General features: G+C 41.8%; 10 protein-coding genes and 3 long non-coding RNA genes across 32 annotated transcripts; 10 read left to right on the top strand and 3 right to left on the bottom strand.

Annotated features, from left to right (window-relative positions):
• The first annotated feature begins 198,373 nt into the window (after nucleotides 1-198,373).
• Nucleotides 198,374-210,112, top strand: LOC140253691 (uncharacterized). The gene is made up of 3 exons (XR_011903950.1): nucleotides 198,374-198,443; nucleotides 209,861-209,904; nucleotides 210,015-210,112. It is a non-coding gene; the product is annotated as an uncharacterized lncRNA (long non-coding RNA).
• Nucleotides 210,113-233,869: 23,757 nt separating this feature from the next.
• On the top strand, nucleotides 233,870-831,458 carry PCDH15 (protocadherin related 15). 11 transcript variants are annotated; one of them, XM_072339847.1, is made up of 41 exons: nucleotides 233,870-233,989; nucleotides 326,254-326,492; nucleotides 374,038-374,115; nucleotides 457,124-457,171; nucleotides 478,165-478,224; nucleotides 555,149-555,267; nucleotides 571,440-571,454; nucleotides 572,139-572,204; nucleotides 627,449-627,609; nucleotides 631,013-631,168; nucleotides 637,414-637,533; nucleotides 642,545-642,655; nucleotides 643,629-643,799; nucleotides 662,841-662,949; nucleotides 667,547-667,659; nucleotides 676,701-676,907; nucleotides 685,169-685,303; nucleotides 685,752-685,901; nucleotides 693,953-694,146; nucleotides 698,673-698,805; nucleotides 703,702-703,781; nucleotides 707,543-707,636; nucleotides 720,342-720,470; nucleotides 731,159-731,464; nucleotides 732,789-733,013; nucleotides 744,836-744,952; nucleotides 759,059-759,199; nucleotides 760,435-760,547; nucleotides 769,521-769,630; nucleotides 770,052-770,192; nucleotides 776,811-776,938; nucleotides 789,359-789,574; nucleotides 793,130-793,218; nucleotides 804,131-804,307; nucleotides 807,700-807,918; nucleotides 810,664-810,774; nucleotides 820,620-820,641; nucleotides 821,687-821,725; nucleotides 822,968-823,041; nucleotides 823,825-823,957; nucleotides 828,879-831,458. In XM_072339847.1, the coding sequence occupies exons 6-41, from the start codon at nucleotides 555,177-555,179 to the stop codon at nucleotides 829,428-829,430; spliced, it is 5,148 nt and encodes a 1,715-aa protein (XP_072195948.1). In that variant the 5' UTR covers nucleotides 233,870-233,989; nucleotides 326,254-326,492; nucleotides 374,038-374,115; nucleotides 457,124-457,171; nucleotides 478,165-478,224; nucleotides 555,149-555,176; the 3' UTR covers nucleotides 829,431-831,458. The 11 variants fall into 11 exon arrangements, 10 of the variants coding, with proteins under 10 accessions (XP_072195948.1, XP_072195950.1, XP_072195956.1 ...); XM_072339849.1 differs by having other exon boundaries at nucleotides 233,980-234,010; XR_011904016.1 differs by lacking the exon at nucleotides 233,870-233,989 and adding an exon at nucleotides 234,396-234,809 and having other exon boundaries at nucleotides 807,700-807,839; nucleotides 828,879-831,398.
• LOC140254433 (uncharacterized) lies at nucleotides 751,918-755,671 on the top strand. The gene is made up of 2 exons (XM_072340910.1): nucleotides 751,918-753,059; nucleotides 753,111-755,671. Exons 1-2 carry the CDS (start codon nucleotides 752,637-752,639, stop codon nucleotides 754,896-754,898), a joined length of 2,211 nt encoding a protein of 736 aa, XP_072197011.1. The 5' UTR covers nucleotides 751,918-752,636; the 3' UTR covers nucleotides 754,899-755,671.
• Nucleotides 831,459-854,499: 23,041 nt separating the features above from the next.
• FAM149B1 (family with sequence similarity 149 member B1) lies at nucleotides 854,500-867,550 on the bottom strand. 3 transcript variants are annotated; one of them, XM_072340375.1, is made up of 15 exons: nucleotides 867,380-867,550; nucleotides 866,813-866,899; nucleotides 866,456-866,588; nucleotides 865,976-866,118; nucleotides 865,002-865,121; nucleotides 864,370-864,540; nucleotides 863,046-863,233; nucleotides 862,671-862,804; nucleotides 862,071-862,124; nucleotides 861,491-861,597; nucleotides 859,980-860,189; nucleotides 858,907-859,033; nucleotides 858,456-858,581; nucleotides 857,918-857,999; nucleotides 854,500-857,125 (listed from the first exon to the last, which is right to left on the bottom strand). In XM_072340375.1, the coding sequence occupies exons 1-15, from the start codon at nucleotides 867,427-867,429 to the stop codon at nucleotides 857,052-857,054; spliced, it is 1,806 nt and encodes a 601-aa protein (XP_072196476.1). In that variant the 5' UTR covers nucleotides 867,430-867,550; the 3' UTR covers nucleotides 854,500-857,051. The 3 variants fall into 3 exon arrangements, with proteins under 3 accessions (XP_072196476.1, XP_072196477.1, XP_072196478.1); XM_072340376.1 differs by having other exon boundaries at nucleotides 862,671-862,801; nucleotides 867,380-867,549; XM_072340377.1 differs by lacking the exon at nucleotides 862,071-862,124.
• Nucleotides 867,430-875,412, top strand: ECD (ecdysoneless cell cycle regulator). The gene is made up of 13 exons (XM_072340374.1): nucleotides 867,430-867,709; nucleotides 867,790-867,907; nucleotides 868,011-868,098; nucleotides 868,582-868,763; nucleotides 869,117-869,309; nucleotides 869,716-869,844; nucleotides 870,658-870,783; nucleotides 871,428-871,513; nucleotides 872,581-872,687; nucleotides 873,140-873,317; nucleotides 873,857-873,924; nucleotides 874,047-874,267; nucleotides 874,791-875,412. The coding sequence occupies exons 1-13, from the start codon at nucleotides 867,520-867,522 to the stop codon at nucleotides 875,019-875,021; spliced, it is 1,917 nt and encodes a 638-aa protein (XP_072196475.1). The 5' UTR covers nucleotides 867,430-867,519; the 3' UTR covers nucleotides 875,022-875,412.
• Nucleotides 875,413-875,977: 565 nt separating this feature from the next.
• On the top strand, nucleotides 875,978-903,412 carry ANXA11 (annexin A11). Of its 6 annotated transcripts, none has more exons than XM_072340208.1 (15): nucleotides 875,978-876,026; nucleotides 891,832-891,892; nucleotides 892,118-892,242; nucleotides 893,220-893,576; nucleotides 893,995-894,082; nucleotides 894,394-894,488; nucleotides 895,370-895,483; nucleotides 896,118-896,208; nucleotides 896,307-896,386; nucleotides 896,505-896,561; nucleotides 897,345-897,438; nucleotides 897,958-898,053; nucleotides 900,381-900,439; nucleotides 900,965-901,087; nucleotides 902,692-903,412. In XM_072340208.1, exons 2-15 carry the CDS (start codon nucleotides 891,841-891,843, stop codon nucleotides 902,749-902,751), a joined length of 1,491 nt encoding a protein of 496 aa, XP_072196309.1. In that variant the 5' UTR covers nucleotides 875,978-876,026; nucleotides 891,832-891,840; the 3' UTR covers nucleotides 902,752-903,412. The 6 variants fall into 6 exon arrangements, with proteins under 6 accessions (XP_072196309.1, XP_072196311.1, XP_072196310.1 ...); XM_072340210.1 differs by lacking the exon at nucleotides 875,978-876,026 and adding an exon at nucleotides 877,528-878,112; XM_072340209.1 differs by lacking the exon at nucleotides 875,978-876,026 and adding an exon at nucleotides 879,307-879,896.
• A 120-nt stretch (nucleotides 903,413-903,532) lies between these two features.
• PLAC9 (placenta associated 9) lies at nucleotides 903,533-913,157 on the bottom strand. Its single transcript, XM_072340214.1, has 4 exons — nucleotides 912,793-913,157; nucleotides 905,650-905,744; nucleotides 905,230-905,350; nucleotides 903,533-904,349 (listed from the first exon to the last, which is right to left on the bottom strand). The coding sequence occupies exons 1-4, from the start codon at nucleotides 912,848-912,850 to the stop codon at nucleotides 904,339-904,341; spliced, it is 285 nt and encodes a 94-aa protein (XP_072196315.1). The 5' UTR covers nucleotides 912,851-913,157; the 3' UTR covers nucleotides 903,533-904,338.
• Nucleotides 913,158-922,484: 9,327 nt separating this feature from the next.
• On the top strand, nucleotides 922,485-949,448 carry LOC140254000 (L-threonine ammonia-lyase-like). The gene is made up of 14 exons (XM_072340169.1): nucleotides 922,485-922,516; nucleotides 923,052-923,122; nucleotides 924,529-924,667; nucleotides 927,828-927,854; nucleotides 930,207-930,558; nucleotides 932,575-932,691; nucleotides 933,782-934,023; nucleotides 937,928-938,093; nucleotides 938,853-938,949; nucleotides 939,786-939,861; nucleotides 940,696-940,821; nucleotides 941,957-942,124; nucleotides 942,430-942,487; nucleotides 948,910-949,448. Exons 1-14 carry the CDS (start codon nucleotides 922,485-922,487, stop codon nucleotides 949,006-949,008), a joined length of 1,770 nt encoding a protein of 589 aa, XP_072196270.1. The 3' UTR covers nucleotides 949,009-949,448.
• A 1,801-nt stretch (nucleotides 949,449-951,249) lies between these two features.
• On the top strand, nucleotides 951,250-958,042 carry LOC140253974 (uncharacterized). Its single transcript, XR_011904040.1, has 3 exons — nucleotides 951,250-951,336; nucleotides 957,078-957,223; nucleotides 957,844-958,042. It is a non-coding gene; the product is annotated as an uncharacterized lncRNA (long non-coding RNA).
• TMEM254 (transmembrane protein 254) lies at nucleotides 953,442-958,580 on the bottom strand. The gene is made up of 4 exons (XM_072340120.1): nucleotides 958,349-958,580; nucleotides 958,053-958,156; nucleotides 957,254-957,313; nucleotides 953,442-954,982 (listed from the first exon to the last, which is right to left on the bottom strand). The coding sequence occupies exons 1-4, from the start codon at nucleotides 958,445-958,447 to the stop codon at nucleotides 954,862-954,864; spliced, it is 384 nt and encodes a 127-aa protein (XP_072196221.1). The 5' UTR covers nucleotides 958,448-958,580; the 3' UTR covers nucleotides 953,442-954,861.
• Nucleotides 958,581-965,959: 7,379 nt separating this feature from the next.
• Nucleotides 965,960-967,292, top strand: LOC140253998 (uncharacterized). The gene is made up of 2 exons (XM_072340166.1): nucleotides 965,960-966,289; nucleotides 966,396-967,292. Exons 1-2 carry the CDS (start codon nucleotides 965,960-965,962, stop codon nucleotides 967,290-967,292), a joined length of 1,227 nt encoding a protein of 408 aa, XP_072196267.1.
• Nucleotides 967,293-968,425: 1,133 nt separating this feature from the next.
• BMS1 (BMS1 ribosome biogenesis factor) lies at nucleotides 968,426-994,390 on the top strand. Of its 3 annotated transcripts, XM_072340687.1 has the most exons (24): nucleotides 968,426-968,536; nucleotides 968,713-968,943; nucleotides 969,153-969,343; nucleotides 970,118-970,197; nucleotides 970,956-971,144; nucleotides 971,737-971,879; nucleotides 972,580-972,701; nucleotides 972,884-973,080; nucleotides 973,517-973,653; nucleotides 974,509-975,305; nucleotides 976,109-976,210; nucleotides 976,727-976,884; nucleotides 977,254-977,335; nucleotides 978,235-978,311; nucleotides 979,247-979,426; nucleotides 980,519-980,707; nucleotides 981,232-981,412; nucleotides 981,941-981,999; nucleotides 982,607-982,729; nucleotides 983,981-984,128; nucleotides 984,464-984,639; nucleotides 985,021-985,182; nucleotides 985,871-986,099; nucleotides 994,304-994,390. In XM_072340687.1, exons 2-24 carry the CDS (start codon nucleotides 968,768-968,770, stop codon nucleotides 994,348-994,350), a joined length of 3,945 nt encoding a protein of 1,314 aa, XP_072196788.1. In that variant the 5' UTR covers nucleotides 968,426-968,536; nucleotides 968,713-968,767; the 3' UTR covers nucleotides 994,351-994,390. The 3 variants fall into 3 exon arrangements, with proteins under 3 accessions (XP_072196788.1, XP_072196787.1, XP_072196789.1); XM_072340686.1 differs by having other exon boundaries at nucleotides 968,535-968,943; XM_072340688.1 differs by lacking the exon at nucleotides 994,304-994,390 and adding an exon at nucleotides 987,213-987,364 and having other exon boundaries at nucleotides 968,535-968,943.
• A 116,891-nt stretch (nucleotides 994,391-1,111,281) lies between these two features.
• LOC140254491 (uncharacterized) lies at nucleotides 1,111,282-1,123,855 on the top strand. Its single transcript, XR_011904234.1, has 4 exons — nucleotides 1,111,282-1,111,355; nucleotides 1,119,432-1,119,526; nucleotides 1,121,289-1,121,453; nucleotides 1,123,757-1,123,855. It is a non-coding gene; the product is annotated as an uncharacterized lncRNA (long non-coding RNA).
• Nucleotides 1,123,856-1,153,433: the final 29,578 nt, after the last annotated feature.

The raw sequence follows: 1,153,433 nt of genomic DNA, 5'->3' as shown, positions 1-1,153,433 counted from the left end.
GAGGAAGGAATGCTTGTGGTCAGGTCTGTGCCATGTCCCTGGGTTCTTCTGGACTGACAGCAATGACCTTCTGTACTCCTTGCAAGTCATTAATTGTTACAGGACAGCGCTTTGCTTCAGCATTTGTCTTTCTTCACTCTCCATATGTCTTGTATTACTATTCTTTTTATATATATATATATTTTTTTTTTTAATTTTATTTTTATTTTTTTCTTCTTGTTGTTTTGAAATGTGTCTGTTTTTCTTACTGGATAGAGTTTGTGATGCACTCAGCTAGGCTAGGTGCCACCTTCCTGTTGGCATGCTGAGTCTTCCACTGGGAGTTTTAACTTCAGCACGTTACTCAGCTGCTGGAAGGGGAGTCCTTCAGTATTAAGGTTATTGTTCTCCCCCGTTCCGTTGTTTCTTGAGGTGCTTTCATAAGTGCATTGCCATTCAGGTTTGGTTCATAACAATGTTTTTGTTACAATTCTCTACACTGTGCACACAGTGGTACTGAGAATAAAAGGAGTCATATGAAAGTTACTGTTTGCAATATAGCAAAAAAGGACTAGCAGCAGTGCTAAGAAGGGATGCAGTGAATGACACTGCCTGTATTTTCTTATGAAGATGCATGCATTGAGTGAGCAAGGCAGGAAAGTAAATGCAAACTACCAAGCTATGAGAGAGATTGGTTTATCAGCAGGAGTTCTGCACTTGTCTTGACCACACATACTTGCATTTCCTTGTGTTCAGTCATGATGTCGTAGTTAGAAGATCCATACAGAGTATCTATAGTCACTCTCAGAATCCAAAGTGAAGTATTACAAATTTTAGCTTGAGTCAAACATCTGTCAGACATGGGAAAAAAATAGTGATACATTGTGATAAAATAAGAGTGGGTAGAAATTTCTGTCCAAATCAGGTTGGTATGAAGCTCTCAAATCTGTAAATGGTTTTTACAAGAGCAATGTAGATAATATGTCTACCATGCTGAGTCCTTCAGAGTGGAAATAAAAACCAAAACTCAGCTCCCTCCGGAGCGATGGAAGATTGGTCTGATATTCTGATTTTGTACGCATCCAAACCATTTTATACCTTTATTTTTTCCCCTTTCAATAACGATTAGGCTGTACTCCACTAGATGCTTTCCTGTTAGTTGCATTTATTACGCAGGGGTGCCAAAGCTCCCCTTTCTTCTGAACGGGGAACATAACAGGAGCAGAACTGAGGTTGCAAAGGTGAAAGAGCAGAAAGTTGTCCTTGTTCTCCTTCTCCAGTACTGCTTACTGTCTTTTTCTTGTGGGTGCCTCTCGGCACAGCAGCTGACTGTAGGTGCCGTGTACTGCTTTTGAGTGTGCCACAACAGCGATTCAAGCCTCCACAGAGAAGGCGTTGAGGTTTTGTATCTCCATTCTCTTGTCAACTCACTTCTTGAGCAGACAGACCGCACTGACCCCTATTACAGTAGGGTTTACCAAAGTTGGAGAGCAACGTTGTTTTTCCTCAGCAGCGATTTGGGTTTTGATAGTGGGACAATTGTTCAGCTGTGTCCTGATAAACCATTAAAGATTTAAGCAGGTTACTTATTACCGTATATAATTGTTGTTGGTATTTTTAACTGATTCGTTGTCTCTTAAAGTACAGCTCAGTATACAAGTTTTTCTGTTATTTTGGAGGGGGGCTTATTAACACTAAAAATATATATTAAATATTGATATAATTCTCATTAAGATCCATGAGAACCAGGAATTTCCTCTTAATTTTGCAGAGAGAAAATAAAGCTTCTTCTTAAGAAAAAAATAGTTGTCCACAGTCTACAACCTAGTTGCTTACTCAGGGTGATGCAAAATCGCATTTGGTTTTAAGAGGTGACTTTGTTGATGAGTAATGTTGCATTTGTTCCTCAGAAACGTTTTAAAATGCCAAATACCTCAGCATTTGTGTCGCATGGCTTAAATTCAGTGACAAACTGATGTCAGATCAGCATTCCGTTGCTGTAATGCTGTATTTCTTAAATGAGTACATTGTTCTGCAGAGCTTAAAAATACAATTAGTCTTCTGAATGTATCCCTTTTCTAAGCGGCTGTAAAAGTTTCTTCTTTGTTCTTCATCACACCTATAAATATTTTCCCCTTTCTGCTCACCAGAAGGTTTGGGTTCTTGAAGACTTCTCTTTCTCTCTCTTTTACTTTTTACTTCCTCCCCTGCTCCCCACTGCAGATCTATTAAGCCTCCAGCTCTTGATGTTGGCTTCAATTTACCCTTCGGTTCCTTAAACTATTTGATAGATTGTTGTCCACAGATGTTGTCTGTTTTAATTGCTTGATTTTCCAAGTAATGGATCAAAACATGAACAGACGTTTTGTTAATCTAGCAAAAAAAAATAATGTACTAAAGTAAATAGAGGATGGCTGAAATTCACTTGCGGGAGGATTGGGAGGCCTCAATGTTTCTAATTAGTTTCTGAAGTTGACCTGGGGTTGAGGCCTTGAGAAGTGTAGTGAAATGTAAGCAGCAAAACCTTGAAGGGGAGGCTAGGGGGGAAGATTGTTCAGGAGATGCTTAGTTCTAAACTAGGGCAACAGTTGCATATGGAAAGTGCTGCACAGATCATGCCAGCACATCTGCTGGTGGGCAGGCAGCTGGGTAACAGTAGCCTACTGGACCACAGGGCAGGGCTTGTTCTGCGTTAGGGGCCATGTTTACCAACTGAAAATGAAGAGAGGTGATGAGGGAGTTTGATAAGACGTTTTCTCACTTCTTTTCTAAACACAGCTGGATACCCTTAGGCCCCAAGGCAAAATGTGAGGTAGAAAGGCAGGCACTGGTATTTGAAGGCTGCTCCGGCTGCAGTGAGACAGTGGGACTCGCTCCTTATGTTTTTCTTCCTCCTCTTGGTCTTTGTCCAGTGAAAGGGAACAAACATGATGTTGCTGCTCAGATCTGTTGGGAATCAGGCAGGAGTACAGAGAGGATTTCCCTATGCAGTGTAAACTTGGAAACAAGAATGTGTAGCAGAAATCAAGTATTTTCAGAGCCATCAGGCATGTGAAACGAAAGTGAGCTATGGACTTGAAATCCCATGTAACATTTTGCCAAATCCACTGGAAAACAAAACAAGTGAGGAGTAATGGCTGGTGGGGTGAGCTTGAAATGGATTGTTTTTCTCCTGCCGGCGGCCCTAGAACACACCTGCAGTAACCCTCAGGAGATTAAAAGCAGAGGTCTGGAGTCTCTGTGGGTTGTACTAAGAGGTTGTACTCTTACCTCTTGCTCCTAGGGCAGATGCTGAAAGTCAAAAAGCTTGAGTCCTTCACGAGCACAACTCAGGTGCTCTCACAAGTGCCCTGAATAAGATAGCTGCTCCTAGAGATTCCCTCCTGAATAGCAGTGCTCGCAGCTTGCTTTCTGGCTTTGTCACTCTTTATTAAAAAGATAAAAGCTAACTATCCCATGGTAATTTTCAAGCAAGGAAATTCAGACTTAATAACAGTAAAACCTGCTGTCACGTATTTTATTTGGATTTCTGAGTATTTTTCACATCACAGAATTGTGGGGGTTGGAAACACCCTCTGGAGATTGTCTTTTCCAACCCCCTTCTAAAGCAGGATCCCTACAGCATGTTGCACAGGTAGGCATCTGGATGGGGCTTTAATATCTCCAGAGGAGATTCCACAATCTCTCTGGGCAGCCTGTTCAAATGCTCTATCACTGTCATGGCTTCACCCAGCAGCAGCTCAGCACCACACAGCCATTGTGGGGTGAAGGAAGGAAGTGGAAATAAAATAGAACTTATAGATTCAGATTTAAAAAAAAAAAAATAAAAAAAATTACTGTGTCAGAGAAGGAAAATGGAAACAAAAGAAGTGTCAATAACAGTGTACATGTGTATATCCAGAATGAAAGTACTCACTACGTGCAGATCAGTGCTCAAGCAACAGCCAGCCCCCCAGCTAGCTCCCACCAGCTTTATGACTTCCACTATGATGTCACTGGGTATGGAATAATCTCTTGTGTAATTCAGGGCAGCTGTTCTGGCTCTGACACACCCATGCTGCTGCACCGTAGTGGCCTGCTGAGTGGTCCTACCTGTGCTGCCACAGTGTTGGCGTGCTATGAACACTGTCTCAGCTGAAACCAGGACAGCCACCCTTGAGGTAATGAAGTTTTTTCTCTGTTTCAGTTTGTTCCGGTTGCCCCCTTGCCCTGTTTCTGGGCACCCCTGAAACAAGCCTGGCTTTTTCTGATTTTTTCTTGCCCTTCAGATATTGATAAGATCCCTTCTCAGTCGTCTTCAGGCTAAACAGCCTCAGAACTCTCAGCCTGGGGATACCATGGGCCTCCTTGTTCACAAGGGCATACTGCTGGGTCATGGTCAACTCGTTGTCCATCAGGACACCCAGGTCCTTCTCTGCAGAGCTCTGTCTCTTATGGGAGACAATGTCAAAAGCCTTGCTTGAAGCCATATTGTTTAATACCCTCCCCTCATCTACCGAGTCAGTCACATCATAGAAGGCCACCATATTGGTCAAGATGTGCAAGGCCAGAGGAACAAATAATAGTGCCCAGGAGATATTGGACTTGCCTTCCTGAGAAGAAGCTTACAAGGACATAAAAGATAATAGCCCATATATCTGTATATTTCACTTAGTCCTTAATGATAGATGGCATTTTATTTACTTATTTATTTTTGTGAATACGAGAGCACACACTGAACTTTTACAAACAGTTTCACTCCCTGAAGATGTGAAGGAATTTCCTGAAAGAGGAAAAAATAAAGGGAAGGGAGGGAGGACAGCTGTGCTAGTAGTGTGACTACCTGTTGGCTAACAGCAGAATTTAAGAAATAGAGCAGCAGTATAGGAAAAGGGAATGCTTTATGATCTACGTGGCAAATTGATCTGGGACTACTGAAATCATCTAAGAGATACTTCTCACAGAAGTGAAAGTAGTCACTTTATCAAGTCAAAAGGACTGGCTATCTGCCAGTATGGAAAATACAATGCAAGTCTGTTGTTTTGGATCTGAAATCTAACTACTCCTGATGCTATCTGAAGCGATAATAGTTATGATATTGGGGTGTTTAAAAAACTGCACTGATGCGGATGCTCTTTTCTCATAACCTGATGCTGCTTAGTGATTATGGAGGTTATGGAGCATGTCTGAGTCCCAAACAAGGCTATTAGAAACTTCCAAAGATGGATAAACCAGTGTATCAAAAGCTGTGTAGCACTTTTGTCTGGCTGAAGTCTTTTGCTCAAGGTTGAAGCTTTGCTTTAAGTTTCGTATGTCCTACTTAGGTAGGCAGAAACAACCTTCCTGAGATAGGATGTTTCTCTTCAAAGATCTAAGATGGCCGTAAATAAGAAATAGCAAACACAGTCATACTGAATTCATCCAGCCTCTTGCTGCTGCCAGGAGGGTGTTGCAAGTCAGACACGTTGTGCACCAGCAAATTTTTCTGCAGAATCCCCTTGAAATCCCTTATCAGATGGGTAGTAGCTGTTATTTATTAGAGAGACATTGTAATTTTGTGTGTTTTAGTCAGTGATGGCCAGTGTACTCTCTTGAAGATCAAGGAAAATGTCTACTAGATGGTACTCTGAAATTGTAATATGATTTTGTAATTACTGTTATTTTGTAGGAGGGCAGGCAATGGACTTTTCAGCTCCTTCCATAGAGGCATCTTCATAGTCCTACCTTTAGCTAGGGCTAAATAGCTCAGGAACAGACTAACTGGAACCAAACATGGGCTGTGAAGTTATACTGATGTACTGATGATTTAATGCTAACTTTCACATCTCTGTCTGCAGTAGAGAACGAAGTAGGTTCTTTGGCTTCTTATTTACGGATGAAAGGATGGGCCAACAATTCAGAAAAGGTATTAGGATTATCAGTGACGTTTTATGGTGTTCTTTGCTAGGGTAAAACTGTGAAGGCCTACCTGAAGTAGTGTTTCTTAAAGGGCAGAACAGGCTTGTGATGCTAGCATGGTGAAGAATATCCAGTCAACTATGTTTTTTCTATTTATTACTATGATTCAGGTCAAATGTTGGTTATCCATCAAAACCTGTAAAATAAAAGCCACTTTTAAATGAAATGAATAATAACCTAGGATGCAAAGCATTGCTTAATTCTGACAGTTATTTTTGTTGGCGGGATTGCCAGTTGAAGATATTTTCCACAATTACCAAACCTGAAACATGAAGCTCTCTCAGCTTTTATAGTGCGTTGCTTGCAGGACAACTACAGTCTTTCACAATGCCATCTGCTTTCCACATGTCAAGTCTCATTGGAAACCAGCTATTCGCGTGCATTTGCTTGGAGCTATGCTGTAGAGATTTGCATTTATCAGTGTAATGTAATTACGTGCTTTTACTAGGGATGGACGTTTAATGTGTGCTGAAATGGGGATTAATAATTATCTTTTCTTTTTTGTTCTTACTCATTGTAGTGGATGCAGTGTATTAACTAAACTTCCCAAGGTCTCCTCTAGCAGTATCTGCTGCTCCTTTTCTCCTTCGGTGATTCATACTGGCATGTAGGTCTTTATGAGTAGTTTCTTTGAGCTGCTGCTTCTTTTTTTGGTCCAGAATTTTCATGAACAACTTCATTTTATCCATTACCTTAACTGTTCCCCCAGTTTATTTTGCAAAGAATTTTCAACTTAGTGTTATTTCGTGAACAACTCAGTGATGACAGTAACATTTTTTTTGTACATACTGCAAGATAGCGTGCCAGTTAAAAGGGGAGGACTCAAAGCATGTCCATTTGTTTCTCTTGATTTAAGGTAGCAAATGGCGAGTTGCTTTATGATATTTCAATCTTAGTAATAGTGGAGGAAGGAGGCTTTTATTTCCTAAACGGACCTAATTTTCTAAAAGCTGTGTATTGTGAAGCTGGATGGTGGTTTGTTTTCTCTTGTTTGTTAGTTGTTGTTTTGTTTGTTTTTTTTTTTAAATCATAGCAGTTGAAAACGTGCATTGTAATGTTTGCACTCATAGCCAAAACATAATCCATAGGAAATTAGATTTAAAAGGTAAGTTATTAATCTGAATTAAGAAAACAAGAGGGAAGGAACTGAGGAGGTACATAAAACAACCACCATAGCAGCTTAACTGTACTATTCTGTCACTCTTTAATTGCATTCTGTTGGGTTTTTTGTATAATTTCAGCTCAGTGTTGCTATTTAAAATTAAAAAAAAAAGGGGAGACACCTTTCAAATCCTTCTAATAGGCTAAGGAGAAAATTAAGAACCTTTCTGCAGTTAGTAAAACTTCTTTCTATCTGCAACCCCATCACAAAAGCAGTGGTATTTGTAAGCGATAGATCCCTATCTTAAAACATACTGAGTGATCCAGAAGTCAAGTAGATTTGGATTCACTGCATTGTGGACATTGAAAGTAATTCAATCTTTACCTGCATATGGGCATCACTTCTCTACATAGAAGGTGATTTCCGATAAGGGGCTTGTGAGGTAATGCCAAATAGTGATCAGAAGTCTGAAAGCTATATCTAGACAAACGGATTTAAGAGTAGGATGCCCCTTTTTATCAATGAGAATAGGTAATATGCTGGGTCACCTGGACTCTTTCAACCAGGCATGGATTTCTCCCTAGAGGGGCTTTATTTTAACAGCATGCTATGGTTCTGATGCACATGTGAGCAGTAGAAATTGACTGGTTTTAGGCAGGAGGTCAGGTTAAATGAATACAGCTATCTCTTTTGGAGATGATATAACACTCTGATCTATAAAAATTCAAACTTGTTTGGACAGAACTTTCTTGGCTTGTGCATCCTATTGCTGATGTTTTTCTACAGGCAGATCAAAGTCTTTAACAAATCTATAATGTATATTTGCTTCTTTAGGCACATAATTCTCTTCTACTGTATTTGCAAGTGTTTCATTTCCTCTCCTGCAGTTCTAGCTTCATTTTATATTTATTACTTAGCTTCATCCCAAACTTTCCTGCTACAAATAATTCTCTTAGCATTTCTTGGAAGGTACAGTTTGTTATGAAATGTTCCCCTCCTGTTTTATGCATAGAGGCAAGACCTTTTCAAGAACTTAGGCGTATTTCAGAGAATTAAATTAGATTCTTTTTTTTTTTTTTTTTTTTTTTTTTTTTTACATCATTATTTCAGTCTCTGGATGATTAGAAGCCCCTTCTACTAGACGATTTTAAGGAGCAGGTATCAGACTCAAACCATGAGGAAGCCCTCTTTAAAGTAATACACTTACTTTATTGTGGTTTATCCCAGCAGGCAGCCCAGCACCCACAGAACTTGTGGGGTTGAGTTAAAAAGCTGTTTACTAAGATAGAAAAGGGAAAGAGAAAATAAAAGCAAAAAAACCCAAATCCAAATATAACTGCAGTTTCGTACCAAGTAGCCTATACCTACCCCAGGAATGCACCCATCACTCAGCAGCAGTCAGAATATTGATATGCTATTAATGCTGTCTCTGCTGAAACCAGGATAGCCAAAGCATCATTTGGTTGAATAACCAAGTAGACATTTGGATATGGTAGAAGTTGTTCCTAACCAGCAAGCACCATCCCACTGTATGAAACAAATTCAACTTAAGAAAAAAAATAAACAACATATATACATTGGGGAAAACTTGGGTTATTTAGGCAGATTTTTCACTGTTTAAGTGAAAGTTTAAGTCAGGTCTGTGTCACTTACTATGCCTAGTGTGGTGTAATATCCAACTGAGGAAATGAGATCCTTGAACATTAGAAGCATCGAATAGAGACAGCAAGGTACCTCGCCTGCTGGCACAGTCAGCTAGTTGTCAAATGTCTCATTATTATTATTATTGGTCTTCATTAATAATGCCATTCCTGCTCTGGCTTCATTAAGAATCATAAGCTCTTGCTGACTTGCACTTTGGCATGCTTATTATACTAATGGAGTACTATCCTGGACATTATCATCGCTTCCATCGGTACAGTTTTATAAACTGAGGTAACATGATCACATATTGTTCCTCTCAGTGCTAAGGTACATCTTGACAGGAGGTGTAAAGGTTGTTTCCCTTCTACTATGCCAGCATAGTCCTACAGAAGAGAAATTGCATGTAGCTAAGGTACCTTCTTAAGTACCACAAGCAAAACTACGGAGAAGCTGGAATCTTAGAACAACTTTTTGTCTTGCATCTTCATCGACAGTTGCGGAAAAGAATTCTTCTTTTCCCTGGAAGATCTGTTATCTGTCTTAGCTAGTTTTCAAAGTGAAGCAGGTGTCTGACTCACTTTGGTAACAACTAGTGTTAGAAAGCTCCTACTGCGAAGCTACACAAGCCCTTGGCATGTTTCTTTCATTGAAGCAGATAGATGTCTGCCATATGGTGGCTGCCCACCTGCCACACGATGTGTTGCATCCATGTGCTACTGTCACTTGACACAGATACTAGGTGTTGATTGTGTAGCAGATTTATGTCCAAATACATTTGTTGAGTATATCTGTCTAACTCTCTAGTACCCTTAAGATGCCTTTACAGTGAAGTACAAATTACACGTAGCTTCAGGATACCAACCTCCTTTCCATACTAAGAGCAGCAGCCAATTATAATTGTATAAATAAATGAAGATGATAGCTTCCTGGGTTGCTTGCAGAAGTTGCTGTTATGCGTGCTGGAGTGGAAGACTGTGAATAGTAATGAAGAAAATGCATTCAAAAGATTTTCTGATGATGCCAAGTGCCTGACAGTAGGCACAGGCGTGTAGTTCTGCCTGACATTAATGAGAGTTGCAGGCATGCATCTAAGGCCAAAGTTGAGTCTGTGTTTCTCATCACAGTGGCTGTGTGAGCTTGTCACCATTTATTACATTAACCCTTTGGCCAGATTATTGCCGAAGTGCTGCATACTCTTCATAGTTGACAGCATGCAGTCTTTGAATCATGTATACAGAGTTAGCTTTTGAACTTGTATCCTCTTTGATTTATTTGCTGCTGCCTCAGGAGTTTCTGTCTGTTTTAAAATCATGTCTGAGTCACATTACTAGAAGGAGTTATTTCACTGCCTTACTGTGCTGTGATTCCACGTTTCTTTTCACTTCCTGCTTACCTTAATCACCTTTACCTTCACTGATTTGCAAGTCTCCATTTTGGCTTCATTGTCCTTAAACTTGCGCCTGCCTAGTGAAATGAAAAAGACATGGGAATTTCTTTTAAACTAGATGGTAGCCAGGGCCAGCCGTGCATGTGCTGAATGAAAGTGCAACCTCATTAAATCCAAACATTAATTTACTTTCTGCCAGCTTAGACGTTCTGTGAAGAATATATCTACTTTTTTTCAGCCACAGCATTTATATTTTCAAATGTGTGTGTTTCTGTTGGAGAGGGAGTGAACATGAGCGAGCTTTTAGCAGAAGTTTTAAATATGTCAGGTAACAAGTCATGCTCCATGATTTGATCACAAAGATCAAATCACTAGATCTGACCTGGGTTTTGGTTTGGTGTGGAACAGCCTGGGTGCTGCAACTGCTTAAAGCACAAGAAGATAAACAGTCAAATAAAGGTAAGAATAGATATGAGTGAACTAGTTCAGATGGAAAAAAAAGTGGATCATCTCCTTATTGGAGTTGACATTTTTAGTGTGGAGGTAAGAACTGTCCAAGAAATAGTTTGAGTGGTGATGAGGTGCAGAACTTGGTTAGATGGAACGCTCTCTTTCTCATCCCATTACTTGAACGCTGGAAACAAAGTTCAGTCCCTATTATAACACTTCTGTGCTCCCTAAAAAGGAGCAAATCTGTAGGGTGTTGTGGTTTCACCTGGCAGGTGAACACAGTCATTCACTTACTCCTTCCCTTCTTGTTGAGATGGGAGAGAGAACTGAGGAGTAAAAAAAAAAACAACCCACAAAGTAGGATTTGAGTGTTGAGATCAAACTGTATGCTAAGATAGAGAAAAGGAAAATAGTTTCAAGTATGTATGTATTTGAATATATATAGTGAGTGATGCACAAGCAATTGCTCACCACTCCCTGACTGATGCCCAGCTGGCCCCAAGCAGCAGAAGAGAGCAAGATGAACTCCCATCCCCTTCAAAACCACTCTGTGTGATGTCACGTGGTATGGAATATCCCCTTGGCCAGTTTATGTCAGCTGTCTTAATCCAAAAGACAGGGAGAATAAGGGAACGGGGGCTGGAAACAGCATTTTCCATATCCAAGTCATGAAACGTGAATGTTCAGCATGTTCTATTTTGTAGAGGTATTAAGTGTGTTTCTGGTAATAGATATTACAGCAGCAAGCAGGTGAGAAATTACTGAAAGGAGGGAGAAGGCGGGTATGGCATTGAATGTGACTAGTCATAATTCTGTTAGGAAACTGGGCCAGCCTGAGGCCAGAAAGTATATCACCAGGACATACAGTTTTCCTCTAATCCTCTGTCCACAGCGAATAAGCCATTTTCTTTTATCTTTGTTATCCCTGCTTTTTTCTTGTTTACTTGAAAGGTAGGACTTGGTCAAAGGAGGGGTCCTTTGGGAGGACCAGAGATGAGATAAATAGAATTCATAAGGAATAAATGGAGACATCATTTTGCTGTCACTGCTAGCTTCTGCTCAGTTACTGTGGGAAGTTTTAGTCACTGTTTGTGATTCATAGGGTCAAAATTGTTTTAGGGCAGAAATAGGAAAGGTGTAGAAAAGGCTGAGGATAGGTAATGGCTTATGTACAGGGTGGGTGAGAAGGTAATTGACTGGGTTGGCACTCTGGGGAAAAAAATAAGTAGAGGAGAGGTGACAGTGGTATATAAAGTCATTATGGAGGAGAAAAAGATAATTAGAAGGTGGCTTTTCACCAATGCTGGGAATTAAAGCATAAGGGTGACCCGGTAAAGCTATGGGGCAGATGGTTTAATACAAAACAGAATGTGTTTGGACATGTCATATTAGTGTTACGCAGTTCAAGTCCATGGGACTAAAATATGATATAGCAAGAGTGAAATGTTTGTGGAGAGTAAGTGCGGGTGGCAGGTCTTTGTGGAGAGTGTGTGCAGGTGAGTTATTAAGCACAGTGAGATTCACTTCCTATATGTACAGTTTAGGAAGTCCCCGAGCTGCAGATTACTGGGACCAGGTAAAAGTAACTCAGTATATGCAATTTTCTCACATTTTTCCTTGGGTTTTCGCTGCTGGCCGATGTCAGAGGTGAGACAGGGCTATTGTGTTCTGTGATTTCACACAGTGCAGCCGTTGTGATTGTACCAGGCAGTGGAAATGTGCTGCTGCTCAAATTGCTTTCCATCTAAACAGACAAAGCGAAAATTCAGTTGTAAAACAGGTACTGAGAGAGCTAAGTTAACGTCTCTACAGGAGAGGAGCTTTGTGTCCATTCGGAGGAATATGTACGAGACTGTAAGATTTGTTTTCACTTTGGAGCACAGAAATGTGCTCAGAAAAAGAAATGTATCACTGCAATTGCGTAGGTTTTTATTCCTGCAGATGAAACGATTCATTTGGGACAGTTTGTCTTGTGAGAAACAGCTCAGTAGTACAAATTTGCCTTTCTGTGAGGTGTCTGAAGCCCAGATGTCATTTGAATGTGATAATTTGAGTATTGTCGTGCTTCTCAAGCTAATTATTCTGCTTGACTTCTGGATCTGGCCTCCTTGAGCGATGCAGTTTTAATGATAAGGAACAGACTAGCTGTTTGCCACTGGGCTGCAGTAGTTACTTGTGCTTCTTTGGTGTTCTTGATAGCTCTACTGTGCTATTTGATTCTAAATTAAAAAGGGAATAATGTCATATTTTAGTAAGATAGCTTAGCCTCTTGATTTCAATGATTTGAGAGTGTGAATCGTCCTCAGTTGGTGGTGAGAGAGTTTTAATTCTTGTTTTGAAAGATGAAATAAACAGCTATTTGGAGCACTGCAGTCACCTCTCATTCCATTACAGTTGTTTCCTCAGTGTGACTTCTCATGAATTTTCTGTAGGAAAAACTGTAAATTAAGAGAAACAAAATGAGGAATCACCTGGTGTTTCATAGTACTCCTGCTATGGAGGCCTGCCAAAGCCTGTGGAGTATTTCATGGGCATTGCCAACATAGAGAAGAACTGACCCCTGCATAGGTCAGTTAAAGGCAAGTGAACTCTGTGTAGAAGCTGTCCATCAGTTTGTCGTTTCTACAAGCTTACTACAGGATAAACTGCAGAGGTATTTCTGTATGGCAAATGCTCTCCTTGAATTTACATTTTGTAATCTTCACGATCGTAGCAACTACCTGAGCATGTAAACAATGAAATGAAGTTGTGTTGTAGAAGCTATTGGTCAGCTGTGCAACCCTCTGAAGTATTTGAGATAATGTCAAATTTCTCAGGAGACTAGAATCTAATTTTTGATCTAAAAACGACTGCTCAGAGCACAATGGAAATAGCTTAAGGGCAAGCTTTCTCTTAGCCTCATACTGACTAGGTTTTGCTTTGCTTGCTTGTTGGGACCATCCCTTCGCATTTTCAGCAGTGGGCATCTGCATGGGAGTAAAAGCCAAACTTCCCATCCTTTCAGAGGAGGAAGGAATCTTATTATCTGTTATCTAGCTCATCGGAATCACCTATTCAGTGTCAGATCTCTCAAAAATGTTACCAAATCAAAATGGAGAGCATAAATGGGGCCAAGCCAAGAGATGTGTTAGCTACTGCGTTTATGATGTGTTAAGTTTCATCAGGCATCAGTTGTCTGAAGTGTGGACATGTACGTCTATTCTCTTTGTTGTAATATCACTGGAGTTTGTTTCTGTAGTGCAGCGTATCTTTTCCTAGGCAAGATATCTGTACTGCTTATGTTAATTGATAAGGGTGTCCAGATGACCTGGGGAACTATGGACTGCTGAGCCTCTCATCTGTGCCTGGGAAGATCATGGAACAGATCCTCCTGGAGGAGATGTTAAGGCACATACGAGATGTGGAGGTGACCTGAGACAGCCAGCGCAGCTTCACCAAGGAGAAATCGTGTCAGACTTATGTGTTGGCCTTCTATGAGGAAGTAGTGGCATCAGTGGACAAATAAAGGGCAACTGATGTCTTCTGCCTGGATTTGTGCAAAAACTTTGATATAGCCCCATGCCACATCCTTATCTCTAAATTGAAGAGATGTGGATTTGAAGGCTGGACCATTTGCTGCATAAAGAATTGGTTAGATGGTCATAGCTAGAGTTGTTGTGGTCAGCGGCTCTATGTTCAGGTGGAAACCAGTCATGAGTGCTGTTCCACAGGAGTCCCTTTTGGAACTGGTGCACTTCAGCATCTTTATCAATGACAAAAACAATGTGATCAGGTGTACCCTCAGCAAGTTTGCTGATGGCACCAAGATGGAGTGGTCCAGTTGACAAAATAGTAGGGAGGAATGCCATCCAGAGGGATGTGGACATGCTTAAAAGTGAGCTTGTGAGAATCTAATGAGGCTTAAGAAAGCCAAGTGAAAGGTGTTGCACTTGGGTCAAGGCAATCCCAGATAGGGGTCCTGATGGTTGAAAAGCTGGGCATGAACTAGCAGTGTGAAACTGTTTAATATGAGGGTGGTGAGGCACTAGAACAGGCTGCCTAGAGAGGTTGTGAACACCCCATCTCTAGGTGTGTACAAGGTCAGGCTGGATGGAATCCTGGGCTGCCTGATCTAGAGGCTGGCAACCATGCCCACGGGAGGGATTTTGGAATTAGATGATCTTTATGGTCCCTTCAAACCTGAGCCATTCTAAATATATGAAGGAGATTTCACTGTCTGCATAATGATATAAAGTATGTTTAGACAGTTGTGAAATACTGCATGGCAGACACAGCAGTTTTTTGATGCACATTTTCATTATGTTGTTGATTTCTCCCACGCTGAATTGTTTATTATCTTCAATTATTTAACGGATAATTCTTAGTGTAGTTTAAATAACCGCCCTGTGACTGATGATATCTCACAGTAAGCCAGCCAGCACAGTGATTTGTATTGATCAGCAAGTATTGTCTGTAAGGAGAGTACTTGAACTAAGAGGGATCTTTGTAGTATGAAGAATTTTCAAGTGTTCCTGTGATGAAAAGCGTACTTATTTTTTCGATGTGGTACATCACATTTGCCATGTTGGAACTGAAGGAACTGTCATGTGAATTAATAATTCTGAATCAATTATACTGATATAGAGGATCGTGGAGCAGATCTTCCTAGAAGCTATGTGAAGGCACATGGAAGGCAGAAAGGTGAGACTGACAGGTTGGTAGTTCTCTTAAAGAGCCTCCATGAAGATCTGCCAGCTCTGCTCCACACCCTTGCCCGTGAGGACAGTTTCCCAGGGTGTTTTGTTGACTCGTTCCCTGAAGAGCTGGAAGTTAGCTTTCCTAAAGTTTAGCTTCATAGTTTTACTCTTTGCCTGTCTCATATCCCTCCAGAGCATCAACTCAACCGTAGCACGGTCACTACAGCCCACGCAGCCTGCAGTCCTGATGTTGCCAATTGGTTCATTTGCATTGGTGAGCAGTGCGTCCAGTGTTGCCTCTCCCTGGTGGGGCCATCTATTACTTGACTCAGGAAGTCATCCTCAGTGCATTCCAGGAGCCTCCTGGTTGCCTAAAGCTCGCTGTGCTATTTGTGGAAGAGTAACAGTTCTCATCTGACTTCTTATGTCACATAATTGTTTTATACTCCTAGCCAGGCTCTGTTGGCTTACCCTTTAGATTAAGTTCACTCAAATCTGTAGCCATGTTTTCCTGCAGGATTTAGAAACGCTCCTTTGTCAGCATGCTTTGTGGTGAGCTGTGCTCCATTCCTTTTAATTTGAAGGTTCGAGCACCCTGGTCTTTCCCTTTCAAAGTAAGGGAAACAAGCACAGAGTTCTAGAGGAAGTAGACAAATAATGATGTTGGCTTCTTCTCCCTTCCTAGCCCCAGGTCACTGGGCAAAAAGAAAGAAAAGAAGGGCTGTTTCCCCTAGATTGTCTGTGTCCAAGAGGGCCAACATATCATTTTAAATTCAAACTGCTCCCTTGAAACAAAAAGCATTACAGTAGACTCTTCCAATGGTTCCTTTTTATATATGTTGTTATAAGATACTTTTCTTGGAGTCTCATTTGCCATGTCACATCCTTCTTTCTCTCTCTTTATGATGCTTTTACGCAGCAGGCTATCACGTGAATAGCTTTCGAGGTTGTTTCTTTGTGTTCTAAGTGTGCTTTTAGGTGTTTTGGGAAAACAAAATAAAAGTTGCCTTAAAATAAATAAATAAGAACATTATCCTTGGCTTCCAGCTTAAAGCTGGCAAAGGATGAGATTCAGTTTGTCCTCATGAGTCTGATACAACCAGCTTAACAGGTGACACAAATGCTTTGTATGCGTAAGCCTAGAGGCTCTTGTTCACTGCAGCCGAAATTTCTCTACAACACGAATTACAATGTCATAACAGCTTTACATTGAGTGGTTTAATTTCATGCCAGCTTTGGATAGATTTTATTTATTATTTTTTCTTTTATGTTTGTTCTTATAGTTATTCAATAGCTTTTTAAAAGCCGGTCATCAGGTTTGTGCCAGTTGCAATGTAGAAACAGGAAGCAATCCAGCAATGCTACAGCAATGAGAAAGTTATCTTAATCTAAATAGTATAGCAAATACTCACAGTTTTTGATAGAGAATCAGGATACCTTTTTAGAACTGCTATCTAGTGCTCTTTGCTTTTACAGCAGTTTATACATGAGAAAAAAGTTGGTATCAGACAAAAAATATCCAGCTATTCATGTGAATCCTTTTCATACTTACTGAGATGAGAGTTAAGATTGTTGCTGTTCCACCAGTATATCCAAGTATCGAGACAGCAATACTTATTTGAGTTCCCCATGACATATTTGCAAGATAAACGAACATGGAAGATTCCATCAAGTTAAAGCAGTTTTACTGCATCTGTGATAATGCCTTTTAAGGACACGCATCCTATTTTCGCTCTCTAGGTCTTTAATGTGTGGTTATAATTTTCAGGAGCTTTTTAATTAAAAGTAAAAAATATCTTGGAGAAAAATCTACACGTTAATGAAACTAATTTAGATTTTATAACAAGCATAGTGAATATTTCCCTACGTGATTGGTTCACAAAAGGATCTTCCACATCTCTTCTATGCATGGAAAGCATAACAGAATCCCAGAACTGCAAGGGTTGAAAAGGGACCGCCAGAGATTGAGTCCAACCCCTCTGCTAAAGTAGGTTCCCTACAACAGGTGAGTGGGTGCAGGTGGGTCTTGAGTATCTCCACAGAAGGAGACTCCACCACCTCTCTAAGCAGCCTGTTCCAGTGCTCTGTCTCCATTACTGGGAAGAAGTTGTGAATGTTTGTGTGGACCTTCCAGTGTTCAGGTTTTAGGCTCCTTGTCCTGTGCTAATCTTGTCTGTTTTCTGAAGATGGGCCCAATAAAACGTTACGTCCATTCCTACATCAGCAGATCTGCTGGAGAAATAGGAATCTTCATCTCTGGGCCCAGTAACGTCTTCCTTCTTGATACTGCAGAGTCCATAGAGTGCAAAGCAGTCACTGATGAGCAGCACAGCCGCATCTCCAAATCTAATTTTGGATTCAGAATCTCTTTATGGATTGTTAGAGAATGGCACAGTACAGGGGCATTACTTCAGTCTCTTCCCTGCATTCACACAGCACAACTCCTGTAGGGAATCAGATGGTCATTTCAGGGGTGGTCTGCAGTTCTCTTGTGGAGAGAATCATGTTTCCTTTTGCCTTGAGTTAGTGTGGGACAAAGTGTATGTGAACACTTCTCAAATCCTCTGTGACACAGCTGCCCTCCTGCAGCTGCTGTGTGGTTTTGTGCCTTGTGCAGTGTCCATCTGGCAGCCCCTGCCCTCTGCTCATGTTGATGGGAAGTCATTTTGTTCAGAAAACAGCATTTGCAGCTGCTCCAGTCTGTGCTCTGTGTTACTGATCCTCCCTTGTTATTCCTGGGGATTTGAATGCCTGTGCTTTGTGCACCTGCCTGGTGACTCAGTCTGGAATAATAATTCCAGACTTACGCAGTACCTAGAGCAAGGAGTAAGGAACTCTTCATACATCACACTGTTGTTTACATATGTATCAGCAAAGGGCGGAGAGTAAAAAAACAGAGCTTGCCCTGAGTCGACCATTTGATGCTTGAGGTGTGGCAAACTGGTGATTCCTTGCATAGCATGCAGTTCCATAGAAAGTAATACGATGCAAATTCAGTTGGGTATGAAGAACAGAAAGGATTAGACCATTCCTTCCACACCCTGATGGAGAGAGAGATAGGGGCAGTCCCAAGGCATTCGGAGAGTAGGTTTGATGTTTTTTACTTAGCCTGGGAATTAGGAGGATCAGAACACTCAAGAATTAGTTTCTCAAGTCTTGTTAAGCAGTGGATGCAAAATGCATTTGTAGAGCTTTACCGGTGGATGTTATTGTTAAAGGTTAGGACCACATCCCTTGTCTAGCATGTATTAACATTTGGGAAATCTAAGCCTTAGAATTCAGCTGGTGGTAATTCTTGACAACCTTCACTGTGTGAGAAATACCATGTTGGATCTGGACTTTGTTTGTCCCCCAACCCTTATGAATATATTTGTGTATTCACTCAGGTTAGCTACAGTTGGATGCTGTAGTAAGTGATGGAGTTGAGCTTCAGCTGCAAACTGTGGTAGTTTTAGTAGAATTGGTTATTATGCAGCTACGTCAAGTTATTCTCCATGACTGAATTTCTTCTCCTTAAATGTTTCAGTATATCTGTATAACCTCTGTTGAAATTTTTTGGAAGTAATCCCTTCAAATATCTGCTGCCCTTCCTCACATCACAGTTTTGAGGTTAGATGTCCATTAACAGCTGAAAATGCAACGTTCAGAAAATTAGGATCACAAGCAATTTCTTTGATGTTTTTTGTTTCCTAACATGTCCCTGCACAATCGTTTGATTTTTGAGTTTTCACCAAGTGTAAATCAAGTCAGCATATAGCCAAGCGCTGCTGCTTGTGTTTTGCATTTAATCTGATAATAGGACACTTTAGGCAGTGAGAAATTGGAATGATCTTCCTGCACCCGGCTCAAAGCAAAATGAAAACACACCAACCCTTAAACTAAGGTTATGTGGGAAGTCGACCTTTAAATCTCAAACTGCAGTGAAACTCCATTTCTAAATAGGTCTTAGAGTAGATAGCAAGAGATCACAGAACTCCAGTTGAGACCAATAATTTTCCTTCACCTTCCGCACAGCAGAGGACTTTTTCCTCATTCAGGAGCCCCAGCTTGCCTTTTGAAATGATGTCATCTGTAGCTGCAGTTTTCCTTCCCCTGCGTATTAGGGTCAAACGATGAAAAACAGTGAGTTTCATTTGTTAGGCACAAAAACCCAAAGCTGAGCTGAGTGGTTGAGTACTCCGATTAAGGTTTGGGAACTGGGAGGCTTCTATGGCAGGTACTGTGGCATTCTCAGAATATGTTTTCAAGCTTTTTTTCCTTTTTGGGTCAAGGCTCATATAAACAGCCCAATTCTTGCAGGTAGCTTTAGTTTCAGCAGGTGAGTCCTCCGAAGAAAATCACAGAATCACCAAGGTTGGAAAAGACCTAAAAGATCATCCAGTCCAACCGTTCACCTATTACCAACAGCTCCCACTAAGCCATGTCCCTCAACACAACATCCAATCGTTCCTTGATGCTTAATTGGTATTTTCTACTTAAACCTTTAGCTTCTCATCTAGTAAGATTAATATAGTCAACAAGAGTGTCCTGTTGGGGTTAACAATAGGAATAGCTTGGCATCTGTTAGCAAATTTGCTGTCCAAAGCTGGTTGTGCCAGAAGGTAAGAGGTTCAGCTTTGGACACCAGAGTATCTGCTAACAGAAATCCATTGCAGATGTCTTGTTTCCTCTTCACTGAGGTGGATGTCTCTGTGTTTCAGCAAACAGTGCATCAGGTGGAGTGGAGAGCTTCACTGACTGTGGTGGCATTGCTGTACTCCTATAGAATACACAGAAACAAGAAAAGGATTATTGAATGCAGTAGGAAATTCTCGTATTTAAGTATGTAAAGAGTTAGTCAGGAAACAAATTGTTGGGTACTTCTTTAAATAAAGGTGAGAGAACAAGTGTAACACTTGCTGAATTTGAGCAAAAGCATTTCCTTTAAACTAATGGTAATTTGGGACAGAGTGAGTCCAGCTTTTCCAGGGTTCCCCTAAGAGCCATGTTTGGTTTGTTATCACGTGCTTCATGTTACTTAATTCAGAAACCTTTGCAGGCTATGTAGATCCGAGAGAGCAGAATATTCTTAGATATACTATATTTGCAGAAACAGATGGGAGAGCACATCAAATCCCATGGTATCTTGTGTCTTTATCCAGAAGTTCAGTGAGCCTGCTTAGTCTATAGTATATATATAGACTATATATATATATATAGTTTATAGTGTATAGCCAGATTACATCTTGAAGATGATGGCAAAGAAAAAAGATCAGTGAGTGGATGACTTGTTTAAGTGGGATGTCCAGTGCAGTCCGAATGCAGGTATTCAGTGTGATGTTAGAGTTTGCTTCACATTAATACCTCTAGAATGATGAAGGACGAGGCAGTGGTCAACGACAGGTTACTTGCTGTGCCATAACTGATTTTGTAGCCCTCTATCATCAGACACACGAACATGGGATGCTGCTGTATCATTTTGTGCACGTAGATGCTGCCTGCAGGTATCTATAGGGACTTTGTAGAGCACATCAGGAGTGATCATTTGCAGGAAAGCCTCAAAGCAAAACATTCTTAATTTCTCTATTAATATTCAATCTAGCATAGATGTTATAGTAGTATATATAGCATATATATATATATATATAGTATATAGTATATAGTGTGCTGTAGTCAGCATCATGCACATATGCCGCCCTACAAAGTGCTAAAAGAAATCCCATCAGAGTTAATATTTTAAACTATAATGACATGCTAAAAGTGCTTGAGGATGTAAGAAAGGCTTGGGACTGCTAAATATTAATGTAGATGAAGGTTCAAGTAACAGTGCATTTATGGTAGCAAACCACATTAGCAACATTCGTGTTCAACACATTTATATAGATGTGAATGTTTGTCCAGCGCTAGCTTGTCCAAGGAGAGTAATTGTTTGCATAGTTGCCTCTGCTCTCTTATCTCATAGAAGCCAGGGTCTTGGAAGGAGGAGGAGCAAAACAACAAACAGGTGGACTTAAATGCTGGAGGAAATGAATGCTGGTTTTGGCAACAAAACATCAGTGAACAGATTTCTATAAATTATTTCCAAGAGGCGAGTGGAGCACAATAGAACTTGTTGGTAGCAGAGCATGACATGGAAAACCTAGAGGTAATTGGATACATTTCCCATTAGGAAATGTAAACTGGGGCTTGCTATATGAAATAATCTAGCCAGTGATCATTGTGGTTTGGCTTTGCTTTGCTAACAATAGAACCAGGCCAGTGGGAACTCATGGAAAGAATAGAACAGCAGAGAAGAGCATTGCCCACAGCTTAAAATCTGTTCAAGGGAAGTAATGTCCAAATAGAAACAGTAAAAAAAAACTTGATATTATATTGCTTAGTTCCACTAGGGATAATTAGCACCTCTGGGTAATAAAGTTTTGAAAAGCCAGTGTTAGCCAGTAGCCAACGGTTGACAGATGGCAGCATGTATGGGGAATATGACAATAGCTGTTATTTTTACTGCAGGGGCTGGAAGTCAATGAAGTTGAGGTGTGCAGTAAGCAAGCACATTGATTATTTGCTGCGTGCTCTTGAAAAGTCTCGGGACTCTCTGATCTCTGAGGAGAAATGCATTGAGAAATGGAGATTGGACAACTGCAGTTTTCTTGTTTAAAGCTCACGTAAATGAACAAACACTCGGACAGCTGAAAGCTTAATCTTGGGTTTCGTATAGAACAGATTTTCTAGCCTTAATGGAGGTCTGTAGGAAGTCTTTGCACTGTTGCTTTTGTGTGAAGGCTAGGAAGGACCAGTTTTACTATCTCACTGTTTAAATTCAGATTTCATTTTCAAGTGCAGTCATGTGGAAGGCTGCTAAATGTCTCTGTAACTTTTGTTAGCCTTCTGTGGACCTCTGCTATTCCTGCTCCTCTCCTTTCTTCTCAGACAGTACCGGAGAGCACTGGTGTAGACAGGTTGTCAGCTTCTCTAATAGCATCATATTTCCAGTGACACCTGCAGAGATCTCTTTTTTTTGTTAGCTATTTTTTTCCCATTTGAACAGTACTCAGAAGGTAGTAGTTTAAGATGATTTTTCCTTCTGTTTGCGTCCAGAGGATATGAAAAAACAGGTAAGTTTCCTTGTTGGATTTCCATTTTCCAAGTGATTGCGATCAGGAGGAGCCTCTATAGCAGTGCCTTGAGCTCAGGGGGCATTTGATGGTAGCAAAGGATGGGATGTTTAGTGTGCAGCCTATCCTTCTGTAACTGGGTGATGTGGTGGCAGGAGATCAGCAGGTCTCCCCAGTTAATGGAGACGAGAAGCTCATGGAGGTATCTGGTCTGACACTTAGGATTGCAATAAGGTAACACAAATATTACTCAGTAGTGCACAATTCCCTGCAAGGTGAAGGTAGTTGAGTTAATGAAGAAATAGACAAAACAAGGCATGGCAAATATATGCTGCACCCACTGCTTGAGATCTTTGAGCTACGTGGAATTCACAGCAATACCTTTTAAGGGTAAAATAGTGTTAATTCAGTGCATTAGTCTATCTTTAGTTTCTTTAGGTTGGATATCTGATCACAGACATCAGTGCAGGTAACAGTGAAAGCAGAAGAGTAACACTGCTCCTGGGAGTGGGGCTAGGCCACTGGAGAAGTCTTAGGAGACTTTTGTTTGCGGTGGAGGTTAAGACCTCCAGGTGAGCATCACTCTCAGAACAAAAGTAGCCTTGTGCGCTCCCAGTACCCACTCTGGTACTGACTGACTTCATGTCTTCATGGAAAAAGAATGTTTTGAGGCAGACGTGGATGGGCTGGAGCTAAAATTGGAGTACAAAAGTGCTATATCTACCCCCAGCTTCTCTTTGGCTTTCCTAGGTAGTATCCTTCTACACATCTTGCCAGTGGGCATACTGTGCACAGTAACTGTCAAAATGATTTGTGCTTACAGACTTGCCCGTATTTCCAAACTTGGGGATTTTAGGTGGCAGCGCAGAAGGCCAGTGACAAAGTTTTTCTTTTGTTGCTGAATCAGCCCAGAGGTCCCTCAGAGCAAAATTATATAGGTCTGCTAAATGAGATCTTACAGTGAGAACACAGTAACAACATTACAGCTTTCAAATCTTTTTGATTGAAAGCCCTAAGTCTTTATATCCAGAGGGCAAAGTATATTGCTCTCACACTGGTACACTTTCAGGACCCATTCAAAAATCTACTTGAAACAAGGCCAGAACGACATTGTCTCTGCTCAAAGGACTGGAGGGAAAGGCTGAAGTAGCACAAAGGCAGTGTGAGAAAAGAAGTCAGGACTGGCAGGCTGTGCAAGTAGGGGTTCATTTACGCATCCTCCCACAATCTTCACTGAAAGCTAAAGCTTGTCTTTTCGTGCAGCAGTCACTGCAGAGGTTATAAGCTTTTCAGCTGCGAGTGCTCACCTTGCTCAGAGATGCACCAGCACATTGTAAAATCTATGTCTGGAGCACCAGCTTCCTCACTGAGTAATTGCAAGTAAATGTCATAAAGCCTGCCATGGATTCAGAGCAGTGGCTCCTGGCTTCCTAAAGCCTCTGCATGGTACCGCTGGAGGGCAGGGGCTTTAACAGCATCATCAGGAGCAGGTCAGCCCTTTCAGTCTGCTTGGATATCAGCTGAAAGCTGAGAGGATCAGTACAGACTAACAACAGGTTATTTATTCTTGAAATTGGGATCTTAATGTGTCCTTTAACAGCAGGTGCAGGCTCACAGAATTTAAGAAGGGTACTTATTAACTGTGTATCCTCTGTCAGTCTGTTTCGTATTATGGAGAGGGAAATCAATTCTGCTCGCTACCATACTAATGTAACAAGTGTCATCTCAGGAAGTGGTTCTTTTACCACTGAACTCTTCGGATGAGTTACTACAACAGGCAAGACTTAGCAAATAAACAGAAGCACCAAGCTGTGACAAAGAGCTAGTAGATGAGTAGTCTCCTACTACTAAGAATGTCTCCTAGTAAAAGAGAGCAGTGCATCCTTAAAAGGAGGAAGAGGACTGGAACCATTCCTTGAAGAGTGAATGTCACTCCAACTTCATGCGTGGAGTTGATCCTCAAGATGGTTATCTTTTTCCTTGCCCAGTTCAGGCAGGGAAGACTTATCTTCCATACCATCTGTTCCTCTGGTATTTGCACCATTCAGGTTTGTCTGTCCAGTGTAATATCTCTGTCTCTAGAAGAATGAGGAGGTAAGCAGAAAGGAGGAAGAGGAAAGGAGCATGATTCCAGTCCTCCTGAAGTACAAGATTAAAAGAGAGAGTTATCTGCAGGACTTACATCATAGTCTACAAAGACTGATGTATCTAGGAGAGAAGGTGATGCTTAAGGATTAGTGCCTTATGGATTAGACAGCAAGTAGGAAAGAACTGCTCTGTCACCATAGATAAGGCATATATTTTGAAATAACAGTAATGCAGATATTTTAGAGAGGAATTGTTTAATCGGGTCCACTATAAACCACACAGAAGCATCTCTTTTATTAAACGACTGCTTATTCTCTAACAATCATACATAACTATTACTGTCGTTATAACTCTACTCTCTTTATGATCATTTTTCCCAGCAAGCTTTGGTAGCTCAGCCTCTTAGTTTAGTGGATTCATAAAGCTCTTTCCACGAAGCAAACCTTACTGCAGCATTTTTATGCTTCAGTTTGCATTAGCTCTTCCTGCTCCATCCCTTCTACTCCCCATCCTTTCATAGCTTCTTTTTACTCGACAGAAAATAACCTTTTTTTGCTGTGATTGAACCCATTCGGGAGTTCTTAAACCATCTTAAAATAAGTTGTAAGTTGTATCAAATAGAAAGTGTTCAGCTTGGGTGCTTTTTGCTGGCATTTTCCTGTCTTTCTAAAATGGTTTAAATCCATTAAATTTACTAGAAGTTTAAAGTTTAAAATATCTTAATATAGACTAGAAATGTAAGAGCTTAGAGAAAATCCTCGCCAAGTTTATGAAAATGGGAAGAAGTTAATTAAAGTCAAGCAAAAAAATATGAATGCTGGGAGGGGAGCATATTATGAGCGAAAACAAATTCAGAAACAGTCTGTATAACTGCATGTCCCCCAGAATGATGCTAGGACCAACCCAGGTAAAGGCTTTTACTTTATGCTTGAAAGTGAATCTTTTTTGATTTTATGATTAAAGAAATAATGTGCCACTCTGGTGTATCACAACCCTCCTTTCCCTTCATAACTCCTTTAATTTTAGCCTTGCTCCAAAGATCTTAATGCACATCCAGTTTGTGATGCTGCAAATGGCAGCAGAAAGGTGAATGGGCACACAGATTTTGATCAAGCAGATGTATTGGAGCATTTTGGTGTTGCTTTATTTTTGTATGCTTACAGCAATCTTCAGCCTGTGCAGGCAGTTATGTTTCATTCCTGCTGATCACAGAAAAGGAAGGAGGTACTGTAGATTTCCCAGAAAAGATGAGTGATAATATATAAAGCATATATGCATCCCCAATGAGATACATCCAATTCCACCTTTGTTTATGGAATATAATGTAAATGCAATTTCCATATGAACAAATCTGGAAGTTTTATCAATTACTGTTAATATTCATTTATTTATTTTTAATTACTTTGGTTAAGTTGTTACTGCTAATTAAATATTTGTAGTTAAATTGTCATATGAGGCCACTCAGTGTGCCAAATGAGAGCCTAAGGAATCTGCAGAGCCAAAGCCTGGTTGTTAAACTGAGTAGAATACAAAGCTTGTGGTGTTCCCATGGGCTATAGGCTGTGTGTGGGTCACAGCTGCTGGAACAGTGCTACATCCTCGTAATTAAAAAGTATATATATATATGGTATCTGTCACAGTGTAAAGTAAATATATGTTGATGACATAATTCAGTACCTTTGAAGCTTACTTTCATCTGGTAACTGCTAAGAGAATCTGTGTAAAAATAAGCTTTCTGGCTCTGTAGGATCTATTGGCATAATTAGGTTGGGGCAAAACCAGTGTAGGGAAGAGGATGTAATATTTGGTTCCTCCCAGTGTTTACATAACGTCTTGACTGTTGCTCCTTCTCTTTTTCTTTTTGACTGATGGTAGCACACAGAATTGAATCTGAAAAGGACAGTTTGCAAAAGGGAATACATAAGGCTACAAGTAGATTTACACTATTATTTAGTACCATGCCAGGCCCATTGTAGCATGCGCCATGAGAATTGGCTCAGCGCATTGAGTTCCCAAGTGTCACATGTGAGGTTACCAGTCTTTCACTCATTTCTTAGCAGCTGCAGCCTCTTCTACAACTTCAGTAAGAAGCCAAATGGGTGAATTTAATAGCTGATTTCAGGTTGCCTGTTTGAGTTTGCACTGGAGCTGGCTGGAAAAGTGATGAAGCAGTCAGGAAGCTTTTAGGAAATCAGGCTTTATCACCTCTTACCTCATGAATGAGTGACTCCAACGAAGGAGGGCCAAAAGTAAACAAGCAACTTTAACATTGTGCTTTTTCTTTTTAGTTCTCTTGCTCTTTGTCTTTGCACTGAGACAGAGCAGCAGTTTTTAAATATTCAGGAGCAGCTAAAGGCAATTTAGGAAGGTTCAGTCCCTTTGCTGGTAATTACATCTCCCAGCTGAGATACGGTGACACATTGTTGGAGCATCTTCCTGCAAAATCTGAGAGGAAAGGATGAGCCGCTCTTCAAAAGTTCTATCCATTGCTTGTCTAGGAGGAACATTTGCCTTTTTCACAGCAGTCTGATTTATATGCAGTTTCTGATGGTTCAGTACTTCTCCATAGAACATACGTACCCATTTGTTCTTATCCGTGTATTTCTTTGCAGTTATATGTTAGTTATCCTTGTCCCGAGTGAGTTCTCTTCCATAACCTCCCTCCACACCACCACCACCATGGTTTAGATTGTGGTTTGCTGAGCCATTGCTACCATTCTCTTATTATTTCTCAAATTCGAATGCATTTTGTAATACAAACAAATGCAGAGATACACAGGTGCTATCTTCGGAATTACAAACTTCTATCAAAACCTTTGAGGTTATACTAGAAAAGAAACAACTGCGGCATCATCCAAAAGGTGTTTCTGTACTGCCAGCGTTTATGTGATGCAGGAGTTTGGTATTAGCATGTAGTAGTAGGTGACAGTTCCTGTGGTCAAGACAACTTATAACATGAAGCAATAATACAGTAATGCAGTAGGTTGGTATTTTGAGTTTGCCTGGCTTGGAAATAGGTTAGGCTGTCCTCTCTTCCTCCATTTTAGTTCTTCTAAGTTAAGTTTCTGACAAAGTAGTGTTTTCTTGGTGTTGGTTGCCCATGTTTGTTTTTCTGTCGTTAGCGGAAGGATATTGCCGCTGATTACGTTCAGTTGCAATGAATACAAACTTGGGGCTAACTTCATACAGAGTGACCAGTTTTACTGTCTCAAATGCTGTTGTTTTGCAGAACCTTGTAATTCCAGGCTGTGCACACATTATTTCATGAGCCACAAAGGTACTGGGCAAGTTAGTTCAAAATTGATTAAAACCTTATTAGATAATAGGAGGGAAAATCATTTCCAGAGACTGTTTGGAAAGACAAAAGACATTTTCTTTAGGAAATACAGAATCAAGAATGATTTGACATAGAGAGAAAATGGCGTGGGTACTTGTGTGTGTATGAAACTTCAAATCCATACTGATAGACATGTTCAAGGAAGCAGAATTTAGGATATCTTTTTATCCTATCTTTATCCTATCTTTTTTCCTATCTTTTTAGATAGGAAAAACGTTGAATGATATTTGCAGTTATAAAAAAAGAAAGCAGCCTTTCTCATCATTATCCCTCTCCGTTAAGAAAGTGCTAAAGCCTTCCAATAAAATCCGCAGATTTTCTAATTAAAAAGAATGTGGTACGCGGCGTGGTTGATTTGGCTCTGCTTTCCAGCCTAGCTGCTGATTGTGGATATTTGAAACTCTTTTTTGAAACATGCATCATTGGGCACCAAAAGTTTCTACCAGTTGGTCAGCGAATACCCTGGATATCCAAAACATCAATTATTATGGAGAGATGGAATCGGTTCTGAAGCAAAACATGAATCACATGACAGAAGGTGCCTCAAGAGAACTGCAGGAAAAGCCTTGACAGGCAGCAGAGACTAATTCTTTAGTATTTCAGTAACAAATGTCTGTGGTTTGGAATTCAGTGTAAGGGAAGATTGATACTTGAGATGGTTACACTCCTGAGCCCATGTTCACATGAAAAAGGAAAAAAATACCTTTCAAAGAAGGTAGAAATACATCAGGATTTGTGGTGTAGCAGTACCTTCTGTGCTTGATGACAGATCTTGCAAGAGAGCCTCCACTAAAATTATTGGGAGGAGCAGGTATTTGACACTATTTGGCCTTTCCTTTTCCCTGTAAAACATGAAAGGCACATTTACAGTGTGTATTAACTCAGATTCCTGGATGCCAACAGCATCCTAAAGCCTCGTGGCCTTGCAATGCCAGCCTGACAAGGCAAGCCCTGTCTCAGATTTCTGTGCATTATAAATGTTATCTGGTGGGCTGATCTGACATTGTTTCACTTACCTTTGGCTTTCAATCATTATAGACTTCTTTTGTGCTTTCTTTGATTCCTTGCTGGATCTGCGGGATTTGTCAGTCTTGCCAGTGCTTTGCTCCTGCTTTTCAACTTGTCAGATGACCACGTAGGCAGTCAGAAAACCCATACAGTGTTGACAACGTTTTAAGCTATTTATTGTTAACCTGTCACTGCAAACTAGCCTCCTTATGACTGCGTGGAAGGGAATGAAAATGAACACATCACTGATTGCTTAAGGAGTCTTCAAATGCTAATTGCAAGTTGCCGTTAGTTATGTACAGAGAAACTCGATGCAATGTAGACTTATTTTCCTTCCTTACTTGAATGGCATTTCTCCAGCTACCAGTGCTTTCTCCCCATAGCTGCATAATCTCTGACCCTAATGCAGTCCTGCTTCACTTCTGCTACCAGTGCTTTTCTCTCTGGGTTCTCTACTTGAGAGAGAATTAGTTTAGAGTGATTTTCTTGATAGGTATTTAACTTGAAGGCATTGCTCTCTCTGTCCCATACCTGATGAGGTGCTGAGGTGACTGAACACTGGCAGTTCCTTTGTGGCAGTGGGTCTCTCTTTGCAAACTTTGCTTTTCAGGCTGGCACACTGCTGGTAATAACATTTAGAGAACTAAATCGGACAAAGATTCAGGCATCCAGAAGTTGGTCACTGTGCTCAGGGATTTGCTGTTTGTCATCCTTGCTTGGCAAGGAAGTCTCTGACATCTGATGCTCAGCTGATGCAGAATGCTACACTGAATCTGTAAGTTTAGATCCTGAACGTGGCCCGATGCACTCCAGGTGTTTGCTAGTGCTGGTGCAAAGAGGCAGGGAGAGCTTTTGGTGTGAGCGGTGACGTTGCCTTCTTGTGCACCTATTGGTTGGTGACATAGCTCCACAAGAATGCTTAGGTCACTTACAGGTGTGTAGCATAAACATAATGTATAATCCCAGTAATGGAAATTCTCTGCATGAAGAAGGGAGCTTGTATAGGGAAAGGATTTCCCTGCCATTTCAGCTCCATGGAATAAATTTGAAAGGAAATGTTTGCTTTATTACTTGAGAAGATGTTTGAGAGCAAGGAAAGCATTTATAATTCCATTTTAAATGAAAAGGCATTAGGCAATATTATATCTGTTGAAGTTGATATCATAAAGCATATACGGAATAATCAATGCCAGTTAAGTATCTGTTGAATTTCTTAGACTGAACTGACACATTGCAGGTCTAAGCTGATGTACGCTGGTGCCAGAGAATGCTAAGGAAATTGAGGAAGCTTTTTTTTGCCTCATTACTGCTAGGAACATATGTTTCATTCCCCTTCAATAGCCACGCAGGTGCACTTAAAATGAAAGGAGTACTTCACATGAGGGATTCATTATTGTGTATATAAATGCATGCACTTAGACGAGTATTTACTTTAGGTGCACAACTCATACAATTTGTAAATAATTACATAGACTCCAGGAAAACAGTAGGCAGAAAATAGTGTAAAGAATACATAGTTAATGCCTAAAATCAGTGGATGTTGTGACTGAACCTGCGCTTCTCAGGCGTAGTGCAGAAATGGAGTATTTGCATTTAACACTGCTTTGTGCCTAAGGACAGTCCCTGTGCGTATTTGCTCTCTTCCAAAAGGTCACCGAGTCCCAGGTGTAAGATAATCTGTTGGGAGAAATGACGTTGAAAGTTCCTGAGCTCACAATGCTTCTGCCTTGCGGGCTTCCATATAATATGTGTTCCTTCAGTTTTCTGTCACTGTCATTATCTTTACTACAAGAGAAACCAGAGACCTGAACTGCAAATTAACATTGTTCCCACGTACCTCCTGGGTGGAGAGATCCAGAGCAGCCATTTTTGCTTACATAGGATGAATTTCTCTTGAAGTTTCTCTGATCTCCGTTGTTTTCCATTCAGATCTATGCATTGACAAGGCCTCCAATGAAACGCATTGGATGAGAAGCAGGATTGTGCATGTGGTAGCAGTTCCCTTGGATTAGCCAGGATCTTCAGATGAAGTTTGTGCTGGTTTTATTTCTTTTAGCTGGCTGCAGGTGATGCCTAATCCTTTGTTGTGCCTGTGGTGCTAATGTGATCTTCAACACTTCCTGAACTAATCCGAACTGTCAGAGCAAGTCCACACCCAGGCAGCAGCATGAATTCATTCCACATTAGTGCTTGTACACAGCTATGACACTTGTATTGACGTACAGCGAGCCCTAAAGCTGGGTTTACAATTCTATGGACCATAGGCTGAGTTCAAAGGCTTCTTTGGAAAGCTGTTAGCTCAGCTTCCTTTGGCCATTTTTTTTCTGACTTCAGCCTTGAGCTCTTCAAAGGGTTGTTTCCAGTGGGCCTGGAGGAGAGCTCAGAATGGCAGTGTGGGTTTTGTCACAGAGTTGCTGCTGCTGGACCGAGTGTTGTGTAAGGGCTGGAAGAATTAATGACACCTGCCAGGAGCTCAGAATAGCAGATGGGAGCATGAGAGCAAGCTGAGAGACAGACTGCTGCTTTTCTTCCCAAGACTTTCATTCTAGTGTATGACTCGTTTTATATTTTCTATTTAGTACAAATGACTATTTCAGCCTCTGTCAAGCTTCCTATTAAAATAAATTATATAGGCCTCCTTATTCATTTCTTTGTGGAATTCAAGATATTCTGACATCGTCAAAAGATAATCTCTTATTCTAAAAAGTCTGCTTGTGTTTGATACAGAAAGAAAGTGATTTTCTCAGTCACAAGGTCAATGGTAGTCCTGAATAAGACACATGTGGGAGCATTAATATTTCTCAAAGGGATGGCTTAAAAAGAAATGTTTTCAATAAGTACAGTCAGAGGATTGAAAAAAGCACAGGGAAAGAAGAAAATGAATTGCCAAGTGCATTGTGTGTTAAATAATTTTAAATTCATATAATAAGCACAGAGGAAAAAAAAAAGCGCATTAATCTCATAATGTGAGAATGTTTCTTATTGTTGCTGGAATTCTAGAGGTGATTGCTAGCTACAGGTCTGGGGCTGGGGTGTCCTTTGAGGGACACTAGTTGGCATGAGGCAGATAAAATGATGGTGGGTGGTGTTTTGTTTTGTTTTTTAATGGTAAACTATCCAAAAGTTCATAGGTTATCCTTGCGCAACAGCCCTCTCATGGAGGAGCTCCAGGTAATGCCTTGGCAGCTCACAGACTTAGGAGTAGGGCAGTCCAAGGAAATTCCCAAGTGAAAGAATGGCAGAAGCAGATATCTGGGAATTCTTCTATGGATGTTAGAGAGTGCTGGAAAAGTGTAAAACAGCACTTTGTTACATAAGAAGGGTTAACAAAAAAATAATAATAATAAGATAAAAATGAGGAATTAGTTTCACTTGCTTCACTAGTTCGTTCTGATTGTCACTTCGCTAGTTTGCAGCTAACTCAGGAAGGGGAGGCCAACAACGAGACAGCGTGGTAAAGCTCTAAGAGCATAACATTCTAACTTAAAGCAAAACAGATATTGCTATTGGAAAGCACAATTAAAAAGATGAAGATATAGATACATTCTGATCTACAATTGAGCACACATTATAGAAATGCGTAGTTGCTTTGTAGAGGTGTGCTAAGTAGCTTACAGGTGATGCCAGTAGCAAAGCTCTGGAGAGTATGGGAAGAATCACAGTTAACCTTTTCCAAGTAAATTTAATTTGCTGCACGAAGGCAGTTATCTGGTCTAAGCTAAAGCTACAAGTGCTTCAGATACTGTTTTGCTTCTGCTTCCTTTTTCTACAGACGTACCCCTTTAGGAAGAGCTCCTGTAGTCCTGCAGTCTTGGGAGACTTTGTAATTCTGTGACCTGAAAGAAGCTCATCCACTCATATTCATTTCATTTCCTGCTGTCAGTGATGTCACTTAATATACTATATATGAATTTTAGAATCTTAAGTGAGTTTGTGGTCACTGCATTCCTCTGAAGTAAGGGATTGATGGTCTCCTGACAGAGGACCGATGGAGATGGTAGTTCCAGGGTCACGCAGAAGGTAAAGTTTCAACAAGCGTGGAAGCATTTCTACAGGTCAGGACATAGAAAGGGAATTATATTATATATTGAGTGCCCCTGGTGGCGCACGGTGTTAGAACTGCCTCTTGCAACACCAGAGGGCCCGGGTTCGAATCCCCCTTGTGGCGCAAGGGGTAAAACTGCCGCTCTGCTACACTAGAGGGCTCGAATCCCGGGAGTTGGACTCGGTGATCTCTAAGGTCCCTTCCAACTCGCACGATACTATGATACTATGATATGATATGTTACCTCTCTATCTGAAAACAGAAATGCTGAAGCCAGATTTTGGGAATGACGTGATTGTATTGCAAGCTCTATTAACGTAAAAGAAATGGGATCTGTCGTTTTTCTTGGCACATCTGCTTTGTGTATTCAAAAATTGCAAATTGCTGTTTGCAGCATAATTTTAAAACCTCAAGAAGAATTGCAGGAAGTTTATCTTTTTTCATGGAGTTGCTTTAAGTGTGTGGCAAAAAGCAAAGCTTTGAACCAGAAAGCACAGGAACTCTTCTTGAATAGCATTGAAAGCTTGCCAGAAACTGAATCTGTTTTCAGCCTACAGAGTACTGTGGACCATGATTCTCTCTCACCTTGCACCTTCTCGATACTCTGTCTGCAAGATATGGGGCAGTCATACTGAGAGTATGGCCTGGTACCTGCTGGCATGCTTTGAATGAGAAGTCAGAGGGCAGGAAGGCCAGATCTGGGATCCTTCTGAATTTTAGAATGGCTGCAGATGTGCTCAGAGGGAGGAAGTTGGAATTGCAAAACTGTGATTGGTAGGGGAAGCAAATGTGGGATAATATTGTCTGTCATAAAGTGTAATCAGGATGACTGTGTTGTGCAGCAGTCAATCCTTGAGTGCTCCTCTCTTGGAGAGTAATGAAATTGCTTAACCCTTTCGTTAGGGGTGGATCTGAATGGAAAAAAATAATAATATTCCTGTATTTCAGTTCTTCTCTCTATGACAGAGCCATGAATGACAATCAGAATTAACCAGTGTGCTTTGATTTCTTAAACTATTAAGTCATGTTATAGGTCTATGTTTCTGCTGCTGTATCTGCTGACTAGTCCTTTACATTGGTTGTTTTCTTGTAGAATCACTATATAACCATTTTGTACTGGATTTAGCCTTTTATAGTCATTTTACACAGCAAGGGATCAGATCTTGTGTTTATCCAGCTGATCCTTGTTACAGTAGTGTCACTTGCTATCATTGTCTTCTGAATTCCCCTGTATTCTTGAAAGCTATTCTCCAGATATTCGGCATTAATAGCCAATGAGAAAGAATTTGAAGTCATTTCAGATAAATGGGATCTTTTAGCAGAATCTGCGATTTGATATTTCAATTACTGGTCCCCACTCTCCATTTATCTAAGTCCATATGTTTCACATGCTTATTATTATCTCATTGAAAACAATGACATTTTCAAGAGGACAACAATGTTTTGCTTGTAATTCTGCTACAGTAGATCATCCATCATTTTTCTTCTGTGAATTTCTTTTCCTTCGCTGTCAGTCCTGTACAATTTACTCACCTTTATGACTCTCCTGAAGGTACATTTTCAGTTGAGCAAAGTAACCAACAAAGAAAGTCTCTTTCAGGGCTGATAATACTGAACAGAGGTCAGTACTTTGTGTACTACAGCATGAAATAAGTCAAGTGATCTCCTGCTTATACAAGATAATTAAGGCATTTTTCTCATTCTGTCTTCTCTGAATTTCTGTTTCCAAAAATCCCAGGGAACACTTAAAATGAGACATTTTGTCACTTCGGATGGATATTGGGGAGAAAGCATGAGATGGTGCTGTATAGAGAAGTGTTGGTGGAATAACAGACCCAACAGCTAAAGCTAATACAGAAATAGTTCTTCACTAAAAGAACAGTTTCCTTTCTGTGAAACACGAGAAGTGTTAGTGTTGAAAATAAGCCTTTTGTGGGCATAAATTAAAAAGAATACTGAGAGGTCTGTTGGGTGCCTTCGCTGCCATATTCCCCACTTGATATATCTTTCTCTTCAGCCATTTTTCAGTTAGATGAGATCTTCCTTCAGCGTGACCCTCATTCTTCCATTTTATGCTTGGATTATATGTTCGTAAATGCCACGCTCACATTAACCAAAGTTTAATGTTATAAATATTTCCTACTTTGCATTCATTTTTCAAAAGTCTTGTAGCTTAAATATTTTAACTTTCAGCTGTTGAAAATTCCTCAGGTAGAAGAGCTGAGCTTTTGTTTGCATTTCTGTCAAAATGGGCCATCTGTCTCTTTCTCAGCCATCTCCCTTTAGAGAATAGCATATTAAAGTTCCTATGTCTATACCAGCGCAGGAGAAAAATAACATTTTCCTTCCTGTGACTTGGTGTTTTCTAAAAATACTGAATATGGCGAGTAGAATTGGCTTCGGAAGGAACACGTTCTAAACATTTCAGGCTTGTGTTATTCAGATAAGTGGACTTCAGTGTTATCTCACACTATAAAAACATACAGAGGTCCATACTTGGCTAACAGCCCGTGTCTCTCTGTTGCTGACATGATTGTGTAGCATCAGTAAAAAGGAGTATTCCCCTGGGTTTCATCAGAATTAGGAGTGTTCCCTGCCCCAGAAGGCTTTCAATTTCTCTCTGAATCTACGTGGGCTCTCTTTTGTTAGTAAAAAGGAAAAGCGCAACACTAGGAAATGAGCAACCCCAAAGCTTTTCTGGTATTCTTCCATTTGAAACCACCAGCCATTTTCCTGTTGGAGAATCGGATTCTTGTCTAGTGAATTAATCGATCACAATCTTGCCTGCCTTGATTACTACCTAGAGATCCATTCAAAATATGCGCAGACCCCAGGAGTCTGTGAGCCCATGGTTGAGAAGCTCTGCCCTAGATTTACTTTTTTGTCATGGGTGTTTATGTAATTTCTTTTTAAAATCTCAAAGCAGAGACCTTCCACTTCTCTGGACAGACGTTCACCACCTGGATTTAACAAGGCTTTCCATTCATATTTAACGTTTCCTCTCTCCTTGGCATAGTCATCACAGAGGTCTACTGATTACCATCATTCCTGTAATCTTCAGTATACTTTAAGAGGCCTGTAGTCATCCTTAATTTTCTTCTAAACTTGTAGCCTTTTTGTCAATAGTCATGCTTCTAATCATCTTGTTATTCGAGACAGTCCCTTTGGACTTCAGTTGGTTTGCAACTTGATGACAGCTCTGCAGGGGCTTTTCAGGGTTCCAGTAGAGCAAGTAAAAAAGCACCCAGCCTTTCTGTTAGAGCATCACAGCCTGAGCTTTGTCTTCCTTAGCATCATGTTGTTCCCTTGCATTCATTCTGATCATGGTGCAATTGTGGTATCTTTTCTGAGATCCACAGTCTAGCCTTCAGTTGTATTTGAACGCTGGTTTCTCTCTCCTGAGTGTGATAATCGCTTGAGAGTTTTGCCTGTTTGTTTTTATTTAAGTTAAATTCATTGTCTTGCTTCTCCGATCTGTGATTTTGAATTCTGTTCCTCTCCCCCAAAGTGTTTACAGTCGATCCCAGCTCAGAGCAATCCGGATTTAATGTGTTCTGCGTTTCAGCATGAAAGCCATTGTTGACAGTTTGGAACTGAATTAGGACCAGGTCTGCTCTGTTCTCATTGAAATGCTCTGTAACTGTAGCATGAATGGTGGTGCTTGTCTTGGAACAGGCTGCCCTCTACAACATAACTTGAATGTAACTTGTGATTGAGGGTTGATTGAAAAGCATTAACTCTGTCCCCAACTAAAGTTGGACAAATGAACTGGCTTGGCCAGTTGGGGAATAAGTCTCCTTTTGCATGTGAGATTTTGTTATATAGGATTTGGTGATGATGGATGTAAGTAGCCAGCGTGTGCTGTACTGGTTTGACCGAATCTCACTAACAAATGTGTAAGTGAACAGCCAGCCTTGCTGCCAAAGCTGCATGAAATGCTGAACATCAAACTGCCTGTGCTGCTAGTGGGAACCAGCATATCAGTGAATCACATAGAAAAGAATGTGTACTTTCTTTTTAATATGTAACAGACTATACCTAAGCCGTTACGGATGCTGAAGACAATGGCACTAAATTAATTAACATCAGCTAAAGTTTGCAGCCAGATTTTTTGCCTCTATAGCGATTCATGGAATTGATGTCCCTCTACTGGATCAAACTTTGAACTGTTGATTTATACACAAAGTAAGTTATGCTTCCAGTATTTTTTGTTGTCTGGCTTTATCTCTGCCATCTGATTTTGGTTTTGCTCAGCCAAGTGTGGCATGGCCATTCACAGCCACTGAAATTACTTGGATGGCACAAATTCAGCACCGCTGTTTGCACCCAGCCCTTGCAATGAGGAGAGCAGTAGCAGAGCGCTGTGTCTGTGGATGCGCTGTGCACCTCTGCATGGGGATGAACGTGTTCATTGCATCTTCTCTGCCAAGCACATACAATCTTCATGGCATACTCAGTAAGTCTGAGGTGCGTAATGAGAATGTATTTTTACAAAAGCACAAGATCGATTTTGCGTGAAGTGATACGTAAGGAAATGACCAAACAGAAACTCGTTGTGGAAAAGAAAATTACTTGAGAATATTGAATTAGTTCTTGCAGCTGTACAACAATGAATTATTTTAGAACTTTATATAATGTCGTAACCAAAGATACGCTGCAAATATATATAATTCTACTAGACTGAATCTGCTACGCTATTGTTTCCTTCAAAACTCTTCTCACAGATGGTTTTTTGTCTTTAATTAAAATGCTGTCATATTTTCACAACATTTCCAAGTAAACACCCATCATTTTTGTTTTTACTTCTGTTTACGGTGAGCAGTTGTGAAATGCTTAATTATAGGTTTTGAACAGAAAGTTTTATTTTGCCCCATCCCTCGTTCAATACAAGGATGCAGCTTACACGTATTCAAATAGCCCTATTCAGGAGAATGAATATGATTAGTGAAGTGATGAGAATCTAATTGTAAGAAACGTACTAATGGTAAATCTGTTTTTACTGAGCCACTTTGTGAGTATAACAAAGCAGTTTATATGCATTAGTAATAGTAATGATGGATTTATGTTCTAGATGTGTCCAGAAGTCCTCTTTGGCAGTGGAGGTGAATTGTGCTTGGAGCTGTGTGAATGCTTGTGATGCGTTTTCAGAGGACTTGGTGCCAGTTACTGAGTAAACAGTCATGCTCAGATTCTCCAAAATAGCCCTGTTCCCATTACAGACTCTGCTTTGTTGGAGTGATGTTTCTGAACTGCTTTCAGCCAGCCTTCCTTTGTGAACACTAGCGCTAATGTGCTCAGACCTTGAAGCAGAGTGAGGGAGTGTGGAAAGTAAGCCAGGAGCAAGAGAGGGAAAGCTGTGGATCTAGAAGTAGAGGATAGGTTTAGACCAGATTTTAGGAAGAAATTCTTCATGTGAGGGTGGCGAGACACTAGATCAGGTTGCCCAGCAGGTTTGTGGATACCCCATCCCTGGAAGCATTCAAGGCCAGGCTGGATGGGGCTGTGAGCAACCTGGTCTGGTGAGAGGGTGTATCTGCCTGTAGCAGGAGGTCCCTTCCAACACAAGCCTATCTGTGATTCCATGAGTGAGATCTCAGGCTGGGTGGATGGGGAGGAAGATGGAATCGTGATGCTTGGGCCCCTCATTTTGAGACAGAATCACAGAATCACAGAATGACCCGGGTTGGAAGGGACCTCAAGGATCATGTAGTTCCAACCCCCCTGCCTAGCAGGGCCACCAAACATACGTCTTTACTAGATCAGGTTGCCCAGAGCCCCGTCCAACCTGGTCTTGAACACCTCCAAGGACGGGGCATCCACAACCTCCCTGGGCAGCCTGTTCCAGGACCTAACCACTCTCCTAGTAAAGAACTTCCCCCTAACATCCAACCTAAATCTTCCCTCTTTTAACTTAAAACCATTTCCCCTAGTCCTGCTATTATCAGCCCTTTCAAAGAGTTTGCTCTCCTCCTGGGAGTAAGTTCCCTTCAGGTATTGAAAGGCTGCAATGAGGTCACCCCGCAACCTTCTCTTCTCCAGGCTGAACAAACCCAACTCCCTCAGCCTGTCCTCATAGGGGAAGTGCTCCAGCCCCCTGATCATCTTCGTGGCCCTCCTCTGGACCCTTTCCAAAATCTCCATATCTTTTTTGTACTGAGGGCTCCACACCTGGACACAGTACTCCAGATTAGGCCTCACAAGAGCAGAGTAGAGAGGGACAATCACCTCCCTATCCCTGCTGACCACCCCTCTCCTGATGGAGCCCAGGATCCCATTTGCCTTCCGGGCTGCCAGAGCGCACTGCTGGCTCATGTTAAGTTTCTCATCTATTAGGACCCCTAGGTCTTTCTCTGCCGAGCTGCTCTCAAGGACAACTCCTCCCAGCCTGTACAAGTGCCAAGAGACGAAAGCACAAAGTGCTGTTTCTGTATCAGCAGCCTCCATCTTTGCTAACTTTTATCAAGAGCGTTGGCAAAGGCAGCAATACAAGCCTTGTGCTGTGTCATGCAATGTATTTAGTGTCAGACAGTACAGCACCATGTCTGCAGAAGTTTCTGTTTATTAGAAAACAGTAACTGTTGAAGTTCCTCTGATTAAGATGAAAGGAATTACTTGGCCCATAAATTCTCAGAACTATTTTCTCCATTCTCATTTTTTCTGTTTTCTGGTTTGATCTCTCTGTGTAATCCTATACTATTAATTCAGATGGCACCTTAAACACTTTATCTTGGTTGTAAACACAGAAATAAATTACTAGTGTAAGTTTTGTTTTATTGGTTAATTCATTCCCACTGCCTCCTACAATGACTGATAGAGCAAGTCCAAGTTTATCCAAGTAAACAGAAAAAAGCACCATTTTGGATGCTCTCAGAACAATACTTGTTTGAATGTCTGAAACTTCCTAGTTTATGTCAGAGGTATATTTTAATGTGTATGAACGATGCAGCTTCAGGTATTCCTTTGGATGACTTAGCGAAGAGAAGCTATTAATGTCTCTCTCCCCATCTCATTGAATTCACGTGCACACAGAAATACATGTGCAGTGTTGAAGTAGTTTGCATTGTGTTCCTAAAACCTGTATTGCAAATGGGGCTGTGTGTGAAGTGCACAAGAGTCTGAGGCTGATGGGTTTGCTTTGGTTCAGTGTTTCTTCATACACTGGGAATATCACTGCGCAGATTCACCCTAAGCTGAAAGGAACTGAGTAACATGATGGCCCCTCTTGCAGTGTTGAGACCAATTAGTTCTTAATGTCTTTAGAAAATTTTGGATGAGGATTGGTGTGCAGCCAGTGGATCTAAGCAATTGTTTTTGTCTTTCTACCTGTATTCTCCTTGCTGTGTAAAGATGGTGTGGTGTTCCTTGTCGTATATAGGATTATTGAAGCAGCCCTGTCGGAGGTGGTCTGAACTGTTAGGAATAAGCTTTTTCATGTGGAATGATGCAAGGGAAAAAAAGCTCTGGCAACAGTAACTCCAGAGCAGAAATAGTGCATCTCGCTGTTCAAGGAAGTCTATGTGTTGTTTCCTTTACAGCTGCCATTGGACAGGCACATCAGATTTCAACCCAAACAGGTATCCCCAGCATTTTTCATGGCCCTGGCACTTGATAGACTTCCTCAGAAAATGGCCAAGACAGCTTTCAGCACAGTTACATTTCTCTTGGGCTGGTTGACTGAAGCTGATCTCCCTGAAGACATGGAAGTGACTGATGATGTAATGTAAGAGCTTATGGTAGGGTCTGAAACCTGTTTGTAAAAGGTGAAAATGTGATAACTGCTCAGGTAGAAATGCCTAATTAGTTCTAGAAGCTTGGATTGCAAAGATGGTACGTCTTGCCCAGAAGACATGCAAGTGTTTCTGCCTGTTAATTCTCAGAATGGTTCATAAGAAGCACAAGTGTAAGCATTCATGCTGCGGCTGGTGCCTAAATGTAAGAAAGGAAGGAGGCAGAAGCAGACAGAGGTATTCATCACGACTGAAATCATATTTCACTTGCCAAATGACTGTGTTGCATGAAAACCTCCCGTATTTCCACCTTCTGGCTCTGTCACCCATCTTTGTTGGCAGATGATGGTTTAGCAGGTTGTTAGCATTTCTCAAATGTCTGTGTTAGAAGGCCTGAGACCTGTCTGGAAACTTTCTTCTTGTTTTTGTTTTTTCTTTTTTTTTTATTATTATCATTATTATTTTTTGTGATATTGATAGATAGTCAGAATCTCTTGAGAGTTTTCTGGGTTTTTTAATGCCTTCAAAACTGCTTTTTTTTCTCCTTGCTCTGGTTGTTGAGCCTGCCTTGCCTCTCAATTGCCTGACACAAGAGAGGCAGCTCAGGATTTTAATACTAGCTGTCAGTGAGAGGTCTGGAGAAAAGCGTGTCTGGAGCACCAAGAAATGTTGGTTCTTCAAATGTCTTTTCATTACAAATTCTTCAAATAGAGTCTCTGACCTTCAGGGAAAAAAATCAGTCCAGGGGAAAACAAGGTCAGCTGCCAGCACAGTAATCTCATGGGTACAGCAACCTGCTGGAGGACCAGCCAGAAATGACACCTGCGAGTCAGCTGCCATCCAGCAGTGATAATTAGGAGCAGAATATATGCACAGAAGGAGTGGGCTCAGAGTCAGCCTCTTTCTGCAGCGCTTTCACATCATCAAGGCAATACTGAGACAGAAGCACACACAACAGGAAAGTACACTTTGTGTGTGGTGTGCATGAATCTGAAACGTAAGCATAAGCCTATCTGAATTAATTAGTGTTCTTTTTGAGTTACCAAAGTGGTCAAAGTTCACATTTTGAAATAGCTCTCTACGCTAAGCTATCCCCAGGTGGCTGAGAGCTGCTAAAGATGTTCTTGTTGACTCTGCATGTAGATTCTGTTCTCCGGGCCTTGCCTGGTTTGAGCTGTGTCTCCGAGGCTGTCAGTCACTACCTTCATATTATTCTTGAAAAATATGAGAGTTTTAATTGATGAAGGATTGAAAAGTATATAGTGGTGCTCTCAAACAAGCTAATTCAAAACGTTGACAGCTATAGCTTCTTCCAAAAGAAGTGCTGGAATGGGACGATTTCAAATATAAGCAAAAACTTTAGTTACAAAAGGACACAAATGCTGCTCCAGAGCTTCCGAGAGAGACTGTGAGAGGCTAGTATCAATCACAGAATGAATTCAATGAATATTGGCTTTAGGAAATAATAATAACGAAGGGCCTCTGATTTGTGATTCTGGTTGTATGAATATTTACATGAGCCATGTTTCTGGAAGTCATTCTTCCAAGCAGGAAGTCCTTTCAGCTGGTGCTTTCATCAGTTCATCACCAGAGTGATGACATTTGGGTCGTATAATACACTGGTGAGTAGAGGTGCCACACATGTGATTTAGTAGCCCCATATGGATCATTGCAGTTTCCACAGCTGGAGCTTGCTAGCATGACCTCTCGCAGGGGAGAATGGAATTAATCTCTTAAGATGGCGGAGATGGTCTGTGGTTCTCCCACTTTACTAAGTTATTCCTTGGAAACATGCATAAATGTAGGAGAAACTGGGCTTAAACAGGTTCAGCTGTTCTTGTGTGTGGCTTAAACTTCTCAGTGTTGGGGTGTGAAATAAGGGAGTAAGAAATGAATCTTACTGCTCTTGTGGAAGAAGCTGTAAAACAGGTTCTTTTGTATGTTTTTATGCTGCCTTTTGAGGGTAGTGCATCAGTACCAATGAAGTTGTGAGGCTCCAATGTGACTTGTATCATGCCTTCTTTGTACTCTGTCTTCTGATTGTTTTCCACAGTGCTATACGTTTCCCTGGCTTTCATATGCCGTTCCTTATTTATCAAACATATATGTATGGCTTCCTCATCCCAGCCTGGGAGGCAAAGCAGGCAGCACCGCCTATTTTATTTGTTGCATTTTCCCAGCCAAAGCTTTTGTTCATCTGCCATCAAAATACTTCAGTAGCACATGGCCATTAGTCAGGAGGCAGCTGTAGTTCCTGGAAGAGCAATAGAAGGATTTGGTTTGAGAGCAGAGGAGGTCCCTTTGTTGGAGATGTGCAGATGGGGTAAGCAGCCCCCACTCTGTCACTGTGTGATGCAGCTGTGAGCAGAGAATGGCCTTCATCTGATCTGCAGGGCAGGAGGCTGAGAGCTCTTCTGAGCTCCGATGAACTGTTACAACCCTTTCCTAAAGCTATTTGGCAGTGTGGTATGTGGTGATTTCAACACCCTTTTGTGTGCCCTTGTGGGAGCATGTTGTGAGGAATACACATAGCACTTGCAGATATGGGAGCTCAATCTCATTTTTAACACTGACATGGTTACCGGAGGAGAACCGCATCTTGTTGCAGCAAAGCTGAGCTGTGACAGGTTCATTCCCTGCCACCTCACCCTTACCTCATCCCTGTAACGAAGCAGGATTTGGGTCAAGTGTTTTTGAAGTCAGTTCTCCATATGGATTGAATGTCGGGAGGAACATGAATGTTTAATCAGACATTTGTTAGCAAGCTAAAGAGACAGCATTATGTCAAGCGCTCCACTGTCAAAATCCCCTGCCTACCATTGCTATGGAAACAGCCAACAAATACCTGCTTGTTTTATGTCAGTATCTGAGCAGAAGGAAAATCTCCCAGCCATAAACCTTGTACATCTAGCAGATGGTCTGGTAGAGCAGGAGTTGAGACATAACTAGGAGTGCTACCATGTTCTAAACCAGTTTGTCTGACTGACTGATTGGTTTCTTCTGTCAGTCAGCAAGGAGCAGAAATGATAGCACATCATCTAACCAGCCACACAGAGTGAATTTTAATTGCCATTGCTGGGTAAAAATATTCAGCACTTCTTAAAAAGTTGGCTCAGATATCTTCATTAGAAGCTTAATGAAGCATATATATTATATATTTAAATAGCGAAATATTGTGAGCTAAGTAATCTAAGAAATATGCTGTTTCCAGTATTAATTTCACCAGTGTGGCTGCTGCTGAGGACAGTGGCCAGGCTACCCAGTTATCGGTTATCTAAGTCTGCTGAACTACTTGGAAGTTCCCTGAAGTTTCAGGGTGCTGCTCTTGTGTGCCATGCGTTAGCAGGGATGGGTACAGAATCACACAAGACACTGCTCAAGCAGCACCCTGCCTCAGAGCACTCTTCACATCAGCCTTTCTGCCACCTCCCAGCTTAAAATCACCCACCTAACCCTAACTGTATTCTCATTGTTGCACTTGCATTTCAAGTCAGTCCCGTATTCGTTACATCAAGGCCTTAGCACTTTCTCTCTCATCCTTTGTCATCTGTGAGATAGAGTAACTCTTCAGAAGAAGCTCGCTGTCTTTCAGAAGAGGAATTAACTGAGGAAGATGATTCCCAGTGGCTTGCCTCTCCTTTTTTTTCTTCACAAAGGTGTTATGCTAGGTAAGAAGCTACAACACAGTGAATGCTGCCTCAGTCTGTCCCCTGGCTTTGTCCGCAGGAATATTCTAAGAGAACATGCTGCCTTTGGGAGCCTTATCTAGCTTGAGGGCATCTGGGATTGAGGGGCAGCCAAAGGATTGCTGCCAAATGGGTAAGCCTGGCTGCATCTAATGTAAAACATGCAGGTGAGGCAGTTGTCTGGCCCAGAGAGCTGGGGTTGACGGAGGCCTGTGACTTTTATTCTGAATTGAAAGCTTGGTCTATGGGGAAAAGATGGCTGTGTCTGCAGCCAGGCTGCTGTCTCTCACCAAAACACCTTGGCTTGGTGGGGACGTTCTGATTCACATCAGTTGAAGCGCCACGAAATGTAGCAGCTGTTGGTGGAAGCTTCTTTTCAGATGTGCTTGCTCTCTGGATTAATGAGATGGAAATTTACTTGAGATTCCCAAAGACTGTTGAGTACCTTCTCTTAAACGTCTTGAAAGCTTTTTTTCTCTCTAGTCATAGTTTAGTGCAAGTGGTATAGTTTTGATGTTTTTATATGGTTAGGAGGCATTAGGGGTCTTTGCATGGCGTTAGGCTGCTGCATTTGGACTTGGGGTGGTAAATGCATGAGGGGATCTGTGCTGGGTTGTGATGGCTGCTCAGGGAAGTGGTGTATTGGGAGTATAAAAGTTATTTTGCTAAAAGCGAACTGAAAATGTGTGTGCTTAAATTGCTGTGCCAAGTAAGTTAAAATAAAATGGTCATGATTAAGTACTGCTAATTGGGTAGGTGACACAGCTGCAAAAGTGACCACTTGCACTTCAAATTGCTTTTCAAAAAGCGATGTTTTATGGGAAATATATTAGTGTTTCAAGAAGGCATTTTCTTAGGCATCTTTTCTTTTTTAACATAGCACTCAGATGCCTAAATGCAGGCAACTAACTGAAGGCCCATTGTGTTTCCCTGGAAGTGAACTGGCGTTCTTTCATTGATCTGACCTCAAATGACCATAGTTATCAAAAAGTAACTTCAGAATGAGCTTTTGAAAAATCAGGCTGATTATTTGATTGCCTAGTCTTTGAACAGCCATATTGAACACCTTCACTGTATTATTCTAACCATTAAAGACAATCATTCTCTAAGGGCAGTTCTGGAGGCTGTTCAAAAGATTGAAAGCTGGTCCACAGAGAAAACCAATTTCTTGTGCTTTTCATTAAAAGCTTGATGATGAGGGCAGCAAGTGGCTTATGAAAAGCGGTCATGAAAATGCTTCACTGTGTTCCTACCGAAACTAGGAAAATATTCACCTATGGAAAATGTATCAAGTTTGTACTTCTTTTTGATACAGCAAATGTGGATTCACAGGAGAATTTTCTAATTGTCTTTTTATGTGAGTGGAACTTATTATGTTTGTATCTGCGTGTTCTTGTGAAATTATGTTTACTCAAGAACGGTGAAAATGACTCCAGAGTGACGTTTGTGGAAGGTATAGCTAATAATTGTGTTGGGTTTTTCAAGTAGACAAGGCTTATGCCAGCACGTGGCACAAGGGTATTACTCTTTCCTTGCCTATAAACAGGAATGTGATATTTCTTGCTTGGTTTGTTTTCATTTAACACACCAGTTTATGAAGGGAAGGTTCTCCAAACCAACCAGAGGTTTTGGGTTGGTCGGTCGTGGTCTTAATAAAAAACACCTAAGAAAACAAAAAGATAATTGGGAAACCACTCCCTTTCTCAGTGTCTTGAATGTTTTGGAACTCTTAGGTAAGCTTCTGACCTGCTTGTTGAAAGGCTGCTCTACTCATTCTCGTGTTAATGGGGTGCACCAGCCAGTGCTTGGCCGCTGTATGTTTCATTCTGGATTCATTGCTAATGGAACAGGAAGGTTCCTCAGACGCTGTAAAGAACCTTGTTTTTTGAGGAAGTTCTTGTAGCTGTAGGTTGGCCATCTTGGCACTCAGAAAGCCTGTTTGAAGAGAGGGATGCAGAGTCAAATTAAGTCTGATGGAAGGTGTTATATATTCAAGGGCACTGAAGAGCTGACCCCTTGGCAGGGGAGTTTTCTGTGCACGTTTTGCACGTCGGTCACAGCACCTTTTTCAGCCCAAGTTAAACCTTTATTGTGTCATGGCTGAGCTGATTTCTCTCAGATGCAGTTCACAGAGGAATTGTACAAATTTCCATCAGGTAGGAGACAGGCATTAGCAGAGCTGCTCACAGTGAGTTCATTAGGAACCACTTGCCAAGTGTGTGTGGCTGTAACTGCTGTTGCTGGCATCGCTGTTCACTCATGTGGTGATGCTGTGAACTGGAGGAATCTGTTGGCCAGTCGTCCGACAGACGTAGCTCCTTCCTTGTCTTCCTATCTCTGTTTCAAGACTGCTTGACTGTCAGGTCTATTGTTCCCACTCCAGAAGCGAGGCTGGGTGGGTTTATTTCTTTTATTCCAGGGGTGCTTAGTGTTTTCCTGACAGCTGTACAGAAGGATGATGATGGCCACATGCAATAAAATTTTATGATCATAGAGTCTCTTGAGAGCTTCCAAATGCAAAGGAATCATAGGGAAAAGAGAATAGCTGCAGGCAATAAGGAGGATAAAGCAATCGTAAATGTATATTTCACATGTTTATGAAAAACACATGCCCATGGTTTATACATGGAAAATAAATTGGGTTGTTGGTCTGGAAACGTGCCACCTGCCCATTCTGCTGAATGTGACTGATGTTTAAGGGCAAGTCCGTCAGCTCTTACGCTGTGTCACTGTTGGCTGTGTCTGCGTTATTATTCAAAGCCAGGAGATGCATCTGGTTTTGAACTCTTAATTCAAGTAAGGATGAAAGAAGAGAAGCTGTCTTTTTCTCTGCTTCGGAGTAGTGCTGTATTTCTCTTTATTGCTCTGCTTCTGTGCTGTGATCTACCTTGGTATCCCTTTCTGGCTGTGATGCGTTCCTGGTTTTGTGTGTTTAATGGCTGACTCTTTTCCAAACCCTTATTTCTATAATCTTGTGGTTGCTTTGCTGTGTCTTGCTGCTCCAGCTTGAGGAGCTGGTTGAGAGGTGAAGAAATGCATCTCTTGTACAAAGAGCCATGTGAGAACATAGTATAAGCAGGGGCAAAAGGTGGAGATGCAAGAGTCTGTTCAGGGAGCAGGTTGTTCTATCGCTCCTACTGGGGAGCTGAAAAGCTTACAGAGTAATTTAACATGACCTTTGTAGAGAGGAAGTAAATCAACTACAATTTTGGTTTAGAACTAAAACTTCCAAGGTTGTATGTATTGCATCCCTAGGCTTCTGAGATGAAATTTAGTTGTAAATGGAAAATAAGTCAACTAAATAACTGTGACTAACATAGTTATAATGCTTGATGGCTCTTGCTCCACTTAAAATGGAAAATGTCAAAGATGTAGCTTCCGTAAAAACTATGAGTTCAGCTTTGTTACAAAGGTTAAACATGGTCAACATAGAGAGTTGGAGCAGGTGTCAAACACATTTTTTACATGCTGTATTTGTCATACTTTGTGATTCCAAATTGTTCTTGGCAATACGTAGCACAGAGTTTGCGTTTTCAATCATTAAGCTCTCATGATGACCTACATTGCTGTTGATAGTTCCGTTTTACATCTTGCTGCACAGATAATAGTGATGATTGGAGAACATTTACAGCTTTTTACATTTCATCATATTGTTAATCGATTATGTTCAGCTGGCTGACCACTCTGTCACAGAAAAGCAGTGATGTATTTGAAATCCTGTTCTAAATTAAGTAGAATTGATTAGTGAAAGACAAGATGCAAAAGGTTCTTAGTATTTCTTTTACTGTGCAGTGCAGTGTCTGTCTGACTTCAGTAGGAACAAAACTTCGGGGCGTAACTTGAGTTCCATATTAACTATTACATTAATTATCAACAATGCTTTCTTTTGTTATGCAGTAGATGCCTTGGGTTTGTTTGATCCTCTGTGTTCCATAGAACCATTCTCACACCTTGTCATCTACATGTCACTCATCACTGAATGGTTTTTGTCCTTGAGAAGCCTAGGAAGGAGGAATGGAGATTGCTGTTCAGTAACGAGTGAAAGTATTGTCTGTGTCCTGGTTACTTCCCCATGGAGTCGGCCCTGGATGATTTTGCTGAAGTGATAAGTGTTTGCATCTGTGCTTGCAGCAAGGCTGGGCTGAGGAGGTTAGAGGGAAAGCTGGGATAGCTGCGGTGCCTATCCATGGTGCCCATGCACTGTCATCACTGCAGCAAAGCTGTTTCTGCCCAGGGTTTAACAAAACAGCATCTTTGAAACAGAAATGAAGCCCTGAACTCCTGCAGCTTCAGGAATCCCACCTTTTATTTCCCTACTGTTAGTTATCCTGTTTGTCATGTTTAGTTCTACTTTGGATATTTAACTTTCTTTCGTTTAATACTCCTATATCTCATTTTTAATATATTTTGCATAAAAAGTAAAAACGTAGAAACCCAGTTTACTCCATTGCATCATTTAAGAGACAGTTCTCGGGGTAGCTGATGAGAATCATCCTATCCTGCAGGGAATGTAAGTGAGGAAATAGTGATGAGCGGCTGCAGTTGTTATTTCCTAGCAGCTGACCTTTCATTGAAGGTATGTGCCATATGAGATTTGGGCTGGGTTGTTGGTTGATTCTTGTTTCTCAGATGAAAAGTGCTTCTGCTGGGTGACCTGTAGCTTAGTTTTAGAAATGGCACGTTCTCCCTAGTTCAGACCTTCGTATGCATGTTATGTGATGTGTTATTTTCCTTTACACCACTGGAGGCAGTTGTGTTTTCTCAAGCATTTCTCTTCTTTTTTCCTTTTTTTTAAACTAGGTGCTTGTTTTCAGTGAGCATTCTGTACAGTACAACAAGGCTCACAGAGTGGCTTTATGGGTCTCAGTACTGCTTGTGCTCATTTTTTGGCAGCTGGAAATAGATGTTGCTTTGTTACTGGAATCAAAGTAATTCTGCTTAGAGCTTTATTAGATGTATAAAAGACTGTGGAAAACAAATAAACTCTTAAAGAAGGGATATTTCCTGCAGTGCCATACACAGTGACACTTGTGAATGACCTGGCTTGGTAAAGTTCCTTGTTTTGATAATTTTCCAGTAGCAAGAGTAGTTATTCAGTGTGCAGTTGGCTTTTTCAAGTAGAAGCCAAATTTCCCTGCTTTCATTCAACATCCAATATGACTAATGTTTCCTACTGTTTACGGTTTCGCAGTGTTCTTCTGATGTGACCATGTCTCCAGCCAAAAAGCCTAATAGGTGGTAGGAAGGAGATGGACAAGCTTGCAAACCTCCCTTCACATGCAGCCTGGAGATGACGCAGCTGCTGAGTGCATTGCCCATGGCCAGGCTTCGATCTAGATTGACATCACTTCTGCCTGCCTGAGCAGCTCTTGGGGCATGCTGTTCCACTGCTCCTTCAGGAATGTAGTAGGGGTTTCATCTACATGGTTTCTTGCATGGCCCCCTTGCGTGTGGGTTTTTCAACCATTTAAGTTGGGGTCAGGTTTTAGGCCTTCCTTTTGGATAATGCTTCTGGGAAAAGAAGCCCTTGGTCACAGGATCCCCTCCCTTGGATGTGGAGGGTTCCTCAGGAGGGTTGGTTGGGACTCAGGTACTGGATAGCGTAATAAAGCCATCACTGTTTCCATGCATCAGATATTGTGACATAGGCTGTGGTGTCAGAATACGAAGGCAGCACAATTAATATATCAATGAATATATGTTTGGCTCTCGGGATAGCAGACTTTCAGTCATTTTAAGCTGTAGGATTAATAAATACTGTAATAATGTTTTTTCTTGCAATGGTTCATAAATCTTTGCTGAGGAAAAGGGGAAAGTGTCTTTTATGTGAGGAAATTGAAGGGGTTTCATTTTAAGATGCCATAATGACCCATAACTGTTCCATATGGTTGATAAAAGGCAGGGTACATTGTAGAGATAACTTGTTAGTTCAGTGAGTGTTCTCACGTTATTTTGTGTGGTTTTCCAAAGCACTGTTTGGGTGGATTTGTTTTAGTGCAGCCAACCTAACAAGACAGTGAATTAAGTTTCGAGTTAAGGAGGAAGTGGGGTGGGTACAGTGACTGTTATTAATACCAGTCTTTTCTGCTTCTGTGTTAATGGCATTTAAAGAAACAGGTGGTAACTGACTCGAAATGACAGTGAACTGCTCCTACGTTCTGCTGTACTTGTTGACTGATGCAAAAATCTGAGGCCATAGAGATGATTAACCTTATGAGATTGACAGGCTTAAAAAAAAAACAAAACCATTTTCTGCTGATATTCACTGGCTCTGAATTCGATCCAGGAAACTGAGACTGATGCATTTCTCTATACTGGATTAGTCTAAAATTAGATGAGAAGACAACCAGCGTGAGTCTTCTGTTTTGCTGCTTCTATGAGCAGAATCTTCCATTTACTTCTTATAGCCTTTTCATCCCCTTGTGTATCCGGTAGGTTATGCTGTAGGTTTTCCCATGCGGCTTTGATGCTCCTTACTGTCAGATAAAATTGCTTTGTTCTTAAAAGAAGAACAAAAGGAATAGAGATACATAACATCATGAATTTTTAACCTGGATAAGTAGTGGGAAGTAAGATGAAAAGTATTTTGTGTTCCTGAAGGTTAGCCAACCTCTAATTATTGGAGCTTAAGAAGCAGCATCCTTGGGAAGGTCGTTTAAAAACTGCGGGGTTTCCTGACTCTTGATACTAGCTGCATTTGGAGACAAGGCTCATCTGAGCCACCTGAACAATTTCTATGCAACTTAAACTTTGTTGTAACTTTGGAGTGTTATCAAAGACCTAATTCGTGCAGTTATTTGCAGAAAGAAAGTGTAAAACCTGTGATGGTTTATGATTATTTTTTTGTTTTTGCTGTTCACAAGCTGTTCTCGTGTAGTGTTTAACTTGTCTGTCAATACTGTGATTTGCATTTCTGTGCAGTTGTGCTGCTAAGAGATTATCTAAGCCTGTGGAATCAATGCTGATGCTTGGTTTTACACCTATTTTTAGGGATTCCTCTTGAAATTGTTCAGACATTTCTCATTGCTACCAGTAGGCCTCTGTATTCAGTATATGTTCAGCTATAAGTAAAGTAAACAGTTATATGATTTGTCCTTTTGAAGTATGTATATTTTGCATGTACAGCTTCTTTCATGCCCTGAAAGCACCAGCCCCTCTGCAGTAAACCCATGGGCTCTCTGGAGCTTTAAATAATCCTCTGTGATTCATAGTTTACAGGTAATCTAGTTGTTGCCATCTAAGGATGAGAAGAGTTACTGTAGTGACTGCAGAAAGGCACCCTTGACCTTTGGAGAGTTATTAACTACTTAGTGGGGCCAGAGGGACATTAACAGGAAATGATCACCTTTTCTCTCCCATTCTCTGACTGCAGAGGCACCAGCTGTTGGTTGCACAGTTTTCACCTTTCTGTGCTGGCAGTCACTGTCCATCTGAATTGAGAATGAATGAATGGAGTATTTTGTATGTTGATGCTGAGGTGTGTGGATTGATTGACTCCTTATATTCTTTTGGTCCCTCAAATGACTCTGGAGATTACGATGATAGTGTTCATTCCTGATCTGTTTCTTCATGTCGGTTATCTCTTGCTGGTTGGGTGATCTTTGATTTAGGTTGGCTGTGACTTGGAAGCCGCCTCAAGGTGACTTAAATTTCTCAGTTAAATTCTTCCCTGGCTCACCCTGGGCTTCCCTAGAATGGACGCGAAGGGCTTCCTAGCAGCTGGTGACAGTGTAAAAACTGTGCCTACAGCAGCTACAGCCCTGAGAAGTCAATATTTACACCAAAAGCATGGGCAGCCCCATGGAAGTTTTCTATGTATGCTCTGTGAAGTTGAATGATTTATGAACCTTCCTTTGCGTGCACATTCAGTTCAACTCCATCTAGAGATTCTAGGTGAGTTATATATATATGTCTATGTGAAGCAACATGTTGTCATTCTGATTTAGAAACAGCATTAGACCTTCTCTCTGAAAAAAACAAAAACAAAAACAAAAACAAAAACATTTGTTTGTCAGGGCTTTTTTTTTCCTAGTTGTTATCTCAGTAAATCCAACCTTTATGCTGAAATCTTTCTACTGTCAAACAAATGTAGGAAGCCTTGTTAGGGGTCTTAGATGTTAACAGAATATGCTTTGCTTTCTTTCTCATAAAACAGTTTTAAGCTGAGTGCTGTTTGGGTGGAATTTGCTTTAAAAGACAGATGACTTATTTACCACTTCTCCTCCTGTTTTGAAAGTCATTTTATTGTTTCTCCAGTTCAGTGGTAAATTCCCATCCACTTGTGTCACAACATTGTTTTGATATACATATATATAGTTAACTCCTTTTCATCATCTTCTAGATGTATTTTATTTATCTTAAGGATTTCTAAGATTACTTTAGTTCATCTTGTACACAGTGCATCTTTTGTGTTCGTTATTCTCACCAAGGCAGCATGGTCTGTTACTTGGGTTTCTCTGTCAAGAAAGCTTCTGTCCAGTATCCACCATCTTGCCCAGTATCTCTGGTGCTCAGGATGAGGCTCCTTAACATCTTGGGACAACAACGGTGTTGTACCTGAAACATAGGGATTAACATTGCTTATAAATGTTTGATGTTTTCAGAAGTAACGGTGGATGTTCTTAGAGCTCAGATGAATGGCTTATCATCCTTTTAAGCCTTGCTAAGCTGTTGACCTTACTGATCCTTTCAGTTGCTGAGCTTTTTCAGGTTAATAATAAAGTAAAAAAGAAACCAACCGTGTTTATCTTCCATGCTCTTTCAATTTTTTTGCTTTAGTCTTCAATACGGTGCCTCTGGTGTAATATGCCTAGGAGGAGTGTCTCCTTCCTTTTCCATGTTCCTTGAGGACAAGCTGACAATAACCGCTTATGGTTTATACACTGGAGAATCCCTTGTGATATTCTTACAGCCTCATAGGGCTCGTAGCTTTTTCACAGATCTCTTAGCATGTGAGAAGGTGAGGGAGAAAGAGATGCTGCTGAGTTGTTCCATCCCTTAAAAATAGCATTCAGGGTTTTCCTGATAAATACGTTGTTACATAGCATTTATATCTGTTCCTGAAATTTCTGGGGTCTTGCTGCAGTACTTAGTACTTGCATAGAGCCTCTGAGTGCTGGGCTTGCTGGTAAAAATTGCTTCAGCAGAAGCTGTGAATGCTGTGAGAGTGGAAGTCAATATGCTGGGAGCCAACCTTAAGCAACACGTGTAGCTACTTTCAGGTAATAGTAGACGGTTAATTCTTTTCAATTCATTTGGTAGATGCCAAGTCCTTACCATAACTGAGACTTTTTTCAAGATCTCTTCTCATCTTGGTGTCTCATGCTTATAAAGACATTTTACTGCCAAGTGAGTAGCTGTAATTGATTGAGCACGGAAATAATTGATCATCTTTTCTGACTCAATTGCACTCACTGAAGTAGAAGTTGTAGAATATATAATTCCAATCCTTCTGTCATTGGTTCACTACCTTCATCAACCTTGTGTGTTTTAATAAACTTATCTGCTGGTATCAATTGCAGTAACTTTCACTTGTGCAGGAGAAGTGGGAGTTAGAGTCATCTTTTGAAATAGCACCTTTGTCCTAGAACAGAAAAGGCATGTAGACACTGAGAGGCAGGAGAGAGAAATGGAGGACAGAGAGACAGAAAGAAGGTGAGGCTGAAAAACCTTGTGCTGATTCAGGAAGGAACAGTTAATGAGTTCAGAAGATAGGAGTTGGCTCTCTGTAATGCAACCTGCAACCATTGGATAGAAAACACTGCGGCTAGCCCTCTATCACTAACAGAAAGAATTACTCTGTGACCTGAATGAGTTGCTGAGACACTGCCAAGGATCATGAGGTTCAGTCTCTTGTTCAGAGCAGGGCTAAATCCAAGGTTAGACCAAATTGCTCCAGGCCTTATCCAGCTGTGTTCTAAATATTTCCAAGGCTGGACACTCTACCATGCCCCTGGGTAAACCAGTCCCTGTGCATCAAGGATGTTTTGGGTTTTTTTTTCTGTGTTTAAGCTATAATTTCCCTTTCTGCAATTAGTAGAAATTCTCTGTTGTTAAGAGTGTGACTCTTTCATCTCCACTGGGTGGCTGCGGTGGGAGGTTTTCCTTGCTGTCCCTAAGTTACTGCAAATATTTAAGACTATCAGTTCACTTCTGTCACCTGCAATTTGTTGTAGTCATCTGAAAAGGCACTTACTTGTTTGATTGCATTCAGTAGGGCAGTGTGATTTGGTGCTTGCGAAAGTGGACAAGATGAAAACATATTTATGATGGAGCACGAGCTGAACAACAGGAAACGAGTAAAGAGCTCCTATCCAGCGATAGCGTAGCTTGGAATTTGAGAGTGTGTGTTTATGAGTTTTCAATTTTTAATCAATTCTTTCTTCTCTATTGCCTTTATTCTATATTTTTCCACCCCCCTCTGCTTTTCCTTTGAACGTTATCCCAGAAGGGAAGTGATTTACAAAACAAAAATGCATGGAAACTCACAGATCTTAACAAGGTATATCGCTCAGATTTTTACATTCTACTTTGCTTTTATCCGAATGGAGTGTGATTCAGTTCAGGTGATGCAGGAGTTTTCACACACTTGACTGGAGGGGGCAGTTGGGAGTTAAATTTGGTTGTTGCTTTTGGTTCGCAGTAAGGGAAGGGGATGAGCTTTTCATTTCGAGGATTTGTTCCTGTTGAGAATGTTTCCTTCACACCATCTTCCTTAAGTTCAAGCAAGTTGCAGAATGGAGGCTTGTTTGTTTTCTCTCTAGTATAAATGGGAATGTGATGGAGGCGTATCATCTTGCTAAGGGAGAATACAAACACATATTAAGATACAGACAGAAGGCCCAACTGCTTTTCCTGTAAAGGCTTTAATATCTTCAGGAGATGTTCCTCCAATCTTGCTGAGGCTCACAAGCCCACCTGTGGGTGGCAGGACTGCCTACATTGAAGGAAGCTGCTCTTCCGAAGGGTGTTCTCCATGTAAAGCATTGTCAGGAAAGAAAATCTGTGACTACTCTATTACTGAAACATCCTGTGCATCCAGATTCATTTAATAGCTTGATGCAGGTTAATTTGCCCTGAAACCTCTATCAGCTGAGAAATGATTCCCTGTGAACCTTTATGAACAGCAAAAGCAGTGAAATGTGTATAAATGTGAGCTCATAGTTGAAGTCACTGTTGATCTCTAATTCAGCTGATTTTTCCCATGAAGGAGAAGCTAACTCGGTGTTGTCTTATATGGAACACTGATATCTGAAGAAGGCAGTTTAAATGTTTTCTTGTGTTACCACGTTATTTAGACAAATGTTTCTGTCATAAAGTGGTTTGGAAATCTGTCCTCCTGGTATTTTGAGTAATTATAGCCAATCTGCTTGTAAGTTTATTTTGGTTTATGTTTTAGTAAATTCCTCAGCTTCTTCCCTTAAAATCCCATGTCAGCTTTCTATATCTAATGTTCTACGGCTTTGGAATTATCACCCGTGTGTATATTCCAAAATTGCAGTTCTGCTATGAAGTCATCCTGTAGGGAGCCCTTGAGGCTTTCATGACCTCATTTACGCAGCAGTGAATTCCCAAATCTCATTCAGCCGGTGCTTTCTCTGTGACTCAATATTTCAGTCACCCACCGTACAAGCTAATTTTACAAAGTTGGAGTGTTCTGGGAAAATCTGTTACAATTAAAGGTATAATTAACTATTAAACTTGAACAAATGAACTGACGGTCTTGGGGGAGGGGAGGGGGGTGGGGGAGAAGAGATTAAGCTTGTAAAACCTATTGTTCCCAATGACAATAATGAATGTTTCCCCAGTTTGATCCATGTAGCTGTTCTGCATGGCCCTCATTGCTGTGGCTGATCTTGGAATGGTGGCTTCCTCCTTTTGAATTTATGGATTTCATTAAAGAAAGCTGTGTTCTGTATGTAGTTTACGAAAGCTCAATTTCCTTGCAGAATGAAAACGTATTTTTTTCTCACCAAACGTCTTCCATGTAAAATGGGTATTTCAGTGAAAACTTCTCTTTCCAAAATAAGGGCCTTTGCATTCCTCTCTCCTTTCTTTTTTGTTTGAATTACACTGATGGTGCATCACCATATTAATTCAACGGTGCATGTAGTTACAGATAAATTAGCAGGTGGTACTGAAGTCACAGTTTATTTGTCACAATCCCAAGTCTGCTACAAAAGCTTCCTGTTTGCAAGGGAGAGGGAGATCACATGTGTCGGGCCTCACTGAAATTAGCTGCCAATGCAGCTATTTTCGTCTATGAGAATTGATAATGAGAAGCCACAAGTTTAAAAACAACAACAACAAAAAAGTGGTGGTAGTTTTCTTTCCAAAAGAGATGAAACCAAGTGCAGTGGCTGCAGCTTCTAAATCAGACCCATCAAAAATGATTGTACAACTGCTTTAGTTGCTCTCCTACCCCTCTTAGATGTTTAGTAATTGCTTTTCGTTGGAAGGAAGCTCTTTGTGTAAGTTCACGTTTGATACCTCCTTTCTTAGTATCAGTTCAGTATTAAAAGTCAAGTCAACATACACAGCTCCTCTGGGTTTCTACAAAGAATTTGCAAGAATAAAATACTTCTTTTGTTTTCCAGCCTGCTTTATTTCTGTTTAATGAATGTAACCAAAATCCTTAGGTCCAATGCTATGTTGAAGCATCTTGGACAAAAATTGGGATTTAATTTCAGCAGGAAGAAATTATAGAACTATTGTGTTTATTCTGTTTTGGTTTTTTTTTTTTGTCTGTTTCTTTACTGTGAAAGTTTGTTTATTTTAAGTTACTCATATCAATTATGTTCTTTGAAGTATTGTGATGACTGAGTATCCCTAGTGTGAGCAAAGAGAAAGAAGGAGGAAAGAAAAGCAATTGTTGCATGGTACTGTCTTCATCATTCATTAAATGTTTAGATAATTAAGTAGGGGTTAAAAATCAGCAATTGTTCCTATTTCCACAGTTGCTGCACTGTGCCAACACAAGCTATGACAGGGAATTAACTTTATTTTTAGAGCCAATTCAACATCAGTTGGGGATTCTATGCTCATCACAGCACTTAGACTGAGGAATATTTTCTTTCACTATGGGTCGATTTTACTTCTGCTCCTTTTTAACCAGTTGTGGGAAGCTGCATGGAAGGTGTAGGATGCAGCAGAATGCATAGTGCAGAGGAGAAGTGGTGGCTTGTTTTTTTCCTGGAGTTTAGGTTTTGTTTTAGCTGTGCAGATCATTAGTGGTCTGCCATGGTTTTAGTAGGGGTTGGGCGTCTGAGAAGGTTACAAAAAAAAGCACAGATCAAGTTACAAGTATTTAAAACTTGAAATAATTCAATGAATAAATCATGCCATCTTTATGTTAGGCTTCATGCCATGGTTGACTTCCTTACAGGTGGCCTGTTTTTTATTGGGAAATTGGAGCATACTGGAGGGAAACAGACAGAAGCAGCGTAGAAAGTTATCTTATTGTTGGAGCCCATCAGAGTTTGGGTACGTTTATGAGAAGGTTTTCCTTTTCCACTGATAGTTATAAATGTGGAGAATGGATGCCTCAAGATAAGAAGAGTTCAAGTGAGACATTGAAACACAGAAGCAGGGTGTTTGGGTTTTTTTGTTCCCCTTTAAAGAGAGCGGCAAATGTGAATAGGCAAAAAGTTATGAAGTTATTACTTAAGGCATTATCTTTAAATAGTGAAGATGTGAACGTGATTAGAATAATTAAGTACTGACCTGAAAACCAAATGCATTGTTTGGGGACAAAAAAAGCAAGTTAGAGAATTCTGTAGCTTCTTCTAAAAGCTTTTCTTAAAGAACTTTGGTTGGGAAGCTGGGGAAGAATCACTTCTATAAGAAGGTTAATTTCTCAGGCAGTTGGGTTTTTGACAGAGATGGACCCGTTTCTTAGAGGAAAGGAATTATTTCAGACCTTTTGATGTGTGCTGTTTCCTGAGTTGTGTTAATTTGAGTTGTACTAAGACAAATGTTAAGCATGAAAGATGAATCAGCAGGTTATTACTTCAGCTGGCACTGTTAAGGAAATCTTATGTTCACCAAGATTAGGAAACACCACCAAGATCACCTAGTCCAGCTGTCCACATACTACCCGTATTTCCACACTAAACTATGATCCTTTGGTGTGTTGGATGGAGGAGTCTCTGTTTTCCAAAAGTTAAGCTGAATAATAACTAACAGTTTTACCACAGCATTCTTGTGTTTTTTGGCAAGCTGTATTAACTGTGTGTGTGTGGTAGAGGGAAGGGGTTGAAGTGCAATACTGTACTTGATTTAGGTTACTCAATTAATTTTTAGAATTGAAATCTATTTAATTTGGAGTTTAGTGCTTAGCATTGTGTTTGTAATACTCATTTCTTTGATTACCAGTACAGAAGCTTGATGATCCAAGCGCTCTCATTCATCTTAAGCATTTATTAGCTCTTCAAATCTTCTTGTCGATACTCTGTCTTGAGCCTTTCAAGTTGTCTCCTCTATTTAAACTCACTGCATTGCTGGAAGCCTAACATCATATTTTACGGAGCAGTTGCACTGCTCTAAAATAGTGGTCTGAGTATGCTGTGCTGCCTTGGTACACATCTAAATTGCCTTTTTGTAGATGACACTGATGCTAGATGATACTATCCAGGGTGTGTTAGTTTGGGGGGGCATAAGGAGGATTGAGTTAGTGGTGTGTTTTTTTTGTCCTTCTCTTTTTCTTTTCACTATCGAAATGCGCATTACACATTGTATGTGGTTCTGTCATTAACCAGCTCAGGGTCGTGAGCTGAATCTCCTGACTGTCAATCAGAGGTTGTCTCTTCAGCTTTGACTGGCGTTTTACGAAGCCCCTAATAAGTTCCATGCCTGGTTCTGTCAAGGCAGCACTGTCTGTCTCTTGCACGGTGAGGCACAGATTAAGTTGTTAGTATAACTTTACAGAGGAAGTAATCTTGGGCTGTAACACTGCACCTTGTTCCCCAGGGCTTAATCAAGATCTTTACACAGTTGTAAAGCTCATTATTTTGGTTGACAGCAGCTGTGGCAGAAAATGGCTTGCTGTTCATCTCTGCTTACGTTATTTTTAGTCAGTGTTTAGATTTTGCTTTTCTTGAGACATGTCATTGTATTAAAAGAGTTTAAAGACTTTTGTGACTTGGAATTGTTTTTCCTTAAAGAAAAAATGATTGTTGAGGAATGGGTTACTTTGAATTCTTTTCTTACAAAGCCTTGGAGTAATTGTGAACTTCACCCTGGGCAACACTTGGCAGCAAGACAGTAATGGCTGCTTGAGAATAGGAAAATGGTATTAGTTCACTCTATCTTTGTGACTAACTCCATGCATGAGGTGTAGCGTTTTCCATCCTTCAGCTTAAACTTGACGGATTTAAGATAACCTTTCTGAGAACTCTAAGGGCTACTGGCTCTGTCTGTGCTGGGACACAGCCTTTTAAAAGCAACAACAACAGAAGAACCGACTATGAAATACTTTGTTTCTGTGTGTATTATTGAAGCTAATGGCACACTTATGTTTATGATAGATGTTGACATAAAGGAATAAATGCATCTTCCCTCCTACGATGATTGCATGTTGGAGGTGTTCTGTCTTGCAGCTTAACGTGGCTGAAATGTTAATCCAGATGGCTTGCACAGTAGACCCTTTTAAAAGATAGTATGATGCTTGTTGGCACATACTTAAGAGAAGAAATGTTTAAAGGAAATGGAGCTAGCAGAGAGTTGGTACTAATCTTTTTCAGGTTTTATTATTTGCTTTGTGTGACGTCCTGAATGTCGCATCTCAGAGTTAGGCCTTAGGAAAAGTAAGTCTCTGAAGTTTAAGAAGAATGAAGAACGTGGAGATCCTCCGAGAATAATGAGGAAAAATCAAGTGGAGAAAAAGGGAAAAAAAGGCAGGCAGTCTGTCTTATCTTCTTCAGGAAGGTGCTACAACACTGTAAAAGCCTTGCAACAAGTTGTTGACCACAACACAGTGGTCAACAGCAGCCAGCACGGATCTGTCTGAAAGAAGTCATATCCAACTGTTGTCATTTCCTTCTATGACAGATTAATAGACCTTGTGAAGGAGAGAAGCAGTAAATGCTGCAGGGTACTGGAGCTGCGCTTCACTGAAGGCTTGGAAGCTGTTTGCCATGGCATTCTTAAAGACAAGCTGAAGAGGTGTGTTTGTAAAGGCAGCGAGAGGCAGAGGCAGAACATGTTTACCGGTTAAACACAGAATTGGGTGAAGAGTAGTCAGGTGGATTTAGAAACAAGGCACTTTCTGGTAAGGCTGATGAACCATGGGAATTGGCTGCCTGGGGCATTTCTCATACATCCATCCCTTGAGGCCTTTAGAATAGGCTAGATAAACATAAATCAGCAGGTATTGGCAGAAAGGATTCTGCTTGTGTTATGAGCCTTGGAAGTTAATGTGATGTTTGGAACTTAAACCTCCAATGGCTGCTGGTATGTGTGCTTGTGTTTTTATAGTTCTAGCTAGAAACCAGAATAATGCTGTCTCCGTTGAGCATGGCTCCATTGAGCACAACTCCGGTGTTCTGGAGCAAACATAATGATCTTCAGGTTGTTTGTTTTGTTATGTAATGTGATGTTGAACTTGATTGCTTAAAAGTACCCTAAACAAAACAGTAAAACCAGAGATGTTGACGAAGAACCATGGTTGTTTCTATATGACTTGAAAAGAACCAACTGAATTTCTTGATTAGGTGAATGCATTTCCTTGATGTTACACTTGCTTAATTTATACCCATTTCATTCTTTGTGACTCGCTACTGGTGAGATAATGAACCATTTGAGTGAGTTCTTTTGAGTGTATGTGGCATGTTCGCTAGATATATATCAGCTAGTTAGTTATGATTGAATTCCTGCCATGTCAAATGCACTGCTAACATGTTATTACCATTTGTTGCTTTTCAGAAGCATCTATTGCAATACATACTGTATTTTAAACATTAGCTTTATGAGGGCAATTATCAGGGGACAAATAGCAACTTGGTCTGCTCTTCTTTCTCCTTCATATCATCTTCCTAGCATTATTTGCTGTCATGCCAATCGACACAAACCTATGTAGGAATATGGGAAGAGTAAGAATTAAGTCTGTTTCCTGTGCTGTCTTTACACCAAACAGTAAATGTTAGTTGTTATTGTGCAGTGAATACTATTCGGTACCATTATACAGCTACTTGTCTGTTTTTTCTCTCCACCTATTTTTACTATCACGTTTGAGTGCTTGGGAGTGAATGCACTTAGAGGTAGTCCCAGTTTGTTATATATGATTAAAACTAGTTATACAGCAAAATATTAATTACATTTCCTTTTGGAAAACTCTGCAATAATATGAGTTCTATGTACTTAAGCTCTCCTGATGTTTACACTTGATCAAAGATCTTTGTGTTTTCAATTTCTGAATGCAGACTGTTTTGTTATTTCAGCACCTCAGGCTGAAGTTCTCTAACAGTTGTCTTTGTTTCTTGCTTAGAATTTGAGTAATTCTTGCAAGAAGTTTCTTTTTCAATCCACTCAGCATTTGTTTTTCTGTGTTGAAATAATTACCAGCTATGGATCTGAAGTGAATCAGTGATCATTTCTATCAGTAATATGTAACAAATTAGATGGACAAACAGGTTTGGATAGCATTGCCGCTGGGCACAGGACTGCCATCAGAAATCAGCCGTTCCATTAATTGCTGAAATACGTGAGTACTGCCTTCTTACTCTGACCATGACTATTGCTGAAAATTCTCCAAATAGAGGTTCCTTTTCTTTTTATTAATATCCTGTAATGGCAGTTTGATTAAGTGCCATGAAAATGACAGAAAAGAGTTTCTGTTCTGTTACTTTTCCCTACTGGGTTCCCAATTACGTGCATATCCTTCTAGGGAGAGAGAGCAAAGATTTAGCATTTCTTTGTGAATCCTGATCCTGCTCATAGACAAATGAGGGAGGGAGTCCCAGCTCTGTGCTGGCAAACTGCAGCTCAGTTAGGATCAGGAGTTCAGAGCTATCTGTATCAGGAAGAAATTCCTGGGGGTTAAAGGGAACTGAGCAGACCTTTCCCTTTCACTCCTTTTATGTGAAGCAGCGACTGATGTTTAGGACAGAATCAGGAGGGGTGGAGAGTTGAGAGCTTTTGTTTCATTTTTGCCTTTCACAGTCACTTTGAGCTTCTCTGCTAAAAGTGAGCTATGTAAGCTATTGCTGTAGTGAAGATAGTTTTCCTGTGTATAACAGTTTTCAGTAACTAGGGGTGTACCTTGGCACCTCCATCTCAGAGGTATGATGAGCTTGGGATGCTGTCACACCCATCTGCTTTCTTGTGTTTGCAAGAAAACTGTCTCCAATAAACAAAGCTTCATCTCTTTCCATCTTATTCCTAGAGAATACAGTGCTATCAGTAGAAGGCAAAACCTTGCGCAGAACCCTGTTTTAGGATTATTGTACTTTAGTTTCTCAAACCAACCTCTGCGAACTCTTCAGTTGCTTGATTACTGGGAGGAAGAGTTTTGTTTGGAGCTATCCATGCAGTGCTCTTTGAGGTAGGTTGTGCTGGCTGCCCTTGTGGTTTGTGTTCCCCAGATCAGGGCTCGATTGCTTTTCTTGACTGTGGTGAGGAAATTAGACCTACCTCTGTCCTTTTGTTTTGTGATGTCACTTGGGTGTAGCTGGTGGATAACCTAACAGCAGAGCTGCTGTGCTTAAAGGACTGGCATCATTCAGTGCACAGAGGACATAGAACTGCAGCTGCTGCTTGGACTATCAGCAGCCAGAGGGAGGCAGAGCAGTAACGGCTGCACTGAGGAAGAAACCTCCCTGTGCTGCAGAGGGACCTATGAGTTACATTCAAGTACTTGCTCTAATTGGGGCTCGTCTGTCTGCTGTGCTTGGGTTACATTTCATTCTTCAGCCGAGCAAATTGTTAAATGTTTTATCACAAGATTCTTTACTTCTGGTTGCCTCCTGCTGAGAAGTTGCTGATGACATCTATTGATCAGAAATGTGTTCTCTCATCCTTCCTTTGTTCCAGCACCATTGAACTTAATAAGAATCCAGCAATCCCACTTGTGTGAAGTGGTATTCCTCCTCTAAATGACAACACCTTTTTGCTATAGTCAGAAGTAAGAGTTTTCCCCCAAGTCGTTCTTCAAATTACTTTGAGATCTTGCATCTGTTTAATAGATACTCGTGTGCTACTTTTACTACTGTTCTATCATTACTTTTTTTTTTCCCTAGTTTTTCAAAGAGCACTTGTCAATAGAATGCTGCACACAGTTTTCCTACCCGGTTATGCAGGCTACCTTGAAAGGATTTTGCAAGAATCGGGCTATAAATCCCTTGAATAGGTGCTATTGATTTCTGAAGAGGTCTTGCTGGAAAAGGAATGTGCTGCCCAGGCCTCCAGAGGTGTTGCAAAACTCACTAAAAGGACAATAACGCTGCAGAAGCAACAGCAGGAGAAAATCAATTCCATGGTTATTTTTTGTTTGCTTGCTCTCCGCTAGATTATATAGGGGAGTGTGTATGGATTAAGCAATATTATTTCAACCAGGGCTGAAAGTTGCTTGCTTTTTGTATTGAGCTATTTGACGTGCCTGTAATAAGGGTGAGCCGAGGCATATTATGGGGCAGATGTGGCAAACAGAAGGTGCTTTGTCAGGTCCTTCAGTGTGTGAACAGCTAGCGATTCCTTATGCAGCAAATAGATATTATCTTTAAGAACAGAGTAAGCCAGTCGTAGTGGCAGTTAGTTTAATGAGGAAAGTGTTTGTCTTGTTCTGCCCCAGTACAAGAGCAAGACTCTCTATGTTCTGTCAGTTCATTCAGAAATAACATTTTCTTTCCAAAATGAAGGCACAGGAAAGGCAGCATGTTCATACAAATTAATTGTGTTATTTTAAGCTGTGCTTTTATCACGCCTGAAAGTGATGTTGGATGCTTGCATTGGTTCTAGCATGCTGAAAAGTTAGAGTAGGAGAGGAAGAGGAAGAAAAAAGTCAAGGGGGTCCCAGGAAACATTAGTTATAACTCTTCCATACTTAAACCTTCCATTTATGTGGGTCTCAGATGTGCTGTGTACTTGAGATGTTCTGAGAAGCCATATTTGGAAGTTTTTATTCCTCTGTGCTAGAATTGGATAGAACTGGATTTTATATGAAACTTAAGCTTTGTTTTCCTTTCATTTAGCTTTTCTCTGTCATTTCCCAAGTCAGTGGGTACAGTACCTCCTTCCTTCATCTTTGGAGGACCTGTGCTAATGTCAGGGAGTGTGTTTAATCAAAGATGGCCTTCAGTCTTTTTCCTTCTGAGGAAAACAAGGAATCTGCAAAGATCTTTAGACCTATATCTGGGTGGTGGCTTCTGGACAAACAAAGTCTGTTAGCCTTCAGTATTAGATCATAGAGTCATGAAACAGCCAGCATTGAAAAGGACCACAGTACTCATCCTGTTCCAACCCCCTGCTATGTGCAGGATTGTCACCTACCAGACCGGGCTGCCCATTGTAACTACATTGTAAGTAATAATGAGCATGTATAACAGAACCCCCAACTTTCATACATGCGAACCTATGCAAGATCTGTAAAATCCTACAGTTCTCCAGCCTTTATCCTGGCATGTCATGGCAACTAGTCTTGTGCTCTGTTAGAGGTTGCCACGTGCAGTTCTGTGTACTGTATGGCTGAACGTGATCAGGGTTGCAGAAGATGTGAAGTCTGAATTGAATGACAACGTAATCATTTTGTCAGTGTAGGACTTTTTTTATTCATTGGTGTTTTCTGTGGCCTCACTCATACCTTTGCAGTAATTCTCAATGATGTTGCTATGCTGCTTTTTAAGCTAAAGCTTCTTGTGGTGACAGTCAACATCAAGCGTAAGTCAAGTATGCGTTTCAGACGTTCTTCACTTTTGAATGTGTCAGTTTTCATTTTGGAAAGCTGTATGTAAAATATGAACCTTATGTAAAAACGTGAACCTTAGGTAATCCTGCAGAAGACTGAGGGGTGTGAGAAGTGATAGAATTGGATATCCGCAGGTGTACTGCCTCAGCTGATGTTTTAGTTTACAGTCCTCTGCCATTTAGATCTATCTGAAGAATGGACGTTATACTGTTCCAACCACAGTTGGTAACATGGCTTTGACTGTTGTCTTGTATTGTTTTTGAGGACAAAGTTTCCTGTAGCATTTGTCCTCTGTCTGCCATTGCTTGCTGGAAGTTTGCCGGGAAGCTTGCTGAAATTTGCTCATATTACCTCTTCTGATTGCTGGCTGGTCTGTGGTAGCAATGTGTCTGTCTCAGCAAATCAAATCCTGCATCACCCTTCAGCAGGTATCATCACTGTAGCTGTGCTGTCATTACATTTGACAGCATGAAAAGCGTTGATTGCATCAAAAATGATCTAAATCGTCCCCAAGGTCAGTGACAGAGGAGACGTGATCAGTAATTGAAGGGGACTGGAGATTTTTCAGCTGTCGGTCTAGACTAACATTGAGATAAAGACCTCACTCAGGAAGATAGACTCCTAACCCGTTCAGTTTTCAGTGATCTTGCTTGTATCTGAAGAAATACAGGAGAAAATATGTAGAAAAACACCATAATGGAGGCTGGAACTAAAAGTTTTGTGGGCCACGTAGCTTCTGAGAAGAGGTAATGTTGCTGGCTGTCATTATATTGCAGCGTTTCTTCAAATGCCAGGCTCTAGTCCAGTCCGACACAACTGAGCAAGTATTGCCTCTGCAAAAACTAAATCAGTGGGGGGTTTAATTTCCACAGTGTATTCAGTAGATGGGAGAAAAAAAATCTTTGGGTGGGAATTGAAATAGGCGGCAATGGGATGTGGCAAGAGAGAGAGCAATCGGTGATTCCACTGTGTCTGTTTACATGAGATAGCCCGAGACTTGTAGAGAAATGAAGTATTTGGGGTTTGGACTTTCAAGATCAATATGGCTCACTTTTTATGCTGAATTGAGTTACATGCTAGCTGGAGGATGTTCCTGGGGGGATGGATAACAATTGTTGAAGGTGAATGAGGGGAAACAGCACTGGCTTGTAACAAGCTGCATTTCTCTCTGAAATTCCGTGTTGTACTACATACCTGTGGAAGTTCCCATTGATCAGAAGGCACTGCTGAAATCAGACCTACTCAATACCAGCTTCATTATAGGGAATAAGATAATGGTTATAGTTACAAGAAGCTGGTTTCCGTTTTTAGTTGTAAGCTCATCTTTGTCTAAATATTTCTCGTGAGAGATGTTTAGTGAAAACAAGCACAAAACATGCACAGAGAAGCAATATCCTTTTGGTGAGCTGCTTTTATTCCCAATGTTAAGATTTGAAATTATGTCTGTCTTAAAGCTATTTCTCTACACACAGCCTCCAGCATATGCTGCTGTCTTACAGAAGCTGCTGCTGATGACCTGCAATATGACAACACTGCAGGAGGAAATATCCTCATGCTGTATTTCTTTGACTGCAACAGAAGCGAGTGAGGAGATCTCTGCTTCTGTATTGGCCTCTGGCAGTTAACTTGTTGGCCATGTTATGCCAGAGCTATAAACTGAATCAGATGTGAAAACTAACTGTTGATGCCCGCATGGCAGAGCGAATCTGCAGGAAATTTGTGAGGAGTCACTGATGTTGGAGGCACGAGGATTTGGCAGTGACTGTGAGCTACAGCTCTTGATATCACTGAACATTTTTCCAGGCTAGGGATTAATTTAACTGCACGGCTTTTAATATCAAACGGCTGAATTGCTTCTAGCCATGCACTGTAATATTCCTGAATTGCTTTTGCTGTGAATGACTGTCACGCTGCTTTCCAATGGGTTGGGGATACGCCTCCCTTGTAATAAGGAAGTCAACAACAGAGTAATTAAGTAGAGCTCTAAATAAATAAGTATAGCATATAAGTACTGTGAAATATGGAGATATATTTTATATATATTATCGTTCATAGCTGCTACACCATTTACATAAATGGTGGAAAAATGAGGAAATTGAATCAATCGGTGATTGCTGAGATGTTTTGATTTGCAAATGCTCCCTTCCATCTTGTAGGGGGGCTGTTAGGTGATGGATTGAACACCTGGTGAAGGGGCGAGGCTGACCCAGGGAGAACAGGCTGATTGCTTGCATCTGTGCTCCCCAGGTGACCAGAAGGAGTGGGCCCAGGTTGGAGTTCCCCAGGCCTCATACAGGGGCAGGCCACTGAAGGGATACTTTCTTGGGTCTGGGCTGCTTGCTGAGGAGTGCTGCATGGCCAGAGAGACCGTTCACCAGTTGGGTGAGTTCAAATCTTCTTTTTGTGTATGATTACTGGCCTACTTGTGAATGCTTTGACCTGTATTGCCAAGTCCAAAGCCATTTGGCTTCTTTGTGAGCAGTGTGTGCCTTCTCCCCAAAATGGTGCCTGACTTTTCTGAAGCCATCTTTGGTGGTTTTTTAATCCCTTGAAAACAATCAGGTGATCTTCAAGGATTTGAGTAATTTGGACGCTACATCTATGAGTCTCAATTACAAAAGGGACCTCTTGCACTCTGCAAGCTTGGAGTATTTGCATCTCTTGGGGCTGCATTTAAACAGAACATTCCTTTACCTTTTGCAAGTCGTTTGTCTGGTACCTTGTCTTCTGGAGATACTGAACAAGTCAAGTTTGATTACTGTTTATATATTAATGTTTAAAATACTCTGTTGTTTATACTTGTACGTTGCCCATTGCTTCACTGACTGCAGTAAGGAAGATAGCTTTATATTTCTCTGATGTAAGAACTGGGCCTTATATTACTGGCTCATTTATGAAAATGAAAATACCATTAGGAGCTACCCCTCAAGAAGTGACACAGCCTGGACTTCAGAATGGAACAAACTTATTCAGTAGCTTCTTCAGCAGTAAAGGTGGGAATGAGTGGAAAGCACAGGAAGTGAAAGCAGCTACGAAAGCTGTAGCGTCCTTCTGTAGGCGGGCATCCAGACTTCACAGAATCACAGAATCACAGAATGACCCGGGTTGAAAGGGACCTCAAGGATCATGTAGTTCCAACCCCCCTGCCTAGCAGGGCCACCAAACATACATCTTTACTAGATCAGGTTGCCCAGAGCCCCGTCCAACCTGGTCTTGAACACCTCCAAGGACGGGGCATCCACAACCTCCCTGGGCAGCCTGTTCCAGGACCTAACCACTCTCCTAGTAAAGAACTTCCCCCTAACATCCAACCTAAATCTTCCCTCTTTTAACTTAAAACCATTTCCCCTAGTCCTGCTATTATCAGCCCTTTCGAAGAGTTTGCTCCCCTCCTGGGAGTAAGTTCCCTTCAGGTATTGAAAGGCTGCAATGAGGTCACCCCGCAACCTTCTCTTCTCCAGGCTGAACAAACCCAACTCCCTCAGCCTGTCCTCATAGGGGAGGTGCTCCAGCCCCCTGATCATCTTCGTGGCCCTCCTCTGGACCCTTTCCAAAATCTCCGTATCTTTTTTGTACTGAGGGCTCCACACCTGGACACAGTACTCCAGATGGGGCCTCACAAGAGCAGAGTAGAGAGGGACAATCACCTCCCTATCCCTGCTGACCACCCCTCTCCTGATGGAGCCCAGGATCCCATTTGCCTTCCGGGCTGCCAGAGCGCACTGCTGGCTCATGTTGAGTTTCTCATCTATTAGGACCCCTAGGTCTTTCTCTGCCGAGCTGCTCTCAAGGACAACTCCTCCCAGCCTGTACAAGTGCCTGGGGTTCTTCCGGCCCAAGTGCAAAACCTTGCACTTTGCCGTGTTGAACCTCATTAGGTTCACCCGAGCCCAGCTTTCCAGCCTGTCAAGGTCCCTCTGAATGGCATCCGTTCCCTCCACCGTATCGACTGCACCACTCAGCTTGGTGTCATCAGCAAACTTGCTGAGGGTGCACTCCATTCCCTCATCGATGTCATTAATAAAGATGTTAAAGAGCACCGGTCCCAAGACAGACCCTTGAGGGACACCGCTTGTTACCGGCCTCCACCTGGACATAGAGCCATTGACCACCACCCTCTGTCTGCGGCCTTTCAACCAATTGCTTATCCATCTAGTTGTCCACCCATCAAATCCACTTCCCTCCAATTTGGAGATGAGGATGTGATGGGGGACCATGTCAAAGGCCTTGCTCAGGTCCAGGTAAATGACATCGGTCGCCTTCCCTTCGTCCACCGACGCCGTCACTCCATCATAGAAGGCCACAAGATTAGTTAAGCATGACCTTCCCCTGGTGAAGCCATGCTGGCTGTCTAGGATCACATGCTCGTTCTTTATGTGATCAAGCATGTTGTCCAGGAGGATCTGTTCCATAATCTTCCCAGGCACGGAGGTGAGACTCACCGGCCTGTAGTTACCCGGGTCCTCCCTGCTCCCCTTCTTGTAAATGGGAGTGACGTGACCCTTCCTCCAATCATCCGGGACCTCACCTGACAGCCACGACTTCTCAAATATGATGGAGAGCGGCTCAGCAACCACCTCAGCCAGCTCCTTCAGGACTCTGGGATGCACGCCATCTGGCCCCATAGACTTATACTCATTCAGTCTAAGGAGGCAATCTCGGACTTGCTCTACCCTTACAGTGGGGAGGGATTTACCTCCTTGGTCCCCACATAGAGGTATGGGGGTGCAAGACTTAGGGACGTGAAAAAGACTAGAGTCCTGGCCACCAGTAAAGACCGAGGTGAAGAACTCATTCAGCACCTCAGCTTTCTCTTCATCTGTTGAAGCCATTTCTCCTTTTAAATTTACCAAAGTAGGTATGTCCGTTTTGGCCTGTGTCTTCTGGCCAATGTACCTGTAGAAGGTTTTCTTGTTGTTTTTCACGTCCCTCGCCAAGTTCAGTTCTACCTGCGCCTTGGCTTTCCTGATCCCACGTCTGCAAATCCGGACGGCATCCCTGTATTCTTCCCGGGTGACACAGCCTTGTTTCCAGAGCTTGTACACCCCTTTCTTCACCCTCAGTTCTCTCAGCAGGTCCTTGCTGAGCCATGCCGGTTTTCCACCTCTCCTGCCCACTTTCTTAATCAGGGGAATGGAGATCTCTTGTGCTGCCAGGAGGGCATCCTTGAAGAGCAGCCAGCTCTCCTCAACGTCCTTGTCTTTGAGGGCAGCGTGCCAGGGGATCTTGGCCAGCATTCCATTGAGTAGCTTGAAGTCTGCTCTTCTAAAGTTCAGCGTCCTGGTCCTGCTCTTTGCCAGGCCCACATCACTTGAGATCACAAACTCAACCAGGGCATGATCGCTGGAGCCCAGGCATCCTCCAACCTTGACGCCTCTGATGATCTCCTCAGCGTTGGTGAGCAGCAGGTCCAGCAACGCTTGACCTCTGGTCGGTCTGTCCAATACCTGAACCAGAAAGCTATCATCAATGGATTCCAAGAGCCTTCTAGAGCTCTTGCAGCTCGCCATGTGGTTTTTCCAACAAATGTCCGGATGGTTGAAGTCCCCCACCAGGACAAGATCCCGTGAGCCAGACGCCTCACGCATCTGGAGCAAGAAAGCCTCATCAGCAGCCTCCCCTTGATCAGGTGGCCTGTAGTATACCCCTAATACCAGCTGACCTTTATTAGTCCCATCTCTAATCCTAACCCACAGGCTCTCAACCTGTTCTTGACTGTTTTTCATGGGGAGCTCCTCACAGTTTATCCAATCTCTGACATAGAGAGCGACTCCCCCACCCTTCCTACCTCGCCTGTCTCTCCTAAAGAGTCTATAGCCATCGATGGCAGTATCCCAATTGTGGGAGTCATCCCACCATGTTTCTGTGATAGCAACAATGTCATAACTTTCAGAGTGCATCACAGTTTCCAGTTCCTCCTGCTTGTTACTCAGGCTCCGTGCATTAGTATAAAGGCACTTCAGCCGGGCTGTCCGTCTCACCACCTTCATAAGCGATCCAGGATCTGCTAGAACAGCAGCATCCCCAGCATCCCCCTGCCCTACTCCCTCCTTTTGCACTTTGCAATCATTGCCCGCGGAGTTCGGTACAATCCCTCGAATGAACCGTTCAACCCCAGTAGCCCTTGTTTTGCCCCCTTCCCCCTTCGTTCCTAGTTTAAAGACCTGTCAATGAGTCCCGCTAATTCTTCAGCTAATACCCTCTTACCCCTCAGGGACAGGCTGCGTGCATCAGCAGCCATCATGCCAGGTGCAGTGTAGATTGCCCCATGGTCAAAAAAACCGAAATTCTTGTGTCTGCACCAGCTCTTAAGCCATCTATTTAAGAGCTGGGTTTTATGGATCCTCCCTGTACATTTTCCTGACACCACGGGCGTAGAAGAAAAGATCACCTGCACCCCGGCTCCTTCAAGTATTCGCCCCATTCCCCTGAAGTCTTTCTTGATGGACCTCAGGCTTTCCTTGCCAACTTCCTCACTGCCAGCCTGAATTATTAAAAGTGGATAGTAATCTGAAGGCTGAATCAACCTAGAAATTTTCTTTGAAATGTCCCTGACCCGTGCCCCAGGAAGGCAGCACACTTCTCTGCGGGTAGGGTCGGGCCGGCATATAGGGCCTTCTGTTCCTTGCAGAAGGGAGTCACCTACAACAATCACCCTTCTGTCCTTACGAGTAGAAGCAGTCTTGAGGCTTCGGGGTGACCGCTTCACCTGAAGCAACTTCAGGGGTGCACCTGCCTCCCCACTCTCACTAGTCCCCCCCTCAAGTTCCAGGGCCTCAAACCGGTTTTGCAGAGGCACCTGGGGAGCCGAGGATGGTCGGGATGGGGGATGCCCCTTCCGCCGAGCAGGTACCCGTTTCCACTCCTCCTCCCTTCTCAAATTACTGCTGGGGGGAAGAGAGGACAGGGGGCTCGCTGCAGTGCTGCCAGCTGGCTGGTTCCCCTTTACCACCTGTGTATGAGGTGGCAGGGACTGACATGCTCCAATAGGAGCTTCGGCTGAGTGTTGAGAACTTGAGGCTGAGAGGGACTGACACCACCAGTCGATCTCCCTCTCACACTCTTTTATAGTTCTCAGCCTCTCCACTTCCTCCTTCAGGTCAACTACAAGGCTGAGCAAGTAGTTCACCTGGTCGCAGTGAACACAATCACTGTCTCCCTCACCCAGCATTGCAAGGGCCAGGCTCTGGCACTCGGTACAGCCAGAGACCTGCACTTCAGCATCTTGGGTTGGGGGCTCAGTCTGTGTTTCCACAGACATTTTGGCAGCAACCTTCCTATAAGGCATGTGCAGGACCTCAGTCTGGGTCTCTGCAGTCTTCTTGGTTGCTGCCTCCCGTTTCTGAGAGATTGGGACCCTTGTCTGGGCCTCCTCAGTATTTGTCTGGGCCTCCTCAGTATTCCTGGCAGCAGCCTTTCGCCGGGGAGCACCCATGTCGAAGCAGAATACTTACCACAGCTGAGACAGGAAGTCAAGAGGTGCACGAGCCCTGCCTCCTCCTAGCCGTCTCTGGTGGGCAGTGACTTCACAGAGACTAGGTAGTTCCTTTTCTTCCTCCTCAAGGCTTTTTAAAGAAGAGGCGAGGGTGGAGAGCCGTTGCCTTGGCAACGCCCCCTCCACGTGTAGCCTGGGAACGCCCCCTCCACGTGGGCCGCTCTCTCTCGAGCTGCCGGCTGCTCCTACCTCGGAAAGTCCCTGAATGAGGGAAGAGCCGAGCGAATCCCCTGGACACCCCACGATAAACAGCCTCAGCTCTGCCAGGGGCAGCTCCGAAGCAGCGAACCACGGCGATCACTTCAAAAATGGGTAGTGACATTTGTGACACCGGGTTGTTGTTTTCTGTGACGTGTTTGGATCTTTAAAGCCAGGCTTGAGGCTAGGGCTAGAAGAAATGTTTTGGAGAAATGCCTATCTTTCATCCTGTCCTTATATCTTCTTCTCTTGTAGTACTGGTGGGCTCTGGCTGTCAGCAACAGAATAAAATAGGGTGTGCAGACATCCCCATTAAACTTGTTCAGTTCAGCTCTCCAGCAAAACTAATGAGGTTGGTTGTTGGTCTAGAAGTACTCACAGGCGGTGGCCTTTCTGATTACATTTGGCATGCAGCAGCTAAAGCCTGTTTCAGACTTAGGGTAATCATATTGGCTTGAACTAATCCAGAAACCTTTCTGGTGCCACTGAGTTAATTTGCCATGGGCCTGCATGCTTCAGTCAGCTTGGCAAGCCAGGTTTATACTGTAGAGCAACACTACAAGTGCAGCATGGTGGGGCATAGTAGCACACACCACTGTTTCTTGATTTGTAATGCTTTTGTTGTGGTTTGTTTTTTGTTTTTGTTGTGCTCTTTCACCTGTTGAAACCATTAGATGGTTCCTCTGATTTCTCTCCCCACCGTGCTAGTGCTTAACTCAGACTTGGGATTGCTCCGAAATGCAGGGCCTGATTTAAGCTGTCATTCTTGTGCAGTAAGCTGCTTTGTTTTCTTTTTGGCAGTATCTTGTTGCTTCCCACCACCCACTGCTCTAGCTAACTATACCAACCTTGCTAACAGCTTTTCTTATTTCTGCTTCTAGCAAGAAGGCAGGTGGGACTGAGTGCTAACACTGTTTTCTAGCATGTCAGTGACCCTGTAACAGCTTTTCCCTGCTCATACCTTTGAGCAGTCAGTTACTTGCTCACTTGGCTATTTTGTGGTTCTTAGCTTTTGTAGCCCAATTGCCTTTGGTTAGAATGAGCCATCACCCACATTGCATACATGATAATGAATGGCAAGCTCTTTATTACTATGATTATCACACTACTCTCTGCAAGAAGTATCTCTAGCTAAGTAGAATGACTGAAAACAGACATAGTTAAGCCCTACCGGATAGTCCTTCTTATTTATCAACTCTCTTTCTCTGTAGATAATAGAAGAGTACTCCTCTATGTCTTGTTTCTTCTGTATTCTGCAAGTTGTGGTTGTAAGGTGCTGAGCAGTCTGTGCTTTATGCACCAGGCTTCTATACACTTCATAGAAATGTATTGATGTGAGCAAAACTTAACCAGCGTGGAGAGGGAGGGAGAAACATGGATTGTCAGATTTGGTTCCCTGAGCAGCATGAGTAAGGGGATTCTCCCCAGACCCTGGTCAGACTGACTAACACTTGTGGCCATCTCCTCTTTCTGCGAGGTGGGTGTGACTGCAGGAGCAACCGCAGCTCACTGGCTTTTTGTATTCTTGCTTGTTTGTTCTTCATAGTGTGGCAGTCAGCCTCCAAGTAGCTCAATCCATGGATAGATCCATCTCCTCCTTCAAGAAGGGGCTTGGAGTTTCCTGCTGGGTTTACGCCGTGGCAGTGTAAGGAATAGTGCATGTTTCTGAAGAACCTGTTCTCATTTTGTTTTGCCTCTGTTTTGTTTAGAGTTTTTATCTTAGCTGGATCCAGCAGTGGTTGCGATACTCGTGAATGATGAATCTTTCCAATTGGAGTACTAGGTTTTCAGCTGACTGCTAAAAGGGCTTTGTGTGCTTCATGTTTATGCAATGGTTGTGTTTGTGTTGTGTTTGTACTGCTGTGACATCACAAAGTATTGGTGAAGATTTAAGCCTCTTGAAGCCAGGCATGATTCCTAAAGAAATGGAGGAAGCATTGTATCCCAGAGCTTTAATTGTTATAGGTTGATTTGAATTTTAATTGGAACTTTTGAGGTGTGCTGTTGAAATGTGAGAGATTTTTGTCAAGTTGCCTTGAAAAGGGGGGGAACCCTACAATAATCTACTTGCCTGTAGGTTAGGTAATGACTAATGTGACTGGGCCTGGCTTCTTCCTCTCCCATTCAGCTTCAGATTTTAACAAAAATAACAAGAGAATGTCCTGTGATGTCACAGCTACCCTCATAAAGCCAGATACGGCTAACTGTGCAGTAATACAGACCAACTGCATATGACTTAAAGGACTAGTACACTGTGGAACTACTTGGTGCCATGAACATTTTTCACTGCTATTTCATTTTCTTCTGTGATGCCTCTAGCATCTTGCTGAGCACCCACCATGAGGAGTGACCTGCATTACTTTATCTTGAAAGCACTGTTATTAGCCTAGAATGGGCTCCCACCAATATATTCAATCACAGTTTGCTGTATTTTGGGGTTGATACTGTTCTTTATAGATGTTTGCAGTTCGTAATACGTATATATCACAAGCAGTTTAAAAGAAAAATGTGCTTACTGAATTTAGAGGTTGGATATGCAGAGCACAAGGAAAAATATGAATATGGTTGAATCTGCCTGGTGCTTTTATGGTCATTCTTCTCTGTAGGATACCTGCTTGAGCAGTTGGGTTGGACTCCGTGATCTGCAGAGGACCTTTCTAACCCGTGCTTCTGTGATTCAGTAGTACCCTTAAAACACAGAAGCAACAACTCAGTTGTGCAGCAGTCAATCTAAGGTTTCAGCACTGTATAACTATGAACTTGGTGACCCTCAGATTCATTTGTGAAGAGCTCTTCAAATCCTTTCCTGCTGCTTTTTTCATTCAGCAACTGCCTTCGCAGCAAGACATCATTTTCCTTCTAGCTTCATCTCCCTCCTTCAGTAAGCACAGGTAACAAGCCAGGAAGGTTTTGTACAAACAACACTGTAATTTGAAGTAGGTGTCTCTCAAAGCAGACTCTGCTCTGTGCTTTTGTAGGCAGCATCTTAGCCAAAGATGTGATTCAGAGGGGGGGAAAAGAAGTGTGTGTCTGCTTATAGCTGTGTTTTTCAGATGATTGTGTTGTTGATCCTTACACAATAAGAGCACTCAATATTTGTTTAGTTTATGTTACTGACGGTATTATAGGGGCCAATATCCATATGTGTTACATCCAAGAATGAGGTGAAATATGCCTACTTATGAGATAGCTGTACATCAATGCATGCGGTGTGTATACAGATAAACAGTTGTTATCACAACACAAAGCAGGAGTGCTTGCTGAATCCAGAGAAGACTGTAGGTAGATATTTGCCTTTTTGTGTAGTCTGCGAGTCTGCTGAAAGACTGACCTGTTTGCTATCTTGTTATCACAAGAAATGCCGTAGATATGCAAGGGTGAATGTAACCTTTTAGGCTCTTGAAGACCCTCCCCTTACTCTAGACGTCCTTAAATGCACCCACAACCTGTAGCGAAGAGTATGGCGTGGCTTGCATAACTCCTTCAGTTCTAGAAGGATGGAGATTGCATCACTGGAGATTCTGCCTGTGAGTAAATTAAATAAGATTCAAACCAAACTCAGGAAATTAAGTTCATCATAATAAATGGAAATTCTCATTTTCCTTGCTGCTGTAGTCCTGCACACTTTAATTGTTGCCTGGTACAGCTAATATCTCAGGAGAAAAGAAAAAGGCAAACCTTCTCCTTTCTTAAGAAATTCCTATTTTATTTTTTTCTAGGGATACCTAGAAAAGGTAGTTTGGGTTTTATCAGCAAATGCACGACCTTGTGTGATTCAGGAGATGCCTGTCCTGAAGAGGCTCTTTAGAGGTGTCTTGCAGTGAGCTGTTCCGTATCGGCAGCTCAGGTGTCATTCCTAACTCTTTTCAAGCACCTTGGGCAACACAAAATGTCCTGTGACTTATTGTAGCTCCACTGAAATGAATGAAGTGATGCTGGTATATTTAGCTGTATTTCGGAGTTTACTTCTTTGGCACCTTATGTTCATCTTAATTTAACGTGAGTAAAATGCTCGTAGCAGGAGGAGGCATCTGTGTGCTTCGGTACTGGAGATGTCGGACTCGTATACAGCACAATAACTAAACAGGAGCAGGTAATTTTGTCCTGCATCATTTATTAATCAGATCAATTATTTTTCTTCCTCCAGCTTTGCAAATTAGGCATATTCAGATTCACTTAATAGTGTAGTAGATGTATATGTTAAATTATACAGAGCAGTGTTATTCTTAGGTCCTTTTAATTTCCCCATGTAGACTAATCTTATTAATATTTATCTGATAATCTTCATACATATTCCGAGTGGGTATTTCTGTCTAAGTGAAGCTACCATTCACACAAGCTTTCTTTTTAAGAAAATGAAATCATAGCAACATTTAATGTTAGGGAAAGCCAACATTCAGAAAAATAGTAATTAAGTGTGAAATATCATTAACAATTCCATTGTCCAAAAATGTTTGTGTTGTTGAAACAGCTGGCAGGGGGAATGATAGAAGGTGGGAAGGCCTCACTTTCAGCAACACCTTTCCATTTTGGATCTCAGCCCTGCATTGAAGTTTAGATACAGATCCCATCTCAGATGACAGTACTTGCCTTGCCATGGTCCTGTGTGTTCTAATGCCTGCCTACGTTTGTATGCGCTATTTTCATTCAGTGGTATCAGAGATTGAGGGGATTTCTAAAAATACAGAGTATGACTTAAGGATTGCTGTACCTTCTTTCAGCCCCCTGGTTTGAGTTTTGATCTTGAAACATGAAGAAATGCTTCTGGAGAGCCAGTCCGGCCTTTGTTCTCTGATCCATATGCTGTACCGCCTGGTTGTTTCCATGTGCATGCTTAAAGGCATGTATTGATGTCTTATGCCATTTCCAGGCCTTGTCAATGGTAACAAGTGGTTTGTAGAGCACTTAGTTACATGCGCAGGTCTATACCAGGAGCACTCACTAAAGCACTTTGAAAGCTCTTAAGCCACTTGACTCCAGTTCCTGGCTTTCACAGGAGGAGGTTTTCTTGAAGGCAAGAGGCTCTTAGCTCACAAATGGTGTAAGCTGTCATATGGCGAAACAGTCCTCAAAAACTATTCATTATATAAAATGTTAACTTTCTTTTTTTCCCCCTTCCTTAGCTGCAGCGTTGAATGACCTTACAGTTATTTCTATTTTACCTTTGCTTTTGGGAAACACTGCCCTGGTTCTAATGATTTCACATCTGCTGTTCCTCCCCTCAAGATAGCAATGAAAATCCTCTCCATTTTCCCCAGGTTGAAACGTTTGCAGGTTAGTGCATCTGTGCCAGTCATTAACTTGAAGTTTTCACTCTTCTTCATCACCTTAGGAAACTGCTTCTGCGTGTGCACAAACGAGCAAAAAAAGGTCGAACAGTTTAAAGCCCAGAGTTTTTCCACAGTATCACTTCCTAACACTTGGTCCAGAAAGATATTGAGTCAGATTGCTGGTTTTTATAAATGGAGATTTATTTTTACTTTCTGCGCTTAAAAGCTGAGCAAATTTTAGAGTGGAGACAATATATACCATATGCTGGTTTCCCTGTTGACTGCTGGAGATTGATGCTGCGGAGTTTTGACATTCAGGCGTTATTAGTCATCTTTCCAAATGTCCTTTACTGCGCTGGCTGAAGTGCCTTATCTGCTGATGCTGTACTGAATTATCTCTAGATACACCCTTTCTTGATGTAGAAACTAGGAAACATAATGTATCCCTGTGTAAGATGTGCAGGCATCTTTTCCCATAGCATAAAAACGTGCGCTCCCAAGTCATTTCATCTGCTTTTCCATCTCTTAATGTATTTTCTGCCAGATGAAAGCACAGTGACCAGGGCAGGGTAACGAGTAAGTTCAGAGACATATAAACTTTGTGCTGAAAGAGTGGAAAGATTGATACTGTTTGCTTTGCAATTGCTCCTTCTCCCATGACATCAGGAGATGGGGATATTCATTTAAATGAGACTTAACGTAAGTTTGAAAAGAAGTGACTTATTTTTCCCAAGCTCATAGCCTTACCTGTTTCAATATGTTGTTAGACCAAGAGATTAATGGGACTAATTCATGAAGTTAGAATATCCCATTGTATATCCAGTGTGACAGTACTACAAAGGAAAAACAAAGCCTGATCCGCTCAAGGCGTTGGAAAGAATCATAGCATTTCGGTGCATTAGGTTGTTAGTAAAACTTCTGTATTCCCAGGCATTTGCCACACATAACATAGAATGATGAGAAGAGTCTGAGGGATAAGAAAAAGAGAAGCCTTTATGGGAATAATATCTCTGGGTAATGTTCCACTTGTACTGCCTTCATAAATATATAACCCACATTTAGTATATAAAACCGTATAGGAAGTTTTATATCATCTTTGGGCTAGTCTTTCTTCAACATCTTTCTTTTTTTTTAGTGTGAATAATTTAGCTCTTTGAGTTGTACTGAGAATAGGCAGGGCTTTTCTTTGTGAACCAAAAAACCCAAGTTATTTTAAACTAGGGATAAATGGTGAGTAGGTATTTAGTTAAGACACCAGTAGCTTTAATGTCAAACTTAGAAAACGCTTGAGATTCAGTGTATTTCTTGTAGAGAACTTGTCTGATGTTTTCATTTTCTGCCGTCTTCTGGCTTAACAGGAGAGATGATGTGATACTGAACCTCTTATCTACCGATACACAGGTAATCCAGAGACTTGTCAAAGGACAATAGAGAATGAACTGAGCATCTAAGTGAATGGTAAATTAGAAGTGTGTCTGCCAGGCTTAGAAATTTGACTCCCCTCGCAAAAAAAAACCACCCAAGAGCTTATAGAAAAGACTTGACAGGTCTGAAAAGAGTTACAGCATCTGTGTCAGCAGGTGTTTTATCCTCCACATTCGTGAGAAGGGTCACAAAGTACTGACCGGTTACTGAATTGCCCAGCTGGGCTGTAGTGTTCTTCTTTTTCAGATCCGTGGTTCAGTAGGGTAGTTGCACTCGTTTGTTTTCACTTAATTTAGCAGTAGTCTTCCTGGCTCACAAACCTAAGATATAAAGGGCTTAGCATGCAGTAATTGAATCCACTGTCTGTCAGTGCTTCGGGCAGCTCTGCGATTTGTTTGTTTTTCCCACCTCATATTGTGCTGTGTTCCTTAATGGATTCCTACCTGGGGATAGTGGTGGTAGGCAGAATAAGAGCGAAGCATTTCCAAAACAAGGAAAGCACAGAAGTGCTTTCCATTCACTCAAACACCCGCTTTGCTGTTCTTCAGGGTCCTCAGGGGAACCTTTTGCAGCAATGGAGCCACTGTGGTGCAGTCCTGAGGCTCTTGAGAGGCAGAGCGCCTGTAGCTGGATCATTTGTCAGCTAGGGAGAATGAGAGAAGGAACCAGGCTGGGCAGTGACAGCTTGGCTTGTTTGGGTGGACAGCAGTATCTGTGTTCACGAGCATTATCTGTGGTGCTGGCACTGATCTGTAGCTGGAGGAACATCTGACAGCATTTGCTCCTCACTGGTTTTATTTGAAGTCATGTTAATGAAAAGACCACAGGACTATTCCTAGTGTATATTTTCCACGTATCCAGGAACTTAATAATATTTTCAGAATATAGGCTTCAGTGGCACTGTAGGGGCTACAGCTGGAGAAATCTGAGTGTGTTTTGAGTAGGTTTTACTTCTTTTTTTGAAAGGCGACTAATAAAGCCAAAGCGTAGGGTGTTATGCATGTTCATTTATGTTTGAAAAGGGAGGCTGATATCTTTGTTAGCGTCATCTAACTTTGAGCTGAAGTTCAGCCCACAGCAGAAGTTCTGGTGCTTTGAAAGACGTGGCTGTTTTTGTTAGGAGCCTTTTCTTATTTATGGAGTACTGGGATACAAGTTGTTGCTGAAAGCTTTTAATTAGAAAGTGTAATTGGAGTTTTTGCACACAGGACACAAATCTCTGTAACTAACAGGCACATCTTTTGATACCTCTCATAAAATAAACTGTAAAAGTTAGATCAAAAAGGAAATTGCGAAGGCTGCGTTTCCTTGTACAAACAAGGGTAAGGCAATATCCATGAATGTTATGGCTTCTCCTCGGGTGACAGAAAATACATTTTCTTTAATACACCCTAAACGTTTCAATTACTAGAAGGGGCAGCCTAAAACTTGAGCGGGTATTTTTTAATCATCTTACATGTGTTGAAACTTCAGCAAGAAACAGAAAGATCACAGTAGAATAGAACTGTTACGTACTAATTACTTTTGCCTGAGGGTTGGCTTCTTCTGTTGCCTGGTATGCTGAGTATGTTAATTCACTCACTATCTGTAGTGTAGACTTGTTATGGCAGCAAGCAGGTAAACCAGGTGTCCTAACTCAATGTACATCTGCAGATAGGTGTAGGAAGTTTTAAGAGTTACATCACTGTTAAGAAAAATTTTCAACAACATTAAATAGTAATAATAATAATAAAAAAATCCCTACAGGAGTTAAATCTTGTGAGAAAGGTTTTGTTTTTCCCTGAAGAGATCACACAGAATCACAGAATGACCCAGGTTAGAAGGGACCTCAGGGATCATAAAGCTCCAACCCCCCTGCCTGACAGGGCCACCAAACTTCCATGTTTACTAGGTCAGGTTCCCCATCCAACCTGGCCTTGAACACCTCCATGGATGGGGCATCCACAACCTTCTTGGGCAGCCTGTTCCAGGATCTCACCACTCTCCTAGTAAAGAACTTCCCCCTAACATCCAACCAAGATGGCATGTGTTGTGTTACCATAGGAGAGAGGGAGCACTAAAGCAGAATGGTTTCTTCAGGAAAGCAGTAGAAATCAGATGAGGAAAAAAAAGAATTGCAGAAGAAAAGGCTGTGCTGGTCTCTTTGGAGATGGGATGTTCCCGTAGAAAATTGATCCTTTAAGGCTATTGTGTTTCTTGTGTCTTCTCTGTTTCTGGTCATAGCTGTTGGCAAGGTTCTTGTCTTCCATGTTACGTTTTTGCTGTGTTTCTAGTTCTGTATTTTGTATTATAGATTGTTTCTCCAGCAGCTCCTAACATGCAGTTAGATGAAGCATTCCAGTTCCCTTGGCAGTCTAATTCCTGACCTCGTGCTCATATTGCAACTCATTCATAAAATACTTGAGGTATATTCACAGACATTTTTGGTCCACATTCTTAGCTGGCATCTCAAATAAAGTACCAAGAAGATGAAAAATTTCACATGTCCTACTGTCTCAGACTTTTCTAGCAAGTAGATCTGAATTATCACTTATTTTATTGTTTGCTTTATATTAACAAACTGGACTTTTTTTGTTCTCCTGCCCTTAGTACTTGAGATGTTTTGAAGACTGTGTTCGCAGTCCTTCCAGTGGCATATTGGACAAGTGGCAGCAGCAGCACAGTTGGGCGTGAAGGTTTTTATGCCCGTGTCTGAAAATGCCCTTTGGGTTATGTATTCCCATAAACTGAATCAGCATATAAATCTGCATGCTATGCAATGCGTACATGTAATGGAGGAACCGGAATCAAATCTGGGATAATGGTGGTGTCTTAAAAATTTATAATTAGTTTTTTGCCTTGTCATTCCTTTAAGTAAACTTGCACTTTCATTATTTAGTTAATCAATTTCATCCTCTTAACACCTACTGTAACCTTTAGGAATATTCATTTGAACTCTCTTCCAGTTGAGACTGCTGTTAACAGTGCTCGTGAGAAAGTGAGAGGACTACTGTTCTTTATACTGAGAGGGTGGAGCTGCTGAGCATTTAAGCAAGCACTGCAACAGGGTTGCTTCTTGTTGTACGGTGCTGTTTTGTTCCTTGGTTATTTTGGTGTGATTTTGATTTGTAAAGGTAAGCTTTGTGGACAAACGTTCTTATGCGAAGAGTACAAACAAAATGCTGCAAGAAATAGCTTCAGTGGGGAGTTAGTGGAAGTAATGAGAGAAGTGTTTGAAATCTCATGCTGGTGCACCATTATTCTAAGAACAGACCTGTTACTTGGCACGTGTGAATTCCTGAAGATCTGGGCTCTTCTTTTGTGACCCTAATGAGAAATCAAATCAATCTTGGTAAAGGTACTCAGGTACGTATAGCTGAGAAATGCTTGCCACAGGATCACAAGTAATAGATCTTGTTAACTGAATGGTCATTAACCAAACACTGCCTTTTCCAAGGGGACTTTGCTTAAAAATCCAGATGAATTCTCATTTAAGCTTTTTATGTAGTTTGCTCAGTACTGATATTTATCTTACCAGAGACTTCATTTAACTTTAGTTTTGGCAATGCTGTATGAGGTTTGTTGTTTGTTTGTTTGTTTTTTTTTCCTCTGATGGTTTGAACCTGAAGCTTAAGCTTCATAAGAAAATGAAACTAATAGTGTCTGTTGAAGAACTTAAAAAATCAACACGTTTAATGAGAAAATCAGCAGCTCTGCATCTCCCTGTAGAAGGCCTGGTATAAATGACCTTCTCACCACCTTATTTAAGCACACAGATAGCCCCAGGCAGAGACTACAGCAGAGTTCATCTTGTGGTTTGGTCCAGAAGGCAAAAGACAATGTCAAATGGGATATTTCTCTCTGGAGTTGTTTTGTGTTTGCTCTGATTTAAATGGAACCCTTGTTGTCATATATCTGGGGGTAGCTTTACCAACATATACCTGAAAAAGGAGTGTTCAGTGTCTACAGTGTTGTAAGGAAATACAGGGTATAGGTGGTAAATTAATTCTTAGCTAAGCAATTCCTAATATATTTAGTAGGTTGCATAAAAATATCTGTGCAGTAAGAAATGTTTGGACAAAGAAAAATGAACCAGAATTTCAGGGGTTCTTTTATTCTCATGCATTATGGCTTTATGAGTTTAAGTAGAAACATCTTTTCCATTTATTGTGCTTACACTCAACAGCTATGCAATAAATCATAAAGCTGGAATACATAAAACACAGCCCGTTCATTTCAGTGCAAAGTAACTCTGCTCAATGTTTTACATATTTTTGTAGCACTGTTGAAGACCTACCAGTTTATCTCTCAGATTAGTTTGTAGTCATGTTTTAAAGATACTGCTATCTTTCCATTTCAAGGCTGATGATATTTAAGAAGGATGTTCCACTCAATTAGTCTAATAGTAATTTTCAATTTTAATAACCTGCTATTGTTGGAACTTAAGCAACGTGAAGCTTTACTTTTGCTTACTGCTGTTTTGGGAGGTTTCTTTGCCTGTTTGTCTACTGACTGCAAGTAAGTAAAATTTGCAGGTTGGACAGGTGCTGGTCATTGTCCAGGCAGTCTTTACCCTCAAAAGATGTAGTTGTAACTTGCATATCCTACAGCAGTGAATGTTTGGAAAAGGAGTAAACGTAAACAAAAGGGTGGTTGGTTGGAAATATATTGACTGGATATGTTAGCTGGTGATGTATTGTTGGGTTTCTATTTCTTCTTTCGTGTGCTGTCTTAGAAAGCTTTGCGCTCTGTATAATTCAGACTTCTACAGAAAGGAATCTTGGCAGTTATATTAAATGCTTTAAGCACAGTCCACTTTGACCTAACTTACAATACACCGCTGCTCCACCTTTTCCAGTTAGTGGATGCACACTAATGCTTAAGCGGTTCAGAGGGACAAGGTGACCTGAGAGCTACCTTTGAACCACGTTTCTAACCCTAGCAGAGTATCAGAGAGCCCAAGGAGTGAGGTCAGTGTGATTAGTGGTTGTTGTCTTAAGTGTACAGTGTTGCCCTCTACCGAAATCAATAAAAAAGCTTGGTGATTAATGTAGGCTTCCTAATGTAGGCATTAGGAATGGATTCCGCTCGACCTGTTTAGTCTTAATCACAGTTTTCTTCCATTTAAAGGACAGGAAGAGCAGGGAGAGGAAACCTAAACTTCACCAAGGTTGCGCTTTTGATTAAAGTACATCAGTCCTCATCTACTGGCTTGAGTGTCACACAGTTTATGCAGGTTACATGTGGATTTCTTTTGTCCCTGAAGACCTTGGGAGGCTGTAATGTAACGTAATGGTAGTCAAGTGTGCCCTTGAGTAGTAAGCAGCAGTTTTTTCAAAGCTTTTCTGAGGGTGGCTGAGAGTTGTCAGTTGAATAATCCTCTCCACCCTGCAGTTCTTCAGCATTGCCTGGTCTGCGGGGTAGAAATGAGGTGTGCTTTTCAGGGTGGTACCAATCCCAAAGAGTAGGCCTAACCTAATTAGCTGTTCATTTCAGCAAATCTGAAAGATCAAGTAACTGGAATATCAACTCACAGTTTTACTAAGCTCTACTATGAAGGCATTGAATGATGAAGCTCGATGCTTAAGCTCTGAGGGTCAAATGCTGAAGCCCTATTGCACTGTAGCTTGTCTTGAAGATCGTTTGGACTCCCACAAGATGTGTCTGTAACATTAACCAGCTGAACGCTTAAGAAACCTCAGTCCTGAATCCTTCCTCTTACTGCAAAGAAGCAGTAAGGGGGTTGGGAAGGGAGCTTCTCCTTGCTGGGCTCACATGTGCAGGGATAATGTCCTTGTAAATTAATCTAGTAAATAGTCTGCTAATCCAACTGTGTAACATGGTACTGGAGAACATAGACCAAGCCTTCTCTGAAGAGCTGAATGGAGGCAAGGCAGAATCCAGCAACAAAAAACAGCTTTCTGCAGAGGGTCTGTGTCTGAGCCAGCTGTGTGGCAGCCGATCAGCAGCAATTACCTGGCAGCTTTCCTGCCATGCAGTACGAACACTGGGGCTGAACACTGCCTGTGCAGACAGTCACAGAGGGAGCTGCAGCATCTGGCTCTGCCCTCTGGCTTCAGGTTTTACAAGGCTTTTTTTGGGGGCTGGGTGGGGGGAAGGCTTCTTTTCAAGCTTGCTGTTGCTGAACTTATACTGTATTAGAAGTGAGTATTTGGGATCATCCTTCGTTGCCAGCCAGTTAAATGTAATTGTCACATCCTTCTGGCATGCCCACCTGTTCATTCCCATTAAGGTAGAATACTACCTTTATAAGAGCGTTAGACATCTCGTTGTTGAGGGAGGGATTGCACCATGTGTTAGCATAATGGTGCTAAAAGTCAGGGCTGAACAAAAGGTAGATAACTAATAAAAGGGAAATTGAAGTCAAAAGGGTGTAATTAATACTAAGTCTGCCTTGAAAAGTTGGCTAACGGATGGAATGCTGCACATCATTGGCACTCAGGTGAGCCTGAGAATTGAGAGCAGTGAATTCTGCAGTGGCATGAAAAATGATTATTAGGAGCGAAATTAAAGAAAGTCTATTATTCACTAAGTGAAAGATCTGATGAAGATATTGTGTTTAAATCAGTCTTCTTCACCAATTCAGTTACAAGTCTTCAGATTTCAGTAGTGGCTGTCTCAGGAGGCCATTGAGGAAACTCAGTTATGGAACAGAGGGAAAGCATTACATGGTTTGGGGAGCACCGAGGAGACAAAAATGGTAGAAGCTGCCAATTTAGGAGAGGTTGGGAGTGTCCTAATATATCCGGCTTTGTGCTGATGATTTAATGAGGAGTAATGATCAGTTAGCTTTTATTAGCTGATGAAGGCAGAGGTGTGTGGGAGATGTTGGCTCAGCAGTGCAGGCAGATGAGCAGCCCAATGGGTAGTGAGCAGTGTACCAAGGCTGGCAGACAGTGAGTCCCAAAAGAAAGAGAGAAAACAGGTCTTTTGGGATCATGTAGAAGTGTGTGTGCTCAGGAGAAGTGTTTGGAAGTTGTTCAAGCTGTCTCTATAACTGAATGTGAGAGAATATGAGATGTTAGGTGTTCCAAAGAAAAAAGGAAGTGTAGTTCTGGAGTTTTTGATAAGGGAGACTGAAATGAAATGCCAAAACTTCATAAACTTGATTATAATTTTCTGTAACTGATTTAATATGGAATTGTGGAGCCACAGAATCATGGGTTTGGTCCTCCCACCAGATCAGCTGTCAAGGTCCCCATTTTTTATTTTTAGGACATTTTACCAACAAAGTTATTAATAAAATGCAGTTAATAATTACTAATACAATTAATAATTATTATTTCTGGCCTAAGAAAATTCTTCCGAATCACAGAATGGTAGGGGTTGGAAGGGACCCCCAGGGGCCACCTATCCATTCCCTTGTGAAGGCAGGTTCCCTAAAGCAGGTTACAGAATCAATGTCTGCTGCTGTGATTAACTGGAAGTTCCCCATGTACTTGGAGGAACACAGCATGCAGTGCTCTGCTGTTGCATGCCATGCATGCCCCTATCACACGCATATCCTAACCAAATGATTGCACGTCAGTCTAATGCAGTTCTTTGCAGAGGAAATAAAATGTCACCTAGAGCTCTTAAAATCACCAACTATGCAAAAAGCCATTTAAAAAAAACATCTTCAACAGTCGGTACTTTTTACAAAGAATGTGCACAAATTGATAACGAGAACGTGTCTATACGGTAATGTAATGATTGCTGGTGTGTTAATATAACTGAAAACAGAGGTGGTACATTGGGTACCGAGGCTTCATGCTGTTTCACGTAATGAGCAACTTGAAGGAGTTTGTTTTTCTTGACTGAAAGCTTGTGTGTTGTTGTTTTTTTGTCTTAATAGTTGCTATAAAATGGATGTTTTGTGATGAAAAGAGGGAACCTTACCAAGCAACCCCCCAATAATTCAAGCAACAGACAGAACGCAAAGCATTCTGCTCTGAAGAGAGAAGGAATGCCTATGTTACTTTTCTCTGTCATTTGCTTTGTTAGCTTTGGAGAGTGGTTTTATCTTTAAATATGAATCAGACGCTGTTGCCAAGACAACCTCTACTCAGGCATCTCACTTCACTCACAGCATGTGCTGAACCTCAACCAAGTCTTCTTCCGGAGTGATCGGTCACTTATTTTTCCAAGTGGGTTTTGATTTGATGAGGCAAAATACTGCATGTGCTTGATTTTCTTGGCTTCTCAGTGAATTATTCTAGCTAGCTTCACTTGGCTCTGTCTGTAGGGCCGGAGGAAGCTAATCACACTGACAATTGGACTCCAGCTTATGAAGCAAAATATCTGACTGAAACTAGAGCTCTGCAGCCGATGGCTGCTTGCCTGGCCAAGGCGTAGAGCTTGGAGTTGGGGGGGGTGAGGAGGTGAGAAGCGTGCAGCTGGTGATGGAACACCTCCTGTGCGGGGTGTTTTACACTATTTCCTCTAGAATTTTGATTCTCAGGGTGGCCATTCTGTGTTTTTTAGGCTATAATAGGGTCACATCTGCTTTGTATTCCCTGCAGTTGTTGTCTTACTGCAAGGTATATTTGTTAAACCGGAACAACTCTGTTGCTTGGCGGGCACTGGAGGAGTTGGCACAGATTGGCTGCCATGCTGCTGACTGAGCGGCAGTGGGATGTGGGTTTTAGCAGCTTGTCATCATTGGTTCATGCCTTCCAACCTTTTTAGAAAATGATTTCTGTATTGGGAAGGTGACAGACTTGAGTCATATTCAAATAAATGAGGACTGCCTTTGTTATACCTTTGTTGTGGTGTGATATTCAAGTTCTTTTTAATTCCTTAGAACATCAATGTATTTTTCACAACTTCTGCTCTTATTTCTCACTACCTTGTCAACAGACTCTGTTTTCCAAGGTTATAGTATGGTTTGGGTTGGAAGGGACCTTTGAAGATCACCTAGTTCCAACACCTCCCACTGGATGAGACTGCTCAGTGTCCCATCCGGCCTGGCCTTGAATGCTTCTAGGGGTGGCATATGCCACCTTTCTGGGCAACCTGTTCCAATGTCTCACCATCTTTGCTTCCTAATATCTAGTCTAAATCAATTCTCTTCCAGTTTAAAGCCACTTCCCATCATCCTGTTGCTACACGCCCTTGTAAAAAGTTTTCCAAGCTTTCCTGTAGTTCCCCTTTGGCTACTGGAAGGTTGCTTTAAGCCACCCAACACCCCGAAGCCTTCTCTTCTCCTGGCTGAATAACTTCTTCCATGTAGGGTTGGTGTTCTAGCCCTCTGATAAACTTTGCAGTTTCTCTCTGGACCCGCTTCAACAGCTTAATATAATTCATACATTGCAGGCTCTAGAACTGGATGTGGTACTCGAGGTGGGGGTCTCAGAATTCTTTATTAAATGATGATGATATTGTTTTGTCACAGATGTTCAATAAAGCAGACTCTTGCATTGTGATGTTTCAAGGAATCACAGCAGTAGGAATGGCTCTGCTTCTATTACTGTAAAAGAAAGGAATCTTGCTTAAAAGGCCATTTGGTTTTTCTTACCGCATCCAACATGGCTTCAACAAGAAACACTGTAAGACTGGGACTAGGTGAGTGAGAGATTGCAGCAGCAGCAGGCGGTGCCTGATCTGCAGCAGAGGTGAGGGCTCAGCAGGGATCTGAAGAGCTGCCCCCGTTGCCTTCTGCTTTGGCATTCGGCTGCTGGAATCTCAGGTTGTTTACCAAGAGCAGCCCAGAGATGAGAGAGACAGCAATTCATCAATCCGAGATGAGGGTTCATCCAGTGACAGGCTTTGTATGATCGCTGGTGCCTCGGAACAGTTTGTCTTTCACCGAGAGAAAAACAATTTCCCCCTGAAGGGTTTTTCTTTAACCAAATTCCCAGTGTTTCAATGATTTTGACATAGTCCATCCCTTCTATCCAGTTGAGATGTCTAAATCTGTGGCATGTCCAACTTGTACAATTCCTTTCTATTTTTTGAAAGGTTTGCTGTGGTTGTGGCACTATATTTCTGGTGCACATCTTTAATATGGTCTTCCTGTTATATTTACCCATGCGGAGTCGGTTTATGTTCAGTACGATCTGTACTGAAACCACAGCAGAAGTATAAATATTATTTTTTCTATGCAAACTATGTGGCTTTTTTGTCCGTGCTGGCTCGATATCTCATTGTTATTTGTGCACGAGAGAGGGCTGTGGAAAAACTATCAAAAGTGGCCTGCATACAGAAACAAGAAAATGCAGATTGTATTGTGGGCTGCAAGACACTACGATGAAGGGATTGTTCTAAATGCAATGCATGGGAAGTTATTTCAAGTCAGGATGTAAATGACATTTCAGATTTTGAAGAGAATAATTATGTGATCTGTCGCTTGAAAGGCAAAATCTTTTTTCATTTTATTTTATGCTTCAACCTGTAAAAGACATCTCCGGGTTTTATTCTTAGTGTTTGAATAAACTCGATGGAATCAAGTGGAAGCACTAATAGCTTTGGTCTGTCAGACAGTCATTCACTGTTTGTCCCAAGGTTGCTTAGCCTGTGTACTGCTTCCTGACACAGTGTTCTTAATATTTAAGTCTAGGTCTGAAATCTGTTTTATCTTTGTGCCATGCAAAATACAGCCTGAGCCAGCAAGTGACTTCTTCCACTCACTGAATCCCAGTTTCCCCATGAGGTAAGCTTGTGCTGTAATTCACTCCCACTGTCAGTGCATCAGAGTTCTGTACTTGTAGCTGTGCGTGCAGCTAACAGGAACTTAGGAACCTAGGAACTTGGGAGCTGGGCTGTATCTTACTGATGGAAACGAGTTTATTCATTGATTTGGTGTTCATAAAGCATATGCATAAACTGTTCTGCTTATTGCTTACTGAGGTACTAGCAGACGCATGCAGAACAGTCTCTGGGCTTTGTCTGCACAAGCTAGCTCTTCCAGCAGCAGAATAAGTGGATTTCCTCCAGGTTCTTTGATAGCTTTGGATTTCAGTGTCTAACAAATGTAGTTCAGTTCTTTGCAAAACATGGGCACCAGTAACATGACTACATGGAGCCACTCGGTTTCACAGCACGGTTGGGTTCCATGGCCTTTACCTGCACTTCCATCTTCTCTCTTGCACTTGTGTTTTTCCTTTTAGTGAGATGTAGAATTTGGAATCTATTGGAAGCACAGGGACACGATAACAAGTTATCATAATAAAAAACTGCCACAAAAAGGGTTAACGGTGTAGAGATTTAGCAATAGTATGCTAATAATAAATTAAGCTTTTTAGGAATTGGTTAAAGCGAGATAAGAAAGACATAACACTTCATTTTACAGACAATAATTAGTGTGACATGTTGAGAGTATAGAATATTTATAAAACATAATGGATACGTAAATTATACAGTCTGAATATTCTGTGCAAAGGAGTTTACAGAAAGCTGTAGTCATCTCTGACATAAATGGATGATACAAGAAAATTGTACTTACTGAAACAGGCTGTGACCGCAAGGGACTAACGTTTGGTGTTTGCTAGTAGTTATTCTCCTCTCAGATTTGTGCTGTAACCCAGCTACTAGCAAAAACTGAAGAACTTGATGCCTTTTCTATATGCTTTAAAAGCAATGCTGACTGTGTTATTGCTTTGTTTGTTTGTAACACAGTGCCGTTGTGACTTTGCCCCTTTGCCCCAATAGTTCACTGCAGCCCAGTTGGCAGCAGCTGCTCAGAAAATCAAATCGTAGCTGCAAATTATCTTAAGTGGGGGATAAGAGGGCATTTTTTTCAGCTGCCTTAGCAAGTGGCTTAGCCAAAAATCTATAAGGGAGCGCTGCATATCTGCTGCTGAAGAATTGGGGCTGCCTAATAACATATTGGTAAGGGACAGCAAGACATCCAGTGTAGAGCACTGCTGAGAGGTCAGGAAAATGCATACTAGGTAGTGTGGGAGCTCAAAACGCAGGGAGACGTTTGGCATTCAGTCTCACCCTGTGCCTTCTTGTCTCTCTCTCTCCTAAGCACTGAGGTTATAGAGAGATCTGTGAAAAGTAACACAAGGTCTCCGTTGTGTCAAAAATGTCATTGGAAGTGTAAACAAGAGGGAACGGATTGTTTCCTCTGTGTGAGGGCGGGTGAATGTGGAGAACGTAGCCCAGTTATGCGCCTTCTGGAGAGTCCCAGGAGCTGTGCTCCCTGCAGCTTAGTTATACAGAGAACAAAGAAGAGAAGAATTTACATCTGGTGAAATCAAATCCCTCCCTGATCTTTCCCTAATCAACCTGACAGCTTCTAATTGCTGTGTTTGGAGGTCCCGCTGGACCTGATTATGCGTTCCTTCTAACATCCGTTGTCATCTGAAATATTCCCCTGAATTTCCTAAGATAAATACTAACTAGGTTTATAAGAGTTTCTGGAAGGTGATGAGATTTAAGTATTTATGCAATTGGCTAATGTTATGAAGAATATTCTTCAGTGATAGTAACGCTGTGTTATTGTTGTTGAGTTTCATTGTCTGCTATCTGACAACATCCCAGTTCCATGGGTGCCGTCTCCTGCTAGAGGGTCCTTGTGAAATTTGTGGTATAGACTCCTGCTTCGTGATCTGAGAGGTGAATTCTGCCCACTTGTAACTCATTCCTGTCCATATTATTATACTTTGTGTATTCAAGTTAGCCTATGCCATAAAAGCATTTTGCACATAATTTATCCCGGTAGGGCTCTGTGATATATTGTAACCAGGACAAATTCACTTCCATTAGCTATGTATGAACTTTACAGGGAGTTGGAGGCTCCTCTGGCACCTGGCCACAGAGCTGATGTGTGGGAATCCTGCAGTAATCCTTATGTGCCTTTGAAAGGTTATTTCTTTTAGCAGCACTGACTGTTAATAGCCAGATGGTGTCACTGTGCCTTGTATGTCAGAAGGGTCAAATAGCTAATACCACATAGACATCAGAAATAGATGCTTTGTGGTTCTGTGAACTTTGAATCCCATTTTCATGAACACAGAAGTACAGTTATATTGAAAGATGAGAGAAGAGGTCAATAATTAGATGTTTGGTTCACAGGAGGTAGGGGCATGTATCACTGTTAAAGGCAACCATACGATGCAGTGTTCACTTTTAGAGGACAGCAAACATGCAACAAATGAACTGTAGTTCAGCAAACATCTTTCCCATCCTTTTCCTTTGCTTCATAACTGTCTAAAAAGAAAAGTCATCCTTTGCTTTCAAAGGGAGTGAAGGTAATAATGTACTACGTATCAGATGTCTGCTTCATTTATTACTATTGCATGTGGAAGCCACACTTCATTTAAATTAGACTATATTTCCTTACAGTCACCTTTATCTCGCTGACATGGTGTGTAGACCATCAAGTAAGGGCCGTGGTTTTTTTGTCAGCTGTCTGAAGGGTCTAATTCACCTGCAGACCTGGTAGCTACAAAGCTGTATAATATGATTTTCCAAGTCCATGAAACAAACTTAGTAGTACCTTGCTCAGTCCTGCTATTTATTGTTGTTATATATTGTTGTGTATATATTTATTTATTTATTTTTTTATTTTCTGGAAGCAATGCTATGGGCATAACAAGTTCGTCTGAACTGTCACAGTTCACATGTAAAATGGCCTTTTAAAGTTGTCTCTATGGCTGTAGTAAACCTCTTAATTCTTGCTCATACTATAGAACAGTGTTTCAGAATGCGGTTAGTTTAGGCTGCTCTTTGCAGGACTGCTGCAGTAGTGAGAAGGGTGCTGGGGACAGGTCTCTGAAAAGGCAAACTTGACAACTTGTATTTAATGAGAGTTCGTTTATGTGGTAGGTTTATTCTTCATGCTTGGAGGTCGTTGTGGTGCTTGGGCTGGATTGCATGAAAGGCAGTGAAGGGCGATGGGATGCAAGCAGTCAGTTGAAGGACACTGTAAATGTTTGAGAGAAGACAGAGTCAAAGAAGGCAAGGAGGCAGAGTCTGAGTTTCTTCAGAATGGTCTAAATCTAAATAAACATTAGTAGCTAAGAAATATGTTGATAATACTGAGATGCTGCTGTTTTGACCTAAGGCTGTCTATCTCTGTAGGTGACACTTAACAACCTTTTCGTATTGCTCTTGCTTCCAGTGCAGTTATTTTCCCCTTTTTTCCCTCTTAATTGTACGTGTAGGAGAATGTGGGAATATTACTGCACTGAAATTGAACAATCTTCATCAGAACTCGGCTGAGTTCTCAGCTTCTTGTACTTCAGCTTTTGTAGTGTTTTTAATACAATCCTTATTTCCTATACACACATGTATCTTCCTAAGTTTGACCCTTGTTCAGCTTTTGTCTTAATTCCTGAGACATCAATCTCCCTTTATTCAAGTGTTGTCTTTTTAAAGCTCACTTTTCAACTGTAGATTGCCCTCGAGTTCACAGGACCTGCTGCTATTCCTCTGCCACCTCTTCTGTAAATCTTTCAGACTTCCTTCCATGTCAGTCCTCAAGCACGTGGGGAAAACCATTCTCAAGCAACTGTGGAACCACTTCTGTCCTCGAGTGTGATTTCCCTTGACTTCCATGCAAGTTATCTGTGGGGATGAGATGCTTTGTCCTTCTTTGCTTTGCTTCTCAAATGTTTCTTTCCACTTTACCTTCCTCGTGGAAAGTCATGTAGGTAATAAACCCACCTTAACTATGCTTGTCTTTCATCTTCTAGGCTGCCAATAAATTTAAGCCTGGTTCCTGTGATTAATGTCCATAATTCTCTGACTGCGATTAGCGAAAGCTTATTTTCTATCCTTGTGCTGAGCTCCTTGCTTTTTATGAGATGGTGATCTTTAAACACCAGGTTGGCTGAGTGGAAATGCTTTTGTGTTATTTCTTTTGAAGAACGAACGCGCTGACAGTAGTAGCATAATAATATCTTAGTCTTTTAAATTTGAGTAGCTTAGAAACTAAATCCTAATGCAATATTTGCATAAGTCATTCAGTACATAGAATTATGTTTAAGCTTTTTAAGACACTAAGAATACTATAAGCTGCAAAGTGCAGTAAATCAATAATGTATATTAATCTTGAATTCTAAGAAGATATGCACGCTGAATTTAACCTTTTTTTCTTCAGGAAAATTAACAGTATAGAACATAAAAAGCATTAAAAAGAAATCCAGGGGGACACAATTTTGGTAATGTCAGACATTCAGAAGATAATTTTGTCTTGCAAGTTTTGTAATACCCAAACTGAATTGATAATTCTGCATCAGTATTACATATATCCACTTTTGGGGCCTGGCTCAAAGTAATTATCTTCTCTCTTCTTTTAGAGCCGTAGAAATTTTCAGTTGGCAAGTCACGGTGGGAATTGATGTTTGCTCTGTAAGGAATTCTGATCATTATAAAAGTTCAAAAACATTCTTTATATTAAAAAAAATGTATATATTTAATATTTTTTTTTTCTTAATTTTATTTTGTAAATTGACCAGGACTGGGTGGGAAGTTAATGATTATGAATTTTGTACTTTGCCTTAGAAACAGTTACCTTCCTCTTCTCGCTCTTTGTCTCTAGTTCTTGGAGTGTCCTTTAACATTCTTTTGGACCCTCTGATTTCCCACAGTTCCCTTGCGAGCAGGAAATAGTGTGAGAAAAGCATTAATAGTGGAAAAAATTGACTGTAGTGAAGTTGACATCAGTTGCTTTGGGATCACATCTTACATCACGTGCCAGAAAGCTTTCAGCTCAAGGTGTGTGAAATAGGTTGTGTTACTAGCTGGCTGTTCTTTTCTGTGCAAGTATGTATTTCTGTTGATGGTACTGCTAATGAAAATCTATACAAATGTAGTGTTGTCAGTCATAAATGCAGAGCTTACTAACATTCATTATACTAAAATCTCTGAAAGGTAGGGAATAAATGCAGGTTTTAGAAGTTAAGCATGAAAATGTAGGTCTCAGAGTTTGGTTCCATCTGCAAAGAGCGACTTGTATAGAATTCCCTCTTCAAGATATTCGTAGCATGTAGGACATTCAGTCTTTTTCCTTTGATGCATATTATGGAATCATTTTGTATGTCCATGCATTCCTTTGGATGTTTTGAAACATTCCAGATGCTCTTCTCCCATGTGACATGGAACCGTTATGCAAACTTCTGTTTGTCCTGAGGTCTGTGTGTAATATAATTACTGAATAAGTGGACATTATTAGCATAGTAGCAAAAGTACAGCCCCATTTTTGTTATTTCTCTGTAGGAAAATAAGCATTAATTTACAGGAGACATAAAGGAATGGGAACTTGTGGCATCCTAAGAAATCATGGTCTAAATTTGTCGTGTTTCTTTTTTCCTTTAAAATAGTGTTCTCCTAATAACAATAATAATAACTAATGCTATGAATCTATCCTTATAGGGCTTCATAATAAAAAGTTAAAAACCTCTGGGTGATTCTGAGAACTGTAGCTGGAGCCTGTAGTCTGATTTTTTTTGGGTATCACAGGTCGCTTGTTATGCCTGTGTGCTTTAGAGTTGGCGCTAAGACTTAAAGATGTAGTGCTTTTGCCCTTGGTGTTTTTTATAATACTAAGAGGAAGTAAAAGAAAGACTGGTTCTTTGGCTTAGTAATGACCATAAGCAAATAACACAGGGGTACTGCTGGTGCCTGAGGGTCCTTTGTTTGTCAAGAAATTGATGTGCAAAGGTACACTGGATGCATTCAGCAGGCAAATTATTTCTCTTGTACAGGGAGAAAGCAGAAAAAGTCACCATGGGCAAAATTCCATCCTACCCTCACATCTGCTGATTATAATGATCCTGAGCGTGAGTCAGCTGAGCCCATCTGGCAGCTGTAATACATGCTTGTAATGTCACAGGGCTGTGGTCCATGTCATGCGGTTCTTCCACTGTCGGACTTCAGTGCTGCAGAAAAGGGAAGAAAAAGTAAATTGTACATAGTGTGTAGAAGAGATTTCCTGGCTCATGTCAGCGGTGTGATCGATCCCTAAAGCTTTCTGCTGCTGGAAATGCTCAGAGTGCGTTGAGAATAACAGAGACTTCTGCCTTCTTGATGGCCTGTGAAAGCAGAAGCTTTATAGCTGTCACTTGGTAAGATCAGATATTGTGAACTGTAGGAAGTAGACTTGAGGAAGACTTCTAGGGCATGAGATGCACCAGGGTATGAGACACCAGCATGCAACTTGCAGGTATGAGCCAGGACTTAAGGGAGCCCATTTATCACCAGAGTCTATGAAATGGTGCTAGATGCCTGAGTTTAGGCAAAATCCCATTCCAGTCATTTTTACAGCTTTCTGATCATGGGGAATCTCATGTTTTTTCTTGGCAAACTCTTGAAGTGTTTCCTTACTCTCTTTGCTAACTGTGTAACACTTTGTAGTTTAGCTTGCCAAACTTGGCCTCTGATTTCATCAGCCAGGTTAGGAAGACTTACCTCACAGTGTACTTCTTGGCATGGTGTTCAGCTTTGTCTGTGGTTACAGAAGTAGAGCCATGATGTAGAGTGATGCCCCTTGCCTTTTGGCTGTTGGCTTGCTTTGCACTGGCTGCCCTATGGGTATGTTCTGCTTTCTCTGTTACTCATCAAAACCTGACTCTTCTGTTGTCCACTAGGTCACTCAAGGACCTTGTCTTTGTGGCACCAGTCTTTTACAGACAATCCTGTTCTTGAAATGTTCTTGCAAACCAGCCAAAATAGTTAATATCCTTTAAGGGAGCAGCAGACTACTACCTTGGAAACTATTGGTCTCTGCAGTAATGAGAGGACGGCCTAGAATAGGTACTTGTCACAGCTTGTGTTTATGCAGGAATTTGAGTTCTAGAGAACTTCAGTTCACGTTTCAGTTCCCCTTCTTCCTTTATCCCCACATTCTCTTGCATCAGTACCTGCCTTGGAGTAGGTAGATTTCCAAGCAGATGTTCCTATGTTGTCTGCTGTTCTTCAACATCTGCATGTTTCACCTTTTTTTTTCCCATTTCCTTGCAAAAAACCACAACCCCACACCACAAGCTTTTGCTGATCCCCATTAATACGCAGCTCTTACCATTCTCCAGCCTTGATGAGGGCTTTACAAGGCCCAACAGATGAATGTGACTGGAACCTGCTTGTGAGACTACCTTGAAAATCACTTCTATTCCAAACCTTCTGTTTGCCTTCATCTCTCACGGGCTCAAGCTGGTTCACTGTACAGGTGACCTGGCCTGCTGACTTCTCTTATCTGCACATTTTTAACACTGTTTTTCAGCTGGTTTTATTGCCTTTGACCCTGTGTCTGCAAGTTTAATATTAATTCTGCTTCAAGTCACCGCTTCTTTGCAGGTAGCTCTGAATTAGCCACTGGCTTTTGCAGCATTTGAGCTGAGACTGCCTCTCATATATTATAATTCAGTAGTGAAACAAGTGCTTCAGTATCAAGGCCGTGGGGATGGAGGTGTGAAATGGGGATGGGAGACAAGTCTCTTAGTCACTGTGTGGAAGTCCAGGACTGGGCACTGCTTCACAACATTCAGGACAAGTGAGATCAAGTACTATTAAATAGTACTTTTTCCGTAGTAACTCAGCTCTGAGACCTTTCAACTTCATGTATTTTCACGAGGTCTGCAATAGAGAACATCTATTAATGGTGTGTTACAATATTTCATGTTGGATTTTTATGTTGTTAGATTTGTCCCTATGGCAAAGCATAAGGCATCCTGCCGCTTGCCTTTTGTGGGAGATAGAGCTCTGAAGAAAGTTATGGAAGATCTTTCATTGCGCCAATTTATAAGATAAGGAGGGAACTGGTAAAGCTGCACACAGTTTCTCAGTGGTCTGAGTAAGATGCACATAAGCTTACATACAGAGAGTTGAAGCTCCCTTCTCTAAGAGTTATCACAGCATTTGCCTTAGGCTGTTCCACGCATGGTCATACAAGTAAGGAGGTACTCCTTTGTCTCTAGATATTTCAAATGGAGCACCATTACTTTCCTCCCTGATTATTTATGGATTTCTTTCTCATTATTTATCCCTTATTTCATATCTCTTTTCTTTTTGTCCTTGCAGAACACAATAAAATAGAAGTGGTTGTTTTCTCTGTCACAGTTTCATGTGCTGTGAATTGAACTTTAAAGATAGATTCTACCGGAGTTATTGGAAAGTCTTGTGTCTGTATGCCAGACATAACTGTCTGAGTTAGCAGAATCATAGAATGGTTTTGGTTATGGGAGATCTTTAAGATGGTGTAGTTCCAATCCCCTGCTACAAGCAGGAACACCTCCCACTGACTCCACTATAAGGGAGATGCCTACAGCAGCTTGTGCAGGGTACCTGGGGAAGTGTGGTACAGCACAGCCATTCCCGTAGCTAGTATACAAGCTACTTGTGTGGCTGGTGCAATGCTGCAGAACCCCTGGGAATCTCTCAGCCCTTTGCTTTTGCTGTGGCTCCCGGGGAGCTGTAGCGACAGAAGTAAATCTCTCTCCTATTCCTGTTTCTGATTTGGGTAGATTACACATACCTCTCTCACTTTTAGCAGGGACATTAGTACTTACCATAAATTCCTCTGCAGGAGCATTTCATGCCTTAGGTCAGTGTATCATAAAGTTCTGTGTCTTTCTTGCATGAGTTTCACCTTCCAAGATAATAATTATGTATTGCCCAAGGGCTGTAACTGTCTGGATAGTTGTCATAAGGAGGCAGGCAGCCTCTTGGGTATCTGCCAGCAGTTCCATTGGCTCTGTGTCCACGCTGAGGCTTCAATCATTGTAGCTTTTAAACAAAGCCTGTAAATGTTAATGTGTAGTAGACAACATGTAGACCTGGTCTTCTTGAGGGATTAAATGTATATTGTGTTTCACTTGTATATATCGTGTGTACTAGTTCTTAAGGATTGTGTAGACAGGACTGTCTTGGTGAAAATCCCTATTTCTTTCACTTTAGACTTAAAGATGCAATTTCAAACCAGTTACATCTCCATGTTCTTTTCTGGTCAATTCAAACACACCCGAGGTAGCTCATGTGTTTACGTACACCCATGCAGATGTGTGTGAATGGCAGCAATGTTAGTTTTAGCCTGTTTTTTTTGATGAAAGCAGTTCAAAAGGAGTTAAGTTGGTTTTTATGTTCTATTTTGTCATTCTATTAAATGAGATGTATGTATCTTTAGGTGGTCTGATTATTCTGTTCTTGAGGGAAAGCACTGCTGTCACGCTGTGGCTCACTCCTACTTTTGAAATCTCAGTTGCTGCACAGTACAGTTTGTTAAATCCATTGACAGCCTCACATTACAAGCAGGAAACATGAGCCAGCTTGATTACCAACTGGGTTAGTGCGTGCATGTTTAAAATATACAACAACACAGTACATAATATGTACAGTCTTTGTATTTGCTACCCATCAAAAATGTAAATGTACGTTCGTGCTCTCCATGCATTATTGCTGAAATGGACGGTTCTTATGCTGAGTAATATCTTCTGAATTAAATGACTGAGGGTTATTAGTGCTTTAGTTTTTATTCTGTTGTTGAGCTAAAAAAAGAAGTGTGGATGGACTTTTCTTTAACAGTGTGCTTCAAGCAATACTGTTCTTATTTCAGCTAAAAATACTTGTCTGTAAAATGTCATGTCTATAATATCACGTGTTACTAACCTCTATGGAAGCCTGAACTTGTTCTTGAAGAAATGAGCAGAATCACTGGGAATACCTTTTCTTTGTCTGCACCATTACATGTGAGCTGGAAATATTCCCACAGATCCCTTGGCCTCGTGTAGTTCACCAATTCATTCTCCAAATGAATAAGCCAGTGCAGGAGGGGCAAGTTGCTGTCCAGCCTCTGGATACTCTGGCCAAACATGTCAGAGATTGCAGTTTGTGTCATCAGTTTGTCATCAGTTTTCCCACTGCGGTTATCCCATCAGAGGGAATTCAACCTTTCTGGCGTGATGTAAATACAGTGGAGCCTGCTTTGGTTTTCCATGCTATTTGGTAGGTACTTACCAATTAGTCTTCATTTGTTTCTATCAAGTTGAGCGTAAGTTCTGTGCTTTTTATCCCCACTTGATGTCTGGAGAAGAACACGCAGAACTTCTAGATGCTTTCCTGTCACCTGTAGTAATGAATAAAACGTAGCAGTTAAGAAACTGCTCTGGCTGGGGTCTCAGGAAGAGGCTTTACTTTGAACGTCTAATGTGAATTTTGTGGCTATGTTTATAAATACAGATTTATTTTCTCTGTAATCCATCTGCTGGGAAATAAAGCTAAAAGAATCAATGTCATTTTGTTTTCTCTTGAACTGTGTTAGTGTGAGTAGGTTGGTTATGTTTCATGATTTTGATAGAAGGAGAGGGCAGAGGGGTTGGATAAAAGAAACAGGAATTGATTTGCTCAGAAGTGACTGCTGACACTTCTTTCAAACTGAACTCAATACCGAGAGAATACGTTCCCCTCATTAGCACGACTGGGAGCTCAAATGAAGATTTGATGCTGCAGAGCAGCAGGCTACTTTGTGTATTTTTTAACATCACAGTCATTAAAAATAGGAGCTTACTGCAGAACGTAGCCATAATATATATATTTTTTACACTATCATTGGTGCCTACTCTCTCATACCATATTTAAGATGACTTCAGTTGTTTTCATGGTGCCAAACTGACAGCCCACCCTTCTTTCATGAGTTGGTATTTCTCACTGAGAAACCCTTGTGTGTTGCTTATCAGTGGAAGACAGTTTGTATTGCCGTGTAATTTGTACGTCATTAGTTTAAGGAGCAGTTCTAGCGTGTCCTACTGTGTTTCAGTTTGGGATCAGTAATCTTCATGAGCTGACAGGCTCTACAGATCTTTCAAGACGTATATGTATATAAAAAAGCCTTCATGTTTTGAAATTAAGATGTGCTATTTTCTTTGTCATTGAATCACAAGGGTTTTATTGCTGTTGTGAAAGAACGATAATGAAATTATATTATTTTCCAGCTTTTGTCGTGTGTACCATGCAGGAAGCAATTGTCTTGTTCTCAGAGGGACTGCTTCAATAGATGTCCCCCATTCTTAAAAGACAGACTTCAATATTTTTCAGTGCAGGGAGTAACTTGCTCTGCACTAAGCTTAATACACTACAGAAGCAAGTATTAGAGAACAAGACTAAAAATACTTCTTGAGACTTTCAGATGTCACAGGGCTGTCCCCTATGTAATAAAAAAGCCTTTTCCCCAATTACCATAGTTGTACATTCAATTGAGACTTGCGTTTGCCAATGCTACAAGTCCAAGAGGGCCTTTAAATAATTAGTCACTGCCCCTGAATATATCCTTCTCCATGATTAGAAAGCATTTCTGCATCAACCTCATTTCAGTGTAGTGTGCAGGCAGCCTGTTGCAGTTGTAGTTGAGATAGTTACATGTTTCTAATGACATCCATGGGTTTATTTTAAGGGCAAAGTATGTCTGTTCTAAGGGCTGTCCGCTTATTTGTCACTGAAATTGAGCAGAGAATTGTTCTGTATTTAGATGCATTCCAAGGTTTCAACAGGAAGATTAAGGGCTGCCTTATCTTAGTCTGTTTTGCCACAAGGGAAGGAAACCCAGGTGGATGAATAAAACTCTTTAACAAGTTATAAGGAGACACCACAGGGCTGGATTTGGAAAAAAAAAAAGGATTGAGACAGGGATGGAATGTGGGAAACTTTCATATTTCTTTCATGTAGTTCTTTCATATTTCTTCATGTTGTTGTTGTTGTTGTTAAGCGCCTTCTGTTATCTGTTTTCTTGTACGTAGGGAAAGCCAGTTGGTCTCTCATGACAGATGAGAAGGGCAGAGAATGATAGCCTTGTGGTTAGACGTGGCCAGGAGAGGACAGGCCAGGCTGGAGTTGGTAAAGCACAGCAGCTTTGGAGGAGTTTTCTGGAGGAAGCTGGTGATTCAGGACGTTCAGTGCCTGCACTACTGATGTTGTGTTTCTGTGGTTTTAAGGATAGAATAAAACATCTTTTCACTTGGTCGTTTTTGGTTTAGTTTTCTTTTTCCTAAATGGGAGGAGGCTGAGTCTTTTCTGAGGTAGACTTCCTCCAGTAAAATGCAGTAATTAAGCTATTAAATTCAGTAAAAGGGGAAAGAAAAACTTAAATCAGAAGTTTAAAGCAATGAAATGTGAATCAAGAAACAAGAAGTTCCCCAGCTTATTATGCTTGTCTCAGATATAAGTTCTTAACTCCATTTACTATGGGAGACTTGACTATATGTATATGTGCATATATATATTTATGTCTATGTAAATATATATACACACAATCTCAGTAATTAAGAAAGCCACTAATAACTTGGATTTCAAGTTTTATGATGTTAATACATGAAATTAAAGGAGCTACTGGGGAAAATATATTTCTATTTATTTACAGTCTTAATTACCTGATCTTTGTTAGGTTTTTGTAAACTTATCAGTCTTTTTATCATCTTAACATCACAAGTGTAGCTCAACTACAAACAGCTGAATTTGACCAGTGCTCACAAGAAAAATAAACAGAATCACAAGCATCTTTCCTGATGTGTTACTCTGCCATATATACAGGGTATCAACGTAATGCCCACTTGGTAAGAAAGATACTAAAGAAGTTGTTTCTGCTAAGAAGAAAAATCACAACATTTTCTCACTGAAAGTCTCCAGTCGCTCACCTCTATTTGTTATTATTTCAGTCTGCAGAAGGGTGATGCTGGTATCGCTGGCGTGAGATGAATGTTTGTTTCCACCTGCAGTGCATACATATCGAAAGCTTTTGCTGCAGAGAAGATCCCAGAGGTCACATGCTGATCCAAACAAGGCTGGAAATTGTTCACATTTTCCTTGGAGACTGAAATTAGTTTCTCTGCCTAGACAGAGTTGACATAAGGAGCTTTTCTGGTGGGATGCTGGCATTACGACTCCTGCTAGAACCTGGTGCTCAACAACATCCTGCATTTCAGAAATTCTTGAGCTGATTGCTGAATGTTACCAATTCTCCGTGCTGCAGCTGACAAAAACTAACAGGAAGTATCTCAGCCCTGTGAGAGCAGCCCCAGAAAACAGATGTGGGTTTCTATTCTGAGGAGCACAACTTTCCTGTTTTGTAGGAGAGGTTTCTGTTGCTTTATTCCGTAAAAACCGTGCTATCCTCCATCAGCAGCGGATTGCTGTTTTGTTCTCATCGCACTGTCAGCAGATTAGCACGTGTATGGTCACAAGATAAATGCTGGAGTTCCCCCGCTGTCCTTAGGAAATAGGAGTTGCATCGTCAAACCTGATTATTTATTGAACTAGCTCTGCTGGAGCTGAAAATCTGGAAAAAATCTTGTCAGGCCTCTTTGGTTTTCACGTCTGTTATCGCACTGAACAGCAAACATAACGTTTTCCAAGGTAGCCAACATTTTTTCGCACAGCTGATTTGTTTCTCTGTGTAGCAGAATTCTGTTGGTACTTCTGGATATCACTCATCTCTTTGCAGTAGGTTATTCTTAGTCCCCCTGTGTCCTCCGCTCTTAGCTCAGTCATCCTGGGCAATGCATCCCACATTGCAGGATGTCTTCTCCATTTAGTCTCCAGGCAACTTTAACAGGCTTGCGTGCACAAGACTCCTTTCTCATGTATTTCTAATGATGCCAGTGGCTTTAGCAAGAGAATAGTTTTGATCAAAGAGATAAGTTATGGTAGAAGAAGCTGTATGTAGAAACTGTAGATAAGGCAAACGGTTTAGAATTGTAACCTTGTTTCATTAAAAAAAGGAAGAAAATCCTTTGAAGCAGTCATCTCCTGCTTCAAATTAACTTTGAGGACAAGAACTAAAGCATATCTATTTCTTCTAGCAGAAATAGAGCTGCAGTAATTGGTGATTAAGGAAATATCCATAAGTATGAAAACCAAAACTCGCTAATCAAACAAAAATCACTTGGTGGCTATCGTAGCAGAAGCACAACAGCACAAATTGTGTGCACCCACATAAACAGCCGTTGGAAGTGTCTTAGAACACTTGAAATGAGGTACGTAGGTGATTCATTGCATTGAGGTCTGAAAAGCCTGGTACTGAACTTTCAAGAATATTGGTTTCCTTCCCTGTGCCTTACCAATGTTTGTAGAGTCTGGTTTAACAAGCTCAAGTTCCAGCCTGTGTGCCAATAAAAATAGTGGGAAGCAGAGCTCCTGGACTCATTTGCTATCATAGCAGGCTGTCAGGATTTGATTCTAGGTATTATTAGGAAATACTAGTAAATGAACCCTACTCAAGTACTTGAAAATAGATTAGAAAACCTAAGTTGCCGTAGCATAGCACCAGCCTACAGGCTGCTCAGCTCCTTGCTGTTCAAGAAATGCAGTAGTGTGTGGGCACAACTTTCTGTCATTTGTACAGGCACTGGGCAGTCACATCTGATTTATTTATTGCACTTAAGCACATTCATCAATAACTGAATTATAGCTATCTCCACTGTTTGAAAACAGATGTTTAAATGTTATTATGGAGTGTTTGGGGGTTATTAATCCTTGTCCTAACGTATTCTTTGTATGACTCTTAAGAACATCCTTGAGATATCTAGCACAAATGTAAAAATAATGTGGAACAGGCGACATTCCCACATTTGGAGTGCAAACTGATGTAAGAGGTCAGGTTCCTTTAAAGTGTCTCTGGTTTACTCAAGTTCTTTGGTTCACCTTTTCAGGCTAATGTTGGTCAATAGGGAGAGCTCAAAACTGAAAGCAGTCGCATCACAATGAGAAGATGGGTTTATTTAGTGGGAGAATTGACAAGAAGCTAATAGTGAGTGTGCTTCTTGTCAAAACATAGTGGCAATTTGTAGCTTTTATGAAACAAATTATTCAAGGTACATCAGTGGAAAAATGTATGCTGAATACAAATTCGACAAGTGCTGGCATCTCTGTTGTTGTTAGATGAATTTAAACAAAATAATACGGGAGCTTGCCAAATAGCAACTTCAGAGGCAGCTTTACATTTTTGTGCATCTAATTGTACACAAAAAGTAGTGCTGGGGTTTCCCACATGCCTGACAAACAGAGAGGAAGATGTAGTTGTAGAAATTGGGAATAATGACAGATTCAGTGATGAAGGAAGCTGCTAAATGCTACAGTGAGGATGAACAAAACCCTATGTTTCCAGGGCTGGTGATCTTACTACCATTAGGATCTTTAAACACAATGAGTTATCATTCTGAAATAAGTTTTGTGTCCTAAATTTTAGAGGCTTTCTGCAGTCTTACTTTGTAGGTGTCCACAGTGGTTCTTGCTGAGTTTGGATCATATTAATTAAAGCAAATTGGCCATTATAATGCCTGTCTATTAGGAGCCTCGGGGAAAACAGGAGTGCTTCTCTGACCCTTGAGTAATCCCTACGTACTTTGAGGCAATTATGATCACAGAATCATAGGGGTTGGAAGGGACCTCCTGAGATCACAAGTCCAACCCCTGTGCCAAAGCAGGTTCCGTACACCAGGTAAGGTGTAGGGCTGGTGCCCCAGCCTTATGCCTAAAGGATTTCAGTGTCTTCTTATAGGATCTCTTGTGACTACTTTTCTTTGTGCCTCATTAGAACAGTGTATTGGGCATCGTGAGTTACTCTGTGGGGTATTCTTAACAATATATTAATGTATACGCAGATTTTTGCCTATTTTGATGTCGCTGAAGCAATGGTGATTTCTGTTGCGTGTTGAGAAAACATGCATTGCAGTAGGCTGGCAAGCTGAAGTGGTACAAAAAGACCTTAGAAGGGATGGAACTTGAACTGGAAAGGGCTACAATAATACTTAGGAAGTGTAGGAATAATCTGAAGAAAAAAAAAAAGCATAGATAGGGGCCACTTCAAAGCTCCTAGTAGCAGCTAATACGCTGAAGGGGTAAAAAGCAAAACAAAGCTCCTGGTCTCACCTCTCTAGAGCAGAGTTTAGATTTCATGTCATGCATTGGCTTTGAGTGCCACTGTAAGCACTAAAAAGAAGAGTAAAATATTATGGTTTTCTTAGTTTACTGTTAAAATGGGAGGAATCCTGTTTCCTGTGGGTTTATATCTTAGAAACTGGAGTATCTGAATGTAAATTGAATCTGATGTCATGTACTTTTGTGGAGTCTTGATTCCAAAATCGAATGAGTGGTTTTAACTGGATTTCAGAATGTAATTTCATGTATTTCCTTGACTTTCCAAAGAATATTTCGAGTACTTTGTGTCATTTGGTAGAAGCTAAAGGTGGCTTTATTTTTCATTTGTTCTTCTTTTCCCTCACAGTAAGTTGAAAAAGAAAATGCAGCCAAGCAGCTTCTCCCTTCCCTTCTTCTGCACTGATCACGGCATGGCTCAACATGACCTGTCCTAGGCTAAGAATGTAGACTGCAGATGTCCTAAAATCTTTTTTGGTTGTGTGCATCCAAAGGACTTGTTGGCAAGGGCCAGATTTGTCATCTCAGTGCATTCTAACTTCAAAATTAAGTTTTCTGTACTGACCAGTATTGGTTGCGAGGCTGTAGTGATATTAGTTCTGCACTTCTTTCACGCTTCTGTACTTCTCTCATAAGAATAAGTAATTTTTAGCAAGGAGTTCTTTCAATCTGGAGTAGTACTTTGTACTATAATAGTGCTTATGTCCCTGAAAATAGGTACAATTTTTATAATATTGGAAGTCTAAGAGAAAATCTGTCCTTGGCTAATTCGTATTAATTCAGAACCTGCCAGCTCTTGTTGTGAAGGCTTTGGGAATACATGTAGAGTTGTTATTTTATGCAGACATCCTATGGCCTGCCGTTCTGGGTAATGCAGTTGTGACTAATGACTCTTAACTTATGTAACATTTGGCCAATACAGTCAGATTAATCCCGTTAATTAATTCCTGGGTGGTTTGATCACTTTCAGTATACATACGATTCTGCAGTACTAGAGAAGAAATCTCAACTAATCACATCATTCATACTTATATCTCAACACAGGTGATATTTGCAAGAACACTCATTCACTGTCATGAAGGAGTCATACCTGTCTGTGGAATCTCAGAAAAGTTACTGCTAAATTACTGAAATAACTGCATATTTGAGAGGAGATAAATTGTCAGCTGCCATTGAATAGATCAGATATGTCAGCTCCATAGATCAGATAATATTTCTTTTCATCTTATAGAAGTATTTAATGAAAGTATGGTTCTACACGTCATAATACTTTAGCAATTACTTGCCACTTACCTCTGTACAATTTATGTATGTAAATGGAATTTCTGTGGTTTTGTGCAAGATAGAAGGGGATGTGCTCATATTGCAAATGTTACATTTGAGCAAGAGACTAAAGGTAAAATTTTCAATTCATGTAGCTTATAAAAAATGGAATTGTTTTGACACACGTCAAAACAACAGCAGCAACAAAAACAACCAAGAAAAGGATAGGAAGATTCAGTGCTGCTCCTTTAATTCTGTCTAAAGACAGAGAAATCACAGCAAATGAAGTAATTCCCTTTAAATGGGAAGAGGAAGAAAATTGTCTTGTTACTGATGGATTAAGATGTGTCAAATATAATTGGAGATGACAGGGTAACATCATAAATCAATGCTTTTAAAGAGGCCTAAACATTGCTTAGGTATTATTACTATTAGTATTGAAGAGTTCTGAAGCTGAGAATGGATGATCTGCCATGGAGGTTGCATGGTGTGCATGATACTCTTTTGGGGACTTAAAGAACAGAAGATCATATTGCTTGTGTGGTCAAAGCTAAAGCAGAAGAAGGAGGTGCAGTAAAACAGATTTCTTTAGAGTGAGGCGAGGTCAAAAAGGTATTGTTTATAAAGCTAGGTATCGAAACTAAAGCTTCAGCTGCAGGAATGATGGAATTCTAGGTCTGATTTAATGCTCATTCAAGTCGCCAGAAGGAGATATGTACTGAATTCAGTACGCTCTGGAGGGGTTCCCAAAGATCTGGATTTGCTTCAGTTGTCCTGCTTAGGTCAGGCTGCCCTCATTTTCTCTGGAACACAGGCAGACATTTGGAGGATGAATAGTGATGGATATTGAGAATAATCCAGCAAACACTAGGCTGGGGAATTAAGGCTTTTGAGGTGGCTGTGAAAGCCAGCTATCAGCAGAACTGAAGAATGTAATTTGTTTCTTCAGTGTGTGCTGACCAAGTGCCAAAATGAACGATTCTTTGTCGTAGGATTTAAGTCCACAGAATCTATCCATTTTGGAAAACAGCTTTATCAGACTTGCAGTTCTGAGGCACAACTCAGCGCTGTCCTCTGAGCCTCTGTGAACCTGGCAAGTACTGACGGTAAAGGCAGCAAATGAATTTATATACTAGAACTTCTCTAGGATTTATAGACTGCCTTTTCTAGAACTTCAGTGTGAATAAACAACATGCTCTTTGCCTTAGTGGTGATATTTTCCACGCTGGACACAATCCTTGCTCTGTCTTTAGAAATACATTTCCATTGCCATCAGTGTTCTGGTCCAGTGGCTGGCTTTGAAAGGTTAACATTTTGGCTGTATTTCAAAGGGTGTAACTCTGATGGTTTGCTTTTTCTGTGTAGGCTGGTAGGGGAGAAGCAACCAAAAGCTTGGCAGGTGGGGCTGGGAGGGTTGCTTTGTTTTTGTTTACTTCTCAGCAGCAGAAGCGTTTGTTGCATTCTTCTTTGTTACAGTGCTTATTTAACTTTCTGTCATTCAATCCACAACCAAGTTTATAGGCAAACAAAGCCAGAACTTGCCGTAGTGGATCGAGCTGTGAAGAGAGAAAGAATTTCTGCAAAACAAACAAAAATTTATACGTCTTCTTGACTCTGTTTTAAAAGCAAGATATAAAAGTGTTTGCTTTCAAAGAGGGTTACTTTTAACTTATATCCCATAGTAGATATTTCAGTATTGCTGGATCTTGTTTTCCTCAGTAAAGCCTTCTGAGTGTCTCAGGTGTGCACTGCACTTCAGACTTTAATTGGGGCGAATGTTCAATGTACAAAGTGATGTTTGCTTTTAAAGAGTCAACATGAAGTTTATGTATTTATAAGAAAAAGTAAGTAGTCAAGTTCCGTACAGAAACTAAACTCTTTTCCCTGCTTCTTCCTATTGTTCATCATTGGCTTTGTTAGCTGTTCTACAGTTAGTTTATACCTTCCACAGCTTCTCTAGTTTTCTGCATGTTGTTGGTGTAAAAAACAACAAAGAAAACTGGGTCCAACATCTTGTGATAAGTGAGATGATGCAGAAGGATACAGTCCCATTAGGTTTCATTTGGACTTGATTAAAACATTCAGTAAGAATTTCTGAAGGTGTTGATGCTGCTTTCCTGCTGAGATACCTGGCAATATTTTGCCTTCTGTTGCTGTCAGATGATTTGTATGTATATGAAATGCTGCTGTGGAAGTCTTGTGTTGCAAAACACCATTTCTATGTTTATTTTATCCTTAGGGAAAATAAGAAAAGTCAAGGCAAAATAGGGCAAGTCAAGGCTGTACTTGTCACTCGTAGCCATTGGAGAAGCTGGAGTACCTCCCCACTTCTTTTACTTCGTAAGTGCCATGGCAAACTAGCAGCATGGTACAGGCAACAGCATTGAAATATTCTGATGATAAATGTCTCTCAGAAATATCTTGTCCATAAGGGGACAGACTTGTGATGAAACTTGCCTTTTGACTGGGACATTTATGATTTCTGTCTCCTGTGAAGTTTCTCGTAACAGAGAATCCATGCTGCAGCATTTCCTTAGTTTGGATGCTTGAGGGTCTGTCTTCTAGCCATGTGTGTCTTGCATGAACACTCCATGGATGAAACTGTACATATAATGTCAGGCTCTCTGGGAAGTTTCTTAGCAAACATTTCTTCTGAGAGTCTCAGTAACAGTGATCGCGTCCTGCTGGCACTGGCTTCATACATGAGAAGGCATTCATCTATTTTCTGTGTGGCTTTAATGGAGATGTAACTCCATTTTGCATTTGAGCAGAGCATGAGAACTGATGAAGATTCTGTAGTTCTAACTAAGGCCCAAATATCATTAATTTTTTTATAGACCTGAGCTCTCATTATGTCTTATGAAGAAGTTGGCAAAGTGCTACTTCACTTCCGAGCTTCGCACAATGAGGGGAAGATCATTTCCATAGTGCCTTTGAGGTTCCTTCCAACCCAAGCCATTCTATGGTTTTTAGGAGCCTTAATGAAGTTGCAGTTGCATAATTAAGTCTACAGATGAATGCTTCTGTTTGCCTTGATAGCAAGTCTCCCCAGCATGTAGAAATGCTGATCACCACCTGTTTGGGGCAGATCTGTTTTCCAGGTCTTAATACTGACTCTTCTTTTGGCTATTACGTGCTGAAGCTCTCTCCCCGTCCTGTGAGGCTGTAAAGGCAGGGCTTTCTGAATATCAGTTCTACAGTTCTTATGCTGGCCTTTAAGGGCAGCAGGGAAATTGTACTTGAGGAAAGTGCCTTGACTGTTGTTAAAGGTCTGATGCTGCATTTCCCTTCTCCATTATCAGTGCAACCTGAATTCCCCTTGCCTCTGCAGAGAAACCTTCCTCCTCATTCAGGGTAAGAGGAAATGCACAGAACTGTCAGTATCTGCTCATAAAAAGTTGTAGTTGTGTCATCCTGGCTGACTCGCTTGCTGCTGACTTTCAGGCACTTTTCAGCTAGCAAGCTATATTTGGAGTAAGGTGCCAGCTTCAATATTTATCTTTGTACAAATCAGCCCTGGGGCAGGGAGTATCGTTACTGTAGATGGGGTAAAAGAATGAAGTGGAATGCTTTGGTGAGTTGGGTGCAGTATTGTATACTTGAGTTGGGAAAGCCGTGCTCAGAGAAGCTCTTGTAAGATGCTGTGTGCGTCATCCTTCCATTTGTAGCCAAAATATTTCTTCTAATGGTGGTAAATAGTGGCAGGGAAATAAATTTCAGCTGGAGAGGAGGATCAGAATAAAACTCTCTGGTATGTTTTGCTCTTGTAACTGAATCCTTTTCTTAATGGACATATTTTGACTGAGCACAGGTCAGTTCTTCCTTCATAATTTGCTCTGTGGAGGTGTTAGGAGATGTTCAAGGAAAAGTAGAGAGGTGTGTTTCATTTAGGTAATGTCTTTTCTGTGCCTTTTCCCTGAGGTAGGGCCTGTATTCGACCTTGGTTTTTGCTACGTTGTCTGAAGGGAGCTTAGGAAATGCAGGTTCTGTGCTTGTCAGTGTCATTCGCACGCAGTCCTAAGCTTTCTGAAGTGCTCAGAAATAGGTCGCTTCCCCAAAACTCGGCAGTCAGTTTTCATGTTTAGCAGAGCTGAAGGTTAAGAAGAAAATCAAAGCCTCTTTTGTTTTTCTTTTTCAAGCCATTATCCGACCTTGAAATGGAAACTCAGTGAGTAAATTATGCTGAAGAGCTCATTTCTCTAGTTTTCTGCTTGAGCTTAAATGGCCCTTGGAGTTATTGCTGAAGATGGCCGACTTTTCTCTCGTATGCAGTGGTCATGCTTCCTTATCCATGTAATAGAATCAAGAAATTCAGACCTGAGATTTTCACATTCAGGAATGGCTTTGCAAGGAAGAGAGCTGAGCTTTTCCCTCGCAAATTAATCAGCAAACACCTCTTAACTCAAAGAACTCAGTCGACAAAGCCCCTGTGCTCTCTTGTGTGCCCAGAAGTTGTTCCGCCCTGTGAGCTCTGCACTTCTAGACGGGAACCAAAGGCGGAGCGGCTCTTCCATCCCATGCATCCTGCAGCTGCCACCAGCAGGGGAGCCGGCCCACCTTAAGCCCCGCTGGAGAGCACGGCTCACCTTGGCTCCCCTGTCTGTAACATCGGAGCTCCGCGTGACTCGGGCGGTGGGCGGCGAGCAGCAGCAGGGGGCGCTCTCGCCCCGCTCAGTGCCCGTCCCCGGAGCCGGGCCCGTCCCCGCCCGCCGCTTCTCGGAGCCCCGCAAAGCCCGGGCGGCGCTGCCTTTATTGCGCTGCGTTCCGAGCTGTTGCGCGTACCGCCCCACAGCCCGGACACCTGTCTGGTTCACAGATAGAAGCTAAAACCACTATGGACAAGGAGAGGGGAAAGCGGCTGTGGCATGCTGCTCTCGTGTTTTGTAAGTCCTCTTACATACTCTGAGTTCATTTTAATTGCACGGAAAGCATCGGGAAGCCTTTCTTTAGGTCTGAACTCATGTGTTTGCCCATTTACCTCCATGATATACCAAAATGTGCGAATGCTTCCAATCAGGTGCAAAACTGAGTCAAATGTGATATTGAGCAGTATTACTCGATATGGCTTTTACTTCCAAAGTAACAAATGGGGAGGCATAAGGTATGTTTGAAAATAGGAGGCTTCCGAAGGCATTGCAAAATGCTTGTTCCTCTTTGCTGTACAAATACAAAGAAAGGGGCTTGTTTTCAGAAGTCCCTTGGAAAATGGTTTGCAGGCTGTCAGCTCCAAAAGCAGTTTTGCGTGTGTGTGTGCAGTGATTTGAAGGATAACATTCCTTCAGCTGAGAATGTGAAATTCTTTCACTGAAATCCAAGTGCATCTTTGCTGCTTTCTTGAGAAGAGATTTGGTAAATTCTTAGATTACAGATTATGGTCATCTTACGGGAGTGGAGTACTGTCATCAATCTCCTCAACCTGTTCTCCATAGATAACAGGAAACCAAGAGGAAGTAGATATCTGAAAACTAATACAAGGTAGCCTTAAGCAAAATCCAAAGGAGAGCATCTTCATGGGAGGCTTCGATTGAATTTGGCAAGAGTGTCTCGGTGTCACAGATGGAGAGCTATCCAGCAGAACTCTCTTAGCAGTCTTCAGGAAATCAAATTAGCCTGACAAATGTCTGGCTGCACACTTGAGAAGGAAGCTCGTGAATGTTCTAGCAACATCTGCTGTTACTTACGTGACAGCGACAGAAGAAAAGAGAACAAAATGTTTGCTACTGAGCCAGCAGATCTGGCTGATCTTTTCCACTTGTTCAGGGCACGGGGTGGGAAGGAAGCATGAAATGGAAAACAATTTGTAACATGCAGTTTTAAGATTCAAATGATAACTAAAAAGGTCTTAAGAGTCCCCTTTCAAATGGTGCTATCAGAAAGTTTTAGGCCAGGAACTACCCTACAGGGTAGAAGTCAGCCACTCAGTGAGCAATAGGAGCTGATTGTCAAAGCTGACGTAGTACAAATTCTAAAGAGGGAGTTCCAGGTGTTGGATCTGGGGAGGTGGTTGAGTCACCATCCTGGATGTGTTTAAAAACTGTTTGGATGTGGTGCTTGGGCATGTGATTGAGCAGAGGGCTGTTAGGGTAGCATGGTTAGGTCATGGTTGGACTCATTGATCTTTAAGGCCTTTTCCAACCTGAGCAGTTCTATGATTTGATGATCCTTCATAGAATCATCTAGGTTGGGGAAGACCAGTAAACCACTGAGAGACAAATTGCAGCATCAAATATAATCTTTGCAAGCATGATGAATAATTAACAGTATATTTTCACAATTTGATGAGGGGGGGAAAAAACCATAATGTAAATTCTTCCTAAGGAGTCATTTTGACCAAGGAAATACAGTGTTGTGTCTTCTGAAGTGAAAAGATACGCTTTGAATCCATAACATTGGCAGAATATATTTAAGCATCCTTTACTGAAGGCTGTTCAGGCTGCCATCACAGTTACACTTTGCGATATCTTTAGCTGAGAGAGGAGTCAGAAATTCTGGGAGCATCTTGTTTTTCACCCGTGCTCACGTGAGGGATGATGCAATAGGGGGGGTCAGACAACATCTGGATAACAATTTCCGGTGTTCTTTTCAGCCTGTTTTTTCCTGCGATGGTTCCAGAACCACTGTTGTATTTGGTGGTGCAATTTGTTACTTGCAAACATTGTTTCTGGAAAGGTTTAGGTGCTGTGGTCTGACAGTGAAGAACTGAGTTGCAAAGTAGCTCTCGGGTTGAAGTGATTTCAGCGTCGGACTGATCAATATGTTACTTCTGGTCTTATCTGGAGACGTTAAGAAATAATGTTACCTTTAAATGATTCTTCTTTTAAAAGATAATTTACCATTTTATACTTAAGGAAAGTTTGCCTTTTAAAGAAAGGATCTTTATGTAGTTTTCATTCCTCTCTTTTGTGTAGGCTTGGGCTAACAAGAATCAGAGTCTTCAAGGTAATAATGTGTTTGAGTGCTCAGTGATTTCTGACTCCATTGCTGAATTAGGCAGCCTGCCCATTATGCACAGAGAAGGGCTCATCTTTACCTTAAAAAAGGTTAAAATGTCTTTAGCAGAGGCTGTTTGTGCTGTAAACACAGGGCAACAGAAAGTCCAAGAGCAAATCAAATAGAAAGCGGTTATGAAGAAAGCTAGAGGGAACATAACGGCGTTAATAGAGCTATAGATTTTTGGAAGGCTGTGAGGCGCCCTGGAAATATTCTGCTTTGTCAGGAAGGGTTTTCACTTCAGTGGATGGGAGCTGACCACCTGATGAAAGATTTGAGTGGCTCATGTAGCAGGAAAAAGACTTGACCTGAAGTTCTGGCATGTGCTCAGCTTCTGTGTGACTCCAGGGCACGTCTGGGCTATTTTGTGTTGCTGACTGGTGGGAGTTTGTGCACATAGAGAAAAGAAATCAGCTGAGGTGATTTTTCGAGTACACTGACTGCGATCGTATGCTGTGCTCTGAATTTAAGCTCTTCTTAAGGTTCAGTCAAGCACAGAACCAGCTGGGGATCTGAAAGGTTCCTACTGCAGAGAAATGACATGACTGACAGTGAGAATGAATTTCCTAATTTTGCTTTGGTCCTGGTCAGAAAGGCTTTGAATTTCATGAGCTTCAAGTCTTCCACTGATAGCCGGATGGGTGAGAATTGGCTGTTTTCTTGAGTGTGTATCACAGAATTGTAGAATGGCCTGGGTTGGAAAGGACCTCAAAGATCATCTAGTTTCAACTCCCCTGCCATCTATAGTGATATATCAGCCAGTTAACATCATGTGTACGCACAGTGTGCATGCATACTCAGCACCTACAGGTCATCCTAATAGCTGCCCCTCCCCAGAGTATTATTTCAGAGAAAAGAATGTGTGGAACTGTGTGTAGTCAAAGCTTCTCTGGAAAGTATAATGCTGGGAACAAGTGTCTGACAGGCCTGGGATGTGCCTTTCTCAGACATTTACAGCCGGGTGAATGAGGGTTTGTAAGTTCTTTTATGGCTGCCATTGAGGTTGTCTGTGTTGTTCTTCTTTTCTCAGCCAGCAGTTCCTCAGAATTTGTTGCTCTTGTCTTCCTGGGCTCTTTAAGCCTTCTCAAATCATGACTGCGTTATTTTGGCTGGCAGTCTACAGAGTGCCAGCATTCTCAGGAAGAGAGCATTAAAGGAAAGCAGGTATTCATCTCAATATTGCCAGTTGAATAAAAATGATTAAGAGAACAAACAGTTGAATTCTGAAGATGCGTCCCTTGACTGCAGTTCGTTCTTTCTTACAGCTTGTCAGTATCTCAGTTGTGGCCTTTTCTTATCTGGGATTTACTGTTGTTCTGAATAATGTACACAGAACAAATTATACAATTGACTTGAAATGGCATGGAACTTACCGCTATAAACCTTTTCTTCTTTCTAGAAGATTGATGAAATCCAATGCCTTTCTGCCCTTCTAAGTGCCTACAAGTTGGGCTAGGCTAATTGTCAGCTCTCCTAATGAAGACAGTGAGCCACCTCCACGGGGTGATCCATCCCATCTATGCATCTAAATCAAGGCAGTATCTTTGACAGCATCCTCTCAATTAGAAGTCACTGAGGTATCTTTTCCCGTCATCTGCTGGGCTTACTTTCCCTGTTTTGCTATCTCATTTAATCTCCTTCACTTATTCAGAAATGGGATGTTCCGTATACACCCCTGTAACGTTAGGTATATTGTGGAATCAAATTAGTTTTGCCATTTTTTCTTAATTGGTTTCAGAGCATTTTAATAATCTTACAGCCGGTGGGAGAAGTAACGCTAGCCTTTAATTTTCTCCTGTAATGCAAGCTCCTCGTTCCAGACTGATTGTTAAGTAAAGGTGACAATGAAATGCAAGACACAGCAGGAAAAATAAAGACAGATCAGGATGCCTCTGTTAAATGGATGGATCACATGGACTTGATCTGTTGTAGTGAAATCAAATTCCTCCATACTGAATAGAAATAATGCCTCATGAAAGTGAATCTTTTAAAAACACAGGTATTTTCTTCACTCATGTTTCACGTTACCCTGTTTCCATTCATTTGCGCTCACTTATCACTTGTGCTTGATGTCACTCAACAAACAGAATGACTCAGGTAGGAAAGCAGAGTTTCTCTCTGACATCATTTCACCAGCACCTGTTGATTTCAATAAGAAAAACAGGAGATGTTCTACTATGTGGTAAGATTTTCTGTCTCAATTTCTGGAACACTTGAAATCACAAAATCCCAGCATCGCTAACCTGCAGTGGATGTTTTTGTTTGATGACTTCTTTTGTTTTTGATGATGCTGAAGCTGAATTTTTCCATAACAAAAGGAAAGCAAACATAGCAAAGGCAATCCATGGGCAGTGAGCACATTAAAGAAAATTCGTTAATTCTTAGGTATTTTTTCATGCTCCAAGGCTGGCAAGGAAGCCAGATGCCTTCAGTTCCAAGGGCATTTTGAATGCAGCCATAGCACAGTGGGACACTTTTTAAGGTGGTATTCTAGCTTGCAGAGCCTCATTTAACAGAGTACATATCAAGAGTAGAATGACATCCTTCATTGTTTACCACCTGCAATAGGTAGCTAGGACCAATGTGCTATAAGTATTGGTAAGCTCATAACTCTGAGTTTCCCTTGCCCAGGCTGCTGTTAGGCAGCTGAAGTATGGTGTCTGTTGTTGCTTGCAATGAGCTGATCCTTGATTTTTGGTTCTGTGTTGCTACATACCATCCTTTTCATTTTCTTCAAATTGTATACAACTTTGTTTTCCCTTTGCTTTCTCGTTCCGGCAACTGTTGCTTTTGCATTTATAGCTCTGCTGTCAGCGCAGTTCCCTTTCTTATCTTACATGACTTTAGCTCATATACCTTCTTATGTCTCAGCGAAAGTTTTCATAGCAGAACTGAGTCAAGGTCAGGCAGCTGCGATGCAGCGAAGCACACCATCAGTCAGGCATGGTTGAACACCTGGGCCAAAGGTTACGCTAATATGTTCAGGATAAACTGAAGTGGAGGGAAATAAAAAGCAGCTGCAGTGGCAGAAACACTGATGCAGGACATAGTAGAAAAAGATTTAGTTACAATCAGATTGTTCTACATATTATGGATGTGTAAGGTAGTACAGCAGGACATTCAGTGAGAACATGAGGGGCAGGAGACTGGGAAACGTGAAGATTACACATAGCCAGTTGTTTGCCAGCAGGTTCTATACTTGGAAAGTATATGCACTCTTAAAGATTTCTTTTGAGAGGGGGGGGGGGAAAAACCCTACAGATCTGTGGCTCGTCAGCCCTTTGCTGAATTGTTGATACTGGAAGGAAAACCCTGGGGGCTGTGTTACTATTATATCTAATACTTTGAAATGCCTTTTGAGACAGTATTTGATTTCAGATGGTTTTTGCTTTCATTTCATGGAAACCTAAAGGGAAAAAAAAGTTTTCACTACTGGCAGCACCTAGCTGAGCTCCTGCATGCGTGTCTAGATGCGTGTCTCTCAGAGAGAGAACTATTCCATATCTAGACACGTATGCAGGAGTGCAATAGGTCTAAAACAGTGCTACCTGTAGTCACTTCTTCCTTCTTTCTCCAGCAAGTCTTTCTCCTGGATAACCACAGAAGGCATTTTTCTTGCCTGTTGCAAAATCTGGTCAGATTTTTCGGTGTTCAGATCTTTTAAGCAGTTTTGGTTCGTACCCAATTTTGTGTCTCTACGCTCTCATGATGGACTTCTCTATAGAGTTCTGGTTATTTTAGATATGACTTCTGTTTGTCCTTTGGTCTGCTTCTTTGGAAATAAGCTCTCTTTAGGTACTTGATTTGCTGTTGTACGCGTCATTGTACAGTACGTCAAGCATATATCAAATATACCTAGCTTCCCTTTCTTGTAATTTAAGAACCGTGCTGTTTCATGGATTCATTACACTGAAAATATGGTTATGGCTTGTCTTTTTTTGGTGTCTCTTTCACACTCGTTTCAAATGATTTATATCCTGTGCCACAATAGAATGTAACAGCAGTTAAAAAAAAAATCACAGATCTTGGAGTGAGCCAGGATCTTTTTGGGGGGGGAAAAAAACCCCACAACTGAAGCATTATTTCAGTCAAGTCTTTTGTTAATCTGTTTTATCTGTACCCCCCATAGCTGTCTAAAACCAGCCATTCTGATTTAAGGAAGCGCTATTTCTTAGCCTAATGTGGTTCTGAAAATTCTATCCTGGCCATGGATTATTAACGATGGAGAGATGTGGGGCTAGAATCAGGGAACTTCTTAGGTTTAGTTGTGAGATTGTCATATTACTCTGCTGTAGCTATTTCTTTCCTTCAAACTACACACAGGTGCTAACGTGAAGTACAGAGGTAAACCTATGTCTTCACACACCCCCAACAGACACTGAGAGCCTAGCAGTGCACTAAACATGATGAAGAATTTGACTTGTTAACTGCCATCGAGCTGTCAAGTAACTGCGTAATTTTGGTTACACCAATCAAGACCACTGGAGAAGAAAGGTATCTGAGCTACTTCACATAGTGCCTAAAAAATACTCTGAAGTATTTGCTATTATTCACTGTTACCCATCTGAAATAATAGCATATAAGGCACGTAAATAATACAAACCAATTATAGCGGTTAATTCTCCAGGAGTTTTGCCTTCCATGACCAAAACTCCATTGTCCTAATATTTGGAATTGGTTGTGAATTCCCCAATGCTGATACTGCTCATAAAGTAAAAACTATTTGATTTTTCTTTACCTTGATTAGCCACAGTTAAAAAGGATTTTTTTTTTCTAAGCTCCTCTTAAGGGGGAAAATGAAAAGAGAAAATAATTACTCTCAAGAGTTGGAGAATTTTAATAAGAACTTGGATGTTTTATTGGCATGAAACAAATATTGTCCATCATCTGCACTTCTGTTAGCTCGACTTGGCAAAAATTGGGTTAGAGAATATGTTGAAAGAAATTGGTATTGAATAATAAAAGAGAATAGGTTGCTAGTGCCTCCAGCAATGCATGTGCTGTTTAGATTTATGGGGAACACTTGTGGTCCGCCCTACTGGTGTTGCGAGCACCGATGTTATTAATAAACAATTATTTTGGGAAAGATTAAGTGCTGTTTGCAAAGAGGCAATTACAGCACTGTTGAGCACGAAGGCTGGTTGTTCCTGTCAAACATCAAGGCTCTTATATGCCCAGAAGGGACACCTAGTCTGTGGAGATAGCATTCTTCCAGGGGATCACATCTCTATGTGCTTTTCACTTTAGAGCTCTCTCAGATAAAATGTGGTAAACCATGACAAAATCTGCTTCTGTTAAAGCGTCCTCTTCAGTACCTAAATATTACTTACAGTAAAAGTGGGCGTAGCTTCTGGGCATCAGGATGGAGAACTTCTGTTGTTGTGTTTGTTCTTGGTTGAGAGTTTGTTTTTAATCTGCACTTGAAAGAAGAGATTGATTCACAAAACAGAATTTCAGATGAGGTAATTAAACAAACAAACAAAAAGCTAAAATGGGAACAGGCAGAAGCAGTGACTCATTTAAAGCAACAGCATGATGAACAGGAAAATTTGGCCGTGCGTTTGCAATATGTAGCCACTAAAGCATTCATCAGAGAAATGTTGAATCCATTTTAGGATCAAAGAATATCTAAGGGGCTCCATTAAAGATAAAATATACTGGCTTGACTCTGAGATTGTGATACTAATGCAAAAGGAATGAACAATAATTCTAATACGTAATACTCATAAGTTAAACTTGATTTCGTCTCCTTGAAGTCTATCTTGCTGTAATGGTATGTTTGTATAATATACGCGACACAAACAAAAAATAATTACCTTCAAATTGAGTTGGGTCGACGTCCTGTGTTTTAAGGGAAATGAAGTAATTCTGTAAGAGAAAAGATTCTTTGAAGAGGGAATCTTCTGTGAAGTTTATTTTCTTTCATGAAATCCATCTACTGAAACTACAGCCAGCTGAGTGATTGAACTGTGCAAACCCTGAGTAGTTTTTGAAGGTTCATGTTTGTAAGGATTGTGTTCTACACCTTGTTAACTGTGATTAGAACTATTTCCAGAAGATCTCAAGTTGTGTGAAATCTCAATAAACGTGCAGTAGTTTGGCTTGCATTATATTTCTGCTCAGAGCTATGGGCCTGTTAGTTTGAGAGTGAACATTTATGTAAACACTCACGCGCTTCCAAACAAATTGCCTGCCATATTTAGCTTCTTAGTCTGTGTTGGACAAGTAGGGGGTTTCTTTTTCATGACATGTTTCCAGGCTAAGAAAAAAGCGGCTGTGCTGCCCTCTGCTTAAATCTGTAATGTTTTAAAAGGATTCTTACTCTGGGTCAGATTAGATTTGTTTTTCAGGAAATCCCCAAGGGAAAGGTAATGTCACCTCATTCATTCAGCCTCTCTGCTGGCTCTCAAGCACTGTATAACCTCCTCAGACTTTTCTCCACGGACTGTGCTTGTAGGTGTCCATCTTAAAGCCCCATTTCTGTCATGCTGTCTGCAGCGGATTGAATTCGTTTACATCCTGCCTCTGTTCTCCTTCCGTTAACCACTATCTCATTCCCCGTTGCTTTCAGATTTTTAAGCATCTTGAAACAGGGACTGTCCTTGAGAATTCTGGAAGGCACATGGGACAAAGCATGTGCAGAGTAATGAAATGAATGAGTTGCTATCTGTCCATTTCCTGAAGGATGTAATGAAGAGTTCTATTGGGCATGACAGACCATTATCTCTTTGTCTCTTGAGGCATGTAGTGTCTGTTTCTTCTATTGTGGCATGAGTTATCAAGAACACGGGTAAACATTTTTGTAAGTGGTCCATAACTGCTTGTTCACATATTCTGGGCTCTGTGGATGAATCACAGGGTTGAAAAGGACTTAGAGACTGTCTAGCCTACTGTTTCTGATAGGTAAGCATCTAACCTGTCTGTCTATATAATATGGATGTTCAGCAGACTATTTGACCAGCTTGTTGAGGTCCATTCCCACCCAAACCACCAGGATGACTGTCCTAATAAATCTACAACAGTTCAGAAAGGCCTTTTCTGTCCTTTTCTGAAGAATGGAGCAGGGAGTTGTGATCTTATTAGAAGCAAGTACAGCAACACAGTATTGCAATCTCTACTAACTCACACGGGGGCATGTAAAGGTTGGGATCAGTGGTCTTTCTTTTCCAGAAGCAAGATAATCTTGGCTTTGGTTGTTGGCTTGTGTGGCTCCAGCACCTACTTAATACTGGCTGGTAAAACTATTATCCATTTCCTCATCTGCACTTAGATTTGGAAGTGATGAGCTCTTTTTCACCTGGAGGGAAGGGAAACATTTATCCCAGTGAAATGTTTTATCAGCAGAATTTGTCAGAGATGGTTCAGTCTCCATTCTTGGAGGTTTTCTAAGACCACAGCGGTTGAAGCCACTACAGGCAAGGTTTAACCTCATGTATCCAATACTGCCATGAGAAACCTGAGGTCAGTGGTTCTTTTAAGTACTTCATGGACATTTGTGCAGGTCTTTTGTGTTTCCTTTGCTTTAGTAGTCAGCTGAAACAATAGAGATTTGCCTTACCAAAGCCAGCTAGCTTCCTGCCCAGTTGGGCATGGGTTATCATGCTATATCCCACTGCTCTGTTTACCTCCATGTTGTCTATGATGCTTTCCTACTGAACATGTTCAAGAGCCTCATGTATGGAGATAACTCTGATGGGTCTGTTGTTGCTTAGCTCACCTTTTGCCCTCCCACAGAAGTATAAGGACATTTTCAGCTCCTTTTAGGTCAGATAATGCCTCACAGCCATTTGATAGAGGCCTGTCCTATTTCACTCGCACTTTGGCTCTGTTTGCTTTCATATATTCTGGAATATTCTGGACACTATCTGGTCCTTATAGTGAAATCCTTTTATCCGTGTTTCTTTTTCAACAGTGGCAACCTCCATTTCAGTACTTTATTCCCATCAGAGCACAGCTTTTGCCTTAGATTCTTCATTTACTTCCTTATTGGAAGTCAAAGAAAAGCATTCTTTAAAAAAATATATCTAAAAAAAGTATCTCGTGTGTATAAGTTGTGTAATATATATTCCACTGTATCAAAGTCTGTATATTATTCAAGAAAATACTGAGTCTCCTCTATTAACCCAGGGAACAAACAGATCCTGCTGTTTTTAGTTATGTGAATCAGGGAAGCTGCTGCCTCCTGCAACAGTTCAAGAGTCCATTTCCGGCTGGCAGTGTGTCTGTAGCTTGTATTAACCACTTGGTAAAGCAGCAGGCACTCAGGTGCAGTGCAGCAGCAGGGCACTGATCTCTTGCTGCTCCACACTCTGTTTTGGAATGTGACTCTTCAGTAACTAAATGAGAGATCTCTGTCTGAACCATGAGATCTAGGAGAGTTTATCTTACCAGCTAGTGTTGCTTTATCTGTTTGCTTCTTTAATTCTTCACAGTTTAGCCAGAAATACACTTAAAAAGCTGTGCTCCACCGCCACTTTTATTGGTATTCTTTCCTGCAAGATACGTGTGTTTCCATTCTTACATCCCTATCACAACAGCCATTATCTTAGTTATCTATTTTCACACCCTGTATGTTCTTTTCGGTTCCGCTGTTCAGTTCTTGAAGCACGCATTATTGGCTTACAAAACTCAGTTTTCTCCAGCCTCACCCAATACACTAAATGAATTGGATGTAGATCCTGGAGTTATCTCACTGTCCATCTCATTGTTTACTTTGCTCTATGTTAATGCTTTCTCCATTTTTTTCCCCTCATCCTTTGAAGATCATGTTTTAGATATTCTTGCATTACCAGAGTTTCTTCTTCCTTTAAAAAGGCTTTAAAAGTCATCATTAGTAGTTTCAAAGCTCTTCCACTGTGCAAACTTGGATTTCAGAGGGATGAGAGCCCATTTCTGTAGTTGTACAGAACGTAGTAGCCAAAGGCCTCATTCCTGCATGGACCTCGTGGAGGGCTCTTTACAGAAACAACTGTGATCTACCTGCCCATCTGTGATAGCTTGAGGCCTGGTTTGTCCCTCTTCTTAGGATAATTTCACTGAAAATTATCCAAGTTCTTTTTTCTGTCCTTTAGTTCATATTCCTCCGTCAAGAAGTTGCTGTTTCTTCTTCTGTCTTCCATGTTTCTTTATGTCTCTTATGTCTTGAATTCATCTTTTGCCTCCAGCTACATCCAAGCTCCTCTGATCCTTTCTTCTGTGAGTGCTGTCAGAATGCATTTCAGACAGCAATATATACCGTGTCTCTTGAACTTTTATAAAAAGAACTGTATTGAAAGGACAGTATTCTAAAAATATATTTAATATTAGCATTCATGTGTTTATTTGAAGGAGTTGTGCCTACTTTCCTTTGTATTGGTTTATAAAATCCAGCATTTCTAATGGGAAAGGGGAGAATGCTTGACTAAAAACAAAGTAAACCTCCCTGGTAACTACTTGTCGCTGTTTTTCAGCTAGCTGTAGGAAAATTTGACCCAAAATATGTTTTCCTTTATGGTAAAGCATTAAAATTAAGGTAGATTGCAAGAACTAGTTCAAATACCAGAAAGCTTTAATTAGGTCATTTACTTTTCTCTGATTATCACCACTGTTGTATGTTTCTCATTAGAAAAGCACTGTATGCATAGATATATCATGTAAGGCAGGAATGAAAATGCAGATGAAACATTCAAGGTCCAGGAAATTATCCTACAGTGAGTGGTGCAGTTCTTTCACTACCTCCTTATTCTTTATTGTCTGCACTTTTTCATGCACCATTTCATGCTGACTATTTCCCTGTTACCACGTTGCCTCCAGTTCGACATGAGAGGAACCACGTGGTGAATCAGTTGCAGAGCTTGCTCAAGAATTTAGTGTGAGAGGATAAACTGTGCTACAGCTTGTTTTCCCCACTGAGCACTTACTGTGTTATTCCGTCTTCAGTCCCCGTTAAGATACCATGAATGTTCTGCAGCACAGTGTCTTATGCTGCTCCCATTACTGCAGACTCATGTCCCTTGCAGTGCCGTACTAAGCAGCGTGACGAACATCTGTCATACGTTGACTCTTTCATCTGCACCACAGGAGTGTTTGCAAAGGAACAGCTTGCTTTGGATTTATCTTGATCCATACGTACATGTAGCTGTGTGCAGGCAGACCGGAGCACAAAAAGCTCTGACAAAGAATGGCCAGAAAACAAAACAACAGTCTGAGAGTCCTGGTCTCCCTGTCTGAGAGTCAGAAGTCAGTCTCACCACTGTAACCTCTTAAGAATTCTGTATTCTACTTTGTTGTCAAGTTCATCACTTCTTGAACGATGCTGAGAATATAAAAGGAAGAGTAAGAGTGACCTCTCAGTGAAATTATAGAACATTGAAAGGGTCAAAGAATGCTGTTTACTGTTATCTCTCAGAGGGCCTAAGAGACAATAAAATAGCAGCATCTCGTTCTTGTGACAAACATTATAGCAATGACAGATTTATTCAGGTTCTTCTGGTCTTTGACAGATTTATTCAGGTTCTTCTGGTCTTTGACAGTGAGTGAGCATTTAATCCATTCTTGTTTCTGCCTTTAGGTTGCAGTCAGCTGGTTAAGGGTCATGAAGTTTTGGCTGACTGAAGTTTCCTTTAGATGAAGTGGTAGTTGTTTGGTGGCTATTTCCAGGCAACTTTCAAGTGAGAAAGTGTACGGTGTTATTTATTTTGCTTCAGCTGAGAGTCCAGTGGATGTATTAAGTTGAAACTGAGAAATGTCTGAACTTGTCCTGCTCAGTTATTTACTCTTAGCTCACAGAAGGAGTGTTTACCATTCTTCATTTCTTATACTAACTGAAGCAGTGATATACCATGATTTAAGTGCTGTCAAACTCAGGCTGTCTATTTTTTTGGCCCAGTGTACAGCCATCTCTGGGTTCTTCACGTGCTAAGCCAGCAGAACTTTTGGTTATTGTTATGGGTGAATGTTAGACAGCAGAATTGGAAATGAAAGCAGAGCTGGAAGGTTATTTGGGAAAGCGTTGCTTCCTGCTATCCTTCGTGCCCTTCCTAAGGAATGAGCATTGTGGGCATTTGCTTATAGAGAGGCTGAGCTTAAATTTGTATAGGATCTACATTAATGCATCAAAATTAACTGTTTCTTCAGTTGCCCTTAAGAATTTCTCTAAAGGGCTGAAGAAGGCCAAGAGGCGTGTCTGAATGAGCACTCCTGATGTTTGGTAGTTAACCCTGGGATCATATGGGAATCTTATGCGTAGATGCTTTTCTTTTAAGTGGTGAGATGAATGCCAATACAAAGAATAGAATTCATGCCCTATTCTTGACAGTGTAAGGACTTGTATTAGGTATTATGTACTGTAATTTCCAAATTCAGTTTGAGCTAAATTAATTCAATCTGGTACCTTTGAGAATGAATTAGAGGGTTCCCCTTTCTAGTAAATCTCGTTATCCAAAATAGAAATCATGGATCCTAAATGCTCTGAAGTTTTGATTTGATACATTGCAACAACCTCTTGTTCAGTGGAAGTAACACACAGAATCAGAAGTATGAATCTTGGACACATATTCTGTTTGGAGAATTGGCTACTTTTTATTCTAGAGTGTGTCAGATCAGTATGAAGTAGCAATCAGATATAGATCGGAAGACTGGACTTTGTAAGGATGTGTTAATAAGGTAGTCAGTGTAACTTGATAATCAAACTTCCTAACCATTGTCCCATGAGAATTTTGTTCTGTGAGTGCTGAATAGGGGGTTGTTTAAGGAGCAGTCATGGAGAAGGCCAGCTTGGCTTCACAGGTTGCTCATCTGGAAGCTCTTTAGCACAACAGAGCATGTAAGGAAGTCACAGCCTTTCCTTCAAGTTATGAAGAGTGATGGGGGAATTTGCAGGCCATCCGATGGCAATGACTGAGCTGCTAAGGACTAAGGGAGAGATAGGCAGTTGTAAAGGGGATGGCTGTCAGGTGGAGAATCAGCTATCAGAGGTTTTGACAGTGAAGACAGCAGGGTTGTGTGCAAGGTGTATTACAGGAAGAGCTCGGGGAGAATTTTATTGAGGTTTTATAGAATTCCGAAATGGCTTGTGTTGGGAGGAACCTTAAAGCCCATTCAATTCCAGTCCCTTGCCGTGCACTGTTTTCCCTCACCAGGTCAGGCTGTCAACCTGTCAGGGCCCCATCAACTTGTCTTTGGGCACCTTGTCATCCACAGCTCTCTGGGCAGCCTGTGCCATGGCCTCGTTGCCCTCTGAATGAAACATTTCCTCCTAACATCTAATCTGAACATCCCCTCTTTCAGTTTAAAAACGTCCCCCCTTGTCCTATCACTTTCAGACCACGTAACAAGTCAGTCTCCTTCCTGTGGATACATTCCCTTCAAGTACTGGGAGGCTGCAAGGAGGTCGCCCTGAAGCATTTGATTCTCCAGGCTGAACATCCCAGCTCCCTCAGCCATTCTTCATAGGAGAGGTGCTCCAGCCCTCTGCCGTGGTTCAAGTGGCAAATGGCGAGCAGGCCTTTATAAAGGCAGGATTGCATTTGCAAATATCAGGGAAAAGACTGCTGCAGCCATTGAGATGTGGTGCAATGAAAGGTTCAGCTATATGCACGTAGATAGGAAGGGTTTTTGGTTCTTTTCAGCTTGCTTCTCTTCATCTTTCTGAACTGACTTGCTTAGTGTGTCATCTAGATTAGTATATTTAAATTTCCTGCAGGCTTTTTGGATTTTTATTTTTTTTTTAATTAGGAATAATTTTGTGGGTTTTGCTGATGCTGTCTTTTCTTAACTTCTAATCCTCAGTTGTTTTGTAAGGGTATTCTTATATCTAATATACTCTCATTCATTAAGATAATCAAGCTTTTAATTACGAAGGATTAAAATAAAGTTGTTTTGGAAAGGGAAGCCCTTCAAATTTCATGTTTTAATCCAATTTTCCTGATTTTTATCAATGGCAGATAGTATGTGTTCAGACAGTATGTACAGATATTGGAGAACTGATTAATCTTCTAAAATAAGCTCGCTTTTCTTTAGTATAATTTGATATTTGCTTTAAAAATGAAAGTCTAATCTCTGGCAATATAATAAGGAGGACTATACCATCTGCTATCTGCATATAATTATATTAAAAACATCAGTCTGTACTTGATTCAACAATTTTCAAGAGCTTGTTAACCTTTCAAATTAGATTTGTACTATCAATTATACTTAACAAGGAACTTTTTTATCCATGGCTTTTATATTTCCTTAATTAGATCTATAACTCATTTTAGACGGTTTTCTAATACATTAATGTCACAGTTATTACAACCCCGGCAAGATTTTCAGGGATGTCTTGTTTCGTGTTCCCCCTTTTCACACTATTAGACTTTGGTAATAATGAATGCAATCATCTCTGTCTCAATTCCAGTCAACCCACCCTCACAACGTGGCTTGAAATACTCAGATTTGTGAAGGGCTTGACTTCTCATCTCCAAGAGCACTGGAGTGAATGGGTCTGCATTTCATCAGATAGAGGCTGTCATCTTGAAAGAAAGAATTACACATATTACATATTTATCTCTAGGAATATCCCTGCAGCTTTTTAAAAAGTCAGAACTTATTTTTTTGCCTCTGAAACTTTTGGAGAGTTCTCAGTGACTAATTCTCACCTTGACCCTTCGGACAGACAGTCCCATTTCTGTCCATCTATTCCTGTCTGTCCTGCTGTCTAGGCTAACAAAGGTTAGTGCCCCGGATTGCATGCAGTGCAACAGCTGAAGGCCCCTTGCTGTGTGGAACAGAATATTATTACATCTATGTAGTAGTCCTTGTTTCTGTTAAAGTATGGCAGAATGAGGCTTTTCTTTTTCAATACATCGCTGCTTGCTCATTTAGTGACCCACTAATTGATTCATGATAACTTGCACCTTAAGTAGTTGTGTTTCAGCATGTGTCGGTGAATCAGAAACAGCTGCTTATCCACAGTTATATAATTTGCTTTCTTGCAGTCTGTTTGCTAGAATTTGTCACCCAAGTTACTAACATCCTAGTTATGAGGAGAGGCTGAAGGAGCTGTGAATGTTCAGCCTGAAGAAGAGGAGGCTCAGGGGAGACCTCACTGCTCTCTATAACTTCCTGAAGGGAGGTTGTAGTGAGCTGGGGGTCGGCCTCTTTTCTCGTGTCATTAGTCATAGGACAGAGGGAATGGTTTCAAGCTACGGCAGGGGAGATTCAGGCTGGACATTAGGAAGTATTACTTCTCAGAAGGGTGGTCAGGCACTGGAATGGACTGCCCAGGGAGGTGGTGGAGTCACCAACCCTGGGGGTGTTCAAGGAACAACTGGGTGTTGTGTTGAGGGACATGGTTTAGGTGAACGGTTGGACTGATCTTTTAGGTCTTTTCCAACCTTGGTGATTCTATGTTTTTATGAAGTGCTGCGTAATGCTGGCCATAGGAGGGACTCTGCTGGAGCCATCTCCCCTCCTGCGGGGAACCACTGATAATGAACTTCCATGTGTGTGTTTTCATGCACCTTTCCATTTTTAAAGGACATTTTTGGTTTCTTGTCTGCCTGAGCATTATTTTTGTTGTTCTTGCCACTCTCCATTTTTTCTCCTGTGTACCAGTTCATGCAGGATATATTAAGAAAGTAGTCCCTTGTGTCCTTTGGCAGTTCTGCCTCAATAACTCCTAGTTGTAGCCCTGTGATTAAATAAAGCTTAGGAGACTGTGTGCAACAGCAATGCAGATGGAACATTTCCACAAGATATTAAATTGACAACAAAACCCCCCAAAAACTGGGAATGTCTGGTTATTTAACTGGCTATATGATTTGACAGGTTTTGTATTCAAAATATGATGTGCTTGAAGACAAAAGAAGCACATTTAGTTTCATACTGCATTGGTCCTTAACAAACTGCTTTGGTTCCGTGTGTATCAATTGGTTGCAGTGCATGTTAAGTGGTTTTAAGTTCTATATGTCATATATTGTATTGAATAACTGGGGCACTGCAGTTAGGTAGTAATTTATAAGAGACCTTACCCTCAGCTGTTTGTAGGCGTGATGTAGAAGGAAAGGCACTCAATTTACAACATTGGCTGCTGATGCTGGTGGTTACAAGACAAACTGGAAGGAAAAGGCCAAGAAGGAGCATGACACTGGTGTTAGTGCTGCGCTCGCTAAAGGACCCGCAACTTGCAAGCTTTGCTAGATATCAATAGGAACAAGATATTGTGAATGTGCACATTTGGAGATTTTATGCTGTCATCTGTAGTTCACATTGTTTCTGTGATGTTATTCTGAGTAGTGTAGCAGCACTGTAGTTTCATTCTTTCAAGAGCATTAGCTAGCAACAAGAAATGGTTTGAAGTAGAGGTATTTTTAGTCAAATGTATTGAGGGTTCCCATGCCAGTATTTCTAATAAGCTTAGATGGACAGCCATCTATGCGTTTGCTTCCATTGTATCTGTAAGATTATTCTAGAGGATGTTTAAATTAGTTGATGCATATGATTATCCTACTTTTCTCATCATCTCTCAATGTTTCATTAATACAATGAGTACTATTAAATTAAAACCACGTCATATTCAAAAATAAATGGCATACCCAAACATTTCAATGTTGTCTCAGTCCATAGTCATTTTATTTTGAGCAAGCTACGTGAAAATCGCCATGAGAAGGAATGTACTGCGTGATACTTAGCTTATGGCAAGGCTAAATAGCAGGTAAAACTCAGGGAATTACTAAGGGCAGAAATTAAAAGAAGGCCGCTTAGTACAGAAAGCAGTCTCAAATTAAAATTCCAAGTTTAGCAGTGCACTTCATAGTATCATATCATATCATATCATAGTATCGTGCGAGTTGGAAGGGACCTTAGAGATCATCGAGTCCAACTCCCGGGTTTCGAGCCCCCTGTGTAGCGAAGTGGCACTTCTACCCCTGCACCACAGGGGGGATTCGAACCCGGGCCCTCCAGTGCCGCAGGCAGCAGCTTAAACCACTGCGCCACTGGGGGCACACACTTGTCACATTGAAATATATTACATCATTATTTGGTATTGTGACTGTTAATTTCTGTTGTTCTTTATTGTTATGTGTTTGTTCCTTGCCTTACTCTGAAGTAGTTACAGTAATTTCACTTGTTTTTGGCAATACCATCAATTTCACAAGAATATTTTGGAACAGAACGTAGCTAAAGTGAAACTAAAAGAGAACAGAACACTGTAGACTTTCCTTAGAAGGGTAAAGACAAGGCAGCAGATCCCTTATGGATAGTTATTGTGCTCTCAGGGTGCAGATCTTAACATTGTGATGGGGAGATACGCTTCTGCTTTACCTGTTAATGCATTTCATAACAAACACATCCCCAGATTTGCTTTCTGTTCAACCTCTTGCCTGCTCTACTTGCATTCTGGTGAATTATGTTTGTAGATAAATTAAAGCATTGTTTTTTGCGTAGCACTTGAGATTGAATCAGAGAGTGGTAGGATGGCTTGGGTTGGAAGGGACCTCAAGGATCACCAAGTTCCAAGTGCCCTGCCACAGGCAGGGCTGCCAACAAAAAGTAATTCTATTTTAAATAACAAATAGTACTTTGACTAGACTTAATAACATAATTTACTCTTACAGAAATTCACCACTGCATTATTTAGTATATTAGCCCATTTGGTGAACAAAAGCAGTGCATGAAAACTTGTCTGGCTTTAACTTCTATCTTCATTTGTCTCCCAAATGAATTATATCCCTTAGTCGTATCTGTCGTCTTTCTACTAATGCTAATTGCACAAGAATTAGCTGTAAGTGTATGTAAAATAATTTTAGTTATGCCTTATACTAAACAGAGGGATACACGAACATAGAAAAATGTAAGAAGTGTTTCTACTTGTTAGTAGCTTAATATTAGTTTCGGTATCTGTAGTGAAGAGGTGTTTCTGATCTAGATATCTGTTTCTGAGACAGAGAACTAAAACTCAGGTTGTCTAAGGTAGAGTAGTTGCATACATGTCAGAAACAAAATGATGTAGGTATCTGTATTTTGTGTTAGAGCAACTGTCCAGATTTATTACTGATAATTATATTGTTAACAAAGCAGATGTAGGCTTTATCTGAATTATAACTGAGCTCTCTGTATGATAGGTGAATTATTGGTAGTAATTAAAATGGCATCAAAAATTAAGTGTGATTTTTTTTATTCATCATATAAATGATTTGATAAGTTTTTCTCCATTAAAAATAAAACAACAATAATATTTTCCAATATGAATATTTGATATAAATTCGATAGAAATCTTCAGATTGGATGTGTGAAGTAAAAACTGGGAGTTCTGAAAATCATCTGTGTATGTGTTACATGCTAACCAATGTTAGGCCTTAGTTTAAAAGGCAAAAATAGTAACACACGTCTGTGATGTATGATGGGCTACTTCATTGTTGAAGCTGCTCCTTACACCTCTAATTTCCTGGATGCTGCTTTCCTTACTGAAAAGGCTTAGTGCCAGATTTTAATTAATTTAATTTACAAGGAGTGGAAGTGGTTCTGAGCATTCAGGAGTTGTCACCTGGAGAGTTGGAATTAATTATCCAATTATGGTATTGAGTGCCTTCTCCCAGGGTATGACCTTTAAAGATGCTCACACTTCTTTCTGGAAGGTTATATAATGAACAGAGTAAGGTTAGAAGCTAAATCAAGAGCTAGTTTGGGAGAGACCATTTCTAGCTTTGTTTCTGATGAGGATGGTCTGAGCTCACATTTACTTATATCCCCTTTAGATATCAGTGCAAGATAGTACATTTTGTGTCCTTGAATTCTAAAGAGAATAAATAAAGGTTGTAATAAACTGAGCTAATAATCAAAATATAGATTTAGATGTAAAGGAAAAGGCAGAGTATTTCTTAAATTGGGTTTCTCAACCTATTTCAGTGAATAACTGCACAAATAAACTGTTACTCGTTTTGAAGGTTTAGCTCAAATAGTACCTTGAAAACTCTTGAGTAAAGTTGAAATGCAGTCTAATATTTACAAGAAAGCATCCCCTGTGTTAGACTCAACTCCTTAACGAATTGATTATATTCTCTTTTGACCAGATGTAAGTTTCAGGCACCTACTGGAGTAATCGTCATCCATCTTCCTTTCTGCTAGTCAGGCAGCTCGATATCCCAGTTTCTTTACAAAGTCTGACTTGCCAATGGAATGGATTTTTTTTTTTTCTTCAGCAGTACAGAATCTGTGAGCAGTTCTGAGTCTGCTTAGCATTTATGTTGTAAGTGATAAGAATTCATTTTGCAAACAAAAACATATACACATCAGAAACGGCAAAGGAGTATAATTTAAAAGAAAAATGCTGATTTACTTACAGGAATGTTTTAAAGATTTCTAAAGGTTAATAGATGCTTTATTTAAAGATTTACAGATATTTTATCAATAGTCTAAATAACAAGAAGCAATTACTGTTGCTCAGGAATGCATATTATGGTTTCATATTGTTTCAATCTGTTTTGTTTTTAATCAATAATAAGCAAGTAGAGTTTATGATCATGAATCTTACCCAACTAACTGTTTAGAAAATGCTGTTACGTTATGTTGTAAAAAAGACCATTCTTCTCACATGACCCAGGAGTAATGATAATTCAGACTGCAGAGCAAATCAAGCAGAGAAGTGGTTGGGATTTAACCAGATAATGTGGAATGACAAAGTAGTTTGACGTTAGGATGGAGTCCATCAATGCTGTCAATCAGAACTAGTACAGCTTGGCTTTTGCGTAGAGTTTGGCAAGGGTGCGTTGTTTTCTGTCCAAATCCAACAGCCAAGAAAGAAATGCTATTTTCAAATTCCTAAGTGATCTAACTCTGTATTTTTCACAGCTAAAATTGGACATTCCAGTTGGCATTTACATTCTTTACCGTCTCTGGTTATGAAAAATACATCCTGACAGTGGCTGGAAAAAGAGCAATCACCTTTATTATTAATTCATTTGTAGGCTTTAACGAAACGTAAATGTACTTGCCAACATTGTTACCCTTGTTTTTTTTCCAGGATGTCCCAACTCCTAATGTGATCAGTGCATTCCCAGAGAAGTTGGAAAGATGACCTTTGTGTTTTTTATCAAGCACAGAATGTTAAGCAGTAGTCGTATAACCTTAGTACATTTCAGGTGTAAAATTGCCTTATTTAACAGTCTGAATCTTGCGTTGCTTCTCCCAAGACCTGAAGCATAGCTTTGTGACTCTACCCAACCAAGAATAGTAATGTTGTAATTAAGAATTACATTAAGAGAAGAATAATGTTATAATTAAGACAGAGGTGCTGCCTAAACTTTGCATACATATTTTTGGTTGCTGGTTTCATTCTTAGAGTTTAAGGTCTTACGTGTCTTACATGTTGTTCTGCCATTTCTAATTGTCAATGAAAACAGCTTCTGAGCTGCCAGGAACTTTCAATTGTTTGTATTTGACTGAAACCAAAATGTTTCTTTTTGAGGAATGGTCCAGAGGCGTTATCAAAGATAACCACTGTTGTGTATAACTGTGTCAAACAGGAATTGTCAGTAGAGCTGCCACATCTAAACGATGCTTATTGTGGAGGGGAGGTCTTAGAAACTTGGAGTTGAGCACAAACTGAGACAGAATGCTACACAGATTTAACTTCTGGTGCACTAATCTTGTGTCATACTGTCATAAAAAACTGTGATGGGAAGTTAGACTGTGTTGCTAATCTTTTGTGAATAGAAAATCAGTTAAATGAAATGACTGGAGTACTTGAAATAGGGGAAAAAAAAAAAAATAGCAGGATACAATTCCAGATCACTAATTTAGGGAGTGAATTTAGAAGTGATGGAGAAGGAGGAGCAGAATTCAGATGAGCAACTAGTGTTGTGCAGTGATTGAGTCAGTAATGAGAATACAAAGCTAAGTAAGGTAAATGACCCTTAGAAGCTTTGTCAGATATGACCACAGGTGAAATAATGTGCAGCTAGACTTGATTATCTTGCGAAGTAGTATAGGTGGCAGGGCGATGGAAGATCCTTTTAAAGTGAAAACTTCTGGTGAAAGAACAGTAGGCTTAAAACTGATGGTAACTACACTGAAGCTAGATTTCAGGGTAAACTTTCTGTACCTGAGTTTGCTGGGATACCAGAAGAACCTTCTAACTAGAAAAAGGAGAGCAAAACAAATAATGCGCTGCTGGTTGAGTAGCCGAGTCTATAGAAGAAGCAGTTGCCTGATGTGATCTTGCAGTAAGTCTAAAGAGACAGGGAGGAGTCCTGCTCAGTTGCAATCCCTAATATCTGAATCTGGGTTTTGTACTGGATACTGAAATACCCCTTTGGGGGGCGATACATGTCCTCTGTTATTTCCATAAGCTGAAGACCTGTGGGTTGTTCTGCAGGGGCACTGCTGCTCATTCTCCTTTTGTTGTCTCGTGTCTCCAGAGCTGAATTGGCTCACAGCACACAAATGATTATGCCAGTAAAACTAGTCTTAGAATTGCATAGCCTGGATAACCAAGGAGTTGTGTGGGTAGCAGTTGCTGCGCCTTTTATGTTTTAGATAGATAATTAATCGTAGATTATTAGTTTTAGTGCTGTATTGATTACTATTCTTACATATTATTTAAATAAAAATTAAGGTTTTATGTCTTAAAAAAAAAAAAAAAAAAAGGTCCTGAATAACTTTTAAATACTTTTTATTATTAAAAAAAAAAATAAAATCTAAGATTATTTGCTGCCCTGTATGTATGAATAACATACATGCCTGTTCAATGGCATCCCCTCCATTTCCTTACAGTCTAAAAAGCTTAGAGAAGCATGTGATCCTTATATTTGACGATATAAGCCAGTGTTCAGCCAATGGTGCTGAACATAGACATGGCTGAATAACCTGCAAGCAGCAAAATTATCTTGCGTCTCACTCACGCAAAGAGAAAACATACCTGTAACCCAGCAGCGTATTTACAGCATCACACACCGTTGCATCACCCCCTGTAGAAAATGATGCAGGCCTTACATTCAGTGTTGGAATGATCTTAGTGAAAACAAAACCAACTATAAAGCTGTCACCTGTTACACATGGTGTAATCTCTCAGTGATCCTCCAGGGAAGATTTAGGTTTGCAGAAGGAAAAATTAAGAGTTAACTGTAACTGCTACAAGTAGATCGCAACAAGGGATGGTCATTTTTGGTCATTTAACGATACAATAATCTTAGAATGGTGCTCATTATTGCATAGGCTACATCATTGGTAACACAGTTTAGAAAAACAGAAGAAGAAGGAGCAGCTTTTATTACATACGCTGCTTGTTCTTAAAAGGCGCTTTAATTGAGCTTAGGAAAGGTGAAAATCATTTCAAATAAAGTTAACAGTGCTATTTTAGAACGTATATAGTTCATCTCAAAGTTTTTGCCAACTCAGAATTGTATCCCAACCAGTGTTTATTTCAGAGCACATACCTGAATGACCAACAGGGTATCTTAATGTTTGTTCTTGGAGGTGAAGGCTTTTAGTATTTGTTGGATAAAGGGTGGATGGTAAAGCTTGGCCTTCTGTTCATTTAGCAGTATATCACAGGGTCTTGTGTCATGTACACCTGGATTTAAAACAAGTGCCCGGTGGCACTATTTGAAAGCTGTTTCAGAACATAGGCAACAGCTGATCTCACCAAGCACCCTATGCATGTGCTTACCTCCAAAGCTGTCGTGTTGAGGGCTGAGCAAGCACTCTTCCATTGACTGAACGAGCTTGATGGTGGTGGTGGTGGTGTACATGGGGATTAAAATTGATCTTCTAAAGTAAGAAATAAATCAATAACTGTCATAATTAGTGACAGTTAATTGAAAGCTAAAATATATGCTGACTCTACAGCATATAAATAGTGAGATGAGTAGGAGGAGACAATTCCATCAAAACATCTTACTGCTGTTCCCCACCTCTGGCATTGCTGGTGGCTTGATGCTCTTGGTCCTACGCAGAGAAAGTGTCCCAAATGCAAAAGGGCAGAAAGGAACTGAAGTTGAGCAGGGAGAGAAACTCCTGCCACTGGTTAAGCCTGGAGCTCTTAATTCCCTGGCAGAATTTCTGTTCATTACCAAGGCAGCATGGCTCCATTGGCGACCTCTCAGAAAACACAGAGCATAAAGGGCCTGCATCTTTGAAAGGACCTCTGTGGGCAGATCTACCTCTTTCTTGGTAGTGAATCTGTGGCGTTGCTGTTGGTCTTGTGACCTCACAACGGTTACCTGGAAGCAGCACTTACTTAGAATCAGAGTCACCAAGGTTGGAAAAGACTTCCAAGACCATCCAGGCCAACCATCCACCTCTCACCGACATTTCCTGCTAAACCATGTCCCTCAGTACAACGTCTACACAATCAGTTGCAGCATCTTGGTCCTGTACAGGAGCTTGTAATGGAGCTATAGAATTAAATCTGAGCACTACGTATGGCAGTCAGTTAGTGGCTGTGATAACGATACTGTTTCCTCAGTAAAAGTGGGAGCATGTAATGCAAGCAAAGCAGAAGTGGAAAGCTGATGCCACAGGTGAGGAAGAGGGGAAAAGTTATTTGGCAAAGGTAAGGAAGATGTCACACAGGGTGTTTAGAAACAAGGGTGAATTTTGTGTTTTTGTTCAACAGTGTTAAGTGACACTTAGAAAGCTGGATTCATTTCAAAACATTCTGGTGAAATTTGAAACAGGTTTGATAATCTCAGCTGGCAGGGTGTGGGTTGCTACTTCACAAGAAGTGAAGGGCAATTAATAACTATACAGCTGCAGATCATACTGAGCAAAAACTTTTGGGCTTTTCTCATTTCAGATGCGTTTGAATCGGTATTCTCATGTGTAATAGCCTTGGTGGTACAAAATTCCCCATTGATCTTTTTTCCCCACAGTGTCTTTTTTACACTCTCTGTTGTATTTCTCTCACATCATCTTTGGCAAGGGCTGCTTGGGGTTTTCCCTTGCCCTGTAGACTGGGGAATGGTCTGTTTCCTAGAAGCATCTTGACATTTCATCTGAAAAACTCCTTCTGGACCTGCCAGTGCCTTTGATCTCTCCTGCTTTCATCCTGTAACATGACAGCTCATGTAGATGTTGGCCTTTTTGTGGGTCTCAGGTGTGTTTCCCAATGGGGATTTGCAGAGTATTTCTTGACCCGGTGTACTTAGGTTATAGGTAAATGGCTTTAACTGTATCCTGCAACCGATAACTCAGACAATCCCAACCTGCCCCGCATTCCTAAAATTTCAGAAACATTCAGAATGAGATTTAATGTTTTCTGTCAAAAATACATCGAAATTCATGGAGATAAAACACTCTTTCAACCATTTGTGGCAATAACAATTTAGTTTGTCGTAGCTATATTAATATATCTGCTGAAACAATGTATGTAAATCGCGTAAACGTTGATAGCTACAACTGATAATTTGGTTCATCTGTAGATTGCTTTGACTTGAACATATAGTGGAGACAAAAAGCAGTATAAGGCCCTGTAAGCCATCCATTGGTTTTTTTGACATGTTTCACCATTAAAGTTGACAGTTTGGGACCCGGAGGTGCACCTGACGTGATCCATGCAGTTTCTTTTCCCCTTGGTTTATTCACATCTTTACACAGTGTGAGATACAGTGGTTTGCGTTAACCACGTTGCATTTTCTTCCTTAATGTGCTCAGTTTAGGCTTGCACGCTAAATCCCAATCTGTTAATAATCCGATATCCACTCCCACGAATTCTCTTATTCTTTACCTGATCTGCAGTGTATTCCCATAACAAATTATCTCAGCACGGCTTGGGATCAGGGGACTGCTGATCAAGAGCTGGAATGAATGAGGAAGACAGAGGGACTAAATAAACTAGCTTTATGAAATTAACTTTTTTATTCCAAAGCAGTATAACTGAACAACAGCCTCACCTATGAGTGTAAAGCATACTTTTTTTTCACTCCACTGATTTCTGGTTCCATATTGTCGGTCCAAGTTCTATATTGTAAGTCAACACACTGTGACTGCAGTGGCTGTTGGTCTGTGAGCTGTTTAGAAGCAGTTAGGTCCAAGATGTCTCATTATGTCTAACTGAAGTGCTTGGATGCGTTCCTTACTTTTATTAACATTTTCTCCATTGAAGGGTTCATAAGACACTAATTTCATCAATGTAAGGCCTGAGCCTTTGCCTTCAGACACGTGAGGCAGGGCTTGGGCAGAGACAATGAGTGTACAACAGCTCTACCTTGCACTCACTCTGATGAGGCTTCAGAGGTTATAATTGCAGGAGGAACTCAAGATTTGCTCAGAATATTGCCATGCAAAGTATGACCAGAAATACCATTCAGGGAGTATGAGCTAAAAGAACATAGGTTGTGTAGTGTAGTGGTGGTCTTAATAAGAAACACAGTTGTTGACTTACTGAAGGCTTTTTTACAGAGGAATGCTCAGCAGAACTGTCAGATTCCCACAGGCAGCTAGATTGATGATGGAAGCACAGCCGACTACAGTCAGTATAGATCAAGCCAGTAGGGCTATGAAGAAGAGCGTAGATGAAGAGGAAAAGACCTTGAGAATAAAAAAAAAAGGGATAAGATTTTCAGTCCCATGAGGACTTGGGACAAGAGACTCCTTAAGCTCCATTTTATCTCATAGGTTTCAGTTCAGCTGTTAGGCAGTTAGGGTGATACCTCTCTTGCTCATTCTTACAGTCATTACTGGATTTGCTTTCAATTCTAGGTTTATAAGGAGAGGAAGGTGAGGTCAGGATGCTTGTCTTTTGCTGATTCTACAGTTCATTTTTCTTTATTTAATCCTGAGTTGAATTCAGTCAAGTCCGATGTGGGACTTGGGAAAGCGCCCATTACGTGCGAGTCCAAAGTTATTTTTGTTAAATAGACATGGTGAAAAGGAGATTTCGTATTAGGGAACTTAATAGTGTTTCTTCACAGAAAAGTGGGTTGACAGATATTATCTAAATTGTGGCAATTGTTTAAAAGGTCATAAGCTATAGGATCTGCACTCCCACTGTTCTGTTGATCTTGTTGGCTTTCATCAGCGTGGCCCAGGTATGTTCTGTGTGAATCATTAAATTAAAGCAGTACATTTAACCATTTCTATGTTATTCAGTAGCTTTGAGTGAATGTGACACAACGTTAGGCTACACGTTCTGTGATGTAAGGACAGAATTTGTTGTAAATGCTTTCAATGGTTCCTGGCTCAAAGAAGTTGCCGCAGTGGCCTTTTGTGGGATGTTTTCTTCTGTTTACATCAGTCCTGTCTAAGGGAACTAGTCATAGTCCAGATAGAGTCTGATGCAGTGAGGTTCAGCATCTCTACGAAGGCAGTGATTTTTATTAATCCAGATCATTGTATCCATGCTCATGGTCCTTAAAAAAAAACCTTTTAAAGATTTTCTTGTCTGAAATTTGCTTTTTCTAGTGACTTGCATTCGTAGCCTATAGATAAATATACCTCGGGCTTCCAAACCTTTTTGCTTACTCTTGCTTTTTGTATGGTATCTCACCCTTGGGTCAACAAACATTTATCAGACCTGCAAGGATAAGGCAACATGTCCTTAGGTAAAATATTCTATGTACAAACAGGAACCTTTTGCTATAGGAGCAGGCAACAACAATCAAATAAACTCAGTCTTATGTTTAACAACTGCCCAGGTTTTTTTGTTCTTCATTAAGAAGGCAGGAAACTTTAATTCCTTTTCTTGTGTCTCCATGGTAGCGGTGGTCAATTTGAAAGAGTTTGGTGGAGTTTTTGGAGACCTGCTCCTCCAGCAAGCGATTTCCTGTCTTCTTTCTTCGCTGTGCTACAGAAGTTCAAAACTAATACTATGTTTAACGGGCACATACTGTACTTCTAAATGCAGATATGGAAAGTTCTAACTACATGTTTATACTGGTATTTTTCGCAATACCTTTTATGTGAAATGCTAGAGGTTATAAATGAGTTATGATTATTTTTTAAGCAGACCGAGTGAAAAAGAAGCAACTTGAAAGAAATTTAATTCTTAAAATGAATCTGAGCTTTGTAATTAAAAATGTGTTATTTGCAGCATAAGGAGATCACGTTTAAGATTTCTTCATCTGTTTCCTTTGAAATGTCTACTGGAAAGGTTAATAATAGACTGTAGAGACTTTATTGACAAACACTGCATTGCAGCCCCTTTCATGTTCGGTATTCATGGAGGGATCAGTAGTATTCAGAAGAATTAATATCAGAATGCAAGGGAAGTTGTATTCAAAACAAGCAAAAAATACAGAGCAGGGTGATAAAACAAAAAGGAAAGCAGCACCCAGAGCTCATCAGATACTCTGTTTTGATACCCCGAGTTTCAGACAGAAAGGTGAACACAAGAAAGGGTCAGCCACTGGGAAACAATGCTTGTAGGAAAGATTGCAATGATTTAAGGCTTTTCTAAATTTATTTCCAGTTCTCCCTTGTTCTGGAGTTCTCAGGCTTGTTATTGTTATCTAGTGGTATAAGAAGTTATTTTAATTAGTAATTTGAAATCCAAAAAGCTAGTATATATTTTTTTTCTACCATTTTCAATATCTAGGCCAAATATTTTATGATCTTTATGTGCCTTTGTATCGTTCTATGCATTGCTGTATTTTATTAAAGCAGAACAGAAAAAGCCTACTTGACTCACGGGACTGATTTCTCACGTGATCTGTATTTTCCAATTAAGAAACTGTGGAAAAAAAAAAAAAATGGAAAAATGGGGGGTACCGGTGTTGTGACTGTAATATTAAAGGGCAAAACAGAACCCGTAAACACAAATCTGATTTGTTTAATACCCATTATGGCACATAGTGTAAGAAATCATCTGTATTGAGATCTCTGTAACTTCTTGACAGGCTCGGGGTAAGCAGAGCTAGGAGGCTGGAGTGCCTTTATGCCCAGAGAATCCTTAAATCCAGGGTTTTCATTGGCTGAGGCGTCTGCCTAATCTATGGGAAGAGATGCTGCCCTAGGGTGATTTCAGCAATGCAATTAGCAGCCTCTCAAATACTTGCGCTGGGTCTCTAAATAGAAGCCTGCAAGAGAGGACCTGAATTTCTTGTGCTCCCCTTGGTGCCCTTTGCATGTTGACACTGCTGCACTGATGTGGTGTGAGACTTGCCAGGAGGTGAAGCTTCAGTCTTGCAAGCACAGCTTCTCCCCTGGGGTCGATCAACAAAACTGGCTGTCACAGGGGAAAAAATCAGCATCTTTGTACCCGGGGATGTGTGGTCTGCAGCCCACAAGGGCATCTCTTGTCTAAATGCCACCATCACACTTGGATGTTCTAAAATGAAGCTGCCAGTTTTGTACCCTCAAGCAATAGTTATGGGGTTCCTGTGGAAAGATGGACTTTTTATTTTGTTGTTATGATTTATTTATTTTTCAGAGCTAGTTTTATTACATTTTATGATACTTTTGTAGTTCTAATTAACAAAGAGAGCGGGATTCCTAAAGTAAAGGATCTCATTTCTTCTTTGCCTCTTGGCCATTTTGCCATGCACAATGAAAGAAACGGAAGTTTGGCCAGTTTTCTCTAAGTAAAAAAGAACAGTGGAATGTAGCATAATGACAGCAGTGCCAATCACAGGTAGCTTAGAGAAAAGAAACTTGTCAAGTTAGTCTTAATTGCATGAATTTGAATTATTTGTGTATGTAACGTAGACTAATACTGGAAGAGCTGTCCTGCAGGAGTATTTCTTTTCGTCCCACTTGGAGCCCTGATGTACTTTGAGAGTGCTTGACTAGTATCTCAGAGATATTGCAGTACTGGCAGCTATTTCTAATATATTATTGACAGGGAGGAATGATAGGAAGAGCTATCTTTCATCTTGTTTCCCTTTGAATTCTCATGTTGCTACGTATGGTGGTATATTACACATATACAGGCCACAGATCGTGCCAGAGTCTCTGTGATGTAGAATTGGAGTATATCAACACTGAAGGGTTTGAATAGGTTAAATACATGCAATAAAAAAATAAGCCCGTGCTGTACATAAAAGTCTGACTTAATACCCATAGTTGTATAAGTTGAAAAATGTTGGTTATATGTTAACACTAGATTTAATTCTATAATTAAGATGGCAATAACATGGCACAAGCATAACATCCGTAATTAGCTTTTATGTTTGCTTTCAGATGTATGTTCTGTCTGTATATAATTTATGAGTGACACATTATTTGATGGCTCTGGGGATGATGATATGATCAATGCAGACAGAGCTGAATGGAGCCTTAGGAGGTCAGGTAGCTCAACCCCCTGCCCCAGCTGGAGCAATTATACCCCAGCCGTGCCTGGCAGTTAATTAGCTTGCCTGTGCTTAGAATCCTTCTGTGACTGAGATTTCACTCTCCCTTGGCAATTGATTTCGATGCTGAATTATCTTGACAGCTAGAAAGATTTCCTGAAGGTCTAAACTGAATTTCTCTTGCTGCGGTTTAACCCTCCTTGCCCTACCACATGAGGAATAGTTGTGTCCCTTCTCCTCAACAGAGCAACATTCTGCATGATTGAAAATGGTTATTGTGGAGGGTTTGCAACATTTTAAATGGAAATAATCTCAGATTGTTGATTCTTCTCTTGTAGCTCATGCATTCTGTTGCTTTCCTCTTGGCACTCTCTGGAAGGCCCAGCTCCTCTCCCTGGTGAGAGTGGCCTGCTCTGAAGCTTTAGGGAAGCCCTGGTGGCACTCACTTAGTGCTGTGCTTGGGGTGGCAACAGGGATCCCTGGGCTGGTGCAGGGTTGGTGTGGGACACCAGCACAGACCCTCCTGGCTCCATGCCTCCATGCTGTGTTTCCCTTTGCAGAGCTGATGCACCTGCTTGCCACCTTTTTTGGAGCACTTTGAGATCCAGAGATGAAAGTTGTTACGTTTTTTCTCTTACAAAACTCCTGGTCTGTCATTTACATCATTTAATGTGACAAGTACAAATCAATCCTCATGGCATGTATTTTTAAAATGTTCCTGCTTTATCATTTTACAGAGTTAGGGTATATTTTAAACCCATTTACTAGGACAAAATGTAGGCAGTTAGATGGTGCCAGCCCCCATCTCTGATTCTTTGGTTTGGTCAAGATTATTTAAGTAAGACCTTGAAGTGGTGAGGCTGATTAGTTTAATAGCAGCTTCAAAGTTGGTGGCTTTTCCTCCTGATCTCTTTGCTGAGACTTGAGGAACTCTCTCCAGCAGTTTTAGAGAGCTGAGGTTTCCTAACAGCCTGCTGCAGGCCTGCAGAGGTGAATGGCAATGAGCTTCAGCAATGTTTTTGGGCCTTGTCCATTACTATTTCAATAAATCTGCTTTGGCACATTTGTTTCATCTGGAACTGAGCTAATCCTTGCACAGAACAAGCTAAGAGGCAAATAAGTAGTCCTGGCATTCTTTTTCTGATATTCTCAGCAGTATCTTAGGATGGAAGAGTAGATTCAGACTATCTCCCAGACTGAAGCGAGAGCCATTTTTCTCACAGAATTGATTTATAATACACGTTTTCCCAACTTTGCTAACTACTGTGCAAGCCAGGAGGGAATGCAAGTGGTGAGCGTTGGAGCCTCAGCTCCTGCTGAGCTGTCCCCTGTGAGCAGGCCAGAAGAAGGCAGCATTCCGATGAGAGATGCATGTTTCAGAGGGCGAACACCATCAGCCCATTTTCAGCTCTGCTCTGCACAGGGGAGTAAGAAGTTGTACGTTCTGTGGAAGTGGGGTAGAAAGTTAAAGGAGGATGTTGTTAACATATGGCAGGAAGTTTGCTGGGGAAGCAATGATGCTTTGTGCTCTCAGGCAGGACTTCTGCCAGCTAAGCAGCAGTGTAGGCTGGGATTATTTTTTGTGATGTTTTTGCCAGTCAGGTGGCTCTCAGTAAAGAAATAGCTCTGAACAAGGGGGTTCCAGAAAAATAGTGAATTAGTTTATGAATAAGAGAAATCTCTGCATAGCTCATGGATCACTTGCGTGATCCCCCTCATTTCTATTTATAAGTTCTCACTAGGTTCTCATCGATGGGAAAATCAACGTGGACCTCTGAGGCCTTGAACAGCGTAGAATGTTCCACAGGAGGTCCTTAGGGAGCATATCTGTTTTAAAATGAAGTAGCACCTCTGTTTTATTTAATTCCCTGCCCTGCAAATCACTTAAGCTGCTGACTTCTGTTTGACAACTCACATATTTAAAGTTCTACTCAAGCTACAGTGTGGGGTTGTGCCACATTTGGTTGAATAGATTTTGGATATGTAGTCTGCTGCTTTGCTGTGCTGTTCTCCTGGCTTTTCTTTCTATTGCTATTTGCATTTTTTTGTTTGTTATTATTTTTTGCTTCTCAGGTGTCATGCTTCAGCCTCGTGTGTTGGTAACGGGGTCTAACAAAGGTTTTAAAGCATTATATACTGCTTATATGTTTGATATGGACATGTGGAAGATGAATTTACAGGAGCAGTTAAAGGTCAGAGATTCAGGGCACATCTGTCTCACAAAAAGTGGTAAGTGATTACGTTTGGTACGGAGTAAAAAGGAGCGAGAGCAAATGGATTGCTTTTAATGGCTGCATGTGATATTTCACTGATGACACTTCAGAATAAGTCACTGTGCAAGCTAGCTTTGGTGGCAGAAAATCATGGATCTGCTATGCAAGCACAGCACGTATCCATAATTCTGACACAAGCTTAGACTGGAGAATATAGGAAGACTTCAGTGCTGGTGAGTGATAAGTCTGACGCTTGTTTGGGCACTGCTTAGTAGCTTGAAATGGTTTTACTATGAATGCAAAAATGGCTATCACCAGTGGCATCAACCTTATTGCAAATACTTGCTATAGTGAAACAGAGCTAGAGAGAAGGTATGAGGTTAAAGCTTGGGATTAGAAGATGGGAAGATGTAAAAAAAACATTACACAAGCCTTCATTAACGGCCAGTATGTTGTCAATGTTTAGCAGTTACAAGGACAAAATGTCTTAAGTAATATTAGAATGATTTTATGTGCTCTGGATATCAGTTCTTCAAAAATTACTTAGAACGTTATCCACCCAAGATGTGTATGAAAGGATGTTGCTCTTACCCTAATGAACAGATGGAAATTCACTGGCTAGGCTCCCACCCCCTGAAAGAAAAGTGGAAAGAACATAAGTGAAGCGGTGCTGGAGAGGATAAATAATCTATTCTGCTTGTTCGCCACAGACAGTGTAGGAAGTGGTGGTTTGAAATTGCAACAGGAGAACTTGGCACTGGGGGAACTCTAATGATGAGGCTTAGTCCCTCAGGAGTGGGCTGGCTAGACAGAGCAGAAGGGATGGAGCGTGAGTTTGGGCTAACGGCAGTTCTGGGACTGAACTCTGCAGGCTGTAGCACCTGCCCAAAGAGCCATGCGAGCATGTGTTCGTTTCTGAATGCAAACATAGATGGAATAGAGCTGTGTTTCAGAAATTCAAGTCCGTGTATTTGTTTCAGGATGTTAAGTTTACGGATTTATTTCATGTTTCCACTATTTACTTCTGTTTCTAGTTAGTTTAAGCAGAGATGTTTACTCATTCCCTCAAAGACACTTCTCTCAGTGAAAGGGTTCTAACATAACTGATTTATATAAATGCTGTTGAATTAAGGTTTGGTGACTAGGTACGTATGTCCATGATCCAAATCTGTTCAGCACAGCAGTGTAGGGGGCCCTGTACGTGTTTTTCAAAGGCATCCTGGAGTCACGAATTTTACCTATGGGTTATTTGCTTGTGCAGCCTTTGGATTAAACTGACTCTTTCCCCTAGTACTGTAGGTGAGTTTATCACATTTAGCTGTGTTCATTCAAAAGTTAGTTGTTTGTTCTAAGCCAACATTCCATGATAATTAGCAGAAGATGCATTTCCAGAGGACACTCAACTTGTCTAAGTTGTAGTCTGAGCTGGGTATGTCAGCCTATCATCTACAGGGTAAACACGTAATGTGCCTCTTAAATGGCTATTTAGTTGATAGTGCTGTGCTGTGTTCATCCTTCAGATTGGAACAGATAGTTCATAGAATCTTTTGTGACAGCAGCTACATCGTGGTTTTCAAGTAGCACAGTGGCTTCCAGCTCCTCTAGTTAGTTTCCAAAGCTGTGTGCGTCAGTATAGAGGCACTTCAGCTGGCTTTGTTGCCTTCTTGAAGGGTAACTCCTTAATTCCTTTGAAGTATTTCCCTTGAGTTTCCCAGAACATGCCAAGAACGTTTCAGCTCGGATGAGGAACAAAATATTCTCTAACGAAGCTCCTTCATTCAGGGTTTTCTTGCAGATTTCACAAGTTGGACATGCAAACAGAAGTCAGCCAAAGGGTGTTATACATTACCTATAGTAGATTTTTATCATCAAATACTACTGTGTATCACACCTCTCTGTTCTTACTAGCATGTCTTGGTATTTTTGAATTTACCTGGACTAAAATGGTACAATCAAGATTTCTAAATGCACTCTGTTTCTATGTGCATTATGTTACAGATCAGGTTTGGTTTGGTTTTGATGTTATCTTGCTGCAAAACATAGAGAAATTCTTAATAAATAGCGTCTGCCTGATTCCAGAAATCTAATAGTAAAGGTTTTCAGCTGGAATAAATGTACTTCTGCTAGAATGGTTTTTCAAATCCTCTTTCTCCCAATAAACTCTGACTTTATTATTTTAGCAAAGATGATACTCTCAAAATATAATGGCAAGGAAATCCATAAGGCCAGTATTGCAAACTCTGTGTGCTTCATTAAATGATATATATATTTTTTTCCAGTTACAAAAAAGAACTACGTACTGTAGTGTATGTGTTCCAAATGGCACAAGGAAGGAATTGTTTCATCAAGTAACAATCCACCTATCAACAAGCTCATATATTTCTTAGTGGCATCGTTTGGCTTCGTAAATTTGGACTTGGGGGATCATAAAACCCCAATCTGAGTACAGTGAATTTTCTACAGAGCAGCGCAGCGTTTGAATTCTGAGTAGTCTCATCAGTATGTGCAATAATATATCAGTTTTTAATATTAAAGTGAGCTGGTAAAAAAATCAGAGGTAGAAATAGTTACTAAACTTGTCAGGAATGTATTTCAAGTGAATACCAAGAAATAAAGATTGAATTTGATATTTTTCCACAGTAACTGCATAGTGAGTTCCATCAGATTTACATCTTTTCTTTGTAATGTGGAAGCAGAACTATTAATCCTGTAAAGGTAGGATATCAGATAACTTGCACACAGAAGCATTTTTTGGAGTAGGCTGTACTTTGAGTGCACATTCAGTGGCATCCAACATGAATTTGGTTCTTTTGCATCAGATATTGCATTCAAGTCCATTCAAACTTATTCTGTGTAGCTCATCATGCATTTGTGTATGTTAAGTATAATAAGCTGTTTCATCCCATAGTAGAGGCTAAAATTGCCTTCTACATCATGATTGTTTGAAACTATTTGAGGCCAAAAGAAATATCGCTGCTAATTCTTAAGCTCGTGTTTTCAAAAAGTTGGGTAGTTTTAAATCTTAACTTTAATGTAAAAATTAGTTTTGTCTCAATATAGGAGAAAGGCAGAGAGCCATATAATCTCAAATTTCAGCAAGGTAAAACTCCGTAAGAACTGATGGCGGTGTTCTGGGAGGCTAAGTATGAAAGAAACGATGAGAACTGCATAGTACTTGTTTGCATATGCTCAAATTTAAACAGTAGTAGCTTTTCTGTTGAGGCTAAATTAAAGCTAGAATTTAAGGTTCTGTGTTGTTCTGTTTTTCACTTTGTAATCCCTGCTGCAAAATTAGACTGTGCCAAAGATGGGTCGTTTCACCATGTCACTGTCCTCATTTGGAGATTATAAAGGCAGAAGGAGTTCTTGTCACAGTTCAACAAATAGAACAAGAATCATTGGAGCCTGTAGAACAAGTCCCGTTGGAATTAGAGTGCCCTACTTGTTGATTTACCTTTTTTGCTTAGAGTTCACAGTAACTTTTCCACGGTGATGTTAGAGTGTACCTCCTGGTCCTTCAGTGGTTCTGTCCCAGTATTCTCTGTTTCTTAACTCTTAGTTTACACTGATGATAGAAATTTGGACTGGTGTTTCAACAGGAGTCTAACAGAGTAGTAGTACGCTCTGAATCTCTGCTTTCTTCTTCAAGGACCCCAGTCATCCTTTTTGCCATACTTATGGACTGGAGAGTTAAGATTAACCCAAGCTCAACCAAACGTATTTTAGTGCTTCCAAGGCTGAAGACTTGCATGTTGTAAAGCGGCCATCTTTCCTCCCTGCTCTTACTGTATGGAATCCTTGTACTGAGAGCTTCTTGTGAAGTTTGTTTTGTTTCTGTGGGTTTGGTATTAAAAACTCCAGCATTTGGAGTGTTTAGGGTCAAGGTATCATAGTATCATAGTATCATGCGAGCTGGAAGGGACCTTAGAGATCATCGTCCAACTCCCGGGATTCGAGCCCTCTAGTGTAGCAGAGCGGCAGTTCTACCACTCTGCGCCACAGGGGGGATTCGAACCCGGGCCCTCCGATGTTGCAAGCGGTGGTACAAAAAGACAGAGCCACATAAACGATAAGCAGTAGTAAATGAAAGTTATGAAGCTGCAAATAAAATGCAGACTACAAAAGTGTTGATGTTGGAGTAGATACAGAAAGAATCTATCCTGGCTCTAATTAATTTGAGCAGAACTACCCAATTGCCAAGCCCAGCCAATAGAGCAGTTATTCTCTCTTGAGTTAGCTTTGTTTTTTTCTTACTGGCCGTTCTGTTGGTTTGAGGAAATTGTAATTGGACAAGTTGGATTCAAGCTTGTTAACATTTTAATGTGTGTTTCTGAAGTAAAATCTTTGCTTTAAAGTATAAATAAATAAAAATATTAGACTGAAAACGAGACAAGGCTTTCTTTCCTGGTTTCTGGCTGTTGTGAGAGAAGCTAAGTAAGTGCTTTGGATGTACAGGGAGAGAAAATCAGGACTGCAAGCTGTTCTTTACAAACCTTGATTTATACATACTCCTCATTTCTGAAGAAGATGCTGAAATAGCTGTTCCGTGATGTATAGAAGTGCTGCACTGACAGAAAATCACAAATCTCACATGGACAATGGATAGAATTCTGAAAGAAAAATTTTGTTGAAATATTTTAAGTAAGCCATATCTGCACAAGGGAGGCAAGGTTAAATGAGGCGTTCAGCTCTTAGAAACATCCCCTGATTTTCCTTTGAGTTTGGTTCTTCAGTTTTATAGCTATGTGACATGTACTTGATGTACTTGACACACGTCTCTCCTAATATAGAGTGATTTCCCATCTTTTTATTTTATTCTTGGGCAATCACAGAGTGGCTGAGGTTGGAAGGGACTTCTGGAGGTCGTTGCATCCTATCTCTCCTCTCAAGCAGGTGCATCTAGAGCTGTGTGCATAGTGAAGTTACATTTAAGACATGCAAATTTATATGTATCTGTATAACTTAAAGAAAGTATGAAAAATGCCAAGTAAAATTTCTTCTACTAAGCATCTTCAGTTCTGCATTATGCTCCCCAGGCTGGTTTCTTTTCTAAGGATGGAGCTCATAGCATTTCTCATGGAGAGAACACTGTGTGTTTTATTGGAGGAAGCTCGGAAGCAGCCCAAGCACAGTTTCAATAAGAAATATTAATAGAGTTGCATCCTCACACAGTGTTCCTGAATTTGGCACTTTCTTTGCCCATGCTTCTGTATGTCAGTGTTGTGTTTGGCTAAGTGACCAAGTGACTAAGGGATTCTACTCACTGACTCGGTCGCTCTGTGATTCTTTCTTATCCCCCCAAGCGCTATTTGTTGCTCTGAAGCTTAGGAAGTAGATGTCCTATTATATGTCTTCTTTAGACTCTCTAGCCTCAATTTCAAGTGGTGCTTCACAGTATCTACTGGGTTAGCTCGGGGTTCTTTCAGCCATGGCATTAGATGTAAAATTTCTCATCACACAATACACTGAGTAGAATCAGTGATACTATCTGAGACAAAAACAATCTTTGATGGGACTTCAGTTAACACCATCTGCTATATAATCTCTTTTTGAAGCAATCCCTAGAAAAAGTGCATGGAAGTGTGTTTAGTGCATTTTTAAAGGATTCTGAGGGTCTTCTATTTGTAGCACATGGAAGAAAGAGCTTACAGGTTTTTTAATGGTCTTTTAAAAACTTGAGTAAACAACATATGTAATTGCTCTGTAGGGAAATACTACTTGATTAAAACACAAAGTCATTCTATTAGCATACACACCTGCTGCTCATATGGTTCACTTCTTCCAGAAATAATCAAATTACTGCATAGAGATTGTTCTGTAGCTCAGTTATCTAGAATGTGCGCTCCAGCGCTCTGTCTTGTCCTCCTCCTCATCATTGGCTTGAAAACAGTCACACTGAATGCAGATAGAGATCTGCTGGGACTCAGCTACCAGCTGTGTAAGAACGCAGTTTATCTTGACTGCTTAAGGAAAGAAAAAAAGAAACCAACTCACCCCAAATCTATATAGATTTTCTAGATGCTATCTCCAGGGGAAATGAACAAGAAAGTGCACTTCAAATTGATCACATCAGAGTCTCTACTTCCCTCATGCACTCTGCCACCATCCAAAGTGTGTAAGAAACAGGTTTTTGGAAAAGTTTGAAAATGTTTTGAAAAGTTGTGGATGCTACAGATAGGACTAAGTCCTCATGTTACTTAGGGACCTTACAGTGTATTTTGGTTGTCTTAATATCAGACAAAATAGTACTGGGAGATTTAAATGTGTCCTAGCATGTGCAGGCAGTGCCTTTTCTTTACACGTTCTCATTGCATTTGCTGAAAATGAATTGCACTTAGAAGGGATTGAATTCATATCTTCCAATCTTATGTGTTTTTCTTCTGATGGTTTTCAAGTGAATATAATATATGTTGAAGGGAGCAGACCAGTAGTGAATGAAACTTTCATTTCTTCCAAGTACTGCAGAACCACTTCTGTTAGGTTTTACTGAGTCTCTGTCTCTTCTGAAGAGACTTAAATGAAGACTGTAAGAGGTGGGGCAAGTAGAGAGTAATTTTTTCCTGATGTCTCTTCCAAGTTTCTGTCCATCAGACATGCAGGGGTCTCTGCAGGTGGCAGCTGAGTCTTGAGTGCCAGATTTGACTGCTGTCAGTATACCCATCCCTCTTCACTTCAGTGCACAGTCTTTCTACAGGATTTTTTGCTCCTTATTTATTGCTTCGTTGGCTTTCTTGACAGCTTTCTGTACTGAGGTGCATTAAGTTTTTTCAAAGAGTTTGACTTTGCTGCTTCCTGTATCTTTGTTTAAAATGCATCATCCGTGGGGTTCTGTTTTGTTCAGTACTGTTCATGCACCTGTAGGGCTGTGGAGCTACCCGTATGCCGTTGCCACTCTTAAAACTTGTATTATTTCAGTTAATATTCTTTCTATCGCAGTCCCTATTTTACTACATGGACCTCCACCTGGTTATGATTGTAATAGCAATATAACCAGCTGTGAGGAATAAATTGTTCATCTCCTTTCTAATACTGGGCACGGTGATGCAACCATTTCTTTGGATGGTGCATGTCTCTGGGACTAAGAATCCCCCACTAAAGCACAGGCATGAGCTGTTCAGGTCTTGTGGATTCTGATATTTTTTCCCTTCTCTGGGTGTTTAGGAGTATATAGAATAAAAGAGGAGCGCTGGCTTTGCAGTTGTATCTTATGGAGCATGATTTTGGGTCTAAGTAAATGCCAGAGTTTATGTGGATGTTTGTAGCTTGTGCAGGGTAGCTAGAGGCATGTGGGCTCAATCCAAGACTTTGTGAATGTGTATTGCAATCAATTATTGTCAGAAGATTGCTTCGGTTCTCTGAAAATCTGCTTCAGTTTAGATTTTCTTCATAAGAAGCATGCTGGTCATTCAGACTAAGGGGAGAGAGAAAGTTAAAACAAACAAAGAAGTTATTTATATAATCATCTCTCTCCACATGGTTAATGCATGCATTTAAAACCCTCACATGTCAAGCGTCACTAAACTCCACAGCCGTATGAAGTATGAACATGTCTCTGGTCCCTCATCCTCCTTTCCCCTGGAGCTCCCCAGTTATGTTGGAATGACGGAGACAGAACCTTTCAGGAATGAATGTCAGTAGATTGGGTTTCCTTTGGGACTTAGTTCCTTTGGAGCTAAGACAAGGTTTTTAGGATGTAAGGATGAAGATGCATCCTCACATGTCCTACTGCATCCTATTTCAGGAATTAAAAAAAAAAAAAGGCAATAGAAAAGTGTGGCAGATAAATATGAGGGGAAAAATGCATTTTCTTGTTCCGAGTACTTGCAGCTAGTAAATGATTCAAATCCCCCACATTCCTTTTGGATGTGCAGATGGACAAACAGTTTGCTTGTCAAAATCTTCCCCTTTTCCCTTATTCCAGTTTAATGTTATGATAGTAACTGCTCTGACAGATACTGCAATAAGGTATGTAACATGCTGGTCTGCCTTTCAAGTAGAGGAGCATAGAAGTTCAGGCTTTTAGGTGCAAAAGTCAGCTAAAATTGTATGAGTTGTATGAAGTGCTTTGAATTCACTTTGTAGAAATTAAAGCATGCTGTCGTTTTGTGATATTTATAAAAGCAGCAAGATTGCTAGAGAAGGAGTAGAGTGAAGTAAAATTCATAATGCAAAGTTGGAGTGCTCAGACACTGAAAAACATCAGGAACAAAAGCAGCTAAAGGAGGGGGGGCAGTGTGGAATCTCATTCAATGGGATGAAAATGACTGTTAAAATTTCTAATGGGATGCTTTTTCCACTGAAGGACTCCAGCCAGGGATGGTGCTTTGCTGCTCTGAAGGTCTGGTTTATGATTAGACGCCTGTGCTTGAGGTTTTTCTGTGCTTTCCATTATTTTCTTTTTGGATCTAGTGCCAAAATTCACAGGCTTGGTTAGTGTTTGGAGATCCAGAATGGGTTTGTGCTGTGCTCTCAGGTTATTCATGAGTTCTATCATGATCTGTCAGGATTCCCGTTGATGAGCAGATGTGATCTCCCTCCTCAGCTAACGTCTCTTTCTTGAAGCCATCCCATGTAGATCATGTCAGTATTAAGTATGTTGGCATCCTGCCTGCTGCTATCACACCACAGAATATCGGGTAGTAGTCAGGCTGACATCCACGTGGCTGCTAGCTAGCCAAGTCCTCCATGTATCCAAAAGAAAGAGTTCTTTACAAGTGCAGATCGTGCTACATCCTGGGATTTTCTTCCTTGTCTACAGTTTTTTTGTCATAAGTGCTTGAATGGAATGTTTTACAGCCTGGATTGTGATCAGCAGAAGCTCCCTTCCTTTGAGGTACCCCTCATGCAGCTGAAGGCTTCCCAGAAGGAATGCAGAATAATCTTGTGCTCCAGGTGTGGAACCAACTGCTCACATGTCCTCACACAGGGAAGAGGCTTGTGATCTGGCTTGAAGTATCCAGCAGTAGGGCACAAAGCCTTCACATTTAGGCTGCTTCAGTAATCGTCCAAGGGAGAGGGCAGTTGACTTCCAGAATAGTTCGTCCTGCATCTGTTAGGCATTTTCAGTGTAATTAGGTGGCCTTTGGAACTGCTTTTCCCTTCATTATCTTTTGAGGGAGCTTGGATGATTAGCCTGGAGTGGATGCCTAGCTTTTACATGGCAGCGTTCGGTGAGATTAAATACATCCTTAAGCTCTCTGTAACTGAGATCTCTGTCTGTAAGATCACAGAAGTGCTTCAGAGTCTATTCATTAATTTAGCTGATGGTCTGAGGTGTTGTGACTATGGCAGCATACAGAAACTTTGCCTTTCAGGTTTGAAAACTGTGTGGTAAAATTGTTGCTCATGATGGACACTCTTGCAAGGGATGGATATAGTTAATTGTGGTCTGGCAAAACAGAATGGGGTAAGAGATCTGAAGTTGTTTATCACATAAGATATATGTGATTATTGTATATTACCAGTCTGAGATTGCTGTGTGTGAAAGGAAGAGATGTGGGGGAAAAAAATAGCCTAAAATGCCAAAAAGCCAAGGCATGGATTGCAGCTACAAGATCCTACCAGAGGGAGGAAGGAGACATTTGCTAGGCCAACACTGCAGGCTACCACACATAGAAATCTCCAGGCAGTAACTCTCACCATGCCTTTGGCCTTGAGAGCTGAGATGAAGCAGTGCAGGATACCTACACCAATGTGCAGGACCTGCTGAGTAAGGAGGATTGCTCTGCTTTGCCTTTGCCCTCTAAGCAAATCTTTTCCTCTACAAGGGGCAGACTAAGCCGCCAACCCTGAATCTTACCTGAGAATTCACCCCAAACATACAGATGTTCTGTATTCATATTTACTAATGCTTCAAAGACCGTGTTTCTTATTTTATCTCCCCCACTTACTGTACAGCTAATTCTTAGCCATGTCATTACAGAGAACTCATGTGGGGCCACAGACCAGTCATTCACAGCACTTTTGATGTACTGTGTTCCTCAACAGTGCAATGTGAAATTCTGCTCTTTTTCTCTTGCTCCTGTTTATTCTTTCATTTCAGCAGCTGTAAAAGATAGTGGTAGATCAGCTTTTTCCTTGCCTAGCATAAAGAAGTTGCCCTAGGCAATGTTTTAGTGCTGAAACTGGCCAGACTCTGATATGCAGGTTTTAATGCTTTATAATTGTCACAAGAAGGAAGTCTATTATCATGTTCCAAGCTGCACTGAATTGGAGATGTATAAAGCTGAAGTGTTTCTTTGTTATTTCTTTCAGTGTCATGCTCTATAAATTGTTCCTGTTGGAAGGAATTGTCTTAGTTTGAGCTGGGACAGAGTTGTTTTTCTTCAGAGCGTCTGGTCCGATGCTGTGTTTTGGTTTTAGGAGAAAAAAAATGTTGGTTAAGGGGGGATGCTGAAGTGGGGGGATTGAGCCACCTGCTGGGTTAAATCACAGCAGAAGGTACTGAGCTTCTTCCTGGCAGTGGGTTTATTTTTTCAGCAAGGAATGGATGTTCTATCCTATTATTTCCATCCTGTTTGTATGAATATCTCTGGACTGGAGGTGTAAGTGCAGTATTGAACTTAAAGGTGGAAACTACATGTTTTCAGCAAGTGCCACAATAGGTTTCAGGTAACCTGCTCCAAATGAACTTGGCAATGAGATTTTTCTTTCCAGGCTACATTATATTATATTAGTTCGCCAAACAGGAGGTATCTTATGGTCATATACTGAATTCTCACATACTGTAGAATGCATGGACATGCTTTGTAGATAGCATGCACGTAAATTGTCTTGAATAGAAGGCTACTGCTATTGTTTGGGGAATCTTCCTCTGAAACACAGAGATACAAAAGTGCAAGTGTCCCAGCAGCTTTGATGGTCCATCATCCAAAGGCAGTAAGTCCGACAAGCTTCTCACTGACATCTGATTTGAAAGCCAAAGTAAAGCATAACATAAAGCATAACATATAAGCGATGGCAGAAACAGCACATCATACCCAGAGCAGAGAACCAAGCTCAGCTGTGGTAGTTGTTTCTGCCCCCCCCCCCCCCCCCAATTATTTTGGCTGATCAAGAGGCTGCATTGGAAGTTCCTCAACCTGCTGAGGATTTCAAAACGTGTAACTGCTTTAACAGGATTGAGTTTGAGGATCACAGATTCAAATAATCTTCTCACCTTTTGTTGGAACATAAATATTGGTTGAACCTTCTGTCAATATCAGGTGACTCTTTGTAGCACACGGTGTCAGAATTCGCCCTACTACTGTAGGTACTCAGGGATCCATGATGTACTTGAAATTGTTTAAAGTACAAGTCACCCAGTAAGTCTCTATTTCTCTTAGGGTAATTCATAGTAAGAAATGTTTGTTCTTTTTGAAAGGGAAAGATCTAGTGCTGATTTATGGCACACTGACTTCACAGTTATGTAGGCTGCAGTATTATCCTTTATTGAGGTAAATGTTGGATTAGAGATACATTAGAGTTGTGAATTACTGATTTGTTTTATGGTGTCTAATGCTGCTGCATACTAAGCAGTTTCTAAAGGTTGCATGGTCTTGTGTTGTGATAACGGTAGAAGTGCTTTCCCACACTGTAAGTTGATATTCCCTCCATCCTGCTGGAAATGTGAGGCAGGAGGTCTGTTTAAAGGCTCGTGTTCTAAAATAAACAAACAACGGGAGATAAACCACTGAGCAGCCTACATATCACTAGCAGCAAAAAGATTGTAAATTGGCCAAAACAGGGCTCATGTTTGATACATTACAAGAGAGCGTGTCTGCAGTGTAGGGCAGGAGAGGTGTGCAGATGTAGGGGTGGGCTTCATATCCTAATTGCCAGCTAATGAAATCCTTTCAGCAGCACGCTGATTTCACACCATGCATGCTAACTTATTTCACAGCAAGTCTGTCATCTCATCAGAGTTTTGGGAAGTTGGTTAGGATTTTGCTCTGGCTCATATTGTCAAGCATCACTTCGCTTGTTTAATTCAGAGTCGGGAATGTTTGTGTCTGCAGTCATCTGCACCCTGAGCAGGGTATCTGCTGCTGCTTCCTGCTGTTTTCCAACAACTTCACTTATGGTCTTGCCAGTGTGTTGGTGTAGGGAACTCCTTCCATCCTTCTTATTAATTCAGTTTTCACAAGTGTTTCTGTACATCCTCTTCTAAGTAGTTTCCCAGGCTATTTCAGAGAGAACAGTCTGGAAGGTTCACACATACTCTGTTGTTTTCTTGCCACTTGTACAAGTTACATTGAGAGACCCAGTTGGCCAGTTGACCCAGAATAATAGTCAATAGCTAATAGTCCATTATTTTATTATTTTTCTCAGAGCATCTCATGGATGGTTTTATTTTTTTTCATTCAGATTTCTGACAGCTGAATGTACGTATATAAGCTCTAATATTTTGAAGGCAAATTCATAAATGTATTTGGTTCCAAGTCTCAAAAATCTTTAGTAATCTCTTGGCTGGGGCATGGAACAGGCTGTGCTCATGTATTGTATGATAAGCCGGTAGGGTAGAAGAATGGCATGGCTGAACTTTTGCTAAGGCTCCAGGATTGCTTAGTCTGGAGAAGAGGAGGCTCGGGAGAGACCTTATTGCTATGTACGACTTTCTGGCAGGAGGCTGTGGCGAGGTGCCACTCTACTCCCAAGTAACAGTGGTAGGACAAGAGGTGATGGCCTCAAGTTGTGCCAGGGGAGGTTCAGGTTGGATATTAGGAGCATTTTGATCTGCAGAAGAGCAGCGATGTACAGGCTGCACAGGAAGGTGGGGGAGTCACCATCTATGGGGGTGTTCCAGAACCACGGAGATATGACTTTGAGGGACGTGGGCTGTGGGCAGGTGGGGGTTGGACTTGGTGATTTGAAAGGGCTTTTCCAACCTTATGATTCTATGCGTAGGCTTCTGTTTTATTAAATCAGAAGGTTTTCTAAAAAAAGTATGCTGGTTTTTCTCATCTTCTGCTGTGTTGATTTACTTGGTGACCACATAGATAGGAGGTTCCTATGTAGCCTGGGCAGAACAGGGGCTGGGAAGAAAGGCATGCAGATCTTTGCTGCAAGAGAAGAACACCTGGGACTCCACTGCAAAACATCCAAACATCCTAAACTACAGGAAAGAAAAACACGTCTCCTTTCATGGAGCAGTTATCTTTGGTTCTCTGCTAAAAAAAATAAGGCCTCTTGATTCCTCCCATGTCTAACCTTGGATCGTTTTCATGACTGACTGTATGCTGGAATAAACAGCACGTTTGTGCAGGTGCAGATAGCACAGGTTTGAGGAGCTACAAGGTTACAATGCAGAATAAACCTGACAAGTTTGAAAAACTGTCAGGCCTTAAATGAAAATGGAAGTGTAAGCCATTGCTCTTGGGCAGGGGTAATCATCTGCTCACATTCAGGCAAGGGGAAGAACAGCATGCTGTCGACAGGCAGGAAAAAATTAGGAGGGTGTAATGAATCATGAGCTCAGCAATGTCAGCCTTTTGCAAGAGAACCAAACATCATGATGCAGTGCTTAGACAGGACAGCATCATCCGTTAGTGGCATGAGCTTTTCATGGGATATTTGCCGGTGTACAGTGCTCAGTTTTGGGCACTGAATATAAGGGAATATAGGGAAAAACTGGGAGTGAATGAGTTGAATGGAAGGCTGGACTGTCAGTGGTAATGGGAGGATGGTTGGGCTAGATGATCTTTGTAGGTCCTTTCCAACCTTGTGATTCTATGGTTCTGTGATTCTGTGGCCAGGAGAGAGGGCAAACAAAAGCCATCAAATATGCATGAGCTTGCTGTATATGAAACAATCTCTGCTCTGTTCCCTCAGTGTGTTGGACTGGCGTTGTGAGATAAAATGCAGAAAACAAGAACCAAGTTTGATGTTAGGAAAAGCTTTGAGAACTCTGTGACAGTGGAGTGGGCTCACAGAAGCGCTGGTGAGACCTTTGTTACTACTTGGCCAAGAAAAGCATCTTACGTAGTTATGTAGATTTTTAAAGACCGGATTGGACTAACATTCCCCAGGAATTATTCCTGTTTTAAGTGAAGACCTGAGCGCTCTGTCTAAAGGCTGCCTTACTCTCTGAACTGCAGTGGTATAGCTGCCACAAGGAACAAACATCGTGTAAGTCGCCAGTGTGGGTTAGAGCTAGAGCAGTTACTGCATCAAACCCCTCCCATTAGCGCTGTGCTACAGCTGTGTTAGTCTGCAGCTCTATCAGCACGAAGGGAGCCAGTCCTGTGTGAGTATGAAGCAGGAAAGCAGATGTTCAGATACAGTCGGCAAGCGGGTACGAAATGCTGATCGCATACATATGCTCTGAAATACTGTAAATATTACTCTGTAATAAAATTATGACAAATTAAAATGCACACAGGCTCATGGTGCTACCGTACTGCTTTAATAAAACACCAGAGTGCCCACGTTTTTGGGCTTTTTTTTCCCCACTGGAATTGGAGTAGACTGAAGTGCGTGCTTTCACTGATAGAAATTAAATGTGGTACGGCATGAATTATTAACATTTAAATCACATTTTAAATATTAAATCTAAGAAAAGTCATATTATTTCCCAGGGAGAGCTAACTTCTTTCAGGGCTTAATGACAATAAAATCAGCCTTGAGTGCTGCCAGCCTTCAGGGCTTCTTGCCCTCCTAGGGTAAAGTAGTGCAGGTGCAGGCATCTGCAGGTAGCAGATATGAAGTGCTGTCCTCCTTATGTCAAGGTTTGAGACCTGCATGTGGGATATAGGAGTGTTTCTAAGTGTTGTTTGGTTGGAGAGGAAAGGAAAGGAAAGGAAAGGAAAGGAAAGGAAAGGAAAGGAAAGGAAAGGAAAGGAAAGGAAAGGAAAGGAAAGGAAAGGAAAGGAAAGGAAAGGAAAGGAAAGGAAAGGAAAGGAAAGGAAAGGAAAGGAAAGGAAAGGAAGTGTCATTTTGCAGTGCTATGAGGCAACATTTTTAGACTTCTGTCATACTTAGATGGTATTTGGAGGATCTGCAAAAAGTGGTTCCAGTTTCTGATGGTGTTTGCCTCTTTTTTTTGCTCTTTTTAACTTAAGTAAAACAAAGCATTTTTGTTGGAAATGCTTTCAAGGTAAACATTCAGTATTCAAAGATTTTGTATTTGCCAGGTCAAGTCATTCACTCGTTCATTCATTCATTTATGAGAACTTTGCTATTCTGTATTTATTATGAACTCCCTTGGCTCACTTTGCAGTTTTATAAAGGACTCTCCTGAGATGTTTCAGTGATGGCAGGTAGCACAAACTGCAAGCGAGAGCAGTTCCTTGTGTTGCCAACACTGCAGACGAAAGCCCTCTATAACAGATAAGGACAGAGGCAGGTAAAGCTTTATTCACACAGGACGAAGCACATCCTCAGCAACTGATAATGGAGTTGTCTTTAGATGCCATCGTGTTTTAAAAGTAAATAAGTAAGAGTATTTACTGATCTGTCTTGTATTTTCTCAGCACTCATCTAAAGCAGTGGTGAGCTGTTTTTACACTAAAAGAGCTCTGGATCTTGCAGCCCATCCCTTACATCACATGTTTCTGTATGTAGCTTTGGATGCCTGCCTACAATCCATACTCTTCAAAGGGAATTTCACTTCACCACAGACACTGGTATGCCCTGCAGCATTATGGAAATACTTCTCCTCTCTTGAATATTAAGGGAGCCTTTGCAGCCACTGTTACTCCCACGGGCTCCTTGCCTCTCCCTCTTTAAAGAGAATGTTCCTCGGACCACTGTGGAGGTCTCCTTCCACCTTAATTGTGTTGTGAAGCCAAGACAAATGTTACCTCTGATGGTTTCTGTCAGAGAAGCTAATGAGATTATTTGGATTGAAACTGCAAGGGGTGTTACCAACCTGTCAGATAGCATTGCTGGAAGTGAGGGGTGCTCACCCAGCCGTTCCTTTGGAGCAAAGCCTTTATCTGCGCTTCATCACCATATTCTCTATAGGTTACTCTCCAGGCTTTTCAGGTACCAAGTAATTAACTGTGTGTATATCAGATGTGTGTTATTCTCACACTACAAATAAGCTATACAGCAGCAGAGAGCTTGTAGAAAATCATCTTCAGTGAGTTCATGATGTCTGGCATTGGTTTTGTGTTTGCTATATGGAAGCCCTGAACGAATAGGTGATCAATACTGCTTTCTCTAATTCTGTCAGCTGTATCACACTGGGCTATTAATACTCAGCGTGATTTCCCCTAATATCATTACTGTGTTTCTTTGTTTAGAAATTACTCTAATTTTCCGTAAAGGATTAATCATTGTAACAGAGGCTGTCATCGAGATAGTATTCTCCTAATGCAGTTTGCTGACTGTCATACAGTGCAGTCCTTACAGCACATATTTATCCCAGCTTACTCTAGGGATGACTTAGACAAGACACACTCAGTGTCCTTTTGTGTGAGCTGTGACCAGAGAATTTGGGTACTCATGCAGGAAGAAGAAAGACATTGTTGAAAGGAAGAAGTTCTTCCTCCACACCCTCAGGTGCATTTTAGGCAGAGCTCATCCATGACCCAGAAGTTATTAGTCCTGTGCAGTGTTGGAGTTTCCCCTGTTAATCAGGCTCTCTCTTTCCAGATTTTTATTGCTGTTATCCATACATGTAGAATTGTAAATGCTAAATGGTTTGGGGGTTGTTTTGGTCTAATCTGCTCTTTCTTTTGTGTTCTTTTTTGCTAACCTGGAATATTGTCAACTGCAGATGAACTTGAAAAACCATTTTTTTTTCTCCATGTGCTTAAGATTTGAAGGGATTCAGAGTACCCATATTCACATTGCTTAAAGGGAAGTATCAGGCCTTGGTTTTCATCCATGTCACGCCATTTGGCATCAACAGAGTCTTGTATGTGTTTGGAGCGCGCTTCACCCCTAGGCCCTGCTGTATTAGCCGTATTAATTAGCTTACTCTGTAAACAAAGATGCTTGTAGCTGATCTCTAAATAGTCCAGCTGAGGATATTCATGAAGTGGCAAAAAAAAAAACAGTAACCCAAAACGTGTGTTTTGAAGGCTTAAATACTTTGAGATATTTGCATAAAAAAACTATGCAAATCCTACCCTGCAGAGAGTGTTATTCTTACATTATTCAAATTATGAATTCACCGCTAGATTTATCTAAGAAATTATCTCCATCATCAAATACAACAGAGATCAGAGCAAATGCATAGGTGAAGGAAAGTTGTGCAGAGAGGTCTCTCGAGGGGCTGAGGCTTGTAGCAGGGGGAGGTCTGGGGGAACTGCAGCTTATGAGCAATGAATGTCAAGCAGCACAGCCAGCCTGCCTTACACTGTGCCATTCTCCCTGAACTCAATTTCAGAATCCAAATTGGACAGAAAAATGGGCAAAATTAGAGTAAAATACCAGTTGAGTCAACACCGAACAGCAGCACAGTTTTCTGATGTGAACTGTAAACAGCATTGCAAGGAACCAGCAGAAGGAAAATAAACAGTAATCTGTAATGTGTGAAAGAAAACCTGAGCCATGACTGTCTTTTATTCAGGTTTTATGTCAGATTGTAAACAAGTGATCACAGTGTTACTTTGTACAGAAGATTACCACGTTTGCATGAACAAATTAGCTGGTGTTAACCCCTTAACGGCTGCCCTTCACCCTCCCTCATATTTTCAGTCCTCAGTTTGAGAAACTGCACCATAGGAAGGGTGTTTTCTCAGGAAGCCAATGCAACTGCTGGGCTTAATGATGGAGCATGATCCGTGTAAATTACATGATTTGGTGCATTTATGGGAGAACTTATTACTGACCCTGAGCCTTCATCCTAAGTTGTCGATGCTGCTTGACTTTCGTGATATTCTGTTCAACACTTGTATTCTTTTCATCTAGAAATTCCAGCATTCACATTTGGAAAGAACTTCAGCATTCCGTGTACAAGACATTTATGCATGTAAATTACAGACTTTTGCTTAGGATACAATGTTTGATTAAAAGGGTTTCTGGGATGGCAGAGTTGTTATTGGTTTTTTTTTAACTGAGAAAGAATCTGCTCCGCAGATGGTAATTAAGACAAATGAGTGAGCAGCTCTTTGACCAGGAGCTGCCTGGTGTGAACTGCTTTGTGTCCATGCGATGCTGGGGAAGCAGCCTGCAGAGCACTTAGGCTACGTTCATGCTGCACAGAATTTCACCCCACGCTCTCTTGTGTGCTTCCGAGGTATTGATAAGAGCTACATTAGGTAGTTCAGTTCAGTCAGTGGTGCTGCCGCCTTCTTAGGGTGACCCATGACAGCTGAATTTGGAGATGGCTGGGAGAGTGCAGAGCGATGGTGTGAGAGGGATGGGTTGCAGCTGCCTGTGTTGGAACTCCTTGGCTCTGTTAGAGCTCCACAGCTTCTCGTGTTTATCACACCCAAAGGAAGGTGGGCACGCTGACTTTGATACAGAATGGTTGGTATCTGCAGTTGCTTTTTGTGTGTGCCAAAGCAGGAAAACAAATGGTATTTTTTTAGTGGTATTTTTCAATAATTTGACCTATATACTTTTTAGTTGGTGAAAGCCGAGGGGGATTGTGAGAGACTTTAATTTAATTTTAAAAGCTTGGCATGTGAGATTTAACTTGCATAAATTTAAAGGTAATGTGCACTGGCACAAACACTCCAAACTTCTCATGCTGCTGAGTTTTAAGCTTTGCTGTTCCTTTGAGAAAAAGAAATTCTCAGTGTCACAGCTAAACCCGCAACGTGAATATCTCTCCAAACTACGTCAACAGTAGGAAAAAAAGAAAGAAGGGGGGTGGGGGTTCATTTGAGGAGTGAAAAGCAATGAAGAGAAAGTTAAGATTTTTTGCTTGCTGACAGTATTGGGCTTCTGTGCATAACGTGAGTTTTGCCTTTAAAAAAAAATAGAGAAGTAATTCCCTAATGTTGTTTTTTTAACTGCTTGCAAGAACTCCTTGCACATCTTGTCATAAACAGAAGAAAAACCCAACAGCTGTGTCTTAAAAGATCTGTCACAATTCACCATTGTCGGTGACGGGTAAAATATGAGAAATGGAAGAAATAGTGCGTGGAGTCAGCCTGTCACGCTCAGAGCCAAACGGGGTGGGAGCTGAATGCTTCTCAACTTCTTCCATTAAGAGTAGTCTTAATTTTTATGGCTAGTGATAATATTCATAGTCGTATTTACTAAGACATATGGAGAATACAATTGAATGGAGCAAGCTGCAGTTTGTGATGGCACAGATATTAGCAGATGCTTTTTTTTTCCCATCTCTCTCTATGTGTGTCGTGTCATATTGTACCACTGAACTCTCTCCTCCAAAAGCAAAATATTTAAACAAATTAACATTTTGATATTTATAACATTAATGTCCCAATGCAACTCACTAAACATAAATATACTGTAGCAGAATGATGTGAAAAAAAAGCTGGAGATTTCTGTGGACCCTTGCCACAGTTAGCAACGTGGCTTAGTGACTATTCTAAAACATCCCATAAATGCATAGCTACAAATTAAGTCCCCAGCAAATAAACACTTCAAGGGCAGCAGCGCAAAATTTAATGGAGCTGGTCTTGCAGTTGACCATAGAGACATGGAAAAAGATATGTTCTGTATCACCACCCACTAACGTTTGTATTTCACCAGTGCTTGAATTGTGCTGAGTCACAATTGCTGCGTGAACACGATTTTAAACAGAATTCACTTGAGATCAACCTTTTGGCTAAGGAATCTTTACGTTTCAGATTAATGGACAACATGAATGCATGCTGCAGTGCAAGTAAATTCATCGATTTGTTTGACTAAACATCAGGTTGTTTTGAAGGATTGGAATGGTTTTAAGGTGAAGTCATAACATTATGACAGAGCGCTTAAAAGATTTACTGTCATCAAGTCAAAATGGAGAGAAATAGTTCAAGCTGAGGAGCATAATCTAAGTTGAGTAAACAGGATGATGGTAAGAGACATCTCCAGTCATGTACAATTAGTGTTTATGGACTATTAATTCAAACAAACAATTTGTTGTGTGTTGATTTTAAGAATGATGTGCAGTCATTCTTAATCTGGTTTCTTACTGCATAAAATGTAGAGGTAATTGAGAAGTGAGTAGTTGCCCAGTTTGTTCGGCACAGTACAAAGCCTAGCAAACTATTATAACCCAACACCTAAAACAAAAGCCTGGGGGGCTGTAAGCAGCTCCTTGTAAGAAGATGTCCCCTAAGGATCACACTGTGCCTTTTAAAAGCTTAATTTCTTTTCTCCAGCAGAGTAATTCTAGCCTCAGGTTTTGTTGGTTGTGTGATTTCTCTCTATTCTTATAGCCCAGGTAATTGGGAAAACATGCCAGGCAGCAACCATAACAGAGCAGACAATGCTTTACCTCATCATTGCACCTTCATGTATACAGGAACCCCATTGCTTCACAATTCAGATTCTTCAAGTAGGCTTTTTCCTACAAAAATGACAAGTTTGCTGGTTTTGTGTTTTGATCTTTAATTTGTAATGGAGCCTCAATGTCCTATTCTCTTCATTAGGAAAGGAGTTTATGTTTTATTGTATTCTGTGGAAAAGGAAACTCCCCACTCAGACCTGTGGCCACTCCTAAAAGGCTGAGAGAAAGTGAGATCCAAGAGGTGCAGGAGTCTCTGATGCTGGAAGTGAGGGAGGGAGGTGCATGTGCTTGGTAAAGCACATCAGCATCTTCGCCAGGCTGAGATCAGGGCTTCCTCCTCCTGCACCAAGAGCTTCTGCCTGTTTCTATGGTGATGTCGAGACACTGATGGATCTACTGTGGTTACATAACATGTTCCAAAAAAACCAGCTTATCTACCAGGATCTCTGAACAGTGTCAGTATTCTTGGGTGTAGCCTGGAAATCATGACAGCTAATGGATTTCATCTCCTTAAATGTGTGTTAGAACATGGAGAGGAAGGCAGTCTGCTGAGGTGGACTTTCACTAGATGTAGGTATCATCACATGACTGCCTTCTCCCTATACCATTATTAGAGGGTTCCCTTTCCTTCCCTTCCCTCCTGTAGTTTGATTACAGTTTGCACTGTATTTGGGGCAGGTACTTATTTTAAACTACACTCTCCCTCTACCTCTCTCCCTGCACATACACACCATCTGCCATTCCTGGGCTTAGCTGGCTTCATGAAAATGTCAGCTTTCATTTTAAGCATAAGGACCAGTCTGCATCAGGTGGATGCTGCTCAGAATTAAATGCTGGGCAGGGGAGGTGAGAAGATACGTCTCCAATTAGTGCTGTTGAAGGGGACACTTCACAAAGTCTCCCTGTCTCCTGTTGGTATCTCGCAGATCTCCCTGTCCTAGCAGTGACAGAGGAAAAGCTCAGTAAATGCAGACTGTTGTTGTCATGATCTGAATTGTCAGTAGCACGTTCATCTGATTGTATCTTTGAGGCCTTTCGCTTCCAGAATGCTTGTTGTACATCCAGCACGTAGCCCTGGGAGGTCTGGCTGCACATGTGAAACACGGGGCTTGTCTGAATGGGCTACCAGCAAAATGCCATGCTGTTTTTAGCTTCCTCACACGGCTTTACCTCGGCAGACCTGTTAACAGGTGGTCAGTGAGGGAAGCAGCCCCCATCCAGCTGGCTGCTTCCTTAATTTGGTGAGCAGCTCTATGGAAGGAGAAGGAGGCAGAATCTGAGTAGAACTACAGATGGACAGGTAAAACTGGCATATGTTTTCTTAAGATTTGAAGTTCTCCCCAGTGTCTATGAATGTGCAGCTGAGCGTACGGGGTTAGATGGCCCATAGCCTCATGAAATACAGTTCTTCTCATGTTCTCGCTTTTTTAGCAGATGGTTTGTTCAGCATAACAACTGTATTTCTGCCCCCTTCTTATATACTTAAGCACAGCTTTGGTGTGCTTCTACACAAACTCAGGATGGTTGTTTCCAGTAGTGCAGTGATGCTGCTATGATGTGTCGTCTTAATTTAAATTTCTAAATTACCTTTTGTACCTTTAATTGAATCATCTGTTCCGTGGTTGCCTAAGAGTAAATAAGCTGCGACTCAGACAGAAAAGGGCGATAAACGCAATGTTTTGTATTCCACCTGCATTAGAGACTCTATATCAGCCTCTGGGCAGCCTCCATAGGGAGTGGAAGGGTAAGTTCCGAGAGAGAATTCATCCCACGTTACAGCTGGAACCTCTATGACGTGTAGACTGAGTTCCTGTTCCACTCAGCTTTGACTATCTGAGTATTTCTGATTGAGTTTTGACTTTAGTGATGGTTAAAGTAGTGCAGAATGGGTGGTCTTATGGATAAGAATGAAATCAGACCAGGCAGTTGGACCATTGTATGCTTCTTTCTGGAGAGGAGTTGACCCACTACAGAGGAGCTGTTAAACTGCTTGTTTCCTCCACACCATGTATGTGCTGTTTTTTTGTACGCAGGAAAATGACAGTTGCCTAAACCTCCTTATGCTCTACATTGAGCTCGCCTGTCTTACTAAAATGAGTACCATCAGCAGAGGGAGATGCTAATTTTCCATGGAAACCAGTGGCAACTATCAGCATTTTAGTGCCTAGCGTGTTTGTTTTAGAGATGGGAAATCAGGCACAGCATGCTCAGGTGACACACTCAGTGTTATGAGAGCAGAAAGTTGAGGGCTTGAACCTGTGCCTGTTGCCTTGAGACACGCAGCTGTTTCTTGCTATTTTTGTGGGCTGGGCTGGACGTTTTAAACATCTGTGGGTTGTTTTTTGTCTTGTTTGCGGCATACACTTCAGCGTGCCTTGTGGTTTTTCATGTGAATGATATTCATATACCCATGAATAATAAAATTGCTCCTTGTTTCACGAGTAACTAGATCCTGTATGGAAGCGGGGGATGGAATGGGATTTAGGGAAAAGAGGAAACTGTTGGTTAATGGCTTTTATTATGCAGCAGAAAATGAATCTTTGTCAAAACTGCGGTCCTGTTTAGACTGAGAAATATTTCATGTGCACTCACGAATGTGTTTTGCCCATAACTGCCAAACCTCCTGATCCATGGGGAGAAAAAGTACATTGCCAGAACAGGGTACATGCAGTAGTTGGGCAGATCCCTTCCTGTGAACGCTGGTATGTAAAGAAGTTTGTACTTGGCTTCAGGCAGCAAAAAGGTCAACCTTCCATCTCATGTTCGGAGATGGAAATTGTAGCCTGCGTAGACCAGTCTTTAGCTTTATGTGGAGGCCACGTTTTGGAGTAGCTATCCCCAGATCCTACTGATTTCAGTGCTGCAGCCACTCGTCTAAATGTTTTCTGCCTTTCTGCCGAGGGTCTCATGAAAGAAATAGGTAGTTCTTCCTACAAAAGGATCTTCAACTTTCAGTTGCCCTGCTTAATTATTTATGCAATAGAGATTTTACATCTGGCATGATTTAGAGGTTGTGGATACTCCCTCCCTGGAAGCATTCAAGGCCAGGCTGGATGGGGCTGCGAGCAGCCTGGTCTAGTGGGAGGTGTCCCTGCCTACAGCCAGGGGGTTGGAATGAGATGATCTTAAAGGTCCCTTCAAACCCAAACTATTCTGCGATTCTGTAATTTAACAAAGTGCAGAACATCAGTGAGGAGAAAGAGCGTGGTGGTTCATTTGTTATATTTTTATCACTAGATGGAGGATGAAAGTAATGGTGCTGTATCTTCAACTGGGAACAGCATTCACAGCTTGTTAAATTCTGTAAAGAAGCTTGAGAGTTTAATCACTTACAAAAGCTGTTTATTGTTGTTTTCTTTAAAGCAGCTGAAATATTTCCTGCCTCAGAAAGTACTGAAACTATTCATTTTCATAATGTAATGATAGTTCAGAAAGAGGGAATTGCAGATCCATGCTTTGATATTATCTCAGTGATGCTGAACTTTCACAGATAAGTTAAACGTTTGTCACTCGCCCAATGCCAGGCATCTGTCCTTACTTTTTGTTCAGGCATTGCCTATTCATGCTGTAGCAGAGCAAGATAACCAATAGAGAAAGATGCAGGATTTGACCATATAGGATTCTTTCATTTCCTGTGAACTGGGAAATGAATACCAATTAAATATAAATAAGCTTAATTTCAGCAGTGCAGATTGCATAATTGCAAAGACAAATTTAGTTGTAATTAGTTCCTTTAAGATAAGCACAGAGGGCATGCCAGGCTATTAATTCAGAGGTGCTCTGTCACAGTAGCAGTGACTGGAGAGAAAACCCCATGATTTAGTGAGCTGGGAAATCTCAGCTGATCGTAGAATCACTGAGGTTGGAAAGTACCTCCAAGATCATCCAGTCCAACCTTCCATCCACCATCAATGTTTCCTCACTAAAATACATCCCTTATTGTAATCTCTAAGCATTTCTTGAATGCCTTTCAAGGTGCCTCAGCCACCTCCCTGGGCAGCCCATTCCAGCACCTGACCGTTCATTCAGAGAAGTTTTTCTTAACATCCGACCTGAACCAGATTCTGAGGTGGCGCTTCACTTATCTTTAGGGTAAATAGCGCCTCTAATCATCTATCAAAAAGGATTTGTTTTTATTACACGATAGAATTTTGAGGCTGCTGCTGAAAAATCTGGTAGAGTCTGAATGTCTGAGCTGCTTCCACCCTTCTGTAGGTTCCTCAGATGTCTGAATTGCTACCGGGTTAGTATTCTAGCCACTGCTGTTCCTCCAATCACATTGATTTCTGTATTTGATCAGTTACTTAAACCAGATGGTTTTTTCTCTTTTACTCTTTTGGAGAAGAAATGTTTCCTAATGCCCAACCTGAACCTCCCCTGGCACAACCTGAGGCCATCGCCTCTCATCCTGTCACTGTTAGCTGGGAGCAAAGGCTGACCCCAGCCTCACCACCACCTCCTTTTAGGATTTGTAGGGAGCAATGAGGTCTCCCCTGAGCCTCTCCTCCAGACTGGCCCATCCCAGCTCTTTCAGCTGCTCCCCATAAGACTCGTTCCAGACTCTTTAGAGCTTTGTTGCCCTTAAATGTTTCTCTCCGTCTATGTCCTTATCCCTGTGTAAGCTCCGTGTCGTGCACATCCCACCCTGCAGCTCTCCCCTACCTCTCCAGCTGGCTGATAGCCCCATGCCCTGGAACAACTAAGTCCTCAGTTCTCAGAAAGGTCAGCAACCGTGGTGGGGCACACAGCCCATGAGATGTACTTCATCTCAAAGTGAGTAACGTCTCTGGAAGCGCCTGTTTCCTCTGGATTCATCCTTTCAGGCCAAGCTTCTGTATGGATGAGAGTCACAAATATCAGTTTTATCTCCTACCTGGCTACTTATCTGCTTAAAATGTGTACAAACCTTTATTTTTTTGAGTCTCAACCTCTCTTTCAAATGGTTTGAAGTCTGATAATAGATTTTTAAATCTATTTTAAAAGGCAGGAATTGCCAGCACAGGCACCGTATGCCGTATGCACCGTATGCAAGCTTTGCTTCCAAGCTGAGCTAAAAATGGCTATTGAAGGGTAATGAGGTATAATTACAAATCTGAGCTCTGTCTGCATTGTTTGACTGTCAGTGTGGTTACTGATAACGCGTGTCTGTTTGTCTTGAATGAGGTTACTACTACCAGGAGACCTTCTGTAGCTACCCACAGCTAAACTGTATATTCACTGAGAATTGCAAAGAACGTCTTTCTTTATTGTTTGTTATAATCTACCATCAAAGTAATTTGGCTTTTTTCTGCAAGTCATTAGCATAATAAATTGTCTAATATGCATCTTTTATTGTGAACTAATTTATCCTTTGAGGGCAAAAAAGGCAATCGCAGATGTCAAATCCTAAATTAAAACAATCTTGGGAACATATTTGCCAAGATAATGCTGATGAAATTGAGAATCTGAACTCCAAGTAAAACAAAAATCATTACCTTTGTTGCAACATCTACAATAAATAAGTGTGCTGCTTATAAACTGCCTTGTTATGCTTTTAGTCAGGTAATGAACCTTTTGTTTGCCAGTTTCAGTGCTGTGTTCTCTTTGCACTTGTTGATTTTTTTTTCACCTCGAGTCTTCGCCTCATCAGTCTTGAGTATTTCTGGTGGTGCATGAGGTGGGCAGCAATGCTGTGTCTTTGCATACAGCCTCTGCTCTGCTGGGCACTCCCATCATCCGTCATTAAATATACTCCTGCCTATTAAAAGCAAGCAGCAGTGGTGAGGCTGAATCAATATTTGATTGCCCTTACAATTGGCAGTGCATCGCTTTAATTAACAAGGAACCTTTCCCCCTCTCCTAATCTTACCTTCTACCTTCAAAAGCTCAGCTGAGCGGCACTATCTAATGGAATACATAAGAACTCAATCACAGGGAGAGGAGCTATCTCCTCGGCTGCTTTGCAGCACCTGTCTGCTACGTTTGCTCAGTATTTGAAAATGCAGGAATATGTTGCAAATGGTGGAGATGTCCCGTGGAAGAAATCATGGTGTACAAAGCTATTAGAACTTGTAAATAGACATGGCTTTGGAAAGTGTTCCCTGTTCTGCCCTGTGCCTGAAAGAAGGAAATATGTGTGAGTAAAGGCTGTTTTAGCTCTTCAGCTGAGTGCTGCTTCCTTGGGAATGGCTTGTAATTCCACACCTCCTCAACAAGAGAAAACAAAATGTTTTGTTTAACAGAGAAAGCTGGACACTGTTGCATGGGATGTTGCTGTCATATCATCACGACCATCTCACCACTACATTATGCTCCCAAGTGGCACGGAGCCTCCAGGTGCATCAGGTTCAAATTCATCCCACAATGTAAAGCATAGAAAGGTGCTTCCTGCTGTTTCCTTCTGAAAGCGTATCAAAGCACAAGTCAGATGCTCAGGACAAGTAGCTCTCTCTCATCCTGCTGAACCTAATATTGTAAAAAGAAACCGCACACAGTAAGCTGCACACAATCAGCTGCCTTGGGTGCTTTGAGCAACATATGCATTCCTCTCCATACGTTTCTCCAAGGTTTCTGTGATGCACAGTTCAGCTCTGCTTTTCACTTAGCCTTTTCTTGCATGTGATTTTCCAGCACATCTGTTCTTCCAGCTTGTCTGCCTTTGGTCTCCTCTGGGTCCTGCTGGCTGATTGTTCCAGCTGGGTGGGCTTTAGTTTTGCCTTAGTATTTCTGTCAATGAAGCTGAACACTTTCAGGACAGGTAGTTTGTTTAACAAGGCAGTTTAACAGTGATGTCTTGCTTAAGCTTACCTCAGCTGCACTTTCGCTGGTCCTCATTCATCCAGCATAAATCTTGCAGGCAGTCATTTCAGAGTGATATATCTATAGGGTGTGTATATGTGTGTGCTGTATGTGGCTACATAGACACCTCTCAAGCACAGCGAGCAGTTGGCAATTAACTTCTCTAAGGATGCAAGGCTTTCTGTTCTGCAGCGGTGGCTGAAGTCTTCCTTATAGATATCTTTAAAACACTACTCTGTAACAAGAGGGTTATTTTAGCTGGTGTGTGGAGAAAGGTGAGGTGCTGTTGTAGTTTGTCTCAGCGAAGAAATGTTCTCCTCCCAGGAGGAGTGGTGGGTGTCTCCAAGGGGCTGTCTCCTGTTTAAGGCCCAGGGATGCTGCCCCTGAAGCAAGTTTCAGCCTTCAGCAGAGGTGAGACATCTGAAGGAGCATCGCTGGTCAGCAGGTGCCAGCTCTGAACCCCTGAGTCTGGTTGGCACAGGCACCACCCCCTCACTGCTGAGAAGGAGATGCTTAGATATGATGCTCTGAATATGAGAACCATTCATGAAACAGACGGTGTTGCTCACAGTCTATCCCTAAGTGCCTGGAGGGGGACAGGAAACTAATGGCTACTGCCTATCCTCGTGGAGCAAAATACCAGTGCAGTGCACTGAGCAGCTGTAGCACAGGCACAGGAAGGCTGCTGCCAGCTCAGGGCAGCTGCAGAGCAAGGAGCTTTTCTTCTGGCTGCATGCCTCTGTGGCTTCTCTTGCTCCAAGCAGAAGTGCTAACAAGCTGATGAGCAAAACACACTGCACTTCCAGCGCTCCTAGCCCTCAGGGGTACGTCGATCTGTGTGTATCCTGCAGATGTAGCTTTGCAATGTGCCAAGCTCGTTCTGAAGATGGAGCTGTTCTGCAGATCTCCTTGTGTGGAAAGCAGAAGCACTTTGTGCTCCCCTCCGTTGTAGCAGTCTGCAGTGGTGGTTGGGCACAAGCACAGGCACTGTTTTTGTCTTTCTCAGGGCCTTTCTGTATCCTTGCTCTGCCTGTGAGTCTTACATTTTGAATCCCATTTGTAGTTGTGCTTTACTTACTGTTTTAACAAATCCATCCTCATCTTCTTTGTCAAATGCCATCTGTACCTTCCTCGGAACATCTCAGGCTGAAGACCTGCTTTCCCATGGGACTGCCCCAGGCTAATCATATTCCACATAGGGGACTTCAGATTTGCATTAGAAGGCAGCGCTGGTGTATCTGTTTCAGTTGCTGAGCCGTGAAGAAGAGGCTGAAATGTCTCTTCCAGAGAAGTAGTTTCTGAAAAACTGGATGCTGTAGAGAATGTGGGCTTGAATATTGTTCATGCTTCCAATTAGTTACGTTGAAAGTTTTTTGTACTCTGTTAGTAAGGCTTGGAAAGAGGTGAAGAGGTTGGGGAAGGCTCCTCAGAAGGTGTGTGCAGGAGCGTGTGTTTTCACTAGTGTGATTAAAGAACTCATTTAAAGTTCACGGGAGAAGAAGCGGCCTTCAGAGTTTTCAAACATCAAAGATAAAGAGAAGAAAAGAGGATTAGGAAATAAAGCTGAAGGAGTATAATAAACAGATTAAAGAAGCATAAACTCTTAGTGAGCAAGAACTTGGAAGGAAATGAACAGAAACAGTAAGATGATTTTAAGTGATCTATCTGAAAACAACAAGTGGCCAGCAGAGAAATGTGTGTATGTGTGGCAGGGACTGAGGGGGAGAATGGAGGGAGAGAAATGATAATCAACTTCTCTGTAACTCTTGTTGCCTTTAATCTTGAACACCCAGCTTTTCAATAATGTATGAGCAGCCACTGGATGCTTTTAAAATATACCACATTATCTCCCTATTAGAAGAAGGATAAAACTGTCATATAAATTCACAAAAATAAAGCAATAGGAAAAAAAGCCGATTCTACCTTAAACAACCTCCCAGCTCGTTCCCCCCCTTGGACAGCACTGCCAAGTGCAGTGCCATGCACAACAGTGAATTCTCAACATGTTTTCTAGTTTGACAGTTGGATGTTAATGAAGGACATGGTTCTATATTAGAAAGGTGTAGTTCTCCTGAATTAGGCATCTGTCTTCCAGTGACAGAATTAATAGGAATACATCTTTGTTTATCCTAAGACAATGCAGGGTTTCTGTATATGTCAGAGTGCTCAGAATTGACCGTCTTGAATGGTTAAATGCTATCTGATGATTTCTTTCTAGCCCCAGAGGAGAGTGTCACAAAGTCACAGTGACTGCTCACTTCCTCAGGAAACTCACTAAGCCCTGCACTAAACTTAACTGAACTTGAGGGCTGAAGAGAAGCTCTCAGAATGAAACAAATACTAGTGAGATGCACATTTGCAGCTCAGGATTTCTTTTATTCTACTTTCTGAGTACGGCAACTCAAACAGCACATGCACAGAGCTTGGTGGCCCTGTATCTACCATCGTAATTTCCTGCATATACACATGCTTCTACTTTTAATGCACACCATTTTTTATGACTCATAATATCTTTTTCAAGAGAGTGAGCAAAAATAAGGTAGTAATAGGAAAAAAAGCGGTGCTGATAGGTATCTGTGAGAAGGTCTATGAGACAGTCACACACTTGCTCTGCACAGTAGAGGTAGCCCAAATAGAGGTGTTTGTTTTTTTTTAGGGTGGCTTCAACAAGGAATCTCAGGCTTGCTGTGTGTGCTCTTGGATCTGATTGTTAATCATCAGCGACTATAATGAGTTAAAACACAAGACATGAAATTGTGTAAAGTTTATCCTATTGTGGTGTCCTTCATTGTGGAGAGGTCAGAGAGATCTGTGAAATAGTCAACAGCAGTTGTGATGGAGATGGTGGCAGGAAGTTAATGTAAAACCTTGTTTCTTCAGCTGTAAGCGAGCAGTAGCTGATCACACCAAAGCACCTCTCTTTCTTTCTCTTCAGTTGTATTTACTGCATCAGAGATTGACTTGAGCGTAACAAATTCCTAAACTTTCGTTGACAATAGAGTTGTGTTTCCTTGTAGGAACTATCATAATAGCAATGAAGATATCCCATCGTTTCTTCTTTTTCTCTCTGTGTGCCATTTTGTCTAGATGTTTCACATGGACAACCCACTTAGCCTTGCTCTCTTGATAGCTTGATATCAGTACTGCCTTGCCTGAAGCATCATTGAGCCCATGCTGAATGCTGTTGAAGCCACATCTGGAATTAGGTCTTTGAGAATTTTTTTAGTAGCTCTTACTGAATATTAGGGAAAGTGGCAGAGTGAAATTCTACAAGTTTAAGGAGTGCTCATTCAGTCCACGTTACATCTTCGTCTTTATGAAATAGCTGTTAAGAGTTGATACGTTGACATCTGCTGAACTGAGGGCTCTGGTGATTATACATCTCAGCTGTAGTGCATACAGAGGAGGTTCATTCCTTCCAGCAAATTACAGGAAAGCCAGATCTCAATGATCATCAATTACACTAGCCTCTTAGAAAGTGTAATTATATGACATTTCTGACTCATTATCAGATAGTGTAGAGCAGATCGCAGATAAAAAAGATGAAAGAGAGAAAGTGCTTAATACAAGTGGTGGTTGTACAAGACCTCAGGCTATTGTTTGAGGCTGTCATACAGCTATTTTTACCCCTTAAGATTAAGACTGTCTCTTATCTGCATCCCCATGTGTATTCATTGACTACTTGAATGGTGGCCTGATTAATGCACTCAACTAACTTGACTTCAGTCTTCCTTGTCAGAACGTTCTGCATCCTTCTTCTTGTAGGGTCAAAGTGCAGCTTTTGGTACATTTGATACTTCTTTTCTTTCACTTACTCCATCTAACACAATCATCTGGTTCCACCCCTGAACCAATTAAGCTGTAGCCTTTGTAGCCCTAAACTAATTAAACAAAGCACATTTGTGTTTCCTCTGAAAAGCCAGCAGTACATATCCAGCTATCTATCCTGTGAAGTGTCCTTTGTTGTGGCCTTTATCTCATGGCTTGCATTTGTGAGATATTTGGTATTATTTCTATCCAGATTTATGCTTCTGAATTTAGTGACTGCCAGTTGCCTGTGGAGACTTTACCTGTTCAGTCAAGTAGGTTACAGTCTGAAGAGAGACAAAACTAATTCAAGAAAATGGTGGATCTATTATAAGGGATTTGGTGGACTGTTTGAATTCAGTAGTTGTCCTGAGTCCTGGAAGACTGGTAGCAGAGCAGTAGGCAGTATATTTGGTGATTCAGGCTATGGGATTCTAAAACTGTCCATTGGAAAAAGCTATCTTGCTCATGTGAGGCCTGAAGCAGTCCAGCAGGGCTGCTTGAAATAGGATTCAGCTCTTGTGGAGGAATGCGATTTGCTCTGAAGGGGTACAGCACAGAGTTTGTGTGAATGACAGCAGTCAGACTCCTGGGTTGGGTGCTTATGATGAGAAGGTTGAACTGTGTGCAGAAGCATTACTAACATAGCTAGGCAGAGTTTCTCTCCTATAGTCCCTTGCTGCCTTATTTACTAATTGAGAAATGGGAGATGAGAGATTTTAGGACCGTGGCAGTGAATCTCCTTATTTTATTTTCTCACTGAGATTACAGTGTCATTACATAATTATTCTCTGTCATTTCAACACAGTGCAGTCCAAGAGAAGACTTTGGAATGCTCCGATGTGGGCAAACAGGCAGAAAATGCAGAGGAAGCAACCCATAGAAAAATTGTTTTCTGTTTAGGCGGTGTCTGTAAAGTCATTACATAATTACATGGATTACTTTGCGAGGTTAGTTTTGTTTTTCTTACAGGATGATAAATTGCCTGTTCATGCTACGAGGAGCCCCATCATAACTCACATTAGCTTAGAAAGGCTTTGATTTCCATTGTGGCTCACAAGATGTTCTTAGTCCTGTTCCTTTCCCTTCTCCCTACAGAAAGCAACCAGGGGATCTACCAAGTTCTGGGCATGACTTATTTTCAATGTTTGCAGGTCTCTGGACTGTTCTGCATCAAGAAATGTAATAAGATGCAGCATTATGTGCAAGCACCCAATCTGGGAACTGCTCTATCTGTGTGGTGCTATTTATTATAGTAAATAGATGCGGCTCAATGTATTTCACAGGCAATAAGAAAGGAGAGAGCCATAATATGCCTATGGAGTTTCTTGCCTGATCATGCCCTGTCGAAGCCAACATAGAAGGAACAGGGACAGATAGGGCTCAGTAGGATAGAGAAGAAAATCTGCTTTTATCAAGAGCATGTCTGTGTCAATAGAGAATTCTAAACTCTGGCAAAGAGCATCTCTTCTTCTCTCGTTCAGTTAAAAATTGTTCTCCTCATCTGTGGTGCTTCAGTTAAATTATGCATGTGTTAACAGTAATTTGTTTTCACATTTGTTTACTCCGAACAAGCTCACCATGTAGTATATTCAGTGGTGTTAGCTTTTGCATTACACCTTGGGTTCTTGCTGAGCTATCATGTGTGAGACATTTTATGGCTTGTAAAGAAAAGAGGATCCCTACCACAGCCAGAGGTTTTGTACCACCTTCAATGGCCATAACTTTGCATAAGTTAATAGCACCACTTTTTTTTTCGGCCTTTGCACAAGCGTGGTAGCTCTGCCTAGAGACTCCAGCTCAGAGCACTGTCCTACCAAGGAAGGTAGCTTCAGTACATGGGAATGACAGGCGCTCTGTAAGGCAGGCTGCTGCCCAGCAAGTAGCTCTGCTCTGCACTGCCATCTCTGCCATGCACAACACATAGGAGGGAGACTTATGGATGAACACTGGTAAACTTCTCTTTTCTACTTCTTGATCTCTGCTGATGAGCCAAATACCTGGTTTCCAGCATGACTTTTATCTACCTTTTTTTGCAGTAGACAGTGTTGCTTTAGCCTCTGTGTTCTCAGAACTGAAGTGGCAGACTTTAGCATTAGCAGGAGAGATTTCATGCATCCATGGCCTGTCCTCTGATTCTTCTTTTTCAAGTCATGCCATCAGCCAGCTCCAAAGAGGTTAGTGTTCCCATAGTCTTGTGCAGTAACTTCTTACCTTGTAACCCTCAAATCCAGGACTAGATCTCCTTAATTTTGTTTTCATGAAACTGTATTGGCTGCTCCAAAAGTAATGCCTCCTATTTATTTCCATGGAAACTACAACAGGCACAAAGAGCACGGTAATGCTACTTGGTAGAACAAATTCTCAGATACAAAGCACTATTTTTTAGGTGTAATCCCCACCATTAGCTACATATTTTCACCAGCAATGAACAAGAGCCTGCATGTCTAGGAGGCATTACTTTCAGAGCAGCCCTCAATAGATATTTGGACATTTCACTTTAATATAACGATGCCAGAAAAAGTTCTTTTCAGTTCCTTTACATGATGACTGCTGCTTTTATTCACTCATTTTATTCATGTACAATTGACTTCATCTGAGAGAAAGTACTGTGTGCATATCTAGTCTGTGACAGCTCAGATTGTGTTCTTCAGATTATTTTCAGGGAAGGCAAAATGTGGAACAGTGTTGCTGTTTGTGATAAGAGCACTTTTTGGAAACAAAAAAACAGTGAATTTTAAAGTCAATTTTACTTTATCATTTGGGATAGCTGAAAACAGCTTTGCTTCTTACCACGTTTGGAGTTTGCTTCATGAAATTTTTCCCGTGTCAATGGTTAAAAGAGTATCATTTTATTTTAGTGATTATACCGTTATTTTTTGTTATGTTACAAAGTCATTGCTGCTACTTACCATGTGTTTGTGGTGTACAGTAAGGATGAGGATCTCCATTAACCCAGCAGCCGGTTGAAATGAGGAGGCTCTGGTGGCAGAGTTTAGATTGCACAGGAGGGTGCAGCTGGGTGTCACGTTCTACCCAGCGGCAGCTCACAATAGGTTCTGGAATGCATCACCTCCTTCTTTCACAAAGGAGTTTGTTACTGCTCTGGTCTCTGAGAAGATCAGAGAGAGGAACAAGGTCTCCTCAAAAGGGGAGAGGAAATGGGAGCAAGTACTGAGCTACTTCAAATAAACTGTGTAGGGCTTAAGTTGAGTGGGATCAGATGATGAGCTGTGGCACAGCTGGGAGCAGGGAACAGCTTTCATATTAACTTTGTTCTGGCAAAGTCCTACTGCCCCAGTGTTTGTAACTTGCACACTGAGCAAATAGCTCTGCGTCAGCATTGCCAGGGGCTTTAGTGAAGCAGATCATCTGAAAGGTAATGCACCTAGGCAATACAGCCAGCTGCTCAGAGCAGCCTCCAAAGGGCCCTTTTTTGATCTTCTTTGTCAACTGCTGTTTTCCAGGAGGAAAAGTAATGCAAAGGACCACAGTGCAAAAAAAGCTATTTCTAACTAAATCTTGGGACATCTCTGTAAAAAAGAAATAATAATAATGAAAAAAAAGATGTCCTTGCAGTTGAGAAAAATGCAGAAAGCAACACAACAAGCAAGAGCAAAAAATAGCAGTAAAAATAGCAAGTCACAGCAGTTGGCAGATCCCTGCGCCGGTGTTTGGTGACGCCGCTGCTAGCTGCAGCAGATGGAGATTTGCAGTAAAAGCTTGGACAAAATGATTTGAGCTTGAGGAAGCAGCGCTGTGCAACGTTTCTCTCTCCTCAAGTGTTGTCTTTCTTCACGAATAACACTTCTGGAGGGCAGGAAGTTGGGATGTAGCAGTGCTTTAGGGGCCAAGCCAGCTTTCCATCCAACAAGCTGCTCTTTCTGTTGACGACGGCTATTGATGAAGCATGTGCCAGGAACATTGCAAGGACTGCAGCTAAAGTCAGTTTGCTTTTATGGAGAGGGAAGAAGTGCATTTGCTTGTTCTCTTGCTTTAGAAATCATAATCATTGCAAAATGTAAAGAACATGGATTCTGAAGCTGGATAAGCATCAGGAATTAAAAATCTGAGGCTGTGCTCTATGAGATATGCTTGCATTGTTAATAAATTGCTTCTGTCCGTCTTTTGCCTGCTTAACATCATCGACATTTCCTGACTTCAGAGATGTCACAGAGGTCTTGCTGTACCAGCAAATGCCAGGGATGTAACCATAGACCTCCAAGTGATACCACTTGAGGGTGAAATGAATGATTATGAGTTAATATATCAAAGTAAAATCTCTGCAAACAGTTGCTCTTCTCTGGTTCTCAGATTCTTCTCTGTTTCTGTCCTTACTGGGGTGCAAGGCAGCAATTAAAGTGACAGTGGCTTAGAGGGCAGGATGAGAAGGTAGTTGACATTTTGCCAGCAAACAAACAAACGCACACGTATGCAGGCTGTGTAAAACGTTCTGTCTGCAAACTACTATGTAAAGCTTTCAGCATGATTTTGTTCGCTCTATAGACCTCCATAGTGCTAACTCAAAAACCCGGGGGGATTTTTGGGTCACTGAGGTTGCCTTGTTGAATGAGGCATGAGAAGGCATCAAAGATCAGACTACTGGTTAGAGGACCTGCAGTGAGGTAGTTGGAGTGTCCTCTGTTACAGGAAGCAACCTAGACCTCTAATCTGAGAGCTTACCAGTAGAAGCAAGAAGCAGAAGGTTAAACTGAGCTGGAGATAAATTCAGGAGTAATTACAAGTGGCTTAATGGCACTAGTGAAAGAGTATCATTAGCCTCTGTAATATGCGTATGATACCAGGCTGACTGTCTCACTCTCTACCAGGTAGTCCCATATCATCTTTATTAGAAAAAAATGTAAGTAACTGGAAAAAGAGAGTAAAAAAAAAACAAAAAAAAAAACCTAACAAGGGAAATGAATTAGAGCTGAAAAATGCTTAGCTTTTCAGTGGTGCCTCAATAGAAGTGATAGAAGGCCTTAGATCGGTAGTAAGGTTTTTCTCCCATGTCCAATGCTGTTCATTTCCCTTTGTCTGGAAAGAGGTATTTTAAAATGCAGCAAAAGTTGGCTCTTTCTCTTTTCTTTTTTTCCTTCTAAATCTTATTTCATGACCCAGCAGGATTCTGACTACAAGAGGAGAATGAAATTCCTTGTTCTGGTTAACCAGGCAGCAACCACAGAGGAGATGTCAAGGATGTGCAGATCTGTCTCCTCATTGCTTTCTCTTTTAGAGACCAGTTATGCTGCATATATATGCAATCTTGATATTACTTGTGAAAACTAAGTTTGGAGCTGGAATTTAAGTTGAATAAAATAGATGCTTTCCCTATTACTGATAAAAGCAACCGTTGCTGCTTATGCAAAGTTGTTATTGCTTCATTTTATTTTTTATTTAGAATTTTTCCATCTAATTGTTCTTGTTATAAAGTAAGCCGTGATCCCACGTGTGCTTTCCCCCCCCACACACAGCAGTGCCAGCTGGTGAAGGTCTTGCATCTGGCCGTGTGCTCCCAACACCAAAGCCACTCCTAAGGCTGCACCAGGGCAGCAGTTTGCAGGATTCAGTGAACCAGAGCTGGAGAGAAATGGAAGTATTTTGTAAGGTCAGTATTAACACAGCCTGCTGATGGGTAGCATTGCTGCTGGAAGAATTTCTGGATGCACTGGTGTGGAATAGGGATCTTTCCATAACAACAGTATTTACTTATTCTGGTTTCCTCTACTCTTATTTGTGAGATTTTCATTAGTGAACTGTTACATGATTCTGTGTAGCAGAGAAGATGCATTGTAATGAAACCTACATATGTAAATAATACATATGCAGGTATGTAAGTGACCTGTACACGATCTCTTTTCAGTGACTTTGAAAAAGGTTAATCTTTTCTTTGTTGGAAGAAATAGAGGTTTGAGTGTGATCTGTCATGAGCTGCTCTATTTGGATGGGACTGCCATGGAGGAGCAGCAGCAGACTGACAGTTAATCATTATAGGCTTCTGCTGAACACTGGACAAGGTGTGGGAGGAAACTTGGAAGTATCTTGATTGGATCTTAAAACAAAGAAGGATGTAACTGAGCTGACTCGATATGTCAGGGCAGAATGGGTGAGGCCGCAGTCCTAGGGCACTATCAGGGAATTGTACTGCATGTGCTTCTATCTGCTTTGGGCTTTTTTCTCATGTTCTAACCTACTGTTCTTACTTTACGAGTGCCAGTGATTAATACTGTGCGAGGTCTGTACTGGGACACGCTGTTTAACTTCTCTATTCATGACCTGGAGGAGGTCAGGCAGTTTTCTCTCATTGCATTTATGAAAGAAAACAAATTGAGAGAGTTGGGATTTCGTTTATGTTCTTGGAGTTTCTCATGACCTGACTGGAGAAAGCAGCATGCCTGAAGCCAGCAGCAAGACTACGGACCTCCTTAGGTCCTTCCCTACCTGAAATATCCTGGGAGCCCCTGTTTCTAGGTGTAGTGCTCCTGCCTTTTCAAAAAGGCTCCTTGGTGCCACTACTGATTTCTGCTGTTTTGTCGTGTCTTGGTGCTCTCGTAAGATGCTCTGTGCTGCAGCAAGGTGATGTGTGATGCTGAAGTCAGGAGCAACTTGTAAAGGAGCAGTACTGAAACACTTTGCTTGTCTAACATGGAAAGCCAAAGCACAGCATTCAGAAATTCGCACTCCCCAGGAGGCTGGCTGGAGCTGAAATACCCTTTCTTGGTTCTTGAATAGTACGTTTTGCAGTCACTGCTGAAGCTGGCATGGCTAAAACTGTGAATTTTTATTTTGTCTAGGGTCATGTTTCTGCAGTCATGAGCCTTTCATAGAGAAGCTTCTGCTTCCAGCCCTCAGGGGTCGGCAGCTGTGTTTCTGATGCATACCGTGTTGTTCTCAAGTCCTGCAGCATGGTACAGGGGTGGGAAGAGGATTAGAGAATGTTCTTGCAGCCTTGCTCTTGAGGGTTTCACAATCAGGCTCTGAGAACAGGTGGGACTGGAGCAGCAGAAAGAAAGAATCTGGCTGAGCACACCAACCCCAAGTGCTGGGAAACTGTGGAGTGGGAAGCCTGCAGATTTCTGTGATTCTGTTCTTTGATTTGATACATCCTTTAGCTTTTTATTTTATTTTATTTTATTTTATTTTATTTTATTTTATTTTATTTTATTTTATTTTATTTTATTTTATTTTATTTTATTTTATTTTATTTTAATTAGTTTTTCAGTTTAAGACTTGCTCACAGGCTGTCTTAATTTACCTTGCAGCCTCCACCATTCACACTGCTGTTCATAACGTAATGGTGAAGGTGCTGGCTGGTGGTAACTGAAGATGCAACAGTACCAAGGTCTCAGTTATTGCTTCCTTTTCAAAATACATTCCAAACAAACAGAAGAACTGCACCGTGCCAATTTTGAACAGTGAATAAAACCCTCTTTGTCTTCAACTGAAGCAAATACCGGATGTTTGTCAGGCTTTTGTATTATTGCTCTCGGTAGGTTCTTGCCAAGACGTAGGAATTACAAACCAGATGAGGCAACAGCAATCTCAAATGATCACTGACTGCAGGCTCTGCAGAGGAATACAGGGAAGATCTCTGTGCATGAGAAACATCCATTTGGAGGCTGTTTACTTCTGCTCTGAAATAAAGGATGAGTTATCAGGAAAACAGTTTTTCTTTTAAGAAAAGAAATCTTATGGGTAGTTGATGTTGAGCACTGTGCGCATAGAAACGTGAGGAAGATTAGTGGAAAGATGGATATATAGTTTGTGTTACTTGTGGAAAGTAGCAACGTACCTCAGTGAAAATCAGCCATATTAAATAATAAGCTACTCACATAGTTCAGCATCTGTGGGGAAAACAGCACAGAAACACCTGAGGGCTTGGATGAGATGGTTTTCAGCACTGTCTCAACTCACCGTAAGTAGTTTGAGGCCCTATATGTCAACTTAAAAAAACTGTTTGATATATCCTGGAGAACTTGCCTTGAGTGCACTCCTTGACATCCATGCTGATTCTTACCTGTTGCCTGGCTTTTGGTGCGTACAGTCAATTTGCTCCCCATAACAGCACAGACTTTCTCATCCCCTGTAGGACATACCCCCTACAGCTCTTTGGCACTGCCCTATGCTGTACTGGGTCTTCAGGGCCCCCAGGATCTGGAGATAGAGCAACTTTCAGTTACATCTCAAAACCAATGCGTAGCCTGATCTGTTTCAGCTGTTGAGTGTGGCAAGACTGTCTACAAGTAGCAAAATCACAATCGAAACAAGCTTCTAACTATGCAGTTTTCAGACACAGTAATTAGGACACCAGTGAACTGTTGGGCAGACAGCAAATCCCAGCACATCCGTTTCACACCTATTTGGTGAGGTGCTAATGAGATTTAAGCACTGCATAGCTCTGGTTGACCTCTGCACCAAGTCAGATAAACATTTCAAAAACATTTATACAGTAGTTGTTATAATTCTCTGAGATATCTGCTGCTCCTTTAATAATTCACCCTTATGCTTATTGCACTGGATAGCTGGACCTGCTTCTGCATGCAGAATCTTTTCGCTTGCTGTTTTTTCTCTCTGCAGGCCAGCTTATCTGCCGCTAGTACATCACTAGCCACCTGCTGTGGGCTATGTATCTGTTTTCTTAATTGCAGTGAAATCATTTATGCCAACTAATGCCACATTACAACAGCATAATTTAATTTGGAGCTGTTCATTATAGTTCTATTACCCTTCAGCTTTGGCATCCTCCCAGAAAAGGACCCACGTGTAGTAGGTTAGACAGTTTCTTGAAGCGATAGAAATGCACCCCACTCATCTTTCTGCCAAGTCTTTTCTGCTGCACAGTTCTCATGGAGTTACATTTTTGGGGGGTTCTGCTTGTGTCATGCTGGAAGGTAATAATAATGGCGTTTTGTCATAGAACTCTGGGTTGCAGTCTTTGGGTATTCTAACTTAATGGTGTTAAACTACAAAAAAAATAAAGATTTTTAGAATGCATTACAAATATTGCTTGCTCTTAACCTGAAACTTGTATAGAACTATCCACTAAGGTAGTAGGCAGCAAAGCTAGATGAAATTCAGGGTGCCTCACAGTTATTCCCTAATGGTAATAGTAATGAAAGCTGAACTTGGTGAGCATTTGGCTTTTTGTAATAGTTGAAATTTAATGCACGTGGTTTAAAGCATTTACTCCGTTATAATTTAAGGTGTTAACATGCAGAGTGAGGTTTATAAACCGTTCCACTGTTTCTCTAAAAGTATTTATAGAACATTTTTACAATTAATCAAAAGCAGACGTTGCAAAAAAATGAAAATCATGTTTATTGCCAAGATAATAAATGTCAAGTATACTGTCAGACAGGCTTTGTGCTACTTCAGTTGCAGCTTTAAAGAACATTTTAAGTGGTGGGGAAAAAGGAAGTTTATTAAAAGCTCAGCAGGTCTTTTCTTCACTCTACTGTTATTAGTGTAAATCATTGCATCTTGTGATAGAAGATCAGGCAGCATGGCAGGAACAGCTTTTAACCTGGTCTTCTCTGTAAATACTATTACCTTCAGAAAGAACTAAAACCACAGCCCTTCTTGTTTCCTCTGACAACTAAATGCACTGAGAATTCAGAAGAGAGAAAGGGTATTGCAAACCACCCAGAGCAGGTAACTGCTGGGCTTTGCTCAGGATCTTGGCAAGTATCTTTGAGTAGCAAATGGACAGCTGATAAAATCAAACTGGCTTTCCATTCACAGGAAAAATACAGCCATGTATTTCTTCCCCCTAACAATGGGATGGGGGAAATATTTGCAAGAGACACCGTCAGAGTTCATGGGCATTTGTACAGAGGGTTTTGTTGTCGGAGAAGCCTTATCCCAGGGAGGCGATTGCTAACACTGCAAAGTGTTTTCTAAATGTCAGTGAGGGGAAATTAAAGCTGGAGTAAGCAGGACACATGAAAACAGTGCAGAATATTCAGACCACTCTTACTGCTGGATAAGCCTAGTAAGAAAAGCTGCATGCAAATTACGGAAGTGAAATAGTTTATGTCACCTAAGCCTGTTATAGAAAAATCTGTAGTGAGGGACGTGTGTTTATGACTGCCGTGAGAGGTCCTGGTGTACCAGTGATAGCTGACTTCTGTGTGCCTATGGACTTCTCTGCTCCCAGCAGCTCCAGGGCCTGACCAAAGCTGTGTCCTACTTGCTAGATCTAGCCTCAATGCAGCTCCCTCCCAGAAACACAGACAGAGCACTGCAAACATACCAGCATTGCCAGGGACTTAAATAAATTCAGACCCATGGAACAGATCCATGCCTAGGATACCAGCTGGTTAATTTTGCAACTGGTAAGTACGACGGCATTTGACTTCACTCCAAGTGATGCTCAGCCAACAAGGAAGGACTTGATTATGGTTTTCCACAGGGCCAGCCCACACCTAGCTCGTTCACAGGTTAAACTAGTTAGGTTTCGGTCTGAAAAGATTAATTTTGTCATTCCATCTCCATAAGATGGTATTTATTGTTAATTCCTGTTTTCAAATGGAAAGGATCAGTGTTTTCAGAGATGCTTTGGAGCAGAACTACAGACGTGCAGCAGGGCATACCTCCAGCCCTTCCCTACTCCAGTTTCAACAGGGAAATGCACTTCATTTGAATCCTCCTCCATACTTCTTCTGTGGCGAGAAGATTTGAAATTGCCTTTTGGATTCCCATTGTGACCAAAAGGGACAATTTGGACTTCCAGTCCCCCAAGAAGCTTGTAGCATTTCAGCATCTCCTTTCACATAAATTGGCCTCAACTTCTGTTCTGTGTGCGATGGAGCACATAGTGTCACACCTTTTCAAGCAGACTTCATTTTTCTTCTGGCTTTTCTAAGTAGGTCTGCTGACTACAGTTGAACTACCTACAATCTTGCAGTCAGTTGTCAGCAAGGATAGGTAGAATTGGAAGAAACCAAACATGCTTGTATGAAGTACCCAATAATATTTATTATCTGCCAATAGGTAGCAATCAGCAAAACTCATGATAAGTATTAAGTGTTCTAAGTGTCATAATGAGCTCATTGAAATCTGAATGCCATTTGTGTTGCCCTTTGATAATAATTTGTGATTGCTACTCAAAGGCCATCCTGTATTCAGTAAAGCTAAAAATTAGGTGCATAACCCAGGTTTTCCATTGCAGTCTGGAATGCTATACAGTACATTAAAAGTGTCTTTGTATTTGTGTTTCAATGGCTTTACATCCATGTCATGTATTTTTATTAAAGAGAGAATCTTATTGGATTTGATTTGAGGAAAATGTGTGTAGATCACAGGTATTCTTTGGAGAACTCCAGACGTAGCATTTTTAGCACATGAAATGCACGTTATGATGTTGGCAACATCTAGTCGCTTGGTTACTCTTATTCGTATGTTTTGAAGATTTTGCTCCTTCAGATTTGTCATAATACACGCTTCATTTTTTGGTCTTGGTTTTTGTTCTACCTCTGTTTCATCTCCCTTTTTATTTACTTGTGGCTGACTGTTGAGGTGTTTATCTTTTGTTTCCTCCTCTAGACAGAACGGTTTTTTAGTAATTTCTGAGACACAGCATTTCTCGAAAGGTATAATGCTGTGATAACTCTCCTTAGCTGCTTTTTATCCTTGTGTCTCAATGCTAATTTAAGCACAGAAGAATTATAAAGCTGTATTTGATACTGATAGGCAGGCAAAAACAAGGCATGGTTGACAGCAGAGTGCATTCTGTCTTTGAAACAAAGAAAAGAGGAAGAAGACATTGAATGCAGGTGATCCGAAACTTGCTGGAATTGTTTTTAAATACAAATTTCTGAAGTTTTCCTCAAAGTGCAGACAGTTTACTCAAGTGTGTCTTCTCTAACAAGTTCATTCTGGTTGTTCTGTGTCATGCTGTAACAGGGTCTTGGCAAAAGCTCTTTATCCACTCTTGGCTCTTTCTGTCCTGCAGAAGCTTCACTGCAGTGACAGAGGTCCTTCTATTGGAGAACTTGAATGTTTCAGTCTTGCAGTACTTCTGTATTCAGCTCTTAAAGCCACTGTCATAAATACAGGAACATAAAGACCAGCGTATAATTCAGACTAACAAGCTATTTAGCCCTGTAACTTGCCTCCAGCAGTAGGCAGCACTCAGTAAGTCCATGATACCTGAAATACCTTCCTAACAACTGCCAAGTGCTTTTCACTTCAGGTGTCTCCTCTGCAGTTTTCTAACCAATGGATCTTTGAAAGAGTAAGTGTCAAGAGCTGGAAGGCTTCATCTCTCCTAATAGTTCACTAGGGGCCTTGGAAGTCTCCCAGTACCCAGTATCTCGTGTTTGTTGCTTTCTATCTTTCCATTGGCTCTCCTTCATTGGGTAGTTGGGACTTGGCCTGTAGGAATGTTCTGCGGAGTTTTAGATTCTCTGTCTTTAGTCATTCAAGAGTAAGATTTACAGAGTAAGATTGATATGGCGATGTGGAATCACAGAATCACCGAGGTTGGAAAAAACCTCCAAGATCATCTAGTCCAACCATCCAGTTACCACTAAACCATGTCCCTAAGGACAACATCTATTTTGCCATAAACTTCTGAAAATCAGATCTCAAGTTTAGTGGGAAAAAAAACCCTTGATGTCAGCCTTGAATTGTTCATGAGTCTTCAGTACTGCTTTTAGTAGTACTTCATACTACTAGCATTTGGTACTATCTACGGCGATGCTAAAAGTCACAGAAGGAAGGTGTAATGAGCAAGCATAAGATGCTGAATTAGCAGAAGTAAAATATTGCTGAGGTTAAATTATCTCCATAAGAAACAACTTGGATTGAGTGTGTGTGGTGTGTAGTCTGTTGCTTCTCTGGGAGTTAAACAAACATCTGGAAGTCCAGGGGTCAGAAGGAAACTCTTCAGTACAAAATTCAGGAGTTCTTTCCATGCTATTACGATAAGCATTTCTGTGTTAGTCACTGACAGGCCGGGTGCTCTACACAGCCTTCTGTCCCATGGTTCAGCTTAAGAGCAGAAGGAAGTGTCAGCAGACAGATACGTTTCAGAGCACTCTGAAATGCTCACAAAGGAAAGGGCAGAGATAAAGGTGATAACAATTCCTGAGGTGAGAGTGATGGATTTTATCTACTGGAATGAGTGCAGACAGAGGAGAATTTCCTCTGTTCAGCAATTGTACACCCACATCAGTGCAGTGCTTTGTTCAGCTGATCCATCCAGCACACCCTGACGTGTGTTAGGAAAAGATGTGAGAAAAGATTTGGAGAGATCCAAAGCAACGTGAACTCCAGAAAAGCAACATGTGTGCTATTTGCTGTTAAGTGTGGAGACTGATGTCTCATCCAAGTGATTTCAAAGAGGCACTTCCTATATTTGAAGTAAAAATTGCTCACCATATTTGGTAGTTGTTCACCCCTGGCTTAACTGGGTTTAGCTTTTTTTATCCCATAAGAACAGTCACCACATCACACGTAAAGCAAAGAGAAAATATGTGTGCAAATAGGACTGTCTTAGGGGCAGAAATCTCTTTCCAGGCCATAGGATCGCAGCATGGAGCAAAGCTTATTTCACACTTAAAGGATTTTGCAAGGAAATTGAGGATGATTTGGTACTCTGTGAAGTGAGCACTGAATCAGAAGCCACCCCACATCTGAGAAGCTTTCCAATTTCTCTCTGCTCTGGTGACTCCTACATTTGTGCTGTGTGCATCATGTAGACATTGTAAACATCATGTAAACTGCAAGTCAACTCAAATTTCATTTAATGAGGATGTTTTCACTCAGATCCTAAACTGAACAAGTTAATAGATCCTGTAAAAGATTCATAAGAACACAGAGCATGTCCTTTATATTCTCAGTTTCTTATACCACCGCGTCACTTGTTTCATTGGGATGGGTGTCTTTGTAAGTGATAGTGACCACCTTTCCTCTTTTTCCTTTTGTTTGAGTAGAAAACATGGTGAGATTTTATTAAAATGAGGCTGATACATTTGCTTTCTCTCCCGAGTATCACATTGGCTACGCTATATGTGTTTATAGCAGTGGTGGTTTTGTGTTGGTTTTCTTTTTAAAGTGACTTTGAACTCCAGTTTCTGGAACGTAGGGCTTCTGTTTGTAATAGTACTGCCTTAGTAATCTTACTCTGCAAAAACATTAAGCAAAACATAAAACTTAGTACAGAATGAGAGTAACCATAAAAATGATGCACTCAATGTTTGAAAGCTGTTTCAATTGTGGAATCCTTAATCCAGTGCAAATTTGCATTCCTTGTTTTGCATTTGCGGTGGAATCTTGGCTTACAAAGTTTGGATAGTATCTATCTATGATCAGCATTTATCAGTTAAGCATAAGCACCACATTCGTCTGTATTACAATGAGATGAAACTTTCTGCCTAAATAGTAGACTAAAATTAGAGAGAAATTACAAAGAATTGCAAAAATACTCTAATTTGACATAGTAATGATTGTTAAGAAGTATAACATTCTTTGTGAGAATGTGAAAGTTATAGAAGAGTATAATAGAAGTGAATTAATGTTCACATACCTTTCAAATTGGATGTGTCATCAGAATTGAGAGAGTTATTACAGAGGAGCAAGACTGGAAGAACTCAGCACAGAAAAGAGCTTTGTGAGAGAACTCCCAAGTCTCAGATAATGTCTTGGATCAAGTGTTGGTAGGAGGTGGTATTGTGCATAGTCTGTTACAGCTTGAATACAAGTTTTTGTCTACCTGTGGAAGTATATCATGACCTTCAAAATTTGAAGATCTAACTTGGGGATAATCTTAGAAGCAAGAAACCTGGATTTAGGGCCAGTCCTTCAGGATTCTTTGAATTCTGAGACTGCTTCCAGGGGCAGAAATGTCTGTGCTTGCCCTCACGGTGTTTTCTATCCTTCATGGTGTTTCTATTGAGGCATTCTATTTTAAGTGGGAACTGAAAGATGGAGGCAGAAGATGAGGTGAGGAGCATCCCTGCTGGCTACTTGCACAGTACATGCTACAGGAGAGGAACAGCTTTTCCCTATCTGCGTTCAGCTCCTGTGCTGAGCACAGTACTAAGGAAGCTTATAAGTACAGACACGATTCTTTCATTTCTCAAGTATGTAGCCCTCCCGTGACAGTTGTTTTCTGTCAGATGAACTGCATGTGTTCTCTGAAAAGTCTGAATTTCCAGCTGTTACGATAGTTTTAATAGTGCTGTGTTGCTGTAAAATGTAGCCCTGTTGTTCATCACTCAGTCTAGAGACACAAACTTAACTTGAGAACTTGAGACTATTGGGTGTTGAAGAAGTTTTCTGCCACTGAAAGTAAAACAAAAAGATCAGAATTAGAGTGAAATAGATGTTTTCTTATTCCTTTCTTTTTTGTTTTACGTTCTCATCTTTAGTACTCAAAGGTCACAGAACCTGCATAGGGTTGAATAAGCATGGGTACAGGCTGCCAATAGAAGTTGTGGAGTCTCCAACCCTGGAGACTGAATGAAGCCCTTCCCCAGCTGGCCTTCCTTTGCTCCCCAGAAGTCCCTTTTACCATAATTATTGCAGCATTCTATCTACTAATGTTTATTAGAAAATCCCAATTGGTATTAGCCAGTCACTGCATCCATAGCAAAACTGCTGCTTCATGGGTACAGGCTGCCCAAAGAAGATCACAATTATAGTAAAATAGGTATTTTCTTATTCCTTTCTTTCTTGTTTGCACTGCTGTATGAGCTTTTCCTTAAGCTGGTACAGACCTTCTATGTTTTGAATGATTTATTGGGTGTGAAATTGAAATGTGCTACTTGTTGCTAGAGTTCTACTCAAATACCACTAAGATAATACTTAAAAATGGTTACCTTTTCACAGAGGTTAAGTGATTCCTCTGTAGAGTTAGATATACTGCTAGCTCCTTTTGCTGCAGAAAGGCTGAACGTTTCCATGAGCTGAATTTTATTGAGGCATGTTTCTCAGCAACGCTTTGGCATTCTGGTTCTCTAAGAGAAGTGAAATGTGTCTACTAATATGTGTGGTCTTAAAAAGAGCACCAAAACTAAATCTTTGTAAAAGAAAAAGCTGCTGTCACACGTGAGAAACCAGTTTGCTAGGTGAGGTTAGATGAACTGGGCACTTTTCCAGTGCACTGAAATCTAAGGGAGAGCTGTCTATGGAAGTGGTAGTGTTGTGGCTGGGGGAAGATGTCTCTTCAAGAGAAGTTTATAAGTGAGAGAGAAGGGGTATCTCCAACAATAGCTTACAGATGGCTGCACCCTGAAGAACAGATACAGCCAACAGGGGGAGGCTTAGATGAGAATGCCCAAGCTGGGGGTGGGTGATCTTGATGTAGCCTAATGAAAATCAGAAGGGGACGTTGCCTGAACGTGAGTCTGCCTTAAATGTATTCCTGTGTTTCCAATGCTGCTTCTAGTGGGGGAGCATAAATGATCAGTGGATGAAGCAGGTCCTTTACAAACACCTGGGTACTTGTGATTTCTTTGGGAACGTGCAGCAAGCAGCCTTGCCCGCATCCTGTATCTCCAGCAGGGAGAATGTGGAGCTGTCCTGGTGGTTGATTAAGTGTGATGAGCGGAAGACGGGCCTGTTAGTGCCTGGTTAACCTACCCTGGTTTGTCTTGCTTCTCCAGCCACTCCAGTTGCCCAGTGGAAACACAAGAAGGATTTCTAAATCACTGAGCAAGGTCGTATAACTGAGATCTTTCCAGTAAAAAGGCACTGATAAACACTCAAAAATCAGTACTGATAAAGTCGTAGTTTCTAAACAGATGTTTCAACACAGAGCTTTCTCCAGTTTTGAAACTCCTTCATATTTCACAGCTTACACATTCGGAAGAATATTCAGTCTGGAAGAACTTTGTTAACACAGGAAAAGACTGTTTGGGAAGGCAAAAAAAAGATAGGTATCGTTATGGATGAGGAAGGAGACAACAGGAGATGGTATTTCATTATAATAGGAATCACACAAAAGATGGGAACTAGAGTGGAACTACCCACATCAGTGAGAGGAGGATATTGTTGAAAACACTGTCTGGTGCAGGTCTGTTGGTTCCTGTCTTACAGATGCGTGGTTGGTTAGTTTTCATTTTGATTCCTTCATTTCTCAATGGCATAGTTTTCAACTCCAGATTTCTTTGAAGTTGGCTATTAGAAGATGTATTTTCAAGTGGTCATCTGTGTCAGAGTTCACTTATTTCCCCCCCCCCCCCCCCGAAATTGTCAGTGTTTTGTGTGCTTTGCTTTTCATGCTTGCCGTAGCATCTGTGCTCTGTCTGTTCATCCTGGTGACTAATGGCAGAGTTTATATGTAATTCTCTACAGATTATGATCATATATCATAATTCTATCTTGCAAAAGCTATTCTTTGGTAAAAGGGTATGTAGTATCATTTGTATTTATGGTCTTGTTCAAGGGAGTGATGTGAGGTTAATTGTAAGGTTAATTAGGAAAGGTTTAATCTAAAGGCAACAAGTCTAATCTCTACTTTCAGATTCATGAGAGTGCGCTTCTCACTCAGCTCTTCCAATAAAAGCAACGCTCCTTAGAGATAAAGATCTCTGACACAGCAGGCAATTCCATTTATTTCAAGGCAGTATAAGTTCACAGGAGTGCTCACCTGGAAATGCAGCAGGGGGATTCTAACCGCATGTGCTGCTCTGGTTGTGCTGCACCAGCCGCTCTAATTCTTCTTGCATGTTATCATGGAAAATCAGAATTTTGAAAGGAAATGTAGGAGTCAGTTGGAGCTTTCTGACAAAACAACAGGAGACAAATGTGAGGCACATTCTGCCTGTTTGATGACCGCAACAAAGTTTTCAAGGTCAATAACGATGTCACCATCTGGTGCTCTACGTGTTTTAATCAATAAGGATGAGAAAGATGAATTGCTTTTAAGATTAATAGCCAATCAGTACTGTAAATGTAACAGCCAAAGCCTGGAAAACATTGCATACTATTCTATTAAGTTGACCTTCATACCGCCCAGCCTTGCCTTGAGCACCTGCGGATGTTTCTGCAGTAAGGGATTAGATGGTGTAATGGTACTTTTCGGCCAGAGCAATAAATAATCTTCTAAATAGGCAGTGAAGATATAGGGCTTGATCTAGCTGAATAGCTGCTGCTGTGCTCCCTTCTGCAGGACTGACAGTCTTCAAGCAGTGTAATAGAGGTGAGCCCTGGGAGCCTCTTGCTAAGCTTGCTTCTGGTGCTCTTACTGCATCGAGGCAGGAGTAACCAAGTGCTTTTCTTTCACTCATCATTTTGATACTTCTGCTGCTGCTTCTTCCCATCTCAGTCCCAGTGCTTTATGAGCTCTTACAGCAACAGTGAGGGAAGGAAGGAAGGGGAAAGAAAGATAAATAAGTTCTAGAAGTGCCTGAAAGGAACGAGAAGAAGGCATCAGTGGCACAGATGTAAGAGCCAAAAACACCAAATGGGCATGGCAGTGAGAGAATGTGCCCATAGGATCAGAGAGTGGGGCCAGTGATCTTTGTGCTCAACCACTCTAAATGTTTCCATGAGATTATGGCCTACTGTCCTAAGCTCTGGGAGCACCCATTGAGTATTTCAGGCCAGATAGTTGCAGCTATTCCCATTTCTTGCTTTGTTTTTGATGTTAATTCTGTCCTTGTTTGCTGGCTTTGGTTTTGGGTTTGTTTTTTTTTTGTTGTTGTGGAATTGCTTAACTGTAGTATTAGAAAACACAAACCACAACAGAAAGCATTTAGTTTCTAAATCACAGAAACCCAGGGTGCTGTTGAGCATGAGAAATAAGCAGACACCTGAATGCTGAGAAGAGTGAAGCCTGCAACACAGAAAGAGCAGAAACGGTATTTGAGTTCAAGCGTGTGAGTTTACTGCTGAAGCCCAAACCCAGGCAGCAGGGTAAAAAGATGAAAAGATTATACTGAGGGCTCTTAATTCTTCAGATGAATTCTCACTTTAAGGCAAATGGAACACTCCAGGAAGTCAGCTGTTGCAGGCATTGAGAAGAGGGCTGTGTTTTGAAGTGCAACTTCTGTCTTTCACAACAGCGTATTAATTCTCTTTTGTCTCTTTGGTTTCATGGAGAAAATAAAAAGTGAAGGTATCTTGACTATGGGCACATTGTATGCAGGGATGTGCCATTCTGACAATTCCCCTTGCCAGTGCCATGTGTAGTTTTAAGTTAATTTGAAATACTCTCACCATATGCTCCAATATTCAAGACTTAAAGCCTCTGCCGTTATATTTAAGTATTCTTTTTCCAACTTCAGTGTTCATTTTTGTTTTTATTGAGATCAGCATTGACGTTTTTTGTTGTCAGTACTCAATAACCCTTTGTATTTTTCACGACTCTTTTAACAGATATGTACATGCTTGTAATTTGTTCTTAAAATTTAGTGAAGATGCAACTATTCAAAGCTTGTTTCTGACTGGGGTCAGAAATGAGTGCATTACGTTGAGGATTGTTACGTGACAGTTCTTGGTAGATGATTATCTTTATTGACGTTCGCTGCATGAAATCACAGTAAGTCCCTGGCCTGTAGGTATGTGAAGTGCTTTGGGAAGGTCTGTGGGTCAAAAACGTGTCTGCTCATTACAGCACTGAGGCTGATGTCTGTCTCAGCTAATTAATCAGCAATTCACTTGTGAAGATGGAGGTTCTGAGCCATGTTGACATGTGCTGTGTCTCCATGTTAAGACTTCCCTGGAGGCTTAGGAAGTGGAAAAAATCACCACCTTGGGCATTAAACAGGAAGTCAGAGGCAGAGCAGAATCAGGCAGGGTGCTGGCCACAACAAACAGTGGTTTGTGAGTGCCACGTTTGGTCACTGCCATTACTAAGAGAATGCAGCTCAGCATCAGTGCTCCAATAGGAAAGCAATGAGGTGCAGAGTGTCATCGGGGGTGGAAGGAGGCACTGTGGAGAGGTGAGGAGGAGTGAACCTGGGCAGCCAAAGCATGTTGAATCCCTCTCTCGGAGGTTGACTGTGGCCCTAGTAAATGAGATGTTGGTTACCCCCTGGCTGTGTGATGGGGCATTCAACACTTTTGCTTGAAACTTCCTCCCAGTACTCAGTACTTAACTCTAAGATTGCTTTCATTTTGAAGATGAGAGCTGCAAGAAGCACTTGGTTCTGAAAATCCATGCACCTCTGCCTCCACTTAGCTGTCAGCCAAGATGTCTTGGTGTATTGAAATTCCCAACTGGCGTTTGTTTTTTCTCCTGCAAATTTGACTTCAGACGTATGTTTTGTATATGAGCAGTAATGAAAAATGACCGCACACTCAGATCATTTTGGTAACTCAGATAACAGTAAAGCAAGAAATTTCAAGGATCGTCAGCCTTTCTGAACGTTCATTTTGTTAAAAGACATAGGAGTGAAGTAATCATCATTATAATAGTAATTTTGTTTCAGCAACCCTTAAACTCCCGCTGTGCCACAGTTTTGCCAGTCTCTGCGCTGAGCTGATGGAAGGAGAACAGTGATTCTATTTACTAAGTTTCAGAATAATTGAGGAAGGTCTATTAAGATAAAAACTTTGATGTAGGCATTTCAGAGGTGAATGAAAGCTTCAAAGGAGGTGCTGGGAATACGATGGCAGCGGGATTGAGTTCTTAGTGGTGGGCAGCTCTTGACTTCAAATTATTTCCTGTAAAGATCCTGGTTCCTTCTTTTCACACCAGTAATATGTCAAAACAAGAAACTTAATTAATTCAGTTCTCTTGGATGCCATATGTAGCTGTCTTTCTCATGATTTAGCATATAAACAAGAGAATGCTTCTTTGTCATTAAATTTTTTGAAGTATTTATCTGATACCACTTCTCTAGAATCCAGAACTATGGAGACCTCTGTTCTAAAAATACATACACTAATCTGGAGCGCATTTAATCCCGTGTAATTTATAGACTTAGCTTTGGGAGGCTGCTCTGTAAAGGCAGAAAATATTAAGAGGAAACTGTGAAAATGAAGTGCTCTTGCATTGCTGTGGAAGCAGAGATATTTGACTGATTTATTTTCGCCTCTCCTTTAAACTGCTTTTGATGTACAAGTTAATGCAGTCATAGAATAGCACTTCCAAAATAAGAGGTTGTGGGGTTGTTTATTTAAGTCACCTCCATGTGAGACCTCCTGACTCAAGACAATGGTGGAAATTCTAGTCTCTGCACCATTACTAGTCTGGTGCTTTACTGTCAATGCAGTTAAAGATACCACTCCACTATCTAACAAGAGCTTTTCTTCCTCTCTTTGATGTCAGCCAGTTCTTGTCCTTTGCTTCTGGTTGTGGGAAAGAGGTTATTCATGTTTGCTGTTTCCTCTTATTGTCTTGATCTGTATGCAGCTAGCATTCTTGAATGTGCCTTTTCTTCTTCAGCGTAAGCAACTCCATTACTTTCAAACCTTCCACATAAGTCCTGATGTCTAAGTTTTTGGCCTTTCTCTTTGGTTTGTTTTGACTCAGCTCAATTGTGCGTGTGCAGGATGTAAAGCCAGACACAGCATGCTTACACAGGATTCATCACTCCTAAATACAGTGGAAGGATTAGCTAACATGTAGCGTAAGTTGTAGTTATCGGAACATATTTTCCCTTAGGAGTGAGGCTTTTGACTCCTTTTCACTTCATTAAGGCTAGTGACAGGTTCATTTCTGAAAACCTGTTTCTTTACCAGTTGCTCCTTGGTGTCTGTTTTATCAGATGATTGGTCTTTCTCAGGTATAGTAGTTCTCAGTCCTTTTTCAATCTACCTTTCAGAGCGCTCCTCAAGACTTTGAATCCTAATCCCATTCCTTTAAATCTCTTGGTCTTTCTGGTTATTAAAGCTGTGCTAATATAGTTTTCATTATGACATGAATCGTTGGTAACTGACTGTAAGTTTGGCTTTTCTGCTGGTGTTGCCCTGCAACTGACTCATCCAGCTGATGTTTCTTGGAGTTGTTTGGAAGAATTTTATTATGCGTATTTTTATTAACTTTGGTCTCCTGAATCTGATGCGTCCCAAATACTCCAGTGCTGTAGGCAGGTTATTTTAAATAACTTGGATGTACTTAGCCATTTGTACACAGCATTTTATATATATATACATATATATATATGGGAAACAGACTAAAACAAAGGCTCTAATAGACATTCCAGTCTCTACTACAGAGAAGTGTTTAGCATCTGCATTTTAGTACAGTAACTTAAGAGACAGGCAAGTGAAATCTCTTACTCAATCATGAACTTCCAGTTCCACGCATGAATATTTGGTAAGGCCAGCTTTCTCTCTCTAGTTTGTATGGATAGGTTGAAAAATACTGGGATGCACCAAGTAATAGTGAGATTAATTAATAAGCTCTGCTCCTTTGTATTACAGTTCAGCCTTATTAGATGATGATTAACTAAAATCAAGTAGCCACCAACCATTGTCTTTTGATAAGGGTACTGTATGGGAAACTGGTAATCGCAGCCTGAACCTCTGATTAATCAGCTGAGGCAAGTGTTGGTCAGCTGTGGGTGCACAGGTGAGGGTAATTCAGCTGTACTCCCGGAAGGGGTGGAGCTTGAGTCCACCTCTCCTAGACTTCATTTAAGGGCTGACCACCACTAAGGCAGCATCACTTTGAGATCTCTCCTCCATGGGGATTGGATAGCCAGCCTCAGCGTTTTCCAGCCAGATTGAAGGCATCCGTATTGGTGAGTTTTTTCCTATATATAACCTTTTGGATATCTATCACCATCCTTCTGGTTTTATTGCCATCTTTTGTATTATTCCGCCTTACAGGTGCCCCCCAAAAAATGTCATGTTTAGGATGAGAAAGAAGAGTTTGTTGTGAAATTATTTATTTATTTATTTAGGCTGATGACTAGAGGAAAATGGTGATAACAGTGGAAAGAATAGCAGGAATGTGAGCAGAAAGGAATACGTCTGGAGGAGGAGGTTGCTGGATGTGTGCAACTTTCAAGTATCCAGCTTTAAGAAACAATGGGTGGGAGATAAGAAGTTTTCAGAAGTTAGGTAGACAACAGTATCAGAAATAAAGCAAAAGTGTCTTCCTTTAGAAAGGTGCACTTCCTTCCCCTTTGAAGAGATTTCCTATTTCTGAATGTAAGTCTATGTGCAGTACTCTGCACGCTAGTCCAATGTTTGTGTTTTTTAGCTCACGCCTCTCTTGTTTCAGTAGATGCCACGGTGGGTTAAAGTTAAACATGCATTCAAAAAGAATGTTCACTTTTTACCACTTTTTCTTTTTTTTTTTTTTTTTTTTTTTTTTTTTCCTCAATTTAATAGGGGTTTATTTATCAATTCCAGGACCTTGTTCTTTCTCCACTCTTTCTTCACCCTTCCTCCACTGCCTTGGGCTTGTTTCACAGAAGAAAACTTTCAAATCATTGGTTGTCAGGTGTTCCAGTTAAAACAATACATTATATCATTTTGAGAACTGGAGCCATTTTTAAAAGCTTCTTCTGATTGTCTGTAGTAGTAAAGGTAATTTGGCAAGTACTTCCCAATGGTCTGATGGTTTCCTTTTAGGGGAAAATATACCAGAACTCTACCCCAGGCCAATGTCAGATGAAAGCCCAGTGGTTTCCTTGCAGCATTTCCAAGTGTCTGCAGTAGCTGTATTGTAAAGTGAATGGACTTGTGATAGTGAGGAAACGCTGAGCTGTAGGGATGTTACTGCAGCAATATCTGTCACGAATCTCTAACCAGTACAGTTCATTTCTTTGAATAACAGTAATGGCAAATGCCTTATGTTTTGCCTGCAGAAGAGTTCTCAGGCAGGAAATTTAGCAGCATCTTTTGTTAGATAGGTGTATTTTAAAAGATTTTTGTGCATTGGTTAGGGAAACCTGCAGAAGTGAGTCTACAGAATGTGTGTAGATAATGTGTCATTGTAAGTACTTGGTCCCTACTGTTAAATCGAAGTGGATATTGCCATTTATACACAGTGAATGTTGTTTTTGCTTCCAGGGCTTTGCTGGCATAGTAGGGCTTCAGATCACTGCTGGTTGAAACATTCATCCAAAATGGAAAGTACCAACATTTTAATATTAAAATTCTCCTTGGAAACAGCAGGAGAGCATAATTAATGCCACTCAAAAGTTCTGTGGAAAAAAAAATATACTTTCTCATAAGCGTGGCATAATTTTTCATACGATTACAAGTTTAGATGATAAAAGTAATTGCGCTGACACAACAAATTTAGGCAGTTATGAAGTATGCAGCTGAATGATGCATGGCATCCCATTAAGAGATTTGTTCTTCATGCCGCATACTATTTGTATTCGTGTTTTGTGAATAAAGAATGAAGGTATTGCTGGTAAATATGCAGATGACCAAAATTCGTGGACTTCCAGATAATTTTGTGCAGCCTGTTCTGGTTCATGTAGTTACATCTAGGTGATACTGCGTCTGTGTACCTGAGAAGTTAGATTACTCTGGGGGTTTGGTTCTTCTACATCAGGATGCTGGCAAAACAGAAGGGGAACTGCGAGGCTGACCTATGCCATACAGTCAAAGTGAAGGAACTTTCTTTGTTAATCTGGAAACAGCGAGTCACAGGCTGTGTTAAGTAACTGAAAATGCAGGAAAAACTTAATGGTAGCTGATTCTGTAATTCAGCTGAAAAAAGTACCACAACAGCACGTCCTTCTCTCTAGAAATGGAAGTCTTGAAACAAGTGCAGTATTTCAGTGGTGAGGAAAATTCAATATTTCAATGATTTATCTAGAGGTAGATGGTCTGAGGATGCTACTGACCTTTCAGAACACTGGACAGGAAAATGATGCAAGGCAGCTGATTCTGAGCGGAAAAAGAGTCAGATGATGTGCCAACAGCAGCCCAATTTCTACAACTCTACAGTGCCACAGATTCTCCATCACCTGAAGAGTTTCTGATGGCTCTTTTTAATAGCAAACATGCCTAATTTGCTGTCATATGATGTTTCAGATTGGAGCGCTTTTAGTGAAATGATCAATAAGATGTACATCGAGGGAAACGTTTCAAAAGTATTTATGACGCACAGAAAAAGCCCAAAAACTTTCCTTGCAGATTTGGTATTGACTGTCTTTCACTGGGTAGCTTATGCTATCAGCAGAGTTTTAAAATGACAATAGCACGTTGCTGTCCTGGAGCTGTATGTCAGCAGTGGGAAGGTCACATATAGCTTGAAGAGATTTGGGACAAACTTCTAAATGAACTGAAAAATTGATATTTTCTAGCTGTGAATTTCTATTACCTGCAGATCTGACATCTCTGTATTTCTTGTAATTAAAAATTGAAGGAGTAATTCTAAATTCCTAAAGAAATCATTACTAAAGCCTATTAAGCTGAATGGCCTTTTCCCATGGGAAGTTCAGGTGGTTCTTAGTTGATTTTTCCAGTTTAATGGCTCGGTGTATTTTCTGGGAGGTCAGCTGCTTTTATGCCAGGGTTTTTTTGTTTGCTTGTCTCTGTGTAGGAGGGGGTTAATACTACAGCCAACTTGGGGGTGTTCATCTGCAAACATGGCCAAGTACTTGAAAACAGAACCCTTGTGAGCCAAGAGTTTGGAAGTCTTATTTGCAAAGTTCTACCACCATCACACAGAGCAGATTTGTTTTTCTTCAACTTTGTGCAAATATACTGTTGGGAAATGTGGAGTCATAATTAACAGGTTTTGTCTGTCCTGTGGTTTCTGCTCTGAAAACAACAAAACCACCATGTAGATCACATTGTCTCCGTGATTTTTTTTCAGCCTTCTAAGTGCTATAGGTTAGAAACTACCCATTAGTCCATGTCTAATACAGCTGGATGCCATCTCAGAGAGATCCTCTGGATACTAAAACACAGCAGGCAACAATCACCAAGCAGAAATAATTTTAAAATCTATTTCTTTTGATACAGAATGCGGTGTATGTGGTTTGTGATTGCAGTGTTTTGTTTGCCACAGGTGTGACAACTAAATACATCCAAACTTTCCTGCATCAGAGCTGGAATGGAGAGGAGGTAGAAAGGGTTTTCCTATCCCACTTGCTTCTTCTGAATTGCTATACCTATTCTAGATTTCAAGACTCAGTTTCTTTTTTCCCATTGCTCTGTAATTGCATTCTGTCAAAGCCATCTCTATGTTACTACCTCAGTAGTGGCTGGAATGTAGCCTCCTTAAATTGTTTTGGGTTGTAATATGATTTACCTCAGTCTGAATGGCATCTTCTATACTGAATCCTCCATGACAGATTTGCTGTTCAGAACTTCACCTTGCTTCTATTATATCCTTGGCAGCTTCTATTCTACTGACAGTGGGACTCAAGGGAAGTTAGGAAAGAAACTGAAGGAGTCTGTTGTGAGAATACATTTTGCCTGCTGACTGAGGTGAAATGGCAGCGAAGAAAGAACTGACCTCCTTGTCTGCATGAGGATTGTGTCCTCACTCCTGTTTTCCTGACAACCTGTAAGAAAGATGTTCAGACTGATGCTGAGAATGCCTCATCTTTTTGTCTAGATAATGTATTTCTCTAGCCAGGAACAAATGTCACTTCATAAAAGTATGGGGGGGAAAAAGGCATATTACTGCAGTTGTAATTCATATGCTGGAAATTCTGCTTCACTCATAAAAATAGAATTGTCTTCCCTTTACATTCATTCCATTCCATGAGCAAGAAATTGACTGCTTCCTTATTTAGAGGAACAGAAGGGTGCTCAGCATCTCAGAAACAAATGTTTCAGAACTGTTGCCTGAATACAAAGGCATTAAGAATTCAAAGAGTATCTTGGAGGTTTTACCCTTTCACTCCTGGGTAGCACGTGGGAAAGGTGACGATGGAGTACTGCTGGAAGCAACCAAAGGGCACACAAGCCAGAAGAACAGGCAAATAGAAAGAACCTTGTGGGGCCAGGGTGCTTGGTTCAATCCTTCCTACAAAGAGTTGGAGCCCTTGAAAAGGACCGGGTGATAAGCAGGGAAGATGAAATGTTGAGTGAAGAGGTTTCAGGAGTAGAGAGAGGAGGAGATGAACTTAGCAAGAAAGGAGGATCCTAAGGAAAGAGCCCAGTGCTAGGAATACAAGGGGAACAAAGTGTAATGATCAAATAATTCAATCAGTAGAGTATGGTAGCAACAGGGAATGAGAAGAAAAGAATTCTTCTGATTGTACAGGAACACACGCATTTAAAAATATACATATATAAATAGAAGAAGAAAGCAAAGAGTGGAACAAGCAGAGAGGAATCTCAGGTCACCCGCAGATTTTCTCTCGGTGAATTCAAATACAAGTGAAGTGGTTGCTTTGTGTTCTTAAACAGATGTGTGCTGTGGAGGAAAGAAAGCCATTTCCAGCAAGTCTATTACATTAATGTTGTTGTCTGCTCTTCCCTGACATTTTTATGGGGGAACATCAGCTGCTCTTCTAGAATCAAGAGCCCATTCTCAAAGCTCTCTTCCCATCTCAGACCCATGCTTTGGTCCCCATATGCTTACCTTCCTTTCAATAAAATAAAATGTGTGAATAGTACACAGCAGTATGCTCCATCTGAAGAGTTTATCAATTGAAATGAGTTTATAGTACTAAAACTGTTTGTGAGTCTAGGATAGATGTAGTGAATAGTTTAGATGAAAAGGAAGTGATAGGATGGGGCAGGTGGGTGAGGATTGTGTGTTGTATTTTGAGTCTGACTTTACATTAGAACAAGGTTAAACATGAAAAGATGAAGAACGTAAAGGCAAAATATTTGTTTTTAATCTAATATTGTAAATGCGTCTGAGCAGATTTCATTTCAGATTTTGGATTGGCATTCATCTGAATACAGATACAGAAATTCTGTCTTCTTTCAACATCTTTTCCCTTTCTGAAGGTGTTGCTTCCCCAGATTGAATCTTCCATTTTGGAAGCCAGGCATCCTTTTTCTTTAATCCTCCCTTAATTTAATATTTGGTGGTTGTCTGCTTATCCCCAGCTTACCAAACCAACCAGGACATCTCCGCCCAGTGGTTCAGTCACTGGTGATTCTTACTTCTTCCACCAGTGTTTGTACCAGGCTCAAACTCAGTCACTAAATTATCTTGTATTTCACTCTCATGTCACCAGTAATATCATAAAGGCAACATTCAGGTTATGTGAGGACTCATGGTGATTTCTGTTGATGATAATATCCCAGTGGTGGCTGGAAGCATCTATTTGGTGTGGGTGATGATAACTTATGTTCTAAAGTGTCTGATCACTCTCAGTGCTTGTTGTTGCCCATTTGGGGTGGAACTCTGCTCTGTATTGCCCTAGAAGTCTTTAAAATTCTGTCTGAATATTTCAGGCTATTTTCTATCTATTTTCTTCACTATTCACTTAAGGAAAAAAAAAAGTCATCATTAGAAAGAACCTTTTTTTTTGGCATTTCTTGTTCGCAGGCAATTAAATAAACTTCACGGATAACTGCTTGCTGAGTATTTCTAACAATTCACTGTCTCAACACATGAAAAGTAGTGAAAAATATTAACTGTGAAGCTTCTCACCTGTCCTTTTCTCTCTTATTCCTCATCCACTTTATTTGTACTGTCCTCTCAGAATATTAATGTTACTGCAATGAATATGGTGAAAGTATGTCATAGTTTAAGAAATCTATTCACAGGATTTGTTCCCATTTCCTCACAGGTTATTCTGAATTGTAATGATGGTGAATTACATTCCAGATTAATGGTGATGGGGGGGGTTGGACACTTTTGTAGACAACGGAAATTGTCCCTTTGAGCTTTCATCACTTGGATTTCACTCAAAGAATTAAAATGAAACACAGAATAGGTATTAAGGCTTGGATGATGACTTACAGGGTTCTTTCTATTGAAGTCTTATGTGCCTAGTGTCTTTCTTCAGCACTAATAGTTTGGGAAAACAGTGTGCTTTGCACCAATGATACTTTTCACTGCACTGTCTTGCTTTGTGCTCTAGAATCTATCTGCTTTACTATGTCCTTTGATTTACTAGGAGAATACATATCCCATAGAAGTGCTCTTCATAGGTATGCACGCCCATGTTAGCAAGATGCTTTAATTTTTCAGCTTTCAGTAAGCCACTGAAAGTGTTTGTCTGTCATGTGAGTTGAATTCTTGTAAGCAGGAGTAGCTGATGTGCTATTTTAGAAATATTTAGAGTTTCACAAAGACGATGTAAGAGATGCTGGAGATCAGAAGAAATTCTTTCTGAAGTTACCTTGAGCCAGTAATTGCTTCAACAGCTTCCTTTTTGTGTTAGAGTTTTAAAAGGTGTTGTGTCATTTCTTCAGTAGGTGTTGCAAGCAGCTAAGTAGTTTGTTTTATTATTATATGTAGTTAAGCAAATACATTTTGAATGACTAGCTTCCAGTTAGAATATCAGACATCCTATTTCCTGTATTCCCAACTGTTATCGCATAACCTGAATTCTTAAGATACTAATTTTATTACACGTGAAGTTTCCTGAGGTATGGTAAGCCTGGAAGATGGCGATGTGGAACTGGCAATTTGGGAAATGTTGAGAAGCTTGTGCTAATACTGAATACAAAATGGCATTTGGTAACTTGTTTATTACAGCTGTGCATGTCATTGTTGCTCTACTTCAACTCATCCCCAGTGGTAACTTAGCCTGCAGTGATTAAAATGAACCTTTGAGTGGCTTTGTGTTCAGGCCATTGACTAGTCACACAAGGTAATCGCTGAATTGTGCGACAAGCCACATCTTGCATGATGTCATCAGCCAAAATTGCGGCACCGTGTCATAATGTCACAGGCTGATGAACCACAATATAGTCGCTTTGCTTTGTTGGCCCTGCATTTCATGTTTGAAGTGTAGTCACTGTTAGTTTCAGTTTGTTTTTTAAATGACATGTCAAAAAGTGTTCATTTAGTGTACTACATTATAAAGCAACATCCAAGTCAATCTACTGAGTGAAAGCCACCTCTACACAACACCCTAAAAAGGATTTAAGGGAGAGTTACTTCCAAGATTAAAGTATGTTCAGCTTATCCTGAAATAAACAAGAAGTTGGGAAGAAAGGGACAAGAGATAATCATTTCCTTGATAATTACCTGAGACTTTGCAGATGAAACGTCTTAATCATAATTTGGGAGGTTGAGATAGTGCGCATTATGTTAATATAAAGTATAAGGAAAATGCATTAGCAATATTAGCAAGTAAATCAAGCAGATGTAGAATTCAAGTTTCTCAGTCTTCTCTTTAATTATTTACAGTTTACACTCTCAAAACTGGAAAACACATTGACGTCTCAAATTATCCTTTTGAACAAACTGTCATACCTGACATGGTGTAAAGTTTATAGAAAAGAATAGAGTGACCTGGGAAAGTCAGTTACGCTTGTAAGTAGGGTGACAACAACTGTGTATGCTAAGGTGTAAAAACCATTCTGAAACTGGCTTCTTGAAAAGTTGGAATCACCAGGCCATCGTTAGAATCTTCTGCTTTACATCCATTGGGACAGAGGTAACGTGACAAACGCTACTTGTGAAGCATCAAGTCTTCTCGTTTTTCTATCCGCCTACAGAAGTGAACTGCATGAGGCCGCGGTGAACTGTTAGTCCTCTTTTTGAGTTAGTTTTTTGGTTGTTTGTTTTGCAGCAGCAAAAGATGAACGTGCAGCAAGACTGGTTGCATGAATAAATTGATTTCAGTGTGAGGAGGCAAAAAAAAAGTTACTTGGCCTTCTTGGTTTTTTTTCTTCTCCTTTTTAAATCAATCCCCTTTGTAACTCTCATGTTTACACTAACTAGATCTCTTCTTCAGTCAGAATTACTACTTCTGCCGTGGGACTTGGTTTCCCAATGGTAGGAAGAAATGAAGAGAATCAATAGCAGCTGAAATTTTGATTGTAAGTGAAAGCTGAGGGAATGTTTTAGAACAGGTGGTTGTGTATTACAGATGTTTTGGTTGTGTTTATTGAGGAAGAGGGTAGAGAGGGTTCCAGGAATGGTGAAATTCACCAAATATTTTGTTTCATCACCTTGATTTGAGCCGTTCCTTCTCCACCCCACAAGTCAGTCCCTAAGAGGTCCTTCCCAGATCTTTTCATCTGGAGGTTCCTTGCAAATGAAAAGTCTCAGTGCAGGGAATTGCAGCTAATTAAGTTATTTGCCTATTAAGATAGCCTTATTCAGCCCCTTTAGACTGCCCATGTAACAGCATGGGATGGCTGCAATGCTCTCAGAGATGCCAGCAGCATCTCCTTCCATCTGCCTCCTTTGTTTGCCCTCTGTAGCTCCCGCCACCTTGTCTACCTCAGCAGTAGTGCCGTGGCCAGCTTCACTCACTCCAGCCCTGCTGCCCAGACCTGGCCTTCTGTGCTCAATGCAGGACAAGATTTCTTTGGCAGTCTGCTTTTCCCTGCTCTGTTTCCCCCAGTAGGCACCCCCCTTCCTTTCCATGGTGAAGCAGGTAAATGTCTGCACGCAGGAGCAGCTGCAGAACCAAAGGGGAGGCGTGTGGCCATCATCACCTCATGTCTGTCAGTACAGCACTTGTGCCTTGTCACTCCTCTCTCACCTGAGCCTGGAAGGGGGCTTTGTTTTTATTTCGTGGGTTTTGGCACGTGGAAAGTGTGAATCGGGTTAGTTCTGTGTTAACAGTCATTTTTATAAAGCAGCTTTCTTGTATTTAATGAGCTATAGCCACAAAGCATAGCTGGAATGGCAGGAAACATTAGGAGATATCAAAATATCTCCCTTTCACATCTTGATGCTGCATTCATTACAGATTGTATAAATTGCTGACCTCGGGAACAAAACAAATCTGACATTCAGTCCATTTTCATATAACATTTGGCTTTCTCTGCCATAGTGTCACATATGTATTGATTTTAGTATTGACTGACTGAAAAGCTGAACGATCTGAGTTGCATCATCATAATACGGGCAGTGTGTTGATAATAGATATGCTTTCAGAAATAAAATGTATGCTGTGAAAAAAAAGTGTATTTTTGGACACTTACGTGTGCTTATGTGCGTTAATGACTTTGCAATGGTCACAGACCGTGCAAGTAAGGGAGAAAAAGCAGATAATTAAATGACTGCCTCAGCAGGAAAAAGTCACAGGCCCAGCTGAATAGAACCTAATGCATTAGCTGGGGCTCAGCTGGGCATTTTGAAAGGAAAATACTACAGCGAGATGAGCAGTGGTGTGGGAAGGGAGAGGACAGCAAGTGAAGTCCTCTCAGAGAGAGGGGTGAGAAGTAGATGACCCTATGGTGCAGGCTGAATTTTGTTTTACCTTTTTATTCTGAATTGCTGTAGTTTGTACCTTTCATTAAGGCATACAGCTCTTAGTGTTGCAAGTATATGGGTAGGAGGAAACCAAAGTGATTTCTGAAAATGGGATGAGAGTCTTGTTTGTCAGGCTATGGAGGGTGAAAGTTTAAAGGAGGATATAATAACAGATGAAACCAGATGAACGCTTGCATTGGGCTACAGGAAGGACAGGAAAAAGTAAGAGTGCAGGGGAGGTTACTGAAACCTTTTGTAACAGAAAATTGACTACAGTTGAGATGTAAATAGTCACGATCAATGTTAACTGAAAGAGAAACAATTCCTGTAAGGAACTGTGAAGCGGTTGTTGAGAATAGTAGTATTTTCAGAAGGTGACTTTAGAAATGGGCCAATTAACATGGGAGAGCAGGAGATCTCAAGTAGGAGGGAGTGAACTTCTTGGACAGTTTGTCAGTTGATGATGAAAATGCTCTTAATTAGGCACGGCGCTCAGCTATACGCTGAAGCCTGCACGTTAAGCATTAAGAATACTAGATGTATAATGAAATACAGCTCCTTTCAGAATGTTAAGAGCATTCTTGGGATGTGATTCGTCAGGATGAGCTGAATAGTTCTGCTGACATTCCAGCTTTGATTAGTATCGGGGCAGCAGCAGGGACAAGGGAGTGCCCAGAAGGTGTATGAGTAATGATCCCAATCCCTAAATGCCCCATCTCAGGCCTAGAGGTGGAAACATTCCCATGATAAAAACCAATAGAGCCTTAACTTAGCTCCATTCATTAATACTGAAACATGGAGCAGGTGGGGAGGGCAGGCAGTGGGGTATGGGCAGTAAGAGTGCATGCTTTTTGTAGAGACTGGTGGACAAGGGAATGCTCACTGCCTTTCCTCAAAAGGTTATGAGGAAGAGAAGATCGTGACATAGGGGTTATCAGAGGTGGCAGTGGTCAAGTTATTTATACCTCAGTGCTATTAACACAACATGCAAAGGGTAAAGATGTTGTGTGTCTGCCTGACTCTGGCACAAACGTGGTTGCCTCGTTCAGCTCCAGTAATACAGACCTCACCTGTCCTCCAACACACACACAGGAGTTTCTGCCGCCCTGAGCTCAGCCACATGCTGACCTGCAGATCTGCTCTGGAGGTAGTGTCAGCTGTGAGAGGAGCACCCTCAGTCCATGACAGCTCTTGCTCATGTTGCTCTAATGTAGTAATAACCAGCTAACTTTGTTTAACTTGCATGCTGTGTAAAGATCTCAGCTGGGATCTCAAAAACGTTTATAGCTGCTTGGTGGCTGTGTAGAAATTACTACTGGGAAGAAAGATACTTGTCTGTCAGCACTGAAGAGCATGCAAAATAACAAAGTACATGTTGACTTCTGTACTGTAATGGCACTTGGATGACAGTGCTTTGATGCTGCCCAGGTCACACTGGGCAGGGTATCCGTGTGGCTGCAGACATGGGGATGCACAGTGAGCTACGCCTCCTGCATGGCACCCTGCTAAAAAACAGTCAGATGAAGACTTTGAGTGTTTTTTGTCCTACTTACCTCTTCGGCGAGCAATAACTTAACTTTCTTGGAAGCTATCATAAGTCTGGGCTGATTTACGAGGAGATTTTCAGAAGGCTGTGAGTTCTGGTGGTTTTATTGTGGGACGCAAACCAAGTCTTGGAGGTTACAAGTGGAGGAATCTAACAAGGCATGTTTTTCCCTTATTGACTTTGTCAAGAGAATACATTTGTGTTATGGTATTTTCTATTCCTTTTTCCATCTTCGTCACAGCAATGGATTGAATATTTCATCTTCAGTAGATTGTCTCGCAGTGTATTTTTACCATTTCCCTCAGTGCTTCCAGTTCTAACTGGACGTTACCTCTCTTCCTCCACAGCCGAGTGAGATTGTAAATGGGGAAGCTGGAGCATTCCTGAAAGGGTGAGTCCTTCAAGATGTAGAATACTGAAAAGGTCAAAGCAATTGTATACAGCCCTGTATAGACTCGGCGCATTGAACAGTTATTAACATTCTGCTGCTTTCCTCTACAGCAAAACCTGAAACGGGGAATGAAAACAATCTCTTCTAATGGCAAATGTAGCAAGTGGGATAGAGAAAGGAAATAAATACTCAACCTGTTCCTGTAATTTTGCTCAGATTTTCGTTGTTTTTCATTTAATCTTAACTGACAAAGCCGTATCTACTACTGGTGTCTTGAGTTCTGTTCTCAGCTTCTGATCTGAATTATGCTTTCAGAGCCTGTGATCAAAAATCAAGCTGCAGATTGAGTTACAAATACTTATATTCATTGACACCCAGTTGCTTAACTTCTGTCTCATCTCCAAAAACCATTGGGAATGGTGGGGTTTCATTTGATTCAATTAATCTTCAGAAATCTAACAAACTTTAATTTAAAAAAAAATAATAACTCAAAATGAAAATAGTTTTTCAGACCAGAAGTGTGAAACTGACGTATGAAAATGTTTTGCTTGCTTCTTACTTATCTCTTTTTCTTCCTTTATTTGGAAGATTTGTTCATCAGGATCTGGGATGGCAAGACAAGCGGTTTCAGGCTTACAGAGGGTGGATTTCGGTTGAATATAAGGAAGAAGTTATTGACAGTGAGGGTGGTGAGGCAATGGAACAGATTGCCCGGAGAGTGGTGGATGCCCCATCCCTGGAGGCACCCCAAGGTCAGGCTGGGTCAGGCTCTGTGCTCCTGATGGAGCTGTGGTGTTCCTGTTGATTGCAGGGGAGTCAGACCAGATGACCTTTAAAGCTCCTTCCCAACTCTTAAGGATTCTGTGATTCTATTTTCCAGATACTTTTGATGCACCTGAAACTTAATGTTTTGTTGTTTGAAACTCTTGGTTTAGGCATTAGGGGCATTGTATGGCTGAGGCAGGTGTGTTGCTGTGCTGATGTTGTGCGTGTACATTGGCATCCTCTCAGGGAACAGTGAAAGGCAGCACTTTGCACTCTGACGCACGGAGTTAGGTGACATGAGTGCTGCGTTCAGAGCTGTGCTTCTGGTGTAGACTGCATTCAGAGAGATTACAGAGATACATGAAAAAGCCAGGGCTGCTGGCAGTCTCCTGCTAGAATCTGATACATGCTGAGTTCCCGTACACACTGAGCAGTGCTCCTGGACTAGCTGCTGTCATAACAGGCTGACATCTGTCTCTGCATGAGAGTGAATGCACAATACTTGTTACTCTTGTTGTCACGCTTTATTAATGGGATGATTGAAGTCAGGGGGTCCTTGATGAGGCAGTACCTGCAGATAGGGAGCAAATGTCAATGTTTTTTTAGCAAACTTTTAGCTACGGAAGTGTTAATTTTTCACTTGAGTGTTCGCGGAGTTGTTCAGGTGCATTATGGCTAATTTGCAGCTATCTCTTCTCCTATGCTTAGTTTAAAGCTCCTAAGAGACTGGATTTTGTATTAGTATTTGCAGTTGACAGCTTGTAAAGTTGAAGAGGAGTATGAGTTGCTGTTTAGGTTAAATAGGAAGCATTATTTATAAATAGGAAGGAAGAAAACTGACAGCTAACACAGCACAAAGAAGCCTGAGAAAGGTAATTTTCATACGGTATCGTTAGACTAACCCATTTCAACAGAATATAATATTGCAGGGAAAACGTGTCAGGTGGTGCTGCTTTTCCTGTAGAAGCAGCAGGCATTGAAATCCCACGGCTGGAGATACTACACTTCCTTTTAGAATCTGAACTATTAAAATGCAACCCAGGGTAGGACTCACATCCCTAGGTTTAGCCTTACTGCTTTGTGCCAACGTGTAGTTAAGAAGCCAGAGGCTTGCTTTCAGCCTGTGTGAGTGGAGCCTCTTTGCTCACAACCAATCAGTGCTCGAAAGAGAAATAACTCTAATTGGGAAAATGGACAACTAGAATGGATTTTTCCTTCTGCCCGCATAACAAAATACTTACTGTCAGATCTCAAAGTGATAGCTGCATTAGGAATGTCTGTAAAGAGAGCTAAAATAAAGGTATTGATCTGCGGCTCATAACAAACTCCCTTAACCATGCAGCATCTATTCAATTAACAGAGTAGAGTATTTGAAGCTCACCAACATTTGCATTAGATCAGGCATTCAGTACACATCTTTTTAATTGGTTTTCTTGATTTATGATCTAGGTAGAGAATCTTGAGTTCCATTTCATCGCTTAATAATGAGAGCTGTCCTAAAACACTGCCATTAAATTAACTTCTGGGTCCTTACTAAAACTTGTCTGATTTAGGCATTGCTTTATAACAGTGTGAGACATTGATTAAATGTTATAAAGGCAAAAAAGTTTTGTTAGCTGTAATTGCAGGCTTTTCTTCTCGTATCAGATAGTTCTATGCTGTTGTTAACTTATTTCAGTGTTAAAGGCATATGCAGTTTCTTAGTGAAGAGTCTTCGGGAGTTTTGGGCAATATTGAGATATTATAAACAGTGTAATTTATTGATCCTCACTGTTTGATATCTGCAATTTCCTGCTATCCAGCCTTGATACCGGGCTGGCAGCAAACCAGGGGTAGATTGAGTGCAGTCACTTCTAAAAGTATTCATGCTTATTGCTTCTTTGCAACATTTGCACCCTTAATCTTTACGCATACATGCCATAGTTATGAAGTTTGATTCCAAAAGAGCCCAGTTTGTTTATTTGTTTATACAGCTCCTTCTGTTGCATCCTTTTGTGGTTATTAATAACAGTCTAAATCAAACTTCTTAACTGCTGGGGTGCCGAGCCTGGAACTGTAAAGCAGATTGAGTAATTTTTGTTGGAAGAAAGAGCTTGTAAGGGAAATGAAGATACTGGGGCTCTCATGTGGCACCAACATGCTGTGAACTGGAATGTTCTCTCCAACTAGCTGATCAGTCCCAGTGCACAAGGGAGTGTAATATTGCAGATGATTCAAGGCTCAGTTACCCTACATCAGTTACTTGATGTCCTCATGTGTGCTGTAGATTTAAGCCAAGTAGTCTTCAACAATGTACATAATATCGGTGGTATTAAACTAAAAGGTTTGTACCAAAGAAAAGCAGGGTACTTTCTGAATCATCTTCGGTCTGGCTGGCAAGCTGGTCACCCTGATCCAGGAAGGACCAAGGGTGAAGAACAACATCTTTACCTAAAAAGTAAGGGGGAAAATGGCATACTTATGAATGAGAAGGCGATGCCAGAGTGTTATTAAATAGGGAAGCAGAATGAAAATGTGATCTGAGACAAGAAGGCAGGAGGTAGCCAAGCTGAAATGGTTACAGGGAAGAAAAACTGGAGCACTGTACATTGAAGCTACAAACTGATGGAAAAAAATAAAAGATAGCAGTCTGGAAGGGAAAGGAACAGATGTCCCGTTTGCTGTTCATGAAGTTCACTTCCTTGGCTTTTAATTGCTACTTTCCATAGTCTCAAGCACTAACTCACTGCATGTACTATCAAAATAATCAAGACCCAGCATATATTAAGTGTGCTTTAGATAACCCACATTTAGATGCACACTATTGTGTAGAAAAAAAACATATATTTTTTAATAAGATGTATAAGTATCATTGTTTGCGTCCATTTAAAATATGGAATATATGTTTGCTGATGTGGAATTGAGCTCTAGCAAAAGCATGAGATGATAAGAATCCAGTGATGTTTTTGATTTATTTTTTATTATATGGCATCAAATACTTGGATTTCTCTTCTTTTTCAAGATTGGGAAAATAATAATAATGAAAGAGTTTCTGTTGCTTTAACTCGTTTCATTTTTTGCTTCTTGAATAGCTTTGAAGGAGTAACATTTGTGTAAGGCATTGTTAGAGATGAGCTAGGAATTAAGGAATTTGGAGTAAATGTGCGTGTTTTCTGGTTTGCAAATGTCCCTTTTTTTTCCCCCTGGTCCCAAAGAACACTTCCTTTATAAAATGAATGAAGCCCAGTGACTTAGCTTCACTTACATTATTAACGTATTTGCTCAAGCAGTACATCTTGTGACTTACTTTACTTTGGGACGTCTCACAGCCCACTGGCTGTTGTTGAAGAGGTCTTTCCAACTGATGTCAACTGAAGCTGTCAGAGCAATGTGTGAATCTCTTTTCCTTGTGGTTAATGTGGTGGGGAAGGAGTTTAGAACTCTTTAGCAAAGCTAATGTGCATTAAATTCACTGATGTCACAAATTCTACATTTACGAATATCACAGTAAGACTTAAACTCTTCAGCTTGGCTCCTGAAAGTTTAAGATGTCTGATTCTCTTTGCTGGTTGTCACTAGCTGGCTAGTCAGACAGTTGCCTTTGAACACACGTGGATGGCTCATCTATTTTCATGGGTTTTGTGCTATGGCTGGAACTCTGCTTCCAGTCTTTTCAAAACTAGTCCAAAGAGAAAGTTTTTGCTTGGTTTGCTCATTAGTCACAATATTTTGGTGAGATCAAAACTAAATCAACAGAAGCAAGGTTTTTGAGCATGTGTTTTATGTCATGGGAACAGTTGAGAAGCCATATTTAAATTGTGATGCAGAAGGCTGTTTTCAGTTTTGGAGACAACCAGTCAGTTTTATCTAGCTTGTTAATACAGAAAGCCATTATCCCCTCATCTTGTGAAGTGTGCCTTAGCCATGGCAAGTTGCTTGTTCTGCAGAGGGTTGGAGCTGGATGATCTTTAAGGTCCCCTTTAACCTGAGTCATTGTGTGTTTCCCCTACTGACTTGGTGCATTGAGGAGAAGTTATGCCTTTGATCAGAGCTCTTTTCCAGTATGACAATTGCAGGTTAGAATTCAGTTTGTCTGATACGGCAGTGCCTGTGCTGTTAGCCATATCTGCACACTGTCGTGGATTTTGCAGCAACAATGATGATTTTTAAAAACTGACCATTCTTAAAACATAGTTCTCTTTAAATTTTAAGCATCACCTTAAACTTTAGCATGAGATTCTTGGCCAGTTTTCAAGGTTGCCTCTGTGTTTCTGACCGTGTGCAGCTTGGTGATCCTTGAAAGCCCTCTAGCGCAGACTTGCTCTTCTTAAAATTCCCTGGGAACTTCTGTCTGAGATGTTGCATATCATCTCACATTTGATGTTTTCTTTAGAGCCCAGTGAATTAGAGGACGTTAGCCTAATTTTACCAACTGCTGTTGGGATTGTAGAACGGGACTGCTGAAGTTTTGACGTTTACAACCTCACAATGATTTACAGTTTTAACAGAAGATTTTAACAGTGTATAAAGTGTTTGGCAATGGTATACAAGCTGACCTCTGCCCTTTAACGATATTACCTTCCAGGAGCTGCCAGTCCTAATTGATTGTACAATAATTCATAACACACTGAGACAACGGTGATCATCGGGGCTATCTGAAAAGTCCAACTCCTTGCCTGTTCTTGCGTTTCCTGGAAGTAGTTTGCTCTTTCAGAATGGTTTACCATCAAGTCCAGTTGTATGAGAGATCTTGTGTTATTCTTAGCAAAGTCATTATTTTTTATTTTTTTTTACCCCTTGTTGGAAAAGATTTAGTTTTGCTTCTTTTGCTGCTTGTTGGTGTTTGGTTTTGGGTTGAATTGTGGGTGTTCATATTTCCATGTTATTAGGAGGAGTGTAGCCTTGAATTACCTTATCTGAAGTAGGCAGCACAGCAATGGACAGCTTGTACTAAAAGAGAGAAAATAAAAGTTCAGAAACATACCTTCCCCTTTATATGAATCAGTGCTAATAACGTTGTGCTTCTGATAACTGTCCTGTAACACGAGCACTTGCTTACAGCCTCCAGAAGAAATATGCTGGAGTTTCTGCTCATGTATGATTTTGTGCAAGTGCGGTCAGAAATACAGTACTCAGTGACAGTGAACATTCCTTTAGGCCTTAGGATGTTAGGCTGTTCATAGTTTTTCATAGGAAGGTATTTATCAGATGTAAAAACTATAGGTAATCTTTGCTGGTTTTGTTGGAGGTCTCCAGAATTTGACTTTATTTCTCCACGTGTTAAATCTTCCACATTCTTAAGGTCATTCTTAAGTGCCTGCATTGCAGGTGCTGTCTCTGAAGCTGTATGTGGGTATGTGGCATGTAAAAGAAACAGGCATTTAAATAATTTTTACAAGTCCTTTTTCTGCACCTTTTTCTGTTAAGTTTGTTTGCTGAAGTACTCTTCATTGAAGCACTGGATGTTTAATACCACAAACAAACCACCAAACTGCCACCTGTGTGAGATGATATAATCCCAGCTGCTGAAATAGTTTGCCATTTCTTAAAACACAGCTTTGGCTGCCAGAAACCTGTTCAAAATAAGTTTGTTTTCTTTTTAAATACTGACTTACATTACGCTAATTCACGGTGTCTCTGGTCTTTGGTATAGGAATGTTGTTTGTTTTTCCTACTTCTATTGTATATTTAGATCTTAAGGCGAAGGAAAGCCTTTGTGTTAAAGGTGAGATATAAATTCTACTGCTACAGTGTATCCTTATGAAGTGTAAAGCAAAGAGCAATGCATGTGGTACTAACACCATTGCACTGGCTCTGGGAGGCATCCTGCGCTGCAGTCCTGGATGGCAGCTACAAATGCACTGCTAAGCTGGGTGAGGGAAAAAAGCTCTTCTCTCTGTTCTCTTCAAAAGTGACTGTTCAGTGCACGAGGAAGATGTGATGATGGCAGTGACAATGTTAAGACAGCGGTGACAACTGACAAGATCTTCGATGAACAGAAAATTCTTAAAATATTGTTCTTTCAGCAGCAAAGTCAGTATTTCATGAAAGGTAATTCCTCAGTGGGTAAAATCATACTTAGTGCATTTGTTGGTATGCCCACAAATCAGGCTCAGTTGCTTTGCCTCCCTTCAAGGTGCAGTGGAATAACCTTACCCCTGCCAGTTGAGGGGGGAAAGTGGCAGTGTTCAAGAGGCATCTGAGTGAGGAGCTACAAGAGATGGTTTAGTGGTTTGCTGTAGCTATGGTAATAGGATGAAGGTTGGACTGGATGACCTTGTAGGTCCTTTCCAACCCTGTGATTCTATGGTTCTACCCCTTCCAACCTCCCAATACCACGCTCCACCAAAAAGAAAAAAGAATGAAGTTAGAACAACTATTTGACTTATTCTTTCTCTTTTGCACATTGATGCACCTCCAGTAGAGCAACAGAAAGAGCGCAGTTTGGTCTGTTGTCTATAGTGGTAATGTAAGGGATCCAAAGCTGAACACTGAGATAATGAGAATTTCCCTAGGCCAGTCATCTGGTCATCTTAAGTCTTCTTCATTTGACCAAAGCTAAAACTGAGTAATATATAAGTAGTCAATTTTATATACAGAAAATGTAATGGAGATGGAGATGTTTTAGAATACGTTGTTTTACTTGCAGTGCACAGCTTTTCTAATATAAACCACCCAAGGGTTTCTGAAAGACTTACTAGTACATATTTCTGTAAGATCACTATTTCACTGAGGAGAGCAAAGATCATTTTTCAAGCAAATATCAGCAAAATATCTAGCAAATATCAGCAGAGCTTTCATTTGATTGATGCAATATTTGAATTTGGTGTATTTTTTCACATCTGATATCAGATAGCAAAATGGGGTTTATGTATTAGAACAGAACCAGCTGTTCTGTGTTAGCAAAGCCGACTAGGGAAAAAACATTTATTTATATATATATATATATAATATATATATTATATATATATATATAAATTTTTTTATATATATATATATATATATTTGTTGGAAAAGCCAGGCTAAAATGAACTTTCTGAAAAGTATAAAAACATATGAATGATGTCTGGGTGGCAGAAAAAAACATGTAGAATACTCCACAAAACTTGGTAGGTTTTAAAAACATATTCAAACTGAAGCTTGCCAGAAAACTGTGCGTATAGAAAACATACATGCCACGCTTTGTTTGAAGAAAAAAATATCTCAGTAAGACCAAAAAATGCATCTCTGGAGTGTTACATGTTTGCAAAACTGTGGATTAAATGAAAGAAACGTAACATCGATGATATTTTTTTCCATTTGGCCCCACTTTTCCTGCTGCAATTGATTTTTGTTTGGGTACTTAGTACCCAGTTCGGCTATCCATGGAGCTGGAGTAGAAATGTCGGAGGAGTAGCCGGCTATCCAGCGGGCTTTCACGTGATGGATGTTGCCAAGGAAACCACTCCCTTGGTAGCCATGCAGTGAGCACGTCCGCCTCTTCAAGCTCATGCAGAAGTGTCAGTCTATCAGTTGGAGGAAGGAAAGCAAAACAGCTGTAGAGAAAACATCTTCCTTAATAGGAAAAACTCATTTAAATGGCTAGTTGCCACAGATGTAAAAGTTAGGATGTTCTTCTTGAGTGCCCCCCCCCCACTCCAGAGGGACATCGGTATGTGTTGGGAAGGACTCTCTCAGCAGCACGCTAATGGCTTTGGATGGAGTTACACTGATGTTCTCCTCCATGGACACAGATTTCCGTTACATTTATGTGATTCAGTCTCCAAAGCAAAGTGGAAATCACAAGGCTGTAGTTGTTTCGAGAGCTACCTAAACACTTACTCTTTTGAAGGGCAGTAACCGCACACTCAGTACAAGCAGACTTCCACAGTGCAGGTATCCCTTAAAACACATTTCAAAGTTTAGGAAAGGGATTTTTTTTCCATCATGATGCACAATTAGAACCAATATGTTGCCAGTGATCTCTTGAAGTCCCTTCCAACCCCTGCATTTCTGTATGTGTGAAAACTCCCAGAAAGAAACTGAATCGGCTAAGGCTGGGACTACTAGACATATCTGATCTGGTTTCAAATACCTACTGGGTGTCCATGAGGGGTGAATCATAGAATCACCAAGGTTGGAAAAGACCTAAAAGATCATCCAGTCCAACCGTTCACCTATTACTAATAGCTCCCACCAAACCATGTCCCTCAACACAACATCCAGTCTTTCCTTGAACACCCCCAGGGTCGGTGACTCCCTGGGGGTGTCACAAGAAATGTCACAAGAGATAGCATTATTTAAACTTAAGGAGTTTTGAAGCTGAGATGGGTTACTTGGTTAAGTACTTTAGAATATAAATACTTATATTATATACTTATACATATTATATACTTATACCTATTATATACTTATATACTATAAATAAATACTATACTATAAATATACTATACTATACTATAAATAAATACTTAAGAATATAAATAGAGATGAATTTATCACTCGTGAGCACATTTCTTCCTCTCTGAAAGCATCTGCCTAACAGCTGGTCTGAGGCCAAGTTCTTAGTTCTCTAAGAACTTAGTTCTCCAGTATCAAAGGAGCTGTTAATATTTCATATTCTGTAGAGTTGACTCGACTGATTCATATCTTACGGGTTTCGTGTTGTACGGATCACTAGATGCCTTGTTTGTAGCAGATTTTCTAGAAAGCAGGTCAGAGGCAGTAAGAGAGCTCTTACTTGATTTTTGACCTGATTATCTCGCCAAACTCCTCACCAGAAGACTTCCTGTGCTCATCTATCCAACATTCTTGCTCTAGAAATCCTCACAAAAGGAAAAGAAAGAAAAAAAAAAAGATCCATTAAGCACTTCATTGCTAAGGTCCTGTGAGAAGGTGGTGATTTAGGACTACAAGGATTCTTGGGATAGTAATTAGGAGACCAAAATGGTTTTCCGTAAGTGGTTTCTCTTCTTCACATACTTTCACTTACTCTATTGCACGTGATATATATAGGAGATAGGAAAATGATTCATGTCTCTGTGCTCTACTGGAGTTACTTAAGTAATTGATGAATATTAACTTCCTTATTTTGGTTGAATTCTAGTTTTGATAGCTATGCTGCACTCTTAAAAATCCCTTGGCAATTCCAAGTGATTCATCTGTCTCTCCCTTCTCAATACCTTTTACATGTCATTGTTGTGTATGGGAAACTGTAGCTATCATTCTCCCATGAGAGGCTGCAAATGATTCCTGTAAGCCACGTACTTAGCAAATCCATCTGTAAAATGCATTTGAAGAGCTTATGAATATGTTGAGGGTACCCTATAAATGGAAGATTGTTCATTTAGTGAGAATTTAGTTACACGTTTTCTTTAGATGTCCTTCCTTGGAAATTACCCATTACAATATGAAAGGAAAAAAAGGCTGAATTGGTGTCTGTTACTTTGATATATTCATAGGAAAACAGATAATTGTGTAGATTATCATGATTTTCTCACAGTATGCCATTTCTTGAATGATGCTAATATTCTCATGAATGATGTTCAGTGCGTATAGGAGGGCCCCAATAGTAAATATAGTTGCTTTATTTTTCTGTTTATATCAGAATATTACATTTTTTATTGCGTTGTAGCCTTACTGTTTTTAAATACTTGTACACTTGTGCATAAATTGATATTTTCTTTTAATATAATTTGAGGAAGACAAATTATAAATCCAAGCAATAGCAATGTTTATAGCCTATTAAAACTCACAAATATTGTTTCATGTTAGTTGAATACAAGTGAAATTGTGAAATGATGGCAATTTCCTGATATACCTATTTATACAGACAAATGTTGAAGTGGACGAAGTGATTGCCTTTTAGACCTCGAGTCTCTATTTTCTTTAAAAAGGAAAGGAAAAAGGCAAGGCCAACACAAACAAAATGTACTTCTTATTTTTCTTCTCCTCATTATTTTTTCATTTTCCTCTCTGTTCCTGTTATGAACTCTGCTTCTTGGTTCTATTTTCTGTTGCACGCAGGCATTCCCTATGAATGGGAAGTGTTAATCAGTGTCATGCTTTTCACTTGTAAATAAAATTGCGCCTTCCATCACATTGTCCCTTCAGCATACTGTTTGTTAGACAGTGTGCAATTAATTCAGGAGGAGCTGATCTAAAACTTGCCCACCTTGACATTCAGCTCGTTTTGTTCTCATCAATTAATGTGTCGGTTGATGTACTACTTCTGCAAGTCACTGCTGGTTTATAGCAAGCCTGAATGTGAAGAAACCTGCCCAGCAGATACGCAGGGAAAAGGGAGCTTCCTTTGCAGGACTGGCATTTCATCTCTTTCTTCATATTAGGCACTTCTGTGCCACCAATTAACCATTGCAGAGCTCAGAATGCTCAGTGGCCTTAACAGGTCCAGAACTTATCTTGCTTCATACCTACCTAAGAGTCCCTGTGTTGAAACAAAAGATACTCAGCGCCCCAGTTTCTGCATTATAAACAGCTCACCTTGAGTTAGTCATGCTGAAACCATCCACAAGGTTACTTGCTTATACAATGTGAAGAAATTAGCCTGATTTTTTAAGTAGGCATTTACTAATTCAGTTTCATATTAGTAATAGATGTAATTTACTCCTAAGGGTTGGTGGTGCTGCTTGTGTTATTTAAGAAAACTCCTTAGTTGTCTGTAGTTGTCTGTGTAGTTATTCAGCAGCAGCAGAGATGTGCCTGTACAGCTCAGCATGTATCCCATTTCTGTTCTAAATGAAAACTATTTGAGTGTAATATCTCTAGGCTGTATTATTTCCAACACTGCTCTTTAATACCTAAGTAAATGCAGATGATGACCTGTCTGAATGTCCAGGAGATGTGTTAGACTGCTCTTTTGTATGAACTAATAGACTCCTAGCATCATGGAGCCACTAAGGTTGGAAATGATCTCTAAGATGATCCAGTCCAACCATGCACCTATCACCACTACTTGCTTAGTTGATGGCTGATGATTGTGCTGCCTAGTTTGAAAACAGAGATGTTATTCGAAACACGTTAGCTTTCTTTCCTTAGGGGAAAAGGAATATTTTCTCTTATTTTCCCTTCAGTGAAGTTTCTACACTGAATGAGAACCACTCCTAATTTTCCTCCTGCCAAATGCAGAAATTGATGGAAGGATGTGAATCCAGAAGCAAAAGGAGATCACAAAATGCCATTGAGTTAATGAAAAGAGAAGGGCTACTGTAATTTTGTCTGTAATAAGCCTGAGTGCTGAAGTAGTAGTCTTCTGTGCTGACATTTCATTGATGACAGCATTTTCTGAAATAGGGATATTTCTACCTTCTTAGGACAGCTGTCAAACTGTCAGAGCTCAAGGATTCCTTTCCACGTTTTAAAGAGAACTTCTCTATCTGTTGGCATAGCTCTAAACTTATTGACTATTCCTTTATCCTTTCTTTCTACAGTGAGTGCACTGTTGCACACACTGCAACAGGACTTAGTGAACAGCTGTGATGAAGAGAATAAAATAGGTCTGCTAGAAAAGTTACATGTTAGGGTTGCAGAAAAAGTTGGGGAAATTACTACAAAGACATTGCTTTAGTTACTTACAAATTACAATTCAGTGAGTCAGCTGAGTTGTTTTGCTCACATTCAACCTCACTTCACCCACTGAGGTTTGATAAAGATAATAGATAAGAGCATCTGGCCCAGGATACTAATCAGTCCAATGGGTGTCACTTGGTGTTTTGGAATCTGATCCTTCAGCTGGTTACACGGTATGCAAAAATGTGTTTCACTCCATGTACAGAATCCTCAGTAAAAATGTATTGTTGATGTTAGTGTTCAGACCAAGAAGAATGTGAACAGCTTTCAAAAGCCTTTTTTGGCCAATTGGGGAGTGAGTTAATCAGAGCAATGGACAGTGGGCTGGGAGACTGGGAAGTGCTGTCTCCTGACCAAGTGTCTCTCAGTTGCTATATAAAAAAAGGATTTATTTTTTTAAAACTAAGATATTTCAAAAGGTTTCAAGCTGGAAATCAATCAGAGATTGTACCTCAGCAGACTGACTGCGTCAGGAAACGGCTCAGGCATGCTATAAACAAGAGTTGATCTACTGCTATTTGCCAGTCAGTTGCAGGATGAGCAGCACATCTAAGAGTCAGATGGTCCAAACCCGTGATGGACAGCTTTAAAATTGAGTGAAAAGGACCTTGCAGTTTGCAATGTATTTTCTGCCCTAGTTCTTCCTTTTTTTGTTGTTGTTCCTGGATGGTTGGGTTTGGCTTTTTGTTTGTTTCTTTGCATTCCCTGTGTCCGTGGAGTTTTGAGAACCGCTTATTATTGTATCTTGTTTTATATATTAATCTTCGCTCAAAAGTTTGTATGCATGGTTTTAATAAATATTAAGTGCCTCTATTTATTTACCACGCTTAATAACTTAGATTTTGATTGACATACCTGATTGAGCTTACAGATGCTGTCAGGGAACAAAATGTGAAATTCTTCCTGAGAAGAGCAAGGCAACTGAACTCATCCCTATTTATAAACTAATAGGCCCAACTCTGTGTGTGCTAAAAAAAGACAGATTACTGGTGGGAACGTTTGCAAACTAGTAATCGGTAATTAAATCAGGAAAGGCCACTTTGTTGAAGTACTGGGGGGAGGAAGGACTTTTTGTTATATAAGTCTTTGTGAAAATACCTTGACACTGGCTCCTCTTGTTAATTTTTTTACTGTTCATATGGCATAATGCTAAGTTCCCATATTCTGTGGCATTATTGGGAAACATTTATTTTCATATCATTTCATATTTATTTCAGTGGTCATGCACTGGAACAGGAAGGTGGTGGAGTCACCACCTCATCCCTGGAGGTGTTCAAGAAACATACTGACGTTGTACTTTGAGAGATGGCTTAGTGGGGAAATATCAGTGATGGGTGGATGCTTGCACTGGATGATCTTGGAGGTCTTTTCCAATCTTGGTGATTCTGTGATTATGTTGGCATCCACCATCTCTGTGGGCGACATGTTCCAATGCTTCACTCCCCTTAGTGTAAAACACTTTTTTCTTGTATTCAATGTAGTTCTCCCCTTTTTTAGTTTGAAACCACTTCCCCTTGTCCTGTCAGACAGAATGAGGAGCCTGCCAACCTCAGTCAGTCAGCACTTCTGTCCTTCTGCAGATGCTTCCTGGTTGTGCAGCAGTTGGGTACTCAACTCTCCATGCACAGACATTCACACGTAGAGCATTCCTTCACACGATTACTTCATTGACATGGGTGCACAGGCTGGAGCTCCCAGAGGTCATGAAACCTCTGTGCTGTGCCGTGCTTTTGCCTACATGATGCTCAGGAAGGTGTCTGAGTCATTGAGCTGCACTCCAAGCATCATCTCAATGGAGGTGTTGGTGGAAGGAGGGGTCGGTTTCACCAAAGAGTGGTGAAGCATTACTGAATCCGGTACTTACTATTGCAGAGAAGCTCATTAAAGAAGTTACAATTGGAGGCACTGTGGGCTGTAGTGACCTTGCCCTGGTCTGGTTTGAGATCCTGAGGAAGACAGGCCTGGCAAAAGATAAAGTCAGGTCTTGATATTCAGGAGAACAAAATTCAGGCTGGTTAAGGAATTAGTGGATGAGATTCCGTGGGAAACTGTCCTTAGGAACAGATGAATGGAGCAGAGCTAGAAGCTCTTTAATGCTTCATTAGGAGCAGATGGTGCTGGACCAATGTGTTTGCCATAAACCATGAAGTGATGTCATCACTGGGCAAAGAAAGGGCAATGAATGCTGTCTGTCTTGACATGTGCATTGCCTTCAACGTGGTTGCTTGATGCAGTTTTATCTCTAAGTTGGAGACATACAGGTTCAAAGGACGGATTATCCGGGGGATAAGGAATTGGTTGTAAGGTTGCAGCCAGAGATTTGGGATCGTTGCTTCTGTTTCCAGATGGAGGCTGGTGACGAGTGGTGTTCCCCATCTGTTATCCAGATGATAACTTTCTCCCAGCTTCTACTTGGTTGCACTTCACTAAGTTCCCAGAGCATGAGGATTTCTATCCTCACACTTTTAATTTAATTTTATTTTTTTTCATTTTCACATAGTGTCTGTAATTAAAAACAAACAAAAAGCTAATGTATTTTCACAAATGTTTCTACTGTGAAATCTTCATTCTGACTTTTTGTAATATAAAATCACATTGTCTTAAGACAGTTCTTAAATTATTTGCTTCCATTGATCTCTTTCACTCCTCTTATGAGAGTGGTATCTTGCTCTTAACCAACTTTTCATGTCATTTTTAGCTTACATTTGTTTATTTGCTCTTTATTTGTCTCTTCTTTTAGCTAAATGTTTTTCATCTGTCATTGTGGCTCGATTTTGTATGTAGAAAGCTTTAGAGTTTCATCACTTCCTGCTCTTCCTTTTTTAATGGAGAATGACCAAAAATTATGACAAAGGCTTGGGTTTCAAACTCTACTGCTGTAGCACCAACATCTGTCTCTGATGTTGTGAGCCATCATAATATAATAGGAGGCACTACTTTCAGAGCAGCCCTCATGTATTTAAAGTGGCTGTGTGTGCAAACTACATATTGTCAGCACTGAGCTCACTGAGATAATAGTGCTGACTGGGAAAATGAAGATTGAGGCACAAAAGACCAAGGACAATGAAGGAGAATGGATGTTCAGTAAAGAAATAGAGCCATCGTTATGCCTAGACCTGCATACTGCTCTCTACACTTGTGTGCTGTTATCAAGGTTCAGGAGGTGCAGGATACCCATTCCAAGAAAAATCAGCAATCTCTCTGAGAGAACAACTTGCACTGTGTTCTTAGAAGGCTCTCAAACACTATCAGGCAAAGTAAGCTTGCCACATGTATCTAAACAGCAGGTGATCATCTCTCTAATATGCCTGTAAAAGAGATGCAGCTCACAATACTGTTTTTATCTCTACCTTCAATTTCTGTTGAAGTTTGCTAATGCTTGCCTCTGGTCTAGTTTATTCCATGATTGAAACAACTATTTCAGACAGTAATGCTGCATGCAGACACTCCTCCTCTAAGAATTTGTGAGTCTAGACTTACTTGAGGCAGTGAGAGCTGACTGTTCAAACTGAGCTTGTCCAAATACTTTACTGCATTGATGAGACGTTGGATGTTTCAGTTAGCCATGATTTAGCCAATTCATGACATCCAGCTTTGCAATTCATCAGTATTAAATATAAATCTGCAAAGGTCAATCTGATGGCATTGAAAATCTTTTTTTCTCCAGTTGCAAATACACAAGTGACTCCAATGCATATGCAAGCCTAAGTAGGCCATAGGGACACTGACACAGTTTTAGAAGGATCCTTTCATAAGGATTCTTCAGGGATGCAATTGGTTGTCAGTGGTTGTGATAAAAGATTCTTAAAGGTTGCAGAAAGTATCTTCAAGAATGTATTCACTGTTTAAATTCTTTTAGCCGTCTCAAATCTTAGTTTTGATTTCTCTGATTAAGGAAAATAAATCATTTGTTAAGGGCTTTGGTTGGGATCTTATCTCTTCTGCGCCCATATAAATCAAGGGTAGCACCAGTAAGACTGTGATAGATTTATACTGATGTAAACAAAGATTTGGATTAATCTGGCCATCAGTCTGTAAGAGGAAAATGCCGTGGGTTATGTTTCAGAGGTTTATACCAAGGGTGTTCAGCATTTCATAGCAGAGAAATAATTTTTAAGATGACATTAAGCGATTTCTGTTGAAGAATGGTTGGAATATGGCAGAGGCCGCGTTGTCCAGAGTTACACAATAAATACCGAGAATTGCTCTTCTCCCTCAGGCTTATATGAAGAAGCCACTACAGGAACTCACCCACCTAATTGGCCATTAAACATTACATATCTCAGAGTAAAGGTTATTTGTCTCGTGGTTCTAGCTGAATTCCATTTTGCCTAATTGTCTTCTCTGCTTCCTTGATAGGTAGACAAAGGAGTCCTAAAGCAATAGGTAGAAGCTATTGTGCAACATTGCTTGAATGAGGTAGTGATTTCAAAGCGGCAGACAGGGAATCCTCCAGGTTTGTCCAGCACGAGGCATAGCACTTTGTGCAAATGTGTTCCTCAGAACCTGCCACTGCAGGTTTCCCTATGAAAGGAAAAGGTTGTAATGCATGATGTTTGTAGAGCTTTGCGTGGGAACTGACTGAAGTTTTCATTACAGACCTGGATGAATGGATAAAGAGTGTGCTTAATAATTGATTTGCTAAGAGAAGTAAGAGAAATTAGAATAAAACAATACTGTACGAATTGAGTGGCTTGATGAAAAAATAGGATGAAGTTATACTAGGAATAATTGGCTGCTCACAAAGAGGATGAGTGTGAATTAGCCAAACATATCCATAGAAAAGGAGCCAAAGGAAACTGTCAGAAGGTGAGAAGGAATCAAGAATTGATTATGCTACTCCACAGAAGGAAGTCAGAGTAGAGTTGTAGATAAAAAATACAGTTCATAGCACGTGCAGAAAAGATTCTTCAAAAGTACTCAGGATGGTTAGTACTGTATCCATTTGATTCGGAGTAAACAGAGAGAAATCAGGCCAAGAATTGAATCCAGGGTGCAAAGGCTTACAAGATCACAATGAAGAAGAAGATGAAAAGCAGAGGAAACAGTTGATGGCACTGTTGAGGAGCTAAGTGGTTTGGATCATCAGACTCTGTTACTGGTGAAGAGAGGGAGGTCCTGCTTGATCCTGGCTGTTTTCTAGAAGCAAGGGTGTGATATAAGGAGATGGCAGACAAAACTTGTTTGCAAATGCAATAGGTTGTTCCAGGGGCTGAATTCTGAAGTAACCAGCCTAATTTAAAACAAGCAGATAAACTGTTGATGGGGGAAAGTATCCATTAAAAATAGCAGCTGTTCTAGACAATTAAAAAAGAGCAAATGTATGCTTTTTTTCTCTGTTTCAAAAACAGTTGTAAAAGTGATCTGGGAATTAAAGACACATAAGATTTACATCTGGACTTGGAAAGCTGACAAAATGTTAGCTCAGAGCAGCTAATAGTCTTAAGTTCTAGCCAGGATGTATTCAATGATGGAATAACAGTACCACCCCTCTCTCCGGGCATGTAAGTGAAGTAGCTGATGTAGAAGCAACACATGACTTAATTAAAGTAAGTAGACAAAGGGCCCTTCATTTGGCCCCCAGAAGGCTATTAAGAGAAACTAGATAATTCTAGAGCAAGGTGCAAAGTGCTTTCTTGGTCCAGAAAGTGAGCAGGATAAGGAAGTCTTTTTTAATTAGTTTTTGTTACAGATAAATTGAAGAGCAGATGTTCTCCTGTCTGATGTGTTTATTAATTTCAAAATGCAGATCTTTAGTGAAGCGTAACATTTGCAGAGGTTATTTAGCTCTTGCCCTTGTTCGAGCCAAAATGGGGATTTAAAAAAGACCTAAACCTAAAAGTGAATAAATAGGGCAAATGCTTACAAGATCACAATGAAGAAGAAGATGAAATGCAGAGGAAACACTGTCGACAAGTGCTTCAGAAAAGGCTTGAGAGGTCAGCCATACCTGGCAGCGCCTTATCACGGAGATGCAGTCCTTACTGTTGATGCTGTAGGAGACAGGTTCTCATGCCCTAGCAGCTCTGAGACACCTTGCAGTCTACCGCCAAGACCAGAATACATTTCTCTGGGCCCCTAGTGAGATGACTTTGGTCTGCTGCCTTGCTTAACACCAGTGATGCTGCTAACGTTTTGCCAAGGATGTTGGCAGGTCAGAAACCTCCTCCTGGAATCCGTGGGAGTGCTCCCAAAAAGGGTATCTGAAGAGGAAAAATTCCTCCTAGATGTAACATTAAAGTGAAGTGGGTAATGAGCTACAGCGCATCCATCTCTTATAGGGATCTTTGCCATGCCTGAGGTCTGGGAGTGGGAAGACCAGTTGTGTTAGAAGAAATCCTGTATTTAATATAATCATAAAAGTAATCATACAGCACTGCACTTCAGTGGTTCCCATGATTCCAAATATATATATATATATATATATATATATATACATACATATATACATATGTATATATGTAAAACCTTTTAAATCTTCTGGGTTAAAGCACAGTTTGTACTCTGACTTCCTGAAACTGTGTTAGTGGCATTCTGATAGCTGATCACTTCGAAATGCCGTCTTGAAGCTCTTATCACGATTTATGAATACTTTGGAGGAGATGTTAATGAGTTAAACCCTTCCTTTTCAATTTGTATAGGTCAGGTTGTACTCTTCGGACCACTGGAAGGAATGATGCTCAGGTTACACTAGAGCAGATTGCTTTGCTGAGTGGAAAAATGCTTTTTAAATTTGCATTAATTATAGCTCATGCGTCACAACTCAAGTTTTGCTGCATTTAAAGGTGTGAGAGAACCTTAACCTACCTGTGAACACGGTCAAATCGACCTTTCCTATATTTTGAGCTTGCTAAATTGAGAGAAATTCAGTCGTGCACATGTTGAAATTTCACCCGTGGTTGCGTTTCTAGTACTGCGTATTTCCTATCTGCTTAACTCAGGAGCTAGTCCTTATGCCTCAGACAGTATAAGCTAAACACATCATTTCTGGCAGCTGAAAGAATGGATTCTCCAAGACATGTCCTAGCAGCCCATCTTATGGAAGACAGGAGAAAACAAAACATTCAGCCTATCTGTGAAAAGTAACGTATGGAACATTGAACTAAAGAGAGAGGCTAGGTATAATTTATGCAGGGAGCTGCAAAGGTCAAAGATGGCTTCCGAAAGAGAGAGAAAAATGTACACATCCTGGAAACAATCCTGAAATAAAGTAAATCTGAAATGTAAAAAAGAAACAAACAAACAACCTGAAATGCATTTAAGGCTGAACATATTTAAATATGTAATGAAAAACAGTTCTCCAAATGAATGGGCAGAGCCATTCTGGTGACCAGTGAGCAGAAGGCCCCCATTTGGTGTGTCATGAGTGGGAACATGTTTACCCCCGTGTCATTAGTTCTGGAAAGTGCAAGTCTGCTGTTTGCAAACACGTATTTCAAAAGAGCTCTGCAAAGATGGTTTTGAAACACGGACACAGGAAAGTGCCCAACTGATATTAAAATGATTCAGGCATTGGACTTTTCTATTGACTTTGAATAGCATACAGGCTTTTTTTTGTTGTTATTGTATACATCCTGACTTTGTGTTCCTACTGCTTGTGACTCTGTTACTGTTAGTGTTTAATCACTCGATACATGTGCATAAGAAAAACCAGGAACCAGTTGAGTGTTTTCTGGAATCTGCTAATTATATTTGGCTGGTCTTAGTTTCAGTAGCAGTCAAAGATACTCAACTCCTAACACTTGTTATTTCCTATAGGCAAGAACAGAAACCTCATTAGTGTTGGCTTTCAAAAAAGGTGCACTTGATCTTGACAGCTGTCCCATGGCATTACGGAGAGTAGGGAATTAATGATGATAAATAAGCTCATTTCCTGGGAGAGGGATCAGAAGCTTGGAGTGAAGTCCATCCCATGTGAAATAAGCTTTCCAAAGCCTCCCTCTGAGCAGCATCCCATTTTGCAACAGTGGGACTATGTGATGTATTTGTTCAGATTCATAAATATATTCCTCCTTGTTCAGAAGACCTTATGTTTGCTCTTTTACTACCGGTTCAAACTCAAATGTTTTCCAATCCCATTGCAGTCATTTCAGATGATCAGAATTTACCATGGTAGAGAACTTGGACAGCAATATCAAGCACCTGTGTTTTTCGCCATCATCCCTTGGAAGCCAGCGGAGAGAGAGGAAGAAAAGGAAGGAAGGAGCAGGTATTATTTTGTGAGATTCCGTTCTGTCTGAGATGCAAACTTTGTCATTTCCCTTTTAGCACTTGAATTCTTAGCAAAATGCTGGCAGTTTGTCAAAGCACATACAGTGTGACCAGGCACTCCTAACCAGGAGTTAGGGCATCTTGGAGTGGCAGGGACAATGCCTGCAGGGAATAAGGAGAAAGGGCCTTGGTTAGGCTGAATTTCTCAGTACTGCCTCACCTGCTTCAGTGATCAGACCAACAAATGGCACCAACACGCAGCTCCTCAGGTAGGGAATTGCTTCTCTGAGGCAGGTGATGTAGTTACTGGTGTGAGGTGTCTGTACGCAGCTGATGATAGCGAATGGGGAATTTTTCATGCCAGTTTTCTTGAGTTTGAGTTGAGAACAGTTGCTTCTGTTGCAGAGTTACTCACTCAAGAGTTAGGAAAAGCCAGAACTGTGTTCATAAGCGTAACCTTTCCATTCAACACCTTAATATATATTTGTTCTGACTGATTAGCTCTTTAATTAGAGCCCTTAACTTTCCTTCCAGATTATTTTGCACATTTGCGGAAAGATTTAAGTGGGATTCCAGTTCATCATGTAGAATCTGAAGGCGCGTCGATAAAAGAATAAAGGAAAGGGAAGAGAAAGGATTATCTTGTTATAAAGGCAGGTGAATGAGAAGAATTCTCTTTTGTCCCTGTTGCTGCTGTAGTCTTTGTGCGTGTTGCTGAGTAATAGTAATAAGTGTATAAAACTATGTCACGTGTATACCGACACATGTAAGACATCCCTCGAGGGCTTTATGTGCGTATGTTTTAAAAATACAGCTTTTAAAAGATACCTTACCATTCATGTTAGAGAAGCTTGGAATAGTAACGACCTGGATTGCCTTTACAACCCCCCAGAAGATAAAGCATTGCTAATTCATTTTACAAGACCGGAGTTGGTGGCTCCCAGTTATCAGCTGAACATAGCGTTTAATGGTTGTATTTTTATGTATATATGAATGTATCTTAATGTAGATATCAGTGTATTTTTATACCTGGTTCCCAGCTAGGAGCTATCTAATAGCTGTATTTTTTTTTCCCCCAGACAGGTGTTTTTCTTAATGCAAGGGTTAGGATAGAGAGCGTGGGTTTTCAGCCAGGTGGATTGATTGCCCTCTGTCCATCCCTGTGGGAAGCTAACATACCTACCAGCAGAGCCACTCCTTACATTATATCCGGGAATAGTTTCAAATGGTTTTAATTAACTTCAGGAAGGCTGGATGGGACTCAGATGGTATTAAAGAAAAATAAATAGTCTTAGAAATTCATAATGAAGGGTGAGGGCTGGAGTCTTGGAAGAAGATGTGTCTTTCTGGTAGAAAATTGGATTGTGTCAGTAGTTACTTTGGATTTATACCTGTAAATGTCAGAGAAGAAAATGGCCTGAAATGCTTGTACATAAATGAGCTGCATCTGCTTGCAGTGAAATCACTATCACAATTTCCATTCATTTCAGTAGCGGAAAGAGATGATGGATTAGGAAAATTTAATTCGGGGGCTTTGGGGAATTATATTCACAACTGTAATTGTATTTATCTAAAAAGCACATTGATCCTTGAACAAATTCTCAGTACAGCTGGCCGCTGAAAACAATCAGAAGTGTTGCAAATGTGTACTCACATTCTTCATGTGATTAACTGTTTGTTAAAAAGAAGGTGGGGATGTAGCAGTAGGTGCCGCCCTGCTTGCGCTCCCTTTGAGCTGTAGAACAGACTAAGCAGAGGGCTCAGTGATGCATCCATACTTAAGCAGCGGCAAATCTACTTCACTCTGAAAGTTACGACTGAAGAAAAGGCAGCCCTTAAATTACACGAGAGTTGCTCTGAAATTAATGCCTCCTGTTTTATTCCGCTAGCCCAACAGTGTCACAGGTTGACGTTGGTGGTATGGCAGTAGAGGTTGAATCCTAATCCTACCAGTGTTCTGTTTCATTTTGTTGCTGTGCAACAGATGGCAGCAGAAGGGGCAGTCTGACAGAACGGTGTTTGACATGGGAGTGTGTACAAAGGAAAGGGGTTGAACTGAATCCCTCCATGCAGAAAAAAATGCCCCCCCACAGACATTTATCAGTGTTTGCTGAACGTTTATGGAGAGCAAATAGTGGTTGTGAGCACAGTGAGGCTGCAGGTGGTGCATTTCAGTGTTGGTGACTGTGGGTCATCTCCACTGCTGCAGATGTTTACAAGTGTGGCATGCAGGCTCTTGTTCATCGCTGTCAAAAATGCACAGCTGACGGTGGTGGCTGTGTTGAAAAATAGTGTTTTGAAGCTGAGAATTTGCTCTATCAAATAATGTTATCGTGCCCTTTGTATCTGTGGTAGTTTCCATGGAAATAAATAGGAGGCATTACTTTTGGAGTGATCTCCATGTTATAAGCACGTGTAAATGTTTAATGAATGGCATCTTGACACATTAGCTTGTAATTCCTACTCTCTTATTAAAATCATCCACCACATTTTGAAGCAGAAATCAAATCTTTCTCTAATTAAAAGCATTCCTTTTCAAATAGGACTGTGTGCTGTGACAGGTCCTTCTGAATTCCGTGTTAGCTCTTGAATTTGTGGGTCTCTCTCCAGCATAAGCAGGCGAGATTCTCTGCTGAGATCTCTGTGACTCATCTGATAGTGCTGGTGAGAAACACTGGCGAGTCCAACAGCCAGCTCCAGTGTTGCTTTGGTTCTGCTCATGCTGAGGGACTTCTCTGCACTTCCCCATTCTCTGTATAGCAGCTGAGTGGAGTTTGCAATTTGGATGCCTGAGGAAATAATGGCACGAGGGGAAGGAGTGTAAAAGCCACGGCAGGTTTTCATGCAACTGTTTGCTTACAAACCACAGTAATAGAGGCATGAACCGGGAGCTCAGTGCACATTCCCATGGAAATACTTGGTGAATTGCCTGGTAGAGCCAGCAAGTAACAAGCTCATTTGTGCTCATAGCACCGTTGCAGGGGAGAGGGATACAAAAGGGGGCCCATCCCGATCAGGAACAGCTCTGCTTTAGACTTTAGCGAAGGCTTGTGGTGAAGTGTTGGGCTCGGCTGCAGGTGGAGGACTGACGGGTTTACACAGCTGCAGCTGAGAGGGATGGGTCAGGGGGAGAACTTCAGGTAGCAGAGCCGCTTGAAGCATCAGCCAGCCCGTTTTTCTCTCTCTTTACTACCGTGCTGCCGCAGGCTGCTCTCTTCACCTGCTGCAATTAGCCTTCGGTTCACCCCACGCAACCCACCCCCCTCATCAACCTCTCAGCCTGCGCCGCCGCCCCAAGCCGAGCCAGCTCTGCAGCTCGCACCTGCGGGGCTCAGCTCAGCCTACAGGTGCCGCTCCCGTGGCCGCAGCGCAGCGCAGCTCCGCGGGCAGCGCCGCGTGCGGGCGGCTGCAGTGCCGAGTCCCTCCGCCGCGAGGGGCGCGCGCTCCGCCCGCCGCCGAGCCTCAGATCCGCTCTGCTGGGAGGAGGAGGAGCGGCCCGGCCGTGGACTCGGTACCGGCGGCGGAGACGTGCCCGGTCCCGCCCCGGGGCGCTGAGACGGAGGTGAGCGCGCTGCGGGACGAGGTGGGCCGGGGCTGAGGGGAGCGGGGCTCCGATGGCGCCGTCCGAGGGGGACGCGGCGCTGGGTGGTCCCTGGATCTCAGTCCTTTCGCAGGCGGGGTTTGGGCTCCGCGCTCAGTGGGAAATCCTTGGCAAAGTCGGGCTGCGTTCAGCCCCTGCGCAGGAGCTCAGCGCTCCGTAACGCTCGGAGCGTCCGTAGTGAAGGCTGACACGGCCGTCCCCACCGGAGAGGTCGGGGTTGTTATTGCGCGGTGGTTGGGGGCAGTTGGATGAGGAGGAGCCGGGCTCCGAGCCGGGCTTCGTTCGGCGGAGCGCTGCGCGGGTCCGCCCCGTCGGGGCGCAGTGCTGCCACGCGTGCGACCCGTCTTCGGGGCTGCGCTTCCCGAGGTGTCAACCTACGGAGCGCCACGCGGCCTCCCGTGACACTCAGCGGCCGTGGGGACACCGGGACCGGTGCGGGCACCTCGGGGGGCGGCTGTGCTCCCCTCCTCGGCCGGGGCTGAGCGGGCGGTGGGTTTGCCGTTCTTTCTTTTTCTCTCTCCCTTTTTTTTGCCGACTCACAAAACGCGGAGCCGCCCCTCAACGCAGCAAAGTTTTCCTGGCGGCCCCGCGCAGCGGGAGGAGCGCCGCTCTCCGACCGCAGCCGGCGCAAAGTTAACGGCGGAGCGGAGCGGAGATCCCCGCCCTGCCCGTGCACGGGGAGCCTCCTCCGAGAGGGCGGCCGCCTGCCTTTCGCCCTCCTTCCCAGCGGAAGGCGGAGGAGGAACGGCGACCTCGGGTATCGCCGGCGCTGGTTTTGAAGGTAGGGTTAATAGGGAACGGGCTGCTGGAGGAGGTGCGATGCGATGCGCAGACTTCATTATCTGCGTACGGTAATCAGGGAAATAAATGAGCCGGTTAGTATTCCGCTCCTGTAATACTTGGCGCGGGAGTGAGGCTGCCGTTACATCTCATTTCCGAGCTCGCTCGGAGGAGCGGAGTGACGCCGGGTGTCTCATCCGCCGCCTTTCCCTCGGCTCCCGGCCGCAGCGCTGCGGGGGGAAACCTGCCGAGGCGCGGGGAGCACCGAGAGCGCTGCCGGAGCGGACTGCAGCAGCGGACGGAGCGGCGGCGGCGGGGCGAGCCGGTAGGTGACGCGGCCGCATCGGCTCCTCGCAGCCGGGGTCGGAGCTCGGCGTGAGAACTTGGGAGGTGCGCGGTGACGGTGGAGGAGCCTCGGATCCCCTCGGGTTCGGGTTGGCATCGTGTGGGGCATCGCCATGTGAGGCAGGCACCTGCTCTGCCAGCCCTGGCAGCGACAGCTGTGCAGGTGTCCGCCTGGGGGGTGGATGGCCAGTAGGCTGTTCACACTGACTCGTTACGATTCCGGGGGGGGGGGGGGGGGGGGAGGAAAAAAACCACCAAATAACTAGCACGTGTGTTTGCAAGGTAGCATTTACCTCCCATCATCAGAAGTTAAGGTGGGAGCTTCTCCTTGTTTGGTGCCCCCATGCCTCATAGAAGATGGGAGGGAGGTTCATGACATGTAGCATTCTTGGTTTGTTCCTGGGTTAAGTGAGATGTGTTGCTGCTGTCTTGTTGTTTGTTTGTTTTTCTCCCTTTTGTCCAGCCATTCATTTGCTTTCTGACAGTTGGAAAGTGGGGAAGGAAAAGAGATGTAAAAATAAAATCAGGCTGTGTATTTGAAGCGTTAAAGGAAATGTTCTCAGGATCCCACGTAGCAAGTTGGAGATGAATGCAAACTGTTCCTGTTGCGTGCCTCATCCAAACTCGACTCCCCCTAAAAGATGCTATCTCTTGCTGTTTGCCAGCCGTGCTGCTCTGCATGGCCAGGCAGCCACACAGCGTAAATGAGGCTTTTCCTTGTCCTCGTGGAGGCTGGGGGAACTCGTTAGTGCTGCAGCAGGGGTGCAGGCTGATCACATGCATCACTTGGCATATTTGGGACCGGGGTGTGCATGCATTGCACCTCTAACTTTGCTGTGTTGTACAGCCTTAAAAATATACTGGCAGTTTGCTCTGGAATCGGGGAGTGTTGCTTCTCCCCTTCTGCTTCAGCTGCTGTTGGTCTGGCAAAAGCCCCCTTATGCCACCCTCTGGAAGGTTCAGTGACTGTACTTGACATGGAATTTTCAAGGGAGAGACTGCAGACTGATAAGCAAATACTTAGACCACGCTTACTTTAATTATAATTCAAGATTTGATGGTGCAGCATTTCACATTTGGCTTCAGTAAGTACTTTGATTTTGAAATGGCAGTGAGTACGTGTCCCTGGGAAGGGGTGAGTTAATTCCTTAAAGTAGTTAGTAAAGCAGCCTCCTCAATGTCCTCCTAGGTGAGTAGTAATACAGCGCATGTGTTGCAGATGAAGTATTCCAGGTGTGGTTTTTGGGCTGCCATCCGCCAGCTATGCGTTGTACCAGTCATGTACAAATGCGTGCAGGGGTTTCTGTCTGCTCCACACTCTGGTTTCTATGCCCCAGTGGAAGCTTGCTGCAGCAAGTCTGTTTGGTTGCTACCTTATGTATCTGGGATGTCTGTGCTGTGCTGGTGTTTTGGGTACCTTGGTGCTTGCAGAGCCAGCCACACCAGGGAGGTATGTGCTGCTCATCGGAGCAGGTACAGGAGTTGGTGGGGAAACCTGGACCTGGCTGGGTTTCTCATTGCAATTCAGTATGCAGTAGGTTGGGGTGAATGCCTTGCTAGGCTTGATTCTTACTTCTCTCAATAAGTATTTATTAAACTCATTAGGTATTTTTACCAGGACACATGCACTTAGAAATTTAGGAGCTAAGTGTTGTGCTTCAGCCAGGGACTTTCTTAGGAAGTCTTCAGGTCTCCATCAGTTCTGCTTCCTTCCCTCCTCTCATGCCTTATCAGAATACATGTGGGGTGTTGCCTTCAAACCCTGCTATTTATGGACTGTGTGAAAACTCCAGGCATCAGGCATACTTTGTTATTAGAACTCTGTTAGTTAGCAAGCGAGTGAAGGAAACAAACATAGCAGTTTTGGCACTTCTCCTGTCATAGTGTGGTGGGTTTTTTTTGTAACAATCTGGATACCTTTGTGGCTTTAAATAATAATAATGTTGGGCTGAAAAATAACAGGAATTGATGGTTTTCCTTTTTGTTTCCTTCTTATGCTGGTGATTGCATAAAAGCTGGACAGCGGCTCTGTTGGATCAGAAGATGGAAATGGTCAAGGAAATTGTGGTCCTTGTACAGCTGTAGTGTTAAGGCCGGTGTTAAACCCACTCATTTGCAACACCAAACACTTTTATGCCATGAAAATACTTTCTTGGATCCTCCTTGAAACTTGCCATGAATCTGACAAAATGAGGCGTTGCTTTTGTGCTGTTTAGTTGCTTCAAGGCATTGCTGAAAGCTGAGCTGCTTGCTCGTTAATGCGTGCAGCTGGCTCACTCTTAGTAGGTGAAGCTTGAGCTGTGAACCTAGCCAGCGGGCTGCCTGGTACTTACATAGAGATTTGCTTGTATCTCCTACACGTAGTTTACAAATTCAGTATGGGGACCACAGAAAACAGTAGCTGAGATGGAAAGGATGGTTACTTAAAACCGGTAATCATAGCTTCGTCTTCTAATTAAACATAGCTAATCAAGTGATGGGTGAAGGCATGCCTGCTTTGTTCTTTTTGCTGCTACTGAACCATTCTGTTCTGTGCGTTGGTTTGGAGGCAAGATTTTTGCTGAAGGCAACATGGGGTGCCTGAAAAACCCTCTACGAGTGCAACACGGGATGCTTCTGGGACAGAATATGCTCCTGCAGCTCGAGATGTTTGGTTGATTTATTATGAGACTTTACAATAAATGCTAACTTGGTAGTAATTGGATTTGATTTGTGTTTCAGCAGTCAGTATAATCTATTGGTGGTGGGTTTATGTGTTCTCTAGCTGTTGGCATCGCATGCTTTTCTTTGGCTGCATACCTGACTGATAGCTGCTGACAGAACGCTGAGTAGGAGCCAAAGTGATTTAAAATAGTCTTTTAAAAATGCTGTATGTGTTATTTTTATATATATGCTTAAATATGAGGTCTTTATCAAAGGTGATACGACATCTCCATCTATGTGAAACACAGCTTTGGACGGCAGGGAGAGAGAAGACTGTTCTTCCTGGGTGTGCAAAAGGAAAAGATAAGCCATTAAAAATGTCTAAAAAGGATCACCTGCAGCTGTGGACTGTGTGCATTTGCCTTTGACCTGCATGAGTTCCCCTATCACTGCAGACTCAGCCTGCTGGATGCCATTGTCCCAGATCCTCGCGAGCAGAAGAGGCAGCATTAGAAAATGCAGATGGGGCTGTGCTGTGGGGCTGTGCTGTTGGAGGCTGTGTGTGCGTGTTCTTTGCTTTTTGTGCTTCCCTTGGAAATGTGTCACTGCTGAGTAATGCTTCAGAGCGAGGCCCAGGCAGGCTGGTAGTGTATCTCAGGATGCTGCAGTTGCAGAGAGCAGTGAGGAGCTCAGTGCTGGTCAGGCTCTTATCCTGTGTACAAAACTGTTACCTCAGCTGTGCTGGCTCATACTGGTAAGACCTGCCCTGAAGTGGTGCTGTTAGGAGTTTACATCAGTAGCCTCAAGACTAGAATCTTAGGTTAAAGATGAACAGAGAAGTGGATTTTTTTTCCTGTTTGCTTCCAACTTCAGACAAACAAATCTTTCTGTAGTGATGCTTGCCTGAGGAAGGGCTGCAGACTTCCTTTCGCAGCCTACTTTGTCTAGTTTCAAGAGAATGCCCGGCAACTCAAAAACATGTGGTCTTGGATCAAATGAGTTCCCTGAAATAGTGCAGTCTGAAGGGCAGAGAAACGGCAGATTTCAAAGTGAACTGCCACAAAGCCTGCAATTATTTTCTGTCACTAGTGAGCTACTGGCTTGTTTTTCTTTTAGCTCATACGAGTCCTTTTCTGTTTTTAAACCTGAACCAATCATGCTGGGAGAAGAAACCAAGTCGTAGGACAGGTGGCTCTAAGAGCTGGCAAACATAGAAACACGTTTGGGAAGGATGAAGGGAAAAGTCTTCTTCATAGAAACAGCTTCAGGAGTGGTCTTAGTGCAAAGGCAATGAATCCTTTCTAACACAAAGGTAACGTTTAAGCAATAATACACTGTTTTTTGCTGAAGTGATTTAATTAACGTGGGAAACCTACAGCCCACTGCTCCTATCGGTGCTTTTATTTAGTAGTCTGGTGGTTAGACAGTCAGATTCCTATTTGAATCTGATGGTAAAACTGCTTTGTTTCCCAGGAATAGGTATTTGGAGATTTTTCCTGCTTAAAATGTCATTTCCTGTAGAAGGTGTCTTAAGACCAAAGTTGGAAGACTGGACTCACACATGGCACTGTGTGGGGACTTGGGAGAGCCCCATCGGGAAGGCTGTGTGCACATCCATTCTACAGGCCCATTCCTGCAAAGCCAGGGTGTTGGTTGTCTTGCATCACACGGTGTTTTTTCTGTTTTAAATACAATGAAGATGTTCCTTTTGGGTTTCCATTCCAATTATGGTTCAGTGCACAACTGCAGGAGTGGTTTTAGCGATTTATTCTTCTGGATGAGGTATGGAACTACGGTCTTTATCACTCTGTCATTAGATTTCATGTGGTGCTTTTTATGGGAACAAAAACATTAATCCCAGCGTGCCAGGGCAATTTGAATAGTTAATTACAGCGTTTTCTGTTTACCTCGAGTTTTTCTCCTTCACTGTATTTTAAGAAACAGTGCTTCTGTCTCAGGATTCGCTATCTTCCATCTGGCACCTGGCTGCATTTGTGAGAAGGAAGATGTTCCTGTGTGAAGCTGGGTGTTGTGTGTGCTTTGACACGGGAAGCTCTTGGCTCCCTGCCGCAGCTCTGCACTCTGCTTTGCTTCACGGATAGTAAGAAAGCTGTGGGATGGGTGAGCAGGAGTCAAGTGCGGTGCATCCAAATCTGTGTTGTCTTAAGGTATCATTAAAGAAACATTTTTGATGGCTGGGTGTAAGAACGTGCAAGTGTAAGTCGCTGTGAAGACTTAATTTGTGTAGTACTTAATGTTGTACTTAAATATCTATATGTGTTATTCTTTTCTTGCACCTTCAGGCCTGCGTTGCTTGGTTTTTATTTTGTTGGTTGTTTTGATTTCTGAGGCAGGAGCTCTGCTAAGGGAATCTCAGTACTGTATAGGAGGCAGTGTGAGGCAGCCACAGTGGAATGTATACACATCATGGGATTTGGCATAGGTCAGCTGAAACCTGGTTGCATGACTAGTGGAAAGGTTGTCCTTAATTACATGCAATTATACATGCCTACAGGTGGGATCCAGCAAGTAGTCACAGGGCCTCTTTCTGGAATATGTGAAAGTAGCGTTCAAACTAGTGGAGTAATTCAGAAAGAAGCTAACCTGGTTTTAGGGCTTCGAGTTTCTGGTGCCAAGAGTATCTTGTGCTACTGGAGCTGTGCAGTCCCACGCTCTGCTCAGCTTGTAGGTGTCTGCCCGTGGAAGACTGTGCACAGCGCGTGTTGCCTTTGGGGAAGCACCAACTGGCTTCCCCCTTTACCTTATTTGACATTAACAAACAAGATATTTAAATCTCCCGAGAGCGGTCTGACGTACCAGTTACATAGATGTCTGCCAGCAATAATGTGTTCATAATATCAGTTCTGATTGTCAAGGAACTTTCTGATACTTGCTCATTTCACCTTATGCAGATTGTTTTTGTTGTGGGTTTTTGTTGTTGTTTTTTTTCCCCTTTAGTCTGCAAATCATAGGGCAGCAAATAATGTTTTTCAGCAGCTTTCTTTCACTGCCCTTTATAGCTTGAATTTATTTATTTTATTTTGCCTAACGTGGCTTGAGCATGATGCATTTTATAAGATAAAAAGCCGAGTTAGAAAAATGAAGTTTCTTGAGCATTTGATGTGAAACAAAAATATTTACATAAGTATTTGTCACTGGCTAAGATCTGGATGAACAGACTCTGTGAATTTCAGATGTTGTTTCAGGGTGGGTGGTTTTTTTGGGTTTTTTTTTTTTGGTTCTGTTTTAAACCACAGGATCTTTAATAAGATGGGATTTATGGTTGGTGAACCGTGGGACAGAACTTGATTTCATAAAAATCTTTCAGTTTTCTGAAGAACTCCAGAGAATAAGATGCTGTTAGCTGCTGTGGAAGATGTGGTTGCCTCTGCACTCGGGAGCAGAGGCAGAGTATGCATCCTCCAGAAATACTGCAGCAGCCTCCGTCACAATATGGTATGTTCTGTTTGGCAGCCACCTCAAAGCAAAGCAGAGAGGGGGAGGTGAAAGGCTGGTGGTGGGAGGTGTTTACCTTTTCATGTCAGTTCCTCTCAATTTGTGTGGGGCTGATCTCAATAAGGGAAGTGTAAAACTATAGCACCCACAGGAGAGTCAGAGAAGCTGACCTACTGTTGTGGTGACTCTTTTTTCATCTGGCAAGGAAGTTTGCTGTATGCTGGTGGAATGGAAACTATGGAATGGATGAGTTGGGCTTTGGGAAATCTGTAATGAACTGAAGCTTTCTCCACTGCCAGGCAACCTGCTTTCCTTTTTGTTTTGTTTCTTTTTGACCATAATTTAAAAAGGCACTGAAACAATGGAAGATGGTGTCTAAGTTTACCTCATGGAAGGTGATGGACAGAGGATTATTTATGTCTCTTAACAGGCTTTCCATCTGAGTGGACAATGGTCTCCCTTTGAGTTTTTGATAATGTTTCTATTGTATTATCTTTGAATGCATATTACAATAAATAAATAAGTAGAACTAATAAGGGAGCATCAAACTAAAGGGAGCCATCCATCAGTGATAAGGATGTGATGTCCCCTCTCCCTCCCACCGATTATCGAGGTAATACAAGTTTGACTTGAACTGTCACTGTCATTGACTTGAGAAGGGTGTCATGAGGGTCGTGAAATTTCAGGTGTTTTTTCTGAGTTGTTCTCGTACAACTTCTGCATAAGAAATTATCAAATCATGTTGTTAACATAACATAACTGAAGCATCAAGACGAGTGCTAAATTCACTCATTAATTAAGCGGGCATAGTAAGGCAGGCTGGGGCTAAAAGTAGGAAGAAATCAGTTTGTGGCAATCATTGGACTTCTTGAGATAAATTCTGAGTTGTTTTGAGGCTGATATGTGTTGAGCTGCATTTATTCCCATATGTGCTGTCTGGTGGTATTGTGGTGGGGGTGTGTCAAGCTGATGGAAGAGACATCGTGAGACTGGAAATGTTCTAACTTTGTGTTTGCCAGTATTAATAATACTAATTTCTCTATAGTCAGTATTATAGAGGGAACAGAGTACTTAGCTTGAAATAAAGCTACTGCTTTTAATTCCATCTCAACTTTCCTGTTTACTTAAAAATAAGTCTCTAACCTGTGCCAGTAACATCATCCAATTTTGGATCTGTTAAGGAAGTGCTGAGTCAGGAGGTGTCCGAGGTCCTGAAAACAGTAGAACTGAAGTTGCTGAGACAAAAGTTGGGCAGTCTTGGAAAAACCTGATCTTCCCAATGCAGAACTTGTGTTTCACCTTCTGTTTCACCTGATGAATTGGTATGTTCTGGCAGATGAGTTGGTACATATGCTTCTAGTCTTTCTATGGCATTTATTTGTCACGTAGAAGAGATGAAAATTTTATGGAGTTTACTAAGGATAGTTGTAAGCAGAGCATACAAAGAACTGAGTACTGAGACTGTCTACTTAGATCTATCTTGTTGACAAACATTTGTTTGCAATTGTTTTTAATGCTTTATGTTTTTTTGTAGCAAAATCAATTACAGCAATGCATAGAAAAGTATGGATAATGAAATTAATCACTAGGGGTTATGTTGCAAGCAAACAGGATAAGATGATTGTTAGTACAGTAGTTTACTTGAAGCAATACTGTTTCTATCTTTATTTTTTTACAGTCAGCCTCCTAATCAAATTTTAACGTGCAGTTTGACATTTACACGACATTCACATCTGTAGAAACACTTGTTTCCTTTTTCCCATTGCTCAGTTTTGTTTGAAACTGGGTTATGCTCAAAGCTTTAGACTCAGAGATTGCAGAAAGGCATTGGTAAAAAGTGTTGATGGTAACACCTCAGTTGTGATCTCAAGGCTGACTACAACTGTTTTATTCATTTAGAATACTGGCTCCAATTTGATATCATATAAATTTTTTTCTAATTGCAAAGACCTGACAGCCTGATTTTTGCCCCTTTGTTGATTTTACTTGAAGTAATAGCATGCTGCTTATTGCTGGCGTAGATTTTGGTAACACACTGTTAGCAGCAGCATGTGGTTTCCTAGCAGTAGGTTTATGAACTTGATATTACACTGGGTAGCTCTTGTATTTTCCACCCCACCCCCCCCCACCCCAGCTCTTTTTTTTTCACTGAGCAGAAAATGTGTCTTCGGGTATTCAAATGCAGCAAGGCCACCAGAACAAATCAGTCTGTGTTCTAAATCCAAGTTGTCTGCTGAAGCTGTTTTTCTGCACTTGGTTAGTCTCTATTTTGGATGGGGCTGTGGGGCTTAGTGATTTGGACAGGGGCATTTACTGTGCCCCTTTGGGGCATGCTGAGGGACTGGCTGAAGGGTGAATGCTTGATGGGGTACAGTGTGAGTAAAGCTGAGCAGGTAGGTGGTGGGAGCCAGAGGAGCACCAGGCTTGTTTGTGTTGGGAACCTTGAAACACAGGGGAAAAAATGAGATTTGCAGCATCTTGTTCATAGAGCTATGGAAGTACCAATAGGGACTTCACCAGTAAATCCTATTTTAAACATGTATCAACTTGTGCGTACTTAAGGTGTCTCTAGATTAAACTAAAAGCAAAGGGAAGCTTGCTCTTCTGTGTTCTAAACTTTCTGCTCAAATCAGAACTGATGGATGTGTATGTATTCAGTGTACATAGGTCTCTCGAAAACTAATACCTTGTCTTTATTTCCATGGAAACCACAACAGACATAAAGAAGACAGTAACACTGATAGAGCAAATCCTCGGCTTCAAAACAGTATTTTTCATCAATCACCACTGTTAGCTGTGCAGTTTTGCCAGTGATGAGTAGGAGCTTCTTGCCACACTTGTAAGCATCTATACCAATGTAAGCGACCCACTGTCACTGTTGCCACTGCTAGAATGCTTTGTCTGCTACCTCACTGTGCTGTTGTCCACTCTTTCCATATACGTTCAGCAAGCGTCGATTAATGTCATTGGGTGTCATCTTTTCTATATGGATGAATTCAATTCTATGCCTCTGTGTTTCTCTGTCAGGTGCTTTTTTGTCAGACTGCCCCTTTGCCGCCATCTGTTGCACAGCTACAGAATGGACTGGGATATTGATGGGAAGGTTTGACTTCAGCTGTCGTGCCATGAACACCAACCTCTGATGTTATGGACCATTATAATGTAATAGGAGGCATTAGTTGGAGAGGAACCCTCGTATATTGAAGGGTTTCTTATTTTCCTGCAAAACAGTGGCATCTGCTTAATTTAAAGAATTAATTTAAAAAAATCCCATACCTTTCATAATTCAACGAGTCTAGAGAGCTGTTGGCACTGAATTGTTCTGCTGTGGTGCTGTGGCTAGCATGGAACCATTTGATTCTTCGATTCGTTCAAGTGACCTGTGTTACTCTACTGCTCTTGCTGCTGTTCTGCATTCTGTGCATCAGGATTTTATAATATATTTGTATTTCATCATTTTAACATCTGTGCTTGTTCTTCTCCTCAGCTGTTATACAGAGTAAATAGTACAAAAGGTAATGCTGTGAACACAAAGGATTTTGTAGCCTCGTTTTACAATTTGGAGAGTGCTTATCAATAGGAGATACTTTGCTTTAAATGAAGGAAAAGGGGCCCTGCATATGGGACTGCTTACAGTGGTGTTAAATGGTGTGTTACTATAGTGATGTGGAATTGGGGTGGGGGGAGCGTACAAAAAAGACCATGATTTGCTGCTACATCAGATACCCACTGCAGTAACCTGCTGGAAGGAAGTTTTAAACAGCAGCGCATTGCTACTGCGTTTTATGTTGATGTGCACTGTTAGAAATGGTCCTGCTTGTAATGAACTGTGACAAAAACATGAACCGAAATGCAGGTATGTTGGAATTTCAGGAAGTATCCCAGTCTGTCTGTCCCTTATGCTATTTCAGCCAGACCATGTACTTGGTTTTTGTTTTGTGTTTTTGGTGACTGGAGGTTACCTTTTTAGATATGAAAGTTAGGTCATATGCTTTTAGATGTTATTCCCCCATTTCAACCCTATTGCAACCAGTAACATGTGGGCCGTGCCAGTGGTGTTGTATTACTTAGAAAGGGAAAAAGAAACCAAGGGACCAAACTTGTTTTATTTTCCATGCTTAGGTGCCAGAACTGTGAGGAGGGTTGGGGGTTGGGGTAGTTATAACGTGCAGCGGTGTCGACTGAGAGCTGGAAAAGCACACTAATGAGTTTTGGGCTCTGAAGTCATAAATAATAAGGCAACCAAAATCTGGAGAGTTGTTTTTTGGAAATTGTTAGAAATGCAAAAAAAACCCCAAAAACGTTTCTCAACTGTGAGTTGGAATGCTGTCTCTTAGGGGTTGTTCATTAGAGCAAGATCTGCTGTGAGCTACCTGTGCACCCTGACTCCTTTTGAGATGGGTAGAATTTCAGAGGAGGCTGGAAGAAAGTCTCCAGGGAACGACAGGTCTCCTTTTTCCACATCTGTCAGTTGTTATCTGGTGGGCCAAAGTCTTGTTCTCCCCGTTCTCTGCTGGTTCTGTTTGAAAACTTTATACTGTATTGAATTCTTAAGTGTGCTGCTGCGTCAGGCTTTCACCTCCATTGAATATAATGCAAGTTTTAGTTCCTCCTTTTATTGCTTTCAAAGTACCTGAAGCTGAATCTGTTCTTGGCTTTTTCTTTTTTTTTTTTCTTTTTTTTTTTTTTTTTTTCTAAGCAGAAATGCCTTCTATGTTTGCAGCAAGATTATGAGAAAGTAGATGGGAAATGCTGGACAGAGACTGCCCTTTAAAATATGAAACAAACCCTTGGCTGGATATTTGCAAGAGAACACTTTTTATTAGGCAGCCTCCTGTTCTAAACTCGTGTAAATGCATTGCTGATAGCTCTGCTGCCTTCACCTGTGCTGCGCTCCTTATTAAGCTCTGCCTTCCTCCCTCTTTTGAGTGAGAGGTCGTTTAGAAAGTTGTTTCATCCAAGTGCTCAAACAAACAAGTAAGTGTGTTTGCTGGTAAAATTCTTGTAGGTCATTGAATTTGTTTGCTTGCTACTGCAGCTGCCAGGCTGACAATTCCCTTTCACGAAACAGAGCAGGTCATGTTTAACGTGCCCTCTTCCCCTCTCAGCGTAAGGCTGAATGCTCCAATAATTGCACCTTTCCCACTTAAAATCTGTGCTTATTTCTCGATTAGAATCTGTGCTTACCTAAGGCCCGTGTACTCAGTTGTTCTTGGGCCAGCATTGTCGTATGAGTACTTTCCTGCCCTGCTCCACATCTTCTGCTTCCACAGTATGTTTGTGGGTAGTAGTTTTCTTGCTTTTTTTTTTTTACCTGAAAGACCAAAAGACAGGCGTTGCTTAAAAAGCTCTTGAGAAATGAACTTAGTTGTGGCTTAGTTTCTGTGTGAACAGCTGTCTACATGGCTGCTGCACCCCCTGAGACTTTGAGCTGGCTTTTTCTGGTGAGCAGCAGGGGAACTGTATCTCTCCAGCTTTGTTCCTTTCCAATCCTATTTTCGTCTTTCCTCAAACTAGTACTTCTAGTTCCTGTTTTCTCTGGAATAGCTTACCCTGCCTTTGTACCATCCATGTACCAAGTACATCCCCCTAGTTGTGATGTATAGGGGGAGTATCGCATCTGCCTCATTTGTCGCTACGTTAGGATATTTATTGGGTTAGCCACGTGCTTGTAGGTTCTGAGGAGTGAACTCATTTTGTTTACCCACCTTTCTTCGACCTGCATGTCTTCTAGCTTAGTGTTCCTTTCCAGAGCAGTGTAGGTACCTGATACGTGAAATTACAGATGCAGTCAGTCGCATTTGTGTTTTAACCTTCTTAAATAAACACTTTTTTTCCCTCTTGTATAACTAGTGGTATCATACTTCTCTTGAAACACTTCAATCTGCTGCAGCAGAACAACATGCTGTTCACGTGGTGGGGCTTTCTGAAGTGAGCAGGGCCAAACAGGTTATCTCAATTTCAAGTACCCTGAGCTTCATGAGTTTTCCCTTTCCACTGCATAGTACTAAATGCCATCTGTGTGCTTGGGTACTTGATCTGTTTGAACTGTGCATCCTTCTCCATAGATCTTCCCTATAGTTTTTGGTGGGCTATTTGCTGCGTTTTCTTCATCCTTTCTGTCATGTTGCCCAATTTCTTCCCTGTTGGAATAAGCAACAGAAGACATTGTGGCTATGCATTGTGGCTATGCATTGTATTGCTTTGCCTAATGTCTAGCTTGTTTTGACTGATGGCCGCTTCCACTTCATGTATGTGTTCTCTCAGTAAAGACTGCTTTCAGTTATTTTCACCCTCCTCTTTTCAAGTTTCTGGGAGGGTCTGAAGGCGGTGGAAGGTTCTGTGTCTGCTTCTGGTGAGAGCTGCTCATTCACTCAGCTTCTGATACTGCTCTTCATTTGTCCCAGGGGTACGAGAATGAACTGGGGTAGTGAGAAGTGCGAGGCTGCACTGAACCATAGGTCATAAATAAGTGACTCCAATGCCTTTTTTGGTTCTATTCATGGCAATGGAATAGGGATTTTGCATCTCAAATGTGCGTGCATAATACCGTTCTGTTGTTTCAGTTGTAACTTTGCAACAAGCAAAAGACACCTTGGCTCTCTTTGCCTTGGTTTGAGAGCTTTCTCCTCTGGCACAAGGTCTTGCTGTGTAAAACTGTGATATGTTTCACATTATACAAGGAGGGAGGGAAGAAGACTGGAGGCAAATGCCCTAAAATGGTGCATCACAGAAGCGTGGGTGTGTCTTGGTACGTGTTCATTCACCTAGGCTATTATAAAGCGGTTGTATCAGATTTTGATTTTGTTTTAGAAAATTTCATCAAGTAAAAGGAGGAGTAATTGAAATTTAAAAAGTGGTGTACACAGAAAATGGATTCGGATTCATCCATTGTACAAGGGGCCGTATATGGAGAACAGCACTATTTACCCAACAATTACGGCAATAATCTGAATTTCAAACCCTCTTCCTTGACAGCCATAGCCAGATGCATGTTTTCCTCAGGCTTATTACTGCTTCAGGATTGCAATTAGAGGCAAATAGGACAGACGGAGCAACACGAGAGGTGCTGTACCTTCCTGTTTAAATAATATTATGAGTTAACAGCAGGGTTACCTCAGCAGTTCTCTGCTCTTCCTCATTTATTGCTTCTGAGAGCTGAGCATTTTTACAGTCTTTAAGTTTTGTCCGTGTCTTTAAAAGCCTCAAGAATCAACAATGAGAAGGACCGTTAACAACTCAGCTCTGGACTAATGAGCACAACTTGTGTGCTGGAGCTACTGATTTGCTCAGCTGCAGCTGTATTTCTCCATTTCTTCCCTTAAGTTCTTTACATTCATCCCTTAGCTGTAGTAGCTGTCTTCTCGCCACACACTGAAGTGAAGATGAGAGAAATTAGTCAGCTCAACTTGAACAGTGGTGGTGAGGTGGTTGCTGCTCTCCTCACTGCTCTCCCTTATATGTGCAGTAGTCTTTCTCTTCTTTGAACATGAGCTGCTGCTCAGGCATTGTTACGCAGGTGTCCTCACCTTTGTGTTCTTCAGATGTTGGAAATCCTTTTCGCAGAGGCATTTTTTTCATCTTAATTCATCCACAAAGGTTATGAAGAAAGAGTTGGAGCAGTTAAATTGCATCTCTTCTTTTTTCCCTCAGCACCTTGAAGATGCTTCTTCCCATTAAACCCGCCTGTTTATTGTGGTAGCTTTCTCGAGTGTTATGCTTCTGAGACGAGAAAGCAGTTCAGAGTTTGTCCTATTTGTATAGCACAAAGCAATTCTTTCTATTTCTTGATAAAGCAGCTTTATGCAGAGACTCCATCAAGATTTCTTTGTATTAAAACAGTCGTGCATTTGTTTTGACCTTCGTTTTATCAGATGCTTTTGTGTGGTATTAGGAAAGCAAAAGGATATAAATTAACAATAGCTGTGAATAATACTGTCTAAATTGAAGATAAAGTGGGAGATGATAAACCATCAGTGAATGCCCTGAAATATGGTGCTTATCCCCTTTTTTTGATATATTGCATTTTTCTGAGCTCAGACAAATGTTTATTCCTTGAAAGCAATTTTGGATTCATTTATCTTTGCAGAATATAACTTCACCCTGCAAAGTCTCTTGTGACTAAAATATTGTTTTTAGAGAAATGAATATATATATATGAAATAACCTTAAGCTCATTCCCTGCTGCTTAAATCTTCTGCTGTGCTGTGAGTTTTATGAGTTGGAGCCAGGAAGGTTTTAGGGCGCTGATGCTGAAGTGAGACCTTAGCAAGGATTGCCTAGTTAAGCTAAGGATTGAGTTGATGAAACTCTCTGCAGGAAAAGAGTATGAAACTAGCAAGAAGGTTTCTTTGATGTCAGTCTTGATTTCCATGGAGATTCTCATTTGAAGACATTGCTTAAATACAGACTCGGTATTTGTTGGTGGTTTTGGTTTTTTTAATTAAACTAATTCTGATGTTTGCGTTTCTTGTTTTCCAAGTTGTGCTCCCTTCACTTACAGACATAACGTGTGGGTGCTGGCAGATTGCAGTGTTTTGTAAACTTGAGAGGAAGTAAGTAGGCTGCACTTCCTATCTCAGAACCTTAGTTTTGTGTTGGGCTTTTCCCCCCTTTTTCTTGAATATGACCTAACTCTGCGCTGTCCCAGATCGCATAAAACAGATGGCTCATTACTTGTTGAGCAATTGGTCTTGGTATTGATGAATGACAACCCTACATTTGTCTGTGTTTCAGTATTTTTCCTCTCAGAACAGCCAGAAAACAGTAGCCTTTCCCCAGAAGCTGCTCGGTAGATGCAGAACGCTTCCTATTGCCACCAACCATTAAGATGGAAAGAAGAATGATGCTTTTAACCAGAAACATTAGAAGGGGCTGAGTATCAGGGAAAGACAATATAGCAACAACAGAAAACAAGTACAGATTCAGAAAGTCAAATATCTTGTTAAATCTCCACAGAAATCAATAAGCACTTTTGAGAACGGTGGTATCAAATGTTCTATATTGAGAAATACTTCTGTCCCTGGAAGTTTGGTGTAAATAACTACAGTAGAGCCGCAGATTAATTTTGAAGTGACTTTTCAATTCCTGGACACACAGAAGTTAGGGATGTGTGTCTTGGCTGGAATTCCCTTGCTGTTCTCTTGCCTGGATTTCCCTGCAGCATGCTGATACCTTACAAAGGATGGGCAGCTCCCCAGATGGTCTCACCCCTAGATGTTTCCTGGAGAAGCCTGTATCATCCATCACGCTTCTCAGCCTGAGCACAGATAACAGCAGCTGCTGCTGGAGGCAATCAGTGCCTGCCCGGTGCTCCATGGGCATTTACCTTGCAAGTACTGTATCACGTAACCACAGGCTTTTAAGGGACTTGCTCAGAGCCTTTAAATCAGCTAATAGGATTTTCAGTGTTACCTTGCCCTAGAAGTGGTAGTGCTCTGTTGCAGAAGAGTAAATTACACTGTTTCTTCAATTTTTGTTAGTAGAACGGCCTTCTTGTGATAAATGTGTTTACTGTGTGAAAAATGTTCAGTTCGAAGCATTAATAGATGCGATTGTGAGATGATACACAGCCCTCTTCTCTTCCTTTCACCTGCCAGCTTCTTGTAATGAAACGGCTATCTGACCACTGCTGCTGTAAGGAAAAAAAGAAAGAAAACCTTAGAAAGTGGCTCTAGTTTCCCACTGTCACCATTAGTCCTAGCTGCATGTTTTTAGTCCTTGATAATCTTAAAGCTGCAGTTCATTTCTGAGGGAAGGGTAGGCTTCCAACAACGTTCTTTAGGCTGGAGGAGGGCAGCTGTATGATTTCAAGCATCTCTTGCCTCCACTTCTGCTGTGCATTAGGTGGAAGTGGAATATCTGCTTGGTGGGCAGGAATGAGACTTGTGGTGGGATTTGGACTGGAAAATAAGCCTGTGCGAAGGGAACAGATTGCACAAGTCTACCGCAGTACGAGTTGAAGCACGTGCCAAATTGCATGTGATGGACTAATATATCATTTTTCTGCAGTGAGCAGATTATTGTAGGACCCATGGAGAAGTGTATGTTTCTTCACACATAGTAGTTGGTGATACAGATCTGCTGATGACTGGAAATATTAATTTGCTGTAAAGAGAATCTGCTTGTGTTGCACTGAGCGTGTCACAGTTGAGTAGGAAGTTAGAGGATTGTATATCATAAATAACAATGATACTGGGACATGCATTGTTGTCATGCTAATTAAAAGAACAAGTTAGTATTTCTTGTCTGTTTTACCTTGAACTGAGTTGAAAGGATTTTTTTGTTCCAAGCTAACAGCTTTATGTTGTCAAACACAATGGAAAGTTGATGAGTATTAGAAGAGAGTGGGATGCTGTAGGTTTCAGTAGGCGAAGTTTGTGGACTGTGAGGGGGAACTGGCTCTACTGCAGGGCAAAAGTTTCAGACTCGGGGCTGTTTAAGATTGTTTCTCTTTCCTGTTTCTGACCGTGGTGGTCAGTCCTTGCATTGCATGTATTTTGGGGTGCGGAAGATGTAATTGTTGCATTAGCTTTGTCTTATTTGCTGTTTTGTTTCACCAGAGAGGAAAGGGAAAAGACTGCTGGTGATGAACAGGTACGTATCTCCATAGTCTTGCAGCATTCCTTTGCAGACTTAAATATTGTAAAACATCGGAAGGCTTTTTTTTTTGGTCTGAACTTTACTTTCTCCTTGGAAATTTTGGGAAGGCCGATAGCACTAATTAGCATGAAGGCCATATGCTTCTAGACTGAACGTGCTATCCAGAGAATTGAACTGGTTGATCCCGAGTTGGAGAGGGAAACAGTCCAGGAACTAACAGGGGTGTTGAATTTCAGTTTGCAAATCATCTTGGCCTGACCTCCTGTTTGTGGTGCAATTTTCTTTTCCACACAGATGCTCTTCATTGAGCGTGAGAGCTTGGATTCAAACTGCAGTGCGTTGATCGGCAGAACAGCCAGTCTGTGGCAGGCCGAGAGCAGCATCAGCCTTTTAATCTCCTCTCTTGGTGGTGACAGTATAGTACTTGTTTCTCAGTTTCTGTAGGCCTTCTGTGCGTATACGGCTTATAAGCAGCCAGAGCATTGCGTGCATTTCTCCACCTATGAAGACAGCCATTTCAATTTGTACTTTTTGTTCTTCCTTTCAAGGCAGAGTATTGCAGCTGCCCGTAGTTGTGATTTTCAGATAACAGTGCTGCACAGCAATACAGCCAGCAAGCAGAAAAAGCAAAGATATGTTTGAGCAATCCCTTGTGCTCCCCAAGGCAAAATCCATGGTTTTGAGCTCAGGATAAATCAGCAGCTGTTAATCAAGAGACCAGCGTGTGTTCCCTTCTCCCAGTATGTAGTGTTTCCAGTAGTGCTGTTGGTTTGATACTTGGGAAAACTGAGATTAACGTCATACTTCTTGTACTTTGGGGTGTACAGTATGTAGAGAAGTAATCAGAACTGTTGAGTGGTGGTGGCAATAAACGCGAGGCAGTGGGAAATGGGTATGGTTTCTAGTATTTATCATTTGTTCACCAGTATTTGGAGGGAGTAGCTGCCAAAAGTGCTTGTTATTCGTGTGCTCAGTCATTCATTATTCATATGCCCAGTGCATCATTATTGCCACGTGTGGTGGTTTCACCCTTTGTGCAGACCAGCAGAATTTGGATGGTGCTTCCGCTGATGATGACTTCATTTTTCATAGGGGGAAAAGAATTTATGAACTGTAATTCATAGCATGGTTTGAGTTGGAAGGGACCTTTATAGGTTCTCCAGTCCAACTCCCCTGCAACGAACAGGGACATCTGCAGCTAGATCAGGGTGCTGCTCAGAGCCCTGTCCAGACTGACCCTGAATGTCTCCAGGGATGGGGCATCCACCACTTCTCTGGGCAACCTGTGCCAGTGCTTCACTTCCTTTAACTGTTAAAAAAATAAACAACAACAGAAAAAAAGCATTCTTCCTTATATCCAGTCTAAATCTCCTCTTTTTTGGTTTAAAACCATTTCCCTTTGTTCTGTCACAGCAGACCCTGATGAAGAGTCTATTCCCTTCCTTCTTACAGCCCCCCTGTCAATACTGTAAGGCTGTTAGCAGGTCTCCTCAGAGCCTTCTCCGGGCTGTGCAGCCCCAGCTCTCTCAGCCTATCCTCGCATGGGACATGTCATATTCTAGTCATGTCTTGAAATGCCAGGCTGTTGTTCCACCTTGTGCCTTAAATTATTCTGTGTAAAACCTCTGAAAACAACAGTAAGACATGGCCGTAAATGAAGCCACTGTGTAGCATTAACTTTATTCCTACGTCATTTCTTGTTAGTACAGGGAAGCTCTGTTAAAATAGATGAACATTTTGGTAGATAGTCCGAAATACAGTGTTTAAGCACTAAGGAAGATCAAAACAGAGACAAGATATAGTAATAATTAACTTCAAAGGTCTTCCATTGTAAATTGAATGTGTATGGCAGCACATCTGCACAACCTTATCTGTGTTTTGCTGACTTGCACAGTCTTATATAAGTTGCCTCACTGTTTCAGTTCAACGAGTAGCGTTTTCTGTGGTGTTTCACATCCTTTCTGCTTGCAGCACCGCTTCTATACTGGCTGGTCTCTCACCAACATGGTCATGTTGAACGGTAAGAGATTGGACAAACTTTTTCATGGTTGTTCATCCTGTTTTGATGTGTTCCTGGTTAATTACACAAATTCCTACTGTGTAAGCTGTGAGCGCTATGCTGTTGTGCTCCTTTCTGAAAGGGTAAGCATTTTCTTCTCCATTTGGCTTATGATGTTATTGCCTAGTGACTGATTTGACTAAAGAAGCATGAGAAGGTTGCAAAATCTTCATAGAATCCTGGTTTTTAAGAAGCTGGCTAGCTCAGTCTGTGCTAATCTGCACAAGGTTGTAGTATTACATCTGTTGTGTGTACCAGCATCTTGAATGCAGCAGTGATTACCCATCACTGCCTTATGTTTACAGCAGTCAGTTGGTGAAGTATGTTCCAAGACAGTATTAGTTGAGAGTATTTCCAGGGGAAACACAGTATTCAGAAACAAAACTACGAACAAACTAACCTCTCTCCCTGCACCCCACTCTTAAAAATAAGTAAAATAAATCATCAACAACAAAATAGAACAAAGCACACAAAATGAATGCCTTTACAAAATACTGGAGGAAAATCATGTGTTTGCACTGTTGAGTTGTTTCTTGAGTTGAAGGTCATGAATGAGTCATCAGAGACAACAACATAAACTCTGCCAAGGTAAGGGGGTCTGGGGATGTGCCCTAAGTCTATACAGCATTTTGATTGCTCTCTCCTACCACTTCATGTACTCTTTCCCCTCAGGAGGAGTGTCTGTTCTCTTCTTACTATGTTGTGTTTGTCTTTATATTTACTCACTCAGATGCTCCTACCAACTCCTGCATGTATTTATAGGCATGCTTTTATACCATAGCTGTGGAATATACTACCTTACAGCCTGGAAATGTTAATTTCTCAGGGAGTTGTTTTAATACTCCAGTTAATCTGACTGATGTTGAAGCAAGATGCCTTTCAGTTAGGAAAACATGAAATTGAGCTTTCACAACCAGAAAATACAGGTACGGGTGAATGCTAGAGCAGGAAAGTCAAGGTGTGAGTTTGGGTCCACGTGGAGAAGAGCTTAGAGTTTGCTGATTTGAACGTATTCTGAGAGATGATCCTTCTCCATCTGTGTTCTCTCAATGAGGAATTGAAAGCTGCAGCTGTATCTTTGTGACATAGCTGCTAATTTTAAATTATAGTTTAATAGACATGGAAATTAACAGTATAAAGGTCTTAAGTCTGTTCATTTCATTGCTTTTTGATGCTTTATTTAGTAATTGCAAGCTTTACTTGAAATAACTGACCAACTTGACATGAAGGAAATTGATTCAGAGCTTCAATCTTGCTGCTGCCACGCACTGTTAACTTTGTCTAATGCAGGAGTCCCAGAACAATCTCATCTCTAGGAGAGCAGCCACAGATATGCTGAGATGGGGAAGGCTGTGTGAAAGAGATCTTCAATGCAGTGAATGCCAAAATGGTCATGTAAATAGCCCCTCCCTACCATGTGGTTGCTGTGGGCTCATTTTCAATGAGAATACCCGTCTTGCTGATAGGGATTCTTGCTCTGTATCTGCTTGAATATTTTGTGCTAGAGATAATAATTTGCTGGCAAGCACAAACAGTTTCTGTTACTCCATGTCTGGTCAGATTGTTGGGTGGATGTGAGCCAGTGATCACACTCCGTTTCTGTGCTACTGGTTAGGATCTCAGAGGTAGACTGATGAGGTAGGACCTCAACCTCATGAGGCTGGGATCCTGATTGTAATGTCCTCTGAAATGCTGCGTGTCATATTGTAGAACTGCTTGAGCTGGAAGGAACACTTAAAGACCATCTGGTCCAACTCCCCTGCAATGAACAGGGACATCTGCAGCTACATCTGGGTGCTCAGAGCCCAGTTCAGACTGACCTCAGGTGTAGGAGTTGATGGGGCATCCACAGCCTCTTTGGGCAACCTGTGCCAATGCTTCATTATCCTTATTGTAAAAAAACAAAACAGAACAAAAAAAAAAAAACAAAAAAAAAACAACCAAACTTCTTCCCTTCTATCCACTGTAAATCTCCCCTCTTTCAGTTTAAAACAATTTCTTTGCAGTGCAGGGCATGTGACTGGTGAGGCTGCTTGCAAGAACCCACCTGGTAGAGCCTGGAAGGTGCTGCAGGAGTTAAAGCAGAGATTTCTGCCTCAGGGCTTCGCATACAACAGCAGATTAAGAGCAAAGTGAGACAGCTGAGAAGAAGGAAGTCACAAATGTGATGTCTCTTCCTCAGTAGTTCAGGGATATTGGGTGAGCTTATGAATCTACAGGTCTGTCAATGCTAGGCAAGTTGGTTGAACCTTTAGTAAGGGCTTGAATTGGCTGATGCACAGAAGTAGAGGAAAAATAGAAAAGAATTCATGTGGATTTTGTAGGTGGAAGTTGATCTTACTGCAATTATTGAGGTTTTTGAGGGGATCAGGTATGGCTGTGAAAATACCAAGGGGAATAAGAACAAAGATTGTTGCACTGATACAAGGTGATTAAAAGGTAAGAAATGAAATTTAGAATTAATGAGTCGACTTCCAGAATGCAGAGTAGTCACTGGCAGAGCTGTTCCTCATTGCTTTGAAAGAAAGAAATACAGATACGCCGGTGATTGCTTTTCAGGTAGGGAAGATGAGTGCTAATGGTGAGGAGCTGCAGAGGACCCTGAGAGTATCAGGTGGCAGCATAATAAGAGAGCAGATGAAATTCAGTATAGATAAACGTTGAGTATTGTGCGCAGGAAACCTAATTATTACACGAAATCTGGGCTCTGTTATCGCTCGGGATCTTTGTGTTAAACCAGGGAACTCTATGAACGTATCATAGCAGTGCTTGACAGCTGTCAAAAAGTCAGCTCAAGTGCTGGGATTATTAGAAAAGGAATAGAAAGCAGAAGGGAACATTGTATGGCTGCATAAATCTATGTGTTGCTTGCATCTTTGCACAGCTGTCAGCATTCCGATCTTGAGAAGAGTTGTGGTGGCAGTGGAGGTAATTCAGGGATGGGTGAAAAGCATCATCTGTATACAGAATGGTGTCTGTGCTGCACAGTCATATAGGCTGTGCTTGTCAGGCTACAAAACAAGTGTGGGGAGCAGGAGGGAGAAAAGGAGCGCGCTAGAGGTCTGTGATGCTATGAGTGATGTGGAGAAGTTGAGCGGAGAATTGGTTTATTTTTAGAGAGGACCTGGAAGGTGCCGTAAGGAGCTAAGAGATTTAAAATGGCAAAATGAGTTGAATCTTCATCTGTGGCACATGCTGGTTTGTGTAGGACTCTGCTATGAGCCTTTGAGCTATGAGTCCTTTGCTCTCTGTCATTATTGGAGTCTAAAAGAAAGGCCAGGTTGACCTCTGGCTCGATGTCCCTGCGAGTTTGAAGGCTTGAATCAGTTTTAATCTAATGTTTAATCTCGGAAATTATTTGGGTGTTGGTGTTATGTATAGCTTTAGAAAGTGTTTTGTGAGAGTAGCTGTGATGCAAATAGTCCTATTGGCGCTTAGGAAACAGTAGAAATAATAACAAAGGGCGTCTGTGATTGCTGAGTACAAGGAATCCCAGATTTGGAGTTAATGTCTTGGTATTTTGAGTTGTAATTCCTTCTGAGATAATATAAAAAAGCTAACTCAGCTTTACGTTGTAGTAGGAGTCATTGGTGTAAGTAGTAATAGCAAACACAAACATTCTCACAACAAGCCACACAGCTCTTAAAGGGAATAACTTGCCCTACTTACTCCACTTACTTTTCACCATTTCTGTGACTTATTTTCACCATTGTGGTGCTGAATATTAAATCTTTCTGTAAATGGGAGGACTAAGCTGGCAAGACAAAACTATCGAAGGCTTAAAGCAGCCCTTGTTGCTAGGAAGACCTCAGCCCATGAGTCCTTACTTGGGCTGAAAGTTGAGAGCTTGTATTGCTGAACAAAAGGAACTTCTCTTGGCTTCTGGATAGAACACACTGGAATGTATTCCATGTATGTGAAATGAGGAGAAAAGGGTTTTTCACTTGGAAAAGCTGTCATATAGATTTTTAGCAAGGCAGGATAGAGCAGAGGTGAAGGAAAAACAGAAGTAACAGTCTTCTGACTTATGACAAGGGATCTGGCTGCTAAGAAAACTTTCCTCACATTTGCTTGGGTCATTTTGATTCAAGTGAATTTATATTGCATCCAAGATTTCACCTTCCCTCTCCCCCTGAGAAACACCAGCCTTAGTATTGAAGCTTTTTCTTCTTCTAAATGAGAAATTATGCAGTGGTTTGTTCAGTCACTGCACTAATTTCTCTTTTAGTGCTTCAGTATTTCCAGAAATCCTTCTGTTGAGTGAAATTGGTTCATAAATGCTTCCTGTATAGAGACGGAACACAAGTGGTCTTAAGGGACTTGCTTCTGGAAGCGTAGGCTTTGCTGGTTCTCTACTGGCTGGCCAGCATTGATTGGCATCAATACCATTTTTCTGGGGATAATTAGAGCTGTGCAGAAAGGCAGAGACATATGTAGCTACCATCTGATACTGGCAACCAGGCAGCCTCAACCTGCCTTCCCAGTCATCCTATCTGTGTGCTCATCCTAGTGAGTCAGAAATGCTTATTTCTTCTTAAACCTGTTGTACCAGAATTCAGTTGTGAACATAGTGCACTCTGAGTAGCTAAGGCTTGTGTTTCCATCTGCAGTTGGCCCGTGCTTCTTTAACTTGTCTAAACAGAGTTGCAGTGATTTTCAGCTGTCTGTCCAAAAGAAGTTTCTTGTCTTTAAAAACTGTATTTTTTTAAAAAGAATAAGGAAAAATAAGCTTGGTTTTCTTCAGGCAAAGCAGGCTGAAATAGCTCTCTGTGGCGTGTGCCCCAGTCAGTGAAGCAGAGAGCTTTCCACGTGAGGCCAGTGTGTTATGGTTGCACTGATATTTAGCAGGCTGCTGCATGGAGTTCTTCCTCTCATAGCATAAATTAAAAACAGAACCTTAAAACAGGCTGGAAATACCAATTAAGGTCTGTGAGGGCTGACAGTTAAACACAGGCTATTGAAATTGTCCTTTGGCATCGTGGCTGCTTTATGAAGAGGGAGAAATCAATCTTTGTGTGCATCTCTCAGCTTTACCATGTGGTGCTGAAGGGTCACTTTACATTGAAATAAAAGCTTGGTAATCCCTGAGATTTCTACTTGAGGTTCTGTCACCAGTGTGGAGTATTGTAGATATTTAGTGCGTCCATTTGACTGCTTTGCCTCTGGGAATCAGGAGAGCACCCTGTTAGGAAACCAGCTCTTGGCATCTTGAAAGTGTTGAGAATTAGAAAAAAAAGCTTTTCATTTTCCTTGCCTGCCTTCATGAGGAAATGCTTTGTATGTGCTTTTTGTTCTGGACTGCAGTGCCTTAAGCTGTGTCGGAATGACTGCTTTTGCTTATAGAAGGGACTTCTTTAATCTCATTGCAGCCTAAAGGGAGCCTGTAAACAGGAGGGGAGCCAAGTCTTCGGAAGGGTAGATAACAGCAGGACAAGGGGAAATGGTTCTGAGTTGAAGGAGGGAGAATTTAGGTTGGATGTCAGGGATGATGTTGGATGTCATGCTCTTTAAGAGTGGTGAGGTGCTGGAACAGCTGCCCAGAGAGGCTGTGGATGCCCTGTCATTCCCTGGAGGTGTTCAGGGTCAGGTTGGATGGGGCCCTGGGCAGCCTGGGCTGGTATTACATGTGGAGGTTGGTGGCCCTGTGTGTGGCAAGGGGGTGGGAGATTGGTGATCCTTGAGGTCCCTTCCAACCCAAGCTATTCTATGATTCTATGACTCCCTTGACTCAATACTTGTGTTTTTTTGCCCTGTTTATCATTAAGTACATAGTACTTAAGTGCAAATGAGAAATGATGAAAAATGAGGGAAACATCCTGAGTATGCAACTCAAATAATTAGTAGTGATATTGGATATATATACATATATATATATTTTCTTGAGGGAAACTATCTCTCTGGGTGTATTTCATAGGATTCTGGTTTGGCATAGGTGATGTCAAGAAGCATATGAAGGCAGGCTGGCTCAAGCAGGTAGCAAAGCATAGTCTGGTTTCTGAAAGACCCTTAAGTGCAGCAGCAGTATTACGTGGCTGTGGGAACTCCTCCAGGGACAGCTAACTGTAGCAGCGGTTGCAAGTTCAATAATATTTTCCCAAACTCTCCTAATTAAAACAGCAGGGGCTCTTATGAAAATTCTGTGGGAGAAAATAAATTGTTCTTGTAAATTACACTCTATATTTGGAATGGTTAAAAATAAATATAGTCAAGACAATAAAATAAATATCTTGTTCCTGTTGGGAAGGAGAAGTACAATTATATGAGGCTTTCTTTGCCTCAGTCATCCCTTCGTGCTCTGCTCCTCAGTTCATGTCACACTGATCCGGAATTAAGGCTTCATATCCTCTGCTGGAGCCAACTGCACCATTGCATTTGCTCTAGGTGCAGAGCAAGGCCTGTTCTTAAGGCACTGACAAAATGCATGGGCAAACGAGGACTTGGGTGTCTTCAGTGCAAAAGATCTAAGCTCTCTGTCCTTCCCCCAGTCCACACCGTTGTGTGCATCACTCCAGATGAAACAGGAGGGTAAAGTGAAAGCTGGTGACTGATGTCCCTGAAAACTGTATCTCTTTGTCTTCTGAAATGTGTAACAGAATCACCTGCATTCCTCTGTTGAAAGTCTTTGTCATGTATGACCTGGTTTGGGCAAAGAGTTTTAGCTGCCTGCATTTTGGCAGGAAAAAATCACTATATACATAAAAAATCCTTCCTGATAGAGTTTTGGCTGGAGGACTTTCCAATGTAGCAGTTACAGGCTGAATCAATGAGTCACAATAAAGTACCTATAGCAGATTTACTGGCATGTGATGGGGCCAGAATATGCATATGCTTACCTTAGAGAACCAGCCTGCAATCTTCTTTGGAAAGAAGTAAAAATAGCAATCAGGTCAGAAAATGTGTTAGGTGGAGGCTATCTAAAGGCATGTCTTCTTAAGACACTTGTATAATTGGGCACTTCTCACCTTTGTACTGGCATGTCTGCATGTGTATGTTTGGAGTCAGCCCGATCCTTACAAATCTGGGTAAAATGAAACAGATTGGAATTGTTCTCTCTGGATTCCTGCTTTGTTCTGACCAATTGCAACCCCCTGCCGTTTAGTTACCCGGCTTTGTAAGCCCTAAGTGAGGGATGGACCTAGCCTGTCTGTTGGAATGGAGCAGCACACCAGTCACAGGTGCTTGAGCAGAAGGATGACTTTGTGACGTCTGTCTGTGACTGAGTGATGTGTGGAATGGGAGCCCATCTGCAGGCTGCAGCTGTGGGGAAGAGGGTAAGGGAAACAAAGGAACAATTGAGCCAGGTTATGAGTTTGACTTGCTTCTTTTGTGCTTATGCATCGGGGATCAGGTGAAGGGACAGCTATTTATGGGTAGAAAGTTGTGAGTACTTCAGAGCAACATAGTAACCTCTGTCTTGGGCTGTGAACGGCTTCTGTGCTGAGTCGATTCAAATTAGAACTTGCAGATTATATAAAAGAACAGCACAGCATTGAGTTCATTTTACCTGAGATGAATGAAGGAGGAAATGACTGTTGTTGCCATAGAGGCAGTAACAATTTTTGTTGCTAATCTGAACAGTCTGAAATAGGAGGATGCTATAGTTTCACTCGTGGTTTCAGTTCCAGCTCTTAACTAGGTAGATTTGCATAGTCATTGACAAAATAGACATTCTTTGTATTTTATTTGTGCAGGCTTTAATAACTTGTCACTCAACATAGCATCGCCAAAAAGCAGTTCTTCTCTTTTAGATATGTACTTTGCAGCTCTGTTCCTGGTAAATGAGGCACAGAAAATGCAGTGAGAGATGTAAATGTGTCAGTCCAGCATTGTGATAAAACAAGTGCTTAGAAATGATTTGAGGATGCATGCTTTGACACAGAGTGTTTTGGGATGCATACTTGAAGTGTGATTGTGCACTTTCGGTAGCTAATGAACAGGTCAGCCAACTTTCTGACCGTGCCAGCACATACCATGGTCTCAATAGGTATGGTACATAGTGAAACCATAGATATGTTATCGATATAGCTGTGGAATCCAGCCTCCCCCCACCGCTCTGCTGTTCTGTTAGGGCTTGGCTGACACTCAGAGGAGCACTTTACACATCTTAGTTCCCTCAGGTTCAATAGAAGTGAATGTAATTCCAGGATGTCCCCAGACCAAGTTGGCTGAGACAGATGGAACAAAGGAGAATGGCAGGATGGATAAGGAGCCGTGAGCTTTCCTTCTGCCCAGCTCTGAAGAGCCAGAGAGAATTAACCTTTCTCTCTCATGTTCAAATGCAGCTATGCTTGCAATTCTAAGGTTGCTTTCTTCTCTCCTGTTCTGTATAATCTTAGAAGGGATTTTTTGTTGTTTTTTGGCAGAAGATAGTTCTAAATGCTCTCTGCCTCCCTTGTTAAGCTATCCTGCATTTCCTCTCCTGCTGGCATAGATGCAGTGACAGTTCTGGAGGCACTATACTGCTGTGGAGTCCTGAAAATGTAAAATTGAGCACAGTGTAATCTGCTCAAGGGAGGTATGCCTCCTAAATAAAAGCGATTTCTGAGTTCTGGCTGGATGAGGCTGTTCCAGGCTGAATATGTGAGATTAGCTGGGAGCTTGATCTCATCCTCTGGTACAGCTTAGTACTGCCATGTTTGCAGTGAGGGTGTATTTTAGCAAGATGTAGAAGTACCTCGTACGTTTGCTGTCTCTGTGTATAATGGATTTTTTTGTATGTTCTTTGTACGTAGCAGAAGTGTCATTATTGTTTATTTTTTTTCTAAAGATGAAATTGTAGTTGGCATGTGATTGGTCTGCTGCATTAGAATGCTGTGTGCTCGTCTGGAATAAAACAGCTGGCTGTCTTTGGGGAAAAGCTGATAGGAACTGAGAGTTTGTAGAAGTTGACTAACTCACTTGTGACTTTGAGCTCTGGGACCAGATTTTGTCCACTGCACACAAGTGGAACAGTCTGGGAAGGTTGGCATGAGGATGGGAGGCACACAGAGAGCAAGTGTGTCCATTGCATGTGAGACTTTGCACATCTGTCCATCTGAACCTTTAGAAGGCACTTCTGTGGTCATCCAGAGGCTTTTAGTCAACAACTGCCAAGCTGCTAGACAAAGTCTCACAAAGCCTCAGTCATTAGTCTTATGCTTTCACAATATGGAATGCAGAGAAAGCCTTTCTCCAGTAGTGTTTCTTGTCCCTGGTCCCATTTCTGCTACAAAGATACTGCAAACAGCGATGCTGCTTTCTGAACAGTTGCTCAGTTCTCAGCAGAGATCTCAAACGCTGCTGGTTGAAGTTGAGCTACGATAGCAGTGAGTAAGAAAACGCTGCTCTGGATGGCTTAGCATTGTCACTTGTTTGTAAAGGCGTGTAATCATCAAAACATGAAAATGTGTTTACTGTAATAGCTGTAATGAGTGTGGCTTGTCTTGTAAATTTACTTTAATGAATGCCTATATGCAAATTTTAATTGCATATACTGTCAGTGTTTCAGAGCATGGGATGTATCTGTTGTTATTTGTGGCATGATCACAACTGGAGAAACCTTGGTTTTGGTGCATGCTCTCAGGGCTGTGGTTATGAAGAACCTCCATTCTCCTTATAGGCCCATGGTAGTTTGTTACTTCTCCATTTTGTAATTGAATTAACTGAAAGCAAAAGAAATGGAGACAGATTTTTTAGCTGCCTGCTTAGAAGTTTCCATTCTGTTCTTACTGTTTCTTGGCTTTTGGACTGTTGCTTCACAGATGCAATAAAAATACCATCCAATTGATGTCCCAGTTTGTTAGGATGAAAGGTAACGGGGGATGAAAGACCTGTGTTTTTTCAAGTTGCCTTGAGAAACTCGTTCTGTTGGGGTGTATTCGTCAGTACTAAAGGACTTAGATTTCAAATGCTGATTTACTTCAAAAACAAGAAGGCCAAGGAATGAATATATCTTCAGTGTAAAGTCTGAGCAAGTCAGTAATTTTCATAGCAGAGAACCAGGATAAAGCTGGCTGTTGGAAAAGAAAAACATCGTTAGGAGATGTAAGCTCAGTAATAAGCTTGTCAAAAATGCGTTTGTAATCATTCTATGGATGGAGCGGGGATGAAGCTATAATACTTCAACCAATGAAACGGGTGTTGTTCTCTGCAGTTTTCCAGTCAGAACTGTGAGCCCCTAGTAGGGAGAAATAAATACATACTCGAAATGAAGCAGTATTCTAAAAAGGATGTAAGTAACATGTGTGAAATGTGATCAGTGTGACACAAGGAGGTGATACACAAAATTAACCACTGTGTTCTTGAAGCTGTTCAGCTACACAGAACGAGGAACACTCTGCTGTTCTATCAGCAGCTACATGGAAGTGGTGTTTGAATTGAAGCTTGGCTCTGCTATTATTGGAGTGTAGATGTGAAATGATGCGAAACCCAAGATGGAATTTAATTATTGGAAACACCCTCAGAAGATAGGAAACAGGAGCATGTAATTTTTCCTTCCTTTGAAGTACTGGAAAGGAAATACCTGTAAGAAAAGTGAGAAAAGTAAAGCTGATAAGTGAAAGACTCTTGGAACTCAAGTATGGAATGATGGGCAGTAGCGTTGCTAAAACACTGGAAATAAGAACAGTGTGTGTCTTTTACGTATTAAGTCTGATCTTGGAGTGTATTGCCTGTTCCAAGGTGAGAGCACAACTTGCCTGCATGAGAAACTGGCTGTAGGTGCATGAGCTGAATTGCTGCTGTACACAAGTGCCTGAATACACAGCAGGAAGAGGTTGAGATCCCCATGGTGCGTTGTCAGTGATGGTAGGCAGCTGTTTGGTAGAAGGGAAGGTATTTGTGTCCTTTGAGAAGATTCTAAGTTTGCTTTGGATATCTGCCCCTTCTGTGTAGCCTTGATTTAATTTGGCAGCATGGGGACCATCTGATGCCAGAAGGCCAGCATCTGTATTCCAATTCAGAGCTGTATTTTTTTTTCCTCCTATGTTCCTATTGTGAAGGCTTAAAAACTGGCTTGGTCTGATTGTTTGCCAGCTGAATATGAAGTATCACCCTCTGCCAGGGGCCAGTCATTGTCTTCCTCTGATAAGGCTCTTATTCTCTCATCTGGGGCAGCCATTACCACACTGAGGATTCTGATGGTGTTCAGGACTTCCTGAACATGATGTGCTGTGCAGCAGTGAGGGAATTTCTGAGCCTGCTAATTTGCGCTCTCAACGCTTGTTGGTTTCTTGTTTGCATTTGTTTGCTTTTGGCATCCACATCAGAATTAGCAGATGATCGTTACCAAGCGCGTTCTGTAGGCTTAAAGCACTTCTATCTGTGTTTTACCCTATGGTTTGCAGTTGTCAGAGAGGGGGAATGCAGTCCAAGAAAGTCAGCTGAAGGACATCAGATGACAAGAAAGAAGGCTAATTGGTAGAAGTTTTCAGTGTCAGTGTGGGAAAGAGAATTGGCAATTACTGAAACTTCTCAACAATGAACAATTATTTCCATTGATATTCTAAATCTGGATTCAAAGAGAGCTTCCCCCAAATAAGGACCGAATTAGTCTTCTTTGCCAAAGGAAAATTTAGTAACTTTTCAGTGTCTAAATTTAAGCTTCTCAGTGAGGGCTCATGAGGAAGATGTGACCTGGAGCTCATGAGCCACCAGGAGATCTGCTCGGCACCAGAGAGCAGATAATCCTGATGCGGTAGTTTAAATGAGTAAGTTTTTACCCAGAGGGTGGTGACGCACTGGAACAGGTTGCCCAAGGAGGCTGTGGATGCCCCATCCCTGCAGCCATTGAAGGCCAGGCTGGATGTGGCTCTGAGCAGCCTGGTCTGGTTGTTTGGTGACCCTGCACACAGCAGGGGGTTGAAAGCAGATGGTCTCTATGGTCCTTTATGGCCCAGGCCACTCTGTGATTCTGTGCCTGGGCTTCACATTGCATGTGCAGCTGTTTCTAGCTGGACAGAGTGTGGACCTTAAAGCAGAATCAGTTTCAGTGTCTGAGGGCAGTTAAGGTGATCACCTTATTTAACATAAGGACATTTTTGACTTAAATAAAATAGCCAAAAGCTTGAAAGGAGGGATGCCTGATCTAATGTGTTTCCTTATCAGTGATACAGCAGCTTGGTTAATAATGCTGAGAGGGCCTGGGCCTGAATATATCTGTATAGGTAACATGTATTATTTGCTTCTCTGCACTCTTCCAGGGCTTTCTCTCTGCTTCATTGAAAGACGGGGGCTGCTGCAACACTAAAGGAATCAGAATACTGCAGTAATGCCCTTTGCCAAAATAAAGCAATTGAAACAAATAAACCTTTTCATTTTTAGGGAAGAGGATGAGTTAGATTTGGCCTGGATAAACCAAACCACAGATTCATGCTGCTGTTACGTGGTTGCTATCTTGTGGACTCTTACTTCCTTAAGCACAAGCATCCTTGTGATGGGTTCTGTTGTGTGCTTCAGTTTTTATTTTGCTTAATTAAAAAGTATTTCTATGTTGTGCTGGAATATTGAAAGACACCAAATGCGTTGTGTCATTTAGAGGATATTCCACAATACAGTCATTGTCAACATACATGGTCTGTTTCATTGTGCGTGTGCATGTCTTATAGGTGGAAACAACTTTCAAGGCAGGGTTTGAGAAGTGCTTCCTGGCTGACCTCCGTTGAATCTCAAATGTTGTGAGCATTAAATGCAGCTGTTGGTGTCAGCTGTTCTTCTCACCTTTTGCACTAAGTTGGAACCAAATGAGGTCTGAAATGTATGGGAATCGAGAACCAAATATTTGTGTTGAACTTGGTGCCATTTCATCAACCTCTACGTACTTTGCGTCCTGCTGACAACCCCTTCAGTTAATCTCACAATCGTGTTAATTAATCTCAGTGCAGACAGTCTATTTTGTCAGGTGTTACCTGATGTAAGCTCACAAAGGAGGGAATGCAGACAGGTGAGAATTGAGACTGGATGTTGAGATTCAGGATTAAATATTGACAGAAACATGAAAATGAAACCCATTCTCTAGTGAGGATTTTGGACTTTCAGCAGTCAATGCCGAGTTGAAAGCATCAATTCAGAAGCTTTAACGTGTTATTATTCTTGAATAATTGTCTGAAAAAAAATGGGAATAATACCACCAGGGGTTTGTCAAGTGAATAATCAAATTAGTTCATTCCTCTGTTGATGGCAGATATTTTGCCTTTAGTCACAGATCCATGAGCTAACTCAAAGAGATGTTTATGCTCATCTATTAACTGATCCGTACTTAAAGAAAAAATATATTTTGATACAGTTTTAAACATCACGAAGGACTGACAAATGTCAGCAGCGTGCAAAAGAGCTTTTCCCTTACTGTGCTTTCTAAATGGGATTCTTTTGAGATTCTTTAAAATCTTAAATAGAAATAAGTATTATTCTAATTGTTGTACACAGTGCTCAACTCCCTTAACTCCCATTTGTTCTTACAAATCCATTCGATAGCAACTTTTTTTAAAGAAGAGAGGATATGAAAGATGCTTATTTTGGTGCGTTAGCATGGCCTCGGTCATACGCTGCGTAGATTGTAGTACTGTTGCCAAAATAAAGGCTCTCTGTGAGAGGACAAAGGCTGATAATGAAGCTTAATACTTTTTGTTTTTAAGTCCTATGATAAGGAGGAAATGAGGAGAGAAAAAAAGTGCTTTATATTCTGCTAGTTCATTTAAGTACCATTTTCTTCCGTTTAATTGCCGTGGACAGCCATATGAAAGTGACCATATCGTGTTTATAGTCTCTCCTTGAAAATGTCTTTTTATTTTTTTAAGAAGAGCATTTGGCTTCTTAAAGTTATTTGATACTCATTATTTCTTCCATTTACTCCTGGGATAAATTAAACAAATTGCGGCACTTCAGGAGAGATGGAAATGGCCTGCAATCAGGACAGATGAGCAGTGTGGACTAAAGGAGCGCTGCCAGCTCTGCTGTTTTATAAACCCTGATATCCTCTATTCCTCTTTGAATTAGTTCTCTTTTCATGGCAATGGCCTGGCTGTCTTCTGTTAACTTGGTCAGGTAACGCTGTCTTCATTCGTGGGGGCCCTCAGCTGTGCTGGCTCTCAGGCAGGATGAAGTATAAGCTAGGTCCCTTTGGGAGAAAAAGCAAAACCCAGGCAGTTGAATTTTTGTTATTTTTAATATTAAAGAAAAAAAGCTCAGATTTTCAGACAGCCTTTGATTGACAGATGTTGTATTAGTTGGTTTCAGTCTGCTGCTGCATAAGCAAAGAAGAAGTCACACATCTGTTTTCCCTGGCATTATTCTATGCAAATAATAATAATAAAGACTGTTAATAGTGTCCTTGTCTGAGCTGACAGGTAAGATCTGCAGTCCTTCCAGGAGGTGATGATGACCTTTTGGGGGTAGAGTTTCACCCTGATTTCTCTGTGCAGCTCACAGTTCTGATCCCACATCAGGTTTTCAGGCAGGTATTGCAATGTGGTTGTCAGCATTTCTCTTCTGCATTTGCATTTTGGAAGCAAAGGCAGCAGGAAGTGATGACAGGGCAAAAAGACAGTTAAACTTTCTGCTGTAGCGACATGAATCTCCTCTGTTGATGGATTGAGGATGCTCAGAGACTGACACACTCTCAGCTGAGTCCAGGGTGATAAACAAACAGTCCCTGACAGGATGCAGGTGCTTGTTGATGTTGGTAATCCTTTCTCTTTATGTCTTTTGAGTAGAAACTTGCACTATTTACTATCTATAGAAGATAGACTTCTGACTCTGGCCTGGGGAAGTCCTGACCTTCTGGAGAGAGCAGCTGGAGGAGAGGAGTGATGATGATGTTTGATTTTGCTGTCTGTGCCCTTAGTTTCTTCATTTCCTTATCTCTATCAGTAATGGTAGACTACAGTTTGCTCTGCCAGGCTGCAAGCTGAGAACAGTATTGATTATTGGAAGATCAAGAAAATGATACAGTTTTAGTGGCACTTTGAACATGTGAATTTGAGGTTTCATAAAGAAAAACTCATTTGGATTCATTGTAGGCAGACATATGTAACAGATCAGTTGATTCTGTCTGGACAACCCTCCTTAACAGAAAGGAGGACAGAGGGATGAGTGAAGAGCAAGAGTCTCAGCCACGACAAGTAATTGTGACCCCAGGATGCTCAATAAAGAGGAACAGCCCTGAGGGTGTTACTCTTCAAATACCTGTGTCTTCACAAAGAAGTACTTGTGGCTGTTGGGAGTTGATTACTCATGAGTTTTTGAGCACATGACGTTTTCTGTGTGTGGGATCTGGTCTTTGTATGTTTAATCTCCTGCTGCAAAGATTTCTTGATACTGAAATGCAAAAGGCAAAGAGGTTCTTTGAATGTTATCTCTGAGATGATACTCGAGTTGATCATTTGTAACGCTGTGGCTGGTGCTAGTGTTTGGATGTTTGAGCAGGGCATAGCTCAAATACTGTTTGTACTTAACGTAAGGATCCACATTACTCGTAGTAATCCAAAAGAAAACAAGCTTTAGCTCTGCTTAGAGGAAAATTAAATTAACTGGAATCTATGATGTCAGTTCAAATGCTGATACTTTGGTCTTTTCAACTTGAGGATGTAAGCACAATGCAAGTTGAGCTGTGCTCCTTTTGTCTAAATGTATCAGAGCTGCCTGGCAGTGTAGGGTGCAGGAGGTTTAGATCTATAGGAACACGTTCAGAATAAAACGATGGATTGATTTGTAACTGATTTTTATGGAGCAAATGTCCAAGCAGCGCAGGAGACAGGAAGATAGCAGCAAGTATACTGAAGGTAAGGCTTGCCACGGCCGGTTATGTTACCTGGCAGCTCTTTACTTCATCACCAGCATAACGAAGTGCACGTTAAATAAAACCCAGCATCCTTACATAATGAAAAGCACTACCACAGTATTTCTGTTTCTGTGGATGACAGCAAATTAGAAAGTAATACTTGAATAAAAAGATAAGTGTCAAGTATAAAAGCCACTCTTAAAACATCAACACAGCACTGAATAAGAGGTATAAAAGGTTTTGAATGTGCTATCAATGTGAAATCTACCCCTCGGTTGCAAAGCAGAATAAATGATGTGTATTGGCAACAGTAAGATGGCAGATGCTTGAGATATATGGAATCTAATTTATAGGAAAAGTGAATTCTTACAGTGCTAAATTGTGAAAGAAGTTGGATTTCAGTGGAATTGTCAGCACCGTGTGGTGGAGAGAGCAAGTTCATTGTCTGGGTTGTTAGGGAAAGCATTACTTTAGTCTTCAGGCTTTGAGATGAAATGATTAAACGTGGTTTTTCATAGGGAATGTTGTATTCTTTTTCCTTGAAGGGCTTAATTTTATTTTTTTTAAGTGGTGTTTCTTGTTGTTTTTCCTTCTCCTCCTTGTAACCCATGTTTTATATTGCAGCGTTTAGCTTTGTTTAGCAAAATAAAAGCCACAACACAAATAGAAGAAGCTCAGGGAAAACATTGCATGGATTCAGCTGGCACACTGCGTTGCCGTGCAGAGAGCTGAGCAAGGGGTGTTGGGTAAGGGGTGCTGAGAGGAGTGTAAAGACAGGAGTTAAAAACAGCTTTGTGGAAGTGCTGGCTTATCAGGGCCAGGATGACAGCATGCCAGTTGTACCTTTCCTTTTGATGCAGGGGATTATTCTTCCAGCTTTACCTAGAATGACATCTTCCTTTATTAGAAGAAAGCTTGATCCCATTGCCATGCAAATATGTAAGCCTGGAGGAGAGCTGGAAGGGAAGTAATTCGCACCTGGAGAGGCTGCCCACCCTATGAACAGATTTAGCTGGATGGCTCATAAGTGTAGCTGTCTGTCAGAAAGAGACCAGAGGCAAAAACAAATGTGAGCTTTGTCTCTTATATGCTAACAACAGAAAGGAGAGGGCGAAAGAAAACCAAAAAACTATGTTTTTTTTTTTGATGTATAGGCCAAGGGATGATAGGAGACTGAAGTTAGCTCTTCCCTGTGCCCACTGTCCACCTGACCTAACCTCTGTGCTGTGGAGGTACCTACGTATGTACGATAGTGTGTGTGTATGTACACATTCACATATATAACATGCAGGTAGTAGCAGCCTTGCTTCCCAGCTTACAGAGCAGCCTGCTTGCTGAACTGTGTCAGCTGCATTGCTATTGCTGCTATGTGTTGTGCTGTGTGGCAGCGCTGCTGGTGTGAAGGTTGCCTGGTAGCCCAAGTCTGGGTTAGGGTGCTGGGTGCCTCTGTGCTTCCATGGTTTGCTGTCCCTCATTTGTTACCTGCTCTTAGCAGCTGTGCAAAAAGACAGCTTTGGTTCTGCTCTTGTTGCTGTTTTTGTGCGTTACATCTTCAAAACCTTCTGTGTTAGAGGCACTTAGTGCAATACTTTACAATTAGCATTGGAGCCACTTGGTTGCTGTGTAGTTGCAGTCGGATGGCAGCGTGCTTCGGAACTCCCGCAGCAGGAGGTGAGTGACCCAGGAGTGCTTTTCATCGGCTTATGTCAATCGGTTTACAGCTCAGTGGTTTCCTTCTGCAGCTCTGTTGCTCTTTTGCAGATTTGTGATGTTAATTTTCAGTCGTTTAGCTTCTTGAGCTTTTGATTTACACAAGCCGGTCAATGGAGCCCCACCTATAGGTGTGTTAAATCCTTCTGTTATCTAAATCTCAAATATTACTTGTTGTTTTTTTTAAAGCTTAAAAAAATAGATTAGGAGCTACAGATAGTAAAATTGATAGCAGAGAAACACGGGTTATTGACTTCTGTTTCTAATTCATTTAAAGAATTGATATGACATTGAGGTTCTGGCTCTTGTTTGGCATGGTGAATATTAGCGGCGTATAAATAAGTGCTTCTTAGCAAAGCCCAGCAATGGTGTGTTGAGCCGGTCTGAGAGGAAAAAAGAACAACTGGAGTAATTTTGGCAGTGGATTTCAGGACTGAGTGCTCACGGTATCCATCTTCAGCAGTTATACTTGTGATGTCGCAGCATCCAAAGAGATGCAGAGGGAAGGCTCCTTGAACTGGGTGCCAATTTGTTGTTTGTGGTTTGAGTTCAGAGATCCTGTGCGCATTGGGCGTATTCGCTGCATCAAATCAAAAGAGTTTACTGAATGCATGAATGTGAAATGGGAGCTTTGGAATAAAGGAAAAAATCCTGCTTTCATGCTGGGAGAATTGGAGAGGGGGAGAGATCAGAAGCGTCTCTATTTAATCTGTAAGAGCTTAGTTTTCTGTGTGGCCCCCAACTTAAGGGTGTCAGAACCCAGTGCAGGGCTGCATCCTCTGAGCTCCAGTTCAAGGAGCTTGTGCTGGTGTTCAGATGGGATGCAGCTGCTGCTGCTGGGACCACTCATCTCAGCAGGTGGCATTTATGTAGTTGTTTTTCATCAGCAGATACCATCAGATTTCTAAATAACAGCAAGCTGTTAAATAGCAAGGTTTTGTAATACATGGTAAAGATGAAGATGAAGGTCCGTTTTAGTGTTCTTCATTGATAATTGTGTGTGTTCTGCACTGCCTTTGTGGAGTTTTGGATGGAGGAGGAATCAGGTAGGGGTAAGTGGGAAGTGAGTTGCTGGTTCCCTGCAACAGTTTGTGCTTCTTACGGTTCAGCTGCCTTTGGGGCCTCTTGCAGTTCTGAATCCATTTGCTGTGTGGCTGTGTTGCTTTTGTTTTTTAATCAAGATGGCCTGAATCGCTGAGTGTCCAACTAAATCTGAGGTTTGCCACTGAAAAACAGCATAATGATTTATTTTGACAAGATATATTTACCATGAAATCATGACCGGTGATGCTAATTCTGTTGTCAATTTCAATTTGGTATTAGCTGGGCGACCATTCATTTTTCTAGCACTTCTTATCAGGAGTGGTTTGACAGGCTTTATATTTTGAGGCTTTTGATTTTTTGGCACATATTTTGCCTTTCTGATTTTTTTTAATCCTCTGGGACCATTCGTGCTCAGCACTGTCACATCCACCAGCTATAGCCCAACTGTGCAAGGCGTGCAGTGGCTCAGAACTGAAGGTCATCGAGGATCGGATAGCTTTAGTCATTACACTTAATAGATCCATCTTGTGAAGTGGTTTAGGATGTTTTGAATTCCAATTTCTGAAGAGGACACCAGCAGTTTCCTCTTGTCTTGGAGCCTGTTCTGCAGCAATCTGACATTGATGCTGACTGACAAGTTTGAGTAGCGAGGCTTCATCATTTCTGTAAATTGTAAGTGCTGATATTTATTAAAAGGTTTGATTTCAAAGGGCTTGTTCAACACCTTCACCAAAGGAGAACTTCTCCTTACTTGACTTAAAAACTGAATTCCCAGTGGTCTTCTGCTGGAATAACACAGCCTGTCACCAGCCCTCCCTGCTCCTGCTTCAGCTCGGGACTTAGCATAAAGCTGATGTTACCACTAGATGGATCTGTTTCTTTAATAAGTCGTTGACTACCAGTTCTTCAAAGAGGAAACTATTTTAGGGATTTTCTGGCAGGTGTGAAGTGCGTGTTGTCCAACTGCACTTGGAATACACTTCATAGGAAGGGTGAAAACTGTTCTTAGCAAAAAAAAGAGGGGCGGCGGGGCATCTTTATCCAGCAGCCCTCATTCTTCTTAACATATGCAGAACTAGTAAGAAACACAGGACTTTGGGGGAAAAAATGAGTTTTTTGCTTTCTGCTTTATAGTTGATGAGTCAGTACTAATAATGCAGTCCTCGAATTATTACGTGTGCATCTGAAAAGCAAATCAGAGATGTTGCTGTGTAAATACAGGTATTTTGACCTGCAGCAAACTGATACGTTCGACTACAGTAAGTACATATGTGTTCATCAGTTGTAGAAGATGAAAGAAATCTATTGCTATATGTGAGTGTTGAAGGATCATCAGTATTTATGGTTACTGTTACTCAGAAGTGAGAAAAGATGAAACAGTCCCTTGCGTTTTGAATTTACAACGTAGGCAAGCCTTAAATAGGATGCGAAGGATGTTTTTAGAGGGAGGTGCTTCTCTCAACTATGCTGTGGTCACAAATTCTTCCAGGTTTTCATGCAGTAAGGTAGAAACACAAGCCTGTGTTGGATTCTTTGCTCTCTCTTTCCCAAGAGATGTAAGGATCATCCCAGTTGAAAACAGCTGCTAGGGGAGGGGATGTGTTATTTTATACACTGGTACACTGGGATAGAGACGCTAAGAAATCTGCTCAAGTTCGCAGTGTAAGACATTGGATTTCCTTTTCTTCTGCTTTGAGCTGACCTCTGCTTACTGCAGGTTCTTAGCCATGCTTGCATAGAGAGCTCAGAGCTGTGTGCCAGCACCTCAGGAGGGTGAACAGCAAGCAGTTTGCTTGGCCTTTGTTCCCCCCTGTGTAAAACAGCAGTCTGTTTTTTCTAGCAGCTTTAGCTGATGTGCGTACATCAATTAAGTGTCTTTTACATAGAAGCAGCAATTCATCACAACTTGTGTCCTCAGTGACTTTAAAAACATCTCTTTTGAATCACATTTGTAGAGTGTCTCAGAACTGAAGGGTTTTAATTTTTAGAGGACGCCGGTGGAAGAGAGCTGTTGGTGGCATCTAGAGCAGTGCAGTAACTCTGGGAATAGACTTCAGCGCATCACGCAATGCAAGCTTAGCTTTGATTATTGTCAGAATTGAATAGAATGGTTTGGGTTGCAAATGGCCTTAAAAGTCATCTACATCCAACCTCTGCCATGGGCTGATTGACCCCCATCAGCTCAGGCTGATGGCCCTCTCCAGCCCGGCCTTGGATGCCTCCAGTGATGGGGCACCACAGCTTCTCGGTGCAGCCTGTGCCAGGTTCAGGTTCTCTGCCTCAGTGGTTCTGGTTCTTGTGCGTATCTCTTGCTGAGCTTGATCCGTGCAAAATTCTGGGAGCTTCTGCAGAGGGTAGGCTCTTAAGTTGTCAATTCTAACCCTCCAACAGTATTTGCGTTTAAGATGATCTGAATTGTTCCATGTTTAAAAACTACGTGTCTGTAAGTTATGAAGGGAAGCTTCCTTGCTTTCTGGAAAATCAGTTTGAGGAGGACATGTGGCAGAGCTGTCATTAGAAATGTAAGTATAGTGGTTTTGTAAAATGCAGGTTAATGCTCAGACTGCAGACAGATTCAGCGGCTTCTGCCTCAGTTCTGATGTGGATTTTACATAAAGGAAAAGCCAGAGGTTCCATCTAAACAACCATGCAGTGGCTGGAATTGTATGTAACTGCTAATTTTCACCTCGCAAGCGGTAAGTAAAAATAACAATCTTCTGTCTGCAAAAGCTGCTTTTAGAATCAGAAATCTTCTAACAGTGGTCTTTCTCCAGCAATGCTGTTCATTTCCATGCGGCCGCTCAGCTATCAGCTAAAGCCCAGATTTGTGCTGGGCCATTTTTTATCATGTCTGCCTTCTCCTGAGTTCTTCTGTGATGGAGCGGGCTGCTGGCATGTCCACTCTGTCATTGCCTTTGTGCAATTAGCATTCCTGCTGCCTTTCTGCCTAGCAAGAATGATAATGTGTCAGGCACTGATTACCGATGTACTGTTCCTTGGAGGTGAGAATGAAGTGCTAATAAAACTAGGTTTGACAGCACTATATAAAGTGGTTTCAGAATCCCCCTGAATTCTGACTCTCGAAGTAGGTTTGCTCTGTGTGGTCAGTGCTGTTGTAGGAGGCTCATGTGGCAGGTATGTTCCCAGTTTGTCATCTGCTGATCATCTTTTGTGTAGTCGTTTGGTGGGCCAGAGAGGCAAAATGATACAAGACAAGTTCCAATGTCCCTCCCACAGCCTCATAGGTTTCTGTTATAGTTGGGTGGTAATTGACATAAAGAACCATGCACAATTTACGTAGGCAAGTATTCTATTTGTGTTACTCTTTTTGTGTATTGCCAAGAAGACAGTGCTGCAGCATACCCAATGGCAACTGTACAAAAGAGAGAATGTCATCTTGGACATCTGTAGCTGCTATGTTTCTCGCGGTATTTGGTTTAGCACAGCTTTGCCTGTAGTCGCAGTCTCGTGTGCGTTCAGAATGCTTGCATCTGCAGGGGTATATTTGTGGTGACCTGAATTTCTTTGAGAAACATTGTTTTGTTCAAGGGAGAAAATATGAATGTCCCTGACTCACCTCTTTCTCTCAGTGTGACGTGCAGATCTTGAGGTAGCGTCACGCTCAGCATACACACACATACAAGGACCTTTGCAGTCTCACTGTATTCCTCTTAGAGGCAGATTTTCTCCCAGGTTTTGCACCAAAACTGAGCTCTAATTCCTTTATTTTGGCTTAGCTTGACTTGTTTTAGATCTGACATTAACGAAGGTCTTCGTTTGTGCATTGTGACTTCTCTTTAATCTCTAGCTTCCGTCAGGAAAGCATTACAGGAGATCTCAAAGCTCTTAGGTTATCAACATTGTGTACTGAGGCCAGAAGAAGAAAAATTCTAAGTCTTATGGCATTCTTCAGAAAGTTTGACCAGCGTACTGTATCTTATTGATGCTGCAGTACCTCCGCTGACCTCAGCCACATCACTATACCCTGAGAAGGATACTGTCAGCTGTCTAGGTTGAGACCTGATGGGCATTGTGCAGCTTTGGCCAGCGGTGAAAGCCTTTACTGATGTTTCTTAGCAGCTAGGGAAAGCTGGCCGTGTTTAGTTTACTTTCGAGCATGGCTTTTAGAGGGGCCTTCCACTTAGCAATTAGGTCAGTATCTTTTCTGTCGACCCATTTTTGGCTGCCTGCAAGGCTTTATGAGTATCAGCAGCCCACTAATTTCCATCTCTGTATGCTAATTTGAAATAATAGATGCTTGCAAAAGGTAAAGCCTTATAGTGGATTGCTCATACCATGTTACCTAATTTTCTTTTTAAGTGAGGATATATGATGGTAGGCTTCTGTGCCATAGAAGAAAGATAAAATGTGTGTTGTCCCAATGAGTCAAAGAAATTACTCCTCTAATAATTGTAATTACACTGTGCATCTGTGACGTTCTGCATGCTTAAGACTGTGCAGATATTAGCTAATTAATCCTTGAAACACTGCCGTGCAGTTGGTATAGCTGTTATCCTCTTTTGATAAATGAACGAAAACGGGCACATTGACTGATGCTCGCAGGAGCACAGAGCAGGCTCCAACTTCCCATTCTGAAAGGTGGTCTGCAGGGCTGTTCTGCCTCAGGGGGACCAGCCCAGCAGAGATCCAGCCCGAGCAGTGCTTCAGAAGTGGGCAGTTTGAATGTGCTGGTTGCTGTTGTGCTTTTATTTTTCATACAACTGGGTTGCCTGCTATAATAATTGGTTTTAAAATGATGGTGGAGAGGACAGTTCTTGTGCCACAGGAGCTGTTAGAGCAGCTACTGATAAACCCAGATTGAGCTTTCATCACAGAGCAGCACTGGTGGCTTGTAAGGGGGATGTGAATTATGATAGGGTATGCTTTGCCAGCTGCTCAGGAAAGAAAAGCAGCTGTTGGTAAGTGCCAACTGCGGAGCTCATTTGATATATAATTCATTCACAGAGTGAATGAACAATCAGTGTGTTGATATAGCAACTTCAGTGAAGACGACTGAGCTACGATTCTCGTGTTAAATGTCTTGGCCACGAAAGTCAATGCTAACTGAACTCGAGGCGTTGCTGTATTGTGTCCTAGGCAAATCAATTTCTTACAGCACTTCAGGCAGTTCGTCTACTGTTTGGACACTATAAAGGGTGTGTAGATCAATGTGTTTGCTACCACTGTTTCTTGGTAATCTGGTGATAAACGTGCTGCATCCTGGTATGGAGTTTCAGCTCATCCAGCTAGGTTGGCTTTGGAACGTGTCAGCTGTCTGTAAAAACCCGAGTACGAGTGAGTACTCTTGTTGCCTTCACAGCATGAACAGTCCTTCTGTCAACAGCTTGCAGACACATGCCAGGTACAGCGTGCCAGAACAGTTCATGTGCGGAAGGCTGCTTTCGTCTATCGGCCCTTCTCTGCTCTTACAGTTGAAGTGTCTTCTGAAGCCACCTGGCTGACTGTCGTGTCACAGAATGAGGAAAGCACGTGTGCTTGAAGCTCATCCAGCAGCCTGTTTGTTGGAACAGCCTACTCGGTCTCTGAGAACCAAAGCCTTTGCCTTTTATGTTTGTATGCTGTGCTAATGGTTCAAAAGCTCTGAACTCTCTTAGTTTTTTGAGTTGTTTCTGTGGTAGCAAGTAAAGACACGGACATGTTCCAGTCTCTGGTCTCTGGAGGCTCTTTGGCTGCTCCAGAGACCTCTGGAGGCTCTTTGGCCTCCAGTGCCAAGTGTGTTCATGCACAGCATGATGCCTCACGATGCCTCCCTTCCTGCACTCACAGGGCACTCAGCTCCTTTATGATAATGCAGTAGGAAGGAGAGCAGAAAAACATCTGTGTCATATTGGTCTTCAAAACCTTGGCTGTGTATGACATGAGCAAAGCTGTTGACCATGGCCCGTGGAGCATCTTGAGCTGCGTTTCTTACTGCAATCTTAAGCCCCCGTTTTTACTTATAGCTGACAGTAGAAAACAATAACAAATGTGAACCTCTGGTGAGAGAGACTGCAGCGTGGACCCTGGAGTTAAGCATCCGTATTTGGTTGGTTCTATATGTGCAAGTGGCTCAGAGCCTCGCTTCGTGGAGCTGAGAAAACTGTCTGCACTGAGAGAGTGTAGGAAAAGTGTAGGGACAGAGTTGGATAAATCCATGGGGTCAGAGGGGTAGTTGGGGATGTTGCAGAAGGATGGAGCAGGTTTCTGAAGTCTCCTAAATTTTCATCACTGATAAAATATTAATTCCTTTTTCAGTTAATGAATGTGAAGGAAAATTGACTGCGTGATTGAACTGCCTGTCTGTTTTCATAGCTATTAACTCTGTGCCGTAGCACGTAAAGCTGCCTTCACAGGCAGCATTAACAAAATAACACAACCTTTAAACTGAAGCAATAAATAGCATTTATCTTTAAAATGGCACTTCCCTCTTGTCCTCATTTCCTGAATTATTTTTGATAAATGGTCACTTAAGCAGCCTCTTTGGCATCCTGAATGCCAATGGATATGGATTAATAATAGTGTATGGGTGAGTGCTTCTGATATTCTTTATCCTCTGTGTAAGGCAAACTACCTGGCTCTACTCTGCGTTTGGATGCTAATGTGAAGAGAGATGCATTTAGGGAAGTGTTGAATGGGTTTATATCGCTAATACATTTTTTTTTTCCTGTTGCTTGAAACATATTATGGAGTTTATTTTAATTTATTTTATCTGTTTATTTTGCCAGTTTGGTGATTGAGAGCTTATCTGTCCATAGACATGTGGTCTGTAAAGGCACGGATAATTGTAGGTCTTGGAAATTAATTCTTGTGCTATTCTGCTTGCAATGCCTATCTTGTAGTTTTCTAAGCAAGGATTTGATTATTTAATTGAAAAAGGTTTGTTGCTTGTTCTATCACTTATGCTGGAAATAAAAGAGCTGTTCTCATCCGGTGTCTTTCAAGTATGGACTTGAGACCTGGGAGATTGTAACAGCAAATATGAGCTGTGGCAGTGAATTCTGACAAGCACAGAATGGCTGAGGTTGGAAGTCACCCTCGAGGTCAGCTCATGCAGGGCCTCCTAAAGCAGGACCGTGTGCTCAGAGATCTTTAAGGAGGAGAACCTACAGCCTCTCTGTTCAGGGGGAACCTCTTACTTTGTGCCCATTGCCTCTGCCCTGGCAGTGGACACTATCAGGAGCCTGGATCTGTCCTCTTTGTGCTCTCCCCTCAGGTATTTAGAGACATCGATTAGATCTCCCTGAGCCTTCCATTCTTTGCCACATGAACACACTGCTGCCTTGTGTTTCACTTGGTGCCCGCTAGGACTCCAGGACCTTTGCTGCTGTTACCCAGCTGGGTAACAGGTAGGGCTGTGCACTTCTTGTTGTGTCTGGGGATTAATCATTACCCTGTGGTTCTGGGATCAGCTTCATTGTCCTGCCTTAGGCTTGCAGTCCTTGCTCAGTGCTGTTATTTCTGGTGGGACACCCACTTGCTTGTGCTTTATTACGATGCCTTGGATCGCTTTCATGTTAACAAGATTTTTTTTTTTTTTTCATGTAATTAGAAGAGCCACTTGTTGCATCTTGAGATCTCACCTAGCACTGAGGCCATCAGTCTTCCAGCTGCCCAGAGCACCATTTCTGAAGCAGTGTGCTGGACCCAAACAGGAAAGATGGATGCTCTTTTTCCTCCTGCCAGCCCAGCCTTCTGTTTACTGCTGCAGAGCAGCCAAGCCCAGGGAAGAGCCAGCACTCCCAAACTGCTGGGGTTTAGGAAGTTAATTGAATATATTAGTTAGCATTTGCTCTGCTAAATAGGAACATATTCCAGTTTGGTGATCTGTTCTAACACTTTTTCTCCATCTAATTGAAACACGTGGCTCAAAGAAATATCCTACTGAATTACCAGCCTCCATCTGTACGAGTAGCTTTTGCCCAGCTAACTAGTCCAGTTACCTGCTTGTGATGAGCAGTAAACAACAATACACCTTCCTTGCATGCCATGAAACTTGCCACTGCTCAGATGCCCAGAATTTGAGGTAGGTTTCTCTTTCTTTGTTTTTATCGTTTCAGTAATTTATGTTGCTCATGAGAGTTTATATTGTTTCCCATAAAAAGAGTCTCTCTGTTAAAAGAGCTGATTTTCTTTGATTGCTAATCAGCATGAAACAAATGAAAGGGAGTATGTTATGGCTGGATTGGAAGTGGAGCTGAACGGAGAGAACTGAACAACTGCGTCTCTGAACACCTGATGTTTTTATTTAGCACAGGGAAAAAAAATCCCTTTATACCAGTTATAAAATGCTATTATACGTTTGGAAAATGTATTCAAGTGGAGTGATTATTTTAGGATTGTAGCACTTATTATTCCATGAAAAGCTTTCCCCCCTTCTCATAGTAAGATTTTATGTTCTAATCTGTCAAGCGAAACGCCATTCTGATTGCATTACTGTAAGAACAATGATGCAACCAATGCATTTTTTTACTGCTCCCCAGAAGAGTTTTTCTCTCTAAGAGGAGGGATGCGTTGTTTGTGACGAACCCACAAGTACAGCCAGTAACGACTTATATCCCCTGAAGCTTGTGCTTAGGGAGGGAAAAAGCAACTTTATATAACCAGTGTTTAACTGAGTGTGGGACTGTCAATGAGCAACGTTCATTGATCCCGCATCGTAACAACAGAAATCCCATTCTGTGTGGAAGTGCAGTGATAGACCTATTCCAAAGCAGCAAAGCAAGAAGCAGTAACTGTAACATCATTTTAGAAAGCTTTTGGTTTCTTCCTTAAGGCAGTCTTTCTGGCTTGGGCCTGTTGTTAAAGCTGGAGCGCTGCTGTCATTGGCTCTGTAGCCTTGAATTTATGTGAGGGGTTATGAGCAGGGCTGCAACTTTTCTGTCAGATATCTCACATGGAGTGGGCGTTTGCAAATCCCATGGCATGCAGGTTTTTAGAGTCGAATTGTGAGCACTCAATGATCAAAGCTAAGCATGCTTAGCTGGGTTGCATTGCCAGCGCCTCTGCTCGTGGGCTGAGGCGGCCGTTCCCCTTACCATCAAGGGCAGCTCCCAGCAGACTCACACAGCCAGGTTTAAATGCTCCATTCCCATCTCTTGTGATGAGGTTGGTGTGCTGCTGGACCAAATGTGCAGAGTTCTGTTTGTCATTCCAGGTCATCCAAAATGAATGTCTCCTTTCATGTTAATTAGACAAGACAGATATCTTGTAAACAAAGCCAGTTTATGATTTATGCATTGTTCCACATGCTAATCAGACATGAATGAGAATTTTGGCCTTAAGTGTCTGACTGCAGAAAAAAAAAAAGGTAAACTTGAACTTCAGAGCAATTCTGCTGTGAGCAAGTTTTACATCTTCCTGTGTCAGAAATGCAGGTCAGAATTCACAACTTGCTGTGAGGCTGGTGCTGTGATTGCGGTCTGCTTCTGAGTCAGTTTCTTACTGATTTTGTCTGCTGGCTGTCAATAGCTCATGGCAAGGGGTTAGAACAGGGTGGGCTGAGGCCCCTTCCAATCCAAGCTGTTCTCTGGTTCTTATAATTTCTGTCTTAGGATGTAGGTCATGTGCAACATCTGTACTGATGCTGCTTTCAGACTCTACAAACGATGAGGTTTCCTCTATCAGAGCCACATCACGGTGTTCATACTGGAAGGCTCAGAGGAGTTTGTTACAGCACAGTGCCCACTGCATGCTTAGTCTACTCCCTCAGTCTCGGTGACTGCTGGAAGCCAATATCCCTCTTGGTACATAGCTGTTTATACCTGTCTCATATAAATGAAATTAATGGCTTAATAATAGCTTGTTTTCCCAAGTGTAAGAAAAGAAAGGGATGTACTTTTTATTTACCAGCATGGACAGCTGGGGAACAGTAACATGCAAAGGGGTGTGGGATGGAGACTCCTTCCTTGGTAGCGAAGAGAAGGAGAGTAGTTGGACACACCAGGAATCCCTGTTATGATTTAGGAAATAACTAATATAAAGGGAGAGAAATGGAAAGCAAGCAGATAGCACTGGCCTTGGTATGCAGAGCCTCTTTGGGAGTAGCTTTTCTCTCTTACTGGTGTTGCTAGACTTACACCCTTCTTAGGAGGGAAAAATAATAAAGAAAAAAAGAATGATAATTTATTTGTTCTTAGCGGAAGAATACTCAAGTGTTTTAGGTGGTTTAAGATAACTGTGTATTATTAAAATCACTTATTTCCCTCTGGTGGCGGTGGTGGCTCGGTGCCATACTTCTCTTGAAATTGAAGAAGTAAAGCAGAAGTGAGGCAACGCATGATGCTTTGAGGTTTTGCACAGATGATTATCTGGACTGATTATCACAACAATTTGAGCATGCCAAGTCTGAGCGATGTGCCTTTTTCCCATGCTCAGCCGTGGGGGAAGAAGTCTTTATGTAGCAGCTGATTGATGCGCACCACTACATGTAATCTGTGTGTCTCTGAGATCTGCCAGTGAATTGAAGTAAATTCTACATTTTTTCAGTACTCAAAGTACATCAGAAAATTGTTCTTTTATGATAAAGCCCCTTATTTTCCTCATTTCTTGTTAGAGTTGTCTGTTTTTCTTTCTGGAGAGATAACTGTCTTTACTTTCTCATGGCGTAACTGGGTTTTCGGGATTAAATCACGTTGCATTATCTATATGCCGCATACTTACCAGATAGCATTGGAGAAGCTGCTCATATTTCTTCAAAGTTTTCAGTACATAATACAATTTAAAATAATTAGGAAGAATGAGCTGTTGGCAGAGCTGCATTACAGTTGGATTTTTATACCTCTTCTGTGGAACCCTTTACAAGCCACACCTGGCCGGGTGAAGCCACAGCAGCACTATTTGCTTTCAGGATTGTTATGTCTGAATGCCAGATAGCTCTGTCAGAATGTTTGCTGTTACTTTAGGAATACCCGTACCTGCAGCACAGTTCCTCACAGTGCCTTGAGAAACATCAGCAACGTTGTGCCTGTGTTTCTAATGCTGCATTAGAATAGTAGCTCTTTTAAGACAGGTGGCAGGCATTCTTGTCACCGCTTAAACGCAAGGAATGGATTAATACTTACTGAAAACCTTTTAACCTTCCTAGTAGTGAAACATGTGTTTTATAATGTACCTTGTAGAAATAAGTCAGCGTGATAAAAGCATGCCTGAGATTGAAGTTGTTAGAGTTTAGATCTCAAGTAAAACACACTCCTCATTTTACATCCTGTCCTGAGTAAAGTGGCTCAAGATATAACTTCCATTTTTTCTTCATCTGCATATCCTGTCTTATTAGCATTGCATTTATATTGTTTACTTTGTGGATAAAAGTGTGAGGTTTCCGTTCTATTTGTGGCCCTGCCTGCGTTGCAAGCTGTGCTGCTCTCTCTCCAGAGGCCTTTTTCATATACAAGGTCTGTGCTCTTCTCTTGTGGTGGGAACCTTTACTCTGCCTTCTGTCTCCGGTAGGGAGTTTTTGCAGTGACTTAGTTCTAAGAGCTCTTAACATGCAACAAAAGCCGCTCTGAGGAGCGCACAGCCATTCTGCAAGGCAGTTCTATGGGAGGCTGGGAGGCGGGCAGCCCACACTTGAGCTGCTGCAGTCAGGATTGGGCACACAGCTGGGCCACATCTGTAAAAGCAGTGCAAGTTCTGAGTCTGTTAATATTTGGGTGGAAAAAGAAAACAAAACTGGTTAAGTGCTTTGATCTTTTGTGCCCTTAAACCGTGCTATTCTACATCTCCACACTGAATTTTATTTCATTTTTTTTTTTCCACACTCTTCTTGTTTTTGGCACTTTATCCTGCTTGCTTGTTCATGTGATGGCCTAACTGAATGAAGCTTTGTGCTTCACAGCTGCATCTGGATGTTCCCACTGTTTACAGTAGTGCTAAAGTGGCCTTCGGCCAGGCTTTCCTACCCTGTCTGCCAGTGTCTCATCCAGCTGGGGCATAGATCAGGCTGGTGACCCAGTGTCTTCTGCTGAATCTGTTGTTGGGGCAGTATCTGGGACATCCACACTGATGCAGAATGTTTCCTTCTCTTTGGGAGATGATTGCTTCTCCAGCTTACATCCATGCTGCTTTGCTTCTACTACCTGCATCTGCATGTTTATCCTTCCTTCTCTGTCAGTTGGCTTCAGGAATAAAAACCCATCATCAGTGGGGTTTTCCTTGTTCAAAGTGCTGTTGACTGAAAAGATGTCTTGTGTGGAGATCCGTGGCTGAGCTCTGTGACTCCTCCAGGAGGGCTGTGCTGGGCCTTTGGTGTGGATGTGGCTGAAGGTTCAAACGGGTGCTGCCAGTTGTGCCATGCAGGTGTTGTCCAGTAAGGTCTTCTGTTCAGCTTATTAGGTGAAGCCAGGAAACGTGATGCTTTTGTGGCATTTTCTTCAATTGCAGCATGATCTTCAATTAATTAAAGTATATATTTCTATTTGCTGAACTCCTGTCCCAAACGCAAGCATAAACTGAAATAAATGGAGCTTGTTGTTGTTGTTGTTCTGTAGATATTCCTTGTTTACCAATTATACCTTACCTCTGGGGTAATCAACTTTAAATATCCGCTGATAATCTGAACATCAAATGGTTCTTATCCCAGAAGTACGCCCAAGTAATCTATGCACATACATTACAAGTACGCCAAAGTGTTTACTTTGATTTTAATGTAATGTTCTGTATAATTTTCACATAGATTGGGCACTGCAGGAAGTTTGCATCTGTTTTTGCCCTAAAAGCTACAGCCCGTAAGAATGGGTTCGTCTTTAACAGTGGTTGTGATGAACTAGAAAACAGTGAGTCTTCTGAAGCTCTTTTCTTTTGGGGTCAGCTGCTTTGGCCTGTGACGGACTAATTTCACAAGGAAATAGGCATTTAAATGTTCATTCTGTCTTTGATTTCTGTTATCAGCAGGTCCCACCAGTGTTACGTGGTCCGTTTGAGAGAGTTTTGGGCTCGGTAAGGCTGGTAGCATTGAAAACATCACAGGGCATGTTTGTGTATTCCTATGGAGTGTGTACCAAGTCCATCGAGTCTCACACGGCTGTATGCATTTTCATTATGTCAAACTGATCATCATTGCATTTATGCCAAGATGCCTAGCACAGCATAATAGGATTATTCTCACACAGTGAAAATGTTGTGTTCCCATTTGTAATCTGCAGAGCGGAGAAGATTCCTTTATGAATATTAAGGCAATGTTGTTTCTCTCTGTTCTACTGATGTACCAAACAGTATTTCTAATTGGGTGTTTTTAAAGCTACGTTGAATGTGCTTGCAAAGCAAATGTGGTATCAGAAAGCACAACGACCAAGTGTATTAAGTCAGTGCATATGTCTTTTACCACGCTGTTCTGTCAGGTTTATGGTGGTTTTGTATTGTGGTTATAGCGTCAACTGAGCACGCAGATGAAATGGATGTATATTCCTTCTCTTAGCTGTTAAACCTGGGAAAAAGGGAGAAACATTGCCAGCAGTTTGTCTGACAGCATGGGCTGCAGTCGGTGACTTCTGTGGCTGTCACTGTGTCATCTGGTCCTTTAGGTGAGCCAGAGGCTGGGGGGAGGATAAGAAAAGGTTACTTGACATAAGTGAAAAGGTCTGCGGAAAAAGGAGCAGGATTCCTTCGGTTAATGCTGATCTTAAAAGTGAGTGTTGGCAGAATTTGTGTGTGGGAGGGGGGGATAATGCCTAATTGATAAAATGGCACTGCAGTGAAGAAACAATGATGAGTGCAAATGCAGTCATAAGGAATGCTGTTGAAACAAACCTTTTGATATTTCTTAAATGACTCGGGATCGATTTGGCTGTAAGAATGAAGCCACAGCGATAATTCACTCTTCAGTATTTACCAAACAGCATTGATATGAAATTAAGTAACAGATAAAGTCAATACAAAATGAAATTTATGCTGTTTTCTAGAGCGCTGCGGAGATGGCAACTGCAAGTGCCTGTCATTTGGTCTTAGATTAAATCCACCCGGCTGCAGCTTCCATAGGACACTGCAGCACAGCGGTCAATGGGTTTTGGAACGGTTGCTGTAACAGATTGTGTTCGTGCCTGTAAGTTCCCATATCCAACCCTTTGTAAGATCAGTGATAACACTGAAGAGAACAGGGGTGCATCATAGTTACTGCATACATATTGTTGTGTTCATAATACTCATGTGCTTTCGTATGTTTCTGAATCTTGAGAACTTAATTTTTCACAGTGGCTCATAAGCTTGAGGTGGGCTGGCTGCCTGATCCAGTGCTGTCTGTGCCAGTGTGACTCCATGCTTCTGTTAGCATCTGCTAAGGAGGAGGTAATAAGATTAACGTGTTCCTTCTCTCAGCAAGAATAGCCATTAATAATCTATTGCACTGTATTGGCAATGTAATAGCAAGATGGTTTTGTCAGAAGGCCTCTACAGGTGTTCATCTGCTGAAAGCCAAGCATTTTATATACATGGTTAGTGTGGCATATGTGTGTGTACATGTGTAAAATGGGCCCAGGTGGGAAGTTATGTACTTGGTTAATGCCCTCAGGAGGGTGACTAAAGTCAGAGCGGGTGGCTGAATATGCACTGGTGTGTAGTGATAGCTGTGAAAGCAGGCTCATTGTTTGCTTTATGTGGCAGTTGTGCAGTCCTTCCTGTGACCTGTCCTCTGCCTGCATAGGGTTTTGTTGGTTGAGCCAAGGGATGGTTTGGGAGAGGGTGTATTAACTCTTGGTATTGTGTGTGATACCTGGCTGATGGAAGACTGTTGGAACACACAGTTTTTGAGGGCAAATATATGAAATTTCTGAATTTGTTTTGTTTTTTGTTTTAGAGACTAGAACCCTTTGCTTCTAACTTAAATAATAAATTACTCTTCTAATCCAGATTTTACAAGATGAAGTTTGCGTATTGAAATGTCATTGCGTGGTGGGAGAGTTTTTACTTTGTGGATGTGTTTTTAGAAGGAGACTATATTGGACAGTAGCTGCATCTCTGTGTGAAATGCAGGTAACTTCTGAAAGCTGTTTATGTGGAAGAGTTAAATAAAAGCTTGCTCGGTTTATACCGTAGGATATTTTGGCTCTGATTCACTCAAGCATTTTAGCAGTGACAGCTTAATTTCGAGTGTGTAAGTTCCATTCAGATCCTATTAGCTCAAGAGCATTACACAAGCCAAGGCATTATGCTGTTTTAGGGCCAATGAGTTTGGAGTCCTGTTGGTTGGGATCAATAGTACAAATACTGAGTTAGGGGAAAAATAAACACATGGCTTCATTGTAGTCAGTGATTAGTAGTGGAGGTAAACAGTGCTTCATCTAATTCAGGATTCAGAACTGAAATATTGGTGAATTCTTTCTCCTGGATCTTCTTGTTCATCGGCATCTTAAGGCGATCTTCAGAGAGACGTTGAGTTTCTACTTTAGTTTTTCCCTTTGGGGTGCTACTAGGCTGTTCAAGAAATGCCTGGTGATCTTAACTCTGGAGGGAGTGTTGTTATAGAAGGTTTTGATCCTAAATCACAAAGTACTGCAAAAATCCTAGAACAGTTTGGGTTGGAAGAAAGGTACTTGAAGTTCCAACCCCTTGCCATGGGTAGAGTTGCCAACCACTCAGGCACCAGCTCAGGTTGCCCAGTGCCCCGTCCTGCCTGTCCTTGGATGGCTCTAGAGATGGGGCACCTGTAACTTCTGTGTGGCTCTTGTTGAGCTTGATCTGTGCAAAGTTCTGGGAGCTTCCATGGAGGTACGCTCTTGGATTATCAATTTTAACCCGAAAGCAGTATTTGCATTTGAGAGAATTTGTGCTGTTGTATTTTTAAAAGTTATGTGTGACCTTAAAAAGTGTTTACAAAGGAGAAGTGTGATCGTTCTGCAGCAGTTTGGAGCTGTGTGGTACATGTGAGTATTGAACTTTGAACTGATGCTGAATTTAACATGAACAGTATTCCTGCGTGGAGCTTTAATAGTATCAAAACCTGAGTAATCTCTAAAATGAGTGAACACACAGATGTGTGTTCTGGGGTGTGAGAAGATACAGGATTATAAGAAAATATTTGGGATAGTATGAGTGACTTTTATGCTCACCAGTTCTTAAACAGGGAGTAAATCCTGCTTAATTAAAAAAGAAAAAGGAAAAAAAAAAAAAAAAAAAGAGAAGAAATAACACACAAAGCCAGCGCTTGTGCGGGCATCAACAACGTTCTGGCTGCCAACACACATCAGAATCCTTTTGCTGGCATGCCAGATGCCTGTGATGGTGACAGAGTGTGAATGTCACTTTGAAGTACATAACCAATATAAATTTTATCATTCTTTAAGCTTTTGAACTGCCAGATATATTTAAAATAAATTTCTTATGAACTCTGCCAAAGCAAACACAAAGGCAGCTGTGTGTCCAGTAGAGCTCAACTGTCATCTACAGAAAGAAGAGATTTATTTATTTAAAACACTCTTCACAGTAAATTTTATACCAGCTTTTATAAAATCATATCACTTTTTTTTTATGTGGCTTGTCTCTTTGGAAAGTACTTTTTAGTGAGGGGTGGCTGCCTTTCTTTCACCGAATGCTGCCATAGGAGTACTGATTGTCAGGCAAGAGACTGCCTGAATTTTCATGTGGGTCTGAATAGTCTCTAGTTATACCTGGCCTCTACACATTGCTGGACACTCCTTCGCTTTAATTTAAGTCACTCATTGACCTCAATGTGCACTCCCAATGCTGGAATACCTGGCGCTCCTCTTTAGAAAGAAGAAAGCATGTTCTCAAGGGCAGAGCATCCCAATTGCTTTGGAGGGGAAAGAAATTGTGGTCTGTAGCGTCAGCCATTAGGTTGCATGTGAGAGCCATTCTCTGCTGATGGACTGTTCATGCTGAGCTCCGCATCCAGTTGTTCCTCCAGCTGGAGCTGAAACTACTGTGAAAGTGACTGTAGGCTCAAATTCTGCCCTTACGGAGATGAAAATGGGATTTGAATGTAGTGGAGAGTTTGCCTGAGGGAAGGGTAAGAAGGTGGCTGCCTCCTCTCCTACCAGTGTCTTGCCCTGCCTGCTTTTGCTTGGTGCTCGTGGGCATGTTTGCAAAACAGGACTTTCAGACATCTTTGTAGGAAGTAACCACTGGAACAAACAAAAGCAAGTAAACATAACTACTTTTGGGATTTTGTGGATCACAAGATCGTAAGGTACCTCCTGCAGGTTAGTAATACTGCAAGCTATGATTCCTTATGCTTAGTGGGGTGATTTGGGATGATTTTGTTATAACCCATGTGGTAAAATGGGAAGGAGCTGGGGCTGTGCAGCCTGGAGAAGGGAAGGCTCTGAGGTGACCTGAGTGGCCTTTCAGTATCTAAAGGGGAACAACAGGAAGGAAGGGGGCAGATCTTTATCAGGGTCTGTGGTGACAGAACAACAGGGAATGGCTTCAAGCTTGAAAAGAGGAGGTTTGGGTTGGATATAAGGAAAAGTCTTCTACCGTGAGGGGGGTGAGAAGCTGGCACAGGTTGCCCAGACATGCAGTTGATGCCCCGACCCTGGAGACTTTCAGGATGGGGCTGGGTCAGGTCCTGAGCAACCTGACGTAGCTCTGATGTCCCTATTGGTTGCAAGGCAGTTGGAACAGATGGCCCTCAGAGGTCCCTTCCAACTCTAAGGATTCTGTTCCTCCATGATTTACAACTTCCTGCATTGTTTGCTCATTTTGCTTGAGCTGGAATACCACATTCTGATCAGGTTTGCCCTCCAGATGGGCTTAGTGTTATGAAATGTAAAAATCTTCAGGGAGCCTGCACCAAAGAGTAACCCTTTCAGTAGGAAATTAAATCTCTGCTTTTTCACATAAGAATATCTGCACGTCTGCTGCAAGATCTCTGCTTTGATGTCAGACCCTTCTTCCATTAGCCTTTCTATAAAGAAGCCAAAGTAAAATCATCTTCATCTCCATAAAACAACCAGGTAGAATTCGAGTCTTAGTAATGCAAAAGTTGCATCTGCCACCTGACTTACAATGGTGCTGCTTCCCTAATCTTTTGCTGTGGTTGGGCACTGACTCATGTCTGGCGTCGGAGTGCTCCTTCTGACCCTTCCCCATCATCCCATAGTTACTCCACGAGTGCAGCAAAAAGCTGTGGTAAAGTTGTGCTGCCTGTGTGGGTTTCCAGTGGCCTGTGTGATTGATGTCACTGTCACACTCTGTCTCCAGTGGTCATGGTGTACTATTTCCATTATTGCATTACAACTAAAAGCATTTAAAATTAATTGATTGGATTCCAGCAACTGTAGATCGGTCTGAAAAAGCCATACTGTGCCCGGTTCTTACATCCTTTGGTACTTTGTAAGTCAATAGGACTGCTATGGAACGGAATGATTTTTAATGAGAAATAATGGCAGGATCGGGCAAAGAAACGAGTTAATTAGGAAAATTCTGTGTTATTCTAACAGTCTATTCTATGGTGTTTTCAATCAAGTAACTTGAAATAGATTGTTCAGAGAAGGACAATAACCGTTCTGTATGCGGATACAGCCTTAATTAAAACAACAGCAAAAAAATTCAGCATCTTTCTCTTGGCCATTCACAGTTTTTCATGTAGCAGGATGCCTTAGACAGAAATCAGCCCTTTGGCAATGAGGGGGCCGGTTGTTTCTGTGGTGCAGTGATGGTTTGTTAAGGAGCAGTGAGTCCATTGTCCTGTGCACTGCTGGGTGCTCATGGAACACTCCTGCTTTGTGAACAGGGAATGGAGGTGGTGGCTGAGAAGCACCAACCCTGTGCTGTCAGAAGGCAGCTGGCAGGAGGCAAGCCAGAAAAGATGAAACATCATGAAATATATATGCCACCTATTGGCTTCAGCAATCAAATCAACAGCTCTGTTTAAAATGAAGAGATGAGAGTCTCTTTTGCTTCCAGACCCATCAAATGCACGTGGCAATTCTGAGAGAATAGTGGTAGATGAGAGAGATTATCAAGCTTGTGTGTACTAATGCACTGTTGTAGCATTAAAAACTGCAACTGTATGCAAGATCTATCAGTAGTGTGCATGTATATATCAGGTTTGATCATATGTGTATGTTGCTGAAAAGAAAAAAAAACAAACCCATTGCTAAGCCTCAGATTTGATAGGAAAACGATATTTTTACTCAACTTTCTGTAGGTAAAATGCTATAGCAGCTGTGATGTTTTTCTATCTAATCCCAAGTGCTTGGGAGCTGATTAAAAGTGGTCCATGCTTTACCAGAGTTGAGAAAAACAGCATATATGAGCTAAACCATCACCAGCTAATTGATAAATGAATGAGCTTTGAGCTTAGTTAAACATACTAGCTGTGGGGAAGGTGGAACTCTTTTAGTCTTAGGCTTTAGGAAATTTCAGCAGAAGAAATCTCATTTGACTTTCACATCATGTTACTGAAGAAGTCCCTGGGACTGTAAGGTCAGATGCAACTTGTTCTGTCCCGAAAGTGAGCACCTTCCAAAGGGTTTTTAGGGTGGAGAATGAGGGGAGAAGTTCTGGGCTGGTCCTGTAATGAGAATCATCCGATGAGTGCTCAGTGTTGGCTGGAGAGCAAGGTTGTGTACTGGGGAAACGCTCTTGCTGTCAGAGGCTGGGCAGGAAAGCCCAAGTGCCACCTGTCTCTCAGATCCTTGTTTCAATTACACTTTGTTGATTCCCAAGCAAGGGTACTCACCTTGCTGTTCTTCTGCAGTCATTGATCTGTGCTGTTCCTTTAATACCACTCGTTTCTTTGTCAGTGCAGCAGCATGATGCCATGCATATTCATAACAACATCAATTTGCCAACTGACAGGCAGATATAACTCTTTGAGGAAGGTTGTGTAGCAGTCACACATCTGTTCAATGCCACTAATTCCATCCTGCTGGAAAATAAGATGCCCAGGTAGCCTGCTAAATGTCTGTGGATTGATAATTAATGCCTGTGCTTAGTGTTCTGTATCTGCTTTATATATTCTCTGTACATTAGCTATCCGTTGCCCCTTTGAATTTGTTGTGGAAAATAGAAGCTCTGAATGCTATAGTTAGGCTGTTCTCTAGTGCAATAGAAGTTTAACAAAACAAATACAGGTGCAGTTCTTTCCAACTGAAAACTTAGAATCTGATTTAGGGTTGGAAGTTGTGAGTGGGGAATGCGCTGTAAACAAGATTGCCTTGTTATGTATATGAAGAGTATGCTTAAAACAACAGTAATTTGTCCATAACAGATTTTATATTAAGATGATGTTAAAAGCAGGGATATGAATGAGGAGGAATGTGACTCAGTAGGATATGGTGGTTGTCCCTGAAGGAGAAAGTGAGATGTAAGATGCACTTTTACCTTGAGGAGGGGAAGGTCAGGTGCCTTGGCTGATGGTGAGAAGCATTTGTAATCCACACTGAGCTCAAATGTAGCACGCATGTATTGCATTGCCTCAGCAAGGTCAGGGATACCCATCTCCTCACTGTAGCTTTGTGACAGTAGACCTAAGCTGTGCTTCAGTGCTTGAAGTGTCATTGTTTCATCATTCAGTTAGCTTGCTATAAGAGAAAAGCTGAGACCTGTGCAGCTTTTTCGTCTTCCTTATCATGTTTGGGTAGAGCACACTGCTCTTATACTTCTGCAGCTGCTCCCTAATTGTTTTGTGAAGATTGCATTCAAGAAAGTCATTCTCATATCGGTGCTTATTTCTTTGTGCTCTGTTCTTGCTTACTACTCCATGTAGTCATTTCACAGTCATCAGCAATGAGAAGAACCTATTTATCTGTGCAGTTCCTTGTATATTCTCGGTGTTCAGGCAGATTCCTACCAGAAAAGTGTTAATCCTCTGTAAAATATGTTGGGATACCATCAGGATGTTGAGTCTATGTATTTTTCTGTTAGTTTCCTGCACGGTTCTCTGTCTCCTTCAGTACCCCAAGATGTGTCCTCATGAAAGGCTTTGTTCTGTTGCAGGTTATCCAGCCATGCCTGGCTGCTGGGTGTGTGGTTGCCAACAGTGTCTCCTAGTTTCACAGTGCAAACTGGGTGATGGGAGTTGGAGTTCATTACAGCGCTGTGGCTCAGTGCTTTCTCCTGGTTAGTGCAAAACCATGAGACAACTTTTATCTTCCTCCCCTCAGGGCATTCTCTGCTTTGCTCTCCTTATCGCCCTTTCTTTGTACAAACAAGAAAATGTTCTCTTCTGGCCACATGGTTGTCACCTGCAGTTAGACTCAGGGAGAGGATGAAGTCATTAATGTGTGAGCCAGGGAGTCCGTGTCCTCTTTGAAATGAAGCTGCAAGCAGAGTCTTGGTTTTTGGATCTAGCATTTCTTTAACCTCAACTTCCTATGGTTCTAGCTAAATGATGCTTTATTTATGTGATGTAACTCCCAGAGCAGACTGGGAGTCAAGGGAAGGGAGAAATGAGCGATCTTTTCTTTCCTTAAATAGAAAGCAAGAAAGGGCTCACTCCAGCAAGGCTCGTTTATTTACATCATTCTGTCTGGAGTGCGTTTCTCTAACAGCTTTACCTTTTGGGGTTTTTTGGGACTTAGTCTCTTTTTGTTTTGTTTTTTTTTCTTGCATGCTGGATTGACAATATATACGTGCTCCATTTAGGAAGCAGTGAATTACCCTAGTAAGACTATCAGTACAAGTTAGGATACAAATGAATAAAGCACAGCCCTACCTGAAAGGTCTTGGTGGTACTGGTGGATGACAGCTGAATGTGGGCCAGCAATGTACCCTCATAGCCCACCCTCAAGCCAACCATATCCTGGGCTACGTGCAAAGCAGTGCAGCCAGTGGGGCAAAGAAGGGGATCTGCCAGTCTGCTCTGTGCTGTGAGACCCCACCTGGAACACTGCATCCACACGTGGAGTCCTCAGCACAGGAGAGACGTAGACCTGTTGGAGTGCGTCCAGAAAACGGCTGCAAACATGATCCAAGGGATGGAAAAGCTCCCTATGAGGATAGGCTGAGAGAGCTGGGACTATCGAAGAGAAGGCACTGGGGAGACCTGGTAGCAGCCTTTCAGTATCTAAAGGGGGGCAGATTCTTCAGCAGGGTCAGTTATGAGTTTCCAACCCGGTATTTCCTTTTGAGAATGGCACAGGCTATGAGCCTTCATTGAAGGGCTGAGCTGTGTGTCTGAGCAGGGCATGGCTGCAGTATTTCCAGGCTGCTGTGTTCAAGTAGCTGTATGGTCTGTTGGGGTGGGTTCAAGGAAACAGAACGAGTCTTGACAGCTTTGTATTATGCAGAGCTGTTTGGATTTTTGCAAGAGAGGGTGAACAGCTGCAAAATGTGCCTGAAAAGGTAAACTCCAAAATCTTCAACTCCTTCCTGGAAATGCTATTTTAGGTGGTGGCTTTCAACTAATTACTGCGTTGGTTTTGTTTAAAAAAGGAAACATGATGTGCTCTGTGGCCTCCTTACTCTTAAAAACTACAGACTTCCACTGAATTAAACCAAAAATACTGTTTCAAACATCCCCTAGTGGGAATTAAAATGAAGACTCTGTTCTGTGTTGCATTAATCACTCTGGAGGTTAAAATTTCAACTGCTTCAAGCAGAGAAAGGAGTGAAACAACAACTAGCCAAGCTAAGAAATTAAACATAACAAAGCAAACAAATTAAAACCATGACAGCTAATGAATGGGTAGATGAAAACCGTTCTCTCATCACCACATCAGAACAAATAGTTTATCTTTAAATATAGACGCTACCTTTGTATCTGCTTGTAATTTGGTAATTAGCATGCCAAATTAAATGGAATACATCATCTTGTTCCCTGGCAGCTTTAAGCTGGTATTTTTTTTCTTGTTCTCATCACGATTCTGCTCAGCTGATGGAAGCAATAAGGAGACGATGGTTTGGGAGGTGAGGCACCATGGGCTGCTGATGCTGCTGGTGATCACAGAGTGCTGCAGTCTTGGGAGGTTTCATGGCCTTGGCTTGTCCAGAAACGAGACTGGGGCAGAAGGAAGTGAGCATGGCATGGCTAGAGATTTTGACACGTTTCTCCTCTGTGCAAAATGCAACTTCTCTTGGAAAAATCCCTTCACTGAATAACTTGTGATTGGTGCTGAAAAAAGTAGCTGTTTGGGATTTCATTTGTCACTGAGATCAATTGCTGACGATGAGAAAAAGATTCACTTCTGTGCGTTGAAAAAAATTTGATTTTTTCAAGACAACTACTTGGAAATAGATGCACTTCCTTGCCTTTGAGTGCTAATTTATCTGGCCGATAGCGTGATGGCTGACAAAGTGTTTTGTCTGAAGTTCCATAGAATTACATACATATTTAATCTTTTTGGTGCAGTCAGGCTGATGTTGAGAGCATTGTTGTTTTCTTGTCCTTTTTTTTTTTTTAACATAACAGGATGAGCAAAGTATTTTGTGATGTATGAAGCAATCTGAAGCTTCATCCATCCATCTCATGCAAAGCCCTTCCTTCCAGCTGTCAGATTTCCAAGTGTGCAGCCACCATGCACACTGCCTTTCTGCTTGGGGCCATCATCTCACTGGCTGTAGAGTTGTGACCTTCCACCTCCCCTGTTCTCACTTTCAAGTCACCTTCTGTGTGCTTCTATGGCTGGCAATACGTTCTTTGGTTGGGACTACAAAGCCCGCGTGCTTTTGGTTATGTCATGGTGTGTGTCCAGTTGGTGCCATGTTGGCTGGGACATTTCTCTTGGGTGTTATTGACATCTTTAGGAAGCAACTTTTGTATTGTAAGATTAAATGTAAGAGTGGAAAAAAATATGCAGAAAAGCAAAAATACTTCCAAACTGAAGCGGATCCTGTTCTGAATTCTGTTGACAGTGAGTTTAATATGAAAGCTGTGAAGATAGCCCAGAGAAAGTTACTCTGCCAGGCTGCATTTGCGTTGTAAGCAAATCAGTAGCATGTCCTGTGTTCAAAGAGGAAAGAGGATGCCTAATAAAAACTCATAAATAGTAAGTATGGGGTTGAAAGCTCCTGTTGTGGTCCAAATCAAATTGAGACATCTGTGTTGTCATGGGGAGAAAGAAAGTAGTGATCAGCCAGCCTGCTTATGGGCGCTAATAAGTGCCCTGGAAGTCCTGCTTTATTGAGCTCACTGGGGCTGAGCAGGGAGGTGGTTAGTAGAGGTTGTTTTGATTGGTGGCGTTAATGGGCTTTCTCTCCTTTGATATCATAGAATCGCAAGGTTGGAAAGGACCTATAAGATCATCTAGTCCAACCATCCTCCCATATGTTATGATGTATCAAAATACAGTCCACCAGGATGAATTCTTTGATTGCTGGCTTCCTTCTTTTTCTTTTTTAAGAGAAAAAGGGAGAAAAATTATCTTGGAACCAACAGTAAACAAAGTGAGTCTGTACAACTTGTTAATATAGCCCAAACCCTCAGCCATACTTGAACTGAAAATGGGAAGTTCAGACTCTTACTAACTTGTTTTTTTTAGCAAAGTTACAGAATTGGGTGGAAAAAATACATATTGTAGCTACATTTATTTCTTTGTTTTTTCTGTATATTTACACTGCAAGGTGAATTGATCTTTTTATGAGCATTAAGCTGAAATGAGAGCAGCAGTTTTAGTCAACATAGACGTTTCAAATGATGGAGAAGCTGCATCTGCATTTTCGTGTTTACTTGGCTATTCAGCTCATAAAAACTGGGGCTTATGTGTCGTAAAACCAAGTGAATGATCAGAAAATACCATTCTGGTGCTTTCTGTTTTGAAAATGTGTGCTCTTTCAGCCCGGGGGAGTTGGTTTAGCTTAAAACTGGGAGGCTCCTGCGGAGTTCATCTCAGTTGGTCTCCCTGTCCAAAAGTATGAACAAGGTTGAAGGCTTGTGTGCTAGTTCCTAGATTTATTTTATTATTTTAAGAGGAAACTTAGTTATTCCAGTAATTGTTGAGACGCTCTTTAATTGTACTTGGTTTTCTTTGCCTTTCCAGTTAATTTGCATCATCTTCATAATACATTGGCGTGATGTGGGCAGATATTGTAGGTAAGGAGGTGTGGCAAGGTTTCTACTCATGCCAGATGAGTTGGTATCTGCCCAGAGTGTTTTTTTTTTCTTCTTAAAGCAATGTTACATTACTGTATGCACACTCCTAGCAGCAGCAGAAGAAAGCCCTCTACCTTTTGCACGGCATTGCCCCCAGCCACATGGTCCCCAGTAAGTATTTCTGCTTCTGATGCTGTTTTTCCTGCGTGGATTCATTTGTTTGGTTTTTGATGGGTCTTCAAGTTTCACAAGGTAGCTTCAGGTTTTGATCTCGTTCTCCAGAGTTATTTTTGCCCTTTTCTTTTTTTTTAATCTTCTGTGTATTTTGCAAGTCTCTTCCATAATTCATCCTTTAAATCATTAGTGAAGATATTAAAGAACGTAGGACGTATCTTTTTAGAACTGCACTTGAGATGTCCTTCAGGTTGAAAGTGAACACGTTAAACACGGCTCTTGTGCCTTTTAATTAACTGATTTTTTCCTTACTTTTCTAAATACACACACATATCCCTGGTAGGAGTTTTAGTGAAGAGATTCTCTATTTAGGCACTAATCTAGTTGCTGTGTCAGGGATAGAAATTGGTTGGTTTGACGTGATTTGTACTTGGCAAATTCATGCTGGCTGTTTGCTTTCAGTTATTATCCCCTAGGTACATGTAAATTGATTAATAGAATGTTCTGGTATCTTTCTGGGTAGCAAACTTCTTCCTCCTGTTTTTACACAGGTCCTATATTTGTCCTCTAGTCCTTAGGAACATACCAAGTCCTCTGTTACTTTGCAGGCATCTTTGTGTTAGTTTTTGAAATAATTAAAAGTGACTTTTACCTGGCTCTGATGATTTGAAAATCACTGAATCGCTGAAAAATTTGATATTCTTTAACCATTTGTTTTTTTTCCACCAGTTTTCTGGAGCTAGAGCTTCTGAGCCCTGGTTGGCTGATGTAAACATCTGGTGTTGTGTAGTAGTTGTGAAGAACGGCACTAAAAAGGCATGAGGATTTCAGACTGGCATATAGAATTACTTACCTTCCCTGCTAAGGAGTCACTGGTTGCATTTCAGGGTGTGTTTCATGTCATCAGAAGCAGCGAGTAGTGTCTTACTGCACATTTCCAACCCCATGTCTAGGCTGACTTTCAGCATTCATACAGCTAACAAGTTCAGTTCTTTGGGTTCCTTTTGTTGCTCTTTTTTTCGGACAGATGATTATTCCATCCCATTGATCGGCTGAGTATTCATACAGCAGCTGCATGATTACCAGATCCAGTACAGAAAGGGAGTGGGAATTCATGGTGCGTAGTAGAAGCAAGAACAGATGGCTCTGTTTGGTGGCAACCTCACTTAGATCAAATGTGGTGTGAAACTGCATTGAGATATTTGCTTTTGTGTTCTAATTTCTGATTTACTTTAAAAGGAAATCAGCTTCTGGCCCATATGAAGCTGCTACAGTACTCATACTGGGATCCCTTTCTTGGATTGGAATTTCTTTGCTTCTCCTTCAGGAAAAGCTAACCTTTCTGTCTCTCTTTGTCCTTCTGCTTATTTCCAGTATTTCCAGAGCTTTCTGAAGTCTCTTGAACCAGGATTTTCTGACCACTGGGGCTTTGTGACTGAGATGTCAATTGTTCTTCTCCCATACGCTTCCATTTTAATAATGAGGACTGAGTGGGTCTTGCCCAGTGGCAATGAGGCACTGAGTGAACGGGTACTGACTGCTCTTTGTGAAGCTATTCTCAGCTCTTGTCAAATATTTTTTCTTCACTTTTTGGGAAAGATATTAGTAGTTTACAGCTGATGTACAGCAGCGATGTACTGAATGAGCCTCTTTTCGTCCAATCCTGTTCAGATTTTCCATTAATGCATTTTCTAGCGGGATGTCTTTTTTACATTATGAATATTGGGGGTTTGAGGAACAAAGAGATGGAAGCATTTTGACACATAGCTGATGCTTCAGGAGGGTTTTTGCTATTTAAGACTTGTTTGAAATAAATACCATACAATTACCAATGGATATATGCAGTATACTGAACTTGAGCAAACAAAATTCACATAAATATACTTGGTGAATGAATTGAGGGTTTCAGTTTTAAGGAAAAAAAACATTTGGAGATGCGGTGAATGAAAACTAAAGGTGAGTCAACAGTCAAGCTGTTGCCAGAACCAAAAGGAAATGTCTGCAAAAGCATTAGACCAGGAAATGTGCACGGTTTCGCTGAGTGTTCTCATGAGGAAAAATGCGTTAAACATTCATAAGTGCCCTTTGAGGTGGAACTCTGTGTTATTTGGCAAAGAAATAGTGTGTGTGATGGGATGAGCAGCTGTTCCTAGGATCACAGAGTAACTTGGATTGGAAGGGACCTCAAAGATCATCTAGTTCCAACCCCCAGTCAGGCACTGGATCAGGTTGCTCAAGGCCCCATCCAGCCTAGCCTTGACCTCTCCAGAGACTGGACGTTCACCATCTATCTGGGCAGTCTGTTCCAGCACTGCACCTGTCTCTCAGTGCAGAACTGCCCCCTGACATCTTATCTACATCTCTCTTTCTTTAGTTTAAAATGGTTTTCCAGCACCTTGCCCTTGGCCTTGTTCAATGTTGTTAGATTTATACGGGCACGCCTTCTGAGTTTTTCAAAGTTCCTTTGGATGGCATACCTTCCTTCTGCTGTATCATTTGCACCGTGCGGCTTGGTGTCATCTGCAAGCTTGCTGAGGGTACACTTGATCCTGTCATCTATATCATAGTTTAAGATGCTGAAGATAGAGATGTCCCAAGATGGACACTGCTTGTCCCCAGCCTCCACCTGGACTTAGAGCTGTCAACCCCAACCCTCTGTCTGAGACTTTCCAAACAATTCCTTATCCGCTGGATAGCCCACCCTTCCAACCCACATCTCTCCAACTTTGAGATAAAGGCTGTGGTGTGGGACCATGTCAAAGGCCTTGCACAAATCCAGGTAGATGACATCAGTTGCCTTCCTTCTGTCCATTGATGCCTTCACACTATTCATTTACTGTGTGTTAATTTCTGAAACAGGAGTTGAATAATTTAGGATGTTCTATTAGTGCATCTTGATTTTTGTGAACAAACAAGTTTTAGACTCTTGATGCCATGTGATTCACAGTTTAGTGAAGTAGGAAAGGATAGCAAGGGTTTTGCATGTTGAATACCATATATATATATATATATATATATATACATATATGTGTGTGTGTATATGTAAATACACATATACATATACACACACATCCTACATGTAGCTCTGAAAAATGCTGCTTATACTGTAATGCTTCACCTGCACATTAATCATTGTTTTCCAATTTTCTAATCAACCTGTGCTATCAAGTAGCAACAATAACTCTTCAATATGTGAAGAAGTCTCAATTATTGAAGTTATTAGTTAAGATACTAATGTATTCTTCAAGATAAAACATATCTGAAGACCATGATGGGTCAAAAGTGTTACTGCAAGGCCTAGCCCAGAAACATATGTTGAGTTGTGCCATGTGTAATGGCATGGTGAGAGGCACAATGACTTTGGTGAAGATGATGCTTCTTATCTCAGTTGTGCCGTAACTGAGTTCTCCAAAAGTAAAACAGCAGCAATGGAACACATCTGTGTTGGAGTCCTGTGGTCAGAGATGAGTAGGAGGATTTATCTATCAGATCTTAATGACTGATTGAGCCAGGTACCAGAAGGGTTGTTTGGGGTCATTGCTTCTGAGCTGTGTGTAATGGATTTAAGTGACAATGCAGTTCTATCAGAAACAGCAACTTGATGATTTCTGTTGATATGGAAAGTTTTTTCTTGATGTGCTGATTATTTGGGTTTTGCTTTAAATGCATTAAGAGTTGAAAGATTAAGATAAGCTGGTAGCTGTAACTTCTGTTTGAAGTAGTGGCTGACAGGAAAATACCATCACTGTGTTTCACAGCTTTGCAAGTATGTTTCTTATTTTTCTTGTCTTGTTAAACTTCCATAAGGGTAAAAAATCTGGTTTCAGATCGAAGTACAGGTTACAAATGGCAGCTAAATGGCAGGAACTGTGAGTTAAGAAGTACTTGATTTTGCAGCAGCAACTTATGATCATACAGTTGTTCTGGAATGTGTTTCTTAGGCTATTTATACATTTTCTAATGAGGGGCTACCCTGTTACCTGTGCTTGCTTGTAGCAGGTTCTGCCATGGGTTAGTATTGGCATTCACATTGATTCCTTCATGAGACAAAGGGAAAGTATTGCTGGCTTAGTGTTCTATTTGCTGGATCAGCCTTGTTTTATTTTGATTGAAATAAGAATTTTGCTTCCATTTCGTTTTGAGGAGATTAAAACGTTTATATATTTAATTCACACGTGTTAGAAGCCTTGTCAGCTTGCTGTAAGCTTAGAACCTAACTGGAAGATGCACAGCAAATGTTGTTACGTCTTATGGCTCGATTCCCTGGACGAGGTCTCAGCATGGTGTGATACCTTCCTTGTGGCGTTTTAGGAATAGTATGGAGCCCAAGAGCTTGTGTTAATCTTGAATTTTATTTTTTTCCTGTATAGCGTTAGGGAGTGAAACTTTTTTATTCTTAACAGGGAGAGAGAGGCCTGGAGTGTTTTAGATTCACCTTTGAATAGGCTGTTGAAACTTAAAATGGCTCTTAATGGAAGCTGTTATTGACATAAGCAATTGAAAAGCAATTTTTGAATCTCGTCAGGCTATAGGTTATTAACACTGTTCTCCTTTTCACCATCCCAAGTGTTTCTGTGAGAACCTACTTAGTGTGAGACCATCTTGTGCTTGTCATTCAGCTAACGGTATCTGCAGCCAGTTAAGAATGGATTTTAGGGCTTTATGAGCATAATAGCATGGATATCTAACAGTGGGTTAAGGTCTGCTGAGAAAAACAATGGAAACATTGCACCTTCTTCCCAATAAAAGGATGCTACTCTCCTCTCATTATGTGCCGCTGTCCTGCTGCCTTAGCCATCTGATGACTTCTTCCATTCCTCCTATCCTTTACTGCTTCCTTGACATCTTTTGGCACTTGGTTAGGATCTGAAAGGTATTTTCTGTGACTCCACTCCAAGCATGCATCGGTTAAAACTTGGATTTGGTGCAGTTTGTCATTTCATCTTCCTACCTCCTTTTCCTGGTTATTTTGGAAATGTGTTGCATGAAACAGATCCTGAGTGAACCTAGTGGCCTTGTATTCGCACTTTCTGTTTCTCTCCTTCATAGAGATCCTTGGTGAGACAGGCAGAGGCCTTAGCTCAGAGGTTGTGTTAGTACAGTTTTTGTAGCAGTCCTTGCTGGAATCCCACGCTGAAACCTTTAGGAAGTGGAAGCAGGCTATGCTGAACACCGCACCCTTGGTCATGCACAAGTTGAGTTCACTCTTCCCCATACTCTATGGTTATTCAACCTCATGCTATTTCTGCTCTTTGCAGCTGTTCTGCTAGTTTGCTTACCCAGGATCAGCCTGCAAAGTGAGACTTTTCAATGTTGTCTGCTGAAAGCTGCTTTCCCTTGGGCCTTGTGTTAGTCACCTGCGCTCTGATACTGGAAGGTTGCATTCCTGGTGCATCAATCAGCTTCCTTATCTCCAGCTTCTTATGCAGCTCTCAGGTTATTGACATTTGGCTCTGCTCACTGGTTACTTCTGCAAGTATTTCTTTGCAGTGAGCTTGGTTTTGGCAGCCTTTTCAAACCCCCAAGGAAGAGGTAGCTATTCGGGGGGGAGAAAGCTGTCAAATACATTTAAGAATTATAATTAAGAATATATAATGAATCTTTCCAGACTTACCGTGATGGTGTAACTCTTTTGGGATACTTGAAATGATCTGTTTTCTAAAAGAACAAGAATGATTTCTGACTATGACCAAAATTTAGAGATGGATTTGCATCACTTCTTCACAATGCAAGAAAAACAGTGGGGAAGCTGCTGGAATGTGATGAAATGAAATCAAGGAGTGAGGTGGGGGCAGCACGTATTGAGTGTTAGCAGGATGTCTTGAGCGTTAATTGGGTTTGTCGACAGATGCTGGCCCAGATACAAATATTTTGGACAAGTTCAGAAAAATGGTATTTGCTAACTCTAATAGTTGAGCCTATGACAAAGGATTCATGTAACAGTGACATTTTGCTGGAGTATAGCGTGCTGCTGTACTGGTTGCTTTTGTGTTTTTGTTTGACATTGACTTAAAGGAGTACATGGCAAGAAAATAAATTATTTAAACACAGAGATGTTATCTGCAACCTGATCCTTTCACTATTTGCACTCGTACAGCAGTGCTGAGATGCAGAAGTGTCTCTCACAATCAAACCCATTTTCTCTGCTGCATGCTTTATGTAGCGGCTTGAATGGTTTTTTATCTGCAAATTGGGCAAGGAGGAGAAGATGCTTTTGAAGAAGACAGCGATTTGATCATGTTGCTCATTGGTTTGGAAATTGCTATAAGGAAATTTTAGTCCCTCTTAAGGTCAGTGTGTGTGTTGTCATGTAAAACAGGGTTTACCAACACCTCCAAAAGCCCACTGTTGTCCCTCTTTCTCCTCTTTAAGGGGAAGGCACGGTGGTGTTAGTGATGCATAGAGTACTTAGTGTATGGACCCTTGCCTTTGACTTAAAAGCCCTCCTTGTAATTATGTAAAAATGATACATTCTTTTTTCCCCATTCTCATTCTTTAAGGACCTTAGAAATCTTAACCTGGTACTTTCAGCTGTATGTACACGTTGGTAATTTACCTTAAAAGAATGTATGACCTAAAGTAGGAACGTATTGTGGTAGCTGAGGCTTAGTCATAGGTTTAAAAAGGAAAGTAACAAAAAATAAATCCAAACCTTAACTAAAAAAAAAAGAGGAGTCGTGAAATGCCCACAGAAAGCTTCCTAATTAGGAAAATAAAAGAGCAGGAAAAGCAGTTTATAACCATGCCCTAAATGAACATGCTATCCTGCCAGACATGTACTATAACAGAAATTGGCAATAACTTCTATGCGTCCCTGAAGTCCCAAAACGTGTCAGCAGAAAGGAAACATCCCCTTAAATTAAAAGGAAAAAGCAGGTGTTCTTCTCCCCCTCCTCCACTGTAATAGTAAAGGATGTCCTTGTTCTGCACGCTTGGTAATTTATTTCAGGCTGAATGGAAGTGGAAGGAAGCTAGAATGTAATGCATGCTGGGATCAGGACACAGCCCGTGTCAAGGAAGTTTTATGGACTTGTACCAAAAAGCTTTTCCTGAAGCCTGTTAGAGCAGGTTAACCTCTCCAGCTCTAAATGAGAGCTCTGAGGAGTGGACGTGGGATGCTCCAGGTGGAACTGCCTTCAGCTTGGGCAGAAGCAGGATGGATAACCACATTTTATAAGCAAGGATTAAGATGTGGCCACTGGTTGTTGGCCTATCCGTGTTTAGGTCATGTTGTGTAGGGCAGCATCTCTCTCCACACCAAGGCCTAATCTTAGCTCCAGACATTGCCTCACGAGTTTGCTTTGCTTTTAATTGCCATTCTCCTTTTGCCCCAGTAAATTTCAGTGCTTCTTAGCAATGCGTTGCTCAGATGGATAAAGGCGGTCTCTGTGCGTGTTCCTCTTGTCAATTACTTTTAATGATGGCTGAAGTGTGTTCACGAGGTTCTTGTTGAGAATCATCGTTTATAACTGCTTTGTGAACCAGTGAAGGTCTCTTAGGGTAAAAGGCTTTGGAAATCCCGTGTTAGCTGAGGGGAAGAGAAGTGCTTTTGACACTGCCTTTCAAGGTTGGGTTCTGGCTGAATGCGAAGATGTCAGGCTCTTCATTATTAACTTCAAATTGCTTCTTGTGCGCTGTTCTCATATATATTACCTTCACTGAGGTTATATATTATATTGAAATAAATAGTTGACGCATTTAGTGAAAAATTTTATCAAGGAAAACTGTCCTGTGTAAAGTCTTTCCTGTAGTTATATCATGGATTTGTAGCTGTCTTGTTTCCATTAAAAAAACAGGCATGCAGAAAAAATCAACAGCAAGCAGTACAAAATGGAAGCGTAGGGAAGAAAAGCGTTGTGCTTAAGAAAATTAAGAAGTTCAGAGCCAAATAGCCATGCTCTTAAGTGGGAGGATGTCCAAAGATGCGTCGGCACAGTTGCCTGAAAAGAACCCTCCTGGCAGATATATTTGAGAAGTGAAAGAAACAAATATTGTAATTAGGAGCCAGAGGAAAGTCCATGTTTCCAGATAGCCACTGCTCTCTGAAGGGCTGCAGTTATTTTCAGTTCTGGTAAGACAAGCTGCTGTTGTATTCCTCTGACAAGCTTGGTTTCACTGTTCTGTGAATGTCTGAGGCTGTTTTCAAGATGGTAGAAAAGATACTTAGCGTTGTCTTTCTGAGTACGGCGTGGAGTTGAGGTTGCTTAGAGGACTAGCTGGTTTTTTGCTCCCGGGGGAGACTCAGTAAACTTGGCACGCTGGCGTCTCATTAATTGGGCTTAAAGGCTGCTTGGCGGTTCTCCAGTTTGGATGGATATATCCATTATGGAGTACTGTAACTGAAGCTGCTGAAGCACCTGGGTGTGTTTTTCTTCTCAGAATGCATTCCAGTTCGTCATATTTTTAAGTCTGCCCATGTTGTTGGAAGGTGATCCAGCTCTTAATGTGACGACAGAGGGAGAGGCCGGGGTGGTCCAAGTAGTTCAGTATGTTACTTAGGAGAAGGACAAGTTATGTGTACATACCATCTCTGCTATGGTAATAAAATACAAAGCCCCTCCTGGCCCAGTGAAGCCTTGATTACTTCAAAGGGCTGAGCATCCAAAGAAAGTTGGTTTTAAAGCTGCCTTTGCTGGGTTTGCCTCATTGCCAATGGCGTTTGGATAGCCTTACTGACCTTCTGAGAGTCTTCAGAACAGTTTGGGGCAAGGTGGCATTTCATCTGACAGCATGGCTGGGTCTTCTGTCTGCATTAGGATTAACACCTGCATAAGCTCACACATTGCTTTTTGTGGCTTCTGTCTTCCTAACTATTGCTCTGTTTTTCTTAGTTGGAAAAACAGGTGTTGTGTTTTATGTTAGCTCATCTTAGAATGTATTAGTAGGGCATCTATACGTAGACAGATGCGATCAGCTATTATTTTCTTGGTGTGCTATTTTGTAACAGAGGTTTCAGAACCTGTTTACTCAACTTCTATTTTACCTATATAGAGGGAGCTGTGGGAATTGCTTGGTCTCTTTCGTAAGTCATTTTTCTACCTTTGTAGCTTATTGCCCTTGAAGAGGGACAGGCAGGTTTTTTCCATTATTTTTAGACAGAGGTGGTTTAAAGCTTATTACGACTTTTAAGAAGACGATGATATTAGTCACAATGGTAACCTCTAGGGGCCTTTTTCATAAACCTTGGCTCTTTTCTGTATGAACCATTGCAGAAACCAGTACTGCTGTAGTATAAAGTGCTCTTGGAAGCTCAGCAGGTTTTATTGTTTTCTGTTTGTTTTATAATAAAATAACACTCTGTATGTGTACTTAATGAAGCATGAAGAGGAGGAAAAACGAAGTAACATTGAAAACCATTGTTAATTTTGGTGCTGTTTCTTCAGAGGGCAATTGAGAAAATCCATGATTAAGAAATTAAGAGGGTTTTTTTCTAATATATAATGCTTTGACCTTAACGTTCTGTGGGTTTGTTTCATGAAGAGAGGAAGAGAAGGGGGGACCATTTATCACCATGAAAAGAGAGAGGCTCGCTATTAGCTGTAGGATTTCATAGCAGTTTTGCATTTCTTGCAACGTGACTCTGACTTATCTGGGAGGTGAGAGGTGGGTGTTTCCCATGCTTTGAAGACATGGAGTTGTTCCAACCAGATTTGACCCGCTAGTACATATATGTATATATGTGTATTTTTAATTGCTGTCAGAGTATAACGAGAAAAGTCATTCTGGTAAAGGACAATGCGTCCCAGCTCTGTTTAACTTCCAACCCTTGGCTGTTGCACTTTGCACATACAACCAGGTTATTGTTGTGTAAATCACTGTCAGTTTTTATGTTAAATGCTTAGTGTTGTTTTTTTCCCTCAGTTTGACTACTTTAATTTGAACCTTGCATTGTGAGGATAACAATCAGTTAATGGTTTCTGACAGCAATGGCAAAATCGTTATTTATTAGGGCAGGCTTTCCTGGTTTGCCAGGTTGCAGATGCAAGTTTAATGTGCTTTTCTTACAGCATAATCTGTTTTTAAAAGGGAAAGCTGTTTTATTTTGCAGAAAGGAGAGCATCGGGCCAGAGAAGTATTTGGGTAAACACAGCAGTGCTTGGGTGTCTGGACAGAAAACTGCTCTTGATGAACTCTTTCAAGGGTGTTTGATGTTCTGTAACCATCCCCCTTTTAAGAAATCATCCCTTTATCTTTTTCTCCTCTGAGTTATTTCCAGTTGATGATGAGATGAACAAAGAAATGAGAAGGTGTCCTTGCAAAATAAGAAAAGCTGAAATTGGGATGAACAAAGGAAGGATAGGGTGTCCTTGCAGAACAAGATAAAGCTGATGAGCAGAGACTGAGAAGAAGAACTGGTTAAACAAACTTCTCTTTCATATATATATGGCAGGAGATGCTAGCTTAGCACCTATTTGTAAATCTCCTGTGCTTGACAGAAGAAAGAGGGATGGACTTTGTCAAATGGAAGACAACAATAGCACTACTTGGACAAAAAGGTGAAGTCTGGATCTGTGTTACAAAAGAGATATGAATGAAACAAGTGAAGAGGTGGGGGGGGACTGTTGGGAAGGGATTGAGCGTGTGGTAGGTGGACTGAGAGCAATGTGAACCCTGAGAACCTTAGTAGGCAACAGGGGAAAGACTCACTATAGTGTGGGGTAAAAGGATGCTGTGGCCTCTGACAGGTTGAGTGTTCCTACTGGGAAATGCCTCTGGTAGGCTGCCTTTATTCACGGAATGAAAGCTAAAAACTCTTCTCTTTTGGGGATTAAGATAAGCAAGCAATCCTATTTGAGCAGAAATATTCCCGACAGTGATGGCCTGGAGGCTTCAAAGAACAGGGGAAAAGACAAATCTGTTTCCTCTTTTCTATTCAACACTATTTACATGCATAATGGATGGTTTCTTTGTCGATGCTTTCCAGCTCCTTTTTCAATCTGCCCTGGGTTCAGTTCCATACTTTTTTGCAATAGCGGAGAGAAGCTCAAGACGCTTGGGTAAGGGCGAGTGGGCCAGAGGTCCCTACCACAAGCATTGCGGTGTCTGGTGGACTTACATAAAGGGAAAGGGAAAATTTCCCTTTGGGAATGGTTGAAAATCTGTATGTGCATGAGCCCCGTGCAGAAGGATACCAGCTGTGCTGTCTGTAACCAGCTGTAACTTCTGGGAGTTGTCCCAATGGCCTCATGGCTTACACTGCGTTAAGAAACCAGGAGTGGAAAAGGTCCTGCAGTCCCACTGCACTGCAGCGGAGGCACAGTGCAGGTTTACCTGTTGCTCCCCTCTTAGCCTTGCCCACAAACAAGGAAATGATCTATTCACACAGTCTTTTCTTTCCCTCTTCCTCTGTAGCTCTAGCTTCATTAATGTAGCACCGGATTTTACGTCCTTCCCACTTCCCTTTGATTTTTCTGCTGCAAGAACTCTTCTTCATTGGGCAAGAATCAAGCTCAAATTGTGTGCCAGATCTTACGGATCCCAGACAAGAAGTTAACAAGTGTAATTTATTGTTTTGCTCGGTGCATGTTTTGTAGTTTTAGCTTGTTGCGTTAAACGAGGGAGGTTCCTATAAAATGCCTCCATAGGACATGAAGTTAATTCCATCTTCACAGGTCATTAATGTGCAGCTGAGGAAGCCTTGGCTCTGCAGCCATAGTCGTGGTGCAGGCCTTCAGGCAGTCATGTTAGGGCTGCTTTGAGCCCTGTGCCCATATCCCAGGCACAGGAGCACTGATGGTGCTCAGGCAGATGTGCTTTAATGCCCATCATTTTCTAACCAGGCTTATCCCAGAATGTTTTTCTTTAGCAACTGAACTTATCTTTTTAGCTTTCCCAGTGTGCTACTGAAAGGACGACGCTTAGGTGATGGTTGTGTCAGCTTCCTCATCGTCTATTTTGTCTTTTCATTGATTTTAATGACATTTTATTTTAATTCCACCGCAAACAAACTCTGTGCTAAAATTCTCCTTGCTTTTTCTCTTCCACAACTTCCACATCTTCAAGCAATGAAAGCGAACAGCAGATCTCTTTCTCTTCTGTTTCTAGTATCTGGTTTCACTGTATGTGACAACCTGTTGTTTCTCATCGGTGGGGGTCCTTGATAATTCCATTCAGTCTGTTTACAAAAAGAGAAGCAAGTTCAATATTTTCATGCTGTGCACTTTTTCGGGTTTTTCAGCAACGTTTGGAGCTTTTGTCCAAATGAAATTTTCTCCAGAGGCTACAATGAGTCACTGTCAGCACTGCCTGCTATTAATAATTGCATGCAAAAATTGGTCTTGGAGCTGCTGTGAAGTGGCTGCGCTGTTGTATGCCAGAGCCAGCTCATTTAGAGCTGATGCACTGGAAGATGGTTCTTTGGCTGAATGCAGTAGGAAGAAAGCCACATAGCCTGTCTTTAACACCGCGTGTATTTCAGATATTAGAAAAGGCTCACCTTCTGGTGGGGGAAAATAACCCACACCACAAACATTACGGCGTGTCTAGGGAGGAATGCAGGTGTGTATTTGAGAACCCTTTGGGCAGTGGTGCAGCTCAGGGTTGCCCTGCGTGTATAGGTTACTTCTGCCTGGTCAGAGCACCAAGAGGTTGGGTCAAAACTGGCATCAGCCCCAGCACACAGCAGACTTGCTCTGCTGGTGCAGTGCCTCTGCTCCTTGTGGATAAGCTGTGGCACCAAGGGGGATGGTGTCAGCTCTTCAGTCTCACGTGGGACATCAGTTGAAGTGACTTAAAAAATCAGAGAGAAACTTAAGTGCAGTCTTATGTGATTGTTTCTTTTGTTGTCAGCCTGTGCAGTCATGAACACCTGGCTCGGCTTTCTATTTTCAGACTGATCCAGTACGTCTGGAGAAATCATACTATCTATCTCGTAATGAGAATACATCACAAAATGGTTTTTCAAGTTGATGGTTAGAAAGATAGGGAGGGTAAAGAGCCTTCTTAAGAAGCTTCTCACAAGTGGAAAGCCCTGAAATGTTTTGTGAGATGAGAATGAGCACATGAGGTGAGAAAGAACAGAAGGGTTTGTTTGTCTTTTATTTTACGCTGGTCTTTATGTAGGCTTTCATTTCTCCATGTTAGAAATGAAATACAACTTTAGAGAAGAATAAAAGCTGTACAGTTCTGGGACACAAAGTGGTATGAATTGTAGCTTTTTTCAGGTATGGTTTCTGGTTGCACTTGGGGTTTTATTCATGTTAGCATCCTTAGAATTACAGAATCTGTCAGATGGACTGTACTTTCTAGGCAGATGGAGATCTACATGCCCTTTTTAAACTTAAATGCAGATGAAATCGGTGCCTTGTGCCAAAAGTAAGCAGGAGCTGCGTATGTATACTCAGAACACTTCTTTTTGATGGATTTTTCTTGCAAACATTTAATAGCTGATATTGCAAAGCATTATGTGATGTTTAAGATTACTGTATTTCATTAATGAACTTTGGGAGAGATTTTAATAGCAAGCATTAAATCTTTGAAACTGCTTCCCATCAGCTCATAGTGCTTAGGATAAAATGCACGTTCTTTATTCGTTGCTCTTTATCCTTGCCTGAGCTCTGAAGGTTGGTTGGAAGGCTTTGTTCTGAAATGTGGGAATGAGTCTGGCTGTAAGTGGACCTGTGAATAACGCAAGCCTTCTTCATAGCAGAACAGAAACAACCAATGTTTGGAGAATATCAAACATTTCCCTTCATAATTTATCTCTCTTATGGCACTGACATTATTTACGTGTCACATTGGGATCCACATTTGGTCAGGCAAAGAATTCGCTGCAGCACTGATTACTGGAATATGATAAATATTTGCTCAGTGTAGTTCTGTTTTTCACTTTGCCTGTTGTTCTCATCTTCTAAGATGTGTCATATGTGGATTCCGCCTGAATATGGGGCTGCTTCTGTTCTGGATGTAAGAGAGTTAATATTATCACTGGTTAAGTGGGAAATGAAAAAGCTCTGGGCTCTTTCCTGCCCTGCAGTGTGAGGCTTGTCCTAGATCCCTGTACTTTGTTTGGGGATGCTCAGACTGGAGCTAAGAATAGCCCTGTCCTGGAGCTGGAATGTGTCAGTCTGTTATAGCTCATATTCTTGTCCGTGAGTCCTTATTCTGTCAGGCTGCTCAAACTATGATGAATTACTCACACTGGTAATATTCTAACATAAATAAATAGGGAAGAACATAAATAAGTCAAGAAGAATTCAATTACCACCTAATTCACAGGAAGGCTGCATTTCTGACTACGAATATTGCCTTTGGCAAAGAGTAACTGTGATTATTACACATGTTCCAACAATAGCAAGAAACTTGCTGTTCACTTCTGAAAACTAGGCTGCAGTGGTAAGGGAAGATTCATTGAAATGTTTAGGCCTCACAGCTGATCACCTGGAAGTGCTTAAACTGCTTAAGCGCTGTGTCTGCTGGGAAGGATGCTGTCTGTTAATGAGGCGATGCTTCTCTCAAGCCCTAGCTGTTAAATGGGCAGTCCATGCAGGACCTGCCCCATGTGTTTCTCTGTGTGTGAGATTAGAAGTTATTTCTTTCAAGTACGCGTGATGAGCTAAGTCAGTTTTCCTTTGCTGAAGCCATTCTAGTCCATAGAGCAGGAAAACATGCATCAAGTGGCACACACACAGGGCATTTTGGTCTGTGAAGTTAACAGCACTGAGCCAGTTTGACTGATTGTCCAGTTCTTTCTGTGGTTTCTGATCTTTTTGACTAAGTGAAATTTATTAGCAGGCAGGGGTATCAGCAGCTATATTTCTTATGCCTATCTAAGGGTTGAGATAAAACTATTGACTAAGACAGAAAAAAAGAAATAAATTACATATGTGTATGTGTGTGTATATAACGTGATGCCCAAGCAGTTGCTCACCACCTCCCAACCAGTGCCCAGCTGGCCTTCGAACACTAGAAGGGAAAGAGAGATGAACTCTCACCCCCTACAAAACTCCTTCTGCTTGACATCATATGGTATGGAACGTCCCTTTGGACACTTCAAGCTATCAGCCCTCCTCATTCTGTTCCCTCCCGGCTCCCTGGGCCCTTTGCTGTGCATGGCCTTGGTACAGCACTGCTTAGCAGCAGCTGCAAACATCAGTGTGTTATCAGCACTGTTCTTCTCCTAAAACCACACACAGCATCATACTGGGCACTCTGAAAACAACTCCATCTCAGCTGAAACTAAGATAACATCCACCCCTTAATCCATACCATTTATATCATGTTCAGATTCCACCATTTCTGCACATCCAAACAGATTCACAGAATTGCAGAGGTTGGAACTTTACTTATATTTTGTTATATATACATATATATACATACATATAGTTGCATTTATACACATACACGTACATTCTCATGATTTATGGACCATTCTTGCAAATTCTCCATGGTATTCCTTTAGTTCATAACTTCAGGCTTCATCTGTCATTGGAACCCTTCAGTGCAGGAGGGATGATTCACAGTGCTGGGTTACTGCAAAAGCTTAGTTCCATCTGGTGCATTTGCATAATAATAATAAATATAGAACAATATCAGCCTGGACTTCTGGAAAGGATGTTAGTTCTGTATGAAGTACTGGTGAGATCATTCCTGGGCTGGAGAATCTGCTTTGAGAATTAATATTTGGAAAAAAAAAGGGGGGGGAAAGGAGCTGCAGAAATGATATGCAGGGAAAAATGGTTTGTACTTTTGGTTCAAAGTCAGTGTTATAGCACTTTGTTCAATGCAACCTCTGTCTAGATTAGTGTGTGTAGTGTAATGGTATGCTGAAGTGCTCTCGAATCTAGTAGGTGAAGGCTTATGAAGGACTGGCAAGTGGAACGTGTAGAAATTCACATTACAAATATAGCCCATATTTTTTAACAGTTAGGTCAAAATAGTCACCTCGTCAGCTTAGTGACAACATGCTGCTTTCTCCATCAGTGGAAATCTTTAGAAAGGATGGCATTCATTGCCTGATAGATGCAGGACGTTGTTTATATGCCAGTGTAGTTTGAAATAATTTTTGTGGGGCGTTGGAGTGAGCTCTTGCAGCAGCCTTAAGTTGGATCTCTATCTACTTGCACATGGGATGACAGTTGTATGCCTAAGCAGTGATTTCAGTCAGTTATTTCTTAGTTTGCCTTTCTTCTTTCAGCTGGGTGTTGTGCTGTCTGACCCACTGCCACATTAATGGGCAAAGAAGTTAGGCAGAAAATAAACCTCCTTGTGTTATAGCTTGTCCTCAGGTATCAGAAGGGACCAGAGGCAGCTGGGCTTAGATCCGGTATGATGCCCAATGTGGTGCTATAAATCCGGTCATATTCAATATACCATGATTATGGATTAAAAAATAACACACTGCCCGATTCATCTAGAGGCATTCAAACAGGCTCCCATGACTGCTCTTAAGGAGTCTGGGCCGTGCCCAGTGAGGACTCCTGTAGATTAGTGAGCAGTACAGTCTATTAAAGCAACTGATTACAAGTTCTTTTGGACTGCTAGCTATAATTACAGTCTGCAAAGCACGTGAGATTAACCAAGAATATAAGTAACATGATCAACTACAACGCATTAAATTATGGTATAGCTCCAGAGATTTGAGTTTCCCAGGGAGTCATCTGGTGTAACCCGGTGTGCAGATCTTACCCAACAGGTATCCCCATGCAGGGGAAGAGATGCTCAGCCCACCGACTGGTCTCAGTAGCCAGTGGTGTTCTCCCAAGTCAACTGTGATAGTAAATTCCCTGACATCCCTCCTCTCTTATTTTTCAGGTGGAGCTTGAGTGACTCTATTTATGCAGACTTTTGTTTATGATAGGTGTAAAATGACCTCACCTCGTTTTTAAACTAGAAGATTCGGAGTGCACATTTGGTGACGGCTGGTTGCACCTTAGAAGCAGGTGGCTTTTTCTGTGTTCTTGTATTATAATGAGGTCATAATGAGATTATAATGGACAAAGTTCACCTAGGAGACAGTATTCTGTGTAAAAACAACGCTTCAAGAAGCGTCGTGCCTGCAGGCTGAACTTGATGGGGGATTTCAACCACCAGGATGTTTGTTGAGGAAGCAGCGTGTTGGGCTGCAAACAATCCTGGAGACTCCTGGAATGCACTGAGAAGAACTTTCTGGTCCAGGTATTAGACGAAGCAACCAGGGAAGTGTTACCAGACCTGATGCTTACCATCACAGAGGAACTCGTTAAAGAAGGTAAGATTGGAGGCACTCTGGGCTTTAATGACCATGCCCTGGTCAAGTCTGTGATCTTGAGGAAGATGGGCTTGGCAAAAAGCAAAATCAGGACTGTGATCTTTAAGAGAACAAACTCCAGGCTATTTAAGGAATTACTGGATGAGATTCCTTGGGAAGCTGTTTATAGAGAAAGAAGAGTGGGTGGGTCTGGCAGCTCTTCAATGCTTCATCAGGAGGAGATGGTACCTGAGTGTGGTGGCCTTCTGTGATGGTGTGACAGCATTGATGGGCAAAGGGCAGACAGCAGATATTGTCCGTCTTGACTTGTGCAAGGCCTTTGACATGGTTCTGCAACACCATTTTATCTCTTAATTGGTGACATACAGGTTTGAAGAGTGGATTATCTGGTGGATAAGGTATTGGTTGTAAGGTCACAGACAGAGGGATGGATCAGTGGTTCTGTGCCCAAGAGGCTGGTGATGAGTGGTCTTTCTCAGGGTTCCATCTTGGGACCAGTGTGCTTCAACGTCTTTATGTGTGATGTGGACACAGATTAAATGCACCCTCAGCAAGCTTGCAGACCAGTTGACAAGTTGAGTGGTGCAGTCGACACAGCAGAAGGAAGGGATGCTATCTAGAGGAACCTGGGCAGGCTTGGGAAGGAGGCCCATGTGAACCTGATGAAGTTGGACAAGACCAGCTGCAAGGTGATTGTGGCAGTTTCTGATACATGCACTGGCTGGAAGAAGAACTTGAGAGCATCCCCATGGAGTAACACTTGGGGTCCTGGTGGATGAAATGTTGTTGGGAACCAGCAGTGTATTCTCGCAGCCCCGATGGACAACTGCATCCTGGGCTTCATCACAAAAGGGGGGGCAGCAAACAGAAAGGAGGTGATGGTCCCCCTCTGCTCTGCCCTTGTTACGTTCCATCTACAGCTACAGTTACTACTACAACCGCGTCCAAGCCTGGGACTCCCATGCAAGTAAGAGGTGAAGCCATTGGTGTGAGTGCAGAGGAGGGCCATAAAGATGATCAGAGGGGTGGAGCACCTCTCCTATGATGAAATGGTGGGGGAGCTGTGTTCATTCAACCTAGAGAAGTGAAGGCTCTAAGAGGACCTCATTGCTGCTTTCCAGTGCTTAAAGGGAGGCTTTAAAAAGTAGGAAGAATGATTTTGTTTTCACATGGGCTAGTAGTGATATGATGAGGAGTAATGGCTTTAAGAGAGGAGAGGTTTAGGCTAGATATTAGGAGGAAATGTTTAATGGAGAGGGTGGTGAGGCAGGGTTGCTGGAGAGCTTGTGGGTGTCCCATCCTTTGAGATGCTCGAGGCAAGCCTGAATGGGGCCCTGGGCAGCCTGATCTAATGCTTGAGAAACCTGGCCATGCCAGGGGAGTTGGAACTGGATGGTCATTAAATGCAAAATAGCACTTTCCGGTGTATGATGTTGTATGTGCTGGTTAATTGGTCCCCGAACAGTAAAGCATAAAGCTACTTGAAATGGGAAGCAAATCTTGTGAGGCAAACATGGTGTTAGAAAATGTGTGTGAGAGGCACACACTGTCAATGCCACTTTAACAGTTAACAAAAAACACACTGTTTTGAAACCATTATTGTAGGTGACTTTAAGATCTTCATTAAAGTTTAATGAATGTTAATTGCCATCTGAATTTTGCTTTTGTGGTTCTGAAATTCACGGTTCTCCTTCGTCTCTGCTCTCCTGAGAGCAGAGATTGGAGTTGCTTGCTCAGGGGTGCACAGAGCAGCCTGGCATTGACCTCTGCAGAGGTGTGCCGCTGGGCACTGCATGAAGTGACACTTGCACCCCTGTTCCTGTTGCTCAGCAAAGGGTGAGAAACGGGCCTTAGAATCTGTGGTGTGAATTGAGTGAAAACTTCAGCGAATAGATTAGAGAAACTGAGAAGAAGTGCAAGATGTGCATAGTTGCTGTAGCAGTGTGTTGGGCAGGCAATTGAGAGAGGTGCTTTCTTTACAGAGAGATGTCATAAATTCCCTTCCATCAAGGCTTTTCAAGCAGGGTGTCAGAAGGAGAACAAGGGAAAGAAATTGCATGATTAGCTGTTAATTAAAAGTAACTAAAGTGTATTAGATCCAGTCAGATTAACTATTTTATTTTTGTTCCTTGTTGTTTGTAATCTCATAAGTATGAGTCATTTAAAAGCCAGTCTGGCTTGGTACACTCTGTGCTGTTTTATAGTGTTTTCTCCTAGCCAGCATGAGCGTTTCCTTGTTAATGTTTCACATCTGTTCTTTGTAATTTAGTGATTATGTGCAGGCCTCTGCGTCCTCCTTGTTTGTTTTGAAAGGGCAATGGGAAGCTTCATTTACCTGAAACTGAATCGATGTCTCTGTTTTATTAAAGTTTGGGTACCCTGAACTGCTTCTTTGCTGGTCTGTGAATACAGATATTTTTAGCAGAAGATGATGAAGACGTGAACGGTTGGAGGAGATCAGTAATCTGCGGTTAGAATCAGCTGGATCTTGTAGACCTGTGTTTGCAAATATATTCTGAGATTTATATTGCTTTCTTATCAGTCACGCTCAGGTTCCTCATGAGCATCTAAGAGGTGTTTCTGTTTCAGCGAGCGTTCAGAGGAAGCGTTTCATTCTGTGAGTGTCTGTATTCGCACAGGCACTTGGATGTTCGTGTCCAAACAAGAATGTTTGCTATCAAATAAAATCCTACTTACAGCTTGATCCTCTTGGCCATTTAGATGTTCATTCGGAAGGCAATAATGCTCTGTAATTTAGGTGAATGTTTGCATCTGATAATATGCGGTGTGAAACAGCAAATTGACAGAGTCACCTATGTTCAGATGTAAAAATAAAATCATTTACTTACTTTTTAAACGCTTGAAAATCTTCTCTGATGCTGAGGTGCTCAAATACACAATTGTGTAAACATCAGATAACTTAATAATGCTGAATGGTTTGACTGGAGCACATAATGAGGTTTTAGGCATTATAGAGGATGGTTTATTTTTAGAGGAGCAGAAGTGAGAAAAATCTGGTTGTGGAGGCGATACTTTGCAGTTAAAATACTACAGATGGCTGGAGCTGGATTCTGGTCTCTGCAAAAGCTGGCTGTGTGACCTTGACCAAATGGATTAGACTGTTGGTCTCAGTCTAGGCTAAAATTTAGATACTGGTCTTTGAGAGCCATCTATCCTGAAAAGGAGAAGCCTGCATCAATACCTGGTATCTCTTGTTCTTCATGCACTTGTCTGCGTATATGTATGTTTGTGTAAGTACTATCCAGTTGTCCCTGATCAAGAGTAAGGTATTCTGTCCCGGGGGTTGCTGGTATGAGCAGTGAGTTATTTTGACTGACAGAAAGGGTCAAGGGATGTTTCAGTTCTAAAGGAGCTTACACAGCATGTTGGTGAAGGCCAGGCAAGGCTGGGGAACTTTTTGGCAGCATGTGAAGGAGTTGGCTGAGATGAGGGAGCAGTGTGGTCCCAAAGGAATTCTCAGCTCTTGGGTTAATAGTGTTTTCCAGTGGCTGAGGGTTGGGGCTGACCAAGGATAATGGCAAGGCTGCAACTGTTCTTCCTTTTCTGTTCCCCATTTTACATTTGAAGTGCTTATATACTCATAGAATACAGAGTGCACGCAGTGCTTCACACTCAGCAGTTGTCTCACAGCTGTTTTAAGCCTGGGATGGTTTTATTTTTGTCTGTGGCTCTTAGATGCTGTTTGTTTTTTATGTGTTTCCATCATTTGTAGGGTTCTTCACTTGAGAACTGGATGCCATGTGCCGGTATGAGTTGAGAGCACGTATACAGTAGAACTTGGTGAGATAATTTTTTCAGCCTCTAGAAAATTCAGGTAGTGGGGCAGCCAGAGCGTCACATTGTTCTCTCATTTTTGGTGTCTCCTCGACCTACATGAACTTTGGATACCCAGGTATTAAGGAAAATGGCAAGGAGGGCTCATTTTGAAGCTCCATCCAATTCCTATGCAGCTCTGATCCTGAGAGCAGCAGGAAGCAGCAGGTTGGCCATTCCCTCTTCCCATCTCACTCTGTATTTTAAAGACTTCTGTCTTCCCTGTCATCTCTGTCTCCTGACTGAAAGGCCTTCGCCCTTCCTTGGACATTCTGTATCTCTGTCATATGCTGTTTGAGGTTAGAGGCATCAGAATTCCGTTTAAAAACTGCACACTGGGGGTTTTATATGGTGACAAATTTTCTGCGTGTTTTATATTTCTTCTCTAATTAGGTCAATTTATATATATGACTGTCAAGGAGTCTGAGCCGATTTTGCCATAGAACTGATAGTTGCAGCGCCACGTTATCATTCCTGTATATTAATATTCAGCTCAGAGCCTAGCATTTTCTATGTAAAGCCCAGATTGTTTTTCCAGGGGTGCATCACTCTACATTAATTTCGATGCATTTCATCTATCACTTTGATTGCTCAGTCACTGGAACATGGGAGGTCCATCTGCAGATCTTTACAGGTGGTCCTCATCTTTGCTGTCTCGTCTTAGCATCGACCATGAGAAGTCCCTTTCCTCTTTTCCTAGCTTAATTATGAGGCTGTTAACAGCAAGGCTCCCCCGGTGAGCTGATTCCACTGTGCTCACTTTGACCACTTCCTCCAGCTTCCTCTTCTCTGTGTTTTAGTCAATTATTTATGCACGCAGATTTATTTTTGCCAGTCTTTTCTCAGTTCCCATAAACGGAGGCATTGTTGATTTCTGTGGAGGGCCTCAGACGGAGGGTTGCTGAAAGCTGTCTCATGAGAATACAGCTTTTATACTGGTGATGTAAGATAAAATTTCACCATTTACTCCTTCTCTAAAATCACGCTTACATGAGGCTCATAGTAGCTCCCAGCGTATTGTGTTTTAAACTCCAACATCTTGATTTCATTATGTTTCCAGGTCTGTGATTACAATAAAGGGTCTTATGAAATTATTTTCATCTGTGCGGTACGTTTCCATTTGTAGAGGAGCCATTGACGTCCTTTGCTAACGTTGGGTGCTATAGTCTTGTATGAAAGAGATTAAATTTCATTTCTTATCCTAGTCGTCACGTTAGATGTACAACACACCTACTTCTGATTGTGATATTTAATATTTTTGATACCTGAAGTGACATTTAGATACAAAGAATAAATTTACCAGGCTATTTCTCAATATCCTATAAGAGCTACATCAAGAATCACATTTGAAGTGCTGATATTTCCAGCAACGATAGCTGTACTGCGAGCCCACTGGATATGTTGACAAAATCAAATTCTGTTAGGAAAATAGGCATAAAAATTATTTGTAATAAAAGCAGGGAGGAGGACGGGCATTAGCAAAGTACTGTCAGGCCCACCCTCTCAGAGGCGAAATGGAATCTGGCGTTTTCTCTGCTAAATCGAAGTTGTCATAGTTAATACTGGAGAACTGCCAGAAAAATTATTTGAAATCTCTTTTTTTGAATCTGAAACGTGGAGGCACCAGTCAGAGGATTCCCTGCAGACAGTGAGCAGGAAAGCTGTCTGCGCACCAAACCGGCCTTCTTAGCCCCGCTGTATTTTTAGATTGGAATCAACCTAGTGAATAGACTCAATATAAAATAGGTTAATTGATGGGGCGCACAAAGCTATAGAGAAACTGGATGCTTCTAGCCATTATTAACAGTGATTTTAATGTCTTTATGTTGATCACTGCTGTTAGATTATTTATTTATTTTGTACTAATATATTAAATATGTGACTGTAGGACTGTTTCTTTTGACCCAGTTGACTCCGAAGTCCTCATATGATACAATTAAACACAAGTGTTGTCAAAAATATATATGATAAATGCAGTACTTGGGGATATAGATTGGCTTGACGTTTAATAAAGTGCTCAGACCTGTGTTGCTGCTCTGAGTAAGAAAAATGAAAGTGCAAGAACTCTTGCTTAGACAGAACATTGTCATGAGGCATAGCATCCTCAGTTTTCCCTGCCTGGCTTCTGTGGTGCCTCTGCTTTCAGACTCAACTGAACAGTAGGGGATTACATGGTAGCACTTGATCCCATGGAATAGCCATAGAAAGACGTTTCCTAATCTTTCCTATTTTCTGTACTTGTTAGCCCTGGCAGCTAGATGTGAAACTTCCAAGTCTGTGCCAAAGTCCTCGATGAGTAATGCTACAGAAGCAAATAGAAAGCTGGTAGTGGTTTGCTTTCTTATGGGAAATGCTGCTGTTTATTGTTTTTCGTGTTGTGTCTTAGATGAAAATTTTCTATGTTGGAAGGTGTTGTAGGTATCTGTGTTATTTTGGCTTGTAGGAGGCGCAGTATTTTGGGAATTGCATTGCTGCTTATTTTTTTTTAATCCTTGCTCAAGATTAAACAATTTCCCTGAACTAATTTTGTATTATCAAGCATACTGACAATGTCGAAGCTCAAATTCAAATCGAATACGGTAAAAATTAGGGAATCCAACTTCTGTTTTTTATGTTACACCTGGAATACTAATCTGTCAGGTGCTACATTCTGCAAAGAAATGAGAGAAAATACTGGATATACTTCAGGTGTATTTTGTGCTCTTGTGGAAAAAAAAAAACATTTTTAATTGTCTTAAAGGTCAGAGAACATTCAAAACAATCATATATGAGCCTTCTCCTGTCTCCTGCTTTATTCTCTCGGCCCACAACACCAGAGGTAGATCTTGGTGATGTGGCAGTAGAAATTGCACCTTCCCACCAATTTTCTGTTGTATTTTGTTGCTGTCTGTCAGATGGCAGCAAAGGGGCATTCAGTCAGAGTGGTGTGCGACTTGCGAGTGCAGATGAAGCAAAGGTGTGTCATTGAATTCTGCCGTGCAGGATAAAACGTCATTGATGAACGGAGACCAACCAGTGGGTGTGAGCACAGTGAGGTGGTGTGAGGTGGGTTACAGCAGCGGTGATGACAGCGATGAGAAGGGTAAGCATGTTCTGCATGGCCATGCACATGGTCACACCACCAAATGAAAGGCGTTTCCATCAGATCATCCATGAGATCTGGAGATAGATAGATTAATAGGAGTTATTTATTTTTAGTCTAGAGCACAGCCTCTTTCATTAGACATTTAAGAACCATGAAGACGTTGATCAGCATGTAGCATAAATGCCATTGGCATTCTTGGATCCTGTCTGGAGGGCATTTCTGATGTAGACCACATGAGAAGACATGGAGGTGTTTAACTTTCTTCTATTTTCTACCATCATGTAGAAGGAAACAGGAAAAGAGCTGCAGACACTGAACTGTAGAAGCTCTCTTCATTGTGTAATGACTGTTAAATGCATCAGCTCATGGGATTGCTGTACTCTGATTTAATACCTGCATCAAGGCAACATAAAACCACAACATTTTTTGAGTATTGTTACAGATTTACAGATCTGTAAATTTCAATATAGCATACGTTGATGTATGCCTTAATGGCACAGGGAAAGACTGATGATGGGGAGTAGAGCTAAATGGCAGCCTACCACTTATTTGCATCCCATATTTCAAGCCAAGTGGTCAGGCTGATATAACAGCGCTTTATCAGCGTCGTGCTGATATCCACTGTGCTGTTTTCTTTTTCTTTCCAGTTTGCCTTTTTAGTGTTGGTGTTTTGTTTTAAAGTATCTCTTGAGTTTTGCAAATAAGAAAATGATTTTTTTTTCAAGAGTTGAATTGGAAGGCTTACAGCATAGGCCAGGAATGGAAAAGATAACATAATGGATCTGCCTAGTCTGTCTTCTGGTTTTGTCTGCTGCTTACCATGTTCTCCCTTTCTGGAATACACAGTCCTGTGTCTTTACTGTTTTGACAGTTATTAATTAGATTTTCCTAGAACATGATATCCTCTCTTCCTCCGTTAGCTTTATTGACTAAAAGTGTATCTGACTTGGTTGAATTGTAAACTCCACCCACTGCTGTAGTTGCACTGGATGCTGCTGTAACTCAAATATTAATCAAATAGACTCCTTTTTGTATTCTTTGGGGCCTTATATGATTTCTGTACTGTCTTAAAGAAGCTGCCTGTGTCATGGTGGGCAGAAATTCAGAGCCATGGTGAATATAAATGGCTCATGTTAGATAAGATATCAAGTATGCAGATTTGGCTCACCTCTGAGAAAAAATAGATCATTAGGCATTTTCCTGTTAATGAAGAATTTTTCATTAAGAAGAAAAAAGACTCGGTGTGAAGGAGATGCATTAGTAATGAGATGCAGGAGGGAAGGTTCCTGCCAGAATATACACTTGGGGAAGAGAACAAATATGAGACCGAAGAAGTGAGCCAGAAAATTCTACTTGAGAAATTGGCTTCATCACTGTTACTCTTTGTTTGGATTTGGGTACCATCACCTGGGTTCTCCTTTTGATCCTCTGCCTGTTTGCATACAACATTGCGCCATTGCCATAGGCTTCCCACCCCATACTGTGGTCTTCAAACATGCATTGCCAGTGCTGGTACCATCTCAAGAGAGGGCCATGTTGCATGTTCAAGCCCTGGATGAGGTTTGTTCAGCAGCTTGAGCTATAGATCTTTCTGTCTAAGCTCAAACTGAATGCCTTGTAAGAACTCCTGGTGTATATTGATGCAGACTCCACCTTCCATAACTTTCCCAAACCCTGCTACCCTATGCATTTCTTTCTGTGACCACAATGTACCTCAGCTGGTAATAGGACATGCTTTTTGGCATGGGAGAGAGGCCTTAGCTCCTCCTGTTCCTTTAGGCAGCCCAATTGCTGGCAAATGTGAACAGGAAACCTAACGGCTTTTGGAAGACTGGAATAGAGTGGGCAGAACCCAGTCACTAAATGACAAGAGGGTCCACCTTCGAAGATGGAGTGACTGGGCAGAGTTGCACATGTACTTTATTTCTTCCCCCTTTCCCGGTCATTTAATTTTCCTTTTGTAATTAGTCTCATTGTTCTTATCATGATTAGGTTTTCTGCATGTGCTCAAGGATCTTTCAAGAACCCTTGAGAGGTTTGTCTGCAAGGTAAAGGCAATTGGGGTCCCATCTTAGTAATGTGTTTAGTATTTTTTTAATACTAGCTCTGTACTTCTGACCAGAAAAAAAACAACTGTTTATTCTCAGTAAATTTCTCCATAAAGTTTTGTTTTCCTGATTTGATAACAATCCTGGATTCTTTCTGAATCAAATTCAAGCATTTTCATCAGGCTTTTGGTCCTTTTAATGGTTAATAAAGCCTGAGAAGGTAATTCAAGAAAAGGTTACTGAGGTACTGAAGTGTTCAGTTCTGTTATAACCGAATCCAGGAGCGTCACCAAGCTTTAATGAGATGATTTGTCTCTACCTGTATAAGATTACTCCTTGTAATTTAAATTCATGAATATTTTACATATTAATTGCTCAAGTTGTAATGCCTCTTCCAATAGGAAGCATCCTCGTTAAAGAAGTTCACTTGATATAAGAAGAATAACTTTTTATTTTTGAGGTATTTTATTTGCTTTTAGTCAGTTGTTGGGAAAGGCGCCGTTTGATGTCTTTGGCAAATCCCACCCTTCAATGTGAGAGTTTGGTTTCAACACGATTTTCAGTAGGTTTTATAATGTGAACACAATTAAAAGTTATTTCTAAATGGAGGAGAAGATGGATAGAAAGGGGAGATAAGATGGGTATATAAATATATATACATAGCAAGAATGCCCTGAATGCAGTACACTTGGAAAAAGCCACTTTATTTCTCTTATTTGTTTAATTAATGGAGACTTTCGGATGCTTTGTGACAGGAGAGATTTTGAAAGGTTTGTTTCTCCTATTTTTCATCCTTGTTTTTCTTCTCACAGTCCAATTTAATAAGTAGCCCTGCAATTTGAGAATCATAATGGACTTAATCTTAATCTCCATTTCTTTAATGACTTTCACTCTCTAATACTGCTTTTCTCCCCAAGTCCTTGACATATTTTTGAGAGTTCTTGCTTGCCTTAAACTCTTTTTATTAATGTTAGCACACTTGAGCAGTGGAAGACTGCCAGCAACATGTAGGAACGGTGGGCTAAATGTCACTTGTCTGGAGAAAAGGTTCTGTGCAATTTGTGGCAGCTTTTCTTTATCACACCGCTGAGGAGGATATCGGTGAATATTTTCTTGCTGCAAAGAGTCTTAGAGAGTCAGCTTTTTTGGGAGAGGATCTGTGCCTTTGAACTGTAAAACATTTGACACAGAGGTGATACATTCCTATACGTGTACTCAGATGTTTTGCTCAAAGGGTATAATCAAAGAATTTTGTAAAGCTAGGAATTCAACCCTCGGAAGTCAGCAAATGCTGAATGTACCACTAGTTTGTTTTTTTTCTTTCTTTCTTTTTTCTTTTTCCACCTTGGCGTTGAGCTTAAGATAGAAGCCTTCTGGAGCACAGGAATGTAATTTCAGATTCATTCTTGATGAATGCATACAGCAGAGGTGAACTGAGATTGCACTAGAAACAAAAAAAAGTCTGATGTTTCCAACACCTTAGCTACCTAAAAGTACTTGCTCTGTCCTTCTATAGGTTATACAATGGTGAAGTGAGGGTCACTGTTCTTCATCTTCAGGTCCTTAAAGAACTCAAGATGAATTGACTGAATGCTTATAGCAGTTCAGCTCATTTGTGCACGAGAAGTATCTTAGAAGCTGACTATTTGTTTCGGATGTGATTTCCTATGTGGTCAAATAAACCCTCTTGCTCTACGCTATTTCCATACCAGTACAACTCTTTGTAGCTTACGTTCCTTAGGTATGTGATGATTCAGTTGTAGTGTTGTACAGGTCTTTCTCACTGTTTTAACCAGCCCTTTTTCTCATTCATGAACAGAGCATTGCAAATCAATTTGTTTTTCATTAAGAAAATATGATTGAGATAAAGCAAGAACAAACATTGGCTCTATTCATCTCTGCTGTTCAGCTCGAGGCCTCTGTGCCCTCTGCATGCTGCAGCTCTGAAGTCTTCCCAGTGTATTCACTGCATTTTGATGTGTACTGTTACACATCTGGTTTATATTGATCGGAGTTTATTGAAGAAATGTGGGGTTTTAAGCTGTAGTTAAAGAAAATTGGCAGAGTTTCTGTTGTTTTCACATCTGGAAGGAACACACTGAGCAGAACTCTGCTTCTAGAAAGATTTTGAGAATTTTTCTATCAGATAGTCTGAAATCAATCTAGAAGAAGATATTTCTTTAGCATGTGAAAGGAGGGAGGGCAACTGAGCTCTTCATTTGGTCCTTTGAGTATTGATCATTTTACATGGCTCATCCCTCTGTATCGTTCAGACTAACAAGTTTTGTTCTCTGTATCCACCTTGCCATTGTAGTTGCGTATCTTATACCAGATCCTGCTTTCTCCTCTGTTTTTTCTTCTAGCTAATGAAGGTTTTCATGCTTTTGAAATACTTTTTCGGTAGTGAATTGAATTCACAGGTCACATTATTTTCATTAGAACCTCCAAACTGCTCAGCCTGATCACTGCAGCTTTCAATGCTTCATTCTCTTCTTGGCAGCATGATCAGGGTCTATGAAACTGACCGCCCTGTGGTGTGTCTGCATGCCCTGGTTTAATCCAACTTTTGCTTTCACAGGTCTGATACGCTGGCTTCTCAGCAGCCTTGGTACTGGAAATAGCCCATTGAGCACTTTGGAGAGGAGTGGATGTGAGCTGCCCTATGGATTCCATCTTGGGTTCCTTTGCACATACGAAGAATAAACAAACCAGAAGCCCTTAAGTCACGGAAGAAAGTGATTGCTAGGAAAAGCAGAGAGGATACAGCACTCACAGACAGAGTTGTTTTGGAAGCTGTATCCCATCCAGGGTTGAAAGGTGAGCTTTCCTCTGTTATTTATTTATTTTTAATTTACTTTTCTGTTCAGCTGTTATAGATGCTCAGGGGAGACGCTTTCTTAACAAATTAGTTATTTGTCCTTACTATCTATCTTTACAAAAGATACCTGGAAAAGCTGATTTGCTTTAGTCTGTCCAACTTGCCTAGAATTTGATTTTTTCACCTATTCCAGTAATTGGATGTTGTTAGAATAAAACTTTCCAAGACGATGACTCTTACCTGACAGTTTAGTGACAGGAACTTAAGAAGTGTGTGGAATGAACCAAATGCTTGAAAACTGAAGTCAGACTGGAGTGACAGGAAGGAGTAAAACAGGATTCTTGGTAGGTGGCTGAAATGAAACAAATACGGAGCAGGAGCCAAAAGTAAATGCTGAATTTTGGGAAATTAGCTTGAAGATCAGAGCAGTTATCCCATTCATTGGTTCCTTTAAACTGAGGTAGTATATAATTTCAAAATACCACCATTTTGCTACCTAAGGTGTGTTTTATTATGGTTTTAAGGGACATCCAATCTGATGAACATAGTTCATGTTACCTCAATTTTGGTGTATGTAATCACAGCTGGTGATCAGAGGTGAGTAAGGGTGTAGTAAGGAAATGTTCAGGTGGAGAAAGAAGAAATTGAGTTGTCTTCTCTGCATCAGTAAAGGTGTTCCCTTTGTGGTATCTTAATTGGGGAAATCCTTGGTGCTGAGAAGCTCAGCCTGCTGAAGAGAGGAGGAAGAAGGGGACAGAAACATGCCAAGTAGAAATGAAATGTTAGGAATAGCACTGTTCAGAAATAATTACCTAATTCTGCATTTCACTGTTAAAATAACCTTCTTGTGGGACTGCTGGTAAAAGGTAAGTTTTTGTGTTTGAGGACAAAGTAATTTTCTAAGTGCAACATTTGAGTTTTTGCTCATATGATCATTGCTTGGAAGGCTGCAAATGCTGCTTTGTGCACATTGTCTTATAAAAGGTTTACAGTTCATGTTCTTGATAATCTCACCAGCACAACCTGAGCTTTACTTGCAGTACGATCTAAAACTTGTGCACTAAAATTAATTACAGCAAGCTTAATATATTCACATCTGTTTTCTGTGCCAGTCAACCTACTTAATTACTTTATGCTTTTGATTCTCTGTGGTACATATAAATATATCTGAGGTTGAGAATTTCTTTTTACAAAAAATTGATTACAGAAAGGCAGATTATTATCTTCTTAATTGAAAGTTTTAGTGCACTATTAGGTGTTGTTCCTTCTTCTGTAGTTTGCCCGATGAACCTGTTTGATCTCTAGCTTACAGGCAAGGAAACTGTTGTGATGTTTTATGACTATACTTGGGTTTTCAGTTACAAAGGATTGAATAAGGATGGGTTATAAAATCATAGAATGGTTTGCGTTGGAGGGGACTTTTAAGATCATCTCATTCCATCACCTCCCATCAGACCAGGTTGCTCACAGCCCCATCCAGCCTAGCCTTGTATACTTCCAGGGAGGGGTCATCCACAGCCTCACTGGGCAGCCTGTTCCAGTGCATCACCACCCTCACATAAAGAACTTCCTCCTGTTAAATAGTCTGTATCTACCCTCTTACATTTTATAACCATTTCCCCTCATCCTCTTGCTACCTGCCCTTATTAAAGTCCCTCCCCAGCTTCCAGTAGGAAGCTTCCAGTAGGCTCCTTCAGGTACTGGAAGGCTGCTATAAAGTCCCCCCAGGGCCTTTTCTTCTCCAGGCTGAAGATCCTCAACTCTCTCAGCTGTCCTTGGAGGAGAGGTGCTCCAGCCCTCTGATCATCTCTGTGTTAGTGGAAAAGTATGACTGATTTGTGGCGTGAATAGAACACAACCCCACAACGTCATTAATTAATGAGGATCTGCGTCTAGAATATAACAAGTTGATCTGTTGCCTGATAGGTTAATGAGCCAGGTATTACTTGGGCATTAAATTCCTTTGCATTTTGGATGAAATATTCTCAGAATAGCTCTAGTTATCAAATTGTAGGTCACATTTTTATGGCATTGTTTTATCAGCATGATCTCAAAATAGCGAACATGCAACACCTGAGTCAAATAATGCCTCAAGAAACCAAAGATTGGTTATGTTTTGCATTTAGCACAGATCTGTAAAGACTGTCAAGGATAAAACAAAGTTGTTATTTCTTTGGGCAAAATTACAAACATCAGAGAACTTTCTGTCATTGCTGTGTGGTCATTTTGAAGCTGACATTCCTCTTTACATTCTGTATCCCATGTTTTTCAACTGGGAAAAAATGCTTTATTAGTCTCTTGCTCTTACTATTTATACTGAACTACTTGTTCTAGCTAGGTGTAAAAAGGAAGGAAGCCTGATTTGTCATTTTTCACCTTCCTACACAGCTATGCAGAAGAATCGTTGTGAATTCTAAGTCATTTCAGCCAATTGTATCTGAAGCCAGAGAATATCTTTATTATTATCCCGAGCTCAACCTTACAGTTCTCAAATTCTGGATGGGTTGTAGTGTTGCGTGACCCATGGTTAGCACTTGTGCCTCAAAGGAGGTTTTTGGGAGGAGTTACATGAATTTAAGCATTTTCGCTCCAAGTGATGTTCTTTCATACAAAATTCTTTCTTATTATGTTTGCATTTATACTGTAGTTCTATGAGTTGGAAGCTCTCGGGTTTAGTGGATGCATTAAGCTTGTGTCTTGCTGGTGGACAAAGGTTGGTGCTGACTCCAGGGCATTACTAGCCTGTCATCTGCAGTATGACTTAGAGAAGCTGGAATTGTAGTGATGGCAGAACTAGTGAAACTTAGAGGTAATGCAGTGTATTTGATGACTCATGGTTGCTCTTCCATTTTGTACTACTGTTGTGCTAATGGATACTAAGAGGGATCTCTGGCTCTGTTCCTATCTTCTTATACTCTTTCTAACTGTAAGCTGTGGTGGATAAGTATTTCTTGTTACGTTATTTAGAATGTTAAGAACATATGACAGCTTGGATGGTTTTGTCTTCATTTATCAATTCAATCAAACGAGTGTCCCAGGGAGCACCCCTCTCTTGTACAACACAACTTGGCTCAGCTATGGAGTGGATAGCGTGTGGTACTTCAGTGGTTACGCTGCTTAAAATTACTTTCATTATTTTTCATGGTTTTCCAGATACTTAATGTGCTCAAGTATATTCTACAAAATGCAGTACATGTGCTCCAAAACTCACTCAGTGTTCTACTCTATCCTCAAAACAGAAGCTTATACCTGAGAGCAGGCAATCGTGGCAGAATTAGGCTCTTGCTGCTTGTCCAGCAGAGTGACCTCATGGGTGGAGATGGCTCTTCAACTAGTTATGACTTATAGTGAAAAGCAGCTGAAAATCCAGTCTTAAGGAATGTTGTTTTATCTCCAGTTTTATTGTACCTGTATTGGAGAAAGCATTCCTGAAGTCATAATTACGTATTAATATTGCATCTGCTGGCATATTGATCATGTCCCTCTTTTTTTTTTTTTTTTTTTTTTTTTTGGCAACCAGTTGAAATTTATATACAGATTTCCTGGAAACTTTTTATTTCTTAGCAGTGGCACCTGTGCTGACATCCAGAGGCTTGATGTGAGTCTATAAATGCAATGAGTAGTGAGAGTAATTCTCCCAGCACTCCAAAAGCTTTTGGCAGTTGCATTAAACTTTCAAATCTTAAATGAATTCCTCAAGCAAATGTATTTAGTGGATCCTATTTATTGCTCCCTTAGGTATTATGAGGATATACATAATAATAACTTGCTTCAGAAAAAGGGAGAAGTGGTGAAAGAGCTGGTGACCAGTGCCAATCAACCCAAAGTCATAGGATCAGCAGAATGTTGCCAGCTGGGCATTGATTGTAATTTGCTTCATTTAGAAAGAGAACATTAATTGAGTGAAATCACACGAGAAGAAAGGTAGTTTCTGGTCATTTCTCTTTTGTACGGAAGATAAGCTGTGTTATCTTTTGTCTAAGGAAGCTTGCTGTATTGTGCATTCAAAAATATATACATAATAGGATATAACCAGATATGACAGCATTATAAAAACAAGCAGAGATTTCATCTTGAAAGTATTTCAAGGGTTTTTTTAACTTGAAAATAATCTGAGGTTTGGTGATTGTTGTCTCTCCTTACATAAATAAATATACGCATGCATCTGTATTTGTTTTCTCTTCTGATGCATTTTTTCCTAGAGCATAATTATCAAGATGTGGGGTTTTGTTGTTGTTGTTGTTGTATGTATGTTTCAGATAATTACAGAATTACGTGTCTCATGCATTTGATACTGTTAAAATGTTATGCCTTCATTTAAGCCTAGTATCCTGGGCTGCCATAGTTTTCGGGTCACTGTCAGGGAATTATAACGTAAGAGATCTCCAAAATGGAATTGTGCATTTCTTGCATGCAGGTATGATGGTTCAATACTGTCAGAAAGATAACACAGAGAAATACTAATAAAGTAACCGTGAGGGTTGTTGCTATTGGATTGTCTATTTGTTGTTTTTGTTATTTTGTGGAAGGAGAAAGGTAACCTGATGGCCTCTAATTTGTTTTGCTGGTCAGTACGTTATGAACTTTTACAGCTATCATTGAAGTTGCCCAAAGATCTTAGAGTTCAGGTTTCTTCCTGGTCCCTTGCAGATGGTGAAAGACCAGTAGCTGTGGTTACGTTCATCCTTCTTACGCAGTGGCTCATCCTTTTGTGGCATCTGTTTCTAATTCAAAGTCAGCGATGTCAACTCTTAGAAATGTAAAGATTGAAAATAGAAGTTCCTCGGCAACACGCTCCAAGCTTCTGGAGCGCCAGGCTTATAATCTGTGAAACACCCTACATGTAAGTTTTGAACTACATGTGATGCCTTACAGCTGTGATCAAAGCATTCCGTGAGGATATCCGTTAGCAAACTTTTAGAGAAAAGGCTAACCGCCTCTATTGCATTGATTTAAGGCAAAAAGAAGACTCTTGTACAAAAAACGTTGCTTCAGAAGACCTTCAAAGACTTAACAATGTGTGTTTTTTTCATGTTGTGAAGTACCGTAATACAGCTTTGCCAGATATAATCCAGAGTCTTTGTACCAGTTGTAGCCACTGTGTCCACTCTTGTTTGCAGTGGGCAGCAAACGCTGGTGGATGTTGAGACAGGCTGAGTATTGAGTCCTTTTGGCCAAACTCCTTGGCAGGGCATTTTGAAGTAACAAGACACCTGGGACTTGAAAGGGAAATGATTGTACAGACAGATAATTGATGAGCTACTGGAAAAAGAGTTGACCTTCTACAGTCAGTTCTTGGAAAACAAGGAATTTACCACTGATGTACCATCAGGATCTTTGGTGTTCATGAACATTAAATGACCTAAGAAATAGGTTTGCTTGCGAGATGAGAAAATTTACAGATGCCAGTAAATGGTTTAGGGCATACTAAAGTTGAAAGCTGGCAAGGAACTGCTGCAGGAGACCTTAGGAGACTGACTGCCATTGAAATAACAGACGGAATTGTGTAAGTAAGTGGAAAGATCTATGTGGGGAGATAATAATTCTGACTTCATCTCTGAATTGATTGTTACCATTTGTGAGGAAGAGTCTAAAGTTACAACAGATAGTTCGATGTCCAGTCAATATTTATCAGCAGTGAAAGCATCAACTTAAATGCAAGGAATTATTCAAAGGCAGTTGAGAACAGGACGAGGCATTGCTGCCAATTTGTGTATCCACGCTTCAGCCTTTTATCACGCTTGTCTGCTGTCTTGCAGTCTGTGTAGTTACTAACAGCCAAGAGAGTGGCAATAAGAAAACCAAAAGCTTGTGAGAACTTTTGTCTGATAAATGTCTAAGCAGGCCAAAACACCTTGGGCAGGATAATACAAGTGAGGAGGAGATTTTCCAACAATGTGTTAAAAATCCATCCATGAACTTTAAAAAGCTCTGTTAAAGGGTTGGTAGGAATAGTTGTTGACTACTGAGACGGGGAACCAGGAAGGCTCGAAAGAAGCGTGCAGGAGGCTGGGCTTGATACCAGCAGGAGAAGTGGGTCCTCACCCCACGGATAGTTGTTCCCTGGGGCGTGCTTCCTGATAGCACGGGGGTTGCTGCAGGTTCAGGTGTGCTAAAGGGAAGAGCCAGGGGTGTATTTTTAAGGAAAATCCATTTGAAGCTAGTGAGTAAATGAAGGGGGAGGTCATGTGATGCATGCCTGATGAGGAAATGGTTCTACGTGGAGACAGCTGCAAAGATGTGCTTTTTTGTTCTTACTGCTCTCCCCTGGCTCGTGCTTTCAATGTGATCTGGCACGGTCCTGGCCTAACCCTTCAGCTTGCTTTGATTTTAGATGTTGTGCTTCCCATTGTCGCAGGGTCTACCCGAGTGGCTGGAGAGCTAAAATTTCTGAGCAGCTCTCAGCCATCTCAGCAGGAAGTGCACGTATGCACGTGTATTTATTTGCTTATTTATTTTTAATTAAGTTCCTCAAATAATGGGTGAGCATATCATATTTCCCTGTGCAAGAGGGAGAGCTGAAATAGGATGAACTAACCACTGGATTTAAGATGTGTCGATGCAAACTTAAAGTACAGTTACCTTCTCTACCGATTTGGCAGTTCATTAAAAATGGTTTTGACTGACGTGAAGCCTTACCTCTGTGCATATCCACTGCAGCAACGTGTCAGAGCAGGAGTCCTTGCTACCTGCCTACTGTTTATCCTAAATGTCAGTCTGGTGTTTGCAGTTTGACGTATTCCTGAAGGTAATCTGAAGCTTACACGGGTAGATTGATTCCCCTGAACAACAGGGAAGTCACTCCCATTTAGAAAATGTCATTCATCTCTTTAGACTTGTGCAATCAAGATTGTGCTCCGTTGTTTGACGTGGCTAAAAACCAGGATTGCTTGCTCCTTGTGGGTAAACTTCTGCATTGCTGGGTGAATTAATCTATTTGATAGCTTTATACCGCCTTACAGATATAACATAAGAATCTTGTGGGTAATTGAAACAATAAATCCTTCCCTGGTATTAGCATTAGGTGTTTGCGAGTCCTGTTCTGGGTGTTGTTGTTTGGAAGCGCTGTGTGTGGGAGGCAGTGAACTCTTCATTCGCTGCCTGGCTCGTTGTCTGTGAGCTTCCTTCTAACCAAAGCTTTCTTGGTATTAAAAAAACAGAGTTGTAAAATAGAAAACGTTGAGATGACATGCTGTTATAAATGGATCTGATCTAAAGGAAGCTGGTTTTCATCTCATTCAAGAAAGTGAATTCTATACACTGCTGCTGGTGCTGAGAGGATCTGGTTTGTTCTCTGGGGGCTTTACATCAAGGGCTGTGTTTCCTTGGAGCTGCTGTGTGCATGGTGTTTGGGCAGCATGGCTGGGAAGGCTGCTGTCTGTGGGATGGCTCCTAATAGGGCAGCGCATCCCTGGGAGAGCTGTGTGGGGAGCGGGGCATCCTGCGCAGCATCGGGAGTCCTTTTGCTTTGTCTTAAATGTCAGCTTCTCTGATGCTCGTGGGGCTAAATATCAGCTCATCAGAAATGGTACAGAGCCTCTCAGTAAATATTTCAGGGCCATTCTGGATGAAATCTTTGTGCCAGTGCATGCTCTTCAGCCCAGCTGAACGTCGTCGAACCTGTATCAGCACTTCTGTTTCCTCGAGGAGGTAAATGGAAAATGTTTTAAAAATAAGCTTAATTTTACAAATAATACTGTTTTCATACACACGTATTTCAGAGCTACCTTGGTGCATCAGGAGGATGTTAAATGTCTGGCTGAGGCGCGACAGTGTTTTCTCCTGTATTTAAATGGAAGCAGGGTGTCAACGTAAGAAGTACCAATGATGTATGGTAAGGGCATAAATCCTGTTGCTGTCCTTGCAGCTCTCCTAGTGTATTGTCAAGAAGAGCAGATACATTTCTTGCGTGAGAGTACCCAATAAAGGGATGGCATCAAGTGCTTAAGAAATGTGCATCCATGCAGATTCTGATGTTGCTGTGTTGGACTATGAAAAATGCATTTTTATTCAGAAGGGCTTCTGTCAGGAAATACTGTGTTTCATGACTTTTGAAAGACGAAATAGACATTAATGCAATTCTGAAGAACAGTACAGGGCTCTGTTTGTGTTGCAGTGCTCTATTTCACAAGCAGTGTGAAATGGCTCTTGTTTTGTATAGGCTTTAAGGCTTTTCTAAAATTCCCTGTCTGAGTAAGGGCTATATATATCTGATGGCTCTTTGTTCAGATACAGCAAGTTTCTGTTCCCAGATCTCATACAGACCTCTGACTTTGAAAACAACATCTTAAATCTCTTTGTCACTTCACTTTGTGGGGAAAAGAAGGGAAGAAGGCAGTCTGCTGTGCACATCACCTTCATTTTCTGATAAGAAGCTTGTATCTACGCAGCCTAATTTACAGGCTGTCTACCTGTGTGTTTCATAAACCACCCCTAGCACCGAAGAGTGCACCTTTAGGATTGAGACAGCAGGTCACTCAGACTGCACGTATCTTCCTGCATATTTAGTTTTTCTTGTTTAAATTTATCTTGAATTTACTATTACTTACTAAATTCTAGGACTTTGAGTCCCTAACCAAGATGAGATATGTGCCGCTTTAGCTGCCAATGTTCTTGAGCCTTGGTGTTGGCTCAGTCATAAATAGACAGCTGCCCGTAGGATCAATTTTGGCAAAGAGAGGCAATGCATGAAGAGTTGAGTCTGAACTCATTCAGAGTCTATAGGAGCGAATGATTGTCTGGTTTCCTACAGGCCAGCTGTAATGCCCATTTATGTCTATTGAGAACTCCTGCCCAGTTGAGGGAGGAGGGCTGAACAAAAGTGCAGAAGTCTGACAAGGGGGCAGAACGTACCAATTCAGCTTGTTAGCATGTTATCACAGTGTTCTTACATTACTTGTCCATAATAGATCACAAGTGCAAATATGGGCCTTGTTATTTCTCAGTTTGTGCCTCCTAAACATGAGATGTGCTTGAATTAAGAGCAGGCTAATTTTTTCTGTTCCTAAGTCAACGGCTCAACGATTTTGCGATACATTCTGTTCTTTTAATAAAAGATGGAAAAGAAAAAGGTTATTTAATCAACGTGTTACGTTTTGTCAGTGCCAGAGAGGTCTAAGATTATGCATTCTTTTTACTCTTGCATTTTGAGCTTGAATCCCAGTTTGGGAAGAGCCATTAGTAGCCATGTGTATGTGTGTATATGTAGTTCGTATGAGATGCAAGTTCTGCCTTGTCTATCTTTTTTGTGTTTTCCTTTCTGCAGTTGTTTTCTCTAAGAAAAGAGATGAGCCAGGGGGCAGCATATTTCAATTCTGCTGCTGTTAGTAAGCAAATAGGTAAAAAAGAAGGCTTTGTGCACTATGTTTGTCAATGCCTGAAAAATATGCTCTAGTTCCCAGTCAGCAATTCCATAATATCATTTTAAAAGGGAACAAAAAGTTGAAGTAGAATACAGTCAGAAGAAATATATAAACAGGTAAAGCAGTCTCAGAAATCTTTTCAGGATTGCTACCTTTGTATTTCCTGCAGTACTGTCACTGCTGTGACATCTATGTGATTGTGTATACCTTCAAAGTATCAAGGCAGAGAGGTTTAGGTAAATCAGGTACTTTCCTGCATAGAGCTTGTAGGGTTTGCATTTGTAGATTTGAATTCAAACCAAGTTTGGCAGTAATGTGCTGCCTCTGTCTCTTTCCTTCTGTGTTGGTGTTCAAGAGGAGTCTGGGAGTCATGTTTATAAAGTTTTGTGCACAGTGTTGTTGTAGTGAGAGCCTTTTGTGTTTTGCTCATGCTAAGCTTCGCTCCATGGGGTTTCTATGTTGGTGTTTTACAGGAAAACATGACCTGTAATATACCAAATTAACCTGAGAGTGGGTGCCTGAAAGATTGTGCCTAGTTTAGAGAAGGATGTTTTTGGTAAGAATAAAGAAATTAGGCATTTGTTTGAAAAATATTTTATTGTTGAGACCAGTCGTTATCTACGACATGTAGGAGAATCTGCAAGTGTTTAGCATGCTTTAGTATCTCTGAGAGAGAGGTCATTTTTGAAGACATCCACGTTCCATCTTTAAATTAAAAGCAATAAGTATCAGAGAGAACACAAATGTGTGCATCAGTTGTACTCTGTAGCTCTGCTACTGCAGCAATGTCTACAGGCCAACATCATAGCTGAAGTCAGGTAGAAGGTTGGATCCGAGAAGGTTTGTATCCCCATAGGAAAAGACAACACTTGAGCTCATTAATGAATCAGTCAGAAATGTTTCCTTTCTTGGAATGGTGTGGAATGCATCTTGCTGCCTACAGCAGTGAATGAAGTAGTACCACTATTAGAAGGATGTATCTTAGATGGTCCCTGCAGATTTGTCAGTGGTTTCAGAAGTCTAGGCTGCATCACCTGCTACTTCCATGGGGTTCATCTCTAAGTATAATCCAGTCTGCAGTGCTTCTCCTGACAGTTCTCATTTCCTTTTACTAGTGAGCTGCTTCAAACTTGACTTACTTAAGGTTCAAATGGCTTGCCAAGGCCATTATTTTTATCTAAAATTCAGACGTAATGGGCATTTTGTAGCAGTTTTCATCACTTTGTTTTCGATGAAGTGCTTTTTCGAGTTGTTTTTTTTTTATTGCTGTCACCAAGGCAATGTATATTCAGGCAGCTACTTTACACCAACGAAATGACATCTTTCTAATCATCAAAGGTAGTAATGGGCTCATTAATTCTTCAGTGAACATTGCAAAAAGATGCAGTGACAGTATGCAACGATGCCACATTTCTTCTGCTGTCTGGCAGTTTCTTCAGATGACCTTGTAACAAATGAAATCCTTGCCTAATGAAGTTCATTCAAATGCCTGGTTGATAAAATTGTCTACAAAACAAGAGTTTGTGGGACGGCTCCTAATCCCCTGGTAAGAAATATGAATTTGATTCATCTGCTAGCTTGCATTGCATCACCGGAATGTATCTAAAATTTACTGGCCTGTAGTCTCAGGGCTCTTATCCATCATGACGACTAGGGCAAAATCTTGTCCAAGTCCAGACGACTCCAGAACAGGAGATCATGTGTTTAAAAAGGGAGGTGAGGTTGTTCAGTGCAAGTAAATTACTTGGCTGCTATAGGAAGAGATGCTTTTAAAGAAATGCAGTTAATGTGTCGGTGCTGAATTGTTGACATCGTATTCGTCATCCAAACCAGTTATGCAGTATTTCCCAACATGCCTGGATTTAGTCTGATATATATGGTAATGTTAGCTGAGCATTGGATTTTTCTTTTCTTCCATGAGAAGCTTCTGCCAAAACCATTTTTTGTAGTCATCCTATGAGTGCTTCCTTCTGTTTTTCTGTCTTTATACTCCTGTCAATTCATGTGTGTATAAATCATCAGCAGTTGGCAGCCTTACCTTTATTAAAATTCACAGTCAGTTTACATTTGTAGCATTTGAATTTCTGGATATTTTCATTTCTCACTGTTAGTGTTTTCTATTTCTTTTAATTTATTTCACTGGGTTGTTTAGAAAGTTTCAATACAAAGGTGATAAAGAATAAGGCATTTTTGTTCCATATAATAAATGTCATGTGCTTCAGCAAAATGTAGTGCATTAAAGTCAGGGTTGTCCATGGCTTTAAAGGTGACATTTAGCATATGTAAAAAAAAAATGTTTGTGTATAGCATGGATAGATGTGCTTAGACAAGTAGTTTATATTTAACTGCCATCACTGTCCTAAACAAAGAAACAGTCTACTCACAGTTCTGTAAAAATGCTCCTATAAAGTAAATACCATGTATGCATTTGTGTTTAATAGTTCAGTTCAAGTCAGTGCTTTGGTTAGTAAACTGGTGTGGCTGATGTGGAACAAGTTAGGAACAGACGTAGATTTTCAGGGAGAAGCTGGGTGAAACTGGGTTCTGTGAGGAGCAGTTGTAGTAGAAACACAAGGACTGTATGAAGTGTAGAAAATATGGTATGTCATCATATTTAATGGTGTATGCTATAAGATGTATATTTAAGGTCATGCATGTATGTTTTCAGTTTCTTAAACGAGGCTTAATACTGAAATTCTTCCCAAGATTTCTCTCAAGGGATACATATGCTGCTGTTATTTATTCCAGTAGCTTGTCTTTCTTAATGAAGCTGTTCTGCTAAGGACATAGCATTAATTGAGCAGCTTTGTGGTATCTGATGCCACGCTGTTTGTTTTCCTTGTCCTCTTTTCTTCAAACTGTGACCTCTGCGCTAGATGTACCTTTGTAGCCTAACTATATTGTTCATGAGTCTTTAACCTATCTCTACATTTTTCCCTGTTGTCAACCACCCTGAAAAGTAGTCCTTGGTCTTTCTAAGTCATGCTGAATTCCCATCACTTGCATTTCCGTCACTTTTGCTTGCAAATGCTGATGATGATTCCTTTAAGCTGGTGATTTTTGTCATATTATTGCTTTCATTAGTTTGCTCGTCAGCCTTGCTTACTTTATTAGCCACCGTCCAATGAGTGGAGTTTGTAATCTGAAGAAATGAGGCCAGTGTTGGAAGGTGTACAGAGCAAGCAGTACTTTTTACCTCTATATTTCAGAGATTTCAACTCATAAGGCTTTGTGTGAGTTTTCTTAGTTTGTTCGAGGGCAGAAATGAATTTGTTTCTGGATAGAAGAGGAAAACCTGCATTTCCTTGAGGTTGCCAGCCTATTCCTTTAGAAGCTTTTGAAACAGAAGTTAATTTGTATAGAATCAAAGAGTCATAGAATCACCAAGGTTACAGAAGACCCACAGGATCACCCAGTCCATCCATCCACCTATCACCAGTGTTACTCACTAATCCATGTCCCTCAACCCAACGTCCAAACGTTCCTTGAACACCTCTGGTGTCGGTGACTCCACCACCTCCCTGGGCATCCCATTCCAGTGCCTGACCACTCTTTGAGAGAAGTGGTACAGAAGAGAGAAGCCAGAAGATGGGCACACGTTTTCTTGTTTTTTTGGAGAAAGTTTTCTTTTGAAGATTTTGGATTAATCACTAAATAGGAAGAAATAAGTTGTGACCAAATTTGCTGCGCTGTAGCAGGTCAGGAGGTCCAATGTGTGCTGTGGCTAACGTGACAAGCTTCTGGAGCAAAAGCAACAGGAGCCAGCTGTGTTGGTGCTTCTTTGTATGTGACTGCTGACATAATCCCTTTTCACACTAGGTGAAGACCTCATTCAATTTGTTATTTTCACCACTTATGAAAACACAGATGAAACATAATGAAAAAATTTCACGGATGAAAAATGTCTTCAGGTGCAGTGCAGGATTTACATGGGTGTAAACAAATTGTTCTTTGTTTGAGTTGGGCAGAAGCCTGGAGATTCATGTCTCAATGCGTCTCTCCTGCTTGCTTCTTTCCTGCATTCTATGGCAAATTATCTTGATGGTATTCAAATGTGTTAAATACCGCCTGGTATCTGCAGAGCAAAATTGTAGCTGGGAGGTTTTCTGGATGCTTTCCCCTTCTGCAGCAGACGTTCTAATAATAAACAGCCCAATGAACAAACAGTTCTGTGCTTCTGTTAGGCAGAAGGAAGGGGGAGCAGATTTGAAGCCTGGGGAAATTGGATTTCCTGAACCTTCAAATGAGAGAGTAATATTACAAATATGCATTGCACTGTCCAGAAAAGAAATTCTGATATATTTTTTTTTCTTTCTTTTTTTCTTTCTCCCCTCTTTTAAAGACTCACCTCTGATAATGCAGAGGCAATATGAAATGGAGAGGATGGGCAGAAGGATAGTTCTTCAGTAACCACCTTATTTATAGCAATAGGAAATCTCCTTGGCTTCTTTGAGTAATGAATAACTCTAATTACCTCTTTTAAAATGCATTTGGTAACTTAAACAACCCTAGTTACACTTTCTGAAGCGTCTGCAGGTACGGGAAATTCCTGTCAAAAGCTTTGCCCTGGAAGTTGCTACTGCCTATGGAGACTGAATTGCTTAAAGCATAACGTTTATGCTTTTCTCTCAAGACTAGAGCAGTATAAATACTTTTACAGCATTTAATCTTATATATATATATATATATACTTTTTATCTTGCCATAGCTTTTAGTACATGGAATGAAAATAGCAAACGAGTGAAGTAATGTATCAAAGATGCTTCATCTTATTAGAATAATAAAATAATGCTAGAAAAATAGTGCTAGAACCAAACACCTCTGTCTCAGATGTGATGCTGCGGTCTGACTTTTCTGTATGTGCAAGATCAGTGAATGCTTACATCCCAAAGAATGAAACACGATTTGAATCCAAGTAGAAGACTCTAAAAGTGTGTTTTATTACACAGTTTGAGTTTACATGTTTTTGCATGTGTTGGTCTGTTGTGTTCCTTTATGGAGGGAGCACTTCTGCCTCTCCTAGCACAAAACTGATAGTCCTTATGTCACTATAGGACAAACTGTTCAAATCAGTATTTGGATTTTGCCTTCTTTGCTTTGTGCTTCTCAAATAGTACCTCTGAGGTTAGACTGTTCCCTAACAGAGTTTCTTTTGTTAATTATTTCAGAGTTATTCAATATTTCACAGGGAGTACTTTGTTTTGTTGACATCCTTATAAATAAACAGCATTCTCATCTGTTAGTTCCATTTGAGGCTCTGAAGATGTGGTAGCTAAGAGTGTACTCAGTGCCATTTCTCTTCTCAGGCCATTTTTGCTTTCTCATTCTGTCACCCTTTCCTTCCAGTGCTTTGCTCACCAACCTCCAGCCATTTACATTCATCTTCTGTCCCAGGTGGCTCTAAATCTCCTTTCCTTCTCCTCTGGTACAAAAGTTACAACTTCAATTTACTTCAAACTATTTCCATCTGAGTTGCAGCTTTTCAGACACCTTCCTTTACTTTCTGCAGTGGCATTCACCAAAGAAGTTCTTGCTGAGGACAGGGGACAAACAGTACCTTTATTTTCATTATCTTTTATTGTAGTAGGAGTCTGCTATGACATTTGTGAGGAAACTGCAATTCAGTGGGAGAAATCCATGTTTAAATATATCAGCACAGTCCTCACCTTTGTATATTATAGTTTTTTCTCAGCAACCAGTGGCTGTTTTTGTTGTTGATATCCATATGTTTTTTGAAAGGACGCGTATTATGACTTATCACAGTTAAATTTTACAAGGTGTGAAAGGTATCCTTAACATAAAGCATGTTTTTGGTCAATGCAAACAGTGGGAACAGGAGCAGCTCTTGAGGAGTCATTGTCTCTTGCAGTTCTATAAGGAAAATGTGATACCTTAATGCTACTGGGCATTTGGAACGACATAACAAAAGGAGTTTGATCTATTTTAGGTATTATGAGCCTCTTTTTTTAGGTCCAGGAATGAAGATGGCTATTTCTCCACCGAAAAATGGTCGGGGACAAAATTATGGTTCTACAAAACATTTTGTCTTAGAAAAGGGTCAGTCTCAATTCCCCAGATGGTTTTACCTGTGTGAGCATCTGATAAAGCGGGTGTTCAGGTCAGAATGGGAACTGCTGGGCTCTGCCTGGTTGTGGAGGTTTGATCCCTAGCTGCCTATTGATTACACCTGATATGTATTCATATAGGAAGAGCATTTCAAACTGTCTTTGAGAAAAGATGACATTTCTGCTTAAACACCCGGAGCACAGCAGGGTAAGGCCATGAATAGAGCTTTCCTTTTTCCTTCTGATGTTTTCTGTTGTCTTCATTATTTTGTGGTAGCAAAGACATATTTTCTATAGAAAGCATGGGAATCATTTTGCAATTGATGAAATCTTTCTTTACAAATGCTTCAGCCACACAGAGCACTCTCAGATGTCTCACTTGAATAATGATGACCCCCCATTAGTTACTGTGATATTCTTCTGAGGAGCATAACCTACATACCCGTGTTGAACAGCCCCGTAATTAATTTCATTCTTCTTGGTCAGGCACGGTGATTTCAAAGGGGTTTATTACTGAATGCAGTTACACAAAGCTCCATACTGCAGGTATATCTCTTCCATTCAAGCCCTGAAAATCCCACTGGAGTCAGATGTGCAGAGCGAAGGTTCAAAGGGAATTTTGATAGCAGTCAGACAAAACAAGAGTGTGAGACTGAGCAGGATTGGGGTGGGTGGGCAACAGGTTTCCTGAAGCAGTCGGAGGTTTGGGGGGATCAGAAGAATGAAGAGAAGTTTTCTTCCTCTTTCCTTCCTTTGTGGCCACCAGCAAATGTTTCTGAGAATGAAAGGTGACACTGATTAATTTGTTATCTTTAGGGGCTGTCCTTGCCAAGTTCACACAGCAGAGTTGTTTCTCAGTAAGGGAACAAGCAAACTTGGATTAACCTAGGTAAATGATAGTTGAATTAATGGATTTCTAGGGCTGTTCTTTCCAGAGAACACAGATATAAATACCAAGCTGCTGTTACCTAAGCCAGCAAAGTTCACAGAATGAATTTTGGAGAGTATTTAAAAGCATTTGCCCATTGGCACATCATCGTGAAGCCTTGCTCAGTGCTCAGGGAGTACTTCACAGCAGAGCTCTGACAGTCACTAGTGCAAAGCCACCTTAATGGTGTTTGTGTGTCAGACAAATTTATTCTCCTTGGAGTACCAGGTCTCCAGTCAGACTGAGTACTGATCTCTGCAAGTAAAAGACGGGTTTCATTTTTGTCTCACTACCCCAGCTTTTCTTCCAGTTGCTTTGTTTCCTGTTATTTTCATTAGAGGTTAACTGCATTTGTTACTGAAGGTTGGTCAAGAAGCTACTTACGTTTTTGTATGTTATTTCTTAGTATTGCACCAAGATCATTCAACTTGAGTGCCCATCAAGTACAAAGCATTCGCATCTTCTTCTGTAGATCATGATGTGAATAACCGTCCTGTTGTAATTTGCTGTTTGTGCTGTGCTCTGGAGCCCAGAAAGTAAGCTCACCAATTACCACTTCAACTCTAGCTGATGTTTTGCTATATTGTTTATGAAGCATGCACACAGATTAAAAGGATAGCTGAAGAAGTGTTCAAAAGAAGTACAGAAAGAAAGGAGGAACGAGCTCTTACATCTTCTGAGATCCTTTCCTCCTTCTGCAGACAGATGTGGCAGTTCCATTTTTGTTGCTTGAATTGATTCTGTTCCACTTTAATAACAGGTTCATGCAAAGTCAAAAAGAGCGTCAGCCTCTTGATGGAGCATTTAAATGCAAAACTTCTTGATACTCCATGAAAGCAATGGAGCTGGAGAAAGTTCAGTCCGTTGTCTCATTTTGTTTCTGTCAAGGTGAGGAAGGCACACAGCAAATCGGGACTGTTGGTTTTCCAAAGTCAGATCTGATTTAATGAGCTGGAAATAAAAATGCTACATATCGTGGTGTTGTACCTATCAATTGCACCTCATCAGACCCTTCCCAAATAGTCATACAGTCTTGATCAAATATTTTATTGAAGCATAACCTTTTCTATTATAGAGATCACAAATAAGGCAAAGGCCTGCTAGTATAGATAACACAGAGTGCTGTTCTATTGATTCTGTCTGCCTTCGCTACACCCACTGCTGTCCTCTGTCTTTTAGCAATTTTCAGAGACAGAGAACTAATTCTGCTGAGATCCTTTGACTGAAATGACAATTTCACAGCTCCCTCTTGGGACTGCCGTGAGTGTGATCAGATTTTCAATCAGCAAACACTTATTGATTTGCTTTCTAGAAACTTCCTAAGAAACCCCACCTGGGTAAACAAGTTCTCTAAACTTTATTAATGTATATTATGTGTTCTTCAATAGAATAATTATATTTTGAATAGAACTCCAGCAGTATGTGCTTTTCTTAGCTTCCATTGGAATGGAGTTGTTTTCTTCAGAGTGCCTGGTGAGACGCTGTGTGTGGTTCTAGGAGAAGAACAGTGCTGATAACACACTGATGTTTGTAGCTGCTGCTAAACAGTGCTGCAAAGAGCCAAGGCCATGCACAGCAAAGGGCCCAGGGAGCTGGGAGGGAACAGAATGAGGAGGGCTGACTTAAAGTGTCCAAAGGGACATTCCATACCGTATGACGTGAGGCAGAAGGATTTATGAAGGGGTTGGGAGTTCACCTTTCAAACACTTTTTAAGTGTTTGATTTTTTATTAAAATTCTATATACATTCTATATATTCTGTAGGAAATACAGTGGAATAGGTCATTAGAGTTTGGTATGGTGCTCTGCAAAAACAAAAACCGGTGCCTGTCTGTGCTGCAAAGAGCAGTATAGTATGTTTAACTCTGTTATTACACCCCAGATAATCTTAATCTTAAATCCTGATTTAGTGGTGGCATTAATCCTGGTGATTGATTGCACTACATAACTGTGGGAATTAGAATGTGAATTAAGAATGGGATTGGTGTTTGCTCATTTTAAATTAATACTAGGCATAGAGTGTGTGGTTATAGAAATGTATTCATTGCAAGATGCTCAGCAGTACCCTGCCCTCAGAGCATCAGCTCCTAAAGTGAGCTGACAGCCAGTCATGGAGATGTTTTGTTCAGTATGGATTGATAAAGTACGTAGGTGGCTCTGAAAGCGGCGCCTCCCATTTATTTACATGGGAACTACAGCATGTACAAAGAGCACAATAATGCTGTTTGATAGGGTTGGTCTCCATAAACATTGAGCAAGCATAGGTGAATGTCAGCAGAGGCCAATTTTTCCACATATTGGAATTTAGTTGCACATCTTTGCTTCATACTCACTGTGTCAGCTGCCATACTGTCAGGCTGCCTGTCTGTTGCCATCTATTACAGAATATTCGTGGGAAGGTTCAAGCTTTACTGCTGTACCTCCAAATGGTTTTGACGTGGTAGGCTAACATCGTAAAAATGGGAGGCATTACTTTCTGAACAGCCACGATGATTTGTTGTCAGTGCTCAGTGAGGAGTCCAGGGTTACCTACACTCCCTAAGAGATAGTTTCACAGTGGTGAAGTGTAGTAGGAGATGTAACTCCAGAGGAACTTTGAAGAAACTCAGTGTTCCTACATTTCCAAGGTATCGTGCAGCAGGGCTCTGAAAGTAGAGGTTGGAAGATGCCTCTGCTTGAGATGTGAATATCAGCTGGAGAGTGGAGGTGATGGGTTTTCTGTTTATTTCTTTTTCTGCACAGAGCAGTGTTTGACACATGGACATGTAACATGTTGTGCTTGAATTGCTGTGAAGAAAAGATCTCCGGAGGAAGTGAGAGAAATGGAAGTAGTTTTGATCATTGCTCCTCTATCTTTGTAACTAAGGTATCACGATCACCTGAGCTGAAAGATGAAATTCAGAGCTTCTGTGCTTTGTTATTAGCAGAAGGGGAACTTAAGTGCAGAACAGTAGCAAAGCTACCGAAATGAGCAGCTGTAGACACGGCATCAGGGGCAACATCAGGAGTTGGCTGTTTATTGACGGCAAGATGTAGTCATGGGAGCTGCCCTGGTTTCCCTTAAAACATTCAATAAAAATGTGTGAGATATTTACTTTATCAGTCTGTTAATGATGTAACCCCCTAAATCTCTACTCTGTGTGTCTTTGAAGCAGCTCTGTAATTAATACAGGATCTCAGTCTTAATCTAAGTCAGCTAGCTGTGGCACAGCAATGGCTTTGGGCCTGTGTTGTATTTACCTTGATTTTTCTGGGCGAAGTTATGTTTGCATGTAGAAGTATGAGCTCCTGCTGTGCGAAGAACGTCCCTGCCATTTCTGTTTCCTCTAAAACCATCGTGTAGGTAAGTAGGGAAATGTCTTCAAACGAAAATATTTTAGAAGCACAAATTTATAGATAAATATATAGATGTATAGGTAGATTTATTGGGGAAAGACACGGTTTATCTTTGGTCTCTAGAGAACTAAAAGCAGCGTAGCAGTACAGATTGTTGTAACTTTCCAGCGATGTTTGACAAAAGGTTCTAATCTTTACAGAAGTATTTGTCTTTCCTCCTTCTGCTGTGGTTGTGCTGCCAGCCAGCATTTCCAACTTAAAGAATGGAGCTTGATTTTGGAGTTAAATATATTGATCCTCCGTAGATTTAGTAATAAATACTTACAGAAAACAGGTAAGTTTAAAGGTTAAAGGGCACGAGTAATGTTATAAAATCTGTTCTTTGCAATGAGATAATGCATTATTTTCTTGAGGAAAGCTGTGACAGTTTTCAATTCCTCAGCTCGTTTCTGCCTATGTCAGTACTTAGAGCTTCTTTCCTATAGGACAGACTGCAAGTACAGTACATGTTCACAAAGGATGTTTAGGCTTCTGATTCTCCTGTTTTACTTGACAGTATAAACATTTCATTCCCTCATATTATTTTTTGTTTAATATTGTTAATTCAGTGTTGTTAGATTAAAGTTTAAATTGATAAGTGATAGATATTGCGTAGATAATAAATAGTGTGTATATCTACTATGGTACCTGGAATTTTCCTGAACAGAGCATGTTTCTGTACTGGTTTTTCCTCAGCTTGAACTACTGTGCTGAATGGTAGCCCTAGTGTTGCTAACTTGGTTAAGGCTGCTCATAAGTAGTAATTTAGTCATCACACTTGGATGTTTCTTATGAATTACCCAATAGGCAATTCATTCTTTTTAGTTACTGACCACACATTTGCTATGCAAGTCCATCTGGCTGAAAAGAATGTGCTTTTATGAAAGAAACATGGTTCTGTTTCACTTGGGACACTTAACCAATTACTGGTGGTGCATCACATGCCTGTCTGCATTTTAGCATATCTCAATTGACCCTTGTACTGTGCTGATGATATTAATGTACTAAATTGCATATGTTGATATTTTGGGTTTTTTTGTTTTTTTCCTGGGCTTAACAAGTGTACATAAAAACATTACCAACCAATCTACATGGGTTAGTAGTTCTCTTCAATGTGCTTTGCTGACTAAGCAATATACTTTAAGAGAGTCGTTGCATGTGTGATGGGGCTTAACTGCAAACTGTCCTAACTGGTGGTTGTGCTCTAAGGATTTATTGCTGTCTGCATTTGGCTTTTTAAAATGCGTGGTTCAGTCAGTATGCCATTTCAAGTTTGACTCAGCCTCAAAAATGAACACATACAGATCTTATTATCCTACAGCGCTAGCTAATACTGCAGTGCAATATTGTTATTTTTGAGTGACATAAATGCAATTTTGATATTGTAAATAGGATTAACTGTGTTATTTAAAGGTGCCAAGGGAAATGTTGTATTGCAGTACTGTTTTTGAAAAATATGAAGTCTTACATGAGATATATATTAAAGAAAACAAACCAAAACCTTAGAGATTTGCTAGAATGTTAGTATGTGAACAGAAGAGGTTTGATAAATAACACCCAACTGTGTTCTCATCTTCATCTTTTATCTCTTGCTGCGGAGGCTTAGAATGCAGCCAAAAAGTGGACTCTATACCTTTCTTTGCTTTTTTTTTTTTTTTTTTTTTTTTTTTTCCTCCATTGGAACTCAAGAAGAATAATTTCTCTGTCTGTGTAACCCTGTTGTGTCATTAATGTATTCATTTTTACAATTTCAGATGGATTTCTGTCATTTCAATTTTAACTCCTAAAAATTCAGTAGATGAACTTGGCAGCTTCATGCTGTGGTGATGTTACTGTTCCTGAGTAGCTAGCTTGGTGAGAAAAGGCTATTCAGATCTTAAGATCCATCTTAGAATCATAGAATCACCAAGGCTAGAAAAGACCTAAAAGGTCATCTTGTCCATTCACATATTATCAATAGCTCCCACTAAACCATGTCCCCCAACACAACATACAGTGTTTCCTTGAACATCCACATGGTCAGTGACTCCACCACTTCCCTGGGCAAAGGGAACTCGAACTCTTGAAATCTTATCTCCGGGTCCTTAGCACAATGTTATGTTAAGTAAGAATACCAGAGTTCATTTAGGAACAGGGTGCTCATGTGCGTATTTTTGTGCTTAGTGAGAGAACTTGAGGTGTTTCAAATTGAGGTTCAAGTTCTTGCCTACACATTTATCTGCATGCTTTTAATTGCATTGTAGTGGTCTCTGACAAGCATGTTGGTGTCACTTTGTTTCAGAGACTCATCTAGAGGTGCTAGATACTTCCTGCTTAGATGTACCTTCGTTTTAAATCATAGCTATGTCCTGTGATGTGCCACTTACCATGTCATGTCTTGACTGTGGAGCAGAATTGGCCACCTTCTTTGTGGAAACTGCTAATACGTCTTCTGAGATGTTTTGTTGCAAATATTTTAGACAGTTCTTTCATCGTCACTTGGGCACTTCCCCAGCTCCTCTTCCTGTACAGCCACATTCTTCAGTTTTCATCGTTTTGACTGAAAGTTGGAAGGACGCTGCAGAAAACAATTAGATGGAAGACCTTCTCAGAGCAGCATTCATCATCCCCCTGGCTTCTGGGACGAGTGCTGTAGTAGTGAGATGCTGGAGACAGTAAGAGTAATTCAGATAGAAAGGGATCTGAGAAGGGCTGTGTTCCCCCTCCTGCTCAGAGCAGCCTGCTCAGGGCTTCATTTCCCATCCCAAGATCTTCCAAGGACAAGGGCTGCATAGCCTTGTCTGCTATACTACTCTATTCGCCTGGGGAATGTTTCACAGGGCTCCTGCCAGCCATTTCCTCCTGCTGGTAGGAAACTTTCCTTCCCTGTAACGTTAACAACAGTGTCTGAGTCTTGCCAAAGGTTATTCCCACAGCTTAGATGGAGTGACGTTCAATTCCAAAAGAAAGTAAAAGTCTTTTCCAAACAAACACCAAACTATTGTGTGTGTGTGTGTGTGTATCTACATGAAATCTTTGTGTTGAGTGTGTGTGTGTGTATATACATATATGTATATATGTATGTATGTATATACATATATATATGGAGCTACACTCTGTGTTATGTTTGTTTCAGTGTCAGCCTTCAGAACTGCTCAGTTTCTGGTAGGTCAGAAGAATATTTCAGGACAGGGATTACTCAGAATAAGAGAGGAGGTAATAGCCCTCTGTGAGCATCTTTAATGATAGGCCTATCATTGAAGATAACTCCCTTTGGCGTACCTGGAGAATTAATGGCTGTATTAAATCTTGGTGTGCATGAAATGGTTCTAATGCTGCCTTTCAAATCTACCTGTTTGCCATTTGATATGCAAAACAATATGGGTTGTTTAGAAGCAACTCAGTGGTAGGATGCAAGTTAAACACAAACTTGTCCCTCTTCCCATCAGAAGAAATGTTGACTCTTATTTAGGTAGCAACCTCTGATGATTTCCAGTAGTACTTCAATTAGCAAAGTGCAGCTCGGGATTTTTCCTTTCTGCGTGGCTTTGTGCATTGCCCAGAGCAGCTGCAGAAAACATGGAGGAACTGCTGAACAAGAAATGAAAGAAAACGAGATTTCGAAGTGACATAGTAAAGAAGTCTATGAAAGTAATTCGTAGAAAGGTAGTGACTGTATGCTTAATAGTTCTTCAGCCTGAAAGGGTGTCACGAAGGATTTGTGTAACACAAGTATCCTGCATGACCTACTTTTCTTGAATCGTTTCAACTCAGTTTCCCTTCCAGTCCGTAGACGTATGGTGGATTTTCTTATGAAAGGATTGGCTGTGGTTTCATCCACTTTTGCAGTCTGCTTCCATTGCTGTCTGTAGTGATGGAACGTTGCTAGAATTTCCATAAAGTGTGAAGGGGATGTTTTAGCTTCAAGTCCTGGTGGTTCACGTAACAGGGAAGTTGTGAATCTTTTCACCTTACATCTCGTTTGCACTCAAACTGTTGACTGTGGAGCACTGTGTTCAGCAGTACTGTGAGCTATTGACTATAACCCTCTGGCTTTGGCTGTCCAACAGATCCTTCAGTCTGTCGAACAGCCCAGCATTTAAATCTCCCGTTCCCCAATGTAGAGATAAGAATGCCATGTGGAACCAAGTCAAGGGCCTTGCAGAAGTCCAGGTGGTTACCATCAGTTGCCCTTCCTGTGTTCACCAGTGCTGTCATACCATTATAAAAGCCACCAGTGGTAGTGGAGCTTAACATCTGCTCCCTGCAGTTAATTGAAAATCAGTAGAGCTGTGCATTCAGGGTCACCTCAGGCTTCCTTGGGATAGCAAACATTGAAGCCTGTAGTTTTTAAAGCTAGGAAATAAACTTCTTTATTGAATAAGAACAACTCAGAGAAACCAAAATGTAGAAGGAAAGATAAGTTTTTTATATTGAATCGAATGTGTCTGGTAGGCCTTATCGGATCAAACAGTTCTTTATTTAGCTGCCTCTTCAAGATGTCTAGATTAATTGATCTAAGTAGTCTCATTTTGCTCTCCCCATTACTGTAGAACATCCTGTCACAAACAAATGGGTTGCTGAATTCAATTCTCTCGCTTAACATCTTCAATAGTTTTATCTGTGCATCATTCCAGCCTTAGTACTGCCTTTTGCTTTTAATAACAGCTGCAAGTGAGCAGATTCATTTTGGTAAACAAAATGATAAGTGAGATAGGGCATTGAAACTTTAGCCTCTGTGTGTGTGTACTCACTCTGGGACCTGCTGTATGAAATGTCACTGATTTTCATTCAGAACTGTTTTAAATGCATTCTTGTTTAATGGTATTCAAAAAGGCTGCAAGTGCGGGATTGTTGACCTGTTTGTTTCACAAGTCCCTCTGGGTTTCCTAGAATCTCACACTGTGGCATGCTGAAAATACTGCTTCTGCCCTAAAGCATTGCCTGGAGAAGTTCTAGAGAGATGTGTTTGTCCAGCAGTGAATTTCATCAGAAAATTACTACCAGAATTGATATGTGATGTGAAATTTCTGTGCAGGTCGGTCATTGTCTTAACTGCAGTTGATTAAACAGTGGTTTGTGAAATATCATCTCGGTATTTCTAAGTAAGCTGTCCAAATATTGACTAATTTCCAATTAGTCTTTTAGTTGTTAGCAGTTATTTGCTATGCTGTGAAGTCTTTATTCTATAAAACAGATTAATGTGACTTGTCAGTCTTATGGATCTACGGTAATTGTAAAGTTGAGCTGTAAAAAAGCAGCAGTCAGAGGGTTATAATATATGATATGAAGTATCTGAACAACATCTGTTTTCATGTTCTTTTACTTCATAGGAAGACCATCTCCTTGCTAGATGATCCTGACTTGATTTATTGGTACCTTTCTTCAAATTAGAAATGTGTAATAGCATCAAACACGAGTGTCTCGGTGATTCCAAGGTACACCTAGCTCTCATAAGGACCTTGCTCTGTCTGCACAAGGACAAGGCTCTGGAATCTGAATGGATCAATCTAATTGTTAGGCTTATTCCTAATATTATGAGCTTAAGGTATTTTTTTTCTTTTTTTAAATAAAAACGTTCATTTCTGAACTTGCTAAAGTAAGAATACTGGTCTTAGTTCAAATCTTCATGTTGCAAGACTGTAAGGTGACGGCAGGATAGGAAAAGGACGATTTTGTTCTAAAACGAATGTAAGTTAAGTCGTGCTCTGCAGCTTGCATTTATCATGCCATATGTATGGGGAACCCCTAGGCTGTGTCGCTTTACCCTGCAGATGACTGACTTGAACACAAGAAGGATTTTTGGTTCCATAATTCTTTAGAATCTCTTTTCCCACCCCCAGGGCTTTTGGACAATGCCTGTCTGCATGTGTGTCCCCGCACCTGTCTATAGAGGTGCAGCTGGTAAAGACAAAGCACGAGGTGCTTGATGAAGCTTATGGCTGCTGCAGTGAGCTCACTGCTCCTTGTCAGCAGCCCAGGTGCTGATACTCCTTGCTTTGTGATCTAGAACGTGCTGCCTCATCTTGGCAAAAGGCAAATAGGGGCTTGAGTTGGAGAGCTGTTACAGAAGTTCATGTAAAATCAGGATAATGTGTAGCAGGTGTCCAACTTCCTATCATAAAAATATTGGTGTTGAAGAAATAACTGACGTGGGACGCATTGTCAGTGTAATTACTGATACAAATACCTTGTCAAGACTGGATCTCAGGGTAAGAGCTGTGTTTTAGCAAGGCTGGTTTAAATAGCAGACAGCAAATCTCCTGTACCCTGTGCACGTGGAGAGGTATGCTTACAGATGAGATATCTTTCCTAATGATATCAGATCCCCGTGGAATCACAACGTCAGTGCACGATTGAAAATAACTGCAGAGTAGTCACTTGGACCCAAATGACTGTGTTTATCTTTTAGCTCGCTAATTGCTTCACTTAGGAAATAAATTTCAGGAGTTACTGCAGCATGTTTGCCATTCAGAGCCTCGCAATCCCAATTTAGCTGTCTGTTTCCTGTCTCGGTGGATTTGAGACAAAATTTCTCTGTCTTTGCACTGTGCTAATGGAAGAAGTGGAATTAAATTTACCATAATCTGTCTGCCAGACGACACCGGTGTTCTTACAGTACCTCACAGCTTTGTTCTGCTTCACATGATGCTTTAGGAGGAACAGGCTGACACAACAACCTTTCTGAATAAGAATGGCTAAACCAAACATAGAATCATAGAATCACAAGGTTGGAAAGGACCTACAAGATCATCTAGTCCAACCGTCCTCCCGTTATCATTGCTACCACAAGCCACTAAACCAGATCTCATAGCTCCTCATCCAGATGCCTCTTGAACACTGCCAGGGATGGAGACTTCACCACCTCCCTGGGCAGCCATTCCAGAAATGCCAGTTATTATTGGCATTAGACAATGCAGGAGGTTAAATGCATGGCTTTGCTACCTTGACTTCATGTTACTTCACTGAGGTTTTATGAGTCATTCTCAACTCGGCGGAAGGTAAAGGTGCTGAAAACAGAATATCTTCTATGTTAACAGGAAAAATGGTAAGGCAGGTATTGCTGCTCTGTGCTTTTGGAAGTTGGTCTGTGAAGTCTGAAATGGTCAGGGGCCTGTCAGAGCCACAGTCTTCTCCCAACAGTGGCGATGGCAAAGAAAAGCCATACTGAAGCAGAATTGCCTTGTTAAAAATAAAAGGTAGCCCATTCTCCACAAGGAGTCTTTGCCTTCAAATTGTCTTTCGCTACTGGTCCCGAAAATTGCTTTTGTGTGTTTGATCTGAAAAGCATTTTTTCTAGGAGGTTGCTTATCACTTTAGACAGAATACATGAGGACAGTGAGTTTTAAACTTGTATTCACAATCAGTTTTATGCCCTCACTAATACATACTGCCGTTTAATCTAGAAGCTCATCCTTCTTTCTCTACCACGTGGCTTATTTACCACAAGCAGGCAGAAGGACTGGGACTTGAGCCACAAAAACTGGAAGTTATTTCCATGACCGTCTCAGTTCATCTCACAGTTAATCACTTCAGACCCATTAACCTTCTACATAACCTGTAAAACTTCTCTTGCCTTTTCCTGTTAGGTAAAGAGCAGGTGTTACTTAGTAGTTACGACCGGCGTCTATGTGGTGTAGGGGTAGATCAGTAAGACACAAATGTCAGCAGATACTATGGCGTTCGTTTGCAAGACTTTATTTTTTTTTTTTCATCTACTTTGTTTTTTTACTTATAAAACAATATATGAAAGGAAATGGAGCCTTGTTCTAAGATTCAGAGGCTTATGTGTCTTAGGCTTTAAAAGCTTTTTGATACCATACTTGGGTTTTGTAGCACTCAGGTGAATTAAGCTGTGCAATGCAAACTTTGTGACATTTCGGTGTATGAATTATTTAACTTGGATTGATTTTTGTAATCCCTATAGCATTTTGCATCTTTTCCCCTTTTGTTGATGTGTTAGTCATTTTAGCTAAGTGGTTCCTTGTTCTTCACTGTCATCCAGGAGCGCTGCTCCTCAAAGGAGACAAACAGAACACAAATCATGTTGAATTTGGAACGAATGAATGGTGCTCAGAAAATCTCAGTGTTGTGTTCCATCAGATTCTTTTTCTATGTTCATCAGTGAAATAAAAAATGGTTATTTGAGCAGGTTGGGAAAATGAGCCCCTTTTATATACATCATTGTACAAATAGTCTTCTAAGAATGAGTGGTGGGATGTAGGAAAAGGCCAGGCTCTTCTCACTTGACAAAAGACACAGGCTACTATTTAAGAAGCTCCTAGTAGATGCAAAGATAGATACTTTTTCCTACAGACAATGTGGAAACTCAGTTTTTGGAGATTTTCAGGCCAAGCTTTTGAGGAGACTGATCGCATTCAACTGTCTTGGGTTACATGATCTTAAGACATGAAGATAAAGATGTATTCAGAGCAGGGCTTCTTCTGGCCAATGAATTAGATGTGATATTGGCATTCTGCTCAGATAGCATGTGGTTGTTGTGTGTCTGCTAAGTGATACTTCTAAATACTTGTACTGATTTAAAATTGTTTTCTAAATGTGATTGTCAGCACCGACCTGGCCTAACTGGTGAATGAGGAATGCAGATAACTCCAATATGTTAGTGATGCCGAGTGTTCATTCCTTGACGACGTAACTACCTTGCATGCAAGCAGCCCTTACAGGTGGGTGATAGGATGTAGTGTCATGGATATACTGAAGCAGCCATGAGACAGCAACAGATAGGAGTTTTAAAAAAATCTGTTTGAAAACAAGCCCCAAATACCTTGAATGTCTAGGAGAGGGTATTGTTCTTAGGCATCATCAGCAATGAATTAAATGTGTTTCTTCTGTTTGCTGAGCTTTCTACTCTGATCCAGATCCTCTCCATAGGGTTCAGTGCTTCAAAGCTTTTGCAGTGGAAAGATGATTGTCAAGCAGGAACTACCTAAAGATTAAATTGATTCCTTGGTCCTGATGTGTGAGTACTGTTGGGTCAGCAGCTTGATACCTGATCTGAGGGTTAAATTTTGTTTAAGAGATGAAAAAGCATCTTCTCCATACATTCTAGTTCTGTTGAGTTTTTTGTCACTTGGCAAAGATTTATGAATATAAAATAGTGTGTGCTGATAGGCAGGCCTGTGCAAATGTTGACAAGGTTTAAGCGGAGATCTTTCAATTTATTTTTCTATTTTCTTTTATGTTTATGCTGGCATTTCACTCAACTGTAAACAGAAACTCTTTCCTTTTGAAAGATGTTTCTAACTCAGATTAACTGTCCATGAAATTTATAAATTAAGAGTTCTGAGAATAACAATTTTTTATCGTGTTCCAAATATTCTTTACATACTGCTCTTTTTGGTCGTGTAAATTGAAAGATGACTGTAGGGACCAGTACAAACAAGAAGAGAATAATTATTCATTAGCTTGCATTAGGTCTGTTGCGCGCTGCTTTTCTGCCCTGGTACTTTTCTTCTCTGTACTTTCCTTAGGTGGCACAGAGAGGGAGGAATGCTGCAGTAGGGCACTTTTAAAGTCATTCCTAAAGAAAAGCTCTTCTATACCAAGCTGATTCTTTTAGTCTCTGTATCTTTCTTGCCTGTATCTTCCTTAGCTTTGCACAAATTTACAGTTGTCTCTATATGTCCTTGGAAAGATAATTTACAGGGTAAGTAGCTGGTAAAGACTATTTCTGTATCACAAGGACCCTACTTTTTACTGATTTATTTTAATATGAGGAGATGAAGTGTGCTTGACAGGAGAGTTGTGTGTCAAACCTAAGGACCCTGCAGGAATCACTGCTTCCGAGATGGAGAAGTACATAACTAACTAAATTTCCTTGTAAGTTTAATTCCAGTGGAAGGTCCTTGGTGGAGAGGTTCGGTGTCTGGAGCAAGTATCCTGGAAGTACTGTAAAAGGGGCTTGTCCAGAAAGGCTGTGGAAGTAAAAGCTGGCATCCTGTGTCTTTTCTCTCAGAATTATTTTCTGACTAACTTTCTCCTTTCTATGTATTGCTGGGATCAACCCTTTGTAATGGCACGTACTTGGATTAGTAAATGTAAGAAGAAATATATCCAGTCATTCTCATTCATACAGTAATGTTCTGCTGTAAATGAATCTGGGCAATCACGGTAAAGAAAACAGTGTAATGAAATGAAACCTACAACTTCTCAAGCCTTTGAATGTGTGAACATTACACTCTGGGTTCTTTGTAATGCTAATTGGCTGCAGTGGGGTGTTGCAGAGCTAAGATGAATGTGGGTTTCTAAGAGAAATAGGTCTGGGTAATGAAAACAGTGGGAGAACAGGCAAACCTTGTAGACTTGGTCTTCAAGGCCAGGAGTTGGGAACTGATCATTTGTTACAATACAGGAATACGTCTTGGATAAGGTAAGCTGTAAAGTAGAAGAGGTGAATGTATTGAAAGCAAATGTTTGAAGTGTACAATGAGGCAAAATTATAAGGAATTTAATTGTGAATTAAAATTAAAACATCCTTTGTGAACGTGAGATTTCCAGTTGCGGCATCTCTTCTGGGAGTGGCTTAAGTTACTCAGCATTGATTTCTCTGATGTATGTCTTCTCCAAAATATGGAAATATAGCGGAGATTGCACAGATAACCTACCCCAATCAATTTCCACCTTTCAGGAAAAAACGTGTGTGGGAAAAAGAAGAGAGGTCAATATTGGCTTAGGAATGGCCATGGCCTCTTTACCTTGAAGTTGCGAATGTGCTGGCCTTAAAGTCATGAATCTGTGATGTGAAAATAAGTGTTGGGTTTTTTTAATGTTCAGTGTAGTGAGTGAGTAAAGTGAACTTGAAAACAGAGTTGCTGGAGCTGCCAGTGTAGTGTAGAGGTAACTTCAGTCTCTTTCCAACTTACTGATGTTTGTGGTTTAGTATTGTGGGTTGTTTTACTTCCAGTGTAATTTTGGTTTTTGCATCTGCTTATAAGCTAGACGGGATAAAAGTATGATTCATTACTGCTCTCGAGTGTGAGGATCAAGAGCTGTGCAGAATTTAAATTCAATATTCTAAATATTATACATAATTAATCCCATGTGAGTGTTAGAAACTAGGAAGTTGGAATGTGTTAATTACATAGAAGCTTCTTTTCCTTTCACCCGGTGAATGGCAGGTGATGTTGCTGGCATCCTGAACATCCTCAAGATGAAAGTTCCATAGGAAAAGGGTACTTCAGTGCTAAGGGAGGAGGAGCTTTCTTTGATGCTGATCTTCATAAATGCATAAGCTTTCATGCCTGTGTTTTTGTGGTCTCCCAGAAGGACGACGTATTGTACTCGGTTGAGTCTGATGCTGGTTGTTTCCACCACAGCTCAGAAATCAGTAGAATTTGATGACTTTCTGCTCCACTGCCTTATCCAAATACTTTAATATATCATTTTGGTAACTGCTGAGGTAGGCATTTCTTCTGTGTTTGTTCAGTGTTAGTGGGGCTGAGATGTGCTTTCGCATGCAGTTTATGTAACCCTTGATTTCCACGATGCAGAAGTGTAGTTTGTGCTGGAGGTGTCACATCCAATTTGCTTCTCTAGCCTTGGTGTAGTTTCCCAGCATCTCCTGAAGGCACCTTTTCTCAAGAAAACACAGCTATTCTTAACAAATAGTGGCTCGTTGCACAATGCCAGCTTAGCTGTCCTTTGGAGCAGCTGCCCCTCAAAGAGGGCAGTGCTGCAGGGCCCAGGAGGCAGGAGGGCCTGCAGAGAGAGGGGTGAGGAAGGTGGGAGGGTTTGCTGTGAGAACTGGAAATTGAATGAATGAGACACAAACAGGATGACTTTGCTTATGTTTGGTTTGCATGGATATAATTGCTGATCTTAAATAATTAAAAATAAGTATTAAAAAGTTAAAGAAAAAAAGGAGATGGTTGAAGAACCCTCTTCTTACCCCCCTTTGCCAAACTAAGCAGCATTTCACATCCAAGGCTATTTTAATATGAATGTTGCAGTCATCTTCTAAGGCAAAGATGTGTACCTTGTACATAAATAATTTAAAACTAGTAATATGTATTTTATATATGCATGTATTTAAAATTATTCTAAGTCTTATGTTGCTGTTGGAGAAAGTGTAGAAAAAACATCATGGAGCCTTGGAGCATTTTGTAGTGTGAAGCAAGAATTCCACAGGCTAAAAGCCATTCTAGATAGGCTGCATAAGCAAATTGGTCAGTGTGTTGTCCTGGAAGGTCACGGGATTGCTGTATGTTTGCTTTCAATAATCATATCATAGGTACTCTGCACCGGTGGTCCAAAAATCCCCATGCAATTTTCTGGCAGCTCTATAAGTGGTTGTTGCAATATCGTGCCACCTAGAATGTTTTAATGGTTCTGAAAGCAATAAGTGTTTATTAACAGGAAGCAAATAAAATGATACTCAAAATATTTCTGTCAAGGAGCTGCTCAGAAGAGAAGCCCTGTTAGGCAGTGATGGCTGTCAGCAGCTCCTGCCTGATCTTTCATTGCTTTTTAGCAAACACTTTCAGTGCAAAGTTACAGACTCTGAAAGAGAGCACCAGTTAATTGCTCCTTTTTAGTCTTTATAGGTGATGGTGCTTCTTCACCTCTAGTCCCGTACTGTGTTCTGATTGTAGACTATTTGGTCATTCAAGAGTATCCCCCACTAAATAAAAGTTCATTTTGCTGTTTTGAAGCAAAGATGGAATTGTGCTCTCAATGAACAATAAGCAAACTCATAAACAAGCCTGCTATCGACATAATACGTTTGGGATTTATGTGCTGCTGCTGCTGCTCCGACATGGTCTGGGGACATCATGTTCCTGCTCTTGGAAATTGCCACATGGATTTTAGAGCTGCAACTACCTTGAGTTGCCTCCCCTCTGCTCTCCTGAATATTCAGAGCAGGTACTAAAGATGTGAACACAGCAGTTTTTACTGTGTACTAATGGTATTTTCTGCCACTGAAGTTCTGTCAGTGCGAATGTGAATGGAAGCTATTGCTGCTTTGGCATGGAAATGAATGTTAGCGTTAATTAGTCGATTCTGTGCTTACATGACTTCCTGAGAGGGCTGGAAACAAATGCTACCTCCCTCTGTGCTGCCTCTTAAAACTGGTGGCAGTAACTGTAATTCAGGAGCTGAGTCAGTGCTTCCTTTCCTTTTTCCTTGAACTACATACTGAAGGAGCTCCATACCTAGAATAAATCTTATAATAAAGCTGGAAGACACCAACTGCTTCACCCTTTAGTCTGACACTTGATCACTCTGTTCTGAGAATACAGAGGTGGACTATTTGACCATTCATGTACAACTCTGCTAGGAATAAGGTTATATTATTGCTGAAAGAATGAAGATAGAAGCAGATCATCTTTTAAGAGTGCAGGTCTATATTGAATGGAAGGATACAGTGCATATCCAGATTTGTGTTTTTTAATTGATACAGGTGTGCTAATACTTAGAAGAGAACCAAAGCAGGCTGTTTTGCAGGACTTATTTAAGTAAATAGTGAGGATACAGAGGTGGTAAGGGTGAATGTGGTGCTTGTTGTGACTGCGTGAGAGCTCCCTCTGTCGGGGCATTTTCATTGCTCAGCTGTTGGATTGCCACGTTTATTCTGTCAGTGCAGGCAGAAAGCACTTGCCATAGCACACTGCACGTGCTGCTACTGCTGCGTGTTGCCTTGGTGTGCCATGTCAATGCATTAATGGCCTTTCACAGCCTTGGTAGGCTTGGCTCCAGCAGAAGGCACTGGGACCGTGGAGGCCATTGGGAAGCTGCTCTGGCAGCTAGCCATGCAGGACAATCCTTCAGCACATTAATCAATGTGCTCTTGTGCTGAGTAGGTCATTTTGTTTCTGTGCCTCCTACAGTGAGGCTGTTCTGAAGGTACTGCTTCCAACCGGCTCCGGCTCTCTTAGATGCATTTATTCTTGTGCCAACAAATTTCACTTGGCTTAGCTTAAGTTTGCCCTTCATACACCTGCTGTGTAGAGTATAGCAGGATCTTTGCTTGGCCTTCATTTTGCCAGATGTAAGATGACCACCCTGTCTGGTCTTGTTAAACAATGTTGTTCTCTACCTAACTCTGTGTGCCTTGCCTGCTGTGCGCTCAGACAAGATTAATTTCCAGCATGTCGGCAGAACAAGGCATTGCATGCTAGGTGAAACCTCATCTATGGCAGTCCTCTAGCTCAACCCAGTACTAGGAGAACTGACTTTGCAAAGGGAAGTAGAACAGCTTGTGATGGAAAAAGCTTTATAAAGAGACTCACATCTGTAAGCAGTTGGTAAAGTTGAGAAATTAGCTGATAAATTCAGTTATGTGTTGTTAGATTTGGATAGTATGGTTAGGTCGAGGTTGGACTTGATGATCTTGAAGGTCTTTTCCAACCTGAGTAGTTGTGTGAGTCTATGATTTGGATCAGACATAATTGGGTTTTGCCTGCTGGGTGTTTTTTTGGTTTTTATTTCTTTTGCTTTTCATCGATTGCAAATTTCTGTGAATTCTTGCTTAAACAGAAGTTGCTGCTAATCTGAGGCATTAGGCACACGTGGTCATTGCAAAGTGTTTTCCTCTTCTCCTCTGGACTCTTCCCTTGCTCCCAACTGGTAAATAATGGATTTAAGGAATCCATAGTGAGAGCACTCAGTTGTGATACAAGTAGCACATTCTGACTCAATGCTTGAAGCTACTGCCGGGCATGTTAGATTGATCCTCTGCTGGCTTGGCTCACAGTAAACCCTTTTTCATTCTTGTATTATTTGTGTGTTTCTGCACTGCCTCTCATTAGCTGAAAAAAATGTTCTCCGTAGCGCTAACGAGACATTTCTAGGCTAGCGAGTCATTTGTTTGTGGAACTAACCAAGTAACGGCCAAGGTAGTTTTCAGCACGCTATAATAATTTTTCTATTTTTTAACACATGCTTGAAATGTGTCAGAACAAAACACGCTTCTGTGAGCTCCCGGTGTCACAAAGTCTTCAACTTTCCTCTGCCATGAAAAGCATTCAGGTATACTTGATGAGAAGCACATCTGATGCTTCTGCAAGACTGCGTTCTTCACTCGGTGGCAACAAACGCACTGCTGTCAGCAGTGCAGGGTATGAGGGCTTGCTTGTGAGCAGCCTGCCCTATGCCTTGCTGCGGGGTTCTGCTGCTCGTAGCATTGGCTTCAGTGCTGGGATGGACATCAGCACTCCTGCTGTTATGAAACGCTGGGAATCTCCATGAAAGAAATGACTGATTAAATAAATAAATGAATACATAAACGACAATCACACACATAATTGAGTGCTGAAAACAAAATCTTATTGCACCTTACTGTTCCTCTGTGCTCTGCTTCTGGTCTGTCCAGGTTGGAAAGCTGCTCCTTGTGTCTTGGGAAGGTCTGCTCAGATTTCTCCAAGCTGTTGATGCTGTGCTGTCAATGAGTATCACAGCAACACTCAGTGTGTAATCCTCAAGGGCAGTTTCTCAGTGTTCTAAATCTATAATCGCACTCTAAAAGAGAGAATAGATGAGGTTTGCTAGTAACCTGGACTTGTACAGCCAGTAAAATTGTTGGGGAAGAGGTCCCATAGAAAAAGTGCTCTACAGCCTCATATTGTATCACAGAAAACCCAAATTAAGGTTGTAGGATTGGCCATTTTTTGACAGTACTTCTCAGGGTTTGGCATTTTGGCCTTATAATGTGCATATTGTTACAATATATGTACAAATAACATACATTATGTATGCACTAAGAATCACGTTCACAGCTCTGACGGTCATTTCCCATTGCACAGAGAAAACATATAAATTGATTTTTCTACTTAGTACATGCGCGAAGTGGAATAATAATTATACTTCTTCTGTTGTTTACTTTCATTTTCCTTACTGTTTTGGAATTACATAATAAGTGTATGCTAGCTTTAGCAGCTATGATGATAGCGATCCCAGTTAAGGTTTATCACCGGATGCTTTAAAACCATTTGGCTGTGGTGCTCAGGGACCTGATATAGTGGAGGGTTGTTAGAGTTGGGTAGTACGGTTAGGTTGAGGCTGGACTCGATGATCTTGAAGGTCTTTTTCAACCTGAGCAATTCTGTGATTCTGGTGTGTATTATGATGACGACAGTAAAAATTGGCAGTCAGGTTCAAGAATTATTTACTCTGGAATTTCCGATCCTTGGTGTCTGGCTTTGATGCTGAAACGTGGCTGTTGAGCAGTTGTTATATCGCAGGCTTTATAGTTAGCCTTGTGTTTTCTTTAATCTTTCCATTAGGAGTAATGAGTTGGCACTAAAAGTGTAATCACATGGCTGGAATAGAATACTCTTGAAATAAAACAATTTGTTGGACTATGGATCTTCTGTAGAACCTAGGTCTTACTTTACACAACTCCTTCCTGACCAGTTATTCCTTAATCTATACTGTTACAGAAGAATAATACGGTTAAACACATTTATTTTTCAGTTGTACATGTTGGATTTTAAGCTGGATTAAATTGCAGCCTACTCCAATGAAATTATCCACGAGAGCAGTGGTTACACATCAAACAGAGACTTCCCCCATATGTTGCTGATTATCAGTGGAATTACTACTGCAATCACTTCAACTAAATAAGTTTCACTAAATAATTTTTATATTGCGTTCATCCCCGTTCCAAGTTTGTTTGTTTGTTTCTTTAAATGAACACATGCATTACCCTCTAGATAATGTCTCAATGAAAGCTGTTCCCATTAATGGTTACTTAATTGTTCTGTCTGTTTTTGGTGCTTTTGCCTTCAGTAAAAGAAGAATACTGAATTCCTCTTTGAGGAAGGATGTGTTTTCTAGCTTTTAGATGGGGAGACATTTACCTAAGAGGCAGCACTAAATATAGCCTACTTCATGCAAGGTGGTGTTGTGACTATGGACGTTTAGGTGCCTATTTAACGGCATCTCAGAAGGGGATTGTGCACATGGGGGAATCTACTGATGTTGGGCATAACTAAGCTGATGTTCTGTTGGTGAAAGAAAGTTCTGATCCAGGTTTCAAGGTTTGAGCATGGGAGGGTGAGGCCCCTTGGATAAGCTTTGTGAAAACTCCAGTTTTCTTCTGCAGTCATCCCCAAAATTAGGTTAAGATCTGCAGCCAGGGTTGGCCATAGTCTGAGTGGTTGGCACTTCCCTTAGCACGGTCTCTGCTTCTCACCTCAAAGTTATAGGGAACACCTTCTAATGAAATAGAATTCCAGCATTAGTTGAATTCCTGATGCTTATTAAACAACCACTTCCCACCCCGGAGTGTTGTGCCTGCATTGTATCCCATTTTCCTCCTGTTCTCTGCCCCCTTAATCTTATTTTTGTTTTCATTACGTCCCTGTAAGGAAGCTCCCATCCGCCCACACGGATTGGATCCACATCGGTAGTCTGTTCTGACTATGCCTTTTTCTCACTTCGTATCAGCATCAGACAGAGCAGTGTGGAAGGTTTTGTGGTCTGTTATTCTGTCAACACAACAGTGCTATGAACACGTGGGAGCAGTTTCAGGTCTGAATTGTGCACAGCAGGAGATCATGTCTCACATCCTCCCCTCCAGAACTCACCTAGCAAATGGTTTTCCATCAGTGGCAAATGCTTTCCCAGCCAGCACTCTGTGGTTTGCTGAGACAGTGCAGCTGCACTAAAAGGCCTCTTGTATGCGCAGCGTTCTTATTTTGGTTAGGCATGATACCAAGTAAAAGGAGCATTGCAGTCATCATCAGGGCTTGAACTCCTCTGTGCTGTGTTTGCATCTCTTTGGCAGGCTATTCAGCTGGTGGCACGGCAGTGCTGCTGCTGCATAGAGCTGCTGTGCAGCAGGAGGTGCAGAAATGGTTGGGAACAGCCTGCTGGTCACCATCTCCTTTCTGAGAGGAAGAGATGGAAAAGAGCTTCAGCCCTAGAGACTGGCCTGGTTTCTTTCTCCTTGTCCTGGGGAAAATAAAACTATTCAATGATAATGGGCTCTGTAACCTAAGTGTTGACTCTGACCTAGCAGTTTTTATTTCCAGGAATAGCCAGCATCTCCAGAAAGACGTGTAAAGAGCTTTGAAACTGATAGAGGATACGCCGCTATCCTCACACTGACAGCAGCCAACATTGTTTTAAAGCATTTTATCTAATTCAGCTAAGCAAAATAAGACATATTCTGTTTATTATGAAGATTAAAAAGGAAATTAAAAGATCTCTGTGAAAGATTTGCTTACCCTTTACAGTTGCTTCTGCTAAGGCTAAAAAAGCTTGAGGATAAAGCTGCAGAAATGATATACAGATCTTATCGGGCATGGCTGATAGAGAGTCAGGGTCTGCAGTCTTTGGTTATTTTAGCAGTGTCAGATATGTTTAGACTTGGAGCTGGTTTATCATTTGGATTGCGGTAGAAACAAAATTTCTCAGTTGAAGTCCGTGTATGAATAACAAAAGAGTGAGAAATCTCAGTGCTTTTAAGAAGCCGGCAACACTTGTTGGAATAATGTCCTGCCATCAGAGTAATTACACAGACAGCAAGATGATGAAATGTAATGTACTACCACAGGGCATTCCTTGCTTTTGGGGGTCTTTAATTAGAGGATGGTGTGGCAGTATGAACAGTTTGATGACTTTGCAAAGGAAAGAAGTTCGTAAGGAGAAGAGTGTAATGGCATTAACTTGAGGATGTATCATTAAAGGTGAGACTGAATATGGCAGCTGAGGATGTGGGTTGGTGATTTACAAGAGCTGTATCACCTAAGTTGTTTGATTGGTGGGTATCATACATATAGTACAGTGAGTGCGAGAGGCGTGCAACACAAAGCAAGTGTTCTCACTTAGAGATTTAGGTCTTCCAGCACAAAGCATGGTTCTTTAATAGCTTAGGAAAGAAATGCAGCAAGCTGAACTCTTCCAAGTGTGTGTCTGCAAGAGCTCCTCCCTGATGCTACAGTCCTGTGTGTCTGTTTTACTGGATGATCAAATGTTAGCCTTAGTATCACAATGGAACAAGAAGCACCAGCTATTCCAGGAGAATGGAATCTGACCACATATCCCTGACCACATTCATTCCAGTGCTCTCCTCATTTTAAAACAGAGGCAGATTTGAAGCTGACCTGGGAAGCACAGAAGGTTTTTGAAATGTTGTTAGGCTGAGCCTGAGGCCGGAACTGAGATGAAGCCTTATTTCAGTAGCTCAGAACAAATAAGGAAAAAGCAGCAACTGAAAATCATACCAGAAGTCTCACGTAGCCTTAGAAACTCCTGTTGTCTTTGCTGCTGCTTTGCATTTCCTTTATTATTCATACACTTTATGTGTCTGTGAGGACAGAAAAGCGGAGCTCAGGTGAGAACTGAAATTCTCAGTCTTTTGGCTAGTGTAACCTCTTACATGATTCTCTCCCCTTTCTTCTATCTTTTCTCCGCCTATCAGTTACACCCTTTCTTGCTTTAACTGAAGCAGTGGGAATGGAACAGTCTGAAATGACTTCTGCTAGTGTTTATGTGAGCCAGGAACTTCTGGTGCTGGGTAGCAGCCATGTTTCTTTGGAGCACTGGGGTGAGCATTTACTTCCATAGCCATGGCTGGAGTTCCTTATCCACTTAGCCTGCTTCAGGAACTGACCTTCTGTGGGGGAATGCAAGTATTTGCTATTTAGATCTGTAACTCTGAAAATACATTAGAATCTTGGTTTATTAGATATGCCTCATACGTTATTTGGACCTTCAGAGATCCTTGAGTGTTTGTGGCTATAGGACCATGCCTATGACTTTGTTAATGTCATAGCTTTTTTTTTTTTTTTCATGTTTGTGTAAAATTTAGGAAGATTTGCATCTAACTTATATAATTAAAAAGTCAGGTACTAAATTCAGTCTGCATCGTGCTGAAAAATTAATTCCAGAGAGTCCTCTCTAATAATAGGGGAATACTTGCATGATTAGATAGCTTCAGGCACAGAGGAAAAACCCTTTAATTAGCTTGGAGAAGATAAGTTGCCGTGCCTGAGTCATTGCAAGGAACTTTGACTATTTGTCTTTGGCTGCAGGTGCCACTAATGCTGAAAAACAATTGTGGTGGAAAACCTTCAGAAAGCATTTTGCCTCAAAAAGAAAACATATTCCCTAACTGAAGTGTTTTTTGGTAGTTTTAGTATTCAATTATCTCAACACGCAATTGAATGACAAAATGGCCTTTCTTAGCAGTGATGGTTAATATGACTTCTGTGTAGCTGCGCTCAGAAGAGATGGCCTAGTTCTTTGTGTTTCTTGGTTGGTAACAATGCAAACTGGTGGTTTTGGGTACAGCATTGGCCATTGAGTGTGGCTTCTGCAGTTGTTTTGCTTCAATGTTTGCTTCCCACTAATGTTATTTCATACCGAATATCCTATCACCACCTCAGTGGCGTTCTTTGATCCTTGCAGTCTTTTAAAAGTTGGATTCTGCTTAAGGAATCCAAACAGATAGGCGTCTTTATAGTGTGGGCTTTTGTTTTTTCCTTTAAAAACAGTGCAAGCAAGGTAGGAATACTCATCAATTCAAAACTTCCTGTCAAGTTTTTACACACTGCTGAGAACATAAATCAGGTGGAAATGTATAATTCAGAAATCATTGCCACTTAAAGGAATATATATCGTTTATATGGGCCAGAAATGAAAAGCTCTGAAGGAAAGATGCTGCCTTTGGGAAGGCTTGATTAGATACATGGGGTTGCAGTACAATGTGTTTTGCAAGATCAGTGTGTATAACAATGAGTTTTACACGTACCTTCAGTCAACCTTAAAGCAGACTCAATCTTTAACTTTCTTTAAGTATTCTGGTAGTGCAGACGTGATGCTAATCCTGTTTTTCTCTCTGCCTTCTTATCCTACTTATTTATTTAATGGTACAGTAAAAGACAGTGATAGCTGTATTTATTGTGTGTTACCCTTATGCATATCACAGTTTATATTTTGACTGCATGCCCTTTGAATACAGAAAGATAAACAGCGGCCAGTGAGAAGAGCAAAGAAGAAAGACAATAGAGTGACTGATTTTAAGACACTCTTACATCCAGTCCTTAGAAGGGAGTCCATGGAAAATAGAAGAGCTTCGCAGACACTCCTTTCCTGGAATGCACTGCTGATAGACCAGCTTTTGTGCCACGGGCAGAGTACACAGGTCCAAACAGCATTTTGGCCACTGGTCCTGTGTGTGAGCATTGGCAGCAGTGAAAGCTGCCAGTATTTCTTTTGCCAACTCCTGACCTTTTGGTGGGCTGTGTAGATTCAGTGCATACTTGTCCTTTGTGGTACTGCCTAATCTCTCACCTGACCGATGTCTGAGCATCAACAGAGTTAATAGTGGTCTGAGCAAGGCAATGAGAAACAGGAATAGTTTTCTCAGGTGATTCTTAGCAATCTCTGGGAAGTGTCTTTGCTCCCAGCCAGGGCTCTGCAAATTTTACATAAAATTTTACATAAAAGCACCGTGCATCATGCAAACATGTGACAGAACATTGGTATTACAGGGCAGTTCTCCCTACACTTGGTAGAAGCATCCTGGGGTCATCTCTGTACCTTCAGGTCTTGGCAGGTCTGACTTTGAGCACAGCATAACTGGTTTTCAAAGGATGATTGTTTAGCCTCCTCTATTTCATACCCAGTGAAGGGATGAATCTTATTTACTGCCTCAAGAACTGGCTGTTTCGTGTGGGGATGGAAATATTCATGGAGTTCAGAAAAAGACTTATTCGCTGCTGCTCCTTTAACAGCACTGATTTCTTCTATCCAAGCAATAGGATATCTTCAGCAATGAAAGGGAAGCCATATGAAGTAGCTTAGATGATGTAAAAGATAATTTCTTTTCTGATTTTTCTCCTGTAATATGCAATGAAGAAAAAAACCCAAACAATTGTAAGATGTTGCACTTCTCCTCCTTTTTTAATCTCACCTTTTTAAGGCCCTCTTGAATAAAAACAGCGTTCACAAATCTGAAAACAACAGGGAATTTCTTGAGTTTTAGCCACAGTTATCTGAGTGCTTACACTTGCGTCATGCTTTAGAGTCACAATAATTTAGGTAGATAGTTCAGTAATAGTAAGTAGAAAACCACAACATTGCTCTGTACTCTGTTAAGCGATACTGACCTGGAGGGATTTGTTTTATTAATTCCTCTATTGTTTTGTTTCCTAAAAGCCTTTGAAATTGTTATTGTAGCTATAACTGAGGATAAGGAAAAGGCGGAGGTTCTGAATGCCTTCTTTACGTCTGTCTTTAAAGGTCAGACCAGTTATCCTCAGGGTACTCCTCTCTCTGACCTGGTAGTCTCGGCTGGGGAGCACGCTAGCGCCCCTGTGATTCTGGAAGAAACGGTCAGAGACTTACTATTCCAGCTGGACTGCCACAAGTCCATGGGGCCGGATGAGATCCACCCGAGAGTGCTGAGGGAACTGGCAGAGGTGGTAGCCGAGCCGCTTTCCATCATCTACCAGCTCTCCTTGTTGACTGGTGAGGTCCCAGAAGACTGGAGGCTTGCTGACGTGACTCCCATTTACAAGAAGGGTTGTAAGGAGGATCCAGGGAACTACAGGCCTGTTAGCCTGACCTCGGTTCCAGGGAAGGTTATGGAACAGATAGTCTTGAGGGAGATCACGCGGCATGTGCGGGATGACCGGGGGATCAGGCCTAGCCAGCATGGGTTCATGAAGGGCAGGTCCTGTTTGACCAACCTGATCTCCTTCTATGATCTAGTGACCCATCTGCTGGATGAGGGAAAGGCTGTTGATGTGGTCTACCTGGACTTCAGTAAAGCCTTCGACACTGTCTCCCATGCTATTCTCCTGCAGAAGCTGGCAGCCCGTGGCTTGGATGGGTACACTCTCGGCTGGGTAAGGAGCTGGCTGGAGGGCCGGGCTCAGAGAGTGGTGGTAAATGGAGTTAAATCCAGCTGGCGACCGGTCACAAGTGGTGTTCCCCAGGGGTCGGTGCTGGGGCCTGTCCTCTTCAACATCTTTATTGATGACCTCGATGGGGGCATTGAGTGCGCTCTCAGTAAGTTCGCAGATGACACTAAATTGGCTGGGAGTGTGGATCTGCCTGGGGGTAGCGAGGCCCTACAGAGGGATCTGGACAGGCTGGAGAGCTGGGCTGAAGCCAATGGAATGAGGTTTAACAAGGCCAAATGCCGAGTCCTGCACTTCGGCCACAACAACCCCAGGCAGCGCTATAGGCTTGGGGCGGAGTGGCTGGAGGACTGTGTGGAGGAAATGGACCTGGGGGTACTGATTGATGCACGGCTGAACATGAGCCGACAGTGTGCCCGGGTGGCCAAGAAGGCCAACGGCATCCTGGCTTGTATCAAGAATGGTGTGCTGAGCAGGACTAAGGAAGTCATCCTGCCCCTGTACTCGGCATTGGTGAGGCCTCACCTCGAGTACTGTGTCCAGTTTTGGGCACCTCAGCACAAGAAAGATATGGAGGTACTGGAGCAGGTCCAGAGAAGGGCAACGAGGCTCGTGAAGGGCTTGGAGAATCAGCCCTATGAGGAGAGGCTAAGGAAGCTGGGGCTGTTTAGCCTGAGGAAGAGGAGACTGAGGGGAGACCTTATTGCCGTCTTCCAGTACCTGAAAGGTTCTTACAGTGAGAGTGGGGCAGGTCTCTTCTCACTAGTGACAAGTGACAGGACGAGGGGAAATGGCCTCAAGTTGCGCCAGGGCAAGTTTAGGTTGGATATTAGGAAGAACTTCTTTACAGAAAGGGTGGTTAGGTACTGGAATGGGCTCCCCAGGGAGGTGGTTGAATCGCCATCCCTGGATGTGTTTAAGAGCCGTTTGGATGTGGTACTCAGGGATATGATTTAGCAGAGGTTGGTTTTTTTTTGTTTTTTTTTTTGGTTTTTTTTTGGTTTTTTTTTGGTTTTTTTTTTTTTTGTTTTTGTTTTTTTTTTTTTTTCTTTTTTTTTTTTTTTTTTTTTTTTTTTTCTTAGAGATGGGGTACTGGTTAGGCTGCGGTTGGACTTGATGATCTTCAAGGTCTTTTCCAACCTGGATAATTCTATGATTCTATGAATTCTATGATTCTAAAATAAATACCTTTTTCTCTAGATCCTACTTGTCAGAGCATGCAAAGTGTTAATTTCTTTTGCTGTTTTCCTCATCTGACTCCCCAGAGCCTTTGTGTTCCTTTTTTCCTATTATTTGTCTCTTGGGAAGGAGGGAGGATCTTCAAGGTTAGTAGGCAAGTCTGTGTTATCTGTTCCCACAACTTGTGCAGCATTAGCTTGGAAGAAAATGTTTATTTCACAGCAAAAAAAACCAGCCCAACAACTGAAATTCTAAGAATGATGCAACGCTTACTTGCATCTCATTGTCCCCAAATTGATAAGGAATCTTTTGTCTTGCTGTAAAGTGAAAAACTGCTTCAAGCTAAAAGCACATAGCGGAGTGGTGGCACTGTTCTGGAATCGGCAATGAACTGGTTTGTCATTGGTTTAGCTGAGGTTTTTCTTGTTCTTTTTTTGTTGTTGTTTGGTTGTTTTTTTTTCACCATGAAAGAAATCTCTTTCCTAAAGCATTTGAAGGAGAAGCCAGCCGAACGCAGTTGCTTTCAGTTGAATCTCATTCTGTACAGTCATTAAAATGGATGACTTTACCTTCTTACTTCTTCTGGAAAACAGCAGTGCAGATCTCCCCTGAATTTATCAAAACACGGCCATATCTGAAGCAAAGAAGTGAGAGTTGAAGGTCAGAGTGTCAGTTCTGCTGGAGTTAAGACATTTGTAAGAACTCCTTCTTATCAGCATTTAGACTCTCAATTAGGCAGGATGCTATGAAGAAAGCAAAAACTGCCCAAATTAGGCAGCATTTTCTTTGCTTAGATTCAGGGTTGTTTATTATAATAACAATAATAATAATTATTATTATTTTAACGTTTAAATCAGAGTACGTGAAAATAGATCAGACTTAGAAAGCAATGTTTTGAATGTTACATTAGGAAGGAGATTTAACTGTTACCTATATCTGATTCTGTTTCTTTTATCGTGAGGATTGAATCCGGCCAGCCCAAGGCTACACGTTTCTGTGGATGTTAGATGGGTAACCTGTACTCTGTTGTACATACAGGAGACTTTCAGTAGTCATTGAAAGACTGCTGGTAGCCTGAATGGGCTGAAACCTTTCTTCTGCTATAAACTCAAGTTACGGTCATCACCTCACTGATGTTTGAAGGGAATATTCAAAGAAAAATTCCTCAGCTGTAATGTGGGGTGTATGGGAAACTGTTAATCACAGCCTGAATTTCTGATTAACCATCTGAGGCAAGTGTAGTGTCAGCTGTGGGAGCACAGGTGGAGGTCATTCAGCTGTGCTCCCAGAAGGGGTGGAGCCTGACTCTACCTCTCCTAGATTTCATTGTGTCATGGTTTTGTGCTGTCAATATTCTACATCATGACATCATGTGAGGTATGAATCATTAACAGAGGGTATGTGGAAGTGTAACAGAGGGTATGTGGAAGTGTAACAGAGGGTATGTGGAAGTGTAACAGAGGGTATGTGGAAGTGTAGCAGAGGGTATGTGGAAGTGTAATAGAGGGTATGTGGAAGTGTAACAGAGGGTATGCGGAAATGTAACAGAGGGTATGCGGAAGTGTGGAAGGTTCATGCTCCAGATCTGTGGAATGGCAGCATCCCGAGTACTCAGCTCTTGGAGGAAACTACATATCCCAGGGGACGACGCGGCCGGAGACGAATCACCAGAGGAGGAGGACACATATATAATCTTGCTCCCAGGCTGCAACGTCCTTCTTTTCGCCCTGTCTATCGCTTTGGAGCGCTCCATCCCTGCCGTCTCCCTCTATCAGCAACGTTCCAGCCTGTCGCCTAGAGATCGCACTAGGCCCCCGGTTCTCGGGGACTCTTTTTCTCTCTTTCTTTTTCTCTGCCTTGTTTGATATAGTAGTTGTAGTTACATTGTATCATATTGTGTCTCGTATTTAGTAAAATAAGTTCTTTCCTTAGATTGCTGCCGTTGTTTTTGTTCATTTCCCCCCTTCTAGGGGCAGCAGCCTCTATCACGGGTAAATCTAGATAACCCGATTACAAATTGAAGGGCTGACCACCACTAAGGCAGCATCTCTTTCTGGAGGTTGCTCCTTTGTGAAGTTCTGGTGGCAAGCCTCAACATTCTTCATCTTGACTGAAGGCCTCAGAGTTGGTGAGTTTTTCCTCTAGATAATCTCTGGGTATCTATTTATAACTATTCTTGTACTATTCCAAGTTAGTGTTACTGTTCTTGTATTATTCCAACTGAACATGGGGGAAAGTTGGAGTTAGAGGGCTGAATTATCATCTGATGTTAGATTTATTCTATATGAAATGATAAATTCCTCAGCTTAATGGTTTAGGTTTCTGCTTCAGAGTTGGAGATCATGGCCCAGTTGTGAATGGGATTTGACTGATGGGTATAGGGTGCTTGTGCCTGAACTGAATTGCATCGAAAGGTCTTTCCTGTAGCTTAGTGTAGTTGATGTAGGAGTTGGATGAAGTATGGTGGATGTGTCCATTGGTTTTTGTTCGCAGGGCAAAGTATTAAAAAAATCCAAGATGTAAGTGACCAAATGATGCATTTCACCTGATCTTTATTAGTATGTTTTGAAGTATATATTTCTGTTACAGAGTACTCATAGTAACTTTACTAGTAGAGATGAAATTTGATCAGGGGAAAGTTTTGAAAGCTTGTTTTGGTAGCAGAATGAGGGGAAAACAAGGCACAGTGCAGGAAGAGTTGTTACCATTTTCACATGTGTTCTCTATGACATTATTTTTCAAGTTAGATTTGTATCAGAAAGCAATAGGATGATAGCAGAATTAGAGATGATTAGGTGAACTGCAGTGCCAGTTATGGAAAATGCAGAAATAGCTTCAGATGCAGTAAGCAGTTTGATTATATTAATGTGAAAGTTCCTGTTCATATGAATGGCTTCTTTATCTGCATAATCCATGACAACAGAGGAAGAAGTAATTATTTCCAAAAGTGTAATAGAAAGTTAAACGTTGAAACCTTATGATATCTAGGTATGTGCAGATATGTTTGATACATGTGTGTATTTGACTTACACATCTTACATGCTTGTTTATTTAATCTCAGCCTATTTATAAACAAAGTCGTGATGTTTCGGATTATAGGAGTGTAAGAGTAGCATAGTGTTCTTTCTCTCATCCCTCTGCTTTTTCACTGCAACTGCAGTTGGGAACAAGCAGATGTTCCTTAGATATTGAAATTCTCATATTTTGATCCTCATTTCCAAATCTGCTGAGCTGGATTCACGTATCTGCTTGTTTTGTGTGTGCAGGGCTGTTTAATTCGATCTGGGTTACTACAACATTAAATATTATCCATGTTGGAACGTATGAGAAATGGAACAAATAGAGTTATGACAGTGATACATAGGTGTATTTTTGAAATCATACACAAACGCAAGTAACCATCAATCTATTCGCGTAGCAGTTTGAAGATTTATTGAGCCCACTTACTGCAAGCCTTGAACGTGCTTGTGTTACCATGTGCATCTTTATCAGCGCTTTAGGAGCGTCTCAGGTGTGCTTGTTTCATTGGTGTTGTAGCCAAATAAGTTCAGTAAATACGTGCTTAGGTTTTTTCCCATCAGGTTGACGTCAAGGCTGTTACTTAAGAGGTAGAGGGTAGAAAATGTTCTGGTTATAAATCAAGCAGATTCTTCACCTGGAAAGCTTTGATTTATGAATATGAAATGAACTTCTGCAAAGTTGCTCTGATTTATCTTAAAAGTGGGAATTTTGGAGGGGAAAAAAAACAACACAAAAAACGGTATGCATGTTGTTGTCCAGTCAAGGTAAAACCCTGACATAGTATCAATCTACTGTGTTTTCTAGGAAGATGAGGACATGATTCAGCAAATACTTCTGGAGCAGCTGTTGTTCATCTGGCTGACAGAGGGACCAGGAAAAAAGGTAATTTCTTTTTTTCTTGTTAGAGGAAAGTGTGTTTTAAAGTCAGATGTGTTTTTTTTTTGTTTTTACCTTCTCTAGCTTAATAAAACACACACGCATCAAGACTTCATGGAGAACTGTTGGACAGGCAAAACAGATAAAGATTCAGTAGTGTAACTGGTACGCCGTAATACTAAAGAAAGATAGCGTGGTTTATTAAAGCGTGACGTTCCTGAGATGTATTTAAAAAAACAACCAAAAAAATATTTGTGCTATCTGGCCTAGATTTATTATTCTCCGTTGATTGTCTCGTTCTGTCGGAGCGCGTTTCTTGCAGTAAAGTAGTAGAGCTGTCACATCCCATCACGATGCGTCAGAGATCTGTCAGGCCAATGGCTTTTTAGGAAGTTTGCCTTTTCAGAGAAATAGCTGAGTGTTACAGGCAGAAGTTTGACATTTTCAAGATGGAAATCAGTCTTCTTTTATGCGGTGTTTCTCAAACAAAACTTGTGCTGTGATTGAGCAAGTAATGGTTTAATATGTTTGAGGGTGCTCTACCTGTGCTGAATACTTTGGGTAACAGACTTTACGTACTCTGTGATGAACATAAATTGCAGAAACAAGAGGCAGTTGAGGCAGATGGCAAATCACACCTTCATCTGCTGTTGTTCTGAACGTGAATGTAAAGATGGGAGCTTACCTTCTCTTCTGAAGTTACTTACAAACTAACATGTGAAAATGAAACATGTTGCAAACTACTAGTTTTCTCCTGTATCTACATAAAAAAGAAGCAAGAGCTGTTAAAAGCAGTTGCAAAGAGCAGAATAAATGATGGAACTGCCTGAATATATTGGAGGAAGGCTTTAATAAAGCATTCCTGAAACTGATGGGCGTTGTCCTTGAAAACTGATCTCAAAATGGTCAAATGCATTATACAATAATAAAACATCTTGTAAGAAGAGGAACTGTGTGCCAGCACAGGTAACTGGCAACTTGGTTAGTGTTTGGGTTTGGTAATAAATGCAAGCTGTAAATAAAGGTCGTTGTGGTTGAAAGGACTGTCTACAAACAGCAGAAGTCAGGGAAAAGCAGCAAGGAGCCATAAACAGGGAAGCACCAGTGGTGGGATGCTATGAGGGTTATGGTTATAAATGTTTGGTCTAGGTTGCTGCGTTGGGGAAGTGATTGGAAATATCTAGCAAAGCGATGGTCTTTCTCTGTTGTTAGTCACATTCATGGTAATAGTCCACATTAAAATTAATAGCTAAATGCTTTGATTCTTAGTTTTCCCCTCTCAGTAGACACAGCTGAGGAAGTTGCTTAGTAGCAGCTGTTAATTCTAGTGTTTTAAGAATGTTGGCTGAAGAACCAGCTCCCTATGTGTACCTATGTGTATATACCTAGTGGTGGCTTTCAACTCTCTTCTGTTCTTTTTTGGAGCAGTACCTTTGGCACAGAGGCACGGTATAACAACATAGTGTTAGAATGGTCAAGAACCATTCAGGGGAAAAAAATGGTGGAGAAAGCAATAGAATGTAACAGTGCAGAGGTCTGGTTTACTGTAATGAGTCATAGTTACAGGTGTGATTGAGTGAATGTTCTCCACTCATAAAACTAAAATATAGTTAATACAAATGTTGTGTTGAATTGAAAATGCCTCTGAAAATTAAAGTGTATTTAAATTTACATAAATAACCTTAACGTGATTATCCAAAAATGGACATTTTGGAAGAGACGGGCACAAGTGAGGTGCAATACACTGAGTTATTAAACTTCTGTTTTTAAATCCACTCCGAGTCAAGACAGTCATTTCACAAAATGCATTTCAATCACACCAGCTGTCAAGACCTGCTACCATACAGCTGTACTAATGTGATGTTGAGAAGCTTTGTTTTTTATCTGCATGCAGAACTCACAAAGCTGTAAGAGTTGTATTCAAATAGTTCAATATGGTTGTCCATTCCAATGGATTTGTATTTATTGGAGTGTATTATACTGTGGAAATATAGAGAATGTTGTTTTTCAAATGCCCTCAGAAGTCTTTTAGGTATGCCCTGTGCTGTCTTACCTGACGTCATTACTGTTGTAACAGTACCTCTTTAAATCACGCATTTTATCAGTGGAATGCATACTAATTTTCCATGCAAATGATCATTTGTCAGCCATGAAATAGTGGCACCATCTTGTTAATGAGTTTAGCAATGCATGAGATGGGTAATTAGAGGAGGAATGGTTTTGTACCTTTAAGTTCCTAACAATTAATAGGTCCACTTAGGACAACAGCGAAACTCCCTGCAGCGCTCATACCATCTTTAAGTAAGCTGATATCCAAGTTTGACTGATAATTTCTTGGCCCTGTAGTCAGTAATAAAAAGAAACTGGATAAAAACAGTTATTAGCTATTCCTGAGCTATAAAGCCACTCAGAGCAAAAAAAAAAATACATTCCTCAGTAGATGCCATTAACACAGATTGCCTTCAGCCCATTAAGCCTCATCACTGCGATGCTTTAAACAAGTGTTTGTTTCTAAGAGCTGGGGAGGCTGAAGAATTCAAAACCAGCTTAGTTTTAAGATTTCTGAGCCTTAATAAAATGATGCTTGGTCTTAATTTTATGTCTCCATTCATGCAGGAAATTAGCGCACTCACTCTTACTGCATAACTCTGTTTTTTTTTTTGAAGCTTTAGGCTCAATTTGGCAGACTCTATTGCTCAGATTAGTTCCTAAATGAATTACTTGTTTCTGAAGTATGACCGATAGCAACTTGGATAAAAGTACTTATCATGTGAACGAACATGTTTCTCATTTGCAGTAGTAATTATATGATGGTTGCTCTCGTCAAGATGCATATTTGCTCAGAAATTTAAAGCTAATAAGTTACTGAGTTTCTCTGTGTGATATATCATTACCTGTGGTCTTTTATTCTCTAATCATAAGCTGCAGATTTTATACTGTTTTGGTCTGGAACGGACCCGAACATCAATTTACCATTGTGCATCATCTCACTGAAAGTCTGGATGAAGACTGATGTTGTTATTGTCACGTCTGTTTTTTTAATGGTTCTTTAATTGTTATGGAATGATGTTTCCAAGTGAGGCCTTGGTAAAGCTAGGATGAGAGATGTTTTTGTGGCATTGCAGTCTCGGCGGGGATGTTGCAGAGTCACTGGTTGGTCCAGCCTGAATTCAGGTTGGGAGGAATCACTTTCAGCGTACAAATTGACTGGGAAGTAAGGCACAAAGTGGCTTGTCAAACTTGCAGTCGCTGTTCATTGTGCCTGTAAGCTCATGCTTTGAGACAGAATAAAACCTGTTGAAGTCTTACAGTTTGGTGCTGGTGGTTTGTCATTTTACAGTGTTGCTGAAGTGGTATCAGCAGTGTTAAGAATTGTGTATTCTGTGTGCCCACGTGATGCGTCAACTTCATCTGATGCTCAAGAAGGTGAACTCTGATGCTTTGTTGCTTGTGTGTGTAGTGCACTTGAGGTGCTCTCTAGTGCCATGCTTAGGTCCCAGTCATAGCATTTAAAGGGATATAGATAGGCCTCATTACTGTGATTTTCTCGAAGATGACTGAAGTGCTTCTAAACACAGAGTAAAATAGGGTCTAGATATACTAGGAGCTCAAATGTTTATCTTTCTGTGTACAACAGAACTATGGAAGGTGTCTAAGCACCTTTCCTCCTAATCCCCTTGACCTCCAAGCTGTGTCCTTGATTTCAGCCAACACAGCAACTTGATGAGAAAGTCCCTGTGTTTTCCTAGGGGCTTCATTTGTAGACTCGTAAGAAAGCTGAGGGTCCATGACAGAGTCTGTGCCATAAAACCTCTTCTCAAACTGCCGCCTCATAATTGTCAAGCTTAGAAGAAATTGCCATTAAGAGAATGTGTTTAATGTGTAGATAAATAAGTGCACAAAACTATTCCCCATCTGCTGTTCATTTTGATACTGAAACTAAAATAATGACGTTGTAAATTGATTTCAGCTTTTCCATTAGTAAACTAATTGGAATATTCTGCACATAGTTAATTTTAATTTCTTCTGAAACGTCTTTTGACGTTTATGGGTTGTTTGAGCGATTGTTTATGTGATGTGAAAATTAATATTTGCCACGTTTTGACATTGTGATCAGAAGTCTGTTTTCCAGTATGTCTGGGTGGCAGGAATGAAAAGGAAACAGAAGCGGCTGTGGCACAAAGACTGTATCAGCAGTGGGTGCTTTTGTCTGTGTGCTGATCCTGTGGTTGGCATGCCCTAATCTGCAATAACAAATAGAAGAAAAACACAGGATGGGCAGTTGTTTTGCCCATTTGGTTTGATGGGCATTGTTTAGCTAGGGGGTTTGGATTTTTCAGTGTCAGTGCTAGCCATCTGAATTTATTCACCTGAGCATGAGAGTTAAGTTTTCAGGGTGGCTCACCCCCTTCAGCATATTTCTTTAACTGTTAGAGTGTAATTAAGCTAAGTTGGAGGGTACTAATAGGTCCTAGTGAGAACACTTTGACGTCAGTGCCAGCTGGCATGAAGTGTACCATGGGTTCGTGTTGAATGGAGAGAAGAGTAGAACTGTTGGGCAGTGAACTGGCTGAGTAGCAGAAACCATTGCCTAGAAGCAGTGTATGAGGAGAGTGGCTGAAATAAATACCAACACTGCTTTCCTTTGAGGCTTGGTTGCCAGTGGGATGTAAGACGTGTGTTAGAGGTCTAAACAGGTAACCAGAAACACAATATGAGGAAAATGGATGGACCGCTTGCTGGATGAAGAGTTGTGATGGTTGTACTAAGAGAATGGTGGTCAACAGCTCAATATCCAAGTAGAGTGGTTATGAGTGGCATTCCTCGGGGACTGGTGCTGAGACCAGTCTTATTTAAAATCTCTGTGGGCAGCATGGACAGTGGAATCAAGTGCACCCACAGCAAGTTTGCAGACTATACCAAACTGAGTGGTGCAGTCAACACACTAGAGGGGAAAAGAGGCCATCTGGAGGGACCTGAACAGGCTTGAGAGGTGGGCTCATGCCAACCTCATGAAGTTCAGCAAAGCCCAGTGCTAGGTCCCGCACCTGGGTTGGTGCAACTCAAAGTGCAGATAAAGACTGGGCAGAGAATGGTTTAAGATGAGCCCTGAGGAGAAGGATTTGGGGATGTTAATTGATGAAAGATTCAACATAATGTGGCAATGTGCTCTTGCAGCCCAGAAAGCCAACTCTACCCTGGGTTGCATCAAGAGAAGCATGGCCAGCAGGTGGAGGATGGTAATTCTGCCCCTCTACTCTGCTCTCATGAGACCCCATCTGGAGTACTGTGTCCAGTTCTGGAGCCCCCAGTGCAAGGACATGGATTTGTTGGAGCAGGTCCAGAGGAGGGCCATGAAGATGATCAGAGGGCTGGATCACCTCCCCTATGGGGGTGGGCTGAGGGAGCTGGGGCTTTTCAGCCTGGAGAAAAAAGGCTCTGAGGACACCTTATAGTGGCCTTCCAAAGCCTGAAAGAGAAATACCGGAAAGCTGGGGAGTGACTTTTTGTAAGGGCAGGTAGCAACACATTGAGGGGAAATGGCTTTAAACTGGAGGTAGTAGATTTAGTCAAGATACTAGGAAGACGTTCTTTACTGTGAGGATGGTGAGACACTGGAATAGGTTGCAGAGCGTTGTGGTTGCTCCCTCCCTGGAGGTGTCCAAGACCAACTTGAATGAGACTGTGAGTAACCTGGTCTATAGGGAGGTGTCACTGCCTACGGTGGGAGAATGGAACAAGGTGATCTTAAAGGTTCCCTCCAACCCAAACCATGCTACGATTCTGTGATTAAGAATCTGGCAGGCAAACTGTGAGGTTGGCACAATTCCTTGTGAGTTCATTCCCAGGTACCTTCTTGAGGAACGAGCCTTGGAAGCTGTAATGAAGCTATTGATAGCTCTTTTATTTGTTTTTGTTCAGTGGAGCAGCACCTGTATGCCTTCATGGACTGTAAGCAGGCTGGCATCATATTTACCTTTAAGTTCCATCCTTGTGAAAGTAACTAGGCCTGGGCCTCAGTTAGTCTCAGTGATTGGAGGGTCACTTACTTTCAGAGTAAGCTTTCTAGTTGAGTTTTTCCTGTGTAATGAAACAGGCCTACCGATTGAATGCCATCAACTCTGTGCATTTCATATTCTCCAGTTTCTCAGTATCACTTGTTACGTTAAGGAAATAAACTAAAAGCAATACCTACATGACTTCTCTCTCTGAAATGATAACCAGATGTGCCTTTTATCACTGTTTATGACTAAAATGCTTTTTGTCTCAGATAAAATTAATTACTCACATTTCTGTGTTCATGTTGATAACAAAACCAGTTTTCTTCATGTTGTTGGAAAGCATACTGTGATAAACTAAAACATTTGGATCTTGTGGTGTATTTGTTCTATACCAGCTCATGGAAGACATGGATTTAAGCAGCAGATTTTGTTCTATCAGTTCAGGTACATTTCTACTCTTTGGACTGCAAATTGTGGATGTTTTCACATATTGTACTGACTTGCCGGCAAAAATCCGTAGGGTAGACCAATGGTTTGTTCTAGAAGAGCAGTGAAAGTTCAGCTAGGCAAGTATTACCATGGATGTATGGTCCAACATGTTTCTCTCCCTGCTCTGCCAGGGCATTTACTATCTGTTGCAAACAGGATGTTCTCCACAGCTATTACCAGCCTGTCAGAATTTTCCTTGATTTTTTTTCCCTCTGAAGTTTTTTTTTAAGGAAAAATGAGCATTGCCATTTTAATGGAGGTGAGGAATTTGCATCTAGGAGTTTTTTCCCAATGTTTTGTGACAACGTCTGTAGGTCATTATAGAGACAATTTCATTTAAAAACATTTTTTCTCAGCTGTATCTCGTTTTGTTTTTCTGAGCTGACAGATGATGAATGCTGTTTTTGTACTCCGTTTTGAACAATATGAATGGTAAAAACAAGTCAAGACTACTGGAATCTAGACTAGTCCAGCACTCTGGGCTGTTTCTCAGTAGCCATGGGATTTACAGGAAAACAAATTGTCTTTCCCATGAGGACCTAGGTGTGTGAAACTTGTATTTGAAAGTCAGAATTTTCTGAACAGAATGCATCAACTCTTGTAGGTGTGCATCATGGCATCATGTCCAAAGTGAATTGCTGATAAATACAGAGAAGAGGTGTATGAAATCTTAGGTAGTCGAGCAGTTGGGTGAAACATTTCTTCATTACACTGTCTTAGAATAGTCAAAACTTGTCTCAAGAGTATAAGCTCTCAGTCTGTGTCCTAGTACCACAGAGAAGTACTTAAATGCCGCAGTTTTAACCCAACTTTTATGAGTGAGAAGCAAAATAAGATCTTTGATACCTGTGAATTTCTTAGGCCTCAGGTAAGGGCTTGTGTATTTTCACGTGTGTGATATCCAAGCTGGAGAAAGGCACATCATCCCTGATGCTTCTGTTGTATCATATGCCCTGGCAAAAATACTGTCTTTGGTTGCGTTCCTTTTCCTTATCCAAAGCCTGATGTGTGACTAGATGTAAAGCTGTTTGTACACCATGCGTGCACTATGGTAGCCATCCATCCCTCCTATTTTCTGCTGTGTAGACCAGCTTCCATAGCCTAAGAAGGAAAAAGTAATATACAAGCCACAAGTTCACATGTACTGAATCTGTTTGACTCCCCAGTAATCCTGGTGATCAGGCTACTGGTTGAGGTCCTTTTGTTACATTACTTCAGTGTGATGCAATCAGCTGTGCCTAGCAAAGTAAGGGTTTAGAAGCATCATTTCACAAGGCCTCTACTTGCTGTATGTGGAACAAAAGGGATATTAGCTATCTTTAGTAAAACTACAGCTTATCTTTTGATGTAAGCAAATAAATTGTTAGGAAATAAGATATATATTGTAAATATGATGATTTTTGAAATACATATTCAGCAATAGCCCACATTCCTTTTTCAGAGCAGGCTGCGCTTCAGAACCCAGTACATTTTTACTCTTGTGTTAAAACTGACAACAGCTGCACTTAAAGATAAGGGCAAAAGACACTTCTTAAGACAAAGAAAATCATTCAGAAAGAAATTATTAGCACACAATACTAAAATGTGACAGCAAGGAGTAAAAGAGCAAATGTTGTGTTGGCTTTTGAACACAGAGGTTGATGTGAGTATGAAATAATGAATGTTTTTCAAAAGAAAAATGACAAAAGCCATCCCCAAAAAGTTCAGCAGTGCTGAAATTTTGGTAAGAGCTTTCTCTGGTCAATGGAGTTGTACATGGACCCAACATTGATAAAATAAAAATGAGGTTTAATATCTCTATTATTACTACTCTGATAGCTTTTTCACCCCTGTCCTTTAAAATGGCAGTAATGCAGCTAAATGTGGCTGTGGTTGGACTTGATGATCTTCAAGGTCTTTTCCAACCTGAGTAATTCTATGATTCTAAAAAGCTTTTAACCCCAAACTGTATAGGTAGAGCTGATCAAGTATGAGTAAAATCTATTGACTTATCCTAAACATGTAGTCTTTGGGTTATTCACTATTGAAGTATGAAGTGAAAGCCGGTGAGAACACATTAAAAGACACAGACTTTCCACATGGAAACAAAAATGTCTTTATGAGCTATTTTTTCAAAGTTTGCATGAAGTGAAATAGAGATAGGTATGAAACAGGCATACCTGTATGTGAAGGGTAGCATTAAGAGGCAGAACCAGGACCTTAAAGATGAGCCCTCCTTCCTTGTGAGTATCAGTGCAGTAAGCTGTGATCTTGTAGAGGATGAATGGTGTAAGTCATGTGGAGTGTTCATTTCTCCCAAGCTTACCAGAATTAGCAAGTCATAGCTACTTCTGTGCTGTCATGTCGTAACAAGTGCCAAATCTATGAAGTCACTATACACACATGCATTTCAAATGTAAAACTGTAAAGCGGCAGAATGCTTTTGAAGGTCTGGTGCCTTGACAACCATCTGCTGTATGTTTAATTACAACAAGCTACTTACAGTTTCATCAGTGTGAATTACCCGCACACATGCATATACCAAATATATATATATATATTACATATACAAAAATGCAGCCTGTACATGATTACTTCGTAGTCCAAGATGATGTAGATTAAAGGGTTGTACACAGCTTGATTGTTGAGAACAAAATTAAATACCTTTCTAGGGCAGAAAGTGTGTTTAGGTAGTGTCCCACTGCCTGCAGAGGTAAGCAGGGAGGTGTCAGCTTGTATCTTGCCTTCATGGGACACAGTGGTCCGATCTTCCTTTATGAAGATGAAAATATTTGCTCATTGATTCCTAGACCTTCCCGTTAGAAAGCAGTTTCTGGATCTGTCCAAAGGAATGCTTTTCAAAGTGAAACTGTCCACAAAGTGTTGCTGATTGTCTCCTGTTGATTTGAGATAATGGACTGATTCCTCGCCAGCCTTCAGTAGAAACTGTGTTGTCATCCAGTGTTTTGTGTTCAGCAGTCTACTGAAGTATGTTAATGACCATTCTATCAGTCTGTAATAGAAGGATAAGAAATTGTTAACCAGTGTAATTCAACAAAATTTTAGGAGTTAAAGAGCTTAACTCTAAAGGCTAGTTAAATAGGTTTAATGCTTGTTAACAAGGAAGTTAGTTGCTTATGCACATTAAACTGTAAATTTTCCACTATCAAATGTGACTGAACAAGCAGTTTTATATTTTTTCCTTACGCTGTGGTTCGCTTATGTCTTTATGTGACTTAAATCCATTGAAATGTAGTAAAACATCGGCATAAAAGCATCTGAGTCTTACAGTAGCTGTTACAGACATCGTTACAGACATTCCCTTTATTGTCTCATGGTACATAAGTCATTATCTGTGGGTGTAGACATTAGTGAGACTCAGCATTACAAAGTCAGAAAATGATCGAAATCTGAGGGTATTTTGCTTATTAAAGAGCTCTGTTGTAATGCAAGGAAAAGTGATAACTGTAGTCTGTGAGGACCCAAAGAGGTGGAAGCGGCAAGTATTATGCTTTTTGTATTAAACCCTGAAAGTGGCTCACAGTGGTTTGCAAGTCAGAAACTCATTAAAACGTTGGTATTCGCTGATGCTCGTCTTCTTGTTAACTGACTGTTGTTTTCTAAAAGTTAGTTAGTATTACAGCTTCAGGAAGGAGTTTTGGGGTGACAAGTACCTGCATCACGTGAAGAACTTTCATAATTTTTTTTATGGCTGGTTATGTAGTATGAGTTAATTTCTTCACTACTTACTATGACATATTTTAATGTCTTATTCTGAGTCTTCAGTACCCTTGCTGTAGCTGCTAGTGGACTGTGCTAGTGCTGCTTGGGAGTCCTAGTGCAAAGAGGACCATGAGCTAGCAGTGTGCCCTTGTGGCCAAGAAGACTAATGGTGTCCTACATTGAAAAGAGCATGGCCAGCAGGTCAAGGGATGTGATCCTCTGCTCTACCCTGTTGAGGCCATATCTGGAACACTGAATCCAGTCCAAGAAAGAAACGGAGCTCCTAGAGAGAGTCCAGTAAAAGGCTACAGAAAGGATTAAGGGGCCCAGAGCATCTCTCCTACAAAGGAAGCTGTGTACGCTCCTCTGGAGATATTCAGAATCCTCCTGGGCATGATCCTGCTTTGAAGCAGGGTGTTTGGACTAGATGGTCCTGAGTGGTTCCTTCCAGCCTCAACTATACTGTGATTCCTACCTTTCCTTCACTTGGATTTGATCTGATTGTCTTGTGATGACAGATTGACGCGTTTGTGTGTGGTTTTTCTTCCCTTGTTTTTTTAAAAGTTATCTTATCTTGAGCCATGAACTTCTGAGCACAAAATGTAAGTTACTAGTGGAAGAAAGTTTTGGAGAGAAACACAGCCTTAATTCTAGTATTTTCCCACTGTTCAATACTATTAAAAGGGTCTACATTTTATTTAAATCACATACCCATGTGTGTGATGATATAGAATAGAATGTGTTAAGGTTTGCACATATGAAGACTGCTCCAAAAGAAATGCCTCCTGTTTTATCTTGTTGGCCCAGGACATCAGAGGTGGATTTTGGTGGTATGGCAGTAGGGACCAAACTTTCCTTCCAGTATTTTGTTATGTTTTGTTGCTGTGCAATGGATGGCAGCAGGAGGGCAATCTGACAAAATGGCATCTAGCATTTTAAGCTGAGACAGGGGAGGTTTAGGTTGGATCTTAGGTGGAAGTTTTTCACCCAGAGGGTGGTGACGCACTGGAACAGGCTGCCCAAGGAGGTTGTGGATGCCTCATCCTTGGAGGCATTCAAGGCCAGGCTGGATGTGTCTCTGAGCAGCCTGGTCTGCTGGCTGGCACCCTTGCACAGAGCAGGGGGTTGGAACCAGATGGTCATTGTGGTCCCTTTCAATCCAGGCCATTCTATGAGTCTATGATGATTCTATGGAGTGGAAGTACATGTGAAGGAGTCTCTTTGTGTTCCTCCATGAGGAACAAATGGCACCTATTGAGAACGCACAGTTAATGGTGGGGATTAAGTTAAAAAACAGTGTTTTGTAGCTGAGAATTTGCTCTACCAACTAATGTTATTCTGTTCTTTATATATGTTGTAGTTTCTATGGAAAGAAATAGGAGATCTCATTTTCAGAGCAACCTGAAACCAGAATTGGGTCTACAAGACACCCACTATTAAAACAGGAGCATCACATAAATTAGGAATTAAGCTACAGAAAGAAAGTATGTTCTAAACTGTTCTAAACCCTTAGATGTACAGAAGTAGGCCCTTTCCTCTGATGAATGACACATGGTCTCAACACTGCTCTCCTTTATAGTGCAATCACAGTAACTGGCAGGGATGGCATGCAGATGAACGAAGTTTCTCATGAAATGTGTGATGTAAACTAGAAGGTTTTTGAGATTTGTAATACTTAAACAAAAATTGGAATAGTGAATGGGAAGTTTGTGACATGGAAGTAGATGTTGAGAAAGCAGTGACCAGGGGAGTATGTCTGGTTAATTATACATGTTGTATCTATACAGGTTGTGTCTGCAGCTTTGACCAAATTACTGATGTTTTGGTAATGCATCCTCAGTTGTGTGATGACCTTTAAAATCTACATGATATTGTTCATAAGGGATTGGTTTTTTGATTTCTGAAAGCTATTTTGGGCAACTTGAAGTGTGAGAAACAGCTAGTAGGCTGATGGGAGGAGGTGAGTAGAGAATCAAGGCTATCTCAGGCCCTCTAAAAATAATTATGAGACAAAAATCACTTTATGAATAGAACAGCGTCACTTATTAAAATAAAACAAGAAACCCTGCAGAAGTAGCCTCCATTTGTACTTAAATGAATGATGCTTAAAAAGCCCAATTTATTTCTACATAAGTACATTTCTACAGAACTGCTTCTGGGAGGAAAAAAATAACTTAAAATCTATTTTCTTATGCAAAACAGTAATGGAAGTAGAAGCATACACTTCAAACAGCAGTTCAGCAGGCTAGAGCTTTATGAGAGTAATGTTAGAATAACACAAAAGTGCTTGTGATTATTTTAGGCTGTTTGACAGAATTGTCCGTGGGTATTAATTGCCTATCAAAAAGGTAAACACTGTCAGGATTTTTAGGGAGGGCGTAGAATGTAGCAGAGTGCATCTCTGCTGTGTTGGTCTCAGGGGATGATCAGAGCCATAGATTTAGCTCTGTGCACAGAGTATGCGGGTCTCTGGCTTTTCAGTCTGGAGAAGTGGTGCAGAAATTCTCACTTTACTAGCTGTGCTTAGAATCCTAGTTGCAGAATCAGAGCTCTTTATTGTGGGAATTGCTTAAGCAAAGCTTTATATGTGGAGCAAATGCATTAATGCAACAGCAGTAGATGAGTAGAAAACAGGAAAACATTAGCTGGAGTAACAGAATCGTTTGCATTATGAATGTAAATCAAATCCTGATTTTTAAGATTATATTGAGAGACCTTGTTAGCGTTTGTTTTGCATTGCATGCCTCAGAATGTCGTCTTTCTCTAAATGAGATACATAGCTGTACAGTGCGGCTGGTATGGATACCTCCTTGTGCAAGTTGACTACATGGCCGTAATACCAAATTGCAGGGGCGTCTCCTCCTTGTTGCGTTGGGAAGTACAGGGAGGATTTCATTTCAGGACTTGACTGGGATGGCTGAAGGCCCAGAATGAGAAATACAGGTGTAGCAACTCCATGGAGACCTCTGTTGGCCTTGTCTGGCAATGTATTTCATAGTATCATTAAGGTTGGAAAGACAGCAGAGGTCATCTAGTCCAGCCATCAGTCCATGCCTGTGACTACTCCAGACTGAGTCAGTCAGTGTGAGATCTGCCCATTTCCATAATCCCAGTGAAAGTCCCAGACCAACTGAGGATGTTATTTTTTCTCTTTGAGTTCAACATTGCAGTCCCCGATCTGATTAAAAACAAGTAGTCTTAGATCTCCAGGAAGCTTGAAGGGGATTTTGCGGGAATGCTGCTAGACGTATGAGGGTGGTGGGGGTTTGTAATACTCTTAAACAGTGATACAGAGGGCATTTGTATCTGCTGGGAGTATTCTGCTGCTGCCTTCATACTTGACTCAACTGAAGCGCTGCGAACAGATAAACTGCTGCAAGTATTTCCATGTGCTGCCTACATATCCAATGAAGCATTGGAAGGTGCAGTTTTGGTATTGTGAATATGCAGTCTTTGGGCTGTCTTTGTGTGCTGGCTGAACTTCAGAAGGATTCTGAAATGATTTATGTGCAGAACCGTAGTTAGAATAACATGAAGATTCTGGCCCATGGATAGAATAGGTAATAAAACATTAAAATTGGTGCCTTATTCTGAAGTTATATACCTGTGTTCTCCTACTTTGTTTGCTAGAGTTGAGGCTTAAGGACCAGCATTTTCAGCTACTGTAACTTCAAATTGTTGCCTTAAAGCTTTGATGATTTATTGAAGATCAGCTATTGTATGATCCATTTCAGTGCATGCATAGCAGCATGCTGGTAGAAATGCCGATGAAAAGTGTGTTGGGCCACTGAGTGCGTATATACGGAATGAGCTGTACAAGGTGGAATGGTCTACCTCTGCTTGGCTTTGTGTTAGAAACATGCTGCTTCTGCCCGGAAACCTCCAGCGTGGTAATCTCAATTAAAAGATGTGAACAAGCAAACAAAATCCAGCTTTCTGGCTTTGATTTCCTTTTGATCTTGCCAGTATGTGTAGCAGTTACCAACATTGGAATAGAAGAAGAAAAATGTATTCATGTGGATAGTTCTGCTCGATTGGAATGTGAAAACTTTTCTGTCCCTGGCCCCAAACAGACTGAAGTGGTGGCAGTTTGTTTTTCAGAAGAAGTTTGCTTGTGTGGTCTGTGGTAATGACCTCTAACAAGATTCACACTTCATCTCTTTTCAGAACACACAACAGTGTGACGCTCGTAAAATGTTATAGAACTGTCAATAGCTCTGACAGGGCTCTTGGAAGGGCATTTTTTGCAACAGTGACCACACTTTTAATATGATCTCTGGGAGAAGGGTCATTTAAAGATTCATTAATTCTGTTTCCTGGTGTCTTTGTAATAAGATGGTGGTAGGGCAGAATTAACAGTGGCCTAATTTCCTCCAGTGAACTAATTGTCTTCATAGACATTAAGCTTTTATGCTGATATTTATTGGAATAATCAATTAGTGCTTTCGTCAAAACGAAGTGGAGTAATCTCAATGAGCTGTTATATGTCTATAGCTTATGAGATTTGTATCCTCCACTGTGCTGTTGGTCAGCCACGCTGTCTTTGACAGCTGCACGGCAGTAGAGTCCTTAGAAGATTTCAGCATGAGCAAATGAGAAGTATGCATAGTGGAATTACCTTGTGGACATGAACACCCGAGTGTGGTTCTGTCTTCTCAATAACAGGTACAAGGCTGCAGCAAACTTGGTGAAATCCATTTGCAAGCTAAAGAGTTGTGATAGCAGTGCTCAGAAGTTTTGAGTGACGTGATCCTTTGGGACATGGTGTCATATCACTCATGTAAAGGAAGGTCAGAAGCTAAGTATCACAGCATTGGATCTGTTGAAAGCTTCTGTGATTGTGGTAAGCCATACAAAACCAGTTAGCCTTCAGTTAGAAAGATATGAGTCTATGCGTTTGACTACATGAAAGACTGACTGATCACCTGGCTTCGTATTTGTAACAGCTTTTCTGATGGTATGTTTTCACTACTAACTCCTACACTGCTCACTTCTATCACAGCTCCTCAGAGATAGGAAATACAAGAGCTATAAATATTTTTAGAAATCTTTTCCATGTTATTATTTAAATGGCAGTAATTTAAGACTGTAGATCAGCGGCATCCTTTTGTAGTCCGTGTTTGCTGCTGGCTTTTAACTTCCGTTCATTGAATTCAGGGAAGTATATGGTGCCTAGGAATTCAATTAGAATGCATTGGTGAGTATTTTAACACATCCCAACCTCAACTTGAGTGACTCTCTCATCTGAATCAAGTCCTTGCTCCAGTGAAGTCATTAAAACATGGTAGTGCCAACCACATTACAAATGGCAAATGAATATTAACCTTGGATTTTAAACTTTCATAATACTCTTCTGTAATTTCATGGTGTGAGATAACTAACCTTTAGAATAATGCCTGCTGTTCACACGGCACAGGCATGACCCCATCAAGACTTCTGTTATTGCAGAGAGCTGTTCTGCTGTTGCTAAAATCCAAAGCAGCTTTCTGAGGAGGTCAAGCACATGGACTTGGTTTATTCATATGGCAGGCAATGATGTGCAGATAAGGGTAGTTACACAAGTCAGTCCTTAACCACTGAGAAAACAGAGTAGGCTTTCGATGAGAGTGTTCTTGTTTAAAAGTGCTGAGTTTACTGCTACATGTGTTTGCCTAGAGGAACTAAATTGCTGCTGTGTGTGTTTTCTTACTTAGCAAGCTAAAGGGAGTGCAAGCAACAAGGAGAATGAAAGCGGTGCAGAAATAAGACACATACTGTACACAATGTACACAAAAACATTTTACCACTTACTTATAGAAAACTGATCTGGAAATCAGTTCAGTGCTGTTTCCCCCCAAAAATGTCTAGAAAGCCTACTTTAGATATAGGAAACTGCTGCCTTACCTGCTTTTTATTTTGTCTACATCATATATTAGATCAGGGGCTAGACATGTGTCTGTGTCTTACTGCTTCTTAATTCTCCATTTTAAACACCTCAGGCTCAGACTGCATCATTTCCTAAATCTGATCTAGGAGCGCTCTGTTTCCTAGGACTGGAGTAAGCCAGCTCTCCATGCCAGAGATTGAATCTGCAGTGTGTGTGACTGATGCATCACATCATGCCATTTCTCTGCTGTCAGTAGCCATCTCCCAGCCACAATTTGGAACCATATAGTGAGAATGCCTCTCTTCTGTTACCAGGAGGGATGAGCAAAACGGATTGTGTGCAAATGGAGACTAATCCTCATCCGTTTGGCTCTTAAGGGAATAATCAAAGGCATATGATTGATTCAGAACAGGAGGCTTCAATAAGCAGCTGCTTTCTGAGGAATCAGTCTTGTTCTGGTATTATGTCTGAGGAGCAGAGTCCTGTTTTGGGGGGACTTGATGTTGCAAGAGTAATAAGGAGGCTGAATAATGACTGTGGTGGTCTCCATCTAAAGGCTGTGCAGCTTCCCAGCCCCAAAGTAAATCTGATGGGCAGATGAAGAGTGACAGCCTGTTGTGCAAATAACTGTGCAGTGCTGGTCTGTCTAGTATGGGCATATATATATATGTATATACCATGGTGCTATGAGTTGTCCATGCTGTACCTTTTTGTGAAGCTGTGATTGTTTCCTCAAGTGTTGGTACAGTGCTGCAGTGTGATTGCACCCTCTACAAGGAATTCCAGCTCTGTCCGCTTAAAATAGAAGGAATATTACTTACTTTAAAGTTATATTACTTTGATTTTCTATCCAAACTCTCCTAATGGTTCTGATCCTCTTTCCAGCTTTGTTAATGCTTTATGCGCCAAGTTTCCTTTATTTCCTTGTTTTCCTCTGTGCTAATTTGATGATTTTAAAACAGGCAACCCTTTTGCTTAACATTTCTGAGGAAGCCTCAGTAATTCCCTGTAATTCTGTGTACCAATTTCAGTCCCTTTGCTCTAAATTGAAAGGTCATGTATAAGAACTTGCTTTTAATCCCTGCAGGCCTTGAATCTCTAGCAGTGAAACCCTCAAGTACTTCAAGGTGTCTTCGAGGTGTTTTTAAAACAGTGGAAGGGTGACTAGGGATAACATGTGAACACTGGAGCACTTTTGACTGTGTAGTGTTAAACTAGGAATTAGGGTTATAACTGGATATTAATGACGCGTTTAGGTTGTAGCTTTTAATACAATTGATAAAACTTTTCATGTGGTATAGTTTCTCTTACTGCTCATTCAAAAGTCTCCAGGTCAAAGATCTCTCTATCTTGACCCTTTTTCAAACAGAAATATTCAGTCAGGTTTAAAACCCACAGAGTTTACTGGCTTTGATATTTTCTATCAGCTTGTTACGCATCTAAAATTCTAAATTGAATGGACTTAATGCCTTTATCATGCATAGAGAAAACTATTTATTTATTTTTAATCTAACCCATAATTTCTGCAGCATTGTGTTGGCTGTAATTTCTTTCTTGGAGTGACTTCCTTGCTTACAGGCCTCCCTTATATTTCCCCTTGGTTTTTCCTTTCCCAGCTGGATGAGTGCTGGTCCACAATGCAGCTTTCCTCTGAGAGCTGCTTCATTCACCTGATTGGAATCAGCCATCCTTGCCTAAATCTTTGACCGCTCCTTTCTGCTATTCCTGCTCATTTATCTGGTATGGACAGCAGGCATCAGAATCTGTAGTTCTCTTCGTCTCTGCAAAGCCCTAATATCTGAATTAATATCACGCTTGGTATGTTTTGATTCTTCTGACATGCAAGCATTTTAGATAAACCATATTATGCTCAGTAGTGAATTATTTTGCTGGTGGGATCTTCCAGAAATATTGGATGTTGCCCAGTCCTGGTCATTTACTATCAACTACTTACTTTTTGTTTATACCGTTGCCCCTTCGGTTAGTAACTATGAGAGATCCTTTAAGAAGTCACCTCTGAAGAAGGAATCTTTCTACATACTGAAAAATACTATGTGGCACTTATGTTAAAGTCAGACAGTGGAAACAGGATTTTTCTCCCAGTTCAGGTGTATTCAGTATAAAGTGATTCTGATGTGGCAGTCCTTACTTGTGAGCTGTCCATTATGTGCTGGCCAAGCACTTGGGTGCTCAGGTACAGCCAGCTCCCAACCTGGAAATTCCAAGGCCAAGTTAAGTACATAGGTTTGCCCTGGATGGCAACTTAATATCTGGGTTGTCTGCTTATTTTCTAAGTGCTTTTCTATGATAATGCTGTGGTCATTTCTGCCAAGTGTGCGATTTCACCTTGTAGCTAGCTGTGTGCTACTGACTGTAGTAGTAGAGCAATTTGATGTGGTACATTAAAACAATAGTATGGAAATGTGTTCCAGTGAACTGAAGAGATTGCTTTCTTGTCTTTCTCTTCTTGTAGCTGATGCCTCCTGCCTGCTCCACTGTGTTATTGGATCCAACTTGTATCCCCTTTCTGTGGTCCTTTCCACCTCCTTTTGCACCATCTGCTCACTGGCATAATGAGTGAGGTTTCATAGCCATTAACAATTTAAGTTGTATTGAAAAGTCATTATTCCTCTCTTCAGCGTTTCTGATCTGAAGCACTATAGGAACATTTGTGGGAAACATATTTCAAGATAATAAATGAGCCTGCAGACCTCCTATCCCACTCAGGGCACTAGTCATAGTGTTAGGCATTTCAGTGTCAGAATTGGTACGAGGTCCATAGGGCACTGGTCACAGGAAGGAGGAACTCCCAGGCAAGTTAAGCCTTCTCTAATTAAAACATAATGAAATAACAAAGCAGTGAATAGTTGTGTGTGGAAAAAGTGAATTCTTTTTTTCTTTTTTTCTTTTTTCTTTTTTTTCTGTGACAGCTTCTGAATAAACGCTTTGATTTTTATTATTATTGGAAGAACAAACAATAACTTGAGGTCTTATGGTCCTCCAGGAAATCTGCTATGAATTTTGATTTTTATAATGTTAGGTGAACATACGCAGGTTCCATTTTGATGCTTTAGCGCTTCAGGTAGTCTCAAACACCTGATGGTTTTTGAGGAAAGTGAAACTGAAGCTCAACAATCAACACTGTGTTTCTAATAACATAGAATCAAGGAATATCCCAAGTTGGCAGGGCTTGCAGTGATCACCGAATCCAACCCCTGGCCACACTCAGCACCACCTACATCCAAACTCTATGTCTGAGAGCAGTGTCCCAATGCTCCCTGAGCTCCAGCACTCAGGGCCGTGCCCGCTGCCCTGCACAACCCATTCCATGCCCACCACCCTCTGAGGCACAGCCTTTCCCTAAGTTAGTGTTTAATTAAACACTAATGGGCTTTGGAGGGGTTTGAGCCTGCTGGATGTAGCTTTCATTTTCAGTGAAGCCACTGTGGAAATTGTTCTGTCACTGGAATCCCTCCTGGCACCTCCCTTCCTCATTTAATGGCTCTCCAGAGATTGGTGGCTCTCAACCCTCGAGCTGCTCTTAGCCTGTAGAACAACAGATCAATTTTATTACTGCGTGCTGTAACAGAAAATGCTATAGTGAAATATTAGAAACAAAAGTGTGGAAGTTAGTGGAAGGAATGTGCTGCACACTAATGTATTCTTTTTTGTAATGACCATTTTTCTTGTTTTTGTTGTTTTTTTCCTGTTAATAGAGGCGCTTGATCATGTGTTTGATAACAGTGTAACAAGTGAAAATGTTGTTCCTCAGTTATTTGGTTTTGTTCTGCCATCTGTTACGTCATTTTTTTATTGCAACTAAAGAGCATTTAAGATGAATGCCATCACAGGATGGATGGTCACTGTCTGTTTCATGGCTGTCTTGGCCACCATGATCACGAATTGACTGAGTACAAAGTCTTTGTGTAAGCTGAGATGCCACCCTGGACCTTGAAGAGAGTAGGCTCAAAGTTTATGAGGGAGCTAGCTGATGTGCTCTGAGTATTGGCTCTAGGCAGATTAGGGGTCCATGAGCACTGGGCACATCCTTTTATGAGCCCAGAAGCAAATGGTTTCATGGGTCAGGCAGGGCAGAAGACAAGGCTGGTTGGACAGCAAATTTTGTGTTAAACTAGGGCAGGAAAGGAAGTATATGATCTCTGGAAAAGAAAAGGAGTTGCTTCACATGGAGAGTAGAGCTGCAGCTCACATCTGCAGGGAGAAAAGGCTTTTTCAAGCATGTCAATAGCAAGAGGAGGTCAAAAGGAAGACTCTGAATTGATATTTGGAGCACATATACACCTAATGAGGAGATAGAAAAGGTGAACGCATTTAATGCCTCTGTTACCTCCATATTTGACAATAACAACAGGTATTGGGCTGTCCAGACCTCATTTGGAGGCCCATGGCTAGGGCATTTGTGACTTCATATTTGTGGTTACTGACATTGTAAGGGAAGAATTGTGTCAGCTCAATGTTTGTACATTCATGAGTCTGGAGAAGGAGAGGCTGAGAGTTGACCACAGTGAGCTCCTTGAAGACTGAAAGCACAGGAAGGGGCTGAGGGTTGCTCCTGGGAACCACTGACTGGATAAGAGCTGCACAGAGCTGTGCCAGAGGTGGGTCGGTCTAGGGCATGAGGGAAAAATGTCTTTACCATGAGGAAAAATGTCTTTACCACAAGGCTGGTCAAACACTGAAACAGCTTTGCTGGAGAAGTGTCTGATGCCCCATACTTCTGCGTAGAGATTCCTGTCGTCTCAATTCCTCCTCACATAACAATTGTGCTTTCTATGACTACTAGTAAAATGCATTGCTGTTGCATTCTATTCTTAAGGGAAGGTTCTTCTAATGCTCTTTTGGCTGAACAGTCTTTTCCTCTTTTTGGTGTCAAATCTCTGGCCTGTCTACCCATGGCTTTTCCCACAGGAAAGAAAGCCTGGATGAAACACCCAGCAATGCAGACCTTCCGCTTGCCTTATCTTACCTTACCATGTCAGATGTACATATTGTCCTTACATATATGATGCCCGTTACACCTGAACAAGATCACATACATAGTTCACAGTAAGATGCTGGAAGGGATAATCTAGTTCTTAAAGGTCATTTCAAACCTAAGCCATTCCATGTATCCAAGTTTCAATTTGACTCAACCAATGTGTTACGCTTCAGTGAAAAGTTCTTTAAGATAATAGTCAGTGTTTATATCAGATAATGAAGTCAGTATTTGTTTGGACCAGTAGTTTTCACTTAATGTTAATTAAAATTTATCCCTTAGCAAATACAAAAAAAAAAAAAAAAAAAAAAAGATTACTTAATTCTGATATGAGTTCTATAAAACCATTTTTGTCTGTTCAGTTCCATTAGCAATTATTGTTATTATTATTTCTTTTACTTTGAATGGCACTTGATAACTTTGTGATCCAAAACCAGTCAACTGAGTCATGAAATGTCAAGAGGCAGGGACTAATACAGTTGTATTTTTGTTACTCACAAAGGGATGAACAGGAGAGGAAAATCCATTGCTGTAATCTTCTGCAATGTCACTAGATATTTCTTTGCCGTAGAACATTTGCGTGTGTATGTTTATACTGGAGAAAAACAGAATCATTAGTTAGAAAACAGTCTGTTGAGAGAAATAAATGTTTTCTTTTCTACAGTAACAGAATCAGTTGACATTTCAGGTGCCCTCTGAGGTCTGTTTTGTCTGCGGGCTTCTGCAGTTAGGCTATCACATGCACAGGAAAGGCAATTAATATATCTTCTAGATTTAAATGAATGAAGCGGGAACTCCTTGAAGTCAAAGTTTATTATTAAAAATCTTATCTTTCAGGGTAGTACCTAGAGGTCCTCATTGAAATCAAGTGCTGAGACAGCATATGGCTGTAGACACAGTGGCAAAATTGGTGTCTTCTCAGTGCAAACTAGTAGGAAAACTATTTTTCAAGGAGCGTGAAATTACAGTCAGGTTGTAATGGGTATAATATACTGGAGTCATATTGCTGGTTTATGAGCAAAGGCTTTAGAAGACTTGAACAGGTAGTCTGATAAGCAGGGACTGTAAATCACAGAACTGTAGGGATTTTAGACATCATCTAGTCCAGCCCCTTGCTAAAACAGGTTTCCTATAGTAGGTTGCACAGGAAAGCATCCAGACAAGCTCTAAATATCTCTAGAATATAGCATAGCAACATAAATATGTGCCACCTAAGAAATGTCTGTAGTTTGCATACGCAGTCTAAGTATTCTGTTGCTGAATGCTCAAGAGTTTTCAAGACTGTACAAAGCTCCTGCATATTGCTTTTTTAAATGAACTTAATAGCTCTGTATTTTTTCTGCTATTGTCCTATTTTTCATCTACAGAATTTATCATTCTCTGTGTATTGGCTAGAAAGGATTGGCTCAACTTCTGGAGCCACAGGGTAAAAAATTTTCCACCTGAAACATGCAACTGTATGTTAGTACCGATTACTGAGCCTTCAACAGTAATATTGCATGGCCTGTGTAATATTCATAACTCCAGTGTGGGGATAAAAAGGGGGTCCTACTGTTGTGAGAATCAAGTCACGTGTTTCTGGCTCAGTTTGTGACAACACCATATAAAGCTATAACGTGGTGTATTCTCATTCTCTTTCTGCTTGATACTTGCAGCTAAATGATGACTAGGGAAATAGAACTGTAACAATTTTGTGAAGGCCTCACAGCAAACATGTGCCTATGCACGATGGAGAAGCCAGGAGTTAGTTGTCTTGCTTGAAGAGGTCTCTTGTGCCCCAGCCATGACCCTCCATCACCATCTTCATTGGTGAAGATTCCCTTTCCTTTTCTTTTTTCTTTTCCATTCCCTCTTTCCCTTTTCCCTTTCCCCTTCCCCTCTCTCACTTGCCTTTTAGTAATAAAGGCACATTCTTGCTCAATCAACACCTTGACTCCATTCTGAGCCTTAATTAGGAGCGATTGGGATCAATATAACAAACCACAAGCCACTTCAGCTTGCAACAGCTCTCTTCTTTTATGTTGATTGTGGAGTAAATGTCCAGATAGACTTGATTCAAAAGATTTCCTGAAATCACTAGAAATTCTCTGGTCTTTTATGAAATAATCAAAGAGCAGAAACTGCTCTAACTTGATACCTGGGGATGGTTACAGACCCCTGCGCCGTCAGCCTCTGAGTGTCTGTAGGTAGTTTAATTGCTTAGTCTGTGCATACAATCTTTCAAGTGTCAAAGCAGAAGGCAGAGTTAATAGTAGTTTGGAATTGATGCTTGGGTAAGGCAACTTCATTTTACCAGACCTTTCTCAAAAGCTTCCAGATATGAACAAGGTCACAAGATGTTCAATTTGATGTACTGAAAGCAGTATATTTTTAAGGAGTCTATTGGGATCCAGTTGTGTGAATGTGAGTTAAGTAATTCTTGGGGGTGGTGAAAGTGGTTAGGAAATGTTACTACAGTACAGCAAACCTAATGCAGTTACCCAGTAAAAAGTGAAATGTTGGCATCTGCATTATGCTTCATTTTGGTAAAAACTGTAGAAGGGAAGAGGTCAGTTTCGGAAGCAAAGACTGGCACGTATCTGACTAAAACAACAGTGAGATGAGAATTTACTTTCTTTTCTAAAGAAGCAGACAGACTAGCATTAACATTTTTACATTCAGGAACAAGAAACTCTTACAAATACTAAGGAACGATTGGATGTTGTATTGAGGGACATGGTTTAGTGGGAGCTATTGGTAATAGGTGAACGGTTGGACTGGATGGTCTTTTAGGTCTTTTCCAACCTTGGTGATTCTATGATTTTGATAACTATGTATATTCAGAATTACCTGACAGCACTGGTTCTCAGTTGATGAGGTAAAATAAGACTGTGGGATATTAGTCAAAGAAGGTTAATTTCAGTTAGTCACATTTGAAAGAATAGTACTACATTTGAAGTCATATTTCACTTAACTATAACAGGATTGATGCTGGACAAATGATTACTGCTATGGCAAAATAGCAACAGCTTGTTCCACAAGCAGATGAATACCAGAATGCTTTTTGTTACCTTAGAACTGCTTCTTCGTTTCTAGTCAGATATAAAGAGGATGATATCTCATGTATCTTGACTTTCCTCATGTTGGATCAGATCTGTAATTCCGATGGTTACTGGTATGTTCTGTCTTTCTTGAATGTGTCTACACATCAATAGGTGTTTGTATGGGAGAGTGCAATTGGAATCTAGATGTTTTCTGTTGCACAGTATGTCCTTAGAAAAAGTTACACCTAGGTAGCAGCAGGTAAGCAGACAACGCTGGATGGACATTCATGGGGTTTGCGCTTTATGCCATATTCACATGAACTGAAGGGAAGAACGGGCTTTTGCTTTTCATCTTTCAGTCCTGTTTCGGTGCTTTATGAATTTGAAGCAGAAAATACCTTCTCCTCGTTTTGCTTTTTCGTGTGATTTTATTCTACAAACACATGGAAAACTCCCCTGAGCGTGAACGTCGTAACTTTTGGAGTGCCTTGTCAGGAGGTGCATTGGACGGTTCAGTAGGATCAATTTACGGAGCACAAGAACATTGCAGTTATCTGACTATGCTCAAATGTCAGATTGGCTGGGGGAATTTAAAGAGCTGCTTAGCTTTATGGATTAACAAACTGGTGGGTACCAGAGGTCTTTAGTAGCATCCGTTTATAATACATCTATTAGCCCATCATTGTTAGTCACCACTTCTGTTTTGTTTTGTTTGATCAGAGAAAAGTAGTGTGTGTGTTGTCGTGTGGGGAGGGACCGTAGAGCAGTCTGGACACACACCTCTGGGGCGCTCAGCAGCAGGCTTCAAAGATGTCAGGAAAGTTTGCGGTAATAGGAAGATTTCCGTGAGTTCTCTGTGTGCTGCCTCTGCATGGAGCCAATTGAAGCTGAGCAGGGAAAGGTCAGGTCACGAGGAGCTGAGGAAAGCCTTTTTGATTCATGGGCTGCATAGGCAATCAGAGATGCCTGCTGTGAGACACCACGGGTATCAGTTTCTGTGCCTCTGCATCCAGAGCACTAACTGCCTAATGGCTCTTCAGGGCAGGCTTCAGATGCGTTGACTGTGCTGACTGTGTATTCTTCAGGCACATCAAGTACGTAGAGCAGTTAGAGGATTTCGGGTAAGATGGAGACAGGACATACCGTTCTCCAAATATAGGGCATACTGCTAGCAGTAGGAGTTTTTTCCATGTATCGATTGTGGTTTAACCTGGCAGGCAGCTAAATGCCACCATAGCCCTTCATTCATTCCTCCTTTCCCAGGGAGATGGAGAAAAGAACTGGAAACAAAGGTAGAACATTTGAGATAGAAACTATTAACTGAGTCAGAAAAGAGAGAAATAACAGCTATGATCATTTGATATCTGTACACATGCTAAACAAGTGATGTACAGAGAAGAACTGTGGGAAAGAAAAAACAACTCTATCCCAGCTAAAACTGGGCCAGTATCTTTGGTTGACAGGACAAGGAACTGAATTGAAACAGTTTTATGTTGGTTGATGTGAAGAAATTTCTAACAGTGAAGACTGGGTAACACTGAAGTGGCTTTCCATGAGTTATGTTGGAGTCATCTTCTACAGCAGTATGTTCAACTACTCATCATATGATGAGCTTGTGATGGGGTAGTACATCAGTGAGTAGAGAGGGCTTGTGAGCTTTAGAGGTGTCTTTCTTTGAAATCTCCCAATGTCTTTCATTTTTTGTTGTTTTCTTTGAGAAATTCTTTAGCTTTTCCTGCTGTGAGTGGAGAAAACATTGTTCATATCTTACAAAGGATGCTGAATATGAATGCAGAAGACTGCAGGCATAAGAATTGGTGTCCTCTGCTCAAACAGTATGTTACTGTTGAGATTAAGGAGGACAAGGACAAGGTTAAGGAGGACAACTGCAAGGAAGTTTTCCAGTTGCTACATGCCCCCTGGTAGCTGTGTGTTGGTAGGGCAGCAATGACAAATGTTTGAGGGCTCCAAGGGGGAGGCATGCACTTCACACACACTGTCACTCTTGCAGTTATTGGTTGACAGTTGGACTTGATGATTTTGAAGGTCTTCTCCAGCCTAAATGGTTCTGTGATGTGATTTTTAGTGAGACCGATATATTCCATTTCTCTTCAGAAGTGAATTCTGGAATTTATGGTAGGGGAAAGGTTTCTCTGGAGAAATGAGTTACCCACCAGGTTCTACCAAAGGAATAGCCATCTTGACATCTTGAAAGAATAATTCCTGCCTTCCATATCCTTGTTTTCTTGCTCATCCAGGTTTGATTGATTCTGCAACTGGCATGTAAGAGGTGGTCACGGAACACCTACTTTAGCCTTGTCATGTAGCTGCATGTTGAACAGTCCTGGTACCTGTAGTATTGTAAGCAGTGAGGTTCACATCTCCTCAGATTGAGAGATGGCTTTCCAGTGAGCTTTCCAGAGTTACCACCACCTTTCCCAATGGGAAGTGTTTCTTAGCATCCTAGACAGTTGTTATATTCCTACAGCAGAAGGCAGCCACAGAGGTTTGTCTTTCTGTGGGTTAATAATATGGACTGGATTATTTGAGCTCATCTGTTTCAGATTAAATCCACAGTAAGCTTCTTGGGCTTGGGAAACAAGCAGAAAGGGAACAGGCAGAAGAAACAAGTAAGCTAACGACTAACTGTGGTCCCACACAAGCTGAGCAGTTTGAACCTGATCTTTATGGAACTGAGATATTAGTGGGAATAGCTGCATCTCTGAAGCTGAAAATTCTTACAGGTTTGACAGGGTGAAATGAAAGGTACTCACACACTTCTCATCAGGTGTTTGAAGATGAACTAAAAATATCCATCTGCATATATATATATGATATATATATGATATATACATATATATATATATATATGAATAATTACTTAATTTTTTTCCTGTTGAAGTTCTAGCTTTTTTTTCCCTCTGTCAGACTTCTGATAAATTATTAATAGTCCCAAACTCTTCTCTGAGTTTGCATTAGTAACATCCTAGGGTGTTAGAGGAGTATATACTTCAATTGAAATTATTGATTTATTCTGCCGTGCTCTTAAAAGGCGTTTTATTTTCTTAATGCTAAAACTAAGTGGAAGGAGAAGATTTTTAAAAGGCAAATTTTATTCTACAGTGCCCAGCATTTCTAGATATTTCAGAAGCATTCAAGCATTTATTCCCATGCGGACATGGCACTGCTGTCAAAATGGTAGCAAAGTGGCTAGAGTGATTGCCTCAGCTATCATGCAATTTAAAATTGATTTAATAAATTCACCCTTCTTCCTTTATGAAGTCTATATCCACGTCAGCTGACTTGACAAGTTCTTCACTTCTTTTTTTGCAGTTTGTGTCTCCCCTTTGAGACACACGTCTCCAACTCTGTGTGGAAATTGTCAGTTATCATCTGGTTAAATGAAGCTGACAAGTACGTTCTGTCAGTTTTCATTTTAATGACTTAATATGGGAAGAAGTCAGGATTTTGTATGGATGGTAGTACCTGTGAGTATTTTTCTGTCTTACATAGATTTGTATTAGGAGCCGGACCACCTCAGACGTGGCTTCTGACTTCAGATGAGGGATTCCAGTTTGGGCTATATGTTATATGTTGATTTTGATTTGGTGTATTCAGTGAATTTAAAGGGACTGTGTCAAGGCTGCATTAGCCATAGTAGGAAAACAATGAATATCGAGTGCCATGCTACAAACCTACAAACTGTTACATCAAAAAACAGTAGTTTAGATATCACTATATATGATATTAAATCCTAAAATATTAGATTAGATATCCTCTGGAAGATAGACTGCCTAAAGTCATCTTCAATCCTGAATCAACAAGAAGCGTGGAAGCGTTCAACCTTCAAGGACTTCAGTGGCCTTCTCAGGACTGTCTGCCCACTGAAACTGGCGTTTCAGTGCTTCATCTTTGCCTGCATTTAGATCATTGTGCAAGACAACTCTGTGAAGGAGTCCAATTTTCTGCACCCAGAAAGAGCCTCAGTAGGCTTTAGAAGGATCCCATGTAGATATACTGTAAACAAATAGAAAGAATGGCATGTGTGAGTATTTGTTTAATAAGATAAATGGCTCACAACACATCAAACATTGAAGTTCTGTTAAAAAGCATTTCCCTCAATTTCCATTTGTTCCCGTTGTTCTTGTGCTTGTATGCCAGGCATTTTATAGATATATGTGAAAACACCCACGTGCAGCGTGTCTGGAAGTACCAGGAGTTTGAAATGCATTCAACCCTTTAATTCATAGTGAGGAAAGAATATTTTATGTGTTTGTTTTGATTGGTGCACAATCCTTCAAACTGTTTCCAATTATAGGGAGTACAACATGGGTGCAGTATTGGGCTGCTTGTTACAGAGAGGCTATTAGCCTGTTTAGTGCCTTGAGCTTCTGGCTTCAGGTGGCAAGATCAAAGAGAACAGTTTTTGTTCTTTCTGGGGTCTTCTCCACTCCAGAATGCATTTAAGGTGCTCAGTGCTACGTGGAACTTGATGAAGGCCTTAACTTCTTAAATGACAAGGGAAATAACAATGTATAGGAGCAAGGAACTATGCATACGCATTATGGATTGTCTCCCCCTGCTTTCAATGCAGGCATTAGGCATTCCTGGCATTCCCATACATTTCTGTACTAGACTTTATAATCCTGGCCTACGTCTGTATCACAGGTATGAACCATGGTGACATGACTGAACCAACCCATGGAAAGAGCATTCAGGGAGCAGCTGTGAGCACACTGAAGGGTGTTGGGCACTTGTCCACCTAGGTGAGATGTGTAAAGCCATTAAACAAGGTCTGTCTGATGCGAGCCTGAATTTCAGCTGCTGTTCCTTCTGTTTAAAGGAAGTTATTAATTTTAATGAATTTAAAATTAAAATAAAAATCAGTTTCATAAATACCGCAGCTCTGAGATTAGCATGAGATACTGCCATCGTGTCTTGTCAAATGCAAATTCCTTATAATTGCAAAACAGGCTAATCAGTGTTTAACACCTAATCAGCCTCTTACAGTAAAATGCACTGTTAAAAGGTGCTCGAAAAGGATGCTTTTAGTGATTTATATGAAGGAAGTTTAGAACACTTGGGTGTTATCTCTGAGAGATATAAGCTTTTGTGGGTGTCTGGGGTGCTGAATAAGGCCCACTGATGGCCACAGAAATGTCAGAACATTTGTTTGTTAGCATCAGAGCTGAGCACCAGGAGATCCAATTTGCAGCACTTAGTGCCTGCAGAAAGAAACTGCCAGGGTCAGAAATCCATCGAAGTTTTTTCCTCCTCTAGTTTTAAGAATCTAAAAATATTCAATAGGCCTGCCCCATCCAATGTCTGCTTGCTCTTCCACAGACCCTCTAATACCTGAACACTGACAAAGCAAAATTGCTCTATTAGATCTTACGAAAATGACTTTCTCGTCTTCCAATTCCAGATAGACAAAGTCTTACCAAAAGTGAACAGCACTACGCATTAATGGTATGGATTATTAATTGAAACATTAACCTTATTCACCTGGGTGTTGAGAGTTCTCAAGATATGTGTATAACACATGTATAAACAGCAATGTTCATAGAATAATAGAGTACCCTGAGTTGGAAGGGGACCATCTTTGGTAATACATTAATCAATGTATATTCATGTTTTTTTCCCCTCCACGTTGACATTAGATGGGGAGTTTGAGTTGAAAGTAAATAATCTGATGACATTATAGAAATGTTTTATAGATGGGATTGACAGTACATGGGAGAAGAGTAGCCAAGGCTGTGCACAGCTTCTTTTCTAACTCTTATATAGGCATGTGTCTCCTTGGAGGTTGCCAGCTTTAAGAGGATGTTCCCTGGTTCCTTTTAGTCACGTGGGTTAGTTTAAGTAATTAGAGAAGGGTCACAGAACTGTAAAATACCTTGACTTGAATGAGACCTTTGCAGGGACCAAGCCTACGCCTTTGGCCAAAGCCAATCTGATCAGCTTCCCATGGACTTCAACAAAAATGTCTCCAGCATCTCTAAGGAGCTTAGGCTAATTCAGTCATTCTGGAAGCTGAATCTCTGCTTGATAGAACTGTCAGTTTCCACTCTAGTGTTGTGAAGCATCAAGGGACAGCAGTGTGTGACCATGCCACAGCTGCCCGCTGAAAGGATGTGCTCAGTTCCCTTTGGAAGGACTGCAGAGCCTGCACACCTGCTCCTTCAGCTCTGACCAGGCAAATGCCATTCAAGCCAGGCAGTTAATATGGCTCAAGCTCAGAAAATTGTGTGAGCACTGCTAACTTAACTGTTGATCGTCCTTTCTCAGCTGTACTGGAAGAGTGTCAGAAGTTTCTTAGGTTACTTTGTGTTTTCCCAAGACATCTATTGACCCATACCTTTCCATGGGGTTATCTCTTGACAGTTTGATGTAGAAATCTCTTTTTCAATCTTCCAAAGTCTCCAATCTTTATCTGAATTTTAGAATGAGGGCCGTACATTGCTTTGGGTAGGAGGGTGCCCAGTGAGGTTTAAGTGAGAAAGAAACTGGATAAAATAAATCCAATAGAGGAAAAAATGCCCGACCACTTTTCCTAGTGTAATTGATGCAGTGTCCCTTACTGTTCTGCATTTCGGGGCTGCTGAGCTCCCTCATCTGCCGGGACACACAGAAGGGTTTTAACTGGTGAGATTAGGTCTGAATTGCTGGCTCAGATATTAAGTTGGACAAAATACACAGAGCTAAGGCTTGTTTTTAATTAGATTTCTCAAATGTAGCATGCTCCGTTCTAGATAGCAGTATCTTAGGTTTGTAAGTGGTGTAAATCCTATTTCATATGTATATGAGAATTCAAGTATGTGCCTCATTTAACATAAGTGACATTTTACATCAGGGCCACCCAGGACAAGTAAATTACTGCTTAGTGTGTTCATTTAGCAATTGCATATTCTCTTCATCATTTAATGTATGTACTCAGTCTATCCAGACAGGTACTGCAAATGGAAGGAGGAAGCCTACAACTTTTAATAGTAATGATATTAACAAAAGATTGCATTAAATGGAATCATTGGTTTAAAACATAATTGTAAACCTACTGGAGATAACTTTCATCTTGTAGTAAATATAGATGTTAACATTTAGTCATGGCGCTCTAGTAGATAGCATTAAAGATTTCAGGTATTTTGGGACATCAGTTTGCAGCTTTTAGCACATACAGAAACAGCCCGAAGTGTTCGTTTATGAAGCCAAACTATTCAACTGGAACACAAAAACTCACTCATATCCGTCTCTTTGTTTTCCACTATTACCTTTTCATCCTTTTATCTCCTGTTTTCCTGCTTGTTGTTAATGTTGGAAACCCTGCTTCCTGCTTTACACGAGGTACTGTAAATATGCAGTTCTCATCTGTCAGTGCTTTGCTTGTTCTTGGCAGTTGTACATGATGCATAAATGAATCCACCTATTAGAAATCAATAAATCTCACTCTGTATGTATTTGTATGTATATATATATGTATATATATATGTATATATAACTTCTGTTGATGATGGATAAAAACGACATAAATGGATTTTTCTTTGACTGTCTTAACTTCAAGAGGTTTAACTACATCTTAATCTCTAGGTAGGTCTCTGTGACTGTGTCCTGAATCTGTTTTGGCATTGATTTTCTAGTAGTCTGCTCAACTCGTGTTCATTATCTTGACACCTTTGGCAATGGGTAGATGTGGAACAGGCTCTGGAAAGCACACAGCATATTAATTAATAAGAATTAATAAGATTTTGCAGCCTGTGCTTGAGTTCAGTGCTGTTGTCTTCTTAATAAGCTCCGATATGTTCAGAGAAGACCTGGGAGGTGCTGCCTAGTGTGGGAAGAGCTGAGGAAGAACGTGTTGAATGATATAGTTGAGGTTGCAGGCATTCCAGTGCTTTGTCAGCAGCAGAGCAGTAATGGCCTATGTAAGCAGCAGTGATGATTCTATGGCAATATTTTACCGAGGAAGACGAGCATCAGTAGTTCTATTGTTACTTAAGGTGTTATATATTATGCGTATGATGTATAGGCTCAAAGATGGTTATGAGATACTGTGTTACTTTGGGCATGTCTTTCTCATTCCTTCTGGGTCTACTGTAAGCAAGTGTGCAGCTAATGCATTGGGAGTTCATTTTTGTATCTAAATCTGACTTAATGGTGTTGAAGGAAAGATTTCTCTCTTCATACTCTTGAAATGACATGACAGTGTCCCCTAGTGGCCAGATTCTTCTCGCGGTAACATCTACAGCTTTTCAGTTCTTTTTTCGTGTGTGTGCGTTTCCCACCATTTCAAAGTACTTTGTCATATGTACAAAGGGCTGTCGTCTGATCACTGATAATTATTTATTGGTTGTTTTAGTGCATATATCTTGTAGATTAGCACAGATGGTGTGTATCCAGGAGTACAGTAATTACTGAAGCGCAGATATTCTACCTAAAACCATGTAACATTTCACATGCAGGGATGGATAGAAGGATGCTTCCCTTCCTAAGTAAACAGTGTGTTCTTGTACTCTACGCGAAGTGGGGGATAATAAATAATTTCACAGCACATTTCTAATTAGCTTGCAGTGACATTACAGTGTGGAAATTCAGTGTCACACAGTAATTAGATAAAACTGAGCCAGACCTGGGGGTAGGTCTTCCACCTCCTCGCATTTTGCCTTCCCCAATACATATTGGAGCCGCTGGGGCTGTGTAATCTCTCACCCTCATTTTGTTGCTCTCAGTGTTCTTAAGTCAGAAGTTTCTTTGTTACATGCTTGAATATCTTCAGTGTAATTAATATTAAGTAGCTTAAGGACTGACATGCAAGGCTGGAACAAGTTTCTCAAAGACATTTCAAGTAACATTATCTCTTCTTTGTATGTGTTGTGCACATATGAGCCAGCTGCTTGGCTGCACTATAGCTTAGTTTTCACTGTACCTAAAAGAAAACAAAAGAAACAAGAACAAAAAAACCCATACCTTTAAACTAGGTTGGGTTGAAAAACTAAGAGCTGGGTTCCATGAAACAGCATTCGGCAGCTGTTACATCTGGTCTCTATGTCAGATGTGAATATGAATCACAGAGTGACTTGGGTTGAAAGGGGCCTTGAAGCTCATTCAGTCTCAACCCCTGCTGTGGGCTGGTTGCTCCAAAGCACACCTGACTGCCCAGGGCCCATCCATGGCACTGAGCACCACAGCTCTGGGCAGCAGTACCAGTGCAATGGAAGTTGGAAACTTGTATTTTTTCATTAAGTTTTTTCCATTAAGTTGCACGATTCCCACTAAATGTGCTACTTTTGTCTTAAGCAAGCAACTATATTTACTTCTAAATTTGATTATAACCTTTGAGATGGAAGCCAGGAAATATTGGCATAATTATTGCGTAGTAAAGCATTAAATAACCAAAGTAGCTATTAATCTTTTAGATGGGAATGAAGAGTCATTACTTTCTTTTTCCCCATGCATGTGCTGGAGATAGCTGCAAGCTATCCAGGTGCCCTAACTGTATAGAATCATAGGATCACCATGGTTGGAAAAGACCTAAAAGATCATCCATTCCAATCGTTCACCTATTACCAATAGCTCCCAATGGCTCAGCATTTGAACTCAACTTCCACTGCACTCTCCATTTTAATACAAGCGCTGCTTCATCTCTTAAGATTAAGGAATATAAGCTGTTTTTGTAGCATTATCAATTGCTGTTTGAAGAAAAGAGCACTGTTTGGAGTATTGATAGCAGAGTTCAGCCAATCGCAATAAGGAGCTTTTTAATAAACATTAAGAAAAGAACATGCAGATTTCTCGAGGAAATGATGTTTGTTTTTGTTTGTTTGCTTAGGAGACTAAAGTAAAAGAATTTCATCGAAACTTTTAGAGATAAGTGGTTTTCTATTTGAAATGTTTTCAGTGACCTTGTATTTTTCTAAGCTAATATAATGAGACAAGGGTTCAACAAGCTCTCCAGATGTGAGTTTAATTCAAATGCTAATAGCTGCCGATCACGCGTGCAGCTGGTACTGAGTTCTGTCCCCACATAGATTCCTGTGGAATTGGTAAATCAGAATTGGCTGTATTTTTTGCTTAGTATTTGCTATTGTGTCTATCTCTGTTTCTTTGTTCACTACAGCACAGGGATTTGGTGCTGCTTTTACTGGATTATATACAAAAAGTATGTGATAAATGCAGTGTGTTGGGCTGCAGTATGTAGGGAGCTGACTGCTAAGGCCAGATTTCCAGACCCTTGCCAATGCAGAAATTAGCTACAATTGCACGTGCACATAGGGATACTCTTGATCAGCTGAAGTGTAAGTGTAGCCTGACACTTCCAGATGCGACCTTTGGATGCTCCATTTGGAATGCTTTCCCTGGAGAGTGGTTTGATGTTTCATGGTGGGAATGAAATCTCTGGGAGTTTAACAGGAAGGAGAAGCCTGGTCCTCTGACATGGGCTCCTTGGAGGTAGCAACTGGAGATGTCTTGTGTGCTGACTGGGGGCTGAGGCACTGTCTTTTCTGACGGTGAGCTGTTCTTCCCCATGGAGGTCCAGCACAGTGACTGCAGAAATCCTATAAGAACACTGGAGAACAAAAGGGGTCAAGAAACGAGTTCTGTGTTCAGGTGTTGCTTTGCTGCAGCCTTGAAATAGGAGAACATGTTTTTCATATGAGGAGTGTCACACAAGTAAGGCTGAGTGCCACTGTAGTTTGGGTATTTCTACAGCTTGGTTCTCTGGGCAAAAATAGAAAGCATCTGATATGGAAACACAGCTTGTAAACACAGCTAGTCTGATTTATGAGTTTTCTGAACGTCTATTTGCTTTGCTAGGAAAACATGCCAATTAGCTGTGGAGGCATAAAATATTTTAAGGCATAATGAAATAAACATAGCAAACCATGCGTGCTGTTGGTTTAATGTATATGTTTTCAGATTTCTTCTAAATAATGAACACGTTTTCCCCCTGGTTAGATTGCAACCAGAGGTTACAGCCCAGATCCGCATTCCAAGCTTACCCGTGTGGATTATATGGATGCAATTGAAAATGATAGGACAGGAATACACATACCAAGGAACTGAGAATCTACGTGGGATGTTTTTTTTTTCCTTCTCAAAATCATCTCTTAAGGTTTTGTGTTCAGGCACTGAATATTCTGCTGGAGAGAAGCTTTGGGGAGAAGAAGCTGGGAATCCTGGTGGACAACTGATTGGCCATGAGCCTGTGGCGTGCCCTTGTACCATTAAGGCCAGTGGGATCCTGGAGAGCGTTAAACAGAATGTGGTCAGCAGGTTGGGGGAGACGATACTCTCTGTCTGCTGTGCCCTGGTGAGGCCACATGTAGAATGCTGTGTCCAGTTCTGGGCTCCCCAGTTTAAAAAAGACTGGGATCTCCTGGAAGCAGCCCGGCAGAATACCATAAAAATGATGAATGGCCTGGAGCATCTTCTGTATGAAGGAATAGCTGAGTAACCTGGGTCTGTTCAGCCTGGGGAAAAGAAGATTGAGGGGCATTATTTGATTAATGCTTACAGATATCTAGAAGGAGGTGGGAGGCAAATGGGTGAGGCCAGGCTCTTCTCAGTGGTCGAGGAGAAATGGACTAAAACTTGAAATTACAAAGTTCCATACTAACATGCAGAAGAAATTCCTTAGAGTAAGGGTGACAGAGACAGGAACAGGCTGCCCAGAGAGCTGGTGAAGTCTGCTTCTATGGAGATATTCAAGACCCATCTGGATGCCTACTTGTGTGACCTATTGTACGGTACCTGCTGTAGCACGGGGTTGGACTCGGTGGTCTATTGAGGTCCCTTCCAACTCCTCCAAAACACTTTGTTTCTCTGAACTAATTCACTGCTTTCCTTCTTTTGCATCATGTCTTCTGCTTCTCAAGACTTCTGTGATCTTATTTACTTGACTTCTGAATGAATCTCTATGCAGAAAAAGACAGTTTGGACAAATGATGGCAGGTTGTCATTTGCATTGAATAAGGCATTGGTTTTGCTTATGTGTGAGTGTTCCAGCCTGAACACAAAAAGCCTCACAGTCTCGCCAGATCAGGAGAACTTGAGGAGGCATTCAGCAGAGCTGCTGCTATGAAACATGAGTGGCTTGATTTACCTGCAGCTGGTCAAGAGTCAGTGGCTTGGAATTGCCCTGTAAGCTCTACCTCACTTGCAGCATCACCAGCCAGCTGTCAGAGACGTGGCAGCTGCTGATGTAGGTACTGCAGGAGCAGGATCCTTTTCTCCTGTCATGCCTCGTGTGCCATCTGCTCGTACCCCTGCCAGCTGAATAAACTCACTTTCCACCTGCTTCATACTATCAGAGTCATGCAAAATAAGCCGATTGGATACAGAAGCTTGCTTTGTCTGATGGTAATTGTAATGTATTTCAGCTTGTTCTTGGGATCCACGGAGGCGTTTTAATATCAGAGTTGTGGAGAAAACAACACAGTATGGATTGTCTGAAATGGAAGGAGTTATTAAATAGCGTTAGGAGGTTCTGAAGTTGTAGAAGAGCGGTAGCATAGCTTAAATAACAGAAAGGGGGCACATAATAACCAGGTAATTGCCTCCCCGCAGCGTATTGCTTAACTTAAAGGAAATTTGTCAGAATAAGCTTTAAAAAGATGATTTGTATCAGGTTGAATCACGAAGGTGTGCGAAGTCCTGGAGAAATGAGTAGAAAAACCCAGATTGATACCTTAAATGCCTGCATGATTCCCTCACTCGTACTGCAAGGGTATGTGAGAGAGACAGAAGAGTAATATAAATAACAGAAGGGGAAAAGCTTTTAAAGTACACTGGGTGTCAGCACTAATAATGTGGAAAGTTGCTCATTTTATATATAACTTCATAAACAGCAGAGTAATGTTCATTTATTACTATTAAGTGGTCCAAAAACACCACCTTAAGCCATTAAGATGAAAATTACTTCCATGAATAAGCCTATATTGCTTTCAGATGTCTTTTAAAATCAGAACCCCAAAACTTAATCATGGTTAACAGAGAATCTGAACATTAGTGCTGTCACTTGAGTTATTGACTTTTGACATAGAGATATTTTAGAAGATGAATTGTGGTGTCCGGCCAGCAAAAGTATTCTCTGCCAAAAATAGCATGCAGTTAAAATGGAAAATAATAAAACAATCAATATCTGATCCAGAAATGTCTTGTGTTTTATTTTTAGTCTTGAAAAAGGATTGTATGAGTTGAGCTGAACAGCAGGATTGCTTTGGGAGACTTTCTGTGGTGTGCCTCTGTCTTGGGTGGCAGGGAAGGCTGGAAAAAAGGAACCTACAAATAAGTGAACCTACAAATAATGCTAATGGAGGTAAAACAACAGTTTTTGAGACAGAAATACATTGAGATCATTTTTCTGGAGATGGAGCTCAAAGAGGTAGGTTCAAAAAGCTCAGGTCACCTGAAGGTTTGTGAAATAACGAGCATGCAGGTAATTAATAAATGAGCACAACTTCTTAAATGTATTTTCTTCCTCAGTGACATAATGGTGAAGGAACAAATATGTTTTTTCTTACTAATTTGGACATCTTCAAATGAGTGGGTTGTAGTTAGGGTTGTATGCATTGTCAGTGGTGGTGGTGGCCCTTTGCTTGTGTTTGATCTGTTGTTATTCACCTTCGGACATACCTCGAGGGTTGCCCATGCATTATGCATGAATTAAAATGATCAGAGCAAGTTTTTGATGACACAAATGGTACTGTGAAAATAACTGTGAGGTGCTGTCCGGTGCCTCTGTATGAGCAGGAGAAGTCACTCCAGTTCTCCTTTTGTCTGTGTGTGTGTGCTCTGACAGTACTGCCCGTGGTGCAGCCGTGACAAGATGTATGTCCACGATGTTCCACAGTGTGATGCACAGCACCATCAAGGTGGCCACTGCCTGTATTCTTCCAGTCAGCTTTGCAGTCTGGTTGCTTGAAATCTGGGAGAGAAACGCGTGCGTGCCAACGAGTCAAAGCTTTGTAGAGTTCCTCTCCTTGAAAGAATATAAATAGTTGAGCATTAACCTGTTCTGTCCGATGTTACTACACAGCTGCTGCCTTTCAAAGAAACGTAGCATTGCTTTTTCATAGAAAGCGTACCATTAAATTGCAGGTTAAAAATGGTTTTGCTCCCCCACTAGGGCAGCAGCAGGGCTTGTGCTTCTGTGTTTGGCCACTTCGGGCCTTCAGTCGTTGTCTAGTGGAGTGGAATGTAAAGGTGCTTTGTAGGTTGACATAGTTATCATCAGAAAGTCTTCCTCATGTGTGAACACATGACTTCCTTTGTGTATTGCAGCTTGTTGGTACTTGAATTTGCAGTGCGGAACTCGTGCGTGTGGAAGCATGAAGCCATGCGGTTGCATTCTGGTGCATGTGGGAGCACGGTTGTTGTTTTGGAAAGGGATCTCAGCAAAGCATTACTTAGCAGCAGCAGTAATTGAGCTTTGAGCTGAAAGGTGTTATTTTTTGACCAGTTTCTGTGCAAGATGAGCACAGCATTTCTGTCGTATTCTACTTTGTGAGGGAGCCTAATACTTTTTCTTGCAGAGTACTGAAGCCACGTGTAGTCAGTCAGATTTAGGAGTAAATCCTTGTACATCAGGCCTGGCACATGCAAAGTAATGGCATTGCTCCTCTAAAGCAGCTGAGCTTTTACTGAAGCCTTTCATTGCTAAAGAAGCCACTCGGACAAACTTCCAAAAAGACTTCAAAGTCTGCACAGCATTCACTACCAGAGGTTGATAGGGTTCGCTTTGCCAAGAAAGGTAAGTTGTGCTTATAAAGCACTGATAAAATGTAGAGACCTCTTTATAAAGAGCTGAGATAAACACTCTGAAACCAAAGATGCATACTCCTCTCCTGTGTTCACATTCCTTTTGTCCTTAATGGTCTTTTCATTACGTTCCTCAACATCTTTTGCATCCATGTGGTCTTAGAAAAGAGGTGGTCAGAATAGTGTGTACGCTGCATTCAGAGCTGCATTCAGAGCTTTTACTGTAACATGCTGGGTGAGTTTTTGTTTATTTATTTGGACAAACAGTGCCTCTATGGATGTCTGCCACTGATGGGTAAAATCGCTTTGTAAGTGTACGTACAAGAATCATAGAATCATTTGGGTTCGAAGGGACTTTTAAAGGCCATCTGGTCCAGCTCCCCTGCTATGAACAGGGACACCCACAGCTCCATCAGGAGCTCAGAACCCCATCCAGCCTGACATTGAATGTCTCCAGGGATGGGGCATCCACCACCTCTCTGGGCAAGAACATTTGCTTCAGTAAACAAACGCTGTCAAATGAGTAGGTGGTGTAAATGTTAGCATTTCCACATTCGGGCACAACTATGAAATGTTTCAGTTTGCCTTGGCATATCATGGCATCCCCGTTTCCATGAAGATATGACCCTGTTCAGACTTTCTCAGAGGTGAGTCATGGCTGAGTAGTGAGAGCCCTGCTGATGACCTGTGGTTTATGGCATCGCTGTGTGGGTGTCACAGCACAGCCCACCCGTGGAGGAAGTGCTGAGCAGTGTTGCTTCCTCCCCCATCTCCAAGCAGCACATCCATTCTGAACTGTGGAAACGACTGGCTTGGTACAACAGGTCCAGTTTTCAGATAAATAAACCCCTCACTCAATGCTAAAATGCACTTTTGAAAGAACACAGCCCAAAGGAACTTCTGGTGGCCTCTCAGGCTGTTTTTGAATGTCACAGATGATCAAGAACATGATAACACTGAATTTTTCATTTTGAGAGTATGAGAATTTCACCACGGTTTCTTACACCTAAGTGAAAAATAGATTTGACTGAGCCTTGAAGTATGCCACATGCAATTCAGAAATGGGTTTATACTTGTCTCTTTAAATCCCTTCCCACCTTTGTTCTTTCAGTGAAAAAGGGATGCAGATTTGCAACAGGCTTTCACTGCTGCCAGTGGAACAACTCGCATTTGCTTCCTCTGGCCCCGTGAAGTTTCTGTGCTTTGAAAGCGTCTCTTTGACTGCACTTAAGTGAATCATTGTGATAGAATTTAATTATTCAGGCATACATCAGGCGTGCCTGAAAACCAAGTCTTGTCTTCCAGCATTTTTTTGTTGCAGCCAAAAGCGAGTGTTTTCTATGGAAAAGAATAAAAAACACACATCCAGAGCAAACTGGTTTTGGGTAATACAGCCCAGTGCTCAAGGTCAGTGCTTTCTGCCCTTGTCAGAAGCAGGGAGAGGTACCATTGCATGGCTAGAATTCCCACATCCTGTTTGTGTCTCTGTCTTGTGCAGAATCCTCCACAATCCACTGTTTTTTTTTACCAAGCCTCCTTACTAGACAAGTAGCCTCTGCTTCCCTGGTAGCCCCTGGGTGTATCACTGTCAGGGTCATCACCTTGTCATGTTCCATGTTGGCTAAAATGAGCTGTGGCCAAACACCTGGTACCAGTGTCATTTTGATCACCTTGATACTCAGAATGCTTCAGGCAGCTCCAAGATTCCACGTATTCTCTCCTTTCCTGTAGCTGAAAGGAATAACCAGGAATATTGATTTTTTTCTCTTGGTTCTTTAACTCTGATAAGGACATGTTATGCTCAGGCTGGCTTGCCTTTTTTACTGATTTTTTTTTTCTTTTTTTTTGCTTGTGGATTTCTTGTCCTCAGCAGAACCTTTTAGCAAATGTGGCTGCTTCGTCAGAGCTGTAACGCTGCCTGTAACAGACATCACAGACAGCTCCAGCACCTGAGTTGTGTCAGCACTGGGATACGCAAATACTTACAGTTAGAAACGTTGATAGAAATCTAAATAGCAAATGGACTGGAAAGCCCACAGCTTTATTTGAGGCACAGAAAATAACGTATACGAAGCAGGACAGCTCTGAATGACGTTGTAGACTCTTCACCATCACAGTGCAGTTGGTCTCAGGGGGGAGAGTGCGAGCTGGTCTTCATTCAGCACTGACCCCTGTAAGTAATGGCAGCACTGCGACCCATGGCATTGTATTTCCCCACTCTAGCCTTGCTGACTACCTGGGAGGTTTTCAGGTCTTTCTGTCCCATCTTTCTTTATGCACTGTTGTTATAAAATACAAGTTATGATAAAAACCATACTTGCAGTACCTTTTTTTTCTGCTTGTCAGTTATAAGCTTCCTGAGAGAGGGACACATAACTTACATGGTCTTTCTTTTAAAGAGGGTTTAAGTAGGAGTTTTGACAGTAATGTAGATTGCAACTAAATTACTGCACGTTCATTGAGACACTGTAAAACAAAGTCGAACTCGAGTGTCTTTAGTAGTGTTTAAGTAAAATTAGCTTCTCTTTATCCTTCGTGTATCTAACTGCTAGTTTCTTCTTACAGCTTGGATATGGTCCATATGATGGTGAAGTATTTGGCTTTGTTTTTAATTGGGCCTCTGTTTTTGTTTGCTTGTCTGTTTGTTTTGACACGCTGCCTCAGTGTTGTACAATTCATTTGGCTGAGTTCTGTATTCCAAATCTGTGACAAGCAGAAGTGATGGCAGTACAAATATAAAGTTTATGGTCACACACTCCTAGGGGACAGGAACAGCATACACATGCGAGGACAGCCTAATCTTGTTAATTAGGAATGGGTGGGAGGGAAACAGCCTGGTGCCTCAGCTTGCGTTACTAATTCCTGTCCCATCCTGGGCCCTTTTTCCCAGCTGATGAGTACTTATATGAGGAGAAATGAGAGAACAACTAGAAGAAACTTGTTTTTCTTTCCTATGTCACCTGCGTTTCCGCCAACCATTTCCCATCCTTCTTCGTGTCTCCTGCGTGCTGTATCTGATCGGATGAGCCTCCAGCGTTTTTGTTTCTTATGTACATGCAGCTGATAGAAACCCCACAGTGCTGGTTTGGAGCTGCAGTTTAGATTAGGGAGGGATAAATATAATTCTGCTAACTTCCTTCAGTCCTGGGTTGTGGGATTGTTGGAGGCACAGCATTGTCAAGCAGGGAGACTGATGATGAAAAAACCGGGGTACCTTTGAAAGCTAAACGTGCGTGCATCTTGTGTGCTTGACCCTTTGCCAGTGGCACCAGTGTAATGCTTTCTCGTAAAATTCATTTGTCTCAGCAGTCCTTGACCTCCATTCAGTAAATGAAAATGTAGAGCAGAGCTGTATCCCCAAAGGATCAGAAGAGGGACATCGTAAGCGAAGGGGAAAATGAAGAAAAATGTACTAGTACTTGTGCTAAAGAACAGTGTGGCCGGCTCAGAGCGCTACCTGAGGGCTCTAAAAGCTGTGCTGCATACCTGGGATGGCATGCCTAGTGAGCAGAGGGCTGTGCCTTCCTGTGGGTGGGCAGGCAGATGTGCTAAGGCCACATTGTTTGCTGGTGGGACTCTCTGTACCACACTGTCCTTCTTTTTAAGTTGGTACTGGTTGTAGTGTGGTCCCAGAAAGTGGGACTTGGATCAGGATGTGTGCTGGTACTCTTGAGTCGGCACAGAGGGACAAGGTGTTGTCTCTGTTCACATGATGCTGGGGCATAAGAGAAACAGACATGAATGCACTGAACTTAAATATTGTGTTGAAAGTGCTTGAATTTCCAAGAGTACTTCTGCACAAGAAGGAAGTCAGACCAGTTATGTGAAAGGTGTCTTGAAACGCTGTTATTAACAGGTCAAACGCCAAGTGTCTGCATCATTCCTGGAAACTTCCAGTTTCTGGCCAGCTCATGATGTTTCTGCCATTGTTTTTGCTTGATTCTCTTTGAAATGTATGCATTTATTCGGTTGCTTGTATTTGAAAAGCTGAAATACCCACAAAACAAGCAGTTTTCAACCTGGAGTTTGCAAGTATGTCATGGCTTCTGAGTGAAAACTGTGACAATCAAGTCTTCTCCATCCTGAAGTTTGCCCACATCCAAAGTGGAGGAAAAGAAGGTGGATTTGTACGTTCACTTTAAACCTGCATTCCTCCTTCTGTTCCTTTTTTCTTTCCTGAGCGGATGATTTCACTTTACGGTGCCAAGGACATCATCAAATGGAAACACTCAAGGTGTCTTCACCGATGAGGGAGTTGTGCCTTTGAATCTGTTATGGTTTTGTAATGGTTTTGTAACTGTCAGAGAACGGGGAACTGAACACAAGTCTGCCACTTTCTGGGTGGCAAGTAGCGACACTTTGGATCTGGGAACCTCAAAGGACCTTCCAGGCAGGCCTTCAGATGACTTTGCTGGGGTAGACAGCGCTATTACTTCGGAAGGTATAATAAAAGTTCCTCATTTTTACAGTGTTCAGGCAATCAAGGATGAAATAAGAGAGCTGCTTGAAGCCTCATCTCTAGCTAGGAACAAAATCCACATATCCTGCTTTTCCATCCATTGCAAAGGTCATCTTTATGTGGCTTTTTGGTGTACTCTGAATAAAATCTACTTCAATGAACTGTAGCTTTTTCTTCTAATAGAGAAGAAAGCATTTGTAAGAATGGGCCCTTCAGACATTTTATGTTACTCCTGAGTTAATTCATAGGTGTCTGTGAGGATTTACCAATCTCACTGAAAACAGAAATACTGTAATTTGGGGCTCCATGTCAGCGTTCACAGAGCAGGGAATCTGAAGCAACAGTACCAGCTACTACTGGTAGAGATGCTACAAGAGGTCGCTTCCATGCAGGAATGACCACAGGTGGGTGCTGCCACCTCACTCTCTTAAGTTGGCTTCCCTTTCCTTGTGAAGGAGGAGAACAAGTGCTGTTGTTTCTGCTCGCTTTACGTTAACCTTGTGTTGGTTCAGTGTTAACGCTGTTTTTTTAAACAACTTTGTCAGAAAACTAGGCCATGTTAGCTGCATATTGGTTATCTGCTCTGTGAAAAACTCCTCTAGCATGTGCTCCGTTGCCTTGTGTTCAACCTTCTATCTGAGGAGGTAATGCTAACTTTAATATGGGTGCCTTTTAAGCAGAGAGGACAAAACTCACAAGTGAGCTCCGAGCACTTGAGGGAGAGTTTGCAGGGTTTAACTGATCAGCTTTCCTTGTTGAGATCCTTGCCCATGTTCAGTGATAGGCATTCTTAATGAGTTTATTTTTCGTAAAGACAATGAAGCCACAAAACAAAGGCTTTTCCCAGACAGTGTGCAGGTATGGCTTTCTGCACTGGCAAGTTTCCACTTAAATGTTATTGATGATTTGAAACTGAGTGTTAAATTGATGCTGCCTGAAAGAGCTCCCACAACATTATCCCTTCAGAGCTGACGTTCTAGATCGCAGCATTGATCTCATGAGCAGCTGGCATGAAGAGCACTCTGCCTGGCTTCAGGATTTAACAGCTCAGCAGTCGTTGTTGATGTCAGTCCAAGCTCAATCACCAGAGGTATGAGAACTGGTGGGGGGGGGGGGAAAGATATAAGTAATTAGAACCAGGCTGCAAAATGAAATGACGGTGAAGTAGGGCTTTAGAGTTAAATACAGATGATTCCTGATTTTGTAGGCTTGCTGAACATTTGTGATTGATACACAGTTGGTTCCATTGCTGCCTCTCTGAGGTGTTTTCATGAATATACTTGGAAATGTAAAATCTCCTGACCAAGCTTCAAAATTAATAAATGTTTAATTCTTTTTTAATTTCTTATTTGTTTTCTTTGGAGGATCAGGAGATTGCAGGCTGGAAATTGGCTTTCAGAGTAGGGTCATACATGCCCATTTCCTGTGGGAGTCCTGTTATTTTACTTGGATGCGTTTCTGAGGTTCACTGGCACATCCAAAGTGTATCATATCAACAGCTGATGGTTTTGTTTGCTACACTAAACAAGTTGTCCAACTTTAAGTGGCTGTAACAATTGGAATATTTAGGTGTGCCTTCACTGAGGACTGGAGTACAGATGCAAAATAGCCAAGTAACAGTCTAAATCACAAGCTGGGTGGATGTGCACATGGGGATTTTATTTCATCTGATAATTTATAATCCTTTCAGACAATGCTAATAGTACTTCTAAATTGGATTGATATTGGATTCCAGAAGAAAAGAAAAACAAGGGAGGAAAACAAAGGTTTTCACTATATATTTTTTTCTGTTAGTTTATTTCTCGCTTTGAGGTTTGAGAAAGGGCTCAGCTAGAGCTGTCTTTGATACAAATTCTATCTCTTTGTGTTTTGAGTGGTCAGTTTTGTTTTCAGGCTACTTTCCCTGCGTCTGTTTTTGGTAGTAAGTCATTTAGATGTTACTCGGAGTCTCCAAAGAAATAAATGTTGGCAGCTGTAGCCTTGTTGGACGTCACTTGTGCTCGGTTTCAAAGCAAGATGGTCATCATAGAATGAGCAAAAATCAAAGCTAACAGCCCTGCAGTGGTACTGATGCCTTATTTTGTGACGAAGTAGGAATTGAGCCTCAGATTTAGCTTGTGAAACTGTATGTGTCATGCAGCGATGAGGGAACTGTAACATTGCAAATAAGAGGGGTACGTGACCGTCAGAAACAAAGATATGAAAAGAAGCATCAGTAGAGTTGAGTCATATTTGAATGCGTGATTCAGCATTGTGGTGTATAGACAGCTTCCCTCAGGGAGGACACCCGGAGTGGGCGTTTGAGTGCATGAAACAGGATGGAAGCTTTGTTACTTGGTGCAAAGGGAAAGCTATCTGATGTGTGTATTGTGTGTATCTTATTAAGCAATTTTTATCACAGTAGGAGGAAACCAGTCATATTGAAGTGATCAGAATTGCATTAGCAAACTTGCATGGTACAGAAAGTGATAAGTAAAGTCTCTGAATGCAAACTGTTTTGGAAATGTACGTAGCCAGCTGTTGTTCCAGATGCCCCAAATGGCTTGTAGATTCACTGTCCTCTTAAAACCTCAACATTGTTGTTTGCAGAGCTCTCGTTTTGGGCTCAAAAGCCCTAACCAAAAGCCAGGATGCACTAAAAAGAGGTGAGTGGCTTTTCAGATGAGCATGGTGCAGGGAGCAGTACGCTAATTAGAAAACAGAGTGCTTTGGACTGGTGAAGCTTTTGAAAGCCATCAGAGAACGGACATCTTTAAAATGACCTCATTGAACAGGATTTCTGAGAAACCTGGTTGCCATTTTAGATATTGTGGCTGTAAAAATTAGAGCAATCTTTTGAAAACACAGGCAGCAGTTGCTTTTTGCTTTCATTCCTTTCAGTAAGACCTTTGTACATGTGCAGGTGGGGGGGATATGTCAAGGATTTCACTTAGCATCTGGAAGGATGGTATTAGGAGCGAACCGAAAGAAATAAACTGGTCTAATGATAGAGATGCACCAGAATGAAGCGTGGGTAGGTTTGAATCTGCAGTTAACCAATAACACGGGAAGCTGGTTTTGATTGAGAAATCCAGAGAGCTCGGTAGGGTCACAGTTCGCCCGTACAGTGGGACGAGGTGTAGTTTGCAGCCAGCAGGCTGTTGATCTTTTAGCCTGCCCTGTAGGCTGCACTGTGGCAGGTGGAAATGTCAAGTAGCTGTGTTAGGTTTGTGATGTGCCTAAACTTGTCAGGAGAAAATAGTAACAGATTTAGCTTGCATTTCTGTTTGCTAGGTGTTCAGAGAGTGGCACTGACACAGGCTGCATGGAAATTTTAATAGGTGGAAAAGTCAAAACAGGAGGAAAAATAAGTGACTGGTTTGCTCTGATGGTAGAAAAAAAAGAAGAGGTAGTTTCTTCTGTAATCTTTTTTTAACCATAGTGGCTTGAATCTCCTCACAGGGCTCTGACTACTGGAATTCATCTCAACTGGGAAGGGTAAGACTGTACAGGCCAGAAGATGCAGCGCTAAATGCAGATGAATAGGGCTGGAGACCTTTTCCTTTGATCATCTATACGTTGCAATTCTATGAAAGCATCTCTTGTCTTTGAAGGATGTAGGACTCACCCCTTGCGTTGATATACTGTGTTGCTCCAGTGTTTCCATCCTGATATTGAAGTCTGCCTTTCAAATACACAAAGACGTAACTGTCTTTGGAATAATTGCTATTGCAGCAAAATGAATTTAGATCAAATATTACTGGATTTTTGTGTTTCGTCTCCCTTAGAACCAGAAGTCTTCTCCTTTCATGCGGGATGTGTGCTAAAGTTGCTGTGAAGTCATTCAGTTGTTACACTGCACTGTAAATGTGTTTCTAAAACGTGTCAATTCTTCTCACTTAACAGCAAAAATGAAAGTACCTTTAAAATACGTTCTCCCTGGATCCAAATAGGCTTTTATTCACTTTGGGTGCAGTTTGATTCAGGAAACACGTAACCTTCCAAATACATAAAGATAATGCAGACTTGAACTCAATTTCCATAGAAGATAATGGAAAAAATTCTGGAAACGTTTTGTCAGGTAGTAGAAAAGTGAAGCTGATAAGATGCAATGGGGCGATTCAGTAATCCCACTGGAGGAAGATCATCATCTCTGTAAAAATAAGGTGCTCATTTCAATCTGGGTTTGTTTTCTGAAACACACTGGATGTGTTCCTTGCTTGGTATTACATTCAGCAGTCAAATAGTGGGCTCCTGGGGAATGTACTCTGTTTTTCTTGTTGGGTTTTTTTCCTGAAGAACACATCTGATTATTCTTTCCCTTTCTATAAATAAAGAGAATAGAAAAAGTGACACGCTCAAATACTTTGGGCACAGTGGAGCATTTTTTTAGGCTTCAGTAGGAGAACTAGAAAAGAACTGAGGTGCATGGAATAGGATGCATGTCTTCTCTTGATGTGTTGCTTACCCCTCAGTATCAGCCACATACCAGTACCTTTTTATAACAAAAGGTCATTTGTCATGTACAGAGGTTGAGAGATGGAGCCAAGGGTAGAAAAGATGAAACACCGTTGTTTTTTAGTGTTCTCCACGCTGGAAACTTTGAGCTCGAGCCTGCCCCTTCTGATGATGCTCTGTGCAGAGGTGTGCACCCTGTCATAGAAGCACTGGACATGACTTCCTGCTGCTGCTGGAGTCCATCCACCATCCATCTATTCTGAGAAAAAATGGGCACTAGCTTGCAGGTCAGTTCATTACGAAACCTCAATGCATGACCTCTTGTTGTTCAGTCAGTTGCTTTTTCTAAAAGCATTGGCATTAATCTGATCCCTCTCTGGGATTTAGTCCTTATCAGTAAGACTTCCACTTCATCTCGTTTCCTTGCCTTGCCGGGAACCAGTTTTGTCTACAAACCTCTGTATAATTTCACTTGTCCTTTGCTGCAGTTATAAAGACTCCGTGATGACCTTTTGATCATTTTAGTTTTGAGGAGGACTAAAATATTATGTATTAACACATTTTCTCCTGCTGGGAAAAGTCCAGTATGCCAGTGATTTGGGGAAAGCACTGAATCCAATTAGGTGAATGTACAATAAGGCTGTGTTTACTGCTTGACACTGCATTTATAATGGAGATATTTTTCCTGCTCCTACTGCTAAACAGCTGAACAGTAAAGAAAAAAAGGGGGAAGAATTTTCTTTAATCTTTCATGTCTTGAAAGCTTTGAGAAGATACAAAGGGAAACCTTCCTGTGTGAGGTTTTCTCATTCACGCCTCTGTGTTGTTACTGCTGTGGTTCTCCATTCTGTATCTTTTATTTGCTTTCTTTTCATGGCCTTTATTCTGCTCCCTGGAAAGGTCATTGTTTTTTACCGTTGCAGTCATCTGTCTGGGCATAGGCACGTGCAACATCCTAACATTTGCTCACATCTGGGATTTGAGGGTTAAGCACTTTTGTTCCGTGCTAGATTTCTTATGAGAATTAATTTCTGCAAGCCAAGTGTGTGACCTGCTGGTGCCTTAAAGCTTTCAAGCTTTTTGTATCCTTTCCTTGTGACGCTAGGATTCGAGATGAGTTGTGTACAACATGTGACAAATGTGTATTCTGTAAGGTGTAGAATTCCTCAAGCAAGGTCAGCTGTGTGGAGTAGTAGCGAATGCTTTGTCTGGATCATTAGCTGATTTTCTCACCGTATAACTTCAAATAGGTTACACAAAGACTTCATTTAATGCACGCTTCTTTGATGCTTTAAAAAGTCACTTGCAGGGGGTCATTGGGCATTGGGTAGCCATCTAATGAGCAAGCAGTGATCACTTTAATAAATGTGATCTTTTTTTTTCCAAGGGAGAATATTCAGCCTACATTACAGTGTCCTTCTTCATTTTTTACATGAGCAATGGGCAAACGTCTGCCTTGAGGAAGAAGGCATTTGGTCTGAGTATTTCATGAGGCCTATGAGCTCTGATTATGTGGTACGGCCTTTATTTGTGATTAGTGTTGTTAACTCCCTGAAATCTCTCTTAATCTTCAGGTTGGGTTTCCACTGATCACAAACTTTTTGGGAGAAGTGAAAAATCCCTTCTTGGATTGAATGGGAATTACCTTTTTCTTTTTGACTTATAAAACCAAAATGGACATTGCAGGTTGGGGGAATGAAGCATCTTCCCCGGGTTCATTGTGTTTTCAGCTGGACAGTAGCTGCCATCAAGGTTATTAAACATTAGGGTATTTTTTTATAACTTAATTTTCCAGTTCATGGCGATGACTTGGGTTTGCTTAATCTCACTTGTCTCAGGATCATAAAGGTTATGAGTTGTACTTATTTATGCTGAGAAAATGACACAAGTAAAATAAGCATAGCTCTTCTTTTCCTCCTCTCAGGACTGCCCTCTTAGCTGTGAGCTTGGCATTTTTACATCTGGTTAAATAGAGAAGTTTGTCCTGACTGCATTTGCAGCCTTGCATCGTATGCCCTCTGTGATAGGTCCCTTGGAGGATGCTGCTGAAAAATGGCAAGTCCAAAATCGTGTTTTCTTCCTCTTCTGTAATTAATGCTTTCATGCAGCATATAAAAGGAAGCTGTGGTGTGTTTTGAGATTTTACTTTACAAGAAAAGGCAAGTAAATAGGCAATTTCCAGTGTCATGATTCAGTGTTGGAGAAGAGAGAGATGCATTTGCTAGGAAATGTATTACAGAAAGGATATTTGAGCTGGCTCACTCGCACAAGCCTAATCTGCATGGAAGTACATCTTTTGTAGCAGTTGGCTGGAAGCTTCTGAATCAGGGAGTCAGGGAGCACTGGTCTCCTCCTGGCTGAGAATGGGTAAGTGGCAAGTGAGTTTGTGGGTGGGCTTAAAGATCCTGAGCTTCAACAAAAGCACAGCCTTGCCACATTGATGTTATCAAGGACAGAGCATTACCGAAAATTTAACAGATGTGGTTTTAATTGCGTGCCATCAGCTTAAAGCTTTACTGGAGGACATTTGTAGGTAATACTGAAGCAAATGAGTGTTTGCGTTGTAGGCATGTGGGTGTAGAGATAAGGCTCCATTTGCATATTTCTTTCATTTCACTTCCCGTGTTTCCAGCGCTTGCTGTGGAGGATGAGTGCCGCACTGCTTTTGTATCAGCTCACTTGTCGTTGTGTTGTCCAGGTATTTTTGTAGAAGCAGAAGAGCTGTTTGAGGGATGGAGTGACTGAAAGCAGTTGCCCAACAGTCGTTGGTAGAGCTGTGATTGGGACAGTAAGCAGTCACAGCTGAGCCTGGCTGCTCCTTGCAGCAGGGTGCATTTCTCTGCAGCGTGAAGCTTTGGTTTACTGTTCTGAATCCTCTTCCACGCCTCATTAAGCTGTACACATGTGAGGATGGATGTGAGGTGTCCAAACTGGCTTCCAGCTGTCTGGTGTCCTCTGCTCCCGAGTATGTCTCACCAGAGGCAGTGCAGGAGTGTCCAAAGTAGCAAGGCTAAGTCCTCTGGGTTCCACAGCGTCTGGGTGCCCAACCCTTTTATGTGCCTTCAAACCAGTGCCCTTTCAAATCAGAGCATTTCTAGCATGTAGACAAACCTGGACAGTTGTTTGCCTTATGCTCCCTACTTACTATCTCTACCTTCTTTCTACCATTAGTTAGTTTCCTCTAAACCCACATACTTGGCACGTATCTTCATGTCTGTATTTCCCGGCCATCCAAGAAGAAAATGGGATTTTTCTTTGCAGTCAGTGCAGATCCTGTCTTAAGTGCAGGACGAAGCTGACAGGTGAGTCTTCACGTATCTTGCAGCGCAGAAAAGGTCAGGGGAGGAGCTGCTGACTCTGCAAAGAGAGCTGAGGAGTGAGATTAGTCGAAAGCTCAAGGGATTGACACAGGTGTGTTTCTAGGATCATTAAGGTTGGAAAAGAAATCTCCGATGATCTAGTCCAACTGTCAGCCTGTCACCACCATACTGCTAAACCGCGTCACTCATTGTGACATCTCCAGCGCCACTGGGTGACTTCTTCATCTCCCTGGGCAACCTGTGCCAGTGCCTCAACACTCCTTCTGAGAAGGAACCTGAACCCCCTCTGGTGCAACTTGAGGCCATCACCACTCATCCTGTCACTGTCACCGGGCAGCAGAGGTCAGTCCCTTCCTCACCACCACCTCATTTCAGTGGTTGTACAGAGTGATGAGCTCTTCTCCTGCACTGCCTTTTCTCCTATCTCTGACCCATCCCAGCTGCTCCCCCAGCTGTTCCCCATAAGACTTGTGCTCCAGACCCCTCACAGCTTTGCTGCCCTTCTCTGGACACATTCCAGGGCCTCCATGTCTTATGTATAGTGAGGGGCCCAACAGTGAGCACAGCACTCGAGATGTAGCCTCACCAGAGATGAGTACAGGCAGTCAGTCACCTCCTGCCTCCTTGCTCATAGCGTGATGTTAGATGGGGAGCAGAAGCCTCCTTGCAATGTTGATCCATTTAAGAAGGTCCCAAAAAAGAGATCGGGAATAACATTAGTGAAGTCTTGCCCCAGATCACATACTAAAATCATCTGGATACTTTCATTTACTTCATTTTAAACAGGACTTAAGATGAAAAGTGATTTTACAGCTGATGCAAATAAAAGGAGGAGAAAGAAACTACGTGTGAATGTGCTCTATGGCACAAAAGGCACAATTGTCCTTGACATCAGTGCATGTGGTAGAAGGCTGAAAGTAAGATGCTAACAAAGGTGGTCCCGGTTATACTGGCAGTAACGTGAAGGAAGAGTGTGAAATCAAGCTGCAGCTGTGAGCTGAGCTATTTGAAGTGGCAGCTCTCAGGGACTGACCTCACAGCTCAGGGAAGGAAGTGTTTATGAGTGTGTTGAAAGGAGAAAGAAGGGTGGGGGGGTTGGGGGAGAGAAGGAAAGCAATTTACACTGTATAGGTGAAGTATACGCTGCTGTACTGTTATGCTTGCTCTACTGAAGTTATTCTTATCAAGCAAAACTTACAGAGTGTGCCGGGATGGAAAGATTTACTACCAATTTCATGTGACGTATGGGCACCTGTCACTTCTCACAAAATATATGCTTTACTAACAGATACAACTGCCGTGCTTTGCCTTTAACATTAGAAGCAAGGTCTTTAGGAGAAGAGCGTGCGCTCAGAAACTGCACACAATCTAAGAATAAGATGTCAAGATTTTATGTGATTTGGCATATATAGTAAGTTGAGTTGTCTAATAAAGTGCGGTAATTCATCATCTACAGAGTTTAGTAGGTAGTCATATAGTATGTCCTGTGGCACCGAGACTGTCTCAGGAAAAAAAAAATCATGGATTTTGGAGGGGCAAGGGGATTATGGTTTGATTTATTTGGCAACAAAACTGACTATAACCCTACTTTCTGTGTACTCGGGAGACTGAGGCATGGAGATGTCACACTGAGTAATAACATCAGGATAATATCAAGGTCTTTGGTCATCTCTCTGATCTTACGCAGGCAAAGCCACGGATATAAAACACTTGATACCACAGGAATGGGGCTTTTCATGTGGGTAATAAACACCTAGGAAAATTAATGATCTATCTAGCTAAAAAGATGAGGCCTGAGCCACCATCAGCAAGAGAGCTGGAGAGAGCCAGCTGCATGCACTTAACTGTTTTAGTGCTGTACAAAGTGTCACTTAGATCAAATGAAACATGCTTTATGCATCCTACATTCTTACCTAGGTACCAGTGCTCTGTCAGAGGAGTGCTCTGCAGTCTGTTCAGTGCTGATTGTGGCCTAATTGCAATAGCTAATGAAGAGAGTGCATTTGTTGGAAGCATAGCCTTCCGTACTACACAATTTAATGCCAAAGTTAGCACCGAGGCTTTAGCCACGAGTGTCCCACCCAGTCTGTGGTCAGTGGTACTGTGAGGGCCTACTTTTCCAGAGTGATCAGTAATGGAGGTGCCCTAGTCTGTGTTCAGCTCCACCTGGGTGCACAGGGTTTGGTGGTGGTCACCTGCTGATCCTGAGTACTCATGTCTGTAGCTTTTCCTCCCGCGCAAAGAATTATATCCGTGCTGTAGGGCACAACAAACATGGGAAGGAAACGGAATCATAGAATGGCTTAGATTTGAGCTGACCTTAGCAATCATCTATTTCCAACCCCTCGCTGTGGGCAGGGTGGTCACCCACCAATTAGGCTGCCTGAGATCCCGTCCAGCTTGGCCATGAGCAGCTCCAGAGATGGAGAACTTCTCTGAACTTCTCTGGCCAGCAGTACCAGAGCCTCACCACCCTCTGTGTAAAGAATTGCCTCCTGGTGTCTAATCCAAAGCCTCCATTTTCCAGTCTAAAGCCATTCTGCTGTGTTTTACCCTCTCTTTTGGTGCATAGCACATTGCAGGTGAGCAGCTGTGGATGGTACACTTTTTTTCGAGTAGGTATGTCCACTTTGATTCTGAGATGCTGTGTGCAGAAAGCAAAGCGCTGAGGTTGGAGGGAGAGCAACAGATGGGTTTGTGTGTGTGTTTGACACAGTACAGGGTGCAGAGGTCGGTGCTCCTTTTGCATCCCAGATCCACAGCACTTCACGTGGTGTACAGGCAGAAAAAGCTGTTAAACCAGCTTCCCCTTATTACTTATGGCAACAAGAATGACTGGAAGTGGCCTTGTTGTAGCAGAGAGGTGTTTGCTTTGGTAGGTTTGTTTAGATCCTTTTTAAAAGATAAAGCACAGTCTTCACTTAGCAGCCATAATGCTCTGAAGGACAAAGGCATGAGTTAAAAGGATGCAGTTTGGAAGTACAGAAAGGTAATATGCATGTGCTGTCAATTCCACTACCACTTACAATATGCATTGTGTAAATTTGGATGTTGAGAAAAGCTGCTTTGAGGTTTGACCGGGGTGATTCACCTGAACTACACTGTGCAGAAGGCAAACTTCTGAGTTGCTGCAGCACTTGCATTTTTATCACTCACTCAGTTTTTATGAGCTACAGTTCTGCTTTCACGTTGTATCGTTTTATTTGGTCTGTACCTGTGTGGCTGTGATAGGAAAGCCTACAGATGTTCCCTCATTGAGAAACTTTTAGCCATAGCTGCTATCCTGCAGTAGAGATGCAGTGCTGTGACTACATATCTGTGCCTCCCTATCAGTACAGACCTGCCCGTGGTGCTTCTTATGTATGTATTCCTTAGTGCCATGTAGTTTTATTTTCTCTGCACAGCCCCTGTGCATCGCAGTGTTAATTTAAAGAAACAAACAGGAAAATGGTCTCAAATTGTGGCTTTGAAGAAGTTGAAGTATGTCAGGGCTTGAGCTGAACTCTGGAAGCCTGCTTAAGACATGAAATACTGAACTGAGTCAAGAAGATGTGTAGAAAGCGGGAGAAAGAAGCGACTTAGGATTCCATTGGTAGAAGGAAAAAGCAAAAAGCAGAGCTCTGGCAAATTTCCACTCTAGGAACAGTAAATAAGATGTATTCCAAATGAGAAAATAAGTTATTATCCACTATCAGGTAAAGCAATCTATTGTTAGCCATTTTCCACTGACTTTAACAGAGGAACAAACTCAAAAGCACTCTGTGTTAGCAAGAAGTTCAAGAGCATAAGAGGAGGAAGATGCAGGATGTTCTTATTCAGTCCGGACAAGTCAATAAGCCAGACAGTCGTGCTGGAAGTATCTGAACTCAATCAGAGTCGTTCATCAGAGTTCCTGATATGCTTCTCTTTGCAAATGGCCTCACTTAGCAATATACATTTGTCCCTTTGTTTTGTAAACGCTAGGTCACAGTAAATCATCTTTCACAGCAGAGACTTGCTGAAATGGTATAAATGCTAACTGACCTTCAAAGTTTTACTGAAATACTTGAAGATGAATTAGTGGGAGTGATCTACCAGATCTACTTGTGTAATACACGTTACAGCTGTCTTCTTCAGAAGTTTCACTATGCATATTCTAGTACTGTTTCTTTTCTTTTTATTCTTCTAGAAAACCAACAGTGATCTCCAGGTCACTTATTTCCTTCATTTCTTGGGGAGAAAATAACCTTTTGCCATTAGGATTTGATTAATTTATAGGGTAAAGAACACAGAGAAAGGGGAAAAAAAACAAGAAAAAACAAACAAGCAAAACCTCAAAACCAACATGATTTAGCATGGAGAACTTAGGAACAGGTTTGCCTGTTGTTTCCCTATAATTCCTGTGGGCCATAGCAAAGGGGTTGTATGGGAAACTGGTAATCACAGCATGAACCTCGATCAGCTGAGGTAAGTGTTGGTCAGCTGTGGGTGCACAGGTGAGGGTAATTCAGCTGTGCTCCCTGAAGGGGTGGAGCTTGAGTCCACCTCTTCTAGACTTCATTTAAGGGCTGACCACCACTAAGGCAGCATCTCTTGGAGATTGCTTCAGCATTTTTCAGTCAGACTGAAGGCTTCTATACTGGTGAGTTTTTCCTATAGATAACCTTCTGGATATCTATCACCATCCTTCTTGTATTATTACTATCTTTGTATTATTTTCACTTTTACTCCTCAAGCTCCTGTAGATACTTCTTCACCTCTTGGTTCGTATGAGTTTTGTAACGGCATGTTCACACATAGCCATATCTAAACAGCATGTGTGGTTTAGATTGTTAGCTCTAAGCTTACGTGATGGAATAGAGGCGTACTTAGGATGCAGATTTTTATTCTAGCTGTGGTGGTTTGAAATGGCAGAAGGGTGAAGGTGGTCAGTGTTGTCTGTGCTTTCAGGCTTGAACATCTTCTGAGAAAGATAACTTGGCTCCTTGCATTCTTTATCTAGGTGTATGCTTCTTCAGGCACAGCAGCAGCTGTGGGAAATGGTTGATCTTTAAGAAGTAGGATGTTGCACAGGTGTGGGATGCATTGTTTACCTTTAAGGTTTATGGTAAGAACTAAACCCATATTCTCCTCAAACCAGTCCTTTTTATTATGCCAGACATATGCTACCTCGTTTATTTATGAACTCGATTTTCATTCACTTTTCTGTTGAATGAAAAAGAAACACTCAGGAGTTCCTTAAAAGAACATGCAGCAAACTGAACTGTGAATCTTTGATAGTGCAATGAGTTGAGACTATTGAGTGCCCTGCTTAGACAGCGCTTACCCATCTGTGCATGGTGGTTGGAGAGACAGAAGGACTTTGAGTCCTCATTCAAATGTTCGGGCTAGAAGTGATGCTGGAGTGATGATGCAGAGGATGACTGAGTTCTGAGAGCAGCTCCTGTTGTTAGCAAGATCAACTAGGTGCTTCCAGCTGAGACAAGCAGGAATCTTGAGTGTGTCTGTACAGCTCATTTGGGAAAACGTAGATCTCTCTATTCAGATTTCTAAGTGCTTTGAGACTGAAATGGAGCTACATCTTCAGCTGCCTTAAATCACTTGACTCAGTCCAGCTCTGTTGGTTTTACACTAGACAGCCTTTCCAGTTCTTCATATTACAGTAGTTTAATTTCAGAGGAAAATCATGTTTTGGAGACAACTGGGCAGAGAGCAATGAATTGCCCTAAACCTATTGCGTTATCCAGCTGGCTTCAGCCTCACAGAGCTGGGATAACTTACTGAGGAACAGAGCAGGTGTGGGTATCCTGCTCATCATCCATTGGCAGTCATGGTGATAGGCAGGAGTGTACAGACACAGGCCTGGCAGATGCCTTTGAGCTTCCAGCATGTGCTTTCTGATTCAGTGCTATAACTCAGTATTCATGCACTACATGATAAAGATCTTTAGTTACCATAATTTGACTTATGGCCAACATGTGTTAGACAGAGAGGCAGCCAGGAGGATAACTCCCTGCTTCTCGAGACTATATTAATTTTCTGTAGGTAGTACTTTCAATACTTAAGCCTCTGCAGAAATAAATCATACCACTTAGTCCAGCTGAACCTCAGTGTGAACTCAATCTCACAAATAGCTGCAGCAAAACAAATGTCCCCTCCACAGAGACTTTGAGCCCCACAGAGCTGCACAGCCTTGGAAAGAACCCAGCCCTCAGACAGAACACGCTTGTGCAATGTGTACGTATTGCCCTAGTTGTTGTTAGTCAAGTCCTTGGGTTTTTCTTCCCCTCTGTGATTTCCTCAGAGGCTTGGGTTCTGATAAAGGGTATTTTGTTTCACTTCGCAGTCGCTCTGTCACCCTGTCATGCTTCGATTTATACAAAGCAAATGACAGTTCTGGGGGTGTGTCAGACTTGCATACATTATTAGCTTGAGCTTTTCTAGTAAATGCATAAATAAATGAATTATTGAAGTCTTAAGAAGTATTTTCCCTTATGACTTTCTCGTTGCCAAGGAAATACCATCATTGGAAAGAGCAGCAGAATCTGTATGTACCATCCAACGCAGTTCCCAGTTCTGAAGTTTATTAAAGTGGCTTTGCAATGCTATAATCTTGTGAAAATTGCATCTGACCCCCATGGAGCACACCTCTTATCCTCCTGCAGTGAGATGTGACTGCAGGAGGCACCAACATGAGCTTATAGCAGCCACAAAGTCACCTGTGGCAGGCAGGGTTTCAGACAGGCTGAGCAGGAAGAATGCTGTCAGGGCTGTGATGGCCTTAGGGTCAACTGAAGGGGATGGAGACCTGCATCCAGCACCTGCACACACAGCCTATAATTGCACAGGCACCTTCTGTAGGAGTAAGGCTGATATGAAGGGGACAGACTCTTTAGAAGGCTCTGTTGTGACAGGGCAAGAGGTTTCAAACTATGTAACCATAGTCCCACGCTGGCAGAAGGAGCTGCTTATTAACAATTAACTTGATGTACAGGAACGTCCAACTTGCACTTCTTTTAAATACGTATTTGGAATACCTCAAAAAATAGGCAGTGTGGGTCATGCAGGGAAATCGCTCCTGTAAAGCAAACTTGTTAGCTGTGAGCTGACATTTCCACAGTAAGCTATAATAATAACGTGGAGTTTTGCTTTAGTTTGCCACAGGATCACTGCAAGCGGTCTTGGAATCCTTTTTATCTTGTTTAAATACGTATTTTTTTATTAACAGACACACATTCAGAACATTGCCTTGCTGTTTTCTCCATCAGGCTTTTCTTCTCTGGTAGACATGTATTTAAAATACAAAAAGGTTTCATTCTTGTTTACAGGGTTTCAAAGATGTGCACGAACACTACAATTATACAAGAAGTAACACAGTATTTCCATTTCAAATTGTCACCACAACTGAAATTCTAGGCTTCCAAAAGAGAAAACCTCTGAAAACACAAACAAAAGGTTTAGAAAGAAGAAAATAAAGCAACAAAAATGTGTAAATAAATCAATGCCGTTGATAAAATAACATCGTATTTTGGCAGAGGATCAGAATGGCTGGAGAAGTTGGATCCTGGGAGATGTTTTACACACACCTGCTCAGTTGATCTTTGTGTTTTTAGGTTGTTAGGGCTGTACAGCAAACAAATGAATTGCAGTGTGGTTCATAGCGTTGATTTTTCTTTATTTCTATGTACAATGCACGCTTATATTATAGAACAGTGTATAGAACTGTGCTAATATCAGGTACAGGTACTGTTTTTTAAAACCCAGAGCTAACAACAGATTGGCTTTATCTGAATGAAGGACACAGAGAAGTTCACTAGTCCTTTAAGAGTCCAGGTCCTTTCTCTGGCTTTCTCTCTTACTCTCAAATTAGCTGTTTTCCATCCTTTCATCCCTAGATATTAGGCCGTACCCTCTAAATTTTGGACAGCATTTGTGGCTTAGTTAAATTTCCAGTTTCTTTAAGTGATCAACTCCCCAGCTATGATAAGAGTTGGGTCTTGTTGTGTTGCTGTCCCTCTTTTCTCTCCCTGGCAAGCTACGCTTTTTCTTCTTAATAGCTACTGTCTGCCCTGCTGAAATGAATACTGCACAAGAAATATTGGTAAGGGCAGAGATCTCCCTGTGTGAGCATTCCCCTGGCAAGCAAAGGAAGATTTATAGCATAAAGAGAGCTTCCAGGCTGCAAGGCCTCAAGCCTGCAGTAGGGACTTTGGTATCAGTGTGAGCCAAAGGCTAATGTGACGGCAGGGTTTCTGGGCTAAAGATACCTGTACTCTGCTCTCAGCTGTGGATAGTTTGTCCTACGGGCACATTACCTTGTATTGAGATGCTGGGGAAAAGGGAGAAATTCAAGAGGAAATCAGGTTGTTCCTATTTTAGGTGCTTGTCTTTTCTATAAATACAAAGACTGATATTTTGAGAGATGTTGCATACGTGATCTTTACTATGTAAGTGGTCACTGTGTAGTAATAACAGTAAGATAAGATAAGATAACCAAGATAAGTAATAACAGAACCAGTCTGTGGATGCGCACATTACTTCCTAACAGGTTTGTTGAATGGCATTCAGAGTTCCCAGCAGAAGGTGGGAGTAGTCCTTGGCTAGATTGTACCTTCCACATGTAGCATCAGATATTTAGGTTTATTTTTTTAGATAAGGACTTAATGGAGACATAATTCTCTGACTAAGCTGTCCCTGAATTCTAGATTACATGAATTAAGTTGAGGTTTTTCTCTATTATTAGGAGAATGTGATTGAGTTGTGGTTGCCCTTTGTTACTCCCTTACATCAGAAGTTATTTGTGCAGTAGGTTTTATCTTCAGCTAACGTATTTGTTGTGCTTGAGGAGGAATTTATAAAGAAGCTTTGAAAAGTCTGCATAAAAATGATGGATCTGAAACCATCTGAAGAATTTGCTGGTGCATTCTGGTGTAGGTATTTTAAGGCTGTGACAGCATTTGATGCAATCTGTTTTCTTTAACTGGTATAATGAAGAACCCCCATATTTAGCACCCTGTGACTGAGTACACTATGACACAGGCTCACTTGGATTGCTTTCACATTGTCTGTTTTTTCTGGGTTTCCATCTCACCTCCTTTCACATCTAAGAGTGTGCCACTTGTATAATGCTGGTAGTAATGCCATATCCTACTACATTGGTATTTAAAATTACCTGGCATTACAAGTATTTTGTACTGATAAAGAAAATGTTCACTACACAGAATGGACTGAGTTGTCTCTGTATTTCCAATGCGTGTATGTGATAATAGGTGGGCATATCACATAATTTCTTACAGTAGAAATGAGGTTGCTGGATCTTCAGCAGTTTCATCTCATCCTGTGGGATAGATTCCATTCCAGACTCGGACAGGAATCCAGAATCAAGAGGTGTCTGTTTCCTGTCCACTATGTCCTGTCCAACAGCCCCATAAAGTTGTTGCTTTTTTTTTTTCTCTATATTAATTTTGCAATATATTTGGGCACGGGTTTCATTCCAGCTGACAGCACATGTCAGATGATGACGTTCAATTTGTGTTTGATTCCCAGAAGCTTGATGTGGAAGTCATGCATTCCTTACATTACCAAGGTGACTTGCAGGGGGAAGAAGGCCAAAACCAACCAACCAAATGCAGCACTGGTGGTGTGCAGATGGTTGCCTCATCCAGTATTTGTCTGTTTGCTAACATAGTGCTTGTGAAAGAGGATCAGTCCAATGAGCAATGAGTAGTGGCAGTGGCAAGCGAGAGGCTCAGCCTTCCATGTGACTCTCTAAGAAGGAAAAACCTTCCTTCTTCAAAGGCTTTAATCCATGCTTTAATCCTGGAATCACTGTTAAAACAGCAATAACAACTACAAAACAAACTTAGCTGGTTCAGTGTTAGTATTTACAGATAAGTGTGGGAGCTGCTATAACGCTGACTTCCACATTGAGCACTGTGAACTTTTTGTGGCCTTCCTGCAAACTGGAAAGGGAGAAGACAGTTTGCCACTACTTTTCCTGTTGTTTAATTCTTAAGATGCTGAAGTTTGCATTATTCTGTAGTGTTTACATTAAGAACAGTTTGTAATGTGTTCAGTAGTATGGTGCTTGACTCAAAGCTTGCTTCACTGCCTCCAGTGGGCTCCTTCCAGAGATGCTCAGTCTGTGTATGAGGGAGATGAGTTCTGCAAGTCTTAGGTCACTTTCTAGCAAATATGATGATCAGATTCTGTTCAGGAATGCAAAATAAAGCTTCATCCCTTATGCTTTCCTTCCTAATTGCATCTGCCAGGCTGTATTCATTCGTCCTTCAGCTCTAATGCTGAGTGCTGCGAGTTGACAGACCATGAACCTACTGAGCTTGCATATTTATGAGAAAGCGCGCTGCCCGAAGCTGGCTGATGCTTAGCTGCCTTCAGCTCCAGTATGTGGATGTCCATTTGTCCTATTGCACTCCCCACATGTGGTGTGATGCTGCTGTTCATTATACCATGATGGCAACCGTAGAGCCTGGTTGAGGTAGTGCACACATGAACTGCAGAATCTAGCTCCTGTCTACAAGAAAGCTGCAGTGTAGACAGCTTTAAATTCTAAGTGCGTTCACGCCAAGGGATATGTCTTTTCTGCAGACATCTGCATCAGTTCTGAAGCATAAAGGCAACATAAAATTAAACTGTGCTGTTCTTTTTGTGAGCACACTCAATGTGCTGGGCCATTCCTGCTCGTATCTCCTCACTGTCATGCTGTGGGTGCTCTGCTGGCCTTTGCTTTGTTTGCTCCCCGGGGGCTGTACCAGGGGGTGGCCAGGAGGCTCTGTCAGGTTGTTCTGGAGATCACATCTTTGCAGTCCTGTTTGCATTCAAACTTTTAATTTTTTTTCATATCTTAATGGGACAACTTTAGTGTTTGGATCCGGTACTCTTTTATTTCTTGTTTTGGAGGAAGGATGTTTTTTATCTTGCTGGAACAACTTAAGTTTGTTTAGAAATGAGGCAATTTAATGAAAATAAATGTGGGATTGCAGTAGGTACCTGTGAGATAGCTTCTCTGCAGAAAATGCTTGCTATTTCTGGAACTAATAGCAATCAGTAAACTTAGCAGATATAAAAGATGCTCGTGTTTTTATAAACCAGCCTTTTCTGTGTTTGCATCTTTCTATCCAGTATGTCCAGACAAAGATAAGATGCGAGGATTAGTTGGGAGAGGAAAAACTGTCTGGTACGGCTGCCTCAAGATGAATATTCTTTAAATAAGTAAAAAGTTGAAATGGCTGTTGGTTGCTGGGAAGAATTTGTTTATTGATGGTTTCTGCCCCTTGAGCTTAACTGTTTGCTGCCCTCATGCTGAAATGGGCATTGCCAATGTTGGGAGCTTTGCTGTTGTTGTGGTTTGTTTGTTAGTTTTTCCCCTGATGAAATAAGTTACCACTTTAATTCACTGGATGAGCTGCTGACGATGACAACTCTTGTTAAGGTTTACATAACAAATGTTGAATTAAACCCAGGCACTTTTATGGACTCTGTGGGCTGCTGTACTTCTTTTTGTTTAAAAAAAGTGACGTGTGCTGACAGTGTCGTTACTGTTGTTTACAACATACTCAGAGACTAGAGGTTAAATTACATAAAGGGCAGTTTGTAAATTACAGTTTGGGAAGTTTATGATAATTTAACCCCTCACAAAAGCTTTGCTAACCAAGCTGGTTGTTTTTAACTGATGTTTGCATTTCTATAGAGCAGGACCAATGATGTAATGATTTGGTCTTCTGTGTGCAGGGTTTTTGGTTTTTTTTGTCTTCATTTCCTTGAGAAACTTCTCTTGATTTGTCTGCTTTCCACATTACAGTAATTGCTTTGAAAGTCATATGAACAACTCAATTAAAGCTTGAACTATTGTTGCTTAGCTCACAACGTTGCCCTCTGTTTCTGTTAAAGCAAAGCCATTTGAGTGAATGCAAGCTAATGTTACGCAAACTAGTGTTTATACTCACACTAGTTAATAGTGAAATACTTGTGCAGGGTTTCGGTTTTTGACTTCCTTTCCGTTATTGCTGTGCATCTCAAAGAGTGAGCCAGCATTTGATACAGCCCCAAGCTGCAGCATCCTCACACATGCTTTGCTTTGGTCTCATTTCCATGCTGTATGGAGAAGAGCAATTAAATTGTAAAGGGAGACTAAAGCAGGTCATGATCGGTGGCTGCTTAACACCCTAACAGGCAGGGCTGGATGCAAGCATTAGAAATGCTTTAGGTGTACTTGGGTTATGGGGATCTCCTCTATAATGCTCTAGTTGATGTCCAGTGCTAAGCACAGAAAGTTTTTATTGTCATGGTATCCTTTATCGCTCTAAGGATATAGTGGGACCTTTGGCTAATTGCATTCTGTAGTGAAAGAAGAGAGGCAAATACATTTTGGTAGAGAAACCCAGGAGAAACAAAGGGTACATGCATCCACACAGCGTGCCCCTGGTGACACAGCATGTCTGGACACACTGTGAGCTGTTGGTGTCTTCTGATGGCACTTAGTTCTCCTGTGCTCACTGTTCCGTAGTCTCACAGGATCCCACTCAACAAGTGGACACAGCTGCTTAGCTAGGAGATAACTCTTCTCATATTGGACAGTTTGTGGGCTTGCGTGCAATCCTATAACAAATTGTACCTTTTAGAGTAATGTGATTTCTTTGCATTAGTGAGTCAATTCCAGACCGATTCTATCTGGCTTAATGGAGCATGGGAATATTTCTTGAAGCACTTGGCTGACAGAGGGGGCAGATGGATGGGTTGTGGCAGAAACCACTATTGTTGCAAAAAAAACCTCCGCCTTTCCATAGTCTTTCTTTTCACACCCTGCTCAACTCCTGTCAACACAGCAGCAGGAAGCTGTTCTTCACTGTTGGGGCTCTGGGACTGGGGGGTTGAACACTGAAGTGGAAAAGAGGAGTGGGGGTAGACACCCGTATACCATATCTCCACTGGAGCACTCCATAAATGTGTGGAGACGGGCATGTAGAAGGTTGTAGATCAGATTATTTTCTCTTTGGATAGGCCATTGAAGCAGATAAGAAGGACCAAATGCAAAAATTGACTCTATACTGCAGCTGGTGAGAAAGATTAAGGCAGTAGCGCAACTTTGTTCAGACATGGAGTGCTTGCTGGTGGTAAGACATGCTCTCAGCACTTCATGGTGTGCTTTGTACTCCTGGTCCTTCAGTGCTGTTGCTTGAAGAGTCTCTTTGAGTGTCCTGTAGCTCCCTCCATGCTCTTGATTTTCCATCTAAAGGGAACAAGATAGGGAAGAGGATTGAATACAGTTGTGTAGCCTGAGTACTCGGGAACTGGGAGGTGCCATTGGCCTGCAGGTTTAGCACTTAGGAAGAATAATATTTTGCAAGCACAGGAGCTGACGTGGCTGAAACAAAGGTTGTGTGAATGCGTTGTACTTGCTGAAGAAAATGTAAAGCAGAAAATAACAAAACATCTAGGGAGAAAATTCAGCAGCGCTAGAGGGTCGTTTTGTACTGGGTGTAGATTTGAGTAGTCTACAAAATGTTAAACGTGGTTTGTTTCTTACTTCAGCTATCCAGAAGTAATTGTTCGGAGGAATGCAACCAATGTATTTGTGATCTCACGGGGGGCGTTTGTAGAGCTGGGAATGACATACTGGCTATGGTGATGACACATAATGAGATGGTTTGGTATGACTTCTGCTGAGGAGTATAATTTTAAGCACATTATATAGCAGCAAGAGTAGTTGCAATCTCACAGTTGTGTGGAAAATGTCAGAATTCAAAAGCCAGACTATCAAATTCAGAAAGCTCTTTGGCACCATGAAATTATGATCATTCGGAAGGGAGATTGTCACCTGCTCAAATGCTCATTTAGAAGACACTGTCTCACTTTACAAGCACCATTGTTGGTATACAGATAAATGTTTGGAAGTACAGTACGGTCACTGTAACTCCTGTGCTTGCCCAGCTATGAAGTACATACAGGTAACAAAATAGATGGGAAAGTTTGGAGTGTTTTTTAGTCAGACAATGAGAAACACACGTGCACTAACCCACAGGAAGGTTTGTTTAATATTTGTCAGTCACTTGTTGATTATCAGAAGGCCCAAATGAATGCTACAGTAGGCAGTCTCCGCATTAATGGTATTCACTGGTGCCTTGGGCTTCCACAGTAGTTTTGTATACTGTCATAACATTATCTTGAAATACGTCTTAATTTTGCAGAAAATATAATAACTCCACAGCAGTTACTTAGTGGACAATATGTTCTGTCATCAGAGATCGATAGTTCATAGGATTAAGCCTACTTTCATAATGACTGCTGATACATTTGAAAAGGTGATGTGGTTCAGTGTTGAATGATATTGAGAATATGACCCTAAAACACTACAGGTCAGCTGGTGCGTATTTGCCATTTCTTCCTTATGGCCTAGAAGTTTCAGTGTGTGCTACTAATGTTGTTAAAAAAGACCAAGATTAACAGTGGCGAGAGACTTATTTACTCTTTCTGGTGATGGTTTCTCTGAGCTCAAAAAGTCTTAAGTAGAACAACCACCACTACTGATTGAATAGAGTCTGTGAAATCAACGACATAAGCTGTGATAACCTGGAAAGTTCCATTTGGCTTCTTTCAGTGTTCAGTATTTGCTGCACTGAAGGTTGAATGGGAATTCAGTTCCAAGAGTAGAAAAAAGGAATATCAAGAATACTGTTGTACTTTATTTATTTATTTATTCACAGCTATAGTTCTAAGCTAGTATGTAATCACTTTCTAAAGTGGCATTTAGTAAGGTTTTATTGCTGCTGTGATGTCAGCAGGTCTGGGTGTGCATGCTGTGGAGATTCTGGCTTACTGTGCTGCAACGTGGAGAATGAGTCAGAGAGCAAGGGGAACTGGGGCGGTGGCTTTTCTTGTCCCAGAGGGTGTGTTAAAGATTTCAGCCTCTTTCTAGATGCAGATAGCAGATTACTAACAAATCCTACCTTGGGAAAAACAGTGCCAAATTTCTGCACTTCCCTAAGACATATAATCCAGGTCGATTTAAAGGTGGAAGCAATTTGCTGCTGGCTTTTGAACCGTGTGGTAAAGAATACTGGCTCCATCGTTCTCGGTGAGCAGAATCAGGTGCAGTGCTGTGTGCTTTGTGAGAAACATGCCTGCCTGAACCACCGAGCAGCAGGGAAGTAGCAGTGGGCTCTCAGCCCCTTCCTCAAGCTGTGTTGGTGTGCAGGACAGTGCCTATCAGAGGGGCGCTTTGCCATGGCAGTTCACTGTTTGTCATCTAATAACTGCCTTCTACCAGCAAAAATCAGAAAGTGCCCAGGCACAGAAGGAACACAAAGATAATGTCTTCATTTTATAGCTTCGTTCAGTCCTCTGCTGAGGTCACAGAAGTTGATGTAATGCCCCAGCAATCCCTGTTCCAATCTGCAGGTATGTCAGCGTGCTGCTGCAATGAAGGAGGTGCCAAGGCACTCTGGGATGTAATGCTGGTGTCCAGCAGCACTTCCTTACAGCCAGGTTAAAAGACAGTGTGACAGCATGGCATTAGCTGGCAGTTACCATGTCATTTTCCGAGTTCTTTAATGGAGAGCTGATAATAGCATCCTGCAGTCAGCAGTCTCTCCTTGCATATACTGCAGTTAGGCTTTTGGTGAGGTTTTGTGTATGTGGTCAAGGACACTGTCAGAAGGCTTGAGGCCACAGAGGTTGGTATAGAGTTGTGAATGTACATTTGAACAAATTCACTTGTGTAAGTCACTGTATATTTAAATGCTTGTTCCCAGAGTCTTTGAAAGCCTGGAATTATTGAACATCAGGTTTCCTTATTACTTAGGGTATCGGTAATGCTGTGGAAATGAAGTGCTGTGAGGTAAAAGGTCTGTTTTACATTCGTGCAATCTTGTTTTATATCACATCTGTGTGAATATACATCCATAGATTGCGGTGCAAGTATCGACTAACATGATAGGTACTTCTTAATACAGTGCAGACTTCTTGTGTGCAGTCACCAACAGCTGTGTTAATGAAAATGCCCCATAAGCACACACTTTTAGTTCTAATTATCTATATTTTCTTATTATTATCTATTTTCTTCATTATTCTTATTATCTGTATATCTTTTTTGAGACATGCAAGAGAAGAATTCAACTGTTTCTTAGCTGTGGAGAACAATACTCAGACCTTGCTGTGAAAACAGGAGAAATCTTCATCTTGTTTTGTGCTCCGTGGTAAAACCTTTTGTGAAGCTGATGGGGACTACCTGGGAGCATGGATGAAAGCAGAGAGGGGAAGAAGTGGAAAGTTAGGAGCGTAGGGCTGTAGGTACCGTTTTCATTGCATCATGGGACATAGCTGGCAGCTACTGCGCTCACTCTTAGAGCCAACGTAAGACTGGGGATCCCAAGAGCTGAAGGAGGCTCAGCCCTAGCACATTGGATCCTCCCAGGCACCGTGGGTCTGAGTTGAGAGCTCTCGTAATGGGAAAAGTTAGCGTGTTGCTATAAAGCAGTAATGCTGAAAGTGAGAGAACAAAATTAGCATCCAAGGCACCGTCTTCTGAAAGTAATTACCTCCCAACTCTACAGTATGAGATGCCAGCTGTGAAATACTGCTCTACTGTTGAGCTTTTTTGTGCATATGCATTCATCCTCCCTGAACTAACACCTCATACTAGCACCTGTCCAAACCTGAAATTGTCAAAGGCAGAGTTGTTGAATGTTATCAGCTGCTTGGAAGCCCATTGTGTGATTGCTATTACATTGTAATAAATACATTTAAGCCCTTTGCAGGCTCTAAAACATGTGCTGTCTAAAGAAGCTTGCCCTTCACATCTTTGCAGAGATCCTAACTGACCTCTGTCCAATTGAAGTTCAGTGGATCATTGCCCTTTTACAGTTGGGGCTGCTGTAGCTGCATGGCAGGTAATTAAACATTGTCACTGGGAAGGTTGCTAAAGGCTCACGTATACCGTAATTCTACGCTGACTTGCCATGCAGCCGTTTGCCCTGCAGGATATTGAAAATTTTACGGTGTCTCCCCTCTAGGAGTCAGCCACTTAGAGTGAGTTACGGGTTCCTTTCTGCAGAGGAAAATGAACAGCATCGGTGTGTTTTGGGATAGAGGTTTAATTTTCACAATTGTGATATATCCTTATCTCATGATGTTTCTTCTGTACAAATCTTTGAAGCAGATGAGACATCATTGAGCAGATGAGAAGCCATTGAGATGGAGTTTTATAATGTGCCTTAGAGAAAACAAATGTCTATAAATTTATCTGTCCAAGACCTTCAGGAGTAGCTGCTATACTCATTTCGGATCCTTGTTTCTTTGCCTTTTATCTTCTTCCTGTTTTTATCACAGCTTTGATATACCCTTTTGGCTTTGATTGGTAAAGACTCTTGTATGCACGGGGGATGCTGATCCTTGAATAAGAGCAAAAGGAATTCCAGGGAACCTAGGAGTAGATAGGTGCAGATAGTTTTTATTTTCACTCTCAGGCTGCTGCTGAGAATTAGATTGAGGTCAGCCCTGGGCACACGATATATTTGATATCATTGGTGTTAAGGATATATGTGGTTAATGTCTGACCTCTGTCTGCTTCCAGGCAGCAGAGCGGATATCATTATATGTGGAGCTTCAGCACCAAGTGCTGCTCTGGCACCCCGAGGGCGAGCAAAATGGTTTCAAAGGAAGCCTGCAAGTGGGGCTGAGGGAGCCCGTGTGGCTCTTCCATTCATAGCATTACCATGATAGATGTCAAGTTGTTTGTTTCCCCTTTAGCTCCCTGTGGGGTACTCTTCTGGAAGCTTCCCTCTGACAGCTGTGTATCTAGCCCTAACAGGTTGGCTTTCTTGTTTCCAGTCTTGGCAGAATCATTCCTGCTTTATAACTATTTGCTTTTTGTATGAAACAAATAGTAGAGGTGAGCCCAGAGTAGTACCTCTTTCCTCTTCTGTGGTATTTAATGCCAAAGCATTTACAGCCAGCTGCGGTGCTCAGTGTTGGGCCTGGGAGGGTCTTAGCATAGAGTGTTAATCCTGGAAGAGAGGTGAGGCTTTTTCCTCACGCAAACCCTGTTAATTCCATGCAGAAGTGCTTTGGAGTTCTGTAGGGATGCACTGCTGATGATCAGCTGGTGCCTGGAAAACACAGGGTCAGTAAGGATCAGGTCTGCATTGTAGGTTGGAGGAGGCTCTTGCTTGTCCAAACACATGGACATTTCTGTAGTGTCTTCAAATCAGAACGGTTAATGGGTTGTACCTTTCAAATGCAAGTCTTCTCGCAAATGCAGGTAGAAGTTGTACCAAAAACTGTTCCTCATCTTGCATGAAACGCAGGTCAGGGGACACACAGTGGCACAGCAATGCCCTCCTGGGTGTGTGACCATGGAGGCTCACTGCTGCCTGGCACTCTGGGCAGGAGGTGCTGCTTGTTCTGCACAACACCACATGGAATTTAACAGAGAGTGGCCACCAGACGTGTAAATCAGTGCTAGCTTTGCCTGAATGCGAGGTGTGTTTGTCCTTCATATATCTTCCAAATATTCTCCCACATAAGCTGCGTCAGTACCAGTCAGTGGCATTAAATCTAATGCTGCATTATTGTTCAGAGGAAGAGCGGTATGAAATTGCATTTGGAAGTTTACAACAGCTCTGTCGTTTGTGTTATACCAATGTCAAATGTTTTAAGACTGAAATATAATGTAAATTGCCAGGCTCACGCTGCTGCAGAATAATGATTTTATTTTCAAGAAGTCACAGTATTTATGCATCAGGATGTTACACCTTTGTCAAGAACATGTCCTGATAGCCAGTGTAATTTGCATGGCAATTTTTCCCATTTCAGAGCTGATGCTGTTTGTGCAGGAGGGTGCTTTCAAGCTGCAATTTGATGCAGGCTTGTTTCTACCCCTCTGTGAGGATGGAGCTCTCTGACTCCTCCTTGCAAACTAACAGAATTCGGATGCTGGGTGGAACCTGTGTTTCATTCTGGTTCATCATCCAGAACGATGTGAGAAGCACTACTGCTTCTGTAGCATAAATGCCACCTCGTTCTGTATGTACAAACACTTGGAATACTGCTAGGCCTTATGCTGAGGGTGGAAGGCGATTGTTAGGAGTGAGGAATTTAAAGCAATGGAACCAACTGTGATTTACGGGTTTTGGAAGGTTCTAAAGGATCTTTGTGAATATGCAGGGGAATTGACAGCAATGTGGTAGACTTGAATTGAGAGACTGAGTGCACCCTCATTAATTTTGCAGATGACACCAAGTCAGGAGGAACAGCTGGGGGTAGGAAGGCCCTTCAGAGGGATCTGAACAGGCTGCATGATGGGCTGAGGACAGTGGGATGAAGTTGGACAGGAACAAGTGCTGGGTCCTGTACTTGGGTCACGATGATACAGGCTTGGAGCAGAGCGGATGGAAAGCTGCATAGAGGAAAACGATCTGAGGCTGCCAATTGGCTGTAGGATAAACATGAGCCAGCAGTGTGCCCAAGTGGCAAAGAAGGCCAATGGCATCCCGGCTTGTATCAGACATAGTGCAGCCAGCAGGAGCAGGGAAGCGATTGTCCCTCTGTACTCTCAGCTTTGGTGGGAGCGCATCTTGGTGTCAGTGCTGCATTCAGCGTGGGGCCCCTCACTACAAGAAGGCCCTGGAGTGTGTCCAGGGAAGGGGAGCAGAGCTGTAGAAGTCTGGAGCACAAGTCTTATGGGCAGGGGCTGAGGGAGTTGGGGTGGGTCAGTCTGGAGAAGAGGAGGCTCAGGGGAAACCTCATTGCTCTGTACAGCTCTCTGAAGGGAGGTTATGGAGAGGTGTGGGTCGGGCCGTGCTCCCAGGTAACAGCAGTAGGACAAGAGATGATGGCCTTAAGTTAAGATGCATGCATGGAATTTGCATATTGGACATTTTAGCTTCATGTTTTAAAAGAAAAGAAGGAAAAATCCATTCTTTTTTTTTACTATGCTATTCTTATTTCAGCTTTTTAAAGGTAACTTAAGCACTGATTAACATAACAGCTTTCATGATACGAGAGTGAAATTACATGTTTGCTTGGGCTTGAAACTGTTCTCAGTGGTGATTTTATAGTTAGAATTTGATTTGTATGTTCCAATAATCATAGCATGCAATCGCACCTTGTAGCACTTTACATATGGCCCCGTCTCTCTTTCCAGCTCAGTATATTAATACAGTTATATTCTCAATAGTTAAATTAAAAGCATTAATTAACATGATTCCAAATTGCTCGTCCTGGCAGCTTGCAGGGTGATACAAGAAAGTTCACATTGCTGTCTTCTGGTGATGCTGGAAAGCCAGAACCTGTCATTCTTACATGTCAGTTTTGAGCACTTAAAAATGTATTCCTTTTGAATGGTGTGTGGGCAATGGGTATTCCATGCCACTGAAAACTAAAATGAGTGGTTTTTCCCTCTGAATTAGTAAGGAGAAGCAGCTTCTGTAGCTTCACATCTATAATGTATTCATTAGTTATAAAACTAATAGGCGGTGTGAGAATCCATGGGGGATATGCCAGGGGATGCTGTGTTCCCAATTTCAATGCAGGATGAATTAACGAGAAGAAAAATCCCACAGTGAGCTTGTGCTGGGGGGAGTTTGGGGCTGGGGAGTTGAGGTGGGAGAGCAGCACTGAGATACTGCCTGTCTAGGAGCTGCAGGAACCTGGAGGGCTGATGTCCTGGTGGGCCTGTCCCAGGGACCAAGCAGATGAGAAATAGGGAGCAAATAGAGCTGTGGTGTCTGGAATGAGAGCGCTGAATTCATCTGGAAATAAATATTATTTTTGGTTTTGTGAAATTAAAAATGGCACTCAGATGCCTGTGAAAAGTATCGTGTCGGCAGCCTTAAATCAATTATTCCTTGCCACTAGCAAAGGCTTAGAGTTTCGCTGTGGTTTGGTGAGAGGAAAGGGGAAGGGAAAGGAAAGGGGCAGGATGGGACTTCACTGCTGAGTCGTCCTTGGCTGCTCTGCTTTATCCTGCAAAGGAGAATGAGAAGATTGCCCACGCAGTGAGTGGTTTAACAAGGGGTAAGCTTAGCATTTCTATTGCCAGCATTGAGGGTTTCTTCCTGGAAGTGATCTCTGATGCAGTTAATGAGTATTTCCTCCACACTTAATTTCATGTTTAATTTTGCTAGGTAAAAGCTTTACAAAAGGGTTGTAGTGTTCATTTTTTTCATTTAAATAGGGATGGTATCAGAGGGTCTTTTTAAAAGATAAATATGGGAAGAGATTCTGTTTACATTTCAAGTACTAAGAGCGTTGTGTTTGCTAATACGATGGAATTCATTGTAAGAAAATAAGTTAGCACAGTTGGATCATCAACTAGTTTCCCCCACTGTGGCTTAAGAAGAAATTGCATTTCTCATAGATAACAGGCATTGCATTGCACACAAATGAGATCAATTAAAGGAGGATGCACGAAAGGGATAAAATGAGTGTAGAAATAAGCTGTAGTGAACATCCCATTGCTACATAGGGAAAAAAGAAAGCCAGAACAACAGAACCAGCATTGTGTTTGAACATGTTCTGAATCCAGATAGAGGAAGGGCAAAAGCGCAATCCTCCATGTTCATTCCCACTGACTTGTGGCTGTCACGTATTTTCATGCTTTCTCAAGCGTGCTTTTCCTGAGATAATTCTGAGATAGACACATAAGAAGGTCAATGGTTTAACTGGAGCAGCGGTGATATTTTGTAATGAGAGCAAATGATAATATGGAGACAAAAATCTGGCTTGCCCAGTGTCTCACATACTGCCTAACTGTTTGGAATAGCGGTATAATTACCACTGGATAGGATTGTTTTCTACATGATTGGTTTCTTTGATTGTTTTTCCTTCTTACTCAAATAAGCAATCAGTTTTTATTACGCCTCAAATTTATATTCATTCTCATTTTTAAGAAATCAAATGTTCTCATGTAACCTTCTCATTAAAATTCCTCTTATTCACCCTTTACCCACTGAGAGTTGCCATTTCCTTTCTCAACAAGAGGTTCAAAACTGGACATTCAGAAATACTCGTATGGGTGCCCAGCACAGTCAGTGGGAAAAATGGTTTATCTTCCTGATTATCATCTAGTAACAGGGCAAAAATCTTAGCTTTGAGAATCTTAGGACCATTTGAGTTGGCAGGGAAGGTCGTCTGGTCCAGCTCCCCTGCAGTGAACAGGGACACCTACAGCTGCATCAGGAGCTCAGAGCCTTGGCCGGCCCGACCTTGGATGTTTCCCTAAGGATGGGATATCTGCCACCTCTGCGTGCAGCCAGTGCCTAACCACCTTTATTGTGAAAAGCTTCTTCCTTATATCCAGTGTTTATCTCCCCTGCTTGGTGTTGAAACTGTTTTCCCTTGTCCTGGCAGACTCTGCAAAAGGGTGTCCCCTTCTTTCTTAGCACTCTGTTGAAAGAATAAAAGACCCAGTTGCCATACTCAGCAAAACTGTAACAAGAGGAAGAAATTAATTGTTTTTAGAGTACAGAGCTTCCACACAGGCACTGTGAATTCTCAAGGGAGTGCTGGATTGCTATAAGAAGGCCGAAGATCTGGCTGGATGCACCCCTGTTTTTCTTCGGCAAAGGGGTAAGCAGCCTCTGAACTTGTTTTGCCTACCAGTTTCCATTGTATCTCTGTGCAGAATTCAAATGTAGGGAACTAATGAAAAATACTAAAAGGCCTGGAAACAAACAAGCAGAACAACATGTATTTTGTGATTCTAGCTCTGTAGAATGTAAGAGCAGGAAAAAAAAACATAGTATTTATGTGGGGGGGGGGAAGAGGGGGAAGAATCCTTGTCTTGTACAGTCAATGGGTAACTTCCACAATTCCTCTCTTCACCACACTGGGGTAGTACCAACACAGGTGTAAGTCATTTATGTTTATCTGGAAGCCCTTTTGATTCAGTGTTGGAGGTTCGGTATTCTTGGCCTTTTGATTCAGTGTTTGAGGTTTGGTATTCTTCCCTTGGCCTGATCTGATGTTTAAGAGGGTGTCATCGTGCCAAAGGAGATATCTGTAGATCATGGCAGTTCATGCTGAAGTTGGATCTTTGGGTGCTTGGTAATGAGTGCGTGAGCTCCATGCTCACAGCGTGCCCTTGTTTACTCGTTTATAATAAGGGGATTCTTAACCAGTACTGTTACTCTTACCAATGTGCTTCTATTGTGGCTGATTCTCTCCATCTCACTACTTAAACATTCAAGCAGATTTCTATTGCTCCTTGTCAGCTTTGTATTTTCAGACTGCGTTCATGAAGGACCACACAATGCAGAATGTTGTACTTCCTTTGACAAAGAATGTTCTCCATATAATTCTTGTGAGTGCGTATGGCTGTTTGCTGGTGAACTATCACTGCTGAGAGGGTGGGAAGAAATCCCTTTCTGTCAAGGAGTAGGAGCCTTTCCCCCACAGAAGGGCTGCTGGTAGAAAGGAAGAAGTGGCAGAGATTGCTCAAATTCTCATGCATCGCAGTGTGTTCTGTAGGCAGGGGTTTAGCCTCCTGTTTCTGTATTTATATTTGAACCCAAGTAAGCTGAAGTAGGACGAGAAGAGTTTTCTTCTTTTTCACTCTTAGCCATTTATTCAATGTAGCCTTCAGTCTTATGACCTCTAGATCTTTGGTTGTCCTTGACTTGAAAACCAGAGGAGACAGTTGATGGCAGCTAGTGCTGGTCCTTAGCTACAGAAACAAGACCCTCTGGAGGGTCCAGGGTCTATGCTCACTTGCTTGCCTCCTCTCTGAAGCTTAGTGATCCAAATGACCAGTTGCACACTGAACAACTTAAGTGTTCCAAGGTTATTTCAGCTGAGCTTAGAGTGGAAATGCCCCAGTTTCTCATTTGTGCCTTCAGACTCCGGAGGTGTAAGAAGCCTGGGGACTGGCCGCAAGGCTTGTTACAAGCCCTGGGGATTTGCTCCCTGCTTCTTCTCCGTAGTGAGCTGTGTTTCATATGCTCTGCATCCAGACAGGCTGCTGGCATTTCACTAGCAGGATGCTACCCCTCAGAAGGAAGCTGCTGCTGGTGAAGCCTTTTCAGAGGCAGGAGAGAGTGCAGGAAACCACAGTGGGGGATTAAATGGTTCTGTTGACCCCAGGGGGTGATGTTTGTGGGCAAAGAGTATACCGATATCATTTGAACCCGAAGAGCAGAATGTTGTTTATTTTCAGGGCCACGAGCTAGTGCTTTCTGGCTCTGCTCTTTCCCCAAGCTACAACAGAGAGGCCTGTGACCCCCAGACAATTCTGATTACAAACCTTAAAATGTCACCAAATTCCAGTTTATCAGTAAATCAAGGTTCGTATACGGGGGTTTTAAATACCATCCAATGATTGTCTGGCCCTCAAGGGGCTGAAGGGACATCAGAAAAGAAGGAGAAAAAAAAAACAGGAAAAGCAAGGAGTGCTGTACTTTTGTTAGTTTTGTGAAATTTAAGAGATTCAGCAGAGCAAAGTCTTTGTCACAGTATGAGGTTCTCCCAAAGGGTAGGATAACAGATAATCCCTTCCAACTAAAGCTATATATTTTGCCTACAAGTGCAATCAAAGTAAAGCTGTGAGAGCCTGTAAAAACCTGCCTGAAGGGCAAGCTCTCTCTGGGTGCTACAGAAGGCAGTTTCAAAGTTGATATAACGAGATCAATTCGCTCTTTCTCTAAACACTGCCTGGTAGATGTTGGGTCTCTTCTGATGCCATCAGTAACTCTGTCCTGTGCAGAGCTCTCTGAGACGTCACCTTTATTAGCTGTGCTTCAAGAAAAAATGATGAATAAAAATCTCCTTGGGTGATGGTTATGGAATGCAAGATAGATATATCTCTGTTTATACACCTCCACACACATACATGCTTTTTGCTGCAGTTGTTGAGCTAGTAGGGTGGCAGCTCAGATTGATGCATTGCAGGCACAGGCAGCTGCTGACCTGCTAGAAATGGAGAGAGGAAAGTACAAGTGGATTAAACTTACAAGCTGTAAAATAGCTTGTTAGTGTGCAATGCCTCTTGGCCATTACCAGAGAACCAGAGCAAAAATGTCTTTAGTAGTGAATAATTTAGTGTTCAACCCGGGGTTAGCAGAGAGAGCCATCAGCTCTATCTGCAGCTGTGTGAAGTCTGTCTTGTCACTGATGTTTGCACTGTACGATGTCCTGACAGACATCACTTAACTGTCTCTGGAAGACAGTGTGGCAGGTCACAGACATGAGTGTGTTGGTATGAGAGGTCTAAATACATTAGCATACCATCACAGTTGTAGAAAGCAGCCACTAAACACTCTTGCTTCATTTTTTTTCTCCCTTATTCTGCTTTTCTGTCCCAGCACTTTGGTGCAGCCTCCAACAGAGCAGATCGGAGTCAGAAGAGACAAGCTGGCCTTTAGGATGGGGTAAACGATCTGTCCTATGGTATTTTTAAATTGAATTTTGCTGTGAAGGAAGAGTAAAATGGTTGGTGCTCAATTCTGGAAAGAAATGAAGCATTGAATAATATATCCTACAAATATTTAATTAAATGCTTTTTCTCTTCAAGAGAGGCATTGGACGCGTGGCCTGAGTTTCTTCAGTATTTTAAGGAGAATAATTCAAGAGCGCGAGGAGGAATAGGGGGAGCAGAGATAATGAGAGATGATTCTTATTCAAGTCACCGTGCTAATGAAACTCACCCTACAGCATCTGCAGAACCTGCCAGAGAGGGCTGAGCTCGTAGCAGGACCTGTGCTAGAGGCTGATGGGTGGCAGGAGGTGACAGAGCACTGACTTGTGGACACATGGCATCTGTGTTTGGGTGCCTTCCTTGTCTGTGTGTCTCCTAGTGGGTGGGGACAAAGTGAGCACTGCTGTTTGCTTCAGGCTAAGTTGCTCTTTTAAACTATTTCTGCCTGCTCTTCTCCTGCACACACGTGGGAAATGCAGTGTAGGGTAGCTCACCAATAACACGGTCATAGCTGAGTGCAGGACTGTCACCTTATGTGCATGCTGTCCCTCGGGGGTGTTTCTGAGCCTGTCACAAGCATGTGACAAGTGCTAGACAGGAGGCTGTCAAGTTGAATTTCTTCCTTCGTTCACTTGTGTGGTATAATAAGGAGTGGAGTTGCAAAGGCATGGATGGTACCGGCCTCAGCAAGATTCAAGAGCACCTCAGTAGGGACAAGATGGTGATTTTAAGTGATGCTGACACGTGCAGAAATGATCTGAAATAATGAAACCTGAATTTAGTCATGACAAGTGCTAAGCAATTCCAAGCAGAGAGTAAGTGGCTCTGCACAGCTAATAGGACTGAAGGAGGTGACGGGAAGGGCGACTGGTGGGGTGGCCGTGTATGAGGGGAGGTGGGCTGGGGATGGTCTCCTTGGCCTTGGGCCTGACAGGGGATGGACCTGGAAAAGGAACTGCCTGGTCTGGAGAGACTTACAGTCCTCCTGCTAACCTGTAGATGCCCATTGAAATCAGGGGCACTTCTTCTCTTTTCAGGGTACAAAAAAGAGTGCATGCAAAGTCGTTTTGGGCTTCTTGCCATGAAAACAGCTCCGTGACTGCTTTTATCCATGCACCAAATTACCCGTAAAAGAGGATAACAGATTAATTCAATTAGTTTGATTTAATCCCAATAGCGCATTGTTTTATTAAGGAGTGCCATGGCATAATTAAGAGTTATAACCGATTAAACACTTTATTACCATGGAGCTATTAATTAGTACTAAATTACAATAAAATTAACAAAGTAACGTAAACAGGACACGTAAATATTATAAAAGGACAGTGGCAATGTATCGACTGAAAAGCTTCTCATGTAAACTGTCTGTAAAACGAGTCTGACTGCAGAAATTAATGTTTACATGATATAATTGCACAAGTGGAAATGGGGCAGAGAAATCTCCTTTGAGGAGAAAAACAGATTGTTAGTTAGATATTCTAAACGTGGCGAAGCCAAGGCTCTGAACCCTGCCTTGTAGTCTACAGGGAGAAGATCTAGAAGTAAAACTGAATGTCATCTTGAGACCTCCTCTGGATTTGATAGAGGTTTTTTTTGACACATTTGAATACAAATCTGGAGAACTTGTGCGTTGCTAATCCTTAATGTGGCTGAGTATACAGAAGCACTTACACAGAGCTCAGAACAGTTGTGTCATACAGACCCCATCATCCCAGTTCAGGAACTCCTGCTTGTCTGGTGGAGAGAATCATAGAATCACAAGGTTGGGAAGGACCTACAAGATCATCTAGTCCAACCGTCCTCCCTTTACCTTACCAAGCACAAAGTCTGAGTGAGGGATTATGTCTGAGACTGTACATCAGCCGCTCCCAGAGTTCATCTCCTTTCCTTTTGAGCATTTGTTTGGAAGAGACTGGCTCCGTGTTGTAAGATTAAATAAAGATTGAGTTAAAGTCCCTCCAGCCTGAGAAAGCTAAAGAATAGTAAAAGGCACTGCATGTATGGCCCCTTAAATCTAGCCAGTGGGACCATCTTGTGTTTTGCATGACCCATCTGTTTCTGACATTAAGACATCCTCTGAATGGAGTGAGATCTTTTAGTCCTTAATGAAGAGAAAGGAGCAAGGCACTGTTCACATGTTGTGTTAGTTAAATGCTGTCTCCAGCCGTACTCAGCAAAGAACAGTTTCCAAAGGCAGGTAGCATCCCCAGTGAGTGAAATGAAGGCAAAGGTGAGTGCTGGGTGCTCCTTCAGTGAATCCTGGTGCAGTGTGGCCAGAGACCATAGGAAAGGAATTCTTGGGGGCACAGAAAGCAGGAGAAAGGACTTGTCAGCATAACAGGAGAAAAACCCAGTGAGATGTTCAACAGAGAGAAATCAAAGGGAGGACGAACTCTTGATAAACTGTACACATGTGTTTTTAAGTCATCTGTGTTTTATGTTTCTAAGAAGCATCTGAGTGTCATAAAGAACAGCTCTGTGGAAGGAATGGTCTTAGAAATCTTTAGCCAGATAGATGAGAGTTCAGTGCTGTCATTGCTGTCACCATAGGACTTCATGGATATATCCTTCGTGACACTTTCTTCAAGATCCTTTCTCAAAATCTCATATTCTGTGTTGGGTGAGGCTGGTCCCTCCAAAGGATGCACTGGGAAAGCCAGGAGAGAACTCGAATTCAGCATGAGTGTTAAGCAGGGGAGAGCCTTTCCTTGTGAAAGGGGAAAAAATGTGTGGTTAGTCTGTGCAGAAAGCAAATCATGAGTATTCAGAGAGATGTTAAACATTTGTGGTTTCTTTTTTATTTGCTGAGTGTATCCTAGCAGCATAAGAATTTAAGATCAGACACTGAAAAAGTGTAGAGATGGAGGTTGATAAGGTGTTAAGTATGGAAATACACATACTGTAAGCATTGCTGTAGGTAACATTCCCCTAATTAAAATAAAGATGGTAATTTTCAGATAGTTTCATATTCCTTAGATAGTTTTGATGATATAACTCTTCATGCTTGTTTTAACGTACTTTTACAACTGCTTCTGAGTCACTCATTTTAGTGAAGGAGAGAAGAAGCTGAGTGAGAGTGAAGGAAAAGACATTAAGTCAGAGACTGAAAAGTAAACTTAATTAATAGAACTTCTGAGAAGTTCCTAACGAACAATATCCTCCATGAGGGGTATCTGTGGCTGGGCCAGCAGAGGTGGTGGTTTCTGGGAGATGAGGAGCACAGGACCTTCAGGCTGGCCCTAGACTGAAGTGTAACCACCTACTGCAAACCCTACCCTCAGCTTAAGCCTTACGTCTCTCCCTTGTTCTTAATTCTGAATGTCAAAGCTTACTTCAAGTCAGAACCCAGATGCTATTACGCTGTTGGGTTGTTGTTGTTGTCGTTTTGTTTTCTGTTACGTGGTGCTGGATAGCTCAGCCAGCTGCCACACACAGCACCAGGTAAACTTTAAGTGGTGGGAGCAGTGCTCGTTGTGACTAGAAGTATGCTTAGGATAGCCAAGGAGGCTGGAAGTTCCCTGACATCGCCATCTCCAGGGCCTGTCTGATCACCGTGCTACAAGGCAGCCTTCCTGGGCTATGAGCTCTAGGGTCAGCAGCTTCATGACAGACACCCTCCTAGGATAGTAAGGACTGGGAAAGAGACTGATAGGCCTTTGATCATCTCTTTCCACCATGTGTAAGATGCCTTTTCTAGGGTGGTATGTGCTGTTGGTGCAGCTGCATTCGGAGATGCTGACTCCTCCCCCTGGTCTCCTGCTCTCTGGGCTTTGTCATACTCTTGTACCTTGCTGCCTAGTCCAAGTTCCTACTCTTGGTTTCCTCATCTTCTCACACAACTCCTTGCTGCAAACCCAACCCTTCTTACAGCAAAGCATTTTCTGTTTGTATACTGGAAGCATTTGTACTTAACCATCAATTCTGTCAATCTTCAGGAAATCAATAATGGTAGGTTTCTAGGCAGAACTACTTCATGGCTTTGGCATTGCTCATGAGTGTTCTTCCAAGAGCAGAATTTTCTGAATATGTCCTCTTCACGAACTTGTCCTTTTTCCTCTGCTACTGGCGAGATATTTTATCGTATTACTGAGAAGGGAGAAAATTGTCCTCAAAAAACTGAGGATCTTGGAAATTTACTGAAAACTTGTTTCGTATCAAACGACAAGATTTGTTTTTTAGGCAGTTATCAATGGTGGAAATTAAGTGAGTCTTGAATTACAGCTTTGAGAATGTATTTAGTCAGCAAAATAATTTGAAATGATTATACAAACATGCAATTTGTGCTTCCTCTGTAATTTAATGACAATGTACACATCTGGTTACAAGAGAAGATGGCAGCAGAATTTCAGTACGCCTTCTGTTGGTTTTTGCATCGCTGAAGGAACAGCACAGAAATAAGAGGCCAAACATCCAGTTTGGGACATTGAGGTTGATTTTAGGGGTGACTGATTGCCTACCGCATAACTGAAGGGCCCCCAGATCTCGCCTCCCAGGGTGACTTCACAGCTATGTAATACTTTCAGACAAGGGCTGGGAATTAGTTCTGAATTATATAAAAAGCACATCCTTATTTGATTCTGCCATACTGGTGTTATTTTTCTTAAGGGTTGTTGTTTTTTTTTTTTTTGTTTTTGTTTTTGTTTTTGTTTTTTTTAAATATCTCATTCCTTTCTTCTGCGATTAAGTAGAGTTAACATTTGGCTTTGGAACGTTGCCATGTCTTTGAAGTGAATCCTTTGTGTTTACTGCATTTCGAGTCAGTTTAAAGTAGTTTTGGTGAATGTGAATGAAATTGCTTTTAGAGGAAACCAATCCAGAAGCCCAGTTCCAGTGGCACCAAATGCTCTTCTCCCTCTTGCAGGGGCATAAGCAATGGATCCCTCCTCCATCTGCTTTGAACCATAGGTCTGGTGGGGGTGTCATTGCATCTTCCAAGCTATGCTGCGTGTTATGTGGATAAAGCAACCTTACATCTGCTGATCCCTACTCTTGCACCACATCCCTGGTCAGTGTCACAGGCACAGTGACCTTCTAGCACAGTAGAAAACTCAGGTCTGAAGCATCTTCCTTTTTTTAATGATAAAATCCGGTATTATTGCTATCTAAACAGCTTATGCTTTTGGAAAATAATGTGTGGAACTAAGAGCCCTTGATGAGTATGAGCAAGAGTGTTCTACAGCGTGAACAACAGAGAGCACGATGCATCTTCATTATAGAAATTCAAAATGGCAATCATTTATCATAAAACCTGCTGACAGTAGGCATTAATCTGTTAGTAAAGCAAGTAGTAAACCTTGTTCCCATGGCAGTGCAATTTGTTGTGTTCTTCCACAACATGCATGGAAGGCCGGGCGTTGTCTGGGCAAACTAATTGGAACCTTAATGCTGTAGGTCTGTGTGGATGAAATATGTAATTGTTTTGGTGGATTATTGAATTAGTGGTAACCACGGTGCCGATAGAAAGGTCCAGTATTTCCTGTGGGCCAGGGCATGTGCTCCAGCAGCAACTGTCCTCCAGTCCCCAGTTCTGTATTCTTTTTGTATTCTTTTAGGAGTTAAGTTTGATCAGTACATTGTTAGCCTACTAGAAGGCAAAGAAATACAACCAGACATTTGATGTAATGAACTGCATAGTGTTTATTTCTCATGGTTTTGTTTGTTTGTTTTTCTGGTTTTAGTTTTTGTGTATACATTTTACGTTTTAGAGTGAGAAATGATTTGATCAGTCTGACCTGTTCTTGGGAGAAGTTTGGTATTCCTACATACGTGCGACTGAAATTACCTCATTTTACTTCCTTGTTTTGAAGGTGAATAAAATTGCATCTATTTGCTTTTGTTACGTCTTGTTTGAGGTCAGCACAGCACCCACGTGTGTCTGCAAACCTCCATCAACCTTAAAAAGCCTCAAGTTATTTTATAAATCCTTCCTACCCAGCCTAACGTGCATTCGTTCTGCTAGAGAACAAAACAACAGCTTCAGTTATTGCAAAGCAGACCAGCTATATGTAACTATGCCTGCTCTCTGCTCTTGGCAAGCTGGCTAACTCAAATGTAGGAGGCTACTTTGTGCTATCAGGCCTCGAGAATAAGTTTTATTGTTTTGTTGATCTAAGTCGTAGCTTTTTGCATGTTCTGGACATTTGAGTCCCATGGTGTAGATAACTAATGAATACTGAAATGAAAGAGAAAGCAGAAACCTGCAAAACATCTTTGCTTCACATGAAATTGGCTGTAGATAATGCTGATGGGTGCTCTGGTAGTGAAAAGAGCTGGATTTTGCCAGGAAAGGTGAAGTGATCCCAGCAGGGATACGATTCGGTTTTCAGGCTAGCTACTAGAATGTAAAAGATCCAACCAAAGAAAAGGTCCCATTGAAATGGCCTGAGTCAATCTTACCCCTGGGATTTAGCCTTTGTGGAGCAAGTAAGTACTCCAAAGTAATACTAAAGGCTAAACCCCCCATTGTAGTAAGGGAAAAACATATAGTATGACATGTTCTTATTAGTAGGTAATTAAAATATGAACAGTATTACTGATGTTCTGTTTTCTGTTTTCCAGGTAATCAACGTATCATCTAAACGTTTGTGTCTGACAAGCGCAATCAAGGTACCATTGTTTCCCATTGAATATTTTCATGCTTTTGGCAAAAGTGGTTTCCAGAATTCACTGTCCAGCAATCCATTTAATAACATGCATTCCCGGAAGCTCAGTCTACCTCTTTATGGGTTGTTGTTTTCATGTCCTGCTTCATCTATTGCTTTTGCTGGAAACCGCTCCATTCTTTCACTTCTTTCTTATGCTAAAATGTCTGTATCGAGTTACATGATGAGAGCAAGGCTTATGTGGTGCACTTGTGACTGAAAGTCATGTCCTTTATAAAGATTAACTTAGAAAACGATGTGGGGAAACGATTGAAAATCTATCCATAGGAAGCTTTCGGAATGATGTCTGCTGCACGCTCCATGGCACTAAGAATTAAATTGTTGATTTGTATCACAAGATGGAAATCAGCTCAGCAACTCTGCTGTACCACAGGGAAAAGATGGTTCTTTTTGTTGGAAATTCATGTCATGACCTGGGTTCTTTCTCTTCGAGTTACATTTTCACTTGTAAATTCTTACCTGGGTTTTCAGGTAAAGAGTAGCAAAGTACAAGAAGGTGGAAATATTTCAGGTTCTTTCTCATTGGTGTCTTGCACTGAATTCTTAAGGTGGTGTGAACTACAGTGAAAAGATTTTCTTTGCTGTGGAAAACACAAAGGAAGTGTTAACTGCTATCACGTTAAGAGCCTAATGAACAATACTAGGCAGTTGTTCTAAAACAACTTGGTATAATTCTTGTCCATGCATTTCTCTTCTCCCTGTTTCCATTCCACTTCTGAGTGCTCCATTATTAGTTTAAAGTTGCAAACATTTCAATACAAAACCATCCTGTATTGGTAAGTGAGCAGTTGAGTTATTTCTTCTTCTACCAAAAGGAGAGATGTTGTGTTTGCCTGGTCTGTGTGATTTATTTGCAGATGGGTAAGGGACAGGAAAACTGCCGTTTCCATTATCTACCTCTGTTGTAGAAACTGCATTCATTACTTTTCTGATTGTAGCTCTGGCCATGGCAGTCTGGTAGCAAAAAATCATATGTTTCAATATGGGGATAGTGCTTCTCACCAGTGCATGCTAACATTACATGCAAAGATACTAAAAAAGAAATACGGAAAGTTACATACGAATTAGGTCATTGCAACCTTTGTATTTACTGGAAGAAAAAAAGTAATCAGGAATATAATAAAAGTGAAAAGTGGGATAAAATACCTATATGTGTATATATATGGTAGAAGGAGATTTTCTCAGACTAATGTAACATTTGTTTTTGCTGAGAAAAGTGCATGTCTCAGACTACAGTAACACAGTGAGCTTAAGCCATCTAGATTTCAAGGAAGCATTCATTCTGTACAGTTCCCAAAGGAAATTATTATTTAAAGTGGAGATGGTGCAGATTAATGCAGGAATTATAAGAAGCTGGCTCAGGCAGATAAGGAGTGGAGTAACAAGGGGACTATGGCAAGCTGTAAGGAGAGGTGGCTTACCAGGTTGCAAGAGGCTCATTAGAAGTATTCATAAAGGTCTTGTGGCCAATTCATGGGCCAATTCATGGGCCAATTCATGGGCCAATTCATGGGCCAATTCATGGGCCAATTCATGGGCCAATTCATGGGCCAATTCATGGGCCAATTCATGGGCCAATTCATGGGCCAATTCATGGGCCAATTCATGGGCCAATTCATGGGCCAATTCATGGGCCAATTCATGGGCCAATTCATGGGCCAATTCATGGGCCAATTCATGGGCCAATTCATGGGCCAATTCATGGGCCAATTCATGGGCCAATTCATGGGCCAATTCATGGGCCAATTCATGGGCCAATTCATGGGCCAATTCATGGGCCAATTCATGGGCCAATTCATGGGCCAATTCATGGGCCAATTCATGGGCCAATTCATGGGCCAATTCATGGGCCAATTCATGGGCCAATTCATGGGCCAATTCATGGGCCAATTCATGGGCCAATTCATGGGCCAATTCATGGGCCAATTCATGGGCCAATTCATGGGCCAATTCATGGGCCAATTCATGGGCCAATTCATGGGCCAATTCATGGGCCAATTCATGGGCCAATTCATGGGCCAATTCATGGGCCAATTCATGGGCCAATTCATGGGCCAATTCATGGGCCAATTCATGGGCCAATTCATGGGCCAATTCATGGGCCAATTCATGGGCCAATTCATGGGCCAATTCATGGGCCAATTCATGGGCCAATTCATGGGCCAATTCATGGGCCAATTCATGGGCCAATTCATGGGCCAATTCATGGGCCAATTCATGGGCCAATTCATGGGCCAATTCATGGGCCAATTCATGGGCCAATTCATGGGCCAATTCATGGGCCAATTCATGGGCCAATTCATGGGCCAATTCATGGGCCAATTCATGGGCCAATTCATGGGCCAATTCATGGGCCAATTCATGGGCCAATTCATGGGCCAATTCATGGGCCAATTCATGGGCCAATTCATGGGCCAATTCATGGGCCAATTCATGGGCCAATTCATGGGCCAATTCATGGGCCAATTCATGGGCCAATTCATGGGCCAATTCATGGGCCTTGTGGCCAGCTCTGTGGGGTGCTTCCTTTAGTAGTGCTGGTGCGAAATCTTGGATAGAATTTTTTAAGCTTGCATGAGGAGGACGTAAGTGTTTAATGGATGATTTCTGTTGGCTGTGTGGATCCGTGTAACAAAAACAGGATAAAATTTAACATGTGCTGCCATTCTCTCGTTGACTGTTAACAGGGTTGGTTTATGGTTGGCTGGTTGGTCGTTGTTGTGGTCAACAAGAGACACAGCATATGGAAGTTCAGCATTTTTTTAAGTGTCCCGCCACATAGCTGAAGCTTTTGTCATCTCTGAGCAGTTTCCTTCAAATCCTTCTTACCAAAAAGACACAATTTAGCCTAAATAATGTAGAAGCTAAGAAATTAATTTCTATGAATTCCAATCAAAGAAATTCTTGGATTTTAAACTTGAGGTTCCAAATGTTATCTGGTAAAATTTGAGGCAGCTGTGGATGGGACTCAGCCTTGCATTGGATGTCCAGGTAGGAGGTTGCAGGATGACAAGAAGTGACGGACAAGGAATTGACCTTCACATAAGCAGCCCATCTGCCTCCTACTGTCTAGAAGTCTCCAAACCTTGAAAGCAGCCAGTGCACTTCAGTGCCAGGTGAGACCCAGGAGCTGGTTGGTCAAGTAGTCCTTTTTTGGCTAGGAGAGGGTGGAATGTGGCAAAACATGTTCAGCAGTTGAGAAAGAGGAGAAGGAGGTGCCTACAGGAGTACTTTGGAGCAAACCACTCAGATTAGCAGCCAGATTCTTGTAGTGAGAATTATCGATTAAAGCCGAAAGGACAAGATACTCTGTTATCATAAGGTTGCACTTATGTCAGGTAAGCGAAAATCTGTTTATATGAATAAAGTGTGATCTGTAGGTAAGAAACAGAAGCTAGAGCAAAGTGATCAGTTTTCTGGGTGAGTGGATGACGGTAGGAGGGTCTCAAAAGAATCTCTGTTGAAAACCTGTGGTACTCCGCTGATAAATGAACTGGAAAAGATGACAGTGTGCTGATGATGCTTTTATTCAGAGCAGTGAAGATGAGTGCTGGCTGGAAAACTGCAGTAGGATTCTGCAAAGCTACGTGGCAGGGCAAGGCAACGGCAGGTGGCATTCAGCATAGGTGGGTGCAGAGTGAGAAGGATGACAATCCCACACACAAAGTGATGAGTGCTGAGCTGACCGTTGCCACCAGTTGACTTAAAGAAATGTTGGGCATGGATAGAGCTGTAAAATACAGATTCTTCTAGGAAGATGTTACCTTTAGTTTCAGCAGTGGTTGTAAAAGCAGACAGTATTTATTATCAGGGCCTAATAAAGGTAAGGGCTTTGTGTCCTGATGAGGAAGTAAGTGAACTGAAGGTATTTGGCATCAGGTTGGGGAACAGACAAACTCTCCTGTGGGCCGGCTCTTTCCTTCCCTTGGGGGTTACTGCTTACATGGAGGCATGGTTGGGTCCAGTGCACCCTCTTATTGACTGCTCATCTGTTATGGGGCTTAAAGTGACAGGATCGGGAGCCACCACTGGTGGAGCTGCTAAAACAAACAAACAACAACAAAAAAAAAAACACTGTAAGTGATTTCAGGCTGTGCCTAGTGGATAGCCTCTCTAAAAGGCTTTGCTGCTTCCCAGGGGGGTGTGCATTCATGTTGTCAGTGGTTCTGTGTTCAGGTGGAGGCTGGTGACAATTGATGTCTCCCAGAAGTGCATCTTGGGACCAGCTTTATATCTTTATATCAATATGCCATTGATATCTTTATCAATGACATAGATTGTGGGGTCGAGTGTATCCTCAGCAGGTTTGCTAATGACACCAAGCTGACACAGTAGAAGGGAGGGATGCTATCCAGAGGGACCTGGACAGGCTTGAGGATTGCATGCATGAGAACCTTATGAGATTTAGCAAGGCCAAATGCAACATGTTGTGCTTGAGTAGAGGCAATGACTACAGACTGGGAGAAGAGTTCATAGAGAATAGCCCCGTGGAGAAGGACTTGGGGATCCTGGTGGATGAAAAACTGTGCTTGCAGCCCAGAAGGCCAACTATACAGTGGGCTGCATTAAAAGAGTAGTGGCCATCAAAGCAAAGGAGGTAATTGACCCCTTTACTCTCCCATCTTGAATATTGTGTATTCAAGGCCCATGGCCCCCAGTACAAGAGGGAGGTGGAGCAAGTCCAGAGGATAGCTACGACAATGCTCAGAAGGCTGGAGCACCTCACCTACAAAGACAGGCTGAGGCAGTCGGGCTTGTTCAGCTTGGAGAGGGGAAGGCTCCAGGGAGACCTCATTGAGGCCTTCCAGTCCTTTTAGAGTGCTTATAGGCTGGAGAAGAACTGACTTTTTACATGATCTGATGGAGACAGGACAGGGGGAATGGCTTTAAACTAAAAGAGGGTAGATGTCGGTTAGAAGTTAGGAAGTTCTTCACTGAGAGGGTGGTGAGGCTCTGGAACAGGTTGCATAGGGATGTTCTGGATGCCCCATCTCTAAAGTTGTTAAGAGCCAGATTGGATGGGATCCTGGGCAGCCTGATCCAGCCCATGTTGATGAGGTTGAGACTGGATGATCTTTCTTTAAGGTGCCCTCCAACATAAGTCATTCTGTGATGAGTGCAAGGAATAAGGAACAGGCAAATGTTTTCCCTCTTCTGCTATGCTCATTTCTGCTGCATAGGCTTTTTTTACTTGTCATCAGAAGAAGACAGATTTAAGCTTGGAGAATTGTAGAGAAAGACAGGTATTGGCATGGTGTGCCTCTGTACCTCCGTATTACAGGATTGATGTGCTTTCATAACAAAATAAAGGTCTGTTTGCTTTTTCAAAATACGTTAAGGGCTGAAATACAAGTGAGGTAATAAAACATAATAATACTGATAAAAAATCAAGTGGATTGAAGTACATCTTCAGTATGCTTTGATTTGAAGTTACAAGACACACAACCAAGGGCATGAGTGAAATTCTCAAAGGACTCTCCAAACATAGATAGGACTCGAAAGCGGTATTTGCTTTCATGGATTGGTCTCAGAGGATGTTATGGATGTTTTCATGTGACGTATCCAGCCACATCAGAGGGCTAGAATATCAGTCATACCTCTTCTGTTCTCCTTTGCTTTTCATGTCATATAATTTTTGAGATAGAATCATAGAATCCTTAGAGAGGGTCGTTAAAGGTCATCTAGTCCGACTGCCCTGCAACGAACAGGGACACCACAGCGAGATCAGGTTGCTCAGGTCCTGATCCAGCATCGCCTTGAAAGTCTCTAGGGACAGGACATCTACCCCATCTGTGGGCAACCTGTGCCAGTGCTTCACCACCCTCACTCTAAAAGATTCAGAGCCTTCACTTCTCCAGGCTGCGCAGCCCCAGCTCTCTCAGCCTGTCCTACTAGGAGAGATGTTCCATCCCTTCGATCATTTTTGTGGCCCTTCTTCAGATGCACTGCAACAGGTCCGTGTGTCTCCTGTACTGAGAACTCCACATCTGGACACAATGCTCCAATTGAGGCCTCACCAGTGCAGAACTGAAGCACAGGATCACCTCAGCCTCCCATCCACCAGCACCTCCTGGTCTTTTTGGCAGTGCCGTGCTGAATTCTTTCATTCCCCAGCTTGTATTGATAGTGAGGGTTGCCTTGACCCAGGTGCAAGATCTTGCATTTGGATTTGTTGAACATCGTGAGATTCAACCTGAGCCCACTGCTCAGCCTGTCTAGGACCCTCTGCATGGTATCCCATCCCTCTGGTGCATTGACCACACCAGGCAGCTTGGTGTCATCAGCAAACTTGCTGAGGGTGCACTCAACCCAACTGTCAGTGTCACTGATAAAGATACTAAGAGCATTGGTCCCAGGACTGACCCTTGGGGTCACCACTTGTCACTAATCTTCATCCCGACACTGAATCCTTGACCATAGCCTTCTGGAGGATCTGCTCCATGATTTCCCCAGCACAGAGGTGAGACTGACAGGTTGTTAGGTACCAGGATCATCTTTTTTATTCTTCTTAAAAATGGGTGTGATGTTTCCTTTTTTTCCAGTCACCAGGAACTTCACCTGATTGCCATGATTTCTCAAATACCATTGAGAGTGGCTTGGCATTTATCTGAATGTAGCTGAAATGCTGTCTTCCCTCACAATTAATCTCTTGCATTTGCACCTTCACTGCTGCCAACTCAAGAAACACACAACTGGCTTTGGAGAACACAGGCACATGCAGCATGGGGTGGAGGTGCAGATGCTGAGTCATAATGCAGCAGTAAATCTGGGGCTACCTCATTAAGGACAGCAGGAACACATTTACTGTGTGTAATTCATAGGAATTAAAATATGTGGAGTATTTCAAGATTTGCTTGAAGAGTACCTCCATTTTCTTATGTTTTCAGTAACTAACAATAATTGTAAAGGTACGTTGTAGTAATAGGGTATGAAAAATATTCAGTGTTGGGCAAAAAAATCTTCACCTTCATATTGTTCTGTGGACATCCCTAGGTGGAAGAGTCCTTCTTGCAGAGAGGTGGGTCCTGGCTGTTGGATGTGGCAAGACTCAGGCTGTGTTCTTGCTCACAATCAGGTGATACTAGATACATAGGGTCTAAGTAGTTTGGAACTGTATGCAACACGCATGTTAAAAGTCTGAAAGATTAGTTATTTTAAAGCATCTTAATTCCATAAATAATCTCAGAGGAATCTTAAGTAAAAATGTCAGGTAAAAGAATGAAAAGGCAGATTAAAGGAAGATTAGGAATGTGAGAAGCCCTAGTCTTGTGAAATAGCAGGTTTTCATAGAGTTGCTTTTCATAAAATATCTAGAATGATAGAAGAGATTGCCCTATCGTGCGGCTTGTCATTTCAAATACAGCATTGACACTTCTGTCAGGACTGAAGAAGTCATGGGGATATGAATCTAATGAAATGAAGGGAAGTTCTGACATTGAGTCAATTGTTGGGATTTTGAATAACAAGTTTATGTGGAAAAACTGTGTGAAGTGGGAGTAGTAGAAATATCCTGTCACTGTTAGCTTGCACATTGTAATAGGACCCTGAAGGACAGATGTTTTGGGAGAACAGATTCCCATTAGAGCACAATTGCAGGGCAGTAGCACGAAAGGTAGCCAGAACCTGCAGATGGAAACTTCAAATGAATAAATAAATATTGTGGTAAAAGGTAACCAACGTAAATAATGCAGGGTATCATAATATGTTGTTCATTGTTCAAAGCTGCAAGGAAACGTGCTTCTGCATTCTGAACAATCTAACTGATGGAGCAGCTTTGCGATGAGGCTTGCTAAAAGGGAACTGGAGCCGGCCTCCTGGGAGTTTGCTGAAGTAGTGTCAGGGCTCCTGTAAACAGCAGAGACTACCATCTGCACAGTTATTATGCTGAATGGTGTTTTATGCCTCTCATTTACTGTAACAGGAACTGCTTTGGGGTTGCTTCATCCTAGACAAATCCTTTAACCCTTTGTGAAGATAAATGCAGGAGGAAGGTGAGAGAGAGGGGATGTGTGGAGTGCTAAAATATAGGCAAATGTGGAGAGTCACCCCAGGAACAGCTTCAGCCATCGGGATAGCATTTGCTTTAGGCTTTTGACAGAATCATCCTGCCAGTGTATGTTTTCTGTTCCGATAGCAGCACAATGATGATGCAGGACACATTGAGCAGCAGGCTGGTGGTTCCTTATTTTCAACCAAAGGGGATGGTTTTTTATCAAAGGAATTTTCACTGATTAATGCCATTCAAGACAGGTTTCCTTCAAGACAGGCCCCGCAATGGACTGTTGAGACTCAGCAGAGAACATAGTCAGTGCTTTGCCAAGACAAGTCACGCATCCAGTGGATGTGTGGATGCATCTATTCTCCATTGCAGGGGGATTGGTCTTTTAAAGAAACAAACAGCAAAACCCTGGAGAATATCGATGTCAAAGCAACAACTGATAGTTTTGTCTGGGAAAGAAAACAACGCTAGAGTTGATTCAGTTCTGCTAATTAAGAAATAGAAAACCATAAACTCATTAGTAGAAGCTTTGTGTCAAAACTGCCTGCTGTTCTGCTCTATGAAGAAAAATAATGTAGCACTTGGACACCAAGGAACAGAAGCCTCCTGTGAGGACAGGGAAGTAAGTGTTACCATCTTCAAAGATGACGTCCCAGTTTTTGAAAAGAAATGATATTTCCCATTTTTTATGTAGTACTTTTCCCTAAAAAAAGGTGATATACAACTAGTTTTCATTATCCCAGTAATGGTCTCCAATCACGTTACCTCCAATCTCTTTATCTTTAGAATGGCCAGTCCTCTTACCTCTATTAGCTATAAATCGAGTCCCATAGCATCTTCCACACAGACTCCTCAACTCATTCCTGAACTAGCAATGTTTCCCATTGGCAAAGCCTGGCATCCCTAGGCTTAATCGGCTTAATCCCTAACCCAGGAGCACCGTGTGGGTTCAGTACTGCGTGTAATCTTCTTTCCTTGTGGGGGCTCAGTTCCTGAGCCCCGGTGCTTGTCTCCAGCTGCCAGGCTGTGAAGCAGTAACCCTGTAGCAGCACTGGTGGCCTTTGCAGTCTTTTCATAGCCCTGTTCTTTCGCTGCTGCCTTGCTCTTTCATTCTTACGGTGTAGGCAGGCAGTGATAGCCTTAACTGTACTTCAACTCTAATCCCCATTTAACTTGGTGACTTTTTTCACCTCTCCCACTACGTGTAATCAAGCTGCCTTTGTAGGAGATTCCTTCCTTTATCAACGGCTCTCCCTATTCTATAAACAGTGTCACTGTAGGAAGGCATAAAAATGATTAGTATAAAATCATTATGGTATTTTTGTACTATTCTCCATTCCTTTGCTACTTGGTTTGCTTTTTGCATCACCAGTGGGCAGCTAGGCATTATCATGAAGATATATACGCACGCACAGATGTGTGTGTTAATTTTCAACTCTCGTATACTATGGGATATTATACTGAAATTAGAGAAATTTGGCTTGTCTGGGAATCAGTTCTGCCACCCTGTCTGATGCTACTAGGTGCTCTCAAGCCCATTCCTGTTCTCTTTTGAGGCAGCAAGGAGCACTGTATGAGTAGTGTGTAACTGTCAAGGTGTTTTGACAGCGCTGTCACAAGATTTCACCATTCCTTAGGGCAAATCTTGCCCTACATAAGTTTGCTTAAGGGCGAGAGTCTCCTTGTTTATGACAAAAATGGCTTTGTTCTTACGGAACTGAGAACATTCTGATTAGTTTTGCAGTAACGTCTGAATCGCTGCTTTTTCTTCACATAAAGTAGTTCTTGCACGTGAGAATGTGTTCTTGAAGGGCTGTTGGCTCATGTTGCGCACTTGAATCTGGCTCTCCACTTGACCATGGGGCTCAACTTCTTGAGCCGTGTATTTGCCCTCCTTCCACAGTCATCTCTTACATTTTCTCCTTTAAAACTGTAGAGACTAAAATATTGGCGCATTGCACTGCTAACATAGTGTCACAGTGTGAGCTAGCCAGCCAGCAGCACTAGTAGCTTAAGATCATTGGACATCTCTTTTCAAACAGTTTGTATTCTTACATGCTATTACAAGTTTGCTGATAGGCCTCGTATTTTACTTATGCATTTCACATTCATGCACACCGACAGTTATGCTTCAAGCACGTGCTTTTGCACATAAATAGGATCATTATTTGAAAGTAATCTGGTTTACAGATATTCTCAGTTAAGTAACTGCAGCTCTAGTTTGAATGGTCAGACTGGCACTCAGCTCTCATTAGCATTTCAACCGTACCGCTCCGATTCAGTGCTATTACAAGGCACCTCCAATAACCTAAATTGTTCCTCCTGATTCTGCTATGTATTTTTAGGACAGGGAGCCCCAGGTTCTGTGTGATGGTTTCCGTCGCTGTAATGTCACCTTTTAGATTGCATCCCTTGGGGAAGTGTAGTTGTTCCCCAAAAGAAATGCGATACAAAGGAAAGGGAAGAAAAGTATGTTTTAAAGGGAATCATGAACTAGTAGATGGCAGGTGCCAATAGGGGAATTCCTACGTGGAAACTAGAGTCAGCCCCAGCAGATTTTGCAGTTTTGACTTCCCAGGAAAGAGCTGGCAGCCAGATCTGCATGAGGCAGGGACTTCCCTCATCAGTGGGTGCTCCTTGCGCCCACCGGTGCTGTTGTGTTATTGAGTCTATTAGAAGCATTTTAAATCGATTGCTTTGACAGCTTTTCTTTAATTTAGTCTGAGGCTTTGATGTTTCTTTGTTGAGTCTTTTAGTGATTATTTTCATGGATGGGGAGAAAGTCCTCCCAAACCTGAGTATAATATTTCCACAATAAGAATCAGTTACACAGCGACCTTTCAGTCCCAAGGAGAGTGCCTGCTTAAGAACTGTTCAGCTGCCTGCCTTGGTGCAGATTGACATTTGCAAGGTTGATAAGTTGGGTTATTTGGATGTAAATCAACATGGAAGGAAAAACAACCTCGACGGTTATGAGAGCGGAGTCCACTTTTCCTCTAGCTGCTAGATAATGTATCACATAAATTCACCATCAGTGCATAATTTAAATGATGGCTACTACTGTGTACCAGCATAGAGGTGTGAAAAGGAGACAGTGAAAATGCTGAAAGATTTGATATATTTCACAAGGAAGAAAAAAAGCTGTCAATCATTGGGTTTGCTAGTTACGCTTTAAAGCATCTTTGCAACCAGCTGTCTGTCTTGATAAGTCGGTATCATATATAGGGATTAGAAACAAGCCTTTGAGTATGAGTCATCGTGAATTCTAATCATCTAGCATCTGATAGAGATTTCTTTTTCTTTTTTTCATTAGCACTGCCCTTTGAAGAACCTACATCTTTTCCTACGCTTTTCTGATAACCACAGGGGTCAGCAGTTCCCTCCCACCAGCCATAGCAGCAAGCACCCCGCCTGCAATCCCTGTTCATAGTGTGGCCTAAGCATCTTTCAAATCTGTAGAAATTTATTCTTGACATAACCAGGGTCACCGGCACGCACTGATCATGGCTTCAGCTTAGCGGTAGTTATAACCTGAGAACAAGTCTGCTGAGGATCTGAATAAGTTTCCAGGGAGGTCTGTATCCTTTATTGCATGGAGGCGTAGCAGTAACCTTAGAATAATAAGTTGCAGAGTCTTGTATAACACTGACTTGAGGAGAGGAACACAAGGTCATGATCTTCCTGACACACCAATGCTTCCCCAGGGTTTGAATGGATCTGTCATTTGTATTGAGGCACTCAACAGCGCTAGCATAGACTTTGCTTCTGTAAATATCAGTGCTTCAGAGCAGCAGTTAAACCTTTGCAGACACTGGAGAGCCTTCAGCAGCAAGGCATACAAATGCCCTTAAGAAAATGACAAAGCTGGCTTGGATTCAGCTCACAAGTATCGTGTGTTATGACAGTGTGGCTCTACTGAACTATCTCATACTCTCTTATTCTCCATCTTTCTGCTCGCAGAAGTCCTTTTTGGAGATGCACTGCTTTTAGAGATGGCTCCAAGGAGACCTCATTGTGGCCTTCCAGTGCTTGAAGGGAGCATATAACTAGGAGGGGGACGGCTGTTTGCGAGGGTGGATGGTGATAGGACAAGGGGGAATGGTTTTAAACTGGGACAGGGGAGGTTTAGGTTGGATATTAGAAGGAAGGGTGGTGACACACTGGAACAGGTTGCCCGAGGAGGCTGTGGATGCCCCATCCCTGCAGGCATCCAAGGCCAGGCTGGATGTGGCTCTGGGCAGCCTGGTCTGCTGGTTGGCAACCCAGCACATAGCAGGGGGGTTGAAACGAGGTGATCATTGTGGTCCTTTTCAACCCACGCCATTCTACAATTCTATGATAAGATTCTATGTGGACATATTGTTAAAGCCATCATTGCTTTTCTCAGTAAATTAAAAGCTTTATTTAGAGGCCTCCCAGCTTATCCTGTGCTTCTGACTCTCAAGGACCAGTGACTAATTCAGCATGGGTGTGTTATTAAATGTGACTGCTTATAATGTCATACCGACTTTGTAAGACCTACTTCTTCTGAATTATTTACAGTCACTGCAAACGTTGTCATCACAACCAAAGTTGGTTTCCATTGACCTAACAGTCTTTAATGTTTACATGGTTAGACCTCAGAAAATATATATATAATTCCTGGTGATTTGCTGTTGGATAGTTCTAAGCAAATATAGTCCTGCCTGTATTAAAAGTTGTTCCAAATCAAGCTAAAGCTCAGACAGAGCAAGCTGTTCCTCCTGCATCCCAGAAAGCCTTCAGTGTGGTATTTCTGGAATACTACTTATGGAAAGACAGGAGAGCTGGCCTTCATCTTTCTTGGCCATGCACATTGGTGCTTCAGCAAGGCAGATTTGATGTTAAGTTAGCTATCCCTTTCCCTGTGCTCAGCACATGGCTGTGTGTTCCAGAGGCAGCCCTGAACTTTTACCTGGTCTGAGCCTCACCTTACTTGCCCTTATCTTGAAACCGTTACTAAGAATGGAAAAGATGCAACTTAGTACATTTGCTAAATAGGTGATAGGTTCTCCTGGAACATTGCCACACTTGTATAAATCCAGGCTGTCCTCCTGTCCCATCACTGGAACACATTGTTAAGTGTCTAGAAAAAGAGCCCATACGTGTATATATTAATCATTGGCAAGTCTGTATCCTAAATATCAAGGCATAGCCAACACCATCTCCTTCAATCTCCATGACCTGAGAGTCACCGGAGTGAAACAGCCCACTGCCTTTTATTAGCTCCAGTGCACTGAGCATGACAGCTAAATCAAATGCCAAGTTTGGGAGAGCAATAATTCAGCTCTTGACCGAGCAATGTGCCAAATGTGTCATTCCAGTCCTCCAGAGAAACGTGACCTCATCAGAGAATCTGTCTTGCTGCACTTTAAAATGAAAGGTGTTTCCATGGAGGTCGCTGGTTATTCAGGGGTCCGAACCCTCACCACAACCTCTCTCTGTTTCCAGAGTCTTCAGCAATATGGCTTGGGAACCAGAGAGAAAATGGGAGGCCGTGTCAGTGCTTGCCCCACAGCCTCACATGTGTGTATGTTTACTTCGCTGATGAGCTGCCTTCACAGCAAAGGGAGAAAACTGGTTTTAAAAGGTCTTTTATCACTGATAGTTTGGGTAGGTTTGTGGGTTTTTTTGCCTTTTTAAGCAAAGTCCCAAAGAAATCTAATTCTTCTCTGTGGCTCTAAGAGTTGTCCTAAGCATTTCTGCTTCAGCATGACCAGCCCCTTGCTGGGGAAACCTTCCTCCTTTTCACAGGGAAATGCTGCAGTTACCATCTCCTCCTGTGCTGTGCTCTGAAAGCAAGCATTGCTCAGACAGTTGCATTGAGATTAGAGGAAGGTAACCACGAGGACTGGCTTCAGCTACCGGACTGATGTGGGCTGCAATGAAATCTATTTACTTGTAGGTTTGATGTATAAGCTCCATCACACCCCCTGAAGTATGCTCCCTTCTGCATACAAGTATTTCTGCTCTACTCATATACTACTTTGCAAGCCAAAACTATCAGAGCTGGAACTATGTTGCCTTTGAGTTTTAAACTCAGACCAGCCTATAATGCTCAGGTTATGGCATAAGGCTCACCAATGACAGTGATTTCAAAGGTATATCTTTAATATGGGGGGGAGGGGAGAGAAGAAAAAAAAAATATATAATATATTATATTATAAAAATATAATTTTTATATATTATATATATAAAAATATAAATATATAATATAAATATAAATATATAATATAAAATATATATTATAAAAATTATATTATATATAAAAAATTATACATATATATATATATATATATGTATATACCTGCAGCCAGGTGTGTGGTGGAGCTGGTTGCTCAAAGGCAAGGCTGCAAATGGCTGAAGCTGAGGGCAGCTTGCAAGGCAGATTACCCTGCCTTGAATATGAATTGTGCTTAATTCAACATCTCATCCAACACATTCCACCATCCTTTTTTTCATTTCATATTTCTCAGGAGCTTTTGAAATGCTGAAAGACAAAATATGCCAAACTAAAACAGAAGCAGAAACTATTTGAACATGGGTGAAGGCCTCATTGCCATTGAAGGTGACAAAGAACAATTTGGATGATATTTTCCATGATTCCAGTGGCCCTACAGAAGGCTCTACTGTGATCTATAGCACTGGTGTTAGGAAGAACTGTGATGCTGTCAGAAGAGAATTGTGGAGCTGTTCTACAGCATGCAGCGTTTAGCTTTCTTGCACATTAGGTATGAAAAGGAGTACATTTGTGACTTGACAGGTGTAGGGGAGCTGTTAGGTGATTGCTTGAACTGGTGATTAAGCACCTGGTGAAGGGGTGAGGCTGGCCCAGGGAGAACAGGCAGATTGCTTGCACCTGTGCTCCACCAGAAGGGGTGGGCCCACAGTGCAGCCCCCCAAGGCTCATATAAGCCTGGCCACTGGCCTGAGGGTATCTTTTGAGTTTGGGCTGCTTGTGGAGTGGGAGTGGTGTACGGCCAGAGAGCCTCATCAACAGCTGGGTGAGTTCAGCTCTTCTTTCTGTGTGTGACTGCTTGCCTATCTGTTAAGACTTTCTTCGGTATTGCTTACTGCCTGTCAGAAGCAGTTTTACTGCTTCATCAGGTGTAAATCAAGAAAGAAAAATACAGCTTCATGCTTAAAAGCTGTCTTATGCATCGTGTTCTCTTTGGAGTATGTTGCTGGTTTGTAACGTACTTTCTGGGGCCAGCAGCACCATTGCTATTGTTGTAGCCTTTTTGCTGCCGTCTTGCCTTTTTGCTGTGTTCATCTTTGTCCCTTCCTTGTTTGCTATTAGCTGCAGCAGGATGCAGATAGGGTTAGGTGCTGGCCTTTGAAAGCGAGAAGCATTAATATATAATCAACTTCCTACTCTAATGTTTTCTCATCTTCATTTGAGTCTAGGTGTATCATATGTATGGAGTGAAATCCATATAACAGATCTGCATTAATCGTAACTGCAATATAAGTGCAGTGTGTTTCCTGCCCTCTTTTGCACATGAAGGTGTGTACAAGAGGTTGAGGTGTTAGGAAATACAGCTCAGGAGCTTGTGGTAGTGATGGTGATAGGAGGCTGGTTGGACAAGATGATCTTGTAGGTTCTTTCCAGCATTGTGATTCTATGGAAGGACCAATGAAATCCACGTTCTGATGTTCTGTAGTACGCTTGGTTACATCTTCCCTCCTCATACAGGCAGGATGTGGTGAGGTGCCGATATCTTATTTTCTGCTGTCTTAGCAAGGCTTTACCTTTTTTCCCTTGGTCAGTTTGCTTTGAGCAGATGTAGTGCTTTTTCCAAGAGGCTTGAAAGCCAGAGTATGGTTAATCTGTGTGCACAGGTGGGTCTGTAGGAGCTGCAGCTGCTGGAGGGGCAGGGACAGCTCAGCTTTGCAAGATTACTCTAACGAGGCAAGGAAAGCTGAGTGTAAGTAGGGGCTAAAATCAAGTTGCAGAGAGATAAACCATTTTGGGAAGACCAGGTGGTTGTTGTGCTCAACCTGTATTACAGAGATGTTGCAGATTGCATCTGGAGTGGTACTGCAGCTTTATACTGGGCCGTGGGCCGGCTTTTTGGGTAGCTCTGGCAGGTAAAAGCTGTGTCTGCTTACTTTTCTTTCATGGGGTTGGCTGTCTTTAGTTCAACTCTTGTGTTTTTTATTATTTGCTATTATAATAGTTTGCTGTACCAAATTATTTGCCTCTATAACATATTTAAATGAACGTGGTGATTGTAGGAATAACAATCTTTACTCACAGGCTGCGTTTTTCAGATCTCTTAATGCTCCTGATGTAGTTGGGTACTGTTGGACAGTTTTCTCCCTGCCCAAGTAGGTTTTGTGTCCAGGACTGGCCACATTGTCTCACAGAAGCACTGATCCTGAGCAGGGCCTGAAGTTTTGCCTTTGTTTGGTGCTTGTTGCTCCTTCTTGACTCGGATGTTTCATTGCAGTGTACAGTCATGGTCCTCTATACCTTCCCAGTGTCTCTGCTCAGTACTGAGCAGCCCCATCCTTGTGCTGTGAGTGGGGCATTGCTCCTTATTACATTCAGGGCTTGATGCTCATCCATTTCATAGGCTGTCTGGTGAGCAGAGTTGTCCAAAATAAGAAATCTGAGTGGAAAGGAGTTAAGTATTTGTCCACTGGGAATGCAGAATGCCTTCATTTGGGTGCCAGATTAGTGTTTTGTTTTGTTTTTTGCTTATTTACAGTAATGTTTTCTATTAACTCTTCTGTTTCCTAGTTTAAGTAGAGTGAGAGCTCATTCTAAAAATATTAAAAAACAAAACTTCTTTGAGCATATAGCTTGAAATACCCTGCCACACTATTAGATCTCCTGAGAGCCAATGGCCAGTGCTATCAGCTTCCAGAAGGCAGTGGGTCATTCTGGGTACTGCTGTGGGGGGCAGTGTGTGTCTGGCACAAGGGAATAAAGCTCAGGATTGAGCCCAGAGTCAGGCAGTGACCCATTAACCTTGCTGTTCTGGGGTCACTGTGGTTGGATCTTGCAAAAACTCATCTGCATAGACAGCAAGAGAAGAGTTGTTTTTGTGTTTGTTTGTTGGGTGTTTTTTAAAGCTCTGTGCACTCGGGGTAGGAAAGTGGCCTTGAAGAGCTGGCCGTTTAGAGGTCACTCCTTTGGGGAAGTGAACTGGTGTTTACTGTGGGTACCCAACCAGCCCTGGGTGCAGAGAGGCAGTGTCCTATGGGATGGCTGAGAGACAGGCAGGTACCTGGAGAGCAGCTGGAAGGGATTTGGGCAGGCAGCAGGATGCTGGCAGTGTGCTGCTAAGATGGATCAAGTTGTGTTGGTGCTTTTGTCCTAGTACTAATGGGAGGGGTTCCTACCCAAGCCTGCAATAGTAGGTGCAGGTAGTTCTTGAATACATGTGGATAAATTGATAAATGATAAAGAGCTGCCTCTGAGAAACAACTGTTACCAGATGGAGGGCTTGTGGAATAAGATGAGCCGCCAGCCCAATTAAGGACCTCTGGTGAGATTTGTCTATCACAGGCTGCTCGGTCAAGGAGAGCATGTTGATGAGACCCTCTCGTGTGAACCACGGGAGGCATCAAGCTTTCAGGCTCTTATATTGATGGGTGATTTCAACCACCCAGACATTCACTGAGCAAACAAAATAGTGAGCTGAAAGCAATCTAGGAGACTACTGGATTGAACTGAGGATAACTTCCTTAAGGTCTCTTCCAGTGTAAGGCTTCTATGATGCAGAGATTGTAATTTCAGTTGTAAAACTTAATGTGTGAAGACAGAAATTCATTTTGCTGTGATGAAACATCTAGGATATAAATGCTGATGGTAGAGAGGGTGTGCCAAGCCTTACCTGTTCCCTTTCAGTTACTTCACTTCTCAGTTTTTATGTATTTATTTTCAATGAGCACAGTGACTGTGCTTTCCTTGGAGCTTCTCAGGGAATTTGCTGCTGAGAGACAGAAAAGACCCTTGGCGTTGTTTCAGACTTTTTTGGATTAAATGTTTCCATTTGCTAATGACTTACCTCCTCATTAAGCTAGCAGTGGATTCACAGCAGCTTTTCTGATTTAGTGGTGGCCCGTGTAGCCAAATTGTTTTCTGCTGCAGTGCATCTTTATTGCTATTGTGTTTGGTTTGTTTTGTTTTACCTAAATTTCTGCATAACCAACTGTGCAAGGAATTTGAGGTAAAAGACCATGAAATAGAGCAAATCTCTCTGAATCCTGAATGCTGCTGTTCTCTGCAAGAATTTGAAGGGCAGTAGCTGGAAGGAGGCCTGGCGAGCTGAGAGAGGGCAGAGCAGATCTAAGAAGGCAGGATCTTGAGCTTCAGGCATCAAAGGAAACAACTCCAGAAGTACAGAGTGTGTTACCAACAGCAATGAAAACAGCCACAATGACCAAGCTGTGCAAAAGATGATGATCAGGATGAGTTTTATTCCAGTGGATGCAGTCTGAGAAGTGCTGCCTTAGGATTCTGAAAGAGCAGGATTTTGCACAGGAAAGCCTCAGCTGGGGTGAGTTTCATCTTCCTGGCTGGCAGGACTGGTATCCTCACTTGTGTACTTCAGTCTTTCAGCAGCTTTTGTTGTTGTTGTTGCTTTTCTGCAAGAGCACTGGTAACAGAAATAGGAATACTTAAAAATAACTAGGTTTATGAGCAGATAGGAATTAGTAATTTCCACAAGTTTATTCTTGCTAGCAGGACCTCTTGCCCCTGGATTCTGCACCATGGGTGTAGTCTGAATGTCTGGGAAGGGTGATGCAGAGAAAGCCAAGGCAGTGACCTCCCGGTGCGGGTGGTTCTGTTTGTACCAAGCTGAATTTGTGTGTGAAACTTCATATTTTTCAACACAACCTTTGGTTGTTCAAGTGAAAAATCTGCTTTGTTACTGCTTGAATGCAGCACAGTGTTTGGATTAGTCCCAGAGGAGCAAGCTGTAAGCAGGTAGAGAAGCTGGATCCTTTGAAGAAACCTTGTTTGTGTATGATTACACTGTTGTTTTCCAGAGCAGGAGAGAGGAAGTTTTGTCTGCTGCCTGCGTGGCCTTCTGTGATCTGCTTTTGGAGGTGCTCTAATTCTATGTACCTAGATGGTTTGCTCAGCGTGAAGTAGCCTGGGTGCCTGGGGGAGGGAGTGAGCGGCTTGCACTCAAGCAAAAGATTTCTATAAGTAAGGGTGTTAATGAGGTCACGGAGCAGTGGAGGTATCATTAATTGAGCCTCATAGGCAGCCCATTTAGCACCTGTAGATGTGCTACTGCTGCTGTAGGGAAGGTGAAGCCCAGCATTTCTCCACAGTTCCCAGACGGATATGTGGACTTTCTTTTTAGAAGCGGTGCAGCTACTTGTATCAAGAACGCAACCTCTGTGTCATTCAGATTACATCTGAAGCGCACTGGGTAATGAGGCTCTGATTGGCATTCATTAGTTGGGACAGCACCAGCCTTCCTGCTTAAATCGGGGATTCAGCCTCTCATCCCTCTTGATTCTTTGTGGTTGGCAGGGGAGAATTTCGCAAGCCATTCAGACTTTGATTTAATCTTTTTGAAGAGTACTTATGGGCAACTGAGAAATCAGTGTAAAGCTGTTTAGTAAAATAGAAGCAGCTTTCTGAATGGAGGTTCTCATGGAAAAAATGCCATGTAACCTTTCCTTAGCTTTAAAGAATGCTAACAAAGATCTTCCAGAAGATCCTGAACCAGCAGCGCTCCCATCCCCAGGAATAACAGAGTATGCTCCCTGACTATATGTACCATTGGAACACACAGCTGGAGGCATCTATGACCATTGCTGGGGATCTAACAACACTTAAAGCCTGCCCAGGGCTGCTTGGGCCCAAAGATACTGCTACAAGGTCTTGACACGCATCTGTTTCTTCTTTACCCCTTTCTGAGAACGTGCTTTTTTCAGTCATGATAGGTTCTTTATTGCCTTTTGTATTTGCTTCTGTCTTTTCTCTTTTGACTACTACTTGGTGCTGTGCACTGCCTTACCTGTTTCCTTCTATGGAAGGAAGTCTGTAGGCAGAGTGCCATCACCGAGAGCCTTTCTCTAAGAGAAAAGGGGTTCTTCTCATCTCCATCAACAGTGCTGCTTCCCATCACAGTGCTGTTTGACTCATGGTTAGAGTTTGTTGGCAGGCGTTAGGAAAGCATTAATGAAAATCGTCATTGAGGATGTATCCCTAAGTACTTGATTTTAGAAGCAATATATACCTGTTTTAATTCTTCACTTAGAATTAAGGTGGCTTCTAGCTGTGGATTTGCTTAATATTTTTTTACCACTTATTCAGTTCCTTTAAACAGACAATTAGCTTCAGGCCTGATTACATTTCTTTTCCAGGTGTTTTTTTACCAGGGTTTACATATATCCATCTGTGTTTGTGAGCTCCATAAGAAAACAATGGGCTTTGTAACAAATTGAGTCAAATCTGTTTTCCTTTTTGGCTTTGTAGCAAGTGTCAGAAGGTTTGTAAGTTGACATGGCAGCCCAGAGTGCTCTTCTCACCACCATGGCAGTCTGTCCCTGTGTAGACCTTCCCTTTCACTGTCTGTTCCATTTCACGAAGCTCAGGATGCTTCTGTAAGAGTATCTGAATTATCTCAGTTGGATCTTAGTAAATGTAGAAGGATTTGTGCTAAGAGAAAGCAGCCAGCATTACCGTTCAGCTTTGTCTGATGCACAGAAAAAGGTTTGGAGGAAACAAATGGACCTTATCGAGTTCATACAATCTGGGGCACGGAGTTGCTCTGGTAGCAAGTCAGCATCAAATGGCTTCTTAGAAAGTCCCTCCCTGTTGCCCCCCTTGTGCCTTAGTCTTGCTTTCAGGATGGAGCAGTGAGGGATTAATGTTGGCGGAATTACTTAGTTGCATTCTGTGAAATGGGCAAGAATAACGTTTTCCCAATTTTTCATCCCTGTAGGACATCTCTGTGACGGTGCAGCGGACTTTGATGCAGCATGAAGAGGGCTCAGAAGTTCATGTAAGTTTGCATCTTACGAATGCAAATGTGTTTTTTCTCTTTTTGAGAGCACAGAGGGAGTCTGGATGGAGTGATTGCGTGTCGCTGACTGTGCTGTGCTGTCTTTGGGGATGTTTGTAGAGGCTATGGATATTGCAGGGTGGGGGCCTGCTTTCCCACCACCCCAGTGAAGGCAGACCAGAAGGCCTGCAAGGTCCATGAGTGTCATCAGGGCCCTAACATCAAGGGATCGAGACCTTAACACAGGTTTTGTTGAGCTCTTGGTCATTAATGTATTGGTTCTTACATGCTTTAACACACCTGTTCTGCATCTGAAAAATAGCTAAGCTGAATATTAATGCATGGTGAGGACAGCTTTGCCTGTGGTAATTGCACAGCTGATTTCAGATGTGTAAGGCCATAGGAAGTTACTAAAGCGTAGCTGACATGTTATAATGGTAGGTTGGTGCTGTATTGATTGCCATTCTTGCTGTTTAAGATAAGGCCAAATATACTGCACCTACCCTGTTGTTTCAGTCTGATGTAGCCCATTTAGGTTGATTTTACATATTTCTATTGGTAATAGCTTCATTTTATAAGCTATAGTGGAAAGAATAATGAAGCTATTAACAGTACACCTTAATCTATGTCCAATACGTGCACAAAAATCAAAGTGGAATTATCTGAGGCTACGTTCTGTTGTAGTTCCTGGATATTTTGACACGGACCTGAATGTTTTTATCTTATTGTTATAGACTGACTAAGCAAGTCAGCTTGATTTTATTTTGGCTTAGTGTGGCTTTTTGTAGGAGTGGAAATGCTTTGTTTGTGAGCACGATGGATGTGAGATGGCCTGCTGCATGTTTTAGTGAAGGTCCAAGAAAGATGTTCAGCTTGAAAAAGAACATCAGTGGCTGGAGCAGTGCTGTAAAATCTGTCAGTGCAAACTGCAGCAGAGCGTAGCATTGGGGGCTTGCAAAGTTTTGTTGGATTAATCTATAAATCCATATAATTACCTGGAAGGCTTTCAATAGAGGGAATAATTAGAGGAAATTCCAATTGCTAAAATTATATTTAATGTTCCTGGCTATTTCTGGTACTTTATTTTCTTTTATTCACTGCCCTCTAGAGGTCTTGCAAATGAAATTAGTATAAGAGGAAACGAGGTTGCGGCAGTGACTGTCTCGGGCTGATGCTGCTATGCAATGGCTTGTACAACCCTTTAAGGTAATTGCTTTGGTACTCCTAGAGCTAAATGAAGTTTCCCACCTTTGCTAGGAAGGAAAAATATATATATTTACAATGGGAGTAATTGTGATTTTTAACACAGTTGACTGCTAATGCCAGTTTTCAGGGGTGTAAAAACAGCTATGTGGCATTTCAGGTGCCTGCTTTATTACAGCAGTAAGATGGCTTAAAGTTACCAGTGCATCACATGTTTGTCCACTTAGGTTTTTTTTTAACTTCATTAAAAGCATGTTTTGGGGGAGAGATTATGCATGAGCTCTCCTGCCTGCTTTCAGGAATTAGTTGTGTCCTAGCTCTCATGCTGCCATCAAGGACCTTCTGGGAAAGGCAGGTGGGCAGCAGTGTGATATGACCAAGTAAGCCTCACTTGCTGAAGCAACTTATCTGAAAGTAGAAGTGCTATCTCTAAAATACATGAGGGTTTCAATGCAAGCTTTGCTGCATGCATCAGTGCTTGGTAGCAGCCTAACAAATGAATATAAATGTGTATTTAAGTCTTTCACCCTTAGTTCACTGGAAGGTGTCGTGCACATTGCTCAGCACGAGTGCCTGCAGTCCTATTTCTTAGCACGTTAAGGAAATGCAAGTGCTTCTTGGTTTGCTTTTATTGAGTAAAGCTGCTTTCTTCTCCCTGCATGTTATGGGGGTGGATAGTGACAGGACAAGGAGGAATGGTTTTAAACTGAGATGGGGGAGGTTTAGGTTGGATATTAGGAAGCTTTTCACCCAGAGGGTGGTGACGCACTGGAACAGGTTACCCAAGGAGGCTGTGGATGCCCCATCCCTGCAGGCATTCAAGGCCAGGCTGGATTTGGCTCTGGGCAGCCTGGTCTAGTGGTTGGTGACCCTGTACTCAGCAGGTGGGCTGAAATGAGATGATCATAATGTTCCTTTTCAATGCAGGCCATTCTTCAATTCTCTATGCTTTTTTGTAAGGTGGTTTTTTAGGGTGTTTCTTAGAGTGAAGCAAGTGGTAGCTGCTTGGAGCAACCCTTCCCCTGGCTGAAGGAGACAAGATGTGGGGAGAGTGCAGCCCTGCTGTGACACTGGGGCTTGCTGCAGCATGCACAACCAGCAAGTATACCAGAGGGGTTATTTGCATGGACTGAATGTGCTTCTGGTTGAAACAGTTGGTGCTGAGGACCTGCTGTCTCTGCCTAGAGGGCGCAGGTTTCATGTGGACTGGATCTAACCTTGTTCCATATGTGGCTGGGCACAGAAGGATGCATCTCCCAGCTTTTGAAGCTGACTGCTTAGGAGTCCAGTTGTTGTGCTCCCAGAGCTCAGTGCAGTGCACACTCTCATGCTCCACGTAGGGGTGGCAGTGATGGCCTCAGAAGCACTCAGCTGGCCAGAACTGCCACTCTCCTGTGAAGGCATCCTTGATTCATCAGTATCTCTGTCTTAAAGATTAATCGTGGATCCCTGATGCTGTTATTATATAGCCACTGTAGTTTTATATTTGATAGTTATCTCCATGATTTGTCTCTCCATAACATCCATAAATTTATTTTCCCAGTTCAAGATTCAGTTATGGGTAGCTTTATAGACTTGGAATTTAACTCTAGTTCAAATGTAAATCTCAGCACTGGGCAATTCTTACCCCATGTGGATTTACTCCTTAATTTTAATCTCAATTGGAGATAATCTAATCAGTTATTGCAAGTCAACAGTGGTACAAGTAAAGCCAAGGAGGTAACTGAGTTGGTTTTATTCATCAGCGCTTGCTGCTCATGTGGACACCCAGGGTCGGCTTTGTTGTGTTTTTGAAACATGGTTTTGGTAGTTGGATATGGGAAATTAATGTATGTAGATCTGCAGCTTTGTGGTGTTCTTGCTGATCTTCCAGTTGATAGGAGGTTTGGTGCACTGCAGGAGAACTGCTCCTTCTTGGTGTCCAAGTCCTGAAGCACAAATAAGCCATCAGAAATTGTCTCTTCCAGCAATGTGTTTTCTTAGTGATGAGATTGGTGAGGTTTTAAACAAGGAGGGACCTCTGAAGCACTTGACTTCTTACAGGAGCTTATGGTTGCGATGATGAGCATAAAGGAAATGTAAATAACACAGGGAGAGTTACAGGTAAGAACAGCACAAAAAGATTAAAAAAGATCAGGCAAATAAATTCAGAGTGTGCAAACGGGAGAGAAGTTAGTGCTTGTGAGTTGTAGAACCTTTGGAAGGTGGGAAAACTACTTAGTTCAGTGTCTTTCCATATAGCTGGGCTATACTTCAGCAGCTGCTGTTTGGTGATACCCACTGCTATCCTGACCTCTTAGTATCCTGGTTGCTCTGTCTGAGCCTATGCAGTGACAGCACCAGGTGAGGTCAGCTCCCAAATCCTAGTGCAGTTCTGTTACCTCCCCAGTGGCTGCATTTATGTGCCTACGCTTCTTGTCATTTTACTTAAGTAAATCCATTATGGAACCATTGCTGTAGTTGCAATAAATTGATGCCTTGGCAGTAGTGTACTTACTCTCTGTTTTGATGTGCTATGCTCGCGCAGATACTGAGTACGCAAGTGCCTGTAATAGAGGGAAGAATGTTCCCATGTTCCTTGTCAGAGTATACTGGTCATCCTGGAGGGAGACACAGTATTTATCTTTGCCTATGGGCTTATTGGCATGTGCTAATCTATAACTTAAAGCTTTGTTATCTCATATCCACGTATTCTTACACTGACATGAAATACATTAGGTAAGTATGGTTCTGGTAGATCTCTGATCTCTTGGACCTGATACTTCCTTAGGGAGGACAGTGCTTCAGTTGGCAGAGTGAGCCAGGCACTATTGGGAGCACTACTGAGAGCCTTCCAGGGCTGTGGATACAGAGCAGCTGCAGGTATCAGTATGGGGGCTGGGGCTCTCCTTTATTCTGATCAGTTGTAGAGGCAGAAGTAAAAAACAATAATATTAAAATAAAGGTTTCCAAACATGTCACGGGGTTCTCTCTAGAGCTCCCTCGTGACAAGGGAACAAACCCAGGGGAGCAGGAACAAAAGTACCTCTCTTCCCTAACAGCGCGGTGCGGCGCGGCCCGGCCACGTGCGCTCCGGGAGAGGGGACGGGAAGGGAGACCGCGAATGGGTCTGGGAGGAAAAAAAAAACGAAGAAAGGATGATCTGAGAACGAACGGGAGTTTAATAAACCCAGTAACACTAAACAACAACGAGAGAGTTTCAACAATGAGAAAACCAAATCCTAATCTCACCGACGGGCTGTGGGAGGCGGGAAACTCCGACCACGCTGTCTCCTCGCCGGGCGCCGGGGAGAGAGAGAGCCCGTCCCCTTCCCGACCTCCCCTCCGGTGCCGCTCCCCACATGCCCATTTAAGGCAGCCCACAGAAAAAAAAACTTGTCCCCTTAACTCCCATTATCCTACATGATGTTTTGATGTGGAATACCAACACCAACCAAATTATAAAACCATAACATTCCACCCCTTATTCCACATCACTACATCATGCTTAATCAACATATAAACAGAACAGTAGTTAACATGCATTACATATGTACATACATAGATATATATACACACATGGAATCACAGGCTGCACTCCCCCAGCATCAGATTTTCCTGTGGCACACACTGAACATCCCCATCCTTCTGCATCACCCACCAAGTGCACCCAGGTCCCTGTGCAAAAACAGTTCCGCGGAGGGGTCTCCCCTTTCCAGAGGCTGGGAGAACCCAAACCGCTTTTCCCAGTATACTCTTTACATGCACCACAGGGACCTTGTCTCCCTCCACGGTATGCAGGGAGTTGGACTGCGTAGGGCCGTCTCGGTTGGCTGATCCTCGGGTGTTTACCAGCCAGGTGGCTTCTGCTAGATGTTTCTCCCAGTTCTTAAATGTTCCACCACCCATCGCTTTCAGCGTGGTTTTCAGCAAACGGTTGTGGCGCTCGATCTTACCAGCAGCCGGTGCATGGTAGGGGATGTGATAGATCCACTCTATGCCATGTTCTTTGGCCCAAGTGCTCACCAGTGAATTTTTGAAGTGAGACCCGTTGTCTGATTCGATCCTCTCTGGGGTGCCATGTCGCCACAGGATTTGTGTTTCCAGACCTAGTATGGTGTTTCTGGCAGTGGCATGGGGTACCGCATATGTCTCGAGCCACCCAGTGGTTACCTCCACCATGGTGAGTACATAATGCTTACCATTACGAGTCTTTGGCAGGGTGATGTAATCAATCTGCCATGCCTCCCCATATTTATACTTTTCCCATCGCCCTTCCCCCCAGAGAGGTCTCACCCTCTTGGCCTGTTTGATCATGGCACAGGTGTCACAGTCATGGATAATGTGCGCAATAGCGTCCATAGTTATGTCCACCCCTCGGTCTCTAGCCCACTTATGTGTTGCATCTCTGCCTTGATGGCCTGAGGTTTCATGGGCCCACCGAGCTAGGAATAACTCTCCCTTATTCTGCCAGTCCAGGTCTATCTGGGCCACCTCAATTCTGGCAGCTCGATCTACTTGGTGGTTATTTTGTTGCTCCTCTGTCGCTCGACTCTTGGGCACATGGGCGTCTACATGACGCACCTTTAGGGCCATATTCTTTGTTCGGGCAGAGATGTCCTTCCATAGTTCAGCGGCCCAAACAGGTTTACCCTTCCGCTGCCAGTTGTTTTCTTCCCATTGCTGCAGCCACCCCCATAATGCATTGGCCACCATCCATGAGTCAGTATAGAGGTAAAGCACTGGCCATCTCTCCCGCTCAGCAATGTCTAGGGCCAGCTGGACAGCCTTTACCTCTGCAAATTGGCTTGATTCTCCTCTTCCTTCCGTGGCCTCTGCAACTTGTCGTGTGGGGCTCCACACAGCAGCCTTCCATCTGCGATGTTTCCCAACAAGGCGGCACGATCCATCAGTGAAAAGGGCAAACTTCTTTTCATCTTCCGGAAGTTCGTTGTATGGTGGGGCTTCTTTGGCGCGTGACACCTCTTCTGCCGGTGGTGTTCCAAACTTTTTACCTTCAGGCCAGTCCATGATCACCTCTAGGATTCCTGGACGGCTGAGGTTTCCCATCCGGGCCCGCTGTGTGATTAATGCAACCCACTTACTCCATGTGGCATCTGTGGCATGGTGGGTGGAGGGAACCTACCCTTTAAACATCCAGTTCAGCACCGGCAGTCGAGGTGCCAGGAGAAGCTGCGTTTCGGTGCCGATTACCTCAGAGGCAGCCCGGACCCCTTCATATGCGGCTAAGATCTCCTTCTCAGTTGGAGTGTAGCTCTCTTCCGACCCCCTATATGCTCTACTCCAAAATCCCAGGGGTCGGCCTCGGGTCTCATCTGAGGTTCTCTGCCACAAACTCCAAGTGGGACCTTTCTCCCCAGCAGCAGTGTAAAGGATGTTCTTCACATCCTGTCCCATTCGTACTGGCCCTAGGGCCACAGCACGGGCTATCTCTTGCTTAATTTGCTCAAAGGCCTGCTGCTGTTCAGGACCCCACGCGAAGTTATTCTTCTTTCGGGTCACCTGATAGAGGGGGCTCACAATGAGGCTATAATTTGGGATGTGCATCCTCCAAAAGCCCACCACACCCAGAAAGGACTGTGTCTCTTTTTTGTCAGTGGGTGCAGACATAGCAGTAATTTTGTCAATCACATCTGTTGGGATGTGACGACGCCCATCTTGCCATTTCACCCCTAGAAACTGAATTTCTTGGGCAGGTCCTTTCACTTTGTCTCTCTTAATAGCGAAACCAGCAGACAGGAGGATTTGGATTATCCGCTCTCCTTTTTTAAAAACCTCCATTGCTGTATCACCCCACACAACGATATCATCAATATACTGCAGGTGCTCTGGAGCACCGCCCTGTTCCAACGTGGCTTGGATCAGCCCATGGCAAATGGTTGGGCTGTGTTTCCACCCCTGGGGCAAACGGTTCCAGGTGTACTGAACACCCCTCCAAGTAAAGGCAAACTGTGGCCTGCACTCTGTGGCCAAAGGGACAGAAAAGAACGCATTGGCAATATCAATGGTGGCATACCATTTTGCCTCTTTCGATTCCAGTTCATACTGGAGTTCCAACATGTCTGGCACAGCAGCGCTCAATGGGGGTGTGACCTCATTAAGGCCACGATAGTCCACTGTCAGCCTCCATTCTCCACTGGCTTTACGCACTGGCCATATGGGGCTGTTGAAGGGTGAATGGGTTTTACAAATTACTCCCTGACTTTCTAGTTGTTGAATTAGTCTATGGATGGGGAGCAAGGAATCCCTATTAGTACGGTACTGTCGTCTGTGTACCGTTCTCATGGCAATTGGTACCCTTTGTTCTTCCACCTGTAATAAGCCCACAGCAGACGGGTCCCCTGATAGGCCAGGCAAATCAGACAGCTGCTTAATGTTGTCTGTTTCTATAGCAGCTATTCCAAAAGCCCATCGGTATCCCTTGGGGTCCTTGAAATGTCCCCTTTTTAGGTAATCTATCCCAAGTATGCAGGGAGCCCCCTGGCCAGTCACTATACGATGCTTCTGCCAGTCTTTACCGGTGAGGCTGATCTCGGCCTCCAACACAGATAGTTCCTGCGAACCCCCAGTCACTCCATGTATATGTATCAGTTCTGTCCCTTTGTAGCCTGAGGGTATGAGAGTGCACTGTGCACCGGTATCCACCAGTGCCTTATATCTCTGTGGTTCGGATGTGCCAGGCCACCGAATCCACACAGTCCAATACACTCTATTATCCCTCTCCCCCCCCTGGCTGAGGGCAGGGCCCCTCTATTGGTTACCTGCAGCAGCAGAGGCAATTTCAGTATTGGCTGACCTCTTTTGTAATTCTTTCACTCGTGCTCGTAGTGCATAAGTGGGTTCGTCGTGCCACTTCCTCATGTCCTCTCCATGCTCACGCAGGTAATTCCACAGGGCACCACGTGACATAGGCTCACTGCGGTCATTCACTCGAGCAGGTGGGCGTTTGCGTCTGATGGCTGAGACTGCCACAGGTTCACTATTATTCCTTGCCGCGGACCAGTTCTTCAGCAAGCCGTCTAGTATTCTCTCTACTTGGTCCAGTCTGTTCCCCACTTGGCAGATGGCTGCAATGGAGGCACGGGTTGGCGCTAGTGTGCTCTCCGTATTTTGGAGTGCAAGGATAAGCTCAAAGATTTGAGGTCTTCTATCCATTTCTTCATACCGGTTAGCGGCTGCTAAGAGTACACTGGCATATCTGTCCGGTGCTGACCGTATGAGCTTCTTCCATATTTCAGGAGTAGTGCTCACCTTCTCCGGGTCATGGCCATCATGTGGGTCCTCAGGGACAAACATGGGATCATACAGCATCTCTGCCACAGCCATTTCTCTCAAGCACTGAATGCCTTCCTCAGCCGTATTCCATTTTTTCAGTACAGGCTCCAAGTCACTTCTGAGAAGAAAAGTTGTCTTTACAGCTGATAGTATTCTGTCCCAGAGAGTGGCGACTCCATCCAGACATCTGCTGATCCCTCTATCAACAGATGGGTTTCGAGAGATGTTTCCTAATTGACGAGCCTCGTTGCAGCTTAGGGACACACTGCCGGCCCCACTGTCCCAACATCGAAGCAGCCAAGTGACGACGCTTTCACCTGGGACTCGGGTGAACTCCTTTCTCATGCCTTGGATTTCAGTAATTTTCATAGGTTTATGAGTAGAGGAAATGGTGACTTCCCCCTCATCATCACTATCCTCTCCATGTCTGTTAGTCTTCTGAGTTGCCTTCTTTGGTGGTTTTGGGGAGGGCCCCTCGCCGGGATCTTCCTCTACTTCCTCCTTCCGTTCCAGACGTGAAGATTCACGTTCCCATCTCTGGCCTTCCACTGGGGCGACTGACACTGATGCTGGTGCTTCCTGTGGTTTGCTGGGATTGACTTGGAGGTTTTCCTTTAGGGTTTGGATCTCATTTTTGAGACTCTCTATCTCCATCATAATCCGTTCGTTCTGATATCCCCCTGAGCTACACCCTTTCTCAAGGTCCCTCTGGTGTTCAGGGGTAAGATTACCTGACACCAGGGGTCCCAATGCTTCTAGCCTTTTTCCTAAGTCTCTCACTACTGTTTGCCAGTCTCTCTGTGTTTTATAGGAAGATACTATATTTGTTATAATCAGAGAGACTAACAACACCATATCCCATTTGACACCCCAGTCATACTTAAGGAACTCAGAGCATTCATAAGCCAGTCCGAGCACAGTGTCTGTGATGTTTGTTAGGCTGAAAGGGAGCCAGTCAGGTATCCCTATCACTGGCTTCCATAGGTAGAATGATTGTACAACTAACCCCCACATCACTATGCTCTGAAGCCGGGACCACAGGAACATAAGGACCTGCAGTCCTACATACAGGGCTGCTGAAATAAGCAACTTCACTACTGCCCAAAACATTACCCAGAACGCTGCCCGCATCCTCCACCATAAAATGTCACGGGGTTCTCTCTAGAGCTCCCTCGTGACAAGGGAACAAACCCAGGGGAGCAGGAACAAAAGTACCTCTCTTCCCTAACAGCGCGGTGCGGCGCGGCGCGGCACGGCGCGGCGCGGCCCGGCCATGTGCGCTCCGGGAGAGGGGACGGGAAGGGAGACCGCGAATGGGTCTGGGAGGAAAAAAAAAAACGAAGAAAGGATGATCTGAGAACGAACGGGAGTTTAATAAACCCAGTAACACTAAACAACAACGAGAGAGTTTCAACAATGAGAAAACCAAATCCTAATCTCACCGACGGGCTGTGGGAGGCGGGAAACTCCGACCACGCCGTCTCCTCGCCGGGCGCCGGGGAGAGAGAGAGCCCGTCCCCTTCCCGACCTCCCCTCCGGTGCCGCTCCCCACATGCCCATTTAAGGCAGCCCACAGAAAAAAAACTTGTCCCCTTACCTCCCATTATCCTACATGATGTTTTGATGTGGAATACCAACACCAACCAAATTATAAAACCATAACAAAACACCGGAGCTGAAATAGGATGGGATTATAACTGAATAACCCTTTTCTCTTTATAACCATTTTAAATGTCTGCTTTTCTATCAGTTCTCTTTTGTATTTGAAAATTACGTAGAATTGTTTACCCTGATGGGAACTGAGGTAATCCCTGGCCTGCTTGAATGACTTGAGCATTTGGAGCCATTTCTCAGAGCAGAGCATTGGCTGAATTGATTTGTCTGGAATCAGAAAGGGGTTTGGTTTGTTTGTGGTTTTTTTTTCTTTTAACTAAATGGGAGCAGAGTTCTGGTGAGGTTGGTGTTGGCTTTTCTGCTCATTGATTTCCCTCTCGGGTGTGTAGGTCCAATGTATTCTCAATGCTGCATTCACTGATTTCTCTCCCATTTGTTCCTCCTTCATTCAATATCTCGGCTAGAGTTGCTGTTAAAATTGCCACTTTGTGCTTGCAACAACCAATGACTTCTGTGGTCGGTAACAACTTGGAGGAGATTGCTAAACTGGAATTAAGTACTTTCTGTATTTAGGTGAACCTGAACCAGCCCCTGCTCTGGGGCTGGCAGCCCAGAGGTGCCCTCTACCTATTCCCAACAACCCCAGCAGCAACTCTGTTTGCTCTGGGTGCTTTTGGAAAAGGCTTTTCTTTTGTCTTTAGCAGATTGCTTTATTCAGAATCCAAGGCATACTTAGTTAATAGCTCTAGAATGGAAATAGAGATTTACACCCCTTAGCTGGGTAATTTTTTACTGCAGTTTTTCCAGCAAGTGCTGCAGGTGTTCAAGCATTGCAAACCTGACAGCGTGCAGAGATAGCAGGCTGCACAGAGCTGTGGATGTGCAGTATTTTAGAAAGCCTACTATCTGATCTCATCAGTGTACGTGTTCTCATCTTTAATGTACGAAGTAACGGTGGATGGATGGATTTATTTTTCTGCTCTGGTAGTTATGGGCTGGAAACATGTGCAACTCCTGCAAGATATTTCTCACTCTTAAGGGCTGCTGGGTGAAGAAGGTGGCTCAGAAAGACTGTGAAACATCAGCTGCTGCTTTTGTTCTGTGTCTTACAAGCGTTAGGTTCATGTGCACCAAGACAGTGACCTGCAGTAAACAGCAGCAACTCTAGATTGTCCACAGGTGGCAACATAGATTCAGGAGTACCAAGTCCATAATTACTACATTGTTCATTTTGCTGGCACTTAAGGAATTTGGTCAGGGTGTTCTTTAATAGCTCCATGTTAGCAAATGTGTTATAGAAACAGCATGGAGTATTCATAAATACTCAGGAATAATCAGGGTTTCATAAATGCACATTTTGCCATGCTAAGCATGCATGCCTTGTCTGCTTCAGCAACATGAAAAACATGTGCAGTGCTGAGAAACCATTACTTAAAAACATTCCGTATTAAATTGAGATGGAGAGATGTCAGTGTGCCTTTTGTCGTGCTTGGTGGTACACCAGTAGTTCAAGCCTTAATTCTCTAAGGGGCCGGTGATGACTTCATGAATTAACTTCTCTCCACCTTACAGTATGTTTGAGTTTCCCTCAGAGCCTGGAAAGATGAGTGCAGAAGGGTCTTGTGTTGCAGAGAAGCTGTGGGGTATGGAGTTCTAGACAGGCCAGAGGCTTTTGCCGCCTTGACCAGGCCTACCTCCAGGGATGAGTACTGCTTATATTTTAACATATGAACAGGAAAGACAGTACAGGTAGGTGACCCAAGTAAGAGTCATGTGAGGTGCTGAAAAGCATAGACTGTGGTAGTTTGTATTTCTTTATATCATTTGCCACCTTTTGTTTTACTGATCTGGTATTGTGCCTTGGCATACCCTGTTAAAACCATCCCACTGTGGATTTCTCCAGTGAAGTCAAAATGAAACGTGCTCGAGTGACTCTGAGAGGTCCTAAGCATTCTGATTTTGCAAGCACAAGTGTCTGAAAGAAGCTCGAGTTCTGTCGGTTCAGCTTCTGTACTGAACTTCACCAAATCAAAGCCTTGAAATGTTCTTGTTTAAAGGAAAAAGATGAAAAAGCTTTTGCTGGGAACCGGGATGCCTGCAAGAGAGATGAAAGTACGAGCAGGTTATTCTGTATATTGGTTCCATGCTTTCTTCGGGATTTTAGTGTCAAATATTTTTAGCCTGTTTAATTACTGGTGTAATCAAAGTCATGGGATAATGATAGCTTCCTTAGATGTTGAGTAAGGAGAAGTCTTTGTCAGATCTGTTAATGTAATGAGACACTGATGTTGCAAATCGCCTGCTAAGTGTTTAAGAAAGCTTGTATGGTGTGTCTGGTTATTATTGACTGTACAGCAAAACCTTGCCACCTCCTGGAGCTGGTTGCGGGCCCAGCTCACTGCATCCTTCCATTGCTGTCGTCTTGCTGGAGCACTGTGTTGCTCTGTGTCAATGAAGCAAGAAAATAAACTTAACTTTCAACCCAAAGGTGATCCTAGCTATATTAGCAGAGTCAGGGTTTTTAAGTTGGTTGGAACAGCTAAATAAGTTCAAGAGGCTTTGTGTGTGCGCATTAGTGCCTAGGCCAAAGAAAAGCAGAGAGTTGTTCCTGAAGTGGAATCTTTCTCTTTGGTGTGTTGGACAATAACTCCATCTCACAGAGTTGCCTCATGAATTGCTCGGCCCTTGATTGTCAGCTCAGTAAGTGCCAGCAGAGCGGGTTATTTTGGGAAGCTATCCCTGTTTAATACCAAAGAATTACTAACCATAATTCAGAGCAATACAAATAGCTATTTATTATGTCTTGACATCTTACCATGACCCAGATGTTTCAGGCTTTTAAAGGAATCTAGATGGAGACCGCTCTACTTCTGTTGCCATATTTTCTAAGCGTACTGTATATCAATCTACCCAGCAACTCCGAGATGAAATGGGACTGAGAAGCTTCCAACAGGTTTCTGAGTTTTGATTTAGAAACACTTTCAATGTAATTCATCAAGTCCTACTAATGACATTTACTTTGTGTAGGTTAAGGTGGGGGGGGAGGGGTGAAAGAGAGACACCTTCTTGACTACCTGCAACCAACTTTATAGTTTCAGTAAATCAAGAGAGCTGTTTCTTGATGTCAGCACTTAGTGTGCTTAGTAATTCTTCAGTGAGCATTACAAGGAACACTTTGCTGTAGCCTAGTGTTAACTTCTCTAATTTGTTACTGTTAGTGAGTGCTTTATTTCCATTTTTCGTGTTGAACAACTGAGAATGTGTTGGGATTGAGATGAAGTTATAAAGCTGTGCTGTTCTGCCTCTCATGTTCTCTTTTCCTTCTGGCTGAATCTGCCCTACCACTGGAGTAGGGTGATGCCTCGCTGGGGTTGTGCATGGCAGCTGCAGGGAGCCACAGGTGGCTGTGGTTGGGGTTGGAGGCCTCCTCTGTTCCTGGGTGTGCTGTCCTCCCAAAAGTAGGGGTATTATTTCAGTCCTCCTGCAGTGTGGATAACCATGATGTGTTTAATATGTTTGTCTTCTTGGACCAGTAGTGATTGTTAACAGTATTTACACAGAGCTTTCTGCTTCCATCTCACACTATTTTAAGGGGGTTAAAAGAGAAGTGAAAATGCTTTCTGATGGTAGGTTAGTTTTTATCCAAGTTCTGTTCTCTCTGTGGCTTAAGGTGCTAAAGAGCCTCTTCTGTCAACTCACACCCAAAGCTTTCCAGAACACCGGCCAGCATGAGAGCCTGACTGAGGTCAGTTGCTAGAAAGCAGGCAGAGAGGAGGATCTGTAGTGGATGGGGATAAGCTTATTTCTTTATGTCTTTCCAACTGTTGTTTAGTGTCCTTTTTGTAGATGCTAATATGGGAATTGCTTTCCAAATCGTTGCTTAACGTAGCCTTGGGGCCCAGAGACCATGGATATTACCCATCAGTATGAATTCAATCACGAACCTTTCAGATGCATGGGGTACCATGTAGCAAACAATCTGCTTGTGTCACAAGTCATCATCAGACAAAGACTAGGTTTAGTTCTCCTAGATGCAGGTCAGAAAAAGCCAAAATAGGTATTTTTTTGATTATGATCTCAATTTTACGAAATATGCCGACTCTTTTGTTCTTCCCTGGACTTTGGTCGCAATGTTTTGAGACACTTGACTAGATATAAGCTGCGATCACTTAATTTCACAACATGGGCAGCGCATCAGAAGGGCTCATTGCTTAATATTTATTGGAAACACAAAACCGCACACCGGGGCGCTGCTTGATTTTACTTGTGTTTAACACTTCCATCAGTGTTCTTCAGTAGCAAGAATAGCCATCTGTCATACTGAGATAACGTTTGGGTCCCCACTAAATAAGATTCATGTTGGAAAATTCAGTGCAGCTGAATAAAGCTTTAAGACTGGCATTTCCAGTTTCTCAATGTGTCTCAAAAAAGAAAGAAGCATCTGGACTGCATCCTTTGATGTACGTGTAACCCAGGATCTGCCCACTTCTGTATTCAGTGCAGAATGTTTCTGCCTAATGGTGACCTTCTTCCTTTTGGTTAAGGAGATTGCTGCTGATAACAGCTTTTAATTTTACCCCAGAAGCTTCTGGTTATTGACTTAAGTAACAAACATGAAAAATGCTTGCTATGAAGCTTTTCTTCCTACCAAATTTCTCTTTGAAGTTGTAATCAAAGCTAGCAGCTCTGCAGTTGATTTCAGCAATAGAACCAACGAGTATCCTGTGTGGAAGTAAAATCTAAGCTTTGCAATTAACAGATGCATACTCTTTAAATACTTGTTTCCATTGGTTGTGGTTTTCATCTGGTGCAGGTCGTTCCTTCTAGCCAGCCAACATTGTCAGCTAATAGAATTTTCTTTATGATGTAGAGGAAATTCAAGTAGATCATGTATGGGTGAGATCCATAATGAATTGTAATTAACACACAAAGAAGGGAGAAAAAGGGAATGATGGGGCTGAAGACTTCTGAAAATAGGTTGAAAATTGCTCCATCAGTCTAGAAGCTTTTCCCTGTGCGCCAAACAAAAGGACATCGGGAAAATCTTTCTTCTGCTTAATGTCTGGTAGTTTAGTTCTGGCCTTTTGGAATGGCTGAAGTGTAGTTATCCTGCAGGAATGGTGGTGGAAAGCAGCTTGCCTGCTTTCTGTGTTGTCTTGTAAAAGCATGGGTTGAAACACTGGTCTGTGTGTAGATGCTTATTTCGAAGTTATAATGAGGTTGTTGCATTGGTAAGTATGATGGAATGTGTGTTTTTACATGAGGATTGCGTTTGTTTAGTTTATTTTTAAGTGAGTATTGAAGGCAGCGGTTTTGCTGCCTTATAATGTATTTCTGAACAAGCATACCGAATCTGAAGAAGCCCAACTTTGCAGATTTTAGCATTAGTGAATGTACAAAACTGCCACTGCAGGTCCACTGCAATACCTACACACCCTCTTCTAAATGTAGGGGAAGAATTGTGTTCTGTATGTTCAGTAATTGCACTTTGTCAGATGGGATTTCCCTTGCAGCTCATTTTGGAGGCAGCAGAAGACGAAAGTGATTTAGAGAGAGCTCCTCCTTGGGAGAGGGGAGAAGGGAAAGATGCAGAACAGGCTGCAGACATAAAAATCCTTAATACGCATTTTAGAAGTGGTGTCTGACTCTTATGGCAGGCCTGTTGATTTCCTGGAGCGTGGACTAAGTTTGGAGATGATATTGGTGCAACAGTGAGATGGTTTGTGACTGAGATAACAGAAATAACTATTCTCTGGTCATAATTGGCTGATTTGCGCTGATGGGGTGCAGCAACAGAGGGCAAGTGAGAAGTGAGTGATAGATGTAATAGAGCAGCACAAAACCCTGCACATGAAGCGGGCAGCTCGCATGGAAGACAGCAGGGTCCAAGTAAACAAGGGAAGCCGTTCTTCCTCAGGGAGCTTCTGAAAGGTGCTGAGAAGGGAAAATTCATTAAAGGCTGTTCTCTGTGAGGGCACAACTGTGGCTTTAGTGAGTCTGAGCAGGAGGTGATGGGAGATTACTGTGAGTAGTAATCTCTATGTGCTTTCTGTTGTTGCTGTCTTCCCCGGGCTTGACTTGTAAGCACCAAGCAGAGGCAGTGCAACATGGCAGCATTCTCCTGTCTTACACCTTGCTTTTAATAAAGCAACTGATGTACATAAATTCGGGTCCAAACAAGTTGCAAATCTTTGCTGAGCATCCTCAGCCTATGACTTAAATTTATCATCTGTCACATAGGGCTATGAGCACGTTGTTAACAGTGGAATTTATAAGGTAGTTGTAATTGAAATGCGGGGATTTATTCAGCACAAGATTGGGATTAAAGCAAGAAAGACTCAATACAGTAACTCAAAGCTTGATGGCTGTGCTGTGTGATAGGTGGGAAAGTGGTTACAGTGATTAGAAGTCCATTTGGGAAAGTACCCAAGTCTGAACATTGTGCAATAGTACGGGATGAAAAATATAGCAAGGAGGTGATGAAGGGCTTCTTTTGATTGAACTGGGACACAGCTCGCTGTGGTAGAACGGCATCTCACTAGGGATGCTGCTGGCTGCCTTTGGTTCAGCGACTCCCTATTATGCCTGATATCCAGTGACTTTCCATTGATGTGTAATTGTCAGAAATATAAATAGAAAGGAACAGTGGGAACATGGTTAAATTAGAATCAGATTATCTGATTCTAGAGTGAACTTTTGCTGTTCGGTGTTGGGAGACTTAATTGTCAAAAATGTGGGAGAGGGTGGTGGAAAAACAAGGAATCCACTTAAAAGCACAGCTTGAGCTCTATGTGCAGCGCTCTTCATTCCAGCAGAGATACAATAAACAGCACCTTCGGTTTGGGTGCTGTGAGGTAAGGCAGCAAATGATGGAGCATCGTCCTGGCAGTGTGTAAAGTAAAAAATAAAAGCCTCTGTAACAGTACTGCAAATGAAGGAAGGAATAGACTTGTGAGGCAAAAGTTTAGTACTGAAGAATCTTCCAGCATGAAGCTGGAGATTGTGGTAGAAGATGGGGATTAATGTGCTGTGTGGTAGGTGATTTGTATTGCTTGACTGTTTAAGGACACGTCTTTACTGACTTATGAAACGTTCTGAGCTTCTTGTTTCTAATGTGGTTGTATCACACTTGTGATCTTTGTGCCTTTCAGCTGTTTCTGAGACTAAGAAATAACCTTAACTAGCTGTAAGGGAGCTTGATGAGTGCACAGTGAGTGCATTAACAGGGACAATCCAGTATTCATAGCTACCGCAGTGGGATTACTTGGCAGTAGACCTACCAAATTTGAGTAAAGAGCTGGACTGATGATGGGGGATGCGATGAATCCAGACACTGGAATAACCTTCCTTAACCTGATTTGTGTTTCATTAGAGCTCACCACTTGCAGATAGGTGGAGGGTTAGTCTGATTTTATAAGCTTTCATAGGAAAGTACGGGGGGGGGGGGGGGGGGGAGGGAGGAAGATTGCTTTTGCATTTTCTTTTAACAGTCTTTATGTTTACAGTATAACTCAATCCGATTTTCAGAGTAAACCTAAACTATGTAAGCCCAGAAGAACTGTCTAAATAGGAATGAATACCTTGGAATGCATAACAGAGATGGATGCAAATGCTAAATGCCATTACAGGAGAAGTTGTATTGTGAGCTTGAGTTCATAGAGTTGTGAGTGTTCAAACGAGAGACTTGCACTATGTTGCCCTTCTGGCTCACTTGGCCAGAGCTCTCCTCATCTCTCACAGTACTGTGATGCCCTGCCAGTGGTATCTCAGGAGATGGAAATAATAGCCATCCTCATGGCAGGGATGTTGAGTAGGATTAATAGAGTAAGGCATTGTTTCAGTCAATGGAAGTGGTGGGGAAATGAAGGATTTGGGGTGGGGAACTGTTCATATGCTGTTTCACTAGCATGCAGAACATCTACTCTGTGGAAGCGCAAGCAGAATAGCTTAGAGAAAAGTCTGTATTGGTAGCTACAAAACTACATCTCATCCCTTGCTCCTGGTCTTTCCCTGTGATACTGCAAAGGCAATTATTTGCCTTTGCACATTTTAATTATTGATTTCTAAGGAATTATTTTATCTTGATTAGACTTGGCCCTAATGGGCAACTCTGATCATTTTAAGTTGATGACTCCTAATATGGGCTTTGAATTCTCAGTCAATATCTGATGTTATTTTAGCTGTTGTCCTTCGTTTCCTTCGTGTTGGGTTTTGACTTGAATGGAAGTTATAAAATGAAAAAATTATTTGTGTTTCTTTCTTTATGTGTAAAATTTTGTAATGTTGGTTTTACTTCATGAAAGCAGTTTTATATGGAGATTTTAACTTACTGCTTTCACTTGTTTATACTGGTGAGAGCTTGCTATCCTTGTAAAGGATTTCAGATAATGATGAGAAATGAGATACGATGGTTGTTACCTTGCTCCTAACTGGGGTATTGCCAGTAGGGCAGATGGCAGTTATGATACTGATGGAAGGAGCTGAGAGGGTGTTTGGTAGGTATGGGAAACATACTTGATGAGTTTGTCTAGACTGGTACCTGTAAGGGAGGTGGCAGACAGGGATTGGAAATGACAGATCTGAGTAGAATTCAATTTTAAATCTCTTTTGTTTATCTTACACTTTGTTTTTACATATAAGATACTGATATGTGGCTTATCTGTATGAAGCCTTTTGGTTTTATTTGTGTGCTTTTGTTTGTTTTTTTTTTACTGAAATTGGAGACCATTTGACTCAGAGTAATCAACTTAATCTCTTTCTTAAATGCTTCTGTTAAGTGTTGGTTTTCATGCTGTAAGGCCTGAAGAGCCTTGAAATGCACCTTGCTGTTTTCACGTAGTGATGGACACAAAGAGGTTTCTTGATCTGACTTAGTTGTGGGGTTGCAGAAGTGCAGACTGCATCAGCTTGTCTGCTCTGTGACATCTCATTGATGCCACATGGACCCACCTGATGGGTTTGAAGATGACATTGGGTGATTGTGTCAGGACGAATCAGAACGTTAATGGTGCAAATGGTGACACGTTTGGAAATGAAAAACTTTACTTTCCTCCGTGAATTTGTACTCAACAGCATCTGCGATGTGTTATAGACTGACACGAGGTAATATGGTTAATATTGTTGGAAATATCCTCAATAATTTTTGGTCAGGACGGTATCTCTGATAAAAGCAGTTTTTATTCGCGATTGCAATGGCGGGCGCCCTGATAGCAGAAGCGCAACTAAGGACACGATGTTACAGCATTTATACCTTGTCTCCCATACCTTTTCCCCTCCCGTTTCCCCTTTGGTTGGGTATTCGAGGTTACAATTTTACCCGAGATTTGCATTTGTTAATTACATTCTGAAGTTTGTTAATTCAGGTGCAGTCTGTCGCCTTCCTGCTGTTGTTTCCAAGATGTCTCGGTGCTCTTATCGTATTGATATGTTGATTTCTTTCAAAGCTTCGTCCATTCTGTCTCAGAGACCTTTGTTAAACAAAGAGCCCGGGGGGGGGATTCCAGTCCTTCCCATATCTCTTCAGGCACATCCTTAGGTATGTCACGACTTGTATACTTTTGCAATGCGTACAACAAAACATTAAAACATACATTGTTGCTAGTTTATACAGGTATATTGTTAATTATTTTAACTTCTCCTCTTTGGATCCTTTATTACTCAGGTCTTATTTGTCCAGCACCAAAAATCAGTAGTTCTATTTCAGACAGCTGGACAGGAGCTGCAGTTTTGTACCTATGACTTCTACCTAATAACTACAAATTGCTTCACTTATATAATGAGATCTTGAAATAAAATATTCTTATCTTATTCTAAATGCAGAAACAACATTTGATTCCCACAATATGGACTGTCACTGTTTAATGTGGTACTTGTGGATAAATAGAAATAAACACCTTATGACTCGGGACTAAATTAGTAATGGGAATCTCAAGTATCAAAGCATCTCTTCTGCAAAACCTGTTGGTTGAGAGTTTAAATTTGATTATTCATGCTTCAGCTCTTGACTGCAAGCTGGGAAGATGCTTTTAGCCTCTACTCACATCTAATTTGTCCTCACTAGTAGCCTATGAAAAGAAGAAAGGTCAAAAGGCATGAGTTCATTTCTGAGAGAAAGCATACTGCAAAGGTTTCTTATGATCTGTAACTTATGGATCTATTGGCCTTAATGCATTGTCTGTACTTTGTCCATGTTAGTCCAATATGCTGTAATGTTCGATTGAGGACTCTGGAGTTTTCTTTCAGGAGACGTTCAGTAGTGTTAGTATGCTTCGCTGACAATATCCTGTGTAATCTGAATGCTGTTTTTCTTTCTATCAGTTGATCGTTTATGAGAAATAAAAGCAAGTTCTGGGATTTTTATTCCTGTTCAGAAATATACTTAAGTATGTGTAAGAATGGGATGATCACCAAGCTGGGCCACGGGACCTTCAGCCTGTTGTCGTGGACAGGTCAAAAGGGGGAAGTGTATTGTCACAGAAGCATAAGAGAAATGATCCAAGAAAGTAAGGATTGGGTAGGAAATGTCAATTAATAACTTGCATCTGTAGCACTTCGGAGGTGTCTGAGCAAGTAGTCACTGATTTTTTTTGTGGGTCATTATTTCCTTGCAATAGTACTGCAGTTCTTTACGGGTGCCGCTGAGTCTGCAGACAAAGGGATGTGGCTGGATTTCAGAAATTATTTGGCATGATCCCTAAGAAAGGCTCTCCACACAAGCTGAGCTGTTATGAAATAAAAAGGGAGGTCTTCAGATGGATAGACAATATTAAATTAAGCAGTTTGGCAGCTGTTGTCTTCTCTCCCATAAGCAAGTGATGCACTTGGTAGAAATGCTCTGTTCATCTCAGTTTATTACAAAAGCTGTCATCCTTTTTGGACCAGTATGTGCTGTGTGGATTTGCAAGTGTACTTGTTTTTCTAAATATCAATTAAAATATTCTATAAACGCACGTAACATGTACCTGCATTGGAGGGCAGCTGATGATAGTTGAGTAAATGGGTCTGAAAGCTGTCACTTTGAAGAGGTCAGCTGTCCTCACACTCATGTTTTAGCACTTGTTTGCCATGTTCCTATGAAAACCTTGCTTCTGTGGGAAGCAGTTTGCTTTTTGTTAGTTGGCTATTGCAGCAAGCCTCATTGCAATGGGCTGCCCTGGTTGCAGTCAGCATCCTCATACAGTGTCAGCATGTTTCTTGGGGGATAACAACAGAAATGTGTTCTTTTGGAGTTCTGCTTTTTGCTCTGGCACACGGTATCTGGATTTGGTAATTATTCTGGGTAGAGAAAGAGAAGGAAGCTGCTGGCGGTGAAGCATGTGGTGGGAATGAAGGCATCCCAGAAGGGCTGGGATTCTCCTTGCGGCTGCTGAAGAACCACTGTGTTGCTTTGGAGGAGGAAATAGGATTATATGTGAAACAGCTTTCTGGTGAGGGGGTTTGCACAGCTGCCTGCCAGAAGCTCAGCTCTGTTCTGCACTTCTTTTCTTCCCCTGTTTGTTTATTTATCTGCATCTCCAACTGGTTCTCTGGAGGTGCCCCCTTCACTGGCTCTGTGCACTGAGCTGCTGCAGCATGCCTGGTTACGGGGCTGCTCTGCTGGGCCCGTTCAGACACAGAGCTTGAGTTGTGCTGCAGGCACGATGGTTGTAGCTGCACAGCGGTGCTTCCTGCAGGAGTGCCGGGCCTTGGTTTGCCATGGGGTGAGACAAATGGGTTATAGCAGCAACGTGTGCAGCGCCGATCTTTCTAGCACTGAGATAAGCAAGGGGAAGTTGATAAAACATAGATGGGAAGGGGCTGCAGAAGCATTATTTATTAAGTCACAGAGGTGTTTATTTTCCAGTGAACTTTGTGTCACAGGGAGATGCGTGAACCGGGCCCGTTTTGGGAGCGTGCCTTGAATTGTTCCAAGTTTACTGTAGTTGGACTCATTTATAAAGCAACTCTGGCTACAAAAATAGTCTGACTGGCAGCAAGCACAAACAAACGGGGGTGCTACTTCCAGCATTCACAGGGGAATAATGTTATTATTCAAAACACTGTTATTTCTGAAAGCACTATGACAGAAGTGACTCCTTAGTGAAAAGTGTCAGGTTTATTGTGTTGTGGATACATCTATAGGTGGTAGTAAATAACGACTTATCCAACCTACTGATTCTGTTGTGTCGACACACATGACTCTAGAATCTTAGTGCTTTTGTCTGCGTGTGCCCTACTGCCTTTATGATTTTGGATGTGGAATCAAGGAGCATTGAGATGACTTGGATACAGTGTGATTACGTTTCTTGTTCTTATATAAATCCTCCTTTGGGTTGTGGACTGGAGGGTTCCTGTAGAGAGCGTTTAATGGGAAATGGTGGCAGTCCTCCACTCAAGTGAATCTGGTGACAGTGAATGCGAAAGGCACTGACAACTCGGGGCAGTGAGGTTCACCCAGCCCTATTTCAGACTCTGGTTTTAATTAGTGTTTTACCCAGAGACAGCCAGGTGAAAATTGTTGATGATTATAATTTACAGCGCAAATTATAAACAGCGGGGATTAATATATTTAGAAAACTTGTTTTTCTGCCAGGAATATTTCAGTGTAAAAATAACACCTCTCTGCTGAGACCCAAGGATTTCTTGTGGGGAAGGTTTCTTCTTTTTCTTGTTCACCTTTATGTAAGTAGGCAAGTGGAAAAGTAGGGTCCCTGCAGCTTATCACAAACAAAGTAGGGGGGAAAAGTAACCAAAAATGAGCATAGCACAAAAGCTGTTGCAATTTCTCTCAATCTTAAAATACACGCGCTCCTACATAGTTGAGAATTCTTTGTGAATTTTGCTGTGAATCACTCTTTCTCTAAATTATTCATGCTGCATAATGTGAGTAGAATGAAGCTGAAAGCACAATCTGTGCTGTACTTGAAGCGGGTGTAACTGCTTTATCTGGCCAACACAATGTGAACTTGTGATACGTAATGCCCTTACACATGTATTGCTTACCCTGTAGCTGGTAGTTGTCAGGTTATGGAGCTCAGCAAGCAGTCACGCATAACTGAGGGTTTGGTTTTTTGTTGTTCAGTCATCAGATGTTTTAGCCCATCCCTTATTAAATACTTCACGCAAAAGCTTTTTTTCCACCCAAACTGAATAAAAATTGGATTCTTTGCCTGTCGACTAAAACGAATCTGAGGAAGTGGGTGTTCATTTTCAGAAGTAGAAGCCAAGCCTTTTCATTTCTCAGCATTGGCAGCTTTGCCTTGCTGGCTCCTGCTGTAAGTAAATCCCTGCCTGAGTGCTCCTCAGGCTGCCCCTTGGTTTCTCCTTCATCAGCTGTGGGCAACCCTCCCTGTGCCCCTGGACCTGCCCTGCCTGGAGTGCAATGCTGGCAGGGAGGGTGGAGGCTTCAACTTCTGGAGGGAGGTGGCAGTGTCAATTGAGTCCACTGGAGCTTGGAAGGGGGGAGAAATCTAAGTGTCTTGTGTCATATATAGATCTGCAAGCCAGTGCCGAAACCTACAGTGGCAGAAAAGCAGGTGGCCACCTCAATCACAAAATCACCGTGGTTGGTAACAGAATCACCTCAAGAGCCCCAGCCAGAGGTAGAGGAGCTCAAATTGAGTTTCCTAAGTGCAAACATCAGTAATCAAACTTTTTTCTTCCTTCTAATGTTCACCTAAGGTTCATCCCAACTGCAGCTTGCAGAGCCGAGGAATGACTGTGCCTGTCCCATGTAGCTCTGCAGGCACTGCTAGGCAGCTGCAAGATTTTGATATATATATTTTTAAACATATGTTGGTTTCTTGAAAAATATCCTATAGGCCTGTGGGAAAGCCTGGGGAATAGAAGGCTCTTCTTTGGTTTGCTTTGTTTTCCACCAACAGGTACTAAGAGCTAATAATAGCTGATAAAGTATCTCGGCCTTCCTCTTTCATTAAAAGAAGATTGAGGCCAGGCTCAGATCAGGCATCAGGGAACATTAGCAAATGAGTTGGTGCAGAACCCCTGCAAAAGCTTCTTCTGGCTCTGGCATTCTGCAGCAACTTCAGGGCTGTGTTTTGCAAGGCAATGCCCTAACAGGCAGATAAAGCTGCTTTGTACAGAGAACCCTTCAGTAATCTGCACCGTGCACACGATTTCCTTGCAGTGTGGTTTTGAAGCAGCGCAGAAGCTGCTTAAGTCTTTTATTCTGAGCCTAACAGCAGCAGAAGAAAGCTGCACTGCTGGTGTCCGTAATCCCCAAGTCTGTGTGTGAGAAGTGAGAGAACGTGCATCCTGAGCTTCAGCGAGTACTATCTGTTCTGGGGATCCTTTTTGACTGACTTGTGAAAGTACAGAGTACTGAACACTGTTGAGGTTTTTAGAAAGACGTGGCAGTGTTGAGTACAAACTGTCCCCAGAAATGCCACCCGGTACAGCTTCAGCGCTGTCATTAATTTTAAGCAGCCCTAAGGCTGCATCAGGTGAGTGCTGTGCCAGCTCCACAGTCAGTGCCTGTGTGGGGAGGGATGCTCTGAACGCAGGGCTTGGAAGCAATGGGGGCTCCTGCTGCAGCGCTGGCGCTTGGCCACAGGGATGAAGAATGAGGTAGTGCTGAGGGCTTCTGCACCTACAAGTGTTTGTGCTTTTTGTGAGGTCTGCACAACTGCAGCTTTACAAGAGAGGGGCCGTAACTGTAAATCAGAAAACCACACTTTTCTCTTAATGCTTCATGGCAAAAACTCCCTTGGAGTCTGGTTTCTGTTTGGACATTTGCATCAGGTTTTCTTGCCCTGCATTTGCATGTATGTTTTTTTCTGTGATATATCCCTTCTTAAAGCTTTCCTGAATAACTCTGTTGAACCCATCCTTGGCCACGCTTAGTATCTCAGCATCTCAGGATATAACGCTAATGGAGCCCTGAAATGAAGACTCACTCTGGGAAATATTCATCCACTGGCATTAGTATCCACTGGGCCCATAAGTGTGAGTTTTCAGTGGCTGCAGAGAAATAACATCCCAAGTTAAAATGCTGTTTATGTGTGCCTTTGGCAGCACCTGTGATCCTTTTGCAGTCTCTCGAGAGGTTTATCAGGGTACCTTTGTCTTAGAGAGTTATTTCCTTAGCAAGAATGCCTCTTCCTTTCCTGTTATGTTTCTTCCTCATAGAATGGCTTGGGTTAGAAGGGACCCCAAGGATCATTAAGTTCCAACCCCCTTGCTGTGTGTTACGTTTGGTCCTGGAGTAGAGGCTTCCTTACATTTCATTGCTGCTATCATCATCTCCCACCAAATACCCACCCCTGAGCTGGTCCAGCCTGTGCCTATAACCATATCCAAAGGCTCATCCCAAGATGACGTGGTGACTTACTCTTTCCTCTTATTAACAACTTTCTGTAAGGTGAGTGAAATATTGCAAGTAATATGAACTACTTTTCGTTCTTCACTACTCAATTTTGGTTTAAAAAGAACGCCACCCTTGTTACTCGTACTGTTATTGTTGCTACTGTTATTATGACAGGGTGATTTACAAGTGCTGTCGTTGATTCAAACCCAAAGATGCAGGTTGAAATTAGTGAGAAGAGCCGTTTCAAAATCATTTTGCTGGAGTACCACGTATATTTGTAAACTTAAGGAAGGGTTTCTTAGGGTTAGTGTATGTTTTTCTTTGGAGGGCAGTGGGCAATTCAGATCTGTTATCTTAAATTCCATTGTGTGTTAAGACCTAAAAAATAGCAAATATGGCACTGGCAAATAAGGGACAGTCTATTTCTGCAGGCCTCAACCTGGTCCTGTGGGGGAAGTCAGTGTGAGAGTTTGGGTCAGGTCTGAGGGGATACAGCTGTGCGCACATGCTGTGAGTTACTCATTCTATCCATGACAATCCCTTTGTCTTCTGGTTTTTTATCTTTTTATTGTATGACGTTTCTGTCTGGTTTTATCACTGTTATTTTATGTTCTGAAGAAAACCTTTGAATCCTCCCAAGGAAAACTTCTTATTATCTAAGAGGGAAGAAGTCAGCTTTCATTCCTTGCTATGACTGGTTTTGATCTGTGAAACCAAGTGGTCCATAAAGCAGTGCAGTGGAAGACAATTTGACGAGCTCCAGGTAATGAGCAGCAAAGCTATGACCAAGTTACCTTGCAATAGATAATCTAAATCTTGTGGTCAGGACAGGCCAGCTTTTTGGTTGGGCCAATAGGGTGACATATCGTCAGTAAGTGAGACTGAGCGCTTACTGAATGAAAGTGCTGGGGTTTTTTTGCTTTTATGCTGAATAATGGTTAGTTACCTGTAGGGACAGCAGATATCATCCATGTGCTAGGGTGTGTAAGATGGAAGTGTCCTCATGGATGCCGCTGCTATATGATGGCTCCCATAGGGAGGAACAGGAGAGTACAGCTGCCCTTTGTCTTGTCCTATTTTACAGTGGAAACGTGGCACTTCAGTGATGGCTGTAATCAAGTGTATAAGCTTGAAGTAACATGATGTTATATAGTAATGCTGTTGTTAAAATTACCAACTGGTCTTCTGTGCAGCGTACTGATTGAGCTACAGATGGAAGATATTCAGTGAGACTTCCTATCCTTAAAATTCACTTACCTGTAGTCTTAGCCTAAAAACAAATATGAGTGTAGAGACTGTTACTTTTTTTTGCTGAATTACCAAAGTAGTTCATCTCTCCACTGTGACTCCAGGTCCTTAGGCAAAAACAGCTGTACTCTAACATGTTGCTCTTTTGCAAAGGAAGACTCATGTATCGCTGTTGTGAGAGGTCTTTGTCTTTATAGCAATGAGAAAAACTTCCCTGTAGTAAAAGTCTGTGGGTATTTAGGGCTGCTATTGTGAAAAGATCTATATTTGTACTTTAGTGGCGATGACTGCTTATTTGTATTGATTTATACTCAGCAGGGTCTTCACTTTGATAGTATTATGATTTGAAATTGCTAATGCTCTCTTATACAGAATATACATGCTGGACATCTGGCTTAAGTCTTAAGTGCTAGTCTCTCTTGAAAACAATAATCAAATACAGATCACAGAAGGGTTTAAAATGAGGAAAACTCAGTGGGGTGTGGATGCTTCTAGTGGTCAGTGATGTGTATGTCTGTGAGTCAAAAAGGTAGACGTGACATTTAAGCTGGAAGGGTGAGAAGTAAGAAATGGAGTTGAAGATGGAGACTCTGCGTTGAAATTAAGTTTGGGTTTGAGTGACCAACCAGGGAGCATTTATTCCTAGGTAACTGTTTCTCTGATGGAAACAAAATCTGTGGGTTCTTTTCATCCGTGAGCTGCTGTCTTGTTCTATGAGGACTGGTAACAGTGTGATACTGAAGATAGGTTAGAATAAGCAGCAAGAATGCAAACTAGTTCAGGTGTTTCACATTTGGATTTTATTAAGTATGATTTGTCATTATTCTTAATCTGCTCTCAGAGACAACAGAATAGATGAGCAGAGCAGCAGAGGATTTTGCAAGATCATCTGTATTCTGGTTGTAACTGGGCTGGCGTTGCTATTCAGTGGTTCATGTTGACCGGCTGATGTCATAGACATTACAGATACAGCTAAGCCTAGCAAGGATGTTATTTAGATCAATTCTTGTGTTGTAAACAGCATTTTGAGTGCTTTATAGCTATTGTAGATGAGTTACCATTGGGTAAACTGGTCCTGGGTTTGTTTGTTTTTTTTCTGCCCCTTTCTGGCATAGCTCAGTCTGGTCAAGTGAGCAGTACCAGGGACCGTAAAGCTTCCCAGCACCCATCTTCTTGGGCACGTTCATATCCCTAGCACATCTAAACTGCCTTTTCTGCAGCCTGCTTTCAGCCTGGAGTTGAGCTGCTCTCAGTTCGTGGCCTGCTATGGGTTGTTCCTTACTTTCTCCATTATTTGGAGAGTAAGGAGGTGGGGCAGGAGGTGTCCTCAGTCAGCCATGCGTTTAAACCTGGCATCCAGCATCAAGTGGCTCCTTTGTTGTGCTTTCAAGGTCAGATCTCAGGCAGAGAAGAGCTGGAACAGCACCAGGTGTATGAAAGGATGCCCCCAATCTTTTTCACTGCTGGGTTTCCCTGTCTTTGTCTTGCATTTATTTATTTATATTTTGTTCTTTGTGCGTTTCTTTTTAATGTGTTTTGGTTAGTTTCCAAGTAAATCTGTGAAGTAGCTTCTTACATACGTTGTCACGAGAGATGCAGCATGAGCATGGGATGTGGATGCTGGGGACTTGTACTAGTGTCTGAGTGCTGTCACAGGATCCTCCCTTGTGTTGCCTCATTGGAGAAGACCGTGCAAGGAGGCTTCTGTAAAATTATGGTCTGTTAGAACAACCTGTGTGGTGGTTGCAGTTATTGGGGGTATTGGTCAGAAACTCAAGTTTAACAATAGCCCACCTTCCTCTTTCTCCTTCACTAGGTTCATTGTGGGGGGGACTAAGTAAAATGGCTCATAAGTATATGGAAGTGGTTGTTCCTAACCTATTCATTTTGATTTAACACGATGGTGCTTACTGCTGTGCTTGTCTCTGGGGCTGGTCCATCCAGCTCAGCATAGCTTAAGCATGAAAATTAGGAGTGGGATGGAGAGCGGCACGTGGAGATGAAAAGGGGTTGAGGGGGTTATCTAGGGAAGATTTTAAACTAGAATGGCAATTACCTCTGTCTTTTCTGTATAATACATTGAACAAAAATCTCAATGCCATCTGAAATCTTTTATCTCATTTCCTATAAGACCTGAAAGAACATAAAAATGAATTTGGGGAATACTTGAAGGTGTTCTTAATCCACTCTTTGTTCTTTTCAATACAATTTGAAGATGTTTCCATTAACTTTCACAGTACTACTTCTTCTAAGAGCTACTTGACCCTTGCTCAAAGTCTATCACATAATAATGCATTAATATTGAAATGAGTCCAAGAGGTGAAGTTGAAGGCAATAGTTGGTTACAGTCTTCTGCCCTCAACTGGAAAGAGAAGTGAAAAGGGGTTTATAGACACTTGCTTGGTTTTTTTTTCTGCTGCATGAAATGTATCTGAACAATGAAGAGTTTTCAACAGCCATTAAATGCCAGCTCTGCAGAGAATTTTAAGAAGCATATACTGCCTACGCTAGGGAACAACAAAAAGAACCTGGAAATGGAGTGTTCAGTGACTTGCCGTGGGCAATGTGGATGAGCCAGAGAGCCAGCATCCTTTCCGCTCATCCTAGCTGGAGTCAGTCCACTCCAGCCATGTGCACAATAAGCTCACTGGTGCTGGAAAGGTGGTTGTTTGCTTTCTGCTCATTTATTGTGCATCCTTGTGTACAGCAAGTCAAAAAATGGCAGTTCTGCCATAATGCTGTTCTAGTGACAGGGTCTCCTTTTTAGTGTTTTTGTGTTAGTTTGTTTTAACCCATTAGCAATATTAATAAAATATACTCAGAGTACTAGAACTCTAGCTGGAAATGAGATATTTCCAGATGCCCATCTTTAACATTGATGTTTATTTGCTCAGAGAAGCTGTGGGTGCCCCATTCCTGAATGTGCTGAAGGCCAGGTTAGGTTGGATGGAGCTCTGGGCAGCCTGACCTGGTGGGAGCAACCAGCCCATGGCAGGGTGGGGTGGAACCAGATGGTGTTTAAGGTCCCCCCCAAGCCATTATACAATGCTATGAATTATTCAGGGAGAAGGAGTGGGGGTGGAAGTAACTCCAAGCAATGATCCAAAGGTGGAAGCAAAAGAGCAACCCTGCAGCCATAGCACAATTTCTGCTTTTGGAAAAGGGGCTAAAAGAATGATGGAAAGCAGCCTTGATTGAGTTGAGAAAAAAGGCTTGGAGTACAGTGAATCATTGTTTCCTTTCTGTTAGGTGTGTTTTATGACCTATTTGCAGGTCAGATGCAATTGAGGGCACCTGCTTGCGGCATCTTCCTCTTGGAAACTCATAGGTGAATGTTTCTGCCTCTTGAGATGCAAGAACAACCCGGGCCAAAGGAAAACATTGAAGATGATAGTCAGGTGGAGAAGCTTGGAACAGGTTGCAGAGACAAGCTCAAGCTCGTGTTGAAGCAAAGGGACAGATAACCCTGCCACGTGGTGCCCACAGGCTTTGGGGATAGTCCTTAATAGGAATACTTCACTGAATTTAGGGAAAAACCCTTAATTTTCTGGTGAAGAACAAGGAGTGGTTTAGATCTTCTGTCACAGAGTTTCAAGACTCCCACTTGGAGCTCCAGCACTGCTATTTATTGAGAGTGACACCAGGGGAACAGAGTGTGGGACTGTCCTGTGCAGACAGCAAGGAACTCTGTCATCTTGGATCTTATGGATGTAAAGTACAGGGTGTCATGGTTTGAGTCTGGGAGCTAATGGCACGTAGATTGGAGCTCTTAGGTCATCTCATGTTTTTGGTGTAGATTGTAATAATGAACAGGCAAATCTTTTTATGTTTTTTCTCTAAAGAGATAATAAAGGGAACCACAATTCTTTCTGCAATGGCAGGGCTTTAGGACCCAGGGGAACCAGAGGATTTACGTTCCTAATCTGCAGGATTAGCCTTGCCTGAGAAGGTGCTAGCATGTGGTTGTCTTGCAGCCCTCTGTTAGCTTCCATGTATAAGGTGTATGAGACTGCTGAAGTGAGGCAGTTCTGGCTGGAAGGGGAATTCGTATGAGGATCCAAGCAGAAGCGTCAATGTCTGAGCTGAGGCTGCCATTCTTTCCCGGGGGAAAATTAATTCAGGTCAGAAAGAGAAAGTGTAGTTTTAGTTTTAGTCTCCAGTATGGTACCAATCAGGGCTGTGTGTGTGGTCAGCTGTAAAAATTAGAAAATAATGGCAAAATATTGCGTAATAGAATAGAGAAAATACGTTTACTGGGTACTTTACTGTATAATACTGTACTGTGTAGTACAATGTAGTGTTTTCTGATGCTTCAGAAACATATGCTGGTGTTGTGAACTTGTGTTGGCTTGAAACGAGCAAAAGAAGCACAGAAGGACTTTTATCCTTTCTTCCCCTGGCTAAGGATAACTCCGGTTTTCTATGTGAACCATGTCGACAGAAGGAGTTTCAGTCCTGGGACTTTCTCGGTGTTTTACTTTAAAGAGCCCGATCATTAGGCTATTGAGCCTGATGTTATCTCTTAATCTGTCTTTGCAGCCCGGTAAAGCCTGCTTTGCTGTCGGGGATTCAGTAGCAGAGGCTAGGGATGTCTGCAGCAATTGCGAATATCCCGGTGGTGCTCAAAGCATTTTCATGCAAATCAAGGTGCGGTGTGTTCTTGTTGTCTTCTGACCCTGAAGGTTGTATTTGGTTTTGTTTCCTAAGAGGGGAGCGTGAGGCATCCCCATCCCCGATGCGGCTGCGTATTGTAGTTGTCTGTCTGTGGAGGTCATGGGAGGCGACTGGAAGAAAGCTGGTTCCTCTGGGCCTTAGTCCGTGGGATTCACTCGGCTTAAGGTAGAGTGCTGACTTTCTCAGCCTTGGACTGAGTTCTGAGCCTGCACGGAGACGCAGACTGGTTGCTACCAGGCTGTAAGAGTGCCCACGTTGCCCTCTGCCAAGCGCCACGTGTTGCAGCAGGCTCCCTGCTAGCTCTGCAAAAGGCTGCAGGGCTTCTGCACCTAAAGGCCTCCTTTGCCCATCAAACATAATTTCCTTGGTACGACACAGAAGGATTGTGCACGGGATGTTACCTTTGCAGGAAGAAGTACAGGTTATGCAGTCATTAGCCATGCTGTACTTTAGATGAGAAGTTAGTGCGCCAGTTCCATCTACTTAAACCTGCTGGATCTTTAAATAGGTGTCCTTGGCCAGCTTTTCTCACTCAGTTAATCCCAGCACAGATGAACCGGCATGAATATAAATGTTTATGGCAGCCCTCACAGCTGCATATGGAATACACTGGATTTGTTTGCGTGTAGCCAGCACTGCGGGTGTGTGATTCCATGCTCTACGCAGAGTTCTCAGTATGCTTTGTGAAAGGAGCTGTATAAATGTGGACACAATCAGCTTTGTGGGCTTTTTTGAGAAACACATCTAATAATAAAACGCTGGGAGTGCAGAGTAGCCATTTCCCATGATTTTCATTCACGTTGTATTTATAGTGCTACCCAACACACGGGCTGTTGAGACCAAAATTAGCGCGGTGAATGAACTCTTCTTGAGAGGCGTTTGTGATGGAATTATGTCGCTAACAAACTTGAGTAAACCAATTACTGCTCCTCCTGGATTTGTGGATATGACAGCTCTGTGGGGCTGCTGTAATCCCTCCCTGTGAGCAGATGGGCAGGCTGCAGGATTTTCTTTGTGCCGTGTGTTTTCAGCTCCTTCTGCCCTATGCCCTGTTTCTTGGTGCCAGAACCCCCGCAAAGGGCAGGAGCAGCGTCAGTTGGGATGGTTGTGTGTGTACATCTGTATTTTGTCTGATGTCATTATACAACGTAGAATCATCATAGAATGGCCTGGCTTGAAAAGTACCTCGAAGATCATCTGGTTTCAACTGTCCTGCCATGTGTAGGGTCACCAACAGCCAGACCAGGCTGCCCAGAGCCACATCCAGCCTGGCCTCGAATGCCTGCAGGGATGGGGCATCCACAGTTTGTCTCTTGAACTGATTGACACCCATACAGCTACTAGGAGTTGCCTTTGTCTCAACTAAACTAGTCAAACATTATAAGCATGAGTATTTTCAGCTGTTCTGTCTGACTGTGGTCTTGTTTTTAACTAGTAATACATACGCTGGTAACTTGAGGGCTTTATCGAACTGTGCTTCTTTCTTTCTCAAGTAATAGCTGTTGTCTCCCAGTCATGTTTAGTAGCTCCTCAGTGATGGTAGAAATCACTGCCTGCTTACTTGAGTGTGTCATTGGTAGATAATACCAAAGGTGACAGAGGTTCTAACATTGGGAGGGACCTCAAGGGCTCTCTGGCCTATCTTTCCACTCAGAGAGGGCTGTGCTCGGCCTTGTCTCATTAGGGGTGTGGACAAGGGCTGCGCAGGTTTGCCATCCTCATGGGAAGGAGGCATCCCTAGCCTCCCATCTGAGCCACCTTCCCTCAGTGTGTGCCTGTTGTCTCTTCTCCTGCTGGGTCAGAGTCCCACCATTCAGGCAGATGTTTAGTTTGTTCCCTTTTTGCATTCTGACTATGCTGTCCTGATGTAGTTACAGGAGCATGGAGGAGGGCAGTGCTGAAAACCTCTTTAAAGTCAGGGAAAATGACTAGTTGCTGTCCTCTTGTCCACCAGGCCAGGCATTTCATCACAGGAGGCAGTCAGCTTTGGCAGGCATGATCGAGCTTGGGTAAATAGGGGCTGACTGATCCCACTTGCCTGCTTCTCCTTCATATGTCCTGGTCTGTAGTTTGCAAGGACTCACTCCATTATTTCCAATGATCTTCATGTCACATAAGGTGTTTAAAATAGCTGGAAGATGGAAAGTAACTTTGTACAAATATGTATTTTAAGAGACTGTACTGAAGACCTTCCCTTTCCATACCCGTGTGAGACTTGAGTAGGATCAGAGCCATGCGGCAGCTTAGCCCTATGTCAAGTCTGTCAGTCTTGGGTCAGTGGTGAGCTGAACTGGCTTTCCTAAGCCAGACAGACCCTCTTGATGAGAGCGGGTGAGCTCTGTGGGGAACATTTGAATACCGACAGCCTTGGTGAGGTACATAGGATCCTTACAAAAGGTAAAGAAATTGAGTACTTTTCACGTTGGTCGTTATTATTTGTTAGCTTTTCACACTTGAAAACTAACTTGTATGTGTGAAGCTCTCAATTATCCCAGACTGGAAGGTGAATGAGTTCCTTCTGATGACCTTCTAAGACAATACAAAACTAACAACAATAATGTGGTTGTACCGTATTAAATGTTTAATGTACTCATCCGCACTAAGGTAAGTTTGCTTTTTTTCCCCTCTCTGCAGCAGTTTCTCCTGTATCGTCCTTTCTCCCTGTAGGAATTCTTTTGATGCTGGGCAGGCAGAAAGCAGGCGGTGGTTCAAGAGGAGCTGGGCTCATTGCTTGGAGAACACTGGCACACAGTGCTGCTATAGGGCAGGAGAGCCATTGCCTTGGGCTGTGGGCAGGCGTACTTTGGAACAGGGTTGTGTATGAGAACAGAACTCTGAGGCAGTTGTGAAAGAGGGTTCTGTATTTTTTTTAAGAGTGATTTTAGTCTCAGCACACGGTCTCACATAGCTGAGAGTTATTTGAAGAAGAGCAGGGCTTTGTGAATGGGATGGTGCTAGGCTGGCAGCCTGTCAATACCTGAAGTGAGGGGCTGTAAGAAGGAAGGGGACAGGTTCTTTAGCAGGGTCTGTCTGATAGGACAAGGGGAAATGGTTTTGAGCTCGAAGAAGGGAGGTATAGATTGGATATAAGGAAAATGTTTTTTTTTACATTAAGGATGGTGAGGCACTGCCCAGAGATCTGGTGGATGTCCTGTCCTTGGAGTCACAGAAGGTCAGGATGGGGCTCAGGGCTCCTGATAGAGTTGTAGGTGTCCTTGTTCATTGGAGGGGAATTGGACCAGATGGCCTTTAAGGGTTCCTTCCAACTCTAATGACACTGCAATTCAATGGAATAGGCCCCCAGTCTCAGCTGTGACTCCCCTTTGGCTACGGAGGCTGCCCTCCCCCCCCCCACTCCATGTCTTCATTTTGCAGCCGAGGCTCCAATTGCACTTCTGCTGAGCAGACCTTGTTAAAGCTGAGCCCAAACTCAGGCAATGCTCGCTGCAGAGGGGTTGTTCTTATGAACCGCCCAACTTTCAATAAACTTGCAGAGATTCCCGTGCCGTCTCGCACCATCCACCCCGCGAGTCTGTGCAGGCTTTGGCAAACAGGCGTTTCAGCGCACGCTTTTCAAATTTAATGAGGATAACTGAAGCGAGTTCCCATCTCGCACCGGGCACTCTCCTTCCAGGCAGCGCTCAGCACCGAGCGGTAAGGAGCTTACAGCTCTCGCACGGCGCTCCGAGAGCCGCCGGTACGGAGGGGGCAGCTCGCCGCGATCGGGTGCAGCTGCGTGCGGGCGCAGCCGAGCCGCGGGGATGCTGAGCAGCGCTGCGCCGCTCCGCCTGATGTGCCGAGGTATTTCTTCCCCTCTGCTCCTTGGGCTGGGATCGCTGCCGCGCTGCGTTGGCTCGGGTTTGGGCTGGAGGTAGAGCAAAGCGCCGGGGCTCGTTTGCGAGCTCTGCGCGTAGAACGGGCAGGGAAACTTGCTGCAGAGCCCTGCCGGGCAAACTTTGTGCCGCTGAGTCGGAAGACGGCGGGGTTTCTCGTGTGTTGCCTTTCCCTCAGGGTTGTATCGGCGGCGGGATTGCCTCGAGGCAGCATCTTATTTATTCTTTGTTTCGGTTGGGGAACTTGCTGCCACGAACCCGTGGCTGTGTTGGAGCGGGGGGAACCGGCGTGGATAGTAGCGTGGTGGCTTAGCAGGACTTCCTCCGTGCCACTTCACATCAGCCTGGTTCCCTGCAGCGATACGGAGAAGGTCTCGGCGTTTGGTTCTCAATTATTTATGCTGGTATTCAGCGCTTGTTGCAAAGCGAAGCTGTCGCGGCTCTTCTCCGTGTCTTGAGAGCCGTTCGTCTGGGGGAACCTCTCGTCTAACAGCCTGCCACGCCGGGTTGCTTTTCAGCTCATTTCTGCAGGGTTTTGAGTCGGGGCTTCGTAAGCTCACAGCCTTATTCACGGCTCATTTGTTGATATGCAGTAACTGCTCCACTAAATACTTGCTGTTACCCTCTATCCTCTTAATCCCTTCTTTCTCATAGCACAGGCAGTCTTATAAATGTCTGTTTCACAACGGTGTTATTTGATCTTAACTTGGAAACACTTTGCTTTAACTCTTTTCCTGCATAACAATTCTTTTCCTGATCCTTGGCGTGCTACTCGGACTGCTTGGTCTTATTTCACTAATGTTGTTCTCAGGCTCCTGCATTTTCCTTGCACAGCACTCGTTGCACCGCTGCTCTCAATCTAAGGCCAAGCTTTGATAATAGACGTCGATTTTATTGATTATTGCATCTCATTTAGCATGGAGAAGAGTTGTGTTGTACCTTAGGTGTCATTGGATGGCAAAGCAGACGTGTGTGTGTGTGTGCTGACTTTATGACAGAAGAAGAAAGCCCTGCTGTTATGCAAGGATAACATCCTCCGGTATGAGGTTAACTCTAGGTCCATATTTTGTTTCTCCCTATGAAGTCGTCTAATGGGTGGAGCTGGTAAGCTAATAGTGTGGAGGACAGAGTAAATAATTCATGGTGTTCATGTTAATGTGCTGTGGACTTTGGCAGGTCTGAGTTGCACGTTAGGGAGCTTGAGACTTTGTGTATGAATACCCAGTTCCACGCACCTGACTGCAACTATTGCTTTAGGTTTCCTTGCCTTGAAGGCTTTGGTTAGCTGGGGTTATTTGATGCAGTTTTATCTGTGGCTTTAGTGCTCAGGTTGAAGGAACATAATCCATGTGGCTTTGCAGTTACAACCCTGTGAAATAAGAGTGTAATTTAATGAGTGCTCCTCTGCCTAATGATGAACTGCTCCTCTCTCAGCTGTTGTAATGAGCTGCAGAGGCGAGAAAGTTAGTTCCAGTTGCTGTGTTTCATGCCTTACCTCGGACAGTGAATAGGCAGACTGTAAAGAAGTTTTGGGGCTCCATAGCTTCTTTATAGTTACCTACTCGTGCTAAATCACTGGTTGGAATAATTGTATTGTCACCTTGTGTCACATTTGCTCAGGTCTAATAGCTCTGCCAGCAAGGCAGTCGCCTGTAAAATTGTGATGCAAGGTTTTTAATATTCTTCCCAAAGATGAGGAGTGTTGTTCAAGGCTGGGTTTCTTTCTGTCTTTTTCAAGACTTGTATTATATGAGGTTATTGGGATTTTCAATGTCTTTGTTGGGAATAGCGGACAGATCTTGATGGTAAAATACCATTTATTTGCTGTTAAATACATTAAAAGAACAAGATAGAATCATAGAATTACCCAGGTTGGAAAAGACCTTGAAGATCATCAAGTCCAACCACAGATGAAAGCAGTTTAAAGTGTTAGGCCCAACAATAATATGAACTGGCCATTCTGGATTCTGGTCTTTGCTTATGTAATAGTAAGGGTTAAAGATGTTAAATGAGAGTTTATTCCTTGCGTGCTGCAGGCATTGGTTGGAGGTGTTCAGTGCTATTCACTTCTGCTTGCTGTGTTGTATGATTTTGTAGCTTCTTGGGAAGCCCATTATCCACAAGCAGTTTCTTTATTAAAAAAATAAGAGAACAACTTTTTTTGAAGTGAGCTTGTAAAGGTTATTTGTGGAGCTGAATATGGAGGTTGAAATTTGGAGGCTGAGATGCGATAACCAGCTTTGGATGCCCATTGGTTTCGCATTGATGATACAGGTAGGTATTCAGAGCTAATGATTGGAAAGGGGCAACTGTGTCTCCAGCTGTAGTTCTCCTTCCTGCAGCCCCAACATTGTAGGAGTGCATATTGAGCCCCTTCTTAAAACCAAGTGGCTTTCTTTTGTCCCTGGTGCTCTTGGAAACGTGGAGCTTGTGCCCCTCAAACTTTCTCCTTATTTCCTGGGTAGATGCAGGCATGAGCATTTGTTGCACTGGAAATCATTTTTTGTTGGTATCTCATCTGTCTTTTTGAGTACTTTGGTGTCAAATTGCTCTTTCTTCAGGGTGGTGAAGGTGATTATGCGTTGCATTCATTTGATCAGTATTCACTTAGGCAAAACTATTGCTTTCTAGTTTCTATTGGCGATATGTTTTGGATTGAGGGGTCAAATGTGCTTTGTTCTCACGCAGATGCCCTTCATTACGATTATGTTGCAGTTAACTGTAACTCCCCGGTTCTCCTCTGCAGTTTTCACGGGGAGGTGCACGGCGTGGTGGGAAGCCTCTTGTAGTCCCCAAGTATGTGACCTTGTGCTGTGCTTTACAGAACTGTGGTCCTCTGTCTGCTACTTCATTTCTTCAGAGCATCTAATTACTTAAGTGTCACGTCTTCTCTTCCGTTACCTGTATCCCCATTGAGTTGTGTCTCATCAGCCTATTCCTAATACTGGTGACAGAGTTATTAGGGGAAATGTTTAATAAGATCAGTTCCGAGAAGATTCCTAAGACCCTGTAATAATCACTTAAGTTTTCAGGACTTGTGCCGTTGTCCCCCCTGGAAACAGATGCTCACCCATCTCAAAATTGCTGTGCTGGTTGCAGCTTAGCTCACAGGTTCCCATGTGACGCTGCTGAATGCTCTGCTATAATCCTGATTAATGAGATCTACAGCGTTTTGAGAATGTTATCTGATGAAGTAATCTCCTAGGTTAGCTTGTCGCAAGCTACCTTTTGTGAAACCCGTATTAAATTTGGTCACATTCTCCACTGCTTTCATGTGTTTGCAAGGAAATTCAATGGGAAAATACTTCGTCTCTGTGCCCCCGAAGGAAGTTTTACAGGCTGGCAGAAAATTCTTTTATTGAAAACATGAATAATTTATTTTCTGTGCTTTAATTGTGCGCAGTATCCCGGTTAGGAGATGCGTCTTAGCAGTATTCCATTTAGCGTGCAGCTTATTTCAGAACGTGGGTTCCAACTCTTTAATGGCCCGTCAAGTTTTTAACTGCACATTATGTTTGCTTCTTTACGCCCTTGTGTTCTTCACGTTATCTGTTGCACCATCTATCCCCTTCCTCTCATGCTGGGCTAAGGTCCAAAATGGCCTTTGGTGTCTAGATCATCATTCCCAAAATCCTGTTTGCTCTGCTTGTGGTCACAGAGCATTCCTCTCCTGATCCTTCCTATTTGTGACATTAAAGGAACTTAATGCAGCTATCCATACAGGAATCACTGCATTGGGACTTAGGAATCTTCCTGAGTTGATTTTATATCAATTCTTACAGTATCCTAGTTTCTTGGCCTCTTCAATGTGGTTTTTTTTGGGGCTTTTTTTCTGTTTGTTTTCACTGGAAGCCTTGTCATGCAGGCATATTATTTGGTGTGCACGGAGGGGGGGGAAAGAATACCATCCTAGAGTAGAAGAGAGCGGGTGGTTCAGTTGGAAGGGACCAAAAAGATCAAGTCCGACTGTCTGACTGCTCCCATGCTAGCCAAAAGTCTGCTTCAGAGCCTTTCCCTCTTTCTTCCTTGCAACACCGAAGGCTTGAATACATTGGATTTAGAGATATCAGTGCCGCTTTCATATTCAGACAGCTGAGCTCCTCAATTCAGTTGGTTTTTCTAGCAAGTTCTCCTAATTTCTAAACAAATTCTGATCACCCTTAATTACCAATCTGTTTTCTTTTGTTCTTCTATTTTATTTAATCAGCTTATTACCATTCAAATCCAGCTTACTTTCCGTGAGTGAATTCTCTGAAAATCAAGTATGAATTAACCTTATTTCTTACAGATATGAAGGTTATCCACTGAATCAATCGTGTATCAGAGTACACAAATTACACTGTCGTTTGTGTTATTTGCTCTTTGTATCTGGAAAATTCAATTCTCCAATGGTAGCACAGTTTCTAATAGTTCTTATTTCAGTAGGAACACTACTGTGATCTACGTGGTCCTTCAGGGTTTATGGCATTACTGCAGTCAAATGCAATTTGGCCGGATCATCCCTTCCCAGAGTAATTGTGATCAAAACCAATATTGAAGTCTAACATATGGTGCTCTTCTGGCTTTATATCTCTTTACTGAAATTGAAAATCCTATAGCGAGTATCTTTTCTGCACATGCCTGGAGAAATAATAAGATTAGGTTAGGTGGAAGAGCTCTACTGAAAATGAGCCAAACAGGGTGGCACCCTGTCTTTAGCTGTGGCTGCTTTGCTCTCCTTTTGTGGTAGTAAACTTCTCACCAAAGAGTGGCTGTTAGTCCCAGGGAGCCTGACAGTTATCTGCCCTCATGGAGCTGAAGTGTTTCACAGAAGGCTTTCTTTCAGATCTGATCAATGCCGTTTGCTGTTCTACCTGTACAGAGGTTTTTATCAAAGGTTTTCTTTTCCTTATCCCCAGCACAGGATGACCACGTGCTGGCTGTTTGTCATAGAGTTTTCCAGTTGTGTTGAGGTGATGCCAGGAAGCTGGAAGATGCATTTGAACCTGCAGGTTGTTTGCAGTAATGCACAGCCTGATCTGAATTCCTCTGAAGACAGCATTTCTTAGGCTTATGTGTATTTTAGTGCTCTCATATGGCGTAGATGAGCAGCAACACCACTGTTGTGCTTGTACATGTGTGCACTTTGCTTTTACGTATATGCACATACATATATGTATATTTGACACGTGTGCAAATATACATGGTAACTACAATGCTGTCTTCAGCTGGTTCAGTGCGGGTGCTTCAGCAGCCTGTACCTCTGCGCTCCAGTCCTTGTTTTGGTGGTGCCCCTCTAGCTTTAATGTGGGTTCCACTTAGCTGAGTAGACCATCAGCTAAATTGCCAGCGAGTTCATGCACGGATAGATATCAACTGTTGGTCTGACAGAAAAATATCAGCAAGGTTTCAGGGCAAAAACCCAGAACAGAATCCAGGCTTTCAGGAATAAGGCTTTTGTGTCACAATGTACAGAAAGAATCGCAAGCTCTATTAAAGCACTAAATGTTTCCTAAAGTTTTATAGCAGTTTAATATCCTTTTATCTTTTTAATATACCTTTTTGGAAGTGAAATTCAGCTTGACTTTTGTATTTTCTTACTTGAAATAGCTCTCTCTGGCGTCTTTGCCTTTGGAACTGCGATGGATTGATTTGTAAGCAGATTCTACTTGTGACATTGGAAATGCTATAACACCTGTTTTGCTTCCACATTGGCAGGAGGTTATCATTGCTTCCTTCCTGGCATACCAACACACATGATGTTATAAATAAGGTAAATGTTTGTTTTTAACAATCAATTGATGTGTGAGGGAAGAGTAGAGTGGGATTGTGAGGATGATTGGTCAGACAATGATTATTAGCTCTGACAGTAAGGTTTGTTGCAGCTTGCTTCTGAAGGCCAGGGTGCTTTGAAGTATCAGAAGGACAATTTAGGTTCCTCAACTGCAGTTTCCTGGTCTACACGCAGTCTGTAAACTATGTGCACCTGCCCAATCCCAGCCATGGGCTTTCTTCTGGCTGCTGGTGCAGGAGAGCCTCAGAACGCGGCAGGGAGATCGTTGCTCTTGTTTTTATTGCTCTTGTGGTGTCGTTGCAAAGTGCTCCCATGGTTTCAAGCTGTGACAGTCTGTGGTGGCCCTGCTACACGGCTGGTCTTGGGAAAGCAGTCGTTGATTACAAGTTAGCAGATGGTAAAAATTGGAGGAGTCCTACCTTGAGCACGGTCGTAATCACAGCACTCACAGATTGGGAACAGCTGAGTAAAACAGCTGTTGTGTGACATGATAGGTCAGAAGGTGAGGGTAGGATGCAGAGCTGATGTTGATCCGTAAATTTACATAGATCTTTCATAAGTAAATGACTTTTAATTTTAATTTGGTGGTGTACTTTCACGCTGTACCCTTCCTTGAACAGTTTTGTAATGAGTTTCCAGCACACTTGATGCTTGGGTTTTAGAGGTTCCTTGCTCAGCCCATTGAGCAGCTGCTTTAGTAATGTTGTCTTTTGATAAGTGCTCTGTGTTCACCACCGCTTCTATGTCTCCAGTTTTGCTTCCTGCATGCTTCGGAGCTTCCCAGTTAGAGAATGTGGTGCTGCGCCTTTTGGAGTCTCCAAGAATGGTGTGAGGGGATGTGAGCAAAACAACAGGCCAAGAGATGTGACAGCTTGGGTTGGCAGCCCTCTGTCTAGTTCAGTGGAGCTTGGGCTGCTTTGATACAAAATGGCTTGGGGACTTTGTGGGATATAAACGCCTCGGTCTGCTTCTGTCCACTTGAGGACTTCTTCAGTGTGTACAGTTGAGACCACGGCAGAGCTGTGCAGTGCCCTGTTAGTTTTCTGAGGAGCTTCTGGTTTTGCCCCTGTAAGTGAATCTTGCCTCCTGCTCTTTGTTCCAGTGTGATTCTGACTTACTGAATGTTGAACGCACCCTGGGTGAGGCTTTCCTTAGAGGCAGGCACCAGGATAAGAACTTATGGTCCTGTAATTTAAAATGTAATAGCTTAGACTTGCCCGGATTTCCCAGCGTCAGCTGGAAGTGGAGTCCACACAGGAATTTATGAGCCGTGGTAGACCATGGTTATTACTGCGCTTGTTTCAGCTGATGAGTTCCACACAGATGTAGCTCAAGGCTGGTGCTGGTGTTTACAAAGCTGTCCTGAGTAAAGGTGATTGATGGATCCAAGGCCTAGTGTTATTGTGGCCTTGCATCAACACTGGGGATTAAGAATGCAGTGCGAACCATCCTGTGGGAGGATGGACCTGTTGCTTGTATTATGGTGGAACTTCTTTTTCCCTGCTCAGTGAAGGTGGCTTCCATGTGGTATACACCTCAGTGATGCCACTGTTCAGATCTCTCTGATTAGCATTTGAGCTGAGGCCCCATGGGTATGCTTGTTGTCAGGTGAACCCCTCCATTTCCAGTCCTGGTGGGTACTGTGTCTCGGATGTCTCCACCTGCATCCCTTGCAAACAGCAGCACTGCCTTTAGCCCTGTCTCTTGTCATCCTTGCTTAGGGGAATGGCTTTAACCCTCAAGGCTGAACACTGCAGCTCTTTGCTCCTCGAATGGAATCTCTGTGAGGGCTCAGCAGGAAATGGCTCAGGGAATGCAGTTGGTAAGAACAAACATTTATGTACAACCCCTGAGAAACGTGACCTAAGTGTAGCAGGCCTGCAGGAACGTGAAATCAGTAAGTAGTGGTAGTGTTGATGTAGCCTTTGGTTTCTAGCTCAATGGACATCTGGGATGTTGGCAGATATGTGCAGCAAATGAGACAAATCTAAGTGCCCGATGGGGAGGGGAAAGAAAAAGGTTTCTGTGCTTCCTATCTCACCACACAACCTACATGATTGTTATGAAATGAACTGATGAGAGAGATTACTTCTCCCACTATCATTAGCATGCAAGTGTTCTCTGAATGTGCCAGATGTTTGGCTTGCATTATCTGGAAGTTTCTTTCATTTCCAGCCCTAGTGAAAGGGAAGCTCGAGCACGTCCAGCAGAATTATAAACAGTTTCCTGTACCAATGAAGACAGTAGCATACTTAATGAACTGCATCATGCTAATAGTAAATCCAGCTTATGAATGCTTTCCTGTTACTGTAGAGAGGTGGCTGAGTGACATTTTCTGATTCGGGGTCACTGAATCCGTATGGAAGCACAAATTATTTTCTTGAGAAAAGCTTTTCTTGATGTTAGTATTTGGAAGGAAGGTTGCTGTAGTACCTTTGCAGTCAGATTTCTGTGTGACTTACTCAGTATACCCTTGTATTCAAAGCTATGTCCCCTGATCTGCAGCTGGGATATGGGGAGTTGCTGTCATAGTGTTGGCATATCAGCCCGTGGCTTCTCCCTGCACACTTGTAGAATAGTAAAGGGGGATTCATGTTAGAAGATCCATCTTTGGAAACCAGCTTTCAAGGATGAGTATCCCCATTCTTTGCATCTTTTAGGAAAGACCTACTGGATCTACTGATCAGATTTTTCCTGAATAGCAGGCAAGAGCTGAGAGTATCTTGAAGTAGAGTATGGAAAGAAAGAGGCCTAGAAGCATTCTGGATGCAGAACCCCCCTGTGGCCTGACTTCTCTTGGATCTGCCCTGCGCTCAGCTCCTCAGTGTCTTGAGTGGCATCACGGTGCAGTTATGCTGTTTTAAAGCAGTGATGTCCCATAGTTTGGATCAGTTTGGATTGAGAGGAGATAACTTGGGTCTGTAGGTGATGTTGTGGGTATCGGCCATATGTTCTGCTTTTTTTTTTTTCTGTGAACTTGGTGTACTTGCTTTTCACTTGCCCTTAGTTTCTATGAGCTGTATTCTTCTGCAGGAATGTTGTGAGGAGAGCTGCATGGTTCTCGTTAGGTGCTGGAAGCTGGATGGAAGGTACCCTTAGTTTGTGTCATTCTGTTGCGTGGTTGGTTTTGATGATACCAGTAAAGCCATGCAGTTCACACTGTTAATAGAGCGACACGTCCTCCTTGCAGTGCCATTCCTTTGAATGCTTCCACTGTGTTAATATCAGGCTGGGAAGGAAGTTCAGTGCTTAGTATGTAAAACAGATAATGCGTGCTCTGTATTTACTCCTGTCTGTGGGTAGCTGAAAGAGGGTTGTTTTCTCTATATCTATGACACAAATGAGCTCAATTAGAGTACTGACTTCTGGGTGTTAGACGGTTGCAGTTAAAATATCAGATATGTAACAGAAATGAGAAGTGTTCTGAAAATCCTGACTATGCATAAATACATTTTCCTTTAAGTATAACCTGGCTGGAAGAAGCAGCTGTACAAAATGCATGTGTTGTTCATGCCATAAACAAAGAATAGCTTATAACCCACTGTTGGTTCTTTATTTTGGCTGTGTAGTTCTGTGTGATCCCTGCTTTTTAGTTGCTCAGGGTGTTTTTTGTTGTTGTTTCCAGCAGTTCTTGTATGTGATGCTGGGTTCTTTTCTCACCCTGTCTTTCTTCTGAAGAATTTGGGAGCTGGAGTGATTTGGTTTTTGGGTGCGTGTAAAGCAGAGAGGAAACTTAACTGTCAATGTTGGGCTGCTGTCACGTTTTCTCATATTTACTCATATGGGGTGGGGAAAACAGTCTTAAGTTCCACCTCTTACAGTAACAAGGTAGTAATAAGCTCTACATTTACAGGAAGACAACTGCTTGCAAGATGTTACATTACAGTAAGTAGCACAGTGTCAGGTGCTCTCCATAAGACGATTTTGGAGCAATTCCTGCTAGTTCTTAAGTAAATAATCCCCATTTGTTCAGTTAGTAACTCTGAAATGTCATTGTCTGTGAACTCCTAGAAATAAAATAGAGTGGTGTTTAAAAATTATTTTGTGTATCTGAGGAAAAAATAATGACTTACACATATTCAGTGACCACTGTTGTATAAAATACACTTATAAAAGGCACCATTTCAGTGAGCTTTTCACTATTTCACTCCTTTGAGTTGTTCCACTTGCTGCACTCAGGAGATGAGACGTAACATCCGAAGTAACTTTGGATTATTGCAGCTATCAGTGTTCTGTCTGAGTCAGGGGGTCAACCTGAATCGTACTCATCCGGGGCAGTTGTGAGTGGAGTTGTCTTATTTTATGTAGAATCCTGTGTGATTGTTTTCAGTGTCAGTAAGTTAAAAAACTTGCAGAAAAGCTTGTTAGTACAGGTTGCTGATCATGAAGTAGCAGCCTTTCACTCAGAAAACCCAGGTTTTCTGTCATTAATGGTACTAGGTGTATGTTAGTGTCCCCATTGTCCTAGCGTGCTGTCTTGTCTCATTCCAACTGAGAAGTTATAATATGACACACAGTACAACTCCTTTTCTTGCATGTCAGTGTTTGTAAGATCATACAATCACCAAGGTTGGAAAAGACCTAAAAGATCATCCAGTCCAACTGTTCACCTATTACCAATAGCTCCCACTAAACCCTGACCCTCAACACAACATCCAGTCTTTCCTTGAACACCCCCAGGGTCGGTGACTAGGTGTGTTAAACCTTCTTCCTTTGGTACTCATGAAGGCTTTGGAGATGCAACTAAATAGTCCACTGTACAGAGTAATGGGAACACTTTGTCGCTTCTCACTTGGGAGATTTGAGCCATGTAGGTGAACTTTAAACACAGTTGTGTGTGAGCGCTTGGAATATGTCTGCACCAAGTTTATATGCGATGCAAACGAAAAGCCATTGCGGTATATTTTGAGTAGTTCCCATAATGTAACAAAAATAACAAATACTCATTATACTCACTACATCATACACTATGTTATTATACTCCTTCTGAAGCTACCAGGCTTTGGTGTCGCACATACAACACAACTTGTGGCTGACATGGTATGCATATAGTTTGTTGTCTCTCCCCACTTCTGACCTCCAGAGCTGCTGTGGGTAGGAACTCTCCTTTGTGTAGGCAGCTCAGGGGAGGATCTGGCGTTTGCATTTCTAGGGAAGTGCCTGGAGGAGATGAGTGCGTTTGAGGTGGTAACAGTTAAGTGGAAAATGAAATTGGTCAGTTGACAGCTAAATGGATGGTCTTCATTTGTTGTCGTTCCCACAGTTGCTTGCTTGCTCTTTACCAAAATTAGCAAGGCATGCTGTTGAATGAGATCCAGCATGGCAGTATCTTCTCCAAGCAACCTGTAGTGGCAAATGATGCTTGAACTCTGGCTGTACGCCTCTGTGTGGGATGAGAAAGGCTGACAGCCACCTAGAAATGGGGCAGAAAAAAGAAATGGCTTTTTGTGGAGCTTTTTTCTTTTTTGGGGGGAGAGGGGGGAAAGGCTGGTTGTTTTTTCTTTTTAGTGTAAAGAATATAAATCAATATAGAAGAAAAGTGACTTTTCAGATGAATCTGAAGTGCCGTAATGGTATCCATGTGTTAAAAATGTGCCTCCAATGCACTGTTTATATTTGACCTACCGTTATATCTCAGCTTAAGGATATTCCATTTGAGCATCGTTTTTTTGTATAGAAGAGGAATGTGTACTTCTGCTGTAAATGACAAGCTTAATCAATCTGTGTATGCCATTTATCTAATTACAAGCGGAGATTATTAGGTTTTTAGATAATCCTTTAAATTAGATCAGAAATCATTTTGTCTTACAGCTTTATGATTCCTTTCGAATAAGGTTTTCTTTTCCTGACTAGAAAAATGATGTGTTCTGTAGTCTTCCTTCCTGTTTCCAGGTATTTCCATTACATTTTCCTGCCCTGCAGCTTCTGAGAAACTTTCTCATGCCTTTTTAAGGCAGGTGTGCTGTTAGAACAGCTATTGTAGAACCATTAGGGTTGGAAAAGACCTTTAAGATCAACTCATCCAATCACCACCGTCGTTAAGTGCCGCACCTACATGTTTCATGGACCTTACCAGGTACGGTGACTCCACCAGCACAAGCCAACCCCTTGCACAAGCTGAGGCTGTTACCTACGTGGGATTGTTGTGTCCAAAGTGCATAAGCTGTCACTTGGTCTTGCTAAACCTCATTCAGTTGGCCTCAACCTGTCAATCCAGCCTAACCAGAACCATCTGTAGGGCCATCATACTCAGGCGGATCAACACTTGCTCCCACCTTTGTGCAAGATGTGCATCTGCTACTTGCTGATTACATATTGTGGATGAACATTGCCGAGTGACTTTGTGACATGGAAGGAGGTAGATGTGCTTATGCAGCAGTCTGAGAGGCTCACTTGGTAATTCTTTTTTCAGTGCGGTCTTTGTGTTTGTTCCATGTGGTTTCTGTTTTCACATCTTCTGAGTATTATTTTGGTGAGATTAATCTGCCTCTACCTGTGTACTCTTCCAGAGGGGAATGAGAAAATGGTACAGCAGGTACCATCAGCAGTGATCTACCTGCCTCTTAATCGTGCCCTCCTCTCTCTAGTGTTTGTTCTGCACAGCCTAAGGTCTATTATTGAAGGTGGTGTTAAGCTCAACCAGCAGCTATTGCTTCATTTTAGCGTTTCAGTGCTGTGTGCAGCTCATGCAATATACAGGAGTCTCCTATTTATAGCAAAGCCATTTTTCATGGCTCAATTTGAGTGCAAATTGCACTTCCAGTTAAGCAGTACAGGTCTTCTCTACCTTTGTTCCCTTCTTTGCCTCTCTCAAATCTGCTCTCAGTGGTCCCTTAGCTGCGGTCCTACCTCTCAGTTTCTGCTTGCAAGCTGGATAGAGCAAGCTGCATTCAAATTAATGCAGTGTTTAAATTCCAGCTAAGCAGCTCCTTCCCTTGGTTACTTAATTCAAATTTAAATTTAACATAGGTTTTGTTGTTTTTTTTCCTTTCCCCAAACGAGCTTTGTAATAAATGCACTATTTCACAGTTGCTAATCACATACCACGTGTGCAGTTGTTCTGACTCTTCCCACTGGGTGAAGATGCGCTCATTTTCCCTTAATTGTGATTAGTATTCAAGCAGTACTGCAAGAAACCTTCCTTCCCTGTGCTCTGCTCACACGAAAGCAAGCACGCTTCTTCTGTGTTCATCAGATAGCAAGGTTTGCATTTAAAAGGAGGGAAAAAACCCCAAACAAGTGAAATAAGCCCCTTAAATGATTGCTGTTGCTATTTTTCTGCTTCTTTTCACAAGTGAGAAGGCTCACATGTATTAAAGGCTTTCTACCAAACTCAGTGGTGAGAAATAAAACTTCAGTCGTAGCTATTACAGTGAAGCCTGATTTGTCAGTGATTTTTCTTGTGCTGAAGATCCAGGGCAGGGTAGCATGTGCTTACGTTTCTATTTCTGAGATCACTTCAGTTAAGAACTCACCAGTTTTGGACTGCAGTTTTTCAAAGGTGCTCGAGATCTTGATCCATCCACGAGGCATGAAGGTATTGCTGGGGATGGGTGCTTATCCCATGTAGTGCTTACAGCTGCTGCTAAGTAAGTTCTTAAATTCCTCAGGGTCCCCGCAGAGCTTTTTCATTAATACAAGACTTGATGAACAGAGCAATGGAAATGAGTTTCCTTCCTTTTTTCAGTCATTTGTAGCTGCCCAGATGTCTCTGTGCTCACTGTTGTCATTGCCCGGGGCTATTTTGCTTTGTAATTATATCTACGCTTTCCCTGTTCTTTGTAAAAACAAGTTTGCAGAGCCAGGGGGCATTTCCTGAGGACGGGCCCAGATGCGTCAAATTCAGGCTTGATGTTGCTGTGCTCAGCTTCAGGTGCCACTCAGTAGCTTCCAGTTGGATTACTGGAGTCAGTTGAGCAGAGTGCTTTGCAGCTGAGAGCGAGCCAAATCATTGTAGTGCCATCAGTTTTACTCCTGATATTGTCGTTTCAAAACACCAACTCTTTTGGACTGCATTCCAGTATCGTGACTGTTTGATGCTGATAGAAATTGCACATAGTAATCCATTGACTTAGAGACTGTCAGAGTCTTCACCACAAAGTGTCACCTTCAGTTCTTTGGACTGATCCAGCATTATGTCCACGTTGATTGTTGCCCAGCAGGTGGTGATGCAGTTGCATTGAGCTTTGTGTTCGTTCTTCATTTCTTGTAGGTTTAAAATCTCCACTTCTTTTTCTTCTTTGCCTTTGTTTTTTTTTTTTTTGAGGGGGTTTACTTGTATTGAGCTGTGGTCATTTAATAGGCTGCTGTTGTCTTGGTTTTATGCACAGATGTTGAAAACATGTCCTAAAGTAGCTCTGCTATCATGAATGACAGTGACCTCGAGGTAGGACTATTTCGAGGAAGACTGCACAGACAGTTTTGGTGCACAGAGGGACACGAGCAGCGCTGCTTAATCAGATGTTTCATAAATTAATGAAGGCTTAAACTCTGCTCGTTTCTGATATGCTGCGGTTAATAATCCCATTAATTCTGAATGGCTAGGAAGAAACAAATTATGCATTTCCAAGATTTATAGTTCTGGCATTTACGGTCTTTGCAAATCCTGCTGTGTATTCTTGTTGAGGGTTTTTTTTTCCTCCAAAAATGATTATCCTCTGGGAGCTCAACCATTTCAAGTCACACGTTGGCAAATGAAAAATACAACTCCAATTACCTGGGGTTCTGGGAAGGGCTTTTGCTGCCGATCTCTGGGTTCTGAGCTCATAAGCTCCACCAGCTGCTTCTGGGCATTTCTAAACTCTTGGCTGCTCAGGAATACCAGTAAAGTGTTTTCATGGATGTTGACCATTTCCGTAACTTGTTGCTTTTAGAGGAAGAGGCTAATTCACGTCAGAGCCTCTGCTGCAGGTAGCCAAGATGAGAAGCACTGCCTGGGTACAACATAGGCATGCTTGGGAAATCCAGGTAACATTGCTTTGCGTGTGAAAGAAGCATTTGTGCTGCCAGCAGAATTTATCCAAGGCAGAGTTTCTGCTCATGTTTCCAAACCTGTGTGTTCAACTGGGACCCTTTAAGAACAGATTCTGGCTTCAGTTTTTGTGTGTGTGTGGAAAAACAGGGAATGCAGATTCTGTTTTCCTTAGATGATGTTTTAAGCTCTTCTGTTAACCTGAGTTCGGATTGCTCGGTTGTTGTTTTTTTTGTAGAGAAGGGTGAGGTTTCTGGCTGCAGCCAGAATATGCAGTGTAGGTGTGAGTTTGTACTGTTCTTTTTGCCTTGAGATCTGCTGTATTCTTTGCTTTTCTAGCCTTGAGCTACAAATGATGGCTGACGGTGGTTTCATCGGTTCCTGAGGTGGCTGCTGGACTGTCCTCTGCCTCAGGGTGGCCGTGACACAGCGTTGCCTTGCTTCGCTGGGTGGTGTTTGGTTGAGTTGATGTTGTTCCTTCCTTTCCCTGCACTTCAACATGAGGAACCCAGCAATTCTCTCACTGGTGTTTTCATGTTATGTACTCTGTGAGAAGGGAATATGAACTGCAGAGGCCCCAACTGATAGCTATTTCTTTGTCTTAGTTAGACCTGATGCCTACATGAAGTGCGGCAAGTTCACTACAAACTGCTTTTAAGGCTTTCTTAGGGCTTGATTTTTATATACACATACATACAAGGCCAGGCTGGATGTGGCTCTGGGCAGCATGGTCTGCTGGTTGGCGACCCTGCACACAGCAGAGGGTTGAGATGATTGCTGCAGTCCTTTTCAACCCAGGCTGTTCTATGATTCTGTGAATTTAGAAGCATGGTTCTGAAGGTTCCTTAGGAAGGAGGCTGCTTTAGGCTCATTGGAGGGTAGAGATGCAAAACCCTAGTTAACTAGATGCATTTCAGTGATATACAGGCACGAACACGCATTGAATTGCTTCCTGTAAGCGGGTTCTAAACCTGCAGTTATCATTATGACCATTATTACCTCATTATGAGGTAATAGCAGAAAAATCTATGTATATATGTTAGCTTCCTAAATGTTTGCTCTTATTTTTCCAAACAGTAGCTGTATGTATACTTCAGCCTTCCCAGTATTCTCACACAAAAAAATCCCAGTTTGAGAAATAACGCCATTGGCCTCAACAGTCTTGAATTGGTGTCTTACTTAAATCAGTGTGTTGGTAGGTTTTTTGCTTTTATTTTTTTCCTCACTGAGAGCACATGATTAAAATAGGAAACACCCCTATGGTAGATGTCTTTGATGTTATGTTACACCAGCCCAGTTGGATCTGCTAACTCCTAGTATGATGCAGCTATGCCGAAGTAATAGGAGTCAGGCTGTAGTGTCAACTGCAGAGCTAGGGTTTGGTGTTTGCATCTCATCTTTTATCTTATGTAAACAAGGCAGAAGTAAGCCAACACTTTTGGTTTAGTTCCAGAAATTTGGCTTAGTTTAAAACACAATTTGAATGATAATGGTATTTGAAGTATCACCACAACAGTGCAATGTGGAGCATAAATACATAATGTATGAATTGTACACCTCAACCTCAGATGAGCCCCATCCACTTACTGTGTTACCTGTTTCTGATGAGGACCAGCTGTTTAGTTAAAACAGTCAATCAAATAGACTGTTGCCCCAATATGTAAGATCTGCAGATACTTGCTATGAAGAGTATGGAGAGATTTTGTTCCTTTGGAGTTGTTTTACTTTTTGCTGGTGTAAAGTGCTGTGTGAAGTCTGTCTCATCTCGGAGTGTCAAGGTAGCAAAATGGAGAGATATGGGAGACTCATGTTGGGGAGGGAGTAGTTTAATCTGTTGGTTAAGTGAGCTTTACAAATGAAAGGAATTCAGAGGGTACTGTGTGTGTCTGGTTCTAGGTGTTAATCGGGTGTATGCGTGCTTGCCTTACGGTTAAGGACTTTCTATGAGGCCTTTGAGTACTTGTCATAATGAATGTTACCCCAGGCGAGATGCCTGCATGCCCAAGATCTGAAAACCTGCGTCACTGTTGCATCTTTGAAGTGCAAAATGCAGTTTACACATTATATGTGCATTTAACTTTCTTGAGGAAGCAGATGGTTGGCAGCAAATAGATGCGTTCATTTCACTGCTTTCCTGCAGCCTTTGTGTCTCGTTTGGTAGTTCCATGACAGCTTTCGGTACATGGGTGGCCAACTTTTTGGCTTGCCTGATCTGTCTTTGAGTGAAGATGAATTGTCTTGGGCCTTGTGTTAAAATACACTATATAGCTTATATCATGCATTTTTTGAGTTTCTTATTTTAATTAAAACATGAAAAGAAAGAGTAACATAAACATAAAAACAGTGGGTAGGACTTGTGTGGTCATAGTTTGCTATTCTGAGGTATGATTAGGTGGCCCAAATTATCCTCAAGTCCCTCAGCAGTGTGATGGTGGTGGCGTCTGTTAAAATACAACCTCATCTAGCAGCGATCAGTGCCAACTGAGAGAGTTCTCTCCTCCTTTAGTGGGGAAATACTGGTGGCAGGTGGGCAGTTGGACTGTATGATCTTGGTTTAGGGTGTTTTGGCCCAGGCAGCATCCATGTCTCTGTACAGAGATGTGTTTTGACTGAGGTGGAGCAAAGCTGGTTCCTGCTGCAGATTGTGAACCATAGCGTCACAATAAGAAATGCAGGCATGTGCGCTAGACTGTGCTATCGCTCCTAATTGAAGCATTTCTATTAAAAGTTAATTATTTTTTTAATGTTGAAATGAATTTTCAGTGCTCGAGGGCCTTTATTCTTGCAGTCTGATGTGTGACAATGTCACGACTGGAACTCAAAATTATTGAAGTTCAAATTGTAAACAAGCTGTAAATATTTTACTGAAGGTAGTGGAAATAAATTAGCAAGGGGCAATGTCAATTTACTTATTCTTTTTCTTTCTGAGATTTCATTTGTTAATGTGGGTCTTAAAACAGCTCGTGCTTGAGCCGTGGCTCCTCAGTCTTTGGGCACTGCTTGATTAAAATACGTACCTTAACTTGTGCATGATGGGAGCAAGATGTTCTTGGTGGCATTAAAGCAAGTGTGCCAAAGGTCTGAACGCAGCGGAGAGGCTCTTGGCTTGTGGTGGGCCTGTAGGCTTAGTGTCTGAACTTGTAAGTGTTGATTGTTTAAGCACTTTCTTAAATTGCTGTGTGCGTGTTTGAGAGTAGATAGTGAACAGCTTGCTAGCATCAGCTTAATATGTTTCATAATTTCTCAGAAGGGTTATTAGTTGGAAGAATTTTGGGCAAACTGCTGAAGACCTTTTGTCATGCTCCTGAAATAACTTATTGCTTGTTTGAAGTTAGGGTCATCAGCGACAAGGAGATTGTTTAGCTTGAGTAGGCTCTAGGGAGGTCTCTTGTGGCCTTGGAGGGGGCATATATACAGGGGGACTGACTTTTCACATGGCCTAATAGTGATAGCACATGGGGGAATGGCTTGAAAGTTAAAGAGAGGAGATTCAGGTTAGCTATTAGGTGTTCTCCTGTGATGTTGGTTTGTTCTTTTTCTTACCCAGAGGATATTGAGGCACTGGTACAGGTTGCCCAGAGAAGCCCCATCCTTGGAGATGCTCGAGGGCCGGGTTGGATGGGACCAGGACTCCTGGGTGGGCTGATCTGATGGGAGCATTTAGCCCTTGGCAGGAGTTGGAACTGGATGGGCTTTAGGGTCCCTTCTAACCCAAGCCTTTCTGTGATGATTCTGCAATATGGAGCGAGGTAGAGGTTCTTTTGCCTGAATGGTAGACACCTGTAAGGAAAGGCTTTTAAGTTGGCACGTGGTTAGTAATTGTGGTGGAGGGTGGAGTGGACTTGTGTATTTTGTTCTTGCTGGCCCTAAGTTTCAAATTCTTTCCATTGAAAATTCAACATAAAAAACCTTGCAAGAAGCCCAAATTTCTTTCCTGTCTAGTGCCACCTTTTAGCTTCTGTACTTCTCTTGGTATTCTTACCAGCCAGCAATCTGAGGGGTTGGCTGTGCATAGCCTGTTCTGGTGGCTGAAGATGTGGTAATCATCATTAAATGAATATGAAATTAGATAACTGTTATCTTGTGCGGATGGCTGGGTAAGGGCTTCCAAGTACTAGTCTTGGTCACTAGCTCACCTCGGCTTTGTTGAGCTTTGTGATTCACATTGTAATTCATAGCTGTGGTTTGCTAAAGGAAGCAAATGTGAAGGGCCCCCTAGATCACTATGGCCTCACTGGGTAGGTCTGCAATAAGCGGCTGGAGGTTGTGGCTACTGCTGCCAGCAGGCAGAGAGGGCAGCTGATTAGAAATGAAAGGAGCAGAAAGGGCAGATGGTCTCTCGCATGAAGCTGCTTCTTTATTGCCTGTGTTTTGTTTTTGTTAGAGCTTTGCTTTTTGGTTTTCCCTCATGCATGAAGTACCGCTGGATTTGCAGGGAAAATGGATGGGTTTGGCTTTATTGTGTCCCCACAGTTCAGCACTGCATTTACTTTATGTATGGAAGGAGAGCGTGGCCAGGAACAAACTAAGTCATCTGTTGCTGGGAAAGGAGCTGGTCACACTCTGACAAATGTGATTACCACCAATCTTTGTGATGAAAACAAGCAAAGCCACATTTGCTGACTATCTACCCTCCTCTGCCAGTTCTTTCTGAGTCATCAGCTTCTAAAAAGAGTTATAAAAGAAAAACTGACTTGAACAGATGATCATCTGCAGGTTTGACAGTGGCCACTGCAGTTGGTTTATCCTTGAGACTGGGCAGAGATGTCTGAACTGCTGACTTCCGCACTGTTGGGATCTGCTGAATGGGGCCAGAAGTCAGAGTGGATGGTTGGAAGTGGAACATTGAGTTATACGAGCTGTTTTTGGAAGAGTGATTTGATTTTAGCCAACTTTCTGTCCTTTGGGCAGGAACTTTCTCCTTAAAAATAAATGTCATAAAAGGCAGCTTGTAATTGGATGCAGCTGTTGTTTCTTGGGCGTGGGACAGTTGAAGGATTGTCTTTGAGGGCTGCTTTGAAAGTAGTGCTTATTTTATTCTGTTGCCCACGATGTCAGAGGCAGAACCTGTTACATTTCCACTGCCTGCCTCTCGGTGAAACATGTTTTGTATGTAGACTCTTAATTGTGGTGGTCATGTTCTGCACTGGACAATGTGATATTCAGGAGCTGCTTGAAGGAAATCTGGATGCCCAGCGTGTCTGCACCTCCCCAAGGTGGTCACTAGTTAAAATTCTATAAATGCATTGATGGCTGTCCCTTAAGACTCTGTGTGTTGCTTACTGAATTAGCATTCAGCTTCTGTCTTGTGATGTGAACACCTGGTTTTATTTAGTTTATAAGAAGCTCCATGTTATTTAATGCACTAGTCATGAGCGCGACTGGAGGAACAGTTGAGGTTCCCTGACTCTTTCATTGTATTTGGTTCTGCATTTACTGGTGTGAGGTGGCTAAACAGGGGGAAGGAGGGTCAAAAAAGGTGAAGTGAAATATGATTAGGAAGGCGAAGCATTGATTGTAGTTAGGAAATAAGCACGGAATGGGGAAGGTGGCATAAATCTGATCCTGAGGGACTGGATTAGAGGTATTGCTTTGAGTAAGGGCAGGGCAGTTCTTTAAGCACTGCAGGCTGTTTACATAGTGACTAGGAGAGGTTGTTGACTTAGGTAGGGAATGGATCATTATTGATTATGACTTGTTTAGAGAAGTTATTTGTAAATGTTGGGGAATAATTGAGAATGCAAAAGGATAGTTGTTTATCCCCCCTCACTTCTATCGTTCATTCTCTATTTACTTCCCTGATATGCTAGTGAGTGAAGAAATGGAGCCATTTCATTACTTGCCTACTGCACAGGCTGCTTGGGAAGTGCCTGAATGGGAGTTGTGGCGTTGCTACTTGAGTGTAAAAGTCACCTCTAACATTTCTAGCCATTTCAGGCTGTGGAAGAATGTTTATGTATCACGTTGAGTATTACTCAATGTGGTTCAGGTCACTAGATTGTTTACTGATCGTTTACTCTGTTTTATTTTCCCTCATAAACTCAAATAGATTGCAGAACCCAGGAAAACTCTGTTTTTTTACATCTTCCCACTTAGCTGAATGAAGTGAATGTACAGCTGGAAATCCACAGTACCTTTGCTGCCTGTGGCATTAGAGCAGTCGTACCCTTCAACTCTGCATTGGTTGCCAGAGGAGAAAGGAGGCATGTAACTGTGAGCAACCTGACCAGACCTTTCTCCTTCCCTCTTTCATTGTGTTGGGAGATTCAAAGCAACGTCACTCTATCACATGAGCTAGAGGGATCGTTCTTAAGCACCAAGTTAGTGGGTTAAATTTTCTTAATTGGTCCAAATGATTCAGCCTGGAACACGAATCACACTGGACAGTGATTTGGATGTTTCCAGGATAGTTAAGAGCCAAGTAATTTCAGTTTGCCCCGGGGGCTAAATTGATGTACAGATCAAGTTCAATTAATTTTTTTTCCCCCACACTCAGGCTATTCATTTTTCTTGTTCTGACAGTTTTATTTACTCTGGTCCCAAAATGTCTGCCACCATGGACCGCTTGGACATCCTGCCCAAAGCCTGAGGGCAGCACTGAGTTGACACGTGCTTTGTACATACATATGAACTGCATGCTTTTGGGTATGATGACTGAAAAGGTGTCTCTGGTGAGTCCGTCCCCCTGAAAGCAGATGAGTGTAACAACCACTATGATCTTAATTTACCATGATGATTTTTTTTTCTGGTAGCATGACTTTTGTACATTGTGGGCTGTAATATGCGACAGGTTTGTGTAGGTTTGCATCCATCAATTGTGAACCTACATTTCCTGACCCTGAAGTAAAGTGTTTTTAATCACCCTGGTTTACGAACTTGAGACTTTTCTTTGGTATGAATCTCAACACTTATTGTGTGTATTGGACACAAGCTGAATTCCTAATGCTTAGTCTTTCATTTCTTGTTCTGTTTTTGCAGGCGTTGTTAAACTCAGTGTAAAACTACACGGGAAGTTTTTTTAGTTCTGATTCTGCATCTAAAATTTCTCCGAGGATGGAGATCTGTACTTGTTCCCATGAATCAAATATCTGTAAGGATGGAACTAGGCACTATAATGAGAGAAAAAAGACAATTCTTGTGGTACACAGGGGGCGAGCAGGGACGCAAGCTGATCAGCTTTTGTTACCTAACTGTTCTCAGTATAGACTCTGTTCACCAATGTTTTAACCTGTATTCCCACTCTCATTGTGTTGATGACGACTGTTCAATGATGAATGTGGACCAAATGTAATCATTTAGAAGTAGGAACCGGCAGCAAATGTCTTGTATGTTACTTGGATGAATCTTCCCCAAAAGAGTAGCCAGGCGCTGCAGTGGGCTGCCCTGGGAGGTGTTGGAGTCATCGCCTCTGCAGATGTTCCAGAGTTTGGACACTGTAAAGGAACATGATTAAGAGGTATGATATTTGTGGTGGGTGAGCAGTTGGACTAGATAATGTTGGACGTCTTTTCCAACCTTTGTGATTCTATGATTCAATGAAATGCAGCCTGGAAGCAAGGCCAGAGTATTACAGTTTCCAATTCTCACTGTTTTATACCCTCTATGTCTGTGTTTGGTCACTTATTGTGTTTAAATTCCACATCAGCCTGTGGCAGAAGAGTTTACTGTGGGTTGCTCCCCAGAAGGAACACTTAGCGTGAGGCTTAGCGCTGAAAATAGTTTTCCTGGCAGTTTAGATGTCTTAGTTTGTACTTTTTCTCCTTTTCTTGTTCCTTTTGGCTGTCTATGGCAGGTGTTTTAGTGTTTTCACGTGACTTGTGAGAAGATGGGATTTCTGTTTTGAGGTGAAGTTTGGGGACTTTCCATCAGTTTTCATGAGTGCATTGCTCAGCCTGGACAGCCGTGTTGTTTTGGGTTCATTAAAATTCAGGAGCTGTCGCAGAATAATGCGGAGACCTCAGATGAGCCCTTCGTTGCACCCCTCCGAATGTGCGTGAGTGCTTGTGGAGATTAAAATGCTGTGTCGAGTCTGATTAAAACATAAAACTAAATTGCGTATCATAATTTTAGTTCCCAGTTTAGATTAATTAAAAGCTAAATTGCCTATAACACCTTCTACTTTTGTTACTTCATTGCCTTCCTGTATGATCAGCTCAAATTGCAAGACGTGAGCTCTTTCAGCTGAGCAGAATTGTACATGAACAATGAGAATTAAATAGTGAAGTTGAGGTGCTGGTCGATTAGAATTACAAGACACACTGGTTATAATAAATATCCTGTCTTCCACGCTAGCGCAAACGTTATTTTAGAAATCCTCTTGAAGAAGAAAGAAGCACTGCAGATGAGGAATTTGAAGGGGCTCCGGCTAAACCAATAGAATCATATGGGGAAAAATGTTCTCGGAAATGCTCATACTTGATGCTGGAGAGCCAGAATTCCCAATTGGTTTAGTACTTCGTTGTCCTACTGTCTGGATCCGAGGTCTCGCTCCAAGTTTTCCTGGGCTGTAATGCTATGAGGTTTTAAGTCCTAATTTTGAAGTTTCAAATCATACAGAGCAGACCATCAGAGTGGATTTGGAAATGAGCACTGATGGTTTCTACTTAATGCACATTCTCCTGGGTTGTCGCATGTGTTGAAAACCAACTTCACCAGTGTCCAAAGCTGCAATAAACACGTTTTGTTGACAGCTGCATTTTCTTGTTACTTTCTTGGGGTCTTCTTCTGTCTTAAGAATTTCACTAGCAAAGCAAGTGGTTTGTGTCAAGTCACTTTGCAGGGGGGATTTGTGGGGCATTGGACTGGTTTACAGTGGTTCAGTCGGTAGGGCCCTGTCCCTTGAGACTCATTCCAGAATCCCTTCTTTGAAGGTAATTGATCTCTACATTGAAATTTGCTTCTCATGTTTCGTGCTTTACTTCATTCCTGTGCTATGTGGGTGCCACATGTGTCATGCATGCTTAAAACCCTCTGTGGAATAGAACCAAGGCATTTTTGCTTATAAGTTAACCTGTCCTTGAAGCATGGGCCTTAGCAGTAAGCATCTTGCTCTCTAAGTAGAAACGGATTAAGATTGTTTCAGCTTTCAGCACATTTCTGATTTCTTTTTTCTCTTCAGGAAGGAAATGGAGTGTATTCTGCTTTGGGATGGAAGAGTAGCAGAGCCCAACAAAATAGGTTTTGAAAAGCAATTTAATAAGTTCTTCAAGTTGTCCAAGTAGTGAGTGATTCCAAAAGTGAGTTTGTTCATGGAAACACTGGAATCCCTTAAGTTTTGCTAACTTTCCTTATACCTAGGGAGCAAAAGACTTTCATCCCGCGGAACGATTCTGAGACAGAAATGTGTCAGCAGCCTGATTTATGCAGGGGAATTCAGGCTGTCAGGGAGTGGGGTTCAGCCCTATGGAAACCACTGGATTGTGGAAGTGCACCTTCTGCGTGGGAGCTTGTCTGCATTTATGTGCTTCCCCAAATACTTGTGATGCCTGTGTTTTTCAAGCATGCAGATGCCTGTCTCTCTCAGTTGGCTTTTTATCTGGCCAGCAGCAAATAGGTAATGAAGCAGCTACTAATGCAGTAATACTTTGCCTTTCCACAGCTGTAATCAAGGAGGAGAATCTTTCTTCCAATGCTTTGCTCATCCGTAAGAATTAAATCATCTTCGTTATTAAATATTATTCGATTCTATCAGATGATTAATTTACTGACTAACAATATCATTTGCATTGTTTTCCTGGCTGTTATCTATCGAATTAAAGACATGCTTCTAAAAACAGTTATGGTGCTGCTTATTGACATAACAGACGTTTTATTTACCAGCGTTGTAGATTACTTACTGATGCTACTTGGGAAAGTGTGCTGGCCTGACAGTAACTGAGCAGTAATTGGTATACAGAGGCAGGAAATACTCTCAGTAGCTAACTGTTTTATTAGACTGTTTTATTTATGCTGTGGTATTTCAGCAGCTCTGACCACATTTACATCTGGGGCCATTTATCTGTGCGGCAGTATTTTAGATTTGCTTTATGAAATGCAGTTGTTCCGCTTCACTAAATGCTGATTTTTTTTAAAAGCATCTTTTTTTTTTTTCTTTCCCGCCAGTGTGTGTAAATGCACGTTTTTGCCTCCTTAGAGTATTACTCTCTCACCTAACCTTTACCGTGGCTTTTGTATTCATTGTCTCTTGTTAGAGCAAATAATTCTTGAAGGAGAAAGAGGCAAAAGAGCCCAGCTGCTTTGGTTCTGTTTGTTGTTCCTTAAGGGCGAGTGTTTTTGTTTCCAAGTCAAACCTGAAGAATAGTGGTGGTGCTAATGGTGTTGCATCAGAGTGGTTTTAAAGATGTTAATTGTCTGCCTTCAGGTTGCTGTACCTGGTAGGTTATAATCAGGAGCTGCTTTTGCAAACTGTGTAGGAGCCTGACTTTGCGTTTTGCATGTGCTTTCTGCCTATCATCTCAGTAGGTTTTAATCCATGAAACCCAGTTGTCTTCATATCATCATGCAAGCCCCTCTATGTGCATTCCCGCTCTCCTTTGGGAGCTCGGCTGTTGCGGCTGCTCCTCTGCTGAGTTACATGCTTGGTGTCTGTTTAGCAACAACCTAACCATCTTTTAATCCTGAGAGGCTTCGAAATCTTGCTTCTTTCTATGCAAACCGCTTGGTGTGTCTTTACCTTCCAGCAGTAGATCAGTAAGCCTGATAAAGAAACCTAGTTCAACACCTGTTTGAAACCAGGAGACAGACACTAGCATTTTTTCTTTCCTCTGCATTTTGTGGCTTTTAATGACCTCCCTCAGTGGGCAGGGAGATGATGAGCATCCATGTCTGCCTCTGTTAGGTAGAGTAACATGTGTCGCTCAAAGCTGAGAGTAAATGGAGAAAGACTCAGAATCATAGAATGGCCTGGGTTGAAAGGGACCTGGTGATCATCCAGTTTCAACCTCCCTGCTATGTGCAGGGTTGCCAACCACCAGACCAGACTGCCCAGAGCCATTTCTGGGCTAAGTGTTAGGGAGATGAGCTAGCTGAAGTGAGGGAAGGGCACAGGAAGGCAAAATGAGCTGGTGCCTAATCAGGACAGGCAAGGATGTAATAACTGACTCCTGACCTCAGTTAAGGTCATCCATATGATCACAGAAGAGCTGTAACTAGACAAAAACTACTGATGCTTTTTATTCCATTAGCTAGGTGGAGGTTTTTAAGTTGTGGTGTTAGTGATGCTTTCCCTGGTTACCAGTTAAACTGTGAGCATTCAGTTCCTAATGACGGGAATTGAATCTAAACACTGAGCCATACTGGTTGCAGAGGAGGGATGTTATGACTAATTCTGGTTCTGACCTTCCACTGTGTCACTGTAGTTCCATATAATGGTCACAGTGTGCCTTTTCTCTTGTACTTGAGCAATGCCATGGCGTGTTGTCAGGTTCTTGTCTTCCTGAATGTTCACAGATGAAAACTTAACAGCTTCTTCACTGGAACACAGGAAGCAGAAAAACGTTCTGCTCATTCTCACTTAGAACTAGCATGTTATTGTTCCCTGTTGTTAAGATTTTGTGGAATTTTGTTCAAATTCAACAGGCATCTGATTTTAGAAATATAAATAATTACTCTGCGAAGAATAACAAAGCAGGCTGGGACTTCATCTGAAGGGGTATCACAGTGAGAATGTGCTGGAGGTGTGTAATCAGTAGGTAAAGGTGAAGAGGAGTGCGAGTAGATAGCTCTTATCTCTCTTTTCCTTTGGAGATTAAGCAACCACACTTGGTGTCACCCAAGACTTCTATAGACTGATGCACTTTCCACTTCAGAGAGAAAAAAATGGTTAGGTACTCTAATTCTTTGAGGATGTTTTCAGTTTTGATGAGGTTTACTTAGCCGAGTATGAAAATCCTCATGTGAATGTAAGTAAATGTGTATTGTTACGTATCCTGTTCTATGATTGATAGCGTTGTCAGCTACTTTCACTTGTGGTGGTTGTTGTCTTCCTCTTCATTTACTGTGTTCGGCTTGCCTTTCCTTGGGTTAGTGTTGTGCTCCCCAGGCTGATTGATGGCACGGACAAATGCTTAAAAATAGGCATACACAGAGTCGTAAGGTGTTTCTTAAGATACGTTCAGCGTTTGCTCTCCATCAGGCCTTATATAACTCTTCTATAAAGAAAAAACAATCCAAACAAAAACGGTTGTAAAAACAGCAGAAAGTTCTTAATTTTTTGAATAAAACCAGTGTTTCTGTCAAATCTGACACATGTCTTTCCTTTATTATGCTCTTCTGTAGCAAAATTTGGCTTGTGCGTTTTTACTTCATTTGAAGGCTTTTGTTCTTGAAATAATTTCCCGGACTGCTGAGTCGTGTCACGATCTTTTTGTGTTGTGACTGACACGTAATCGATTTCAACAGTGCATTTTGCTGCACTCGAAGGAAGAGGCGGAGAACTGAAATACTCATTGCTCAATTAGACACTTAGGTTTTCATTTTTAATGATACGTGTTGTCCTATTCTCAAGAAGTGATCAGCATGTCAGTTCTCTGTCTTGTCCACAAGTAGAATTATTCTGTTGCTCTGAGGCCAAGTGTGGAACTGAAGCTGGTGCATCTTTATCAGTAGGTCTGTTGCTTGTGTTGTTAAGGTCTTGAGAGACTCCTGAGGATTTGAGAAGCACGCTGTAGGCCCGTAGAATCACCACGGTTGGAGAAGATCATCCAGTCTGACAGCCCACCTACCACCAATATTTCCCCAGTAACGCGTCCATCAGTATAACATCTACATGGTTCTTGAACATCTCTGGGGACGGTGACTCCAGCAGCTCCCTGGGCAGCCCATTCTGGTGCCTGACTGCTCTTGAGGAGATTAATTTATTTATTTTTTAGTATCCGATTTGCTTCTTTTCAGGTACAGTTTGGCTTGATCCAAATCCTTGCTTTGTGACATTGCCTAAGGTGCTGATTGCAGAGTTGGCATTCAGATGTCTTAATGTGGAAATGCTATGGATGTACTGTGGACATGAAGGCTACAAGACGAATAGATATTGAAGCAGCGTACTAAACAATTCTCAGAACTAAAGCAAACAATTCTACTTAGAAACTTTTTTTCTCTTATGGAAACTCTTGGATTAGAATTTGTCATAACCAAGTGATGCAAAAATACAGTATTTACTTCTGACTTCAGTTTGTTTTTCATCAATCCTACCTTTTTACTGCCTGGCTTTTGTTTATCTTCTTGTTATGGTTCTCATTGTTAATGGCGTACTTAATTTGGTAGTTAACACAGATGTTAGGAACAGCTTGAGTTCTGCTTTTTGTCTCCTCACTCCAACTTGACATTTTACAAACTAAATGCATTGTGTGGCAGAACCTGTCGAAACGCCTTTCAAAGCAGAAAGTTCTGAACTACTGAGAGAAGACCTTTTCTGCTTATACCCTAATTGTGTTGTCAGTGGATCGTTTGGTTGCAGTGTAGTTGGTTCCTTTTTATCTCTCCTAAATACGATGACCAGCCCAACTTCCCGAGCTTGTCTTAATGGACAGCCATGCCCTTTGCCTTACAAATAATTTTTATTTTTCTTAACTATGAGGTGACCTTACTTGGACCCATATTATTAGCACCAAGGCAGCTCTCTGCTTCATTTGGTAATTGGATTGGTGTCAGAGGCCTTCTGTGTTAGTCATCCCCAGAGGGAAGAAGCAGTCTTTTAAAAAGACCCATTTCTATGGAATTCAGCTTGAGGGAAGAGAAAGCAATGGAAGAGATGAATATTAATTACTACAGTTGAAAAAGATTGAGACAGGAATTGTTTCTATAGTGGCAAATGAGAAGTTAAGATGAGATAAGCTCAGCAATTAGTTTTGGGAAGCTTTCACGCTTTTCAACTGCTTCTGGTCTTTCAGATGTGTTAATTCTTTGAGTTTTATGTCTGCACCCAGTAAATATTCTTCCTGTAGTTAGAAGTTACAGTTGTTGGGAATTTTGGGCTTTAGTTTCACTGCAGATTAGTCAACTTAGTAAAAAGCACCAGAACCGAGACATCAAGTCAACAGTTTCAATAGGTTCGTATTTTGTTCTCCAGTATCTAGCTGCATCGTGCTTTCCATTGTGTTATTTCTTTTCTCTGATGAAAGAACCGCACTGACCGTTGTTCTCTTCTACCACTGATGTCTTAGCAGTGCTTCAGCTGCTTTAGGGTGCTCTCTGTCTATATGTGGGTGCCTTACTACGAGGAAAGCAGACCCTGGGGTCTGTGCCAACCTACAGGTTGTATGAAACTGAATGGGCAGCTACTTGTTGCTGAAGACTTCTGAGTGAGAGCACATGGTTTTTCATTCTTTCAGGCAGCAGCGAGGGTATGAGTGTGATCCACACTTGCAAAATAGTCTGTGTGTGTTGTGAAGGGAAGAAATGGGGTTTGCTGTTATCACTTCTTGCTGGAGATGAGACGTATGGGAGAAGAGGACTGTTTGGTTGATTATTTTAATGTCTTTGGGAAGGTAAAGCACAAAGGATGCTGGAAATGACAGTTAGAATGAGAGAATCATAGAATGATTGTCTAGTTCCAACCCCTTGCTATAGGCAGGGACACTTCCCACTAGACCAGGTTGCTCACAGCCCCATTCTGAAAACTTGGGGCTCAGAGGAACCCAAGAAAAAGAGGCCATCAGATGGGAACAAAATGAAGCAGAGGCTCAAGTGTAATGGAAGTTTCTGTGGAATTATGCCATAATTTCTTAGCTGAGGATGTGTATGATTGTCAAGTGGTTGAAATTCTTGTTTCCTTTTAAAAATGAAGATATGTTTATTTCCCCCAAGGTACGAGGCATTCTCTGCAATCGCGGAGTCCTGCCTGCTGTTCATCCCCACCCTCCTAGTATAATTATTGGTTCGAGTTGAAAAGAAAAGTCTGGAGCAGCCATGAAGAAATACAGTAGTTCACTGTCGGGTCACTTCTTGTTTCTAATGAATACAAAATTATGTAACTCATTAAAATTCTAATTTAGATCAAAGCTGGTAAAATCTCATGAACAGAGTCATTCTGCAAACCTTTTATTCAAATTATGATTCTTTTTCCAGTTTTCCAGGCTTGCAAGTCTGTTATTCAGCAGACTTTGAGGAATATTTGTTGAACAAAGGAGACGTTTGAATTTGTTTCTGTTGTTTTTTTTGTTTGCTTTATTTAAATTGGTTCAGTCTAATCACAGATTTTATTTGAAAGCTATTATAATTATATAGAAAATACTGCATGATTCCAGAGAGCAGCTGTGATGGTTAGATGAATTTCCTTTATCTTTCCATTGTAAAAACTAAATGGCTTTTCAAATGAAGATGTTTGGGTTAGGAACATTTGGAGTGACTGTAATGTAACATCACCTGCGTTTAACAGAAGAAATTAGGATGTGCTGTGAATAATATTTCACTTCATATTAAAACGTAATAGGAGTTCTCTTTGCTGTCCAACTTGAGGAAGGCTTTTCCCTGTGGGTAGGCCGCACGCCACAAACACATTAAAATGTTTTAATATTGGTCTCTTGAGGACATCGTATAGAAATGAAATCTAATTGATTGTTCAGCACAAATAGGATTTCATTTCTACAAGGTCCCGTAAGAGGCCAATGTTACAGGAAACCAATAAACACTACGTAACTGTCCAGTCCCCCAGAGTTCTCCTGGTGAGACATCTGGTGAACCAGGTTTTGCCATCTATATGTCAGATGGGCTTTCAGATACACGTAGTATTTCTGATGGCCCATTAAATGATACTGAAAAATACAATTTTTCAAGGTTTTACTCTGTGTGTTTTTCTAAGAATGAACCAAAATTGAAGTGATCTTGGTACAACAGTGCATGCTCTAAAAAACAACAGCACAAAACCTGTGGAGAAATTCCACAAGAGTTAGAAAACACTTGAGATCTTCAGGATTATAGAAAGCTTTTTATGATGATGTCCCAGAAGACTCCCTGTAGGTTTGGATTGGAGATGGACAGCGTTGAAGTGATTGGTAGCCACCTAAGTGGGCTGTATGTGTAAGAGTGTGCAGGTTATTCTAGGATAAGCCCACTTAGCAGTGAGTATTGCTGCATAGTTACTGCCTGCTGATCCGGGTGGGTTCGTTCCCCTCACAGGAGGCCTGAAAGGAGGTGCATTGGATGTTCATAACCTTTTATTTGTGTTAAATCCAAAGCTCATCCTCTGTACGTTATTTTTTTTCCCCCCCTCTCTCTGCTTTTGAGGATGAGAAGCAGAAAGCAGTCTTGCTTATATAGCGGCATAGCTATTTAACATCAGTTCCATTAAAACATTGAAGTTTTAATCTCTCTTGCTGTAATCTCAGCAAGTTCAAAACCAACTAATGTCTTTGAGGTGCAATTTCTGTGAGTGCACTGATAATTTAATCTTCAGAAATGGGGCAAAGCTGTACAGCGGTGTTCATCATGGGGCATCTTTGATTTGGTGGTACTTTGTCCGTATGGGATTTGCCTTGCATTTCACAGCTTGTCTTTAAAACAAAACTCCTTACTGTTCTAATGATACTTTGTCATGAAACAGATGCTTCCTATTTTTTATCTTAGGGAGAAATACCTCCCACTGTAGCTGTTCTAGCTTCAGGGAAGAGCTGTTGTTGTTGCAGTAATATATCTGTGTTTTCAGGCCCAAACGCTGTGCTTCCTAATGAAATGAGCACTGGCATTAAAACAAAAATCTCAGTCGTAGAGGATGGCACCCTGGGTCCTGGGGAGCTGTTGCTGTGGTTAATGTGTGTAGCTGTCTGCTAGCTGAGAAAGGCCTTTGAGATTACTGTGATATCTGTCCTTAATTTGAGTGTTTAGAAGAGCTAGATTCTGTTGCACCCTCAGTAACTGCTAATATAGTTTGTTATCAAATGATGTATATCGTGCGGAGAGTGAAAGGTGAACAGTTGTGAGGTTAGAAGCGTTTGCTATTACAATAAATATGCTTTCAGCTGTGGTAGAGGTGGTCAGACAGCCCTGGGTGTGAGAGGATCATTTGCAACACGGATGGATGGTCCTGCCCTCTGGGTGCGCCTTGCTTGGAGGCAGATGGTGGTGCTCAGGCCCTCCAAAGTCAAGCAAGAATGTGGGAAGTCAACTGTAAAGAAGCAAAAATAAATTAAAACTACTCTAGAGAACAAGCAGACAAATATCTTTCTACTCTAATACCTCTTGTGGGAGAAAATGGCCTTGTGGTCATTGAGGAGTTGGAGCCTCCTCTTATGCCACTGCCTCAGACCTTCTGTCCCTGCAGTATCTCATGATCCCCGAGATAGTGGAGTTGTGATTCAAGTAGAGGCAAACACCTGCAGGAACATGACAAGCCCTGATTTCAGCATCATGAGGTACTGGGCTTTTTTGTAATATGAACTGCAAAGCAGACAGTTTCCAAATGGGAAACGACATAAAATCATGCATTTCAAGCTGAAATAGTCTTGTTGCTCATAGCGTGTCCTGTGCTTGTTGAAAACCAAGTAAGTGAAAGCATAGTTTTTAATTACTCTTTTTTTTTTTTTTTTTTTTTTTTTTTTAATCTTTGTTTTATTCTATTTATTTGACTTGACCTCTTCATTTGTAGGCTGGAAACCTACTTCTCCTTCAGCTTTGCTGTGTTGTGCTACAGTAACTGTTAAAATAAATAGATAAAATTGATGTTTTTGTTTTTTCCTTGAATGCAGAAGCAATTAGATAACACAACACACTTCTATTGAGTGCTTGTTTTGTAGACTAAAATTGAAGTTTATAGAACATATCTATGAGAAAGTGCAGAGACTTGTGCACGTTCAAGGAATGATTGGATGTTGTATTGAGGGACATGGTTTAATGGGAGCTGTTGGTAATAGGTGAATGGTTGAACTGGATGACCTTTTAGGTCTTTTCCAACCTTGGTGATTCTGTGACTACAGAGAGCCTCTCTGTGAGGAGTTGCTACTTGTGCTTGGCAACATGGCTGCAGGTGGTCTGAGCAAGACTGTTGCTGAAACAGCTGTTTTTAAACCCAAGTCTCCCAAAATGGCCTGCCCTTCTGCTCAGATACGGTTCTTTGCCTCCTCTCTGTTGTGTGCTGAGGGCCCAAATGATGTATGTAATACAAAAGAACTAAGGTGAAGGAAATTCCTTATTCTTTCTAACCAACTTTCTAGTTGTATTTTCTTTTAGTTTGGAGCAAGTGTTGAGAATTGGGAGGAAATGCACAGCAGGAAAAAAACAAACCGACCCAAAACTATTTGCAGTTGAATTAAGCCAATAATCTATAGCGTTTATTGAAAGTTGTTTTGCTATTGCATATTCAAAAGAAATCCAGTAGCACCCCCTGACCTGTGGCCTGAGGTGAGTGGTACAGCCTACATATTCTCTTGCAGCTCCTGCAGGCAGTTTGCAAAAGCCCTGCAGCACAGAATACCACTGCCTTAAGGTGATGTCTTCAAAACAGTATTGTTTGGGAAACCCTCCCTGTACTGGTGACTTTGTGAACCAACCCAAATGTTTTTGTGGCTTTCTTTGTGCTTGTTCCTGTTTGTTATTCCTGTCTGTTATTCCTGTCTGTGTTCCTGTTGTACAGAAATGCCGCATTAAACAAGCGAGAAATACATCAATGCAGCAATTTTGGTAACCAGGATCTCAGTCCATCTCTCTAACATCTCTTTTTGACTCTAAGTAATCCTTGGGCTTATGTTCTCAGAGGTGGGGGTTGTTCTGTTGGGGTTTTGGGGTTTTTTTTTTAATGTATGTGAGCAGATCTTGTTCTTTCTGAGGAGGGAAGGTTTAAGTCTCAGGGTGCCTCAAAGGCATTTCAGCTGTCCTTCCTGGGAGCGTTTCCTTCTCTGGAGTCTCCTTGTGAATTGATGGTTGGGAAATCGGTGCTTAATGTTCTGGGGGTTTTCTATTGTCCTTTATAATGCCATTATAATTTAGGTCATATTTCTATCCCTCCTAATGCTCCCAAGCATTTTGTTTACTCTAGCTCAGTACCCATTACACTACAGCAGCTATTTATATTGCTTCCTCTGAGGGGATAATGTCTATAAAGCTGATAAATTCAGAATCCCTATTTGCATACATGAATATATTATTTGTCCCAATGTGCATTTTTATCCCAATTGAAATTCATTTCCCAAGCTATTGCTCAGGTACCAAATGCGTTTAAATCCTCATAGAGCTGCTTGCAGTCCTCTGGGGTTGTTATATGCTCCAGCTGAACAGCATGGAGCCAAGTGAGCTCTCACAGCTGGCATTTCTTTGCTCCACGCTGTTCTTCTGACTGCAGCACTGGTACCTACATCTCTATCAGCCAACACTGGTACAGAAGTAAGCTTGTGGTCTGGCTCATCTGGTTAGTTATTTCTTAGTTTTCTACTGTATTTGTCATTAATGGTGTCCGAGTAAAGTTTTGTTTTCTACAGTTGTGCATTCCGGCTCTGTGCAATGAAAAACATGAAAACAGGAGTGGTTGCATCACATCATTTGGTGCTACTCAGCTGTAATTCCCATACAGGTTTTGGTGCACGCTGTGTGAACGCCTCTCCTCTTGCTTGACAGTAACTGTCTCGGGACCACATCTAGAACCCTGCCTCTCCAGAACACACCAAAACTGTGGGCCTTTCCCCATTCTTTAGGGATGTCATGCCTTATTGTTTGATTTCAGCAGCACCTAGCAGTGTGCGTTGTGTGGGACCATTTCCAAGCCGTGGGCTGTTTGGAGGTGCTAACTGTCACCCTGGAAGCTTTTCTGGCTCACCCACGCCGGGTTTGTAAGTGGCCAAACTTTCTTCAGGTGTTGTGGTCAGAGCTCCCTCTGAAACGGATAGGCATGACTTTATTCTCCTTGAATAGGACAAGCCATTGCCTACCTGCCCATCATGAGCTTGTGCATGTGTTCCACTCAATGAAGGCTGACACTATCTGTGAGGGTCAATGTCAGCAATATATGTATTTATATAGGGCCAGCGGTGCTGAACTTAGGATCAAATTATTTTACTTGAGGTGGAAGAGATAGCTTAATCCTTTCTTTCTGAAGCTTCTTCTTTTCCCTTATCTCACTACTTAAAGTGTGATCGTTTCCCAGTAGGTATATTTTGACTCAGGCGTATACTGTGTGGGTGTCAGTAAGCATCAGAGTTCTGCTGCCTTCCTGCAGGCTCCCTTCAGTTTCTCCAGCTCAACTTTAAGCCTTCTCACCTCCCAAGTTTTATGAGATTTGCAGAAATGTCAGCGTAGTAACAATGTAAATAGCAGGCGGGATGCTGGGAGTGAGTAGGACAGGGATAAGAGACAAAACCCTGCCCCGTTGGCATGTAAGGAATGTCCACCTCCAGAGTATTGTAGCATCTCAGTGCCTTCATCCATCCCTTTGGCCCGTTCACAAGTAGTGCTGCTTGGATGACCTGCGTGGGTGTAAAGATGTTGTTGTCTGGAAGTCTTTAAGCTCTCAGTGTTCTTGTTTGTTGTTTCTTGTTATAAAACTTCACAGGAAATTATTCCAACTGTTCTCTTTACTGTAACTGATGTATTTTATTTTTTACTTGAGAATGCTCTATTGCTGCTCTTAACTACGACTCTAAATGATGCATTAATTTTGTGATGTTGAAAGAGAAGCTGTAAAAACAGTGCTTTGTAGCTTTTGTTTGGGTTTGATTGTGTTTTAAAGTCTGTTATTTTTACTGCAAGACTTGGTTAGTTGCTGCAGTGAATACTTAGTACACCGTCTTGGATGAACTCTTTGATATCCTGGAAATAATTACCTATTAGGTGTTAGTTAGATGGGAGCAGAAGCAAATGGGAGGGCAGGCCAAGCCAACGCAGACAAATGTAATACTAGACAAGGCTGGAAATACAGGCTGTGTGTCTATGTGGCTAAAGTGGCAGAGGGCTTGCTTGTGACTTTGTTAGCTGGCTGTAGTTCAGCTGTCTGTGATGTCTCGTCATTGTGGTGATGCACAGGAGAGTTTTAAGCAGTAGCAGTGTTGACTTTTTGGAGCTGTTTAATGTCTTGAAACTTGTTGGAGGAGTGGGTTTATGGATTAAGTAACTTGATTGTCTAAATGCCTGCTAAGTGTGTAGCAGAGCATGGTACTGGTAAAACATGGAGTGACCCAGTAAACAAGGTACATGTGAAGATTAAGTTAGGTATTTACTGCACATACCTGGAGAAGAGACCTCAGTTCTTTGTTCAGTAGACACTTCTGGATGGGTTTGTTTGTCAGGATAATTGGTCATTAAAAAGTGAATTTATTTTGTGATGTTAAGTGGGAAATTCATGTTTCCAAAGGAGGCTATAGCAGAAAGGCAAAACCTCTTATCCTTCTGAACTTTATTTGCTTTTATGTGGCCTTTCAGTCAAGGAGAAACAGTCATTTTGGCTTTCTACAGGAAGATAGGCTTCGCGTTGAGAAGTTTGATGTATTTATTTTAAGCAACTTATATCCAAATTCAGTGGAGAGAAGTTGGAGCATATGAATTCTACTTGAGAAAATGTAATTTTTCCTCAACAAAAGACTCAGGTTGTGAAGTTGGGGGTGTTTCCATGGCCATCAGGGAAGCCTGTATTTTGAGCCTGTTGTTGTTGAGGAAGTTCCCAGTTTGCTGTAAGAAGTGGGTCTCTTCCGGCCTTGGTGATTCTTTGGTTCTTTGCACTATTATGCTACCCAAGACCTTCCTTAGTTTTTATGGTGGGGAAAATGTCAGATTTGCCCCTTTGCCTCACAGGAGCCCAATGAGCAGTCTTAGGAGAGAGACGGCTCCAGCAGTGGGGAAAGCTTGTTGCTGACAGGGAGGTAAGGATCTTTAGGGTATTTTCCCTCTCTTTCAGTGCCCGTAGTGTGTCTGCATTGAAAACCTGGGTTTTTAAGGCCTAACTCTGCTATCCTGTTTACTCACCCACGATTAAGATGTAATCCTGGATAATCAGAGATTTCATCTCTGAAATACGAAGAAATAAGTGATGGCCACTAACAGTGGAAACAAGAAACAGAACTCCCTCTCGGGTCCTTTCTCGGTTATTCTGTCAAAGCTTTTTATTCCTATTTTGAGTAGCATAGTTGACATTTCTCTGAGCAGGCACGCATATACTTAACAATCTTCTCTCTTTTCTGCGGCAGTTAACAGCATGCTGCATCAAGTGTTAATATGGTGCACTTATAGTATGTTCTGCTGGCAGGGGGATTGTGTAAGTGCTCTTGAGATGTCACTTCTGCGAATCAGACCATATGCACATTAGCTGCTGTTGCCATATATAGAGGAAAACTTAACAAAATCTTTATTATTGTGGGAGTGTAGTAAAACACCAGTTACTGTGGCTTGTGGGACGCAGTATTGAAATAAAATGAAGCATTTCCGCATTGGAGTACAAATAACTCTTTTATTTTCGAGTTGTATCGTTCCCATTTAGCTGTGGGATCAGCTGTACCTAGATGAGATGCTGTCACTCTTAGGTTGCAATTAATTTTGAGCTAATATGGAGGGAGAGTAGCTTTCTGTTCCCAATGCTTTGCTTCAGCTTAGAAATATTTTGCTGTGGTAGAGACTATGGCCGTCTTGGGAAAATGGTCACTTGTGTCAGAAAGACACAGGAAAGAACCAGTAAGTGGGAAACTGGAATTAAAACTGGGGCAAATGGGCGAGGGGAAACAGGAATGTACTTGAATGTAAGGAAAAATGGTTTCGCCCATGGAATAGGAATAAGTAGTGAACATGCTTGATGTTAAAAGCCTTCGTGCTGTTGAAAGGATCCAGTGAGAAAGGAGAGTAACAGAATCCATACAATTTGTCCCAGTTGTGTAACGTGAAGCTCTGACAGTTAATGTAAGAGGAGTTGGGTATTACTAAGGAGTCCATGGGTAGAAATACATAGGAAGTACTCGAGCAGTATTAGTAAAATAAGGATCATGATAATGTTCTGCCTTTTGATACGTGCAGAATTGGAGAAAAAGTTGTATTTGCACTGTGAATTATTCAGTACAGCCCGTGTGAAGCCAAATATTTGCACGTGCTTAACTTCTTCAGAAAGGCATACAAGTAGATATTTGGCTTTAGTAACAGTCGTACGCAGTTCTTCCCACTTGGAGTTACAGAGAATTGGAGCTGTAAATAGCTTACAAGGCTGAATTCCAAAGTAAGCTCTGTTGTGCTGATGGCGAGTAGATGCTGAGATGGGCTCAGCAGCTGCCTGGGAGGTGGTGTGAGTAGTGGGCATGGAGATTAGTGGGCTGGTATCCAAATTCCCACAATGACACTTGAGTCCTAAACTGGAATTATTTATTTTTTCTGGTAAACACTTAACTGAGGGTATTTTCCAGCCCTGTAGTTCCCCAGCTGATGGGCTGCAGATGTGCAGTTCAGTCTCGGGACACAGCTCACCAGAGCAAGAACCCTTCCTGGATGCTTTGTGCTAGTACCCAACACCCACATGCGGGAATGCTCAGGAGGGCACCCACAGGCCATCGGGACAAACTAGAGGTGCTTTTTTTGGCAGTTCTCATTTTAAAATTACTTTCCAACTATTTTGTTCTGTTGACAGTTCGGGGTAATTGTTTCAGCAGTGAAAATAAAACATTTGAGATGCGTATTTTAGTGAACCGTAGCTTTAGTCTAGCCAGAAACACTGTTATACTGAAAAGCGAATTTATCTCCTATTTTGGCTCATGTAAAAGGCTTACTTTTTGTTTCTAATGACGTTTCTGATATATGTCTGTACCTGTTCCGTCTCACAACAAGCATTTTTACTTCAGGGAACTCTACTCCTGTGTCTAGAACCTTTAAAAGCATTTAATCTGTTCAGTCATAATACAGATGAGGCAATAATAAAACTATCCCCTGGCACGTTTCTCTGTTAAAAGCACTCTGTACATAGATTTCTAGAAGTACTTTACAATCTAATTCAATGTTTTATCAGAAGGCAGCGCCACTAAACAATATGTGTAAGAGTTGAAAGACTTCAGGTTGTTTGTGTAACTTAATAGTAGGGTCAGAGGGCTGCAGTCTTATTGTGGGTCTGTTGCTGAATGTGGTGAGTGCCCTCGTAACGTAGCACTGAGAAGACAGAAGTACTGAGTGCCTTCTTTGCTTCAGTCTTCTCTGCTACAACTGCCCCTTGGGAATCCAGCACTCTACATGGAGAGAGTCTGGGGAATGGAAGACTTGATCAAGGAGACTGTGTTTAGAGGTTGTCTTGGCAGATTAATTGCACACAAATCCATGGGCCCTGATAGGATCCACCTGTGAGTGCTCAGGGAGCTGGCAGGAGTGATTGACAAGCCACTCTTATCATCATTGCAAGGTTGTGGAGAATGGGAAAGGTACCTGTGGACTGGAGGAAAACCGATGTCGTGCAGTGAGGAGAGAGCGGCAGATGCTGTGTATGAACCTTGATTTCTGCAAGGCTTTTCATAGTTTGTCCCATAACATCCTAGTGTAATTTCTAGTTTTATTTTCATACCAGGATCAAAATTGCATTGGTATTCTTTGTATTTCTTTAACTCTGACCCAAGTCTGTTTATTCTAATTAAATCCATGTTTCTCCTTTCAGCCTGAAATGAACACAGCGTTTCTAAGTACTGTAGTTACATTTGTTCTTAGCTTAAATCTTAGGCGTTTAAGGTTACTGTAAGACCACTGGCTCTTAGGTATATTCCAGATGCTTGGATGAGGTTGTTTAATATATTGAGGGTTCTTTTTTCAGTTCATCTTTATTAACCCCTTAAAGCTTGCAGAGATGTGGGATACAGCTGACTTGTTAGAGTTTGTGCTGTTTCAGTAGTTACGTTGGTGAGGAAATAATAATAATCTTTTAAAAAAGCAGGAGTGAGATGAGGTGTGATTGCTCCTTGGAGTGCAATTATCAGTCTGCTGCAGTCGAGCTGCAAAAACCTACAGTGATCAGCTCCTGCCAGCTCTCCTCTGGGAACGCGTGTGCATGCTGTTGTGTCTCGGTATGTTAGTGTAGGTGTGCTTCCCACCATCCAGCACCAAGGGCTCCAGAGAGAGCTTTATTGGAGCATTTTTTTGTCTTAGTTTTAGTGCACGCATGCCAGAAATTGGAATTCCCCCCCAGATGTTTTTTTTCTCGTTTTCTTTTCTCATTTGGGAATGTTTCTGGTTGAGCGTGGAAGTTTTTCTTGCCTCTGAGCGTTCTCATAGTTTCGATAAGGAAATGGGGGAAATAACATGTTTGGAGCAAACCTCCTGAGTGGGATCCTCAGGGAATTCATTTTCTTTTTTCCCTGTTTTTCTTTTCCCTTTGAGAATTTGTTGCTCTTCTCCTCTAGCAGTTCCGTATTTACTGAGTTACTGGTTATGTACTTAATGAGCCTAACGCTTCAATTTCCTTGCATAACAAGCTTTTGAATATGAGGAAGACCGAAGGGAGAGTGGGATCTCAGCTAACCAGGTAGATTTAGATGAGATATGAGGAAGAAATGCTTTACGTGAGGAGGGTGGTGAGACTATGGAACAGGTTGCTCAGCATAGTTGTGGGTGTCCCATCCCATCTCTGGAGGTGTTCAAGGCCAGGTTGGAATGAGATATGATCTTGAAGGTCCCTTCCAACACAAACCATTCTACCACTGTAATCTCTGAAGTCTTTTCTAAGAAAAATAGGAGGTCTGCTTGCTGTGTAAAGGAACCTAATGCGTCTCCTTGTGCAACTGTGGGGAGGTATCAGACACCTGGGAGGCTAAAATATTCTAGTAATACAGTCCTCTGTTTTGAGTTAAGCATCACTGCTTGTTTCCTTTCCCCTTTGATAAATCTAGCTTTTTCCTCCAGAACACTGGTGTGTTCTTGGGTCTTTTTTTGTTTTTTGGGGAGGAAATGTCTCTATCATAGTGGTGTCCTTCATATTAACAAAAATGTTGTCTATGTTGATAGAGTATTGACTGAATTCAAATCTTAGAGAAATTCTTACCTTTTCCAGTACTTAATGGAGCTTACCTGTTAGTGGAAGCTCTGCTTCCTTTTGGCACATGTGATGCTGAGCGCCATCCAGAGAGGATGTTTTGTGGTGCACGTTAGACCGCATCTGTACATTTGTGCTATTCTGTAAGCTCAGTTTGTGGGAAGGAATGATAGAACAACTTCAGTAACGTGTCGCTGAGGTGGATCAGGCTGTGTTAACTCTGAAGCTGTAAGTGGGGGAATAGTCTGACTTGGAATGAAATGCAGCAGTTCTGTAACCACGGTAGGAAGCTATAAGCAGAAACTGGCAATGAAATCTTAGTCAAGTGTTTTGCTTGGGAAAATTGATAACACTTAAACCCTTTTTATACAATAGCTTGTTCTTACGATGCCATAACTCCCTTCCCATTTCATGCTTCTGTTGCTAGGAAGTTCATTGTATTTGTCACAATGTTTTTTAATGTGAAGGAATATTTTTAAATAATCCACTTGTAGGCTACAGAAATAAGTTAATTCTCTTTAATGGAGCAATAAAACAAAGTTTTATATAACTTCTGAATGTTAATCACTCTAAATACATGCTGGGGTTCATCCAGACCTGTCTTGGCCAGTGTATTCCTCTGATATTTTTTTCTTATACGTGTGGAATTTGGTGTTGTCATCTTGTTTTTCCTCCTCTGCTGGACACAGACTTAAAGAACGATTAGAGAAGGTCGTGAACTGGATCCGGTGATGTTTTTGATGGGAGAGGTTCTGCTGGGCAGTGTTTGAATGCTGAGTGTTGGCTCACTCATGCAGTTGAACATCAGTTGTATTAAGCAGAACCTCTCCAGCAGCACCACTACCCTTAAGTGCTGCGAAGCGTAAGGCTGAGGCAGGAAGAATAAAATAAAGGTTTTGTTCTATGGAAATTTGGAATTTGTAAAGCAAATGCAAGATTATTGCTTTGGAGGCTGTGTATGCATGATTATCTAATGCACATTGGTATGTATTAATGAGATGAACTTCGTTTAACAGAAGCAGTGTTGCACTATTACAGACTGCATATACTATTAAGACACACTTAGCGATCGAATCGTTTATAGTCACCTTTATGTAAGCTGGTTGACTAATGTGTGTATCAAATCTTTCTTTTTCAGATCTGGCTTGAGTGAAGTTTGACAAAAAATGCTACAGCAGTTTTGTCTGTGGAAGTGGTTAGCTGTAGGGATTGCCGTGGCTACTATCTTAGCAAGTTCCTTGGCCCAAAATGATGAAGGTAAGGCTTCTGCTGTGAGAACATAGCTGTGGGAGGGATGGGATGGTGATTCTGCATTTTGTTTGGTCCTCCTGGTATCATTACATGACTAAGTGATGTGATACTTGCTGGTAAAGAGGCTTTGCAATAAAAGAAGGTCTGAGTATGTTGGCATTTGAATCATCTTGTTTTTTTTTTAACAGGTGTTGATCTATCAGGTAAGATGAAGGGAATAGTTGATTTTGGTCAGTACTAGACACACTTTTACAGCTGGGTTTTGTTTCAGAATACTCTTCTGGTGGACAGCAAAATGGTTACAAAGTAGAGTAATTTTGCTTTTATGAGAAGTATCTCATCCTACCTGTTTATTTTTTTGTATTAAGTAGTGTTTTTTCTAGCTAGTAGTACTAATCCACATGTGGTTTTTATTCCTTTCCAACCCCGTATTGTACTTGATTGTGATGATACAGGGGAAAACTAACTTTGTCTTGGCCATTTTTATGTACTGTCATTACAGCTCTTATTCTTGATGCTGAAGTGTATGAGCTGCTCGCATTTCAGATGCTTGATCTCTGCTTGGATGCAATTAGCTTGTTTGCTCATAATGTATGATAGTGAGCCATTAGGCCTTATCTTAGTCTCAGCAATGGTTTCCAAGTGCTCTTAGAGCAGCAAAACGGTAGAGCTGGGGGAGCAGAGGCTGCATGGCACTGGGATGTCACCCAGCACGTTCAGCAGTAGGAGAGGAGCGAGTGCAGGGAAGCAGTGGGGAGGGAAGCAGGATGATGGGGTTGCATGGTGCTGTATCCCTTCTGAGTTAAGGAAAAGACTGTCAGGGCAGGTTGAAAATACTAAGCAGTGCTGTCCACTGTGGTGTTCTTTGTAGTCGTGCAGGTAATGTGATAATAGACATCCAAAAAGATGTCTCTGATGAAAATAAGGTTGGCTGTGAATTTCACTTGATTACTAATTCCTGATGATTCGTGAATAATGCTAATGCATGCAGGCAGTGTGGTGAAGATGCCCCAGAAATCATGGTATTAGTCAGCAGGACATTACAGAATAGGAAAAGAGATTCCCCACATATCAGTCCTTGTGGTTTTCTCTTAGTTACCTGACAAACTTGCATCTTCTTGGTTCCTCACCACAGAGGAAGCGCAGGCAGAAAGGAAGACAGCAGCATCAGTGGGAAGCAGCACCCAGCCTGCAAGGGCAGCCTCAGAAATGTTGGCATCTTGGTGGTGTCTGTGCCCTTCACCTACTAAAGCGTGTTTTGTGCATCATGGTATTTGATGACAATGCTGTAATGTAATTCAGTGCTTTCTTCTCCAGTTGTGATTTGTAACAGACAAGCATAGGGCTACAGCTATCTGTGATAACAATGTAGTTGTCTGAAACGTGCAGGAGAACCTCAGATTTGTACCTCATTCTGCTTCCATTTGTCCTAATAGCAGCTCGTCCTGGCCTGCCTTGATCTGAGTTTTCATAGAGCTGAAACATCAGCCATGTGGTGTCATGCACTTGTAGGGACAGGATCACTTTCCAGGACAGAGTAACCATCGGATCAAAGGCTGCCTGCCTGCTCATCCTTCTCAGCTCTCCTTGGCTGCTACTCATACTCATCCATCTTGTAAAGCTTAATACTTGTCCTTAAGAAAGCTATCTGGTGTTTCTGCTGTCTCTAGTTTGTTCTTTTCCAAGCAGCAAAAAAAGGCTGCAAATAGTTATCTTTAGTCATACATGAGTTCAAGTAAAATGAGAAGGTCAGTCAAGGCCTTGTAATATGTGAAATGAGGCCAGTGGAAATGCTTTGGAAGTAATGCCTCCTGTTTTGTTGTGTTGGCTCATGTCATCAGAGGTGGATGTTGATGTAGAGGCTGAACCTTGCCACCAATATTCCCTTCCATTTTGTTGCTGTGTGACCAAAGGTAGCAGAGAGGAGGTTGGACAAAACGTCATCTGGCAGTGGGAGTGCCAATGAAGTAGTCATAGCTTATTTGAAAAGCACGTATTAGCAGCAGTTCTTTGGTCAGTAGAGAGCTTAATACAGTAGAGTTTAATACAGTGGCATCTGAATGATTTCTGATGATAGTTGTTGGTTGGGACCTTTTGTACCCTTGTGTCTGGTGCTGAACCAGTTCTTATATCTTAACATACATTAAGAAGTAAGCATCTACTCTGTTTTTTAAAACATTTTCTGATAGTATGTGTGGATTTTGACTTGGCACAAAAGCAGTTTACTCTTGTGTTCTAATAAGCCTCTGGTGACATTTTTTTCCCCTTACTTTTGACTGCTGCAGCCCTCAGAACAGGAGATGTGCCATACAGCTGCTCCATGGCAATTGTGTCACTGACGACTCAGTGGGTTGTGTTGAATTCTAATGTTTGCTGGAGCTTTTCTTGTGGTGTGAGAAAAGCTAGCAGGAACGTCTCTGCAGGATGGAGATGTCATTCTTGGGCATCCTGAAGGCATGCATTGTTAGCTTTTCTGTTGCAGTCTAACTTACTATGTAGACAGAGGGAAAATACTCTCCGTTCAGTTAAAATGTAAGGTAGTACATGCTGCTTTTTGTCTTACGGTAATGAAGACCCCTGAAGGGCTCTATCAGCGTTTCCCCATGTGTGGGAGTATGGGTTTGCCTGAGAGAAATTGAGGAAATAACTGACTTCTGTGGCAACTGCTCAGTCACTGTTTGCTTTTAGCAGGTGAAATGATTGCTGCGGGCAGAAGTGCTGGAGCACTTGCCAAAATGGATGGAGGCTTTCCTGCATTGTGCCTGTTTTCTGTCCTGGAAAGAGATGTGGGTGGAAGTAATGACTTAATTAGTCTTTTGATTAAACTCTTAAGGGTTGTCAGAAATAGAACCAGTTGTAGCAATCTACTCTACAAATATTTAAACAGTTCTGAGATGTGGGGTACAGATTAGAGATGCAGATTTTCTCAGTAATATTTCAAAACAGGTAAGGAATGGAAATTGATTCGTGCAGTTATTCATTTAATTGCATGGATTAGCTGGATGGTAGTTCAGCAACTGAAGTTCAGCTGACTCACCCTGTAGCTCCGTAACAGTGGATCTGCAGCAATGGAGCACTGTGGCAAAACAGGAGGGGCTTGATAGCATCTGCCAGGTTGGGCAGAGTGTAAGAATACATCTCTCAAGCTGGAAATTGAACTTTTCAAGGCACTTTGGGCAGGAAGGAATGCATCTCCTATAAAGCTTCAGCATTTACAAGATGTGGAGCCGATTGAGAAGTTGTTCATTAATAGGTATTGCTGGCATCTGAAGTGATTCTGAGTCTGCTTAAAATAAACCTAATCAAAAGGAACCCAAATGTTTTTCACTGAACGCTTGTTCTGTCGGGATATATAAAAAATGACCTAACTCATTTAAATAGTTTTTGTCATTATCCTGGATGGCAGATTGCATTTTAAGTAAGGGTTTTCCTGTGAAGACCACAGCTGCTATACGCTTTGTCACCAGGGTTGTGCAGGCATAACTTCTTAGAGCAGTTTTACTTCTGCATGGCACCCATCTATTAGTTTCTGTCTTTCATTCAATCTAGCATAGTTTTATGCTACTAAAATTGAGTAACTACAGGGCCTCACAAATCACGTTAAGAGGCTGCTTTAGAAATGAAATGGTTTCAGATCTCAATGTATGACTGTCAGGCAAGGGATTAATAAAGGAAAATGCATATTTGAATACCAGGAGCCCACTTATCATTTCCTGAGCCCTGTACTGTACACATACAGTAGAAGAGAGATGCAAACAGGTGCTTGCCTACAGGCTGCTTGAGAAAAACATCTGCTCTTGTTTGGTACAGAAGCCATTTGTTTGCTGTGTGAAAGTTCAGTGCTTTCGATTGGGAGCTGGGCGCTTGGTTCTGCAGTGGTCATAAAGGGAAAGGAGCTGCCGTTGATGTCTGGAGCTCAACTACTAGTTCCTCTGAAGAATTCAGGTTTTCTAAGTGTCACTGATAGGAAATCTGACATGCTGCTAGCTCCGCTTTGGGTCTGCAGGAGATCTGCTTGTCAGGAAAAGACAAAACCCAGATTACAGTGTGGATACTCATATGATGGGGTCTAGCTTAGGAGGAGTCTTGTCTAGGTGCTGACCTGCCATGTGCTCTTTGCTCAAGCCTTATTCTTCAGCCCACGAGGTGCTGCGTGTCAGATTCTGATTGTATTGCTCAGGATGCATAACTGGAAGCACTTCAGGTATCCTGTGACTTGACTCACCTGAACACGATTACTAAGCACTGCTCCCCTCCAAAGGAAGGTTGCCTTTCCTGAAGGGTTGAAGCTCTCACTGCAGAGGGGGAAGCCTGGTGCAGTGAAAGCAAGCCCATGTATGAGGGCACTGGCACAGCTTGTGTCCCCTCTGTGAGAGTGATTTGTCTTGGGGTTTTTGTAGAAGAGAGGATAACTGCAGTGATAGTGAGCTGAGCTGTTAATAACAGGGACAGCTGTGCCCACCGGTGTGTGTTGATTTATGGCCATTGAGTACGCACATTGGGCAAAGCTGACACCTCCACTGATCCTTCTTGTGCTTTAATGGTCATATTTGAAAGGGATGTGTGTCTGTGTAAATTTATTGGATGGATTAGCGTTTCAATACAGAAACAGAACCAGACTGAGGATAAGCATGTTTTTGAGAATATTGTGATATCTCTCATCTCCATCCTGTGTCCGGATTTCACGTAAGAGATTTAGCAATTCCACTGAAACTAATTCCTTACACCTGAACAAGGCAGTGTGAATGAGACAGCTTTGAAAGGTGTGTGAGGTTTTGCCCTGGTGTAGGAGGATGAGGTAGGACCCTTGTGTTGCTGGGTTAGGGATTATATTGTAAATGCTCTTAGTGTGTTTATTCAATAGTAAAGCTCTTCAGTCGTGAGTATTCCAAATCTCTTTGTAAACATATGCATTAAAATGAGAAGTATGTATTAACTGAATTTTTGGCATCTCTGTTCTGAAGACAGTTAAGGCAGCCACCTTCAGTGCACGAGACTTGCTGTAGTCCTGCTGCCATCTTTCTCTCTGGGCTTGATTTAGCTGCCATAGTCCCCCATCTTTATGTTAGATGCTCTCATGAGCGTTCTTTTGTGTGCTCAGTCCTCTCCAAAAACCCATTTATGTGCATGAAACTCTTTTATCTGTAGAGTTCCTGGCATAATCTTCAGCTTTATTGCTAGCTAAGCATGCTGTGCATTCTTCTTGCTCGTAGGTGTCACTGTCCCTCCCCCATGCAGCTACTTCCCAACCTCTCATCTCATTTTCCTTCTTAATGAGCCCAACAAGAATTACTTTCTGAATGCTAGTATCAGACTGTCACTAGCTGACAAATAAACTGTGTACGTGGCCACTCTCTGCCTAAATTTAATTCCTTTTTGATGAGGTGTATTTGCTTTAAGCAAGGTGCAGGGAATTCTGCTTGTTAATACCCTTATGAATATTAGAGAATTATAAAATCAAGCCAGAACCAGCTCATAGTAATACCTGTGTCCTTTAGAACACACACACCTGCATTGCAAATTACATGTCTGGCTTTGAAGAACTTGATCACGTGCGTTTGTCCTGCTTTCCTGAACTTAGCAACAGAGCAAACAGAAAGGACTTGGAAGGACTCCTACCTTGAGAACTTCAGCCTGTATTTGTGGGGATGGTCACTGTGTTTCCCCCGGGCAGATGGCCTCTCTCTGCTCTTCTGGGGAATCACTGTTGAAAGATTAGAAGTGTTTTCTGTATTGGCAAAAGGAACCTCTTATGGGGAAATGAAGTGTTGGTTATTTGAAAGAGGAAAAAAGCGAGTGTTTTGGTTTTTAAAAATAAATAATCACTCTCTGGTGTAGTAGATATTAAAGCACTGAGGCCCGGGAAGCCTTAAATGGTGCGGAAATGAGTCCTTAGTTATTTGTCAGAATCCCACTCAAAGATGCTAAGTGGATTTTTGAGGCGGAATATTTAAAGAGGTTTGTTCCATGTGCAGATTTTCAGATGTGTAGTTTCAGCTGTTTTCCTTTCTTCAACACCTTTTCTTTGTTGTTTCTTCCAAGTTTTTCTTCTTGTTTTATGCTGCCAAATTCACTGGAAGAAAATATTTGGATACTCTTCTTTACTACATCTATAAAAAATTCAAGTTCTTATAAAGTATTTAGTAGCCACATGATTTCAGGCCATGCTTCTCATGGAGGACTTGGCACCCTGATATATGCTGTGTACCCCATCTGATAAATAAGAAAGGAGAACTGGCTATAACAGGCATGGAGATGGCTGAGGTACTCGGTGAGTTCTTTGTCGTAGTCTTTACCAGCAGTTAGGTTTCTCGTGTCTTTTGTGTTCCTGAACATTGAGGTCAGGTTTCGGGGAGCAGAATCTCTCTTGAGATTGCTTGTATTCTGAAGGGCAGGAAAGAAGATGATAGAGTTGCAGAATGGCCTAGGTTGAAAGGGAACACAATAATCATCCAGCTTCAAACCCCCTGCTATGTTCAGGGTCGCCAACCAGCAGAGCAGGCTGCCCAGAGCCACATCCAGCCTGGCCTTGAATGCCTGCAGGGATGGGGCATCCACAGCCTCCTTGGGCAACCTGTTCCAGTGCATCACCACCCTCTGGGTGAAAAACTTCCTCCTAACATCCAACCTAAACCTCCCCTGTCTCAGTTTAAAACCATTCCTCCTTGTCCTACAGCAAACAGTTGTTCCTCTTCCTATTCATATGCTCCCTTAAAATAATGGAAGGCTACAATGAGGTCTCCCCAGAGACTTTTCTAAGCTAAACAACCCCAGGCTTTTTTTGATGGTGCCCAATGACACTCAGGGCAAGGGCAGTGGGCATAAACTGGATCACAGGAAGTTCAATCTGAACTGAAGGAGAAACTTCTATGGAAGCTCCAGAGCTCCCTTCCAATCACTACAGTTTTGTGGGTGTGCATTTTATGCTGAATACAAAACAGAACTAGTATTTATCAGTGCAGATGGAGAATTCTCAGAGAGGAAACCTTAAGGTTTATTTATGATGCTTTGCTTCTTCAAAGCATTTCAAGGCTTACTTGAGTCTTCTTTGTTTGGAAACAGCCCTGGAGTTTCTACGTGGGGATAAAACTTTTCTTGGAAGGATTGCAAAGGTGTGTTATGGCCTGGCCTCACCAAATCCATTGGATGAGGATTGTTTTGTGTGTGAGAGGAAAGGGTTTTCAAGTTAATTTTTTGTTTGCAGGTACGTCTTGTCAGCCATCTGTTCCTGTGACCTTTTGCTGTTTTCTTAAGTGTTTTTGAGAGAAAATGATGTGTTTGCATGTCATTTGTACCTGAGCACGCAGATATTGGTAACATATGCAATCGTAGCAAGTTTTTACTGCCTTATATTTTGTTCAGTAGCAGACATTAATCACAGCGTGAGCTGTTGTATGGCCTTCAGTTTCCTTGTAGAGAACATATTTTGTTTATATTTTATTCTCTAAAATGTCACACCGTTTCTTACCTGAGGTGCACAAATAATGCTTTTCCTTGGAAAAGCATTTTCAGTTAAATTATGCTCCTGCAGTTTCTGCTAAGGATTGTGATACGTTCTGGGAAGAAGTGGTTTTCATTTGGCCAAGACAGGGTTAGCACTGGTAGTTATTTTTATGTTTCCTATTGCAAAGTGGCTGTGTTTTGCGTGTCAGGATGACAATATGGTACCTCCTGTGAAAGTAGGACTGCTTCTATATGTACAGAGTGGCATATGAAAGGGTTTTTGCTCTGAAGAGCTGTGCAGTCATTTCTGGCTGAGCCAAGCCTCTTTCTGGGCTGCGTTAGTTATAGGTTGGCAGTGTCAAGGCCCGTCTCAGGATCTGCTTCACGGTGCTGTTAAATTGAACTGTTCTGTTTAAACTACCAAAGTTTTGTTTCTCTTGAGGGAGGAGGCTGAATGATTTTCGGGTGAAAGTTGACCAGGGATTTAGAAGAAAAGGGGCAATGCTGGCACTGGGATTGCAGTGAGACTGAGAATCCCACCACCGCAGGAGATAGCCTGCCTCTCTTCTGATGGGCTGTAGCTGTTCTTTCCTTCTGTTGGACAGTACCGCAAAGGTGTACCCATAGCTTCCATTTTTTGAATCTCGAGTGCACAACCTGCAGGAAAGCAATATTATTTTTTCTTTAATGAGCTTGAGCACATGAGCAATTAAGAAGACATAATTGAATGAACCTAATCAGGCAGACATGCAAGATTGCCTCTGGGATGCTGCTCAAGGCAATTGCTCCTGGTATCTACAGTTTTATCTCTTTAGTTAATGACACCAATGGGTATAGCAGCACAGGCTAGTGATTTCACAGCTCAGGGGCTTTGCAGTTTTGCTTCATTTTCATGTCCTGGGCCTTCTATTCTGTTAAAGAGGTAGTGATTAACAGGTGATGAGAGCCTCTGCTTGGTTCTTAATGTTCTGGTCGCTCAGAGAGGAAGGCTGCTCTATTTTTAGTGTCTTTGAATTGCTCAGCAGGCAAAGCACCAATGAAGCCCGGTGTGGATAGGCACTGCAAGGTCCCTACCCAGCTCCATAGAATCTCTGAATCTATTTCAAGTAGTGAAAATCACATTGCTAAGGAAGGATAAACAGAGTGAATGGCTTCAGATGAAGAGCTGTTTTCTTAATTGTAGACTTAGAGTAATCCATATTCTTACCTTCTATCAGGGAAGCAATTTTTTAGTTACCATAAAAAGTCATACTTGGTAATGAAATGCACAGCGGTGTCCAACTGTTTTCTTCTGAAAGTCCTTGTGGGTATACCATCAACCATTGAAAGAATATCAGATCAGTCTCAATTTCTGCCGTGGAAGGTCATCATCTTGTTGAATGTGTTTTTCCCTCCATTTTTAAGTCTTTGCAGTATCAAGTTGAGTTCCTCCATTGTATTTTAAGTAGTCATTAGCACTTGAAGCAATTGATCTGTTAACTGTTGTTATGCTATCTCTATGGTAATCTTTGGCATCCTAGGAAGAACAACATGGTTTCAGCAAAAGGTGTTTTTTCTATTCTCTTGACTTATCGGAGGAGGTAGGGGAAGGTGGAGGCTTTGAAGGTAATTGCTATGTCCTATAAGATGTTTCTTTCAAAAATATTCTCCGAGTAGGTACAAATTCGAAGGGAAATATTTTGAGGGATCAGAGTCTTATTGCAAGTGATATAAAAATGGCTTCTCCAATACAGCAGAAATATATTGACTCTGCCTTCTTGCGTGTTAGATGTTTTTTGATGATAAACACTTCTGACAGCTGATATACCATTCTTTGTCTTTATTTTCACTGGTATTATTAAAAAGCAAGAGATCTTACTACCTGAAGTGTATAAGTTTAGGGAGGAAGTCTTCTGGTGCTCTGAGCTTGGAGACCTTGTGCATTGGCTACTTTGCTGCAGTGCCATGTTTTGGGGGTCCTCTCCCAGTACCCACCGGAGATCACCATCTGCTGTAGAGTGGGGAGTCACACCAGTCCCGAGTCTCATCTCATACTTCTTTCAGTGCTATTGTGTTACGGGGGGGGAGGTCTAAAATATTAAGATAATAATTTCCAAGAGTAAGCTTTTTTTTTTTATTTAATATAAAAGCATGAGGAGATCCTAGCAGAAGGGACAGGTGTTGCTGTAGATGTATGCTCTTGAGAAGGTATGATTGCCATTGTAGATGGGAAGAATGCGAGTTATGAATTTAAGGTTTTGTCACTTCTTGCTCAACAAAATAGGTACTAGAACTGTGGATCAAGAAAGAGGAAAAACAAGTAATATTTCATAGCTATTTAATACATATTATTATTTATTCAAATCCTTGCTTTTGTAATTATCTAAGGTTCAGGCTGTTTGGACTCAGGCTGGCTCTGTGTTAAATGACTGAATTCATTGGACTATCATTTATTAAGCAGACACTTCAAAGGATATTTTCTGCTAGGTCTCATTGCTTGGCAGTTCTCACAGATGAGGAAGGTGCGGATGGCAGTGGCTGTCAGATCTCAGCATTGCCATCACAAAGTAAGGGAACTTCCTGAAGACACAGGAGGTCGATTGTAGGTAAACAGTTGAATATGTGTTATTTCCTTTTATTCTGCTACTACACATCCTGCTTGAGAATGTGCTTAAAAAGCCTCCAGGTCTCAGCACTTCATTTGGTTCGTCACTTTTCTTTGTTGCTCAAGTTTGGGACAGGGTCTTTTATTTGACTTACATTCAGCTTTCTGCTTATGAGACCAAAGCGGAGCATCTTTGAGATGCTGCTCACTGTTAACTGACTCATCCTGTTAAGACACATATGAATTTGTATTTTAAACATGAACACTTCCAGGTCAGTAGTGCAGAGAGTTGTTTGGGTCTGCAGGCAAGCTGTAGGGCTTGCTGTGGTATATGAGCAAGAAAATCTTGCAGAGCACCACAACCACAGGATGCAGCAACTTGTCCCCTCAGCACTGGGTTGCATTGGCCATGATTTAGTGCAGAAAGTTTGAACTGTACCATTTATCTGGTGCAGCTGTCGAGGTCTGCTTTGACTGGCTGCTGGTAGCAGCAATAGGTGAGTGCAGGAGGATCTGAAGGAACAAGGTACCTTGGGGCAAGAAGCCCCCCCGCATTCCCTTGTAAGAATACAGCTCAGTGGTATTGGCAGATGGCAATATGAAAATGTTCCAGGGTCTATCACAGGACTTCATGGTGTTTGTTTCTCAATGTTCCCTTTGAGGTTTTCTATTAATTCTTCCTTCTGTTCTCCTAGGTAATCCCAGTAAGCACTCTGGAAGGCACCAACTTAAGATGTCAATGTCTGATGTGTACAAAAAGAGTGCAGCTCTGGAAGATATAGACACCTTTCAGGGAGATGAGAGCACTGATAACTAAACAAGATTTCAGCACCAGTGGCCTTGGTATGGAGCCTGAAGTCTAAAAGTCATGCTTAGAGCATTTAGGAAGACAGGAATGCATTAGACAGTAAGGAAAAAAAGGAATTTCAGGAATATTGAGAACTGTGTGAATCTTTAGTGCCAGTTGCATAGCTGTGGTTAAAAGCAGCTGTAGTCGGCTTCTAAAATTGTATCTCATTTGAAGATATTACGGCTGTTGTGAGGAGTCATTCAGTGCATTTGCGTGGTCTTAAAAATCACTTCTGGTTAGCGGCACTTGGAGGCATTTCTTGGCACGATATCGTCTTTTCTTGTGTTTTACAGTATTTTGGGGCAGAAGTGTGACTTCTAAAAGGCTCTGTCAACTCCAAAACTGCTTGTAAAATGCATGTTGTTGCAGTCTAAAGGAATATTGCTCCAAAGATAGATGGGACTGCGTTTTTCTATAGCAGTAAAAATAAAATAGCAATACATAGCACTTGCAGGGCAATTTCCACGCAGCACACCCTTTATAGATATTATATCTCTATGAAGATGTTTGAAGAATGGAGAAATAAAACATCAGAGAAAGTCAGTTGTTTGGGCTGCGTGTTCTGGATGCTGTCTGAGGCTGTGCGAATGGGACTTAGAGCAGCACTCTTACTTGGTTTTTGTCCTTTTTGTGCTTTATTATCTGTCAGCATTGCCTTTTCTTCTGGTAGAAGCCAAACCCAAAGGAGATGCAGTCACGTGTAAACAGCTGGATGAAGTTGGAGTGGAGTTGTTGGACCCAAGCAATGAGTTGTATAGCAGTGCTTAACTGAGCTGTTAATTTTCTGTCTGAATCAAAGCACAGAAACTCAGTGTTAGCTCTAAGAAGAGTCCCAAACGTGCTGGAATTGAACTCAGGTTTGCTGTTGCTCCTTCCCAGTTTCAACAATTAGAGATGTCTTTCAGGAAGAACTCAAAATAGTCTGTGAAAGCCCTTCTTATGCTATTTTTAATGCAGAGCAATTGCCACACAAGCCTGCTAATGTAAAGGTTATGCCAAGTTTATCCTAAATGGCACAGCTGTAGTTATGAATTCAGCAACACAGGAAACAAGCCTGGACATTTTCCTCTGAATCTGAGTTGCTTAGTTACTTAAATAGCTTAAATGTATGGCTCTGTGTAGCTCTTTATTAGGATCAGTCTTCTATAAGTTGAGGTGCTTAAAGAGACTCTCTTGTGGCTTTATTCCCAGTGAGTGTCTGCTGCTGAGTGAGCATTTGAAGTGTGAGCACAGAGGTGTAAGGATGAGAGTTTGCAAAGGACTGCTTACCTAATGAACTGTTTGGATGCAGCTCTCTGGGTGGGGCCTCACATGGGCAGAGAAGAGGGGTGCAAATCCCTTCCTTCTCCCTGCTGTCACCCCTCTGTTGGTGCAACCCCAGAATAGCGTTGGCCTCCTGGGCTGCAAGAGCATGCTTCTGGATCACATCTGGCTTTTTACCCATCAGGACCCTGAAGTCCTTCACAGGGCTGCTCTCGCTCCACACGTTACCCAGCCTGTGTTTATGCCTGGGCCTCGTTTCTGTTCTTCAAGTGCGTAGCTTTGTAGGAAAGCTGCCATGTGATATGCATCACTTTGCAAAGTGCTTTCCAGGTGGAGTTGATGTCCATGGTAATACTGTTCAATTTACTTCTTGTACATGATGTGGGAGACCAGATTTGGGTTACAGTCGCTTAAAATTGTAAGGCCGTAAGGGGAGAGCCATTTTCTTTATTGAACTTCTAAGCTGCTAATGTGATTGCGTGCCTTGCAGTCATGATTTAATGATCACAACAGTCAACTGCAGACGCTCCTCCCAACTAATTCAAGTGTTGTTTTTAGCTTGATTTTAGAGATCTGTGAAGTGCCATAGATATGGCAGAGAGGTGTGTGTGGTAGCAGGGACGAGAAGGTATCTCATCCATGGCAAAGCCCCATGCCTTACTGGCTTTATTTGGCTGTAAAGTGGTTGGCAGGGAGAGGAATGCTCCAAGTACTGCAGATGGTGGATGGGAGGTGGCACAGAGAGAGAGGGTGAGGATGGGAATAACGAGGTGATGATGAGGCAGTGCCAAAATACAGGATTACTCAGGTTGTGGGCTCAAACCGTGTGACCTTGGCTGAGCATCTTCCCTGAAGCAGTGATTGAGGGTTTCTTCTGAGCGATCTCATTAAAAATAATTAGAAATTAAAATAATGAAAATTAGCTGTCAGAACGCAAGTGGATCTAAGCCATGTAACTGTTCCATGAAGAGTTTATTAAATAGGTTTTCACTTGACTCACAAGGAGACAGGCACTTTGTCTGCCTTGGCTTTGATCGAGTAATTGTAAAGAAAAGCGCTAGCTAGAGGAAACTGAAGTTAATGATGGGAACAAAAATGCATGCTCTTAGGAAATCCTTTGTGGCCTGTTGCTTTGTTTGCCTGATGACTGCTGCCTTTTCTGGGAGGTGCTTGTACTGGGGGGACCTTGCTGCATCACAAGTACGTTTACCAGTGCTGCTGCTCAAACATAAAATAGGATTCTATTATGGCAACTGTAGCTAGGGAAGCTCGTTAATACCATAGCCTTTCTTCCAGTGAGTTTAATTAAGCAAGATGTGATGCTGAGCCTCTCTGTTATGTAATAATGCTAAGAACCATTTCTGTGTAATCTCATAAGCAAATTAGGGTAGTTCTTGAAATTGAAGAACTTGGGTTTTCTGCTTTCCCGCGGAAAGGGTCTTCCAGGATCTGTTTTCCAGTTGAAAAGAAGTGGGTTCAGGCTGGAAATCCTGTTTTAATTTGTGGGCTGCCATTTCTTCTTTGCAGTAGGGTGCTTTGTTTGTGTGTGGATGCTCAGGTAGTGCTCTTTTGTTTAATTATTTGGTGTTCCCTCTCAGTATTTACCCATGTGTGTTTCTAGAAAGGTATCTTTTCCCTAGGCTAAGACATTCAAGCCTCTGTTGTTTTGATTGGATGGTCTCCATCCAGCTGATGGTGGGGGTAACCTTTCCATGCACCTCTTTCCCATAGAAGATGTTTTTCACATACCCAGGTCTTCCTGGTATTTACAACATCTGACTCAACTTGAAAGGTTTTACTTTTAATTATCTCCCTTGGACTTGGAAATCTGTATAACCCCACAGTTTTAAGCTTCCGTATTCAGTGGGCACTGGTGAGCAGGAAACTAGAGAAGGCTGTGGCATTGTCAAGCTCTGCCTTTCAGAAGGGGATGGAGGGATGGCAGACATACTAAAACATATTTCTGTCTGGTATTTGGCTAGTGCTGGAGTAGCTAAAATCATATGAAATGATAATTTGCACAACAAAACTGTGAGTGGTCATGGTTCTTTTTGGTTGGCACCATGAAGATGTTCTATGGTTATATATACATGTATGTCCTGTTAGGCTTCTTCTGCTGTAGCTGTAGAATTGGGTTTTGCTGTTTCTCTAATCTTTTGATTACAATCTATGTCTCAAAAGATAATATCTTTATCTGCCCACACTCACTTTAAATCCTTTGCAAATGACCAGACTTAGAGGTGTGCTGTGCCTTCTCTCTGAGATTTGATATGTATGGTGAGAAGCCAGTCCTATGTGAAGGCTTCTCTAGTGTGATGTATTAGTAATTCTGATGCTTTGCTTCATGAAGCACTCTGCATTAAGAATCCTAACCTATATTGGTGAGCATGTTGAAGGGTAGTTCAGTTAGCCAGCTTGTGAACTTCTTGAACGTTCTAAGAAATGTCTGTGGAAAAGGTTAGGGCCGTATTAGTTATGATCCTACTTTATTTTTATAGCATCCAGTGAATAGAATAAGAGCATGGAGAAAAAAAAAAACCTGTGTTTTGGGTAGATAAGCAAATACTACTTATCTTTCCAGAGATTGCTCCTAGCAAAAACAGCAATGGAATGGAAGGTGCAGTTTTTCAAGTGGTCTGTTTACTCTGTTAGTGCCTAAAAGTAATAACAAAATGTACTGTAAGCAAAAGGTAGGCAGTGTTTATGTCTCCAACTAGAGTGTGTGAGAATACGAAGAAGAGCTGTGCATTTGCTCACCAAACAAATTAGTATGGACTTTTTAGGATGGCAGATGAAGCAGGTACATGAAACTACTGCTAAATGAATGGGAGTACGTGTGTGTGCCCACACCAGCTTACTGCATTTTATCTTCAAGGTTTGCCCATGCAGCTTTTAAAAAGAAGTAGTTAAATGATGTGGTGACAGTGATATCATTAGTGACAGTTCAGATGGCGTTTGAGATGCTCATAAATAAAAGCAACCTCCAAGAGTCATGCTGTCAGATCAGGTACCTGTACTGTTCAGCTGCACTCACCAGCAAAGCTGTCCCTGGAGAGAATGATTGTGCCATGGAGATGCCCTTTGGAGGCCTCACCTGAGCATACATCCAGATAAATGCTTCACTGCTTTCATCTTCCTTTGTAGGTGTGGTCCGTGCTGGAGCAATTACAGCATGGAATTAATTAGCTGCTGCGCTTCTGTTGAAGTCAGTGTGCGTGTCATTTGTGCTGGAGGCTGGGAAATTGTTTTCTCTCTCTTTGCTGTTGCTTTTAGTTGACAGATGATTTTGTACTGGGATTTTGCCTCAAGTGTTTAGACCTCTCGAAAGATACAGTGATGCTCCAGCACTTTGGTAGAAGCCATACAGTAATTGTATCCCTTTGGGTCAAAGCCAGATGCTGGCATAGAATCCTAGTATCACCAAGGTGGGGTAAGACATCCAAGATCATCCAGTCCAACCATCTACCTTCCACAAATATTTCCCACTAACCTACATCCCTCAGTTCAACATCTACACGTTTCTTGAACACCTCCAGGGTTGGCGACTCCACCACCTCCCAGCACAGCCTGATCCAGCGCCTGACCACTCTTTCAGAGAAGAAACATCCTAACATCTAACCTGTATATGTAATATCCAGTGCCATCTGCCTGGCTGGGTCCACACAAGCTCTGTATGCTGTTCTGTGTTGAAAGGGGAAGGAGAAATCTTTTCACATAGCGTGCTGTTCTGTTGGCACTGAGAGGCTCTTGAAAAGTGAGAAGTACTTCTTAATTAACTTTTTATTTTCCTTCTGTGTGGTTTGGAGAGGTAATATTTTTCTTCTGTTTAATCTAGGAAACGAAATTGTTCACAGAATGTTCATTATGAGTAGTATACCTGCTTTTATATATTTCAGGACTACACCTATGCGTTTGCTAGCTCTGCATGTACTGCTTTTGTCTTTGAAGCTATCATTTCTGTAAAGCAACAAAATCTTACTTATTTTCTTTCGTTATTCTGCTCTGCTTCCATTGATGCCTCTAAACTTTTGACTCCAGACTGGCAATATGAGGGTAAGAGATGGCAAAATGAAACTTCCTGAACATTGCTTGTCTGTCTTTATTTAATCTTTACTTTCCTTTGAACATTATTGAAACTCTTTTCACTCCCTTTTACTAAATCCTTTTGTTGCAATTAAATTCAGATTATTTGTTTCTGTTGTGAAGCTTCAATTATGATTTGTACCTTTTAACCATTCCCTTGTGTTTTGTTGATTCTTTTTCTTTGGGATAAATTGCCATCGTATTATACTGTCCTGAAGGACTCTGCTTCACCGTGGTCCCTGCAACACACAGAGATGTTCGTAGTGTAGCCATCAGTGCTGTAGTGTGGTGGTACGTGGTGAGCATTTAGTGCGTGTAGTTGACATGGGAAAGGAAGCTCACCTAAGAGGACGTAGCAAGCCATGTTTAGTTCGTGCTCTTTAACTGTTAGTATAAAAAGTGGATCAATATCTGAGATCTTAAATTCTCAGTCATGGAATTCTCCTTCGCTTTACAGAGTTTAGTTGAGGAAAAGATAAATGAAGAGCTCGTATTTTGATCCTCTGAGTGCAAATGAGCTGCAAACTATTGTAGCTTGTATGTGTCATACTTCAGAGATGGTATGTTAAATATGCAACATCACAAAACAGACAAATAAAACAACCAAGGTCCTTTCTCTGGAATCAGAAATAACTTCTCTCTTTATCTTTATAGATTGCAAGTTGGCCAGAACAGGTCCTCCAGCCACAATAGTTCCCATTGACGAAGAGAGTCGGAACGGTGAGTGCGCTTCGTTCTCGTGACACAGCTGCGGCCTCTGGTTGGGGCTTGGAGGCTCCCGCAGGGAATGAGATGCCTGTTGTCTGGCTTGGCAGCTAGCAACCCTATCTCTGCTCTGAGAACTGGTCTGTGGAAACCTCTGACAGTGAGCCGTGGTGGTGAAAAGGGCAAAGGGATCCAGTGTTGTCAGTAAGAAGCAGCAGCTCTCACAGTTTCACCTCTTAATGACTTGGGTCTTTCACCCTGGGTTGCTCTTGTGAGAGTGTTTCTTCTTTTCATAAGTACTTTGACCACAGTTACTCATAATACATGAGTTAACTACCTGTTTGCTCCTTTATATGTTTGTTTTTTTACCCACTGAGTTCTTATTCTTAGAACAAAGTTCTGTTTGATCTTCCATTTGTTTAGATTGCTAAGGTAAGACTTGAAACCTTCTTTCTCTGAAGTTTGTTTAGAGTTTTAATGTTCTTTGGGTTTCCCATGCAGCTTTCAGAAGGTTCCTTGTTTGTTGCTGTTCTTTGGTATTAGCATTATTTATGGATACCTCTGATGTGGCACGACTGCTCAGTTCTGGGCTTACATGTGTGTCACCTTTCTGGGAAGATGTCACATTCTCTTGAGTGGCAAATGCCCTTCATTTCCACGTAGGTGGTACTGGTACTTGCATAGCTCTTTTTCTCATGTACTAACAGCAGTTGGGTTTTATATCTGAAGGATGTTGTGTGAAGAATAGTGCAAAAGAAATAAGGTAAAAAGAAGTTTATTATAGTCATCTGAAGCATAAACAAAAATAAGGAGCAGTAAGAGTTTTGCATGCCTCTGATTGGTAGCTGGACATCGTTTCTTAGTTTTTTTTGTATTCAAATCAATGCTCATTAAATACTGAATTTTTTTTCCCTACAAGAAAGACTGTTGAATGGTGGGAAGAGGTGTGTTTTTTTTCCTCAAAGCTTTACATGCATATGCAAAGATTTAGTGTATCTATCTCACTGTGAATTCTATGAACCATTAATTCCACATTAAATAAGTCAAATGGGAAGCAGAAACCTGAATCGGCGTTGTAGGTAATGGAAACGACACACCTCATCTGTAAGCCACAATATGTATTAAATTAATGGATCTCCTGGGAAACCAGCTCTAGGAATGAAATGTCCTCAGATGCTCAGCTGTCTTTTTTGAAGTGGTAGGTTGCATCCTCCCCACTGCTACACACATTACTGGAGGTAATGAAGGTTGAATCCAGAGCAGCAGCTCAGCAGTTGGATCAGGGCTACTACCCATTGACTTGAAGATCTATGGGAAAAATGACTCAATATGCTGGTAGGTATTTTAACTAAAATAGGCACTGGAAAGGATGCAGTGCAGCTAGAAGCATCTGCTTTCCTGGCACTGTGTTCACCCTTCCAGAGTTCTTCTGGTTCAGTGGAAATGCTTTAGCTTGCTAAGATCTGTGTGGAGCCATGCCAGGCAGTGGGTACTGCAACAGAATTGTTGAGATGCACACTTGTGTGTTAGGAGAGAGTTAGAGACTGTTGTGATAAACGTATGACTGATGAGTAACTGATGGAGCCATGTTGTCTTCCATGTTTTCTACATGGAATCATACCAGTCTGTTTGTTTTTTCTCCATTCTTGGTAGTGTTCACATGCTTTACTTACGTGCCGCATCTAGCTATTTGGCAGTCTTGCAAAATTATAACATACTGCTATTAGCGATGCTATTTTAACAGAGTCTATCTTTAGCTTCGCTGCACTGAGTGTTTCTTCTCAGCATACAGAGTTCAATCATTACTAAATCATGTAGTCTTTGAAGAGTCTCCACTAATCTCTTTGGGGCTCTTTTGCATTTGTATCTATACAGGTAAGCATGGTGAGCCTCACTGGCTTCTTAGAAAGTTGCTGTGGTTTAATACATGTGTATTGAGAATAGCCTTTCTTAACAAATGTACTCAAGTGTTGTGTGGTTTGACCCTGACCTTGACTTAGCACCTCTAGGCTGATTGTGGAGCACAGGCGTTGCTTGTTGGAGCCTTGCTAAGTCTGGATGAACAGCAGGTGTATGTGCTGGTTCAGGTCCAGTCTAGAGTGCACCTGGAAAGTTAGGATCTGATGGACAGTCTACCCAAAGAAGAACCCAAAGCCGTCTGCTTGGTGTGCACAGCATTGGCAGATACTGTCTCCGGGTCTGGATTGTTCTGGATGTTCCCTTGCCATTTAGGAGTTTGGGTCATAGAAATCCTTGGGGAGCAGTGCAAATCAGGAAAACTGCAACAAAAGCTACACTAAAGGGGGCTTGCTGACTGTTGCTGTGCACCTCGTATTTGCTGTGGGAAGCATGCAGCAGGCTGTAATGGCAAAAGATGGTAAAAGATATCCAGTTATGGCTAGATAATTGTTCTGGCAAAGCTTTACTCTAGAGTTAATGATTTTTTGAATGCTCTAACCTCCAAGTTCTTCGTAATGGAGGAAAATCAGCAGACATTGTGTGGTTTAATGATGTCCTTTAAAGAAACACCTCTTTCTCTCATAGCTTGTGTAATTGATTGCCATATACGGAAATCACCTTCTGTTTTCAGAGATGCATCTAATTAAGACTAAGGCTTATTTGTTCTTAATCAACTGTCCAAAGAATCAAATTACTAGCAGCATTAGTAGTATTACTGAGGCTTAACGAATTTCTGTTTTCAAGGAAGGTTAAATATCCTAAATGAGCATAGCAGTTACTAGGCAAAAAGACTTAGAATGAAACACACAAAAGCAAGTGCAAGAACTAGAAGTTTAAAGATTTTCTTATCTTATAAATGTTTATGACAAGGTTGAATATGGAGCATTATGTATAACTTCATTGATCATCATTGCGCAATCATCAAAAATGGCCAGTATTTAAGCTGTCTGGACTATATCCTAATGTGGTGTTGATGCTCTTCTGGGGAGATGAATTAGACTTAAATTGTCTTCAGGGATGAGGTGTTCCCACCCTCACCCCCCTCTTGCCTTCATCTTGTACTTTCTATTAACCTCTGTAGGTTCTTTGGACTCAACAGTCTTTATTCAGCATTTTATTGTCTGGGCATACACATGAAAGTCACTTTTCGGCTCAGGTTGTACCAGTGTAAATCTCTCTCGTGTTTGGGACTTGGTGCCATCTTAGTGCATTCATACAGCTGGGAGCTACTGAGCTTTGCTCACAGAGTACTGAGCAACTGTATAATTAATGAGCAGATCAGGCAAGATCCACAGGTTTCTCCCGGCCTTGACATTTAAAATGACCAAGATTTGGAATTTAAATCCATTCTGTAGCAGGTCTAAGTTATTTTGAATAATGGTTATGCTGTGTAACGATGAGGCTTTTATAAAACGCATTTGAGTTACTATTTTTTTTTTTTAGTGAAAATTCTCATCAAAATGATTTAAAGTTTCTGAACTGCTCCTCTTCGACAGCTTGAGTACTCAGAATAAATTATTCATACTAAATTGTGATACTTAATACGTTCATATTCTCAGATTGTCAGTTTACCTTTGTAAATGAAGAATATATATGTATATATATATGTATATTTCAACAATTGATTTCTTTCACGTGATTTTAAAACACTGAATGTAATTTTACTAGCAGTATCCCTTCCCTTTACAGTTCCAAAAACGCTGTGCAAGGATAGGAGTATTTAATGTATTTTAAGCCTGCTTAGAAAGGCGAGAGTAGCATGAGTAGATCAGCTTGACAAGTTGGATGATGTGTTTATTTATTTACTTTATTTTCACCCAGCACAACTGCTTCTACTGGTGCCCATGACTAATTTTTGCCAGGTTTTCTTGTTCTGAAAGCTTTCTTTGTGTGGAAACATGATTTACATTTGGCAGGCACATCCGTAAGAAAACCTCCTTGCAGCACACCTAGAATTGTTTGGGTTGGAAGGGACCTTTAAGGTCATCTACTTAATCTGATTTTCTACCTGAATTAATTTGGAGCCTGACACAAGGAAATCACATCTGCAGCATAGGGCCGCTCGTTCAGACCAGTAAGCTGCTGCTGGAAGCCTGCAGAGAAACATGCTGTGCTTGATTGTCCAGCAAGCAGGCAGGTGGATTTACAGCATGCTGGGACTCATCTTAGCTTGGGGATCTCTGTTTGAGGGTGTAATCGGGTTATCTAGATTTATCCGTGATAGAGGCTGCTGCCCCTAGAAGGGGAGAAATGAACAAAAACAACGGCAGCAATCTAAGGAAAGAACTTATTTTACTAAATACGAGACACAATATGATACAATATAACTACAACTACTATATCAAACAAGGCAGAGAAAAAGAAAGAGAGAAAAAGAGTCCCGGAGAACCGGGGGCCTACTGCAATCTCTAGGCGACAGGCTGGAACGTTGCTGATAGAGCGAGACGGCAGGGATGGAGCGCTCCAAAGCGATAGACAGGGCGAAAAAAGGGACGTTCCAGCCTGGGAGCGAGATTATATGTGTGTCCTCCTCCTCTGGTGATTCATCTCTGGCCGCGTTGTCCCCTGGGATATGTAGTTTCCTCCAAGGGCTGAGTACTCGGGATGCTGCCATTCCACAGATCTGGAGCATGAACCTTCCACACTTCCGCATACCCTCTGTTACACTTCCACATACCCTCTGTTACACTTCCACATACCCTCTGTTACACTTCCACATACCCTCTGTTACACTTCCACATACCCTCTGTTACACTTCCACATACCCTCTGTTACACTTCCACATACCCTCTGTTACACTTCCACATACCCTCTGTTACACTTCCACATACCCTCTGTTACACTTCCACATACCCTCTGTTACACTTCCACATACCCTCTGTTACACTTCCACATACCCTCTGTTACACTTTCTTATACCACCAAAACAGTTCATACCGCACATGATCACAGAATCACAGAATTATAGGGGTTGGAAGGGACCTCTAGAGATCATCGAGTCCAACCCCCCTGCCAAAGCAGGCTCCCTACACCACGTCGCACAGGTAGGCGTCCAGGCGTGTCTTGAATATCTCCAGAGAAGGAGACTCCACCACCTCCCTGGGCAGCCTGTTCCAGTGCTCCGTCACCCTCACCGTAAAGAAGTTCTTGCGCACATTCGTGCGGAACTTCCTATGCTGGAGTTTCAGCCCGTTGCCCCTAGTCCTGTCCCCACGCACTACTGAAAAGAGACCAGCCTCGCCACTGTAGCTCCCACACCCCAGGTATTTATAAACCTGGATCAAGTCCCCTCTCAGCCTTCTTTTCTCAAGGCTAAACAGACCCAGTTCCCTAAGTCTCTCCTCGTAGGGGAGATGGTCCAGGCCCTTCACCATCTTTGTGGCCCTCCGCTGGACTCTTTCCAAGAGATCCCTGTCTTTTTTGTACTGGGGAGCCCAGAACTGGACACAGTATTCCAGATGAGGCCTCACCAGGGCAGAGAAGAGGGGGAGGATCACCTCCATTGACCTGCTGGCTACGCTCTTTTTAATGCACCCCAGAATGCCATTGGCCTTTTTGGCTACAAGGGCACACTGCTGGCTCATGGCCGACCTGTCGTCCACCAGGACGCCCAGGTCCCTCTCAGCAGAGCTCCTCTCCAGCAGGTCTTCCCCCAACCTGTACTGGTGTATGCAATTATTTCTACCGAGATGCAAGACTCTACACTTGCTTATGTTAAACCTCATCCGGTTTCTTACTGCCCAGCTCTCCAGCCTGTCCAGGTCTCTCTGAATGGCCGCACAGCCTTCAGGCGTGTCAGCCAATCCTCCCAGCTTCGTGTCATCAGCAAACTTGCTGAGGGTGGCCACTATCCCCTCATCAAGGTCGTTGATGAAGATGTTGAACAAGACTGGACCCAGCACAGACCCCTGGGGTACACCACTAGTCACAGGCCTCCAGCCAGACACCGCACCGCCAACGACAACCCTCTGCACTCTGCCAGTCAGCCAATTCTCGATCCACTTCACCGTCCACTCATCTATCCCATACTTCCTCAGCTTTGTTATAAGGATGTCATGGGGGACCGTATCAAAAGCCTTACTGAAATCAAGGTAGACTACATCTACCGCTCTCCCCCCGTCCACCCAGCTAGTGACATCTTCATAAAAGGCCACCAGGATGGTCGAGCACGACCTCCCCTTGGTGAACCCATGCTGAGTACTCCTGATAACCTCCTTTTCTCCCAGTTGTCTGGAGATGGCATCCAGCACAAGCTGTTCCATCACCTTCCCTGGGACAGAGGTGAGGCTGACTGGCCTATAATTACCCGGGTCATCCTTCTTGCCCTTTTTGAAGACTGGAGTGACATTGGCCATCCTCCAGTCTTCAGGCACCTCCCCAGTTCTCCAAGACCTTTGAAAAATTACAGAGAGCGGCTTAGCAATAACCTCCGCCAGCTCTCTCAGCACCCGCGGGTGCACCCCATCAGGTCCCATGGATTTATGGACATTAATGTTTCCTAAGCACTCACGGACCACCTCTTCCCTGACTAAAGGGAAATCTCCCATTCCCCAGATTCTCTCATCAACCACCGGGGACTGGGATTCCTGGGGGAGAGCCCTTTCACTAAAGACAGAGGCAAAGAAGGCGTTCAGTATTTCCGCCTTCTCAGCATCCCCCGTTACCAGAACACCCCCCTCACTTAGTATGGGGCCCACATTCTCCCTAGCCTTCCTATGATGTCATGATGTAGAATATTGACAGCACAAAACCATGACATTCCACCCCTTATTCTACATTATTACATCATGGTTACACAGATACATGGAATTACTGACTGCACTCCCCCAGCATCAATTTGCCCTGTGGTACACACTGAACATCCCCATCCTTCTGCATCACCCACCAGGTGCACCCAGGTCCCTGGGCAAAAACAGTTCCACGGACAGGTTTGCCATTTCCAGAGGCTGGAAGGACCCAAACAGCTTTTCCCAACATGCTCTTCACATGCACAACAGGGACTTTATCTCCTTCTATGGTGTGTAGGGGACTAGATTGGCTAGGACCATCGCGATTGACAGATCCTCTAGTATTGACCAACCAAGTGGCTTCTGCCAGGTGCTTCTCCCAGTGCTTAAATGTTCCACCACCCATTGCTTTCAACGTCGTTTTTAATAACCCATTATATCGTTCAATTTTACCAGAGGCTGGTGCATGGTAGGGAATATGATAAATCCATTCAATGCCGTGCTCTTTAGCCCAAGTATTTATAAGTGAATTTTTGAAATGTGTCCCATTATCAGATTCAATTCTTTCTGGGGTGCCATGCCGCCACAGGACTTGTTTCTCAAGACCCAATATGGTGTTTCGAGCGGTGGCATGGGGTACTGGATATGTTTCAAGCCACCCAGTGGTTGCCTCTACCATGGTAAGCACATAGCATTTACCACTGCGAGATCGTGGCAAGGTGATATAATCAACCTGCCACGCCTCCCCATATTTATACTTCTGCCATCGCCCTTCCTCCCAGAGAGGTTTCATCCTCTTGGCTTGTTTAATTATAGCACACGTTTCACAATCATGAATAATTTGCGCAATAGTGTCCATAGTTAAGTCCACCCCTCGGTCTCTGGCCCACTTATATGTTGCGTCTCTTCCTTGATGGCCCGAGGTCTCATGGGCCCATCGAGCTAGAAATAGTTCGCCCTTATTCTGCCAGTCCAAGTCAATTTGAGCCACCTCAATTCTGGTTGCTTGATCTACTTGGTGGTTATTTTGTTGTTCCTCTGTTGCTCGACTCTTGGGCACGTGGGCATCTACATGACGCACCTTTAGGGCCATATTCTTTGTTCGGGCAGCGATGTCCTTCCATAGTTCAGCGGCCCAAACAGGTTTACCCTTCCGCTGCCAGTTGTTTTGTTCCCATTGCTGCAGCCATCCCCATAAGGCATTGGCCACCATCCATGAGTCAGTATAGAGGTAAAGCACTGGCCATCTCTCCCGCTCAGCAATGTCTAGGGCCAGCTGGACAGCCTTTACCTCTGCGAATTGGCTCGATTCTCCTCTTCCTTCTGTGGCCTCTGCAACTTGTCGTGTAGGGCTCCACACAGCAGCCTTCCATCTGCGATGTTTCCCAACAAGGCGGCACGATCCATCAGTGAACAGGGCAAAATTCTTTTCGTTTTCTGGAAGTTCATTGTATGGTGGGGCCTCTTTGGCGCGTGACACCTCTTCTGCTGGTGATGTTCCAAACCTTTTACCTTCAGGCCAGTCCATGATTACCTCTAAAATTCCTGGACGATTGAGGTTCCCCATTCTTGCTCGATGTGTAATCAAGGTAATCCACTTGCTCCAGGTGACATCGGTAGCATGATGGGTGGAGGGAGCCTCCCCTTTGAACATCCAGTTCAGCACTGGCAGTCGAGGTGCCAGGAGGAGTTGTGTTTCAGTTCCAACTACTTCGGAAGCAGCCCGAACCCCCTCATATGCGGCTAAGATCTCCTTCTCAGTTGGAGTGTAGCACTCTTCAGACCCCTTATACGCTCGACTCCAAAATCCCAGGGGTCGGCCTCGGGTCTCTCCTGAGGCTCTTTGCCACAAACTCCAAGTGGGACCTTTCTCTCCAGCAGCAGTGTAGAGGATGTTCTTTACATCCTGTCCCGTCCGTACTGGCCCCAAGGCCACGGCACGGGCTATCTCTTGTTTTATCTGCTCAAAAGCCTGCTGCTGTTCAGGGCCCCATGTGAAATTGTTCTTTTTCCGCGTTACGTGATAAAGGGGGCTTACAATGAGGCTGTAGTTTGGAACGTGCATCCTCCAAAAGCCCACCACACCCAGGAAAGACTGTGTCTCTTTCTTGTTAGTTGGTGGAGACATGGCAGTGATTTTGTCGATCACATCTGCTGGGATGTGACGACGTCCATCCTGCCACTTGATACCTAGGAACTGAATTTCCTGGGCAGGCCCTTTTACTTTGCTTCGCTTAATAGCAAAGCCGGCTTGTAGAAGAATGTGAATTATTTGCTTTCCTTTTGTAAAAACTTCCTCTGCTGTATTGCCCCACACAATAATGTCATCAATGTACTGCAGGTGTTCGGGAGCACCACCTTGTTCCAGCACAGTTTGGACCAGTCCATGGCAAATGGTTGGACTGTGTTTCCACCCCTGGGGCAAACGGTTCCAAGTATACTGAATACCCCTCCAGGTGAAGGCAAACTGTGGCCTACATTCTGCAGCCAAAGGAATGGAGAAGAAGGCATTAGCAATGTCAATGGTGGCATACCATTTGGCTGCTTTTGACTCCAGCTCGTATTGGAGTTCCAACATGTCTGGCACAGCAGCACTCAGTGGAGGTGTTACCTCATTCAGGCCACGGTAGTCTACAGTTAGCCTCCATTCTCCACTGGCTTTACGCACTGGCCATATGGGGCTGTTAAAAGGGGAATGAGTTCTACTGATCACTCCCTGATTCTCCAGCTGACGAATCAAATCGTGAATGGGGAGCAAGGAATCCCTGTTAGTGCGGTACTGCCGTCTATGTACTGTCTTTATAGCAATTGGTACTTGCTGTTCTTTCACTCGTAGCAGCCCCACAACAGACGGGTCCTCTGACAGGCCAGGCAAAACAGACAGCTGCTTAATATTGTCTGTATCTACAGCAGCTATTCCAAAGGCCCATCGATAGCCCTTAGGATCCTTGAAATGCCCCCTTTTGAGGTAATCAATACCCAGTATACATGGAGCCCCTGGACCAGTCACAATAGGATGTTTCTGCCAGTCTTTACCAGTGAGACTTATTTCGGCCTCTAACACAGTCAACTCTTGAGAGCCCCCAGTCACTCCAGAAATATGGATTGGTTCTGTCCCTTCATGACTGGAGGGCATTAGAGTGCACTGTGCGCCAGTATCCACCAGTGCCTTATATTCCTGTGGTTCCGATGTGTCAGGCCATCGAATCCACACAGTCCAATAAATTCTATTATCCCTGTCCCTCCCCTGACTGAGGGTAGGGCCCCTCTATTGGTTACCTGTGATAACCGGAGCAGCTCTACTGGTGGTTGGTCTATTCTGTAGTTCTCTCACCCGTGCTCGCAGTACAGAAGTAGGCTGGTTATGCCACTTCCTCATGTCCTCTCCACAGTCACGTAGGTAGCACCACATGGAAACACGCGGTGCGATTATACTGTTATTCCTTGCTCGAGCTGGGAAGCGTGTGCGTCTAATTGCCGAGACTTCTGATCTTACAGGTGAGGAGTAGTGTTCATCACCTTTAATTAGTTTGATCAGTTCCTTTAGTAGACTTCCTTGATCGTTCTGATCTTCATTGGACACTGCTGATACCTGTATGGGTTTGTCACGATTGGTCAATGGAAATAGTTTCTCGTGCATCTCATCCAGCCGGTCTTTTACTTGTGAGATGGCAGAAATAGTGGCGGTGTACAGTGGGGAGAACTGATGTTCGAAGTATTGAAGTGTCCTAATCAGTTCACTAACTTCGGGCCTTCTGTTGTGGTCCACATATTCTTTACACGTTGTTGCCAGTGATGACGCGTATTTCTCTGGTGCTGTACTTGTAAGTTTCTGCCATATGTCAGGATCGGTCTTCACATTCTCAGGATCACGTTCGTTTAAATTCGCAGGGTTGTACAACAGTTCCACCATGGCCATTTCCCTCAGGTACTGGATACCACTTTGGATTGTATCCCATTTAATAACGTTAAGCTTCAAAGCTGCCTTGTAGGGGTGCCTTACTTTCACAGCTGCTAAGAGTCGCTCCCAGAGGGTGGCATCTCCATCTGAACATCTGCTAATCTCTCTGTCGATAGCTGTGTCTCCGGAAATGTTTCCTAGCTGGCGTGCTTCATTACCATCTAGTGACAGGCTGTGGGCCCCGTTGTCCCAGCAGCGAAGCAACCAGGCAAGGACACCTTCGTTTTGACGCCGTATGAACTCCTTTCTTGAGCCTTGGATCTCAGTCAGCTTTAGAGGTCGACGATAAACAATTTCCTCCTCCTCATCAGCCTCTTCTTCACGCCTCTTAGTCTTTCTTTTTGCCTTTCTCGGTGCCGATCCAGACGAGGTACCTTCTTCTGCTTCCTCTTCTTCTGCTCCTCCTTCTCTTCGTTCTAGACGCGTGGACACCCATCTCCATTTCTTGCCTTCCACAGGGGCAACTGATATTGCTACTGATGCCTCCCGTGACTGATTAGAGTCGACCTGGATATTATCTTTGTTGGTCTGAATCTCAGATCGGAAACTCTCTCTCTCCAGAATAGTATTATACAGAGCACGGTATGCGTAAGCCAAACCCCAAATAATGTTTACCTCCTTAGATTTCTGACCCAAGTACTCACTTAATTTCTCAGGGTCCCTCAGGTGTTCAATAGTGAAATCCCACGACACTGCGGGTCCCCACGCTTCTAAGATCTTTCCTAAACCTTTCCATATTCCCTGCCAGTCAGCATTCTCTGGTTTTGGAGGAGACTTCTGCATAGAACGAATGTATAGGAATACATATACATTCACTGATATTGATAACATGAACATGAGTATGAGACCAAGAATTAATATTACCTCGGCTGTTGAAAAGCGTACGACAATCTGAGAGTACAGCCTGTACACTGGATTGAACATCGTGGTGTCTGTTAAATTAGCTATTCCATCTGGAATGTATGTGCCGACAATTAAATTATACCACACTGCATATAAGTACCAGGCAGGTGTCTCCATCACTGTTCTTATTAGGTTATATAGATAGAGAATTCCGCAAAAAGAAAGCACGTATGGACAATATGTTGAGAGGATCATGATTGCTTTCAATCCCCTAAACAGAGCGACTGGAATGAAGAGTGGGTTCATAGCTGATAGTAGCTAGCAGGCCCTGTGAAAGTCAGAGCTAACTAGCTGTGCTCTGAGAGAGCAAGAAATCTCTTTGTTTTCTTTACAAAAGCAAGATAGTAATGCTCAGAGTGAGCAGCTAGCTCAGACTGTTGACAGTTCGTCTGGAATTTCAAGGTCACGCTCTCAGTGAGCAGCTATGAAAAAAAAATAACACTCCTGTAACAAAGCTTTTAGAGAGCAAAAAGAGAGTTGTTCTGGAAGCTAAAAAAAGCAGCAGATCTAATCGAATCAGATTGCCCGCATTCTCCACCAAGATAATGTAATCGGGTTATCTAGATTTATCCGTGATAGAGGCTGCTGCCCCTAGAAGGGGAGAAATGAACAAAAACAACGGCAGCAATCTAAGGAAAGAACTTATTTTACTAAATACGAGACACAATATGATACAATATAACTACAACTACTATATCAAACAAGGCAGAGAAAAAGAAAGAGAGAAAAAGAGTCCCGGAGAACCGGGGGCCTACTGCAATCTCTAGGCGACAGGCTGGAACGTTGCTGATAGAGCGAGACAGCAGGGATGGAGCGCTCCAAAGCGATAGACAGGGCGAAAAAAGGGACGTTCCAGCCTGGGAGCGAGATTATATGTGTGTCCTCCTCCTCTGGTGATTCATCTCTGGCCGCGTTGTCCCCTGGGATATGTAGTTTCCTCCAAGGGCTGAGTACTCGGGATGCTGCCATTCCACAGATCTGGAGCATGAACCTTCCACACTTCCGCATACCCTCTGTTACACTTCCACATACCCTCTGTTACACTTCCACATACCCTCTGTTACACTTCCACATACCCTCTGTTACACTTCCACATACCCTCTGTTACACTTTCTTATACCACCAAAACAGTTCATACCGCACATGATGTCATGATGTAGAATATTGACAGCACAAAACCATGACAGAGGGTAATGTGGATGCATCCAGAATACATTGGTTAGGAGAGTAAATGTCATTTGGTGGAACCTGCTTTTGTGGATGGGTATCTAATAAGCTTTTTTGAGAGATTAAGGACATTAGTTTTTTAAGCCTACTTGGTTTAGATAATGGTCAAGGATCTGAGCCACTTTAGTACTTTTCAAAGCTTAGTTAGACACCTGTTGATATGCTGAGTAGTGTGATGGGATCCTAAATGGGCATCCTCTTCTCTCCTATCCCAAAAGTATTCTTCACTTTGTTTGAAATGAAAACATTTCTTATGAAAACATGCCCAAACTAGATGGCAGCTAAGTGAGAATACTATGGAGCTGCAGAAAGAGGGAAGAAAGGTTTGTGTGCAAATCCCACTGCAGTCCTTCCCATTTTATGTCCTTCTCTACAGGGTTAATTTTCAAATAGCATCCCAGATTGGAGGGGGGGAAGGAAGATGCACTCAGGCCTTTCTGAACCGTGCTGGGAGTCTTGTCATTTTTTGTAGGACTTCATGTTACAGTGCCTGCTAGCATGCTGCTCCACCTTCCTTGGTGTGCCTCAGTTTCCCTGCTGTTATCTTTGCATGCACACCCTGTGGAAAACTGTTAGAGCTAGAGGGTAGTGTCCAGTACTGGGTCATGAAACTCCTCTTGCTCTGCTGCTTGCTCTTCAGTAAAGCATAATGTATAGAATCATAGGAAATACGGTGAGAAATTGAGCTGTTGTGACAGCCTTGTGACATTCCTGAGAACCTTTGGAGGTCTGTTCCCTTATAGCAAAAATCCATTACTTTGCAGAGACAGTTCTGAAAATTTACTTGCTTCTGGAAGCATCAACTCAGTTTTTATCTAAAATTGCAATACAGTTGCAGTACTTTTTCATATCTGAATGAAAAGGTACAGCTTTGTATCTCTCATTCTCCAACAGGCACCTGAAGGTGCTACTCATAGCGTAGAAGCTGATCTGTAGAGCAGTGAGCTGTTGTCAGTAATTTCATAAACACTGCTAACTTTCGGAGAAGAAAGTAGTTAGTGGTCAGCTCCTTACTTCTTTTATTCTTTTTCTTTTGTTGCTTTAACTACGTTTGGTTTGCTTTGCTTTCATCTTGCAAAGGCAGGCAACCCAGGATATACTTTTCTCCATCAGATTCCTTGTGTGTTTAAGCAGCAGGTTGCTCTGAAAACAGCAGTTTAGCTTTCTCTGAACTTAGAAACACTAAGAAGAGTGACACTGAAGTTACTGCTTATGTTGAACTGAAGAGTGCTTGTATGAGTGTAATAATTCAGCAAATGATGGATTTCAAAGCTTCGACTGGCTCTAGCATAAATTGTATGTTGTTCTATTTTATGTAGTCTCATGTGAAAACTCCTGTATCCTTTTAGGTTTCCACAGTCGCATTAATCAAGCCAATTACTATCCTGCACAGCTCTGAGATTTTTTTATTCTTCTTTTATTCCTTTGCCGTTTTTCATCATTACTTAGGGGGTATTTTGCATTTTATCCATCTGACCTAATGGTTTTAGAAGGGTGCAACTTGATTAAAATAAATGACCAAGTCTCAACCTTTTGCATACCTGCCTGTATTTTATTAATGTGTTCCTACCAATAATTTCCCTTTGATATACCCATCCTGTCTTCTGGAGCTGTGGTCAGGGAAACACTGCTCAATAGTTTGTTCTCAAGGGACAGGAATGTCTTGGTGTCGGTACCTGCAGAGTGACTAAAGCCGTAATTAACTGGGAGTTCCAAATTACCTTGCTGCTGTTCATCAGGATCCCGCGTTGTTTTAAGACTCAGCTTGATTCGCTGCCCCTTAGGGCAGAGCTCTTGTGTACCAAGCAGGTGTTTTATTATTGCTTGGGGTGCACGTAGGAGGTGCCGTGGCTGCAGTACTGAATGCCTTCAGAATAAAAATTGAACTCAACTTGTACAGAGCGTGAGGCTTGTTGGGCATAAATTCTTGCTCTAGCTTAATTATTTTATGCCAAGTCCTAAATCAGCCCAAATGCGTATTAGTTCTTTTTCAGAAGAATAATTATACGTGACTGCCGCCAGGCATTAAGTTTTATTTTTCTGGATGGTTTATGAGACCAATGAAAAATCTGGCAAACGTTGCTTCTGAGAGGCACTGATGAGCATTTGTGTTGGGCCTATTATTTTGTCACTGTCATAACAAGGTGAAGTTTTAAAGAGCAATTCAGTGATAAATTATCTTCTTCACAAGGAATTAATAGTTTGGAAAAGGGCATCCCTGAGGAAAGCAGCATTTGAGAAGAAGGCTGAACTTCTCCAGCAGGTTTCTGGTTTTTGATAGTTTTTCTCTGGGCTTGTTGTTTTTCTTTCTTTTGTCATTACTCATCCTGTTAGCCCTCATAGTTCACCTACCCTCGTCTTTATGCATTCAGGTATGCCTGGGGGTTGACCCAGTCTGAGATGGGGATCACTTGCTGGTCCAACTCTGTCAGGACTCGAAGCTGAAGACGTGTCCAAAACACTTGGAACTTGCACATTGCTCCCTGAATCCATCTAAAGTCACTTTCTATCTTCAAAAGTCAGCTTACGTTTCCAGAATTAGCTCTGCTTAAGCACAGGGAGCAGATCACTTCTAGCTTGGCCTTGATCTCATCTCTGTCCAGTTGGTGAGAGATTAGGGTTCATTCACTGTTTCTTTTCTGTCTTACGTCATGCTGATACAACCTCCATAGTGGTGTTTTTCTCCCCTCCTTCCTCACCCCTTTTTCTTTTGGTTTACTTATATGGTTTTATTTCATTGCTTTGGAGTGATAGGAATGTCAAATATGAAATTTGCCTTTATGTTCTTAAGGAAATGTTTAGTGGGTCTCATCTGACTTTACTTGTTTTTTTGTTTTTGCTATTTCTTTAAAAAAAAAAAAAAAGTAAATAAAAACAAAAGAAGAAATCCAGGGTTTCTTCTTAATACTTCCTACTCCTACTGAGCTTTATTTTCCTTTTTTGCTGATCTGTTACTCATAATGCTTTCATTCAGATTTGTTTCCTTTCTTTTTCCCCTCCTAGATGGCTTTATCTACTCTAATGCTGCGCACTGTTCTATTCTTCTTTAGAGTTTTGGTCCTCTGGAGCAGAGATGCTGTTTGTGTACCTGTGAAAACAGGAGACATGTAGGGAAGCACACCTGTAGTCAGGTGTCTGTGAAGCGGTATGTTGAGTATAGTTGTCATGTAGCTCATGGTTCTTTGAAGCTCAATGTTTTTCTTCTTCAATAGCGTTTCTACCTAAATAAGTAAGTAAATGGGATATGAGATTTGGAAACTTTTCCAATAGTATTTCTTCCAGATAGGATGTGAGCCCTTTACAGGAGCTTTTGGGAGCCAGCTGTTGGGATCAGATTTGTTGTTGTTTATTTCTAATTGTGGTGAAGTTGTTATAGTAGACGTGCAGCTTCATCAGACACTTGGAGAATCTATGAGTTACTGAAGCTGATATTAAGCTTGCTCCTGCTTTCTGAAGTTGGCCCTGCTTGGAACTTGGGCTTGGATTAGGTGGTCGCCAGCAGTGTCTTTGCAGCTTTCTTGGTCTGTGCATACAGATCTGTTAGCAAATAGAGTCAAGCAGTTTGTTGGTAATCTACATGGATTGTTTGCATCCGTTAGGAACATTATGTTCCAGAATCTATTTTGATCGTTAAGAAAAGAACAGTATGAATATATATGGATGTATATATGTATTTATGGTGAATATACTCATTGTTTGATGGCAGTTTACTCTTCTAAGTAGAAATGTAAGGAAAATGCTGATATTTTTCTTTGTCTTCTGCATCATTGTTCCTGAGCTGTTGATTTTAAATGGATTTAATCTCAGCATACATGAAGTTGCAGTTTGAGTGAATGTCTCTGTACAGGTTAGCTCTTGTCTTTTGTAAACTTCTTTGAAAAGCTTAGTATCTTATCTAGACAGATTTCTGGTATGTCAGTGACCAGGGATGCCCCAGCAGAACTTTTCTTTGGGATATTGAACACTTGCTGCCAGTTACGTTTCTCCAGACAAAAAAAAGAATCTTAACACTCCAGCCATTACAAATAGGAATGCGATGTTCATACAGTTATGAGTTAGGCTAGAATCAAAAAATAAGAGCCAAGTCAGTATCATAGAAGTAATCCTAATTAAGGATGATAGTAGTTCTGTGATGCGTCTTCCATGCAGCCCCCTCTCTGGGCTTCGGGATGGTTAAGTGTGTTCTTTGTGGGATGAGTTGCTTGCCTGGGGTCTGAGGGAGTTTAACAGTGGCTGGTTGGCTTGCCAGCCTGACGCGTTAGGTGGAAATCAAGAGGTGCAATTGACTTTGTGTAGGGTTTTGGATTGGTTTAGCTTCTGATCTGATTTGTATGACTCTCTGAACTTCTGATTTAAAGTTACATGTTTTATCCTATTAGGAATTTTGCCCTTAGAAATTCTGGAGATGTGAATAAAAGTAGATGGAAGAAGATTGCTCAAAATCCAAAATATTAAGTTCAGATATTCTTAACTCATTTCAAATATAAATGCTGTGTTCTCCCTTAAAGCGTAGTTGAGGATGTTCCATTAAAGATGATTCTAATGGACTGGGAGCCTCGCAGATGCAAGTGAGTGACTAATGGGGAAAGAAGGCACTCTCTGTCTGTCTCTTAACTCTTAACACAAAGCGGTTTATGGTTGCGTTTTATTCATCATATTATCTAATCATGTAATGCTGCTCAGAAAAACTATAGGATATCAGTGAAGAATCTGCATCCCTGTATGCATCTTTTTCAATATATTTGGTCCGTTAGTGTATTGAGACGAGATTCAGAATGGTACGTTCTAAATTTAAATAGAGTCAGCAGCCTCTAGGCAAAGAATTATAACTTGAAAATATTAAGTTTTGTTTTGAAATTGGATAGCAAAGTACAGTGTCAAAAGAGATGGGACGAGCGTAGTTCAGACAGAGGAGGAGAACGGGCGTTTGAGGGTGTGCAGTGTGAGGAGTATCTCTATAGCTCTTCTACTAGTTTTAAGTTTATAAGTCAATATTTAATCAATGTGATGGTCTTCAGCTTTTCAGTTTATGTAAAGCTATATTGGAATATTAATAGGATATTTGTGTGTTTTTCTATCTTTAATTAGGGTGCTTACCATGAAGGGGCTAGGTTATATAGAGATGGGGATTGGACGAAGGAGTTAAGGAAGAAAGCTTTCCCCAAGGCATCAGGAAATGACAACTATCATGATCTAGTACAACAAACATCACCAAAACAACGCCAACAACTAAGAGAAATACAAGGGGGTATGGAGTGGAGTGGCTGCATTTGGGAAAGAGTTGAGAGTGGTCTCGAGGCATTGCTTCCTACCTAAATAGTGGTGTTGGAGGACCTAAACTAGTGTTTGAAAGGGAAGGATCAAGCAAAGCTGTTCTTCTGATACCTGCCTGAGGGCCATCCAGGACTTTGATAGGCAAAGCCCATACTTCTTGCTGCTTCTTGTTGTGAGACAGAACTGCATCTGCTGTTTTCTAATATGGGTTGAAATAGAACTTTTAGTTTACACCTGCTGTGCAACGATGATCTGCACGCTGCTTTGCAATTTAGAATAGCAGAGAGCTGTATTAAAATGGTGCAACTGTAGATGACAGAACCTTGCCTTCTGTGGTCTTTTAATACAAAGTTTTAAGAGAATCTGGTGCCCCGATGGCAGAGAATGATCTGGCTTCAGCAGCTGTCAGGATCCTTCCAGTAGGACCGCTGCAACCCTGCCTGCTTGCTTCTGGTTCCGAGGCTGTTTTGCAGAAGGTGTTAGCTGCTTCCTTGAGTGGACAAGAAATTAAAGATTATTCCTGTTTGGTAATGACAAGAGACGTATTCTCAGATTCCCGTGCTGCTGGGTTTGCTGTGATATGCCCAGGCTGGGGCTGCTCGCCTGCGCGATGTCGCATCATGTTCTTTGGAGGAGGAGGTTGTGCATCTGGGATTTATCCTCTTTCCAGGTGTGTTACGTTGTGTAGAGATGGGACTGCACAAAGTTCTGTCTGTGGCTATGATCTGAGAAGTGCTACTGGAGAACCTGCCTCAGGTCTTTATAATGCTGCTTTACTTAATTCCAAATGCTTTGCACTGAGTTTTGAATGCCGGGACTTGCTTATCTCCAGAAGCAGGTAGTTGCCGTGTCGTTATATTTTTACTAAAGACAGGCAGTTATGCTTGGTCTGCATTTCTTCTCTATTGCCTGGCAGCTTCTGTGGGTGTTGACAGGCATGGTTTACAGCAGTGAGCAATCAGAGGTGAAGCTTTATCTACGCAGACGAACGATTCAGGAGAATGGGGTTGTTTTCTGGTGTTGCACTCTGCTGTATTTTACTGCCATATTTACTTAATTGGATGTTTCATTCAATTTCATTTCTCAAGTATAATATATATATATGTATATATCATGTTTCTCAGTAAAATATGTTAATCTTTTTCTGAGTCCTGAAGTACGTTGCTGATATGTTATTGAGCAGCCTGCAAGGGTAAAATCTGACATCAGAGCTTGTCTTTTCCCAGCACCGGTGCTGAATAGCTTGTGACGTGTTGTGTGACGTGTGTTGTGTGCCCTGTCCCTGGAGGTGTTCAAGGCCAGGTTGGATGGGCAGCCTTGTCTAGTATTAGATATGGAGGTTGTCGGCCCTGCCTGCAGCAGGGGATTGGAGATTGATGATCCTTGAGGTCCCTTCCAACCCAAGCCATTCTATGATTCTATACGATCACAGTTATGAAGGTTGGAAGAGATGTCTGCAATCATGTAGTCCAACCAGTGTCTGCATTTTATGGGGCTCCAATTCTTTTGCCAACTTGCTTGAGGCAAAATTTAAAACATTTGTCTTTCAAGGTTAGAACTGAATGAGGTTTTATTAATTCAGTCTTATCTAACTGTAAGAAATGGCCTATTAAAGAAGGGGAAAGAAGAAAGGCCAAATAATTGTTGTTTATTATGTGATTTTTCTGCGCTGTCCAGGGAGACGGTGGAGTCTTGTATTCTTTCTCTGGGAACTCGAGTTGCAATGTTTTGTTTTTAATTAGTAAGGTAAATAAAAGTCCATTTGCTGGCACGCATCTCTGCATGTTTCAGTGAAGGAGCAGCCAGTTAGTTCTTCTTGCCCTGCTTAGAAGGTAGAGTCTATTTCTCAACAGAGACTCAATGCCCTCAACAGGATGTTAGTATTCGTGTCTCCAAAGGGAGCTCCTAAAGCCAACTGTTGCTATCCTTGCTTTCATTTATCCAATAAGAATGCATGATTTCTCCTACTGCTCTTGTAAAAGCAAGGCCCTGACAGACTGATCCATACACGCATTTAAGAAGGAAATCTTTACGCTATGCTTGGTTTGGTGATTTGTTTTTTGTTTCATCTTAGGTCTGAGAAACTCCTGATCTCCAAGTGATGCTGTTGGGTAGAGTAACCATCCTTGCTTAGCTTTAGGTTTGATTTCACTGTTGTTCTTCCATTGGAATACCATGTCATACCAGTTATAACTATTCTAATCATTCATTCCCTTTTAATCAGTAACATTCAGTGGTAAACCATAGGTTTTTCAGCCATGTTTGGAATAATGACCAGCTCTGTAAAAGGCACAAAAAGAGCACCTTGCACCGTGCTGCAACCTGGGGAGCAAGCTTTGTTTGGGTCCCTGCTGCTTCTTATATTTAAGCATTAAAGATCTTGAAAGGATATTTCTTGCCTGTTGTTGAAAACTCTGATGCATTATTTATAAAGCAGTAGGTGGCAATTTTAACTGTTTTATGGTAATTAATAGCAGTTAGAGCACAGGATTACAAACAGTTCCTCAGCACCAGTAAATGTCAGTATGGGAGGTGTATTACCGGGACGTGTTTTTTTTTTTTACAGTAAGTTGAAAACATGTATGCTTTATTCAGCTTCAGTGAGTCAACGTGGAAGGGCAGAGAGGAAAGAGATGATACAAACATACAGTTTTCGGAGGTTCTGCTTGCTGTTCTCACAGTACTTATCCAGACTGCATCAAAAGCCTTTGTTTCATTGGGAGGGTATGAGATCAATGACGGTATTCTCAGAAGAATTCTCAAGGTTGGGAAAGACCTGCAAGATCACCCAGTCCAACCATCCACCCATCACCGATGTTTCTCAATAAACCGCATCCCTCAACCCAACATCCAGATGTTCCTTGAACACAGTCAAATAGACTGTGCTTTTAGGGTTCGAGAAATGAATGCAGATACAGTAGGTTTGCAGTCCAAGTACCACATGTATTAGATTGCAGTCCAAGTACCACATGTATTAGATTGTACAAAGTTTGCGTTGTGCAATGCATAAATTTCACAGGGTGGCCTTTTTGTGTGTGTAAAACAGAGGATGGCTGCATCTGATTCTAGTGTAGTATTCTTGTGAGAAATGTGGTAATATTATGCTTTGTCATCTTAAATTAGCATTCAAATCAGCTTGCATTTTCTCCTGCATTGGAAAAAGAATGCTGAAGTTTGTTGTCAGTGTGCAAAGGTGAAGCTGCTTGTAGAAGGAATAAGGACATGCTATGAATTGAACAAAGATGCATATAGTTATTTCTGATGTATATTCTAAAATCCAGCTAGAAGCAGTTGCTAGTGGAAAAGCTTTTTAGCCAAGTCCCTTGGTTCTGTTGCACTGTGATGGACCATACGTGCCCTCCAGTAGGATGGAAGTTCCATTCAAGTGGATATGAATCACATGCAAGCATCAGGAGATGGTTCAAAATAGCAAAAGCAAATTTTTAAGTTGTTTTAAAAAATTATGCCTGTGTTGGCAAATTGAAACATGAAGCTAAGAGGACTTTGGGATCTGGACTAATGCAGTGAAAGGTGCACCAGGTACAGGGCTGAGTTTCATTGCAAGAATACTCCAGTTGTGCCGAGCATCGCAGGAGGACTATGACTCTGGCTATCTATACTGCCAGCACATCTGAAGAAACAAATTACTCTTCTCCTACCTTCAAAGAGGTGTTCCTGACAGTTTTTGTCGTGAGGAAATAGCGATTTAAGGTTGCAGCTTGTCAGCCTGAAAATTAAGTGTTAGTCAACTAAACAGCAGTAGTTGAGGGAGAAAAGCTCTGTATATGCTGTTACGTTTCTGGCCTGCTGGGACAGAAATCTTCATAAAGAGTGAAACTCTTCTCCTGTAGAATTAAGAGGAAGGAATAAGGAATCAGTATGACCCGAGCCTCCTAGGATAAGCCAATGTTGGGATAGTATTATTTGCATTCTTGTAAGACATAAATGTTTCAAAAATTAAGGTGTTAAAGAGAATATATTGTTGAGGAATTCTGCTAAGTTGTAAGAATTCTTACTAATCGGTGGCTAATCAGAAGAGAGTCATATAGCGCACTGTAGTCAGCAAAATCCCTGTTCTTCATAACCAGTTGATGCTCTTTATAGCTGGCAGTTGTATGAGTGAAACTAGCATTGGTGTAATTAAAGTACTTCACTCCTATATTTAACTTTCTTAACCTATTTCTTATTAAAATCCAGTTAGTCTGGATGAGTCTTTGGTGTGCTGGTGGAATAATGGTCTGTTTGTCAGCGGAAAGATAGAACAGTGTGTGAATTGTGGCCTGCCAGTGGTTTCCAAAAGCCCCGTTCTGCCCCCGGTAGCCAGCAATACATACAGCCATGATGTCAGAGGTCAGTTATCCCATGCCTGAATTTTAGCTGCTGTCACTGTTGTGTTCCTCCATTGTGATGTTTCACCTGCCTGACGTAGCTGGGGTTGGTCGGCTCTAGAATGCAATGAAAGCAACTGGTTGCTTTCAGCTGGATGCTGACTTGCGCGGTGCTCTTTGTGTAGCAGCTGGGCCAAGCCCTGAAGTGCTTGTACTGTTTGGTTAGCCTTGAGGAGTGCCTGAGCAGGCAGAGTAATGTGACAGCGCTGGAAATGCTTTGTGAATTGGATTCATTTTGTGTCAGCTCAATTTTTTTTGTAAGTGATTGCTGTCCTCTAGGTTAAACCCACAGAAATGGATAAGAGAAGAGGAAAAAATCACAAGTCAAGGTAAGCCTCTCTCCATTTCCTTCTTCATCCCATCAAAGATATCGGGATATTAGCTAAAGAGAGCGAATGCTCTTCCAGCTCAAGTGAAAATACCGACCTTACTGTTAGTCTTGCTGAGCTGCTGCTGTCTGCAGGGAAAGCAATCTCTGCCCTGGTGCTTGAAGGCAGTGCAGATCTGATCATTCTTCAGTTGCTGCTCAATGAGATGGAAGGAGTCTTAAAGCATGTGCCGCAATATTAAGTTTTCTACGCTTTGGATGATTGTCTGTTCCTTTTTCTCATTCCTCTTAAATAATATTTATTAATTTCATCATGGTAGTTTTGAACTGCAGGACTAGGAATCCAGTGTTCTTGTTGGGCTGTGCTGATACCAGCTGCAGCAGCAGCCAGAACCCTGCTGTCATACTCAGCAGCCTTCTGGTTCCACAGCTCTGGGCTGCAGCAGCCTTTGCAGACCGTATCTTGTCTCCAGGAACAGTTGCTGGTAAATGCCAGAGGAGGAAAAATGGCCTTAGGATGAATCCATGAGGTATTGGTCCTGAGCATACTTAAAGCCTGCAACTGCTTGTACCTCGAATAGAAAGGGTGCTCAAAGGGACCTTCCAGCTGACCAGTTGGTGATGGCCTGACAATTCCTGCTGTGGGCCAGAACATTCCCATACCTGGGCAGGGTGTTTACATGTGGCTAACTCAACAACTGGGACTTCTCAGCTGACTATGTCTTCATCCATTTAGCTTCCATCTGATTTATTTTCATAGTCTGGTAGTCAACATATGTGATACCTGGCCATGGATAGTGTAATGTTGGCAAGTTGCACCCCTTTCATCATCCAGGCTTCTAATTTTCTTAAAAATATCATGAAGTTGGTTACTCAGTATTCCATAACCCTGTTAAGCTGCATGCTTAACACCTAAACGTTTCCAACTTCTCTGTCTCGTGGGCTGAAATATTAAGCAGCAGAACGGTTCAGATTCTGTAAAACATAACAAAGCAACCAGATAGAGAACTTGGACTGAAATGCGAGATAATGGCATAAACAAAGATTAGGACATACTTGAAATTGATCAAGAGCTGTGTTTTGGAACTCCAAGTGGACGGGTCATGAATACAGCATTATAACAAATATTTATACCAGCATTTAATGTGCTGCTGTGCTGGCTGGATCTTTTTATCCCATTTGGGAACTGCTCCTTGTCAGCAATTTCTTTCTTCTTGAAGACTAAGAGGCCTTAAAGTACCTGATGCTTGCAAGGGTGTAGTTGATTTTGCAGCTGCTAGCAATATAATTCACCTTCTTTGTATTAATCTATGTCAGTCAAATTTACTAACTTATTTTATGAGGAATATTTATGGCCGCTCATATAACATTCAGTTAAAATTGACTGCATCTCAGCCGGATCCAGTGTGAAATATCTGTTTCCTGTTAGGAGCGTGGGAACGTTGAAATAGAAGATAGAAACTGTTTCCTGTAGCGATATTTAAAGGTTCTCCAGGGTTTGTCTGGCAGATGTGCTTCCATCAAATGAAGATTCTGCTGTTGTCATTGGACATACAGCATGCTGGAATGAGCTGTTGTGTGTCATCTGCCATATACTGGAAATTGGTGGTGATAGATTTGAGCATACTGCTCACTGCACATCATAGATACTTCGGGCTGATGCAGAGGATGTAGGTGGATAAGCTTGTGTTCTTGTTATTTTCATAATAAGCCAAGGTAGGTAACCAGGAGGCAGATAACGTGCTCAGCAATGCCTCCAGAATTTCATGGCTGTTCATGGCTCCTTTGAACAGCTGTCTTTTAAGTCAGAGTTAATTTAAGCTAAAATGCTGTCTGAAGGCGGAAGCCCGTGAGAAATTTGAGGAATAAATGGTTTTGACAAATAGACAGTTGGAGGGAATTCATCTTCTGTGGTGGAAATCACTGGAAGCCTACTTGCTTAGACAGGGATAGGGCAGAATGTGATTAACTTCAGGTAGGAAATAATGAATAAGTGACTTAGGAAGAATGATTTCATTCTGGTTAAACCAACCAGACCAAGACTAAATATGCAAATTTTTTGTATTAATGTTTGAAATCTTAAAAACTACCATGGCTTACTGAAGGCTGTATGCTTTGGACATTTGAAATTACTGCTGTAACATATGCATCAGAAACCTCCCGAAGGTAGATGGGCTTCTAGCAGCTAAGAGCATATGGCAGAAGTAACAAGGTATGTTGGAGCCCTGAAGAACACACACATTTATAAAAGGTAAATTACATAAGAGATGAAGTAGTGTCTCTGTAGATGGTAGTGCCATTCCTGAATGGGAAAACAGACTGGCCTGTAGCATGAGCCAGGGATGTCACGCCATTGGACTCCTGAGCAAGGCATGGCAACTGTCAGTGTGCTGCATTTGTAACAGTGGCTTTAATGAACTCACCTATGATGTTCTTATGCAAGTCAGCATGTCTATTAGATCTACAGGGCAAGAAATGGCAGGAAAAGCAGTTTTCTTGACAGGTTGTGTGATTAAGCAAGCAGAATGTTACTATTGTGGCTCATCAAACTTGAATGCCCAGTGCCACAGACTGCTGAAAAAAGGAGTGCAAAAAGAAGAGGAATTGGTTACTGAAGAACATCTACCCAGGCTCCTTTGGGGATCGGTTCAGTCTGTTGTCCCAGCTGTAGTTGCTGGCTCTGGGTTTTCCTGAGCAGCTGATTGCAGAAAGCTTGAAAGTAAAGCAGAGACTTGAACTTGCATCTAGTGAATGGATTAGGTATTTTCCTCAGTTTCCCTACTAAGCACTGTTGTGGGAAAGCCAGTGGGACATGTGTGTTTGACCTGGCCATAACCTGACTATGCCAAGAGGTCTTCCGAGCTGGTATCTCTGTGGGGCACTAAGCCAGCTTCAGGACCTCTCTGGATAGAGGGAAGATTTGGAATAAGTAGATACTGCCTGCCCAGTTAGTTCTATCTGTTCAAACAAAACCTCTGATCATCTCCAGAGGGAGGTGGAGAAAGAAGAATGCAGGAAGGAAAAAGGGGCAGATGCTACACCGCTGGAACAAAAAAATATGTCGTAGGTTTAGCATTTACGGAATGGCTTTTCTTGTATTGGCAAGAGGGAGCTTAAGTGCCAACCCTCAGAGGATAAGAATGAGCTGAAATCAAGAAGTAGGTAGGTGGGTTTTACTGTGTCAAAGCCTGCTTGATAATTTTATGCTGGAAATGAATGGGCATGTCCCAAAGCTTCAGCAGTAACAGTATGAACCCACATAATCATGGCTGCTGTAGCCAGGACTCAGGGTTATTCCAAGATAAATGTGTAAATCCAACATAATTGGCCAAAGTCTTCCCCTGCACTCTTTGTGCCCCAGAACCACCTGCAAGGCACTTCCTTACACTGAGGAGATTCGTGCCTCTGGCGCACTTCCTTTATCCCTTCTCCTTATGATGAAAATAAGCTGTTTGTTGAATACGAACAACCACCCTCTATGTTAATGGAAAATGTGGTTAATGGACACAGCTGGGCACTTAATTTTAAGCTGTGAATAGACAACAAGCAATTGGCTGTTAGTTGCTTGTTGAATGTATAAAGTAGGCAGCTACGTACAGTATAGTTTAACTTCACAGTGTGTGAATTTCAGTTTACGGTTAATATGAGGGTGGCTCCAAAAGTAGTGCCTCCTGTGTTATGTTGGCCTGTTAAGCAGAAACTTGCTCGTCAATTGGCACGCGTGAGTTTAAAAAGTGGTTTAGTACTTGTGAGGAGAGACGGTAACACTGGCTGGCCATGACTCTGTGCTCACCTCCACACCCCTGGGTTCCGAGTGACCCTCAGTGGCCTGTGCCAAGTGATGGGCTACACAAAAGTCCACCCTCTTGTAAGAGACTTTCTAAACTGGAAAGCTTTGTCGTTCCTCTTTGCTTTTATGTGAACGTTTAAGGATGTTATTGTTTTCATAAGTTCTCCTTGAGGAAGATAGGTGAGAATAATGCCTCTGAGCCTCTGGAACTTGTGAAGAATGGGCAGTGACAGGAAAATATAGATATGCACATAGATATGCACGATATCTCTTGTCCTGTCTCAGGAGAGATGGGAATTTTACTTGGAGCAGGGAGAGAAAGAAATTTATCTGCAAACCACTGTCAAATCAGAAGAATCGTATGCTTTGAGGAAATAGTTAAAACACAGACTAAGTTACTCTCTTTGAACTGTTCTTCTCTTACTATGAAATACAGTCAAAAGAACAGTCAGACCTATAATTGAGCAAGATTGTGTGTGGATGTTTGTGGAAGTTGTGGTGATGAGTGAGGGGGGGCCTGGTAGGGTGAAGAGGAAGGTGCAAGTGGGGAAGAATATACAGCCTTTCCTTAGTGTAAAAGGTCCCAAATGGCATAGGAAAGCTGCTGGCTGGTGCTTTTGTTCATCCACAGACTTCACAGTGTGGCTGCCGTGGGTTTTAATAAGGGCTTGGAAATCTGTGGTGTTTAAGTTCTGTTCCAGTCATTCTCATCATAAGACTGTTTCATCCAGTGTGATGCAAGCACGCATAACCATGTTGTTAAGCAAACTGTTGCTGACAAAGGAATTCGTAGGAGAAGAGCTACATGCACATCTTTGTAGGTTTTCTATAATGTTTTTTGGCTGAAATGAGTCAGAAGAAAGCCACCTGCAGAGAAAGCAGGCTTCACTCGCTGAATTGCTGGTGGAATTGCTTTTTGAGTTGGACCAAGAAATCACTGAAAAAGCTGCTCCCTGCGATCACTTTTTCTTTCCACATTCCCTGCAGCTGAGAATGGAGCCATATCCTCTCCAATTTATTGTGGAGCGTTCTGGTGACTACTACGGCAACTGCTGATATGGGAAACTCTTTAACCTTTGACAGTATCTGTATCATTTGGCAGCTTCAAGTAAACAGGCCACTTAGCACTGCAGCAAATGAGACAGAACGTTTCAAAATAGGCAGGACAAGTTATTCCTGCTGGAAATGACCGTATGTAAGCAAAAGACCTAAAGCAGGTGGAAGGAAGGAAAGTTTCCCTTGGGAGTCAGTGACAGACAGTTGTGAAGATCTGTTTGCAAGCCCTCTCATAGACAGAGTGAGATTAAGAGTGACAGGGAGAATTAGATTGTTTTCCTGTGAATAATGTTTTTTGATGTGCGTGGTTAGAATCTGACAGTGCTTTGTCCAAAGAAATAAATAATCTTTCACGTTATTGAAAAATTCTTCCCACTTATCTACTGGAAATAAGGCTAAATCTGGAACTGCTGGGTTTTTTGTTGTTTCTGCTTTTCCTGTGTTTTTACTTTTCCCCCTTTTACATGGGAAATTAAAAACAAACCACAAACTGAAGCGAGTTTTCAGCACCCAGAATGAGATGTTCTCATTCTGAGGTTTAAACGTGAGTTTCTGGCTCCCTTCTTGCCATGGTTGGGTAAGAGATGCTGCCGTTTCTTGGCAGAACTGGAGGAGGTGGTTGGTTTTGACTGTCTAATGGGTTTGGTTTGGCTGCCACCAAACTTGTAATGAAAAAAGTCGAGAAAGAATGCTATTAGAGTTGTAATTCCATATCGATAAGTTACCGAACGCTGAAACTGTTCATGCTCATGAGTGGCACCTCTGATACAGCAGCGACTGGAAAACCTTTATGGGCAATGAAAACACCAGGTAAGAGGTCTGAAATCTGTTCCTCCTTTGATCCAAGGAAAAGTAGTTCCCAGCTGCAGATAATGATTACAAAGCACTGGTGCAGCTCATCAGAACCTGCATGGAACAGTCAGTGCTTGAGGCTACCCAATACTTTCCTGTACTGAGTTATGAATAACTACTTGAAAGTTTTGAACAAACTTTATATGAAGATTGATTAGGGCCTGCTCAAACACGCTGTTTTGATGCTGTAGTGTTCAAAATTCTGTTTGTAGCTCCCAATCACTTTTCTTGTGAAACAGAAGGCAGGTTTATCCGAGTTACCAACCGACTTGAGTTACTGCAGCTTGCTCAAGCATCATCTTTCAGCAGGTGAAGAATTAAGGCTTTTCAGCAGGGAAGTTGTTTCTGTACAAATGACAGCTGCGACATGCTTATCTTGCAGTCGTTTGTGCTTCCAGTCCTGTCATTTCCCTAAACCACCACCTCCAATTAAATTATTTCCAATATCCTTAAGATTTGATTTGGTAAAAATAAATAATATTTATGTGATGCTACAAAATGACATCCAAGAGGGATTTATCAACTTGTAAATCTATGTGGTTGCATATACACATAGCTATGTATGTATTTAAAAGTTGACAAGTCTCACTTGGATCTCATTTTGTAGCATTGCTGCAGCAGACACAGCCCAAGTGATGGTCACATCGTCATCTGATGCCTGGCCACATTATGCAATTCTGAATCTTCAGGTGTCTAAAGATATTTTAATTTCTCTTCTGGGTATTCATCGTCGTTCTGCAAATGACCCTTAAGCAGTTGCCAGGCAACAGTAACTCAGAGTTTGAATTGAGCCATTTCTTGGCTTGAGGAATGACTCAGTGTAATGGCTTTTGGTTGATTTGTGTGTCATGGGTGTTGAAATCTGAATCAAGTTGTTGTGCGCCTCTGTTAAAAATTCTTGCTTTTTTCCATGCAAACTAGAAATAGCATTTTGCTCTGTTCTGGACAGTGGAAGCTGGTACCATTGTATCTGGGTAGATAGATGAAAAAAGTCTTAATGAGATTTACTATTCAAGTGTTCCTAATATAAGGAAAACTTAATTGCCACTATAGAGAGATCATCCAGCACCAAGTCTTGTGGGATTTCTCCAGGAGCTGTGTTGGCCACTCCATCTCCTTTGCTTTTCTGCTGTACATTTCTTTGCAGCCTTCCTAAGAAACAGTCTGCAGTCATTTGATTGGGTCTTCTTCAGACTTAGTTTTTATTTGTGCCTTTTTTTTGTTACCTATTATCCATCCATGAACAAAACACTATTCTCTGTGATTCTTTATGTAAGTTAGTGTATGTTGAGGTGTTCTCCTTCCTTCAGTTCACTCTAACAGACCTATTTAGCAAGGCTACGGTCATCGGTAAACTACACCGGTACTGCCTGTATTGCATTAAGTCAAACCAGGTCGTGTGGACTTACTTATACAAATGAAGATTACTGTCATCTTTTTCCTGATACACTTTACAGGTCAGTTCCAGTTTGATCAAGGCTCTCTGCTTTGCAGAGTTTTCCTGACAGACTTCTGACTGTTGGATCAGTTTTCTGCCCAATTCCTCCACTGTGCGTAGGTAATTAGCTGTGCATGGCATATACTGAGCTCTACTAAGTTGTCGAGATATTTTTGTTACTGTATGTAGTGTATTCTGTTGAGAACTGTTTTTCCTTTTTCTTTTTATGTCATGGCCTGTTGCTCTTTCCTGAGAATGAGGTTGATTGTATTGTTCTAGATGATGTCTTTGTACCTTTCCCTCCAAGCTGGATGCACAGGTGCTTTCTTTTACTACAAAAAATGAGCTGAGATGTTGATATATGTCATATGTAGGATAAGGTTTGTTTGCTAGCCCAATTTGGAGTAGGGCAAGCATCTGGCTGAAGCAACAGGGCTTGTGAATGCTTAACCTGAGACGCGTTTTTATTTGTAGCAAAGCTATTCAGTTCAGTTATGAGCTGAACTGGCAGTGCTGTCATTAAACAGTTGTTACAGGCACGTGACCAAATGGTTTGGGGCATTTAGATGCTCAGTTTTGATTATTATGGTTTGGTTTCATTTGAACTTCTGTTAGAACAGTTTGCAGCATTAAATTATCATGGAATAAAAATACAGAGGTGAACAGCCAAGGGTTGCAGATGCTGTCACGGATCAGAAGTAGCTGCTGATGTGAGAAGGGAGGTGCAGTAAGGCTGACAGCTGGGCTGTGAGCCCTTGAGGTAGCCAGGAAAGCAGGGAATGTGTGCTTGCCAGGAACAAGTCTCTTGCCTGGTCAGTTCTGCTCCCTGTGAGAACCCTTTTGCTTGACTTGGCTTGGTTCTTTCTTAGCCCCCCTCAAATCCCACTGATTTTGTCTATAACCAGGGGATGTGGAAGAAGACAAAATAGAGGCAAGAGCAGAACATTGTGTCTAAGTTAGGGAATGTAAGGAAGGAAATGGTAAGGACCGCCATTAGGATAAACAGCTGCAAAGACAGGAGTGATACAACCAGGTAAACCCTGTGCCTTCATCAGAGAGAAAGAAGAGGTGCAATTGCTCTCAGTCTCAGAAAATTTGTGCAGACTGTAGAGCAGCAGGTGGCAAAGCAGAGACCTGGTGCAAGCAGAAGCACTGTTGGGATGTTGCCTAGCTTTCTGATTTGAACTATAGAGTAGAAATAGCTTTGGGGTTAAATATAGATTTCAAAATATGTGTTTCAAAAGCTTTGCAGGAAAGGTTGGAGCAGATATGACCCTTTGTACTGATTGCAGTCTTGCTTGCTCCCTGAGGTGTTGGGTTCTAGGTCCATAACACAATTAGATCTCCTACATTTGTATTGACCTGAGCAAAATACTAGTTAGCTTCTTAACCTGTTTCACTGCGAGAATATACTGGAAATGGCCTTAATTTTTATCATAGAAGGGCAGGAGGGGAAGATAAAGCTGGAGTGTCCATGCAGAATTACTTCTAGCATTATTTGCCTTTGCATTCAGCTGTTCTGTGCTGCCCATATGACATTGGTGTTCCTTTGGGTGCTCTGACCTTTTCAAGGATGGTCTCGTGCATTTTATATATATATAAAACCATCTTTTGTACTAATATGTCAAAGTGAATGCCAGCTCTGATCAGTCAGTGCTCAAAGGCAGCCGGCAGTGTTTAGTTGGCACAATAACAATGCCTCAAGATACAGAAAATTAAGGAAGTTAGGGGACATTGTGTGAGAAAATAATTTATGCCCAAATATAGACTTGTCCTCTTTGTGAAAATACTGAGTGCTTCATTTTACAAGTTATTCTCATTTGTAGTTGTTTGTTGCTTTATGTACTGGGGAGGCAGGAGGGGAAGTAGTACAGTCTATTAGAGAGTTTAATATGCTGTACAGCAGTATAGTTTATGGAGAGAACAGCTCACAGATTTATGATACTGTTTCTGCAGTGAATGCCATGAGTGCCATGAGCACAGTGTCACTTTCAGCAAGAGCTGAGCCCAGATCCCTGCCAACCCCTTCCTCGGGTTTCTTTCAGCCCAAGGTTTACGCACCGTTTCTTGGTGTTTTGCTTGATTTGGTTTGAATTCAAATGCCATAATTTATAATAATCTGAGATAGAAGGCTCTAGTAAGGAAAGGCATCTGAGAGAAGACTGCTGTATGCATTTCTCCGCCCGAGGGTTTCAGTTGTCTCGAAGTCAGGCAGGGATCTGCAAGGTGTTGAGCTGCCCTGGGTTCGTGGCTGCTGTCTCAGTTTCTGCACACCATGTGGCTGCCTGTTGTCATCAGGGGAGCTGGAAGGGACCTCGAGATTGAGTCCAACCGCCTGCTAAAGCAGTACCCTGCAGTAGGTCACACAGGTGGAGAGGTCCACACAGGTCTTGAATATCTCCATAGAGGGAGACTCTGCTACCTCTCTGGGCAGCCCGTTCTAGTGCTCCATCACCAATACTGTAAAAAGTTCTTCTGCATGTTAATACAGAAGTCTCCTGGTACACCGTGACTTTTCTCAACTTCTGTGATGATCACAGCCGGTTTAAGTGACCCAATGAAAGGGATCTTTGTCAACATGACTGCAAGGTTAGGTAATAGGCTGTGTATGTTTCCCTCTTGAGATCATGGCTTTCGGGGTCACAATTATAGTCAGTCACCTTTGTATCGCAGAGGTAATATTATAGTACAGTAATGAGCATGTCATCTGAAAAAATGAAGTGTTTTAAGGGATGGTAACTGTTATTACATCACATTTGCATTTAAGTACACTACATTTACTGCATTAGGCTTGTTTAATTAACCTTATTGCTGAATTTCAGTGTTTAGTTTCACTGTCCTTTTCAGTTCCCTCATTATGTTGTTAGTATTTGGACATGGTTGTCATTATCCTTTCCCCCAGTAGAGTTCTACCTCGCCTGGTTGGTACTTATCCTTATTGGCAGTGCTTCTACAGAGGGATCAAATAAGTTCTTGTTCCTCTTTTGCACATTCCAGCTGCTTTAAGTCTTTCAGGGTTTTCCTGTTTGTTATTACTTATGCAGTACAAGATTGTGCTTTTCATCCTTTACTGAATTCTTTCCCAATTCTTAGCTTTTCTTGCAGGCATGAGAGTAGGTAGAGACTGGCCAGTGTCACATACAGAATTAAAATGGCATCTCTGATTCTCTTCTCTTAGTTATGTGTCTCAGGACAACAAGGTTTTGATTTAATACTTTGAGAGGGCAGGTAGAATAGTTTGTCCGCAACAATTTGTAGATCTTCTTTAGATGCACTGTGTTTCAACAGGCATCTCATTTTGAGGCTGTGCACCATATCTCCTGTTTTTAGATGGTTTTCATTTGTATTAAACAGCCTTTGAATGCTTCATGCTTACTTCTTGTGTAAAATCAACCAAAGTAGCAACTAAAGTATACCAGGTGAGTTTGTGGTTATTTAGCTAATTTCCTCTTTAAAACCATTTACTGAATTTCATAACTTCTATTATCTCATATGAGAATACAGTAGAAATGTGTTCTTGGATACGTGCTTGGCTTTGGCAAGTTGGGTACTTCATAGATTCTGATGTGTGAATGAACAGAGGTATACTTCAAGAGACCAAGTATTTTTCCTGTAAAAAATCCTGAGCCAGGAACTCCAAATGCCAGAAAAGGCATTCTTGGTGGTGTTGGGCATAAAATAGCACTGGTTAGTAAAGGATTTGACCAGTAAACTTCATGCTGGAATGCAGTTTTGTTTAAAGAACATAGGTATATGGCGGATGGGTTCTGTGGTGCTGTTTGCAGTTGCTCAGGCAGAGCTGCTTCCCTCTCACAAGATCTGATTTTGTAGTAATTTATACCTTAATTGGTAGATTGCTGCATTTATTTGGGCTGTACAAGGGCTGCTCACAGGAGTTGTGTGGGACAACAGTGTCCCCTTGCTTCTGTCTTCCTCTTGTGTTCTGTTTATACATACTAATGCAATTATAGCTGTTGTTTAGGCAAGAGCTGTCTGACCATGGTCAAAAGCATCCCAGAGACCCTAATGGCTATGGATCAGTACTCAGCATTGGTCTCGACTGTGGTACTGGTTCACACAGGAATAAGATGCAGAGCTTATGCAGAAGACTGGAGAGTGGGTGAGGGCTTATTGCCTTTCTTCCCTCTGCTTCGGGTCTGCCCTGCAGTGATTTGCTTGGCATATTAGCAGTGCTGTCACTCCATGAAAATGTGAGATACTTATTTTCAACCTTTATTGTATACCAGCCGTTTACAAAGCAAGCTGACATCTATTTTTGTTTCTCTTTTCCTATGCAAACAAAGAACTTGTACATCAACATAAAGGAGATGGAAATGATTGTTGTTAAACTTGACAGGGGTTTTGATTTAATATTGTTAAGCTCTATTCCTGTTTTCAATTAGCTTTGAACTCTGCTCACATGCTGCTGTTGTTCAGTATTCCTGTCAAAAACAAACAAAAAAAGGGATTGTAGCAAGTGTTCAGAAAAGGCACAAACCAAGAAATACCACTGAAAGAAACATTCAGCTGCTGAAATAATTTGCTCCTGCCGTGTGTTGTTGCTGGAATTGTTTGGTGTAGATAAAAGCATGCTGTGTTTGAGAAAGCAACAGAAATATCATTAGTCTTCTGAGACCTTTTTTCACAGGAAGCTCTGTTTTGTCTTGTTCCTTCTTTTTTTTTTTTTTAATTTTTTTTTTTTTTTAAATCCTAAAATGTAAAGGTTTTTGTTTCGTGGTTCACAAAGAATATCAAGAGGATGTGATAGAAATGAGAACATGGAGATTCCACTGAAAGTCAGGCTTTCCTCTGCATGAAGTGCTAATAGATTTTAAAGGCTGCCAAAACCAACTTTTGTCCCTGAGATGATGGGCAGGGCTCTTCAGCAAACATCTGACTGTGTGCGATCATAATTAAATTGGATGCAGAACAACAATTGCATCCTTTGCAGCTGCCAATTAGTGTCAGTGTTTTTCAAGTGTGGTGGCTTGTATGGATGCTTTCTTTTCCCTTTGATTTTTTTCCTTCAAAAAGTGTTACATCTATACCTGTTGTCTCTTTTTATGTAGACTTTCTGCAAAGTCAAATTAAATGTACTGTTTTCCCATGTTATTGTTACAGTAGAGCCTTCAGTGCATCCATGTGTTCTCTACCTGAAAGGAGAGATCTTGGCATTTAAGTGTGCATATTTCTCCAGCACATATCAGGGCATAATGAGAAGTCTTTACCTTAAAGAAGATTCGTTAATATTATTCTTCTAAATTTGGCAGATATAGAATCATGTAATCATTGAGGTCTTCTACAATCTTATTGATTTTAAGACCATATAGTCAAACCATTGACCTCATGACCACTATCCCCACTCACAGAATTGTAAAGGTTGGAAAAGACCTCTAAGATCAAGTCCAGCCGTTAACCCATGACCAACATGCTCACTCATAGAATCATAGAGGTTGGAGAAGACCTCTAAAATCACAGAGTCCAGCTGTATATCATAGAATCACAAGGTTGGAAATGACCTACGGGATCATCTAGTCTAACTGTACTCCCATCACCATTGCTACCACAAGCCACTGAACCATCTCTCGTAGCTCTTCATCCAGATGCCTCTTGAACACTGCCAGGTACAGCGACTCCACCACCTCCCTGGGCAGCCATTCCAGTGCCTGACCATGTAGTGAGAGAAAAAGTTTTTCCTTATGTGTAATCTAAACCTCTTTTGGTATGACTTGCTGCCATTTCCTTGGGTCCTGTTTGTTGCCTGGTAGAATAGGCCAAACCCCTCCTCCTCCCTTCAGGAAGTTGTAGAAGGAGATGAGGTTGGTCAAGCATGATCCACCCTTCATGAACCTGTGCTGGCTGGGCCTGATCCCCTGGATACCTTGTGATCTCACCCAAGATGATTTGCTCCATAACTTTCCCTGGTACCGAGGTCAGGCTGACAGGCATGTAGTTCCCCGGGTCCTCCTTACAGCCCTTCTTGTAGATGGGAATCACATCGGCAAGCCTTCAATCCTCCAGGACCTCTCCAGTTAGCCAGAAGTCCTGGTAGATGGTGGAGAGCGGCTCAGCAATCACCCCTGTCAGCTCCCTCAGCACCCAAGGGTGGAGCCCATCCGGTCCCATGGACTTGTGGCAATTCAGGTGGAAGAGGAGCACTCTGCCTCCACCTGAATCACTGGGGGTGTATTTTGCGTTCCATCACAGACATTCAGATCAGGGCATACGCTGCCCTGAGGATAACTGGTCTGCCCATTAAAGGCAGTTCTAAAGAAGGCGTTGAAGACCTCAGCCTTTTCCTTATACTCAATGGTCGCATTCCCTGCTGCATCAAGTAAAGGATGGATGTTTTCCTTGGTTCTTTTTTTACCATTGATATATTTGTAAAAGGATTTCTTATTCTCTTCCACTGCAGTGGCCAATCTGAGTTCAGGTCGGGCTTTTGCCTTCTTAACTTCCTTCCTCCATACCTTAGCAACTTCCTTGTGATCTCCCCAAGCAGCCTGTCCCTTCTTCCAGAGGACATAGACTCTCTTTTTTTTCCAGGGTCCCAACGATAGTTCCCAGTTCATCCACTCCGGTCTTCTTCCCCTGTGGCTCACCTTGCGGCATTCAGGAACAGCCTGTTCTTGTGCCTTTAAAATTTCCATCTTGAGGAGCATCCAGGCTTCCTGGACCCCTTTACCCTTAAGGAGCGACTCCCAAGGGACCCATGCTACAAGTGTCCTGAACAGGTCAAAGCCTGCCCTCTGGAAGTTCAAGAGAGCAGTTTTGCTGGTCACCCTTCTGACATCTCCAAGAACAGAGAATTCTACAATTTCATGGCCGCTCTGCCCAAGACATTCTCCAGTCTTCACATCTCCTACCAGTCTTTCACCATTAGTGAAGAGCAGGTCCAACAGGGCATCACCCCTGGTAGCTCTCGTACCAGCTGGGTAAGGAAGCTATCTTCCACACACTCTAGAGACCTCTTGGATTGCTTCCTCTGCGCTGTGTTGTTTTCCGAACACATATCAGGAAAGTTGAAGTCTCCCAAGAGAAAGAGTGCTGGCAATCGTGTGACTTTGGCAGGCTGCTCATAGAATGCCTCATCCATCAATTTATCCTGATTAGGTGGTCTATAACAGACCCCCACCAAGGTGTCACTCCTACAGGCCTTTCCCCTGATCGTTGCCCACAGGCATTTGACTTTAGCATTGCCAACCCCAAGCCCTTCAACATCAAAACCATCTTTAATAAAAAGGGCCACAGCACCACTCTTCCTTCCTCATCTGTTCCTTCTGAAGATATGACATAAATGTTATAGAATTACCTGGGGATGAGACCAGAAGGTGTATAAATCACTTGTATAGAAGTAGATAATCCGTAACTGCTTATCTTCTATTTCCTACCAATTTGACTGCCTTTCTGAGCTTTATATTTGCTTAATATTTTAAAAAACCTAACATTTCACAATCTGTGTAAGTAGAAATTCTTTAAAAATATCCACAAGATGGCGGCTAATCAGTCAGTGATATTTTTAATTAAGGATTTCATGACCATGAGCCCCTGGGGAGACATAGCATATAGTTGGCAAAGGGCTGACGGACTCTGGAAGATGTGACCCATTAGCTTTGCAGAGCCTTGTGTTACCTGAGCTAAGCAAGGAGATGAAAGAGCTGCAGTTATTTCTTTGGGTAAGGGAAGTTAGATGTTATAGTAAGATTATTTCAAAGGTGCATCAAAAGAGCAAGATCAGACAAGTTAGTTGCTCATACTTAAGGGTTTTGCCATGAAAGCTTGCTGATATCTGTGTGGCTAAGTGTGGCAGGTACTATGCATATATAGTGCACATGTAATCCTGGATTGGGCAGTGCAGATGAATCTGAGGAGATGGGTGTTTGGGATTTTAGCATGCAAATAGCTGTCCTCCTCCCCTGAGGTGCCAGTTAAAACAATCAAATAAAATCAGGGCAGTGTCTTGCCAAGTCAAGCTTGCCCTGCACAGGATTAGGGTATGTATGCAAGAAGGCAAGCTGTCAGATAAATTTGTTTTAAGAAGCTGGCCTTGCAGTGAGTAAGTTAGTGTGCCTCACTTAGGGCAGATTTTGTTACCTGTTGCTTTATTTATTTATTTAAGAAGTGTAAAATGCATTTTTATACTTTTGGGAGTTGCGTGTATTCAGGTGATGATTTTTCCTTGTAAGTTTGCCCTTGAGTAGGTGAAAATAATGCAGAAATAATTTGAACACCGCCAAAGCTGCTTCAAGGTATCCTCTACTGCAAGAAGTTTTTTATTTTATTGGAAGAAATGTATTTTATTGGAAGAAATACGGAGTAAAACAGTTTTACAATTCAAACTTCAATAACTTCCCTTCTGTTGTGAAATACTGCCGAGCAGCAGCTCAGATCCCCTTGCTTCCATGCCCTGAGTGCTTACTGCCTATGGTGACCTACTGCCTTGCAGAAATGAAAACAAAAATGAGGTATTGGAAGTTTTGATGGGGAAGTCTGAATTGTATTATGCATTTATACATTATAAAGGAAGTCAACGTTACTAAATCTATTTTTATCCACCATCATACGCATAAGCTGCTACCAAAAATTGAATAACGCTGTGACCTTGAGCACTGCTTGTCAAAATAATGGTCAAAAGTGAGCTACGTCAAGTTGATTGCTGTGGCTATTTTGTCAGCTGAACCTTTAGAGCACACAAAAAAGAAAAGAAGATGTTATTAGTTGCGTCTTTTTCATAACGTGTATTACCAGAAGTTGCATCTTGAATCACAGAATCACCAAGGTTGGAAAAGACCTCCAAGGTCATCCATTCCAACCGTCCACCTACCTCCAGTGGTTTCCACTAACCCACGTCCCTCAGTATAACATCTAAATGTTTCTTGAACATCTCCAGGGATGCTGACTCCCCCACCTCCCTGGGCAGCCCCTTGCGGTGCCTGATCACTCTCTTGGAGAAGATGTTATTTCTTAGTATGAATCCTGAACCTCTTTTGGTACAACCTGTGGCTATTTCTTCTAGTCCTATCCTTATGCAGAAGAAGAGGGCGACCCCCATATCACCGCAGCCTCCTTTCAGGGAGTTGTAGAGAGCTGTATGAAGTCTCCCCCGAGACTCCTTTTCTGTGGACCATTGAAGCAAAGTTTGCACTTCATAATTGCCTATCATCCAAGTGGAACATATAGATCTCCCGTATAAGACAGCAATCACAGGACTGATGCATCCTGAATGTGGGCCAGCAGTAGCAAAGGATGAGTATTTTGCTGCTGAGTTTCACAGACACATCCCAGCACCAGAGAAACAGTGAGTTGTAGGAATCCTCCTCTTTTCCCTTAGGAGGGTTTTGTGCAGTAACCAGCTCAAACATCCTCTTTGTTTCCCTGCATGTCCTCCTTCTGTCTGTTTGTAGTCCCTTGAGAGGCTTTATACTCAGGATCATTTTGTTAATGCCAGATTTCACCATGGAGGTGTAACCTCCAGCTGCAACCTTGAGCAGCTGATCTGGGGAAGTGGGTGACATGCCACCGCGTTGGGGCTGGCTGTGAGCAGGGTACTGGTGGGCTCAGAGATGAAGTATTCTGATAATGGAATTGCTGATTTTCCTGGTTGTGTTTGGAATGTGTGAGATGTGCTGTACCCAGTAGCTTGCATTGAAGCAGATTTTCACAAGGTGAAAGGAGGTACGTCCCTGAGGTGAGTCTACGCTCGGTTCCATTTCAAAACTCTGCTTTAAAGAGATAAGATGGAACTAAAACAAAGCGTGTGATTCTTTAAAGATGCAGAGATTCATCTTCAGCTCTTTTTTTGTCATTAATAATAGTCGTCTCAAGACAAAATCCTTGTATTATTAAGAAGTAAGCTCCGCTGGTTAAAGTTATGAAGTGTCATGTTATAGTAAGATGTTTGGCTGCCGCTTGAGTTAGATGGTACCAATTTTACATCATTACACACTGAGGCCTCTTCAGTTGCTTTTAGATTTTGCTGCAGCAGCTCGGTAAAGCAAATGCCTGAAGTTTCCATTTCCATAGGGCATACAGCTGAACAGCAGAAACTTAGCTAATCTCAAGTCTACTACTTTATTCTGACTTATCTCTTCTACTTTGAGATCTTCAGTTTATGTACCAAATCAAGTGCTTTAAATTCTTTTAACAGCCTCCTCCAATTGTTTGTTTTCAGTCTGCTCAATGATACTGTATTCATACAAAGACCTGTTCCAGACAGCTGTTTATTGTGTGATTTCCCTTTGGTAGAAAAGAGTAAGTCTGTCTGAAAATTCAATCATTATTTGCAAGGTAAGCGATGAAAAGGTTAAAAACCTCATATTAGACTTGCTGGCTGGTTACCTTCTGCTTGGGTTTTGGGGAAATCTGAAGTAGTTACCTGCCTCTGGGAAGAGTGGAGCTTTAACTAACGCATTGGCTTTTTTCCTGATGACTGCATTACTGCTGCCCAAAATTGTTTGTAGGATGGAACGCTTGAGTGGCATTAAGGAGTTGCAGTTTGATGTATTAAGGGAGTCTGTACTGAAGACTGTAGGGACAACAAGCAAAACAGTGTATAGTTTAGTTCAGTGTCCTCAGAGGAGAAAATATGCTTCTAGCAAGGATAAACAATCACAGAATGAGAAGAATTGGAAAAGATCTTAAAGATCTTCCAGTTTCAACCCCCCTGCCAAGAGATGGTTGCCCTCCCACCAGTTCAGGCTGCCCAGGGCCCCATCCAGCCTGGCCTTGACAACCTGTAGGGTTGGAGCATCCACAGCTTATTCACTGGGCATTCTGTGCCAGGGACTCACTGCCCTCTCAGTTAAGAAGTTCCACCTCACATTGAACCTGAATCTTCCCTCTTTTAGTTTAAAGCCATTCTCCGTCTTGTCACTATCTGCCAGCATAAAAAAAATGAGTCAGCCTTCAGATTATAAACTGCCTTCTCCAGGCTGAACTAGCCTAGCCTTCTCAGCCTTTCTTTGGAGTACTCCAGCCTTCCCATCATTTTCATTGCCTTCCTCTTGTACTGCTCCAACAGCTCTGCATCTTACTTGTGCTGGGGGGCCACTTGCCTGTGCACTGCATTCCAGGTGGGGCATCATGAGGGCAAAGCAGAGATTGATAGTCATCTCCTTCACTGTGTTATCACACTTCTACTGATGCTGCTGAGAAAGCAGTGACCTTCTGGGCAGCAGTTGCGCACTGCTGGCTCATGTCTATCTTTCTGTCCTCCAGGGCCCCCAAGTCCTTCTCCACAGGGCAGCTCTCAAGGAGTTCTCCCAGTCTGTAAACATACTTGGGACTGCACAGATCAAAGCACGGTAGCTTGCACTTGGCCTTGTTGAACCTCATTAGGTTCAACCTTGGCTTTCCCAAACCCATATCTACGTGCCTGGCTGTGTATAATGCTAAGTATTTCTGGTTTTCATAGTTGGTAGATTGATATGTCTGCAAAGAACTGTAAGTTGGTACCAGTGGCATAGATCATGCAGGTTCTGTGTTCTAGATTATGAGATGAGAGGGGAATAGAAAGACATGAGATAAATACTTGCGTTTGTCGACCACTTGTAATCCATCACTTATCCTGCCTAAATTCTGTATTCTGTTGCAAAGCCACTGGTGTGGGCTTTTTTTAGACCATTTTTGGAATTTTCATTACTTGACATGAACTCAACTCATCAAAGTTTATGCCCAGTTATAGGTTATAAATGTTCTTGTAGACTTCTGTGAAATGGTTTTCTTATCTATCTATAAATTCTCAGGGAAATAATGGTTTCCGATCCCTGCAAAGGCAATGCTAGGCAGTACTACATTGAAAGTTTAAACGCTACAAAAAGTGGCCTTTCTTCTGAAAACGTACTTGTACAGATCAGCAGAAAACAGATTTCAAAGACAGGCTCCTTTTGTTGTTGTTTTGCTTTTGGACTTTTGTCACCTGCCAGTTGGGCTGATTCCTCCTTCATTGCCGGTTCCAAAACATCACACGAAACTGGGGATGTATCATAACAATAGAATATAGTTGGGCTGAATAATGAACACGAGTAGTGTCCAAATCCTGGCATAGGTATAAGCGTAGTTATGATTGTTCCTTTTTTTTCCTGTCTGGGTAGCGACTTGTTGTGCCTCCTCACACACACTCAATTTGCAGCTGGGAGACTGAAGCTGAGTCCAGGCTAAGCAGTCAGGTTTGGAGAATATGACATTAATTGCCGTGCCTTCCTTATTGCATGGGCTGCATGAAGAAAATCCACATTCCTTGGCAGTGTTGTTTGTGTTTTTGTCCAGATGCTTCTCTGCAGTAAGAGAGGATGAGCAAGCATCATAAGTTGTGGTTTTTTTTCCCCTTCTTAGTAAGGAGAAAACAGATGCATGTGGTTATTACAGCTCACAGTAGATGCCTAGGAAATACTGAATAATGAATTATGCAGATAGCTATAAGCAGTGTTTAGGTGGGCTTTTTATAATGTTAATAATCCAACTTCAGAGTATGATGATTCAGGCTCCTGCTGCTCCTCTCTGAACGGTCGGCAAACAGGCCCTAGGATGGCTCCAAATTAAGCTGAAAACATTCAAGTCATATAATTCACACCTTCAGTGGCCGTGGCCTGATCGTGGTGTTCCTGGCAGAACGCTTGATCTGTTTCATTATTTATGAGTTCTTGAGTGTTTAAAGTGTAAATTAGACTTTTCTAAACAGAAAACCAATAAACCTTAGTGTTAATTTGCTTGAGTAATGGCTGAAGGAATTGGAGAGTAAACAAAATTGGCCAAAGCAGTGTTTAATATGTATTTGTGATCTGACAAACTGTGAAATGTGCCTGAGACCTCTAAAACAGATTGCCTGAATGTTCAGTTCTCCCAAGGAGATGCAATGAATGGACAACTGCCCGGCTCTCCATCCTTGCAGTTGTGTGCTGAAAACCTCATTTCATCAAACAATGTGCATTTGTATTGTGCTGATCAAAGACTGACTTCACGTACATGGTTGCCTGTCTTGAGATCTCAAGTCCCACCCTATTTGCACCATACCAGAGATATGTTTTGGTTAGTTTTGGGAGATGGATGTCTTATTCTGGGAGGCAAACTTAGCCAAAGCCTGGCTTCTCCTTAGTGACAAAAGTCTGTGTTTATCAAGTATGTCTGCCAAAATCCAAGTGGAAATGGGATGTTTCTGCATTTTCTGCTATATGGTAATAGAAATATGGTGTTATTTCAGAAAAAAACCTATAAACGGAGGTGAAATGAACAGGCCCTTTGACTCAAATGTACCTCATGGGATACATTTGGGATACATGGGATGCAAGTGTGAAGGAGCTGATCCTCAGGAGAGAAACACAAGGCAAGGAGGGGGGACTGAAGGATTTTTGCTTTCTGGCTATGTTCTAATGTTCTGAAGCTTTTCTTTCTTCCCCCAGGCTGGCTGATTCTTCTTAAGTTGAGCTTTGGGGGCACGTAGGTTGTGGCATTTGGGTAGGAGGAACAAAAAAGCCTCAAGGGACCCTAGCTGCAGTCCTCCCTGCCCCAAAGCTCAAGGAGCTCAGGAGCCATGGGCTCGCTCTTCGGAGATCCTCATTCTCCAGGGGTGATTTTGTGGTTTTTTTGTGTGTGTGCATTTGAGTTTGCCCAGGAAGCCACAGCTGCTGGCTCCTGCTTTTCTGCATGCCTGATATGTGTCTGCATTGAGAGCCTTGTCACATGTTTCCAGCCACCAGGAAAGTCCAAGAGAGGTAAGGCAGGTCTCTGTTGAAAACAGTGTATGTCAAAATAGACTGAGAATGTGTCCGGGACCTTAAAAGTTGTGTTATCAGAAAATGATAATCGCGTCCTTATCAAGGAAACAACAGGACTGCCAGTGTAAATGTTATCACTTGTGTTCTAAACCCAAACATGTTCAGGTAGGGACTGTGGCTGGATTTCTGTGTGCTGGGACTTCCCAGATGGATGGCTCAGAATCAGGACTAAGTTGTATGATCAAGGGCTTTGCTTTGTCTGGGATGTGTGGGACATTCTTACTTCTGAGGAGCTTGACCTTGTTGCACAGATGCAGTACATTTAAATCTGAAGCGTGCAATGCTAGTAAATAGAGTTAGTACATGTGGCCCTGTGATCACACAGCTGAGCCTTGATTCTGCTTTGTCCTGTCTTGGCACCTGCTTGGCAGGTGGAGAGAAATGCGCAATATACAAATGTTTATTAAAATGGTGTCTATAAAATAAGAGGGATTTGAAACTGAAATGAGATTGGTATTGTGATAATATATTTAAATGGGAAGGCTTGGATACCCTCGGGAACATCGCTTCTCTTTTAAATGCAAATCATTTTGTTTGCAGGTTCCTAACATAATAAACTATGTACATAATCAGAGATTTTGTGTTCCCAGGAGCTCAGTTCTAGTTCGGATATACATGAACTTTACTAATATACACATTTTTTCCCCCAAAAAAAGTACCAAACAAAATAAAGCCAGGAGTTTGCAACATGTAAAGGTGCCATAAGCATAACCCTTTTCTGGAGTGTTAACTTTTTCTTTCAGTGCAAAAACTAGTTTGCAAGTGGTAAAAAGCTTCCAATATTCATTCCCTTTGGGTAGTTTCTGTGTCACAACACGTGGCAGAGCACAGTTGGAATTCTGTGAAGGTTTCCTTACCTTTGGGCACCTTGTGCTCCAGGGTTTCCCTGTAGCTGTTCTCCATTATGTCTGACTGTTCAGTAAGACAAAGAGTAACGTTCCAGTTGTGACATATGTAAACCTGACCAAACACAGGAACAGTCCCTGTGTGCAAATGGAAGCAACACAGGCCAGTGTTTCTACTGAGTCTCTCAAATTACCAAGATTACCCAGAGTTGTCAATGCTTTTCTCCAGCCTTAGGGATATTTTCCTGATGGGATTTGTCTGATGTCTTCCTAAAAGACACTCAGTGCTGTAGGTCTCTTCTAAGAAGCTTTATGATCTTTCCAGAGCTTAAGAATGAGGAGCTCCTACATCTGGCTCTTCCCTCAGCCCCTGGCTCCAGGATTGCCATCTCCAAAGTAGGGGTAACCACAGCCAAGGTATGCCAACTTGTATGCCTTTGCCACTTTCAGTCAGGATAATTGAATGAGCCCCTCGAAGGGCTCATCCACAATGGGGACGGTGGTGCTGATGCATTTCCTTTATCAAAGGATGCACTATTCACTCAGGTTCCAAGTAGTAAAATCCTCCAAGTATTTGTGTTCGTATGTATTCTTACTGTTCTGCACTGAATCTTAAAATTGCCTTCAATAATTGCCATTGCCAAGGTCTTCTGGGATTGAGATGAGTAGCAAAGCGTGTGCTAAAATAACCCCAAGACTTTATCTCACTGCTGACTGTCATATGTGCATTGCTATTATTTCTGTGTTGTCTTGTAAGAAGAATATTTTTGTATTCTCTGTAAGTTGTAGCCTGTGTATTTTTTCTATCAATTGCCTTTCCATTGTATGTGTGGATACTTTACAGGGTAGCGTTTCTGGTTAACAGGTCAATGTCTCTCTGTCTGTACATGGTGTCTCACATGAGAGCAGTGGTCTGCAAGTATTTGTTGAGGGTTGAAAGCTTTTGTGTAGGCAATGGAGAATCTTGTAATCTGATTTTAGCCTCATTCCTCATGGGAGGAATCCAAAGTTTTAAGTCTTGGAAACTGTGCTGCCATAGACCTTTTAGCCACGTGGCTGTAAGAGCCTCAGCAGCCTTCTTGGGAGACTAGAGGTCACTGGGGCCCCTAGAGCTGCCAGCAGCCCCTGGCTGTGGAGACCAGGCTGTCCCACAGCCCCGAGCTCCCTGCTGGTCTGGAGAGCAATCAGAGTGTATGTTAGTTGGTCTCCAGTTAGCTCGTCAGTGCTCTTTGAGCATGTGCAATTAGCTTCCTGGAAATAGCCCCTTGAGCAAAATATAATCACTAATCACTTTAATCACTCTCTGCAGTCATAGGCTTTTAAAAAGCTTTTGAAGTAGAGTTTGTGTGATTTGTAAATGTCTCAAATGCGTCTTTAATACTGGTCAAGCCATTAGGCCTTTGGACAAGGGAGATCTGGAGGCAAGGAGCATGGGGGTGAGGGAGTTACATTTCACCTCGATTCATCAAATTGCAGTTGCACTTAGCAAAATCTATGTTGTGTAATGAGAGGAAGAATTCTTGCATGAATAGATAAGAAACAACAACCACAACGGAAAAGAGCAATGTGTCTGATTTTCATGGTACAGGAAAGTCACTAGTGAATTCCTGCAAAGCTGCATGCCAAGACCTGATTATCCAGCATATTTATACATTTTCTAGAAGCAGGGGGACTGGGTTGTGTATGGCTGGGGTGTCCAGAGAGATTTTGAAAAATAAACCAGGAATATAAGGGAGTGTGCAGAGAACTTACTGAGTGAACAGGAGATGCGATGGCAGATAGAAAGTGGTGATGCACGGAAATGAGAAGTGGTGCCTATCGGGCAAAATGTTTGTTCACAGCTTCTTATGTGAAGGTCGCTGTTGAGGTGGCTGTTATCACTAAGAAGAAAACGTTAAAAATTATTAGGAAAAGGTCCCTTTGTCTTTCAGAGTCATTGCGCCACTAGATAAATGTATCCCTTGATCACCGTGTGTGGGTACAGTCAGATCTTTTTAACGAGGACAAAAGCAAGCTGGAGGAGACCCAGAGGAAGGGCAGCAAGAATGATGAGAGATGAAGGACGGCCATCTTCAAGGAACAGCTGTGTGGGCTGGGATCCTTTGTCCTCTCTACAAAGAGGTTAGAGATGTGTGCGTTTATTGACTAGCATACGCTGGAGATACTGGAGGCTATCAGAGATATCAGGTTACAAGTTCAGAACAAATAAAAGAAAGAGAACACTGAGTTTATCTGTAGAAAGCCTCTCAAAAATCAGGGTTTGATGGACTTCTTTATTTTACCTCTTGAAATCCGAGTCCATCCGGGGTTGTTGGAACAATCTCCTGAGATTACAAATATTACGAAGAATAGAAATGGCTCCAGAGGGAGAAGTTTTTGAAGATGGACTTCAAGAAAAGAAAGATTGATTTGTAGTGGAAAAAATCTTCCTTTCTCTTGCAGTCACCTTGTTTTGCTATGCCAGGTGCAGTGCAGAGTGTCGTCATGCATCTAGTAGAGGGCTTATCAGACCATGGTCTCATCCAACGAAGACATTTCTATAGTTCCATGTTGTAATGCTAAATGTAGGGGAAAAAAAGCCTTCAGTGTAACATAGGGGCTCTGTTCAGTGGCAGCACTGACTGAAGGGGAGTACAGAACGTGTAGCAGAAAGCTTTGAAGTGTCGGTGGAGGTGCTCAGCTGTCAGTGATGTGGGTGGGCATGCACAGCAGTGTGCTGAGATGGTTATGGGAGAGAAATGAAATGCTGGAAACGTGTGTGGCCACTGTAGCAGGAGGTAGGATATGTGCATGTTTCTTCTTCCCATTTACCTTAGGTTGGTACTGTAATACCTGGGAGTAGTACTCTGGATTTTGCTCTGGGTAGAGTTCAGGTCTAGATACGTTGGGGCCCAAGGTAACCTGATGTAATGGGAGGTATTGCTGCTCACGGCAGGGCTTGGAACCGGATAGGCCTTAAGGTTCCTTCCAGCCTGAAAGGTTCTGTGACTCCATGGCAGTACTGTGCAGGAATGCTTTGTTGAGAAGCAACGCGTACAGCCAATCAATAGACAGAAGTAATGAATTCTGTTGGAGAAATAATATATTGCTGTGTTAAAAATCTACAAACTTGAGTCAGTCCTTGGATACCAGCATGCTTTACCTACATAATTTAAGTTTCTCAGTACTAAGAGGCCTTCTGTCAGATGCACTCGAAGAAAGGGAATAGAAGATCAACATCAGCAGCCTCAGCATGGGGCCCTGTGGCGACCTTCCCCCTGAAAAACATTAAAAGAGGAGCAAGAGGACCCCCCTCTGAACCAAGCAGCAATCCTGCTGCTGCAACCCCAAGCATTTAAAAAAAGAAGAAGAAGAAAAAAGTTATTGAAAAAAAAAAAATTCTGAACAACTTCTTTCATGTCTCCTTTTTTTTAAGCTTTCAGAATTCATTGTTTTCAAGTCTTTCCCATGACTGTGTGAGGAACGGTGGGACACTTGTTTTTGTCTGAAATGCTTCCTCATTATCATAATTTGTCAATATGCAGCCTTGAGCAAATGGTGTAGGATTTTACATGAAATAAGTTTGCAAGTTGTTAGCACAGGGCCCAGCCCAGCCTGGCTCCCCCAGTCCTCAGCACCATTTGTGACAGGGCAAGATCATCTCTATGGCCTGTATTCTGTTTATCTCTGTCCCCGCTTCATCCTTTGGTTTGCTTTTCTCACCACAGCCTTCAGTGCTGCTGCGTGACCCAAACTCTCCACTCTTTCCTCTTTTCTATGCTTTCTTCTGGACTTACCTTTCTCTTTCCATGCTCACTGCTTATATGTTTATCTCTTGTGCATCCTCTAAATAGGGGGGACAAAAATAGGAAACAAGTTGATATCGCTTAGCATAACTAGAAAGGCAAGTAATTATGTATTTGAATATTTAGTGAGTTCTCCTTTGACCTTTTGCTTTACCTTTTACTTTTCATTCTTGTTATGATATTGTGTGGAGTGTAAACACCGTGGGTCAGATGTTTCCAGGTCATATATGAGTCGTGAAGTACTGAGCATCTTTATGGGGCTCTGGTCACGTTGGTAGAGCAGACAGAAGGCATAGATTCTTAATGTACCACAGGACAGGTGTATGTATGATTTGAAGTAGCGATGATCCCAGCCCTGCTGCCTTATCCTCATGAGGAAGCATCTTCCATCATCTTGCTGCATCCTTTCAGCCTGAGGCAGGAGTTAGTGCTAGACCTGTGTCATCATGCCGTCTAGGAAGAATTAAACCAAAAACCATGGATCACCTTAGCCTGCTGTGTATCCAGATGGGTGCTCGGCAGTCATAAGGATGGACCTTTGCCTTGTGGTACTCAGATTATTGCAGTTACTTGAGGTGGAAAATTATAAGGTTTTAATGGGGTGACCAGGAGTAAAAGCCTAAAATCTGAATGGCCAAAATAATGGGCTACTTTTAGCAATGCTCTGTAATTATTCAGAGGCCTTGGTTGCATTTAGAGCCTAGAGGAGAGGAAATAGGCCGGAAGGGCAGAGAAATAATCTTGAAACAATCTTGGAAACTTCAGAGATGTCTGCTGGCGATGTGAGGTGAAATTCTCTGATCCCAGATTTGGCTTTGAAGAATCATCTTGGATTTGTGTCCATTGATCTACAGCATGGATCTAAGTAAGTTGTGCAGAATTTAGTTCTGTGATATGGTTTTCATTTTCCTTTGACTTCTAATTTATAAAAATTTAATTCATCCTTCTCTATGGACATGCACCTGGAAGTATAGAAAACTAAGTTCATAGTTCAGATTTCGCTATGGAAGCTATGTGGAATATCAAAGCAAGCAACTGCCTTTTCAACTGATCCATCTAATGCCTTTCTATAAGAAATTAATCTCCTTTTATGAATTACGTCATGATCACTGGCAGGCAGAGGAAATAAGTACGGAGACAGAGAAATTTTATAATGCACATTTGTTCTGAAAGAAACCTGTTGTATTATCTACTGAGTAATGATTGCTGAAGAGTCACCAAGTGGAGGAGCAACTACTGGGTATGTTGCATGTGAAACTCATGCTCTGGAGGACATTGTCAGCAGCCCTGAGAAGATGGAGATGGAACTTGCATACAGTAACTTTGCAGAATCTCTCACCTTGAGTAACGGAAGATGTAAGCAGGATTGTATCAAGAAGAGTCATTCAGCCTTTGGTAGAATGGTTGAAGGTTTTTGACCACTTGGTGTATCTCACAGTGGCTTTCCTAGCTCCACTGCAGATCTCCATGTGGACACCAGCCCAAGCTGTGGTTCATTTTCACTGCTACCAAGTCTAAACTTGCTCTACACAGCAGCTGTCTCAGGAATTCCTCATTTCCACAGGGCTTCTTAGTATTCTTCCTTGGTTGGTTTTATTTCTTTGTCGAATGCACTAAGTGTAGGGAAAAAAACCAAGACTGTTTTAGCAAGTAGAAGCGAGTTATCTTCCATCTGTTGACTGTTCTTGGTACTTGACCTTACTGTAGCTCGAAGAGTTGAGTATGTGTGTGTATATGCATTTGAACTGATATCTTTCCTCATTTGTCTTTTCTCAACTGATCTCCTTTCCCATAAGTCATTAAGTAGTATGTTGTGTTTCTCGTTTAATATACTTGTGCCTTTGTACAGTGCGTAGGATAGCTGACTCTTCCTTCAAGTCACTTCTTCCATATGGATAACATGCATAATTCTCCCAAGCTAAATATTGCAGGCTGAAAAACTCACAACTTTTGTTCCAGGCTATAGAAAAACATCCTGTTGTGGTTTTTTTGGTGTTATTTTTTTTTTTTTTTAATGTAAATTCCGTAACATGTTATTGGACTTGTTATATAGACTTGATTAATATGCTGAAATGAAAAATATGTTCTATGTGAACAGCAAAATGCTATTTTAGATTCTGTAACCTTTTCAAGCATCAATCAGTTGAAGTAGCTGCTAATGTAATTTGGTGATATCAGAGGTTAATCATTCTGTTGCAAGAGGTTTTATCTTTCTGACAGCTTAAAAAATAACAAGTTTCAGACTGTTCTTGAAGGGAGGATAAATACATTTGGATGGTAGAAACGTCAGGCTGTTCTTCTGTCTAAGTGTCAGATGCTTCTTTTCAAGCTTCAGCCATGTAGCTTGCAAGCACTCAGTGTTTTTGCCTTTGTCTGTTTACCACACTTGAACGTAGCTGAAGGCCCTTGCAGTATGGACCTTGTGGAAGGTTCTGTGCTTTTATCCACAACAGCGATAAGATTTGTTTCATTTATATTGACTGTATTTTGCAAAAACACAGCTTGCCTAATCTGTCTCTGTGCGATGCAGCTCTTGGTCAGTAAGTCTAATCACCTGGGATATGAAAATTCTCAGTCCCACTTGCAGGCACAAAGTCAGGCCTTTGCATGCTGCACTGCTTCACCCCTTTGGTAGTGTCGGTGTGGCAGTGGGATGTGCTTCACATGCCTTGAGCTTGGAGGCTATGGAAATTGAAACCCTGCTCCTGTGGCTCTAGTACATCTTTTTCATCACTGCTTCAGGTAGGAGGGAGATGAAACAATTATTGGAACAAAACTCGAAAGACTTTGGCCACAGGTTCATGAAGGTGAAGTCCTGTTGAACTCAGGGAAGTCTTTATGATTCTGTATTGTTTTTGGATTTTGGCAAAGGTTTTTTTATACTGGCTGTCACAGTATCCATCTAGAGAAGTGCACACTATGATGAGTGAGCAACTGGCTGCTGGGTCAAACTCAAGGGTGAAAATATATAGTAAATGGAGGTCCATCAAGCTGATGGCCAGTCACTAGCGGGGTTTGCGAAGCTCCATTCTGGGGTTACTCAAGTGTTTAATTTGTAAATTTGAATTAATTACCCTACAAGTAAATAACCTCCTTTTTTGTTTGGTAGTGTTTTGTGTCTGTTTCCAGAATTCAGTGTAACTACTGAAAGCTAAGCTCTGCAGGTTTTATTCAGCTAGGTCCTATTTTCTGATTCATCTGCTGGCATGAGGCTTATTCCCAGGACAGTCATAATTCACTGGCTCTTTATAAAAAGAGCTTTGCTGGAACGTTCAACTACAGATATCCCAGATGTGTGTAAATCATTTAATAAGTAAGTTCTCTGCGAGCTCTAAGGGTCTGCTCTCTTAGAGTGTAAATGGCAAACTGTGTTTCATGACTTCTGCATCTGAGTCCCTTGTAACGCCCTTCCCACGGAAAGGTCACCTGCCGAGATTGATGCGTGAAGACAGAACGCTTCACTGTTATTTCAGTCTAATGAAGATTTTTAGCTCTTTTGGATTCCTGTGAGAGGAGTGGTGTGGTGTAAAACTATGGCCCTAATATTTGCAAGTGAAACAGCAGTGCTTCATAAATGTTATTTTTGTTGATTTCTTTTGTTACTGCCTGTCAAGTTTGGATAGCATTCATGAGTAATGTCGTTATTTCAGAAGAGTCGTATGACACCTGGAAGGAACATAGTTCTTTTTTTGGTAGACTGTTTGCCTCTGTGTTTGTTGTTGTGTTTCTGTTGTTGCTTTTAGCTAGCAACTCACATGACTTTTATCCCTTGACACTAATTCCATTCTAAACCCTTGCCAATGTGGTTAATCTTCCCACGTGGCACATCAGTGATCATCTGGTGTCAGTGGAGGTGAAGAAGCAGTCCAGCTCTGGTCTCCACACAAGATGAAAAGCTGTTCTAAATATTGCTCTACTTGTGCTCATGTGAAATCTTAACTTTCGCATCAGTCTTTTCCTAATTAGCCAGCAAAAAAAAAAAACAAAAAGCCAGGAGAAAATACTAACTCTAGCTTCAGCTGTCCTTATCAATGACCTCTACACAGAAGACTGAAGGGCAGGGAATTGTACTGAAAGATAATGAAGAGTTGCTTATCTGGAGTGTTAATGAGATAGATATGTGGAATGGGCATTTATCTGGATCCCCTGCATCTTCAATGTGATATTCAGGATCCTTACTCCAGTGCTCGCCGTAGGCTTTGAACAACCATGCCCCAGGTAGAGTAAAGTGGAAATCCCAGTTTAGTTCCAGGAGAAGATGTGCTGTTTTTCTAACGAGGTAAAGACTTCATTTCATCTAGAGCATCATTCAGGCTTTTCACAAAAAGATTATGAAAGCTATTGTGTTACTGCATTGCAGATATTAAGAGATGTATTTGCTCTTGCATGTACAGTGAATGTATGGACAGGCTGTCTGTACAGTCGTCGCAGACTATGCATGTAATCAGATTCTTTGCTAGTAGTTTAGCTCCCTGGCATTTTTAGATGTGGACAGAGGCAGGATGTAAGAACTACAACACAAGGTAATTGAAGGAAAACCGACACAAATACATTAAGAATGGGTTTAAAAAGACTTACTGGTATGCTGCTGTCTCTTGATGAGAGAGTATGAGTGCCCTATGAATACTTGAAGAAAGCCCAGTTTGTTCTTAAGAACAAAAGAATTGCTGTATGAAAACCAAACAGAAGTGTTTTGTTAAATTGAGCAGATAGCTTTTATGGAGGGCAGCTGGGGGAGAGATAAAATTGAGTGCAGAATTCAAAGCAGTGAGGTCAGTTAAGTAGCAGTAGCTTACTAGAGACTATACAAAATTCATCATCACATCAAGATTCTAAGTTGGTTAAATATTAAAAAGAAATTATGTAATTGGAATAGCTTTTTTCAGCCATGTTAAACATTAGAGTCGTTGTTTGATCTCTGTAGCCCTTCCTCAAGACTGAGTTTGACAGAAGCCAGTTTTCGCTAACGCCTACAACAAGAAACTATACAAAGGAGGATGAAACCTTCTTAGACTGGCAAGTAAATAGCGTAGGAAAGCTTCCTACAAGGAGTGCTCCGAAAATAATGTTCTCTATTGTATTAAGTTGACCCATGACATCATAGGTGAATGGTAGAGGTATGGAAGTAGAGGTTGAACCTTCCCGCCACTATTCCATTTTGTTACCACGTGACAGATGTCAGTAGAGGAGTGATCTGACAAAATGGTGTCTGATATGGAAGTGCATAAGAAGCAAAGGTTTCATTGAATTCTGCCATGCAGAAAAAATGGCTCCTACTGATGTTCAGCGGTGCTTGCTGAACATTCATAGAGACTGAATAGTGCATGTGAGCACAGTATGGCGTTGGGTGGCATGTTTAGCAGTGGCCACAGCAGTGTGAAAGGCAAACCATGTTCCAGAAGGCCAGGCACAACTGTCACACCATGAAATGAAGCGTATCTATCTTGATGAGTTCATCTGTATGAACAGACTGATGGTGGTGACTATGTTGAAATATAGTGCTTTGTAGTTGAGAATTTCCTCTATCAAGTAGTGTTGCTATGCTTTTTGTGTCTGTTGTGGTTTACATGGAAATAAAGAGAAGGCATTATTTTTTGGAGTGACCTACATACAAATGGTATATAGTAGAATATTTGCTATATACTACGTTTTACAACCCTTTCCTCTGTTTTGAGTCGTTGCAGTCCAAAGATGTATCCAGTACTTAGACTTAACATTTAGGTTGGAACATAAAGGCTGTAAGAAATGGAAGCACTCTAGCCATTGTGGTGGTAGTGGTATTTGTTATCTTGACTTTTTTTGGGGGGGAGAGGCTGTTTTTGGGGCACCTTTTATTAAGGTGGTCTCTGGTTTTCACTGCTGACCTTTCTTTGCATCATCACTGTGGTATAATAATGAGTACAACATACAGACTGGTGGTTTTTATTGGTATTGAACACAAACACTTAGAACCATTGCAGTGCTGGCAGTCAGCTTGTTTTCCGTGGTGAAATTTGCTTTCTTTAAAAATAATCTATGGATATGATCGATGGAAATCTGTATTCAACTTCATTTCCACTAGCTTGGGGTAAAACTGTTCAGAACCTGTTGCACGAGAGGTCGCATCCTAAATCTGTTTTTCTCACGTGGCTAACAGTATTTTTCTACTGACTTGAAGACAATTCATGTTCTGAAGTTGCTGGTTTGGCGGTGTTCTTACTGTCATCTCCAAAACTGAAATTTCAAAATAATTGAGAAAACCTTACTGTTGTGTTCTCCTTAATAAAGCTGTAAAACAATGAGAAAACCAATAATAATGTTGCTGTTTATATAAATAGTGTGTTTGGCAATCTAAGACTTGGCAGCGGAACATTTGTGCTAGTCAGTAGGGAGGAAAGGAAGCTGGAATGTTTCACAGAGGAAGGTAGGGGTGTGTGTGTGTGTGATGGATGCTGTGATCTGGCTAGGCAAGCTGTTGGGCAAGACTTCTAACTGACATGATGGGACAAGAGAAAAGAAAAAGCAAGTTACGTATGTTGAAAAGGTGTTTGGCATTAATTAGAGTCCCATTGGTCTTGTAAAGCTCTAAGAGAGCTTTCCGTAATTGTACCTTTTCTCCTCCTTGGTGTGTCACTGTTGCTATGGAAAAGCTCATTCCTTTAAGGTAAGATTGAGTAATGATTAATGAACAAAGAAAAAACTCACAATTTTAAATAGGTGTTCCTGGTGGATCACTTCTTCAACATAAGTTATTGCAATTTGTGTTTTCTTGTAGTACTGTATGCAAGAAATGTGTCAGAGGCAGTTTTTTGTTACAGATAATAAGGCACAGGCTTAAACATCGCTCGAGTCATAAAACAGAGCTTCCTAACTGAGGTTTCTGCTATTTTTTTAGTGTTGCTGCTGTTATCAAATTACATGAAAAATGTTAATGCATACATAAAATTCCCCATTGTGTGCCTTTTGTTTTTGCAGGCACTATCCTGGTTGACAACATGCTGATCAAAGGGACAGCAGCGGGGCCGGACCCCACCATTGAGCTCTCCTTAAAGGACAACGTTGATTACTGGGTGATCCTTGATCCCATCAGCCAGAGGTTGTACTTAAACAGCACTGGCCGAGTTCTGGACAGAGATGTAAGTTTGGGGCTTGAGGTTTGTTTTCTTTTCTCTCCATGGAGTTTATTTTCTGAATCTGTGTGTACGTACAGAATAATTGTGAATGTAAGAATTGCTGTAATGTAATATGTTTTGTCCCCAGATGACTGCAAACAGAATTGATTCTTTGTTAGAACTCACTTAGGTGCATGGTGAAACTGGGTCATGAGCATGAGAATTACATGTGGGAAAGACAAGAACAAATGACCATGTATTGGCAGAAACAGATACAGAACCAAACTCCATTGCTTATTGAGTTAAGAGTATTTTTGCTATGCTGCTTTTTTCTGGGAGGTGGAGTGCTGCTCGATCCACGTCCCTTTTGCACTTAGTAAAAGCCTGCTCTGACTGTGTACACTAGCTTATGAGGTGGGAGAAAAAGCAGTGGAGCTATGTATACTACAATTCACTTCTAGTTTAAGGGGGGGTTGTTTGTGTATTTGTTTGTTTTGAAGGCGGCATTAAATTGGTGTTATGCTGCAGCATATACTGCAGTTCAGCAGAATCTGCAGGAAAAACTAACTCAAAAATGACTGTAATCAACATGGAAGGAGTAATTCAAAGATCATGCGAAGTTCTCCTTGGAGTGCTGCATCAGTTTGTTTTATATTAGCTTGATAATTAGTTTGTCTTCTCCATTTATTCTGAGGTGTTCTCAAAAATGACATGCAAATGTATTGTCCTTTCCATTTTATTCTGTTTTTTGAAGCTGATTGTATGTAGTTGGGCTTAAATCAGCTTTCATTCACAAACTAATTTAATATGTGAAGTGAAGGTATGCAGCGCAGAATGGACATGATTGGGCAAGGAAATCCCAGTGCATCAAGTGCCAAACACGCAGCTGCCTTTGCAGCAACACCAGCTTAGTAACAGTCTAGCTAAGCTCATAAATGTTGTGCATTACCATGTATAAAGACACCTTACGGTGTTGTTCTTTGCAAGATGTCAACTCAGATCACAAGGAGATGAATGGACAATATATGTTTGCTTTACTTACTTAACGGCAATATTGTTTTTCCATTAGTTTTTAAGGGATTGTTTCCTCATTTTAACAATGAACCAAAACTGAGAAAAGGCCAGTATCTGCAGAAAGAGGATTATGTACGTTTTGATCCCTAGTACTGCAGTGCTGGGTAAAACTGCTCATGCTTGTTTAAATATGTTAGAATATGAAAAGAAAAAGTGTAATTTGGGATAACTGATATTTCAGGTGCAGTCCCCACCGTATCTAACTTTTGGGGTCTCAATCTCAGTTTAAGTTCTGTGCTAAAGAAAATGAAAGGAACGCATGAAAACTCAGCCCAATGGTCAACTGAATACATGAACCTTACACAGTGGACTTGATTAATATGGCTCTTATATAAAGATTGTTTCCAACCATCAGAAGTAGAGCTATACAAAACCCTCAATAGCGTGTGCAGTTTTTGTCCTTCCTTTGCTTGTTTAACAAAAAATAAATGCTGGATTTCTCATCTCTCTGGTGAAAGTTACACGAATCCTTGTAGTTCCAATAGAATTTGGGTTTTATGTTCTTAAAAATCAAGCTTTGATTACGGAGCAGAAATTGGAGTCTCAGTTGCAATTGGAGCATATGTGATTGTACCAGAATGTCTGGATTCTCTTCCCATTTTTCCCCCATATCCCAGCTTGTCATCTCTATGCTGATCAGATAACCTGGTCTCGTTTTTTCTTTTATTACTTTTCTTGAAAGAAGTTTATTAGATCCCGCTGATTGATTTTCACCAAAAATGAATGTATATTTTCCAAACAAAATCAGATAGAATGACAACTTCAGACTTTTTTCCCAAAGCTTGAAGTACTTAAGAAGAATGAATAGAGATGAATCAGAGCTGGAGAGGAAGTGAAGCTGCTGCAGTGTGTTAGGATAATTTGTCCCCAGTGTGATTAAATATGTATTGTGCTATTAGGTATTTACATTCATTGCTTCTAAATCATGATATCAACCTGTGTTCATCTAAACATCTGACCTTATAGCTAAGCACTGATTAAGCAGATATTACACGTGAAAATAGCCCTACACTGGTCATACCTCAGCAGAGGCAAAAAAAAAAAAGTGTTTTTTTTTTTCAGCATCTTTATCAGAAAGACCGAGTGATGGCTGCAAATCCAGAATGTTGTGGATTTTCTTATATACTGCTGGGAACAGCTGTGGTTTCCATAGGTGTTAGTAAAAACAGCACGTAACCTCAGTTGCATTTTAAATTTATTAAAATGGGCTAAAAATTCCATTCTGGAAGCTTGCAAAGAATGCCAGCTTGAAAACTATAAATGATAACACTCAAATCTTAATTGTCAAGTTACTGACTATATTCAACATGGTCCTACTTTTTGTTAGAACTACCTTGTAATTGGCTGAAGGTTTTTAAAGAGAACCAGCTCCCAGATAAATGCTCATGCTGTACCTAATTGCTGAGGAAAAATTGAGAGAGATGAGGGAAGAATAGATTTTCACATAAGATCTCAGCAGCAGCGTAAACCCCCCTTCTTTTCCCACGTCTACTGACTTTAAAAACTGATTAGTACCGCAGTCTAAAGGGTGAAGAAACCATATGGCTCTAAAATCCATTGTAGTAAAACTGGAAAAAATCAGTCACTCAGAGAAATTGTAGCGTTTAGAATGAGGGAAAGCATAGTTAGGCAGATATATAATTACGGATATAATTGTTAGTCTTGGGATCTCAATACAAAAACCTGTTTGTGTTCATTGTGCTGTGGAGTACATAGGCATTTTTAAATTATGCTTTTGAGTTGTTTATTCTTTTGAAGGCTTTGAGGTTAATAAATAGTGGGGGTTTTCATTTAGTCCTTTCCAGTGCATTCTTGCTTTCTGCTGAGCATCAGATACTAAATCAAAACGGAAGTTTTTTTATTTGAATATTCTGGCATTCACTGTAATAAATACAAGAGGGCTTTGGATGGCCTTTGCTTAGAGGTGACTAAGTTGCTTTTAAAGTACTTGATAAATGCAAATGGTTGAACGTTCAGTCTATTTCTGACTTGACCATTCAGTTCAAATATTAACCAATCAGAAGTTAAAATGTGTGATATTTTCTAGGTATCTATCAATAATCAAGTGATTACTGAAATTGAGTTGATTATCGAATAACCTATTCTGCACAATACAGCTGTGAGATCTACATGGAACAGCTGTGAGGTCTACATGGAACATTGCTAGCATGAGCTCTAGTCAGGAGGCTTTTGGAGAAGCTTTCTGAGTCTAGAAAGACACGGTGCAGCATCAAGCATAACACAGACTGATGGGCGACAGGAAAACCTGAGCAGTACAAACATTGGTGTAACATTTAACTCTGAATTTGGTTCGTAGTTTGACTCTATTATCAACATGTATTTTTGATTACAGCCTCCAATGTCCATCCAGTCCATTGTGGTGCAGGTCCAGTGTGTTAACAAAAAGGTTGGCACCGTTATCAACCATGAGGTACGGATCGTGGTGAGAGATAGGAATGATAACTCACCTCAGTTCCAGCAGCAGCGATACTATGTGGCAGTAAATGAGGTCAGTATTTATTCCTTTTCCTCTTTCTTTCTTACCTTTTTTCTGTGTATTGGTTTTTTGTTGCAAGAAGCCAACGTAGTTCTTTCACATCTCATTTGAAAACCCAATAAATGCAGTAGCATTTAAATCCCTTCATTTATGTCACTTTGGAGAAACACAGCACAGCCGATATCCTTAAGGTTTTACCATGAAAACTACCTTACCTGTTTCCTAAGAGTTACAAAGATCAACATGCCTTTCATCAGAATGCTTGCAGTATATGGAACTAGAATCTGAAGCTGTGTCTCAATGAGTCAAACATGGGTTTATGTTAAATTTACAGAATGTTCTGTGGCATTTTGCAGCTTTATCAAAATGACTGAAAGTAAAGCAAATTTATTTATGAAAAATAAGTGAAGAGTGAGTAGGTCGGCTGTTTTTATTAAGAACGTGGTAGACTGGTAAAGTTCAATTTACTGCTGTTTATTAAATGGTACCTGTGAATTGAAGTATTTTGCTCTTTTATGTCAATAGAGTAGAAATTTATGGATTGGACTCGTCCATATTATTTGAAGGTTTTTCTTTCTTGAGCAAATACTATTTCATTTTACTTTGAAATGGCATTTTTTATTCTCTTAGGTATTAAATAATCTGGTACTAGACAGCACAAAGGATGTGTTTGCTGTAAAGTAGTATTTGTGGGCTTCAGTAATGAGAAGCAGGAACATGTGTGACCTTACAATTCCTGAAGGGAATTGCAGTAAAGCTGGGGAGGGACTTTTTGAAAGGGCAGGTAACAACAGGATGATGGGAAGTGGTTTACAACTGAAAGAGGGTAGATTTAGACTAAATATTAGGAAGACTTTCTTTACTGCGAGGATGGTGAGACACTGGAACAGTTGCCCAGAGAAGTTTTGGATGCCCCGTTCCTGCAAATATTCAAGGCCAGGCTGGATGGGGTTGTGAGCAACCTGGGCTAGAGAGAGGTGTCTCTTCCTACAGCAGGGGATTGGAACTACATGACCTCAAAGTCATGTAGTCCATTCTATGAAGTGGAAATGTCCATACTGAACCTAAGAGAAGGGAAAGACAGGTTTGTGTTATCATCTTCACTTGAAGTAGTTATGAAATTGAACCAGTTATGCATCATAGTGGTTATTCAGTGTGTTAGGGAGTTTTGTTTTTTCAGTGTTGACCGTGTGTTCTGTTACGGTCACTACATTGCTTTAAGTGACCTGGAGATACTGAAGAGTGGTCTGAAGGCCTGACTGTATGACCTGCTGTAGGGAGCCTGCTTTAGCAGGGGGTTTGGACAAGATGATCTCTGGAGGTCTGTGATGAAAGAATCAAGGGTTTTCCATAATTAGAAGTCCAAAAGGCAGAGAGAAAAATGTACCATTTAGAAAAAAAAATATATAGTGGTTTTATATGTTTCAGATATCTACTGTCATTTATTTGCATTACTGTTGAGTGGAATGCAATCTTATTCTTCCCACCAGCTGCAGTCTCAATATAATTAGCTCCTTTGTTTCATTTTATCACTGTTAGGCTTCTGTCTTCCATTGTGGCACCACTGTGCCGTTCAGGATTACCCACTGGGTTAATGTTATCATTAATTAACAAAATAAATTAAAAAAACAAAACAAGTTCACAAAAGCATCTCGGTTTTCCTTGAAGGTTTTAGTGAATGATTATCTGTTTAATGATAGGTTATCTTGCTGAAAACTGGCACTGCCACTAGTGAATTTCACTAGACTGGGGAGGGGTCTAGTGGTGGTTTTCAGTTTCCTTTGGTTTTAGATTTCCAAAAACAGTCAAAGCTATTTCTAATGATTACTGGTAGCTGTAGTGCCAGTTAAATGACTGTAAGTAGGTTTCACTTCATTGATTTTTGAAGTTGTCTTTCAGTTCAGGAATAGAGGATTGGCTTTTCTGATAGCTTAGTATTTCCAGGTGATACTGGTATCTCAAAATCAATCAAAAGGAAGCAGTTTACTTGTATTTGTGTGTATGTAGACACTTAGATGCGGCTATTCTGATGTGTGCGCCTACATGTGTGCATAGGTCCACGTGTGTTTGTTTTATTTGATTTTATACATTTTATACATAAATTTATACATACAGATTTAAAATCTTCGCTCTCTCAGGTCTGATAGTTGTAGTAGGGATCTAATGCAGACACAAGATCAAACTGTTTGAAATTAATTGATATTTTGTTAACAAGAAAATGAAGTGGTAATTAAGCTATTGACTATTTGTAATCTTCTGGGTTGTGAAACAGAATTGAAAATACTTCACGCAGCTTAGCAGAGCACAAATGGAGCTGCTGTCATCTAGGAGCTAAGCTGAGCCTTTTCATTAAGTATGTCAAGACACAAAACAATGTGAGCGTCTCAGCCAATACCAAATCCAGCTGCTATCCACAGCCTTATGAGTCTTCTCTTAAGAGCAAAAGCTAGTTACTTAAGGCTCATGCTAAATATTTTCTGACCATTAGAAATACTCTAAAAGGTTATTTCCTTTGTATCTTGTGGTATATTTTTTATTCATATGAAAATGTCACATCATTATCAAGAAAAAATCCATGACAAGATGACATGAGCCCAGGGCTACATTTGACTGTGTGTATTAATGACCTAAAGATACTTGTTACTGCAGCATGCCCAAATAGCATTCTGACAGGCTGGAAAGCATGCAGTTTTTTTGAACTGGGGAAGAGTTGCGCAGCTCAGCTAACTCTGCATAGACAAAGGTATTGCCCCAAGGGTTGTAAAAACATGTAGCCTGATACAGAGACTAGAAACTCCAATCTTGTAATGCTAAGACGCAGTTGACGTTGGCTGTTCTTTTGTTGAACTGAATCTGAACAAATTTATTTCATCTAAATACAACCGCATTGCCCATGTTCTTTTTATCGCTATACGTTTTTCACACGGGCCTTGGAGTGTTTCTGATGTTTTGCTAATCTCAGTAGTGGTATCAGGTTTTATTTGGAAATGTTAGAGAAGTTTTGCAGGAAGTCAGTGTTGCTTTAATACACATACATACCCTTACAGTTTATGGTAATGTTTCACTTGTAAACCAATACTTTAGGCTTATTTCTTTTCATGTAAGTTAGCAGAGATGGTAAGTCCTTGCAAAGTAGCCTAACCTCAGCTGTCTTAAAAGTCTGGCTTTGTGCTGTTGAGAATTTGGACTGGTCCTGAATTTTCTTTGCTTCTGGTGTGATTATTCATCCCTTTTTCCATACGGTGTTGAAATAATTAATCTCGGCAGGTAGACATCATCAAAAGAGTATTAGCTCAGAATGATTAACTGTAATTCTGTGCTCTGCTCTTTAGGGCCATGGTGAAAAATTACTCATTTTTTAGCTTTGTAAATAGGCAATAATGAGAAAACTTATTTTCAGGATGTTTTATGGAAGTATTTAACGTTCCTGCCTGCATCTAGATTTCTAAGAGACATAAATCACATAGAAGGAAATTTCTAAGCGTTAACGTTGCTGGCTGTGTAAGAGTAAAATTTATCATATCCATTTCCTCTCTATGTGTTTTAATTACTTTCTTTTGAAATCTTACTTGCTTCTTGTCATCATGTTTCCTTTTCAACACATCGAATTCTCACAGAGATGATCCTTACATTGACGCTAATGCTAATATCTGTTTTTCTTTGTTTCCTTCTTGAACAAGCTCAGAAATTTGCAGTGCTCAAACATGAGCTTACTGCTTTCCTTTCCAAAGGAGATCCTTAAGTTTAATACAGAGAATAAAATCACGACCACAAAGTATTTCATGAGGTAGTCAGGTCTAATGGGAAGTGGGACAAGCGGGGCTCTGTAGGCCCAAGTGGCACTTTTTGGAGCCATTTTTGGAACCTGCTGGAAAGGAGAAGCAAACCCAAGGAGCCAGGGATCCTCCTCCCCACTGTCCCAGAATATTTGATGTCAGAATATTTTTCCACCCAATCTGTCATTTTCAACCTGTGAAGAAATTCTGTTGCCAAAGGAAGCCTGGTGTTCAAGTGCAAGCCTTGACTGATAACTGAAACTGGCTTCTGTCTGTTGTGGGTTTTTTTTTTGTATAAATATAATCTCAAATTAGCAAATTCAGAATGGGAACAAACCTCATGCAGAAGATGTAGGCTTGGTTGCTTCCTCTTGCGTGCCTGCTGTGGCAGGGTCAGTGGCGTAGGATTCACTGCTTGTCTACATCAGCAATTGAATAATTCAGTTTTGATGTGGGTCTGATTCAGATGTGCAGAATTACGGATGTGGTGGCTCTGTAGAAGTTGAGAAAACTGAGGTCTATCGCTTAATTTCCTGTGATGTACTTGTTATGTGTTACTGTAGTTGTTTTTGGAAGATGCAGGCTTTACTGAAGGTTGGACCATTGAATGTTGGATCGTTGAAGTTTGGGCAGGCTTTGTTTATGCTAGTAGAGGTGTCTGTGGGACTGTCTTCTATTATTTGTAGTGCACAAAAGAAAACGTAGGGTAACTGGACCTCTGCGTATCAGGTTCTGTAGGCAACTACTTTGGATGCAGCATCTTTTGACTGTGCTGTATGAGCACACAATTGTAATTCTGATGGATACCGCTCCTTGATTCTTATACCTGTCCCCTTTTTTTTTTTGTCATTTAATCGTAGAATAGCCTGGGTTGGAAAGAACCACAGTGATCATTCTTGTTTCAGTCAGTGCTCGTGTCTGTGATAGTGCCTCCCCACATTAACTACAGGCTGCTGCACCCAGACAAAGTGCACGGCAAAGACTTGCACAGCGCTGAGGGTCAGCTCGCTGCCTTAGGAGGAATTAGTAGCCCAATGGAGTCAGCTTACAGCCTGTGTGTGTGGGATGCTGCCATTGCCTGTGCCAGCAGTCGGCTGGCTAGCAGCCAGAGAGCTGCAGATGGTTACCATGCCCTAAGTGTGGATGGTGTAGAAGTTAAGCCCTGTGCCAGTTTTAACTTAAAGCTTTGGAATTGATGTTTTTTTTACTTCAAAGCTTCAGTATTGGGAGCTGTGAAAATACTTCTCAGAGGACACCGTCAGCTATTAAGTGGCTTTAAGTAATTAGCAGGTTTATAAATTGACAACAGACTGGGAGCTATGAATATCTGACGACTACCTATTTCCTCCTATACTCACTTCATGTTATGAACCATTAAGTGTGAAAATCAAATAGCAATCCACATTTGCAACAAATGCCTGAATGAGCCGTTGTCCTTTGCCACCTTCTCTTCATACAGCACTTGAAATATTTCATACCCCATAGTTTTTAAGATGTGCAGCAACTCATGGCAAGGAAGTAAATTGGACTGGACCATGCAGGCATGGGCCAGGCCTTCTGGCGTGCTGAGAGTACAGCAGGAGGTACAGCTATGAGTGATGCCTGTGTCAGATCCAGGTCTGTCTGTTCATTTGGTTCTCAGGTGGACCACTCACAGAGGTTTCTGAATAAGTCAGAAATGACAGGTTCTGAAAGGATTGGGGTTTTGTCTTTATAATGCTGAGCCATAGAATCGTGGAGGTTGTAAAAGGTGGCAGAGATCAACCAGTCCAGCCATCTACCTACCACCAATATTTCCCACTAACCCTTGTCCTGTAGTACATCTACACGTTCCTTGAACGCCTCCAAGGATGATGGCTCCATCATCTCCCTAGAGAAAAACATTTTCCTCACATCCTTGATCTCAGTGGGTCTCAATTTCCTGCAGCTTGTCTACTGTAGGATAGTTAGAAATTGGTGAAGTTCTAAATGTAGTTTCTGTGAGCATTCAGTTTCTGCCAACAAAGTATTGGAGAAACATCATTCTTGCCTATGTTTAAAGCCACAAAGCTATGTGCTCTTGTGTGTGCAGGTGTTACTTGGTGTTGTCAGCGCTCTCATGAGCGTTGAATAAGTTCTGTTTGCCTTGCAGGTCATTTTAATTTTCCTTCCTGGGCCTGAAGAGGTAGCTCTCAGTTACTTTTATCTATTTATGTTTATTTAATGAGTGCTTTTTTATTTTCATCTTCACCTTTTCTAAAACGCACGGAGCTGCCCTGATGCATAGGACCTGTGTGTAATAAAAATGGAAATTTCTTTCACTCTGTATGACCCTTGGCATCAGTGAAAGCAGGGTGTGAGTATATTGTGTCTAAATGTTTGCTCATTCATGGCTTTCCAGGCTGAATAAAGGGGAGAACGGTGGCCGTGATATACATACTTGAACAGTGGGAAAAAATGAGAGCCTTTCATACATGCATTTTTCTTTCCCTGCTTTTGCAGTTGACTCCAGTTGGAACAACCATCTTTACAGGATTTTCTGGAAACAATGGTGCTACTGACATCGATGATGGTCCCAATGGCCAGATAGAATATGTCATCCAGTACAATCCTAATGACAAAGTATGTGCCTTTACGTTTTTTCCTTTCTACGTATATATTTTAATATGAAAAATATAGAGTTATATATCTAAGTGTTTGTAAGAATATGTATATATTTCCTTATGATATATATGTAATGATTTTGAAATAAGAAACGAGTAAGTGGCTGCTGTTGGACATCATAAATTCTAAACTTGAAAACTTAATTCCTGGTCTTGATTCAGCTCTGTCTGTGAGCCTTGCTTGTCCCATAAACTCACCCAAATATATCCTTCTTTATATATATTTAAAGCCACCTGTAAATAGATATAAGTATTACTAAAATAAAACAGTAATGGCCTATGTCTATGATCAGTACAAGTGTATCATTTTAGAGAATAAAAGTTTGAGGTATTGAAATAAATGTTCTTTAGGCTCAGATGTGTGAATCTCTCTATCGCAATGCTTTTTTGCATGAGTGATCTATTTGAAGTGTCCATGTGCATATTCTTGAAAAATTAAAGTTATTTTGGCAATGCTTTTTTGTAAACCAAGGTATGTTTTGCCTTGGGCTGAGGGCGTTGTTACTGGGATCAGGTGGTGTGATAATTTAAGTATTCTAACCTGATAATCTGTTCATCTGATTCTCAGTTTAAGCATCAGCATAGGAATTCTGTGGAATAGTGAGGACTCCCCTGTTTGGAGCCATCTTGGTGTAGTTAGTTGCCTTGTTTAATAATTATCTAATTTCTGTTGCATGCCTGGTTAATGAAACCTGCTTCTTTTATCTGTAGAGAGCCTTTGTGTGCGTAACAGTGCTTTACCTATTAATGCACTTCGAGTGTAGGCTTGACAAAAATAGCTTGTAAAGCTGCTTCACTGCTACTCTGATCTTGCTAGGAAGATACCACAAAACATCTGCTACAATCTTCCTTAACGTGGTAAAGTGTTGCCACGCTCAAAAATGAGGTGTGCAGCTTAGTGAGAAATATTTGTGCTTCTTTACGTCTGGGATCCTTCCATGTTGAGTGTTGACGATGCCCGGTGTTGTTTGGCACCGTTAACAGGTTGCTGCTTTTGAAAAAGCTAAAATGCTGATAATTTCCATTAGAGACCAATTAAGAATTAAAAAAGAAAAATGGTAAAAAATAAAAATAGAGGTGTTATATTCAGTTTAGCTTGAATACTTTGTTGTTTCATTGGGAATGTATATAAAAGTCAAGAAGAAGAAATGAATGCAAAAGATGTTGGATGTTTTCCTGGTCCCTTTGGTGTTGTACAGATGGATGCCATAACATTTCCTTTGGCTCTCAGAATCAAAGGATGAAGTTGATTAGTTTGCCAAAAAAAATCTTCAAATGCAGTTGATTTTAGATCTGAGGACTCTGGTTTTCAACCTGAAGGTTGAGAGAAGTGCATACGCCAAAAAGTTCTGCACTCAATCCATGCGAGCTAATTTTGCTGTTATTCTCTGTATTGTTTGGTGAGGGTAACAGTTACCCTTTTTCTATGGTAATTCTATGAAATCAGGGATATGCATCATGCTTTTGCTGTGCTGAGTTGGAACGTAGCATGTCCACATCTGCCGAGATTGGCTCTGTTGATCAATCTGTTGGCTCCCAATGACTTTCCCCTTATCAGATAGTTTGCCTCGTGGTATTTTGCCACACTTACACCAAATCTTACAATGTGTTACCTGTGCCACGTTTCAGACTCATGGTTTATGTCACACAGCTTCCATGGGATCCCAGATGACATCCCAAAACTGCAGATGAATGACATGGCAGTTAGTTACTGTACAGTCACTTGTTTTGGGGACCTCACAGCTCTGTTTGGATCTCTCTCATGAGTGTGAATGAAACATAACTGGACGTAAAGCTCCCAGAGACATATTCTTTCATCATGAAGTTGCAAGTTAAAACTAATTCCCGTGCCAGCAGGATTCTGTTGGAAATTCAGATTCTATTGTAATAAAGAGATGAGTGATATTCCTGTTTTGTTATGCTTCATTGGTGCTGCTTGCAGGTGTGTGCATTAAATATGCGTCTGCGTACCTGAAAGTATGGGCATACCAGGTACTTGCAAGCTGAAACTCCAGAGGGGGAAAAACACAAAGCTTTGCTCTTCTTGGGAGTGTACATCATTACCACAGATGAATCAGTGTTCTTATTTTTTTCAGTAGATTCTATCTGTGGGAGGAGATAAAAGATTTCTCCTCTGTGTAGTAATTGTATAGCGCTTTATATCTTGTCGGTTTTAGTTCAGTAGTCTACCAGGCTCTCCAGAGCATGCAGCCTTGCTACAAAAGGTAGATTGCCACTCCTCCTGTGCACCTGCATGAGTGTATAGCAAAACTGTAGGAGTTATTTTTATTCTCTCGTCTGCCTTCCAGGCTACAACCTGGGAGCACAGCCCAGAAGCACCACCGGCACTTGTTTTTAAACCAGTTTTATTATACATGGGGAAGACTGTGGCTCGGGCTGGGTATGGGGATTATCTTACTGCATTACAGAGCACTGTGCTGGCCTATGGCTTAGGGAGGCTTATATTACAAGAAGCTAGCTCAAACAAAGGAGTGGTCATAAAACTTGCACACATAACATCAAAGCTAATTGGGAACGTGGGTCAGTAAAAGCGTAATGTGTAATTATGCCTTGCGAATATTCACCAAGTCTGAAGGAGCAATGTCTGAGCATCAGAGGTTGTTACATCAGCTGTGTTCAACAGAGATTCAAGTTGGACGTGTCTCTGATAATCAGGCTGATGCAGCAACGTGTGGGAGATCTTACGTCTGTCTCTTGTCTATTGCATGTTATGGGGACGACAAAAGCAGACTTCTTTCGGTGTTGTGCTGAGAAAGAGCAAATGCTAAAAGGTGCAAGATGCCACGTGGCAAACACCAATTAAAAGCTCTAGGTCATACTGCTTTCCCCAGTGGTTGTGATCAAAGAGTGAAGCAGGAGCAGCCCACAGGAGTTGTACAATCTCTGCCCTTGAAAATATTCAGCCTCCAACTGGCTGAGGCACAGAGGAGCCCGTGTGAGATCCCGCGCTCTTTGACAGCCTTCCTTATTTTGTGATTCAATTGAACTCTAAAACCTGCCTTTGATATAGAAGGGATTTGGCTATTTTTGTCAGATGTGTTATCATCTCTGTTTAGATCGTCTTTTAGAAAGCCCTGTAATTCACTTCAGATTCTCTGAATTTCAGCAGTGTCGTTCTTCAGATGGCTTTGTGCTGCTTACAGTCCAGCAGGTAGGGGCAATAATGTGAAACACCATCTTTCTACTACTGAGAGGAATGGAGATGAACAACCTGTTAGAGACTTTCTAATTTTCCCAGAACGACCAATTTTAGGTCTGGCATCAGGAAGTGATCCTTGCCATCCTGCGGCCTCCAGCCTGCTTCGCTGCTTTCAATTTGGTGAACGTGCTGTGTTGTAAGGACTGCTGTATGAAAGCATTTTAGTATTTCATTTTTGAAGCTTTTCAAGGGAGAATCAGTTCTGTTCTCTTGGAGTGTGCAGGTGACAAAGCAGCATCTCTCTGCCAGAAAGCATAAAAGAGCTTTCAACATCCCTGACACCCTGCATATGCTGGCTCATTTCAGTGTTGGATGGAGGTGCAGCTGAGCAGTGCTCTTGTTTTGTGTATCTCTGAGTTGCCTTGGAACTTGGTCACGATGGTTTGCATTGCAGCAAGAAGTAGATATTGCAGAGCAGTCACAGGGATACGTGTGGGGTGAATCTGATGCGACACCTTTCAGAGTTGTGGCACACACTCACACCTGGAGGTTAAACTTGACATCGCCAAGGAACTGCTATTGCAATTTGCTACTCTACTGGAGCGAGAGGGGACTCCAAATACAGGCACTTTGGGATGAAGTTAAGGGTTTTTTTGCTGAAATTCCACTAATGCTTCCCAACGGTTTGGATTGTAGAGTTCCATGTCAGTTCATTTTTCCCTTTTTGTCAAGGAATGCCAGAAAGAAGGCACTATTTTCAGAGTGCATCGGCTGATCCTCTGCTGCAGAGACTTTCACAGTTGGTTCTTGCCTTTTTAACCAGAGATAAACGGGCTGAAGCAGGCAGAAGGGTCTTGCTTGTGAGTTGGAATTCCCATGCGAGTGCCTGGGTGTGCGTACACACACAGACAGCATTATTTCCATACAATAGTCTAACACGTTACCTGTTACTTGTGTGGTTCACATCCCAAAAGGGAGACAAAAGCAGTGAACCCTACATGGTTCTTCCTTCTGTTCTAGCTTCCTGTATTTACCTCTGTATTTTGTGTTGATCTTCCCTCTTCCCTGTGTGTGTATGTATGCATATATAAATGTCTGTGCACAGTACCGCTGGGTACTTTATATATATCTGGAGTTGATTACCCAAAAAGAAACATGCCAAACTCAGTCATGAGCAAATTGTGTCTCACAGTATTGGCAGAGTCTGTTACAGACCTTCCAGTGATTTTTTTTTTCCTGTGTCAACATGGCAATTTTAACAGTCATTATCATTAATTACTGAAAATTGTACTTGTTATGCAACTGTCTGAACATTTGTAGGGGAGGGGAAGGGCCTTTTTGTGTTATCTAAGGTAAGAATAGTACTTTGTGCCTCTGTAGTGTTTCCTTTTGAGAGCTGCTCCACAGCTGTTACCCATGCACCATACTTCAGTGTTAAGTATATTCTACGCTGGTAGACTTAAGCATGGAAAGATTTTGGCGTGAGCAAAGGTGTGAGAGGCTTTTTGAACACTTTTTGCACACTTTCAGCACAGCGAATCAATAAGAAACAGGAGAGTTAGGCTTCAGTTTGTGATTAGAAGTAGTGAGTTACTTGCAAACAGCCAAAGAGAATTCTGTTATGTACAGAATACTTACTGTGACATTCTCATCAAGTACATCGGGCAGGGAGAAAACAGGATACTGTTCAAAAGCTCTGTCTGGAAGCTTTTGGTATGTCATCCAACAGGCCGTCTCATTGTGGCCAGTCTTTAACGTCCTCTAATTCTGAAGCACGTTCGATTTCATCTCGCTGTTTTAATTTTTGCAGACTTCCAACAGGACCTTTGACATCCCTCTCACTCTGTCTGGAGCAGTAGTTCTACGGGAGAGACTGAATTATGAGGAAAAGACTCGTTACTTTGTGATTGTTCAAGCGAATGTAAGTATAGATCTCAAAATGGCCATTTATAGTTCTAATTTAGGTGGCCTTTAAGTTTCTGGGTATGGTTTTTTCCTAGAAGAGGAAAAGCATCTCTAAAATTCCAGGTCTAATGCGCTATTATTCTGAAGACCCTATTTAAGATGTAACTAGGTGCTTTCTGTCATTGAAAGATTAGACATATTATTGCTGGTTAAAAAAGCTTGCTCAAGATGCATAGAAAAAAGCAACCTTCTGGCGCAGGGAACAAGTTGCATACTTGAAGTACAGCCCATGCAGAAAAGTGTGTTCTAGTGTCAGTAAGTGTTCATCTTCTAACACATCTGGCGATGCTAATTTGACGTCAGATGAGCTTAATGGATACAATTTAGTTGTATCCTTCATGTTTGAAAAGCAGTTTTCTTTAAAGAGGTGATTTTTCTTTCAAGTCATATTACATGGTTATGTGGAGGTTTTTACACAGTGGCTAGCAGTAGATAATGCATACCCGGGAGAAGAGTGATGTTTAAACTGTATCTAATGCATCTGTCATTGGAGAATTTTTTTTTCATGCCCTTGAGGACTGTGAAGGCTTTTTTCCGCTTTTTGTTCTGATAATGGCTGAAATGGAAACTTTTTCTCTGTTGTTTGCCACTGTTGTGGTACTGTTTCATTTATTGTGAAAAGGAGGGTCCCCTGAAGCAGCTTGAAAATAGTTTTAAAGGAATGTAAGTTTGCTTTCCGCTGTATTTTGTGGTGTGTTGAGCATTTCCCTAGTAGAAGATGGGTTCTAAGGGTGTGTCTCTGTGCTCTTGAATCTATGGAAAATTGAAGTCTGTAGCTCTGAGGTTGAACTTGCAGGAATTATTTATCGTGTAGAATCTGCACAATCAGAAAAAGGGTTTTACACCTTGTCCTTACCTTTAACTTGAAATCCTTCTGTAGATTCCGACTTCTGAAAGTCTTACAAAATGTTACTCGTTTGCTCCCCCAGGACCGAGCCCAGAATCTTCATGAGCGAAGGACAAGTACAACCACCCTCACAGTGGATGTTCTGGACGGGGATGATCTGGGACCAATGTTTCTTCCTTGTGTCTTAGTGAACAATACTCGTGACTGTAGACCTCTCACCTACCAAGCAAGCTTGCCAGAACTGACTGATCCTGTAAGTCCTCTTGCTTTTTCTTAAGTTTTCTGTGTTTGTTTTGTAGCTAGCTGTCATCTTTCTCTCTGAACACAATGGAGAACTGTAGCTAGAAGGACTGCGCACGCTTTGTGTCAGGTTTTATCTGCTAAACGGGTTAAAACTGGGGTAAAATACTTGTACAAATAGATGAATTTCTAGCTTTGATACAGTGGTATATTGCTCTGTACAGGGGCTGAGTCTTGCTGAAGTTTGTTGGAATTGTGTAATTGCTTTCTTAGCTCTGTCTTCATTGTACCCCTGAAATGAAAAGCCAGTTGTAGGAGGGGACTTGACATGTTCCTCTTTTCAATATTGTTAGAGACATCAAGGGAAAGATTTTTAGGGAAGGAGGCATTAGTCATTTATCCCTGAAGTTTCTTTGTCATTCATTGTGCTTTCAGTCAAGAGGCAATAAATATCAACTTGCGATTGTCACGTGTAGCTGCTTATACTGAGTACGCTGGTTAATACATCAGTTAGGATTAGTATAAAGTTCAGTCATTTCACCCTTGGATATGCACAGTGGATGACGAAAAGAAGAGGTGAGAGCTCTATAAAATCCTGATGTGAGATGATGCTAATTCTTCTTCCCTATTAGGGAAAGAAGCCTGCTTAGTAGGCTGAAAGTGTGCATCTTCGGAGTAGGAGAAATACTCGTCAGTTGGCTAATTTGATTTATGTGAGTTTCTTAATCAGTGCTGATAAACGTCCTTTGATTCACATACTTAAAACAACAAAAAAGCAGAACCAGTTAAATCTTTGGGCTTATCCCCCACCCAGTCAACTCTGACTTCAGGTTAACTTTAACTAGTGACATTGAGATAATGACTTCCCTTTTTCATCTAAGGACAGTCTCTCTGTCCTGCATCCTCTGACCAAGAGACAGGGGAGTTTGAGGCTGTAAGTGTGGAGGTTCTTGCTGGTCTCTGTCTTATTTGCCTCACGGTCCTGTTCCTTGTAGACTTTTGCCATCCCACGAGTAAGGCTTCCAGCTTGGTCTGGGCTTGGACCCTGTTGCGGGGCAGCTGCTATGCTTCTTTGACTCGGGATGACATCCTTAGCAAGTTCCAAAATCTCTCACGGTTGTTTCATCCATTTTAGAACCAGCTCTAATGTATGCAGGAGTTCATCAGGTCCTTCTGTACAGGCCAACAGTACAGGCTCTGGTTAAATAACCAGCACAATCTCTAGGAGATGAAAGGAAGCTTATCGTATGTAGTCATGATGTTCAGTTAGTGTGCTTTTTGTATAAGGAAAATCTGTGAGGAGTTTTAAGGAGGTTGTGTAAGTCAGACTGGACCTGATGGCAAACGGGAAGGAGACTGGATCTCGTAGCCTTTATGAACCTCAAAAAGAGATCATTTCTTTGCGCTGAGAAGTGCTTCCGTATGACTGCATCCTTTCTTTTAAGTTATAGCAAGATGGGAGCCTTGATACTCAGCTTGTAACAGCAGGAAATCAGCGGGGAAGGCATGGGATATTCCATATTTAACCTTAATATTCTGATTTATGCTCTCTTTTTTTACTTCTGCACCTTGGCATTTCTAATTGCAATGGCTGAATTTGCTTTTGTGAATGCATGCAGCAGATTAACGTGGCTCGGCTCTGTCTCTGTTCTTGCCCCTGCTGTGGACAAGAATTTGCTGGGCACTGCAAGGCAAGGTGTTGCCTGCCAGGAAGGCCAGCAAAAATCTGACTGTGGATTGCTTCTGAGTTGCAAAATATATTCATTTAACTTCAAAAGCTGCAACCTGTTCAGGTGTCAGCTTTTTTTGTTTTCTTTTTGGCTGTTTTGTGTCAAATTGCACCTGGAGAAGTCTGATCTGTGAAATGAGAAGCTGGTTCTCTTGATTAAAATAGCTGCTATTTGCTGCTTATCTTTTTGCAGTGCTGCAGCTATTTTGATCAATCTAAGTGGAAGAAGGATGTTTCTACCACAGCTTTTGCCTTGCTACTTGAAATATTTACCTGACTTGTAAATTACAAAGCAGTTAGACAATAGGAGATATACAATAATTAAGAAATATCCCTCAATTAATAAGACACGTTTGTCCTGCAAACAGCAGTATAATAAAGGTGCAGAGAGGCCTCTGGCAGCGAAGTAATGGGATCCTCCAATCTGATGAACAGCCTGGGCAGAGAAACTCAGTCAGATGTATTTTGGAGATGGCTGCACAATATAGAAGGGTTTGAATTACGCCATGTAGGCAAGAATCCATAGTGATGCAAGACCCTGTCCCCCAGTGTCAGGCTGTATAGGAGCTGGTGGTGGCTAGTGTACTCCCCAGGATGGTTAATGTCAAGTTACTTGCACTAATTAGTTTTTATTGCTTTTTGAAAATCGAAATCTACTACTCTGTATGAGTTGAGTCTTCCAGCAAGAGTAGCAAGTAGAACAGAATATACTGTTTGGGTTTTTTCAGGCTTCTCTTTTCTTTCCCTAATGGTAGCATGTATGTAGGCTAAAGGAATATGTGTAGTCCAACATCATCATTTGCTTTTTAAGTACTTTTTGTATTTTTTTTACAACAAATACGAACAGGAACGTTGATGAATCTTAATAATGAGGTGTGGGGTATTAAAAAACAGTAGCTTCAAAAGTCCTGCTTTACACTATGTCTACTCAGCTGACCCCTAAAATGAAGCATTTATAAGTAAAACAGTAAATGTAGCTGGAAAGAAAAGGTCTTGGTTTTTTGTTTGTTTGTTTTTTTGTTTTTATCTTAGAAGATTGGTCGTCTTTAATTGGCTTCTACCCATGAGTTTACTGAGGTAAATAGAGCATTTTCTTTCCACGTTCCTTTCCTTTACGAGCTCTAAAGCAGTTTGATGCATTAGCAGTGAAGCATCCGTACAGCTTGCACTTTGTTTATGGTTTTTGCTGGTGAAATGAAAGAGACCAGCAGAGCTAATGGATCTCTTCATTACCAGGGAAACATTTTTTTCCTCAAAAAGAGTACCAGTATTTAGATTGTGCCTTCCGAGAGTAGGTCTGATGTCTGCCTTGTGGCAGTACTAATACTAATAATTCCTTAAAGTCAGCTCCAAGCTGTGTGGAATGTTAAAAAAAAGAAACAGAAAACAAACTGTTTTGCATTTCTGCTATTTGCACAGATAGTGCAAATTATCCCAAAGCTTCACATCTTCCAGGCAGAGCCAGAGGTTATCTGATGGTCCCATGTGGTGCACGCACAGAATAACATGGGATAATAGTATTTCTAAGTCAGCACGTTAACTGAGCATGGCCACGAGGTGAGACTTCATCGATGGTTGCCTCGCTTTGTGACTGCTCCTTCTGCAGCTCATCACCAGTGATCCACTATGATTAACTGCCAGCAGAGACTCATTAGGGCTATTACAGATTTGTAGTGATGGGAAGGGACCTCTGGTGATCACCTAGTCCAGCCTCTGCTGAAGCAGGCTAACTGCAGCAGGTTGTACAAGAAACTGTCCAGGTGGATCTTGAATATCTCCATAGAGGGAAGCTCCGTGACCTCTCTGGGCAGCTGTTCCAGTGTGTTGTCACCTTTAGAGTAAAGATGAATTTCCTCATGTTCAGATGGAAGTTCCAGTGCCTGTTGCCTCTTGTTCTGTTGCTGGACACCACTGAAAAGAGCCTGGCCTTATCTGCTTTACTCTCACTCATGAGATATTTATAAGCATTTATAAAATTCCCTGTATCTTCTCCTCTCCAGACTGAGCAGCCTCAGGTCTAACAGCTATTTCTCATACGGGAGATGCTCCAGGCCCAAATTGTTTTTCTGGCCCTCGCTGGACTATCTCTAGAAAATTTCTGTCTTTTTTGAACTAACGAGCCCAGAACTGGACACAGCGCTCCAGATGTGGCCTCACTGGGGCAGAGCAGAGGGGAGGTTCACCTCCCTTGATCTTCTAGCTGTGTTCTTCTTAATGCACCCCAGGATGCCATGGGCCTTCTTGGCCACAAAGGCACATTTGCTGGTTCATGGCCAACCTGTTGTTCACCAGGATACCCAGGTGCTTCTTTGCAGAGCTCTTTTCCAACAGGTTATCCTCTAATCTGTACAGATGCACATGGTTATTCCTACCCTGGTGCAGGAGTCACCCTTCTTAAATCTCCTAAGGTTTCTCTCTGTTCAATTCTCTCTATGATTACAGCTGAGATAACACAAGCACCGGTTACTGTTGTGAAATGGTTCTGCTGTGAAAACAGTAGGCAGAATCTCATCCTCCAGAGTAAGCAAACTTTTCAGCTATAAAAAGCACATTAGCTATTCTGAATGCTTTATCCTGCGTAAGGTGAGCACTGGGAGCAGAACTTCTTTATTGCTGCTGAAGCTCAAACACAGAGTTAAATTAACAGCCTGTAATTCACGCTTAGATTATTTATGGCTTCCCTGGGCTTTAATTTGCTTGTGAAGTCCCACCTGTTGTGTCTGCTTTAGAAGTTCTCGGGAAGGGGAAAATGAAGTTTAAATTCTTCTGAAATTCATTGCAAAAATTATCTTGCAGAAAAGACACCAAAGTCCATGACAAAACAACATTCAAAGTCATTATTTACGGTTCTGTCTCATAATACAGATGCAAATCTTAATTTCCTTCAGGAGTGCGTAAGCTACAGCTTCAGTGATGTTTTAAAATGAGCTAGCACAAACCTGTCAAGAAATTCAGTTTCCACAAGCCAGGTGTATTGCCTTATAACAAAAGGAGAAGCGATGTCTGCCTGTGACAGGTGAAAGGTTTTATGTGTTGGCCTCTTACTTAATTAGTCCAGTTACTAGTCTGTTTTTTCCTAGTTACTGTCCTACTTCATCTCTAGGAATTAATTCACTGTATTTCAGTTTCTGAGAAAGCCTTGCTTTTTTGCATTGTTTTATATTTGCATCTATGTTTTCTGTATCTGATCAAATCCAGTAATAGCTTTTTCTTTGTCTCAGGAGGTCTTCAGTAAATAAGTATTTTATTAACAGCATGTTCAAGTCAGTACATTTAATTAAAAAGAAAAAGAGAAAAGCCACCCTTGCATGTCTCAGCATTGGAAGGATCCTTTCTCCTCCCTCTTCCCTCTTCAGTCAGTTCTTGATGTTATTATTCTGCGAAGGCTTTGTCTTTTTCTGTGCTCAATTATTTTTCATCATTCTGAAAAGACTGAACGGCAATTAGCAGTTAAACATAGATTAGGCTGATTTAATCAGCTGCTGGGCTGGTTTTGCAACAAACTGATTCATTATCAGGTTCCATTGGATAATTATCAGTCCACATGAAAACTCATGTACTCTGTGACACCTACGTGGCTTTCTTTGTGCTGATTCAAGATTCAGCACTTTAAACAACCAGCTGCATTATGGAACATTGCTTATTAATGCACGTCTGATGAATCTTTCAATACAGAAAGTATTTATTTTTGTGCTAATTGTCCTGAGTTGTCAGCAGGGACCTTGGCAGTCTGTGGGCCTAGCAGCCCTGTGGAGCACTGGGGCTCGAGGAGGGGGGCCTTAGCGTAGAGTGCTAGCTGAAAGCCGGAGACCAAAAGGTCCTCCAAACAAACAGCTTGAAAATGACGAAAACTGACTTTTGATGGTGAAATCTACTGGCACAAAAATAGAGTTTTTCACTGGAAAATAGGATCTTGGCTTTTGAATACTCCTTGTAAGGGGAAAAAGATTCATTGACTTTCATATATGCGAGGCATAATAACCCACTAACATTTGCATGGCTTGTTGATTCATAATGTTCCAAATTTTAACTATATGGTATCATCATCATCATAGTATCATAGTATTGTGTGAGTTGGAAGGGACCTTAGAGATCATTGAGTCCAACTCCCGGGATTCGAGCCCTCTGTGTAGCAGAGCGGCACTTCTACCCCTTGCATCACAGGGGGGTTTCGAACCCGGGCCCTCTGGTGTTGCATGCGGCAATTCTGCCACTGTGCCACCAGAGGCACACATTTATAAGTTTATAAGTAATGGACGTTGCAAAGGCTGTGCTGCTTTTCAGTACCTTAGAGTTTATGGCAGCCACATAACAGTTGTTTCTAAAGGTATTTCAGGACATTTCCTTGCTATCTGATGGTACAATCAATGGGTTTTTCTTGCCCGTTCAGTTGTTGGTTAGGCATGCCACTTTCAAATCATAGAATGTCCTGGCTTGAAAAGGACCATAATGATCATCTGGTTTCAACCCCCCTGCTGTGTACAGGGTCACCAACCTGGGTCTTCTTGTCTTTTATCGCTAGGAGAATTATGTGTTTCTCTTTCATTGCCAAAAATGTTAGGAGAAAATCACAGAACTGCAGGGGTTAGAAGGGAACTCAAGAGATTGACAAGTCCAATCTCCTGCTAAAGCACTACTCTACGGCAGGTCAAAAGGGTAGGAGTCCAGGTGGGTATACTTGAATACTGCCATAGGAGACTCCACCACCTCTCTGGGCAGCTGTTCCAGCGATCCATCACTATTACCATAAAGAAGTTCTTCCTCATGTTAGTAGAGGATGTCCAGTGTTCATGTTTTAGGACAGTACTCCTTGTTCTATCACTACACACTACTGAGGAGAGCCTGGCCTCATCTGTTTGCTTCCCACCTCCCTTGAGGTATTTATAAACATTCATCAGATCTTTCCCCATCAGTCTTCTTTTCCCCAGGCTGAACAGACCCAGAACTGACCTAACATTTTGAATAAGTAGCTGTGCAATAACATCTGGCATTTAGACTTAGCTGAAATTGGCAGTATGTCAGGGGACACTCGGAGAGTCTGGCTGTTTGTAGAGACATTTCTTGCTGCCTAGCCTGGTAGTTACACATTTCTCTTTCTGAGAAGTTTGGTTTTTTTCTCTTCCATCTAATTTTTTATCTTTTCCAACATTAGAAACTCATCTTAGCTTTGCATACTGATGTGTATTTCTCATTAATCAGTACACAGGAAACAGCGAATTTCTTATTAAATGTGTTGTGTTCGTCTGTGACTTAACTAGCTTCCCATTGCCCGAGGATCTCCCTTGCCTTTGGAATAACAAATGCCTGCGTTCTTCGTATCTCATGGCTTCGGGGCTTGATAGGAATGAGAAGTAAGCATGCTTAGTTTTTAAATAAATGTTTAGTTTGGAAGGCCAACTTCAATCAGCCATTATTTCAGAGCTCCTATATAATCTGTGTGACAAATGACCGAAGGTGGAAGTTAAAGGTTTCTGCAGCTGTTCCCTAATAAATCTAGTTGCTCCAGATCATAGAAAATCAGGTCTCATGTTGTGGTATAGGCTGTTAAATGTTTGGTTTCAACATATATATGTTGCTGACATTTCCATTTAAGTTCATCATATGTAATACCATAATCATTGCGCATTTTGTTCATTAATACTCAGAAATGGGAACATTGGACCCAGTAATACTGTGAAATCTTTTCTGCATGGAGGATTGATGTACTTTCCTGTCCATGTATTATGTATTAGAATATTTATCTATAGAAAAGCAGGGCAACTCTTTGCTTGTGTTAGGCTGAAATTTCTGAAGACAGGTAGCATGTGCTTTCAGCTGTTTAGCAATGAGATGAATGAGGTCCTGTGTATTTAAAAGCTAGTTGGTCATCGGCAATGGCATCTGGCACAAGATGGCCATGCTACAAGAGCTAACCATTAAAATGGTGAGCTATATCTATACGTTCTTGGGTTGTTTCTTATTCAGTAACTGAGAAAAGAATCTCCCTAGTGCCTGCAGCCCTTTGCCACTGGCTAAAGAATGAGCAAATTGACCCATTTTCCAGGTATTAATCTTTCATTAGCAGCCTAGGTAAAACCCGAAGCTCAGATTATGAAGGAGAAAATGAAGATTGATTTCTGTGACAGGTATGTATTTGTCAGTGTATTTTTATTGAGAAAGGCAAATCGTTATGGCCAAGTTGTTTTCAGTATATCTGAGCAGCAGGTAACAATTTTTCCAATTAAGTGTAAGCAGAGATGCGTGATGAACTGGTTGGCAATCTTGAATTACTTTAAAGCAATTCAAATCTGATGATGAAATCCTCTCTTGGGTACAGTTTCCCTTCTGACATTTATGGATAAACTTTCCATTTGCATTTTTTTCACTCTTTTCACTATAATTACAGCAATATCAGAGGTTACCTGATAATAAGTTCAAGGTAATGGATGATGCTAAATGCACAGTAGAGTTCACAGTAGATTTACTAGCTTAATATATATATATATATATATATATATATATATATATATTCAAATAACTTGATGCCAATGATTTGAATTAACTATGGATATGGCTCTTTCAGCAAATCAAAATGGATGGCTTTGGTAAGCTATTGATTATCTGCTAGTGCGTGATAAGTAGTCATAAAAGGAGTTTTAAGTCTCCTGTTACGATTGATTGCCCATCTTCCATGTGCAATCTCTTGATAAGTAGAGACTTTTTTTTTTTAACTGAAAACTAGTGAAGCATGAAAAGATTAAAATAATAAGGATGTGAAGTCACTGGTAATTAATTTTTATGTACTTGGGAATATACCAAAACAATATGACTAATTAGAAAGAGTTATCAGTAAAACTGACAGTAACTTCAATATAGGATCACGTAAGCTGAGAACTGTTTTCAGCAATCTCTCCTAGGTAGGCAAGCGCTTTTATCTGCTTGAGCCATTGTCCCATACTGAAGATTAACTAGTGATTTTGAGTATGGATTCACTTTAGTTAGAGAACAGGTAAACTTGCCTCTTTTTAATAACACGGGTAATTTATTTAAATGTGGAATTATTAGGGTGAAGATTCCCTCATTTGTTTTGTATGTGGTAGAGGAGCGAGGCATCTGGGAAGAGAGTGGGAGCAGTGATTTTCATTGGAAAACAGAACAGGAGCACACATGGACATGGTTTTTCATAGTGTGCACTAAGAATTGGTTAAATCACAGAATCACCAAGGTTGAAAAAGACCTACAAGATCATCCAGTCCAACCATCCACCGGTCACCAGTAGTTCGCTCACTTTGCCTCTTCTCCCAGGCAACAAACAGGACCCGAGGAAGCGGCCACAAGTTGTACCAGAAAAGGTTTAGATCAGACAACAGAAAAAACTTTTTCTCTCAGAGCGTGGTCAGGCACTGGAATGGCTGCCCAGGGAGGTGGTGGAGTCGCCATCCCTGGCAGTGTTCAAGAGGCGTCTGGATGAGAAGCTACGAGATCTGTTTTAGTGGCTTGTGGTAGCAACAGTGGTGGGAGGATGTCTGGACTGAATGACCTTGTAGGTCCTTTCCAACCCTGTGATTCTATGATTCTATGCTTTACAAGCTTTGACTTTTCAGTAATGCTAACCTTTCTCTAACATACGAAGGAAAATAAGTATATAATTGTTGCTGGTCTTTGAACATGTGCTTTGGAGGAGGTAAACGTGTTTGTTTTCAGGACTGGGTTATCAAGCAGCCTGCGATACGCAGTGGTTATGTATCTCCCTGGCAGGCTTAGAAAGAGCGAGAACTCTAGCGCATCCCTAGAAATCTAGTCTAGACTGTGTATTTGGCTGATGGTGAGGACAGGCGAATGTTCTCGGTATTTATCAAGGGTTAAAGTGAAGAGTTTGCTTCAGTATTTGGATAATATTTTAATATTTGAAAGCAAAGGAGAATAGAATGGTAAAAATGACCCACGATAATATGCATAACTTTAATGGAACCATTTCCATATTCAGAAAAATTCTGTTGTTTGTGATTTTCTTTAGAAACTTAATGGGAATGCTAATTGAGCATATTGAGTTCTTAGAGCTTTGTCAGAAGCTATGAAGAAAAAGGGCTTTGATTTTTTGCTTGGAAAAGTAACTGTGGAGCTGTAATTAGAAGTCATTTCCTTTTAGAAATGAAAATAATCTTCTTTGATTCAAGCTCTGGACTGGCAGATCAGCCAAGTAAGCCCAATATGTAAGTGCTGAAGAATATCTCTAGAGTTCCCGAATGAGCAATAGCTGGTGTAAACCTGCTTCTCTTTACATGACAGAACTCATGCCATATATCTGCGGAATTAATGAATTACAAACACGGCCAAACACTCTGGTCTTTAAAATGCCTTGCTATTTTATCCTATCGTATTCTTTATTCACTCTTGAATTTTTCATTATAAAGTCAGGGGGGAAAAAAAACAAAGGACAATAAATTGCCTTGAAATAAATAAGGGTTCGGTGTAATGTGCTAGGCTATGCAGATTACAAAAATAATTACAGTAGGAAGGTGTGGTTCCTTGCTTCTTCAAGATATCCCACAACATGGCATTTGGGACTGTCTTGCTCTTTGTGAAGCCATGAAGGGATTTCAGAGATGAAGTAATTGCACCTTTCTCTCCTCTAAATCTTCACTTCAAGAGAGGAAAGAGTGCCTCAGAATGCATCGTCTCTGCCTCATTCTGAGCCCCGACCTCTATCCTGAATGTACAATCAGCTACTAGTGTGAATTAACTACTGCCTTGGATGTTTGCCATGGGAGGGAAAAAAAGCCACTTGGACAATATGCTCTTCTGTTTTCTGTTTCATAAAACAGCATTTGTTATGGCATAAAGAGAGGCTACTGTCAAAGAGGAACTGTTTGTATTAATTTACTTGATCCGCAAATGTCAATTAGAAATATTGAAACGTTTCAAATGTTGACATTTAGACAAAGTGCTTTTACAGTGGTGCCTTATCAGTGAGCTTCAGAAGAAATCTCATCCATGTCATAACAGCGTTTCTCATAGAGATAATTATAATTTCCGTAGTTAGCTTACCCTACTAAACTGTAAACTGCTATTCATTAAGGGTTGGGATGGGGAAGATACTGTTCCTGTCATTGTGTCGTCACAATATACAGGGTGCAGGTTATAGTAGGTGTTCAGCTGATCAAATACTAGTGCAGCAGTTAAGGCTCAAACCTTGCACTTTGTTGTGTTGAGCCTCATTGGATTCACCCAGGCCCATCTTCGGAGTTTGTCAGGATCCCTCTGGATGGCATCCCTTCCTCCTAATGTGTCAACCAGAGAAGTTTGCTTTGCAAGCAGTTTTTGCTTTTCCTTCAGAAATACTGCTGGGATTTGAGAAGAACATTCAAATGTTAGAGTAGAATTTCCCTGTATTGAAAAAGATGTGATAATGAACTTTATCTCATTCGGAAGAATAAAAGCGTAATACAGACACATCTGTTCATGGAGAGGCAGAATTGCTTCTCTTAGATGTTTTTTTCCAAAAATCAAGCATGTGGGCATAGGAAGTTGTATGCATGTGCACCCACAGCGTATCTCTGGAACTATAAAATCTATTCAATGTTGTGTATTAAGTTTCATTGAAATTTACTGAAAAAATATTTGAAATGCATTTGGGAAACTGGTTTTTCTGTAACCTTCCCTTTAAAAGAGGCAGTGATGCCCCTGTTAATGTTACCGTTAAAGAAACGTGTTGAAGTGGGCATGATTATGGTGGCAATTGAATTTGTATCTGAATCTCTGCATTAAATCTCAGCCCAAAACTGTCTTTTGACGGAGCAACAGATGTGAATGAGAAAAGAACAGTGGTGGGCAGAGCTTGAATAAGTAAGACGATGAGCAATTGCAGCTGGTATTCCTGTGCCTGAATGAGAGAAGTACCCATTTATTTGGAAATACAGGGTAAATAATGAGTAAAGTTATGTCTCTTCTCAAAGCTACGAGCAATGTTCTGTAGTGTTGGCACTGTTTTTGCATCTTGAGTGAATTGCTGTATTGCTGTGCTTTTGCATGCAGTCCTACAGATGAATGAGTCCAGTCGGTGGCACCGGTTCTGGTTCCCTAGTGGGTTCTCCTACGGCACAATTAGAAGTGCTGTCTTTAAAACTCATGCTGGAGATCTGTTGTTATTTTCTTTTGTCCTATGGACATGCCTGATACTTGGCCCATGCAGAACTTCTAGCCCATAATGTGCCTGTAGCAAGGAGCACCGCAGCTCGACTCTGCTTGGATGAAGTACTTGGTTGTTCTGCCCTTTTTCAGCCTGCCACCAGCTAATTTGGTGAGAAGCTTTGAGTTTCTGGCTTGGAAGAGACTGTGAGCAGTTGATCCTATTCACTCTAACAGTTTTACAGACCCTTTGCATACTTTGTCCTTTTTTCTGGGCTGAATGATACTTGCCAAGCCAGGGTCTGCAAGCGCTCAGGCAATTCCAAGCTTAAAGTCATACCTCTGATCATATCTCTTTATGCATCCTCTGCTCTATTATATTATAGATGATTTTTCTAATGGCATAGAAGCCATCAGCTTCTTCCTCCTTAACAGCAGGAAGTAAGGTTAAGAGTGTGCGAACTCAGCTGAAAGTAGCAACTGTTGGCACAGATTAGATCTGAGATGGATGTACTGAACAGAAAACAAAATGGGGATTATGTTTTGTGGACTTCCTGATTGTAATAAATTTAAGAAACTCTAAGTCGTTACGTTAGCGTAGTGCTGATCTTTATCTTCTATTCTTGGTGAGTCTTTGTAGGTTTGGCTTGGGTTTTATAGCTTGCTTTCCTGCGTCTCTCCTTCTGAATCCTGAGCAGAAATAATGGCCAACAAAACAGTCTTTGTGGTTTGTATGGGGGAAAAAAAAAAGGGATGTCAGAAGGAAACGTTTATTGTTCTGTAACCGCAGTCATCACATTGTAACGAGCACAGCCTCCAAATTCAATTCCCTCTTCTGCCTCAATTGCACGGGAGATTATCTGTGCACACTGAGGCATGAGGCCCGCTGCATAATGCATTTCGTTTAGTCTCCAGCACAGGTTCTCTGTTGGAGACATTTCTTATAAAGAGTGTCAGACACAGAAAAAGCAATTTAGTGAGAGCTGTGATCAGATCCTGATGCAATTCTTTTTTGGGCCTGCTGTTCTGGAAGACCTCATTGATAAAAATAGGCTCTATTTTCCTCTTTGTTCTGATTCATTATGTTATCTTACCATTGCTTCAAAATATTTTTCCCCCTTTAAGGTGGCTTGTTTTTGCTGTTATTTTTAACAATAAATGAAAAGAACTGTGGTTTTTTGATAGCGTACTTTAACAACTTGATCTGTTTGGATATTGGCATTTTACACTTTACATTTTAGTCATCTGCATGAACGCTGGACACAACAGCAAACCAAGAATTGCTGTCTGTCATGCGAACAGTCAAGAAAGCTGCTAAAAGCTACCTGGCAGTTGCAGTGCTTAATTGAGAAAGCAGTTTACTGTTAATGGCCTATCTCATGTCTTGCTTCTTCCTATCAGTCAATAAGGCACCTTTTGTACCTCCAAGAGAAGACTTGAGAGATGAGTTGAGCCACATGAGCTGCATAACTTATTTTAGCCCATGGCTTCTAGGAATGAAGATAAAATTCTCAAAAGTAAACAGAACATTATTATTATTATTTCAAACTATTAAAACTGCAGGCTGACCTTCACTGTTGTTGCTTGCTGTTTATACAGATGTTTGAAGCGGACAGTTTTAAAGATGATTTTATAATACTCATATACTACAAAGATTCCCCAGGGGAGACTGGATTAACACAGTACCCATTCGGCTTGTGTTGCACAGTGCCCTTTCACCGGGACTCTGTGTGATAACAAGTGCTATTTGAGAAGAGCAGGAGCCTTGCGGTTGAAGGAGTTTCAGGCAAGAAGCGTGCTTGGGGAGTGGGATTGCACGTCTCTAGGGGAAGGAGCTTGGGTTTTAAAGGAGTGATTTTCCTCACGTGGCTGCCTCCTTTCTTGGGGAACGGTTTTCCATAGCAAACCGTTTTGCATCTGGTGCAGTAACTGAATTATCACTGTATTTTTACATGTTGATTCTTAGTATGCAATATAATGCCGTTATTGCAGTGTAACTCTTAAAATGGAAAGTCTTTACTAGTAAAGTGGCATTTCCTACAGATAGTCCAAAAGTTTGGTGTTCTGAACTGTGTCAGAGGGGGATCTGGAAAGCCCATTCACCCTCGTTGTTATGTTTGTCCTGTGTCTGTCCTTAGGGAGGCAAGAAGATGGGGAAAGCTGAGACCCTGTAAGTACAGGCTTTGATGTGACATAATCTGACTAATGAAGCATTTTTGGTAGTATTTCAGCTGAACGTGCTTTTCCAGTCTTATATATTTTTTTTCCATTTACATCACTTGTGGTTGGATAGCCCCACAAAGTACTTTCTTTTAATGATGCAAGAGTACTTGCCATCAGATTTGTGTGGGTTAGCTGTCACAGCCCTCCTTGTATTGGCAGAGCATCCAAAGCAATGGTAAGAAATGAAGCTGGAATGGTTTTGTGGTTCTTGCTGCTGTTTTAGCGCTGCATATCGGCAGTACTGTATGCACTTCTGCACAGCATTGGTTTCACTTTGCTAATTTCTGGTTCACAGCTTCTTCTCCACTTCTTCAGCAAAGCATATGGAGAACTGGTGTACCTGATAATTCATCAGCTTGTCTGCGGTTTTGCTGGTTTAATGCTGTAGGGGTCGCTTTGAAGGAGTCATGGGTTTCAGCACAGGGTTATGAGTGATGCTTTACTAATATTTTCTGTCTGGGAAAAAGCTTCTCGCTCTTGTCTGCATGGGGTTCGTGCTGGTTCAGTTAGTTTGGCAGCCTGGATGTGTATGTGACGTGTGTTGAAGGCCTCAGGCCTAAATGTGATACATTGTTTTATTTTGGAATATTTCAGGTTGTCAGTGAAACTCGCCACTATGAAGTCTTGTGCTTCCTAGAATTACAGGATACACACGTGAGAGGAAAAAAAGTGCTACTTTTCTTCATGCATACAGTTCAGGCATTTCTGAGCATTTTGTCTGTCTTCCCTAGCTTTGTCCAAGCACTAGAGCCTATAAATTGTCAAACAAAGGTTATACCTGAATGTACCAGTTCACCCAATTTCTTTTGAGCATTTTGTCCAACAGCAGAAGGGCAGGGTGCCCTGTTATCACTTCTCTTGAAGGTCTGTGAGCCACATGGTCGGTGCAGAATTCAGTTCCTGGTTTCCTTGGCTAAAAATACAGAGGATTGTCTCAATTCATCCCGCAGCTTTGGGAAGGAGAAAGCATTCTCAAGTACGCACATCCCCAGTCTCAAGGTTTGCAGTTGCAAACCTCTGCACTTGGTGCTATCAGCCATTGAAAACACTGGTGCTTGTTGCAGGTGTCAGTGCGTACCACTTGACACTAAGCTAACACAGTGCTTGTTTGGAAATGCATGGAAAAAGGTGACTTTCAGTCATCTTTTCACAACTGAGTGTCATAATCTGTGCCATCAGTCTTCCAGAGCCAGAAGCGATCCCCGTAGCAGTGCTGTCATTTGAACCAATACTCATCCGAATACTTACTCATTGTTATACTTTATTCTAAAGTCTTTTTCGCTTCCCCCCTGATATTCATGAATATTATTTAATGGTGAATATTATGAATATTATTTAATGGTGTGCTGAGCAGGACTAAGGAAGTCATCCTGCCCCTGTACTCGGCATTGGTGAGGCCTCACCTCGAGTACTGTGTCCAGTTTTGGGCACCTCAGCACAAGAAAGATATGGAGGTACTGGAGCAGGTCCAGAGAAGGGCAACGAGGCTCGTGAAGGGCTTGGAGAATCAGCCCTATGAGGAGAGGCTAAGGAAGCTGGGGCTGTTTAGCCTGAGGAAGAGGAGACTGAGGGGAGACCTTATTGCCGTCTTCCAGTACCTGAAAGGTTCTTACAGTGAGAGTGGGGCAGGTCTCTTCTCACTAGTGACAAGTGACAGGACGAGGGGAAATGGCCTCAAGTTGCGCCAGGGCAAGTTTAGGTTGGATATTAGGAAGAACTTCTTTACAGAAAGGGTGGTTAGGTACTGGAATGGGCTCCCCAGGGAGGTGGTTGAATCGCCATCCCTGGATGTGTTTAAGAGCCGTTTGGATGTGGTACTCAGGGATATGATTTAGCAGAGGTTGGTTTTTTTTTTTTTTTTTTTTTTTTTTTTTTTTTTTTTTTTTTTCTTAGAGATGGGGTACTGGTTAGGCTGCGGTTGGACTTGATGATCTTCAAGGTCTTTTCCAACCTGGATAATTCTATGATTCTATGATTCTATGATTATGATGTGCAGGATTTGAATATAGTAGGTATGTTCTTTTCGCAGTTGAATATGTGTTCTGTTGTCGGGTAAAATGCACAGGGAGTAGTTTCTGATGGGAACTGGTGTGTCTGTGATGCCCAGATTGAGACTGGGTTGTGGTCTGGTCCTCACCCTTGCAGAGTGTTGGTAAAGTCAATCATGTAAAGAGTTAATTAATAAACTGCTTGCTTAAAGCTTGTTTAAAGCCTGCTTAAAGACATCCAAATTTGTTACAGTTAGCTGTTTTTTGGTCTCATAGATTTCTTAGCATGTGATAGAAGCATTGCCTTGAACAGAGCAGGCAGTCTTAATTCAGCATGGCATCACATGCAACATAGCGTGGGTCACTAGCTGGGTATCCTTAACTGTGGTGCGGTCTTACAGTTAGAGTCTGGTACTTCATGACTCCAACATGTAATTATTTAGGAACAGAAGGTAGTGGGAGAACAGTGTTAGGTACAACTAGAAATGAGCTATTGATCTGAGGGGGTTTAGGTCACTTCAAAGCTGCTGTTTAGTAGTGCATGAAGTCACTGTGTTCTGGGAGGTGACTGAGGGAGGCTATAGGTACACAGTTGAAGTGATTTTGCCCCTTATATATAGAATTGCTCAGGTCGGAAAAGACCTTCATGTTTTACTTCCTCAAGCAGCCTGTTTTCTTTTTAATTAGTTTCTGCCGTGGAGCTCTCTTTTGAGGCAGAATATGACAGTGATGTTTTCATTGTGTGTCTTTTTGAAGGGTGATGGGATCCGGCTTGCACTGATGGCTGTAAAGCCCTCGCTCTGGCGTATTTGCACTGGGTTACACTCACACTGCAGAGCTGTAGTCAGGAGCCACCTCCTGTGTGTCTGTAAATGGCCTTTTCTCTCTGAGGGTGGAGCAATGCCAGAGCTTTTCCTTGGCTTGTGACATCCTGGGGAGCAAGGCTGGGCCAACCAGTAGGTTGGCTGCCCAGTGGCACCGCACCAGTGGGACCTGGGAGATGCTGCTAGCACCCATTGAAGCCTTTTCAGTTTTGAAGTGCTCACACAAGTAAGAAATACCATAGGTAATAACTGTAGTCTACTGAGGAGAGCATGTTTTGGCTACAGATTTTTCAAGTAATTATCAACAAGTTTATGTGTAACTTCTGGAAGGATCTTTTAAGTGCTTTTACGAATTCATTAACATACTTAATGATGGCGTCATCAGTGCAGTTTTGTTTTCATGGTTCTAATTTAAGTTTAAGTGAAAAAGATGCTTGCGTTATCCACTGATTATTAAAATAATATGAAAACACCCTTAGCTCCGCTTCAAGAGAGACATCAGTCTACTTAATGCAAAACCCCTTCAAATTATCCCCAAACGTTTGAACTGATTGTGATTGATCTCGTTGCATCATATCTTCTACTTCATGAGCATCTCATTCAGAGAGTGTGCAGTACTTAGAAAACCAAATTACATGTTGCATGGAAGAAACAGGTGGTGGATTTCATCTTTCACTCTTTGTTTTCTTATCTGACTCATTTCTATTCTGTCAATTGCTTTGGCTTGGAATAGTTAGTGTCATGGCGGCAGCATGGGATAAATTGCCGGTGTTCAAGTAAAATCTGCTATATTTGAAACGTGTTTTTTTTCTCAGTGCTAATCTTGGGTTTCTCCTTGAATTGGAAAGTAAAGCAAAGCCCGTGTCCTTGCTGTCTGAGTTGCAATTCCACTCAGCATTGCTGCAGCCTAGTTTCAGTGGTCAGGTGCAGCTGACAGCTCATTGTTGGCAGGGTTAGATAGCTCACTGCTTCTCCAGCCAAACACTTCTGCATGACCTGCAGTATTGTAACTGTGGCTTTAACACACAGCCTGTCTTAGAGAATGAAATAGGATTTGTTGCAGGTGTGTCTATACTCTCGATTTGTCTGTGGGTGTTTCAGCTGTTTGTATATTCAAAATAACTTTTTTTTGCCTTGAACAGTTCTGCATAATCTTGTCTCAGCATGTAACTTCTGTGCAGTCCTAAACCATGTTAAAAATTCAAACACGTGGCAAATAGATCATCTTCTCTCTGTCTTTATGCCTATTTTGAGCCAGTCTTTCTCATTACACTTTTAAGAGTTCAATTTTTTAAAGAGTCGAAAGTGGAAACAAAAGGCCTCTTTTGAGGTTGAGAACTGTGGGAAAAGCCTTAAGTCCTGGGTGTCCAATCTTCTAGCTTACCTAGGCCTCAGTGAGTGAGGGTGCTGGGCCACATGCAGCATGCAGGTTGGATGTACCTGACATATGCAGAGAGGCAGAAACGAGTAGGTCTCAGTGCTGATGCCTTGTGCCCAGAGCTGAGAACTATGCAGTGATACTGAATTTGGTAGTTTCACAAGATGAAAACCTATGAATAAGGTAGTAGTCTGGTTTTCTTGCTTTCTGTTTCCATTCCAGCATGTGAAACCATTCCACTCAGTCATAACGTTGGCAGTTATTGCAATGTGAGTTACTGCAGTGTCCATCCAAACTTTTCAAATGTGCCTGTCCTCATGACGTCCATACTTTGACTTGAATTTATATTCTACTATATATTCTTACAACAAATTTCATTTTCATTTCCTCTTGTAAAGCATTTTCTGTATTTCACTGCTGTCATGGTTTTGTAATGTTGCTGCCAATATTCCACATTACAGCATTACAAAACCATGACAACTGCTGCGATGATGTCTGAAATATCTGATTTGAAAGACTGTCTATGGAATCATACTTAAGCATTTGCTTACACTTTTATGACTTAAAGCCTTTCTCCAAAAGTCTTTGTAATACAAAATGTATCAACATATAGAAGATCGCTGTCTACTTAATTTTTGTTTTACTAGGACCTGTGCTGTAAGTAAGTATTCTCTTAAATACGAGTACTTTTTCCTCCTACAATTTCAGCAAATACCTGTTTCAGTGGGATGTTTTTGTACTAAAGCTAAAGACCTGCCTACTGGCTTCCTAATTTGTTTGAAATCTGTCTGATTTTTCATTTCAGGCACAAGTGAACCCCATCAGTGTCACTCCACCCATACAAGCCATAGATCAAGACCGAAACATCCAGCCTCCTTCTGATCGACCGGGCATCCTCTATTCCATCCTAGTTGGTTGGTGTCTGCTACTCTTGCTATCACTCAGTCGCTTTATTGTGACCAGAGAAAGATTGACTGGGAGTGTGGAAGCCTAATAAAAGTTCATTTTGTGGTTAGTGGGATGTTTGAAATCATTGCTCTACCTATTTACGTTTAATTGCTATTATTTAGCAGCTTATTTGCAATGGCTACATTGTTTATTATTATTCAAGTTAGATTTGTAATTGTTTTAGCTGACGGAGCAACACAGCAAGCAAAAGGAGAAAGATTTGTTTGTGCTCACAGCTATTCTTCAGTGCATTTTTTTCATGCAGAGGTGCAGTAAGAGATGCAAGAGAAAGGCAGTTAGAGCAGGTTGCTCCCATGAGTCTTTTAACACAGAGCAGCTTAAAGGATCTTACAGCATCCAACATTAGTTTTGCTGCCTGCATGGCAGCAGCAAACTAGAAAGAGTTCAGAGTCAGATACTTCACTGAAGGATGTTTGGCATTCTGCTGTTTACTTCTGTTATTTTCTTCTGTTCGGAATTTGTTTCCAGTTGTTTAGCTTGTATGATTTGATAATAGAAAGGCCTAAGGCAGTGGTTTGCAGTTCCAGTCCTCCACCTGCCCCATTCTTTGCACAGCAGAGAACATTGTAGTTTTGGTAGTAGCAACTAGCATGGGAATTGGTTTGTATAAAAGCATTTTTTTCCCATTTGCTGCAATAAACTGCAGCTATGTGGATTTCTTGCTATCGAAGTATGTGTTTTAATAAGGACTTTGTATAGTTTGTCAATCAGAAGAAATAAGTTTTTACTTACTCGAATTCTGTGTGAAAGGGGGAAAACTAAGTTTGATGATTTGGTGTGTCTGGCATTTCCAGATCTTAAGAGAGAGCAAAAGCATGGCTGCCATATCAAGATAGATCTGGCTTAGGGTTATAGGAAACTGTTAACGTTGCAGTCCACCATGACTATGAATAGCAACATATTTCCAGGTAGTTTTGATATGCTGGGTTTTTTTTCCTCTAAAATGAGCTGCCAGAGAGCTGCCTGTGGATCCCTTGTGTTTTCCTTCTCAACACTAATTCCAGGGCTTCACACTGGCAACGTTCTTTGGCTCCTAGACTCTGGGGATGATCCATGGTGGGAATATTCCCACTCAGACCACGTCCTTTTCCTGCTGGCTCTTTAAGTCCTAAATCCTGTAGCCCTGCAAAGGATTTTCAGGTGCCAGGAGATCCCTGGCAAAGTCAGTTGTACATCTCAGAGCTGGATCATGCAGCCACTTGGGACCATTTCTTCCAAGCTTTTACCTGCACTGCAGTGAGCATTTAGGTCCCAAGGCCTGTGAGCTAGTGCAGGAGCGTGACCATCCTGCTGCCAACAGGCTGATCTTGAGGCTTTTCCAGTGCTTTACTCCCAGCACAAAGAGGCAAGACAAATATCAGGTCTGGCTCAACACAGCAGACTTTAGGTTCTGTTTGGATACCCATTAAAGCAACTCATTTCCCTCAGGCTGTAACTGGATTCAAGTCTAGAAGTCCAAGGGCTACTTCAGCCATTCCTTTTCCAGCAATCTTATTTTGTAAGGAAATCTGTACATATTAGCAGAGTAAATACATAAAGTACTTTAACATTTGAATTTTTCTCAGTTCATTTCTAAGTTGAACTATTAGTAGTTATGCTCGAGGGCGGCATTTAATCCACTTGGTTGAAGTTCTAAAGGTAACTTGCTAAGTTCTTCAGGATTTAACTTTAAAAATAGTGTTCCACTAACCTTTGATGTATTCAATGTTTGAATATGGCGCTCTTACTTTTTTCCCCCCTTTTTGAGCCATCATCTTCCAAAGTATTTCTTTTTAGATTTTAAGTCCATCTTCATCTTTGTAAGTATGTAGTGCTATTTATGTTGGAGAGTTTCCTGCAGAAAATTTTAAGTAGCTTCACAAGAAATGGGCCTTGCAGATATTTCTTATTATATGGATTTTCCCTTGCTTTAGATCTAAATGTAGTTCTTCCTATATATATATATATATATATATATATTTAAATACTTAGAGGTCTGAGCTGTGCACACACAGAATGAGAAAATAAGCTACTTACTGAATATGAGATTGGTATGGAATTCTGTTTGATGCTTCTATGTTCTAATTTAGTGGTTCTTTTCCACTGCTTTCTTTCTCCTCTTGTGCTCCTGTACAAGTCAAGTCTCAGTGTGTTCTTTAGGCACTATGTGTTAGTTATGAAGTTTGTGCATCTTTCTCAGCATCTTAAGGATATGCTGCCAAGAAGCTTTTCTATTAACAAAACACTGCAGCGAGAGCTTGCTTCCGCATGATGTGGCCTACCAACTTTGTCATTACATGCTGATAAAGATCTCTGTCTGTCATGCTTTCAAGATAACTGGCCTTTTAAGTGTTCAGATAAATGCTTCAGAGCTGCTTGCAACAAATGCAGAGGTTGCAAGTGAACCTTTCGTGTTTGGAGAACAGCAGGCTCCCCAGCAATCCACTGAAAAGGAGTTTAAAGACATTCTTGATGAGATAAATGCTGAGGAAGTCTTGTTACATGGAGGTAAGCATAACACCAATGAAGACAGCAGTAACTTGAGGGTAAAGCACTTAGGAAATGAAGAAACAGCCCAGTCCCATTATTTTCTGCATGCTTTTTCATCCTAACCTGAGTGCAGCCCTCTCAAAGGGTGTGTCACTATGTCTGAATGTACTTGTTCAAGTAGTTAGAAGCTGATACTAATAAAACAATTGAAAAGCAGGTCTTAAATATTCTTGAAGGATCACCCTAAGAGAGCTAGTTACAACCAAGTGCTGCTGGGATCGTTGTCTTCCGTTTAAAGTATTGCGTAATGGACATGATGAAAAGAAGTGCTTCAGATAGAGAACTGAACTGGAGCTGCAATGTAGCAGTTCACCTCTTAACGCTTGATTTCTTGGAAACCTCATGTTTGCATTTTTATTTGTCATGCATAATTTTTTTCCCTCTTTTTAGGGTTAAATGTGGAGGATAGTGGCCCTGCCTACTGCAGGGGGTTGGAGCTTGGTGATCTTGAAGGGTCCCTTCCAACCCAAGCCATTCTGTGATTCTAGATTTGATGTTGTTCCTGCTACTGCTCTCCAGACTGGTATTGATACATACACAGAATTCACAGAATATTTGTGGGATGTGTGTGCCTGTGTATATATAAGATTCTATGAGATACGTGTGTAAGATTCTGTGATGTCTCCCTATCTATGATTCTATGATATATATGCCCACACTTCATATAACAAATGGATATCATATGTTGATGTGCGAATTAAATTACTGTACATGAATTTGAGGAGTAATCTGTCTCCAGGGAAAGCTGCAGTCTTCCTAAAAGCAGTTTCTAATCATCCTACTTCAAAAGGGAACAATAATAGCATCATTTATCAGTGAAATGGTCTTTTTTTATGTTGAATGTTATAGGCTGTTACACTGTGCTGGGGGTAGAGTGCGACAGTATTTGTCTTGCTTTCGGGATTGCTTTAAAACACAGTTACCCATGAGCTTAGGGGTCTTTATGAGGCATCTGTACTACAGTGTGGCTTTTGGAACCCTGCTCTCTTGAGATCTAGGCTTTCACGTCCTCTCAGTTGGGAGTCAGGCCAGCTGAGGGGAAAGCTCAGCCATTAAAGCCAAATGAAATGGGACATTGCACATGACTACAGTAGGTGGATGAAGTTTGATGACAGACAAGCAAGGATAGAATAGACCTTAGTCTTTTAGGAAAGATATGCTTTACTATCAGGTAGCGAAGAGGCTGTTGCTGAGCTGTATCTGACGTTTTTATGGCTTCATCCACCTCTGGCAAAAATACCCCAACACTGCTAACTTTTGCTGTGCTTCCTCTGAGACACTTGTGGCTAAAATTGTTACAGTTGATTCTTACATCCTTCCATATGTTCAGCAGCCATTTAGTTTCAGCATGATATGGTGAGAAGGTATCTATGCAGTTTGGGGCTGGGTCACAAGCAGCCCCAGCCTTGGCACAGCTCTCGCTGGATCTCGAAAGGCTCTGACTGCTTCTGTTTTAACTGGTATGTAGAGTATCCTGGAAACTGAACCACCAGGGCGCCATTTGCTGACAATGAATGGAACCTCTTAGGCATGGATGAGCTCTCATTTGTTCTCAAACAGTAGCACGGCTGTCTTGGGTTTATTGGTAACATCCTTCTGTTGTGTTTAGTGAAGGTGCGTTTCAGGAGTGTGGCAGGTGGAAAATGATTTGCAGCGCAGGCTCATTTCTCTGTATGTCCTTTTAGCTGATTGCATGTGTACGTTTCTCCTGGGACCTGAAAAGCAGATTAGTCTCTGACTGAGGGTGTTGTATCTGGGATCCTGCTGTTGCTAACTGCTGGGGCATCACTATTGGCAAGAACCTTTGCGACCAGAGTAAAGAAATGGTGATATGATTAAAGGCTGTTTGTAAAAACTGTTTGTAGGGCTGTGAAGCCACATGTACAAATTAGACAATGTTGTACCCTTACAATAACAAGGTTGGATTTTGTTCCTTTGGTGACTAAGAAGCGAAATATATTGTTTAGCTGTGTATTTCATCTTGGCTCAGGTCTTGCTGTTGTTTTTTGGCAGGTACTCCGGAGGATTATCCACAGTATTTCCATATGAACCTCACGACAGCCGAACTGACTCTCCTGAAGCCCATAAACAGGGATTTGCACCAGAAGTTTGACTTGGTTATTAAGGTAATTTTGACTGCATTTTAGTTCCATATACTGTTGAGAACTTTATAGTGACAAAAAGAGAAAATGGAAGAGTCCTGCTTTTCTTTCTTGGATTTTTCTTTTTTGAAGATGTTGTCAATGGGCATCATCACAGGAGAGAAGGCTGTGAAGTGGTTTTGAAAAGGGATTGAGTCACACTAGAATTGTTGTATTTAATTTCACATTGATGCCGTATGAGCCGACTATCGCTTGTATGTTGGCTCTTTATTAAATCAGAAGTCTCGAGAATGTGTTATTTTTATATTTCATGTATTCTTCAGCTGAAGAATCTCATAGATGCAGATAATTGTCTGAGTACTGAGCATGGGAGCACCTCCACACTCTGGTGAGATGTGAGAAGTTGGGCTCCTCTCTCTTTTGTACGTACCACTCTCCTAGTTTTCATAGTCTGACTCGATGACAGTGCAGCTCTTGACTGACCCAAATGAAAGCACGTAGCAGTTCTGAAGAGTGTGTCCCTATAGAACATCTCAGAACAGATGTTCATCTGGTTACTGCAAGTTTTGCAAGTGCAGAATAATTCCAGTATTAGGTGCTTTCTTTGCTAATAGGACAATTAAAAGAATCAGGTTCAGCGTGTTGAACCTGAAAGGGCTTTCCAGTGCCACTAATACCGCAACAAAAAACATACAGTATGTGAGACCTCCTTACCTCAGAATGTACAAGCCTGTGAATGTAGTCCTGCTTTAAGCATCTGCTGAGATCCTCAATAAAATAATAAACCAATTAAAAGTACATTTCCTTAGCACCGTCCCTATTGCTGTTCTTTCTCCCAGAGGACAAAGAGTTGTAACAGGATGATAGGCAATTAGCTTATTCCAAAGTAGAGTTAACCTCGCTTCTGTTTTTTACCTTTGCTTTCAGAAGGGGATATAGCTGCTCAGAAAGAATGATCTTTCCAGCTTTCTGGAAAGAACATGATCATTGTGCTGTAGAAATGAAACTACGTGCATGTTGTCACCAGCCTGGAAAAGTAGGAGTGAGGGCTGACTTAGGAGGTTGTAGATTTTGACGTCTGTACATCAGGAAACAAACAGGAAGACTGGCTGAGTGGACGCACTTTGTTCCTTTCCTATTAGAACATCAGTTAGTTATCAGTCAGATGGCAGAGCATTAAAATCAACTTGCAAAATGAGCAGGTGGCTGAAGATCAGGTCTGCTTACACAGTCCGTGAGACACTAATAAATAGCAATGCTGCACTACAGAGGAATTTGCCACACCTGTAAGAGGTCATATTTTGATGCGTGTCTTCATGGTGAGAGGTCATTTATTTCCTAGGGACTTGTATGGCTTTCAGAGTGGGCTGAAGGTGAATGGTGAGATTACAAGGACTGTAGGGTCAGCATAACGTGTTTTTGGTGATTGATTAAAAACATCACGACTATTTGCAGAGCAAAAAGTCAACCGTGTACCATGGCGTAACTGCATCAGTGGACGAGGGAGGAGCCACTGCTGGTGTCTCTCTTGAACTTCAGCAAGACCTTTGATGCAGTACCCCACAACATCCTTCTGTTTGCATTGAAAACATTTAGATTTGATGGGTGTCTTGTTCGCTGGACAAGGAGCTGGTTGCAACATAGTATGGTCCATATTTTTTAAAGGGAAGTGGGGAATAAGTTCCCAACTTCAAGTAGCATTTGTAGCCTGACTTTTTAACAAGGCTTTTCCTTGGACGTGAAGATTTTGTAGCTCTTAGGGAACAGGCCATTATGAAAAGGAATTGCTTTATGACAGCCACATGGGGTTTTTTTGGTGCCTTTTAACATAGCCAGTAGCTGAAGTACTTTTCAACACTGTGGCAGCTGTGCAGAGTATCTTGAGGAATATCTCTACTGAATGTTTTCCAGATCTTACATACCTGCCTCAAAAATCAGTTTTCCCCAGATGGCATTTCAGTCAGACTGTCATTAACCCCATTGCAGATAATGCCATAGAAACAATTCTGTTGTGAGATTGTGTTTCCTTGCTGTTTCATCAGCAGCAGGAGGTCAATGCAAGATGTCAGAGCTGAACAGACTTAGAATTTCCACCGCTACAAGGAAATTGGTTTGGGGTCCTATTCTGCAAGCAGTGATGTTGCAACAGCTATATTTCCTCTGTGTGCTTGCCAGGCTTGAATCTCTGAGTGGAGTGTGATTTCCAGGTTTTAGAAGGCTTTCTTTGTTTCCTGCCCAGTTGGCAGTGGGGACAGGGGGTTTGTGTAAAGAAGTCGTTCTTGCTTGGGGTATGCATGTAGAGACTGAGCCCCACTATCATCCAGACCACATTCCATCTTAGATGTGTGGGGAGGCTGCTGCAGGTCAATGCATTGTATGAGAAGGGCTGGGCGTTAAGCAGTAATCTCAAGACTAAGCGGAGGATGTGGGTGCTCTGAAGGCAGGGTGTGCATGTATGCCATGTTTTGTTTGATGTACTCATTAAACAAAGACTTATTTTCAGAGTAGAGCTGAAAGCAGAGAGGGATGCTTCTCTCACTAGGAGATGCAAAGGGCAAGGGAGTGGTCAGTTTGAAAGGATAAGTCACCAAGGACGGCACTGGGCTTAGAACCCTTCTTAAGAACCTGGGGAATAATCTCTAAGGGTGAAATAACAATGTTTGTTATGAAACAATAACAAGCAGTACACAGCAGTAGAAATGGGGAGATTGGCAGGCATCTCTGGAGGCTGACCATTGCAATGTGAATGGGGCTCTGTACCTGCCAGGCTGGAGATGCTACAGCCTCAGGGTAACCTGGCCCAATATATGGGGTCTCTTGTGCTTAAGTGCAAGAATCCATATGTCAGTTTTAGCACAGAAGTGACCTCCAGGTGCCTCACCAGTGCTGAGCAGCATGCAGCCTGCTGGCAGCACTTCTCTTAACGCAGCACAGCTTTTCTGAGGGCATGTTGTTCGGTTCATCCTCGGTACTGCTCTGTGAAGCTGCTTTCCGGCTGGCTGTCTCCTAACAAGCACTGGAGGTGTTTCTTCCCAAGTGCAGAACTTGGCATTTCCATTTTTTTTTTTTTTTTATATGATAACATTTCCATCTGCTCTTTTTTTCAGCCTGCCAAGATACTCCTGTGGACTTTGTGTGAGGAGAAATAAATGGGTGATAAAATGACTGATAAAATTCTGCATAGCTAAAAATAGGGTGAAACAAGTCAGAGAAGATCCTTTTGCACAAAGTGATGGAATCTGGCCTGGCTTAGGAATGAGATATTGGTGCTGTAACTGATAACTGAGAGAGAAGGTTGGCTCAGTGATCTGTAGCTGTCAAGAAAAAGCAAATTGGGTACTAGAAATTATTAGGAAAAATAGAGAACAGAACAAGGGAGACTCAATAGGTCCAGGCTGCGTGCCTATCTTGGCCACAGTGCACAGCTGTGGTCTCTGTCACTGAAAGGACAAGACAGAACTAAAGGAGTTTCAGATTAGAAGGAAGGAACACGGCAGAAACACATGGAATATGATGTAATTCTGAGAGTGAAGAGGAATAAGTAGCTAATTTCTGCAATGCAAGAGCAAGGAGTTGTCAAATGATACGAGCAGGTTGCAAGTTGAAAGCAAAAGGAGGTCGTTCGTCTGATGTAGTTTGCAAGCAGAGTGCTTTTGGGAATTAAGTTTTGAAAGGCCTTTTTTTTTTTCAGTCACTTCAAGAATTTCTGATATTGCAGCATTTCATAGTTCTTGTAATAATATCAGCCTCCAATTCTTTTCATCCTATATCGATCTCTTGGCACCATTTATTTGCTGACTTTCAGTCATTACATTGTTTAAGGGAGCTGTCGCTGTCCCTCTCTTCCATTGTGTCTCTGAACGTGTTTAAAAACCACTTGGATGTGGTGCTCAAGGACATTACTTGGCAGTGGGTTGTTAGGGTAATATGGTTAGGTTACGGTTGGACTTGATTATCTTCGAAGTCTTTTCCAACCTGAGTAACTCTATGGTTCTATCATGAAAAATCTATTTTCCTGCACTTTAGAGGTCGTGTGCTTATTCTTCTTTGTTGTTTTTCTACATCATACAATGGTGGCAAATAGGAATTTCGGCAGGAAGAATAAAGCCCTCTTTGCTTTGTGTAATCAATATGACTGTAGCTGAATTATACATGTGATTATGAAGGTGTAGCAATCTGAACTACGTGTAAGGGCTGCAACACATGACAGCTTTAAAAACCAGAAACAAAAACCCTTCGTAGTATATGCTGTGGAAGAGGTGTCTAGAAAGTAACATGTATGTTTCAAAAAGAGTTTTCCTAAATATCAGTGACATCGGCTGTTTTCTCTCAAGCTTCTCTTGAGTGCAAAGTGGAATATAAAGTACAGCCCACGTGACAAGTAGGATCTTCCAAAAATGTGTTGCCCTTGTTCTGGAACTGCTTTGTTTTTGCCTCTCTTTTGAAATGCAGCTGAAGATATTTTCTTCTGCCATTCTCACACTACGTTAGAGATGTATCAGCTATAATGGGAAACGGTGATTGCTCTGCCTCAAAATAGATCATGAGCTGAACAAATGAGAGTGTTTTTGTACTCTCAGCGACAGATAAGAAAAAGAATGGAAGAAATGGTTTTTCATTAAAGAGTCGGTCAGTCCGCTCCCTGACAGCAATGAAATCTACAGAGTCATTAGTTTGGCTGAACTGCTGTGCATCTCCTCTAGGTATTAAGTACAATAACCGTGTTTTAAATTGGCTTTTCAAAAGTTCATCCCTTACGTGAACTCGGTATTCAGTTACTTCTGGTGACTTACCGCTGTAGCAGAAGTGTACCAAGTTCAAGCAATCTGGAAATTTCTGTTCTCTTCAAGGTGCTCTTTTTATGTCTTGTATGTAATACAGTGACAAGAGTTGTGGGAATAAGAAGCTGATTGCAGTGTTGGTTTTTTTGAATAGCATAGGGGCAGGAAAATGCTTCTTAAAACCTTTCTGAGACACTAATAACTGAGAAGCCAGGCCTGCCCCAAAGTTAACACCCACATAGGGAAATTAGCCTTATAGCAGCATCTCAGCACGGTGAATGTGCTTGCCTGCATTTAGAGCGTTAACTCGCAGATACACGTTAGACAAGACCAGTGACTGTGAGTTAAGACTGACCACAAACTATGCATCATCATGCACAGAGCAAAAGAAACATGAAAATCCATAAATGATAAACTCTGTAATGTGTTTCATTAGCAGAAATAGCTGTTCTTTCTGCTGTAAACAGGATTTCTTCGATGGTTGCTGTTTCAAATTCCATCCATCCATCACTTATAATTTTGTAGTTGGCGTTTTCTGGCATTTTCTTTAAATTAAGGGAAGAATAGAGTTTTATTTAGTGGAAAGGTGGTCAGCTGGAAGTGTTACTGTTCACTTAAAGCATCATATTTTGGCGCTGGAGTCTCTTACCCTTGACACATGAAAAAAAAAAGGCGTATTTTGGGATTTTTAAAGCGCGCTGTCTAGACACATTATGTGCCAATATCATTTCACTGCCGCATGACAGGCTTCACTGACAGTAAAGTCAAATTTCTTCTGTGTTCTAAAGACACTTGGTGCTGCTTGTCCTTAAGCCAATTTTTAATCCATTTCAGCAGCTCGTTCCTCATGCCATACTTTCTGACCTTGTATGTTAATCCAGTGTGTGATATGCGGTCCTTACCCTAAATCTAGATAAATTACGTCCCCAAGTTCACCTTTATTTCCCGATTCAGTCATGCACTTTAAAAATACAAATTAAAATGAAGCTTTTCAGACCCGACCTTCCTACTTTGAACCTGTGCTGACTGCTCTTTTTCAGTTATATTGGTTTAAATACTTTATAATGTTTCTGTCTTCTTCACGGCTGTGAGTCAAGTTTAAGTTTGAACATCTGAAGTTCCTGGGCTCTTCCCTTGTTCTTGTTTTAAACAGGAGATGGGCTGCCCGCTTTTCTCCAGGTGTCAATACTGCTGAATGAGAAAAAATAACAGACATAGTGTTACTAGATGCAGTTGTTTGCACATAAGCCATGAATTTTGCATGCTTTCTTTCTTTTAAATGATCTGGTAGAGGGTAAAAAAGTTTGAAGTTGTGTTTATCCTCCGAAGAAGTTTTAAATCTGCTCCTGGATGTGGTGGCAAAATTGAGTCCAAATACATCATTTTAAATTATTCATGCATCTCCCATGCCGTGTCCTGCAGAAAAAAGAAAAGCAATGATTTGATCAAAGTTTTGAAGGCACAGTATCCAGAAGCTAACCTGGTCGGTGCAGATATAACAGGCTTAGGCCAGAAAAGCATAAGGAAAACACCCTGTCTTGAGTGTTCTGTTGCATAAAAATATTGAATTATTCAGGGAATTTAAGAAGATTGTGATAGTAAAAAGCAAATGACTTGGGGACTCAAGTGTAGGTAGAAAAGCGTTGTGAAGAGAAGGAAAAGACTGGTGGCTCTAATTGTACCAAAGCTTTTCTTCACCCAGAACGTGATAAAATTGTTTTTAGAGAACTGATTGATCCTAAGAGCGGTAGGGCTGGTAACTCAGTTGGGTATTTGCTGACCCCAGCACTATGGCAGTCAGTGCTCACAAAGTGCAATGGATTCTCGTTTAAAGAATTCTGAACTGGATTGGCATATGCTCCCATGAACCTCCTTGGGTGCTGAGCAAGTGGGCGCAGCCTGGGACTGAACAGGTATGGCAGCACTTCATTGCCTCCGTGCTACCGCTGTCCTTGCAAGTAGGGTTTGAATGTCTGATGGAAGGAGTGATTTTGGTGTTCCATAGATTCAGGGAGTCTATTGCATTGCTTTCATTGCCTCTTTCTTTCAGAGAACTGCTTCATCCAGCGCTTTGAATAAGTGAAGTTGATGGTGCTTCTGTATAAAGCATAATGCATAATAAGTATATAATATGTAACAAATGTAGCTACACATTTTTTATTGGAGAGTTATTTAACACTCTTTGCATTACTTTGCCCTTCTTTTTTTTTCATTTTTTGTTCCCTTATCCAAAGCAGAAGTTGCCAGAGTCTTAACTCTCTGTATCTTGATGGTAGCATTAAGGTACCTGCTGTTCTCTTAAAGATAGGTTTCCTGACTGTGAAAGACTTAAGTCTTCGTCTCAGTGTGGATTGGTATGAACAAGGCTTCATAGTACGTTTGTTCTTTTTCTTCTCTATTAATGCCTCCTTATGATGGTATATCAGCAATCTAAAGCATCTTCACTGCAGAAATGCGAGCCCATTTGTTCATATAATATCGACCTTTGGTTGGTTTGAACGGTGAGTAGTTTTGTCAGTGAAGTGTTTTCTTTTGGGGAAGAACATAGCTTTTCTGATGCTGTGTTAGTGGCCACCTCTATTTGGACCATCTGAAGTGCATATGAAGAGCAGTATGCCGCCTCACGCATCCTGATTACTGGAACTTTGATGTACCAGTGAAGTAACAAGCAGAACTTGCAATTTCTTCAATAGGGTTTTGTTTCATTAGCTAAATATAACCCTGTCAGAAAAGATTCATTAATTTCAGGTCGTAGTGCCTAGTTATACGTGACCCACCACCTTGAGAGTAAGAAAATAGCCATGTACTAGCAGAGAGGCTGGGGGTTGCTTTAAATCTCTTAACAGTCTCGTCGTTACTCATCTCTATCAGGAAGAAAATACGTTCTTCCTAAGAACCAAGTCTTCTGAATGGGTTTCTTATGAATTACTGAGCAAAATAACAATTTTGATATTTACACTTTGTTTTTTTGGGGGGGTTTCATTTAAATTTGCAGTGTTCATCATCAACAGTGTATTTTTTCTCTGTTGTTCGTACTATTTCAGCTATAATTTCTCTGTAAGCAAAGCAGAGCTCTGTATCAGATGAACATTAAAGAGTGAAAGAAACACAACTGTCTAAAGAAGAAAGGAAAAGTAAATTACTGGTGGAATAAAAATGGTGGGTTTCCAGAATGGGGCTCCTAAGGTATTGGACTTAAGAAACGAGGATTGAAAAAGCAAGGAATTACCTGTAACAGGCAAAATACTGGAATGATAATAAAATCTCTGCAGGCTGGAAATATAGTTAATAATGGATTAAGCGCTGTTCTCTCTCTTCAGACGTATTTAACTCCTCGGGTTTTTGTTACACTACAGACTTCCCATGTCTGCAGAAAGGTGTAGCACTTTGTTGGGTTCTGCATACCTACGGATGCTGGAAATAAAGCCATAGGACTGTGAGACTGACAGTACTCTGCTGTTGTCTTTTTGCAGAGTTGTGAGCAGTGCCGTAATTAAAATTGGCTTGCCTTTTATATTGAAGAACATATCACCTGTCTCCTGCCTTCCATACTTGTGTTTGCTTTAATTGATCGTAGGTCGTTACTAAAAAAAGAAAAGCAAATCCATCCATCCATAGTGGATTAGCATGCTGGAAGGAGAAAATAGTGCTTTTGTCTGTAGGAAGTTTGAAAATAAGAATTGATCAAGTGCAACTATCAGTGACTAACACTTGGGAGGGGAGGCATGGCTGTTGGAAGGTGGTGAGTAATAATAGAAAGGTGTGATCTTGCTTGACATTTAAAATACCATTTTAATTACCGTTACAATTTAATACCATTGCAAAGGTGGGTGCATGAGGAGGATAAAGTGTCATAACCAGTAATCCATGATACTCTATGACCACAGCTACTGTCATCATCTTCTGGTTTAACTCTCTTGCTGATGTAGGTGCAAGTTCCATCATGCAGAGTCAGCAATTTCCAGTTTTCTTTCTTCCTTTCTGGATTTTCCCAAACTCTTGATATTGAAAAGGCTCCATGTGTGTTTTGTATAGCTTCTGGGTTTTATTTTAACGATAGAGGTTACTGTAATTGAAACTATTCTTGCTCTTACAGCCTAGGTAATTTGTCATTGGCATTTCTTTTCTATTTCCCAATGCAAAATCCCATAGTACGGTGATCTATGTGAGGTGCAACTGGATGGTAATTCATAAAAGCAAGCCAGCACTGGTTGGTAGCTGTTCATAATTCTACTTCACTGTCAGTGAGACCCTTTGACAGATGAGCTTCCTGTTATTTTTCAGGCTGAACAAGACAATGGCCATCCTCTTCCTGCCTTTGCCAATTTGCATATTGAAGTCCTTGATGAGAACAATCAGAAGCCTTACTTTACAAAATCTACATACGAGGGCTTTATCCTTGAATCCTCCCCAGTGGGAACAACCATCTCAGACAGCCGGAATCTGACCTCTCCATTACAAATCACGGTGTTGGACAACGATGTTGAGGAGGTACGTCTCTCTATATAGAAACTTCTAGTCTGAAATAAAGACTTAAATATTCTCATACTAATGTTTCCTGGATTTTTTTTTCCCATGTTTTTAAAGCTTAAAAATTTTAAAAAAAGATGGGTTTATTTTCATTGAGTTCAGGTGGGTTTTAAAGCGATTATGAACTGGGAAACTAACTTGTTTTTTTTTATTGCCTAGCTGTGCTTAATTGCCTTCTGTTAAAAATGGGCACATAGTGTGAATGGGAAAAAAATATACCTTTTATGGGAAGGGTAGATCTACTGCAGTGTATGAGGAAATGAGAAACTCAAAATGTGGTGAACCTCGTGGTTCAACAAATCCAAGTGCAAGGTCTTGCACCTGGGTCATGGCAACCCCCACTATTAGTACAAGCTAGGGGATGTGAGGATGGAGCACAGCCTTGCCAAAAAGGACCTGTGGGGTACTAGTGGATGGGAAGCTTCACACGAGCCAGCAATGTGCACTTGCAGCCCAGAAAGCCAACCATATCCTGGGCTGCATCCAAAGCAGCGTGACCAGCAGGTCAAGGGAGGTGCTCCTGAACCTCTGCTCTGTGCTGTGAGACCTCAGCTGGAGCATTGCATCCATATGTGGCATCCTCAGTACAGGAGAGACATGGACCTTTTGGAGTACAACCAGAGGGCCACAAAAATGATCCAAGGGATAGAACAGCTCCCCTGTGAGGACAGGCTGAGAGAGCTGGGGCTGTGCAGCCTGGAAAAGGTTGAGAGATGGCTTGAGAGCGAACAGCCTTTCAATACCTGAAGGGGAGCTACAGGAAAGAAAGGGACAGACTTTTTAGCAGGGTCTGTGGTGGTAGGAGAAGGGGAAGTGTTCTTGGGGAGGGAGATTTAGGTTGGATATAAGGAAAAAGTCTATTCGTGATGAGGCACTGGCATAGATTCCCCAGAGATATGATGGATGCCCTGTCCTGGAGGCATTCAAGGTCAGGCCGGACCAGGCTCTCAGCAACCTGATCTAGCTGCAGATGTCCCTGTTTATTGCCAGGAGGTTGGACTACGTGACCTTTTAAAGTTCCTTCCAACTCAAAGGATTCTGTGATTCTTAGGAGCTGTCTGAAGGTTATGGAGCAAGCTCATTGGCAGCCAACAAACAGGCATTGCTGATGACTGCTGTGAAATACTCTTCTTCAGCATTGCTTTTGTTACAATCAGGGGGTTCTGTTGTTTGACCAAAGTAACAAGAGCTTGGAGGTTGCTTCAGGGAGGAATAAGTAAGGTGCGAGTAAGAGGCACATGTTTCTATTCACAGGACACAGTGTGGTTTGTACTTGTATAATATGTGAAGCTCAGTTTCCCTAAATGCAACAACAAAAAAACCATAAGAATTAGTGCCCATGGCTAAGTCCTTTGGGAGCTACTAATAAGGGAGCTTCTCTTAGGGCTGTTATTCATATGTGCATTAAAAATGATGGAGATGTTTTTAGCATTATTTTGCCTAAAAAGTTGTTGTTTTGTCTTATCCATCCCATATTGAAAATACTAGTAAAACCCTTGGGTTCAGATTTGCCTTACTGTGGAAACAGTTCTGGTTATTTCCACAAAGGCATTTTTGTGATCTGGTGTTGAGAACCACTTCTACCAGGGTTGCCTTGCTGCTGGGCTGAGAGGTAGGAACCTGAGAATAGTACATACATCTGGCTATTGCTACATGGTGTGCCGCTAGTGTTTCTGCATCTGCAAGTCCACTGCTGGTCATGCACCTGAGAGCTATCTGTCCTTATGGCTTTACACCTGCGGTGGCCTAGGAAAATCCTACTGTGTGTACAGGGTCCACAGGGGTAAATGAAGTCCTGTGGCATGACTGGTGAGGGGGGGTTGCATCAATTGTGCTTGAAATAATGCATACTCTCTCCTGTTAGCTAGCAGATATTCTTACACTCTCCAAGGGAATGGAGGAAGGACCATTAATCTTCATTAATCTCCAGAGCTTCTTCAGATTAGTAGTTCTCAGTGCTCTTTTTAATTTAAACTTTCTATGGTGGTTGCAAATTTCCAACAACAAAAGCAGGTTTGGTTGTGTACGGTTCTTTGTTATTGTTGCTATGTGCTACATTACAGATGAGACTGAAAACTCAGCATTTGGTAGCTCAAAATCACCTTCATTGCGAGTAGGTTTGACCACAGGGCTCTCTGTCTCCTTCTTGTCCCATGTTCACCACGCTCTGGTGAAGAGCCTTTTGCTCATATCCATAAGTTGAGGACAAACTGGCTCGTTTATATGACTCAGAATGCAGTACAGCCAAAAGTATCCCAGCTTGACGTATTTGTTTATTATTGAGAGAAGTTCAGATTTCAGTTTTGCATGATGAATAACTGCCAGGGCTTTCTGGACTACGAAATGATGTGACACAAAGTGCTAATGCAGCCTCCCGCTGCGTGATGGACAACTGGGACAATTTGCAAAAGGTATTGCTTAATAGATGCTCGCTTCTACTCTTGTGTGTTGATTCATTGCAAGTACATTAATCTATTAAAATATTTCACATGAAACTTGAATTTCAACTGAAATTTAAGAGGGAGCAAGGTCTTTTGCTGAAGTGTTCAAGCGTCTGTGCTTCTCCGTAGCAGTGAAATTGCCTGGTTTCAGCATTTGCAGCCTGAATCATAGTTACTTAACCAGTACTGCTTTGTGATGGATTTCCCTCAAATTCCCTGTATTTGTGGTAGAGGGAGAGAATCATAGAATTATCCAGGTTGGAAAAGACCTCGAAGATCATAAAGTCCAACCACAAGAAGAGTTGCTCTGTCTCATCAGCCCATACTGTAAATTGATGCACTTAGTAAATATGGATTTCTGATGAGAAGTTGACATAAGTCATATACATGCTTGTACAAGTTATTTTTCAGTAGTGGTACTGACCAAATATAACGTATTCAGTCTTCTAATTGACAAATCAGTTGAGATTATATTTCTTATTAGAGTAACTCCCTGCCCTCAGATCAGTGTACAAAGAAAGTGGTCATCTTAACTATATATCTTAGGCAAATACAACTCAGCTTCTAAATGTAAGCCTGCTGGGAATTATAATGCGGTCTTGCTATAAATCTTCCAAAAATTAATTCATAGATGCGATGTTTCAAACAGACCTTTAACTAGAACGGCACTGCCAAGTGCTGATATAATTAAGTAGTCTGTTTAAATGGCATAAATTAAATTAAGCTACATGAGTACCTTAAAACCAAAGTAAACTGAAGGTGAGATGAGGAATTATAAAGTGAATGGGCTGACTGATGTTTACAGAGGGCTTCTCAAGACACTTGCTTCCTCACTGTTGCATCAGTAGGGGAAAACTAATTTCTGGTACTTCCTTTTAAAAGTCTGGGGAGGAGATGCCATACAGAAGCTGCCTTGTGTGCTGAATCTTGTAGAATCTCATAGAGGCACACACACACACAAAAATAACACTAGAAGACAGGATTTAATTTCAAATTCAAAAGAAACTAATCAGCATTCACATTTATTACTGCTACTTGACTGCCAGGGTGTTTACTGTTACCACACACACAGTGTCTTGATGAATAAACTTGAGGAATAAGGTAATTTGTGCATTGCTCATTAGAACACAAAGCAGTGGCATGTTTATAAAGTGTACCAGCATGTGTTCATAGGCATTAACGTGTGCCGGCATGCATTCATAAAGCATCTGATGCTTCTGCAGGTTCTGCAGTAGGGGACCATGCCACACTTAGGGTAGCTCTTCACTTCCCCTCCAGATCCTCTTCTACCAGATCATTTCCTTGCCTTATCCTTCGTTGTCTGTGAAATTGAAGTCAGACTAGGTAGGAGGTTTGCTCAGCATCCGTGCTTCTAGAGAACACGTGGAAAATGTAAAGGAAAGATTATTTTACATGAAGGTGTCTCCGTACCAAACAGAAAGAGCCAAATAAAGAATGGATGAATGGACAGATTTGAAACATAACTTAAAAGGCAGGTTATAGATTTTCATGACCATATGCAGAACAGTGGATTCCAACCACGAGCCAGAAATACTGAGACATCTTAAACACCAAAGAGTTGTGCTCTGATTTTTACCTGGTTGCTTGTGTCTTATGCTGTTGTTGTTTGAGCTTGTTTTGCAGCTAGTATATTCCCTAGAGGAGCATTTTCAAACTGCTGCCATCCTGGTGTGTCCATGCTGTGATATTCTGACAGTCCCATTAAAGAATATTAATTCAGGAAATAGTCTTCCTGAATATAACCGCCCCTCAATGCAACCGAAAGAGAAAGGAATATGCTTCTCCTTTTCTGTCCTCTTTTCATTCAGGAAGGAACGTGGCCTTTAGTGCCTCAACGTGAAAAATGAATGTCTAAAATACATCACAGCACTCCTGATAGTCACGTTTGTGCCTCAGCCCTTCTTTTGCAGAGGTGTTGGCAGTGACTGAAAGAAGTAGGAAATACAGCATTTCTCAGCATCTACTCTGGTTCTCTCGTTGCTATTCTGGCATAATTTCCTTCCAAGTGGAGGTGACATAAATGGTGAACCTTTCTTTTCTGTTGTTGGTTCTAAGTTGTACAATTAAGTATCACCTAATGACCTCACTTTGATAGTTAAATAGGAAAAACAAAACCTTTCCCAATGTACGCTGGACAGAATTTTCTCAGATTAGCTTTTATCTCTGCCACTTACTCTCAATTTTTTACTTGTTGCTCTACTCCATGGGTTCTGTTTGCCTGAACATTTGTACAGGTGAAATCATCAGCTTCAAGTTGCACCAGGGGAGATTCGGGCTGAGTGTTAGGAAAGACTTCTTCTCCAAAAGGTGCCAGAATGGGCTGCCCAAGGAGGTGGTGAAGGCCCCATCTCTGGAGGTGTTCAAGAAACATTTAGATGTTGTGCTGAGGGACATGGTTTAGTGGGTGATTGGGTTGGGCTGGGTGATCTTGGAGGCCTTTTCCAACTTTAATAACCCTGTGATCATGAAATCTTGTTAGGAGAATATACTTTTGTTTAGTCTTAGAATATCTAATAGTAAAGTTAAAGATGTGGGAGAAGCACTCCAGATACTTTGTCTACCTTGTCTGCTCAGTCCGAGCCACTGTGAACCTGGGTGATCAGTTCATCACGCCCTGCAGAACTCCTTCCCTAATTTCCTCCAAGGTTGGCATTTCTGTACTTGTTCACAGCTTTAAAGGGATTAGGCAGTGGGTAGCCTTGGCACAGCCAATATTTAGTAACCAAAGCAAACTCCTTCTTTGCCTTCTGTTACAAAAATCCCTCCTGGATTTTTGGACTGTCCTTTCATAAATCTGAAAAGGGAATGTAATGACATGAAGTAGGAAAGATGCCCAAATGGTTAATCTGGCTCCACGGGGGGCACTTTTTACATCTTGTACTGCTTTTATGCAGCATTCATCATTGACAGGTTTATGTTTCTTTATTTGTATTCATGTTGCGTAGGTGTTTTTGCTCCGTAGCTTGTATCAGGTACCATTCCCATAGGTAATGGGTATTACGTTTGCAAAATCATTTTTGGTTTGAATTGTGTGACTTATGTGTATGTTTTCTCCTGTCCTTCATTTTTCTCTGCCCTATCAGTGTTTCTGTGAGACTGAAAATATCATTCCTGTAAAGAGTCCTTTAAATACACTGGATCAAGTTCATCTGGGCTGTAGACATGTGTAATTCAGAAGCATTGTGCCATGCTTATATTATAATTGCTTTATATTCGATATATAATCATATATCCTTATGTGAATCTTCACTGTTATTGGAAGTAATTTGGTTTTCTTGTTCCTATAAGAAGTGTCTACCAAGAGTTCTGAAATATGTAAACTATCTTAGGTTTGCACCGTGTGCTTGAAATAGTCCTCGCAGGTCACATCTTTACTCTGTCATGTGGATTCTGATTGTTTTCTGCTTAGTCATGGGCTAAACAATTCATTAGAGACAAGCCAGTTCACAGCAGCCAGTAGTTTGGTTAGGAATCAGTGGTCGATCCAAGGCCATCTGAAATAACAGTTTAAGAAACGAAAGTGTGAGAAATTTTGTAGGCAGCATGAATGATTTGTTTCCTATGATTGCGTTCCTTCAGTATCTGCCAGGTGATGTGTGCACAGTCACGCAGACTTCCTTTCAGCATGCGATGTAATAAAAATGTAGTAGCCAAACCACTGCAAGGATTAAGAAAATAAATTGCTTTGAATGTCCAGCGTGCATAGAAATAGTAAAAACAGGTATCAGTTGCATTCAAGTGGATTGAACATAGGCACTGGGATAGAATTTTTAAGACAAAAATAGCAAAGGAAGAGGATAGATGACTTTTGGAGTCTAGAGGTTCTCCATTATTGTTTTGTTTTTTCCCAGTGACAAATTAGGGGAAAAAATACTGTTTATTAGTCTTCAAAATGACAAGTCAAGCAAGAGCTGGAACAACCAGCCAAAGCATTTGGTAATTAAACTTTTGACCGACTTTATCCTGCCTACAAAGTGAGCAAGTATTGGCAGTTACCTTCCATAATTTTACATGAAAATGAAATTAACAAAAAGAGATGACTATTTGCATTGCTAGTTGTAAACTGCGTTTTAATTTTGCTGGAAGTTGGCTTAGTTACAGCAAAGCTTTGGGCAGTAGGAAACCATTGATTTGGAACGCTTTGATATTTCTTTCAAGTAGCGTTCAGCAACTGAGGTGGCTTTACATTTAAGTACTAGAATCTCAGCCTTCCAAAAATAGGTGCTCTTGACTATTTTGGATTGCTAAAAATACATTTCTTTCTTCTTCCATTGTCCCAGTCTGCCCTCATAGTTGTTTGTTACATTTAGCGCATGCTGGAGTTACCTTGTGTGTCTTTGCCTGCTGGGTTGTAGGGACTGCTGAACTTTCTTGTAGTCTGTTTTGTTTTTCCATTGTGTTGAATGACAAGACTTTCTAGAAGCACTTGGGATTCAGGTTGAGAAAACATTCAGTGACAAATACAATGCTACTTTTTGGGATAATTTGCTGAATTTAGGTAACGGTTGCATCTTACTCTCTATGGGGCACATTGTGTAGGACTGCTGTTAAAAGCAGCTGGTAAAACTACTTATCAAGTTATGCTTTGTGCAGCCACTGGATTTTCTGTTAAGTTTTATTCTTGGTAGTAGCCCTCTGATTCCTCATCTCCCCATTATATGGGGCAGCTTGATACAGTTTTTAAAGGATTTATCCCGTAGCCTTTTGCGTTTTCCAAATTGCATTCCCTTTCTTTCTATATAATCTCGTCTCATATAACAGAAATAAGCTGTAGAGTAACTGAGAGTGAAGTATTGAGTTAGAATTAAATTAACATACAAGGGCATCATCACGTTTATTGGAATACAGAAGGCAATAAGAGATAATGTTTGTTTTTTTTCTTTTCCAAATTTAATTGTAATGTGGAATAACCTGCTCAGTCTAATCATGTTAATTACTCAAAATTATCTTTAAATAGATGGAGGATGATAACATAAATACTTACTCCTGGTCACAATTGCACTTCTGTCATTTCAATAATAGAGAATCTCAGAATGGCTTGGGTTGGACTGAGGTCTCTCAGGGCCTTTTCTCCAAGCTGAAGCCCAGCTCCAACAACATTTCTTCAAAGGAGAAGAAATAGTTTGTAGGACTTCAAAACACCAGGGAGAACAGTGCTAAAAACCCGTTTTGTTTGCTCTGTGCTGGCATCCAGTGACTGAGGGGAAAGGAAGCAGGATAGCAAGTCCATTCTGCTGCTTCGTAGCCGTTAGCAATCTCGGGACAGAACCAGCTTGAGGTCCTGGAGTTTAATTAGCTGCTGTATTCCCTTTGAATAATAATTCCTGGTTCTGTCTATGGCAGGAATTTTCTTCCTCTTTTGTCTTAGCTGAGATCCCATTTGTTCCACAGTGTATTTCTGTCTGCTTAGGGCATGTGACAGTAGGTTTGTTGCCCCGTGGTCTCGCGTGCTGCAGCAGCACTGCATTTACCTGTCTTGGTGCTTGCCCAGTTGTGGGGGCAATGTATAATTCCCCCAGCAGGCTGCCGAGGGAAGCCTTGACAAACAAAATACAATACCTTTGGTTTTACTTTGTTGTTGTTGCCAGAAATGTTACTTCCAGTGTTACTTTTTTACAGCTTCATAGATTCATTGATCATCATATTCTACTTTCTGGCTATTTTGGTTTTGATGAGACCTAGCGATGCATTAAGTAACTGCAAAATCAATGGCATAAGAGAATTAATAATATAATGTGGTGATTTTGTTTCTTTTTAAAGACCAAGGACCCCCAGCTCCATCTCTTCTTGAATGATTACAATACATTTTTCACTGTGACCCAGAGTGGCATCACCCGCTACCTCACCCTGCTGCAGCCAGTTGACAGAGAAGCCCAGCAGCTCTACACCTTCTCGGTAAGCTCAGTCCTTCTGAAGGCATACCTGACCAACCTTTCTCTTTTCTTCGTGGCTTTGAGGCTATCAGCCTTTCCTTAGCCCTTAGGCTAAGGGACATGATGGCTGTACTTTCTTCTTCTGTTTTTTGTAGAGGAGTTGGCAGTCAGTCAGGAAACACTGGAATAGTTCTAAACCAGTTTGCAAATGGGCATATAGGCAAAACACATTTGAAAAGAGAGCTCAGGTTTCTGTCTGTGGCATAGGATGACCTCCCAGCTCTTCACTCCCCACATTAAAATGCTGTCGTGGAAATGCAACATAGATGGACAGCAGATCCTGTGTGTTAGAGTGCCTGAGACATGCCGATTTTTACTTGTTATACTGTGCTTTCTCATAGTTGTAATTGTCTTCAGAATACACTGTTAAATTATGTTTCTTGCCTGCCTTCTTTTTTTTCCCCCTGAAGATGATAGCTTCTGATGGCGTACAGGAGAGTACCCCAGTGACGGTCAATATCGTGGTGATAGATGCAAATGATAATTCCCCAACCTTCTCCAATATATCTTACAGTGTCAAGATTTACACAGACATGGGGCCTGGGGAAGGCGTTATAAAGGTAATGTTTTCATTTTTCATTTGCTTTATTAACTCCTCGCTTGATCTGTTACTAAAAACCTTATTAAGGGAAAAAAAACATTCTCCTGTACTTCCTTAGTTCTCATCAGCCCTGATCTCTCACAGCAATAGGCGTTGTCTCAGAACTCCTAACTTAGAAGAGATATTCAATTGCTGGAAGGCTACTGAAATGAAACGTGTTAGGAAAGCAAGGGAGCCAAACCATTCAGTAGAAGAAGTCTCTTATCATGCCACAAAACACAGTTTCTAGACAATCTTAAGTTGTCTGTAGAGCAACTGAGTGGTGCTAAGTGTACTGAATGTTGGCTTTTACAAGGAGAAGATCCAGGGTAGCCATTGTAATGAATGCTATGTTGGAATCTATAAAGGAGGTGAAACACAGTTGCTCTGAAGTTTATGGAAATCATATTTTTGGGGTGGTGGTGAAGATTGTAAGATCTCAGCCATCTTCCTGAGTGATTTCCAGCCCTAATGGATGAGAAAGCAAGATTCGGTGATTTCATGATGTTAGTGGAGGTTGGCATCCAAGGGAAGGAAAAGGTAGTAGCAGTAATCAAAAGGAGTTAATCGTTGGATTTAAGTAATACCATTTTCATTAATATATTTGAGGTCAGCATTGGTTGAACTGGATTAGGAGAGAGTTCACTGTTGTGGCGTATGCTGTACTTGAGATGCACGGGCTTGCTGTATTTGTTGCCTTTTACGTCTTTGGTAGTGGGGGATTTTTTCATATTTACACCAGTCTGGGCTACAAGTTGTAAAAGATCAGTGAGACCCTGAGGACATTTTCAGCAACAGTTGGAGGGAAATAAATTTAGAAAAGAAGTTGCTTTGAGTTCTGCAAGAGCTGGTGGCTGTGTGGAATCAAAGAGACCAAAATAGTGCTCTCCTGAATGAGCAAAAGGCAGGCAGAGCTCAGGAGCTGTGTGTGGGGTCTACGTCAGGAGCTGCCTTTGCAACGTCTCATAACCTCTTAATATTTAAGGTTAAAAAAGGAAGGTCTGACATGTTTTAGATTGATGGTTCTTCCTAAAGAGTAAACACACTAGCCCAGAAAGAAATCAGAGTTGTCAGGGCCGTTGTTGTGCAGGGCTCCAGGCAAAGTAGTTTGCTATGGATTTAAGGTATCTAAGTTTCCAAACCATGTTTCCTCTTGGTTGGAAGTGCGTGTACCAGGAAACATGAGGCAAAAGTTGGTGCTAAACAAGATATCAGCCCATGTGAAAAGAGAATGGTTACGGTGCCTGTGGTTGGCTATATGGTTGCTCTGAGCTGCCCAACCTGCTTTACTGAACGTGTTGTAACACTGAAGTACTTACACATTTAAAAGGAATGTGCACTTCAGAGGGCTTAGATAAACTCTCTGCTTCGATGATGGGCAGAAAGAGCAGAAAAACTGCAAGCACAGATTTCTCAGTAAATGGGAATTTAGGGAAGGGACAGAGAAGAGTGCTCTGCAAGGCCATTTGCATTAGCCAAGGATGCCTGTTTGTTTCCTTAAGCCAGGAAGATGGATATGTGCTGCCTCATCAGTTAGCTTCTGTTTTGCAAATACGTTCTCAAGTGGAAACCAGGCTTCTTATTCTGAAGTGCTGTACGCTGATTTTAATGATATAGTTGGCTTGTTGTCTGTATGTGGAGCAAACATCTCGTAACCCTAACTCATTTTCAGTTTAAGAAGCATTTGAGTTTTGCATCTATTAGGTGATGATCTGCTGTGATAGTTCCCAAAGGAAAATTACTCAGGTCAGGTGCGATTAGTCTTTAAAAACCACTTTCTCTAATCTCAGAAAGTAGGTTAGAAAAAGAACACTGACCTCAGTGACTCTCTATAATCTCATAATCATTTACACATAAGCACTGCCTTGCACTTAACTCCCCACTCAGACTGCATTTTCAGGATGATTCCTATACGAAGCGTATAGTCTTTCAAACAAAAAAGTTAATTTATACTATAGCATTGCAGTTGCTCTCATGTTGGTTGCCTCTTCAATTTTATCATTGTGAGCTTATGAAAGAATTAAGATTTATTTGCTGAGTGGAGTACCGTGAATAAGTTCAAAGAACCCCAGTCTGGTACTTGCTTGTTATTCTATTTTGTAGGAAACCATTTGGATTTTACTCCTGGGGCTGGGGAAGAATATTAAGTTCTGTATTTGCTATGTAGTACACTCTTAAAAACAACTCCATTCCTTTGGCGCTGCTTGAAAATAACCAGAAATAGCAAGGGAAAAATTGCATTATGAGTGAAATTGTTGATTGTTTTTTAAATACTTCTTTTTTCAGTGAGTTTCCCTTCTTTCCCAGTTTCCTTTAGTAGCAGAGAGAGAGAGAGGAAATGATATTACATCTTACTGAGTTGCATTGGTTTTCCCTTTGAGCGTGGTGGCAGGGTGGGTAATTTGCCTCCAGCACTCTAGCTGCAAGGCTGAGGTGCAGCCTGTGGAGAGCTGGAGTGTATCACAGTGGAGGGCTTCATAGGAGAGGCCTCTTTCCACTTCTGATGTTATCGAGCAGAGTGTGAAATACGTGACTACAGCCGGAACATCAGGGTGTTTGCATCAGAATTGGTTTGGGAAGTTTGTATTTCATTTCTCTACTCTTGCAGCAGCTGTTCAAGACCTTGGTTGAGGTGAATAGTTTCTCAGTTGAGTTTAAACATCTGTGCGTTCTGTCTGTTTCAGGTGCTTCATTGTGCTTCCTATTACACTGTAGCTGCTTGAGAAATCTGTCATTTAATACAGTTAAATGTGTGGTAAATAACTATTATCACTTGCAAGACTGATTAATATTAAACCTATTTAAGTACTTAATTCTAGCATTTTTATGTTGTTACACTTTTTCTATCCTATTTGCCTTGATTCTGTTAGTGCTTTGTGTTCCTAGTGATTCAGATGCTTAAGCCAGCTACACGCTGATGAGTATGCAGTCATAAAGCAATAATATTTCGTGTAAGTCATTTCAATTCACTCTGTTAGACAGATCTCCTTTCTGTATACAGTATGCTGGGTATACAGCAATTACTAAGCAAGAGGAAAAGGATAGTGCTGGGAAGAGACAGAAGACAGCAGAGACCATAATTCACCAAGATCTTTGTGCAGGTTTGCTTGAGGGTTAAAAGACTTCCTTAGCCTTTGAGAATTACAATGGATTATTATTTTTTTCCTTCTGTTTACAGGAGAAACTCCTGAACTGCCATTGAAAAGAATATGCTGGTTTTCCCAGGCTTATATGAGGCAAAAAAACCCAAACAAACAAAAAACCACCAACAACAGAAGTTAATCTCTTACATATCTGTATCTTAATTTCTACCTGATTCCTTGATGTGGAGGTACATTCTGTGTTTACAGATCTTGCAGGGGTGCTCCCATAAGAACAGTTAAATAACTGTGGCTGAAAACAGCCAATAAAGTATGCAGTTAATTAGTGCAGTGCCTGACCACCTTGTGAGAGTTGAAATAATTCTTGTACCATCCATGCAAGTTAATTTAGAGGAGGTGGCCCAGATGTTGGTTAAACGGGGTAATTGAACTTCACAAAGCTCAGCATAAAGGGCGATTGTGGTGAAGGTCAGAAGCGAAAGATAAAAGATGGGAAAGCTTCAGGCAGTAAATCTATCATCTGTCTCTTGCTCACGGTAGAATTAGTCTTGAATAGTAGCAGTAGATCCAGTTGTATGTGGGGACAGATTTTATTTAGAGCCATTAAACAAATGCCTTCTCTGGGACTGCTCTGCTCTTATGCTTCAAGTGTGGATTCTCAGTGCTGGATCACTTTGTCTTTTAAACAGTGTCCTTTCATTCCCAGCATGTACTTGAATGTGACCTGAGCCATCCTCATATACAGACGTATTTGTTAGAAATGTGTTTGAATTTTTGCAGCTTGGCTCGTGCTTGGAGTTCCCAGCCTTTAAAAATGCACCTTGCTGTTAACCCCCAGAACGATTTAGAGAAAACCTTCATACCAGTTGACTCTGAGTCACACTTGACGTGTTTATTTATGTGGTTATTTGCAACCCTTTGCCTTCGGTCCATTAGCATATTAATTTTTATCTACGCAGTAAATGTTATTAACAGAGGATATATCTGGATTATGTTTGCATTTCTCAGTAAGTTCACTCAAAGTGTAAACATGGAACCATAGGATATTCTAAGCTGGAAGAGACCAAGCCCAGGACTTTTCCCTGGTGCATCCCTACATGTGTACTTTTCCTTGATGACTTTTCACAAGGTAGTTGGGTATGGAATGTGACTTGGCAGCCTTGCGTATGCTTCACTTAAGTGCTGACTTCGAGGACTGTGTTGGGGAGGGGTGGTGGTGTGATGCAGCTTTTGTGTGCAGTATGAGTTAGTCCAGTTTTGCCCAACATTACATTTTATAGTTACATTCTTTGTTTCATTTCAGTTACGTTTTGATGTAATGGAACTGATGCTGCTGGATGTAAAAAGTTTCTTAGGAAAGTAAAATAAATCCTGTTTTGAACTTCCTTTCGCATGTATTTTAGACGTGTTTCTAAAATCATTTTAACTATGAAACCGTATCAGTCTGGGACAGCTGGAGATGAATTTATAGAATCATGTATTGTGGCAGCTGTAAAACTTCATTTTTATTCATGCTTTTGCCCCAAAATATTATTCAAATCACTTATCTTTTCAAGCATTCGGTATTTGTGAGTTTAATTAACCTTATTAATTTATTTACTTGTGTAGACAAATAATTTCCTTTTCCATGTCACCACTGTAAGAACTGGCCTTGTTCCAAATCCTGTGATTAAATGCTTAGGAGCTTGTATTTTGCATAAAGCCTTTATTTGTCTTTTTGTGTCTGCTACTTTGCAAGTAAAGAATGTTGTTACAGCACTTCTCTTAACTGTGTCACTAAGTTTGATGTTTCCTTTTGCAAGGTTAATGAATGCATTCAGATGTGCACATCAAAGAAGTGGTTTGAAGAGGGGTTTAAGCTCTAAAGTGTAAGAGGGTGCAGCTCTGCTCTCTTGATTCTGTCTGGCCATCGACTTTCGATGTACTGATATGTCAAGATACATGGGTGAAATGTAAAGCACGTAACGAAAGTGCAGTCTTCATAGGATGTCTTTTTCAGAACTTAAAAAGAAGATAGAGAATGAGAGGTGTTCTTGAGAAACAACACACAAATGTTTATTCATTAAGTTCCTGTGAATAATCGGTCTCCTTCATAATTGTTGAGATATGTCAACTATTTTTCTTATCTCCAGTGAATTCCAGTATATTTCAGCATGCAAGGATGAATGAAGATGTGCTAGTTCAGGTTCAGCAGTGACAGTGGAGTTGTTGGGAGCGTCTTATGACAAATTCAAATGAAATCAGCTTAGGTAAACTTTAAAGTACTTCTGTCTATGAGAAATTTCACTTTGGATCTCTGTGCTCTGTGTGATAGAAGTACTTCAGGAAGAAAGGAACTTAACATGCTTTTCAGTTGATCGGTACTGCATACAACCCATGTGAGGTTAGAAATGGCTGCTCCTCCATTATGTAACTCCATTCCCAACAGCACTAATAGTTTGCATTCCTATTAAAAAAAGTAAAACCTGCTTTCTTTAATACACCTAAGTCATTTATCTTTCAGCATATCCATTAATCTCTTTAAGCTATTATGGGCTTAGTTCTCGTTTCTGAGCAAGTTTTTGAATTCATAAACAAAAATTCATATTTCACTGAGCCCATCTAAATAGAGAAGCAAGATAATTCTACCAGGCAGCTAGATCCCCAAGTATTTCTGTGTTCTCCCTTTGGTGGTTAGTTTCATACACAGATATTATTAACTTGACTATTAAAGCTTTGGGTTTAATTCCTCTTTTCCCTGCTTTCTCATTGAGTTCTTGACTGTGATGAACAAAGGTGGTTTGTAAGTTGTAAAAAGTACTCCACAAGACTATGCCCTGCTGAAGGTGAGCATGATGCTATACTGATTAATAGATGACAGTATGTTCCAATATGGCAGAAACTTGAGTCAGTTTCTGCATTTTCTGCTGTCAGCTTTGAGAGTGTCACAGGGATGAGAAAAGGGTGTATGAGAGACATTTAGCCTGCTCTGTTGGCTTCCCCAGGCTCAGGTGCTGCCTGTTGATGCTACTATTGGCTTGATGGTCATCACAAAGGCTTTGTCATTATGCATTGTCCTTAAATCCTGGGTTTGCTATCCCCACTGAGGTCTGCCTGCTGGTGTGACAGTTTCCAGTGAGAAAACCAATGTGGACAGGCCAGTGGAGACCTTGCTGGGTGCAATTATTTGGTTTGGGTGTTTTTTTTTCCACGTTCTTAGTGTAGAGAATCATTCCTGAGGCTGAGATCTCTCACTGCTTTGTACATCCCCAGGAGGGCTCTGCTACCATACCTGCTGGTGCCTCTTGTTATTTCCCACATTGAAATACCCAGCTGCAGCTGGGAGCAGCAGGAGCCTGTTGAGCTGTCAGTCCCTGTCATTTAAACTCCACTGATGTTGGTACAGGCCGGCTGGGTACACGAGCATCACTTGCATTGCCTGCTGTGGGCTGTGGCCGCCTTTGAGGTTCAAGTACTACTCATACAGCCCTATGTCAATCCCCGTCACTTTCTGAAGTAATTAAAGGCCACATGGGAATCAGTCGGTCTGTCAGCAAAGTGATGCTTATTGGAAGGAGGTAGTCACCTTAGAAAGCCTATAAGTACTGGCGTGGCTGGATGTTAAAACATTTTTGTCAGTTCAACCCTAAATTTAACTGAGAACCGTGCTGCCTTTTGTTTTCTGAAGTTTGTAAAAAGTTGTAATTTTAAGTTACAAAATAAAGTTCAAGAAGTAGGCATTGTAACCAGCTTGCTATGTTGTACACAGAATAAATTGTATTAGTTTAGTGTGTACTTTAGCATGAGTAAAGAAAGAGGAAAGATGAAAAAGTTAAGTTAGGAGCCTCAGTGCCAACTGGCATGACTGATGAATGGATGCAGAAGTGTGATAAGAAACTTCAGATTGCCAGTTGCTTGTGTTATGGGTGGGGAGGTGTTAGTACTTCACTGAAGAGCAAACAAATATGAATACTGAGATTTTTTTTTCTAGCAACATGTATGTAGTTGTTTAGTTTTGCATGACATGCTACAAAAGAGGGAGGAAACTGTTGCATTTTCCATGGGCAAAAGAAAAACTTCCTCATTTCACTGGTAACAAACTCATGTTCATCATTAAAGTTTGTGTCTAAACCACTAGGCCTTAAAATTTTCTCATGCTGAGGATCAAATTTACCCAAGTCTGTCACAGAAATATTATGTGTGAAAGATATAACTCTAGTAGAGAGACGGTGTAGAGGCAACAACGTAGAAGTGCGTGATAACCTGAGTTTATAACCAGGCCCCCCATAAGCAGAGCTCTTCAGATAGGTGGTGTCATGTTATGAAATGAGCCTTGCGTGTCTGTGAGGTGCATGGTTGTGTCTGTTACATCTGCATCCGTATGGGAACAACTATCACATCTCTTCCATTTGGTTTTCTCTGTGCTGTGAGTATAGGAGTAAAATGAACACTGTTCCCCAGTTCCGTACGATGAGGGCTTGTAAAGCAAGACCTGGATATAAGACTTGGAAGAGTGTAGAGTGGGATGGAAAATTTCAGTAATCGAAAACGTCCCTCTTGGTAGATTTGTAACACAATAAGTATCCCCTATTTTTATTTATTTATTTATTTTTCAGGGTAAGTGTTACAAATTCCACTTAACAGAGAGTAAAGTTGGCCTCTAATAGTTTTCTGGAGGTTCCTTTCTTAGAGTAATTTTCTTGCTATGTTAGGTAAGCAGTTTTTCTCTGTTCCATTATGTGCTTCATCTTTTATTATTCTTCATTTGAACTAAGTCCTTCTTGTGCTGTAGAAATCAGAGATGATGTTACAGGTGTTCGAGTTTTCTCCCTTGTCTGTTTCCTTTACCCCTAATAAGTTACCTTATAATAAAAACAAACGGACAAACAACAAAAACTACTAGAATACAACACTGAATCACGCATGCTGACATTCTGGTTTTGAATTGCAGCTCACTGCTGTAGATGCGGACGAGGGACCCAATGGACAGATAGTGTATGAAATTTTGGCTGGGGATCAGGGAGACTTCATCATCAATGACCGAACAGGCCTTATCACCATTGCTCCAGGAGTTGTATTGTCAGTGGGGCGATCCTATGCTCTCACTGTCAAAGCATCTGATAGCGCTCCTCCTGCACAGAGAAGGTAATTCATCTTATCCTGAAACTAATTTTTAATCAGTGCTTAGCAGTGCATAAGAAGTGTGGTGTGCCTGTACACCTATAACTCTGAATTGGAATAAGATTCAATGTGTTCTTTTTGGTGTCTGAGGCTTTTTTCCTGGACGAGCCTCGTGTTAGAAATCAGCTTAATGTGTTCACTACTAGTTACTTGTATTTTACATGTAGTGCATAGAATTTCATTACTTCATTTGCTTGTAATGGTGTTTTTTGTTTGATTTTGTTTGTTTGTTTGAAGTAGTTGTGCGCACACATTTGTTAAGAGAAACTGAAATGAAGGCACATAAGGAAGAAAAGTGAGAAAGGAGGTGCTTTATGTTAAGAATTCAGCTTGCTGTGATGCAGAAAGGATCAGAAACAGAGTTGTTGCTGAGCTGGAAACGTTCTGCCCACAGTGGGGTGTGCAGTGGTGAACGGTATCCCCACCAAGGCCTTAAATCTTAGCAGAATTATTTTGGCTCTCCATCAACTGATAAAAGCAGTCTGCTGATTTGCCGTGGGTAGAACAGGGTAACTCTCATGTTCAAAACAGGAAAGTTGTCTAGTCTCGCCGATGGGCTCATTTTGATTCTGCATTCTGCGTCCATCAGCCGTGCACAAATGTTGGCATGTCACGAGGGAATTGCATAGAAGTGGCTCACCTTGTATAGTGTCGTGTATTGATAATGCATCAACCTTGCTGTCCAAAGTGTGATAGAGAACTGTAGTCTCCAGTGTTCAAATTTCCCTCAGACTTTTCACTCTTATTCAGGGAGGTAGTAAAAAGGGAAGTAAAGGTAAAAGTTGAGTTTTGAGAGTTGTTTTTTCCTCCAGGACCTGCTGCTTCTTTTGTATCTTTAAACAAGCAGCTCGTTCTGTTCTGCAGATATTTTGCAACAGCATTTCCAGCCACTGACGTGTTCTGATTGTTGGATTGTTCATAGTGCTGATACCCGATAGCACTGTTTTGAGATTGAACTTTCTCCTCCTTTCTCTCTGTTGCTTGCTCTCTTGATAAACCATCTCTTAGGGGAGCTGACAGTGGACTGCTAGCAGCACTGAGAAGAAGATTGTGGACTATTATGCACATAGTGCTGTGCTGTGCTAACACAGTATTTAAGTGGTGTACAAAAGTCAATCATGCAACTTCTGAAGAGGTTCAGAAGCCAGCAGCATGACCGGCCAGCAGTGGTGGCTGCTGTGGTACAACACCAATTGCTCTCAGGTTAATCTTGAGAAATCCTTCTCCTTTTTCTTCTGTCCTTAAATAGCTATTTCTGGTGATGTGTGTTGGGAGGAAGTACTTCCTTCTCTGACAACATCTTAACATAATCTTTGAGAGTGGAAAAGCTCTTAATTATCACTTCTTGTCTCTTTACGGAATTACAGCGTACAGCTTTCTTCATAGCTTTCAATTTGTGTACCACAAACCTCAACATCTAGGCAGCGTTCCTGTAGTTGGGGCATGCAGCCTTAGGGCAAATCTGGCCTTGTTGAGCTGAGGTGTATTCAGAGCCCAAGGCTGTTTATAGCCTGTCTGTGAAGATTAAAAAAATCATGGAGCTCTGGTGAGGTACTGCAGGAGGAGAAACTATGCGGAGAATTCATCCTGTTTGGCAAAGTAGATTTGGACAAAAAGATAATGCTGCCTTCCTACTCTTTTTTCTCTGAGATTGGAAAACCAGAATTGGGTTGACAGGGCTTTCAGCAGCCTCCTATGATTTTATGGAACGAGTCAGGATGAGCTTATGTGAGCTGCAGTTTGGAGCTCTTTAAAACTGTCCTTTTCCATCACTTAAATTTCAGTCCCTTCTTTTTTCTGTGAAACTCTTATTGTGTTGTGGTTGGGGTTGCAAGAAATTCTTGCTACTTCATCTACAGAACCGTCACATTGCGTTAGGTGTCTTGCCATTGCCTTGGTAAGGCAGTACCCAATAGCTGAAACTCCTAGGAGTGGGCCAGGTCTGGGCAGGTACTGTGTGTGTGCAGGGAGGAAGGCTTGTTCTCTGGGAAATAAATAAGCATGGTGAGGATTTTAATGTAACTTAAAATAATCAAGCATTTCTTTCCAGTTCTGCATTGTAATACAGAACGTTCCAGGTTGACTGTAGTCACATGTGAACTGACTTGAGTTGAAGCTATCCCTTTGCTTCTGCACAAAGCCAGGGCTCACTTTGAAAGCTGGCTTAAGAGCAGTAGTTCTGTAGCCTCTCTGAGTGCTTTTGTGAATGAAAATATTTTATGTCCTTCTCAAGGCACGTTCAATTCTTGACACGTATCTGTGCATAAAACAAGGTTTTCTGTGGAGCACTGTTAACATTTTTCTATCTATAACAAGAAAAGGATGCTTTCTATTTGACTTGATCATGCAGTGATAGGCCAGAGAGAAGTTGGCCCACATATATGTGAATATATTCATTAGATATTATGTAATATAATTATATGTGGAAAGCATGCAGAGCTGAAGCAGAGTTGGTGATGCAGTCTCTGTGGTTTGTTGGCTGTGTTCTCTTTGCATTACCATTTATCTGGAGTGGAGTAAAACCTCTATTTCCACGTTTATCTGTGGGTTTGTGAACATTTTTCCATTCCTCTGCTCTGTTCTTGTTTCAGGGTATTCAGCTGTCCTTGCAGTATTGTCAGCTCTGCCCCTTTTTCCATAACAGTGTAGATTGTACCAACCACCTGACATAAAATAAACTAAAAAGTAGCTGTTTAATCCTATGCTGCTTCTAGTTTGCAGACTGCAAGTATTTTACTTTCTTCAGCTTATCTTAAAGATTTGATGAGAATTTGCTTACCACTGTGGTGAGCAGAAGCCATTTTTTAAGGAGCTTGATGGCCAGTGAATCAGCTTGGGCGTTATTGAAATGTAGCAGAGTTGGGAGAAAGTGATAAAGAACAGCCATTTTTTATTAGATGTTCAGCTGTGGAAGAAAAACGCAACGGTTTGGTTGTGTATATCAAACAAAGTCACCAGCTATCTCGAGAAAACACAGTCTGGGTTCTCCAGTGGTATTTAGTCTGTTCATGTGTTGTATCTGGTTTTGATCATTTGGTGACAGTATTATTTTACTCCAGCAGGGTAAGTGAGGAATGTTGACTCAGAAGGATTAGTGGGATATGATGAAGTGTCATAGACGAGAAGGCAGGGAGTTCTAGAAAGTGACTGTCATTTGTAACAAGGTAGCCTACGCTGAGTAATCAACTGTAGTTGTAAGTGTCCATCTTCCCCTGAATGCGCTGGATTTGTTTATATCCATTGAGCCTCTAGTCAGCAAATTCAGCTTTTTAAATCCTGCCTGATGTGATGGATGGTGAGGCTTTGTCATTCGATGATGAATTTCAGTGCAGGTTATATATACTTGTTTCGAGTGTGATTACATTGAATAAGGAGCTGGCTGATAGGACCAAAGCAGCAAGATTTCTTATCCCCTGTGTTAGTAGAAGCAAGTGAACCCAGCATGTGCTCCAGAGACGCTTGGGTTTGGTTAGGCACCACGGCACCTCTGTGCATGAGAAGCTTGAGATTGCCCATGGCTAACAGGGCTGCTGGGCACTGACGGAAGTTTGGGAAGGCATTGTGGTTTAGCGCTGTTAAACCTTGGAGACTCACTGCAGTGCAGTGTGTTGCTCAGATGCAGGTGGTTGACATGCCCAGTTGCTGGATGGCCAATTCGGGACCTTCCAGAACCACTCATGGTCTTCTGGAGGCAGCAGGGGCAGCCCCATGGTCTCCTTAGAGCACCTCAGTCCCTGCTGCCAGCTGAACACCCCACCCATCAACCTGTCATCCTGCTGCTGGAAGATGGGGGGAGAAGAAAGGTACCTTTAAGCCAAATCTTTCAATTTCAGAGCAGTTGAGTGTCTACAGCATAGTTGTGTGAGGTCTGTAGCAAGTCTCAAGGTACCCAGGAGAGCTTTCAGCTTGCAAACTGGGATGCATTTTGTTTTACACTGGTGTTAGCAGCTCAGCACAGTCTGGGTTTGCCATGTCTCCTCAGTGGCATTGAAGCCTCTTCTTTGCCATGGCTAACTCACCTGATTTATCCACATAAACCACAGCACTGATGCAGCCTGCTTGTATACATCAGCCTTCTCCCAGTATTACCTCTACAACAGTGCTTTCAGTTCCCTCTCTTAGAAAGGAAGGAAGCTAGCTGTAGCATGACAGGGATGCAACAAGGAGACCTTGTGCTTAGCTGAAGGAGTTATCATCAGGATTTGTTCTCTTCTAGAGGGCGAAAGGGTTACAAGGGTTTCTTTTTACATGATGAATGGAGCAACATTTTATAGTTTTGTTTTTAAAAGTCATTATTTAGCTTTTCCTCTGTTAATGTTACAACCCTGTTTTCCTGTTGATGAGGAATGAAAAAATAAGTCCTGAAGCTTTTAAAGGAGCAAGGGGAGATTGTTAGACTTGCATAACACACAAAGAATAAGGCAGACGTTGGTTGCCTTGTGTTTGCTGATATATTGACTTCGACTCGTACTTCTTTTGTCTCACTGCAGGAGCTCTATTACTACTGTTTATATTGAGGTCCTTCCACCCAACAACCAGAGCCCTCCCCGCTTCCCGCAGCTGATGTACAGCCTGGAAGTCAGCGAGGCCATGAGGACTGGAGCCATTTTGTTAAACCTGCAGGTACAGAAGCTTCCCTGTAAGCCTTCACCATGTTCCTTCTGATTGTGACCGTGCCATGCAGAAATCAGTCCTTGGGTGTCATGGGGAAGGTTGACTAGTTGATTAGTCAATAAATAACCACTTTACACATACCATATAGGAAACTGATTCGGATGTTTCTGGAAGAGCTTTTTTTTTCTGGCACTGAATGTACTAAAAGGTACCACAGGCTACGCATGGGATGAGGTAAAGAATGTCATGAATGGCTTAAAACTTGAGAAAAACTGTGTTTCTTGTGTGTTAGAATCTCTATATACGTTTGCCAGCAAAGCAGAAGAACTTGTGAACTTCTGCACCTTATTCCCATTGAAGATCAGGAAGATTTTTGGCACTTAGCCTTCTTTAGCCTGACACTCTTTGAAAAGTATCCAGAGGAGGTGCTTACTGTGCTTACCTCCCCTCAGAGCATGTAACAGCTGTTGCGGCAGGCTGACAAAAAGCAGCTTTCAATGCCTCCTTCTACAAACATCTCTATTCTGAGCAGCTACCCCTCCCAAAATAGCTCTGCAGGCGGAAGCAGTGAAAACACATAAATCCAGTATTGTTGATAAATAATGCTGCATTAACCTGTTTTGCAGACCCACATTGTTTCTCCATGTGGTGCTGCACAGTTAATGTATCAGATTTCTGCTGGCTTATTTACTGTTCCCCAAGCTTTTGTGCTTTGTGCTGCTGCGTCTTGAAAGCCAGCTGTGCAAAGTGGACAGAGAAATTACCATTCTTTCAATGTGTTTTTAGGAAACAGGGCATTAATGTTATTATGAAACAATTATGGTCTTGAGTCTAAAGCAATAAACTCAGCGCAGCGTGCTCTCCTGAGCTTGACTTTCTCTCTCTTCATCTCTCCATATTTGGATCTTATACAAAGCCAGTCAAAGGACTTGGAGATACCTGAGCTAAACAGAACCATATGGAGCAGTAGCCTGTATCTGCTTTAAGTCAGTGTAGCTCTACTGAAATGAACTTGGTGGCATTAGCATCAGTCCGTATCAGCTGAGGTGTTTGGCTCTGTGTACTTGATGCATTCAGTAAATACACAGAAAATAAATGATCTGGCCCAAAGGGTGTGAAATAAAGGAACTTTGAGTCACTGGTGCGGGTGATTGCCTGAGTTTCACTGGCCTGCTGAAAACTGATGGAAGTTCAAGATGACTATGGATGGCATATCTGATGTCACCTGTGCTGAGGGACGATGACTCATTTAGCTCAATACTGGAAATTAGCTGCTGGCGCACCTTTAATGTGAGTTCAGAATTGGATGTCCATGCTGCTCAGGAGCCTTCTCCACACTGGTGGGGAGCTGCTTGCTTTTGGAAGCAAGAAAGAAAAAGGAGAATCAGGAGCATGCTGATAAGCAGAAACGCATATGTTTACTTGGCAGGTGGTAGAATGTGTGGCCAAAGATGTGAGTAGTCTTCAGAGGCAGCAGAAAAGCCTCTGCGGTTTTTAGTATTTCAGGATTTTTTGTGATTCGGATGTGGTTAGAAAGTGAAGCGCACTGTTGGAATAATCTGTCTTCATTCATGTTTAACATACCACCAAGTGTTCTGCCTAGGCCCTGTTTTCAAATGAACCGTGGTGTAAGGTATGCTGAGTAAGCCTGGGAGATGGCCAGGGCCCAGCCAGGATGTTGGTGATAGAGCAGTGGCTGTTCTCTTGCCACATGGCCACAATGACCAGAAGGGACCAATTACCCTGTTTGGGAAAGAGAGAAATACATCAGTTTTAAGAGCTTTGAAATTGCACAGAAAATGCTGTCTTTTGGTTATTGTTACTGCAGCGTAGATTTATCTTATTACCAGTGCAGAATGCCTGAATTGAGTTCAGTCATGAGCTTTTTGCTTATGGAAAATACTTAATTTTTAAATGATAGCTGTGTGTAGCATTATCTCTTCAGGATTTGTCAAGTGCAGTTTCTCTTGCAGGAGTGATGATGGTCCTGGACGTGGAAAGCAGATGCTCTGTCTTTAGAGAGCTAGCTCAGCTTCCTCATTCTGCATTAATATACTCATCTGTATTAAAGGACTTTTATTGTGTGGAGTATATTTCTGTCTTTCTCCTTTTTATTTCCTGCATAAAATTGGCCAGGACATTTTAAACATTCATAAACTTAGTATTTAAGCTTTCGAAATCTTCTGCTGTCTTTTCCAGGTGAGGCTATCTGTTAGTCATCCACTGTTTTTTGTGGAATTTTAACAGTAGCTGGGGATATTGCCTCTAAATGGTTAATAGAACCAGCTTCCAAACCTTTTACAGATGTCACGTGTTAATTTTCATGATGACTTTTAATTTCATGAGTGGTCTTACTGCTATAGTAATGTTGATGAAGGAAGGTTAACGTTATTTCCTACGTATGCGTTATTTACTTTATAACATACCCCATTGGTTGTGATCGGTGCTTTAATTAACAGCAGTTGAGATTAAGTAATGTGGTATTAAATGATCTTCTCTGTATTAATTTGTAAATAAACCCGAGTTTATTGCATGCCTGGGAGACTTTATTGCTTTGCATTTTACCAGACGTTAATTAAAATATGCAAATCTTATCTTTCTGGGAGTCTGCAGTACAGAGGTAGGACTGTTATTGTGGTCCAGGTGTGGTGCCAAACCAAGAGGCAACACGTACTGTGTATGAAGTCACTGTATTCAATTGACCTAGATACAGTAGATGTAGGATGTTGTTTTCTGAACTGCAGATTCTAAATCTTTTTCTTATATACTAATAACTTGCTATTATTTTCAGTCTTTCATTTCTGAGTGTCTTTCTGAGTGACCCCATCTTGTTACAAATGAGTGTAGATCACAAATAAACCTCTGAGAGATTCTTATATGTGAGCGGAGAGAGGATCTTCTGGAAGTAAGGACAAGAGAATACCCTGATAGGAAAGAATGGAAAGGATCACTAAAGGCAGAAGCAGCAGTGTGGTTCCTCATAGGTGCTCTCTGATCACATTTTCTACTTCTAATCTTTGTGAGCTTTCATACTCTTGATTAACAGCTTTTTTTCCTTGTTTTTACCAAGCAGAATCCTGTCCCTTCCTGTCTTCCCTGTAAGGTTGTCAGAATTCTGCTGACGCCATCTAATGCACTGGTACCTCATGTCTCATGGTGCTGTCTATGGATTTCATAAACCGATGCCTCCGATAGCATTAATAAAAACATGGATCAGTACTGGAAGTATACACGCCTTTGCAGTATTAAATGCTATCCGATGCTGTCTGAACCTTAATTCATAATCAGCTTAATTACAGCTTAAACCCACCTTCTACATGGTCATAATGTTTTCATAACTTGTTTGTGACAGTGTCACATAAGGCAGTGTAAAAAAGCCCTACACTGGCAAGGATGCATTTTTACATTCCTTGTTTTCCCCCTGCTTACGCGACTTGTTGTCCTGTTATGAAAGAAAATTAGATTGCTCTGACGTCTTCTGCTCTTGAGAAATTTAGCCTTGCTGTTATCCATCTCCATATTGTCATCTTGGGTGCTTACAGGTAATTTGATTATTTGCTGTTTTCTGGGAATTGAGCTCTACCTGTCTGCTGTGTGATTTCCTGCCTCTTTCCTTTGTGAAAGATGTAGCTCGCGTTTGCCCTTCAGCACTTGTGTCCTCTGTGAGTTTTCAAAGAAAACTACTAATGGCTTTGAGATTGCTCCAGCCCATGTTTTTATACACTAGGATGAATTTCATCAGGGTGTAATTTCAGCAGATGATTTGAGAAAGCTCTGTTTATGTACATATGCGCTGTGTTGTTCTTCCCGTATTCTAATTTGAAATTTCACCCCTTTGCTGCCATAGTTCGTTTTGTTACCTGCTTGATTGCAGCTGGGATGCAAAGTGTTAGCCCTTGGACCTGCTCAGCATCATCCTTCTTGCTTTTACTCTCTGACGTGGTTCCACACTTCTCGGATTTCCTGTAACTTGAACGTTGCTTATCATCTTTGTGGATGGGGAGTTGGGTTGGGAGGTTTTGATGATTCTGTTTTGTATGTTTTTTACCTTAAGAACTGTATTTTGGTGGGTTGCCCAAAGGTACACGGTCCTTGACTGTGGTCTATAGCAAATTCCTAAAGAAAACTAGATAAGGAAGAAAACGGCTGTTGAAAGATGAGAAACACGAGAAAACTTTCTCTCCTTACCTTTCTTATTTCTGACGTGTCTCCTATAAATCCTATGTGCCTTGAACTTGTTGATCAGCCTTCTTGCAATACTCGTAGCTTATTGTTTTTTCCTGTCACTTTTGTATTTTGAATGCTGGATGTGATGCAGTTCAGTAAATGGTATTTTCTCTGGAAAGCACCTAATAGTCTTTTGGGGAAAAAGGTATGTGCAAACACGACAAAAAAAATACCAGCAATTACATGGAATATTCATGATGATTTTGGGAAACAGATTAGCCGAAGCTTATCTTCACAAGTAGTTTATTCAACTTTGAAGTTCTTTTGCCATCTAGTAAATGGACCAGGATTGCTTTGATGATGCTAATAGCTCTTTTCTAAGTCCTTATCCCGATTTTCATCCCCCAAGAAAGAAGTCAAGGTGCAAGGTGGATACTGATACACCCACACGGATTAAAGCTTGAGATTCATACTGCATAGCTGCGTGCTCACATGCAGTAATGATTTGGAAGTTTGTCTTTAGGACATTGTTGTTCCTCCGCAGGATAAGAATTCTGATGTGCTACAGCTTGATCGTAAGCAGCTTATGTGTAATGATCAGTACTGCCTTAGAAATCAGCATTGTTCCTGTGGAGAACTTCAGTGGAACTTCAGGGGTTAATTTTCCAGTTAATAAATCGAAAGGATGAATGAAAAGCTTTGTAACTGACTTCATTTTATCTCCTTTTTTTCCTACAGGCTTTTGATAGAGAGGGTGACCCTATAAGATACCTCATTGAGAATGGAGATCCGCAACAGGTTTTTAATCTTTCTCAAAGGTAAGTGGAGAAGCCTTATGATATAGACCCGTAACTTTCCAGTCAAATGAGTATGTGGGCTGAGAGCAAAACGAAAGGCTTGTAATCAGATGTATTCAGCTTTTTCCTTAGTGTCCTTGGACACTAATGAGAGCTCTGTGAATGCTACTGTACTCAGGAATTTTTCACAGGGGACTGCTTATTTATTTTAAACACTTTAGTAGGTAAAGCCTACTGAGGTGGAAATTTTCTATTTAAAAGAGTGACCGGGGATTAATTAAAACCCTTTACACTTGTCAGCTCTTGACTAATGACAGGTACGTTTTTTGCTCTAGATTCCCACCTTCCTTCAAGAATTTTGGTCTGTGGTGGAAAAATCTTTTGAGCGTTGTTTTATAACCTTGTTTTTTCCTTAAACTGAATACCATTTTAGTGTGGGGAAGAGAGAGTACTTCAGGACATGACAAAGCTCCGTGTAGGTCTGTGTCTGCCTCATCTCTTTGGTTTTACACAAGCAACTATTATTTATATTCCAGAGTATCTGTCTTATTTGCAGGCGGAATGGAGGGTGGTGAGCTGACATCCTGTGGTAGGTGGTGGGACAGACGTAAGCTGAGACTTGCTTGCAGCGTGGGCATAATAGTAAAAACTCTCCTTGTTTGGTATAAGGGAGAGATTGTAAGGCTCCTTATATTCTGAGTAATTCTGAGACCTCCTTGCAGCCTTCTGGTATTTAAAAGGCGATTGTAAAAAGGTAAGGAATTGACTTTTTACAACGTTAGACAGTGATAGGTCAAGGGGAAATAGTTTTTAAGCTCAAGGAAGGAAGATTTAGATTGGGTGTCAGAGCAGAGAAACCTGGTTAGTCATACTCTTTGACCTCTGCAACTCGAGTAATGGAGAGTGCACCTGATTTCAGTGGAGGTGCTCCAAGGGGCAGTTACTCAGCAGGCAGCTGTTCTGAGTAGCCTGTGTTCAGCACAGCACTTTTTGTTTTGTGTCATCAAAATCCCAATAGTTCTCCATACCAAAGAGACTGGCACAAGTTCCGGGCATCTTTGGGTGGCCCTGCCAAACCCACTGTATTGAGAGTAGTCTAGAGAGTTCTAGATTGTCCAGCTTTGGATTTAAACAGTGTGGAGTCAAGCTGTTAAAGATAGTACATGAATTCACAGCCGCGAATTGAGTCAGAAAACAGTTAAGAAAACACTGGTGTGGTCTCTGGCCTCACATCCCTTTATGCACATGTCTGAAGGTCGTGGTGCTTTGAGGCTTTTAGCACAAACGCAGCAGTTTTCCACATCTTTTGATCTCTTGTTGCCTTTTAGTGCTCTTCGAAGTGTTTTCTCCTTTCTGTTATCCTTACGTGTCTTGTCCTGCAATATTTGTACAAGGTTTTCTTCAGCTTTTCACACATTTCCTTGTAAATGCTGAAATGCCTAGAGGGAAGCTTGAAGTACGGGATTAATATTAAAGCTTGCAGTTTGTGATTGGCTTGTGAAGGCTACATTAGATGTTTTTACATAAAGATTGATGCATTTTTAGTTACTTCAGGGCCAAAGCAGTGATCATGAACATGACTCTGTCACCTCTCCTTTTCTCTCACCTGTATTATTTTCTTGCATCATGCAACATTTCAGTTATTCTCTGTATAGCTGCCCACCTAGCAGCATGTGTAGCAAATGTTGTCAGTGGTACATCAATCTACTATATCTCCTTTATCTAGAAATCAGTCAGAGGAACATGTAATGGTTGAGTTTTTTCCTTTGGTAAAACAGCTTTATCACAACCTGTACTGATTCAGTGCCCTGTAATGTTCCATAGCAGAGAAAGTGGTGACTGAAAACTGGAGTGTTAAATGAATGCAAGTGCATCTGAATCCGTTATTTAAACTCAGGGGTCTGTATAAATCAGCTCCTGCTCAAGTAGTAGAAAGGAGAAGACTGATAAAGCAGTATAGGATAGCGCAAAAGTATTGCAAAAACTGACACAGATGCATACAGCTGTAGGTCAGTGTTAGTAAAGAGCTATTTGTTGTCAGTATTTCACTCCCCATTCACCTTTGGTTCTTTCATGAATTAATACTTTTAAGTGTGTCGTGGTGTTTTTTTCTTTCACTGTTACTTTCCTAAGAAACAATATTCTGTTCGTGTTTTATTATGGTCTTTCTTGACAAAATACTGAAGTATGATGGTTTTATTATTGTGGCTAACAGATTTGCAAAAACACCTGAAAATAAGAGAATTGCTAGAGATAGGTTTATTGCTTCATGCACATATATTCATGGGATATTTTATTCCTATACATATATATAAAGATATGTAAATGTATACCCATGCTTTCAGTATCTGTCCATTTCTCTGGACTTTTGCTTACCCTTCTGGAACAAGGTAATATGCTGGGTCTTCAGAATCTGAAGTCCTGCAGTGGGAGGAGGAGGAAGAGGTTCATGGTTTCTTCCTATTCACTCTTGGATAATAATTGTTTTGTTTGGTAACTTGCTCTGTACTATACATCTTTTCCCCCATCTCTGTGGAAATCTGGCTTATACCTGACCTTAATATATATGCTGTGTTTTTACATATTCAGATGCTTGCTTGTTGTTTATGTGACTCCATACTGACTTTGTGCAGCCCCTTGGTCTGTGTATCGCTGTGACCACTGGTGTATTGCTTGTAGCCCAGGGCATCTCGTGTCATTCTGTACTTCAACTCCTGCTGCATCTGTGCTGCCCCGTACCTAGCTGAGTACTCACAGAGGAGCAACATTAGAGCTATCATAGAGTTTCAAAATGCATCGTCCAAAAACCAGTTAATAAAAAACATGGCTTTAGCACTGGTGATGGGAGGATCAGTTGTTCCAGGAAGGCTGAGCTGAGGTTAGCTTGCTTAGACAGGACTGCTAGCTCAGCAGAACATTTCTGTTCTTTCCTGAGTCAGAACAGATGAGTCTGCGATAGAATGCTGTCCCTGTCTTGCTCTAAAGAACCTCCACGTAGCTCTCAGAATTCTGCAGGAGGAAATCAGTTCATCCGACAGGTGAAGTCCGTGTTGCTTAATGCAGATTTACAGGATTTTGCTCCACTTTTGAAGCAGCGCTTCAATTCGTTGTTGATTTTATTCCTTGTGTTTATGGCCTCCAAATTGCCTTTCATCACTTTCTCTTCATAAATGAGCATCAATAGCAACAATATCGTGATTTACTCTCCACAACATCCATGCCTGTGTTAATACTTCATTATTAGGCAACATACTAAGTCCTGTGCTTGCACTGAAAGAGCTCTAGCTCGTAGCAGCACTTTATTGCAGTTATGCAACATGCAGGTAAGTAGCCTCTTCCTATAAAACTCTGAGGAGATTCATATTTATAACCGTCCGTCTCGTATTCCCAAAGTTTAGTGCTGTAATCCTGTCAGCACTGCTGGGACTCCTCTGTGATTGATAGACTGCTTTTGGTTCTCTCTCATTTATTACAGCACTGAAGATTCCTAACAAATTTGAGCCTTTTGTGGGACTATATATCTGTAATCCTGTATATGACTGTGTTGCTATTTTAGTCCTGAATTACACACGTGTTGAAGCAGAAAGCAAGGAAATTTGCTCATCATTTTTATTAGCTTTTACCTATACAAAGCATGCTTTCAGTTGCAATAAAGCTTTAAAAGCTTATTAACTTGCTCAAGGAGAAAAAGTCGTGTAATGCAAAGTAGTGGAACAAAAGTGCTCATAGAAATGTAAAAACTGTCATTTTGATAATGTTTTGTGTTTCTGTTTTGTTACTAGTTCTGGACTGCTAGCCTTAGGAAAGCCCTTGGACAGAGAAAGCACTGATCGCTATATTCTGATCGTTACAGCCTCGGATGGCAGACCAGATGGGGTGAGTTTCCTCTGAAAGATGAAGAAATGGGCTGTTACAGTATGTAGCCAGATACTTGAAATAGTCCACCTGTAGTATCTAAAAGTCTACAGCAGTGTCAGCGTGGGGAATGTACCGTAGCGAGGTCATGCGAGATAAACGCAGCGCAGCCATTCTCCTCTGGACTCAGGCCATGGAATAATAGCATAGGTGGAGAAGTTTCTAAGTATGTGACCTTAAAATTACTCTTAATAGGAAAGATGCCAAATAACACCTCTGTGTTACCTGGGCTGTTCCAGAAGCCCGTGTTCAGCTTTAATGTTGAAACAGAAAAATCTTTGCCATTTTGTTCAGAAGCCATCAGTAAATCTCCTGTGTTTGGACCCTTGCTCACCCTGTCTCGACTGCTGCAGAAGAAAAATCTGGTGTGTTATTTCTCTGACAGGCCTACTTCAGCTACTTCCATTTGCAAAGATTTGCCTTCCTGCTCAGTAGTTGTTCAGGTTCTTTTTCCTCCAAGTTATTTATAAAGTTTTTTAGAGCCATTCTATTTTTCCATGGAGATACAGAGCAGCTATAACAGAGCCTGCTCTGTTTCCAATAAAAAGCTGGCTGCAGCTCTCGAGTGCTTCATCTTAATGTTTTTGGTTTTGTTACTTGTGAACTATTACCAAGAATGGTCTCGATAGCTTGATAGCTGTGAGTTCATTTGCTTTCCAGCTGTGAAATACGACAATGTAAATAAAAAAATTGCTTTTGGTTTTGGACTATGTTACGCTGCTAAAATACCATTCCATGCATAGAAAGGCTACTGAGGGCCAGAGAAGGCAGGGTTTTGGGTTCCCTAACAATTACCACCTAAAGAGGCATTATGCCATGAGTGGAAGGTAGTAGTGATTCTTCAGTGCTAGCATAAAGCTCATCATTTGGAACTTCCTGTGTTCAGATCGTGTCCTTTGCCTCTCATACTGTTTCTGGACACCACTGAACAGTCTAGTCTCACCCACTTGGCTCCCACCAATTAGGTATTGATAAGCATTGGTAAGATCCCCTCTCAGTCTTCTGCTCTCTGGGCTGAACAGCCTCAGGGCTCTCAGCCTTCCCTCCTAAGGGAGTTGCTCCAGTCCCACATTGTATTTATAGATCTCTGCTGGATTCTCTCCAGCTCTGAGCTCAGTCTGTTTTCTATCCACCTTAGGCAGGTCGTCCCATGTTGGAGCATTCGTGTTAATTTTGAATTGCTAACATGGCAGACTGTTCTCACTAATGATGTTGATGCCTGTTTACGTGTCAGTGAAATTTCTTGGAAGACCTTTTCTTTTTAATTAGTTTAAATCAGAAAAAAAACATGGTGTCTCCTTAGGAAGAGGTTCCTATGATTACAGAGCTCATGCTCTCCCATCTAATTCACCTGCAGCTTATCGTCGGGATCCTCTGTATTAAAAAGTTCAATTAATGCCTACAAGAGGACAGTTGTTGATTGAAGAACTGCTTTAAGTTTCCTGTTCGACCCCCATATTCTCCAAACTAACTCCTCCGGTTGCCATCCCTGAAGTCTGTCTGAATGCAGTTTTGCACATGAAAAGCCTTTGCTATGTGCACCTTACACCTTTGGTGTTCTAATCATTTTGTTGTTGTTTGTTGTTTTTTTTTTCATGGATTCTTTTTCTATCTCATTATTAAAGGTTCTAAGAGACTTTTAACCACGTTGTTATGACACTAAGTTGCTGAGGTTTCTGTATTCTAAGCCCCAAGGTTTATTTAGCTGTTTAATGTTGTTTGGTGACAGTCTTGTCCTCACACGCCACCTTTTGACTTTTAGGGACTGCTCATTCCATCAAAATTATTTACGCCTCCACAAAGCGAGATGACTTTCCATTTAGCCATGTGGCCTGGCTGACACCATTTCATCGCTTTACATGCCTTATAATGCTCTGGATTGCTTAAAATGCTGGACTGTGCTTCCAAAGTTATTGTTGCTCTGATTGATAACCTAGAGCATTAACAGGCTGGTGGTTTTACTCTGACCTTGGAATACCACAGCCTGCCACCTCTTGACGTTAATGCTGCAGTCTGACAAACAATTAAGGATGCATTAGCTGAGTAGTCAGGAAAATACTTTTTTGCTTCTTTTTTCCTTAGCAATAGGGCAGAGTTGTAGATGGGCAGAAGAATGACAGGTGAATGAAAAGAATGAAGCGGCCTGTCTCCAAGGGGTAGGAGGGTTCTAGCCGAGGAACTGTCAGGACTAATTGACAGGTGTTTAAACTAGGTGCGAAGGGGGAAGGGGACAAAATGAGGGCCGCTGGGTCTGAGGTGGCAGTTCAAGGCTTAAAGCAGAGCGTGTTGGGTGCTGACAAAGGGGTTCAAAGGCATGGAGAGAGGTGGGGAGATGCTCCTTCTCTCAAGTGCCTGTATACTAATGCGCGAAGCATGGGGAATAAACAGGAAGAATTGGAGTTTTGTGTGCGATCGCATGGCTATGATCTCATTGCGATCACAGAGACGTGGTGGGACAGTTCGCATGACTGGAATGTTGTCATGGAGGGCTATGTCCTTTTTAGGAAAGATCGGCTAGCAAGGCGGGGTGGTGGAGTTGCTCTTTATGTGAGAGAGCAGTTAGAATGTATTGAACTCCACCTGGGGGAGAGTGATGTAGCAGTCGAGAGCTTGTGGGTGAGAATCAAGGGCCAGGCTGGTAAGGGGGACACTGTAGTGGGTGTGTACTACAGGCCTCCTGATCAGGAAGAGGAGGTTGATGAGGCCTTCCGTAGCCAACTGGAAGTAGCATCACGCTCCCGGGCGTTGGTACTTTTGGGGGATTTCAATTATCCAGATATTTGCTGGACGACCAATATGGCCAAGCATGCGCGGTCCAGACAATTCTTGCAGTGTATTGAAGATAACTTTCTAATGCAGATGGTCGAGGTACCGACGCGGGGCGGGGTGCTGCTGGACCTTATTCTCACCAACAAGGAAGGACTCGTTAAGGAAGTAAAAGTCGGGGGTAACTTGGGTTGTAGCGACCATGAGATGGTGGAGTTCGAGATCCTGAGCGGAGGAAGCAAAACAAAAAGTAGGATTGCTACCCTGGACTTCAGGAGAGCCAACTTTGATCTCCTCCGGGACTTACTTGGGGCCATCCCGTGGGCCAGGGTGCTAGAAGGCAAGGGGGCCTGTGAGAGCTGGCTAGCATTCAAACGGCTCCTCTTCCAGGCTCAGGATCGGTGCGTCCCTGTAACTAAAAAGTCAGGAAAAGGTGCCAGGAGACCTGCGTGGATGAGTAAGGAACTCATGTGCAAGCTCCGCAGAAAGAAGAAAGTACACAATATGTGGAAAAAGGGTCTGGCCACTTGGGAACAATATAAGAATGTAGTCAGGGACTGCCGAGATGCGACCAGGAAGGCTAAAGCCCACCTGGAGCTGAATCTAGCTAAGGAGATAAAGGATAATAAAAAAGGGTTTTTTAAGTACATTAACAGCAAAAGGAAGGCTAGGGAGAATGTGGGCCCCATACTAAGTGAGGGGGCTGTTCTGGTAACGGGGGATGCTGAGAAGGCGGAAATACTGAACGCCTTCTTTGCCTCTGTCTTTAGTGAAAGGGCTCTCCCCCAGGAATCCCAGTCCCCTGTGGTTGATGAGAGAATCTGGGGAATGGGAGATTTCCCTTTAGTCAGGGAAGAGGTGGTCCGTGAGTGCTTAGGAAACATTAATGTCCATAAATCCATGGGACCTGATGGGGTGCACCCGCGGGTGCTGAGAGAGCTGGCGGAGGTTATTGCTAAGCCGCTCTCTGTAATTTTTCAAAGGTCTTGGAGAACTGGGGAGGTGCCTGAAGACTGGAGGATGGCCAATGTCACCCCAGTCTTCAAAAAGGGCAAGAAGGATGACCCGGGTAATTATAGGCCAGTCAGCCTCACCTCTGTCCCAGGGAAGGTGATGGAACAGCTTGTGCTGGATGCCATCTCCAGACAACTGGGAGAAAAGGAGGTCATCAGGAGTACTCAGCATGGGTTCACCAAGGGGAGGTCGTGCTCGACCAACCTGGTGGCCTTTTATGAAGATGTCACTAGCTGGGTGGACGGGGGGAGAGCGGTAGATGTAGTCTACCTTGATTTCAGTAAGGCTTTTGATACGGTCCCCCATGACATCCTTATAACAAAGCTGAGGAAGTATGGGATAGATGAGTGGACGGTGAAGTGGATCGAGAATTGGCTGACTGGCAGAGTGCAGAGGGTTGTCGTTGGCGGTGCGGTGTCTGGCTGGAGGCCTGTGACTAGTGGTGTCCCCCAGGGGTCTGTGCTGGGTCCAGTCTTGTTCAACATCTTCATCAACGACCTTGATGAGGGGATAGTGGCCACCCTCAGCAAGTTTGCTGATGACACGAAGCTGGGAGGATTGGCTGACACGCCTGAAGGCTGTGCGGCCATTCAGAGAGACCTGGACAGGCTGGAGAGCTGGGCAGTAAGAAACCGGATGAGGTTTAACATAAGCAAGTGTAGAGTCTTGCATCTCGGTAGAAATAATTGCATACACCAGTACAGGTTGGGGGAAGACCTGCTGGAGAGGAGCTCTGCTGAGAGGGACCTGGGCGTCCTGGTGGACGACAGGTTGGCCATGAGCCAGCAGTGTGCCCTTGTAGCCAAAAAGGCCAATGGCATTCTGGGGTGCATTAAAAAGAGCGTAGCCAGCAGGTCAAGGGAGGTGATCCTCCCCCTCTACTCTGCCCTGGTGAGGCCTCATCTGGAATACTGTGTCCAGTTCTGGGCTCCCCAGTACAAAAAAGACAGGGATCTCTTGGAAAGAGTCCAACGGAGGGCCACAAAGATGGTGAAGGGCCTGGACCATCTCCCCTACGAGGAGCGACTTAGGGAACTGGGTCTGTTTAGCCTTGAGAAAAGAAGGCTGAGAGGGGACTTGATCCAGGTTTATAAATACCTGAGGTGTGGGAGCTATAGTGGCGAGGCTGGTCTCTTTTCAGTAGTGTGTGGGGACAGGACTAGGGGCAATGGGCTGAAACTCCAGCATAGGAAGTTCCGCACGAATGTGCGCAAGAACTTCTTTACGGTGAGGGTGACGGAGCACTGGAACAGGTTGCCCAGGGAGGTGGTGGAGTCTCCTTCTCTGGAGATATTCAAGACCCGCCTGGACGCCTACCTGTGCGACGTGGTGTAGGGAGCCTGCTTTGGCAGGGGGGTTGGACTCGATGATCTCTAGAGGTCCCTTCCAACCCCTATAATTCTGTGATTCTGTGATTCTGTGATTCTGTGAATGTTAAACAGTTGTACCGATCTGTGGTGTGTTTGGATGGGAAGTCAAGGCAAGAATTTATGTCTCCACGTTTCATGGAGTAGCTAAAAATAAAATGTATGCATGACTTTTGGGTGAAGAAGGAAGTTTTCCATGTTCTTTGCTTTTGGCTCAGACGAGCGTGTGTGTTGATTCATTTATATAATACAGGAAGCTCTGCTATTATGTTAATGTGTGCTATATGATTTAAGCAGAATTTAAAGCTTTGAATACAAATGACCAGTCGTGGAAATATCCAGCACTATACCCCTGTGCTTGATTTTGACTACTCAGGTCCTGCAGAACACAGCAGCTGGGTGCCCTGTTCACAAAGCCAGTAGGGAGCTGGCAATAATGGTGTGTCTACATAGCATCTCATTCATTCATTGCTCAGATCCTCCTGTGTGTCACAGAAGACTCAGCTTTACTTGTCCTGTTTTCCCACAATGTTTCTTAGCCAACACACCACTAATCTATATTGGAAGACCAGAAAAACCTGTTGTCCATCTTTTCTTTCCAAGTTGTTGAATTGACATTTTAGAAGACTTATCCTAACAGTCTGCTGCCAGGGCCTTGGGATGCTCCGGTATAGGCAAAGACACCAAGCACTATTCTACCTTTCTGCTTCTTTTCCTTGGTCAGAGCAGTCCAACATTTCAGGTGGGCATTCAGTCACTGAGGGATACGTAAGTAGTCTTATTTCAGTGCAGCGAGTGTTTTGTGAAAGCTGTACTTTGATATTTTAGTCATGGAAGAGGATCGCTAATTATTTAGAGCATCCATCTCCCATGACATTTGGATTAATTACGTTGCCTGGAACACCAACAGGTAGCATTAGATCAAGGTAATTTAGGCAAGGATTTACCACTTGAATTGCATACAGGGAGTTAATTAATTACAGTAAATTTTCTGTTATATTATCTGTCTCTGCTTCACACCAGTTCCCTTGTCCATTATGAATAAAGGATGCGCAGGTCTTACCGTAAATACTCATTGAAGAGATTTTATATATGCAAAGGTTTGTATTTTAAAAGGTTTCTGCTTAGCTGACTTTTCTGTAATCAGTGAAGTGGAACTGGAAAAAAAAGAGTCTGTAGTGCAGAACTTTAGAATTAGCTTAATGTGACACACTAAGGTTAATTTTTGGTGCAGTGGAGGAAATTAGTATCTCTTAAATTCACGAAAGTGAACGATACCATGCTTCCCTCTGCAAAGAACTCCCCTTGCAATGATGTTAATGTTAACTGCATAAATGGTAGCTGAAGAAAAATCACTGTTTTCTTGACTATTTAGGTGCTTCATATCAGAAAACCTTAGCTAAGTGAAAGAGGTGCCTTCTAAGACTTCCTAGTAACATCACAGGGTTGTGTTAGACATCTGTACATCACCCTCCAGCTATGTTGGATGACGTGTATCCAGAATGCTCCAAATTTGAGTCACTTAGGCTGTGCACATACAGCTTGGGATATAAGCTGCTGCTGGCTCATCCCATAGGAACAGTAATACCTGAGTCCTGTGATACCAAGGTGCTTCTCAGGTGCTTTGGAGCAGATCAGTACTCTTCTTTGTTTGCAGCCTCAGTCCGTTCTCTCTCCTAAATTTCTTGCAGTCCAGCTAGGCATTTCTTCTGTATAACTTGGAGAGGCATATAGAGAGTCAGTAGATGCCACCTGTCAAGTTCTCATACCATTCACTGGAAGGAAACAAGGTCTGAAAATAACTGGGGCGTCTGAAAATAACCGGGGCTCACAGCTTGCTGATAGGAGCAGACTGCAAAAGAACAACATGGCCCCCCTTCCTCGTGGCCTGGTGGATGATGTTGTTTGTTGTCTTCATACAACTTCTCTGCACACAAACAGGTCAGTGAATGAGGCTATAACCACTTCTGCGTATTTTCCCATCCATTTTTCTAGCTTTGCCATCCTCCTTTACCACTAACCTTTAGTTAGTAGCATTGTGGTTCTTCAGGCTGCCACTCTCCCCAGAGCGCTACACAAAGACACCACAGCAGTTTGCCTGGTACACCATTCACATGTATTTTATGCTGGTCCTTATCGCTCCCAGTAACTTCAGATCTGAGCAGCCATTTCTCCTGCTTTGTGAAGAGTAGCTGTTAAATCAGACATAATAAGTGAAGTTCTCCTGAATAATATAGACAGATTCTGTTACATAGAACAGAAGCATTATTTCCAGCTTCTTTTTTAATCAGATAAAGCCCTGGGCTGTAACTCAGATCTTACTGTTTGCAAACTAGTTAAATCTAGAGGTGGTAGCGTTTGTCTTAGAGTTTGTCTAAGTTAATAAACTTGTTTGACATCAGAGCTGAGAATGCTTCCTCTCCAAGGCCAAGAATGCTCTCAGCAATTCCCGATCTTGATCTAAATGGCAGCGTGCAAAGAATGCTCTCAGCAATTCCCAATCTTGATCTAAATAGCAGCATGCAAATAAGTCATAAGTGAAATCTTCAAATGTATCATCTGCAACGTTTCTCAGGGTCTGCTGTACTTAGGACAAAAGATATTTGCAGAGGCTATGTAAATGATGCATTTATTGCTTAGGCAAGAATTATGTATGTAGGGACTATTTTATTGGCCCTAAGAAAGCTATAAATTGCAGCCACTGGTCTCTTGTTTGACTTACAGTTATTATGAAAGAGAAGTAAGCACAGTTTGCTACAGTAATAAATGGGAAGAGCCCGGTACGAAGCTGCAGCACTTTTTCCCCCGCGTGAATTTCTGGTAATAACTTCAGCTCTGCTTTCCAAACCACATCCATCAAATATTTCGTAGAAGAGTCAAGGTGCTTTTATGTATCTCTGTAACTGCGTTATCTTGGTACTTGCGTGAGGAGCATCCATTGGCAGAACCAGTTGTGAATTAGATCTCTGTATGGTTACTGTGAGGAACAACCCACGTTTGTGCTAAGACTTCCAGTGGCAATTAAACATACATTGTGATGTTTAGAGGAGCAACTCTTCTTTCTTTAGAGGCTTCTGTTCTGCTGTCCCTTTTAGGATCCCCTGGAAAACACAGCAGCTTTACCCAATACTGTAAGAAATTTGAGGCACTGTTTGCTTTCATTATGAAGACTGTAATCAACAGGATAGCATGAGGGAGAAAGAAGAGGGACAGTTAAAAGAGCCTAGCTGCAGCTGACTTTATTCAAACATATTTTCTTCACGTTTTCTTGTTAATTTTTCACAAATCTCACAAGAGAAATCCTGCTTCATGCTGCTGGTAATCTAAAGTGTTGCCTTTAGATTAGTCTGTCATATGCAGGCCACGGAAGCTGAAATGTGGGTTGTGGATACATTACAGCGCTTGTGAAGTACTGCATTTGGTGCTGAAGTATTAGAAATGGTAAATGAACAGACATTCCTTCTCTCACATCCCGAGGCTCTGAGATGTGTGATATAGCCATCTTTTTCCCCCCCACTAGTGAGTCAAGAAAGCTGGCTTTGCAGAATTAAAGGTTCTTAATTACCAACTTAGAAATAGTAGTGCGGTGACTCGAGAGAAGCATCCTCATTTCTGTCTGCTTTGGGCTGCCCTTAGCAGAAGTTACAGCAGGCACGTGGAGAATAAAGCACAGTTCACATGGCGCTGGGGGTGACCTCAGGCAGCCACAGGCACTTGCAGTTGAGAACGGTGGCAAGAAATGACAGGCTTCCTTATTGGTACGGAAACTGAGCTCCATACAAAATCGAGTGACCTATTCTCAGTGTGCTTACTTTTATCCTCTCTGCGGCATACTTCTCATCCCTAAAGCATGCATTCAGTGCCCTGGCACCATTCTACACTGGCTGGTGTGCAAGGTAGTTACCTTGACTGCTGTTGCAAAGGGTACGACCCACAGTGTACGTGCTTTGTTATTTTCTCTTCCAGCAACAAAGAGCTTGTGGCTAGCCCTAGACATAACTTTAAAACCAATAATTACTTAGTCAGTGTGATTTTGGTGTTACTGGTGACTTTTTACATTGGACAGATGATTGTGATGTTACCAATATTGCTCCATGCTGAAGTTTTGAGTAAGACACTGTAATTTATTTGAGTTGTTTAATAATGGCTATTTCACACCAGCATGTCAGCTTGCAGAGAACTTAAGCAAAACTTTGGAGCCATCTAATGGGTATATAAAAATGTTAATTTAAATATATACATATATATTTTCTCTGGTTATTGTAGTTTCCGATGTTAATGGCAGAACAGCTTTTCTGCACACCTCAAAGAAATACAGGTAATCAACTGAGAGCTGCTTCACCTAAAAGGTTGGCACTATTTTATCCGTTTTCTGCACTGATCCCCTTTTAGAAGTTAACTAAATTGTGACCAGTGCAAAAAAAATAGGATATATGTGAAATGGTGTTATTGCAAGGTCTCATTTTGGTTCCTTTGTTAGCTTAGGGTAAAGATAATATTTAATATTATAAAATAATATTTCCAGTTTGCATCTCAAATAATACTCCTTTGCAGTGATACTGCTTTTTTCTTTAGTTTACATGTAACTTTGAGGCTCAATAAGTGGAGCTATCCTCTATGGCCATGCTGGCAAGCAGGTAAGGAAGGGTGATTAAGAAACGCAATCAGTTTGAAAAATACCAAGCCTATGGATAATAGAAGAGTTGGGAACCATTTGAAATCTCTCTCTTCCTGTCTCCTCCTCTGCTTTCTTGTGAAATGCTTCAGACTTTCTTTTGTTTTTCTTCTAGAGCCAGGCAAAGCTCTTTCATCTTTTCATTTTGTTCTGTTCTGGGGTGTTAAGACGGACCTGGAATCCCTCTTCTTTAGTACATCATACTCTGTGTCACAGAATTACCTGCTGAATAACTCAAGGAACCAACCGTTCACCCTCCACATGCTGAAGTCAGGCTAGGAGCTTCATTTTCTGTTTGTCAAGTAAACTCTATCTAAGGATAGAGAGGTATCAGAAGTGTGATTCTTCCTGTTCTTACCCAGGGAGCGCTCTTCCCAGCGTATCTGCATTGCAAAGACAAGCAAGAGCTTTATCTTTGATGTCACCTGCAAACTTGAGACTTGTTGTACTTACATCACTTGAGGCTGTGTGTGCTCATTGACAAAGATATTAAAGAGGATCTTAAAATTGAGCTTAAAATCCACGTTGTGCTAAGCAGAGTTTAACCTTCCCTGCTGTCTCCATCCTCTTGTCCTGTGTGAAATCTGAGCCTGTTTTAGTGCTTATTCAGATGACCCCTTCTAGACTTAGGCCACATTTCAGTAAGCTGTCATTTTCCAATATTACCATGACTGGGTGTCAAGATTACTTGAATAGAAGTGCCCTTTTTTTTGACTCAAGACGAAGTAATCCTGCAGGGGTATGCTATTAATAACTTGCTTCCAGAGTGGAGAGTCACTTGGGTTTAGAAGAGCACTGTCCTTTAGGAAAAAGGCTTATAAGGGTTCCTAATAACAAGTTGCTGGGTTGATCTGAAATAAGTGTGTGAGCACCCCCACAGCACGCGCTCAAGTACAAAAGTGAGACCTGTAGGTAAATCACAACAGTAATTTTGCTTTCAGCACTTGCTTCAGAAGCTATTAAATGCAAATGTGTGTTCTGGCAGCTGTTCTCAGAGCTGCTGTGGGTTGATTCAGTGTTGTCAGAAGTGAACATACCACAGATGATCAGACGCAGGCTGTTAAAATTCTCAGCAATGGAAAAAGAAATTTCTTGTAAAAAATGAGAAGTACTTTCTTAAGCCAATACTTCCCATGCCATGTTTGTCTCTGTTTATTAAATATAAGAGTTTTTATTACTCTCTATTCTGTGGAATCGAGTAAGCTTAGGAAGATTAATTTACCTTCACTGCACGTTGTGCATCATCAGAGCAAACATTCCGGAGTGTGTTTTGTGTTGACAGTGATGCATGAATTGCAAAGTACATTCTCCTTACATACCTTGAACGTGGGAATGGCAGTTTCAGAAACAATTAGCAAACAACTGAACGTAAGCCAATATAAGAAGCTAGCCTGAAAGCATCTGTTTTGGTTTGTTCGTTTCACAGTATCCTCACTTAGTTACTTTTAATGCACCAAGTAGTTACTGGAGTTGCCTACTGTGGAACAGTCCTGTTTTCTGCACTAGCCATTGCTCAGGGAATTAGAGAACAACCCTTTTTCTGGAAGAGCTGCATTGTGCACAGTTACTATTCGTGCTGCTTATGTTTGTGCGGGGTTTGTGCTTTGCTGTGCTGGTATTGAGGACTGCTAGCACTGCCTGCTGGCACAGGTAACGCTGCAGCGTAGCGCACAGGGCACCATGCAAACACAACAGCCAGATTCGTAGCTGTGTGAACAAGACAGCTGACTCCAATTCCTGCAACTGGGCTGCTGGCCAACGCTGAGGATTTGGAAGGTGAAGGAGATTGACCCGTTCCTGGATCACTCCTGCAGAGAGTAAGTTACCAGATTGAACTGGCGACACAGCAATGAAAGCATGACCACATACTATTAAGACAGTGAGTAGGTTTTGAGTGCATTAGTTGTCCTTTGCAAGTGCCAACGTACATGCTGCTCTGTGGCAAACCAAGGAGCATGCCCTGTAATAAAAATGAGGTGAAATTCTGTTTTTGTTATGGACCTGTGAAGCCATAGCTCAGCATGAGGGAGGTAGGGCAGCAGATGTTTCAGATAGAATCCAGAGATGTCAGTGAGCTCTGAAGAACTATCAGGGTTCCTTTAAAGAGTGTTAAAATGGTAGCATCAGACTTAGTAATTTGGGTTTAGGAATAGGCTGTGCCTCCTCCGGGGACAGCAGCTACCTGAAACAATAACATATATAAAAAATGGCTTCTGCTGGGCAGGACAGGTGCTGATAAGTCTTGATCTTGGGGATAGAGCATCATTGCGCTGTCTATGCCGGTGTTTCTCTGTTCTTGCAATAGTAATGATTTCCTGGTGTAATATTTCCATCTTACTGTTTTTTCTTTCCAGAAGTGCTTCTCTTTTCCTTGGTGGATGGCAGTGATTGCTCATTCCTTCTGTTTGCAACCAGTGTCACAGGCCACAGCAACATGTATTATTAGCTGCAGCTTTTCTGTAGCTACGTACACAGGGTATAAAACAAAGGCATGTATGTTTGGTACCACGGTGTTTAAATGAATGAAGCTCAAACTGAAGTGAAAGTTATTTCACTCTCCAACTGCTCGTATTTGGTTTTCTGAATGAAAGATCCCGAAACTCTTAAAATGTCACATTAGGCAAAATGTATCAGATAGGCTTTTTCCTTTCTTTTCTTTTAAGCCAAGTATAACGAATAACATCTCCTGTATCAAAAAATATGCAGAAATAAATGGGTCGTCTGTTTACCTGTGATTCTATACTGGGTGGATTGAATACACAGCAATAAAATTGCTGATCGGTCGTCATACGTGAAATGGTAAATTAGATGGTAGTTCATTCATAATTTTATCTTTCTCTGCAGACTTCAACTGCTACAGTTAATATCGTGGTGACGGATGTAAATGACAATGGGCCAGTTTTTGATATGTTTCTACCTAAAAACCTGTCTGTACAGGAAGAGGAAGCCAATGCTTTTGTTGGTCAAGTAAGGGTAAGTTGTTAAGTGCAGTATAGATTGTTTATTACACAAACATTCCAGCCAACCAGGAAAGAAAGTGAAATGATGGCAGCTTTGGAAAAACTCACGTTGAAGTGTTTGAAGTAATTCAGGTTCCACGTAGGCTCTTTCAGTATGGTTTGCACTAGTACTGAAGAGGTTCTGCTTGCTCTTTGATCCGGTATCGTTCAAGGTAGGTGCTGCTCTGAAGCTGCCCAAGCTCAGCTGTAGTTTTAAAGGGACATAACTTTTCTTAGCATGAATGACGACCAGAGATTTCTTACCTTATCTTTTGTTACGCGAAGCTGAAATACCAGTCCCGTCAAAGGCTGTTTTGAACCCTTGCTTGTGTGGAAATCATGATCCTTGTGCTTGAGGCTGTTTCCACAAAGTTATTTTCGTTTTCATTGCTCATTTTACATAGTCATTTTTCATTTTGCATCCTCAAATGTATGGACGTGATGTTTTAAAACACTTCCAAGTATCCACTTTGTGTTTTTTCCTGGGTGCCCTCAAGGTACAGTAATCTTCTAAAACATCGTATTGAGTTTATTTTTAGTCTAGATGGAATTATAAAGTAAAATATGTCATTGCGACAGAACCTCTGTCTGATAAATTAGTTTAAATTCTAAGTTGTGTTGAAATCAAAATATTTAATGGAACCTTTTGGTAGCTTGTTCCTTCATGTGGAATGATAGAAACTGGCTATAATCTTGTTGTTTTTTTCTCATGTTTATCACCAGTCCTAATTCTCAGCCTCCGGATGGAAAGCGCTTTCTCTTTGTTCAGAAATACTGGATGTAGTTTGTAATGTTTCCTACTCATGCAGACAATGTAGAAAAGAGTGATCTGGGCATTTAGAATTATTTTCTGGCTTCAACAAGATTATCGAAGTAAGGATGATTATCCTTTTGATGTAGCCGTGTTGTTTAGGAAGATTCTTCTTTAAACAAGAGGCACTTCTGTTACGATGTCCTTCACAGTACATTAGAAGCCTCTCCCATACCTACTGTGGTTCAGTGGAAGTATGCTTTTGACAATATTTGTGCCTTAAGATTTAAGATCCCCCTACAGATCATTAGGCAGAGGACCTAGGGATCTCATAGGAGAAGTCCAGCAGAGGGCCACGAAGATGATGAGGTGCCTGGAGCATCTCCTGTTTGAGGGAAGGCTGAGTAACCTGGGTCTGTTCTGCATGGGGAAAAGAAGGCTGAGAGGGGATTTGATAAATGTTTATAAATATGTAAAGGGAGGTGGGAGGCAAATGGGTGAGGCCAGGATCTTGCTGGCGGTGTGTAGCAATAGGACAAGGATTAATGGCCTAAGACATGAACATAGCAAGTTTGTGCTAACATGCGGAAGAACTTCTTTACAGTAATGGTGACAGAGCACTGGAAAAGCTGCCAGGAGAGGCGGTGGAATCTCTTATGGAGACATTCAAGACCCATCTGGATGCCTACCTGTGCGACCTGTTGTAGGGTATCTGCTTTGGGGAGGGGGGGATAGATTGGACTTGATGTTCTCTTGAGGTCCCTTCCAACCCTTGTGTAATTCTGATATGAAACAGTTAAATCAAATGCTCGCACGTATGTCTCTCTGTTTTTAGCGGGTAAATTAAGTTGGACTTAAAAAGGGACTCCCAGAAGAGCTTAGGTAACAGTCAGGATTTAGTTTCCCAAGGAGACGTAGAATGAGGGTAATGAAGGACTTGATGTGGGAGAGAGGTGGGCCTGTTTGGGGCAGGGAGGCAGTGCTGGCCCTCTGAAGTGCCCTTGCTCTTTGCCGTTCAAATGGCTCTTTGTCTGCCACCTGAAGTTCATGAAGGCACTGGGACAGGAGCGCTGCCTGTGGGGATTTCAAGAGCACACTGAAGATCAAAAGAACAAAAGCTAGAAGGGATAAGGCTGACAGTGTAGTGGATGTATTTCAGATCCCTTTTATTTTACAGTGCTGTCTGAATGGGGTTAGTCAGAGGTGTATTGCTGCTCCGTCATGTCTGATCATCAGGATCTCCGAACAAGACAAGAGCAGAATTACTGAGTGAAGTTCTCAACAGGGGACCAACAGAGAACTAAAAGCTTTGCATCAGGAACTTGAAAATGGAATTAAAGCATCTTATTGTCTGTTGCAGTCTAAAGTAGCCTGATGTTGAAGAGACGGCGTGTGAATGATGAGCGTTCTGCAGCCTACCACTTACCAGTATTATGTTATGTGCATGGGATGTGGGGAAGCGGAATGAAATGCATTTGGGTAGCAGCAGCTTCAAAGTTTGCAAATATCAATTAGAGACTCTCATGGCTGTGAACAGCTCACCTGTAATCAGGTGCTCAACTATCACTGGGCCTTAGATTTTCCCTGAAATGAAGGCACTATGAATAGGCTCCAATGCTGAAAACAGGCCGTGTCTTATTGCAGTGTGCCTAATACCTCTGTTATCTGTGACTCAGTTTAAAATGAGAAACGCATTAAGAAAAAAAGAAGAAAAAGGTTACTCTTGGTCATAGAACTATACTACTCGAGTAGAAAACCAAGCCTTGGATAAATTCCCTTAATTCTACATAAAAGTGATTTTTTTTTTTTTTTTTTTTCCTATTTGTTAGATAAATGTAAACTAGTACTTTGGTGTATATCAAGAGGCATCTGTCCACCACAGAACAGCAAGTGTAAGGCAGGTATGGGAGAACAGAGATCGCCTATATATCGCCTTTCATGACATTTTACTGCCTGCAGTGGTATGGAAGCGCTTTAAATGTGTTGTTTACAGAAGCAGCTATCCCATTTGAATGCTAGCAGAACATTATTATGGTGTCAGTTTCCTAACTGAGCTTTCTGTAAATATTAGTGAATTCTTACGTGTTTCCTAATTTAAATGCATGAGATGGGAAGCCCTGCAAGTTTCACAGTTCAAAGCTCAGTTGAAATTTCACAGGTGTCAGCAGAGCTTATTGTGTTGGACTAAGTGACCTCTGGAGAGCCATTACATCGAAATTGTTCTGTGTTTCTGTATATAGGAAACTGCTTTGAATGCTCCTGAGGCTACCAGGAGCTACCAGATTTTGTTATAGAAAGCCCAGAAAGGAATCTCATTTTACCTAAATCACCGTTGTTCTTGTTTTCTACATGAAAGCTCATACAAGGGAGTATGACTTACTGCAATATAACACATATAACCTGCCCTGTGGATAACACCTCACCTGTATTTGAAGTAGCAGCTTTCAAAATTAAATTCTTAGGGTTCCTGTACCTTTAGACTACGGTAGGAAAAATAGAGGTAGAGGAAAGGAGAAAAGTACAGCTCCACTAAAAAGAGGAGAATTACTGGCAGAGAGGACAGTCTGTTGAGGTATGGAATTAAGCCTTTCAGAAAGAGAGAAGTAGAATCAGCGTCTCTAAAGTAAAAAATACCCAGAGTGAATCCGTGACCACAGCAATGTGTATAATGCATCACATTTTAACCCGGTCTTTTACGCCTCCAGGGATGGAGCCTCTCTGGACAGCCTGTTCCAGCATCTCACTACTCTATCTGTAAAGAACTTCCCCCTGACATCCAATCTAACTCTTCCTTCCTTAAGCTTAAAACCATTCCCCCTTGTCCTATCACTATCTGCCCAAGTAAAAAGTTGATTACCCTCCTTTTTATAATCTCCTTTTAAATACTGGAAGGATGCAGTGAGGTTACTCTGCAGCTCCCTCAGCCTGTCTTTGGAGGGGAAGTGCTCCGTGATGATCAGATTTGACGTATAAGAAGCAATATAAGCAGATTGATGGGATTTTAAAGTGAGAATCTATCAAGAATTAATCAGAGTTTTAGATGGGAGTGCTGTGCAGTAGCAAATGAACCACAACCAGAGGAAGTTCAGACTTCTGTGTTCGGTTGCACTGTGTGCGTCTGACTAATATATCTGTATAGCCATTTAGAGGTATGACTGTGCAGTGTCCACATGTGTAAGGTATGACCTAGCACTGCAAAATTATTTGTAAGCTTTTCCTATTATCTTTTTGTTGCTTATTTCTTTAACTTCCATGTAGGTTCTTAGAAATATCAGGATCACCACAGTGTCATTTTGGTAGGCCCTTTATTGGTATCATTTTCTTGCACACTTATTAAGGAAGATGCCTATGTGGCTAGCTATAGAAGCACTTAAAAAGGTTTTCAGCATTGTTTGACTTGAGTCCTCGCAGAGATGCTGGTCATGTACAGGCCTCTATAATTTTAAGTGAGACGTCCCAGGTAAAGCATTTAGAGGGTAGAGTATTTTCAGAAAGTCACATATATGCACAGGTCCTCTTGGAAGTGCATTTATTCTTCCCCTTGTCTACCCCACATCAGGTTTGTCAGCAGCTGATAACTGATCAGAGTGGAAGGGATTGCAGCTTCTCAGAGTTCCAGCATCTAGAGTGTCTACCCTCAGTATTTTTAACATGCACCGTCATGCCAGCTTGGCTAAATGCTGCTTACAGTTGTGTGCAGGCATTGGGATTTGCTTCTGGTTTACTATGTATAGTTTCCTGCTTGCTCTGCTCAGAATGATAGCCCATGGGAAGTGACTTCTTAGTAACACAGAGGGGTGATATGTAAAAGGGAATGAGAAGTGCAGAAAATTGTAACTTGCATGATCAGTGCTCACTTTGTAGTTTTAACTTAGTTGTATCATTCTTTACCCTTAGGATCTCACCAATTTTGCACTTGAATATTATCAGTATTTACTAAGGCTGCATCTGCTTCGATGGAGAGAAGAAACGAGGAAGTGAGCGTTCACAGAAGTACATGCCTTTGTTGCTTCTGTCTGGATTTTTGCTTGTTAACAAATTCCTTCACCCTCTTAGATCAAGATGTAGTTCATAGTCCTAAATCCAAGCCTACAGCAGGAGAAGAGATAGATGTGGTCATCAGTTTGTGGGATTTTTTTCCATCTCAGACTAGCAGTGCAAGGCTAGGATTAGCTTCTTTCTGCTGGCACCCCAAAGGGTTGTGTAGTACTTGCTTCCCAGCAGATGACTGTGGCTGTGTTCCCTTTGCCTTTCAGCTGTTCTTTAAACTTAGAGGATCATGAGACAGAGGTTGAATAGGTTTAAAAGGCTCTTTGCTGCCCATTACATGAGGCAAATAGGGAGACGTTTTTAGCTAAGTGTATTTCAAAGACTGTTTCTTTTTTCCTGTTTCTGCTGTTATGTTTGTGTCTTTGTTGTCAAAGTGATAACAGTTGTGCTTAAATGCAGTGGAAGGTTTTGTATTTGTTATCAGGGAAGTATTTCAACCATTTTCATACTCATGGCAGCTCATTGTTGAGAACTGAGGATTTTTGATAGTAGGAATTCCTATTTTTGTCTGCTTAACGTCTTGAATTCCAGTCTGTTTTAAGCTCTTTCACATATTTCAGTTCAGCTCACGCTATATTAGATTGTCTCAGCCAATAGTTTTCAGTCTCTAGTACATGACCATTTGGTATTTTGATGGCCAATTCTGCCTGTTTGGATTTGGCAGTTTAGAACTGTGAAGAAATTGTTTTTCCTGAGCTTGCAAATTATATTAGTTTATTCTGGGCTGACTAACTTGGCCGCAGTTCCTCTTTATTGATGCTTTTTGGCAACTAGAACAATTGTCTTAGATTAGCATTTCCTCTTCTGAAGGCTGCCTGGTAGAAGTACAAGCTGGAGAGTTTTCTCAACATACTTGTCAAGTATGTAACTTCTTTTTATGTCATTTTAAAACTTTGTGGCCTTGAAATCTCTAGTATAAGAAAATGAATTTCCTGTAAAGTGTCCCTTTGAGAACAAGAGAATACAACAGAACAAAACCAGAAGTCTGAATAGTAAGATGAATGGTTTCATATCCAAACACTGGCTGCTAAGATCCAGCTCAGATCTGATGTTCTCTAATTAGGTGGCCTTATGAAGAGAGCCAGCACTCGGGAGAAATGGCAAAAATAACTTTACACCAGAATAATCCATTACAGAAATCTACGGGAGCCCATTTCAATATGGAGATTTTAAGCAGAATGTTCCATCTGTGGATTATAAGCTTCTGGTTTTCAGTTTTGTTACTGTGTACGTTCATTGATGAATCTCTGAACTGCTTGACTGTATCATTGTCAAATTACATACTCCTCATAAAAGCAGAATTTCTACTCATCTTTCAAGTAAGAACAGGCAGAGCAAGCCTCTAAATTCACAAGTTGGTTTTGTGCCAGCCTAAAGGAAGCTTCTCTATTTTTGAGTGTTACAACGTGATTAAGTTTTGTAGGAGGCTCACCAGTCCATTAAATCGTGCTTTTGCAGTCATGGGCTTTCTGAATTTCATTTAATTTATATTGTAGTTGTAGCTTGAGTTCAGCTTGTAATGTTTTACTGTTCTTGTTATGCAGTTGTATTTAGAGTCTCATTTAATTGGTTTCCACAATCACCATCCAGATGGACTGAAATTAACGTTGGCTATGAAAATAATTATCAAAGGCTCTCCCATTTTGTATAATGGTTAAAATACGCCAGTATTAGAAAATGTATTGTATGATGTCTTTACAAGTTGCTCTAAGTATAGAATGAAATCATAGAATGGCTTGTGTTGGAAGGGACCTTTAAGACCATCTCATTCCAACCCCCTGCTGTAGGAAGGGTCACCTCCCTCTAGCCCAGGTTGCTCACAGCCCCATCCAGCCTGGCCTTAATTTGAAAATTTGAAAACAGAAGACAGTAAAAGCGGGCAAAAATAAACAAAAGAGACAAAGCCTTTCTGAAATACAAGAAGGAAAATGCTGAACTTTCTAGAATGACTTGATTTTCCCTGCTGAAGATATGCTTAAGTAAATACGGAGCCAGAATTTTTTCCAATGGCTGTGGCTTCTTGCTGCATGCGGGAGATGTTAGCTTAGTCCTATGTGCACAACTGCTCATCTCCTTTAAAAAGAAAGTGCAACATCCAATTTAGCACTCCCACTCACATTTGATTTGCTATGAGGGGCTTGGAAATCTTTTAAACCCGCAATAATGAAAAAATCCTGTTTTCTTCCCTGCAGACAGTTAGCCAGCTCCCACTGACAGCGTCCTTTGCATCCTCCTGCACCATTTCCATCCCCGCTGGAAGGGCTTTCTTGGAAAGGGAGATCTTGCTGGTGTGGGGATGGATGATGGGGCTGTCTCTGCAAAGCTGTAGGAAATATTAAACTGGAAGAGTGGTTCCAAAGGAAATATCTGTCATCTTAGCTTGAACTATACAGGCATCTATGCGTGACAGATCTGCCTTGTTTTGGTGTTTTCCAGCTCCAGCAATTTGAGTGTAAATCCTCAATTAACCTGCTTAAATTCCACTGTTACCTGTCCTGAGCAAGAATTGTGGATATTAGTAGGAAGCTCCTTTTGAAAATAATAATGATTCGATTAATATTGTTGGCGTTTAAACATTTATCATTATATTTGAGTTAATGATCCTTTAAACGATACTCAGGTCTCCCAGAATTGTATTTGTAAGCTTTTGGAAAATAGTTTGTATTCTGGGTTTTATTTTCAAGCTGCGTTGCAGGAAGATGATTTGTTACTGTTGGTTCGTATTTGTGAGATTGTCTTAGTAATATTGAAGTGCTGTTGGTAACGCAAATTCACACTTGCCACATATAGATAAAGGCTATGTGAAAGATGGAAATGAGAGAAGTTATGTAGATCTGGAGAGTTATGAGAACAGAAGCAGAAGTCATTAGAGAGTCTGTATAGGAGTGTGCTTTTCTTGTCTCTCAATGAACTTAATGAGGTAGGAGAGAGAATGTGTCTTGTCTTGCATCTCTTGTAAATAGCATTGAGAAGGGGAGACAGATATCACTGTTTTCTTTTTCTAAGTTACTCATAGGTGCACACACAGAAGTAAATTAACTTAGACCTTCCTAAAGAAGCTGCTCCATCACAGTAAAATCCCTTCTGGTTGGGCCACAGTGACTTAAGGCAATTCCGAACCTCCAATTGTGTGACACCAGTGTGGCGTGTCTGCCTTGAACCACTTGGAAGAAGAGCAGGGGAAAACTAGCGAAATAAGCTGTTTGCTGCCTAGATTTACCAGGTCTGTGTTGCATGTGCTTGAAAGTGATCGAAGAGCAGAATGCGTAGATAGATTTTCAGGGTGGGAATCTGAGTGCTCTTGTGTGGCAGCTGAGAGTGCTTCAGGCTCCTTTGCTCTCTTGTTTGCTACCCTGGTGTTGTCCTTCCAAGGGAAGAACTGGGTCCAATGCTTCCTTTCCTTTGACAGCTGCAAGAGTGAGGGGCTGGAGGGACTTGGATTAGGACTAGGTGAAAGCAAATCTTTGTGGGTTTTTTTCTTAGCAGAAAAACAAAGAAGAAAGGAATCGATTTTTTTAGTTGTCTTGGCCTTGACATTCTGCTGCTGTGCGGGAGGAGGAGAGCTGTTGTCCTGGGAAGTTTTAGAGGGGAGTTGTATTATACACACATTTCATTTCTTATTTGAGAAAAAGAAATAGTTTTAGGCAGCAACATTGGGTATGTTAAGGGTTTTGGAAGCTAGGGTGAGAAAGAGATTGTACTGTGAGGAGTAGAAAGAAATCCAACCAGTTTGATGCTTAGTGTTTACCTTGATCTTTATTACTTCTGGTGGGCCTTACCTAATGAAAGAAATGCTTAAAGACGTTGGCATAGCCCAGAGAAAAAAATGATATCTGTGGTTTATATTACACTGTTGTAGCTATAGGAAGACAAGGAAATTGGGTGCCCCATCCCTGGAGGCATTCAAGGCCAGGCTGGGTGTAGCTCTGGGCAGCCTGGTCTGATGGTTGGTGAGTTGGAGTTGGAACTGGATGAGCACTGTAGTGCTTTTCAGCTTAGGCCATTCTGTGATTCTGTGGTTGCCGAAGACACTGGAAGTGCCACGTCTGGGATCCTTTCATGCTTTCTAGCATATCAACTTTGTGAGCAATTGCAGAAAGCAGTGTCTTGAAAAGTCAGGAGCAGATGGCAGAGTCGGAACACTGGGGAGAGATTCTTGATCTGAGTCTGCAATAGCTCAGCTTGTGGAGCTCCATTCCTTAAACAAGAACACTGTGGAAAGTTCTACTCTTCCTAAAAAGGCTGCTGTGACTAATTTTGTTCAGACTTTTACTGTACTTCTTGTGTGCAAATCAGTGAGGATGAGGAGTGGCTGAAAGCTACTGTAGTATCATGGTGAGATACATTGGGCACAAAAGTGGCCTCAGTGCTTTCCTAATCTTGCTTGGTTTACTCGGTTCTGTCATTAACACTTAACACATTAACAGAGAGGATCCAGGAAAAGGTTTTAATGTGTAAATTCATTTCATGTATCCTTGAGATGTCATTCTTTTAGAAAATAGTCTAAGCTTTTATGTCTGTAGTGGGTACATTGTCACTTCTTAGGTTCATAGGGCTATCATGGTGATTAATGAAGATCTTACATTCAACAAACAATCTAATCGGGGTAAACAATAGCATTTCCTTACAGCTTTTTCTTAGCAAAACAAGTTTTAATTCTGCAAAGACGTGAACCTGACTTTGAAATGTATGTATGCACTAAGTTCTTGTGTGCTGGCAGTGGGGCTGGAGGCACAATGAGGAGAGGTTGGAGGTGCCCCAGCTGCATCCAGGAGCACCTGGGAGGTTCTTAAGCAGGAGCTCTGTGATTTATTCTTCATTTCCTGTGCTTCAGTTTTCTTTAAGTGGGCCTGTCTGTTATAGTACTTTCGACTTTTTTTTCCCTAACAGGTTTTGGATAGTTTTCCAATATGTCATCAGTGAGATTTTTCTGCCCCAAATCTGTTATTGCCATGGAGGAAATAGATTTGATTGTAAACTGAGTAGGTCAACCATACGTTGAAAGACTGTAAGGATTCTCCATAGACTGGTCATTATGAAGCTGTGACCGTTAGGATGCATTGATGTCGTGCAGGGGAAAAGCATAGAGGTGTTGTTCTCATTAACACTTGTAATTAACTTTTAATCGATTCTTAGGAAGATAAATGGCTTCATTATAATGTCTTAAAATTAACACCTTCACCCAAATTACACATTCATGGGTATTTCCCTAGCGTTCTTATAGCAAAACATAAAATTCTCGTGTCTTCTCAGTTGTGTGTAGCCGCACTTCCAGAGTCAGATGAATGAGAATACCTTTCTCACAGAATGGCCTTGTTAAATTTACATGATCCTATTCATCATGCCTTAATTTAATTAAGAGGAAGGAAAACAACTGGTCAGCATTGGAATTGTGCTCTAGTGCCTCTAGGAGAAATGAGTATGAATTGCGTCCGTCCTTATCAGGGCAGTTACATAATAACCAGAATTGCGTAGCTGATGCTGAACTCTGAGGCTTAGTTATGCTCAGAAGAGCAAATACCAACTGGACAAAATCTAAAGGTTTATCTATTGCATTCACCAGCATCTTCTGCATGTAGAAGAGCGAGCGTGAGATTTGATTATGTTGATTTTGAAGAACATGGTACATAAACTGTTGAAATTGAAGTAGTTCTTCGGAGATCAATGATTAAAACATCATTAGATTTAACAAACTTTAATTAAAATGGAAACTTTTAATGTATCTGTCCATTCTAGCTGACTACGTTTGTCTAAGCATGGATTCTGTAATGACTGGCAGAAGTGAAACGCCTAAATCACAGCATATAATAAAAAACATGCAATGTGCATTAAAACTTGATACTCTTTTTCTGTTTCTTTAGGCTACAGACCCAGATGCGGGTGTTAATGGTCAAGTTCATTACAGTCTGGCAAACTTCAAGAATCTTTTTCGAATCACTTCAAATGGCAGCATATACACAGCCGTTAAGCTGAACAGAGAAGTACGAGACTATTATGAACTTATTGTTGAAGCAACAGATGGAGCTGTGGACCCTCGCCGTTCAACACTAACTTTAGCAATCAAGGTGCTGGATATCGATGACAACAGCCCTGTTTTTACAAATGCTTCCTACTCTGTCTTGGTGCCTGAAAATCTACCACCTGGCACTGTCTTCCTGCAGATAGAGGTAAGAAAGCGTTATGAAGGGAAGAAAACGTTTTGTAGATGTACTGTGCATGTTTTTAGTTAATTTGTCAGAGAGACAAATAAAGAATGCAAGCCGAAATAAGGGCAGGTGTGATACTTAGACTGAAAAATTCACGACCTTTAGATGTCAGTTTGTTGAGGCTTGCTTGGAAAGAAGAGCAATTATATATAAAATTGAAGAATGCTGCTACTGTCACATTTTGGAGTAAATGTTCTGTAAAACTACAGAATTTACTTTATGTGCTTTTGGTTTCTGCTTGAAAACTCATCATGCTGCTCCTAGGTTCATTCATGTAGGTTGCGAAAGATAGAGCTTTGTCTCAATGGATTCAAACGTTTAAGTTAAACCTACACGTCTACTCTCTCATTGTATGTAGTTCGCTCTGAAAGTAATGCCTCCTCTTTCTTTCCATGGAAACTACAGCAGCTACAAAGTGAACAATGACAGTAATTGATAGAGCAAGATCATAGCTACAACACACTATTTTTCAACATAATCACCACCGTTAGCTATTCATTTTCATCAGCAATGAACAAGAGCCTGCCATACTGCCAACATCCTCCTCTGATTTTTTGGGCCAACACAGCAAAATAGGAGGCATTACTTTCAGAGCCGCCCTTGTAATTAATGGAGGCTTGTAGTTGTTTCCAGGGTGATCAACCGAATATCAAGATTGTCATCTGAGATAGCAGTGGGCACCTGAGGTGTGTCTTCTCTTCGTTGACTACAGGAAATAAATAAATAAATAAATAAAAACAGAAAAACATAACCAAATGAGAGTTACTTGTTAGTTGTTCTAACTCATGCTTAAGATGGATCTCTATAGCTGAAATTCATTTCCCATAAGCTGGCAAGAGCCTCCTGATGTTTTGGTCAGCATACCTTAATGAGAAGCTGTCTGCAGGCAAATTGTAAGTCAGAGGAACAGCTTAAACAATTGCATCATATTCCTCCTAATGAAAATTAATATTCTTTGTCTAAATCTAAATACTGGTATGAAATAAAACCATCAGTGTTGCTCTGCGGAGTTAGGTCAAAGATCTGCTTAGCCCAGCGTCCTCTCCCTGGCAGTGGCCAATAGTGGCTGCCCAGGGAAGAGACCAAGAACAGAAGCTTATGTTGAGTCTTGCCCAGAATACTGTGCTCATTTCATGTGGCATGTTTTAATTGAATAACCTCCAGTGGATTACTGTACGGTAGTATTAGGTATTAGAATAATGTAACAAAATGTATTTACAGTTCCTGTAAGATGAGTTTTGTTTGCTTTGAATTATTTTTTCTTTTTCTGTATGACATGCTCTAGGCAAAAGATGTTGATCTTGGTTCTAACGTTACCTATCGAATCCGGACGCAGGAAGCACTAGAGTATTTTGCACTGAACAAGTATACAGGCGAGTTATCTCTTCTGAAGTCCTTGGATTATGAGTCATTCTCTGACACAGATGCAACTTTCACCTTCCTTGTGGAAGCCTTCGACAGCAAGGGCACTATGCCTCCAGGTCTTGCTACTGTCACAGTGAGGGTGAAGGTAAGAGCAGCTGGTTGGTTGATAGCATCCTCTGCTTTTTATTACAGAACATCTTCACAGCCCTTACAGGCATCCCAGTGACAACGCAGGGGCACAGTATGTCTGCTTTCCTGCTTTTTCACTTGTGGGAAGCTACTGCCTTTTTCTGACAGCAACTTGTTCTGTCAAACATGCACTTTATAACTGCTATAATTGCTTTGCTATGTGCAATTACATAGTTAAATCTTGGTTCATAGCTCTGTGAAGTACGGGAATAGCTGACAAACATGAAAACATTTAATCCCTTAGAACTGCTGCAAGATTGAAGTAAGTACCTAATGGAATTGTTTGCAAAAATGACACCATCACGTTTCATTTAAAGCTGTCATAAATTGTAGTATTATGAACCATTCAGGTGTATTGAGTGCTGATGTAGCACACTAAGTCTTATATTTTAGTTTCAGCGTCTTGAAGATACAGAGCTGCAAAGAAACAGGCTTATTCAGTGGTCTCATGCTATGAATTACTTTTATGCCATGAGTTACATCACCTCTGTTTCTGCTGTCTCACCAGTAATGGGGGGATAATGGTTTTCTGCTTAGTAAGGATCCATGTATTTGTAGCAGAGGTAGTAGCTCTCCACCAGTCTTCTGTTGGTTCATGCACTCGTGTCCAAGGATAGTTTAGAAAATTCTGTTTAGTCTCAGTGCTGTGGCCAGAAAGGGACCTGAAAGGGAATACAAACAGGTTATATTTTACATGAGAAAGGAAGAGAAGGAGGGGGAAGAAGTAAGAAAAGAGGTAGAAGAAAACAGCAAAGGATTGACTATTGTCATATTCCTCTCAGGGCTGACTTTTTCAACCCATCAATTATGTCAGCTGAATAACTGCAGAGTTAAGTTAATGTGTAGGTCTCAGCCATGGGCGGCAGGTAGGAGAGTGGTGCTGTCAGTGGCTCTTAAGAGTGGGGAAGGGCTTGTGGAAAAAACTGTTTAATATCTCACTTGGTTGGACAGATGCTGTTAATGGATACATATCAGAGAGGTGCTGTAGATTTAGAATCTTGATCAGAAGAAAGATCTAGAACGATAATAAGGGATTATTTGGAGGCTATGGAGGAACTTCACTTAAATTCAGAATTCTTGGGGGGGGGAAAACCAAAGGGGATTGAAACCAGAACCTTATGTGAAAGAAGGGTGTCTAGGACAACTAGAATTCAAGAGCAGCTGAAGAACAGGGAGAGCAGCTGGCCCTTAGGTGTGAGAAGCAATGGAAAAGCAACAGTACGCTGCAGTGTGGTTTGGGTTTGTTCTCATCTGCCCTTGTTAAGAAGGGAGAGAGCTAACGTGCCTTGACTGGGGATGGAAAGTCCAGATCAGTGCTGAGATGGCACAGTACTGAAGTTCTCTTGACAGAAGCATTCATGCTGCACAGGGCCAATGTCAGTACATCGTGGCAAGCTGATAGAGGATGCTGATCTCTGGTCAGCAGCTTGGTGGGGATGTTTTTAGGATACTGACTCAGGTCTTGAATGCATGGTGGCATAAATGACTCTGTATGAAGCAGCCTAGCCCTCACTTGTCTGTTGTCTGATCACAGACCAGTCTTTTATTCCTCTGCAGTCATAACTGCAGCTGTTGCTGTAGGGCACAACTGAATTGAAAACTCCTGCTGAGTACATTTGTTGTTTCATGGGTGTGGTTTATATTTTTTGAGTGAAGACTTCAGTGCAGGGAATCATAGGGGTTTTAAAACTGGTAATCTTTGCCAGACAGTCTCCCAGCACAGAACCTGCATGTGGGGATTGGGTGCTTCTGTGTGGGGATGCACATCCCCTGCCACAGCTCTGCAGCCATCGTTCCTGCTGAGCCTGCTTGCTCTGGAATAGGAGTGCAGTGTGTTCTTCTTACTTGTAAACGTACTTTCATTTTATTTAAATTAGGAAATAAACCAAGTGCATGTCTATTGTAGCCCCTATAACAATAGCTATGCAAACTTTGTTAACTCAGTTTTGTTAACTCAACTTTGCAGACTTTGTTGACTCGAAACTGACAAGAGAAAACCAGAAGCCAGCAGTAAGACAATATTTGGACCAGGCAGGGAATTTATGTAACCATGAGGGATACTGTCCTCTTGAGCCTGTTCTTCTCTATTAATATTCATTATTTTTAACAGCCCAGCTTTTAAATAGGGAACATTATATTTTTTCCTCTGTGATAGGATTCTGTTAACCAACTATGTACAACATCTGATGGTGTCATCTATTATTTATGTGATGTAAAAGTGAATGAGCAGCGGTGCAGCATACCCATAATCACAGAGATCTTTGTAGCTGGGAGGAGGGTGAATACATGCTGTGACTTTCTTTAGACGCTCAGCCTTTGGTGTGACAAGTTACAAATAGTTTATATTAACCTTCCTTGAACTTGATCAAAGCACAGACTGCAAAACAACTTAATCCGTTACCTGCACATCAGTGTTGAAATACATTCTTTGCTGCTGCTGCAGCCAAGTGGCCCTTTACGATGTATGACTTCGACTCTTTATTCAGAGGAAATTGAAGATAAATTAAAGAGCTGTGTGTTTAGTGAGGAAATGCATCCTGCCCCGACTATGCCTTTAAAAAGCTGCATGTAACCAGAAAGTAGTTTTATTAGCCTCCTTAAAACAAAATTTCATTTATTTCCTTCTCTGGTTTCCTGTATTTATAAATCAGGCGCTGTTGTATTGTTGGTAGTACTGAAGAGGAATAGTGTGAGTGGCATGGAGTTCCTTTAGGCAAATAAAATAACAACAAAAAGCAGACAAACAGAAAAGCCACACAACTTTGGAACCTCACACAGCCTGAGGGTTTTCATTTTTCTTCAGATTTCTTCTTACGTAGGCTTTCACTATAATTGGAAGGTCCTGATGAGTCGTCTTATCTTGGGATGGATGGAGAGATTATACAAGCATTCATTCTTTTTAACTGATAGTTGTAAGCTGGTCTGTAATGAAGAACGCAAAACTTACTTTGTTTTGTGTATGTAGATATATGTGAATATACATATAAAGTCCTGCAACTTAGAAGCAGTTCTTTAGATCTTGAAAGTGTAGTTTAAGAAACGAAAACACAAGCAACTCCAAGAGACAATTTATTTGCCACTGTTAAGGCCTCGTTTCTCTCATCATGTTAACAGCAGAGATTTGCATTTGTGCAAAGTATGAGAGAGCTGAATTATCTGCTAAGGGTGTCTGTCGTGCATACTGCACTAGGAAGCACCCTCTCTTGTTATAGATGTTTCCAAGTACTGGGAGAAACGGAATCATTACTGTTCAAATGTTGTGCTTATATTAGGATTTACTATGGTGGTAAAGCTTCTTCGGAGAAAAAAGACTGAGTTTTTTTCTTTTATACGCCACTGTTAAATGAATAATGTGTGTCTAAATGTACATGGTAAGAATCTTTGTATCGTGGGGCCTGTAAACAACTTGCATGTTACGACCTTCTCTTATCAGTAGTACCATCATTATTTTTTCTATCAGTTTCTCTCTTTCTTATTATAATTGCTTTTTCCTCCTCCTTCTGCAATCTGGGAAAAGATTACTTTTTACTTTTACAAGCAGAGTATATAGTATAATGCAGCCATTAGCTCTGGCTGGTGATTCAAAGTGATAGAGCAACATGAATAAATAAAAACTGATCTGTATGTTGCTAGTAATGCTCTATTACAGTTCTACCAGCAAAACAGTTCATGTAATTCCTGCCGTGCCTTAATCCCAGTGGGTTGTTATCGTAGAATGAATTTCCAGATGTGATAAAACTGACTATGCCCATTTGTCCAAAGGGATGGTGAATTCCCAAACTACAGCTGTCAAAGTAATTTTCCAAGGGAAGCACAACACTGAGAAAATTCACCATTTAAAATACTCCTCCTGCTTCTCTGCAATAGAGGCTGGAGGCTTCGGGAGCTCAGTTAGTTTGTTTTCACTGCTGTCAGATGATTCACTTTTTTATTGGAGATTGGAGCCATGTTTTTGTCTTTTTTTTTTTTTTATCTGCCAATGTTTTTAGTAACAGTATGTTTACAACAAATGTGTCATCTGGGATTTCATAGTCTTTTTTTCTTTGAGTGTCCAAAGATCCTTTTATTAGCCAGAGCACAGCTCACACCAATAGGAGAAGTGCCTGCCTAGAACTGTTGCTTGTGAGCTGCGAGAGTCTCCTGTGTCAAGTGGCCATTAGTTTTCTAGTCTGGTTAAAAATCCCTGGTGGCAGGAGGAGAACTGCCATCCAAACGTTAGCCCCGCATATGTGGAGAGCAGACTTGAGGCTGCTTGGGGAAATAACTAGCCAAGTAACCTGGGAAACCTGCCTGTGTGGAGGTAGTGGGGAACCCAGCTGGTGTCATCTTTTTGCGTTTCAGTAAAGTTTTCAGTTCTGTTTCTTTACAGCATTCTTCTGGACCAAATGCCCAGCATACAGCTAGACACAACCGTAATGAGATGGATGGGTGAGCAGTAGGCTTGACAGGTCAGGCTCATAGAGGCAATAGTGAATAGGGCTACACCAGCCTGGTGGCTGCTTACTGGTGGCATTCTGCAGGGCTCAATTTTAGGGCCAGTTCTCTGCAATGTATTCATCAGCAACTTGGGTGCTTTGCTTAAAGTAAGTTTGCAGGTGCACTTAACTGGGGGGAGCTTTCAACTCCCTTGAGAATGAAGAGGCCTTGCAGAGATCTTGACAAATTGGAGGTCTGGGTGGTCACCAGCTGCATGAAGGACTGGGCAGTCTGTTCCATGCCCTACCACCCTCTGGTGCAGAACTTTTCCTTGACCGCCTCCCCCTACAACCTAAGTTTTGAATCAACAATAGACAGGAACATAACTTTTGGCTCATCAGTGGAAGCTTCACTTGTGTCTTCTTCCTAATGAGCACACGATCAGCAGTAAGTCATTGTTGGGATTTTTTGTTTTGGTGGGATTGAATTGCAGTAACAATGAGTATCTGCTGTCAGAATGCAGGTAATGAGGGATGCATGAAAGTGAAATACACTAGTGAGTCAGTGAAGGTCAAACATGTCACCGGCTTCTAATATGTCTAAAATAAAATGTAGTAATTCTTTCTCAACACATTCACATCTGTAAATTAATGTTTCTTTTCCAACATGTAAAAAAACCAACCTGTTTTTCCTTGTAAATGGGGCAGTCCAGCACAGTGGCAGCCCACTTACTTATTTTTCACTTTTTTTTGTGACTTTAATGTCATAATGGGAAGTGTTGGACTGCATTTTATCAATCCCAACTTACCTGTTCAATCACCTGCTGAAGTCATTTGTTGCCTCGTATATTCCACTATGAACTTAATCCCTTAACTTATATTAGGAGCTACTTGAAGGCTTGCTAAACACTAAATATGAGTTCATGCAGTTTGTTGCATTATTCTGTCGGTGCCATCACAAAGACCATCAACTTGCTGTTGAAAGTTACTCAACACTGCTTGATTCTCTAACATCAGGCCTTGTGTGTTAGCGTGAGGCCGATACCGAAATCCAAAAGGTAATCCTATCGCTCGTTCCAGTAATTTTCAAATACTGGCTTAATGTCATTGTAATTAAAGGAAATAGAAAATTGAAATAATACAGTGGCAGATGAAAATGTAGGATCCTGAAGAAGGGTTTGCTAGCAAACGTTGGTTTGTACCTTGAGAGAATGATTATACCAGGTGAGATGCGTGAAACTCAAAGGTGATGCGTGTCATGTGTTGATTAAAAGAAGCTTGGGAAATGGCATAGAGTGGCAAGGGTCTTAGAGTTTCTGGTGCTTGAATATCTGTTGATTTTTGTGGGTTTTTTAGTCACAGCTTTGAAGGGATGCTCTTATGTATGAGTTAGAAGCAATAACAGAACATCTTTTAATGCTTAGGTGACTGTCGATAATAAACTTCCTAATGCATATGGAAAACCAGTTTTAGAGCTAAACATCCGTGAGTTGATCAGTGAGTTGTGCTCACCTTGGAATGATGTATTTGGGAATGATCTCCTCCAAGGGGAGACGGGGCTGTGGGTGCCCTTAGGACCATGAGTTCATGTGGCTTTAGGGGATTTTCATTCTCCTTAATAAGGTATTTTGAACTTTGCATTGAGAAACATCTTTCAGTGGCTAAAGAAAACTCAAGAGGAATAATGGCTGTCAAGTACATCGATATAAAAAGAAAAAATGCTCTGTAGAAGAGAGTTTGAAGGGGGAGAATAGAGGAGTGCTGTTTCTGTGGTAATCCCTGGTGTTTGGAAACCTCTGCTGGCTACTTGAACGCTTGGAGGCAGCTTGGATGGGAAGCCACCAGCTCTGAGCTCTTGTATTGTGCACATAGACTTAGCTGACAGATGTTCAAAACAAAAGGGCAGCAGAAAACCAAGTGTAAACTAACTGGAGAAAAATGGAGCAAGTACAAACATTTTAGTGTGCTGTCAGTTATGTTTTGAAGTAAACTTCCTTGCTCCCTCCCTTACTGGAATTATGTTAATATACATTTAAGTTTAGAGGAAGTAGGAACCACTTTTAATAAGATACATTGTTTTTTGGTGTTTTTGCTTTCTGTTTATTGCATATCATAAAAGCCAGTAGGCTGCAGATTATCTGTAAATGCCTGATATGTATTTATTAGCTCAGATACCATTCCGATTCTTATAGTGAGGGCATGTTTATTTACACTTAGATACAGGTGACTAGAAACCTCAGTACCAGTAGCTATAATCAAAGAATATAGTCCTAAAGTCGTAGGTAAACCCCACGGATATACTTAAAAATCCTTGGTGAAATTATTAACAGTCCACAAATACATGACATTTACAAAGCTAATTTCCCTAACCAACCTAGAGTGATTTTGTCAATAGATCAGAAATAGAACAAAGTGTTTGTTTGTAGAACTGTGGAAGTTTTGGTTTAGGAGCTGAGGAGAGAGACGAGAAGAAAGAGCAGCTTAGCGCAAGACTGGGTTTGTAGTGCAGGCCTCACAAGTTGGCACTCCCGCATTCATGTTCAGTTGATATGGTAAAAATCTTCTTACGGACTCTAAGTGGTCTAGAAACATCAGCAGTACCACTGAGCTTGCTGTCTTTTGTTTGGGCGTTTATCCCTCTGGAACTGTTCAGCTGCTTAATGACTGGATTTTGCCGCTACAGAATTGCAGCTATTTTAATAAATAATCAATACTTGATTATAATTAGGCCACGTGCAGAAAGAAACAGGAGCTAAAAGAAAAAAAAAAAACACAACCACCAAGCTGTTTCTATCAAATGTATAAAATGACTACTAGATGAAAAAGGCATAAGCCTGTTTCCACGGGATGACAACTGGGAGAGGGTAAAGCACTGATTTTCATTGTATGGGCTGGAGGAGGAGAAGCTTCATTCCGACTTGGTAGGGCTGCCCCCTAGTGCACTGCAGGCTGCAAAAAGAAGTGCAGCGGTGGAATTCCTTCTGCATGATTAAATGGCTTTTGCACAGATGATTATGACTGAGATAGATAGATGCAGATGTGTATCCGTATGTATATTAGTGTGAATATATAAAATAATATTGAAGTGTCACCTTGCATTACTTCTGTTTGTGTCAAGATAGCTGATGAAAAACAAGGTTTCTACCAAAACACGTTTTCTCTTTTTTATTATTTTTCAGAAAGTCTGCACTAATGATGCTCAAATCAGTCAAATCTCTCACTCTAATGTTACCTGCCGTTAGTTAAAATAGAGGGGCAGTGACAAGCTAAAGCTGTAGTTGAGTAAAGTGAGCAGGGGCCAGGTCCTGATCCCATCACAACTTCTTTGTGTTGTAATCCCAGTGCATTTTTCTTCTTCTGGCAAGAAGAATTGCCCAAATGTCTTGGGACTGCCACGGCAGCTCTTGGCATATTTGACTGTTTCAGGCTTTGCTGCTCAGGGTGTGTTTACGAAGCGTAGGGTTTTATTTTCGTACAGGCAACTGGGGATCCTTCAGCAGATGGGACTGTAGGATCCAGTGCAAAGTCACAGAGGAGCACTGGCACCTCTCTGGTTTGTGCCTGTCAGAAATAGCAGTGGCTCCATGGTGGAGGAGGTGTGGAATGGGCTGAGCTAGGCTAGCTTCTCCTCTGTGTGCACTGTAGGTAGTGTTGGGGGGCAGCAATGATACAAAGAAAGCAGTCATTTGAGTCCATAATGTGCATTTCAGAATCACAGATATCACAGACTGGCCCGGGTTGGAAGGAACCTCAAGGATCATGAAGTTCCAACCCCCCCACCACAGGCAGGGCCACCAACCTCCACATGTAATACCAGCCCAGGCTGCCTAGGGCCGCATCCAACCCAACCCTGAACACCTCCAGGGGTGGACGGGGCATCCACAGCCTCTCTGGGCAGCTGTTCCATCACCTCAGCACCCTAATAGTAAAGAAGTTCCCCCTGGTATCCAACCTCTCCCCACAAGTCAAAAGTCTGTTGTTATCTGTGAAGCCTGTTTACGTTTACAAGTTAATTTTGTGCTGGGAGTACTGTACTGCAGATATTTTCTTCTGCACTGGTTGTGTATTGCCATCCCACATTGGCGGTACCACCTAACTTGGTTTTAGCGCTTTACTGCTGGTGACTGCCTTAATGGTTTCTAAATTACTTATTGATTTGCTTCTCGATGCCTTTCCTCCCACACGTTCCCTTCTCCTCATTGACATTCCTTGATGGGTATCTTAGCTCACCAACATTTTTGTTCATCGTTCTCATAATATCTGTAGATCAGTCAGCATTTGTTCACTCAAATCTTTCTGATTTTATTTTGATGTGTCTTGTTCAGAGTGTAATTGTAAGTGGCTGGAGCTGAGGGTGATGTCTGAGATAACAAATGAGTTGGCATTAAGAAATCTCTTAAGTCTTCATTTAGTTTTGGGACTACACGTGTGAGTCCTCAAAAATGTCAGTATTTGAGTATGTATGCTTCCCATAATGCGCTTCCTTCGTGCTTTAGATTCTTAATCTTTCTGAGAGGGAAGAAGTTCTGCTGTCTTGCTCTTATGTGCTGCCTGGCAAGAGCAATGTGATGCCAAGCCAGAAGCGTTAGGTAAAGGGAAACTGTGATAGGGGGGAAAGCTTTAGGTTTTTTATGCTTTGACTTTGAGTCTTTGTGTAAACAAAAGCATTCAAAAGTATAATAAATCTTTGGCTGGATGAGCAGTGACACAAAAATTTTGTACTTATATACAAATACATGGCTGCTATTACCTTACTGTCAAAATACACGGCCCAAGTATTTCAAAGCAAGATATATAGAGCGCATTACCTGTATTTCCCATTTACATTTTTGTGTGTGCTTGGTAGTTAATATCAGCCTGGATTTATACGAATGAAGCAAAGGAATGTGAATAGTTGTAAGATGCTTGCACGGTTTGGCCACAGGAGCATGCACACCACAATAACACACTACTTGTTATTGTGGCTTTGTGGTAGATTACCACTCTATCCCTAACCTGTAGTAATTGATTGCACCAGTAAGCCACGTACATTCCAATGCAAAGTCAGGTTTTTGTGGTTAAGCTTTCGTGTATAAGGTCATCTTCAGTGAGACAGCTGTGCAAGAGCATGTCTGTCAGTGTCCATAGTCTCAAGTCATGTCACAGGCCCAGCACTTGCTCTGCAATGTTATGTTTTTATCCAGAGTTCTTCTGTCATGAGAACTTGAAAACTGTATCTCTCTATCAGTCAGAGCAGTCCTCCACGCTGTGCAGTAGTCACTGTGAAGTCCACTGTGATGCAAGGGGAAGTCTAACTGCAGAGGCCACAAGGTTTGGGAGGACTGTGATCTCTTAAGCTCTTCTTGAAGTACAGAGTTTGGTATCCTCCTGTACTCCTAACAAAATGAGATTTGTATGGTATCCATCTTCAGTGTTTGTGCTTTTTGCCCCTTGTGACCTTTTCAGTACCCTTAAGTGCCCAAAGTTTATGGGGAGAAACATTAATTGCTTAAGGGAGATGATCATGTGTGGAGGAAATGCCCCAGCACACCTGTAACAAAACTACTTCTTGCTGCATGGAAAGTAGCTGGAATTCTACCACGTAGAACAGGTGGCTGCTTTAAGATTGAGCAAGAGATGAGCTACAGGGAAAAGCACCTGGGGCTGTCCTGCCTAGGGATCGCTGAAATGTTTTCTGTCTATCTGATTGGCTTGCATTGGGTTTGTGATGCACAGTCATGCATAAAGCTCCGCTCAGAGGACAGATAAATTAGGACAGAAAGCCTTCTGCCTTTCTGCTTAATATTTCGCTTTGTATTCCTGGATATTTTCTATTGATCCATGTATCTTGAAAAATAGAGTTAGTAAGTAGAATGACTTAGTCATTTTCTATAGCAGAGCATGTAGTGTATCATCTTTCAACAGGATTAGCCTTTCCAGCACTTTAAGTCGCAGACTTTCAGGAGCTAAGGTACACAAAAGATAACAAAAACATCACATGGTGATTCCCCGGCAGTGAGCAAACAGCTGAGCGTGATCTGCTGCTTCTGCACTGAGGAACCAAGGCTGGGTATGGCTGGGGGTAGGAGGTCAGGAGAAAGAGGAGGTTGTGATTTTGTTGTTGTTTTAAAGACAAATAGAGGGATGGATTATTCCAGGAAAAAATCAAGTCATTGTAAGCATTGTACTGGGTTGTTAGCCCAGGTGGAGCCTTCTTACAGGACAGAAGGTGTCTTGTCTGTGCGCTTGCTGTTTATAAAAGGCTGTGTATATCCCACTGAAAAACTTCCAGGGTCTACAAAATATGGCATTCTCAAGCAAACAGATTTACACAGTTATAATAGCTGTGCACGTAGCATTGTAGGAAATTCCTCATCTCATACTGGAGATGGCTTTCAATACTCAGATTTTGTTTGCCAAGGTTTCCTGTACCCAGAGATACTTTTTTGTCTGCTGTAAAGAAACTCATTCTGCATCTTTTCATCGTGGTCAAATGGGCTGTGAATGGCCCCTTAGGAACTGGGATTGCTGGGTGTTGGCTTCTTAGCCACAGCACTACATTGCTCTGCGCCGGTGCTTTTGGGATAAGAAACAAACAAAGGACTGGCTAATTTTGAAGACAGGGCGTCACTTTGAAGAGTTGAGAGGAGCAAAATTGTTCGTGTAAAGTAGTCCTTGCTTTTAGATTCTCAGATTAAGCAAATTACCTTCTTGCAAACAGATCAAGACATTGAAAGTGAAAGATGCAATGCCTGTAATTCCACAAAGAAGTGCTAATTTGTTTGAATCCAGATGCTTTTCCAAAATCTTTTCATTAGAAGGCTCTCCTAGTTTGAATTGCCTACTTGTCACTTTTTGTTTTAATGTGATGGTCCAGTTGTCTGTTTGAAAATCAGCCCAAAAGCTTTTCCAGCCTCGAAGCCTTGAATTTCAGGCCCTGCAGCAGAACATAATGCGTTAATTATCCAGCCTCGTATTATTACGTGGATTTGTAGCGGTGCTTTCCTCATCCTCACAGACATTTATTACACTGTCGAAGGTCATTCATTTGAGAAACATAGCAAAGCCATGTTGTAGCCTTCTGCTTGAGAAGCAGCTGTCATGGAAATCTCTGCTTGGTTCACTTGTAAGACTGCGTTTTCCTGCAGAATTCCCTTCTGTTGCTCTGTCTCATATGAATATGTTGTTTTGAAACTCGGCTCCTTCACATTCTGAGCTAGTTTTACGTGGTGGTAAGGGAATTGAGAGCCACAAGGAGGCTGTGAATGGGAAATGGGTTTCCAAATGAGGAAGGAGCGGTCAGGCAGTGTTTGAAAGATCAGTTGTGAACGCGTCTGTAATTTTGTTTAAGTTTCAGAAGTAAACCCTTAATTGTGTTTTGCAGGATATGAATGATTACTCGCCAGTATTTAGCAAGACTCTCTACAGAGGAATGGTTGCTCCTGATGCTGTCAAGGGCACTGTTATCACTACCGTCTCAGCTGAGGATCAAGATCCCCCGGTAAGCAAAAAGGTTCTGGTAATACTCTGCACTCAAGTGGGGAGAAATCTGTAACCCCTGTAAGTGACGTACCCCTCTCAACAGCAAAGGCGATCATGATGAGTTTCACAGAGCAGTAACTTGTACATTCCTGTCAACCTGGCCTTTGTCATTCTGGACAGAGGCTGCATCTGTGAAAGGATTCCCAAAGGTGACAAGTCAGTGATACAGCTCCTTTCTGACAGGAGGATTTTTGGAAACCTCTTCATTCTACTCCCCAGTGATGATAGGCGAATAACAGGAATAGTGAAGCAGGGCACACACGCCTGGCTTTTTGTGCAGCTTAGCAAGGAAATAAAACACAACTCTGTAAGACTGCTGCTTTCTTGATTTGCATTCATTGCTGGGGCTCTCGTGGACCTGAATAGCCCACCAGCTGGCCCTATTGGGCTCTGTTTGAACAGGGTGGTGGTGTTTTGGGGATGAGGCTTGTTCTTGCCACTGGCTTTTATTGCTGCTCCCTAGTGAAGCAGTTGATTGACAGAACTGAGCACATATGTTTGACTTGTTAGCTATTCTGAAGGGCAATATCAATTTTTGTAATCAGAGTTTGATGAACATTGGTGGCCAGACGATACGCTGAGGACAATAAAAGCCAAAGATGTTCTGCCAGCCAGGTTTAATTTTTAATTGTTAGTGTTTTGCATATTAAGGAGAATAATCCTCAGGGAGAAGTGTTCAGAGTGAACATGCCATGCACATTAAAAGCTGATGGCAGTGCTTTGACACAAATCAACTGTAGCTTAGCTAAATATGCTTCATAGTAATTTATTTACCACTCAAGGACAGAATACTAAAGCAGTGTTTCAGTAAGGACAGTCCTGCTATCCCCTTGTGGTGTGCATCAGCTGCTGGTTACTGAACTTTGAGGCTTTTAGGTAGTTGGAGTCTGCTAAAGTTCTGGACTGTTGTTTGTCCAAAATATATAAAAGACAGTATTATCAACATACCATGGACCGTTCCTGAATAAGAAAGCACTCTGCTGCTGCGGTGCTTCTATCTAATTAGTAAGCTTTACCTTCAAATAAATGGCTCTGAACTGCATTCATTATTTCAGGGAGTTGGGCAGATGGTGCTTAGCTGGAGAAAATTCTCTGTTGCTCTCCCCAGGAATGACTTGGAAACCAGGGACTCCATTTCTGTTAAGAGCTTTCATCCTCAGTAGTTAGCAGCAAATAATTGAACAGAAAACATTCTGCCCCTCTCACAAGTGGAGTCACTTCAGAGCGATCTGCCAGTGGAGAGTGGAGAAAACTTGCTTTGCATGACGATCAAAACTGTGCAGTTTTTTCATTGCAACAGTACAAATCTAGAGTGCTAAATCCATCAGTAACGCTTTTACAGTCCTTGCTGTGTCCCAGCACCAGTAGGTGTTTGCTCCTGTCACATTATCTCACTGATCTTGGAAAAAAAACTATGCAGAAAAGGATAGCAGGGATCAGTGAAATAGGACAGATTTGTACACAAATGAGTTACTGGGTTTAAAAAATAAAGTATTCTTGACTACCAAGATATTATTATGATTTGCATGCTGATTTTATTTAACGTTCTCTCTTGCCTTACAAAAGGTACTTTGGTCTGGATGAAGTATTTGCCTGTTCTGATATGGCATCCACTTTTTAAGTCTAAGCTTTAAAGAATGAGATGCAGTTTCATTCAGTGTCTTGGTGACGGATGTTGAACTGATGGACGTATGTAATTTGTCATAGTTCCATGGAATCTGCGCTTTCTGATGCAGACTTATTTCTCACTTAGAAACCAAGCGAAGCAAGCCAAAGCAAAACTCCTGATAGCTTGTTAAACTGTCAGCCTCGAATTTCTAGAGGTATATTTTGCCCCTTGTCCTTCTAGATTCTCTCCATTTTAAACATCTCTATCACCATCAAATGGACAGGAAAATGTAGGAATTGATTGTATGTCTGCCTGCAGCTCAGTACAGTAGAGAATAATGGCCATCTCCAGTTAGTACAAGAGCAGGAGAATAGAAAACTAGACGAAAGCACTTCCATCTCCCAAATTCCCTTCTTGCGATTTCCTCTCGTATTTATGTATACTTTTTATATATGGGTTTGAATGTTTTCTATTTGAAAAATGTGGGGATTGCTTCTATTTCAGTCAAGGAACGGATGCACGCAGGAGGCAGAAATCAAAATCACTAAATGCTGGGTCCCACTTATTACCATTATAGCGGTCAATAACGATGTTACGGTAAAGGTCTTCAAAATCAACCCTTGCATTTCTTTGATTTGTGTCATGAGTTTAAAATAAAACTGCCCCTGGGCTTTAAATGAATACGCCATTAAGAAAAGCCAGCTGTGGAGGGAAAAAAAGGCTTCTAAAATTGTTTTAGGAAGCTGATATTTTCTTTCAAAGTAATGGTCAATAGCTTTTCTTCTTTTTTCATTTAAAAGAAGGAAGAAAGATGAAACCATGGATGCCTTTGTTTCTTTTTCTGGCTCAGCTAAACCCATCTCAATGATTTGTGTTACTGGTATAAAAGGGTATTTATTGGAGCTTGTTTCCACAGTAAGCGGTGTCACAAAGTATTTGGTATGAATTCACCAGAAATTGTTTTTGTTTGTTTTTTTTTTTCTGGGAAAAAAAAGGAAAGCAACAAAACCACAATCTTTTTCCCTGTTCAGCAAGTGTACCTTTCTCTACACTTGCGGTAATGGGAGGAATATTCTACTTATTGTACTCAGTACTAGAGAGAGTACTTGTTTTTTTTCCTACCTGCTGGAAACTTCTGTGCTCGGTACTAATACTTTTATTCTATCAGTTCAGGAAAACAAACAGACATTTATTAAGTAAATCATTTTGGTTTGAAAGTATTCCGGATAAGAGACCAATCAGTTTGAAAGGTATGAACTTGGATTTTTTCTGTTGTCATTTAACAAGTAGTGCGGATGGTTCCCCTGTCAGCATTATAGAATCATAGAACCACTGAATTATTAAAGCTGGAAACGGCTTCTAACATCATCCAGTCCAGCCATCCACCTCCCACTAATCCATGTCCCTCCATACAACATCTGTGTGTTTCTTAACACCTCTAGGGACAGAGACTCGCTGTCTTCAGCAGATCCTAACTTTGCACTGCAGTGTCATATTAATGTAGATGGTGTGAGAATTCAAACTGAAATGCTCAGCACCTGCATGAAATTCCTCTACAGTAAAGGCAGATGTGTGTTTGCAAACAGCCGAAGAGCAGGCGTGGAGGCTGGAGCTCAGTATTGAAAGATGTCAGGCTCTCCAAAGCTCTTGATAGCAAATGGGACAGCAGCAGTGACAGGCATGTGGGTGGGAGATAAATATTTCAGGCCACTGAAGTTGATCTGGATGAAACATCATCTGCAGCAGTGTGTGCAGGTGCTCCTTATTCACTATGGGAAGTATTCGTTCAGTGATATTGCTGAGAATAGATAGTGTTCTGTCTGCCCTTTGATTTCTAAAGGTAAGCCATAAATATAAATGCAAGCATTCACTAAGGGTGTGGTAGAGCTACAGCTTGTGAAGTACAGGTTACTCCTGCCTATTTAGTGAAAGGTCAGTTAAAACATAGAAACCAGTGTTTTTTGTTGATTAAAACAGGACTTGAAGTGAACGTCAGTTTTATTTCCAACCATTTTCTCCTTTCCTGTCCTTTTCCAGTTATTATTTATCTTTAATACTCAGTATATGCTATAATAGCTCACATTGTTTGTCCCAGGGCAGCTTGCACACGTAGAGGTAAAGGATAACAAAATGCTTAGCATAAAGGTCTAAAAAATGGCCAAGGGAACTACCATAATGGAGCAGGCCCACAGTTACATATGTGGCTGCCGAGGGTACAATTGAGTACATCTTCAGTTCTAAATAATGGGTAAACCTTATTAAAATACAAATCTGTTTTCCAACGTTGAACTGCTTCCTTTGTTTGTTTCCTGGAGGAACTCTGTTAGCTCTACTTGAATTTAATTTCCAAACCAGCTCTGCTTTTGAAAACACTGATCTGACCAAAGGGTGAAGGCAAAAGTGAGGAACAGTGCCAGCAGGTATCCTGTGGGGTACGTTACTTTGCATGGATTTGTTTCATTGGAAAACATTGAAATGTTACATCTTCATTGGAAATGCCAAAGAAATGCTCCAAGCAACTAAGGTAGATGTGCCCATGTCTATAGAATACTTATCTGGAAAAAACAGGGAGTTAAAAAAAGCCAAAAACATCTGAGAGAACCAGTGAGAATAAGCCAACAGTTACAAATATAGCCCAGGATAAAAGAGGAGTCAAAGACTGCAAGGTAACAAAGAGAAATTTGTCAAGAGAGACAGAAAGAAGTAAGTGAATACTTTTTCAGGTGGAAATAAGATATTTGCTTTAGGGCATGTTAGTGCAGATTGAGGGGTGTTAATAGGTGTGGATGCCTAAGCACTGGTCTTTCTGAGGCAGCTCCTAACACCTTAGCTACAATTATACTGAATCAAATTTAGAGTTTCGGTGCTAACATCTCTATGTGCTGCTTTGCTTTAGATAACACAAGAGCTTCAGTTTCTTCCAGAGATATTTTTCAGTCTTTATAGTGAGAGATACGTGCAGACAATGAAGCATGGATGAGGTCGGTGTCAGGCTCTCTCACCAACACTCCTGAGTTTTATCAGCATATTCCTTCGCATCCCTGGCTAGCAGACATCTATACCTTGTACAAGTGGATGTGGAATGGTAAAATCAAATGCACAGCAGAGCACTCGTTTGCACTGAAACATCATTGCTTAAACTTGATTGACTGGGAATGCTTTGGTGATGGGAAAGGTCTTCAAACTTGACTTATTTCCAGTTCTGTACTTGTTTTTAAGTGAGATAATTGCACTTGGAGGGCTTTGAATGGTTAAAGTTTCTTGCTGGCTTGGCAAAGGCACTACCTGTGATTATGTTCAGTAGGTCTATACGGTTAGCCTTATATATACCTAAGTTACTCAAGGACACCTGACAATATGCCTGGAGAGAAAAAGAAGTTTTCTCTGTTGTGATGAGTGTATGCTTTATTGAAGTGGTATCGTATAGTGATGAAGGGCAACAGATGATTCTAATAATTTTCTCAAAGTGTTTATCCTTCCAAATATTAGGAATTGAGTGCAGCTTGAGCTCATGGAGTAACGCTTGGTGTAATAATCAGATGGTGAATATCGCCAGGACTGATACATCACAAGGTGCCTCTTTTATATGGACTATCACTGTGAAAGCTGGAATACTTCTGTCTTGTGCATTTCCCCTGTATGTTCAGATTTTGTTGATCTGGATTATCAATAGAAGCAGATGCAGGAGGCTAATTTTAAAGACCAGCCAGCTTCCAGAGCTCTGGATTATCCCATTTAATGGTTTATCCAGTCTCTCAGCACCTTTACATTCAATTAATCCCCTTTGTCAGGTTGAGAGTAATTGTCCTTATTGTTTTACAGGCATTTGCTGAAAGTACAGTGCTAACAGATATTTAATAAGAGCTTTCACAGATAATTAATTAGAGATAAAAGCATTCTTGAACAGTCCAGGGCTTGATCTTTTAAAAATTATTGCTGTTGAATTTCATAGAGTCTACTGGAGTTCAGTGTATGGGAAGGATGCTGAAAATTCAGTGAGCTCTTAGAAGTAATTTTACCTCATGATTTTTAAAAGCTTATATTCTTTTTGTGTTCAGCTTGTCATGCAGAATTTCCAGATTTCATCCAGACCTGCAGACTGTTTCATCGGGTTGCATACTAAAGAATAAAATAACTTAAAATCGAGCATGTGTGTATAAATATAGTAATACCTGGTAAATGAGAGGGTAGAACAGACACAAGTGCGCAGCTCACAGTTTTTAGCAGGTTTTGAGACCCACCAACATTGGTCACTTTTCTCCCCAAGTTCCTGGTTTTGTGCTTCAGTTACCCAGCTTTGGATATTGGGAGTAATTATTCCTTGCTTCCTTTTGAATTGCTTCCAGAAACATGCATGAAAACACACAGAAGATGATACTGTTGTTATACTGCTCACAATTTGTCACGGCTTCTCTCTGCGTTCTGATATGTGTGCAACCTCTCTGTGCCCCTTGGGAGTTATCACAGTAGTGCACATGTGCACTCTGCGTGGCCTCTTCTTCCAGGGCCTCTGTGTGCATCCTCATGAACTAATATAAATGTTGAGGATGTTTTCGTGCCGTAGCCATCAACTGTGTCCCAGCCGAATGTAGTTTCCCTAGAGCAAATGGAACCTTAAGAAATCATGCAGCAGTAACAAGAAGTATCGAAGCTGAGTGATCTTCAGAGCTGAGTTTATTATTCTTGAATTCCTAGGAAAATTTTGCTTCAAGAGGATGATGGTTACTGCAAACTGAATTCCTGTCTTCATGGTTTATTGGTATTATTTGCGTGGGAACATAACCTTTTCTTTGAGTTTTGCTGTAGACGTGGGAATGCATCTGAATTAATTGAAAACAGAAGCAAAAGAAGATTAATACTTGAGATAATTGAAAGTTGCTTCTGAATAGATTTCCCTGGAAAATTTCTCCGGAGATTTTTCTAATTACGTTGGTGGCAAAATGCAGTAGATAAGAAATGAATTCCCATTTTGTTGTTTCCAGAAATGACAAGAGAGAGGTGTACTTGATAGTCATATCAGGAACAATAACTTGATGAGATTTTTCTTTATTTAAAAACAAATTGCCTAGCGTGTGTATGCTTAATGATGATGATAGCTTCTAGTCCTGCAAGCAAATGTGAGCACCATTACTCTGTAGCCTAAGCGGTGTGGATTGCAGCAGGTAATTTCCTCTTATGATGATGATGAAGAGAAATTACGGGGAGAATGTTGTATAATCACCTCAGTGATCTCTGAAATTTCTCATGTTTTCAAGGATTTTCACCTGTTTAGTGTGCATGGTCTTCTGAAGTACTTCTGCTTACCTAGTGTTGTAGATGCTAACGAGGCTGAACCTTGTAGTACAAGCATATAGGCGGTAGCGGGGCTTTTTCGGGATGTGACGGTGATAGTAAACCAGCCTCTTCCGTCCCCTATCTAGTGATGTACTTTGGGCGCGCGCATTTCAAACGTGCCCTAGGGGGCGTAGACGAAGTAGTAAGGTATATAAGGTATTGATTACTCCTAATAAACGCCATTTTGCCACCTTTCTTGATGAGTCACGGTGGTCCTTTTGGCCCTAGCGAGGGTCTCGCTAGCACCTGGGCAAGTATGGGGTTTGGATTATAATTGTGCACGGCAACATATGGTGCCCCTGTGTGAGGCCATAAACTCCGGTGTGCCTTTTCACTTTCTTTTGGGGGATTTTTCTTATTAGGCGTGTTTTCGGTTTATTTTTTTTTGTTTGTTTGTTTTTTATATAGGGGTGTACTGAGGGGACGGCAGTGCATTCCTCCTCCAGCTGCTCGGGGGGACGACGAGTGTGCCTGGGGGTTTTTTAATCTGGGGTGTAGTGAGGTGACGGCATTGCATCCCGCAAGGGAGCGCCTCGGGGGGACGACGAGCGTGCTTTCTTGTCTTTGTAGAGATTGCCTGGGGGGGCAGGGGTCTCTTTTTTCTCTTTTTGCAGCGCAGGTACTCGTGGATTGCGATCGGGGGCGCTATATTTGCGGCAAGAGTTCCGGGGGGACGACGGGACGGGGCGGGACGACGATTATGGAACTTATCAGTGAGGTATTGTTTTCTTTTTGTAAAGAATACTGTGGCGAGACTGCTCCTTCTTTGCAGGAGATTGCTGCAGTACTTACTTATCTTGAACGGGACGGGGAACTTTCATCCCCCCGCGAGATCCTTGACTGTCGTAAATGGGATCCACTCACTGTTCTGCTTGCAGAGCATGCAGCGACAGCCCAGGCGGCTGCCGAGCTTGTGACCTGGGGCGTAATCCTGGGTGCTCTTAAAGCAGCCAGGGAGGAGGGGAAACTTGTTGAATCGTGTTTGTTAGTTGGGCTTGTGTTTGACCCGGAGCAGCCGGGAGGGCGGCCGGGAAAAGCGGCTGAGGACGGTGGGACCCAGGAGAGCCGTCTGGGGAGGAGGCGGGGAGATGGGACGGGGTCCGGGAGAAGCGGAGAAGAAAAAGTTAAAGACGGCGAAGATGGGACGGGGTCCGGGAGAAGCGGAGAAGAAAAGGTTAAAGATGGCGAATTCCAATCGACCACACCCCCTCTCGACCGCCAAGTGGACACTTCAGCCCCATATCCTTTGTCATTGGGGGGTGGGGAGTGCGGGCGCGCGGCTAATTCGAGTGGTAGGGGAAGTAGGCGTGCTCCAGACCCGGGGGGAGTGCAAACGTGGTGCTATCCCGGGGGGGGGAATAACGGGCGTGCGGCTAATTCGAGTGGTTGGAGAAGTAGGCGTGTTCCAGACCCGGGGGGAGCGCAAACGTGGTGCTATCCCGGGGGGGGGAGTAGCCAGGTCCAAAGGGACTCCGCGGGGCTGCGGCTGCAGGCTTGGATTGGGCAAGTTTCGGCCGGTGGGCCGGCCCCCTCTGTGTTGGCTTGCAGAGCTGCCCGCTGGTGCCGGCGGGGGAGGAGGAGCTGCCGCCGGGGCGGGCGGGGCTGCGCAGGGTGCCGGCTGGGTCTGGCCCGTCTCTGCCCTCCACGCGGGAGGGGGCAGCGGTACGGCTGCTGGCGGCGGCGGGGGAGCTCGCTGCTGCGATCAGTCCGAGGGCCGCCTGATCGGACCCGGGCCCAACTCCTGCTGCGCTGCGCCAACGGGACAGGACCGACAGAGCTTGCAGCTGCAAGTTGTTCGCTCGCTGTGGCTCCTGTTGCCTGCCAGTCATGCAGGGGACCGGGGCTCGATTCGCCGGCGCGGAGCCGCTCCGCCTTCCGGCATCGGGCTGCTGGCTGCTGCCGCGAGTTCCGTTTGCCCCTGGCTTTAAACACACTAAAGACTTTAACGGCGCATGACCCTGTGCTCCCTCACAACACTGAAAGCCTCACATGCGTGATTCTCAAGCTGGTGCAATATACATTCTGGAAAGAGGGGTGGATGACTGAGCTTGGGAGGGATGTGGCAGCTGAACAAGATGATCCCTTTTACCCTGTGCATGGTATAGACATGCAAGAGGGAATTAGAGCAGAGTGCTTGGAATATAAGTTTAGCACTGAGATGATGCAGCTGGTGGGTCTTGATATTCAACCACGTGTTAAGAAACTATGGAATATGCAGAAACTGGCAGGAGCCCTCCAGTGGGTTCGGGGTGCTTTGGGGATACCTTCTCGAATGATGAAGCCCTTGTATGGTCAGCTAAAGGGATCCGACCCAAAAGAACCCCAAAATCCGTCTAGCGAAATGGCTGCAGCTTGGCAAAAGATCTTACAGAGCTGCATGGAAGGATCGCTTGCACAGTGGGACACTGCTCAAGGCCTTGAAATGGCCCAGCTAGCTCAGTTGGTAGAGCATGAGACTCTTGATCTCAGGATGGTGGTTTGGCAGGACTCCAACCGTAGTTCACAGGCTGCTGTCTTCACAAACCGAACGGTCAGTGTGCAGATGCTTGAGGTGATGGCTGTGACGGTCGCAGTGCACCTCTGGCGAATGATACCCTCTAACACTGTTGCTGACTCCATCTTTGCAGCCAAGCAGTTGTCCCGGATGGGCCGGGAGGACTTCCCAAGTTCAGAGGCTGCTGGAATTTTAGATGAGACCTTGGCCTCTCACACGGCTCCTGTTGCATCCTTATATGTGCATGGTCACTCTGAGGTGCCAAGCCTTTTTACCAGAGGTAATGCAATAGCAGATACAGTTGCCAGCACTCCTGTCTTTGGCCTAGGGTCACTGCAGATCTGGCAAACTGGTGTCATCTGGGAGTCTTGCTTGTCTCCCCGTCAAGGGCTGGCTGTTGCTATGAGTGCCTCCTCTACTGTCATCACGGCCACTCAGCATGTCAGGTCTGGCTTGACTGCAGTCTGATACCATTTGGCAACCGCTGTTGCTATGGTCGGTTTGCCCAGTCACGTTGAGACTGACAATGGGTCCTGCTTCACTTCTCGTTTTACTCAAGAATGGTTGGTGAAGACTGACTATGGGAAGTGGGATAAGAGTTCTTTCCTTACAGGAGCAGTTGGTGGGGAGTCCAAATCTGGTACCTGAGACTGTTCTGCTGCTGTTGGTCTCAGTGATTAGTACCGCTCGAACAACAAGCGCGGGGACGTTCTGGATTCAGTCTGGAATTGTCAGGTCTCAGCCAACAGTAGATTCACACTTATTTGTATTTGCAACTTCACTTATCTTTTAGGATGTGTTCTTCTTATCCTATAGAGTGTGATTCTAGTTACCTAGTCACTACATATCGATAACACGTTAATGTAATGATTGTGCATGTTGCCGTGTGCTGATGAGCTGATGGACGCTATCGAGGCTACGGACAGAAGACTTTGACTGCTGTTCACCATACAGAGAAGATGCATCATGCAAGAATGATGAAGAATAGAAAGAAGAATGACGAAGAATGAAGAAGAATAGAAAACATCACGGATGAGAACTGTTTCTCGGATGGTTCCAGACATCAAAGGGACTATCTTAATATACACTTCATTTAGTTGTGGTATTGTTTTCTTTTGCACAAATGTAACTTGCACTACTCATTATATCGGATGAAGCTTTTAAGGTTTATATAAAGTTTATAGAGAGTAAGTTATATTAAGAGTAATATATTAATAGATATTAAGGTTTATATAAATTTATAGAGTAAGTTATGATAAGAGTAATATATTAGTAATCGTAAGGATTGCATTAAGATCAATTTTAGTTTTGTTAAGGTTAAATTTGACTAAGTAGATGAGTAATTCAGTTAAGCTGAGTACAATAGTATAAGTATATTGCATAGAACATATAGAATAATATCAAATTTATAGTAGATTATACTTGGGATTTTAGTGTTCACATTGAAAAGGGATAAATTGTTGTCTTGGGGGGCGGGGAGATGTTGTAGATGCTAACGAGGCTGAACCTTGTAGTACAAGCATATAGGCGGTAGCGGGGCTTTTTCGGGATGTGACGGTGATAGTAAACCAGCCTCTTCCGTCCCCTATCTAGTGATGTACTTTGGGCGCGCGCATTTCAAACGTGCCCTAGGGGGCGTAGACGAAGTAGTAAGGTATATAAGGTATTGATTACTCCTAATAAACGCCATTTTGCCACCTTTCTTGATGAGTCACGGTGGTCCTTTTGGCCCTAGCGAGGGTTTCGCTAGCACCTGGGCAAGTATGGGGTTTGGATTATAATTGTGCACGGCAACACCTAGTAGCGTGGTCTGTCACTTATGACTTCACTGAGCACCCAAGCACATCTGTGAGACCCAGTTCTGGGTTACTGAAGGTGCTGTTTTGCCTGTGGCTGTGCGGTGCTGTCCTTGTTGCTGTGTCCTTCCTGGGCCAGGCTGGATGTCCATGGAGGGTGTGGGGTCGATGGCCTTTATCACTGCTTGCAGTTAAATCATCCAGAGGAGTGGCTAGACTCCACAGAAGCTTATCCTCTTGCTACCTGCCCTTGTCCCTCCCCAGCTTTCCTGTAGATCCCCTTCAGGTACTGGAAGGTCACTATAAATTCTCCTTGGAGACTTCTCTTCTCCGGGCTGAAGAGCCCCAGCTCTCACAGCCCGTCTTTGTAGGGGAGGTGCTCCACCCCTCTGTTCATCGTCGTGGTTCTTCTCTGGACCTTCTCCAACAGCTCCATGTCCTTCTTGTGCTGGGGGCTCCTGAACTAAACACAAACGCCTATCCCAAATTTATTCCTAGGTATTTCAGTTCAGAGTGTGTATTTTGAATCAGTGTTTCAGTGTACTTCTGTTGTATCAAGAAGATGTTGGTCTTATTTACTGAGCTTGAAACACTTTGTCAAATGCTTCTGTTCCAGTTTACAGAACTTTCCTAACGGTAAGAGGCTGGCTTGTGCATTTAAATACACTGTCAGGAACAACAAAGTTCTTTTGTAGCATAGTGTTGAATGCAGATTCAAAATACCGATTTTCTCTTAATGAAGCTTTTGGTTTGGGTTATTTTGCCTGTTAGAGTACAGTGTGATGTCTGAGGTCCACTTAGAAGCTGCAGTGATGCCAGCAGCAGGACTTGCCTTTGTAAGCGCTTCTCTTAATCTACTGCATATCCAGGTAGCAACAACTTAAGTGTGCTGCCAAACAGTTGTACAGAAATCAGTGCGCAAAAGGAAAGAAAAAAATAAGTGTATGTGTATAACAGGCACAAAAGAAGTAGCTTCTTTTTTTTTCTGCACCTTGTCTGGCATTTTCTTTCCTTCTGTTTAGCACATAGAATCATCACAGAGTCATAGAATGGCTTGGGTTGGAAGGGATCCCAAGGATCATCAAGCTCTGACCCCTCTGCCACTTGCAGGGCTGCCAACCCCCATATCTAATACTAGCCCAGGCCGCCCAGGGCTCTATTAGAGGCTCTCAGTGATTTAGTAAACTGCTACTTAGTCAATGTTTGGCCTTGGAGAGCAGGTGAATTACAGGTGAGCAATAACGGTGTTAGTCAAGGGTCTCTTGCTGAGAATGGAGGTAACCTGCTAAAGTTCATTCTCTCCCAGGCATTATCTGTAACCAGTAGAAGGATGCATCCCATCCCAGAAGAAGTTGGTGATACCTCCCAGATACCTCCCTTCCCTAATTCAGATGTTGACCTACTGGTCAACTGTTGACCTACTGTATCCTTCTGATACTGGAGAAACTCTACCAGATGCATTCAGGAAAGCAGCTGTTGCAGCAGAGCCTGGGGTGCTACAGGACATCTCTTCTCTGGGTCAGCAGTTGTTGAGACTGCTGTATTGTACCTTTTATCCAAGACAACTGTGCTGAACATAATTTGCCACTTCTTGGTCACCCACTCAGTCAAAAACGATGAAAGAAGAATAAGATCATGAGAGTCAGTGATGAAACCTGATTTACAGTATTGGAGTGAAGGGGCCGTGCTTGTAATGAAGAATAATGCAAATGACTGCAACAAGTAGTCTTCCTGATGCAGTTGCGAACGTGATGCAGAACAGTTCCACTGCTGCAAGTGTGTGAGAGGTACTGCAGAAGAGATGGGCGAGACAGAGAAATGATGTTTGCAGCATTGCTAGGGAAGGAGACATCCTGGAAGGATGCAACTGAAGGTTAAGAGAGCTCTACGGGGTTCCCATGTTCCTTGAAGAGAGCTGTGAATCTTGGTCCTTCGGCATCATCTTTGCCCTCTGCACTGGTGGGAACTGGAAGGGAAGCATGGGCACCCTGGAGATCCCAGGGACAAGCTTTATCTTCAGCTTTGGATTTTGTTGGGTTGGTTTTGACTGGGCTAGTCATGCAGGTCAGCGCAGGCTACCAGGGCTCTCCTGTCTCTGCTGTGAGAGCCAGCTGCCTGTGAGCTGTGATGACAGGCACAGTGCTCTCAAAGGTCCCTGGGAGGGTGACCGCTGGAGCAAGAGCACTGCAATGCAAAGGATGCATTAAGAAACTTCATTGTAAAGAACAGGTGTTACTTATTTTAGGCACTTGGTGGCAAAACAGTTAAATGAATAGCCTCCTATTAGAGAACACCAAGTTACTGACCAGAAAGATCCATCCTTCTGGCTGCCCATCTTCTGATTCTCTTCTTAATGCTGGTATTTTTGTATGTTTGCATGCAGACCATTTGTGATATGTGCACAGATGCACAGGCTGTCTCTACTTTTTCTTGCCATTAAAAAGGTACTGAACAGTTTGTTACAAGGCTACTGAAATCCATCTGCAATCCATCTGTGTTCTCTTTGTTTTCCAGGGTTGTGCTTAGAACCAGACATAGTGTCTAATGGGAAGAGGTAACAACCCATCTGTTATAGGGCAAGGCCGCAGGTGTCCTGTCACATCACAGGAGCATTTACTCATGACCATCTTATGCTCTCTTCATGGACCACAAGAGCATTTAGGTGGTGGTTCCAAAATGTCTGGTGCTCTCCCGTTCAGCCACAGATGATGAACACGTTGGAATGTGTTGGAATCTCAGGCCAAATCTGAACGATTTAGTTGCTGGAGATTAGGATTTTGAAACGATGCAATGATCAAAGAATATTTACGTTGTTTTGTTTCTGCCTTCCAGGGCACACCAGCAAGCCGAGTCCGGTACAAAGTAGACGTTGTTCAGTTTCCTTACAGTGCCAGCATTTTTGATGTGGAGGAAACCTCAGGGCGTGTAGTAACTCGGGTAAACCTAAATGAAGAGCCAAGTACAGTGTTTAAGGTACGTACTCGTATAGCTGTGTCAAGGGAAGTGCTTCTTATGCTTAGTAGTATTTCACTTTTGTCTTTCCCTCTCTAGCTTTATATTCCATAGAAATATATGAAATTCTTATTTGTTTCTTCAGTTTCTCAGTTTCTTTCTGGTACACAGTTGTGTTGAAATGCATCTGTATACTTTTCTGTGATAAGGAGATAAAATTATCCGCCATTTTCTACTTCTGAGCAGAATCCAGAAATCCAAGCTGTGGGGTCTTCCTGAGTTGGTGTTTGCATCTAAGAGCATTGGTTTTTGTGGCTGCGCTGAATCTTCAGTGAAATTTTCCAGGCAGCTTTTAACATGTTCATACTAACTGCAGCTGCAACACTTCGCAGTTCCTTGATATATTGGCTGAAGAAGTATGTCATGTTGCTCTAGGCTGTCTTACTGCTGAACTGTTCTGAGAACAACAGGCTTCGTAGCATCATAGAATCCTCAGAGTTGGAAGGGACCCTTAAATGCTGTCTGATCCAGCTCCCTGCAATGAACAGGGACACCTACAGCTCCATCAGCGGCTCAGAGCTCTGTCAAGCCTGACCTTGGGTGTCTCCAGAGATGGGGCATCCACCACTCTCTGGGCAGCTAGTATAGTGCTGATCTGCTTATTTGCTAGAGCGAAGGGCTGATCTGCTCTGTCCAGTGATCTCCTGAGCAACAACAAATTTAGGCAGAGAGAAAAGCAGAAAGCTGTCTGTTGATCCATCCCTGGTGGGCTGGTTTCTCATCCTGGTGCTCACCTTTGTTTGAAAGCTGAAAGCAGGTGAATTTGTCCTGGCAGAGTCATTTTATGGGGGCCTACAGATGTTTTTTTCAGTAGTAAGTATTCCACAGCTTGAATGTGGAACTGAACTATACTGGTAGGAATGTTGTAATGGATTCTAGTGTTTCAAGTAAGGCCTGATAAGACATGAAGGGAATCCATGAACAACACAAATTGTGCACTTGAAGCTTTCAGAGATTTGGGGATGTATTTGTAGAAGGCTGTGGAATTGAAATTCCATTTCTCTGCATTTCTGTAGATTTTCGAGCACACGGTTTAACCTGTGGATGGCTGTCACCTTTTTCCTGTGTTTTACTCTCATGAAGTGTCTGTTCTGTAGTGAAAGAAAATCTCTGACTTGTTATACCCTGAAAATACAAAAAGTCAAGATAAAAGATGTTGCCTATACTAAGAGAGTGATTTTCTGCACTGTTTATAGCTAGTGGTCATTGCATATGATGATGGAGATCCTGTGAAGTTCAACACCACTACTGTAGAAATTGCTGTACTTCAACCTTCAGTAATACCGCGGTTCACACAGGACGAATACAGGTAAAGCATTTATTCATTCACCTTATGAGCTGTCATTGTTTAAGCTGAAATAAGATCCTGCTTGAAAGCCGGTCTGATACATGTTGGTTGCAGCATGGAAGCACTTCCACTGCCTTCACATGATTTTGTGCCTTCCCTTGTTCCATTTGACTCACAGGAGGAAATAAGTCACGAAAATAAGGTTTGAACCAGTGCACCAGAAACCTCATGTGCTTAGAGCTGATAACGTGTTTACTGATTGTTAACTCTTCTTTAGGAAATAGAATTTGACACTGCTCTGAGGACAGAGCTATCGCTTGAGTCCCCCAGCAGAAGAAATGTGTGAAATTACATGCATGATTCTGATCTGTCAAAGTCAGGGTAGCAAAATACTTTGGAGTTGTTTCTTTCTCTTAGCCACAAGTTTTTTGGTGGACAGCCCTTTACAATCTCAATAGGTTGTCTCCAAATGAAAAGTTGCGGGCTGTGGTTGGCGGTAGGGAAAGGCTTCTGTAAAATTCTCCTCTTAGCTGTTGAAAATGTCAGTCGGGCAGATAAACAAAAAGTTCCCTACAACTGAGGTGCAGCCAGGATCATCAGGGCTACAAGTTATTGTCTCCATTCAGTTTCAGTACGTTTTGATCCTGTGAACCATTTGTTGGACAAGAGCTCAGTGTCTTTTATTGATCACCTGGATGTGGGCATTGAGTGCACCCTCAGTAAGTTTGCAAATGACACCAAGCTGGGTGTCATAAGAAACAGCAAGATCAATGTGCACAGCCTCCCTGTCTCAAGGCATTATAATCTTGTTGCTATATGTGCTTTTGCATCAGATACAATGCTATAGTCGGTATCAATATTAATGGGTTGAAATTAATCTAATTTCAAAACCAAATACTGTTGGCAATCAGGAAGCAGAAACAGAATGACCACACCCAAATGTCAAGTCATTGTCTGATATTTTAAGGGATTTAGTGAAAAAAAACATGATATGGATTGTTCTTCATCGTGAATAAAGTATCAGAATCTCTAAGCCATACCTTAAACATTAGGAAAGACTCTCCTGGCAATTCTTCTTGTAGTGTGTCACTTGCAAAGTTTAATCACATTTTTAAGGAGGCAATTAGGAGAAAATACCTTGATCCTACAACCAGAACTGTGCAGATTAAGGCATCTAATTGAAATGCTGGGTAGTAACTGTTGAGGAGGAAAGAGCAGAAAATGAGATGTGTTGGTGTATGTTACAATGTCTTGTTACTCAGACAGTGAAGAGTATGTTGATGAAAAGAGGGAGAAGAGGAAAAAACCTTTCATTTCAGACTTGAGAAAGTTATTCCAGCAGTGGTGTTTAATAAAAGGGTGTGATGCTGAGGATGTTCTGCATCTTGGGTAAACTCCAAAAGCTAATTCACCGTGCCTCAGGAGCCGGCACAGCAGCTGGAGCAGCACAGTGGGGTCATCTTCTACAGCATGGAGGAGTTATTGCAGTTCCATGTAAAGCAGCAGAGGGTCTTTGTTTGCAGGAATGTGGGAAAGGAACCTAAGCTGCAGGTCTACTGCTAGAGTTGACGTTGCCTTCCAAACCAAGCATGCATTTTCTTGAGGGAACCTTGAGCTTCAGTTTCATCCCAGGAGATGGGACCTTTATTTACCCATGGGAAAAGAAGCTTAAAGTAAAAAGCAGTCCATATCCCCTAAATACTTACAAATGACAACTCAGTAACCCCTTTTATCTCCTCCTCCTCACTAATGTATAGGACTGGGTGAATAGTCTGGTGTCTCTTTCGAAAGAAATAGCCCTGCTCCATTCTTGGTAATGTTGAGATGAGCACTGCTGTGCTAAACTCTTAGAAGTCTTTTGAGGGCAGCAGAAGCAGTTATTCATTTTCTTCAATGTCAGAAATAAAATGAAAATAATCCCCAAACTTTCTGATTCAGTTCTAAGATTCTGTGACATCGTGGAGCAGGGCTGTTTTCAATTTCTTAGGTTTTCAGGGATTCTCACTCTGCAAACCACAGTTCCTGTTTGGTTTCCTGACAGTGATGCAAGCTGAAGCTGGCAGGTTTCATAAAACCTTGGGTTTTAGTTGACATTATATGTCTCTAGGGTGAACATCAGCTCAGAGCAATGACGCTGTCACAGAATGATAGACTTCTGGATGTGAATACTGGAATGCTCAGAGAATTGAGAACTGGGGTGGATGAGTACTGAGCTTTGCTTTCATAGTTACTTTAATTTGGGTGATTCCAGCAGTTTCTTCTAGCTCTTCTACAAACTTCGCTTCTGTGGATTTAGAAAGAGGTCACAGATGAACACTTTTACAGACTGAAGATGCCTGCAGAGTTGCAGCATGTCTTACAAATCAGAAACAAATACAGAATGTAGGAGAAAGGGGGCACCAGATGGTGTGATCAGAAAGGCCTAGCCACATGAGGCAGACTGGGAGATGAAAGCGTGCCTGTGCCTTGAGCTGTTGATCTGGCAGCTCTTTGCTGTCAGAAGCACCCCAGCACATGAGGGCCTCTGCCTGGAGTCCTGTTCATGCTACAGAAGGGTCTGACTGATACGTTTCCATGCCTTAAAGCGACTTCTGCAGGAGGCAGCAGTCAAGTTACAGACATGCCTTTTGCATGCTGGCTTTCCCACTGCAACATTACATGATTTATAGGAAATTAATTAGCCTTTTCCCCTCCACACACCACCTTTTCTGTTTGGGTTGTAAATTATAACTGAAGACTTACAGGTGCTGCTGCATGATATATATATATAGCACAGCACAGAGAGGCCAAGATCTCTGAAAACCAACATGTGCAACATGGAGCTGTTTCTCTATAATGCGTGTTAAAATAGAGTTCCTAATAATTGAGGTAGGTCACATCAGAAAGCCATCTGCTGCACCCAGGCAGCTCTTCTGGTGGGAAGTAGCAGGTGAAGCTGAAGCAAGTGAACCAGCAGCCATGGTTTGCTGAGCTTTAGAAAACATTGTTTGCTTATTTGGGAAAAACACAAGAGGTGGAGAGGCAAAAAAAGAAGCATCGAAGTCCTAAAATGTGCAGATGGTTATTTGTATGTGGCTATTCACCTCAGAGCCTACTTGACCTCTTGCTGCCAGGGCCGGACGCTGTGCTGCTGATGCTCTTCTCGCTGTGTCTCCCCGCAGGGTTCTGACAGTCATATTCTGCCTCTTCTCTGCAGCAGTGACAGCAGAGTGAGGCACTGTGCCCCAGTCTGTGTGCAGGGCACTTGGCAGCAGCACATGGATAGGGCCTCAGCCCTGCAGTCTGAGCACAGGCCTGGGGCTGTGGGGCACAGCGGGGCAATGGAGGGTAGGTCAGCACACCAGGCTTCCCGTATGGCTGCCCGGTGCCAGCTCGCTGGCTGTGGTCATCTGCAACAGTTAAAATTTGTAATGCTGACTAGGATGTTGTTCTGCTTATGCTGGAGAAATAGCCATGCCTGTGGTAATAAATCACTTCCTGGGGCAGCTCAAACGAGCTGATTTGAGCATTCCTTTTCCACTCTATTGTTTTTCATGTCCTTATGGTTCCACCCCAAATCACATCTTGATTGAACCCTAGACCAGATAATTGTTCCAGAAGTTTCCATTGCTTCCAAACAGGTTATGGCAGCACTTTGATTTCTTAATTAACAGATCATAATTAGTAGCGCCATGGAACAGTGAAGAACAGATGTGAAGTGAGCCTCAGATGAATATAAAGGTATTTTTTTGACAAGCCCATCCTCTTATGAGAACATGATCATTCTTTAAAAAAATAAAGGTTCAGAGGGACTTGGGATCTTTTCTGTTTTGTTAATTAATAAATACCACATCCTGTTTGCAACTAGAAGGTCATTGCTAATAGTGATGTGCTTCTGTAGCAGAAAATGAAATGTTAACTGATAGCAGCGTCATTGGTTCCTAATTAGTGCCTGTGGGCACATTAAACAGGTGCTCAGCCATTTCTTAGCAGAAAAAGGAGACTGCTGGAAACTTGTAGTTTCTGTTAGTGCTGTGTTATCAGTCCCCATCCTGTTTCAAGATAGGTGTCTTCTTGTAGGCTAATATGTTTGATTCTAGTGTACGAAGAAATCTGTGAAGCTGGGGCTCTGAGGGTAATACAGGAGGTAAATGTAGCGTGGCACCGTGCTTCTGTGCTGGACACAACACACTACATGAAAATGCGTTCTGCAAGAAGGAGAGATTTTGTGACATGAACTTATCTTGTTCAACAAAAGATAGGATCTGTGGCACAGAGCAGCAGTGTTCATAGGATGGGTCATGGCCCCTTCTTGTGAAGATGCTGGCTTTGTCCCTCAAGACTGTGTTGTAAGGCACTTGTAGATTTAAAGCATCCATGGGGATGATCCTTTTACCAGGTTGGCCAAGTCTTAGTGCTGCTCTTCCCGTGTTTCCCATTGTGGGATATGCATTTCATAAAGCAAAGACATAAAAAGGAGGGAATTACCTCTGGCAACAGTTTTGATGTAGCACTTCTGAGTTGGAGGGAGCCTCAGCGTTTTCCCTGAGCTGTATTTAGAGGAATGGGCTCCAGTATTCACTTTTAATTGGCCTTAGGTGGCAGTGGAGGCTTAGCTTTAGGAAAATGTGTGTTGTTTTGCCTTGGGATTGGTATTGTATGGGGCCCAGCTGCATGCAGGGAGTCTGCCTCGCTGTGTTTGGTGTGAGGGTCAGGGCTGAGGACTGCTTTTGGCACTGTGGCTGAAGTGTAGAACCAGATAAGTGAAAGAGATGTGCTGACACAAACGTAGCATTAAACCCAACCGTCAGCCGTATAAGAGGATAAAACCACTGCGTTATCTGTCATCTTAGATTTGGTCCCATCGATGCCCATCTCTCTGTCAGACTTGCGTATGTAAGAGGTCTGCATTCTGCTTGTCAGGGATTTTTTCCTATTTCTCTTCTGTAGTAATGCTTGACAGAAATATTTATATCTTCGTGTTCTCAGCTGTAATTTACAAAAATCAGTGGGATCACACAAATGCATGATGCCTACTGACGAGAGCTCCTGGGAATAAAATGTGACACTCGGTTTAAAAGATAATAGGTTATGACAGGGGCTCACTTCAGCAATGTCCAAAGTCCCTTGTCATCAGTTTCGGATGTGAATGCCATGAAAAGGTCACAATGTCTTGAACCCATTTGAGGACTGAGGCAGAAAGTGAGGATGTTATTAAGTATGGTGAGGAACGCGTGATCCTTCTCAGCACGCTTTGAACAAGCACTGCTTGGAGTACGCATCTAACTAAGAACAAAAAATGCTTTTTCCAGAGGAGACGACTCACAGTCTCTGTCAAACCCTTCAGATTGTTAGAGCTGCACAAACTGGACAAAGAGAATGCCAAGGTAGCCTAAATGTTGACGAAACAACACAAGAGGAGGTGCCATTACTTCTTGCTTGCTTGTTCCTATGATTATCACCAGTGCTACACCAGTTAAACTCTTTTTTAAAAGACATTTGTTTAAAACTCAGCTGCACAGTGAGGCATATGTCAAGCATTTCTGTTGTAGGTTTGTTCTCAGCTATCTCAGTTTTCATTTAACTTCACTTCTAGCTCACCTCGTTTTAGAACGTTTATTGCTCTGTCTACACTTGACCTTTCTCCATACAAATACGTATATTTTTCTTAATGATTTACATAATTTCTCTTTAATGAAAAACATCAGACAGACAAAAAGCTAAATGAAATTGCATCCCATGAGGAGTAATTGAGGAAGGGCTGTGCAGGAGCAGGTGCAGTGTTCAGAAACATTTTGTCCAGAAAGCTTCAGGTGGAATATCATTGAGTGTTAAAAGGAGCTAAGGCCAATACATTCCCAGAAATGGTAATATTAGAGAAGATATTGAGATTATTTTACAAGGAGAGGTCAAAATGACATTTTAATCAACTTGAGCTAAGAATTTTAGTAATGTGATTACAAAACTAAAGTTAATAATGCCTTCTGAGCTATGCTTGTGGGCCTCCGTGAACTAAAATGAAACCCACAGATGCATCCAATACAGTGTGTGTACGCATCATGCTATTAAACTTCAGTACTAAACCAATTTTCCAATTTATTATTGGGTTTGCTGGTTTTAAATTTAATTTTTGATTAAATCTCATGTTCGTGCTTTTGGAGATAGAAGAATTTCATGGTGCATTTAAAGCACATTGGCCAGCAGACAAATTGAAAAATGAATGAGTGTCTGACTTCTTCAGCAAAGGGAAAATGAGGAAAAGTTTGAATATCACTTCGGGGTCTAAAAAAATATACCTTACCAGTGTATTTAGTACGTGTTCTGTCTCCATTTCCTCTTCTGATCCAGGTAATTGAGATGTAGCAAATTAGAAGATGTTGCCTTTTTACAACTCCTGTGCGTTTTTCTTACTTTTTCTATGTCTTCCTTTATAACCAATCTTGTTTTTGCTATATTACGTGCCATTTTGAGTTTTTTTGTGTGTTGTTTTTGTTGGATTTTGAGGGGGACGATTTATGACACATAAGCAGCAAACAATACAGTAGAGGCCTTAAAAAGAGGATGTAAATACAAGCAGTCATTAAATTTGTTCGGGATAACTAAATGGAGAGTGTAGGAAAGAAGCCTTATTATTAAGCATCGAGTTTTGACCAGTTTGAAGGTGCTTTATTCTTTCCAGATCCAACCTTAGTTTAGTATGGCACAAACCTTGAGGCTACTCTGTTGTATGGTTTGCTACCTTCATGCCCTCTTCTCCTACTGCGGCTCATTGGGTATGGCTTGGGCAGTGGGGTGTCATCATGCTAAGGCCAGGGACTCCAGAGGGTTTCCACTGCACCTCAGTTGGAGCCATCCCATCCTGCATACTAGCAAGATGGTATTTATTATTTCTGTTAAAGCACTAAAATGGATGTCATCCAACTTGCATGTAGCTGAAACGGTTACAGAAGAAATACCAGATGATGAGTTTATCCCCTAAGAAAGCTTATTAGAGCTTGTTGTGCAGGATAAAGAACCATATATTATCAGTTGAATACCTTTGTCTTTCTCTGGTTCACGTCGCTACAATTCAGCAAGATGTTAAGAGCTGTCTGTATGTTTTAATTCCACTGATGCATTGCTCCCTTTGAACTTAGTCACCTTAGCTAATCAGGGAAATGAAATCAATACAATTACCATGGCAGTTTTCTGTCTACTCCACCCATGGCCTCTCATTGTAAGCACAAAAACTGTTTCCTAATAAATATTGATTTGTCAATTCATTAGAATTCAGCTGTGTCAGAGGGGAAGCTACAGGGTCATTTCTATTAAAAGAATATACTGAAAGTGTGCTTCAGATGAATTGTGGGTTTTGTACATACATAGTCATGGGGGTTTTCTTCAAATTAAGTTCCTTAGAAGAAAAAGAAAAAACAATACATTATACGACATTAGGTGGATAGCTTAATAAGTCAGGCACCAGTAATGAACTCTACTGCTGACTGTGCATTTGAGACAGAGGAATGGGAGCCAGGGTGATCTGCTCTGTGTGTAAATGAGTAAAAGATGTATACCATAACCTTTTGCACAGGAGTCAGAGGGCCAGTATTGTGGTACAGCATGGCTCAGCCTGTAAGTATGTTTTTCCCCCTTATTTGTGCATTGGAAGTCATTTCAGAAGAATTGGTATCCCAGCATTTTGAATAAGATGCAGTGATTGAATTAAAGAGGACCTAGGCCCTCTCCACTAACAAATGAAGGAAACAAAGTGATGGAAGATGTCACAAGGGAAGAAAGAGCACATCATAGCCCCTTGGGTCATGGGTATGGTTTGTCCTTGGCATTTTCTTTATGGATAGTGAAATCTGGGGCAGGAGCAGTTGAGTGTAGAAATGAGACCTGTGGTAAGTCCATCCCAAAGGAAGAGTCTATAATGAAGGACAGACTGGTCTCTTGTTGTGTGAAGGTGAAGTTTAGGTTTGATTGAACAGTTCGGATTGCAAACTGGGAACCCAACTTTTGCTTTTGGAATGGGAGAGGTACGGTGTTGTTCCAGCAACATGCAGAGGAGGTTGAAAGAAGGATTGCTTAAAATATACTCTGAAATTAGTGGAGCTATAGGAGTATGTCCAGGATTTTGGAGAAGAATTAAAACCAGAAATACTTCTGCCGTGTGAGAATTCATTATCACAAACAAACTCTTCATTTATGTGGAAGTAATTGTGGTTTCCTGGAGGAAACAGCATCTCAGTGTTAGTCATCGTATGTTCCAAGGAGACATAACATTTGAACAACAGGAGAGGCAGAGAAGTAACTTAGGTGTGTTTTGGGAGGATGCTCGTTATTTTTGTACAACATGAGTTCGTCAGTTTGCGGTGTCTGGAGGGTATGAAAAGATGAGATAAATGTCAGTAGCACCGTCTTTTTTCACACCTCAGTGCTCCGTGAATCAAATCCAGTTTACGAAACAATTAAAAGACACGTCTGTATGCTTGGATTGCAGTTAAGTTTCTGAAAGCATCTTGGCTTTTATGGTGGGAAATGAGTGATTAGAGCAACTTCCAGCTCTTTTTGAAGAGTGGAAGTTCCCATGAAGGTGGCTTTTCAGTGCTCACTGCTCAGCTTTTAAAGAGGGTTCCTCACGTAGTGATTTTCCTGCATATGTTCCTGGTAGATCACAGTTTTCTCAGTGGAGGTGAGTGTAATGAACGGGCTGTTACAGACTGAGGTTTTACTTGCGGTTTATCAGGGTGTGATGGTTCTAATGTTTCTGTTATTTCTGGCTCGTTATCTCCTGGGTTTCATTTCTCGTATTAAAATGCTGTTACATCTTTATACTCTCACCCATGTCAGTTGGTCCACACTTAGGTTTTTTGCATTTGCAGAAGGCAGGGGTTAAACCTTCCTTAATGCAGATCATCCTTCTTTGGCAGCGTAATGGATGGTTGAAATTGCCAACTGAGCAGTGAGTTTGTCAGTATTCTGCTGTTCAGGCAATGGGAGCATAACACAAAGTACTTCTGTTTGTTTCTGCAGACCCCCCCCAGTGAGTGAAAGTGCACCAAAAGGAACTGTGGTCACTGTGGTGATGGCAGCTGCCCTGAACCAAACTATTGTATATTCAATCGTGTCAGGAAATGAAGAGGGTAAGTACTAGTAATTCAGTCCAAGTGAGAGTGCTGAGCCGGGCATCAGAAGTTTTCATGAAGCAGTGATTAGCAGAAAGGCTGCTGTAGTGAGTTCCCACATCAGTACAAGCAGGAGGGACTGTTTCTGCTGCTGTTACCAAGCCTATCCTGCCAAAAACAGGTGAAGGAGTAGACTTGGCTTCTTAAAAAGCAGTGAAGTTACTTTATATACTTCTCTGTTGGGAAGTTTAGTACCCTTACACTATGCCTTTATTAACAATGTAAAATCATCTCTATGTCCAATGTGTGTCTCCTCCACTTGGGAACACTGCATACCTTAGCTCTAGCACGCTGCCTGGAGGTGGTGTCCAAACAGAGACATCACAAAATAGAAACGTTTTGTCGTTAACACAACTTCTGTTCTTTTGCTGGCTTTCAGATATGTTTGCTATTAATAACAGAACAGGCGTGATCTCTGTTAAAAAGCCTCTGGATTATGAAAGAGTGACGAGTTATGAACTTCGAGTTCAGGCAGACTCACTGCAAGTGGTACGATCCAACCTGCGTGTGCCATCCAAAAGTAAGCTTAAAAATCCTTGTTATTGAATATCTTATGTGTATATGTCTGTATCCTTAGTTTTTTATAATACCGTTCGCTGCACTCTCGCTGCTGTTGTGTTCTCAGAAACTGAGCGGTGATGTTGGCTTGTGAAAGGCACAGTGTGCATTTGTGGACCTCTGTTCTTGTTCCCTACGTGATGACTCTTGGGTTAGATGCTCCCAAAGCACATCTGCATTAGACAGAGATCTCACTGACCCACGTAGGGCTCGTATTTGTATACAGACAGCGAGCTGATGACACAGATCAAACATTTTCAGTGTAATTAGAGTTTTCCATGATAGAACGTGACAGTTTTTCATAAATAAATTATGCAGCCCAAGTGCAAACTGTTCCTCCCTGTTGGGCTGAGGACTTGTGTGTGTGGGGATGTGTAAATTCTGAACAGACTGAGCACAAGGCACAGGAGAGTGACGGAAGGCAGCAAACGTGAGCAATCTACAGAGGGGAATATGGGATGGTTAGGCAGCAGGGGTGACGGGAAGAACAAAATGTCCTAAGCATCTCTTGGGGGGTATTTGGGAAGCTTATCGCAACCCCATCTGAGAGCAAATTGGAGAACAGGATGGTCTGTGGCAGGACGTTTCTTTGCAGAGCTTCCAGGCACAAAGGAGTTCTGTTGACTGGTTTATTTTGGCTCTTTCCAAGTGAGAGATTTTTTTTTCCCCTTTTAATTATTTTCTTGTTTCAATGACTTCGAAAGCGCTCTTGGAGATTTTCTTGTGCTTCCTTTAAAGAAAAGGCCCGGGCAAACTGACTTTGAACATGTCTCACTTAGTACTCCATCTTTTACACCTTCCTATTTAAGCCACGTTGGAGCTCTAATTACAAAAGCATTATTAGCTTGTACAAGAAAAAAAAACAACAACAAACAAGTATTTCCACATTACAAGCCTTTAACATACGCAATATTTCTCTTGCTTTTTTGCTGTATTTTATGATCTCTAGCTAAGAACCATCATGGTCTCGATGGCAGTAAACCCAGGGCATGGGAATGTCAAATAGAGAAACTCCTCTAAGGTGGTGATAGATTGAACATTATTTAAAGGCTATGAGAATAACTGCGTTCCCATTTCACTGGGAACTGACTGTAAGTCTTTCAAGTCATTTTGACTTTCAAGTGATTTGTGCTGCTGTCTGCTGTACCAGCTCATTACATTTCCCCTCACGTGAGCTGAGGACTCTCCAGGGGTGGCTGACATTGGGCAGTCACCTTTCTGCCTGCCCTGGAGAGCAGGGAGCACCAGGCGAGTTACGCTTCAGGCACAAGGTGAGCACTCTCTTCCAGTCTGTAGCTGTGTCAGCTCTTCTTTGCCAGGAATGGGAGCCCAACTGCCACCCACTGCTGTCAAAGGTGACCACGCTGTCCCATGGCCAATGGTCTTTCCCACCTCATGGGTTGTGATCCGTGGAATTAATAGCTGCTGAGTTGCAGAGGAAGGGCCGTACTTAGCTGATTCTGCTGTCCTGTTCTGTAATTAGTCTTCTAATCGTTGTTCTAATGAATAGCCATAAATATTAGGAAACCCGCCTCCAGTTTACTTCTCTGCTGGTTTGTTGCCCATCTGCAAAAGTATAGTGTACAAATTAGAGATTATAATTCAGGGGAGTATTCGGTTGGATCTTAGGAGGAAGTTGTTCCCCCAGAGGGTGGTGACGCACTGGAACAGGTTGCCCAAGGAGGCTGTGGATGCCCCATCCCTGCAGGCATTCAAGGCCAGGCTGGATGTGGCTCTGGACAGCCTGGGCTGCTGGTTGGTGACCCTGCACGTAGCAGGGGGTTGGAACTGGATGAACATTGCGGGCCTTTTCAACCCAGGCCACTCTGTGATGATAACACCCCAATATTTGAGAATGTGCTATAAAACTGTGATAATATAGTATGACCTGACACATCATAGGAGGCTCTTCAGTTAAAATACCTTTGTCAGGCTTGTCACAACTCCCTGTGCAAACACCAGAGTTTTGAAAAGTGAAAGCATATTTTGATAGATATATCTTCTTCCATAACAGAGATTGTACACGTGCGTTTGTGGCACAGTACATTGGGATTATTCTGTGATCAGAAGTTGAATCACATTAACAGCAACAGAAGATCCTGTGTGCTGTTGCATCCACCACTGATTACATATCAGGAGAGGGAGAGAGTGAGCCAGCATCAGCTGACCTCATCACTTTCTGATGGGGGAGGTCTGGGAAAGCTGCATTTCCAAACAGTGCAGTACTGCTGTGTCTCTCCTCCCATTCACAGGCTGCATGGGATCGGTGCTTCCTCCTATGCAGCAGCTCAAGGAAGATGGTGGCCAAGTTATTTTATTCAGGGATACCTGGCAATGGCCAGTGCTTACATCTTATTCAGTTGAAACAGACACGCATTTGCTGTACAGATTGGGATATCCACAACAGAGTATATTACATTTTCAGTCTACAGTCTGATGAATAGATTGCTAAAGAATTTGATAGATTATGTATTCTCAAAACACTTTACAAGTATCTGGGTAACTAAATTACCTAGGTCTTTGTAATGGAGACTCCTCGACCCGTTGGTTTGATACCCGCATTTGTAGTAGTCTTTCCATTTTCTTTTTGATGATATTCAATTATGCAAAACCACGCTCTCAGATTGAGCAAAATTGGGCTTCTTAAATGAGTAACTTTCACTGAAACTTCGTAATGGCAAATTACACTGCTTTTATATTTCATTTGAACGGATGAAATGTCAGCTCTTCTGATGACAGTGAAATTAGAAAGTTGGAATTCTGGCCGGAGGAGTCGGCATCTGGTGATGCTGAACCCTCGGTGACCCCAAGTAATCATGAATTCATCATTTCCAACCTCCATATTTGAGATCAGTACAGTTAACTATTCACTGAACAAGAAATACTTATTGACTAAGAACAGATGAAGCATCGTATCTTTTCTCACTTGAACAGTTGGCCTCTGGGGAGTTTTCATCAGCACTTCACTGTCCTGAAGTTTGATACCCAGAGGAAAAGTGCTGAGGACAACTGCTGGTGAGGAGGAAGGGATGGGAGGAGAGAGGGGAAGGAAGAGTGGTGAGAAGAGGAAGTGCTGCCCAAACACACTGAGAAAGAGCAAAGAGCAGTGGAGATGTATAAAGATAGAAAAGGGGTTTTATCACCAAAATAATCGCGATCCCAGTTTTAAGAATCAAAGTGTTTGTGAGCATCTGGTCCCTGTGCCAAACACAACATGTGAACCGTGATGGGAGATAGCAGGTCTTCACACTTTGATATGGAAGAAGAGCCATACAGCAGAGTCAGAATGTGTTTGCTTTTGAATGCCATAGACAAAAGGGCCTCTCAAATCCCTGAGAGCACAGAACAGAGGCAGCAGCCTCACATTTTCTGGTGTTTCCAGTTTCCAGCATCTGAGAAAAGCACCTTTAATTCCCCAGGTATGCATTTACATCATTTGCTCTCTTACCTTGAGTTACCGCTGCCATCTGGGCACAGCTTTACCTGCCCTCTGTGGCTGCTCAGCCAGGTACTTCGGTGTCTGTCTGCAAATGGACGTGGATGCCAAACAGGTTGTTCAGCAATTAGGCCCACTAGGGAAAGGTGGTAGCAGCTGGCAGAGCTCTGTCTGAAATGCTTGTCTTCAGGAAAAGTCACCTGAGCTTCTGGCTCAGTCGGCTGTTGAGGAGACCAGAAGGCAGCGTTGTTGTCTTCAGGTTGCTATTCTGCACAGTTTGCCTTTTCAAGTTCATGTTGCCTCCAGGACTGCCTCTCCAGTAAGCAGTATTCTCCCAGTGGGAGGGGGAAGGGAGATTTCTCATGGCATGAACTTGTACATGTGGCGGAGCTCTGCCCTGCATCCCTGATCTTTTCTCCTCCGTCTTCATTTGGAAGCTCATGGTGTCATATATATAGTCTCTCCTGCATCCCCTTTTTCATTTCTGCCTGTGCTCTTGCTGATCTAATTGGCTCCAGTTTGTAGAGAGAGGAAGAACAGCAGGTACATGTTACAGGTTCCTAGAGATGCAGTTGTTTTTGCTTCTGAAGTTAACCATTCTAGATACACGAGCTTTATCTCTTGAAGAGGTTCATCAGGCTCCCTTCAGAGCAGCTTTTCTGAATGCTTTTACTCTCTGTAAGCTGAAAGAATCCAAGGGCCTCATCTTCTGGCCTGGGGAAAGACTGCAGTATGTTAGGTGCTTAGAAGCTGGGAATGTCTGACAAGCAGCTGCAATTCCATATCCTTTGCACCCCGCAGTTCTCACAGTGCGGTACAGAAGAGAAGAGATGGATGAGACACAGCAGACCTTGCAAGAGGTGCAAGGATGGTGCAGAAATGTCCCTCGTGGGCTGTCTGACCTTTAGGTCTGCAGGGATGTCCTACAGGATGGAGCAGCCATCGCAGAGGCTCTGACACTGCCTTCACAGGCGTGGCTCTATTTCTGTTCAGGGAATCTAACGTGGGCTTTTTCTAGGCTGGGCAACTTGATGCAGGGGTAGATGTTCCTGTTCATTGCAGGGGAGTTGGACTAGATGACCTTTGAAAGTCAGCTCTTCCAGCTCTAAGGGTTCTATGATTCTATGTAAGCAGCTGTAATATAGAGCGTGTATGTTTAATTCAGCACCACTGATACTAATGTCAGTCTGGAAATATGCAGAGTGTTTCATTTGCTTTGTGCTTTGTGCAATAATGTTCTCATTTTCAAAGTGTTCAACCATTGCTGAACAAATCAGCGTTTTGGCAGCTCAGAGAACTACTAGCAAATTAAACAAATTGCAGATTGCAAAGCAAACTTTGCACAAGGCTCAGCCTCCTCACCAAAACAGGCTTCAAATGATGCTACTTGTGGGCCCTATACAGAAGATATTTGATGAGCATTATGGAGAGCTAGTGTGGGTTAGCAAATGCTCCTAGCAGCACCAGATTGGATGCAGTTGGGCACTTTCTTACGGTAAAAACTAGTGTCGGCCATTGATGGAACTGTCAGCAGGGCAAGGTTAGTGTGCAGTGCTGTGATCCTGCTGAAGTTGCCTTCTTCTCTATGGGGCTGCAGTTTTCAACTGAGACCAGATTCTCATACAGTCTTAAAACAGCTCTTGGACAGGCGTTTTTCTTCACCAATAATAAATGCTATGGATGTGTTGTTTTAAAACAAGGAAACTGAATGTGGTTACAGGTAGATCACCGTGTCAACATTATGCATATTCAGATACTTTAATCTTTTTGTTGGCTGGTGGATTATTTTTGTGAGTTTAAAGAAGAGAGCTTCATGTGAAGTCATTTTTCCTCATGGCTTGGTGTAAAAGCACCTACAAGTAGTTTAACCTTTTGTGCAGATCAATGTGGCAAGCACAAAAATCATTACTCCTCTGAGGAAATGCCATTTCCCTTTATTTCTTTTCATCCTTTCTTTTTTCTTCTTTACATGCTGATACAACAGATGACATTTTTAAAGGGTTTTCTCAAATTCCTGTTGATGTTATGAGCTCCATATTTGTTTTCCATCGGCAGGACCCCTCACCTTTTGGTTTTGGATGATGTGGGCAGTCTGAGATGTGGGCCGGGTATAATAAGCTTTCTCCCAACTGGAGAGGCACTAAGCTCTTTCTAAATGAGCCTGCTTTTGGAAAGTAACGCCAATCAACATGGCACCTGTGTAGCATCTAAATTACACTGGCACTGTAGAGGCTGGGAAAATCAACTCTGAAATGAGTCGATTTATCGCTTGAAAATGTGGTTTTAATGAACTGGCTGCCATCATTTCCAGCATTCTTCCTGGATCACACGGTTCTGAAAGAGGCAAATAAATCTTGATACCGGTAGCTGCGCAGTCGAACCTTCCTTTGCAGCCAGTTCATAGTTCTTGCTGGACCATTTTTCCTTACCAGAAGAAAGACGTGTTTATTATTACTGTGTAACAGATGTATTTCTTTTCTTGAAGATGTTTTGAGCCTCTTGCGTAGACAGGTGTAGATGGAGCTGTATTGGCTTGCTGTGTTCAGTATCATGTTGGTCCTCTGGGGTTTACAGACAGTGCTGCAGAACCCCTCATTAAGTAACTGTATGGAAGTTAGTATGAATTAAAATATATTAACCAAGCTGCGCTTGAAGGGAAAAAGGCAAGCTTTTCTTCATATCTTGTTATTGGTATACGTTGCATGTTTGTTACCTCTTTATAATGCTTCTGAGAATTCATTGTGACCAGATATGTGTTATTGAAGTATACTGGTCTGTCTTCTGCTTTTCTGTTCATTTGAAAAAGTAGTTATGGGTCTTTTCTTCTGTTCCTCCCCTTTATTCTGAAGGAAGCCATGGCAGCCTTCTTCCTACATGCAGATTCCTACAGCCGTAGTAGCAAGACGTAGGTGTGCGTTCATTTTCTGTAAGAAAAAATTGCAAAAGTGGGGGATAAAAGCATAAAACTCCTTGACCTCCTTCAAGCTCACGTTTTGAACACCAGATGTGTTATCATTTCTTAAGTGTTTATTTCTACAGTGTCGTTTTTCACAAGATCCATTTGGGCTGTAAACATGTAGCTCCGATAGGTGATAAAGATCGACTGCCTAATGGTCTAGCTGTGCTTTTCCTTCCTGGTTTTAGGTAATACAGCCAAAGTGTTTATTGAAGTGAAGGATGAAAATGATCATGCACCTGACTTTACCAAAAAAATGTACATTGGAGGAGTGTCTGAAGATGCTAAAATGTTTTCTTCTGTGCTTAAAGTTAAGGTAAGTCTGCAGTTGTTATATTAACACTCACTTGCAGTAGAACAGTACTCGTGTCCATCTAAGCCTACTTGAGCTGAAGCCACTAATTTCCTTACAATTCATTTTTATTAACAAGTATGGCGAATGCAAATGGATAATTACTTTTGTAAAGTTGGTGCTTGATGATAGGTGCAAGTATGATGGTCTCCATCTGTGTATGACATACGTGTGCTGTATTCCAGCAGTCATTGACGCTTGGCTGATTTGTAGGTGCATGCTGGATCTGCACGGTCATCAGTTGAAGATTTCTAGTTATCAGTTTATATATGTTAATCTTCAGATGATTCTTTTGTGTTGGAAAACTAGGGAAGCACTTCCAGGTTTGTGCACTCTGACACAATTTCAGGGTAAAATGGATTATTTGTCGCTAAAAGGCAAAGGATGAAATAAGAAAATTCAAGGATAGAAAGATCTGGAATGTAATTAGCCTCTGGCAGAAAAGAATAAAAGCTGTGTATCTTTTTTTTCTCTTAAAAATGCTTTGTGGTGCAGTCTTTAGTGCTGGAGGCAGCTTGGGTTGCTGGGACTTCTCAGCTCAGCTTGTTTCCTTTGCCTTTGTTTTGTTACCTCAGCAGGCCTCCTGCGTCTTTTTCACTTTGTTAGTGGGGTATCTTTCAAGTTGCTGATTCTAGCTTATGCATGAAAGGACACAGATATATGACCCACTCAGATTTTTATGTTGACCTCAAAGTGTTCTCAGAGCACTTGGGAATGGAACAGAATATCGGAGCTTGTTAGACTCGTCCACTGCTTTACTTGTTCCGTGGCAGTCCTCTGCAAAGCCAACCCAGGGGCAGCAGAGAAGTGGGATATGGTTAAATGTTGATTACTGGATAGAATGTTGTGACATAATTCAGAGGGATTTGGGGAGGTTTTTTTTTGTTATTTTACATAAATTCTTTTCGTGGCCATTTTAGGCTCCAGGATTTCCATGTTAGTCTTTCCTAAAAATGCATACAGCAACCCAAGCAAGCTGGGAACTTATACTGAAATTCACTTGGAAAGGAATCTTTATGGTGTATAAATCTGCCCTATGGCCATCTTCCCATCTTCTTCTGTGGGCAAAAATAGCACTTGAGAGTGTAGTAGGTAGGGGCAGCAAGAATGCTGCTGCTCAGTGGGCAGCTGGAGATGTTGCCTGTTGGAAAGACCTGTTCCCATCCCGTGAGTCATTTGGTGGACCAAATTGGGTAGATGCCATGACAAATCCAGGCAGGTGCAGCTTCTCTCACAGTGGACCTAGGATGATGTTGAGTGGTTGAAAAAAACAAGTGTGGCACTATTAAATGATTGGGAAGATGTGAGGAAAGAGTTTGTGAGAGGAGATTGAGGACATGTACTGGTAACTGAGCGATTACCTCAGAAGGAGTGTTGAGAAGGCATGTTTCTATGCTACTGCTTCATTGACTGTGAAGATTCAATTCAGATGTCATAAACAAAGCCAACGATGTCATCTAGCATATGCAGCGCCTTTGTTTATTTGAGTAGTTATTTTCCTGTCAATAAAGAAATTAGAAAGCGAGTAGAAAGACAGCACTGTATGTGTACGGAAATAATGCATTCAGGAAAAAGACTTGGAAAAACTGTATGCATAAATTTCTTTTCTTCCATCTTCAGCATTGAACTTTCAAGGTCCACCAGATTTCTGGCCTGTATGAAACGAATAGCCAGATATCTGTGTGATTCAATGACAAGGGAAGTGCAGATGCCCAAACTGAAGGAGTTGAGGTAGAATTGCAGTTAGGGTGATCTGCGTTCATATAGGGATAATATTCCTGTTAGTATCTTTTTCTTTTCCCCAGACATTTTGCTAGTTGTTGCTACTGGCCACAAACCTTAATCGGAAACTCTGGTGTATTCAACTGTATGAAACAGAAAACCACATCAAATATATGAATTTCAGAATCACTGAAGATACAGTTCTGCACAAAAATAGTGGAGTAGACAAAGAACGCTGAATAGCAAAGTTAGTTATATAAAGGATCATTTTGTGGATGAAAAAATGAAGTGCAAGGAACAAACTTAAAAGCAGTGCGAGTTTATCATACAAAATGAGAACAGAATCTTACCTGTTGTTGTTCCTAGCTCTTTACTCATATTCCGGCTTACCAGCAAACAAGGTAAGAATTGCATGAAACAGAGCAGGCGTGTGGGTAAGGGATATTCAGGCACAAAGGGAAATCTGCTTTTGCCTGTCTGAAACATGTAACTTGGGAAAGGTGGTCAGAGAACAGAAAAGGACACAGGAGAGAATTTAATGCTTTACATCTTTAACCTGCTCTGGTTAAAATTTATGACAGAAGTCTTCCTGACTTTGCTTATAGGCAGAATAGAATGCATTGTAAGACAAAGGTTGTTTCTAGTGGATGGCAGCAAAGACAACTGTATGTTTTAATGAAGTAAAACTAGAAACAGTTAAGAAGTGCTTGTAGGAGAGAACTACGTTGTAATTTAGTGTTCTGGCACAAGTGTCAGTGCTAGCTGGCTTACTTTCTGTCCTCTAAATTAAAAAGTAATTGCTCTATTATTTAAATACAATGCCCATTCCAATTAGAATGCTAAGCAGTATTAATTAAATGAATGTCTGTTCTCGAGTTCAGGTGAATAGAACTAAACGAGTAGTTTTCCAAGTTGAAATTTTAAGAAAATCAGTAAAGTACAGTAGAAACTACTCAAATTTCCATTCTAAACGGGAAACTAAGGCTCCTAGGAAATACTGCATCTCCAAAAGAGTGGTTGGGAGTAGGAATGGGCTGCCCAGGGATGTGGTCCTTTTCCTCGTGATCAGATGCGTTGATGTGTTTGATGCCAGCTCCTACTTATCGCTGTCTAGCAGCCCCGATTTTGTAAGCCCTTTGTGTGAATCGCCATGCTCTGAATAACCCAAGTGAGTTCCTGCTTCTGTGGATGGGACTGACGCAGGTCAGAGCATTGTTTTTACCAGGACTGCTGTTGTGCTGCCAGCCTGTAAAGGCACTTGTCAAGGTTTGGCTCTCTCACTCAGGTGGGATGCTTGAAAAATTGTACAAGGGAGGGAATAAATCAGAGCCTGTAAGGCAGAGGGGTATATTAAAAGAGAAAGGAGTACAGCCCAATCCTATTGTGAGAGAGTGGGAAGGAAAAATAACTCTTGATCAGAGGCTGAGCTATGAATCCATCTTCTTCTATCACATAGGAAAAGTATGCAATTCATGTTAACTGTGGCATATTTCTTATCGTTGTTTCCTTAACTGTTCAACTTTTATGTGCTGTGAAGGTCATGGAAAGAATAGTTTAATTCCCAATGCCCAAACACCTAGATTTAGCTTCTTGTATCAAGTGGTAAGAAATGGCAAAGGTCTTCTCTTGAGGGAACTGATGTGACCCAGTGTAAGTGAGTGAGGGCTGGCAGCCATTTGGCACTCTGTGTGATTGCTTTCATGTAACACAGTTTTCTTCTCCAGAAGAGTGGTGATAACTGGGAGCCTATGGAGGTGATGGAGTCACCATCCCTCGAGGTGTTTGAGAAACATGTAGATGTGGCACTGAGGTCCGTGCTTTAGTAGCATGATGGTCTTAGTTTTCTTTTCCAACCTTAATGATTCTGTGATGTTACAGAATCACAGAATCACAGAATTATAGGGGTTGGAAGGGACCTCTAGAGATCATGGAGTCCAACCCCCCTGCCAAAGCAGGCTCCCTACACCACGTCGCACAGGTAGGCGTCCAGGCGGGTCTTGAATATCTCCAGAGAAGGAGACTCCACCACCTCCCTGGGCAGCCTGTTCCAGTGCTCCGTCACCCTCACCGTAAAGAAGTTCTTGCGCACATTCGTGCGGAACTTCCTATGCTGGAGTTTCAGCCCATTACCTTAGTGCGGAAGCATCTTTGGGTTGGTAGGCGATCAGAAGGGGTGATCTCTGGCCTTAAAGCCGCATGTCTTCCTTAGTTTTCTAACTCCTCTCCTCCAAGTGCTGGGAGTAATGAACACTCAGATTCTTTTCCCCTTATGGCTTTAACCATATGGTAGATATTCTCACCTGGGTCAGTAACATCAGTGTCAATCTGAGGTCTTCCTTGAATGACAAAAAGGGATGCGTCTTCCCCAGAGAATATCGCATTGTGCTTCAGCAGGATGCAGTGAGAATGGAAACAAGCACTTATTTTGTCCAAAAGAAAGCAACACACACCTATTTTCATCACAAATGTAGCAATCGACACAATGGATTTCTTTTCTTTTTTTACAAAAAGAAGACAAGAAACAGCAGTTGTATCAGTTACTGCTGAGATAGGTGCACAGGAAAATAGGTGCAGTTAATGAATGTTATGGAATGTAACGAAAGAATGTGAAGTATTGTTATTCTACAACCAACCCTCTTGTTGTTGTTTAAAAGCTGATCTCAAGCTCTGAGAAGAGACCGTGACAAACAAGAATGCATTATGTCCATCAGGTAGGAAGGCGTTTTGATCCCTGCAAGATATTTCTTCCTTCCACTTCTACTGTAGATTTGTGTTAAATATTTGTACCTGAGAATGAGCAGCAGAAAGGCTGCTGGTTTTGAAGCCTATTGCTGTCTTTTCTCCCTGTAGAAAATACTGTGAATAGTTGATGTCACGTCAAGAAGACAGATTTTCCTTAATTTCAAAGCTATTCCAGAATATTTGGAAAAACCAACTGATGGGTCAAATGTGAAATTTTGTTTCCTGACTGAAGCTGGGCTTTCAGAAATTGCTACTGAAATAACATGTAACTGTTGAGTGTATGGCCGGGACACCTCTCTCTAGCCCAGGTTGCTCACAGCCCCATCCAGCCTGGTCTTGAATGCTTCCAGGGAGGGGGCATCCACGACTTCTCTGGGTAACCTGTTGCAGTGTCTCACCACCCTTACAGTAAAGCATTTCTTCCTAACATCTAGTCTAAATCTACCCTCTTACAGTTTAAAACCATTTCTCTTGCTACCTACCCTTGTAAAAAGTCCCTCCCTGACTTTCCTGTAGGCCCTTTTAGGTGCTAACCTTGTCTTCAGGTCACGATTATGTGGGCAGTAAGGGAGGCTGCTGGCAGTTTGGGTGTTTTCGGTTCTGGCTTCATGAAGTGTGCAATGTTGAGCTGAGCATCAGAGGGCAAGAGGGCAGGTCACACTAACAGGGTTGCACTGGTAGCGAGCTCAGCCTGACAGAGCTGAAACAGCTTGCCAGGTAAGCAGCTCTTAAAGCCATTAGAGAGCTTCTGTGACACATTGCTGTCAGCCAGCAGCTCCTGCCTGCCAAGCAGTTGGAGCAGGTTGGTTTCAATTGGTTGCTGCATGGTGGAACTGCCCTGGAATCAGCAGAGGCACTGGTTAATAGCAGGAACTGAAGAGGCTGATTAGATATTGAGATGGCTCCTGCAGCTAGATGTGATTTACAGGGTATTCCTGCTTCTGTTTGCCAGTACTGTAATTGAATTAGTTACGCATAACCATCGCAGTGGCAAGCACTTGCCAACAGTGGCTTAGTGCCATCTTAAGCTAGGATAATTTTCCTTCTTTTTCAAATACAAGGTAAAAGATAAAAAAGATGAGCAGAGAGAAATTACCTAGAAAGTATGGAATTGTAGTTCGTTGCCACTACAGCTATTAAGGAGGTTCAAGGCAGGATTAACAGCTGTCTTGGTGTTCCAGTCCTTACCTCCAGGTGATGCCCACCCCAGCAAGACCTGCAGCAGCCTCTTCTAGCAGTTGTCCAGGCTAGGGAATGTAGGGAAGTGCCCCCAGTGTTCTTCCCACCCATGTACCTTCATTTTTCAGACGAAACCAGGGGTGTGTGCAGAGCAGTTTCTGCTTAGGCTTTGTGTTGGGCCTCAGTGTCTTGCTGTCACTCTGCTGTACTGCCTTGTATGGGCGTTTAACAAATGATTCCCAGCTAACCTTTCAGTCTTTGTACAGTGTCACTGGCTCATTTTTGAGGAGTGCAATTTATATGAAACTACGGCGACCAGCTTTATTACCCTGCGCAAAGCCTACAGCAGTCGAATCTTAAAAATGCCATTAATTCCTCTTTAGGAATCCATAACAATTACAGTAGCCATTCATTTTTAATTCGGCTATTTATGTTAAATCACTGTATGCTAATTTTTTTTGTAAACATGCCGCTGCTGAACATTAGTACGTCGTTCAATCATTCCCTGTCCCGTGGTTTATGCAAAATTTCTCCTTTCCCATCAAAGCACAGTTCTTTCCCTCCTGAAAGATACTGTATTAAGCTGCCCAGTCTGGGCACTGCTGAGGCCACACAGAACCCAGCAGGTAACTCTGGGAGTAAGAAAAAAGCTGGGATAGGCCACACTCGCACCGGGAAAAGAACAAGCATAAGGGGAGATGAGAACAAATACAGAGTGCGTGATGTTACACACAAATTGAATTTAGAGACAAATAGGCCAATAAAGCATCGGATAAACACTTCTCTCATCATGAGAACAGTTACATATGTGACTAAAGCAAATGGTATGGATTGTTTCTCCCAGCTTTGTAAGGTGCAGCAGTTTTGCTGCCAGCAGTAATCACTTCCTTTAATATATTCATTCGACAATAAAATCCTTTTAGAGTAGGATAATGTCTTGTCTTGCTCTAGATTTTCAGAAAGATTATATAGATAGTTTAAAGAGGAAGCTTGATCTCAGAAAAAAAGAGCATCAGAAAGTCACTTCTAGGTAGAATGAATTTGCTTAGTGATCCGCCATAGTACTCCAATTACTCTATGTGAATATGATTTGTTTTTAATGTCAGTGTCTTCTGAAAGCTGATGAGTGCTGCTGTCTCTAAGAAAAAAGAAAGAATATGTTCAAATGGCACTTTCTAAGCAAGACTCGTTGCATCTTAAAGACCTTGTTTTTATTGCTAATAGCTCAGCAGGAAATGTGGTACTGTGTTAAATACCATTTCTCTTGTAATGATAGCTGTGGCTGATTGTTGCCTCTCAAGTGTTCAGGCAGCTTCACGCAGCTGCCTTTGCTAGCCTCCTCCTTTTCCCTAGAGCCTGACAAGGATGCTGTACATGTGGGTGAGATCTGGAGTCGTGGTTCATGTTCTGACGTGAGACCAAGGGCTTGAAGCAAAAAACCTTTGATCCTCTACCGTGACACTCTGTGAATTTCTGGAGGATCTCGTGACCTGGCCCGTGGCATCTCCAGATAATCCTAAAAACAAGATTCCCACGTGAATGGCCTAATTCTGGTTTGCTCAAAAAAATGCCTACTGACTGTTGCCTTCCTTGTGTTTTAAGCCTGAGAGGTTCCAGGCTGCTCCTGCTTTGCTACTGGTGTTTTCATCTAACTTTCTCCTCTGAATGAGTACCGGACAGACTGCCTTTAGCCACAAACACCATGTTTCCAATCTGCTTTAAGAAAATAAAACTAAAACCCATACAATCTTCAGGGAAATCACTAGCAGGAGTTTGCTTTTCACCCTAATGATGTGTCGTTAGCATTTCCTTTTTAAGCTTTTTGTCTTACAGGATTAATCTCTCTAGTTCTGTTTCTTGAAGTACGTTTCAGTGAGCACGTATCAGAGATCATCAATCTGATAAAGTCAGAGAGGGCTGTTGTTTTTGTTTCTCCTAAGTTATATCCTGAGTTTATGGGGTATTTTTGTACCCACGGTGCTTGCAGAAAAGGAAGCTTGCCAAAATAAATGCCAGTGAATCAAAGTGTCTGGAAGCAGCTGACGTGAGTTTTACAGAAATGGCTCCCATACAAAGCCAGCAGAGAGGTGTGATGCTGACAGGAGCTGGTGAAGTCTGAAATGCAGTTATATCCAGAAGGAACCTTGCTTTTATGCTGACTGTCTCATATTTTCACATCAAACCTATTCTGTTTGTGCACCCCTCCTTGATTAAGGCCGGATGACATAGCTCGTTTCCTTGTGAGAATATTTCAGAACATGCAGCAGAAAAGCTATATTAAGTTGCATTTATTTTGTCCCAGTTGGTGCACAGGGCAACAGAAATTTAGCCATATTCTTTGAAAGCAAGTTTTAACCATTGCATATAATTTGTATCAAAGCAATTGATAAATGAATGTGTTGTTGCACATAGAGAGAGCCCTGGGCTTACTTTGTTGCCCAGACACATTTATCCATATTGGAACTCCAGTTATTTTCTCTTGCTGTTCATAACTTCTTTTTTGGTGTTTCCTTTTTCCTTTGATGACAGAGGTGGGGTCTCTGGGCTGAGGCCAGTGGGATGAAATTCAACAAGATTAAGTGCCAGGTTCTGCACTTTGGCCACAATAATCCCAGACAACACTACAGGCTTGGGGCAGGGTGGCAGGAAGATTCTGAAGGGGAAACAGATCTGGGGGTACTGGTCAATGCTTGGCTGAACATGAGCCAGCAGTGTGCCCAGTGGGCCAAAAGGGCCAATGGCATTCTGACCTGTATCACAAACAGTGCAGCCATTGCTAGTTGCATTCTTTTATTAGTTAAAATGCGATTATGAATCAGAATAATCCGAACGGAGAGAAGATAATTGGTAGGAGTAAGAATCTACTTTGAAGCACGTTTGCAGGCACAGCAGCACATGCACATCTGCTGTAACATCTGGCCTCTGGCAGAGATCTGCCTCCCCTGATTAGGATAATATTACAGTAACTTAAATCGCACAGGTAATTTCCTGCAAAGAACACGTCTCTAGATAATATGTTGGCTTACCAAACGTTTTACTGTGAAAGCACTCGTGTTGGCAGGGTTCGTTCCATCTGAAAAAGTCTTGGTGTTCACTCAGTCAGCACTTGCATTGACTTTGTGTAGTAGCCAGGTTGTACAGATCAGTCTATTTAGATTGCTTTTAATTTTTTGGGGTCCATATTGGACTGTAAAGTATGCTGGAATATCCAAGCTGTTTTAGATGGGCTACAGGGAAGAATTTGCTCTGTAGTGCCATGCTGTTTCCAAAGGAGAGAAGAGGATGTGCTGATCCTCAATTGTCATGAGATTGACCAAGCCTAGGGAATGTTGATAAATAAACACCCCTCATGACTTTTTAAATTGAAATATTAGAAGAAGCCTGAGGGTGCTAACAGGGCATGTGAAATGAATAGGCCTGGGCTGTTGTGTTTTTTCCTTTCCGGTTTAGAACTACTGAGCAGATGGCAAATTCAACTGTTTCCAGTCAGCTGCTGGCATTCAAAATAGCTTTCAGAGCAAGACAACTTTTGCTGGTAGGAATTCACAGATTGTTTAATATTTTCGGTTCGGAAGCCACATCTGCTATTGTGCTGGTTCTGAGGCATTTTTGTTTTGTGATTTCAAGACTGTTAAGCGAGCAATTTTGTCATAACTATTAGTGTTTCTCTCTTTTCTCTTATTTCTTTGCCATTGTGCCCATTCTCAGAGTTACCTGCCTCTCACTCTCTGAAACTTGTGGGCCTCAGCCTGACTTTGCTACAGGGATCCTCGGAAATCCAGGTTCTTGCATCTCCCAGCCTACCCTCCTCAGATTTCTCCTTCTTAGCAGCCCTCTTCCCACAGCACTTCTCACTTAGAGTTTTCAGCTCATGTATTTTCATCTCTTGCCTTCCGGACACACAGACTGACTTGTTTTTGGCGGTTATATCCAAGTCATAGAGTCGTACACTCATTAAGCTTGAAAAAGACCTCTAAGATCATCTAGTCCGGCCATCCATCTGCCACCAATACCAAGCCCTGCAAGTTTCCACACTTGAACTAAAAGCACTTGTCCTTGTCACTTCTTTCAAGGTGAAGAACAACCAAAACCGAGTGCCTTTCTGATCCCTCTCTGTTTTAAGGCAACAGACCAGAATTTGATGTATAAAAGCACTTTTTTTTGTCAGAAGCACATCGGCTGTGCCCATCATCCCATTGGTGTTGTAACCAGTGGAATGACAGAGTAGAACTGCCACTGACCTTGAGCTGAATACTCTCAGCAGTAGGTTCCAGGGCAGTGTATTCCAGCTGATACCTGGCTGCATAACGTGCTTTTGTGGGGGAGCTGAGAGCAGCCTCACAGCTGCTCCTTCACCTCTGTGGAGAGGAAGACAAAGGCTGGAGGCAGCACAGGGTGACACTGGCCAAGCTCCATTGCTGCAAGCATGCTTGTGCTCAGCTGCAGGAGCACAGGGTTTGGCATGGTGACTCCTGAGATGATACATATTTATCAGTTCTCAACCGCAGCAGAATTTGGGAGACATCTGTATTTCCTGCACATAACAGAAGGAAGATATACTGCTATGATATTAAGATTAAGTATTGCTCTTTCTCTTCTTTGACAGTCATAACGCAACTCTTGAGGCATCGTATATCTCTTCCTAATGAAGTGTCAAAAATATTTACCTTCAGGACAAATTACAAGAATAGCAAACATCCTTACTCCGTATTAAAGGGGGTTGGTATGTGGATGTCAGCAGCTCACAAGCTCTCTCTGGTGGTCCCGCACAGCTGAGCAGCACTCAGAGTCATCGTTAGGTTTGGTCTAAGTAGAAAAAGTGGCTTAAAGAATAAATAAATAAATAAAGGGAGAGATGAAAATAGCAAAGTTAGAATATTCGAAATTGGAATCTGATGGTTTTTCCAAGTTCCTCAGGCAGTTCTGCACCTGCTTTGCTCATCTGCATGTAGATGGCTTCTGCGTTGGAAATAGGCAGGATTTTAATGATGCTGAGGCTGTTTCTCTAGGAGTACTGCTAAGTTCTCTTAACTTCTGAAGACGAACCTGCAGCCTTTCTGCCAGTCTTGGGGGGGCTGAGCTGCAGGATTCAAACCGCCGCAAGCTTAAAGGTTGGAAATGTCTGTATTGTAGGAGGTTTCATTCACTGCACTCAGCGGTGTTTCTTCCAAGCAATTGCATCAGTGTCATGACCTTTGTTCAGAAAGAACGACTGACTTAGTGTCCGTGCCTGTCATACTGATACCTTAATTTAGGTCCAGATTTGTTTGTCCTTGGTAGCACGAGTGGGAAATATTGAAGGTGAAATTGATTTCTGTTGTTACTGAAACAAACAATTAGAAATCATGTCCTTCTATTGAGGTAGAATTGGCTATTATGAAAAAAAAAAAAAAAAAGAAGCTCTCGGCTCATTGCTCAACTGCAGCAATCTAATACAATCATTTTAGCACCACAATTGGCTTGTCGTTGGAAGGGCACAGTGCCCACCCTGCAGGGCACCTCTGGGAAGCAAAGAGGTGGTTGTTTTAAAAGGTTGGCTGCTCTGTGTCCCCATGAAGATATTTCTGAGGATGGTTTTTGTCTCTTGGGCAGCACGCATGAGGAATTCTGCACCAAGTATTATTTGTGTGTATTCAGGTTCCCTCACCGCTACAGTCAGAGACTTTGTGATCTTACCCTTAAATGCGTGATGGTTGTAAAGGTCACTGCCACTGTGGGAGTCCTTGCATTGGGCAGTTCTGTGCCACGCTGGTGTGCTCATTGCATTCAACTAAAAGAGGCCTGGTAAAATAGCTTATCTATGTGTTAACTCTGTCTGTTCTGTGGCATCTGAGAGCAGCCAGACTGGAAAGTGCAGACAGCTTTTGGCACCTGGGCCAGTGGTACCCCTTTGGATCAGCTGTGTCCTGAAAGCAGTACACCGTGCTGTAGGGACTTGCATCTTCACTGGCAACCCCTGAAAACTAGCCAAGAAATAGAGATAAAGTAGGAGTCGGTAACAATTCACACCTTACAGATTTTGTTCACTGAAGGTGGGAAAACAATTAATGATGATTAATGGCCATCTATGTAAGGCGTAATGACCTTGCACAGACGATGCTTTTCAGACAGAGGGTGGCATATCATGGTATCATGGTAAACAAGCTCTTAACACTGACATAAACCCTGACTGAGTTTTGACTGTTTTTGTTTTTCAGTCCTGAGGAATTATGCGTTATACAGAAAGACGTGCACCCACCTTGATGGTGAGGGTGTTTGCTCTCCAGTGCTCACTGAGGCTGCAGAATTAAGATGCTGTGCCAGTGCTGTGACAAAAGCCTCTAAGTTATGCTGAGGCATTCTAGCTGCTGAGGCGGTGCCCAGCCTAGCACGTAGGCAAAGGTACAGCAGCAATAAGCTGCTGTCTCCCTGACTAGATAAGGCACACGCTCGAAGGGTCCTTAGAAACACTTTTATCTAGACACAGGTACTGACGCAGACCTGGAAGGTCCTCTTATTTTAACAGTTTGGTGCTAAAGTAAGAGAAAGAAATTGCTGGGAAAGCAAAACTGTATACGGCAGAGTTAAATGAACCATTTACAGTAATAGCAATATCTGCTCTCTGGAATCTGATGTTTTAAACATCAGTGGGAAAGATTTGCTGGACTGATGTGCAACTTTACTTAAAGGACAAGGTTAATGATTCTTTGAGTGAATATTTATTTTATTTGCCTGTGCTTGTTTTTATTTTTTCCCTATTAGGCTGACGATAAAGACACTGGGAATTACAGTGCCATGCAGTACAGGCTCATCATTCCTCCAATCAAGGATGGTAAAGAAGGTTTTGTGATTGAAGCTTACACAGGGCTAATAAAAACTGCTATGCTGTTCAAAAATATGAGAAGATCCTATTTCAAGTTTCAGGTCATTGCGACTGACGATTATGGAAAAGGACTGAGCAGCAAAGCTGACGTACTTGTAAGTATGAGCCGGGCGTTATCTTGTTAGAATGATTAGTGAGGAAATCTGAACACTACAGAAAGCTTAATTCTAAGCAGACCTACAGGAAGGCCATAAAGAGTTTACGTGATCTTTACAAGTCACTAAAATAAAGCTGTTTTTTTACATCAGGAGCCTTTATGCCTGTCTGAAATACATTCAGCTTTCAGGACAGAGGTACTGATCTCAGTTAACACAGCAGACATGGTGTTGGGTATTTTATATGTTCTGTGTGCAATTCGTAATGATTCGGTTTAAATTCTAGTTGTTTCTGTTAAGTGTGGGTTAAGTTATGTTCTGGGTGTTCTGGACCCTGATGGCAGAAAGTAAAGTGATTGTGCATTCCAAGTGTAAGGTAGATCAAATACCCAACTGTGTACAGATCTGCTCTGTCCATTCTCCTAAGGCAGCAAGGTGCCACTCCGCTCCCCTTCAGAAGCAGAAGCTAGTATGTCTTAAAAGCCCAATGAATAAACCAAGTAAAAGCTCACTAACTTGGTCTGTGTTCTTTGTTAAGATCAGTACAGAGCTTCTGGGTCACAGTTAGATGTGTGTCTGGTATGCAGTGCAGGCGCTGAGCTGAACAAACGGGCTCTGAGAGCTATGACTTGCTCATGTCTGTAAGAGAGAGGCAAGAAATAACTTTGGGCTAAAACTATACTTGGAGCTTTCAGGGAAAGTGACAGTTCAAAACTGGCATGAGCTTTAGGCTCTGATTTCTTTTTTTGTGCTTAGTAAAGGACATTGACTTAGTCCAGTCACAGGAGCCATCAGAGCTTCATTTCTTCAAAGCCCATATAACATGATGGATTGGATTAATATTAGCATAATGTCATAGGGATGAAGTACGTTACCTAGTTCATGGGAATGCTGTCAAATGATACAGATGATAGCCATAATACTTTGTGTATTGAGTTATGCAGTAATAGAGCAAATAAACATAATGTATGATGTCCTCATGCTTGGCCTCTCAAAATCACAAGGCATTCTCATGCAACAAGTATGAGAAAACTATATTCAAATATGGCCAGAAAGTAATGACATTGAAATTAGGAAGCAACTTTTGTCTCAATAATATATAGATAACGTATTTAGGTTTTCTTAGTGAAGGATGGGCAGTCTGGCACAGTGTTCTTGAGCAATTACAGACTGATACTATTCTAACATGAAAGTTTAGGTTTTCACTGAATATGATATCCATACACAAAGATCCCTTCTAGCCAGACTAAGCTATTCTGGACTTCATAGTTTCATAGGATTTGTCCCACTGCCAAGAGACCCTTGTGTCAGTGTCAGGAGTTCAGGCTGGAAGGTGTTACTGCTTTCAGTACAAGTTTGCAGTTTGGGGCCGCATGACAGAGTTTTCCTTTATAGCTTCAAGATGAAAGGAAGAAATAGGAAATTACACTTCATAATGAGTTTGTTGCAAGTAAGCACTTCGAGTCAGTAAAGTTGGACTGTGAATATTTACTATGGTATCATCTTTAATCAAAGGGTTGTTAGAATTCATAGGGTGTCACAGGACTCCTTTCACATTCAGGGCTCAGCATCAGTTACTCCCAGAAGTCAGGTGGTGCCCCAGTGCGTGGCCTTAAAAGAAAAGTGGAAAGGTGCCTAATGAGTTAAACAGGTGATCAAAGGGAGAACACTTATGGGCTTCATGCCTTCCCAGCCTCTGCCACAAACATCCAGTTTGTTCTGCTACTAACTGAATGTGTTCTGAGATGTCCCTGCTTCTTCAGATACTCATAGACAGGAGGTGACTGAACAAGCTGACTGCCAGCCCTTGTGCATTAAGCTGGTGCCCGCTGTTTAGCATCGCAGGACCAGGTTTTTAGCTTGAATTATGGAACAACAAAAGCTTTCCAAGGAGCGGTGGTTTGGATGGTCCCAGGTAACTGTGCCCCCACCACAGAGCAGTGAGGGTGGTACCTCAGGAAGGGCTTTCGCTGTCTCACACCTTCCATCCTCTGCTCTGAGCGTGTTTCCTCTCCTCAAGTGGAAGTGAAGGGAACAGTTTCTTCCCTCAGCTTATCTCAGAGCAGTGATAGTTAAATCTGATGTAGATTCCCAGCTTAGTGCTGTTTTATAATTGGAAAAAAAAGGAAATCTTTGCAAGTACATGTAGCATACAAGTTAGTGCTGCTGTGGTTTTTTGTTCCACACCATTGGTTTGCCATAGCTTGTCACAAATCTGTTTCCCTTTGTATTTTAGTAAATGAACAGTAAATCATCATTGTGGTTCCTCGGGCTTCAAGAGACATTTTACATTCATACAGTGCTCAGTAAATAAGTGCAGCCATTGCTTGAATTGTGTAACATAGTTAAGTGTATTAAACTGTTTATTGCTTTAGAGTTCCTTTTAATGGTGATGGTAGCCTGAAATTTATTTTGAGCTCATTATAATTCTGTATTTCTCACACAGAAGCCTGTACTGCAGATCAGTGCATCTGATGACATTTCAAGAACGTTTGAATATTTAAAGTTGAATTAAGCTTCAAAGCTTAAGAGACTGTTTGATGTGAGAGTATATTCCAGCTTCTCTGCTGAAGTGCTTGCAGGGCTGGCGCTTCTCTTTTGAAAAGCACACGAGTTGTTCTTTTCTGTTAGAACGGAATTGAGTTTCCATCTCTGATTTTTTAAATGTATCTGTTTTAACGTTGGCCTACTTACTTCTCCAAATTTAGCTCTGGAATCCTCTGTAGACAGGTGATGCGCAGGGTGTGCTGTTGGCTGTCATCAGCAAGCTGGTCCTGCTTGTGAAGAGAGAGCTATTGCAGGAGTCACCAAACCAGCACACATTTCACCAGAAGGCAGCCTTTGCCTGGGATCATGCTATACATAGCTCAAAGAAACTGGATGGGGAGATGTGGAACAGTTTGCCAGCTCTGCTGATCTTATTACACACTTGTAGGCCCTTCTACACACTCGTGCTCTAACCTGTCATTGAAAAGCAGAGGAGTTGCACACTTTTGTGGTAGAAAATGCTGAGCTGAGAGTTTCTATCCCATATAGAGAGAGAAGTTAAAGGAATTTGAGTTAAAAGAAATGCTTGCACTGATGGCTTCATTCAAGATAGATCAACCATTTAATTTTCTAACAAAGTCTAACTCAATCTGATTGAATTAATCTGGTGTTAGCACTTATCTTGGTGCAAACTGCTCATTTCTAAAGGTGGATTTTCCTGTCATGTCATCAGAAATGTTGAAATGCTAGGAACTGATTTTGAATGTGGCATGTGGGAGATTCCTGATCCTGTACATAAATGCTGAATTACAGCTTCCTTCCAAAAACCTGCATGCAGTTCTGATGTGGGTCTGCAGTTACAGTTCTGGTTAAATATTTGCCTGCAGTTTATTGGTTCTGGCTGCCAGGCAAAGCAGGATTGCTCAGATCTCTTACTCTGCAATTAAATGAGAAGTTGGTACATCAGCGCGTGGCCATGAAGGCAGGAAAGCAATTATTCCATTCTTTTTATACATAGAGGATGTTACACGTGGAAGTGCCAATTGAATTTCACTCTTTTGTTTCCAGGTCTCTGTGGTCAATCAGTTGGATATGCAAGTCATCGTCTCTAATGTCCCTCCCACCCTTGTGGAACAAAACAAAGACCAACTCATAGGGTAATCAATTTACTTACTCTACAAATATCAGATAACTCACTGGTTTTGTGTTTAGATTCAGACAGCAGTGCTCCCTTTGTGCCACAGTCTGCTTCTTGCCAAAAGACTAGAAAGTAAGCGAGTGTTTTGATGTGGAGCACAGTTGACTTAGGTGATGGCACTGGCCCCCCGAACCCACCGTTTGCTCCTCCTCTGGAGGGAGGCAGAGCTAAGCACTTCTTTGCTTGTATTCATGCCCGCTTTGCAGACTCTAACTAGGCTCAGAGCTGTCCCTCAGGGTGCAGAGGAGCCTCCAAATGCTGATGACAGAACATACAGTGGTCAAAATATGGGATGTGAAATGGATAAAGCATGACTCCAGGAGGCTGAGGCAGTGTCTTCACTGAGGGGTGATACGGCTTCAAGCGTGGTTTTATTTGGGTGATATAATTGTAAGCAAAAACAGAGTTTAGAAAATTCATTCTGGTAGAATCAATACCACTAACGTTACATAAAAGTCATGATGAAAACTCAGTAATGGGGTGTTATTATTGAGCTGTATCAGGCATAACATGTTGGGGGAGAGGAGGGCAGGTCACTGGAGTCATCAGTGCCTCACAGTTCAGGTGTGGTATTTTATCATACTCAGAAGCTAACAATAAACCTTTGGGTAAAATAAGTTTTAATAGTGCTCATGCATGTCAGCAGCAGTTTCCAGGAGCCAGGTTTTCACTTCTACTGACCTTGAAAAAGGACAGCATAATTTTCTAAATGATGTGTCATTAGGTATGTAACAGTGAACTGGACAGTATAGGAAAGTATATGGTACAGGTGGTTACAAACATTTTGGCATCTCTGAGTTCAGTCAGTCAGTGATTAAAGGTATTTCTCAGATCTGTTCCAACCTGACTGATGTCATACCTTACCAACTCCATAGAAATTGAAATAGCTTGAGGGTGATGATAGAATCGCTCACTGAAAAAGAAGTTTGTAGTCTAAATGGCCTTATGTCTTCATGGGGACAGGAAAAAATAGTCCATGGATTCACTTCCAGATGTTTAGGATGTGCTCTGTCTGTCTTTCAGTTTCTCTCTGATCGATTCTAACATCAGAAGCACTTGTTAGGTTGCTCAGGCAATAGTATGTGATGACAGGGACTCCGCTTCCTGGAGCTATGAATAATAGACAAGTTAGCTTCCTTAACACTAAAATCTTGCTTTCAGAAAGTGTCAAGCGTTGGTGTTGACTGGAGAGATGAAGAACAGCATATCTTTTCTTGATGGTAATGTGAAAAGTTGGCCTCTGCTTCCCTAAGCCTTCAGGGTCACCACAGCATGCTTTACTGTACACACATTCCTTTTGTGGCTTCCATTTTCTTGAGCGCAGAAAGCAAACTGTTCAGGCCTGTGGGTTTCTACACAATGTAGAGCAGATCATGCAACATTAATTTGGATTTAGGCTGCGTTTGAGGTCCTCCCAGTTCTGGCCTGTCATGCAGCCAAAGGAGCTGCCAGCAAACTAGATCTTTTCCAGAGGGCCATTTGAAGATGGGGTAACACAAGCCTGCCTTGAAAGAAGAGTGTCAAGTGCGTGACGTGTTGGGGCACTGAGACCATGAACACTGAAACAGGCAGCATAGCAAGAGCAGCCAGTACTAATATCTTCTCAGCCTTTCTTCATCCCTGCAAAAATCTGCTTTTGTAACTGCTGGAACTGCCTGTTTCCAGCTCCCAGCAGGTCTCAGCGGTGTTCAGAGCCTACATTGTACTGTAGCCATCTCCTCAACGCTTTCCTCCTGGGCTCAGTGTCTGGCAAAGCCTGCCACGGTCTTGGAAAACAGCCTAGAGCAATGCTCCTCAGTCTGTGCTCCAAGAATTCCTTTCCTGCCAGCTTAGAAATCTTCCAGAGCTGTTTCTTGCTGTTTGTAGTCCTTGCGCATGGAAGTCTCTGACAGATGTGTAAATACTTCACAGTGAGCAAAGCTTCTGAATGAGAATAAACACGAAATTTACAAAGCCGGCTTTTGAATGCTTAAAATTAGCTTGGGAATGTTTTACATCTGCAAACACCGTGAGGCCGGGAAATGAAAATGGTGTAAGAATTTCACTTCTGAAGGTATGTTTTTAAAGGCAGCCTTTGCCAAAAGAGGTTATGTGAGCATTGTTTAAGGAGTGCTATGTTGTTCTTTGAAAATACTGATAGAGATGGAAAGTTTCAAATGTTCTTTGGCATATGTATATGTGTCTCCTTCACATAGAAGCCTGTTTGTTTCGCTGTCATGGTCAAACTTCTTTGACCTCCTCCCTCAGGCTTATAAGAATGTTTTCTCCCCGTTATTGCCAAGGCTGTATCTATTTTAGCAGAATACATGAGCAAAACAATTGGAATTGGTCATGTTCTGCTGCACTGTATGGAATCACAGGCAGAGGGAAAACATAAGTTAGAAACTTTCTCAGGATAAAATGTTCTTATCTGAAAAGCTTTCTAACCTAGTTAAGATAGATTGTCTTAGGTTCATCTGGGGTGGAATTGTTTGCTTCAGAGTGCCTGGTATGATGCTGTGTGTGGTTCTAGGAGAAGAACAGTGCTGATAACACACTGACATAAGAGCAGATTTGACCAGAGCGTGTTAACACAGGGTGCTGTGGTAGTTTGATAATTGCTGGTCACGGTGTTCATTTCTCCCCTATTTATGGAGCTCTGTGGGAGTCTTCTTTTGGAACTATATTGTGTAGCACCTTGCTTGATGCATATTTTTCCTGCTGTGTTGTTTGTGATCTCCGGGTTGGATTAATGTCTTTATTTTGCTATGCTGCGTGGCTTTGGCCTGTATTGTGATAAAACTGGCAGCTGAGAAACATGCTGGTTTGTATATATTCAGCACTGCAGTAATCTTTGGGCTATGGAATCCATATTGTTGATGCTGTCAGTAATTACACACTTTGCTTTCTCTCCTTGGGCAACCCAGCTATGGAGGAGATAGCGGAGGACACTTTCCAGCAGTTCCTCATCCTCCCTTTCACTTTTCCTGCTTTCCAAAGAGCCATTTACAACAGCTCTTGAGAATTCTGAATATCTGTGTGATGTTCAAACCGTTATGTTCCAACTGCAGTGTGTCATGAATGTGTTTCAGGTTATGTTTAAGTTTAAACAACAATTGAAGTGTATCACTCAGAGATCTACCCTGACGCAGAGTAGTTCTGAGTGGCAGAGGGTGTGGGATATTATGGGCACTCACAGAGGTTTGGAACTTCACCTCTGAACAGCTGCAGAATCCTGAATCCAGTAGAATATTGGAAAAGGTCTGCTATTGCCTTGGCTATCCTAAAGAGGCAAAAATTAGTGCAGTGTGCTGGGGCCTTGCCCATGCCTACCGAGTGCTGCTCAGCCTCCTCAAGGGAAAGAGAATACTTCTGGATCTGATGACAATACAATGGTCCCTCCAACTGTGTTTAGACTCTGCAGGAGCTCCGATACCTGTAGCACATCCTGTAGTTACTCCAAACATTGAGGCTGTCGCTCCAGCCCTCTCAATGAGCCCTGTGGTTGGTCCAGCTCCTGCAACGAGCTTTGAGGTTGCTTCAGCTGCTGTGATGGACCCTGCAGCTGCTCCAACGCCTGCAACAGATCTGCAGTTGCTCTGACCTTTTTGACAGACCTTGTGGTTACTCTGACCCTTCTGAAGGGTCCTGCAGGTACTACAAGTCTTGTGGTCACTCCAATCCCTGTGACAAGCCCCACAGCTTAACCAGAGAACCTACCGGTTCTAGTATCTGCTGTGCGTGTAAGCAAGATGAAGAAATGTCTATGAAAGTCAGAAGGTTTTGCTTAGAGAGAGGCTGATAAGACTGGAAAAGAAGAAGATGGAATGGGGCCGTCACAAGAGCAGAAGGAAGAGACCTAACCTGACTCTAACTTTGACTGAGCTGCAAGATTTGTAAAAGGATTACAGCCATTGCCCAGATGTGCACATTTCCACCTGGCTGCTTCAGAGCTGAGTTGGTCGAGCCAATAGCCTGGACTTACTGGGCAGTAAAGCCAAGCAGCTGGGATCTCTTTCTAGAGCAAGAGACACTGGCGAAGCAATTGGAAAAGGAGCACAGTCTTTCACCCTATGGTGGCGACCTGTCAGCCATGAGGGAATGATATCCCTTCAAGGAAAACTTGGTAGATAACCCAGCCAAATGAGCCATTGTAGAGAATGGTATCCAGTACTTGAGAGAACTAGCTGTGGTGGAGATAATGTATGGAATGAACTTGGGTGATGATCCCAACTCCCAAGATCCAGGTAACATGATGCAGATGCGACCAATGTGGCAGAGAGTTGTATAGAATGCACCATCGCTGTATGCCAGCGTCCTGATAGGAAGGAGCTGGAAAGATGACAGAAGTCCAGCAGCAGATGAAGTGGCTGTGGCTACTTGGACAATATGGAGATGGTCTCTCTTCCTCCTTACAGGCCTGTGTCTCAGCTATGGTGGAACTGTCCCAGGAGGTCCAGCAATTCAAAGATGTTATGTCTTGTTCCCCACGTGTGCAAACCAGTATCTCAGCTATTAGAAGTAAGTGTTCCTCTGCTCGAGAGAGAGGATACACGCCATGTACCATGCTGTGGTTTTACCTGCATGACCATGCAGAGGAGGGATATAAGGAAGTGGGATGGAAAACTCACCTTGGCTTTACAGGCACAGGTATATGAGTTGCAAGGGAAAGCAGTCACAAGAGAGAGTCCTTCCTGGAAAATGGCAGCTCCAGTTTCCAGCGGGCAGTTCTCCAGACAGAGAAAATGGTCTGATCTTATCTCTGAGGTTGACAGTTTTGGTTCTCATACACTAGGGATGAGTTAAACCACAATGCAGATGGTGCATTAATTTATGAAATGAGAACATTCGGTATAATTCATTAACATAAAAAAGACTATCATTAGCAAAATTGGCCACACCAGAGGTTATTCAGCTCTTTTTTTGTCACTTTTTATGCCAGTGGATTGCTGTTAAACATTAAGCTTTGAGAATATACCATTAGCCACCAATTGCAAGACAATGAGGATTTTGTATGTTGGAAAAGCACGTAGTTGATCATTGTGGAAATTATAGCAATCTCTCCCTTCCCCTGATAAATAAGTAAATAAATAAGTGAATAAATAAGAGGTGATTTTATACAACTTTGGAGAGCAAGTTACATCAGATTCTCCCCAGCCGCCTGTAACATTCACTAGAGAGTGGTTACAAGCTATTAGGAAATACATAATTCAGAACGTTAGCACTGGAAAGTCTTACTCAGCACAGCCTGAGAAGTGCGTTGGTTAATGGTCCAAGAAATACACCACAGAAGAGAGGATTTAAAACATCACTCTACTTGGCGTAGCAGTTTTCACTTTTTGAGAGATAAAACAAGTATGTCTTCAGCAGGCGTTTCTGATGGTGTCATGATTCCTAGCCATAATTCAATAAGCACCTCAGTTTTCAACCAGCTGCTTTAATTTCATGAACAAGATTCCCATATCCTGTGGACCACACATCAATGTCAGCTTTGCCATTTCTTTCACCCACTTCAATTATGATGGTTCAGATATTGATGGTTCATTTGTGTCTGCTGTACAACAGAAGATGGTGTGAGGCTTAGAAGAAAATTCATGTGCATGTTTCTCCTTCAGGATTCTGGGTGAAGGCAGCAGTAGTAAGGGACACATTTGTTTACATATGGCAGTGTTGTTCTGCAAGCTTACTTGTTGGGCAACTAGAACAAGCTGACCAACTTTGCTGTCAGATCAGGTAGGTTTTTGATTTTCACATGACTGCAACAGCTCTAGATAAGGTCAGCTGTGCTGCATGACCAGGGACATCTGTTTCTCATCCAGTAGGTGTTAGAAATACTGTGTGCATTTTCTTCCTTTGTACACACAATACATGGGGGAGATGACCTTCAGGTGGAGTAATGGGGGTTGTAGCTCAGTGAGGTCTTCTGTGAAATACTCTGCCATTACTCCTCCCAAAAGGCTGTTTTAAAGCCCTGCAAAATGGAGATAGTGTTGCATGATTCTCGTGAATTCAGTAGGGTGAAAAGTGAGCATGGAATGAAAGGAGGTTGATTTCCATCCATATGGAGAAGATCTCCAGCTTGATGGTAGTAGAGTCATTCTCAGGGAACATTCTGATAGAATCATCTTATTCTGAGAAATGCGTAGGTACAACAATGGCTAATTGGTTTACAATTTAGTAGCAATTGTATGATAACTATACTAAACACTAAACCCTTGACACTGCCATCTCGAGAGATTTCCATTGTCTTATGATTTTTTCAGTGTGGTCTTCGTGGTGGTTTTGTATTTTGACTTCATTGAAGATAAGTGACAGCATGGCCTGCATGCATGTCTGCAAAGGCAGGCTTCTCAGAATGCTTGTACTGGTAATATCAGGGCTTTTTTGAGCCTGTTTTCTGCCTGCATTGCTCTGAGGAACATTTTTCCCCCTCCTGGAATGGAGAGCTGAGGAGCTGCTAGCTGAGTTCAGAATTCCCAGCCCTGTGGCCCATTTCTCTGACGGTTTTGCTTTTGTTTCTCTGTACTGACTTGTTTCATGTTCAAGTAAATTGCAAAAATAGCAAATAATGAAATTAGTTAGACATTTCCCTCCAAATGACCACATTATGTTTCACATCCACGCTACGATTCTCAATTTGATTGCTTGTAGAATGACACCATGTAGCTGTTGCAGTGTAGGCTGGTTAACAGGGCTCAGTCCTTTTCTTAGGTGATCTTTTGTTCCCACTGTGATCAGGATTATTAATTAATAAGGCCACGTTTAGTAAATTAGATGATAAAGACTGGGGCTTATTCAACTTTAGCTTCTCTGTGTAATACTGTCCGCTGGAATGCGCCAGATCAGCAATCTCCTTCTTTCTCCTCCTCTCCATAATACCAACTGTTCTGTTAATGCGTTTTCTCTGAAGCACTGTAATGCAGTGCTTGGCTTTGCAGATGAATCTGTGACTTCCCGCTTTGTTTTGAAATTGCTTGCTGTGCCGGGATCTGAAGATAGGTCCTCGGGTCGAAGTGAGGATGTCTGTCTTACTGTCTGGGTGAGTGTAGCATAATGGGGAAACTGATGCTGAAACAAAATGCTGAAGCTTGCGTAGGGTTTTTGGAGGACAGGATTATGCATGATGAGCACAAGAGGAGAAAAAAAACTGAAGTAATCTGTAAGAAAGCAAATTTCCTTTATGTTGAGCAATAACCCAATGTACCTTTATAGGATTAGGCTAACTAGGTATAAAGACATTATCTCTTGGTTGTTTTCTAAATAATTTAATGTTGTTACATGCAGAGTAAATTGGCTCAGTGGTGCTCCTTCCTGCCTAGGTACATGCTTTGTATCTAATTTGTGTTATGCCTGATAGAATAGTAGAAATAATCTTTGTCAGAAGATTTTTGCAAAGAAGCAGCATTCTCAGGCTCAAAAGAAACCTCATTTCCAGCTTCTTTACTTTGCATAACAGCACAAGCTGACTGCTCTGTGCTCTGCTTTGTTGCCAAATTTACTTACACTTTCAAATACCAAGAGTTCAGATTGGTATTGCTAAGAAATTGTGTGGAGCCAGAATTGTCAGTCAGAGGTTACATGGAGTTTATGGTCTTCGGTGCTTAGAGCTCAGAGTCCACAATGCCAGCTATATCGGAGTCTTGACAGAAATATGACCATATTTGAGTTCCTTGAATATTTCAGGCCGTCCTGTGTCCTCAGTGACAGTGAAAATCCTCTTGTCCTTCCTTTCAGTCCGTAGGCCTTGGTGATGGGAATTTGAATGGCAGATGTAATGAAGATGAACAGGGAGAAACTTGCAGTATATCTGCAGAACTAAATGGAGTTAGAGCAGTAGAAAGGCATCATTGCCACTTAATTTTTGGTTCTACTGCTCATGCACGCCACTGCAGAGAGGCAATTGCAATTCTCACTGCATTAACAAGGAATAGGTGAATTTTAATCAAACTTCAATTACTAAATGCAACAGAACTGCACGTGCTGTTGTAACTTCAAGCATTCTAAATATTGGCCTTCTGACAAGCATCGGATGGAGCTGGCCACCTAGTCAGGTTTGTTGGTATGCAAGTTGAGGTGAATGATTTCCAAAACAACTTCACTGGGAGCTGCCCTGTCTTTAAGTGTGGCCTTTAATTGCTGCTTTTCTGACCTCAGTACTTTTTTTTTAAATGTATTTCAGCCTAAACACGCAGTTTGTGGGTTTCAGATGAAATCGTAGTGATGCTCCACCATGCTGTGGTGTGCCTTGTGATGCCAGTTAAAGCCAACAGCTGCAACGTGCCTAAGTCTGATAGCAGTCTGCTCTTTGTTCTCCAATTTGAATTATTAAAAGCCTTTCTCAGTGGCAATGAATTCCAGCAAAAGCCATGCCAGGAATTTCTGAGAGGGAATTTTATTACTGAGCTCTTCCAAAAGTGACCCAACATTAGAACCATCCGACTTTACAGGCTGTTTTGTGTTGGGCAAAATAATAGTCGTGTGCAAGGAAGCAATGGCAAACTCCCCTGCAGTAGCAAAAGAGGATTTTATACTAATGAGGGAAGCAGACCTTATACAGACTTGGTCTTTGTGAATCCGTGTGCAAAACACCATTCTAAAGTCAGCTTATGGTTTAATCCCTCGTACTCACCTAATGTTTAGGGATTTGTTCTGTCAAGATTTACCTGGCAGAGTTGTTGTTATTCAGGTGGCTGTGACAGGTTAGTGCCCTGCCTGCCAGTTGCACGTGTGCTGGAGGCGGAGATGGGAAGAGTTTACCGTATCTGTGAACTGCAGGCGTGCAGCAGGGCACTGGTCAGCCAGCACTGTGCCAGCCCGTCTGCTTCTTGCTGCTGCTGTTTTCACTACGAAGATGGCTCTGCATTAACAGTGTGTATTCATCACGGAGACAGAAGAGGACCTGCGTCTGACAGATCTGTGTCTTTCAAAATCTTGGGATTGGTCTTCCTCCGCACCCTAGAGCATGCATCTTGGTTGCATCAGGCAGTGTATTTGTTCCCTCTCATTCCCTTGCTCTTGCCTCCTCAATAAGCTGTTGCATTTTGATTTCTACCACATAGGTTAACCTGGAAAACACTGTGCTTCCTCAATAACTCATAGTTCTGATGGAATGAAGAGACTTCCAGCTTCCCTAATTTATTTCTACCTATTTTTTGCCCTTGTATCCAGTACTGATGATATTTGATTTTAAGCCCCTGTTTATATAACTCTCTGTGGGCTGCCCTTCTCAGCCCCAATTTTTAAACCTCCCCACGTCAGCAGGTCAGCATGCAAGGGTGATTTTCCCATTTCCTTCGGGATTAATTCTGTCTGTGCCCAATAGCTGTGGATAAAGCTCTCCTGATATCACAGCCTAAACAGCTTTCCATTCTCCTCCTGGCTCCAGCTATTCTTGCCACATTTTGGCTCTCCACCATCTCTCCTGTCCGCCCCAGCCGGTCATGATGGGAGCACCAGTTTTGCTTGTTGCATACAGATCTTGAAGCGTGTACAGCTGTGCTGCGATATCATTGCATCTCCTCCTAGTTGGATAAGCAGTGGCGCAGTTACACAGAAGCAATCTGCTACAGGAGCTCAGCAGGTTCCACAGGCCCCATCGGAGTAGCAGATCAGACAAGTTGGAAGGAAATAATGCGTATTCTTTAACCACAATAAGATACTGCCCTTTCTAAAACTGCTTGTTAGATCAGCAGTGAGTTACAAGCATAACTTCCCTATAAAATCCCACATCTGAGGCTCAGGTGTGCTTGCTGTCTGTGCAGAAACTTGTCAGGTGCTCAGTGATGTCCTTGCACCGCTGACATTTTGCTTCTGCAGATGCACCACAGCATGACCACGTCTGATTTCTTTGTTTGGAGGGGTGTTCTGCAGACATCCGTTCTCATTTTGCCTTTCTGAATGTTGTAGGAATAAGATCACGATTTGTGTATAACCCTATAAGCAGTTCTTCACTGGAAGCTGCAGAAAAATGTGACATTTTGAATGCAAAACAAAATCTGCCAAAGCACATAGTAAGGTGCTTCTGGACAGCGAGTAGTCAAAACAGAAAGAAGAAAAAAAGGAATTATCTTCACTAATAGTGCGCTGCATCATCAAGAACAAATGACAATTAAAATGAAGGGGAAAAAAAGGATTTTTATCCAGTAGGTTTTATGTTCTCACAATTGTGGTGTTCTTTTGTATTGTCAAGCTGTTATACATATCTGCAGTGTGCCTTTCTGCACTCTGGCAGGTTGTAATTAAAACCTTCTCTTTGGAAAGAGGACGTATTTGTTTTGGTTTATTGTTGCTCTGTCCTTGTGATGCTGGGCAAAGCTGCCTCCAAATTCTGCCAGCTTATCTCCCTATCTTTCTTCTGCTTGCTGAACTTTTGCAATAGATTATATTCTTTTCTGTTGTAAACCTGTCAACCCGGTATTCCAACTTTCTTCCAGCTATAAAACTTGTTTGTGCCTTTCAGAGTAGCAAATATTCTGGCACCTGATACATCATGCTGTGTTTGAGGGCCAGATAAAATATCCCACAGGAAGCAGTTGAGATTGTTGTTTCTGGGTGTGACAGTTTATTGTATGCACCATGTGTAAGACTGGAGCTGAAGAGCTCTGAAATCATACGGCTTAATAAAAAGATGGCAGGGTGGTGTTTTTTGGGATGAAATATACAGATGGTGTTTCCCACGAGCCATTTAAAGCTCAACTGATGTCATAAGTACAGAGTGGTGGACTTAAGGACGCTGTTTCTTGTGACCTTTCCTAACACTGCTAAGCTTTCCCCAAGAGTTGAGCATTCATGAGGTTATTATTGTAGCGGAGCTTTTAAAATCAAGTGCTCTAGAAGTTACCATCCAAGTCAGTGGTTATTGTCTAATGGTATCTCCTTCGTGTCACCTTTAGGATTCTGGAACGCTACGTCCAAGATCAGATTCCTGGTGCGACCGTTGTAGTGGAGTCCATTGGCGCACGGAGGTTTGGGGATGGATACTCCGAAGAGGATTATACCAAGTCTGACCTCATGGTCTACGCAATCGACCCACAAACAAATAGAGCTATAATGAGGAATGAACTTTTTAAGTAAGTATATTGTCATTCTTTTCATGCTTCTAGGGACTGTTTTGAAGCCTTGTAGGTCTGTCTCTGCAAGTAAATGGTTTGACACATCAGGAACAGAAAAAATCCTTTGAGTAAACCAATGTTCAGTGCCTACTTCTGCAGTGCATACAGCTTGAGATCTGTTGCCATGAAGTGAACGACTCTGTGTTTGTTTGAGGGTTCTGCATGTGTATCAATACAAGGAAAATGCTAATCAAAGTCTTCCTCTAAAGCTGACTCTTTTTGTTTCTCTTGCACTTTTGTGTTTGCTTTTTATCTCAGTGAAAACTAGACCAGACTGCTCAGTGATGGCATAAAGCAGCTCCTCAGTCAGCAGCTTATCAAGCAAATGGCTGTAAGCTATCTCAGTGGACTGTGATTGAAAAAGGGCTTGTTCTCTCAAGCTCTTAATTTAGTACAGATGAATTACAGCGTACTAAAGCTCTGCATATATTCAGAGTTTATAGGTTGGAAAAGATGACTGTGATCAGTCTGACCTGGTATAGTAGAGACCATAGGAATTCCCAGAATTAATTCTGCTTTGAGCACATCTTTCAGCAAAGGAACTGCTCAAGAAAATCCGATCAACTACGACCTTTGTGGTGTTATTGCAGAGGTAATTATTTTTACTGTCCAAAACTGCAGCTTTTTTGCCTCTTTAAAAAAAATTGTCTGGATTCAACCATTGAATTTTATTACAACTGAGAGTGCCAGACTGAAGCACCCAGTTGGTGCTTTTAATTTCTCCTTCTACCAAAACCAAAGCTTATGATCACATCGTCCTCTTTGTTTTTACTTGACAAGTTCCTTGTGTTCTGCACTCTGAAACTCATTTTACCTTTTTTTATCTCTTATTGTTTTCTCTGGACTTTCTCTAGTCTCCCAGCATCTCAGTCACATGGTCTTTTTTTGTCTTGGGAGTAATTTGTCCTACTTGTTACTTCTCCCCTTTTGGGGATCAAGGTTCTTCCAACCTTAATCAGTTGGCAGTATGGCCGCGGTGGGAACCAAATAGGGTCAAATATCAATTGTGTGGTGCTGCCCAAGTTCTGTATGGAACATCTGTGACCCTGACGATAGTTGGAAGTCCTGTGAACTCTTAGCATCTTTGGAAAGGACTCTGTGGGTTCCCTGGTGTTTACGCATAGAGTTTGTTCAAGTCCACAGGGAGAATATTTTCCTCTTACAGACCACCTCTGGGAGAAAACATCTCCTCCGTCATTTTGATGCCCATTGGAAAAGTAGAGAAGTCTTTTTAGGGATGTTCATGCATCCACAGATCACAGGATATAAAGCAGTGCTATAGCAGTGCTACTGGGAACGGATTGCCAGGAACCACAATCATCCTTCTGCCACCCAGGAATCTGCTCAGGATTATAGCAGGAAACAGATTAATCAGTGAAAGCTTCAATCAAAACAACACGGTGTGATGGGAGAGAGGTTGCATAGTTTTGACATTGTTGATATAACAGCTGCCCTGTGTTCCTAATTGCCAGCCAGGAAACATCTCAGTCTTTCTGCTAATTTTGCCCTGTCCTGTACTTTGCAAGACTGATAAACATGAGTGATTCATCCTTTACCTTAGGACTGCTACAGCTGATTCCCCGACATCTATATTAACCGGGAATCTGTCTTGTTAGGCTGAAAAATGTCTGAATAGCAACTACACTTAAATATCGTCTCCCTCTTTGTCAAACCCCTAAAAGACTTTGAGGCCACTTAGATAATACTGCAGACCTAAATGATCAGACTCTTCTTTTTTTTCTTTCAGATGAAAGGGTGTTTGATTTATTAGAGCATAAAAAAAGGGGAGGGGGGGGAATTCAGAAAGTTTTCCCTGCCTACATTAAGTAGAAAACGTCCACCGTTAGGAATGAAATGCTTACCCTGTCTGAATCCTTCTGCACTGTGTGTCATGGTTCATGATGGAGTTAATGTGCACTGTTGAGTTATGAACCTGGTAAAATAGGGTTTGTCAAGAAAATGCTAACAGAATTTTTAAGAGAGGCTGTTAAAACTTTGCAGAGATTTAATGCTGTCCTAGCTGAAATGCTGTGCTTGGCCAACATGGGCTTGTAGCATGCACCACTGACATCTAGTGTACAACGAAAGAGTTAGAGCTCTTTTCGTACTCCTTTTGCAGACTGTCATGGCAGATCTTCAGGGTGTGATTAGAAACTTTTGCTCCGTTACCCAAAAAATACTTTGTGGAAGAAGCCCCAGCATTAGTTGTGAATATTAGAAGAGCGTAGTAGTGCAAAGGGAAACTGTTCCTCAGGATGCCCCGGTTTGCCTCTGTAGGATCGCAGGTGTGTGAGTAGCTGAGGCTCCTCTTTGAGCCCAGCATCATAAAATGTACTCACAGCTCTGCTATAGCTCAGAGCCAGCTGGATCCTCTTCATCCTGGTGGGGGCCCCTCTCTGTGAACTTTATGGCTGGAGTTTAAGGGAACTGCTTGGCAGCTTATGAAATGGCGGACCCTCACTTCCAGTGTGATTGAAGAATTTTTGTTGTTCTTTGGAAATGACAGCCTGCTGTGAAGAACTCCCAAAGCAAACTTCGTTAGTGAAGATACTGGTTTGGTTTGGTTTGGTAGTGGCAAGTTTCAACTGGCAATTACCAGATCAGACAGACATCTGCCACCACGTTTGCTCTTTCACAGACTTTGCTAGACTTGATAACTGCGCTCTTCAAGCTCCTTTCCTAGGTGGTGCACTAAATCTGAAGTTAAACAGAAGACGAACGTTGCTGTAGTTTGCAGGCAGTGACAAAACCTCCTGGTCAGCTAATCTCTGAGATTTAATCTTTGTGCCTGTAGGGCTGCTTCATACCAGATGTGCCGATAGATGTACGAATATTGTTTTGTTCCTGTAATTACTGATTTTAGACAAGATTGTTTTGGTATTTGACCGTTTGTATCTGGTCAAAAGGGAACAAAATGGATGGATCTCCCACCAAAAATAAATTGCCCTAAGAAGCTGAGGGAAGTTTTTTCAATATTAGCTGCCTTTAGATTAGCATCAAGTTGAATTTGGGTCTTGAGGGATGTGAGCACAAGGGTTAGTTAATCCTTCACAACAAAGCACTAAAGAAAAAAGCACAAGGCAACCTTTACCATGCTATTCTACGGCATGAATAACTTTTTGCCCCCAGAAACGAGAATAAGCTTCAGCTCACCTCTCCTTTTCAGTGTTAGGGCTTTAAATACATTGGAGTTATCACTGACAAAGAGATTATGGGGGATTACAAAGATTCTTAAGCACGTAAAGAAGAGGTATGTGCCTTATCAGAGCTGAGTTAATAGCCCAGCTACACAGTAACTCGAACACGGTTAATGACCTTGTCTCTCATAGTTTTCTGTTTTGGCACTGAAGGTTCCTCGATGGCAAACTGCTGGATATCAATAAAGAGTTTCAGCCATACCTGGGACAGGGGGGACGCATCCTGGAGATCCGCACCCCGGACGTGGTAGCAAATGTCAAGAAGCAGGCACAAGCTGTGGGCTACACAGAAGGTGCATTACTGGCTCTGGCCGTCATTATCATCCTCTGCTGTATGCCAGCTATTTTAATAGTCATGGTCAGCTACAGACAGTAAGTACTCTTACTCCCTCTTGTGGTAGCATAGTTGTAGTAAGGATGCTACATTTCTTAGCTGCAGTGCTTTGAAAGATTTCCTTTATTACCAGTCTACATACAGGAAGATATATTCAACATCCCTCACGTCACAGTAGTTGGTTAAGGCTTGGTGAGGGTTTGCATGGGAAGAAAAGGCACGGGAAATGTCTTGCTGTACTTCTGAAGTTGTGGTCAGTATCTGTTTTGGAAGACGAAACACAAAACCAAAAGCCAGGCATTTGAAATGCAAGTGTAGGTTCAGACTCGGATTCCGTGACAAACAGACAGACAAGGAGTGCTGGCTCAGTAAGTGAATCCAATATCAGATTGTGTAGCTCAGACAAATGGAGAGGAGGGCTTAACTGTTTTATTATTTAAATCCTAAAATATTCATGGTTGGTTTTCTTTTCCCAAGCTGTGTGCTTCTTAATTGCAAACTTTTAATGAAGAATTGATTTTATGCCATTTTAGCACTATCCCAATCAACATAACCAGAAAGAACCTGTTTGATATTTCCATTAGTCCTTAATAGACATAGAGTTTTAAGTAATTGAGCTAATAAGCTAATTAAAGGACTGAGATCACTAACAAGTTCACGTGAAGTGGACAACTTCAGGTCCGCTAAAAATTATTTAGCTTCTCGTGAGATATTTCTTATTCCACATGCAAGCTCAAAGCAAAGGATGGTGGATCATTCCAAAATCAAAACATCAATAATTAGGTGCATCTTCTCCAGAGATGAGCTGGATTGAGCTTTTGCATACATCGGTCTGTATCACCATGTCCTTTTCTCTCCATTTTAAAATTGGTGAATGACTCCTCCCCTCTCCTCCCCTCTCCTCCCCTCTCCTCCCCTCTCCTCCCCTCTCCTCCCCTCTCCTCCCCTCCCCTCTCCTCCCCTCCCCTCCCCTCCTCTTCTCTCCTCTCTTCTCCTCTCCTCCTCTCTCTTCTTTCCTGTCCTCTTTCTTCTCTTCCCCCCTCCCCCCATGGGATGGCAGCATATCTCAGAACTGCTTTACATCTGCCAAACTCATGTAAAATCTGCATCTGGTGAAATACTGCTGAAGCAGTTCAGTAATTTCATTGTTACTGATCTTATTATCCAAGTTGCCTTTTTTCTTAAGGCAGCTAATAGCAATATTTTTCCTCACTGTTGGTTGTTGAGGAGCCTTAAGGAATCTTCCTATCTTCATTTCATGAAGAACCACATTTTTTTTGTCTAGAATTCTGGTTTGGAGCTGGATTTATAGCAGACCAACCAAAGAGCACTATACTTTTATGAAAAACATATCACTGAAGAGGACCAATTAGGATATAAAAGCAATTTAGTGTTAGTAGATTCCATAAGCTATCCTAAGCCATATGGTCATTAAAGCCTTTTCCTCCTTTATGAAAGGCACTTGGGTATTTTTCCTGATAACAGTCTGGCAAAGTAGATGCTCCGCTCTGCCACTGAGTGTGGAAATGATAGTGGGATAAAATGTAACTGTCAGACTTATAGCACATGCGATGGAAATGATAAGATTTTGTCACCGTTAACAATTTTTATGTGCGATAGGTCCCTTTCTCAGTGCTTTCCATACCAGAGATGGTGTTAGCATACAGCGAATTTGATGTACTTATTAAATCTTGTAAAAATACTAGTTAAATTACATGAGTTATCTTCTATGTGGAAAATTACTGCTGTCAAACTGTGGCTCAGGGCCTACATTTATGGCTTTTGTAAACAAGCCAGAAACTCGTTATTCCTTGGTGTTAAACAGTGCCTTTGAAATAGACTATCCAGTGTGCCACCAGAAGGTAGGCACGTCAGTTATGTAATATGCAGACAACGCTGTCTTCTAAATAGAAACTAAAAACAATACTCCTTCCCTACTGAAGACATTTTCTGTCACGTGTAAAAGCGAGAAAGAGTTACAAAAACTCAACCCCAATAGTCTACCCGATGAAGGAATACCACAGTATCCTCTTTTCTGTCCGTGTGCGTGGAAAGGATTTGGTTTCTGTAAGCCCAAAGCAGTTTTCCCCACTGTAATTCATGCTTATGCTGACTGCAGAATTGCTCCAAGAGTATTGCAGATAGCAGCTAAACACTGTTCAGCTCTGGAAATTATGGTTCTTTAAACATGTCATTAATTCTCTAATTTTATGTATGGAATAATTAAGTAGCATCTCGTTTATCACTCCGATTAGTTTCACTGTGTAGGACAATTGCTTGCAAACGGAATTAATTTAACCTTCCATTTTCTCTCTTCATCTTTTTCTTGCATAACAAAACAGATTCAAAGAGTAAGTATTTATTTCCTGCTTTGTGTCTGATAGTTTGAATAGGAATGCTGACCGCTTGCCAATCTTAGTTTTTGAGAAAGGTGACTGGAATTCAGTGCGACTCGCTTCCTTCACTCCGGTTTTGTCCTGATCATCACATGTGGCAAGGTGTTTTAGGGCTATTTGTGTGGCTACGCACCATGCTTTATTAATGCATGCTAACACAGTAAATAATACTGTCATCCACGATATATAACCTGTTTCCCACTGAGAACAAAAAAGGTTTTCACCATATAGTATTCCACAAACAAGTAAGTGCACGTCAGGCTGGAGTGTTAGTGAGAAAGCATGGGCTTCTTTTTCTAGATATATCTAGAAAAAATCTCAGCTTCTGTTAGGTTTCAGAGTGCTTCTAACGAGTCTGTTTCTCCACCCCTACACGGCTTACCAAAGGCGACAGGCTGAGTGTGCTAAGACTGCAAGAATCCAGATGGCCCTACCGGCAGGCAAACCAGCAAGCACTGCTGCCAATAACCTCTATGAAGAGCTTGGTGACAGCACTATGTAAGTACTCCTTGCCATACATCAACATGGTAATGACCGAAGCCGTGATTCACTTCACAGAGATACTGCTTAGAGAAATTTTTCCTTTGTGAAGGGATGCTTTTCCAGCTGCTTCCAGGGGTTCTCACACATCTGGTGAAACGAATAGAAGGACTCTGTAAGGAGACTGAGAAAAAAATTAACCTGCTAATAGGGATTTCTCTTAGCGCACAGGGGAATTTCTAACAGGTATTAATTTGGCAAGAAGCGAAGCATAACCAGATGTGGCTTTTCTTTGCATCAGCAGCCATTGCTGTCAGGGTGGGCCTGGATGGCTTCTTCATAGAAACCCATGCCAATCTTTTTCAATGGTGCTGAGTAAGCGCATCGAGTAAAATCACTGCTCCAAAACCCCCATTTGCTGTAGTATAAAATATCCTATTTGGTAAAGCCTTGTTTTATTTTCTTGCTATTTTTTTTTAACATCAAAACCATTTGAAACTGAAATACGAAGGAACTATCAGTGTAGATGAACCGCTGGCAGTGCAGTGGATGCATCTTTTACCTATTACATGCTCGTAATACGGTGATATTGCAGAGATGCCTACCTTTTCATGCTTCTGTAAATCTGAAGTTTATGGACTCCAACAGCAATTTAACTTTCAATATGGAAACATTACAGTGGAGAAGAGCCAATTAATATTTGTATTATCATAAAGGAGTATTGCCGATAACCTCGCCTCTCTTATTCCTCCGTGTTTATGTTCTAAAAACAAGTATCACTGAAGAGCATAGCAATAATGTTTGGAGGCAGAGAGATGGAGCTACTGGTTGAAGTGAGGACTGCCAGCTTCTGTATTTTCTGTCATAATTTGTTTAGCTCCAAGTGTTGAAATGATAAAGGTGCTGTGATTGAATTGATTAAATGTTAAGGAGGTGTGACGAGGCACATAACTGCTGCTTGAACTCTTAGCCATCTGAAAGCAGTCTCTCAGTTTGAAATGAGCTTTTGCTTCTTGTTTGTTTGTTTTTCTGAGCTTGAGCTTTTATACATGGAGACAGAAACTGTACTAGAAGCAAGAACTGCTTCTCATAAATGCTGGATTCCCTCTTTACACCTTTTGCCTCTGTGAAATGTTATGGCTTGGGCAGGAAGGGAGCAAATAATCACATATCTGAAAGTGAGCACTTGTGGTTGTGAACCAAATAGGATTGCATCTGTGCACTTAAATATGCTGTGAAATAGCGAATAGAACTCCTGTTTCTTTTGTGTTTACTAAATACATGCTGAAACTAACGATTGAGTTCTGCTCGTTTCAACAGCAGCCATAAAACGCTGATAATCAGCAGGGATTGGATGTCCCAATGGTTGTCTCTGCTTTTTGTTTGCCTTCTGCTAAACCCCAATCAAGCCTCGTTGTGCTGGGTTCTTTTACCTGCAAAGATCATCTTATGTTTCAGTACTGAAAGACATAGGTGTCAATTTATAGATTTGCAGCATTGATTTTGAGACTTAGAAATGGTTTTCATAGCACCAAAGTAAGATGGTGTATTTGGAATCCCTTCTTCCTGATGGCTTTGCTGTTATCCATTATGTTGAGGAACTGATCAAACACCTGCTAATAAAAATCTTGTATAATTAAGTGAACACTCTTAGGAGTTTAAAGAAGTCAATAATACAATACAAACAAGAATGATTTTATCTATTTATTGCTGACAATTATTTGGTTTTAAGGCACCTATGGGTATAACATAGGAAATTATTCCTTAGGAAGTATCTTTTATTAACTTTTTACTTGAATTTCGGTAAAATCTGTCTTGCCTTTAGTTGTCTTGAGAGTCATCCCTCATTTGCAGCAATGCCTTGTGTCTTGTTTTCTTAATTTGGTGTTTATAGCAAATGAAATGGAGCCAAGCTCATTTGTTTTAAATCTGCCTTGTCTCATAATTTTCGTTTTCCTCTGTCTGGACACATAGGCATCAGTAAGTAAGCTCATTTCATTGTCTTAATATTCATAGCTCCTAGAAATGCTAGTTTTCCTTTCCTTACTTCCCATAAAACCTTGCAGTCCGAAAGTCATTTTTTATTTGTCCATTGATCAAGTACAGGAAAGACATTTACTGTGAAGTTCCAATACCTGTGTGTGCCTCTTCATCCTTTCGTAGGAAGTAGGGGTGAAATATGATTGCTGAACTTGAAAGGTATTATTTCTAAAGCCAAACAGTCACACCAGCTTAAATAAAAGAAGTCCTGAGCGCGTGCACAAAGATTTGCTCTCACTTCATGGACTTAAGATGTTGTAATTGGATGCACGTAAAATCTTTCAGTCTGCTGTTTGTAATTCCTCACAGGGTGTGCGCTTGTCTTTCAATTTACGGAGATAAGCATTCTGGTGAGCTGATGTTTTCCTTGATTAAAATACCTGTACATAAACAGAAGGCGATTTCAGGATAATCTCATAAGTGAGAAGGCTCAGGTGAAGCGAGGAAGAAGCTGAGAAGCTTTTGAAATAATCCGTTCCAGTAGCGTAAAGGTTATGTCATCTTGCATGAGCTTTCTACTGGAGGGCTTCCTTCAAGTTCAGAATCGTTTATTTCACTCACCTCTGAATAGATGGAGGATGCTTGACCAATCTCACAGCACGCTGTTTGAGAATGAAGAATTAGCTTACTATTAGCATGAAATCAATTTTTTTTCTTCCAGCTGTACACTTGAACAGCTATCTACAGTTTATGGCAGAATGATTTTTGGAGAATTGTGGTGCCTGGGCAGAAGTTTATGCTATGCACTAGTATAACTCTCCATGGTTTTGCTGGGTGCTGTTCATTTGCAATGAATGGGAGAAGCGAGCCCCTCCCTCAGATATCTTCCTAATGGGACAGTCTGACCAAGAGGTCTAATAATAACCTCTTCTTCCAACATTCATGCAGAAATGGAAAGTGTTGTAACTTTTCTATTACATGTTCTTTTCAGAGGTTAACAGAATACGACCCAAATCCTAGTGAATGTGGAGCTTTTTAACTCCAGTTCTGTTGAGACAGCTCAGAGTCCATAAAAAAATAGTTTTGGTGGTATTTTGAATTGCTTTCTTTGTGTGTATCATTAGTCTCATGATATACTTTAGCCACAGTTGCTTAAGAAATGGTGAAGGTTTTTCACTGTGGCATCGAGCAACACGTGGAGTAACAGCAAAGCTTCTTAGCTAATGGCAAAAGTAGTGAAGCTGCAAACAGATTCTACACAGGCGGTAAGGTAATCTTTACACCCCGCTCAGCCACCATGTCTCCTTACACTGTCATATTTTCCCCACTGCCTGTCCTGAAGATACATTTAGAATTTCCCAGAGAGCTTATAGAGTAGGTGTCCTTTTTAAGACCATTTCCTTACTTCCCTATGGTAGACAGGGATCTGTTCGGTTACAATTAATCTTTATGTGGTAGCAATGGAAACACATTTTCAGTCACTTTGACAAGGGGAATGTTCGTCTGTTAGGCAGTACAAGGGTTTCATTTTATCTGGAGCTGGCCAGTATCTTGAGTTTTTCACATATCAAGGGGAAATAAGTTTATGCGCAGCCCCAGGTATGCGTTACTTAAAGCAGGCCTCTGAGGGCACTCTTTTCTAGCAGACAAACTGAGGATGCTGATATTGATATACAGCTCATCTTAGAACTTGCTCAGAAGTTTGTGGTATTAGGAGTGTTTGGGGAACTTAGGTTAAAGAAGCACTCCCAGGTGCTAGATAAGTTCTAGGAAACAGTGAGGCATTGTACTTGTGGAGTGGAAATTAAATGTAGTCAAATTACAAGAGTTTTTCACGTGGATTAACACGGTGCAGAGATGAAATTTATACACATATCGATACCTCTGCATCAGTACAGGCATTGTGAAAACAAGACTGAATGCTTGTCCTGACAATTCTTTAAAAATCAGTCTCAGAAGAATGGTCAGAAGTGCAGCACACATATATGCTGACTGGATTCAGCTCCTGTTGGCTTACACCTTACAGCTCTGAGCTTCGGGTGAGCCTGGGGGCACTTCTGACTTCTCCTGTGGCCACAGTTTCCGGCTCGTGTTGGCTTGGAAAACAGTTCTAATTCTATGAGTGACCTATAGGCACTCTTTGAAAGATAGCTCAGGCACACTTAGAGACTGCTTAATCATACACACTTCTATACAATAGCAAAGGTTTGAGGCACAGTTACTATAGAATAGGCTTCCCTTAAAAATTCCCTTGAATACTCTGTGTTGGCTGTGTGCTGTATGGCACGGTGCCACTGCCACATCACTGATGGAAACAAACGTGCTCACAGAGCAACTGCATAGAAATACTAGGTTGCATTGATGATTCGTATCACCGTACAGGCAGGGTACAGTACTGACCTTGATACTTCCAAAATCTAAGGTTTTAATGTCTCCTCCTCTGCAAGTCCTTCCTCCCTAATGAAGACGTGAAAAGTAAATGTCTTGCCCAGTAGTCTAGTATATTTCTTTTCTGTTGTATAGTTGTAGTTTGCTGGAAGTGATGTTATGGCTGTGATTCATATAATAAGTTCTTTTTTTTCTCTCTCATAAAAATCTGTGTCCATGCATGTTTCCTTACATGTGATTATCTTCTTTTCTTTCAAGTCTTTTTCTTCTCTACCATTTCCAACAAAGCAGGGGAAAAAAATCAGTCTTAGAAGAAGGAGATCGGCAGAGAGTTATAAGCAGCTTTGCTTCCCGTGCTATTGAGGCTCACAAGCAATCTAATATCAATGGATCATTGAACAATAACCTCCCCAAATCTTCAAGTAACATTACTTTCTTATCTGATGAGAACCCACTAACTACTCAAAACCCATTGTATGTGGAAGGTGCCACTCAAAGTCCTGCTGCTGCTGGGTTACTGAGGAAAAGAAGCGATGCCCTAGATACTCTTTCTCCTATGCAATTAGTCTTGAGAGAAGCCTCTCTGGGAGGCAGTCACCGTGCGTGGACAGTACCAGCTCACGTTACTAAGAGACATGCACCTGGCTCTCTGAGCAGGCCAGTTATCATGGACCCCGTTCAGTGGCAACAGGAAAGACTCAAAGCAGAGAATGAAGGAACTGAAAATGGGCATAGCGGAGTTGATACTAGCAGTCCGCTATTTCAAAAAATTAGTGGCCCCACATTAACTGTCAAAGAGAAGGCAAGACAATTTGAGCAGCAGGCTTTGCAGGAAATGAAGCAAGTGAAGTCTCCCGATGTCAAATCCACCCGTTCGCCAACGCACAGCATCTGTTTGCAAGAAAGAGATAACGTGCTAGAGCAGTCTCCCAAAAGTGTGGTTGCTTCTCCTTGCCTTCGCTCTTCTCCTCTGTCCTCTCCAACACCTTGTGAAGTAGTTGAGCCGGAGCACTCTGCGGTCCCCTCTGTAATCATCACTCACCATGACTATCCTGAAGAACTTTCTCCTCCACCAGCTCGCAAGCCAACTCCTCCATCTTTTAGGATAAAGAAACCCATTTGCCAAAATTTTCTAGTTCCTCAGACCAAAGGAGAAGTTACAGAAAACATTCCAGACCCACCTACCACTCCCCCACCCCCTCCTCCTCTACTGCCTCCTCCACCTCCGTCCCCTCCTCTTTTGCCAACCCATCCTCCAACTCTGCCCCCCGCTTCTCTTTCTTCTTCTCCATCTCTTCCTAGCACCCAACACCTTTCCCCTGCAATGCATTCAAAATCCCCCACCAAACAGCCAGCTGTCCCACCATCGGCCACAGTGCCAGAGCCGCCTCCCCGTAGGGAGCTGAAAGGTATTCTTAAAAACATTCAGAATTTAGCAGCAATTGAAAAGTCCGTGGCCAATATGTACAGCCAAATAGACAAAAACCACGTTCTACCCAAGCACGTTTCTAAGCTCAAGCCAGTCGCAACACCAGAGCTGCCGACTCCCGAGGCTACAGCTGAGGGCAACCAGCAGAACGGCAACTTGAGCTGTGTTGTGGAGGAGCTTGAGAAACGCTTTCCATCTCAGTCGACAGCACTGTAATGTTTTCGGTTCAGTGTTTTCTGCATGTAACATTTCGAGCGCGAGGACTCCAATGCAGCACGTGGTATCTGCCCCAGACTCTAGAAATGCAGAATTTTTCTGTTTCCCTGCTGTCTATTACTACTCCCTACCCAGTCCTGAAATTGAAAGACTTGGTCTTACCTGTTGACTCAGAAATTTGTAACGTGTCATTTTATAAGTTGTTCTCTCAGCACTGCATCAACGATGTTGGTTCTTAAGTCTGTTTACCTAAAAGCCTCAGGGAGAGTTGTCCATTTGTTCAAAAGGTCCAGCCAGAAGTGGCAGAGGGCTTGATAACTGCTGTACATTAAGCTGCCCTTGCCATGGGTCATACCAGTAAGCAGAGTGATTTTCCTGCAGCTGTAATGGGAATTCCTTGCTTTGCACATAAGATGAACTATTTGGGAGGAGTCTAATAGTCAATATTGGATGTCAAAGAAAGCGAGTACCGGTAGCAAGTGGGCTCAACGATAGCAAGACCGAGTTGTTACAGTAATACATCTTTATATTCCATGGGAGATGGCACAGTGTTCTGCTATGCTGGCATGCTTTCTTTTAGCTCACATTTGTATTTCCCAAGTCCTAAAAAGGGCATTCCCTTGACTTGTCACTAAACTCTGCTGTTTTCCTTTGTCACTTGCATCATGCCTTCCATTGCATTTTTTTTACATTGTAACTGCATGTTTAATGTTTTTATTTTGTAAATGATTTCACGTTATTGTTGTTTTTATTTTGCATGTTCATGTTGTTGACATCTCTTTTTAACTTTCATGCTGCGAACTTCACAGCTAAAACATCTTGCTCTTCTTAAAACGTAATAAAGTCACTCTAATTACTGTGAAGGTTTCTCAAGTACTTGCAAAAAGTTCTGTAATTTACTTACCGTCTTTTTTGCTCCCAATCATCTAAGTCACACCTTTACATTAAATTTGTGAATTGTACTAAATTCGCTTGTTCTTTGAAACAAATGGTAAGTAAAAGCAATTCAGGCATTTAAATGAACGTTAGGTTGGTTCAACTTGCGAGTTTCATTTCCTTCTTTGCCAAAGTGGATCACAGTGGATCAACTCTTACATCACTGATCCACACTGAAGTATCCATCTCCCACTTTATACCCATAATGGATACCTTTGTGATACTCATCAACTACTGAAATAGTGGACAAATGCGGCCTAGTTTTGCAGTGTGCATCATCACGCAGTAGATCTTCAGATGTTTAGTAATTCAGAAGGTAAACTTCAAAGATTTTATTCAGCTTCAATTATTTGTGGCATTCCTTAGGCAGAAAGGTCAGACATCACACCAAAGCTCCTCTTTAAATGTTTGTTTTCATCCATTCAGTCTTAGAAGAGTCTGCTGGGGTCACTGTAATCAGCTCTTCGCTAATGAGGAACACCTACTTTCTCTCATTCTTGAAGCCCTTATTAATTTGAAGAGTTTATGAAACCTAATTTATTTTTGTCTACAACTGAAGCAACCGTGGTTCTCCTGCTGATTCCTTGAATAGCATTTATTGGGTGAAAAATAAATAAAATAAATATATTAGACTGGGAAAGAAGTGGTACCAATAGCATGTACTTTACCCCATGCCAGGGAAGTTCTATCCCATAGGAATGTCTGGACACTGCTGCTGTTCTGCTGCACTATGAGACACTATAGACAGTATGCTACTTGACAACAAGTTGACCTTGTATAACCTTATTGACCCCTCCTTAAGATGTCAGATTTGGTTAATAGCAGACATGTGATCCTTGACAGAACTCTCTGGTCCTTCTGTCAACAACTTGGCTGGGGAGAGTCCCAAGCAGGGACAGAGGTTGCTTCTGCAGAGAAGTCTTCTTCCCTTCTTCTTCCCTTTGAACTGTTTGTACAGCTGAAATCAAACAGTAACGTTAATGCTTACCTCCCTTCCAGATTCATTTTCTCTTCAGGTTCAAGTCATGAACTGTGGGAAACCTCCATTTTAAAACTCAGGGCAAATTGATAGGCAGTTGCTTTCACTGATCAGTAGCTGCATTATTTGAGTTTTATGATTCTTTTTAAAATGCTTTTTTAAATGTGAAAACAGATAAAAAGTATGAATTTGCAGAAGCGTGGTGGGATGCCAGTAATTGGGGAAACTGTTGCTTTAGGCAAACCACAGTTCCATTAACGCATGTTAGCAGCATGGCCCTATGAAAGGCTGCCATGTTTGTACGTGTAAATCCACTCCTGTTTCATCTCTCTCATTAAATCCCGTGGGTGCGTAGTAGCTGGCGTGTTATCCAACAACATCCCAGGTGTAGCATTCTTGCTTTCTCTCAGACTGACTGCCATGAAGTCTTGACTGCTCATCTTTATCCAGAAGCAATTCCTCCCTCAGTGGCGGGGCACTTTGAATTCCTTCCTGGAAACAAGCTATTTCATTTTGACGTTTGCTTTTTGGTCAGTAAAGATCCTTGTGCTGTATTGAGTAAATGGACCTTTTTTTTAATTTTTTTTTATTTTTATTTTTTAATCCTGGCCACAAGAAATTATAAATAAGTGAAATGTAAGCAATTCTGTGATGCTAATTTAAAGAAGGTTAAATTCAAAACTGAATTGGAAATCCTTATATTAAAACTTTAATCTGCAATATAGTGACTACTCAAGAGCAATTAAGATGAATAGGTTTGCTTACCCCCTGTGCGACACAAAACCTTTTTCTGGAGATTGCTGTAGGTGATGTGAAAGCTAAATACAGTGTTGCTCAAGTGGGCTTCGAGAAGTCACATATCACCTTGTGATCTTCATTGCGGTTGTTCATTAGTTTCATATCATATGGGCGACAGCGTTAACGTAATGCTGATAATCAATTCCATGTGTTGAATATTAATAGAGAACTTTAGAGATAACAGTAAAGAATAATAAGGACTCGTACTCTGTTCTTTTTCGTTTGCTCAAGTATAATTAATGGATTCCCCAAAACTGCTGCCTGTGCAGTATGTTAAGTTCAGCAAACTTTTGAACATTGATTCTTCCCATCTTAAAAATGATAATAATTTAAAACAACAACAATGATACAAAGACTTAAATTGCCATTTGCCGTTCTTAATCATTTTAATTTTCTGTCAGAAAATGTGAAGATACAGACCTCGATAGATGTAAGTGCATTTGTCATGCAGATGAATGGCTGCAAGAAAATGAACTCAAATGAGCAAAAAAATTTCCAGAGATCAACAGCACAAAGCCAGTGGCGCAATAATCATAGATAGCACAAATAATACCACTCCCCCCCCAGCTGAGCAAGTGTTAGGAAATGTGTAATTATGATAATAATGTAGTTAAATTACTAATAGAAGCTTCAGGCCAATTTCTGTACTGTAGATAAGTCCATGAGTAGAAGAGGAAATGCGTCACGGCTTAAAAAAGATATGCAAAAGGACAGTCTCTTTGTAGATGGTCTTTCTAGGACTCAGAGATGACAGGGAAGGTGACTTGGCAGGACATCTGAGAACAGAAGGAGAACCAAGCCTTTGCTTGTTTAACCTTTATTTACTCTGTTCCCCTTTGGGGTGTTGCACCAGGTGCACTGGCTCTCTGGCTTTTGGGGAATAGGGATTTCTTCTCATTCATTTGCAATCTAAGGCAAGAAAAGATTCACCAGCCTTCCTCCTGCAACATGTTGTATGTGCAGAGCGAATCTCAAGACAGACATATTTTGTATTGCAGATATGCATTTCTTTTCTTGCTAGTAATATTTCTAATCACATTATCGTTTCACCTCTTTCCAGAAGGAATGCCAGTATGCATCTCTGTACAGTCGAACAGAAGTATACTAATGTATTTTTTTTCTTTTTCTGATCTCAAGGCGAGGATATGCACAGCAAGAGGTAAGGCTGTTCCCTGCTTACATTGAAATTACTGATCCTATCAGCAGACTTTTCCCATACAGCCTGTGTTGTGAAGCAGTGGATGTTTTAGAGGCCAAAGTGGTTCATACTGTCTGTATGCATTCAGGAGGTGTAGGTGCACCTGTGGCTGGTAAACACTGACACAAACATAACCTCCAAGATGGAGGATTGCTGCTTGATAGACTGCCAAAAAGTTTCCTAGGGAATTGCGTCCATTGCTTTTCATCTTTTAGAGCAGCAGGTTGTATCATCTGCTACAGCCCACTGCATGGGTTCAGCATGGGCCTTTTCTGCAACCCAGTGCAGTCTGTCCTTACAGCATCTTTTATTTTTTCATAGAAACATAGAATCACCAACACTGGAAAAGATCTCCAGGATCATGCAGTGCAACCACCCACCTACCACCAGTATTTCCCCACATAGAATAATTATTCTAGCAATGAATAACATGGAGAATTTCCTAAATGAACTCGTTCAATAAGTTCTCCAAAGCACATTCCCATCCTAATGGTTGATATTTACTGATGAGTACTGATTCATCTTAGGATGTGCCTCTGGAGTCTACAGCTCTTTATTTAGTAGGCTTACAAATGGCAGATTTGTTCTGATGTGCTGTGATTTATCTTCCCTTTGCAAAGCTGATTTGTATCTCTTAACTTGGATACAGATCTTCCCCATCTCCCACAGTTCAACTTTGGCCAAGGAACATGGCTGACACAGTGCCCCCAAATGTTCAGAGAGGAGAGTTATTCCCAACACACGATGCAATAGTTCTCTTGGGTTTTTGAGTCAGATAGTTTAGAGGACCACCACATAAACAGAAAATCAATTTCATATTAAGTAAAATAGATAGTGCACTATGAAGTCATGTTACCATAGTAGATGCATAGTGTTTTTCTGCTGCTTGCTGAATTTGGAGGTATTGAAGTGCCTGCGTACGAAATATTGTGAAGGACTTGTGTTCTTAAGATTTCTTTCTTAATTGATGCTGCCTAACAAAACCCTCTCTGGTTTTCTTTTACAGCAACAGCAGTTGCTGAGACCTTCCCTTCTCAGACCAGAGGTACTGCAGCTTTTCATGTCTTAATTATTCACTAACTTTTTAGATGTCTTCTGCGTCATTTTCTAATCAAAACTCATCTTTCCCCTTTCCTCACTGTCCTAGATGAAAAGGAAAGTCCTAACACTGTTAACCCAATCAATGCAGTTTTCATTAAATACCCAAAACATACTGCTCTCTGATACTTTGGCCAAAGAAACAGCTCCAAGCAGCAGTAGAGGCCTGGGGAAATGTGCCTGGAAGGATGCTAGGCAGCAAACGACCCGGGTGTGCTGGTTGACAGCTGGCTGAACATGAGCCAGCAGTGTGCCTGGGTGGCCAAGAAGTCCAATGGCATCCTGGCTTATATCACACGTAGAGTGGCCAGCAGGAGTGGGGAGTCAGTCATCTTCCTCTGCTTGGTATTGTGAGTCTGCATCTCAAGGACTGTGTGCAGTTCCTTGATATCCAGCCGTGCTCTGTTTTTTCAGATGTCAGTCAAGTGATAATTGATTATTACACCTAGAGATGACCTAAGCAGTTGGCCTGCCAAGATAATGAAAGCATTAACACTGCTGTGAAGTGGTGGTTTATTAATGCAGCACTTTCTCTATCAAATCTTTTAGATCCTGTGTCATTCCCAGAATAAGTGATAGAGCAAGTGTAACTTTTGTGAGATTTTGCTATCAGTGGTGGAGAACGGTGACCGTTTCTACAGCCATTGTAAGCAACAACAGGATCTTCAGAAACAACTTCAGTTTAATTGGACAGGGTATTTCCCCCCTTGGAAGTGTGTGATGGAGACAAGATGCATCCCTTGCCAAAAGCAAAGCCTTTGTGCTCTTTACTGTGCAGGGACATTCCATGCAGCAGCCTAATGCCAATAGCGTGTGGACAGAACTTAATAACACGCTGCTGTTTTTTATGTGGGATACAAACATTAAGAAAGAAATCTGAACAAAGAGTATAAGTAAAATAGCCCTAATGTTGAACGCCGGATTTTTCCTTTCAGAGATGCTCAAGAAATGACAGTTCGTTAGCATTGAATTCAGTTCAGTGTCATTATTTAGCTGACTTAGAGCAGTCGCTCCCAGTGAATACACCAGAGAAGGGGTCATTTAAAGCTTGTGTTCACTTCTCTTTGTGTTCTTTTAATTATTGGTTCATTTCATGTTGCTGGTTTTGTTGGGTTGTGTTTTTTTGCACTTTGTATCTTTTTCATATCGTGTGTGACTGTGCATTCAATCCATGTTTCTCTTTTGACAGGAGTTAAGTATGGAGTCTGGAATTGATCCGGGGCAGGAATACTATGGGCAAGATTACTACAGTTATGAGCATGGGTATATTTTCATTTTTCCTGTATATTTCTGAAATGCTGTTTGTCAAGGTTGGTGATGTTTATTATTACAGCGCCTGATCTGCGGACTTCCCTTCGCCCCAAGGTTACTTTAATCTTTGTATCCACAACTAAGCGTGCTAACAACAAAACTCACTTCTTGAACCTTAAATGGATGTTATATAGCTCACAGCTCCTTTAGGAAGCTAATTTTACCTCAGAGCATGTAGCCCCTATTTATCATTACATGTTTATATTCACCTTTTCATTTGTGCATACCTGTTTTGGCAATGAATTTCCATCAAACTGCCTTTTTGTGGCTTGCCAGTCTGAGTTCAGCGATACTTCTTGTAGTCCTCAGCCAGCATCAGGCTTTCTACATTTACCTAGACAAATGTCATTCTGCTTCATTTGGATAAAGACATTTTGACTGCAGTCAGTTCAGAGATTATTGCATTTTTTTTTTCAAGATTGCAGGGATTCTCCAGAACTGATCCCAGGGAATCTACTCTCTCATCCCCCAGTAAAGTTAAATAAATAGTAATAAGTATCTGGAAGTAAGGCTTATTGAATGTGGGAGATTCTGGAGACCTGGTGGTTTGAGCTTCCTCCAGTTGTAGTGGCTTATGGCTGATTCCAATAGGTTGCACTACTGCTGATGTAAAAACAACAAAAATGAAATATCCTTCTTAATGGTAAAGGAGAAAAAATAGTAAGTAAAGAAAGTAACGTCCTTTAGGGGTGTGCGTGTGCATTTGTTACAAAGAGCTGGTGGTGTTTTTGTCAGGTATGAACTGCCTCAGTATGGGAGCCGCCGCCGCTTGTTGTCTCCTTCGGGGATGTATGATGAGTATGGGGAAGTCATGGTGGAGAACGATGGCGGCTACTACTACAGTCCGCATGGATCAACAGCGGAAGAGGTAAGCATTTCTGGTGTGTTGATTCTGTCTCTGCAAGAAGCTGAAGCAACTGTAAACCTTATCAAATGGATTTTTATAAAATGGATTACAGTATTAAGAATATTGCACATAGACCAACTAATCAACTCTTCCAATCCTAATTATCGTCAGATGACTGCTGACGTTTCCATCAGCACCTCTTTTCCTTTTTATAGAAATAAAACAGTAATTGCAAAGTTTCTGTTAATATGCATATTGCTTTTTCCCCTAATGTTGATTTCTGCATCAATGAAAAGTCCACATAGCCTTAGGTAATTCCCTTTTATATTGTTAACTGAAGGGAGTATTGCTAATATTCTGCCTATAACTCGTGATTTTCCAGTGAGAAAATCAGTCACTTAAACTAATTTATCAGAGACTTCACAACTGAATGTAAAGAAAATTTAAAATGTCAGTGGCAGCCAGAAGAAAAGAGATGAAATGGTTCACTTTTTTAATGTAATATTCGTAATTACTAGATTCTTAATCCATCACATGGGTTTTAATTAAATGAGAAGAGAGAATGTTTGTGAGCCAGTCTTTTTCTCTGTTGCAAGGCAAGGCAGTTGTGCATTTTCAGCCTCTTCTAAAAGTTAAACTTTCCCCATAACTTCAGTGAGAAGCTATTCTAAAACACATTAGCTATGGTGCTGGAGAAAAAGCGTTGCGTTTGTTCCCGTTGATTTACTTTGGGGGTACAGGTTTTCATAATAATTACTTTTCCAATTTTAATCAAGTTCCATTTTCGTAATTTGCAGGGAATGATTCAAAGCAGAGGTCCTTCAAGCAGAGGTATAAGCCAGAGAGCAGGGGCTCAAATAGAAGTTAGACCTTTAGATGGTGGGATGGATCTAAGGCGTGGCTCTGCAAGAGCATATAGGACCAGCCAGGGAAGGAGAAAACTAAAAGCAGTGATGCATTTAAGTCGCGTAGCAGTCAGTGCTCACAAACCAGTAGGAAGAAGCGAGTCTGCTCGTTCTCCGTGGAAGAAAGCAAAGATATTCCCAATGATTCTGCAGAAAGTGAAAGGCAGTAGGAAAGATTCCAGTTATGCCAAGTTGATGTCAGCTCGCCAGGCGGATGGTGAGAAAAGCATGATTATCAGGGGAAGCTACTTCCAGAAATCGACAGATGACAGACCTTCGATGAGAAAGCTAAATCATGTGTTAAAACGCATTAGTGTCTCCAGAAAATTTCAAGAGCCCACTAGCAAAGATGCAGTGCGCTCAGAAGGAAAAGAGGAGGAAGAAAGAGATGAAGCAAAGTCGGGAGTTTCAATAAGTATCACAGCAGAGAGTGAACACGAGGAAAGTGATTATGAAAAGAAGAAGAAGAGGAGAAGGAAATACAGTTCAGATGAGTCATCTGCAAAGAGTAGTAGCTCTGGGTCAGAGTCAGAAGATAAAGACTATTTGACAGTAACTCTGGACCAAGATGAAGCCACTGAAAGTACTGTGGACTCCGATGAGGAATCTGAGCACGATATTGGGGATTCCGATGATGGCTCCGGATCCAGCTCTAGCAGTGAATCGGAGGAGGACTCTTCTGAAGAGGGCGGTGATGAGGAAGAGTCTGACAGCGATGAAGACGATAGCCTGTCACAGAGCTCATCTACACAAAGTTCATTCAGCAAATCAGGAACTAGCGACTCCAGCAGTAGAAGGAGTACTGGAAGGTCAAGTACAAGAAGTAGGGGAAGTAGCTCTCGTGGCAGAGCAAGGCGATCCAGCCAGAAATCGGTCAGCTCGAACACATCAGGTGCAAGCTACAGGAAAACATCAGGATCCAGCTACAAGAGCAAAACCTCCTCTGCCAGCCTTGAAATAGAAGACACGATAGAAGAGGTTTCAGAAGAAGATGAGCAAGCAGATACGGAGCAAGTCAGTGCAAGCCCTGATAAGACAGCAGATAACACGAAGAATAAGACAGTTTCTAGAACATCTGCAAATGCAAAAAGTGCTAAAAATGCTGCTAAGGAAGAAGACAAGAGAAGGAAATCGGGTGTTAACAGTGGGGATAATGAGGATGAAAGTGCAGAAGAAGTTGATGCAGATAATAGCGATAGTGACAAGGAGAAAGCTATCAATAAGAATGGAAACGAAGGGAAAAAATCCAAAGGTAGTGGAGGGATAAAAAACACAGCTAGTGCCACTTCTGGCAAAACTGCTACTTCCCCTGATACCAAGACTCAGAGTTCTGACATCAGCGTGAAAAGAAAGAAAATAAAAAAGGGATCCCAAGAGCAATGTCAGTCTAAATCAGATGACACCCGTGATGCTGCTGTTACAGAATCTGAGACTGCTGGTGATTCTACATCCTTTTAAAAAGGAACAACAGTAGGTGGATGTTCTGCAAGAAGGGGTGATCTTGTTTGCTGTGCCTTCTGTGTGGTCTTTCCTAAACAGTACATACTTGACTAGAGATACCAAAATGAAAAACGCAAAGTTTATTGCTTAAGCTTTTCAGTCTTTCATGCCTTAAGGACAGAACTGTGGACTACCAAACAGATGTAATTCTTCTGAAAGACTATTCACATATACATGGTGGTGGATGCAGAAAGATCAATTTTCACCTAGCAGCGGCAGGACAGATTTCTTTCCCGATTTAAGTCATACAGCATTGTGTTAATTCTTATATTTAATCCTTTTAGCATTACGCATATAGTGATGCCAAGCTGTTACATTTTGCATTAACTGTGATGGATAGCTTGGTGAACCTGACAGCACAAACCTGTTAAGAGCCCTGTGATCACACAGGTTTTGTCTGTGTCACACAGTGACGCTTGGAGGAAGGAGAAGTTGCAAAATGATGAAGAACAAGAGACTCAAATGTCATATATTTACATTTCCTTACCATGAACGCATTTGCTAAATTTCTTAAGCTCTCAGCTGTAAACCTCACCCCGTCTCCAGGGCGGAGACTGAAATTGCAGCAAAGCAGGATTTTCAGACCTGCTGAGTATTATTTGCTGCACTGGGACTAAACTGTTTCTGGGTTGTGAGATTCAAGTATCATTGATGTAAAAGGCAGAAGTCTAGAGGTAGGTGTGCGAAGTGAACTTGGTCAGAAAAAGAAATGAGTTCTACTTCCAACCTTCTGCCCTTCCATTTTATAGTGTGTTTGTTTTGTTTTAATTAAAAAACAACAACAACAACAAAGGTCTGTTTAAAAGTTTGAGAAGCATAATGGCAAACTATTGCTGATCAGGTAACTGTCACCTATGTTCAGTATTTTGGTATTTATCTTTCAAAATTGGTATTTATCTTTCAAAATCTGCAGTATTTAATGCTATTTGGTAGGGAAATCTTATAGCATTTTAAGCAGCGCATTTCTGCCTAGAATTACCTTGATTACATCTGAGGGATTTCCGTTGTTTACAACTCAAAGGAGCCTTTGAGCTCTCAAATAGGAAACAAGCTCTGCTGCATGATGTACTGCTTCATGGTGCTCTTATCCATTCTGACAGCAAAGCATGAAAGCTTTATATATACACAAGCTATCTATAGTTTATCTGTTTTTTATCAAAAGCCATAGAACTGTTTCTCAACCGTTTATCCTGATAAGTAATTAAAAAATAAAATAATAGTGCATTGAGGCAGTAATGGATTAGCCTTACTTTTAAGATAGTACAACTTCTGGCATATTCACCAAAGCTGTGACACCAAGAAGTGTCTGTTAGAGAAGAGTATTTGAATGTTAATGACACTTTGATACTTAGGTATGGTGTTGAGCAATAAATTGTGGTAGTAACTTCTTAGCTTTGGAGTTGGACTCACTTGAGATGTGAACTAGATTTACGATTGCTCACTTTCTTGCATTCCCAGGTAGCACAGAGTCAGGCTGCACACAGTACTTTCATGTAGATCCCATTTAAACTAGTTAGTCCTTTCATCCACTGGCATTTGCCCGTGCAAAGAAAATTATATGTCTTTATCAGAAACAAATTAATACCCCTACAAGTAGTTTCTGTGAAGTATAAAAGTATAGAGAAGCTCAAGAATTATCACCCGTTTGTACCTGGCATGATTTTCTTTCTGTAAAAACTGACTTTTCTTATGTGCATGCGTATGTGTTGATGTGGGAGTCTGTCATGATGGTATCTGCTGCCTTAGAGAAACAAGAGTGTTTTCATTAGTAGTTCAACAGTAGTAGCTTGTTTTAGGGTATTCCGAGGAGACACTTAGAATTAAGCAATGGGTTTTTTTTAATCACTTAGTACCAAGTCACTGCAACGTGGAAGTTATTTGCTTTAACTTGTTAAGAAAATTTCCAAGACCTTCCCAAGCATATACTACCCCTTAGTACAGTATTTTATTGAAAGCATCACTTACCCAGTTTCTTCTTCTAAGTGCCTTCCGATTTCAAGTAGAAAGGGACACCGGTGCTGTTGTTTTTCACGTCTTTGTAAGACAAACACATTGCTTTGTTGAAATATGACTCATTTACTAATACCGATGTAGAGAAATCTGCTCTCAAAGCAATGTCTTTTTACCCAGAATTTTAAAAAGAAGATGCACTTTCAATCAATGGCAACAGAGCTGAATGCATCTTTAGAACCCATTTCCCCACCCCCTGCTTGAAGTTTTTATACCTTTTATATCTTGTTTTATGCCATCTGTGTGACACGGTTCTGTTCACGAGCTGAGTTCATTCTTTATAACTTTAAAGTACAAGGAATTGTTGGTGTGTTCAAGCTTATCAGGCATATATGACAGTGGTACGCAGTGGTAATCAGAAGAGTTAGAAAGTACCAGTGTACAATACAAAAGGAGCGGTACAGAAGAGCAAGTCAAAATTTCACGTAAAATGTCTAGATAAAAGATGAGATATATTGGGAAAAAAGACAAAAAGCTGTAAGAAATCACACTGAGATTTAATAACGTTTCCATTTGCTGTCAAACAGTGGGCCAGAAAGAAAAGGATCAAGCTGATCGTTGACCCGGAGTACGAGACCAGCTCTACTGGAGAAGACAGCGCTCCTGATTCCAGCCAGAGGAATCGTCTTAACAACCCCAATATTCAAAGCAACGTCAATGGTAACATCTACATTGCACAGAACGGCTCTGTTGTCAGAACCCGTCGTGTTTGCCTTGCTAATAATTTAAAAGTGACATCTCCAGTGAGGCTGGGGAAACAGTTCAAGAAACTGGACAAGCTCGCAGTGACACACGAGGAGAATGTCCCGCTGAACACGTTGTCAAAGGGACCGTCTTCTAGTGATAAAATAAACACAAGACCTTGTAGTGTCTCATTTGCTTCCTCTATAGGGGCCAAAAACATAGTAACAAAGCCAGGTGGCCCCAAAATGAAAAGCACAGAAGAGCAAGAATCTGTCGTTGATAACGAGGACGTAAAAGAGCCCTTGGAGTCTCACAGTGAGCACACACAGTCAGATGAAGAAGAACTCTGGATGGGCCCTTGGAATAACCTTCACATACCAATGACAAAACTGTGATTATTTTATTTTTTTTTATTTTTATTTTTACTTCAGTTTATAACAAACTGCACTTTTTAATTGTCACTGAAGAAAATGTATGAAATTTGTATCGTGCACATATGTTGTATACTACAAATGACATGCTTTAAAGTTTAAAAAACAAAATTTGCACTCACATTTGTACCAATTAATTGTCCTCCCCAGCTATTTTGACAGGCTCACATTTCACTAAACGATACTTCATTTAAGTTCATTAGTTGTTTTTTTTTTAATCTTGATTTGTTGTTTAATAAATGGTAAACTACTAATATATGCACAGCAACATTTGGTTAACTTTTCAGACAGTTCTATACATGCCTAGCTTGTTTTTCCTGTACCGGTACTTGTGGCTATACCATTTAGATTTGGGAAGCGTCTATTTATGTTCATGATTTACATCCAGAGCTCTTGATTCTGACCTCAAAGGTATAAATTAAAAATAAATCCATGAAAGTCAACAGAGCAAATCCTCGGCTGGTTTAAATTTGAGTAGCGTTACCAAAGTCAATAGCGATACAGCCAGTTTATGCAGGCAGAGAATTCTCACCCAACTCCGAAGTAGCAAACTTACGTAACAGTGGAAATAGCATTTGTAAGAGTACAGCGTATCTATGCAGAACTGCGAAATAGTTGATTAAATACGGTAAAAACCGTAAAGGAAATGTGTAGCAATTAATCTTATTCAGAGCTACCTGTCCGTGGTTTATTCATTTTCTTTTGTGAATTAGCTCATTCCAGTTTTCTCCTCTAGTCAGTTTTTCATCTTTTCATCTCTCCCCGCATCAGTTATGTTTTCTTCTTTTTATGGTCTTTTAGCTCCTGTTTTTATGATCCATCAATAATTGTCATCCCGTGGCTATAGTCCCCTAACATAAACCAGGATGATGCAGGACTCTATGAGACAGAAAGAGGCATAAAAAGTAATTAATAGGAAGGAGATAGAGAGATTTTCAAACCCAGCTAGCTGCTGGGTTAAATGGTACAAATTCCATTCCGCTCAAACGTAACCTGCCGTAAGACAAACGGATCACAGTGAAGGGAATAAAGAGTGAACATTTTTCCAAGGCTAATATGTGTAAATGCAGCTGTGAAGGGCATAGGCTGTCAGAAGAGACAGAATTGTTTCAGAATCTTTGAAGTAAGCATTAGTTGTAAAATACACTAAATAAATTACTGGCAGCTGCTTTTTATTTCTGCTCGTTCACATGAAGTAGGGAACGTGTCATTTTACAACTTCAGCAGGGAGCTGAGAGATGCTGCTGTTCATTACTACCAAGTAATAGCTGTAAAGAATTAGCAATACAGAGCAAACTGTTGTTCTCCAGTGAAATACTGGGGGGGTGGAGAGGGGAGAAAAAAGAAACGTGTATATTCACAAGAGAAAAGTGTCCTATTATATTATACCAACTTTTTCTTCAGGATGAGATCAAACTAGCTGTGACAACAATACCGATACCTCTCAAAAGATTGGAAAAGTTGACTGATAAATGTGTGCAATTAATGAGGAAAAGGCATCATCCTTCTTTTCCTGTCCCTGTAGTTAAGTTTTACCTCCAGACCTGGATGACGATCGTTGTTGGCTCTGCTCTGGTAGTAAACGGACTTGCGCTACTGTGATTTTGTCTGTTTTCCCCTTGCACAGGTTCTCCTACAGGAAACTTCTTTTAGTGTTTGTCTTTAGAAGCTGTTCGCATGTTACGCTGATGTAAATGTGACATTTCTGTCAAATACCTCCTTTTCAACTTGAGGTTTCTGACCAAATATTTTGAGTGACAGTACTTGTTTTTAGGCATGAGAAATGCAACGTAGCCTACCATGCGAGGGACAAAAAGATCGGGTATTTCTTTCTCCTAAGTCTTTTACCTTGGCATATTTGGATTTGGTACCTAACAAAAAAAGAATATCTGTTTGGAGTTTAGCTGGAGTCTGAACGTACAGACAAGAATGATGGAAGAAAAAGAATCTATTCTTTGAAATAACTAGTAAAATGTTCTATTTTAATCCTGTTTAACATACTGTATTTATTTCACGACGCCATTTCTGCTGCAAGATCCATCCTTTGGTTTTGACTGAATATACTAACACCGTTGTGAGGTTTTTAGAGAAATGCCATCTTGTGGCTCCTGCCAGATTCCTACCTACCTGTTTTTTCTCAAGACTCACAACTCTACCTGCTTGAGTGCTGTGAAGGATTGGCATGCCTAACGCTGATGGTAAGCGGGACAGCGCACACTAAACAGCACAAAACCTGTGGATACCTCCTCTTCTGTGTTGTTCAAGTGCTTGTTCCTTTATCTACAATGCAAAGAGCGTACAATAAGTTGAACGGAATATCTCAGTCTTGTGATACAGTTTACAGCTGTTTAACCAGCAGATTTGCAGAGTTGATGGTGCAAGGCACAAGTACTTTCCCTTGGGTGGCTGAGTTGCTCAATGGCTGACCAATCAAGGTGACGCTCGTTGCTCTCGACATTGATTTAATTTGTACGATCCTCCAAGCAAAACCATCGTTCCCCCTCGCTGTGTGTGTACGAATCAATAGAAAACAGAGTAATGGGGGGAACAAAAGGGGAAAAAGATACCTAAGAAAACTCTCTTAGGATGTATATTAGCATATCGGAGGGATATCGCTGGGAAACCGGGAGGGGCTCCAAGCAAGAAAACCCTCATCAAATACCATAATTGTTGGTGGTTAGCGTATAAGTTGGAGGACGGGGAAAAACAATCCCAAAACCAGGAAAAAGGATAGGGAAAAGATGTTTAAATATGGTATACAGATACAGCCTAGAGAGCCACTACGGGGAAAATCAATATTTTGGCCAAAATACGGATCTGATGAAGACTGAGTTTGTCAGATCTTGAATTTATATGTAAAGAACAAAACCCCTTTTCGAAGGAGGAATCAGAATACGCTGCCTGTCGGATACAAGAAATCAGCCTGTTACTAGTAAAAAGAAAAAGGGCCTGGACCAGGAAGGAGAGGAATTAGAAAAAGGAACTAATCAACGGGACCCTCTAGAGAATCTCCCCCCCATATAACCCCGATCTAGCACAAAGGGAGACAGGCACTGCCCCAGTAAGAGAGAACAGTAAAGCACATAGGGTCATTTCACAGAAAAAGGGGGGCATGCCGGGCTCAGGAGAGAATTAAAACAACGTGAAAGGGATATCGAAAACTTTCTCAGATGCTAGCTGTACCAGCACCTCAGCGTACCCCTTACGGGACATCTCACTTGGTCAAGGACAAATATGCTATGTAAACTCCCCACTCGCTAGTGGAGAAATTAGAACGTTTAAGAAGGAAATGAAATCTTTAATTGAGGATCAATTAAATAAGAGTAGGAGAAAAAGAACAATTAGATCATTTTCCAGGGCTTTCAAAAAATTTGAAAGGAGCCCCTGGTAAATAAAAAAGTGGGACCCGAGGGGGAAGAAGTTGCGTTTTCAGTTGATACGGGGGCAGCTCATTCATCGCTGGCCCATAAGGTGTCAGCACTGAAATTAACACAGGAGGCCTTAAAGATAACAGGGGTAGAGAAAACCTGGACGACAGTACCACTTTTTGAGAATACTGAATTAAAACCAGGGGATAAATATGAAATTGGGAATCAAGAAAAACATGAAATAAAGCCATAAAAATAAGGGCGGAGCAGCCCAAGGAACCGAACGATGTGGATCGCAAAACAAAGTTATATGGTACTAAGGGTGTTTGTGGAAACTGAAGAACTGTATTGTCTGGTCTGTGGGTTCTGAAGGGAATGGGGCAAACTGCTTTGATGGTATAAGAAATTGTAATTGTTACACAGAAGTATAATTGAGAAGTATAATTGAGAAGTATAATTCCCAGCTAGGGAAGATGGGACAAAGGCTCCAGTGTGCAGAACCGATGACTTTATTCATGCCTCTAGAGAAGAACCTCGCTCCGGGATGGCACAGGGACTGACTGGGCTGTAACGTGTGCCATGAGGCTCCTCCCCATTCTCCCCTGCTCCAAGCGAGGACCGGCTCTCCAGTGGGAAGACAGGTGGAATTTCAAGCCCATTCATCATTTCTGTATAAAGCTCTAGCTCTGCTTGGTGGACTTTGCTCCCGTTTCAGTGTACATCGTGTGATCTGTAGGGAAGGAAGGGCACGAAGCCATTGCATTACTGATCATAACGACCTTGGCTGATAAGTAACCCACAGAAACCAATGCTGAGCTTATAGCAGGAAAAGATCAGTAACAGCCCAAACAACGTTCTGTGGAATATACAGCTACACTGACAAAATCTTGCTATGTATTAAGAATAAGGACTATCATTAAGGAGCTTTGGGCCAATTACAGATAAATGTATGACTGTGACTGGGCTGTAGCCAACCTGTGTTCGCTACACAACTTCTGTGTTGCTGATCATTAGGGGCTCCCAGAACCAGGGTGAAGCACGAGATGAGCAGAAACTGTGCATTGCAGAGAATTTTCCTTCTGTAATTCTGTTCTTAACAGTGTCTGTGTCTCTGTTGTGCTTTTGCCTTGGCATGCAGCTGCGTACCTCATAGGTGCTAGATACACTTCCCGGGTGGAACAGGGGAGAGAACTGGGAAGGTGAATGTACAAGGATTTGTGAGTTGAGAAGACTGTTTACTCAGTAAAGCAAAAGCTGCATGACCAAGAAAAAGAGAAGAACAAATTCATTCACTACTCCACACTGAGTAGTGAATATATACTACATACTCCAATACATACTAAAAAGTCCATACCCAGTGGAGGAATGGTGTTGGAACAGGTGACATCCAGGTGTCCCAAACACAACTATTCTGTGATTCTGTGAGTCTGCCTTTATGCTCAAACAATGGCAACAGTTCGTACTTGTCTTCATGCAGGAGAGCTGATCCCTGCTAGAAACAGAGGAGCAGAGAAGCATGCAGTGAAGCCCAGTCCCCCATGCCACATCTGGGCTGGTGCAGGAAAACAAGTGGGGAGAGCTGCAGTGTGCCCACTGTGCCTCATCCCTTGGCATCTCCAACATCCCATCTCACAGAAAAGGCTGATACTGGTTGCATGGCCATGGAACTGTCATTAGTGGGCTCCCTGTGATTCACAAAGCAAGACAAGAACATCTGTTCTCAGGCGAGGAAATAAATGGACAGTGCTCTGCCTTTTGTTTTTACAGCCACTGGCTTGGGATCCTTTACAGACTGGCAGGGGACAAAAATGCACCAGAACCTTTCTGTAGCCAAAAGGCGTCTGTGTCCTTGTAGCAGCAGTTAACACAGACCACAGAGCTGAAATTCTTTTGCGCAGTCACCAGACCACATCAACGTCTTTTTAAATGTGGAAGTGGTGAATCACAAGGACATGGCAAAACATGGCACAGTCTCAGATGGTGTGTGATGCTGACATTTCCTTCCTCTTGGTTCAGAAGTTCATTTGGGCAGAGGAAAGAAGCCATCTTAAAAAGCAGTCTCTCAGCACAGTGCCAAGTCTCAGTGTGATGTTCCAGACCATAACTTTGCCTTCTCCACAGTCCACAGTCCTTCCACACAACCTGAAAACTGTCCCTTGTGGATCCCTGTTTTTGGAGATGTCTGGAGATGGTGTGCTAGTGCTTGCTTGTGTGTTGCCTTCTTCCCTAATGGTGAATGTCATCTTCCAGACAGGATCTTGAGGCCTGGGTTCTACAACCACATCTCATCCATTATAATGACATTCTTCTACTCCACAGCTGGCAGCAGGAATTACCACAGATGTCCCAGGTGGGGATGTGCAGCCAGTGAGCAAACCTGACTAGAAGGAAAGTGCCAGCAGTTCCTGGGGTCTTCTTGTACTCACTCTCTCATGTCCTGCTGTGAAAACTGAGTGAAACCCCTGCTTGGCCCTGCAGTGCTGCAGCTTTGAGCCTCGGCAGCAGCCTTAGGCCTGTAGCATGAACTGCTGCCTATGCATCTGTTTTGCAGCAATGCTGCCGGGCCACCTGCATGTTGCTTGCAGTACAGCCATCCACATCCCAGATCCCATGGACTCGACACCTCCACATCACCAGCTGACCAGCCGGCCAGCCCTGAGCTGTCTCTGACCATGGCCCTTATAATTTGTTTGGGACACCAGGGCCTCGGAGTTCCTTCCAAAGTAGCGGAGCCCATAAGGTCTTAATTTCTATCCCATCCTTCAACCCCCAAGTGCCGCCTCTTGTGTGCTTCCTCCCCGCACTGTGGTGACTCCTCCTCATTTAGGAGTTTCCTGTCACACTGTACTAAATAAAAGTCACAGCTGATACCCTGAACCATTGCCAGACGGAGGAAACGGTCAAGGTGGAACGACCCTGAGGAGAGACAGGCACAGATCCTCGCAAATACCCAAAGAGTGGCAACGTGAGTCCTAGGTGGGCAGGATACAAGGGACCTGGGGAGAAGAGGTGTCTCTGTGGGGTTGGCTGAGACGTCGAGGACAGTGGAGTATTTTGCTGGGGCACGTGTATGTGTTTCAGAGGACAAGGGGTGTGAAAATATATTGAAAAGGGGCCTATATGTGTAGCGTCCCCATTCTACAGGAAGCCCTCCAGAGGATCAGGAAGAAGTGTTCTGCCTCCTTAGTAGCTTGAATTAGCACTGGATAATTAGAGGGAACTTTATGGTTATGGGCCAGGAGGGAGTTGGGCTTTCTTGTGTATGTAGAGTGGGCCGGGGTCATTTACCATTTGGGAGGGACAGGTGTCAAGGTGATCTTTGTCTCAATCCCCTGTTGGGCAAGAGTGCATCTGAGGGTCAGGAGAGTTTCCTAGGGAGTGGTAGGTTGTGTTGGGTGCAGCAGGGGCACCTGAGTTACCTGGGACTCTCACAGAGCAGTGAGTTACTCTTACAATTTCCTTCCTAGGCAGCCGTGGCCATGAGCTCCCTGTGGTGGTCTGCTGTCCTGCTCATAGCCCTGTCAGTGTCTATGTGCCATGCTGTTCCAACCTATCAGACTTTTTTGAACAGACACGTGGACTTCCCCAGGACACGATCCTCGAGTAATAACCAATACTGCAATGTCATGATGGTGCGGCGTGGCATGGGTACCCCTGGAGCATGCAAAGACCGTAACACCTTTGTGCATGCTCCACCCACAAGTCTGAGAAATGTCTGCAGAAACCAGCCCAATCAGGCTCTACGTACTACTCAGCAGCAACTTCCTGTCACATACTGTAAAGTGACCAGGCAATATCCAACCTGCAGTTACACTGGGAAACAGTTCAACCATCGGGTCCAAGTGGGATGTTGGGGAGGTCTTTCTGTGCATCTGCGAAAAACCTTCCCATGACACGTGCCGCTTAGAACATGCCTTATTCTTTTGGGTGTCCCTGACCAACCCTGAGGCTGTCCTCACTCTGTCCACTGCTCTTCGGCTCAGAGAAGAAGGTGTCAAAGTCTCTGGCACCCTGAATGCTGCTCCTTAACCTTGGTATCCCCTAAAGCCTTGGGAGGTGCCTAAGTCCCACTGGATGCCCCTAATTTCCTGAGTCTCTTCTAGCAACGTTGAGCCATTTCCAACCCTCCTGAGATGGTTGCATTCAGGCTCACAGACACTCCCTTTCCAGCTTTTATTGCATAGAAGAATACAAAATTAAAATAATAATAATAATAATAATAATTTTAAAAAAAAAAAAAAAAAAAAGCAAAACAAAATAAAGAGTTCTTCATCAATAGTGTTTACAGAGAAATTCTTATTGGAATAGCTATTAAAAAGTACCATAAGGTACCCATGCAACAAGTTTAACATGTTAAACTTTGAATCATAGAATCACAGAATGGCCTAGGTTGAAAAGGAGCCTTCACTTTCTCGGTATCTCTTTTGACAACCTTTGCCCCATAACAGTTGTTTATGCTAGCTGGTCTCAGGTATAGGGTGAAAATCCTTTGTTTTGCTGGGTAATGGGGAATCACCATTCAATGATTTCTACCATGACTCGCACGATGATTTCTGTGATTTCTGGTCTCTGCCATGAAGCAGGCTGTCATCTATTCACCTGCAGACATAAGCATTTTACTGGCAGCCTTCGCTACCATGTTGTTTCTCCTAGATGTGCTCAGTGCTGGAAACTCCTCCTTCCAGGTGCTTCCTTCTCTCAGTGCCTGCCCTGTTTCCCAGCATCCACCCCTGAACGAAATGAGCTAATGCTGCATGTTACCATCCCCTGCTACAGACAGTCTCACAGTGTGCTTCATGGACCCAAGGGATCTTATTTTTCATCACTGGATGCCTCTGTCTCTGGTGTCGAAGCACCAGAGGACAAGGAGGATTGCTTCCACTTCTTGTTGGGTAGGGAGAGGCTGCACCAGCACTGCCCATGTATTCCTCTGGGCCGAGGGCTGAGGCTGTGCCCTGGGGTCTGGGCTTTGTCTGTGGGCAGCTCTGCAGAGCAGAAGCCCTCATGCTTTCACCAGCTCGTGTGTCCTGAGCTCCCCACCAGGACATCCCCCAGGCTGAAGGCTGGGCTCGAGCCAGACCAGGGGAGAAAAACTCCTGCAGGCTCCTGCCACACAAAGTCCCTCGACTCCGTTACCCTCGCCTTCCCACCTGATGCTCCATTACTGCTTCAGGCCGTGACTTGGCATTTCAGCTACGCACAGAAAGTAAAAATGCACACAAATAAAACCTGTTCACCACCCATCTGCCTGTATGACCAAGTGTATTCTTACTCCGGTAGCCAGTTGTCCTTCGTGTGCACTACTAAGCGATTTGCAGAGATTTTCAAGTTCTGCAGAGAGGCTATAAGAAAAGAGAGGACACATTCTATTCTTTAGCAGGGTGTGTCATGATGGGGAAAGCAGAAAGGATTTCAAACCACGGATTAATTCAGTGACATGCGTTTGCTTTGTATGCACTTGCACATCTGTAGCATTCCGTCAGACTGACCCTCTGCTGCCATCTGTCACACAGCAACAACATGTAACGGGATGTCAGTGGGAAGGGTCAGACTCTTCTGTCGACATCTGTCTCTGATGTTGTGGGACAACTTCTGAAGCAGCCCTTGTATATTGCCATCCTCTAGTTACATTAACGTACCTTTGAAAACCTGAGAGCTGAGCTCAGTCTTGTGTTGGATGTTGAATAAATACATATGTATTAGTATATGCATTTGTGCATGCGTATAGGAAATCGGTAATCACAGCCTGAACCTCTGATTAATCAGCTGAGGCAAGTTTCAGGTCAGCTGTGGGAGCACAGGTGAGAGTAATTCAGCTGTGCTCCGGTAAGGGGTAGAGCCTGACTCCACCTCCTCTAGACTTCATTTAAGGGCTGACCACCACTAAGGCAGCATCTCTTGGTGATTGCTCCTCAGTGGAGATTGCTTCAGTGTTTTCAGCAGACTAGAGGCCTTTATAGGGTGAGTCTTTTCTTTAAATTACCTTTGGGATACTTATCGCTGCCTCTCTTGCATTTGCATTATTGTTGCTGTACATTGCTGTATATGCATGTATAAATTAAGCTTTAGCTATTTTTTTTCTCTGTAAGAACATGTTACTGATGACTGTGTTTTCACTACGAGTGTTTGATTTGTAGCAGCAATTGCAGTCTTTTATGCTTAACCTTTACATTTCACGTGTATTTCATGATCTCTCATAATCCATAAACTGTCTTTCTGTAAAACAGCTCTTTCCCATTAGAGATCTCACTGCATGTTTCCTTTTGTTATGTTTTGAAAGCAGGTTTTCATTTCATGTGGTGGCAGAATTGCAGGTCAGAGATTAAACAGGTGACAGCACCAGGTAGGAAGCTAGGGCTGACTCAGGGGAGCTCAGGTATGAACAATGCAGCTGATAAGAAGGGGTGGAGCCAGGATCCTCCCCTTTGCAGTCCTCATTTAAGGGCTGGTGGGGATACCTTTTGTTACAGGTATCTGAACAAGGGAGGTTTTCTGTAGGTGAGTGGTGGATTTTCTTAATTTCGTTCCTGTGGCTGTACTTTGTAAGTAAATTTTAGCCTTCTGTTGTCTTGGATGGTTTATTTTTTTCCTATATGTTCTGTTATTGTTGGGTTATACTTGTATGCTGTTGGAGGCTTTAAACAAAAAGCATCATAGTCAGAAGATGCGAGTTATCCTTCAAGATCTTAAGAGATAGTGTACATGTATCAGCTTCCTTGAAACAAAAGCAGATGTTTTATTTTGGTAAGAGAATAGTACTGTGGTGTTTTACTTATTCTTTTAATCAGTCACATATAAGTTCAGTTTCTTTAGAGCTGAGAAACATTGTTAGTGTTCCAACATCTGCTTAGGAAAGGAAGTCCTGCTGCTGTGTAGTACTGTTGTTGTGGAAGGCTACCGTTCCTGGGTGAGCCCCTTTAAACAGGTAGGCTTGTTCTACATTTATTTTTGCACTCTTAAGGGAAGGAGTAGCAACTTCTCAAAGGTGCAGAAGAAGCAGGAATAAACAGGTATGAATTATGGACCAAAGCTGTGAAGTTTTGTAAGTTAGGGCATAAGAGTTGTCTCTTGAGTTTCTTTTTTACTGTTTACCTGATTTTCTCTGGCTTACGGATACACTTTTATTTCTGTTTTGTATTCATTGTTTCAGGTAAGGGCAGTGTGGAGCTACCTGTTCTAGAGAAGAAAGCCTTGCTCGATAGGGCTGACAGGTGACTCATGAATGTCACTGAGTAGTTCAATTGCTCTTTAGTACTAGTGGAAATGATTTATTTTTTTTACTCAAATAGACAGAACTGAGAGTTTTGGAGGTTATTACTTAATGTGTTTTGGCAGCCTGCTCAGCTCATAGGGATTCATAAATTAGCAGGTAACGCTTGAGGTTACTAAGAACAGCTGTAAAGATCAAGCAAGTGGTTACGTTACGCAAAACAAGGGAAGATTTTGAGAAGCAGAAATTACATGGACTCCATGTAGGAGTGCGAATCTCACTCTGATAAGGAACAGGGTCTGTAGGGATGTGTAGACATCCATTTGTAGCCGGGAGCCCAAATGTCAGTGTTGATTCCTACACAGTCTTCAGAGTAATTCCCCACAGAGTCTATGGTGAGGTAACATTTAAATAGGGTGAAAGAATCCTGGGAGCTAGAATGCATTCATTGTACTCTCTATTCAGCACTGTGAGAGCAAGCTGTAAAACCAGACCGTGTTGCAGAGAGGGTTTTGTTAGGAGTCTTCTCTGAATGTCTCCTTTCTGAAGTTAATTGTGCAGCATGGCGTCCCTTAGCTGCTTCCTTCCATATTGATGGAAAACACTCAATGAGGACAGAGACTGACTTTGTCTTTGGATCAGTTGGTGCAGGGCTGTTTTAATTGGCAAACGTGGAGAAAGTTTTGACTTATTTGTCTTGCCTAATTTGTACCTTGTGTCTCCAGCTGTTTCAGCACAAGTTTTTTTTAACACTCTTTGTAGGACTGTTTATTAATGGCAATACTGGGGTTTATTTTTCCTACTGCAGTTACTGACTTGCTTTTGTTTGGTTTTATTTTTACCTTTTTAAAGACCAGCTGGCAGCTCACATACTGTTGAGTTTTGAAGCTTCTGATATCAGGTGTATCAACTAGGAACCTATGATATCACATCACCTTTTGGAGGTGAAAAGGAATGGCAGCCTGAAAATACAGGATCTCTTCGGAGGTAAAACAAGGGTAGGGATGTTTATGTGGGCTCCTCCGTGAGCGTGTTCTGCTGTTACTGTGAAGGAGCTCATTTCTGTCTTAGGTACTTTATTAAAATGCCAGTTTTTGCTGGAACTGCTTTATGTGCATATGCTTTCATATACTATGTGCTGTGAATTATCTGGTTGAGTTACATTTTTCACAGTGGAAGAAAGGATTCAGAATCTGATGGATCTTAGTCTTTTAGCAGCTCATCCAGAGACCTTTTAAGAGAAGTTACCCAACATATGGGTGCATGTAGAACTGAGCTGTACACTGGGTACACTTTTATTTTTGCTGGCACAGTCACTTATTCTAATTGAGCAGGTATGATGCTTCCGAGTAGTGCTTTAGCCATGTTGTGACTCAGTCTGGTTCCTTGCTCTTTATAGGTCTCTCAGCATCCTGAGCCCTTTCATCTGCCTGGCTTTGCAATAGCCTGAAGCAATGTGAAATCCATCACTCCTTTGTGCTTTTTGAGGTGTATGTTTGTAGCAGGCCTACTTCAGCTAGCTCTGATGTCTGAGTAGGGATGTTTTGTGGTTCTTGTCTCACTGAAGTTCTTGTTTTGTGTGGGAGGTTATGTTGGGTTGATTTTTAAGATGTTTCTGCAGTTCTAGGTACCTTTCACTGGTGCATTGTTGAAAATGGGCTGGTTTCTGTTACCTTTAAACTTCCTCATTGGGATTTATTCCACAAACCCTTCATTGTTTTCCAACCCTTTACATCTACCTATATTTCAACTCTAGTTCTGCTGGCAAATGGTCAGGATGCTTTATGGCTGGGATCCAGTTCTCAGACAAAACACTGATTTAAATATCGCTGATGGATTTAAATATCACAGATGGAAACTCAGTTTGCTGTTAACTCTGTCTGATAGATCCCCAGGCTTTTCTTAATTCTCTTTATTTCAGATGCTTTCCACATTTTCTTTTACTGCAACAGTTTCTTAGAAGTCGGTTTTAATATTATTCATATGGGACTGGTACCATTGGATGTGTTGAGTACTGTGTGGTGTGGAGTGGTATGAAAAAACTGGGTGAGGTGGCTGGACATCTGCCACTGCTTTGTATGAGCAGAAAAATGGAGAAATATTGTTACTGATACCAGAAAACATGAGCTATTGCTCTGTTTGAACATAGTCAGGATAAAAGCATATTCTACATAATTAAGGGAGTCGGAGCACTGCTGAGGGACAGGGGCTGTGTAACTTCAGTGTTTCTTGTACTGTGTGAATCTGAGTTATTCAGCTGTACAACATTACCTCCATCTAGCCGGTATGGAAGTTAAACTGTCATGGTTTTGTGCTGTCAATATTCTACATCATGACATCATGTGCGGTGTGAATCATTAACAGGGGGTGTGCGGAAGTGTAACGGGGGGTGTGCGGAAGTGTAACGGGGGGTGTGCGGAAGTGTAACGGGGGGTGTGCGGAAGTGTAACGGGGGGTGTGCGGAAGTGTAACGGGGGGTGTGCGGAAGTGTAACGGGGGGTGTGCGGAAGTGTAACGGGGGGTGTGCGGAAGTGTAACGGGGGGTGTGCGGAAGTGTAACGGGGGGTGTGCGGAAGTGTAACGGGGGGTGTGCGGAAGTGTAACGGGGGGTGTGCGGAAGTGTAACGGGGGGTGTGCGGAAGTGTAACGGGGGGTGTGCGGAAGTGTAACGGGGGGTGTGCGGAAGTGTAACGGGGGGTGTGCGGAAGTGTAACGGGGGGTGTGCGGAAGTGTAACGGGGGGTGTGCGGAAGTGTAACGGGGGGTGTGCGGAAGTGTAACGGGGGGTGTGCGGAAGTGTAACGGGGGGTGTGCGGAAGTGTAACGGGGGGTGTGCGGAAGTGTAACGGGGGGTGTGCGGAAGTGTAACGGGGGGTGTGCGGAAGTGTAACGGGGGGTGTGCGGAAGTGTAACGGGGGGTGTGCGGAAGTGTAACGGGGGGTGTGCGGAAGTGTAACGGGGGGTGTGCGGAAGTGTAACGGGGGGTGTGCGGAAGTGTAACGGGGGGTGTGCGGAAGTGTAACGGGGGGTGTGCGGAAGTGTAACGGGGGGTGTGCGGAAGTGTAACGGGGGGTGTGCGGAAGTGTAACGGGGGGTGTGCGGAAGTGTAACGGGGGGTGTGCGGAAGTGTAACGGGGGGTGTGCGGAAGTGTAACGGGGGGTGTGCGGAAGTGTAACGGGGGGTGTGCGGAAGTGTAACGGGGGGTGTGCGGAAGTGTAACGGGGGGTGTGCGGAAGTGTAACGGGGGGTGTGCGGAAGTGTAACGGGGGGTGTGCGGAAGTGTAACGGGGGGTGTGCGGAAGTGTAACGGGGGGTGTGCGGAAGTGTAACGGGGGGTGTGCGGAAGTGTAACGGGGGGTGTGCGGAAGTGTAACGGGGGGTGTGCGGAAGTGTAACGGGGGGTGTGCGGAAGTGTAACGGGGGGTGTGCGGAAGTGTAACGGGGGGTGTGCGGAAGTGTAACGGGGGGTGTGCGGAAGTGTAACGGGGGGTGTGCGGAAGTGTAACGGGGGGTGTGCGGAAGTGTAACGGGGGGTGTGCGGAAGTGTAACGGGGGGTGTGCGGAAGTGTAACGGGGGGTGTGCGGAAGTGTAACGGGGGGTGTGCGGAAGTGTAACGGGGGGTGTGCGGAAGTGTAACGGGGGGTGTGCGGAAGTGTAACGGGGGGTGTGCGGAAGTGTAACGGGGGGTGTGCGGAAGTGTAACGGGGGGTGTGCGGAAGTGTAACGGGGGGTGTGCGGAAGTGTAACGGGGGGTGTGCGGAAGTGTAACGGGGGGTGTGCGGAAGTGTAACGGGGGGTGTGCGGAAGTGTAACGGGGGGTGTGCGGAAGTGTAACGGGGGGTGTGCGGAAGTGTAACGGGGGGTGTGCGGAAGTGTAACGGGGGGTGTGCGGAAGTGTAACGGGGGGTGTGCGGAAGTGTAACGGGGGGTGTGCGGAAGTGTAACGGGGGGTGTGCGGAAGTGTAACGGGGGGTGTGCGGAAGTGTAACGGGGGGTGTGCGGAAGTGTAACGGGGGGTGTGCGGAAGTGTAACGGGGGGTGTGCGGAAGTGTAACGGGGGGTGTGCGGAAGTGTAACGGGGGGTGTGCGGAAGTGTAACGGGGGGTGTGCGGAAGTGTAACGGGGGGTGTGCGGAAGTGTAACGGGGGGTGTGCGGAAGTGTAACGGGGGGTGTGCGGAAGTGTAACGGGGGGTGTGCGGAAGTGTAACGGGGGGTGTGCGGAAGTGTAACGGGGGGTGTGCGGAAGTGTAACGGGGGGTGTGCGGAAGTGTAACGGGGGGTGTGCGGAAGTGTAACGGGGGGTGTGCGGAAGTGTAACGGGGGGTGTGCGGAAGTGTAACGGGGGGTGTGCGGAAGTGTAACGGGGGGTGTGCGGAAGTGTAACGGGGGGTGTGCGGAAGTGTAACGGGGGGTGTGCGGAAGTGTAACGGGGGGTGTGCGGAAGTGTAACGGGGGGTGTGCGGAAGTGTAACGGGGGGTGTGCGGAAGTGTAACGGGGGGTGTGCGGAAGTGTAACGGGGGGTGTGCGGAAGTGTAACGGGGGGTGTGCGGAAGTGTAACGGGGGGTGTGCGGAAGTGTAACGGGGGGTGTGCGGAAGTGTAACGGGGGGTGTGCGGAAGTGTAACGGGGGGTGTGCGGAAGTGTAACGGGGGGTGTGCGGAAGTGTAACGGGGGGTGTGCGGAAGTGTAACGGGGGGTGTGCGGAAGTGTAACGGGGGGTGTGCGGAAGTGTAACGGGGGGTGTGCGGAAGTGTAACGGGGGGTGTGCGGAAGTGTAACGGGGGGTGTGCGGAAGTGTAACGGGGGGTGTGCGGAAGTGTAACGGGGGGTGTGCGGAAGGTTCATGCTCCAGATCTGTGGAATGGCAGCATCCCGAGTACTCAGCTCTTGGAGGAAACTACATATCCCAGGGGACAACGCGGCCAGAGACGAATCACCAGAGGAGGAGGACACACATATAATCTCGCTCCCAGGCTGGAACGTTCTTCTTTTCGCCCTGTCTATTGCTTTGGAGCGCTCCATCCCTGCCGTCTCCCTCTATCAGCAACGTTCCAGCCTGTCGCCTAGAGATCGCAGTAGGCCCCCGGTTCTCGGGGACTCTTTTTTCTCTCTTTCTTTTTCTCTGCCTTGTTTGGTATAGTAGTTGTAGTTATATTGTATCATATTGTGTCTCGTATTTAGTAAAATAAGTTCTTTCCTTAGATTGCTGCCGTTGTTTTTGTTCATTTCCCCCCTTCTAGGGGCAGCAGCCTCTATCACGGGTAAATCTAGATAACCCGATTACATAAACCCACCTGCTGGCTGTCCATTGTGAGGGGGTTAGCCGGTGCTGTACTATGCTGTGTGAAGGTCTCTTACTGGAAGGCTGTGGTTTAGAGGTCAGAATGGAATGTGGTTCGAGATCCTTGGTTTCTAGTTGCAGCAACATGGCTGCCTTTATGGAATTTTGCAGCTGAGAACATCCAATGTACGTATTAGAGTTAGAAGGTATGCTTCATATCGTATATACTTTTAATTACACCAGAGGAACTCTGAGTTGGTGGGACTGGGCGAGTGAGAGTAGTCAATAGTAAGTAACACCTGTCTATTCTTTCCTTTCTATTTCCTGACTTTGGTCATATGTATGTACTGTTTTCTGATGTCTTTGTACCTGCATAGAATATTTGAGAGCTCCTTAAAACTGCTTTTTGTTAAATTAAAATACCTATCTTTTGCCTTTCTCTAGACCATGGAGGTTATCTATTTAAAGTAGTACTGTCCATCGCTACTAAATTGGCCTAGATAAAAACTTCACATTGTGAATCAGAGTCTAAAATGAAAACCAGTTCTGATGGGTACTGACTTAATTGGGTATCGAATGCTGCTATGGTCCCACAGACAAGAAGTGCCAGAGGAAACGTGGAGCTGATTCCAAGGAATTTGATGAGATATGTGAAATAGATATAGTTGCATCATAGCTGATCTGTTTAAGACTGGTGTTTTTCCTTTCATGTGTAATGCGGTTGTCCAAAATTACTAACCTTCCTCTGGGTACATCCACATGCAGTTGCTTTCTGTGAAGGACTCGGCTCATTGACTGTACTGGACACCTCTACATGGAAGTGGTTGTTTCATTGGCTACATTAAAGGAGTACAGTGACTAAAGGAGGGAGGTACTCTGAAGGTGCAGTTCTCCGTACAGCCAAAAGATGGTAGTACAGTTTGTATTCCGAGCAGCCCAGCGACGCAGCAATTGCTGTGCATCCTCTCAGCCGATCTGCTTAGTGAGATCAGAAACGTGAGTAGCCTGGACTCCCCGGTTAGCTGGAGAAAGAGTTTAGGATAAGAAATCTAAGTGCTGTAATGTTCCCTCTTAGGCAACTTACTGGAAGTCTACTGGTGGTAGTGAGATGTCTGACACCCCCACACCCTCTTATGTGCTTGAGGAAGCAGCAAGTGACTGCCCATTGAAGGTTTGTGTAGGTGAGTGGAGGTGGATCAGACTTCATGCTGAGCTGACCAAGTGTTTAGTAACTTGTTCTTAAAGTCATGTCAACTAACGCTGTGCTTAAGCTGATGATTCATGCTGTGACAACTGATACAGCATGAGAATTGGTTATGTTTCTTTTTGTATGCTTTGTTAAATTTAAGCTTCGTTTCTTTACCATCTTCTGTAGTGGTATTAATGTCTCAAGTTGTCCGTCGTGCTGTCTCTGTACTATATGCTAGTTGAAGTTCAAGGTTTTATGTAGGAAAATGCATGAATGTAGGTGTCAGCTTAACTCTTTACTGTCTTACCTATGACACTACATAGGTGCTTCAGTAAGACAGTGTATAATTATTTTGCTATTTGGATATAGGATTTATTCAGAAGAGGATGAAAAGTTCTCATTTAGGTTTTTATTTAAAAGAGGTAGTTTGTAATATGCTGTGGTTGTGGTCTTTGTAATATTGGTTGTAATATTTGTACTTTGTAATATTGGCATTCAGAAATTGCTGCTTTTGGCTGTCATTAAGAAGCCAGCATGTGTTGAGCAGGCTTGAGCCAATAATTCCATTTGTGTAGACAGGCAACTTGGAAATAAGCAAGGGATTCTAGCCCAAGGGAGTTTAACTTATATGCCTACAACCTGGCAAAGAGTAGCAGTTTCCATGTAGCGCTTGGGGAATCACATAGATCCACTAGGGACAGAAATGACACCCTTGGCATTAGTCAACTTTGTACAGGTGTGCAGGTTTTAAAGCAGTCCTTGATTTTTGAGGAGGTCCCATTTCTTTTTCATATGGAAGAGAAATTAAAGCTCTGGGCAGAGTGACCTTGCATGGAGTGGATAATAGCTGGTAAGTGGTTTCACTGTTCTCAAAAATGTGTCTGAGGAGGGGACAGTGTCTGCTAAGCAGCCCTTTTGCTGCTTTTGGAAGTGAGGACAAGATGCTGTGTTAAAAAAGACTTCACTCTCACAGTAAAGAACACAGGAAAATAATCTTTTTAGGAAACAAAGCTAAAATTGTCCTCTGTTACTGCACATAACTTAAGATTTCATTCTCCACTCCCAGAGACTGTCGATGGTGTACTGTGCAAAGATGGATGGAAGCACCAAGAAGGCCTTTTCTCATTATACCAGCTATCAGGAACTTTGCAAGTGTCTCTTTGCAGACAAAATGTTCCTGGCAGCCCTGTAAATGCTACAGCAGCGCTCTCAAATTTTGGAGGAGATTTTTGGGAAAACTTAAGGCTACAAAGCCTTTATATGGTTAACACCACCAAGCTGTGCAGTATGTCAGCGTTCTTCCGCTTGAGACATAATGGATCATCGATGAAATGGATGGTTGGTTCCCTGCAGCAGTCAGGTGTGCAGCACATGGGTGCACCATCTCTCGGGCTGCTCACAGACACTCATTCCTTGTCTTTTGAGGCACATGGAACCTCCTAATAACTGCTGAACACTTAAAAATATTTGCTAGCCATTTTCCAATTCAGAGGGCAGTGGAGTTTGGCACCTGGCAGCCAGGTTGCTCATTGAAATGCTCTACACAGCACATCAAGTGGCCACCAGTCACGTAGGTTGGAGCTGATGGTGTTTCACTTGGGCAAGGACAAGATCTAAAATAACTTGGCATCCACAAATCTCTTTTCTCTCTTCATGGTCATTTGAACCAGTTAGTCTTATGGACATGCTTGTGTTTCCCCATTAGCTTGCATGTAGAAGTGGGAAGCTGTCATTTGTGTTTACAGGGATTCATGAGCACGCACCGCATTCTTCACTGCATGTCAGCAAGGCAGTCTGGGGGCAGCAGTAACTCATCTAAAATCTGTCATGAGAATAATGTCAATAACCAGCATGAACCAATTCTGGGTTCCAGTTTTGGATCTGAAGCCATTCTATTGGGCTGGGTAGGTACTCAGTCCTGCAGCAAGGATTCCAAGAAGTGAGCCTTCTTCAGATCATTTCTGACCACCCTGTGGCTGAATCCTCAGAAACTGAGTGTCAGAGACAACCTGTGCCATGGAGAACCCACGTGATCCAGCAGTTCAACAAGCTGGGACAGCAACCCCCACTTTGCCTAAAGGAGGCCATCAGGATGAGAACACCAGCTTCAGACAGCCATGGAACAGTTCGTTATATTGTTTCACCATCTCCCTTCTTCTGGTGCTGGATGTAGTAAGATCAGACTGACATGTAACCGTCTCTCTTCTCAAATAGACCATCAGGAGGACCTCGGAGCAGTTCATTCTAAAGCCTTGATTCCGTGGAGAATTGGTTTGTCTGAGTCACACCAATACAGCCAGAATGGGTATTTGTCCCATGTATTCAGCAGTAAGACAAGACGGCCTCAAGTCGTGCCAGGGGAGATTCAGGTTGGACGTTAGGGAATACTTCTTCCCTAAGAGAGTGGTCAAGTGCTGGAACGGGCTGCCCAAGGAGTCACAGTGGTACAGTGAAATAATGGTGGGTAGGTGGATGGTGGGGCCTCTTGGAGGTTGATTCTCTGAATCAGAATCCCACTGTCTCCTTCCCATGGTGCAACAGACAACTGTCGACTGGCCCTTCATGCACAAATGAGCCATTTGGGGAATGGGGTTGATTTTATTGATGTTATTGGTGACAGGGCAGGCACACTAATGCCTGTGTACACCCAACGGTGCCATGACAGAGGGCTGCAGTGCGTTCTGGGGTCAGAAAATAATGGGTTTTGGTGGATGGCTGCGAAGGGCAATTGCCTGCTCAGCAGGCAGGACCCAGTGCAGGATGTCCCTTTTCAGCAGGACCAGGATGATGAAGACAAGCTGCAACAGGCCCAAGAACAGCAGAAATCTCCTGCACAACAGAAGAAGTTTCAGTCGGATCCAGGGCCATGTTTGTTACAGGTCTTTCCAACCAGACCCAGCAAACACCCCCACAGACCACTGATGTGCTCCTTCCTGTGTGCTGCCTTTTTCCTGTTACAGACAGTGGGAGTTTGGTGTGTGAGAAGAGGCCCTAGCTGGCACTGGGACCTCTTCCCCCCCAAGTGGCCACAGGGACCTGAGGCAGCTGCCTGGCCTGTGCTGGAGCTGGAAAGGGCACTTCTTGGTGCCAGCCCTGTACAGGCCTGGCCTTCCCAAGCTTGTCCCGGTGGTGCAGATGTGTGGGGGATGCTGGGATCCCAGCTCCCCTCTGCCTCAGGTCTGGGCTGTGCTGAGGCCCCACTTATGGGGCAGCATGCCTTTTGATGTTCTCTTGAGCTCTTTGGTGTTTTTTCATCTCCTCCTCTTCTCTCAGTGCCTGGAAAAGCAAAGGTGCAGGCAGGAGCCCACCCTGTGCCTGCATGCAGAGGCCCAACCCCGATAATGGAACTGTTCTCCATTCTCTCCCTCCTGGCCTCGCTACCTTGTGGATTTTTTTCTTGTTCTCTGACAGAATCTGCCAGCTCCACAGATTTCTTCTTACAGTACAGGGCAATTGGGACCAGTTACATGGATGCAGGGTGGGAAAGGGCAGTCGCAGCTTGTCCCCAGAGCACGGGAAGGCCAGGACAGAGCAAGGCAGCAAGACCTGCATAGCCCTGGCTGCGTGGCCCAACATCTCTACCCTGTGGGGTTTCTGCAGGTGGATTACACACCTCTATCAGCTCCTCCAGCAGTGCAGCAGAGTGAGCATTTGCATCAGCAATTCCCAGGTGTAGTCCCCTGCCATCGCTTCACCTGCTGGTACATGAGAAGGCAGAGTGGTGTGAGGGGCACAGCAAGCCATGGGCGCTCCTGTGGACAGTACCCTGCCCTAGAGCACCATTGTGCACTGCAGCTCATTGGGGCTCCTTTCCAGCTGTGCTTTGGCACAGCAGGCATCCCACATGCAGTCATGAGTGCTGGCGTGGGTAGGGCTGCCAGCCTGTGGGCATGAGGGTCTTGCCCACCCCTCAGGCAAGCCTAGCCCAAGGCATGCTGTTTGAGACCCAACATGACCATGTGCAGGCACAGCAAGAAGGGAGGCAAGGCCTCAGGAATTCTGCCTACTGCTCAGTGCTCGCAGCTGCAGATGAATTCACGTTGGTCCTTGACCACAGTGTGGGCCCAGTTAGACCAGTTACATGGATGAAGGGTGAGAAGGGGCATTCCCAGCCCATCCCCAGGCCATGGCAAGGCCAGGCCAGAACAGGGCAGCAAGCCCTGTGGCGCCCTGACCGCATGGCCCAGCAGCTTTACCCTGCAGGGTTTCTGCGGGTGCATTACACACCTCCATCAGCTCCTCCAGCAGCACAGCAGACTGAGCACTGCCTTGCATCAGCGATTCCCAGGTATAGTCCCATGCCATCGCTGCCTGCGCAGGCAAACCAAGAAGGGGAGGCAAGGCCTCAGGACTTCAGCCTACTGCACAGAACTCACAGCTGCAGACAGATTCACAATGGTCCTTGACCACAGTGTGGCCTGGGAGGTTGCCAGAAGCACTGGGAAGAGGAGAACGAGGCAGATACATGAATTGGGGTTTTCAGTGGAGAGGAACACTATGAGTTTCAACAAGTGCATGTCTAGCTTCCTGCACCTGCTGGTGAACCAGTACGGATTACGACAGAGATGTCGAACTTTCTGGCCTGCCTGGGTGTAATGCCATAATATGATGTAGTACAGCAATAAAAGCAGGCTAGCTTTTATTTTTTATTATTATTTATATAAATAACATTTTTATATTGTTTTATATATATTACATATACATATGCTAAATAATATTTTTGTTTTATTTCTATAAGCAGGCTAGCTATTTTTCATTATTATTTGGCTGCAGGCAATGAGGACAATCACAAATGCAGCAGAGATGGTTGCAAAAATGAAGGAAACAAGCTTTGGAAGGCCTCAGGCAGGCAAGAATCTCCTTAGAAATACCCTCACCTACACTGCTAACCCTTCTGCGAGGGTTTTCAATAGGTGGCTGCTGGCTGGCACTGGTACACCTTCCCTACCAAGGAGGCCAAAAGGACCTGAGGCAGCTGCCTGGCCGGTGCTGGAACTGGAACCTCTTGGTGCCAGCCCTGCATGAGGGACACACACTGTGGTGTGTGAAGTTTCGGGCACTCAGAACCCTTACTTCATCCCCACAAACACAAGCAGGCCCATATCTCCTGCTGTGGACCTGAGGTGACTGTTCCCTGCCAAGTGCCACTGCTTCATCCCCCAAGCAGAAGCAGGCCCATATCCCCTGCTGTGGGCCTCCATCCCCATGACCACAGCACAGAGAGCTGCTGGGCCACACAGCCATGGTACCACTGGACTTGCTGCCCTGCAGTAGCCTGAACTAGAAGTGCCCTGTGGCCGGGCTGGGAATGCCCTTTCCCACTCTGCTCCCAATTGCCTTGCAGTGTAAAGAGAGGCCTGCGGAACTGGCAGATGCTAACATAGAACAGGCCAACATCCACAAGGTATAGAGAGCAGCTCCGTTATCAGGGGGTGCCCCATGCGTGCAGGCATAGGGTGGGCTCCAGACAGTACCCTGCCCCAGCACTCCATCACACACAGCAGCCCCTGTGGTCTCTTTTTCGGCTGCACTTCAGCACAGCAGGCATCCCACATGCAGCCATGGTCACTGCCATGAGTGCTGGCATGGGTATGGCTGCCAGCCCATGGGCATGAGGTGGTGGAGTCACCAACCCTGGGGGTGTTCAAGAAACATTTAAATGCTGTACGTGGGGACACGGAGTAGTGGGAAATACTCGATGTGGCCACTCGGGTCCCATCGGTAAAGCTCCCCATGGGCCGGCACTTCCGCGCTCCCTGTCCCGGGGAAGCCGAGGCGGCGTCCGGTGTTCAGGCACGGCCGGCCTCCTCTCCGCTTCGCTTCTCGCCGTACGCGAGGTGAGGCGCTCGCCGGCTTGGGCCGACAGTGGCGGCGGCTTCGCGGCGTGCAGCCCGGCTGCGCCGGCTCGTCAGTCCGGAGCCTGAGTGCGCCATAGCGGGAAAGCCCGGAACCGCCCGGGGCGCGCCGTCCGGACACGTCGGGGTGAGATGACCAGGGGCTTCTGTCAGCCTCACCGCTGCCTTCAGTGTTCTTGGCTGTATTTAATAGGGCAGTGGCTAGCAGGGGATGGGAGGTGACTGTCTGTCTACTCGGCTCTTGTGAGCCCCATCTGCTGTACTACGTCCGGGCTTGGTGCCGCCAGCCCAGGAAGGAGGTGGAGCTCTTGGAGTGAGTCCAGAGGAGGCCGCTAAGATGGACAGAGGGCTGGAGCACCTCTCCTATGAGGAAAGGTTGGGGAAACTGGGTTTGATTAGACTGGAGAACAGAAGGCTCTGGGGAGACCTAGTTGCAGTCTTACCGTACTTGAAGAGAGCTTTTAAACAGGAGAGGGAATACCTGTTTACAAAGGTGGACAGTGAATGGTGCATCATCTGGAATGGATTCTTAACACTGACAAGTCTTACAACATGCTATACCTGAGGTAGGAAGGGAGATATGCAGCCATGAGATACCAGGCTTTCACTATAGCTGAGTATTGCTGAGCAGAACAGCAAGTCATGTTGAAATATGCATGTTAGCAGAAACTAGAACTTGTGCTGTTGTTCTTTTGGTAGTTCATGTTTCCCTAAGGCTGAGGCTCATTAGTGTACCTCTTTCCTTCTTCACAGAACTTCCCTTCTTTGCTACCCATACCCCATCTGCACTCATCTCACTTTATCTGCACATTCCACCCATCGCTGTTTCTTTCCTCCTGCCCTATATGGATTGCTGTGTGTATGGGAAACTGGTCATCACAGCCTGAACCTCTGATTAATCAGCTGAGGCAAGTGTCGGGTCAGCTGTGGGAGCACAGGTGAGAGTAATGTAGCTGTGCTCCCAGAAGGGGTGGAGTTTCACTCTAGACTTCATTTAAGGGCTGACCACCACTAAGGCAGCATCTCTTTGGGATTGCTCCTTTGTGGAGATTGGATAGCCAGCCACAGCATTTTCCAGCCAGATTGAAGGCGTCCATATTGGTGAGTTTTTCCTATATATAATCTTTTGGTTGTCTATCACCATCCTTTTTGTACTATTACTATCTTTTGTATTATTCCACCTTACGCTGTGGAAATGCCAGAATCCAGTCTTTATAGCCCCATGGGTTCTCCAAACCCTGGGCTGTAAGTAGAAGTCACTAAGTCAGTTTGTTTTGTGTATGTGCTTTTGCTTGCTTTTGCAGCTTCTATCTAGTGACTTTGCAAAGTCTCTTAACTACCTCTCTGTTAAAAAAAAAATTGAGCTACTCAAAATTTTAAACACAGTATAAAACCCCAGGCATAAAGGAGCCAGAACAGCAGTGGAATATGAATGTAAATTGATACCCCTTAATGAATTTTATGGATTAACAGCTTTTGTGGGCTTAAAATGCCTAAAATGGTCTCTGTGTATTCAGCTTCAGAAATGATTTACTCATCTTTTCTCTCTCCCCAACCCTTCTCTGTGGAATTATTTTTGCCCTGTAAAATTGTAGAAGAGTCCCCCCTGTGGTATATGCCTTAAAAGCAACATTTGGAAATATCTTTTCTTTTCCCCCCCCTAGCCTGCATGTTAAATGCATAGCTATCAGATCAAAAGCAGAAGGCGTGGTATGCATGCTGACTTTCTGTAGCAGAGTTCTGTAAATATCTAAGACAACAGCACTGAAATAAGATAGGTCACTCTTCCAGGTAATGTTGCTCTAAATACACAGCTTGTGAACCAAGGGCTTCATCACAGGTTCTGCAGAATGTAATGTGAGAGTAGAGGGTGAGAAAGCTGTGAAAAAGACATTTTGCAGGATTCTTCTCAAGTGTGAAAAGCTGAAGAATAGAAATGTTAGCAAGGCAGTGCTTCTAGAAAGAGCAAAGCTGTTGGCTGTGCCTGTCAACACTGATCTTGCCCCTTAGTCTTCGAGTAAAAGATACAGCATCTCTTCACCTGACCACTTTCCTTCCCTTGTACAACGTACTCAAATTCTACTGAAGGTTATTGAAGTGTGCAAAAAGCTGAGCGCTGCATGAGTTAGTTTACAGATCAAGTTGGTACTTATTTTTATTGAAGTAAATACTACATACTTTATTAGCAGCTGAAAACACATCTGTGCTGTTACATGTGCTGGTGTTGTGGAGTTATACGAAAGGGCCACTTAGTATTTATGAAATCTTTGACAGTGGCATGTAAGCAGATGCCCTAAGAAAATGAGGCTGCAGCAAGTATGTGAGTCACTTGGCAAAAAAATCTCCTAACGCCTTCCAACATGCTGATGTGATGCAGCGAACTAATAAATCCGCAGAGCACAGTGGCTTTGTGTGTGTCTAGGATTCGAGATGTCCCATGATGAGGACTTCCAAAGCCTAGGAATACACTGTGATTTCAGTGGCATCACACTCCTGCTATAACACGGTAGGGATTACTTCTGACTCCTGCTTTAGTGTGCTCTGTGTTTGTCAGTGGTTCTGTTATTTCAGAAGTGCTCTTCTTAAATGTGCAAGTATACAAAACTTGTGTGGGTTTTTATTTCTGCTCTTTTAAAACTGCTTGATGTAGTGGGTTGGGCTATGAATTTGAAGGGTAACTTGCTGTAGTTGAAAGAAATGAGGCTGGCTTTATTTATGGATCACTCTTCAAAGGCCACGTGACAAACAGCTATGTTTGAGTTGAAGGTCTCTACCGCTTCGGTGATAGAATTCAGCAGCTATTCACTAGAGCTTCCTAAGGGGAAGCCAGAGGTAGAATGGGAAATGAGTTCCTTTTTAGCTGCTTTAAACAGTTATCCTGATTCAGAAAGAGTTCAGTAGGTCACTGTGTTGGTTGACACACAGGATTTGAACATAACTCTTGCTATACAAAACAGGTATCAAACAGTATAGACAAATCCCTCAACCATTTGTATAGAAACCAAAAGTTACCTTATGATGAGATGGCTTTTTTTTTTAATGCCTCGTTTCCTTCCCCAGGCTACAAAATACTGCTTTATGATACTAGAAGTCTGTTCAAGTTTGTGCAGTTTGGTAACTCTTAAGCACTATGTTGGTCCCTGAGGAATGGCACTGGTTTAAAGAGGATGCTTCTCTCCAGTTAGCTTGAGATAACTAAGTGATACGCTGCACATTATTCTGCTAGTCTTAACCATTGGAGGAACTGAGTTTTGGAACAGTTCAGTGACTACTGGCTGCTTTTAGGCATCCACTTATCTCTATTCAAACTTACGTGATGTAGATTGAGTCCAAAGCTGTTTTTTCCTCTGGAAATGCAAAGGAAGGAGTTACCTTCCATTTGTTCACTTCTGCTTTGCTTTCTTTTCCATTCTATCTGATCAGAGCATGCTTGAATCAACTGGATGCTTCAATCGGCTGAAGAACTTCAGGCTAGTTCAAAAATCCTTAGCAGCTGTGTAGGTACTAATAACACTTGGTACATTGCATAGCTTACAATGGAAAGCAGAGGAGCCACTTCATAAAAAAAGTCCTGACAAGTTGTTTCCATTGTGAATTGCAACTTGGAAAATACTAACAATAAGGAAACTTGGGAAATGTTCTTTTCAATTGAATTATGAAGGATCATCTGTTTTCTTGCATCACAGTCACTGTTCCAGTGCAGGAAGTAGCTATCTTCAGCTTGTCCTTATTGCTTGTCATCTGGTTCTTACTGCTTGGGAGCAAAACCTTCAACTAATCAGTTGTTCTGAAGAGTCTGTATTTGGTGTTTTCACTTCACTGGGAGCCACAAGGGCAACTAAAGCTGGTACCTCTGCCATGTCTCTCACATGGTACGTGTTGGGGACCTTCAGGATGGAGTGCAGAAATACCTACATTAATTGCAATGGGAGTTTCCTGTTTCTTTGTTCCCTTTTGCTTTTTGAGAAATGGAGGCTGACCTATTCTGTGAAACTACAGGAAGACGACGTGCTTTCTTGAAATGCTGTCTGGAACCGCTCGTAGTAAGAGTGCTTTTTGTCCCTTAAACTTTCCTCAGATACCAAGAATTAGGTTAATATATAAGTATGTAACGCAGCAGGGTTTGGTGGTATGCTACCCTTAAAGCTGTCAGTTCTCTTCATCTGTTTTGCTACCTTATTTTTACACAGCTGTGTTAATGTCCGCTACAGAATTCATAACTTGTCTAGGCTGAGTTGTAGAAATGGTATTATATGCACAGCTTTCTTCTGATAGTATAATATTGCTTTAAGTGCATACATAGAGCTTTAAATGGAACTTTAAAAGCTACTGCTATGGAATGCCTGATAAATCTTTTGTGGAGCTAATGGGAAAATCGGCAGTTCTTGCAGTAATTGCCTGTAACATGAAGCAGTCACAAAACAGTACTAATTAATAGAAAACAGCTTTAAAGTATTTGCTAGGTTTTCTAGGAGTTAGGTTTCACTGGAGGGTAGCTTTTTGTATTGGTAGAAAATGGAATGTGCAAGTATATATCCCTTCTAATCTTTGGCAGTTGCTTCTTAGACAATATAAAAATAGGATTGTTCGTAAGGAAGGGTACTTGAAGACAGCCCTGACATTGTGAGAGGTCGTCTGTGACTTCCCAGGAGGTGGATGTAACTTCTTCACATGACACATCAGAAGCCCTGTTTGCTTTTTGTGACTGACCCACTTCGACTTTGGCCTTTCACAGAACCATGTGGCTGAAGACCTAATAAAGACACCATATACAACTTACAGACTTCTAGAAGTTATTGAAGCTAAGTACTTAAATGCAGATCCTTTAGCTTAATAATAAGATGGTGGGGTTTTCTGGCTTCTTATTCTAGCTATCAGTCAGTTCATCAGTAACTTAAGAACTATTTTATATAACTTTCAAGGTAATCAGCAGGTTCTTTCAGCGTGAGGCCCTCTTAAGAGGAAAGTAATCACTTATCAAACCATGTAAATCAATTGGAACCTTAAGTTGTAGACATGACTGTCCTTCCCAAAGGGATGAAAGCTAGGACTTCTGCATTGCTGGGTTCTGCTCTGTTTCTTGATCTCCCAGAATGCATTCATGTCTACAAAGTTTTTGTAATTTCAATTTTTGGTCTCTGTCAATATGACAGTCATAAAACTCGTATTATATTTAAATATACTGTTTGGAGGGGAAAGGGGAGCAGGAATTCTATTGAATTGGAAACCCTCCTTTCTTCAGTTGAAAAGAAGTAAATTCAGTTTAGTACTTAAATCTCAGGTTGCCTCTTATACCACTTGTATTACTGGCAGTGCAGGTCATTCAGCTTGTTAAACAAGCTAGAAGTCCCCTTCAGTCCCCAAATCAGCACTTGTATGCTTGCTACCCCTTATCCTTTGCAGCTGCTGTCATCCTTTGCAGCTTTAATTCCATCTTTTTAGTATACATTCTCTTCTTATGTGAGTACTTCTCATAACTCCATTGAGGGCCCTAAAACACTGTGATGAAAAGCCTGCTTCTCCCTTTATCTCCTGATAAGCTTACCTGAACCTGCTGACGTTCTGCTTGTCCAAGCATGATTGCCATAATCAATAACAGTGCAAGAGCGGCGATGCTGTGGATCCGGCTGAAAAGACAGTTCAAGATCTTTATGTTTGCATGGAAAAAAAAAGGCTAACATCAACATTATATGGCTGAAAACAACGTGTTTGTACTTAATTCCTAGGAGAGCAAATTGGCAAGATGCCTTAATGTTCTAAGTAGAGTTTTTACGTGTTTAAGGAGGTTCAGATCAACTTCAGGAGAAGAAAATACTCTTTTAAGGCACTCTTACGATGACTGTGGGACAATCTAGAGGGATTGTTAGCACTTCTGAAAGTTGTTCTGTTTCAGAATGGGTTTTTAGAATGTTTGTACGTTGGTAACCAGAGAGCCAAGGATGTTGAAGTTATACATGGAAACTAACAAACCTGATGGTACCAATCACATGTGGCATTTGGTTCTCACATAACCTATCTGTGATAACTGCCAGAGCCCCCAGTCAGTAACAGAGGATGAGGTGGTGTCGTTTGCTATGCTTTACCAAGAATACGTTGGTTGCTTTAGGCCTGGAGAGATGATCAGGCAGGAAGAGCCTCTCATGTAGCTGCTGGTGAGTATCTTCATGTGTTGTCACACTGTGAGCTCGACTTGAGTTTCCTCGAGACTTCTGCATTAAAGAATAATAGGATTATTACTTTTCCTTATTGCAGCAGTACACTGAATTTAATTACACTAAGAATTAAAGCTAGTTTCCCAAGACAAAATGTTCTACACCTACTTATAGAGAGGAAGAAAATTCTGGCACTTATTGGAGTTGCAGCATTCGAGTCTAGATGATGCTGTTGGTCAAAAGTCATGCAGAATTTCAACGCATCTATTTCGGCTGCTGTCACAAGGTAAACCGACTTTAACTCCTGTACCTGGTAATTTCATCAGCACTAACTACAGTTTTACAGTGTCCAATAGGAAACTGAAATGGTTCTGCCTGTTACCGTTTGTCTTTGCGATCCTGCGGTGCTCGTGTGTTCCACCACATCAGTGGTACCAATAGGTGGTAGGAGACTATTCCGGTTTAGCAGCAGTGGGGAGGGTGAGGTCAGCTGCTCGTGTGCAGTCAGGCTGCAAGGCAATGGGAAGGACAGGAAAACAGAGTTTATGTGCTGGACAGTGTGTAGGTATACAGTATTGTAAGATTGTTTGGCATTGTGTAGGTTAAAAAGGTTGAAGTAAGAGCAACGGGTGCAGAATTTGTGCTGTGAAATGCTGGCACTGGAACTAACTGGAGACTGGCTTTAAGAAATGAGTCCTGCAGCAGGTGAAGTTTGGCAGAAAACTCTTTAGTTCATTACTAAGACTTTCTGCTTATTAGGGTGTCTAATATTCAGCTTGAAGGTAAAAGCAAGTCTGAGAACAAATACTCTGGAGGTGGGAATATGAACAGGTCAGGTGGTAGATGAATTAAGTGCCATCTAGCACAGCTTGAAGGGGTATGTTATGGTTTTAGTTTGTAATACCTGTGTATTCTACAAGTTCTGTAAAGCCTGTGGTAGTTTTCTATGGCCATAGTCCCTGTAAGAGACTAAACTCAGATCATTATGCCAAACAGAAGTATATCCTGGACATAAATGAAGGTTTGCTGAGGTCAGTCAGAGTCATTTAGTTCTTCTCATGCTCCAAACAGGTTACCCAAGGTGAGCACCCTGTCCATCTAGACTGGGTAAGGATAGCTGAAGTAAGTTACCATTAAACACTGTGCTTTTTTCAAGTTCATCTTGAAAATAAGCTATAGAAAAAGAAAGCTGATGTCGAGAGAGAGTGAGATCTGCTCTACTTGGACTGCACAGACTGGAGGATATAATTTTCATTCAAAACTGCCTAACAAGGATTCATTGAATCGCAGATTGTAATGCCATAAACAAGCAACTTTGCTTTCTCAGGCAAAATATAATCAATTCTTTCTTAAATCAAAAAATTCACGTTCTCTCAATGTAACTGAATGCTGTTTGTGTAAGCTGGGTTCTCTAGTTGTGGTAATTAGACAAGAGAAACTGGTTTGGAAACATACAGTCGGATTCCCCTGAAGACATCGTCCACAGAGCGCGGGGTTGCGGTGCGAGACTGGCTGGTGCTGATGGGATGCAGGGTACGTGGCGGTGCGTTTCTCCTTTTTGAGCTGTGAGACAGAGGTGATGTGCTGAGCTCCAGAGGAGGGCGATTTGGCCATGCTTTGTTTGAGAGGACGGAACTGGAGCCTGGGCGTTTGTCATCCAGGTCCCTAATAAAAGAATCACAGAACCAAAAGAGATACTTTCGCAGTGACTGATAACCACCTTGTCACTGCACTATTCATCTCTGGGTGATGTCAGGTAATGCAGAGGTGATATAGGGTTTTTTTGGGAGTGCAGGTCTCATGAGGAGCACCTGAGGGAGCTGTGATTGTTTAGCCTGGAGAAGAGGAGGCTCAGGGGAGACCTCATTGCACTCTACAACTTCCTGAAGGGAGGTTGTGACAAGGAGGGGCTTGACCTCTTTTCCCAGGCAACAAACAGAACCCAAGGAAATGGCCAGAAATTGTATCAGATGACATTTAGACTGGACATAAGAAGGAACTTTTTTTGCTCAGAGAGTGGTCAGGCACTGGAATGGCTGCCCAGGGAGGTGGTGGAGTCGCCATCCCTGGCAGTGTTTCAAGAGACGTCTGGATGAGGAGCTACGAGAGATGATTTAGTAACTTGTGGTAGCAATGGTGATGGGAGGACTGTTGGAGCATATGGTCCTTTCTAACCTTGTTGATCCTGTAGGTCCTTTCTAACCTTGTTGATCCTGTAGGTCCTTTCTAACCTTGTGATTCTATTATTCTATATGTATGAATTTACTGAACTGCTATTTGATTGAATGTGTCAGCATAAAAGTTGTAGTTCCCCATAGCATATACAGAAAAACTTTGACTGTTCTCATAGCCATAGTCTAGATGTAACATAGTCTAGATGTAACACTGCTCATAGCAAGTGAGCAAATCAGGTTCTGCATCCTCATTCTGAGCTTCATCTCTTTTTCACAACATCAGCTGTGCTACCACCAATGCCGCAGCCATTCACTAGAAGGCACATTTAGCAGCAATTTACAGTCATGCTAGAAGAATAACATAAGGGACAATACATAAACAAGCACTGGCAACAGGTGACAGGATGAGGGCAAATGGCCTCAAGTTGTTCTGGGATAAGTTTAGGTTGGATATCAATAAAGGCTTCTTTACAGAGAGGGTTGTGAAGCACTGGAATGGGCTCCCCAGGTAGGTGGTTGAGTCACCATCCCTGAGTGTGTTTAAAAACTATTTGGGTGTGCTGCTCATGGACATGATTGAGCAGAGGGTTGTTAGGGTAGCATGGTTAGGGCATGGTTGGACTCAATGATATTAAGGTCTTTTCCAGTCTGAGCGGTTCTATGATTCTAAGCAAGAAAATAAATGAGAATTCATTCCACAGAGGTAGAAAATCATCTCATGCTGTTTTGGATTGAATCTCTCCCTCTATGAGAGTGCTCTGCTTTAAAACAGACAGAATCTATAGCTCTTACAGTGTTTTCTCCATTACGGGCAGATTCCTTTGCTGTAAGTGGATCCCATGTATCACAATCAAGCCATTGAGATTCCGTTGAGACCCAGTGCTTGAGCCTTGATTTGCCTGAAAGATAAATGAAAAAAATATACAGGAATTACTATTTGCCAATCACATACACCCATATTTATACATTCTGTCCTCTCTAATACTTTTGTAGGAAAGAAACTCATTTCATCCGAGAGATCCATATATATATTTATATATATATATATATTCTCATTTATACAACTTTCTCTACTTAAGATAGCATTTAGTTCTTCTTGCAAATGGAAGCACTAAGGCAGTGTATCAGATGATGCTATGTCAACTTTAGTAATTCCCAGCTGAGCCTCTTGTTTGCACAATACGATCTTCCAGCAACAGCTATTTCTTAGAACTATTTTTTCCAGTGTATGTCGGCATTTATTTTAGAGCAAGGACAGACTTGGACAATCCTCTCCTGGAATGCAGACTGAGCTTGAAAAACATGACATTCATCCCACCATAACAACAGGAAACAGAAAAGAACAGAGCTTAAATCTCTCCAGCATACATACGTGAGGTGCTTTTCTCCTCTTTTTGGTTTTGCGGCCACATCTGGGTTTTGGGCACTACACGTACAGTAACAGGAATGAGAGGAAGATGCAGGGGGTAGAAATAAAGGAGAAGTAAAAAGAAAGAGTTGAATTAAAATGGAACAGAGGTAACGCTTGGTGCTCACCACTCTAGGAGCATGTAATCTAAAGCAGTCAAATTCAGAGTCTGGGGGTAAAAAAAAAAAACTGTTGTACAAATACACCGAGAATTATTCTCTCTTTCCTCATCAGTTAACTACAGATAGGCTAGTGAGAATGGGATCTTACGCACAGTTTAGTTCCAGTACCGTTACGCGTAGAAAGAGCTGCATCATTAATGAGCAGCCGCTAGGTGGCATTTCAATACACATGTAAAACATTACATTCTAATTTTAAAAAGAAAAATAAGAATGCTTGCAGGTGAGGAGTAATAGAACTTTGGTAGTTAGCGAGGACAGGCAGCATCCGTGCATAATCCAAACTAGTCACGTAGCTGAAGACTTCCTGGCGTACTTGAATCTATACTTCTGTAGCATTGCATTGAGTCATCCTTACGCAAACCAGCTAGCTGGAAGTACTTACCAGATTGGATGTCACCAAGGGCATTTTAGTTTGTGGCACACGAGGTAACAGCACTGGCAGAGGATCAAACTGCTGGGGGCTTCCAGAATCTACTCGGATTGTTTCTACTTTGATGATATTTTTCTCATCATCTGCTTAATGCAAGAGAGGATCCCTGTCAGTACAGGCTACTGACACTCTTATTTGTGCACGCTACTACGAGAGTCATCTTAAACATTAAGCTCTGTTAAATCCTCTAAAGGCTTGTCTCGCACTGTTAGCAAACAACCTTTTTCAGCCCTGAAGAGATAATTCCCAAATGCATCTCTCGTTGCATCCTTGCAAAACCGAGTAACTAAATCCCCTCTGAATCTCCAGTTTAACTGCGTTCCTTACCAGAGGCTGACACCTCCCAGTGCCTGCTGATCAGTTCTTCCATGCAGCCTAGTACTTCACTCCACACATCGTCAAACACAAATGTGAGCACAGAATCCTTCATGCAGGAATATGGAGAGACAGGAGGAAACCCCAATTTTCGTCTACTAGAGGAGAGGCCAATTTTCCTCTCGTGCAGTTCCTCCTCCCTGTAAAAACAGAGGCAGTATACATACCACAAACCCACATTCTGTGTCCCCTGCATTTTTGTTTCACTTCTGTCCTATTTTCTGTTAATCTGAAACAGGTGGAGGCAGCTGGCTGAATGGCTTGAAGGAGAAATTTCATATTTACCATAGAATCATCTGAGTTTCAAGTGACCTTTAGAAGTCAACTGGTCCAACTTCCCTGCAGTGAACAGGGGCACTCACGGCTCCATCAGGAACTCAGAGCCTCGTCCAGCCTGACTTTGAACATCTCCAGGGACAGAGCACCCACCATCACACAGTATCACACAGTACTGTTTTCCAAGGACCAAAGGTATGATAAATAGCAATATGAAATGATTTAGTCTAACAATGAAAGAAGCTATCTTTTTCCAGTCCTTCTTTACCCTGGGTATGTGAATTTGTATTCCTGCCATAATTTACTGTTGACTGCAATGTGAAATGACTGAGACAATCACCCTTTCAACTACATGCTTTAGCAGCTAAGGGGGCTTCACTTATTAAAACCAATGAAACAGACAGTAAGTGACATTATCACCCAGAGTTCTTTGCCAGGCCATATGTTTAGATTGTTCAGTTGGATGAAGAGACAAAAGGAATCCTCTCTATGCCCCTCTCATTCCCTTCTTAAGATAAAAATAGTGGTTGTATTTATAAGCAAGCACTGATTCTTAAATTACCACTAAGAACCTGGGAAGGTACAATTCTATCCAAGATGCTTGTCTGCACACTGCAGCACAAAGCAGAAAAGCACGCTGCTGGAGCACAACAAACAACTATCAGTTTGACTTAGTGCAAAGAATGCATAGCATTTAAACGAGTCTTCAATATGCCAGTACGCAGCAGGCTCTTAGTTGCAGCACAATTCGGTTCATATAAAGCACAAACAAAAAGAGCTATTGTGAGGAATTATGTAAAATTCAGACAGATAGAACAAAATACGTTGTTACAGAAGGTGGATAAAGAAAAATCTCCAGTGCTCTACCAACCCCAGGCTTTTGGAAGTTCTCTAGAGTGAAAAGCGCTTTAAAAATCAATCCATAGCGAAACCAAATATATCTGTATCTTAAGAAGAAAAGTTCTGGGACGCTGGTCCTATCTTGATGCTCAAGACTTACACATCTCTGCAGTCAAATGCTAAATATTCCTCCATTATGCCTTCAGAGACAATGACTCCATCTTCACCTTCCTCGCTGTCTGGAGAACATGAGGTCGGAGGCTGGGAATGGTCGGCCTTCTTGAGAACAGGAGAAACAGAAAGAGGCACCTTCTTGCCAAACACACTAAATCTGAACAGGCAGCAGTTTTCAGAAAGCAGAAATGAAAAGAAGTTGTTATTCCACTTCCAATAACAGCACCGAGTGAGCTGAGAAATAACACAGTAGATAACACCAGGTATTTGGGAGCCACTGAATTTATGCCCAGTTAATAAATGGCTAACAATAAAACCAGCCACAACGTCTGTTATCCTTTGGAAGTCAGCAGTGGCAAAGGTATCTCTATGTACTGACTGGATTACTGTAGAGGGCAACAAGGACAGCTGGATGCCCTTGCTATCCTGGATGTAGTTTTTGTCAGTTAAAAATGAAAAACAAACAAAACAGGCTGTGTTCAAAACCCAGCCTACCCAAATAGCTCAGCCATCACTCCACACATTGCTCACTGATCAAGAAGCCAACTACTGAAGTCCACAGAAGAAAAAAATCACCTTCCCACCCTGGTGCAGTCTGGATCAGCTGGTGGTACTTACTCATTAGAGCCTTCTTCCTGTGATGCACTTACATCTGATGAACATAAACTTGCAGAAGGCGAACTTGAATACCATTCATACCCTTCATCTTTGGGGATCACTATCTGCTTCCCCACAACCCTGCCAGGGCAAAAGCAGAGGATAAACAAATCAGAAAGTAACCCAAGGAGGATTTTGGAAGAGTATTAGAACAGGCAAAAGCAAATCTTAAAAGTTCTATTGGGAAGCTGTGCGGTTTTCTTAGTGATAGTCAAACATGGTTTTAGTTGTTTTCCCTACTACAGACCGCACTGTGTCAGGTAAATCCATTAAGAAAAATGTCATCGGTTTTTTTTCAGGCCCTGCTAATAGTAAGACTTGAATACGGACAAAAGTGTTTGTGTACATGTAATGAAACTTTCCAGACAGCCATAAGGACTGGTGGAGCTAGGCAGGATTTCTTACATATTTTTTTAAGCTGGATTTTAACTATACCATGTATCTTTTCTAAGAACGTTTTGCTATGTTAAGGCTAAGTCAGCTGTGAATAGCACTAAACCTCGGGCAGGGAACCAAAGGTGAGATCATTGAATCAGGATCAGAATCAGGCCTTCTCCTTGTGACCTGGCCTCCAGTTTCCTTCTGGAGAGGACCCACATCCTTCCTGACCTTCCTTTTATCACTGAGACACCTGCAGAACTTCTGGTTCCCCTTTATGACCCTGGCTAGAATTAATTCTGTCTGGGTTTTAGTTTTCCTAACCCAATCCCCAGCTGCTGTGATAGCCTCTTTGTAGTCCACCCAGGCGACATGTTCCTGCTACTGCTCCACCAGCAGTATGTTTTTTAGTGACAACAGCAGGCAGACCAACAGAGTCATCTCTTTATCTGCTATAAGGCTGCATAAAACCACCCTGCTGTTGTTTTAAAAGCAACTGTTACCATCCCTACTTCTTGTAAATGTGCTGCTATTGACATGAATCTGTTAATAAACACCTGAGATGAGGAAAGTTGGACGTCCACTGCTGGCATTCTTCCTGCAGTCCTTCCACGTGGACATTTCCTTTCTGTTCATAGAGCAGCTCATCGAGTTGCCTGAACACGTTCTGGACTTGTTGTGTGGCAGCTTTATCAAATTCCTAGGAAGGAAAAGCATCCATCAGAGACGTAGTGAATAGCACTGCAAGGCCTTTTTACTTACCATCTGTTTGTTGAAAGCCTAGCAGGACTTCAGCAGGAAATCACATTGAGTGATTCGCATTTCCAAACTTTTAGACCAGAAATGCAATAAAGCCCTATTGGGTTTTGATCTGAGTGAAGGTAAAGATGAGGAAAAGGTCAACGGGATGTTTTTTCTATCCCCCAACATCACGGTTTGAGGCAGTGCTCAGCTTTATCCCGCGATGTGTTTACAGTGGCATTTCAAACATGGTTTTACAGCGGTAGGTCTGTGTTGGGTGGTGATATTCTACTCACATCGCAGCCCCAAGAGAAGACAGAGCTGTCCTCGGTGGAGGTGCCTGCGTAACTCAGACTAGCGGACCGTGAATTCCCATCATCAGTTGGGGTAACAGGAGGGTAGTCCGACTGCTTTGAGATTTCAGACCCACTGAAATGCACACGGTGTGGGAAAAGAAGAATTAGAAATAAACCCCGAGCCAACAACACAGTCACAGAAAAGCAGAACCGGGGGCCGTGCTTGTAAGTGCTACCGTTCTGAGGTGAAGACTCAGCCTACCGACCGCATGACGGCCGTCATTACAACTCAACACAAAGCTGATGGTTCTTCCCGTGGTCTCCAGACCCGGATCTGCTTTCCGCAGTGCCACATACCTGGAAGCCCCTGGGCAGCTCTCAGAGGTGGGTGTGACGGGTTCTGGCAGCGGGTGGTGCCGCACTGCGTGCTGCGTCAGGCCTTGTCTATAAGCAAGAGCAGACCCTAACGTTACCGTGGGGAGTAGCTAGGCAGCTCCCAGCTTTACGTGTGTTCTGGATCTTGAGGAATGCCCCAGTTTGCTTAACTGGACTCGTTTATCCTTGTTAGCCTCGTTCATGTTAGAATTAAGACACCGGGACAGACTCTAGGCTGAACACAGCATTAGAGGCCTTGCCTTGGAAACCAGCATCATTCCTTCAGGCCAAACCCTGCAGTGATGGGCTGTAGCTGTGATACAGCTGTGATACAGCTGTGCCCCGCGGGGACTCCGGCGGGACAGGAGCGGCCTCCATCCGGAGGCTGGGCAAACCCTTAGGGCAGCATTTGCTAGCTCTCAGTTTGCCTGCAGGGAGACGGCAGGAGCATCCCCGGGCCCCGGGCCCCGCGCCTCCCACCCAACCCAACCCAACCCAACTCAACTCAACCCAACCCAACCCGCGTCCCGAGCGGCGGCGGCCACTCACGGCTGCAGGGCGCCGGGGGGCACCGCTTTCCTGGCGTATCGCGAGATCATCTCCGCCCGGCTCAGCGCCGCGCCGAACGGCCCGCCGCCATCACGGCGCCCGGGGGGGGCGGAGCGCTGCGTGCGTCACGGCCCGGCGGGATGGAGGCCTGCCGGAGGGCCGCGCCGGCCGAGGACGCCGTGCGCTACCGCCTGTTCGCCGTGCCGGGGGCGGGCGGCCGGGAGCGGCTGCGGCGCTGCGCCGACGGCATCGCGGTGCGCCTGGCGCCGCTGCTGGCCGCCTACATCTGGCAGCGGCAGCCCTTCCGGCTGCGATACGTGCCGCCGTGCGGTGAGCGGGCAGCGGGGCCGCGGGGACGGGCTGGGAACTGAGCGGGTTTTTCTAACCGGTGTGCGGGTGTGTTCCGGCAGGAGACACTCCGGAGCACGTCGGCGGCGTCACGCTGTTCGGGGACAACGTGGAGGACGAGTGGTTCATCGTCTACCTCGTGCGGGAGATCAGCCGGGCCTTCCCGGAGCTGGTAGCCAGGTGGGGTCCGGCGTTACCCCGCAGCGCCGGGTCTGCGAGCCGTGAGCCCCTTCGGCAGCGCCCCGCGTTGCGGCCTGTACCAACCCGGCCTCTCCTTGGGCAGGATCGATGACAGCGACGGGGAGTTCCTGCTGATCGAGGCGGCCGATTTCCTCCCGGAGTGGCTGAGTCCTGAGAACAGCGAGAACAGGGTGAGCTGCTTACAAAGGTGGACAGTGACAGGACAAGGGGAAATGGTTTTAAACTTAGCCGGGGGAGGGTTAGGTTGGATATTAGGAGGAGGTCTTTCCCCCAGAGAGTGGTGGTGCACTGAACAGGTTGCCCAGGGAGGCTGTGGATGCCCCATCCCTGCAGGCATTCAAGGCCAGGCTGGATGTGGCTCTGGGCAGGCTGGGCTGCTGGTTGGTGACCCTGCACACAGCAGGGGGTTGGAACCGGGTGAGCACTGTGGGCCTTTTCAACCCAGGCCATTCTGTGATTCTATGTCCAAAGCCATTGATGGGACCCTGGGCAGCTGAGGAGGCAACCAGCCCATAACAGGGAGATGGAACACCCTGCTTTGAGGTCCCTTCCAACCTGAGCCATTCTGTGGTTCTCTGATGTACTAAACATAACTTTGCATCGCTTGTGTGGCTGTGCTTCGCCCATCTGATGAAAAAGTTGCTGTTTGCCAGGTGTTCTTTTACAAAGGAGAGCTGCACATCATTCCTCTGTCAGAAACCGAAGAGCAGCAGTGGGAGGAGCTGCCTGCTGAAAGCCTCACCATCTCCAAAGCGTTGGCGTTGTTATCTGCCCATTCAGAGGAGTTCCTGGCCGCAGAACCCATTCGAAGAGCTGTGTATAAACGTATTAGTGGGTGTGTGCATGGTTTGTTTGATTTTCTGTATTAGAGAGTAATGATTCTGGGCTGTCTGGGGAACTTCAGTGTATTCAGTCGTTTTCCTGTTAGCTGCAGTAGAGCTGGTTCTCTTTTAGCTAGAAGTTTTCCTGGGGCATTGGGGCAAACGGGGAACCTCTGTCCTGTAAGCTGTTGTGTTATGTGGGGGCTCTGGTGGTGGTTCACTGCTGGGATGCTACACCTACCCATGGCAGGAGTCTCCTTCCTTCCTGTCCTTCTTTAATGCTCTAATGAAAATGGCAGCAGTAGCTAAAAAGGAGTTTTCGAGCCTTGCAGTGCACTGAACAAAGCATTGCAATTGTGTGACACAGATACCCGCAGAAAATCCAGGCCTCTTATCACCGAGCACACTGCTACCTCCCAGCAGGCATCGTGGCGGTGTTGAAGCAGCGCCCGTCGTTGGTGGCTGCAGCAGTCCAGGCCTTCTACCTGCGGGATCCCACCGATCTGAGAGCATGTCGCTCTTTTCGCACCTTCCCTCCAGAGGAACGTGTGATGACCATGGTAAGGGATCCCTCTCATTTATTATTTGTCTTTATTTAGAGATGCTGGGAACTTGGAATATTCTTTGTAAAATCTGAACAGGCTGCCCAAGGAGGCTGTGGGTGCCCCATCCTTGGAGGCGTTCAAGGCCAGGCTGGATGTGGCTCTGGGCAGCCTGGGCTGCTGGTTGGTGACCCTGCACACAGCAGGGGGTTGAAACCAGATGAGCATTGTGGTCCTTTGCAACCCAGGCCATTCTGTGAGCTTAGACAAATATATACATATACGTCTGAAATACTATCTCAGATCAGGTCAGTCATATCAATGCTTTAAAACCAAGTTTGGATAGAACTGCCCAAAAGTTGATGCCCATACAAAGCCTGGTTACACTGAAGTGAGTGTTTCTGTCTTGCTTTGGCCTTTTCAGGTTACGTTCACCAAGTGTTTGTACGCACAGCTCGTGCAGCAGAAGTTTGCCCCAGACAGGCGCAGTGGATACACGCTGCCCCCTCCATCCCACCCGCAGTACAAAGCCCACGAGCTGGGCATGAAGCTGGTAATTAATTTATATGGATTTTGTACTTGGTCTGTTTGCTGTTTGATCCCAGAAGTGACTTTTGCCTGTAGGCGGCCTGCTTGTACAGAGAAGTCCGAGCAAACTGGCAGTTCTGACTATTCTGTAAATGCACTGTTGTGGGGAGCTACATACTGGATAGAGAACTCCCGTCCTTCCATCTCTAGAGACCATTCCAATCAGGATTGAAGCCTCACGGCTGGTACAACGCGTGGCTCTGTCCTGCACCTCAAATTTGGCATGAAGCATGTAGAACTTGCAGCACAGAGAATAGGGCATAGGCAAGAGCTGAGATGGGAACAGGGTGGGATTTGTCTGCTGCAAGTCCAGAAGGCGCAGTATGCCCTCGGTCTCTGCTCCGAGTAGAAATACAGCCACATCTGAGCATGTTTTCTCTTCTGAAATCGCCTGTCCTGAGGCTTGTGCCTCAGTGCAGCACGTTTGTATGAGCTGCACAGCTTTGCAGTTCAGCACAGAATATAAACGCAATTGAAGTATCAATGCTTGTGTGAGCAGGAGTTGGTGAGCTACAGATCTCTGTTGCAGTTTGCTTTTCAATGGCTTTCCATGTAGACAAACTTTGTATGTCAGATTGCAGTATCTTGCTGTAGAGGCTGGAATCTCTTTTCCTGCAGCAGTAATAAACCATTTTGATCTTAGGATCAGCTTTGGTCTCTCCTTCCCAAAGGGCAGAATTGGGTGCTCAGTGATAGGGAGCTCACGATGCAGTCATTTAGAGCCATGCTTAAATTCGTCCCATCTTGAGAATATCTTCTTGTTGCATCTCTTATACAGGCTCATGGCTTTGAAATTTTGTGCTCCAAATGCACTGAAGCGTCTCCTGACCTGAAGAGGAATGTGTTCAGGGGTCCCCTGTGGGAGAGGTACCTCAGCAGCCTGAAGGAAAAAGATTATTTTAAGGTGAAATATAGTATCTGTGCGTATTTTTTACATGCTCCAGAAATAAAATCGCGTACCTTCGAGCTCTTGAACTCGTGTAAGTATTTCTAGCAGGGCATGAAATCTCATGCTTCCAGCTGTGGAAAATCCACGTATATCTTCACAGGAGGCACGTGTGGTTTGTCCCCCTGCGAAATTCATCTGGAAATAAAGAGGGCTTTGTGTAATTATTTGAAGTCTGTAGATTGTAAAACTGGCAAATGCTGTCCGAATGGTGAACTTAATGTCTTCTAGTTATTGGAAGAGGGGAACGTTCTTACAGTATCACAATGGCACTTCAGAGAATAATTCCCAAACATTGTGAGATTCATATTTGAATACAGCTGTAACTTCAGTGTAGTAAATCTGCCTTGCTGTGGGAATTACAACGTTCACTTGGATTGTTTTTCATGTGTGCTATTGCAGCAAGATATCTTTATATCCATCTTTGAAAGCACCTCAGGCCCATATCGTGTAAATGGCAAAGCAATGTATTACTTGTTTTGATTTTTCCCAGCAAAAAAATATTATCAGTTTGACAAGTAGTTGTCACAATGAAACCTGGGTGTGAAAAGCAAGTGGAGGGACAATTGCTTACGTTCCTGCTTGTGTGCTGGATTAAACAGGGAGAAATGGAAGGCTCTGCAAAGTACACGGAGCTGTTGCGTATGGCTGAACATTACTTCCAGCAATCTGTTAATAAGCCAGAGAGGTAAGAGCTGCATGTAACTGCTGAATACGTAGCGCCTGCAAGCACTGCAACTGTGTTTGAGTGTTGGTTTGTGTTTGGTTTTGGTTTTTAAGCCTTTCTCACAAAATCTGAAGCCGTTTCCCTTTGTGCGCTTAATGTAGCTGCCGTGGCTTTGGCACACGAGTATTAATTCTTCTGCTATGCTCTATGTTAGTGAAAGTTATTGCCTGAGTAATTATTTGTCTTGGTTTTGTAAAGTATTAAGCAATTCCAAGTGGGTCAAGAGCTGTCTTTTCTGAAAAGTGTTATTCAGTTGGTTGGTTGGCTATGAAGCTTATGAGAGAACAAGGGGGAATGGTTTTAAACTGAGCCAGTGGAGGTTTAGGTTGGATCTTAGGAGGAAGTTTTTCACCCAGAGGGTGGTGACGCACTGAACAGGTTGCCCAAGGAGGCTGTGGATGCCCCATCCCTGCAGGCATTCAAGGCCAGGCTGGATGTGGCTCTGGGCAGCCTGGGCTGCTGGTTGGTGACCCTGCACACAGCAGGGGGTTGGAGCTGGATGAGCGTTGTGGGCCTTTGCAACCCAGGCTACTGTATGATTCTGTGATTCAAACTCAGTGAGTAACAAAGAAGAAGCAATCTGTCTCCTTTGGTCAGGAAGGCAGCTGGCTATGAATATCTCCAAAAGATCCAATCCAAAAAGATAAATCATGGCAAAATCATCAGAAGATTGGCCAGTTCAAAGTATCTTGACTGTTATTTGCTTAAAGTTCCAGTGTGCGCTCTTTGGGATCTGCCTATCTGAACATCTACCAAAACAAAACAAGCATTAAGAACAAAGGAAGCAGAAGAGAAATGAGCTTTGGAGACATCAACAAGGAATGTCCCTAATTTACGCAGTCTTATTTTGGCTAATGCTGTCTGTGTAGTATCCTGGTAGTTCCCCACAGTTTGGTTATCTTTTTACTTATTGGCACAGAAGGAATAATGTGGAATTTCATTGTAAATGTGTCTGGAGTGTCAGATGCTGTTTGGCACGGCAGTGCAAGCAAAAACCCATTTCAGTCAAGTGAATTTTTTCCTTTCAGCTTCATTGAAGTGAGTCCCGGCGATGAAATCTTGACATTGCTACGGACAACAACGTTTGATGTGAAGGAATTTGAGAGAGAAGCAACTTGTCTTCCTCCAGAGGATGGTGAGCAGGGTGATGGGGGGCAGACTCTTCCCATCACAGTTAGTTGTGGTGAGAGAGGGGCAACCATATGATCTCTTGGCCTGCTTCTGTTGTGTCCTATGGCTGTCAGTTGTTACTCATGGAATGTCCTGATACCAATTCCAGTCCTGCCAATGTTTGCTTAACTACGATGTGGTGCATTCAGGTGGCCTGTGTGAAACTGGCGTATATTTTGTTACAGTACTTTCTGACTTGTAGCTGTTGCCAGTGTGTGCTGTATGGGTCACCTCTGTATTTCTGGATGTTTTTTTTAAGCTGCTTTGTACCTTGTGTTATAAAGTATCATCTTGAAAACTTAATCGTGCAATTAAGATGAGCTACAGAATGCTAGCAGTGCTCGCAGCCATCTACACTGGGACTGGTGGGCTGATGGACTGGTGCTCTGATAGCAAATACGTCCTGAATTCTTACAGATGACAGTTGGCTGGAGATTTCTCCCGATGCTCTGGATCAGATGCTGAAGGAGGCAACAGTTGAATCCCACCCTTCCTCAAATGAAGAAGAGCAGAAATACGACTTGGAAGCAGTTGCTGAAAGTATGAAGGCTTTCGTGTCCAAAGTCTCAACGCACAAAGGGGCAGAAGTGCCATGGTACTGCTATTTTCTTTTCAGTTTGGTGCCTGGTGTGGAATGTGATTTCATATCATCATATCATAGTATCATAGTATCATGCGAGTTGGAAGGGACCTTAGAGATCATCGAGTCCAACTCCCGGGATTCGAGCCCTCTGTGTAGCAGAGCGGCACTTCTACCCCCTGCTCCACAGGGGGATTCGAACCCAGGCCCCCTGGTGTTGCAGACGGGAATTCAACCGCTGCGCCACCGGGGCACACAATTTCATTCACTTACAGCCTTTCACCGATTCTGTGAGCTTTCAAAGTCGGCAGGTGTTCTCTTTAGCAGAGCCCTGAAGCAAACACCTGTATTAGCAGTGACTAGCTTTTAAACCGGCTTGGTCACTGCTCAGATGCTCTGGTGCAGATAAAAGTGGTGAGAGATGCTTTATGTTCCAGAGCTCCTTACTCGGCTTTGTGGGCTGTTTTGTTTAGCAGTGTGGCAGCCAGTGTGTGCCTGTGTTAGGGTTGTGCAAGCAGAGGACCTTTGCTTATTGAAAACATTTCTTATTTCAGGTCATCTGATGAAACCAATGTTAACTTCGATGTAGATTCTTTCACAAAGGCGTTAGACAGAATTTTAGGTGAGACTGCTTGCTTCTTTTGTCAGAGGACCTCATTTTTATTTAGTGTCTCTGGGTTTTCTGATGATCCACATGCACTGTGCTGATTTCTTTGCTGTCTGTGCTTATGTGGAAATGCACAGGGGCGGACTCAGAAGAGCTGGATTCTGATGATCTGGATGAAGAGGAGGAGTTTGACTTCTCAGATGAGGATGATGATGGCCTGGATGCTGAAAATCAAAGGGAAGATGAGGAGGTGTCAGCTCATGAGCTTATAGGCAGCCTTAAGTCATATATGGATGAAATGGACCGTGAGCTGGCACAAACCAATGTTGGAAAAAGTTTTACCACTCAGAAGAAAGGGGTGAGTATGCCTTCAATACCAGTTTGTGGCGTAATTGTTTGAGGGCTTTGTTGGGAAGGAAGGAATCCGCCACAAGAAGTCATTCTGAGTAACGTGATGAGCAATTTCTGTCCTCCAGCTGTGTGCTGATTGCCAAGAAAAAGAATCCTATGGGCAGGTTGCACCGCGGTATCTTTGAAAGCAAAACTTAGCTCAGCTTTAATGTGCACATTGATTCCAAGACTTGGTTTCAAGTCCCTGCGAGCTGCAGTTTGACTTCTTGAGTTTCTATCATGGATCAGTCCTGTGGGACACTGAGGCAGGACTCACTAACCCTCTGTGCATGTCATCCATATAATGGGAAGTGATGATTTTTAACTGGCGTGGGTATTTGGTGACCACATTCCTGTCTCTCAAGGCAGATGAGAACACGCTGAACTTTGTTGGTGACTAAACTGCTTTCTTCTTTTCTCTTATGTTTTAATTCTTCCTTTTTTTGTGTACGATTTGTCTCGATGAAACCTCCTCCTTGTGCTTACTGCAGGCAAGTTCCGCTAAAGCAACGACATCACAAAATGCTGGCCTTGATTCTGAAGAGGAAGATGCTGGGTTGACACCGGTGGATGTGGATATGAATCTAGTAACTAACCTGCTCGAATCGTACAGCGCTCAGGCTGGACTGGCAGGACCCACCTCTAACATTTTACAGAGCATGGGGGTGTATTTACCTGAAAACACAGATCGTGCCGGTTCTGCTGAGGGTGCAGCAGAATGAGAGACTGTCTTAATTCAGAAGACGTGGCTGATTGGGAAAAGAGACGTGGAAAGAGCAGCAGTATTTGGAAGGAGAGATGAGATCTGCATTTAAAGCACTTGATGCATGTGCTTTGTGTGCCTTCAAAGGCAGAAAGGGAATTTACCTGGAAGAGGAGGGGGGCAGCATTCTCTTGTGTGGATTTGGGAATGCTGATCCAATGCTCATCAGCCATTTTAATGCTTTTCCACAAGTCCCAGTGCTGCTTTGGAAGAACTTTTGATAATCGCTATAAGAATATTTGGTTTTGTTCTGTTTTTTACTAATGAGTATTTGATGATGAGTAACCTGATAGAATCTGTAAATATTGCTATATTTTGTGAATTCGTTTAAAATAAAACCAGAAGCACAACGTGACGGCTGGAGCTGCTTTGTTGCTTTGAAGGCATGCATAACTCCTGTAGCAAAGCACTGCAACTTCTCGGAGTTGAAGCATTTTCACAGCGGGGCCTATCGTGGGTTCTGTTAAGACTGAGCCTCAGTTGTGTGCCATCAGCAGCTGATGAAGGTAAGAATGCATCCCTATTCTAACAACAGCTGTCCCTCAAAATTTATTTCACCTACAAGGTTCTATTTGTCCTCTGGAGTGAGTAGTATTTGCACTTAAAAGAGCTATGAGCCAGTGCGATGTTGGATGTGACTGGTGACCAACATGTTGCAAGGAGCTTAAATGATGCTGGAGGCTTGCATGGTTTCCAAGGCTATCCGAGATGTCCTGTAGCACATCTGATACCGGCCTAGCATGTCATACAGTTAAAATGTTGGCATGAAAACTGTAGTGGAAATGCTGAGTCACGGCCTGAAGCAGTGATGGAGCAGCTGGTGGGAAGGCAGGGCTGACCCAGGGGAGCTCAGGAGCAGCCATTAGAGCCAGGATCCACCTCTTCCCAGCCCTCATTTAAGGGTTGGCAGAGGGAGGTGAGTGTGCTTTGTTGGTGATCTCTGTTTGTTTGGGGCCCTTTGAAGGTAAGCAGTTCTTTTCCTGTATTTCTGTAAGGCTGCTGTATTTAGGTTCATTCTTAGGTGTTTTAGAATCTGCTATTCCTTCTCCTTAGTTTGTTGATTTAACTCAAGATTTAGGTGGCCCATCTGCACAACTGGTGGGTGCGTCTGCAGTCTGAGCTGCTGCTTCTTATAGTGTTTTGGCTATTGTGTTGCCTTTAGTCATGCTGTTCTGTTATGCTCTCTGGCCTGTTCAGTCTTAGCTGCAGTGACGTGCCGTTATGGAGATATCCTTCAGCATGAGTGCAATGAAAGCATGAGGAAAAAGAGAAGCTGTGTTTAGATTTAAGAGCAAGGATAGGCTCTATCAGTATGGAACTCTGCTATGGTCTTGGACTGGGATGTCGAGTTCTGAGGCAACATCTGAGCTTTCAGCGTAAGGGTTAACGAGCGCATGGAATGTCGTTCTGAGTAGGATGAGTGCTCTGGGTTAGTTCAGTTATGGCCTGTGGATTATGTGGTGAGGGGTTGTTGGGTGTGTGGGGGCAGTTATCGCGTGTATTGGGTGCATGGTGGGTGTGTGCGGCTGCGTGGGAATTAGGGTGAGATATAAGGAGTGTGACGCAGCAGGAAGCTGAGAGAAGACCTGATGGCACCCATGGCTGTGCCTCTCTCCCACGGACTGTTGAGGCTGTGGGGTGATGGGGTTATTTGCTGGCTATGCCAAGCGGTGACTCTGATGTGATGAGTGTGATAAGTGTGAGTGTGATTTGCGACTGTGGAGTCTGACTGAGTGGCGGTGGGAGAAGGCAGGTGGGGTTTTGGTCTGGGGAGAGAGCGTTCGTGTCAGGAATCTGCGGGAGGGGGAAACGGGGGAGGCCTGTGCAGGCTCTCGGCGGTCATAGGAAAGCCTCGGATTCCCCGTTAGCGAAGGAGGCGCCGTTTCCCTCCAGTCGGCCCGGCCAAGCCGCTGGCTCCTGCTGTGCGCAGTGCAGCCGTCCCTTCGGACTGAGTATGGCGTCGGCGGCTGCTGGCCCCACAGAGTTGGGGGGGATCGCGGGGCCGTTCAGAGCGCTGGGGGTTCTGAGGTTGGTGATAATAGACCAGAGGGGCTGCTGGAGGAATTGCGGCAGCTTTCGGATCGCTTGAGATCGTTAGCTCAGGCTGTGCAACAGCAGCGCGGTTCAGGACCTCCCCCTAGAGACCCGGTGGAGCATTGGCGTATGATCGTTAAGAGCTGCGCTCTGCAAGGGGACCTTCTCTTCCCCCCATCAGAGCGGGGAGGGCCGCTCGTTCTCCCCGTGCTGCAGCATCCCCAGGGCCGGCCCACCTGGGAGCATTTAGATAGGCGGCTAGTGAAGGAGTTAAGGTCGGTCATGGCTACTTCGGGCTTGGAGAGTCCCGCCTGCCAAGCTCTATTGGACGTGATACAGATGGAGCTCACCAGCCCCTTCGATTGGCGTTGTCTGGCCGAGGCGGTCCTATCGCCCGCCCAAATGGTGTATTTTGAAGACGAATGGGAATCGTTAGGGCTGGAAAGCGAAATGAACGGCAGGGCTTTGCCTCCAGGCCATCCGCTTCACGGGGTGGGCTCCGATCAGCTGCGGGGGACGGGAGCTTTCGCAGATCCCTGGGCTCAGGCTCGGTGGGACCCTGCGGTTCTCCGTCCAGCCGCGTACATCGCAAGGCGGGCGATGGCGGCGGTGGCGAGACTGAGCGAACCCAGCCCCCCCTACGCAGGGATGCAGCAGCGGCCGGAGGAGCCGTACGTGCAGTTCGTGGATCGGCTGCGTAACGCGTTGAATGCGTCGGGTCTCCGCAGCGCCGTCAGGTCAGCCGTGCTGAAGGTTTTGGCTGCGGCTAATGCGAATTCGTTGTGTAAAGCGCCAATTAGAGCCCTGCCGGCTGGTGCCGCTCTGTCACAAATGATGGAGGCGTGCCGAGAAGATCAAGGCTCAGGAGCCGATGGCGGCGGCCGTAGCCTCTGCCTTTCGGGAAGCTGTAGGGTTCATCACACCTGCGGGCAGCTCGGCCCTGCGCTGTTTTAGGTGCGGTGGAGTCGGTCATATGAAGAGAGATTGCCCCTCCCCGCCGGGGTCGGCGCTTAGAGGTAATTGTTCCAGCTGCGGTAACCCGGGACACCTCGCTCGAGATTGCGGAGCGGGGTCGGGGAGCAGCGAGCGCGAATGCGGACTAAGAGCGCCACCCAGCGGGCGTTTCTGGTAGCGCCGTGGGCAGACACGGACCTTTCTGACCTCAGACCTTGCGTTATCGCCCGCTTTTCTTCCAGGAGCCTCCGAAAAGCACGGAAGGGGTGAACAGGTGATAGCGGGGGCTCCAAACTTACGGCAGTGGGGAGCGGAGGTACGGCCGCAGTGGGCTACAAAACAAGTCAATAACGTTGGATTCCCCAGTAGTTATACTTGCACACCTTCCCATTGGTGCTGCTGAATGGGAGCTTCATGGTCAACCTCAGATTATCACCTATGTTTGTTGGAATGGGCAGTGCTGCCAAGTAAACTGCGTGGCGTGTTGATGTAACTGCTATCTGTGAGCATGATTGGCCCCCACATTGGCCTACTGATACTTGCCCATTGGCTATCTCTGGGGTTGGCAGCTTGCGACCAGGTGTGTTAATTCTATTCAGGTGGAGATAAAAGGTGAGATAGGAACAGCTTCTGCTCATCCTTATCTTCTGCCTGGTCTCCCAGTAAGCCTGCTTGGATGTGATACGCTTCAACAATTTGGGGCACACGGATTTTCCTGGGCAGGTCCTGTGTTTCCTCTGCAGCTTCACTAGGGTTTAACCCTCGAGGCCTTTCACCAAACCAGACCGGGCAAGCTGACATCACTAATTACCCTCCATTTGGTCGTCTTCATCACGTCCATGTAGTGGTTGATACCTGCTCTCATGCAATGGTGGCTCTACCTCCTACCTGCTGCTTGCCAGTCCATCAAGCACCTGCAATTGGCTTTTTCTCTCCTTGGCACACCTGAGATGATTAAGAACGATGACGGATCCAATTACTGTTCCTGTATGTTCCAGCACTTCCTGCAACTCTGTGATGTGTGCCACACTGTGGGCATGCCCCACAACAGCACCGGGCTAGCAATAGTTGAACAGGCTCATCAAACCATCAAAGCACAGACTGCACAGCTAAAGGAGGGGGGGATGTCGGAGACCCCAGAAGGCATTGGTAGTTCTCAACCAACTTGCTACTGACAATGCCTTGCCCCCATATGGAATTATTTCTCAACCCGGCATTGGATCTTTGGCGGTAAGTCCTGAAGGTTTGCTTTTGGGCATCTGATAAATGGGAGGAGGGTCCCACAGATCTCATCACGTGGGGCCAAGGATATGCTTGTATTTCCACAGGAACTGGAACCCAGTGGATTCCTGTTCTATCTGGTCTGGCCGTGGGTGCCAGCTACTGCTGTCTCTGCCTCCTCTGTCAGAAGAAACAATGCAGGCATCGACTCCAACAGCTCCCCAGTCATCGGGTAATTTCTGGCTGTAGTGTGCAGTCCTGACCAACCCTTCCACTACATGCTTGGCCCTCTGCACTGCTACGCTGACTTCCTTTGACACCGGACTGACTCTGACAAAGATGGCGGTGGACTTTCTGCTTGTTCGGACTGGCTCAAGCGTAGACAAAATATATCCTGCCGCCTTTTTAACCTACTGCACCAACCTCCATCAGCACTGCGCGGGATTCCTAAAACCTAATGGGAAACCTGAGTCAAATTAGCCCAACAGAAGAGAATTGTGATCAGGTTATCTGATGGCTGCTTCGGCTACGAATGTGATTTGCATGGCCATGATGAACATATGCTAACGTGACATCGCATTCATAATGAGATCTGATTTCTACTTGTAAATTTAAAAGCTATTTTGTAAGTAAACCTAAATCTTTCAAGCATGAAAATGAAGTCTGTGCTCATGTGTGTTAGTAACGTTTATATGAAGTGGGGAATGGGTGACTGCGTGCCTATTAGTCTGATCCTGGTGAACAAGCCTAAGGAGTGAGTTTTAATGGGAATAATAATTATTAAGGTGAAGGAAGGAAGATCAGGTAATGTTGTGTGGGCTGGACTGAACGCACCTACCATCTTGAAAAGATTAAGAGGTGACATCAATGTAACTTTGCAACCTACCGTTCAGTTACGGGCTGATGCTCTACAGAGAGCCTCCTTCGAGTCTCTGTATGGTTCCTGCGTTTCTTCATGGCTAGTGATGGTGGAGTTTACAGGAAAGGAAACACACAGCAGCTGGTTTAAAAATGCCAAGTGCTTTAGTTGGTGTCTGTTCGGATGCCTCTTTACAAGTCTTAGTGTCAAGAGGGAGGCTGCCTAATGCTTTGTGACAGTCAAGGCTATTGAAAGGTTCTCGTACTAGCAAGCCATAAAGTAAAATAGTCCTAATTGGCTGTTGGTTTAGGAAAAAAAACTTTTGTATTTGTTATTTGAGGGCCTCTGCAATAAAGAATGCATTAAAACGTGTTCAGCTTGTAGGATGGGCACAGCAGTTGTTTGCATGCAGGGGATGTGAGAGTATCTTGAGAACACAGATGGCACTACATGCTCAGAAACAGGCAGCTGAGTGTGTGTTCATGTGTTTATCTAGGATGAGAGCAGGGAGCGAGAGAGAAGCGTGTGGTGAGCGGGGTGTTGTCTAAACATTATTGGTCATGATTCTTACTCTCACTTCTTCCTTTGTGTCATCCTGTGCCTTCTGAAGATGGAATAGATGCTCTTTTTCACAATGCTTAGGATACAGAAGGCATTTTAATACGTGATAGCCAGTTACAGGTCTGAAAGATCTGTCTGCAAGGCTAGTGGATAGTTTTGGATGTTTGTGAAGCAGTTGAAATCCTGGTAATGTGACTGAGACGTTCATCTGCTACCTACTGAGTTTCCCATTTCAACTGCAGCATATTTTATCCTTGTTTATAGCTCTAAGGAACAAGTCTCAGTTTAGTAGATGTGATCAGTTAAGGGTTAATTGTCATAATACGGACTAGCAAGCAAAATTGATGGAACCTATACCTGCTGTACCCTGCTGTCTTAGGCTTGAAGTCCTTGTTATAAATTTCTCAAGCCCTTACTTTAATGCTGCATAGAAAAGAAGACCGTGTAGACATAGTGTTCTCAGTCCACTCCTTAGTATGTTCTTACATGCTTTTAATATGTTTAAAATGCCTTTCCTGCCTTATTTAGTGGTGAAGGTAAGCCATCCCAAAGCTATTTAATACATAGAGGAAAGAAGCTTCTGCATTGTGTTCTTGTTAAGCTTCTAAACGGCAATTAATACAGGCTCTTAATTTGTTTTATGATGCTGCTACACCTATTGGTTCATTCCAAACTTCCATTAATAAGTGTGTTTCTGCCTGTCATGTATGGGAAAGGAGCCACGAAAGAGACGCAGTCTTAAATGCAGGGAGACACCACCATGCTTTTATGAACAGAAGAAAATAAGCTGTCACAATTCTCTTCTGTTGGGCTAATTTGACTCAGGTTCCCCATTAGGCTTTAGGAATCCCGCGCAGTGCTGATGGAGGTTGGTGCAGTAGGTTAAAAAGGCGGCAGGATATATTTTGTCTGTACATTCAAAAACAAGCATCTTTCCTGTCCCCTCGAGTATTTGAGTCTCAGTGTCTCACATGGAACTGAGCAGTCAGCACAACGTCAAGTACATGTGAAAGGCTGTGGATGAGTGACCTGACAGGAGGAGCTGTGAGGTGTCAGAGCGAGAATCCAAGCTAAATAGAGCTTCGAGTGAGATAGCTTTAAATTCGTCTTCAAGCGAAGGAAATGAGGAACAGGAAATCAGGGACGTATTGCTGTAAACATAGCATGCAAGAGTAGGAGGCAAGGGGATATATGAGTCAAGATATGTTTCCTAAATCATTTCTTGAGCAGTGTGAAAATGAGGGTCAGTTAAGTGGATAATTGTCACTTGTGTGACTTCAGGAAGCATCAACGTTATTCCTGTAGGTTAAATATAAGGACCTTTTTTAATTTAAATTAATTGAATGATCAGTAAATAGCTACAAGCAGCAGCCTAATACAGCCTATAGGGAAGCACAGCTGTTACAACCATTGCAGCTAACCTCTGACAGCGTAGTATGAATCCTTTGCCTTATGAAGACCGCAATGGATTACAGGGAGTGCTGGAAAATCTGACTTTACTCTTGTTTGACTTAACATCAATTCTACTGTCAGGGAAATATCCTTCAATTGAGGGTGCAAAGGCCATCTTCTGAAATGTGCTGCTGAGATGCTGCATATCAGTTGGGTGAGTTTCTTCAGCTTCCTTTAGGTTTACCAGAGAACCCTTCATTTCCTAAAGGAGGAAGCGCATGCTCAACTATTGGTCCTGATTTGGTAACTCTCTATGATGTTACTGAGTGTCAGATGGCTTGAGTTGCTTCATTTTCCTTTCCTGTAGACTATGGAAAAAAGAAGGTGGGCATCTGTTTTCGTGTCGTATGAAGTTCCACTCAGAAACTCTGTGGGGCTGGGAAGTCGTTTATCATGATCAAGAGTACAGTGTGTTAATGTAACCTGCCACAGCCAGCAGTACGGGATAAATGGCTGATCTAGAACCTGTTTGGATGAGTTTCACAGGCTCCCAGTTGAATTACATTCAGAAGTGCTTAAATATGCCAGCTAATGTATTGCTGTTTTCACTTTACTGTGAGCTTAAGCTGTGCAGGTATAGGTGGGGTGTGCATGCTAGGGTGGTGTGAACAGAATGAGCTTTCATCCTAGCTTAAATTAATGTAGGTAGAAGTCGAGAGCATGATTCTCTTTGGGGAAATGAAAAGTGTGTGCAAGGAAATGGTTTCAGTAACAACCCTGCATGCTGAAGACCTACGTAAATCTACGGTAGGTGCCCTTTGCTAACGTGGAGTCTATACAGTCCCTTGCAAATTCTGTTTCAGTTTCTCAGTGGCTGTGTTGTTGAGTTCCTCACCATACATTAAGTCACGCTACATATTAAATCACTGGTATTTCAGGCCAGGGACAACAGTAAGTCATTAAAGGGTGCTGATGCTGATATACTGTTATATACTGTGATACAACTGTTCCTCATGTTGGCTGAAATACAATGAATTATTTTGGTGATGGAAATACGTTGCTGTAAAATGGGAATACAGATGAAGGTTGCATCTGTGGAACTAGGGGTGAGGGTACTGTAGAGCAGCTAACATAGCAGTTTGCATCACTCCATCCTGATTTGTGTGCTGGTATGGCACAAATGCACTTGAAACAGTATGAGGTTGGAATTGAGTTTTGTTAGAAACAATTGGAAAATGAAGGGCATGCAGGAAATAGGCCAGTCAGCCTCACCTCTGTCCCTGAAAAGGTGATGGAACAGCTTGTGCTGGGTGCCATCTCCAGACAATTGGGAGGAAAGGAGGTTATCAGGAGTACTCAGCATGGGCTCACCAAGGGGAGGTCCCGCTTGACCAACCTGGTGGCCTTTTATGAAGATGTCACTAGCTGGGTGGATGGGGGGAGAGCGGGGTGGTTGTAGTCTACCTTGATTTCACTAAGGCATTTAGTCTCCTGTGACATCCTTATAACAAAGATGGGGATGTGTGGGATAGATGAGTGGGCAGTGAGATGGGTCAGGAACTGGCTTACTGGCAGAGCACAGAGGGTCGTCGCTGGCAGTGCAGAGTCCGGTCAGACATAAGGAGAGTCCAGGTCAGAAATCTAGAGGCTCCTGGTAGGAATTCATGTTATAACTTCATCACTTGTTTGAGTCTATCGTGTATGAGGGGCAAAGCAGAATTTCAAGGAAGAAATAGCGGGCTGAGGGATTACAGGAATAAATTACTGGAACTAGATCTCACTGTGTGCATGCAATACAAGAGGATGATCTGTTAGTGCTTCTATGCCCTTTACAAACATAGAAATGGCTTCCAATATCCCAAATAGCTCTAATGTGTGTCATGTAATTATAACCATCTGGTTTTGCAGAAAATCTTCCTTTAAAGATGGTGTTTTGCAACTTTCTCTGGATATGACATGCACTACGGTATCTTTTTGTTGACAAGAACATTTGCTGCCCATTACGGATTTGGCAGGAGGAGGGATGTGATCCAGCCAAGGTTCCCAAAGAGCCTAAACTGAGGTTATCGTTCCTGTGGAAAAGTTTCCAGGAATGAAACACGCTAAGCTAATGCCTCATTCCCTGTCTGGAAATGGCAGCTAGGGAGGTTTCTGCACAACGGTTTCCTTGTCAGTAAAAAATATTCCATAAGCTGCTCAGTTTTCTGCTTACATAGCATCAAAGGTGTGGAACTTAGAGCCACAGAAGCAGGATAAATAGAGGGATTCATAGAAGCGACTTGAAATCCACGGAGCATTGCAATCTATCAATTTTAACACAAGCACAGCCAGGTCTTACAGCCCAAGAGAGATGCCTTGCTGTGGAAATGCTTTGACTGCAGTTCCCATGCATAAAACCAGGCCTCACGCTTTAAGTAGTTTGAAGGTGTCCATCAGGATGAGTTCTAAATGAGATGGACTTGTTTAAGACATGCATATGAGGGAATCTCATAGGAGATGAGAGGAGGTTCTGAGACCCTTGTATATAAAAATCCCAGCAAGAGTTTATGCCCTGCTGCAGTTGCATAACTAACAATGTTATTTTGATGAGTATCTCAGCAAAAAACAAAGTAATTGCAAAAAGTTAGGCCTTTTGGTTGGCTTTTTTTCCTTTTGACCTTGTTTTGTTTCTCTAAACGCTTCCATGTGAGTGATTCATCTTTAAAGCATGCATGTAGGAAAACAAAACTAAAATCATTTGTATTCAAGGGTTTCTCTGCTACCCCTTGTGCTACGAAAGCTCTATGTGGGAAGTCTTCAGTCTCAGAACCTCTCATAGAATTTTACTGAAGGAAACGTGTATTTACATATGACAAGACTTCTGTTGGTTTGTTATTCCTTCTCCCACCTCCCTGGGTATGTGTTTGGTGGCATTTCTCACACAGCTGGGTAATACAGTGCTTTGGTAGGGTTCTTTTGCAGATGTTCTCAGGTAAAAAGCACAGCAGTTGAAGTCTGCCGTGTAATAGAAGAGATGGTCGAGGTACCATCGGAGGTGGGCCAGGAAGCAGCAGTATGCATGATAGTTAGGGCTGTATGGCTGGGTTGTGGTGGGACTTGATTATCTTCAAGGTCTTTTCCAGCCTGAGCGGTTCTGTGACCCTGTTCTGTTCTATGATGCTTTCCAAAAGCAGGTGAAGGGCCGGTAATAGGAAGGGATCTTAGAAGGTTTAAACCGGTCTGTAAAGCCTGTGCTGTTTCCAGTTTTCAGTCAGTGTGTGGGTGAAAGGTATATTGGAATAGCCAGTCAAATTTCAAGCTGTTTTTCACCATTTTCTGAGGTGAGTGAACACTGATTCTCTTAAGCAGGGTAGCCTGTTGTTACAGTGCGCTGTGGGTGCCGAGACAGCCGTGCTGACTGCCTGAAGCACAAGAGTAATTCCTCTCCGAAGCAGTCAGCTTCTGCTTTTAAATCAGACGTGCCCAACAAGGGCAGCGCAGCCTCCCGAGCTCGGTTGGGCGGCCTTCTCCGTCCCACGGGCCGCCCGGGGCTGACGTGCGTGCCGGGTGGAGCCGTGCGGTTTCTATGAAGCAGACTTTCCAGAGTGGAAAGAAGCTTTTGGTTATGCTGGAACTCACAACCTTGTTATTGAGTCAGGAGCTGCTGCTGTTCCCCAAGGGAACGTTTCACGCCGTAAACGCCGCATGCCAGTCTTCCTGAAAGGAACACGGCTGCAAGACGTGCTAGCAGAGCTTTGGCTGTACCCCCTTCCCCCTCGCACCTCAGGAGCAGCCACGGGCTGTAACTTGAAGAGCCCCACCCGGCCTCGGAGCCCAGCCCGGCTCGCCCTCCCCTGACGCAGGTCCCGCAGGCCGGCTGCGGGCCGTGCGGGCGGGGCTGTCACGGTTCCGCCTCCCGCTGTGCTCTGTCACCGCCTTACAGCGCGACCGGGGCGGCTGCGGAACGCGGTAGGAGCGGCTGTGGGCCGGGGGGAGTAAGGGGGGGACGTCCCCAAGAGACGGGGTCGGGGCAGGGGGCTGGCGGCGCGCAGGGGGCGGCCAGCGGCTGCTGCTGCCTGGAGGACGGCCGGGCCGCTTCCGCAGGAGAGCGCTGGTTTGGCTCTCGCGTTCGTACTTGTGTGCTCGACCCGTGTCCTTGGTGCGTTCTGAGCCGCTGGTTTTGTTGTGAGACAGAAGCGAAGGGGGTACTTCTGTGAGAACTGCCCTTGTGTGCTTTAGTTTTTCCTTCCTTTATCTGTTTCTTCTTTTTATAGCCAGCTTCCTGCAAGCTGCTTGTGGCGTACTTCCCTTCTTCTGGCCCTTCTTAGAGCGTCTTAGAACGGAATCTGTTCAGCTCCTGTTACAATTTAATGGTCTGTGAGACAGAGCAGAAACGTGCCCACACTAAAGGAAGATACCATGTAGTGCTGTATTGCCAGTTTAGTCGGTGTGGTACCTGAAAATATATATCTTTTGGAGACTGTAATGTTAGAAAGCTCAAAATATGTGATATGCACTATAAAAAAAGGCAAGCTGAGCAGCTGGTCTGCTTCAAGGCCTACAGGAGGTAATGCTTGCTAGACCTTTAGCAGGTAAAGCTGCGTCGATCAGAGCTGGAGCAACGTGACAAGGGTAGGGAAGGGAGTGAAAAGTAAGATGGAAGAGTGGATGCTTCAGTGATGGCAACAGGAATAGCAGGGCTTTGAGTAGATCCAAAGTGACATATATTTGTGGTCAAGGGTCTGTATTTAGATGGGATGAAGGTGTGAACTTCATGACCCCACAGTGCTCAAAGGCAGCTGGGGGCTGTCAGGGTGGGAATGTTTTGTCCTCATGCTGAGCAGCACAGGTGTTACTGTGCCTTTGCAGGCATTGTAGATGTGAATTTCCCTCCGGCAGTTCCCTGAGCAGTGAGAACATAAGGCAGTTCCTCCTGCAGGTGGTAGATAAGTTAACCAAATATTTTCATTGTACCTGTTCTGTTGTTGCTTGCAGTTTGCTCTAGATTTTATCAGTTCGCTACAAGATCTGGCTAGGAAGGTAGATCTAGATAGGAGTTTGGGGTAAATATGGAGTGGGTCAGAGTGGAGATGTGCTGAGGTGGTTCCAGAAGTCACTTTGATGTGCTTGTGCTAAGCAGGCAGCCCGTCCTGCACATGCCTATCAGCTGGTGTGTGTGAGGCTGAGTCTGCACTGCTCAGCTGTCCCAGATGTGAGTCTGGGCCGGTGCTCATCATAGGAACACAACACCTTTTCAGTCCATTTTCAAGAGTGAAAACCTAGTAATGTGTGCTATGTGGCTGGCCATGGCACAGAGCGGTGTCTCTGTGCTGTCTAATCATTACCAGCATCCTTTCTAAGAACCAGGAAGCAGACTGAAGGCCTGTCCAGGCGTTGCTTCCTGGTCTTTGTGCATTGGCTGTAAAAGGAAGCCTTGTTCCTCCACTGCACAGCGTACTCTCTTGAGCATGCTTGGAGAATGTCACTGTCCAGTCCCTCTGTTCAGGCTTTGTCTCAGCTTTTGGTGGGAGAGAGCTCTGGCCTGGGTACTTTCCTTGTAGCTGTTGGTTGGTATTTGTTTGGACACTGGGAGAGGTGGACCTCTGCAGGCTTTTGGCTCCCAGCTTCTGAGAATCTTTGCTGCGATTAAGTTAGGCCTCTAATTCACATTCCTAAAGGTACGGGCATATGTTATGATTAAAAAAGGACGCTGGAGATCTAACTTTGCTCTGTCAAGTTCCTTGGACTCAGATGCTGAAGTTGCCTGAGGAAGACAGTGCCAGTATTCCTTTTTACTGCAACTTTACACTCGGGAGATGGGTTATGTTCTATAAACGGGGCACCTGTAGTCCGCATTAACTCCTTCTGTTTGCTTTGAGTCATGGTTTGAAAATACTCAGTTCTCTGTTAGCTGGATAACTTCAGTTCCTGTTGCTCTGGAAGACTGAAGGGCACAGTGCAGCAGGCTGCTGTAGCAGGGTCTGTCCCAGCACAGCAGCTGGTTGCAGATGGGTGGCAGGAGATGAGCAGCTGGGTGCTTTTCTGGTAGCTGCTGTGGGCGTACTGAGTGCTACACTGTCACTTGAGTTCTGTAGGATTCCCCACAGAGGGTGCTTTGTGAAGGGGATTAATTACTGTTTACTTTTCACCGAAGATGCAAAAAAAAAATGTGTCTTTTATGGTAGAACCGAAAATAGATTGATAGAAATCCTTGAGGCATTAGTCAGCTGGGAGCATAATTTGGGCCATTTATAGCATGGCTGTTTTTGCAGCAAGTGATTTTGTATGGGAGATTATGACTCTGTAGAGGAATCTCAGTCTTCATTTTGTACATGTTTGTACTCACTGCATGGTAAGGCTTGCAGAGAGAGCATTGGGAGAAAAGTACTGCAGAAGGAAGAAGGTTTCAAGACAGAGAAGGAGGCCAGAATGAAGCCGATGGCCCCAGACTGTCATTGCTGTACCTGGATCTCAAGAGCTCATACAGCTTTGTTGCTTTCTATGGGCCTTGTTGTCTTGAGCGTGTTTGTCAGTGATACGTTTCTGATTTATCTATTTTGTTTCCTTTTTCCTGAGTTTTGGTTGATGTGAACTCAGCTACATCAAATCTTGTTGGAAAGGGAACAGATATGATGCTGTTAACTTATTTTAACAGCTTAGGATTGACAGAAAAGCCAGTCCAGGAGTCATGTAAAGACTTTAAAGAAAACCCCATTGCAGGGCTCTTAGTTTCACAGGGTGTAGGGTATTATACCTGCTGTAGGAAAGAGCAACTTCTGTGCTGCATTGGGCTAAGCAAGTCAAAAATAAATCTTGCTTAGGCTGGTACAATAGCAGGTAGCTGATATGATGCTGACTGTGGCTTGTCCTTGTCTTACACAAACGCAGTAGAGAATGGCCTGCTGACCTATGATGAAAATCTGCAGCATACCGTAAGGAGGTGAATGCTGTTCTGATCTCTTATGGTGCAGTCAGCAGTCTTGGAGCAGGCTCTGCTTTCTGCAGAGAGGAGTTGTGTAATAGATAGCTTTAGGCAGCCGTTTGTTACCGCATCCTACTAATCCACCCTGAAGAGATGGAAAAGGCCAAGGAGTGCACTTTGTTCAGTGTTCCCTGGAAAGCAGTCATAATTAAACAGACTGCTTTGAAACAACAAAGGCCGTGATATTTTCATGACTGTTGCCTTCAGGTTATTGGAACATGGTATTGTTGGAGGCTGAATGCTGGACTGAACAAACCGCAGGGTCTTCATGTCATGTTTTTAGGTGTTACCTCAAGGGTGAGCACTGAAGGCGAGGAGAGGACCTTAACAGTGTCTGTTCTGTATTTAATTCAAGGCACTCCCTGTTTCTGTTTGCTTTTTGTGCTGGTGTTTTTTTTTTTCCTTCTCATGTGCTGCTGCTTTCATGGCTGAGCAAACACAGACCTCGGTGTTCCTGTATCCTCCCATGCAGTATTTATGTAACAGGGTGGTGGACTCCTGAATCCTCTTCTCTGTCGTCAGCAATTAAGTGTCCCCCTTCTGTTTCGATGAAGATGTAGCAGAGTAAAAGTTGGGGTGTTGGGCTTAGGAAGAGATGAGCTTGTGGGAGTGGTTGGGGAATCGAATGGTTTGCTCAGAGAGGAATGGCCAACAAGGCCTGATGAAGTGGCGACGGTGGAGGTTTCTGAGCATGAGGAGTTGGTGTGTTTGTGGATCTGGTTTGCCTGGAATCGAACCAATGTGGAAGAAATTCCATGTGAAAAGGCTTGGACAAGTACAGCATTCAAAAGAAGCAAGTGGAACCTTTTTATATATATAGGAACATTTTTCTTTCGGGCTGCTAATGAAGTTTGCCATTAGTTGTCAGCCTCAGTCTTAATTGCTAAAAGACTCTTTTCATTATTATTTGTTCTTTTTTCAGAAGGGAACGTTCCACATAGGATTAAAAGCATGCAGGCAACACTTCTAGGACTAACAGCTCCTATTCTGCCTGCCTTTCACCACAAAAAAAAAGCCTTTCTGTGTTTAAATTTGTATCTTAAGGTGTCTTGAAAAGCATCTTGTTATTATTATTGCGTTTATACATGACAGGCAAACAATCCCCCATGATTACCCATGAAGTAGGGGGGTATTTCTCTTCATTATAGCAAGAGTTACATCACCTTATAAGCAGTGGAAGTGCATTGCACTAGGTGTTGAAGTAGGAAACCTTTAACTGTTTTGGATTCTTTTCCTTCTTTGTCTTTTGTGCTGTTTGAGTGGTTATGTGTGTCAGAAAAGAGGCATCTGCCTCTTCTGCTTCATTCAGGAGCTGCTGGGGGGAAAAGGCAGCAGAGTCTCAGCCTGGTGTAGTCTGTGAATAGGTCAGGTTTTATTACACCAAGTAAATTAATAGCAAAAAGAGGATAAAAAGCCCTGGCCTGGGGGCACTGGTGCTCATGTGGGATCAGCTTAGGGAAGGGACCCCATGTGGAGGAGGAGCAGAGTGACCATGGAGAAGCAGTGGAGACAGAGCATTAGGGACTGACTGCAGCCCCAACCCCCTGCACTAGCTGGGGGCACAATGTAGAAGAGACCGAATAGGTAGAAGGTGGGTTTAGGTTGCTTTTTAGTTTCTTACTTCTTTCATCTGCTAGATATAGGCAATAAGTGATTTAACTCCCTTTGCTCAGTCTGGTTTGCCCATGACGGTAACTGGTGAGGGACCTTCCTGTCTTTGCCTCTGCACATGAGCTTTGTTCATCACAATTCCCCCCCTGTTCTTTTGAGTGTAGAAACACCATGCTCGTGAGATTGGATTTCAGGACAGCCTTAATTCAGCGTCTGGACACATTGCTGGCTTTTACTGGGACGATGGCAGTTCTGACAACTGCCCCCAAGGAGCAAAAGTGCTTTAATGTCCAATTCTGTAGCAAATTTAATTACTGATCGTACGCTTGTGTGGGAGGTATCATGGTCTGTTATCAAAGGCAGGCTTAATTGATTTACTCAGTGTGGTGGGAGATACTTGAGATACAGATCGAGTGGGAAAGAGAAGGAGAAATCTTCTCACTTGATCAAAATGCTCTCCCAAAGGAAGGGGCTAATAACTATAAAGGCGTATACAAAGCAAATGATGCACAGTGCCATTACTCACCGTGCACTGACCAATACAGAGCCAAGCATTGGCAGTTGTTAGCAGTCCACTTGTATTTTGGACACTGATGACATGGTACTTAGAAGCACTGTCAACCTCTAGAGATCCGCTTTGTTTCAGTGATCTCCTTTTGGTACGCCCTCTATGACAATGCTGACACTGTTGTGTCCTTTCAGCTTCTTACTCTGACCTTGTGCTTCTGCATACGTTTCCGTTTCGGTCACCACCTACGCAGCTCATAAACTTAGTCATTTGATGATGTGGTTTGTTTGTCAACTGCTTTTTCTACTTCTGGTTAACAAAACTGTTCTGCATAGGTTGCAAACTTGGGGATAATTTAATGGCACGGTAACATGTTTTAGAGTGATGCATCCTTAACAACGTAATAGACAAAATGAGGAGTATTTATTAACTGAAATGAGTAAGAGAAATAGTCTGAAGAGAGACGGTATAGCTGGTTAAATATCTGAATATATTTACTGGTCCAAATAAAGAAGTGGGAAGTGCTTCCCCCAAAAAAGCCCTTGCAACTTGTCTGGTCGTTATCCAAATTGTATTGCCTGGCTTCTGCAAACATACTGCCTATTGATTTCATGTGGTGTAATTAGCAAAGTGCTGCAGAAAATGACTGTCTCGCATCTGCTTTTCAGGTCTTTGCAATGAGTTACCCGGGCTATCCCCCAGCAGGTGGATATCCACCAGCACCCCCAGGTGAGTCAGTCAGGTGAAGTATCTCTTAAGTGACCGATGGTCCTCACAAGTGAAAGGGTGGAATAAATGAAGCGTGAGTCTGCAGGGTTTTCTGGACGCTGAGGCTTCCAGTGGTTTCTTGCTAAGTTCAGTCTGGTGTTTTTTGTGGTGATGTTTTATCTTGGCTGACAAACAAGCTTTAAAAGTTGTAGTGTCTTGTCTCAGTGCAGCTGTGTTTGATTTCAGGTGGCAGTCCTTGGGGTGGTGCTGCCTATCCACCTTCAAATCCACCTTCAAATCCACCTCCAATTGGTCTAGAAAATGTGGCTGGCTATGCCAATCAGTTCAACCCAAGCTACATGGCTGGAATGGTGAGTCTGCTTTCATTTGGTGTTTCTTACTGTGACTTCTTTAAGTGCAAAGTTGTGGATCTGGTACTGTAGACAAATAGTTTACAGCAGGTTTGTTTTTCACCTTTGTTTAAACGCTGAGCGTTCAGTATCATCTGTTGAAGTAAATGGTTACCACAAGCTACCCCTTACGTTAGAAAGGCAGAATCTGTTGATGTAATTTGTATTAAGAGCCTAACTTCAGAAGCTGAGTGTGTAAAACAAGACTTTGCCGTGCAGAGGAGTGGGGACACGTGTGCTTAATGCTGACTGTCCGTTGTTAATGTATTCATATTGTCAAACACAGCTCAGGTTTTGCTTATCACCTGCTTTTTGGCCAGTTGAAAAAGGAGCCAGGGTCTGCAGTTGAGGCAAGTGACTCGTCTCTGAAGAAAGCATAGGATCAGCTCTGCTAATGTCAGTAGAAACCCTTTACACTGACTGCAGGAAACACAGGCATTGCCAATGTGACCTTTTTTTGCTTAGGGTATAAGTGAGTTGTGTTTCTTTGTTTGTATTCTCAAACAAACAACCCAGGGGTTGTTTGCAGTAAAAATTTGTATGTGAATAATGCTATAGTAACATAACGCGGCCATGCAGAGAAGTGGGTCTGTGGGACTAACTAGTGTACGTCTTGAAGAATCAGAGGTGTCTATCTGTTGGTACTTTCTTGAGTGAATGGAATGTGAAGCTGGATGCTGTTGTTAGGGTAGGTGTGTAGCTATTGGTTTTGCTTCTTAATGTAGGGCAACTTACAGTTAAAGTCAAGTAAAGCAAAGCCAGCTGATTCCAGTGAATTTTTCTAGCATCCTTGCTGTTATAATCTGATTGTTGCAAAGTTCCTTGGAGATACAGCACTAGTTTGGGGGTGTGGGAAGGTGAACTCATTGTGTTAATAATGCAGTTGTATTTCAGGTATGTGTAAACTTCCTCTCTTGCTTTGTTGGCTGTCGTTGCAGGCGTCCAATATGGCAGGGACATTTGGAGGGTCAAATGTACCACAAGGCATATATCCTTCAGCACCTGGGGGTTACCCACCAGTACCTCCAGGTGGCTTTGGACAGCCTCCATCAGGACAGCAGCCCTCTTATGGGGGGTATCCTCCGTCTGGAGGAAATGTACCAGGATACCCAGGTGGCCCTGCACTGGGCCAGCCCACCCTGCCTCCTGGTCAGCAGCCTATGGGATTACCAGGACAACCACCAGCACCTTACCCGGGGCAGCAGCCCATGCCAAGTTATCCACCAGGCCCGGCTGTGAATCCATCTATGCCCTCTTATCCAGGACCTACAGGGCCTACAGTCTCTCCTGGAGCAGTAAGAGCTTTTGTTTTACAGTGTGACTGCATCTGTTCTGTGTTTTCTTTGTGTGTCTAAAAATGAAAAGGAAGTCACAAGAAGTTTGACCAAAGCAGGAGATAGAATCAATATAGGCATCTGTGAGTTCAAATACATGCTATTGTACTGCATTATCAAAGAAGAAATAGAGGACATAAACTCAAATTTCATTTATTTTGTTTTTTCTAGCTTAAGCTATCTGTAGTTACATGCACAGGTTAATCAGACTCTAAATGATTTTGCATTTTATCATAGTACAGATATAGAAACAAACAGTTTAGGTTTTGTTGACTGCCTTGATTTTTTTTAACAAAAGGAAAAATGCTTTTATCATTTTAAGTAGCAAAATGCAGTCTTGTACTGATAAATACTAATATACAGCTCAACTTTGATTTAGTATGGAAACAGAGGCACAATCACTGATGCAGCAGGATTTGACCCTCTGAAGGATGCAGAAGTCTTGAGGAAGGCCATGAAGGGATTTGGTGAGCAGTCTGTGAATTTGCTATGTAATTTAAGCAGAACTGCAGCTTTGATTCAATACTGCCTTTCACCATCGTTAACATACTTACTGAGTAAGCTGGCTTGTGTGTTCTTATTATTGAAAGTGAATGTAGATGAAAACAACATGGTGAACTTGGTATTTGCTGGTTTATGTGGGGTGGTATTTTGGATACGACAGGTGAGTTAGAAGCATGTGTGTTGGGCTTGGCAGAAGTAGAGACTCGCGGAAACCAAAAGCTTAATCCTCATGTGACATGCCTGCTCACTCTGTGGTGTTTGTGTGCACGTACAGGAACCGATGAGCAGGCTATTATAGATTGTCTTGGAAGTCGTTCAAACAAGCAGCGACAGCAGATCATGCTCTCCTTCAAAACAGCTTATGGAAAGGTAAATACATCATGAGACAAGTAAGAAGAATAAGGGCCTAGGTAGTATGGCATGAGTTGGAAGGGACCTTAGAGATCACGTAATTCCAACCCTCGGCTCTGTGCGGCAGGCAGGGTTGTCAACCACTAAATCAGGTGCTAGAGCAGATTGCCCAGGGCCCCATCCAGTCTGGTGCTGGACCTGTCCAACGGCTGCATGTCTTTCCTGTACTGGGGGCCTCAGGCCTGGATGCAGTACTGCAGATGGGGCTTCACAAGGGCAGAGCAGAGGGGGGACAGTCACCTCCTTCTCCCTGCTGGCTGCTCCTCTTTTGATGTGGCCAAGAACACATGTGGCATTCCAGGTTGTAAGTGCACACTGCTGGCTCATATCCAGCTTTTTGTCCATCAGGATTCCCAAGTCCTTCTCTGCAGGGCTGCTCTCAATGAAATCTCCCAATCTGTGGACATATCTTGCACTTGGCCTTGCTGAACTTAGGTTAAGTGTGTCCAGGTCTCTTTGGATGGCATCCCTTCCCTCTGTTGTATCGACTGCATGACTTAATTGAAAATCAGAAGATTTAGTGTTTGGGGAAAAAAAGAGGAGAGGTTGCTTATGGGGAGGATGATTCATAAGTCTGAGGTCTTTTTTGCTTACTCTTGATTTCAGTGCTGTATTTCAGGTGAGTTACATTTTCTCTCTTAGGTAGTTACTGTGGCCCTCCTCTTCTGTACTGTCTATTTAATTTGACCTTCATTATATAAATGTATGTAAGTTTTTGCTGTGTTAAATGTTGTTAAGTGGAGTAACTTTGGAGACAAATTATTGATGCTTAAGCATAATGAATTTTAAGTCCAGAATTTGTTTATATTCATGAACTCTTTTTATTTAATGCTCTTTAGGATTTGATCAAGGATCTCAAGTCTGAGCTATCGGGTAACTTTGAGAAGACCATCTTAGCAATGATGAAGACACCCGTCATGTTTGATGCTTATGAAATCAAGGAAGCTGTAAAGGTTTGTGTGGGATAAACAACTTCATAACACAGGAGGGAATATTTGAGCTGATGTTCTTTCCATTCAGATATTCACCCCCCTCTTTACTCCATTTCTTGGTGTTTTATGATATGAAAATAACAATTCTCAATTTTACTAAGCTTTTTAAAGGTGAAGAGCATTTAATAGGTTTGTGTTGTAACAAGCATTTATTAAAAATTAATAAGATGTCAGATGCAAAGTTCTGCTAGACTTTGCAGTTCATTTATTGCACAGTCTTTAGCAAGCCACTATGGTAATACTCTTTTCAATCAGCTACTGCATGGGGCACCTTTGTGTCTTGGTTTTTGCTGTTAGGTGTGGAGCTGGCAGCACAACTCCACTCAGAATTTCCAGTGCTTGTACACAGAGTGCTCAGAAATAGCTCTAAAAACCAATTCAGTTATGATTTGGAGCAAGGTTCACTTTGTTTTGTTTTTTGGGAAGAATTTGCATGCAACATTCAAACGACATGCTTTGGGTTTTCCTGTATCAGTGTGCTGTTGTATTTATTCTCTCCATATATGTATTTTTCTTTGTTATTTCATATTAGGTTCTAGAAGAGTTTTCTCTTAGTTTGCTGTTGTGGGGTTTTCTGTTTGATTTGTTTTTTTAGGGAGTCGGCACGGATGAAAACTGTCTCATTGAAATCTTAGCTTCTCGAAGTAACGAGCATATTCAGGAGCTCAACAGGGTCTATAAAGCAGGTTAGATTTGTTAATCGTTTTCTCATTAATCACTGACGTCATCAACTTGGAGAATGGGCAGAGCTGTATGATTATTCATGGTTGTGTCTCCCTTACAGAATTTAAGAAGACTCTGGAGGAAGCAATAAAAAGTGACACATCTGGACACTTTCAGAGGCTTTTAGTTTCACTTAGTCAGGTACTTTAATACAGAGCTTATGGGGACTTGAGTGTTTGTGTGTGTGTTATGTCTGTTGTTGTTTTTTTATTAAGAAAAAACCCACCAGCAAAACTTCTGCCTCTTCAAATTCTTTCAGGGAAACAGAGATGAAAGTACAAATGTTGACATGTCTCTTGTCCAAAAAGACGTACAGGTCAGTATGAAATTCTTTGTTATTTGCACGTTGAGTACATTGACATGTGACTGTGTGATCACTTTGACTTAGTCTTGGATGTTGTGTGTGTTTTCCTGTAGTAATTTTTTCTGTTTCAGTAGGTGGAAGGGTTAGGAGGGGGTGTAACAACTGCATTAGAGCCTTGTGGCTCCATTTCTGAGAGGAGGCTCTAGGGAATGAAGCCCCTCTTACTTTGTTTGCTTGGTTGGGTTTGCTTTGATTTTAAATTCTATTGCTTTTTCAGTTGGTGGAATTGTGCTCCTGTTAGTTATGTAAGGAGCTCGGACTTTTTGCATCAAGTAGGGCAGTTGAAGCTGATAACTCTTGAACCTGTCACTTTCTGTGTGTTCTGTTTCACCACACAGTAGACACAAAGCCATGGATCATTTCATTGCTATACTGTCATACAAACAGTAATGCAGTTAGCTTTCAGCATGCTTTTTCAGAAGAGATATGAATGTCTCAAAGCATGCCTAGAGGTATAGAAATCAAGCTAGGCTCAAGTCTTTGTAGGAAGAAGAGTTTTCTGCTACTTTCTAAGTGTTCTTTTTGTTTTCCTTTTGGTAATTCGGAGCTGGTGTGTATTAAGCACCAGTTTGGGGATTAGTTGCTGTTTATTGCTGGCTCCTGTTTTCCAGCGGTACTTAAACCAAGGAATGGCTGTGAAGGAAAGAGAGGCTGTAAGGAAATGGATTTGTAACTCATATTTTTGTCCTGATGGCGTTTCTAATTTACAATATGTGTGTTCTGCTCTGAGTTCAGGAGCTGTATGCAGCTGGTGAGAACCGTCTAGGAACTGATGAATCCAAATTCAATGCCATTCTGTGTGCGAGAAGCAGGGCCCACCTCAGAGCAGGTAATGGTACCCAGACCTCCTCATAAACGTTGCACTGACTCTGTTGTTTGTAATGATAAGCATGTCCAACACTGCCCTCTGCTTGTATTCTGACATGGGTAAAATGGGAGTGATGATAACTCAGGGGAAAGCCAAGTGAATTCTGTTGAAGAAAAGGGAATGCAAGAGCTGTACATTATGATAATCTCTCGCAAGTGTCAGAGTTGGTAGAGGTCATATTTGTTCACATTTCTCTCTGATAAAGGAGTGGGAAATGAGAATTTGTTTAATTTGGCATTCCCCTTACAGTGTTTTCTTGCTGTAGCCCTTCAAAAATAAGCACAGAACTCGACAAGCTGGGAGGAGCATGGTAATATTTAAATGGAACAGAATGGTTCAAATCATCTTTGAAATTTCAGGACTCCTGTGAGTCTGCATTACCAAGTTGAGAAGTGCTTTCAAAATAAAGCAATACACATCATGCACCAGTGCCATCTCTTTGTGAGACTGACTCCTGAATCCTTTCTTTACTGTTGACAGTTTTCAGTGAGTACCAGAGGATGTGTAACCGGGACATAGAGAAAAGCATCTGTCGTGAAATGTCTGGAGACCTGGAGAAAGGCATGCTGGCAGTAGGTATGTGCTATCTGTGTAATGCAGGCCTCTTAATTCACCTCAGAATGGCCGATGAGGCTTTTGCTTCAGGCAAGCTGCTTGATTTAAATCTTGCATGCTAAACTTTGAATGCTAAAATGGAGAGAGTTATTAACTTGGCTTGGTTTTAAGAAGTGATTATATGTTCTACCCACCACTGTGAGAGTGAGAATAGAATACTTGGGACAGCTTTGGAAATAAAGTGAAAGGCATTGAAATTGTAAACCGCTAACTAATTCTTATTAGAGGGAGAACTTAAATTTGATTCCAGAGGTTATTTTTTTCCCTATTTCCTTCAGATTTTTGTTCAGAAGTGTTTCTGGTACTTTGGAAAGGCGAAGTTGTACCTCAGGTTTACCCTTGATCCTTTCCACTGAGAGCTATGACAGGCCTTGAGTCCTTGTGCAGCAGTTTTATTTAGGGTGGTTTATTCTAAACAGAGTCACACGGCTCTTTCTCTTTAGTTTTGTCTTTGTCTCTTAAGTGAAGTTACTTCTTTACATCTCTGTTTCTATTTCCATGTAATATTTTGAACTTATTGTGGTATCTAGCTGTGCTTCTTTGCTGTTCTAAATTATAGTAGTGACAAGGAAAGGGGCGTACCTAGGAGAAAATGAAAACCAAACCAACTACAGCAACAAAACATGGCTTCTTCTATTCCTGCTAAAATAAATAGGGACATTTATCACTGGGGGAGTAAGATAGGAGAAAACATTTGGCTCAACTGCAGTGAAGCTCTGCATTTTTCTCATGGAAGTTTCTAACATAATTTTGCAAAACAAAGTCTTTGTGGGACTTCAATCTTGCACTTGTCTTATGCATGTCTGAATTATATGGCCATTATGTAGTCAATACTCTACTTGATAAAGTTGCCCCTTTTTTAACGGTGCAGGTCTTTTTTATGACCCAGGCTGAGCCTAGCTCTGTTGTAGTGGGACATTAGCAGACGCTTTTCCAGCATTCCGAATCTTTCACCTCAACAAGTATTCATGTTAGCAAGCCAAACCTCAAGTATTGTTTGTTTGCAGAACAAATTTAGCTCAGTAAAGAAACGTAACTATAGGAGTTTATAAGTTTGACCTCATGGAGCTTTGCAGTCACATGGCAGATCTTTATGTGGATGAAAGTTGAGCATTGGGACTGTAACTTTCAAATAAATCAATAACCTTTAGAGGATAAATTTGCATTAATATCCACTGAATAAACTTGGGTTTTGTTTAGGGGTCTGTGTATGTGTGTGTATATAGAGATTGTATATATACATGTGTATGTGTTTCTAGCATCATTTGTTCTTTTAATCTTGTTTTCCACAAAAAACAAACAAAAAGAAAAAACACAAGGGTTTTCTAATTGAAAATGTTCAATTTTGCTTTTTTTAAAGCTTTCTGGATTGTACAACTGGTAATTTACCCTGACATCTTCAAACATCTTAGTGTGTGATTGTGTTAACGACAGTCAAGAAACGTGCATTTCATCTGTCATTTCTTCCTGAGATGTTGTACATACCTGACAACTGTGTGTGTTAAACTGTTCTCTCTCATCTACATCTTGTTGTTCAGAAAAGTACTTTTTTCCTATATAGGATGTATCTTGTTGTGAAATGTGTATTTAGGTTTATTCCTTTGGTTCTGTCTTGCTCTGATACTTTTTGCGGTCATATACAAGCCAGTTATGGTTTGCTGTCCTTACAATATGCCACAGATTGCATGGTGGTTAACCCAACGTAGGACCAGCATAGAGATTGTAGTTTTAATGAGTGATGAACAAATTAATATAAAAGTCATTTGATTTGGATTTTGTTCTTTAAGAGTCCTAATGAACTCTGCTCATGAAACATAAAAATTGGTTGTCTGTTAATAAGCACTTCAAGGATTTTTCAAGAGTCCGTGTGAAATTCATGGCTAAATAAATGCATGACTGGCTTTGAATAAAGGGTGCAGTTCCTGTTAGAGATGGCTTTGTATCTTAGAGCAATTCATCCCAACTTAAAAGTGTGTCTTGAATTTGCCGTGCCTTCTAGATGTATGACCTAGCATTTCTTAAATTTAGGAAGAATTAATAGCACTTAACTCCGTTCTTCAAGCCTCCTATTGCCTCTCGGTACCCTACTTCCTTTTCAGAAGCAACAGTCTTGTTGTTAGAGGTAAAAGGTACAAAATTGTTTCACTGATTAACTGAAGGGATGGAAACTGCATCATACCATCTCTATGTTTTAGGTAATTAAAGCATGGGACTGAGCTTGAAAAACAATCATGAGATTATGTTTGGGAAGGAGTGTGTGACTTCAGTAATACTGTTTCTTCTTGCAGTTAAATGCCTCAAGAACACACCGGCGTTCTTTGCGGAGAGGCTGAGGAATGCTATGAAGGTAGGTGCCTGTGGCAAGATGCGTAAATTCAGCATGTGTTTTTAAATGACTGTACTGTTCATAGGAATGAGTACTTCAGCCACTCTGGAAAGAACTAATGATACTAATTAAAAGGTAACTAATGAGCTGGAGGTATTTTTTCAGTGAATAGAAGACATGTAAGATTTTTCTATTATGGAAGGCTGGAAAAACCTATCTCATTTGATCTGCTTGGCAAAATGTATATAACCATACCACAAATTTCTTGTTTTATTACGAGGATTTCTTTCCTTAATGAAACAACCGATGTGCTTAAGATTTGTTCATAATTTTAAGTAAGGAGGGCTAACTGAAATAAGCGTACTATCAGTACATTTAATGTATTAGTGCATAGGCTAAATTGCTACTAAGCTTATTGAAGGCAGTGGGGTTTCGCTAGCAAAGCGCTGGCATTTTGTGAGGTGGGGATCTCTTTAGATTAATGCTGTATCATCCACAATTTCCACACGTTATTAATGTACGACGTTGTTGTTCTGTTTATTCCAGGGAGCAGGAACAAAAGACAGAACTCTGATTCGAATCATGGTGTCACGCAGTGAGGTTGACCTCCTGGACATACGTGCAGAATACAAGCGGATGTATGGCAAATCCCTCTATGCAGATATCACTGTAAGTCTTAGAGCTGCAGTTTCCCCAGTTCATTTGCCAAAGGATGCCTATAGGAACTTTAGCTTCATTCACTGCATAATGAAGGTGCTGAATCTGTTAAGTCCCTCTATGTTCCTCTGGTTTTTAGCATGGAAATGCAGCTAGTGGTGCTCAAGAGGAAACCTGCAAAGATAGTGAAGGATATTGTGTACACCAGAAAGTCTATTCTATTCTGCCAGCAACTACAGAGTCTTTGTGGCTACAAGCCACCAAGGTTCAACTAGCAGAAGCTCTTTTACAAGTCAGTTACTCTCCGACAAAGATGGCACTTCATACAGTACTACATGATAGTTTACATTTCACGAATAGGAACATATCGTTCCCATTTACTCGGCAGAACTTGTGTGTTTCACTAAGTGTGGACATACGGTGTAAACCCCGCCTGTTCTGTAAAAGTACAGTTAAAAACAGACTTGAAAAGTTAACTCCTTCATCTGCCATTGTTTGTAAATACACAGCAGTTCTTTCAGCACATGCATAAACAAAAAAATGCTTTATATTTTGCAGTTTGTACTTTGTGTAGGGCATCTCTTTGTCACTATAGATTTTTATCTAGATAAAGGCTTTCAGGGATAAATACACTAGCTGAAACAGTCCTATGGACAGGGGTGGAAGGCCTCATCAACCAAGTCTAGTTCATGAGCAGCTCTCAGTGAATGCTTTTTAGTTGTAAAAGCACCAGGCAAGATTAACCTATCAGAGCTAGCTGAGTGGTGATCATAGGATGGCCTGGGTTGAAAAGGACCACAATGCTCATCTGGTTCCAACCCCCTGCTATGTGCAGGGTCACCAACCAGCAGCCCAGGCTGCCCAGAGCCACATCCAGCCTGGCCTTGAATGCCTGCAGGGATGGGGCATCCACAGCCTCCTTGGGCAACCTGTTCCAGAGCGTCACAACCCTCTGGGTGAAAAACTTCCTCCTAAGATACAACCTAAGTCTCCCCTGTCTCAGTTTAAAACCGTTCCCCCTTGTCCTATCGCTGTGCACCCTCATAGACAGCTGTTCCCCTCCTGTTTGCTGCTGTTCATCAATACTATTCAGCACTTTTGCATGTACATTAATTGTGGTTTCTGTTGCCCCCAAATCAAAGAGATGTTATTTGACTGAGGTGGGAGATTGAAGTGATGCCCTGATATCAAGAAATCTTAAGTCAGACATAACGAAAAGTAAACTTTCCCTTGCTGCACCTTGGGAAAATATCCATGCTGAGTCCAGGGAAAAGGACTTCAGCAATCTGTATTGCTATTTCTGGAGTTTCTTACCTGTTGACCGACAGGTGACTTTGCACCCGTATACCAAATTCAGTTACCTAAAGAGCTATATTGCCTTGTTGATCTTTTCCACTCCATAATGGAAAGAGCATATTTCACTGTTTCATTGCTGTTGTTTTTAATAGCAAGTGAACACCTGCTTTCTTTCAGGCCTGACTGAAAAAAGCCCTGTTAGTTATTTGCTTGTCATTTAAGACGCTTCAACTTCATTTTCTTTCTTCCTTCCCTTTGCAACCTCCACACCCTCAGAAAAGCAGAAAGCTAACCTTCAACTTTTCTGGCTTTATTTCCAGGGGGATACTTCAGGAGACTACCGGAAAATCCTACTCAAGTTGTGTGGTGGAAATGACTAAATGGAACACGGAGCTTTCATTTAACCAAAAAATAGGGGGGGAAGGAGGGGAAGGCAGCTGCTATTTACATGGTTTTGCTTAAAAGCATCTTTTTTTTTTTTTTTCCCCAAAAGTAACTATGTTATGAGCTGTCTTTCTTAAAGCTAGATTTAAAAAAAGCAAAGAAGAAACCCAAAAACACACACAAAAAATATCAAGCTTGTGTACCATCTGCTTAGGGTTCTTTGTTACCCTCTAAAATCCAAGAATGAGAAGTTATTTTTCAGCTTGTCTTATTTGTCTGAAATAATATGAGTGTTTTTGTGGAGCGACAATCACAGCTGTATGGTTAAAGGCTTTATTTTGTACAAATATCATGTGCCAGTTTTATATGTATTGTAAGCAGAGGTGCTTTTATACTTAAACCTTGCCTTTTTGTGTCCAACTAAGACTCTTTATTAGAGATTTTGTTGAGTTCTATTTTCATTACTTGGCTGTATGTTTCAAAGAAAGTTGTGTTCCACGTTGCTTTTTTCAGTAGGGCGGCTGCTGTCACAGGGCAGTAGTGATGTTGATATGGGTAGAAGTTCAGTAGTTCATGTCTTCAAGGTTTTGGTTTGTGCCTTAAATATCGAAATATATCTGGGAAGAGATGATAAAATTAAAGCTGTCTGTCTTCTTACGCTTTGGAAGCTCTGCTTTGTGTTGTTCATGCCGTTCTCAAAATGAAAGTGCAGAAATAGAAATGTTTGGAAAGAAACAGCTCCGAAGCTGAAGAAACCTAGAGGCAGGTTGGTAAAAAGGGATTGCTTATTAATCAAGTATGTGCAAACTCCTCTTACTGTATGCGCGAGTGCACACAGCTTTCTGTAAAGGCCAGGTCGGTCTTTTTTTTCCCCTAGAGGAAGCTGTGTTGCTGTTTGTCGTGGAAGAATTCAGATGTTTTGAATGTATATCCAAATCCATAAACAGATTTTTTTTTATTCTATAAAATGGAACAGTATCATTATGTACTGGGGAGAAATGCGCTGATGCGAGAAAAGCAGGTAAATGGATAGGGGCTTGAAATGTTTTCGTTCTTTTAAAGTGTATGCCTTTTCTTTTCCAAACCTTTCGATTCCCCCATCTGTTCTCCTTTGCATGTTTTAATGACTGTTTTGTGTGTTGAAGATATTCACCCTCCATGAAATTTAACTTCATCTCGAGGGGCAATTGCAGCTTAAAGTGTCTCTTCAACAGTTTGCACTCATGGCAAGGCCTCAGTTTGTGCCAGGGATGGAAGATCTTCTTGAACTATGGAGAGGTTGGTTAGCTGTGTTTTGTTCCAGCACCCTGTCTGATCTTATTTTCCTTACTGAGAACACTGTACTTGAAATGCAGTTTTGATGAAGTGCGGCCACCGAAAGATGTAAAACACAAAGCTTTGAAATGACATCTAGAAGCAAATAGCTTTTTATTGAAAAGCACAAGGACACAGAATGAAAAGTACTTTCAGGATTGTACGTCTCTGCTCAAGTTCTGGGAACACCTTGGGGGCTTTTTAAATGAGCTGCAACTGTTTACAACAGCCTTCCCGTTAAATTCAGCTCTCTTCAGTCTCTGCTCTGCTCAGCTGGCATCTGTATGAAGAAGATATGATGTAGTTATTACAAGGTCAGGATCAATCTTTCTGGATAAATGTTATTTAAAGTGTGATACCTGTTACTTTACAGAGAGAACTGTTTGATTGATCAAAGCACAGAAGGAAGGTGGTAGAGCTCTGCAATTCTTGGACGAGGTGGTAGTCAGTGCAACATGAATCTGAGCAGTACTTACTGTACGTGTTGCAATTAGGCAGAGGTTGACTTGGAATTTCCATTTCAAATTAACACTTCACTGGGACTCTTTCTTAGATAAAATGACCAAACTGACTTCATAACAGTTGCTGGGTGTTGCTCATGCCTTTCTACAAGAGGTTTGCGCTCTACCAGCAGTGTCTCTTGCCTCTTAAATGAACTATTGATAGGCAGGCAGAGACGGAAGAGAACAGAGTGCTGTCTAGCATTTCTAGTGCTGGGGAAACTGTAGTCCTACCATTGCCAAGGTTCACTGTCCTTGGATGAAAGTTACGTCTTGTTTTTCTTGAATCTGTTTTGTTTCTCTGGTTCTTGTTTTACCTACTTTTTGCAGTGGTGAGGGAACAGAGCTGTTGTCTTTGCAGCAGCCTTACTCAAATGGGCCGTTTCAAACTTAATTGGTCAACATTAATATCCCCAGTTGATCTGCCTTTCTGTGTACCTCCTATATCTAGCTCCTTGCCTGGTTGGTTTATTTTGTTCCCCTCTCTTTAGTGCAGATTGTGACACTGTCAAAAACTGAATCGTGTATTTCAACTGAGGCCTTCCCAGCAATGAATTGAGTGAATGAATTATCTCTCATCTGATATGGTAAGAAGATGGCTTTCAGTATAGCACGGGCAACACTGTTGTTGGCTTAGCTTATGTCCCACTAGATACTTACCATAAAAAATGTCTATCAGTGGGGTTCCTGTGGCAACGGGGAGGTCTGATGTTGTCTCACTGATGATACTGAGGAGTGATTTGACTTCTGATTCTAGGTGCTCCACAGTTTTTATTACCTTCTAATGGAAGAAAAGGATAAAAATGTGGAGAGGACCAGTCAAGGGGTCACGTGGAAGGAACTGTGTACCAAATGTGTTCGTTAAAGGGATATCCTGCTATCCCATGTTGCTAACAGCTGATTTACTCGTTGATTGCAATTTAAGGTATTTTTCATGTTATACTGGCCTCTAGTGGCACAAGTATTAGAATTTTATTTGGCAAGACTTAAATTACAGCATTTACAATACAACATTTTCTGTAGCCAAAAGATAGGGACAGAGGTTTAGTGTATTCAAGGAACCAATGCTACAGCTCTTACCTCTTCAATAATATCTAAGCGTTCGTGCATTGTATCACGTTCGTGGCACCGGCTTCCCTGACTTCCAGGTAAGAGACTGGTAGGGTCTGCAGCAGCTGAAAAAACAGCCACAATTACATTAACAGTACCTTCTTAGTCATAACATTTACCTTTGTGACTTCTGAGGTTGTATTTGGCTTGCTCAAGAGCATTCTTTATTAAGCATCTCGTCCTGGGTGGGAGCAACTCAGTTAAATACAGATAGACCCATAGCTGTACTCCATGTATGAGCAGTATCTGCTGCTGTTTGTGCTTTAGTGGAGCATTTTCTTTTCCATAACTTGGTTATGGTTGGCACAGGAGGAACAGCTGTGGCTGTTTCCAATAGTGCTGTGTGAGAGCAGCAATTTGAACCTGGTGCAGTGCTTGGTGATAAGTTTGCACTGTGGATTTAGGTGTTATCTGGTATAAATGTTTTGGTAAGGATTGCAGCAGTTTGATGGTATCTGAGCTGTGCTGTGAGCTGGAATAGAGCCCCTGAGGGCACAGGGCAGGGAGGAGGAGAGGAATAAAATGTGACCTAATGAACTAGGTGTGGTGTTGTTTAAACAATGCTTTGGCAGTGTTTTAGCCAGTATATTTCAGTACGTTGGACTTGTAGGGTTGGGTTTTTGCGCATTCACCAGGAGGTGGTGCTGTGAGGACAGGATCCCAAAGATGTACTGTGCCCGTTTAGTGCTTACCGAGACTTGAAATATGGCAGCTATGTCGAAGGCAGCTGCTTTGCGGTTGTTGGTGGTGTTTTGGGAATGCTGTTACTCTCTAATTAAGTAATCAGGTTGAACCACGCTCCAAAAAATTCTGCTAATTTACGTGTTGGTTTTTTTTCTATCACAGTTAAAGCAATGTGGAAATCTGGATTTTTGTGTCAGAAATGGAGGCTGCCAAGCAATGGCCGGTCTTTCTCTACAAACCTTTTCTGCTCCAACGATAGTATAATAACAAGATAAGCTCTTCTTTTACTGTCAGTTATTAATAGGATTTCCACTTTTCCAGTATTCCCAGCTCTATCTCTGTGTCGTGCCTGATTCAGCAGCATGCTGAACTGATGCCCATCGTGTCAGAGGCACGGCCTTGAGTCATAAGGTGGAGTGGAAAGCTTGGGTGAGGGCCAGCACCAGGCCTAAGTGTTTGTGGAGTTTTGGGCAGCCGTGAGCTGTGTGCCAGGCTTGTTTAGTTTTGTGCATTTCCTAGAAATGGGAAATGCAGGAGAGCTAATGCTGCCTAGTTTAAGTCAGTGTTGGCCACTTCTCTTTCTCTGGTTGTGCATCTCATATCACGCTGGTCTACAGAAGACCCAGAGTTCTGCCTTTGGAAGAGTAAAAGTAACTGTCCTGCTTAAATCAGACTGACTCAGAGACTCTGATATTTCCAAACTGTAATGGCACAGGGAACATACCTGCTGGCACTCTGCAGGGGCTCCTTTCAACTTTCTCCTGACAAAGAACTTTAAGTTCTCTAAGGAAACGGTCAAATAAACATGATGCGATGAGGTCCTGCTCAAAATGCCACTTCAGTCATAACTTCAGCTTATCCCATTTGTATTAAAGATGTTTCTTTCCTGCCCAAACCACATCATTTTGCATGGGCTGACTGACACTGTGAATGTGCACAGGTAGGTGAGGTGTAATGGATGACTGACTTAATACTGCTTTATATATGTGCACACAGCTGAAGAAAGAAGCTACTGTGAAATGCGGGTCTCAATAGCCTTCTGCTCCTTGGGGTGGTTGGTACTTTTTTGATGCTGAATGAGACAGCTTTCTAGCAGTGAGGGTGCACTGCAAATTTATAGATTGCAGTGGACTGCTTGGAGGGGGAGGAAGTATCTCATCAAGCCTAATAGACCTACAACCACAGTGCTAATGCTGTGACTGGAAAAGATGGCAAATGGTCCAGGCCGAAGTGTCTCATAAAACATCTGATATCACTTGTTAGAGAGTGACAGGAGTTAGGAGAAAATCTGTCTTAAAAGCAAAATGTATTTAGTGCCCAGGTTTCATGGCCTGGGGACTGTGATCCAGAAGAAGTCCTGTCAGGTAGTGTCTGTGTCTCTGCCTGGATGATAGCTTTCTTACCACAGCAGAGATGCCTTTGTGTTTGTGGTGCCCTTCACCACCGCACCAGAATGGGTTACTTTGGGAAGGGACAGTGGATCAGGCAGACAGTGCTTTGGTCAGTGCAGTTCCTTGGGTTCTGCTATTCTCAGAGCTCCAGCTTGAGCTTTTGGCTGCTGGTTATTTAGCTAGCCCACAGCCTTTATCTCTGGGATGGGGTGTTCACAGGACACGTCCAGTCCCTTGTGCATAAATATGACATATATCTGAGTCACTGTGGTGACCCACGCTTTTATAAGAGCGAGGATTAAACTCTTAAGTCATTTATTCTGCTAATCATCTAGAAATTCTGACTTAATTTTTGTCTTGTACGTTTTGTCCTGTGTCAGGTACCCATTCAAGGGTGATTCTACTGCCCTGTGCTGTGGTACCGTCAGAAACCAGTAGAAGGAGCAGAGAAACAGAGTTTGAGTGAGGTTTAAGGATGCCAGCGGGTAGAAGTGCTTTTGTGTGAGAAGTTGAAGCAGGACCCTCATAAACAAGAAGCTTGCTATTGGGTGTAAGGAAGTACAGTGGTTGTGTCATTGCCTCTTATATGTGTGAACTTCTTCAAATGATCTTTACATGGCAGTATCTGAATTCCAGGTAGGTGCTCACACCTGCTCTCACACTAAATACAGATGTGAGTATATAACTGCTGAATAGCTTTTTATAATGTATATAAATCTATATAGGTATATACCTAGTGTGTGCATATATAATATGTAGACATAAGTAAACGTGCACCTCAGACTGAAGTTGATGTCAGAAATCAGAGGGTAATGTTAACTGCCACTTGACCAGTAAAGGTGCTACCAGATGGCATTTTTGCTCCCCTCTGTCTGGCCCCCGACCATTAGTTGTACATATAAGCAAACACTTGTCTGTGTACCTGTGTCACAAAGGCATCTGGTAGGGGAAAAAAAATTGTTTTAAATTAAAGCTTCACAGCAATGCAAGCTGGAACACACCAATTCGAGTCAAAACACATTTTTAAGCCAATGAATTGAGTTGGTAATTGAAAGTACCCTCTGCATTGCTTGTACTGTTCATAAGGATAATTCTCAAAGATGCATTACAAGTCAAACTGAAGATATGGACTAGCTGTAGAAAATACTGGGTTGGGTTCTTTGGGCTGGGTTATGGGGAAGGTTGAGCTAAGTGACCATTTTGTTCCCTATTGGTCTTAAAGTTGTTTAAAAAAGCCTTTCTATTTTGCTATGTTCTGTAACCATTGCGGTTTTGAGAATTGACTGAGAGTTCATGTTGTGCTCAGCAGGGAGCGCGAGGTAAACCAAAGCAGACCACAGGCCAAATGAAAGACAAGTGAGACCAAAAATGGAACCAGATGCCATATAAAAGCTGAAGTCGTATGATAGATGAAAGCAAATAGAAGGGACATTTATAGCTATTGGAGGAGACATGTTGCACTGCATGTTCCTGTTTGTACTACCTTAGGTTTAGCACTACTATTGTATTCCTGTAGTATATAGCAAGAAGTGATGGGAAAGCTCCTACTGAGAAAACAAAGCTGGTAGTGATGGATTTGTGTTCCAAAGGGAAAAAAATCATCACCTTTGGCGACCCCTTCCAGCTCAGCTGGGAAGAACATGGACAACCAAAGGCAGTTGCCAATTCTTGCTTACAGTGTTTCTTATCTAACTATACTATTGGACTCAACATTAAAGCGTGAACATAGCTTTAAAGGGTTAACTCAAGGTTTGCAAAAGTAGTTGAATTAAACTTGCTGCTGAGTATGGAAAAGATAGAACTTCAAAAGTCTATCAGTATTAATGCTTTCATACCTAAGTCTGTCTTAAGCCAAGACTGTTAGTCATGTTTAGTTTGGGGGACTGTTCTTCAAGGCAACAAGCTTAGTTTCCAGTTATGTCAACCTTCCTGTTACCTTTGGATGTACGAAGCACCTGAGTTTTGTATATTTTTACATAAAGGAAGGTAAGAATGAAAATGTTCCTCTCTTGGTTTGAAATAGATTTCCAGTGAGCTGATCTTCTTGTGCCAAGCAGCCAGTGAATGTTGTCTTTTGCAGTGGAAAATGGCTACAAGAGATCAAAGAGAAAAGAAGGATGGTCTAATGGCTGGTGGGTAAGTTGCTCTTAATCATTCTGCAACTTAGGAGAGGATATTCTGATGTTTTGGGCTACAAACGCATGTTTCCCTTTATATTTATTTCTGTTTACATATGGATTTGGTTTTGAAACTAAGGCAAAGTGTTGGGATAATTACAGCTAGTAGCTGTAAAAGAGATACTTGTGTATGCAGAAGAGGATGAGCCATTTCAGGAAGAAAAGGAAGCATGCTGTGGCACATGTAAAGAATGTAAGTTATGTGAAATGGGTGAGCTTAATCTGGTTTAGAGAATGGAGGTGGTCAGAGGGGTGAATATTTGATGCCGCCCCTATATTTGAGGATGACCACTGGTATCTGGGGATGAGGATTTCTGAGGATGTGGCTTTTGGGCTGTGTTAAGTAATAGGAGCTGCAATCACAGGGAACAGGGTGTGAGGTGAGTCTGTGACTATAACTAGTCAACTCTGTGGCTGTGTAGTTTGCATGTGAATAAGTTTTGGCCAATAGAAAGAAATATCATGGTACAGGGAAGACTATCTTGACAGTTTTGTCCTAATAGTGAAAAAAAACTTCTATTGAGTTGGGGACAGTAATGGCTGTAGGCTCCCATAGGGAAAGGAAACACCTATTACATGGGGTGTAGATGAAACTACTGCTGGCTCATTAGTAGAAAATGATGACTCAGGCTGGTTTCAGATAGTACCTCTCATGAGTTTTACTGTGGATTTAAATACACTGTTTTGAAGCTTGATCATCTGGGAGCACAGTACTGCTTTATGAGAGTGCAAGCAGTTGATTTTGTGCAAAAATAGGCAGTTCTGAAGGTTTGGTTGTGTTCTATTTTTCCCTCTTCAGTTTCTAAACAGTAGCCTGCCTCTGATTGCTGAATATTGCCTTTATAGTTGGCCATTCAGTCCAAAACTTGATTAATCTACCCAGCCTTGAGGGGAAAAAAAACATTCCCTTATGCTTTGTTTTGCCTTTTCTTGCATTAAAAGCCAGATGAACTTAGACTGCTTAAAACACCTAACCGGACCACAGTGTGCAGTACCGAGCAGTAGTGGTTCCACTCAGGCTCCCCAGTTGCTCTTTTCCCAGTAACACACTCAGTACTGGGTATGCTCGGCTAACTGGAGTGTGTCACAGGGCCCAGCCTGCTTACCTGATTGCCTGATAGTTGTTTACCTGAGGACTCCGGGTCACCTCTCTGCTACGCATAAATGCATAGGAGACACTGTGCTGCTGGGATGTTACGCCCTCAGAACTATTTGCCCTGAGCTTTTTATAGGAATGGCAGTGTGTTTAAATGGGACAGGTATCAAATGGCCCGGTGCACGTGACTATATTGAATGCTGTTTTAGCAGCAGCACCATCTCACAAACTAACCCAGCAGTAGCAGCTAGGAATGAAAAGCTGCAGACGTCAGGTGAGAGCCTGTAATTGTTTCAGCTGGACACCCACACTAACCTCTCACCTTGAGCCACTTGAAAGCTGATGCTGTGAACATGAAATAGTTCCTGTTAATAGCTGAATAAAAACATAAGCTCTATTCTGTCCAACCCCAAGCCATTTTTAAGAGGAACTGTTGCCAAACAAAACAGGAAAAACCAATGGATGAATCATGGGGGTGGAGCGGTCAGGGGAAGGATCTGTAATAAAATAAGAAGTCATGTTCCTCATCTCCAAGGTAGAAAAGGGACAGTAGGAATGACTGCTCTGAAGTCCTTCAGCCAGCCAAGATACACACCTGGCTGTGACAGGCACAAACTCAAACCCTTCCTCAGCTCAACCAGAAGAAACCAGCCAGTACAGACAGTTACAGATCACCTTACTAATAAGTATTTCCTCCTGCCTCCCTGTGGTGAGAGCTGTTCTGAGACTGAGGCTTTCTCTTTCCTTTTTCCTTTTCTTGTAGGTAAAATAATATATATATATAGGGAGCAAATAAACAAAAACATTTTTCCTGCCGTACTCATGGGGTGGAAACCAGCCAGAGCGCCCTTGTTAGAACTGATAATTCAGTTGGTCACAGATAAATGTTATGAAGCCAGTTGTGTGGGAGGGAGATGGGGCAAGGAAGAGTGTGTGGGACTTGGGGGCAGAGGGGACTAAACAGTTGTTTGGGAACTGTTTGGATTGTAATGGAAACTCGCTGCCCTGCCACAGGATACAAACACTGTGTGTTGTCAAGCAGTCTGAGCAGAGGGGGAATGATGCTGGGCCTCAGCTAGCAGAAAAACATGTAATGCAAACAGGCTGTGAAGCCAGGTTTGTGGTAGCAAGGGGACTATAAATCCTGGGACTGGCTGAACAGATCAGCTCTCAGCCATACCATCAGCTGAAATGCTATTACAGGTTAGGTTAGCACCAGCCCTGCTCTTAAAGTGCAACTTAGATGCCAGTTTATCAGCTGCTGTGTGTTTCTGCTACTTACTCCCAAGGTATTTGAAGAAGGCACTGCGAGCCTCAAGAATCTCAACAATAATCCAAAGCAGAAGAGACAAAAATGTGGTACTGTTAAGCAGCACATCTATAAAGGAGGTCTTGAGTAAAGGAGATTGTTTCTGTTCACCTTGAACTTTGGCCTTTGTTCTGTGAGGTTTCGTATGCATTGTTGTAAAGGCTCCAGAGCATTGATGATGGAGGTGCTGGGTGCAGCACATGTCAACTTGTGAAAATACACTGATAGTGTATTTCCCTGCTGCTGTGAGTACAGAAATAGCTCTAAGAAAGCAGTGTGCCTTTAGGACAGATTCAGTAGCACAGAATTAGAGATATTCCCCTGAAGAGGACGCGTACCTGTGACACCTTCATAGAAAACCCATAGAAGAAGCAATTCTTTATCTCCCCCGCCCGCCCCCATGCAAAGTCTTTCACCATGCTGCAGTTTGTGCTTTTCAAGCTTGGAGTCACTCACCGAAGAGCTCCTGTTCCTGCAGGACTCCAGCAAACGCCAGCACCCAGATGAGCAGCATGGTCACGCACTCCGCTCTGGTCCTGGTGCAGAGCACGGCAGGCTCCCTCCCAGGCTGTGCATAGACTGCTCCGTCTGTCCGTCCAGCAGTTCGTGCTGAGGTTTAGCCAGAGCTAGGAGGAAATATGCCCAGGCTGAGCCAAGATTCTGAAGCTGTGCTTTTTTTTTTCTTCTTCTTCTTCCCTCCCTTTAAGAAAAAAAAAAAGAACACCACCCTTCCAGCTCCACAAAAAGCCCAGTTATCCAGGCAGGCTGGCAGCACTCCAAGCTCCCCCAAAGATTTTACCCTGTATTTATTTATGCAGCCTACAAGTGGAATGTGCTGGAAAACTCTGAATCCAGTAAGTACGGCAAGGGGGGCAAGAAAAGGAAGGGGGGAAAGGGAAGGGATGTTTCTTTCCCTGCAGGATTTGGTCTAGGGTGTGGGAAGCAGGAACGCTGGAGAACATGGGATCGTTAGGGTTGTGCAAAATCGGGGCTCTTGTGTCGTTTGTTTTTAGGACTGCAGAGAAAAATCTCTTCTGGGCAGGCGAAAGTTGTGCTGGACTGAGCGCAGCAGCCTTGTGTTGGTGATGCCTTGCCTTTGGAAAGCGACAGGAGCTCCTCAGAGCTCTTCCCAGTTGGGAAGGTGTTGGAAATAAGTTAGATGTGATAACACTGTGCCTAAAGATAGCTCTGTCAACGGTGTTCTAAATGCTTGCTTGGTTTCAAGCAGGTCTAAGTGAAATGTTTATCTCCAGAGCTCATGGGTGTCATGTGGATAAGTGTCTGTGTATGAGGTGTGTGAGGATGTAGGCCTCTGGCCCTGAGCCTGCTGCAGGTTCCTGGCACAACCTCGGCCACATCCCTCCCACTTTGCAGGTCTTTAGCTTCCTACCTTTGAAGGAGTATTAATAATCCTACACAACTTAAGAAAGAACAGCAACAAAAAAATGTTTGCCAAGCGTTTTGTGTTGCCTGAGTTAAAAAAATAAATAGATTTCCATGCAAACTGTTAAATTTTTAACAAGTTGTAGATATTACAGAGCAAGTTAGGAATGCATTGCAAAGCTCATGTACAACTAAGGCTGCACATGCCGTACAGAGGCGTGACCGCTGAAGTAAGAGGTTGTCTGTGTTGAGGCTACAGGGGAAGTGGAAGCGAAGCCAACAGACAGAGGACATGCAAATGCTGTGCCGGTCACTTCTTTACCAGCAGGATGTTGACCTGCAGGAGTGAGAGCCTTGTGCTACTTTGGAGAGAGAAGCCTGGGGGGCAGGATGACACTTATGAGTAGTTGGTTTCTGTTTCCTGAGTATGTTTCTCCTGGACCTTTGCCCTTATACTAATTGCCTTTCTCAAGCAGAATCTCCCTCTTGTGCTCTTTCTAAGGGAGCTGATTTCTGGATGCTTTTCTGCTGTGCTCTACAGTATACTATTAAAAAGCAATGAACGTTCATTGAATTGGTTTTTCCCTCTACACCAGAAAAGCTATAAAAATAGATTGAAACTGCCGTTCTGGACCACCGCTGCAGAGGTCGCTCAGCTCCTTATTGCACATTTCCTGGAGATTCCTAATGAATTCATCTCAGGTTCATGAAACAGCTATATTCTTCCAAGGTGGCTCCTTCTTATTTGTCTAATTGTGCTGTGTTTGACCACGGTGAGATCTGGTGCCCACAGGAAAGTCAAGAAAACAGTGAGGATTTCCTCTAGTATCGTAGTTCGGAGGTTGTTTCTATAGTGAGAGAAGCTCTTTCTGCATGAGGGAAATGCAGCCAAAAGAAACACTTATGCTAAGTAAGATTCTGGTGTTCAGTAGGGCTACCTGTCTAAAGCGTTTTGGTCATCTTGGGTAATTGCCTAAATTGATTACTGCTGTTGGTAAACACTCAGAATGAGGCTGGAGATGAACAGCTCTTAATCAGCGTTGTGAGTTAGAAAATATTCAGGGTTTATGTCAGGAATCTGCAGTTAAACTGCAAAGTAGGTTGTTCAGTGCAAGGCAGAAGATCTGGGTGTAGCAGAGAGTATGTGATATCTATAAAGCTATTTGTCTTCTGGAAAGTTAGTCACTGATTACCATCAGAGAAAGCATTCTTCAGCGTATTCATCTTGGAAATGTCCATATATGAGAATATAATGAGATCATATGAATATAGGTTTGCACAAAATCCAGCTGTTGAGATGTTCCCAAGACACCAGCAGCCAAAGAAAGCATACCAGTGAACAGGGATGGGGATTTCTGCCAGCAGGCAGTCTGGCAAAAGGGAGAGCAAACACAAGGTTTGAGTCTATTTTGGGAGCGTGGAGGGGGTTTGTGTTGTTTTTTTTACTTTGTTTTCTTGCAGCCTTTCTGCATTTCTTTCTTGGATGAACCAAAGGCTTGGCAAAAGCAAGTAGGTCATAGAGATACCATGGAGCGCTGAGGGAGGAGAAGCAGAATAAACAAAGGCTGTATGTCAGCAGAGGACGTGTGTGCCATAAAGAGGAAGATCGTATCATTGGGCATGACATCTGGCAGTGTGGACTGGAGTATGGCTGAGCATAAACTTGGCAAAGGTTGAATTGCAGTCCCTCATGACTGTAATTGAAACAGAGAGAAAATTAAATGGAGATTACTTCCAGGAACAAAAATACAGTCAAACACCCATCCATGTAGGGAAAGGAGAGCGCCTTACACTGCGGAGATGAAAACAAGAGAATGATCTCCATCCTGGATTTAGCACAGAAGGACAAGGAAATCGGCACGAGGTTACTGTGGATGTTCCCTTGGGAGAAGGCGTTTGCCCACCAGGGTCTGTGGGGATTCCTCATTTATTTATTTGTTAGCTGCCAGCTGCTTATGACCTGACGTTCTCACCACCTGGAGGTTGCAGAATCCCTTATGTAAAATCAGGCTTGGTTTCATGGTTCTTCTAGAAGAGATGAATTATTTTCACCCTCTTTACTTACTCACTGCCTGACTGCTGGGATGAAGCAGTAATTGAGTATATGTGGAAGCAGAGTGCATTGCTTGGAGAGGCTGATTTTGGAAGAACAGGACTGCAGCCTGTCCAGGGGAAGCAGGAATTAGCTTTCCAAGGAGTGTATCACTTGGTGAGCAAATGGAAGAAGGTACCTTGGAGTGGTGTGATATCTGCCAGAAACAGACATTGCCACTTACAGCTTTCAATTGCGGTAACTCAGCACCACACCCCCAGCACAATCCCTCCTCATCTCTTGCTCATGGGAGCAGCTCCCATTGGTGTTGCAGGTCTTATGGGCTGTTGCCTTCTCCCCCAGTGCAGTCCCCTCTTCAATCTGTTTGATAGCAGTTTGAATTTGTGGTTACTAACTTGATTTGAAAGGGAAATGAAAGAGTGTGATGTTCTCTTGTCACTGCCATGAAGGCACAGTCTTAGATTCCATTTAAAAAAAAAAACAAACCCATGCAGTATTACAAGGTGCTGATGAGATCAGCTCCGTTTGTACCTTGCTTGGGCAAGTTTAACAAACGTGTGTCATGGAGCAGAGCGCTCTGGTCCGGCCTTCTCCGAAACAATACGTTTTGTACTATGCCGAAGGCCAGCAGTGAGTCAGCTTCTCTCTGGAGGCAATTCCTTTGTATCATCTTGGTGCCAGCACTCTAAGCTGGGTTCTCTTTGCCAGCATTAGGTAAGCAGCTGATGGGTTCAGGCTGTCCACGCATCTGTGACTTCAGCTTCCTGAGCAATCAGCTGCAAGAAACCTGAATCACAAGACTGAAGGTGGGTCGTGTGGGGTGTTAGCGAGTGGTGTCTTACTGATTGTTCTGTGTTTTTAGCCAGCTGTTAGGTCCTTTCATTTCACAGATCTCACGGATGCCAATAAGCCCAGCTGTGCTGCAGGAGCCCCTATGGAGCAATCTGTGTAACATGCCTGCTCTCTCTAGAGAAAATACAACTTCATCCTGACAGAGCTGAATTAGTGAATCTGAAGTTGACCGTTGCCTCCTAACTTAATGTTGCACGGATGGGATTCTGGTAATGCATACTGCTTGTTTTATTTATTATTATTATTACAGAAAACTGCATCCTTTTGCTGTTGCAACTTTGCATCCACCCATTTGAGTCACATAAAAAAATGTGAAATAATTCTGTGAATCCACAGCAAATAACAGCGTTGAAAATAACACTCATGGGGGAAGTACTTGATTGTTTTCAAATGGGAATGATTCAGCTGGTGACTTTAGCAGGCCAGTGTTGCACACCACGCCGATTAAAGGAAATAATGGCTTGAAATTGGACGAACATTTTCACTCTGTGAAGGAGTAATTCATGTCTGAGAAGCTGTTCATCTGTTGACTAGTGCCTTGCTGAACATGGGTGATGAGAAATGGCAGTGAAACAGAGGTCTGTGTTACTTAATGTCTGTGTACCTTTCTCCATTAGAAAGCTCATCAGCTGTGCATGTGTAGCCCTGGAATTCAGGATTTACCATATGAGCTAGCCGTGAGATACAGATGTTTAATGAAACAGAAACAACTGGAATAAATCCCATTTCAGACCAATAGTCATCCTGTTCTCATTTTTGCCTTAATTACTGCAAGATCGTGGACAGATTCTGAAGGAAGTATGATTTGCCAGAGAGAGAAGCCAAGCTAATCTCTTCACTGTCACTCCCCTGGAGATTTATAGTACGTCTATTACTTTGCAGCTGATGTAGTAAGAATCCCAGGTTAAGGCTGCTTTTGAGATGAATGTGGGTTAGGAAGAAGGATGCTGTAGCAGGATGTTAGTAGACCTTGTCCCATCGTTACCTTCTGTTTTTCTTCAGGCATGCTTTTGGCACTTACTCCAAGGCAGAGACTGAGTAAGAACATGGTATGATTTTATTCTGTCCTGCTGTCTGGTGGATCCTGTTCAGCAAGAACTGGTACAGTTAGCGGTTACTGCATGGGGCCGGCATCTTGCCTCTTTAATTCCAGCTGCTAAACATCGTTGGGAGATAATGTGAATACTTACCTAATGCTGCTATTTAACAAGAGAAGTCGGTTTAGCTGCCAGAGGGAAATTTTGTAATCATGAACGGAAAGAGAAGTGCCCGCAAAACAATTTCTACTTAATGTTCATCCAGGACATGAAAAGCCTTGTGAGACTGTGGACAAATAGATGAACAAGATCAGCATTCACCGCAGGCTGTGGAGTCAGGGCATTAACTCATGCTGTTGGAAAACAGATGTGAACTCTGGATTCCTGTTCTCCACCCTTTGTTTTGAATTTTTCCTCTAATGAAATCCTTCGAGGGCGATCAGTTCCGTATGTTTCTGGGAGGACAAAAATGGTTACACCTGTTACTGGTTTACTGCATCTGCGCAGGTATTCCTGTTGGTGCTAAGGACAGAACACATCAGAACAGGAATTACTGCCTGAAACTCAGTCCTCACGGGATATCAGCATAGCTGTGATGCTGTTTCTAATGCCAGATTTTAGGACATCCTGCCTCGCTTCAAAAGGTAAGTTGAATCCAGGTCTATTAAAATACCTGCAACAGTGCACTGTCTGGATATAATAGAGTGTACAGTTCTGTTTTAAGTAATCAGCTCTAGTTAAATGAACTGTTATTTAATTCAGACCCACCACTCGCTAGAAGAGTAACAGAAGTGTTATTCCTTAGTTCCCAGATTCATCTATGCCATTTTAGGAGGAAGTTTTTCACCCAGAGGGTGGTGACACACTGGAACACGTTGCCCAAGGAGGCTGTGGATGCCCCATCCCTGCAGGCATTCAAGGCCAAGCTGGATGTGGCTCTGGGCAGCCTGGGCTGCTGGTTGGCCACCCTGCACATAGCAGGGGGTTGGAACTGGATGAGCACTGTGGGCCTTTTCAACCCAGACCACTCTATGATTCTCTGATTTTGTACTTTTCTGTAAGCTTTTCCTGCTTGGGAATGGCTTTTCACCATCTATAGCGGTGACTGCCTTAAGCTTCTTCTGATTAATGCTGAGAAAAGAGAGGAAGAAGCAGATTAGCAGATAAAATACATGGGAAGGGAATGGAGGGTTCAAAGCATGTGTTTAAGGAATAAATAAGAAGCACCAGAAGTGAGGACCAAGGAGTCATGCGAGTCATCAGGACTCCATAAATAATGCCATAGCAATCTCTTCTCTATAGGCTTTATTATCAGGGAGGTAAATGACAAGGAGCTGATAGGGTAGGTGGTTTGTATTGAGAAGAGCTGACAGCAGTCTGGGTAGCAGAAAGTGGTCTGCTCGTGTGGGTGAAGAGGTGCTGTGCTAAGAGAGGGGAAGGATGCAGCTGGCCAGAGGAGAGGCTGTGGCAGGGAGCAGGAAGGGGCTGAGCGTGTTGCCTGGTGCTGGTGAGGCAGCCTGCAATGGCAGAGCCCTGCTTGCCTTGCTGCCTGGCAGGTGGTTGTCCAGGTTATCCCCTTCTGGTCCTGGGAGCTGTGCTGCTCCATTTTTCCACCCCCATCTTCAGCTCAGCTTTTGATTTCTTTTGATCTTCCCACAATTGCACTTAACGAAGCTGAGTTGTGGGCTGGATGAGCTGATTCTGAGCACAGTGTGAGCTGCAACCTAGAGCTTAGTGATTTAATTAGACACGGCAGGAGGAGAGGGAAGAGGATTTAGATCAATGAGAGTCTGGGCTAAAGGAGCGGGCTCTAGGCTGTTATGTACTTGACCTTGGGATTACTTAAGCTAACCAGGAGGCAAAGGAGTTCAGCCCATCCCAGGGGTAGCACTCTGGTGAAGCATTTCTTGCCTTGGTAGAAGCGTGTGTTCTTTGCTGCAGTTGCATGTCCCGTGTGTCAAAAACCTTTGAAGGCCTTCTGAGCCTTTGAAAGTGTTTATAGCAGGTATCTATAGACTGTGGTAGATGTGAACCTCTTTGAGTAATTTTGTCAACAAACCAAACGACTTTGGTGCCTCTTCCACTAATGCGAACAGATAGTCTGACCTGCATCAGAACCTTACATGAAGCACACCCAGACTGTTCTTTAGACTCACATAATGCAAATGCGTTCCTTGAATTGATGCCTGTCCTTTCTCTCAGCCCCTATAAAATAAACCCTGAGAAAGCTAGATCTGTTTCCATTGGTTTTGCTCTGTCTTAGTCTTTTCTAAATTGCCTGAAGGTAATAGGCAGTAGTGTAAAAGACCATAGCTCAGTTGCTGTCTGAAAGGCAAAAACACTGGAGGATGGAAATCTGGACTGTTTTAGTAGTATTGACTGATGCAGAAACTGAGAAGGAAGTGAAATCATACACCAAAGAAGAAAACGCTGCCTATTCCATTATCGTTATTACTACTGGAAATTCCTTTCTTGCTTTTTGTTTATCCACGCTGATTTTCACAGTGGTTTACCACCATGTTCCTTCTGCACCAATGCGTTGTGTAATCTCAAATTATCATTTCTGTTTTGTGCTGCTACTCTGAACGACTTTTTCATGTTTCTTTTGGTATACGTGTAGATTGTTTCCACTCTCTCTCTGTAGCTGACCAAGTTCTGCAAAGAGCTCTCCACTTTGGACAGACTATCGTGTCCCACCCACTGAGGTTGGAAATGTTATTATTTACCGTGGGGGAAAAGCTTGGCTTAACCCTTCAAGACTCTCTTTAAAGTCCTGTAGTTCAGTGAAGTCTTTATTTGCAGTGGTGATAGCTATTTCTCCTTGTGCTCACCAAACTGAGTTCTCTCTGGTTTCAAGAGAGCTGTTTTCCATTTCTCAAGTCTGTAGCTCAAGTCAAGTCTTCTACCGTCAATATAAATGGCAGGAAAGTCAGCACCAACCTATCCTAGGGCAGATACTTTGCTGCTCATGTTAATTGTTTGGTTAGCTTTCTGATCATTGCTTCCAAATCTGAGCAGTTGCTGGGCCATTCCTTAGACGTCTGCCCATTTTCCACGTGTTTCAGTCTGCAGGTAGTGATCATCTCGATCCTATTGGAGATGTACTGATACAATCGAAGTAAACTACTTAATTCCAGTAGCTAAGATGCATTTGTGGTTTTCAAACCGAGTGAAGGTTATATATGAAAGGTTAGCAAGGTCAGATATTAAAAGGTGATATGATGGGAGGCAACATTTGCCAGAGAAGTGCTAAACCAATATGAAACAAGGACATTCTGGATGTTTCAAGTGCAATGAGCTGCAGCCACGTGCAGGTAATGGATCCAAGGACACTCAGAAAAAAAGATACTTAGAGTAATACAGATCAGGGAAAGGCTATGAGGGTAGAGCGCCTTCCTGGAAATCACTAAGGGGATATGATGACTTCTTGGCCGACTGGTTCAAAGCCATGTCATGATGCACTGTGATCAGTGTGCTTTTTGATGTAGGTGTAGTAATGAGCACAGCATGTTAAAGGTAGAATTCCTTCCTAGTGACTAAATGCTCTTGGTGACAGTGGGAAAGAGGCTGTATGCCATCCTACTGCCGTGACTTTCACTGCTGGCATCCACCGTATCAGCTGCAAAGCTCCTCTGAGAACTGCAGTCTGAAAAGGCAATGAAATCAAGGAGCTGTGAAGACAGTCATGATGTTCTTGTAACTGCTGCTGAACAATGGGTTACTCTGGTTCACATCTCTTCTGCTTTGAATCAAGAAGTGTAAAGTGTGTGTGATCCTTTGCTCAACATACCTTTAGAAGAGTGTTTGTGAACTCTGCAGAAACACTGCCCTTCAGCTATACTTGTTACTGTCTTGATACAGCATTTTCCTGAGAAGTAACCAGATATTTCACTTATGCTGTGCACAGTGCTCAGTGAAACACTGGACAGAAACCATCTTCCCTGCACTGGTGCTACTGCCCTCCCTCAGGAGGTAGCGGTGTTACAGCTGAGTGTAACTCCTATTTCATTTCATCGAAGAATGGGATTCTTTAAGGAAGTCCAAAAGAACTTCTTATAAAGATTCAGGGATTATTTTTCACTTTATAAATCTTAGGATTTAAGGTCCTGGCTAGCACCAAGAAAAAGTTTAATGTTAAAAAGTTTTCTTTGATATAAGTGAATGAAATCTTACATTTTAATGTAACTTAGTTTTTTAATAAGCAGGGGAAAAAATGGCAAGGTTAAGCAGTAAATCTGATTTGGGGGGCCTTTAGCGTTGGTTGCAAGGCATGCTGAACCACTGGTGTTCTGATGTGAGACTGTGCCCCCGAAAAATGCCATAGATGGGGTATTGCCTTCTGCTGGAGAGGTCTGGGTTTTAGGCAGCAGCAGGTATGGCAGTGCCTGATAATAATTGCATTGGTAAAAACAAATAAGTAGGAATTTGCTAGTGAAATATATTGGGAAGAAGAAAAACAGTTTAAATTTCTAGATAAAGGCTGGTGAGGTATTTGAAAGGTTTTAAATAAGAAACAGCATTCTGCTTAGAGAAAGCATAGAGATGCTCAGAAGGCATCGTCTGTTCAGGGTGACAAAAGTCAGCTGTTTGAGAAAGGGAAAGTGAGGCTGGTATCTGCAGCCATCATCTCTGTGCACAAAGATAATGAAGGTAAGTACATAAAGTGACAGACAAAGCTTAAGGATCTTGTAAGGACAATGAAGTTTGACAGGCAAGAATGAAAAGAAGACGCATCTAATAATAGTGTGTTTAACCGTTTATCTCTCATTAAGGAAATAAGCAGCTCAGAAAATGGTCATAGTTAACTTACAGCAATTACCACGATGCACAGTCAGCATTTCCAGCGCACACTTAGGTAAGGATGTTAAGAGGATGCTTGACGTGGGCCTAAATACACAGCAGGAGTTTCCATGTACCCTTTTCCCCCAATGAGCTGCTTGTTTGGTGGTATCTTTGAAGGGCACTGATTCAGTGCTTCATGTACTTCTGTCCTGAAAAATCCTTGGTGCTTGACCAAATTGTCCTTAAAATACCCTTACCGTTCTTGCCTGGTTTGCAAGTGCCAGTCACAGATCTGGGCCTCATTTGGTAGGGAGATGAATTCCTGTAATCTCAAGCATCAGTTAGCGTATGGGTTTGTTTATCACTTCTGACTCTATAGTTGTGATATGTTGCTCTTTCTGACTTCAATCTTCTACTTAAAAATGGTACAATAAGCCTCTGTGCAGGTTCTGTGGTAAGTTCCGTTCATGTGCGCTTTGCGTTCATCGTTCTCCAGCAAAAATACTTGAGTATTGCCTGGAAAAGCACCTCTTTTGTGTTTTCCCTGAAGAAGTTCTAACCACCAACATAAAACGTTGGACTTGACCCATTTTCTGTTTTTCTGCAAGTTGTTGTGTTCCTGACTGCACGAGTCCACCTGTGCAAGAGGAGGAAGGGAAGTATGCCCCTTTCCGTAAAGGTATGTAATGCACTTCTGTGACGTGGCTGGGGAATGGACTTGCCTTAAGCAGAACATAAAGAATGCCCACCTGCGAGTGTATTTGTGGGCAAGATGGAAAAAGGCAGAAGAAAAGGTGATGCCTCCTTGCAGCTGTAAATGCTAGGGAGAGCCCTGCTGTGGAGCTCTAGATATTAATGTTTCCCTGTCCTATGAATACAGATTTTTAGTGCCTCCCTTATCAGCCTCATCAAAATGTGTGTTTCATCTGCATAGTTTGCTGCTAGGAGATAAGGAATCCAGTACACCAATCAGGACTCCCAGCCATCTTAAAGCCAGGTAGTGCAGTTTTTACTTTACGTTCCCTTTCGTGTCCACCATTTCACTTCACGTGTGTTTTGAGTAAGTGGCAATTCCACCCACCTTCTCTCTTGGCTTCAAGGCACCAGTGAAGCCATCCCAAACTTGAGTCTTAGAGCCAGCTGCCTTTTTGTCTCCTTGCTTCTGACAGCAGCAGGCTGCAGGGTTATGGCCATGTGCACCACGAGCAGCTCCACGGATTGCACATCCACCACCAGAAAGCAAAGGGCAAAAGCTTTGAGGATGTGAGGCTAAGGAAGAAGTTGTGAGGCTAAGGAAGAAGTTGTGAACCTAGAACTTTTTCTGTATTTCAGTCCAAAGAGATTGGACCTATCTGCCAGATCTATGTAGGGAAGGCAGCAACAACATTGCTCAGGGCTTCCTAGAGCTCCCAGGAGACTATTAAATATTTATAATGACTCTTGCCTACAAAGCAGTCCACTATACTGGTCAGAGTATTCTGTGGAGGGGGTCAGGTCACAGCCTGGGTTGGATTACAGTCCGCTAGTTCTCTATCTTAGGTGTGCACGTGACTCAAACGCCACAAGAAGAAGTTGGGTCTTCCTTGCAACTTGTGTCGCCCCTAGAGCGTGTTGTTAAATCGTGGGCCCTGCAGTAAGCCCTGATCATGCTCTGCAGCTCAGCGGTAAGTAAGTAAAGCTTCAAGTGTCCTGCTAACAGAATGTCACCCAGCATAATCCAGGCCCTGACTCAAATTGACAAGGACAGGTTGGCCTCCAGAATAATCTCTTTAAATAGCAGCAACCCTCTCTCAAAGTCACTTCCCCTCCCCCACTCCCTCCGGATTGCTGCTCCCAACGAGTCACCTGCTCTTCCCACCCAAGCAGTGCAGGGCTGGCGGTGCCAGCAGGCGAAGTGCGTCCCTCCTGCTGTGCTTTGCACCTGGAATTACAATGAATTTTGCAGCACAGTTGATCTACTCCAGGGTGTTAAAAAGCAGAACTCCCAGGGACCGCTACAGGGAAGATGAAGACTATGATCCTTTCTGGCAAAGGTTGGAGAGTCTTGCTGTCTGACTTAGAACTAGAGCTCCTTTTTCCCTGCAGGGACCTCGGTCAGCCCTTCGGGTCCACCCAGATCCAGGCCTGTGGACATGACTTCCCCTGGACCCCTCCTGCCTCCTTACCGTGTTGTAGTTGGAGTTTTGCTTCGCCTCGTTGTTTATTTAGTCGCTGTGCTGTATAGGTAATGATTTCTATTTTCCTTTCCTTTCTAAAGAAAAAAAGAGATGGTTTGTAATTTTCCAGTGTTTCCCGGAGCTCTGTGGCTGTGAGGTGCTCCTGGAGTCATCCACTGGCAGCAGTGGAGCTGTGAGTACTTGCAGCTGATATTCAGATCTCTGACTTTCCCTATAAGCACTGCATTAGGAAAATCTCAGGCAGGCCTATGGATTGCCCAGAGTTTACCTTGGGATGGCTCATAGAGCATCCTGCTGTGATAGACATCCTGCACTTAGCTTTGTTCCAGTGTTTATGATCTGTTTGCATTGCACTGTTCAGCCAAGGGGGAAATTTAGGAAGTGTCCAGAGCCATTGCATGACACTGACAGTGGGGCTGCACCTGTGTGACACAGCCATGTTGGCACAACCTCGCTCTTAGCCTCTTCCCTAGTTTTCTCCCCCTGCTTTGTTATTTGGATGCTGCTATCAAAATCTGAAGTTCCCAGATGTTGGGTAAATAAGGGGCAATGGAACAGCTGCCCAGAGAGGCTGTGGGTGTCCCGTCCATCCCTGTAGGTGTTTAGGGCCAGGTTGGATGGGGCCCTGGACAGCCTGTGCTGGTATTTGATGTGGAGGTTGGTGGCCCTGCCTGCAGTGTGGGGGGTTGGAGCTTCATGATCCTTGAGGTCCCTTCCAACCTGTGCCATCCAGAGATTGGTCATAACGCCCCACTTCCTACAAATTGTTGCATAAGTTTGTAATATTAAAAGCATGTTTTTTCCAATAAACATAGCGTCTGTAGAACAGACAGCTTGAGAGAAAAGATGCCAAAAGGGATGAGAAGTTCCCACTCTTCAGGTAGAAGAATGGCTTGCCCACAGTCACACAGCATGTCTGCAGCGAACTGAGAAACTTCAGCCAGTCATTTAATCACGAAACAGTGATTTTCCTTCTCATTTGGTTTATGTCATCTATTCCATAGTACGGGTGAATTATGAGATGCGTTAATCACGAGAGCATCTCAGTTCAGAATAGGTTTAGCTTCAAGAGGAAGAGTCAACCTCTGTAAGAGTTTTATCTGTCAAGCTGTGTGCAGAGTTCTGTGCTGACCATCTGACCTTCACAACTCAAGAGTTCTTTGCAAGGAGCTCAGAGGTGTCTGTATGAGGGATGCTTGGGAGGTGTTGGAGCGGAGGTATCCCAGACCTTCTGAGTTCCTCTTGCTTTCAGGTCATTATTTCCTCATGTTATCTTTTTTGCAGCTGGCACCTACTTGCTAGTGCCGGTAGCAAGCTAAGACATGATAGTAATGGGTACGGAAAAGTAGGGACGGGTTATAGCCATCAATGATTGCAGATACATCATTGGGCTTCAGCTGCCATTACTCTGAAGTGCTGAAACTGAAAGTACCTTATTTCAAAATAACAAGGCCTGGTTATCCCCTGCATGAGCATCAGCTTTCTTTGGACTCGTTGTAATGCCACATAATTGTGTCAAAGTGCTGCACAGGGTAAGTGGAGTTACCATTGCCTGCAGTGGGTTCGGTGTCTAGGTTTGGTTGTTGTGTACCTGCCTGTGGTGGATGGCCACACGTGCATACATCCTCTAGCATTTGCGTTATGCAGGCTAGGAGCTAAGCCATGATCTCATCTTTAAGACACTCAAATAAGTAGCCCTACTATGAACTTCCTGCAGGAGTATTAAGCGAGTCACACTGCCTGTCTGTGCCCCACTTTCTGTCATCAAAGGTGAGATCCTATTCACTCATATGTATTTCTGTTTAGGGATGGATATTACTGAATTCTGCGTGATTTGGCAACATTTGTATGACAGCTTTAGCTGTCTAAAGCAATTTTGTATTCTTCCATATTTTCTCTTTCAAGGCCGGCTTGAATAGGCTGCTGCAGGGGGGTTGAAACTAGATGGATCTTTGAGGTCCTTTTCAATCCAGGCTGTTCTGTGTGAACGTGAAGATGACGGAGGCACATAGACATGAACAAAGGGGAAACCTCCTCCCCAGAATAACATTTAAAAAAATGAAGTAAAAGAGAAATCCGTGTATAGATTTACATGTGCATATTTGTATGTCTGTCTGCATGTGCTGGTATGTTGGGTTACAGGTCAACCCTGATTCAGTGGGATGGTTTGATGTGGCACTCAGGCTTAGCAACAGCCACTTTGTGCTTGCGTCTGTCTGACTGATGTAGTGGAGTTTGAAATTCTTGTCGTGGCACAGACCTTCAAGGATGCTAAAATACAATATGGAGCTTCTACTGTGCTGTCAGCCCCTCCTTATGGTGAGTCTGTACCATTGTGAATGCAGGTGACAAGAACTGCTGTGTTTTTCAGGGAGGATGTGCTTTTCTGCCTTAAAATGCACTTCACGACATGTGTGGTTATGTCAGCAAATCAAAATGCTGACCACGGGGTCCAAGCAAGAGGTTGTCTGATTGTATCATCTCTGTAGTGGCCACCACAACGACAGCCTGGAGACAAGAATAAGAAGCTCAGAAATGGCACTTTCTCTCATTTTTTTTTTTTAGTGGAGTCAGCCAAACAAGTGCTTTGGGTCTTCCTGGGTCACGTGCAGCTTCTTGAACAATGCATGTACCTGTCTGACCTCCATATAACTATACTGTATTTTCAGGAACCCATTTATACAAGTGCCCCTCATAGCAACCTGTGGCAATGAGTTTAACCTGATTTGATCTGTTCCCACAGGGAACCAGAATAACTCCATCTGTGTGTGCTGGGACTTCTAACTGTCCTGTCATCACAGTGTAGATGCACGGGCCTTTCTTTCTCCCTGTAACAAAGACAACTGTTGTAGTATTGGGCATAGCATGTGCTCTCATTGCTATATCTTCCAAACATTATTTTTGTTGCTTTTCATAATTCATTGTTGTATTAATATTACTATTTTTCCAAGCTTGTTTTCCCCAGTGCTGCGTGACTTGATGATAAAATACCAGCGTATTCAAAGAAAGCAGCCTGGAAACAGAGCTCCATTCTGGGTCGTTGTGTTTTAGCACTTTAGGAGTATGTTTCAGCACAGACTGTCTTTGTGTTGGCTTTGAGACTTGAAGCTGTTTAAAGCTGTCTGTTGATAAGTACGCTAATTCTTCCAGTTCCTTAATTATTTGTGGAATGTCTGCATATGGATCTTCTCTTTTATTTTTTTGCAGTTATGCTGAACAGCTGTTCTCAAAAAAGTAGGTTTATAAGTGGTTTCTTTTTCCATGTTTGCTTTTACTAATCACTTTAAAGGTAAAACGGCCTGTTCTGTAACCATGCCACAAAACTTTCCAGCTGGATATTTGTTTTACGCTGGAGATAAACAGACTTTGTCGTGAAAACTTTGCTAAACAAACTCCAAAAAAGGAAAAGCAATTCATTTGAAAGGAGCTGTGTTTTCTAGCACCAGGGTCTGTATTTACATTGGCTCTGCACTTTAATCTGTTGGGCATGACCACTGGACAAGGAGCCATGCATGGGAAGGCATGGGTTGGTGTTTGCCTGTCTCACTGCTTGCATTGGCTGCTCCTGTAAAGGAAATGAATCCTGAGGTGTCTTGTGCAAAGCTCGTGGGCTGTGTTGGAGGAGGTGGATATATCGAACCCAGCAGGGTATTAGTTGCTTGTTTGTGATCCATTGTCACAACTAAAACCGCTGCTTACCTTGTAGGTTGGAGAGCAGATGTGTTCACCCAGATGGGTTCAATGGGGGAAATGTCATTCACCAAAGTAGCTGAGATACGTAGACATAGAAGGGGAGAAATTATTAATCTGAAGGAAATAGTGTATAAAATAGGAAGATGAAGTTCCTTTGTTAACGAGGCTGCTGACCTCTCAGATGCAAACAGATGATTGTTTCCATATGATGTGCTGAGATGTTTATGTTTCAGACGTGCTTTAAAACTATCTCAAGCTTGAAAAGATTATACATTTTTAATATTTGACTTATTTTTTTAATGATTCTAATATACTATCTGCATTAGGGACTTCGGAAGGTGCTCAGTGTCCACAAGAGTGCCAAAAAAAAATAGGGAAATCTCAGAATAGGGCCAAAAATCGGTATTTATTTTGTCTTTATATATTGACTGATAAAGAAACATTTGATGGCTCTTTTAGCTCAAGTTAAATTTTATGTATGTATTTGATTCTCTGCTGAAACCCAGTAGAATATCATTCATTGCTAATGCTTGCTAAACACTTTAGGTAACATGATTAGAGAATTAGAGTTAAGATGCATATGTTCTACTCTTTTTGGAGTGGTAATCGGCTACCGTGGTGTAGAAAATGGTTTTACTTTTTGGGAGCATTGAGATGAGCTCCTAGCAGAGATGTGGTCTCTTACATCACGACAGTTGTTTATGCAATAGTCACATTTGGTTCCCAGATCCACAGGCTGTGCCATAACAAGTTCACAAAGGAGCCAGTTTGATCTGATTCTCGTGTTTGCATTAAGCTCGCTAACACGCATGAGACCTAACGCTGCAAGTCAAACATCTTAACTAAATGTTCCAACTCTAACCCACAAAGGAGAAGAAATGGGCAGAAAAGTGTAAAATAGATCTACCTGATAGACCATTTAACTTGAAAACACCATGCGTGCTCTTTGGGTATATCAGCTTTAAGAAATGCTCCTGGGACGATGTTGTAAATCACAAGTGTCAATATAAATTACATTTGTGTAAATGATCTGCTTGTTTGTATGCTTTAGAAAATAAGTGTTGATGTGAGACATTTTGGAGGGAGAAGATCTAAGAATGACTGATGCCACTAGTACAGTCCTGGATTCAACTATTAGAACCCCTTGGGCAGCTCATGTTGCTATGGGAACTCCTCATTGGCACAACTGGAGGTGTAATAGGAAGCAGAGCTTCAGGCATAGCTTATGGGACCACATAGTAAATGGGCTATTAAAAAGTAGGGTGATTGCTCAAAAAGCAGCTGTTTCTAAATATTCTTCAAGTTCTTTTCTGAACTTATTACAGTGCGCATTGCCATGATTGCTGCTCTAGAATTAGGATACCATTTGCTTTGACCCATTCTGCTGATGAACGACTGCATAGCTTAAATCCAAATTCTTTTGCAAAACTGGTGAATGTTTTTTGTCTATTGCCTATGGTCCATCTCTGACGTAATCTACCACGCTTATTTTTTAGGAAACAATCTCTTCCAAGAGATTCTTCTCATTCTACTTTATGTAGAGAGACGTATACTATCTGCATAGTCATATCCACAGGCCAGGGTTGCTCTCAGCTCTTTTCCAAATACCGAGTATTGTCTGCCTGCCCAGACAGTGTGCATGATATTTTTCCTCTTTAGTTGGCTATGGCAGTTTCTCAGTTTGTCTGCATGTCAAGTCACCTGCGGCTTTGGTAAAAACTGACTGGTCACAGCAGCTTTCAATCCATCTACAAGATAGTTAAGAAGTTGTTAATAATTTAGTCTGCCCATCTGAAGTTTGCAAAGAGCAGCTGAGATGTGTAGTTGATTTAAGAGTAACTTAAAAGCTGAATTCAAGCCTTTAATCATCTAAGCGTTTCTATTTGTTTCCAGGGATGAGAATAAAATAAAGAAACAAGATGCCCCAGCGCTTTGTGATCTTCGCCTTTGTAAGGACAGGCCAATAAGAAATGGACACATTGGGCAGAGGCCACCCCCAATCAACCCTGAAAGACTGAAAGATTTCGTTGAGGAGGATTACCTCAATGGGGACGTGAAGACTTGGGAAATGAAGATAGTCAGCCGTAATGAAGAGTTACTCGGGGATGCGCTTTCCCTCGTCCCTCAGTCAAGCAGCAGGACCAGCCGGACCAGCATGTCCAACCACAACAAACTGATTCGATTTGAAGACATTAGTGGAGCAGCTTTCAAAATCCAGTCCGGTGTTCAGAAAACCCCTTGCATGGTAGGGGATTCTTATGGCTTTAAATTCTCCTGATAGTGCTTCTATTTTTTTTAATAGAATTTGGTCAGAAATGAATGAAGAGTGTTTGCCGTAGCAGATAGATTTGTATACGGTGACTTGAGTTCGTGTTAGTTGTTGTGAACTGTCAGTAATCGTTTTCTACTTACCTGTTTGTGCTAACTGCAAAGTGTAATCCTCAAAGATTGCAGTGACCTGTAAACAAAGGATAAACCACATTAGGCACAGACTTAATGCAATGTGGTATTATGCTCCTAGAGTTGCTATGGAGGAGTCCACATTAGTGTCAGGGTAAGAGTTGTCATTTAAGAGGGTCTGTTTTGGGACCGGCCCATGCATGTGGGAAGGATCAGATATTGCTTCCTGGCCTGGCAAACTTGGGAAGGCTGGGTCTGTTTTGTGACCAGGTGGTTCTTCCATGTGCAAAGCAAGGGTATTGAGAAACACACACACAGGATCGCTCTCACTATAGGTGCAGAAGCATTTGTTCAAGCATAAGAGAGGTGCAGTGACTTCAGCCATTGGGTTCAAGATGTCTTCCTGCTGTTGGGAGCTCCTCAGGAAGGCAGCTGTAGACACTGTGTGGCTGATCTCCTTCTTTTCCTGCAGTGGGAAAGTAGAGTCTTTGCTAAAGTGGCAGCTGAGTGGAGCAGCCCTGGGTTGCTCTTCAGGGATGTCTCCCTGGGTATATTGCTGGCCTCACCGGCTGTCAGTTATCTTTCTGGCCTGTGTGGAAAAGGGGTTGTGAGCCCTCATCTGGGGCTGGCAGTCCGTGGGAGCAGCTCAGTTGGGTCTGCAGTGCACAGCAGTTCTGCTGCTTACCAGATGGTGCCCGATCCAGAGGTATCATCATGATTTTCAGTGGGTTTTTTTTTGTTGTTGTTTTGTTTGTCTCCATTCCCGAATTAAGGTAGCTTTGGCCACGTGCTCACTGCAGGATTCATTCACACCCCACCAACAGCTCTCAAGTACTGGGATTTCTACCTCAGCCCCATCCCCAGGCTCCCTAATTGCATCCTAAGCAGGGCTTCTGCTCTGCACACAGTGTAAGAAAAGGAGTGTGATCTGTGGAGCCCATCTTTTGCCACTGCAGAGACATCTGGGTGATGTGCAGCTCCTCATACATTGGCAGTGCTCCTGCTTACAGGTGGTAAAGTTTTCCTGGGCCAATTCACATAGCTCTCAGGCAGCTCTGCCCCTTAACTTAAATGGCTTAAATAGAACTCGTGAGTGGGAGCGAAGAGCCACTTTCAGAGCTCTCATTTGGATAAAGAAGCGAGTTTGATGAAAACTCGCTCCATGAGGTGTTGTACCTCAGACTTGGAATCTGTGGTCCCTAGATAAGGGCAAGGTTACAAAAGGAAAGGTTAGAGGCTGGGTCAGTGGGTCTCACAAGGTCACACACTGCGTTGCTACAGGTGAGTATAGACAGACACCTCCATCACTAGAAGTAACTGTTGTATCTATGCTAGGTAAAAATGCCTCAGTTAGAAGAAGCAGAAAAAAGATAAGCTGAAGAGTTAAGATGTTGACTGTCAATGCTTTAAAGAAGACATACCTGAAGCATACCGCTTCCATGACTAATATGTAGGAGGCAGCAATTTCACAAAGTCACAAGATTTGTCTCCTCAAATCCTTTTTCCTTATTGTAGAATTCAGGATGCTCTGAAAGACAGAAACGGTGCAACTGGCGAGGATTGTGAAGGTCCTGCCAAGCAGCATTTCGTGTCCAGTGTTCTTTGGTTTTGTTTAAGGAGTCTTGATGATTTAGGCTGTTTAGGTTAGGAACTGCTATCCTTTCCGTTTCCTAAGCACTTCCCTTCAGTTCTGCAGCCGTATATTCACAGGGACCAGCAAGTGGGAGCTCCTAGCGCAGGATTTTATCTATTTACCCCTTGGAGATCCTACACAGCAGTCACATATCTGCTTCAATGGGGCATGCAAGGTTTTTCTTAGTTTTAGTTCCAGCACCACAATAATCATGTTTCTGTTTTCCAGTACTCCAGGCTATCCAAGCTGTATGGAGTTGACATCTACCTAAAGAAAGAGTTCCTCCAGTACACAGGATCTGTGAAGGAGCGAGGTGTACTTTATCTTCTGACATCGCTGCCTCAGGTATAACCAAGTGTCAAGTGTAAAAGTAAATCTGTTCTGTTTCATAGCAGTTAAACACAATTGGACTTTATCTGTTGTGCTTCTTGTGTTTTAAACAACACAGAACCATAGAATGGCCTGGGTTGAAAAGGACTGCAATGCTCACCCAGTTCCAATCCCCTGCCATGTGCAGGGTCGCCAACCAGCAGCCCAGGCTGCCCAGAGCCACATCCAGCTTGGCCTTGAATGCCTGCAGGGATGGGGCATCCACAGCCTCCTTGGGCAGCCTGTTCCATTCTGCCACCACCTTCTGAATGTGAAATACCTGAATGTAAAATGTCTCATTGATTTATTCATGGCCAATCCACTGGTGAAGTGCTTAAAATGTCTGAAAGAATAATTGGCAAAGTGTAACCTTGTGTTTTCCTGTGACGTTTAGATGGAATAATTTGTATGTGTATGTGTTCTGATACACTGAGACAACCAAATTGGATATGATGATGAAATCAAGTGACAATGGGTGATGAGAAGGATCTAGATCACCAACTGGTTTTTGTGATGAATGTTGGCAACTTTAGATAAATAGCCTGCTTTCCTGTTGTTGTAGGAGGCTACTGAATCACTGCATGAATAATAATTGGCATGATGCATTAGCCCAGGAATAGTGGTTATTGATAGGTGTGTGTGTGTGTGTGTGTATATATATATGTGTATATATATATATACATATATATACACACACACACATATATATATATGTATATATATAAAGAGAAATATGAAATGAAATCATTTCCTAGGGGCAAGGAAGAAGGAGCAGGTATCAGCTCTGAGGGGCCAGATACTGACTTGACTTGTTCCATGACCTGGAGTTTTAAAACCAGTAGTAACGGAGCCAGAACTGAACCCAGGAACAGGGACTGATCCTATGCTGTCTTAGTTCTGTGTCTTAAAATCACCTCAGATGTGTGTACTGTTTCATAATACTGTAACATTATTAGACAGTAAAGTGAACTTTAATAATAGAAAAATATCACTAGGCTGATCAAGAGTTACATGGGACAAGTTTGCGAGGCTGCATAATGTGCATTATACTTTTCTGTGTTTTTAGGATCAGCAAAGGAAGGGAGTGATTGTGGCTTCAGATGGGAACTTTTCCATGGCCGTTGCTTACCATGCCTCAGAGCTTCGTATCCCGGTGTTTGTCATCATGTCAACCAGCACTTCCCCTGCCAGAGTGAAAATGTGCCGTGAGTACGGTGCCATGGTTATATCCTATGGCACTACAGCTAAGGACTCCCAGATGCATGCAAGAAGGCTGGCACAGGAGAATGGTTATCTCTACCTGGAAGAGTAAGTGGGAAGTCAGATTGTTTGGAAAGACTGTAGCACATTAGATAAAAAAACAGTAGCTTGATTAGTTGTCAGTAACTTAAAATTTGCTCATATATCATCAAAAGGCTCCTATAACTGAGGTACAGACTGAGTTATTTTCTACGGTACGAACAGTAAGTGTTTCTGTAACGCTTTGGGATGGAAACCAAAATGAGGCACCTTCCATTTCCCCAAGGTTAAGGAAACTTCATGATCAGGAACTTCATGGGATGAATAGATGGATAAATCTAGTGAGTGCGTGTGTCTGTCTATCTATACATAAAATTATGGCTGTATGCACTGAGGCTCGCATTGGTTTTTGGTCTCTCTCTCAGGAGTAAGGTGGGTTAAGGTTAACCTTTAACACAAAGGGTTTGGAAGCGTAGGGTAGAGCAAGGGGTTAATGCTGCAGGAGATCTCGTGTGACTTGACAAATAGGTTTTTTCCTTGAAAGAAGCTCATTAGGAGGCTACTGCACGCATGTCTTTACAGTAGCTAAGGATGATTATAAGTTGAAGTAGTTAATTATAGGAAGGAGTTTGTGAGCTTGTCGAGGTCATGGAATAAGCCAGGTCTAATAAAAACACAATTGGAATGAGATAAAATTAGTAGAATTATTTAGAAACAATTCAGTGTCCCCTCCTTTTTTTCCCCCCCTTTTCTCTTTGCAGTCTTTTCTGCCTTTACTTTCATTTTTCTTTATTTTGAGCTTTTTGGAAGTAAGAACACTGAAAGGGCAGAGGGGTGGGTCATTATCATGACACAGCTCTCTCTGTTGCCCTGAGCTGCAGTCTCACACCCAGGCCATTGCTGCCCCTGTGTAGGCTATAAGGCTTTACCCACCACTGTGAGTTCATACAGCTCCTGTTGCAGGACAGCCCTTGGGCTGTGAGTCCTACAAACACAATGACAATGAGTGATATTGCTTGGAAAGAGGATTTCAGGATGGGCAAGGCAGAGAGAGATCTTAATTCTTTCCCAGCTGGTTCACTGGGGAAGCAATATTAACAACTGTACTCTACAGCTGCACAGTGAGCTCTGCTAGCACCTGGAGGCCAACAGGGCTGGTTGGCGTGCATCAGCTGTTGCCATGGGCACAGCCTTTCCTCGGACTGAGACTTGCAAGGAAGGTACCCTGGACTCCACTGAGTTTTAAAACCAGACAGGTTCTTTTTGGGAAGCCACAGCTTTCCATAATCTTGTGATTTCCAAATTCCTGACTGATGTTTTTCAATCAGAGCATTCACTCCCAGCTGGCTTGCATCAGCTGTTGCATTTGCACATAATAAATGATTGTTGTATTGTAATTTCATGTTTAATCTTCACCTTCTACCTGAATAATTATTGGTGTTATGTAAGGGCAATATTTTCTGGGCACGTGAAGCTCCAGGGTCAGTATGTGCAAATCATCTGGCGCTGATGAGCTCTAAATGGCATTATCATTCATCATGTCAGAACACTCTGATTTATTCTGTTTCAATGAATAGGAAGTAGACATCCAATCTATCACAATGTTTAATTGAAACATTTCTCTTTACAGATGAATTTTTTCACAATCTGAAGGGGGGGGAAAAAACAACAGCCATGAAATATAGCAGCAACAATAAAACCCTTGGAGTTGTGAGCCCTTTCTTAACACGTTTTATTATGAGTGCAGGTATGGGTAGAAGTCAGCTTCAGTGTCTCTGCCACACATTCACCACCACTTGCCAAAGCTGTTTGCAGCCATCCAGGACCCTGAACTCTTCTAGGGTAGCGCGGATGAGATCCAAGGGATGAAACATTTCTTAATCAGGCTTGTTGCAATGCTGTTGGGAGAGAAAAGTGCTTTTTTGGATTCTCTGATCTCCTTAACCAACAATTCCTTCTGTCCTTTCTGAAGTAGGCATTACATGCCTCTCTTAAGTCTCACCTGTGCATGTAATGTCCTGTAGTCGGGTGTGTCAATGTCAGTTCTTCCCATTTCTTGAGTGCAATTAAAATGCCGTGTTATGAAAATGAGCATGCAGGTGTTCAATTAGGAGAGGGAGTTTTTCATCCAGTTGTGTTACATCCTGTGAAATTCCAGGAAGGAAATGTGATTTTCCACGATGGAATTTGGTCACGAAGTCTACGTAATTCAGGTAACACGGGATTTCCAGTTTCTATGGATGCTCAATCAGGACCTTGTTCTAAATATAATCCCAAGATTGCCAGTAAATCCCAGAGTACCTCTGGGATGATCTGAGAATGATTGATTTGTGAGATATTAGGGTGCCACGATGAATTACACACCTTCCTTCCTTGAGAGTCCAGTTGTTTTTCTCATGAGATTCCTTATCCAAATATACCAATCAGACCTCCTAGCTCCCTTCTGGTTTGGTTAGTGTACCTCACTAAGGAGGGCAGCAGGGTAGCTTTGGATCCCTTCAGCTGGAGAGCAAACATAATTATCTGAAATGCTCGTATCTACTAAATCTTAATGCACAGAGCAGCTCTCCTTTGGAAACAATTTTCAGTCAGAGCAGTTTTGCTTGTAAATCGAATATTCCATATCTTCATTCATCTATACAAGTCCCCCAAATTGTAAGGGCAACTCTGCAAACTGAGTTCTGAATCTTATTTGTGAATAAGGCTCCAGAAAATAGGTAAATAAATTAGGAAGCAATAATATATTTTGTCATGCGTAGAAAGGAGGAAGAGAGCTCCGTCAATGTTTTGATAACCACAATAAATTCAAGAGTTCAGCGACTGGTTCCTCTGTCGTTTCTTTCCTCTGCCTGGTACAGCAGTGAGAGGTCGTTATCTCCTCTTCTCTTGTGTATCTATACCGACTCTTGTCCTGAGAGATTTGCTGCATTTGGCTCTAGGTGTGGAGTCGTTTCTCAAGAGTCTCCACCTGGCAGCATTCTGCACTCCTCTGCGTGTCTTAGTAGTAATAACGAGTGTAGCTTCACTACCTGCAAGTATTGGGTAAAGTAAATCAAGTGACACCATTGGACCTGTAATCCTGTTGCCAGAAAAAGCAGACTGTACAGGCACGTAGGAATCCCATGTCTTTCATTCATATATCATACTACCTTTTCAGCATTGCCAGCATCTAAATAGAATCCAAAGCATCTTTTTAGAAACAGATCCAAGTAAACCATATGACTGCACAGTGGAGCTCCTTCAGTGTTTTGACTCTGTCTGTCCTTATTCTGATCGTTGCATTACTTCTGTGTGGCAATGTTTTGCTAGTGAGAGCTTTGGCAGACAAGTATGTTGCTTATTTTCTCATTAGGTATTCCAGAGCAATGTGAAAGCTTAAGATAATGGCCCTGGCCTGTTAAAAGACTGAACTCTGGAGTAGTCTAGTATCTGCAAATATATATATAATATCTTGAATTTCATAAACATTCCCATTTATAATGAATGCTGACTACTTACAAGTAAAGAGAAAGAATTCCTGAGACTTTACTTTTCATTTTGGCCCCGACATTCAAAATTCATAAAGCTCAAGGAAATGATAGAGTTGGAAAAATGATTTATTTCCTTACCAGTAAATCCCTGATACTGATAACGACAGAGAGATGGGCTCTTCAGCCTAAAGGCTCTTTGGAAGGCCTACCCAGGGCCAGACTGTGCTATGCATTCTCACTGACTGCTGTTTACTGTTCTAATTGTAGGACCAACTCCTGTGTGATAGCTAGCAGCCCTATTAAGCCCAGATGCAGGATTTGGGTGTGTTGAAATGCTCACTGGCCCGGCTGTGCCTGCAGGACTCGTGCCTCTGTTTTGCGCAGGGTAGAGAACGTTGCTCTTTGCAAAGCATGTGACAACCAGTTCAACTCCTGGCCTCACTGTGTATATACCCATGTGTTTTCCCTACAGCCCTGCTAATCTGTGCCTTTCCTTCCCACAGGGAGGACAGTGCTGTGTACCTGTCAGGACTGGGTACCGTGGGGCTGGAGATATATGAGCAGGTGCCCAAGCTGGACGCGGTGATTTTCCCTGCAGGAGGCCACTGTGGGTTGCTGGCAGGTTCGGCTGCTGCACTAAAACATCTCAACCCACGTATTTCTGTCATTGTAAGTTTGCACTCACCTGGAAGGAGTTGCATTTTGGCAGCTTTTGCCACAGATTTTATTTCCAAAGGCACTAGAATATAATGATCTGCTGGTACGGATTGCCTGTGCTGGGGATGGGTACTTCCCTGTGGCCGCAGCCTTTCCCTGCAGGATGGGCCTGAGAGCCTGGGCAGCCTCTTGCCTTCTGACTGGATTTAAGATATTTCAGAAGGCTCTTCCAAAGCACATGGAATCCAGTTCTGTGTTTTGGATTGATCTCTTGCTGGAGATCTCCCTTAGGATGCCACAGTTCTGTGTGCTCAAGAGGATGTAAAGGAGGACATTTTTTTACCCAGAGGGTGGTGACGCACTGGAACAGGCTGCCCAAGGAGGCTGTGGATGCCCCATCCCTGCAGGCATTCAAGGCCAGGCTGGATGTGGCTCTGGGCAGCCTGGGCTGCTGGTTGGTGACCCTGCACACAGCAGGGGGTTGGAACTGGATAATCATTATAGTCCTTTTCAACCCAGGCCATTCTATGGTTCTGAAGATCCATAACGCGGCATTGCTATCCTGATTATGACAGTGCTGTGGGCTTCTATCTAGAAAGTTCTGCTGCTGTAGTTTGTGGATGTGTTCGACATTTAGAATATAAATGAATTGCAAATTGCAACAGTGCTGATTCTGAGAAGAAACGTGGTGTTGATTTTTTGGAGTTGGCTTTGACAGTGGCTTCTGTCATAACTTGAACACTAAAACATGCTGTCGTTTGCCTTCCCCAGGGGGTTGAATCTGAAAGCTTTCCTGTACTGCAGCAGTCCCTTAAGGCTGGCCACCCAGCTGAAGACCAGGCTTGCAACAACCATCACTTCTACGGAGGTGAGAAAATGGGTTCTTCTTTTGGATGTTATTTCAATAAAGGCTATAATTGATTTTACCAGCCTCATCATAGTCTTTTCCAACTGAATCGGTTTAAACGTAATTAAATAAAACCCTGTCTGAAGAGCCAGAATTCAGTTCATGCTGTAAAAGCAGCTTCTGACATACAGTCTGTGACCCCCTCTGAGGTGCAGTACTGTTTCCAGTACCTGAGATGTTTGGGGAACGCTTTACTAAGATGAGAGTGTATATCTGGTAGCTGTGCTCACACTTAGTGTCTGGGCCAATAAAGACAATGGGGAAACTCTCGTTTGATTGACTAATTTACAAAAAAAGGCAGAAAGATCTGATGCTTAAATACACAGACTAGCAAAGCTGCTTTCAGAATAAGAGTGTTTATAAACAATTCAGTTGCTTCCATATAGTTTGCATAAGAAACCCTCAGGTCTTAAAGCAAATTAAGCGTATCCTGTTTACCTGATGTTCAAATCCCCCAAAGCTGTAGGTTAAATGAGGGGTTTTATAAACAAACCACATAACTCGGCAAGTTCTGCCTGTCCCTGCACTGCTTTGCTGGCTGTCCTGATGTGGCTGCAAATCCAATGCTGCTCTGTGTTGTTTTGCTATGACTGAGGCCTCACTGTGCACTGAGATGATTTTCATAACAAGGCCCCACATAGCAAAATGTCTGTCACATATAAATATCAAGCAACCTGAGATCGTAGAATAGCAATGTGCTGCGCTCATCAAGGAAATAAGACAATGTCTGGACTCTAAACTATGTTAAACTTTTCTAGAGCAGCCAGCTTCATATTTTGGTATTTTGAATTTTGCAGATGTGAGTGGACTTTGCTTCGGCAGCAATTCATTGCAGCTGACTGGGAAGCTTGTGGATAAGGTTGTTGCTGTGAGGTAGGTGAAGAAAAAGACTGAAAGAAATAATATTATGGGAGTATCACTGCATATGACAAATATGCTGTTGCTGACACCGCAGATAGTGAGCCTGATTTCATGTATCTGACCCCTTTGGCCAAAGCTCTTTGCTTGCTGCTAATAACCGCTTGTGCTATGGGTGTAGAACTTGTTTGTCATAGAATGGCCTGGGTTGAAAAGGACTATAATGATTATCCAGTTTCAACCCCCTGCTGTGTGCAGGGTCACCAACCAGCAGCCCAGGCTGCCCAGAGCCACATCCAGCCTGGCCTTGAATGCCTGCAGGGATGGGGCATCCACAGCCTCCTTGGGCAGCCTGTTCCAGTGCATCACCACCCAGAGGGTGGTGACACTCAGTGTTCTTGTTGCATTCTACACCACTTGAAAACAGCCTTTGGCAGAAGCCCTCCCAGTCTTTGCTGAGACACAGAGTTTGAAGACTGCATTTACCTACTGGGATTTAGTTAGCACAATGCCTCTAGTAAAAAAGAAAAAGAGAAAAATCTCCCTGTTCCTTAATAATTATTGTTTCTGTAGTTATTTTTATGCATTTATATTAATCGTATAAGCAGGGGTCAGTATTTGTTAATATTATTGTTAATTATAGTAATAAAAATAGTCATAGTTAATAGTTACACTCTCCATCTCCAGCAACACAGCTTGCTGTAACACCGCAGTGGGATCATTATGTTCTCAGCAAGACTAAAGGAATCCCTTGATACATAAATGAACTGTCTTTATTTATTGGCTGCTTTTTGTTTTCTCTGTTTTGTTTTGTTTTGTTTCATTTTGGCACCACTCTTTGGCCCTCAGCGAGGAGGACGTCCTCATTTCGATGCTGAGATTGCTGGAGTATGAGCGAGCCACAGTTGATGCAGAAGGGGCCATTGGACTTGCAGCACTGGTGGCTGGGAAGCTGCCTGAATTGAAGGGTAAAAGGTACAGCAGCTATTGCAAACAGGGCTTTGTATAGAGCTGTGGGGCTGAGCGGTGTCGTGATGGGAAATGGGAGGAGTGATCATTCCTGCTCTTGAGCTGCCAGTGCTCTCACCCATGACATCTACTTCAGGTTGAATATACCACTCGTGGGTCATAAGACTGCTGAACGAGACAGCTGTCAGTCCGGACACCAGACAAATCACTTTCCTATATCCTCAAATGACGGGGAAAAAGGCAGTTAAGCGCAGCCCCAGTTGGCTTGTAAGCCTGTTGTCTTTTCTCATCCTACTCGTGGAAGTCAATGGTTTGCAGTGGGGTTTTGCTATGAGAGTAAGCAAGCCAGGCTGTCATCTGCAGTCGCTGAGTGACACCTGCCTTCCAGCCCCAGGAACTCCTGCCCAGACGGTCACTGGGATTACCCTTGTGTTCAGCATTAAATAAAACTCCTTTCTTACATCTGGGCTTCAGCACTTAGGACTTAAGCTGCTTGAGCCCCTGCTCACAGTATAGTCTGCAGTGTATTTAAATGTACGTGCACTCAAGACAAGATAAAATTTCCAATGCACAGCAAGGTATGTTGAAATACCACTGAGGCAGTTTCCCAGAAGAGACTGACAGGCCACAAAGTTCAATTCAGCACAGTTGAAATAAGAGGGAAAGTACACAGGACTGGCTCTGCAGGTTACCAGGGACTAACCATGCAGCTCTTCACTTGCCTTTCAAACATTTCTGTACTCAGTTTGCAAGGTTGAGATGTATTTAATTAATGCTTACAGAAAACACAGACCACGCATGACATCTAACTGCTAAGAATCTGAGACTCCCTTTGCAAGTCAAAGTGTTGTTGCCTTTTTCAAGTTTGAAGTAGATCTAGATTTGCCCATCTAATTCTTGCTGAGGAATATGAATCAACAAAGACAATATGAAACAAAAATGATTTCAGAGAGAAGAGCTCTGTAGGGTTTTGTACCCTGTACACAGTTGATGCAGAGGGCTGAGCACATCTGAAATGCAATATATGTTTATGAAAGAGCGGTCCCTACAGATGCTCAGCTGACATTGAATTCAGCGTCTGTGATTTATGACTGAATTTCAGAGAAAAGCTAATCAGGAATCCTCTTTGCTCTCCTTTCAGAGTGGCGATTGCTATATGCAGTGGAAATGTGGACTTACATTTGCTGCAACAATGCATTGCTCGTGCCCTGACCCTTGAGAGCAGAGTGTGCAGATTTTCCCTGGTGATTTCTGACTGCCCGGCAGATGTTTCAAAGCTACTGGAGGTTTTGGCTCGGGAGGAAGCAAGGTAAATCGGACTGATAGAAGTGAAACGGAGCACAAAGGTGGTTAAAGACTTGGTCATGTTTCGAAATGTCCTCTGGAGGCAAAGCTATGGGTTACGAATTAATCTGTTTTCTGTGTTACCTTCCTGAAAAAGTATTTTTCCTTCATTTTTATTCCGATGTAAAATAACCACAGGAGCACAGAATAAGCACCTAACTCAGAAAGCTGCGAAGATGGTTACTGTCCAAACACAGAAATAATTTTCTAATAACCAAAGTTTGCTGTAATCTGTAACTTACCACTTATTTTATCCCTTATTTGACCTAGAGTTTTGGATATCAGACAAGAACGCACATTTGTGACATCTGAGCTCTTCACTGTTGAGGTAAGATGATGCGCGACTCTAGGCCCTCTCGCAGCGCTTACATCCCCTTGCTTATTCTGGTATCTAGATACCAGAGTAGTCCAATAGAGTGTGCACCATGGCTTTCAGAGCAGTGTGATCGATAAGTTCACCTGTGTTCTACATCAGCTTGCCTCACCAAACTCTCAACACACACACACACACACGTATACTACAAGACCTGTTTTACCTGCTATTGCAACACAGCCAGTGAAATACTCAATGCAAACCCTCATTACTTGAATAGTTTCATGCCGGAAGTGATGAGCAAGCCGCAGCACACATCTAGAACTGGAAGAGCCAGCTGTGTAGACTGGCTGTAATTATCGAAGATCAGTTTGCCGTGCAGCAACGTGGAGAGCACCCTTACTCTTAAGGAATCCATGTTTTCAACCAGTTTTGTACCTTAACCTCAAAGAGCACAAAACGAAGTCTTTATTCCTTTGCAGTGTTTGATAATGGGGAGAGGAAGTGTTATCAATTAATGTCATCTCTTAAAAGGATTGTTCACCTCATGACATATCTCTTATTTCAACTGGTTTAGCAAAGGTGTGGTTCCACTGGTTTCGTGCTGCCTACCAAGGCTAATCCGACTTAGTTTGTGAAATCATGAGTAGAAGTTTGGAAACTTGGCTAAACTGGCTTATAAATGGAATTCAGTAATGCTTTTTGGTAAGGAGATTCTTCCATTTTCACACTGAAATCTAAAATAACCAATTTTCCTGTTAAAGGAAGGACATAATGAGTGCTGTATTGGGTATGAATTCATCTGAATGTCAACACCTGCTCGCTATTTTCACTTATGTAAAGAATAAGCTGACTAAATAAGATCCACTTAGAGATAAAAGGAGTAGGCTGACAAAGGAACATAGAAAAACAAAGAATAGATTATTATAGTTAAGGACTGCAGTGAAGCTATTACAAGTTTTCTGAGATGTCTAAGGCCAAATCTGCATTGTTCTATACTGTGCCACTAATGTGACATTGCATAGGGCGGAAAAATCCCTCTGGCTCCTTTCTGCTTTTGTCAGGACCTGCAGTAAATGCGGTCTGTGAATGAGAAAAGTGTTTGCAGTATTCTTGTCTCTATTTCAAACATGGTGCGTTTTTACTGACTGTCCACTTCAAGCATCTGATGGCGCTGTACTGCAAGAAGGTTTGAGGGAGGAACTCGTGTCCCTGAGTAATCTAATGGGGTTTTGGATTTGCACGATGACTTTTAACTAGTCTGGGGGAGGCTATTAGGTAATGAGATATGAAATACAAAATACTCATCCAGATTTATAGAGCTCCGTGACTGTGCAGGTAGTTCTGTCTGGTGGGGCCTAGTGGATGGCAGAGCCTTTATTTGAAAACTAAAATAAGGGTGAGTGAGGAGGGTAGAATATTGAATCTACCTTTAACCATTTAAATGATTTTTCTCTAAGCTGGAATAGGAGAGTGCACGTATTTTCATAGTAAAGCTAACTCACATAGGGGAGGTTTTGCTTTTTCTTTTATTGCTTGTAAGAACCAAAGCCCCATGCTAGCAATGCTTCTGGAACACTTGCTTCTAAAGCAGACCCGTGCAGAATTTGGAATCATTTTAGTCAGTGTACAGTAAAAAAAAAAAACAAAACATCATTAAATTAAACACACATTTAAATGCATTTAAATCTGGATCAGAAGCCAAAATCCTTGTGTGTTGGACTAGTGGTATTAATAAGAAAGGCTTTACAGTTACATTCACTCTACCTTTAATACTCACTTTTGGCTGCGCATATGGATTGTGCAGAAGTGTAGTGGCTTACGTGAGACTCTAAATCAATCCTGTCAGGATTGTCATCTCTGTATATAATCATCCTTACGGGTTTATCCCTTCATTTCCAAAGGAAGGAAACTTGGCTTCAAAGTCAGGGATATTTGTGGAAAAGTGCCTTGGTGGGTGTTTATTCACCTGGTTTGGGCTGTGGGAAGATCTGTGCTTGAAGTAGTAATGACTTGCTAAAAGGAAGCTTTGTGTTCAAGCCATGTTTTTCTTGGTTTTGGAATATTACACTAGCAAAAAGAAGAGAGATTAATAAATAAATAAATAAAAGAAGAAGAAGATAAAGTAAGGAGAAGCAAATCTTTCCTTGTCTGTTTTATGGTCACACACCAGAGTTCAGCTGATGCTTAGCAAAGTGCTGTGAGCATTGGGGTTGGCAGGACACATTCTTTGGAAGACCATGGGATTTTCTTTTGGGTCCTGCCTCTGTCCATCCTTAGTTGAGATTATCTTACCCCATGGCTTATGCTAGATTTCTGTCTTGCAGAGGACTACACCCTAAGCAGATAGAAAATGGTTTCCAAGGTCCCAGCGTTGAAACAGACAGGAAGCTCTTAGCAAATCTACAACTAACAAATTTTGTAGGTTTTTGCAACAATTGAGGCAAGTTAGATAGCCAGGAATATGGAAACAGTAATACAGATCAGAGCTAAGGAATAAAATCATCTAACATCACCAGCTAACTGGAAGTAGAGCTCTAATGGCTTACCCAGTTGGTGGAAGGAAATTACAGCTTACCTCTGTGAAACCAGTCTTTGTTAGTAACATCTCTCACATCCAGTATGGGAAAATACATTGTTTAAATAAATGCTTCCATCTGTAAACCACCTCATAGCAATAACATCTCGTATTATTACTAATTTAGGAGTCAATGAGCAAAATTTATAAGTGACTTGATAAGGTGAGATTCGCCTTTGTTATGAAGCCATGCAAGGCTCTGCTATAGATTATCAGCTGACTTGCTTAACGAGTGCCTCGTATTTGAGCTCAAGCAACTCATCTGAAAAAAGCAATGCTTTAAGCTCATCACGTCTGTAGGAATGTCTTCTCCTCACCGTGTCCTGCATGTACACAGGACAGCTTCTGGAATGGAGCAGCAAGAGCCTGCTGGGTTGTGAGGTGCTCCAGCAGCCTTGCAGAGAAGCAAACATTGTGGAGCAATGCAGTTTTTCCTGCTTGAAGTTATGGGACTGTTTGGCCTCTTCCCAGCTCTGGTTTTAAGTAACTAGGAGGAGACGAGTCATAAAAAGAACATCCATCACATCTCCCTCTGACTGCAACAGTATATGAATTCATAAGTCAAATGTTGCTTTTTCTCTATGATAGCATTACACGTTTCCCCAGTGGTGCTTGGTTTCCTGGCTCAGTTTGTGCAGCATAGTATCTGCTTTTTGCATAGTTTATTCACCTCAGGCCTTAAGTCATGTAATTATTTTGGGCTGTTACGATCAATTTGAGTAAATCTCTTTAGGCCAATCTGCATTTTGTAAAAGAGCAGAGTAGCGCACTTTGGACTGGAGTCCCTGGATACCAACATACTCCATGTTATTGGCCTGCTAAAAGAGTGTAGCCGAGCACACAGCCGTTCAGCTACAAGAAGGATGACGTAGAACATTTCCTGCATGACCTTGGGCAAGTCACTGCTTCCTTGTTTTGGTTCTCCATTAACAAAATGGAGACATTGGAACGGGAAGTCTGACCATACATTTCTTCTGAGGCCCTCCAGTATTCAGCCATATTCTTAATGGCCTTCCACAGCACGGTGCGTTAGTGAATATCTGAGTACTCAGTCTGAGTAGACCTGCTTGATCGTTATCTGACTTGTTTAATGCTGAGATGGCTTGTTGCTGCTAGCACTAGCAGGCCCGAGCACAAGAGTATGACAAAGATAAGGGCTCAAGTTGCACACCCCAGCTGTTACGCTTTCTCAAGCCTTACGTTGCACCAACAGTGAGTTACTGGCAGCTGATAATCTCCTCATAAATAGAAGCATTGCAGTCAAATGTTTTTCAATGTGCAGGAATCTCCAGTAGGAGTTTATCGAATAATTCAGAAAATTACTCCATTTTTGATGATCTTGATAGAAATGTAAAGCTCTGCTTTATTAGTGGAACTAAACCAACAAAAGTAGGTAAAGTTATCATCTGCAGCTCCAGTGATTTGCCTACAAACAACTTACACTTTCACTAATAGTGGTGTATCATGAATAAGATGTTACACGAATTGCCCAGGACTAACGTCTTAGAGTAATGTGAATATCCTTACTAGAAGTGAGGCAAAACAACAAAGTTGTAATCAGTAAGTCAGGAGCATAACAAATTGGTGTGGCTTTGCCCTTAGCACAGAAATGCACCAAACCCGTATATTTTGACTCAGCATAGGATCATAGAATGTCCTGCATTGAAAAGGACCACAATGATCATCTAGTTTAACCCCCCTGCTACGTGCCGGGTCGCCAATCACCAGACCAGGCTGCCCAGAGCCACATCCAGCCTGGCCTTGAATGCCTGCAGGGATGGGGCATCCACAGCCTCCTTGGGCAGCCTGTTCCAGTGCATCACCACCCTCTGGGTGAAAATCTTCCTTCTAATATCCAAACTAAACCTCCCCTGTCCTAGTTTATCACCAGACTGCAATATTCAGTGAAGATCTCTCTGTCTTCCATTATTTGTAGGCTTGCTGTAAGAAAAGCTCGGCTAGCTAAGTCTTGAGGCTGGAATTAATCTTTGGATTACTTGCCACAGGGTAGAACTCTAATTGTAGTAAAGGATCCTTTTAGCTGGTGAAGTCTCTACTTTTAACAGCCTTTATTTTTCAGTTCAGCAGGAGTGCCATCTGCAAGAAGAGAAATTCATAAAAGGAACTGGGCGGACCAACTGTCTTTGGCCAAATAATCAGAGCCAAAGCTCACAAGCTCAGACTGGTTCCTAGCGCAATTGATTTGCTAAGGACAAAACAAACAGGATGGCTGAGACAGGAGGTTGTTTTTATTGTTATTATTATTTACAGTGCTCTTAAAGATATGGTTGCAAAGCCTCAGGAATTCTGTAGGAAACATGGAGTGGATAATGAGTATTTGGAACTTCATTGCCAAGATATCCTTTAGATCCTTGTCCCAGCCTTTGTGTTCTCTCTTCTTCCCCCATTATTAATCCTGTCCTCAGCGATTGTCCTTTTCTTGAGACAAAATCCCACTTTTTTCAGTGGAGACATAAATTAGCATCTTTTTTGTTCCAAAGAATCTCACGCATACACAAGAGTAGAACTATGTTCAGAAAAAGAGGCAGAGAATTACAAAAACAGCGTTGTTTATTTCATGTTAGGTCTTTTGGACTTAGTTTCCAACTGAGCTGAGCTCACAGCAGGTTCTCATTCATCAGTCCTCCTAAAGGTTTATTGATTGTGATTTTAAACTCATTCACAAAGTTCTTATTTAGAAGTGTCCTCATGAACACATTTGAGTTGAGGCGATTTTACTCGTTGCCTTGTTGCTTTCCTTAAAGGACATAGCTCTGACAGGAACATTATACACGGCATCTGCCTCCAGCAGTCTGTCTTGAAGTTGCCATGACCAGATCTGGTTCTGTTCTGTGTAGACTGGCTTTGCTGGTTGTCACACTACAAATCATCTCGCATCCCTTCCTTGCTAGATTTCCACTCTTCTGAGGTCTTTTTCCATGTGGCACTTTTGGCATCAGTGATAACGGCAGAGGGTTGGAGGTGTCTTAAGGTATTCATCCAGGATGCTCATTCTGCACCTTCATGTTGGTGCCTCACCTGTGATGGAGCCCAGATTTTAGACTGATGCAATAGGAAAGTGAGCATGTAGAAAAAGAGATCAAAGGGGTCAAAGAAGAACTGAAAGAAAATGGTGTTGAAGTTGCTGTCTTCAGTGGTTGTGTGACAGGATTGTCACCGTGGAGGAAAGGAAGAAAAGGGACCTTAAGTTCCAGTTTACCCAGGTTTTGTTTGATTTAATAGCAGAAAAACTGTAACAGAGAACTAGAAGTGACTCAGTGAGCAAGCGAAGAAAATCAGAATGAAATAAGAGGGTGAGAAGCACTGGAACAGGTTGCCCAAGGAGGCTGTGGATGCCCCATCCCTGCAGGCATTCAAGGCCAGGCTGGATGTGGCTCTGGGCAGCCTGGGCTGCTGGTTGGAGACCCTGCACACAGCAGGGGGTTGGAACTGGATGGTTAGTGTGGTCCTTTTCAATGTAGGCCATTCTATGATTCTGTGAAACAGTAAAAAGATGTGTGATTTGTGTGATTAGAGGAAACCAGCCAAAATGCTGCAGGTAGAGATAACTGGGCGATAAGTTCATGAGGGGGAAGAGGAGGAGAATATGAAAGGTGTGAAAAACAAAGGTGCTGGAACAAATGCTGCCCAGAAATGTGGCAATAAGGGAAGCAAGCATCAGAGGTGGAGGAGGCAGCAGGAGCATTAGGAACCTACCCCAGGGAATGGAGAAGGTAAGTAGTTAATGAGGCCTCAGGGAGACCTAGAGCATAAAAGTATTTGCCCAGGAGCCAGCTGGAAACGCCTTTGCCTGAGAATGCTGCCATGCCATCAGGAATGCTCCTGATTCCTTTTCCAGGTCACCTGCACCGTGGAGACCAGAGACAAGATCCACAAAGCCCAGCTGTGGAACGCACTGCTGGAACGCTACCCCACAGCCGCGTGGACGGAGCGATGACCAGCAGCGCACAGATGGGGCTGAGGCCCTTGGACAAGTATTTTGTGGAGCACCAACCTTGAGGCACTCGGAACACGTATTACCTTTCAAGGCTGAACGCTTAGCAAATAGCTTCAGGATATTTATTTCCTGCTCAAAGCGTAGCACATGTCCTTGGAAATAAAGTTTAACTCGGAACTTGAGCTTAGCTAAAGGCCACTTAATAGTTTCTGCTGGTGTTGGAATTCTCAGCTGGCTCACTGTCTTGTTTGTTAGAATGTGGAATCCTGTGGCGTCCAGAAAATAAACAGGAGAAGGCATGTTTCTTGAAATTTGAGTGTAGGCTCTTAAATGGTCTTTTGATACTGATGCCACTGTTAAAGTAATGCAGCTCCTTCTGCTGGGCTTTGCCATGTCGCTGGCACCATCTTTTCTATCTCCGAGCCAGAAGCAGCTCTTCACTTGCTGAATCTGCTTCAGGGAGGACATAAGTGTGTGGGAGTGTGATTGGGTTGAAGTTTGCATAAGAACTCTGCTGTCATGAGAAAATAACGTGCTAATAAAATGCAATATAAAGAAACTCTTGAAAGATGAAAGTTGTACTCTTTCCTTACGTATAAAGTTTCAGAACATGTTGCAAAAGCTTTTAAAGAAGTGAATAAAGTTCTCAATATAATTAGACCACGTGTGCAGAAGACAAGTTCTCACCCTTGCTTTTAGAGACTCGGTGTAAAAGCTAGCCAATAAGATGGCAATGATCCATTATAAAAAGGGGCCTCTCCACACTTCTGAGTTTCCTAGTTAGAATCCCACTGATCATCTTAGTCTGCCTAAAGCAGACTTGATCCTTCTCACCTGACAGATTAAGTGCAACGTTAAGAGTGAAATATATTTAAAGACCACACGTTACTAAGCAGAGGCAGCTTAGGGAGTGGAGGAAGCCTGAGTCTTAGGCAAGTGGCTAATGCAATTAAGAAAGAACACATTGACCTAAATACGGTTTTCATTGCTGGAGACAAAGACCTACCAATACGGGAACGTAACGGGATGGCAAGAGATGTAAGAGAAAATCATTAGAATGCCTGTCTCCATATCTGTAGGTTTCTTTGAAACGCCACGTGACATACGCTGTTTAGTTTTGTTTTTTTTATTGTACTAGGCATAACCATAAATTGTAATGTATTCTTTAGCATGAAACTCCTTGAAATAACGATATCAGAAGTGATCTCCATTCTTTACTGCTGTTATGCAGGTCCATCTGGTTTCTTGGCTGAATCAGGTTTTAGAGTGGCTTACATATTGCAAACTTAACTAAACCAGGCCTTCTATTGTAGGATGCAGCACATTCTACCAGGTGGAATGCGTGTTCTTGTTTCCAGTGGAGGGGAATGCCTTGACCTGATTAGTTCTGCTGGAGCTAAGCTGCTTAATGCTGGGAGCAGCAGGATTTGTTAGGGCCACAGCACAGCTTCTTCCAAGGACTGAAGCAAACAAGGTGTATCTTCTCTTGGTAGCATCTCTTCCCACGTGGATTCCTAATTTCTTCAGCCAAGGCACCTTAGCTCTGCATTAACATCTCAAACGTTGCCAGTACGTGTCCACTTGGCATCAGGAACCATTACCCCATATGTCCTCGCAAGCTGTCCCTTGCATTCAACCTACTTTTGGAAGGTTTGGGGACACATTCCACCTTCTCCTTCCAAAATGCACTAAGTGTGTTTGACACGCTGCATCACACTTCTGCTAGATCCAAAGGCAGGCGTGTGCTTTAGGGAGCAGAAAACAAAACATGAGGCTCCTGGGTTGGGCTTAAATTACTGCCAGTCATTTATTTGATGGCCTTGGATTCTTCAGTCACCTTCTTTGCCACGAGCTGAACTGTGAACGGATTGCAACGTATGGAATATTGATGTTTGCAGAACTTTTCCTACTACCAACCTTTACGTTCACATGCTCCTAACATTTTTATCCCAGTGGAGAGCAAATTTTGCTGCATGTCACACATTCCTGGGCTGATGCATTTCTCTATGGTCAAATGAGCAGCAATAAGAAATGCTGCCGGTGATTGGAAGCATCCTAATAAAATATGAATGTTTTGAAGCAATTCAGTATTAAGCATATCTAACAAGATCCCTAAGCCCAACTCCCCCATGTGTCTTTAAAAAGCTGAGGGCAGGGCAGAGCTGAATCAAGCACACCTGAGTGCATCCACAGAAAGGATATGAGGGGCTTGCCCTGCCCCACAGCAGGAAAGCAGGAGTTCTGGTGATGATGTTTGGTCTTTGTTTTACTGGGGATTTCTGTCTGCTGTGGATGTTTTCAGTCTTTGTGCTTCTGGAAGTCATGGAGGTGAGTGTTTGTTGGTTTTCTTGTTTTGTTTTTCTTATGATGTCTGGTCCTTGTGATGCCTGACTTGTCTTTAGGAAGGGATTTTAACTTGTGTTGTGAGCCAGTGAGTTGGTGTCCCTGCTTGCTCAAGAGGAACTTAAGAGGCTTTTCTTAAAGAGAGGTCTGTGAGACTTCTGATAATGCATGCAACCATAGTTTCTTACATCTCTCCCTTCCTTGCCTTCAGTCATTCCCCTGTTGCAATTACATTCAGTGTGCTAGGCTGTGTGCTCTTATACAGTGGCGGTTTGTGCCAAGTTATTGCCTCTCCTTCGATAGCCAGCAGTGAAGGAAATGCTGAGGGCTTTTTTTCCCTCCCCTTTTTGAAAACAAACCATGATGCTCTCTTATCTGTTTATACAGGCACTGGTCTGAACAGCTAACAGGATGAACTGAATGTATGGGCTTATGTGCTGAAGTATTGCACTGAGTCTTGAAATAAGCTGAGTTAGATACACACAAAGAAAAACCTGCTGTTTGCAGCAGCAATGTAAACAAGTGTGAATGGATGTTCCCTTCTCATTACTTACACATGAGGTATAAGTGCAGAAGGAATGTGTAGTTTGAATTCTCTTTAATGAAAGCATCTGCATGAGTTACCCCTTTCTTTGAGTATCTCAGTAGTAAGAAAGCCTTAAGATCAGTGAGCTAATGCTTTCTAGAACTGTGTTCCTCCTTAGGTTTAAGGAAGGTTCTGAGCTGGTCCTTCATGCTGATGTTGCAGCTCCTGACCCAGAATAATCAGCAGATGGAGATTTTGAGCACTGATTTCTTAGCTTACTAACCTGGAGGTGACTCTTTCCTTTAATTGCACTCATGTCCATCCGCTTCCATGAACTTTGTTTGGAAGGTGAAGAAAGAATCTGGGTAGTTTCTTGGAGTTTTACACTGCACTGAAGTTATTAAGCAACCCCAGCATGAGATCCTTGTTATAAATGATATCGGTTACAATTTGTGTGAATTATTTTTAACGTGCAAGCAAAATCAATTACTCATTTCAGCAAACGCCTGCAACTAGCAGGTACTGTTAGTCATTTTCATTCTACTTTATATTATTAGCATAAGTATACACAGCTTCACCCACTGGCTTTCATAGGAGGCATTTTCTTTCTTATGGTTGTGATTGGAAGTGGATGGTTAAACTCCATTTACTTCTATTCAGTCGTATTATCCATCCTTCCAGAGCATCAGCTTAGCTTTCTTGGTGGTTTACCCTTTTATTTAGTGCTGCTCTTTAACTGTAGAAGCCCTTCTGTAAGCTTCATATAACCATGTACATATACGTAACCACACACACATATATATTTATATATATATATACATAAATAACCACTTAGTTCTGGTAGGAAATAACACCTGGAGACATTACAGTGAAGCCCTAAGAGTAAGTGTTTCCTTCTGGAGGGCTGGATGGGTTGACTGGGGATGTGGCAGCCTGAACTTTGTGCTGCTGTTAAGAAAATAAGGATCCATTTCATACATTTCTGGTGCTTTCCCCATTTATTTTTTTATAGAGAGGGTATTTTGATTGCAGTGGATAAAACTACTCCAGCTGATCGAGAGTAATATTGCATCAGGATAGCCTGGAGGAATGCTTCTCTCTGGCCATCAGCTGATGCTGTTGTCTTGCTAACTATTAGTTCCAGCTTTGGAAATAGCTTGTAATCAAGGCAGTCTGTTTTAGAGCCATTCATTGAGAAACCCTTTTTGACCTCTCTTGAAAAGGAAGCCCTTCTAATTGAGTGGAGCCCAAAGTAGGCTGCTAACTGCTTAAAGATGGAATCACTTTACATTCCACAACACACCTGAAAGGATCTGGCAGCTGGCAACACAAGGGCTTTGCTCTGCAGGCTGCTGCTGGCAGGGCAAGGTAGCAGAGTAGTTCTGATTTCAGAGCTTTATTATAGTGGGAAGCCGAGACAGACAAAGCTGCCTGTGAAGAAAAAGCTCATGTTGTGTGTTCCAAGCATGGATCTTAGTGTAAAGATAACCACTAGTTACATGAAATTCATTGATCCATCCATTTCCAGGAGAAAATAAAAAGAAAAATAACTTTTTTTTTTAAATCTTTATTAAAGGATCACAGAATAAGATTAAAAAGTTACACAGGGAAACTTAGCCCAGGTTCTCGATATTCCTGTGGTTTTCTAACCACTAAACATCCTTTCTACTTCTCTAAAGACTGTTAGTGGTAAGGAAAAAAGCCACTCCACCACTTAAAGCTCTTCATTTCTCTTTGCTTTTAGCTAAAAAGCCAAAACCTCAAGTACCTGCACTTGAACTGTATCAGATGTCTCATAGTCTAGCGTACATACTACACAAGGTATATGCTTGCTCATTACTGCCTCGAGGAGCATTTCTTTTGAGCAAAGCCTGTGTTCTCTTCTTCTTTTTACCAGAACAGTAGCACCAGGGGTGGTGTGGAAGAAACCTCTCCCCAAATCACAGTTAATATTTTAAATAGTAATTACTTTTTAAAGTGCTAAGAATGAGAAAAGCCAGTTCTGGTTAAAGACCGAGAGGTGTAAAACAGGCAGTGAGGTCAAAGGGGCTCAATTAGAGATAAAGAAAATACTCGGAGGGATGTAAAGATGGTCTACAAACCAAAGATGTGGTGAGCGCTGACTTGTTAGGCTTACTTTTCATGTGACAGCCTTGGAGGTTTTCTTTTTGGAATGTTGCGAGGTGCTTTTCTTGGATAAGAAGTTAGTTCTCCAAAAAGCTACAGGGTTCTCCCTCTGCTGTATAGAGAGTATATTATACTACACCAACTCAAGAGATGGAAATCCACATTTGAGAGGTGAGGTCATGCTGCATGGAATTGAAGGCACAAGAATTAAGCAGAGTTGAAGCGCTTTATGTATCCCAGCTCACTGCTTCAGCTCAGCCTGAACTTGGTCTTTTAGAAGACTTGGTCTTTTTAATGTGCCTGCAGCGATAAAGCAGTCTGTCCTTTGTTGAAGAGAAGTAAGCTGACAAAACAAATGCCACAGAGCAGGCTCTAACAAATACAGAAAAAGCTTGTGAAAGGTCCTGTAGAAAAACGGTAGGAAAAACTTATATCCTGCCACAAAACAGCAGCGACTGGCTTTGTGGCCATAAATAACAATATCTGTTGAGGAAGGAAAACTCTCCCCATGAAAAGGTCACCTATGAGGTACTACTAACTACTGTCAGGGCCTTTCCTCACCAATGACAATCAGAGTATACAATCTATATCAAACAGTGCAAGGCTGCAACCTTCAGCTCTTGCGTAAGAGAGTTAAACTTAGGCAGTGCCAAGATCGACAGGCTGAATTTCTACCAAACCTTCCACAGGGCCCTGTGAATTACAGCTGAGTTTCTTCCTTAGCAAAAGAGAGTTAATTTGGTAGAAGGGCACTGCATCATGTAGTAGGAATGTGACTTAGCTAATTACAGCTTCTAAACGTGTGAGGTTGTTTCCTGAAGAATAAGGATGTGAGAAGAGACTTCTGTCACGGGCTTCTAGTAGTACTTCTTGGCTGGAGGTTTGTACGACACCAGGAGACCGAAGGAAGCGTACCCAAATAGAAGTGTCTGAATGAACCAGTGGAACTGAACTGCTGGGTCAGTGATGCCTTTAGATCTGCAATGGGAACAAAAGCAGAATGTGTATCAACAAGCTGAGTCTTGCAGACTATATTGTGATAATTAACAAGGTATTTCTACCGAACCTCGGTACTTCAGACTTGGTTAGAACGTTTAATCTCACATTCACTTCAAACTGAAACTGATTCCTTAAAAGGCAGTATTGCTGCTTATGATTTTGGTGCATTATAAACTGCAGAGAGAGTAAACTCAAAGAGGTTTTGTGCATGCAGCTTCCTCAGCGATATCTGTGTACCTTCTTGCTGACTACAGACCCTGAAGGTTGTCTGTGCACTTGCAAGGCCCAGTGGCCTGACAGTTGCTCAGGTGTTGCCTGGATTTGTGGTTAGAGAAAAAAAGCAGAGGGGGCTCAAGATGCTTGTCTTGAATTATTTCAGTTTTCAATTAGCATATGCAAATGTTTGGTTTGTTACAGGAAGAGGTCTAGTCATGCTATAAAGAACCTGCGTGCAAGCTGACTTATGCTCCACTAAGTACATTAGGGATGTGAAGCAGTGGTAACTTCAGCCCACAGTAGCAAGATGGTCACGCTGGTTACCTCTTAAAAACTGACTCACATTCACCTTGGTAAAGATAATTGTCTTTGTCAGCAATGTCACATTTCCTCTTCCATTTCAGTGTTGTGGGGAAATATTTTCAGAGGAAAGGAGATGTGAAAGCTCAATCAACTCATTTCACATTTCCAGAGACTTATGGCAAGCATAAGCACATTTAAACTTAGTCACTTTAGAAGTGAGCTCCCTCTGCTGACTTCAGCTGCAAGTGTTCATCTGTTGTGTCTACACAGAGCAAATGAATGTGCAGTAAGTACTGACTGACACAACTCTTCTCCATTTTTGTTCCTAATTTTTTTTCCTACCAGCTGTGGGAAAACTTTTATAATCCCTAATGCAGTGTTTGCAAATGAGTCCAGACAATGGAAAACTATGTCTCAAGAACTTTACCTGCTTGTATATACAGCAAGCTTACTTGAAGAGACCGTATGAGGAAACAGGCCAAAACCCAACGCAAGTACCGCTGCTAATTAATGAGTTTATACCTCCTTTCTCTCCAGTTCTTCCTCATGTCTCCTTCGTGATGTTCATATGCAGGTATTACTATCTCTTTCATCAGTTAACAGTGTTTAGTGCTAATAGGAGAGTACAACTACTTAGTTATCCACAGAAGCGTGCCTCAACAGAAGATGATGGGCAGGCAATCCGTGCTCTCCTTCTTATGGTCTTCAACATTTACTTGCAGCAACTTCACTACTTAACTTGTTTGCAGTACATCCACTTGATATGCTCAGCAGTCATGAAATTGCCTCTTAATATAACCTTAAGCCAATGCATGTAAAAGCTTTCTGCAGAACCACAGGTAAAGCTTTAAAGCTATAGCTTAAAACCAGAGTTTGGTAAACAGTTAATCATCAGATACCATTCTGAAGGCAGAAAACAAGCTGGAGAGCCACTTCAAATAGCTCAGTGGAACAAAATGCCTTTGCTTCCAAGAGATGTTATATGAGAAGCCAGAGACAGATAGGGCCTTAATTAAAGGAAGTTGGAGTTTTCGCAGTGGCAAATTAATTTGACACCTCTGCAGAGTAATGAGAATCAGCACAAAATATGAGCGTGAAAACTCGTATCTGCATTCTTCTGAATTGGAGACAAGATTAAAAGGAACAGAACTCCCGAAAGATTTGTTATCCTAACTTAAGACTAGGTTGGCATTAGAATCTGATTAGCGAGTACTTTCTTCCACAGAAGATGCAATATATAACTAGATCTTAAGTAATCCCAAATGGAGGTATCCAAGTGCATTTTCACAACACAGATGCAATCTATTTCAACAGGTAACTAGGAGTCAGAATTCTGATGAGGTAAGACCTGATTAAACTCCCACTTATTTTTCCCCCTGCTATCTGGACTGCTGTTACCCAGCATCTGAACTAACAACGAGGAATAAGCAGCTATGCCTGTTAGACCAAGAGTACACAATACAATGTGTTTGGTTGGTTGCAAACAGATGAGCTTTGACAGACCCTGCTGCCAGTCTGCCAAGCTGCCATCCTCTATTTTTGCTATCCAATACAGCAATAACCTTCTGCGGTGGACAGCAAAGTATCTCTCTGGTGTGAACTTGCCCAGCAGCCTCAGAACTGATGTTCTTCCTGACAACCACCAAAATCAGTTTATAACTTAAATCACTTGTACCAGAAATCCTTTCCAGAGAACTTAAGGTAAGAAGCGATGGGGGGAGATCAACTTACTGGCATAACTTTATACCGTACAAGGCTTCTACTATGTGAATCAACCAGGATACGTAGAACCTAAAAAAAAAGATAAGAAAATTCATTGTTTTTTTGTGTACCCATTGCATGTATCCATGCGTTTCAGTACTTGGTTAAGCCCAGTGCTTACTGAATACCTGCAGAACTAATTTTAGTGATCAAATAGGAAAGCCTTTGAGGGTGCAGATGTATGTGTATAGGTATAGTTCAACTGTGTGCATGCATTGAGGGTATGGAATGTTAGAATTCTTTCTCCTTGATTTTTAAGTTTTCATATAAAAGATATCCCATTAGGATCAATTCAGTACCTTGTTCAAGTATAGGATGCTCTGAGCAAAGACAAAGGCCATGTTATACATGATGTATAGTAAAATAAACAAGGCAGGCTGAGGATTCCCTTAAGAATCCAACAAGTGTGAGGCTGAGCTATAGGAAAGTGTTCTCCAGCTCTTAAGATGAGAGGATTAGGATATTTGAGAAACCCGCTGGCAAAATAACAGCAAATATAAGTTTACATACGGACCAATAACTGCCTCTGAAAGTCTTATCTGTGTGCTTTCCTTCCTCAGGAGACCAACACAGACGCCAAACTGTAAGCCGAGTTCTTATCCCTCCAGCCTGGCCTTAGCCTGTCTCATCTCTCACGGTACTTATTGCCCCACAGCCTGAGCTGCAATGAGCTACGCTGAACTCCAAGTGTAACTGACAGCCACGTTACAGGACAGCTCGTTAGCATCAGGGACAGACGGAGAGGTGCAGGCAGCCAGATGGCACTCACCCATAGCACACCCACTTGTGGTGGTTCTTCACTAAATAACGAAGGAAATCACCAAACAGTCCCAAATAGCTATAAGGGATAGTTGAAGGTGACAGCGTTACCCACTGTGAAGAGAAAAACAGGGTTATTAACGTTAAGGTCACCTTCGGGCCGGCTCTTCGGCCACCCCTGCACCGTGTCATGGCTGCAGTCTGACAACGGTCGATGAGGAGTGGGATGTCCGCCCCGCTCCCGTCCCTCAGTCCCACACGCAGCACCCCCTGCCCGGCTCTCCGTCCCGTGCCCGCCGCCCTTACGCCCAGCAGGATCATGCCGAAGATGATGCCGATCATCCAGAGGAGCCGCGAACGCTGGAAGTGGCAGCTGCCATCGCGCACCCGCTCCGCACCCGTCATCCTGCCGCCGAGCGCCGGGCCGGGAGCCGCCGCCGGAGGTAAACTGAGGAGCGGGGGGGGCGGAGCGCGGGCGGAGCGGCCGCAGGTGCCGGTGGGCCGCCCCGTGCCGGCGGGTGTCGGACCGCGTCATTTCCTGCCGCTCCGGCGGGCTCCGCTATGAGGCCGCAGCGCCCCGTGGCGGCAAGGCTCGGCCGGTGCGGGTCGCTGTCTCAGAGGAAAGCGGGCAGCACGGGCAGGTGCGGTCGCCCTCTTGAGGCACGGCGCAGGGGAGCGGGAAGGGGCTCGGTTCGGTGCCAGGGGGCCTGCACGGAGCAGGGGGTTGTAACCCTTTCAACACAGGCCGTTCTGTGAGTCAGTGTGATTCCTCTAACCCGTGTCACACCAGGATGGAATGAGGTCTGGCAGCTCCCAGCAGCATGCAGCTCACTCACATCACACCGTTAGTGCATGCTTTGTAACACATGTCTGTGTGATGCATCAAAACAGCTTCCTGTGCTGGAGCACATGCAGATGCTGGTAACTAGCAGTCAGCTATGATGGGGCTCTAGAGGCATTCAAAGGTGAGCAATATAGCTTTACTATGTGTCAGGCTATACAGATTGCTCACTAAGGCTGTTTTCATAGGATCATAGAATCACAGGATGGCCTGGGTTCTAAAGGACCTCAAGGATCACGAATCTCAAACCCCCCCACCACAGGCAGGGTCACCAATCTCCATATCTAATACCAGCCCAGGCTGCCCAGGGCCCCATCCAACCTGGCCTTGAACACCTCCAGGGATGGATGGGGCATCCGCAGCCTCTCTGGGCAGCTGTTCCAGCACCTCACCGCTCTCATAGTAAACAACTTCCCCCTGACATCCAAGCTCAATCTTCCCTCCTTCAACATGAAACCATTTCCCTTGTCCTGCTGTTATCTACCCTTTCAAAGAGTTGACTCCCCTCCTGTTTATAGGTTCCCTTTAGGTACTGAAAGGCTGCAGTGAGGTCACCCCACAGCCTTTTTTCCTCCAGGCTGAACAAGCCCAGCTCCCTCAGCCTTCATAGGGAAGGTGCTGTAGCCCTCTGATCATCTAATGGTGACAGAATGATTATAGAATCATTAAGTTTGGAACAATACTATGGAGTAGTGCATTCTTTTCTGACTAATCCCCAAGGTGTACCTGCTGTTTATAGCAGCATATCACTTTCTTAGATTTTCAAATGCTGGCTTTTTTGTTGTATCTAATACTGGGGAAAGCTTGTTTCCCCTCCCAGCCCCCCCATCCCCCTGGTTTAGAAACATTTGCTATCTCTAACTTAGAGATATTGACTATCTCACTTTCATCGGGAAGTACAAAGGGTATTTGCCAGGTAGTCTGCCTCTTTTGTTTTGTGTTCCTGGTAGCTGCCCGAGGAGAGCAGATAGAAAAGCCAACATGTCTCTGTGTCCTTTAAAATCCTCTCCAAAAGGGAAAAATAAAGAGGGGGCGGGGGGGTGGTTACTCTGATCCAGACCAACATTTATTGCGTGAGTCATCCCACTGGAGGCAGGGATGTGACTGTGTAAACAGCCGCTTTCTGTACCAGTGAGGGTTACGGGATTGGGCTCCTTTTAGGAAGTTACTTGGGAATGAAATGCAGCCAACTTTAAAATGGGTTTGAAGCTTGTATGAGAGAGACTGGATGCAGTTAGTGGAAGTTACCTGAGATGAAACTATCAATACAAGACAGTGCTGTAGGGAAGCTGCTGGCAGCAATGTCTGTATGCTAGCTGGTTAGAGTAGCAACCAACTCTGCCCGTTTTGTAGTGGCATACTGAACATTATATCACTAAGTTCTGGGATGAAAGGGTCTAAGGGAACTTACAGTCTTTCAAATATCGCCTGTTGCTGTTCCACCAGCCGGGCATTTCACTCATAACGGCCGGCATTCACATACTTACAAAGCCTTTTTAAGGAGCAAGGAGAAGTACCTAAGGAGAAACAATGAGGTGTAGTAATGTTGCTGGTTGTGATACTGTGTGTCTCGCAAGTAAATACACCTCTCCTTGATGCATCCCTATTCTGTGTGTGTTGATAAAACTAGGTCTCTTCTGTTGTATTTTGAATATAATCAGGAGCGTAATTCAAGGCTTGGAAATTGCCGGCTGTAAAGGCCCCAACCTGCTGCTTTAGTCTTTGCAGAGATTAAGAACTAAGTATTGCTTTTAAGCTGTAGGGGGTTGTATTTCTTATGAATTTTACTACAGATTCGGTTAGTGTGTTTTACGGGTGGATTGATGTTGAGTTCCATCTGCCCATCCCAATGCTTTCACTGTGCTTTTTGTTAGTAAAAAGAAACAGACTTCTTTATCGTGCTCCATTAATAAGCCTTTCTAAACAGCCTGCAAAAGCTCACCAGTCTGAAATGCAGGCTGCAAGAATAGCTTCAGTGTTGGTCACAGGCGTGCACTCTACAGATCTATAGTTGCTGGTGTCTGTTGGAAGTCAACAACTTCAGTCCTACTGAAACATTAGCAAACATTTCTGATGGATTTCTTTCCTTATGTGACGTAGGAACAAGTGACATCCATGTGAAAGCTCAGTTTATGAAGCCGGAATTTATCTTACGAGTGTTTGATGGGATGCCTTTAGGTTAGGTTTATGCTGAAGGATTTGACAGGAATTTGTACGAGTATGTGAACAAAAAGAGCGTTTTATACCTTTCTGAGAGACTAATAATACTGACCCTACCTCACCAGGATAAATGGTATGTGACCAGGAAGCCCTCTTTGCTTTTTCTATGTTGGAAGAACGTGGCAAGTTGAAACCATTCAAAAAGTGGGCTGTGGGTGCGCTCCAGCATCCTGCAGTGTTACTCACTGAGCTGTTAAAACAGGCCAAAGCAGTAAATCTCCAACAAACTACCAGCATTCTGGTGCCTTGCTCTGCCCCTCAACTACCCGATGACAGCTGAAGGAGTGCTTTAACACACACTACTTGGTATCTGGTATCGCTTCTCGTTGCTTTCCCGAGGAATTCCTTTCTTTTTATTTCTAGTTCCAACTCTGAAAGCTGCAGCCTTTGGTTGCCAAGTTCTTCACGTGCATGGTGGTAAATGAGGGCGTGCAGTGTTGGGAAAAGGAAAGTCTTCCGATCTGTGTGTTACTCTTGAGGGTCCACTGGGCTCAGCTAATGCATTTTTAAAGTGTTTCTCAGGTAACACAAACATTATGTCAATGGACTGTTTTCTAGCTCTATTTTTTCATCCCCTTTGTGCCTGAAATAGGAATATTGTGAGGGAAAAACTGGCTGCAGTACAAGAATCCAACACAGATCTAGCAGAGATCTGGGAGCACTAGCATATGGGTGAGGCGGGTGGGAAGCACACTTGCGGACATCCACATGGGTGGGGATGGTGTTTGAGAGATGAGAAGGAATAGGGCTGACAAGGGAACTTAGATGATAGTTCTTTGAGCAGGGAGGAGAAGACTGCAGACAGCTTGTCTCCAGGCCCAGCAGACTAGCCTTAAGGCCACATTCACTCATCTTTAGGTGACTAGTTATCGTAATCAAGCTTGGCAGACTATGATGTAGTATTCCTATACCATCGTGTGGGTGTGCTTGTATTCTATCAGCACATATACACAGAAAAATATATAGTCCCCGTCCCAAAATGTCTGCAGTTCAGAACTCTGACCCTCTTAAGATGCAAAGAGTCCACAGGTGTTTCTGGAGCGGATCAGTATCAAGGCATCCGTTACACAGACAGTGGGGAGGCTGCTGGAGCCTCCCTTACAAAGGTGAAGGAGACGGGGATGGAGACGAGTATAAGAGTAGAGATATATGGAGTATAAGAGAAGAGATTGCAGTGAAGTGATATAGACTGTGAACCTGACCCTGATGGGCACAAATACATCTGCATTTAAATGGAATGGTGCCTGCCTGGGTGGTGCTGGGGCAAGTGAGGGCCTGCCGGATGGACCTGTGCCTGGCAATACTGTGGAGGTCTGATTTGCATTTGAGAGGATATTATGCAGGATTATTTTTTTTTCTAGGCAGGATTTTAGTGAATCCCTTTGCAACTGCAGAGGTTACTGTGAGGCTTTTCCTACTCAAAGAAGAACAAAGTCTGTGATGATCTAAGCATTTGGCTTCTTGCAAGTAGGAATCCAGCAGCCCATCCTGCAGTTCTGAGCACTCTACTGATTTGCCATCGTTAGGCTGTAGCCATCCTAACTCTATGCAGGCTCAGGCTATTCAAACTGCACATCACTGGAACAGGTTGCCCAGTGAGGCTGTGAATGCCCTCTCCGTAGAAGCATTGGGGCCAGGCTGGATGAAGTTATGAGCAACCTGGGCTAGAGGGAGGTGTCCCCGCCTAGAGCAGGGGGATTGGAACTATATGATCTTAGACTCTGGAGTTAGTTGTTTGCTATAGGGAAGAGCTCCTTATTGCAGGTGACAGCTCTCTTAAGAGCTAGATCTCAGCTGGATGGGGAACAAATGGACACGAGCATGGCTGCTTGTGATGTTCCTAGGCATGCTTTCTGTGGCAGCATAACACACAGGGAAATCTCTGTAGAAGAGAATCAATCCACGTTATTCTGCTGAATTCCACGGGGTTTGGACATGACATCTCTCTTATTCTCCAGGGTTGTTTTGCAGTGTTTTTATTTCAGTGATGTAAGGGCTGTCTTTTACTGCCAAGCCCATAATTAAAGCGGTGTTGACTTGTAAGTAATGGGCTGCAAAAAGTGTACCAGAAGATAATTAAAGATGCACTCTGGATAAGGGGGCATGAACATTCTTTTTATGAGGTGTTAATGTCTGAAGACCAACTAGTGAAATTGATCTTGCCTCCATCAGGATGAAAAGATCTGCTGGTTAAACATCAGTAACGCCGTGCTGCCCTAGAAGATGTTTGATGTAGGGATTTCTGGAGGTCTGTGCTTGAGCACAGACTCCCCAGGCAGGCGCCTGGTGGCAGAGCCACGCAGCGCTGGGTGATTCGGCACCCCATCCATGCTGAAGTGATTCTTTGCATATTCTAACGCTGGGGCTGCTCTGGAGGGATTGAGGAGCTCCCGATGCCCTCATCTGGACTAAGATAGATGCAAATCTTTTTCAGAGCCATTTTTAACGAGCACTGTGGCTAGTCCTTTCCTAACAATGATGCTGCCTCTCCTAAATGTCTAATACATACATATATATATATCTTAAAGCGACTTAAAGGGACGCTGTAGCAGAAGTTAGCTCTTAGGTTAGGCCAAGTCCAAATGCTTCAGCAGAAGAGGGAAGAGAGGAGGGGGAGGAAAAGATTGCCATCTTGTTTCCTGGAATCTCACTTAAAAACAAACTCGCAATCTAAGTCTCTATCAATTAGCATTGCAAAGAAAATCTCTCGAAATGAAGGGTGTAAAGAGGCTGCCTGGCAGAATGCCTGAAACAATAACTCCAGGAAGTGTGAACTGCTCTCTCCATAGCCAGAGGATGTTAACAAAAGCCTGTCTATTTGACCTAGCCAGCAGCGATGGACACTCGCTATTAGCAAGCAGTGCAAGTCGCTGCAAGCCCCAGAGGTTCTCCTCTGCTGACTCCTTCCTTATCTCTTCTGAGCAGGCTGTGTCTGTAAGGCGTGTATGTGCGTGCTGGGGGGGGGGTTCCTTTGGGACCAATATTGCAGGCTGCCCGCAGGGTCGGTTTTGTGTTGTAGTCATTCCCATGACATGATGTTTTCATATATATATATGTATATTTCTGCCATAAAAATTGGAAAGCATGCACAGGAAAAAAAAAGAAAATGACAGCTTATTTATTACTTTATTTTTCTAGCCTTCCTCGGGGTATCACTTTCACTGCGGCCAGACTGAATGAATCAGCTCTCTTTGTAACCTGCAGATGGGTTTCCTGGACCCAGTTTGTTGTGCACCCCATGGATAGATGTATGGAGGATGCAGAAATGGAAAGGCCGTATGCAGTTTCGTGCCAATTTAAATCAGGGCTCGCCAACTCTTCTTTCTTTCTGTGTTTATGCATCCCCTGTCTCATGCTGGTGTCTGAAATAAGCTGGCCATGAACTAACCTGGCCCGCAAACAATCACTTTTAGGAGGGAGTAGCTCTGTGAATTGGCTTATTTTCTAGTGCGTTGGAGCTGGCACGTGCGGGTCTGTGTGTGAAGCCATTTGTGGGCTTAAATGCAAGCAGAACTGCATCCTGTGTGATGAGAATGAGGAGCGGAGCAGCTAAAGCTGAATTTACTGTTGAGAAGGTCATCGACAAAACCATGCCATTAAGCTCTGCAGGCTTGCTTATTGTATCTGAACCGCAATTGACTCTTCCTTACATATCTATCTGAATAACATAAGCAATCTAAAGCTTAGCAGTGCACCTTGACCATACCTAGAACTGACAAACCATCTGCTACCTGTCTGCTCTTCCCTGTTCTCGTATGTGCAAATGCTTGGCTGTATGCAAATGGTATTTCTTAGTTGGAAAGGAAAATCTCTGAACCATCCTGAAACTCTGAGGGAGAAAAGAATGTACCTGAGCTGTGATAGCCCAGGCTGACAAGAGCGATGTGGTAGAAGAATGGGGAAGAGTAATGAGAAATTGTTTCAAGCTGTCGCTCCCAGATACTCTGAACAGACTTTGTTCTTGGACCCTTAAGTTTCACAGCAAGCTGGAACTGGTTCTAAGGCTGGAAATGACTGGAGATGTGCCGAGACAAAAGACAGACTTAGTAATGATGCTGTTGTTCTTGAACGCCTTCAGTGATAGCTTCTAATGGCTTCGTTTGACAAATTATTACATTAAGAAATTGATTTGTTGCTGTTCTAATCCTGTTTTAACATCTAAACCCTTTTGGCATTGCAGCCACCGCTCCCTGTAAGTTCTTATGTCACTCTTGGCTCTGTAAAAGAATATTCTTGGCCCTGCCTTTTGAATTAATACTTCTGAATTAATGGGTCATGATCTCACCTTGGAGATCAGAGAGCTTTCTTGTCCTGTACATGACTCAGTGAGTAGAGCGGTCTGGAGGAGAAAAAGAAGCACTTGAAGGAGAGGTTATGATGAGCAAGAGAAGAAAACTAATGGGAGAGAAGTGGGGGGAGGCTTTAGTGTTTTGTGGTGCGTTTTGATGCAGCACCTGGGCAAGGCACCCAGGTAAAGTCAAGGAGAAACCTTCCTCTACTGGGAATAGGACCTGTAAGCCGGTCAGTAATGCGTAGGGTAGCTTCCCTTCTGGAGAAGGGCCGGCACAGACATAGAGGTGACATGGGACACCTGTATTCCTTAGCCTGGAGGGATCCCAGCGCCCAGCGGAGCCCCGCTGTTTCCAGCGTTGGTGCCGGTCCGTCCGAGAGCAGAGGCGGCCTTTCAGAAGGCCCAAGCGGCCTAAAGAACCGCCCTCGTTAAATTATTGACCCTCCATTTGAATGAAAAAAACGCTGGGTGGGTTGGTGGCGGCGGCGGCCGCTTCGCCGTGAGACGCCGCGGCTCCTCCAGCGGGGCGAGACCTCCCCGTGTGTATTTTGGTGATGGGATGACAATGGAGGTGTGGGAGACGGCTGTGAGTCACCCGGCCCTATCGGCGGGGCAGGCCCGGGCGGGTGGGGGTCGCCGAGAGCCGGGCGGAGGGCTCATAAGGCGAGGAGCGGCCGCGGCCCTCGCAGCCCTCATGGAGCCCCGCAGCATCCCGGCAGGCGACGCCCCGCCACGCCGCGCCTCCCCGCGGGAGGGAGGCCGGAGGAAGCGCACGTCCTTCAGCAAAGCGCAGCTGGAGCTGCTGGTGCGCACCTTCGAGAAGCAGCCGTACCCCGGCATCGCCCTGCGAGAGCAGCTCTCCGGCCTCACCGACATCCCCGAGTCCAGGATCCAGGTAAGAGCGGCGGCGGGCGGCGGCCCCCCACGGGCCGTCCTTTGGGATGTCAGAGCGCCTCGACGGGCATCGGGACGTCGTGTTTAACTCCGCTTTCCTCTCGCAGGTCTGGTTTCAGAACAGGAGGGCCCGGCAGCTGAACCGCAAGAAGAGCGAAGGCGCTCAGCCCCCGCAGGCGGCGGCCGCCAAGGAGGAGCGGGGGCACTGCGGCGGGGGCGGCCAGCTCCGGGGCCTCGGCACCGAGCAAGCCCTGCAGCCGGGGCTGCCGGGGGACAACCAGAGCTGCCCCGGCCAGCCGCTGCCCTGGTCCGGGCCGCAGTACGCGAGGCTCGATGCTCACTGGAGGAGCTTTGGAGTCCCCGGACAGACCTCGTCTCACTTCGGCCTGGACTATATGGGAAAGGGGGAGCAGTTCGGTGTGGGAACAGTAGGCGGTGCCCCTCAGCACTCGCTCCCTGCGCAGCAAGCGCAGGATTACCTGTATCTGAAGAAATCTTGCCCTGAAAACTACTACGCAGATGTCTTCCAGCCTTGTACAGAAGATTACTTATATCTAGCAGCTAAGGACAACACGTATAGCAAGCCTGTCTTAAGCTACTTAAATGCTGACCAAGGTCTGGTCGATGAGACCTACTCATATATCAAGCCTAACACCTCTCCCTTCAGTAGCAGTTCCATTCCAAGCTGTGGTGAAGGAGAGTCTATGCTTGAGCTGAAGCAGCTGAGGCACAGCTCTCCTCATTTTGCAGCTAGCGAGGCAAGCCCTCCTTCAGTACCTGCAAAACACGAAGGGAGGTACCAGGGGATGTGTGCTGCTCCGGACCCGTTGTACGGACAGCAGCTGCTGGGGACAGTGAGTGACTATGAGCCTCATTGGCTGGGTATGAGAAATGAAATGTTGGGAAATGGTTTCGACTCACTGTTGGAACAAAACGGGGAGCAGGGTGGGCTTCAAAGTTACCTTTTTGCTTTGGGCGGCCAGAATTCCGCCTGTCACACATGAAACTATGACGGCGAGGCTGCTCGATGGACAAAATCATCTTTCACTTTGTTCAATTGGCAGTGTTGTCCCAAAGAGGTTTTGCAGGTGGAAGGATGGAGCGCTTGCTGTGCGCTTCATGCGCTGTCTGGAAGGGAAAGGAAGGTGAGGAAAGCCAGCAAGGTGCACAAGAGAGCAACCTGTGGAAGGTGTGTTGCCCGTTCCTCTCCTGTCCTGCTGGGACTGTCACCAACCAGCACCCCTGTGAACATCTGGCTTTCAGAAGGTTCGCATTAACCTGCTTGTACAGACATACCTCAGTACGATACCTCGGTACCAAAGACTTTGTCTTCTGCTGCTCAGACTGCATTGGATTCTATCAGGAGGCTTTGGACTGCTGTGTTGTGTTTGTATCTGGGTACTGACATTATATAGAGCCTCTAGTGGAGAAAGCATGAATGCAGGATGGTCTGAGCATGGGAGATGCAGCCTGGGTGGCACACTGGGTGTGTTTGTGTTTTAGGTGTGCTCCTGGTAAAGGGCACTCCTGCTGTCTTCTTGGGTATTTAATGGATTTTCACTTCAAAATGACCGGATTTGTATAGCCTTTTAGAAGGCTTTCTTTTTGTGATTTCCTGTTGTGTGTACATATATATATGTATATATATTTCAAATCGTTTGTTAATATTGTGTTGATCTAATTTAATTAAAAACAAACCAACACCAAACAAGTCAGTTCTCAGCTTACCAAAGGAAGGCTTTCTTTTTAATGCTTAAAATCGGACTCTGTTTTACACGTGCCTGGATTCTAATATGTACGCTGTTAACCGCTTTGCTACAGAATGAAATAAATACAAGAAAATGAAACTTAAACACGGACTGTTATTAATGAAAACGGTTATCTCTGTGGAGAAGCTTCCCACAGAGATGTGTACACAAAGAAGCCCAGCAGATGTGCAGGTTGCCCGGAGCCACATCCAGCCTGGCCTTGAATGCCTGCAGGGATGGGGCACCCCCAGCCTCCTTGGGCAGCCTGTTCCCGTGCAGCAGCTCCGGGCGGTGCGACACGGGCAGTCTCAGCTCTGTGCACACGAGGTGAGGAAACACGACCCAGCCGGCAGGCGGCACCACCTCTCCCGCTCGCGGTGTGCCGGCCATAGCGCTCCCTCGCAGCGCATCGCCCGGAACTCCGGAGCGCCGGAACGCCGGGTGCGGCCGCTTGTTTCCGGTGGAGGCCGCAAAGCGTTGCGGGCCCACGCGGCGTGCAGGTGGGTAGTGCGGCTGCTAGGCCCGGGCAGCGAGGTGGGCGCTCCGTGAGGCTCAGCGTTCTTTAAGCCCGCTTGGCAGCACGGCGGCCCGGCCCGCCGCCGTCTCGCGGGGCCGCGTTGCTACACGTGTGCTAGCCGGGTTCGTTTGTCTTTGATCCTCCGTCTGTTGTGCACAGTCGCACGGAAGCCTTCCATGCCACGCTGCTTGTAGACGGCTGCTGAAGGAGCGAGATGGAGGAGAAGGAGAAGAAGAAGCACCGTGCCAAGCACAGCGGACCGAAAGCGGAGAAAAAAAGGAAACGGCATCTCAATGATCTGGGCATTGGAGAGGAGGAGGATGCACGGAAGAGAAACCCCAAAGCCTTCACCGTGCAGTCCGCTGTGCGGATGGCCAGGACGTTCCATAGGTGAGCAGCAGGAATTAGTGACAGCACGCGGTTTATTAGGCAGACAGGAAAAAGAAATGTCCGTAGAGCTCCTTAGGCTTAGTCAGAGTTCCTTGGTCATGTTGATAGCCTGTTGGTGAGCCTTCGTGTTTGCAGATACTGAACATTTTCGAAATGAATATTTATTGCCTTTTTAAATTACTTGTATTTGTTTTACATTTCTTCCTCAGAACTCAGGATTTGAAGACTAAAAAACATCACATCCCGGTGGTTGACCGTACTCCGTTGGAGCCGCCTCCAGTGGTGGTGGTTGTAGTTGGCCCTCCCAAGGTTGGGAAGAGCACCTTAATAAAATGTCTCATTAAGAACTTCACAAGACAGAAATTGGTTGAAATCCGGGGCCCTGTTACTCTCGTTTCAGGTGAGAGCAGAGATATGAGAAATGGAAATGCCTATTTTATGTTTGATTGTTGTCTTGCTTTTAGAACTAAGATGCATTCACGTTCTCCTAATTCTTGGTCATATTGAAGAAGCCATTCGGCTGTGTTATCAAGCACACTTATTGACTGTAAAATAATTGTTAGATTTGGGCTTTTGTTCATCCAAACATGTTCCTTTGTTTGTTATGTTTTCAGTCCCAACTTGCTCTTGGCCTCTTGGCTTTTTTGTATATTGCCATTTGGATCTTTGAGGTGCTAGGAGGAGCCCAACCCACAGCATTTCAAGAAGAAGATTGTAAGGGAACTCTTGCTTGAACCCCAGCAGTTGCGTCTGGTGTTGGTAGAGTTCTGAGAGGTTTAAACTAATAAATCTGCTTTTTTGTCAGGAATAATAGACAAATACAGAAAAGGAATAAATGGGATGGGTAAAAATGTGCTGAATTGGATTTTCTCTTTGGTCTGGGATACAAAGATAAAAGAAAAAGCAGAGGTTTCCTTCAAAGTGCGACTTGTCTTCTGTTGTTACTTTGTTTTTGGAAAAGGCAGAACAACTTGTTGGAAACCATGTGCTCAGCCTGATAATTTTACAGCAAAGGTTAACGTGGCACATAATTGCAAGCATTTGAAAACAAGGACTTTTACCATTGCACGTAGTTGGCAGTCCGCTTGTTAGACTGCAGGAATATAACCCAAAAAGAAATCAGTGGAGTAATTCCTTTGCTTCATCTCTGAGTTTCTGCTCCTTTTGTTTTCAGGTAAGAAACGCAGGCTAACTATTATTGAATGTGGGTGCGATGTTAATACAATGATTGACCTGGCTAAAGTTGCTGATCTGGTAAGTTACAAATAGCATGTGATTTCTACTCTAATTTATGTTGGAAGTACTTCTTCCTAGAAGTACTAGAAGTAGGCTGCTGGTGTACTCTGTTTTCTCTGCCCATTGCTATTGGAGGCAATGCTGTCTTGGGTTTGCAAAATAACATGTCAAAGCTCTACAATGAACCTAATATTCTGAAACAACCCCCAAGATTTTCCTTAACTAGGGGCTGTATTTCAACTTCCATGCCATTGTTGAGTGCTGTTTTCCTTTGTCGGTGTATTCTAGTGATACACAACAGTAGCGGTGATGTGTGAAGAAAGCTTGTTTGCCTCACTTTACCAAGGGAAGCAAACAACCTCAGAGGTATGAATCCATCTAATACAGAGATACCCAAATAGAGGGTGCTGACACGTTCTACTAAATGATCCTGCTATTATTGGAGGGTGCTCAGTTTTTCATTGTTTAAATTCCCCAAGTAGTCCAGGCCTTAGTAGGTTACTCTATATTATATTCTCTACGATTCTATTCAGTGAATGAGATCTTTGTAACGGAGCTTGTTTGACTGGATAATTAGATTTGATTTCCTAAGTGGTACTAACTTCTGAAGCATCCTGTATTTAAAGAGCCCAAGTTAATTTTCAGGCTATTTGAAAATCAGTAGCAGAAGTTGTGTTAGTTTTTCATTTCTGAGCAGCTTATGACTTTAAAGGCTTAGTCTTGGAATTTAGCTCGTGTGGACATTGTAGTGGTGTTAAATCATGTTGTGTTCTCAGGTTCTGATGCTCATTGATGCCAGCTTTGGATTTGAGATGGAGACGTTTGAATTCCTGAACATTTGTCAGGTACACGGCTTTCCCAAAATCATGGGCATTCTTACCCACCTGGATACATTCAAGAACAACAAACAGTTAAAGAAGACGAAAAAGAGGTTAAAGCACAGATTCTGGACTGAAGTATATCCGGTATGGCATCCCCCAGTTATTTGCTGTAGATTTTACATTGAAGTAGGTAAACAGAGTCTGTGGCAATACTTATGTATTATATTATTATATATATTATATATATCATAATATATATATTATTATATATATTTACTTATAATTATAAATTATAATATATAAAATAATAAATATATTAAATAAATGATAATATTATATGTATAATACTAATGTTTATTGCATTCATGAAATCTTTTGAGTATTGCTGTCAATGGACAGTTTTGGTATTATATCAGATAATGTAGTCTTGGTTAAAATGCTTGTATCTCTGAGCATGCCTAGCTAACTAAACATGTGATACTAGTAAAAAGCTGTTAGATGGGTTTTGGTGACAAACTAAATAATTACGAAAGATTTTCTAACTGTGAATGGTTTCACACCAAGATTTAGGAGAGTGTTTTCATGTTTAAGTGTGCTATTGAGTTTGAACATCAGGAGTCAACCGTAAATAGCAATTCACAATAATGATTTCTGAAATAGAATTGCGTTAGGCTTTTCCAGTTTAGCAAGTATTATATTCACGTTTAATATTTTAACGTCTTTTGAATGTATTTAGGGTGCTAAGCTGTTTTATCTGTCTGGCATGGTTCACGGAGAGTATCAAAAGCAGGAAATTCATAACTTGGGGCGTTTCATCTCTGTTATGAAGTTCAGGCCTCTTACTTGGCAAACGTCTCACCCATACGTCCTTGCAGACAGGTATGTGCCTTTCTCTGTTCCTCAGTCTCAACGCAGAAAGCATCTTCACTGTTTAAAAAGCTAGAAATCGTTCATCATCACAACACAGAACTTAGGGAAGAAGAAAAAATAAGTGCTTCAGTAACATTGTTTTAGGTTACTATAACTGTTACAGAACATGGGCCTTATGCCTCCATGGCTGGATGTTTGTGTCTGCCGCCTTTGTGCAGTACAGAAGGTGGCTGTGGAAGGGATTTGCATCTGATGGCCCTGAAAACATCCAGTTCTTCCCTCTCTCCTTCCCTGTGGTAGTTCTCATACTGCTTATTGACATTGTTAAAGGAGAGAAGGTATTGCATGTCTGAAGGGAATGCGTCTTTCAGCTGTCTTATGGTGTTTACCTGCTTTCCTCCTGGTGACAAAATTGATTTGTGGAGTGTTTAGTGTGGATAGCATATAAATAATTCAAGTGTTAAGAAAGAGCTACGTGTTTCATGTAATGCCAGTTAATCAGGAGATATATATGTCTGTGTTCAACAACAAGTTTTAATATACATCTGTTTCTTGTTATTGACTGTTCTGATCGTTCAAGCCAAGAGTCAAGAGTGTGACTTCAGTGCTGCTGCAGTTGTTTCTTCTATGAATTACAGTTTTTTCATTAGGGTTGTTGAATGATTTGACTCATTCATTTTCCTTTTGGCTTTAATTTAACATTTGGTAGGATGGAAGACTTGACAAACCCAGAAGATATACGAATCAATCCCAAATGTGACAGGAAGATATCACTTTATGGCTACTTAAGAGGAGCACACCTGAAAAACAAAAGCCAGATTCATATGCCGGGTAAGTTATTGTATTCCTAAAACTGTGCTCATCTGCGTTGCTGTTGGTAATTTAATAGCGGTTGAATGTCGAACTGTTGAATGCTACAACGTATTCTTTTCACTCTCTTCATGATGAACTGTACACATTTTAGAATCAAAATGCAATGAAAACCTGATTTGTCCCCTTGCCTGTCTCCCTAGGTGTAGGGGACTTCACTGTGAGTGACGTGAGCTTCCTACCAGACCCCTGTGCTCTACCCGAGCAGCAGAAGAAGCGTTCTTTAAGTGAGAAAGAAAAACTGATCTATGCTCCTCTCTCAGGAGTTGGGGGTATTGTATATGATAAGGATGCTGTTTATATTGACCTTGGAGGAAGCCATGCTCATGAAAATGAAGAGGTAAGAGATACTGCTCTTTTAGTGATTTCATTTGTTGTATCTGTAGTTTTCACCTTTGGAAATAAGTGTTTAATAATTGTTTAATGATAAACTGAAAAATAATCCCTGTATATGCATTCCTTTTTTCTTCTCTAGTGACTTCTCTGTGTAAAACTCTATGCAAAATGTTTGAAGGACCAGTTAATAAGTATTTAAAGTTAGTTTCAGAAGCTCTGTTTGTGAAGACTTGAGATTTATAGAAGCTTCTTGTACTAGAATATTGTCATCCCTACTTTGCAAAGTAGGGCAGTTGCAGGAAAGAATGATGATGATAGTGATGATAATTTTTACAAATGTGTATTTCTATTGTTTTTGTCGGATTAATGATTTTATTAACAGTTCATTGGATGTCTGTTTATTCATCTTAATTGAAACCTAACAAACTTTGGCTTTTCAGGAGGAAGTGAGACCAAATCACGAACTGGTTCAGAGCCTCATCTCCACTCACTCAGCCATAGATACTAAGATGGCATCAAGCAAGGTTTCTCTCTTCATGGACTCTGGACCCTTGGGTTCAGAAGATGTAGGACAAGAGTAAGTTTTGATTTCTGAGCAGTGTTTGAGTAATAATGAGTGTCTGATTTTAGGTTCTCTTTTAGGAAAATTTCTCAGTGCTGTTGTATGGGAAATTGGTAATCACAGCCTGAACCTCTGATTAATCAGCTGAGGCAATTGTCAGGTCAGCTGTGGGAGCACAGGTGAGGGTAATGTAGCTGTGCTCCTGGAAGGGGTGGAGCTTGACTCCACCTCCTCTAGATCTCATTTAAGGGCTGACCACCACTAAGGCAGCATCTCTTGGAGATTGCTCCTCAGTGGAGATTGCCTCAGCATTTCCCAGCAGACTGAAGGCTTCCATGTGGGTGAGTTTTTCCTGTAAATAACCTTTTGGATATTTACTACCATCTTTTCATTATTGTTGCCATACAGCTGTGCAGTGAACAGAGTGGTTTCTTAGTTCTTTTTGTTAGGCTACTCATGCCAAATTGAATTAGGAATAATTGGTATTAAGAAAGTTTTATAAGCAGTATAGTTCTACCACCCAGAATTTCCTGGATGGTTCAGCTTTAAGTAGTGCAGTTCTTTTTGGAGTTCAAGGGAATGGCAGTCATAGTCTTCAGTGAAATGCATTATTGAACCTATTTTCATACTACAGCAGGTGAAGAAGTTTCATGGAGTTATTCGCATCTGCAATTTGCAGTGAACTTGAACTAAAGGGCTTTTCTTACTTTGCAACATCTGTTATCTTTCTAAAGTGTTCCATAATTACTCTCTATTTTTGATGTTCTTTCCACAAGTATGTTTTAAATTACTGACATGAAACCAAATTGTTTTGCTAAAATTTCCTTGCGCTTCACTGTCTTCCCCTTAATGTGATCTTTGGAATAACAGGTTTGTGATGCCGAAAGAAGAGAGGCAGATTGATTTGAAGACTGGAAGAGTAAGGCGGAAAGCGTTATTTGATGAAGAAGAAAAAGAAAATGATGATGCAGTTAGTGATGAGGAAGATGAGCAAGAAGAAGCTGTATCTGAGGGTGGAAGCGATGGTGACGATGAGGATGATGCAGAGGAAGGAAGTGATGAAGAGCTCCTGGAGGCAGAGATGGCTCCTGGGAGTGCCAAGCGTCTGAAAACGGAGGCGGCCAAAGAAGAAACTGTGAGTGAACTGCCGGCATTTGCTGATAGTGAGGATGATCTTGAGGTGAGTTCTGAAGAAGGAAAAACTTCCTCTGAAGAAGATGAGACAGAGGAAGATGATGACGACGATGAAGAAAGGACGCACGGAAATGACAGCTCAGATAGTGAATTTGAAGCCAGCAGCGAAGGAATTGAGGAATCTGAGCAAAACGAACTGGTGCATGAAGATAAAGAAACCAGATCATGGTTGGTAGCTCGCAGTCAGAAAAAAAAGTCATTGCTCACGACAGATTCAGGTAATTGCACAGCAGAAGAGGCATCAGAATCTGAGGTTGAATCCCTCAGTGAGGGAGATGGTGAAGAAAAATCACATGGTGAATTAGAAGCTGAAGTATCAGATGGGAAGGGATTTCAGCACCCTCAGCTGAAGAAAGCTGACAGGACTAGGCAAGCTGAACCTGAAGCTATAGAAGCTGAAGATGATGTTGAAAATCTGCTGAGAGAAGAAGAGGAGTATGAGGAAAAAACAGATTTTTCTGCTGACACTGCAGGTAGACTGTAAACGTTGTAATTTTTTTGACGCCCATTTTTCATTGAATTCATTGTTAATTGTTAAAGGATATTAAAATGAGTAAATACGGTGTGTATTTGAGTTGTAACATTGTATAATTGTTGGGTGTCAAACTTCACTTTTGGAAGCCTGGAACCATTTACTTTCAAGCCTTTGGTTTGTAGCATAGTATGCAGATTCAGGTTTCCTTGCTCCAAAATGGAGGTGATTCATTTTATAAACTTTGACATTTCTGCACCAGATTTAATTGTAATCTTTATGGGTCCATGTGTAAAAGAATTTAAGATGCTTTATTTCATTTAGAGTAAACTATTCTTGGGGGAACAAGGCCAAAATGTTTTAGTTATTGACTGAGCATTCAATTTAGTTTCTCATAAGAAGCATTGGAATTGCCGTCCTTGGAGAACTGCCTGAATGTTGTCGTAGGCAACTCGCTATTGGTGATCTTGCTTGAGCAGCAGAGCTGAAGAAGTTAACTTCCTGAGGTCCAGCTTAAGCAGTTCTGTGATTCTTTGAGCAGGAAGGGAGTGTATAAATGCACATTTGAAAACAGTAAAATCTATTATCATTGGTAGTTATCTCTTACGCTTTTATCCTTCTAAAATAAGGATTCATTAGGGGGAAAAAAACAATCAGAGCTTTAGCTTGTTGGCCACAATTTGTTTCTGTGTGTATATGGAGTAAAAAAACTGGATAAGATGTGTGTTGAGGTCGTGTCCTTATTCATGTAGTTCCCAAGTTTTGCCCTTATTTGAAGACGGATGCTACTTTTTCCCTTTTCAGGTGCACTAAAATGGAAAGAGGACCTCACGCAGAAGGCAGCTCAGGCCTTTCTAAGACAGCAGCAGGCAACCCCAAATCTTCGTAAGCTTGTGTATGGAGCAGGTACGAATTTATGTCTTCATATATGGTAGGTTTTTAGCTAATAGCATGTTTGTAAGTCTAAAACTTGGAGCTCTTCTAGCGAGAGTCTTGAGGAGAGTTAACTGAATTTCCTAATTGCCAATACTCACTTCCTTTTGTAATAAAAGCAGTTGTTTTCCTTTAAACTGAGCTTGTCTGGGAGACTACTGGGTAGTTGTTCTATGGTGTAACTATTTTCCCCCATATATCTGAATTTTGGTCACTTTTATAATCGTATAACAGCAATTGGAAAAATCCATGTTTGTGATTTCTGTGTTTCATCAAGTACTACTTGACTGCAGGTTGCTTAGGTAACTGTATAGAGTTTAGTATTAAGTTGCATGTTAAAATGTGGAACAGCTGCACTACTGAAACTGATAGCATATAGTATCTTTCTGTCTGCACCTACTCCAGATAATGTGAAGTGTAAAGCAGAGGGGTTGTTGACCAATGTAATTCATGTACTTTGGGGAAATAATCACAGTTTGTTTCATTTAGTCGTTGAGGATGAAGACAATGAAAGCGAGGATGCAGGTGATGAACTTGGAGGTCTGTTTCACGTCAGCCGTCCAGACAAAGAATCCAAACAGAAGGCTAATGGTCTTGACTGCTCCAAATTTCTGGTGGAGAAGCCTCAAGACTGGGACTTAGAAGAGGTAACTCAGTCAGATAGTTGCGTTTGCAGATCCTGTGCTTGTTATGTCCTGTTGAATGCTCACCTCTTAACTGTCTGGTGGATTGTAGCTTTCTGTTTATACAGAAGTAAAAAGCATGAGTGAAAATACAAAGCTAGAGACTTTGTCAGTGTATAGACCTTTGGGCAAGGTTTGAGGTGTCTTCTCATTCCTCCTTTTGACTGAGGAATTATGTAGTTTTGGTAACGGCGCCTTGATTCAGATCTGTGTGTGCAAGTATCTAATTATATCTGAGTTTGGAAGATGGTTGAGGAGAGGGGAATGCATAATAGAATGCTTGTGTTGATGAGAAACTTCAATTGTACAAGTCAACAACGCTTTATTTTGCAGGTTATGAGCAGTATTAGAGATTGCTTTGTTACGGGAAAGTGGGAAGAAGATAAAGATGCAGCAAAGTTGTTGCAAGAAGACGGTATGTGTATTTTAGGACATTAGGAAGTATTACTTCTCAGAAAGGGGTGGTCAGGTACTGGAATGGGCTGCCCAGGGAGGTGGTGGAGTCACCAAACTTGGGGATGTTCAAGGAACTACTGGATGTTGTACTGAGGGACATGGTTTAGTGGGAGCTATTGGTAATAGGTGAATGGTTGGACTCGATGATCTTCTAGGTCTTTTCCAACTTTGGTGATTCTGTGATTTAAGAAGAATACATCAATGGATATAGGAGTTTTAGGAATTACTTCACAGTTATGTATTTAGAATGTCCTGCTAATACTTGCACAGTTGTTTTCAGACTGTAAATTATGGCAGTGTTACACAGATGTTAACACATTTGAATGCTGCTGTAAGAAATACACAAGTACAGTATTTTTTAGATTTACTCTCTGAAAGATAGGGCTTTTAACTTAAATTAGGAAATGAAGTTGTGAGTTAACACTTGATCATGTAAACTTTGCATTTTGTATATTAATTTATCTATTTACACATAGAATCATACGATGGTTTGGGTTGGAAGGGACCTTTAAGATCATCTCATTCCAACCCCCTGCTGTAGGCAGGGACACCTCCCTCTAGACCAGGTTGCTCACAGCCCCATCCAGCCTGGCCTTGAATGCTTCCAGGAAGGGGGCATCCACATCCCTTTCTGGGCAACCTTTTTCATTGTTTCACTACCCTCAAAGTAAAGAATTGCTTCTTATATGTGTGTGTTTTTTTTTTTTTTTTTTTTTTTTTTTTGAAACATCTGTATGTATTTTATTGTTTTCAGTAGTGTGGGTAGAGATTAGAAGAAATGATTTTTTTTATGGCACGACAAACTAGTCATTTGCATTTGGCTAAAAAGAGTAGTAACTGTCAGGTGTTTTGTTGCAGAGGAATTGTATGGAGATTTTGAAGATCTTGAAACAGGTGTTGTGCACAAAGGAAGGCCTGCTACTGAAGGAGATGAGGTATGACCTCTATCTTTGTTCTGGAGTAGCACGTGTGTGTTTCTGATCAAGTGATAGGCATCCCACGTAATAAATCTCATTTTGTGATTTGGTAAGAAATCCATAGGAGTGAGGAAGATATATGACTTAGGAGCCTATAAGTATCTGGAATAGCATATGTTTTTAGTCTCAAACGCAGATGTTGTTTAAGATCAATTAGGTAAAACAACACTTATCACTATTGAACTGAGCATGTCAGGATCTGGAGTTAGAAGAAAAATAGTTTAAAACCAAGTGTGATTGTAACTGTTCATACCACGTTGTGCCTCTTGGAAGATTACAGAGGTCTGTTTTAACACAGTGAGCAGTGGAAACTTACATTCCTCATGTCTACGTAGGAGAGGTTGATGGAAGCACTTCACTGCCATGACTTGGATATCTTCTAAGAACGGAGCTGTAGTCATCAATGTCTTTTTACACTGAACAACTTGACTTTTTACATTTGGTTATAGAGTTGAGTAACGGGGTTGTTTGGGAACTGTTCAAACAGTTTATGAACTAACTTAGGCCTTTCTAGCCTCTAGAGTGCTGCTTTGCAGGGCAGGATTACTCAAAGTTAATTACTTTATTTCCTTTTTAATTTTGTGCTTATTTTAGGTGTAGAATAGTAAGCCAGTCTTAGGATCTGTTTCCTGACATTAAAAATAAATGTGAAGTCAAGAAGTGTATTTAATGTGAAGAAATATGTTTAGATTGTGGAATGTTATGGTTATTACTGAAGTCATTCTCTATGTATATTACTCTTAAGTAATATTCCCTTTTGAGATGACAGTGAGTAAATGTCTGATCACTTGGATCGTGACAGACTATTCCATAGTAATGCATATTAGAAATGTCAGAATGGCTGGTGTTCAGTGGACACCGTTACGTGTATTTGTGAAATTATCATTCATCAGTCTGAGAATGAAGAAGAGAGTGATGGAAAAAAGTCCAAACCAGAAGCTGAGGAGGAGGAAGCGAAAAAGGAGCGCCTGGACAAGAAACGGAAACTGAAAGAAATGTTTGATGCAGAGTACGATGAAGGGGATGCCACGTACTTTGATGATCTTAAAGAGGAAATGCATAAACAAGCCCAGGTACGAGCTGTCAGTTTATCGTTTGATCTGTCTGTGTGTCTTCAGAGATACCCAACGGTGTTTGCCCAAAGGTCTTTTCTGGAGATACACATGAGAAACCCAACAACTTTGTTCTAGGCCTCTGAGCTTAAAAATGTCTTATTTCTTTGGCTGGCTTGGAGGAATATTGCCATATGCTACTAGTAATTCCACTGCGTGCTCTTATGACAAAACCTTGTTCCATATTGTTATAGAATTCATTGCTACTCTCTTATATTAACTTCCATGGTAAGTAGTCACGACATACTGATACACTTACTAAGAACACTTAAAATGTAAACAAGTACATTGCGGTAGAAGATTATGAGGTGACTTACGGTTGTTTTGCTAGCAGTCTGTTACGGAAACACATGGCAGCAGTCAGCTCTGCCCCTACAGCAGGATGGAAGGGCGAGCGTCTCAACTTGGAGACGTGTAAACGAGTCTTGAAAAATGGAATTGGTTTGCTTAAACGTGATGTCGTGCATCACGGGTAGCTGAACATCAGGAGATAGAGTAGGAGTTTAAAGGGTAAAGCTTATCTTATTCATAAGGATATCTTGTTAAATATTTACATATCTGCATTTATATGTCACAGAAGAGTTTTAAAAGACCCTTTTTGAGGATGCAGAGTATTTGAGGACACAGAAATAATTTTAAGCTGCTGGGTAAGATAGGAGCCCAGTCTCCTCATAGTGACACCTAAAGATCAGGATGTTAACTTCAAAAAGTAATTGGGTTCCTAAATCAAAAAACTTTTGACAGTTACATCTTCAGAATCCAAAGTCACCCCTATGAAAGATATATCGGAAATGACTCAGTCATTTAGTTCTCTTGGGCGCTGTCTTTCAAGCAGACTAAAAGCCCCTCTTGGGATTTCAAATTGGAAGAATTTCATGGTGGCAGAGATCTCAGTCTGAATAAAGAGTCCCAAAACCTATTAGATCTTTCTGAAAAGATTTATATAAATCTTTGCATGTTTTAAATAGAACTGGCACCTCACGAACAAGTTGTTAATGCTTGAATTTTGTACAACGTGATGACTTTCTCCTTGACTTTCTCCTTGTTGCCTAGCTTAATAAAACTGAATTTGAAGACCAAGATGATGAGACCAGAGTGCAGTATGAAGGCTTTCGGCCTGGGATGTATGTTCGAATAGAGATTGAGAACATCCCGTGCGAATTTGTCCTGAATTTTGACCCCCATTATCCCATTATTCTGGGTGGCTTAGGCAACAGTGAAGGGAACGTCGGATACGTACAGGTATGTAGACAGAGCTGTGAGTGCACTTCATTTCAGTACGGCTGTGCTTCACTGTGTCTGGAGTTGCTCCTTATTTTCTCCTTATATGATAACCAGAGAGGAGCCTTCGTCTTTACCTCTTGAATAGTGAAATTGCTAATGTTGTTCTGCAGAGATGTCTCAGGACAGCCGTACGCTGGTACTGTGATCATTAGATTGCAAGCATGAGTTGTACGCTGAGGTTTATGTTCTACAGATAGTTGGCTAGAGGAAAGCTACTTGCTTATATCTATCTATCTATCTATATATATATATTTGTTTTTTTCTCTATTTGCATACAAATGGGATTTTGAACAGTGGAAAGCTCATTAGCTATAGTCAACCCTGTGTTAAGAGTGTTCAGTGGTTCTGAATAAAGCTTTCTGAGTAAGAACTTTCTATTGTGGATGGAAGCTGCTTTCAATCATTCTTGAGAATTAAGGCTTGAATTTCAAAATGGATGTGATTATCCTGTTAGAGCATTGTTAATCTTCTCTTTTAATTAGTTGCGCCTGAAGAAGCACCGATGGTATAAGAAGATACTTAAGACACGTGATCCTTTAATCCTCTCATTAGGGTGGAGGCGATTTCAGACTATTCCCATGTTCTACATTGAAGATCACAACGGGCGTCATAGGCTGCTCAAGTACACACCACAACATATGCATTGTGGAGCGACTTTCTGGGGTGAGGGAATTTCTGAATCACTTTATCATTGTAAAATACTCGGGTTTTATGGGATATATCAGGGAACACAGCTGGAAGCTTTGAGGATGATAATTTTTTTAGAAGTTGTGTTCCCCATGGAATATGAAATAACAAATAGGATGGTAAAACAGGCAGTTGCTAAATAGAAAGAGAAGGCTAGGTGAATTATTTGGCTTTTAATCAAGTGACGAATGTTCTGCGTGGTTGTATCATACCAAGGAGAAGCTTTGTTTGGCTTTTATATTGAGAGAAGGCAAGCATTTGCTTGCATACAGGTCTGACCCTGCAAATGATTCTCTGCACGAGTAGTAAATGAATGTGCAAATAATTGCTGTAACTTTAGCAGGCCTATTTATGTGAGTACTGGGCTGAGTGCTGTATTTAACCTTTCTTTGGCTTCAGTCATTGGTATTCTACACCAAGAATTTCTCAGCTTTCTGAATTGTGAGTAGAAGCTGTTACGTGTTATGTAATGAGGCCATTCATAATCCTTTAATTTTCCTATAGGGCCCATCACTCCTCAGGGAACAGGATTTTTGGCAGTCCAGTCTGTCAGTGGCACAACAGTAAGTTCGTTACAAGAAAACATTAGTGACTGTTTTCCAAAGGTCTTCTGTGTATATAACATACAGATGTGAGGAGGAAGGTTATACCTGGTAAATCAGTCATACCATAGATTCTGATTGCTATTCCTAATGAAATACTCGGTCCTCAATGTGGGAATCTCTATGTTGTTAGAACCTGTCTTGTTACACAGTCTCATTCTTGTTACAAGTATTAGGTTGTTCTCATCACACGTCCACAAGTGATGTGTGACAGTGCACAACTCTTCTCCTTTGAGGCTCTGAGTAATGTTCTGTTTCATGAAGAGAATCCAGTAAAGTAGATAACAAGGACATCTAAGTTGCTTCCAAGTTAATTAGAATGGCAGCTCTGGAAATCTCATTAGTGAGTAGTAGGAATGTTCCATCAGTAGTACCTTAACTTGTCTGTACAAAGTCAGTTTGTATTTTTCATGCTGCAGTACTCCTGGAAAGGTTAGAAATTCAGAACTCAAGCTCTTAAAAACTGTGTAGTTGTAGCAGTGAAATGGTTTCTTCACTGTTTGGTAAATATATGATGTATCACTCTTTGGTAGATGTGGTTCATCAGTGTATTTTTGCTCTGTTTCAGCCTGATTTCCGGATAGCTGCCACAGGAGTTGTGCTCGATTTAGATAAATCCATAACGGTTGTGAAGAAATTAAAGCTAACTGGCTTTCCATTCAAAATATTTAAGAACACTTCTTTTATTAAGGTAGGTATGTATGTATGTGCTATAAAACTACACAGCGATGTTAGGAAGGAACGCAACTTGGGGCTACAGGCATCGTCCTGAGGCAGTTCTCCATGATTGCTGCTTAGTGTCTCTTAAGGTAACACATATAGATTTTTCCTGTTAACCAGACAAGAGTTCTGGAGTAGTCTCCTTGCTCACACTCAGTATAAGTTAGCATCTCATAGCAAAGGACAGTTCTGAGCAATGACTGGTGTCATCCAGTCTATTTGACCCCACTGAATTGCAGCTGTGGGATCAAAGATGATTGCTAGCAGTGCTTTAGGACTTTACAATTACAGTTACAGAACAGTTTCCCACAAAAACTGTTGCAGAAGTGAATTCTTACAGATCCTCCAGCTGTCCTTAGTTGGACTCTGAGGAAGAGATTAGTTTGTTCTGCGTTTGGGGCAGGAGGCAGCTAAACAGTGACTCTAACAGCCAAACACCAAAGTATTGGTGTGAAACACTCTATGTGCCTGGATTTCCTCGTGGTTTAAGAATGGAGCAGCTTACTTGCTTTTAAGGTCTGCAGTTTTCCAGCAAGTAACTTTTAAATAGAACTGGACAAATGATCTCAAATTGTTTTAGAGTTTTAAATATGTCGTTTTGAATGCAAATAAGCTGATATATTAATCAAAAAGTAGATTAGTTGAGGGATCTGGGCAACTTTAGCTTGGAAAAGACAAGGCTTTAGGGACACCTCAGTGTATCCTTCCAGTACTTAAAGGGAGTGTATATACAGGAGGGGCAACAGCTGTTTATGAGGGTGGGCAGTGGTAGGACAAGGGGAACGGTTTTAAACTGATACAGAGGAGGTTTAGGTTGGATGTTAGGAGGAAGTTTTTCCCCCAGAGGGTGGTGACGCACTGGAACAGGTTGCCCAAGGAGGCTGTGGATGCCCCATCCCTGCAGGCATTCAAGGCCAGGCTGGATGTGGCTCTGGGCAGCCTGGTCTGGTGATTGGTGACCCTGCACACAGCAGAGGCGTTGAATCCAGGAGGTCATTGTGGTCCTTTTCAACCCAGGCCATTCTGTGATTCTATCATTACTTTTAGTAACTTAAAGTCAGTTAAGTAGATTTTTGATGTGGTCAGCCCTTGTAGTATAAAGGCAGTATTCTTTCTTGTGTTTCTTAATCAGACGATTGGTGGGGATTACTTACGTTTTTGTGGTTGACATACATTACACAAATTAGCATCTTGACTAATGGTGGGTAATTTATGCTTTCAGGGCATGTTTAACTCTCAGTTGGAAGTGGCTAAATTTGAAGGTGCAGCAATTCGTACTGTGAGCGGTATCCGAGGACAGATTAAAAAAGCCCTCCGGGCTCCAGCAGGTGCTTTTAGGGCAACGTTTGAAGACAAGTTGCTGATGAGTGGTGAGTCGCACTTTGCTAAGATTGATAAGGGGCTGTTATCACACGACTTCTCTAAATCTTCTCTAAAAATATGCAGACAGTAGGCAAATTGGCTTTTATTGCTCACAGTATAAGCACAAATACTTAAATGTGAACCCCTGTGCATGTCTTTAATAGGAAGAGTGGATAGTGTGGTATTAATGTGGCTGTTCTTCAGGACTGTATAGTCTTTGTGAGTGTTTATAGATTTTACAGAACCATGTAGTACAAATAGACAGTATTTGTATAGAGTGTGTTTCAGACAGTATTTGTGTGGTTGTGATGAACTGTCAAGTGATATCTTGCTTTTCTTTCAGATATTGTCTTTGTGAGGACTTGGTATCCTGTGTCTATCCCCAGGTTTTATAATCCTGTCACATCATTGCTGAAGCCAGCAGGTGAGAAAGAAAGTTGGTGTGGGATGAGGACAACAGGCCAGCTGAGGCATGAGCGAGGCATCAAACTGAAACAGAACAAAGATTCCCTCTATAAGGTATATTTGATATATGAGTTCTTCTTTTATGCTTTCCTTTTTAAACAGTGATCACACTTTAATGTACCCTGTGGCCTAGACCTGTGCAAACAGAGCAAGTGTGCGTTCATTTCTTATTTTAATATTAATCATATTATCCACAGATATACAGTCTTACTTGGCACGAGAGAGGAGGGAATCAGTGGAAAGCAAATGTTTGGTATCAATGAGAGTTTTTAAAGTAGTCTGAATAGTAAAGCAGGGGTTTTCATGTACAGTTTTCATTTAACAGATGCAAGAATGTGGATAATCTTCCCCCACCCTTCCCAATGGTAGGAAATCAGATGAAAGCTCTCATAAGGTCATGAATTTTATATACATGTTCTGTATCCATTCTTTTAGCCTATTGTGAGGGAGAAAAGGCATTTCAATAAGCTCCACATTCCGAAAGCACTGCAGAAAGCTCTGCCGTTTAAGAACAAGCCTAAGAATCTTGAGAAGAAGGGCAAGACTCCAAAAGATCTGCAGAGACCAGCTGTTATCAGGGAGCCTCACGAAAAGAAGGTAATTATCACCTGAAACAAGGATTCCCTACTGGAAAATGTGTTGCTTAGACTATTGTTTTAGCACTTGAAAGTGCTACTAGTGTAAAAGATATATATATCTTTAGATATATATATATGCTTGTAGTGAAAAACTGTCGCTGCAGTTTGTTTTGTTCCTGTTTAGCACACGTGTGGAAATGGCTCTGAGTAGATAGCATCTATTTATTAAACTAGTAGGTCACCTGATACAACTTTTGTCCTTGTCAGTGTACTTTCAAAGTGTTTTAAATGGTTATAGTCCTCTCACGGTAGGGCAGTTTAAGTTGACAGCTGCAGTCCTTTATTTGTCTTGTCACTGCTGTATATTAAAGGTGAGATTGAAGTGAATTCTCTACTTTGAGAATGGAGAATTGCAGCATGCTTACAACTCCAGCATAAGTGCTCTAAACAATTAATCAACTAAGCACAGCTTCCTAAATAGCATCAGAATTAGAGTTCATGAAGATTAAGTATTTGATTAACTTCCCAACAAGATAATGATACGATTTTAGAATGGGGAACAGGTATTAAAAACGTTAGGAATTTGCCCTGAATTTACCCTATATTCTGGTTCAGAATACAGCTGAGGTCTGCTGAGCTTCAACTGTTTCTTGCTACAAAACTCAACTGTTTGTATATTGATTTTTTTATTTTGCTTTCTGTTGTAGATATCGGCCCTACTCGATGCTTTGAGTACAGTGAATAATTACAAGATAAAGAAAGCCAAAGTAAAACATCGGCAGCAGGTTAAAGAATTTGTTAAATTTAAACAGAAGGAGGAGGAACAGAAATTAAAGAGACAGAAGGAGGCTAAGAAGAAAATTTATCGAATACTGGGACAAAGGGAGAAAAAGAGGCAGAAGTCAAGTTTGAAAGGATCCAGCGAGGGAGCAAAGAGTGCGTAAAATTCTATCAGATTTGGGGGCAAATGAGAAAATATGATGGCTGTGCAATTTTCTCATGGAACAAGAACAACAAAAAAAATTAGACAGCATGGAATGTGCTTTCAAGAGAGGGAAATATGTGACCTTTCTCAAGCTGTGGAATACATATGGAAATATACATAAGTAAGATGGTGGAGTATGAATTGTGGTTTTTCTAGATGATGTTCTGGAGGACTTTGTATTTTAGTACATTTCTACCCACACTGCATATTTGTCCAGCCAATAAAGTGTTTTATTTCTAAGTTTCTGAATATTCTTTGTATTTTATGATAGTTCTAGCGGATTGAAGTAAAAGGATGAGCTCCTGTGGATGAGCATCACTGAATGTGTTTCTGCATTGGCCATTGCTTAAATTTTGTCCTTAGTAGGTCTTCTAATTAAAGGCAGGAAGGTCAGCTGTTTCTGGGCAGGAGTTGTGCAATTTCTGGCTAAGCAGTGTTAGAAACCTCTTGAATGATGGCAACTACTGTAAGGTAGACGCAAACAGCGGTACTTTCTTCTTTGAGGAATACCTTCCCGTGTCTTGGTGTGAAGGTTTGTTGTTGGACTTAAGATGAGCGGAGGGAAGAGGTAGAAGACCTGTCGTTCTGGTTGTGTTAACTGATGGTTGAAGTTGAAAGTTGAAGTCATTCTCAGCATAATGGGAAGCTTGGAACAGCCATTCTTTGCAGAGGAATTTTTTTGTTATGCCATATGTGACATGAAATGGTTACTGTGAAATGTCTATTTAATACTTCAAACAGGAAGCAGCTCAGATAAAAATGACTAATTTCTCGGTCTCTTTCCCAAATGAGTTGACTCTTTATCATTAAGCCAAAATTCATTATTATTACGTTGTGGTAAAATTTCCCATCTCTGATGGGAGATTCCCTGTGAGTTCCCTCCTACAAAAGCTTTATGTTGAGTGACTATGTAGACTTCTATGCAAACATCTAGCATTTAGGATTACCTCAATCTCATAATGTTCTGTGTACTCGTAATATTGGCATCTATTTTTACCTATGAGGCTGGTTTCAGCCAAATATCACACATGACTTAACTGATTTTTTTGGTTTTTACCTTCAAGGTTCACCTGTGGTCATGTGAATATGAGACAGCATGATTTATTCTGTAATACCGAAGATTATTTCCTGATGAAGAAACAACTGCTGCTCTTTGGCTGTTGCTGTTGAACAGGGTCGTCCCCTGTGACTTTGGTCTTTTGTTCTGCAGTGCTGTTTCCAGTTCTATTACACTGTGCTTCTCCTTGAGCCCACCTCTTTCCATGTCTTTGTGACACCAAGCTCAGATGTGAGATAGCTGGTGTGGCCACTGCTGGCCTGCAACAATTGACAAGAGTCCAGCCCTATTGTGGCAAATAGATATTAACAGACCTTGGCTGAGCTTTGGTTTGCTGGAGGTCTGCTGGTAGTTAGCAGTTTTCAAGGCTTTAGTTGGTGCCTGTGTGGAAAAATGCTGGCTGTAGCCATCCAAACTTCCTGTATTTAGGTTTAAAAACAGAAAAGAGGGCACCTTCCTACCAGAAGTATTTATTGCTTGAGCAGCTGTCCTCAAGGCTGCACACTGAGCGAGGACGCTTCTTCCATCTGCAAAGTTCTGCTGCAGCAACAGTGACTCTGCTATAAGAGAGACTGCAAAACATTTGCATTTCCTACAGAGCCAATTTTTGGGGGTGTTTATAGGAGAAAACAGGCTTGGTAAGCATCACAGCATTCTGTCCCTGTGTCGGACTGGAGGAGACCCAGAACTGTCTAGGTTTTATGGTGATAGAGAGCTTGGCCAGGGTCCAGTACATTTGCTAATTGTACCTGGGCCATGATTTACAATGCTCTGGAGAAGGTCACTATAAATCCTCTGCTGTGGTGGTACAACCTATAGATTACGGTTGTCACTGTATTTGTCTGACTGTCTAACTGTTAGAAAAAAGATGAAAAAAACCCATATTTACCACTACTGGACAGATGGTGGAGTACAACAAGAAAGCCCACGTTATCAGAGAGCATTGGTGCTCACAGGTGGCAGAATGAGGAGCTGAACTGTGCTTATCTCAGATAAAGCCAGTCAGCGCTGTGGGAGGTACAACTAATTAGCAGTTGTGCTAGTAATTAAGTACTGGGCACACCTGAAAAGCCATAGCAAAAAACCAAGTCCAGTAGAGTGCATCACAAAGGCTTTCTGGGTGGGGTAGTGCAAAATGCACTGAATCCTAAGGTATTTTTATGTAGGTGGTGATGCTAATGGTCAGTTTTGAGTAACTAAGAAGGGGTGAGGTCTGAGGGGGTGGTGGGGCTTCCTGCACACAGGGCTGTGTGCAAAAGGGTAGCAAAGGCCAATGCTGCAGCTCGTCTAGGGACTGGCTTCCTAATAACACCATTCCTCGGAAGCCTGAACAGATGAATGTTTCTCATTTTGGTTTGGCTGCATGGATTCATTTCTCAAGGGTAAGTCCTGATTATGCCTCACTCTGTCTCTTCAGTCTGTTTTTGAGCTGAAGTAGGTGACTTGTACTGGAGAGGATGAGGTTCTATGTCCTGCCCTAGCAGCTGGCTGCTGTGGGGGATGACTGAATACCTACCCCAGCAGTTGGTGAGGTGGCTGGGAGTCCCCATGCCAAGTTCTGGTTGCTCCCTGTGCTTTTGAGTCTCACCTGCACACATTAATGGGTCACTTTCTTCTTCAGTCACGCTGTGAATCCCCTCTGTGATGGGTTGAAGAGATGAGTTAAGATACGTGTGAATGTAGCTGGCTTTAAGGAAGGAGGTAGGAATCATTCCGGAGCTGATTTGCTTTGAGAGAATCGTTTTATATCATTTACTATTTTAAAATGGAATTATGGGTTTGTAATGACTTAAAAATAAAAGTCCTGTTTACGTTGTATTTCAAACTAAGTTAATTAATGAGGTATTGTGGCACAGTTAATAGATCCGATTGAAATAATTAAAATAACTACATTAGGCTGTCAAAATACTTCTGTTCTGCGTATAAAGGCTTGATGTTACTTGCGTGTACCAAGCCATGGCCAGCTGTGACTTCACTGCTCCAACCAGGCTGTGTCCACACTGGGGGATGTAGCTCCAAACAGAGGTCCTGTTTTTCACACATCTAAGGCCCACAGCTCTGAACGTCCCCACGTGTCCATTGCTTCTTCATATCAGCGCTGTAATTTGTTCTTTGCTTTCAACAAGCTGCTTTCAAAGAGTTTCAGAGCTCTGTGGCACTGACACAAGCTATAATGCAATTAGACCTATTAGACACTGGTTTCTCTGCAACTAATTTTAAACAGCATCCTTGCTGTAGCTTTAAAGGTCGCTGTTGATGGAGCCTCACATTCGCAAACACCGAGCTTAATTTGTTGTCTATTTTAATGTATTGTCCTGAAGTCACTGGGTTTTGAGAACATAGAATCTATTAAGAAGCTTAATAGAGCAGCTCATTCCAATTATAAGAAATGTATTGGTGGGGAAAATGGAAGTGCGTGGAAGATCGATGTATTTAAGCAGCTGCCTGAATGAAGGAAACAGAGGAAATAGATTTAATTCTTTTCAGCTCAACGTTTTTTTTCCTTTTACATTTGCTTTTAGTTCTAAAAATGCTGGGTTGCTTATGTTGGAATGGATGAAGCATTTCTTTGCTGGTTGCATCAAGCTCAGGTAATGAGACATCCGCAATCCTTGCTAGATTTACCCAGAAGACTTACTTGGCAGTAAGATAACTTAGTGAACCCAAGACAGGTCATCTATGAAGATTCAGTCTGGACAGGCTGGTTCTCTTCAGCTTTGAATTTCAGTTGCCAAATGCCAGGTTTCCTCAGGTTTTGGACTGTCACTTAAGGACATGGCCATTTGGAAAGCAATCCCAAGTAAATATTGCTTTTTCCCCCCTTCATCTGTTGAGTCTGAAGTTAGAGAGAAGGGGATATAGGTAATTCTCATTCAGGATCAGTTCTCTGCTGCAGTTTGCAGTTAGGGAACTGGTTTGGCAAACACTGATGGAAAGGAAGAGATGGGGGCAAATTCTTGTTTTCAATTATTTCTGCATAATACCTGAGAAGGTTTCCCAATATGTTGGGAAAACTATGGCCTGGTTATAGGCAAAGCAAGCTAAATACTGGCTAATGCAAAACCAAACTCAAGTACATGTACAGTGTGTGCTTGCACTTGGTTTTCAGTTTGAATTTCTGCACTATTGGAATTCTTTTTTCCTGCGAGGATTTAGCATGTCCTTATAGTAAATTAGCAAGAGGGGCTGAAATTCTTACTAGATTGCAGTCTGCTACAGGTTCAGAGGTCTTCAAATAGCGCAATAGCTTCTAGGACACATTGTTCATCTCAGACAGTAATCAAGGCAGGGAAAGAGATGAATTATTGAGGATCTTGATGGATGATTCCGTGATCTGACACTGGTCACAGCTTGAAAAGAAAGATTGAGATCCTTGTTCCTGTAAATATGAAAACCTTGACTTTGATGGGGTTGCTTTTGTGAACACAAAAGGGGGAAGAGAATTCATTTTCAGCTTACTGGAACAACTTAGCAAGTGTTCTGTCCTATTTTGTTTTCTGCTTGATTCATCTGTTTCCAGCACTTGAAGTTTAAGTAATTAATATAAAACCCGTCTGTCGATAAGTTGTTAATTCAGGTGCTGTATGGAGCAATTTAATTCATTGAGATTTACCAAAAAAAAAAAAAAAAAAAAAAAAGACCTTTTGTTTTGTTTTCTTTAACAAAGTTCATCACAAAAAGCTCTTCAGGAAACAAGCAGATCATGAGTTCAGTCCTCCCCCTTTGATGCTCCATCTGTCTAGATTATATCTGTTCAAAAGAAGAAATAACCTATGCTCATATCCAGGAAGCAACAGCCCTTCAAAAATGACTCCCAGAGCTGAGCTGCATATGCTTTTGGGGTAGTTTTATATTCTATAAGGTGTCCTTGCTGGCAACAAAGCGGTGAAAACATATGTGAACGTGTTAGGAAGATTCCCATAACAATTTTGCTTTGTGTAATCCACTTACAAATATTGGATGCTGTGCTGCTGTTGGCCTCGCTTGTTTGTTGCCTTTAGTTAAAGGAGGGGGGAGCAGTCGCAGAGGACAGGCTATGGAGTGTGTTTGGAGAGCAGCAAAGCTTGCAAGTCTCCTCTGCCTCTTGAGAGGTGGTCTTTGCAAAGGCCACAGAATCAGAGCTTGGCTTAATATGCAACTTTTGAGAAAGCAACAGCGATTTCCACAGCTTTAGCCTTAGTGTGCAGGGAGGAAAAGCAAACTGCTGAGACGTTCAGCACCGAGTTTTGTCTTGCCCTGGTGTGTAAGTGTTTCCACCTCCTGGCCATTTGCTAGTGACTGCAGCTGGGAGCCCAGCTGCCCTTTAGACGTGGGGCTGGTGCTGCTGTCCTGGCAGGCTAAGGGAAGCAGGGCCTGGCCAGAGCTGAGCTGAGAGAGTCACACGGCAGAGCTTCAGCCTGGCTCTGACCCTTTGTTTGGGTTATCAATCAACACAAACCTGAGGGCCTCTAAGGGAGAGTGCTGCAGCCCCCATGGGTTTGGCTGAGCCTTTGCTACATGCAGCTGGTGTGCAGGTTACAAGTCTGGCAGGGCCAGGACTCATGTAAAAGCACATGTAGAATATTCTGACTCTGTGCATAGCAGTGCTGTGTCTTACAGATACAGCATTATACTTACAGTATGTCATACAGTATGATGTAAAAGTAGGCATTAGTGCAGTGTTGCATGAGCAGCTGGAAGAAAACATGGAGGAGCAAAGCAACCAGGTATGTCTCAACAACTGTGAGTTTTAGAAGGGAGTTATTGTGAGATATTGGCTTTGAGTAAACGTATTCTTGAATCCTTCTAATGCTGATGAAAGCAGCTTGGGTCTGGGTGCTGTTGTGTGCCTGACAGTGACACTGGCTCCTTCAGCTCTCCTGTGTGCTGGAGATCACCTGCACGGAGTGCATGTCCTGTGCAAAGGGATTTCTGCCTCTGGGTTTTGACAAGCAGGGCACATTCTGTATAGGACAAGAAGGAGAAAAGCAAACAAGGACACTTGGGAGACTGAAGATGCTGAAATATTAACTTATGAGCTTAACTCAGTGCAATTGGTTACGCTGGTTCCTTTCGTAAAAGGAAAGAGATAACAGAAGAAGCCCTTAGTTTCTTATAGAGGACCTGTGCTTTTAATAGGCCTTTCCTCTTAAAAAGACCCCCATTAGTGCTTTATAAAAAAAATAATAATCAAAACTTTACAGTATGATTATTAAAAGGAGGCAAAACAATTAACAAGAATAGGGAATGGTGGCTTGCAACAGGCACCTGCAGGCTTCTGATTGCATGGGTGGGAAAACAATTAGCTGCAGAGCTCCTCACTCAAGTTCAGTTGGGGAAACTGCAGTATTACACAGGGGGGAGAAAGGCTTGATTTAAGATGTGTGGCCACACTGGGAGGTGAAATGTAAGGAGGGCTGAGGGCCAGACCTCAGAGAATTATAGCTGCTTTGGGAGGGAATGTCAAAGGAGCCACTTCTTTTCATGAGGAATGTGTTCTAATCTTGTCGTTTGCATCTTTCCTGGGACTTTGTTTTTTCTTTCTGTATGTTTCATGCTGGTATTTATCAATGTACACAGAGCTGTTTGCATCATTGCAACTCCCCCTGTCCTTTTGCCTGCACAACACAGGACTACAGGGCAGGTGGTGCTGTTTGGCTCCATCTCTGCAGGCAAATAGATAGTAACAAAGCTGAGGCACTGATAAGCTGTGGATGATAGCTAGGAGGACACAGCATGAATTAAGGCCATCACTGAGCCACAAGTGGCATCATCACGTCATAACAACAAATGGAGAAAGCATAAATCCTTGGGCCGTGAGGGCATGCCTTGTCCTAAGCAGATGCATTTCTATGGGTAGAATGTTTGGAAAGTCCCACAGTGGTTTGTAAAGCACGCTCTGAAATCTGGTAGCTCTATCTTCTCTTGCTTTGAAGCCAACAACGCTCAAAGCTAATTCCCTCTTCTTTGCCCTTGCCGTTGACCTCATTTACGGAGATGAAAGAAGCGAAAACAATTAGCTCACTGGGAAATTCTATTATGTGGAAGGGAGGTGGATGGTTGATCGATACTTGGGGGTGACGGTCTCAGCTGGAAGGGCAGATTTTTGTCTCTCAGATGGAGCGATGCCCATTAAGCTCCAACGGTTTTGCAAGTAAGAACAATTGCGATCCAATCTTTCGCTCCTGGAAAACTGTAAGACACCACTCTAATCATCTCAAGTAGTGAACTGAAATAGATATTAAACCTCATTCATCATATTGTTATAGAGAAGGTCTTGCTAGGGAAATGTGCTCTTCATTTAACTTTGGCTAATTGGGTAAAGCAGAACTTGCCCCGTCATCTTACTCCCCTAGCTTAGAAGTGACTTCAATGGGTCTGTGTTGCAAAAGCACGTATCTTGCTGCATTCACACCTGTAATACACTCTGAAAGCCTTCCTCGCTCCTTCACCTCACTGACATACTCTGTGATGCCCTCTAACATTCACTTTTCCCATGCTACTGGTTGGCTTTTGGAATAGATCATTTGCCAGAACCAGTGAAGCAATCGGTGTGCTTAGCATCCTACTTTCCTTCCAGCTATAGTTGATGTGAGAAGTTAATATATGTTGTGTTTTTATTCTACCTGCACGCTGAACGTCTCAACATATTTCACTTAAGAATTCACTAAGTGATTCTGATAACAGAGAGATCATAAATAATCTGTTTGTCAAGGTGGGAAATAAAGCAATGGCATGACAGCACGCTCTGTCATTCCTGGTGCAGGATATAGAATGATATAGCTCTGTAACACAAAGCACTAATTACTTATATTTTTAACCTGTCGGTTAAATTATGTGTGTTGTTGCTGTTTGTTTAATCCCAGTGATTTAACTTGGCAGGTTTTATGCTATTTTTTTTTGTATACTTTTTGTTAGTTTGTTTTAAAATACATCTAAAACTGCAAGACTGCTTTACTTGCCTTCTTGTTTTGCTCTAGCAGACTCTGCATGTGAGTCCCTTAACGCCCCACACCTGTTATGCTATCAACACCCATTAGGTCTTTGTGGGCTTAGAGGTGGGACACAGGTGCCTGATTAAGGTGAGTGATAGCTGATTTGCTACACCTTGTTTTGCAGGTATTTCAGCTGCTCTGTTGCCAGTGGTTGGTTCATTTGAAGGCTGAGTTGGTGCGGGAGAAGCTGCTGGACTTTAAGGACAGGATGAAATTTGTTGAGTGGAAAAGTTTTTATTTATTTATTTTGTTGTGAGATTTCTGTCATTCCTGTTTCTTGGAGGTATAGAGTTAAGGGCTGGATGGGTGTGCTTTTTTTGCTCTCTGAACTTTGCGTGCCAGCCTTAGGCTCAGCTGCTGAGTGCCCCCTGGGCTGCTGGTGAGGGCTGGAGTGCTGGATACTGTGTGCTGGGGCCCTGGTTGGGGCTAGTAGGTTCTGTTGTTCACTGTCCCTTAGCCCTGGAGCCTTGTGTTGCTGGCTTTTAAGAAGCTAAATGGCAATGCACAGCTGCCTGCCTGCAGCAATAGCAGTAACTTGTTGTTGCTTAAAGGGGATTTCTGAAGAGAAGCTGGTCTGGTCCTCTGTCACGGATTGCCTAGATTTACCTGTATCCGTGACAGGGCAGCTGCCCCGTAGGGCCTCCCCTCCCTCCCCTCCCGGGGCCCCGGAAAGGAAGGGAAAATAAAACAGTGGCAGCAATCTAAGGAGGAAAACTTATTTTACTAAATATGATATTGGAATACAATGATTGAGGCTAATAAATCGAACAAAACAGAGAGAGAGAGAGTCCCCGAAAACCGAGAGGCCTACTGTGAAGTCTAGGCGACACGGCAGGAATGCTTCTCACTCCCTGAGAGTCCGAGAGAGAGAGAAAAGTTCCAGCCTGAGAGTGAGATTATAGATGTCCTCCTCCCGTGACTTATCTCTGGCCGCGGCGTCCTCTGGGATATGTAGTTCTTCTCCGAGAGCTGAGCACCTGGGATGCTACTATTCTACGGAACTGGAGTATGGATGATCTATACTGCACATGATGTTATGATGTGGAATATTGACAGCAGCACTACAAAACTATGACATTCCACCCCTTATTCTACATTATTACATCATGGTTAATATATATACATATATACACGTATATAAAACCATGATAGCTAAATAGTACATTTAAATGTAACATAATTGAATGTATAATTATAATAACTAAAACACACTACACATGCAAATATATACATAGATACATAGAATTATTGACTGCACTCCCCCAGCATCAAATTCCCTTGTGGTACACATTGAACATCCCCATCCTTCTGCATTACCCACCAAGTACACCCAGGTCCCTGGGCAAAAACAGTTCCACGAACAGGTTTTCCTTTTCCGGAGGCTGGAAGGACCCAAACAGCTTTTCCCAACATGTTCCTTACATGTACAACAGGGACCTTATCTCCTTCTATTGTGTGTAGGGGGCTAGATTGGCTAGGACCATCACGATTGACAGATCCTCTAGTATTGACCAACCAAGTGGCTTCTGCTAGATGCTTTTCCCAGTGCTTAAATGTTCCACCACCCATTGCTTTCAACATAGTTTTCAACAACCCATTATATCGTTCAATTTTACCAGAAGCTGGTGCATGGTAGGGAATATGATAAATCCATTCAATGCCATGATCTTTGGCCCAAGTATTTATAAGGGAATTTTTGAAATGTGCCCGCATTCTCCACCAATAATCTGTCACGGATTGCCTAGATTTACCTGTATCCGTGACAGGGCAGCTGCCCCGTAGGGCCTCCCCTCCCTCCCCTCCCGGGGCCCCGGAAAGGAAGGGAAAATAAAACAGTGGCAGCAATCTAAGGAGGAAAACTTATTTTACTAAATATGATATTGGAATACAATGATTGAGGCTAATAAATCGAACAAAACAGAGAGAGAGAGAGTCCCCGAAAACCGAGAGGCCTACTGTGAAGTCTAGGCGACACGGCAGGAATGCTTCTCACTCCCTGAGAGTCCGAGAGAGAGAGAAAAGTTCCAGCCTGAGAGTGAGATTATAGATGTCCTCCTCCCGTGACTTATCTCTGGCCGCGGCGTCCTCTGGGATATGTAGTTCTTCTCCGAGAGCTGAGCACCTGGGATGCTACTATTCTACGGAACTGGAGAATGGATGATCTATACTGCACATGATGTTATGATGTGGAATATTGACAGCAGCACTACAAAACTATGACATCCTCAGTGTTGGTCAGGCACTGACACAGGTCAGGCATCTGACCTCTTTTGCTAGGCAGTTGGTTATGTTGTTGTTTGGAGTTGCAAAACGGTCTGTAGCTTAATGCAGCAATATGATTTCCCCTGGGTAGCTTTTAGACTCGCTGAAGAACTTGAGTTTGCTACTGAGGGTTGTTTAGCTTGTTTAAACTCCGTGAGCCGCAGAGTTTCCTAAGGTGTGTAATGGGTATAGTCTGAGTTAAGTCTTTGTGTCCCCCTGAGCTGCTACCTGGGAATGGGTTTAAGCTGTTGTGCCAGCTGACTGAAGGAAGGAGGAAATGAGCTGGGTCCTTAAGGGCTATTTGTCTGTTGAAAAAGGACGTATTTCATTATTTTTCTTGTGGAGAAATGATGCTCAATGCTGTAGGAAGTGAAGTTACAGTAGCATAGGATTATTAGTAGTGGGATTCATGCAGGGATGCGTGTGCTGATTATGAGTGAGAGTGTTCACTGTGGATCACGTCCAGGAGGACTGTATCTGTTGTCAACAAGCAGAATGAGTAGGGAAAATCATTACATGTTGCAAGAATGAGTGTTTTATAGAGGTCAGTGTTTGACAAGCTAAAACACTGTGCAGATCTTACGGTGCTGAGGAGCAAACAAAGATCTGATTTGGCTAACCAATCTTTCTGCAAGGCTGTTATGTGGAAATGTGGGTGACCTTGGGAACAGAAAGGCTCTCCTTCCAAGAGGGCTGCTCAGAAAGGCTTGCAGTATTGCAGGAAAGGCATTTTGAAATGCACCAGGTGGTGAGGATCTGCACAGGCTGGGATGAGTGCAATCTGGAATGCCAGGTGGCGCGCTGAAGCCTGGTGCCAGCAGAGACTTGCTATCATTCTCATTGTATAATTCATTGGTGATCTCACTAATTAGAAATCAGATTTGTTTTTTTTTTTTTGTATTGACTTAAATATAATCTGCCAAATGAATGATAGTGTGAATATTTGGCATCAATTATGTGTGAAGACACAGCTGAAGTCACAGTCAAACTGTGTATAGCTCTTAAAATAAGTGCTTTTCACCTTTATTTCTCCTTTTTGTTCCGTCACCCTTGTATTTACAGTGTGACACTTCATTTAAACACAAGGGCTTTAGCACTGGGAAGAGTGCAAAGGCAGCCAGTCAGGCCTGGATGGGACTGCTGGAATATTATCAGTAGCATCAGAAATAGTGGTGTTCTGCATTTCTAGTGTTCCAGATCTTTTCCTGAACGTATATAATGGCATTTCACAGTTGGGCCTGACTCAGTGACCTTTCCATGGGTTGTCAGTGTGTGGTTAATACTCACTTCTCACACTGTTGCTGAAGCAAACGCCGCTGGCGGAGTCTGCAGGTTAAGTCCGCGCTGCAGGTGAATCAGATGCGATGGAGCTGCTGCAGTCTGGAGTGTGTGGCAGTCTTTAAAGCCACGTCAGGTTTTGCTCGAGACACAGCAAAATAAGAGGATATGTTTTTAGGTGCATACTTTAAAAAGGTGGCGACGCTCTTTTTGTAGCTGTTTAGGGGGTAATTAAATGGCTTTAAAAATACGGGTTTATCTATGGGGAAAGAAGCACTGAATAGAAACAGCGTGAAGAAAACAGGAGTGTTTGCAAGCTGTCAGAGAAGCTTGCCTCCTTATTGATCCTTGGGCTTAACAGAATGTGACAACTTACAGCAACCAAAATGAACAAGCATGGAAGAATACACAAGGTCTGATTAAAAATTTATTAAGCTGAACTGCAAAACCTCTGAAGGATATTCATGTCGGGACTTCTTTTTTTCTTAGCGGTATTGCTAAACAATCTAGAGTGAATTAGGCTCCTACAATTGGAAATGTAATTTGGGGTCATCTTTAAATGAACTCTAAAAGCATTAGGCTCTGTTTGGCCAGGATCTTTTCCTCGGGCCTAAGTCCAGCACGTTGTCTCCAAATCAATTCCAAGGTCCCTTACCAGCCCAAGTTGCTATTGATTTTTCTTTTTTTCTTTTAACAAAAATTCATCTCTATGGTGATCACATTACGTGTCCTGGCCAGTAAATCAGCAAAACTGATTTCTAACTAAGGGGAGCTGATGTATAAGGAAGTTCTGCTACTCGCGTTTAGCAGCTGCACGGTGGCTGGAATGCATGTCCGAGTTGATGGATATCCTCCCAGCGAGGCCATTTTTTGGACTGGCTAACCTGTGTCTGCTCAGGAGTCGTGTGGAAAGAGAGCACACGTATACATGCACACACAGACACACCCCCAAAGCACCTGCCCTTATCAATTTCAAGTCTTGGAGACAGGCCATTTTAGCTTTGATTTACTCTGGATGCAGACTGCAGCCTGGTGGAAGGGATGCTGCCATTTAGAGGGCTGGCTTCTTTTGAGTTGGTGCGTGCCAAAGGTCCCGGGGTGCACGTTGTCAAATGACTGTGGCACCTGGACAGGAGCTCTGTTTATTGGCCCTCTTGCAGTTGTTCCTTCATGCATTATGTTTTAATGCAAGTCTTCTGGTTCATTTCTAAGTGTTTTGATACGAGGAGCAAATGTGAGATGGCAAAGATCATTTTGATTCTGTGGTGAAGGTACATGTAGCCACAAGGTATTCCCTTTAATGAATGACTTCATGATTGAGAATATCAGGTAAAGCAACACACAGACGCAGTGAGTTTGTTTCCCAGTGAAAATATTTTCCTTGTTTGTGTTTTTTAAGCATTATTCTGGAAAACTAAAGGTGCCTGTGTTTGTGTTATGTGATGTCCTGAAATCTGTGAGTGCAAGTATTTCTCTAAAGGGTTATCTTCTCCTTTGTCACGAGGGTCCAATGGGAAAATAATTGGCATGCGTGTAGTTTGAATAGTATGGAATAAAACCAGATATCTGTAAGACCAGGTGGCAATACAAGCCAAAGCAACGTTGTCTTGTGCGCTGCTAACTTAGTTAGTGCGGTTACCAATAATTACCACATCCTTAAATGACCATATTGTATTCACGAATGTCACTAAGGTCAACTGGCAGTCATAGGATAAAAGGGGATACTGCAGTAGCTCTTAATGTGCATCAAAATGAGACTATTGATATTGACAAGGTGACCTCTGCTCCGAAGGGGCAGTTTATTTTGAATGCCTGTAGTTTTTCTTGCCTGTGATTGACAGCCTGGATGGTAGGGCTATTAACTTCCTTTGTGTTTAATTTTTGTTCCCTGAAGGAGCAGCTCAGCCCGTGCTATCTGTGCTAGCTCTTTTGAATGATGCAGCACTAGCACGAGTAAGAAAAGGCTGGTAAGACTTGTCTGCACGAAGTTGCTGTGCCCCAGTCAGTGCTCATGTCCCCCAAATGCCCTTTGATTGGTCTCTGAATGACCCCGGCTCTGTGTTAATGTCTGGCATGCAGTTCCGCAATTAAAATGTGTGGCCTGACATCAGTTCCGAATTTGTCTTTCCTTCAATTTTTCATGTCCACCCAATTCATTCTTTTGTCCTCTTAACCTTCACTGTGTCATGTAAGCATAGATTTTTGTTCTTTGGTTGCCATTGGTGGAAAGTTAGCATACAATTTACTTTGTCGGTTCTGGCCTGCTTTCCTCATACTATATATTATAACTAAAACCAACAGGCACTGCACACCTCTGTGTTTGTTAGTTTGGATTGATTTCTAAGACGTAATGTTTGTAAATACTCGGAAGCAAACTAGGAAAGTTCGAACTGAAAGAAGTAGCATTTTGTGCTTGCAATTAGGTGAATTGTCAGATCTTGGGGAGAACAACCGCCTGCTCTTTTCAGCTTGAAGCCTATCTTGGTGCGTGCAGATTTCTAAGTTCAGAGCAGTTAAACGTAGTTCTTGAAGACTCTTCTCTCATTATTTTGGGTGATAAGGAGTTCAGGCGTAATAAGCACCATTACTGCCAAAAGAAAATGTGTTGCAAATAAAACTTGTGAATCTCTCTGGGATTTGACTCTGTTTGCTATAGAGGGAGGTCACTGTGCTGTGGCTTGAATGATCCATACAGCTGTTCTGAGATGTGAAGGAGAAAGGAGTTGGGAAGTGCAGCAACTCTGTGAGAGAGGATAGGTTTCAGTAGAGGGCTCTTTAACCTAAGCTTCCTTAGAGGCTGAGCATACAAACAGTGCACCCTGCACAATTTCTTCCTGAAGAATGTGCTATTGCAGCCTCAGGAAATGGTCTGCACTGTTTGTGTAATTTATATCATCCCGAATGGCAACGGCGTTCCCTTTTTTCTTTAGTTGGTTTCCCTCAGCCTTTTGATTTGGTGAGTGCATCGAGAAAGTCAAGGACAAGTATTTCTGAGGAGGCAAGTTTGTGGTTTCTTCCTTTCCCACCCTCCCCATGTTTTCCTACTGGTGGTTTGCTCTACACACATGATGCAGCTCCAGACTAACTGGTGGTGCAGAAGTCATTCCTTTTGGCTTAGCATTCAGATGGCAAAGGGGCATTTGTTTGATGAAAGTTTCCAAGTCTGGCTGGTAACTGTGCTCAGAGATAGGAAACATGAGGAGGTGGCTTGGCAGACCTGAGGCTATTAGGGCAGATAGAGGACTGGGTGGTTTTCCTCATTCTCTGATGGATCTTTCCCCTTGCTGGAACTTTGATCCCTGAGCACATGGTGGTGATGCCTCTTGCTTGTCTGTTGGGGGCAGAAATGAAGCCTGATTTCATGTTTAAGATAAATATGTGGAAATGTGGTGCTTCAATTAACTTATAAAAATAGGTTCACAAACTATGCATTTGTAATAAGTTTACATGGATTTTTCCCATAGATATTGAGATTTATTCTCTCAGAAACACAATAAATCTGAGTTGAGAAACAGACCAGAATACCTTCATCAGCTGCCTCATGGAAGAGCTGGCCTGGAGGCTTGCTGTTAATGTGAAGCCTTCCTTCAGAGAATGTTTTAAGGTTTAAATGTAACAGCTGTGTTTACAGTATTTAGACCACAAAACTCATCAGGCAGCTTCTTGAGTTTCAGCCCTATGTGGTGAGAGACAGTACGCTACTTGTGAAGCAGCACATCGCGACTTGCAGCCACGTTTACTTATGAATGTATGCGTGTCTGGCTGTGAGAGGTGTGAGAGCAGAGCCATGAAAGAAGTGGGGTCAGGAACTTCAGAGCAAGCCACCCGTGTAGTGCAGAGGGAGAGAGGTGCCTCTGTCACATAGTTTGAGAAATGCCTGTTACTTCACATGTGGGCTTTGCTGAACTGTATTGCAGAGCCTGGTCACGCTATGTTTGAAAGAGCATCTCCTGTATTCACCTGAGCAAAAGAGGTGTGCTAATATAGATTTTTTTTTTTCAAGTGATTCCTGTTTAAAAGCATCTGTTCTAACTTCAACCCTCTGTTCCTGATGCAGGTTTTTAATTTGGGTGTTGGTGAGATTTATTTCTGCATTGTTTCGGGCTTTAGCGAATTCCTGCTCTGCTCTATGGGTCTGGGAGCAGTGCAGAACATCAAGGGGGAATGGTTTGAAACTGAGACAGGGGAGGTTTAGGTTGGATCTTAAGAGGAAGTTTTTCACCCAGAGGGGGTGACGCACTGGAACAGGTTGCCCAAGGAGGCTGTGGGTGCCCCATCCCTGCAGGCATTCAAGGCCAGGCTGGATGTAGCTCTGGGCAGCCTGCTCTGGTAGGAAGGTAGGCAAATACAAAAGCAAAAAACTAGTTCCATTGCTAAATTTGCCAGCAATGGATGTGGTAAAGCAAAAATGAATGGCTTGTTATGGGACTTGATATTAGGGATTATGTGTGATATTCAGTCATGCTGTGTATCTTATTTCTCTTAAAGGTGTTCATTTGTAGCAGTTATTTGTCAATGGAGAGAAATAAAAACGTGTCAGGAAGTCTTAGCTTGCTGATGCCTTTCTGAAGTTGAGATGTTGAGTTGAAATGCAAAGACAATCTTACGCTTGGGAGTAAGCTTACAGAAATGAATGGGTGTCAAGACTGAAAAGGAACACTGAAGGGCAGAGGGGGCACATGGGGACTCATGTCCCTGATAAAGTGAACCTGGATGCTGGGGGAGTGGGAGAGGGATGGGGTGCAGAAAGCAGCCAGTTTGTACAGCATCTGCCCATGTTACAGGGCATGCAGGGTACTGGTCCCACTGAGCGCTCTTAATTGTGCTGCTCAATGTATTCATTCATGTGACTGCTCTCTGCAAATTATTTGCTCCATGATTGTACCCATTTGGCCTTGTTTTGGGGAGAACATTGCGGGTGTCTTTTTGTGCCATTCACATATGCAACACTCCTGTGGATAGTTACTGCCAAAGGTCAAGAATGCTGTTTTCTTTCTTTAAAACCACACAGTGTAATACAAAAACAGAAATACTTCAATTTATTCTGTTTGGAATATGCATGTTTTCAACTGCTTGCACTTTTTTCCCTGATATTTTCTCATTCTGTTGTTTTCCGAACTCTTTATTTCTGTGCCCTGTATGAAATGTTACGTCTCAAACATCAAACAAGAACTAAAAGGAAGAGCAGTGCAGGAAATACCATCCATGCCCAGGGGTCTGTGTCCCTGAGGCTTCGCCAGCTCTTCTGGTTCATCAGTCACGTGAGATTTGGAGACAGCAGCTGCCACCACGTTGCTGCTGTGGCTGTTAGCAGTGCTGCTCGGCCGTCAGGATAAAGGGCTGCTGCAGTCCAGGGCTGTCACTACCGAGCACAGCCTCGAGCAGGGGGTGATGGGGCCCTGTGATAGCTTGCCTGGTTCTTCCTCCACTGCCCTCAGAGAGTTCCTGGAGTGCAGGAGAAGGGCTGCAAGGGTCAAAAAGTCATTGTTTTTCAGCAGTTAAGTCATTGTTACGGTTTCCAAGTAATCCCAGGCTACTTTCTTTAACTGTTCTCTGAGGGGAGGGAAGGTGACCTGTATGACAAGGCAAGCGCGCTGCTTTGGATAAGATCTTTACTCCTTTCTGTATTGAGAAAAGGGGGAGTCTTGTTTATTTGCTTCCCTTTTTTGTCTGTCATAAAGAGCTGAAGTCATGCATGCCTGTTCCCCTGCCACCCTGCGAATGGGAGTGTGAGGCTGGCTCATTGCTGCACGTGTGTGCAGTGAACAAGCAGCACTGCTTTGCTTGTAGCTGCACCTCCAACCTTCTGCCAGCCCATTGCTGACAGCAGCGAGGACCCAGCCTGCCAGCTTGGAGATTGATAGGAAACAGGAGAGAAAGAGTTCCATTTAATTTTCCATGACTGAAGTTTTTGTAACTATCTTACTCTATACAATCTGTTCTCATGGTAGCAGTAGGAACTCGCTCATTGGCTTCTCCAGCCTTTTCTTCTGCTTGCAACACGTGAGGATAAAGCATCCTAATAGCGAGGAGCAGGTTTCTGAATAAAAAATGTCAGGTACTGTAATTCTTAATTTACAGGCAGGTTATAAAAATGACACTCATTTTCTCAAGCTCATAGTTGGGATGTTTTGCTTTCTGAGACAGCTGAGGTGTTGTTTTGGGTTTTTTTTTTGAGCTTATGTTTCAAAACTGATAGAAAGAGGATGGTTTGTTCGAACTGCAGCGTTAATTTCATTTATGAGGAAAGACAAGTTATCAAATATTGACCTGAGCTAGAGAAAATATTGACTCTGGAACCAAAAACGTTACTGGTTAATGCGTAGGATGAGAGCATACTTACCCAGGGTGCACTGAGATCTTCTGCAGCTTGAAGCTAATGCAGAGACTGACTGTTGGGGTTAATACTAGCTGGGGGAAGACTGCAAAACAACACCAGTCTCTGTATATTCATATATTGGGCTTAGCTTTAAATCACTCGATTATTTCCAGTGTTTCTCCCTCTTCCTTCCCCCCATCTTCAAATAATGACGTTCTGCTGTACTGGCCTTTGGATATTTTGTTATCTTGAGAAGGATGTAGGAGACACCTCAGGCCATCCTGAAGACTGAAGTGAAGGAGGATAGGAGTTACTTCTTGTCATCAAACTTCCTGCAGGATTAAACCAAGTGAGCAGCCAGAAACAAAGTGAAGAGTCATTAGCAATGATGCCACCAGGTGAAAACAGTTGAATAACACAGTGAGAAGTGACATATCTGGAGACAGGTTGATCTGCAGGCTGTGCAATGCTTGGTCACTATGACCAGGGAATAGTGCTTTTCGGGTTTAGTGTCTGCATGCTCCTCACTGTGCAAGCATGGGGTGCCTTGTGAATCCAGCTCCTGGTTTTGTCCTTCCTTTCTACTTTACCTTTGCAAAGGAGCTGGGTAATTTTCTGTTTCACTCCTAAAGTGAAAGAGACATAAAATGGCTAACGGTACTACGCAAGAATTGCATTCCAAGATCTTGCAGCTACCAATTACTTGTGGTGTAGTAATTATTAAGTAAAGCCTATCTGCCTGAGGTCAGGAAGCCAGAAATAGAGTACATCTCTCCTGACTCCAGGTCTGGTGACACAGCTGTTAATTCACACAGCGTCTACTGCAGTTCATTAAAAATCTCCCACAGCCCTGCCTCCTTCAGCAGCCAAAAATTCTTCTTTTAGTAGAAGAAAGGAGCCTCCTTTGGGACTCCAATTCCCCCCACGCCGAATGAACTTATCCAGCTGAGAGCATGCACTGTCTTTTGAAGTACTGTTAGCACTTTTTGACCTGAGAAATGAGAAGGGAAGCGAACTCTTACATCTAGGCTTGGAAGGTGTGTCTAATATAGCCAGGATGTGTGTGCTATATACACTTCTCTTCCAATGTCAGAATGCTGCAGCTAATGTGTGTTTAAAAGTTTTCTGAGAGGAAAGCTTGATTTGCTGTAACCGAGAGGATGCCCACTTCCTCTCCTAAGCCAAATGAACATTAAAATAGAACTAGAGAATGGAAAAAATGGCAGTCATTCAGTTGCTTTAGAACAGATGTTGAGGCCAGTCTGGGTAGCTGTGGCCTGATTTGTTATAGAGCTCGGTGACCCTCTGATTTTTTCTTTGAGCTTATAGTGCGAGATCAAACTTTTTAAAGGTGTAGATAGTATCAATTCTTGATCACTTCAAAGTAGTCCAGCGTGAAGGCAAATTCATCTTCTCTGTTGGTAAGCTGTTCCGACTTGTACATATTTCCTTTAAAGCTTATGACTAAAAAATAGAAATGTGTGTACCCTTCAGAAGAGACCAAAAATACTTCGTTATGGCCCAGGATGTTCAGAACATGAGCTGACATAGGATTTGGTGATAAACGGGGTTATATTGGCAGCTTGTTTCAGATAATATCAGTTCCAGCATTATAATATATGGCCAGGATTTAAGTGCTTTGCAAAGTAATTTTTGAGGAGAGCTGAGACTACTGAAGTTGTTTCAGCATATGCTGTTACTAACAGAAGCTGAATCTTGCATGTTTCTGGATGGGAATCTACATATGTGTTATAAAAATACTGAAGACTTCCTTGTAGTGTAATATTGGCTATACACTGTGAGAAATATAACCATTTTCAGACTTTGTAATGAAAATTACTATTTGATGAGTTCATATACTCGATCCCAGATCCTGTTGAACCATTTCAGAGGGGAGACTTAGACCTTACATTCTGTGAACTGCTCCAAAGCTTTACTTTGAATGAGGAATGGCCAGTTGCTTCTGATAAAATCTGTGTTGATGCCCTTTTACTCCCTAGGATCATATAGTCGTATCTTTTGGAGTTATTTACATGTTCTAATGTATGATTTCTCAGTCTAATGCTTTGAAAAGCTGCTAAAGATGCTTAGTGTTATGAGTTAAAGCTAAATAAATAAGGCTCTCTGCTGCCGGATTTAAGTCAATATTGCTGTTATAGCATGTACACAAACATCGCAAGTGCTTGTAGCTAAAAGTGGCCAAGAAGTGGGAGAAAGGAAAGGGAAAAGAGAATAAATCCCTTCATTATTCCTGCAGATGTTTGAGCTATTGGAGACAATAGCGCTGTAACAGACTGTTCTTCGCTGTTCCAGGAGCAATGCCAGCGCTCACAGGAACAGGAAACTTGGCAGTCACAGCCGTCTCTCTTTATTAGTGAGCTGTGTCTCAAACTTTGTCTCACCTACCTCAGAGATCTGCAGAATGGGCGAGATTACTGGAAGAGAAAAGCTGTGGGTACCCTAGAAGTCAGGCTGAGCTGGAGCCATGGGTGTTTGTATGCTTTTACTGCTTCTCTTTCTTAAGGCATTCCAAATGATATCATGTTAGTTGTCGATAGTTAGTGATGTGAAAGGTAACTATTGAAACCAGAAAGCCTTTCTTTTCCAGGAGCCTCTAATGGAGACTGTAATTTCCATAGAGAGTGGTATTCGACTGCAAGTGATACTCATTTTGTTTCCTGCTGTTGCTATTAACAGCTATTTTTCAAATCCCAATTTTGAGTCTTGTACCCAAATTTTAAGGGTGTGACAGAGGTCACGGGACATGACAGATTCTATGCAGGACTTGTATAAACCCAACTGATTCATGATTGTGGCCAGTTGATATTTCCATTGTATAGTTATTTAGATGGCCTAGATGAAAGACCAAGACTTGTGCTTAATTTCAAGCATGAGGTTCAAGTAGCATTATCTTAGTGCACGTGTCGAGCTGGAGTTATGCAGGAATGATGCCACAGTAGTTTCTGTTGAGCCTTTGCATGCATGCTTGTATGTGTGTGATGCCACAAAAGCATCTATTGCAGCAAAACATGAGGATCATGTGCTGTCTTCTTGGACAACGTTAATCAAAGAAATTGATAAGGTAAAGAATACGTGTGTCAGAAATGCTATATTGTCACACAGACTCTTACTCCTGATTTCCTGTGCATCCTATTTGTACTCTAATTGTCTTTTTAAAGACAGGAACGATCAAATTCAGCAGGGATTTTGCATAGTGAAAGTGGAGCTTATTTGTCTCTATTCACATATATTCTACGTATGTATGAGGATGGGAGTATATCAGGACATTCTACAGATCTATATTTTAACAACTCAATGTAGATTGTTTGCTTTTTTTAGTAGAACAGAATGGTGTATTGACCTTCCTGAAGATATTCCTTTAACTGGACAGCTTTATGTAGGCTGCCAAGACAAGTTATTGTGCGGTTTTGCATGTATTTTATTTTTTTAACGTATATCTGCACATCTTTAATGATTTGTATATAAATATATCACAGATTTGTCAGTGAAAAGGAGAAAAGTTATCCTGGCTGCAACAGTGGCTGCAATTTTTTGGAGGGGTGGGGATTGTCTGTCAGTCATTTTTGACTTGTTGCTGACTAATTGTGCTAAGGAGCTAGCATCGTGCTATGGACAAAACAAAGAACACTTGCAGGAGTTGTTTTCTGCTTTTCTTCCTTGAAATGTTTTGGAGGCCCTTATCAGTCTGTCCTCTGAGATTAAGTATTGATCATCAGAAATTGCAGAACACTCTAAGCCTCAGAATTGCTCAAAATAAAATAAACATACGGACAGTGTCATTATTCTTGTTTTATAGATGAGAAGCAGTAGCTGAAGGACTGTGAACTTAAATTAGATTGCGAGAGAAACCTGTCTGGGTGCCAAGCTATACCGGCTCAAGAAAATTCCTTCAGTGTCCCAGCTATTAAAACATGCTTATGTTCTTTAACTGATTCTCTGTTCACCTGTAGGTTCAATATCTTGTTCAAGTAAGCGTTTTTTGTGTATTATTTTTAATGTGTCATGGTAAATAGTTTGAGGTCTGTGCATTAGAACCATGTGAGCGTAAGGGGGAGAGAAAGAAGAGGCACCTCTGTCTATTGCAGTGAGATGGCATCAGTGATGATGCGCATTATTTGGGGAAAACAAGAATCCATTAAGAGCAGTGAGCCTGGAAGCCAAAACAAATGACAGGATACGTGAAGGATTAGTTGAATGCAGCATCTGTTATTAATAGTGAGCACTGCTTTTTGAAACCCGGTGTTAAGCATTAGCACGGTGGTGAGAATTAATGTTTTTCCATGAAAGGGAGAATGAATGGGAATCATGCATTTCTTTATTTAGAAGTATTGTTTTAATGTCTTGCTTTATCTGAAGTCCAAATGCAAATAGAATACTGAGTGGAGAAGCGATGCCTGGAACACTGGCACTTTCTGATCCCCTTGAGAAAAGCATGCCTGGTGTAGCACAGCAGATTACTTCTTCTAGAGAACGTTAACAACGTGTTTGATCAAGGGAAGGGCAGGCTGGCTAATGCTTGTTTATTGAGTGGTAAGCAATGGAAAATGAGCAAGAAACTGTGGCACGTTTTGAGGGCTTTATTGATCTGATTTCCCTACAGAACTGATTTCTGCATGAAAGCAGTCTACTTCCTCTCAGGAGCTGGAGCACGTACAGTGAAGTTTAACCAAGTCTGGCAATTGCGATTAATGCAGGTTGCTCTCAGGAGCCTTTCTCAGGTGGCACCGAAGAACAAATGCTCCTTAATCTCCAGCTCACACTTCGCTCCCTTTCCTTCTTTTCATTAATGCTTTTCTGTGGCAGACCTTGAGATCTGAAGGATTTACAGAGTAATTGTCTTCAGATCTGCAATAACGATCAGTTCTTTTATGTTAGGGCTTATGCGGCAATTGACAGTGACTGTTGTTAATGTTGCTGTTTAGAATTGTAGGTAATGTTAAAGGTTGAGTTTTTCCCGGACTATAAGTGCAAGTTTCTCAACAAACATCAAACCCAGAAAGATTCAAGCTTAGCTACACACTGTAGTGATATTTGCTGCTGTGGTCCGCGGTCAAATGTTGATGTTTGATATATCTTTATAGCTTTCAGTGAAGGATCTTGGACCACAAGAAGTAAACACATTTTAAATATACTTGAGTATTTATAAACCTCTATTGTACTGCATATCAAATATAGTGCAATACCCTGAGCCTTGATATCTGTTTTGGGGGAGGTGGTGCAGCTGAATGGGTGCATCTCCATAGCAAACCCAAGATTGAGTTCCATTTACTGTGTCAAGAAACTTATGTTCCTCCCTTCCACTCCCTTGTCTTTTAGAGGTGCCTGCTGATACAGCAGAAGGAACAACAGGGATTTAATTGGCTTACAACTTACGACTTCTCTTCTACAGAGAAGACAAACAAAAGACCCCAAAAAACTTCCTGCTTAATGTTATGCTTTGTGTTACTGAAACGCAGCTGGTAGATCATGTTTTGCTCAAGTCTCCAGCTGTCCGTGTGTGAAGTGAGTAGCAATTCCAACTTGTTAACTTGTGAGTGGAAAGGTCATTTCATCTCTGTTTTTCATTAGATGGCAGGTAATGGGAAAGCTGAGTTGTGACGGGAAAGGCCAAGTAGTGCGCGGGTCTTAGCTGCTGGGTGGGCATGTGGCTGTATCTGCAGAGCTCCCAGATGTAGGCATCTTAATTATGGCTCTTGTAAGGTGGCAAACTGACTGTTGTGTTGAAGTCCCTGGTGATAGAAACTCAAATTAATTTTAGGTTTTGCTTATGAAAGTGAAATCAAATCATTTGAAGTAATATTAGCATGAGTATTTACATGGGAAATGATGTTCTTTTTTCATAATTCAAGCTTTTGCCCAAGGAGGCTGTGGATGCCCCATCCCTGGGCATGCCTGGCCAGGCTGGATGTGGCTCTGGGCAGCCTGGTCTGGTGGTTGGCGACCCCGCACATAGCAGGAGAGTTGAAATGGGATGGTGATTGTGGTCCTTTTCCACCCAGGCCATTCTATGACTGTGATTCATTTATATCTGAATATGGGAAATGCTAACATGAAGGACTACAGTAAAGATTTGTAAGCAGTTCATGATGGGGTATCTTCACAGTACCTCACTTAGCTGGGATCTGAAGCTCCATTGGACAAACAATAATTCTGTATAATCTATTATTGTCGTATTGGTATTTGCAATTCCAGAAAGAGTGGGGGTGATGTAACCATAAATGTCTGTAGTTTGGAAACAAGTGGTGCTTTAAGATAAACTAAAGCTGAAAGAGGATGAGCTGTGCAAATACTTAGCTTCCGTTAATTATTGGGTTTCTTTACTAAGAGTTAGAAAGTACTGTTTTTAGGGGCAAGGAGGAAACTAAGACAGCTCATCTGTGATTATGTAGCAGAATCACAGAACGGCCTGGGTTGGAAGGGACCTCCAGGATCATGAATCTCCAACCCCCTCTGCCAATGGCTGGCCCACCAACCTCCACATTTAATACCAGTCCAGGCTGCCCAGGGCCCCATCCAACCTGGCCTTGAACGCTTGCAAGGACAGGGCACCCACTCCCTGTCTTTCTTGTACTGGGGGCTCCAGACCTGGAGGCAGTACTGCAGGTGGGGCCTCATGAGGGCAGAGTAGAGGGGGACAGTATCTACTGTGATTTTTGATCTTAAAGCTTCAGAACAATTGGTAGTTACTTCTGATGAGTCGTCTGTGCTCAGGCAGTGTTTCTGCCTTTCTGCTGCAATTCCTGGTGGTGAGCATCAGCAGAGGCCACCAGCATCCACAGGCAGCATCAGTGGGACAGCTTCAGGCTCAGGAGAAATGCTTTGTCTGTGCATAAGCTAAACCCTGAGTGCAATGCAGAGAGATGTCTCCAATGGACCTGGGCTCTGCTCTCTTGTGAGTGCACGGTGAGGTGCTGAGCATCCGCTGTGTGTAAAGTTTGTGTTAGTCCCTGCCTGCCCTGTGACAAGCTGCAGTGCTCAGACACCGGAGTGCTGGGGGTCCCAAGTCAAACTCTTGACAAACCTCACCTGCAAGTTAAAGAATGGGGGTTTAAGAACTGGTTTTAAGAAAAGCAAGCTCCTTTTCTCTCTTTGCTATACGAAAATGTTCTAAACTTCTCCCAGGTGAGTGGGTGAGCCTGGAGGATCATTGTTTTGACATGGAATGAAGTTTTATTTTATGAAAACACCAGTCTTTCTAGGGACACAGTTTTCTCATCTAGCAGATCTACTGGCCCTGTTTTGGTATGCTCTCCCTTCGAGTGACTGTGGTTCCTGAGGTGGGTCTCTCCAACCTGTCACAGCCCGTTTGGCATCAAACAGCTGTGCAGTCAGGGATCAGGTGTATTCATACACTCAGGTTCACGTGGCCTCATCATGTCTGCAGGTACTAATAGAGATTAATGGGATGACTGAGAAAGCTTCTCTGTTAATTGTCCAGGCAGCCTCTCATGTGAGTAATTGGGAGGTATCAGATGTACGAGCGCTACATTTGTTAAAACCTATTGGCTAATTCTGGGTACGTGCTATTGCACCTATGAAAATGTTTTCTTAGCAAAAAGCATGAATGTTTTCTGGTGTTGCATGGGGCAGAGAAACATTCCAAAGAGAATCAGAGTCTATTCTTTTTAGCACAGTTCCAATACCTGGACCTATAGAAAGGGTAGCTCATGTTGGTAGACTTTTTACATGGAAGGCGTCACTGATGTGTTCATAATATTGCATTTTTGTCCCTCCCGCATTCTCGTTTGGGTTTTGTTGTTATTTTTCAGTTCCTGTTTACAAGGCCTGTTCCTGTAATTCTTACTGTTTCCACTGACTGTGCTGGGGTACTCTGTGTGGGAACTTTGCAAGCCTTTGTGCCTGCTGAATAATAAATGACACCGACTGAAAATAGCAGTCTTGCTTTTAAGCTCTTCTCACACACTCCTTTTTTTCTTGTGGTTAAATCTGCCGTTGATTAGGGAATAAATGCAGGCAGCTAATATCAGATGACTTGTACAAAGAGGGATGTAAAAGCTGAAATGTTCAGGATACAAGTCTACTAGCTGAGTTGCTATACATATTGTTTGATGTTACAACAACTAGAATAAAGCTATTTAAATCTATTTAAAGGAAAGACTGTTGCCTTGGCTCAGATAATACTGTGTAGGGGAAGTGAGAATAGATGGGAACTCTTCTAATTTCTGGCATTATGTCACCCAGTCTTAGTCTTGAAAGCTTTCGAACTGTTTCTCCATCAGCCCTCCTATTTCTGATTACATTTGGAGAAACTGGCTTTATCTGCACATCCACTTTTGATACGTGGCCTATATGGTCCATAGAGATCAGGCAAAATTATTTTCAGTGCTGTGTCAATCAGGATAGAATGTTGAAGTGTTAGGATTTGCTATTTGGTGCGCATGTATTTGGGGGCAGCGGGACAACTTAAACTTGGAATTAATCTAATCCATTTTACCATCCCATAATTTATCTTTTTCAAGTTAATATCCTGAAAGTTGTTTTTTTAAGTAGCACAAAAAGAAAGCTGTTGAATTTATTTATGCAAGATATTTGTGTGGCAAAACTGCTACTTTCCCAGCTGGAATTTGCTTTCAATATATAAATTTATCAGAGAGATAGGAAAAAGCATTTCTTGTTTGACAGCAGTAGCAAGCAGGGGGTCTCAGACCATTTGCTGGTGAACAAGATTACATATCATAAAGCTGTCATGAGTTGGCACTAATTTGACAGTTTGTTGGCTCAGGAGACTCCAGCACTGTGAATGCAGGGGAGAGAAATGTCTCTGTGATGCCACGAGGTTCACGTGGAGGGCAGTGATGAATGGCAGACAAATTGGATGCTTAAGTTGTCTTGTGCTGCACGGGGGGGAGGACAGACACGAAACCCTACAAATTTGAGTTGTAGAATATGTAATAGAAGAAAATGGGAGTCTGAAGATTGCTTAAAAGTTGAAATATCTGTTCTTTTGTTGTTCTGGGTCTCTTTGGTGGGCCAATTTAAAGTGTCTTAATCTAAGTGTTGGAATTAGCCTGCATGCGCTCTCCCACTTGGCTGCTTCCCTTGGAGTCTTTTATAGCAGTCAGAACTAATTAACTGTAAGCTAATAATCTGTAGGCAATATGCAAGCTACTTTTGGGTCTCAGAAGGAATGAGGAAAGGGAGAGAGAGCCTAGGAAAAATGTTTTGTCAACAGAGATTAAGGATGCGATCCTAAGGGAAAAGGTGAATTGGTAGGCAGCAGTGTTATAAGCAATGAACAAAAACAACCCCAACCAACAGCAAAATATGGTTGCAACAGTGTTTTCAAGAAATATTAGTAGAACGTCTCAAAACCTGTTTTGCTATCTATTTCTGCCCCTTAGTTAAATTAAGTCTAAAATGACGGCTGAGGTATTTGTTGCCCTTTGCAAAGGGCCCTGGCTATGTGACTACTGGCTGTATTATTAGCCTTGCTCATTACTTCATATGGAACAGCAGGGACATCCCTTCTGATTCAATGACTTATTAATTTCCTGTCTGCATAGACAATGGAGTTTTATTTTTGAAAACTGCCAATAAACAACATAGCCTGGAATTGCTCTTCAGCTTCTCTGTATCTTGGCTACAGTTATTTAGTTGAGATTTTATAGAGAGCATTTTCCTTGAGATCAACAGTTGGCGTTTGATGGAAAATAAGTCTAGAATGACTAAAGGTGATATATATATATGTGTGTGTGTGTGTATATATTTTTTTTTTTTCAAACCAAGATGGCACACCACAGTTTGGTCACTTGTCTTTGTCTGTATTGATTTATTTATTTTCCTGTTTATTCAACCAGACAAGTAAGAAATAAAACTATCTGTTTTTAAAGAGCTGATATTTGTGGTTTTTTTTCTCCTCACTGTCGCGCTGTGCTCTTTTGCACATAATTTGCCTCCAACCATTGAGCAAACAATCAGCCTGCTCCACGCTGTCTGCTGCTCTAAATTAAATATTGACCAGATGTGATAGCTTAACAGCATATACTTGCTCTGAGTACAAGACAAGCTCATTTGTACACTTAAGATCACTCTTACATAGGTGAATGTTCCTCTGTAAAGTGCAGTAATGTGAGTTTTTTAGGCTCAGGCTTTGTGTGTACACACTAAGAAGATTGATGTGCAAGGTAGTTTTCAGCAAAGACTTAGCTTTATGTAAACGGACTGCACTGGTAACTGTGTTTTGATTAAATGTTTCTTTTCATCTTTTAGAGACTTAGGGAAACCTAAGTTGCTGAAATATTTCACGGTCAGAGTGTGCTTGCTTTCCATCAGTCATTGTGAGGGGTTGAATTTCTATAGTACATCCATGCATTTTTTTTCCAGAGCACTTACATAAGCAAGGCAAATGAAAAAACTGCTGAGTGACTGAGGAGGCTAAAATGCAGATAGTGGTGGATATTCCACTTCCATGGAAACTGCTGAATCTCATGCCTTTACTCTCTGAAATGGTGTTTATGGTTTCCAAACATTACAGCCCAGGTTTTAAAAGATGAAGGGACTGTAGTAGAAGGTATTTAAACGGGCTTAGGAATGAATTTAATTGCCTGGCTTTACCTGCTTTATCTATACTGAAGTGATGGTTACCTGTCTAATGTAAAGAAACTGAGGCTTGGATGTAGATGTTGGGACTAACCTATGGTTGGCCTGTCTTAGTAAGATCACCTGCCAGAGTAATGGTAGCTGTGCTCTTCTGTGCAGATGGAAGTCAGCCCCAAGCCTGGCTCTGGAGGAGACCCCCAGCCCAGTAGAGCATGTGCACGAGCTTGCCCACACTCTGCAGAGTGCTTGGAAAAGATGTGTGTGGTGGTTATTGATCTTCTTGTGTCTGATGTGCTGCAGAGGGAAACAGGAAAAGGGCAGTTGTTTGTGCCTGTTCATTGCCTCACCTGTATTTAAGGCACACTGAATTGCAACCAAGACTAGGAAAGAATGGAAGTTAAAAATCAATGTTTTGCTTAATTTAAATTCCACCAATTTCCTTTGAACTGCTACACATGAATGAAGGGGCTGTTTGCTGACTAGAAGTTGCTTCTCACTTGAACTTCTCTGGTCAGTCTTCACTGGGTGCTTGATTAATATAATTGACTGGTTAAATCAGCAGTTAAAATATTCTTCTTTAGTACTGTCGTAACTGTTAATTTGTGATTTGATGTGATAAATAATAGGAAAAGGATAAAAGTCAACCTGTATCTGGGAGGACTGCACTCTTGGAGTAGAAGTACAATGCAAATGTGAATGGTCTCATTTTCCCTTCTCCCTAGAGTATGGTATAACCACCAAAAAAACATAAGTTCCATCAAAATTTATTTCTAGTGTCTCTGGCTTTAAACTTGAACAACAAAACCTTAAGCCTGCAGTAATGAGAAATGCAAACCAGTATTGAGAACTGTGAATTCTGAGAGAAGAGGGTAAAAGTAGTTATATAGTGCTTTCCAAAAGGGTCTTGGAAAGAGAGATCTATTTCAGTTGGTTTTTTTTGGAGACAATTAAAGGTCCTTGGTACTCCTGAAAGGTGATGAGCTAGGGTCAGATGTGTTTGCCACCTTAACAAGCCTGGCTTTGGGCTCCACTTTGCTTTGTTCAAGTGAACTTTATTAGACTCATGTGAACCCATTTTCAAGCCTGTCCAGGACCTTTTTTGATGGCATCCCTTCTTTCTGTTGTATCAACTGCACCACTCAGCTTACTGTTATCACAAAACTTGGTGAGGATGCACTCAATCCCACTGTCTGCATCACTGATAAAGATGCTGAAGAGCAACAGTCCCTGTGGGGCACTGCTTGTGACCAGCCTCCAACTAGACCTTGAGCAGTTGACAGCCTTCTGGCTGCGGCCACCCGGCCAATGCTTTATCTACTGAATATTTCAACCTTCAAATGCATATTTCTCCAGTTTAGAGTTAAGGCCTTGTACAAGTTCAGGTAGATGATATCTGCCCTTCCTTCGTCCACCAGTGCTATCATGGCATCATAGAAAGTCACAAGATTTGTCAGGCACCATCTACCGTCGGTGAAGCCATGCTAGCTATCTCAAATTGCCCTTTTGTCTCGCATGTGCTTTAGCATATCTTCCAGGAGGAACTGCTCCATCATTTTCCCAAGCACAGAGATGAGATTCATCAGCCTGTTGTTCTATGGGTACTCCTTTCTCTCTTTCTTTTTTCCATTCACCAGGAACTTTACCTGACAGGCATGGGTTTTCAGATATGATGGAGAGGCAAACACATCAGCCAATTCCTTCAGGATTCTGGGATCATCCATCCAGAGTGGCTTGCTCTGCTCTTACACCAGGAGTGATTCTAATCCCCACCTAGAGATTCAAAAAGCTGGTGTATAAACTTGAATATCCAGATCTGAAAGTTGGGGGGAGGGAAATCTACTAGAGTTTATGCCTAGAATAAAAGTGAGAAAACAAGGAAGGGGTTTTGATTGTACTTGGATTAGGTACAGGTATATGTGTCACAATTCCAGCACCTTGAGTGTGAGAGTGTACACAAATGATCAAGAACGAGTAAAAGGAGGAGCTTCAACACCACAACGCTCTGACCATTCTTTTCATAGCGGGTATATTTATAGTCCTAACCTTCCCATGTGAACTCAGTAAAGAAACCTTGGTTTCTCAGCAAGATGCACAAAATCCAACAGATGGGAAAGGGCGTCTTTTGACCTCATCTGTGAAGGGTGTTAGTAAGGCAGGTAGGCTGCACAAATGTGCAGTAAGCACCACACCTGCTGAGATTCATTTCCATTCCAGAAGCTGCCTAACTCATACAGAATTTGTAACTGGGTATCCTGTTGCAACACATAGGGTTTTTTAATGAAGCACTAAACTATGTGATGGTTTCCTTTTGTGAAATAGCAGTGAACAGATACCTTGATAGCATGAAGGTGACTTGTATTGACCTTCCCTTGCTGAGACCTCAGCCCCTGGCTGCACAGGAACTGCATCCTGCGGGGCTGCTTTGTGTGGAGGTGTTACCCATCTCTCCTGCTAAAGCTGGTCTGTTTTGTAAAGGATTCATATGGGGGTTTGAGGATGTAAATGGAGTGAATGGAAAATAAATGTGGTAAAAGTCATGTGCTATAGGAAGAAACCTGTCATTATTGTGAGAATTGTTATAAAATCAGATTTAATTGTGCAACATTTGGGTAAAAAGCTTTTTTGATTGTGGGTGAGCGGTCTGGTTGTTGGGATATCTTGTCAAAGAATGAATTAGGTGGATTACTGGGGCTGACATTGTTAGCTGAAGCTTGCTTTGATTATGGAACTGAATTTTTTCAGTGTACTGTGGGAATATTTGGTGGACTACCTCCTCAGTGCTGAGATGTGCAGAAGCACTTTGTTTTATGTGCGTTAACAAGACACGGAAGCCAAGTTGTGAATTTCTCACCCTTCCTCAACTGCCCAATACGGGCACGCAGAAGCTGAGCTTAAGGCAAACAGGGAATTTCAGATGCTGAAAACTAGCACATCAGAGGAATTTATGCCTTGAACGTGTGTTTTGAAGATTATAAATTTGGCTTAGGTTCTTAAAATCACTTAACTCCAGCTTTCAATATGTAAATCCCTCATGGATCTTGGATGTGATTTGTTTTGTGCCTCAGTTTTGTACATGCAAGAGCACAGTTCAGAAGTACTCAGTTTTTCTGATGGTCAGGTCTAAGCAAGAAGGAAGCTGTGATAAACATATTCAGGCACAATATTCATGCCTGAGTTGAAGGACGCAAATAGGTTTAAAACACTGTCCAACGAAGGCGAGTCTTAGCATGGTCTGCAGCGCAGTAGGGAAAGGTGTCCTTCTTGCTGTGCCTATCTAGGTTAAATTAAAACTGAAGTTGTAGAACAGCAGTGTGTCATTAAAGTAGGCTTTGGGCCAACTGGTGACTTGCTACACAACTTAAAATCACGTCTGACCTGGATCCTTTCAGTTAGCTATTGAGTAAAATCTTCACTGTCTGGGAGATGCCGTCAGTGCTTAGAAAGGAGACAGGAACAGCAACAGTACAACAAAAAGAGCATGGGTTGGGGCACTGGGAGGAAGCAGTTTTGCTTAATCTACTGATTGTATTCTTGCTCAGCTCTCTGTAAATGTGCAGCTTGCACCTCCCCCTTTGCTTTTCCTAGCTAGCCAACTCCACTTACATCTGCACTTGGTGTTATTAAGAGTCTGTTATGCATGTTATCTCTTCCTAAGCTGCAGAGGATCCAACCTTGAAAGTTCAAGGCGTTCCATCTGCCTTCTATTAATTACCACTTTTATTCCTCGTGTTTCTGTTTTCTTCTAAGGGTTTTTTTTTTCTATTACTCCTAAAGGACAGGGCATGTATTGATCATTTCTTGATCTTTTCTGTATCTAAGACATACTGGTACATTCAAACAGTAGGGTGTATCGCCACAATATCATGGGAGATTAAATATTGCAGTTGTAAATGTGCAGTTCATTTCAAGTATACAAACACTGTTTTATAGTACTTAGGAAATTAGACAAGGATCAGGGAGCATAACAAAAACCTTATAAGTTGAAGGGAAAAAAGGTTATTTCCAAGACAAGCATAAAATGGAACGCTCCGGTAAACAAATTTGTGTCCATAGTAAGACTATGCTGTGCTCTATGATTTGTAGCAGTTTTAAATAGAAACCTTTGCTAATCCATTCTAAGAGTAGTGATTAATATTAATGTTCTTAAATTTATTAGAAGTGCAAAACTGTACTTCTATATGTTGTTTTGACCAAAAAAGATTGCATTTTTACGTATGAACCACATCTCTTCCATAAGAAAATCAAGGCACTGGCAGGGGAGATGTTCTGCTAACTGGTTTGTGTCCCTTGTAAGGTGGATCCAGACTAGACAACCAGGTCTGAATGGTCAAGCATGTGTCCAGAAACTGTCATCTGATTTCCATTTTTTTTGCTTTAGTGAGCATAGAGCTATTCCTGCTTGGATTCAAGGCCAATTGCATTATCATTGTAGATGCCGCTGGATTTAAATGACCAGTAGACTCAAGTGCGGTGATACTCTTGCATGTCTGTTCCTCCTTGCTCATTTTATTTGCACTCATTTTCTGTCTCTTTCCAGTCATCTGTCTAATTGGTGCGATCAAAAGTCAGAGCAATGAGCGAGCAGAAAGTATATGCTGCCTTATGAGTAGGCCTGGATGTTTTAGTTTTCTGAAGATGGGGATCTTTCATATGCTTGGGACAAATGGGGAGCACCTTCAGAAGCAATTTCTAGGCATTATTTGCGCCCTACTGCACTCTGTCCAATACCACCTTGAGTGTTAAGCTCTCAGAAAGCTGAAGTTTACTCTACCTGAGTTGGTCTGGCTTCAGTTCCAGGCTATTTAGCAAGGAAAAAGAAGAAAATCTAGAGATGATGGTGTGCTGAGGATAGAAGATGCGTATTCTGAGTTTCTTCTGGAAGTGTACTAGAAAGTGCTGTCTTGGTGAACAGCACATTAGTTGTGACTTCTGATCACTGACAACGATGAAGATCTAATTAGGATATAGTTTTAATTAGGATGCGTTGGGGAAGTTGACCATATGGTGATAGAAGGTGGGAAATTTGTGTTAAAAGACCTTCTTGCTTAGTATAGAAAAAACTAGTGGTGTTTTTTAAGTTTTTTTTCATCTTTAGGGATTCTTGGCTGCCAAAAGATCTTTTTGATTAGAATCCTAAGAAAGTATCATATTTTAAAGCCGAGGACATGCAGTACTTGGGAACACGTTGGCCTATTCTTGACCTGAAATAGATGTGCTGCGTAACAAAGCAAAGCTGAGGAAATGGTAGAAACCTTTGTTTTTGTTTTGTTTCTAAGAGATGCTGTAACTGGCTGCACTTAATAATACATGACTTGGATCCACTCTGGGGAGGATCATGATAGATTCACCCCACTCTTCCCACACACGTGTAATTATGTCAAACAATAATATTTTAAAGGGACAGCCATTCTGGATCACTTATTTTCAGCTGTGGTGCACCTGCCACTCCTATTTGTCTTTTGATGCAAGTTGTTTCCTTTGGAAAGTCACAGCTCGTGTACAAGTATATGTGAGTTCACCAACATTGCTTTGCTTTGCTTAAAGGAGCAGTACCAGTACAGTAGAAAGCTTTGATTGATGTCAGGATGAATAGTCAGGGATTACTAGGAAAGGTATTTCTTTTACCTGCTTTAGAATGAGCACCATAATTCTTAGGACACAGTTGTAACTGCCCCAATAAAAAATAATAAGCAGAAATATACAGTGAGGAGTTAAGAGTATTCCCCATCTGTCACCAGAGAGCTAGAAGCAGCTTCTTACAGCCTTGCTTTTTTTTCCATCAGCTGCCTGCTGGCTGTTAGCTTTGCAAACACCCCGTTACAGTGTGCGTAACTGTCCTGAGACTGAGTTCATCTACTACACTCATTAAACAGCTGTAGAAAATGTACTGTAGAGGCTGTTGGAGGGGAAATCTCCGCATAGGTTGCTGCTTCTTTTTGGTCTTGACCTTTAAGGATATGCAATGCAAGTGATGCCTCAGCTTTGGATTTTCTACCATTCTGAATAGCTTTGAAGTATAGAAATAATTATTCTAAAGATGATGCAGTATCAGAATAGGCCTTAGGACATCAATTAAATTAGACTGAAGGTCAGGTGGTAAGCCCCATCAGCATGTCCCAGAGCACCATGTAATGGCTGTGATACAATCAAAACTAATCTAATTGCTGGAGTTGCAAGCAAGTACTGATACTTGTGTCTAGTATCATTTGCTTTTCTTTTCCTTCTTTAAGCATATTGACTTTTATTAGGTATTTAATGCAACTATCAAATGCGCTCATTTCCAATAGTTCGCAGTATGCTTTTGGGTATTTTGTAGAAGTAGACGATATTTGTGCACAGTGAGGATGATAAATATACCAGTGAACTTATTTAACAGTCCTTCTTTATTACTAATAACACTACAAATTAACTGTAACTTCTTTTCTCTACTCTTAGACTTACCAGACCAGTAATTGGAATGGTCATTTTCCTTCATTTTGATAGCCTATTTCAATTCACTGAGTCTCCCAACTACTATGAGGCTTACTGGTTTTGTTGGTCAACTTGTAATAACAGATTTAATGAAAAATGCAGTCTATCCTGAGGATTTGCATGTTGAAATACCATCCTCCCTCTGTATTTCCTTTTAGAGCAATAGTAAATATTACTGCACTACTTGAATTTCCTTCTAGTTTTGTATGGTGGGGAGAAGAGATAAAGGCAGAACGGTAGTGATTTCTGTGTAGTTCGTTTCACTAAGAATATTTCAGGGACGATATCAGAAAGTAGTAAGCTATAGAAATTTAGCTAGTATATAATCTCATGTTAGTTTTGTTTCAGAGATCTGTATTAAGTTATATTGCACTTACAGACTAGCAGTTCAGAAAGGTGTTTTTTTTAACCATTTAATTATTCATCTTAATGCCAGACATGTTTTTCAAAATCCTTTCTAATGTCATGGCTTGAACTCCAGCCAAGAACAGACAGTATCAGCCACTTGAATGATATCTATGCAAGTCCTTCAAAGGTTTCTTTTCTCTTGCCAGAAACTGAGGAAAATATATGATGACAATAATTCAGAACTTCTGTGCTGTAGGTATCTTAGACAAGCGTTGCATTTTTGATGCAGACAGGCTAACCGGTGCACACTTAGTCTCGTCAGAAGGTGCTAGCTTTTGCTATCAATTGGGCTTCCTGTAACAGTTCTTACGTGACCTTTTCTTCTTTCTTTGTGTGTGTGTCTTTTGTTTGTTTGTTTTTCCTGAATTATGTCCTTGTGTTCTAACAGCCTTCACTTGCATTCTGGAGAATGTGAGGAATAAAATGTTAATTCCTGGATATTGTGCCATGAGTACAAACATATGCCATGAGGTATACGATTCCAGATGTGGTTGGTTGTGTGAAGTAGCACGGTCCTGGTCTGATATAACCAATCTGCACTGGTTGTTGGAAGGTTGTGGTTCTTGTTGTTTCCAGTCTGCATGTTGTATGTTACACTGCTTTGAAGCCTTCTCCACTTCTTCCATGTGCTCACCTAAGTTTAAAGGGCTCCTACTTAGTGGTGAATACAGTTGTATGATTTGATTCCGTTTTTGATTTGCAAATTGAAGATACACCTTTCTCAGAAAACAGGCAGGTATATAATGATGAGTTATCCTGTCATTACTCCTTTCATAGGTGTATAATCCAGGGCTGAATTATTCAGTGAAAAAGAGCTTTCAAAGGAACAGAAGTCCTGTGTTCAACAGGCTTATATAGTTTAAAATGTATTGGGTATCATTGTTGTCTTCTCTGACATTTTACCCTAAGCTCTTTCGCCCACCTCTTGCACCTCTCCTACAGGATTCTCATGTTGAACAGGAAATACAGCAGTCTTCTGCTCCAAATGTGCTTCTTATACCTCAGTGAAGTAGCAAAAAAGAAAATAAAAAAAGAAGCTGTTTGTGCTGGAGAAGCTTTTCTTAGAAGCAAACTAAAAGTTACAAGAAGAGAAAGTTGCTGCTTTTGGTAGTAGATTTGTAGGTTGTGGGGAGGAGATGGTTGATGGAAACGATCCATCTCAGCTCCATCAATCTTTCCATTATGAAAACTTTTAAATTAATTGCTTGTTATGCTGATTGATAGTAAATATTGGGTCTCTGATCAGTGGTTCGACACAAGGCTGCAGCATGGGTTTTTTCCCTGCAGCACGCCATTGACAAGAGAACTGGAGCTCCTTTTCAATGATTCTAACCTGTCAGTCTCTAATTCAGCACACAAACTTCGAATTACATTGCCTCTTGGAAACTTGAGTGAAAATAAAAAGCTCCTGTTTTCATATTTCAAATGAGATCTTACACTTTAATACTTCCCTTTTGCGTGACTGATTTAGCTTTTACTCAAAGGGACAAAAGAAAGTGATGATGCAGAGACCTCGGTGCAAGAAGTTCCCCTACCTGTTCCCACCTGAAGTTCAAAGCTGCTGTAAATTAGCTCTGAAAGAGCTGATCTCAGATGCCTAACAGCCCAGTAATTTTAGAAACTGAGGATGCTAAGCAAAAGGCGGCAGTGTGAGCACTCTGCTTCAAAAGGGCCTTCAGGAGATTTGACTTTATTTCTTATGGAGATGAGAAGACAAAGTGTCTGTGCTTTTGAGTCATGAGCGTACTCTACTGACTGTGTGGGGTGCACTGTTGGGTGAGATTTCAGGTTGGTCCTTTTTCTTGTAGACTGTAGTGCATTAAGCAACAAAGCCTGCAGTGTTCTTGTATAAGCATTTGAAACAAGGATAATTGTTTCATGTTGATGTTCTTCTTGATGTTGTAGTTATTCTGAGTTGGGTGCTAACGTGAACAACTACTCTTGGGGAAAAGGAATTTGACAGCAATTGAGGCAAACAGATGAAGTCTGTTATTGGTGAATAGAAAGAATTAGAAATGAATTAATAGGTTAAACATTTCAGGGCAACCGCTTGTTTTCCAAGGGTCTTCTGTGTAGACTCTCACCCTGCTGACCTGTTCCATGGCAGGAAAAAATGAGTGATCATTTGCAGTAAAATATGGTGAAAATACCTGCAATCCAGCTGTTCACTTTCATTCAGCCTTCTCAGTAAGACTGTGCTTTCATGCTACATTAATTCTGAACTTAATTGAATGCTGTCATCTGTGTGCCATTTCACTGCAGGGATTTAGTCTGAAAAAATAGGAGAGCTTTAGTTGATGGTGTAAGAGAACGTGTTGGCAATTTCTTCTTGAAATCCAGTTTGCTTCTCTAACAAGTGTGCTCACGTGTTACCTGATCAGACTAATTGTGGTAGTTGAATTAAAAGCAACTAAACAAGTTTTCTTGCTCGTTCAGCTATGCCATTAAACTCTTTAAATATGAAGATACGTTCAATATAAAAAGCTTCGGAAAGGCATGTTGCTTTGAATTTCCAGCTGCTGGTCTATCTTTTTTCATATTCTGATTGCAGGAAGCAATTAACAGAATTTTTGCTCCCGTTTGAAAGAGAAAAATCAGTTCCTAGCACTATTGGCAATGGGTGCAAGAACACTTTGTGAGCTAACTAAAGCTCTGACAGCAGAACGCATGTATAAACGTGAGCTCAGCAGCCGATGTTACTGTGATGTTTATTTCTTGTGGTGTTTTTGCTTTCTTGATCCTGGGAATGTTTAATCTGTGCGTATGTGTGTTAGTAGGTGTGTACTGTATCTTCCCGAGTGTTGAGAAGACTTTCAGGGTAACCTTAGGAGAGATTCCTATCACGTCAGATGTGCTCAGTCACTGAGGGGAGCTCTCTGCTCATGTGATGGGACCTGCCGACTCTGCTCTGTGAAATATGAAACATTTGACTAGCTTAGTAAATGTCAACATTTGCCATGAAATGTGGCAGTCTTGCTTCTGTGCTGCAGTACTGCTCTTAAGTTATTTAAACCACGTTGAAGTGGTAGGAAAACTCACCTTGCACAATGCAGGAGGGGACAGCTATCACGCTCCCTTACACACCTGGAAAACCAGTGTCTCTATATTAAGTATTAGAGGACAAGCAAGTTGGTAAATAGGAACTTGTTGCTGTTGTCTTGTATTATTGTGTTCTTTCTCTCTGCATATGTGGATAAATACAACAGAACATGTGCAGAACACGTGCAGTCAGCCTGCCCAACTGCACACATGTGCTGGGGTCCTTCTGGCACTGCGAGCCAGCATTTGGCTCCAGTTGGAATGATTTCTCTTGGATGAATCGATGACCTGTAGAGCACGCAACAGATAGATACAGTTTTGCAGTCAATACTTTTTATCTACCATGGCAAGTGTTTTTCCAACCTAAGTCAATATGGGACTGTCAGCATTCTGTGTATGTTTACTTTGATGCTGGAATACAGCTGCCTTGGGAAAAAATATGTGCGTGACAATCGATTCTCTGGGCCATCTCTTTAACCAACTATGCAGAAATAGAAGAAAAAACTTCTGAGAACACTGAATATGTGAGATGTGCTAATGCACTCTGATGGTGCTGGGGGGTAATCGAGCCTAGAGTGTTTTTCTCTTAGCCACCACACCATCCATGTAGAATGTAGCTTACGTTAGACAGGGGAGTCCAGTCCGGTTGGACCAAGAAGGTCATCATGGCCCAGGATGCTGGGCTGTAGTCCTGAAACATCAGCATTCAACAACATGGGAACAACTTGCTGGTAGCTCAGATGTCACAAGGTGTATAGAGAGGGGGAAAGAAGATGGTCTTCTGGCAGTTACCGCTGACTTGCTAGGGTGCAGAGATGATCTCTAATACCACGATGCCTTTTTAATGGTAACTTTTCATTAAGTAATGTTATCTAGTGATGAATTTACTGCTGTTTTATAGCATGAGCTTCTTAACTATGATGTAAATTTGTATTCTTGCACCTGGGGCTATCAAACATTTTCATTGAGTTTTGTTCTCACTTTGTACTGTGAAAAGTATGGGTTTATTGTATGTATATAACATAGAAGTGCGTTCACTGGCAGAATGACTGTTATCTTTGTAAACACTCCCTTCTCCCTCAAGTTTATTAGCTAATTATCACCTTGTTGTTGAGGTCATCCTTTGTTCCTTGTGAGCCTGACTTCAGATAAAGCCATCTGACACTGATCTCCTTTGAGCTGTATTTGTTTAAGTAATTACTCTGTTGTGAACTCTGTACTTTACCTTCGCCTATATTTTACATGACCAGAAGTGAAGTTTTACTCTTAACTTTCTGTTTAGGGCTTCCTTCTGTAGATGTTTTACACATACACCTGGAGAAGAATGTGTTCCAGTAAATCATATACAATTAAATACATTATTTATAGTTGTAATTGTTAAATAAGAATAAGCCTGGTAATACAAACATTCCTGAAATATCTTCTCCAGCTTACCTGAACTTCACTCTTGTGTGGAATCACTGACAGTTAATATTATATCATATTATGTTAAATAATAAAATCTTAATATTATATAATAGGTATATCCCGTTAGTGATCATCTGAGTACAGCGTCTGGAGTTTGGAATCCTTAGTTTTGTTCCCATCTGTATTTATTCCGTGCTCTTTTGCTTCGTTTGAAGTGCAATTGTCACTGACATTAGTTGTCAGTCTTCAATGGAGACAGACGCCGAGTCCAAGTACTTGTAATGCATCTCCTTTGCTGAAGTCCAGCCTGCAAACAATCAAAGTGACAAAAGCTGAGTGTCTGCCTGTGAGTTTCATTTTGTAGTGAGCAGAATTTACAAAGAAGGTGGATGGAAATTTGTCGTTGCGGAGCTTTGCTCCAGCAGGAACAGAATTAGTCCTCAGTTCTCATTCCAGATAGTATTTTCAGCAGAAAAGTAACCGTCTGTCTCACTTACCTGAACAATAACTCCCAGAATAGATTCTGCTGGCCCTTTTTTAGGGATTGTAAGTTTTATAGGCTTTGAATAGGTAATTTTTCCTTTTATTTGCACTCAGTAGAGCAGAAAATGCTGTAGAGCCATTGAATTAATAGGTTATATAACAGTCTTGCTATGCCTCTTAAACTGTTCTCGTCGGTGGTCATTGAGCATTGCCCACTTTCTGATTTCTGTACCCATGGTTACATGGCTTGAGTGAAAGATCTTGTAGCATGGAACCCTTAACTGGTATGATTAAAGATGATCTCAGGGGATAATTCTGTTTTTTTTTGAGGGCATTTTTTTTGCAGTCCCAGACTAAAAGCATCTGCATTATAATAAGTATTTAGTGAGGAGATAATGGCAAATCATCATCATAGTATCATAGTATCATAGTATTGTGCGAGTTGGAAGGGACCTTAGAGATCATCGAGTCCAACTCCCGGGATTCGAGCCCTCTGTGTAGCAGAGCGGCACTTCTACCCCCTGCTCCACAGGGGGGGATTCGAACCCGGGCCCCCTGGTGTTGCAAACGGGAATTCTACCGCTGCGCCACCGGAGGCACACAAATGAGATTATGCACAGTGGCATTAAGCGAGGAGTCGATTTTTGAAGCAACAAAGCTATGACCAGTGTTGTAAAATAGGAACAGAAGAGGTCTTTGACTCTGAGTTGGAAGACAAAATGACAGCTGGAGCTGAACGGTAGGTCAGGCCGTTCCCCAGGCTGTAAGCCCACCTACCAGAGGAGACTTTTCCACTGGTTTCTTATTGCACTGTAGAGCTATGGAAATAGTGCAGTGTAACTAATGTGGAGACCTGTAGCCAAGCATCGTTATCAACATCAGCTGATGTTGTCAGATACATCTGTGAGAAATAGCCTGTTTTGGCACATTTAAGGAGGTAGATAGGCGTGAAATTCAGCAAAATTCCACAAAGAAGGACCTTTAGAATAATGGAAAAAATATTTTAACCTTTCTCTTCAAACAGGGACATTCTGTGCTCAGTATTATCAAAAGCTGGCGACACCTTGTTTATGAAATCGGTTATCACACAATCAGTTTCAGTATCCAAGGGGTAAACCAGCTTGTAAGGAATGTCTGACATCTGATATATCTGATGCATCTTGAGTAGTACTTCGCCCTTTGTTGTAGTATGTCTTTATTGGGTATTTTAGACGTTGCTGTGATGCTCTGGCACTGTTGATCTCCTTGGTGACTTTGAGAATGTGTTATTAGTTTTAATTGAACACAAACTTCGTTTAATGAGAGGCCTTGCTTGGGTGCTTTTTCTTGGTTGAAAGCTCACTATATAAGTACCTGCTTCTCCATTAACAGTCCTGGCAGCATGGTGGATGTGACTAGTTGATAATGAGGAATGGTGTGAAGTTCAATGCCTTCTGATTGTGTTTGGGAATGCTGTTGTATTAGGTAAGTGATATGTGCTTATTGTATTGTATTTGCTATTTAGTCTGATATTACTATGATTTGCAAATTAACTTACAGTTTTGGGCTAAAGCGCTGTTGTATGAGAAAAGGTGGGAACAAAGGATTATGTAAGCAGGACACAAGTGATAAGGTGAGGTGGTGGAAGTCCAATAAAGCCGTACAGATAAAAAGCACAGGCTGCAGTCTCATTTACACTGCCTTAATGCAAGACTGAGTGGCTGCTCAGTTAACAAGCTGAAGAATATCCACCAACATGGGGAATGTTTTAAGGACAAGTGGTGGATGGGGGGCAAAGCACATGGAGACAAATGTGCCACTTGAGACCTTTCTCTGTTCCATCTCAGCTTAAATGGTATTTGGTTGGTAGGAAAACAGACTTTTACAGTTCACTCAAATTGGAGGAAGAGAATTTGGGAGTAAATGCTTGTGTGTGGTTGAGACACTTTTCAGATTCCTCCTCTTAAATCAGCTTCAGGGTTGTGTGTCCTATCCATACACAGCACACATATCATACACAGAACTGTAAAATAAATCTGCCCTTTGTTTTGGCTATTAGGATATAAGCAACCACACGGAATTTCAGATAGGTACTTGCTTAACTACTGGCACAACACAATGATATGGAACTTTATTATTTAAATTCGGCTGCTTTCAAGTTCTTCTCTACTGTTCTGCAGTTCTGATAGATGGATAATTTCCATTTTATAAATAGCAATATAGATAGGCTGTAAAGTTGCAAACCACTGTTGCACACTGATACCTTCTTCTTTGACCTTACCCTTTCCTCTTTCTGAGTGATATGAAATAGTCCATTTATTTAGGTGGTTGTTTCTAGGATAACTGCTGGGAGCTCAGCTCGCCCTGTGTCTTCTCAGTGCTGAAAAGAGGACGTGCTTTCTTATGATGTCTGCCTGTACTTGACTTCTTTACTTAAACAGAAGGATTATTCACAGTGAAAGCGAATTTCTTGCATTTGTTTCTTTGGAGTCTGACTAGTATCCATTGTTTCCATCTTTCATTACATTCTTATTCATTAGAGAAATATATATTGTATAGGGTCGGTTATCATGATGCTTTTACAATGCAATCTGATTCCTAATCCTATGGCTGAGATTCTTTTGGGTCATTTGTATCAAGTAACGCTTCAGGGCATGGAAAGCTTCACTAGAGAGGTATTATATCTGTTGCTGTCCATGTAAAAATGTCTCTTACCTGGTCTGATCACACCAATTGTGACACAAACTGTCTTGGGAAAACGATCCTGAGACAAAATGTTGAGACAAGCCAATTCCACCCCCTTCCTCCTGCAGAGTTTTAGAGGGTAGAATTGAATTGATAGTATCTATTGAAATCTACCAGAAGCTCAATCGCTTCTAATTTCGGCAGCAATGGACATGAGATACTGTGGAATAAACAGCATTTCCAGGTTCTGTGAAGGTGTCTGTAGATACCAAGATAGACATGACCCAGAGATTTGAGTGTAAATAGCTGCAAAATATTTATATTATAGACCTTCTGTTCTCTTTTCTGTAACTTCCTATAAGCGCTATGGAACAAAAAGCACTCAACTACCTTGCTGTGCCCTTTTGTTTTTATCTCGTTTTAATATGAGAGGACGCTGATAAGACTTGAGGGAAAGGGGCTGCGGAAGCATGGCTGACTAAGCATCTTTAATAAATTGGCTTTTGGGAACTGAGGAGGAGGGCTCGGACATCGTGGATTAATATTATTCTAATGGGTTGAAGGTCAGATACTGTATATGGCAGTAATTAAAATATTATGTTACAATATGGAGAATGGCAATCTGTTTTTCTAATCAATAAACAGCTGAAGGAGCTGCAAGTTACAATTCCCCAATCACATGTATTGGGCTATTACACTGCAACTGTATAGTTAATCAATTTACTAACATCTGGGAGATGTCTCTTCTGTCAGATGCGAGGTTTTCTTTGTTGGATGAATCCCTGTGTAGGACTGAATGCTGGTAAACTTCAGCAAGGCTTTGAAAAGTACTCCTCTATTTTCTGTTCTCACTGGCTGGAAACCGAAGTCCAACAGTTGTGCAGTATTTTCAAGACCCCTGTTCTATTGGAGGGGTCTGGATTTGTCCTTGAGAGGCACACACAGATCCATCGAAAGAGGAGAGGGAATCATCCCGTACACTTAAGTTTTTAGGTTTTTTTTCTTCCTTTTCTATTCATCTAAGGTACAGCCAAATAAAAACATCATTTGCTCCATTAGATGTCACTTGGGAAGAAAATGCTGTGGCTCAGCAATCAGTGTTTCTCAGATACACTGCTGAGGAGATTCACTTTGCCCTCAAACACACCAAAGGAAAATCTTCCATAGATTCATTTATTGAGATATCTACACTGCGGTGGCTGCCTTGTTCAAAGAGACTTTTATATTCTCTCATTGAATTATCTGAAGCCAATCAAGATATTTCATGGTAAGAAGTCAGTTCTTGTGGTACAGCTGCTGGCTGGCAGAAAGCCTATTAAAGTCAAAGAGCGTGAAAATTGGATAGAGATATCTGTCAAGGATGTTGGTAGCTCTGCTTCCTACAAAAACTGGAATACATAATGGATTTAGAACAGGGTGTATAATGGATCTAAAACAGGAAGAAAATAAAGGATAAAATATGTGGGAAATCAGAGAGGAATTAGATCAAAAAGTAAAAATCAATCAGTGTTTACAGAAAAAAGAAGTTACCTTAAATCTTTGTGGCTTAAACTCCTTTGCAAGTGTTGATATTATCAGGTTTCTTGAGTATTTTCAGTGAGCAGCTGTTCTGCACCTTTGGAGACAAAATATATGTTGTATTCCAGCCTATTTGTAGCAGTGAGGCTTAACCCTCTCCATAGAAAACTCCTATTGTGAGGCGAGAGGGAGCCTGAACCACAGCAGACTTTACCTCTCGTCATTGACGTGTGCTTTGGCAGTACAGGTAGTCGTTTTAGTGACTATTGACTTAACAATGAGGAAATATTTCAACAGAAAATACCACCAGATTGAAACTTTGAGGCTTGGGAAATAGACTTTTATAAACGGAACAGAACACAAGGTTTTTTAGATCACTTTGCAGCTAGTTCAGCAGCATATCGTCTTTGTGCATTCTTAGTTTTGATTTCATATGGCCTTATGAGAACATTTTGTGTTCAGTTTTTAATTAAATTAGCAAATAAATGATATTTATTTTTGAAACCAGCTTGACAGCAGTAAGCTATCAGTGAGCAGTCTGGACAGAAACTAAGGACGGCAGCACTGTGACTCTAGAGATAACTGATTCACAGCTGGTATCAAAACCCTTTCGTACAGTCTGGGTACTCTGGGTGAAGCTGAAAACCAAATCACAGTGATAAAAACCGTATCTGGGGTCATATCTGCTTTTTAAGAAGTGGATGCCTTTTCTGCGTTGATGGACTTGGATTGAAATATGTCGCCTGATATCATCTGAACAGTATTTATCCTGTTCTTTTCACCATTCTCACCTATTTGGTAGGGTGGAGTAGAGTGAATTTTGTAGTTGTCAATATCCGCTTCCCTCCAAGTATTTTCTGTCTGGAAGAATGTGGAAGCTGGAGTTTATTCCTTCAAACTTTCTTCACCACTTCAGAAAATCATTAGCACTGATCCTGGAAAGGACTAAAAGCATCAACTTTCGTCTCCTAACAATCATAAGTATTTTCAGACTTGGTCTTCAGTCTCTCCTTGCTTTTGTCCTCACCTCTGTGGGCTGTTGTTGAGCATTCCCTGAGGCATCACCACGCTGAGGGGAAAGATGCCAGTGGGAGAAGAAAGCTCACCTTGCTTACCATCTGCTGTCCCTTCACCAGCTGGGAGAGTGGCAGAGCTTTATTTTGTTGCACTTATTTGTGGTATGTGTACCACGCTTTCCTGAGTTCTTCCACATTGCAAAGTCATTGTGCTTTTTCTTTGGATTACTGTGTGTGTGTACCGGCTAAGCAAGGTCAGTTTCAAGAGGCAGAAGTGAAATCTGTCAGAGGCAATATTTATGAATGGACTTTCACTCTGCTGTAATTGAAATTAATGTTGAGTCATCCTTTCCGGTAACTTCACCAGCAGACAAATTTGAGTTGACAGAGGGATATAAGGTCTGAATGTCAGCTCTCCAGGAGATAGCACAAAATGTAGCCAGGGCTGTAAATCATTTCTTGAACTGATTATGTGAATGCTAATTGATCTAGAGACACTGCTGGAAGTCGTGTAGCAAAAGCACACATTCATTGTTATTCAGTACTCCTATTTGCAGAGAGGGAGGCAAAGAAGAGCAAGTGGAAAAGTTCTGGATGCTTTCATGCTGTTAATGCGTACTCTCTATGGAAGCACAGTGGCTGTGTTACCTGCTTTAAGAAGGTTAAAACCATGATTAGATGTTATCTTTAATGGGTTTTATGATGTATGGTTTACATGCTCTTCTGAAGCTGACTTCCTGATTGACAGGTTTTTTTTTTTTTTTGGTAGTGTTTGGTAAGATCTGTTTGCAGTTGATCTTAAAAAACATCTGTGCTGCACTGGGACGAGATAGATCATAGAAATACACAAGAGGGGAGCGTTAAATATTTTGGCAATACTAATGGTCCAAGGAAGAAGAAGGATTAACTCGGATGCGTTTTGATCTTTTTAAGGTCTCTGTATTCTGCAGATGTGTGTTCAGAACTTAATCTGGGATGTATTAATCTGAATTAATGAAGACCTTGGGACAGCTTTCTTCTCTAGATGGTACAGAAGCTAGCATTATGGGGAACTGAGCTAAAAATGCAAAAAGCTTGCTTAAAATGATTAAGGGAGAAAATGAGAAAGCTGCTAATTCTGTTTTGACTGCTGACGTTTATTGTTAGTGATGGCTCTGAAGGCATTTAGATTTTTGAGGTAAATACTTCCTGTTAGTTCCAGTTTTCTCAGACATCTCTTGGCGTGAGCATTCCTGAATGGATGCCGTGAAATGCATAGGCTGGTATTTGCAGTTACCTGAACTAAAGCTTGCCATAAAGACATTAGAGTAGCATAAGGTCGCGGTGTTTTCCATTCTTATGAATATTTACAGCTTAATGCTTAATGTGGTTCTTGTTTTTTCTTTAGATGGAGGGGAGAAAAAGCTTTTCACTGAACTACCAGCCTGATGTTAATTCTTTCCCCTAGGTGTTAAATTAATGTGGCAACCAGCAAGGTACTTGGAAGGGCAAGAGAACTGGTTTTCTCTGCTCGGTTCTGGCAGCTGTATGTGTGCCAGCCTTTTTTTTTCTGCTATTTGCCAAACTACCTTACGTTAGACCTGAGCTTCTTGAGGCTTTTCTTACTTAAGCTTTTCAGCTACAGTAAGTAATAGACACTTTGAACATCCTATTTGGAGACACACAGGATTGTTTCGTAGCAACTGTGCCCAGTTGTGATCTGCCCTGTATGGACAGGATATGTGTAAATGACTGCTTAAAAAGTAGCAAGACTTTTCTATGGTTTCTCAGTAGCATAGTATAAGTACAAACCTGTGATGAGTATTATTTTTGGACATGCATTTATCAATTAAGAAGTGAATATAACTCTTGGGCAGCATTGTTGTTGCCAATGGCTCTATATATCACCAAGTCACATGAGCTGCCTCATGTTCCTTGTTTTGGCTGGGATGCAGCATAATTTGCTGTTTGCTAAATGCTTGGCTACCTGTGATGACATTTGAACCTGTGATTCTCCCTTGAGACCCCAGACCATCAATGCAAACTCGAAGCGCTCCAGAAGCAGGGGAGTGTGAGCCTCAGTTGAAAGTGTAATTAGGAACCTCTTTTCGTTCTCCCTGAGAAGGAGTGGCAAACTTGCAGTTTAAATCTGATTGGTTTTGGTTTCATCCTTTTTCTGAATCCCTAATCTGAAGACCTCTGCTGGATCAAGACAAGCATTGAAAAAGATGTGATTTTGAATGAAGATGCGTATGAACACCTCATTTCCTCAATTCACTTTTATTTGAATGTAACTCAGTTCTAGAAATAAACCATCAGTAACTATCTGGGGTGGAAAAAAAAAGTCGTCCAGGTTTTTCTATTTAAATCTAAAGTGTAGAAGCTGTCAATGTTTCCTTTCCATATTTTAGTAGATCCGAAGATGCAGTTATTTCCATCAGAAAGTGTTTTGCTGCATATTTTCACAGTGGCAGCTGAAGTCTGGGATCCATCCCAAGTATTAGCCAGGCTCTTGCTGCCTCATCTCATGCTGTGGATGTGTTCCCATCTGAGTTCAGCAAAAGGGAGTTTCAAGTGACTTGAAAACTGCGTTACTGTCCAGGTAGCTGGGTGTGATTGGCCACCTTGGTGGTCATAAAATCTCACATCTTATGCAGAGCATAAGGAAGGAGAATTACAGCTTTTTAATACAGCTGGCAATAGCTATAAGTGCCTAGTTCAAGAAGGCAGTCCTATTATTCATCTAAAGAAAACAAAATAATGGAATGGTTTGGTAGAACAAAAGGCTACAGTTTTGCCCTTCAGTAAACTCACATTCATAAGCACTGTTTCAGAAGTTTCTTGTTGCTGCCACCAAAGAACCAACCAAGGCTGTGTTTATGAATCTCCGTAGTGCTGGGCAGAAGTAAACCTCAGAAGGCAGTCTTAGAATTATCTGGTATAATTATGGCCTTATGAGTAGTATTTTTGTTACATTTTCCTGTTTGTTTTTTTTTGTGTGTGTGTCAAATTTGACAACTGTGTACCCATGGTGTAATGTAAGTTTTCCACTGAGAGTGGAGATCAGCTGGACTGCTGTGCTGAAATAAACTTCTTCTGAAGTTGGGTGTAGTTCCTGCAGTCTGCTTCTCCAGCTCTGCTTTTGGAGCAGCTTTTGCTCCTTTTTGGTGGCCTAGTAGTTATCAGCTTTCTGTTGAACCTGACTGTCAAATCCCATGCAAGAGAAGCAGCAGAAGTGGGCAGTCTGAAAAGGTGGTCTTGTTGTATGGTGCAAATCCACCAGGAGGAGCCTAACAGGAAGATAAAAATAGTGACTGGATTCCTGAAGGATGCTCTAGCAAACTTCTTCGGGATCTCGCTTTATTTAGGTATTGGAATTCCATAGTAGAGTTTTTTTATGAGATCTTTGCTGTTTCTAGAACTAGAATAGATGATGATGACAGCCCTGGCGACTTTCCAAACCTTAGAAAATGATCTTTTTGGATTTTTCACTTATAAGAATCAGCACTTCTCATAAATCATACTTCATCGAAATTGATCTGCTTTCGCCTTCTCTCTGAAATGAAGAAATGGCGGAGGAGCACGCAGTATTTTGCAGCAATACTCTGTGAGATGCTCATGACTCTGGTTGGTGTGGAGTGAAACCTAATTGTGCGTGGGGGAATGTTACTTTGCCACAAGATCAAAAGGGTGCTAAAGGTTTTTTTTTCTTCTTTTGCCATACGCTGCATTCTGCTTTGACAATTAAAGTCAGGGGACTAATGCTCGGTTACTTTATTTTCTGTATACAGGATATGGGATTGTGTTACTTCAGTTCGTAATTTGATAAATGGTTATTTGCTTTCCCTAAACACAGAAATTGTTATGCTGAATACAGTAAAATTGTGAGGATGCTTGTATAGTGGCATGTATGATTTATGATGCACAAAATGGGCCTTAGGTTTTTATTATCTCTGAAAGTATTAGGAGAAATATTTGTATACTAAGACCTTATCTTTTAGCGGGACTGTGGTAATTAGGGGAAGATTTATGGATTGTGTATAAACTAAATGCATAGCAGAACTAATTTCTGGTGTTAAGTGATTTAACAAGACCCGCTCACCCTATTTTGTTGTGGTTCCTTCCTGCCTATTGAAGTTTCCTAGAGTCTGGTCTTGCGGGTTTTACTGGCTTTTTGCTTGTGCTTCTCTCTTGCTTTGGGCACTGCATTTACCTACAAAGCACAAAATGGGCATAGAGCATTCCTACTTAGCTCCTGAGCACAGATGGGAGGGATTATGCTAGTGTTCAAAACTGTTGTCTGTGTCGCGCTGCATGGAAAAGGACAGAAGCCGAGGAGAGCTCTCTGGCTTTTCATTCAGTAGTACAGCTTTCTGGTGGCAAATCACTGTTTGTGTTGGTGTAACCCAGGAGGGATTAGCATCAGCTTGAACAACAAAAATGGAAGAAAGAAAAGCCCAGTTTGAGGAGCACTGTGTTCAAGATCCTCACTTAAAATCTGCCACTTCTCACTGGGCTGAACAGCATGACAGTTGATAGCAAACAACAAGGAAATTCATTGCCGTGCTGTCTCTCACTGTGGATTTTGCCAGAAGGTATTTGTGTCTCTTAACTGGCTAGTAATTTGTAAAAGGCAAAAAAAAAGCTTTGCTGGGGAGCTCTGCAGGTATCCTGCCTTGCATTTCTATGCTGGAAATGAGTTGTTCTGCTTGTTGGACTAGGGGGCTCGTGGTGGAACACCATCTTTGCTGCTCAGCCAAATATAAGCACGCACATCTCATAGCATGGTCGCATTTCAATGTGTAACTTCAGGAAGCATCTCTACAATTAGTTGCTGAATGTTACCCCCAGCTTTTATGAGGTTTGTTTGCTGGAGCTGCAAGGGTTGAGGCTGATGCCCACGCAGTGTGGAGCCAGCTTGGTGCCCTGCCTGGTTCTGCACCATCTGCCTTGTTGCCTGTTGAGGCATCCAAGGAGATTTTTAGCTTTGCTTTTACATGTGGCTATGGTTGTGCTGTGCATGTGATGCACTTGATGAACAGATATTGCATGCTGGCTGATTCTGCTAGCAGTGAAACTGCAGCTGATGAGCTTTGCCCTTAGATTGTGAAGACAGAAATTTGTTGTATGTGGTTCCCTGGAGAAAGAAGAAAATGAGACCCTCAAGATACAGATAATAAACCATCTCCAAAGCACTCGTAAAACTATGAAAGTGAAGTAGCAGTGTTGGGCTCAGGTCAAGAAAAAAATGAGATGATAATTTATTTAGTGAGATCTTTCCGAGCGAGCAGTGTTGGTGTTTGCTGCCTCGCAACACTGTCAGAGGGATGAAAAGCATGAGCAGGCCTCATCTACTGAGTAATGCTAGAGAAACAGAAGTCCTTAAGAGTAAATGATTCATTAATGTAATGAATGACTTTGTGTTAAAATTGAAAGATGGTGAAGCCTGTAAAGGGAGAGTAGGAAGAAGTTTGGAGTTTTCTAGGGAGGGGAAGCAAAGAGGCCTGATAGCATGCAGTTCCCATACCGAACGGGATTAATACACTCTTGTAACACAACTGAGCTAAGTGTGACTCCGGCCTTGAGTGTAGATTATGTTCTTGTATAATTTATTGAAATGAAAAGTTATGTGGATAGATGGAAATATGCCATCTATGCGTCTTGAAGATCTAGCCTAGTGCTAGCCCCATGTTCCTGTTGAGTTTCTGTAATTTCCCAATTCAGAACAGAAATGCCTCCATGTCCGAGTCTAGCAGCAGCAGCAGCTGTGTATGCCAAAAGGAGCCAAATTGTAGGCTTGGTGTTAAGGTCAGAGGTATTGCCTGAAATATTCCCCATCAGTTCCAAAGAAATTAATGTGAAGCTCAGTATTTAGGCAGCTAAAGACAGGTTTGGGTGGCTAGCTTTTAGTTTGAATGTGTTGGCAACGATAAAAGATACTGTCTTTTCCAAGTATATATGCTGTCTGATTTCTGCTGTACTGAAAAGAACTGCCGTTTATTCTAATGAAAGCGCTTCTTTTTCCTCCTTAATCATATAAATACAATAACAATGAAACCTGTAAACCACGCGTTATATTTTAATGTGTTTCTTCAGCAGTGAATTTAACTCTGTGGTATTGCTGCGAGCAGACAGAAGGCTTTCCCTGCTAACAGATGGGGAGGATCTTGACCCATCCTTTGTCAAATATCATGTGAGTCTGGTAGCTGATTGCCATCAGGATGCATGCCTGGGTGGGCGCCAGGGTGGCCAGGTAGGGTATGGCTGCAGCCATTCATCACACCCAGCCTGTCTTCCCTCCCTCTTCCCCCCACCCCCCTCCGCCACAGAGATAAAATGATCTAATAAAATCAGCTCGACAGGGAGACATGGGGCTAGCTGGTGTTTTGTTCTTGGAGGAGAAACTTGCTAAAACAAATACAGGCAGCTCCCAGCCCCCAGCAATGTTTCCAGCACAGTAACTCAGCTTTTAGTGACTGAATTGCTCAGGGGCTCTTCTGTGGTTTTTGGCTTCTCTCTGTAGAGGTGTTAGAAGAAAGCAGGGCTTATTGTTTTCTAGCTGCTGCAGCAGATGGACACAGCAATGACTGGAGCCACGTGGCTTCTGCTATTGATGGTGACAAATGAACAGAAGCAGGACAGGTAGCAAGGGAACCGTGCACAATAATAAGGGCCTGGTCTGGTTGTATCTTGGATTGAATAGACTCTGGATGTTCTTCTGTCCGGTGTTTCTACCAGTTTCTTTTCCATTCGTTGTTACTTTGTGCGTGCTTGGTTTTATTTCCTGAACTGAGATCTAAGTTCAGCACACACCTGTGAAATCCCACCTATGATCACTCATGCTGGAGACCATGTTTCTCACCTGGAGTGGGGGAGATTTATGGTATCTTATCCCAGTAGCAGTAGTTTCATACCCTGAAGCCCTGAGCAGGCCTTATTCTACTATGTGGAAAGATTTCTCAGAGACAGACACTTGAAATAAAAGCTGCCATGGAGTATTTATAATCCACACAGGCAGTCAAAGGAAAGAGAGAATTATCTCCCATGTTTTACGTTTAGTGAACTCAGGACTGTCAGATGTTTAGTGAATTCAGCAGCAGTGGCTTAAGCTGTTCTCCTCCCCAGCTGCCTCCCATATGGCTGAACACCACCCGGCGGCCTCAGTGGCAAATCAGGATTTTCTGCTTTGAGTGATGGAGCACACAAATTTTCCCTTGAGGTGTCCTTACTGGCTGCGTGTGTGGTGAAGAGAGCAATAAAAGAGTTGTCTGTGCCCTGTGTTGTTATTAGCTGAACATTATCTCTTATCTCTTCAAACTGTTTTAATATATCCAAGGATTTGAAGGCCACTGGGTACCTCTGTGATGATAATCTGTTAGAATTTTGCATCTAACATTTGCCAGGTAATTTTATCTCCATCAGGTCTGTAATTTCTAATTGTGTTCCACCCTAGGCTATTTCTTGTTGAAATTAAAGAAAAATTGCCCTTGACTGAGAGCATCTGGAAGATAGTTTATAGACCTCAATCTTACTTTCATTCTGTAGAGCAAAAATAAGATCCAAGTAAATCTGAGGGTGCTTTATGCTGCTTCTTTTCCTGTTGTTATATTTTGATAGCCAGATTATATTTCAAACAGCACCTAAAATTAAGGTTTTTTTTTCCAGTAGTTTTGGTGAAATGTTTATGAGAAATGGTCCAAGGATGCAGGAAGTTGAAAAATGCAGTTGAATGGTAGGGACAGAAGGAGGACATTGATTTTTATCTAGTGTTTTTAGCTGTGGTTACTGCAAGTTGCTCTGCCTTATGTGCAGAATTATAGAATCATAGACTCATAGAATGGCCCGGGTTGAGAAGGGCCACAATGACCATCTAGTTTCAATCCCCTGCTGTGTGCAGGGTCGCCAACCAGCAGACCAGGCTGCCCAGAGCCACATCCTGGCCTTGAATGCCTGCAGGGATGGGGCATCCACAGCCTCCTTGGGCAGCCTGCTCCAGTGCGTCACCACCCAAGAAAACAATCACTTTCAATTTACTTTCTGGACAGTAAATTCAATAAAATAATGTTATGTTGACAGGAAAGAACTTAAAAGCACAGTGTAATGTAAACTGGTAGGATATCTGTTTCAAGTTAAGTTGTTACACCCTAAATATTTTATACTATTTTAATTTTCAAGCGTTTGAATTGGTCCTCTAAACAATGCTCGAGGATTTCATTTACTAAGTAGTGCAGCACAACTTCTACACATCCCCTGTTTTTAAACCCAAGTAGTTTTTAAGCAGGGAGTGCTCTCGGTTCATGAGCTTTAGAGCAGAGCTGCAGATAGATTTCTTTTCTAGTGCTGTCAATACCCTGAGTGTTCTCTAACTCATTTCTGCTGAGATGGTCTTGGCTGACATCACAAGGACATCAATTCCCTAACATTTTTTTTCGAGCACAAAAGCAAAAATCCCTTTCTCCTGCAGCTTATCCAGTTTTCTTGCTCTATGGCTCACTGCTCTCGTGAGCTGTTTATTACGAACACGGGTTATTCCATTTGCTTTGCTGCCCTCTGCAAGCCCTTAGGGCTGGTGACAGAGCCTGGGGAGAGGGCTGTGGGGTTTCTGAAAGTGATCATAGAGACAAGATCCTATTGTAAAGCTCAGCCTTGGTATGGAGACTTCAACACATGATGTTTGTGCCTTCTATCCATGCTCTGACATGGTATGTTTTGGTCACAAGCTTTACCATGTGATTTTTAGGAAGCTGAGCTTTCTTTGCAGAGTCAGGTGTTAAAATGAATTTATTTTAGATTTCATTTAAAATGAGTTTAGATCCACAGAACATCATTTAGTTTTCAGCTTTTGGTTGGATCTACTTTCAATGTTCCAATTATTTTCTCCAAAAGGGGAATAAATATTCCCCTTCTGCAAGCATGGGTGGAGCTGTGCTCTCCACTGTGCTGCTGTGTGGGTGCTGACAAGTTGTGCTGTATGACTGACTTAGCTGCTCTCCAGCTTTTATTAACAGTTACCTGTGTTAGCTATCAAGTTGAGTTTCAGCAGTGAGTGCTGTAAGGCTTGGTTCAGGTTAAGTGGTCCATAAGGAAAGCTGTAACTTCCTTCTTTTCTACTGGAGAAGTTGATAGGAATTGCTGTTGTACAAAATCCACGTTCACGTTCTGCTGATGCTATCAGGTGCTCAGCACTTCTCTTATTATCACACAATGGAACTAGGAAAGACTTGACATGGCTTGCAAGGTTTGAGTTCTGTATTGTGACATTATCTGTCATAATAAGTGCTGTTTATTTAAAGATTTTTAGATCTGCTTCTGCTAATTTTGTTTTTCACTTTCCACATTGCTGAAACGTTGGAACTGTGGGTTCTAGAAGATTAAACCTTTTCTTAGCTGAGCTCTTCTGTTAGATAATTTGTTTGTGCAGGGCTTGTTATGCTAAGTGGCTCTAATGGCACGGGGAGATGGCTCCTGTGGTGGGACAGCCTATGTTCTCTGCCTTCTGCAGCGGCAGCGTGGCACGGTTGGGGATGGCTGCGGTGGGCAGACAGCGCTGGTGCATTTCTCTTGTTAATTTTTTTCAACCTGAGAGCTCGTGGGGCTAAATGAAGTGCTACCGTTAGCAGACAGAACTTCTCTGCAGGAGCTGATTGGTTTTTGACTGATAGCTTCTGATGTGAATCCAGCCTCTTGTGGCACAGTGAGACTTGAAGTAGAAACAGGAGAGATGGCTCAGAGAGAACATCGGGGCTGAGCTCTAAAGGAACAACAGTGGTAAACAAGGCTTTTATTTGAATATACTATGTCAATAATTCATCTCTTATTAAAATGTCCTCTCAGAGGCTTGAAAACATTTGCTGGTCTAATCTTAGTGTGCTTCTGGTTATGGCCCCATTGTTTATTTTAAGCTTGATTTAAGAAAAATGTCCAGTTTTATAATTTAGATCTTGTTTTAGAAGTTGTCATTACAGACATGAAGCTTATCACAGAAACATGAATCATAGAATGGCCTGGGTTGAGAAGGACCACAGTGATCATCTCGTTTCAACCCCTTGCCGTGTGCAGGCTCACCAACCACCAGACCAGGATGCCCAGAGCCACATCCAGCCTGGCCTTGTTTAGATAGTTTAGATCCAGAAGCTGATTTAAGCTCAAACTTCTGGTCCAGTGCCAGATATATTCCTCTTTTTTTTTTCCTGTAAGATTAATACATACAAATTCAGTCTGTAACTGAATCAGGTGCTGACAGTGCAGACTGTCTACAAAGAAAAGCACACTCATTCCTGCAGTACAGGAAGCTGGATTGAGCCCTGCAGGCATTGAGGATAGCCCTGTTGGGCTGTGCTGCAGAGCTGGGGAGCAGCAGGGTTGGAGACAACGGTGGGTCCCAGGGGTCAGGATGGAGCCAGGAAATAGGGAATGGATGTAGGCTTCAAGTAGGGAAAATCCTGGGATGCTAAGCAGAAAATAATAAGTGCCTCAAAATTAGTCAAATGCTGGAATGGGTCTCCATGGTTCTCTACCAATGGAAGTACTCAGGTCTTAACTGGGGCCTTTTTCAATCTGAATTCCTCCTGATTCTGTATTTCAAATGGATTGTTTTCAAGGCATTATTCACGTTTCTTTATATTTATATACAGAGTCTTTAACACACGAGCCTATTTTCACTAAATCAGTGCTAAAGATGAAAAATCTAATATGCTCAGTTTGATCCAGAAGAGAAGCATGAATTCAAAGAATGGTTTGATTTAGAGCAGGCCTTAGAAATCTTCTAGTTCCATCCCCTGCCAAGTACTTCAGCCCTCTGAGCGTCCTTATGGCCCTCCTCTTGCTCCAACAACTCCACATCTTTTCTGTGTAGTTGGCCCCAGGCCTGAACACAGTATCTCCAGGTGGGACCTCAAGAGAGCGGAGCAGAAAGGGAGATTATCTCCCTTTCTTTGCTGCCACCTCTCTTTTGATGCAACCCAGGATGCAGTTGGTGTTCTCCATTGCAGATGCGCATTGCTGGCTCATCTAGAGCTTATCATCAATCAACACTTCCAAGTCCTTCTCTTCAGGGTTGTCTCAATCTGTTCTCTGCCCAGATTGTGTTTGTGCTTGCCCTGACACAGGTGAAGGACTTAATAGTTAGTTCTTAGTTTTAGGTAGGTTTCATGTACTTCCCACACTATTCAGCAGTGGGCATGCCTGGTAATACAAAACTAAGTTATATTAATGAGATGTAATGTATTGTGCTTTGTGGACACCTTTGGGTCTACATACTTCTGGTTTGTGATAAAACACATTTCATAGAAGTACTGCTTGGAAAGAAAAGGAGAAAACATTAATGAGAACAACGGGATGTGAGTGCTTAGGTAATTTCTGAAGTGTGACGTGGTATGAATTTAATTCATCATATTCGTTCTCACTGTCCTGAGAGAAAAATGGATCACGGTTATGATCTGGATTTAAATGGGCTTCAGTCAATCAGGTGAGTATAATGATATGAAACTGAAATAAAGGAGGTGATAACATTTATCAGGAGAAGAAGGAATTGAGTTTACCAAGAATGCAGTATGCCCTCTAGCTCACTCGCTTAATCTTGAAGGACGTTTTATTTAATGTGGTGTGATTGCTAATGTGAGTCACAGCAATATCCATTAGCTTTGTTTGGGAACTGCACAAAATGCATGAAATTCAAATCCAATTGCAGAATGGTCAAGAATTCTGATTCATTCTGTTGTTTAAGATACGTAATAATTATCATTTGCAGATTTCTGGTTTTGGGTCAGTTTTTGATTGTCTAAGCAAGTCTGGCGTATTGATTTTGATCTAACATCAGTGCAAAGAAATGGGCAAACTACAGAGATTTTGAGGTTGTGGTTATTGTAAACCCAGATTTGTGTTTGTTTTGCAGTGAAACTCATAAGGCAGAAGCACTGTTTAGAAATTGAGGGCACACCAAATCCTGCAGTCAGATATTTCTTTATCTTGCTTAACATGTTGCATCTGTGAAGGGGTTAACAGGTATAAAGCTACTGCTTGCACAGGCAGAAGAAAGTGTCCTTGGGATGGAAGTGACTCAAGGGGGAATGAAGATGCAGTGCTTTTAACATAATATCTTTTTAGGGGGTTTTGGCAGAAGATTGTCTGGTGGCATCTGAGTGCACAGGAGTTGTCTCCCTCCTGCTGGCAAGCACAGCTTCACTTATACTTAGTTGAATTAATATCTTCCATTTAATATAGGAGTTGGTTTTTCTCATTTCTCTCCTGAACTCTTCAATAGTAGTAACATAAACAACAGACAAAACGTGTCCCCAGGACTGAGTTGAAACATCAAACAGAGACAAAGATAATTCTTTGACCAGTTGGATTTGACTTCTGTACTCCAGTGGTAACATCCTTCTCACAGGACGTTGCAATTTGTGTACCACTAGTGGGATAGGATGGCCGGCTTTATCAGAGCAGTAATTTGTTTGAGTGCAATGTTTGCTCGTGTGTGCATCTTGAAGGCCATCGCTATCACTGATGTGTTGTGCAGACACATTTGAGGTAAAACATAATAATTACCTTTCACGGCAAGAACACAACAGTTTCCAGTTACGACTTGCAAATATGAAAGCACAGCAGAAGCTGCAATTTACTTCATCCTTTTTGGTTATCGGTACTCTAAATGTCCCTTTTCCTATTAGATGAGAAAGGCAGACATGTCAAGTCCCAGTGCAGTAGTATGTTACAAAAAAACTTGTGGTAAGGTTTTTACTTTCCCACTGTAATTCTCAGTGAATTTCTTTGCAGAACAGATAAACAAGTTACTGAAAATATTATAGCCTGTGAATTCCCACTTAGTATGAAAGTGATTAAACTCCTGCAAGTCCATTCAGAGCAGTTCCCAGTCTTCTACAAAACAGATTTTAAATTCTTTTACTGTTTTGTTTTTAAAAGCAATGATGGAGAATGTGACCAAAGAAACAGAGTGGTGTGCATTGTATATCAGATAGAAATCCTAAGAATAGTAGATTTGATGTAGAAGAATCCACCCTTGTCTTCATAACAAGGCTCCCAGAAATTCCAGTCATAAAAGGTGGAGCCAAGTTTAAACAGGAGCCATTCATTAAAGGAAATGGCTACTAATTACAGACAAATAGATTTTTTTTATGCTACTTGGTAGCTTTTATTTTCCAGGGAGTACATCTTGTCTGGTTTGCCTGCACTGATGTCTGAATAAAAGACCACAAGTTGCTACATGGATTTCTATCTACTTTTCAGCTGTGAATAAATGGGCTTACCTAATGCAGAAGAGGTCAGTTTTAAACTTAGCAATGACACTGAATGGAAAAAACATAACATAAAAGCAGAGTTTGGTTTGTGTTCCTGAATGAATTGCCAGTAAGGGAATTATTAACTGAGGTATCACTATTGTGGCAAGAAATTTTGCTGCAGGTTAAGGGATGAGGTGGTAGACTTTGTAAGGTACAAGCTATCTCACTATGCATTGGATTTTGTAGGAATGCTATGAACATCTAGCAGTACTCAAATGATAACAGCAATGCAATGGACTTAATCTATTCCTTGCCCAGGCGCTGCATGCATTAGCACAAAAGTTTGGTTGCCATATTTGTTGCTTTAGAAGTGAATCTTATTTAGAATTGTGGTCCCTCAGCTGCAGCTGGAGACCTCCTAGAGCACAAAAATACTCTCCATGTTCTGCTGTTCAAAACTGGATTCACTTGAGTACGAATGAACTGTATTTCTACCAGGAGATTTAGGAATTATTTCTCTTTCCTTAGACAGTGTGATCTGAATAAATGATGAGCAAAGAGAAGAAAAAACACAATGGCTTTCTTTCACCTCTTGCCCATTCCTGCTCTTCTCAAGTGACCCATGTCCTATACTTTACCAGCAGACACTGAGCTGAGCTGTGATCTCTGAAAAGTTACTGCCTTTTGCTTTCTGTTTGTGCAGGCTGTCAGGATCTCTCAGGAAAATAAATGAATATAAACTTTCCCATACAAATTTTGAGTCAAAGCAATGCTTAAAAAATGCCTACATAGTTTTGTTCCCTGGAAACTAAGACTTCAGCTTTACCTCCACAGCTGTCTGTGTTTTCCTACTCCTGTGCTAGAAACAACGTGAGTGTCCATACAGTCAGCTGGATGCCAGAAAAGATCTGGTTAAACTAAAAGAAAAAAATAGCTCTAAGAAAAAAACAAGCAATGCTTTGGCTCTTAGACTGATCTGGCTATCTGCAAGGCTGGAACTTGGGGCTTTTGATGTACTGTCTACCAGATCTCAGGTGCTCTATCATAGTATCCTAGTATCGTGCGAGTTGGAAGGGACCTTAGAGCGGCAGTTCTACCAATTGCGCCACAGGGGGGATTTGAACCCGGGCCTCCAGTGTTGCAAGCGGCGGTTCTAACACCGTGCGCCACAAGCCTCAAGATCTTGTAGGTGATTTACCTTAGAGGTTTGGGTTTTTTATTTTCCCTTTTGAAAGAACTGAAATCAGCACAAACAGATGAGGGCAGAACAGATTGGTTCATTCAAATCAGGCTTTTTCCCAGATAATGCATTTAACTTCATTTGAAATGACTGAAAGATTTAGAGAAGGCGAAGGTCAAATTCCAAATACTCTTTTGCTTTGCAACACGTTCATTGTGCCAAGCAACAAAAAACAACCCAAACAACCTCCTCCTTGAATGAGTGATTCAGGTCAAAAAATGTATTATGAAGTCATTTAACCAAACCACTCTGCTGAGCACAAACTCATCTCTTTATTCATGTGGAGGTCACCAAGCCAGCCTTGCTCTCCAGTGCTTCAGTGTGTTGTCTTGGAGCCCAGCTGCTGTGCATGCACCTTGCAGCCTGGCTACCTCCACCATGATGGGCATGAGACCCTGCTCCTATTCTTGCCCTGTGCTGATGTGAACATGGAAATTCCCCATTTGCATTACTGGTCTGTGATTGTTTATACCTATTATTTATACCACTTTGTGGGTGTTCTTTGTTTTGTTGGTTAAGTGTCCCTTTGGAACAAATAAACCTTTTAATTATGTTTCTTTTAATGTTTTTGTTTACCAAGATAAGATTCAAACTTCTGATTGGTTCAGCTGGAGAGATTCTGTTTATTGAGTCTTCTCAGACTGCTCTTTAGAACTGATTACTTTTCAGTAAGAAACCTCAGGAGACATATATAATATATATGTTTCTTTGTCAAAGCCTCAGGTTGAGTTTTGGTGTCAGCTTGGATAATGAATGTGTTCGGCCAAGCAGTCACGGGGCAAGGGGGAGATATTGACAATGAATAATTTAGAGCAGCTTTCTGAAGCACTGTTGTAATAGTGAGGACTTGGGAGTGGGAGGAGCATAGAAATTAACATGACCTGTTTCTAGCTTGTGTTCCCCACTTCATACCTGCTCCCTAAAGTATATGTGCTTTCAGGGATAGAATCTCATCTCCAGAAAGAATCTGGAGTATTTGTGTGCTCCAGCTGTACTGAAATAACTCCAGGTGACAACAATTTATTTCAAATCAACGCGATTTTGATCCCTTCTTTGTTTTGCCCCCCAGCTGCAAATTCCCAGCCTGATTGCCGGTTAACAGTCTGGCCAGCTTGAAACAAACAAGAGATGGAGCTTTCAGCAGCAGCTGCAGATGTTTTGGTGTCAGTTCTTTAACTTGTACCATCGTGAAAAGGAGCTGTTTATTTGAAGTTAATTTTTTGCAGTTGTTTTCTTGGGTCATCTGTTTTATAGGATAATTGTCTTAAGGAATTAACATCTATGGAAAAATTAGGGCCTTGTTAAGACGTAGTGAATACATTTACTAAGTTCTGTCAAGAGTAAAGGATAGAAAATGAAACAAGGGGACTTGACTTGACTCATCTTTGTCCTGAGCAGACTGCTTCTGTTCTTCTGTCTATTGAAGTTTGTGTTATGGACTCTAGGTGTTGTGAGCTCTGTGGAAGAAATGCTCAGTGAGTACTAGGTGTCATTACTTTAATCATCTTTTAGGTTCTATACGCGTGCTGTCCAATTGAAATAATACTGGCCTTTCGTGTAGACTGCCTGTGAACTGTTTCTCTTTCAGTACATACAAGCTCTTTTGGGAAAGGTTCTGTGTGTGAGCAACATGTTATAGTCATGGTGGATCAAATGTGTCTGAGCACTGGGGGATCTGAGTATCTCTTATTGCCAGAGTGCTCTTATTGCAGCAGTTGGTTGCTGCGTCTCTGAGAACTCTTGAAACCTTCTGCCTTAGTTGTTTGCGTTCCAACTGTTATGTTGCTTAGCGTATTGGAAAGCGTGCGGGGAACAGGATTTATGGGCTTTTAGCTGCAGGCTCAAGGTACAGTAGTTCAATAGTGAGAATGGTGTTACATTTATTTCAACTGATTTAGTTTTGCGTGTGGATGCTGGCATATAGACTTAAGTATGTTTTAGGTCCATTCAGCCAGCACCTGCTAAATTGCAGAAAGCAAAAGCTCCCTGCAAACACTAAATATGGATAAGAGAACATAAGCCACAAATTTGTTCTGTTAACAGTCTCCAAATGTTCTCAGATCTGCCTTCTCGTGTTGTCTATTTCTTCCTAATCAGTAAATTGAGAATTGTACAGCACATTAGGATAAAGGATTTCAATAACCATAACTAGACGTGAAACTCTTATGAAGATGAGGTGCTTTTATATCCCCACAGATTCAGAAAGAGTGGGAGAAAACAAACTAATTTCCTGAAGACTTTTTCCAATCAATCTGTGTAATTGCTGCTCAACTTCACTCCCATTCCCATAGGAAGACTTCCCCAGTCAGCACATCTGCAGAGGTACGTGGTTACCGTGCTGTGCTACAGCCCAGAGCATCCCCAGCTGTGATTTCTACTTCATCTCCCTCAATTGAACTACTGGCAGCTTCAGAAGGCTAATAACGAGCAGGTTGCCATAAGTTTTTAAAAAGTGGCAGGAAACATCTTAATGCGACTGTCAGTCTATGCATGTACTGTAGGCGCTTGCTCCCTCTGATAGCCTGCAGCTTGAAAGTGCTGTTCTTTGCCAAGGAAGAGGCGGCTATCTTCAATCTGGCATCTGAAAATGACAAAGAGATCTATCAAACAGAATTAGGAGCACAGATCCTTCCTGTTCTGTTTAGCTTTGTAATTCAATCTGAGTCAAACCAGAGGCCTTGCCTGAGGAGAAGTGCTCCTTCAAATCTAATGAAGCAGTCCTCCGATTTACTATCATGTGAGCATTAATATGTAAACTTCCTACGTATATAAAAGGTATAGAGGCACATTGTATTGACAGGAGTTATACATCAAGGCGTGCTGACTTTGAAGCTCTACTTTATGCTCTCCGTAGACTTCTACAGCAACCTTTCTGTTAGCCTTCTGATGCCACCCCAGGGGTCCTGACTGAATTTCCACCCTATCCCTAGGATGATTTGTCAAGTTTCATGAGAGTTTGTGGAAAGCTTCCCTGAGCTGCACACTGCATGAGAGATTTGGGCAGTTTCCTTACAACTTCATTGACTTTTGTCATAAGTAACAGCAGGACAAAGGGAAATGGTTTTAAGTTTACGGAGGGAAGATTGAGGTTGGATGTCAGGGGGAAGTTCTTCACTATGAGAGTGGTGAGGTGCTGGAACAGCTGCCCAGAGAGGCTGGAGGTGTCCCTGGAGGTGTTCAAGGTCAGGTTGGATGGGACCCTGGGCAGCCTGGTCTGCTATCAAATGTGGAGGTTGGTGGCCATGACTGTGGTGGGGGGTTGGAGATTCATGATCCTTGAGGTCCCTTCTGACTCGGTCCATTCTGTGTGATTCTGTGTAGCTTTTTTTGGAACCCACTTAATGTTTGCTGTCCTATCCTGAATGTGACCTATGATAAGACTATCCAGACCTCTTGCTGTTTGGTTTTTTTTCCTTTCTTTTTTTGTGTTCAGATGATAATATACTCTGAAAGTACAGTGATAACATATATGTACACATGATATGATAAAGATGTAAAAGAATGTTTGTATAAAGGAAGTAGTCAGAATTCTCCAACTTGGCATAAGTTTTCTACTGTGTTCTCTTCTTTTTTACAGACAGTTTTTTTCTACCTGTCATGTAAAATACTTCTTAGCAGGGCTGGTACAACTGAGAATGCTTTAATGCCGTATGTTTGCTTGAGATGCTATGGTTACTGCTAATGGGATAGAGGCACTTAATAACTTCCCAAAAATGGCTCATGAAAAAAAGCCATTGACTAAAGATATCTTCATCTGACTTCAGATGTTTTATGTTTTGTTCTACCTTGCTTTTCATCCAGCTTTGTTTTCCTCTGTGGCTGAAGTCTCAGGCTGGTAGAACATGCGTAGGGTTGTGCGTTCCTGCCCTGAGGCTGGGTGTCAGTACAGATGGTTAGAAACAAACTCAAGCTGACTTAGAAAGTTCAACATTTGGCCCGCTTCAGACTGAGATTCAAACTCTGCTGTGGGCATGAACTACCAAAACTAAGTTCGGGCTATAATGAAGCATATATTCCATTCCCTAACTTCACTTTTCACAGCTAGTTTCCAAAATCTTTGGGAAATACTGAAAGCCGAGTTTCAATATAGAGTGAAACAAGATAGAGGAAAAAGTACTGCAAGCAATGAAGCCTGTCTTAATGAAATTATTTAGTGCAGACTTCCATATTTCTTGAGTTCACGTGTGACCATCTCCAGCCACTTCATTCTGTTCTTTTAACATCTTTTCATAACATAAGAGCTATTTAAAAGCTGTGGTAGGTAAATGAGGCAATGTGAGTTTAATTTCTGCCTGTGCAGATAGCAATGAAGTATTCCTTTTCATCTGTAATGGGGGGGAAATTCTGGGATTCTCTTTTTTACCCACATGCTGTTCGGCTGAGTAATTTTCCAGTAATTCAGGAGCTGGCAGCAGTGAAAGGCTGCAGCAGGAGCAGCATGGTGCTCTGACAGCTGAATGACTCCAGCATAGGCAACAGGCCAGTGAAGGCCAACTGCACTGCAGAAATGACCTGACGACTGTCCTGAATGTGAGCAGCAGGCTGAGCTTTCCACTGTAGATTACAATCACCCTGGTGTGATGTTCAAAGTGCTCCGCATGCCTTTGCATCCCAGTTTTTCTTGCGTGCTGCTTGTGAAGCCATGTCTCATCCACCCTGAAGTCTGTTGTCTTTTGAGGCTATGCTGACTTCCCATCTAATTATTTTACTTTGGTCTATTTTTGTGACTCTTAGAAGCAGAGAACAGCAGTTGAAAAAGAAAACTGAACCCTTCAACCCTGTTTTTGTGCTATAGCTTTCTTTGGAGATGACTGTAACTGATAGAGCACGGTGCTGTGGTGTTCGACTGTCTTTTCTAGCAGTTACCCTCTTGTTTTATTTTGATTCTGTGGTGTGTTAGGCCTCAAATCTTTGGTGTTCTCCAGTGTTTCTGTCAAGAACTATTTCTTAGTTCATATGCATACGTGAGTTGCAAATCTGGCTCAATGAGATTGGCATGCTAGCAGTAGATTCTATGAATGCACGTGTTTTAAAAGTAATTTCAACTGAGGATAACAGCAGCCTGCTGCCTGGTTTTGAGATGGACAACCCTTGTACAGCCTAGAGCATTTTCAGTGTTGGATTAGAACGTTGCTCAGGCTGCTCTCTTGGCACTTTGATTCCTTGTCGGAGTTGAAACTAATGAATGTAAAAATATTAGGCTGGAAGAACTACTTGACCTAAAGTTTTCAGCTTAGAGTCAGATGGTTCTGCTTCTTGAATGCTTTTACCATTACGAGAAAGGTAGGCAAGAAGCTGGAAAGAAAGGCTTCTTAACTGCGTGAGAGTGCTCAGGGTTTGAGAAGCAGATAAGAGCTATTCTCTGTCAGCGCTTAAAGCGACATCAACACACACAGTGTTTGCTCATCTCCCAGCAAACATCAGGTGCAAATGTTACTTGTAATGACCGATGCAGCTGTGAAGTCCTGCTAGTTACAGTTAGCAATTACAACTGAAATGTAGCAAAGGAAGCCTGTTTATTCTACTGTCTGGGTATGTGGATTCCACAAGAGGTGTTAATAGAGGCTGTTTTAAGACTAACCCTTATAACCATCTTGTAAAAAAACTCCATAGCTGCTTTTATAGTAGCCTTCCATTTGGCTGCTACTGCACCGTAACACAGAGGTCCATCTGTGCTCTTTGCCATCCTATGTTTTTTGACAACACAATGAAAAAAAAGATTGAAGGTTTTTTGCTTCTGTCTTAGCCAGTGGCATGTGGACCAAATGTTAGGCTGATCTTATGAAGTTGTGAAACTTTAAGTCTGTGCTCACCCATCTTGAGCTGCAGCCCTGAGTGCTGCAAGTCTTCTGTCTGTGCTCAAGTGTCTCAAAGCAACAGGCTCTGTATTCCCACTCTGTATCCATACCTAACTAACGAGAATGTACAGTTAGCACTGTGTGACTGTGACCTGAAAATGTACCTGGGAATGGGTAATGCTAGAAAATCAATCTCAAATCTTAGTTCTAGATGTGTTTAGTTTTTCCTCACTGCTGGCTTTTGATGAGTGAAATGGCATGCAATGTGACTGGGAGGATGAGACATCCCATCAGGAAAGAACCTCAGGGTTTACTGCTGGCTGGCTCTGCCACTGGCCTTGCCATTTTAACCAACTGAGGATCTTTTGTGAGTTAAGATTGCAGCCAACTAGGACAGCATTATCTGTTACAAGGAGGTCTTAAACTACCTCACACAGTGCATGAATTCCAGTTTTCCAGCATTCAAGTTCTTGCAGAGTAAGAGAACACTGAGAATTTTCACTAGGAATTCTGTTTTCTTGAAAACATGGGCAAAAACGTTGTGTTTGTCAGTAGCCTCAGTCCTGGAAGTGATGAATTGTGAAACAGTATTTGAAGGTGAAAATCAGTATGCTATATCCATCCCTGATGGTCGAGGTATAAAAAGACTGAAACCAGGGGTTACAAAATAGGAAGTATTGGGCAACCTTAATAATAGGTGGTGCTATCAGTCTTGCCCATAAGCAATCAGCATTGTCAGGAAACTAATAGATATACTGGATGGATTCAGCACTCCTGTGAGTCAGGAGTAAGTGACTCACCAGATTTTCATTATTGGTGTGTCTGCAGTTTTGTTTAAGTATTTTGCCTGCGTTTGGAATCCTTTCACCACTATGATAGCCATCTTGAGTTGTACAAAGTACCGAAATCCTTTGAGTATATTTTTAGTACAGCCACCGCCACAGCTTTTGGGACAGATGTAATTAAAATGGTTTAGAACTTCAGGGGATAAAGGGATATCCGTGACAGATTGAGAGAAGTGACTTCAAAAATGGTTATTAAAAATAGCTTGCTTTGAATTTAACAATTAAAAGAAACGTTTTGAAATGTAGGGAGAGTTTCTAGCAGTTGCTGGCAGAGGGGGCTGTGTGTCCGTGGTTAGCTGAGCATCTTCCAGCCAGGGAAACCCAACAGGGGAACTGTAAGTCACTCCCAGCAGTGAGGAGGCGAGAAACATACGACCTAGAAGTGTTTTTGGTGGGAATCATGGATGCCTTTTGCTGGGGCATAAGGTGGAAGAAATGGATCTTGGTTTGCTGCTTACTAATACTACATAGATAGTATTTGTTTAAATAGAGATACAAGAGGACAGCTTTGCAAACTATCATTGCAGTAAAGTTCATGTTCTCAACTTTCTGCTTTAAGATTCCCAGAGGAATGAAGGCTACGTCAGTGACATTAAACAATGAGAAATTGGTCTGAATAGATGATATAAAGGGATCGTGCTGCGGAAAGGGAAAAATGTTAATTTGATGTGCACCTCTCTGATACTATTCAAATGCAGAGGGAAAAACAAGCAACAGCTTTTGAACAAAAGAAATAAATACACAAGAAGATGTTGAGATAATGGAAAAATAGGGGTGAAAATTGCTATGTACGTACCCAATTTAGTAAAAATAAAGTTGGAGTTTTGTGAACTTTAAGCTCTTAAGAATCCTAATTTGAGTACAGCACTGTTTCCACTTAGTTATCCCTTTGTGGACTGCTCTGAAAGTAGTTCAGCCTGAATCTAAGCCTGAAAGAAATACCAACACCTCTCATTGTAGTTGATTCAGTTGTAGTCAGAGAGAGCTTTAACTGCTCTTCGGAAGCCCCGGGTGTTATTTGATCCTGCTGAGAGCATCCTGGTTTTGCCGTAGCACCGTAGTGCTCAGCGTGAGTTTGTTGCCCAAATATTTTCCTTGCAGATGTTTCTTCCCCTGCTGCTGATGCACAATCTACCTTAGGCTCACATGTGCTTAGGTGCATGTGCAGGGTACTGCACTCACAACGCTGGCGGTGTAATTAAGCTGTTCCTGGCTAGCAACGGCAGTGATGTGGATTGAAAACGAGTGCTATTAAATTTATGCAGGGCTCACATATTTCAGAAGTGAGATGCAAGGTCTGTACATTCAAATAAACAGGCTGACTGGATTTCTTCTGTGTGGTTTGTAGACTCCCTCTTTCTCACCCCACATGTCTACGTTAACTAAAGGCTACAGGGAAACCCACATAATTAAAAGGCACTGAGGTCATGAGCTGGTTACGAGGCAATTTAGGTTTCTTCTGCAGGCCTGCTGGGTCGATGGAGATACAAGTCTGCTTTCGACAGGAACAATGATCTTCTATTGTAAAATATGAAGGAGAAAAACGTGATTTAGGAAAGTCTAGTGCCTCACTGAGACTTAATTGGATTTTCAGAGATGTGTGCAGCATTCTGTTTCACTTCAGGATGCATAGGGTTTGTCATTACTGAAGTATTGCGTCTGAGATAGATCACAGTTAAAGTAGCACCCCAGTATCCGGGCAAATGTTTACTCAAGTGAGAAACTGCCCCGTGGAAAGTAGTGCTTGAAAAGCTGTGCATTTCTTTGATGTATGGCTACAAAAAAAGGAAAGATAATTTCCTGAAATTCTGTTTAGCTTCACGTTTCTGTGGTTCTCAGAAATCCCACTTGGCTTTTATGTGTGGTGAGACAGGCAGCTGGCCTCGGGGTGTGCACAAGTGTGGGATGGCAGACGTCACTTACCTACCTGAGCCAGGAGCCGTGCCTTCTGATACCATCAACCTTCTGCATCACCTTAATGAATTCAGCTTATGTTACCCACCTTCCTAACCTGTAATGAGCAAAATACTAAGAATAACCACAACTGTGTTTCTGTGCAAGTTAAGTATTATCTGTGTAATTATGTATAGTTAACATTTTATTCATATATATATGTGTGTGTGTGTGTATGTATTACAAAACAAAAGTTGCAAGCCACCAAGAAACCACTGTCCTTATTTCTCCTCCAGTTTTGGAATCAGAGTTCACTGTGAACCTTTGTTTTGTTATGAAACAAGGCTCGGAAATTAGCAATACAGAGGGGTGTTTCTGACTTTTGCTCTGCTCTGTTCTGCCCAGCACCCCTCTTTTGTTGCTGAACTGCAACAAATGGCCTTTGTATAACTAAGGACATGATACAAAGGCGTCTTAATGTTCCCGTTATTTGGGAGATGCAGCGTGTGCTGCCAACAGGAAAAACCTTCATTTACTTGTGCATTTTTCTTGGGTAGCTTTCTGACTCCTAAGCCTACCTTAGTTGATCAATATATGTGTTTCCCTACAGCTAGCTCATATTCCAGCATAATTAGACAAAATCCCTTGTACAAATGTAGGGAAGATAAAAATGCACTTCTGTTTTCAGTGAACACGAGGAATCCATCAGAAAATGGAGAGGGCATTTGCTGGTTGCAGGCAACTTTAATACTAATATTTGAAAAAGCACGATTTTTACACCCTCAGATATTCTTTTGTATTTATGGCAAAAGTGTAATTATTTATTTGACTGCATTTTATGTAGTGCTAATCAGTAATTCTAAATCTAAGTGGAATTAGACAGCAATCCAGGGTTGGGCAGTGAGTTAAGGAGCAGACAGAGATTTGCTGTGGCCATGATGTACCATGTTGCAGCATTTCCAAACGGATCTGAGTCTTGCAGGTAGTTTTCAGCCTCAGGGGAAAAATTCTTTGTTATTATTCTTGTATATACAAGATGAACCCTCAGTGTAAAAGGAGAGGCTTCAGTCCCTCTTTTTTAAAAGAAAAAAAAAATTGTTTATTCTTTTTTTTCCTTTTTGTTTTCTTTTTTCTGCATAACAGCTTAGTATCACTGAAAGGTTCAAGACTTGATGTGCTTTCTAGTTAAGAAACTCCTGCTGCATGCTGGGCTGGGCGGTGGTGTCTGCGTGATAGGTGATGCAGCTGTTTGGCATGCTAAGCCCTGGCAGTGGCTGGCTGAAACAGCTGCTGTGCTCCTGGCTTTTATCGCTTTTCTGCCCCAGCCGTCACCCAGAAGATAAACTGGGTTCTCAGTAAGAGTCAGGATGTTAACATACATGTGATAAGGAAATGCAGTCTATATATAAGGGAAAACTGCTAATTCTTTTAGTCATCCCGTAACAAAATGCGATCAGAGCTTTAGTATTATTATTGTTGATCTGCTTTCAATTTCAGTTTCTTCAGTTTGACATTTATGTTCCTACCCTTCAGTTTTTTTTCAACTCCGCCTTAACTAATGATGAGCGCAAAAGAGTAATACAAAGCTGATCCGTTGTGACTTTCAGAATGATTTCATGTGGATTGAATCTCAATCTTAGCATAGCAAGCGAGTCTTGGCCTAATGACATGTCATGCAACATGTGCCATGATTAATTTTCTTTCAGTGCTTCTGCGTAAGATGCATTTATCAATCTGTAGCTCAGCTGTGTATTATTAACGTTTTCTTGTGGGCCAAATGTCATCCACCTGTGTCAAGTTATGAATCATGGATCATGATCCACGTTTCCATTTAATGCGGCTTGATAAAGGAAAAAAAGCTTTAAGACAATAGAAGCAGCTGATACTACCTGAAATAGAGTTACATGGAGGGAGGGAGGAGGTTTTGTACTGACTCTCCTTAATTCTGATGTTTCTTCCTTTATCTCTGTGCGAGGTTAGAGTCCATTGATCTGTTTCTCTTTTAATTAACATCTGAATTCTTCTACAGGTGCAGGATTTGTTTTGATGTACTCCCTTGATCTTGACCCATATCTGAATAATTGAGGACTGGGTAGACTCTTTCATATATGAGCTAATCATTATACATTAAACCCTATTAGAGTCAATTTGTTTAATTCCCAGTAGAGCTAGTAAAGTCCTTATCTATGTCAAAATCCTCACACAAAAGGACTGGCCGAGGCAAGGAAGATAAGCTTTTTCCCTCTTACCCCTGACAAGTACTTCTCCCCTTTGCATAGTACATTTTTGAGATGTGTGGAATTAGCTCTCAGAGCATATGCTAGACAGATCAGTAACTAGCTAGGCATCAGTAGCTGGCAGATCTGTGTGGTTCATTTTCTGCTTGTCTTTCCCTTTAAAGGAAAGCTAGTAAATATTGGTGCAATGGTGCTAATGGTGAAATGACACAAAAATCATTATTCTCAATGTTTACGACTCTGCAAGCAGTAGTCCAGCACACTAGGATGGAACGGCCCGTGTCCCACCTGGAACCCAGTTTTCAGGTGTTGGACTTGCCATGTGCAGGTCGGGTCTCGGAGTGATGAGTCCTATCGGTACTCATCTCCCTGTGTGCAGAGCATAGTATCAGCCCACACAACAGAGAAGTTGGAAATGACAGTGTAAAGCAACAGTGAGTAGTTAAAAGAGTACAGGAGAAGCTGAGTATACCGATCACCTTGAACTAACTAGTTGGGAGATGAAGACTTATGATAACTTTCTCATCTGAATATTGGTATAGAGTTAATCTTCCTGGATTTACCAAAACCTGGAGGTTAACAGGAGACTCAAATTTTCACTGGATTTGCTGGATGAGTCGCAGATGAGGTAAATAGAAGGTGTTGTGCTTGGTTCTTCTCTCATGTTATTGTGCTCTCATCTCAGTACCCTTAACCAGGTGAAAGATGCAGATTAATAAGAAGCGTGCTATTTTCAGTTTAGCGTAAAGTTAAGAGGTAAGAAATAGTATGGGATTTATGGAAGGAGAGGAGCAAAATCATCACCTGCTCTAGCGCTGTATGTGTGTCGTGGCCTACTTACAACCACTGAAGGTTTTACAGACCAGGGATAACTTAGTTAACTCAAGGGACTTCTGGAGAACGGATGCAATAGCAAGGTCTGGCAAGACAGATGCAGTTTGCTAAGCGTTAGCACTTCATCTTCCCTCAAAGCAAACCTTTAGACAGCGATCTTTCCAATAGTGCTCTATCCCAGTCCCAGTAATTTTCTGGGCAGTTCTGACAAACACTTTGCCTTTAGGGTACTTAGGAAAATATACTCAAGGACTTAGACCATTGACATTTGAAATGTATTATTTTGCTACTTCCCATCCCCTTCAGTAGCTGGGAGGTCTCAGCTACCATCCCAACTTAATTCATGCTATTTATGGAACCCAGCAGTTTCAGAACTGCAAGTAGAGAAGATCCCCATTTTATCAGATAAGTTATTTTATGACATGTTTATACTCAGTCACCTCCTTTGTTTTCGAAGTACCTACACGCTTAAATGGCAGCTCGCCACTGCACTGAAAGCTGTGCTTGGAATAACTCATAGCATTCTGAAAAGCCAAAACCTTTAGAGTATGGGATCTTAACATGATAAGCAGCAAACAGAATGAGAGTTCTACTTTGGCTGTGAGCTAGTTAGAAAAGAACATGCCATCAGTGTATATTGTTGCAAATGCAGAATATTTAGGAATTGGTAACAGATGAACTTTTGTGGGAGAGGATGTTTCCTTTTGCAATATGTAGAAAAGACACAAATAACACACGTAGTTGGTTAGATTCAGATTTCATGTGCAGACATTTCTGCCAGTAACTTCAACCCATATATGAAGGGAGTAAATTTGCTGTAGGAGTTAGTGGTCATTTAGCTTCTGCAGTAATTTATTTCTTGTCTGCTGCTACACAGATGCTGCCAAATAGCGTGTCAGACTGCATGGTGAAAACGTGATGTGTTTGATCAGTGTCTGTTTGCCAAATCTATTCCACATCATGTTTTGGACTACTTTCAAACCAACATACCTGAGAGATGGGATACAGTTTTGTGCTCTTATCCTCTTCATTGATGCCTTTTTTGTCACATTTATTAGAAATGTTTTTCAAATGATAACTTCCCATTAATAGCATGCATACAATAGTATTTGTCTTCTAATACTCTGGCAGCATTTAGTCATGGGCTAAAAAACTGTGTTGTAGTATGAGGTATATAAAGTATGCTGTCCATAAGGACCATGCCCACTCTATACTCAGCAGTGGGAGAGAAGCCTTCAGGCACAGAATAGGATCCAGCCCTGCAGACTTGCCCATCCTCCCCAGGTATGTGTTGTGGAGGAGCTGAGCTCCCTCTGTGCAGAGGCCGTTGCAGATGATGCAGCTCAGAGCAGTCGCTCTAATTAGCACTGAGTTTATCAGGGGATTTGTTCTGACATTGCACCTTTCCTGTGTTCTCAGCCAGAAGTAGAACAGAGAAAAATCACATCTACATTAACTGTAGAAGAATTTTTCTGGAACTGTCCTAGAGGGCACTAAATCAACTGTGCTATTGATTTGGTACAGAAGACAGCTGCAAGGAAGATGTAAAGACATGAAGAATTACAATGATTAGATTTATACTTGAGCTCATTTAACCTGCTTTGTCATATCCTCAAACACATGAGCAAATAAGATGAAATATCTAATGAAGGCCAGGCTGGATGGGGTCCTGGGCAGCCTGAACTAGTGGATAGCAACTGAACCGATAGCAGGGGGGTTGTAACCAAGTGATTTTAGGGTGCCTTCCAACCTAAGCTATTCTATGATTCTGTAGTACTTGAGAATGATCTGAAGAGGAAGGTTAGGTGAATGTAGCGTGCAGTTGGTTGAGTTAGCTAAGTAAAAGTCCCATCACTCTGCCCATACCTCTTGAAGAGAAAAGATAGAACAACTAAACCTAATTTCTCAACATCATCATGTTAACAGGTGCAAGTAGTATTTACAAATCAGGATTTGAACTCCTTCCTCAGTTCTTTGCTGTATCAAAATGATACAGTTTCTTTTTATGTAAGCTGCATTTTCGATACTTACCTTCTGGATTAGTCAAAATTAGTAAATGTTTCCTTGAGTATCTTTGCATCCAGGCTTATAGGGAATAAATGCTCAGATTTTTGGAATTTTCCACATGCGTGTCATAAAACTGACTTCACTGTCTGAAGATTGTGGCTGATTACGACTGAAAGACAGACAATAATGAGGAAATTATTTCACCCTCTATTTGCTTTCAAAATGGAGACCTTTTCTCGAAATGCTTTCCATCTGTTCCGAGATTTCACCAAGCTGCTGGAAGCAGAAAAACAGAAGTGAGAAGTTTGATGTCATTGCAGTTTGATGTTCTCATTGTTAACGTGAAATGCAGGGAGAGGGTGTTATGTTACGCTAAGGAAATCAATAGATAGTACAACGTGTTGGGCTTGGAGGCTCTAGGGGGAGGAAGAGTTTGTAGCATGTGTTCACATATGGGGAATATTTATTTGCAGGGGGCAAGGGAGAGAAGCAGAAGACTGTTTCCTAAAACATAGGTTTTATGTTAAACTGCAATGTACCCGTCTTCCTCTGTGCTTCACTGCAGCTTGTGCAGATACAGAAAGTACTTTTTCAAAGCCCCTTTGTTATTAGTTAAGACTTGTTTACATTCTTTAGCACGTGGCAAGTGTATGGGAACTTTTAGACGCTGATAGTATGGTGCAAAATACTGGGCTGCCTTTTATGGTTTAAAAGACTGATCTGTGCTAGATGATTGGCAAGAATGTTCATGCTTGTAAACAACAATTACAAACGTTCAGGTAATCATGCCTTGAAAACAGCAATTGCTAACGAGGAGTAGTATTAAATCCCATGTTTCAAGTAACTTTTTAAGGAGTCTTTTTAGAGAGCAAACTATGGAGAGGATTGGTGAAACTGGCTCATCTTAGGATTTTCATCTGAACCCTGTCCTGTGTGGATGGAGTATGCCAGATGTGTCGATAGTTGAGGCCTATCTATGTTGCATTGTATATCAAGGTTGAAATGCCAGCGAACTTAGAGAAATGTCTTCTAGCCACCCAAGCACTGAAGGCTTCTGTGACCTTATTACCATTTCTCTCCTCATGAAAGCTGGTGATGAAAGTGCACTCAATAGATCTCTTACCATTACCCAGCCTGTTTCCTGTGATCTTCTTAAAAGAGTTAGGGAGAATTCCTAGCTGAGAAATGAATCTTAGGGTTAATGCAGTCTATCTTATCTCAGATCCCACTGGGAGAATAGGCTTTCTGTAATTCAGCTGCAGGTTATCCCTTCTTCGTGCAGACAAGATGGATGGGGAGATAGAGATGCTCGTTAAAAAGTGACTGGGGTAGGGTTTTGGAAGATGAGAAAAAAATTAACTACCAGTTGGGCACATGAGCAGAACAGTTTAGGTTTAATAAATGGGACATTTTTAGAAATGACCGTTTTTTATTCAAAGCAATGCATTCAGGAAAATATGGAATACACATTATGGAAAGTGATAAAAACATGTTGTCAGGGGCTGAATGTAAAACCAGGTTCTGCCTCCTCCCCCAGTCATTACATCTGTTAGCTATCTCCTGATTAAATAAGAGCTCTTTTAGATTTAGTAACTTTGCTCTGGATATTGTGGCATCACTGTGCATGTAATGGTTTTAATAAATTTCATTTATAGAACTAAACAGAAAAGCAATCACTGGCAGAGAGGACTCTGGATGCAATACGTTAACTCTTTGGAACCCTGTTGTCAGCCAGCACATGTGTTGAACCTCGTATCACCTACAGCACTATAGGCACCTGCAAATAATTTATGTGTCTTGGGTTTCTTTGTTCTTTTAAAAAGTTGAAATACATACAGAAGCCTGCAGTGCCTGCAGTTGATCATACAAGATTCTATTTGCTTTGCTTGAATGATTATGGGAAGGGGATCACTTTTAGGAAAGGTAAAATATTTTATGGGACTTGACTTTTCTGTAGAATATTAATCCCAAATCTTGTCCTCCTTTTCAAAGTTTCAAAGGGAGAATCAAGTACAGAGAATATTTGGAAGATGAGAGCCGTCTGAAAGGACTGTGTAGTAGTGCGCTATGATGTAGGGTTTGGACCCAGACTGGAATTTGCTGAAAGCTTATTTTTCACAACTGTGTTTTAATTTATTTTCAGGTGTGAAAGCAAGGCTGCAGATCAAATAAACTCACTTTTGGTAGTAAAAGGCAATTTCTGTGGGTTCCTGTTGAACGGTCGTTAAGCCTCCTTTGTGTAAATCTGCAGAGGATAGACACTGTGTTAACTTTCAGCTGCTTGGCTCTAAGTTCAGTCTGAAATGGGACAGATGAGCAAGTCTGGAGGTTGCCAGTTCAAATTCTTTGTGTTGGCTCAAGTCTTTGTGTCACGTGTGTATGAAGCGAGTTGTATTATATATTCTGTGTGCCGCAGATAGAATATATCCACTGGAGCAGAACCATCATTTTAAGAGGAGCTTCATCATTTTGTGACAGCAGGAAATTGCAAGATATCAGTAACTTTTATTCATAAGTGTAATTCTGTACTGAGTCAGTATTGCAATAGCACTGGGGCCAGCTCTGGGACCGGGCCCTTTCTGTGCATGTCAAAATCCAAATATCTTATCTGATTGTGCCTTCAAAAACTTTGGGAAAAATAAATGAAATGATTTTGAGGGATTATGAAGAGAAAGCAACTGAAGCGCACAGTAGAGATTTTGCTGTTCTTTTTCCTCTCAGGGACAAAAACTAGGATCCATACTGAAAAGGTTTTCACTTTTACGTCTCCTTTGTCTGTGCACGTTTACTTTTTTCTTTCCTCTGTGTGTAGCGTTTTCAGGGAGATGAGGCTATTTATTTAAAGTAAAACCTACACCACAGATTTGAGAAGGAGGTTTTAGCCTTCAGTAGTACACACAGATAACACTGATTGTTCTAGACCCGGACACCAAATCTGTACTCTGGCCAAACCCCTCTGTGTTGCCATGGAGCAATAATGCAATAACGAAGCACAAATGCTGCCTGGTATCTCTAGCAGGAATGATGAAAACAATATACTTGCTTTTGTTATCACTGCTGTATTACACTTTGCTTCCACTGATGACAGCAGATAATTGTGCGGCTTGCTTGCATTTAGTTAAGCTGTTGGCATGCACTTGTGAGATGGTACAGTGAAAATCACTCTGAAACAGGTGCTGGCTCCTTGGAGATCTCTCCAGTGGGAACTGTGTTGAGTTACTATCTCAAGGAATGAGTTTGTGTATATATGTATGTATATATATTTTCTGTACGTACTCTGCTCCAACATAAGTGGTGGGAGGAGCACTGTGTTCGACAAAGTCACCTCTGTTGATATTGTTCTCTTTGTATATTGCAATTTCAATGAATGAGATTAAAAATTGACCGCAAGAAATAGCCGAGTGTCCTTCCACTGCCATCTGTGAGAACTAGGTTAAAACTAGGCAGCAGAGTGTGACTTGATTTTTGGGAAGAGAAGTTGGAGGAGAGATATATTTTAACCTCTTTGTGTTCAGTTTTAAGTTCCATGCGCCTGCTGTCTCCTCAGGGCTCCCAGAACACTGAAATATGTTGCTTAGCATCTTGGAAGTCATCCTGTTTTTAAAAACAGAAGTTTAGACTGTATATTACTGAGACGAATGTTGCAAAATAGCATTTGTTCAGTTCTAATCAGGATCAGAGTGAGTTGGAGATGATTATCTAATTTAATTTCTCTACTTGGAAATTATTATGAATGTCATTATTGTTGTTGTTGATGTAATTCCAGGATGTTCAGATGAAGATCTCTTAAATAAATGAAGGCGTTGTTCCTTTTTGCGAAATACACTTTATAACATTTGTGTAAGATAAAAATGAGAAGATGATGATTAAGGAGAGAAGAATCACCTCTTTCAACAGTTTGCGTTATGCTGATCAAAAGTTCCTTTATCTATGCTGCAGTTTGTCTGCTTTTAAGTCAAAAAAGTAATTTTGCCGCTGCTTCTGCAGCAAAGCGGGTCCTGTGATGGCAAATCTGACTTGAAAGCCCAGCAACTTGTTGGCAAGATTGGACTAGGAAGTAGGATGAACAAAAATGGTCCGTAGTAGGTTAGGTACTTGAGAAAATACATGTTGTTCTCATTGTTTCCCATACCCTAATCTCACTATTCAAATTCTTCCCTAAAAGAAATGTCTCCTATTTTATGATGTTGGCTCATAGTGTCAGAGGTGAGTGTTGGTGGTGTGGCAGTAGAGGCTGAGCCTTCCCACCAATATCCCACTGCATTTTGTTGCCGTGTGACAGACGGCAGCAGAGGGGCAGCCTGAGAGAATGGTATCTGACACGGGAGTGCCTATGAAGCAGAGGTGTGAAACTGAATTCCTCCATGCAGAATAAATAGCATCCTCTGACATTCATCAATGCATGCTGAATGGTCACTGAGCTCCGTTGGTGCCGATTTTTATGAGCACAGCACGCAGGCCCTTGTTCATTGCTGGTGAAAAATGTACAGCTAATGGTGGTGATTGTTGAATACAAGAGTTTTGCAGCTGAGAATGTAGTGTTATTGTGTTCTTATATTTGTTGTAGTTTCCGTGGAGCTGAATAGGAGGCGTTTCTTTCAGAGCAACCTTTGTAGTTTTGCATCAAGTGCTAATGGTGGTTTTCAGTTTGTTCATGTGGATAATATACTGAAAATATGCAATGAATACTTAATGAATTGGTAAGTCTTATAGCATTATTAGTAGGTGCTTCCTCTTTGCGACTGGAAGTGCAAGTAAGTTATTGGTGGCTGCCTTGGCTTTTGGAGCCCAGACAAATATACTAGGGAAACATTGCAGCTGCCAGAGACAATCAGTAGTTAATTGAAGGATAGTCCTTTGGAAGAGTGAATCTCCACTGTCTTGTTCTTGTGTAGGTGCCAAGCTACTTGGTCTAACTCCTGGAAATAAGTTCACATTGGCTGGCCCAGGCTGAGGAAATGCAGGCTGGAGGCTGTGTTCACAATTGCTCTGGATTTCGTGCCTGGGTAAAAGATGACTCAGCAGTGGGTGGAAAAGCCTGCTCTCTGATTTTGCTCTCAGTTTCTAGCTGCGAGGCACAGGCAGCTGTATGAAATGCAGGCGTCGTGCCTTTAAGCAACAATTTTGTAATCATTGCTTTAAGTCAAATTTGCTTTCCAAAAGTGGTGGATGGAGGCAGGGAAGAAAGAGCACAGTGCACATGCAAAGAGCTTGTAGCACATTGTAGTACCTTGGATGCCTAGACATGAAATTACTCAAATTTAGTGTGAAACCAGAGATACAGACTTTGACCTTTTCAGCTGTTTCAAATGGAGTTGTGCTGTGACAGGGGTGTCTAGGGAAGATCAGCTGTGGCAAAGGGACACGTTTTGCCTATGGGCAGGGTCAATATATCAGTAAAGTCAGCCCAGAGCTTGTCAAGGCTGATTTACATGCCATGTTTTATGGTGTGTGTTCCTTGTGCAAATAATGCTAAGAGCAACAGGGCTGATTACGCTGTGTTTTTATTTCTTAATACTGCTATACTCAGGGAAGTAATAACAGCTTTGATTTGAGGTTGCTAGTTGTTTTGTGGGAGAAAACATTGGAGAAACAGTATCTCATGAGTTTTGGTGCGTTTCTGGAACGTTACCACATAAACATTTTATTTTCCTTTTGTGATTCTTCCTTTTCTCTGTATCTGTCCCTTGTCAGTGTTGAGCAGTTACTTAATGGCCATCTCACTTTTTCCAGGAGTACTGTTCATTTTTTCAGCCTGCCAGGAATGAATTGAGCTGCCAAGCTCAACTCATCACAATGAAATTGTTTTTATTTGTTTCTGTAAGTTGGAATCTTACTAAATGCAGTGTAGTAATGCAATAAAAGCAGGCTATCTGGGATTGAGGTTTGGTCCGGAATGTTTGCATGTAATACATAAACCAACTGTAGTATATCTTCTTCACATAATCTCAGTATTGCAGGGGCTGGGAGTGACCTTTAGAGATGATCTAGTCTAACCCCTGTGCCAAAGCTGGCTCCCTAGACCAGGTCACGCATATAAGCAACCAGGCAGGTCTTGGACATCTCCACAGGAGACTCTCTGGGCAGCCTGTTCCAGTGCTCCATCACCTTTACCATCTGTGCACAACTTCCTATGCTTCAGTTTGTGGCCATTTCCCCTTGTCCTGTTGCCACACATCGCTGAAAAAAAAGAGTATTTTACAGTATTCCATATTGGTGTTCTTCCACAAAATCGATACCACAATGCAAAGTCTTTGCATGTTCAGAAGACTGTCTACTGCTGGGCTGCAGGTGAATAGAAACCTCACCATAAGCAGCTGGAACTTGTCATATGCACTACATGAGTTGTAGCGTGTTCTAGTTAGAGTTCTGCTCCCCATCACTGACATCTTAGCTTCTAAAGGCTCAGTCAGATTGAGCAGGTAATGTTATATGCTGTTTACTTTCCTTGCACCTCTTTCCCACTTAACAAAAGCACATGTATATTGTGCTTCTGTGAAACAGAGGTAGGGATATTGGAAATGAAAGGGGAGTTTGGCCATCCAGTGTTACCTGCTGCCAGGAGCTCTGTTTTAAGTTGTGGCACACCTATCTTAAAAGCTCCAGGTCCTTCTGGTTAATGTGTTTTCACATTAACCAGATTCATCAGAATTGATCTGAAGGGGAAATTGCTAACATCCAAGTGAATAATTTCCAAAGAGCAGTCTTACACAGACTGAGTAACAGTGTCTGCACAAAAGGACTTAGGTCTTTAGCAGGCTGGAAATTGAACATGCAACAGCTATGTCATGCTGGTCATGAAGATGGTAAACCCTGAACAGGGATTTATTAACACCTGTATGACAGGATGTAGTTTTGATCTGTTTGGCACTGGTACAGTATCAGCTGAGAACTATGTTCTCATGTCCCACCATTTATGAATGGCCTGATATGAAAAACTGGGGAAGAACAGCAATGTGAAGAGGAATCCTGTGAAGAGACTGTTTCCAGTCATTAGGCTAAGGAGGAAAAGGGCAGTAGTTTTCAGGTATGTAGGAATGTCATTAAAATTCTTTTTCTACATATTGGTGATGAATAGGACAGAAAATGAGGGAGCATTAAGTATCTGATTTGATGTAAATTTGACACGAATTATCAACGAAAATTTGTGTTAAAATTTAGGAGAAGCCTTTTGAAGGTGGTGATAATTAAGCTCTGGGCTATGAAGCCTCAGTCATTGTGGGTGTTCTCTGAACAGATGAGAGAACCAGTCAGCGGGATGACATGAGGGATTTTGTGGCTTTTTGTAGTGATCAGTAGCTCTCATACTCTCTCCAGAAGCTCAGCTGAATCAGCATATAAGTCCAGTTGTGAGATGTAGCTGATAATTATTTTCTTACAGTATATTCAGAACTTTGAAATGACTCAGCATAGATGCATAGAATGGCCTGGATTGAAAAGGACCACAATGACCATCTGGTTCCAACCCCCTGCTGTGTGCAGGGTCACCAACCAGCAGCCCAGGCTGCCCAGAGCCACATCCAGCCTGGCCTTGAATGCCTGCAGGGATGGGGCATCCACAGCCTCCTTGGGTAACCTGTGCCAGTGCGTCACCACCCTCTGGGTGAAAAACTTCCTCCTAAGATCCAACCTAAACCTACCCTGTCTCAGGTTAAAACCATTCCCCCTTGTCCTATCATTATCCAACCTTCTCCAGGCTTGGTGCTTTCTTTGACTAAATCATGGTGTTTTGAAGCTCTTAGCTTTCAGTGAAAATGAAGTCACCACTCCTACAGTTACAGCTGCCACTTGTTTACTGACCTTTATTTTCTCTTTAATTATAATAGTGTGTCTACCTTTGATATCAGTTATTTTTATCGGTTTTGTAGAGAAATTGAAGGTAATAAACACATTATGCAATGTAAAGTCAAGGTTATTATGATGCTATATGCTGCTCATCATATTCATCTGGTATTATTTAAGTCAGGCATTGTCCACGTTATGAAGATTACTGTATGTTTGATGAGTGAACATTTTTATGGCCCTTAGAGAGCTACTCTTCCTTCATCCCTCGATGTGCCAAGGTGGTCGTGCTTCCTGCTGCAGTCCTGCCAGCTGCCTTGTGCCACCTCCTGCAGCCTGTGGAGCTGAGCCACCCCAGTGAGTGTCTTCCAGTGGGAGATGGTGTGAGTCAGCAGAGAAAGGCTCCAAGGGAGCACACTGACCTCAGCTGAAACAGGAGAGAGGAGAGTAGCTGCTCAAGCGGATCAGAAGTGTGGGCAGTGCTGATAGACTGTGCTTGGCAGTCTAGTCAATTGCCGTGGCTGCAGATGAAAGAAAGAGCTGGATTTGTGCACCGATATTACTGTTATCCTAGGCTGTTCAGGGAAGGACTTCTGTGTAGTTCAGAGAGAGCTTTTTAAAATCCTACAAGTTGCCCAAGTACAGTTCAGCTCTTTAATAAGAACTGTTCTCTCATTTTACTGCCCAAGGAGCTGCCTCATGCTCTTGGCTTTGTAGGAATGCAACAAGCTCTTGCTTGCTCCAGCTCCAGAATTTGTGCTTGTTTGACTTGGAGAAGAGAAGGCTCTGGGGAGAGCTCATTGTGGACTTACAGTACTTGAAGGGAGCGTGTAAACAGGAGGGGGAACAGCTTTTTGTGAGGATGGACATTGACAGGACAAGGGGGAACAGTGTTAAACTGTGACCGGGGAGGTTTAGGTTGGATCTTAGGAGGAAGTTTTTCACACAGAGGGTGGTGAGGCACTGGAACAGGTTGCCCAAGGAGGCTGTGGATGCCCCATCCCTGGAGTTGGGGGTTGAAACCGGATGATCACTGAGGTCCTGGGTGCACTCCATCCAGCAGGCTGCACTCATTTCTCAAGTAGTGTGACAAACACCTACATAGTTTTATACCTGATCTTACCCAAGTGTAAGGTAGCCATAATCTTCCTTTGTTCCTTGAAGTTGTTTGCTCTGGCAGATGTAGAGCTTCCAGGAAGCAGCTTTTCTGTTACAGAAACTGTTGCTTCTGTGTTCCTCTGCACAGTGAGCATCTGTGGGCTCCTTGAGGAAGGTTGTGTAGCTACTGCACTCAGCAGCTCTGCTCCGTTTCACAGCTGCCATCTGTGGGAGTGCAGCACAGAGGCTCTGCAGGGAGAAAGCTGATATCTATAGCTAGGTAGCACAGAGAAGAGGTGAAGAAATGTTTAAGGAATTAGAGAACTCCAGGGAAAAAGGCAGTCTACCCAATAACTTGACAGTTATTCTTCTGTTAAGCTTTTAGCATCTCCTTGAACCACTGTGAACTGTAATTTGGGTGCTTTCAGTGAACAGGGCAATTTGTAGTGTGCAGTCACAGCACGTGGAAAGGAGTAAGGATCTCACATCACAATTGGTATCTCATACTTTCTATCAGTCTTCTTTGCAAGCTGACTTTTCTTCAAATAAAAGATAGGAAACTATTTTCTAGCAGAATCATGTAATGAAATGTGGCCTGGTGGCATTACCTTTACTGTGTGTGTAATGCTTCAAAACCTTTGTAGTCATGCGATCTATTGAAGGGGATAACTAGCAATTTCCTCAGGTCTCCCAAGTATAAAACCACGATTACTTCCTTCTGATTCTCTTTAGCAACTTCAATCACTTACTACTTTATTTACTTGATAAGGCAAAACAAGAGACTGTGATGATTTACTTCAAACTGAATATTAACTAAACGTGCAATGAACTTCTCTCAAACAAGGAATCATTCCGAAGCATTTCCTTCACAACCCCTTTAAAGTGTCCTCGGAATATTCCTGTAAGTGTAGATGTATTTTTTTTATCCATTAACAATAACTAGAGAAATAATTGTTCCCAAAGCCATTAAGTTGGAATTCAAATGGACAGGAAAAATAGGTGACAGTAAGTGTCATCTCCATTTTAGATCCACAGAGAATGCAGTATTTGTAAGCATGAGATGTCCTTACAAGTGAAGTATGCCTTCCATTTCTCTGCTCCATCTACTCCTACAGCAGCTCTGCGTCTGTCTGAGTTGAGCTAGTAGCACTGACTCTGGAATACACTGGAAGCTGAGAAGAAACTGTCCAAGTAGTGAACTGTAAAGCCTTTTTATCATGAGAGAAATGTGGGTACAAAGGAGTCTCTTTAACCTATTGAATGGATATAGAAATAGGCAATAAGGTATCTTATACACCAGCTGATTAAAAGAACAGAAAAACTTGCTCAAGCATTTATTATGTGCCGTGTTTAAGAATCATAAGGCATGTTCAGAATTTGCTCTGTTTTGGGAAGCTTTAAGGTAGTGAACAAACCTGTCCTGGCATCCCTTCAGTTGTTGCTGCAATGAGTTTTTTACCAAATGAATAAGTTTTGTGCTCTTTGAAAATGAATTTTCTGGGAAATGGTGCTAGATCTTTGGCAGAAGCCAAGATGAAGTTATGTAAGTACTGTGGTGCTTTGCAAGCATCTTTTCTTCTCCCCCTCCCCCACCCCCCCCATACCTCTGAACCTCTTCCTTCCAAAACTGGACAATTTTTGGCATTGCCTTGGTTGGAGTATTAGTTTTTGTGGGAAGAGAACTTCCTTTTCTTTCTGTGAGGGTGACACCTGTAGTGAACCAAAACAGAAGGAAAGGACGTGGATCTAAGAAGACAGTATCTTTTTTCTGTATCCGATCCAAAATACCAGCTTTTGTTCCTTCATAAAACAAAAGGTGCCTCAAAGGATTTAGTGTGATCCAGATTACGTTCGGAGCAGAGAGAACAAAATGGAATGGTTTGAAAGATGTTGTCACATGCTTCCTAAGGGAGCACATGATTGTTGAAAATATCCAATAGTAGCTGAATTTATTTTGTGTTCAGTAGGGGGATTGTATTTCCATAGGAAAAAAAAAAAGCCTAATAGATAGTATACAGTAAAAGTGACACTGTGAAGTTTTCTGGCCTGCGTGTTAATTGCTCTGTCTGAATTAATACAGCTGTATTATTTATTGGAATACGGTAATCAAAGCAGCTGCTGACTGTTACAAAGGGGGGAGGGCATTTCAATTAGCAGTCATTGCTCCCAAAGGTGCAGTAAAGAGAAATAAGCAATAGACGTATGCAGGTATTCAGGGGAGAGACTGTAAATGAATGGCTCGTTCTTGTACTTGACCAAGATCTGAGAGGATTTATGCTTTGTGGAGATTCTCAGTGATGTTCAGGATGGTTTCTCATATCGTTTGTTGTACAGCTTACTACGGTTTCTTGTGGCAGGTGGTCCATTAGTATTTGCAGTGGATGTCTTTATTTCCTTGTGGGAAGAAAACAAATGTAGTAAGTACTGATCAATTCATAGTTACTCAACAAAAAGCTCAGGTTTACTCTATGAGAGAAGTGATTTTTGGTATCCAACTGCTTGGCCTCCTGATGTTTGGGCAGTGGCCTACTCTGCACCTCACACGTATGAATTGATTCTCGTTTACACTCGTAGTTCTATACAGTGTATGATCAATAGTGAGAGAGGAGGATGAGTGCCCAGGACATTTCCTAGGGGTAGGGATTGTTCCTTTCCTTGCCTATTGAAAATTTCCATAATGCATAGGAATTGTTGATCTATCTAGAGTCTGTGACAGAACATCTGTGATTTTCTCAGTTCTCTAAATAAGTAGTGTGTGTCTGATAACCTGCAGGGGTTGGTTGGTTGTTTTTGAGGCTGACACGAGGTACTCTTTATTAACACATGGAAGAATCCATGCAGAAAGCGTTGCCTCGAAGGTGTGATAGTTCACAGCAGTACATAGGTCTATACCGATGGAGTAATTTAAGCTGCTTCTTTCCCATTTCTTTTGTGTTTTTATAATGCACTCATTAAGAGCCTGAATTGCCTTCATAATTAGTGCTCGAGTGGTTTTATTTCCTTATTTTAATAGGTTTATTCAGGAAGTCGGGATTCATGACAACATGATTTGGATCTTAATTCTTTAGGTGGAACCCTGGGGATTCCTATTACCTAGTTTCATTCACCTTGTCATTCTTTGCTTTTTTATTTCTGTGCTTTTTTTCTCCTATGATTTGACTTAAATTTCTGTAAGTCTTCTGTTTCCTACGATCCCTCACAGTTCCATTTACCAGTAGGTGAATGGTGAATGCTTCAGGAAATACTGGTTTGTCAGAACATTATTTATCAGTCTTGACTGAAAAATAAGCACCACTCTATTCAGACAAACAGAGATGGTTTGAATCCTGATGCAGGATTGCCTGTTTTATACAAGGAAGATTCAGATGGATGTCTATGTCTGATCTCATTCACATCTGAGCTCTGACCTGTAATCTTGCTTATCAAACTGTTTTCTGACAACAGCAGTTGGTAAAGAGCCCGTTCCAGCTCACCATAGGGGGGGGGGTTGACTATTTGTGCATGCAAGTTCACATGGACATCTCCCTGGGTAGCATGTCTGTTGGCCTTACCTCATTGCAGTGAGCTTGCCAGAGTGCAGGGCCTAGGACCAAGCTATTTGCAGAGCCTTTTATTTTTTTGATTATTATTTTATTATTATCATGATTATTTAAATTAAATATTGCATCCAAGATATATTTATTTGAATGAAATTTTCTGTATTGCTTTACTGAGTTTCAGGCTTTGCATAAGAAAAGTTAAAAGCAAAAAAAAACAAACAAACAGGTACATACAGATAAAATTACTAGTTTACCAATTAGGATGAAGACAGTGAAATATAATTATACAGAAGTCTCCAACACAAAACTGTAATCGTTTTATCAAGCTAGTTCATAGGTTAGGTATCTTGACCAAGAGACAAATTGCTATGATGAAAAGGTCTCTGACCTTACGGTGTGTATCATGTTGCTGAAAGAGAGACGATGTCAGAGAAAAGAAATCAGAGAATAGAAGACAGACCTTTTAGTAGCTGAAATTGAAATTCAGCATTATTTATGAGAGGAAAGAAAAAAGACATTTCAGAACTAAAAAATTCATAAGACTGTTTGCAAAGGTACAGCTTTCTGAGAAATATATATAGATATTACAATATTACTTTAAAAAAAAGCTGCTCCTTATTTTGCTTTATTGACATAAACTGTATTGCAATATTCCACTAGTTCTTCCCATTCCTCATACAATGGGAAGGCATTGCAATCAAATTCTTGACGTAGTGAATCAGCACCAATGTGTGCATGCTCATAAATACGTATCTATGTCCGTATAAATAAAGTCATTGCATTGGATAAGATAGCTAGTGATGAGCAATGTATAACAAGGCTAACTTACAGAAAGCCTCTTTTCGCCCTTAGAATACCAGTTGCAGGAGTGTGGGAGGAGGTTGTTTTTACTATTTCAATCTTTTTCTCTCTCCAGTTTTTTTACTACTAAATGCTCTGCCTTGCTTTAAGGAACCAGTTACCCATCCTTTTGACTTTGGGGAATCACTTAGCTAATTCATAGAATAAATTTCTCCAAGGAACTGTCATGTTTGAGATACTGGAGTACTGGTAAATTTAGGCACCTAAGAAATTATTGTTTTGAAAGGACATGCTCTAAGTTCATATGGTTTATCCCTGTTTTATTTCAGAGTGTCGAATGCAACGGATTTCATACTTACACACCTTTTCATAAAAGAGGCTAAGTTTTAATCAGTCAGTATCAAGTTGAATTTTTTGGCAATACAGATTCGCTCTGAGTGAGTTAAAATATCAAACGCAGTCTGAAGCAGCATGTAGTAGTCTTAAGAGCATCTTTTCAGTGATGAAATTCAATTTGAACTCTTCCTTATCAGGCTCCACTTGATTGTTTTCCTGTAATTTCTTCAAACCATCAATCAAACCAGTGTCTTAGAAAACTAAAGCAGGATTTGAGTCATCAAAATATATTAATGAGTTTGGAATAGAAGAACCATTTAGGAACTTTGGACTGGATGGACAACATGTCCTACCTGTCTGCTGAATTATGCTTAAGCAGAGCAGGCATATGTGGTTACACAAATTACTGAGTGGTTGCAGAGGGGTTCCACTGCTGGATGGAAGGTTTTGGTTTGACAAAACAATATAGACTAAAAGTTAAGTGGGTCTGGTATCGAGAACTTTTGATTTGTCTATCGTATGGCTGGGGCCAAGCTGATACTTGATTCTAGAAAGTAATTTCTTCAGTTATTACTCAGCATAGAGAAAAAGAAAAAAAATAGAAAAGGTAAAATTCAGTCATTTTTTTCTTATTTTCAGGCTTTTGAGCCATGAGATTTTAGTTATATGTTCAGTTTTTTTTAGATAGATGCAAAGTTTACAAATAACATTAAAAAAATAAAACCTTAAAAAAAAAACAAACAACACAAATTAGGCCAAATATAGAAATAGTCTGGGATCTTTACATACATTTATGTATTTTAGAAATTATGCAACTCTTATCATGATTCCTCTTGGGTTAATTATTCACATTAGCTTTTGCAGTTAGCTGAAGAATAATGGCTTTTCCTTAATGGTTATTTTCTTCTTTCTCTGATTTAATCCCTCTTCATTTGATTCTACTTCTTTACCAAAATCTGATGTATAACGAAGGAACAGTGCAGGGAATGGTGTTTCTGCAATTTGGCAGAGTGTGAGTGAGTGACTGTTGTAATGTATTCAGAATTTTGCTCATTCACAAGGCAAAAATACCTGTTTGCAATGGATTGGTGATAGCTTTGTAGCTGTGTTTGGATGATAAAAATAGAGATTCCCTAAGAAGGATGGTTGGAAAGAATAAGTGGTCTGCTCAGGAGATGCCTTTTTATCCAATACTGTAGCATTTATGTAGACCATGAAAAAATAATAGAACCACAAGGTTGGAAAGTAGCTAGGAGATATGGTTTAGTGGTTTTCAGTTGGCATGGTAAAGGGAGGACGGCTGGACTAGATGATCTTGTAGGTCCTTTCCAACCTTTTGATTCTATGAAAGATCCTACAAGATCATCTAGTCCAATTGTCCTCCCATTACCATTGCTACCACAAGCCACTAAACCAGATCTGGGAGCTCCTCATCCAGACAAGATGAGACAGTCTCTGAAGTTTTCACCTTGGAAAGGACAACTTACTAGAGAGATCTGAATGTTTTCACCTTTGTTTTTTTTGTTCTATTCAGTTTTACAGAGACAATCTTTCACTCATGGGAAAGAATCTGGTGCTGTGTGAAAGGTGGGGAAAGCAGAAAAACAAGCAGTTGTAAAGTCATGTTTTCATCTTCCACATTTTTGTAAGGATCATTGTAAGCATTGAAAACGTGGCTTTTTTTCTTCACAAGTGAAAGAGGTGTTGTTTGACGATGTCGAGGACAAATTGTAAATCACTCTAGTTTAAATGCTCAACAGAGTTTCTGCTCTTGCTTGGCCTCGCAGGTAACTCCAGCTATATTACCATCAAGAGCACCAAACTTGAATCACAGTCCAAAAGGAATCCTCCCTTCTTGTCCTGAGAACAGCTGAATGTTTTTTCTCCCTTATAGATCTGCCTATCTTGGCTAAGAGTTGTAGCAGGGCTGGATATATATTTATTTAACAATTAAAAAAAAAAAAAGTAAAAAATCCTAAATGCCATCTGGTTAGCGGTGGGAAAAGCATGTTAGTTCACTAGATCAAAATGAGGGATTTGTACAAGCTTTGGAAAGGGAAATTATGTTTGCCAGAAGCCAAAGATAGAGTTTTCTGCTGTAAGAATGGCTTCTGTTAATTAGACGTAAAAGCCACGTGGGAGCATTGTAACAATGCCAGAGCAAGTTGACCAAAGTTCTGTTTACTAAGCTTTAGAGCTTGCTGCTTTCTCCCTGTCCTGAGAGTTGGTCCCAGAGTCTCCTTGCTCATTTCACCATTTCTTGACTTATACTGCACACATGATATTACTCTTTAAATTCATTTTTCCAGCTTTTTACCTAAAAGGTATTCCCTTGCTCCCCAAGTACGTGACTCTGCACATTTCTTGGCAATAGCAATATTTGGTTTCCACGGTCATGGAGGCAAAGACTGGAGTGTATCTTCTGCCCCTCCACAGCAGAAGAAAATGAAGAAATTGTTCTTGTTGACGTTATTATGGATGTTGCCATAACACAGTGGTAATTTCTTGGAAATGATATCAGTTTCATTTGGCGTTGCACCCATTTAGAATTATAGTATTGTGTTTTTCACATGTTGATCCATACCTGAGTGATTCTGTTCCTTGCTCTTGCTTCATCAGTCCTACCCAACGGTAATTAAGCTACAGTGGCCCTTTCCAAAGGCAGAGGAGTTTAAATATCAGTAATTTGATCTGCCCTGTTTACTGATCTCTGCTGTTAGCAGAGTTGAAAGAGAAATGTTTTAATTAAAACGATTGGCAATAAGTTGGTATAATGCCATAATTTGCACTGGGCCTCTTCTAGAAAATGACTTAACCTCTGCCTCTGTTGCCAAGGCAACTAATGGACATAATTGTAACTGGGTGTATGTAGGCAGCAAGTGGAGGGCCTAAAGCTTTTTTAAATTGCTGGGCTATGAAGATGTTAAGGGATTAAAATGTGATATTAGCAAAATGTATCCAAAAAGTCTTCCACGATTCAAGTTTAATCTTCACAGTTTATCTTCTGGTGCAGTTTTGTGTCAAAATCTTCCAGTCTGTACTCTAAAACCTTATGACATCATACTAACTGAAGTTCATTAATGCAGCAATGTATGTATAATAACTTGTGATATAATCTGGAAATGGGAATGACTATTCTACTGGGATTTAAGGTAATGTATTTGATGGAATCTTATCACCAATCTCTATTGAATCAGCAAAGAGTTAAGAAATTAGATAATGTCTGACAACGTATCTTGAATTACATTTTTAGACAAAAAACACAAAAAACGTTTTCAATCTCCTCCTTTTGCTTAAGGTTCCTAATGATCGTGGACTCCATGGAAAAAATGGGGGATGGAATTTAATGGAATCTTGTAAGTAACATTTAGATTCTACTCCTCGTAATTTGTATTTATTTATTTATTTATTTATTTATTTATTTATTCTTCCTTAGGGAGAGGAAGGTAAAATCAGATGTTTAATATTTTGCTTCCGTGTTGGAAAACATTTAGGAATGGAGTCCAAAGAAATCACAGTTTTTATTGAGAAGACAGAGAGGGTGCGCTTCACTCTGTGCACTTCCCTTCTGACTTGATCCATCTCTAGCATTTAGGCTTTTAAAGATGAGAAGAAAATAAATAGAATCTAATTATATAGCATGACAGTGCAAACTGCTGGTTTCAGAAGTGTAGAATGAAGCATGCGCAATCACCTAGATGGAGCTAAGGATACAGCCATTTGAGGGCTACCTTGTCTAGCTTCATGTTTACCTTTCTTTTGAGTGCGTGTGCAGTGTACCCAGAGTACCGAGGCAATGAAGAATAGCAAAGCAGCAGAATGAGTCGGACTTAGCGTTAGGAAAGGAAAGGCATCTGAAATATCATGGTTTAATCAGATAGCTGGTTTGCTTTCCCTTAATTCCTTTATTAGTACACATATTGGGGAAATTAATTTGTCTGTGCAATTTATGATGTGGTCTTATAAACAATGAAATGTGACAAAAATTATTATTATTATTTATTTTTAAATCATTGCCTCAAAGAGATTTTATTCTGAGTTTACTGAATTCCTGCAACAGGTATAACATGAAAAATGAGAGTCTAGGGCATGGAAACTCAAGTAAATCTCAGTTCTTGCATTTTGCCTTTCTTTTAAAGGAGGTGAGATAAGAGTTTGCAAAATAACAATAATAATAAAGTTTGTTGAAAATCTGTTGGTACAGTAAGACCACAAATGATGAGTCAACAAGTTGCATATAAATTTATTGACCATGTCTTACATACCTTAGAGAATGTGTTGAAAAAGATGAAACTGAAGTGATGATTGTATAAAGGAATTTATGAAAACAGAAGTTTAGGCCTTAAGTCAACAACTCTTAGCACCTGAAATACTTGAACCTTATGGTAGATATTTTCTAACCAAAACAGTCTAAATTGACTGGCTTGTGAAGGGGCACTGGATCAGATTATGATGCTGTGAGGAAGGTTGCCATTCCCAATGGTGTTTTCATATTTCCGTTTCCATATCCTCACTCCAAATATAAATAAATACTTATTGACATATATTTAGGTAGATACATAGATATGGATAGTAAGAAATAATAGTGGGAAACATCACTGGAAAAATACAAAGTTTATGTTGACATTTAGGAAGCTACATTGTAGACTGGGAGACTAAAAGAGCTCTCCAAATGTAAATTTCATAATGCAGTGTTCTCTTTTCTGTCTAACACTGCACTCCAACACCTTATTAGAGAGTGGAAAGCTAAGTTGAAAGCAGCCCAGGAGAAGCTGGTCTCTGGCAAATGAGGAGGAGGAAATATAAAGAGAAATTTGATATGCTGAGCATCAATCCTGCAAGAAGAGCAGGTTCTGATATGCACAGTGATGAACGTGGATGTGAGTCAGAGAGGTGGGAAAGCACGTGAAGGGAAGTTGTGTGCATGTGCAATTACAGAAGCAGATGAAAGGCAACCAGATGCAGGAAGTGGGAAGAACAGATGCTGATCTGATTCTCTCTCTCATGAGTTTACATTATAAAAGATGCAGGCCAGATATCTATGCTAGTCAATAAAGCATATAAAGAGCACAAGCCAAGGGGCAGATATGCATACTCCCTGCAGTTCCCGAGGGAACCAGCCCTGAAGCTGCACTTCAGTGTGGTGGCTTGAGTTTCCTCTGGCACTGCTCATTCTTAGCTGCAGTTACACCGTAGTGAGTTTAGATTGTGAACCTCCAGGCTGTTGTGCTGGTAAAACAAGGTGGGGAAAAAAAAACTCCTGCATGACATGACTTCCCTGAGTCTGATGTCCAAGCTTGTGATAAGCCTCTGGTGAACTCCAGCTACTCATTCTGTGCAACATAGCCCTAATACTTCAGCCCCATCTCCTGCATATGCAACAGTATACATACAGTTTTGCATCACTAAGTCAGCATGTGCCATCTTCTTTACCTGCCTTGAATCATGTTTCCAATCCATTTTTTTTCTAAGGACACGATCCTCTGAAACGTATTACTTTCCACTTCAAGTTGATTTTGCCAATGAAACCCCCAAGAACATGAATGCTAATCTCATTAGATAGTTAACAAATCAATTTTCTATTAACAAATGTTAGGATAGAAAGATTACAACTGGTGCAAATATTTATTCTTCTATTTGTCACATCCATAATGACGTATCCCCTGGGAATTAAAGGAGAAAATGAGACCAAGCTCTGGCAAAGCAGCTTCTAAATGAAAACGTTAAGTGAAGAATTTGAAGAAGAGAAAGAGTATTCATTTGCTGAAGATCAAGACAAAAAGGCTTTGAAAGGAAAAAAAGAATGCTCAAAAATTAGAGTAGGTAAAGAAAAGTACAAAAATAAGAATTTGGTGACTGGAGCTGCGGTGATTAAATGAGCGATTTCAGTTTAAATCAATAAGGCTGCAAAAAAACCCTTTTAGTACGTGGTTTAATCTTGAGCTATTGAAAATTGCAACATACCTGCTGAAACAAATTGTTGTGTGCTTATGCTCTATTGTTGCAGTGAACGTCATTTACCTTATTAAGAAAAATGATAACGATAGATCTGCAATGTTCTGTGCAGTTAGGAATGTAATTCTCATTTCTTAGCCTGATTGACAGCCATTGTTGAATGGTCCTATTTAATGAATGAAGATCGTTTCAAAACTTTAGGTGGTTAGAATGCTTGATATCCAATTCATTCAGGTGTTGGGCGCATTTAGTTCCAATGATAGGCTTTAATCTTTCATTTTCAATGGTATATCTGGATTTCAGTTTGCCTTTAAAACCAGGATCAGTTGAAATCCACCTCAAAGCCCGTATAAGTGTGTTATTGTTTGGCCTGTGGAAACCTTGTCATTTCCTGTTAAACTGCTGAGCTGAAGAACATGTAGGTGGTATTCCTGTAGAAAGTATTCTGTGCTGTGCACTTTATACATTGTGGCTCTGCAACGTATGTATTTTGGCAAAGCAAAGCAGAATATTAATATTTGGCAGCTTTGATTCACCCACAGATGCCTTTTCTTCACATTGCTTAAAAAAAGTAAAATAAGAGTGGACTAAACCATCTGTACTTCTTTTTTCCTCTTTTAAGAATAGTTTAGAAAAACACAGTTCATTGGTAAATGAGTTATAATGGCATGATTTGCAGCTATGCAGATAATCTCTTGTGTTCTGTGATATATCGCATGTGTTCTTTGCGAAGATAACTGGCCCTGTAATTGTCTGGGGTTTGAAAACAAGCCCTGACTCTTCCTGGAAGCTCTGACTCCAGCCCAGTTTACGGAGCAGTGTGTGAAGTTGGGTGTTTGCAGGCAGATATCCCTCCTTCCTCTTACAGGTAACTTAGCAGCCAAAGTTACTTTATTATAGTCTCATTCCAGGTTATAAATGTGGTCTCAGGCTTCTCTTCTTTCATAAGGACTGGTACCAAGAGGCTCAGTAAAGCCAGTGTAGAGTATTTTCACATGGAGGTATGAAGCAGAAGGAAATAAGGTGAGCAAAAGCAAGTCTGTAGTTCCAGGTTTTCTAGAGGTGGGAAGGTGCATAAGAGAGGTGGAGCTGAGGATTGAGATTTGTTGCTAAAAGGTGGGTGAATTCATGATAATGCATGTTGATGAAGCCTCGTTTGCCTGTGTGATGTTACTAGATTGTAGGCACTATGGTAATAGTGGTAGGTCCCAGTTGAGTAAGAGCAATCCTGTACTCCAGCAATCAGTCGGATATTGTCCTTCTCAAAGGGACAAAACTGTTCCATAGTAGTTTTGCAAAACACAGAACAAAACAGAAAGCAAAAGCATCTCTAAACACCTCTTTGGAAGAGGAACTGAAAATACAAAGCACATTTCCAGAGGATGGTGTGCAAAATATGTAGCACTTGGGAACTGGTTTAGAACAAGTAGAAAGTAGTAAGTAAAAGAATCGAACAAAAGGAAGAACCTGATTTTATTCTTTCTTTTTTGGCCAAAGCAGTTGAGGAACATCAGAGATCTGGACAAGATGGAGACCTTTGGTAGCCTCTTAGCTGAAGACCAACTTAGAAGTTTATTTAATGGTGTTGCTATGCCCCGCTGACTGTATATAAAAAGAAAATTCTTCTTTTTTCCCTGTGGAAGTGGTAAGTGTGCAGAAATGCTTAAGGAAAAGGGAAGAAGGATGTCATATTCCCTCAAACATCCAGTTTATAACTAGCTCTATGTGCAACCAGAGGGACATGGAAGGATTTCTCTCCAATCTAATCTTCTTTTCTGCAGTACTTAACCTAGCTTTGCACGAGAGGCTCACCAGACTTGAAGATTCCAACTTGGACTTCTTTTTAATTCCCATCAAAAATCACTACTGTTGAAGCCTTTCTTTCTCCACAGTTTTTTTGTTTTTTTTTTTTTTTTTTTTTTCCTTCTAGTAATTAAGATAACAATCAAATTATCCTGTGCTAGAATTTGAAATGGATGAAAACAATGTTAATTTATACTGGGGATTACAGAGTGCTCTTGAAGGTTTGACGTATGCTTCATTGCCCCGCGGTGCAACTGGGCACAAGCAAATTATAACTAGAGGCATCAATAACGTGCTGTAGAATGCTGCAGTGCAAGATACTTTATGCATTGGAGAAGGATGAAGTATATCTTAAGAAATGACTAACTAAAACAGTTTCTTTTCCTTCAGTTCATTACTCTTACACTGTGAGGCTTGCGTGAAATTGCATGGGAATGAACTCTAGCTTATGTATACAGAAAATGTCCCTCTTTACTGATCCAATTATTCTGGGCTTTTTCTAATTTAAAAGCAAAATGATTGGAAGTTGAATCTTTTGTCTATGTGAAAGTGCTCAGCTTAGGCTTCTGTGGTTTAAAATCTGGTGCCTAACTAACCAGTAGGCTGGCAAAACCATATTAGTGATTCGCCATAGAGTTTCATCTGTTAGAGATATGAGGTGAAAGAAGCCACTTTCAGGAGCAGATGGAGAAAATGCAGTTCTGAGACTCTGATAGTTATTCCTTAAAGTGTGCATCTGTTTTAAGTTGCTTAATAGTGTGAAATAGTTAAGAGCCCTGTGGGCTCTTTCAGCACAGAGGGCTGAAAGAAGGCAAGCAGAAGATGAAAAATACATTTATGGTGCTGCTTTTCAACTTACGTTTATCACTGTGATGTATATAGCATCATACAAACGTAAGCAGTGAGAATTGCGTTTTATGTATGTGGTTGGTTTATGGATTCACTTTAAGGGATTCAGGTAGTCACTCTAAATTTGTGCTTAAGTTACAGAAAGTTGAGAACAGTGCAGTCACAAACTGAGCACAAGCAGACTGATTCGAATCTCGGCAAGTCAGACCCAAATGATCACATATACAGTCATAGAATTGCTCAGGTTGGAAAAGACCTTAAAGATCATCAGGTCCAACCACAACCTAAAATATCCACAAATGGAAGGTAAATTATATACTATTGTCACCTTCCCAGAGCTCACTGTATCAGGACTGCTTACTTTAAACCATGCTGTTTTGCAGATTTAAAAGAGCACTGTGCTGGAATCTATAATGCTGTGGTAGGAAGCTGCATCCATTTCTGGCTCACCAGCTTTTGTACAGTCTCACAGTAAGTCAGGAGAGTTTGTTCTGCTGGGGAAGTTTGTTTCTGACCTCCTGGAGTGTTAGCCATTTGGTGGGGGAATAATAAATGATAGCTTGTAAAGCGTTGAGGACAAGGCAGAAATACGTAGGTTCCAGTGATGATTATTTTAGATGAATGCTTTTCCCACTGACACACCCATAGAGGTTGTAGTTAATGCTGTTGTACTGGAACTGTCTGGTTTCAAGAAGAAGTGCATTTGCTGTAAACTGGAAGATACTCTCTTTACTAGGTTTTTTAGAAAGAGCTCCAAAGAACAGGTAGGGGACGTAAAAGAGTCTGGAGCTCCAAAAAGATGACTGATGCTACTTGAAACTGTTGGTAAAGCTATATAGAGATACTTGAAACCCTCAGCCACTTCACACCTGGGTCTGTTCAGCCTTGAGAAGTCTCAGATGTGGTCTTATTGATGTTTATAAATATCCTAAGTGTGGAGTCAAAGAGACACAGACAACCTCTTCTAAGCAGTCTGTGGGGACAGGACAAGGGGAAACAGCCAACAACTTGAGGATAGGAAGTTCCATATCAACATGTGATGGAACTTCTTCACAGTGAGAGTGACAGAACAGGCTGCCAAGGGAGGTTGTGGATTCTCCTTCCCTGGAGATTTTCAAGACCTGCCTGGACACCTACATGTGTAGCCTGCTGTAGGGGGCCTGCTTTGCAGAGGGGTTGGACTCGGTGATCTCTGGAGATCCCTTCCAACCCCTACAGTTCTGTGATTGTGCAAGTATTCTTTCATTAGGGTGACTGTGAGTCATACGGGCTACAGGCAGTAATAATAACATTAAAACCCCCGCAATCTAAATAAAAACACAACTTGAAAAGACAGTTACCAGATGGCTTCTGATAAAATCAAAGGCAAGTCTGGAAAACCTGGCCAAAATTACAGGAAACTTATGGTTATGGAAGGACTGTTGTATGGCTTCTTGCAGATGTGGTATCTGTTGCTTAACAGTAATAGGATATTAACATGCCAGGCTTTTGGGAATACTATCCTCGTATTTTAATTGGATGGTCACCCTGCTGCTCATCCTCAAGAGAGAGTGCTGGAACCAATTTCCTTCTTGGATGCTCAGATAGAGAAGATCAATACAACAGAATTACTTCTGGAGTTTAAAATAATAGTCAATTGCGAGTCACACCTCGCCTATCACTTTTGTGCTTTGTTTCTCATTTTAAATTATATTTTAAAGTATGTGTGAGGTTCAGCTGCAAGTGATTCTGCTCTACCAGGGGGATTTAAAGGGCAGGCGGGCTTCCCTTTCTTGGTCTCGATCCAGTCCTTCGCTTAAGCAGGTACCTGCTCCCCCTTTATTCTGAGAGCTATTTTTCCTTCATCTTTGGATGCTATTTCTAAAAGTAATGATGAGCAGAAGAAGTCCTTCTTCAAAAATACAGTATACATGAAAGCTACATAAACAAGCCCACGTTAAGGTGATAGACCCACAAGGTTCTTTATTATCAATTATGTTTAAGAATCCATGACAAGTATGGGAGTGTGAGAGAGAGAGAGGAGGCTGTGCAGGACATGGGAAATGTGGAGACCAATGAGTCACATAGCAGAAAGAGGAGTAAATAGTCTGCGAACAGGATAAAATAATAGTCTCAGTGAGGAGGAAATGCATCCGGCTTTGTCAGCGAATTATAGATATTGCAAGTAGTGGTAGTCTTGAAGGAGAAGACGTGGTGGAAATGTTCTTTTCTGGCTGTGAGTCGGTGTTACTGTGAGTGAATGGAAGGATGTCAAGTATGCGAACAAGTGTTGAGGATACTCTGGCTTGGTGTGTTTGGAAAGGTGAAGTACAAGCACTGATCTGGGATGGTTTTGCCTAGGTCTGAAGTTCAGGAGAAGGGAATCAAGAAATCTGCTTATGCTAGAGCAGTGAGATGCAGAAAATGAGCTGATGTAGATGTTCATATTTATGGAGCAGTTTTTGGCTATGTGGTCTGCTGTTAATGAGAACTAACTTGAGCCACTGCCGTAAGATGGGAAAGACATAAGATTCAGTGAGCTGTGTGCAACGGGTGTCTATTAGGCAGCTAATGATTTCATGTCCCTCTTTCAGTGTGAGCTGTATATACGTGATATCTGCTGATATTCTCAGAATGGCATTGTACCGGTGAATGTTAAGGCATTAATGGTGTTGTTCGTATTCAGTTCTATCTTTGATAATGTATACAGAGAATTCCCCCAGCATTTTATAAAGATCAAGTCAGAATGACTCATACTATTCTTCCTTTGCTGGTTTGTGTCTTGTCATTAAGCGTTAAGGCTGGAGGCCCTGATTTGTGGCTGGTTTGATCAGGTAGGGGGGCTGCTTATCTGCTGGAACAAATGGCATTAAATCTGTTCACTGAGATATAGAAGGCAAAGTTGGTTCTTGTTCACTTTGGAAGACAATTAAGCTTGAGGGGCAACTTTCATTGAGAACAAGCTTAACCAAGTGAGCCTCTTCCCTTCCCTCTCCTCCCCAGGTCATTGTATTTTGAGTTATGATTTTACACGTGGGCTTTAAGTGCTGTGCAGAGATACAGACCAGCCTACCTGAGTTACTCCTGACAGCGATGCTTTCTGGTAGCTGGAAACTAGTTTTGCAGAAGATTGCCCTGAACTGTGAGCATGTCTGGAGGCAAGGATGAGTAGTGATATAGGAACAAGCAGCAGACACGTTCAGTAGGCTAGAAGTTAAGACTTCATTTATTAAGGTAAACACTGAGGAATGGATATATATATATACATACAGTTGCTTTTAAGGCAGGTGATGATGATGTTGTGAATTTTATTTTATATATATTTTCTACACAGTTCAGCACTTACCTTTTCATGTTCCCCTCCCTCCCCAAAGCACTGACCTGAACACCCCAAAATGTGACAAAGATGCATTATTTTTCTGTTGTTCTCATTGTTTTGCTCCCATGGCCTTACAGCTGCAGATTCTGATATTGAACTTTTGGCGCATTCTCACAGGAAGTGACCATGGCTGGTGTGCTCATCATCCCTTTTTGCAGCCTTTTTTTTCTACCTCTTGATTGCAAGTGTTATTTTGCAGTAGGGAACCTGCACAGAGCTTACCATTGATCAGCCATGCAGCAGCTGCTCCTCATCAAAGGTATTCCAGTCTTACCAGCCAATCTGTATTTTAAGTTTCCCCTCAAAATTGCTTTCTTTTAGACTCAGTACATGCTGTTGTTAATGGACCCTGATAATAAACTCTTGTATGAGCCACTTTTAGCATCCTTTGTGTAGTACTCTGTAGTTAATGCCTGCTAATCCCTGTTACAGAGCTAGCAGTTCACATACCTATAGCATATGAGCTCATCTAGAGGCCAGAGCTGTCTTTTAATGCTTTTTAAGTGTGCTGGACTTTTGCTATATAATTCTTAGGTGATAAGTTTTAAAATCTCCAATTATGTATAGGACATGGTAACTAATTTCTCACGTGCTATTGACACTCGAGGTCAGAGTTTCAGAGTTAGGGCAATGGAAATACATGAAAATTATTAGCAGCGTTATTCCTATAGCACACGTAAGTAAGTGAAATATAGTTTTCAAAATCGAGTGATTATTATTAAAATAGGAAATGGATTCGGTACAACTCAGTGCTACTGTTGCTCATGAAAGTCTCAGGATCAAAAGAAGATAGCCAAGAATTCTTTAAGTGGCTTCTTAAATAGAATTTACAAGCCTTACAATGGAGGGATGCTTAGAACTGATGCTACTTTTCTCATTAATCAATATTGTATTTCAGAGCAGAGCATTTCTAGTCTGTCTCAGTTGCACACACACACACACACACACAAAGGATATTTTTTTTTCAACAACTCAGTGAATTAATTAATGCCATCTATTCTTCAGATTCTAACCAGTGGTTGTCAGGTTCCCTTAGCCTGTGTATTGATCTGTAATATAACCTTCAATTTCCTGCATCTGCTATTAAGTGGAATAAAATTCATAATGGTTGCACTCCTGAGCTGCTGTTCACCTATCCAGTATTGTGGGGTCATCAGGGAAAGTTGCTAATACTTGAGAAGAACTTTCCTGGTATACTGATGTCTTTTGTTGTTCAATTAACATTTATAATGTGGAAGAATAGGAGGTAGTATTTAATATGTCAGCCAGCCTTACGACAGCTCTGCTTCCATTTTCTGATGCCAAAACCTAATACAATGTTTATGTCCATTAGAGTTAAAATACTTTCCTTATTAGCTGCCTAAGTGCATTTTTCCAACAATAATAATGAAGGGCATTCAGTAAACTAAAACTAATTAATCTCCTCAGTCTCCTTTTTGTATTTATCTGATGCCAAAAGCAATACAGGTTTTCTCTAAAGCAGATTAAAACTAAGCTGTGGATGGTGCCTCCTTCCTAAATAAAACCTGCAAAATTATCAATTTCCGCAACTGCTGTTATCTCTCCTTTCAGAATGCTGCTGCTTATTGAGATCTGGGCTTTTGTTTATGCACCTATCTGCCGGCAAACGTTAGGCATTATTTGCTTTCTTGCTGCTGTAATGCAAGGAAGCTGCAGGGATCTGCAGCCCAGAACAAGCCAGTCAGACAGAAGAGGAGCACTAATTTCTTTTCTTGCATAACACAGGAGAGACTCTCTAGCATCAGACTCTGCTCCAGCTCACACAGTACTGTATTCTGGGACGTCTACCTATTCCCAGAGGGCTTAACCTCTGTGAGTAATGGGAGAAACGGACATAAATTCTTCCATTTTCATCAAGACTTGCTTAGAAATGATGGAATAGAGGAAAGAGTCCAGGGTATGCAGTGGTGTATTATAAAAAGACATTTCCCTGGTGTCTGTGATGAACTTGGGATTCTTTGATCCCATTCAGTTTATGGAGGATTGACTGGGACCCACTCAAGTGGAACAGGAGACACCTACATCAAGACAGTATCCTCAGTGACAGGATCTTCCAGAAGGAATGAGCATATTCATCCCTATAAAATGCAATAGGTCATAAGGGGTTTGCATGCTGCTTCAAACTGATTTCTGATAGCTAATGATAACCTAATTGTCACGATTGTCTAGATATGAATATATGCCATTCTTTTGCGGAATTATTGGGTATTAATAGATCATTCTTTCATGTATTATGTATTAGTTGGAGTTTGGATACTGTAAATGTGTTAATAATGTAAATCATTAATAGAAAACAAGTTTTCCCTGCCTTTTCTTTGGCAGCCTTAAAAAAAATTGAATCATTCCACTGTTTATTTTCTGAATTAATCTGGTGTGAAAATCTGTTCCTCTCAGGAAAACTTCAATGCTCATGTCTCGTTGGCAACCTTCACTTTGACACAAACCACTGGCTTGAAGTATTCCAAGCATTCCTTTATGGTTCTCTCTCTTTTTATTATGTTGTTTCTTAGGACATGACTTGATCGCACGCCAGTCCACGCAATCCAGTATGCTGCTTTTGGAAGAGTAGAAGATGAGGGTAACAATCTCTCAAGAGTTTCACTTGATGCTCTCTCTGCCTCCCATCATTTCCCCCTCCCCCCACCCCCCTTCTGGGATTTGCAGAATCCAGTTAAAATTTTTGACTTAATAAGTCTCAATTCTTGATGCCAAAACCTCAGGTAAAAGCATGCCTCAGGAACTGAAGTGTTACCTATATTGTTCATGCTGAAAACTTCTGAAAAGACCTTTTCTTGTTGTTGTTTTGGTTTCGTTGCCTTTTTGCATATGGTCTTTGAGGTTAAAGGGATTGTATTTTACTTTAGAAAGCAAAGATGTGTCTGTTCTAGGTTAAGCAAGTTAGAATGAATGTTGTAGTCAAGCTAATCAAAGAGATTGCCTTGAATACACTTAAAAGAATAAAAAAGATGATATGATTTCTTCAATTTATCTAATAGAACAAATTATGGGAAAATAGCACAAAGTAGCAAAGTAGAATTGGTTTGTGGTGATTCCTGATTTTTGTCCTTATGCCTAGTGTTAAGGGAATCATAGAATCACAGATTTACTCAGGTTGGAAAAGACCTCGAAGATCATCAAGTCCAACCTCAGCCTAACCATAGTACTCTAATGAGCCTCTGCTAAATCATATCTCTGAGCATCACATCCAAACAGCTCTTAAACACACCCAGAGATGGTGACTCAACCACCTCCCTGGTGAGCCTATTCTAGTGTTTAACTACCCTTTCTGTAAAGAAGTGTTTCCTAAACATAAAAGATGCTCATCAGCCACAGATACTCTGATAATTCAATAATGGACAGATAGCAAGGACAAAAACAGCATGTTTTTCTTTTAAAAAATATCTATTTGTCTGTTCTTCTCTTTTAGAAGGGAATAAGATGAACTGAAAGGAGTGTATCTTCATTTATCTCCTCACATCTTTTAATGACATTACAGTTAGTAGCCTTAGGAATTTCCCTAGGAGTCAGGCTATCCCTGAGGACTCAATGCTAACAAATACTCTGAAGGATTCCTACAAGTATTCCAGAGGATTTTCATCCTCTCTGCACAATTCTCTGTGAATAGGGCTGGGAAGTACTGGGCAGTAAGTAAGGACACAGCTTTTTATCTGCGTGCTATCAGTGCAGTTGCGTTCTTTATCCTTTCATTTCTGTGCCTCTCGCTAACTGCTATTATACTGTTATCACTTGACACTCAGGCTATTGCCCTCTTCTTGCTTCAGTCTCCAGACTTGCACCTCTTCCCATATGGTGCACGGATTACGTGGGGAAGATGGACTTAACCTCAGAAGCGTATTTAACTCTGGGTGCTGTCTTGGTGAGCCTTGATACATATCTGTGTATATATTCAATTTGAGAGGGAAATAATTCATATTTGGTTTTGGTTCCTTTCCAGTATGTCTCCAAGTGTCACGATCTTTGTTAACTGTGATGGTATGAGTTACTGAGCCTTTCAACACATGCTGTAGAATGGTAAAATATAGATTCCATCTTCCTTCCTTTTTTTTTTTTCCAAAGCACTTTTATAAATCAATAATTAGATTGTCGAATTGCTTAAAGGAAAGAAATTAATACAGCTTACCATACCCTTTGGCGGTAAGAGTATTTAAAAGTGAACTATGCTTAAATTTCATAAAAGCCTCCTCAGCAAATCAGTAGAAGAATATTGATCTTGAAATAAGTATGTGAATTCTAATTGTGTTTTGTCTTTCCACTGGAGGACCATTACTTTATTTAGCTAGAGTTCATTCTTAATTTTATAGTCTTGGTATGTTGTCTGTGAAGGTTTTTTCTTTACATTTGAGCGAGGTTTGTAACCACCCAGTTTTGCTGATCTTTTCTTTTCACAGGAAAGTATTGACCTGGGAGAGCTAAAGAGAGGCTTTTAAGATCAAGTTACCATCACCAAAAGTCTCAGCAACATAGAACTCCAATTCCTGGTATAGAGCTGTCAGTTCAATGACTAAGTCAGATGCTAAGTACAATAATTGCTTCTTGCCGTGCTACAGACTCTAAAATCAATTTATTCTGATTATAAACCACCATCTTCGTAACATACACTTTAATTACATATATATTTTAATTTTGGAAAACCACATACATCTGTAGGTTAATTCTACTACTTTCATGAGTGGTTTTTGACTGGTAAAATAGGACTATCGAAGCCACTTGGAGAGCTTTGAAATATCTGGTCTAGATATTCTAATCTTGGAAAGAGTGAGAGGAAAGAAGTTCTTGGGCATCTCTACAGCATTTGAAGTCTTGGGTAATAGATGAAAAACCCAGGGAATCTGAGTGTGTAGTAATGCTTTTGTCAACTGTAGTTTTGGAGGAAAAAGAAAGCGTAAGCATATCTTTTGTAGAGCAAAAAAGCTTCAAACAGATTCAAAACAGCTTTATAGTTTATAACAGAAACGTGTCAGCACTTGAACCTACAGACTAATGTTTCTTTGGCATCAAATCGTTGTACATTTAATTCAAATGGAAGCTTTACTATTTCTGACATTTATAGTTAATATGTTTCGTTGTATACCAAGGTAGGGATCTTTTCAAATCAAGTCTGTAGCACAGACTTGAGCCCTTTTTTCCTGCTGTGACTGTCTAACACAGTGAGCATCAGTTGCTCTCAAGCAAGACACACTCGATCTTTTGTGGGAGGAAAAGTTTGCTTTGCTTTTGGTTTCTTCTAATCTATCATTAACCTAATATGTAAGTGTATATGAAACAGTAATCAGTGATGGCTTGTAATGTGGTAATTTGTAAGATTATAATGTGGACTCTGAGTACCCCCCAAAAATTGCTGCACCTGAGCTAGCAATGGAAATGGTATTGTCAACCTAGAGCAGTGGGTCACTCTGAGTGTAGCATGGTGATAACATTGCAGTAGTGCTCCTAGAACAAAGGTGGCTTGAATACAACAAAATAAATAGAATGGATTGGGCTGGAAGGGACCTCAGGTATCACGAATCTCCAACGCACACCTCGACCCTCTGCACTTCAGGCAGGGCCACCAACCTCCATATCTAATACCAGCCCAGGCTGCCCAGGGCCCCATCCAACCTGGCCTTGAACACCTCCAGGGATGGACGGGGCATCCACAGCCTCTCTGGGCAGCTGTTCCAGCACCTCCCCGCTCTCATGGTAAAGAAATTCCCCCTGACACCTAACCTAAATCTTCCCTCCCTCACAACTTAAAACCATTTCCCCTTGTCCTGCTGTTATCCACCCTTTCGAAGAGTTGACTCCCCTCCCGTTTTTAGGTTCCCTTTAGGTACTGAAAGGCTGCAATAAGGTCACCCTGCAGCCTTTTTTCCTCCAGGCTGAACAAGCCCAGCTCCCTCAGCCTGTCTTAATAGCGAGGTGCTCCAGTCCTCTGATCATCTTTGTGGCCCTGTTCTGGGACCCACTCTAACAGCTCTCTGTTTTTCTTGTATATTTCCTAGTATATGACAGTTTGTCTGGTATTTCTGCTGGAAATTAATGTTTCTGGAACTGCTATCTACGTTTCACATCTTGTTTGCATTTCTTAAAAAAATAAAAGCAACATGTTGCAGCCTAATTTAAATAAACTGACAGCAATAAGCAGTTGTTGGGCTGAATTCCAGTTGTTCAGTTTAACACTTAATTGATGTCTTCCTAGGAACGCTGTAATCTCTGGGTACATAGTGAAGAAAGGCTTTCTATAAATCCAAATTATATTGGGTAATTTAGGTGCCTAAGAGCTCAGGCTAATGAAGAAGTTACTGCAGGGCAAAGATTGCCCAAGTTACTTTGCATTAAAATTCAGTGAGGATTTACTAACAGATTTAGCAAGAGTTTGAATCTCAATCTGTGTTGTTGACAGTCCTGAAAAAGTTATCCCAACTGTGGTAAGTCCTTCCATGCTTTAGAAAGGAGACATTTGTAATGAAAAGCTAAGAACTCAACAGCAGTCATTTCATAGCAAACACGCTGCAGAAATAATTCTCAGAAAAAAAGCGAGTGAGGAACAGAGACAGTTTCTGTACTTTTATATTCATTGAACTGAAGGAAAACATCTCAGTTCATTACTAGTAATAACAGCTAGGAAAGAATAATGCGTAGCTGACACCACTACTGTGTTTGCTTTTACTTTGTTGTGTTTATCATTTGAATCGCAACTCTGAAACACAATTTGGAGACTCGGTGAAGTGTAATAAACTGAAAATGGAAGACAGGATTTCTTTTCCCTTACTTGCCCATCATAGATACTGCATCTGTTTTAGCTGGGATCCTCATGTTGTGAAACTGAAATCTTTATTTTCATTTCCAGTCCCTGCATTTAATTTTAGGACCCTATTATGTTGAACAGCAAACGGTCATAAATCTTTCCTTGAGAAAACTTAAAATCTTGATGGAGAAAACTGCATATGAGGAGAGGGAGGGAAGATATCACACCTTTTTGAAAGAGGAATGGCTGACAAATTATGAGAAAAGTGTTTTTGCCATAGCCAGACTGGAGGGCCTGATGACAGAAATTGATGCTGTGTTTCCTCTAGCAGCAAAGGCATTTCCCAGACAGTTTGTCTGCTTCTCTCTTTTGCTCTTTTTCTGATTTATATGTTGTATCATTTGTCTGGTGAACTATGAAAAAACCAAGTGTAACCACTTTCTGCAAAACTTGGGATGTGAAACATTACTTCAGCTGACTTTACCCCTGGGACTCAGGGATGTACTGGATCGGTTTCAGTCCCAGTCCAGTGCCAGACCGTGAGTTATCATTCCAGTTAAAGGCCTCAGAAATCTCTGGTAAATGCAGCAACCGAATGCACAAGTGAATGAGTTATATGTGATATTTGAAGGAGCCTTTTTGTAGATTGTAATGGCGGCTGAAAGGAACTTCAGATTCAAGAATGGTCATTTTCTTCCAAATATGTGTTTGACAGATTCCTCGCTATGAAACAATGTCCAGTGTTTACTCTTAAGAAGAAACTGCAGTAACCAAAAATGAAGGAATGCCTGGTACTTGCTTTTAAAGTTGAGCGTGTTTGCATGTCTTGGACTTCGTAGCTTTCATAGCTCTTCATCTTTTCAAAGCAAAGAAAAAGCGTCAGACAGTGGGAACCCAGAGACATGTAAATGGATGGCTTTAGGATGTTGATGGGAATACTGCCAGCAAGGTAAAAAGAAATATTAAAAAAGTGCCAAACATGCAGACTTGTCATCCTTTGCCTTAATGGGCACTTACAAATGTGCTACTTGCTAGAGATGTTCTTCCACAATATGATTGTGGTTGTAAAACAAACAGCATGGTCAATAATATGATCTAATCTGACTGAAGAGGTCAGTTAGAAAATTATTACCCACTTTACAACCCATTAACATCAAACCTACATTACAGGAATGTATGTGATAGATTAAAAACTTGCTTACTTTAAGCAGGAAGGTCTAAATAAACTCCATTACAATTGTTTCTTTATATTTGAAGCAAAAGGAATTACCCCTTGGTGACTAGAATGAGATGAGGAGAGTCAGAACAAGTTGCTGAGTTGAGCTTTTTAATCTCTTTGCCTGAATCCCGTTTAGTAGATGGGGAAGTGGAAAGGGCATTTTTGGACGATTAGCTTCTTTGTGGTGATTGACACAATGAGGAGGCTGCACAGAAATTGTTCAAGGGAAATTGAAGCTGTTGAATGGAGTTACTGGAATTGGGGGAGGAAAAAAATAAATAGTGCTTTGCTTGATGCGGAGCAAATTATTTGCTGTATCAGGAAAGACCCAATGACCCATCTAATCTTGTATCCTGCCCACAGTGTTGATTTATACCAGACGCTTCAAATGAAGATAAAAATCCTGTAATTGTATAATAGTGTAGAAGGAGGGTATGTTCTTTCTTGACACCAACCCACGATCAGCCGATGCCCTGTAGCGTATGCATTGAAAGTTCCTGTCTTTATTCTTAGCTGATGAAATTGCAGATGCTGATGGCAGTCACATAAATTAATTCAGGTGGATGGATAAGTTTGTGGCTTGGAACACAACCTGCTGTCATGCTGACTTCATGATAGCTATCAGGAGCAAATTATGTAGGGTGGTATGACACAGTGCTGGGAGGAAATTCTGTTTGGCTTCATAGTGCACTTATAACGTGTAGCATCACAGGGACATAACAACAGAAGAGCTCAACTTCTTGTTCTTATTTCCAGTGCAGGACATAAGTGTATCTGTATCATTTGCTGTGCCATCAGATTTTAACTAGTACAAGATTTTGTTGCGTGATTAGCTCATACTTTTATTGACAGGTACCAAGCCATCTACAAAGGGCTATTTCTGAGGTAAGTCTTAGTTGTTATCTTTACTTGCAGAGACTCTAGGAAGTAAAAAAAATGAGTTGGGAGACTGCTCCACCGAGTCTGTTTATCTCTGTTCTAATATCTGTTCTGCTCATGGAGCCTTGTCTGTAGTTAGTACTAAACAAGGCTAGTTAAAATTGGATGTGCCATGTAACAGTGCTGGTGCTGTGTAATGTGTTTGATCTAAACTCAGATAGCAGCTGGCTATGGTACTAGCCTGACAGGTTGTGTTAATGATGAGAACCTTTGTACCACTGTGTTGGTCTGTACTACTGTAGGAGTTCTGAGCACTTGAGAGTGACTTCAGACAGTCAACTATGCCATAAATGAGAGTATTGCTGTTGGGTGCTGGATTCAAGGTGGTGCAGAGATACTGTAAAGGTTGTGTATATATATATTGAGTGTATATATATATGCCCTAAGGATAATTCCAAGGCCCCTTTAAATCAGAGCAGTGAACACGTGCTGTTACAGAAGGCTATGTGCACAGAGACCTCCCCAGCTGTGCTGGTGCTGCAGAGTTCACGTTGCCATTATTTTTCCCTTTTCCAGACTGGACACAGCTCTTGAGCAAGAGCAATTGCTTCCACACTGTTGTCATTCTGGCCACTGATCAGGCTGCTTTACCACTGCCTTTAATGCAGGGTGTTCCAGGGAGGTTTGTTCTGTTGGGATTTGAACGTTTCCCGGCTGGCTGAGGCTGTGCCACAGGCCTATTTACATTTGGTACAGAGCCTATAAGTCTGTATGAAGCCATTATGGCACATTTCTATGTGGCATTCCAACCTGCTTTCTCTCCAAAGCATCATTTACAGGTGACCTGACTGCTTGCCAGGAAGTACTCACTTATCTCCTCAGCGGCTTCTGCGTGTCAGTGGAATGTGCTTTTTGGCTGCCTGAGGAGGAAATAATGTCCTTCAGGACCAGACTTGAGAGTGACACAAGGTTTGATAGCTGGACTGTATTTGCTTGCTATTAACCATGACAACATCTGTAGGGGCAGAAGGGTGACACGTTGTGCAGCTGCAGGAATCAGTAAGTCACTCCCATGTAGGAAGCCCCAGCTGAGTCCTTCATAGAATCTATCACTGAGCCTCAGCAATGCGGTTTCCAAGCTGTTTGTTTCTCTCTCACTTTGCTCTTCTCTTCTTCTCTCTGATAATGGAGAGGATAATTAACTTCTCCTCTATTTCCTTCAACATTTATTTTGGTGCACCGTGTCTCTCATGTTCTGCTCTCTGGACACACAGCTGATCATGCAAGACTAAACCGTAAGCTCTGGGCAAAATTTAATGTTTGTTCTTCCTAAGTATCCCTTTCATGCTCATTCATTCATCTCTCTCTGGGGAAGAAATAGTTTCTGCCAACAGATAAAACAGACAAATAATTCTGCAAGCTGAGAAAAGAGCAATGCAAATTTAAACAACTAGTAAAAATAATCACAGAAAAGCAGCCAAAGTAGTTGTCAGCTATTAAGCAGATTTCAACCGCTGTAAATCCAGCTTTTAAGTGGTGAACTACTGACAGAATTTCTAACGAAGGCAAATAGGCAAATTGTAACACATCTGTTCTAGCATCAGGGCTGTATCAGCAGTAGTACATACACAGTGAAAGTAGGGAGTCTGGTGGACTCCAGCTGGCTGAAGAGAGGACAGAGGGTAAAGGGATGGAAAACAGCACAATGCAGGTGACTGCTGTGTCTTGCAAAGCAGTTTGCTCTTGCATAGGGAACAGAATAAGGTTGCTTCTAACTCCTAGGACTTGCTTTGAGCAGGAACCAGAAATTTCTGTTTTTTCTTCAGGAAACAGGGAAAAAAAAGACAAAAGGGAGGTTGTGGCTGATGCTGATGGTTCCTTGTGTCACACGTAAATGATTTTAAGTTGAAGGAGGGAAGATTGAGGTTGATAACCAGAGAGAGGTTCTTTACTGTGAGAGTGGTGAGGTGCTGGAGCAGCTGCCCAGAGAGGCTGTGGATGCCCTGTCCATCCCTGGAGGTGTTCAATGCCAGGTTGGATGGGGCCCTAGGCAGCCTAATCCTAGTACTAGATATGGAGGTTGGCGGCCTTGCCTGCAGCAGAGGGGTTGGGGATTCATGATCCTCATGGTCCTTTCCAACCCAAGCCATTCTATGATAGTTTTCATCACAAAGATTTCAGTGATTTCAGTTTTTCCTCCATGTTTCCAAAGTGAAGTTACTGAAGTCCATCCAATGTGTACATAGATGTGGGGGGATTTGGTGATGGGGGAAGCCTTCTTTCCTGGCAGTGACTGCTGTGAACACCGTGTCTTGTGTCTGAGCCACAGACAAACCCATGTGTTTTCCCATGCTGGAAGGAGTGAAGTGAGAATGGTCACAAAGCCATGGTGATGTTCTCTAGTAAAGCCTGTAGCTTGTTCTTATGTTTTTGTAGTTTTAGTTGGTTTGAATGGTTGTAGCTTCGCATTTGTTCTAGTTAAATTGATAACTTGAAGCTTCTGAAAAGAAGGCGTTTGATGTGACTGAATTTCTCAATTTGATCTTGTAAAAGGAATATGAGTAGAAATAAGATGAAGTGGCATGGAAGGGAATTTGTATATTTTACATCGTCTGTTCTGTTTAAACCTTGTTCTGTCCAAAGGAGGTGTGAATTGGACTTGTTGGAAATACTACCACAGCCTATTTTTGCTGGATAAATTTTGATTTCTTAAAGTTCATTATATTTAATTGGCTTGACTGTTAAAATAAATTCAATGCCCATTTTGAGGGTAGAATGGAAACATCTTGGTTTTAATGTGATGCAAACCAGGTAAAACATTTCAAACAATGTTTCTAGTACAAAAAGGCATTCTTTTCAATTTCTAGTTAGTTATTTCTTTATGCTGTGGGGATGGTTCAGTGAAATCAAGTTCATTTTGGCCTACCCACCTGAAATAATAGTTTCAAAATGAATCGAAGTGGAGTTTTGTATTCAGGAGTATTTTTAGAAAAGATTAAAGATAGTATCTACTGAGCTGAGAAAAACAAAACCTTCTGTTAAAGAGGAAATTTTTATTTCATTTTTGTGCAGTTTGCAGAGGCCGGTTATGAGGGGAAGTAGTTTTTGTTGAGGAATCCAATACTACTCCATTGTTTCATTGAAAACGTGCGTTAAATATGCTTGTCTAGACGTTGTTTTTTTTTTTTTTTTCACCTTCATCTTGCTTATATATCAGGACTATAATTTTGTGTCTCTTGCTTTAGGTCAAGTTATGCTTCCTTTGGGCACAGGAATCTTACCATTATGGAGCCTAGAATAGTGGGATTTAGGCATCATAGGCATGCTTGCGAAGACACTGTGCCCTTTTGTGTTTTAAGAAGCTCTTGATTTTGGTTTACCTTTTGCCAGTAACTTAAAACTGCTTATATTGAGGCTGAGATATACTGCTGCTTGGTAGAGAGCCATCGATGCTGATTTTTTAAAGGAATGGAAACGTTTAACCACCTACATAATACCCGTAACTTAACTAAAATCCTAGCTTTTGTTAGTTATACTTTTAGGCAAATAATAATCAGTGTTTTCCTTTGAAAGCTGCAGTATTGCACAGTGGTCAGTATTCACCAGCACCTTAGCTAGTTATTGTCTGTGAAAGCCCAGGGTTTTGTTTGTTGAATATTGTAACAACAGGCTATTAGCACTTTGCTGCTTCCAGCAAGAATAGCTCGCTAATTCAGTTTAGTAAAATACTGTGATACTTTTAGTGCCAATAATGAGATCTGGGGACTTTCAGAAACAACAATTACGGTGTATCATTTCTGCTGCCCACGGCAGAGCCTTTAGGCATTGAAACTGTTTTGAAAAATGAATATATACTATTGCTAATGTTGGCTTTCATTTATCTAGCGAATCATTTTCTCATTTGCCGTTTTGCCGAGTTTCTGTTGTTCAGCCAACACATACCTTTTTGTTACAGAGAGGAGAGGGATTAAAAATACATAACTCGGGTAAGATGTGCCTGGTTGTATCTGAAAAAGACTGAGGCAAAGTCTCAAGACTTTTGCTTTGTTAGGCATTCCTTGGAGTCTGAGATGGTTCTGAGGCAGAGTGAGCAGGTCTTGAACTATACGCACTAGCAATGCCAGCCCCCCCCCACAGTGGCAACTGGGCACAGTTGAGGAGGGCACTTAACCTAATGCACACTGACCTGAGAGGCCTGAATTAATTCCTCTTCTTGTTTCAGAAAAACCCTTCTCACACCGAGGTTTTCTCCTGCTGTGGACTCTCGAACCGCTTTTGGAAATGCATTATGGTTGAAGTAACCTGAAAAAGTACTCGATATCAGAATTCTGTAAACTCCACCACGATTTTCTTTCCAGAAGGGGATTTTTCAGAGATGTTATTAGCACTAAGATCAGTGCTTTGATTCTCCCCCTCTACTGATACTTGAGAACCTTTGTTTTACTGTGGTTTATGAAACCTTAGCACTGGGCTGAGTAATTGCTGACAAATGTGGTTTAGACTTGTGTTGGGGGCCTGTAGGTGATGACTGAATACATTTTTGCTGAAAGCTCTATTGCAATAAATCTCAAGACAGCTGCACATCTCTGCATTTCTAGAGGTTTTCTACACCCTACTACCACATCTAAGGAAGCAAGAGGAAAACCCAGAGCAAGCATTTGTCAGTAGACTTGGGATGTGTGGCTTTGTGAAACAGGCAACATTCTGTATGCTCTGCAGTGACGACCAGCAGAGACACTTCACTGTAAGGTTTTGCACCCCTTTTCCTTACCATGGCAGTCATTTTATGGATGGGTCTTGAGGTAGATCAGCCTGAAGAGAGCTATGAATATATGTGGAAGGAGACTGCTTGCACGTGTTGTTTTAGGTGTTCATTTATGGGGGACAAGCGGTTGGACACGTGTCCAGAGGAAGAAAGGATGCTCTCTCCAGTTAGTGATAAGGTAAACGATGTACAAACAGGAGGTTCAAAAAAATGCTAAATATTTGGTTACATAAATTAATTACACTCAAAGAACATAAAGTGTTGTGACAGGCGCCCTGTTTGGAGGTGGAAATGAGAAGGGTAAACAAAGCTGAGCATTTCCCCTTACCTTACTTCTTGCCCTGTGTGGTGTGATCCTCTGAATCATCTGTTTGACGTGGTACAGCACACAAAATGGAGTTCCAGAGCAGTGCTTGTATATTTTGTGACTCAGTTAATCTGCACCTCCAGTCTCTCTCTGAGCAACATTTGTAGGAAACCATGCTTTTTTAGGAATCTCCTACCTGGGAGTTTTCAATGTGGACTATTTCACATGTCCCAGCTTAGGTTGTAGGAGTCAGGGATGTCAGAAACTTCTGAAGACCGGCCAATTTTCTTTGCTCTTTTTTCCTTGCAGTTAATTACAGTGCTCACAGGTGAGCAGAAGTAGTGCTGGAATGAGGGAAAATAATTTGTTTCCCTTACAGTGCTGCATTGCACATAAAGAAAGCAAGCAAAATATGCATAGATGAGATAGAACTCTCATTGGTTTCCAGAGTAGCTGCTTCCGGGCTCCTATGAAAACCATGTTGAGACTGTGATGAATTGCAGTTACATGTTTAACAAAGGCCACATTTTAGATAATGTTTTTTTTAAGTAATAAGAATGTGTGTCAGTTATCGGAGGCAAAACAGATAACTGTAAGTACTCCAGTCTGTGCATTTGGTTACAAGTTTCAGTTAAATCCACTCAAGTAATTTTATCAAATAGTGAAGGTGAATTTTTTTTTAGATTAAATGTATTTCCTTCTGCGTTTTTCAGTTTGGAATGCAGTTTTGAAAAACATAGGGAGGATACGCTGTGGCCTCCTTCATAAACCTAATAGAATAATCTAACCCACCAGGAATCAAACACGCCATTTCCTATCCAAGCTTCGATGCTCGACTTGGAAAGCTGTTTAACTGCATGTTGTGTGGGAATCAGAGTGTTGTCTGGCATAACCAGTCAAATGATAGTAGCTTGTAGTGCTGTTGCAATGCTTGCCTCTTATGTTCAGATACTACTGTACGTCATCTAAATCAGTGCCTGAATTAGGGTTGCTTTGGAAAATTAAGGATGTAGCGCTTTCCAGGGATGCAGTACTGTGATGGATGGAATTCACAGCTGGTGTGTTTAGTCTCCATGGACTTGGCCTACTAGGTTAGTCTATTGTGCAGTTTGCTGTATGACACTTATTTGTGTAAGTATTGCAACAGATTTGTATGCACTCAATTTTCTCCAGCAATTCACTGCTTCTACAGTCCTCTGTACTATTAACATGTCCTGGAAAAGGCTTTCTCCTCTAAGTAAGCTGCCAGCTGGACGGTAGCTGATATATAGGCATTAGCTGCCACTGGGGAAAATCAGGGTGAATTTAGTAATTTAGAATACTTTGGCACAACAAAGTGCTGATCCCCTGATGAATGACAGCATGCTTAGTTACAGTGGTGTTATTCTACCAGTTAAGTGCCAAACAGTCGAGTATTCCAGTGTTGACTTAAAAGAAAGTCAGGACTCTGAAAAATAAATTCTGCTGAGTGAAATCCTGCTAGTGAAAGGCAAAATTCAGAAGCGAGACAAGCATGCCAAACGTTGTGTTAAATGCTGCAGCATTGGTACGGCACAAGACTATTTGCACAGGTTCGTCTTGGGTTCCTGCGCTTGGTTAAAATGAGTTTGATGAACTAGAAAAAGAATCTCTCTCTTTTAGACCTTTCCTTCTTGCCTGTAATCGACAGGGACAACATTGGGTTTTATGCTCCCCAAATGGTTTTGCGTGTAACAGTGTCCTAACGCATTGTAGCAGGAATCTCCTAATGTAATGGGACGTAGTTGTAGCATGCTGTGATTTGCCTGAATGGTTTGTTTACTTGTTTTGAAGAATATCTAAAATCCTGAATCAGTGCCCTGAGCCATGCTTCCTGATAATTTTAATTCAAACAGGAAAATATTGTATAAATTTTCACAATGTTTCTTCTTAAATCCAGTTGCTGTAGCCTGCAAACTGCGTGAACTATAGAGCTAACTAGTCCTTCTGTAAAAGGGAACCCATAGAGGAGTCCATCCTCAGTTTGTACGGAGAAGTTGTCTGCTATAATATAGCATCTCAATTTCAAACACGTGACTATATTAAATAAATCTTATTGATCCCTGGAATGATAGAGAGAGCATAAAAACTCAGCAAAGTGGAAATGATGTTGCTGAATTCTATCTGAAATTGTCAGGCCATCTAGTAAGTGAGAGGACTGTGGAGCTGTAGAAAAGGTTTGTGTCAAGCTAGAGGCCTTTTCTGCGCAAGTCTTCTCCTCTTCCTTTGCCTACCGGAGGTATGAAAGTTAAGGTGTGATCTGAAGGATCTTCATGGAGAAGAACCTTAAATATGTTCGAATCTTAGGAGATATTTTTATTCTTCGTTTCCTAATTTGTTTCAAACAGAATATTCAGAGATCTTGCTTATAAAGGGATGCTCCTCCATGTGTTTCCTATATTGAGTGGGCAAGATAAGCTAAAATGTGCATATAGTCAATACTGCTGCTAACTGCATATCATTCACGCACCTTTGATCCTATGCTGCAGAGATCTATGCATGGGCTGTCTATACAAGAGGGAGCTGACTGTGGGCTACCTGCAGGCCTTGCACTATTTGAGAAGTCCTGGTAAGGGCCAATGGAAATGAATTGTCACCTCATAGATTGCATGCAGAAAAGCTTGGGGTCCCTGCTCATGGTCCGAGGTTATCAGTTGCATCTGAATTATGTTACTTTACATAGGAACAGCAAAATGACATGCAAATGCGGGTGGTTTTTTATATTCTTTGTACCAAAATATTCTTGTGTCTTTTCACTCAGAAACCTCATTTGGTGCTTGATGTTCCTGATGAAATCTGAAGGGGATGTTCTAATGGATGCATAAATACTTAAGGAAAAAGCCACGCTGAAAAGAATATGGGAAGTCTTGGTTATTTATTATAAGTATTATTTCTTGGTTAGTCAGATATCCTTAATGTGATCTCCCCGTGCTTTATGCACATAGATTCATCTGTATGGAGGGAAAACTAGAAAGCAGAATGCTCTCAAAGATCCTCCTCGTCCGTCTTCGTCCCCGTCATGCTTGCGCAACAAAAGCTTAGGAGTACATTAAGAACAAATGGCAGTAATGTACTGATGGGAATACTTTCATTCAAAGTGGACGGTACAGGCTGGATGAAGCCCAACACTTAAGGGTATGAACTCTGTTGATTAATCTTTAGGTTCTCTTTGTCACATGTAACATTGAACACACTGGAAAGTCCGGAAGAATGTTTTGAAGATGATGACGCTCTTAGGTAAAAAAAGGTTTATGAGAAGGTGCTTATTTGCAGATGGGAAGTGAAAAGCAGCAGGAGGTACTGAGTCACCAAGTGACCTTCTCGAATTTGAGGAGAGATGCTAAGAAACTGCCTAAGAGAGACGGGCTTTCTGTAAAACTTGGGAACAAGAACAATGCTATGCCAGAAAATCACCTCCATCCTTTTTTTGCTGTATTGGGGAAACTCTTCCAAAATCTGTGAAGATTCTGCTTCTTTTTTTTTTTTTTTTTTTTTTTTCCCCTCTCATTTTGACATTTTTCTTTTTCATTCTCTTAGTGCCCCATCTGGTTTGCAGTGTTTGTTTATTCTTCCAAGGAGACAGTCTTTCGGGGTAGGGCGTGCCCTTTTTGCCTTTGACTTCTCTATGATGTTCGTTTACAGTTCAGATGAGCAATTTGCTCTCCAAAACAACAACAACAAAAAAAGAAACAACAACAAACTTTCTGGCAACTTCCATTCATCTGTAGAAAAGCTGTTGGCCAGCACAATGCTTTGTTTTCTTTTATGTTTTTAACTATTATCTTTTCCACTGCTGGCAGTTTATCTTTTGAAGAGAGAGGATGTTTAAAAAGAATATGAACCCACTGAACCTACCAACATCTGCTAATCAATGGCTATATTTTATCTTATTATATACTTTCCTGTTATATTATTCCTACTCTCACTATGCTATTCCTTATCCTTTTGGATCTTAAACTGCTTTTCATAGCAAAGACAAGAATCTGTGCAAGAAATCACGTGGAATTGATTAATATCCCTAATTACACTGCAGTGAACCAAGGGGTAATATTTCTTACTGGCTCCCGTTAATAATCAGTTATGTCTCAAAGCAGTTGGATCAATAAGCTATATATTTTTTTTCTTGGGCTTGGCAGTTATTGTATTAGGATGAAGAAGGCCACAAATGTTAGCTAAGGTTCCTTCAGGTATTTACCATTGGTTCACTGAAAGTTTGTTGTAGCGGGGAGGTTCAAAGAGCTCAGCAGTTGGCATATTATTTGTTGGAGAATTTCAGCCAGCTGTGCTGAGTGTAGAGAACGTTAAGCAGGAAAATATTTTATCTGGGCTCATCTTAAGTTCTCTTGCCTGTTCCTGATTTGTACTAGAGCAGCCATAGCCTTTGGGTACAGAACTGCGTCAGCAGTGCTCAGGGCTGTGGCAGGGACATCTGTGTGCTTGTATCCACATGAAGACCTTTTTTAATTGGTCTGTCCTTCGGGCTTCTTCTGTCAGTTTTGAGTGTTGTGCTGTGTGTCTGAATGTGCAGGTTGGAATCTGCCCGAGGGTGGGACCGTTTCACTTCATTCCCAGTCTATGCCTATAACTGCATCCTGACTGCAGCCCTAACACAGACAATTGATGGGCTGCTTTTTGACCCCTGCTAGGCTAACTCCAGAAGGAAAAAAAATACTTGCACTGTCATTAGTTTTGTGGAGAGCGGGGAGAGAAGAAATCCCTGAAGTGATAGGATGCGGATAACAGATTTTAATTGCTTCTTTCTCAGACCGTCTGTAGTCTGGTTAAAACAGATTTTCCTGCTGATTCGCATGAAAGAAGAAAAGGCTTTAAATATTGATGTGCATGTGAAGACTTTCTGAAGTGCCCAAATGGACATTTCCAACTGAGTTTCTCTGCTAATGTCTGATGTGTTTCATCCAATTGGCAGCTGCTGGGCTCCAGGCGGGGCACGTCATCCCTCCTGGTCACAACTGCTCCAAAAAGGCTTTCTGGTAGTTCTGCTGGCACCTGAGTGCTTCAGGTGTGTTACTCAGATAGCAACAGAATACGTAGGCTTTGTTTTTGTTGGTCATTTATCAGCTGATGAAATATTAGCCGGAACAAAACCATTCCATTTTTCAATCAAAATGATGCCCAGCAACTGGATTTTGATGGTAACTGAAATAAAAAGAAGCATCACCGTGTTTGAAATCTATCATTTACTTATTTATTTTTAAACTATATTTCAGCTGAAATCCTAGACAGATTTTTCACTTGTATTCACAACCGTATTTGTTGGCTCAGGTCTGTGCTTTGTGTGAACAGAGCTTTTCACCCTTGCCTCTCTGAAGCTGCCCTGCCATCTAACTGTGTGATTTCAATAAGACAGCCATCTTAAGGCTCCTTGATGTAAAGATATTTTAAATAAGTTCATGGGGTTAACACAGAGGACATGAGGAAGGCTATTTCTGTATCTTAGACTTCAATGGGAATGATTTACCATGAATAGAAGAGCATATCTCAAAAGTAATCTTATCTGTCTCTGCCTGCAGAGAAATTTATGGTGACCTAAGAATATCCATAATGGCACGATTTACATGGCACCTTTTGGCTGAGGAGAAATAGCAGTCTCAAAATGACTAAAAGGATTCGTAGCTTTAGTTTTGTTTTCCAAAATAATGTACTCACTGCATTGCTGACATTTATATCTGGTTTAGTCATTTTCAACGAGGCATTTATTACATCTGTGTCATAACCCAAAATAACAATGCCAATTGAAGCCTTATCGGTCAGCTGATTTAAATTTAATGCTCTCTTGGTTTAGCCTTTTCTTTGGTCTCTGAAGTAATTTTGACAACTTTGTTCTTTCCCAGCACAGCTTGAAGGTGAATATTTGCTCTATGAATTGTGTCAGCTCAGTCTAAGTGACAAAACTAAGTATAAAGAAGACAGAAGTCCAAGTCCTGTTGACCTGTTGGCTCAGGTCCTAGGTATCTATTTTCTTTGAGTAAGTGGCGCTTGAACTCCTAGGACCTTTCAGTACTTGGTATTATTTCATTCCTGTGCTCTGCAGTCAGTGTGGAAACCTAAAACAAAATCCCATGCAGAGTTAATAAGTTTACAGTGGCTCAAAACATTTTGTTTTGAATCATAGTTAAGCTGGCATATTAGTTTAGGTATTCACAGGAAATTTCTGAGGTGTAGACTGAAAACAATGTTGATGAATATAAGGGAGGACAATTTGGTGGAGCTATTTTGGTGGTTGGCTAATAGCAGGATGTCCACATGACAACAGCCTTCCTGCCGTTGAGGGGAAATGCTTGCATTACAAGGCAATTGATTTGGAGACTCCTTCTATAACACCTTCACTTATCTGTCTGGGGATAGGAGGAGAGGAAGAATGTGGTTGGTTGAGAAAATCACGCTTTTATGGTAGTACTTTCAAATTAAATATATATATATATTATATATATATTAATATAATAATAATAAATAATATAATATAATAAATATATAAAATATATAATAAATATAGATTAATATAATAATAATAATAATAATATATTAAATATATATATATATAATTAAATATGTAAGGACCAGATGGGGGTTGGCCATAAACCATCAGTGTGCCCCGGTGGCCAAGAAAAGGCCAGTGGTGTCCTGGAGCATGTTAAAAAGAGTGTGGCCAGCAGGTTGAGCGAGGTGAGGTGATCCTCCCCCTCTTTTCTGCTCCAGTGAGGCCACCTTTAGGCTACTGTATTCAGTTCTGGGCTCCCCAGTTCCAAACAGACAGGGGTCTCCTAGAAGGAGTCCAGCAGAGAGCCACAAAGATGATGGAGGGCCTGGAGCATCTTCCATGTGAGTAAACTGGGTCTATTCAGCCTGAGGAAGATAAAACTGAGGGGGGAGATCTGCTGGATGTTTATAAATAACTGAATGGAGGTGGGAGGCAAGTGGGTGAAGCCAGGTTCTTCTTGGTGATGTGCAGTGATAGGACAAGGAGTAATGGCCTAAAACTTGAACATAGAAAGTTCCGTACTAATGTGTGGAAGAGCTTGTTTATGACTGATGAAGCACTGGGACAGGCTGCCCAGAGAGGTTTCAAGTGTCTCCTTCTATGGAGATATTCAAGACTCATCTGGACACCCACCTGTGTGACCTGTTGCAGGGTATGTGCTTTAGCAGCGGGTTGGACTCAATGAACTCTTAAGGTCCCTTCCAACCTCAGCCATTGTGTGAAATGCCTCTTGCACTACAAAGGTAAGGAGGAAATACGTGAAACAATGTCTTATCTGTGTGCCACATAGGAAAGCCGTACTCCATTTTATCTCCAAGGTTTTTAAAACACCTCTATATCCTCTTTATACATGTCTGTAATCCAATAGTGCTTTATCTCCTTGAGTTTTCCTTGCTGTGACTTTTCTACTGCAGTTCAACAATTTTGTATGTGTCCTATTCCTTCTGATAGGCAATCATTAAGATCAATTATTATATCCTATACAAATTTGAGTTTATCACATTAAATGACCTGCAGGAGACCCTACCGAAGGCATGCAGTTGCATTGTGGCATAGTGAGTTGAAATGTTAGTATCTGGTTTCATTCTGTGTTTATTTTTTGTTTAGTTGTTTGTTAGCTTAGAAAAAAAAATAAAATCATAATATTGACCTTTCTTTTGATAGACAAAGATGCCAATGCTCTTGCTGGCTGGCTTCAGATTAAGGAAGTCTGTTATTTCCAAGGGGGATTTTTTTCCCTGTTTTACACTTGTTTTCCCCTAAACAACTTCGCAAATGATGATTTTTGTTCCTTTTCTACTTCCTTTCTGTAAGTAAATATTGTCTGCAGATCACTGTATTTTCCTGCCTTGCAATTTTTTCTGTTTGGTGAACTCTTTATCTCTTTAATGAGAGCAATGTATTCAAATGGACTGATAGAATGGGTAGGTCCGTGGAACTATTTTCCCTTCATTTTTACTGTACGCTGCTTGGATTAAATTAGTTTTTTATTATATGAGTGTATTGATCTCGTTCATGCTTCCCATTTATTTTCTACCTGCATTATTTAGCCTATCATTGATTCATTCTTTTTAATGTGGAGGTTTTACAACCTAGTGAAGGAATGCTTTTGTACCGACACCTGATCCTAATTAATGAGTCAAGTCAACTTCTAAAGATTGTTACTGTTTGCTTCAGAGTCGTTTGTTTGGTGATTGGCTGTGAGTTGTTCTGTGGTTTTTGTTTCTGTTCTATTAAAACCACAAAACGACTCACAGAAACACAAACCACCAGTTGGCAGTAACTGTTATATGTGTACCTGCTCTTTAGAATCAGGGCGTTTCTTTCTGAATTTATGCTTTTGGAAACCTTTGCGCTTCATTTCCTAAAACTTCTTCTGTTTTTGGTTGTTGTTGTTGTTAAATACTTAATATTTTTCTTTAATATCACTAAATGTCATTAACATCATCTTCGTGTCTTTACTAGCAGATAAAGCATTTCTGGAAGTTGAAATGGAGAAGCACTTAGACAAAGTATTTTGGATCTGTTGTAATTAGCTAAGTCTCTTTGATATCACCCATGAGACTTAGTATGATGATACCTGTGTGACATTTCATAGAGAAAATACTGCAAATTCTAAAAGGTTTGGGGGTTTTAATTTCCTTCCAGTAAAACCCTCCCAGAGCAGGTGAAATGAGTCTGTAGCACGCTGGGTAGGTCATTAAAGCTTTCAATATAAATTGATTACAAGGAAATGATATGCCAAAGGACAAAAACAATAGATGAAAAGAAGTGTCCTAGATAGCAAGGGAAGATGAATGCTATGTGTTTTCCCCACCTCAGACTGTCTGTGACTCGGTGTGGTTGTCTAATATCTCACAATGAGGAGGCTAATACAAGGCCATAAATCACAGCGAGAAGCTTTTCAAATAATAAAACACTCTGTCTTCTCATTAATAGGCCCAAGTTAGGACCCTGAAATATTGGAAACAAGGCTAACATTCACCTCTGTGTTGTTGACAGCGGCTTGTGTATATTTTGCATCCAGGGATTCTCTGGGGAGGCAGCTTAAAGCTCGGCGTGTTGCAAATACAGCACATTTGTAACCTGCTTAAACATAAACCTGCATAAACAAAAAATAATAAGAGGACTGTGGAAGGTGTTTGTACATAATTCAGCTAACAACCATTACTGAAAATCACAGAGACTAAATGAGTCTGGAACTGTTATTAGGGAATTTTGCTTGCTCTGAGGTTAGATTTCTGTTCTTGCACAGTTTCAGTCCTGGAGTTCGTGCTCATCCTGTGGAATGAAAGAGCACCTGTAAGTGTTAACAAGGTATTCTCTCAGCATTTTTCTTTCTATAGTTAAAATTTGACAGAATCAAGTCTAATGCATATTTTCTAAGTTTTCACTAGTGGAATAAAGTCAATGGTGCTGGTTTCTAGAAGATGCTGTCATTCTAGTAACCATGCCTGCATTTAAAATATATCTGTTAATCGAGTGATAGAAGACAAGACAGAACACAAGACTAAGCGTAGGTACAGAGAAAAATTAGTAAAATAGTATGATTGCCTTTTGCCAGTGAAATGGATGCATCTTGGTTTAATTTCAATTAAAATTGAAAACCTAGGGTAAAAAAAATCCTTATTCCAATTAGTTGTATTTGTATGCTTTCTTGTTTGCATTGCAACGAGACGGTGATGCCAATTGATTTTACTTTTGAACACAATGAAACCAATGAAGTATAGCAGAGTTGCTCTAATTTTTTGCCATTATGAATTTTTGAGGTTATGAATTTGACCCTGAGTTCGAAGATTGTGATTCTGCGTAGATGTTTGCGAAACTACAGCTGAAAACAAAGTACAAAATGCTCCCAGCTAAAGAGCGGTGATGTAGAAGAGAAGATTTACAGGAGTCTGAAATTTTGGTACAGCCTTTCTTCAAAGTTGAAAACATGAAATATCTCACATTAATGCAAGCAATGAAAACCCTGAACCTGAACCGAACCAGTAGAAATAAATTCACTCAGCAACTGCTCAAGTTTACAATGGTGCTGTCAGTTAAGGTACAAAAGCTTTGAACTGTGTCACATGAAGATCTGAGCAATAATTGACTTTTGTGATCTTAGCAGCTGACTATATTTAATATGAATTGAAATCTTTTGGTGGTTTATTCAGTGGAAGAGGTGGAAATCTCAATTCTTTTTTGAGACATGCCACTACCAGCTTTCCTTTTCATTCTCGAGTTATATCTAAAGTAGAATCATTTCCATTATGTTTTGAGGCCATAGGGGAGAAAAACACAGTACTGAGAGTTACAGTAATGAGATATTACCAGATCAGATGAGCCTCTTAAAATCACCTTATACTCTCCTACTCCTTAAGAGTCTTTGACCGCATGAATGTCTCAATTAAAACAAATATTAAACAGTAATGACAAACATTAATGTAAGTATGATCATTTAACTATAAAAGAAAGATTGTTTTTGGATGAAAAGAAAGGTATTGATATCATAAGGGAGATCTGAAGTTCTGTTTTATTTGCAGATTCGGGAAGGTAAGAGAAAGGAGGTTTGTTCATATCTTTATATCTTTCACTTGATTATCTTCTGTCATACAAAATTTGTGTGACTTTGGTCATCATGTAATTACATTTTTCATCCATTTCTATCACTGGAAACAGCATCTATCTGTGGTCCAACTTTCATGCCAAGGACATGGAAAGTAACTGTACAAAACAAAAGCTATTTCAGAGTAAATATGGAATAATCTCATATAAAATAAAAATAAACTTAAGATAAGAACCTTACTTTACAACTAAAATCAATGATTTGGTTAAGATTTTTTACTTTCCCAAAAAATAGTCTTTAAAATCCTCAAGCTTTGTAACTGCCTTACAAAACCAAAAATGCCTATTGATTGTCTTGGATTCCCAGTGACTGCTAATTTTATATGAAGGGGTGACTTGCTTCATATACAGTTTGTTCAGGCAGCAAAGTGCAAATTCAATTTGTGTGAGGTTAAAATGTTCCTTCATCTTGTTTTATAAGGGATAAACAAGGAGGTTCAGGCAAAGTGGTGTGGACTAATGGCACGTTAATCCCTCCTACAAGGGAAGACTTGCATCATCCTAAAATTATTCTTCTTAATGTTATACCTTCAGCCAGCTTGCCTTAAGCTTAAAAATGATTCTCCAGTAATGAAGCCATCTCAATCTCAAATAAAAGTTCTGAGAATACTTTCCTCTTACAGTTAGTGCTTTTGTAGCATGCAATCTAATGCATTTGCTACTGGAAGTTGTTCTGAGCTCTACATGGATTAGAAGAGTCTCAAGGCTTGATCAGTATTGATAGGTGAATCTGAACTAGATTTAATTTGGACTTCTAAACCACGTCTCTGAACCAGCAGTGGTTCAGTAGGTGGAGTTAGTGAGTACTATTTCAAATGAGCAAACCTGCTTTGAAATGTTAGTTATTTTAGAAGTAAGGAAGATGGAGCTTCATGTCAGCTACCTGCACAAGGTATCCTGTATGAAAATTATGAATGAAAAATTGATATTTTTAGGTAGCTCCCCTTTTAGAATCCACTTAGATTCAATCTTTCAATGACCAGCAACTTAAATTTCTATTTTAGACCCTCTGAAGATGCAATACCAATAAAATGTGTTTGGGATAGTTGGGGAGAGCAGGACAGTTTTACCAGTCACAACTCCAGGGACTGCATGTGTTAAACCAATATTGCTAGGACAAAAATTACTGTGTATGCTAATCAGGATCATATTTCCTGTTGTCAGTTGTATAAAAACAGTGCATCTTAACATCCAAATGAGTTGAGATGTGTTTCACTGATTACTGCAGCAGATGGTACATCTCATTTGGGGAAAAATATTTTCTGTTTGCTTATTATACTTTAAATTCAGATTGAGTGGAAGATCAAACATAAGAAAACAAATGTTTCTTTCTTGCTTCTTTTATCATCAGGCTGGGTATTGCACAAGAGTAAACATGTGAAGCTGCTGATTTTGGTTAGTTTTTTTCCCACTGTAACATCAGTACATTCTTGTGACAGAATCTGTTGAGAGATGGAACCTGGAAGCATGGAAGTTACCTGGGATATCAAGAGATGATGGAAAATACATCAGTTGTGTGGGACAATAGCGGGTTGCAAAGGAGATGGTGCTCACCACTACTTTCCATGTAAGGTAACTGATTATATAAGGGATTGTCTGACTGTGAATGTTATAAGGAGTGACTTGATTTGCTGTGTACTCTGAGAAATACACTGTTGGTATTGTAAATCTCCTTAGTTCCCTTACAAGATAGACCAGATGCTACCAAGAAAAGCACAGGAATCAAATATGTGTGTGTATATATTTAAACTTTACTGACTGAGAAACCAGAATATGAGGAATTTAAGTGACTAAGCCCTGACAGTCAAGTAAATTAGGGATATTGTGTTAGCTGCTACAATCAGTGCTGATCAATGACTATTGTAGCTTTGCAATTATAAGAAAAGGTATCAAACCATTTCACAGCCCCCATTGTAGAAATAGAAGCAGAATGTTTGTATTGCTAAGGCTATGATGTTTCCTCTGAGAAACATGTACTTTCATGACATTTCTTTCATTTGGAATAGATCCCTTATCAGTAAAATAGCACAGGTAGTGCTTTCATTTTGCAGGATGGCAGGGTTTTCTGTTGTACTCTGGGAAAAGAAAATGAAGGAGTTTGAGGGTTTCTAAAGGAAATGGGTCACATTTATTCCTGCTGCAACCTCTTTGTCAATGGATAATGAATTACATCAAAAATGGGTTTTACCTTACACTAAAGATGAAGCTGACCTTCCTTCAGATAACCACAAATGGGCAAAAGTGGTTTTCTCAGTCATTTTCTATCTGAATGCTAAGTGTTCATTATAATACTTCATTTATCATTGTAAATATTTAATTGTAAGACAGATCTTGATGTTTTAAAGCTTCTCCCTGCTAGCAGGCCAGTGTGTTTCTGCTGTTGTTATAGATAATTGATCTCAGCTAGGTGTTGAGAATGTAGCATGGTTTCCAACAATGGCTGCGGGGTGATTGGGACAGAGACTTGTTGTCTGTCTGCTGTTCCTGTCTATGAAACATGACAGTGTGAAGACTTCAGAATATTTGCAACTTACGTTATCGTTGGAGATGGACAAAATAATTAAATAGTGGAATATGGTTGAAACTGAGACTTGGAATATTTTTAGGCAAGAAAGAAGAGCCAGGGAGCTACAACAGGCCTCCAACCCTGGGAAGGCGATGGAATGATGTATTCTTAGTCATAACTAAGTAAGTGGAAGAAAAGAAGGTTTTCAGGCACAGTGAATACAGATTCACCAGGAGGAAATCATGCTTGACTGATTTGGTAGCCTTCTTTGATATCACAGCATGCTGCGTAGTTGAGGGGAGAGCAGCGGATGATGTGTACCTTGGCTTCAGCAAGGCTTTTACACAGTTTCCCTTAACATTCCCACAGATAAGACAGGGAACTACTGGAGAGAGTGCAGCGGGAGGCTACAAAGATGTCTAGAGGACAAGAGCATCTCCTTTACGAGGGCAGTTGAGAAACCTGGAACTGTTGGGCCTGGAAAAGAAAAGGAGAGGGAACCTTATCAATGCTGGATGGGGCCAGGCTGTTTTCAGTGGTACCCAGCAAGAGCACAGGGGGCAACAGGCGCAAACTTGAACAAAGAAGGTTCCAAATGAACTTGAGGAACAAAATATTTACTTTTAGGGTGACTGAGCACTGTCTGCCCAGAGAGTTTCTTTCTCTGTAGATATTTAAAACCTGCCTGGGTGCTTTAGTGAACAGCCTACTCTGGGGAACTTACTTTATTTGGCCGGGGGTTTGGGCTAGATCATCTCCAAAGGACCCTTCTCACTCCTACAGTTAGATGATTTTCTTTGATTATCAAGGACAGCATCAGTGTATTGTTAATCTTCTTCCTGTGTGCTAACATCCCCTTTGTCAAACAAACCAACCAAAAATCATCAAGAAATGTAAGATGAGCAGTGTGATCAGCAGTGTAAATTTTCCCAAGATACTTCTATTTTTTTACCAGAAATGAGTTATCTTTTCTGCAGTGAGAGGGTCTGGAAAATGTCATTACAGTATAATAGTTTTATTATATTATTTATTATATTATATATATATTTTATTATATTATATAGTTTTTATAGTATAATAATTGTGTGCCCCCAGTGGCGCAGTGGTTTAAGCTGCTGCCTGCAGCACTGGAGGGCCCGGGTTCGAATCCCCCCCCTGTGGCGCAGGGGTAGAAGTGCCGCTTCGCTACACAGGGGGCTCGAAACCCGGGAGTTGGACTCAATGATCTCTAAGGTCCCTTCCAACTCGCATGATACTATGATACTATGATACTATGATACTATGATAGCTGAAACTGCTTCATTTTGAGCTTTATTTTTCATTTTGTCTACTGCAACATCACTCTCATTTGTGTCACCTAAAACTTTCCTTATATTTAAAGGACTTTTATTTTGCTAGATGAATTCCAGTTTAAATGATCCTGGCTAAGCCAGAAAACCTTGTCTGCCCTTTACAATGTCCTATACTTTGGCCTTGATTAGTGATGTTGCTTACACCGTCAATTATTAGTAGACACTGCTTCTGCTCTGCCCTTTAATCCTTTCAGACCTTTATTCTGCCGTGCCTGGTGAATAATGATGATGGGGAAAGAAAGGTCTGCTTTGTTCAAGGTTTGTGGGCCACTACACATACGTTATTACTTCAACAGTCTTCTGTGATATTTATGAATGTAGAAATGTGATTCGAAAGTAGCATAATGTCAAATTAATACAATTCTATAAAAATGCATTGGGCTTTGGAGGATGGTTTAGTTTCCATTGTACTCTCTAAAGTGAAAAGTAACCAAGGGCAGCTTTTAGCTGTTTACACTGATGCTTCTAATAGCACAGGACTAGAAGGAAAGAATGATCTGTGCCTCATAGAATTTCTCAACAGCCTAGTAAACTCCTTCACTGATAGATATCCAACAATAAACTGTTAGAAAAAGGGAAAAAATAGGGAGCTAGACCTTAATTAATTTCAGATTATAGATGTGGTTGAACTAAGTTTCTGGCTCCTGCTTTGCTCTTCAGACACTTATACACACACACACACACACACACACATATATATATATGTATATATATACACAATAATGCTACATTTTCTCCCAATATTAAGTTAAAGCTTAAAATTTTTAATATCGGTTCTGTTGTTGTTTTTTTTTGTCCCCCAGAGTGCATTCAGAATACACATAAGCTTGTGTATTTAGACAGTTGTAGCATTTTTACCAGTTTGATTTAAATTCATCAAAGCCTAATTGTTGGAACTGGTTCTACCTACTGCTGTGTAGCAGTTTGGCATTTGTAATTACACAAGCTCTTTAAAACTGAGATCATTAAGTGTAGAAGGTTGATATTTAAATGTGTTAAATGCATAGAGAGAGCACAAAGTGTAGAAGGTAAGAGCACTGCAGGCTGTTCAGATGCTTGCATATGATCATTCTGCTCTACTGTATGAATACTTCTAACTACACAGAAAGTTAATGTTAGCTTAAATGTGAATTAAATGTACATTTGTGTCCCACTAAATTAGTAGAAACTGTAACAGAGAAAGAGGAGTGAAGAGACAAGGGAAGCCTATGTTCAGGCAGTGACCTAACAGAAAGAGTTCTTCAGCTTCCATTTAATTCTCTGCATCATAAACTTGTATACAAATTTCTTTTGTAAGCTTGGCTCAGCCATCTCTTTTGTTGTCACTGTTTCACATTTCCTCTGCAAGTGCATCCTTGTGTTGGCTCAATGCAAACCATCTGCTCTTTTTTTTTTCTCGTTGTTGTGGAAACTGTCTAATAATGAAGAACCTTTTGACCCTGAAGGTGTTTTAGATACAATCAACTTGGTTTTCATGGCATGTAAATGAAAACCTTAAATTTTAGGTATTTGCATTGGTGCTTATTCTTTTTTTTCTTCTCACAGACCTACATACAGTATGAAATTGATATGTAATACTATAAGTCTAATGGGAAATAAGGATTTGGAAGAAAAAAAAATCATATGAAGGGTCATAATGAATAATATTATTAGTTAAGCATCCTGTTTACAGCATTAATAATAAGTAAATATTACTAATATAAAAGAAAGACAAAGCCCACAGCCAGCCTACAATGCACCTGGCCTGCTGAGAAAAGACCCTTTCTCTTTCCAGCTGGTTCAGACTTATTCCAACTTTTTATCTATCTGTCTTCTGAGTGGCTGTTACTGAGCAACAATAAATGCATACAGTTTTGGTTAAGGTTTTTTTCCCCCCCCTAATAGTTCCTTTGTCTTGACTGTCACAGGATGTATGAGAAAGAGCAATCCAAAAGTGGGATATCCACAATAAAACTGTTTTGTTGTTACTGTTTTCAGTGTTTGGCTCACAGAAAGCTTAGAAAGTCAGGAGCTTATTCATCAAATTGCTTAGAACTTGTAAGCTATAAATACTGTATAAGTAAGAAAAAAAAGGAAGATAAAAATCAGACTAACTTGATAGTTTTCATAATCTTTTTTGCATCTGTATCCAGTTACTTTGTTCAACAGGCCTTTTGTGCGTTATCCTCAACAGACTGTTATGTAAGCAGCTGATCCATAGACCTGACATGAGGTGGCAAAGAAGTACTTTGCAAATTAAAAACTAAGCACAGTTTCATTTAGTCCTTCAAAATGACACATCTCAACTTGTGCCCTGTTTTAGGTGTGCAGAGTTTACGTCAGGAATTCGGCAATTCTATAGAATGTGATTTGAATCTGGATTGGAAGTAATGATGGGAAAGAAGATCCCAAAATGCAAAGTGTGTATGCAAAATACCCCCAGTGCTTGTCCCATTGAACTATACTTATTTTCTGTGGTCTGATGAGATGTGTGTATATCCTTGGCTAATACAGCAGTAGTAGTTCTGGTTGATATTGCCACGTATACTCAGGCTGCACAGGACAGAGGTTATGGTCATCTAGAAAATATAGCATAACTTCAGGAACCGCAGAAAAAATAGGACTGAAATCCTAAGGATTGATTTCTGGGTTTCATACATTTAAACCCTGTCCAGACAAAAGAGAGTCAGAGACATAACTTTTATGTCACATTTGTGAAGGATAAGCAGCAACTGCAACAGAATTCCTCTTCTTGCTGACAGACAAGGTGCTGTACTGACAGTGAGAAAGGAGAAATTCATGCTGAACAACAGGGGAATTTTCCTGCCAGGAAAAGTTATCAGTCTGGGGAACTGAATCTCAAGGGAAGAGATAGAGCCCAGTTGAGACCATTAAAAGAGACTGAGGAAGGTGTTCTGTAGGGAGCCCTGTTGAAGCATTGCAGGATTGGATATGAACCTGATGTGTCTTCTCCGTGTCTGTCTTTCATAATTGTATGGTTTATCAGTCAGGAACCCCTTTCCTCTGCTCTCTGGTACGTCCAGAACAGCGTCCTGGCTATTTGTGAAAATGCTTTTATTCCAAAACAGCCTTTTCCCTGTAGCAGAATACTGGCTTCCTTATGGCGAATAAGGAATACAAACCTTCCTTATGGGGCTGCTTATCTGTTTCATCTTGTTTTGGGATGTTTTTTCTCTTACGAGACTCTGAAAAAAAAAAAAAAAGAAAAAAAAGAAAAACAATTACTTCTAATGCCATGAACGGTGGGTGCAATTCTTTTTTTATTTCTAAAAACTGTGAAGTTCAGCCTTCATTAGAATAATCCTAAAGTGTATTGCATTGGGACTCAGAGAAGAAAAATGTGTTCTTCCACTTGCAGGCATTTTAAGACTTAACTTATTGAACAGATGATGTGAGTAATAATAATGATGCAGAAGATCTCTTGTCATCTCCACAAACTGTGGCAAGAGAATGTCAATTGTTAGAAAAACCTCATTTTAAAAAGAAGATTTAGGAGTCCCTTGCTCAAAGTCTAGTAGCCGGCTGCCAGTTCTTGTGCTCAAAATCCATTCGACTTTGAGATTCTTAGATACTTTTTAAATAATTCCACTTAATTTTCCAACTTGTACCAAGTGTCAGGGCTGTCAGCTGTGAGAAGGGGGATTAGAAAGCAAGTCAGAAGAAACCTTCTCCCCAGTGTGCCTCATGTGTTGTCAGTGGCCTTTCAGCAGTGCTCTCTGCTGTCCAGCTGCTATGTGACATCATAGTGTACGCTTGAAATCCCAACAGAATCGGGCTGTGTAATTTGCTGGGAAATTTTTTTCATCCAGACACCATTATCAGCATTTCACTGTTTGCTTGAAGACTGGCAAATGTTTGTTTAGAACTGTTTGCAAGTAAATATTTACTTCATATGTGCACAATGTGGTAACCACGTGTTTTTATGTAATGAATATATGAGCTACTCTATCAGTGTAATGAAAGTGCTCCATTTGTAGGTTGCCTTCAGAACTGGCTGAGGACTGAGGCAAACTGTGCCTGTGAAGGTTAGTTGTTTTTCAGAACTAAGTATTACCATGTTGTATCAGACAGCCACCATGATATTAACATAGTCAAAATATTAAGGTACAGGAAAATCACAGCTAAAAAAACCAAGCTGAACAGCTCCCATCACCTCCTCCCAGCAATATGAAGATGTAAGTGTCAGATAATATCCTCTGGGTAGTTCGATGTTGTTGAAATTAAATATAGAAAAATATCTTTCTCCTTCAGTTGTTTTTTTTTTTTTTTCAGAATTCCTTACAGCCACCCAATCAAAGGGAGCAAATTGCTTACTAGAATTTCCATGTTATTGTTGTCAGATAAAAATGCAGTAAACGTGTTAGCAATCTGATTAATAGAGAGATTCATAGAATCATAGAATGGCCTGGGTTGAAAAAAAACACACTGCTCCTCCAGTTCCAACCCTCTGCTGTGTGCAGGGTCACCAACCAACAGACCAGGCTGCTCAGAGCCACATCCAGCCTGGCCTTGAATGCCTGCAGGGATGGGGCATCCACAGCCTCCTTGGGCAACCTGTTCCAGTGCACAACTATATTCTATGTGGAAAAACTTCTGTTATGGGGAGAGGTTCCTACATGTTAGTTCTTTTGCAATTTAAGTAAGTTATATAAAAAATACAAAATCAAAGTAATAACCCTAATCATTACATAGTGTTAAATAAAAAATATGCAACTTACCTCCCTGGTAATATTGATATTGAGATGGCAGAATGACTACGCTGCTCAATTATTCCTATTGAATTGCACCACAATAATGTAAATGTAGAACTACTGTGCTTGAAGACTTAAACAGTTGAGGAATAGCTTGTAAAATCATTGTAGATTTTGACTGTAACTGGCCTCAAAATGCTGTAATGACATTGCAAGCACCTTGCCTTTGTAAGCTGTCCTTGTGGGTAGCGTGTCTGCAAAGGGGAAGAACACAAAGGTCCCAGTGGAAAATAGAAGAACAACATCAGTGTACACAACCCAGTGATGGATGTGGATGTTGTATGTAAAGTGGAGGTGGTGACCACATATATCAAGAAAATGCATCACAGAACTCTAGAAAGTTGACCTATCAAAGTGTGGCCTTCTCTTTTCTTGCTATTCTAAACAATTGTTCCCAGTAAAGCTCTGTCAAAATTTGTCAGCTTTGAGCTCCCCAAGATATTTGTTCCAGTAGTTTTGGTTTCTGTCTGGGTTGGTGGTAAATATGAGTGAGAGTGGAAAGCTCTTAAATCCCCTTGCCAGATTTCATACCAGGTTATGAATGCTTTTAGTGACTGATGATAGATAAACTTTCCAATTTAAACCTAAACCAAAATGCAACTACATTTCATGTCTTAATTTTATTAAGAAATTAATTAGACTTCAGCCAAAAATAGAGCTCTCCACTGTGATCTGTATTTCATCTATGACATCCCTCTGGAAATACAGGAGCATGACTCTTCCCTGTTGCCCTCTTCCCCTATTTTTCATAATTCCCATTTTATGAGTAAGGTAGGACAATCTAGACCTTTGGCCCCATGCCCTACGATGCACCTGAGACTTTCATTAATGGTTCAGAAATTATTTGTGTGTCATGTCTTGCTGGTTACATATCGCATAATTATTTAAGTCTTCAGGCTTCTTTCTAATGCTTTAGACATTTAAGTTTTCTAGCAATGGAACACTTAATGCAAGCTTATTTGAACAAATTAGCTGTAAAGGAAATATAAGCAGATCTTAATGATGGTAGTGTCTTTCTTCTCCTATGGCTCTTTTTAAGGTTATCTCTTCAAAGTGGATTAATTTTTGGAAAATATTTTATGCATCTTGAGTTACCGCGACTGTTTTCTACCATTCGTATGCTGAAAAGTGTCCGTGAGTACTATCAATTTATTATCTTTTCTCTGTGTATGGAAAAAGAAATGCATTTTGTAAACTGAGATATGAGCACGATGGTTTAATGATAAGCTGAATTGCAGTGATTCTGATTCTGCTCACCCTGAGTTATCATCAGATGAGGCATTAACCACTGACTGCCCTCTGCAAGTCACTGATAAGGGACCAGGCACATGCTTTTAAAACTAACTTTACACCCTAATGCAAATGCTTGTATGTAATGTTTGTGCTCATTAATAGCACTAGTATTAATTTCAGCGGAGAGCACTGGAAAGAATACTTCTGTGTTGGGCTGGATGGGATTGATTGATGTGTTTCTGCTCCATTTGGAAAAACAAGTAGTCTGATTAGAGTTTCCAGAATGCATTCTGTGTTATCAATAGATCCAGATGGAGACCTGCCCTATTTTTATTATTTTTAAAACTCTTTAACAGCTTATTAAGTCATATGCTTTTTTATTACCGTTACCAAACACTGTGCTGGTGCAGTCAAATTACTGAGGTTATGCAGTTGTAACTTAGAAGTGAAGTTTGTCTGCATTGGCCAATTTTTGTTTCAGAGACACTTTCAAACTTTCTTTATAAGGAAAATGTTTCTGAATTTACAGCATCAGCTCTACCTAAGAGGTGAGGTTGCTCCCAAGTGTTCTTTTTAAGATTTATTCCTCTTTTATCTTTCTTTTTGAGGAACCAAAATAACTTTTCCTAAAACCTGTGGTTAGGAAATGTTTTCCTTGTCCATTCTGAGAGGCTCAGTAGTTCATCTACAGAGTTTTCTCATAAGGTATCCTCACTGTCTGCCTATTTCACTACTAACTGATTTTTGACTCGCCTACGAGTCATTTGATAATTGCTGTTTTCATTCCACCTTAATGCTCATATTTGTAAGGTCCTATCGAAGCCTTTTAAGTATTAAGCTTGCCATTAAAAATCTAGTCATCTGAAGCCTTGGAAGATGAAGTTCAAGTGTATGGGCAATATGCATCTGTCTCATTGTGCTTTGTGTCCCTTCACTTTTGCTGACATTAAGAAGAAATACCTGTGATTTGTTATATTGTACATCACATCTGAAACATGCAATTGAAAAACACAGCCTATGTTTGTGGCCTTGGGGCTGTAATTTTATAGTTTTTTGAGTTTTCTAAATTCCAGTGTTGTTGAAGATGGGAGAGCAAGAGCCTTATCCCTGCCATTTGTGTTATTTCCTAGCTGTCTGAGCTGGGCCTGCTCCTACACCTCTTGCTTAGTTTACATCTGCATCTGGAGACTCAGCACTCAACAGTTTTGCACAAAGCTGTTTTTATCACCTACCTGATCTCTACGTGCTTTGCTACTAATAAAATCGTAGCAGGACTTTCTCTTGGAATGGTTATCTTAAGTACAGAAGGGCAAAGGAGAGACAGAAAAGACCTAAAAATTTGAATGAACTGGAAAGGGAAAATGTCCCTCCATAGGTTGATGTTTTTTCAGGCCTTCATCTTTTCCTCTTGTATTTTTGTGGTGTTTTACATTTGACAATCAGAAGCACCATTCTGAAGTCCTACTTTAGAGTCCATGGTGGGATATCAGCCACCATGTGCTGTACGTTACTGTTTTTATCTTTTGTCTCTTTTTCCTTTCTGTGGGAGATGAGGAGAGCTATAAAAAGAAGGGGGAAGCAGGCTGAAAGGTGTCATTCACCACCCCTCGCATTGAAACGCCTTTTAACCACTGACTAATGGCTGTCTTGCTTTCTGCTACAGCACAACTGCCAAGACACTTCCACTGATAGATTTGACTTTCACCTCCAGAGGAGTTCAGTTCAAAATCTGGAGCAGCTTGTGCCCACCATGATAGGAGGGGGGTGTTAAGAGCCAGGCGACTATGTGCCAGGCAAAGGTGAATGATGCTGTATTTCTGCCTGCATGGTAAGTCTTATTTTTGCTTAAGAAGGAAAAAATGTCAGTGTCCTTAATCAAACGTTTTAATCATGCTTGGTGTAACACTGAATAATATTCTGCTTGAAGTCACGCTCCCATAAACATGTACAATGAGATTTCTAAAAGAAACCTTAGTGTGCTGACACTCTATCCACTTCTGAGACTATCCAAACAGAAATTCAGTAATGAAAACCCTGGACCAAAACTGGAATGATGCTGGATGACTACCATACTATCAGTTGGCAGCTCAGCTGAATGAAAATTAGCCAAGTACCACAATGTTTGATCCAGCAGCATCAACCAAAACAATCAATTATTCTTGCTGTGTAATTATCTATTCTGGAAAGCATGAAAGCCCTGAAATGCCTTGAATCCAAGTCTTAGTCCTTCCATGTCTATTTTCTTCTGCTTAATCTGAACACTCCGGTTAGATGACTGCTCCTTTGCTTACAACTAGCCTAGTTTATAACATGTCTGACTCTGTAACTGGACTCTCACATTTTGCTGGGTTAGCAGGAAGTAAAATCTGACCGTGTTTCTTGATTTCCTTGTAAATTGGTTGTTTTATTAATTTTTAACTATTCCCATCCTACTTAAATAATCCTTACTGTGCTTTTTTTCTCTTTCCTCCAACTTATTTCAACATTCACTTCTTGTTAATATTATAAATTCTAGAAGAAATTAATTCTGTGCCTGTTGAACAAATGTAATCAGTTGTACTGCAGTAAAAATTTATTGGCAGAAAATGCTGGAAGGGCATTTTTTTTTTAAGATATCATTTGTTATTAATAGGATCTTAGATTTTGTGATACTGTTTCATCTCTGAATGAAAATAACAAGAATCCATTATTGTTATGAATCAAAACTCCAAAAATATGACGTATTTAGACAGCTTCCAAGAAAAGACTAAATGCTAAATTAATAACCAAGAGAAGTAGAATATTGCTGACTTGTGAAAAAGATGTCTTGAGGAAGAGGACTGTAATTTGGTTTGCTAAGCCATTATGACCATATGCAAAGACTCATGGACTCATTTCTCCTTTGGTTTTGCTGGACAAAATCGTTCTTTTTTTGCCTAAGTCTATTTGTGTTCAGTGGAATTTTAGAAACTGGGAAGAAATTACCTGTAAGAAATAATTTATATCTTTCCTTTTTCTTTTAAACCTTATATTTAACTCGTTTATTTATATTAATGCCTCTACTTGGATAAGTTTCAGTAATGTTGTCCAAATTTAATGCTTTCATAGCACTTTCTATCCAAGGAGCACCATATTCTCAGATAAACTTGAGTTCATTTTCAGCCAAACATTATGCTTCCTGTAATACTTTGTTTTGCAGAAGTCTTGAATATTCCCATGTCCATATTGGCCCATTGGCACTTTCAGTTTGAACTCATTAAATCTCAGAAGCCTTCTCAGAAGGTCAAGTGGTGACAGGATGTTGATTAAATTTGTTAACTGCAGAAGAAATTTGAGTCAGCTCTACATTATGCAGTCTGCAAAAGAGCCTATAGAACTCATTTTCTTCCTTTTTCACTCCATCGGAGTGAAACTCATAGGAGTGTTTCATGCTTTTCAGTAGATGTAGTCAACAAACATTTGGATTTTCAGACAGGCAGGCATCTCAAGCAGTCAAGAAATGAATGTCTCAAATTAAAATATTTATGTACAAGGTTTTTTTTTTGTTGTTGTTTTTTTTTTGTTTGTTTTGTTTTGTTTTTCATGATTCAACTGAATTTTACATTGGCTTTTTTTCACATTAATTTTACATTGGCTTTTTTGGTCAGTGTTTTCCCTAGCTTTTGAAAGTGGAAAGAAACTGTATGCCAATGGGAGAAAGTTATCACCTGATTACCTTCTTATGTTAACATGCATTTGATAACTTTTATTACTGGCATCTTAATTTATTTATTTATTTATTTATTTAACACATCTGACAACATCAGCCATTTCACTGGCAATTTGACCATGCAACCATGGATTTTTTTTGTAACAGGAAAATCAGGATAGCCTATTAAATCAATTTTTGTTGCAAAGTGATGTTTATTGCATGTAGCCATCTATTACAAAAGCCACACTTTGCCTACATTTAAGGGCCAGCGCTCCAGGTACAAATCTTTCAGTGTCTACAAGAAGGGCTGAGACTTGAGCTCTGTATGTGTCATGAAATCAAGCAGTTAATAACCCTAATGCATCCAGAAGCTGGATTTAGAGTTTAGGGAGAGCTGAGCCACAGATGTGTCCTCTGAAACAGAGATGACCTGTTCTGCTGTATATGTTGTTCCTTTGAAGGTCCAGATCTTCATAAAGAGATGCAGCCATCAAAAACTTGGGGCACAGACTGGAAGTTCCAGGGTACTGTCTTCCATGCTTGCACCTGCTGTGAACTTAAGGTATGACTTTAATAAAATATCCAGAAATAGCTACTGAAGTTGCAAAATTTGGGAGAAGCAGTAAATCAACAGACTGTATGTGGTCCCTGTATTTATTTCAGTCTGTCTATTTAAATTGGTAGGCATGCTGGAAACAAACAAACAAGAAAACTCCATTAGTAGCCAAGCTGAATTTTTATATTATTGCACTTTTCTTGTAGAGTGCAGGCAGCACGGTGCAAATTACACACTCAGTTCTCTCCATGTACATGCACAGAAAATATTACATCCCTCGTTCCTTTCCTGTACAGACCACTATCAATCAAAACTGCATAACGTAACTGAATAAATATATACTAGGAACTGGGATGAGTCTGCCAAAACTTGTATTTTTCCAAGGCTTGGGACTCCAAAATGGAGACATGTTTTTAATTAGTATGTGGTGACAAGATTAAGAAGAAAGGTCCTTATTTTTGTTTAACACAGCCCCACAGCTGTGGACGAAAGGATAAAACTTTGTTTGAAGGGAGAACTATGAGTAATAATTAGAACTGAATTCCCTTAGTTATAGCTGAATGGGCATCAGAGTACTTAAGGCAGATCATTCATGGCAGTAAATTGCCACAGATCCATTAAGTTAATTGAAATTCAGATATTTTAAACTTGCTTGGATTCAGTCTCCTACGGTGAAAAGCACAAGGCAAGTCAAATTCCAAACTTGTGGTTTTATTTCACCGGGTAAGAGATGGCATCTTAGTTTGTTTTCTGTTTGCTGCAAGACTGGGAAAATCTGCTGATCTCTCTGCCTATAAAACGATATAATTTCATGCTGTATCTCAGCAGTGGATTGACTTTATAAAGTAGTCTCTTGACTGACTTTGGAGAATTTACTTTGGCTCACAACGGTTGCGCACTGTTTGTAGAGAACTTGGGAAACAGTAGATGAAAAGATGGTATAGAAATGCAGATGAATTTACATTAATATTGATATCAATCCATTATCAGTTTCCTACTCTCTTACACCAAATTTTAGATCTAGAATATTCTCCTTCATGTAACCATGTAGTCAAAGGACAGTCTACTTTTTCTTTAACAGATAAGTGTCTTTGAAGCGTCCTTTCAGATATCTGTTGGCTGACTATACTGAAGTTCAGGTTCTGTATCTAAGTGCCTTGCATGCACCCTTTCTTCTTTCTCTGTGCTGGGAAACTGTTGTAAATGGTTTTCTTTAGCTGGTTCAGGAAGTATTTTTCCATTTGGCTTCTCTTTATTCCTGCTTTTCATTTACAGGCTAATTTCATAGTTAGGCACTAGGCAGCTGCTCTTCTAATGTGTGGACTGGCATAGCAAATAATTTTATTATGTCTACAGTGCACCAGGTTGCATTATAAAGTTTCAGACAAGGCTATCTCCTTCCTCCCTCTTTCATAGCTTTTAGCTCTGCCTATGCAATTAAATGGAGTAGCTGACTCTGTGGACATCCTGATAGGTACAAAGAGGCCTAGCCTCTTTGAACAGCAAGAGTATCGGTTCAAGATTAGTTTAAGCCAATCTAATTGCAAGCTCCTTCTGTTGGCCCTCATTGTCTCTGTTTCCCCTTCTTCTCAGCTGATTTTCAGCAGAAGCACTCCTCTGAACCTGTTTTGTGGCATGGCTTTGTGCATGCCAGTGATGGCAAAAGGGGAAAGCAGGCAGGAGTGGGAGAAAGGAGAAAATAGCTGTGGTATCAGGGCTCACGTGGTGCCAAGCCAGGCCGGGCTGGTGTCATCAGGTGTGTGTACTCACCACTCCCAATAGTTGCATTTCTTTTTGCTTCTAAAGGCAGTTTTTCAGGGTGCTCTCATCTTCACAATTCTGCTCTGGTAGAATGCTAAGCAATAATATCATTGTTTATTCTACCTTTTTTTCCAAGCTTTGAGCCTTGTGAAATTCTGTATTATCTGGAAACAGTAGTAGTACAGGTCTTCCAATGCATGTTTTCCATGTTGATATTGAAGACATTGTAAGGTTCAGCCTGAGGAAGCCATTTTGAGCAAGTATTATAGCATATTTGTTTTGCAGTACTATTCTTGGATTTGTTTAGGACACAGCAGTATGAAGGCTAGACAAGTTCATATTTCATGGCAGACTTTGCTTTGAGTTGAGGAAGGATAGCTCCACCATTTGCTTATCATAGAATCTTTAAGTTTGGAAAAGACCACTAACATCATCTAGTCCAACCATCAAGCCATCCCCACCATGCCCACTGAATTATGTCACTTGTTGGGATATTTACACCTTTCTTGAAAACTTCCAGGGATGGTGACTCTGCCATGTCCTGAGGCAGCCTGTGCCAACACCTCATGACTTTCCTGAGATTTTTTTTCCCTAATATCCAACCTGAACCTTGTTTGGCACAACTTAAAGCTACTGCCTCTTTTCCCAGGAAAAAAATGCCCACCACCACCTTGTTACAATCTCCTTTCAGGTAACTGTAGAGCGCAGTAAGGTATCTCCTGAACCTCCTCTTCTACAGACTAAACAATCCCATTTCCCTCAGCCTCCCCTCTGAAGGCTTGTGTTCCAAACGCTTTACCAGCTTCATTTTTCTCAGTGGAAGAGTTATTTCAACTTAGCTTTCAAACATAGCAAATTCAGTTGAAGTTCTACTGGACAGATATCAAAACACAGCATACAGATGTGCTCATCATATGTAAAGAAGCCAATTCCATCCTCCTTAGTGTCAAATAAAAGCCTTTTAGGCACATGTTCAGAGAAAGTATATTCCTAGTCATGGAGCCAATAGGAAACACCTGTCAATGGGACTTGGATTTACTTTCAATTGTACAAATGCCTTCTGATGATCCTAAAAGGATCCTAACTAAATACCTTTGAAAAATGCTGGAGGGAAAGCTTTGAGTCTGGGTGCTCATTTGCATCACTGTTTTCAGTAAGACTCTCGTAACTGCGCATACTTCTCAGCCTACTTCTGAGGGATTCATACAGGTACTTTTAGAAGAATGACCAGTTCTGGCATTGTAACTTCAGCAAATTAAATTTTCCACTTACAAGAGCCAACAAGTAATTACAATAGAAGTCTGTTTGCAGAGCTGAAGCTCTCTGTACCAAAGTGACAAATTCTGGCTTTGTGGGGCTGATAATGGAGGAATGAGGTTGTCTCTAGTTGAAGTCAGGAGCTTATAAGAAGCAGTTTCTGTCTAGAAGATTATTTCTGTTCTGCTTAAGAAAAAAAACTGAATTAATTAATGTATGTAAAAATGAGACGATACGCAGTCCATTACCTGGGTAGTTCATTGTCAAAGCTGCTCTACCTCGACACTGAAGATTTGTGGATACCATATCTGCAGAATAAGAAATTCTGAATTCAGTTACTTTAATCTGTTTTTATTCTGGAATGTAAATGAAAGATGTGGAGGAGGAGAACTTCTATCAAGAAGCAATTGAGAAATGCGATAATTGTTCAGGGCTCCCGATCTCTTCACTCTGAAATTCTTCCAGAAGTTTCTGAAAGTCTGTTTTTACCTCCCTCTTCAGTTGTGTTCTGTGGGTTAGTTACCTATCTATTGGTTTCTGCTGTTAGGGATGAAAGTCATTGTCTTGATAGATTTTCCAAGAGCTTTCAGGTGCGCTGTTGGTGCAAGTGTGTTGGAGGAGAGGCTTTGTGCAGCAGAACCTATTTTACTCTGCCAGTTTTCTGATTGTAGCTTCTGATAAGATCAGATACACAAGCCAAGGATAGAGCCAGCTCAATTTCAGATGATTCTGCAGCGCTGTTTGAAAGCTGCTCGCTGTTCCTCCTCTTTGCTTAAGTGTCTGCGTGGATCATGCCCTGAACTAGAAAAAGGGACCTGATCCACCCTGAGAACCAAACGCTTTTACTTGCTAAGTTTTCAGTTATGTTCCAGTGCATGCTACAGTAGCATGGTCAAGAGTGTCAGCCCAAGATAGGAGAAAATAACTAGAAAAAGAGGTTAAGACTACACTTTATGTGGTAGTTTGTAGTGATGTTGGTTTAAGATGATTTTATAATTAAGTTGCTAATGATAACTTCTAAACTTGTGTGACAAACAAACCATGTCGGCGAGTCCTGAGATGCCATTTTGTTTGTATCTCTTGAAAGCCTTTAGCCGCCATTCTGTTCATGTGTGCTTAACTAAGGTACTGTTGATGCAGGTGGTTGCTGTGGAAGCTCCTAATGAAGGGTGGGTGTACGATCCATCTCACCAGAGTCCAACTTCTGCCCGTTCTCTTCTCACATACTGATAAGATTGATGGCTTCTGTTGCATAAATCCTCAGATTCTATAAAAGTCTATTTCTTTATTTCTTTATTTATTTCTTTTTTTAAATTCCATTGATGTTTTTTTCTTTTCTTTTTTTTTTTCCCCCCCCATCTGTTGGGAGTTAATAGCCAAAATGCCTAATTTTTTCCTCTAGGAGTTCCGGAGCTCCATTGTGAGTCCCTGGAAGGAAGCAAGGGTGAGCTGTGTCTATTTGGAACATATTGCTTAGTTTTTAATACATGTTTTTCCTGAGTGTCTCCCTCTGATTCCACATGAAAATGCTCCAGCATTGGTCTAAAAAGCAATTTGATCTTTCCTTCAATTTCTGTCAGATTTACTTTGGACCCTAACTAATGCTAACCAGTGTATTTATCTGTGACACTTTACATGTTACTCCTATGCTTTCCATTCCATTCAGTCCACAAAATGATGTTCTCCAATCCACAGCTATTATGAAAGCTTGGAGCTAGCTAAAAAATAAAATAAAGAGGATGATAAAGAAATGCTGCTAAATCAGGATGTAGCCTGCTTGAATTCAGTTCCTTTACAGCTCTCTTTAAAATCTGTGAGCATTCTTCTGTGCTTCCGTGACCAATGCTTTGATCTTTGCTATTTATCCCTACTGTATGTAGGCTTGGGGGCCCCAACACTAAAAGAATGGGTCCAGAGGAAGGCCATGGAGATGCTCAGGGGGCTGGAGCACTTCTCTTATAAAGAAAGGCAGAGGGAGATGCGCTTGCTTAGCTTGGAGAAGGGAAGGCTCCAGGGCGACCTCATTGCAGCTTTGCATTACTTGATGAGAGCTTGCATATAGGAGGGTGACCAAGTTTTTACGCAGTCTGATAGCAATAGGACAAAGGGGAATGTCTCCTAACTGAAAGAGGAGAGATTTAGATTATATGTTATGAATAAATTCTTTACTCAGAGGCCAGAGTGGCAGTGGCACAGGCTGCCCAAAGAAGCTGTGGGTGTCCCATCCCTGGAGGTGTTCAAGGCCAGACTGGATGGGATCCTGGGCAGCTTGAGCTGGTGCGTGGCCCATGGCAGGGGGTTGAAACTAGATAATCTTTAAGATCCCTTCTAACCTAAGCTATAACATGATTCTTTGCTTCTATGATGCTATCTATGACATTGTCTCAATCTGTTGAGGTATGTGAGACGCGGTTCTGCATGTGAGATTTATCCAGATAGATGAAAACCAAGTCCATTTTGGTTTTTAAGGATGTTTGTAGAGAACCATGTGTAGATTCCCTAAAACTGTGTGAATATGCTCCATAATAGCAACACCCCCCCTTACATAACGTTCATATTGATAAAAGAAATATGAGATAGAAGGGATTGTGGGGTTCTGCAACAGCATTTTGGACTTCAGGAACACAGAGTCAAAAATTAGGCAGCTGGAAGAGTCTCACGATGCTGGGTTTATCTGACCTGGAAGGTGATGCTAAGCATCTCCTGCAGGTCCCCATGGCTGCATCTATTTCTAGCTTGTGATGCAGAGATCTCAACAGGACTTACCATGTTAGTTTTGTCCTTTCAGAGGTGCTGAACTTTAAGATTTTAGTATGTATTTAATAGAAATATTTAAGTTACAAGATACTTTTCAGTTGTTGGCCTTTGGTTTTGATGTGAAGTCTCCGTGGCTTCTCACAGCGAGGAATTCACAGCAATATAACTCAGGCAGATGGGTTTTCCAAGATGAATACTTGCATGCTGTGTGTACAAAGATGCTGTGCTATAGAATTTGATGGTTTTATAAAAGTGTTGGAAATAGGATTGTAAGCATGTATGTAGAGTGGAAGGAATAGTAGCAATCTACAAAGAAAACAACTTGCACTAAACACACTGTCAATTGAAATAAATATCATCTGCGTTATTCTTCAGTGAGAAACAAAGAAAAATGGTAAGCTAATGTGCTTTTTTTGTGCAGGTATTGGATAGGTAGGTGTGAGGGTTTCTCTTTCATTTCTCATGCAGAACATAAATTTTTTATCTTACTTGTTAGTTCTTTTACCGTCCTTTTTGCTATGTTATAAAAGGTATAGATACATATATTGAGTGATTCCTTATTAAAGCAAGTCTTATCTTGAATTTAGCTACCCATCTTACTGACCCAGCATCCCAGAAACCAGAAAAACAGTAGATATATATTCCCATATTCCTTATATATGTTTTGTTCCTGTTAAAGTGCTTTTGAGATGTGATCTGTCCTTGACATAACAAACAAGCAAACAAAAAACCCTAAAATGAAATCAAATTTTAAAGATTGAACCCACAAAATCCTCACTGTTAAAGTTAGTATCCTAAACATGAAATATATCCTAAAGTATATCCTAGAGTGGTTTGTGGACAGAGCTGCATCTGGTTGAAACTTTCCTACCGCGTTTGAGCGATGTATCTTATGTTTCATTTTTGCTGCTTCAATAGACAAATGAAATGGCATCTAGTTTATTTTCTGTCGTGTTCCAGTTAATAAGAAAACTTGAAAAGATGATCTTTGATGATCTTTTTGCATTTCTATTCTCAGTCCCATTTAAAAAGCAGAATAATAAGAACTATTAAACTTCCTGCAGAAGCTCCAGAATCTACAGTGGATTCTGAAAAAAAAAAAAAAAAAAAAAAAAAAAAAAAGAGGTTCAGTACTCTTCACCCTTAATTTGCAAGCAATATCTGCTGCTGCAGTGCTTGCCTGCTTGGGTTACCTTCTGGCTGCAAGAGGATCAGTTGTAAATAGTTGTAAACAGTGATGTGTGCTTTCCCATGTGCATGTTTCAGCTCTAGCATAAAAAATGTGCTGCAGACACAGTGGATGAAGGTGTTACATAGAATGAATCATAGAATCACAGAATGGCCTGGGTTGAAAAGGACTGCAATGCTTATCTGGTTTCAACCCACCTAGGTCACCAACCAGCAGACCAGGCTGCCCAGCAGACCAGCCTGGCCTTGAATGCCTGCAGGGATGGGGCATCCACAGCCTCCTTGGGCAGCCTGTTCCAGTGTGTCACCCCCCTCTGGGTGAAGAACTTCCTTCTAATATCAAATCTAAACCTCCCCTGTCTCAGTTACATGAGAGCATGTGAAGCACTGTACACACCTGATGTGCTGAACAAGGCTCTACTGAAGTCAGAGGGTGCCTGCTCGCGGTTTTCCATGAGTCTGTTGGGTGTGGTTGCCTCCTAAGGAAAGGAAACTGCACAAAGTTTGAGAGTCTTCAGAAAAACATTATGCAAACGTTAAGCCTAGGAACTGAAATTCTGCTGCTCCATTGGCAACGTAGGAAGTGTCAGTGCACTGCTTGAACAATATCTGGGATTGATCGTTTGCTTCTTATGGAGCTCAGAGATGGCTTCAAAATGTAGCAGAAAAAAAGAATCAAATGCTTTGTGTAATAGTTAAGGGCAGACAAAGGACCTACTGTCTTACAGTCCTACATGAATCCTACACCTCAGCTCCAGTTGTAGGACATTGCAAGTTAAGAGTAGAGCTGTCAGTTCTGTTGAAGCTGGAGGTAACAGAGGGTTCCTAAAAACTGTGGCTTTTACTCTTTAAGTTAAAAGGGTAACAGAAATGCGAGGTGTGCCAAATTCTGCTTTTTATTTTACTCCATCACCAAAGAGGATTTGCAGAGAAATTTAAATAAAACAAATCATGTTACAGCACCTTCCCTTCTTGTAGGGAGAAAAAAGCAATGGAACAGTTTTATGCTGATTATCCACCAATTAACCTTTGCTTTTTTTTCCTCTTCTTTTTTTCTTTCTTTTTTTTCCCCCTGAATTCCATGTAGTTTGCCTGCTTCTGATTTTGTTTTCTGGTTTATTTGTTTCTTTATTCTAGGTTGGAAAGATTATCCTGTTGCATTGTAAACAAACACTGAGCCTTCTGAAGAGATTTCTCATCTGCACTGTTCTGCTGGTGAGTTGCTTGAAGCCTGATGCTATAAAGATAATAGAATTAGCAGACCTAGCAGACCTCATTATTTTTAATTACTATTACTGCTGCTCACACACTACATGTAATTTGGTAAAGCTGGAGTGGGGTGAGGGGAGGAAACCAAGACTTCTGTCTTTCTAAATGGTCCATCATGGGAGTGGTTGATGTCAAACCCTTCTGTGAATTATGTGGGGCTTTTTTTTTTTTTGGTTAAGATTTATCTTTCTAATAATATTCAGAACAAATCTCAGAAATGGAACATAACAAAGAAGGAAAGGGGGACGTGAGCCATAAATAGGTCAAAATCTAAGTACCTTCAGCTCACAGTTTGGTTCATTTATCAAAGCAAAATCAATTGTTATTATTAGCCTATTATCATCATCCTTCCAGTGAGCTGGCTGCATTTTAATCAATATTTCTAATTAGGCTACATCAGATACTGTTTTTAACTGTAGCATCCCAGTTCAGTGCAGGGTAATTGTACATGTGTTATTTGTATCCATTCTTTCTGTTCCGTCTTGATTAATAGGATGTTTCTTAACAGATGAGTAAGAAGGAACCGCCCGCCAAACAGGTTTGTAGTAATTATGCATCAGAGTCAATAATGGATAACCTACTGCGTTGAGATACTGTTTATCTTTTATTTGTGTGGGCTATATGTCCTAAATAGCACGTCACAAAATAGAAGTCCCTCACTTTTAGGTAACTTGAAATACCTGTCACTGAAGTTTCAAGTCAAAATGCAGAGACTGAGAACCAATGCTCTCTGCCATGGTTTCTCCTGGCACCTTTTCACTCTTGTAAACTAAGTGTTAATGCAAATGGATGCAAATCACCACTTTCCCATTCCCTTGTAGTTTCTTTTTATTCCTTAAGTATCTTTGTTCCTCCAAGGTTTGTCTGATAACTGCTTAGCTGTATATACATATTTATATACATACATACATAAGTTATATACATACAACATATATACATATATCTTCTTTTGCAGAAGATTTCAGTGAATTTCCATGTGGAATTCCATTAGACTCCATTGCAAATCCCACCTCAATAATAGGCCAGTGATCACAGCGTAGTTAATAGAGGAGCTGGAAGGAGAAACAGAAGTTTTTGCACCCAGAAGTCTTAATCAGTGATGTAATTATTTGATGAGTTCATCTGAGGGCATAACAAGCTTGACAAACTCTGAAGTCTGGTAGACTTGAAGTAGTCACAGTCAAGTGTGTAAATGCTTGTTGGATTCTGTTAAGTGTATCTGATTCTGTGCCTCTTCCTTATCTCTTAGACCCTCCTCGGCCCCCAACTCCCCCCTTCTTTTTTTCTTTCTACTGTTGTAAAGAGTTTGTAAAGTTCTCAAATAAGGATACTTCTTCATGTGAGACAAAACATTCCTTGCAGTAACAGCTTCTACTCTCTGGTGCTCACATTTCCTGTTGTAAGTGCTGCCAATGTTCATTAAGGAGGCCTATGATAACAGTTGTAGTGGCATGTGTGTTTTAGAGAATTGTCTTCATTTGTAGATTGCAATGGGAATGGGTCTGAGAGCATGCTCTAGTCTTGGCCTTTTAATTCTGGTTTCAGTGTTGCTACAAACAATTGGAACCATCTTACTCTGCTGATACGATGCCAGATGAGTTTCACAACAGGCGAGAGCTGAGTTTTCTTGTACCGATGTTGAAGTGATTTTAAGAGCATCTTTATTTAGGAAGAGAGTGACTTAAAGATTTACATTTTTGTCTCGGGTTAATTAAAGATCAGTGTGAGGGGGAGGAGAACATTATGGAATATGTGTAGTTTCAATGGGATGAGCCTCAAAAAGATGTCAGGGATTTATCTATTCATGTGCTTTTGTGTGTGCATACAGTGTACGGTACTTAAACATCTATTACAGAAAACAGCACACGGGGGATTTGGGTAATAGATCACTTTAATGTATGAATACCCTGCATTCCTAACTGCTGATTGGATAAGAGTTAGTTCGTATGGGAAGGAGGGGAAAGAAGGGGGGGAATAAGGTAAATGGTTTAGAAAATTTATAATATTGCAATTCAACAAAAATATTGATTAGAAGATAAAAAAAACTCAATTTTTATAAACTTAATCAACGCTGATTGTTTGGTACCCAGCTAGTGCTCTGTCAAAGACAAATAAAAGCTGCAGGCATGAAGAGGGGAGAGACCAAGCTGGCAATTATCTGGGGAGAAAACGTTTAAAACAAAAACTAGCAGAAACACAAATATAATTTTCCAGATTTTTGGATGACTGATTTCTTTTTGTGTTCTTATTTTGTTTGTATTGCTATGCAGTTGGTAGCTGGAAATGATGTTTCTACAAGCAACTGCTGTAGTTAGGAAAATCTGGCTTGTGCTTTAATATGGCACAATTCTGCTAGTAGCGTCCTGTATTTCCATAGCAATCATCAAATAATCAGTTCCACAAAATGAGAGGATGCTGAGATCCATCTAGAGCCATGAGTGCCTTGGTCAAAGGTCAGCACCAGGGGAGTTCTGTGCCATGGTGTGCAGGTGCCACTTGTGTCCCAGCCATTAAACATGCAACTAAAATCAATCTTGCTGCGGCTTTGCAAACTGGCAAATGTTGTCAAATCAGCAGAAAAAAAAACAGGACAAAATTTGCACACAGGATGTGCTTTTATATGGAACTGAGCAGGTTCTGAAGGAAGTTTTAAAGAGCTTGTAACTCTGATTGTATCTCCCAAAACAGAAAGAAGCTGTAATTTTCCCTAGAGATGGCTCTCCCTTGGAGGAGAAACCAAGCATTCCATGCCTTGGAGGAGAGGTGAGGAGTTGCTCCTGCAGTTTTTGGTCAAGGTGGTTACTCCCAAACGCTCTTAATTTGGCGTCTTCACAAGAAACTCTCAGCATCCTCAGAATAAATATCCATCCTGGAGCTGGCAAGCTGGGTGTTGGGTGCCTGCCCAGACAGAGCGTAACAAGACTGGGGGGCACGATTCACTACAGCGAACAGGACAATTTCTGAGCCATCGACCCACATAATGTGTGAAATTGAAAATGCAGCCTGTCAGTGGAAGCTAGAGGAGTATTTTAAATGGTCTTCCAAAAAGTACCCCTGAACTGTTGATCGGTAGAAAAGCTTCGTGCGTGTTTTTGGGGAGGGGACTATTTTGCTTTTTTAAATCATTTGCTAATGGTAAAGAGTGTGTTTACTCTTCTTAAATCGTTTGACTAGGCCAGCTTCTCTTCCACATTGCATAGCTTTATTGTTGAGAATGTATTCATACGTAGTGTTTTACATAAATGCTTTTCAGGCAGTGCTATTCTGTGTTATAATTGTATCTGGTAAAAATAAGCAGTTGGCAGACAAGAAAGTGTTCCAAGACCTGTTTAATATTCACTGTCACCAAGAGAAGTGGAACTAGAACCTTCAGAGAAGTCTAGTGCTCTTCCCGTTTACTTTTATGTTATGCTTACAAACATCAGCTTACTTTAATGGAATTATTTCTGATAAGCAAGTATGCAGAACAGCCCCAAGCAATGGTGTAAATTTCTCGGAGTAATTTTTCCCCCTTGTGAAAGTGTTATTACTTCACTGAGAGCAATAACTCCTACCAGAGACTTCTAGCACCTCCTAAATGTTTGCTGGAGCCTGCAGCTCTCCTGCTTGAATTAGTTTCTCACCCTCTGAAAGGACTTTTTCTGTCTCATTTGCAGAAGAATATATGATCAGAAATAAGGTAGCTGCGCATTAACTTTCAGCACAGCCACCTTCTTGTTTAGCTCCTCCACCCCTACTGAGCAGTAGCAATTACCTTTCACTAGAGCCTTTTTGACTCCCCGACAATGGAAGGGAGCATTAGCTATTCAGAGACTGTAATGTTGCAGTCTCTTCTACTGATGGAGGAGGAACAACACTGGAACAGCCCGGTCCAACACTGGCTGCATTTCTGAGTTTTTAAATGGCTTTATGGTTTGGGAGATACAATTTGTACTGTATCACCTACCCAAGATATTAGTATACAACATTCAGTATTCTTATTCTTCTTCAGAGCAGTAATGAATTAACTAAGCTTAACTGCTATTTAGAGGTGTCTGTGTCTCAAGGAAAATTAAATAGCCTTACTATATTTTCAGTGGTTTAAACAAAGCGATGCACATTTAAAATGAAAGACTTTGCATGAAGAGTGAATCTGATTAACAAGACAGTGGATCAGACATGTAGAGCCAGTAAACCTTTACACAGGATTGAGAATTCAAAGGACTTTACCGTCTTGATAAACTTTGGCTCTTGCAGTGTCATATAGGTAAGTAAATATGTCTGAATTTCATATTGCTCCAGTTTTGAATGAGAAAATAAAAAATCATAGTCTTTTTTTATTACTTTGTCAGACGTTCTGCAGATGTAAAGCAAAACTGATGCTTGCCTCAAAGGTCTTGCAACTAAAATAACTTCATTTTCAGATGTAAGCTTCTCAGAGTGTTGAAATTGTTGCTCCAAAACATAGCGTTTTTAAATGGCGTTGCAGTTTCAGCTAAGGGCTTTCTCATAGCTAACTAATTTCTGATAGAAGGATTATTTCTAGTGTGAGTTCAAAAACTGAGAAGGCGTATGTGTGGTTTTTGTTGCCTTTGTTAGGCTTTATCATATTATACATGGGGGTAGCACATCTATCCAGTGATAGCAGAGCCCATTGAGCCCTTGTCGATGGTTTAAAATATGTATTTATTGCGCCATCCGTATATCCCCTGGAATTCTTTCTTGAAGGGTGGAGAGAGTCGGTACATGTGAGAAGTCAGACAGAGGAGAGATGCATGTGGACTCTCACTAAGTTACTCATTTTCTGTTGTTGCAGTGATTCATGGATTTGCCACCATTGTCTGATCTCGCCCTTTTAGAGTACGTGTCATTAGTGCACATTGTCATGACACAAAATCAAAACTAATTTCATTTTGTAAGGGACACCCACATCTGTGACTCTTGCCGTAAATATGATCATGTTGTTTTTCTGTCATAATGATGAGTAGATGTATGCAATGTTAATAAGATACTTAACATTTCTAGCAACGGTAGATGAGAAAGTGTTAGTTCTGTCTTGTGTAAGGCTTAAAGTTTATGTAAGTGGGCAGACAGAGGTATTTCTAGCTGTTAATCATTCTAAGACAGAAATCAGGTGCAAAATTCTTAGCTTAATTTGTAACTGGGTATTTCAAAATGTGAAATCAATATGAATCAATATGATTATGAAGGACGTCTGCTTATAAAGCTTTTTCGACAGTAGAGAAGAACACCTCTAGAACTGAAGTCATACATGGGATTTATCAGTTCAGTATTTTACAGTACTATTGTGAAATGCGTGCTCCATGGTTGTGTATCACAATGACAGCATAAGCAACTGAATGGTTGAGAGGGAGAGATGTTAACTTGAATCACCTGTGGCTCTCGGATAAAACAATCTTATGAGCCTGTGAGAGTCTTTTGACTCACAGCACTTTAGTAGGCGTTTAAAAATTGATATACGTTTTGTAAATAACTATAGATCACTCTTTATTAAATGAGTCACTTTTTAGTCTGTTCTTGTTTTACTTTCTCATTTGCAGATTGCTGGCTGAAATAGGGAAATGTTGGAAACAGTTGTTTCTGTTCTCTAATTACAGAACATCTGTTCTCTTCCCTTTCAGTTGTATCCCATCCCAAAGGTTTGGTTTCAAAACTGTTGTAGCCATTCTCAGAACATGGAAGAGTACCATTTCAACAAGCCTGCATCAGCCATTTCAGTCATACCCCCTTCTTATTTTCAGGTTAACGGTACAATTAAGAACTTATCTCTGTCCTGAACTCCATTAAAAGGAATAAGAAATGGAAAAAGAAAAATTTTACTGCATTTTCCGAAAACTGATAAAGTTAGGGATTATATTGTAGAAGCAGTTGATAAAGTCTTTTATCTAGACTAGATAAGAGCAGTTTTGCTCTTTGAAATTTACTATTACTGACAAATAGGCTGTTAACTGCCAGTGTTGGAGAAGTAATATAGCTGTTTAGCTTCTAATATAAAATGCTGCAAGTATCTAGTATTTGTTTGAGATATGAAAATTAATATGAAAGCAGATGTTCTGGATCTGTGGTTTATAGTTCTGAGATTGTGACGTTAGCATAGATGAATGCTCACTCTTGGTCTTTCAGTGCTTATAGATGAACTTTAAAAATACAAGCTTTCAAATATGACTAACTACTTAGTAGGAATAAAGAATCATAAGCTGATGAGTGGCAGGTATAATGACATACAGAAGACTTTCAAAATCTAGTTTGAAAGTACGGTTGCAGAGGCACAGTAACATCATATGAATTCTTCAGGTCTGTCCTGACCCTATTCTAGTGAGATGGTGTCTGGGAACTCTTGAAATTTTAAAACCAATTCCAATAGTGGTCACTGTAGACCTTCCACCTGGACTATCCTGGTCTCCCACATTGCTGTGTCTTTACATACAAGAATAAAAGTACAAAACAAGGAAGCTCTGGCAGCTCCACGTGCAGTCAGTCCACTTGTGCAGGCTCCTAGCTGGGACACTATTTTCCCTTCTTTCTTGTTTACTTTGTATTACATAAAGTTGAGTTAATAACTTGCAGTCTTAGCTAGCCTGCAGCAGGTAGTTTTCTTTGGTGCACCACCGTTTGATGCCCAAATGCAGATTGCTTGCTTTAAAGCTTTGACTCAGAAGATAAACACCAGCGAAAGAATAACTTAATGTACAGTATATGAGAAGAGGACAACAGGGATGATCGTCCACTTGTTACTGGATTACAGTTAAAGCCAACTTTTGTCCTGAGTTTCACTAGCCAGGGTTTTCCTCCTATTAGAGAAAGAGACGTGAAAGGTGCAGTTCTACAGCTGCTTTGTTTTCATGGAAATCTTCCTGACAGTGAAGTATTGTGCAAGGAGCAGCTGCAGAATCAGGCCCTTTGTACATATGCACTTGTAGTAATCTTAAAAGAAATAGAATGGGACCAGCAAAATGGCACTTCAGCTTGGAGAATGATCCAGCGTCTTCCATCTGCTCCCTGCTCCTGCAGCTGCAGTGAATTATGATGTGCTGTCACATTTATAGGGTGATTTCATCAACTGATTTATTTAATTAATTTAGATTTAACATTGTACAAAGGATATGTGATAAAGTGGTGTAACTCTTTCCTCAGCCACCGCACCAGCCAAGATTTATTTTAAGTACCCTTTGCCTCACTGTGTCCTCCCTTGTTCTTTTCAAGCTGCAGCCATGAGAGACTTTGAAAGAGCTGTTTGGACCTAAGTCTGCTGGGTAACAGTGCTGCCGTGGGGTAGAACTGGCAACTTCAGTCTTGTGTTACGATGCAAGTGTTAAAACAGCCATATGTTTTCTCCACCAAAAAAATTATCTATTACACTGATGAGTCCCTAGTGGGTCTTGAATCTGTACATTATTTCATGTACACATGTGGATTCATCTGTGGTTGGGTCATTACTCAGCGTGTTAACACCTTTAGGAATACAATTCCTGAACATCCTACTTGAATGAGATCTTGAAAGAGCACGGAACCACCTCTCTTGTTTTGTTTCTGTGGAACAACAGGTGAAGGTTATGGGTGCAAGTAGGTAAAATCAATAGCAATACAAATCCACGCTTGGCTTCTGACTTGGTCTCATACTGATCGTGAAAATGAGTGACTCTTCCCTAGTGATGGTTTTAATAGTAATAGCAAATTTGTGTTACTCTATTATACAATCAGATACAGTAAAATTAAGGCCCTTCTTTTCCTTAGCAGCTGTGTGTAGGCATAGGAAGTAATGATTCCCTGTACTGCAGAGCTTAAGGTCAGATAGCTAAGAGAAGCTCCAGCTGAGAGGTTTGGTTTTACTTCTTTGTTGAGTACACCCAATTCTTAAGAACCAGAGGTGGTCACATTTTTTTTTCTCTTAATGTTCTGTATTGCTAATTTTAACTGGGGGCAGAGGTTGTGCTTGAGTTAACCCCTGAAGGAGATCAAGCACATTTTGACTACATAGGTCTGAAATATCCACATGTATAGCACTCATTTTGCATTATTGATCGCGCTTCATTGTGATCCTTAAGACGTTAGTGATGGGCATTTATGAGGAAATAAAAACAATTGTTTTCAGTGTAAGGAGAATGTAAGAAGTCAGAAAAGGGCTAAATTTATTCTTACTATGTGTAAGTAAAAGTGGTCTGAGCTTTTCTAGGGGGGTGGAGAGGATGGTGATGCTTTATGATGGTGGAAATACTTGTGTTTCATTTTCATTTCTCATGCTGATTTTAACAGTCCTGAAAAATGTTTAATCTTCTCAACTGTATTTAGTTGTTGTATTTTTATAAAACTGATCAGTGATCAATCATAGCTTATTTCTGCATAGCAAGGCCACAGAAAAAGAGATGTCTCACTAGTGAGCAGAACTGTAAAGTAAAAACTCTGTTAAAGGCACATATTCTTCATCTGAAAAGCTCCAATGTTCTGTATTGACAGCTGTTCTTATTTCACAATATTAGATGAAATCAGTACAAAGGGAAAATATGCAGAAACTAAGCTTGTTTCCGCAGTGCTGGAATTATGGTCGTGACTCTAGATTTCCAAGCAGCGTGCAATAAGTAAAATTGAAGAAAATGCCAGTAATTTAATGTGTTACATTACCACAATCTGGAAAAAGGAAAGACTGAAAAAAAGTTATGAGGACTACATCTTAACTTCAGAAGTGACCTGGCTAAATCAGAAGTTGGCAGCGTGGTTGGGATACAGACCCAGTTAGGCTTTTTGGAATGTTATTAGTTCCACAGGCAAAAGGGAGAGATGAGAGGGAGAAAGTGAGTAGGCTGTTCAGCACAATGGAATCATGAGCTGAACATCAACTGTGCAAATATTTTTATATAACAATATGTATTTATAAAGCTTTTTCCCCTGATAACCACTGTCAAATATCTATATCTGTACAACAGTAAATTTATATTTGCTTCCTAAATCAGTGTATTTTTTAATCTGGACTATTAAAATAAGAAAAGGGTTTTTTTTGTTTTTTTTTTTAATTCTTACATTGCAAAAGAACCATATCTAAAAATTCAGGTTGTTTCCCCGTCACTGTTGCATAGGTTAATTGCTGTTGTTATTGAGCAATGTACCTCTTGATGATCCAATCAATAACAACATTTGAAGCCTGATATGGCTGCTGATCGCTTCCTTTTTCCCTCACTATTTCTTTTCTGTTATTTCAACGCTAGGTGTTGCTTGTCACGGACTCATTTCCTGGTTCTTCTCCTACGGGGATTATCTGAGCTGCCCTAGCTTACTGCATACAAAGTTAAGGATTCATTCTTGTTGAAATCTCTAAGTGCTTTCAAATCCAAAGACTTTTGTTAGTATCAAGGCACTCAAGCTGCATCATGCATGTCTTGATAGTGAGAAATATAGTAGGAGATATTGTGTGTTACCAGAAATTGTATCTATTAATACTGAACAGGGAGTTGACTTTACCATGCTATCTGCCTAGTTTTACTTTGCTGCTTTGTTTTTGTTCCAGTCGTTAATGTTGAGAATGAGCACTACCCACATCGCTTCCAGACCGGTGCTTGGTGTGCCTAGAAAAGGAAAATGAAATGCTTCTGAATCAGAAGTCTGAGGTCCATATGGATTCTCTCAATATTGCAAAAAAGGTAACAAAAATCATCCTCTCCCGTCAAACTCAGAGCTTTTGGTTTCCTTATCCACATTCACATATCCACTGGAGGTGCACTCCCTGCCCTTCTCCAGGTCATCAATAAAGATATTGAACAGGACAGGCCCCAGTTCTGACCCCTGGGGAACACTTAAGCAAAAAGAGCCTGTGTATTACATTGTCCTCAGAAACATTCAGGGACAGTCTTGGTCATTTGAACCCAATGACCAGGAGTGCATGAGCAAAAATTCTGTCTTAACAAAAAGAAGACTGAGTGCTGTGAAAATTGCAAGCCACGTAGGATTGGTGATTCTTAACTGTTCCAATCTTGTGAATCTTGCAGTTGCTCTTCCAGAAAGGTGACGTACTGTTTTGTTTCCAGAGATTCATGTGCTCTTTTGGTTCTTTTTACTCTCTCTTGTCCGTTCTTTGAATTTCAATGTTTGAACTTTTGCAGATGCACGAAATGAAAGTAATTCAAAATTGCCAAGATTTGCCTCGTTTCACATTAAATGATACGAAACCTCTGAGTTCAGCATCATTGCCACTTGCAGTCATAAATCTACTCACACTCACTCAGCCTAGGATAATGGAGGAAGTTTTCAAAGGGCCCGAATGTAGGTTTCATGAAACCTGTCAGCAAAATTGGATTTCATTACTAAGAATTTGCACCATTCTTTTTCAAAAACGTGGATGAAACTGAGTAACCGTCCACAAAGCAACTGCGATGTAATCATGCAGGGCCTGAATTTTGCCTGCTGGTAATGAAAACAACACTGGTACTGTTTACCACTCATCTTCTAGAGACAGAGCAAGTTATCTTGTGCTGTTGATTATTAGAATTTCGGCAGAAATGAAAAACTGACATGAAACTACGAGCATTCCTGCAGGCACTTTGTCCGTGCTCAAGATATATGTCAAGGCTCTGGACACCTTTGTGTAATGTATCTTAAATGGCTTGCTTAGGAATGTCTTTCTAAATATATTCCTGTCTCTCTTCATAACTGAATAGTTCTAACGTTTGTCTTCTAAAATTCTGATGTCCAAAAATTCAGATAAATATTGTACTTCTAGAAGTTCTTACGGGTTGGGGAAAAAAATCAACTATTTTTGTGTTATCGATGAGACAGTTATGTATTAATTCACAACGTCCTACTGAATTCTTTTCTTTGATGAACAAAGGGGATTTCATTTAAGACACTGAATTTATTTCCTATTCTACATTCAAAACAAGGGAATAACTTTCTCTCAATTGAAAGCTAACTAGTTTTAAGACTTTTTGTCTCAAAATTGTATATTTGTCTATGTACAATTTTCTTTACATTTGGTGTTTAAGAAAAATATCAAACCATAATGATTTCAAAAATCAATAGGTAGCTACTTTATGTATTGCACTGTGTAGACAAGCTGTTTTGCTAAGTCTGAGCTTTGCATTAAAGCATCAGTGCAACTTGTGGAACAATGAACTTAGATACAAGTGATGTGGAGGGAGAAGAGGTAAATGCTTCTTATAAATGAAGCAGTAAAAGGTGTTAATGCACGTTGAGAAGAACTCGCTTATTTACTGTGTTCAAATGCCTTTCAAATGAAATCCCAGCATTAACAGTTTCAGGGAACAAAGTATGTAATTAATGTGATGTTATAGTATACAAACTGCTATAGGCACAAAAGTTCCTTAGAGCGTATCAAGAGAAAGACGAGATTTAAATAAGCCTGGAGAAAGGAAGGTAATTTTTCATGCGATAAATAAATAATATCTCTAGACAACAGATTTTAAGTATTTTGTGCATCTTAAGTGTATGCTTTATTGGCACACGTCCTGAAGAACTGCACTATACTTATAAGTAGTGAAGGCATGAATACGTTATCGGTCATCCTAAAGGAAGGATGTGGTGAGGTGTAGAAACTTTAAGTATCTACTTTTTATGCCCCAAGAAAATATTTCACTGCGTGTCTAGCTATCTTTTCAGCTTCCTTAAATGGGCTAGCAGCAATGATCTGGCCTTCAGACTTCCCAAGTAGAGTGACACCAAAATTACCAGGTGTATGAGACAGATGTTTCTTTTAAAGTACAAACTATGCTTGGAAGGCAGAATCCTTTGAAGTTCTTGGGAAATCCTCCTTTCTTTTCTTATTTTTAAAGCTGCCTACAAAAAGTATGGTCCAGGAACTGAACGTTCTGTGACTCATTACTGAAATAACCATTTGTCTCCTTGTCCTCAGATGTTCCTGCTGCTCTTATAAAATATGAGTCAACTCTAGTGCTCCATCACTCTTCACTGTCTGTATTGGAGAGGTCAGCCAGTGCTTCCAATACTAAAATTTCATTTCAATAACAGGAAGTTATGGGAGTTCTGATAATGGCAGCGTTTACGTTTAAAATGGGTAGCTGGAAAACTTAAGGAGAACGGTTTGAACTTGAAGCATGATGCAAACAATATAAGCATATAAAGCAACCAGCTGGAGAGCGTGCATCTTGGCTTACTATTTGCCAAGTATTGCAGAAGTATTGCGCTGTAGTTCTTGTAGTAAAATTTGCTTTTGATTAGACTGAGTGGCAGGAATGGAAACTGTATTTTAGGCTCTTGTAATGTTAATGTAAAACATTTTTTTTTTCAAGGTATCCTATTACAAAGTGCCATGTTTGTGTTAAAAGCCTGATATGACATCCAAGGATGCACCTTGGTGGATTTATCAGTCATCTAATGCCCCGCAACTCAGAGTGCTACAGACTTTAGTCCTCCTGCCCTGCAGCACCCTAAATATGGCCTGAAATATGTGCGTTGTACAGTGTACGTTTATTACGCAAGCCTGAACCCCAAATGTTTTGTTATTGTTCCAAACAGTTCAGCATAAGGTCTGTTAACATTACATGATAGTATTATGAAAAGCCCAGCTGGAATTTCAGATATCTTGTCAGAAGTTGTCCTAATACTGTGATACTTCTGAATCAAGCTCATCAATCTTGCATAGACAACAGTATAAATCAAGATGTTCGTGTTGCCCCGCTGTCTTTGCTGGATGCATTCAGAACTTTAATTGGTTGAAGCTTCTATTCTGTGGCTATAAAATGGTAAGGTCTGAAGGAGTTGATACAGTTGAAACAAATGCCTAAACAGGTAAAACTTGTTCTTTTTTTTTTTTTTACTTGGAAGACTATATACTTACCTTTAGGAAATATGAATTCAGTATTTCTTTTTGAGTACATTGAAAGATTTTTAACATGTCTCCTAAAAAGCTGTGTGAATATTTACATTTGTGGTCTCCCTGTTTCCTGTTGGCATGGAATATGTTTAACTTCCATTGTATTTGCTGACAAGCAAATCTGCTGTTTTCAGCTAGCTGCCCAAATTCTGGCACTTATGCTTACCACACACATAAGAAAACTTGATTGTTCTTTGTTAATGAGTCAAGTTAACCCTAAATGCAAATCTCCTCTTACATCTAAAGCATTCAGCTTCAGGTACAGTTCCTTAGCAAGTAAATGTAAAGGTAACACAGCCTTATTTGCTTAACTGTAACAGTGCTGCAGTACACCTTGAAGATCCAGGGCCTTCGATTTTACTAATCTTGTTAATGCCAAAGTATCAAGAAATTGCTTATGTACTTCATGGCTGTTTTATACACTTTTTTTTTTCTCCAGAAGTGGGAAAAGTAGATCTAAGTGTTTGTTCTACATGGTGATGGTTTATCGATATTCTCTGCTATCAATCAGACTGTTTTGGCTTGTTTTTTGTCTGTCATGTCTCTGCCCTTTGTGACTACAGTAATTTGTTTCTTTTCTATCCTACAGAGACTAATGTTATGTGATGTTGATTTGAAAAACTAGTAGAGCAGCCAGCCTTTCATTTATCTGAAGGAGAGTGCTGAAACTAAATCATTACTTTGCTGCTGAAGTAAAGGAAATTATGCAGGAGTTACTCAGCAGTGAGGACCTTAAGCTTGTTTCCAGAATAGCTTGCTTTACTGAAAAATGAGTGCTGTGTGAATAAAGTCCCGTTCCTCATCTGATATTCTATAGTACTCATTCCAAATAGACCTAAGGATTTTTCAACATATTTAAAGAGCTTATTAACATGAACAACTTATAAAAAATAGGGTGCATATTACCATAGGAAGTCAGGAAGAAATCACTCATCATTTTTGCTTAATCCTAAATCTCCTCCACAGCCACTAGAAGAAAATTTGCTTAGTTGCATATTTGCTCAGGGTTGCATATTTGCATCCCTTCTAATCCTTCTTTTCCTGTGTAGGTCTTCTTTTTAGTCAAGCCAACCTTTTCATCTCTTGGCCGTAGCAAGAAAAGATACAGGGATATCTTTGCGTATCACTGCACACCATCGTTTCGTGTTGCTATTTCCAGAGTCTTTTTCTTTTCAGGTTTTTCATCATATTGGCTGTGTTTACAGTATTATTTAATTCTTGGGAACACCCAAATGCTTGATTGTCATTGTGGTAGGGTACAAAAGCGATTGCTTCAAAAGCTGTATTTTGACTAGAAAATGAAATTTTCTGTCTTTGTATGCTCAGCTCCTCCTTCCAAAACTACCAGGCAAACCCCTGTCAGATATGATTATATTTTGAACAGCTGCTTCTTTCTGCAGAAAAATCATCAAATTGTCACTGATTTGTTTTTACCTGGTAGGCTTCAGCGTTTGGAAATCTTTCTTATATGGAAGCAATGACTCGAATAATGAAACAAAAAGCAGTAGTAGTTTATGGACAGTATTGAGCTCTTTCTGTTCCATATTAATAAGAACTCAGATGACCTTTGAGGCCTTTAAAAGGCATATAAAGAACTTGGTGATCAGCGATCATTCACATTTAGCACATGAAGAAAATGCTGAAAATAGGAAATTCAGTGTTAGAAGATTTTCTAAGTTCTTCTTTTGGTTGTTTGGAAAATAGGAATGTAAATATCTTCAACTTACTTAAAAGGTGAGTTGCAAGAAGTTTTATAGTGAAATATGAGCCTGACACATGGTCTGTTCTCACTGCTATTGTATGTAGCGACAAACTAAAGCAGTTGTGGGAGAGATTTGGGTAATTAATTACTCAACTGAGGTTCTGTGGGTTTATTTTAGAGGAGAGTCAGAAGGTACCACCTCCAAAGTCTTTGAAAAAGAGGCTTGAACACTTCCAGTTTTATAGGACGCAGGGCAAATGATGTCCCTGTCCAGGTTGCATTAAAGAGCCTTCCTTTTTCTTCCATACTGTATTTGCTGAGCAAAGTCAATTTGTGATAGAAGTACACAATGTGGAATGGAAAAAATGCTCATAACTCAGAACTTGTTCTTCAGTAATTATCCCGTAATTATTGTTATGTTTTTCCAGAACTGCCTCTGAAATTGAATTCCCTATACAGAGTCACATGTATGAATTATCAGTGTGTATATGTGTGTATATATATATATATATATATATAATATAAATTGCTTGATTTCTGTGATTTCACTGAGATAGGCAATGGAGGCAGGGAAATTGCTGCTTGAATGTTACGAACCAATTGGAACATAAAATGAAGGCTTTATTAACATTCAAACTGCACTTTCGCTTCCCACAGAAATGTTTTTTATTACTATGGCTAACTGTGTCAGCAGTCAGACTAGACATAGACTCACTGCCAATTAATATAAAAATTCCTTCGTTTGATTTACTGGGTGAGATTGAGAAGACAGAATCATTTTATTTTACTTCATGCATTCCCTTTCCCCAGGCTTCACCTGATTGAGGTATTGGCTCTCTGGGTCAGTGTACTTGAAAGTTATTAATTATTTCACTTCAATCTATAATAGTTAATTAAAGCTTAAAACAAAAATAAATTGCTTGTGTTTGGTGAAAACGTTGCCGGTCAGATGGGATTTTAGCAATATAATGCAGCCAATAGGTTTGTTTTGTTTATAGCAATATTGGATGACCTTGAAATGTTCATCTGGCCAATGTGGACTCTTTAAGATAAGAACCCAATTTCTTTTCTTCTCTTTACCTGGGTTTGGATTAACAGTTCGCACTATCAAAAGGATATTAGCACATGACAAGCCTACAGATATTTCTTAATGTTATTTCACTTGTCGTCCCTCAGAGCCAGCATGAAGGCACTGTCAGCAGAACTCAGACGTGTTTGACTGCAACTCTGTCTGTACAGAGAAGAAGGTAGCTTTAATATTCACCCTTCAAGGTTTGCTATTGCGTTTCTTAAAGCCTCGTTTCATGATTGAGCTGAGGAATGCTGTTGTTTTGTTGCTCTGAGAGGCAGAATTTAGAAATGGAAAAGTTACTAGATTGAAACAGACATTTTCCTGCATCAGTAGAACAGAGAGCATCCAGATAAAGACTCAGATATTAAACTCTCCTGACCCTTCTCTCCTTTGCCAGGATGATTAAAGTCCAAAGGATTTTATATTTGGTATCATTTAAAACCAGCTGGGCAAGAAAAGCCTTTTCACAATGCCACAAAATATCCTGCCCTATTCAAGAAATCTATGATAGCTGCTCTGCTATTTCTGTAATTGTCAGTTGTCAGCAAGGACTGGAAGGACATGTTCCTTCCTTAAATAAAAACAAAAACAGAAACCTTTCTGGTAATCAACTCTATCAAATTAAGCGAACCCTTCCATTTTTTATCTCCAGATTCACAGGTACTCAGTGCACCATGATGCCATAGCTTACATCCAGCTGGGTTGTTGTTGTTGCTGTTGTTTTTTAAGGTAATTATCTGTGAAGGTAGCTATCCCATTTTTTATCACTGAGGGATTTTTAAACTTTTAAAAGTAATATAGGCGACCTGTTTTCTTTTGAGTTACAAGTATGGCAACACAGGGTCCTTCCTCCCATCTTCTCTTTTGTGTTACAAAGGCAGTCCTTTAAAGGCAGCATCTGGGCTGCAGTTTATACTTGCTCCCAGAAAACCAAACATAAAAAAAAAGAATTTAAGAAAGGTCATTGTATGGTCTGTGAGTGCCAATCTGATATAGATGTTACTCAAAACCGCATACAGGCAAATGCCCTTTGGCTAAGATCAAGTTTAGCTGTGGTTTGATATCTGATGTATCTTAGGTCTAGCGTTTTCCAAGTTGGTGTTTAAAAAAACCCTAGTGTGAAATTTTTACTAACTTTTTTGAGGGGGGTGTATATTATGCTTCTAAAGATGTTGGATCCAGCTTTGGAAATGCCTTTAGGTATATGCATTCACTGGAAATGGAACAGGTTGCTTGGGGTTGAGTGGGTGTCCTGTCCCTGAACACATTCAGGGTCAGGTTGGAGGGGGCTCTGAGCACCTGATTGAGCTGTAGATGCCCCTATTCATTGCAGGGGCGTTGGACTAGATGACCTTCGAAGGTCCCTTCCAACTCAAATGGTTCTTCAATAAAGCAACATATTGCCAGCTTTATTTTCCTAGAAAATAGGAATTTGGGTAATAATGTAAACATGATACACAGGTAAAAGGCAGTTTGCAGCCAGCCCAGGAAAATGCAAGTCCTGGCTGCTTTCTTTAAATCAGGACTGATGTGGGGTAATTTAGCCTGTGTAAAATAGATTGCTAAGTTAAGGTGTTGTTTAGTGAAAGCTTAATCAGTTCAGGTTTGCACTTAACCTTTGGCTTAGTGATAAGTTAATTCTGAGTACTTTCGCTCTGTTATGTCTCCTTGCTATTGTGTCCCTTTAGCTTCACCAGGTCTTTCCTTAAAATACTTGATAGTAACTTCAGCAGGGTCATCTATTGCATTTTATAACCTGATACCAATAATGCGTTTGAAGTGTGGACTTTGTGGTATTGCACAATGCTAATAAAACCACTTTGAGTGTAGATATTCTCTTAGTGTTGATCATCTAACTTAGATAAAATTGCTGATCTGGTGATTAAATACTGTGTTTCTACATCTTGTAACCCGAATCATCAGATAACAAGAGAAGGGACACTGAGTTTGCAGAGCATCGGATTTCATTACATGTCTTGAACACCAACAGGTTTTTGATTTGATTTAATACGGTTCTGACAGCTTACTTGAACAATTCTCATAGCTGAGTTTCCTTAGTTGTATTTTCCTTCCCTGTGTGTCCCAGCAGACAGTGCTTTCACTTTGATGCGTAACAAAGGGGAACAGTGATTAGCTTGGGGAGTGTTTTCCTCAGCACATCCCTGACATCGTGGGCAGAGAGCTTTGGTTATTGTAGTTGGTCCACAAATAAGCCTACTGTGAGAAAGGTAATTGTGACAAAGACTGGATGCCAGCGCAATGGATGAGTGTGTGTAAAGGTATTAGCAGAGCTGCACAGCCAAAAGATTTTGTGTGTGCTCAAAACCTGCTGGCAGCACTGCCACTGACCAGGGGCTCAGGTGAATGCTCAGTTGCTCACATTCTGATTCTTGCTGTTATAAATTATGCTGTATTGACAAGAAGGGGTCAGGACTCTGAAGGTGCTGCCGTGTGATGCGGGATGCTGACATTACTAGCCTTCCCCTAACAGAAGGCAATATGTGGGTGCCAACTGGGCTTAGAGAATGTAAGCTTTGAACAAACATTGTGCTCTTTCTGCAGGTTAATCAGGTCTTTAATAAAAGACCATGGAAATGTCAGCAGTCTGAACAAACAAACCAGAATTGTAACTGAATGTTCGTTCAAACAAAGAAATATAAACCCTGTTTTTATTAATGTTCTTCACACAGGTAGGAAACGGACTGGAATTATATATAGAAATATATGTTTTCATGATATTATCTATAAGCTCCAGTACATGCTTGAATATGCGTTATACGTATTAATCTTGCCGACGTGACCATGCTTTAAGGCTTATAGTCCAAAAACTTTTTAATGAAAACAGCTACTTGGTAAATTAATGAAATAAATGGAAGAATTAGCTAATTAAGCCACTCGTTGCATTGAGTTAATTAAGAGATTATAATGATAGAAGGAAAAAAAAAAAAAAAAGAGATTTTTTTTTCAAAGCAAAAAAACCAATCATGTCTCCTTTTGATCATTAATAGCAAAATGCTCGGCCAACTTTCTCTTTCAGGTATTGGAGGAATACAGCTATCTATGGAAATATTCTCTGTTCTAAATACCGGATGATGAGACTGATGAGTGCCTAGTAACTACTGATCTAAAATATCTCATCCACTGCACCTTGAATCCTATATTCCATCTTGCTATTCCTTCCTCTCCAGGTCAGTGTTACTCCTATGCTATTCTTATAGAAGGTTTTTTGTTGCTACTGATTTAATACAAAAACTATCCAACGGTTTTATTTGCTTGATTGTATTTTTATAAATGTTATTTCTCTTAAAACCCCGTAGTAATATACTTATATATATGTATGTATGTATTTCTGGTTTGCACATCTGCAAAGTGACATCAAAATCACAACAGAACTTCTAAGCAGTGAAAGATGGGAGAGAGCGAAACAACACTATTTTCCCATCGTGAATAAGTGGAAATAGAGTTGCAAAATGGACTTAGATTGCAGTGAGGAAAAAGTGGTATAAGGAAAAACATTTTCTAACATCTTCTGTCCTTGAAAGATAAGGATAGGAAGCACTGGAACAGAAATCCTAGTTGTGCTCTGGAATTTCTGTGATTGTTTTTAAGGAATAAACAAATATCAGTTAGGAATGGCAATTGTGAGTGGTCCTCCTCTGGAACAGGGGATAAACCAGGTAACCTCTGTAGAAGAATGTTTGTGTAAGGAAATGTTATATGGGAAATTTCTATAAAGACCAACCAGAGAAAGTCAGTATGAATCTCATCATGTTCACCGCATGGAAAAGCTTCTGCTTCCCCTTCTCCTTCCCCTTCTAGTTTTCAGGTGGAACAGGTGAAAACCTGTTAAAGGTTAACCTTAAAGCGTACCATGGAACTTGTTGAATTTGACTGTTCAGAACTACAATCCCTACCACTGGATCCTCCCTGTAAGCTCAGATTTGTCTCTGTTTGCACTGCCCTGCTGGAGATAAGGTTAAAATGAAGACTGATGCTTAGCGATGCAAAGTAAAGTTTAACTGACATTTAATTTTGGTGAGACTTCTCCTTTTTAATGCTATGCTCTCAGCTCTGATGTTTGGCCATTTTTTGACAGAGCCGTGGTGCAGTACTGTTGTAAGAACATGTGGAGGCAGGAGGGGATGGGCTTGAGAGAGAAAGCCAGGTGTGGGGCAGGTGTGTCTCAACAGCCAAAGAGAGAGAAGTATTGCTTTAGAGAATCACGTTGTGAGTAGCCAGACCCCCAGTGCAACCTGCAATGTCAGATTAAAAGAAACTGTAATGGCTGAACCATTGGATTGGTGTTCTGTTGAGTAGCCAAGTCTAGCTTACTGATTTTCACCGAAGCTTGTTGGAGCAGGGTAAGAAAGTTTCCATCATCATTAGTCTTTGCAAAAAGGTGCTTGAGAGTCTAACACAGTTCCTGTTGGGTACTGTCCCTGTCACTGAACATACTATCCAGATGTTAGCAGTGATAGCTTTGCCAGTGTGTTTATGAGAGAGGCCAAAATGTGGAGAGGCACAGACTAAACTAAATCCTTCCTTCCTTCCTTTCTTCCTCGTCAAGGCCTTAGCAATGTACGTGAATAGTGAAACTAACACTACCTCTGCAGTGCCTGTCTCATGGATTAATGGCAGAATTTAGTCTCTCCGCGTGTTAACATGCGCTTCTCTCTCAGCAGCAATAAATTCATACAAAACTATCAGCAGTTCACCAAAAACATTGAGTCCTGTGCTCTCTTGGTTCACCTCAGGTGCACTGTGCCTGAGATTTCATATGAGCAAGTCTCCTTGATGACTAGCGCATGAGAAGAGGCATGTTACTGCTTTAATTACTTATAATGAAGGATCACGGGACGGTGATGTCATCATTTTAAGTCTTGCTATGTCTAAGTGCACTGCCAGGAAGAGGAAAGATGAATGATGATTTATGTACCTTGGATAAAATTCAGGTAAAAACCTCTTCAAAAATGTTAATGATTCGAGGTCGCTTTCTATTACATAGAATCTGTTCTTCAGAATTTCTCACAGGTTAATAGAGATGGTTCAGGAGGTCTCAGCCTGGATTGGTCTGACAAGGAAAAGCAGCAACTGTGTGGGGGGAGGGAAAAGAAGGAGACAAAGGGTGTGATTTATCGACGTGCACTTTGCTATTTGTGACTAACAAAGAGATGGTTCACAAATGTCTCAGACTCAAAGCTGTGATCTGTCAGAACTGCTGAGCTGGGGAAATACCACCACTAAGTGAAAATAGATTGGTCAGCAGTAAGAGACTTATCTGCAAGCAGGTCATCGCATACTATCTGTGTGTGCAGCAGGAAGATCGTTTTGCTGGCTTAGGAGTGAGATAACTTTGTTGCAGTGTTGTCTGCTATCAATCAATAGTTTTAATTAGTTACAGGATTAACAAATAAAAATCCTCGCTGATTAATTGATTTTTTTTTTTTATTTATTTATTTTTTTTTATGTGGGTAACGCTTGCTTTATTACAGAGATGATTTTTGGTTTGAATTAATGCTTTAACCAAAACGCAGATGGTTTTTCTTGTTACTGAGGGAATGAAAGAATATCAAGGATACTGATGTGGTCAGTGCTGGCCTTAAAGTTGTTTGGAGGCTCTGTGAAATACTTGGCAATCGTTCACACCTCTGTTGAAATCTACTGCCATTTGCCACCTTTTGGTAATGAAAGGGATAGGGATTAATATAGTAACGTTGTTATTCTCTGTAGTAAAGCTG

The sequence above is a fragment of the Excalfactoria chinensis genome, chromosome 6, assembly GCF_039878825.1.
Source record: "Excalfactoria chinensis isolate bCotChi1 chromosome 6, bCotChi1.hap2, whole genome shotgun sequence".
In the NCBI taxonomy this organism is placed as follows: Eukaryota; Metazoa; Chordata; class Aves; order Galliformes; family Phasianidae; genus Excalfactoria; species Excalfactoria chinensis.
The sequence above is the reverse complement of the archived record's forward strand: the minus strand, read 5'-3'. Positions and strand labels throughout refer to the sequence as shown.

Coding starts and splice junctions, on each gene's coding strand:
- PCDH15 (XM_072339856.1), top strand. CDS start 555,177: ATGCTACAGCAGTTTTGTCTGTGGAAGTGGTTAGCTGTAGGGATTGCC. Junction 770,193..776,810: donor CCTGCGTGTGCCATCCAAAA/GTAAGCTTAAAA, acceptor TCCTGGTTTTAG/GTAATACAGCCAAAGTGTTT. Junction 823,958..824,733: donor ATGGATCAACAGCGGAAGAG/GTAAGCATTTCT, acceptor CGTAATTTGCAG/GGAATGATTCAAAGCAGAGG.
- LOC140254433 (XM_072340910.1), top strand. CDS start 752,637: ATGGAACTTATCAGTGAGGTATTGTTTTCTTTTTGTAAAGAATACTGT. Junction 753,060..753,110: donor GGAGAAGCGGAGAAGAAAAA/GTTAAAGACGGC, acceptor GGAGAAGAAAAG/GTTAAAGATGGCGAATTCCA.
- FAM149B1 (XM_072340375.1), bottom strand. CDS start 867,429: ATGATCTCGCGATACGCCAGGAAAGCGGTGCCCCCCGGCGCCCTGCAG. Junction 864,541..865,001: donor CAGGAAGAAGGCTCTAATGA/GTAAGTACCACC, acceptor CTGCCTGTTCAG/ATTTAGTGTGTTTGGCAAGA. Junction 860,190..861,490: donor CCCGTAATGGAGAAAACACT/GTAAGAGCTATA, acceptor TTCTTTTATTAG/GGACCTGGATGACAAACGCC.
- ECD (XM_072340374.1), top strand. CDS start 867,520: ATGGAGGCCTGCCGGAGGGCCGCGCCGGCCGAGGACGCCGTGCGCTAC. Junction 867,710..867,789: donor GCGATACGTGCCGCCGTGCG/GTGAGCGGGCAG, acceptor GTGTTCCGGCAG/GAGACACTCCGGAGCACGTC. Junction 873,925..874,046: donor GGCGTTAGACAGAATTTTAG/GTGAGACTGCTT, acceptor GGAAATGCACAG/GGGCGGACTCAGAAGAGCTG.
- ANXA11 (XM_072340208.1), top strand. CDS start 891,841: ATGAGTTACCCGGGCTATCCCCCAGCAGGTGGATATCCACCAGCACCC. Junction 896,209..896,306: donor CAACAGGGTCTATAAAGCAG/GTTAGATTTGTT, acceptor TCTCCCTTACAG/AATTTAAGAAGACTCTGGAG. Junction 897,439..897,957: donor CAGGGCCCACCTCAGAGCAG/GTAATGGTACCC, acceptor TACTGTTGACAG/TTTTCAGTGAGTACCAGAGG.
- PLAC9 (XM_072340214.1), bottom strand. CDS start 912,850: ATGCTGCTCATCTGGGTGCTGGCGTTTGCTGGAGTCCTGCAGGAACAG. Junction 905,745..912,792: donor GCAGGAACAGGAGCTCTTCG/GTGAGTGACTCC, acceptor CTGTTTTTTCAG/CTGCTGCAGACCCTACCAGT. Junction 905,351..905,649: donor GCTTAGATATTATTGAAGAG/GTAAGAGCTGTA, acceptor TTCTTCCATTAG/AAGGTAATAAAAACTGTGGA.
- LOC140254000 (XM_072340169.1), top strand. CDS start 922,485: ATGCACAGTCAGCATTTCCAGCGCACACTTAG. Junction 932,692..933,781: donor TTCTGACATCGCTGCCTCAG/GTATAACCAAGT, acceptor CTGTGTTTTTAG/GATCAGCAAAGGAAGGGAGT. Junction 942,488..948,909: donor CTGAGCTCTTCACTGTTGAG/GTAAGATGATGC, acceptor TTCCTTTTCCAG/GTCACCTGCACCGTGGAGAC.
- TMEM254 (XM_072340120.1), bottom strand. CDS start 958,447: ATGACGGGTGCGGAGCGGGTGCGCGATGGCAGCTGCCACTTCCAGCGT. Junction 958,157..958,348: donor TCGGCATGATCCTGCTGGGC/GTAAGGGCGGCG, acceptor TTCTCTTCACAG/TGGGTAACGCTGTCACCTTC. Junction 954,983..957,253: donor TACGGTATAAAGTTATGCCA/GTAAGTTGATCT, acceptor TTCCCATTGCAG/ATCTAAAGGCATCACTGACC.
- LOC140253998 (XM_072340166.1), top strand. CDS start 965,960: ATGGAGGTGTGGGAGACGGCTGTGAGTCACCCGGCCCTATCGGCGGGG. Junction 966,290..966,395: donor TCCCCGAGTCCAGGATCCAG/GTAAGAGCGGCG, acceptor TTCCTCTCGCAG/GTCTGGTTTCAGAACAGGAG.
- BMS1 (XM_072340687.1), top strand. CDS start 968,768: ATGGAGGAGAAGGAGAAGAAGAAGCACCGTGCCAAGCACAGCGGACCG. Junction 969,344..970,117: donor CCCTGTTACTCTCGTTTCAG/GTGAGAGCAGAG, acceptor TTTTGTTTTCAG/GTAAGAAACGCAGGCTAACT. Junction 981,413..981,940: donor TTGTGGAGCGACTTTCTGGG/GTGAGGGAATTT, acceptor ATTTTCCTATAG/GGCCCATCACTCCTCAGGGA.